General features: G+C 38.5%; 7 protein-coding genes, 1 long non-coding RNA gene, 2 other non-coding genes and 4 pseudogenes across 31 annotated transcripts; 7 read left to right on the top strand and 7 right to left on the bottom strand.

The window, feature by feature from the left end:
- Window positions 1–68,053: 68,053 nt before the first annotated feature.
- Window positions 68,054–75,162, bottom strand: OTOL1 (otolin 1). Its single transcript, XM_002802938.4, has 4 exons — window positions 74,802–75,162; window positions 72,716–72,805; window positions 69,604–69,666; window positions 68,054–68,952 (listed from the first exon to the last, which is right to left on the bottom strand). Exons 1-4 carry the CDS (start codon window positions 75,160–75,162, stop codon window positions 68,054–68,056), a joined length of 1,413 nt encoding a protein of 470 aa, XP_002802984.3.
- Window positions 75,163–184,819: 109,657 nt separating this feature from the next.
- Window positions 184,820–224,930, bottom strand: LOC114676292 (uncharacterized). Its single transcript, XR_013413626.1, has 5 exons — window positions 224,871–224,930; window positions 204,443–204,472; window positions 186,976–187,020; window positions 186,674–186,848; window positions 184,820–184,994 (listed from the first exon to the last, which is right to left on the bottom strand). It is a non-coding gene; the product is annotated as an uncharacterized LOC114676292 (long non-coding RNA).
- A 71-nt stretch (window positions 224,931–225,001) lies between these two features.
- SPTSSB (serine palmitoyltransferase small subunit B) lies at window positions 225,002–258,447 on the top strand. 8 transcript variants are annotated; one of them, XM_077989841.1, is made up of 6 exons: window positions 225,002–225,532; window positions 241,332–241,424; window positions 251,025–251,063; window positions 251,780–251,836; window positions 255,723–255,805; window positions 256,890–258,447. In XM_077989841.1, the coding sequence occupies exon 6, from the start codon at window positions 256,922–256,924 to the stop codon at window positions 257,150–257,152; it is 231 nt and encodes a 76-aa protein (XP_077845967.1). In that variant the 5' UTR covers window positions 225,002–225,532; window positions 241,332–241,424; window positions 251,025–251,063; window positions 251,780–251,836; window positions 255,723–255,805; window positions 256,890–256,921; the 3' UTR covers window positions 257,153–258,447. The 8 variants fall into 8 exon arrangements, with proteins under 8 accessions (XP_077845967.1, XP_077845968.1, XP_077845969.1 ...); XM_077989842.1 differs by having other exon boundaries at window positions 255,720–255,805; XM_077989843.1 differs by lacking the exon at window positions 251,780–251,836.
- A 13,949-nt stretch (window positions 258,448–272,396) lies between these two features.
- On the top strand, window positions 272,397–273,905 carry LOC100425347 (26S proteasome regulatory subunit 4 pseudogene; annotated as a pseudogene).
- Window positions 273,906–276,460: 2,555 nt separating this feature from the next.
- Window positions 276,461–277,763, top strand: LOC703615 (elongation factor 1-gamma pseudogene; annotated as a pseudogene).
- A 70,794-nt stretch (window positions 277,764–348,557) lies between these two features.
- NMD3 (NMD3 ribosome export adaptor) lies at window positions 348,558–514,197 on the bottom strand. Of its 8 annotated transcripts, XM_015131704.3 has the most exons (18): window positions 513,986–514,197; window positions 456,255–456,406; window positions 455,259–455,491; window positions 378,679–378,734; window positions 375,690–375,824; window positions 373,460–373,556; window positions 368,690–368,770; window positions 367,298–367,426; window positions 366,916–367,006; window positions 363,982–364,060; window positions 363,365–363,461; window positions 361,073–361,190; window positions 359,602–359,747; window positions 355,810–355,922; window positions 354,933–355,005; window positions 352,678–352,784; window positions 351,929–351,999; window positions 349,944–351,470 (listed from the first exon to the last, which is right to left on the bottom strand). In XM_015131704.3, the coding sequence occupies exons 4-18, from the start codon at window positions 378,720–378,722 to the stop codon at window positions 351,340–351,342; spliced, it is 1,512 nt and encodes a 503-aa protein (XP_014987190.1). In that variant the 5' UTR covers window positions 378,723–378,734; window positions 455,259–455,491; window positions 456,255–456,406; window positions 513,986–514,197; the 3' UTR covers window positions 349,944–351,339. The 8 variants fall into 8 exon arrangements, with proteins under 8 accessions (XP_028699656.1, XP_014987190.1, XP_028699653.1 ...); XM_028843823.2 differs by lacking the exons at window positions 455,259–455,491; window positions 456,255–456,406; window positions 513,986–514,197 and adding exons at window positions 348,558–349,494; window positions 379,314–379,427 and having other exon boundaries at window positions 351,360–351,470; XM_028843820.2 differs by lacking the exons at window positions 455,259–455,491; window positions 456,255–456,406.
- Window positions 513,555–536,369, top strand: B3GALNT1 (beta-1,3-N-acetylgalactosaminyltransferase 1). 7 transcript variants are annotated; one of them, NM_001266280.1, is given in 5 exon segments: window positions 513,555–513,662; window positions 514,452–514,536; window positions 514,797–514,882; window positions 517,071–517,165; window positions 533,465–534,887. In NM_001266280.1, a coding segment is annotated over 1 exon segment (996 nt). In that variant the 5' UTR covers window positions 513,555–513,662; window positions 514,452–514,536; window positions 514,797–514,882; window positions 517,071–517,165; window positions 533,465–533,498; the 3' UTR covers window positions 534,495–534,887.
- A 12,002-nt stretch (window positions 536,370–548,371) lies between these two features.
- PPM1L (protein phosphatase, Mg2+/Mn2+ dependent 1L) lies at window positions 548,372–855,123 on the bottom strand. Of its 2 annotated transcripts, none has more exons than XM_015131708.3 (4): window positions 854,045–855,123; window positions 637,978–638,152; window positions 555,053–555,214; window positions 548,372–551,790 (listed from the first exon to the last, which is right to left on the bottom strand). In XM_015131708.3, exons 1-4 carry the CDS (start codon window positions 854,441–854,443, stop codon window positions 551,444–551,446), a joined length of 1,083 nt encoding a protein of 360 aa, XP_014987194.1. In that variant the 5' UTR covers window positions 854,444–855,123; the 3' UTR covers window positions 548,372–551,443. The 2 variants fall into 2 exon arrangements, with proteins under 2 accessions (XP_014987194.1, XP_077847749.1); XM_077991623.1 differs by lacking the exon at window positions 854,045–855,123 and adding an exon at window positions 675,575–675,796.
- Window positions 855,124–920,647: 65,524 nt separating this feature from the next.
- Window positions 920,648–920,779, bottom strand: LOC114676579 (small nucleolar RNA SNORA72). The gene has a single exon (XR_003727630.1). It is a non-coding gene; the product is annotated as a small nucleolar RNA SNORA72 (small nucleolar RNA).
- A 12,279-nt stretch (window positions 920,780–933,058) lies between these two features.
- ARL14 (ADP ribosylation factor like GTPase 14) lies at window positions 933,059–934,388 on the bottom strand. The gene has a single exon (XM_001096998.5). The coding sequence runs from the start codon at window positions 934,182–934,184 to the stop codon at window positions 933,606–933,608; it is 579 nt and encodes a 192-aa protein (XP_001096998.2). The 5' UTR covers window positions 934,185–934,388; the 3' UTR covers window positions 933,059–933,605.
- Window positions 934,389–1,034,673: 100,285 nt separating this feature from the next.
- LOC144339045 (keratin, type II cytoskeletal 8 pseudogene) lies at window positions 1,034,674–1,035,507 on the bottom strand (annotated as a pseudogene).
- A 2,829-nt stretch (window positions 1,035,508–1,038,336) lies between these two features.
- On the top strand, window positions 1,038,337–1,101,639 carry KPNA4 (karyopherin subunit alpha 4). Its single transcript, XM_001097222.5, has 17 exons — window positions 1,038,337–1,038,695; window positions 1,066,791–1,066,835; window positions 1,067,708–1,067,797; window positions 1,067,914–1,067,943; window positions 1,068,037–1,068,089; window positions 1,072,061–1,072,156; window positions 1,072,667–1,072,752; window positions 1,075,519–1,075,605; window positions 1,077,447–1,077,616; window positions 1,077,707–1,077,751; window positions 1,081,728–1,081,859; window positions 1,086,176–1,086,304; window positions 1,087,583–1,087,687; window positions 1,091,957–1,092,028; window positions 1,093,551–1,093,713; window positions 1,096,798–1,096,892; window positions 1,099,620–1,101,639. The coding sequence occupies exons 1-17, from the start codon at window positions 1,038,627–1,038,629 to the stop codon at window positions 1,099,716–1,099,718; spliced, it is 1,566 nt and encodes a 521-aa protein (XP_001097222.2). The 5' UTR covers window positions 1,038,337–1,038,626; the 3' UTR covers window positions 1,099,719–1,101,639.
- Window positions 1,086,522–1,086,852, top strand: LOC114676646 (small Cajal body-specific RNA 7). Its single transcript, XR_003727692.2, has one exon.
- A 27,143-nt stretch (window positions 1,101,640–1,128,782) lies between the features above and the next one.
- LOC114676561 (U7 small nuclear RNA) lies at window positions 1,128,783–1,128,851 on the top strand (annotated as a pseudogene).
- Window positions 1,128,852–1,153,433: the final 24,582 nt, after the last annotated feature.

Here is a 1,153,433-nt window from a genome sequence, read left to right as displayed (position 1 = left end):
AGCTTTATGATGTGGTCTTCTGCAAAGTCTCCCAGTGAGTCCCTCTGGCTCACTTCCAATCCAATCAGCAGCTAGGGGACGCTTTTAAAAACATGCATCTGACTGTCATGTGTCCGCAGAGTATCCAGGAGGCTGTATGGAGACTGTCCTCTTAGGCTACTAGGATTCTTAGGGTTGGGGGAGCCAGGTGCAGCAGGTGAGGAGTTGGAAGTCATCACAGAGAGGCAAGGTCCACGAAAACTGTTTCTCAGAGAAATGAGTGGCAACCAGAGACAATAGCTCCCCTTGGGACTGAATGTAGCTGGAAGGTAGGACAGGAGACAGAAGAAGCAAGAGTCCAGGAAGTACCTGCCTAAAAGGGATCACCCAGAACTTAAGAATTGAATGCAGCCTGGAGCAGCACTCAAAGAGACGCTTTGATGTCAGCCTTGACCTGGGTTTCTAGCTGAGCAACTCCATTCCCAAGGAAGCCACTTTCCTCATCTGTCAACTCAGGTGATTAAATGAGGAGTCAAAGAGATGGCATTTGCAAAAAATCCTGATATGATCCATAAATGATTTTAAACTATAAAAAAAAATGCATGCATATACGTTCTCCATAGCATTGAGCACATGATGTATTAACTAATGGTTACTTAATAATAGTTAAAACAAGATTTTTGGTAAGCTGAAAACTAAAAGAGGCCTTACATATTTTGAACTTCAATTGTCTTATTTTACATGTTAGAAAACTGAAATGCCAATGGTGAGAGTAGCATGACCCCCATAAGAATGGAGCCATCACAAATCACCCACAACACTGCAAGGGAAATGTTCCAAAAGCAAGCTCTGATGTTAGTATGAGCAAATTACATAATGAGCTCAAAATGCTGTGTTTGTTAGACCATCCTTGAATACTTCAATACAATTGTACAGTTTACTATTTTTAAAATGAAAGCAAGAATGAAAAACTCAAACTCACTTTTGTTCTCTAGCCAGCAAGCCTTCCATGTGATAACAGAATTACCGGGCAGACTACACCGAATCATCTTATTTCAGAAGAGATGATTAATCACAAGCAGCAAGAGTTAAGCCAATTACAAGTACTTCCCCCTAAGGTGATTGCCTTACCATAACTACAGATAAAATCCACCAGCTTCAGGAGCATTTTGTGAGGCCAGTTCTCATCTAGGTGTGACAGAGTGAATCTTTGAACATCATCATTAAAATCAATGGGAGCCGTAACAGAGGCAGAAGTGTGGAATTGGGTGCACTGGCTCTGAAACTGCTGATGTTCATTTAAGCCCACTGCTCATTTTGCAAGCAAAAAGATTTATCCTATCTGACAGAGCAATCCAAAGAATCTCTCCAGTCCATACTACACGGCACTGAGCTGAAAATTACAAAAAGCTGATAACTGCATGTTAAATTATGTTTTCCTGCACTTGTCTACTACCTTCTATGTGAGAGTCGCTAGTCTTAGCCATGTTGGGGAATAGAGATTCATTATCAAGAAATAACCCCAGTGTATCCTGAATATGGGTTCCTACAGAAGGAGAAAGCACTTACTGATTACAGAAAGAGCAGATAACCACATGGATTAGATTGTTGCTGAATTGCCCACTCTGAACTGCCCCAGCAGCTAAAGAAGATGCCGCAGTCAGTCTGAAACAGCAAGCTGCTCGTTGTTCTGTCCCAGTCTTTTGGGGAATCACATTGCAGGGTTAAGATTAGCCAACAGGTGGGCAGAGAATGTACTTGTGGACCAGAGAAGCAGAGAAATAACAAACCCTCTGGAAATAATTTTGTGTTATTTCAAAACAATGCATTTTAAAATTCAAAGAGTTTTTTTTTTAATTGCGAGCACTATGAATAATAGTATTAATGTTTTCAGAGCTTGAGTCCTCTAAAGCAGTGATTCTCAACAACCAGTGATGAAGAAAGAGCTTTGTTGTTATTTTTCCTATCCATCAGGACAGATATCATTGTAAATTCAGTACAAATTACTAAAAAAAAAAATTATTTAAAATAGAGACATATAAAATACAAGCCCCAATTTTTGTTTCATTATTAGATTCAAGAAACGTAAAATTGCTCAGCCAAACTGCTACAAATGTTTCCAAACTGATTCTCACTGCACACCAGTGCTGGCTGCTGAGGGCCACCCTTCGAATAGGACAGCTCTAAAGGACTTCACTGGGCTTTGGCCCAGAATGATTACAGCAAGGTGTTTGAAAAAAAAAAAAAAATACTTTATTAACCTGATTTCCCTACTAGTAGGATTTAAATCCCAAATCACTAACTTTAGTTTTATTTTTCCCAGAATATACTCGAATAGCAAAGTATCTTTGCTATATTTGCTATATTTGCATATTTGCTTGGTGCCTCATTTACCTAGTAATTCTCTCCTTCATTCAACAAACATTTATAGAACAGTTCTTTGATGGTTCAAAGTTCTATCTTCAAAACTCTAGAAACTGAGCCCTGAAAACACAGGGTTAAGAAAGGCTTCTAACTATACTATCATTTTAAAGTTTGTTTTTGCAAGAGAAGAACCGAGTAAAATCCTAAAAATAGTCTCTATTTTTAAGTCCAATATATTGTCTAACGCCTAAAATACAAGCACTAACACACTGGCTTTTTATACCTAATTAACAGAAGAATAAAATATAGAGTAAAAAGCTAAATTGTACCCCTACAAAATCAGAAAATCTCCAGATAATTTTATTTCTACCATAAATTTATCTTCAACATAGATCATTTCAGGAACTTATTTTTCCTTTAAACATTTTAATTGTGGCTAGCTTTAACCTCCATTGAAATAGCTATCCTGGCTGCTTTTATCCTACAAATAAATCCAACCATAAATAATCATTCCTGCGTCAACTGATAATGCATTATTACCAAAAATGCTAGTGACCTCATTAATGTCCCATTCATGATTTGCATTACTTCATTTAACTTAAAACAAGCTCACAAATATTTTTCTTTGTTGAAGTTACATATACATAGCATATATTTCATCAAGTTTAGTCTCAATTAAGTCTAATGAGATGCACAAGATTTATAAGAAGTGAAATGTGATGATCAAATCAATGCAAATTTGCTACTTCTCTAAAAGTCCAGTAAGTCATTCAGTCTTTTGAAATGAATCTAAGCAGAAATCTTGTATGTTAAAATTTTACGGTCATGTAGATCTGGAAGTTCAGAGTGTCTGCAACAAATAGGCCTACAGAATTCTTGCTTCTCTTTCACAAGGAAAGCAGAAGGGCCCTTGTATTTTATTTTTTTCTTCACACTGACACTTTAAGAAAATACCTTTTATCATCTCCAAACCCAAAACCATCCTTTGTATTGCATACTACCACAAACTATATCTGCCAAAATATATACACCCTCTATGTTTTTTTGTTATAAATTAAAAATTAGAAGATAGATGGGATCACAAATTTCTCTCTATTTTCTCTTTCTGACATTGTAGTTCCATTTTAAATTTTCTTATTATGCTTGGGCTACAACCATGATGAATATTTCCTACTGCTTCTCCAGATCTAATTAATCTATATCACCTTTTTATTTACTAGTTTTTATTAATTAAACTAAGCCTGGAATCTTCTGTTGAGAAAACTTGACATAGCTCAGGTCAAAATTAAAATTCAAGATGTAGTACCACTTCTACTAAACCAAACTATATTTAATAATACCTGTGGCTGATTATATTAGTCCATCTTCACATTGCTGCAAAGATACTACCTGACTGGGTAATTTATAAAGGAAAGAGGTTTAATGGACTCACAGTTCCACATGGCTGGGGAGGTCTTGCGATCATGGCAGAAGACAAAGGAAGAACAAAGACACTTCCTACATGGTGGCAAGCAGGAGAGCTTGTGAAGGGGAAATCCCCTTTATAAAACTATCAGATCTCATGAGACTTATTCACCATCATGAGAACAGCACTGGAAAGACCCACCCCCATGATTAAATTACCTCCTACTGGGTCCCTCCCACAGCATGTGGGAATTATTACAATTTAAGGTGAAATTTTAGTGGAGACACAGAGCCAAACCATGTCACTGATATTTATTAGAGAATAACTGAATGCATCCAAAAAGACCTAAACTGTTTTCGGGTAGAGATCTGCTCCTAGAATAAAATGACATTATTGACAATAATTACGATTGCTTATATGAGACAGATATTCTTTCAAGACAGTTTAGTTTCAAGGGGGATATTTTTTCTCGTGTTTTATGACTCGGAATTTTGTGTCTATTAACGCTTATGTTATAGTACCCTGTCTTTGTCTTACTCTGTTCAGCCATGTGTTAGCAGACATCTTTTTTATTGTATACCATATAGTGAATTTTAGGAAAAGAAAAACACACAGTAAACATTTCTTAAGGAAAAAAAACTAAATTTGCTCTTATGGTTAGCTTAGAGCAGACAATCTCAAATGTGGTTATTCTGATAGTGCTATGTGACTCTTAGCCACTTCCACAAACCATCATCATATCTCCAGTGGGGAGTTCTCATTATGTCAAGGTAGTAAAGTTTACAGGAATTCTAGGGCACTCATTTTTTCTCCCCTTCATTGAAAAAACACATCAAATCAGTTTTTTGTCTCATAAGTTAATAGTTATATGAGATGGCATGGCATGGCATTGGAAATAATACTGATCTTTCAATGTGACCATAGACACATTGCCTGCTTTGAAAAGTTAGTAAATAAATTTGCTATCCCTCCAGTATATACTTTAAAGCAGTTACATTTTATATATTTTTTGTTTATAAATTCAAGAAAACAACATATACAAATACATTCCTTTATCTATGACAAAGAAATAAATACCCCTATCTGAATATTTAACATAGCAAAGCCAACATATCAGGGCTACCAGCAATCAGAGATCCTTTCCTCATTGGCTATTATCTTTTGCAATAAAATGTCTTATTATGATTTTCATATTCCCTTCACATTTTCAGGAAAAAAAAGTTTGACATCATATTTTCTCCTGTTCCTAATTTTACATGTAAAAATGCAAATCCTTCAGAGAAATCAAGAGCATTATTCCAGAATGTCAAGAAGTATGTCACCACCATATCTTTGGCCTTATTTTTGTGGTCTCTGTCTGTACCCAACAGGCCACCAGGCACTTTCCACAGCTACTCTTTTACCTTTTTGAAGGTGCTCATCAGAGCATCACCTATACAGTCCACGTGGACCCACAAAACTCTTCCCATGTGCAGAGCAAGAATTATATTCCAGGGCCTTAGAAATATATTCAGGAGCCTAGAGTTACTTTCTAAGCTTCATCAGTGTGATCACAGACTGAGAAAATACCAATTTTCACCAGGCAAAATCCTAATCCTCTTTTGAAGAAATCCTATTCATTTTTATATCAATCCTTAAATTGTCAACTTTAAAACCACTGTCATGCCCTAATGCAACCTAGCAGTCATTCTGATGTGAAAATTAGCTATGATGCAAATAAACAATTAAGAAGTAAATAAAACTAGAAATAAAAATGGAAAATTAAGCAGAGCATTATTTAATTAGCTCTTCGCTTCTTTGGGTCATTGGTGTTCACTATTATTTCATGAACATCTGGAATATGAAAATAAAAGTTATAGTGTACATGAACGCATTTTATACATTGTAAAATCATCGTCTGGGGCTTTGTAAAGTGCCTTGGACTTACTTGAACTAATAAATTTGTGGTTTATAAAAAAAAGAAAAAGTAAAACTAAGATTTCTTTTATCTTTTACATATAATAATCAAAAGTTGCAATAAAGCATCTATTCCTAGTCATCACAGAGCCTCATTTTTAAGTTAGCCACCATTTTGTTTAAACACAAAAATAGGAATATCTAGAGTACCATTCTGGCGATCTATTTACTTTGAGAAAGTATGAGGACACTCAGGCCAGCCTTAGGAGCCAGTCCAAGATTTCACTGTTATATAATAGATCCAGTATAAATTTTACTTGCCAAGCTTAATATTAATTTCTGGGCTTATTTCAGAGAAAACCTGTCAAAGGTATTGAGTGAAAAAGGCATTGTCAAAAGTATTGGGTAAAAAAAGGCCACCAAAATTCAACTGTCATGCAAATGGGAAGTAGTTTTCCTGATAACAATATAACTAGGCAACAATTTTTTCTACAGAATATTTGCATATTTTTTAACACTACAAAGATATTGGTTACATGATTTTTTTCCTTCTCAGAGACACTCATTGCTGTTTTATGTAACTCAAGAACTCAAAAATGTATTATTCTAGTGAATGAAGTATAGGTTTACAAGGTGAGTTTTAGAAACCACGATATTTTTTATATCACTGAAGTTTTGTGGAGTAACTTAAAAATTCTTTTTAGGATACTCAACAAATACACTTTATTTGCCAATCATGAGATTTGTTGTACATCAAAGAACATGGCTGGATATATGGAATATTAGAAGACAAGTATTAATTCACCAGCCATTGTTAATACAACTTTACTATTCTTGCTCCTCTGTTCTTCCATGGTTATCAGATAAAGAGCAGAAGTAAGCAGACCCCATTCAGGCACAGTTTCATTTTAGTTCACTGTAATTCTTACAAAGCCCATCTCTATTTAATTGCTACTTCTAATTATAAAGTAAACCCTGGGTTGACTCTTATTTTCCCTACTACCAAGATTCTGTCTAAATTTAATTTTTTTCCTCTTTTAAGTGCAATCTACCTTTAAACTTTCATTTTTTAATTAAAAAAATAATAATAATGCCCTGGAAACCTCTTTAAGACTGCATATATGACATATTATAGTCAAGCTAAAATGCCATCTATCTAGCTACCTCACTTTTTCTACAATGAGGACCTCACTCAGAAGATCAGTCTTTGTCATCACGGATGAACCAAATGCCAATGGCCCAGCAGTGTTCTTTAACAATTGAAGAACAAGGAAGTTCATGCATCACAAGAATGCTAAGATAACCAAATCTTGAACAAGTGAGACATCCAGGGCTGCTGCTCCTTCTCAAACACGCTGGTGTCTGCAGTACTGTGCCCTAGTCTCTGAAAATTAGCAGATTTACAAATGTTAATAAAATGAAGGTGGATGGAGATGCGAAGGAACAGTCTTATTACCTAGTTTGGTATCCCTCCACTGCTGCATTCATAAAATGAATACCAGTGCTTCAGTAGCTGTGGAGAACAGATCAGCCTACCTCCCACCCATGTACCAAAGGTCCCTGTGGGGATACTTGCATTTGGAGGCCGCAGGAACATCCACTTAGAATTCCACAGAATTGAATTTAAATCCTGTCTCTGAGATGAAACTTTTCTCATCCTCAATAAAATGTCACTAGTGTATCTACTTTAGAGTGTTGTGAAAATTAAATGAAGTAAAGCATCTACAAGCACTTAACACATGGCAAATGTTTGATTAGATAGATAGATAGATAGATAGATAGATAGATAGATAGATAGATAGATTTTTTTCAAAGTGCAAAAGGCTCAGCTTACTTCTAGGGGATAGCTATGATGTAGGTCAACAGGAGCGCACAGCAGGACACTTGAGCCTTATGGGATAACTTGGTGTGTCCTATCTGCAAGAACTCTCACCACGGAAGTGTAGAGAACTTAACTGGAAGAAAGCAAAATCAAGCAATTAATATTTTCTGTAGTAGACTTTCATAATCATAGTGTAGCATAAAAATCTGTAGTGAACATTGCAGCAAAAGAACCACAACACTCCCAGCATCTCTCAAAATTTTACAAAACCATTAGCTGCCTTGTCAGAAACTATCTGCTGGCATTATAGCGCTGGAAAACTGATTCTGCCTTCAAGCTCTGAGTTCATGGGTCTTTGAGGCTGCTCCAAAAGTTACCATAAAGTCCAGACCTATCACCTAGAAGTCACACATTGCTTCCAGGCACACAGAGAGGAAGGCCTCAGCATCCCTTTTCATGCCACCTGCCATTTCGGCTCTCCTCAGTAATTCCTAATGGCTCTTCCTTCTCCGAGGCAGACATGAAAACAGATTGGAACAGACTCCAAAACTCAGGCTACCTTTCCTGCTACTCACCATATAGCTGCATGGGCAATACTGACAGCACAGAGAGGCAGGCCCACTGTGGACCCTTACTGAGTGTTTGTTGAATGAATGTGCATCACCATGGTCATTGGGACCAGACCCAACCAGTTGTGAATCATGGCCTAGCCCTTTACCTTCTTGGAATTCTGTCAAAGAGGGACTCTAATCCAATTAGGGAATCAATACCTAGAAAATATCAGAGCTGTTTCAGCCATGCTTTTTTGTTCAAGGTTATTATTCTGTGGCATTTTAATGCCTTCAAATGACATATAAACAATAGTAATGTAATGAAACAACCTAAAATTAATGAACAGATTGATGTGACTTAATACATGATACACAGACTCAGAAAGTAACAAAAAACAAATCTGGAAAGTTAACAGTTTTTTTTGTTTGTTTTTTTTTGTTTTTTTTCCAAACAATAAACTAACATAAAGGAGACAGAAAGGCCTTTAAAAAGGACAAGTACATGTAATATAATTTTGAAAATCTTCTTTCTGAGACACTTATTTTTAAAATAATAAAGTTTAAGTTAAATATAACAACATCAAAACAACTTGCAAAGTTAATGTCTTAATTGGGGCAAAATCAAATTTAGTTATCTTGGACCCTGATGGGCTCCTCCATCTCTGCCTGTAGGGAGCGGAGAATGAAATGATGCATGCCAAATCAATCTCCCTAATTGCTTTGGTCACTATCACATGCAATTTGGACAAGTCTTGCTAAATAACATCCAAAGGCCAAAAAAGATATGACATTGAGAGTAACCCAGCTCCATAGCTTCCCTCATGCTAGTGTGATTTGAAGGACAATGGTCTGTTTCGCAAACGCTGAAAGTGTAGAAGTACCACAATGTATGAAAATATTCACAAACGTCTAGAATGTCAGAGCTGGAAGCGACCTTGGAAGGTTACTAATCCTATCTTCATTCTGTAGACAAGGAAAGTATTCAGTTTGACTCCCTCTCTGTGTACCTGTAACAAGAGATTTTTATCTTTGTAGCAGTAATCATTGACTTACTGTGGTATCTATATGTAATGTAGATAGTGTAAATTAATGAGATGTGTATATCTATATGCTGCATATTATAGTATCATCGACACATTTTTTCTGTCCTTATCTCTGCCTCCCCCTGACTCACAAACACACCCAACCCTCGTTTGAAATTTTTGACCATTTTATTCAGATATGTGATTCTGAACTTGTCAGGAACTCAATTGGACTTCACTGAATTAAATTACAAAAGAAGGTTCAAATAATCCCCATATTTTGAATTCACAGCAGTCTCAGTGATTCTTTTGAATTCTGCTTGGACTCTTCATTCGGTCTGTGTCCAGGCTCTAATTTTAGGGGTGCGGATCTTGTAGCGCTGCCTGGAGAGCATGTGTAGGAATTTTCATTGTCTCCACCAGGCTGGCTCAGTAGCATCTGCAGAGCAACACTGCCATCTGCTGTGAAAACTTTCAAAGCAACTAAGAAAAATCTGCCAAGTACTTGTATTTGCTGCCTTTGTTCTTCAAAACGCAAATCAAACTACAATTGATCAACGTTTATTAAAATTAATTCTAACACATTCATTAACTTTTAAGGGAATTACAAGGCATGTGGCATCACTGAATGTCTACATGAAGTGTTCTCTCCAGGAGAGAGAACAACACTAATAGGATGGGAGGCTCTGAATCGGGGGACCCCAGATGCTAAAGTACTAGGTTGCTTACACACACACAAAAAAATCTTAATGTGCCTTTTAGTGAGGTCTGTAGAAGCCTTAGACTGAAACCACACATTACGTGTCAAATATGCTTATCCTACCGCAGTCTACAAAACGTGTTACCCCAGCCTATCACGGAAAAATACATTCTGACCAAGACTCATAATTTAAGAGATCTGAGATGTCATTGAAGAATGTGTCCTCAGAGAGCAGGAAGTCAGAGTATTGATGAGTTATGTCTCTGTGCCACCTTAATCTTATCTATTGAAAAACTGGTAAATATATGTTTAAACTTCTTCAAGGGATTAACCTCCATAGTATCCTCAATACCTTATAAAACAAGAACCAAACTTCAGACTTTCTCCCTCCTACATACGGAAATCTATTTTTGTAGACCTACAGAAAGATTTGTATTTCTCTTTCTTCTAGGAAGTAAAATATTCAAAGATCTGAACATAAAAGAATAAACTGCTGGAGGTGGACAGAGCAGGAATAGGAAGAACAAGGTGGCTTTTCATTAGTTTGGGTTTTTTTATTTGGCTTTTGCAGGCATCAGAAGTTATACAACAGTGCCACCCTATGGCTTTATGTGGAATAACAGGCAGCTTTCTCCAGTGCGATTTTCTTCTTGGGGCCTGTTTTTTTACAGAAAATTACGCAAAAAGTTAACCTGGCACAAAATGTAATAGCATTTTTGTTTTTGCCTGTTTCATTTCGTTTTTAAGGTGCAAAGAGTCTTAAAACCTTATGCTGAGATATCAGAACTTACTATTTTATGAGTCAGAAGATGATGACTAATCTTTTAGATGGCCTGAGTCAACTACTAATCATGCGTGTGCTCTTGGGCAAATTCCAGTAGCCTCCCTGGGTCTCACTTTCCCGTCTGTAAAATGATGGGTTGGTCTATAAATCTGCACCATTCAATATGGTGGCCAGTTGTCGCAAGTGGCTATTTAAAATTAAATTTAGTTTAATTAAAAGTAAATAAGATTAAAAATTCACTTCCTAAGTCATATTAGTTAAATTTCAAATGCTCAATAGCCCCGTGTAGCTAGTGGCTATTGAACTGGACAGCACAGATGCAGAATATTTGCATCACAGCCGAAAGTTCTATTAGCACTGACATAGCTAAAATGTATGTTTCTTACCAAACATCATTTACATGCTTATACCAAAAATATTTTAGGAACCAATTTAATCAAGGTGAACCATACAAACAACAACGATTTGAAAAGCAAAATAGAAGAGAAAGAAAGGGACAGAGAAAGAAAATGAAGTCCAGATTCCAGGCTTCCTGCCACATTCATTGCTGCTATCTGATAAGCGATTCGAGTTTTAATTCCAGTCTTCAAACCAACTCATCTGCAAAATGAGGAGAAATCAAGTGCCTGCATTCATAGTCAGCATTACAAACAAGGGAGGACCTAATGTGCAGCATAAATTTTCAATGGTGACATCTCAGAAAAGAATTTGCTGACAATTCTGTGTTCACTTGTGGAGCACAGCCCACACAGCAGGCTGCCTGGTTTTCTTAAGGACATTTAGGTGATTTTCTACCATTATACACGGAAGGTGCTCCTAACACATCAGTTATGGCTTGGATATTACAGCAACTCCAGCACAACCTGGACTGTCACAGTGGACCTTGGCCACACTCCAGAGAGCAATGTGCTTGGGAACTGACAGCACGCTGCAGAGGTCTTGCTGATGGTATGTGCATATCCTCTGATTGGAGCCACAGCATGACACCTGGGCTGCACAAGGCTGCATCACAAAACCACTCTGCTGGTTCTAAAGCCACAAATGCTTGGCTCCATCCAGCACATGTCTCTGCCAAGGATCTGGCCAGCAGTCAAATCTGCGGCAGTTAGCTTTCTCCAATGTTCCCTTCTGTAAGAGCAGGAGGTGTGGGAAGGGGGCAATCATGAGAGTGATATGATGAAAATCTGGAGCTCATTCCTCAGTATTCAATACCCTGAGGGAAGCCTGATGTAGATGTCTAGATCATTTCTAGTTCCCTGCTGAAAACGTCATAAGGACTCCCATGGCTTTGAGCATGATGGCCTTAAAAGGGTGGGATGAAGTCAACATTATTCACTTTCTCCATGCCATCAAGCCATCATCTGTAACGTGATATAGAATGCAGAGATCAACAAGGTGTTGTCCCCCTCGCCCCTTCCCCGGGAAATCCCTCTTAACCTTTCTGGAATACAGCCAGGCTGAACACGATGTTTCCTACAATCTAGCAGGGCTGAATTTGGCAAGTGTGAAGAATGGGGCCTTGCCAGGAGTCAGGTGAGGTGAGTGGAGCAGGGGCAGATGGGAGGAAAGAAGACGTGCTTTAAGAACCCTTGAGACACAACATCAATAACGTTGGGTAGAACAACCCTGTAAGGAAGGATCAAAGGGAGTAGGGGAGAGAGAGGCTCTTTCTGAGCAAAGGGAGCTGGCAAATTGTATTTGCAAACACAAGGAGAACACAGACATGACCACACTCCGTGAATAATAGCTGCCTTACACTGGGCTCTGCTCTGGGTGGAGTGTACCTGTCAGTCTCCTTAGACACACAAACACAGCAGAGAGTGATTGGGTCTATTTGCATTATCTCAAACACAAAAGACAACAATAACCATTTAGACCTTTAAAATTCCTTTCCTTCTGACATTTTCTTTTTGGCATAGCTGAAAAAAACAAACCACTGAATCTGACAGCAAGTTCTTTGGAGGTTTGATGCTCATCCCTTATGTTACCCAGATATTCTAAATTATCCTCACAGCAAAAATGACAACAGTACCCTGTTCCCTGTAGAAGAGATGGGGAGAGCAGAGAATTGCAAAGAAAAAATACATAAATGAACTCAGCAGACTGTTAGGGTTCACAGGACCAGGGAAAGGATGAATGCATTCCTTAAGGTTGGAGATCAAGTGGATGTTCCATCCAGAGCTGTTCCATCCAGAGCTGTGCTTTCTTCACAGCCACAAGCTGAACTGTCTTTTCCTGCCCCACAAAGGAAGGGATATTGCCATAGTACTAGGATAGATAGAAACACAGCTATGTCACAGATTCTGAAGCAAAGGCTATCCACAGCATTTTTCCGTATCCTGTCATCAAGGACTCGGTGTTTCAGTTTTTAAAAAACAAACAAAAAAAGGTGGAGTGTGAGTTAGGAGAATGCATACAGAGACAAACACGCACAAAATCGCACACGCTCTTAATGACAAGAATGACGCCCTGCCTCAGAGGTGATATGAGTATGGGGATTAAAGCAGTGCAAGTCATGGCCAAGGATCAAGAGATAAAGGCCTAACGACCACATTTGTCCAGACCACAGATGAATTTCTCTGCCATGCCTGAGCCTTGACATAGTGGGCAATGCAGACATCGAGCTGCTGAAAGGTCATACAAATAGCCTTTGCCCACGGCTCTGTTTTCTAATTCAGTGAGAGGAAGATAATACAGGGATGCTTCAAAAGGCTTCATCACTCACTTCTACAACTACTTTTGACAGAAAATTCTCCTGCAGCCCACCAGATCATTGAACTCGATGGGATTAAAACAGAACAGATAAACATTGATTTTATATCGCCATCAATCACCTGCTTTTGCTGCTTTTTTTTTTTTTTTTTTTTTTTTGTTGCCATGGCCATAGTATTCCTTTCTTCAGCTCTCTTCCTGTTTTCCTTTCAAAAATGCTAAAATTGCATTGGAAAATGCCCTTAACACTGTTCTCTTCAAGGGAAAAACAAGTCAGTCTTATGTTGTTAAAAAGTACCTGTTGGAACTAGAAGGTTGGATAGGAAATAGTCTTTTATTTCTAACACCATCTCCTTCATCTCTAAGTCTACCCCTAGTCAGTTGAGTATCCACCTGGAATAAATACCATTATTAGGGAATGATATTCAGCTACATGATATCTCCACTAAAAATCATCTAAAGTTGAGTTAAGGGTGAGAAGATGGATAATGTGTGCAAGACGATTTAGTGCAGGAGGGGATCAAATGCAGTATTCAAGCAGACATCTTTCAACCTCTCTGGTTAAAATAGATTAGCAGTATGAGAAGGGCATTTTAAACAATGGGACTGGGGAGAGTCGGTTCTGATTTCTTAAACAAACAGAGAGTCTGGATTTGGGATGATGTACCAACAGGTGAACACCTTATTATTTACCAAAAGTAAACAATAATAAAAGTATTCTTCACCCTGGCTTCTATCAGATTCACTCATAAGGAGAAAACTTTCAAATAAAGATCCCTGGCTTCTCCCTTAGACCGCTGAATGAGATGGCTCAAGACCTCCATTGCAGACCCTGTTCTAGATGGTAAAAAGAAAAGGGCATTTATCTTCCTCAAATAAATCTCTAGGCTTGTGACAGTGACAATCTGGAACTGTTACTATTCAAGTAAAGATCATTTTGGCAAAATGCTATGTTTCTCTTCAAAATATATTTAGGTGCTAATCTGACATTTTTCTGCCTGTCCCCTTTTTATACTCCTCTTTATCCAAGTGTAACACACACTCTTTGATGTAGTCCTTTCAAGTCAGTCTTCATTTCTCAGCTGTTTATCCCTTCATTTTCCTTAGGCAGATAATCAGAGTACCTGTCAATCCTCCAAGCGGGAAATCATTCTGAAAAAACATTGAAAATAGAGGTGTTGTCTGCTCTCCCGAGGGATGTGAAGAACAAAGGTTAAACAATGCCTCCCCCGCCGTCCAAGTGTCCTGTGCTCATCTGTCTCCAGTATAAGTACTGTGGCTTTGAATGGCATTTGTGGGGACTTAAATTGTGGAGTAGCACTGCCCTTGACATCTCAAATCCAGAGGCCTTTTTTTTTTTCTTTTTAACCACAGGGAATCTGTGCTTCTTCACATCTTAAAAGCTCTCCTCTTCTATATACAGGTGAATACTTAGGACTACTGTAATCTTTTTCATTAGAATACGTACCAGCAGAGATTTACACATCTGTTTTATTCTACAAAGAATGTTATTTACGTGCATGTCTTTTTATTTCTGCAGCTCATTTCTTTATGAATAAATATGGTAGGCAGGACTGGAGTGGGTGGTTGAAAGGGCACAGAAAAGCTGAGAAGCACTTAATGGAATGTATTACTTTCCAATTTGAGATGTCCTTTGTGGGTTTAAAATCTGACTTTACATCTGCAGGGAGGATATAGGTGCATTAACTGTGCCTGTGCAAACCGCTGAACCTTGGCTTTTCTTCTTGCTGGATCTTCCCGAGGAGCTAAAGTAAGGCAGCAGCCCAGGAGGAATAGTGTAAATTCCCCTCCATTGCAAGTTGTTGCTATACCCTTGCCATTTTCCTCTGCTTTTGGGGGCCATGTAAAGACAAAGCATCCTGTCACTGTCAGTTGTTTCATCCCACAATATGGGGCCATGTATTCTATGGGGGCCCAGTCATTTGTCTGGATGCATCCACAGAGGAGGCAGCTGTGCATTGTCTGCAGCTAACTAGAGAATTGGAGTGGGAAAATTCAGCTGGGAGATCGCTGTGAAACTGCCAAGAACTCTCTTGAGCTCCTTATTTGGATAAGAACCAGAGTGAAGTGAATAAAGACCAAGGAAAACATATCCTATGTCTTTATGGTGCCTTCCCTGTACCTTGGCCTCCATAGGTGGCATGCTTTAAAAATTGACACTGCAGTACCATTTCTCTCTTCTTCTTTTAGAATTAGGTTACAAGGGTTTTTATTGTTGGGTTTTTTTCCCCCTGAATAGAGGTTGTTCAGAGAACTTACATTAAAGCAACATTCTCCATTCTTTTCTTGACTTTACTGGTCTTGTTCTAATAAAAATTATTTCACGCAAATATTATGATAATAATATCTGTGTTAAAACACAAAACACAAATCCAGCATTTTCAAATTCTAATCTGTTTCTTCACCCATTTCTTAGCCAAGATAATTTTTCCAGTCAGTTCTATGGAACTGCATTAGTCTCTTCTCACACTGCTAATGATAATTAAATGAAAATAAAGCTAGATTTCTCTCTTTCCCTTTGACAAACTTGTTTATGTCTCAATGAAGATTTGGGTAATCACACAATTTATTGATCCCATACTATGGACCAGCATGATAGAAGACAACAAAAATTTGCCATGTTGATGTTCGTAACTACATAAGATGACTAATCACTCCAACTCCATAGATGAAGAAATAGAAGCTTCTAGAACTCAAGTTAATTGTTTAAGGGCTCAGAACTTACGTGGTGGTTCTGGAAATTAAACCCAGGTCACCTTATCTCAATATATGTAGCACATCCACTACACAATAAAATATTGCTAAAATAGGAACAAGAAACCCTTAGGAAGTTTTTTCCTAATGTACACCCGCCTAGATTTTCTTTTCCCATTCATCTCACAGAGATGGGCAGACTGAAAATAAATGACTAGCTATGTCAAAGATTCTTCACTCAAAAAATTCAGAGAAAACATAAATAGATCAAAATTTCCCATAAAAGAATATACTCTCTGCTATCAAGAAAAAGTGTGTGTGTGTGTGTGTGTGTGTGCGTGTATTACATAGTCACATGATGATACACACTGATTATATTCTTTCCCTCTGTGTCCCTGAGGTGCCCAACCAAGAACCATCCAGGCACTGTTATTTTCCATTCCTTAAATTCCAGTAGAAGAGCAAAAACTTACTGCAAAGTGCCAGAAGTGGGTAGATTGCACACAATTCAACCCTAAGGGCCTGTCTAATCAATGTACTGGCCCGCATTTTTCACATTTTATGGGACAGCAGGGAAAATTGTTGAGAAGAGCCAATTTGCAGCTGTGTTCTTAATTACGCCTTCTATGTGAAAGGAGGCGAATTTTTCAGCAAGAGACTGCAGCTGCATTCATAAGGCAGGAAGACCCAGTGTTTATAGCAGATAATTGAATGCCATAGAGGTCCCAGATCCCAAGGTGGACTGAGCAGCCACCTCTCTGTGTGGCCCGGTCAAGCTACTTGACTCCTTTGTGCCTCAGTCAAGCCTGCTGCCAAAGTGTATTCAAACAGCAGGAACTGACTGCAAAACAGATGCTATATGTGGGTAAAACTGTCTGGGATAATTATATTTCCCCAAGTCACTGTCACTTGCAAAATAGTAGAGTTCAAAAGTTTCTCCCTGCATTGAGTGTCTTTGAGCTATTAGCACTGCTGAGTCAGAATTGTTTCTTTCACACACGGGCAGTTTACTCTGGGCCATCTTGGAAAGAATAGCATAAAATCCTGATGTATCTATATTGATTAGTACCAGGTGTAGTGAGAAAGAATAGCAGCCCACCAACCTAGGTGTGCAAGAAATGTAATTTTATTTTTCTGTAACTGAGCTCAATTGCTATTAAAATTCCTGATTCCCCAAAGAAAGAGAGAAGAGAGTTCAGAGATCATCTTCATTTTCCTTGTGATTGCATTTAATTTCAGATTGTATATATTGTTTGCAACAAGGCACTGGAATAGTCATTGTTTCTGAGTCATCATCTATACTCTTCGGCATCCCCTAAGACATTTTCCTCCCTATCATGTGCCATGATGGTCACTGTTGAGTTGTCCCTGTTCCCTTATGTATTGCTTTATGCATCAGTTGTTGCCATTCCATCTGTGAAGTACGAAAATGATGTTGCTATTATAGGCATTTCAATGGGGCTGTCTGAGGCTATTCACCTTTCCCAGGCTTCTTTTGGGAACAAGAAAATTATTCTGTGCCTCACCGTCACTGAGGCATGAGGGAAAACTCTTCTCAGGGTTCCCCAATCTTATCTGAACTTCTGTTCTCTACTCTACCCTGCGTTTAAGGAGGGATGGCAAGGGGCACAGAACTCATCTTTCATAAACACACTGAATCTAATCTCTTGTTACTACCCTCCAATTCTCTGACTCTCTCTTTAATTCAGTAAAACTTCATCTGGGCTTAGGAGGAAGAAAACTTTCAACCGGATTTCTTTTTACACTCAGAGCCCCTTGAGAGCCTGAGGTCTCTCTGCTTCTGTTATAACGTTTCTAACAGAGGTAATGGGTGGTTCCTAGTTCAAATAAGAAGAAACAAGGAGCAACAGAAACCATATGAGTTAATATTTCAAACATGTCATTTCGGTGTCAAGTTTATTGGTTTTACCCTGAGTATACTCTTGGAGAGTTTGTGTATTTCTTTCCTTTCTCATTCCTGCCAAGTGAAAAGATGCATATTGATGTCTGCCTGATTTCCATCCATTCAACCACTCGAAAGGCACACTAATTATGTAAATATTGACATTGCTCCATACTGGTTAGTAAATAGCGTTGTTCAAGACCACAAGTATTACCACTGCTATTCTGTCAGCCCCTGACCCTCCTAATGACTAAAATCTGCCACATTGCAGGGCTACAGGATTCTTCCCCCACACTATATCCAACATCCACTCTTATTGGCCCATCCCTTAGACTTACTAGTTGTTGAACCTTCTGAATGTCACTCCTGGCTATGTTGTTGAGACTTAGAGGGAGAAAAGTCTAGGTGAGTGCTCCTGAGGTACTCCTGGCACTTGGAAGTGCATATCCATCCTTCAGGAAAGGTTGCCTGGGCCCATGAGCTACTGTTGAACTTCCAGAAAGGAACCACTAATGATAAAACTGGAGACTCCCATTTAGATATTGTGGTTAATCCTAACTTAAAAGACACTGGAGGTGATATCTAGAACAACCTAAGTTTATCTTGCGCTCCCACTGGCTACTGGTTCTACAGATTTGAGCAAAGGCTTAATCTTTTTGTGTCCTAATCTCTGTAAGAGGTGGTAATAACTCCCGTATCTTAGGAATAAAATGTATGAATATCAAAAGAATGTAATAACTGCCTGCCTGCCTGCCTTCCTAACTTCCTTCCTTCTTTCTTTTCTTCCTGAATATTTCAATTAAAAAACAACTAGGTGGGCCAGAACAGGGGTGCAGTGGGAGACAAGAAGGGTGGAGTAGGGATAGGCACAGGTCTATTCATCTACTCAGAGGATCAAAGACTAAGTGGTTAGGTAGGCAATCATGTGGCCTGGTAGAGGATGGATGAATGCTCCAGTAGGTGAATGCAGAGACCCACTAAGAAGTTTGGAGCCTGAGTGGAGTAAGAAATATATTTATACAGTTGCAATGAGTCAGGGGAGCAATTATATATAGGAAGATTGGCCAAATAAAAAAACATACAATGAGAATAATGAAAGCCAAGTTTTTCACTGTTGGAGAAAAGAGTTGCAAATATAGAAAGGCAAAATTAGAATATGCTTTGTAAAGTTAGATTAGAATTGTAAGTGTTAGTATAATTCAGTTTCCAATTATATTGATAGATACAAAAGTAAATATACTTGTAAATATGTGTATATATATTCTCTCTCACACACAAATACACATTTCGTAGTTCCACACATTGTGAAGGTCTGCGAGCAGGGACACTTCAAAAGCAATGAGTATACCTGGCACCAGATCTTGGTTTCTAAATACCATTTTCCACTAAAAGGAAACAGTAACCCTTGGAGAAATAGCTGAAGCAGTGAAAGTACAAGATAATTCTGAAATCCTATGCCAAAAAATACAAAAGGCTAAAAATGACAGAGATGTTAAAAGAACAAAGAAGCCAACTTGAAGGAGTTTCACTGGCCAAATCTGGGTCAGTTTGAGTTTGACATCAAAATATGTAATGATAAAAATAGATTATAACCCATTAAATAACAGGAATCCAGGAGACTCTACTAATGTAAGTAAATAAATACTTTAATTAATTGATAAGGGGAAGCTTTTTATTACAATAGAATATCAACTAATAAATAGAGAAGAAATAATAGAATTAGAAAAATCATTTTTAACAACTGTCAAATGTCAAGAATGCTAAACTACTGGGTGAAATTTCATAAGGAATGGGATATTTATAAAGCCTCAAAGTACCACAAAATACATAGTAACTACAAAGAAAATAAAGAGCAACTCTTCAGTGGATAAACTGGACAAACATCACTTCAATGGTGTTTTGGGAATGATTAAATTTAACATCACTAATATAGGAGCAAATAGATGTTTTATCACACTTGACAGGATCCAATGAAAATAACATAGAGGTACTTTTGCAATATTTTTACCAAAAATACATAATCTGAATTTTTTCATAAATATCAGAAAAGTCCAAATGAGGGATAGTCTAAAAAACAGCCTGCATGTAATCTTGCAAAGTGTCAAGGTTGGGGACAGACTGAGGATTCCAGATGAAAGGAGACAAAAATCATGACAACTAAATGTAATACAGCATTCTAAACTAGATCCTCTGTCATAAAGGACATTATTAGGACAATTGGCAAAACCTTAAATGGGGTCAGAGGATCAGATGGGAGTAATATATCAATGTCAATTTCCTGACTTTGATGATTATATTATGGTTGTGTAGCAGAATATCCTTTTTGTAGGGAATACAAACTAAAGTATATTAGAATGGTGAAGCATTGTGTCAGCAACTTACTCTAAAAGGGTTCAGGGAAAAAAAAGTTCTTTGATTGTTGCAGTTTTTATTATAAGTTTAAAACTGTTTTAAAAGATTTTTAAAGTAAAAGAGGAGAGAAAGGGGAAAATACAGTATATGTAGCTAAGAGAAATTCCCTTTGCATAGAAAAAGGACTGGAAGAAACTACAACTGGCTGAAGCATGTGGGAATGCAGCATGTATGGATGGCCAAGCACAAATATGTGATGAGTCATCAGTCTCACTGCCCTGTCAGGGTGAAAGAACCTCTTGAGAATATTGCCTTACCCAAACACACACTTTAAAGAAAAACAGATCTGAAGAACCGAGGACCAAAAAAGAGTTATTTATAGTGCTTATAGGACGCACCATTGTGTTATTTTAAATGGTTCTAATGAACTTGACCAGCATTGTGTAATAGAAACCAAAAGCATGGAAAAAGTATCTTTAGGCCAGGCACACTGGCTCATGCCTGTAATCCCAGCATTTTGGGAGGCCAAGGTGGGTGGATCACTGGAGGTCAGGAGTTTGAGACCAGCCTGGCCGACATGGTGAAACTCTGTCTCTACTAAAAATACAAAAATAAAAATAAAAATAAATTAACTGGGCATGATGATGCACAACTGTAATGCCAGCTACTTGGGAGGCTGAGGCAAGATAATCACTTGAACCTGGGAAGCAGAGGTTGCAGTGAGCCAAGATCATGCCATTGCACTACAGCCTGGGCAACAGAATGAGATTCCATTTAAAAAGCAAACAACAAAAGTATATTTAATAGAATATTAAAGTGTGCTCTAATAATGGCTCAAAGTGTTACCACTGTTAGTTCTTGACCAGAAACAAAATCAATTAAAATTATTTTAATATCTCTTATTCTTTTAACCAAATAAAAGCAGCAAAACTGGTTATAATGGAGTTAATTGTCTTTTCATTGAAGTACTGACAATGACAACCTGACTTCTACCTACTCATAGAACCCTTATATCTGAAAAATTCCTTAATTACACACGTAGCTTATGCAAGGCAAAATCCCGCCGAATCTTCACATCTATTGCCACAGAAAGAACTTCAAATTACTTTTCATGGCTGAATAGAAAAACTGCCTGAAAATGCTGACCAAGAAGTTTCTTCGCTAATGGTAAAGAAATTGAAACAGATCTAGTAAAGTTGTCAAGGAGACAGGCAAATAAATTAACAAAACAAAGTGTAGTACAGTGGTTAAGAGCACAAAGCCTAGAGCCAGACTTCCTGCCTACAAATCTTAGCTCTACCACTGTAGTGCTGTGTGATCTTTGGCACTTTACTTAACCTCTCTGTGCTTTAGGTTTCCCAATTGTAAAACGAGGATAATGACAGTATCTACTCCATAGAGCTGTTGCAAGATTTAATGGGTTGTTTTATGACAAGTGATTTAAAGAGTAATTAGTCTATGATAACTGATCAGTGAGTGCCAGCTGTTATTTAAATTTTTATTATTTATCACTTTTGTATATAGTAGAACTGTTGACCCCAAAACAGAGTCCTAAAGCTATTTCTCTAGGGACAGCACACAAACCTCCACTCTACATTTTAATGTATTTTTGTTAGTCTTTTGAAAATGCTAAATCCTGCTGAGTCAAAAGGATTATTTTCCATACAAATGTTAAAAATGAATTCTAATTTGGGAGGAATGCAGGAGAAACTAAAGCCAACATATTTTAAATTTTTGTGCAGAAAAAGCAGTTAAATAATTAAATCAGAAAACTCAAATAAGATTCTTGTAAATACTCTTTATAAAGAAATTTTGCATTCACTTTCCATTGTATCTTTATACCAACCCTGTAAGACAGGGTAGGCAGATCAAGTAATAACACTTTTTTTTAAAGCTGAAGAAACTGAGGTAAAAAAAAAAACAGTTAAGTGAATTTCCCACAACTATAAGGAACAGATGTAATCCAGTATTATCTGTAATTTGAATCAGAATCTAAATCCATATCAAAGCACTGTGAATTGGAAAACGTATGTCATAAAGATTTGGTGGTTAGCACAACTGAGCACAGTTTAAGTCTGTTTCTAGACCACTGTTTGTTCAAGAGACTTTTTTTTCTTAACAGAGGCTTCATCCAATCCTAGTGATAATACTATCTTTAGAAAGACACCAACTAGTGTTTGCATTAAAGAGTTATTCAGATCCTTCCATGCTTCATAGCCAAATATCCCAACAGATATAGTAAAACCAGGTTTTACCAAAAGTAGGTCAATTTCATTGCTCCAAATGACTTGACTAGTTGTGTCAAACCAAAGAAACCAAGTTAGTTTAGTGAAAAAGTTATACCAATAGTTAGACTGAACTGACCAATTTATGTTGTGTGTTCCTAGCTAATCCGGCTACCATCTGACTAGTTTGGCCAATAAAGCCACTAAAAATGGATGATTCTATTCGTATGTAAAGAAAAATAGCAATAGTCATAAGTTCCTCAGAATACTTTAACATCGATCTCAGACACTTGTAGGAACAATCATTTAAAATCAGATATGCTCTCCCGCAACTACAAAACCTGAATAGAACATTGAGAGAGACTGAAAATAATGAAAGAAGTTTACTGTTTATATTAACAAAAGACTTCTCTAACAGCAATGTTGCCCCTACTTTTTTATAACTAAGAATGATTCTTAACATAAATAAGGTTATGTATGGTGGCTCAGCTTTGGAAGACTGAGGCGGGAGGATCACTTGAGACCCGGAGTTTGCAACCAGCTTGGACATCATAGTGAGACCCCATTTCTACAAAAAAATGAAAACTTTGCCAAGCATGGTGGTGAGAGCCTGTAATCCTAGCTACTTCGGAGACTGAGACAGGAGCATCACTTCAGCCCAAGAGTTAGAGGTTCCAGTGAGTTAGGATCATGCCACTGCACTAACCTGGGCAATAGAGCGAGATCATCTCTGGGAAAAAAAGAAAAAGATAAATGGGTTTCTTCTATGTCAAAGTAGAAACAGAACAGAACACCAAAAAATCATTTTAAAAAAGTGTTTTTGATTATATAAAAATCAAAATAATTTCTAGAAAAAACATCAAAAACAGTATTAGGAGAAATATTCAGAAAAAAATACTTGCAATTCATATAATACATTAAGGGTTATCTATGAGGTTCAAGGAATTTCTACCAATTTATAAGAAAAAGATAACTTAGTAAAAAAAAATACAAATGGGCAAACATTAGGAATAGTCAATTAGAGGAAATTCACATGACTTGTAAACATTGGAAAAGATGCTCAGTTTCACTAGCCATCAAGGACATGCAAATTAAAACTAAGTTGAGGTACTATTTTTCATCTGTCACACCAGAAAAAAATTAAGAAAATATTAATATCTAATTCCTGTGTATGACATTTTAGTGGAAGTATGAATTGCTATATCAATTTTAGAAAGTGATTTGAAAATAGTAATTAACATTATAAATATACACTCTCTTTGCTCTGGAAATTTCACCTCTACAAAAATAAAAACTTTAATGAGTAGATAGATAGATAGATAGATAGATAGATAGATAGACAGACAGATTAGTTTTTTTATTGCTGTAACAAATTACCAAAAATTTAGTTGATTAGAACAATACAAATTTATTAGAACAACACAAATACAATTCTGGAGGTCAAAAGTCCTAAAATCAAGATGTCAGCAAAGCTGCATTCCTACTGGAGTTTCCCTTCCAACTTCCAGAGTGTATTTCTTTACCTTTTCCAGTTTCCAGAGACTACCTGCATTCCCTGGCTCATGACCAGTTCCTTCTGTCAATAAGACCTCTGCTTCTGTCCTGATAGCTACCTCCTACATTCTTCTTATGAGAACCCCTGTGATTACCCTGAGCCTACCTGAATAGTCTCTCCAACTCAAGGCTTTAACTTAGTCATGTCTGCAAAGTTCATTTTGCCATATAAGATAAAATAAGGATTAAGGGTTCCAAGGGTTAGGATGTGAATATCTGTGCGAGGCCTGTATTCACCCTACTATATTTATATATCCATGTCCACATACACACACACACACATTTACTATTCAAAAAGCATATTGGGACATTCAGCTTTCCATGACAAAGATATTAAAGTTAGATCCCCACCACATACCATCACTCAAATTCTGAAGATATTGAATACTGGAATGAGAAAACAAAACTCTAAATCTGTTAGGGAAAAAAGGAGAAATATCTTAATAAGAACTTTAACCCAAGTGTATTAACACATGCCTAGAGTTCCAACTACTTGAGGTGAGAGAATCGCTTGAGCCCAAGAGTTCAAGGTCAGCCTAGGCAACATAGTGGGACCCTGTCTCTTAAAAAACATATATATTTTAAAATTTTAGAAAAGTGATCTTTAAAACAGACACAAAATGACCCAGTGTTTGCACTTTTGAGACTACATCCTAAAGGAACTCTGACACATGTATAAGGAGATATGTACCATTATTTTATTAGCAAGATCTGTGGTGACCAAAAATTAAAAAGTGTAGATATTCATTAGGGCTATGGATGAATCAAATGTAATATATTGTATTATGAAATATTCTGCAGCAATTAAATAGAAAACTAAAACTCTTTGTAACTAATTCTCCAAAACAGCTTTGAATGAAAAAATAATTTTATTCTTCTGTTCAAAACCCAGAAAATCGTGTTTCACTCGAAACGGCTACAGACCTTGAACGGCCTAGCATCCCTGCATGAACTGGTATTATTGCTTCTCTGACTTTACTCATTATGCAGTATGCACCAGCCACACTGGCCTCCTGGATGCCCCTAAATACACCATGCGCACTTCCACCTTACATCTTTTGCACTGGCTGTTGCCTTTGCCTGGAATGCACTTCCCAGCTACTTCCCTCATCTTCCTCAAACCTTTACTCAAATTCCTCCTAATCAATGAGGCCTGTCGTAACTACTCAAATTAAAATTGCAACTCAACTTCACTCCAGCCTTTGAGAGTCCCAAATTCTGTTCCCCATTTCATTTTATCCTTCATAGCACTTACTTTCAAACACATTCTATAATCCCATTTTTTGGTTGTGTTTCCTGTTTGCTGGCTGTGTCCTCTGGCTACAGCATAAACCCCGTGAGGGCTAGGATTTTGTTTCATCCCCAGAAGTTTCCTAAAACCTAAAATAGCACCTGACACATAGTAGGTCACTGAACATGTAGAGCGTATAGGAGAGAAACATTGAATGTGAACACTAGGGAAGTGATAGAATACATTCCTTATTACAGAACATCATGAAAATTTTAAAAGCATGAGTAAAATCTGTATCTGGTGGTTTCCAGAGGTTCATGATGGAGAAGAGATAAAGTGATATGTACCAGGCTGCTTATACTAGTTACCTTGAGGAAGAGAAGAAAAAGTTGTAAAAATAATAAAAAGATTATAAAATGGAAAAGACAGTATAATATTAAGTAAAAATATGGACTACAAAGATATATGTAAATACATGTGTACATATGTATTATTACTATACTATGTAAAAGTTTTAAATGGATATCACTGATGATTAGTAAAACAACTTGAACATAAAAATATTAATTAGGGTTCTGTGGGCAAGTTTTGTCTCAGAATTCTTATTGTTTTAATGGGCTTTGTAATAAAGTAACATTTATAAAAGAAAGAAAATAGAGAAATCTTGACCTTTTATATTTTCACAAATAACTTCTAAAAGGAATATTTTCGTTAATTTTTGAAATACAAAAGACTTCAAAAATAAATAAATCTTTTTCCACTACAAACATACTCATTTCTAGAACATATCTCATTGTCTTTCCTGAGCATTATTAAAGAAATGAATATTTCCCAAAATAAACTTCTAATGTGCAATATAAATCTGCCACTTGAGCTTATTAAGCATTGGTAACAGTAAAGGTAGATTCACCAAGTTTCCGCCCAATAAGATTATTATATTATATTTTATACAAGTAAGATACTTTATAATTAATTTCCAAATTGATTTCTGTAGCTTTTATTTTTTTTATTTCAATAAGTTTTTGGGGAACATGTAGTGTTTGGTTACCTGAATAAGTTCTTTAGCGGTGATTTTTGAGTGTAGCTTTTTCTTATGATTCTTTTGTAAAATACAATCTTAAGACACTGGTGGAGCAAGAAGTTTTAGCCTCATCTTATAGATGAAAAGGAGAGAGAAATTCTGAATGATTACCCAAGGTCACTTAGGTAGTTAAATAGGAACTATGCTTAGCTACCCTGACTTCTACTTCAGTTCTTCCATTTTTGTCTGTAAAAATCTAGCAGTCACTTTCTTATAGCAGCTTTAAAAAGTACTAATGAAATATTTTATTAAGATTCTCCTGTCCTCAGCTGAAGAGATCATTCATCTATTGCTTTTCCTCTGGGTTGGAAGAAACATTGGACTTTATAAACCGCCAGATTATAGTCACCTCCCAACAGTCACTGGTGGTACTAAATATCAGTGTTACAGACTATGTTCTTCCAAAATTTGTTTGTTGAAATCCTAACCCCCAATATGATGGAATTAGGAGATGGGGACCTTTGGGAGATGATCAGGTGACGAGAGTGGAGCCTTCATGAATGAGATTGGTGCCCTTCTGAAAAACAAAAAGGCCCAAGAAAGCATTTTTGCCCCTTTCATTATGTGAGGTTATATCCAAAAGACAGCAGTCTATGAAAAAGGAAGGGGGTCCCCACCACTGAAAATGTTGGCACCTTGATATTGAACTCCCCAAATTCCAGAAGAGTAAAAATTAAATATTTATTGCTTAAGCAACTCTATGGAATTTTTGTTACAGTAGACTGAACTAAGACAATCAAGTTATTTTAGAGGCATCTATATCACTGCTTATAATTCATAACCACCAGTAGAATGCAAGTGGATAGCAAACTAAGTTGATAACACAATACATGTTATCAATAAGTGGGCCAAAATTGTTCTTATGGTATTAAGTAAAAGTTTTCACCAGTTTATGTCAAAGATGCCCAATTGCTTTTTCATTTATTTTTCTGTTTCAATGAATAAATATAACCACAAAATTTTCCTATTTTTTTAGAAGAAACTTACAGAGACACAAGGTCACTGTGAAAGGTTAGAAATAAAAGACTAAGAAAACACAAAAGGAATGAGAAAGTGTAATTAGAAAAGTTGTACTCATAATGTTGTGTTGTATTTAGTAAGAAACTGATCCACCTAACCCAGACATTTTTGTTACTTTTCCCTTTAGATGCGCTTGACCTGTGCTAATTCTTTATATTCTCATTTTCTACTGGGGAAGAGCAGTCTGCGTTGTTAAGACGAACGACTTGTCATAGTACCTGTCTGTGGCCATGTAAACAATGAAGAAGCTTCTTCCTTCAGTGATAAAACTGTCACTACCAATTGACTGCATTACTACCACATGCACCTGTGCCCCACACACTAAGAAAGAGAACAGAGATGGAGAAGCAAGTGGGTTAAAGACAAGAAGAGAGCCATGGAATGCAATTTTATGGCATAGTCAACAAATAGTACCCAGGACTTCTCTTATAATCTTCTACTAAAACCAAATAGACTTTTGGTTTCCCAATGTATTTAGCCGATATTTTTTGCTTTTGACAGCTAGATCACATTCCCAGGAGTTACCTACAGCACCACACTCTCACCAAAAAACAGAAAACTTTTCTTTCTGGGAAGTTAGGTTAAGGGAGTTTGTGCTAATCCTATGAAATAAAAGACATGTGAAAGCAAGAGGCCTGAGGGCTCCAGCAAATCAAGAACGATGAAGTGTCAGCTTTTAGCCCCAAGAAAATGTCATAGAAAGAACTTCTACCAAACTTAGACTTTTCAAAATGGCTGTAAAATTGCACTTTCTTGCCTACTTAACAACTCCCCTTGTACCACCCCCAGACACACACATACATTCTAAAAAGTTGGCAGCTGCTGTGGGTGGTGGTGGTGATCCTAGTGGTTGTTTTAGTGGAGTTGGTTTCTTCTGCTTTTGCTTTCATTTTATATCAAAAGCTGGACCTTTAAAACACATTGATTTTGCCCCTTACATTTTTACAAACAACATATTTAAGTGTATATGTTATAAAATTATACATTCAGTGGCCATTAAAAGTAAAATTTGTGGATTCCTAGATGTATACTGACAGCAATAAATAATTTAACATTAACTATTTTAAGATATGGCAAAAATTCTGTGAAAAGTAGTTAAGTAAAATACAGAGTCCTATAAGGGACTGTTAAGAATTTTTCTGACAATTCATATAAATAAAACCAAAATACAAACTTAATAATATCAAGGAGATAAAGTTACTTCTTTGGAAAATGGCACATATGGAACTGCATGTGCTGAGGCTGAGGGGTTAGAGGAGCTGTCTCAGCCCAGGGCTGCCTCTGCCTGGCTCCATCCCCATACACACACAAGATGCTCTCTTATCTGAATGTTGGTTTCTTCATTTATATGCTGAGAGAGTAATGGATATAACTCCTGCAATTGTTGTAAGGCAAAAATAAAATAAAGTTTGGTACATGGTGTTTACAAATTTATAAATCACTACGTATTAGTTAATAAAATTATCAAAGGACAAATTCCTAAAGTACGCAAGTAATTAAACACTGGATGGGAAAATTAAATAAAAGATTAAAGTTAGAGGCTGTGTATTATCATTTCTAAAAATTAAGACAAAGCACTACACTAAGAGTGTTTCAGGGAACATGATAATAACAATAATAATAATAATAATGTGTCTTGCATCTATATGCTAATTTATAACTTAAAACTCATTTAACCTTCTCAATGTGGACATTACTGTTCTTGTTTTATAACTAAGAAAATCATGAAGTGATTTGGCCAGAGTAGCCCATCTCTATACTGCAGAGTCAAAACTGAAATTCAATCTCTATATGTGCTTTTCAAGAAGTGCTATTTATCAAACAAATTAGCTAATGAATCCAGATGCTTTATTATATGACCAAATTCAAATAAAAAGTTCTTAAGAGAAAATAACAAGAGTAGGAACCCTTGTGAACCACTGGTGGGAATGTAAAATGGCACAGCCATTGTAGAAAATAGTATGATGGTTCCTCAGAAATGACATATAGAACTACTGTATAATCCAATGATGCCACTTCTGGGTATATACACGGAGATTTAAAAGCAAGGACTCAAACAGATATTCATACACACATGTTCACAGCAACATCATTCACAATAGTCACATGGTAAAAGCAACTCAGTGTCCATCAGCAGATGAATGGACAGGCAAAATGTGGTATATATACATAATGGAATATTATTTAGCCTTAAAACAGAAGGAAATTCTGAGACATGCTACAGTGTGGACCAACCTAGACATTATCCTAAGTGAAATAAGCTAGTCACAAAATGATAAGTACCTGGAATAGTGATATTCATGGAGACAGACAGTAGAATGGTGGTTGCCAGAGTCTGTTGGGAGGAGAAAATGAGACATTATTTAATGGATACCCAGAGTTTTAGTTTTGCAAGATGTAAAAGTCTAAAGATGGATGATGGCTATGGTTGCACAATAATGTGAATGTACTTAATGCTACTGAACTGTACATTTAAAAATGATTAAAATCATGAATTTTGTTATGTGCATTTTACCACAATTTTTGAAATAAATTAAATTAAATAATTTTAAAACAAATAACACACACATTTGATGAAAAGTATCAGTGTTGGTTAATTTTATCTGTCAAGTTGACTAAACAACAGTGATCAGTGTTTGGTCAAAAATTAGTCTTGATATTACCGCAAAGATATTTGTTTAGATTTAATAAACAGTTAAAATCAGTTGACTTTGAGTAAAGCAGCTCACCCTCCATAATGTGGATGGGCCTCATCAAATCAGTTGAAGACCATAAGAGCAAACACAGAGTTCCCGAAGACAAAATTCTGCATTCAGACTGCACAAAGAGGTTTTGCCTAAGTTTTCAGGGCTTAGACTTAAGACTGCAACATCAACTCTTACCTCACTCTCCAGCCCACACTTTGCCAGCTCCCACAATTGCATAAGCCAGATTCTTAAAATAAGGATCTCTTTGTTTCTCTGTGTGTGTGTGTGTGTGTGTGTGTGTGTGTGTGTGTGTGTGAGAGAGAGAGAGAGAGAGATCCAGAGAGAGACAGAGAGTGTATATGTAATATGATATTCTACTGGTTCTATTTTGCTGGAAATTCATTGAATATAAACTTAAAAGTTTTGGCAAGGTGTGGTGGCTTACGCCTGTAATCTCAGCCCTTTGGGAGGCTGAGGAGGGTGGATTGTTTGAGGTCAGGAGTTCAAGACCAGTCTGGCCAACATGATGAAACCCAGTCGCTACTAAAAATGCAAAAAAAAAAATTAAATAGCCAGGCATGGTGGCCTGTGCCTGTAATCCCAGCTACTCAGGAGGCTGAGGCAGGGGAACTGATTGAACCAGGGAGGTGGAGGTTGCAGTGAGCTGAGAGCATGCCACTGCACTCCAGCCTGGGCAACCGAGAGAGACTCAATTAAAAAAAAAAAAAAAAAAAAAAAAAAAAAAAAAAAAAAAAACCTTAAAATTTTTAAAGAAAAGTGAAGTATAAAAAAAAATCCTAATGCATTCAACAATATTAACCAGTAGAGAAATGCAAATTAAAACCACAGTAAGATACTATTGCACATCTATTAGAATAACTAAAATTAAAAATGATGGTAACACCAAATGCTGGCAAAAATGCAGAGAAACTGGATCACTCATACATTGCTGGTAGGATGTAAGATTTTACAACCACTCTGCATGGTTTGACAATTGCTTCAGTTGCTTTCAAAACTACAAACGCATTAATTACATGACCCAGCAATTACACTCTTGAGCATTTATCCCAGAGAAATACTTATTTTCACAGAGGTGCTTATACACAAATGTTCATAGCCAATTCATTCATATTAGCCCCAAACTGGAAACCACACAAATGTCCTTCAAAGGGTGAATGATTCAGCAAAGGTACATTTGTACCGTGGAATATTATTCTGCCATGAAAGGCAATGAACTGCTAATACATGAGACAACTTGAACTAACCTTAACAAATTATTCTGCATTACACATGGACACAAGGAGGGGAACATCACACACCAGGGCCTGTTGGAGGGTGTGGGCAAAGGGAGGGAGAGCATTAGGACAAATACCTAATGCATGTGGGTCTTAAAACCTAGATGAGTTATTGGTAGATGCAACAAACCACCATGGCACATGTATAACTATGCAACAAACCTGCATGTCCTGCACATGTATCCCATGTAAAATTTTACTTAAAGTAAAAATTTAAAAAAAAAAATCTGCATGAAGAAAGCAAATCTGAAAATCACTCATTGCAAGATTCCATCTCTGTAACAATCATGAAACAACATAATTATAGAAATGGATAACAAATTAGTGATTGCCAGTAGTTAGGAAAAGGAAGGGAGATGGATATGACCATAAAGAGGGACACAGGGAGTCGTGTAATGATGGCTCAGCTGAGTATCTTGATTGTGGTGATGGTTACACAAAGCTACACATGTGACAAAATTACATAGAGCTACACACACATACCCAGCAATGATGCATGTATAACTGGTGAATTCCGAATAAACTCTGGATTGTGCCAATGTTCTGTTCTTAATGTTGATATTGCCCTGTGGTTTTGTGGAATGTTGGCAGGACTTCTTGGTACATTTCTTTGAATCCATAATTATTTCAAATGAAAGTTTTTAAAAACTAATGAAACACCTTTGTTTCTAAATTATTAATATAAACTTGCTTCCTACGGGAAAGTAGACTATTCAGAATAAATTCTTCATTCTACAGTTTCCTCAATAAACATGTATTTTTCTTGATCCATCTTATGACCAATTTTTGTCCACTTAATTTGCCAAGAATTCATTTTCCAAACAATAAATGTCTTTGTAGTGAAATAAAATTATCAGGAGGAAAATTTACTTTCATAATAACTGTTTGCAGGTTTCTGAAATGTAGCTACACAAAAGTTATCAAGCCTAATGAACATAATAGTCATTCCACTCATACAAATAATGTGATTCTATTTTTTTAACGGTTTATAAGCCCCTTACAGGAACCACACATTGAGATTAGGAATGCCACAGACCATTCCACCACCAGACATTTTTACCGACTAGGTTGGTGCCCTTTCAATACCAACTTGATGAGCAATCATGGCAGACAATATTATTAAGCTAGTTTGCATATTTATGAAGACTCTGTAGCTTAATAAACTGTTATAGGGCGATGAAAGTTTATGGAGATCACTAGAAATGTCAGAATAGTACTCCAAAGATGCAGTAAAACTTAGTAATTTTCTTTTAAATCCCAACCCATCTAAAATAAAAACCAGGGGGGTTTTTAGTATCCCTGGCTCACTCGTAACAAAATTCAGTTTTCTAATGTAGCGTCCTGTTTATCTAATATTGAGTTGACTATATTGAAATCTTGCCATGGGCAAGGGTATCAGTAACACATTTAAGGGATTTAAGTTTAATTTCACGAAAGTTGACTTCTACTATCTTTAACTATACATATAAAACTTGATGAATAGTTAGGCAGAGAGAGAAAGGGGAAAGGGTAGCTAAGATTATAAGCAATACACCATACCAATAAAACTGTAACAATACTACTCCTAAAGCTAAAATATTACCACACTGTTGTTTGGAACTAGATAATAAATCAGATCCTCTTGTTTTAAGCAGATCATTTGTCAGCTTAGAGTTTGTCTCTACAGTGATGACTATTATTGCTCCAACAAAAATTGTAGTAAGACTTCTAAGTGTACATCAACTAAAAGCAACTGATACATTTATAATGCTAATAGCCTTTAAAAGCAAAATTCTGTAAGTTACTTATGGATCTCCAGTTATAGCCTAAACTTTTTTCTTCCAGTGATGGAATTCATCAACTTTTCCCCATTCCTGATTATGTTAGTCTCCTCCCTCTATGAAGCATGGAACGCTGGGACAACCTGGACCCATTTTTATGACTGAGAAAGGATGGAAAAGAAAAATACCTAAAGCTATACTGTAAGTCCAGCCCATCACAGCATATAGAGTTATTAAAGTGATTTCTGCTAAAATCAAATTTTAAAATGTTTCTAAAATGCATTTTTTTGTCCTTTTAAGTAACTGACAAACATACAGGTTGCCCTTGAGAAAATTACAGTAGAATTAAAAATCCTTCACTAGCCAACAACTTTAGGTAAATAAATTTATATTTATTTATTTTCTCTTTTATATCAAGCTTGCTTCACCAAATCATGCCACCATGCCAGACTGATCTTTCAATGTATCAGATTCAGAAGGATTATAATTCACTTTACATTCTTGCTTTTTAACTTCAATCAAAATATTTCTTCTTTCTTCTTCAATCATTTAAAATCAAGTAAGCAAATTTAACACCTTATAAAGTTAAATGTATTGTAAGAATAATACTTTCCATTTGGAGCCCATTTAAATGATTTAGGCCCTTTTGACTTCATTAAATCCCTTAAAAATAATTGTTATTACACCCTTATAAACTACACAATCCCAACATCATTGTCTCCGTTTTACAGTTGAAGAAACAGAGGCTCACAGAAATTAAGTGATTTGCCAAAATAACATAACTTATTAATGAACAATCACAATAGAAGCTTAGTATACAGTTTTTTACACTTTCAGAGTGCTTACTGAAATATACAGTTTATAAATGCAGTGTTAAAGTTTACCCTAACCTGAAGAAAGCTTTTAGATTAAAACACAGAAATCAATGGCATACATTACTTGTTTCCCTTTTAAACTCAGTTTGATAACCCCATATGCTGTTATTACTGTCAGTAACTGCAATATACTCTTAAATTTATCTTTATTTAATTCAAAGTAGGAAATCTTTTAACAGACACCTTTTTAATGACTTTAATTGATTCCAAAGTCAATTATGTCTTATTTTCAGTTTCCCACAGAGTCCAATTCTCAATAATCTTTTCATGCAACTTATTCATTTCGTGCAACTTAACCATTTGCATGAATCTTCTCTGACTTTTTAGAAACTAGGTGTGTATGCTCTGTGAAGGAAGTTTACACGCATAACCTTAGAGGACACATCTACAGAGGTACCATCCATATACGGAAATTGTAGAGTTGTGTATTTATTAAGAAATATTTTTTAAGATGGTAGTCAAGTGGCTTGCTCTAACAAAATCATTATGATTTGACGATTTTCTAACATATGGAAATAAAATGTCTCATGGAAGAGATGGCTTTTTCTGTTTCAGACAAACGTGTCTTACGGACTAGCAGCAGTCCTCTAGAAACCAACTCTCTGTGGAATGATTAGCCAAAGAAGAAAACTGTATACAAAATTTTAAATACCTCTAAAATGAGAATTTCCAAAACAAAAAGGAAACATTGAAAGAGGCAATAGATGTGACAAAGAGAGTTAATATCTTTTTAAAGAGTTTTTTTTTTAAGTGTAGAAGAATATAATTTAAAAAGAAAAAGAAGAACATAAATGGAAATATTTCAGGAAAAGTTATTAAGGAGCATATGGAAAATGTTCAATCTCATTAGTATTCAAAGAATGTCATTGAAGGTGTGGTAAAATGTGATAAAGGGCTACTGCTAATGGCATTATGAACTGGAAAAAAATCCTTTTGAAAAACAACATGTACCTGGACCTGATCAATTCACTCTTGGGACTATATCTTAGATATGGCAGACATGTGAGGTCACTGGCTCATCCCCCAGCCCAATCCTTTCCTCCAGTGCTATCTTCTGGTGAGGTGTGGTTAGATGTCATAGTTCCGGTTAGGAAATGAAAGGGTAAATCTGCTAGGTTTACTTTTCATGCTTCCTTTTCCCTGCTTTGAATGGAAAAAAAATGGTAGTTGTAGCTATAGCATTCATCCCTTGAACATAAGAGAAAGCCCAAAAATACTGTAGAGATACTGGCCTTGAAATCAGTGAATCACTAAATCAATGCCAATGGCCACCACATAACCTCCAAACTTGCTATATGTGAAAAACAATCTCTATCAGGTTTCAGCCACTTACTGGAACGAAAAAGAATAAGAGAAAAAAAGTGATGTGCTTAGGCCTATTTATAGCAGAAATGTTTTACCAAAATGAAAAAACTAAAGCAACCCTACTAATTGGGAAATGTTTAGGAAATAATAATAGACACAAATATGTCAGAGTGTGCAGGCTCACGTCTGTAATCCCAGCACTTTGGGAGGCCAAGGTGGGTGGATAGTTTGAGGTCAAGAGTTTAAGACCAGCTTGGCCAACATGGCAAAACCCCATCTCTATTAAAAACTAACCACAGGTGGTGGCACGTGCCTACAATCCCAGCTACTCAAGAGGCTGAGGCATGATAATCACTCAAACCCAGAAGGCAGTAGGCAGAGGTTGCAGTGAGCTGAGGTTGTGCCACTGCACTTCATCCCGAGTGGCAAAGCAGGATTGTGTCTCAAAAAAAAAAAAGAAAGAAAAGAAAAGAAAAGAAAAACACCTAGGCGCAGTGGTTCACACCTGTAATCCATCACTTTGGGAGGCCGAGGTGGGCAGATCACCTGAGGTCAGGAGTTTGAGACCAGCCTGGCCAACATGGTGAAACCCCGCCTCTACTAAAAATACAAAAATTAGCCAGGCATGGTGGTGGGAGCCTGTAATCCCAGCTACTCAGGAGGCTGAGGCAGGGAGAATCACTTGAACTCGGGAAGCAGAGGTTGCAGTGAGCAGAGATCACACCATTGTACTCCAGGCTGGGTGACAGAGTAAGATTCTGTCTAAAAAATATATTGAAAAAAGGAAATAATAATGGACACAAATCAGACTTAAATAATCAATCTGAAGATTATGTGTATAGTAACTTGATTGTATTCATGACCCCAATTTTTTTAATCCTTTCCTGTATTCATTTCTTTGCCATAAGACTTTGCAGTTACTCTCAACAAAGAGGCAAATCTATTTCCCTGCCCCTTGATTCTGCATTCAGACATGGGCCTCATCTTGGACGAGATGTCAGTTAGCATAACACAAGAAGTCCTGAAAAGTATTCTTCCAATTGTACTTTTTCTCACATTAACATTTTGGCCACTCCATTAGAATAATTCAAGGCTAGCCTGCTGGAGCTGAGACATGCAGGGTGGAGTGGAGCCAAGTCTTCCCAGTCGTCTGAGCTGAGGCCATTCTAAACCACCCGACTACCAGGCAATTCCCAGACGCATGAAGCAGCCCAGGCAAGATCAGCAGACCTGCCTAGATGGCCCAAGGCTAACACCAGAGAAAGCCCAGAGGAGATCAACTGAACCCACTTCAGAGTAACTAACTCTACGGACTTGTAAGGTTTACTGTTGCATGTCACAGAGGTTTTGTGGTTATTTGCTACACAGTCCTTTGTGGCTGTAGATAACTGATATAATGTAAAAAAAAAAAATAATAACTTTTTAACATATGCATTCATCTATGTAATATTCACTGAGTACTCACAACGTACCAGGCATTATAGTCAGTGAAAAAAGGCAGGATCTGATCTTTGACAAACCTGAGAAAAACAAGAAATGGGGAAAGGATTCCCTATTTAATAAATGGTGCTGGGAAAATTGGCTAGCCCTAAGTAGAAAGCTCAGACTGCATCTTTTCCTTACTCCTTATACGAAAATTAATTCAAGATGGATTAGAGACTTAAATGTTAGACCTAATACCATAAAAACCCTAGAAGAAAACCTAGGTAATACCATTCAGGACATAGGCATGGGCAAGGACTTCATGTCTGAAACACCAAAAGCAACAGCAACAAAAGCCAAAATTGACAAATGGGATCTAATAAACTAAAGAGCTTCTGCACAGCAAGAGAAACTACCATCAGACCCAGGTGCGGTGGCTCACGCCTGTAATCCCAGCACTTTGGGAGGCCAAGGCAGGCGGATCACAAGGTCAGGAGATCAAGACCACGGTGAAACCCCGTCTCTACTAAAAATACAAAAAATTAGCCAGGCGCTGTGGCGGGCCTGTAGTCCCAGCTAGTCAGGAGGCTGATGCAGGAGAATGGCGTGAACCTGGGAGGTGGAGCTTGCAGTGAGCCGAGATCTCGCCACTACACTCCAGCCTGGGGGACAGAGCAAGACTCTGCCTCAAAAAAAAAAAAAAAAAAAAAAAGGAAACTACCATCAGAGTGAACAGGCAACCTACAGAATGGGAGAACATTTTTGCAATCTACTCATCTGACAAAGGGCTAATATCTAGAACCTACAAAGAACTCAAACAAATTTACAAGAAAAAAACAAACAACCCCATCAAAAAGTGGGCAAAGGATATGAACAGACATTTCTCAAAAGAAGACATTCATACAGCCAACAGACACATGAAAAAATGCTTATCATCACTGGCCATCAGAGAAATGCAAATCAAAACCACAATGAGATACCATCTCACACCAGTTAGAATGGCAATCATTAAAAAGTCAGGAAACAACAGGTGCTGGAGAGGATGTGGAAAAATAGGAACACTTTTACACTGTTGGGATTGTAAACTAGTTCAACCATTATGGAAAACAGTATGGCGATTCCTCAAGGATCTAGAACTGGAAGTACCATATGACCCAGCCATCCCATTACTGGGTATATACCCAAAGGATTCTAAATCATGCTGCTATAAAGACACATGCACACGTATGTTTATTGCAGCACTATTCACAATAGCAAAGACTTGGAATCAACCCACATGTCCATCAGTGGCAGACTGGATTAAGAAAATGTGGCACATATACACCATGGAATACTATGCAGCCATCAAAAAGGATGAGTTTGTGTCCTTTGTAGGGACATGGATGCAGCTGGAAACCATCATTCTCAGCAAACTATCACAAGAACAGAAAACCAAACACCACATGTTCTCACTCATAGGTGGGAACTGAACAATGAGATCACTTGGACTCGGGAAGGGGAACATCACACACCGGGGCCTATCATGGGGAGGGGGGAGTGGGGAGGGATTGCATTGGGAGTTATACCTGATGTAAATGACGAGTTGATGAGTGCTGACAAGTTGATGGGTGCAGCACACCAACATGGCACAAGTATACATATGTAACAAACCTGTACGTTATGCACATGTACCCTAGAACTTAAAGTTTAATAATAATAATTTTTAAAAATAAAAATGAATAAAACCTGTTAAAAAAAAAAGGCAGGCTACAGAATCGTTTTATTCTATGAGTACAAGTTGTAAATAATACACATGTATATAGGGAAAGGCTTGGAAGGATGCAAAGGCCATTGGTTATTCTTATTTGTTTGGTTTTTGCTTTCCTTTAAAATGACCTCTCAAATGCATGTTTGCAGGTTGGTGGTATGAAAAAAAAAAAAAAAGGAAAGGTAAATATGAACTGGAGTGAAGGGACTGAGTGACAAGAATGCTGAGATGTGACAATGACTCCTTTTTTGTATGAAGAATACAAGGCCATGTTTTTAGGCTCCAGCAAAAACAGCGGAAAACATGGAGCGTTCAGAAATTTGAGAGATGGGACAAGTGACGTGTGAAGTCAGCAAGGAGAAGCAGGAGGAGACAGAATGCCAAGAACAAGTCAGCTGGAAGACAAAGAGGCCACCTCCCCCTCTAAAGCAGCGAGAAAGAATGGGGCAGCTTATGTGTTTTTAACTGTAGAAGGGAAGAAAGGTAACAAAGTGGCTGCCTAAAGGTTTCTATTTTCTTAAGCCCCAGTGCAGCAAAATTATTTACTAAGAGGGAAAAAAACGAAGTGAGGAGGGGGCAAAAGAGTTTGAAAGAAATAATAAAGGGCCGTGAAAGAAAACTGTGGATAACCTGAAAAATTACTGAGTTGTGTTGAAATTTACTTTATCAAAGGAGAAGTTATGTTTTAGAAGAATTTTGAATAGCACTTTGAAGTAACAGCCAGCACAGAAAAGCCTGTATAAAAGTAATGCCTTTATTATTATCTTGATTATGGTATTTCTAAAAGGCTTCATTTTTAAAACTCCTTGTTAATTTATTTAGGGTTTGACATAGATTCATCAAGACATGGAAATTTAAGTATCAGGTATAAAGAAATGAAACACAGATCAAAAAATGCCCAGATGAGAAAAAATTTTAAGTTAGCTTTACACTTAATTTACAATTATAACTTTAATTAGAACATCTTAACTGCTCCATTACTTGATGTGGGTTTTTTTTTCCTAATTCTGTTTTTGCCACCTTAATAGTTTCTGCTCCAAATTGCATTAAAAGATTCTATAGTTGTAAGTTCTTTAGTAGCACTTTGAGAACAAAGTAACCAAAAGAAGAGAGCTAATCCATAACATATATAGAAGAGATCATAGCATTCTGGGTCAAAAATATGATTTAACTTCCCTACTGTGCCACTGCCATCTTGTTTGTGGAACTACACAGTGATTTTTTTTAAGTGTACTGAGAATGAGGCATATATAAATGATTTAAGAACTAGTTTAACTTTGACAATCAGAGAATTAAGTCTTAAGTTTTGAGGAAAACAATGGAATAAGGTCCAAATTTATTGACATCCACAGTTTCCTTGACTTTTTCAAGGCAAAGCATAATTCGACTTGTTTTCATGCTTGTGCATAGCTGTATCCTCAACATTTTAGAGGTTTCAAACTCTTGGCATGCATGTCTGATAAGGCTAGGAGATTAGTTTATTTAGCTGCCAAATAGTTTTTGTTTATTTAATTTGAATACTTTTAGGCAAAATACGCACCCTCTAGTTCAACCTCTACATGACTTATATTCTCTGCCACCTACTTCTCAAAGTCATGCATTGACATTCCTGCTTAGTTGTGAAGGTCTTTGAGGTTGAGCGGGGAAGGCCTCCACCTTATCGTAACAGCGCTGGATTCTATTGTATTCAGGAAACTCTAAGACAAACTCCTGGTTCTGATATATACCTGCTTAGTGCCCATGGACAAGACAGGTGATATTTCTGAACCTCAGAAAGGTATTATCTCTAAATTAATTTAATATAATGTCTATCTCACCAAGTTAGTTAGAAGTTAAATAAGATTCTGTGTACAAGACACCCAGCACAGAGTGATGCTCCAGTGAATATTAGCTCCTTTCCTCCCCTTTATTTTTTTTTGTTTTATTATTATTTGTTTTTTGGACAGTTTCCTTTTTGTTGCCCAGGCTGGAGTGCAGTGGTGTGATCTTGGCTCACTGCAACTTCCGCCTCCCGGGTTCAAGTGATTCTCCTGTCTTAGCCTCCCAACTAGCTGGGATTATAGGCACCCACCAGCATACCTGACTAATTTTTGTATTTTTAGTAGAGACAGGTTTCATTATGTTGGCCAAGCTGGTCTAGAACTTCTGACTTCAGGTGATCCACCCACGTCAGCCTCCCAAAGTGTCCCATTTATTTTTTATTGCTAAGTTCATTAGATGAGAAAATAGAGTTGTATAAATAACTGTTCATTGCATATACCGCTAGCTTTACTTTTGGGTGTTTCGAAGGCTCCAGCAAAATTACATTAAGGGAAAATTCCACCTAATTATAAATAATAACCAATAAGTGAATTGGCCTCAATTAAAACAATTTCATCCAAGACTCTTCAAAACATTAAAGTTAAAATATGTGGCAACAGTATAATTAGAAAGTCAAAAATCTTGCAATTGCCTTGTTTTTGTAGTGAGTAAAGGTAAATGCCTGCATTTTTAAAATTCTCTCCAAAGGACTGTGTTTACCTTTCACTTGACCTCATCAATTTTTATTTATTTATTTATATTTTTACTGTCATACTAAGATTCTTTTCAATGACTTCTTCAATAACTGTAGTTTGAGAACAATTAAGCTTTGTCCTTGAATGAGTAGTTCTAATGACTGGCCTTTCCAAGGAATGACACATTCTGATTGGCTTTGGCAATTCACCAAGTGAAGAGTTACAATGGTTTGTTACAGTTTATTAATAGATCAAATATCACATGAAGGTCCTGTTTATGTTGACAACAATAGGAGTTAAGGACACAGTCAAATCATCTCAGAAGTAGATGTAAGACAAGCAGTTACTCAGTCCAATCACGCATTCCATGTGTGAACTTCTCAATCATATCCCTGATAAATGACTGTGCATCTTCTACTTGTAAACCTCCAATGAGTTGTACTCAACACAACTATGAGCATCTAGTTAAATTTTCAGACAGGTGTAGTTTTGAGAGAGTGTTTCCTTATATTGAACTGAAATCAACTGGCTTGTTAACAGATCTCCCTCCAGTCCCTGCCATCTAATGCCTATAGAGAAAGCCACTGCTATTTCGTCCTCTCAGAGACCTTGGCTAAAATGTCATTTAGATGCATGCTGCCCAGCTGGTGGCATCCTGCAGTTAAACCATAATCACCTGAGAATTGATCTTTACCTCTGTGAAAGTAGTGGCTTGAAACAATTTAATGCAGAGTTCCTGGCCTTTTTCTGTGTTTTCTTCTTCTTCAGAGATTTCCTATGCAGTCAATAGTCTACTTAAGTTGCTGAACCTTGTCTTTCATGAGCTATGCAAATTTTAAGGTCTTGGTCAGGCAAATATGACACTCAGGAAAGTTGATCAAGAAGGCTTTCAATAGTATAGATGGTCCAGACACCAGGTAAAATTGCAAAATACATCCCTCCTATCCATCTAGATAATATCCTGCTCCATCTTGCCTTCAAATACAAGTATTAGTTAAGAGTGCTAGGCTGGATGCAATGGCTCATGCCTGTAATCCCAGCACTTTGGGAGGCCGAGGTGGGCAGATCACCTAAGGTCGGGAGTTCAAGATCAGCCTGGCCAACATGGCAAAGCCTCGTCTCTCCTAAAAGTACGAAAATTAGCCAGGCATGGTGGCGACACCTGTAATCACAGCTACTCAGGAAGCTAAGGCAGGAGAAGCTTGACCCTGGGCAGCGGAGGTTTGCAGTGAGCCAAGATCATGCCACTGCACACCAGCCTGGGTGACAAGAGCGAGACTTTGTCAAAAAAAAAAAAAAAAAAAAAACACAGTGGTAGTGGATAGTCAAGCAGTTCTTGGGCTCTTGAACTATTTAGGCTGTCATTAGACTAATAATCTGTTAGAGATGACTTGTTTTATGTTCTTGAAGCCTGGTGAAAACAATTATACCTAAACTTTAGCTAATAGCCAAGCAAGGCTTTCTGAAGTGGCAAGACGTAGAGAAAAGAAAATCTTGCCTACGCCCGACATAGCAACATGGATGACTCCCTCAACACCCATATGCAAATATATATTCACTCATACATATTAACAAATGAAAACAAAACATGCTAAATCTGAAATAACACCCACCATTTAGGCTATACCCTCCAGCCCAGGCAATCTGAGAAGCAAAGTTAACTGAACTCATTAACTTTTATTTTCTCAGCTCTCAGTTTGTTAGATACTCTGAAGAGAGACATGCTTCTAATGAACTTTTTGGATTAACCATTTATCGTTTCCTCCAAATAGAACCCTTCAACATGACACAAACCTTGCTGACTCCAGTGGGTCCCTCTTCTGGGATTGGGTACTGTTTAATCTTAACAAATCATTGTATTGTCAGTGATTGATTCAGAAACCCTCTTGCCAGTGATTGGTCCAAGAATCTAGGCTTGAGCCAATCAACACACTCTCTGGAGGGGTCACCCTTAGAGTCTGTTTCTGACCCAAGAATGAGTACATGACCTAAAGTGATACAGAAAGCCTGAAAGCCGGGGACCCCAGTTGAGAAGTCTTACTTTAGGCCAATATCCTTGATGAACAAAAATCCTCAACAAAATACTGGTAAACCAAATCCAGCAGCACATCAAAAAGTTTATACACCACAATCAAGTAGGCTTTAGGCCCAAGATGCAAGGTTGGTTCAACATATGCAAATAAATAAATGTGATTCATGACATAAATAAAACTAAAGATGAAAACCACATGATTATGTCAATCGATGCAGAAAAGGCTTTCAAAAAATTCAACATCCCTTCATGTTAAAAAAATTTTCAATAAACTAAGTATTAAAGAAACATATCTCAAAATAATAAGAGCCATTTATGATGACAAACCCATAGCCAATATCATACTGAATGGACAAAAGCTGGAAGCATTCCCCTTGAAAACCGGCACAAGACAAGGATACCCTCTCTCACCACCCCCATTCAACATAGTGTTGGAAGTTCTGGCCAGCGCAATCCAGCAAGAGAAAGAAATAAAAGGTATTCAAATAGGAAGAGAGTAAGTCAGACTATCCCCATTATCTGATGATGACATGATCCTATATCTGGAAAACCCCATTGTCTCAGTACCAAACCTTCTTAAGCTGTTAAACAACTTCCGCAAAGTCTCACGATACAATATCAATGTGCAAAAACCACTAACATTCCTATACATCAACAGTAGTCAAGCCAAGAGCCAAATCGTGAATGACCTGCCATTCATAATTGCCACAAAAAGAATAAAATACCTAGGAATACAGCTAACAAGGGAAGTGAAGGATCTGTACAAGGAGAACTACAAATCACTGCTCAAAGAAATCAGAGATGACACAAATAAATGGGAAAACTTCCATGCTCAAGGACAGAAAAAATCGGTATCATGAAAATGGCCATACATCCCAAAGCAATTGGTAGATTCAGTGCTATTCCCATTAAACTACCACTGATATTCTTCACACAACTAGAGAAAATTGTTTAAAAATTCATATGGAACAAAAAAAGAGTCCAAATAGCCAAGACAATACTAAGCAAAAAGAACAAATCTGGAGGAATCACACTACCTGACTTCAACCTACATACAGGACTGCAGTAACCAAAACAGCATGGTACTAGTACAAGAACAGATACATAGATCAATGGAAAAGAATAGAGAACCCAGAAATAAAACCACCTACAACTATCTTATCTTTAACAAACCTGACAAAAACAAGCAATCGGGAAAAAAACCCTATTTAATAAATGGTGCTGGAATAATGGGCTAGCCATATGCAGAAGACTGAAACTGAACCCCTTCCTTACATAATATATGTGGAAGAGATTCTCCTTCCATTTCAGGATGTAACCAAAAGTTGACCCCATTTCTTTCATCACCGGCCGTTAGCAAGAATTCAAATCTCCTGACTATATCCAAATAGAACAGAGGCTGGAAAAATGTCATCTCCAGTGAGAAAGCCATGCTTCCAACAAAATCTTCTATTAGTATGTAATGAGGAAGAATGAATATTGGGTAACAACTAATATTTATGAAACACTAGGGGAGAATTATCTTCTTCTGGACAGGATCAAGGAAGCATCTTTCCTTGGCCGTTGCTTGCAGCCATCTTAATACAATGAGAGAAGTCAGCCTAAGAGTAAAGACAAAACAGAGATAAGCAAAGAACCTAAAGAATAGCAGAGAAATAGAGCTATACCCTTCCTATCCTCATGACAGGCCCCTCCATCCCATTTCTTGACCACCTGTTATGGGAGATAATATATTTTCTTGCTGGCTGAATTAGGTTTCTCATTAATTGCAGCTGAAAGGACCCTAACTACTACAAAAGCCAAAACCCAAAAAAGGAGGATGGAAAAAGAGATGCAGCTGGGCCCCAAAGACCTCGTAATAATTTCTTAATGAGGGCTTTAATTTCGCTCATTAGATAGAAGATCAAACTTATTTTCTCTTTTTTATTCTATCCCCTCACCAACTTCATAGTTGCTCCAAGAATACCGAAAAGTACTTTTCTCCAGGAATGTTTTATATCATCTGTATTCAAAAAGAGAATTAATCTAACCCTGTCACAGGATGAACTGCCGTGTGCTGAATTGCAGGTCTGTCTCAGCATGGTACACAGTAATACTTTTTAATTAGAGAAGTAGATTGTGATCTCAAAGTCTATTGAAATTGCTCAATGGCTTGGTTTTAGGTAGTGTTCACTGGAGCTGCAGAAGTGTGAATAATAATATGAAATAATCATCATTGCACACTAAGAGCAACACCTAATATTGACATAAAGCATAAAAGTACAAAAAGGAAGAGAAAATGTGATGTTTTCATCATGCCATGTAATGTCCTACAGTCACTCAAATATCCACACAAAATACACTGCCTTTAAATTGTTCTAAGTTTAACTCATAATTCTATAACTAAGTTTAACTTAGATGTTCATATATCAGACAGTTCCATTGCAAGGCCCGATTTATGCTTTTCACACACACAAGGAAAATGACTACTTCTGTCATTTGTTGGAGTACAAATCATGGCAATATGCCACCTGATTTTGCAGGGGGAAAGCCCCTGTAAGAAACACACACTGTTCAGTCAAACAAAACATAAAGATTGTGTCAGTAACATAGCAATTAGATGTATCTACATTATAAAACATTTACTATCTCCCCCACCCCATCCCAGCTCCCCAACAAAAACATGTATTTCCATGTGTAAAGATGCATGGGTCACTATAATACCTGAGTGACTAATATTGTCACATCAATTCTGAATTAATGAATAACTGCATAAATAGTTCTCACAAATAGATATTCCTAAATTTTCATAGCCTGAATTTGACTTTCATCCTGTAGCAATCTTACCCCAAGTCAAGTATTTCAGATCATTATTAAGTATCAAATTCTGCTATCAACTCTTCTACTGTAACATGAAAGAAAATCTTAGAAAGAACTTTCCTTTGAAATGCAGTGTTCTCTAATAGCTTTTGATCACAACGCTTCTGAGAGATATTCTAGTTTATTTATAGAAGTTATTTTTACAAACAAGTGCATAAATATATACTTCATGGTAGATTGTACTGATTGGCAAACATTTATGCTACTTTCTCTTGCCCTTGCCCCATGAAAACTGGTGTACCCTTCAGCTCAGTTATGATTTGGTCATAAGACTTGTTTTGGAAATAGAATATGAGTGAATATGATTTATATCATGTCCAAGCAGAAACTCCCAGAGGCTTTTACAAGTTTCTGCCATTTGCTTAAGCTTCAGCCTGCTGCCATGAAGAAAATCTTCCTAGATAATATCTGTTCTTCCACCTAGGTCCCAGAATTAAAGGATACACGGAACAGACCTGACCCCACTTCACATCCCAGAGCCCAGTTCAGGAGAGCCAAGCAGAGCTGAACAAAACTATAACCAACTTGTAAACAAATAAGTGAGAAAGAATGTCTCTCATTGTCAGCCATTGAAATTTAAAGTTTGTTTGCTACTACAGAAAGAGCTAATGTATACCCAATGCTTCTGAAAGGCATTTAAGAGGGTATAATAAATGTAACCCTACATTGGCCCTTTTGAACCTAACGCATAAAGGTTATTTGACCAGAAGACAGTCCATTAGAAACCCAAACAGCCATTTTGTTCTTGACACATTAACAGGCTTGTCTTTTTTATGCTCCGACACTTTTTGGTAGAGCTGAACAGCCCAAAACTGTTGTTGAACACCTGAGGGTAAGGGAAGGGAAATCTCTATTAAAAGTTCAAGATCCTATTTTCGTAATGTCATACAGCCAAATTGAACCCTGAACCTAGCTCCTTCCATTTTAATCCATCTCCCAGCTTCTTTCACCCTAATCATTTGGATATGAGGTTTCTACATTCTATTATATGCACCTTTAAGGATAGAGGCCCTGTCACATTCCTCTCTCTATGAATTCCCCCAGTGTTTATCAGTATCATGCACAGAATAGGTGAGATAGATGATGGATGGATGGATGAATGGATGGATGGATGGATGGATGGATGGATGGATGGATGGATGGACAGACAGACAGACAGACAGACAGACAGATAGATAGATAGATAGATAGATAGATAGATAGATAGACAGACAGACAGACAGACAGACAGATGGACAGTTAGCTCTAGCTAGCCTAGCCAGTGGTAGATTTTAGATGCAACATTTTTGGAAGAATCTACTCTACTTGCTCTTTGTCCTAATTCCAGCCATATCTCACTATTTGTAGTTTTCCAAACGTATCAACCTCTTTCCAGATGCTGTAATTCTACCTATAGGAACCTCTGCTAGCAATGACACTTCTTGCTTTTTTGCATAAGGACTTAATGGATCCTTCAAGACCTCCTTTAATGTCATATTCTCTCTTTCTCACTGGGATTGCAGCTCCATTAAGGCAAAGTCTTGTTCAAAGTGGTATCTTCAGTATCTAGCATGATTGGCATGAGGTAGGCACTCAATAAATTTTTAATATATAGATAAATAAATGATTACAAAAGCTCCCCTAATACTCCTAGACTGCTTTCAACCTCTCTTCTTTTCTCATATTATAATTAATAAATATCCCAATTGATCATTTTACAAAATCGTACGATCTGTCACAACACCAGACAGAAATTGACCAATAAATATTGGAGACATAAAATATTTGTGGCAGAAACCAGGCTGAGATTCACAAACCTGAGAGCTGGATTTAGAGTGTGGACTAAATACCCCATTTGCTAAGGCTGGACTCAGAACCATGTTTTATTTTCAAGCATAGTCAAGGCTTTAAGATGAGCAGAAACTGCTTGGATTTGGCCAATCCACATAACCAATTAGATGTTCAACATGTTACGTACTGCTGATCTACACAACAACATGTAACTTCTCTTAAACAGAATGTTGAGGAAAGACGCTAGACATGAAAGAGACTACATGATTCCATTTATAAAAACTTCAGGAACATGGAAAATTAATCTATGGTAATAGAAATCAGAGTGGTGGCTATGTTTGTGGGTCGAGGTAATTTAAATGGAAGTGAGCACAAGAAGCCTTCCAGGTACTTGTGGAAGCACCTGGAAGGTACTGGACATTTTCCCTTTCTTTGCCACTAATTTAATTCCCTCTTGTCACATAAATTGCCTTTGCTGATGTTTTTCCTTATTCTTTCTGTGGTTTCTTACCCTCATTTTCAAGGACATCTTAAATAATTCTCCTGCCCAGAAGATACTAGGCTCCACTTGCCAATTTAATATTATTCACTAACTTTTTAGATATGCTTTGTAATTTTCTAGCAAATCATTATTGCAATATTAGCACCTGTTTCTAAAGTAACAAGTCTCCCTAGAATATTCCACCATGAGATTCCCAGACTGGCGATAAGACACTAATGGTCAGTCATTTGAAATAGTCCTGAAACCATTGGTGTGTGAGATGGTTCATAATATTCAGAGGGGGAGAAAGTGATATTACTCCTCATATCGTGGGGGGTGTATGCCTCTTGTGATATGGTTCATAATATCCAGTGGGGAGAGGGTGATATTTCTCCCTGTATCTCGGAGGGTGTACAACCGTCTGGATATGGTTCATAATATCCGGGGGTGAGAGGGTGATATTATTCCCCATAACGCAGGGATTGTATAATCCTTTGTAATATCTACTTTGCAATTAGGAGTAACATTTCTCCTAGAATATTTCAAATAATTTCACAAGGTGTACACCCACTGTGACATTAGGTGTAACATCTCAGTAGAATATTACCAATAATATAACTGGGAATACACCCCATGTGATATTGGGAGTAACATCTCCCTAGAGTATTATGAATTATATCATATAATTAACATGATATAGTTCATTAATAAGAATAATGATATATTATATAATTAATATGATATAATTAATACATTATATTAGTTATATAATAATAATATAAATTTGATAATATGAATGGTATATGGATTAATATAACATTATTCTGATAATAATTATTAATATGATATTCATAGTATCCTATGGAGATGTTACTCCTAATGCCACAGTGTGTGTACAATGTGTGTGTACACCCTGTGGTATTAATCGTAGTATCCTAGAATAATGTTATTCCCAATATCCCTAAAGGTGTACACCCCCTCTGTTGCATGGTTCCTAATATCTAGAATGCAAGAAGGTGTTATTACTCCCAATATCACAGGGGATGTAGATCCCCCCCACCGTGTGATGTTTTTCCTAATGTTCAGGGAGAAAGAGTAAGATATTACTCTCAATATTGCAGGAGGTGTACACACCTCCATGATATTGTTCTAAATATCCAGAGGGGGAGAGAATGATATTACTCCCAGTATTGCAGGTAGGTACATCCCCCCTGCCCCATGATATCGTTCCTAATATTCAGGGGTGAGAGAATGATATTACTCCCCATATAGCAGGGGGTGTACAACCCCCCTGTGATATGGTTCCTAATGTCCATGGTGGAAAAGGATGATATTATTTTCAGTATCACAGAGGGTGTATGCCTTCCTGTAATATTGTTTTCAATATTTAGAAGGAGAGAGGATGATATAACTCCCAATATTTCAGTGGGTATACACCCCTTCCATATTGTTCTTAATTTTCAGGGGCGGAGAGGGTGACATTACTCCCTGTATCGCAGGGAGTGTACAACCTTCTGTAATATTTTTATTAATATTCAAAATGGAGAGGATGATATTACTCCCAATATCGCCAGGGGTGTACACACCCCTGTGATATTTTTCTAATATTCAGGGACGGAGAGAATGAAATTACTCCCAATATCGCATGGGTGGGTACAACCCCTGTGATTTCTAATATCCAAGTGGAGAGAGAATGATGCTATTACTCAAAATATCACAGGATGTGTACACACCTCCTGAAATATTGTTCTTAATGTCCAATTTGAGAGAAGATGATATTGTTCCCAATATCGCACTGGGTAGACACTGCCCCCCCATGATATTGTTCCTAATATCCAGGGGAGGAGAAGATTATATTACTCCCAATATATCAGGGAGTGTACACACCCCCTTTGATATTGTCACTAATATCCTGGGGGAAAGAAAATGATATTACTCCCAATGTCGCATGGGGGCTACACCTCCCCTGTGATATTGCTTCCTAATCAGGAGGGGAGAAGATGAAATTACACTAAATTTCACAGGAAGTGTACAATCCCATAGTGATATTGCTCCTAATCTTCAAGGGGGAGAGGATAATATTACTCCCAATATCACAGGGGGTGTACACCCACAATTTGATCTTGTTCCTAATGTCCAATGGTAAAGAGGATAATATCACACCCAATATCCCCGGGGGTGTGCACCCTCTCCCCCATGATATTGTTCCTAATATCAAGATGGGTGCAGGATGATATTACTCCCAATATTGCATAGGGTGTACACCCCCTCTGTGATCTTGTTTTTAATTTCCAAGGGGAGAGAGAATGATGTTACTCCCAATATCTCAGGGGGTGTACACCCTCCAAGTGATATAGTTCCTAATATCTAGGGGGTCAGAAAATGATATTACTCCCAATATCGCAGCAGGTGTACACCCCCCCTGTGACTTTTTCCGAATATCCAAGGACGGAGAGGATATTACTCTCAATATCCCTGCAAGTGTACGTACCCTCTGTGATATTCTTTCTAATATCCAGAGCCTGAGAGGATGATATTATCCCCAATATTGCACTGGGTGTACACCCCCTGTGATATTGTTCCTAATATCCAAGGGGAGAGAAGATAATATCACCCCCAATATCGCAGGGAGCGTACAGTTCCCCTGAGATATTGTTCCTAATATGCAGGGAGGGGAAGAATTTTGTTACATACAATATCTCAGGGGGTGGACACCCCCCGTGTGATATTGCTCCTAACATCCAGGAGGGTCAGGATGACATTACTTCCAATATTGCAGGGACTGTACAGCCTACCTGCGGTATTGTTCCTAATATCCAAGGGGAGAGGGGATGATATTACTCCCAATATCTCAGGGAGTGCACAACCCCTCTGTGTTATTGTTTCTAAAATTCAGGCGGGGAGAGTATGATATTACTTCAAATATCTTAAAGGTGTACACGTTCTCCGTGATATTGTTTCTAATATTCAGAAGGGGAGAGGATAATATTACTCCCAATATCGAAGGGGGTGTACCCCCACCCTGTAATATTGTTTTTAATATCCTGGGGTAGAAAGGATGATATTACTCCCAATATCGAAGGGGGTGTACACCCACCCTGTAATATTATTTTTAATATCCTTGGGTAGAAATGATGATATTACTCACAATATCGCAGGCAGTGTACACCCCTCCTGTGATATTGTTCCTAATATTCAACTGGAGAGAGTATAATATTGATCCCAATATCGCAAGGGGTGTACACTTTCCCTATGATATTGTTTCTTATATCCCGAAAGGAGAGGATTATATTACTCTCAAAATCGCAGGGGGTATATAACCCTTCTATGATATTGTTCCGAATATCCAAGGGGGTAGAAGATGATGTTACTCACAATGTCACAAAGGATGTACAACACCCCCACCATGATATTGTTCCTAATATCCAGGGTGGGAGAGGATGATATTACTCCCAAAATCGCTGGAGATGTACACACCCTCTGTGATATTTTTCCTAATATCCAGGTGGGGGAGAGGATGATAGTACTCCCAATATCTCAGGGGGTGTAGACCTCCCCTGTGACATTGTTTCTAATATCCAGGGGGGGAGAGGATGATATTACTCCGAATATCCCAGTGGGTGTACACCCTCCCCCTGTAATTTTTTTAATATGCAGGAGAAGAGAGGATATTACTCCAAATATCTCATGAATTGTACACCCCCCCGTTTATTGTTCCTAATATCCAGCGGGGGAGAGGATGATATTACTTCCAATGTCGCAGGGGGTGTACACCTCTGTGATATTGTTCCTAATTTTCAGGAAGGGAAAGGATGACATCGCTTGAAATATCGCAGGGGGTGTACATCCCCTTGTGATATTGTTTCTAATATTCAGGGGGAAAGAGGATGATGTTACTCCCAGTATGACAGGGGTTGTACACTCCCGCTGTGATATTGTTCCTAATATCCAGGAGGGGAGAGGTGATATTACTCCCCATATCGCAGAAAGTGTTCACCCCCGTTATCTGATACGTAATATGCAGGAGGAGTGGGAGTGACATTACTCCCCATATCGCCCATATCGTGAGGTGTGTACACCCCCTGATATGTTTCATAATATCCAAGTGGGGAGAGGATGATATTACACCCAATATCGCAGGGCGTGCACACCTTTTTTGTGATACTGTTCATAATGTCCAGGAAGGGAGAGGATTATATTATTCTTAATATCGCAGGAAGAGTACAACCCCTCCCGTGATATTATTCCTAATATCAAGGTGGGGGGTGTGATATTACTCCCAATATCACAGGGGGTGTACAATCCCCTGATGTATTATTCCTAATATCCAAGTGAGGAGAAGATTATATTACTTTCAACATCACAGTGGGTTTACACCTCCCCTGTGATTTTGTTTCTAATACCCAGGGAGAAAGAGGGTGATATGACTCCAAATATCACAGGTGCTGTACACCAGCCATATGATATTGCACCTAACATCCATGGGAAATAGCATGATATCGCAGCAAGTGTACACCCCCTCTGTGATATTGTTCCTAATATTTAGGGGGGGAGAGTATAATATAATACAATTCTCATTATCGCAGGCGGTGTTCACCTCCCATGTGACATTGTTCCTAATATCCAGGGAAGAAGAGGATTACGTTACTCCCAATATTGGAGGGGATCTATACCCCTTCTATGATATTGTTTTTAATATCCAGGGGGAGATTATGATACTACCCCCAATATCACAGGGAGTGAACACATCGCCTGAGATGCTGTTCCTAATATCAAGGGGGGAGAGGATATTATCCCCAATATCGCAGGAAGTGTTCACCCACCTTGAGATGTTGTTCCTAATACAAAAGGAGAGAGAGGATGACATTACTCCCAATATCGCAGGGGGTGTACAACCAACCACCCTATGATATTGTTTTTCAATATCCAGACGGGGAGAAGACAATATTACTTTTAATATTGCAGGGGATGTACCTCTCCCTTATGACATTTTTCCTAATATTCAGGGAGGGAGAGGATATAACCCCCAATACCTCAGCGGATGTACACTCCTTCTGTGATATTGTTTCTAATATCCAAGCCAGGGGAAGGTGATCTTATTACCAATATCGCAGGGGGTGTACAACACCCCTGTGTTAATTTTCCTAATATCCAGGGGGGTAGAGTTTAATATTACTCCAAATAATGCGGGGAGTTGTTCAGCCCCCCTATTGTTCCCAATATCCAGGGGTGAGGGGATGATATTGTTCCTAATATCCAGGGGTGAGGGGATGATGTTACTCCCAATATAGCAGTGGATGTAACCCTCCCCCCGTGATATTTTTCCCAATATCCAGGGGTGAAAAAGATGATATTACTCCCAATATCGTAAGGATTGTATACCCCTCATGTGATATTGTTCCTTATATCCAGTGGGGGAAAGGATGGTATTACTCCTAGTATTGCAGGTGATGTACATCCCCGCTGTGATTTTTTTCTAATATCCAGTGTGCGAGAGGATAATATTACTCCCAATATTGCTAGGGGTGTACACTTTCCCTGTGATATTGCTCCTAATATCCAGAGGGGAAGAGGATAATATTACTCCCAATATGGTAGCAGCTGTACACACCCCCTGTGATATTGTTTCTAATATTTAGTAAGGGAAAATATGATATTACTCCCAATATCGCAGGGGAGGTACACCCCCAATGTGATATTGTTTATAATATCCAGGGGAAGAGAGGATGATATTGCTCCCAGTATCGCAGGGGCTGTTCACCCCTTCTGTGATATTGTTTCCAATATTCAGGGGAGAGAGGGTGATTTTACTCACAATATCACAGGGTGTTTACACCCCCACTGTGATATTGTTCCTAATATCAAGGAGGGGAGAGGATTATATTTCTCCCAATAGCCCAGCAAGTGTACACCCCCCATGTAATAGTGTTTCTAAATCCAGGGGGTGAGAAAATGATATTACTCCCAATATCGCACAGGGTATACACCCCACCTGTGTTATTCTTTCTAATATTTAGTGAGGGAATGGATGATGTTACTCCCAATATCACACGAGGCATACACATCCACTGTGGCATTGTTCCTAATATTCTGGGGAGCAGAAGATTATATTACTCCCATTTTGCAGGGGTTGTACACCCCCTGGATATCAGGAACAATATCACAGGGTGTACAGCCAACCCGTGATAATGTTTTTAATATACAGAAGATAGAGGTTGGTATTAGTCCCAACATCGCGATGGGTGTATACCCACTCTGCGATATTGTTCCTAATATCCAGAGGGGGGAGAGGATGATGATACTCCCAATATCGCAGGAAGTGTACACTCTCCCATGATAGCATTCCTAATATCCAGAGGGAGAGAAGAATATATTACTTCCAATATCGCAGCGGGTGTACACTTTCTCTGTAATATTGTTCCTAGTATTCGGGGGGGAGAAAATGATATTACTCCCAATATTAAAGAGGGTGCACCCTCCCCCTATGATATTGTTGCTAATATCCGGGGGGGAAACGATGTTATTACTCCCAAGCAGGGGGTGTACACCCATCCTGTGACATGGTTTCTAATATCCAGGTGAAGAGAGGATATTACTGTCAATTTTGCAGGGGGTGTACACCCCACCTGTGGTATTGTTCCTAATATTCAGAGGAAGAGAGGCTGACATTACTTTCAATATCGCAGTGGGTGTACACCCTAATTCTGATATTGTTTTTCATATCCAAGGAGAGAGAGGATGATATTACTCCCAATATCGCAGGGCATGTACACCCCGCCCCCCGTGATATTGTTCCTAATATCACAGGGTGTGTACACCCTGCCCCCCATGATATTGTTCCTAATATCAAGGAAGAGAGAGGATGATATTACTCCCGATATCCCAGGGGGTGTACACCCCCTCGTGATATTGTTTTCAATATCCAGAAGAGGAGAGATAGATATTACTCCCCATATCACAGTGGGTGTATACCCACCCTGTGATATTGTTTCTAATATCCAGAGGGGGAGAGGATGATGTTACTCCCAATATCGCGGGAAGTGTACACTCCCACTATAATATTGTTTCTAATATCCGGGAGGGAGAGTATAACGTTACTTCCAATATCGCAGGGGGTATATACCCTTCCTGTATATTTTTCCTAATGTCCAGGAAGGGAGAGGATGATATTACTCCTAATATTGCAGGGGGTGTAAACCCATTCTGTGATATTGTTTTTAATGTTTAAGGGGTGAGGATGATATTATTCCCAATATCGCAAGGGGTGTACCCCCACCCGTTATATCATTTTTAATAATATACAGGGCGGTACAGGATGATAATGTTCCCAATATCGCAGGGGGTGTACACCCCCCTCCTTTGATATTGTTCCTAATATCCAGGTGGCTAAAGGGTGATATTACTCCCAATATCGCAGAGGGTGTACCCCTCCACAGTGATATTGTTTCTAATATCCAGAAGAGGATAAAATGATATTACTGCTAATATCACAAGGAGTGTACACCTCCCCTGTGATATTGATCGTAAAATCCAGGGAGAGCAGAAGATGATATTATTCTCAATATCGCAGGAGTTCCAATACCCTCTGTTATATTGTTTCTAATATCCAGGGTGAGATTATTACATTACTCCTAATATTCCAGCGTGTGTACACCTCCCCTGTGATACTGTTCTTAATATCCAGTAGGGAAGAGGATACTATTTAAGTATTGCATGAAATGTACACCCCTCTGTGATATTGTTCCTAATATCCAGGTGTGACGATGATATTACTCCCAATATCGCGACACCCCCGTGATGTTGTTTTTCCTAATAGTTAGGTGGGGAGAGGATAATATTTCTTCCATTGTCGCAGGGTGGGTACACCCACCTTGTGATACTGTTTCTAATATCCAGGGGAAAGGGTTTGATATTAATCGCAATACTGCTGGCCGTGTACACTCACCTTGTGATATTGTTCCTAATATCCAGGGAGGAAAAGGATAATATTACTTCCAATGTCGCAGAGCATGGACACGCCTAATATCAAGGGGGGGATGATATTATTCACAATATCGCAGGGTATGTGCACCTCCCCTGTGATATTGTTTCTAATATCCAGTGGTGGAGAGAAAGATATTACTTGCAATATCACAGGAATAGTCATATAATCCTTAATCTTTTCTTTCTTAATGAAGCAATCATTTATTGATGAATAAATTTTTTCTTCCTTTGTTCAACATCCCATCCCTTAAAGCTAATTATCCCAAATTTTAAAAAAAATTAAGACATTACAGCATAGTTGGACTTCAGAGGTATAAAAATGTAGCTTTCATTGGCCATTCTTGTTCCCCAATCTCCGTAAACAAAAAAAAAAAAAAAAAGGAAAAGAAAAGAATCCATCAGTTTTCTAATTCCTGGAATTCTACCATCAGATATTCTATCTATTGCCTTTATTTTCTTTCAAAAGATAAATATTTATATCCTTTGTCCACTTTTTGAAAGGGTTGTTTGTTTTTCTTTTCTTGTTATTTTGTGTAAGTTCTTCATAGATTCTGGATATTAGCCCTTCGTAGATGGATAGATTGCAAAAATTTTCTCCCATTCTGTAGATTGCCTGTTTACTCTCATGATAGTTTCTTTTGCTGTGCAAAAGCTCTTTAGTTTTATTAGATCCCATTTGTCTCTTTTGGCTTTTGTTGCCATTGCTTTTGGTGTTTTAGTCATGAAGTCTTTGCCCATGTCTATGTCCTGAATGGTATTGCCTAGGTTTTCTTCTAGGGCTTTTGTGGTTTTAGGTCCTATATTTAAGTCTTTAGTTTATCATCTTGAGTTAATTTTTGTATAAGGTGTGCAGCAGGGATCCAGTTTAAGCTTTCTACATATGTCTAACCAGTTTTCCTAGCACCATTTTATTAAATAGGGAAGCCTTTCCCCGTTGCTTCTTTTTGTCAGGTTTGCCAAAGATCGGATGGCTGTAGATGTGTGGTGTTATTTCTGAGGCCTCTGTTCTGTTCCATTCGTCTATATATCTCAAAAGAAGACATTTATGCAGCCAACAGGCATATGAAAAAATGCTCATCATCACTGGTCATTAGAGAAATGCAAATCAAAACTACAATGAGATAACATCTCACACCAGTTAGAATGGTGATCATTAAAAGGTCAGGAAGCAATGATACTGGAGAGGATGTGGAGAAATAAGAACGCTTTTACGCTGTTGGGGAGTGTAAATTAGTTCAACCATTGTGGAAGACAGTGTGGCAATTCCTCAAGGATCTAGAACTAGAAATAATATTTGACCCAGCAACCCCATTAGTGGGTATATACCTAAAGGATTATAAATCATTCTACTATAAAGACACATGCACATGTATGTTTATTGCAGCACTATTCACAATAGCAAAGACTTGAAACCAACCCAAATGTCCATTAATAATAGACTGGATAAAGAAAATGTGGCACATATACACCAAGGAATACTATGCAGCCATAAAAAGGATGAGTTCATATCCTTTGCAAGGATATGGATGAAGCTGGAAAACATCATTCTCAGCAAAATATCACAATGATAGAATACCAAACTACAATGAGAACACAGAGACACGGAGAGGGGAACATCACACACCAGGGCCTGTTGTAGGGTGGGGTCTCGGGGAGGGATAGTGTTAGGAGAAATACCTAATGTAAATGACGAGTTGATGTGCAGCAAACCAATATGGCACATGCATACCTATGTAACAAATCGGCACATTTTGCACATGTACCCTAGAACTTAAAGTATAATAATAAAAAAATAAAAAAATTAGAAAGATAAATATTATAGGATAAAATTTTAAAACTATTTTCAGTCAATTACATCTAAGTCACCTTTTTGGTTCCAAATTTGGGGCCTACAAAGGTAGAAAGCCAGTAGAGAAGCTTAAGTTCAAAAGTTTTGGAAACTTAAGGGTAATGAATGAAAGGGAGAAGATGATTCAGGGAACAAACTTAAGCTACTTGGAGAAAACAAGGGAAGTAAATTAAAATACAGGAGTCTTGTTTGGAGACAATCTAAAGAACTCCTTTATGTCAATAAGAAAGGGACTGACAATCCATTAAAACTGGGCCAAAATATTGAGCGGCTGCTTCACAAAAGAAGATACGCAAATGACCAGTCAGCATGACCAATTAGATGTTCAACATCTTAAGTACTACTGATCTCCACAACAACATGGATGATCTCCCAGAGACAATGTTGAAGAAAGAAGCCAGATGTGAAAGAGCATGACTTCATTTATAAAAAGTTCAGAAACACGCAAGATTAACCTATGGTAATAGAAATTAGAGTAGTGGCTATGTTTGTGGGGTGGGAAATTTAACCGGAAATGGACACAAGAAGACTTCCAGGTACTGGAAAATTGCCATATAATGATATGGTCTTGGTTTAATGGGCATAGTCATATGTTTAGAGTCATCGAGCTGTACATTTAATACTTGTGTTTTTTCTATTGATATGTGATATCCTGAAAAATTTATTTCTTTTTTTTTAATTTTTTTATTTATTATTTTTATTATACTTTAAGTTCTAGGGTACATGTGCATAACGTGCAGGTTTGTTACATATGTATACTTGTGCCATGTTGCTGTGCTGCACCCATCAACTCGTCAGCACCCATCAACTCGTCATTTACATCAGGTATAACTCCCAATGCAATCCCTCCCCCTTCCCCCCTCCCCATGATAGGCCCCGGTGTATTTCATTTTTAAAATCAGGAGTCTTTGTTGGAAACGTGAATGATATATCTGTGAGTTCTTGGGCCACACATTTTGAGTTACAGCATCCAAGCCTTGGATTCTCTTCCCTCAAAAGGAGCTGATGAGGTGATTATTGAGATCTTTCCAGGCTCGGGTGAGAGCGACTGTAATGCCTCTGCCTACTTTGGTCCTTGACTCTGCCAGGTTTCAACTTCTAATTTCCCCATAGAGTTCTTTAGTCTTTTCTCTCCTTATCAATCCAAGGTCTTAGAAACAAGATTTAGAGTCCCACATGGTAACACCCCATTGTGAAAATGTTGTTCTTAGAATTTTTTTTTTTTTCATATTTGGAACTTGTTTAATTTTCTTTGTTAGATCCATGGTGAAATAATTTCTACATCTGAGTATGTAAGAAAATTGTCATGAAATGTAGTAACTTTTCAGGTGTTTTCTGCCAAATTTTTTAAAAAAAAGTATACTTTAAGATACTTTTAGGTTTACAGAAAAATCACAAAAATAGTACAGAGAGTTCACATATACCCCGTACCTACTTTCTCCTATTATCATCTTATATTAGTATGATAACTTTGTTACAATAAATATGACAACAATATTGGTACATTATTACTCACTAAAATTCCTAATTTCTTCATATTTCTTTAGTTTTTAACATTTTTCTTCTGCTGTGGCAGAACATTTTGAAATAAATTGTTGCCTAATACTCCTTGGAGTAGTTAAAATAAGAACATTAATCAACCAACTTGCTAGATCAAGTGTTTTCTCAATTTCTCCTATAATTGCCATGGCATTTAGGTCCTCATCCATCCCTGAGACAAAAAAAAAGATGAAACAACCATTGCTGTAACTTAGATGCCTCTTTCATTCAACTGTGACTTCCTTGAAGACAAGAAATTATCTCATTTATCTTTGTATCCCTTGCATCAAGCCTACTGCCTGGTACATAGTAGGTGTTCATTAATTTTTCTTGAATTAAAATGAATGAGGAAGGCCTTCATGAAACCTTTTGCCAGAGACAATTTTAACTTGCATTCAGTATCCAAGGAGAGTGGGCGTGCTGCTTTGGCAATAGCTCTGACATTGAATAATCTGGATGTTCCAAATTTCTTGTTGCTCATTTATTTTCAAAAAAAAAAAGAAAAGAAAGAAAGAAAGTTGGGGGAAGCAGGAGAATATTGTGTTTGCAGAACAGGCAGACACATCTCAGACTCATCACCCTGTGAGATGGATCAGATGAGACAGCAGCAAGACCAAGGCCACCTGCCCTGCTGCTGTCTTCTGACCGCTGATGTTGCCTTAATCACTGAGCCGATGCAATTTCCTGCTGCTAACCCTCTCTATGGTCCACCGGGAGGTCTCATTTGTCACTGTCATTGCCTTTCAGATCAGCAGACTATCCATCTTTAGGTGGGCCCTCTCTCAGTGTCTTGTACAGGTGTCTAAAAAGCATGTGGTCAGCATGACAATTCAAGACAGTGACTCTGCGTGCCTAAATATGAAGGCAAATCTATGCACTTTGGTATATAAACTTTATTAATAGTGATTTTGAAGAGCAAGTAAATTTTAATCTCATTTCAAAGAAGTAACACTTTATTTTAATGTATCTTTTATAAACCGCATTAGTTTTATGTCTATATAATTTAGATGTTCCATGGGAAGAACTTGGTTAAGTGAAAAGCTACAATTCAATCAACCCTACCACCTCTGATCCTACTCTGAGCCTCTGAGCCCAAACCAATCCTGATTTACCTCCTTCAACAGTCCTACGTCCATCAGCTGAAAGACTCATACATACCTGACTGTGAAAAGGAGCGCTTCCCATATACAAAATGCCTCCTTTCTGACATTTGACTTGAATAAAGCTAGCTTTCTTATTTATTAAACAAGCACCTATCTTGCCCTTACTATGTGCCAGACACAATTCTGAGAGTTTTGTAATCACAAACTCATTTATTGCGGTAAAATCTCATTTTATAGATGAAGAAACTGAGGTGCAGACAGACTCAGTGTTTTGTTCAAGTCATATCACCAGTAAATGAAATTCTAACTAAGTACATCTTGTTCTTGAGCCTGTGCTGTTAACCACTACAGTCAGATAACAGAGGTTCTCTGGACCTAAACGTCAGGCCAAAATCTTCCAATAATGTATTCATTTATTCTTTCAGCTCTGGCCCAGAGGAAAGGAGAGGTCAAGGAGAAGGGAACAAACAAGTAGTCCACAAAATTGTACCCTCTACCACTTTCTCTCACATTTTACACCTCATTGTCACCAGTTGGATCTCTGGAAGCAGATGTGGAGATAGTGTTTGAAGTGCAAGATGTTCACAGATTCCCTGTGAAAGGAAAGAAGAGGAGGCAGAATTGGGTAGAATGGGGCAGGGAAGAAGTTGAGCTGCAGTAAGGCAGGGCAGAGCCTTGGCAAACCAGCAGAGAGCTCTGGAGCTTATATGGTCTGTCAAAGTGGCCTTGGAGAACTGAAATGGCCAGACCTTATATACCCAACTTGCTGAGTTACCAGATTAGGACTGTCCTGGGAAGGGCATAACTTCCAATGAGGCAGCTCTGCAGCTGAGGCAGTTCCTGAAGGCACTAACACCTGGAGCCTGCTGCCAAACACACTCCCACAATGGGGAATTTAGTCTTTCCTTGAGAGGGATTTAGTCATCTCCACATCTACCAAACTCAGAGTAAGAGTCCATGTCCTTACAGTAACCTAAAAGTCCTTATACTACCTGACCCCATTACCCCTTGGAGCTCACCCCCACATCCTGTGCCCGTGCTCACACTGACACAGACACACTGGCCTCCTTTCCAGGCAAGCTCCTACCTTGGTCTTGTCTTTCCTCCCTTTTTTCAGATATTCTCTTGACTTGTTCTTCATATCTTGGCTCAAATGTTACATTCTCAATGAGGTTTGTGTGATCCTCATTTTAAACTTTCTCACTTTCCCCTACTCTCAATGCCCCACCACCCCCTCCCCTGCTTTATAGTTTTTCATTGTATTTTTCTTCTTCTGACCTACTATATAATCAAGTATGACCTACTACAAGCTCAGGACAAGGGAGAGGGTGCTAAGTTCATTTCCTATCTCAGAAAGAAGGACTATGAATATGTAAATCTTTCATGCCATCTCTATTAGACTCAACATGATTCTTATACCTCAAACAAAAGAAATGTGCTTTCATTCTAGTTCTTAGAACAATCAAGTACTACTACTAAATTTTTCCACCAAATTCACAGGGATGGTATACTTGGCTGATGACAGCACCTGCCTAATGTCTTCCTTATTGGCAAAGCCCACTGATTTCATCTGCAGTTTTGTATGAGATGCACTCTGGCATCTGCTACTGAGATATCAGTGGATTCTTTTACCCTTTCTCATTCCTTTTCCCACTTGGAGTGCTAGCCATGAAAAAGTGGGTGGTTAACATTTTACTAGTCTTTTACCAGCTAAGCTTTTTAGTAAACTCTGCCCTACTACACTAGTTAAGAAGGTGAGCGCTAGATTCAGACTGCCTGGGCCCATGGCTCCGCCACCTTCCAGATCAGTGTTCTTTGCCACATTGTGAACAGATCCATGCTTCAGTCTCCCCGGGTGCTACATATCACTTAGGGCATCTTAAACACATACTCCCCTGCCTGAAACATTGTTAGGACCCAGGAATAGTAGTTATTACTGCTCCATAGTCCCCGCTGTCTCTCTCTCCTATCTACTTCACCCACCTCTCTCACTGAGAGCTGTACTGCTCTCAGTTTTCCCTGTCCTTGAGTCCTTTTTCCAAGCATTACAGTATTCTTAAACACTAGCTTTCTTGCCTCATTTAAAAACCCTTTTGTAAATGGGTTTACAGCTATAGAATATATTCTATCCCAAGACTCAGGATGACCCATTTTATACTGGGGAGGGAGATAAAAATGGATTGGGAGTCCATTCAAGAGCATCTTATCCAGATGACAGGAGACATGGTCTCCTTCCAAAGCTGTAAGTTTCTCATAGCAACCCTATAAAACTGCCCAATACTCCCATGTCCCAACAAGAAAAAAAAAAAAGTGTAGCTCTCTGAAACACTGAAACATAAAACATGGTATTTTATTAAATCAGATTCTTAATTTTGAAATCTAAGGCAATATTTTAATTACTTTGTAACAGACCAGGGCTTTGGGGCTTGTTTGTTTTTATTATTAACTAAAATGGAAACCAGAAGCAAAAATAATCTGTGAGCACCACCTTGTGGAGGTATCTGCAGCTATCACATCTGTTCGGACCCTATCAATCTGGATTCCTTGAACACATATTTAATATGCTAGCCCTGGGGATGGAAAAATAAGCAGGCAAAACTCCCTGGCCTGGTGGAACTTACTTTCTAGTGAGAAGACAGAAAAGTAACAAGAACGACATAGGAAATACATAACATATTAGACAGTGATGAGTGCTACAGTGCAAAAATAAAGCAGGGACAAGGATCAGGGAAGTGGAATTGAAATTTAAAATCAAGTGGTCCAAGAAGGCCTCACCTGAAAAGGTATTTGAATAAAGGTTTGAAAGAGACAAAGCGAGATATGCCATTGCCTGGAGTCGGAGCCATCTAGATAGAATGGCACGTACGAAGTACTGAGTAGAAAAATGCCCGGTGAATTTGAAAAGGGTTGAGGCCAATGTCCAGAGCAAGGTGGAGGAGAAGGCAGGAGACGGACAGAGGGCACACATGGGGCCAGATCACACGGAGCCTTTCTGGTCACAGTGAGAATTTAACATCTACTTCGGATGAGATGGGAGCTTCAAAAGACTCTGCACAGAGGGGTAAGATGAGCCACTTTTTTTTTTTTTTTAAACAGGATTGCTTTGATCAAAGGGGTCAAAAGCAGATATAAACTGGGAGTGGTGGGAGGAATCGGTAGTCCCAGCTACTCAGGAGGCTGAAGCAGAAGTATCACTTGAGCCTGGGAGGTGAGGATGCAGTGAGCTGTGTTAGCACCACTAAACTCCAGCCCGGTTGACAGAGCAGAACCCCGCCTCAAAATAAAAATAAATATGTTTTTTACAAGGCAGAAATAGGCTATATTGCCTTTAGATGTATGCAAGAGGGGCCCTGCCCTAGACCCATGCTTTAAAGAGTTCTTCATAAAACAAGCACACAATGTACAAATTTATTTTAGTACTCAGAGCACCTTGATTAGAGATCAGGGTTCGTTTCTGGCTCAGTACAATCTGTAATCTTAAACGTGTGCTCCTGTGACTAACACCCTTCAGGAACCCTGAGAAACTCATCTCCATGCTTCTTACCCTCTGCACATCAAATGAAAGGTGACCGCCTCCAAACACCATCAGGTTTACTGGGTTGTACTGCTGCTATCATGGGTATGGCACGGGAGGAGCTGACAATGGGTGGGCTTGATTAAAAGAAAAGCAACTTAACTTATCAAGTCTTTCCTTTTGGGGAGCACAAATACCATAGATAATAGTGTATTATACATCAGTTGTGCTGGGTATTCATTTTCTTACTTTTTCTTTGTGTTTCATTTTACCATTCTTGAGTTACTCGTGAATTGCATGGCATTTGCAAAAGTTGCATATTTAATGGCTAAAGGATAAGAATTCATATCACCCAAATTTGTATTAATGCAGGTCTAGACAGAAAATTCATAATGGATGTAGGTTCTAAAACAGTGTTTTAAGAGATGATGAAATGGCAATGTAACTGATCATTAGTTTATATATACAATTTTAATATCTTCCAATATTGTCTGCAATAGTAATAATACACCTTATGCAAACCCCCTTACAAATTGAACCAAAACTTAATCATAAATTTACTACTACATTTTCAAGTCTTATTGCCAATTCACCTGAGAAAACTTTCTCTAAATAGAAATTAATTTTTTAAAATTACTAAGAAATACAATGACTCAACAAAAGTAGTCAAATTTGAAAAAACTGTCAACAGAACATGTATTGTATGGAAAGTTTGATTACAAAACATATCACATTTTTCTAAAATTAAGTTTTAAAAATAACATTTATGGGTAAATATAATTTATGAATTAATGTATTTATCTTATTACTCATTCAAATATTACCTGCCTATTACTAGGACACCTAGACATACACCATAGTAATTAAGTCGCTTTTGATATTTTGTTTACTATGAATCATGTAAAAAGCCATAACATTATTTTCTATTTGTTTCAACAAAAATGCTTATACTTCAAAGTAGAAGGATAGAAGATATTTTAAATAAATGTTTGTTAGCTTCATTTTTAAACTTTAAATATTTCAACATGTGTTATGTTGAGCTTTATTTGCATTTGGGCCTTGGATCTCTTATATGTGAGAGGAGTTACAAAGTTATTGCAATACTTGGCTGTAGTTTGACCCAGGGTTGTGGCAGTGAAGAGGCACTATTCCTCAAACTCTGTACACATTCTGAAGAAAGCACCAAAGGATTATCTGACAAATTAAATTTAAGTATAAAAGAGAAAACTCAACTGATACAAGGTTTTAGCCTGAGAAGCTGAACAGAACTTATCACTATGTGAGTTAAGAAAGAATACGGGAGGAGCAGCTTGATTTTGTCATGTTAAGCTTGGGATGTCCATTTCACTCTCAGCGGTTTAAGCAGTTGGTACTCAGGGCTGACATTCAGGTGTGTATATTTGGTAATCATCAGGGTAGGAACAGGGTAGGAGTTGTGTTCAAATCCTTGGGATGGGATTTGAATTTTATATTCTTTTTTCTACTTTCCTTGATTTTTCTACTTTTGAGAAAATGGGAGACATAATGTCGTTGAAAGATGGGGGTACTCAGTTGTCCAGTTCTTCACCTTCATAGAGAAAATGGCATGAAGAACCTAGAACCTCCCTCCCAAAGCCACTACCAGAGAACAGCAACTTCCTTGGTTTGGATGCCCCAGAAAGAATTCATAATCAACTACTACTCCTGGACCCTAACCCTAAGCTTGTAACTCCAGACTTCCTCTGAAGTGTCAGCCACAAACACTGGTGGAAGATGCTGACTGATACCCCAAATCTTACACATGAATTGTTGTAGCCCTATCAGCCCTCTGTCTGGTTCTCTTTTGTATCACATCCTGTGGTGTGGTTTTTTTCTTCTATAGTCTAGGCTGCTTGTCTCTCAGCCTCCCCAAATTGTTCCAATCCACTCATAGAAATGACATAAAGAAAAAAAAATAAAAATAAGAACTTATGAATAAGAGACAAAACTCTAAGTTCCTGAATTTCTTTATTATTCAATTCTAATTGGAAAAAGAAAAAATTTTAAATATAAGTATCACTTTTTAAATCACTTGCAAATTATCTTATTCTCCCTCTGACAAATACAAACACAACTACAACTAAAGCAATATTACATTCTAAACAGGGGGGAACTGCTGAAGAAAGGGAGAAACATCAGGGGTTAACTTTACCCCTGTTGGATCCTTAAATGAGAAACGAATGCAACATTTCCAAAATGGATATAATACAGAATGCTCTTTCACAGTATGTTACTTGATCAGTTCTATATCCAAAATAAATGTGATCATTGGATAAAACAAAATTAAACAAACTTATTTTCTGTGGAATATCTGAGACTACACTAATGTGCTTCATAGATCTACAATAGGAAGACAGAATATAGTACTTCCAATATTTATTTGATGCAGAACCCACTTTTTTCCAGTAGTTCATAATAACAACTTCCAGAAATGATATTCCTCTGAACACAGTTTGAGAAACAGGTGTATAAAAACATCATTCACTTTTGAGACTGTCACTCATATATATGTGTATATATATACCCACACACATGTATATAGATATATGTGTGTATATACATATGTGTATATATGTGTGTGTATATACAAGTGTGTGTGTATATATACATATATATATAAAAATATATATATAAAGTGAATGATGTTTGCCGAAGTAGGCAGTGCAACAAAGTAGGCAGAGCAAGACCAGAAAGTTTTCTATCACCCATTCCCTGTCTTGATGCACCAAGATTTGCAAATCTGCATAACTATACCTTCATAGAACCAAATTCAATTTGGATTCAGTAAATTTTCTTTTTTAAAAAAATTAAACCAGCCAGGCGCAGTGGCTCACACCTGTAATCCCAACACTTTGGGAGACCAAGGCAGGAAGATCACTTGAGCCCAGGAGTTTAAGACCAGCCTGGGTAACATAGGGAGATTCCATCTATACAAAAATAAAGAATAAATAAATAAGTTAGCTAAGCATGGTGACAAAGTCCTGTGGTCCCAGGTACTTGGGAGGCTAAGGTGGGAGGAATGCTTGGGCATAGGAAGTTGAGGATGCAGTGAGCCAGAATCGCTCCACTGCACTCCAGCTTGGGCTACAGAGCAAAATCCTGTCTCAAAAAAAAGAAAAAAGAAACCACTGAATTATCAAATATTCACAATTATTATACATTTGCATTGCAAATGAACTCCCAAATCCCCACCTGCTCCAGCAATGTTATCTCTAAATAACTGGAATTAATTATAGAGATGATGATAATGATGCCAAAGAATTTATCCTAATTAAATGTTCTATCATGAAGAAAAGGCAAAAATTCAGATCAATAATGATTTCATTTTATTCTTGATTCTTTTGGGGACATTCAGTTCTGCTAAGCACAATAATTTGATGAATGATTTCATCTTCACTATGATTATCAAATTTTTCTTACATTTTACCCAACACACAAGTCCATATAATACAAGTTTTCTGCGCAAACCTTTACACATTGATAAATTTTAAATATCCGTTAGCTAGTCTTTGCCACCCTTTCTGTGTCATCTCCATGAATTAAACTAACATGAGAATAGTTCCATTTTGTCAGAAGGCAACCCACCCAAGAGAGTCAAAAACTTGCTGTCATACTCTACAATTCACACAGAAAGAAGTGACACATATTTATCTGAGATATAGAAGATATTTAGTAAGAATATATTTATTAATTATAAATCCCATTCATACTTTGTATACAAATATTAATTATTGTACTTAAATTGAATAAGTAATGCTAATATTATAATGCTAAATTTTAAAAGCTAGCTACAAAGTTAGTAGACATATGCTCTCAAATACATATAATATTTTTAAAGGAGGTGCCTTAAAATAGTAATAATAATTGACTCTAGGTGACTTCTTTTAATTTTTCTGTATTATTTTTATAATCTTGAAAACATGGAAGTTGTTTTTTAATGGCACTACTCTATGTTAACTGACTTATTCCACTAAATGTAAACTACAGGATTCAGGACACAAAGTTATGGTGAAATTCCAGAAGTTTCCTCTGGGTACAAAAGGAACCCAGTAAAAATGCTGTCATCCTCAGCACTGACATACACCCCATTCCAATCTTTTGACACTTCAAGCCAGACTTGGTCTCCTGCACTTAATTTCAAGATGATGAGGAGAGAGGCCTGATCTATTTCGTGACCGTAGAGAGTTTCTCTGGACTTGAACTGCTTCTTATTCTGGGCCAACAGACTGATTCGAGCAGGTCGCCCCCTCACCGTAACATGGTAGGAAAAAACATATGTCCCAGGAATAGAGCAGTTAAACTTCCCAGTGACAGGACTATAATTCCCTTGGTCATTATAGAGAACCTTTTCAAATTTGATGGGGATGTTAGGAGGAGGAAAAGGCTTTAACAAAGCAGCACTGAAAGCTGACCGGGGCACTCTAGCCACCTCACCCTTGGAGCCTTTAAAGCCCCGAAAGCCCTTCTTCCCAATGGGGCCTCGGATCCCTTTGCTGCCAGTGTCACCCTTTGGCCCAGTAGGTCCCAGGAGACCAGGAGGACCTAACTCTCCCTTTTCTCCTTTAACCCCTGGATCACCTTTGGCCCCAGGCAGACCACTGTGGCCACTTTTGCCTTCCATTCCACTGTCTCCTTTGCTACCTTTTTCTCCTTTCATACCCACCTCACCTTTCTGTCCTTTTCCTCCCCTCTCCCCAGAATCTCCACAGAAGCCCTTATCCCCCATCTCCCCCTTCTCTCCCTTGGCTCCAGGCCTTCCATGCAGGCCCGGTGAGCCCATAGCCCCTTGGTCTCCTTTTTCTCCTTTGGTACAATTCCCACATGTGTCTCCCTTGGAGCCTTTTTGTCCTTTCACTCCTCCCAAACCAGTGTTTCCTTTATCTCCCTTAGGGCCAGGTTCACCTGAAATGGAAAATTAAAATAATGTTTAAGGACCACATAGGCCATAAGCAGCATGCTATTACCACAGAGCTCAAAAAAGTAGAAACAAACCTACTAATTAGGAAACCTGGTTCTTGCCTCAGTAAAAATTGTGCTTAGGAGGCTCTGACAATGAATAATTTATATTATGCCATGCTCTTAGAAGTGGAATAGTTAATGCTTCCAAGAAACAGTGGGTTATATTCAGATTTCATATATCTAGTTATTTTAGTTTTTTACTTTTAAGATAATAAAGAATATTAGGACTGTAGTTGATCGTTGTATTCCATTACCCTTTGCATTTTGGCCTAACCCAGGTATTCCCCTAAACCCTCATATTGTCCATTCGAGCCTAAATTATTATTGGCAAGGAACCTGAGACCCAGAACGAGTGAGGGATTTTTATTTTCCATTGACAGCTGGAGAGAGAAGCAGAACACAGATACTATTACCTGGTCTCCAAATTCCTAGACTGGTTCTCCTTCATCAAGTCAGTACACCGAATTATTAGAAGAAGAACAGGAATTTGTATTTTCAGCTTACCTCCCCAATAATTTTAAATACAAACAGGAAGAGAATGAAGGGCTATATTGTGCACATGACTGTACACAGTAGATACATTTCATGCTCTACCTTGTGCTCCAGGTTTTCCTGGGTATCCTGGAACTCCTTGGTCCCCACGTTCTCCTTTGAGTCCTAAAATGATATCAAGATTAACTTTTTACCAACTATATCATTTATGATATATTTAATATTCCTCTCACAACCATGTCACATTCCAGTGTTTTCTTTAACCAAAATGGGCTAAAGGTAAAATTGTGTGGAAAAAGAATGTAGGCCGGGCACGGTGGCTCAATCCTATAATCCCAACACTGTGGGAGGCCGAGGCGGGTGGATCACCTGAGGTCAGGAGTTTGAGGCCAGCCTGGCCAACATGGTGAAACCCCATCTCTACAAAAAATACAAAAAATTAGCTGAGTGTGGTGGCGCACACCTGTAGTCCCAGCTACTTGGAAGGCTGAGGCACAAGAATCACTTGAACCCAGGAGGTGGAGATTTCTGTAAGCCGAGATCACACTGCTGCACTTTAGCCTGGGTGACAGAGTGAGACTCTGTCAAAATAAATAAATAAATAAATAAATGTATTGAGGGTCATTAGGAATAATTAATTTCAACAGGTAAACTATTTAAAAGAGATCTGGAGGCAGTGATCCCTTCAAACAGAATTCATCTTTGCCCTCAGCATTTCCATGGCTCTTCAAACCTCTCATAAAACTCATGACATTCTGCTTGTATTATATATGTAAGTATTCATGCTTTTCCCAACATGAATTTTGAATAAAGTTAAAATGCCTTCTTTATATGGCCACAATGCCTGAGAAATAGTGCCATGTTCCCTACAAGTTTAAACACAGGGCACAACATCCTGCAGTTGGCTAAAACTAGTGATAACAAAAAAATGTCCAGGAAAAAAAAACCTGCTCTTTATATGGAGCATCCATGTAAGTATAGGACTGTAGGAATTCATAGTTGAAAAAAATGAAAACATCTGTATTTTCAGATAATTGTCATATTACCACAAAATATAGTTTTATATTGGGCCTCACTAAAAGCCCATACTATTATAGTTCGGTCACACCGAATTGATTTCAACTATAAATTAGCATAACAACAATAATAGTATTGATAATATCTCACTCTTATTACACATTTACTTGGTGCAGATAATTGTTCAAAGCTCTTACCTTTTCTTTACTTAATCCAGCCTTTTTATTTAACATAATTTTTACTTGACATTAACACACCTTCTTCTATAACACACAGGTTCATATAACATAACACATTTAATCAATTGGAAAATTTTAAATTTACAAAAGTTTATAGCACCTGCCTTTCAAGAATAATAGGGAAGATATTTTTGTCATCATTTTATCAACAAGGGAAGCTGAAGTATGAAAAACTTTAAAGGATTGGACAGAGTCAAATACAACTACATATAACATTGGTTGGCATCAATTTGCTACCTATATTGTTTATGATATAACTAACATCTTTTGTTTTATTTTTGTGAGGGAAAAAATAAATCCTAAGCCAAATTAAAAGTGGTGAGAATAGACTCCCCCCAGTTTCATAAGAACAACTAGAGAAATCCCACCATAGGTCATTTAGCAGAGTTTTCTAAGTTGCTAGCTACCCCAACACCACTCTGCATAAAAAGGAAAATTTGGAAATTAAACCATAGACCATCAGGAAACTAACTGGATGCATTTTGAGAGAACCCAGCCCTAAATGGAAGAGAAGAGCCGATTCTATTCCTAGTCTTTGCCAATACTCAAATACCAACCTTCACCACACAGAGTTATGCTAGTTCTTGAGTTCTTTTAAAAAGTTTAGTTGCTTCCCCTAATTTACTCAACCAGGTCATGATTAACTAGAATGGAATCATTCAACTCATTTTTTTTTCTAACTTTCTATCTTAACCAAGAGTCCAAGCTAAGCCTGGAAGTGAAAGGAAAGTAGAGTTGCTACTTTATAAAGAACGACTGAATGAATTTCTACTTTTGATCCTTCATCAAAGTGTGTTCTTAAGAACCTTATTTTATTACTCTTCCCTATTTTTTCTTCTATTTCCAGAAGTCTAGCTTCCAAAATGTATGAATCACTGGGGAGGTTCATCGCTCATCTTTATTTCACAAGGTTTTCTACTAACATAATTCAGGCACAAAAGGATTAAATGTTTCCAAGAATGAAAATCACATAACTGACAAGTGTGAAGTAGCTCTCTCTTCCCTTAGCATCTTTTTTGAGTAATTACTTCACTGAATGTTCTACCAGAAATGAGTTAGGCAGTTCCTGAGCCATGTGGAGGGTGATGTATAGATGGTATTAGGTCTTTTGACATGTGACACTGAGGCTGAAACATTTAACTTGATGGATAGATGGTATTTCTACGGGCTGCTGGTATTCACTTAGGAATTTCTAAATATCCTAGTGAATCTGTAGCTTTCCTTCAGTACCTTTAAGCACTTATAGAACCAGGGATTTCCTGGGGCAGAAAGCCTTCTTTACTGATACACCTATGGAATTACAGAATTTCTGAGCTTGAAAAGAGCTATAAAGGCACTCATAATGACAAATCTTCTTTGATAGTAAACAAGGTATAAATAAATATCTAGTTCATCTCCTTAAATTTCCAGGTGAAAGAAAATGACTGGCCCAATGTCGTTATTATAAGCTTGATTACTTCTGTTTTAATTAAGATGTCTTCCCACCACTGACACTGCCTCTGATTTCAGAGTGAGCCAAGGGATATATTAAATTCCTTTTAGCAGGCATACTATCCACCTAAACTGAATATTCAGAGAATTGCCTGCTCTAGTTCCATCTAATATAAAATTATTTGCATACATGTACAGGAAGGGTATCTCTGTACCCTTCCCCAGAGACTACCCATTCTATGGCTGCTGGTGACTAGGTCAGCCAGGTGACCAATGAGAGATGGAAAAGCTGTGTGACAATCTGTGTGCCTGAATGCAGGCGTGCAATGTTCCCAGGTAAGTTTAAAATTTCTCAGTTGGCTATTTAGAAAGTTAACATATTTATATCAAATATAATGTGTTTTACCAAGTATTTACATTTTTTTAAATTGACTCACCTTCAAGAATCTAGTATTTAAGTAGCAAATTGCTCTTCTGAAAAATTATGCAGGATGTCCCTTGAGTTTTGACATGAATGAATTACCTACCTTTCTCTCCTTTGTAGCCTTTAGGGCCTTGGGGCCCAACAACTCCTGGTGGCCCTGGGATCCCCAAATTTCCAGCCTCTCCTTTAGCACCTAGAAATGGGATTGTAAATCACATCAGAATATAAAATTTCTCTTTTGAAGTTCATTAGATAAGGGGGAAAAAAAGCATTTTATTGCAATCAATAAGTATCAGTGACCTAATGATAACATCTGAGTGAGAATAAACCATCACAGAGTCCTAAGGGCAATATTTTTGTCTGATTTGCATTTTTGTAGTACCTGAATAGATAAAGTGAGCCCATTAGTACTTGTCACTGTATTCATGGCAGTGATGAAATGATTCAGGGAAGCAGCACTATATCAAACGGGACCAAAATGATAATCTGACACTTAACCTCATGTGGACCACACTTTCACATTGGAAGTAAAAACACCTAGCACCTTTGCATTTGCCTTTTATTCACTTGCTCATTCATACATTAACTATTTCTGAGGTCTCCTATACACCAAGCACCTCGCAAGGTGTTAGGAATGCAGCCATCAATATTCCAGCAGTCCCTACTCTCATGAAGCTGAGAGTCTATGGAAGACAAACATTGAACAAATAGCCACACAAATACATAGAAATTGTCAAATTGTAGTAAATGACATAAAGAAAAATACGAAGATCTTACTGAGGACTTAATTGATAAGATCAGAGGCTTCCTTGAGAAAATGGCATTAAGCCAAGACCCAAAGAATGGACTAAGATTTCCTAAAGCAGAGTAGCTTCCCTAAGTGGGACCAAGATAGTCTCAGCATTCTGAGCTCTTAAGCACTATGCTCTGTGGCAGAACCAGCAGACTAAGACATATGAGCTCCCCAGGCAGGGTAATAACTTGGCACACCTTGGAGTTGTTTGTCATATATATTTAGAGGAGAGAATGAACCCTGAGAACAGCCCAGCTAAATCCACCACTGGGTAAAACAAAAGCCCTGACGTTACAGAAGTCACAGCCTTAGCAAATAGTTTAGCAACCAGCTGTGTCTACTTGACCATGCCCTTGGAATTTGCACCCCCTAGCAGCTTACCAGCCAGATAGAATATTAAGACTTCTGGTAAATATAATTTTCTCACTCTCATTAAAATTTTCAGTAATGTTTTAGCAATCCTGATATCTTGGTGCCCAAGCTACAGCCCATCTCCTTGACTCCTTACTGCAGCTCTGCATAAATACTAACCACATTTCCCAAAGGGTCCCCAAAATGGGATGAAATGAATGAAAAGCTTGGTGAAGATGTATAATTGCTGAGTTTATAGCATTAAATTCCTCAGGGAATGGTGAATTTTAAGTTGGCATTCTGATCTTAACTTTACCTTGAATTCTCTTCTAGATGACATGTAAAAGCTGAAATGTATTAGAATAAAGCTGAGAGCATATTCATCATGTATATATTATAGACATCTGAAATCTTGAAATACATAACCATGGTGTTCAATTGAGAAAATCATTGGGCAACGACACAGTATTGCCTCAGAAATTCAATGGGAAGCAAATGGAATCCTAAGCTTTATTCTCCACCTCGGAGCCATTCCATTTCTAACCCTAACTACAAATAGCACTCAGAAAATCCATCAGTCAGCACACATTCTTGCAAGGCAACAGAAGTTTCATTTACCCTTTTTAAATCAGCCTCTAATGAAAAAGTTGTACTGGTAATAAACCTGTGCATCTTAAAGAACCACAGCACCATGCTGGGGATGGTAATCCCTGACTTTGCTCTCACCAGCCCTGTCCAGTAGAATTGTCTACAATGATGGAAAAGCTATCTGTGCTGTCCAATACAGTGGCTGTTGAGCACTTGAACTGTGGCTAATGTGACTGATGAACTGAATTTTTTACCTTATTCAATTTTAATTTTTATATTTATTAATTACCACATTGGGCAACACAGCACCCATTTGGTTTTATAACAATGTGACACCTAGACCTGTTATCATTTGCATGACAACGTAGAAACTCTTGGGGCAATTTCACCCCACAACCTACCTCTCAACTCTACCGATGTACAAGTGAGAAACATGACTTCTTATATTTTCAAATACCTGGCTGTCCAGTCTCTCCAGGTTCTCCTTTCTGGCCAGGTACAGGTGAACAACAATCACAACAATTCAAAAAGAAATCAGCTGTGTCAAGTGTGAAGTTTTCAAAGGGAAAGAGAGTGCCAGTGCCAAAGACAGAATCCAAGGCCGAGGGTTTGGTGATTGGTTCTGCCATTTCAGCCACTTCTGTGAAGAGGGTTTCTTCTTCTGGAGGTGGGCCACTGGATGGTTTTAGACCCTTTGGCATCTCTCTTCCCTCAAATTTCTTCGTAAATTTGGTATATGGTGTGGTCTTTGCTATTGTGTTCATGCCAGCAATAGCCAAAATAATTAAAATAGCACAAAGCCAAGAAAACATCCACATATTTGAGGCTGGAAGAAAGATATAATAGGAAAATATATACATATTACATGAGGTCCAAATGAAAAGACTAAGTGATATAAATATATACTCATATAAAAGAAATATATATGAATATGAACCATAAGAATGAACAATATGCATAATATGGAATGATATATTTTCAATATATTTTATATGTAAATGTGTGCTTGAATCACTACAGAATATTTTATGTATTTATTTATTATAAAGAACACTTTACTTCAATTCATCTTTCTGGTTGCTTTCTCAGTATTATATATTGTTCCCAACCATTCAAACTATCTTGCCAAATAGCAAACATGATCTATAATAAATACAACATGACTTAACAGCTTATATACCCTGTGGAAGATAAATGTGTATAATTTCCTGACTGATCGCACTCAGATTTATAGAAATCAAATACATTTGTATTAGAGGGAGATGAAAAATATTGAACTGAATAGTTTATTCCAGCAAACTCAATTATTTCAAGAAAAAATACTGTGGAATAGTCCTTAAATCGACTAAGGATAATGGTCCTGTTGTGAGAGTAATTTTTGAAAATCTATTTTAATAAGTGAAGAGAGAGACAATTAAAAACAATAAATTTGAATATATGCTACATCCTTAGATTCCTCACATGGCATTTAACTCTCCACTTCTTTGCTTTGTAATTTGGGGAGTTTTTCTAGAAATGCACATTTATTCTTGTATTATTTTAATGGGACAAAATGTGGTTATTCTTAAAAGGCCTTTGGCAATGTCCAAAGTGATATGATGTAAGGTTTCTAATGAGGTGAAATTTTGATAGTTCAAAGTATTCCATTCCCAATCAATCCCTAGCAGTCTAGGGGCTGCTAACAGATAGTCAGAGTTATGAATCCACATTTCCTGATAGGAGAAGGCAGCCATAATTAAGATAAATAGTAACAAAGTAAAGATAATGGAAATAAAGATAGTAAGGTCTACTGTTTATACAGTTTCCTACTCTGAGTAGATGCCTTACATTAATTAATCTAATAAGGTCTCACAATAGCTCTCCATTCCCCCTTGAGAACTGGAACATGACAAGGATGCTCTCTCTCATCCCTCCTATTCAACATAGTACTGGAAGTGCTAGCCAGAGCAATTAGGCAAGAGAAAGAAATAAATGGCATTCAAATAGGAAAAGAAGAAGTCAAACTCTGTCTCTTTGCAGAAAATATGATTATATACCTAGAAAACCATAGACTGCCAAAAGTCTCCTGGGACTGATAAATGACTTCAGTAAAGTTTCAGGAAAGGAGATTAATGCACAAAAATCAGTAGGGGTTCTATATACCAATAACATTCAAGCTGGGAGTCAAATCACATCAAAATTGTAATTCCATTTACAATGCCATGAAAAAAATACCTAAGAGTACATCTAAGGAAGGAAGTGAAAGATCTGGAGAACTACAAGGAGAACTACAAAACACTGCTGAAAGAAATCAGACATGACACAAATAAATGAAAAAACATTCCATGCTCATGGATTAGAAGAATCGATGTTGTTAAAGTGGTCATACTGCCCAAAGCAATTGACAGATTTAACACTATTTATTTCAATCTATCAATGTGACTTTTCACATGACTAGAAAAATACTACTCTAAAATTCATGTGGGACCAAAAAAAGAGTCCTAATAGCCAAAGCAATCCTAAGCAAAAAGAACAAAGCCAGAGGCATCACATTAACTGATTTCAAACTATACTGTAAGCCTACAATAACCAAAACAGCATGGTACTGATACAAAAACAGACACATAGACCAGTGAAACAGGATAGAGTATCCAGAAATAAAGCCACACATCTGTGACCATTTGATCTTTGATAAAGTCAACAAAAATAAGTGATGCAGAAAGGACTTCCTATTCAGTAAATTGTCCTGTGATAGCTAGTTAACCATATAAAGAAGAATGAAACTGGACCCCTACCTTTCACTCTATGCAAAAATTAATTCAAGATGGATTACAGATTTAAATGTAAGACCTCAAACTATCAGAATCCAAGAAAAAAAAAAAAAAAGACTAGAAAATGCCACTCTGGACATCAGCCTTGGGGAAAAAATTATGACTAAGCCCTCAAAAGCAATTTCAACAAAAAGAAAAATTGACAAGTGGGACCTAATTAAACCAAGGAGCTTAAGCACAGCAAAAGAAACTATCAACAGAGTAAAGAGGCAACCTACAGAATGGAAGAAAATATTATCAAATTATCATCTGAAAAGATCTAATAGTCAATCTATAAGGAACTTAAACAGTTCAACAAGCAAAAAAAAAAAACAAATTATCACATTAATAAATGGGCAAATGACATTAGATGACACTTCTCAAAAGAAGACATGCAAGCGACCAACAAAGATGAAAAAATGCTCAGCATCACTAATCAAAAGAAAAATGCAAATCAAAACCACAATGAGATATCATCTCACACCAGTCAAAATGACTACTATTAAAAAGTCAAAAACTAACAGATTTCAGTGAAGATGAGAAGAAAAGGGAATGCTTGTACACTGTTAGTGGGAGTTAAATTAATTTAGCCACTATGGAAAGCAGTTTGAAGATTTCTCAAGGAACTTAAAACAGAACTACTATTTGACCCAGCAATCCTACTACTGGATATATATCCAAAAGAAAACAAATTTTTCTCCCAATAATACACATGCATTAGCATGCTCATTGCAGCATTATTTGCAATAACAAAGACATGAAATCAATCTAGGTACCTATCAACAGTGGACTGGATGAAGAAAATGTGGTACATATACACCATGGAATACTATGCAGTCATAAAAAAGAATGGAATCATGTCCTTTGAAGCAACATAGATGCAGCTAGAGGCTATTATCATATCCAAATTAATGCAAGAACCGAAAACCAAATACTGCATGTTCTCACTTATAAGTGGAAACTGAACATTGGGTAGTCATGGACATAAAGATGGCAACAATAAAAACCGGAGACTACTAGAAGGGGTAGGGAGGAGAGACGGAGGCAAGTTTTGAACAACTAACTATAGAGTACTATGCTCAGTACCTGGGGATTGGATCATTTGTACCTCAAGCCTCAGCATCACACAACATACCTAGGTAACAAACCTGCACACATACCCCCTGAACCTGAAATAAAAGTTGGAAAAGATTCTTAAAGGGAAACAAAACCAGCTCCAGCAGGTGGGTGACACCATTATTCACCTTCACAGATGAGATAACAAGCACCAAGAGGTTACGTACCTTCCCCAGGGTCACACAACCTGTAAGTTATAGATGTAGGTCTCTTTAATTTCAGAGTCTAAACCCTTTTCCACAAATCATGTGGCATTTATAAAGATGAGATTAAAGCACAATAAATCCAAAGGTAGCTCCGTGGAACAGAGCTATGGATGAAACAAATATAAATCAGTGCAGATAAAAAAGGAGAAAGACAAGATGCTTTGTTTCCAAAATCATATAAAAATAGAAAAATGCTAACTTTCCTTTGAGTTGTCTTTGTTACCATATTCATCCAATCAACCAATATTTATTGAATATTGACAGTGTTAACAAGCCCTAAAATATCATGTATGGTAACAACAAAGATAAGGCATGGTCATTGTCCTCAGAGAGTTTATAGTCTAGTGTTGAGAGATGAAACACAACAAAGGAAATGAAGGAAAATGTGAAAAGCAGCTGATCACATTGCAGCTTCCCAAATATAGGCCCTTCTGTCCCCAGATGCAAATTCCCACACACACACATATACACTCTTCATTCCACAAGAATGAGGACATCAAACACAGGTACAATGCATCAGCCAGCTAAATTCAGTCCCAGCAAAAACTAGAACACAGAAATATTCTGTCTGGATATAAAATAATTAAACTTTCATTAGTTCACACAATTGCATTCAATAAAATATTCATTTGTTCAACAAACCTTTATTTGAGCATCTAAGAAGTCTATGTGGGGTCCCAGAATACAAACAAAAGTAAAACCTAGCCCCATCCCTAAGGATCCTTTTTGCTGTAAACATTCAAAAATAACCAGGCCCACATATTTGGGCAAAAGAGAAATCAGAGATTTGGCAGAAGTCTCGAAGGCAAATATTGGTGGCTTTTAATTCTCTCACCATTTTAAGAAGTATTAGGGTTTGCAGAATGCTGAGTGTTAATACTCTAAGATATTTCTTATGTTCTCTTAAACAAGTGAGGTCATGTGACAAAATAACCTTTCTTCCTACTAAATGTATCTGTGTTAGTCTTCCATACATACAAAGTATTTTTGACCCTGCAAAGATGTTATGGTAGTATCTTGGTAAACCAGTCCTGAGGGTGCAAGCAAGAGATAGCTAGTAGGACAAGGAGGAGAAGGGAGAGCATGGAAGATATTGTCCTAGCTATTTATAATATTATTTCACTTATACCACATAGTAACCATGCAAGATAAGATTTACTATGCCCATATAATGGATTCTAAAACTGAGCACAGAGAGATGAAGTAGCCTGCACAAAATCACAGTGTTAGCAAGTAGCGGGGCTGGGATTAAAATCTAGGTTTTGACCCCAACGTCATCCCATGTACTTCCCACTGTGCCATGCTCCCTGAGGATTAATGAGTGATCAGAGATGTTGCAAAAGGGAACTGAGTTGACACCTTCATGAAGCTCAACTCTGGATCTTTCAGTAGAAGAGAGTGACTTTCTGCAGACAGGAAATGGGAACTTAATGAGAGTAATGAGGAAAGAGAGAGAGGAGAAGTCTGACTCTGACAGTAGAACCTATTGGTGTGAGGTAAACAAAGTTACAGACAGCATATCTGACAAGAGGTCAAAGAGCTACAGAAAGTAATGAACAGAGCTAATCGTAAGAGAAAGGTGTTCAGGTTCCCTATTGAAGGGCATGGATTGTCCTCTTATATGTTTCCTTTGCATTGTGGTTTCCTGCTTCCAGATTTAAGCACAGATATTAAAGGATAATGTTGGCAGCCTTTTGATTGTGATAAGGCTCCCCAAGAATTTGGAGATGAGGAAAACATAAAGTTCTTCAAAAGACAGTGGAGCAGGGGTTGATAGTAACTTGACTGATGATGCAGATACATCATTTCTCGTAACCAAAAATTTTCATGATTGCGTAAAAACATAAAATTTCAGCCAAACAAAATTTCAAGTAAGGGCCCCTGACCAAATTTTAAGTCGTTAAAACGATAAAACGTAACTTAAATGCTAATCCTAAAGTAGGTGTAAATCTTAACAGAAGTGTTAGAAGTAAAAATCAAAATAGCAAGTTGGGATCCTTAATTAGAGAACCTAAGTTCAGGAAACCCTTTTACTTATCCTGAAGGTTGCCTAGACTGCAAACACTTCCAGTGGAAAAAGTCAAGTCTCTTGTTTCTGTGTTCCCAAAGACTAGTATAATGTTTGGCAAATAATAGGTATTCCATAGATGTTTTGCTGAACTGAAATAAAGTAAACGTAGTAGATTGCATTATTGTCCCCAATTTTTTATCCCTCCCTGTACTCACACCCTTTGCTAAATGGATTTTTGCAGTGCCACACACAAAAGAAATGGGTTCTATACTCCAATCCCTTGACTCTGAGTTCAACCATGTGACTTCAGCGCATAGAATGAGGTAGAAGTGACAGGGTATTAGGTCCCAAGGGCCCTTGGGTGTTTCCACTTGCTCTCCTGCACTTTTGCCATTGCCATCAAAAGGATATGAATGACCCAGCTTGCTGGTCACTGGAGGAGGATGAGAAACACATAGAGTGGAGTTGTTCCAGATAAACTGTCCTAGCCAAATATGACCTAGAGCACATTCCCCAACTGACCTGAAGACACATGAGTGACCCCAGGTAAGATCAGCTGAGACCGATCAATATTAAGCAACCCTCACCAATCCCACAGATATGTTCCCGTTATCTACTGCTGTGTTGCAAAGTACTGCAAACTTAGTGGTCTAAAAACAACCATTTTATTCTAGCTAACAATTTTGTGGGTCAGAAATTCAGGTCTGGATCAACTAGGTGATTCCTCTGCTCCATGGGGAATGAACTAAGGTCACTCTGAGTGTTCAGCTAGTGGATGGGCTGGTGTAGAGAGGCTTAATTACAAGTCTGATACCTTGATAGAAATGGAAAATACTTGGGCTCAGTTAGGACTTTCAATCACATAATCTCTCTGGCATGCCGGTCTCAAGGTTTTTAAACTTCCATCATGGCTCAGGGCTCCCAAAGATATTTTTCCAGGAACATGGAAGCTGATAATCTATTAAGGTGGCTTAGTGACACTTCCACTAAATTTTTAGCCAAAGCAGTCTCAGAACCCAGCCATACTCCAATGAAAGGGGCATGGGCCTCATTTCTTAATGTGAGGCATGTCGATTTCTGGTAATCTTGAATCTACCACAGATACACAAGCTATACTTTGTCAGCCATGGAGTTTTAGCAAGATTTGGCCACAAAAGCTAACTGACACCAACAGTTCCAGCCTCTAGCCTAACATTATTTTTACCATTGAAACAAAATGACTAAGCAGCCTCCAGACAATGTCTTCTTACCTTTCCCTGACAGAAGACACCCTTTGAACTCCTCTCCCTTATCAATTAGCCCCCATAACCCTGGGGCCACCCCTAGTTGAGATGCTTGCTATTAGAAAGGCTCTTGAAGATGCTATGATCTTGAATGTACCTTCCCTGAGATTCTGTGATGAGGTTTTATAACAGTGGGCACTCTATTAATACATAACATTTAGCTCATTCTATAAAATTTTATTCTAAATGTAGGAAGCATTATGTTTCTTCTAATAGTGTACTCTTCGCTCTCATTAAAAAGAAGGTGCCCAAGATTGGGAGAACATTCTTTGAATATTTGTTAGTTTTTTCCCAGTAGAAATAAGACGTTCACACTGACTTAATAGTGCACATTTGGAAGATGATCGACAACTTTAATGTTGAGGCTAAAGCCATGGATTATAAATAAATTTTAGTAACTACTATCAAATAGTATAGTTTAAGGATTAAAAGCCATTAGCTTTGTAGAGAATCATTCCTGAGTTTAAGTTTCAAATCTTTCCCTTTTTGTTTGATTTGGAGCAAGACACTGTACCTCTTTAAGTCTTGGTTCTTCATTTCTAAAATGGAGATAATAATAGTAGCTTCATCTTTTATGGTTGTGAAACTTAAGGAGATAATACATGAAAAGCTCTTAGCATAGTGCCCTCAGTAACTATTGACTATTTTTTAATGAGAATTAGATCTAATGACTTAGCCAGAAATATTTTGAAGCAGTGACAGGTTTTTCCCATTCTCACGTTGTGCCAGACTGATATTGCATTTGGGCATTTAGCATTATTTCCATACTGTTTTTATCTGCTTCCCCAAATCTCAGGGGCCCATATGTAGGAACTAAATTTCTCAGAATCTCTTGACATTAGGGTTCCAGTTTAGTATCTGCCAATGACAACATTTGATGGAATGGGAGAGACAGAAAGAACATAGAAGCCCTCTGTAGTCCCAGCTACTACTTGGGAGGCTGAGGCAGGAGAATCGCTTGAACCCCGGAGGTGGAGGTTGCAGTGAGCCGAGATCGCACCACTTCACTCCAGCCTGGGTGACAGAGCAATATTCTGTCTCAAAAAAAAAAGAAGAAGAAGAAGAAGAAAGAGAAGGAGAAGGAGGAGAAGGAGAAGGAGGAGAAGAAGAGGAAGAAGAAGAAGAGGAATAAAAAGAAGAAGAAGAAGAAGAGGAAGAAGAAGAAGAAGAAGAAGAAGAAGAAGAAGAAGAAGAAGAAGAAGAAGAAGAAGAAGAAGAAGAAGAAGAAGAAGAAGAAGAAGAAGAAGAAGAAGGAGAAGAAGAAGAAGGAGAAGAGGAAGAGGAAGAAGAAGAAGAAGAAGAAGAAGAAGAAGAAGAAGAAGAAGAAGAAGAAGAAGAAGAAGAAGAAGAAGAAGAAGAAGAAGAAAGCAGCAGTAGCAATTTTCTGATTCTCTGAAGGCTAGAGGCAAATCTGACAACTAGCAACAGCCATCCCTGCCTTCTCTTCCTCCTGCTTCAATGATTAAATAAGCACTTACTTACCTGAATGAAATCCCTTTCTGCCTAACATGTCTGTAGTGCCTGGAGAGCAAATTTTGTTATCGTATCTTCTTCTCCATTTAATTTTATCTCTATTTCTTTTATTATAAAATCCCAGCCTGCCTCCTTTGTTTTGTTCTCTTTCTTCTTACCACTCTCTCTTTCTTTTTACATTCTCTTTCTTTTTACCACAATCACTCCTCATCCATCCACAACATCTTTATCTATTAGAAGCTAGATGGATCAAATTATGTCCCAAAAAGTTTTTCAAAAGATTATTCCCATTTTAGTCCATTTTGTGTTGCTGTAATAGAATTTTACAAACTGGATAATTTATAAAGAAAAGAAATCTATTTCTCACAGTCTTGGAGACTGGGAAGTCCAACATCAGGAAATCAGAATCTGGTCCAGGCCTTCTTCCCATGGAGAAAGACAGAAAGGCAGGATAGTTTAAGAGAGGGCTGAGTTCACTTTTACAAGAACCCATTCCAAAAATAGTGACATTAATGTTTTAATAGTGACATTAACACTGTTGCATTGAGAATTAGGTTTTTATCACACAAACCTTGGGGGATACATTCAAACCATAGCACTCCCACAATGTTCTGAGCCTTTGAATATATTGCCCATACTAATACTATGTTCCAGTTGTACTCTTGAATACTAATTCTAATATAAATATAAATACTGTTGAAATAGTTTTAGGCACATGGATATGTGTGCATATATTGTTTGGGCTGCAAAAGTGGTGACCTTTTCTTCTTAACCTTATATAAAGCATTCTTATTCTCTGACCCTGTATAGTTCTATAGAATTATAAAATGAACCATTATGTCTCCAGCATTCCTTTGCTATTTGAAGAGCTACTTTTAATGTCTCACATCATTTCATTTACAGCAATATTTCATGCTGTGTTTCTTCTCATACTCATGTTTCTCTTTCTTTCTTCTTTTTGCTCTTCCTTATATTCAGTCAACAAATGTTTATTAAAACCTACTCTGTGTCAGGCACCAAATTATATTCAGGAGTTACAGAATAAAATATATGCTCTCACAAAGCTTACATTCCAATGAGAATAATAAATAGCACGGGGTAAATAAATAAACATTTCAGACTGTAAGTAGGTACTATAGAGAAAATAAATAGAAGTATTTGATAAAGAGTGACAAGGAAAGGTTATTTCAGACAACAGCATATTACGCAAGAATATCAGGAGAAGGAAAATGGGTAGAGGCAGTTGCTGCCACTACTTACATCTCCTTCCTCAGAGCTACATCCATCAAACAATCCTATTTTCCTTTTTAAGGTGCCTAGCATTGCACCTTCAATGCTAGGCAGCTATGAAGATAAATTAGGGAGAATTTCTGATAAGTTATTTCCTCTTGCCCTAGTTCTTCTAGTAAACTCAGACAGGTAGCCCTTTAGAGCTCAAATCTTGAGTTCATTCACAAATTACCACATCAAAAGGAAGAAAGAGAAACTTTGTAAATACAGATTTCTATTTCCCACTTTATTTTTTAAGAGTAATTCCAGAGTGATTGTAATCAGCTCTGATAGACGTGCGCATCTCTTTGTGTTGATAGATGCAGCAAAAGCATCATTATTTCTATTGTCCAGTGGCAGGCTATTTCTTCCAGAGTGTCTAAATAGTGAATCCATAACAATTTTATTAAGGACATTGGATATAACATTACATTCTACCAAGTTAAATGCTTCTTGTGTTTAACAAGTAAGAAGAAAATTAAAACATTCTCAGCATTTTCTGTCAGATGGAAAGCGATTGGCCTTGGTTCAGAATATAATACCATAAAAAGAGTCCAGCTGAAAATGTGGAAACTTTTTGCCTCTATGGATGCCATCACTTTTTCAGTTCCTCCTCTTCTCCTCTCATCCTGCCTTAAATCAAAGCTGTAGGACAGGAAGCAGAACGTTACAAGTGACAGTGGAGACCCATGGCATAAGGTTGGTTATGGAGAAGGAACTGCACTTACCAGAGCAATCAAGCTAGGGCAGGACCAAGTGATAACTCGGCAACTAGTTGCTAGAAAAGTTAAGTCACCTGCATGGGTGAGTAGACAGGTAAAAATGTAGCCTAAATTTAGGCACAACAGTAAATCCCAGCTCCATGTCTCCACAACCTTTAAAAAAACTTGTAAGGATCAGATTAGGCAAAGGCAAGAAGAAAATTATTACTCCTCATTTCACCATTTTTATTTCCCTCACAGTGTTTCTGAGTATATCTGCTATAGTAGTTTTCTTATTTTAGGAAAAAAGAGGACTAAAGGAGGTGAGGGAAAGAGACAGTGTGCATCTGTGGGTGTGTGACTGGATAACGAGCCTGAATTAAATTTTGCAGGCTGATATATTCCACTGATTAAAAAAGCAATGGGGAGCTGGGTGTGAAGAGTGAGGGAGGGTGGTATATGGGAACTCTCTGTTCTTTCTGCTTAATTTTTTAGTAAACCTAAAACTGCTTTAAAAAGTAAAGTCCGTTAATTTTTTAAAAGGTAAAGCAATGGGGTCCAAACATGTTGATTGATTTGTTCACTTACCAGTTAATAAACTAGTCCTGGCAGCAGTTAATAATCTATCAAAGTTGTTATTGCACTCCTGAATTTAAAACTTACATATGTCCATAATATATTTTTGTTAAATTTTGCCATGTTAACAAAAACCCATGATGGAGTCAAACCAGTTCCATGTTAGAAACTCACCATGAGGTAAAATTTCACTGAGACTTTTCTGCTTCTTTGATATGAAGAATTTATATATCCATTAAAATAAGTAAGCAAACTTCTTCAGCATTTTGGAGACCAAGCAGAATGCCTGTTGTGGGGTGTTTCTCAGGAGGGAATTATTATGTAAAACAAATTAGAGCTAGCTAATTCCTGCTCCATCCAGTCTATCCAAAATTAACCAGAGTTGTCCTAAAGGGGAGATTCTGAGGAAGCGTCAGGATACAGAATCTAACAGATGAGTGGGCTCTAAAGAAAAGGAATTTGTCTTTGAAGCGAAAGATGTTTTTCAGATAACGTGATAGATAGGGAATTTTCATTACTAACAGTTTGCTTTCTGTTGATAGCCTGGCTTCTCAGTGTTGAAAGCCTGTGTTGATCCTTTTATCAGCTTACTCAAATAGGAAATATAACTACTAAAGATATGGCATTAAAGAAATGCTTTATTATTAAACTATTTGCAATTACCGAACTCTCATATATCTTTCATTTCTACAATGTTTAAGATCTTTTTTTTTCAATCCAGAGAGTTCTAAAACTATTCCAGGGCTCAGAAATTCTTATAAACAAACATCAGAAGGATCAGAAGTTTGAAGATGTCAACAGACATTACATATCCCAAAAGATATCCATTTTTCTCTTGTCCATTGGAATCTGAACTAGTTTCAGAGCCATTTAGCATCATGGATCAGGGGAAGAGCAGACTCTGTCACATTTTAATTAGAAGTTTCCAAGAAAAGTCAATTTAGGGTCAATCTAGCTTATAGGCACAAGAGTTGGTTCTTACTCTGTCTCTAGTTCTCAAAAAGTCCTCAAGAACCCCCTAATTACTCTTCACTATACATAAAGCCATCGTCACTGACCTGTGTCAACATCAAAGATACATAGAAAACATGAGAGGATTATCAGCTACACAGCAGTTTTTTGGGGTGTGTTGGCATGGTGACCCTAGCACTTCCCTGCTTTGCTCAAACTCCATAATTTGACATCAGGCTTCAAGACTTCATCTTGGATCTGGGTTCATAAAAGGGGGCCCTGAGCCTGGGTTACTAACAGCTGCCTGAGGCTAGCGTAAGTCCCTTTACCAAGAGGAAAGTAGTGTCCTTACACTGAAAACAATGAATTCAGACTAGAAGAGCCAGCTCTAAACCCTTTTCTACTTCTGATGTATTAAGATTATTTTCCTAACAAATCCTGCCTAATCATAGTCAGTGCCGAAGATTTAAATATCATTACATTCTCATTTTGTCACTTGGTCCAGGGCCCATTCCATGACTTCAGAGTCAGCTCATGGAAAACTCTGCCTGTGGCAGTGGCTCTGGGAGACCCTTTAGAAGTCAAGGGCTCCCCTAGAAAGTTGAGAATAAGATAGCTCTGATAAGCATCAGCTTTGGCATCAGCCCAGAGAAGAACAGAAGGAAGTCTGTCCCTGACAAAGCTACCAAGAGGTTAATGCATCACATGAAAAACAGCAGTAACTTCCTCTTTCAGGACAGCCTTGCTATTTAATACCCCAAAAGACCAAGGACAAAGAATGGCATTGTATAAGCACTGTAACTCAAGCAATTAGCCAGGTAATGGTGTGTGGGGTTTATCGTAGCAGACTGTCAATTAAAACACTTGGAAGGAGGTTATGCAAAGCACTGAGATTTCAAATCTTATAAGCTACCAGTAGGACTAAATTATAGTAAATGTCATATTACTACAGTAAGTATCACATAAATGAAAATAAAGTTTATTTTCTAATACGGACTCTTGCCTAATATCTCATAAATCCCAGAAATTGAAAAAAGCAGCCAAGTGTCTAGTCTTTACTCAAGAATAAAGGAAATGGAACAAAAGATGTCATGTTTTAATTAAATATCTTCTTTGATACCTTGTATATCTCTAGTTAATTGTTTTTTAAAGATTCAAAATTATACCTCTTAGTTTTATTTTGGGTTTTTGCCAATGAACTTAAGGGGAAAGAAGAGAATAGGAATGGATAAAATGTGAATTTCAGGAGAAAAATTGTTTCTTAGAAGGATCTTTAGATTAAATTCTGTTTAATTACTTGTCTGACTTCATTCTCATAGAAGCACAGCATTTTCTTCTTTTTTCTTTTAGAGCAGATATATTATTAGAAAAACTGACTTTTCAAAATGAAAAATAAACGACAGAGTTCTTTATGAAATTTCAAAATGCAAATAACATTTAGCACCTAAATAGATAGCAATAATGATTTTCCCTGAATACTGGTAGAAAGAACATAATATATAAACATTAGTTTCTTTCCTAAAAACCCACAAGTCAAGTTTAAGCCAGCAGTTAATTTTTATTCATGAATTATAAATCCTTTACAGGAGGGAGTGAAGATAAAACAAAAACAAAATATATGTAGAAATGTAATGTTCCACTAATTCTATCACAGAAAACTAAATGTGTATTAAATTGTTATTATTATTCATAATTGTTCCATAAAATAGTATAGTCATAATATATTTTTAAAAGCAAAATATATTTTTCTCTTATCAGATCATTGTTACGAGAGGAACCATATTTTTATGCACCTATATTATCTTAACTGAAGATATACCACAGTGTTATAATCTGAACAAAATCTGATTTTTAAGATGTTTGTTGCACATCTTCTTGAAAGATATTAATTATTGCATAATACCAAAAATGTGTAGTTCTACCTCAGCAATGCCACTGTGTTATATTCTCTCTTTAGAATTTGTTTATTCTACTTATCTCACAGATATTCACAAATTTAGTAACTTTAAAATTAAGAATGATTCTATGCTCTATGCTACAAACTTCCATACTCCAAAAATCAATACAAAAAATAGATTTAATACCAGAGAGGAAAAACTACCTTTTATCAATTGCATAGTTTTATCATTTCTATTTATATTCTTATTTCCTAGAGGCAAATTACATCAACCGGACCTTTTTCAGCCTGGGATCTTATTGCAAAAGGTGTGATGGAAGATAAAATAAATCAATGTTTGTAATAATCTCCTACCTTATGGATATTTCCTTGTCAGCAATTCCTCTCCCAGATGGCACACTGGAAAATTCAATCTCATTTACCATTACACAGTAGTCTGTTTTATTTCTTTCAAGGTTTGCCCCTACCCAATAAGAAGTGAGTGCCTTGTGATAAGGGGAGTGGTAACCTTTTAAAACTCTAAAGGAAAGCTCTGAAATCTGATGAAATGCAAATGCATTGGGACTATTGAAGCCTTAGCTCTTCAATGGCCTGACTTTGTCCACCATTGCCGTTGGTTTATAGGACTACCTTTCATTTTAATACAGTAAGGTCATTGCACCATAACATCAAACAACTCTCCTGTTTAGTAAATACTACAGTTTTCTGAAGTGTGTCCACCATAATCTGTGATCTGGGCAGCATGTAGGCATTCAGAAGCATCCGCTTCCATTGTTGAGTAAGCCCTCACTGCAGGAGAATAGACACTTAGGTGGCATTTCTGAACCACACACTCCTCCCCTCCACTCACAGCCTCCCTTTTACTGAATTAGCTGCCACCCATTGAGAATTGACCAAGATATATAGATTCTTGGCCAGGTTTATTTCTAAAAAGATATATTTGTCTTCACTGGGGGCTACAATGTAAAAAACGTGTAAATTACAAAAGTGCTATGGGCTCCTTGATTGATTCATTCAACAGTTTTCATGAGAACCTGCCAAGTGCCACATTCTGTTCTAGGTACTGAGCAAAGAGCAGAGGAGAAAGATTGACAAGGACCTGCTTTCATGAAGGTTATGTCCTGGTGGGAAATACCACCAAAAATTAAAACACACACATATAAACAGTAAATATCAAATATTAACAAGCTAACGAGTATCATGTACAAACTAAAATAAAGTAATAGAGAATGAATGAGTGGGTTTTTTTAGATTGGGTGCTGAGGAAGGCTGTTCTAACAAGTTGACCTTTAAACTGCTACAATCCGAATGACAAAGGAATCATCTAGGTAGAGGAAATCAGAGGGATAAGAGCAACCCAATTGTGGAGACCCAGAGATGGCAACTGGCATTGAATTGTAGGAGTAACACAAAGAGGATTAGAGCAGAAATACAAAGATGACCAAATTAAATCCTGGAGCAGAAAAATGGTGATATGATTTAGTATATTAACATATATAATATACAACCAACAAAACATAGAGAAAGGAGGGTGTATGGCATAAATAGAATTACTATCCAGTCAGACAGTCCCAAGGAGCATAAGCCAGTGACATGACTTAAATATTTCACTCCCATTAGTAAGTTGATTTCCATGATGAGCTGGATGCAGCTAATTAATTTAGCCAGATGCTGTGAAATATTTTGATTAATGTAAATTCTCTCCTTCAGATTCCACACTCACCAAGTGCTCTCTGATTCTTCCCTCTGAGAGAATGTGTTGATCACAAGACTAAATAATTTGATATAGTGATTGGTCATGTAAGTTACAAAGTGGATTTCTAATTATCACTTGGCTTTCTCCTTAGCTGTTCACTTCGGTAGACTGTTGTGGTCAGGCTGATATAACTACAGCAGCCCAAGCAGTTATATTTCTCACTGTAAATTGATGGGCATTCTGGAAGCTATCTATCTCCTCCTCATTTTAGTGTTTCTGGGGGAACTGATCAATGTTGGACACTGACAAGTTCAAGTTTAATCAAGCCACTACTTAGCATATCCCTGTCCAGCCCCAGCTGGCCTTTTCTTAACAGTCACTGCCTCCTCCTGATGCTGAGGATATGGCTGTGGCTACTGCATCCTCATCTAAAATGCCGAATTAGCTCAACTGAGCATGATGAAGAAAGCTACTGCACTAGCTACAAGCAGTTATAAGCAATGGAACGCACGAGGTCTATCTATGAGTTTACCAAGCTGTCTGAGACCCTTGGCAGACAAGTATCAGTTACCTTATTTTATAAAATGAAGGAGTTGAGCTAGTCCTCTATTCATAGATTTTTTAAATTACACAAGTAATATATAAATACATTTTTCCTGTAAACATATAGAACATTACAGAGAACAACACCTCAATTGCGATATCTTACTTCTGCTGTCTTAAGACGAACACTGTTATTGCGTATCAACCCTTTCAAACCCTTTTAAGCATTTATATCATATGTCCATATGTGTGTATATATATATACATACCCATAAAAATAGGTAGTATTTTTCACTCTGTGTTTAATAAATAGTTCCACATTGTACATCTTGTTCTGTAACTTGCTTTAACTAAGCAATATGTCTTAGAGACTTTTCCACATCAGAAAATACACATCTCCCTTAGTCTCTTTTAATTGTTGCATAGCATTGCATTATAAGAATGCACTATACTTTTGTTAGCTGTCCATCAATTGAGGGCTAGTTAGACTGTTTCCAATTTTTTACCTGGAAAAATGTTGGAGTAACTATCCTTGTATATTCTTTATTGTGCATGCAAAAGAGAGTTTCTCTAGAATAGCTCCAGGAAGGGGAACTAACAAATAGAAGCATCTGAATCTAGGCTCAACCTATAGTTCATAGACCACCTGAATCAGAATCATAGAAGTGTTTATTAAGAATAAGGCAAGAAACAAATGAAAATAAAGAAAGGGGCAGCTTCTGTCTCACCTCATACCAGAACCAGAATCCATGGATGTGGGAGCCAGAAGCCATGATTTATACAAGCACCTTCAGTGGTTTTCACAGTTAAAGCTGGAGAACCACTGGACTAGGTGGCTCTAAGATGCCTACTGTCTCTAAAAATGTACTAGAATGCTCATTTACCAATGACTTTCATGTGCAAGACACTGCATTAAGAGCTGTACGCATGTTTCCTGTTGAACTATAATTTTCATAGTCCAGAACCTGGGGTGGTTTGCAATTAAACCCAGATTCCAATCCAGACCTATATCTACTAAAATATATGAGGGCTCATGGACACAGTGCTTCCCTCCCAAGTGAGCTGTGCCCCAGAAGAGTCTTCTTTCACGCCCCCCCGCAGCCACATCCCACCCCTGTGATCATCCTCCCAGTGAGTTCTGTCCCCCTAATGAATGCTGCCTCCTGCAGGGGTGTGATCAGCATGCTGCTCTGACACTGGTTTTTCTCTTATTTTTCCTCTGTTATTATCAAATCAGCCTGAAAACCCTTTGCCTTTTAGAGACGGGGAAAGGAAGACAAGCTAAATGAGCAAAGGCACATGTCTATTGTGGAGCAGGAAGGTTACAGAGGATGCTGTAAATGTGAACACACTAATAATTGTATTTAATTAATAATTTACTAGTCAATGAAACCTACTGAGGTAGACACTATTACCCCCATTTTATAGATGAGAAAACCAAGCACAGAAACGTTGAAAAAATTGCCCAACACCAGGCGTAGTGGCGCATGCCTGTAATCCCAGCATTTTGGGAGGCGAAGGTGGGCGGGTCACCTGAGGTCAGGAGTTCGAGACCAGCCTAGCTAACATGGTGAAACCCCATTTCTACTAAAGGTACAGAAAATTAGCCGGGCATGGTGGTGCATGCCTGTAATCTCAGCTACTTGGGAGGCTGAGGCAGGGCAATCTCTTGAACCCAGGAGGTGGAAATTGCAGTAAGCCGAGATCGCGCCATGGGCAACAAGAGCAAAACTCTGTCTCAAAAAAAAAAAGTTGACCAAGATAACTAGGAAACGAAGGATAGACCTAGCATAAAAACCCAGGTCTTTCTGATGCCAAAGTCCAGCTCAGAAGTCCATTTTACACTATTTTACCTCTCTAAACCACACATCTGTGATTTTTTTTTCCTACCTCATTTCTGGGTATTTATCCATGTCTTTATTGCTAATGTAGAAGAAACAACCTTGACCATGAAGTTTAAAGGAGTGTGGCCCATGGAAATCTTCATCAATTCATTTGAAAGTGTTCAGCAGGCAACACGCATTATGCTGAGTCACATTAGGAATTCACGCCAGCCTATAATTCTCTACACTCCCCAGCATGCTGGCATTGGATGGATTTATGTACCACTAAACTTAGACAGCTTAAAACACTTCATTGCCTGATCCCCCAGTAATGCTGATAAAATATATGTAGCTGCACTTATAAATCATTATCTTTACTTACATTTAATAAAATTGAAAATAATGTTTTCCAAGAAGTTGCTGGACCGTTTCAACTCACTATAGGTTGACTGTGGTTGCTTTTTATACACCATGTCCCTACACTGTTATTACTTTTTCTATAGTATTAGATTACCTTGTTTAGATCACTTTTGTGCATTTCTTTTAAGATGAAGTTAAGATAATTTTTAATCATTTATAAGCTATTTCAAATTATGTTGAACTAATGGAAATGAAAGAATGTTATGCTGTAAAGTGAACGTTTGTGTCCTCCCAAAATTCTTATGTTAAAACCCTAATTCCCAAGGTAATGGTATTAGGCTAGTGGCTTTAAAGGGTAATTAGGTCCCTTATAAGGGCAGTACTGCCCTTATAAGAAAAGATACAAGAGAGATGATCTCTCTCTCTCCACCGTGTGAGGAAGAGGGCCCTCACCAGGAATCAAATTGGCCATCACCTTGATCTTAGACTTCTCAGCCTTCAGAACTGTAAAAAATAAATTTCTGTTGCTTAAACAACCACTGGGTAGTATTTTTATTATAGCAGCCTGTACTGTCTTAGTCTTAGACATTCTATAAACTAAAGTATTTATGAAAGTATCAGATACCTAAAATTTTTCAATGGTCTCCCAAAAATAAAAGAAAGACAGATGGAATAAAAACGACACAATGTTAACACTGAATGAATTTAAATGAAGATCATATAGATATTCATTGTATTCTTCTTTCATCATTCTATGGATTTCTGATTTTGAAGAATTGAAAGTTGAACATGTATAAGTCAGATTCTGCTCTGATATTGCTGCATAACAAATATATCTAAAAATCTCAGTGGCTTGCAACAAAAAGCATTCATTTATTTCCCAAAAGTTTATAAGTTGGCCAGGTAGTTCTACTCCAAGTTGTAAATCAGGTTTATTTCTGCGCTATATGCCTGTCATGTTGGAACTAGAAGCTTCCCAGTGCGTATTCAACTTGTAGCAGATGGCAGAATGCAAGAGGATGAGAGAATATACGATGTCTCTTCAGATTAGAATATGTATAGTTATTTTTTTCATATTCCATTAGCTGAAGCAAGACACGTGGTCAATCCCAAGATTGATATTATACTCACAGTGAACCACAGCAAGTGTGGGAGAAAAAGAATGATTCACAAGTAATACAATCTGTGTCATGGAAAACATTTCTTAAATATCAAAAGGATGAAAGAGGACATATGCCAGAGTAAGAGAAAGAGTATTGGCTGGGCACGGAGGCTCACGCCTGTAATCCCAACATTTTGGGAGGCCAAGGTGGACAGATCACCTAAGTCAGGATATCGAGACAATCCTAGCTAACACAGTGAAACCCCATCTCTACTAAAAGTACAAAAAATTAGCCGGGCATGGTGGTGGGTGCCTGTAGTCCCAGCTACTAGGGAGGTTGAGGCAGGAGAATGGCATGAACCTGGGAGGTGGAGCTTGCAGTGAGCCCAGGTTGGGCCACTGCACTCCAGCCTGGGCAAGAGTGAGACTCCGTCTCAAAAAAATAAAATAAAATAAATAAAAAAAAGAGAGTATTTATACTAAATACAACACAAAGTTTTTTTGAAAAACATTCAGTTTTTAGAAATCAAAGGAAACCACACTGAAGAAATCATGTTACAAAGCACAATCTAATGGAGGTATAAAGGTGTCAAAACACTCTTACTCATTTTGCTTGATGAAAGGGTGTGTGTAGTCAGGTAAGTGATTTAAACAAAGAGATGCTTCTTTGAATACCACCAGGTTTCCAGTCATTCAAGATCCCAGAAAAGCTGGGACCAATTGCAGCTGCCCTAATTTATCATCCCTGCTGGGAGATATAGATCAGAAACTCTGGAAAAAATTCAACCCTGAGCTGTACCTCTGACTTTGGATTTATTTTGCAGTAAACTGTGCTATCCTTATGACTGGGCATCTTAGCCTGAAAATTGGTATTTTTGCACTAATACAGCCTCCAAATACTACCTTTTCTTCAATGGCCATCATATTGATCTTTAAAGAAGTCCTTTCATGTATTAAAATTGAGATAACAAAGTGTGTCAAGGTTAAATTCAAATTATTACTACTAGAATATCATTCATATATGTATACATATGTATAATATACATATCCTCCAAAATTACTTCATAAAATGTTTTGTGCTCTTCAAGATAGCATTTGTACTCAAAATAATTTATTAGGAGGATAACAATGAAGGCCCAGAATAAAGCTGCTTTCATAAAACAGCTGCATCACCAACTAGATCATGTTCCTGACCCTGAATTGAAGAAGCATGTCAGCTTACATTCTTTCCAGGTAAATGAGTCCTCTTGGGCTTCAGTCCAGAAAGCCTCTCTGCCTTAACTCACTTTATCTCTCACTGACCTTTACTCCCCAGATGTGTATCTCATGTAACAGGTCTGCACACTTGACCCTGATTACTTTGATCAAACACAATAAATAAAGGAATTAAAGGAGAAAGCTTCTCTTACAATAGAAAATCTTGCTCTTTGAGAGCCTTTTATTTTTAAGAATATAATTTTTTCCTTAAATTTACCTATTTAAAAATTAAAGTTTCATTGGTAACATGGAGTTATGAAAGTTACAAGCAGTTAGAAATTAATTTTATTCTTTATAAGATTTTAATTGCTGCGAAGTTTTTGTTTCATCCTCTCTCTTATTGAAAATCTTATTGCAAAAAATATTCATTTGTTTTCAGCTCTGGTGAAGTTATAAACCCACAGTCAGAAATTTAAATGGCAAAGAGCTTCCTCTATTTTTGTAATTTAATGTGTAAATAAAGTCAAAATTTAACAACTAGGCATTTCACTATACTTGTTCATCATTTAAGTTGACTGCCAGAAGAAAAGAAAGATTATCTTTTTGGTTGCTTCAAATCTTTTTTAAAAACCATTTAGCTTTTTCCCCATTGATTCAAGCAATAAGAGACCTAATGTTCCTTGAACAACTTATATTTGAAAATGCTTTTTGCTTCCTGAAAATATTCAAGTTTTATAACATTGAGGGGTTTTTTTCAATAAAGTAAAGTTCCAGAATATAAGAAAATCTCCCACCGGGGGCCTTTGAAATATTGCAATATGCCAGCGATTCAATTTAATCACTAAAAATAGTTCCTTTTATATTATATATTTGCTTTAATTCTTACATATGTATATTTTCCTCTATAAAACCAATTAATATTTGCTAATATGCATCTATCACTAATATACATTAATATCTAAGTGTTTACTTTAAATACATGATAAGGTGCCATTTAAAATAAAAACCTTTTGTAGTTATCTGAATTCAATCTGAGTAGTGATTTCGTGTATCTAGAAATAGTCCTGTTTAGCAGCTAAACAATCCCAAGAATGTAATGATAGATCAAAAATAAAATACATGTATAAACTGATTTTTCTCTCAGGTTCTAGGTCACCTTACGAGTAATTTTTAAAATTTTTCCTTGCTTTTATATCCATGTTCTAAGATCCACCCTCAATTATGTCTAGGATTCCTGTTGGCTTCTTGCCAGGTGACCACATGGGCCCTGCATGCTACTGCATCTCAGCCTTCCCTGAGTCTTTCTTGGACACCATCTGTGCTCCTCCAGCGATAGAGGATGATGGTGCACTGTGAAGCTGGAAATGTACTTTTCCCCCTTGTTTTAGACCCTTTTGGAGGAGCCTGAGTGTAAACATCTTATTCACTTGATGTCTTCAAGAGATTTAAGTTGTTAAATTAAGTTTGACCTAAAGCTGCCTCCTTACATATTTAAGTTCAGCCTCAAGGTTATTTCATACATAATGAACTATAACCTAACTTGATGTGTAAACAGACTGTAACCTACTCCTGTAACAAGTAGCTGAGTCTTAGCCAATCACAGCAGGTTCGAGTAAGGCAAAGACCCAGCTGTAACCAATTCAGCTGTTTCTATATCTCACTTCTGTTATCTGTTTGTCACTTCCTTTTTTCTATCCATAAATGTTATCTGGTCACATGACAACTTTGGAATTGCTCTGAACCTATTCTGGTTCTGGAGGCTGCCTGATTGATGAATCAGTCTTTGCTCAAATTCTGTTAAATTTAATGTTTCTAAAGTTTTTATTTTAACAAAGTAAAAAACATGTTCCATTTCTCTGTCTTGCACCACATATGAGTCCAAGGAGGACTAGCCTGGGAGATAAATTTAAATAACATGAACATATTAAAATTACCCTTTCTAAGGTACAACTTACATCCTAAGAATGAATTCCTCTCTCGTGAGGGTTCTTAGTCCTTATGCTCATCAGCTTCACTTTCCTCAACGTTAATCCGCCATCTTCTACATAAGGGGAACATGCCATTTCAAAATATGACTGTAGGAGATCAGAATATGCCATTCCAAAATACACCTTTCTGGCATAAGGATTATTTTGAGTTGGTTACTTTGAGAAAGTACAGACACGGGAACAGCTCTGAAAAGTTGCCCTTTTGTAAAAGAAATTTACATCTAATAGAAAGAAATCTCCATTTGTAAGGATATCTCTCTGTCTGTACCCAGAAGAAAACGATGACTAAATCACTAGAACTCTTAATCAATGAAGAAAACATCGACTCAAATCTGCACAGCAACTCTTAGCTTTGTTTAAGGTCCTTTCCCAGCCTTCTCATCTTAACCAGACCTTTCCATCCTTCTTTCTTTGTTTCAGAGAATGATGGTATTTAAGCCTTAAGTTTAAACCACCCCTTTGAGGTCTACTTTAGATATTCACTCCTTTCTCTGAGTCATTTCTAATGCATACAGGATGTGTGCATATGCTATGGTCTGAATGTTTACATTCCTACTAAACTCATCTTGAAACCTAATCTGCATTGTGATGGGTATTAAGCGGTGGGCCCTGATGAATGACATTAGTTTCCTTGCAAAAGAGATTGAAAGGAGGACACAATATTCACCCCTTCCACCACATGAGCACACAGAAAAAGGACCATCTACAAGAAACAGGCCCTCACCAAATCTGCTGAGGCCTTGATTTTGGGATTCCCAGCCTCCAGAATTGTGAGAAATGAATTTCTGTTGTTTATAAATTGCCCAGTCTAAGGTATTTTTGTTGTATTAGCCCAAACAGAATAAGACAACATGCTTTTACATTTTGTTTGTTTTCTCTTGTTAATTTGTTTTTTATTGCAGGGATCTGTCTCAACTAAGAACTATGGAGAGTAGAAGGAAAATTATTTTTCTTCCCCTACACAGTAACACTAGAAATATCTGAATCCTGCTTAGAGTTAAGATCCCTGTTCTAGGTGATTACCCACAAAAAAAGTAACAGGTAGATATAGCTAAGACATTTTCAAAACTATTTATATTTGCGTATTAAAATAGGAACTTCTGAGGAGAGAAAAGATCACCTGGTGACCATCGTGCAGGCCATCCAGAAGCAAAACTCCTTATCTGGGGAATTTAGAAGTAATTAGACTACCTTATTATCTAAAGCCAGCATCTGGTACCAGGCTTCTTTCCCCAAAACAACTAGAATTTCTATACATCTCCGGAGCGCATGCATGCTGAAACTCATTGTGCAATCCTTGCTGACATTAAGGCACCAAAATGTCTACAAATGTAATCACTTATCATGACCTATGTGGCTAATATTGTCCAAATGACCCCTTAAGCTCCTATTTTAAGGTCCATAAATGTCCCTAACAAAAATCCACTCCATTGTGCTCAGTCCTCTCTTGCTGAGACACCCCGCTGCACTCTTCAGCAATATTCTTTCCATCTCATAAAACTTTCCTTTTCAAACTTATACTGGTGTTGGTAAATTCTTCTTACTACCCCTATGACCCGCAAGCCAACCACCCCCAATGCTGATGCTCTGATACCTCGCCCCACAACTTCAAATACTTGCAGCTTAACTTCAGAGGTACACGTTGTTGTAGACATTTGTAGATGTCCTAACTGACAAGCTCTTCTCTTTTTGTTTGGCAAATTTTTAAGCTTACAAGTCCTTCATCCTCAAGGTAGAACTCAAGAAACAGCCTCCTCCCTTGCAGCTAGGACTCAGGCAAGTGACCCAGGCTCTACCAATAAGGTGTACTCAATGAGACTTCAGTTTGGAAGTGAGCATCTTGAGGAAGGAGGCTCTGCACTCAATTCATCATATTGGTGATGCTTACAGTAGAACTGTCTGACTTTCTCAGAGACTTAACCTAAGCAAGGGTCTATGGCAAAGCAGAAGAGATACAGTCTCCCCTTAGTGTTTGCTTTTGTTAGCAGGATTCCAAAGCATTCCTGGGGTGTCCTCAATGTTTTACAAACTTTCCCTGAAACAGTTCTTCCTGTTTTCTATAGCTTTCCTGAATGATGTGGGACTCAAACAGGAGTCCAATAACAACTACACTCTATTGTGAGTATGCCATCCTTACTGATGACTAAATCTTTTTCACTAAAAACTGTTGGTGCTTTCATCAAACCTGGCCCATTCTCCCCATATAATATTCCTCAAACCTCCCCTGCAAATAGACATCTGTTAGCCCAACCCACACTTTTACTCTAGCCATGTCCAAATCCTACTTAGATTCAAGCTGGAGTCCCGACTTTATCAATGTCTTAAATGGTTAGATTACTAAAGGATGAGAATGTTTAAACAAATCTAAATGTGCTTAAATAAGTAATCATAATGTTCAATTTTAACATTGTAGAGTACCAAAGAAGGTATTATCACTATCAGTATAATTCCAAGCCCCTTTCTACAGTTGCGGAAAGACACCATCTTTTTCTCATGGCTCTTCCCCTGAGATATTCTTAAGGACCTCCAGCATACTTTCATTAATCTAAAATGTTAATTCCTAATGACTACTATCTGAGCCTCCTTAGATAGCCAACCACCCCTTTGGTTTCTGCCAATGGCCATCAGAGCCATCCAGACCAATTTGCTATTGCAGTTCTCCTCCTGGTGCTGGGCCAGGGAACTCAAGCAAGAGACACATTGTGTGCCCAAAACCAGCCTCCCTTATGAATTGCTCTAAACCTGACTGAACTATACCCCTTTTACTTCCCAAAGGCACAACTACAAGCAAGCACTGTAGGCCTGACAAGACCATCTCAAATTCTTAATCATTCAATCTTAAAGAAACCCAGTACAGGGCACTAATAGTCCCTATTGAATATCTTTGAGGAAAACTACTTCTGTCTCCTCTTTTAGAAGTAAAATATGTATATCTAGCTGACATTATTAAACAGAATACAAGGCATGCATTCTGTTTCAAAGTAACCTCATACTTTTATCCAAGAGCTTTGGGTGGGTATTTACTAATCTTACATACCTGGAATGAAAGAGCCTATTCTGGAGAATTTTCTTAACAAAAGTAGTCAGTTTCAAAGGTAAAAATGTCTTTACCTCCATAAAACCAAACTGCCAGTAACCCTGAAAAGAAATGTCCTCAGTAAATCTTTTAAACAGTTATATCCTTGTTATATAAGTTTTTAATCTAAAAAAATTAGTGTTTTTTTACTTTAAAAGTCATTTAAAGGTTTTTTTTAATTATATATATATGTATATGTTTTTAAAATAAATCTAGCTGCAGATGGTACAAAATTTAAAATACTCAAAGTAGCGCTCTGTCTCCCACCCAATTCTCCTTCTCAGAAACAACCACTCTCTGTAGTATTTTGTGAATCCTTCCAGAGACTGATGAAGAAGCAATACAAGCATAATGGCACAATATTTCTTTGAAATCTTCCTGAATCAACTTCTCCTTAAGATTACGTTTAACTTCTCACATGTTTGGATTCTATTGTCTTCCAATGTTTATGTTTTCTTCTCATTTCTATAATTGCTTTGGCCTTTTACCTTACCATCAATTAGGCTTTTTCACTTCTCTCATTCTTCCCAACTGCAAAAAGGTTTCTCTTTTTCCTCAGGAAGAGATAAGATAGTAGCTTTGTTCTGCACAGTTGGGGAAGTTGTATTTTTGGTTAGATTTTGTTTATCTAATCTATTTTGCTACTTATTCTGATTTGTAAGCTTTCCTGAGATTATGCAGTCTAGTACAAAAAGCATGTATAAGGAATCAAAAACTGTGCCGGATCTGAGGTTTTAACCCACTTACAAATTAACACATTAGCCTCTCACAGTGTAATAGATTCAGGTAGAAAAAATGAGACTTCTGGATCAGAGACAAACAGTTGACTGCTCAGAGCAATGCCTGTAGCCAGAACATCAACATTTGTGCCAGTTCCCCAAGGCGCAATTTCTATAATGTAAAATAAAGAGGGCCAAATGATACCTGCTGTGTAGTATAGTATATTACAGGGGAGGAATCCTCAGCATAGCATCCCAAATCTTCTATAATAGGAGGGAAACTTGTCTGACATTTGCTCCTAAAGAAGATATACTTATTATATTGGATAGTAAGCAAGCCTTCTCACTGCTCTGGAGGAGGCACTATCTCTATCTTCCAAGCCAGTTTACTACACAAACATCCTTGAAGAGACAGTTCATAACAAGGAAATCAATTCCTCTGCTCACCAGATATGCAGAAAAGTAAGAGACAAATGGGTAATTGTCTTCAAACACAGAGTGCCTACCATGTGCTACACACTGGTAAGAATTCCAGTTCCTCCATTCAGCAAGCTTTTATTGCATACCTACTTTGTTTCAGGGACTATAACAAGTATCCACTACAGGAGACAATGTATGTAAAGAAATTTTTTAAACTCTGGAAAAACAAGTGTTAGCTACTTTTCCTATTACTATAATTCATTTGTCTTCTGGGTATTTTCCTATTTTGGTAGTTATTCCATCCATTTCCAATGCTGGTTATCTTCCAGTATTGATCTTTTACATCTACAATTAAAATTTAGTTGAAGAGTCAGAATACTAAAACCTCAGCAACTGGTTTCCTCTTCACAGAACAGACTGACTTCACTGTGCCCATAGCCAGCCATCCTGGGCCTTCAATCCTCTCCTTTCAGAAAGGGATGAAGGCTGGAACTTAAAAATGCAAAATTCTCAGTTGTGAAGTTAAGCAATACTCAAGCACATTAAAAAACGTTTCCCATGTGAATCAGTAGTGGGATCATGCCTGTGAATAGTCACTGCACTTTAGCCTGGGAGCCATAGTGAGACCCCCATCTCTAAAAAAGAAAAAAAAATAGAAAGAAAAACTGTTTCGGCTGGGCATGGTAGTCACACCTATAATGCCAACACTTTAGGAGGCCGAGGAGAGAGGACTGCTTGAGCCCAAGAAGTTTGAAGCCAGCCTGGACAACATTTATAGGGACCCTGCTTCTTTATGCCAACACTTTAGGAGGCCAAGGAGAGAGAACAGCTTGAGCCCAAGAAGTTTGAAGCCAGCCTGGACAACATTTATACGGACCTTGCTTCTACAAAAAAAAAAAAAAAAATTTAAACTTAGACAGCCATGGTGGTGCACACCTATAGTCCCAGCCGCTTTGGAGGTTGAGGTGGGAGAATCACTAGAGCCTAAGAGGTCGAGGCTGCAGTAAGCTGTGATCACACCACTTCACTCTAGCCTGGGTGACAGAGTGAGACCCTCTCTCATAAAAAAAGAGAAGTTTCATCAAGAATTTTTGTACTGGATTGCTTTCTAATTTGAACTAATCCATTTTGCGCGCAGAGATTTTCATATGGTGTGTATTTAATTATGATGTTGTATAATGAATAAGAAATTACTGAAAAAGAAATTGTGATGCTGTATAATGAATACAAAAAACTCTAGTTTTAACCATTCATGTAAAAACATTTTCAAGAAGAAGAAATCAACTATTATGTCAATTCATATATAATATATAAATTGTTTTTATAATACCAAGTAAAAAAAAAGTACTTTAGGCAAAAAAAAAAATGTAAATTATTTTGGGTTTGTCCTTGTCATTGCTTATTATTTTCTTTCTTTACAGTTTATTGAAATACATTTAACATGCAATAAGCTGTACATATGTAAGTGTACAATTTGAAAAACTTTAACCTGTAGATATAGCTGTAAAACCATTATACCACAATCAAAATAATGAACATTCACCCTTAAAAGTTTCCATGTGTCCATTTGTAATCCCTTCCACCCTTTGTCCCCATCCTTAGGCAATGAGTATTTGCATTATATCAATATAAATATATTTTCATTTTCTAGAATTATAGTCAAATGGAATATACAGTTCATAACGTACTTTTTGGTACAGCTTCTTTCAGTAGCATAATACCTTTTGAAATGTACTCATGTTAATATCTTTATCAATAGTTCATTACTTTTTTTTTTGCTGAGTAGTGTTCCAATGTATGTGTATACCACAATTTATTTATTCTTTTACCTATTGGTGGGCATAGGGTTGGTTGCAGTTTGCAGCTTTAATAAACAAAGCTATTCTAAATATTCACATACAAGATTTTATGTGGACATATACTATTGACTCTCTCAGGCAATGAATAATAGTAAATTGGTTGAGGCATACAGCAGTTATACACACTTAACTTTTTAATAAACTACAAATATGTTTTCCAAAGTATTTGTACCATTTTACATTCTTATAGCAGAGTATGAGCACTCTACTTACTCCACATCCTTATCAATACTTAGTACAGTCATACATTTTAATTTTAATCATCAAGTTGGTATGTAGTGGCATATGCTTATAGTTTCAACTTACTTTAATGACTAAGGATACTAAACATCTTTTCAAAGGCTTATTGATCATTTGTGTATCTTCTTTGGTGAGGTGTCTATTCAAATATTTCGCTCATTTTTTCATTGTCAACTCAGTTGATTGTAAACGTTTTAGATATATATATTCTAGACACAACATATTTGTCACATATGCTTTACAAGTATGTTCTCCAAGTCTGCCATTTGCATTTAAATTATCTTAACAGTGTTATTTGAAGAACAAATTTTTTTAATTTTAAAGAAGTCAAATTTTATTGATTATTTCTTTTACAGGTTATACTTTTTGTGTCTTACTTAAGAAAGCTTTGCCAAACTCATGGTCACTAATGTTTTACTCTGTATTTTTTTCTAGAAATTTTATTGGTTTAGGTCTATAATTCATTCAGGTTATATGTAGGTCTGATTCATGTCAAATTAATGTGTACATGTCGTATAAGTTAAGGTTTTGTGTTTATTTGTTTGCATGTGGCTGTCTAATGGTTCTAGCACCATTTGTTGAAAAGATTATCCTTTTTCCATTGAAATACTTTGGCAACTTTGTTAAAAGACAGTTGTGCATATAAATAGGAAAACAGAAAGTGTTTTCCCTATTCTTTCACACTTCAACACTGAACACTTCCGCAACCACAGATATGTGGGGGTTTTCCCCCTCACACCAAGCAATTCACTAAACACCAGCTAGGTATCCTCTAATTCAGTTCAATTATGACACTACCTACCCGGAGATAGCATCAGATCCCACAGGATAAGCACTCAGTCCCAGAATACTGACTCCAACTTCAGATGCCAATCATAAATCCCAGGTTGTGGCCCGTGATTCTCATTGGCAGACTATTCATCAGGCTCCCCAAGACCCCCTTCTTGGGTTCAATTAATTTGTTTTAGCAACTCACAGAACCCAGGGAAATGCTTTAGTTACGTTTATCAGTTTATAGTAAAGGATATTTACAAAGGATACAGATGAACAGCCAAACAGAAGACATGCATAGAACAAAGCATATGGAAAGTGGTGCAGAGCTCCCATGCACTCTCCAGGCTTGCCACCCCCCAGGAGGCTCCACATGTTCAGGTATCCAGAAGCTCTCCAAATTCAGTCCTGTAGGGGTTTTATCAAAATTTTATTATGTAAACATGATTAATTAAATCATTGGCCACAGTTGATCAATTTAACCTTCAGCTGCCCTGTTTTGTATTGCTATAAAGGAATACTTGAGACTGCGTGATTTATTAAGAGAAAAGGCTTATTTTGATTACGGTTCTACAGGCTGTGCAAGAATCATCATGACTTCATCATCTGCTTTGGTGGAGACCTCAGGAAGCTTCCACTCATGGCAGAGGTGAATGGAGACAGGCATCACATGACAAGAGAAAGAAAGAGGGGAGGTCCCAGACTCTTTTTAACAACAGATCTCACAGGAACTAAGAGTGAGAACTTACTCACTACTGGGAGAATAGCACCAAGCCATTCCTAAGGAATCTGCCCGCATAACCCAAAAATCTTGGCCCCACCTCCAACATTGGGGATTATATTGCAACATGAGATTTGAAGAGGACAAATATCTAAACTATATTAAAGGGTGGGAGTAAAAGTCCCAGTCCTCTAATCCTGTCTTAGTTTTTCTGGTAACTAGCCCCAATCCTAAAGCTACCTAGGGGCTCCCAATCAATAGTTTTCTTATTCCTACAAAAGACACCCATTACTCCAGAGATTTCAAGTATTATAGAAACTAAATATATTTAAATGAGGAGGAAGACCAAATATATATATACACACACATATATACATACACTCACTTGCACATACACATATACATATGTGTGTGTATATATATATTCTATTATAAATCACAATATTGCAAGTATGAAAAATCTTTTGTCTTACTCCAAATTGCTTTGGTATCTTGATTCATTACCTTTCCACATAAATTTTAGAATTAGTTTATCAATTTCTATTAAAAAATTCTGCAGGAATTTCTATTGGAGTTGATTTAATGTAGATCAATAACATTTTAACAATAATCACTATTCCAGTCTATAAGCCTGGTATATCCTTCTATTTATTTGTCTTGAAATTATCTCAGAAATGCTTTGTACTATTTAATGTATAGATCTTAGCCAACTTTTGTCAACTTTATCCCTAAGTATTTCATATTTTGATGATATTGTAAATGGTATTGTTTAGTTAATTAAAACTTCTAATTCCTTTTTAGCATTTTATTATCTTAACCTTTACTACCATTCGAGCTAATAAAACTATTTCAAAACATGAGGGTTGACAGAGTCCACATTTTTTAGAACTCTTTCAAGCACAAATTTCATAGTGAAGTAATATGATAATTATTAATTAACTGAACCAGTACTAAAGGCAACCAATGAATTTTTGAGGATAAAAAGGTCACTTTTTTTTTAAGTGTGTAAGTGGGGAAAATATCTTCCCTTAACTCTCTTAGGTTTCTTGCTGGGCTACAAATTAATTTGACATAAGATCAAAATGGCTGACCATAGGCACTCAGCAGTCACCTCCTCTACAAAGAAGGGCCCAAAGAACCAATAAATAGCCACATATTGAATAAATGTTCTCCTAAGGAACAACACTGGAATTCAGCAAATAAGTGATAAAGGCCCTCCGAGGTATAGAAACTCAGAAAGGCATTATAAGGATGTAAGCAAAGCACCCAGATGATATCAACTCAAAGCCAATGGGGACTCCCCATTTCAAGAAAAAGATAAGTCTAAAAGTCCACATTTTCATCACCAATGCCTGCCATCCAGGCTACAGGAGAGCCCCATAGTCCTCACAAGCACTGAACTGAGTATAAAGAACTACCTGGAGTCCATAATACTACATTATTCTACAGAAGAATTCTCTCTGAAAATCCCCTATTCCCAGGGATTCAGAGTGCTGTAACACAGGACAATTTTGAAAGCAGGACCAGAGTGCATCCTGCTCTGGGGACCAATAGCCCCTGCATCTCCATGTCCCTGGAACCCCACTGATATCCATCAATATCCACCCAGATGGCTGCAGGTTTGCAAGGTTCAGCAGGTTCACCAGCTGAACCCAGTGACACAGCCATGACCATACCAGTTGAACCCATGTATCTCCCCACACCCTAAGGAACAGGTGGTCTAGCCCATCAGGAAGGCTGTCCCCAATACAGAGAAAGCTAATGTGTGAACTCCTGACAGCCATCTGCATGGGCCCCACTACTACTGCCTCTGACCCTGCCCTCTCCAGCAATGGAAGCAGCCACATGCCATGAAAGCCCCCCTAAGAACCCAAGGATCTGGGTTAACAGCTGCCACCAGAATCCCCACCCCATCCAGCAGCAGAACAGCTGTGTGCCCATAAGCAATTTCCCAGGGGCCTGAGGACAAGAATACCTGGAACACACTGAAACTGGCAACCCCACCTCCTCCAGCAGCAAAGCCACCATAAACATGCAAACTCCCCCATAGTTTCTGAGGACCTGCCTGCCCAGTGTCCTCACCCCCAATAAAGCTACACCACAGCTTTTACAAACAACCACAGCCTAGGCCACTGAGAAACTCACAGACACTGTTGACATTGATTACAGTTGAAGAAATAATATGGAGAATACACTATTCTGCCCAGCCAGAACCAATATCAAAGCACTCTACTCTAATAACACTGTAGGAAACATCTGCAAGAAAAAAATATTTCCCTATGAAAGCTATTCCATAAAATCGGTAGAAGATTGTTTCAACCAAATATACAGATAACAACAAAAGGACACAAGAAACATTTAAAAATCAAAAAAACATATTATCTCTAAAGTAACACCATAATTATCTAATAACAGACTCCAACGAAAAGAAAATTTATGAAATGCCTGAAAAGGAATTCAAAATAATAAACTTAGGGAAACTCAGCAAGATACAACAGAATGCAGGCAATGCAACAAAATCAGAAAAACAATTCATAACCCAAACTAGAAATTCAGCAGACATAGATATCATTTTTAGAAAAGAACCAAACAGAAAGCATGTAGCTGAAAAATTCAATTAATGAAATTTTAAAATACAATTGAGAGCTTAAACAATAAACTAGATCAAGCAAAAAAAAAAGAATTTCTGAACATAAAAACAGATCTTTTGAAATAACCCAGTCAGACAAAAGAAAAAAGAGAATGAAAAGAAAGCCTACAGGATATATGGAATACCATTAAGTGAACAAATACTCACATTATGAGAATTACAAAAGAAAAGGTTATTAAAAAGCAAAAAACAAAACCTGCTTAATAAAACAGTAGCTGAAAACTTCCCAAATCTTGGGAGAAATATGGACATCCAGATGCAAGAAACAAAGATTCCCAAGTAGGATTGGAGAGATACAGACATTCAGATACAAGAAACTCAAAGACTCCCAAGTAGATCCCAGAAAACTTGTACATTACAGTCAAATTGTCAAAAGGCAAAGAGAGAATTCTAAAAACAGCAATAGAAAAGCGTCAAGTCATACATAAATTAACCTATCAGACTAATAGCAGTTATACTAGCAGAAATCTTACAGGACAGTAGAGAACGAAATCATATATTCAAAACAGCTGAAAGAAAAAAAAGAACCATCAGGCAAGAATACTATATCCACCATGGTTATCCTTCAGAAATAAAGAAGAAATAAAGTCCTTCCCAGACAAGCAAATACTAAGGAAATTCATCACCACTAGACCAGCCCTAGGAGAAATGCTAAAAGAGTAACATTGGGAAATGAAGGGACAATATCTACCACCATGAAACACTCAAAACTAAAAACTCACTGGTAGGTGTAATGCACAAATGACAAAGGGAAAGGAATCAAACTATCACTACAGAAAACAACCAAACCTCAAAGATAAGCAATAAGAGAAGAATAAAAGAACAAGTATACACAAAACAACCAGAAAACAACAAAATTACAGGAGTAAGTCCTCACTTATCAATAATAACCTTGAATGTAAATGACTTAAATTTCCCAATCAAAAGATATAGACTGACTGAATGAATAAAAATAACAAGACCCAACTATATGCTGCCTACAAGAAACTCACTTCACCTGTGAAGACACAGATATTGAAAGTAAAAAAATAGAAACAGATATTCCATGTAAATGAAAAGCAAAAGTGAGCAGAAGTAATGTTACTCGTCGTAAACAAAATATATCTTACGTCAAATAACATAAAAATAGACTGGGCATGGTAACTTATGCCTGTAATCCAGCATTTTGAGAGGCTGAGGTGGAGAAATCTCTTGAGCCCAGGAGTTCAAGGCCACCCTGGGCAACAGAGTGAGATCCCCTCTCTATTTTTTATAAAAATCAAAACTTTAAAAAATAAATTTAAAAAAGACAAAAAGTGGCAAAAATATTATTATATAATGATTTAATTTAAAAAACACAAAAAGTGATAAAAATATTATTATATAATGATTTAAAAATCAATTCAGCTAGAGGATATAATTATAAAGATATATGCACCCAACACCAGAGCAGCCAGATATGCAAAGCAAAAATTATCAGAGCTAGAGAGAGTGATAGGGCCTAACACAATAAAAGTTGGGAACTTCAACATCCTACTCCCAGCATTGAACAAGTCATATAGACAAAAACTCAACATAGAGACATCAACTTAAACTGCACTATACTCCAATATGACCTAATAGACATTTACAGAACATTTCATCAAACAGCTGCAGAATACACATTCTTCTAATCAGCACATGCGACATTGGAAAGGCCATACATTAGAGCTAAAAAACGAGTCTCAAAAAAAATTTTTAATCAAAATCACAGCAGGTATTTTCTCAGACCAAAATGGAAAAAATCTAGAAATTAATAAAAAGAGAAACTTTGGAAAAAATACTAATACATATAAATTTAAAAACAGACTCCTGAATGACTACTAAGTTGAAGAATAAGAAGGAAATTTAAGAATTTCTTGAAACAAAAGAAAATTAAAACTCAACATGCCAAAACCTATGAGATACAACAAAAGAAGTTCCAAGAGGGAATTGTATAGCAATAAACATCTACATTAAAGGAGTACACAGATTTCAAAAAATAACATAATCATGTAGCTCAGGGAACCAGAAAAGCAAGGACAAACCAAATTCAAAATTAGTAGAAGAAAATAAATCATAAAAATTAGAGCAGAATTTTCAATTGAAACTAAAAAATACAAAGCATCAACTAAAAAATTGTTTTTTGTAAAGATAACAAAATTGACAAATAATTAGCTACAACAACTAAGAAAATAAGAAAGAGGACCCAAATAGATAAAATCAAAAATTAAAAAGAAGAGGAAGGAACAACTTATACCACAGAAATATGAAGGATAGTTAGAGATGTTTATGAACAAACTGTCAACAAGTTGAAAAACATAGAGGAAATAGATAAATTTCTGGACATATATAACCTACAAAGGTTGAACCAGTAAGATATAGAAAATCTGAGTTTACTTATAGTGAATAACAAGATTAAATTAGTGATAAAAAGTCTCCCAATTTTCAAAAAATCCCAGAACCAAATACATTTACTACTGATTCTACCAAACTTTGAAAGAACTAAAACAAATTCCTCTCAAACTATTACAAAAAGTTGAAGAGGGAATTCTTTCTAACTCATTCTGTGAGGCCAGCATTATCCTAATACCAAAACCAGCCAAGAACACACAAAAAAAGAAAATTGCAGACCAATAGCCCTAATGAAAACAAACTCAAAAATTCTCAAAAAAAATGTTAGCAAACTGACTCTAGCAGCACAACAGAAAGATTATACATCATGGTCAAACTGGATTTACCCCAGGGATACAAAGATGACTTAACATACAAATCAATAAATGTGATCTATCACATCAACAAAATGAAGAACAAAAACTATGTGATCATCTCAATAGATGCAGAAAAAAATGATTTTATAAAATTCAACATCCCTTCATAATAAAAATTCTCAACAGAGTAGTTATACAAGGAAGATACCTCAACACAAAAAAGTTTATATATGACAGACTCAAAGCTAACATCATACTGAATGGAACTGGAATGGGAAAAAGACAAGGATGCCCACTTTCACTAATATTATTCAACATAGTACTGAAAGGTCTAGCCAGTTCAACAAGACAAAAGAAAAGAAAATAAATAACATCTAAATTGCAAAAAAGGAAGTCAAATTGTCTCTCTTTGAGGATGACATGATCTCATACATAAAAAAGCCTAAAGCTCTCATCAGAAAAAAAATGCTTAGAATAGATAAATGAATTCAGCAAAGTTGAAGGATAAAAAAATCAATATTCAAAAAATTCTACTGTTTTTATATGCCAATAACAAACTACCTGAAAAAGAAATCAAGAGTACAATTCCATTACAATAGAAGAGAGGCTTAATTGACTCACGGTTTCACAGGCTGTACAGGAAGCATTGCTAGGGAGGCCTCAGGAAACTTACAATCATGGCAGAAGGCAAAGAGGAAGGAGGCACATTTTACCTAACTGGAGCAGGAGAAAAAGAGAGAAGGGAGACGTGTTACACACTTTTAAACAACCAGATCTCATGAGAACTCAATATTATGAGAATAGCAAGGGAGAAGTTTACCTCCATGATCTAAATACCTTCCACCAGGCCCCTCCTCCAACATTGGCGATTACAATTTGACATCATATTTGGGCAGGGACACAAATCAAAGCCATATTATTCTTCCCCTGGTCCCTCCCAAATTTCATGTCCTTCACACATTGCAAAATGCAATTATTTCTTCTCAACAGTCTCACAAGCTTTAACTAATTTCAGCATTAACTCAAAAGTCCACAGCCCAAAGTGTCATCTGAGACAAAGCAGGTTCCTTCTGCCTATGAGCCTGTAAAATAAAAAAACAACTTAATTACTTCCAGGATACAATGAGGTACAGGAATTGGGTCAATGCACTTATTCCAAAAGGAAGAAATTAGCCGAAACAAAGGGGCTACAGGTCCCATTCAAGTCTGAAACCCATCAGGGCAGTTATTACATCATAAATCTCCAAAATAATCTCCTTTGACTCCATGTCTCACAACCATGCCACACTGGTGTAAGAGGTAGGATCCTAAAGCCTTGGGCAGTTCCACTCCTGTGACTCTGCAGGGCTCAGCACGCATAACTGCTCTCAAGGGCTGGCATTCAGTGCATGCAGCATTTCCAGGCACACAGTGCAAGCTGTTGGTGGATCTACCATTCTGTTGTCTGGAGGACAGTGGCCCTCTTCTCACAGCTCCACTAGGCAGTGCCCCAGTGGGGACACTGTGTGGGTACTTCAATTCACATTTTCCCTCCACTCTGCCCTAGTAGAGGCACATCATGAGGGCTCCACCCCTGTCGCAAACTTCTGCCTAAACATCCATGCATTTCTGTACATCATCTGAAATCTAGGTGGAGGCTCCCAAGTTTCAACTCTTGCCCTCTGCACACCAGCAGGCTTAACGTCACATAGAAGCTGCCAAAGTTTATGGGTGGCATCCTCTGGAGCAGCAGCCTGAGATATATCTTGGACCCTTTTAGCCACAGCTGGAGCTGGAGTGGCAGAGACACAGGAAGAAGTGTCCTAAGGTTGCACAGGATAGCAGGGCCCTGAGCCTGGCCCATGAATCCATCCTTCCCTCCTAGGCCTTTGGTCCTATGATGGGAGGGCCTGCCACAAAATTCTCTCAAATGCCTTTGAGGCATTTTCCACATTGTCTTGGCTATTAACATTTGGCTTCTCTTTAGTCCTGCAGCTGGCTTAAGTTTCTCCCCAGAAAATGAGTTTTTCTTTTCTACCACATGGCAAGGATGCAAATTTTCCAAATTAGTGGAATACTAAATAGTATAACCATAAAAAGAACAAAAGCCATTAAAAAAGTGTAAATTTCTGTCATTTGTGGCAACATGAATGCGTCTGGAGGACACTCTATTAAGATAAATAATTCAGACCACAGAAACATAAATACTGCAAGTTCTCCCCAAAAACTTGGGAGCTAAAAAACTTGAGTTCAGAATTAGAAAAGAGAATTGTGGTTATTAGAGAATGGGAAAGGTAGAGAGGAAGGGAGAACAAGGAGGGACTGATTAATGGATATAAAGTCATGGCTAAATGGGAGGAATAAGTTATACTGTTATGTAGCACTGTAGAGTGACTACTGTTAGTAATAACTGATAATATATTCTTAAATAGCTAGAAGAGAAGATTTTCAATGGTCCCAATAGAAAGAAATAATAAAACTTTGAGGTGATGGATATGGTAATTACCCTGATTGTAATCACATTGTATACACGTAATAAAATATTACTCTGTATCCCATAAATATGTACAGTTATTACATGATAATTGAAAATAAATTTTTAAAAAATAAATACAATAAAGATAAATCAACATAAGACAGGTTGATAGGAGAAAAACCACTTTAGTTACACACATACACATGGAAATCCCACAAAATATGAAACTCAAAGAAGCCCAGATAATTAAAGCTTATATAGCATCCTGAATTTCAGCAAAGAATAAAGGCTTGGAGTCTATGGAGAATAGTAGAAGCAAGTTATGGGAAGTTGAGGGGAGAAAATGTATGGTGAATAAAAATCTTATTATGCAGATAAAAAGTCTCTCAGATAAGGAAAGTTGTCTTGGAGCAGCCCTCTTTCTGATGCAGATATCTTTACTAATGCAGATTTACTTTATAGATGCAAATTTTCTTTACAAAAGGGAAGCTTTCCAGAGTTACTCCTGTGTCTGCAGTTTCTCAAAATAACCTGTGTGAAATATGCTAAAGATGTGTATTTTGGGGTGGCATGTTCTGGTTACTCATATTCATATTTTGGATTGGTATGTTCTGAGCCCCAATAAGTACAAATGGTTTATTGTACTCAATAGGACCACAGGAGGAGTGGGAAGTGAGACAGGGCAGGGAAGGAAACATATATATGGTGAGTTATCAGGGAGGTTATTCCTATGGACAACAAAGTCTTGATACCACTTGAGAACTCTGAGGAACAGTGTGGAACACACTTCAGAATTATTCCACCTGATAGGTTAGGAAGCTGGGGTTTTTATTCACCCACTGGCCATCTGTCTTTTTTGTTTGTTTGTTTGTTTGTTTTGTTTCATTTGGTTTTGGTTGAAGTATTTTTTAGTGTTTCTCAGGCATACTTTTATAATTTTCTATGGTAAGAACACTTAACATGAGATCTACCCTCTTAATAGATTTTTAAGTGCACCATACGATGTTATTATCTATATGCATATTGTTGCCCATCAGATTTTTAGAACTCATTCATCTTGTGTCACCAAAATTTGGGGCCTATTGATTAATGACACACCATTTCTCCCTTCCTCTAACCCCTGGCAATCACCATTCTATTCCTTTCTTCTATGAATTTGACTATTTTAGATAGCTCATACAAGTGAAGTCATGAAGTATTTGTCCTTCTGTGATTGATTTATTTCACATGACATTGGTCTTATCAATTATTTTATGAATATTGCACCAAAAGCAAAAATAAACTACATCAAACTAAAAAGCTTCTGCACAGCAAAAGAAACAATCAAAAGAGCAAAACTGGGGGTGGTGGCTCATGTCTGTAATCCCAGTACTTTGGGAGGCCAAGGTGGGTAGATGTCTTGACCCCAGGAATTCAAGACCAGCCTTGGAAACATGGTGAAACCTCATCTCTATTAAAAATGCAAAACTTAGCAAGTTTCATAACCCGGTCTCGAAATAAATAATTAATTAAATAAAATTTTTAAAACAGAGAGCAAAAAGGAAGCCTACAGATGTGAGAAATTATTTACAAACAAATATGTATAATAAGAGTTTCATTTCTGAAACATAAGGACCTCCTACAACTCAATAGCAAGAAATAAACTAATGGCCCAATTAAATAAATGAGCTAAGGACTTGAAGAGACAATTCTCCAAAAAAGGCATACAAATAGCCAGCAGCTACAGGAAAAGATATTCAACATAAGCTATATCCAAATCAAAACTACTATGAGATATCATCTCACACTTTTTGGGATGACTGTTATCAAAAAACAAAAGACAGCAATTGTTGGCAAGGATGTGGAGAAACTGGTACACTGTAGGTGGAAATGAAAATTGGTGCATCCATTAGGGAAAACAGTATGAAGTCTTCTTTAAACATTAAAAATAGAACCACTATAATATCCAGCTATCTCATTTATTGGTATTTACCCAAAAGAATTGAAATCAAGATCTCAGAGAGATATTAGTATTCTCATATTCATTGCAGCACTACTCACAAAGCCAATATGAGCAAACAACCTAAATATCCACCAACAGATGAATGGATTTTTAAAACATGACATATATATACACAGTAAGGGCATTCAACCTTAAAAGAGGAGGAAATCCTGCAATATGCAACATGGATGAGCCTTAGGAAATTATGCTAGGTTAAAAAAGTCAATTGATTTTGTTTACCTAGTATCCTAAATCCTTGCCAGACTTACATATTACTTCTAGTTACCTTTTACAGATTCCTCAGGATTTTCTACATAGATTGTCATACTGTCTATGTATAAAGATGGTTTTATTTCTTCCCTTCCAATCTGTATGTCTTCTATTTCTCTTCCTTGTCTATTTCACTGACTATGACCTCTGCTATAATGTTAAAGAGAAGTAGTGAGAGTAGACACTTTTGCTATGTTATCAATATTGAGAGGAAATCATTCAGCCTTTTATCAAATACAATGTTAGCTGTAAGTTTTTAATAGATGCATTTTATCAGATTGAGAAGATTGTCTTGTATTTCTAGATTTTAATAATTTTTATTTGAAAAGAATGTTGATTTTGGTCAAATGTTTTTCCTGGATCTTTTTAAGACATTCATTTTTTTTTTATTTTTGTCTGTTAATATTGTAAATTACGTTGACTGTGAAACCAACCTTGCATTCCTAGCATAAGCACCACTTGGACATAATGTATTACCCTTTTATAATATTGCTGAATTCAAATTACTAGTTTTTAAATTAATTCTTGCATTTATGTCCATGAGGAATATTGATCTCTAGCTTTCTTACAATGTTTTTGATTTAATGGTATTAGGATTATGCTGGTCTCATAAAATGAATGTCCTCTCCTATGTTCTGAAAAAAAAATTCCATAGAATTGTTATGATTTCTTTCTCAATTATGCAGTAGAATTCACCATGTAATCTGGGCTACTCAAGTCATCTCTTCTTGAGCTTTAGAAGTTTGTATCTATTAAAGAATTTTCTGTTCATCTAAGCTGTTGAATTGATTAACATAAAATTGTTCATTATGCATTCAAAACATACATTCATATTCAATAAACATACGTGTGCATGTGTCTTTATAACAGCATGATTTATAATCCTTTGGGTATATACCCAGTAATGGGATGGCTGGGTCATATGGTACTTCTAGTTCTGGATCCTTGAGGAATTGCCATACTGTTTTCCATAATGGTTGAACTAGTTTACAATCCCACCAACAGTGTAAAAGTGTTCCTATTTCTCCACATCCTCTCCAGCACCTGTTGTTTCCTGACTTTTTAATGATTGCCATTCTAACTGGCGTGAGATAGTATCTCATTGTGGTTTTGATTTGTATTTCTCTGATGGCCAGTGATGATGAGCATTTTTTCATGTGTCTGTTGGCTGTATGAATGTCTTCTTTTGAGAAATGTCTATTCATATCCTTTGCCCACTTTTTGATGGGGTTGTTTGTTTTTTTCTTGTAAATTTGTTTGAGTTCTTTGTAGGTTCTTGATATTAGCTCTTTGTCTGATGAGTAGATTGCAAAAATGTTCTCCCATTCTGTAGGTTGCCTGTTCACTCTGATGGTAGTTTCTTTTGCTGTGCAGAAGCTCTTTAGTTTAATTAGATCCCATTTGTCGATTTTGGCTTTTGTTGCCATTGCTTTTGGTGTTTTAGACATGAAGTCCTTGCCCATGCCTATGTCCTGAATGGTATTACCTAGGTTTTCTTCTAGGGTTTTTATGGTATTAGGTCTAAATTTTAAGTCTCTAATCCATCTCGAATTAATTTTTGTATAAGGAGTAAGGAAAGGATCCAGTTTCAGCTTTCTACTTATGGCTAGCCATTTATCCCAGCACCATTTATTAAATAGTGAATCCTTTCCCCATTTCTTGTTTTTCTCAGGTTTATCAAAGATCAGATGGCTGTAGATGTGTGGTATTATTTCTGAGGACTCTGTTCTGTTCCATTGGTCTATATCTTCCTCCTTAACTCATTTTATGAGGCCAATATCATCCTGATACCAAAGCCTGGCAGAGACACAACAAAAAAAGAGAATTTTAGACCAATATCCCTGATGAACATCAATGCAAAAATCCTCAATAAAATACTGGCAAACCGAATCCAGCAGCACATCAAAAAGCTTATCCACCATGATCAAGTTGGCTTCATCCCTGGGATGCAAGGCTGGTTCAACATACACAAATCAATAAATTTAAACCAGCATATAAACAGAACCAAAGACAAAAACCACATGATTATCTCAATAGATCCAGAAAAGGCCTTTGACAAAATTCAACAGCCCTTCATGCTAAAAACGCTCAATAAATTCGGTATTGATGGAACATATCTCAAAATAATAAGAGCTATTTATGACAAACCCACAGCCAATATCATACTGAATGGGCAAAAACTGGAAAAATTCCCTTTGAAAACTGGCACAAGACAGGGATGCCCTCTCTCACCACTCCTATTCAACATAGTGTTGGAAGTTCTGGCTAGGGCAATCAGGCAAGAGAAAGAAAGAAAGGTTATTCAGTTAGGAAAAGAAGAAGTCAAATTGCCCCTGTTTGCAGATGACATGATTGTATATTTAGAAAACCCCATTGTCTCAGCCCAAAATCTCCTTAAGCTGATAAGAAACTTCCGCAAAGTCTCAGGATACAAAATTAATGTGCAAAAATCACAAGCATTCTTATACACCAGTAACAGACAAACAGAGAGCCAAATCATGAATGAACTTCTATTCACAGTTGCTTCAAAGAGAATAAAATACCTAGGAATCCAACTTACAAGGGATGTAAAGGACCTCTTCAAGGAGAATGACAAACCACTGCTCAGTGAAATAAAAGAGGACACAAACAAATGGAAGAACATACCATGCTCATGGATAGGAAGAATCAATATCGTGAAAATGGCCATACTGCCCAAGATAATTTATAGATTCAATGCCATCCCCATCAAGCTACCAATGAGTTTCTTCACAGAATTGGAAAAAACTGCTTTAAAGTTCATATGGAACCAAAAAAGAGCCCGCATCTCCAAGACAACCCTAAGTCAAAAGAACAAAGCTGGAGGTATCATGCTACCTGACTTCAAACTATACTACAAGGCTACAGTAACCAAAACAGCATGGTACTGGTACCAGAAATAAATTCTTATATGTCATCATTTTCTTTTTCCTTCAGGCATTACTATGACATATTCTGTAGTGCTGCTCTGCTGGTGATAAATTCTGTCAGCTTGTTAATGTCTGACAAACCCTTTATTTCACCTTCATTTTTTAAACATATTTTAGCAAAGCATAGATTTCTACAATGATGGAGGTTTTTTCTTTCAATGCTTTGAATTTGTTGCTCCATTATTTTCTGGCTATATTCTTTCTTTGTCATTCTTCGTTTCTCGTGTGTAATATGTCTCTTTTCTTTCTTTGACTTATTTAATTATTTTCTCTTTATTCCTGGTTTTAAGCAATTCAATTATCTGGTTTATGGGTGTGTGTGTGTGTGTGTGTGTGTGTGTGTGTGTGTTTCATGTGTTTTCTGTTTGAATTCTGTTGATCTAAAATCTATGGGACCCATAGTTTTATCAAATTTGGTAATATTTTATTCATTATTTCATCAAATATTTTTTCTGCCCCCTTCTCATCTCTCTCCTCTCTCTCTGTAACTCTTATGACACATATATGACTCCATTGACAAGTGAAACTGAAGCACAGTTAACTAGTGCTCTGCTCATCATAAGTCTTCTATCTCAGTGTTTCAATTAGGATAGCTTTGGTTACTATGTCTTCAAGGTCACTGTATTTCCTTCTGTAGTACCTAATTTATTGTTAATCTCATTCAGTGTACTCTTTATTTCATGCATTCTATTTTTTTTTTTAATTTCTAGAAAGTCACTTTAGGTTTTATTTGTTTCTTCTATTTCTCTCTTCACTGTGCTTCTACCTTCTTCAACATGGAAGTATATTTATTATAACTGATTTAATGTCCTTTTCTACTAATTGTATCATCAATGTCATTTCTATTTCTATTAGTTAACTTTTTCCCTCATTTTAAGTCAAATTTTACTGCCTCTTTAGATGCCTTGGTAATTTTTTATTACAAATCAGACAGTGTGCTTTTCACATTGTTATATACTGGACACTTTGTATTTTTTTAAGTGTTTTTGGACATTGTTCAGGAATGCACTTAAGTTTCTTAGAAATGCACACTAGATTTTTTTTCCTTTAAATATTCTTAGGCTTTGTTCTAGAAAGTGGTTGATTTGCTTGGAAATAGTTTTATACTTTTGAAATTTGCTTTTCAGCTTTATTAGGCAGGTTTTGACTAAACAGCTTTTAGTCTACGGTAGAGCTCAGCAATTAGTCTAGCATGAGACTCAGCAAACATTTTTGAAACACAAACTATTCCTGGCATTGTGTGAGTATTTGAGAGCCAGATCTTCAGAACTCCTTTATGGGCAGTTCTCTCCTCTTCAGTATTCTGTCCTTTCCACTATAAATGCATTGGCCTTTGTGAACTCTGCACTCTGTCTCCTTAGTTAAGAGAGACTTCCAGGCTCTATTTGAGCTCCCTTTCCCTGCGCCGAAGCCTGGAAACTCTCTTTATCCTGTAATCTAATTCAATCATACAGCTTACCCTATTTGTTCTCTTTACTCAGAAATCACTTTCCTGTACTTCCTGCTCTCCAATGTCTACAAACTATGGCTTTATGTATTTTGTCTGGTTATTTCATTTTTTATTACAAATATTGTTTCTATTAATCCATCATGGACAGAAATGAAAGTCAAGAATATAATTTTTTGTATTTATTTACATGAAAGTAAATATAGATTTAAACTCAAGCAAAAGCATAATAGTTGTCTTCCCATAACTTTTGTAAATCGAATTATGCCCATAAATACATGAAGCAAAAAAAAGAAAATGTATCCTTAGGACATTTTTAAAAATTAATTCTATGTGTAAGTATAAATAAGGAAATATCTATTATTGAGGTGACAAATTTTTATTTAATTTTAATGTTTCCGAAGAATGAGAAAATTAGCATTAGCAGGTAGGAGAGCAGGGGAGGTAGGAAAAGGTTGGTCGATTTCCACAAAGTTATAATTAGAAAGGAAGAATATTTCTGGTGTTCTATTGCACAGTAGGGTGACTACAGTCAACAACAAGGAATCGTGTATCTCCAAATAGCTAGAAGAGAGGATTTTGAATATTTCCACCACAAAGAAATAAATATTTGAGGTGACAGGTATACTATTACCTTGATTTGATCATTACACATTATTTACATGTATCAAAACATCACACTGTCCCCCATAAATATGTACAATTTTATGTAAATTAAAAATAAAAATAATGTTTTAAAAATGTAAACTTACGCAAAATAAAATTTTAAAGGGCTTTTTAAAATTATCATTAACTATAAAGAGAAAGCTATAGGATACACCTCACCTAGATATTATAACTAGAATATATTAATATTTACTTTAAAACTTTTTAATGTGGGTCTGGCATCAAATTTGGTAACTAAATAAGCATTATATTTAGAACACCAATAGATATTTTAATGTTCTAGGCAATTTTATTTTTAGAAAAAGATAGAAGAATTTCAGTTACTTATTTAAAAACCAGAACAGTAATTTTAGTATTATATATTTAAAATCATCAAATGCATAAAGTAAATAAATTCAACTTGTATGGGTCTTTTAAAAACCACCAGCTAATTGCTTTAAATACCTGTAATGACTTCTTTCAGACTTTGTTTAGAATGCCAATTATTCCAAATGACATGTGCACTATAATTTTAAGTCTTCCTGTATTATAAAATGATTTCAGTTTGTGGTGATATTGCTTTCCGGCAATTAAGCTAAAAATATGCCTTAAATAGTCAACATTAGAGTCTAAATTACATGCACAATAACATTTCATCCATGAACTTCCAAGGAAAACTTTCTTCAGAATTTAATGATATTTCTTCTACTAAATGTAAAAGTAATAATAATACTTCTGGACCAGATGCAGTGGCTCACACCTGTAATCCCAGCACTTGAGGAGGCCGAGGCAGGTGGATCACAAGGTCAGGAGATCGAGACCATCCTGGCTAACACAGTGAAACCCCGTCTCTACTAAAAATACAAAAAATTAGCCAGGTGTGGTGGCTCGAGCCTGTAGTCCCAGCTACTCGGGAGGCTGAGACAGGAGAATTGCTTGAACCCGGGAGGCAGAGGTTGCAGTAAGCTGAGGTTGCACCACTGCACTCTAGCCTGGGCAACAGAGCAAGACTCTGTCTCAAAAAATAATAATAATAATAAATAACAATAATACTTCTGAAAAGACTCTTCAATTAAAATGTAACTTCTAACTTGTGATGAATTCACAGAAAACAAGTCTACTTTCATTAGGAGATATTAAAGGTCATTCTGCTGCTAATCAAATAATACAACTTCATATTCTTAAATGTTAATAGAGTATCTTTTTCACAGAATTTATTTTAGCTTACATTAAATACTGTGGAAAGCAAGGAGGATAGAATGTGTTTCCTGCCTACATGGAGCTGGCAGTCTACTTGTAAAACCAGGCACATAAACAATAGAGAAGATAGAGTAAGCAATTTGTGATTTAGTATACAATGATGCCAGGAATTTACACATATTATGTTTAATCTTCTCAGAAATTATTTAGGAGTGAAAAATTAAATAGAACTCTTTAGTTGCAAATAACACATCTCCCCCCTTCTCATTCTCTCTCTCTCTCTGTCTCTCTGTCTCCCTCTCTCTGTCTCTGCCTTTCTCTGCCTCTGTCTCTCTCTCTCTCTCTCTCTCTCTCACACACACACACACACACACACACATACACATACACTACACATACACATACACATACACATACACATACACATACACATACACACATACACCTCTCTCCTTCTCTTTTCAGGTTAGCTTCATTTTCTCAAGATCAGTGGCCATTCAAAACTGAAACTCTGATGAGAGCCATCTTGGGCCTTGTATAGTCTCACATGCTCTCACAACCAGAGCATTTCACTTGAAAAAAAAGTGCTAAGGGAAAAGTTCTGATTGGTCTACCTAGAGCAAATGTTCACATCTGTGATGTGATTGCTGTAGCAACAGGGATGGAGAACTATAATTGGTTCAGATGGAGGAACCCTTTATCACTAGGAGAAGGGGCAGCACAATGAGACTACTGAAAAATACATCGTAAGCGAGTATGTAAGAAGTGGAATGTAAGCCTTTTTCATGTCGTTGACCTTTGTTTTGGAGAAACCAGTTTCCTGCAAATGGTTGTGAGATCTCGAATCTGTTGGCACACCACGGTCCATGGGCCAAATCCGACCTTCTGTGGGCTTTGTAAATAAAGTTTTACTGGAACAAAGCCAGCCATGCCATTTATGTACATATTGTCTATAACTTGTTTCGTGCTACACTACGTAAGTTGAGAAGATGCAACAGAGATCATATGGTTTACAAAACCTAAAACATTTACTGCTTGACCCTTTACAAAAGAAAGCTTGCAGATTCCCAATCGAGGGGCTTTATTATATTCAGTTCAATTGTTTAGGCCAGAATAATTTACATGTATGATGTGTAATTTTTTGCATCTCATTCTGTTGCGCACAATACTGAATTTTCCCACTGTGAGCTTAGCAGTGGTCCAGACTGGACTCCATCTTGGGCTACTGACTCCATCTTGGGCTACTGACTCCACACTGAATTGTTGATGAACTTTGAAACTGACAAAGAAACTGTAAAAACATTTCCTTCACAAACATCTGTGCTCTCAACAATACACAACGCAATGAAATTGATCCTCAGTCTTTAAGGGCATGCTGTATATAGCTTTCCTTGACTAACTAATGAAAGTGCACTGTTCCACTAATGATTAAAGACTTCTTTGTTTAATCAACTAGTGAAATAATTGGACAAACAGTTCAGGTAATCTAAAAGCCCTGTTGACTCTCACTGGTGCTGTAGTCTCTGACTGCTACCTGGGTTACAGTCCCCATTTCTGACTACATGCTTATTTGCCTCCTTTTAAGGGTTAATACCACTTTTAGTAATACTAAGATGAAACAACTTTTTCAAGTTAAACATAAGCTATCATATGACCCAGCAATTCCACCCCAGGTATAGAACCAAGAAAACACAGAAAACACATGTCCACACAAAAAATATGTACATAAATGCTCTTAGAAGTATTTTTCACAGGAGCCAAAAATTGAAACAACCCAAATGTCCATCAACTAATGAATGGATGTATCCATGCAATGGAATGCTATTTAGCCATTAAAAGGAATGAAGTACAGATTAATGCTACAATATGGACAAACATAAAAACATTATAGTATGTAAAAGAAGACATATTTCAAGATTCTGTTATATGGATTTTCAGAATAAACAGATCCACAGAAAGGAAAGGTAGATTAGTGGTTGCCAAAAACTGGTAGAAGGAAGGGATGGTGAATTACTGCTAATAACTGTGGAACTTCTTTTTGGAGTGATGAAAAATGTTTTGAAATTAAGTAGTTGTTAAATAAAATTTACACAAGACCATTAGTTTGGACTGAGCTCCTGGGCTAGGCCCAACAGACCTAACCAAAATGTAATCACTTGCATTGAAGTTTCATGTTGCCATGCTGAAGCTAAGTTGTTCATCTGAACTTCAAGAAATCAGAAGGAGGAATAACAGTCATATCCCCACACAGGCCACTTTTAGCTGGGGTGGTAAGAAAGTCCTCTCTGCTTTAACCTCTACAGGGAAAGTGACTTTGAAATGACCAATCCATTTTTAGTTCCCTGGTCTTACTTTCTTCAGCCCTTTCTGTCTATGAAGCCAACTTTCTCTGCTCAGCTCATCAGAATGAGGTGTTGTTTGATTCTAAAATTGCAAATAAAAGCCAATTAATTAATATATTTCAACTAAATTTGTTGTAATTTTGTCTTTTGACAGAGAGGTGATGGTTGTGCAACCCTGTGATCACACTAAAACCACTGCATTGTATATTTTAAGGGATGAATTTTATTGTATGTGAATTATTTGTCAATAAAGCTATTTTTTCAAATATGAAATCAGAGGGTTTAGGTTGCATTAGCTCCATTATAAAATTATTCCATCCACATTTTACCTCATGCTTTTGTCATTTATACATGAATGTTGCCTGGAAGTATTATTTCATTAGGACTTGCAAAATAAGTAAATTTCTAATACTGCTATTGTGTCTGTATCTAATAGCTATAATTCTTCTCTAAAGAACAACTTTCACTCATAAGCTTTTTGATTACATGCATATGCTATTCATACAGGTAAAGCAGATAAGCTTGATTATTTTCCTTGCTCACTTTTTCAGCAAAATAATTGGTGCTCTGGCAACCTCCAGTGGCGAAGAGTGAGATATTTTGTCTGTTTTGATTTGGTACCATTACAAACTCACTGATTTTTATATACGTGTTGTGTTTCAGTTTGATGCAGTTATTCCTTTTGATGCTCACATTGTCCCATCCATGAGGGAGCTCACTTCTAATTGGCTCCAATGCCCTTTCATCGTGACTTCGTTAGACTATGTCACATATCATACACTTTACCCACTTAAAGTGTACAATTGAATTTAGTATATTTACAGAAGAGTGTGACCATCACCATAATGAATTTTAAAACTTTCATCACCCCAAAGAGAAACCTCATACCCAGCAACAGTAACTCCCCATTTCTCTCACACAATCACTAATCTACTTTCTGACTCTAGAGATTTTTCTACAGTAGACATTTTATATAAATGGACTCATACAATATGTGATCTTTCCACCTGCCTCCTTTCATTTAACATAGGTTTTTCTGGTTTATCCTTATTATAGTATATATCAGTACTTCATTCTTCTTAATGGTTGAATAATATTCCATTGTGTGAATTGTCATATTTCGTTTGTCCATTTCTCATTGCTGGACATTTGAATTGATTCCAAAGTTTGGCTATTATGAATAATGCTGCTATGAACATTTGTATACGAGTGTTTTTGTGGGCATGTTTTCAATTCTCTTTGGTATACAACTAGGGAGAGAGTTGTTGGGTCATGTTATAGTTCTATTTTAATCTTCTGAGAAACTGCAAGACTGTTTTACAAGGAGGTTGCACTATTTTACACTCCATACATATACTAGCAGTATATGAGGGTTCTAATTTCCACAATCTTTGATTATATTTTGTGTGAAGTGTTATCTGAGAGCAGTTTTTATTTGCATTTTTTGATGGCTGATGGTATTGGGTATTTATATGCTTATGGGTCATTTTCATGTCTTCTTAAGAAAAACATCTTTTCAGATTAGTTTCCCATTTTTAATTGGGTTTTGTCTTATTGAGTTATAAGAGTTTATTATATATTCTGGATAAAAGGCCTTGTCAGGTATATTATGATTTGTGAATATTCTTTCTAATTCTTTTGGTTGTCTTTTTATCTTCTTGATTGTATCTTTTGAAGATGTCATATCTGAAAAACCATTACCTAGTCCAAGGTCACAGACTTATGCCTGTGTTTTCTTCTAGGAGTTTTACATTTTAGCTCCTACATTTAGATCTAAGTCCCAGTGGATTTAGATCCATTTTGAATAGTTTTTGTAAATGGTATGACATACAGGCCCAAATTCTGTTTTTTACATGTAAAAAACAGAAAGTCTAGTTGCCTCATCACCATCTGTTAAATGATTCTTTCCCCAATTGTCTTGAAACTCTTGTCAAAAATCAATTATCTATAAATATAAAGGCTTATTTCTGAACTCTCAATTCTATTCCACTGATCTGTGTATCTGACCTTATTCCAGTACCACACTGTCTTGATTATTGTAACTTTGCAGTAAGTTTTGAAATCAGGAAGAGTAAATCCTACTACGTTTTCTTCTTTTTCAAGATCATTTTGGCTGTATTGGATCCCTTGCATTTCCATATCAATTTTAGAGTCAGCTTCTCAATTTATGCAAAATGTCCACTGAGATTTTGATGTACATTGCCCTAAAACTGTAGGCTAACCAAAGTGAATGGCTTTTCACTTCTCTCTTCTTTGATTTTTTTCATGATGCTTTATATTTTTCAGAGTAGACGTTTTCACTTCTTTGTTCAATTTATTCCTAAATATTTTTGGTACTGTTATAAATTGAATTATTTTCTTAATTTCATTTTAGGTTTAATCATTGCCATTATATAAAATACAACTGATTTTGTATAATCTTATATCCTGCAACCTTGATAAACTTATTTACTAGGTCTAATAGTTTTTTAGTGGGTTCATTAGTATTTTTTTTTTTTTTTTTTTTTTTTTTTTTTGAGACAGAGTCTCGCTCTGTCACCCAGGCTGGAGTGCAGCGGCCGGATCTCAGCTCACTACAAGCTCTGCCTCCCAGGTTTACGCCATTCTCCTGCCTCAGCCTCCCAAATAGCTGGGACTACAGGCGCCCACCACCTCGCCCGGCTAGTTTTTTGTATTTTTAGTAGAGACGGGGTTTCACCGTGTTAGCCAGGATGGTCTCGATCTCCTGACCTCGTGATCCGCCGGTCTCGGCCTCCCAAAGTGCTGGGATTACAGGCTTGAGCCACCGTGCCCGGCCCATTAGTATTTTCTATGTATAACATAGTGTAGTCTCTGAATAGAGATTTTTTGGTTTTTTGTTTGTTTGTTTGTTTGTTTGTTTGTTTGTTTTTGAGACAGAGTCTCGCTCTGTCACCCAGGCTGGAGTGCAGTGGCCGGATCTCAGCTCACTGCAAGCTCCGCCTCCCGGGTTCACGCCATTCTCCTGCCTCAGCCTCCCAAGTAGCTGGGACTACAGGCGCCCGCCACCTCGCCCGGATAGTTTTTCTATTTTTTTAGTAGAGACGGGGTTTCACCGTGTTAGCCAGGATGGTCTCGATCTCCTGACCTCGTGATCCGCCCGTCTCGGCCTCCCAAAGTGCTGGGATTGCAGGCTTGAGCCACCGCGCCCGGCCTGAATAGAGATTTTTTGACTTATTCTTTCACAATCTGGATGACTTTGTTTTTCTCTTTTTCTTGCCTAATTTTCCTGGCTAGAAACTCCAGTACAAGATTGAATGGAAGTGGCAAGAGTTGGACAATCGTGTATTGTTCCTCATCTCGGAGGAAAGTGTTCAGTCTCTTAGCCTAAGTCTCATAGCTTTAGCTAAGTCTCTTAGCCTCTAACCTATGGGTTTTTCATAAGTGCCTTTTATCAGGTTGAAGAAGTTCCCTTCTATTCCTAGTTTTTTGAATATTTTTATCATGAAGAGGTGTTCGATTTTGTCTAATGCTTTTTCTGCATCTATTGAGACAGTTGTCTAGTTTTGTTTTTTATTCTGTGAATATGGTAAATTATTAATACACAATTGAATTTTAGATATGAAAGCAACCTGGTATTCCTGGGATAAATCACATTTGGTAATAGCATGTCATCGTTTTTATATGTCGATGGATTTCATTTTCTAGTAATTTGTTGGTGATTTTTGCATCATATTTATGAGATATTGTCATGTAGTTTTCTTGTGATATTTCTGCCTGGTTTTGGTATTAAGATATTACTAACCTCACAGACTAAGTTGGCAAGTGCTCCCTCTGCTTCTATGTTCTGAGACACTTTGTGAATAATTGGCATTAATTCTTCTTTAAGTGTCCCATGAAATTTACTGGTGAACACATATGACTCTGGACATTTTTATGAATAACTTTTTATTACTAATTTCCTGTCATTGTTTGTTAAAGATCTATACAGACTTTCTGTTTTCTCTTGTGCCAACTTTAGCAGTTTGTATCCCAGAATTTATTCACTCATCTAAATTTTTGTTAAATTTTTTCCCCCAGGCTGAAATTAAATAGAATGTTAAGATCTTTATTTGTTAAAAGTCTGTACAGGTTTTCTATTTTCTCTTATGCCAGTTTCAACAGTTTGTGTCTAAGAATTTATCCATTTCATCTGTTATCTTATTTGTTGCATACAGTTGTTCATAGCATTCCATTATAATTCCTTTTATTCCTGTAAATTCAGTAGCAGTGTTCCCTCTGTTATCACTGATTTTAGTATTTGATTAATCTCTGTTTTTCTTCATCAATCTAAATAAAGGTTTGTCCATTTTGTTGCTCTTTTCAAAGAACCAAATTTTTATTTTGTTGAATTTCTCTATTGTTTTTCTATTTTCTCCACTCTAGTCTTAATGATTTCCTTCCTTCAATTTGTTTTATATTTATATTGCTCTTATTTTTCCAGTGTTTTAAGGTGGAAAGTCAATTTTTTTTTGTTTGAAATCTGTCTTCTCTTTTTAACCTAGGCATTTATAGTATTGCTTTCACTCCATTTCATAAGTGTTTCTTGTTCTGTCTTCACTTTTACTTACCTCAAAGTACTTTCTAATTTCTCTTTTGATTTCTTCTTTGACCCATTGTTTACTTAGGCATGTATTGCTTAATATTCACATAGTTGTGTATTTTTTATATTTCTTTCTGTAATTGATTTTATTCAACTGAAGTTAAAATCATACATCCCACTTCTTATAAATTTATTGATGCTGGTTTTATATCCTAGCATATGGTATGTCCCAGAGAATATTCCATGTGCACTTAAAACAGTTGTGTGTTCTACTGTCATTGGGTCAAGTTTCCTATAGATCTCTGTTAGATCTAGCTGGTTTACTGCATTGACAACGTCTTCTATTTTTCTTTCTGGTCTTCTACCTAGTTATTCTATCCATTATCGAATGTGGGGTATTAAATCTTTCAACTATTACTGTAGGATTGTCCATTTCTGTTCGTTTTCACTTCATATATTTTAGGGCTTGTAGTGGGCACACATATATTTAAAATTTACATTTAATATATTTAAAATATTGTAGTTTCCTAATGAATGGACACTCTTATCATTACACAGTATCTTTCTTCGTTTCTAGTAACATTGTTTTAAGTTTATTTTGTCTGATATTGGTTGGAACAGCCACTACAGTTTTTTTTTGTGGTTATAGTTGGCATGATATATTTCTTTCCATTCTTTCACTTTGAATTTCTTTGTATCTTTGAATTGAAAGTGTATCTTCTATAGACAACATAATTGGGTCCTTTTGTCAATCCAGTCTGATAATATCTGCCTCTTGATTAAATTATTTAATCCACTCACATTTAATTTTATATGTATATAAGCATGCATCACTTAAGGATATGCTCTAAGAAAAGTGTCATTAGGTGGATCTTATCATTGTGCAAACATAACAGAATGTATTTATACAAACCTAGTTGGTATCGCCTACTATTCACCTAGGCTATATGGTATACTCTATTGCTCCTAAGCTATGAACCCGTGCAGCATGTTACTGTACTGAACAAGTAGGCAATTGTAACACAATGGTATTTATGTATCTAAGCATAGAAAAGGTACAGAAAAAGTATAATATTGTAATCTTATGGGACCACAATCATATATGTGTTCATAGTTATACTAACTTAATTCCAGTGAAATACAGAACAAATTGTAGAGCATTACTCCTGTATAGCTCTATTTCTTCTTTCCCTTTTTTGGGCTATAATTGTTATGCATATTACATCTAAGGTATATGTCTATGGAGTTTGTTACATTACTCTCCTTATTTATTATATCTGGTTCTCTTTCTTTGCTCCTATTGATTCAGGTTACCATTTCCTGTCATTTTCTTACTCCAATACAGCTTTGCTCACATCTACCAACTTTGTGCTGTTTTTGTTAAATATGTTGCATTTCTATATAAGACCAACAAAACTTCAATTACAGTTGACCCTTGAACAACACAGGGGTTGGAATTCCAATCTCCCTATGCTATGCATTTAAAAATGTACATATACTTTTTGATTAACCAAAAACTTAACTAGTAGCCTAATGTTAGTCAGAAATCTTACCAATAACATTAACAGTTGACTAACATATTTTGTATGCTATACTTGTAATATACTCTGTTCTTATAATAACATAATCTAGAGAAAATAAAATGTTACTAAGAAAATCATAAGGAAGAGAAAACACATGTACAGTACTATACTGTATTTATTGACACCATAATTTGTGTTGTCTGTTTACAAGATGAACCACCTGTCTGAAATGGTGAACAAAAGCAGCTGCAGACTTCAATCAATAGTACTATCAAGCAATTCAACTTTTTCTTGTAATGTCATGATTTTTCTCTGCTTCTCAGGAGCACTTACAGCTTCACTAGTGGTAGTTCATATGGGTCTCATGGTGTTGTTGAAGGTTTATGGTATTGCACATGATGGTTTATGGTATTAAACATGATGAAAAATTTAAAATAACCATGAGAGATCACATTTCACTGCAATCAGAAGTTTATCAGAGAGGTCAACTGTTCACATGGAGATGATTAGCATCATATGGTATTTTAAGGAGATATACACAACACTTGAGCTCACCACAATAGCAACAAGAGGTGGCTCCAAAATTATTACAGTACTACAGTATAACCACAGTTAATTTTATGCAGCTATGACTTAACACTCCATATTTTTATTTGTTTACATTTCTCTTGACTGCTAATGGCACCATGTATGGTCTGTGTTTGTGTGCATAAATGTTAATCAATTTTAACTTGTTACAATAGATTTATATATACTTTATAGTAGTAAATGATACAATAGTTTCTACATATATTTTATGCATTCATGCCATACTTAACTTTTTCTTCATTATTTTATATTTCTAGGCTAAGCAGCTCATCTATGAGTTTTTTTCAAATTGTCACTAATCTCCAAAAACTTTCCCAATTTATTTATTGAAAGATATCTACACACAATTTAAACCCATGTTGTTCAAAGTTCAACTGTATATACTGTATATACAAACTGTTTTATACAATTGCTGTTAAACTGTAACCAAAAAAAGAAATAAAAAGAAATATTTTATTTCTTTTATATTACACAATTACCTTTACCAGTACTCTTTGTTTTATGGGGTGCATTTGAATGAAGATCTGGACTCACTTGCTTTCAGGGTGAAAAACTTCCTTTAGTATTTCAGGTAAGGTGGGTTTCCTAGCCACTATTGTCTCAGTTTTTGTTGCTCTGGGAATGTATTTATTTCATCTTTGTTGCAGAATAAAAGATTCTTAGTTGACAATTTTTTTCTTGCAGCTCTTAGAATATGTCATCCCACTATCTCTGGCCTCCATTGTTTCTGATAAGAAATCATTTATTAATTTTATTGGGGTTTACGTATACATGAAGAAATTACTCAATTTTTCTCTCCTCTCAAGATTTTATATTTATCTGTTTTTTAGCATTTTCTATAATGCACCTGATTGTAGACTTCTTTGTGTTTGTACTGCTTGAAGTAAATTAGTGGTTGCCTAGGCCATATATGTAAATCTGTCCTTACATACATCCCACTAAGCAGAAATAGTCAAATACTGTGCCTTAAAGTCACTTCAAATAATTAATTTGTCTGTGTAATTTTGCTACCAAATTGATATACAGCTAGGTTTGTTTATTTCCATTTTTAATGTTTAGGGATTTCTTTTTATTATTTAATTTTAGCTATCATTAGGCAAACATTTTACATAGTACCAAAAACAAAAACATAACCAGGTATATTTACAAAATTCTCTTGTCAATTTTGTTTTCTTCTCTTTGGTCCCTGACTCGTCTTCTAAGTAATGATTTTTTATTTGATTTGGTTTACCATTCTACTATTTTTTATTGAAAATATAAGCATTGGTGTTTATGTATTCATAGACCCCTTTTCTTATACAAAAGTTAGCATATAAAAACACCTCACACAGATATTCTTTATTCCTATTAAAACTAATATTATTCCATTGTATGAATGTATCATCATTTATTTAATCTGCCCCCTATTGAATAACATTTTAGTAGTAGATTTTTTGTCAGTGTATTTGTTTTCTGTTGCTGCATAACAAATTATCATAAATCTAGCAACTTTATACAACACAAATCTAATATCTGAGTTTCTGTAAGTAAGGAGTCCAGAGCAGGTTAACATCATCCTCTAATCTTCATCTCACAAGGCTGAAATCAAGGTGTCAGTCAATGCTATGATCTCATCAAAAACTTGAAGTCTTCTTCCAAGTTCACTGGTTGTTGGAAAAATTAAGCTTCTTGTAGTTGTCAAGTAAAGACCCTTTTTTTTTTTTGACAATTATAAATCAGGACTACTTTGAGAGGTCCTCCTCGGGTTCTTTCCACTGAACCTCCTGCAGGGGCCATCTCAAAAATGAATTGTATGTACTTATGGACCTGCTATCACCTCCCAAAAAAGTCTTAAAATACCCATGTTAATTTTAATATACTACTCATATTATTGCATTGGATATTTATTGCTTTCACATAGGCAACATAGAAGAAAAACTGCTTTTTATTAAAAATCATTTCTCTAAATATTGTAGATGACTATAATTTCTTTTTTTTTTTTTTTTTTACTTCCTAGTATATTATCCCTCTGTGAACTCCATTCACTGCTCATGTCCACTTCCCCACATGGAAGCCCCAAAAGGTGATGCTTATTCCCCAGCACCCCTGGCAGTTTAAGTCATGGATGACTGACACAGACCTGGCCAATTAAATGCAGCAGGCTGGCATTGTGAATTTGGACAAAGAAGCAGGCACAGTAGAGAATCCATTAGAGTGGTGAGGGCAGCAGCAGCCGAGTCCAGTGTTCAGTGGCTTTGGTGGTAGTGATGAAACTGAGATGTCTGGGTCCCTGTAGAGGCAGCAATGTGCTTCCCTGAGGTTGATCTGTGGTGCAGTCTTGACCATGGCTCTGCCTGCCTGGCCTGCCATTGTTCCTGCTGGCTTCTCAAGGCCTGTTCACCAGCCCTCCTGGAAACTCTGGGAGCAATCCTCTATTCTTTCAATAAAATCCTTTTCTGCTTTATCAACTCTGATGAGTACACTTTCATTTTTTTCTTGCAGAAATTAATGGCAACTCCCTAAAGAAGTTTAAATGAATCAAAATTGTTTACATGAAATGAAAATGAACTTGATGACTGCTCAGAAATAAGAAATCCAAAGTTACCTAATGACAAAAAAGAAGTTAAAATTGTAGTGATCTTTGACATAACATATTTTATTTATTTCCATCTCTTGTTTCTAATAAGTGCTTAATCACAAAGATGTGCATTGTTATAATTCACTAGGCAGCTGGAGGCTGCATTACCTCCTTAATCTTTAGGTAAAATCCCTTATACTAGGTAACTTGATAGCCGATGGAAAGCCAAAACTCTACCTCAAGGTTTCTGCTAAGTCTGCAGCAACTGGCACCTGCCTGCCTCCTCCATCTCTAAGCTCTGATATCCTTACATTCTGCCCCATCCCAGCCAACACTGACCCCATCTCAGACCCTTTCCACATATCAAGCTTTTGTAACACTAATAGATTTGACTGGATCTTTGGGAGGATTCCCACGGAGAGGTCACATCAAGCAATGTGACCATCAACAAAACCTCTACAATTTTGCTGGCTCTTAAGTTTTCTCTTTTTAGTAAATAAAGCAGTTATGACCAATCTTTGAAGCTTTACGACCCACTGATACCTTGACACCTCTAGGCTGCCTTTTTACACAATAGTGATTATGGTACCTTGTTTTTGTTGTTCTTGAACCACTTCTTTATATTGACCCTCCCCAGTACACCAGAGGCATCCACATTGCCTTGAAAAGAATTAGAATTAGAAAGGGAGACATGCAAAAAGAAAAAAACATAATGCAGGGTTTTTGTTTTTTGTTCACCTTTTGATTTCTGTTTTATATGTAAAATAGGTCATTACGTGTCAAAGCAGGAAAGCCTTATGGGAAACAGGACATGGAGTTTGATCCATAATAATTTATTTGAAAAAAATTGAAGGAGGCACAGAAAATTTACCGTTGAATCTCCATGGTGACTAAATGAAAATTCCTGGGATAAGGAGGTGGCAGGAAGGGGAGAGTGTTCTGGAGCATCACCTGAGAGGAGGTAGGAGGGAGGGCTGAATCATGGTGGGAGAGGAAAGGATAGGGAGTGAAAGAACAGAGTCACCATCAAGGAAAGCCACGCTTCCAAAGCATCTTCCTTAGGGAGGCTGATAGAAGCTGAGCCAATGCCATCACCCACAGTCATTCCAGTGGGAGTCACAGGAAACACAATGACCACATTTTGGCACTATGTCAGTTTTCTTCCCATTGCTGATGGAAGACAGCTTGTCATCCACGGATCAGCAGGACATTTATCTGGCATATACCATCCAAAATGTGCCATATAGACATTGCCATTCTTTTTCCAAAAGTCCAGGCTTTTCCAAAGTTTTCCAAAAAGATGGGTCCTTAACACCAGGAAGCAGTTGGAAGTCTTGGAGGGGCAACAGACCAATTCTTACATTTGAGAGAAACTGAGCAGCGACAAAATCCATCCCAGTTACACATTTATCAAAGTATGATTCTAGACAAAGTTTTCTCTAAAAGAGATTTTGGGGCCAGCTTTTAATATTACAGCATTTTCCCTGCAGCAAATGGAATCAGAGCTACTCATCATTTTGTCAAGTTAGAATAATTTTGTGCATAACATCACCAGAATTCTCCAGGACTTTAAACTGAATATGAGTCAAGTCTTCTCTTTTGTCTTCATATCAATGAGGGTATCTTTAGCAACTCTGAATTACTGGTGCTATTTCTGTTAGCAAGGAAAAAAATTTCAAATCCAGATTCCTATTTTAAGGTTGTTTAAATAAAATAACTTTCAAAAGAACTTTGCCACGTTGCCAGGAATCTATATATCACTATCTCCTTGGCTTTCCCATTTCCAGAGTACAAAAACATATCTTCATCCAGTATCAAAAAGTTCACATATTTGGCCACCTCTAGCAATAACCTAGTCAAAGAGCCTGTAATTTTTCAGTAGCACCCATTGTCGCTACAGAACTTGGAATCGAAAGATTTACCTTAAGTATGTAATCAAAGATATTTGCTATTTAAGTTAAGCCACAAATTAGCTATTCTCATGCCAAAGTTATTTTAAAAGTAAATCTACTTTCATTTTCTCTCAAGAAAGGGAAAGTTCCATGACATTCAATCATTTATTACCAGATTTGCTCTTGGGAAAGCCAGTAAATGGCTGAACAGAGAAGAACTTTGTATCTGGCTCCCATCTCTTGACAAAACATCTTGAAATGATGCCGTTATAAATTTAACACTTTTCATAGCAGTAAGCAAAGCTTCCTTCAAAAATTTTGAAAAGGCTTTTGATGCCAATGCGTGGCCCATGTCAAAAACAGTGAATCATCCTGAAATGTTACCAAGCAGTAAAGCCCAGGGCGGTGCCAAGCATCACAGGGGTCCTGTCTGCACACAAGAAATCGAGATTTTTCTTTCAAGCAAATTTTGCTTGGCTAAGAAACACTGCATTCATTTTGAAGTTGTTGACAACCTTTACAGTTTCCAAAAGAGGTTCACAAAATGGGACTTCTTGGATAGCATCAGAATACACACAATAGACAATCAACAGGAGCTGGCTACACTGAAAAACACTGTGGAAAAAACTAGTGTTGACTTTATGATCAGTCATGAAACATTAGCAGAAATGTCAACAGCTACATAGAGAATTATGTAATTTAGGAAGGACACTGCTTCAATTATCTTCCCTGCTCCATGCTACTCCTAGCTTGACTATTCCCAGGGCACACGGTTTCATCAAGATCTCTCAATGTGAGTAGTTTCTTTCCTGGTGCCCAATTAGTATTCTAACAGGCATCAAGTCAAGGCTTTTATTTAGGGTCAAATAGAGTGTGTATGAAATCCTGACTGTTTCAAATCAAGTCCTTGTTTAAAGAAAAAGATTCACACTTTCCAATGAGTTTCAGAATGGTCAGACATGAAGTATCTCCTTGGTTTTGTTTGGGATTTGGGATCCTATTGGCAAGAACTCAGCCACACAGAAATCATGCCAGCTTTTGTGTTGGTGATAAAAGAGAAAGCCAATGAAATACACATTTCATCATTTTAACCATGTGAGTATCTCAATTACAAAACATAAGCCTCTTCTCATTCCTGCTAGGCTGATAGAATGAGTTCAGTTTTCTGTTATAAGCAGAAACAGCTTCTCCCACCTCCTCAGGTTTCCAACACAGGTCAGAGCAGGCAAACGTTTCCAGCTCTCCCCATGTATTTTGGGTACTTCCACCCATTCCCCTTACTCTTCCTCCTATAAGAAGGAGAAGATGATCAATGGATTGGTCACTGGCCTGCATTTTATGAGCAGTTGAGGCTGCTTTTTCTTAAAAGGCTTGCAGCCATGTTCTGGTGTTTCTCTTCTATTCTGTTTTTTAGTCTAATTAGTACGTGTATGTGGCTCTGGTTCTTTGGAGCAAGTTCATAACATTTTCTGCGTTCCAGCAGCTCCTCCCTAGACTGGGAAGATAAGTCTGCTCAAAATCTTCTCTTCAGATACAGCCATCTTAGTTTTTGAAAAAGGCCTGTTCAAGCCTCTGGCTTTAGTAGCTCTCCTGTCCTGTAACTTAGCTTACCAGAACAGCCATATTACAGAGGGATATCAGTCAAGGATTCAATCAGGAAAATAGAAAGCACTCTAATTATTTAAAACAGAAAATAACTTAATCCAGAGAATTAAGCTACAACACTATTGGAAGACCTAGAGGGAGACAACAGGGAAAAGTAATGTCTCTCAGAGACCAGGACCCGCAGGAGGCCACACTGGTCTGCCCTAAGCAGTGGGCAGCCATCACAGAGCACACATGCACTGCTGCTGCTGCCACTACTCTTGTCACTGACACCTTGCAGGCATTCACAGGTGCATGTCAGCAACGCAGCTGGAACCAGAAGTCTAGGGCCTTCAAGTTACTTCTACCTGCTCCCTCTCCTCACATAGGAGTCCAACCCATTAGAAGAACCAAACTGGAAACCAGCTGTCAAGGGGGTCTGGGAAAGGTGGTTCTCAGGAGTTCTGCCCCAGTGGTACAAGACAGGTATAGGCCTGAGTACTCCCAGACAATAACTGTACATTGGTAATTGTAATCATTTAATAAATAGTCATGTTGTTTTCTTTCTAGCTCCCAATATTTGTGTATTGTCCTCTGCCAGAACTCTACAATAAAGGAGGAATAGAAGTGAAATTTGAGCACCAGACTCTATCTGAACTCTAATATTTTTTCTGCATTTGCCAAAAGCATGTATAGCAATTTTAATGACTTATCATTTAAATCAGAGTAGTTTATTAATTTTGTAATAAAAACATATATGCAGGCCGGGCGCGGTGGCTCATGCCTGTAATCCCAGCACTTTGGGAGGCCGAGGCGGGCGGATCACAAGGTCAGGAGATTGAGACCACGGTGAAACCCCGTCTCTACTAAAAATAAAAAAAATTAGCCGGGCGCGGTAGTGGGCACCTGTAGTCCCAGCTACTCAGGAGGCTGAGGCAGGAGAATGGCGTGAACCCGGGAGGCGAAGCTTGCAGTGAGCCGAGGTCGCGCCACTGCACTCCAGCCAGGGGGACACAGCGAGACTCTGTCTCCAAAAAAAAAAAAAAAGAAAAAAACACATATATGCAGACACAAATTTTATGTGAAGCAGTAAAAGAATATCCTATAACCCACACCTAAGAAAGTAATTTTGTGAATCTCTAATAATGGGGTGATATTTGAGTTTCTGCTGAGTCCCATGCTAAAGGGAGGCCAGAATGTGTGTTTGAAGAGAATGACAATTAAGAGAAAGGGGTGAAGGTTTGGGGAATGAGTTGGGGGGATATTGTTTTATTTTCTACTGAGAGGACTAGATGGAGGAGAAAGAGAGAAAGAGTAGAAGTGGGAGAGAGTGGCCAAAACAATTTTAAGAGCAGGGATGCCTAATATTCAATTTTACTTTGTTTGAAATGTAACGGTAATAAGTTTTCTTTCATATCCATACACATTGAGTGGGGTTTTAAAAGAAAACAAAGAGCTGATTTCACACTCAGATTGATGCCAGAGAGGAGGTAAAGAAAAAGTCACAAAGCGCAGAATGGAGAACCAGAACTCAAGAAAGAAGAAATCAGACTCAGAGATGCCTCAAGGGTGTGTCCCTAGAGAGTCCACAAAAATCTTGGGAACAGCGCCGGACTTTTCCAGAGTGTGGAATAGAGGCTAAGTGAAACCTTTCTAGATCTTAGGGACAATAAATCCCTTCTGATACTTATGTTATACTTTTGTACACTTGACTCATAGGACGTTTGGTACAATAGGAGTTCCATTGCTATGAGCCTCGAGTCTCTGCTATGGTACCATTGGTAGACTGGGCTATCCTGAGCCAGCCTTTTTTTTGGTCAGCATTGCACTATATCCATGGGCCTGGCATCTAACTACAGATCACAGTAAGGAAAGAGAACACAGAAGCTTGAGTCAATTGTTCCTTTATAAAAGTCAGTTTTGCAGTTTTATGTAGATCTAACATTCAAAATGGCCTATGGTCACTTAATAGGAATTCCGCGACTGGTTAGCAGTGGCTGGATTGGGCCATTAAGGTTAGCCTGGTATTTTTTCATTGTCTTCTGATATTATTGTGGCATAGACAGGCATGGGAAGTTAAAGTAAATTAAAATTACAAATGCCATCCAAAGGTGGGGAAAGGGAGATAAAAAGAATATTGGGTCCTGATTTCTTATCTTCTATTGAGATACCTTCCTATTAATTATTTGCCTGGAATCACAGCACTTACTAGATTAGAAAGATGTGCTTACTTAAGGGAGGAAAAATAGAGGTAACCTAGGCATTCAGAAAGAATCATCTAAGTTTGTGTGTTTGTGCATCTTTGCGGCGAGTGCATCTATATTTAATTTGAAGAGTTTAGGAGGGTTAGGTTTTCCAAGTTACTATATTTATAGTCATATTTTATTTTCTTCAACATTTTCTAATTTTATGTTAGACCCAATATCAACAAACACAAAAAAAACTTAATAATCATAATGGCAGAGCACATTTGCTTTAATTCTAATCAACAAATCTTAGATGCTATGACATGGTAACAATCCATTATTAGCTCGTAAACAGTTGCGGTACAAGGTATTTGAGATGAAACAAACCACAATAGTAAATTTTACATATTAACATAAAACATTTTTTCACAAAAAACATTTTTTCACAATACCATCTTCTGAAAAACAGGAAGAAAATTTGAAAAAAGAAATTATAAGTCTAAGTATTTGTATACCTGGTTTTTAAACTCCTGAAATGTTCCCTAGAAGGTAACTCATTGGCCATGGCTTTAAAATTCCTGGCATAGTGTGTACTTGTCGACAATGGATTGCTGTCTGGCAAAAGCAGAAGGCTTGCATAGTGGAGAAAGGGTTAGTAGATTATTGGCTATGGAGAGAGAAAGGAAGAAATCAAAGTTAGAAAATGACTTTCAGCCTGAATCAATTGATCAACAATGCTACCATTAAAAGAAACTGAATTCAGATTCATTGCATTAAAGATCAAAGTAAAACAATATTCAGTTGGCAATTGTAAATATTCATTGAAACTTCAGAGAGGTTAAAAATAAAATTATATATTCTAGATACTAGGCCCTTAGCAAATATATAATATGCAAATATTTTTCCCATTGTGGCTTGTATCTTATTTTTAAATTTTATTAATTTTACTTTATTTTTTAGAGATGCAGTCTTGCTATTTTGCCCAGGGTAGGGTCTCGAACACATGGCCTCAAGCAATCCTGCCACCTAGGCCCCCCAAAGTGCTGAGATTATAGGTATTAGCCACAGCACCCAGCCTCATCATTCTTGTGGGTTGTTTTTTCTTTCAACTTTTATTTTAGATTCAGTGGGTACATTTGGAGATTTATGCGGATAAATTGTGTGTTGCTGAGATTTGGTGTACAAATGATCACATCACCCACGTAGTGAGCATAGTCTCTGATGGGTAGTTTTTCAACCCTGGCTCCCCCCACATCCTACCCCCTTGAGCAGTACCCTGTGTCTACTGTTTTCACCTTTAAGTCCATGTGTACTCAATGTTTAGCTCCCACTTATAAGTGGGAACATGCAGTGTTCGGTTCTCGGTTATAGGATAAATTCATTTAGGATAATGGTCTGCAGCTGCATCCATGTTGCTGCAAAACACATGATTTTGTTCTATGTGATAGTTGCATAGTATTCCATCGTGCATATATACCACATTTTCTTTATACAGTCCACCATTGATGAGCATCTAGGTTGATTTCACATCTTTGCTGTTGTGAATAGTGCTGCAATGAACATATGAATGCATGTGTCCTTTTGGTAGGATTTTATAGCAATTTATACACCCAATAATGGGATGGCTGGGTCAAATGGTAGTTCTGTTTTCAATTCTTTGAGAAATCTCCAAACTGCTTTCCATAGTGACTGAACTATTTTACATTTTTTTTTTTAATAATAGCCATTCTGACTGGTGTGAGGTGGTATCTCATTGTGGTTTTGATGTGCATTTCTCTAACGATTAGTGGTGATAAGAATTTTTTCATGTATCTTAGCCACTTGTACGTCTTCTTTTGAGAAAGCTCTGTTCATGTCCTTTGCCTATTTTTAAATGATTCATTTGTTTCTTAGCTTGTTGGACTGTTTCAGTTCTTTATAGATTCTGTATATTAGACTTCTGTTGGATGCATAGTTTGTGGGTATTTTCTCCCATTCTGTGGGTTGTCTGTTTACTCTGTTGATAGTTTCTTTTGCTGTGCAGAAGCTGCTTGGTTTAATTCGTCCCACTTGTCAATTTTTTTTGTTGTTGTTACAAGGACTTAGTCATAAATTTTTTCCCAAGGCTAATGTCCACAATGGTGTTTAGTAGGTTTTCTTCTAGGACTTTTAAAGTTTAAGGCCTTACATTTAAATCTTTGGTCTATCTTGAGTTACTTTTTGTATATGGTGCAAGACAGGAGTCCAGTTTCACTTTGTGTATGGCTAACCAGTAAGGGGGAATGCTTCTTAAGGGGAATGCTTCTAGCTTTTGCCCATTCAGTATGATGTTAACTGTGGGTTTGTCATAGATGACTCTTATTATTTTAAGGTATGTTCCTTTGATGCCTACTTTCTTTTTTTTTTCATTTTTTAAAATTATACTTTAAGTTCTAGGGTACAGGTACACAATGTGCAGGTTTGTTACATAGGTATACATCTGATATGTTAGTGTGCTGCACCCATTAACTCGTCATTTACATTAGGTATATCTCCTAATGCTATCCCTCCCCTGCCCCAACCCGATGACAGGCCCCAGTGTGTGATGTTCCCCTTCCTGTGACCAAGTGTTCTCATTGTTCAGTTCCCACCTGTGCATGAGAACATGTGGTGTTTGGTTTTATGTCCCCGCCATAGTTTGCTGAGAATGATGGTTTCCAGCTTCATCCATGTCCTTACAAAGGGCATGAACTCATCCTTTTTTGTGGCTGCATAGTATTCCATGGTGTATATGTGCCACATTTTCTTAATCCAGTCTATTACTGATGGACATTTGGGTTGGTTCCAAGTCTTTGCTATTGTGAATAGTGCCACAATAAAAATACATGTGCATGTGTCTTTGTAGCAGCATGATTTATAATCCTTTGGGTATATACCCAGTAATGGGATGACTGGGTCAAATAGTATTTCTAGTTATAGATCATTGAGGAATCGCCACACTGTCTTCCACAACGGTTGAACCAGTTTACAGTCCCACCAACAATGTAAAAGTGTTCCTATTCCTCCACGTCCTCTCCAGCACCTGTTGTTTTCTGACCTTTTAATGATCACCATTCTAACTGGTGTGAGATGGTATCTCATTGTGGTTTTGATTTGCATTTCTCTGATGGCCAGTGATGATGAGCATTTTTTCATGTGTCTGTTGGCTGTATGAATGTCTTCTTTTGAGAAATGTCTGTTCATATCCTTTGCCCACTTTTTGATGGGGTTGTTTGTTTTTTTCTTGTAAATTTGATTGAGTTCTTTGTAGGTTCTTTGTCAGATGAGTAGATTGCAAAAATGTTCTCCCATTCTGTAGGTTGCCTGTTCACTCTGATGGTAGTTTCTTTTGCTGTGCAGAAGCTCTTTAGTTTAATGAGATCCCATTTGTCAATTTTGGCTTTTGTTGCCATTGCTTTTGGTGTTTTAGACATGAAGTCCTTGCCCATGCCTATGTCCTGAATGGTATTGCCTAGGTTTTCTTCTAGGGTGTTTATGGTTTTAGGTCTAACATTTCAGTCTTTTATCCATCTTGAATTAATTTTAGTATAAGGTGTAAGGAAGGGACCCAGTTTCAACTTTTTACCTATGGCTAGCCAGTTTTCCCAGGACCTTTTATTAAATAGGGAATCCTTTCCCCATTTCCTGTTTTTGTCAGATTTGTCAAAGATCAGATGGTTGTAGATGTGTTGTATTATTTCTGGGGCCTCTGTTCTCTTCCACTGGTCTATAGCTCTGTTTTTGTACCAGTACCATGCTGTTTTGGTTACTGTAGCCTTATAGTATAGTTTGAAGTCAGGTAGCATGATGCCTCCAGCTTTGTTCTTTTGGCTTAGGATTGTCTTGGCAATGTGGGCTCTCTTTTGGTTCCATATGAACTTTAAAGTAGTTTTTCCAATTCTGTGAAGAAAGTCATTGGTAGCGTGATGGGGATGGCATTGAATCTATAAATTACCTTGGGCAGTATGGCCATTTTCACGATATTGATTCTTCCTATCCATGAGCATGGAGTGTTCTTTAATTTGTTTGTGTCCTCTTTTATTTCGTTGAGCAGTGGTTTGTAGTTCTCCTTGAAGAGGTCCTTCACATCCCTTGTAAGGTGGATTCCTAGGTATTTTATTCTCTTTGAAGCAATTGTGAAGGGGGGTTCACTCATGATTTGGCTCTCTGTTATCTGTTATTGGTGTATAAGAATGCTTGTGATTTTTGCACATTGATTTTGTATCCTGAGACTTTGCTGAAGTTGCTTATCAGCTTAAGGAGATTTTGGGCTGAGACAATGTGGTTTTCTAAATATATAATCATGTCATCTGCAAACAGGGACAATTTGACTTCCTCTTTTCCTAATTGAATACCCTCTATTTCTTGCTTCTGCCTGATTGCTCTGGCCAGAACTTCCAACACTATGTTGAATAGGAGTGGTAAGAGAGGGCATCCCTGTCTTGTGCCAGTTTTCAAAGGGAATGCTTCCAGTTTTTGCCCATTCAGTATGATATTGGCTGTGGGTTTGTCATAAATAGCTCTTATGATTTTGAGATACATCCCATCAATACCTAGTTTATTGAGAGTTTTTAGCATGAAGGGCTGTTGAATTTTGTCAAAGGCCATTTCTGCATCTATTGAGATAATCATGTGGTTTTTGTCTTTGGTTCTGTTTATATGCTGGATTATGTTTATTGATTTGTGTATGTTGAACCAACCTTGCATCCCAGGGATGAAGCCCACTTGATCATGGTGGATAGGCTTCTTGGTGAGCTGCTGGATTCGGTTTGTCAGTATTTTATTGAGGATTTTTGCATCGCTGTTCATCAGGGATATTGTTTGAAAATTCTCTTTTGTTGTTGTTGTGTCTCTGCCGGGTTTTGGTATCAGGATGATGCTGGCCTCATAAAATGAATTAGGGAGGATTCCTTCTTTTTCTATTAATTGGAATAGTTTCAGAAGGAATGGTACCAGCTCCTCCTTGTACCTCTAGTAGAATTCGGCTGTGAATCCATCTGGTCCTGGACTTTTTTTGTTGGTAAGCTATTAACCATTGCCTCAATTTCAGAGCCTGCTATTGGTCTATTCAGGGATTCAGCTTCATCCTGTTTTACCCTTGGGAGGGTGTATGTGTCCAGGAATTTATCCATTTCTTATAGATTTTCTAGTTTATTTGTGTAGAGGTGTTTTTTATTGCATCTATTTGATTCTTCTCTCTTTTCTTCTTTATTAGTCTTGCTGGCCATCTATCAATTTTGTTGATCTTTTCAAAACATCAGTTCCTAGATTCATTGATTTTTTGAAGGGTTTTTTGTATCTCTATTTCCTTCAGTTCTGCTCTGATCTTAGTTATTTCTTGCCTTCTGCTAGCTTTTGAATATGTTTACTCTTGCTTCTCTAGTTCTTTCAATTGTGATATTAGGGTGTCAATTTTAGGTCTTTCCTGCTTTCTCTTGTGGGCATTTAGTGCTATAAATTTCCCTCGACACACTGCTTTAAATGTGTCCCAGAGATTCTGATATGTTGTGTCTTTGTTCTCATTGGTTTCAAAGAACATCTTTGTTTCTGCCTTCGTTTCGTTATGTACCCAGTAGTCATTCAGGAGCAGGTTGTTCAGTTTCCATGTAGTTGAGCGGTTTTGAGTGAGTTTCTTAATCCTGAGTTTGATTGCAGTGTGGTCTGAGACACAGTTTGTTATAATTTCTGTTCTTGTACATTTGCTGAGGAGTGTTTTACTTCCCACTAGGTGGTCCATTTTGGAATAAGAGCGATGTGGCACTGCGAAGAATGTATATTCTGTTGATTTGGGGGGGAGAGTTCTGTAGATGTCTATTGGGTCTTCTTGGTGTAGAGCTGAGTTCAATTCCTGGATATTCTTGTTAACTTTCTGTCTCGTTGATCTGTCTGATGTTGACAGTAGGGTGTTGAAGTCTCCCATTATTATTGTGTGGGAGTCTTAGTCTATTTGTAGGTCTCTAAGGATTTTCTTTGTGAATCTGGGTGCTCCTGTATTGGATGCATGTATATTTAGGATAGTTAGCTCTTCTTGTTGAATTGATCCCTTTACCATTATGTAATGGCCTTGTCTCTTTTGATCTTTGTTGGTTTAAAGTCTGTTTTATCAGAGACTAGGATTGCAATCCCTGCCTATTCTTGTTTTCCATTTGCTTGGTCGATCTTCTTCCATCCCTTTATTTTGAGCCTATGTGTATCTCTGCACGTGAGATGGGTCTCCTGAAACAGTATGCTGATGGGTCTTGACTCTTTATCCAATTTACCAGTCTGTGTCTTTTAATTGGACCATTTAGTCCATTTACATTTAAGGTTAATATTGTTATGTGTGAATTTGATCCTGTCATTACCATGTTAGCTAGTTATTTTGCTTGTTAGTTGATGCCATTTCTTCCTAGCATTGATGGTCTTTACAATTTAGCATGTTTTTGGAGTGGCTGGTATTGGTTTTCCTTTCCATGTTTAGTGCTTCCTTCAGGAGCTCTTGTAGGGCAGGCCTGGTGGTGACAAAGTCTCTCAGCATTTGCTTGTCTGTAAAGGATTTTATTTCTCCTTCACTTATGAAGCTTAATTTGGCTGGATATGAAATTCTGGGTTGAAAATTCTCTTCTTTAAGAATGTTGAATATTGGCCCCTACTCTCTTCTGGCTTGTAGAGTTTCTGCCAAGAGATCCGCTGTTAGTCTGACAGTCTTCCCTTTGTGGGTAACCCGACCTTTCTCTCTGGCTGCCCTTAACATTTTTTCCTTCATTTCAACTTTGGTGAATCTGACAATTATGTGTCTTGTACTTGCTCTTCTCTAGGAGTATCTTTGTAGCATTCTCTGTATTTCCTGAATTTAAATGTTGGCCTGCCTTGCTAGGTTGGGGAAGTTCTCCTGGATAATATCCTGCAGAGTGTTTTCCAACTTTGTTCCATTTTTCCTGTCACTTTCAGGCACACCAATCAGACACAGATTTGGTCTTTTCACATCCCATATTTCTTGGAGGTTTTCTTTATTTCTTTTTACTCTTTTTTCTCTACACTTCTCTTCTCAGTTCATTTCATTCATTTGATCTTCAATTGCTGATAATCTTTCTTCCAGTTGATCGAATCAGCTACTGAAGCTTGTGCATTCGTCACGTAATTCTCATGCCATGGTTTTCAGCTCCATCAGTTCATTTAAGGACTTCTCTACACTGGTTATTCTAGTTAGCCATTTGTCTAATCTTTTTTCAAGGTTTTTAGCTTCTTTGTGATGGGTTCGAGCTTCCTTCTTTAGCTTGGAGAACTTTGTTCGTCTGAAGCCTTCTTCTCTCAACTCATCAAAGTCATTCTCCATCCAGCTTTGTTCCACTACTGGCAAGGAGTTGCATTCCTTTGGAGGTGGAGAGGCTCTCTGAATTTTAGAATTTTCAGCTTTTCTGCTCTGTTTTTTCCCCATCTTTGTGGTATTATCTACCTTTGGTCTTTGATGATGGTGATGTAAAGATGGGGTTTTGGTGTGAATGTCCTTTCTGTTTGTTAGTTTTCCTTTTAACAATCAGGACCCTCAGCTGCAGGTCTGTTAGAGTTTGCTGGAGGTCCACTCCAGACCTTGTTTTTCTGGGTATCAGCAGCGGAGGCTGCAGAACAACGAATATTGCTGAACAGCAAATGTTGCTGCCTGATTGTTCCTCTGGAAGCTTCATCTCAGAGGGGTCCGGCCGTGTGAGGTGTCAGTCTGCCCCTACTGGGGAGTGCCTCCCAGTTAGGCTACTCGGGGGTCAGGGACCCACTTGAGGAGGCAGTCTGACCATTCTCAGATCTCAAACTCCATGCTGGGAGAACCACTACTCTCTTCAAAGCTATCAGACAGGGACATTTAAGTCTGCAGAGGTTTCTGCTGCCTTTTGTTCAGCTATGCCCTGCCCCCAGAGGTGAAGTCTACAGAGGGAGGCAGGCCTCCTTGAACTGTGGTGGGCTCAACCCAGTTTGAGCTTCCTGGCCACTTCCTTTACCCACTTAAGGCTCAGCGATGGTGGGCACCCCTCCCCCAGCCTTGCTGCTACCTTGCAGTTCAATCTCAGACTGCTGTGCTAGCAATGAGGGAGGCTCCAGGGGCGTAGCATCCTCCAGGCCAGGTGTGGAATATAATCTCCCAGTGTGCTGTTTGCTAAGACTCTTGGTAAAGCACAATATTAGGGTGGGAGTGACCCGATATTCCATGTGCCGTCTGTAACAGCTTCCCTTGGCTATGAAAGGGAATTCCCTGACCCCTTGCCCTTCCCAGGTGAGGCAATGCCTCACCCTGCTTTGACTCATGCTCACCCACTGTCCTGCACCCACTGTCCAACAAGTCCCAGTGAAGTGAACCCGGTACCTCCATTGGAAATGCAGAAACCACCCGTCTTCTGAATTGCTCATGCTAGGAGCTATAGACTGGAGCTGTTCCTATTCAGTCATCTTGGAACCACCCCTGATGCCTACTTTCTTAAGGGTTTTCATCATGAAGGGATGCTGGATTTTATCAAAAGTTTTTTCTGTATCTATTGTTTTAATTATGTTTATGTGGTATCATGTTTGTTGATTTATGTATGTTGAACCATCCCTGCATCCCAGAAATAAAGTCTACTTGATCATGGTGAATTAACTTTTTGATGTGCTTCTGGATTCAGTTTGCTAGTATTTTGTTGAGGATGTTTGCATCTATATTCATCAAGGATATTGGCCTGCAGTTTTCTTTCTTTTGTTTTTTCTTTTTTTTTTTTTTTTTGTTGTTGTTGTTGTGTGTTTGCCAGATTTTGATATCAAAATGATGCTGGCATCATGTAATTAGTTAGGGAGGAGTCCCTTCTCAATTTTTTGTAATAGATTCAGTAGCATTGGTATATGCTCTTCTTTTTACATTTGGTATAATTTGGCTGTGAATCAATCTGGTCCAGGGCTCTTTTTGGTTAGTAGGTTTTTGTTACTGATTCCATTTCAGAATTTATTTATTTATTTTGGTTCTTCTCTTTTTTTCCCTTGTTAATCTAGCTAGCAGTCTATAGATGTTGTTTATCCTTTCAAAGAACCAGCTTTTTTTTTTTCATTGATCCTTTGTATGGATTTGGGGTCTCAATTTCATTCAGTTCTGCTCTAATTTCAGTTATTTCTTTTCTTCCTTTAGCTTTGGGTTTTGTTTGTTCTTGTTTTTCTAGTTCCTCTGATGCAGTATTAGATTGTTAATTTGAGATCTTTCCAACTTCTTGATGTAAGCATTTGGTGCTATAAACTTTCCTCTTACTGCTTTAGCTGTATCACAGAGATTCTGGTATGTTGTGCCTCTGTTTTCATTTATTTCAAAGAAATTTTTAATGTCTGCCTAATTTCATTATTTACCCCAAATCGTTCAGGAGCAAGTTTTTAAATTTCCAGGTAATTGTGTGGTTTTGAGAGTTCTTCTTGGTATTAATCCTCACTTTCTTAACAGTGTCTTTTAAAGACAAAGCATTTCATTTTGCTGAAGTCTAATTTGTTTTTGTTTTTCAGTTGCTTGTATTTAGGTATCTCAAAAAACCATGGCTTAATCCAAGGTCACAAAGATCTACATATATTTTTTCTTTTAAGAGACTTACAGTTTTAGCACATCCATTTTGGTTTTTGATCCATTTTGAGTTCATTTTTCTATATAGTATAATGTAGGGATCCAATTTTATTCTTATAGAAAGAAAAATGAAATTATGGATCTGAGAAACATCCACAAGAAATTGATAGTGGCAGCAGTGAGAATGAGTGAGCTCTTCAAAGGAACAAGTGTAATGAAGACAAGTGAACTGAGTCTTGAGAGTCACACATATTAATATGGAAGTGGAAGAAGAGACATTAGGGAAGAAGTCAGAAGAGAAATGTCTTTGAAGACAAAATGTCACATTTTAAGGAAAAATATTAACCCACAATTGGTGAAAACGAGATTACCCTATGTTTTCCACCTGCTCCTCAGTTGTTCTTTGCTAATTTTGAAAGGAAACAGCCCCACCAGAATGGAATCCAGGGGTTCAGAGAGGAATATTAGCTGGAAGTACTACTCTCAGAAGGCCAATAATTCCTCAAGACTAGTACCATGGTCTATAAAAGAGAAAGCTGCATTTCATCCATTTCTTGATTTGTAATGTGTCTTTTTCCTTAGTAGGGATTTAAACCTTTAATTTCCTGCTACTCTTCCAGACTCAGGCTCTATGCTCCGACATCTCAAGCCAGGACACATCTCATAGAAATAAACTCGTGTTCACAATGCAGCTCTGTCTTTGAAGGGTCTGTTCCTCTGTGGTCTCTGTCTGCTTTTTCACTGGGTCCCTGAGGTTTCCTCTCTGCGTACAGAGTTTAATGATGAGAAGAGATGTGGGCAGTGTGTATGCTCAGATTTCTGAGTCTCATCCTTTCTACAGTTCATTCTCTGTCAGAGTCTCCCTCTTAAATTTCCAACAGGTTTTTAAGCCATGAACACTGTTTAGTCTGGTAAAGCTACATTTTCCCCTACCTACAGGGATTAGGGAGCACTATCAGGTAACAGGCCACAAACCTGCAATTCTTACTACTTTCAGTTGCAATTTCTCAGGAGTCAACTTACCTTGTTTCTCTTTGTTTTTGGATACTTTCCAATTCCTCTACATAGTTGGTGTTTTGTTTTTCTTTTTTTTAATATTTTGTTTGGATTTTATCAGTGTTATCTGTGGGAAGTTTCATATGATCACTTTACTCTACTGTAATTATGTCTTTCTCTCAGTTTGGGAGTAGGATGTTTGGGGCTCTTTGTGGGCACATATGAAGAAATGGATAGTGGATAAATAAAAATATCTCTTCCCTAAATAGCTGCAGAAGGAAACATTGTCAACCAGGAAATCTTTCTTGAATTAACATTAAATGCTTCTTTTTATCTACATGGCCAGATTATTATTCTGACACTCTCCTTTTTCTCTGTTTTACCAAAAATCTATTGTACTAGCTGGGTGCTTGTCAGAACTCACTAGAAATGAGGGAAAGGGAGTCTTTGGGATAAATGCCTTCCTGCCAAACAAGGGTACAGGCAAAAAAACAAAAACAAAAACAAAACAAAAACAAAAAACGCCTACACATATAAAAGAAAAAATAACAATAATCACAGCATAAGTTTTCCTTGAAATTAAGTCTCAAGAACTGAGAAGCATCTAAGAACATAGTTTTTTGGATGCTGGCCAAAAAAAAAAAAAAAAAAAAAACTCATGGGTCCGAGAAGAAGGACTTTATTACTCAAGGCACAGCAGATAGCATGAGCCTCGTGTTCACCTCAGTTCCCTTTCCCATCTCCAAATGCACACAAGTTCTACAGGGATATGTCCAGAGGCCAGCATGGATGCTACCCACACCATGATTTTGTATCCCAACTGATGATCACTGATCTTAGGAAGCCCTCAGTCTTATAAAAGGGCTGCTACAAAACTTGCCCAACCTTTGTTCCAGAAGGAGATAATATCCTTTTATTCCAGACAGAAAACAAATCTGTCCTTGTCAGAGACAGACATTATCGCATCTTCCAAAACTATTTACCATACAGACATCCTTGGCAAAATAGTTGGGAACAAAAACTGATACAAAACATGCAGAAACACAAGAAACCCATGAAGAATTGTTTCCCGACAAAGTCGGCCACTAAATTTTTGAACCAGAAGTAGGGAAAGTATCAGGAAACCAGTACCTGCAACCAAAGAAAGGCTTTTCTCCACCTGCGAAACTTGCTCTGGTGCTAAATGAGTGGCTCCCCTCCCATGCAGCCAAATCAGGAGATCAATACTAGTAATAATCACTGGGGTGGCAGACATTAAAACAGACTACCTTCTCTTTCAGTGCAATTACCACACAGTGCACCAACTTTTAAAAAAATTATTAGTCAATAATCGAGAATGAAGAGCAATTTTTAGAATGTTTGAACATAATGAGATTTCTTTTGTTCATTAACTCATTCAGAAAGGAACTACAACCTGTCAGAATGACTTTAGAATCTCTCTAACAATTTTGTATTAAGGGTTGGGTTTCTTGAAACCACTGAGACAAAGGTAACTTTTTGAGAATTTGCTGCTAACATTTATAAGGCAAATATATAAATATATCACATTTATATTTGATGATCAATTACCAAAAATAAACATTTTAGCACTTTCCAATTGCCAAACACTGTGCCAGGTACTAAAGACAAAAGGTAACTAAGATAGACAAAATCCTTGCCCTTATGAAAATTATATTTCAGTGGGATAAACCAACAGGAAGAAAGGAATACACAAATACAATAATTACAGGTTTTGAGATATTCTGGAAAGGAGATAAACAGGGACTTCAACAGAGGCAAAGGTTTAAGCAGATAAAGAGGTCAAGATTCACTCTCTGAAGATACAACATTAAGCGGATCACGAGGTCGGTAGATCGAGACCATCCTGGCTAACATGGTGAAACCCCGTCCCTGCTAAAAATACAAACAAACAAAAAATCCTCATAATGGGTGAAAAGGAACCAGTTCTGCAAAAAACTGGAGTAGGAGTGTTCCCAGCAGAGCAAATGGCCTGAGCAAGACTTTAGGTCAGGAAAGTTCTAGGAACTGACAGAAGGCCTACATGACTGCAGCCTGGTGAGTGAGAAGAGATCGATGTTCAATTTAAATCAAAATGCGCTTGACACCATTTCCTTTAAAGAATCATTTGTTTCCATTTAGAAAATACTAACAGATCTTGATCATGAGTAGCAGATGAAATTCTGATATATCTAAAATTTCTAGGAAAACTATGGTTGTGCATGCTCATAGCCTCTCTTCTGCATTACCTCTTTGCTCTTCCTCCCTTACTGAAGTAACTCAGGAGTTTGTGCCACCTTCTGCCCCTCTATATTTTACCAGGACTGGCAGAAATTCTGTGTTGGTGTCATCTGGCAGAGTCCTTTGAGGCTACTCCTCCAGCCCCGTGGGAGCGTCTGACACTGCCTGCTTTGGCTTTGGGGAGGACTCTTTCTGTCTCTTGTCACTATCCCCATCCACTGCCTCAAAACTGGCAAAACCCCCTGAGAGGCTGAAGCTGTCTCTGCCCTGGAACCTGGGAGGAGTTGGGATAGAAAAGGCTCCCTATCCCTTTGCCACTCTGTGGTGACCCAAGACTAGCTCAACAAGCAGTGCAGGCATGTTCAGGCACTTTTCAGAAAGGAATCGCAACATGCAAGGGAAATATTACCTTCTACCTGGCGCAGATAACATCTTCAAGCCTCTTTATTCCAGATATATACCTTCCCACAGGAAGAATTCTCACCCTACAAATTCTTTACCCATCTCCTCTTACAATGTTCCAAGTCAGGGTTGCAGGATCTTGAGTATCTTCTACCTCAACCCAGGACACGGTGATGTACCTCACCTCCCAAGATCTTAGCAGAGCATCAGTTTCAACCCACAAGTAATGGAGTATCCAGCTTCTAATTCAAAGTATCCTTGTAACAATCTCACCAATGAGACTCCCTCTAGTAGTTGACCTATAAAATAACAAGTCCACTAATCTTCTGGCAAGACTGCATAAGGTGCATAAGATGCCCTGAGACTTCTCTCAGTCCATACCTACATAACCCCTAGTGCTGCCTCATCTTCAGCATCCCTGGACACTCATGAGCCCCCTATTTTAAAATGTAGGCTTTGGACTGACAAGAACAAGTTGGAACTGTGGTGAAACAACCTCATTACAATGTTCCAAAAGGCCACAGATTGAAAAAAGAAAAGGCATATTTAATAAAACCCTTCTCAACATCCTCTTCTGGGCACATGATTCATTTATATTCAAAAGAGAAGATAGCACATGCCCATGGTGGGAGATACCACATGACTTAGCATTCTGTCTTTTTGGAGAAACCACTTACAATTCTAGAAAAAGTATTTCCTAAATATACACCACTCAATACATTTGTAGAATAAATTTGGAAATAAACACAATTAATAATGTGACAATCCTAAGCAATAGAAAACAAAAATGGAATGATAGATACTTCTTGGATAACTCTATCTTGCCTTCTAACCTGCAGAGGCTGAAACCTCTCATTTAAAAGATGTTAGATTTTAAACATATTTTGGCCTAGAAGGGTTTTTTGAGTTAGCTTACCAAAAATCTGTGTTCATATGGACTGAAGGTTTGTGTTCCCCCAAAATGCGTGTGTTGAAACTTCGGCGCACAGTGTAATGGTATTTAGAAGTGGGGCCAGCTGGGCACGATGGCTCATGCCTGTAATCCCAGCACTTTGGGAGGCCGAGGCGGGTGGATCACTTGAAGTCAGGAGTTTGAGACCACCCTGGCCAACATGGTAAAAACCCGTCTCTACTAAAAATACAAAAATTAGCTGGGCATGGTGGCGGGCACCTGTAATCACAGCTACTCGGTAGGCTGAGGCAGGAGAATCACTTGAACTTGGGAGGCAGAGGTTTCAGTGAGGCAAGACGGCACCACTGTACCCCAGCCTGGGTGACAGAGCAAGACTCTGTCTCAAAAAAAAAAAAAAATGGGGCCATTGGGAGGTAATTAGGTTTAAATGAGGTTATGAGAGTGTAGCTCTCGTGAAGGAATTAGTGTCCTTATAAGAAGAGGAAGAAACTAGAGATCGCTCTCCCCCAACTACTCCTACCACCTCCTACCCCACCGCCAGCAATATGAGGACATGGCAAAAAAGCAGCCATCTGCCAAACAGAAAGTGGGCCTTCACAGACACTGAGTCTACCAACACCGTGATCTTGGATTTCCTAACCTTGCAGAACTGAGTGAAATAAATGTTTGATTTTAAGATGCCCAGTCTGTAATATTTTCTTATGGCAGCCTGAACTGACTAAGACAAGGTACAAGGCTGCATAGCCTAGCTTTCATCATCAGAAACAGGACATTTAAAAACAGTCCATAGAGTTGATTTAATAATTTTCAACCCAGTTATTATTTGTATTGAAAATTTTAATAACACTAACCTGCTTTAGTTAAAAAAAAAAAAAAAAACTGGGAAATGATTTAGGCAGTGAACGACAACTAGCCAAAAAAGAAAAGGATCTTAATGCTAGTTTTCTCCTGGTGTCTTTGTGTTTGTTTTAAGACACAGTAGGATTTGGTGGTATTGCTAAAACACAAGAGAATTGATTCACCAATGCAATGCCTTTTGTGGATTCAATCACCTGAATCATTAGAAAACAGATTTCTTCTGTTATAGGTCACGTTTCTGTAAAATGGCACCTAGTTTGTGATGGTAAATTGTTTTAAAAGGATTGGTTCTTGGGGACCAATAATGCATGAATTTTGCTTTTGAAGATTCATAGTGTTTTCCACTCCATCTATCTCACTGTGGAAAACGGCGGTGGTGGGGGATGTTGCACAGGCTGAGAGCACTGGTAAAACCTGGCCATCTGTGCCTGGATCAGTTTCAGAGCTCTTTTATACAGAGTCTGGATGAATAGAGGAGGTTTGTTTAAAATGCTTTGTCGTGCTGTAAGACCAATAACTATTTGGGCAGTGCTGTAGATAGGAACAGGGTTATAGGCCTCTAGGTAGCTCATCAGAGAACTTACATGAGTAAATTGGAAATCACACACCTGAAAGAAACAGGGCAATAAATGTAATTGTAAAAGTGATTTAAAGAAACTCTATTCCCCAACGATAAGACTTTTAATGACTTCTCATAGTTATTCATATATGCTGTTGTATAACAAAAATAAAGAAAAAAAATGCTCCTTTGGGAGGCCTAGGCGGGTGGATCACCTGAGATCAGAAGTTCGAGACCAGCCTGGCAAACATGGTGAGACCCTCTCTCTACTAAAAATACAAAAAATTAGCTGGGCATGGTGGCATGCACCTGTAGTCCCAGCTACTCGGGAGGCTGAGACAAGAGAATTGCTTGAACCCGGGAGGTGGAGGTTGCAGTGAGCCGAGATCCTACCACTGCACTCCAACCTGGGTGACAGAATAAGACTCTGCCTCAAAGAAAAAAAAAAAAGTGCTCAGAGGTCATGCATGTCTTTCGAGCAAAAATAAAAATGTCTCAAATTACATGAGAGAAAATTGTGAGAGAATATACACTTTTATGGGGTGTTAGATACAACAATTTTGCTTGATTTTATGTAAATGTGACAAAATTTTAAATGAAACATCTATATGTCTTATTTTTTTGTCTTACTAACTACCGATGAATAAGGGGAAGGAGCCAATAGATTACAAAATTTAATTAGAATGCATAAGAGAAGATAAAAGCAAATGAGATTTCATTTGATATTTAAAATAACAAAGTTTTACATTTAAATAAAAATCTACCTTCAAACACAGCATATGTTCAAGTTAGAAGAAAAACAAGTTTTCTCTTACCTTGTAGAGGGGACAGATGTGTCCAGAAGAACTATTTATTCCACTCTACAAAACATTCACTAAGTATCATAACTTACATATGATTTTCTTATGGTCAAATGTCATATATTGAATGGATTAAATTATAAATTTTTGCATTATAGAACAATCTATGGAAAGCTATAGAGTTTAAAATTGCTATTTAAAAAAAAAATAACTTAGTAGAAATTCCAAATAACTTGAAGACTCTGTTCAACAAGTGAATGAAAAAGAAAATAATATTTCCTACCCAGGAAAATCTACTTGACCTGATAAATTGACTTCAGGTTACAAAATCACCAGATGTCATTAAGGCTATCCTAGAGTAAAACTTTCCTTCCATTCTTAACATGATAAAAAAAAAAATAGGATAAAGGATTTTTGCCATGTTCTTTAGAGTCTCATAGCAACACATCAATTTTATTAGGAGAATTATCATTTACTACAAGCACAGACTACCAACGTCCACTACACACACACACACACACACACACACACACACACATCAATAAGCCCCTTTTTTGAGGTTCTAAAGACTGTACCACCATTCAACCTGTCCCTAATGCCAGCTTTGCCACTCTGCATTTTATCTAAAATGGGTAAATTCAGTCTAGGAATGGAGGCTCATGTCTGAAATCCTAGCACTGTGGGAGGCTGAGGTGGAAGGATCACTTGAGCCCAGGAGTTTGAGGCTGCAATGAGCTATTTCTGCACTACTGTGCTCCAGCCTGGGCAACAGAGTAACAGCCTATCTCTAAAAACAATTTAAATCCTGCATACTCAAAAAAAAAAAAAAGATTGGAGAAACATCTCAAAATTACAGTTGATGAATTTATAGTCCAGCAATTCTTAATTTGACAGTGCCCATCAAACTTGTGCCCCAATCTTGAGCTCAGGACTTAACACTTGTGCAGCCCTGGGATTTTCCTTTATTTCTCTGAGTCTCAGTGTCCTCACCTGTAACACGGAGAGAGTTGTATCAACGTTGTGCATTATCTGTGAGAAGGAAAGATAATCCAGTTAAAGCACCAAGCACCAGGGCTGGCACCTGTGGTCAGTGCTCAATCAATCACACCTGTTAGGTTCTTGACGCTTTGGGAACCAGAGCGTCGATTTTGCTATTCGCACACAGAGTGCTCTTTTACCATTAAAAAAGATTGTAAAGTTGTAAAAGGAGGAGATAATTTGGCCACTCTGTCATGGTCTGCTTTCTCTTTTCCAAGTTTATTCTGCTTCTTGATTCCATTTGAACTAGAATATTTAGTCGTTTGCTAGGGCAGCTGCAACAAAGTACCACAAACGAAGCAGCTTCACCAACAGAAACGTATTGTCTCACAGTTTCAGAGTCCAGAAGCCAGAGATCCACTGCCAGCAGGGGTCCTTTCTTCTGATGGCTGCGAGGAAGAATCTGTGCCATTACCCTCTCCTGGCGTGTGGTAGTTTGCTGCCAATCTTCAGCATTCCTTATCTGGTAGAACCATCACTCTGGTCTCTGCCTTCATCTTCACATGGAGTTCTCCCTGTGTATGTGGCTGTGTAAATATTTCCCCTTTCTATAAGGACATGCTCATATTGGATTATACCCCACCTTATTCCAGGGTGACCTCATCTTTACTTACATCTGTAATGATCTTATTTCCGAATAAGGTCACATTCTAAAGTACTGGGGATTAGGACTTTAACATATGAGTGTTGGAAAATACATTTCAACGCATAACAAAATGCTATAAGGCTCTCATTATTTCCATGAACTTTCTGGACTGTAAACTCTAAAGGAAACAAGCAAGACCTAATTATAACTCTGGTTGTCAGCCTCTTTACCTTGCAAGCAGTCTGCACTGGAGCATGAATATGTAGCATTAAGTGTATAGGGAAAAGAATTTGACCTTCCTACCGAACAGCAAATCTTATTCTAGAAGTTTATCTGATTGTTTTTAAAGTAGAAACACCACAGTTAATGTCTTGCACTGTTTACTTTCATCTACTGCAAATAATAGTTCAACTAAAAACCACTTCATTGACAAGACGGGAGTTGAGAAACCCTATCAAAGGAAATAAAAAACATGGCACAGCTTGATCAAAAACCTAAGGATGAGCTTCAGCTGAGTACATGAATACTTGATGTTGCTCAAAACAAGGGAGCCAAGCTCTGAAGCTTGGAACAATTTTTATTATTAAAAAAAAAATTCTTTGGGTAGATTGTTTTTAATTTGGTTTCCTTTTTCTGTTGTTTGAAGAATGATCCATACACGGATTTTTTTTTTTAAAGGCAGAAGGCTGAATGCACAAAAGGTTTGCAGTGAAAACAAAGTACACCTCTCTCTGTGCCTCCCAGTAACCCAATCCCACTCCCTGGAGGCAATGCCTACCTACCGCCAATTCCTATAGTCTCTGCATTTAAAAACACAGATAGATTCACTCAAAAGACAGCAAGTGGACTACGCTGTGCCTGGCTTTCTTCTCTTTACCTTGTATCCTGAAGGTTCTGCCAGATCAGTAGCTGTTTCATTTACCATAACAGCTGCACTCATTGTGTTCCAGAGTCATGAGTCTTCTTGGGTAGGAATTTTTGTTTGTTTTGTTTTTTGTTTTTGTTTTTGTTTTGAGACAGAGTCTCACCCAGTCACCCAGGCTGGAGTACAGTAGTGTGATCTCGACTCACTGCAACCTCTGCCTCCTGAGTTCAAGCAATTCTCATTCCTCAGCCTCCCAAGTAGATGGGATTGCAGGCGCCCGCCACCATGCTGGGCGAATTTTTGTATTTTTAGTAGAGACAGGGTCTCACCATGTTGACCAGGCTGGTCTCAAACTCTTGACCTTAAGTGATCCATTGGGTAGGAATTTTTTGTATAAAGGAGCAATGTTCTCACAGTCCTAAATGCGCCACCTCCCTGCCCCAGCTCCATACCTCTTCACCACTGCCAAGGAACTAGAAGGCAGGGCTCATGCCTACAATACAATATCAAATGGAACGACAGACAGACTTGTACTGGAGAAGTTCTGTTTGGTCACCTGTAGTTTAAAAAGAAAAAAAAAGCCGGTTCAGAAATCATTGCTCCTCTACCAAGCTTCCCTTCCCTCCCCTCCCCTCCCCTTCTAATTTTTTTCTCTTTTTTTTTTCTTTTTGATACGGAGTTTTCCTGTTGTTGCCCAGACTGGAGTGTAGTGGCACGATCTGGGCTCACTGCAGCCTCTGCCTCCAGGGTTCAAGCGATTCTCCCGCCTCAGCCTCCCGAGTAGCTGGGATTACAGGTGTCCACCACCATGCCCAGCTACGTTTTTGTATTTTTAGTAGAGACTGGGGTTTCACCATGTTGGCCAGACTGGTCTCGAACTCCTGACCTCAGGTGATCCACCCATCTCAGCATCCCAAAGTGCTGGGATTACAGGCATGAGCCACCACGTCTGGCCCAAGCCTTTCTTACTTCCTTTGCTCTTTTCACTCCTAAAAGGTGAAAGAAGTGTAAACTTTTTTCTAAAAATTACAAAAAAAAAAATTGTAGGAGTTTATTTGTATATTTAAAGTGGCCTAGTTGTCTTTGCTAATGCTCTAATTTTTTAAATTATTTTATTTTGATTTGTTCTATTTTATTTCACCCTGTCTTATGCTAGAAAAGACCTACAAAGGCTCTAGTGTCTTGTAAAAGTCCTGAATAGCACAGATTTTTCTATTTGCTTGGAAATTTACAGATTTTTTTAAATTGCTTTTAAATATTAAGAAGGTCTTTCTGCAGATAGTAACAATGTGGAGTATTACATAATTATTGTTCTAGTCCTCTAAAATGCTTTTTCAACTTTGTATCTATTCAGTTCAGTTGATTAATTAAAAGTTAACAATCTCCTGTGTCAAATCTTATAATAGATAGAAAATTAATCATTCCTTTTTGTATTATATTTATCATGCTTTTTATTACAAAAGTAATACATTCATTGTAAATTCATTTAAAAATAAAGACAAGCACATTGCATTTAGTTACTCATAACTAGCATTGGCATTTTTCATGGCTACTCCCAGATATTTTCTCATGCATATCATATGTTTATGTTTCAACAAACTCAGGATCGTATAACATATACTAAATAGCAAACTGCTTTTTCTACCTCATCATATGTAAAGAACATTTCTACATCATTAATGCTACAGCACAATTATTAATAACTACATTAACTCTATCATAGGACTGGAATATGATTTATTTCAAATGCTCCACTGCTGAATATTTGTTCAAAACAATATTGGAATACACATACACAAAACCTTTCTTGCACATTTTGCCAAATTATTCTCCCAAATAATTTAAACATTTGTTCTTAACATTTGAGAGAATGAATCCCTTTGAGAATCTGATGGATTTTGCATCTCTTCTCAGAAAAAAATGGGCAAATATGTTCACATTTTTATACAACTTCGGAGCCTTCCGACCAAAACAATCCCCGATTGAGAATGCAGTAGCATTTTATGTCCCTACAGACCATATGAACGCCCTTTTGCTCACACTATCACTTTGTTTTCAAACTTTCTGCTGATTTGAGAGATGAAATAGTACATCAGTCTGTTCTTTGTATTTTTGTATTGCTAATGAAATTTGAACACTTTTCCCAGAAGTTGATTGATCATGTATTTTTTGTACATTGCTTATTCAAGCCTTTTTATCTAATATAATTCAGATTTTAAATGTTAAATTAAAAAATTTAACACAACACTGTCAGATCACATAATTGAGTCATTCAATTCCTGGGCATTCTCTGGGCTAAAGGAATGGAGTCTTTAACAAATGATCCAACCTGTCATGTCTCAATCTTTCCACCAGAGGGCAATATTAGCCCATCTATTATTTCTCTGGCTTCTACAGCTCTAAAGATTTCAATTTATTTTCACTAGAAGAATCTTCCTGAAAAATACTTGCAAAGATGATAAAGTTAAATACTTCATTATGCAAGTAGCACATCATTATATAAAAGTTACATTGTTATAAATTTTCTATTTAATTTGTTTCAACACATGAAAATATAAGAATGGAATTTCAGTAATTATAATCAGTACTTCAAATGAAAACCATGCCTTTGTTAGCATTCTTTATTATATCCATTTACTTAAATTATCATTATTTCTAGAATGATGTTCACAGTATGATTTATAATAGAATCTTCATAAACCATTAGCATAAACAGGAAGAGCAATTGACTCCTGAAAAGCCATTCTTTAAAGGCAACCAGATTAATTCCTGCCTCTAATTATTTTGCACCTTTGGCTGACCACATAACAAGATAAAACCTAACTTCTTCTTCCCATTCAATAAAGATATGCCGGGTATCCTTCTGAGTGCTAAGGATATTGTTGTGAAGAAAACAAATCCTTGACCTCAGGAAGTTTACAGGTTACAGGATTGGGACATGAAGGAGAGACAAATCCACGCATCCTATAAACACATTGGAGTGTGGCAGGGTCGGGGGTGTTAGGGGGGAATAAAGCCCGGAAGAGGGATATAGCACAATGGGATACATGCGGAGACCATTTTAAATGGAGTGGCCAAGGAGGCTTCACATGGGGATGACATCTGAGCAGAGAGCTTAGGGAGCTGAGAGTCATGTCGATCTGAAGAAAGACAAATCCAAACAGGGAGGTGACGTCAGCTGCAAGAGCTGACTGGTGAGAAACAGCAAGGAAACCAGTGTGACTGAGACAAGTGAGCCAGGGATGGAGGAGTGGAGAGGAACAAGAGGCCGGAGGGTGGAAGGCCTTGGCAACCTCGGGCTTGGACTTTCACTCTGAATGAGATGGAGGAAAGTTGGCATTTTAAGCATAGGCAGGACATTATCTACATGCATAAGAAGAATCATTCTGATCATTCTTTTCACAACAGACTTTACAGGGACAAAGGTAGGACAGGGAGACCAGTTAGTAAGCTACTGAAATTAACTAGATGAGAAACTGTGGTGATTTGGACCAAGGTGATGGTGACAAAGAAAAGAGTTTGGGGGCAGATGACATGAATGGTGCTAATGAGCTAAAGAATAGGTAGTTGCATATGGGAGACTGGCATTCAGAGAAGAAGTCTGGGTTGGAAATACAAAATTTGGAAGACATCAGAATCAGTGTAGAGATGGAATGAGAGCTCAACCCTGAAACATTCAATGTTTAGAAGTCAAGGCAAAGAGACACCAGCAATGAAAGCTGAAGAGTGTTGAGTGAGGTAGGAGAAGAACCAGGAATAAAGTATCCAGAAGCCAGCTGCTCTAAAGGACAGAAAGTGATCCATTAACAACTGGGGGCAAGGACTGACCCTTGACCTAAGCAGCATGGAGTTTATGGTAACCTTATAAAGAGTAATTTCATGGAGCGAGAGGCCGGAAGCCTGATCAGACAGAATTACAGAGATGAAGAGTGATACTGGACACAGCAGGTATAATAGTGTTTTCAAGGAATTTTGACAGAAAGGAAGCTTAGAAATGATGCAACAGCTAGAGGATGATATGAGCTCAAGGGAGCATTTTCAAAAGATGAGAAAAATGATAGCATGCTTTTATGCTATTAACAGTAGAGAGGGAAAATTGGAGATTGCAGGAGAGAGGGAAGACTTTCCAAAGCACTGACCTGAAAAAGGCAAAGAAAAATCCAGTGCAGAAGCTAGGAGTGAGCCACCATTAGTACATGGCCAACCACATAGACCCAGAAGGCAGAGGACACGGAGCAGTTTTGATTAAGAAGATAAGGGTGTTGACTATAGTTAATAACAATGCATTATATACTTGAAAAGTGCTAACAGAGTAGATTTTAAGTGTTCTCACCACAAATAAATATGTGAGGTAATGTATATGTTAGTTAATTTCATTTAGACATTCCACAATGTATACATATTTCAGAACATCATGCTGTACAACATAAATATATACAATTTTTATTTTTCAATTTAAAAGAGTAAACAAGAAAAGAAATTCTACTCTCACCGGTGCCTGCATCGGCACATCCTTACCAGTGTTAGATATTAAGATTTTAAAACATTTTGCTCATTTGACAGATACAAAACGGTATTTATTTTCTGGTTTTGTTTGCATTTATATCTATTTGTTAACAAAGCAATGGGATAATGTTTTGAACATCAAAAAGAAAAAGAAAAGAAAGTCACTGTTACTCTATGCCTCTTCATTCTGTATTTTAAGGGGGAGCATGCCTCATAGAAGCTGTGTATGTTAAAGCTAATATCATATCTAACTAATTGAGTTGAACTGTGTAGCATCCTGACTGCTAGACTCTCCATTGTTTAAAGGGTAGCACATCCCACAGCTGCCTGACCTTAGTTTTGCATGGCGGAGCCCACCAGGTGATAAAACCTGCTTCAGAGAACATTGGCTCTTATCATCCAGTGGGGACTTTCACAAAATAATCTCCCACAAAAATAAGCAGGGCTTTGCCCTAAATATCTCCTGCTGCAGCAGAAAAGCCCTGCTACCCAGTTCCCTTGTGTTCCCTGCTGATTTGTTGCTGAAAATGGACAATGAAAACAAGACTGCCAGGTGGGAGCCAAAAGAGACCACTTCTAAAAACTGGCAATGTCTTTTAAATATTTCGAATTTTATTAGATTTAGGACTTATTTGCTATTCCCTTGGACCAGATGGACACAGTTGCCCAGAGCGCCGTGTGATTTACACTTTACATGGTTCTGGTTTCTGCTGAAATGTCAACCGTCTCACAGACATCTCCGCAAATGAATTACGTGATCCTCACTTCGTTTCCACCACCCTGTCATTCTCATTCCTTTGTTTGTATTTTCTTTGATGCTCTTTCTATTCCTGAAATTCCATGGAGTGTGTGTTTGCTTGTTTTACTCACCTCTGCTGTGAGGGCAGGAAACTGCTAGTTGTGTTTACTCTTCTTCCCAGCACCCTGAACACAGCATGCAGAGCAGCTTTCAATAAATATTTGTTAAGCAAATGAACTGATGTGAATTGATTCTAACAGAAGAGGAAGAAAGGAATGTTGAGGCTGACAGGAACCAAGCACATAATATTAGGAATATACTTATACCAAAAAAAAAAAAATATTGTTTACTTGAAATTCAAATTTAACTGGGCATCCTAAATTTCATTTGGCAACTCTCTATATAAGTTCTCACTTATAAGTGGGAGCTAATCTACAAGGATGCAAAGACATAAGAATGCTACAGTGGAGTTTGGGGACTCAGGGAAAATGGTGGGAGGGAGGTGAGGGATAAAAGATTATACATGGGGGGTGCGGAGCAAGATGGCCGAATAGGAACAGCTCCAGTCTCCAAATCCCAGCGCGAGCGACACAGAAGACCAGTGATTTCTGCATTTTCAACTGAGCCTCTGCTGCTGATACCCAGGCAAACAGGGTCTGGAGTGGACCTCAAGCAATCTCCAACAGAACTACAGCTGAGGGCCCTGACTGTTAGAAGGAAAACTGTTAAACAGGAAGGACACCTACACCAAAACCCCATCAGCACGTCACCACCATCAAAGACCAGAGGCAGATAAAACCACAAAGATGGGGAAAAAGCAGGGCAGAAAAGCTGGAAATTCAAAAAATAAGAGCGCATCTACCCAGGCAAAGGAGCGCAGCTCATCACCAGCAATAGATCAAAGCTGGACGGAGAATGACTTTGACGAGAGGAGAGAAGAAGGCTTCAGTCCATCAAACTTCTCAGAGCTAAAGGAGGAATTACGTACCCAGCGCAAAGAAACTAAAAATCTTGAAAAAAAAAGTGGAAGAATTGATAGCTAGAGTAATTAATGCAGAGAAGGTCATAAACGAAATGAAACAGATGAAAACCATGACACGAGAAATACGTGACAAATGCACAAGCTTCAGTAACCGACTCGATCAACTGGAAGAAAGAGTATCAGCGATTGAGGATCAAATGAATGAAATGAAGCGAGAAGAGAAACCAAAAGAAAAAAGAAAAAGAAATGAACAAAGCCTGCAAGAAGTATGGGATTATGTAAAAAGACCAAATCTACGTCTGATTGGGGTGCCTGAAAGTGAGGGGGAAAATGGAACCAAGTTGGAAAACACACTTCAGGATATCATCCAGGAGAACTTCGCCAACCTAGTAGGGCAGGCCAACATTCAAATCCAGGAAATACAGAGAACGCCACAAAGATACTCCTCGAGAAGAGCAACTCCAAGACACATAATTGCCAGATTCACCAAGGTTGAAATGAAGGAAAAAATCTTAAGGGCAGCCAGAGAGAAAGGTCGGGTTACCCACAAAGGGAAGACTGTCAGACTAACAGCGGATCTCTTGGCAGAAACTCTACAAGCCAGAAGAGAGTAGGGGCCAATATTCAACATTCTTAAAGAAGAGAATTTTCAACCCAGAATTTCATATCCAGCCAAACTGTTTCATAAGTGAAGGAGAAATAAAATCCTTTACAGACAAGCAAATGCTTAGAGATTTTGTCACCACTAGGCCTGCCTTACAAGGGACCCTGAAGGAAGCACTAAACATGGAAAGGAACAACCGGTACCAGCCATTGCAAAAACATGCCAAAATGTAAAGACCATCGAGGCTAGGAAGAAACTGCATCAACTAACGAGCAAAATAACCAGTTAATATCATAATGGCAGGATCAAGTTCACACGTAACAATATTAACCTTAAATGTAAATGGACTAAATGCTCCAATTAAAAGACACAGACTGGCAAACTGGATAAAGAGTCAAGACCCATCAGTCTGCTGTATTCAGGAGACCCATCTCACATGCAGAGACATACATAGGCTCAAAATAAAGGGATGGAGGAAGATTTACCAAGCAAATGGAGAACAAAAAAAAGCGGGGGTTGCAATACTAGTCTCTGATAAAACAGACTTTAAACCATCAAAGATCAAAAGAAACAAAGAAGGCCATTACATAATGGTAAAGGGATCAATTCAACAGGAAGAGCTAACCATCCTAAATATATATGCACCCAATACCGGAGCACCCAGATTCATAAAGCAAGTCCTTAGAGACTTACAAAGAGACTTAGACTCCCATACAATAATAATGGGAGACTTCAACACCCCACTGTCAACATTAGATAGATCAACGAGACAGAAAGTTAACAAGCATATCCAGGAATTGAACTCATCTCTGCAGCAAGCAGACCTAATAGACATCTATAGAACTCTCCACCCCAAATCAACAGAATATACATTCTTCTCAGCACCACATCGCACTTATTCCAAAATTGACCACAAATTGGAAGTAAAGCACTCCTCAGCAAATGTAAAATAATAGAAATTATAACAAACTGTCTCTCAGACCACAGTGCAATTAAACTAGAACTCAGGACTAAGAAACTCAATCAAAACCGCTCAACTACATGGAAACTGAACAACCTGCTCCTGAATGACTACTGGGTACATAACAAAATGAAGGCAGAAATAAAGATGTTCTTTGAAACCAGTGAGAACAAAGATACAACATACCAGAATCTCTGGGACACATTTAAAGCAGTGTGTCGAGGGAAATTTATAGCACTAAATGCCCACAAGAGAAAGCAGGAAAGATCTAAAATTGACACTTTAAAATCACAATTAAAAGAACTAGAGAAGCAAGAGCAAACACATTCAAAAGCTAGCAGAAGGCAAGAAATAACTAAGATCAGAGCAGAACTGAAGGAGATAGAGACACAAAAAACCCTCCAAAAAATCAATGAATCCAGGAATTGGTTTTTTGAAAAGATCAACAAAATTGACAGACCGCTAGCAAGACTAACAAAGAAGAAAAGAGAGAAGAATCAAATCGACGCAATAAAAAATGATAAAGGGGATATCACCACCGACCCCACAGGAATACAAACTACCATCAGAGAATACTATAAACACCTCTACGCAAATAAACTAGAAAATCTAGAAGAAATGGATAATTTCCTGGACACTTACACTCTTCCAAGACTAAACCAGGAAGAAGTTGAATCCCTGAATAGACCAATAGCAGGCTCTGAAATTGAGGCAATAATTAATAGCCTACCAACCAAAAAAAGTCCAGGACCACATGGATTCACAGCTGAATTCTACCAGAGGTACAAGGAGGAGCTGGTACCATTCCTTCTGAAACTATTCCAATCAATAGAAAAAGAGGGAATCCTCCCTAACTCATTTTATGAGGCCAACATCATCCTGATACCAAAGCCTGGCAGAGACACAACAAAAAAAGAGAATTTTAGACCAATATCCCTGATGAACATCGATGCAAAAATCCTCAATAAAATACTGGCAAACTGGATTCAGCAGCACATCAAAAAGCTTATTCACCATGAAGTGGGCTTCATCCCTGGGATACAAGGCTGGTTCAACATTCACAAATCAATAAACATAATCCAGCATATAAACAGAACCAAAGGCAAGAACCACATGATTATCTCAATAGATGCAGAAAAGGCTTTTGACAAAATTCAACAGCCCTTCATGCTAAAAACGCTCAATAAATTCGGTATTCATGGAACGTACCTCAAAATAATAAGAGCTATTTATGACAAACCCACAGCCAATATCATACTGAATGGGCAAAAACTGGAAAAATTTCCCTTGAAAACTGGCACAAGACAGGGATGCCCTCTCTTACCACTCCTATTCAACATAGTGTTGGAAGTTCTGGCTAGGACAATCAGGCAAGAGAAAGAAATCAAGGGTATTCAGTTAGGAAAAGAAGAAGTCAAATTGTCCCTGTTTGCAGATGACATGATTGTATATTTAGAAAACCCCATTGTCTCAGCCCAAAATCTCCTTAAGCTGATAAGAAACCTCCGCAAAGTCTCAGGATACAAAATTAATGTGCAAAAATCACAAGCATTCTTATACACCAGTAACAGACAAACAGAGAGCCAAATCATGAATGAACTTCCATTCACAATTGCTTCAAAGAGAATAAAATACCTAGGAATCCACCTTACAAGGGATGTAAAGGACCTCTTCAAGGAGAACTACAAACCACTGCTCAGTGAAATAAAAGAGGACACAAACAAATGGAAGAACATACCATGCTCATGGATAGGAAGACTCAATATCGTGAAAATGGCCATACTGCCCAAGGTAATTTATAGATTCAATGCCATCCCCATCAAGCTACCAATGACTTTCTTCACAGAATTGGAAAAAACTGCTTTAAAGTTCATATGGAAGCAAAAAAGAGCCCACATCTCCAAGACAATCCTAAGCCAAAAGAACAAAGCTGGAGGCATCACGCTACCTGACTTCAAACTATACTACAAGGCTACAGTAACCAAAACAGCATGGGACTGGTACCAAAACAGAGATATAGACCAATGGAACAGAACCGAGTCCTCAGAAATAATACCACACATCTACAGCCATCTGATCTTTGACAAACCTCAGAAAAACAAGAAATGGGGAAAGGATTCCTTATTTAATAAATGGTGCTAGGAAAATTGGCTAGCCATAAGTAGAAAGCTGAAACTGGATCCTTTCCTTACTCCTTATACGAAAATTAATTCAAGATGGATTAGAGACTTAAATGTTAGACCTAATACCATAAAAACCCTAGAGGAAAACCTAGGTAGTACCATTCAGGACATAGGCATGGGCAAAGACTTCATGTCTAAAACACCAAAAGCAACGGCAGCAAAAGCCAAAATTGACAAATGGGATCTCATTAAACTAAAGAGCTTCTGCACAGCAAAAGAAACTACCATCAGAGTGAACAGGCAACCTACAGAATGGGAGAACATTTTTGCAATCTACTCATCTGACAAAGGCCTAATACCCAGAACGTACAAAGAACTCAAACAAATTTACAAGAAAAAAACAAACAACCCCATCAAAAAGTGGGCAAAGGATATGAACAGACATTTCTCAAAAGAAGACATTCATACAGCCAACAGACACATGAAAAAATGCTCATCATCACTGGCCATCAGAGAAATGCAAATCAAAACCACAATGAGATACCATCTCACGCCAGTTAGAATGGCAATCATTAAAAAGTCAGGAAACAACAGGTGCTGGAGAGGATGTGGAGAAATAGGAACACTTTTACACTGTTGGTAGGATTGTAAACTGGCTCAACCATTATGGAAAACAGTATGGCGATTCCTCAAGGATCTACAACTAGATGCACCATATGACCCAGCCATCCCATGGATTGGATACCCAAAGGATTATAAATCATGCTGCTATAAAGACACATGCACACGTATGTTTATTGCGGCACTATTCACAATAGCAAAGACTTGGAATCAACCCAAATGTCCATCAGTGACAGACTGGATTAAGAAAATGTGGCACATATACACCATGGAATACTATGCAGCCATCAAAAAGGATGAGTTTGCGTCCTTTGTAGGGACATGGATGCAGCTGGAAACCATCATTCTAAGCAAACTATCACAAGAACAGAAAACCAAACACCGCATGTTCTCACTCATAGGTGGGAACTGAACAATGAGATCACTTGGACTCGGGAATGGGGACATCACACACTGGGGCCTATCTTGGGGGGGGGGGATTGCATTGGGAGTTATACCTGATGTAAATGACGAGTTGATGGGTGCTGACGAGTTGATGGGTGCAGCACAGCAACATGGCACAAGTATACATATGTAACAAACCTGCACGTTATGCACATGTACCCTAGAACTTAAAGTATAATAATAATAATTAATTAATTAATTAATTAATTAAAAAATAAAAAAATAAAAATAAAAAGATTATACATTGGATATAGTGTACACTGCTGGGGTGACGGGTGCACCAAAATCTCAGAAATCACCACTAAAGAGGCTATCCATGTAACCAAACACCACCTGCTCCCCAAAAACTATTGAAATAAAGAAAAAGACCACAGGCTCATGAACTCATATTGTTTCTATGTATATTGCTATCCTTATCAGTAAGATATTTTATTATTAAAACTATCTATATCCCCACTGCCATCAGTGTCTATGTAGAGAGGGAAACATTTGTGATTCTTTTTTCCATGAATTTCCAAAGGGGCATTTCAACACATCTGCCTTTTCTTTCTTGCCTGGGTCTTTCTCAGCACTTAGTTAACACTGGGTTACTTTGGGCTCTATAAACAGCTACTCCACACTTTGTGTTTCTTGGGGTGGAAGGACAGCGTGTGAAGTTTGAGTGGCATAAATTCATCAACAATCTCTCATGATTCAATGCTGTTTGAAATTCCTCCATGAAGGTCAGCACTTTCTTTTTCTATACATAAACATTTTATTTTAGAATAATTATAGTTTTATAGAAATGTGGTAAACACAGCAGAGTTCTCAACATCCCACACCCAGTTGTCCCCGTTGTAAATGTCTTACACAGACACAGTATATTTATTGCAATGAAGGAACTAAACACAACCAACAAGACCTTTCAAAACCATGACACCTAAAAATAGTTAACAATAGCTCATTAGAAAGCTTTGTTTAGCCCATGGGTTTCCTCCATCTTTGCCCCTTATCCATCTGCCTTGATCCCCACAAGGGGGGCAATTCTCCTTTCTCCAGACTTGAAAACAGTACAAGAAGGTAAGCAGCTGCTCACTCAAGACAGATATCTCATGTGACGACAACACTCGGCCATGTCTGGAGATATTTTTGCTTGTCACAACCAGGAAGGTGCTACTGGCATTGAGTGAGTGGAAGCCAAGGTTGCTGCTCAACCTCCTACAGTGCACAGAACAGGCCCCACCAAAGAGAATGATCTGGCCCCAAATGTTCAGTTTCAAGACTGGGAAACTAGAGTAGGCCAAGCTGAGAATATACAGAAACTCCATCCTCTTCACCACCCCAGGCCCCCATCACCTCCCTGGCTTCTAACCACATCTTGGGAGCCCATGGCACAGGTCTTGAGGACTCAGCAGGAAAAGGTGTCCAATCAAGGGGCACCCTCCATGCTGCAGACCCTCGCCCACCCGCCCAACCAGGGCCACAATGAATACTGTACTTTCATTCTCAAACTTGACAGTGAGAATGACAGATGCATAAACAGCACTTCAAAGGGATTTTCATGTCTAGAGAATGGATGAGTGCTCCCCTCTTGTGGGAAGTGAGGCCAATGGCCAGAGGCAAAAATGGAGAAAACTCCATCGTGGACTAAACAAGGCTCCTTAAGGAACTAAAATCACTTAAAAGAAAGAAATGGTAGTTTCCAAAAAAAAATGGAGAGCATTACTTTGCAATGCAGCATTGAAGAACAAAGTGAAATGAACAACTGAAAATAGCTTGTTCAGACTTTGATTATCCTCATTTGGACTCAGAACAGGTGTTATGGAAGAAATGGACTCCTCTCACAGGAAGTGACTTTGAGCTCTCTTCAGTGACAGCTATGGTTATCTGTGATTTAGAAGATCTCGAGAGGTCCTTGTTCTGGGGTCACCAGGCTTGGTCTATCCAAATTCTAGCAGTTCTGACAAGGAAAAAAGTCCCACAGAACACACAAAAGATGGGAAGAGTCAACCTGGAGGTGGAAAGAGGAAGACAAATGGCAAGTCCACTGTGGGAGACTAAAGAGGAGCCCCCACAGCCTTCTCCAGCTCTTCTCAGGTTCCATTTAGAGAGTTCCAAACCCCAGCAGCACCCGACATCTCCCCACAAGAAATCACACTCCCCAAAATTACAGCGCAGAGCTTCTTACTGCAAAAATCTTTTAACATAGCGATAATACAATTGTGATATATTGCCTCGTCTACCATGCTAAACGATGGTGGTCTTGTCTACCATTCTAAATTTACTGTATGGTTTTACAACTTAGAAATTCTTGAAGCTCTGAAAAAACTCAATTATGTGAATGACATCCACAGGCCCCGGGGTACATGGACCACACCTATAGAGCAGTCTTGCCAATTTTATCATCCTACACTCGTTATGCACAGAAAGCCCTTTGCTTATTTATTTTCCGTAACACTTGATATTCTTTGTGGACCTCTACCCCACCAAAAGAGGGAAAAAGACAATTTGTTCCAACCGATAAACTTCATTAAATAAATAGCATCTTTGGTTAACTCTGGCTTCCTGAGAAAGCTGAGCAGGTTAAATTTGCTTCATTTCCTCGGCTTCTCTCAAAATGGGAGTTGAGTGAATGGTGCTGGGACCCGTATACAAACACACACATCATTCTTCACCCTCCAGCTCCTCTGCCTCATCACTGGAGCAGCTGGATGGCAACTGATGTTCAGGTCTGGGCCTGAGGAACTGTCAGGTCTTTCTCAGCTGGATCAGGAGACTGGCAAGCCCGATGGTGCCTGACCTCCCGTTTCTATTCTATGTCCAGCCAGTCAGACCACCCTACTCTTGTTTTGAGTGTCACTTTCCCTGCAACACACACATACTCCCATATTACGCCTTCCATTAAGTTCCTCCACCAGTACCATCAGCTATCTAGATAGTTCTCTCTAGAATCATGGAAGCTTCTGGACACGGGGCATTCCGGGGAATCAGGCCTGCCTGACCATGCAGTTGCCCTTGTGGTTATGAGAAGAATCTCTCTGTAAGATTTCCCTTTCTTCCAGAAGGAAGCAGAGCAAAAAAACACTCTTCTTTTCCCTCTGTCCTCATCCCGCCTAAAATGACTCTATATTCAGCACCGTGGCCCAGAGAGGGTCCCGAAGACAGGCTTTCTCAGCATCTGCTCCTGCTGCCTCTGTTACCTCCTTCCTACCACAAGAACAGCTCTCCTCTTTATCTTCCTTCCTGTCCAGGACTTTCCTGGAGAAATATTGGTGATATCCTCAGTCAGGTAGGGTACAAGTGACTTTGGTGCCCCGATGGGACTCATCTTCCCTTTCCCTGAAGCTTTTGACTTCATGGTTAATGCTCAAAGGTGAAAGATTATAAGAAAAAATAAAAGCTATTCTAGAGCAAAGCAAAATGAGTCTGTTCAGTATTTTCTAAATTGCAATTTCCTTACCTTTATTTTCTCAGAAGCAGAATATTTGAACTCCTTTCAAGAATTTCTTTACCAGCTTTTACTCCCTTAGTTGCCAGCACAACTTCAGCATTCCAACCAGGCCTTTTCATTATCTCATTTAAAAAGCAAACACACCAAGAAAAACCCATGTAAACTAGTTTCTCAAAGTGTTGATGTGGAGCCAAAAGCAAGCCAGCAGTAAGTGACCAGAGGCTGTAGAAAAGCCATGGGGGAGGAAGTGAGCACCGGATTGAATCCAGAGAGTACGTTACTCCTAGAACTTGGGGAAAATAAAAGTATGTTTAGAAAATTTGAGGCCAGAATTATTAATGAAGTAGACTTGTTTTATATAGCAGTGAACACACATTCTTAATTACCTTAATGATCTTCAATATCACAATAGTGAAGACACACCTTCCAATTTCAAAAGGTGAGCCCTGCCCTATAAAACTTATCACACAAAACCAGTTCTATCTAGCTTTTTTTAAAATGAATCTTTCAATGCTATTGCCTAATTGAATAAAGCTTTACTATGACTCAATTTAATTTGAATTTATTTAGGAATTCATCCAAATACTGATGCAATTTTTGGCACAGTCATTTCTAAGGTCACAGGGTATGAGCAAAAGGACTAACTTTCCCATTACCTGTCATTTCCAGATAGCATATGCCCTTTTGCATACTGATTAGATCCCAGGGAAAAGTTGAAGTTCATTTTTAGAGTGTTATTATTAAAGTCGCTAATAGATGCCAGGTGAATAAATTTGCATAATAACTATTTTAGGCATTATATTTAAAAAATCCTTTCTAAGCAAGATAAATTTTATTCAGTTATATTGATAAAAATACCCATTACATATGGTTTTTAGTAAGTTCTTTTCAATACTTACATAATAGTTTTGTTGTCTTACATGTATGACTTTAATCCACAATCAAAAAGAATAAATCTCTCTGCTTTGGTACCACTGTAGTTTTAAATGAGAAAAAAGAAAAAATTACAAAGATGTGATAAGATGTGTTTTCAAATATAAGTATAAACAAATTCTGGAGAAAACAGGTATAAATATCAGTGGTAATTCACTGAGAATATCAGGTTTATTTATGCTCCTTACTTAAACTTCCCTGAAACTTAATGCAATTGTTAAACAGGTTGTAAAATGTCACTGAGAAAACCACAGCTTTTTAGGAACTGGAACCTCTTCAGTCATTTTCTTTTTACTTCAAAATCTATTTTTTTTATAACAAAGAAACACTAAGTATGAATATTCTTCTATAAACTCTTACAGCTCTTTGTTGGTATGTGTGTCAATGTACTTAACATGAATAGACCCCGGCATATTATATCCATCCCACCATACACACACACACACACACACACACACACACACACACACACACATACACACACCCCAGATTATGAACCAGGGCAAAATTCTATCTTAATCTTTTTTAATCTTTCACAATTTTTATTCCAGCATTTTGTAAACAATAGGTGCTAAGTAAATGTTTAGCAAGTTGAACTGAAGTTTGTTTTAATAATTTAAAATTTTAGCTTATATTTTTTATAGAGAAACATGAAACTAAAATGTTACAGTACATTGCATGGCATACAGACTAAATTTTATTTTTAATCAGTTCTATTATTATTCCTAGGTTCAGCAGAAATTTTGCTGATAAGTCAATATGGTAGATTTCCAGGGTTTTAGATTGCCTATTCCAAACCTGAAGCTGTGTTGACAAAAGGTATATCAAACAGACTGATTGCACAGGCTTCTGATCAAATTAGTATTGGATGAGCTTTATTGTTTTCCTTTTTAATATCTTACTACTGAAGGGAAGGTAGAATTTAATTGTGTTATTACGTTTCAGAAAGTATGACTGTCCTCTTAGATTCTACCCTTTTTATTTTAATCAGATAAGTGTCTGCTTTTTTTTTTTCTTAATATCATGAGTAACTCAAAATTAAGGACCAGAAAAGCACTGCACACATGTGCGATAAAGATAAATGATGAAGCAGAGTAATTAGAAGAGAAAGGAAGGGAGAAAAAAAGAAAGGAAGGAACGAAGGACGAAGTAGCAAAAAAAAAAAGAAAAAAATAGAATAAACTTCAATGCAAATTTAAAAACACAAAACAAACCAGAGAAAAGGTGAGGTTATTTTCCAATTTAAAGATGCTGCCTAAGTAGGGCCAAAACTGTCTCTTCCTGACTTAGCCATGCTGAAGCCCTTGTCTCACTGCCTTGCACTTGTAGTTCTCATAGAAGGTTATCGGTGCTTCTCAATTTTAAAGATGCATATAAGTCTCCTGGGGATCTTGTTAAAATGCAGATTCTGATCCAGTATCCCAAGTGGGTACTGAGAGCCTGTTATTTCTCAGGAACTCCCAAGTGATGCTGGTGTCTGGAGACCACATTCATCAGTAAGGCATTAGTCAGCACACTAAGCAAGGAACTGGTTTGCTTGTCTTGAAATATATAATGAGATTTCTCAACACTGGCACAGTTGACATTTCGGATTGGATTATTCTTTGTTGTGGCTGCTGCCCTGTGTATTGTAGGATGTTTAGCAGCATATCTGTCTCTTACCCACTAGATGCCAGTAGCAAACCTCCCCCACTTATGACAATCAAAAATGTCTCCAGATATTGCTAAATTCCTCCTGGGAGACAAAAATCACCCTGCTGAGAACTACAGAAATAGAATATATGTTGTGGATATTTTAGGGGAAAAGGCTGGTAGATAAAATGCATGCATCTTTGTAAAAGCAGATCTAGGTCTTACAGCTTCTGACATCAGTTCTGTGCCAGCCCTGACCCTTGCCCAACCTTGGCCTTCCTTTAGAAATCACCATGGGAAGAGCAGCAGTGGACGCAAGCCCTGATGCCAACACCTCAGACGAAAGCATTACAACTGGGCTACCGCAGCCTGGCCTCCCTCCAGGAAAGTCTGACATCCAAGAACCACCTCCTCCATTTGCTGCAGAGCTGGCAAGATCTGAGAATACTCCTAGCATCTAGAAAGAATAAAATTCTTTGTATCTATTCTTAGCCTTTGGATACATGTTAAACTAGTAGAAATTTTGACTATTTTTAGCAATGTTAAATCAGACACACAAAAAAGTGTAGTTTTAATGTCACCTACATGATGTACCTCAGAGATTCACTCCTTATTTACACTTAAGAAAGCAAATAGCAAATATTTTTCAAAATAGTTCAAAAATACAGAAGTTAGCAAAACTTTTAGGGTAAATTTTAGATTCGTCTTCCTGTCAAAAAGGCCAGTGAGGATACAACTTCTTTAGACATCAAATTCCCAGTCTCTGAAGGACAGAGAGCGGTTCTGAAGTCTGAGTTGAATCACCTTCAATGATTTCTCCTCAAAACCTCATCTTCTACACTGTGGCTCTTTTCTAAGCTCACAGTTTTGCAGACCTCTTTTGACTTTCTTCTCTGAGTTCAAAGGATTCGGAGTCTAAGATAGGAAACATGTGTGTTCTGATTACACTCTGCCCGGAGCAACAGGTCACCTTTGGCTTAATCATCCTGTGTCATCAGCTCTAGGGGAAGCTCATTGTTTGACTTCACCTCTCTGGGCCTATAAAATTCATCAGTGGCCTTCAAACTTTTATTTTTAATAAGTGATTATTTTCAATCCAAATTTTCTGGAGACCATAAAAAAGATATAAAAGTTGGGAGGTGCAGTTAGATAATCTCTTTCATTACTTCAGCATTTTCATTTTCTTTTTCTTCTCCACTTAACTCTCAAGTTACTTAACTTCTGTTTCAAAGTGTTTTTCTTTATTTGTTGTATTGCTTAATTATACTTAATAAATTCAAGTGACTAATAGGCTCTGCAAAATTCCATACAGTGTGGAAAACAGAAGAATAAGATAATATCTCTGACTTGAAGGAATTTAACTATCTATTTAGTTAAGGTGAGACTAATACAAATAAAACAACTAGTGAACAGTGCAAACAATTCTAAGACTCCCTGACTCTCAAACTGTGCCCAGCACATAGAAGGCTCCCAACTAATATTTGTGGAATGAGTGGATGAACTACTCACTTCCTACATGAAAGTTGGCCCTGTGAGGGGTTAGACTGGTCAGAGAAGACCTCGTGGTAAGAACTGCAGAACTTTCAGCATGTAACGACTCCATCCACACCTCTGTACTAAAGAGAAGTGCACCACACTCTAGCCTGGCTTCTAGCAGCAGAAGGCAATGTCTGCAGGCTGGCCCCAACCCTGTATTAACATGGCTGCCTGAGAAAGCACAGAGCTGCCAGGAGAATTTTCTGTTTATCCTGAAGATAGGTCCCAGACCTCTGTTGGGGCTCAAAAACCAATACCCCAAAATATGATGCTTTGACATGCTGAACCAAGGAAGCAGCCTCAGTGTCTCTCTGACCTCCCCTCGCTACTATCTCTTAATCCTCTGGTTCTCCCAAAGCCCAGGATGAAGTTGTTCTCTGAAGTTCCCATATCTGCCTAAATGCCAGACCCACCAAAGAAGAAAACAACTTCCTCTTGCCTCTAGTTCTTTCCCAGAGTTTTTATTAACTTAACTCATATTGTAGGAAGAAAGACTGAAATATGTCAACACACCTGGACAGACTTGTCTCACAAACCATTGTCTGCTCTGCAGGCCCAACAGACTTTGTTCCAGGCCATTGTGTGTTCTTCAAGCACAATGAATTCCCCTGAAAATAATTTACTATCCCCCTAAAATCATCACACTTCACCATCTCCCTTTCCCCTAAGTAGAGGAAGAAGGGCTATATAACCATTTTTGCCCCATTTCATGGTGGGGTAATCACTCTGATTCTCCCCCATGGATATTAATAAATTTGTATACCATTTCTAATAGTAGTAGTAGTAGTATTTCTGAGACAGGGTCTCACTCTGCCACCCAGACTGAAGTGCAGTGTTATGGTCTCAGCTCACTGCAGCCTCCACCTCTCCAGACCAAATGATCCTCCCACCACAGCCTCTTAAGTAGCTGGGACTACAGGTATGTGTCACCATGCCTAGATAATGTTTAAATTTTTGTAGAGATGGGATCTCACTGTATTGCCCAGGCTGGTCTTAAACTTCTGGGCTCAAGCGATCCTCCTGCCTCAGCCTCCCAAAGGGTTGATATTATGGATGTTATTTCTCTTATTAAATCTGCCTTTTGTCAATTGACTTTCAGTGAACCTTCAGAGGTCAAAGTAGAAGTTTTCCCTTGGCCCCTATACCTCCTCTTATTAAACCATTTACTAAAAAGGCCTTACAATCATGAATCCTTCCTCTGTCCCTTTGAGATGTATACATATCTCCTGCAATTTAGGATTGTCTTTCTCCAGGACCTGAAGACCATTGTTAGAAATGTAACTGTCAGGATAGAATCCTAACTTGGGGCCATCATTGCCAGCTAGCAGACATAGCTGGCCTAGTCACATTCACACTGACCAACTTTTTATTTGGTAACTTTTTATTTGAACCCCAGCTCTCTCTCCCTCCCACTCTCTCCCTCGCAGATGATGGATGTGTTTTATGTGGTGATGACATCATGGGTGTGTTCATATGTCCGGATTCATCAAGATGCATATATTAAATGGATGCAATTTTTTTGTACATCAATTGTACCTCAATAGAGCTAAAACTAGAGAGAGAAATGATAAAACAATGTATATTACAAGTTTTTATAGCTAATTTTCAGACATAAACAATAAGGTCTTACTGGAATAACAAAAATTAAAATAAAACCCACTGCCACCTCTGCACAAACTGGAATGGAACGCAGCTTTTTCCATGACTGTCAGTAGTTACTGAATAAAATGTTTTCACCACTTTAATGTCAGTGGTGTTTATCTTGGACAGGTGTGAAGTTGAGACCCTGGGACAACAGGAGGAACTTCCCTGCCAGCAATGCCTTCTTTGTGCCTCCTTCCAGTCCATTTCTTAGGCTTTGACATGTCCCACTTTCCAGCCTCCCTACATCCCCTTTCACTGCACGCCACCCGCTTCCATTTTTCTGTTGAGACTTCCTCCGATCAGTTGCCCCATCCAGGGTGGGTGGGCTCCCAAAGGCAGAATGCTTTCCCACTCCTGGAGAGGCTCTGGTATCTGCCGTATCCCCTGCTGCATCTGACTCCCCAAAGGACTCAGAAACTATGGCCGAAACCAGCAGGTCCTGCCAGCAAATTACTCAGTAACTTCCTGCTCCTCCCAGGTGCTGTGGAAAGGAGGGAAAGACTTTCTCAGGAGGGCAGAGATGGAAACATTGCTCACGGTGCCTCCTTCTTCCTCTGCTTATTTTGCGTCCAGAGGATCAGAGATGTAAGAACTCGAGAGGATCTCAGAGCTCCTTTAGTACAATCTCCTCGTGTGATAACTGAGGAGTTAAGATCCAGTGGTTACTACTGCTACAACTATCGCTACTGCATTCATTTCTGCATGCATACTCTACCAGGAATTGTTTCAAATGCTTCACAAATAGCGCCATTCTTCCCATTTTACAGAGGAAGATGCTGAGACTCAAAAATTGAGCCTACCGGAGGTGATGTAGCTAAGTAGCAGAGGTGAAATTCAAACCCATTGAACAAGAAAAACTTAACCAAATCCCCAAATGCCTCACAAGCATGAAACTTAAAATGATCCACAATATTTAGTAAAATATTAAGAACACCATCCTATTTCGTTAGATACATTTCTTTTTAATATGCAAAATAGTCAACCCTGAGGGTATGGGAAAGGGGGCTGTGAGTATAGTTAGAAATTAGTACAAAAAAGTTTTCTGTAGACTGCCTCATAATCACTATTTCCTTCAATTTGGCTGAATTTCAGTGACAGTTGATTTAATATATGAAAATGGTAAGGTAATATGTTATCCTGAGAAAAGCTGATGCTGTAAATCCTGTTTTATTTGTCACACTTCGGTGAAAGACTAATTCAGCAAAGAATTTTGCAAATACCGCAAGTTCCATAAGGGGGCAACATGGGGCCGTTACATAGGCAAGACATCTCTTCAAAAACCTATAATTCCTCTCTTTAACCTCCAAATTTTCCAGAGATCGAGTTGTTCACTCCAAAAATAATATTCCAGGAACTGACTTTAAGAATACTGCCAGGAATTTCAAGCTCTGTGAAACCTTTTCATGACTATCATAGTTAACTAGCAAAATAATCAAGAAATGTAAAAACTGAAATTTGACCTCGGGCAAGTCTTTTGGCCTCTTTGGGTCTCCACGTTCACATTTGTAAAATGACACTAACCCCACTCACGTCTGTAAAACAGCATTAATCCCACCTGCACTATTTACCACAGAGGGAAGGTGCTAATTCCCGGTGTAATGCTGTGTCTGCAGATGTAAGATTTGTTGTTGTTGTTGTTGTTGTTGTTGTTGTTGTTGTTGTTGTTGTTTTGAGACACGGTCTCAGTCTGTTGCCCAGGCTGGAGTGCAGTGGTAAGATCTCGGCTCACTGCAACCTCTACTTCCCAGGTTCAAGCAATCCTCCCACCTCAGCTCCCCAAATAGCTGGGATTACAGGTGCACACCACCATGCCTGGCTAATTTTTGTATTTTTTGTAGAGACTTGGTTTCACCATGTTGGCCAGGCTGGTCTCGAACTCCTGACCTCAAAAGATCCACCCGCCTCGGCCTCCCAAACTGCTGGGATTACAGGCGTGAGCCATCGTGCCTGGTCTGCACATGTAAGATTTTAAGATTTGATTAAATATACAATTAATTCAAATAGATTATTGGGTTACCTGTTTGGATCCACATCGTGAAGACACCATATGCTTAGAAGCACAAAGCAGGAGGTAACCAACAGCCTGCAACTTGAGTCCCTAAGACCCATATGTACAAGAAAATCAGAGTCTCAGGTAAAACCCCTACTCAACTGCAGCTTCCCCCAGCAGGGAATAGGGACCACATGTTGGAATGCACGATGTTTTGAAACATTGCTCAAAACCAGTGGGGCCTGGGTGGGCAAGCTCTTTTAGTGTTGAATTTTCCTGCGGGTCTCCGGAAACTGATAGCCTGTATACATACCTAGTGCCAATAACTATAGATACATTATAGGTTAAAATTATGTACCTAAATTTGCCTCAGGATGCAGTTAACTTTTCCAAGATGATTTTATCAATTTTTATGAAAATCATGTTGTGCCATGTTAAGTTACTTAATAATGTGCCTGCTCTTCACTTTAAAGGTAGAAAGTTTAGGTGCTGTTAAATCATAGCACTTCTTGACAACACCTGTTGATGTAAATGATTCAGCCATGAGTCCCTTGCTTTGTACATCATATTCTAGAACAACTAGCTTCTTATACCACCTTTAAGTTTATGATTTTATGCAAGTATACTTGCATAAAACTGTTTTAGAATTTAGAATTCTACATACATTTTCTCCTCACTTGTTTATCTTCGGAACTAATTCTGAAAACATTTTGAAATTCCATCATTCACGGTTCTTTGCCCTCTATGAAGGTAGTTTTTTGTTTTTGTTTTTGTTTTCTTAACCACTCTCAAAATAAAAAAGGCTGAGAATCAAATGAATCAAACAACTTGGAGATTCCTGACAAATCCCCTAGCGATTTGATATAAGTCATCAGCAAGGGTCACTAGAGAAACTATAGGGGTAAAAACAGGGATTCAGCCTAAACCATAAGAATGATTTTAAAAATCTCTTTAGCATTTTACACAGGTGTTATACATTCTAGAGAAAAGGGTGGGAAACCATTCCATTCTAAAAATTCATTAGTTATCAGTTAGGGTAGGAAAAAACATGTAACCCTTAGCCAGAGTCATAATAGTCCCAACCCTTGAGAAAAAAAACAATATGTTAGACCTGGTTCATCCATCTGCTGAGTCAATATTTGCACATTCAAAACTTGCAGGTATCAAATGTACATATTTGCTTTGAAAAGAGTTTTTGGAGCTGGGAAAGAGTCTATTCTTAGTAGCAAACACTTAACACCTCCTGACATTTATTCCACTGTAAATGAACATTTTTCAAGAGATATTTGAATTATTATTATTTTAAGGGTCCTTACTATTATGCTGAGAATCCCATAGCTGGGAACAAGAGAATTCTTATGCTTCTGGACCCCACACTCCTGCACAAAGTTTCACTTTTGATTTCATTCAGAAATCAAAAAGTGCAAAAGTGAACTCTGGCAAAGTGCAAAAGAAAGTTCTTAGGAAGCAAAGGTTCTATTTGTAGTTAAAGAACATTCCATGACAAAGATGGTGTGATAGAAAATGGTCATGTTTTAGGCAGCAAAAATAAAGATACAGATTATGATAAAAATTAGTGCTATTTTGGGAAGAATCAACAGCATGTTTGAAATCAGAGCTTTCCTAGACCCAGGTTGTAGCTCTGGAGTTAACAGTCCCTCTCACAAGGCACTTTGGTGTGTGGCTACAGGAAGTAAGGAAGTGGTGGCATCATCCATAGCCTTCTTTTGTTAGGCTCCAGCTAAACACACACATACACACGTGAAAACAATAGCCAAAATTCCTCAGACACTGGGAAATATTAGCTTAATGCATAATAAAATTTTGCATGAAGATGAGGCCTTAATCTCATGCAATCCCTCCTGCCAAGGCTATCTTTGCCCTTTGTTAGGCATCTCAGTCCATTTGTGCTGCTATTAAAAAAACACTTGAACCTGGATGTTACGGGAAGTCAGGGACCCCAAACAGAGGGACGGGCTGAAGCCGCGGCAGAAGAACATAAATTGTGAAGATTTCATGGACGTTTATTAGTTCCCCAAATTAATACTTTTATAATTTCTTACACCTGTCTTTACTGTAATCTCTGAACATAAATTGTGAAGATTTCATGGACATTTGTCACTTCCCCAATCAATACCCCTGTGATTTCCTATGCCTGTCTTTAATCTCTTAATCCCATCATCTTCTTCGTAAACTGAGGAGGATGAATGTTGCCTCAGAACCCTGTGATTGTATCAACTGCACAAATTGTTTGTAGAGCAAGTGTGTTTGAACAAATGAAATCTGGGCATCTTTAAAAAAGAACAGGATAACAGCAATGTTCAGGGAACAAGAGAGGTAACTTTGAACTAGCCACCGGTGAGCCGGACAGAACAGCGCTATATTCCTCCTCTTTCATAAGGAAATAGGAGAAATATCATTGAATTCTTTTTCTCAGCAAGGAACATCCCTGAGAAAGAGAATGCGCCCTGAAGGTAGGCCTATAGACGGCCCCTTTTAAGGCGACCCATTTTTATGGTCGAAGCTGAAGGGATGAAACAAGCCCCGACCTCCTATAGTGCTCCCAGGCTTGTTAGGTGGACAAAAATTCCCACCTAATAAATTTTGGTCAGACAGGTTATCTGCTCTCAAACCCTGTTTCCTGATAAGATGTTATCAGTGACAATGCGTGCCCGGAAACTTCATTAGCAATTTTAATTTCTCCTCATCCTGTGGTCCTGTGATCTCGCCCTGCCTCCATTTGCTTTGTGATATTTTATAACCTTGTGAAGTATGTGATCTCTGTGACCCACACCCTATTCGTGCACTCCCTCCCCTTTTGAAAATCGCTAACAAAAACTTGCTGGTTTTACAGCTCGGGGAACATCACGGATCCTGCCAACATGTGATGTCTCCCCCGGACACCCAGCTTTAAATTTCTCTCTCTTGTGTTCTTTCCCTTTATTTCTCAACCCAGCCGAGACACTTAGGAAATAGAAAAGAACCCACGTTAAACATCGGGAGCAGGTTCTCCTGATACCTGGATAATTTATAAAGAATAAAAATTTATTGTCCCATAGTCCGAAGGCTGGGAAGCCCAAGATCAAGGTGCTGGTAAGTTGTTTCAAATGAGGGTCTGTTCCTCATAGATGGCACCGTCTAGATATCCGCAACATGTTAGGAAAGATGGAAGGACAAAAAAGAAGATGAATCCTTTTCAGAAGAGCAGAAGAACAAAAGGGTCCCAAGCTAGTTTCTTCCAGTTCTTAATTCCCTAATCCATTATGGGGTGGAAACTTCATGACTTCATGACAAAAGGCCCCACCTCTAACCCAACCACAATGAGAATTAACTTTAAACTCATGAATTTAGGGGAGCATTGAGACTATAGCAGCATCCTTGTCCCCATCCCAGGAAAGCTGGTTATCAGCCTGGTTCATGCCTCCCAGCTCTCAACCTAGTGACCCGTGTGCTGGTTTTCACTGGGTTCCACCCACTGAAGCCCTCTCCTTGGCATTGGTTTGAACCCTGGTCAACGTTTCTTTCCAGTCACATGTCAGTGTGCAAGCCTGCTGTTTCCCCAACCCAGCAAACATCAGGATTGCTCACAGTGATCTGACCCTTTCAGGAAGTTTAAACAGATCAAATGTGTCTTCAGCACCAATTTTCCCAATTTTGCCTATCACTTTTAATCCCTTGTTCATTCTTTCACATCTCCTTGTCCCATGCCATCAGAGACAGACTGCTACATCTAAACCCTGCATGCTACCTCCCTCTTGCTACAAGATTTCATGGAAAACCTAAAATTGCCATCTCTAGTGGGCATCTCCACAGGGGTATTTGCTGTGTTGGGGAATAAATTCAAGGATGTACAAGATACGTCCTCTATCCTTGAGCTGATTACTATCAAATGGCAAAGGTAATTTCATAATTTAACAAATTTTCTCATAACATTTCCTCAGGCATGAGGAAATGTAAAACAACTAGATTGTCAAGTATGTAGGTTTTATGTCAGTGGCTATGTAGATAAGCCCAGAAATGTAGGTCAGGCAACCTCAAGAAGGTTTTCAATGCCAAGTGGGGAAAATTTAACTGGATTTCATGGGTGACAGAAGGTTGATATCCTTTGTGCAAGGACAGCACCATTGATGAGTGAATTAGTAATACTGTCCTATAACAGCCTGCCAGAATATTTGGAGGATAAAGTATTTGAAAGCAGAAAGATCGGCTGTGTCAAAGAACAAAATTTGAACACATTGAGTTTAAAGATCTAATTGGCTTTTATTAGCAATCCATGAATTGGGCAGCATCCCATTTATAAAATAGAAAGGTGCTCCAATGGGCTGAGCAGAAGGCAGAAAAACCTGAAAAAAAAAAGACAGAAACAAGAAAAAGAAAAACCTGAATAAAAGGTAGAAACAAAGAAAAGAAGAGGACTGATCTTTTCAAAGTTACTTTTCATATAGGGTTAAAGCATGATTTCTCTGTCATGCTGGCTCAGGTTAACTAGGCCCCTTTACATGGGTTGTTGCTGAATCTCCTGCTTTTTGGAAAATTGACCTATTTCTAAGTTTCCTTACATGGCATTTAGCATGGGTGACCCCATTCTGATTTGGTGTGGTCTGCTGAGGCCTAGTGCAGAAGCTCAATCCGAAACAATTACCTCCACAAATTTTATTTAACAGCTGGAAGGCTAGCATACTTCTCCAGAAAGGAAACCACCAGGGCCTGAGCCAGAGAAGCAGAAAAAAAAATCAGAAATATGAAAGACCTCAAAACAAAAAAAGCCACAGGAACAGGACACAGAATGGATAAATGCAGTAAAAGTGAGACTTCAAACCCTGGTTCCAGGTTCAGCAGTGGTACTATGAACAGAAATTCTCTTCGATTTAATGTAAATCTGCTTCAAAGGAACTGAGAACATCTAGTTCCCTCAAACAGAAACAGTGGTGGCCTAAGATGTGAATTCTAATTTCCTGAGTTGTTCATTAAACAAGCATTTAGTATTTTCAATATGATAGGTATTAGGAAGTCAGAAATAATTAGATGAGCTCCAGATCCTCTAAGAGTTCACCAACTTGTTCTTTGACTTACAGGTAATTATTTTAGTTTCTATCTCTAAAATAAACAACTATAACTCAATTTTCATTTATGATTTTCCCTTTAACCAATTATTAAGCAACTGTCTTGGTCCATTTTCTGTTGCTTATAATACCTGAAACTGGTACTTTATAAGGAAAAGGAACTTACTACTTACAGTGATGGAGGCTGAGAAGTGCAACATTGAAGGGCAACATCTGGTGAGGGCCTTCATGCTGATGGGGACTCTCCGCAGAGTCCTGAGGCATTGCAGAGCTTCACATGTGAGGGGGCTGAGTGTGCTAGCTCAGGTCTCTCTTCCTGTTCTTCTAAAGCTTCCCAATCTCATTCCTATGATAGTCCGTTAATTCATTAATCCATTAACTCATTAATCCATGAGTGAATTAATCCAGAGCTCTTATGGCCCAATCACCTCTTAAAAGCCCCACCTCTCAATACTGCCAAATTGGAGATTAAATTTCAACATGAGTTTTGGAGGAAAAAACGTTTAAACCACACCAACAACTGTCATTATTATAAATGTATGCTGTCTTTGAGCTATCACTAGCCATTGCTGAGGCATGAATAATTTATTATGCTCCCTTTTCTAGCTTCATTGTCAAGGAGAACACAGAGATTAAAGAACATCATTTTAAATGGTGGGATTTCAGACATCACAGAAGACCAGAGGCAATGGTCTTTCACAGCTCTGCTAAAGTATAATTTTCAGCTGTTCCTCAGATGGAATTTTGTGCACCACTAGGCATATAAGGCAGTATGTTGCACTGTACTCAGAGCCACAGGTAACAGGACATGTTATTCTGGTGCATCTATTTTACTGGAAAGTTTAAGGTGATTTATTCATTTGAAATAGTTTATATCAAAACATACAAATATATTATGCAGTAGGATGTAAAATTTACACTATTTTTTTATTTTAAGTAGGGGAATAAAAATAAATTTAGTTTTGGGGTGTTTGGGAGCATATGAAAGGGACTTGGGGAGAAGGGAGTAGGTAAACATACAAACTCTTGGATGCACTCCAGAGAAATGTTTGGGAACCCTGATGATTCATCCAGTCCAGTCTAATGCTTCATATGCCTTAGGGTGAAAAGAACAGTCCAGGACCACTCAATGAGATCCAAAACTCAGATTTTCTGGGCATTAATACATTTTTAAAATTCCTTTTCATTTTCCCTACATTTACTTTCAGTGGACTGACATGTGTTTTATAATTCTAAGCCTATTGGCCACAAGTTATAAACTCAATAGCTCTCTGAAATCAAAGAAACAGACATGATGAATAGAATGGCTGTATAGTAGCTAACACTGGTGTGTACAAGGTGACACTATTGTCAAGATGGGCACCATCATATGCAGAACATAACCAATCCCCACTCCCTGACCCACTATCCATGAATCACTGAGTCTCAACTAAAATGTCAGCAACTTTTGGTCTTTCCTCAACCCCCAACCTCAGAAGGTCTTTAAGGCACTCATAGCCCAAATTATTTGCCCTTTTGGGATGACAATGTAAATCCTCACACAAAGTGAGCCATCTCCATAGTAACCATAGATAAATCTAGACATAAGAATGGCTTGGATCTTTTAAACTGAAATGAGGAAATCTGACTCAAACTATATAACTTTTGAATGATAAAAATGATAGATTCAACAGAGTAAACATAATGTTATTCAAATCAATAGTCATTTTACTTTAATCTAGAGATTTAGCTTTGGCATTTTCACAATCTTCCTGAGAGCTTATCATGTTGTTGAACATTCTTATTTCAGATAAGACTCAAAAATGGTTTACAATGACCCACTGAGAGAGGGCAAGACATTTTTCAAATGCTGTTGATATTTTCTTATCATTATACCATGAGCTTCTACTTTTCCCATTCCCATTCCAGCTTCTCAAATTTCAGATTTGTAAATCAACTTATTTAAACTTGAATGAAAGAAGTCTTTCCAGATCTAAAGGCTTTTCAAGATATTTAACATAGAAACTGATGATAATAAAAACTTACAATGTCCACATGATGTCTTTTCCCAAGGAGGTCGTGATCACCCTGAAGGTAATACTTGCAGAGAATAACTTTATTACTCTTCAAAGATCTTGGAATATGAATGAAAGTTTTATACTTTATTTTCTTCCTTTACTGGTAAAGAAGTTGAGATCCCAGAGAATTTGAAGAATTAATTCTATAAATCAAGAGAAATCAAGAAAAGCATATAGAATTCTTATATCCAAGATATCTAATTAGTTACTATAATGGGGAATTTTTAAACTCACCCATAAATCATACTAAATATTGTTAACATTTCTTACCCTTTTTCTACCCTCCATTTTGACAGCTCCTTTAAATTTTGAAGCCTGCAAAATAAAATAAAATACTCTAATTATTGTCTTGAGGCAGACTGGAAGAAATAGGCTGTTGAACTCCCATTATTATAAATTACAGAAAGGGGGCTTTTCATTAAACAATTCACCTCGTGACTAAATCCCTTATGCTACTTATTCCCTTTATTTGTGCTATTTTTCCATTTAATGTAGTTTAGCTCTTACTTCCTATAACTTCAGTAGCTCTGGAACTCCAATTCCAGAATGAATTTAAGGACAGACATTGCTTCCTCACTCCTACAAAGCAGCTGCATATGTAAGCATTAAGTTAGACCCTGTACAAAACAAGGGATTTCTTCACTGTCAATATAAATGTGAGCTTGCTTTCCATAATTTCTTTGTAATAACAAATAATGTTATCAACTCTATACTAGCATTTAGATCACCAAAGAATTGTCACGTTTGGCCAGAATATCGGGAAAGCATCAAAGCTCCAGATGCAAGGTGAAAGACATTTTCATATGAATTTGGGCAGGAAATGAAGTACTATCAGGAGATTGCTTCTAACTAATTGCATTTTTGTGGGCCAGCTTTCATGGAGAATAGATGAGTTAGGCAGTACAAGATGTGATGATAAGGAAATATTGAGAAGTGGAGGGAACCCAAGATTTTCCACATCTTTTTATGCTGCCTTGGCAACTAACTGCTATCTCTTCGAAAGCCTAAGGGAGCTGACCCAGTTGATCGATTGTTATATTCTCTTTTATTCTCATACTCCACTTCCATTCCCTTTCTCTGGTCACTTGACGGTCACTCTAATGAATTTTAATAAGTATCTGCTTGTGCATGTTCTTACAAATGGATATTTCTATTTTGTGTGCATATATGTTTTTCACATTAATTCACACAAATTAAATAGTGTTTAGTTTTCTATTTCATTGTATTTTGTACTTTTTTCACTAAGCACTCGGATTTTAAGATCCATCCATGTTGCTATCTCTACAGGTATCTGTTGCTTCTGTAGGGGTCAAGGGAAAACTTATCTTTAACCCTCTGAAGATTCACTGAAAATCAATGGACAAAAGACAGTTTAACAGGAGAAAAGACATACAAATTTATTAATGTGCGCAAGGGAGAATCAGAGTGATTACCCCACCACACAATGGGGTACAAATGGCTAAATACTCCTTCTTCCTTCTTCCCCCTCCTAGGGGAAAAGGAGATGGGGAAATATGAATAACTTTAGTGGTGTAGTAAATTATTTTTAGAGGAATTCAATGGGCTTGAACAATATGCAACGGCTGGGACAAAGCCAACTAGGCCAGCCTGAAGAGCAGATAAGGGTTTGTGACCAAAGTCGGTCCAGGTGTATTGACAGAGTTCAGTCTCTTTCTGTATTATGAGCTCAGCTAATGAAAACTCAGGGAAGGGATCAGAGGTAAGAGGTAATTGTTTTCTTCTTTGTCAGGTCTGAAGTTGAGGATTGAGAGACAGGATTGTGGGGTGGCAGGGGTGGGGAGCTGGAGGGGGTTGGTCAGAGAGACCTTGAGGATTCTGCTTTAGTTCAGCATGTCAAAGCACTATATTTTAAGGTATTGGTTTCTCAGCCCCAACACTTCTTTTTTAGTTTTAATTTTTTAAACTTCATTTTATTTTAAGTTCCGGGATACATGTGCAGGACGTGCAGGTTTGTTACATAGGTAAATGTGTTCCATGGTGGTTTGCTGCACCTATTAACCCATCCCCTAGGTATTAAGCCCCACATGCACTAGCTATTTATCCTGAAGCTCTCCCTCCCCCAACCTCCTCCAACAGGCCCCAGTGTGTGTTGTTCCCCTCCCTGTGTCATGTGTTCTCATTGCTGAGCTCCCACTTATAAGTGAACACATGCAGTGTTTGGTTTTCTGTTCCTGCATTAGTTTGCTGAGGATAAAAGCTTCCAGCTCCGTCCATGTGCCTGCAAAGAATGTGATCTCATCCTTTTTATGGCTGCATAGTATTCCATGGTGTATTTGCACCATATTTTCTTTATGCAGTCTGTCATTGATGGGCGTTTAGGTTGATTCCATGCCTTTGCTATTGTGAATAGTGCTGCAGTGAACATATGTGTGCATATATCTTTATAAAGAATGATTTATATTCCTTTGGATATATATCCAGTAGTAAGATTGCTGAGTCAAATGGTATCTCTGCTTCTAGGTCTTTGAGGAATTGCCACAATGTCTTCCACAATGGTTGAACTAATTTACATTCCCACCAACAGTGTAAAAGCATTCCTTTTTCTCCACAGCCTCACCAGCATCTGTTGTTTCTTGACTTTTAATAATCTTCTTTCTAACTTGTATGAGATGGTATCTCATTGTGGCTTTAATCTGCATTTCTGTAATGACCAGTAATGTTTAGCTTTTCTTCATATGTTTGTTGGTCACATAAATGTCTTCTTCTTTCGAGAAGTGTCTGTTCATGTCATTTGCCCACTTTTTAATGGGGTTGTTTTAAACAAATTTCTCATAAATTTGTTTCAAGTTCCCTGTAGATTCTGGACATTTCACCTTTGTCAGATGGATAGACTGCAAAACTTTTCTCCCATTCTGTAGGTTGTCTGTTCGTTCTGATAATGGTTTCTTTTGCTGTGCAGAAGCTCTTTAGTCTAATTAAATCCGATTTGTCAATTTTTGCTTTTGTTGCAATTGCTTTTGACATTTTTGTCAATAAATCTTTTCCCGTGCCTATGTCCTGAATGGTATTGCCTAGATTTCCTTCTAGGGTTTTTATAGTTTGGGGGTTTACATTTAAATCTTTAATACATCTTGAGTTAATTTTTGTATAAGGTGTAAGGAAGGGGTCCAGCTTCAATTTTCTACATATGGCTAGCCAGTTTTCCCATCACCATTTATTAAATAGGGAATCCTTTCCCCATTGCTTGTGTTTGCCAGGTTTCTCGAAGGTCAGATGGTCGTAGGTGTGTGGACTTCTTTCTGAGATCTCTATTCTGTTCCATTGGTCTATGTGTCTGTTTTGGTACCAGTACCATGCTGTTTTTGTTACTGTAGCATTGTAATGTAGTTTGAACTCAAGTAGCAGGATGCCTCCAGCTTTGTTCTTTTTGCTTAGGATTGTCTTGGCTATATGGGTTCTTTTTAGGTTCCATATGAATTTTAAAGTAGTTTTTCTAATTCTGTGAAGAATGTCAATGGTTGTTTAATGATAATAGCATTGAATCTATAAATTACTTCGGGCAGTATGGCCATTTTCACAATATTGATTCTTCCCACGCAATTTGTTTGTGTCCTCTCCGATTTCCTTGAGCAGTAGTTCGTAGTTCTCCTCGAAGAAGTCCTTCACTTCCATTGTTAGCTGTATTCCTAGGTATTTTACACTTTTTGTAGCAATTGTAAATGCGAGTTTATTCATGATTTGGCTCTCTGCTTGTCTATTGCTGGTGTATAGAAATGCTTGTGATTTTTGCACATTAATTTTGTAACCTGAGACTTTGCTGAAATTTCTTATCACCTTAAGAAGCTTTGGGGCTGAGATGATGGGGTTTTCTAGACATAGGATTATATCATCTGCAGAGACAGTTTGACTTTCTCTCTTCCTATTTGAATATCCTTTATTTCTTTTTCTTACCTGATTTCTCTGGCCAGAACTTCAATACCATGTTGAATAAGAATGATAAGAGAGGGTATCTTTGTCTTTTGCCAGTTTTCAAGGGGAATGTTTCCACCTTTTGCCCATTCGGTATGATATTAGCTCTGGGTCTGTCATAAATGGCTCTTACTATTTTGGGGTATGTCCATCAATACCTAGCTTACTGAGACTCTTTAACGTGAAGGGATGTTGAATTTTATCAAAGGTCTTTTCTGCATCTATTGAGGCGATCATGTGGTTTTTGTCTTTAGTTCTGTTTATGTGATGAATTATGTTTATTGCTTTGCATATGTTGAACCAGCCTTACACGACAGGGATGAAGCTGACTTGCTCTGGGTGGATGAGTTTTTTGATGTGCTGCTGGATTCAGTTTGCCAGTATTTTATAGAGGATTTTTGCATCAATGTTCATCAGGGATATTGGCCTAAAGTTTTCTTTTTTTGTTGTATCTCTCTCAGGTTACAGTATCAGGATGATGATGGCCTCATAAAATGAGTTAGGGAAAAGTCCCTTCTTTTCAGTTGTTTGGTATAGTTTCAGAAAAAAATGTACCAGCTCCTCTTTGTATCTCTGGTAGATTTCAGCAATAAATCCACCTGGTCCTGAGCTTTTCTGGGTTGATATGCTATTTATTACTGCCTCAATTTCAGAACTTGTTATTGGTGTATTCAGTGATTCAATTTCTCCTGGTTCAGTCTTAGGAGTGTGTAGGTGTCCAGGAATTTATCAATTTCTTCTAGATTTTCTAGTTTATGTGCATAGAGGTGTTTACAGTATTCTCTGATGTTTGTTTGTATTTCTGTGGGTTCAGTGGTGATATCCCCTTTATCATTTTCTATTGTGTCTATTTGATTCTTCTCTCTTTTCTTCTTTATTATTCCAGCTAGTGGTCTATTTTACTAATTTTTTCAAAAAACCAGCTCCTGGATTGGTTTATTTTTTTGAAGGGTTTTTTGTGTTTCTGTCTCCTTTGGTTCAACTCCAATCTTGGTTATTTCTTGTCTTCTGCTGGCGCTGGGGTTTGTTTGCTCTTGGCTCTCCAGTTCTTTTAGTTGTGACGTTAGGGTGTTGATTTAAGATCTTTCTAGCTTTTTGATGAGGGTATTGGGCTATAAATTTCTCTCTTAACAAGCTTTAGCTGCATCCTAGAGATTCTGGTATGATGTATCTTTGTTTTCATTGGTTTCAAATAACTCTGATTTCTCCGTTAATTTCATTATTTGCCCAAGGAGTCATTCAGGAGCAAGTTGTTCAATTCCTTTGCAGTTGTGTGCTTTTGAGTGAGTTTCTTAATCTTGAATTCTAATGTGATTGTGCTGTTGTCTGAGAGACTGTTAGTTACGATTGCAGTCCTTTTGCATTCGCTGAGGAGTGTTTTACTTTCAATTGTGTGATTGATTTTAGAGTAAGTGCCATGTGGCACTGAGAAGAATTTACATTCTGTTGTTTTGGGGTAGAGAGTTCCGTAGATATCTATGAGGTCCACTTGATCCAGAGCTGAGTTTAAGTCCTGAATATCCTTGTTAATTTTCTGTCTCAATGATCTGTCTAATATTGGGAGTGGGGTGTTAAAGTCCCTCACTATTATTGTGTGGGAGTCTAAGTCTCTTTGTAGGCCTCTAGGAACTTGTTTTTTGAATCGGGTTCTCCTGTATTGAGTGCATATATGTTTAGGATAGTTAGCTCTTCTTATTGAATTGATCCCTTTACCACTATGTAATGCCCTTGTCTTTTTTGATCTTTGTTGGTTTAAAGTCTGTTTTGTCAGAAACTAGTCCCTGACTTCACTCTGTTGTGTCCCTGCAGATCATGGTGACCACTGGGGCATTAATTCTTTCCCAGGAGCACAAAACTCTTTCAGCTCCAGGAGAAAAACTGGGGGTAGGAAGGGTCATCTGTCTGGACAGAGCTTTATAACTTTAAAATACTGAGGTGTATGGTATATGGGCCTGCTTTCATACTGCTGAATCTGATCAAGCATCAACAATTTCCAAGAAACACCATATCAAAGAAATATGTTAAACCAAAAGCACAGTGATGTAATCAGCAAAATCCAGAATATGAAAAGTCTACAGGACAAATAACAAAGGAATTGCAAGATGATGGAAAAATGAGGCTGTAGAAACTATAAATTAAGAAAGATTTCAGAAATGATTCAACCAACTACATTGTGCAGCCTTTGCTTGGATTGGAGTGAGTTGATTGTAAAAATTATTCATGAAATATTTGGCATGAATTGAATACTGACTAAGGAATCATTATTAACTTTTAAACATGTGGTAATGGTATTAAAGTTATATCCCTAAAAATAATTTTTACCTTTTAGAAATACTAATGGATGACATTATATGATCTCTGAGATTTGCTTCAAAAAAAATCTAGTAGCAAGGGAGAGGAGGTGGGGACAGAGATGAAACAAGATTGGCCAGGAATTGATTTTTGATGAAGCTGGAACAAGGGATATGAGGGCTTGTGATACTATTATTTTTAGTTTTACATGCGTTCTTAAATTTCCACAATTAAAATTTTAAAAATAAAGATTAGCCGGGCACTTAAAATGTGCCAGAGTGGTCAAGATCTACCATCACTGTTTTCATGGAATTTGGCATTCTTAGTAGATAATTATTTTACACAAATATTTTAATAATTTCAACTGTACAGTCTGAGATTACATAACAGACCTGCTGATCACCTGTGAGTAAACAGAGAGGCAGCCTAGCAGCATGAAGAGCCAGGCCTGGGTGTGAATCTTGGCTCCTGCTCCTTGTTTTCTGGTTGTGAAACGTTAGGCAGGTTATTTCACAGTTCGAAGCTTTAGTTTTCTCTTCTGAAAACTAACCAAAAAAATAGCATCTATCTCGCAAGTTTGTAGTGAGGATTAAATGAGGCGATATATGTAACGTGCTTAGCACCGAGTCCAGCAGATAGCAAATGCTGAACAAAGGCTAAGTACTGTGCTAATATTAGAGGGAGGAAGAATGTGAGAGTTCGAGGAGCACTTCTCTAAGGAAATGACATTTAAGCTTAACCATTAGAAAGGAATAGTAATTATCTTAAGAAGTGGGCAAGGGAAACAGAGAGCACAGATGAGAAAGCATAACCTTTCCAGGGAGGGAGAAAAGACCCTTGTGAGAGTTAGTGAGAGGGCAAAGAGTAAAGGGGCACAAGAGGAGAGAGAGGAGCTGCTCACATCAATTCCCAGCCTTAGAAGGCCACATCAGAGATTTGAGATGTTACCACATTTCCTCACTTCTAACACACTGCCCACCACACCTCATTTCAACAGCTCTGAAATCAGGATACCTGCTATAATCAAAGATGTGACATAGCAACATTTTCTTTCCTTGTAGTTCACAAAATAAGCTGTGCCTTTCAAAAGACAGAACGCTCAGTTCTATAAAATGTGGTATTCTGACAACAATGGAAAGACAATAAATTGTGGTTGTTAGGTGGCACAGGGGCAGACTTATGTTCCTAAGAAGTTGTTCTGGCTTCATTGTAGAAGAAAGCTTGAAGGAGTACATCCGGTGATGATCTTCTTTGGAAACAACAGTTTTTCAGAAGGACATTAGATCACTCACAAAATCATTAGAAGGGTGGGAGAAGCAGGTTCAAAACTAAACTTCTAGGAAAAACATTCAAAACTATACCACAGAACTGGCCTGATAAGGAAATTGCCCCCATTGCCCCCATTGCCACCACCACACCTTCAAAGCCACTTCTGTGCCAGGAGCCTTACTTTGCAATCACTGCCACCCCTAAGAACAGGCAATCTCAGTCACCACTCTTGCTAGCAAAGTGAACTCCCCATGGATCCACCCTCCACCAGTTGCCCACTTCTGATTCAGCTGTCATGAGAGGGAGTGAATAGCTGTAAAGAAAGCTGAAGAAAGTTTTCTAAATTATGTCTTGCAAATGTAGGTCCCATAAACTAGAAAGTCTCCAAACATAGCCAGGAAGGTCAGTGAGTGCTATGCAGCCAGGAAACATGGTGGACATCCAGTAGGAAAAAGCTGTGGAAGAGGGACCCCAGACAGGTGGCTTCTGCTGCGAAATGTGACTGAGCCCTCAGCTGCCAATGACCAAGTGAGGAGGTAGGTCTTTTATAACTAAGGTGGTGGGGTGGGAAGCATTCAGGCTGATATGCTTAGGCTGTGTCCCTACTCAAAATCTCATCTTGAATTGTAATACAAATTGTAATCACCACATGTTGGGGGAGGGACCTTGTGGGAGGTAATTAGATCACGGAGGTGGTTCTTCCATGCTGTTCTCACGGTAGTGAGTAAGTTGGCACAAGATCTGATGGTTTCATAAGGGGCTTTGCCCGCTTCATTCTGCACATCTCTGTCCTGCTGCCATGTGAAGAAGGACATGTTTGCTTCCTCTTCCACCACGATTGTAAGTTTCCTGAGGCCTCCACAGCCATGTGGAACTGTGCATCAATTAAACCTCCATTCTTTATAAATTACCCAGTCTCAGGCAGTTCTTTATAGCAGCATGAGAATGGACTAATACACAGGTCCTGAGGCAGAGAAACAGAAACAGGCTCAGCAAATACTCATCTCAGTAGTTGACAGAACACAGGGAACATACATGTTTTAACCACATGTTAAAATATAAAGATCCCACAAATGTTGTGAAACCACAGTGATAAAAAAAAAATAGCTTAAAAATCAAGTCAGACTCAAAATAGAAAATACATGATAGCCCTTTGCATATATGATAGGGTGAAAAGACATACCAGTAGTCACTGACTTTGCTAACCTCATAAATCAGACCAATAACGATATCTTAGCCTCCCTCTTCTCCTTCCTTCCTCTCTTCTCTCCTTCATTCCTTCTTTCCTTCTAGCTGAATATATACACTAGACTAGAAGAAAAAATGGGTAGTTTGTGCAAATAAACACAATTCTATAGATATTTGAGCAGCTTAATTTTTTTTTGAGACAAAAGTTTTTCACACATTAAATAGGGACATTATTCATATCACAACATTTATATATCAAGACAGTGCATTAGGAAAAGCAATTCTGAATCCAGAATGAGTTTTAATTTAAACATCACCTTACCAGCTGGGTGACTTTGAGCAAATCATTAAACCTTGCAGAACCTCACTGCCAGTTTTCTCACTTGTCAGACTGTAATAAAACTACTCTGTTTGTTTTGCTGTGAAAATCAGCACAAATGTTTGTTTGAAAAGTACTGGGAACATGATATGGTTCTCAGTTCACAGAAGTTACATTTGATTATAGCCACCATTATTTCTATAATATCTATAAAGATTTAATTTCTTTGAGCAAAAACAGACTAATTCCCGATTTAAAATTTTTCACGTTTTGCCATTTTATTAAAGATTTTGTTACATTAATTTTTATGGCAAATTTCTTCCTTTAACCTCAGGTGACAGCCATAGAAATAGCAAAAAAGTTTAAAGTTCAACCCTAAAGTTTTTTTGATCATAAAATTGCCTTTGACTATTAAATTTTACCTAATTCTTGCACGCACTTTCAGACTGAATATTTTCTCTGTACATATGTATTTATTCAGAGGCAGAAACATGTATCAGTTGGCATATGTAAAATCCATCAGCTCTTGCAAGTTTAGTCATATGAATGGAAGGGAGGAATATTTCTCATCAGCTCCACCTGTCTTGCCTTCTCTCCTGGACCAATGGAAGAAGTGTCCCTTTTCCAATGGACTCTCTTCCCTGGCATGGAGTCCTGCTCTCCTCCCCACTTTGCCTCCTAAAGGACTACATTCTAGCAATTCTCCCCTCTCTTTCCTACATCTTCAGTTTCTTCTGCACTACCAGATTATTTCCTTGAGCATAAAATATGCCTTACTGTCATCTATTTTTCAAGAAGACAACTCTCCCTTGATCCTATAACCCTATTCAGTTTCCTTCATCTCCCCTTTACAGCAAAATTCTAAGGAATTGACTAATCTTCAACTTCCATTCTCTTTCCAACCCACTCTGCTCCTCTCTCATCCCCACCATACCTATGAATCTACTCTTACCAATCGCCTTGGCCACACTAAACCCAGCAGTCAGTGCTTTGTCCTCATCTAACCTGACCTCTCACACCATTTTGACTCAGCTGCCCACACTCATCTGCCCAAATCACCTTTTTCTCTTAGCACCTATGACTTTTCACTCCTAGTTTTCCATTTCCAGCTCACTTTTTTTTCTTCTATGTTCAGTTGCTAATGATAGCAGCCCAGAGCTAAGTCTTTAGCCCTCTTCACATTTCCAACTTCCCCACTCCCATTCACACTCCACCCCATCACAGCGCTCATCTCACTCATGATTTTAAATGCTTCTATTCACGATGACAACCATATTTATTTCTCCAGCTCTGATTTATCTCCTGAGCTCTGACCTCATAAATATAATTATTGAACCAACATCCACATTTCAATGTTATGGTTAACATGTCCAAAAAGGAAGCCCAAATTTTTCCTTAGTCATCTCCAGCTCTTGATGATGTACATGGGGGAAAAAAGGATCTAAGGATATTAGTTGTTTTGCAAAAGTCCCTTTAAAAATGTTTAGATTCTATAGATTATTCAACAAACATTCTATTAGAGACACTGAGCTGAGTATCAAAAAAGTATGAGATGGAACCTCCACCATCAAGAAGCTCTAGATAGTATAAAGCCATAGCTTTGACATCTGTTACTTACCAATTGTCTAAACTTGGCAACTTCTTACCTTCAGTTTCCTCATCTTTAACGCAAGGACAATAAAAATAATAATCATACTTTCCTCATATGGTTGCTATGAGACATAAATAAAATGTCTTATATATAGATGATTCCTGTGCCTGGCACATAAAAAGCACTCAATAAATGTTAACTTTTAAGCGAGTAGCTAAAATTGTATGCTCCATTGTCACCTGAAATTAACTGTCCTTTTTATGCCTGGAAGGGGAGACAGACCTACAGTATAAATAAATATTGAATTTATGCAATACTTATGAGTGATACATAAAATAAATTCCAAAAAAAAGTTCTCCAACAAAAAGTCCAAACCAAGCAATTGCCACATAAATGTCAACTGTATGAGATGCAGTTTTCTGTATCCTCTGCCTACTCCTTTTAACTTGTTTCATCTTTGCCTATTGTCATCTCTTTCCTCTCAAGTTTCTTAAAAGAGAGCACCCAACATTCAGAGGCACATTCATTCTTTCCTCCTACAAGTGAACGATCTGATACACTAAAAAGCTGAGCCAGCAAAGTTGCGGTGTTTCAATGCCAATTATGAAAATCCATAAATAAAGCACATCATTCAGTTTCCTGCATGAATACTTTTCAACCACTCTGATGTCCTGACTGTTAGGATTGTTTTTCCTCTCTAAGGACAACCATTAAGTATTTACAAGTATGTCCTTTTCTTGGGAAACATTAAAGGCAAATGATATGAAGCAAAGCTGTTTTTCAGTGCAGCAAATACTCCTTGAATCATTTTATACCAGCTTTTTTCAATATTGGTTGAAAAAGCTCAGTGAAGTCTTTAAGTCTTTGAAATTTCCTTTAGAAGTTTTTATGAACCAAGCTAATCATCCAACTCCAGGTTCTTCTAAGACTCCTGCCAATTTTTGTTATGACAAGCGTTTAATGTATTCTGCTAAGTCACTCACATATCAATCTTCTCATAAACTATAAGGTTTTCTTGGACAGCATACTTTCTTTCAAATTACATAAAATACACATAAACACTATTCTTCTTTTTAAGGAAAATTTTTGTAACTATATAAATTATGAGAAAACTGAACACATCAAATTTCATATCAAGTCCTGAGATATGTGACAAAAAGTGCTATTTAGGGATTACAGATGGAGAAACTGTGACCCAGAGGCATCGTTAAATCCACAACAGTGCAAAAATGGGGTTTCTTTTAAGACCATTTTTTCTTTTGGCTCTCCTAGAGACCTTACTTAACCACGCAGCCTAATCAGTATACTGAACAAGGAGTAACCTTCTAAATATGTTTGACTTTTTCCTGAGAAGGAAGAGAGTATCTTCAAAGGACTTATTTACCTACATTCATTTTTCCAGCTGTCTTAAAGTAAATGCATTACTCTTTACCCCCCCCCTTGCTTTACTTTTATGAGAACTTTACTGACGAACTTTTCTGCTTTTATTCAGATTCTATAAATAATGAACTGTCTTCAGAGATAAAGGGAAGAATTAGTTCTTCCATACAATGAAAATCTTGCAGCGAGATCCACATCATATTGTAATGCTCCCTTAAGTCCAACTTTGATTGAGCACAGAAAGGACAGGTTGTGTCAGGAACTTCCTTGCTGAGACTTGACAGGGAAACATCTCTTGTACAGATGGAGAAACAGACTCAGAGAAGTTGAGTTACCCAACCTCACAAAACTAATGGGTAGTAAAGCTGGGATTTAAGACAGGCTTGTCTTACTCCATGTCTATCTTATTTTCCCTTTGCCACTATGAAAGACAAAGCCCCTCTCGTAGAATATATTCAGACATTCTATAGCCTAACCCAAGGTCATCCAGACCCTCTGAATGTTCAACTTTTGAGCTAGCCTCAGAAGTCTATTCACTCCACCTGAGAAACTAAGGCTTTGGCAAGGGTTAGCTCAGGTTAAGATTACATTCCTAAATTTTGATATGCTAGGTCTTTCTGCATCAAAGATAAGATGGATCAGATCAAATCCTGGTGTCAGACAGGGCAGAACTCCTGATCAGGGCCCAAAGCAACCTGGGCTCAGAAAATGGGAAGTATAGGAACCAGATGATCTGAACCAGAAAACCAGGTTCTCCTAAGAGTTCCTCATTTACCAACAGTGGGACCTTGAGTTGTCTCAATTCTCTGAGTCCCAGCTTCCTAATCTAGAGAATGAGATAGTAGAATCTTCTGACCATCCAACATTACAATAATGATCAAAAGAAGTGACAGAAATGTTCCAGATGTCTCTCAATAGGAAAATGGATAAACAAACTGTGGTATATCCATACAATGGAATATTAGTCACTGACAACAATAAACAAACTATTGATACATACAACAATACAGAATACAGTCGAATCTCAAAAGCATTATGGTAAGGAAAAAAGTGCAGACAAAAGACTGCAGGATTCCATTTATGTGAAGTTCTATAGCAAGAAAAGCTAACCAAAGGTAATAGTAATCAGAATAGCGGTTGCATGGGAGCAGAGAAAGAATTGACCGAGAAGGGACATGAGGATACTTTCTAGAGTGATGGAAATATTCTGTATGTTATAGAAGTGTATGCATCTGTCAGGACTGGGACTGAGGGAATGCACAATTTAGATCTACACATTTCACCATATGTAAATTGTACCGCAATAAAAAAGATAATACAAGTTTAAAACTTTCATAAGTAGAAGAGCTCTGTACAAACATTAAATGCCAGAGTTGCTCACTGAAATACCATTAGTCCTTTTTATATCACTGCTTGGTCGGACAACCTTATATGAGTGACTTGCAGTGACTCAAAAAAATGCACTTAATTGAAGTTGCTTTCTTTTATGATCCAAAGTTTATGGTTAGATCTGACTTAGGGATTCTGAGAAAAGCAAGGAACATACAAATAAAGCAATACTAAGTTTAGAAATAATGACTCATATTCTAATAGCAAAGTGGCATATGGGCCATTCTACAGCATATACTCACTTCCTCTAAATCAGACTCCCTAGATTTCCATAAAAAAGAGAAGTTGCTATTTAAAATTTAGTTCAAGAAAAGCAAGTTGCAACAAAAAGTATAATAGCCATTCGTATTGAGTATACCAACCTCTTCCAAATGTTCTTGTTTCTGCTCACAACAGCCTATAAGGCAGTGTTATCTCCATTTTGAAGATAAGAAAACTAAAACTCAGGAACAGCTAAGTTACCTGCCATATGACACATAACAAATTTTCAAACCTGTATCTGTCTGTCTTCATAGCTTTATTCTATCCTGACAGATTTTTTATATAGTACACAATAAATACATGTTTTCCAATCTTGATAATTGTTTTAATTAGTTATCTTCACAGTTGTAGGCAATTTTATCTCATTACACAATAGTCACTCATAGTAATATCTAACATTTATTGAGTCCTGATCAAGAGTCAGACACTTAACATGCAATAACTCACTAAATGCTTAAAACAGTTAAGAAGTTCTCATTATCGCTAGCCTGATTTGACAAATGAAGAAACTGACCAAGAGATGTAAAGGAAGTTTCCCAAGGTCATGCATGTCGCTTAGGAGAGCCAAGATCTGTGCCCAGGGAATCTGGATTCAAGACATGTGACCATGACAGCCATTCCACTGTGCTTTCTCAATGCCAGTGAATGGTTCGTTTACTTCAGATAAACCCACACTGCAAAGCATTATACAATAAAACTAAAATTTTATTTCATATAAGAGTAAAAACATTTTCAAATTTCCTAGGAAAGGTCTGCAACCAGAGGCTATTCCTAGATTATAAAATAATGCACTTTTCTTACTTCTAACTCATAAGAGATCACCAGTATACCTAGGTAGATGCAAAGACAAGCAAAATGTAGAAATTTTTATTAACAATTATCCTAAAAATGTCACAAGGTCAGGACACAATGCCATGATGATGGATCTTCTCTAAAATGTCATTCATATAGTCCAGTGGTTTACCCCAACACCCCCAAAGACTGTGTCAGAGTTCCAGAGTAATGGCTGCTGTGCAATAATGGAAGTAGAAGGAGGAGCAGAGTGGAGGAAAGAGACTGTGAGTTTGGGAAAATAAAAAATCCAGGTGTTGCTGAAACTCCCCATCCTCTTCTTACTTCCTAGAAAATTACCGATTTTAGGCTCATGTTTCTATCACAGGGGTCTTAAACTTCAGCATGCATCAGAACCACCTGGAACAGGAGGAGTTCCATCAGGTTCCCAGGTGAAGTTAGTGCTGCTAGCCTGGAGCCCACATGTTGGGAACCACTCCTCCATAATATTAATCCTTACCAAGTCTCTGCTTAAATATCTCCAGTCACAAGGGACACTGAATTGAAATTAACACTGCCCACTTAACAAAACAGGAAATTACCATTTCATTCACTGACGATGAAGAAATGCTGCCAAATGTTAAGTAAACACGCACATACACACACACACACACACACACTTTTTAATAATACGTTCTAAACATGTTTACTTTTGAAATAAAAACAACAAAAGTGCTACAAGCATAAAAACGTTAAAGGCAGACTCTTTTCATATAACTACTAGAAAGGCCAATTCAAAACTGTACATGTACAATGTTTATGCCTCATCAGAAGAAAACCCCTGCAGACCCAGAAGCTAATGTACAGGTTCTGCACAAATGTTGACAGCCTGAGTCTCAGTGGAGCTCATTTAGCTTAACAAGTCTCTAGTTACAGTTCACAGTCAGAAGCAAAGATCAATAAAAGCTCCATAATGTTTTTCCATTAGTCTCCAGGCTTTCTTTGCACAAAATGATACAGGATGAACAAGGGTCAATAGTGTGGTAGACATAACCCATGCCTGCCTGCTCATTAGAGCTCACTACAGTTACCAAGGCAGGCAGCACTTTTTGGGGGGGTTCTATGTTTTTCTGAGGTTGTTTTAAGAGAGATTTTTTCCTCCCTTGGTTTGTTACCAACCCCTTGATATGAAAGAGTCCTTTAAAACTTCTTGGCTTAACTTCCTGTCAGCATATTTTGCAAGAACCTTTCCTATGAAGTTCTTAGAAGATGTAAATATGGCAATCATCCAGATAGAGATGAAGACAAACTTTCAAGACTTCTCTCTGACAGAGTAACATTATCTGGCTCCCTGGCCTATTCCTCATGTGACATGACCATTGTTTCAAATGAACCCTCTAAAACAAAGGAATCTAAAACAGCTTTGAAGGGAGCCAAGACTGCTCAAATAATTAGTTTACCACCACAAAAATAAAAGCTCCATGAAGAGAGGAAGTCAGCCTGTGTTTGCCACCACTGTATGCCATAGCCAGCGCAGCTGGACATAAGGGCTCAATAAATGTGCCTGGATAAATTAGTCAATAAGTGAGACTCAATTTGTAGCTATAATACCATTTTTGTAACTTTCCAGAATTACTCTAAATAATATTTTCTATTGCTGAGCATCCCATGAGGCTGCAAAGACACAAGTTTTGGCTTCAGATCATAAGCAACTGTGAGTCGTACCTAAAATACTTGACAGTGATACCAAGGGAACACTTCAAAATAGCAGAAAAAACTAAAAGTATGTTAAGCCATAGATGCAAATATGATATATTAATTGTTAGTGTTGTGAAATTCTTTGAATTTTTACTTTTAGTTGAAGCCTAACAAAGCTCTCTCTATATACAAACATGAAATTTACTCAGAAAGCAAATTGGAACCTTAGCTAACTCATTTAATCTTGGATTGTAACTTTACTAGTTAAAATCTTTCATTATCAACTTCACTGTTAAAGAAGAAAACTAATAACCACTGAGCACATGTTATGTGCAAGGCAATTGAAAATGCTCCTTTGCAAGCATCAATCTTATTTATCACATTTAAGAGGCACTATATCCAGGTAGCCTAGATATCTAGATCTCTATTGAAATCAAGAGGAAGCCAATCTGGTAATTTGTGTATTAAATTTAAATTAAACAATGTAACAGCTATAAAGTTAAGAGAAATCTCTGACACCTAACACAAGCCTTCATACATGTGTTAAGTGACTAAAATTGGAGAAAATAAACATTGACTTCAGTAGATAGGAGTGGGAGGGGTATTTCCGCGTCTAGTCAGGAATACTGTTTGATGTAACTGAAGAGTGACATTTCAAAGGACATTGAGTATTTCCTCATGGACAAAAGTCAATCAAAAGGACTGCAAGTGACTTTTTGGTAGGTTACAGGGAGGGTAAGGATGGTCATGCCACTCTTTGCAGAAGGTCAGGAAGTCTAAACCCTCCCCCAAAGTACAAAGAGGGCTCAAATAAGAGTGTAATGCTTACCAGAATGGTTGAAAAGCAGAGTAGCACGTGAGCTCATCTGCCACTAAATACTCACTGCCATCTCTTATTCTCTAGTCTGTCTCTCTCCCTAGCTAAGCAACTTCTTATTCCTCTTTTTGTTCTGAAGGAGAAAGATCTGTTTTCATCTCTTCTGGTCTTTTGATGTCCCATATTCTTCTTTCTTCTTCCTTTTCCTTCCTCTTTCTCCCTCCTAGTGACCATAATGAAGAATACAAGGCCTCAATTTTATATAGTTCTTGATTAGAAAATTCAATAGTTCTCTCTCAAGAATTTCTTAGCTTTTGTATATGCTTCAGTCTGGCTTAAAAGTTCCAAATGTTATAATAAATAAAATTGTCTTGAAATCTGCTATGTGCAGTAAATCTTTCTCTAGGCCTTCCTGAAAGATCACAGTAAGATAGACTCATGAAAAGCATGCATTTCACAGACCTGTGAAAGGAGCACACACTGCAAGAGGGATGTATCCAGGAATGCATGGCCACTTGTAAAGCCAATCACTGAATTTAAAAAAGACACTATAAAAGAAAAATCTCTAGAAAATTTGGTGCAGATAAAATATACTACCATTGAGCAGTAACGTGACTCTTTCCTCAGGCTGATATATTGTTTCAGCATAAAGAACAAAAACATAAGGAAGAAAAAGCATTTTTAAATAAAAAAATTTGTCTTAATATAGAACATTTTTCGAAGGTAAACAGAAATTTCATCCAGAGTAATCATTTTGTTTCAGCTACTGATCTATCTGTTAATTGCTCCTTCTGTTGTTAATATTGATTTCAGAATCAGAAAGAGGGCTTACCATTTCTTCATTCGTTTATCCCTCAAATGCCTGTGGGGAAACAGAAAACCAAATATCACATGTTCTCATTTATAAGTGAGAGCTAAATCTTGGGTTCACATGGACATAAAGATGGGAACAACAGACACTGGAGACTCCAAAAGGAGAGAGGAAGGGGGACAAGGGCTGACAAACTGCCTGTTGGGTACCATGTTCACTATGTAGGTGAACATGGTACCCAATAGAAGCCCAAATCTGAACACCACACAATATACCCTTGTAGCAAATCTGAATATATAACCCCGGAATCTAAAAAAAAAAGAAATTAAAATAAATAAATAATTAAAATGATAAGTCATTTTTTAAATGCCTGTGGGGAATAGGGGCTGATGGGGGAGAAGGAAAGGATAGTATCTGCTTGTCCCTGCACCTTCTAAACTGAAAGACAGCCAAATGTCTCAAAAGAAAGGACTTAAATGTTGATGTACTGCTGACTGAAACTACTTGCCCTGCTTATAACCGTCAGAGAACAGAAGCTGTGCTCCAAGGTTCCTTCCAGCTTCAGGGTCACTATCAGATCCTGCTATGGTTCCAAATTCACAATTTAGTTAATTGATCCTCAAAATTAAGTCCTTTATTGCTAAATCCCATAAGAGCAACTCCGGCTCTGTTCTTCTGAAACTTTAAATAGTCTTAGTCCTCAGAAGGACTTAAACTCATGTTGTCATTCTTACAGCCTACAAAGACCTCTCAAAGATACTTCTCAGCATGCCTTCCACTAAATTGTGTTGCATCCAAACAGCCACTGCGGAAAAATAGCTTTCACCTTGAAAATTGAAAGCCACAACCTTGGAATTGATCAGATATTATTTGCTAATGGTTTGAGGAAAATGCCTACGTAACTTATTCCTCAAAATTGCATCTCAATTTTCTTAACAACAGCAGTGATCTAATTCCTTTCAAGAAGCTATGTGCCTACTTGAAACTAAGATTAAAAATTAAACCCTTCCAATTTTTATTTAATTTTCTCCTGAATTAAATTTGGATACTTACTATGGAAATACAGTTTCATGACAAAAGCCTTCCTTTCTACTATCTGCTACCTCTCAGAAACTTTTAAATAGAAATGTGAAATCACTCTATTTCCTCCAAATTAACTGAATTATCAATGTTAACGGGAGACAGGAATAAGGTGAAATAAAGCTCAAGTAATTAAACTATTTTATTGTAAATATTTGTTACCTCCTAGCTAATTTTTACTAGAGGTGCTGGCAAATTCAAAACACATGAAAAATTAGTTTCAGATTACTTCTTATTCACTAGCTAGGTGACTTCCTAACCAATCAACTTGCTCATTCTCACATCAAATTCAGAATTCAAGCTTGTGTCTCAGCAAAATTACAAATTTAACGGACCTCTACAACGCTTTAAATATAGTGGAACCACAAATGTTACATCCATGTGTGCCAAGAATTTATTTCAAGGGCTTCATCACTTAATGATGATGTCATTGGTTTGACTCTCAGACAACCGATAGGATAGTAAATATGTAGTTAACATTAGTTCAACTCACACCTCATCTGAAAGATCTTTTGTTTCACTCCCATTTTAGAAGTTCTCTGCCCCTCTACCTATATTTCCTACAGGTTTTAACCTGGCTCCCATAAGGAGCACGTCTGGGGGTATTGAGTTATTTCTTTTTTAACCATTTATAATAGAATATGTTATGGGTCTTGAGTCTAGGCAGCCATCATCATTTGCCCAGTTCAGATCTAAAACGTTTCAGTCAACCACAGCAGCTCCTGCAGGCACAATGTCTGATACCCTTGATAATAAGCATCTCTCTTCTTGCACCTCCTGTTTTCAGCATCAAGAAATTCTCAATAGGCCTCATTTTCTCCTGTGAATGAGAGTTGCATAATCAGTAACATCTAGCCAGTATAGCACCCACCTCTTGGTCCATTTGGTTGCCTCACTTTGACAATGCCTTTCTGCTTTATAAGTGTTCTCAGTAAATGCTAGTTACCCTTACCCTCCACTCCTTTCAATCATGGTAATTTAACACCAGTTTCACCCCCTCAGGAGTTTCTCTATTAAGCACCTTGTCAGATGTTTAACTGGATGCTCAATCTAAATCCTGAAGCACAGACCACATCCTAGGAAGTGTTATCTCATTAAAGAGATCCCTACCTTTGAAGCACAAGTGGAAAAGGGAGTTTAGAAAGTTTGCTACATCTTTAGCTTCATCTTTGGGAGTCTGACCTTAACTTTCACTAAGTCAAGATTCTGGTATATTCATGTCAATGCCATTGATATGTGGCATGGAGATAATTCTTAAGTCTCCTTTTCAAACACTTAGCTAATTTAGAAGTTAAAGGAAAAAAGTACATTTCCTAACTGAAAGCCTTTGTTCAGCCATAAAAAAGGTGGATGATATGACAATATACATTTTTATATGATCCAATAAAAATCACTTAGTTCCACCCCCTTTTTTTCTCTGTATCTTTGTCATGTCTTTCTTGGCTTAAAGGCTTTTAGAATTAATGCATCACTGGGAGAATGTTGAATTGTGGTCAAATTTTATATTTGACATTGACTGCATATCTTTGGCTATGTCAGTTAACCTTCTTGGCTTTAATATATTATCCATAAGTTACCATTCTTATTAAATGGCATTAATATATGTTGTTTTCTTAATGGAATGCTGTAATAAAGAGGAGATGATACTGTCAACTTTCTGTAGACATGAAAGATATTTTTTGAACTCACCTTGATAAGTACAAAGATTGCCAACCACAATTCAAGACACTAATGCCGATACTAAGCTTGGTACAATGGATGCAGGGTTGACCAAGACGTACTTCCTGGACACCACTAAGCTTCATTTACATTTGGGGTTTTAAAAAACTTTTAACAAAAGAAGTGCAAGACTTGTACACAGAAAACTACAAAATACTATTGAAAAAGATAATAAAGAAGATCTAAATAAATGGAAAGGCCTCCCATGTTCATGGATCAGAACATGTAATATTAAGGTGGCATAATCCTCAAATTAATCTATAAGTTAAATCTGTATTAAAGGATAGTAATACCTATCAAAATTCCTGCTACCTTTTTCACAGAAACTGACAAGATGATCCTAAAATTTATATGAAAATGCAAAAAAAAATAACAGCCAAAACAAGATTTAAAAAGAAGAACAAAATGGAGGATCAACACTACCAAATTTCAAAACTTATTAGAGTAAAGCTATAGTAATCAAAACAGTGTGGTACTGGAATAAGGCTAGATAGATCGATAGATCGATACATCAATGAAATAGAATTCAGTACCCAGAAATAATTCCCTACATTTATGGTCGATTGATTTTGGTAAGGGTACTAAGACAATTCAATGGAGAAAGAACAGTGTTTTCTACAAACAGTGTTGGAACAGTTTGATATCCTCATGCAAAAGAATGAATTTGAATACCTACCTGACACCATGCACAAGACAACTGAAAACGGATCACACATCTAAATGTAAGAGCTAAAACTCTAAAATTCCTAGATGGAAACTAGAGGAAAATCTCTATAACTTGGGGTTAGGTGATAGTGTCTTACATAAACACCAAATCCATAACAGACCAAAGAAAAAAAGAGATAAGTTAGACTTCATCAAAATTAACAACTTGTGTGTTTCAAAGGACACCATCAAGAAAGTGAAGACAGACCATAAGATGGGAGAAACTCTTTGCAAATCATATATCTGACAAGGGACTTGTACCCAGAGTATATTTTAAAAACTCTTACAAACCTAGGTAATACCATTCAGGACATAGGCATGGGCAAGGACTTCATGTCTAAAACACCAAAAGCAATGGCAACAAAAGCCAAAATTGACAAATGGGATCTAATTAAACTAAAGAGCTTCTGCACAGCAAAAGAAACTACCATCAGAGTGAACAGGCAACCTATAGAATGGGAGAAAATTTTTGCAATCTACTCATCTGACAAAGGCCTTATATCCAGAACCTACAAAGAACTCAAACAAATTTACAAGAAAAAAACAACCCCATCAAAAAGTGGGCAAAGGATATGAACAGACATTTCTCAAAAGACAACATTTATGCAGCCAGCAGACACATGAAAAAATGCTCATCATCACTGGCCATCAGAGAAATGCAAATCAAAACCACAATGAGATACCATCTCACACCAGTTAGAATGGCGATCATTAAAAAGTCAGGAAACAACAGGTGCTGGAGAGGATGTGGAGAAATAGGAACACTTTTACACTGTTGGTGGGATTGTAAACTAGTTCAACCATTATGGAAAACAGTATGGCGATTCCTCAAGGATCTAGAAGTACCATACGACCCAGCCATCCCATTACTGGGTATATACCCAAAGGATTATAAATCATGCTGCTACAAAGACACATGCACACAAATGTTTATTTCGGCACTATTCACAATAGCAAAGACTTGGAATCAACCCAAATGTCCATCAGTGACAGACTGGATTAAGAAAATGTGGCACATATACACCATGGAATACTATACAGCCATAAAAAAGGATGAGTTCATGTCCTTTGTAGGGACATGGATGCAGCTGGAAACCATTATTCTCAGCAAACTATCGCAAGAACAGAAAACCAAACACTGCATGTTCTCACTCATAGGTGGGAACTGAACAATGAGATCACTTGGACTCGGGAAGGCGAACATCACATACCGGGGCCTACCATGGGGTAGGAGGAGGGGGAGGGATTGCATTGGGAGTTATACCTGATGTAAATGACGAGTTGATGGGTGCTGACGAGTTGATGGGTGCAGCACACCAACATGGCACAAGTATACATATGTAACAAACCTGCACGTTATGCACATGTACCCTAGAACTTAAAGTATAATAACAACAACAAAAAAAAAACTCTTACAACTCAACATAAAAAGACAAATATTCCAATTTAAAAATGGGTAAATAATTTGAATAGGCATTTCTCCAAAGATGTATAAATGACCTATAAACACATGGAAAGATGCTAAATATAATTATTAATTAGAAAAGTATAAATGAAAACCACAATGAGATACCACTTCACATCCATCAGAATGGCTAAAATCACAAACAATAACAAGCATTGGTCAGGATGTGAAGAAGTGGGAACCTCATACATTATGGGTAGGAATGTAAAATGGAGCAACCACCTTGAAAAATAACTTGGCAGTACCTCAAAGTTAACACAGAGTTATTATATGACCCAGCCATTCCATTATCATTTCTCATATACCTAAGAGAAATGAAAACATACGTCCACACAAACTGTTCTTAGCCAGATTACTCATAATCACCCCAAAGGGAAAACAGCCCAAATGTCCATCAACTGATGAAATGGATAAACAAAATGTAGGTTAGCCACACAATAGAATACGATTCAGCAATAAAAAGGAATGAAGTACTAATACATGTTACAACATGAATGAACAGAGTAGGGATTGGATCCACTCACCTCCCAACTCCAAGCATGAAGGTATAAATGTTTCCACTTCTTATTCTTCATTCTGTAAATATTTTTTGACCACCCACTATGTGCCAGGTGCCCTCCTCAACAGTGAGCAGAAAATATTATGCTAAGTAAAATAAAACAGTCATAAAAGGCGACATATTGTATGATTCCATTTATATAATATGTCCAGAATAGACAAATATGTAGAGACAGCAAATAGATTAATGGCTGCCTAGGATTGACAGTGGGGGTGGAGGAATGAGAAGTGACTGCTAACAAGTATGGGGCTTCTTTTTCAGGTCAAGAAAATGTTGTAGACTTAGATAGTGATGATGGTTGTGCAACTCTGTGAATGTACTTAAACCCAGTGAATTCTGTGGTATATGAATTATGTCTCAGTAACGCTATTTTTAAAACACCTGGTAGAAGAGTATGACAACTATTTACAAAATAAAAAAGCTGGCGATTAATATAAACTTTGAGTTGCTAGTTGTGGTGAGATTCTATTTTAAATTACATAGATGATGGCATGTTGTGAGCTCCCTGGTTTTTAAAAGTCTAGTCCAGCTGGGAAAAACTTCTTAGGTTATTATTATGTGGCTTGTGAGATGCTTCTCTAACCTCCCCAATGCCTCCCACCAAGTCATCATATAAATTTAACGTACACATCACTAGATGAGATGAAGACTGGGACAGAATTATCCATGAAAGACCATGGTTTTACTTCCAGTTGCCACTCTGTTTCCATGGGCTTCTTTTCCTGTTGTTAAATCTTGACATCTGAATTGTCTTGTTACCTTGTTTTCTTACTTCTTACTTTCATTCCAGATTTGCTCTTTTCAGCCCTAATAGCAACCCTGACCTGAAAGTTTAATTTGACAGGAATTAAAATAATACCTTCACAACGAATGCCAAATTCTCCACCACAAAATGTCACTACACTAGAGTTGCTATGAATTTTCATAATATATAAGAGAGAAAGATGTTTTGCTGGAGGTGAGTGACAACTCACCCAGTGGAAATATAAAATGATGGGGTGGCTTCCTCTCCATCTCATTACACAGCTATTCATCATAGCTGAAGAGTCTTACTCCAAGTGATTCAAGATAAGAAAACTAGTTAGGGAAGATGGTTGCTAAATCAAAAGCCTTCGATGAAGCAATAAATCTCTCAGCAAGGACAGGCAAAGTAAGTTTGTTCTGGGCAGAGACATGGTCACATGTCAAAAGCAAAGTAAGATGGTTGGATCATCAAAAATGTGGCTCAATCTGTAATTCAAATATAGAGAGTTCTGTCATTATCATTAATCTCTCTCTTTTTCATAAATTGGGATGTTTTTTCTTTTTAAACTAATCTCTACTTTGAAAACCTTAAGTTCTTTTTTAACAACCACTGTTTTAGTAAAAGTCTTTTAATGAGATGGGGGAAATGCAGTGTTCTCCTCTGACTATGTGATGTTGAAGTAAATGTATTTTCGGTTGGTCTGAAACATTAGGGTAAATAAATGGATTTCCATGAAAAATAGCTCATAGAAAATACAATTGCAGACTGGGCCCAGTGACTCATGCTGGTAATCCCAATACTTTGGGAGGTCAGAGGCAGGTAGATTACATGAGGTCAGGAGTTTGAGACAAGCCTTCCAACATGATGAAACCCTGTCTCTACTAAAAATACAAAAATTAGGTGGGTGTATTGGTGCACACCTGTAATCCCAGTTACTTGGGAGGCTGAGGCACGAGAATCACTTGAACCCAGGAGGCAGAAGTTGCAGTGAGCTGAGATTGTGCCACTGACTCTAGCCTGGGAGACAGAACAAGACTCCGTCTCAAACACACACACACACACACACACACACACACACACACACACGTCATAGCCACTTGTCACAAAAGGGGAGGTAGGAAAGACAAAAGAAAGAGAGAAGGGGAAAAAGGGAGTGACAGAGTGAAGGGGAGAGGGAAGGAAGAAGATGCTGATTGCATTCCTGAAAAACTACTTTAAAACTATTTATTATATAAATAAAACATATTTAAAAGTAAAGAGATGCATTAAGCATTTCCTTGGGGTCAGATACTGCCCTAAGTGCTTTACAGATGTTATTATCTGAAACTCTCAAAACAATAGTAGTGAACACTTACAGGGCATTTACTCAACGCCAGCTACTCTTCTAAATGCCTTTGGTATATGAACTACAATAATTCAACACTGGTTTTATCCTTCGCGGAAGATAAAGAAACTGAGGCTGAGGAGAGTTTAAGTAAGTTGTCCTCATTCATACAGCTAAGTGATAAAGCTAGGATTTAAATCTGGTAGGTCTGGCTCCAACATCTATTCTTTTAACTAGCACAGCACAACTATCTTCTCTGAGAAAAATATCAGGAGAAGTGATGCATGAGCAGTCATGGAGAAATCATTTAAAGTGAGTTAACAGAGTAAAGGGTAAAAAAAAAACAGCAAAAAAAAAAAAAAATCAGGCTTTGGTATCCAACTCGTAAAGTTGTATCACTTTAGAAGGGTTCCAACCTCTCTGATTCTTGGCCTACAAAATGAGATAAAAAGCTCCTACCCTCCAAACTTGCTGTAAGATTATTTGTGAAAATTTTGTGATATAAGTTTAATAACTGATGTCATTATCATCATTATTATTATCTACATCAATATTATTCATCTTCTTTTGAGCCTGACAGAGTTCAAACACTCAAGCCACTACCACTTTCCTGTTTTGTTTCTTTTTTCTTTTTCTTTTCCTTTTTTTTTTTTTTTTTTTTTTTTGAGATGGAGTTTCAGTCTTGTTGCCCTGCCTGGAGTGCAATGGCATGATCTCAGCTCACCACAACCTCCATCTCCCAGGTTCAAGCAATTCTTCTGCCTCAGCCTCCCAAGTAGCTGGGATTACAGGCATGCGCCACCACATCCAGCTAATTTTGTATTTTTAGTAGAGACGGGATTTCTCCATGTTGGTCAGGCTGGTCTTGAACTCCCAACCTCAGGTGATCCGCCCATCTTGGCCTCCCAAAGTGCTGGGTTACAGGCGTGAGCCACTGCGCCCCACCTGTTTTGTTTCCTTTAATCTAACGGGACTAATTAATGAAGAAAATAAACTTCTATTTTGATACAGGAAAATTAAAGCAAAAGAATTGATAGTAATGGGGGATATCATACGCATCTTTGTAACAATATAGCAATGAAGGGAAAAATATTTTCCGTTTTACAGAGAAACAATTGCCCACTTATTTTGAGGAAAATAAAAAGATAACTATCAGATTATTAATGGGCTTTCCTTATACCAGCCAGAAGGAAAGTGAGATTGGTTCCTTTATTGATAAATGTATTCCAGTAATTTACTCAAGATCTTAGGTTTAACCATTATATGGTCCAATTATGTAGGTACCTGGAACAACCTCTAGCTCCAGGCAACCAATTCATTCACTGATGCATCACTGAGCATAAGAGTGCAACATAATGCACAACAATAGATGAATGGACAAGCAAAATGTCGTATACATATAATGGAATATTGGCCTTAAAAAGGAAGGAAATTCTGACATAGGCTATAACAATGGTTCCTAACATTTTTGGCACAAGGAATCTGTTTCACGGAAGACAAATTTTCCTCAGACAGCGAGGTGGGTAGGAGAGGAATGGTTTCAGGATGAAACTGTTTCACCTCGGACCATCAGGCATTAGTTAGAGTCTCATAAGGAGACATTCTACACATTCTAGATCCCTCGCATGCGCAGTTCACAGTAGAGTTTACTCTGATGATAATCGAATGCTCCTGATGATCTGATGGGAGGCAGAGCTCCAGTGATAATGCTCACCCACCATTCACCTCCTGCTGTGCAGCCCAGTTCCTAACAGGCCACAGACAGGTACTGGTCCAGGGCCAGTGATTGGGGACCCCTGTGCTACAACATGGACAGACTTTGAGAACAACTTTCTAGTAAAATAACCTGCCACAAAAAGATAAATACCGTATGATTACACTTATATGAAACAGTTAGAATAGTTAAAATCATAGAGACAGAAAGTAGAATAGGTGGTGGCAGCGGCTGCATGGAGGGAGGAATAGGAGGTTGTTGTTTAATGGGTACAGAATTTCAGTTTTATAAGATGAAAATAATTATTGAGAGAGGTGGTGGTAATGGTTGCAGAATGTTATGAATGTATTTAATACCACTGCACTGGCCATTTAAAAATGGTTAGGAAGTTAGCTAGTGTACCAGAGGTGCATAGCTGCTTGCTGTTAGAGCATGTAAACTCCATTAACACATGACAATTCCTTCAAATGCCCTTCAAATTCTACTGAAAGTTATGAAGAGTTCTACTCTGGGGGAGTACTAGTATCTTTATGGCATCAAAATAAATAAATAAATAGTCTTAATATAACAAGGTTTAAAAGAAATAAGCAAGGGTTAATCTGCACCTTATGAAAGCAAACCAAAAAAAAAGTAAAAAAACTTTGCTTCAATTTCTGTTTATACTTTCAAATATCCTCATGGATTACTCATTTTATTTCTTTTTTCCCCTCTGAAAATGAGATCAATAAAAAAGGATAAGAGTTGCTAAGTAGGGATATCACCTAATATGATTAAGTGGAGCCTCACTCTTGTCTCTTGACTTTCCATTATCTTCTTTGTCTTGCCCAAATAGATATAGCTACACCAAAATGGATGCTGTATGTAATAATAATGTAATATAGAAATAATGTTTTAGGTTGCGCCCAAGATGGCCGAATAGGAATAGCTCCAACCTCCAGCTCCAGTGTGAGTGACACAGAAAACAGGTGATTTCTGCATTTTCAACAGAGGTACCAGGTTCATCTCACTGGGGAGTGCCGGACAATCGGTGCTGGTCAGCTGGTGCAGCCTGACCAGCAAGAGCTGAAGCAGGGCGAGGCATCGCCTCACCTGGGAAGAGCAAGGGGGAAGGGAATCCCTTTTCCTAGCCAAAGGAAACTGAGACACACTACACCTGGAAAATCGGGTAACTCCCACCCTAATACTGCACTTTACCAAGGGTCTTAGCAAACGGCACACCAGGATATTATATCCCACACCTGGTCGGGAGGGTCCCACGCCCACAGAGCCTCCCTCATTGCTAGCACAGCAGTCTGAGATCTAACTGCAAGGCAGCAGCAAGGCTGGGGGAGGGGTGCCCGCCATTGCTGAGGCTTAAGTGAGTAAACAAAGCCACTGGGAAGCTTGAATTGGGCAGACCCCATCACAGCTCAAGGAGGCTGGCCTGCCTCTGTAGACTCCTCCTCTGGGGACAGGGCATAGCTAAACAAAAAGCAGCAGAAACCTCGGCAGAGTTAAATGCCCCTGTCTGATAGCTTTGAAGAGAGAAGTGGATCTCCCAGCATGAAGGTTGAGATCTGAGAACGGACAGACTGCCTGCTCAAGTGGGTCCCTGAACCCTGAGTAGCCTAACAGGGAGACATGCCCTACTAGGTGCAGACCGACACCTCACACCTCACACGGTGGGGTACACCCCTGAGACGAAGCTTCCAGAGCAAGAGTCAGACAGCAACACTTGCTGTTCAGCAATATTCTATCTTCTGCAGCCTCCGCTGCTGATACTCAGGCAAACAGGGTCTGGAGTGGACTTCAAGCAAACTCCAACAGACCTACAGCTGAGGGTCCTGACTGTTAGAAGGAAAACTAACAAATAGAAAGGACACCCACACCAAAACCCCATCAGTACGTCACCATCATCAAAGACCAAAGGCAGATAAAACCACAAAGATGGGGAAAAAGCAGTGCAGAAAAGCTGGAAATTCAAAAAATCAGAATGCATCTCCCCCTCCAAAGGAACGCAGCTCATCGCCAGCAACAGAACAAAGCTGGGCAGAGAATGACTTTGACAAGTTGAGAGAAGAAGGATTCAGTCGATCAAACTTCTCAGAGCTAAAGGAGGAGCTACATAACCAGCACAAAGAAACTAAAAACCTTGAAAAAAGAATGGATGAAAGGATAACTAGAATAATCAATGCAGAGAAGACCTTAAAAGAACTGATAGAAATGAAAACCACAACACGAGAACTACGTGACAAATGCACAAGCTTAAGTAACTGATTCAATCAACTGGAAGAAAAAGTATCAGCGATTGAAGATCAAATGAATGAAATGAAGTGAGAAGAGAAGTGTGGAGAAAAAAGAGTAAAAAGAAATGAACAAAGCCTCCAAGAAGTAGGGGATTATGTGAAAACACCAAATCTACATCTGATTGGTATGCCTGAAAGGGACAGGGAAAATGGAACCAAGTTGGAAAACACTCTGCAGGATATTATCCAGGAGAACTTCCCCAACCTAGTAAGGCAGGTCAACATTCAAATTCAGGAAATACAGAGAACGCCACAAAGATACTCCTCGAGAAGAGCAACTCCAAGACACATAATTGTCAGATTCACCAAAGTTGAAATGAAGGAAAAAATGTTAAGGGCAGCCAGAGAGAAAGGTCGAGTTACCAACAAAGGGAAGACTGTCAGACTAACAGCGGATCTCTTGGCAGAAACTCTACAAGCCAGAAGAGAGTAGGGGCCAATATTCAACATTCTTAAAGCAAAGAATTTTCAACCCAGAATTGAACATCCAGCCAAACTAAGCTTCATAAGTGAAGGAGAAATAAAATCCTTTACAGACAAGCAAATCCTGAGAGACTTTGTCACCACCAGGCCTGCCCTACAAGAGCTCCTGAAGGAAGCACTAAACATGGAAAGGAACAACCAATACCAGCCACTGCAAAAACAAGCTAAATTGTAAAGACCATCAATGCTAGCAAGAAACGGCATCAACTAACAAGCAAAATAACCAGCTAACATGGTAATGACAGGATCAAATTCATGCATAACATTATTAACCTTAAATGTAAATGGACTAAATGGTCCAATTAAAAGATACAGATTGGCAAACTGGATAAAGAGTCAAGACCCATCAGTTTGCTGTATTCAGGAGACCCATCTCACATGCAGTGACAATCATAGGTTTAAAATAAAGGGATGGAGGAAGATCTACCATGCAAATGGAAAACAAAAAAAAAGCAGGGGTTGCAATCCTAGTCTCTGATAAAACAGACTTTAAACCATCAAAGATCAAAAGAAACAAAGAAGGCCATTACATAATGGTAAAGGGATCAATTCAACAGGAAGAGCTAACCATCCTAATATATATGCCCCCAATACAGGAGCACCTAGATTCATAAAGCAAGTCCTTAGAGACTTACAAAGAGACTTAGACTCCCATACATTAATAATGGGAGACTTCAACACCCCACTGTCAACATTAGACAGATCAACGAGACAGAAAGTTAACAAGGATATCCAGGAATTGAACTCAACTCGGCACCAAGTGGACCTAATAGACATCTACAGAACTCTCCACCCCAAATCAACAGAATATACATTCTTCTCAGCACCACATTGCACTTATTCCAAAATTGACCACATAGTTGGAAGTAAAGCACTCCTCAGCAAATGTACAAGATTAGAAATTATAACAAACTGTCTCTCAGATGACAGTGCAATCAAACTAGAACTCAGGATTAAGAAACTCACTCAAAACTGCTCAGTTACATGGAAACTGAACAATCTGCTCCTGAATGACTACTGGGTACATAACAAAATGAAGGCAGAAACAAAGATGTTCTTGGAAACCAATGAGAACAAAGATACAACACACCAGAATCTCTGGGACACATTTAAAGCAGTGTGTAGAGGGAAATTTATAGCACTAAATGCCCACAAGAGAAAGCAGGAAAGATCTAAAATTGACACTCTAACATCACAATTGAAAGAACTAGAGAAGCAAAAGCAAACACATTCAAAAGCCAGTAGAAGGCAAGGAATAACTAAGAGCAGAGCAGAACTGAAAGAGATAGAGACACAAAAAACCCTCCAAAAAATCAATGAATCCAGGAGCTGGTTTTTTGAAAAGATCAACAAAATTAATAGACTGCTAACAAGACTAATAAAGAAGAAAAGAGAGAAGAATCAAATAGACACAATAAAAAATGATAAAGGGGATATCACCACCGACCCCACAGGAATACAAACTACCATCAGAGAATACTATAAACACCTCTATGCAAATAAACTAGAAAACCGAGAAGAAATGGATAAATTAGTGGACACTTACACTCTCCCAAGACTAAACCAGGAAGAAGTTGAATCCCTGAATAGAACAATAGCAGGCTCTGAAATTGAGGCAATAATTAATAGCCTACCAACCAAAAAAAGTCCAGGACCAGACGGAGTCACAGCTGAATTCTACCAGAGGTACAAGGAGGAGTTGGTACCATTCCTTCTGAAACTATTCCAATCGATAGAAAAAGAGGGAATCCTCCCTAACTCATTTTATGAGGCCAATATCATCCTGATACCAAAGCCTAACAGAGACACAACAAAAATAGAGAATTTTAGACCAATATCCCTGATGAACATCAATGCAAAAATCCTCAATAAAATACTGGCAAACCGAATCCAGCAGCACATCAAAACACTTATCCACCATGATCAAGTGGGCTTCATCCCTGGGATGCAAGGCTGGTTCAACATATGCAAATCAATAAATGTAATCCAGCCTATAAACAGAACCAAAGACAAAAACCACATGATTATCTCAATAGATGCAGACAGGGCCTTTGACAAAATTCAACAGCCCTTCATGCTAAAAACTCTCAATAAATTCGATATTGATGGAACGTATCTCAAAACAATAAGAGCTACTTATGACAAACCCACAGCCAATATCATGCTGAATGGGCAAAAACTGGAAGCATTCCCCTTGAAAACTGGCACAAGACAGGGATGCCCTCTCTCACCGCTCCTATTCAACATAGTGTTGGAGGTTCTGGCTAGGGCAATCAGGCAAGAGAAAGAAATAAAGGGTGTTCAGTTAGGAAAAGAAGAAGTCAAATGGTCCCTGTTTGCAGATAACATGACTGTATATTTAGTAAACCCCATTGTCTCAGCCCCAAATCTCTTTAAGCTGATAAGCAACTTCAGCAAAATCTCAGGATACAAAATCAATGTGCAAAAGTCACAAGCATTCTTATACACCAGTAACAGACAAACACAGAGTCAAATCATGAGTGAACTCCCATTCACAATAGCTTCAAAGAGAATAAAATACCTAGGAATCCAACTTACAAGAGACGTAAAGGACCTCTTCAAGGAGAACGACAAACCACTGCTCAGTGAAATCAAAGAGGACACAAATAAATGGAAGAACATACCATGCTGATGGATAGGAAGAATCAATATTGTGAAAATGGCCAAACTGCCCAAGGTAATTTATAGATTCAATGCCATCCCCATTAAGCTACCAATGACTTCCTTCAAAGAATTGGAAAAAACTGCTTTAAAGTTAATATGGAACCAAAGAAGACCCCACATTGCCAAGACAATCCTAAGCCAAAAGAACAAAGCTGGAGGCATCATGTTACCTGACTTCAAACTATACTACAAGGCTACAGTAACCAAAACAGCATGGTACTGGTACAAAAACAGAGAGATAGGGCAATGGAACAGAACCAAGCCCTAAGAAATAATACCACACATCTATAGCCATCTGATCGTTGACAAACCTGACAAAAACAAGAAATGGGGAAAGGATTCCCTATTTAATAAATGGTGCTGGGAAAATTGGCTAACCATAAGTAGAAAGCTGGAACTGGATCGTTTCCTTACTCCTTATACAAAAATTAATTCAAGATGGATTAGAGACTTAAATGTTAGACCTACAACCATAAAAACCCTAGAAGAAAACCTAGGCAATACCATTCAGGACATGGGCATGGGCAAGGACTTCATGTCTAAAACACCAAAAGCAACGGCAGCAAAAGCCAAAATCGACAAATGGGATCTCATTAAACTAAAGAGCTTCTGCACAGTAAAAAGAAACTACCATCAGAGTGAACAGGCAACCTACAGAATGGGAGAACATTTTTGCAATCTACTCATCTGACAAAGGGCTAATATCCAGAACCTATAAAGAACTCAATCAAATTTACAAGAAAAAAACAAACAACCCCATCAAAAAGTGGGCAAAGGATATGAACAGACATTTCTCAAAAGAAGACATTCATACAGCCAACAGACACATGAAAAAATGCTCATCATCACTGGCCATCAGAGAAATGCAAATCAAAACTACAATGAGATACCATCTCACACCAGTTAGAATGGCGATCATTAAAAAGTCAGGAAACAACAGGTGCTGGAGAGGATGTGGAGAAATAGAACACTTTTACACTGTTGGTGGGACTCTAAACTAGTTCAACCATTGTGGAAAACAGTGTGACGATTCCTTAAGGATCTAGAACTAGAAATACCATTTGACCTAGCCATCCTATTACTGGGTATATACCCAAAGGATTATAAGTCATGCTGCTAAAAAGACACATGCACATGTATGTTTATTGCAACAAAGACTTGGAATCAACCCAAATGTCCATCAGTGACAGACTGGATTAGGAAAATGTGGCACATATACACCATGGAATACTATGTAGCCATAAAAAAGGATGAGTTCGTGTCCTTTGTAGGGACATGGATGCAGCTGGAATCCATCATTCTCAGCAAACTATCGTAAGAACAGAAAACCAAATACCACATTTTCTCACTCATAGGTGGGAATTGAACAATGAGATCACCTGGACGCAGGAAGGGGAGCATCACACACAGGTTCCTATTGTGGGGAGGGGGTAGGGGTGAGGGATAGCATTAGGAGATATACCTAATGTAAACGACGAGTTAATGGGTGCAGCACACCAACATGGCACATGTATACATATGTAACAAATCTGCACGTTGTGCACATGTACCCTAGAACTTAAAAAAAAAAAAATACTGTTTTTAAAAGACTGCTTTAGAATAAATGATGCAGAAAATCTTTTGTTACACTGGTCTTATTGCTACTCCTCAGCTCTCTAGTGGTAGACGGGGATAGGCTTGTTAAGGGCAAAACTCTTGCCTATTCTGATAAATCTCTTATTTTTGTTAGTGCTAATGGGGACATCAACATTAAGTTCCTTAATGGAATGCTGTTTTTCCAAATTTTAGAATAAACTACTGACTGTCATTATGGATCATTATTAACATGATCTTTATTCTAATATTACATTTTACAGTGTTTCAAAACTCTTGCCTATTCTGATAAATCTCTTATTTTTGTTAGTGCTAATGGGGACATCAACATTAAGTTCCTTAATGGAATGCTGTTTTTCCAAATTTTAGAATAAACTACTGACTGTCATTATGGATCATTATTAACATGATCTTTATTCTAATATTACATTTTACAGTGTTTCAAGGTTAGGGTCTTTCCCCAGTGAAGGACTTCAGTCTAAGCGTGTGCATACATGTTAAACAAGAATCAGTGAGTTGGGGAATGTCAGTCTTGCATAGTTTCTTAAGAACTCAAAAAAAATGTGGTAAGTAAAAATAAAGGGGAAGCAGGAAGGAAGGAAAGAAAGAAGAAGCAGGCCTCATTTTTGCCCTTTACACCTTGTAAAAGAGGGGTTATGTTATTTTTAGATTTAAGAGGATCTTTCCAAAGCATCCCAAGGGTACTCAGTAATGATGCTTGGGTTTCTCTGATTGCTGGTAAGTTATGGAGTAGGTGCATGGTTCACTGAAAGGAAGGGAAGAAGGATAGCATCCCAGTGACAAAATGGAAGAAATGTCAATGGCCAGAAGAGAAGTTACTAAAAGATGGCATTTAGGAAAGGCAGAATGGGGTTTGGGGTTCAGCAGGAACCATATGATGAGTACTTCGTAAATGGCATTTCATTTAATTTTCAGAAGAACCTTATGAAGTCAATATTATTCCTACTTTATCATTGGGAAAACCAAGTATACAGATACTAGCTAATGGTCTCAGACTACAGAACTGATTAGTAGAAAGAGCTAGGACTTGAATCCAGAGCTGTTTTTCTTCAAAGTCCGTATTCTCTTTACCATGGTCGGGTTTGGAAGCTTTAGAAAAACTCACATTTTATCCTTGAATTTTAATCTGCTAAATCTAAGACCACTCTCAGCCAATGCATACAAGATTGCGTACCTGACTATGGGTCATTTTAAGTGGATTCTCCCGTCAACTCCTTTCTTCTTCCTGATATTGTAGATTCCAGAGACATCCCAAAAAAGCCTAAACACAGTTTTACAAAGTGGACCCATTCCTTTCCAAATAATATCTGTCTCTAAACATCTCAGGTTACCTAAGGGCATACATACTAGTGATGATTACTTTGGAAAATTTTCTACTCCAGCAGTGTGTTTTTCAGTTATGCAATAGAAACTTTATGATACTGATGATGAAACACCTGGTTCAAAATGTTCAGTTGATACAGTTATCATTACTTTATGTTCTTACACTATTATAGTGTTAACAATTCTGCCTGGTTCTTCAAATTTCATTCACCTCTGCACAAACTGTAGTGCTAGCTAATTATTATCTCACAAGTTCCAATAATCAGAGCAAAAGAAGATTCCAGCTCATGGGCAAAAAAAAATCAATTGAGGTGCTTTCTAAACTTTTTATTATCTTCCTTACCTGTGGTTATATGCCATCTTTCTTTCCTAATGTCATCTGTATCTTCTCTGATTCTTGATCTTTTCTAGATTTATTTCTTGATCTTTCCAGAGAACACATTTTTTTCTTTTATTGATCAAGTCTCCTTTTTCATTTTTGTTTTTGCTTTTTCAGTTTCCTACTTTATTATTTTCTGCTGTTAGCTTTATTAGTTAACATAATTATTTCATAATTTTTTTCTAAATCTCTTTGTACATTGTTTTGCAATAAAGACATTTAGTGTATAATTTCATAGAATATTTGGCTTTTCTATATTCTCTCTATTTTATTATGTAGGATTTTTGTTTTTCTTCTGTTCCTAAAGAGTTTGTAATTTTCCCATTTGTGCTTTTTTATACAGATTCAAAGCATCTTTAAATTTCCATAGTATATCAATCAGGATAAATGTTTGTTGTTAATCTTATCCTTATTGTATTTTGATGGATGATGTGGTCTGTATGATTTCTGCCTTTTAAAATGTGTTGACCTAAGCCTGGGCAACAAAATGAGACCCCATCTCTACAAGGAATTTAGAAAATAGCTGGGTATGGTGGCACGTGCCTGTAGTCTCACCTACACAGGAGGCTGAGGTGGGAGGATCACTTGAGCTCAGGAGGCTGAGATTGTAGTGAACTGTGACCATGCCTCTGCACTCCAATCTGGGCGACAGAGTGAGCCAGGTCTCCAATATAAAAATAAAAATAAAAGTGTTGACCTATAGTTTGTGATCTAGTTAAGTTTCGAGAATATTCTATAGCTGTATGGAAAACATGGAATATTTATTCTCCATTTGGAGTTGCTAAGATATTCATAAAGGTGTTCCTGTGTGTGGTTATAATACGTGTGTGTTATTTCAGATTATTTTTAATGGTCTGAATACATCTGCCAGCTGTACCAGTTTCCCCCAACCTCCAGTTGGAGTAGTTGCAAGGTCTCACATCCATTTCACAAACCTTTGCCAACAAGGTCTATTTCTATATTTCCACAAATGTGCAATCACAGTGTGGAGGGTGGAGTGTCACAACCAAGGGAGGGAAAATAGATAATGAAAAATAAGATTTACCAGTGTAAATAGAATTGGCGTCACTACAGATGGACTTGGTAGCCCCGGCAAAGTCGTTTCTTAGGGTTTCTATTTCCTGATCTACATGCCCTGAGTGGTCATATCTACCCTGCCAGCATTGCAAGGTGTGTCGGGAGAAGCCAAGAGATAAGGAATGTGATAAAGAAATAAATAACACTAACAGTGGTTGCTGCTATTTAGACACGGGAGCAGAAGGAAATGATAACTATGTAAAATGGCTAACAGGGACTCCAAGCAGGTGCTCTGTTTCTATTGGTTCCCTTCCCTGCCCCCATCTACCTTTAGCTTCCTCTGGGGACATCCTCCCTCCTGCATGGAGATACCACCGCCCAATAACGTTTGAGCCTCCCTCTTGGTAGCCCTGGCAGTCTGGAATCCGCTGAAAGCGCGTTGAGGATGAGCAGAGACCTGCCAGCAGCCAAAATTCGCGCTTTAGCACCATCAGCCCTGGCCGAGCATGTGCAGTGTCTCCTCCTTCGGCAGTGGGGGCTGATGGGCAGATACTGCCCAAATGCTCATTCATCAGAAGAGGCTTTCGCTCCCGGTCTCCCCTGGGCCTCGAGCAGAAAGCGTCTCCGCCACGGAGATACAGAGCTGGGAGCCTTCAAGGTCCTCCGCCACTCTCAGCAAGCCCTGCTCTCGATGGAGAGGAGATCGCTGGGTGATGGATGTGGGCTTCCAGGGAAGGTGCTCGCGCTGGTTCCGAGCCCTCCGGGGAAGATATTCGAGCGCGGAGCGTAAGCGCAGGGCACGCCAGCCCGGGGGCCGCGGAAGCAGGCGCTGCGCGTCTCTGCACCACCGGGCCGCCTCCCAGCCCTCTTTCCCCAGTTTGCCCTGCTGCCGCAGTCCGGGCCCAGATTAATTATCTGCACTTGTGAGTGGGCACACACACAAGTTCTCCGGAAACGATCCTTTCATCTGTTTCCCCGGCGGAGTCCACCTTTTTAAAGATTAACCTCCCAGCTACCGCGGGCAAGGGGGCAGGATGCGAGTGAGGCGGGGAGGGGCGTTTCACACGTTCAGAGGCACCAAAATTAGCTGCCAGTGCTAAAAGGCTTTGTTTTCTTCGGTTTTTGACAAACAAATGAGGTGGGATGCTTGCTTGGCCGCCCGCTGCCCCAGCCCGAGCCCTTGGCTCACTTAGCAGCCTGATGCCGACTTTCAGACGCAGTCCTGTTCTGCTTACACCAGGGCTTCTTCGCCCCCTTGCCGAAGTCTGCAGCCCGGTGGATGCTGGGCGCGGGCTTTCCCTGGGCGCTTTAACGCGGCTTAGGCTAAAGCCCCAGAGCTCCCACCTTCTCACCTCCTGTTTATCGGCCCGCCCCTCTACCACAGCCAAAGGACGTGCCCCTTCAGTAGTGTCGGGGATCCCAGCCCCAGCGCGGGGGAGGGCGCCTCCCTATCCCCTCCTCCCCGTCGCCGCCTCGGCTCGGGGTTTTACTGCAGCAGCCGGAGGTGACAGCGACGCCTCAGCCGCCTCTGCTGCTCTCGGAGCCCCTGCTTCCCCTGCACTGGGAAAGCGCCCCCTCCCGAGAGGCTTGTCTCTGGAGAAGTGCGAACGAGCTGCAGAAAACCAAATTTTAAAATGTAGAAGTCGTTGAGCTGCATTCCTCCAAGGACCAGTCTGATCGCCCAGGACTGAGAGTGGCAGCGTTTGAGAAGTTGGGACCATAGAGCAAGGGGGGGAGGGGAGTGTTGCAGCAGGCATTCTCTTCTGGAAGGAGTCGCTGGGAGCAGTGCGGTTGGACACAAGTTTGCGTAGGAGTGTTTTCCTTTTGTCAATAATTAATCACCGGAATTAGCCGGGTAGAATTTGAGTTTTAGCAATAGTCCTGAGGGCGGGGCCGAACACCTAACTCCGGGAGGCTCCCAGGCGCCCGGCACAGTGGGAAGCTCGCAGCAGCTGGGGAGGAGCCAAAGCCTCGGCGCTCACCTAAGCCGCAGGGAGATACACCCAACTAGGAGGTAAGCATCTTCCAAAATACCTACTTGAACTGTTAAGTAGCTTTAGTAGGATAGAATTCCTGTCTCTATAGGAGAAAAAATTAATACTGAGCTTTAATGCAATTTATCAGTTTATTATTTAACTGCATTACAATTTTCAGAATTGATGGATTTTTCCATTTACCTTTCACTATGTGGGAAACTAAGATGTTTCACTCAATAGAAGCCAAACTTTAACACTGAAACTTTCCAAACTAAAAGAAGAGAAAATTACTTTGCTATTTTCACTATTTACCTTTGTGTAGTCCATTAACTACTCAGGAAAATATCATTGGGATGTGCTTGGTTTCCTTCTTAAATATTCATCTTTACCTGGTTCCATGCTCTTATACAATCCCTCTCTGCCCATAAGCTACTTAAACTACTGTACTTTAGGCAATAGTACACACAAGTCACCTGCCAAAAAGTGAAGAATTTCCAACAAGGAATACATTTTAACATTCTCTTGTAAGTATTAAGCGGTATGTATTTTCTCAAAGATACTTAAGTGATCCTTTATAAGTAACCAAACTTCTTCACCAAAAGACAGCCAGCTAGAGTTAGCTGAATAGTTACCTTTGCCGTGGGGATGGTGAAGGTGGGGAAATGTTTAGAGAAGTGTTTTAAATATGAGTTGGACTCCAGATTTGTTTCAACTAAAGTGACATTCAGCTGGTTGGCAATTCACATATGAGCCCAGTGCATAATCAGATAAGGAGTTTGAAGAATTGTTAAAAGTAAGACTTAGCCCCCAAAGTCCAAATAACTGCATCAGGGGAGTTGGGAAAGTTGGTTTTCAAAAATAGTTTGTGGTGCAGTACTTATTTTGAATTAGACAAAAATTAGAAAATACATGGTCATTTTTGCTAGTGAAATTTTAAAATGTATACACAAAAATGTTGAATTTTTAATAACTTGATTTCCACATCTGAATTATTCCTATGCTGTTTAAAACAGGTCATTTTGGTGACTTTTTCAATGACTGTGATGGCTTTATACACAGATAACTAGACCAAAACCAACAAGCTGTAGTATGAAATGCACTGTCACTCTCGTTATTCAGATTTTTTTTACAACTGTTTAATGGCAATAAGTTAAAAATTATTTGTCAAAACATGGACATTCTAGAATTTGACTAGATTTGAAGTTGAAAGTCAATTTGAAGTTGAAAGTCAACCAGTCCTCAACTCTCATTGGTTTTCTTAATTCACTGTAAATTTGCAAATACTTTATAAAAACTACCCTTTGTAATTATACAGCAATTCTATCTCTACTATGCTAATTATAAAGAGAGTTTTACCACTATTTTACCACCAAGTATAAAAGAAACAAAAGATTCATTTCATAAAAAATGATCCAAACGGGACTCACTTCCAGAATGGTGATGTGAAGAGCTTTTCAAATCCACTCCCTAAAAACAACAATAACTAGTGAAAATTATAGATAAATAACCATTTAAAGTTCCTGGAAATTGTCCTGAGAACATATAGCATGAAGAAAATATATATTCAAGACAATCTCTTATATTTCAGTAAGAACTGCAAACAATTGTGACGCTTGAACCACAATATGTATCCCCGCCCTCTCCCATTGAGTGTGATGATGTTCCACTATGGATGGGTGCAGCCAATAACACAGGGCCCCCTCTCAACCTAGACTCTTGTCTACAGTATACCCTGAGAGAAGGAGACTACCAGCATTACTCATCATCCCCAGCTTTGAGTTTCAGAGCTCTACTCTAGATGAGAGCAACTGAGAGGTCTGAGACTCTCTTCCTCCAACCATCCTCCACTCTTAAGGCAGAGAATGAAGAACTCAACAACAAAAACACAAATAATCCATTTTAAAAGGGACAAAAAATTTGAATAGACATTTCTCCAAAGAGCAGGTACAAACAGCCAATTTACACATGAGAAGGTGTTTACTAGCCATTAGTGGTTAGGGAAATGAAAATCAAATCAAAACCACAATACGATCCCACTTCACACCAACCAGAATGGCTATCACCAAAAAACAAACAAACAAACAAACAAATAAAAATAGATAATAGCAAGTGTTAGTAAGATGTAGGGAAAATTGAACTGTCACATATTGCTGGTATTGCTGGTGGGGATGTAAAATGGTGCAATTGCTATGGAAGAGAGTTTGAGTGTTCCTCAAAAAGTTGAAAATAGAGTTACCACATAATCAAACAATTCCACTCCTAGGCATATATTCAACAGAACTGAAAACTTATGTCCATTCAAGAACTGTACACAAATGTTCATAGCAGCATTACTCATAACACCCAAAGAAGTTGATTGAAACAACCCAAGTTGTCTACTGAATGATGAATGGATAAATAAAATGTAGTATGGAATGAAATGACAAAATATTATGCAGCAATGAAAATCATGTGGCTGATACACACTACAACATGGGTGAACATTGAAGAGATTATGTTAAGTGAAAGAAGACCACATATTATATGATTTATTTACATAACATATCCACAATAGGCAAATCTACAGAGAAAGTAGATTAGTTGTTTCCTGAGACTGGAGTAGAAGGTAAGATTAGGGAGAAAAGGGGAGTGACTAAAGGGTACATGGTGTCTTCTTGGAGTGATGCAAATAGTCTAAAATTGACTGTCATGATGGTTGCAATACTGTAAATATACTAAAAACTGTTGAATTGTGTACTTTAAGTAGGTAAATTGTCAATATCTCAATAAAGTATCTCAATAAAGCTGGTTTTAAAAAATTTTCCAGAGTGTTAAAAGAACAAATGGGTTTAAAAGTTAGAGTTGATGAGTCCCCATGTACCATTTGACCAATAGTTTATGTGAGGCTTTTCCCCCAGTGACCACGTTAAAATATACGAAATATTTAAGAATTTCACAGGTGTCACACAACTATGTGATTCACATATGTTTACCTGCCTGCCCAAACTTTTCTCCATTTAGAATTAAGTCAGATGTCATTAGTACAGTCCTACAAAGAACTCACTTGCAATGCTCTATCTTTTTGAACTCATCCACTCGTTATATTAACCCAGGACCTGTGAGGCCACTTGTTCCTCCTACTTCTAGATATGTCTAGTCCTTTATCAGTGATTCAGGCCAGCGGTTGAGTTTGTTCAGGCCCACACTGGGTGACAGAGGAAGGTACCCGGATCTCAGCCAAAAGTGTACTTGCCTTCTACTCAGATTAGCCCAGTTCTGCCTACACTAGATTGGCCCTAAAAGCCAGAGAGTCTTGGGAAGAGGAAAAACTGGAGCAGCCACTGAAGTCTTCACAGCATACTAACATGTCATTGTCAGAAAGCACCTGCTGTGATTATGTCAACCTCAAATGCAGGAGACACTCCCAAATAATTAATATGTTCCTCTATTCATCTTTTATGTTTTGAGTTCCCACAAGCTGCCTGATCCTGTACTAAGAACCACGAAATCAAATGATAATGTTTTGTACAGAAATAGAAATATAAAACTAGTGAGCCTCAGAGTGTCATGGGGGTGGCAAGCAGCCTCAGCCTTGCTGCCAGACAGTTATAAGTTCATTGAAACAAACCGTACCCTTAGCTTTAGGGATTCAAGTCTACTGGCTTCAGGAAACCTCAGGATTTTCCATTCCCACCAGCACAGGCTTATTCTTCCATGTGTATGTTTTTGAGGAGCATATCATGCTGATTCGTGTGGGTTTTGACTATCAAAGCTTTTGTAGAAGTCCACTGTAATATTTTGTCTAATTACAAGATTTATATAAAATAATTTTTAATGTTCAGCAACTTACTTTATTTTTTTTTATTTATTTATTTTGAGACAGAGTTTCACTCTTTTTGCCCAGGCTGGAGTGCAATGGTGTGATCTCAGCTCACTGTAACCTCCGCCTCCCAGGTTCAAGCGATTGTCCTGCCTCAGCCTCCCCAGTAGCTGGGATTGCAGGCGTCTGCCACCATGCCCGGCTAAATTTTTTTTTGTATTTTAGTAGAGATGGGGTTTCACTATGTTGGCCAGGCTGGTCTCAAACTCCTGCCATCGGGTGATCCACACACCTTGTCCTCCTAAAGTGCTAGGATTACAGGCATGAGCCACTGTGCCCAGCTCAGCCATTTGTTTATAAAATCAATACATGTATGAAAAAACTTGATTAGAGTTACTTTTAAAATATTGCTTTCATCAGAATTAATAATTCATTTATCCAACAGATAAATGAACTATGGCACACCTACCCTGTACCAGGTCACTTCTAGGCCCTGGATAAGTAATAAACGAAACAGACAAAAATTCCCAATATGTCAGACATTAATAATAGTAAGTAAATCACATAATGAAGATAAGGGCTCTGAAGAAACATAAAATGGAGAAAAGAATGAGGTACAATTTTAAATAGTGGGATCAGGCTAGGAATTAAGATGATGCAATTAGAAAAATGTAAAATCACATACAAACCTGGCCACTGTAACTCGCCAAAAAGATTACTAGCTCCCAGTTAACTTCTCTCTTCCCCTGGGAAGCTTTGGTTTCCCCTTGCCATTAGCTTCAACCACCAACATTATTTTGCTGCCTATATTTGCTGTTGTTTCATCAGAAAAAATAGCACATTAGCACAAAGGCATTCCAAGCAGGCATAAGGAAGACATAACCCAACACCTGCTCTCGAGAATTACAACCTATGTAAATCACTGCATTATAATAACAAAAATTCTTGCTCAGAGAAATCATTAGCCTGTTCTTTCAGTTTACTTTTGGCCTCTTCCTCTAGTTTCGTCCTGGATTCTTACAGTCTTCCAGAGAAGTGTGTGGTAAATAATTAAGAACTAGTTCCCCAAAGTTAATACCGTTTGAAGAGTGAAAGAGTTGGGGAGAAGTGAGGTAAGAGAAATTTCCAGGCCACCATGCCCAGGTAAATGGAGAACAAGTCTTTCAGAACTATGGAAAGTGAGCAGAGCATCAAATCCCACAGACCAGCTGAAAAAAAGAGGGAAAAAAGCAACCAGTCTCCGCTTTACCAGATTGTCCCAGAATTCCTACTTCAGGGCACTTGGTTTAAAAGAGACCTGGGGAGGTCTCTTTCTAGTGAAATATTATGGGTGCAGCAGCTTTCTTGGACTAGAGCTTTTAGTAATGGCTTAAAAGGGAGCAGAGACTTGAATTCGCAAGTCAAAAGGATACATTTATTTCAGACTTAGAGGAAAAGTGTTTAAGAATATTCAGAATAAAGATAAAGTTAGAAATAAGTCAAAAGACCCCCTGTCACAATGGAGTTATTATGGAGCATTAGAATTCTCATTCATTCATTCAACAAATTTTCATTGACCAGCTACTATGCGGCAGGCCCTCAGGTAACAAGACAGAAGAGGACCTTATTTCAAAGACCTTTCCCTCTGAGGATATGTTATATGCCTTTTGTGACAAAATGTCTGAGAACACAGGAATAAGGACAACTTTCTGATCTGCCGACCTGACACCTCCTCCAGACTAGCTTAGAGTCTTCTTCTCTGCCCCTGAGTACCTTACACTTCCCTATCATAGCATAAACCACACTGGGTGTGGGTGCTTGCTTAATTGTTCCTCCTCTTCTCTAGAAAGCAGCCCAAGGACAGTGACCGTGTCTATCTTATTGACAGTTTATATCCCTTCTACATCCTTGCTAAATACTTGACTCAGTGGCTAGCTGGCTGGAAGGATGGATAAATGATTTGCCAGGTTATGATCAGAACTCCTTATATAGAGAGGCAGCCTGAGAGAGTGGTTAAGAGTGTGTGCTCTGCATTCACCATGAGACTTTGGGCCAGTTTTAAAATTTCCCAGTGCCCCAATTTCCTCATTGGTAAAACAGGTATAGAAGTAGTGCATCTGTTATACTGTTGTTAAGTGAATTGCATAAAGAAATTCATTTAAAGTGCTTACCAAACTTCTGAAACATAAGTTGCTCAATAAATATCTACTACTGTTACCAGTATAAAATGGCAGTTTCCAGGTGACACTTTGCTATTTAAGTATTGCATCCCTACTCTTTCAGCTCCATTATAAGATCAAAGGATGTCAATTAGTAATTCCAAGCTAAAGTTATCACTTTGAGTTCAATATCTATAAAAATATTAAAAAGAGAATTTGGGAATAAATGTAAGTACCCTATTGAAAAAGAAAGTTAAAATGATTCAAAAAAAAGAAAGAGGGAAAAAAGCTCAAGATGTCATGTCCACAGCAACTTTTCTGGGGTAATAATACCACACTTACATTCCCCATAGATAGCCAAAATATTAGTTTATGTTTATGTCCTGGAACATTCTAATTGTGTCTCATAGAAATAAGCATCAATGAATGTTCACTGATGAAGAAGTAGAAAACAAAGCAAAAATAATTAAAATATATATATATATATGGCTGTATCCTATTTGAAGTTTAGTCTTATCTAAACCTAAGGGTGTTGTATTATCTTTTTGTTTCTGTTGAAAATCTAATGCTTTTTTCTATGCGTGACCTTTAATCAAAATTAGCATAGTGCCTCCTCGTATGGAGTTATCTATTACCATCTAAATGAGATGAAAAGCTAACCTGTGACCAACATATGGAAACCCAGTAACTTTGCTGCTTTCTTCTACTTCTATCTGAGAGAATATGCTTGGGCTCTTCCCCTACCAAAGGGATCCTCATAGGAAATTTCAAATCTCACTCAAAAACATTTTTATTTTAATTACTTAGATAGGGACCTTTGATGACTGTGGGATCTCTGAATTCGGAGCCATCACACATGAAGGAAAGCATGTCAATATCCAGGTGCTGCCTGGCGCACATGCCCAGGCCCACTGAAAATAGAAGCTGTCCAGGCTGATCCACTGAAAACAGATCAACTATCCAGGCAGAACTTTCTTTTAGTCTCAAAATATTTCTGGCATTATTACTAGGCTATGACTGCTGTATATCTGTTTAGATAGAGAAATTTAAAAAAAAAAAAAGTAGTTTAAGTTTAATAGATTTAAACCTGCCACAGGATCTACACAAACATATACACATTTTTTTTTACTGCCTTGGCTGATAATCAGCAACCTAATGAAAAACTGAAATATTTAACACTAGGATAGTAATAGCACTGAATTAGAGATTTTATGGATTTTTTTTTTTCATATACCATCTATACATCCTGTGTCATTTTCCCATAGAATGCACAGGGGTAGAAGTTTTTGTAAAGTACCTAAAACAATGCTAAGCTTATAGTAGTGACCAATAAATGTTTGTGGTACGAATGGAATAAATCTTGAGGTACCTTGAAATTTAGCCTAATGCAATCATTAGAAAGATGATTAGAAAACTGTGTAAAGATATTTGAAAATCCCTTTGAGCAAAATTAATTGAAAAAATCAGAATACAGAATTAAATACAAATTTTGATTACAACCAAGTGTGAAAGAAAAACATGCATAGAAAAAAAATCCAAAGTGTTAACAATATACAAAGTTTTTTTAAAATGGTAAAATTATGGGTGTCTACATTTTTCATAATATTTTATAATTTTTATTGTGATATTTCAGGGGATATTTTATGTCTGTAAGAGCTGGTATGGTTTTAACAGTGGTTAAAACTAGAAATAAACAAAGAAATTATTCTTTGTGATTAAAAACCAAAATCTATTAGCATAGCAACAATATTTCTCTTAAAGTTGTCAACAAAGTCTTCTGACTTAGCTACGTTCTTTATCTGATCTACCTTCACTAACATTGAATTTAATGTACCAAAGTCAGTATTTGTCACTCAACGAGTCAAGAAAATCTGATTAACTGTACTATTTCTAGAGACAGTTTTAAAATATATTATACTATTGATGGAGAAGCATTATTTGTCACATAACATAGAACCTTATCTCTCTAGTGAGGTTAAGAGTTAAAGAAATGTTTTCCTAAAAAGTTTACCTTTGGTCTTCTCTAAAATCTTTTAAGCTAAACATAATGGAACCAACATAATGGAAATGAAATTTAGAAATAAATAACCTTCTGATGTAATATTTAGCAACTGTAAACTCTTAAGAACATAATTGACACCTTATTTTAAAATGATAAAATAAATTAATTTGGTTACTTTTAAATTTAAAAATGATATACAAACATATTAGTTGATATAAATATATGTATTTGAAAATAATGCAAAGAAATAATACAAAAATATATTTATAAATATACATTTATACATATTATTATTGCTATCATATTGTATAATGCTGCAACAGAAAAATTCAACAATTTCTTATAAATGTTGTCTAATTGTCTCTACCTTTGTAAGCAAACATAATATCACTAGTACTCACTAAATTAGATACTGTAGAAAGTGCTTACTCAAGTTTCATGGGCTTTATGAATAATATATGTTAAATAGGCCCAGTTCCTCTAACAATCCTTTAAATAAGTTATTTCACAGTCTGGTCATGCAGCTTTTTAATCTAATTATTTGTCATCATAAACAAGGCAACTGTTTAAGCAATAACAAGCTGTACCTTGATCATTCCCACTCTCACAGTTATCAGTTTTGATTAGCTATAGATTCTAATTTGTTTCTTGTTTATAGAATCAAAAAAATGAATTCTCATATTTGGCAGGGAAAAAGTCGAGAATAGTTAATGCTGTGGAGTACAAATTTGATTTTTAGAAGGAAAAGCAAAAAGTAGTTAAGAAACAAAGTGAACAACTTAAAAAATTTGATGTGAACTCTTTACCAAAGGACTGTCACGGGGAGGTGGAGTCGCAGTACATTTGTCCCTTAGTTCAATGCATTTGAAGTGGAAGATTCTTACTTAATATTTAGCAATATGCTTGAGAGAACAGGATTTCATGTGTTTGATCTTTTTCTAAGAATAGTAAACTGCTTCTCCTTTATCAACTCAACCATTGAAGAGTAATTTTAAGTAAAATTGATTTAGGTTCACTTTATTGATAGAAAAATTAGACATAGAAACATACATAACTGAGCCCAATAGTTCAGTTACTAACCCTTCTTACTCCTGGAGGCTGCAGATATCATGTCTACTCTGCGATGGAGAGCTTGGGCCTTTAAAATTTTAATAGGTTGTTTTATTGCCTAAAACTTTGAACAAAGAAAAAATAAATCAATCAGGTTGGCCTAGTTCTGGTTTTGATGGGCAGGAAAATCAGGTTATAATTTAGAACAACAGCAAAGAAAAGCTGTTCCACAAGTTGCCTCTGTTTAGTAGGAAACAAGCATCAATGCAAACACAAAACAGATGACTCAGTACGTCTGCGACCTGCCAACTTCCTTCAGGGTGAATTCTTTCTACCAGACTCATGGGAATTATCATTTCACCCACTTATATCATATGTCCCTGACGGATTCAGTAGAATCACCTAAAAGGAATCTGTTAGATAAGAGGAAATAAAATGCATGTAGAAAATAGAAGGAACAAATAATAATTGTGACAAAAGTTACTATCTTTGAGCCCTTGCTAAGACAAGTCATTACTAAGGATCTTTCACCAATGTTGTGTTGTTTAATCTCCACAATAATGCAGAAATAATTGATAATATCCATGTTACTGATGACATAACTAATGTTCAAAGAGGTTAAACAATATCCAAATACCATTCAATAGCAAACTCCAGTTTGCCAATTTCAAAATCCACACTTTTTTTTAATATGACAAAAACATTTTTAAAAAAGTAAATAATTCTCTAGTGGAGTATTTAATTCTACTGTAGAAATACTATCTCAGAATCAGTGACATTTTAGTAATATCTTCTTCAAACCTGCCTCGTGACTCATAGCAACCCTTAGAAGGTGTTGTCTAGCCTCTGCTTGAACAATTTTCCTAATGGAGCTCTCACTGCCTCACCACATAACCCATTCCCCTTTAGACAGCTCTTATTGTTTAAAGTTATTCCTAAGATTCACCCCTGAAAACAATACAATAGTTCCAAATCTTCTCCTCCACGACAGTCTATAACACCCTTTAATCCCTTTTAGATCTCTTAAGACCTCCATGACACATTCCTCCCCTAAAATCTTCTCTCAGCATTTCCCAGAGGAAACTTTCCAGGACTTCTCCATCTAGCTTTGTATGGATATGCTTTGCTTGCTGGAGTGACCATTTTAACAGCTAGAGGAAGAGTGCTAATCAAGTCCAGAAGCCATATCCCCTTTTTCTCATCTGTGACACTGTATTTCTATAGATATGAAAGAATATTGGACCGCTTATTTATTTATTTGGCAGTCATGTCACAATACTATTGGTTTAAAATGAATTTGAAGCCAGTAAAAAATACTTAGTATTTTTACCTGAACTCCTTATAAGCAAAATTTTCTCCAATCTTATCCTTACCAATTATCTTTTTGTATGGAAGAACAGGACCTTTTTAGTCCCCCATTTTACTCTCAGAATCTGCAATCTGCTAGGTCTATTATCCCTCACCCCATAACATGGGAACATCTGGAAATTTGATCATACATACATTGTATAACTTAATTCATATGGACAAAAAAGCTACAAATGGTCAGGGCAAAGTGCCAAAACCTGGGGCTAACTACTGAAGACACACTAACCATCTTTATGATGCTTCACAAATTACAAGACATTTTCACAGATATTTTCTCATTTAATTCTCACAACTAATCTATGCATAAGACAAAATCATTGTTCTATATGTGAGGAAAAACACTGAGAAAGACTGTATGACATGCCTGATGTGACGCATCAAATAAATGATACAATAAGATATAAGCCTTAGTGCTTCCGACTATATCTAATGTGATTTTAAAGACAGATTTTTTATAGATAGTGATTAATCTAATCTCTTCCCCGTGCCCCTCATGGATATTAAGATAGACTAATAAAGTTAAGAAATATTTTCTACAAACAAAATCTCACCCAGAAACTGAATTAGAGAGCAGACCAAAAGCAGTCTGCTCCAACAGAAGTGAAGTGGGGTGTTCTTAGCCCCTCCCTTTGCCCCTCCTTGGGCCTCCCCTCAGCCCTGGTACCTGTGGCACTTTATAATCCTCAGAGTACAATTGGGGAATCACTAGCCAATGGCACGTCTTCAAACTGTGACCTTTTCTAAAAATAATTTTTCAAACAAGGATGGCTTGTTGCGCCTTGTTTTTTTTTATTATTTTATTTTATTTTTATTATACTTTAAGTTCTGGGGTACATGTGCACAACGTGCAGGTTTGTTACATATATATACTTGTGCCATGTTGGGGCGTGATGCCCATTAACTCATCATTTACATTAGGTATATCTCCTAATACTATCCCTTCCCCCTGCCCCCTCCCCACAACAGGCCCAGGTGTGTGATGTTCCCCTTCCTGTGTCCAAGTGATCTTACTGTTCAATTCCCACCTATGAGTGAGAACATGCGGTGTTTGGTTTTCTGTCCTTGCCACAGTTTGCTGAGAATGATGGTTTCCAGCTTCATCCATGCCCCTAAAAAGGACATGAACTCATCCTTTTTTATGGCTGCATAGTATTCCATGGTGTATATGTGCCACATTTTCTTAATCTAGTCTATCATTGATGGACATTTGGGTTGGTTCCAAGTCTTTGCTATTGTGAATAGTGCCACAATAAACATACCTGTGCATGTGTCTTTATAGCAGCATGATTTATAATCCTTTGGGTATATACCCAGTAATGGGATGGCTGAGTCAAATGGTATTTCTAGTTCTAGATCCTTGAGGAATCGCCACACTGTCTTCCACAATAGTTGAACTAGTTTAAAATCCCACCAACAGTGTAAAAGTGTTTCTATTTCTCCACATCCTCTCCAGCACCTGTTGTTTCCCGACTTTTTAATGATCGCCATTCTAACTGGTGTGAGATGATATCTCATTTTGGTTTTGATTTGCATTTCTCTGATGGCAAGTGATGATGAGCATTTTTTTCATGTGTCTGTTGGCTGCATAAATGTTGTTGTTTAAGAAGTGTCTGTTCATATCCTTTGCCCACTTTTTGATGGGGTTGTTTGTTCTTTTCTTGTAAATTCCTTTGAGTTCTTTGTAGATTCTGGATATTAGTCATTTGTCAGATGAGTAGATTGCAAAATTTTTCTCCCATTCTGTAGGTTGTCTGTTCACTCTGATGATAGTTTCTTTTGCTGTGCAGAAGCTCTTTAGTTTAATGAGATCCCATTTGTCGATTTTGGCTTTTGTTGCCATTGCTTTTGGTGTTTTAGACATGAAGTCCTTGCCCATGCCTATGTCCTGAATAGTATTGCCTAGGTTTTCTTCTAGGGTTTTTATGGTTTTAGGTCTAACATTTAAGTCCTTTATCCATCTTGAATTAATTTTAGTATAAGGTGTAAGGAAGGGACCCAGTTTCAACTTTTTACCTATGGCTAGCCAGTTTTCCCAGGACCTTTTATTAAATAGGGAATCCTTTCCCCATTTCCTGTTTTTGTCAGATTTGTCAAAGATCAGATGGTTGTAGATGTGTTGTATTATTTCTGGGGCCTCTGTTCTCTTCCACTGGTCTATAGCTCTGTTTTTGTACCAGTATCATGCTGTTTTGGTTACTGTAGCCTTGTAGTATAGTTTGAAGTCAGGTAGCATGATGCCTCCAACTTTGTTCTTTTGGCTTAGGATTGTCTTGGCAATGTGGGCTCTTTTTTGGTTCCATATGAACTTTAAAGTTGTTTTTTCTCAATTCTGTGAAGAAGGTCATTGGTAGCTTGATGGGTATGGCATTGAATCTATAAGTTACCTTGGGCAGTATGGCCATTTTTTTCATGATATTGATTCTTCCTATCTATAAGGATGGAATGTTCTTCCATTTGTTTGTGTCCTCTTTTATTTCGTTGAGCAGTGGTTTGTAGTTCTCCTTGAAGAGGTCCTTCACATCCCTTGGAAGTTGGATTCCTGGGTATTTTTTCTCTTTGAAGCAATTGTGAATGGGAGTTCACTCATGATTTGGCTCTCTTTTTGTCTGTTATTGGTGTATAAGAATGCTTGTGATTTTTGCACATTGATTTTGTATCCTGAGATTTTGCTGAAATTGCTTATCAGCTTAAGGAGATTTGGGGCTGAGACAATGGGGTTTTCTAAATATACAATCATGTCATCTGCAAACAGGGACCATTTGACTTCTTCTTTTCCTGACTGAACACCCTTTATTTCTTTCTCTTGCCTGATTGCCCTAGCCAGAACCTCCAACACTATGTTGAATAGGAGCGGTGAGAGAGGGCATCCCTGTCTTGTGCCAGTTTTCAAGGGGAATGCTTCCAGTTTTTGCCCATTCAGCATGATATTGGCTGTGGGTTTGTCATAAGTAGCTCTTATTGTTTTGAGATACGTTCCATCAATATCGAATTTATTGAGAGTTTTTAGCATGAAGGGCTGTTGAATTTTGTCAAAGGCCCTGTCTGCATCTATTGAGATAATCATGTGGTTTTTGTCTTTGGTTCCGTTTATAGGCTGGATTACGTTTATTGATTTGCATATGTTGAACCAGCCTTGCATCCCAGGGATGAAGCCCACTTGATCATGGTGGATAAGTGTTTTGATGTGCTGCTGGATTTGGTTTGCCAGTATTTTATTGAGGATTTTTGCATCGATGTTCATCAGGGATATTGGTCTAAAATTCTCCTTTTTTTTATTGTGTCTCTGCCAGGCTTAGGTATCAGGATGATACTGGCCTCATAAAATGAGTTAGGGAGGGTTCCCTCTTTTTCTATTGATTGGAATAGTTTCAGAAGGAATGGTACCAGCTCCTCCTTGTACCTCTGGTAGAATTCGGCTGTGAATCTGTCTGGTCCTGGACTTTTTTTGGTTGGTAGGGTATTAATTATTGCCTCAATTTCAGAACCTGTTATTGGTATATTTAGGGATTCAACTTCTTCCAGGTTTAGTCTTGGGAGCGTGTATGTGTCCAAGAATTTATCCATTTCTTCCAGATTTTCTAGTTTATTTGCGTAGAGGTGTTTATAGTATTCTCTGATGGTAGTTTGTATTTCTGTGGGATTGGTGATGATATCCTCTTTATCATTTTTTATTGCATCTATTTGATTTTCTCTCTTTTCTTCTTTATTAGTCTTGCTAGCAGTATATCAATTTTGTTGATCTTTTCCAAAAACAAACTCCTGGATTCATTGACTTTTTGAAGGGTTTTTTGTGTCTCTATCTCCTTCAGTTCTGCTCTGATCATAGTTATTTCTTGCCTTCTGCTAGCTTTTGAATGTGTTTGCTCTTGCTTCCCTAGTTCTTTTAATTGTGATGTTAGGGTGTCAATTTTAGATCTTTCCTGCTTTCTCTTGTGGGCATTTAGTGTTATAAATTTCCCTCTACACACTGCTTTAAATGTGTCCCAGAGATTCTGGTATGTTGTGTCTTTGTTCTCATTGGTTTCAAAGAACATCTTTGTTTCTGCCTTCATTTTGTTATGTACCCAGTAGTCATTCAGGAGCAGGTTGTTCAGTTTCCATGTAGTTGAGTGGTTTTGCATGAGTTTCTTAATCCTGAGTTCTAGTTTGATTGCACTGTGGTCTGAGACACAGTTTGTTATAATTTCTGTTATTTTACATTTGCTGAGGAGTGCTTTATTTCCAATTATGTGGTCAATTTGGAATAAGTGTGGTGTGGTGCTGAGTAGAATGTATATTCTGTTGATTTGGGGTGGAGAGTTCTGTAGATGTCTATTAGGTCTGCTTGGTACAGAACTGACTTCAATTCCTGGATATCTTTTTTAACTTTCTGTCTTGTTGATCTGTCTAATGTTGACAGTGGGGTGTGAAACTCTCCATTATTATTGTGTGGGAGTCTAAGTTTCTTTGTAGATCTCTAAGGACTTGCTTTATGAATCTGGGTGTTCCTGTATTCGGTGCATATATATTTAGGATAGTTAGCTCTTCTTGTTGAATTAATCCCTTTACCATTATGCCTTCTTTGTCTCTTTTGATCTTTGTTGGTTTAAAGTTTCTTTTATCTGAGACTAGAATGGCAACCCCTGCCTTTTTTTGTTTTCCATTTGCTTGGTAGATCTTCCTCCATCCCTTTATTTGAAGCCTTTGTTTGTCTCTGCACATGAGATGATTCTCTTGAATACAGCACACTGATGGGTCTTGACTCTTTATCCAATTTGCCAGTCTGTGTCTTTTAATTGGAGCATTTAGCCCATTTACATTTAAGGTTAATATTGTTACGTGTGAATTTGATCCTGTTATTTTGCTCGTTAGTTGATGCCATTTCTTCCTAGCATCAGTGGTCTTTACAATTTGGTATGTTTTTGAGTGGCTGGTGCTGGTTGTTCCTTTCCATGTTTAGTGCTTCCTTCAGGAGCTCTTGTAGGGCAGGCCTGGTGGTGACAAAATCTCTCAGCATATGTTTGCCTGTAAAGGATTTCATTTCTCCTTCACTTATGAAGCTTAGTTTGGCTGGATATGAAATTCTGGGTTGAAAATTCTTTGCTTTAAGAATGTTGAATATTGGCTCCCACTCACTTCTGGCTTGTAGAGTTTCTGCCAAGAGATCCGCTGTTAGTCTGACAGTCTTCCCATTGTGGGTAACCGACCTTTCTCTCTGGCTGCCCTTAACATTTTTTCCTTCATTTCAACTTTGGTGAATCTGACAATTATGTGTCTTGTACTTGCTCTTCTCTAGGAGTATCTTTGTGGCGTTCTCTGGATTTCCTAAATTTGAATGTTGGCCTGCCTTACTAGGTTGGGGAAGTTTGTTTTTATAACACATTCTAGACTTGTGAGAGTTTATCCATCTAAGTGGTTTAATGACCTTTTACATGGGACAGAATGGTTTTAAAATTTGAAGACATCTTTTGGTTTATTTAATTCAAATCTTTATTTTGCAGATGAGGAAACAGCAACCCAGAGAGGAGAAGTAACCCACACTAGATCATTTCGTGAAGGAGCAAGGCTGAAGACCCAGACCTGGACTTTCTTAGGCAAGTAAATTCTGATTATATCATGGAGGCTTCCTTTGAGAAGTCTGCCCCTTTTCACTGTGAGATGGTGTCATTAACACAATGAAGCTTCTAGTTCTCTCCTAAGCAGCCAGCAATCATTTATTATACACTGGATACTATATTGGCATTTGAGATGATACAAGGGAATAAAATGGGGCAATTAGCTTTAGTGATTTGGTGGTCTCAGCTTACGGATATTCCAAGCTCCTTTGAAACGTATGCCGAAAAATGTTTATACAAAATTTGCATAGATTGCAAAGGGTCCATAGGACCCTCCCCGCAAGTCCTTGACCTCCAGGTTAAGAACTCCTGCCTAGAAAAGGCCAATCCCAGCACCAGTGCCAGTGTTAGAATTGCGTAGCACCAGCTACTGTCTTATTTATGGGTCTAGTGATTAAAGGCTGCTTGTGTTTCAATGAAGGGGCTGCTTGTGTTTCGACATCCTTCATCTTTTATTTAAATGGAGCAGCATCTTATCCTTGAAGACCTTTGGTACAAGAGAGGAATATATGTTCTAATAAGCATTTAATTAACCAGATCAGACAAATTCAGAGAAAAATATGGTAAAATGAAAACATTATTTTCAAAAAATATTAACAATTAAAATGAAGATACCTAATGTTTATAATAGAACATTAATTTTCTTTCTGGTTCCTTTATTTTTAATAAAGAAAGAAAAGGAAATAGAATTACAAAAAAACACCTAGATACTACTAGCTGCCTGTCCACTTTTATTCAATTATAATGAGTGACCTGTAGTAAAAGTAACCTATCAGCCAAGGGTAGGGGACGTGGACAAAAAGAAATAGATTTATCTTATGAATGATTGTTTCCTAATCCTTCCCCTTTTGCTACAGTGTTTTCGGAGATTTGTAACTCTGAAATGGTTGGCAATAGTTTCTTCATTTAAAAATATTTGTGAAAGCTCAATATTACCTTAACATTATTGATAACAAGCCTCGATTTTACTAATTCAAAAATACTTGTAGGATGCCTGGCATTTGTAAAACACTGTAAGGTATTCAAGAAAGAACAGGTGCCATTGAGGTTGCTGAAGTCTGTTTGTCTCCTTTATGACAGCCACACCAAAATTGAATAAACATTCTGAAGAATAACCTCTCTAAAACTGGCTTTGAATTTAGTAACCAATAAAAGTCACATGCCCTGCCTTAAAAATGATCCCATTCTCTTTCATTCTTTGCCTGGTAGTCATAATCTAGCAACAGCATATTAGCATAGTGTGGTAATAATCATAATAGCTAGCATTCACTTAGCTCTTCCTATGTGTTATTCTAAATATTTTATACTTTTTAATCATCCCAGCATTTGCGTGAATTAAGTTATCTTATTCCTATTCTCCAGTTAGAGAAACTGAGGGTCAGAGTGATTGAGTAACTTGGCCAGGGTCACAAAATTAGTAAGAATAGAGTTGGGATTCAAACCCAGACAGGACCAGAGCCCAAGCTTGTAACCACTTCACTATAACACCTGTCAGCAGGATTCCCAGCCAGCTCTCCACATGGCCTCATGAGCCTGAGTTTCTTCATCTTCAAAACAGGGATAATTTAAGTTAGGCATCTAGCCATTGCCTACCACACTGGTACTGAAAACCGCTGTTTCTGCCAGGGGTCGGGGGGCAGTGGTGCAAGCCTATATTCCTACCTATTTGGGAAGCTGAAGTTAGGAGGATCACTTGACTCCAGGAGTTTCAGATCAGCCTGGACAACACAGGAAAACTCAATCCCAAAAAAAAAAAAAAAAAAAGTTTCTGTTCCCTGCAAACAGTTCACATTATAAGATTCTACCATTTCTAAGGACGATATCTGTATTTGCTTCCTAGGGCTCTTGTAAAAAATCACCACAGATTTTGCAGCTTAAAACAACAGAAGTTTGCTCTCTGATTGTCCCAAAGGCTAGAAGTCTGCAATCAAAGTGTTGGCAGGGCTGTGCTCCCTCCAAGGGCTCTAGGGAGAATTCTTCCTCACCTATTCCAGCTCTGGTGGCTTTGGGCGTATTTTTTTTTGGCTTGTGGCTACATAACTCTGATCTAGCCTCTGTCTTCTCAGGGCCTTCTCTGTGTCTCTCTTTTAAAAACACTTGTCCTTAGATTTAAGGCTAATCTGGGTAATACAGGATGCTCTTTTTTCAAGATCCTTAACTTAATTGAGCTACAAAGACTTCTTCCAAAAAGGTCATATTCACTGCTTCCAAGACATGGACATAGCTTTTGGGCAGCTAATATCTGACTTACTACAATATCCCAATATAAGTATTTTTATGTTTTGGAAGATTCCCTCTGGCATTCGTCCTGACAACAAGCCAGCTTTATTCAGAGGGAGTAAATCATTTTATCTCACCACTCCTCTGCTTTGCACTGGAAGCATGTAGGTAGCCATATGGCTGGGAGCAGGTGAAGGAGGATGAAGCCAACAGTAATATCTCCACACTATTCTCAGGAGAATCAGAAATCCGCTTGGCTAAATTGTCAGTGAGAGTTTTTTCTTTTAGTATATCATTGCAGTAACTCACTTCTAAGTATAAGATTATAAAATCTAAGTAATTTAGGTGCCTAAAGCAACATGTTTTGACTGAATACTCATGAATTTGACTATAAACTCCTACTTTCCCTTCTCACTTCCCCTCCGTCTCTGTCTCTGAAACCATCTGACCTGGAATACATCAGTATAACTAACCAAGCAGGGAAATGTCCCTTGATTCAGGGATTGGCAGAGAGAGCACCTTATCAATGCTATGCCTGTCTCTATGGCCTGATCCGCCTAGTTCTCCACTCTTTTCTTTTCCTTTTTTTTTTTTTTTTCTTCTTTTTGAGACAGAGTCTTACCCTGTTGTCCAGGCTGAAGTGCAGTGGCATGACAACAGCTCACTGCAGCCTCAACATCCTGGGCTCAAGAGATCCTCCCACCTCAGCCCCTCAAAGTGTGGGGATTACCACGCCCAGCATCCACTCTTTTCTGTAAAAGCACTAATAACTGAGATACAGAAGCAGGTCAACTGAGGACAATGAAAGGGCAGCAAGCTAGATTACTACTGTCACAAAATCACATCTATGAAAGTTCAATGTTGTCAGTCACCAAAATAGGAAAAACACTGACCTCATTGCCACAGCTTTCCAGACAATGTAATAAGAAATAAAGAATAAATAGAAGTGGGAAAGACAAATAAATACATTTTATAAAAAGTTGTATAAACATGTCTATTCAATGTTACCCAAAACAGTGCAAAGGAAATGGACAATTAATGCTAGAAAACACTATTGGAAAGGTCTCGGCTAAGCAGCTCCTTATACAACCAGATTTGCTTCAGCAGAACTCTGAGAATGTGCTCCTGACAGATCAATACTGTAGTAACGCACCTTTTTCACCCTCAAATTATTCACTGGATAAAGGTCTTCAGTTGCTGAAGATTCATAAAATGTAATAACAGTAGGTAGGGAAGAGAAAAAGGCTTAATTGTTCATGGTCAGGCTTCTAGCTCTTAAGAAAAACAAAGGCCTTAGAAAAAAAAATCAAGCCTTTCCTAAGGCAGTTAAGCATATCATAGAATTCACAATTCCCTCAAGTACTGTAGAAGATTAAGCTATTAGAATTTCACCAATGCCAAGAGCATACCTAAATATATCAGCTCTCTTTTCAAGAAGGTTCTTGGGGGTTTGGCTCTTCCGAGTTTTCCCCTTCTATTTTGACAACCAAGAAGGGAACCCCAATTGGGACCTCACAATTATTATTTGAAGGCCTTTGCGGTTGCTTATTCACCTTTGTATGGTACATTGGTGTGATTTTGCTAGGCTGGTAATGCCCCATTCCAACTTGAGACTCTCATTGACTTTTAATAACTTTTTTAAAATATTGTTCAGACTGTTTTAAAGTTTATTTTAAAATTTCAGTCCTTCATAATTTTTAGGGTTACTCATTGATTTCTTAAAATGTTTAATTGTGGTAATCTATTTGACATCCTAGCCATTTTTAAGAGTACAGTTAAGTGGCGTTAAGTATATTTACATTGTTCTTCAACCAATCTCTAGAACTGTCTCATCTTGCAAAACTGAAACTCTACACCCATTAAACAACAACTCTGTATTTCTGCATCTCCCCAGCCCCTGATAACCATCATTTTTCTGTTTCTATGGTTTGACTACTCTAGAAAACTCATGTAAGTGAAATCATACAGTTTTTGTGACTGGCTTATTTCTCTTCAACAAGAAAGGCTCATCCATGTTGCAGCATGTGCCAGAATTTCCTTCTATTCTAAAGCTGAATAATATTCCATTGTATGTATACACCACATCTTATGTTTCCATCCATTTGTCCATGGACATTTGGATTGCTTCCACCTTTTGACTATTGTGAATAATGCTTCTATGAATGTGGATACACTTTTAATGACTTAGAAAACAACTTTTAGTGGCTTTAATGCCATTGTTAATGTTGCAGTTTGTTCACTTTTTGCTTCTAAAAACAAGCTGGCAGCCCTTGGCAACAATATATTCGAAAGGAAAAAGCCATTCGGAAGCTATATATTTTCCCTTTTCCTTCTTTAGATAACAACAAAGTTTCTTTTCTTCTTGAATAACATAGTTATAAAGAAGCTCATCCTAAGAAATAACATTGTAGCTAAACCTTGACCTAGAAGCCATACTCTCCCTTCCAGTATTGCCAGAAATAAACAGGGATCCTTGTCCTGTTTCTATGTTAGGAAGTGAAAGGACATCAGGAGCAAGACAAGATAGACTATTCCCTTGTTACAAATTTCTCTTCCTACTCCTAGTATCTACTCAGCATCAATGTATGTGGCACTCTTTTTATTTTCTAAATATGTATCTTCTTTTTGATAGCCACACAATATTGAGATTAATCTAATCTGAATTTAGTATTTTCTATATTATCATGAGAATTTTTGTTAAAGTCAAATTCCAAATTTTCTTTCCCAGCCAGAAGTTTCTCATTCATAAATTCCTCTGTAATCTATTAGAAGATGACCAAAAAAAGGACTGCCTTGAAATTGCAGTTACTCAACACATGTCATGTTGCACAATGACTTCAATTGATAGTTGGACTAGAAATACATGTTTTGTTGTTGTTGTTGTTGTTGTTGTTTTGCTTTTGTTAGTGTTAATACAAATGGAAGGCAATAAAATTGGTGCAGGCCAGGCCTGGTGGCTGACACCTGTAATCCCATCACTATGGGAAGTCAAGGTGAAAAGATTGCTTGAAGCCAGGAGTCCGAGACCAGCTTGAGCAACAAAGTACAAACTGGCCGCTACAAAACTGTTTTTTAAGGATTAGCCAGGCGTGATGGCATGCGCCAATAGTCCCAGCTACTTGGGAGGCTGAGGCAGGAGGATATCTTGAGCCCCGGAGTTCAAGGTTGCAATGACTGTGATCATGCCACTGCACTCCAGCCTAAGTGACAGAGCGAGACCTTGTCTCAATAAATAAATACATAAATAAAATAAGGTGAGTTCAGGTAGCCACAAAACACTCTGTTCTTGTATATAACACAAAACACTGTATCAACAAAAACTTGACTAAACTGTTAGAGAGACTTTTTCCTTCTAGTAAATGATTTCAGTAAACTTCCAAGTATAAGATTATAAAATTTAATTAGAGTAACTTTGCTGCCTAAACCAATAATGTGCTTTGACTTGCAATTGTTTGTTTCTTACTCTCTAGAGGGTCTATAAAATTATCCAACTAATGAATGTGCAGAGAAAGTTCCTTAATTGCCCTGTAGTTGTTCAATTTTCTTCCCTAGCTTTGATTCATCATAAACTTTTAAGTTGTTTTTTTCAGCTTTCTCTAAAAACTTGGACTCCAAATCCTCACCTCTAGTCTGACTTCTGGTATGCACTCTGCTGTCAACATGAGGAATTGGTTGCCAAAGGAAGGCTGGGGAGTATTCTAAGATGAAAAGGAAATTCTCCCCTAAAAGTTTAAACAAGGATCGAATTTATAGTGGGGCACAGAAAACATTGGGGTCACCCACATAGAATGTAGAGCAAAATATCTGGAAACTGAGCAGCCAATAAAATGTGTTTATGTCTAATTCTTACACAGAAGCAATATGGGGTTTTGGCATTAATCAGATGAACTTAAACCACATTCATGTCTCTGATACAATAAGAAATTGCATGTCTTTGTATCTCTGTGAATCTAATTGTGCTCACATGAAGATGCAGCTTGTGATTAGGCCCCCGAGACAAGAGCCATCACATTGGTTGTGCAGTGCACAGCCCACACAATAGTGTGCGGTGGCCCTGCCCAAAAAAAATTGGACCATTTGTTTAGAGGTTCCAATACCTTTCAACTAGTGGCTTGCAATCATGGCTACATACACGTGTGTATTTATTTATTTATTTTAAGGTACTAGGCAATTCAATTAGCGAACATAAATAAGGGGTAGATTTTTCCCCATCAAATATACAAATCACTCCATTGTTGAAGTAACTGTTATATTCCACAAAGACTCTTTGAGTCTATAATTTCATGAAAACTTACAAGTGGTTTAAAGTTTTACCCATCCACAAGTAATGACAAGACACTGCAGTTGCTGTGAATATTACTATTACATCTAAAGAGCTAAAACCCATTCCACCTCTCCTTACTACATCACTCAAACAGGCTTAGAGACAATTATCAATTATCCTAGTTTTACACATGGAGAAACTGTGACACAAGAAGATTTTGGAATTTACCCAAAGACACAAATAAAATAAATAAATAGAAAGAGAGGAAAAGAGCTGCAATAGAATTCAAGTCTTCAAGTGTCCAGGTGTTCCCATCCTGGAATTTTTCCCATTAGAACCACTTTTCTACCTACCAATCTTAAATTATTACTCACCTAGAGTAAGCACTTCTAAGAGCTATTTTAATAGGATTTAAAACTAATTCATAAGTCTTTCTTATTCACCTGCAAAGTCCATTAACTTTTAGCATTATAAGAAAGTTAAAAAGCACTTGTTATACATTTTTTAAAAATTTAGCACCAGAACCCTTCTATGCTTCAAAAAATAAAAAAAATAAAAACAGATTGCAGTGAATTATCACAAAACAATCTGTCTAAAACTCACTGCCTGAAAGCAGACAATGAGAATTCAGAAGCACCTTTTATGATCCCCACATTGTGCTGTGGAAATATTAAGTAAGTTTGAGTGGGCTTCCTGCCCTCAACCAACTTACAACTGAATCCGTCAGTCAGCCAACAGGCCAGCTCACCAACCAGGCACTGGGGATAAAAAGATGAATGCCATACATTCCCAGTACCCAAAGCCCTCATAGTCTTGTGGGGAAACAGGCTGTGCATAACTAAAAATGTTGCTACAATGGTAACACATAAAAGAAAGTAATAATATTTTCCTTTGCAAGAGAGGGGTCTTCTGAGAATGTTTCAAAGAAGAAAGGACATAGAAGATATGCCTTAAAATAACTTCTTTAAGTAATAGCTTAAAATAGGAGTTTATCTAGCAGAGAAGGGGCACAAGAAAACTTCAAGAAAAGAAAAGAGCATGAATGAAAACATAGAAGCTTTAGAATGAATGGCATTTAGCAGGAGAGTTGAGAGATTAAACTGGAGAGGTGAAGAAATGAAACTGTGAAGGGCCTTAAACGAAGACTTTATTTCATAGGAAATGGAGAGCCATTGAAGGCTTTCAAGAAGAGAAATGAATCTGTTAAGTTTGGACGGTTAATTCTAGCAGCAGTTTAGAAGATTATAAGGTAAAAAAGAGACAAGTAGTTAGGCTATTTCATTAGTGCAAGCAACAGATGGAGAGAGTCCACAGCACTATCCAACAAAATATTCTGCAATGTTGAAAATATTCTATATCTCTGCTCTCCAATATGGTAGTCACTAGCCATATGTGGCTATTAAACACTAGACATTTAAATTGTCATGTGTGACTAGTGGCTGCCATATTGGGCAGTATAGAGACATCTTAGAGAAGCTAACACTTAAGCCTTAAAGTAGGATTTTTCCAACTGCAGGTTGCAATTAGTAGGTTAAGAAATCAATGTAGTAAATCACAATCAGGATGTTTTTAATGAAAGAAGAGAATAACAAAATAAGGTAGAATTAACTAGAATAGAAAAGAATAAATATAATGAAACAGAATAGAATAAAAAATATCAGCATGCCCTGCAAAGTATTCTTTTGAGAGATGTTCGTTTCAGTTATATGACTCTCTCTCTCTCTCTCTCTCTCTGTGTGTGTGTGTGTGTGTGTGTGTGTGTGTGTGTGTGTGTGTGTACACCATGGATCACAATGTAAGATGTATTTTTCCTCTCTGTTGTGTTTAACAAATTTTAAAAACCAGTGTCTTATACAAGGATATTACTCATCTATGTACATAGTGGGAAAAGTTTTCCAGATAGGAAATAAAACATCAGCAAAGTTCACTGGAGTTTAGAATAGGGATAAATCTGGACCTTAGAAGGTTTTCCTAATTAATCTTTTCTCTTTTGGATAGACTTCATTGTTTAGGCAGTTGTAGATTTACAGCAAAATCAAGAAGACAATACAGGGAGTTCCCATATACTCTACATCCAGTGTCCCCTTTAAAATCTTACATTAGTGTAACATATTCATTATAATTAATGAACCAATATTGATACATTACTATTAACTAAAGTTCTTACTTTACTCATGTGTCCTTAGTTATTACTTAATGTCCCTTTTCAGGGACATTTAATGTTTCAGGATTCTATCTGGGATATCACATTACAATTAGTCATAATGCCTCCTTTAGCCTCCTTCGGCTATAACAATTTTTCACATTTTGCTTGTTTTTGATGACCTTGGGGGTTTTGGGGAGTACTGGTCGGGTATCTTGTAGAATGCCCCTCTATTGCAATTTGTCTGATACCTTTCTTTAGGTATCAGACATTAGGCTTTAGGTATTAGATTAGGCTGGAGCTATGGGTTACTACGAAGAAGACTACAGAGGTAAAGTGTCTTTTTTGACTTCATATCATGAAGACCTATTATCAACATGATTAATAATGATCAGTGTTGGCCTTGATCATCTGCCTGAAGCAGGGCTTATCAGTTTTCTCCACTGTAAAGTTACTCATTTTTATCCCCCTTTCCATACTGTGTTCTTTGGAAGGAAATCGCTGTATTCCTAATTTTTTAAATAAATGAATTACTTAGTTAAAGCAAGGCTTGTACTTGAGTAAGTCATATTAAGCTGTTTCCAAAGAAAACTACTGTGAGTACAGAAAGAGTCTCTTTTTAGATACAGCATCTCTCTCTCTGAAACTGGCAGGACACTTTTATCACTTCTCAGATTTTCAGGTTCCAAATATGAAGCACAAAAAAAAAAAAAAAAAAAAAAAAAAATTAAGCTGAGTGATTGATGTAGAGTTCCAAAGTGAGTTGAAAAGGAGTTAACCCAAAAATCAACTTTAGGCCCTTCAGACTATTTAGTCCCTTATTCTGATATTGTAGAAGTAAATTTAAACCAAAATGTACTAAGTCTATTTTCCCCAGGAGAATAGCTACCTTTAGAATAAGAAATTCCTTAATGAGAAAATCCAATAACTTGGGGTATTTTTTTTTTGGCAGGGGAGGGCTACGGATCACATCTTCTGCAATATTTCCAAGGTAAATGCCACTGTACCAAATCACCTGCTACACCTCTTTCATTGCAGTTACCTGACTTCCTACCAGTGCTGTTCCCCAAAACAGAAAACGACAACGAAGAGCTCCCTGAGCAAGCCCAGCCAATACTTTTCCTGCAAGCTCCCCTCAACAGTGTTCACATCCCATGACTCATACAGCAATGTTCATGTTACCACATGTGTTTTTTTTTCTTAATTGTTACATTTATTCACTTTCTTCTGCATCCAAGCCAGAACAAAGTACTGCCCCTGCATAATATGAGTCATGAGTCTCAAATCTTCTCCCTCTCTGTCTGAAAGAGGAGGTATAACTTTTATCTCCTTCTCTACTGCACACAAATCTAATGAGAGGAAAATCATCACCCATTGATAAAAGAGTAGCAACAATCAGAAATAAGAAATAATCATTTTCTCTGCATTCCCAGCTATGAAATAACCTTTTAGTGGACTTCCAACACAGAAACATTCAGTCTACAGCAGGTATTATCACAGTCTCAGCGTGTCAGAGTCAAACTGTACCCAGGCCACTGTATCCCTGCCTGAAGACACATCACAGTCTGCCTAGGAGTGCCACTTTTGAATACACAATCTCATGAAAGATCTAAGAACATTTTTAAAGTCATCAAGTTTAGAGGAAGCTTAAAAAAAAATAAATAAAAATAAACTACTCTCTCCTTCTTCTTTTCCATATATCGAAAGTCATCTTTTCAAAAGCACATAACTGAAAACAGGAGATGCATGGTGTGCCTGAATAAAGTAAGCATTTCAAGTTATTGGTTTAGCTTTGCTGAGATGTAGCGCTAGGTCTCTAAGGAAGTGGATAGATTAAGATCACATTTCATTGTGAAAATTTAGAACTTTAAAATGTTTGCTGTCATCTAGTTCTAGGTTATCTCTGGATAATTAATTTCACGGTATTTCTGTCATCTTATTTCCTCAAATGCAGCCTCTTTTTCTAGCTTTCTTCTTAGCATTTTTCCATGTCCTTTACTCCCACTTAGTGCTCATTCCTGGGCCCTTGATCACTGCATGTTTGTTACATGGTCCAGTTTGCTGCTTCCTGGAAGACCATCTCCTGCCTGTAATACCTCTGAGAATAAAGTCTTTCCAAAGCCATTAATATTCAGAAGGAGCCACATAGTAGTACTCAAAATGTATTCATTCAATGAATGAATGAATTCTCCTAACCACATTACTCATCAAATTGTTTAAAGTGGTTTTTTTCCTTTTAATCTTGTATATAGTCCCATAGGAGATAAGAAAGTTGACTCACAGAAGGTAGAAATATATTACCTAAGCAAATCTAGAACCTAAAAATAGGGTGCATTCTAACAATAGATTGTAGCAGATGGTTCACCAATAATAACCAACTCTCGCTCTTCTCACCTTCACATAATAAGAAATGACACACAAACTGTCTTTAAAATTGCTTATCATCAATAAGGGGAAAATGAATCAAAGAAAAGGAGACAATCAGTGCTTTCAAGAGACACTTCACATGTCAGTTCTAGCTACTTAGAGGGCTGAGATTGTGGAAACTGGCAAAAAAATTTTTTTTAATCTTAACCGCTTAAATGGTTAGCAGTGCAAAAGTATATTTAAAACAGCCAGATTTAAAGTCATTGCAGATTTAGGGTATTTGTGATCAAGATCTTACCATGTATCCACTGTTGGTGTTATACAGGTTGGTGTGCTTTTTATCTGCTGTTTCTTTTATTCAGTGATTGATTGATTGATTTTTAGCAGTTTAAAACAATAGACATTAATTATCTTGAAGTTTCTATGGCTCAGGAATCTGGATACAGATTAGCTGGGTGCCTCTGGCTCAGGGTCTTTCTCAAGGCCATCATTAAGGTGTTGGCTAGGGCTACCCAAGCAAGGAATTCTAATTTTAATAGAGAACGCAATAGCCAGGAAATTAATCAATGCATTTCAAAAAAAAAAATTAGAGTGTTTTGTTTTGTTTTGTTTTTGCCAGGATCTCACTAGGTTTCTCAGGCTGGACTTGAAGTCCTAGGACAAAGGGATCCTTCCCCCGGCCTCAGCCTCTCTAGTACCTGAGACTATTGTCCTGCCCCACCAGGCCTAGCTTAATTAGTGCAGTTTGTTTGTTTGTTTGTTTGTTTGTTGAGACAGAATTTTTGCCCAGGCTGGAGTGCAATGGCGAGATCTCGACTCACTGCAGCCTTTGCCTCCCAGGTTCAAGTGAGTCTCCTGCCTCAGCCTCCCCAGCAACTGGGATTACAGGTGCCCACCACCATGCTCAGCTAATTTTTTGTATTTTTAGTAGAGACAGGGTTTCACCATGTAAGCCAGGCTGGTCTCAAACTCCAGAACTCAGGTGATCCGCCTGCCTTGGCCTCCCAAAGTTTTGGGATTACAGGCGTGAGCCACCGAGCCCGGCAATTAGTGCAGTTGTAAAAGCCACAACAAGGCCAGGTGCAGTGGCTTATGCCTGTAATCCCAGCACTTTGAGAGGCAGAGGCGGGCAGATCACCTGAGGTCAGGAGTTCGAGACCAGCCTGGCCAACATGGTGAAACCCTATCTCTACTAAAAATACAAAAAAAAAAAAAAAAAAAAAATTAGCTAGGCATGATGGCGCATGCCTGTAATCCCAACTACTCAGGAGGCTGAGGCAGGAGAATCTCTTGAACCTGGGAGGTAGAAGTTGTAGTGAGCGAAGATTATGCCACTACATTCTAGCCTAAGTGACAGAGTGAGACTCTGTCTCAAAAACAAATAAATAAATTAATTAATTAAATAAATAATAAAAATCCATGACATATAGACAAAAGTTAATAATATTTCTAAATAAGCAATATTATCTCATTTGTAAAAATGAAGAGTATTAAGAATATTTTAAACAAGTTCTCATTACACTGTTCATTCCAAAACAGTAATGCCCAAGGGAAGAGTAGAGGTACAGATTTTCTGAAATAATTGGGCTCCAAAGTCATTTCAACTCTACTCCAGAATGCAGCGTTATCACATGAACTTAACCCCTCCTCCTCTCAAACCCACCACAGCATTGCCCTAACTCAGAGGTTGAAGATAAAACAGTTAACCTATCCAACTAGCCCCTATAGCTCCTGCCCTCACTCTGGCCATTCCCACCTCTTCAGTGTCATCACACTCCCTGCTCCCTCGGTGGCCCCTCGAAACCAACCTACGTCTTCCCACCAACAACCTTTGCACATACTGTTCCCTCTGTCTTGGCTGTTCTCCCCACTCACTGCCTATTCTATCTATTTGACTCATAATGATCCCTCGGACCTTATCTCAAAAGTTTCTTCCTCAGAGCTGTGCTTAGGTTTCCCACAGCCCCTTATACACGGTATTTTTCCTTTAGGGCACTTAAAGCCTGTATAAAAGAAGGCTTTCCACAGAGTCAGCCTTTTGCCCTTCCATCCCTTCTGCTGTGTGATGTACATAGCATTCTTAGAAGCAGAGATGGAGCATTGTCCTCACCTGACACCAAAACTGCTGGGCCCTTGATCTTGAACTTCCACCCTGCAGAACTGGGAAATAAATCTCTATTATCTATAAATTTCCCAGTCTAGGGTATTTTGTAATAACAGCACAAACAGACTAAGACACTCTCCTTCTGTCATTCATTTCCTCCAAGACCTAACCCTATTGACTTTTGCTGTTTCTGTGAAGCCAGAGCTGGGGGAAAGAACATTGGAGGTAACTTCTCACTGAAGTCCACCTACCAACTTAAATTTCATAATTTAAATTATTGAGGTAATTTAAATCAAATTATTTAGTTTTTACTCTGGCTTCTAGGAAAGACGGGAGGCTGACTTTTCATTTCATAAGAAAGTCAGAATGCTTCAGTTTTGTATTATCTATTTGTCTGGATTATCTTAGCCATTATTACAGATAATTGTGACCTGGTCACACAGGGGCTTTCCATTTTAAGTTTTTGTGAAAATGATGCTTGTCAAAATGGATCACTTCTTATGAGAGCCAAGCTGTATGAAAATCAACAATAGCTAACTGTATTCTACTTACGTTGATACTATGAGTGCTCTATAATTATTTTTTTAAGTTGGTTACCTGTTATTCATTCATCCACTCATTCCTTCAGCAAATACTTACTGATGACCATCTTTGTGCCATGCATTGTCCTAGCGTCCAGTATACAAAGATCAATGAGGGTTTCCCCATAGCCTAAGGAGTCCACAGTCTTATAGAACAAATGCATCTTGCTTATACTCAAAAGAAAAAAGAGACATTTTCAGATCAGAAGATAGAAATTATCTTTAAAAATCCTCACTGTGCTTTGAATAGTAAAAGTTATCAAAGTGAACTTTGATGATGCGACACCATCTTATTCTTAGGAGTAAGCAAAAGAGGCACAAAGATGAGCCTGTATTTTCAGAGACACCCACCACTATGCCTATGAAAGTCTGCAATATCTCCCAGGAAGGCTTTTTTTTTTTTTTCCTCTCCTTGAGACAGAGTCTCCCTCTGTCTCCCAGGCGGGAGTGCAGTGGCACAATCTCAGCTCACTGCAATCTCCGCCTCCCGGGCTCAAGTCATCCTCCCACATCAGCGCCCCCACTCCCCCTCCCCCTAGTAGCTGGGATTACAGGCGCAAGCCACTACACTCAGCTAATTTTTGTATTTTTTTGGTAGATATGGGGTTTTGCCATGTAGCCTCAAACTCTTGGCCTCAAGTGACCTTCCCACCTCAGCCTCCCAAAGTGCTAGGATTACAGGTATGAACCACTGCGCCCAGCCCCCAGGAAGCTTTCTAAGAAATGACTTCTTTCAGGGAAGTTTTACTTGTGGTTGTAACTGTGGTCCTATCTGAAGACTAATGAAACACTAACGAGGTTTTTATAAGTTCTTTACTACAAAACCAAATGACCACCCAAAGGTACGCTTAGGGCTTCCCATTTGTTTTGGGGACCCCTAAGACCACCCACATGTCCAGTGATTCACCAGAAGGACTTGTGGGAGTCAACATATATTTATCCACAGAGTATCTATTCATGAGCGCATCAGAAGCATGTACATGAATTTCTCCAGATTCTGGAGCATTATCCACCTAAGAGTTCCTTTCTCTACCAGCAAAAACTGCAGTAATGTATGTACAGCTTCTGCCTGGGGAGACCGATTAGAAAGAAATTCAGCATCCAAAGTTTATATTGGGGCTGGTCATGTGGGCACACTTTGCTTGGCAATTAAAAATTCCAGACTACCAGAATACAGTAGATATTCACTATAAATTGTATTGCTTGTACGGATTAGGCACAGTGAATCTTCCTTATCTGTTAGGAAATGGAGAGAACATTCCAAAGGCCACGTTCTCAGATGCCAGTCAAGGACTAAATTTGCAAGCATGCCCTTCTTAAGAGTAGTAGCCTTGGGCTTGCTATATTATTTCTTCTCTGCACACCGTGTTTTAAATCTTCTGTTAGAATATATGCTGTAGGAAATAGAAAAGTTAACTTTTATTTCTCTTTGTATACATGGCTCAGGAAAATGAGGCTAACCTCAATTTTTAGGTACTGTTATCATGAAAGTTATTTCTAACAATTATCATGTTTAGATAGATATTACCGTTACTAATAGTATTATTGCTGCCAATTTTAGTAGTAATTATTAGTAGTGGTGACAATACTATTAATTTTTATAGTTAATATAGTATATGTTATTTTACAGAATATTCATATGTTAGTAATATATTCACTGATCTTTAACAAATCTTTGAAAGATTTTAACATGCTGAGATCATGAAAATTTAAAGAGATTCTTTGTTTGGTTCCTTGTCCTCTAATATGTTACATTTTTTAACAGGACAAACTTACTGCAACTTGAAGGAGCCAACCATGGATTTGAGGCGCGTGAAGGAATATTTCTCCTGGCTTTACTATCAATACCAAATCATTAGCTGCTGTGCTGTTTTAGAGCCCTGGGAGCGATCTATGTTTAACACCATCTTACTAACCATTATTGCTATGGTGGTATACACTGCCTATGTCTTTATTCCAATCCACATTCGCCTGGCTTGGGAATTTTTCTCAAAAATATGTGGATATCACAGTACCATTTCTAATTGATCTTGTTCACGTTCAGTGAAATGGCATTGCATATTTATATATTGCTTACAACTTATTGATTTAGGTAACTATTGTGTCTTCCTTCACTATCTGACCTGAAAAGCACTCTCTTCTCTATGCACTCTTATATTCTGCCTTTCTGCCTGGAGTTTGAAGTAGATGTCTCTTTAGTTTCTTTCGCACACGCTACATTGTGCATCAGACCATAGAAAATACAGTGACTTTACCTCACAAATCAAATTCTCTCAACACAAATCTATGAATTTAGTTTATTTAAAATCAGAACAATTTCCTACAAAATTTTTTTTGGAAAATAAGCTCATAACAGACCTACCAGAATCATACTTAAAGTCCTCCCTTGACACTTATTCTATACTGAAGGGTAAATTTTTAAAATTCTTTTTAGGCTACTGTCAGAAGTATCCTATCTTTGTTTATGATGTATAAAAAGATGTGAAGAAATTATATGGAACCCCTAAGTCTTATTTTCTAGTAAACTGATGATACTGGAAATTCTTTTACTTCAAATACAAAAGCATAAGCTGGAGGCAATTATTTCCTTTCATACACAGTTCATGAATTGTTTTAAATGCTTCTTAAAGCCTGGCTTTATAACCGTTTAAAATCAACAATGTTGATTTTAGATAACCAAGTAAGTATTATAATACAAAATAATTTTAAGTGTAGGAAACTAAAGTATAATCAAAGTAAATTCAGATATTGTGATTTGTGGTATTGCCTTGCCTTGTATAATGCTGGGGGGAAAAGAGAAAGGAATTGTTTTCTTTTTGTGCTTTTATTCAGCGGAGGGGAAAAAAGCATGTATTGGGCCACAGGAAGAAAAGCTAATAAGTAGGCTGGAAGTAATATTCTACCAGCAGGAACTCAACAGCTCCAGTTAAGTGCTTTGATATAGTGGCTCTTTTGCAGAGCCAAAACAAGATTTATTAAATTTCCTTCAAAGTGTTTATCTTTAAAACAAATACAAGGTTTTAATTATACTGCTGAAGTGAATGTGAATGCCAAAGACTAAGTTTTACAGTTTTGCTTTCCTCCCAATAAATATTAATGTATGTAATTCTAGAGGGTAAAAATGTAAATAGGTTTGAACAATATTTGCACCCTTGTTTGTGTTATGAAAAAATTTTTTCCAAGGCGAGCTGGAGAGAAAGATGTTTGGCATGCCAAATTAACTTGCATGTTTGTTAAAAAAACAAACACATGTTTTGAAGAGAAACCAGATCTGAACATGTATTTGTTGAGTTTTGCAAAATAAAATTAATTTTGTAAGTAAATATCTACTTCCAGATTTACTCTTTTTTTTTCATATTGCACTAAATATCTAGACGGTACATTGCATATTTCTCCCTAGCATATCATTTCTTACTAATCCAATGTGGTAACGGGTCTTAAAATGGTAACAAAAACCTAACATTTATCAAGGGACTTCTCCATGCTGGACACATTTTCCATGTTGGAGTAGGTGCAAAGATCTCCTACTTACAGGTAAAGAGCCTGAAACTTGAAAAGGTTACATTTCTTATTCAAGGTGGATTAGCTACCAGTAGCATAGCAAGGATGCAAATCCAGGTCAGGACCACACCAGGCCCTGCAAATATTTTGTACACGAAAGCCCAGGGGAGGACAAAATGAACAAATGAAAGTTGATGGGATGAGTGTCACCAACGTTTGAAAGTATAACTCCATCAAATAAAAAGAAGAGCATTAGGAGACAGCCAAGGTTGGAGGAATGATAAGCCGAGGTCCTAACTGTCACTTTTTTTGCTGTACCTAGGATGCTGTGTTCACCCATTTCTATGCTTCCAAAGCCCACGTGCCTATTTTGAAAGATTGCTTTCACTTCTAAATATTTAAGAGAATTCTCAGTTAAGCATGAACTTGGATGCATTCCCAGTTCATAATGATTCAACACCCTTATATACATGGACCCCTGCTAAGCACTCTTGGAATTCAATCACAAAGATACGGCATTGACCTTCTCAAAAAATCCTCCGTCTAAAAATAAGAGAGTTAAAATAAACATGAATAGACACAGCAAAGCTTAATAAAAGATTATTGCACAACACCACCCCAGGATGTCACTTCGAAGGTGTTTCTTATGAGCGGTCAAAATAATAATATAGCGTCCAAAAAACATAATCAAAAATAGTTTGGGGGAAAAAAAACCTATCAGCGTGTAGTGGGAAAGAAGAGTAAGCATTACTTTCCCTGCCTGCTAAGTTTATTTTCCAGACATGGCAGAGACATTCTTTACCTTGACCACAGTTTGCCTAGATTAGAAACAATTTTCGTGTGTCTTTCCTTTGCTTCCATTACTTAGATATTTCAATGATGTGTACAGAACTTTAAAAACAAGAAAGGCCAAAGGTTCCATGGTCCCAGTGAACTTGCATTTGTCACTCACCAAACGAGAAATTGTAAAATGTTCTTTCCCTGGCATTGGCCAAGTCAACAATTACTTTTATCTGCTTGTGCAACAAAAAACACAAAATGTCAACATACCAGGCAGTTTAAATATCAAGATAGGACTAACCAATCTTCATTAAGTTGTTTGCGGGAAAAAAAAATCACTCATCCGCATTTTCTGTTTTTTTCTTCTTCCATCACAAATATATTTAGATCCTCTTACTGGAGTGATCCCCAGTAAGATTTGTCCTTATTTCTGAATCTGCTGATACAGAGCTTAGCAAACTCCCACCCAAGAGGACATTATGTAGCTCCTTCTACCCTGTGACCACACAAAAACAAAGAAGCTCAGTGTTTGTATTGGGCCAACCTCAAGATGGACAGCTCCTGGCTATGGACCAAAAGAGTAACACTCATTCATTCATTCAATAAATTTATTAAAAGTCAACCATGTATTGATGGATAGATAGAAGGATAGAAAAATGAAAACATATGTGATGAAGAACATATAACAATAGAAACTAGATGCTAGGTATACAGGCATTCATTGCAAAATTCTGTTAACATTGTGTTTGAAGTTTTTTACTTAAAAACATAGGGAATAAAATCCTACCATGTGCTAGTCTTTGGGCTTCGTACTAGAAAATGAGAATGAATGAGACAGAAGCAGAAACATCTCTGGATTTATTAATGATACTATCTGGGAGGCAAGATAACAACAACAAAAAAAATTCAAGCAAGCAAAATATTTATGAATTGTGATAAAGTTAAAAAAAAAAAAACACTAGTGTGCTAAAAAGACAGCAACAGGTGGCTGGGGATGATGAAGCCCTTGGGGCAAAGAGAACATAGTTCTTCCAGCTGCAGTAGAGCAGGATTCAAACTTCTCTAATTGAGGGACTGTAAGCAGGGGGATGATGTGGAAGGAATGTGATGTCATTTATACTGTAAGATGATGGCACTGGCTGTGGTGTAAGAGTGGATGGGACAGAGGCATGATTTACCACCATAACCTGTTTCAGACCATGATCCAAGTCCCCCATTCTTTCTGGAACCTCAAGATGGCATATAAGCATCTGTACCCACTTCGGGGTGTTGGGGTAATCATTCTATGATTCTTCTCCATGCACATTAATAAATTTGTCTGCCATTTCTCCTATTAATCTGCCTTTTGTCAGTTGATTTTTCAGTGAATCTTCAGAGGCCAAAAGGGACGTTTTCCCTTGGCCCTTTCGCTGTCAAAATGTAAACCCCTGAAACCCTGCTTATCTCTCGCACCTTACCATGCAAATGCAATACCTTCCTCCCAGTCCTGAGTTATATTTACCTGGGCCAGAGAAGGTACCCGGCTTCAAAGAGGGAAAAGAGAAGTTCATCACCCACATAGCATATTCTGTACCTTTCAGGTGTTGGTTGCCTCAGAATTATGCAAGTGTTCCTTCTGAAGAGCACAGAGAACCACAGCACATGGTTTTTTGCACCACATATTCTCATAAAAACTCACTAAACGAATGGATTGATGAACAAATTAAGCCCTTTTACAACTCCAGAGTAGAGGCATTGAGTCATATTCCAGACATGATTTGTCACTAGCATTTTTATGAAGTCACTCACCTAAGGTGAGTTTTTAAACATCTGGTGAAGGTTTTGAGAGACCTTTCTCCCTCTCCTGTATTCTCCTACCCATTATTCCTTCTCTCCTGCTCCTATTTATTCTCACAGCAATCCCCACATGAGCATTTTTTTAAAAGGGAGGACTTTTTTAAAAAGTTCATTGATGCATCTGTAAAGATCTGCAACTGTTTTCTCCTCAAGTACTGGACCATTTGTTCTCAGCTCTGGTTGTACATTAGAATCGTCTGGGAGCTTTAAAAACTACCAATGCCTGGCCCTGACCAGAGAAACTAAATCGAAACCCCCAGAAGGGAGAGCCCAACATAGTAGTTTTAAAAACTCCCCAGATAATTCTAATACTTGGCCAAGATTGAGAACCACTTTAACAGACTTTTAGTGAATGCTGATTAAATCACTAAAATCCAGCATCAAGCTGGATGCTCCTCTGTACCCTCCCACTTGCCAGGCTTGTTGAACATGTCTATAATACGATTAAGGCACTACTCTTTCTCTAGATACGGTCTTGATCATAACAAACAGCGCTTCCTTACTGTTTTTCAGTAAAAGTACTCAACACTCCCATAGAAGCTTGAAGTGCTTAATAGTTAGCATCACGCTCCCTGCTACATTTTGTTCCACTTAATGATGTCTTCAATCATTTCATCATGCATCATTTAAAAGCAGTAAAATATCACAAATTATGCTTACAGGCATGAAGCTCTAAAGAACACTCAGTCTGCTGCTGATGAGCTTGGTGGAGCACTTTCATTTACAACCTGAGTACAAGATCGTGTCACAATAATTTGGTTAAGTCAGATAGATAGTACCATCAGCACCGCTGCGGAGCATGCAAATCTGTGCATTTCACAATAATATCACAATAGGGCACCTCATGGATGAATGAGTGTACCTTGCTTCCTTTTGTTTTTAATTACTTGCAGTTATATGTATTTATTTCAACAAACCTATTTGGACCCAGACTTGGCTCCAGAACGGGTGTGGGGTTTTTTTTTGTTGTTGTTGTTGTTGTTGTTGTTTGTTTGTTTAAGATTTAGGGGGTACATGTGCAGGTTGGTTACACGGACATGCGGATGTAATGAATATATCGCATAATGTGCTGAGGTTTGTGCTTGTATTGAACCCATCACCCAAACAGTGAACATAGTACCCAAACGGTAGTTTTTCAACCCTTGCCCTCCTCCCTCCTTCCCTTCTTTTGAAGTCTCCTGTGTCTATTGTTTCTCTCTTTATATCTGTGTATACCCCTTGTTTAGCTCCCACAGATAAGTGACAACATGTGGTATTTTATTTTCTGTTCCTGCATTAATTCGTTTAGGATAATGGCCTCCAACTGCATTCGTGTTACTGCAAAGGACATAATTTCATTACTTTTTATGGCTTTGTAGTATTTCATGGTGCATAGGTACCACATCTTCTTTATCCAGTCCACCATTGATGGGTATCTAGGTTGATTCTATAACTTTGTCATTGTGAATAGTGCTGCAATAAATACACAAGTACATGTGTCTTTTTGGTAGAATGATTCATTTTCCTTTGGGTACATACCCAGTAATGGGATTGCTGGATCAAATGGCAGTTTTATTTTTAGGTCTTTGAGAATACTCCAATCTGTATTCCACAGAGGCTGAACTAATTTACATTCCAACCAACAATGTGTAAACATTCTCTTTTCTCCTTATCCTGACCAACATCTGTCATTTTTTGAGTTTTTAATAATAGCCATTCCAACTAGTGTGAGATGGTATCTTATTGTGTTTTAATCCACATTTCTCTGATGATTAGTGATGATGAGCATTTTTTCATATTTTTGTTGGTCACTTGTAGGTCTTCTTTTGAGAAATGTCTGTTCATGTCATTGCCCACTTGTTAATGGGTTTTTTTTTTCTTGTTGAATTGTTTAAGTTCCTTAGAGATTCTATATATTAGACTTTTGTCAGGTGAATAGTTTGCAAATGTTTGTGGCAGAAAATTTTAGTTAGAAACTAAGATAAACAAGTGATATGGATAATGGAAAGATAATCACCCCTCAGAGAGTAGAATGACCCGAGTTCTTCTTGCTCTGCCTACCTGTGTGTGCCCTTGGACAAGGGACTTCACTTCTCTGGGATCCAGTTTCTCTGCTGTGAAAAGAATGACTCCTCTGGGAATAGCATATGTGTTTTTCTCTTATTGGTTCTTGTGATCACTGGCAGGGCCACCCTAGAAGGTCATGCTGTTAAGAACTTTGAAGCTATACCTGCTCATTGGAAAGAATGCCATTATGAACATATCAGTGTCTATCATGAGATCAGTATACCTGCTCATTGGAAAGAATGCCATTATGAACATGTCAGTGTCTATCATGAGATCAGTAGAAAGGAAGTGGACTTTAAGTTCTACTGGGTCAAAAATCATAGAATTACTTTCCTAACCCAGTGCAGTGGCTGGAAACCTGTGGACATAAAACGAAAACACCTACTTACAACACTGTAACAGGTAATCTTTGCAGCCACATAGAAATGTGTACACACATACTGGCAGCTTGTCTCTATATACTCAGGTACGCTTATTCTTCAACTTCAGTTCAAATTCTACCTCTTCTATTAGGCCAACTACATGCCATAACATTAAATAGCTAATATTTATAAGGCAGGTACTATGCATCTGCTCTTCTAAGCATTTTGCATATGTAATTAATTTAACTCTCACAGCAATCCTGTTAAGTAGATATCATTATCCTCATTCTACAGATAGGGAAAGCTGAGGCACAGATTGTTTAAGTGACTTGCTCAAGGTTACACAGTTAGTAAAGGAGCTGAGATTTGAACTGAGGCTGCAGACGTGACGTGTTTAACCACTGGACGAAATGGCACCTTCTACACGTCCACATAAACCATCACTATACCACACTTTTTTCTGCATTCTATCATTCACTGATTCTGTGTGATTATAGGACATCTATCAATGTAGTAAGCACTTTGAGATTTAGACAGAACATTATATAGGATGACCACAGATTCTGGTTTGCCTACCTAGTGCTTTTGGGTGGGGATGAGGAAATTCAGAGAAGTCTTTCTACATAAAGCGATGCCCGAGTTACATCTTAGAGGATGAACAGCAATTAGTCACAATAAAATTAGCAATTAAAATCAGTTTATTCTCTAATATAAACATTCTCCCTTGCCAATTGGTTATATAACTTGGACCTCTAAATATATCTTTCAGTAAATAGAGTTAGCCATCCCTCCTCAAAACTCAAAGAAATCCTCACATTATATATAAGAATAAAGTTCAGTGCTATTATAATTAGAGGAACTTGCTTTTCATATGAAAGTCTTAATATGGAACTTCTAGGTGATGTTCTTGGGCAGTTAGAGAAGTAAAGAAAAATTTAATAAAATTCTTGATTAGGGAAGGAGAAAATAATTCAGGGCAAAAGAGGAAGAGAAATAGTTCCTTCTCACAGTCAAGAGCTTCAGACTTTCTAATAAATCAAAGGTAATGATCCACTAACTTCATGAGGGTGTGAAGAAATAGATGCCACATCTTCGTGAGTCCAGACAAATTAAAACTGGCTCTACTTATATACTCTGTGACCTAGTTTAAGGGTGGTTAGACCAACAGGAAAGCACAGTGACCAGATAGAATAAAAAAGGGCCATATTGGAATAGTATTTTTTTATAATTTTGTCTTTTATTTAATTTTACATTTTTCAGATTTGTTGTAATGATGAATAGTTATTTAAGTTAACCATTATGGTGACTTTATATTACAGTCATGCAAAGATACTAGCCTTGTAAGACACATTTACCTATAAGACCTGAAAACACTGAGAAGCTCAGAAAATGAATGTCAGGGAAGACATGACTGTTTCTCATTTCTGCAAAGGTGCAACAGAATGACTCTGAGTTAATTAATTGCTGTAATAAGATGCTCAAACCAAGCTCAAAAATTATTCTACTCTAAAGACAATCATATAGCCTGGAAATTTGAAGTTACCCGCCTCCAAATGAGGGGCAGGGAAGAAAGTGATAAAACTTATCAAAATTATGAAAGTCTTGCCCTTCCCAGAAACCAACTTAGAAAAAAGAAACAGATCAAAGATGATTTCAATTTATCAGACTAAGTTAAGAACAGAGATCAGGGCCTGGGTAAAAAAGAAAATGATCAGGAGCTTCAGATAACAGAAATAGGGTCTCAAGACCAAGTGAGAAACTCCAAAGGCTGCATTGAGAATGTTGTCTGGAAACTCTATGGTTTCTACCCCAGATAAGGAGAATCTGCAGATTCCAAATTCTTGGCTGCCCTTGGGGTTTAGGGTGGAGGAGGCATTTGGACAACCTAACCCAGTTTCCCAAGTTCAATGCTAAATTCCAGCTCCACCACTTTCAGAGCACACTCCTGGAACCATTCTGGACTTTGAAAAGGTTCATTTGTGAGTTGAAAGGCTCAAGAGAATAGCAGAACAAGTTTCCATCTGAAGTCACCTAAAGTCAGTGCCCACAATTAGAATGGCCTTAAGAGTTACAGCAAACCCAGAGTTCCCATTTACACACTTCTCTGTAAATGGGAATGTTTTGCATAAAGATGTTATGACCTTTCCACTATTAATTTGTTTAGCAAGCCTTTCTTTTTTACAGGACAAAGGTGAACTTGAGCACAACCCTCTATGAATGATCACAAGTTCCATAATAGTATACTTTCTTCCTTTTGCAATTTTTCATGACGTGTGACATAATTTGCTTAACGTCAATAGTGACAAGAGGTTAGAGATTGTCTATTTTTGTCCACTATTTTGTCCTCATCAACTGAAACACTCTCTGGTACCAAGTAGGCTCTCCAAAAAAATGTTTGCTGAAGAGATAATACCCACTCAAAAAGTTGTGAGGACTAACTGAGAAATATACATGAAATACCCATCACAGTGCCTGGCAACTGAAATCAGTATTTGTTGAATTGAGTGAATGAGTGGAGAAGATTCTACTTCACACACTCTCGGTGCCCCCTCCAGGTACCTTCCTACTTCTTGACTTTCTTTCATTACTATACTTTTCAAATGAGTACTCCATGCTTTCATTTCCTCTCTAGTGCCTCTATAATTCTTGACCTTTCCACTCCACTGAACTGATCCCCTCAAAATCCAAACAACTGGCAAACTCCTACTTCCTTGAAACTCTCTTCCATGTCTGTGGTTCCATGACTACAGATTCTGTTGCAACTTTTCCAACACTTTCTTCCTTTCTGTGAGTAACTTTTGACTTTCACTCTCTCGGGGTGAGTCTCAGCAGGACTACCTCTTGAACTTTTGCCTTTCTTCTTTTATTAAATTTTAACTTAGCTATACAAGGCTTCCACTACCATTTTTGGTTAATGACTCCTAAGTTTTCACATCTTCTGTATTTGTCTGACCTGTAGTCCCATATTCCCAACACTGGGAAAATTCTTAAAGCTTTTCATACTCCCTGTAATCCCAGCCTATATGCAACCCTCCATACAGTGTCTGTTTCCTCTCCAGCTCATTTAGGGTAAGAGCCACATCATGGGATTTAGTATCTCCAGCACCTAGCACAAGTCCTAGCACAAAGTAAGGAATAAATGTCTGCTAAACAAATAAAGAAAGAAATGTCCCTAGAACTATTACTAAAACTTTTTCATTTGAATCTCTTGCAATATCTCAAACTTCACACCAATATGATGTCCTTTCCCCCCACTCCACATTTTCTTGCCTCCCGAATTTCTTACTGTCAATGATACCACCATCCACCTGTCTGAGCTTAAAATCAAGTCCTCTTTGACTCTTCCTCATTTCCCTTATATTCATCAAATCTTGAACATTTCCTATAATATTTCATGTCCTATAACATTTCCTATAATATTCATTCTCCATCCTCACTGTCAAAACACAAACTTAGCAAGGCCTCCGGTCCCATCTGGATGATCACAACAGTCTTCCCATTCTCAAGACATATAAAGACTCTCTCTTATCTGCTGCAGGCTTATAGTCTAATAATCTTGACCTGGTTTTCAAGAATCCTCATAATCCAGTTTTCTCTCTTCCCACTACAAATCCAACCTCACATCAATATCCATGGCCCACTGTGTTCTTGCCATTGATCAGTCAAGTGATGATTTGTTCCTTCCCTATCTGGGAGATTCCCTGTCTGGAATTCTGCCTATGGAATTCTGCCCACGATTCAAGGCTGAGATCAAATAATTTCTTACATAGGAAACTTATTATGACCATTCTAGTCCTAAGTGTTTCTTTTATTTATTTACATTTTTATTTTGAAATAATTTTAGATTTGCCAAAAAGTTGTAGAAAAAAAAGAGAGAGAGAGAGAGAGAGAGACTTTCCGTATACCTTTCACCTAGCTTCTTCTAATATTTTTAATAACACGTTGTATAACCATAGTATATTATCAAAACCAGGAAATTAATATTGTTACGACACTATTGACTGAACTACAGCTCTTATTTGAATTTCTTCAGTCTTTCCCTGAATGTCCTTTTTCTATTGAAGAATCAACTCAGGATCCCACATCACCTTTGATTGTCTCCTTGGTCTGCTCCAGTCTGTGACAGTTCTCAGTCTTTCCTTGTCTTTCGTGACCTTGACACTTTTAATGAGGGTTCATCAGGTATTTTGTAGACTGACCCTCAATTTGGGTTTACCTAATGTTTTCTCATGATTAAATAGAGGCTTTATACCTTTTTGGAAAGATGACCTTTATGGCAAAAATGATACTGTGTCTTTCCCAGTGAACACTATCAGCAGGTGTGTAATGTTGATATGTCTCAATACCAGTGACATTAACCTTGACCACTTGGTTACTGTGGTGTTATTGGGTTTCTCCCTTGCAAATGTATTATTCTTCCCTTTATAAGGGATAAGTGCTTTGGGAGAGATATTTTGAGACTCTGCTAATGTCTTATTTCTCCTCAAACTTTTGCCCACTAATTTTGTCTGTCACTGGATCTTGTCTGCAATAGTTACCACTCTGGTATTTCCCCAATGATGGTTTTTTATTCCCCCTCTTTTATTTTACATTTATTAATTGGAATTCTTCTGTAAGGCTGTGTTTCTTAATGTACTGGGTTTTTGTTTTTATTTTTTATTTTTATGGGTACATGGTATGTGTAAATATTTATGGGGTACATGAGGTATTACAATGCATAACAATCACATCAGGGTCACCTCAAGCATTTTTTATTTCTTTATGTTATACACGTTCCAATTATACTCTTTTGGTTATTTTAAAATCTACAATAAATTATTGTTGACTTTTGTCACCGTGTTATGCTATCAAATACTACATTTTATTAATTCTAACTATATTTTTTGTGCTTATTAACCATCTCCACTTCTCTCCAGCCCCCACCTCCTACCCCTGCCCCACTACCCTTCCCAGCCTCTGTTAACTATCATCCTACTCTCAATATATTGTTGATTTATGTTTCTCAGCAGGTGCCTAGTGTGGGGAGTACAGTCCTGGGGGTCTGGGTATCCCTGTCCAGTCACAACTCTGCTTAAAGGATATCTGACAGAAAAAAGGAGACAGAGGAACAAGAGGAACTAAAGAAGGGAAGGAAGGAGGGAAAAAGTGTCTTTTCCTTTTTCTTAACTATCAGTTACTTTGGAAACGAATAGTATTTTAAGGGAACACTTTCCTTTCAGTGGATTCCCATGTTGAATCCCAAGGAAAGATCCAGAAACAGAAACACTTCTGGCACTTATGCCAACTAGAATAATAAATTTATTATGCACCAGGGTAATGGATTCATGAGGACATTACATGCCATAGAACTTCCATTTTGGCTTTTTCTCTTCCTTTTTATAGTAAGTATATCTTAGGACAGGAAACAGGGGCTTCAAGCCATAGTACAAACTAGGAGATGGGTAACATGGAAGGCTGACATCAATCCAGCAGAGTCTAGACATCCACAGAAAGAATGTAATCTAAGCCTGTCTGCAAAATGGAGAAATATCTCCCTGGCCTGGGCACTGGGGAGATATAAAACCACACAGACTACAGCATCCCATTCTTAATTTGGCCAACTTCCTTGCCAGCAGCAGACAGAACCCTGTAAGAGTTTGAAGGTAAGTCTGTGTTCAATCCCTTCAGCAGCGTTCTCCTCCCACCCCCAATCCTATGGCCTCTGTGCCCCATGCAGGGAAGTAGAACGCAGTGCACAACAATTCTCAAACTGGGAACTTCTCACTTATCCAGAGCTGTGGTTGGGGTGGGGGTGGGGGACTATATCACAAACACCGTGAGATTATTTTAATTTTTTATTCTCATATGATTGATACTCTTTAAAAAACGTAGGCATATTCTGCATCAGTTGACCACCTAATACCCACAAAATGCAATCCCTGCATTTTGTACTGCTATTTTTAATCAGGTTATAACCAAGTGATCCAACGAAGGAATAGCATTTCATTTCTATGTATTCACACGCATAACTGAATGCATTTGAGCCTGCACATCCTGGTATCTAAATGACAACATTCTGTATCTGCTATTGTACTTGTAATTTATTTTAACCAATTATATGACAAATCTTGAGATTTTCAATGATAGAATTATAAGACATTTTCATGGACTGAAACTTTAGTTTTTTAAGTTACTGAATAAACCGAGGTTTACATATGCTGTCATGAAAATGACGGGGCAGTAATATATACAAACAGGGGCAGCTAATGAGGAAGAAATTGAGGTGGATTCAGAATGGAAACAAGGCACCAACATCCACTGGAGGCCAGATTGCCTCATTTTATACTATGCAAACAAAAGTTTACCAATAATTCAAACAAGGAACAATTTGTGAGAGAACTGAGTCATCTTATACACAATAATTCAGATACAGTGGTATGGTAGTTAGTACCATTTGGGAAATGTTGATTCTTTGTATGTATCTACCTCTGTACTAATCAGATTGCAGAAGTTCATTACCAGAACTTACAGTTGTAGAGATACATGAAAAATATTTTTGGTAAATTGTTCTTTAAAAATGTTTCAGTATTGTTTGGGCATGCACTATTACATTGCTTTACTGCCTTTTGACTGGCCATAGGATAAAATGAGAGTATATATTTATTGTTTAAAAGCAAAAAAAAAAAGATAAAAATGGACTATCATGCTCCAATCAAAAGTCAACAAGTGAATAAAATGTCTTCCTATAATTAAACCCAAACACTGGCAATTTTATTTCAATTATATTAAACTGCATTGCATTAACATTGATGATTTAACTTTTATTTTTAAATTATGTTGTTTCTTAATTTATTCAGGTTTTGTAGTTATGTATAACTATAAAGACACCAGGAAGTTTCATACCTAAATATATATTTAGATATGTATCTATAGATGTGTAGATATATACCTGTATAATTTAAGCCACTGTATAATGAAATAATTCAAATCACTCTGGGAGGGAAGGGTCCAAAGTGAAAGGAAAAAAAAACACAAAGTAATAAGAAGTTAAAGGAAATTATTAACAAAATGACCCTATTTACAGTGGATATCCAGCAGAAACAGACCATGGGCAAGTTGCTTTAACTTCTCTAAGCTTCAGTTTACCTTTTCTGTAAGAATAGTTATATATGTACTAAGTTTGTAAATGCACAGGGGAAAAAGTATCTGGAAGAAACCATGTCCCACTGTCAATAATGATAACTTTTGAGGAAAAAAAAAAAAGTGGTTTGAGAGACAGAGGTCAGAAGAACTGAATTGAACTTTTTACTCTATAATTTTACTCTGTAATTTCTGTAATGTTTGAATTGTATACAAGTATACTCATCTAATAGAGTAAAACATAAAGTTATTGCATAAATAAAAGGTCAGTAGAACACTCAAGTAGTGAAAAGAGCATGGACTTTAGCTTCAGAAAACCTAGCACTAAAATTGATTCAGGTGATTCTTACGAGCTGTGAGACCTTGGGCAACTCACTTAATTTCTTTAAGCCTCAGTTTTCCTTATCTGAGAAGTATTAGTAATAATAGCTATGGAGATAATATGAGGATTAAATAAGATTAAGCATGCAATTCAGACTTGAAATGATCAGGCTTCCCCAGGGTTGCTGGCTTCAGGGTTCCGTATCATTTCTTGTTGTTTTCCCTAGTCAGCAAGTGATCCTTTTCTTCAATGTTTCAAAGTACCCAGTTGGAGTGGAGCATCTGTTTCTTCCTAGACTCCCACATATTCACTGTTCCATAGTGTGGCTTCAGTGAGATGACCCAGCTCTACAGAGACAACTTCACTGTAGGAAACTTCCAGTGGAAATTTCTGCAAATTGCAACAGATCAACCTCGTGCTTAGGCAACACAGGGAGAAACTTATGTTGTGCCACTTCAGTGGGATGGAAAAAATCCCTCTCCTGCTGGTCTGAAATTCCACCACTGTGATAACTACAGTTCATTCACTGGTGGATATAAAAAATGAAAGTTTCTAATTACAGGTTGCAATTCCAAACTGCCCACTCAGAATTTGTCTGCAAAAGTAAAGGATAAAATTTTTGAAAATGTAATTTTCTCAATCCCTATTGTCAAGTTATTTCCTGCTTGTGAGTTGCTCATAAGTATGTCTTATACAGGCAACAGGGATCAGTGAGAATCAGCCTTCTGACCCTAACAGTAGCTGTAGCCTGGACCACTGCCCCTGCCTTTATTACAGCCTCTCATTCTGCTCCAAAAATGCCACTTCTGTGTTCAAAAACCTGTCATGGATACCCATTTTATTTAATAACCACTGCTTTCAACTTATCTTCTGCTGGGTACTGGTCTAAGCAATTTATAAATATGAATTCATTTAATCTTCACAATCCTCCTATGAAATCCATTTTTTTTTCCAGTTAAGGAAACTGAGACACAGATATGTTAGGTAAATAACCCCACGGTTACACAGCTAGTAAGTGGTAGGACTGGCAGTGGAACCCACATAGATAGTCTGGCTCCTAGTCTGTGCTTTTGATCACTCCAGTCTGAAGCTTCATTGTCTAACAAATTAGTACAAAGTTTTCACCAGACTTTGCGTTTCTCGGCAGTACGGCCCCAACTAACCTTTTCCAGGGTTATCTCACATCACCATGACATTACACCATCTACTCAGTATCCATTCATCCAAAAAAAAAAAAAAAAAAACCTATTGAACACCTTGTGAAGCCACAGCCTAATGAAAAGACAGACATTAAGAAAGAATCGGCAGCTCAAGTGGCCAAGGCAAGATGGGTGAAAGTCAGAGTGGGGGTTATGGTCCTGGAGTTTGCAAGAAGGATGACAGGACAAGAAAAATAAATACAAACCTCCTGTATCAACTAGAGTGGAGAAGAAGAAAACACAGGGACTAGATGCTGCCAGCAAAGTGCCGATGAAAATTACTGAAGTTAGAGAGAACTGAAGACTGTCTTCTCATGGAGGAAGAATTCATTAGAAATCAGAAATAAATGAAACCATTAGAGTAAAAGCAACAGGAGAAAAGATTAAAAGTGGATGATCTGAAGGGGGACCCTAAGAGCAGTAGGAACCCTGGAAGAGATCGCAATCATACCATCATTCTACATCTGTGGGCTCAGAACACTACATCGGCATTCTTTCATTTATAGACAAGGATCTGCTGGAACCTGGCTGCTCGGTTCTGCCAAGCCACAAGGTGCATGCAGTGATTAGGGGTGCTGATGGATGACATGGATCCCCTAGTCACAGTGATGAAGGTGGAAAAGACTCCCCAGGAGACCTATGCTGATACTGGGGGAAAGTTGGACAAGCAAATTCAGGAAATTAAGGAATCTGTGGAGCCTCCTCTTACCCAACCTGAATATTATGAAGAGATGGGTATAAAGCCTCCTACCGGGTGGGGGGTCATTCTCTATGGTCCACCTAGCACAGGTAGAGCCTTGTAGCCAAAGCGGTAACAAACCAAACCTTAGTCACTTTCTTGAGAGTGGTTGGCTCTGAACTTATTCAGAAGTACCTGGGTGATGGGCTCAAACTCATACTGGAATTGTTTCAAGTTGCTGAAGAACACACACCATCCATTGTGTTTATTGATGATATTAATGCCACTGGGACAAAAATATATGACTCAAATTCTGGTGGTGAGAAAGCAATTCAGTGAACAATGTTGGAACTGTGGAACCAGTTGGATGGATTTGTTTCTAGGGGAGATGTGAAAGTTATCATGGACCCAAACCAAACAGAAATTTGGATCCAGCACTTAGCAGACCAGGTCACATTGACAGGAAGATCGGGATCCCCCTCCCTGATGAAAATACTAAGAAGACCATATTTCAGATTCACAAAAGCACGATGACGCTGGCTGATGATGTAACTCTGGACGACTTGATCATGACTAAAGATGACATCTTTGGTGCTGACATCAAGGCAATCTGCACAGAAGCTTGCCTGATGGCCTTAAGAGAGCCACAGAATGAAGGTAACAAAGGAGGATTTCAAAAAATACAAAGAAAAAATGTTCTTTGCAAAAAACAGGAAGGCACTCCCAAGGGGCTCTATCTCTAGTGAACCACAGCTGCCATGAGGAAAATGGGTGGGAGATTTTCCAATCTCTGAAAGGGATGAGGCTGGGGAGTTGCCCAGAGGAATCACTGTTCCAGTTTATTTTTATTGGTAAGATGTTCTGTGTGTCTTTTGGAGTAAAATGTGTAAATGCCCATTGGGCAGCCTTCTTATCTTGGTCACTGTGCAGCACTCTGCTTCCCAAAAAAGCATGCTATTTCACCAAAAAAAAAAAAAAAAAAAAAAAACAAAAAGAAAAAAGAAAGAAAGAAAAAAGGAAAATCCATTAACAGTACTATGGATGAAGTGTGGCAGGTTTGCATAATGGAACAATATACAGAAGTGAAAATTAACAAACCACAACCACAGACAACAGCATGGCCCAACCAGCTAAGACTGATGCTGCAAATGCTGGGCTGGGAGCAGCAATGTCTGCTATTGGCAAGGGCACTGAGGCAACGTGCTAGAGAACATGGCCTGTAAAGGGAAGGGGCTGCCTTGGTGATTCTAAGAACTTTCAGCCTCTGGAGCACAGTGTCACTATGGCTTTCCTTGTTGCCCTTCCTTGGTTGATTTCTTTTCCAAGCAGCCAGTTGCAGTACTTGCTGACTTAAATGCTTGTCTATTCCTCCTGAAGAGAAAAAACAACAGGATAACTTGGTCCATCTTAGAACTTAAAAAAAGAGAAAAGTCTAAAGTAGTGAATGAAATAAACATTTAAGTCTTGTGCCTTACAACCCATCAGAGATGCTGGCATTCTAAGACCTGTCCTGCCTGCAGAACACATGGTCCTGCATTCTGGTTTATATAATAAACCGAATGATTGATGGGCAATAATGAGGGTCCACCACTACTGAAAAACAAAAGCTTAGTAACAGTGACAAGTTAGGATCAAATGGCTTTGTGTGCTGCAATATCTTATTACAATATCTTTCCATTTTTCATGGATCCAAAAATACCTTTAAAAGGTGGTCCAAATGATTGCTACTGGTTAAATAATTATTTATGTCTATTGTTTTCGTGGTCTACTACTATTTACATTTGATATTTTATATAATCAAATAATTGTTTATGTAGAAATTATCTGTTAAGACAAGATAACCAAAGCTTCTTCTAACAATAAAATCAACACTTCTGATTTTAATTAGGTAAAATCTAAGTGTTTAGAATTCAAAACTATTTTTGAATATAAATATAAATATTTTCAATAAAATCTACACATTAAAAATTTTTTTCTACTACCCAAAGCAGTCTGCAGATTCCATACAATCCCTATCAAAATACCCAGGCCATTTTTCTCAGAAATAGGAAAAGCAGTCCTAAAATTCTTGTGGAACTATTCACAAAAGAGCCTGAATAGTCAAAGCAACCCTGAGCAAAAAGAACAAAGCTAAAGGCACCACACTATCTGACTTCAAAATATATTACAAGGGTAGAGTAACCCAAATAGCTTAATATTGGTGTAAAAATAGGCACATAGACCAACGGAACGAATAGACAACCCAGAAATAAATCCACATATTCACAGCCAACTGATCTTTGACAAAGCCATTAACAACTTACACTGGGGAAAGTATAATCTCTTCAATAAATGGTGCTAGGAAAACTAGATAACCATATGCAGAAGAATGAAACTGGACCCCTATCTCTCACCATGTACAAAAAAATTGACTCAGAATGGATTAAACACTTAAATATAAGACCCCAAACTGTAAACTTACTAGAGGAAAACAAAGGGAAACTGTTCAGGACACTGGCCTAGGCAAACACTTGACAGCTAAGACTCCAAAAGCACAGACAATGAAAACAAAAATAAACAAATTGAACTATATTAAATTAGAACGCTTCTGCATAGCAAAGGAAACAGTAAATGGAGTGATGAGACAACCTGTAGAATGGGAGAAAATATTTGCAAACCATCATCTGACTGGAGACTGATATCTAAAATACACAAGGGTGATAAAAATGCACCTAGATGCCACATGATTCAAGAACAATTGGAAAAGTCATATTTCTTGTGAAGGGTATCTTAGAAATAATTTTGCATGGAAGATATAGATGTACACAAGTCACTTGCCTGTTTTACTCACTTATCCCCTTTTAGACTTTGGGTTTAAGATCCCTAGCTTAGTTTTTGTATCTATAACTTCATCCTTGGGTACAGATCACCACTGAGACTTAAATAAAATATTTCCTACCTCAGGAGACAGTCCTATTTTCTTTCTTTTATTTTCAGTGAAATTCTGAGCCTTTTATGGTGGCAATGTGCCTAGAACCATGTCTATGCCAAAATTTTTACTCACGTTTTCTTATTTCTCAGCTTCCTTTGTTTCTAGCCATGTAACCCAGCTCTGACCAATAAGATGTGGGCAGGACACTCTGCTGACTTAGGATTTTACATTTCTCTGTAGAAGGTACATACAATTGGTTTGGCCCTTGATCATTCCCCCTTCTTCCTGCTTTGAAGTGGACAAATTATCTGGAGATGTAAACGCCATTTTGTACTTGTGAGGAGATAGCCACAAAGACAAAAGCCAGCATGTGAAGGATGCTTAGCAGAAAGGATAGCAAGAGTCTGAACTCTTGGGTGCAGTTGTGTAGCAAAACCAATTACCAGTAATTGCATCGGTTTGGTAATATGAGAAAAATAAACCCTTCATGTTTAAGTCATGTTGGTCAGCTGTTCTGCTACTGGCAGCCAAATACATTCTTGATTTGTTTTTCTTCCCTTCTCTTTCTCTGAAGAATCACCATGATGGCTGAGATCCTGTACACATATCCCGAAAACTGGAGGGCCTTCAAAGCCCTCATCACTGCTTAGTACACCGGGGCTCGGTCTGCATGCTCTCTGCACCATTCACACTTCCACTTTGGCCAAACTAACCACAACCCTAAATTTCTCTGCAAATTTCCGGCTGGCAAGATTCCAGCATTTAATGGTTACAGTGGAGTCTGTGTGTTTAAGAGTAATGTCATTACCTACTGTGGCAGCAATGAGGAGCTGCAGGAAAGTACCCCAGAAGCAGAAGCCCAGGTGGTGCAGTGGGTAGGCTTTGCTGATAACAACATAGTACCCTTAGCCAGTACTTGCTTGTTCTCTACCTTGGGCATCATGCACCACAACAAATAGGCCACTAAGAATGCAACAGAGGACATGAAGTGAATTCTGGGGCTGCTGGATGCTCACTTGAAGATGAGGACTTTTCTGGTGGGTGAATGAGTAACTGGCTGACATCACAGTTGTCTGCACCTTGTTGTGGCTCTCTAAGCAGGTGCTGGAGACTTCTTTCCAAGCATTTCTCAATATCAACCGTTGGCTCCTCACCTGCATTAACCAGACCCAGTTCCAGACCATCTTGGAAGAAGTGAAACTGTGTGAGAAGATGGCCCAGTCTGATGCTAAAAGTTCTGTAGAAAGCCTGACTAAAAACGACACCCATGGAAAGGGAAAGGTTCATTAAAAGAGAAGCAGATGCCTCAGGCTGAGCAGAAAGAGGAAAAAATGTGGCTTCTCCTGCTCCTGAGGAGGAGATAGATGAATGTGAGCATGCACCTGCTGCTGAGCCTAAGGCCAAGGACCGCTTTGCTCAGCTGCCCAAGGGTACCTTTATGTCGGGTGAATTTACACCCAAGTGCTCCAGTGAGGACACACTGTGTCACTGCCATATTTTTGGAAGCACTCTGTTAAGGATGGCTGGTCCCTATGGTACTCTGACTGTCACCTCCCTGAAGAACTCACCCAGACCTTCATGAGTTGCAACCTCATCGCTGAAGTGTTCCAGTGACCAGACAAGCTGAGGAAGAACACCTTTGCCAGTGTCATCCTCTTTGGAACCAACAACAGCAACTCCATTTCTGGAATCTGGGTCTTAAGAGGCCAGGAGCTTGCCTTTCCCCTGAGTCCAGATTGGCAGGTGGACTACGAGTCATACACATAGCAGAAACTGGATCTTGGCAGTGATGAGACCAGATGCAGGTTCAAGAGTACTTTTCCTGGGATAGAGCCTTCCAGCATGTGGGCAAAGCCTTCAATCAGGGCAAGATCTTCAAGTGAACATCTCCTGCCATCACCCAGCTACCTGAACCTGTGCTTCAGGGAGGTGAGGATCATCAAAGAAAACTGAACATTGGAAAAAAAAATAAATACTTCAATATTTTATTAATTCTATAATAATGCAAACAGCTGTGCAATCATTTTGATAGATGGCAACTCAGTCTCCATGTCTGGCAAAAATAGTGGGGTTGGGAAACGGACAATCGTGACCTGGCTCTGTCCCAAATGAGCAGCTTCTATTCAGTTCCTATTGATAGTTGCTATGCTGGAATGTTATCCGATTTTTTAAAAGAAATCAGAAATGTAAATTTTTATATGAAATCTCACAATTCAATATTAGTAATGAATTTGGATGTTTCAGACTTCCCAAATGGCCTCATGAAGGCTAAAAGTTTTTTGACCTCTGAGAGCAGGTGTCAAAGACAAGAACTCTTACCACGGGTCAAGCCTAGCAACTGCCTCTAAGTTTCCTTTCCCAGTGCAGATGCCAGCCTTCTCTGTGAGCATGTTCCTTTTCCACTTCACAATGCCTAGATAGTCTCATCAACCTTGACAAACAAATAAGTGTTAAGTTAGGGCACTTTTCATTCTAAAACTGGAGTCCATTTCTAAGAGCAAATTTTACTGTAGGAATTTCCAATTTTTCACTAAAGGCTAAATAATCTTTGTCATTAAAATTTATACCATTAAAATTAAAAAACAAACCCAGCTATTTCTGGTTACAATAAAAAGCAAATATTGACTCTTTTGATGGTGAAATGACTGCTTCTTTGTTCATTCTTTCAGTAGTTTGTTTTCATCTAGAAAGTGCTATTTACTTTATAAGTAATACCAATGGTCTGTTTTCAGTTCAGGAAAATGCTCAACTCCTTTACTTTCTCAAATTTTCCCAAATATAACTTTAATAAATAAAGTTCTGCCTTGTCCTCATGCATTCTGGTTTTCCTTTTTCCTCCTGTTGTTTTCTGTCTTCCCATTTCACTCTAACCTTCAGCCTTTTGGTAAGCCTGTAGCAAAACCAAGAGTAATTTGACAACGAATATGCTCCTTACTTCACAAAATAATATTCCTATGGATTTATATCACTGTAACTATCGAAGGCAACTGATAATTTCCTTGGACCATTGAGATTCTCCAATCTCAAATTGAATACTCTTTTTCTCTCATAGTGATAGAAGTGTACCTTTTGGACTCTGTTGCCTGACCTTGGTACCTGCATCTGACCTCTGCCTTTCTCGTAACTGGACCACCATGCAGCTGTCTCACCAGGTTTATAGTATCCTTCTCCTCTGAGAAATCCTTTGGATTTGCTATGTCCCTTTGTCTTTCTCCTAAGTAGCAAAACAACCAATACATAACTAAAAGTAAAATGAATTTTTTCAACACATGATTCTCCACACTGCATAATATCCATCAGTGCCAAGTCATCTCAGCAACCCTAGCCATGTAAATGTATCTGTTTATAGCTTATAAATCTCCAGTCTACTCTTTGAGAAATCTCTATTTGCCTTTTCTATTCATAAGCATAATACATAACACATTTGCCTGTTTATCTAAGTTATTACTTCTTCATGTTTCTTAATGTTTCATCTTAGTGAGAGGCATTGATTGGATCTTCCTTCAACATAGAGATGGGCCAAAATTTGCTAAGTGTATTTATTTATAATTTATGTTCCTTATAGTTCCAAAATGCATTTGAGATCATTTAGATGAAAATATGTAGTTAGCTTAATTAAAATAAAAACAAAAGTTAAAAATATCTTTTAGAGTTAGGATAAGATAGCTATTGTCACAGAGTGTAAAATTTGGCTTGAACTTATTTGGCAAGCCAGGAAAAACAGAAAGTAGTACAAAGCTCTCATTATGTGATCAAATAAACCACATGAGTTCTTTCCTCAATAAATGAATGTCTGTAACAAATATTTGTCAATGACTCACAACGCCTCAGACACTACACTTGCTGTGTGGATACAAAGACAGAAGATACTAAAATGACCTGAAAAGCCCAACATCCAGTTTGGCAGACAGACCTATAAATAATGACAATAACATGAATTAAATTTAGTGCTTGAAATCTGCACAGGGTGTTATTGAAACACTTACTGGAATCAGAAGTAGTTACATCTCCTGAAGAGAAGCATGTTCCATGTGCTGAGGAAAAGAATGTGTATTCTGTAGCCACTGGATAAAATATCCTATAAATATCAATTATGTCTATAGTACAGATTAAGTCCAATGTTTCTTTGTTGATTTTCTGTATGGCAGATCAGTCCAATGCTGAAAGTGGGGTATTGAAGTCTCAAGTTATTATTGTATTAGGGTCTATCTCTGTCTTTAGCTCTGATAAAATTTGCTCTGTATACCTGGGTGCTCCAGTGTTGGGTGCATATATATTTATAATTGTTATATCTTCTTGCTGAATTAACTCCTTTATCATAATATAGTAACCTTCTTTGCCTCTTGTAGTTTTTCTCTTTAAATCTATTTTGTCTGATATAAGTACAGCTACTTCGGCTGTTTTTTTGGTTTCCACTGGCACGGAATATCTCTTTCCATCCCTTTATTTTCAGTCTGTATGTCTTTATAGGTGATGTGTATTTCTTAAAGGCAACAGGTAATTGGGTCTTATTTTTTGGTTGCTGTTGTTTGTTGTTGTTGTTCCTATTGTTGTTTTTTATCCATTCGGCCACTCCATGTCTTTTGATTGGCGAGTTTAGTCCACTTGCATTCAATGTTGTTATTGATAAGTAAGGACTTATTCCTGCCATTTTGTTGTTTGTATTCTCATTGTTTTGTGATCTTCTCTTCCTTCTTTCTTTTTCTTTCTGTTTTCCTTTTAGCAAAGGTGATTTTCTCTGGTGACATAATTTAGTTTCTCTTGCTTTTTATTTTTTTGTGTATTCTTTGTGTGTTTTTTGGCTTGAGTTTACCATGAGGCTTGCAAATGCTGTCTTATAACCCATTATTTTAACCTGATAACAATACTGTTTGAATAAACAAACAAGCAAAAAGAAAGCTAATAAAAACTATATGCTTTAACTTTATTCCCCCACTTTTTAACTTTTTGTTGTTTCTATTTGTATCTTACTGTACTGTGTATGTCCTGAAAAGTTATTTTAGTTATTATTTTTGATTGATTCACTGTTTAGCCTTTCTACTTAAGATACCTTCAGGTGATTTCTTATTGCTCATTAACAGCCTTTTCTTTGATTGCAGTACTTCCTTTAGCATTTCTTGTAGGACAGATTTGGTGTTGATGAAATCCCACAGCTTTTGTTTGTCTGGGAAAGTCTGTATTTCTTCATGTTTGAAGGATATTTTTACTGGATATACTATTCTACAGAAAAATTTTTATACCTTCAGCACTTTAAATATGTCATATCACTCTCTCCTATCCTTTAAGGTTTCCACTAAAAAGTCTGTTGCCAGATGTATTGGAGCTCCTTCTATGTTATTTGTTTCTTTTCTCTTGCTGCTTTTAGGATCCTTTCTTTATCCTTGACCTTTTGGGAGTTCGATTATTAAAAGCCTTGGGTAGTCTTCGCTGGGTTAAATCTACTTGGTGTTCTATAACCTTCTTGTACTTGGATATTGATATCTTTATCTAGGTTTGGGAAGTTACCTGTTATTATCCCTTTGAAGAAACTTGCTACCCTTATCTCTTTCTCTACTTCCTCTTTAAGGAGATAACTCTTAGATTTTCTTTTAAGGCCATTTGTAGGTGTGCTTTATTTTTTGTTATTCTCTTTTCTTTTGCCTCCTCAGACTGTGTATTTTTATTTAGCATGTCTTCAAGCTCACAAATTCTTTCTTCTGCTTGACAAATCATGTTATTCAAGGATTCTGATGCATTCTTCAGTATGCCCATTGCATTTTGCAACTCCGGAATTTCTGCCTGATTCTTTTTAATTATTTCAATCTTTTTGTTAAATTTATCTAATACAATTCTAAATTCCTTCTCTATGTTATCGTGAATTTCTTTGAAATTTCTCAACGCAGCTATTTTGAATTCTCTATCTCAAGGGTCACATATCTGTTTTTCCAGAACTGGTTCCCTGGTGCTTTGTTTAGTTCATCTGGTGAGATCATGTTTTCCTGGATGGTTTTGATACTTGTAGATGGGTATTGAAGAGTTAGGTGTTTATTGTAGTCTTCACAGTCTGGGCTTGTTTGTACTCATCCTTCTTGGGAAGGTTTTGAAAGGACTTGGGTGTTGTGAACTAAGCTGTATCTGTTTTAGGGGGCACCCCAAGCCCAGTAATGCTGTGGTTCTTGCAGATTTGTTGAGTTACCAACTTAATGGTCTTGGAAAACATCCAGAATAATTTTCCGGATAATCAGGCAGAGACTCTTGCTCTTTTCTCTTACTTTCTCCCAAAGACACTGGGTCTCTCTCTGTTCTGATCCACTTGGAACTGGAGGTGAAGTGACACAGGCACCCTTGTGGCCACCACCACTAAAACGGTGCTGGGTCAGACTTTAAGCAGCACAGCACTGGGTTTCACTCAAGGCCTACTCTAGCCACTCCCTGGCTACTGCCTATGTTCACTCAAGTCCCTTGGGCTCTACAATCCATAATGACAAAGCTTGCCAAGCCTGTATCCTTCCCTTCAGGCAGCAAGTTCCCCTAGTCCCTGGCAAGGTCCAAATTTGCCATCCAGGAGCCAGAGACCACAGTCAAAAACCTTAGAAATATGTCTGGTGTTGTGCTGTACTGCAACTAATCTGGTATTCAAACCACAAGACACAGTTGTTCCCACTTTTCCTTCTCCTTTGAAAAGGCAGAGGAGCCTTACTTCATAGCTATCACCACCACAGGCCTACAGAGAGTAAAGCCAGATTATCACTGATGTTTCCTTAAGGCCCGAGGGCTCTTCAGTCAGCTTGTGGTGAATGCTGCCTGGCATCAGACTCACTTTTCAGGGTAGCAGGCTCCCCTCTGCCCAGGTCAGGTCCAGAAATGCTGTCCAATAGGCAAATCCTAGAATCAGGGACCTCAAGACCCCTCTGGGTACTCTACCCTGATGTGGCCAAACTGGTATTTAAAGTGCAAGGCAAAGTCCCCTTTACTTTTCCTTCTATTTTCTTAAGCAGAAGGAGTCCCACCCCACAGGCACCACAGTTAGGAATGTGCTATTACCTGAAGCCAGCAAGTCTCAGAGACTCACTCAAGGCCCTGGACGTATTAATATTACCTGAGTATTACTGCTGGTTATTCAGGGCCCATAGGCTCTTCAGTTAGCAGGTGGTGAATCCTGCCACAGCTGAATCCTTCCCCTCAAGGAAGAGGATTCCCTTCTGACCCAGAGTGTGTCTAGAAATGTAATCCAGCGGCTAGGGCCTGGAAAGGGGACCTCACACCTCTAACCGGTGGCCTCTCCTGCTGTGGCTGAGCTGGTATCCAAGATGCAAGACAAAGTCTTCCTCACTCTTCCCATTCTTCTCCTCAAGTGGAAGAAAGCTGTTTGTTTTGGAGCTGCAAGTTGTGCAGCGTGGGTTTAGGGGAAGGGTGATGCCAGCAGCACTCCTTTGGCTCTTCCAGCTGGTATCTCAGTATGTCACATGCCCCCCCACCTCCCCCGCCCAGTCCACTGACCTAGGCTCAGTTCAGTCTTAGGACTTCCCTAGGCATTGCAGTCCTTCTGTCCTAGACTGCCTTTCAAGCTTATGTAGAGCCACAGAACACTTTAGCCCACAGTGGTGAGGCTTGTGGAACTCAAGTTCTAGCCACTGGGATCAGTGATTCCCCTCTGGCTATGGCTGATTTAAATGCTTCCTCCATGGGCAGGCATCAGGTGAGTTTGGTACAGTTTTTCTTTCTGCTGTAATAGGGCAAGACTGAGTTCAGTGCCTCACAATTTCTCTGTTCCCCCGCCCCTAGCTCACAGAAAGACTCTCAGTACCATGCCGCCACTGCTAGGGGATGGGGCAGGCCTGGTGTTGGCAATTCAAGGCTGTTTTTTCTACCTCTTCAGTGCCTCTTTCAGAGACATGAAGTTAAAACTAGGTACTGCGAGTGCTCATCTGATTTTTGGTTCTCATTAAAGTGATTTTTCCGTGCAGATAGTTGTTAATTTGGTATCCTTGCAGGGGGAGCAATTAGTGGAGCTTTCTAGTCCCTGATCTTGGTCCACATCCATATAAATATCCACTTATTTTTTAGTGAAATGTTGATAGTTACTTAGTCTGCCACAGTCATGTAAATTCAAACTAATTTCTCTTTAAAAAGGAGTTAATAGTCTTATTTGATTAAGCTTTCATCTTTAGCAGCATTGAAATCCTAGATCCTCCTTTAACAGTGCTCTAATCCTAGAGGGAGAAATGTGAGATTGAGATTAGGACCACCCGCCATCCACACATAGCTCTCTAATCCCATGCTTCCCAGAGGATCTTAGTCAGCAAACTCACAATCCAAAAAAGAAATTATTCTGTTTTATCTTTTTTTTTTTCTTTAAGAGACATGGGTCTCATACTGTGTTGCCCTGGCTGGACTCAAAATTCTGGGCTCAAGTGTTCCTCCTGCCTCTGTCTCCTTAGTAGCTGGAACTACAGGCATGTGTCACTGTGCCCCGCCATTTCATCTTATTTTAACAATTCTTTCTATTTTGTTATCTCTATTCTTTTAACACAGTCTAATTTCTATTTTGAGTGTACATCCTGCTAAGCAGGGAGGAAACACCTCAGACCTCAGAGCTCTTCTCCTCTGGTCAAGCTGCTGTCTCAGACTCAGGCAGTGGAAGATATTCAGGGGTAGACTGCCTCTGAGACATTTATCATCCACAATGGAGGACCCTGGAATTTCAGGGTCTTTCCACTCCTACCCTGACCTATCTGGGGCATGAAAGTCTCTGTAAAACTGCTCCAAGCAGCCTTCGCAACTCTAGTGTCTTGCCAACCTCCCAAAACCCTGCCTAAAAGTTTAGCAAGAGTACCATAGCAGTTAAAAGAAATGAAGCCGGTTTATCTGGGTCCTAATTCCAGCCCTGCTACTTACTAGCTGTGAGATCAGCAAATTATATATTCTTTCTCTGTCTCATTTTCTTCATTTGTAAGCTGGGAATATAGTATCTAACTCAAGGGGTTGCTGTGAGAAGAAAACATACCAAGCATTTAGAATAATGTCTGGCATAAGAATCTCATACATTTTGATATTCACTAAAATGTAAGCTTCATGAGGGCATTGTTCTGATTTTATCTATTTGTTCACTGCTCTTGAAACAGTGCCTGGTGTAAAAAAAAGTTGAATGAATGAATGAATGTTGAAAGATTCAGAGCGTCAACCTAAATAACAAATTAAGAGAGGCTCTCTTAGAAAAAATGATGTTTATTTGAGAATAGAGATTTGCAATGGGAATACATCTGCCATAGTAAACTATGTGTATATTCAGGGAGGTAAAGGAAGATAAAGATTTTTAAAGGAAAAAATTAGGAGGATTACATAATCATTTTGAAAACAAATTATCCTTGTCTACAAAGGTCAATAACAAAGGATTAGTTGGGCTCAGTGGTGCACACCTGTAGTCCCAGCTACTCAGGAGGCTGAGGCAGGAGAGTAGCTTAAGCGCAGGATTTCGAGACCAGCCTGAGCAATATAGTGAGATCCCATCTCTAAAACACAAACAAACAAACAAAAAGGTGATACCAACCCAAGGTTAAAAGGCAGTTGCTGGGCAGATGTCCTTGCAAAAATATTTTTGTGTGTGTAAAGTTGCAATGACCTTTTTCGAGGTTTTTGCAGAGTTTTGTGATAGTTTTGTTATCAGGCATACAAGATTGAATACCTTCTCCTCATAGCCTTTTCCCAGCTCTATTTGTCAGGGTTGTTATTGTTGCTATTGCTGTTTTAACATTAGTGACTCCATTTTGAGTCTGACAACTTTCACAAGGGCATGTTTCTTCTCTGCCCCAGAACTTCAGAGCTCTCTGTTCTTCTGTGTTCCCTCCTTCCAGCCCTGGGAAATCTTCCAGCTCTGAACTCAGAGGAATCTTTTCCCTTGTGGGTTTCTGGCCAATATGTTGGCCTCACCTATTCTTCCAATGCCAGAAAGACATGTAGACTATTTCTCCTTTTTGCCCCAACTATATTCCTCCATGGAAGCAAACAACAGACTTAACTACCTATTTGAGTGGAAGGAAAGGAAAGGAGGAAATACAGAATAAAAGCAAGTGTTTAACAGTTTGAAATGTTATCCCACCCCAAGAGTTTTCACTCATTGTTTTTTTTTTAACTTTCAGCTTTGCATGAATGAGTCTTAAGGTTGTGTCACATTATAGAAATTTTTCTTTAATCATAATATGAATGCAACTCACAGCTGTTCACATATCAGCTGAATCTAATCAGTGTCTGACTCATGGCCCCACCATCATATTAGCTGTGCTGGTCAGACAGTTTCCTCCTGGCCTTCTTGGAAAAAAATGGGCTTGGTTATTGGGTAGCCATGGCATTGGAGTAATAGTAGTAAGCAATTTGCCTTCTTTGAAAAAAGCTCTACTCTATTTGTTAGGTACACCCAGAACCCACACCCAAACACACCACACACATTTTCTGAACAGAGGTGGGGCAAGCAGATAGTAGAAGACTTTCCTGCCACATCAGACCTCAAGGTAATGTTCTCCTTCCCCACCCTCCTTTCCACCCTTCTCCTCCCACTCCCCCAACTAGTTACCAGCCTCTTAATCATTTGCCGAGGCAGTCTGGGTTTCTTTGCCAAGAAACCACACCCAGGAAGGCTCCTTTCCCTGTATCCAGTTATACCAGCCCTGCTGCTTGTTGGAAGCCTCCCTATCCTTCACTTCCTTGAAGAGCCCTAAAATCTGGACCCACAGTTAACTGGGCTTCTTCTGAGACAGCAGTACCAGAGCCTACAATTTTGCACTAACATTTATAATGAAATTGTCAAATCTTCCATTTCAAAAATAGACCTGAAGTTGGTTTGGGGTTTTGTTTTAAGTAAGATGTATATTCTTGTTCTTAGTTTACTCAGTCTTGGTTGAGATTGGATTTCAGTCTATCCTGTGCTAACTAGGTGGGAAGATGGTGAACTGTCTTACAGCAAAGGCATCTCTCCCTCAGTCTAAGTATTCTCTGGGGTTGGATATTATACCCTACCTACATGGTGAATACTGGTAAGAATGAGAACTGATAAAATTTGGAGGTAAGTAACCCAGACTGAAGTTCAAATATCTGCACTCCAAATCATGACCTTGTCATGGTTTGTCCTTGGCAAGTCAGTGACCCTGTCTGGATCGTTTCCCTATCTCTGTGTTATGATATATTTTTGAAATACTTTCAAGTACATTTTCACATCCTATAATTATCTTTGACTCTGCTAGCCCACTCATTGACATAGCATCTATTCCTTTAGGAGGGCAGATAGCACTCAGAAAAAAGGGTCAGCCTCTATGCCCAACACTACCTCTTTAAAAAATTTATAGTGAAGTAATAATTCTGAAATCTCTAAACTATTTCAGCTATATTTTTATTTCAAACAAAAAAGCAAATCTTGAAGTTGGGGTGGCCATCTCATCTTGATTTGCCCAGGATTTTCTCAGTTTTATCAATGAAAGTCTCAAATTTTGAGAACTCCCTCAGTCCCATCCAAATCAGGTGACTGGTCACCCTACTTGGAGGTTTGATGATGAGTCATAGCGTAGTGACAACTTAAGAAATGAAGCAGGATGGTAAGAATGTGAGCTGTAGTGAGAGTGGATGCTTCAGTCACCTATTAGCAAACCATCCCAAATGAATGACTTAAAACAAGGGCAGGCATTTATTTTGCTCATGAATCTGGGCATTGAATGGCTTAGCCAGGTGGTTCTCACTCAGAGTATCTCTTGTGGTTGCCATCAGACAGTGGCTGAGCTGGCATCATCTTTAAGGATTCTTAGCTCACATCGGTTCCTGAGCTGGATGCAATTAAACAGCTAATAGCACACACCCTTCAGGTCTCATCCTTTCTCCACATGGTCTCCCCAAATGGAGGTCTCAGGATGGCTGGATTCCTTACATGGGAGCTGAAAGTTCTGAGAGCAAGTCCTAAGAGAAACTGGTAGAAATGGCAGGGCCTTTCCTAGTTCAACCTGACATCACACAGTATCTTAGTCTGTTTTGTGTTGCTGTGACAAAATATCAGAAGTTAGATAATTTATAAAGAAAAAGGGTTTATTTGGCTCATTGTGTTCTGTAGGCTAGGAAGTTCAAGAATTATGATCTCAGCATATGTTCAGTTTCTGGTGAGGACTTTTGAGCTAGGTCAAAACATGACGGAAGGTCAAAGGGGAAGTGAGTATGAGTGAAAAGGCAAAATCTAGAAACATCCTGACTGTATAACAACCCACTCTCACAGCAACTAATCTAATATCACCACAGCAAGAACTCACTACTTGAGGTAACACCAAGGCATTCATAAGGGATCTTCCCCCATGACCCAAACACCTCCCACTGGGCCCCACTTCCCAATGCCACCACGTTGAGGACCGAATTTCAACATAAGTTTCAGTGGGGACGAACTCAAAGCATAGCATGCAGCATCACTTCTGCCATATTCCTTTCATCAAGAAAGTCACAAAGGCCCACCCAGGGTCAAAGGAATTGACATGGACTGCACCTTTTTTAGTTTCAAAAAATGTTCAGACTTGTTTTAAAACCATCATAAGGAGAAAGAGGAGAATCTACCCCTTCCAGCTCAGGGAGCTTGCTAGAAAGAGAAGAAGGAGATTTAGAGAAAGCAAATTGTCAGATGTGTATGTTGTGGATCACTACCAAACCTCCCTAACTCATAAGCTCAAAGAAGCTGTTATCAAGTGGGACAAGGGTCAAGAGGAAAGCCAAGAGTAGAGGTGCTGTTGCCACTTTCAGATTCACTCTGGAAAGATGTCACCACATAGAGAGACAACAATGAATGGCCACAGCAAAGTGAAAATAGGCAACACAGTAAGGGTAGATAGTAAAAAGGCTTGCTTACCCAGAGTGTTTTTTGGCTCTTGGGTGTCACAGAAGAGACCTAGAGGTTCCCGCCTGCCTCATGATGGTGGTGAAAATAAGCTGATATTTCTGCTGGCAAAGATGCCACACATCATTAGTGAGGTGACCCTGAAGAATCTTAAGCTGGAGGTCCCAGGGCCCCTCAGACCTTAGAAAGAAAGAACCGCAGCACCAAGGAAACTGAGGAGAGAGTGAGTCTACAGAAACGAAGTCCAGGCCGACTGACTAAGTTCTCCAAAGGCAGGGCAGCAAAGCACCCCCAAACTCCACCACCTGACTAGACAGACAAACAGCATCGCCAAGCAGACAGGTGGGGTTGGAGTGCAATAGAACAACTTGGCCTCTCTTCTCTGCCATCTTGAGGTCACATGAGCCTCCCAATCCATCTAGGAGAGGAGCAGGTGAAGAGATAAAGTCCGAAAGTTCTCTAAGGAAGAGACGACCAAGGAGAGAACTTGAGCAACTAGGTAGGACCATTTCTTAGGATGAGAAGGGATGGGAAGTCTAGAGAGGAACAGGTTAGGGAGAATACAGTTGGGGTAAGGATTTATTTATTAGACGAAATAGGCCTGGCATGGTGGCTCACATCTATAATCCCAGCACTTTGGTAGGCTGAGGCAGGAGGAATGCTTGAGGCCAGGAGTTTAAGACCAGTCTGAGCAATAAAGTGAGGCCCTATCTCTGCAAAAAATGTAAAAACTTAGCCAGATGTGGTGGCCCATGCCTTTGGTCCCAGCTACATTAGAGGGTGAGGAAGGAGGATCACCTGGGCCCAGAAGGTTGAGGCTGCAGTGAGCCATGATAGCTCCACTGCATTCCAGCCTGGGCAACAACAGAGTGAGACCGTGTCTCAAAACGAAAAGAAAAAATAAATAGATATGGAGATCAGGGGAAAACAAAAATCCTGCCAGATGTGGTAGCTCACGTCTGCAATCCCAGCACTTTGGAAGGCCAAGGCATGAGGAACGCTTGAGCCCAAGAGTTTGAAAATAGCCTGGGCAACATAGGAAGACATCATCTCTACCAAAAAAAAAGAAGAAAGAAAGTTTAATTAGCTGGGCATGGCAGCATGTGCCTGTAGTCCCAACTACTTAGCAAACTGAGGAAGGAGGATCGCTTGAGCCCAGGAGGTGCAGGTTACAGTCAGTCACGATTGCACCACTGCATTCTCAGCCTGGGGGACAGAGCGAGACCTTGTCTCAAAAAAAAAAAAAAGCCATTTTGTTACAGCCCTAAATGAAGGCCTCACTCAGGAGTTGATATTTAGGGTGCTATCTAAAATGTGTGAAGAGCCAGGAAAGAACATTCAGATTAATTGACTGATATGTTCCTGTGGATCAAATTCTTTAATTCTTTCTTCAATTGAACAATTTGTCCCTACAGGTCAAATTCTTCAATTATGATAAATTCTTCTAGGTCAAATTCAAATTTAATCTTTTTAGTAGTCTTATTTTTGATAAATTTTTTGTTTCATTTCACCTCTCCCAATGGGTAGAAGTTTATTTCAAAATACACTGCAACCCATTATTGGGTTCATGGGTCTGTGTATGACAGGATTCAGTCCCTCTCTGGTTTCCAACATGCTTGGATTAACCACAATGATCCTGGCTTCTGTTTTTTGTCACTTCTTGGCATCCACACCCAAAGCATCTAATCCTATTGGAACAAATGTAAAGCAAAGTGCAAGACAATGACTTGAGTTGGTTGAGAAATGTTGGACTCATGTTTGGCCAAACGTATGTGCCACAGTCAATTTGAAAATAGTGCTTTCAAATCCCTTTTACTTCACATATCAGAACAATTTTACATTAACTAATATGATGTTTTGACTTTTGATTTTAGTATATTTTAGTACAAATATCCAGGGACAAACTCTTAGATTGAATACATCTAAGAGACAGATTTTCAGTTCATCCAAATATTCCAGATAAAGGAAGCCATGGGTGTAAAGGTGATGGAGTCAACTGAAAGAGGTGGATTCATTGGCAAGTTTAAAGGCCTGGTACCTTCTTTCAATCTCAACTCCTATGAGAAAAATCAGGTCAGCTAAAAAGAGAAAAAAGGCAAATTTCTTCCATCACATCTAAGTTATAATATGAAACACGGAAACCACTCCTTTGATTACCTCTCTCCCTTGGGTTCCCTCTGAGTTTTGAAGCCACTTCCTCCCTTGAGCCTCTGCACCTGCGGTTCCCTCTATCTGAAATGTTCTTCTCTGGCTTTTCACACCTTTCAGTTCTCACCTTAAATGTCAAGTCCTGAGTGAGGCCTTCATCGACTGCCCTATCAAAATAAGCCTACTCTTCTTTTTTCCAATCTCTGTACAGTACCTATTTATTTCTTCATTACCCTTGATCCTTCACTGTACCCTCTCCAACCTGCACGTCTCAAGACTTTCCTATTTCAGGAAATGATCCTACCTATGTGCTTAAACTAAAAGCTTCAGTCCTTCTAATCACTCTCTCATTTATCTTCACCCCCACATCCAATCCAACCACAGTCCTGCCAATTCTGTCTTTAAAATATATCCTAAACACATTCACTTCTCTTGCTCAGCCCTGCCACAAACCCTACTCTAGACCATATCTTTCTCATATGGGCTGGCTGTGGTGGTCCCATAACTAGCCACCTTGTCCACATCATTCCACATCACATTCAACAAAACACTTTAAAAATATAAATTGTATCCCTCAGCTCCTCTGTAGACCTTTCATAGACTGAGGGTCATAGACTCAGCCCACAAGACTCTGCCATGCCAAGCCCTCACCTAACACTGGGCTGTGTTCTACTCTGAATTGACTAGTCATCCTCCTACCTCAGGGCTTGGCTCTTCTCGACCTGTGGCAATCTCCCCCATTATCATAACAAAGATGATGAGGACTTTTCATCATTCAGGCCTCAGCCTAAATGTCATCTCCTTGAAAAAGTTATCCCTGAACACCCACTTCCTACCAATCAGAATTCTGTTCTTTGTTCTTCTTTTCTTTAGTGCACTTACCACTGTGGCAAAATTACTAGTTAATCCAAAAGTGTAGTCTTTATTTTCTAATTCCTCTTCCACATGCACACTATGTAAGTCCCCTGGGAGCAGGTTCCGATATCCCCAGCACTCAGAATACATATCTGGCTCATAGTGCTCAGATTGAACAAGCAACAAACAAATGAATGAATGAACAGCTTGAAAACTACTTATTCCCTGAAAGAGGTGCATCTTCTTCTGGTCTTGTTTTCCTCACCTGTGAAATGAGGCTATTGAATAAGGGAATCTCCAGAGCTCTTTTTAGCCTAAATGGCTGGGATTCTTGATGTAATTGAAAGGGCACTCAAGTAGTTGGTTCAGTGAGGGCATCTTTTCTCCACAGACAGTTTAAATGGCTATTTCTAATTAGCTTCTGCAAAGATCATATAACTTTATTAATTAATAATATGTGATAGTTAATGTTTGCCAATTAAGTAAAGAGGACCAAGTAAAATGTAAGTCCATATTACAACAAATGTCGGAATAAATTGCTTGTGATCAAGGGTCTATTCATATCTGGCATTTAGCTTTCTTTGAATTTGGCTTCTCTGGACTAGAATTCAATAATTAAATGCAAGAAAGTACAGAATTGAGACTCCATGAACTGCAAATGGTTTGTTGTGTTCCTACCAGGGCAATATTCTTTATTGTCAGTTGTACTTGATTTTCAGTTTCAATTCATTTTTCAAGTTCTTCCTGACAAAAAACTATAGTGGAAGAAATAATCTTATTTTGGCAGAGTTTCCAGCAATATGACTTCACCTTACTGCCTCCCAGCAAATGGCAGTAGGACTCAAAACTTAAAGTCAAACTCTCCCATTCCAAAGAGAAGTTCCCTTGGAAGAGCTACAAACTAAGTCTAAACTCTCTCTTTAAGCTTCAAAATACGCACATTTTGTGCCAGTCCCCATGGTCCATTTTTATCATACAGGCATACTTCAAAGATATTGCAAGTCTGGTTCCGGACCACAGTAATAAGGTGAATATTGTCATAAAATTAGTCACATAAATTTTGGTTTTCCAGAGCACATAAAAAGCTATGTTTACATTATATTATAGTCTATTAAATGTGCAATAGCACCATGTCTAAAACAACAATGTACATACTTTATTAAAAGATACTTTATTGCTGAAAACATGTTAATGGTCATCTGAGCCTCCACTGAGTAGCAATCTTCTTGCTGGGGAAGGGTCTTGCCTCAATGGTGATGACTGCTGACTAATCTGGGTGATGGTTTCTAAAGGTTGGTGTGGCTGTGGAAATTTCATAAAATAAGACAACAATGAAGCTTGCCACATTGATTGGCTTTTCTTTTCATGAAAGATTTCACTGTAGCATATGATGCTGTTTATAGCATTTTACTCACATAGAGCTCCTTTCAAAATTGGAGTCAATCCTCTCAAGCCCCTCTACTGCTTTATCAACCAAGTTTATGTGATATTCCAAATTCTTTGTTGTCATTTCAACAATGCTCACAGCGTCTTCACCAGTAGTAGATCTCATCTCAAAAAAGCATCTTCTTTGCCCATCTGTAAGAAGCAACTCTTCATCCGCTAAAATTTGATCATGAGATTACAGCCATTCAATCACACGTTCAGGCTACACTTCTAATTCTGACTCTCTTGCTAGTTCCACCATATCAGCAGTTACTTCCTTTGCTGAAATCTTGAACTCTGCAAAGTCATCTCTATGAGGGTTGGAATGAACGCCTTTCACATTCCTCTTAAGATGTTTTCACTTCCTCCCATGAATCACAAATGTTGTTAATGGTATCTAGAATTGTGAATCCTTTCCAGAAGCTTTTTAATGTACTTTGCCCAGATCCACCAGATGAATCATTATCTATGGTAGCTATAGTCTTACAAAATATATTTCTTAAATAATAAGACTTGAAAGTTGAATTAGTCCTTGATCCATGGACTGAAGAATAAATATATTAGCAGGCATGAAAATGACATTCATCTCCTTGTATATCTTCATCAGAGATCTTAGATGACCAGGTGTATTGTCCAATGAGCAATAATCTTTTGAAAGGAATCTTCTTTTCTGAGCAGTAGGTCTCAACAATGGACTTAAAATACGTAGTAAATCACACTGTAAACAGATGTGCTGTCATCCAGGCTTTGTTGTTCTATTTATAGAATACAGGCAGAGTAGACTTAGCATGATTCTTAATGGTCTAGGTTTTTCAGAATGGTAAATGAGCATTGGCTTCAACCTAAAGTCACCAGCTGCATTAGCCCCTAACAAGGGTCAGCCTGTCTTTTGAAGCTTTGAAACCAGTCATTTACTTCTTTTGTCTAGTTATAAAAGTCCCAGATAGCATCTTTTTCCAGTGGAAGGCTATTTTGTCTACATTGAAAATCTGTTGTTCAGTGTAACCACCTTCATCGGTGATCTTAGCTAGATCTTCTGAGTAATTTGCTGCAGCTTCTACATCAGCACTTGCTGCTTCACCTTGTACTTTTATGTTATGAAGATGGCATCTTTCCTTAAACCTCCTGAACCAACCTCTGTTAGCTTCAAACCTTCCTTATGGAACTTCCTCACCTCTCTCAGCCTTCATAGAATTGAAGAGTTTGAGCCTTGCTCTGAATTAGGTTTTGGCTTAAGGAAATATTGTGGCCAGTTTGATCTTCTATCCAAACCACTGAAACTTTCTCCATATCAACAATCAGGCTATTTTACTTTCTTATCATTTGTGTTCATTGGAGTAGCACTTCTGATTTCCAAGAATTTTTCCTTTGCATTTACAAGTCAGCTAACTGTTTGGCTCAAGAGGCCTAGAGTAGCACTTCTGATTTCCAAGAATTTTTCCTTTGTATTTACAAGTCAGCTAACTGTTTGGCTCAAGACAGCTTTCGGCCTGTCTTGGCTTTCAACATGCCTTTCTCAATCAGTGTAATCATTTCCAGCTTTTGATTTAAAGTGAGAGATGGGACTCTCCCTTTTACTTGAACACTTAGCAGCCATTGTAAGGCTACTAACAGCCATAATTTCATTATTGTTTTGTCTCAGAAAATAGGGAAGCCTGAGGAAAGGAAGAGAGATGGGAGAAGGGCCAGTCAATGAAGCAGTCAGAGCACACATAACATTTATCAATTATGTTCACTGTCTTATATGGTCACAGTTCGTGATGCCCCAAAACCATTATAATAGGAGTATCTAAGATCACTGATCACAGATCAGCATAACAGATATAATTTTAAAGTTTGAAATATATTGAGAATTACTAAAATTTGACACAGAGACACAAAGTGAGCACATACTGTTGGGAAAAGGGCACCAATAGACTTGCTCAATGGAGGTTTCTCATAAAACTTCAATTTGTAAAAAACACAATGTCTGTGAAGTGCAATAAAACAAGGTGTGCCTGCATACCTCCTCTGAAGCTGGATGCCTAGACACATCCAGCTTCTGAGGCTAAAAGCATAAAAGAATAAGCTTTGAGATAAAGTAGGAGTTTGATTAAGAAAATGTTAACCAAAAATAAAATATATAAGACATCCATGGAAGCTTTCCCTGTTCTCTTTCTCATCTTCAGAATCAAATCCATTTTCCCAGGGTCACTTTAAAAGTCACCTCCTCCAGGAAATATTTCCCCAGCCATTCAGGCCACTATAAAATCTCCTTCCTTTAAATTCCTGCCACACTTTGCTTGGAATTACTCAATTCATTTGATTCAGGGATCATAGGTGGTTGCTTATATCTGCTTACCTCCCAGTAGACAATGTGCTGTTTACCAAACTATCTTCCCTACTCCCCCAGGCACTCAAAAGACAAGGATTTCCTCTTACCGAGAAAGCTCAGCAAAACCTAGTATCACACTTCTGTTTTTATGTTCAAAATCATTGTTGCCTTTATTCAAAATATTAATAAAATACAGCTATATCCTAGTACTTTCATGAGCATTTGTTGTTGTTGTTGTTGTTGTTGTTGTTATGAAGTCTTGCTCTGTCACCCAGGCTGGAGTGCAGTGCCGCAGTCTCGGCTCACCACAACCTCAGCCTCCCAGGTTCAAGCAATTCTCCTGCCTCAGTCTCCCAAGTAGCTGGGACTACAGGCATGTGCTACCATGCCCGGTTAATTTTTATTTATTTATTTATTGTATTTTTAGTAGAGACAGGGTTTCACCATGTTGGTCAGGCTGGTCTCCAACTCCTGACCTAAAATGATCCGCCTGCCTCTGCCTCCTAAAGTGTTGGGATTACAGATGTGAGTCACTGCGCCCAGCCTCATGAGCATTTTTAACTCACCACTTAATTTCCAGTTTGTTTTGTTTGTTTTGAGATGGGGACTCATTCCATCACCTAGACTGGAGTTCAATGGTGCAATCATGGCTCACTACAGGTTCAAACCCCTGGGCTCAACTGGGCGTGGTGGCTCACACTTTGGGAGGCCAAGGTGGGTGAATCACTTGAGATCAGGAGTTCAAGACCAGCCTGGTCAATATGGTGAAACCCCATCTCTACTAAAAGTACAAAAAAAAAAAAAAAAAGCCAGGTATGGTGGCATGCACCTGTAATCCCAGGTACTCAGGAGACTGAGGCATTAGAGTCATTTAAACCCAGGAGGCAGAGGTTGCAGTGAGCCAAGATCCCACCACTACACTCTAGCCTGGGCAACAGAGCAAGACTCTATCTCAAAAAAAAAGAAAAAAAAAAACCAAAAACCCGGGCTCAAGCAATCCTACTGCCTCAGTCTCTCAAGTAGCTAGGACTACAGGTGTGCCCCCATCACACCTGGCTTTGTTTTTTTGTTTGTTTGCTTGTTTGTTTTTTGTTTTTAAAAATGGGCCTCACTATATTGCCCAGGCTAGTTTCGAACTCATGGCCTCAAGCAATGCTCGTACCTCAGCCTCCCCAAATGCTTGGATTACAAGTGTGAGCCATCATCCCCAAGCACCACTTAGTTTCTTTTAAACTCTATTTTGAAATAGTTATAGATTCTCAGGAAGTTGCAAAATAGTCATTGCACTCTTTCCCCAGCATCCCCCTAGTGGTGACAGCCGATATACAATATCAAAACATGAAATTGACTTTGGTGTAATTCTGTTAACCAGACCATAGACCTTGTTTAATTTCACCAGTTTTTACATGTGCTCACTCATTTGTGTGTGTGTGTGTGTGTGTGTGTGTGTGTAGTTCTGTGCAATTTTATCCCATGTATACATTTATGTAGCCACCACAATCAGGACTCAGAACTGTTCCGTCACCACAAAGAAACCCCCCATATTCTCCCTTTATCTTCACACCCACTCCCCATGCCTGTCACTGTAGTTTTGTCATTTTGAAAATTTTATAGAAATGGAATTATACATTATGTAAGTAACCTTCTGCAATTGGCTTTTTTCACTCAACATAATGCCCTTGAGATTCATCCAGATTGTTGCATGTATCAATAGTTCATTTCTTTTTATTGCTGAGTAATATTCTACTGTATAGATGTACTAGAGTTTGGCTGTTTGCAGTTTGGGACTATCGCAAAGCTGCTAGAAACTTTTGTTTACAGATGTTTGTGTGAACCTAAGTTTTTATTTTTCTGGGATAAATGCTCAAGAGTGCAATTGCTGGGTCATTATGGTAAGTACAAGTTTTGATTTACAAGAAAATGCCAAATATCTTTCCATAGTAGCTGTGTCATTAGACATTCTTAACAATGTATGAGAAATCTAGTTTCTCTGCATTCTCTCCAGTATTTGGTAGAATCACTATTTTGCCTCATCTAACAGGTGAACAGTGATATCTTGTTGTGGTTTTAATTTGCCTTCTCCTAACAGCTAATAATGTTGAACATCTTTTTATGAACTTATTTGTCATCTGTATCTCCTCTTGGGTGAAATAGCTGTTCTAGTCTTTGGTGCATTTTCCAGTTGGACTGTTTAGTTTTTTACTGTTGAGTTTGAAAGTTCTTTGTACAGTCTAGATATAAGATCTTTGCCAAATTTATGGTTTGTAAATGTTTTCTATATAACCTGTCTTTTCTTACTCTTAACAGATTATTTTGCTGCACAAACATTTTAAATTTTTACAGACCCATATACTAACTTTGCCTTTTATGGATGGTGTGTTTGGTGTCATATCTAAGAACTGTTCACCTAGCCCTAGGTCTAGAAGATTTTTCCCTATGTTCTCTTTTAGGATTTTGTATAGTTTTACATTTTATGTTTAAATTTATGATCCCTTTTGGATTAATCTTAATATGAGGTGTAATGGTTAAGTCATGTTTTTGTTTTGTTTTGTTTTGTTTTTGTTTGTTTTTGTTTTTTGCCTATAGATGCCCAATTGCTCTAGCACCATTAGTTGAAAAGACTATACTTTTTCCATTGAATTGCTTCACTTCTTTGTCAAAAAAAATTAGTTGGGCAGTAGACACTGGCAAGAATTGAAAACAGGTACTCAAATAAGTGTATGTACACATATGTTCATAGCAGCACTATTCACAATAGCCAAAAAGTAGAAACAGCATGTATGCCCATCAACAGGCGAATGCAAAAACAAATTGTGGTATACCCATACAATGCAATATTTTCAACCATAAAAAGGAATGAAATACTAATACATGCTACAAGGTAAATGAACCTCAAAATCATTATGTTAAGGGAAAGAAGCCAGACACAAAAGGTGACATATTATGTAATTCTATTTGTCTGAAATATCCAGAATAGGTAAAGTCATATAGATGAAATGATGGTTGGTGGTTACCAGGGCTGGGAGAGAAGAAGGAATAGAGAGCAACTGCTTAACAAATATAGGATTTCCTTTGGGCAGTTAATGTGTTTAGAAATAGAGATGGCAGTTGTATAACATTGTGAATGTACTAAATGCCACTGAATTATTCCGTTCAGTGGAATAAAGAAAGGGGGTTTAATTGACTCCGTTTTGCAAGACTGGGGAGGCCACAGGAAACTTACAATCGTAGCAGAAGGCACCTCTTCACAGGGCAGCAGGAGAGAGAATGAGTACCGATTGAAGGGGGAAGCCCCTTATAAAGCCATCAGATCTTGTGAGAATTCACTCACTATCACAAGAACATCATGGGGGAAATTGCCCCATGATTCAATTATCTCCACTAGGTCCTGCCCTTCACATGTGAGGATTATTACAATTCAAGGTGATATTTGGGTGGAGACACAGAGGCAAACCAATATCCAGAGCAGGTAAATTCATAAAGATAGAATGATGATTGATGACTACCAGGGCCAGGTAAGAAGCAGGAATAGGGAGCAACCGCTTAACAGATACAGGATTTCCTCTGGGGCAATAAAAGTGTTTGGAAATAGAGATGGCAGTTCTACAACATTGTGAATGCTCTAAATGCCACTGAATTATTCACTTTAAAATAGTTAATTTTATGTTATATGAGTTAAACTCAATCAAAAAAAAATAGTTGAATGTAAAAAAAATAGTTGCATGTACAAATACACGCAACCATTCAACTACACACCCTTTATCTTGGAAGGGATATAGTTAACACTGTGCTTTTCACACATAGGGCCAACATCCAACAAAAGATGAGCTGAATAAATGGATATGTACTCTTCACCAGGACTTTTCTCTCACTCTGCTGGAGTTTTCCCCCATAGGCACATATCTCCCTGCCATAACATACATTCACAGGCCCCCTAATATTTCTCTCTCTACTCTACTCAGGTAGAGGTTGACTTTGCTGACACAAATTGGCATAAGGTCTCAAGAAACTAGACATTTGGTGAAAGTCAATTTATATTACCACTTTTATTTTCTGCTTACCTGCCTTATTGATTAAAAAAAAATCTTCTGGCCGGGCGCAGTGGCTTATGCCTGTAGTCCCAGCACTTTGGGAGGCCAAGATGGGCAGATCACGAAGTCAAGAGATCAAGATCATCCTGGCCAATATGGTGAAACCCTGTCTCTACTAAAAATACAAAAATTAGCTGAGCATGGTGGTGGGCGTCTGTAGTCCCAGCTACTCTGGAGGCTGAGACAGGAGAATTGCTTGAACCCAGGAGGCGGAGGTTGCAGTGAGCCGAGATTGAGCCACTGCATCCCAGCCTGGCAATGGAGTGAGACTCCTTCCCAAGGAAAAAGAAAATGTTCTAAGTTTTAAATGTAATATTTGCATGTATTATTTTAAATTGTATGCATAATTTAAGTAAAGAAAGGAGGAGTTTTATCTTTTTGTTAGTCTAGAATTATCTAGAGTATGGATTACTACCTTTTCAAGATATTTCAATTTCACAGCTTCACTTCATTTCATTTTTTACATTAGAGAGAAAGTCTCTGTCAAGCATTTCAAAGACACCCACAAACTGTCACCAAGAGCTTGTACAGGGGTTAGGCTGTCTCCACCTGATCATAGAACATTTCAGTCTCCATTTATGGAAGGCTGGGCCTAGGAGTGGGTTTCTTCGCCAGCCAGGCTAAAGGTTAATTGGGAAGTAAAGTCCTATCTCATACCTGTGCCTAACCAACTGAAGAGTTCATTTGTTGTGTCAAACTTACGATTTGCTGGCTTTGTGGATCTGATATGAAGATTAGTTTTTGCTGCCTTGTCCTTTCTCTCAAATGCTGACAGTGGGATAATAAAGAAAAGCTGCTCATGTTGAATCCCTGCTTAGATTTCTCCACTGAGCTCAGAATAAAGTCCAATGGGCCTGCATGTCATATGAACCCCTTGGCTTTCCGGCTTCCTCTGGACACTTCTACTCTAACCCTGAGTCCCAGCCTGACAACACATCAAATTGTTTCCACTTCCAAGACTTTGCCTGTCCTTGCTTGGCCCAGCCCCTTTGCAAGTGCTGTCATTCTTCAAGCTTAGCTCAGGATAATCCTGCCTTTAAAGTTCTCCTGACCCTTCACAGCTGGGTTAGGAGTCCCTATAGAGGTGTTCCCCCTTCCATGGCAAATCTTACCTGTGCTGTAATTTTCTGTTGACTTGTTTTTCTCTCTCGTGAGTCTAAAGACAAAGCTTATGCCAGGCATATAGTAGGTGCTCAACTAATGTTTTTAAATTAATATATTAATTAATTAATTATTTAATAAAAGATATGTATTGGACTCCTATTTTATGCCAGACACTGTTCTCAATGTAAAGATGTGACATTTTACAAGGCAAAGCCCCTGCCCTCTTGGAGCTTATATTAGAATGAAATAAGGAGAAATAATGAAATAAGGAGAAAGACAAATAAGGAGAAAGACAAATATTATATATATATAATGTATTCATACATTTTATATATATATATATAAAACCAAGTTTTGGGTGGTGATAAGGGGTATGAAGAAAAGCAAAGCATGGTGAATGAATAAATGGATGGATGAAGAACTCAGAGCTAGAAATCAAGCAGTTCAGACTACACTGCCCCAGAAGCCTCATCCCGGCTCAGGATCTCTATACTTCCAGTTCTCTCTGCCTGGACTGTTCATCACGCAGACATCTACGTCTTGTCTCACTCCCTCAGCCTCCTTAGCTCTCTGCTCAATTGCTGCTTTATTTGTGAATTCATACCTAACTACAATACCAATACCAATGTTCTGCTACAAATTCAAACTTGAAAGTACATGGATTTATTTTTTTAATTTGTTTATATCCTACAGATATTTACTGAATGCCTGCTAGGTTCCCACACTGCTCTAGGGCTGAGATACAGTAGGGCACAGAATAAAAATTCCTGTCCTTATAGATCCTACATGCTATTGTTAGCAAGTAAATATATAATATGTCATATGGTGATAAGTGCTTTGAGAAAAAATAAAACAAGAAAAAAAGTGAAGAAATTATTAGGTATGTGTGGAGAGGTGGGGATTATTAGTATTGTAACTAGTTAAGAGAGAACTCACAAATAAAGCACCATTTGAGCAGAGAACTAAGGACGTAAGGGAGTGAGACAAGTATGTACACATCTGCATGCTGAACAGTCCAGGCAGTGTAACAGGTAGTTACACTGAACTACCAGTGTAAAGACCCTGATGCAGGGCAAGGCTTCTGAACCTGAAACTTGCTCTTAACATGCAGTAGAAGCACAGGTTACAGCAGAGTGCACACTACACTGAGAGCCAAACAAACCCAGGTGTGAGACTTGGGGACCCCACTTACTGGTTGTATGGCTTTAACCAAGTTCGAATTTCCAATTATTTATTTGTACAATTAATGCCTATCTGAAAGCATGGTCATGATACTCCAGTGGGATGATGGACTCTATAAACTGTGCTCTATAAACTTTAACAGATTATAAATGTCACATAACTACCTTTTCATATGTCTTATCTTCTAAGATTGACAGTAATATTAACTAGATCATTTAAAACCAATGATGAAGAACAATTTTTATATCTAAATGCAACATGGAATTAATGGAATTATAGAATTTTTAGCTTCTTGTGGTATGTTTGCATTATGTACCTACTTATTTATATAATGTGACTTACCAAGCATTTGTTTAATCTCAGCATTTCTTTTTCCTTTTTTTTTTGAGACAGAGTTTCACTGTTGTTGCCCTGGCTGGAGTGCAGTCATGTGATCTCAGCTCACTGCAACCTCCGCCTCCCGGGTTCAAGTGATTCTCTTGCCTCAGCCTCCCAAGTAGCTGGGATTACTGGCGCACACCACCATGCCCAGCTAATTTTTTGTATTTTTAGTAGAGACAAAGTTTCACCATGTTGGCCAGGCTAGTGTTGAACTCCTGACCTCAGGTGATTCACCCGCCTAAGCCTCCCAAAGTGCTGGGATTACAGGCGTGAGCTACCGCACCTGGCCCAATCTCAGCATTTCTTGAAAGAACTATCATTTTTGATCACTAACAGTATTAAGATTTCCTACATCTTTCAGGTTAAATATTTTTTAAGATTGATATTTAGTTTCATTGTTTGTGTACGTACATACTTTGTCAAATTGACTTTGATTCCTGATTGTAGACATTGACCAGATTATTCTTATTACAATTTTATGATTTAAAATTGAATCCTACTATTCCCTAAGTGCTATGTGAGAAAGGGTCCCTATCATTTCTTATTTAGATAAGCATAATACATTGGAGGTTTAAGTTCAAGAAGACTGAATATCTAAGCCTCCTAGATGTCTGGGACAGGTCTAACAAGGATACCTGATTTTTGTTGGTGACTGGAACAATGGAAAGGGTCTGATCTGGTAGGGCAGTTAACCAAAAGGCAATTTAAGTTTTCATTATGATCCCTCATTGGAGTTCTATTATACACATTATACATGCATATATATTACAGTGTAATTATATGCAAAGCCATGTTTATGTATGTTATGAGTGATATTGAAACCATCCCAATTGCCCCCACAGAACTGATGTTTATGGTTTCTTTTGAATAAACATAAAAATTGACTCTCTGGTCTTAAAACTTCAGAAAGTTACATTTGTCTTATCTGAGTTCCTTTCACAAGAAACCAACCATAAGGCCTCCCAGATGGTATCAAGGAACTGACACTTACCAGATCAACACATCCAGACAATGAGAAGCCAGTCCCTTCACTCATTGTGATTGCCTAACTGACCACCAGATGCCTCTTGACCAACTCCTCTTCCTTATGCCTCCTGAGTTCATGTTTTCCTGCATGTAGTTACATTTCTTCCATGCTATATAAACCCCTGATTTTAGCTGGTCAGGGAGATGGATTTGAGATTGATCTCCCATCACCTCGGCTGCAGAACCTGATTAAGCCATCTTCCCTGGCAATACTCATGGTCTCAGTGACTGGCTTTCTGTGCAGTGAGCAGTAGGACCTAGAGCAAACCACTGGCATTTCAGTAACAATACAAGGGTTTTTTTTTTTTTTTTTAGTCAGAGTTTCACTCTTCTTGCCCAGGCTGGAGTGCAATGGCGTGATCTCAGTAACAATACAAGGGTTTTTTTTTTTTTTTTTAGTCAGAGTTTCACTCTTCTTGCCCAGGCTGGAGTGCAATGGCGTGATCGCGGTTCACCCCAACCTCCACCCACCAGGTTCAAGCGATTCTCCTGCCTCTGCCTCCTGAATAGCCGGGATTATAGGCATGCACCACCACACCTGGTTAATTTTATATTTTTAGTAGAGATGAGGTTTCTCCATGTTGGTCAGGCTGGTCTCAAACTCCCGACCTCAGGTGGCCTCCCAAAGTGCCAGGATTACAGGTGTGAGCCACTGGACCTGGCCAATACAAGGGATTTTTAAGTGTAATTCTGTACTATACAAGTCCTTTGGAAACCAATATAGGAATGCATACAAAGTCAATTCACAGATAAGGGAGCATGTGATGAGTGTCAAATGACTGATGAAGACAGAGTACAATGTAGGGTTGAGAGATTTCAGGGGTGAGATAATTTACTAAATCAGACAATCAGGAAAGTTTACATATGAATTGGGACTTGAATTAAGGATATATGATGCAGAGATAAGAAAAAGAAGACATTTCCAGGAAAAGAAATAAAAAAGGCGAAGGCCTAGACAGGGTGCCCACAGAGGATGTTTAGGAGGCACTAGATGAAATAATGTAGCTGAAACCAAGGGCTGATCTAAAGTAGCAGCTTCATATAGTACTATATTTAGAATGAAGGGTGGGAAGAACAGTGGGTTATGAGAGAATATGGAAGGGCTGGAATGAATTGATCCCTGATACTCACATATACTGTTGGTGGGAGTAGAAAATAATTAAAACTTTCTAGGAGGCAGTTCAGCAATATTTCTCAAATGGTATATACTCTTTGAATTAGTTATTCCACTTCTAGAAATTTATTCTAAGGATATAATGAGAGAACATTTCAAAGATTTGTGTAGAAGGATGTTTACTATAGCATTACTTATAACAGGAAAATAAAACTAACTGTCCCATATATCAAATTGGTAATAAATAACAGTACTTCCACATATGGAATCCAATGCAACCACGAAAGCAAGTTTTTTTTATTACTAAGAAGATGCAAAGATAATATAAACACGAAGTAAAGAAAACAAATTACAAAAAGTCTTTATACAATATGATTCTAATTTGAAATGGTTACATAAAATGGGCAGTGAATACAACAAAATGTTAAGAGTGGTTAATGGCCGAATTCTTTTTTTAATCTCAAGTCAATTAATACTTACCTGAGTGTTCTTTCAGTGCCAATATGATAAACTGGGATAATATGTTGGAGGACACTTGTCAATGACTGCCTATCTCATGGAAAGGACCGTTCTCATCTCATGGAGGACAGTTCTCTCACAACAGAGGTGTCCTGAAGCCAGTGCCTGAAGTACAAAGCACAGTGAAAGGCCAGTAGCACAGACATTTGAAGGTTTCACAGAACATACCAAGAAAGAACCAAGGCTTTAGCTTTGGTGCTGGGCCTTGTGCTTTTGTTTTGCATGGAGGTTCTGATGTAATCCCTCAACTGTCCTATGAGTTAGCTACTAGTGTTATTCTCGTTTTACAGATGGAGAATCTGAGGCATAGAGTGGTTAAGTTTCTTTTGAATAAACATAGAAATTGACCCTTCTGGTCTTGAAACTTCAGAAAGTTACATTTGTTTTATCTGAGTTCCTTTGCAAGAAAGGGTACACAGCTAACTGATGGAGCCAGCATCCAAATGCAGAGAATGACTCCAGATGACTCCAGAATCCACACTGACTACTACAGTCTGCAAACCCATTTTAATGCAAAAGAGAAAAACAATCCATCCTGTAGACCTCCTCATTTCAGGGCCATCTGTTACTTTGTCCTTGGTGGGGAGTTAGGCAGCATACAATCAAATAGAAACGCTCTGGATGGGGCCTATGGGAACCATCTGGTGTTGAGCTTGGCACTTCCTCAGTTTGTAACTTTAGGCAAGTCATTACCCATTCAAGCCTTGACTTCCTCGTGGGTAAAAAAGGGAAGTAATATCTGAATAGTTGGCCTCTCAGGATGGCTGTGAAGATCAAAGAAGACCAAAACACGTAAAGTACTGTGAAAACTATCAAGTGGCACACAAGTGGTATAAGGTATTATCCATCACAATACTAGCATGGAATTCTCAGAATATTAAGATTGGACATCATATTCTTCTGAGAAGGTCCTTGAGAGTCATTCTCAAGGAGTATATCATACAATCCCAGAGACAATTGCTCCAGCTGTGGCCTGACATTAGTGATGTGCCATTAGGACAAGGCATCGAGTTTGTGTCCCTGTGCAACACACCATGTGGTGCTGACTACCGCCAAGTAATGGACACCAACTGAAGTGGGCTGGATAACAGCACTCACACAACCCAAGTCCCCGCCTGGAAAGTCATCTGTAGCACTTTCTCTGATATTCTGGAAATAAGGCCTTTCCTAGGTTCACAACGGAGAATTTAGGTGAGTAATGATGGTGCCCACTACATACCATTACATGCTAGGCCCCTCATAAATATCTTCTCTAAGGACACTGTGAATTGTCCCTGATATTACCCTATTTTACAGTTTAAAAACACGAGGCTCAGGAGGGTTTAGAGGCTTTCCCACCGGGCAGCTAAGGTACAAAGAGCAAATTAAGGGATGATAACACAGTTTTGTTTCTCCGTTTTTATTCTGATAAACTTACCCAAACTTTCTGGATTCCGTTCCTCCAAAATAAAGGTAATGAATAAATCACATAATTTCTGGGTTTCTGTTGACACGTTAGATGAATAAAACTGAAATTGCCTCAAAATATTCTATTAAAATGTAAAACATGTATCATTATTTTGAGATCAATGCATGGCAGCCAGACTCATAAGATCATGTGAATTTAATAGGAAATTGTTTTGTCTAATTTTTCCTCAATTAAGAGGAAAAGGTTTTTTATTTTTAATTAAGAAAACTGAAAGGAATATTTATAACAACTATGACACATTCTTAGTGTCAATAACACATGTAAACAACTCCTGTAATTCTATAAGATTGTTTAACACTTAAACAAATTGGCTCCAAAAATGAAATTTGTTTCTTTCTTATCCAAAGGAAGAAATACAAATTTTTATCAAGTCTGTGTAAGTGCACTAAGTAAATTCAACGTAAAACAATGAAATCCCACATTTCACCTATTGAATAAGTAGAGATTTTTATAATTTTTAATATTTAATGTGGGTGAGTGTAACAATAGACAACCTTTGTGGAAAATGATTTACTAATATGCATAAAGACCCTTCAACAATATGCTCTCTGTGGGAAATTCATTATGGCCACAAATCCTTTGACACATCCCCCAGAAAGAGGTGTGGCCTATTTTAACCACACTCTGGAATTTGGCCTGTGACCACTTTGAGCAATGGAGCATGGTGGAAGGGACTCTGCCAGTTCTGTGCCTAGCCTTTAAGAGAACTAGTAGCTTCCACTTCCTCCCTCCTGGAACCCAGTAGAGAAGCCTATCTGGAGGGCACTCGATGCCTCCAGCCACCAGCCGGCACCAGTTTGTCAGCTCTATCAGTGAGCAACCTTGGAAGTGGGTCTCCAGCCCCAGTGAAGTCATCACTTCAGCTAACATTATGTGGAACAGAAACAAATTGTCCCCAAAGAGCCCTTCCCAGATTGCAAAATTGTGAGCAAATAAATTATTACTGTTGTTTTCAGTCACTAAGTTTTAAGGTAGTTTGTTACACCACAATAAATAAGTAAGACTGTCCCAATAATTTTCCTCCCAGGAATTCAAACTCAGGTATTAGTTAGAAATGCAGACAAAAGCTCACATTCAAAAGCATTTCTTGCAAAGAAGCTTAGGCAAACTTTATTGTCTAAATTAGGAAAATAATTATGTAGATCACAGTACATCCATTATGAAAGCAATTTAAATGTTAGCAATTTGGGAAAATACTTAAGACATATTTTTAAGTGGAAAAAGTTATATAAAGAGCTATGCATATCAAAGGGAAAAAATTAAGTTATGAGTGGTTATTTCTGGGCAATAAGATTATGGGTGATTTTATTCTGATCTTCACATTTTTGTGATAACGGTATAATCAGAAAAAAAAATAACGTTAAAAATAAGAAAAACTACCAACTTGCAAACTATGTTCATAGGTCAAATAAACATTAAAAACATTGTTTTATTTTAACTATACTTTCGAACTCCTTTTTATAAAAACCATTTTACCAAGGCATTCAGCAGTATCAATGTTGAATTGTGTGCTGTTTCTCATAACTGACATGCTGATATGCAGTTATATTGCAGTTTTAAAAGTCAGCAGGAGATAAACCTATTAGCAAAGAGCTTCTATAATCCATAAACTAGATATAAAAATCCTGAATAATTAAGCAGTTCCATGATGTGTCAAGAAAGTGAAAAAATTGAAGAAAGGGCTTCAAAAAAAAAATCACACTAACATCATTAAAAACCTATTCTGGCTAGGACCCCTCTGACACACCATGTGCCTCAATCCTCTCAACAGCCTTGTGAGGAAAATGTTCTCCCCACTGTACAGATGTGGAAGCTTCAGACCTGACCAAAGTTTATACAGCCTGCACCTGGGAGTCCGTCGCCGTACACTCCCTCCACTGTACCCTCTCTCTGCACAAAGGTCAGTGGTTCAACATGTTTTTATGGTGAAAAACAAATTATCAAACATGTGGGCTATTTGAAAAAGCCTTTCTTTTATTCTAACACAGTTAAGTAAAATATATGTAATTGGACTTTTCAATCCTCTTAGCTACATCATTTTCTACTAACAGAACCTGAAGAGGTGCTCAAAGGTATTGGGAGGAGGGGGATCAATTTATAAAGTAGGGTAGTTCCTGATGCAGCTCCCTCCTCACTGTCCTGTCTTCCATGCATCTCTATGTGGCCCCATCCTTAGCATTACTGAGGTTTTTAGGAAGTGGAAAGCTGGCTGTGGTTGTTGGATTTATTCACTATTCATATTGGTTTTGTTTTATTTGCAGTAAGCCATATCCAACCAAGATATGAAGGGTCAGTACCACACAGAGTCCCCACAGGACATTTGACTGGAGACAATGAAGAGCCAGATCTTAATCAAGTCCAGTGTATCTTTTTAAATTAAAGAATGTCAAATAATAAAAATAACAATAACAGCCAAGATTTTCATAGTGTCTGTATGTATCAGCTCTGTGCTATGCATTTTATCTGTGAACATTATCCTCCTTAATCCTCCTCCTTCTTAATAGGTAGCTATCATTTTTTATCTTCATTTTACAGATGGAGCTGAGAACTCAGACCCCAGGTAGATGGTGGTCAGGGTATGAACTGTTTGTCTGATCTCAGTGCATGCTCCTAATCGCCGTGCTATTGTGGCCACATGGGCTGCAGTAGTCAGGGCTGAGGATTCAGAGGATCCTGCTTCTTTCCTCTTCTGCCAGCTCCAGAGGGAACCCTGAATACAAGCAAGGGGAGAAAGGCTGCAGCAGGGAGAGTGGAGAAATGGGAACCCTCATCTTGCAAGGCCAAGCTGGAGGGTGGCTTTTTCAAAAGCCAAGGCTACTTTCTTCCCAGGTCCAAGCTACTTAGTACACTGCAGTTTCTTTTAAATTGTGTTTGTATTCACCCATCACTCCCCATTTCTAACAGGATATAAGGTAGTTATAACCACCTTGTAGATTGCACCATTGCACTCCAGCCTGGGCAAAAGAGTGAGACTCTGTCTCAAAAAAACAAACAAACAAAAAATTATGTAACCCTGCTCATTTTTCCTTTAAAAAAAAAACTCATGTCTGCCTTTATCTCCCTCAATGCACAATAGTTTACCATGGCAGTTATATTCCCATTGCAATGCTCTGTTTCCAAATAAATACCATTTTTTCTTAGAGAGCCTCTCTGTTATTTAGGCTGACAGCTCTAATGTCATTTTCTCAGCAATGCTTTTCCATACAACAATATTTAAAACTGAAAAGTTTTTCCTACTTGCTTTCCCATACAAGCAGCCTACATCCCCTTCCCTGATTTTTCTCCACAGTCTTTCTCATGCTCAAATCACCAGTTACTTTCTGCCCTTTGTTTTCTCTTTATCTGTCTCCCCTTAATGAGCGCACGTTTCCGTATTATTCATTGCTCTATTCCCAACAGCTAGAACAGAGCATGACAGAGTAGATACTCAATAAATGCATTAAGTGAATTAATTAATTGAACAACAAACTCATCACTTTACAATTGCAAGATCCCCTCAAAACACTTGTAAAGGTAAGACAGTCAGTCAAAAGATAAGCCAGCAAGTTGGCTGGACTTTTCAGTCGTCTGGTATTCAGGAAATATTCAGGAAATATTTTGAAAGTCTTAAAAAATTATGTGGTGACAAATATAATTCTATTGAGATTTTAGGTGACATGTACCCTTTTATACTTTTTTTTTTTTTTTTTTTGAGATAGAGTTTTACTCTTGTTGCCCAGGCTCCATTGCTCCAGCCTGGGCTGGAGTGCAATGGCGCGATCTCCAGTACTGCAATCTCTGCCTCCCGGATTCAAGCGATTCTCCTGTCTCAGCCTCCCAAGTAGCTGGGATTACAGGCGTGTGCCACCTCACCCGGCTAATTTTGTATTTTTTATAGAGATGGAGTTTCACTATGTTGGTTAGGCTGGTCTCGATCCACCCGCCTCAGCCTCCCAAAGTGCTGGGATTACAGGCATGAACCACTGCACCCAGCCCCTTTTATACTCTTTAAGCAAGTTTAGAATTAGTGATTATCAGTCACTTATAGAAGGGGCACAGTTTGAAGAAACAGACAAAATGCAGAAGAAGAGGTAAAGCATTACTGGAATTAAATCGCCACTGTTAATTCCTAATGCAGTTGGTCCAAATAAATCACAAGTTTTATTATTCAGCTCTCTTCTGTTGGCAAAGTAAAGGCAGGAAAGACAGTTATTGATGAGCACATCTTCCTTCATGCCTCAAGAAACTCAAAATTCCATGCCTCCTAACACAAGTGCAAGAATGGAATGTGCAGAACCTGGGGAGGTGTGTGCTCTGAGGAGAGACACCAGGAGACACAGGGCTCCATCTAGTACCAACAGGTGCATGCCTGCAGTCTCAGTGGTGAGATGACGCCTTTTTAAACATTTCAGTCTCAGTGATGAGAGGTTGTCTTTTCAACCAGTGAAAGGTAATCTAGCAGAACAGAAAACATTCCACAGAAAGGACAATGCAGGCAGACAGCGTGAGTCAGACCCCAGGTGGAGCTGGGAAACTTGCCCAGACCCAAAGGCCTATCCACCTGTACCATCCAAATGTGGCAAAATGCCAGCCTTGCATCTGAGGCAACCACTTTTGTGCACCACTCCTTGCCACACAATAGGGTCTGGGGAGCTCTTGACTTTCCCGTACTCAACTATGACGGCTGGGAATATTTTCATGATAAATGAGATTTCTTCATTCGGTATTCAGAAAGAAAAAGTTGAATTGACTAAGGCCAAGATGGCATTCTTCTGAGTTTTCCACTGTTGTCCTTAGCTTTGTTCACATTAATTGTAGCCTGGGCACAGACTTCACTGTGGTTTCTGGCATGGGAGGTGACTATATGACACGGAATGCTGGCTGTGAATGAGCCAGGATCTCTGAACCCTGCTTGCGCCCTGAGGCCCACAAGGCCTTCCCAAGCCTTTAGCTCACACTGACCCAACCCTCTTCTAGAAAAACCGGTACTCTGGTACTCTAGTCTTTGATTAAATTGTAATCTCATCTTACTCCATTCTTTTTTTAAAAATGTGATTATTCTTTCACAGCTAGACTATAGGTTCCTTAAGGGGCAGGGACAACATTTTATGACTCTTTGTTTGCACCCACAGAACTACACACCATTGTCTGACCTAGCCTTGTATTTTTTTTCTCTTAGACACAGTTTTGCTCTGTCACCCAGGCTGAAGAGCAGTGGCACAATATTAGCCCAAAGCTGCCTTGACCTCTAGTGCTCAAGGAATCCTCCTGCCTCAGCCTTCTGAGTAGCTGGAACTACAGGTGCATGCCATCATGTCCCCAGCTAATTTTTTAATTATTTGTGGAGGCCAGGTCTTGCTATGCTGCCCAGGCTGGGCTTGAAGTCCTGAGCACAAGCAATTCTCCTGCCTCAGCCTTCCAAAGTGCTGGGATTACAGGCACAAGCCACCATGCCTGACCATAGCCCTGTCTCTTTAAGTAAGCCCAGCAATTGAAGAACAGAGAGCTCTGGACATCCCAGGTCTTGTTCTTTTTACCACAAAACTCTTGGATTCACTAAATACCTAATTCTTAATCTCCAGCTTCTCCTACAACTCCAAGCTTCATCCTTGTCCAATATTGCCTCTAAACTTAGAAATTTGCCCCTCACTATTCATCCCACTGGATCTGAAATGGACTTGGCTTTTTTGGTTTGGCCTCCTGTTGCCCCCTAGCTCTATCCATTCTGGGTACCTACTCCAGGAGATCAAGCCTACACTCACAAGACCCAACCTGTGATTAGCCAGATGCACAAGGCCACCACTGAGATCATCTGTGGTTCCTGTTGGACAATAATCACGAGTGCAATCAGAAGGAGGACATAATTCTGCCATGCTACCTGCTGCTTCTCCCACCACCAGCAGCCCTTTCCCCTGGGTGTTCATTCACCTCTCGGGTAAGCAAGAACGAATAGTCTGATTTGGCTCACCATCACCTGAAGCAGCATTTGATTTATCAGGGAAAGCATAAGTGAATTGAGGAACCAAGACATGAAAGTGAAAAAGACTGAAAGCTCCCTGAAGGAAGAATTACGTGTGTCTTATTCACAATTGCATCTTCAGGACATGCCAGTGTCTAACCCGTTAGTAGGTTCTCAATAAATTTGTGGAAATAATTAGAGTGTCTGTCTTTGATCTCCATCATACTGTTTTTTTTGAGGGAATTAAGTCAATAAATATGTGTTATTCACATAGGCAGACACATTTTAGATGCTTGTGTGTTAAGTTTCACTACTGATGTAGATAAAATGCTAGTTTCACTATCAATGTAGATAAAATGCTGTGGCACTTGCACTCCAGCCTGGGCAACAAGAGTGAAACACTGTCTTAAAAAAAAAAAAATGCTATGGCACACAGACAGCACCTTATGGAGTCAATTATTCTGTTCAAATTGGGAGACTACAGGGGAAGAAGTGACATTTGAGCTGGGCCTTGAAATAGGAAGCAGCATTTCAAAGGAAAGTATAATGATGAGAATGAAATTGGCCTCACAATTAAGACTCCTTGAGGGACAGCCTCCTCCTCAGAAAAGAGCTGCTGGTGCCCCTCTGGCAAACAGAGCTGATTGCTGACAACAGTCCTCTATCACAGATGCTCCACAACACACTGGAGATGCCCAAGAAGAACCCCATGGACATAGATGGGGAGCAGCCTGGAAGATGCCTCAGAACACTGGTCAGTTCTAGGGCTCCCTCAAGGAGTTCTGGGCTATTCTTGGTGGACCCTGGGGATTTAAGTCTGACTATGTGAGTCAGAATGCAGATGGAAATGTCTGGTGCCTTAGAAAGGGCCTGGAACCAGCTGGGTGTGGTTGTTCTCACATGTAATCCCAGTACTTTGTGCAAATTACTTGAGGCCAGGAGTTCCAGACGAGCCTGGGCAACATGGCAAAACCCCATCTCTACTAAAAATACCCAAAGTAGCCGAGTGTGGTGGCACGTGCCTGTAGTTCCAGCTACTCAGGAGGCTGAGGCACAAGAATCACTTCAACTTGAGAGCTGGAGGTTGCAGTGAGCTGAGATACCACCACTGCACTCCAGTCTGGGCAACAGAGCGAGGTTCTGTTCTCAAAAAACAAACAAACAAAAAACCTGGAACAACCTGAGCCTCTGGTGTGGCTGGCTCTCATGGTCATTCCAGGCAAGGATCTCCGTGGTAACTTTGCCAGCTCCCGAGGCCACCAGAGAAGAGAGCTTCCCTGGAGATCCAGGCTATTCTACACAAATGGTTGTAGACATTAACTAGGGAACACCTTCTTACCTGCAGCCATCTATTTAATCTCTAGGATATAGGCTGGGATGAAAAAGTCCCAAATGGGAAGAAAAAGTCCATGACCAGTAAGGAAGCTATGAGAATACATTAGAGCCATCAGTCATGTCTCTCCACTATTTCAAAGAGATAATAGCAACACTGCTAGGCAGGAGTCTAGCTATGCAAAATTAAAGAGGAAGTGAGGTTCCAGGCAGCACTAAATTCAGTTGACCTGAAGACCCTGGGGAAGTACCCCATGTTGTGAATCAGGTTGCCTAGACCCCAGTTGCCTAGACCCCACAGACATTATTTGTCTGTGGACAAATAATGATGTTTTGATTAAATAAATATTATCGATAGAATATTATCATAACAGAGGAAATAATCCATTTGCAAAAAAAAAAAGAACTTCATTTAAACTGCATCATAAGCCAGAATTAATTAGTAACTACAACATCTTAAATAGCACAGAAGTTTCCATTTTCAAGATACTTTACCATTTGTCATTGTATATAATATTCATAATCCCTATTGAGGTAGACAGGAAAACAGGTAAGACAGAGAGGCTAACTACATTCCCAGGTTTCACAGCAAAGCAGAAGGCAAGCCCGAGAAAGCCTGATTCCCAATCCTGAGGTTTTCTAATCCTGGTCGAGCATAATCACTGGGAAAATCTCTACGATCACTGCTTTTATTTAGCCATCTCCAGATTTCATCTGTCAGGTGCTTCCATTTGACTTTCTTCGGTAACAAAATGCTATAGCTGACTATTTAGCATTTAAAGCACTTAACGGTTTTTGTTTTGTTTTGTTTTTGTTTTTTTTAGACAAAGTCTTGCTCTGTCACCCAGGCTGGAGAGCAGTGGAGCGATCTAGGCTCACTGCAGCTTCCACCTTCCAAGTGCAAGCAATTCTCCTGCCTCAGCCTCCAAAGCAGCTGGGATTACAGGTGCAAGCAACAGCGCCTGGCTAATTTTTTTTTTTTTTTTTTGGTTGAGACTGGGTTTCACCATGTTTCCTGGGCTGATCTTGAACTCCCGGGCTCAAACGATCTGCCCACCTCAGCCTCCCAAAGTGCCAGAATTACACGCATGAGCCACCGCACCCAGCCTATTTCTTTTCTTTATGATGCATGTTCCCTGTTGCGTGTAGTAAGAGGAATATAAAGCAAACTATCTTTATATTAATTTTAAGAAAAACAGTTTCAGGAGTGTATGTGCAGGTTTGTAATATAGGTAAATTGTGTGTTGCAGGAGTTTGCTGTACAGATTATTTCATCACCTAGTAATAAGCATGGTATCCAAGGTAGTTTTTTGATCTTCACCTGCTTCCCACTGTCCCACCCTCAAGCAGGTCCCAGTGCCTATTGTTCCCTTCTTTGTGTCCATATATACTTAATGTTTAGCTCCCACTTATAGGTGAGAACACACAGCATTTGGTTTTCAGTTCCTGTGTTAGTTTTCTTAGAATAATGGTCTCCAGCTCCAACCATGTTGCTGTAAAGGACATGATCTTATTCATTTTTATGGCTGCATAGTATTCCATATGTATATGTACCACATTTTCTTTATCCAGGCTACTGTTGATGGGCATCTGGGTTGATTTCATGTCTTTGTCATTGTGAATAGTGCTGCAATGAATATATGTATGCATGTGTCTTTATGGTAGAATGATTTATATTCCTTTGGGTATATACCCAATAATGGGATTGCTAGGTTGAATGGTAGTTCCGTTTTAAGTTCTTTGAGAAATCACCAATCTGCTTTGCATGGGGGCTCATCTAATTTACATTCCCACCAGTTGTGTATAAGTGTTCCCTTTTTCCTACAACCTTATCAGCATCTGTTATTTTTTGACCTTTTAATAATAGTCATTCTGACTGGTGGAAAATGAAATCTATCTCATTGTGGTTTTGATTTGCATTTCTCTAGTGATTAGTGATGTTAAACATTTTTTCATATACTTGTTGGCCATTTGTTATGTCTTCTTTTGAAAAGTGTTCATGCCCTTTGCCCACTGTTTAATGGAGTTGCTTGCTTTTTGCTTGTTAATTTGTTTAAGTTCCTTTTAGATCCTGAATATGAGACCTTTGTCAGATTCATAGTTTGCAAATACTTTCCCCCATTCTGTGAATTATCTGTTTACTCTGTTGATTGTTTCTTTTGCTGTGCAGAAGCCCTTTAGTATAACTAGGTGCCATTTACCAATTTTTGTTTTTGTTGCAATTGCTTTTGGCACCTTTATCATTAAATCTTTGCCAGGTCCTATGTCTGGAATGGTATTTACTAGGTTTTCTTCAAGAGTTTTTATAGTTTTAGGTTTTACATATAAGTCTTTAATCCATCTTGAGTTAATTCTTGTATATGGTGAAAGGTAGGGATCCAGTTTCAATCTTCTGCATATGGCGAGCAAGCTATCCCAGCATGATTTATTAAATAGGGAGTCCTTTCCCTGTTGCTTGTTTTTGTTGACTTTGTCAAAGATCAGATGGTTGCAGGTGCGCAGCTTTATTTCTGGGCACTCTATTTGGTTCCATTGGTCTATGTGCCTATTTTTGTACAGTACCATGCCGTTTTGTTCACTGTAGACTTGTTACATAGTTTGAAGTTGGATAATGTGATCCTTTCAGCTTTGTTCTCTTTGTTTAGAATTTCTTTGGCTATTTGGTCTCTTTTTTGCTTCTATATGAATTTTAAATTAGAAAAAACTTTTTCTAATTCTGTAAAGAATGTCATTGGTAGTTTGACCGGAATCGCATTGAATCTGTAAATCGCTTTGGGCAATATGTCCATTTTAACAATATTGATTCTTCCTATCCATGAGCATGAAACATTTTTCCATTTGTCTGTGTCATCTCTGATTTTTTTCAGCAAGAAATTTTGTAATTTCTCGTTGTAAAGATATTTTACTCCCTGGTTAACTGTATTCCTGGGTATTTCATTCTTTTTGTGGCTATTGTGAATGAGACTGCATTCTTGATTTGGTTCTCAGCTTAGATGTTGTTGGTATATAGAAGTGCTACTGATTTTTGGCAGGGCACAGTGGCTCACGCCTATAATCCAAGAACCTTGGGAGGCTGACACAGGCAGAGCACTTGAGCTCAGGAGTTACAGACCAGCCTAGGCAACGTGGCAAAATCCCCATCTCTACCAAAAGATACAGAAATTAGCTGGGCTTGGTGATGCATGCCTGTAGTCCCAGCTACTTGGGAGGCTGAGTTGGGAGCATCACATGAGCCTGGGAGGCAAAGGTCGCCGTGAACTGAGATCGCACCACTGCGTTCCAGCTTGGGTGACAGAGTGAGGCCCTGACTCAAAAAAAAAGAAGTTTAGATGTGCTACTGAATTTTGTACATTGTATAACAGGCTTTTAAATATTCCAAATCCCAATTTGTTTAATTGTAGAAACAATTCATCACAACTGAGGAGCAATTCATCACAACTGAGACTTATTCAAAATTCCATATATTCCCTTATTTTAAGGATTCAGGAAAAATACCAGAGTTTTTAATCTGTTCGTGGTTATATGGGGAGTGCCCAGTGCCCAACCCTACACATGCATGCCTTCCATAGACACACACCCACTTGGCCACAGTATTTCCCCTATGGTCTCACTCTCCTCACTTCACCCACATGCTCATCACTACCTCAAGCCGTGACATGTTCCACCCTTCTCCACCACTGTTCCACTTGTAGCTTTGCCTTGACTCTGGTTTCTGTTAATTAGTTAGGACAAGCTTGAAAAGAAGCATTGGTCCACATTTTGGATGAGTAATAAGTTTACACTAAAATCAGAGGGACAAATGGAAAACCTAGCAAATAACTTAAACTTAGCAGCAGGCATCAAATAAAACTGTTCTGTTGTTGAATAAATTTAGCTGGGTTAGGAAAATTCTCCAGTTTCTTTACTTAGAATAACAATTTCTAGCCCTAACAAACCCAACATACATTTTTTGTAAACATTTCACACTTTGGGAAATGTTGGTATTGATCATTATTAAAGTGTATTCAATAGTGAAGGCATACAGAGTTTCCATCACAAGTGAACAGCTAGAAGGTCATGGAGACATGTGTTCCACGGATGGAAAGCCTGATACTTGCTTGGGTCTCTCAATGCACCAGCAGTACAGAAATGTAACACCACCTCCTTTACCATCCTGAAACACAATTCATAGATATGTCCTACACAAACATAATTTCCAGAAAGGCTGACAACAACATAATGTGTATTTTAATATGCAAATGCTTGTTCATGTATAAACCAAAAAACAAGTAGTCATATGCTTGCATCTACATGTGGAATAACTGTGAATGTGACAGCTTACAAACACAGGCTACACAGTTGTGCTATAACAGCTACTCAAATACAACCGGTGGTGTCTGTTCACGATATGCCTTTCTGAAATAAGAAACAATTTTTGCAAAGCTCCAAACAAAACAAAATACACACAGCTACTTGGGAGGCTGAGGCAGGAGGATCACTTGAGGTCAGGAGTTTGAGGCCACAGTGCACTACTATTACACCTGTGAATAACCATTGCAATTCAGCCTAGACACCATAACATAACCATGTCTTTTATTATTATTATTAATATTTCAATAGTTTTGGGGGAACAGGTGGTGTTTGATTACATGGATAAGTTCTTTAGTGGTGGTTTCTGAGATTTTGGTGCACCCATCACCCAACTAGTGTACACTGTACCCAATGTGTAGTCTTTCCTCTCGCCCCCCTCTTTCCCCTGAGTCCCCAAGGTCCACTGTATCATTCTTACGCCTTTGTGTCCTCATAGATTAGCTCCCACTTATAAGTGAGAACATACGATGTTTGTTATTCCTGAGTTACTTCACTTAGAATAATGGTGTCCAATTCGATCGGGAATGCAAATGACTTTTTTTTTGGTTGAGTAGTATTCCATGGTATATATATACCACGTTTTCTTTATCCACTTGATTGATGGGCATTTGAGCTGATTCCATATTTTTGCAGTTGTGAATTGTGCTACTATAAACATGTATGTTTAAGTGTCTTTTTCATATAATTGTTTCTTTTCCTCTGGGTAGATACCCAGTAGTGGGGTTGCCGATCTACTTTTAGTTCTGGTTTTTTTTTTTTTGTTTTTTTTTTTTTTTTTTTTTTTTTGGTAGAGTCTTGCTGTGTCACCCAGACTGGAGTACAGTAGTGTGATCTTGGTTCACTGCAACCTCCACTCCTTGGTTCAAGTGATTCTCCTGTGTCAGCCTCCTGAGTAGCTGGGATTATAGTCACACACCACTATGCCCAGCTAATTTTTGTATTTTTGGTAGAGATGGGGTTTCACCATGTTGGCCAGGCTGGTTTCGAACTCATAACCTCAAGTGATCTGCTTGTCTCAGCCTTCCAAAGTGCTAAGATTACAGCGTGAGCCACCACACCCAGCCTACTTTTAGTTCCTTAAGGAATCTCCATACTGTTTTCCACTGTGGTTGTACTAGTTTATGTTGCCGCCAGCAGTGTAAAACTGTTCCCCTTTCACCACATCCATGTCGACATCTATTATTTTCTTAATTTTTTAATTATGGTCATTCTTGCAGGAGTGAGGTGGTATCTCATTGTGGTTTTGGTTTGCATTTCCCTGATAGTTAGTAATGTTGAGCATTTTGTACATGTTTGTTGGCCATTGTATATCTTCTTTTGAGAATTGTCTATTCATGTCCTTAGCCCACTTTTTGATGGGATTCTTTGCTTTTTTTCTTGCTGATTTGTTTGAGTTCCTTGTAGATGCTGGATATTAGTCCTTTGTCAGATGCATAGTTTGCAAAGATTTTCCCCTCACTCTGTGGATTGTCTGTTTACTATGCTGATTACTTATTTTGCTATGCAGAAGGTTTTCGGTTTAATTAAGTCACATCAATTTATCTTTGTTTTTATTGCATTTGCTTTTGGGTTCTTGGTCATTAAGTCTTTGCCTGAGCCAATGTCTAGAAGGGTTTTTCTAACATTATCTTCTAGAATTTTTATGGTTTCAGGTCTTAGATTTGAGTCTTTGATGCATCTTGAGTTGATTTTTGTATAAGGTGAGATGTGAGGATCCAATTTCATTCCTCTACATGTAGCTTGTAGAGGAATAAAACTATTATCCCAACACTATTTGTTGAATAGGGTGTTGTGTTGGTTATTTTTTATTATACCAACACTGTTTGTTGAATAAGGTGTTGTGTTGGTTAATATTAAGTGTCAGCTTGATTGGACTGAAGGATGCAAAGTTGTTTCTGGGTGTGTCTGTGAGGGTGTTGCTAGAGGAGATTAACGTTTGAGTCAGTGGACTGGGAGAGGCAGACTCACCTGTAATCTGGATGGGCACTATCCCCCTGGCTGCCTGTGCAGCAAGATAAAGCAGGCAGAAGAAGGTGGAATGAACAGACTTGCTGAGTCTTCAATTTTCACCTTTCTCCCTTGCAGTATGCTTCCTGCCCTTGTACATCAGACTCCAAGTTCTTCAGCTTTTGGACTTTTGGACTTACACCAGTGGTTTGCCAGGGGCTCTTTGGCCTTCAGCCGCAGACTGAAGGCTGCACTGTCAGCTTCCTTACTTTTGAGGTTTGGGGACTCAGAGTGGCTTCCTAGCTTCTCAACTTGCAGACAGCCTATAGTGGGACTTCACCTTGTGATGATGTGAGTCAATTCTCCTTAATAAACTCCCTTTCATATATACATATATCCTATTATTTCTGTCCCTCTTGAGAACCCTGACTAATACAGGGTGTCCTTCCCCCACTTTATGTTTTTGTTTGCTTTGTTGAAGATCAATTGCCCATAAGTATTTGGCTTTATTTTTGGATTCCCTAGTCTGTTTAATTGGTCTATGTGCCTATTTCTATGCCAGTACCCATGCTGTTTTGGTGACTATAGCCTTGTAAGTATAGTTTGAAGTTGGGTAATGTGATGCCTCCAGATTTGTTCTTTTTGTTTTGTCTTCCTTTGGCTATGCAGGGTCTTTTTTGGTCCATATGAACTTTAAGATTGTGTTTTCTAGTTTTGTGAAGAATGATGATGGTATTTTTATGGAAATCGCATTGAATTTGTAAACTGCTTCTGGCAGTATTGTTATTTTCATAATATTGATTCTACCCATTCATGAGCATGGGATGTGTTTCCATTTGTTAGTGTCATCTACGATTTCTTTCAGCAGTGTTTTGTAGCTTACCTTGTAGAGATCTTTCACTTCCTTGGTTAGGTATATGCCTAGGTTTTTGTTTGTTTGTTTGTTTGTTTTGCAGCTATTGCAAAAGGGGTTGAGTTCTTGATTTGATTCTCAGCTTGGTCACTATTAGCGTATAGCAGTGCTACTGATTTATGTACATTGATTTTGTATCCTGAAACTTTACTGAATTCATCTATCCGTTCTAGAAGTTTTTTGGATGAGTCTTCAGGGTTTTCTAGGTATACAATCATATCATCCATGAACAGCGACAGTTTGATTTCCTCTTTACTGATTTGGATGCCCTTTATTTCTTCCTTTTATCTGATTTCTCTGGCTAGGACTTCCAGTACTATGTTAAATAGAAGTGGTGAATGTGAGCATCCTTGTCTTGTTCTAGTTCTCAAGGATTGCTCTCAACTCTTCCCCATTCAATATAATGTTGGCTGTGGGTTTGTCATAGATGGCTTTTATTCCTTTAAGGTGTGTCCTTTCTATGCCAATTTTGCTGAGGTTTTTAACCAAAAAGCGATGCTGGATTTTGTCAAATGCTTTTTCTGCATCTATTGAGATGATCATGTAATTTTTGTTTTTAATTCTGTTTATGTGGTGTATCACATTCATTGGCTTGCATATGTTAAACCATCCCTGCATGCCTTGTATGAAACCCACTTGGTCATGGTAGATTATCTTTATGCTGTTGCATTTGGTTAGCTAGTATTTTGTCGAGATTTTTTGCATCTATGTTCATCAGGGATATTGGTCTGTAGTTTTCTTTTTTGGTTATGTCCTTTCATCGTTTTGGTATTAGGGTGATACTGGCTTCCTAGAATGATTTGGGGAAGATTCCCTCTTTATCTTTTGGAATAGTGCCAACAAGATTGGTACTATTTCTTCTTTGAGTGTCTGATAGAATTCAGCTATGAATCTGATAATCCTGGACTTTTTTTCTTGTTGACTTTTTTAAAATTGCCATTTCAATCTTGCTGCAAAAAAATTTTTTACTAAAAAATTTTAAGCAAATTTTTGCTAAAAATCTTGTTGTCAGCCAGGCACGGTAGTTCCCACCTGTAATCCCAGCACTTTGGGAGGCCAAGGCAGGTGGATCACAAGGTCAATTCGAGACCAGCCTGGTCAACATAGTGAAACTCCATGTCTACTCCATGTCTCCTACGGTGCCCCAGGCTTGCTAGGATTAGGAAATTCCAGCCTGGCCAATTATATTCAGACTGGTTCTCCACTCTTGAACCTTGTTTATCAATGACAATGCATGCACAGCTGGACATGGAAGTTCATTAGTGATTCTAGTTTCGCCCTGACCTTGTGATCTCGCCCTGACCTCCTGCCTTGTGATCTTTTGTTGCCCTTAAAGTATATGATCTCTGTGACCCACACCCTATTCGTGCACTCCCTCCCCTTGAAAATTGCTAATAAAAACTTGCTGGTTTTACAGCTCAAGGAGCATCACGGAACCTGCCAAAAACCATGTCTCCACTGGACACCCAGCTTTAAAATTTCTCTCTTTTGTACTCTTTTCCTTTATTTCTCAGACCAGCCGACATTTGGGGAAATAGAAAAGATCCCACGTTGAATATCAGAGGTGGGGGTTCCCCCAATATTTGTGCTCTTTCAGACTCTTTGATGTAGGCATTTAATGCTATGAATTTTCCTCTTATCACTGCTTTTGCTGTATACCAGAGGTTTTAATAGGTTGCATTACTATTATCATTTAATTCAAAGAACGTTTTAATTTCCATCTTGATTTCATTGTTGACCCAATGATCATTCAGGAGCAAATTATTTAATTCCCATGTATTTGCCTGGTTTTGCAGGTTCCTTTCAGAGTTGATTTTCAATTTTATTCCACTGTGGTCTGAGAGAGTACTTCATATAATTTCAATTTTCTTAAATTTTTTGAGACTTGTTTTGCGGCCTATCATATGGTCTATCTTGGAGCATGTTCCATGTGCTTATAAACAGAATGTATATTCTGCAGTTGTTGGGTGGAATGTTCTGTAAATATCTGTTGAGTCCATTTGTTCTAGGGTATAGTTTAAGTCTATTGTTTCTTTGTGGACTTTCTGTATTGATTACCTGTCTAGTACTGTCAGTAGAGTATTAAAGTCCCCCACTATTATTGTGTTGCCATCAGTCTCATTTCTTAGGTCTAGTAGTAATTGTTTTATAAATTTGGGAGCTTCAGTGTTAGGTGCATGTATATTTAGGATTGTCATATTTCCCGTTGGACTAGACCTCTTATCATTATATAATGTCCCTCTTTGTCTTTTTTAGCTATTGTCACTTTAAAATATGTTTTGTCTGATATAAGAATAGCTACTCCTGTTCACTGTTGGTGTTCATTGGCATGGAATGTCTATTCCCACCTCTTTACCTTAAGTTTATGGGAGTCCTTATGTGTTGAGTGTCTTGCAGATAGCAGATACTTAGTTAGTGAATTCTTATCCATTCTGCCATTCTGTACCTTTTAAGTGGAGAATTTGGTCGGGTGTGGTGGCTGATGCCTGTAATCCCAGCACTTTGGGAGGCCGAGGTGGGTGGATCACCTGAGGTTGGGAGATCAAGACCAGCCTGACCAACATGGAGAAACCCCATCTCTACTAAAAATATGAAATTAGCCAAGCGTGGTGGCTCATGCCTGTAATCCCAGCTACTTAGGAGGCTGAGGCAGGAGAATCGCTTGAACCCAGGAGGTGGAAGTTGCGGTGAGCTGAGACTGTGCCATTGCACTCCAGCCTGGGCAACAAGAGCGAAACTCTGTCACAAAAAAAAAAAAAAAAAAAAAAAAATGGGGGAGCATTTAGGCCATTTCCATCCAGCATTAGTCTTGAGATGTGAGGTACTATTCTATTCACTATGCTAGCTGTTGCCTGAATACCTTTTTTTAAAAATTGTTATTGTTTTATAGGTCATGTGAAAATTATCCTCTCAGAATGTTCTATTTTGGTGTATTTTGAGGATTTGTTTCAAGATGTAGAGATTTAGAGCTCCTTTTAGCAGTTTTGTAGTGCTGGCTTGGTAGTGGCAAATTCTCTCAGCATTTGTTTTTGCCTGAAAAGGACTGTATCTTTCCTTCATTTATGAGGCTTAGTTTTGCCGGATATAAAATTTTGGCTGATAATTGTCTTGTTTAAGGAGGCTAAAGATAGGACAACAATCCCTTCTAGCTTGGAGGGGGAGGGTTCCTGCTGAGAAATCTGCTGTTAATCTGATAGGTTTTCCTTTGTAGGTTACCCAATGCTTTTGCCTGACAGCTCTTATGACTCTTTCCTTCATTTTGACTTTAGATAATCTGATCACTATGTGCCTAGGTGATGATCTTTTTGTGATGAACTTCCCAGGTGTTCTTTGGGGTTCTTGTATTTGGATGTCCAGATCTCTGCCAGGGTCCATCCCACACATCCCAGCTGCACAACAGATGAATAACGTACTCAGACACTGATATTCAGTGAAAGAGCGGGCTTAGGGGCTGAAGCCACTGACCAAAAGAGTTGTAGCAGCCGAGGCCCTGACTAACTGGCCCTGCTGGAATTTATTCAGCATGCATTAAATGTCAAAGGCTTTGAGTCAACACCACTAGAGGGTAACTAACCTGGTTGCCCTCCCCTGGAGACAGCCTCCTGCCTGCAAATGATCAAAAGTTAGTTTTAGGACCACATGAGTAAACAAGTGATTTAGGTAAACTCTTTTACATTCCTTTGTACCTACTTTAAGCTATTTACTTAAGATAAGAGGATTAGGCTGCCTTCAGCCAGATCTATTACTGAAGTTATGCAAATCCCCCAGCCTTCCAAGAAGGTTTGTGTCTATTTCTTATAACTATCCTTAAAATTTTTCCCACCAGCCTGCTTTAACTCCCACAGATCTCTAGCAAGGTCAGGGAAATTCTCCTCAATTATTCCCTCAAATATGTTTTCCAAACTTTTAGATTTCTCTTCTTCCTCAGGAACACCGATTATTCTTAGGCTTGGTCATTTAACAGAATCCCAAACTTCTTGGAGGCTTTGTTCACTTTTAAAAATTCTTTTTTCTTTGTCTTTGTCAGATTGGGTTAATTCAAAATCCTTGTGTCAAGCTCTGAAGTTCTTTCTTCAACTTGTTCTATTCTATTGTTGGACTTTCCAGTGTATTTTGCATTTCTCTATGTGTGTCTTTCATTTCCAGAAGTTGTGATTGTTTTTGATTTGTGGTATCTATTTCTCTGGAGATTTTCCCATCCATATCCTGTAAAATTTTTAAAATTTCCTTAAATTCATACCTTTCTCTGGTACCTCCTTGAGTAGCTTACTAATTGACTTTCTGAATTATTTTTCTGGCAACTGAAAGATTTCTTCTAGGTTTGGATCCATTGTTGGTGAGATAGTGTGATTTTTTGGGGGTACTAAAGAACCTTGTTTGTCATATTACCAGAATTGTTTTGTTAGTTCCTTCTCATTTGGGTAAACTATATCAGAGAAATATCTGGGGCTCAAGGGCTGCTCTTCAGATCCTTTTGTCCCATGGAGTGCTCCCTTGATGTGGTGCTCTCCCCCTTTCCCTAAGGATGGGAGTTCCTGAGAGCTGGACTGCAGTGATTGTTATTTCTCTTCTGGGTCTAGCCACCCAGCAGAGCTACCAGGCTCCAGGCTGGTACTGGAGAGTATCTGCAAAGAGTCCTGTGATGTCGTCTGTCTTCAGGTCTCTCAGCAGTGGATACCAGCACCTGCTCTGATGGAGGTAGCAGGGGAATAAGGTAGACTCTGTGTGGGACCTTGGTTGTAGTTTTGTTTAGTGTGCAACTTTTCACGAATGCTAGTTGTGCTGTCCATGTTGTCACATGGACAGACTTAGGACCTCTGGTTAGCCAAGATGTTACGGGCAGTGGAGTTAGCTGTTGTTTTTTCCTTCTGGGGCGCAGGGTTGTTATTTTATGAGTTGCTGTGTTGGTTGGCCTCCAGCCAGGAGGTGGCACTTTCAAGACAGCATCAGTTGTGGTAGTATAGGGAGGACACAAGCTTGCCCTAGGGTCGCGTGGATAAGTATTCGGGTTTCTCAGGTGGTGGGCAGGGCCGTAGAGCTCCCATGAGATTATGTCTTTTGTCTTCAGCTACCAGGGTAGGTTGAGAAAGACCATCAGGTGGGGGCAAGGTTAGGTGTGTCTGAGCTCAGACTCTCCTTGGGTGGGGCTTGCTGCACCTGCTGTGGGAGATATGGGTGTGTTTCTCATACCAAAGGAATTATGGCTGTCTCTGCTGCATCATACAAGTCTCTAGGTCAGTGAGGGAAAGCCAGCTGTGACAGGCTTCACCCAGCTCCCAGGTAGCCAGAAAGGCCAGTCTCACTCCCACTGTGCACCCCCAACAACACCGAATTTATATCCAGGCAGGTGGTGAGCAGGGCTTGGAACTGGCCCCAGGCTACAAGCCTCTCCTCTGAGAAAGCAAGCAAGTCTTTCAGGATTCGCCCTTCCCGCTGTGGCTTCTGTGCCTGTATCTGCATTTCCCGTTTGCCCCCAATCCTGGTTTCTGCCCTGGAAAATTCACACTTGGTTGAAATTACTACAAAGTTCAGCTGGAAGTTTCCTTCTTCCTGTGGTCTTTCCGCAATTCCACTGGCAGTCCTCCCCAAACACCCCTGTGAAATAAAGTCAGAAATGGGTTCCCTGGGCTTCCTTGGAGGCCAGAAGTGCCTACAGGCCTTTCCTGCTGCCTCTTCTACTTTCATATTTCTCTCCACTCTCTAAATTCGTTTCAGCTCTAGATAAAGTTAAATCCGTCTCCCGTCATCCAGATTTTCAAGCTCCCCGGTGAGGATGTGTGTTCAGAGGCAGACTTTCACCCTCTCACACTTTGGGCACTCACAGTTTTTCGGCTGTTTCTTGGAGTTTGCTGTGGCAAGCCACTTATCTCAAAGGGTCTGTGAATTTTTTGTTTTCCTGGTATGCTCCTTGGAGCAAAAGTTCACGATGTGGTCTCCACATGCTGTTCTGTCCATCCAAATGGGAGCTACAAGTTAGTCCTGCCTCCTGTTCACCATTTTCCCCTGCAGGCCTCAAGAGCATGTCTTTTTAAAAAATTATTTTTGATACAGTCTTTCCTTGATTTATATTGTCATTGTATTCCTAAGACATTCAAGTGTCTACTACAAAATCCTAATAACCTTGTATTGATATGTTAAACAAAATTAGTAGTAGGCTTAATTAGATACAGATTTTTAGCTACATGATTGTCAGCACAAGTGAAAGTCCCAAGGGTTGGAGGACAATTCTTGCTTCTACAGCATTGTTGGATGCACTGAATGTTACCTAGCATGTATCCATGGCTTCTGGCCAATCATTGTGACAACAAAAACACTCCCACAAATTTATAAAACGTCCCCTAGGGGGTGGTACCACTCCACTGAGAACCACTGCTGGAGGGCTTCTGAGTCTCTAATAGGATAATACAAGCTGCAAAGGCAGAAACAAGGATAGGATACTTTTTTTCCCCCAAGTACAGGTAATTTCTTGAAGGACTATCACTTCACTAATCACACTTCGGGAAATGTTGGTATTGACCATTTTTAAAAGTGTATTCAATAGTAAAGGCATTCTGAGTATTGGTCACAAGGGAACAGCTAGAAAGTTCTGGAGACACGTGTTCCATGGATGGAAAGGCTGATACTTGTCTGAGTCTCTCAATGCACGAACCATACAGAAAAGATGTCATCTCTAAGAAGATAAAAGGGAAGGAGCTCATAGAGACTTTCTAGTATACTCAGACATCACAGACACAGCGTGAGTCTCATTAGTGCCATTTAGAATAAATGATTTTTTTAGTTTCGTACTTGGAGTCCAGATTGTTGCTTTGAAATCAGCCTTGTAGTCCTTAGACATATTCATTCCTAAAACTCATTTTTCAAGAGTCATAAGTGTCTCTAAGCCCATTTCCCAAAAGGAAAGGGGACTTGTGGATCAGCCCAGTGAATGAGGGAGAGAATGTTGACTATATTTTTCATTATCAATTCAAAATATAAAATTCAAACAATGAAATATTTATTTTCACTATTTTCCCAAGCCTGTAGATTTTATAAGTATTGAAAGATCTATTTAAATTGGAAAGTCTACATTTTAGATTTTACTTCTCCCAAACCTAGCTTTAACTCATAACCCAATGTTTACCAGAAAAATAAATAAAAGCCACATTATTTGGGACCTAGTGAGACTGAAAATGTCCTGATCTCTACCTCGAGTAGGAACAGACTCAAGTAAACAATTACAGAGTAATGGGTGAGACAAGACACTTCATCCAACTTGGAGCCTAAAAAGAGTTTACTGAAGACTAATTAGGATGGGACCAGAATTATATCCTTAATTATACTGTCAATTTTAACAGATGTTAAGTATGAGAATAATGCTTCTGATTTTCAGAAGTACTTATCAGGCATTGGTGCCACCTGGTGGCCATTTTAATTAAATCTAAAATTATTGTTTAAAAGAATTGGAAGCTTTTCCCCCTCACTGGGGGGGAAAAAAATAGGAAAACACATTTTTATTATTTTGCAACATACTTTATTTTACAGTTTCTGAAACTTGGGGACCAATATATCAATTCACCCTTACTAGATTCCCCAGTCAACCTGACTCGAGTCACTTACTAAAAGACCACATCTCATCTTTATCCAGATTTTTGAATAGGTTAACAGTTACCACATTATTTGTAAAATAAGTACTTTACAGAGGTAATGCAAAGAAAATTCTGATAAAATGAGCAATAAGAGATCATCATTGTTTGATCATATATATATATATTTTTCTCTGAGATGGAGTCTCACTCTGTTGCCCAGGCTGGAGTGCAGTGGCAGGATCTCAGCTCACTGCAACCTCCACCTCCTGGGTTCAAGCAATTCTCCTGCCTCAGCCTCCCAAGTAGCTGGGATTACAGGCGTGTGCCACCACGCCCATCTAATTTTTTGTATTTTTAGTAGAGACGAGGTTTCGCCATGTTGGCCAGGATGGTCTCAATCTCCTGACTTCATGATCCGCCCACCTAGACCTCCCAAAGTGCTGGGATTACAGGCTTGAGCCACCCCGCCCGGCTCTTGTTCATATTTTTAAAGGCACTTCATTCAACAGTTTTTAAAGCAAAGGTCTTTACTTATTTAAAAAATCTAAATTATGGCATCAGTGGTCCTTCCTAAACAAGACTCAGAGAAGTACAAACCTTAAAGAAAAAGAATTTATGGGCCAGGCACGGTGGCTCATGCCTGTAATCCCACTTTGGGAGGCTGAGGCAGGAGGATGGCTTGAGCCCAGGAGTTCAAGACTAGCCTGGGCAACATGGTGGGATCCCGTCGACACAAAAAATAAAAATAAAATTAGCCAGGCATGGTGGCGCACACCTGTAGTCCCAGCTATTCAAAAGGCTCAGGCAGGAGGATCGCTGGAGCCCAGGAGGTCAAGGCTACAGTGACCTGTGATGGTGCCACTATATTCCAGCCTAGGTGACAATGAGAACCTGCCTCAAAAAAAGAAAACAAAAGAAACTTACAGCTATAACTACATCAAAGTTAAATATTTGTTTAGCAAAGGGCATCGTACACAAACTCAACAAACGATATATTTTCCATATCTAAAACCAACAAAGTCTATTATATAAGAAATTTCTTCACATCAATATGAAAGGAAAATAAAAAAATATGAAAAAATACTGACCCGGATGGAAATCCTAAATAACCAGTGAGTAATATGAAAGGATACTCAGCATGTAATGAAATAAATATAAAAGAGTATCACTTTATACCTATCAAAAATTAGGGGTAAAAAGACTGATATTATCAATTGTTAGTGAAACTATGAGGAAACAGAAACCTTCATGTACTGCTGGTAGGAAAGAAATTTGACAGTCCTTATAGTTAGCTATCTATGGCAGACCAGAATAAAAATAAAAGATTGTTGAGCTAAAGACTATTAAGAAGCAGCAGATGGGCCAGGCACAGTGGCTCAAGCCTGTAATTCCAGCACTTTGGGAGGCCGAGGCAGGTGGATCACTTGAGGTCAGGACTTTGAGACCAGCCTGGCCAACATGGTAAAACCCCATCTCTACTAAATACACAACAAGTAGCCGGGTATGATGGCGGGCGCCTGTAATCCCAGCTATTTGGGAGGCTTAGGCACTAGAATCACTTGAACCCGGGAAGCAGAGGTTGCAGTGAGCCGAGATGGCGCCACTGCACTCCAGCCTGGGTGACAGAGCGAGACTCTGGCTCCAGAAAAAAAAAAAAAAAAAGAAGGAGCAGATGCAGGAGAGCTCTCTGCCCTCCCTCTATCTGCCTGAAAGCAAGACATAGATTTATAAGAAAAAAGGTATCCTGCCACCCCTTCTTTACCACAGATAACAAAGGTTAACCACTGAATATGGCTTTAGACTCCCATTAGCCTTGAAATGATACCAGAGGAAATTTATTTTCACAAGCTTTACTAACCTTTATCTGCCATTCGTTTGCCTTCCCCACAAGTTGCTGCTTGTAGAGACTCCAAGTCCTTTTCCTTTGTGTTGTCACTTCTCTAAAAATTTACTCTTCTTTGTTGAAAATAAAATAAAAGCTAGAATTCAAAGCTACCTCTTCTTTGTTGAAAATAAAATAAAAGCTAGAATTCAAAGCTACTTCTTTGAGAACTACTCATTGGTATCTCCTTTGTACATATGAAATATACACGTTGATAAACTTGTTTTTCTCTTGTTAATCTGTCTTTTGTAACAGGGATCTTTTCTGATTACAAACGTATGGGAGTTATTTTCCCCCTACATATGCATCCTACAACCCAAGAGTCACATTCCTCGATGTATTCATTTTCTATTCCTGTGTAACAAATTACTCCATGATTTGGTGGCTTAAAAATAAAGAATAAAACAATACTTATTATCTCAAAGTTTCTGTGGGTCAAAAATTCAAACATGACTTTCCTGAATGCCCTGAATCACAGTCTTTTGAAAGACTGCAATCAAGGACCTGGAGCTATAGCCATTTTAAGGATCAGTGTGGTTGTTGGTAGGCTCAGAAGATTCATTTCCAAGCTCACTCAGATTGTTGCAGCTCTTAGGGCCTCACTGGCTGTTGGCCAGGGACATCAGTTCCTTACCACATGGACCTCTTCCTAAGGGCAGTTTATAACATGGCAGCTCACTTCCGCCAGAGCAAGAGCTCCAAAAAGAGAATGAGAAATGGCGAGCAAGACAGAAGTCACAGTCTCTCTGTAAACCAATTTTAGAAGTGACATCACATTACATTTGACATATTCTCTTTGTTAGAAAAAAATCACCAGACCTAGTGCATATTAAAAGGAAGGACATTAAACAAAAGCATGAATATCAGGGGGCAGAAATCATTGGGAGCCATTTTAGAGGCTGCCTACCACACTGGGTATGTATCCCAGAAACTCTCAACAAAGCCTCAAAAGAACAGAAAAGAAAAGATGAGGCTTCTTTTTTTCCATTTTTTCTGAGACGGAGTCTCACTCTGTCACCCAGGCTGGAGTGCAGTGACACAATCTCTGCTCACTGAAAGCTCCGCCTCCCAGGTTCACACCATTCTCCTGCCTCAGCCTCCCCGAGTAGCTGGGACTCCAGGCGCCCGCCACCACACCCGGCTAATTTTTTGTATTTTTAGTAGAGACGGGGTTTCAGTGTGTTAGCCAGGATGGTCACGATCTCTTGACCTCGTGATCCACCCGCTTTGGCCTCCCAAAGTGCTGGGATTACAGGCGTGAGCCACCGCGCCCGGCTGAGATAAGGCTCTTTATCACAGCACTGTGCAAGATAATTGCAGGCAACTTAGATGCCCAACAATGGAAAAATGGATACCAAAAGAGTATTTCTTTAAATTTAAACCATAAAGAACAGTGTGAAGATTTTATTTCTTATAGATAGATAGATAGATAGATAGATAGATAGATAGATACATAGATACATAGATAGATACATAGATAGATAGATAGAGACAGATTTCAATGTATCTACATAGAAGTGTGAGAAGTAGACATCCATGGCATGAGTGACAATGGGAGAAGAGAATGAGCATAATCAATGCAATTTTATGGATCTAAAGGCCTTAAAAACAAAGCCCCAAAACCAGGAGTAAAAATAATGTATCCCTCCACGGCTATGTTCCAGCCCCTGAGTTCTCCTTGCTAGAGATAGCCAGTTACTGATTAAAAAAGATAAATGCACATATATGAAGTCTTTGTACAGGTTATTTACCTGTTGTTTTCTAGTCCACCTACCCTCCTATAATGTGAACATCTAGGGCTGGGAGGTATCAAACTACATTTCCAGGATCTCTTGCCTCTCTTGTTAGGCACAGAAAGGAACTGAGAAGGCTGAAAAAAGAGAGAGAAAGGCTCTTGACTCCAAATGTGTGGTAGTTGGTGGCAGATACTCTTGCTGCTATGTGAATGAAGTGAATCCAGATGACCAGCTAGGGCAGAGGAGCACCCTTTGGCTAAGGGAGACTTCTTCAGCAGATCCAAGCTTGACTCTAACCATGCCTCCAATGGTGCAGCAGCCAGCCCAGGGGCATCTCCAACTTCTGGTCTCTGGATATCACCCCTTCATCTTCCATGTTACTGCTCCAGTCTCATTTGTCTTTCTTTTGCACTTCCAGCCCTTTTAGGTCAGAGCAGCTGAAAAATACTGCTTTACTATTAACCTCAGAATAATTGGACCCCACAATTTTAGACAATGAAATTCCTGTTTTACAGATGAGGAAATTGAGTTAAAAGAAGGTACTTGCCTGAGGGTCACAGTAAGACCTGGGATTTAAACCCAGGGCATCTGGTTCCCGGGCCCATGCACTTAGTCATATTCGCTATGCTTTCTTTCACAAGCGTATGAGTAGAGCAATACTACACTTCCACATGGTACCATATTAAAAGAAAGAAATGCATGGTAAAGATAGCAAAATAATGTCTGTGGGCCTTTCAAGTAAATATTCATTCCTTAGAAAAAGGAAAATGAGGACAAAATAGTTATAAAATAAAGTGACATAACCAGTCTCCCTTCCTTCTTGATAAATTCATTTATATGCTGGGGTAAAATTAAGTAAGTTTCCATATGTCATACCATAGATCTGCTGCTAAACTTTCCAAAGTTTAGTCAGTGGGGCGTGCCAGAATACGTGAAGATATTATCAGACCTATTCTAACTGCCCAATGGGTTCACCTCAACCACCGCCTAGACAGCCAATTTATCGTGACAGGGGAATTGCAGTGGAGAAGGAGTAATTCACACAGAGCAGCTGGGCAGGAGACCAGAGTTTTATTATTACTCAAATCAGTCTCCCCATATGGGATCAGAGTTTTTAAAGATAATTTGGCGGGTAGGGTCTTGGGAAGTGGGGAGTGCTGATTGGCCAGGTTGCAGATGGAATCATAGGGGATCGAAGTGAGTTTTTCTTGCTGTCTTCTGTTACTGGGTGGGATGGCAGAACTGGTTGAGCCAGATTACCAGTCTGGATGGTATCAGCTGATCCATTAAGTACAGGGTCTGAAAAATATCTCAAGCACTGACCTTAGGTTTTATAGTAGTGACGCTCTCCCCAGGAGCAATTTGGGGAGTTTCAGACTCTCGGAGCCAGAGGTTGCATGACCCCTGAACTGTAATTTCTAATCCTGTAGCTAATTTGTTAGTCCTGCAAAGGCAGACTGGTCCTCAGGTGAGAAAGGGGTCTTTTTGGGAAACAAAATTTTTATCAGTTTTGTTTCAGAGTCAAACCATGAACTGAATTCCTTCCCAAGGTTAGTTCGGCCTATGTCCAGGAATGAACAAGGACAGCTTAAAGACTGAAAGCAAGATGGAGTCACTTATGTCTGATTTCTTTCATTATCATAATTTCCTCAGTTATAATTTTGCAAAGGTGGTTTCACTATCTCTCATGTTAGATTGTCTCTTATCATAAGGTATTTTGAAATACCAAAAGAAGTACTAAGACAAGCCATATCACAACCTTTAAAATTATCCTTTAAAAAAGAATTTCTGGCCAGGCGCGGTGGCTCAAGCCTGTAATCCCAGCACTTTGGGAGGCCGAGACGGGTGGATCACGAGGTCAGGAGATCGAGACCATCCTGGCTAACAGGGTGAAACCCCGTCTCTACTAAAAAATACAAAAAATTAGCCGGGCGTGGTGGTGGGCGCCTGTAGTCCCAACTACTCGGGAGGCTGAGGCAGGAGAATGGTGTGAACCCCAGAGGCGGAGCTTGCAGTGAGCTGAGATCAGGCCACTGCACTCCAGCCTGGGCAACAGAATGAGACTCTGTCTCAAAAAAAAAAAAAAAAAAAAAAAGGAATTTCTCTTATTCTTGCTTACACTGTACATTGTAAAACCACAGAACCACGGGGAAAAGTATAGGACATTGATGTTACTATCACTGAAATAGGTTAAAGTCCAAAGCTAGAAACTGTCAGAATATTTTATTTCTCAAGTTGTTAAGTCTCCATCCAAATTTTATGGGCTTCAGCTAATTCCCACATACCTGACAGCAAGCAAGCATGTTTCTGTGAACATTCACAGTGCTAAACACTCCTAATGAAAATAAATTGTTTTTTCATTTTCTAAGACAGAAGTCATTCTGGATTGCCAAAATTGAAAATTGCTAGTCCTCTGTTATGTGCCACCTTCCTAACAATAACCTCACATAAAAGAGGATCTGCTTTTCTCTTTTCCTTTATCTAATATCATCTTCTTCCCTTTTGCTAACATTAGCAGTAACAACTAAAAAAAAAAAAAAAAAAAAAAGTGTCCCTTCATGGAACTCTTCTAAATTAGATTAGATGGAACTGAATAAACATACACACACTCTTTCTGTCACATTAATTTTTCTCTAAAGAACACCTCAGAGATCAATGATGGATAGATTGCTCAATAAACTGCCAATATTCACTCAAGTTTCTTTAAATAAATCATATAACAAAGGAAGAATTATATCCTTTCCTCTAACATTAGCTTATATTAGGTAGTATATATATTATTCACCTTGTATACATTATATAAACACAGGATTGTAATACTAGCTAATGTAAGAGGAAAAATATATAATGCATATTTTAAAAGATATACATATTAGCTAATACATAATCCTCTGATATTAGCATTATATAATATGGCGATACTTTTAACTTTTAACTTTATTCTGAAATAATTATAGATGCACAGAAAAAAAACTGAATGTACAATTGATCCTTGAACAGCATGGGGGTTAGGGATGCCTGCCACCCACACCATTGAAAATCCATGTATCATCCCCCAAAATTTAACTACTAACAGCCTACTGTGGACTGGAAGTCTTCACAATAACATAGTCAATTAACACGTATTTTGTATGTTTATATATATATATATATATATATATATATAATATACTGTATTCTTACAATAAAGTAAGCTAGAGAAAAGAAAATGTTATTAAGAAAATCAAGAGGAGAAAATACATTTATGGTACTGTGTTGTATTTATCAATACTGTAAGTTTACATCATCTATTTACAAGGTGAACCATCTGTCTGAAATAGTGGACAGAGCTGCAAACCTCAATCTACAGTACATATTAAGCAACTCAACTTTTTCTTGTCATGATTTTTCTCTGCTTCTTGGGAGCACTTCCAGCATTACTAGTGGCATTTCATAGGGGTCACATGGTGTTATTTAAAGTTTACAGTACTGCACTGAACACAATAAAAAATATGCAGGAACCAAGAGAGATCACTTTTTACTGTGATCTCATGGCGAGATGATTAGGGTCTCATGGAATTTTAAGTGGATTTCCAACATGAGCTCACTACAATAGCAGCAGGAAGTGGCTACAAAATTATTACAATAGTACAGTGTTATTCCAGTTAATTTTATGAAGTTAAGATTGAATAAATCATTTTTACATCTGTTTACATTTCTCGATGGTGAATGGCGCCATGTATAAGAAGTGTTTGTGTGCCTAAGTTTTGATGTTAACTTTCTATAATTGTGTACACTTTATGGTAGTAAATGACAAAATAGACTAGCATACATTTATGCATTCATGCCATGTCTAACTTTTTCTTAACTTTTTGATATTTCTAGGCTACATGTTTTGTCTGTTTTTTCAAATTTTTGCAAATCTTCAAAATATTTTCCAATATATTTATTGAAAAAATCCACCTACAAGTGAACCCTCACAGTTCAAATGTGTGTTGTTTAAGGGTCAACTGTACTCTTCACCCAGCCTCCCCCAGTGGTAACATCTCACATAACATAGTACAGGATCAAAACTAGGAAAGTGACACCGCCACAAGCCAATATCTAAAATAAGAGGTGGCCCAGCCTGAAGTAAAACTAAGAACACTTGGAGTTATGTCTTCTTAGCCTCCCCAATCCCTCCTTGTATATTAGTCGGTTTTCACACTGCTATAAAGAACTATCTGAGACTGGGTAATTTATGAAGAAAAGAAGTTTAATTGACTCACAGTTCCACAGGCTTAACAGGAAGCATGACTGGAAGACCTCAGGAAATTTACAATCATGGCAAAAGGCAAAGGGAAAGCAAGCACCTTCTTTACTTGGTGGCAGAAGTGGGGTGGGGGAAGTGCCAAACACTTATAAAACCATCAGATCTCATGAGAACTCACTTACTATCACAAGAACAGCATAGGGAAATCATTCCCCCATGATCCAATCACCTCCCTCCATGTTCCTTCCCCAACATCAGGAATTACAATTCAACATGAGATTTGGGTGGGGACACAGAGCCAAACCATGTCACTCCTCCACCTCAAGCCACCTTCCAGAGTACTATTAAAACCAGTAAAACCTGTAATGTGTAGAAAGAATGTATGGGGATTAACTAACCCACTCAAGACAATAGTAGCAGAAAAAGTCAAGCTACTTTAAAAGAATCGATAGGGGTACATCTACTATCATCTGAACTTTAACCTTAGTAGGTGTTTGGGGAAAGAGGGTTGTCCTACTTCTACAATCAGAACAACAATTACCCGTCAGAAGTTGCACAGTGAAATGAATTTTAAAGATGTAGAGAGGATCAGTTAGCTATTACCTATAATGCTGCATAAGAAACCACCCCCAAAACTCAGTGGCTTAAAATAATAATCATTTATTCTTATACTTACGGGTTTGAGTTGTTTGGGGTAGGTAACTGCTTCAAAAGTTCCATCCTGAGTCCAGTTTGGGGAGACAGTGACTACCCAGAGATGTTTTTCCAGTGATGATGGTAGGACAAGAACTCAAGTACAAATAACCATGTTTGTTCCCTGACAAAGATGAAAATACTCTCAAGAATATTATTTTAATCCATAACTATTTATTTATTCCTGACTACGAGTATCAGTCCATTTCTTATAAACAAAGAAAAGAAGACAAACATGACTAGGGAGGGCAAAGAGTAAGGGGTAAATGAAACAACCCCCAAACGAACTTTTGCTCCATCACAAATTTGCCTAGCGTCAAAGTCCATCTATTATCACAGAAGGCAAAATGCCAAAATTGGAACTCTACCATCAGAACACAGATTTTTTTAAAGACTCTCTTTGAGACAAAGAAAGCCACATTCCAGACTATTCAGTATCACCATCCCAGGAATCTAGTACCATTCCATGGAGACTTCTACAGCCCTCTTAGTATAGAACATTCTTGAATCCAGATGTACACTGATTTATCTTGTCCTTTGTTGAGTAGTCAGCCCATTAGCATTATTCTGGTCCAAATCCATAAACAAAGGAAAACTACCAGACATATTTTCTAGTTCTTGAATATTCCCCAATAGTTTTTCTTCTCTGTATAGGTCATTTGTGGTTGTTCACATGATTATTTATAAATAACATATGTGACATTATACACAATAAAGTTCTCTGGAGAAAGAAAATAATTTACTGTGCATTAAAACTGAATAGTCTGTGCTAATACTACAATATCAGACTTCTGTGGTTGACCAGCACTGAGAGGTGAAGCCAGCTAGACTTCCTGGGTCCAGTGGAGACTTGGAGAACTTTTCTTACAAGAGGATTGTAAAATGCACCAATCAGCGCTCTGTAGCTAGGATTGTAAAACGCACCAATCAGTGCTCTATAGCCAGCAAGAGGTTTGTAAAATGCACCACTCAACGTTCTGTAAAATGGACCAATCAGCACTCTGTAAAATGGACCAATCAGCAAGATTCAAAAAGTAACCAATTGCAAGGGGGGACTGAGAAAAGGGCATTCTGATAGGACAGAAACAGGACATGGGAAGGGACAAATAAGGGAATAAAAGCTGGCCACCTCAGCCAGCAGTGGGAACCCACTCAGCCCCCCTTCCACACGGTGGAAGGTATGTTCTTTTGCTCTACACAATAAATCTTGCTCACTCTTTGGGTCTGTGCCATCCTTGAGAGTTGTAACACTCACCACAAAGGTCCACCGCTCCATTCTTGAAGTCAGCGAGACCATGAACCCATCAGAAGGAACCAACTCCAGACACAGCACTACTCAAAAATTTAACAATATATAGGATTAGATGCAGATTTGGCTTCTATAAACAAAATAAAGTCTTGATCAATACGGACAACTCTCTCTACAAGTTCTATTTACCACATCTCCAAAGCCTTAAAAATCTGCTTGACTTCCTGCTTCATGAATGGACTCTCAGAGAGTTATTTAAAGCAAAGCAATACCCAACCAAAAAGAGCACTCATTTTTCAAAATGTAGCTCAAATCAGATTGTACTACTAACTACATACTTGAGGACCTATGCATTGTGCTATATTTGTGCTGCCCTAAGGAAATATATAGCCTAGTTGGAGAGAAAGACATACATACATATAAAAATGGCAATGATAACTCAGGAGGTTTATAAACCTAACCATGAAGGACAGATTATAACTGCTACAGAAGTTCATCTAATAGATCACTATAGACTGGGCTTCACCAGAAATGAGCCTAGAAAACATTAAAAGAGAAAACATGCCAAACATCAAGAACAGTAAGACTGTAAAAGAGACAGTCTCATAAACTGCATTACATGGTAGGTACAACCTTTCTGAAAAGGATTCTTCTGTGTACTGAGATTTTTATATGCTCTTTGACACAGTAAATTCAATCTTACATATATATTCTGAGAAAATAATGAGAAATGAAACTAATTTTTACAGGAAAAAAGAAAAAGGAAAAACCTAGCAATGCCCAGCTACAAAAATTGTTAATTCAGTATTGGTATGTCAGAGCATCAATTGTCTAATGTTACAATGCTCTGTATCAACCACAAATCATCAGGGGCATACAAGTTTATTGCTCCTGTGTCTGGGGTGAGTTGGGGTTTGCTAGCAGCTCTGCTGATTTTAGCTGTGCTTGCTCACATGTCTGAGGGTTAGCTGGCTTCAGCTACGGCAACCTGTGTTTGTTCTCCCTCGCTTCCTCCAACAGATTTAACTAGACATGTTCTCACAGCAATGGCAGAGGCCCGAGAGGAAACATGCAATCTCTCTGAGGCTCAGGCTCAGAACTTGCTCCTCATTCTAATCTCCAAAGGTCAGAACAAAAGTAAAAGGGCACTACAAAGTGACATCAGTAAAAACAATCTAACAATGCACTTTAAAGAACTAGAAAAGCAAGACCAAACCAAACCAAAAATTAGTAGAAGAAAAGAAATAATAAAGATCAGAGCAGAAATAAATGAAATTGAAATAAAATACAAAAGATCAACAAAAGGTTGGTTTTTCTGAAAAGATAAACAAAATTTTAACCAGATTAAGAAAAAAAAAAAAAAAAGACCCAAATAAATAAAATCAGAGGTGAAAAAGGAGACATTATGACTAATACTGTATAAACTAGAAGGATCATTAGAGACTACAATGAGCAAGTATGTGCCAATAAATGGGAAAACCTAGAAGAAATGAATACATTCCTAGACACACAAAACCTAGCAAGATTGAACCATGAAGAAATCCAAAATCTGAACAGACAAATTAAAAAATAACAGGATCAAAGCCAAAAAATCTTCCAGCAAAAAAAGCCTGGAACCTGATGGCTTCACTGCTGAATTCTAGCAAACATTTAAGGAAGAACTAATACCAATTCCACTCAACTAAAAAATAAAGCAGGAGGGAATACTTCCAAACTGACCCTATGAGGCCATTATTACTCTGATGCCAAACCCAGACACACACACACACACACACACACACACACACACACAAAACTATAGGCCAGTATCACTGATAAGTATTGATGTAAAAATCCTCAACAAAATACTAGCAAACAAAATTCAACAACATATTAAAAAGATCATTCACCGTGACCAAGTGAAATTTATCCCAGGGCTGCAAAAATAGTTCAACATACGCAAATCAATCAACGTGATACACCATGTTAACAGAATGAAGGACAAAAACAAATGATTATTTCAATTGATGCTAAAACAAGCATTTAATAAAACTCAACATCTGTTCAGGATAAAAACCCTAAAAAAATTGAGTATAGAAAGAACACACCTCAACATAATAAAAGCCATATATGATAGACTCACCACTAGTATCATGCCAAATGGGAAAAAACTGAAAGCTTTTCCTCTAGGATCTGAAACACAATAAGGATGCTCACTCTCACTACTGTTATTCATCATAGTACTGGAAGTCCTAGCTGGAGCAATCAGGCAAGAGAAAGAAATAAAGGGCATCCAAACCGGAAAGAAAGAAGTCAAATTATCCTTGTTTGCCAATGATATATTTTAATTGGAAAAACCTAAAGACCACCAAAAATCTATTAGAACTAACAAACAAATTCACTAAAGTTGTAAGACACAAAATCAACATACAAAAATCAGTAGCATTTCTAGAAGCCTACAATAAACAATCTGAAAAGGAAATCAATAAAGTAATTTCATTTACAATAGCTACAAATCAAATTAAATACCTAGGAATTAAACAAAGTGAAAGATCTCTACAATTAAAATTATAAAAAGTTGATGTAGTTTGTAAATTGAAGAGGACACAAAAAAATAGAAAGATATCCCATGTTCATTAATTAAAAGAAACAATATTGTTAAAATATCTATACTACCCAAAGCAATTCACAGATTCAATGCAATCCCTATCAAAGTATCAATGACATTCTTCACAGAAATGGAAAAAAAAATCCTGAAATTTACATTAAACCACAAAAGATCCAGAATAGCCAAAGCTATCTGAAGCAAAAAGAAGAAAATTGGAGGAATCACATTACCTGACTTCAAATTATACTACAGAGCTAGAGTAACTAAAACAGCATGGTACTGGCATAAAAACAGACACAGACCAATAAAACAGAAGAGAGCCCAGAAACAAATCCATACATCTGCCATGAGCTCATTTTTAACAAAGGTGTCAAGCACATACACTGGGGAAAGGACAGTCTCTTCAATAAATGGTGCTGGGAAAACTGGATTATCAACATGCAGAAGAATGAAATTAGACCCATCTCCTACTACATACAAAAAAAAAAAAAAAAAAAAAAATGAAGACTTAAATCTAAGACCTCAAACTATGAAACTAATAAGAGAAAACATGGGAGAATCTCTCCAAGACATTGGCCTGGGCAAAGATTTCTTGAGTAATACCCCACAAGTACAGGGAACCAAAACAAAAATGGACAAATAAGATAACATTAAATTAAAAAGCTTCTGCACAGCAGAGAAAACAACCAACAAAGTGAAGACAAAACTCACAGAATGGGAGAACATATTTGCAAACTATCCATCTGGAATTAATAACCGGAATACATAAGGAGCTCAAACAACTCTACAGGAAAAAATCTAATAATCCAATCAAAATATGGGCAAAACATTTGAACAGACGTTTCTCAATATACATTTCATATACAAATGGCAAGCAGGTTAAAAGGTACCCCACATCACTGATTATCAGAGAAATGCAAATCAAAACTACAATCAGATATTACCTCACTCCAGTTAAAATAGCTTTTTTTTCCAAAAGACAGGCAATAACAAATGCTGGCAAGGATGTGGAGAAAAGGGAACCCTCATACACTGTTGTTGGGAATGTAAATTAGTACAACCACTATGGTTCCTCAAAAAATTAAAAACAGAGCTACCATTTGATCCCATAATCCCACCGCTAGGTATATACCCAAAAGAAAGGAAATCAGTATATCAAAGGGATATCTGCATTCTCATGTTTACTGCAGCACTATTTACAATAGCCAAGATTTAGAAACAACCTAAGTGTCCATCAACAGATGAATGGATAAAGAAAATGTGGCACTTACACACAATGGAGTACTATTCAGCCATAAAAAAGGATGAGATCCTTCATTTGCAACAACATGGAGGAAGCTGGAGATCACTATGTTAAGTGAAATAAGCTAGGCACAGAAAGACAAACTTCACATGTTCTCACTTATTTGTGGGAGCTAAAAACTAAAACAATTGAACTGAGAGAGAGAATGATGGTTACCAAAGGTTGGGAAGGGTAATGGGGAAGAGGGGATGGTTTTAATGGGTTAAAAAAAAAAAAAGAATAAGTAGTAGTATTTGATAGCACAACAGGGTGGTATAGTCAATAATTTAATTGTACATTTTAAAACAACCAAGATACTTTAAGTGAAACAAGAAAAAAAATCAAGAGTATAATTGGATTGTTTGTAACACAAAGGATAAATGCTTGATGTGATGGATAACCCACTTACTCCCATTTGATTTTTATACATTGTATGTCCATATCAAAATATCTCATATACTCCATAAATATATATATCAATTATATACATACAGATAAGAATTAAAAATTAAAAACAAAAACAAAGTGACATCAGGGTCAGCAGGTCTGTTGTCTGTTTTTTAAAATAACACTTTATTAGGACACAGCCACTCTCATTTACACATTGTCTATGGCCCTTTCATGCCACAACAGGAGAGCTGAGTAGTTGTGATAGAGACCATATAACGTCCAAAGCCTTAAATATTTATTTGATCCTACTATAAGTTACAGGATAAAAGATACAGGGAAGAGTGATGAATTGGGGATATTCTGTGATCTACTAGTGTGATATTGTTTTATTAAATATATTTACAAAGAATTGTCAATGGCTTTGAAAGGGCTTATTATTTTATAACAATAAAGAAGGCACAAAAACTATATATACAGTATGATCTCACCACTAATCATCTGTAAGTTATATTACATATAAATAATTCACATAAATTATTTTCATATATATTTTTATTATATTATTTTTTATTAATTTTTTTTGACAGAGTCTCACTCTTCTGCCCAGGCTGGAGTGAAGTGGTGCAATCTCAGCTCACTGCAACCTCCACCCGCCAGGTTCAAGCAATTCTCCTGCCTCAGCCTCCCAAGTACCTGGGATTACAGGCGCCCTCCACCACACCTGGCTAATTTTTGTACTTTTAGTAGAGATGGGGTTTTGCTATGTTGGCCAGACTGGTCTCAAACTCCTGACCTCAGGTGATCCACCCCCCTCTCGAAGTGCTAGGATTACAGGCAAGAGCCACTGCACTCAGCCCATATATATATATATTAAAGGCAAGCCACAGACTGGGAGAAAACAGTTGTAAAATACATATTAACAAAGGACTATTATCCAAAATACACATCTTAAAACAACAAGAAAACAACCCAATTTAAAAATGGGCAAAAATCTGAACCCACACATCACCAAGATATACAGGTGGCAAATAAGCATATGAAAAGATATTTATCATCATTTGTCATTGGGGAACTGCAAATGAAAACAGCAATGAGATACTACTGCACACCTATTTGAATGGCTAAAATCTAAAAACAACTGACACTACCAAATGCTGACAAGGATGCAGAGCAACAGGAACTCTCATTCACTGAAGGTGGTAATGCAAAAGGATCCAGCCACTTTGGAAGACAGTTTGGTGGTGTCTTCCAAAGCTAAACAATCTTACTATAAGATCCAGCAATCATGATTCTAGGTGTTTATCCAATTGATTTTAAAACCTAAGTTCACAGAAAACCCTGACCATGAATGTTTATAGCAACTTTATTCATAATCACCAACAGCTGGAAGTACTCAAGATGTCTTTCAATAGATAAATGGATAAGCAAACTATGGTACATCCATACTATAAAATATAATTCAGCAAATAAAAAGAAATGAGCTAAGAAGCCACAAAATACATACAACATTAAAAATGGATTACTAAGTTAAAGAAGCCAGTACGGAAAGCTACACGTTATATGATTTCAATTATACAACATTCTGAAAAAGGCAAAACTACAGAGACAGAAAAATGATTAGTGGTTGCTAAGAGTTTAGGGTTTAGGATGAATAGGAGAAACACAGATGATTTTTAGGGCAGTAAAATTCTATCTAATACTGTAATGCAGATACAAGGCATTACCCATCTGTCAAAACTGTAGAAATCTACAACACAAAAAGTAAATTAAAAAAAATCATTTAGGAGGTCAGGTGATCCCAGGAAGAAATGTAGACTATGATAAGACTAACTCTTTTACAAGTATATGAAACAACGGCACTAAAGGGAATGGGGAGAAGGTGCTGACCGAAATAACTCTGGAAATGAGAACAGTCTGTAAGACTAAGGGCGAAAGGGAACTGCACGTAAAACATTTGCTGTAGTTAATAAAGTTATTTTTTACAGGATGTAGGTTAATAATTCTCGTACTACTATACTTGTATACTGGAATTTAATAAGTAAATGGATGGCAGATGGTGGAAATCACTGTTGGAATGGCAGTTCACAGATAAACAAGGTCAAGTAGCTAGACTGACCCATGCAGTAATTAATTATAATTGGAGACATCAGTATAAATGGATGGCAGATGGTGGAAATCAGGTTTTACACTGTTGGAATGAGAGTTCACGGATAAACAAGGACAGGTAGCTAGACTGACCCATGTAGTAATTAATTATAATTGGAGACATCAGTATGACTTCATGTGTACTTTAATGGAGATATATTTGATACATATAGAAATATTTATAAATATATATAAATACATAGGTTAGTAAAACAGCATTTTTTTTACTCTGTCAGCTGAGAGGAACTAAATGAAACAACCTCTCAGTAGCAGCAAGCATACCTAGCACCTAGATGTTGGTTTCCATAACCATTCTCCAATAAATAAAACCAGAGTTCCTTAAAAACAATGACCAATTCTAGGGCAATAAATACACAAGATGAGTCTGTAACACCTTATAGTACCAGAATGTAAGGAAATGCTCAAACACACACACATCATAACACAATGATGGGGGTATGTCAAAGGACCATACACCCAAAGGAGACAACTGAAAGAGCTCCCAATGGCCAAAGCTAGAACAATTCGAACAAAATAATTAAAATAGTATCAGATTATAACACCAAGTATAAAATAAATATTCATGACTCCATATGGCTAAACATGACTGAAATAATTAGTAAATTACAAAGAGACAAATCTCCCATCCAGGAGAATTCCAAATAATTTACATAGATATCCCATGCTTAAGGAGGGGCAGTATAACTCACGCCTCTGGGCTGTGCAGTGACTTCCTTCCAAAGTGTACAGTAAGGAAAGGGAAAAAAAAGAGTAACTTTACAGTGGAGAAACCTGACAAACTCTACCTCAGTCAGGTGATCAAGGTGAACATTAACAGTGAGAAATCATGTTGATAGTAAATACCACTGAAATTATGTCATGAAAATGGCACTTTGCCTTTGCAGTTTTTCTCCCAATAACCTATAACCCCAGTCTTATCATGAGAAAAACATCAAATTCCAATAGCAGAACATCCTATAAAATATCTGAGCAGTATTCCTCAAAACGGTTAAGATCATCAAAAACAAAGGAAATCTGAGAAACTGCCACTACAAAAAGGAGCATAAGGAAACATGACAACTAAACGTAATGTGACATCCTGGATGGGGTCCTGGAAAAGAAAATTAGATAATAACTAAGGAATTCTAAATATATGGACTTTAGTTAGTAATAATGTATCAATATTGGCTCATTAATTATAACGAGCATATAATAATGTTTTATATCATACTGATATAAAATGTTAATAGGGAAAACTGGGTATGGAGTATATGGGGATTCCCTGTAGGGTTTTCTTAATTTTTCTGTTAAATGTAAAACTAAATAGAAAATAATGCCTATTAAAAAAAGAAAAATATCAAAATGTTAACAGTGAATCCCTGTGGTAGGATTATGTGTAATTTCTACATTTGTCTTTATGGTTCTCTATACCACATGAATTTTCCAGAACAAACTCTATGACTCTATGCTGCTCTGAAAGTGTATGCATACAAAATGCAACAAGTAACAAGTCATTTCTCAATTTGTTGAAATACTAAACACTGAAACTGTTTAAAAATTTTAGAAGCAGAAACTATTGAATTACAATTTGTTGCACACTGACTATGCTAAGAATTTTAGCAATCCCTTTTAACAAACTGAAGAAACGGGTGTTCAGAAAGTTTAAGTCATGTAGCTAATAAGTGACAGGTAAGCTGATTCCAAAACATTTTCATCATACAGCTCCCAAGAATTGTCTAGCACTTAATAAACTAGTTCTAGTACATACTTTAACTTAGAGTACTTCACAACAACAATGCTGTGAAGCAGGTGATAAAGACCATATTTATGTGAAACTGTGTCAGAAGGAAAATGTCTGACAGGCACCACTGCAGTGCTGACTCCAACAAAAACAAAATAAAATTGCCATCACATAAAACAATACAAGCAACATTGCTACAGAAACGTAGTGGCTGCCCAACCTATTCCAAATAACCTTTAATTACTATAGATCTTGCTTTGTCACCCTGAATCATGTCTTTTCCCTAGACAATAACGCAGTTTTCAAAATGTACCAAGTCAATCAACTAAAGTTCAATTTTCTTATCACATTATTTTGAAGTACAGAAAGATACCTAGACTGATTTCTTGCTGTCATCAAGGCTCACTACCCCACTGATCAAGTTATTTCAACATGTGACAGAACTGATAAGCTGAGAATGCGTAACACTGACATCGGTGTTTTTTTATGAAGCCATTTCATGATTCCTTAAATCACAGATGACTCAATTCAAACTGCCCTATTTTTAAGTACATTCGTTCCTCATGATGCAAAATAAGCTAAGAGTAATGTGGGGCCTGAACAAGAAAAATTCAAATCCTGCCCAAAAAGTTATATCAGCATATGAACAAGATCAAATACAGAGAAGCACCTGTCAAAAGGACGTAAGCCCCAGCTTGAAGGGGTACCCACTGGCCAATTCTGGAACAATATGAACATCAAAATAAAAAACAAGAAAACCACCAAACTGCTATGGACTGGATGTCTCTTATGAAGAGATAAGAAATACTAGAGAGTTCTCACTCTGCATGTGAGAGGATGGCAAGAAGACAGCCACGTATGTGCAAACCAGGAAGAGGGCTCTCACCAGAATCTGACCATGCTAGCTAGCACCCTGATCTCAGACTTCCTAGCCTCCAGAACTGTGAAAAGGTTTGCTTTCTTATTCAGCTACCTAGTCTATGGTATTCTGTTATAGCAACCCCAACTATAACACAACTCAGTTCTTAAAAATAGATGAAAGATTTGAACAGCCATTTTACTGACGAAAAGCTATACATAACAAGCACATGAAAAGATGTTCAGTATTATTAGCCATTAGGGAAACACAAATTAAAAATCACAAAAAGACACCACCATCCACCTATTAAACTGACAATATCAAAAGATGACAAGGATGCAGAGTAAGTGAAACTCTCACACACTGCTGGTGGGAAAGCACAATGGCACAAGCCACTTTTGAAAACAGTTTGACAGGTTTTTGCAAAGTTAAATATAGGATGCAACAATTCCACTCCTGATTATTTACCCAAGTAAAATAAAAACCTGTATAGAAACGTTCATAGCAGCTTTACTACTAATCAGCAAATACTAGAAACTCAAACATACCTCAACATAGGAATGAATAAACTGTGATATTGATAATGCAATATTACTCAGAAACAAAAAGGAACGGACTTTGATTTACACAACACCTTAGATGAATCTCAAGTGCACCATACTGAGTGAAAGAAATCAGACTTAAAAGGCTACATACTGTATGATTTCATTTATATGTTTTGGAAAAAGCAAACTACGAAGTTAGAAAACAGATCAGAAATTGCCAGGGGTTAAGGATGTGAGGATTTGAAAACAACAACAATAACAACAAAAAAAACCAAGAAATTTTTTGGAGGTGGATGTGATAGAACTATTCTATAATTGAACTGTAGTAATTACATGATCTATGTGTTAAAAGCCATGATCTGTACATCAAAGAGAAATTTCACTGTACACTGAAAATACATTTTTAAAAAATCAAGTAAAAATAACTATTGCAAAGGGCAAGATCCCATTGTATTAAAGTAAAAATTCAAGAGTCCACAATGACATGAAAAACAACTGAATAAGCAAATATATGAAAAAAGAGATAGCTCTTCCTTACAACAGAAAACCAACAAATAACCAAGTTTGGGAACTTCTGAACCAATCAACAGCACACGCTTCCTGATACTATGCATTGAGAATTTGGCATCACTCCTGGCATAGTCCTGCCAAAAGGACATAACCTAAAATTAATCATAAGAAAACATCAGACAAACCCAAATTGAGGTCACTCTACAAAACAACTGGCTTGGCCTCTTCAAAAATGTCAATTACATAAAACATTACACTCAGAACTGGTCCAGATTAAAGACTGAAGAGATATGAGAACCTAATACAACACGGAATCTTAGATTTACTATTTTTATGAAGGACTTTATTGAGATTACTGACAACATCTCAATATGGCCTATCAGTTAGATAACAGTTTTGTGTCAATGTTAATTTTCTGATAGTAATCACTGCACTGTGATTCGAGAATTCCTTGTTTTTTGGACGGGGGAAATATTTAGAGGATAAAGCAGCATCATGTCTGCATTTTACTCTTAAATGGTTGGGGAAAAAATAATTAGTGAGAAGGGGAAAGCAAGCAAATGAGGTAGATTGTTTACATTTGGCAAATCTGGATAAACGGTATCCGGGAATGCTTGCAACCTTTTTGTAAGTCTGAAATTATGGATAAAAATATTTTTAAAAATAAACATTCCTTAGGCTGGAAATAACATACCCAGTTATGTAAGGGCTGACTCAATGTGAGCACATTTACTAAAATTAAAGGATCTAGGGGAAACTCTGGTACTAAGTACTGACCAGGGAGGCATTTCCTGGCACACGGCCCAGAGCTTCTGGGTTCTGCTAAGGCAAATAATTAGCTTGATGCTGTTAAACATCTCAGTTACACAAGCAACTCTACCCCTGATCTTTTCTTGCTCATCAGTGACTTTTTTTATTGGGGGAGTTGGGGGACAGAGTCTCACTCTGTCGCCCAGGCTAGAGTGCAGTGGCGAGATCTCAACTCACTGCAACCTCCGCCTCCTGGGTTCAAGCGATTCTCCTGCCTCAGTGTCCCGAGTAGCTGGGACTACATGTGTGCACCACCACGCCCGGCTAATTTTTGCATTTTTAGTAGAGATAGGTTTCACTACGTTGGAAAGGCTGGTCTTGAACTCCTGGCCTCAAGTGATCCGCCCTCCTCAGCCTCCCAAAGTGCTGGGATCACAGGCATGAGCCACCGCACCTGGCCCCTCAGTGACTTTTGACTCTAAATCAGCAGCTTCAAGTGCAGATTTGGCTACAAAAAAATAATGACCATACTGACTTGTAAATTAGTTGTATTTATAAATTGGTTATAAATCATGTTCTTGTGCATTTGATTAATACCAGCCTTCCCAAGCCATAACAACTGTGGAACATGATTAAGAATACTGGGTGACCCACAAGCCTCTTGAGTATGGGAACCTTACTACAGTATAGTAGATTTATCAAGGTTATTTAGCTTTGTGCAAGCTCTTGGATGAGTTTTTCTCTTAGCTACATTCGTTTGCCTGTCATAGTCTTTCAACCGAAAAATTTCAATACTTAGTAGAGCATCAAAATGAGTAAGACTAAGTAAGACTCAATAAGGTTAGTGGGAAACTATATTTTTCAGTGGGAAGATTATAAAAGTACTCAAATAACATTAACAATTCTACTCTGGAAAATTGCATGCTTTCTCATGTAAATATGACAACGATGCAACCATTTCAAACACATGAAAAAGGGCAAGGATGGCTTTATTTTCATGCTTTAAAATATCTTGACATGGAAGATGTAAACACAGACCACCAATAAGAACTGCTTTGGTCAATCTTACCTTTCAAGAACTAGGACAAGCCTTTCCTACTACGCCACCACCAAAGACAGCATATGGCTTTTAGATCCACAATTTTAACAAAATATGCAGACAGAAAAGAAGCCACTATAGAAAATTTAGGCCTTTATTCATAATTTCAAAACTGGAAAGTCCAGTATTAAAAAAAAGAAAAATGTTTCACATAGTGGCACTTGCTCAATCTCTTTATTTAATGGCACACACAGAATAAATGAATTAGCTCTTAGTTGTGGCATACTTAGTAAGTCTGATCTTACTTATAGAAATAGGATCTTAATAATTCATCCTCAGAATACTTTAAAACCTAAGCCAGTTTGTCTTTCAAGGATGTGGAAAGCATTCCTCATTCAAATCTGATTAATAATGGTTTTATAAAGTATGTACCTCATTTTTATTAGTCATTATCTTCATGCTGGATTCTAATATTCTTTTTGATGGTGATGTGTTCAATGACAGAAATTTATAGAGAGAAAATTCCTTCTCAATTTATAAACAAAAATTTTAAAAGCAGCATTTTTGATGTGGTAGGAATATATTTATATGAGAAAAGCAGCTACTACCCTAAACTGGCTAAAATAACAAAAGAACAAATTGTTATTTAACCTTTAAATAATGAGTCTCTATTTGCTATAAATCTACAGACATTTTAAATGTATTTCTTCCTACTGCAATAAAAATTAAGGTAACTCTCTAACAGCTTTTGAAGAGTTAACTTCGTAAGGAAATAAAAAAGATTGACTTGCCTCCTGAATGTCCAGTGATAAACTGAACCCTAATTTTCCTATCTTAAGAACATAAAAATGATGTAAAGTGGATCAAAGTATGTACTAAGTTAATATTAAAAATGCTTCTTCATATGGTCTTTTACTAAAGTAATCAATGTAAAAATAATGTAAAAATGTGTTTTTGCTTGAATATTTAGTGAATGTTCAAGGAATCACAATTTTTGAGCTTTTACATCCAGAGTACTATACTATGTGAAAATACTACAGTGCCTCATATAAAAAAGCACAGTGATAAAATTCCACATGTAAAATAGCCTAAATATCAATAATAATTACATTCTCCATAATCTTTTATTATCTAAAACTTCAAAGCCATGCATCTTTTTCAGTGGTTTGAGTGAGCACTCAAAACAATCATGTTTATTCAGGTTTAAAACTAAATTTCTCCTCTTGATATCTGGAGGCATAGAGAGTAGACACTTAAGGTAATTTTGTCCAACTTCTTAAGCCCATGTATGTGGAAACAGTCTACAACATCTCATTATGTCATCATTGATGCACCTTCTTCACCAGTGGCATCTTGGGAAATGTGAAGGTCTTCGAGCATCTCAGCCAGACTAATTCGAGGTGCTCCTTCATCATCTGTGTCACTTTCCACAGGGATGGTTGAATCTAAAAAAAAATACAAAGAGAATAAAATAAATACAAAGTATTTATATGTATACAAAGTATTAAATAAGTATATTTGAAAATATACAAATATCTACCTTTACTATTATTATGTAACTATATTGTATCAGAAGCTCTTGTCTCTTACAGCAGTCATTCAAATTATAATCACTGAACAAATGAACTGAATAACTGTATGAATATACTTCCACCACTATAGGAGTGAGCAACTTAAGCGATCAGGCTAGAATGCAAATAATATTAACTGTAATATACAAAACAGTATTTTATAAAGTTTTATTTATTGTTTTGCAAGTTTTTTTCTGTAGAAGTCTGACTAGAGTAGTTGAAAAACAATTAAAGACATTTATGAGAATCAAAGCTTAAGATACCAAAATATTCACACTAGGAACTATACTTATATACAGAACAAATGACTTAAACACTCCTAGAACACCAACCTCTGTAAATGTTGACATTTTTTCTAATTGCCTCATCTTCTTCAAGATCTTCAAGAAAATCTTGGTATTGCCTTTAAATAAACATTTAAATATTTCATCAGCAAAAATATACAGTTATATTTTCTTCATTTTAAGGACTATGTAGACATACTGCTGTTTCCCACTCACATTTCATGATACAATTTTATATAAACTCATTTTTTTTAGACATTGGCATCTTCATCAGTAAAGCCACTTTTTGAATCATTCAATACACTGTTTTAGAACATTGTCTTCATTTCTGCTTAAATTATTTGAGAAATAACACACTTGGCATCAATGAGCTGTTTCCTTTTTATCTCAAGCTAGAAGTACTCATCTGCTATTTGTGATATTCATAATGTAATTATTTGTTATAAAGTCATGTGCCACATACTCTATGATGTTCACACAACAAAATCACCTAATGATGCATTTCTCAGAAGGTATGCCCACTGTTAAGCAAAGTACGACTATATTTTAACTTTTCAAATGAATTGTTTACATTAACACTACAATTATTAGGTCATAAACCAGGAGATAATTACTAAATCTGTGTTAAATGTCTTTACATCATCTTATACTGATTCCATTAATACCTTGATAAGAATCCAAGATTATAATAGAGTGCAAGGATCAATTATGTGATGCCTATTTCTTTACAACATAAAAAGTATTTATCATAAAGATTTCCTTTGAGACAACATAAGAGATTTAAAGAAAAGCGAGACCTTTCATCATCTGTATCCATGTTTTCTCTCTCTCTTGCAAGCTCTTTCAATTTCCAGTTTCTACGACGCTGACGTTTGGTCCGGTCATAGCTCTTCTTGATTAATACCTGCAAGATAAATACTTGTAAAGTTATAAAGAATGGGAACTATACAGTGAGGCCACAAAATTCAGTAAAGCTAAAAAATGACCAAACTAATGACAGTGGTTACACCTCAGGAGAAAGGGGAAGGGATGTTGAGGCAGTGTCAATAGAAAAATTTTAAAATTTTTCTCCATGTATTTTAACTTTTTATGAGAATGGATTCAAGCATTATTTGTATAATTGTTAAAATTTACTAAAGTTTTTCAGTGATTGAATACTATTTTTCTTAATAACAAAAACTGCAGTTTTCTTTTAACTCAAACTTCAGCTTTCAGCTACCATTCATATAAATCATTCTGAATATCACAAGTAGATACTTTTTCTTTCTCTTATTCTCACCAATAAGCATTTACAGAACTATATATAACTTTCACAACGTATCTTAGAATGCTTATAGAATGAAAATAATTTTACAAAACACAAAATCTTGTAAGATTGCCATGATCTCCTCTTATGACCTTGTTAGAAATACCTATTTAGACTTACACTACAACCATGCTGTTATTCCTAATTTATCAACTAATAAAAGCACAACTGGGCAGGTGGTCGGAGTCCTTGATTTGTCATGGCTCTTTTTTTTTTTTTTTGCTCACTGCTAAAGATATCAATGTTTATTCTAAAAGATTAAGCAAGTATAGAAGACAGGGTCTTTCACACTAATTTCATTCACTGTTTCTCATGATCCTTAACCTCATCATGTTAGAACAGATTTTTCAGAATTAATAGTCTTTTTCGAAGACTTGATACTGTGAAGATTATTTTTCACTGACATTTTATTCAGCTTTGAATAACAGCCTTAACTCTAAATGCCTTCTTAACTGAACAATATATGTGAAACGAAGTGAGCCTAATAAAAATGAACCTGAATAAATGCTAAATGTCACCACTTTTAGCTGCAAATTTATTTATTTATTTATCTTTTGGAGATGGAGTCTCGCTCTGTCGCCCAGGCTGGAGTGCAGTGGCATGATCTTGGCTCACTGCAACCTCTACCTCCCAAGTTCAAGCAGTTCTTCTGTCTCAGCCTCCTAAGTAGCTGGGACTACAGGTGCATGCTACCATGCCCAGCTAATTTTTTATATTTTAAAAGATGGGGTTTTACTGTGTTGTCCAGGCTGGTCTCCAACTCCTGAGCTCAAGCAATCTGCCCACCTCAGCCTCCCAGAGTGCTAGGATTACAGGCGTGAGCCACCGCACCCGGCTAAATTTATTTTTGCTCTACAGATAATATCAGGTATTTTGAGAGAGAATGCAAATGTGATTAGAAGAGGAACAAAAAATCACAATAAATCTTGGATTTACCCCACCAAGAAAAATTATTTAAAATGAAACCAGGCATGATAGGTGACACCTGTAATTCCACCTACTTGAGAGGCTGAGGTCAGAGGATCACTTGAAGCCAGGAGTTCCAGACCAGCCTGAGCAACACAACAAGATCCCGTCTCTACAAAATATTTTTTAAACATTAGCTGGGAGTGGTGGCATGTGCCTGTAGTCTCAGCTACTCAGGAGGCTGAGGTGGGAGGATTACTTGAGCTCAGAAGTTTGAGCTGCAGTGAGTGACGATCATGACTGCATGCAAGCCTGGGCAATAAAGCAAGACTCCCGTTTCTTTCTTTCTTTTTTTTTTTTTTTTTTTGAGACAGAGTTCTGTTCTTGTTGCCCAGGCTGGAGTGCAATGGCACAATCTCAGCTTACTGCAACCTCCGCCTCTGCCTCCCAGGTTCAGGTGATTCTCCTGCCTTAGCCTCCCAAGTAGCTGGGATTACCAGCATGCACCACCATGCCCAGCTAATTTTTTTGTATTTTTAATAGAGGCAGGGTTTCTCCATGTTGGTCAGGCTGGTCTCGAACTCCCGACCTCAGGTGATCCACCTGCCTAGGCCTCCCAAAGTGCTGGGATTACAGCCTTGAGCCACCACACCCAGCCTCCCGTTTAAGAAAAAAAAAAAAAAAGACTTTTGCTATTATACCTTATCTGCAGTTTCAGAAATCTCTAAATTGATTTGTTATTTTCAAAAGTGTGAATGAACTCCTACCTACCTCGTACCCCTAAGAGTTACATTCATCCTCTTTAACACAGGAAAAAAGGGAAAAAATCTAAAGCCTTACCACATCTGGAACTCTATCTGAGTTCATTTTGTTGACATGCTCATCATTTAAGTTACAATTGGCCAAATCAAACCTGAAATGTAAACAATGAAAAACTTAGTGACCATTTACCCTTTGTGTGTAACTTTTTATTTTATGGATATCACCTAAAACTTCCTAAAAATCAAACATTTAATACGCTTCCCACTTTAAAAGTTCTGTCATTTATTACACAATGCACATGCTTCTGTAGATGCTGGTAAAGATAATAAGGAACTCCAAGTTTCATTTATAATCAATTATTGTCCACCTTGCCATACATCTGTAAAAGCAAAACAGACTTACATATCAGTCCAACTTTAGAACTCAATTAGATGCTTCCTTCTAGTTTATTTTAAACAAAACAGAAAAAAACTTCATTCTCTAGTAAAAGAAACTGAAATCCTAAAAGCAAAAGTAATATTTGAGGATTTAATCAGACACTCACTGATAAGCTCTGATTCAGAAAGAACTGATGTATACCTTTACACAAGCCTTTGTATAAATAGTTGCCATATCTTAAAAGTGAGTTACCTGATCAGTAGCAAATGCACAATAAAAAACAACCCAATCTGCAAAAGCAGCTCTAAATATGGATATAACCACATAACTTCAAAGTTCAATTAACAAAATATTAGAACAAATTACTCTTTAAGATTATAACCAAAATGGAGTAACTATGGGCTTCTGTCCAACCCGCAGTTTAATTTAGTTATCAACAATAAAATGAGTTATAAGGTTCCTAAGAACCCTTCGATCTTTTTAGAGTAAGCAATGTTAGTATTTTAGGTAGTTTTGCTGGTTCCCAAAGGAAATTTGCAATCCCACTTGGCAGTTTAAAATATGAAATAATACAAACCCTAACACCAGGTCTCCAGGATTTAGAAGATGTCCCAAATGAGTACGACAAAAATACTGTTTATCTGTATTCATTTCAGATGTCTTCTGTACCCAGACTTCCCCGAGGGCATGCTTAAGAGGAAAGAAAATGTACTCTTCAATAATCTAAACGTAACTCTAAAAGCATCTCAGAGAAAAGTTAAATACAATATTGATTTTTGGTTTTCTAATTTTTAAAGACAGAATTTTTTTTTTATTTTTCTGATACGTGAAACACTGTCAAAATTAACAAATTACTGAATCATGAGTACAGAGACTCACAAGCAATTCATAAAAATAAATCATTGACTTTTTCTAAGATTTTATTCAAGACTTTCATGATTAACAATTTCCCTAAAAAAATATATATGTAGAATTTTGAAAAGAAATGTTTTCACAGGAAGATGGGCCAATATAGGCAGAGTGAACAAAATAAGTGAAAAGGTAGGAGAATCTTAAAGCAAGAAAGTATTCCAAGCAAACTCTTTCTTGACACAAGGGTTCAGACAAGACAGCCTAGAAATCCTAGTAGTAAACCACTAGAGAAGCCAAATCTTTATCGAATTAGTTTTTAAAGTATCTACTAGTGTAGAGTACAATCATTCATATATATATATACATATTGCAGAAACAACATCCCGATTTTTAAACTAGAAAACTATTAATTACCTTTCCAACATGCCAACATCTTTAACAACAAAGACAGACCAACTAAAGTGAGATCAAGAGCAAAATACTAACAGTTATAAAAAAAATTAAGGAATCTCAAACTAAAGTTATGAAAAGAATCAGTATTTCTTATTGCAGTTGGTCAAAGAAAAAGAAATAAAAAAAAAAAAGAAGAAATAAGAGTGGAAAGAGAAACTGAAATAAAAGACAAGTCTCAAACTTAAGAACTGCAAAAGAAAAGTCAATTAATAGGGAAACTAAATTTTATTTAACAGGATTTACTTTCTAAATATTAGACTACTTCTACTTGTAAGAAATTTGTTAACCTCTTCTAGCTGTCTTTTAAAAACCAAGAAAATATAACATCTGGTTTTCTGTCTGCCTGAGGGGAAGTGGTACTCTACATTTATTATAAATGAAAAGTTTGCCCTTAAGTATATTACCTTAATTTTTAAATAAAATGTAGAAAGTCATCTGTCTTCCATTTCCATTGATTTTTCCCAAATTATCACAAGTTATTTTTGTCTCAAGAAGCATTATTAGCGCGCACGCGCACACACACACACGCTTATCCTGGGAGTCTCTAGATACTATTTCACACTAAAAGAAGCCAGACTTTCATCTTTGAAGAAACATTTGATTTCAGATATGGGTTAGAAACCATACATGTGATTTTGGAACACCTGAATGCTGTGTTGTGCCAGAAATCAAGGATGCTTTCAAAGACTAGGAAAGTTATGTCAAAACAACAATAGGAACCATTCTGAGGGGGCTCCCATTGAAAAAATTTGGGGCAATATGAGGATTTTTAAAAAAAGAAAGTCCAGGCACTCATGTTCATGCCTATAAGGGAGGCAGGAGGATTGTTTGAAACTAGCCTGAAAAAACAGTGAGACTGACTCTACAAAAAATTAAAAAATAGAAATTAGACAGGTATGACAGCATGCTGAGGTGTGAGGTGGTAGGATCACTGGAGCACACAAGCTCAAGGTCCCAATGACCTATGATCATACCATTGAACTCCAGCTCTGAGAGAAAGAGTGAGACCTTGTGTCTTTAAAAAAAAAAAAAGGAAAAGAAAAGACGAAGGGAGAGGAGGGGAGAAGAAGAAAACAAAAGAAAATACAGTAAATATATAATACATATACTTCATGAGATCATAATGATAGTCACAGAGACACCACCTGTATGTGTAAGCTAATTTTCACCACTGGAAATGACTCCTAGATCAACTCTTTACTCTAAAAATATTTAGTAAAAGAATTAATAATTTATGCATAGGCCAGAGGAGGTGGCTCATGCCTGTAATCCCAACACTTTGGGAGGCCAAGGAAGGAGGATTGCTTGAGCTCAGGAGTTTGAGACCAGCCTGAGTAACATGGAGACCCCATCTCTACAAAGAAATAAAAAAATTAGCTAATTTTTTATTACCTGGGCATGGTGGCACATACTTGTGGTCTCAGCTACTTACAAGGCTGAGGCAGGAGGATCACTTGAGCCCAGGAGTTTGAAGCTACATCGAGTTATGAAGCCACACTGCACTCCAGCCCAAACAACATGGCAAGATCATAATTAATTAAAAGAATGCATGCAAATGAGCATTTCAGGAATGCTACATAGCCCCTAGTTAATAATGAAAAGCTCTTTTTTAAGAATGACAGCTAATAAATGTAGAATACAAATAGAAAATGCACGATTCTGTAACCCTAAATAAAATAATTAATTTACGGGCAAGAATTATCAACAGACGCTAAAGCCAGAAAAAAAAAAAAAAAAGAGATAACAGGAACTCAATACTTGCATATTATTATAGTATTAAGCCACAGATTGCTTGCTGGTCAAAAGGAAAAAAAATCCTAACATTACAATGGAGGAATCTATCGCTATGTTAACAAGTGAAACAGTCAGACATTACTTATCTCTTTTACATGCATCACCTCTGAACTGTTCTGGCAAGAAAAATTTAACCTAAACTTAACCAAACCTTTAGATCAACTTTCCAGTTTAGAGGAAACACAAGGAATTAAGAAGCAAGTTAAATGGCATCATGAGGAAACAAGATAGATTTAGAAGGTGGAGTATTCTACAAGATAAATGCACTAGTTGTCTAAGGAAGTTGGTATCATAACCAATAAAAGAAAAAAGAAGGCGGAGCTGAGATCCGGCCACTGCACTCCAGCCTGGGCAGCAGAGCGAGACTCTGTCTCAAAAAAAAAAAAAAAAAAAAAGACTAAAAAGGTATAATATTCCCATTTAATATGTGATCTCCAATTGAATACCTGTTTGAACAAGGCATAAAAGACACTTTCGGGACAAATGAGGAAATCTGAATATAATAATCCCCCCTTATCCACAGTTTACCTTTCAAAGGTTTCATCTGCCCACAGTTAATCGCTATCCAAAAATAGGTTGGTAGAGTAGAATTAGACAACTTTGAGAAAGAGACTACATTCACACAACTTTTATTACAGTATATTGTTATAATTGGTCTATTTTATTATTATCGTTGATCTCTTACTGTGCCTAATTTATACATTAAACTTTATCATAGGTATGTTTGTACAGGAAAAAACAATATACATAGAGTTTGGTACTATTGTGGTTTCAAAAACCCACTGGGGGTCTTGGAATGATAGTATCCCCTTGGATAAGAGCAGAATACTGTGTAGACTACATGTTTTATAGGTATGGTAACAATATTTTCATTATGTAGAAAAATATTCCTGTGTGTGAGAGATGCACACTTAAGTATTTAGTATTTGGTGATGACTTTTTAAAAGTCAAGATAACCACTACAAAAATAAAGGTCCTCCTCTATAAAAATAAAGCAAAGAAAAGCCTCTTTTTTATATAATGCAGTAAACATTTAAAAGATTTTCCTACACAAAAGAGAATAAATTAACATTCTAAGTCTTAATAATTTCCACAAAGGCCACACATTAAAAAGACAAAAAAAAAAAAAAAAAAAAAACTTTTGTCCTAATGTGGTGCTAAGTTTGGATTCCATACTGTGGAATCACCAACAAATTTTTATTTTAAAGAGGGACTGAAACAATAATAACTGAGGAAAAAAAAATTCACTGGCAGGTAGGATGTAGCTTACTTTTTTTGATATCATTCCAGCACCTGCAGCACGTTTTATATCTCGGACTGTGCTGCATTCCATCACAATAAACTCCTCTAGCTGTTTGGGATGACATAAACTATTAAAAGGGTGACTCCAGAAAGTGCTCCCATCAATATCTGCAACTAAAAATAAGGATAGAACACAAAAACATAAGAAAAACTATATATTTCAGAGTCATCAAATGTATTAACTAAGAAGAAACTGGTAGATGCCAACTGGGAAGTGGCAGGTCAACAGAACTAGTGTCAACTCACTCCTTAGGGTCATCAATTACTCCTATAAACCAACCACAAACTTCTCAAAGCACAAGAAAAATATATCAGATGTCAAACATATCTTAAATAGTTACTATAACCAGAATGCCACAGGGCTAAGTGCCTTTTAAATAAGATCAGATCCAATCAGTGGTATAGTTGTTTCATGTGCTGGCACTTTATTTTAGAAACATATCTGTCATCTTAGCTGCTTAGTTTACGGGAAATAAAGCCTAGTTCTACCAGAGAGGTAAAGAATGTCCATCTCAGTATTGCAAACAGATCTTTAACTTAGGAATCCTAACTGATAAAGATAATGAATGACTTTCCAGAAAAATATCAAAATAAACTCACTTTTTGCATAAAGGAAACTTATATTACAGAAAATACATGAAAAAGATCAAGTAGAAGATACATCCAAATACTAAGATACCTACTAAAATGTGGTCTTAAAAAATAATTTACTCTATAGAGAATGTTAAAAAATGATCTACAGTAATAACAAAATCAGCTAAAATTCATATTCAAATTAAATGTTCCAACGGGCCACAAAAAGCCAAATGTTCCAAAATTTAAAATAACTGCTAGACACCAAATTTTGGCAATGGACTTAATAGTCCCAAAAATTAAATGAGGTAAGTAAATCAATTTCAGGCTGGAGGTGGTGGCTCACACTTGTAATCCCAGCACCTTGGGAGGCCAAGGCGGGGAGATTACAAGGTCAGGATTTGAGACCAGCCTGGCCAACACAGTGTCTACTAAAAATACAATAATTAGCTGGGCGTGGTGGTGGACGCCTGTAATCCCAGCTACTTGGGAAGCTGCAGCAGGAGAATCGCTTGAACCTGGGAGGCAGAGGTTGCAGTGAGCCAAGATTGCGCCACTGCACACTAGCCTGGGCGATAGAGCTAGACTCCATCTCAAAAAACAAAAAAAGTCAATTTCAGTAAAAATCAATGGAATAAACCAGTAAATATGTAAAAGTTAACAGAATTGTTTCTTTAAATAAAAAATACAAGAGTAACTAATCAAAGTCTTGTATTTCCACAGTGTTTTGTACTAAACAATAGCACAAATTTTAACTAACATTTCAAAACAATATTAGCAAGAATGCCTGAAAAATTAACAACACGAATTATTACTGTTCATCATACAGAACAAAATTGTCAAGGCAAATCATTTCCAGAATTTACCTTGTAGGGTGTTTGGATCAATGAGGTGAATGGCACTGGTTACTCGAATACACACACAAATCTGGTTCATATTTCCTAGGCTTTGTGCCAGTTTTGGAGATAGACAGACAACATTATCCTAGGCATAAGAACTAACATTTAGAATGAGGCATATCCTAAATAACAGTTCAATAAACACCCAATCCAATTGCACTTGATCAACCAAAACGTTATTTTCAATTTACCAATCAACAAAGACACTAAAGAATCAGACCTTAATTATGATAGGCATTTTGTCTTAATAAAAATGCTTTAAAAAAAATCCTGGCTGAGCACGGTGGCTCGCTCCTATAATTCCAGCAATCTGGGAAGACAAGATGGGAGAATCCCTTGAGGCCAGGAGTTCAAGTCCAACCTGGACAATATGGACACCCTGTTTTCACATATATATATATTTTAATTAGTCAAACATGGTGGTGCATGCCTGTGGGCCTAGCTACTTGGGAGGCTGAGGTGGAATGACAGCCTGGGCCCAGGAGGGCGAGGCTTCAGTGAGCTGAGGTGGTGCCACTGCACTCTAGCCTAGGTGACAACAAAACTGTGTCAAAAAAAAAAAAAAAGAAAGAAAGAAATCCAGGGCCTATTCGCCAAGCTATTATTATTTCCATTTTACTGCAGTGTAAATGCCTCATCACTCTACATGTTAATACAGCGTACATTCTAAACAGAGTACTATAAACATCAGGAGGAGAGTGATTCTATAAATCCACCTGTGACTTCTTTCAATCTCCATTAAAAATAAACTTCAAAGGAACATATTTCTCTTACATGGCTACATGTGCCAATATACAATCAAAGATTTAAGCCCAAAAAAGTCACGTATTCATTTATATTGGGAGACATGAAGCAGCAACATATGTTTTTAAACTGAATTAAAATACAAAAAAGATCTGAGTTATATTTTAAGGTGTATCTATTCACAATCATAACAGCTATTAGTCTAGTCCTTGTTTTTTAATACATGAGTTTCCAAAGATAAACAAATATACTTTTTTACATAGTGTAAGACATATGTTAATTTTTACATGTGTAAAACTCAGTTACACAAGGCCTAAATATGCCCTCACACCTAAATTCATATTGCTCAAGCTTTGTATCAGGGAAACATTCACTGTTTTAAACCAGAGGTTGGCAAAATGCCACCCTCAGGACAAATCTGACCCAACATCTGTTTTTGTAAATAAAGTTTTACCGGAACACAGCCCTGACATTCCTTTACATATTACCCATGCTACTTTTATACAACAATAGCAAAGCTGAGTAGCTGCGAAAGAGATTATACGGCCTAAAAGTTAAAAAAATTTACCATCTGGCTCTTTACAAAGAAAGTTTGCTGACCCTATTTTAAGCTATCATTTCATACCTAGTACATACTATAAAACAGCAATAGCAGCTTTAAAGCTTTAGAGACACAGACCTGGGTGCAAATCCTAGCTTCATCATTTTGTGATCATGTAACTTTGGGCAAATTGTCTAACCTCTTCAAACTTCAATTTCCTCGTCTTCAAAATGATATGGCTTACCTCAGTTATTATGAGATGAGAATGAGGTGAAAGACACTAAAGTATCTACATTAACTTTATGCAGAATGGTCATAATAAATAATGGCAGTTATTATTAGTGGTTTAATACTGACATATAAATTCTTACATGGCAAAGACCTATAGTTATACAATCCTCAGTACACAGCCTTCTATATAATAGATGCTCAACAACTATTTATTGAATTGTAATTCGTATATTTTTTGAAGCAGAGTTTTAGTACAATAAAATGAAATAATCTACATTTTAAATGTTTTATTCAGCTTATGTTTTAAAATCATAAAAATGATTTTATGATCTCATTTTCACATTATCCCAATATTCTTTAATTTCTTGCCAAAATTTAGTTTGTATATGTTCCACAAAGTGGCTCACTAATAATGATTTTAATGTCATTTCTTTTATTCAATTTCACTGAGCTATCACATAGGCTCACAGGATCACAAATTTTAAACAATATGGACTTTTATCAACTGTAACCAGGTCTTTTCATTTTAATACACCAAAATAAAAGGCATGTCAATTCATAATTATAAGCATGATTTTTTTAAAAACATGTATCTTTTAACAAGGCTGAATATGTTAGAAATCACTTAAGGAACTTATTCTAAATTTTTAACCAACCCTAGACCAGGAGCTACAAATTACATATACACCAATTAATTACTTGTACTCTTTTACAGATATGGATTAAATAAAAAAAAAAAATACCTTGCATACTGGAACAATTTCCACAGAAAAAGTGCTTTTGTAATTGTATGTGTTACTATGGATATCTTGAGAGATCAGTCTTTGTGATGCTTTGTATCTATTAAGAAAAAAGTTAGTAATATAAAGACAAAGGTCATTAACTTGTATAGACTCAGGAATATCAATTTTCATTAAATCAAACCATCATTGTCCAAAGTCTAAAATGGCTTCCTGACGCCTCCTCTGGTAAAACCTAGTGTCCTCCACTTGCATTTCAAAACCTTCACCATTCTGACTAAGCCCTACCTTTTCTACCAAACCTCTAGAACACGCTGTTGCCTCAGACCAATCTACTTTCTATATAGCATTATTGAAAGTCACACTAATGCCCACTGCAAGTCTGTTCACACTAACAGTACCTTTCAATATAAACTCCAGCTATGAAAATTTCCCGATCTTTGGAGCACAAGTCCTACCTCCTCTATGAGTGTGTGGTTAACCCAATATATGCTTCCTGATTGTGTAAGTATCATCTCTACTACAATTTTAAAGAGAAGTTGTCTGAGCCTGAAGAATATATGTGATCCACATCCATTCCCGGGTCCTTAGACTTAGTCACAATCAGGTCCTGAACATACCTACAGGGAACTGTACACTGAAGAAATTCGACCATCTTCTGAGCATGTTGTTTTGAGGAATAATAAAAATCCAGACCATCTTAAAAAAAAAAAAAAAAGCCATATGAAAATAATTATGCAAAATAGAATTCTCCTCTACTAACATGACTATATTATACATTATATCTGTTTTAAACAAAATCAAATTATTAGAAAACTCTATTGTAGTCACAACAGATTAGAGATATCACTTAAGACTTCTTTGGCAAAAAGACAGACAAAATAAATCAGGAAATGAAAATAAAACTCATAATTTTAATTCTAGAAAAAATAAAACTCAAGGCCAAGGGGGACAGAAAAACAACAAAGAAAGTTTACGAACAGCCGGGTGCCGTGCCTCATGCCTGTAATCCCAGCACTTTGGGAGGCTGAGCCAGGCGGATCATGAGGTCAGGAGATCAAAACCATCCTGGTGAAACCCTGTCTCTACTAGAAATATAAAAAATTAGCCAGATGCGGTGGCACGTGCCTGTAATCCCAGTTACTCGGGAGGCCGAGGCAGGAGAATTGCTTGAACCCAACTGGCGGAGGTTGCCATGAGTCCAGACTGCACCACTGCACTCCAGCCTGGGTGACAGAGCAAGACTTCGTCTCAAAAAAAAAGAAAGTTATTTTATGTAATAAATGGATTAATCTACCAAGAAGATAACAGGAAATTATCTGAGATACAGAAAACAAAAACTATTAGAAAAAGAAAAGAAAAAAATTAACACATATTAACACATACAATCATTGTGAAGGACTAGAATAGGATTCTCTCAAAACCAAAATGATAAAATTGACAAAAAATAGTAACAATTCACAGAACTTGAATAACCAACTATCAAGGTCGAGTTAACTGAGATTATAGAACACAGTTCTAAGAAAGAATACATATTTTTTCAAACATTCATAAAACATTCATTTAAAAAACATGTATTAAGATTTTAAACAGAAAAACAATTTCAATAAATCCTAAACAGTAGAAATTACTAAAGACAACATTATCTCATCACAAAGCAGTAGCACTAGGAATCATCGAGAAAGGAATAGCCAAAGGCAAACCTACCTAGCTGAGAAATATTAAACATATTCTTGCAAATAACTCAACTAAATACAATTATCAAAACAGCCAATACTAAAAGTACCCAGAATAGCCAAAACAATTTTGAAGAAAATGAACATTACACATTTAATATCAAAACTCACTAACTTTAGTAAGTATTCAAGACAGCATGGTACTAATATAAGGATGGATATATAGATCAATGGGAGTAGACTTGAGATTCTAGAAATAAACCATTACATTTACAGTCACTAGATCTTTGACAGAAGACTCAAGGCATTCACTGAGGAAAGGACAGAGTTTTCACTGGGACGAAGAATATCCACACAGAAAAATATGAGTTTAGACACTTATCTCACACCCTGCACAAAAATTAACTCAAATAAGACCTAAATATATAAGACCTAAACTATAGGGGAAAATCTTTGTGACTTTGATTAGACAGTTTTTAAGCATAACCCCAAAATCACAATTAAAAGAAAAAACTTGATAAACTGGACTTCATCAAAATTTAAAACTTTTGCAATTCAAAGGACACCATTAAGAATATCCGGTGTGAATTTTCTCCTACACACTAGGAGAAAATATGTGCATACCATATATGCAGTAAGAGACTTGTATCCAGAATATGCTCAACATCATTAGTCATTAGCAAAATGGAAATTAAAACCACAATGAGATACCACTTCATACCACCCTCTAGAATGGCTATAAACAAAAATATAGTAACAAGTGTTGAGGAGGATATGGAGAAATATTGCTGGCAGGAATGTAAAATGGTACAGCCACTCTGAAGCAGTTTGGCAGTTTCTTTATATTAAACATAAATTTACCATATGACTTGGTAATTCCACACCTAAGTATGTACCCAAAAGCATGAAACAGCTGAGGTCAAATAAAATACACAATGGGCAGTGGAAAAAGGTAGCTATAAGTACCAGCTACAGACCCATTATGGTGCTGAGAAGAAAATTTATGACCTTAAATATATTTATTAGAAATTAAAAATAAACTAAGCTTTCAATTAATTAAAACAAAACAGAACTAAAGAGAGTTGAAGGGATTAGTGTTAAAAACCAAAATTGAGAAAAAGATTGTTTAAAATAAAACTAAAAATAGTGTTTTGAAAAAGCATAATAGATAAAAGTTGCAAGTCTAAGGTGAGCTGAGTAGAAAAAGAGAAAAGATAAACATTAGGAACAATAAAGAGGACATAACTACAGTTACAGATGAGATTTATTACATTTGTTCAATTTTATACCAAGAATCTAAAAAGCTAGATGAAATGTTTTTTCTTGGAAAAGGGTATTAAAATTGACTCAAAGGGTAGAATACTCGAGAGGTGAATATCATAAAAGAAACTGAAAAGACATCCCCTAAGAGATATCAAATAGGATGGCTTAATGGGCAAGTTCTTAAAAAACTTCAAGAGGTTAATTAAACGCTAGGTAAAAAGAAGGCAAGCTTTCTAACTCTTTCCAATGTCACTCACATAACTGAGAGCAAGATTGGACAGAAGTATGTATGTATATATATTAAAGAGAAACCTCAAGAAATATTATTAGATATGAAACACAAAAAGATAACTATGTTTGACATTAGGAGAAAATTAAAAATTCAGTTTCTCAGTTGCTCTAGCCACATTTCAAGTACTCAACAGGCACACATGGCTAGTGACTATACCATACTGGACAATGCAGATAAAGAACTAAGTTTTTTTTTTTCTTTTTTTTCTAACAAAGTTCTTTTGGACAGTACTAATCCAGATATTATCAGTAAAAATAAGATTACTTAGGTATGTTGAAATAAAAATCCGACATCATTTCAAATGCTTTTGAGTTTTAACTCACCATGAATCTCTTTGATACGAAGTGTATTCTGATGCATTCCATATTTCAGAATTAACTGTTCCAGATAGTAGAAAGTTTTTTTGTGCAAAGTCTAAAATATAAATTATTTGATTAATAAATGCCCCACAAAAAGCCATTTATAGGTATAGGACACACATACCATCTACAGATACAGCACACTGATTTTTCAAACAATAACAATCTTTAAAGATTATCTAAAATGTAATAATGATCTATTTCCAAAGGTGAATGCTCAGGGAACCAGACTATCTCTGGTACCCACAGGATGTAGAAAGAAGGGAAAGAGGTTTTACTAGCTATCCTATAATTGACAAAGATGAAATACAAGATGTAGGACTCACTCATCATCTTCTCTCATTACCTTTTGCCTCACTTGAATCACAGCCTTCCAGAAATCCTTAGCTTCTACTCTATGGCAATCTCCACACATTTGAGACTGAACAACATAATCCACCACAAACACTTGTTGAAGGATAGCACCATTCATCACCTGATAAAGAAAACAATCACACTCCTTCATTCTTTTGGTTTTGCTTAATAATGAGTATTTTCTTTAAAAGAAGAACCTTTAATATTTAATTGAAAACTTTTTCCATTAATGCTTTTTTTTACCATTAATCAATCAAATGTCCTCAAATTTAAAGTCATAAAAACCAGTTATACTATTTCAAGAACGGTATATAGATTTAATTCCTATGATTTGTTAGATCAGCATTTCAAATTTTTCTTTAGCTGAAGTGGTTGTGAGAATATTCTGTGTATATTTTCATACATATATACACACACACACACACACACACACACACACACACTTTTTTGAGACAGGGTCTCACTCTGCCTGTTGCCCAGCCTGGCACGATCTTGGTTCACTGCAACTTCTGCCTCCTGGGCTCAAGTGATTCTCCACCTCAGCCTCCTGAGTAGCACACGCCACCATGCCTGGCTGACTTTTGTATTTTTAGTAGAGACGGGGTCTCGAACTCCTCTGCCTACCGTGGCCTCCCAAAGTGCTGGGATCACAGGTGTGAGCCGCCATGCCCAGCCTATACACGTTTATATAGAAAAATCATCCTTAGAAGAAAAAAATAAGGAAAACTTATCAAAAAAAAAAAAAATTCCCTAATTAAATGGTTCCCAAACATAGCTCATCAGAAATCACACGGGAAGTTTTTAAAATACAGATTGAACATTCCAAATCCAAAAACCCAAAACCTGAAATTTCAGCTTCAAAATCTGAAACTTCTTCAGTTTCTAATTGACATTCAAAGAAAATGTTCACCGAAACATTCTGTATTTGAATTAGGGATGCTCCACCAGTAAGTACAATGCAAAATTCCAAAATCCAAAAAATCCAAAATCTGAAACACTTTTTGTCCCAAGTATTTCAGATAAGGGATACTCAACCTACGTACAGATTCCCAGGCCTCACATACAGAGAATTTTTGCTTCAGTTATGATGAGTCATTACAATGATTAGCCAAGTTTGAGAATCAGTACCTTAGCCCATGTTTTCACTTCAGTCCTTTTCCTAATAAATATAACTCTGGAAAAGATCAGTAAGTCTGCTAATCAGAAGCAATGACTACTCTTACTTGTGATCTATTTGTACAGATGCTCAAAAGAAAACGAACAGCTAAAATTGAGTGTACTCTTTTTCTTTTAAGCTGTTCAAGCCATAAAATAACTTATCACTAGGTCCTCATTTTCACTACCTGTACTTTTAACCACGTTGAGAAAATTATGTACCGCTTACCTCTTTCTGAATAGTCAGTTTAACTTTAAGTCTCTTAGAATGAGGCTCAGTCCAAACAAAGCCTGCATCTACAAGCCGTACCTTTAATAAAACACAAACAAAAAGAAACTTAAGTTCTCACCTGAGGAGAAAAAAAAAGGCGAAAGAACAAATCATCAATAAACAGATTTCATAAGATGCTTAAGGAATCTGTGATCAGCATCACTACATACCATCACCACAAAAAAAGATTAATCATCAGTTATGTAACGATAGCAGCAAATCAAAGGATAACCCAATGACTATATTAATGCAACTGATATAATTTAAGCAAAATTTAAAGTATTTGCATAGGAAAAAAGTTCTTTTCCCTTAAAAAAAAAAAAAAAGAGCACACTGTCCTTTAAAAGGAAATTATATTTTCCAGAAGAAAGCAAAGACCTGGTGACTTCATTATCTATTAGTAACTTCATGAACAAAAGTTTCCACTTGGATTATTCTTTCTATATTCTGTGACTTTTTTTTAAGAATTGACATTCATCAGAGAAGTTTAATGCACTGAATACTAAATCCACAACTATAACTCATTACTAAATGTGCAGCATCTGCATAGCCCAAAAACAGTTTGCTATATGTGAAGATCTGAATATAACTCAAGAATGGCCAGAATGGGTGTTTGGGGAGAAGGGGTGGGTGGGAGAACAAGAATGGGGGCTGCGGTAATCATTCGGGCAGATTGTAGATGATCTGAACTGAGAGGTACTGGAAATAACAAAAGCAGATTCAAGGGCTAGTTAGGAGATAAAAATCTGTTAGGTTTATCTGCACAGTTCATGTGATGTTGAAAAAAAATCTGTAAGATTTAATGGTAACTGGATATGGGAAAGAGAGAACAGACTCTAGAATGATGCTCAAGTATCTGCTTAGACAACAAGGGGGGGGGGAGATAGAGAGAAAGAAAGAGAGAGAGAGAGAGAGATCAGCCAGATGTGGTGCATGTTTGTAGTACCAACTACTTGGGAGGCTGAAGCAGAAGGATCACCTGAGCCCAGGAGTTTGAGGCTGCAGTGAGCTATGACAGCGCCACTGCACTCTAGCCTGAACAATAAAGCAAGACCTTATCTCCAAAAAATAAAATAAAAAGACATGTGTCCCTTCTCAAACCTCCCCTTCAACCACTGCCCTGTTTCTTTGTTTTCCTTTACAGCAAATCTCAAAAGAATTGTCTATCTTCCTTCTCCCATTTTCATTTCTACTTAAATGACATCTTTACCACCACCACTAAACAGAAATTGTCCATGTTATTAAGGTCGTCCACATTATTAAATCTACAGAACTCATGACTTGACTCATGAACTGCAAATCACATAGCTAGTCACTCCTTTCTTAAAACACTTCCCTTTCCTCCCAGGACATCACACTCACCTAATTTTCCTCCTACCTCCCTAGTAGCTCCTTTCAATCTCCTTTGCTGATTCCTCCATTACCTAGTTATTTCTTCCTCATTACCCATTAAAGGAATGATTCCAGGATTCAGTCCTCCAGTTTGTTTCCTTCTCTCTGTAAACTCCTGAAGTAATCTAATCCGATTCATGACCTTAAATACTATCTATATCCTAAATTCATTATCTCTAGACTGGACCACTCACTGGCTTATTTATCAATCTGCCTACTCAATATTTCTACTTAAGTGTCTAGTAGACATCTAAATACCAGTTACAGATGGAACTCTGATATCCCCTACCCAGTGACTTGACTGCTCAGGTCACGAACAGTGGAAGGCATCCTTAACACATCCAGCTACATCAGTAAATGTTACTACCTTAAAAATAGATCCAAAATCTGTCCACTTCTGACCACCTCCATTGCTGATCCAAAACCATTTCTCATGATTATTACAATGACTTACACCTTTACCTCCTTACATCCATTCTAAAAAGAGTAGCCAGAGGAATACTAGTAAGTCATGTCATCTCACTACTCTGCCCTTCACCCTCCATACTACTTACACTCAGAATACGAAACAGCCTCTATTAAGGGCCTACAAGGTCAGACATACTGTGGCCTTCCATGACTTTTCTGACTCTATTCCCAACTACTTTTCCCCTCACCACTCCGTTCTATTCACACAAGTATGTGCTTGCTTCTGGTCTCTACATTTGTTTTCTTTACCCCTAATACTCTTCTTCCAGATTTCTGCAGCTTCCTTCCTTACCATCTTTAATGTTTACTCAAATGTCACCTTATCAGTGAGACCTCCCCTAAACACCTTTAATTTCAACTCTTCCATGCACAGTTCTTATCCTCTTCCTAGCTCCTTTCTCCACAGACTATACCTTTTAATATACCATGTAATATATCTACCTATTTTGATCATTGCATACTAACATGTTGCTCCACACTGGCGTGTTAGTGTGCAATTAGAATACAAGCTTCCTAAGACAGGGATTGTCTTACTCACTTATTCACTTACTCACATATCCCCAGCACCAAAAGCAGTTTGGCACAGAGCTAGTACTTAATAAACATCTGATGAATTAATTAATGAACTGTTAAGACTCACTAGAGCACAGAGCTAGTACTTAATAAACATCTGATGAATTAATTAATGAACTGTTAAGACTCACTAGACATTTGACAAAAACCCCAAGTATAAGCAAAAAACCAAGATACACAAAAAACTGACTTCATAAAAAAACAGAGACAAATGAGGGAACAGAAGGAAACAAACAAAAAAAGTCCTATTATCAAAATCTTCAAAAAATCTTAAAACAAAATGCATCAAGAACATGAAAGACTCTAGAACTTAAAAACATTACTACTGGGAAAAAAAAACAATTCATTAGAAAGATTGGAAGATAAAGTAAAAATCATCAAGAACACAGGGGAGCGAGAAAAAAAAAACTAAAAAGGTTTTTTAAAATATGAAGGGAAAAAGACAAAGTTTCATGCCAGGAGGGCCAACAAGTGACCATCAGAAATTTGTGGGGTTGGCTGGGACCTAGTAGGAAAATAAAGGCAGAAAATTTCAAAAAACTATTACATGAAATTTTATTAGAGCTTAAAGGAGAATCAGAAAAGTCTTCAATCTGAGTCAATTTTTTTTTGATGCTATTTTCAATTTTATTATTGCTTTTCAAAGAAAGCATTTCTCTCCATTTATCTATGTAGCTATTTATTTATTTTCTATTTTATTATACTTTAAGTTCTAGGGTACATGTGCACAACATTTAGGTTTGTTACATATGTATACATGTGCCATGTTGGTGTGCTGCACCTATTAACTCGTCAATTTTAAAAACATGGTAGAAGTGAGTCATAAAGCTTAAAATAAAGAAAACTCAAAGTATCAATCACTTTCAATTTTATATCAGGAAATAAACTGTACTTTAAACAAACTCTGTTTGTTTGTTGAATACATTTATGCACTGACTTTCAGTGACAGGCACAAGTATTTTCTTTCCAGAGCAATAATGACAATAAAAAGAAACTAAATAAGGCCGGGCGCGGTGGCTCAAGCCTGTAATCCCAGCACTTTGGGAGGCCGAGGCGGGCGGATCACAAGGTCAGAAGATCAAGACCACAGTGAAACCCCGTCTCTACTAAAAATACAAAAAAAAAAAAAAATTAGCCGGCGCGGTGGCGGGCGCCTGTAGTCCCAGCTACTCAGGAGGCTGAGGCAGGAGAATGGCGGGAACCCGGGAGGCGGAGCTTGCAGTGAGCCGAGATCGCGCCACTGCACTCCAGCCTCCTGGGCAACAGCGTGAGACTCCGTCTCAAAAAAAAAAAAAAAAAAAAAAAAAAAAAAAAAAAAAAACTAAATAACATAGCTCTAATATTATAATCTCAATTATGTTTAGTGATGGTTTTACATAAAAATTTCCGTTACAAATTATACATGAGGTTCTCAATAAATAACAAATAAAAAAATTAAATTCTGTAAGTCTTTTTAAAGCAAAAAGATATTTTTACTTTTCATAAAAATAATATATATAACTTTAAAAATTGTTTGTAGTGGGCTGCTACTGGTAACAATAGTTAACATTTAGTAGTTACTTTCGGCCGGGCGCGGTGGCTCAAGCCTGTAATCCCAGCACTTTGGGAGGCCGAGACGGGCGGATCATGAGGTCAGGAGATCGAGACCATCCTGGCTAACACAGTGAAACCCCGTCTCTACTAAAAAATACAAAAAACTAGCCGGGCGAGGTGGCGGGCGCCTGTAGTCCCAGCTACTCGGGAGGCTGAGGCAGGAGAATGGCGTAAACCTGGGAGGCGGAGCTTGCAGTGAGCTGAGATCCGGCCACTGTACTCCAGCCTGGGCGACAGAGCGAGACTCTGTATCAAAAAAAAAAAAAAAAAAAAAAAAAAAAAAGGAGTTACTTTCGAGGCTGGAATGCTGGCTCATGCCTGTAATCCCTGCACTGTGGGAGGCCAAGGAGGGCGGATCATGAGGTCAGGATTTCGAGATCAGTCTGGTCAACATAGGGAAATCCTGTCTCTACTAAAAATACAAAAAATTAGCCAGGTGTGGTGGTGTGCGCCTGTAATCCCAGCTACTCAGGAGGCTGAGGCAGGAGAATCGTGTGAACCCGGGAGTCAGAGGTTGCAGTGAGCAGAGATCACGCCATTGCACTCCAGCCCAGGCGACAGTGTGAGACTCCATCTCAAAAAAAAAAAAAAAAAAAAAAAAAAAAAAGTTACTTTTGAAAAACCTACTCACAAGAATTTTCTGAAAATGAGACCATCAATGAAAACATACCTATAAATACTGATTTTAGCTGTTTAACTTACCTTACTCAGAGGGGCTTTGATTTTTTTCAAGCACAAAGCAAGAAGTTCCCTGGATTCTAAAGCACACTGTATCCAAGTTCCTGGTGGCTGAAAATACCTAAAAGAGAAGATAACATACTGAAATCCAACATCTCTCAGGAAACACAGAAATTTCCATCTGAATATACAGATATAACCCAAATTATTAACCAGGCATAATAAAACCCAAGGATGATATGAAGCACATAACTCAAAATACTTTAATGGTTCCAAAACTTTCAACTAGACTAGTAGCTTTAACTAAAAAGGTAAAATTCTGACTGAGAAAGCCACTACTAAAGTGATCTTATTATTTCAATCACCAAATCACTACTAAAATGTTCAGAGTCTCTTGAAGTTATGCTCTGAAAAACAGGTGAGAATTATCTCAAAATGGCATTAAAATTGTTTATCATGTACTTCTAAAATGCCTGAGAACTGCTTATTTTTCACAAAAAAAAAGGTACATTAGTACCTCACAACACTATGAATCGCAATAGTTCAGTCTATTCATCTACATTTCAAGTCCTTTTCAAATTTCAAATTGTAAAACAATGTTTAAAATCTTAGGTAAAACCTGACTAAAACAAAACTTAAATCTCTCACACATGTGCTTTAAGGTTTTTAGTCCCGCCTATCCAGGGCTTAGCACAATGCCAGACACATCTTATAGTAGGTATTCAATAAATGCTTGTTAAATATAAAATACTTCCAAACGTATTATGTGAATGCCTTTTTGCCATACTTGTTAAATAACAGAGTTTTGATTTTCACTTTTCAAGGTTCAATCAAAAACATGACACAGGTCCCCCTTTGTTTATAAGTACATAATTATTTACTTATTTATTGGGTTTTTTTTCTTTCTTTTTTTTTTTTTTGAGACAGAGTCTCACTCCGTCGGCCAGGTTGGAGTGCAGTGTACGATCTCGGCTCACTGTAACCTCTGCCTCCTGGGTTCGAGTGATTCTCCTACCTCAGCCTCCTGAGTAGCTAGAATTACATGCATGCCCCACCATGCCCGGATAATTTTTGTATTTTAGTAGAGACAGGGTTTCACCATGTTGGCCAGTCTGCTCTCAAACTCCTGACCTCAAGTGATCCACCCACCTCAGCCTCCTCAAGTGTTTGGATTACAGGCGTGAGCCACCATGCCTGGTCTATGAGTATACTTTTAGAGTTAGAAAAGGCTTCACATATCACCTAATAAAACCCTTCATTCTGATGAGGAAATTGAGGCCCAGAAATGATAAACGGCCAAGAGTTTCAAACAGCTAGTTTGTGAGGAAGCCAAGACAAACTAAGTCTGTTTAGTTCTTTATCAGTACTTTTCTAACTCCACCAGGCTTTATAATAGCAAATAGTTACAACAGATTAACCCTCACACGTGCTAAGCTTGTATATTGTAAACTCCCCAAAAAAGTACACAAAGCTTCATGTGTTTGTTCATATATATATATGTGCAAATATTTGGGGGGAGAGATACAGTTTTCAAATTCTCAAAGGAGTCCATGAACCACCCCTCTAGAGATACACACTCAAAAAGTTAGGGTCTTAACCCATTTTGGAAATCACAGGCATATACTTTTATACTCATTAAGCAGTTTTATGTTTCTCCATGGCCTAATAGATGTAAGTTATTTATCACAACAAAGAAAATCAAGAGGAATGAAACATTAACTTTCAGAAGTCTTCTGCCTTCAAATACAATCTTTATTTCAGACCATTCCAGATATGATTTACTGAGCTTCTTTTCCATCAACAATAGTTATTTTAATTACACGTGAACGTTATAAGAGTTTTTAAAACATATTACTAAATTACTACAAACATAAGGTGCTTTTTATCATACATGGCTTCTAATAACTAAAGAAAAAAAACCTCATAATAACAAGAATATGTCCTCAATAATCTGCTCTCACCCTTACAAACATCAACTCCCACCTATTAATTGTATATATCAAATCTATTAGATCCTTTAACAGAAGGACAGAGTCAAATACCTTTACACTATCTTTACCAGATTAGAAGGACACACTAGAAAAGTACACTATAAAATTGCAAATTCTGAAATCTTTGGCGAAACCAACAGAACATTTAAACTTTAACTGCATGCACTTTACTCCATATACCTTCGTGTAATCTCAGCATATCTCAGTGGTTCTCTAAATGTAAATTCCAACTTTAAAAAGAGCAAAATTGTACTGCACCGTACCTCTGACATTGTTTGCAGAATGAAACCGAGACTTGTTTTGGAATACCTTGGCTGATGTCCACTTTACTTCGCAAACAGGCCACACAAATATTGGCAGGATTTGGACTTATCGGAACACCACACTCACAGCACAAGCTTCAATAAATAAAGGATACATTTTTCAAATTAGATTTTTAAAATACACTAAATTTTTTTTTTAGATGCCAAACAAACAAAAGCCTTCAAGTTAGGCCATAGTATCTTTGCTCTTTTTAAAAAAATGACAGAAACAAGGCAACCTGGGCCAGTCGCAGTGGCTCCCGCCTGTAATTCCAGCACTTTGGGAGGCTGAGGCAGGCAGATCACCTGAGATAATGAGTCCGAGACCAGCCTGGCCAACATGGTGAAACCCCATCTCTACTAAAAATAGAAAAATCAGTCAGGCATGGCGGCACGTGCTGGTAATCCCAGCTACTTGTGAGGCTGAGGCACGAGAATCGTTTAAACCCAGGAGGCAGAAGTTGCAGTGAGCCACATCACACCACTGCACTCCAGCCTGGGTGACAGACCAAGACGATGTCTTAAAAAAAAGAAACAAAGCAATCTTCAAAGATGCAGTAGATAAAGAATAACCCTGTAATACAGGGGCAAAAACACCAAAAATGGCTATAATTCTAAAAATCCTGAATACAAGGCCGATGTCCTAAAGCTTCTAGAGTCAGTTCTGTCCAACAGAACTTCATGTCATGATAGAAATGTTTTATTCTGGTCTGTACAACAAGGTAGCCACTAGCCACATGTGGCAAACTGGGCCATGAAAAGTGACTAGTACAACTGAGAAACTCAATGTCCTTTTTTTTTAAAAATTCAGATCTACATTTAAATAGCCAGTATGGGTCTAAACAAGTCTTTTTTTATTAAAAGCAAAAGAAACTATATTGCCACATTAAAACAAACGGCGGTATATTGATGAATACAAATCTTGCACTAATTTTAATTTTAAATACTTAAATACAATTAAAAAACGTGAACGTGCTCTTTACCACAACCAACCAACACTATCCATAAAGGTAACATTTATTAACAATTTGTATATATCCTTCCAAACATTTTCTATGCAGACACAAACATTCACATTAACTTTTACAAATAAACAGATAAACTTCCTAACCGCAAGTGTAATAACAAACTTGGGAAAAATTTGAGAAGCACTGTTATTCATCATCCCTTATTGAAAATTGGAAAACCAAGTAAGAATCAATTAACAAGGCAATAGTGTGTCAATGGCAAAAACCAAAAAGAAAATCCTATATCAAGAATATGTAAGATCAGTTTGTCTCTTTTTAATTCAACCACCTCATCTCTAAATACTAAGCCTTTAAAAATGTATTTATTCAGGGTATACAGGTGAAATGTATGGTGTCACTACATTAAAAGATTACAGCTGTCTACTTATCGCTAATGAATATTTCTTCAAGTATATCTCTGGATTACACCAGTAGAAACTAATATCTAAATCATTTCTAACAGAATTAGACAACAACATACTCCAAAGGCAATTTAAAAAAAAAGTATAAGGACTCCTAAAATATAAACATTTACGCAAAGCAGAATTTTTTTTTTAACAGGATGGGAAGTCTATCAACATCTAGAGACTCAGTATAAATGACAAACTATCATAATTCGAGATGTACTGGGGGCACAAAAAGTCTGAGAACCCCTAATGTAGAACATTGTCCAAAATAAAAGTTCTATAATTTTCCATGTCCAATGGTAGCCACCAGGAGCCACATGTGGCAACATGGCTAGTACAAATGAGCAACCAAGTATTTAATTTTATTCCATTTAAATTAATTTAGGAAACTTCCAACTTAAACTGCTTGGGGCTTATGTTAACAGTGGAGCCAGCGGTACCACTTGGAAAGCAAGCAGTTCCTGACAGAGCTTACCAGGCTCTTTCAGAAGTGCTAGTTGTCCGGCACAGAAGTATAATGGTCAAACAACCCATTCCAACAAAGGGTTCTGTGAAGGGCTCTGAGCCCTTCGACAAGTGTCTGTTAAAAGCTACTGACAGAACAAGGAAGATCAGCACTATGCTGCGCTCCAAAGACATTTTCAGATGGCTTATTCAAACCCAGAGCTAACTGAGGGACAAGGGAAGAGTAAAGCATCACAGGGAAGGAGGCCAAAGTTTCTGCTTTCGCTAATCACTGAATTCCTATTTTTCCTTTGGTATTTACTTTTGGCCACAAAGCTAGTTTCTCCACAGTTACTGTTTTCCTGTGAGATTAGGGTCATTTTAGACAGAAGCACTGCAATGTTTACAGGGTAGTTGTGGTAAGATGCCAATTTATTTTAGATTTAGCTGATTGGTCTGTGCTGAACGATTCCAAGATTCTCGTTTAAAAGTCTCTGTAGTCATCTCTTTCAAGAGCACTGTATCATTAAACCTATTTATCAGCAAAAAAAAAAAAAAAAAAAAGTTAATTTGAACTTAAATGCAAGAAATTAAAAATTGATAATTGTTTTAAGATGTTCAAAATTTAAAAATTACGACACTATAATCTCCAATAAAAAACAGTAAGTTATTCCCAGCTACTCGGGAGGCTGAGGCAGGGAATTGCTTGAACTCGGGAGGCGGAGGTTGCAATGAGCCGAGATCACACTACTGCAACAGAGTGAGATTCCGTCTCAGAAAAAAAAAAGTAAGGAAATGTAAGTAAAAGGTAAATTTAAATAGCCACACGTAGCTAATGGCTACATATTGGACAGGGCCGATATAAAAGAATGTATGAAAAATATTTTAACCCTCTTAGAGCATGTATTTACTAGAACAAGCTTTATAACCAGAAACTAACTCGATTTTCTACAGAAATAAGACTTTTATTTTTTCCCATTTATGACAATAGAAGCTCCTTCCCACCCACCCTCAAGCGTTCCCCATAGTGAGTTTCCAGGGCTCATTGAAGATTTTCACATGCAAGGGGGAAGGAAGAAGTGTGGCACTCACATGTGTCCAGGGCTGCGGTCGGTGGATTCTGTCATATATTCCATCGTTCTCTACGCCTTAAGTTTAAAAAAATAAAATAAAATGAGAATGTTGGGATTTAAATCACTTTGTCTGGTCTCCTCTTTTTACGTCTTCCTCTTGTCTCTCCGAATAATTAACATATTCACGGAACTTCGAAAAAGCAGGAAAGAAGGAAAGCCAACTCCACTGGGTAAGTTCGGAAAAAAGAACTTTAAGATGAAGACCACGGGATTTACTGAGTTTCCCAGCTGCAAGACCCTCGGTCCACCCAGCTCTGCCGCTGACCTCCATCTCACCTGGCCTCCAAACCCTGGAAGACCTAGGGCGAGGTCAGACCGCTCGGGATTGCGGACGCCCGGGCCCTCCCGCTCTCCACCAGCCCACGGACCGCACCGGCACGCCGCGCCTCAGACCTACGCCGCAGGAGTACCCGGATGAAGTCCCCGCGCCCGCGGGTCACCCACGCCGACCCCCAACCCCGGGGAGCGACCGCATACGGGTTCTGGGCACGCGGCGCTCACGCGGACTGAGCACGACCCGAGCCCAGGGAGCCCGCCCCGCCCGCTACTCAGGGGCCCGTGCCGACAGCACGGGTCTCGGACCCCGGAACCTACTTCGCCTCTCCGGACCAGCACAGGATTTGCTGAAAACCCGCAACAAAACAGAACCTGGCAGTCCTGTCAGCTGCCCACCCGTGTGTCTCCGCCACAGAGAGGATCTCGCGAGAGAAATGCTCGAAATCCCGCGGCCTGAGTGACGTGTGGAAAGGGGCGGGTGGGGGCGGGGAAAGGGGCGGCACCCACGGGCGGAAGGGTGAGGGGAGCTGCCGGGAGGCTGGGAAAGCGCGCGGAGAGCAGTCCGGGGGGGCTCCTTCGCCTTCAGCGACTGCTTTTCAGTTATCGTCTCGATTTTCCCAGGCCGGAGTTCACTCCAAACCAACCTCGCCCGTATATTAGTCTCTTTTCAGCTATCCCGACTGTGAGCTTGCTTCTCGATTAAACGATTATGTTATATAAAAGTTATCTGTAAACAGTACCTCAGGCAGAGAAACTCCATCCAGGCCGGCGCCTTTGTCTGGTTCACCATCCTATACAGGCCTGATGTCTGCCACACCCTAACTGCTGAAATGATTATTTGTTGAAAGAATGAAATGTAAAGCATAATTATCTGTGAAGAAGTCTATGCGATTTTTAGATAAATTATTAATTATATGATTCCGGATAGTACACTTAATATCTTTGTATGACTGATTTATCCCTCAAACTTGGAGCAGCACAGACCATGTCTAATCGGTCTCATGACAGCCTTTCAAATATTTGAAGAGTACAACCATTTTCTTTTTCTAAATCCCCTCATCCCAAATGTCAAGGAATAAGCAAGGGCGTTTTGTAGAGGGTGATCAGAGGAAGCCTCTCATCATTTCTTGCCCAGAATACTTAAGTAGCCTCTCCTCTGCTCTCCCTACTTGTAGACTCCAATCCATCCTTCTGAAATGCAGTTCTGATTCTGTCACACTCCCCTGCTTTTAATCCTTCAGTGGCCTCTGCTTACCTTCAGCATTATTTCCAGTTTCTTTGCGTGGAAAGAAGACCTTTCAGGATCTGATCTCCACATATCCTGTCTTCCTCCCAACCACACGTACTCCCAAACCATTCAAACCAACTGGCAGGTCTCACAGGAAATAGTCTTCCTTTGCTTCTACCCAGGACTCGGTAAAGATTAAGCCTGAATTAGTTTCCTAGTGCTGCTCTAACAAGTTATCAGTGATTTAGTTGGCTTAAAAAAACACAAATTTGTTCTCTTCCAGTTTTGGAAGCTACAGGTCTAAACAGATGGTGAGGGCTGACTCTGGAGGCTCTAGGAGAAAATGTCAGGCCTCTGAGCCCAAGCTAAGCCATCATATCCCCTGTGACCCGCACGTATACATCCAGATGGCCTGAAGTAACTGAAGAATCACAAAATAAGTGAAAATGGCCTGTTCCTGCCTTAACTGATGACATTACCTTGTGAAATTCCTTTCCTGGCTCATCCTGGCTCAAAGGCTCCCCCACTGAGCACCTTGTTACCCCTGCCCCTGCCCGCCAGAGAACAACCCCCTTTGACTAATTTTCCTTTACCTACCCAAATCCTATAAAACAGCCCCACCCCATCTCCTTTCACTGACACTCTTTTCGGACTCAGCTCGCCTTTGCGTTGCTCACACAAAGCCTGTTTGGTGTTCTCTTCACACAGACGAGAGTAAAATTTGGTGCCGTGACTCGGATGGGGGGACCTCCCTTGGGAGATCAATCTCCTGTCCTCCTGCTCTTTGCTCCATGGGAAAGATCCTACACTCAGACTGACCAGCCCAAGGAACATCTCACCAATTTCAAATCAGGTTAAGCGGTCTTTTCACTCTCTTCTCCAGCTTCTCTTGCTACCCTTCAATCTCCCTCTCTTGCTACCCTTCAATCTCCCCGTCCTTCCAATTCCAGTTCTTTTTCCTCTCTAGTAGAGACAAAGGAGATGCATTTTATCCGTGGACCCAAAACTCCGGTGCCGGTCACGGATTCGGGAAGACAGCCTTCCCTTGGTGTCTCACCACCACACGGATGCCTGCCTTGGTCATTCACCCACATTCCCTTGGTGGCAAGTCAATTGCGGGGACGCCTGCTTTGGCTGCTCACTGACAATGCAGCCCAGGGCTGCTCACCCACACCCTTCTCCGTGTCTCTACCTTTCTCTTTAAACTTACCTCCTTCACTAATGGAGAACCTTCGGCTCTCCATTCCCCCTTCTCCCTTAGCCTGTGTTCTTAAAAAGCCTAAAACCTCTTCAACTCACACCTAACCTAAAACCTAAATGCCTTATTTTCTTCTGCAACACTGCTTGGTCCCAATACAAACTTGATAATGACGCTAAATGGCCAGAAAATGGCACTTTCAATTTCTCCATCCTACAAGACCTAGAAAATGTTTGTTGAAAAATGGGCAAATGGTCTGAGGTGCCTTACATCCAGGCATTTTTCACACTTCGTTCCCTCCCTAGTCTCTGTTCCCAATGCGATTCCTCCCAAATCCTCCTTCTCTCCCTCCCGCCTGTCCCCTCAGTCCCAACCCCAAGCGTCGCTGAGTCTTTTCAATCTTCCTTTTCTACAGACCCGTGTGACCTTTCCCCTCTTCCCCAGGCTGCTCCTCGCCAGGCCGAGTCAGGTCTCAATTCTTCCTCAGCCTCCAGTCCTCCACCCTATAATCCTTCTGTCACCTCCCCTCCTCACATCCGGTCCGGCTTACAGTTTAGGCTTACAGTTTAGTTCCGTGACTAGCTCTCCCGCACCTGCCCAACAATTTCCTCTTAGAGAGGTGGCTGGAGCCCAAGGCATAGTCAGGGTACATGTGCCTTTTTCTCTATCAGCCCTGTCTCAGATCAGTCAGCGTTTAGGCTCTTTCTCATCAGACCCCACTAAATATATACAGGAATTCCAATATCTAACTCTGTCTTACAATTTAACCTGGAGTGACTTAAATGTCATCCTGACTTCTACCCTCTCCCCAGATGAACGACAAAGAGTTTTTTCTCTAGCCCAATCTCACGCTGACAACCGCCAGCTCCACGAGCCACACCTCCAGGAAGGCATTAGAGCAGTTCCCCGAGACGATCCCCCATGGAACTATCAGGCAGATTCCCCAGGTATAGCTAGGCGAGATTACATGATTTCCTGCCTAGTTGAAGGGCTTAAAAAGGCAGTTTACAAAGCTGTTAATTATGACAAGCTTAAAGAAACTACCCAAGGTAAAGATGAAAACCCAGCCCAGTTCATGGCCGCTTAGCAGCAACCCTTAGACGCTTTACCACCCCAGACTCAGAGGGGCCAGAAGGCCGCCTTATTCTTAATATGCATTTTATCACCCAATCTGCTCCTGACATTAGGAAAAAACTCCAAAAGTTAGATTCCGGCCCTCAAACCCCACAACAGGACTTAATTAACCTTGCCTTCAAGTTGTACAATAACAGAGAAGCAGCAGCCAAATGACAATGCATCTCTGAGTTACAGCTACTTGCTTCTGCCGTAAGACAACCCACAACCACGTCTCCAGCATACAAAAACTTCAGAACCTCCAAGCCACAGCTCCCAGGGGCTCCTTCAAAACCTCATCATAGACCTTGCTTCAAATGCCAAAAGCCTGGCCACTGGGCCTTGGAATGCCCGCAGCCCAGGATTCCTCCTAAGTTGTGCCCTGTCTGTATGGGCCCCCACTGGAGGTCAGACTGTCTGACTCACATCGCCGCTGCTCCTAAAGTCCCTGGAGCCCAAATTCAGCATTCCTTGGCTGACTCCTTCCCAGATCTCCTCAGCTTGGCGGCTGAAGACTGACGCTGCCCGCTCGCCTCAGAAGCCCCCTGGACCATCATGGACGCCGAGCTTCAGGTCATTCTTACAGTGGAGGGTAAATCCGTCCCCTGTTTAATTGATATGGGGGCTACCCACTCCACATTACCTTTTTTTAAAGGGCCTGTTTCCCTCGCCCCCATAACTGTTGTGGGTATTGACAGCCAAGCTTCAAAACCTCTTAAAACTCCCCAACTCTGGTGCCATCTTGGACAACATTCTTTTATGCACTCTTTTTTAGTTTTCCCCACCTGCCCAGCTCCCTTATTAGGCAGAGACATTTTAACCAAATTATGTGCTTCCCTGACTATTCCTGGACTATAGCCACATCTCATTGCCGCCCTTCTTCCCAACCCAAAGCCTCCTTTGTATCTTCCTCTTGTATAGCCCCACCTTAACCCACAAGTATGGGACATCTCTGCTCCCTCCCTGGCAACTGATCACATGCCCATTACCATCCCATTGAAACCTAATCACCCTTACCCCGCTCAACACCAGTATCCCATCCCACAGCACGCTTTAAAAGGATTAAAGCTTGTTATCACTCGCCTGTTATAGCATGGGCTTCTAAGACCTATAAACTCTCCTTACAATTCCCCCATTTTACCTGTCCAAAAACCGGACAAGTCTTACAGGTTCAGGATCTCCGCCTTATCAAATTGTTTTGCCTATCCACCCTGTAGTGCCAAACCCATATACTCTCCTGTCCTCAATACCTTCCTCCACAACTCACTATTCCGTTCTTGATCTTAAAGATGCTTTTTTCACTATTCCCCTGCGCCCCTCATCCCAGCCTCCCTTTGCTTTTACCTGGACTGACCCTGACACCCATCATCCCAGCAACTTACCTGGGCTGTGCTGCCGCAAGGCTTCAAGGACAGCCCTCTTTACTTCAGCCAAGCTCTTTTTCATGATTTACTTTCTTTCCACCCCTCCACTTCTCACCTTATTCAATATATGGATGACCTTCTACTTTGTAGCCCCTCCTTTGAATCTTCCCAACGAGACACCCTCCTGCTCCTTCAACATTTATTCTCCAAAGGATATCAGGTATCCCCTTCCAAAGCTCAAATTTCTTCTCCATTGTTACCTACCTCAGCATAATTCTTTATAAAAAACACGTGGTCACCCTGCCGATCTTGTCCGACTGATATCTCAAACCCCAAACCTTCTACAAAACAACAACTCCTTTCCTTCCTAGGCATGGTTGGATACTTTTGCCTTTGGATACCTGGTTTTGCCATCCTAACAAAACCATTATATAAACTCACAAAGGGAAACCTAGCTGACCCCATAGATCCTAAATCTTTTCCCCATTTCTCTTTCCATTCCTTGAAGACAGATTTAGAGACTCCTCCCACACTAGTTCTCCCTGACTCATCCCAAACCTTTTCATTACACATAGCCGAAGTGCAGGGCTGTGCAGTTGGAATTCTTACACAAGGACTGGGACTGTGTCCTGTAGCCTTTTTGTCCAAACAACTTGACCTTACTGTTTTAGCCTAGCCCTCATGTCTGTGTGTGGTGGCTGCCACGGCTTTAATACTTTTAGAGGCCCTCAAAATCACAAACTACGCTCAACTCACTCTGTACCGTTCTCATAACTTCCAAAATCTATTTTCTTCCTCACATCTGATGCATATAGTTTCTGCCCACCCCTCCACTACCTCTCAGCAAACCGAACTCATTGCCTTAACTCGAGCCCTTGCTTTTGCAAAAGGACTACGTGTCAATATTTATACTGACTCTAAATATGCCTTCCATATCCTGCACCACCATGCTATTATATGGGCAGAAAGAAATGTCCTTACTATGCAAGGGTCCTCCATCATTAATGCCTGTTTAATGAAAACTCTTCTCAAAGCTTCTTTACTTCCAAAGGAAGCTGGAGTCATTCACTGCAAGCAGCCATCAAAAGGCATCAGATCCCATCACTCAGGACAATGCTTATGCTGATAAGGTAGCAAAAAAAAAAAAAAAGCAGCTAGTGTTCCAACTTCTGTCCCTTACAGCTGGTTTTTCTCTTTCACATTGGTCACTCCCACCTACTCCCCCACTGAAACGTCCAGCTATCAATCTCTTCCCACACAAGGCAAATGGTTCTTAGACCAAGGAAAATACCTCCTTCCAGCCTCACAGGCCCATTCTATTCTGTCATCATTTCATAACCTCCTTCATGTAGGTTACAAGCCACTGGCCCATCTCTTAACACCTCTCATTTCCTTTCCATTGTGGAAATCTATCCTCAAGGAAATCACTTCTGTGTTCTATCTGCTATTCTACTACCCCTCAGGGATTGTTCAGGCCCCCTCCCTTTCCTACACATCAAGCTCGGGGATTTGCCCCTGTCCAGGACTGGCAAATTGACTTTACTCACATGCCCTGAGTCAAAAAACTAAAATACCTCTTGGTCTGGGTAGACACTTTCAGTGGATGGGTAGAAGCCTTTCCCACAGGGTCTGAGAAGGCCACTGCAGTCATTTCTTCCCTTCTGTCAGACATAATTCCTCAGTTTGGCCTTTCCACCTCTATATACTCCAATAACCGACCAACCTTTATTAGTCAAATCACCCGAGCAGTTTTTCAGGCTCTTGGTATTCAGTGAAACCTTTATATCCCTTACCATCCTCAATCTTCAGGAAAGGTAGAACGGACTAATGGCCTTTTAAAAACACACCTCACCAAGCTCAGCCACCAACTTAAAAAGGACTCGACAATATTTTTACCACTTGCCCTTCTCAGAATTCGGGTCTGTCCTCAGAATGCTACAGGGTACAGCCCATTTGAGCTCCTGTATAGATGCTTCTTTTTATTAGGCCCCAGTCTCATTCCAGACACCAGACCAACTTGGACTGCACCCCAAAAAACTTGTCATCCCTACTATCTTCTGTCTAGTCATACTCTTATTCACCGTTTCTCAACTACTCATAAATGCCCTGCTCTTGTTTACACTGCCGGTTTACACTGTTTCTCCAAGCCATCACAGCTGATATCTCCTGGTGCTATCCCCAAACTGCCACTCTTAACTCCCTCTTAAAGTAAATAAATAATCTTTGCTGGCAGGGCTATGCAGAACCCCCTTGAGCACTCTCTAATTGGATGTCCTGGATCCTCCCAATTCTTAGTCATTTAATACCTGTTTTTCTCCTTCTCTTAATTTGGACCTTGTGTCTTCCATTTAGTTTCCCAATTCATACAAAACTGCATCCAGGTCATCAACAATCATTCTATATGACAAATGCTCCTTTTAACAACCCCACAATATCGCCCCTTTCCACGAAATCTTCCTTCAGCTTAATCTCTCCCACTCTAGGTTCCCACGTTGCCCCTATTCCCGCTTGAAGCAGCCCTGAGAAACATCGCCCATTATCTTTCCATACCACCCCCCAAAATTTTTGCCACCCCAACACTTCGACACTATTTTGTTTTATTTTTCTTATTAATATAAGAAGACAGGAATGTCAGGCCTATGAGCCCAAGCTAAGCCATCATATCCCCTGTGACCTGCACATATACATCCAGATGACCTGAAGTAACTGAAGAATCACAAAACAAATGAAAATGGCCTGTTCCTGCCTTAACTGATGACATTACCTTGTGAAATTCCTTTCCTGGCTCATCCTGGCTCAAAGGCTCCCCAACTGAGCACCTTGTGACCCCCGCCCCTGCCCGCCAGAGAATAACCCCCTTTGACTGTAATTTTCCTTTACCTACCCAAATCCTATAAAATGGCCCCACCCCATCTTCCTTTGCTGACTCTCTTTTTGAACTCAGCCCGCCTGTACCCAGGTGCAGCCTTGTTGCTCACACAAAGCCTGTTTGGTGGTCCCTTCACACGGACGTGAGTGAAAGAAAATCCATTCCATGGCCCTTTCCAACTTCTGCATGCTGCCCACATTCCTTGGCTTGTGGTCCCACATCATTTTGCAGTCAGGTCTCCTTTTCTCACCCCCTTGCCTCCCTCTTGCAAGGACACTTGTGATTTCATTGGGCCCAACCAGATAATCCAGAATAATCTCCCCATCTTAAGAAATTTAATCACATCTATAAAGTTTATTTGCCATGTTAGGTAATGTATTCACAGATTTCAGGGAATAGGATATCTTTGCAGAGCCATTATCCTGTCCAGCATATATCCTCTCTTCTGACTCCCTCTGTCCCTAAGGGCCAGAGGAGTTACATGCTCCTTCTCTATATATGGTTCTGTGATAAAACCTTTATAGAAGGTATATGCCTCTATAATAGTGCTTTGAATTGGATCATAAATTTTCTACTCTGCATGCCCTGCAGTTTCAAAACCCTGTAGAGCAATTCGGGTCTTGTTCTTGGTATTCCTTGCACCTAGCACAGTAGCTGACACAAAACAGACCCTCAATATATGTTGGCAAATTAATTATCCATTTAATACCCCTGACAACTCTGAAGAGACAGTGTTTTTCTCCCCATTGTTTCTGTTCACATTGCCTATGCTCTCAACCAAACACCACTAGGAACACAGCTGTAGTTAAGCAGCTTGTGTCTATTTATTATCTTTTGAAGTGATCTCAGACACACACTATGGAGACCATTTGGATATCTCAGTAAGAGGGTGTTTAGAACAAACCTATCATAGGATTGGGGCCTTAGGGGGGTGTTTTTGGGGAGGCCCTAAGAAAATAGGGGTTTTTCTATGAATTGGATGCTATCAGAAAGCAGGAGCAATTCTGTGATTGGATGTCTCAGTAAATCTTATTTACACAAAGGGAAGCAGTAGAATAAAGCTGCAATTAGCAAAGAAGTAGCAGTCACTCATTTTGGTGAAGAAAGAAAATGTTTGGTATTTTGTGGGTGGTAGTGAACTTGTTTTGGTCTGTGCTTAAACAAAATTATGAAGTGACCTTACTTTGCCTCATTTTATCATGGTTTCAGAGTAATCTTGTCTGAGTTTAGTATTCTGTGAAATTATTTATATCTAATAGGAAAATATCATGGCATAGCTGTGAGTACCAGACCAGCTTCTAAATGTCAAAGGCTGTTCATTTTTTAACACATTCCTTCAACAATTATTTGATTTGGCAATGCCAGGCTTGTTAAGCACTTGATATGATAATAAACAGCACAGACATGGTCCCTGCCCTCATGGACCTTACATATTACAGATGAGGCTGGATTAGATTAGCCAATTTGTTGAAAGTCCTATAGCAAATAATTGATAGAACTGGGACGTGAAATACAATTTGTTTCTGAACCCAGACCCTCACCATAGCAGCCTACCTCCCCTTCTGAGGCTGAGGCCATCTATTCCTATCCACAGCCTTTTGATAAATGAAATACTCCTGCAGTAGAGGGCAGCTATATTTTTCTCTTCATCTCCCAGCCCTCTCTGCTAAGATTTCCAGATGTCAGAATTAAGTTCTTAATTTCAGCTACCTCTGTCATGAGCCTGAATGAGCTTGCTAAGAATGGACCGAGTGGGATAATATTGGCAAACAATACCAGAGAGAAACTCACTTTGCACTTTTTATTTAATCCCCAAATCTCACCTGAAAATAATAGGCGAGATTATTTTCAACTCCCATAGTCCTTACACTGAGGATATCTATCTGTATTCAAATCTAAGCCTTAGTATATGTTTACAAACTTCATTTCTATGTGTTTGACCATGGTATTAAAATGGAATTCCTGGCTGAACATGATGGCTCATCCCTGTAATCCCAACACTTTGGATGGCCAAGGTGGTATGATCACCTGAGGCCCAGCTAGCCTGGACAACATAGTGAGACCTCCACCTCTAAAAAATAAGAAATAAATACAAAACAATCAAATTAGCCGGGCATGGTGGTATGCACCTGTAGTCCTAGCTACTCAGGACACTGAGGCAGAAGGATCACTTGAGCCTAGGAGGTCAAGGCTACAGTGAGCCAAGATTGCACTACTGCACTCCAGCCTGAGTGACAAAGAGACACCTAGTCTCAAAAAAAAAAAAAAAAAAAAAAAAAATTCTGCTAATCAATGAAATAATGAAATTCTACACAGAACTTTCAAATGCATAGTGTGATATTTTTCACGCTGTCAAATGTAATAGCACATTTGGGGGTGTCAAAATAATATTGGAGATTAGTGCAAGGGAGATGTATTAGGGTATCATCTTAGAATCAACACCTGTGGAAAGGAAGAGAGGAAGCACCATTGGGCAGAGGGGAGCTATGCTGCCATGCAGTCTAGTGGAAGCCTCAGCTAGCCCTGTGGGAAGTTCTGAAGTTGAAATGACCATTCTGAGTTTTCCCGGGGGGGACTTTGCTCATCGATGAGTCATTGGATGTGACTGTCCCAGGAAAAGGACACAGCCAAGGCAGTCCCAGAAGTAGATGAAACTGAGGGCTTTCTGCCAGCAGCACTCCCTGCTATTGTGGGATAAGTACTTCATTCCTTGAGGGGGATCTGGGCAGTATCTCACAGCCACAGCACACGCCATGTAGAAAGCAGTGTGCCTAGGAGAGTCGGTAGAAGACACGGACTCTAAAGTCCTTGTTTCAAGTCTGAGATTTGTGACTGATAGGCTCTGTGACCCTAAGGATTTGCTTTACCACTCTGGGCCTTTCTAAAGGCTCCTTTCCTCCTTTCTGAAATTATGTAATAATCCCTACCTCAGAAAATTGTTATGAGAATTAACTGAGATAAGGTACATAGAAGTGTTTAGTAAACTGCAAAATACTATAATGAATGTAGGCCCTGTTATTCTCTGGTGAAGATCCTTAGTAGGAATTGAGTGAGGCAATAAGAAATGGTTTGTATCTGACACAGCCAATGTATCAAATTTGAAACATTACACCTGCGATTCTGCTTCACCCTTAATTTACAATATAAAGAAATCATTTAGTAAATGAAATAAAAATTTAGTGTTCACTTTGTAAAATTTGTTAGGGGTGGTGAATATCTGAGTTACTGGTGGCAAATAGATACGAGTCTGCAGCAACCTCAATTCTTGCCTCCTCGGCAGAAAGAATTCGACTGAGGGGCATAAGGCAGAAAAAGAGACTGAAGCAAGTTTCAGAGCAGGAGTAGAAGTTTATTTGAAAGCTTTAGAGCAGGAAAGAAAGGAAGGTACACTTGGAAGAGACCCAAGCAAGTATTGTGGAGGTCCAATGTGGTGTTTGGCCTTTTGACTTGGGGTTTTATATGTTGGCATATTTTGGGTGTCTTGCGTTCCTTTTTTCATGATTCTTCCCTTAGAGTGGGCAGCCCACATGCATGGTGCTGTCCTTGCACTTGAGAGATGAGCAGGCGCAGTGTGTTTAAGAAGTTGTATGCATGGCCACCTGATGCTTTTTTCCCTTTTCTGGTGGAATGCCCCCGGAAGGTTATATAACCAGTTAAAGTCTGCCATTTTACCTTTCAATGCACTTACTCAAGCCCACTCACCCAATTCGTGAGATTCTATTGGAAGTTGCTGATTACCAATTTCAAATGTTTTTATCCATCAGGAAATTGCCTCTCCCTGGTGCCTGCAACCAATTATTATTTTTAGAGAGGTGATGTGACAACTGCCAGACAGCCTGATGGTTGCCTGACATTCCTGGTGGGTAAGGGAAGCCATCTCCTGTCCAGCTCATGCCTAATTACCACTGTAACAGATTCATTCAGCTATACATTACAATCTGTGCCTATTTCTGCCTGTGTATTTCCTTCAACAAAAAGTTTAAAAAGTACAAATAATATCTTAACATAGAATCCCGTAAATACAATAGAAAAGATGAAATAAAATTACAATAATACTTGTGCAATTTCTCCATTATTACAAATTCCAAAATATGAAACTGAATTTATAATATTTTATTATAATTTTTAAAAGATGTAATCACTGAACAACCTCTAACCTTTACATGTTAGTGATGGGGTCTCGAGAATAATACTGTATATAGGTTGACTATCTCTAATCCATAATCCAAAAATCCAAAATCCAATATGCTTCAAAATCTGAAATTTTTTGAGCACCAGCATGAACTCGAAGGAAATGGCCATTGAAGCATTTCAGACTGGGGGTTTTCAGATTTAGGATTCTCAATGAGTAAGTTTTAAACCAAAAAATATCTGAGACAAGTCTCAATTTAGAAAGTTTATTTTGCCAAGGTTAAGGATGCACCTATGACCCAGCCTCAGGAGGTCCTGATGACATGTCCCCAAGGTGGCTGGGGAACAGTTTGCTTTTATACATTTTAGAAAAACATAATACATCAATTAACAAATGTAAGATTTGCATTGGTTCAATTTGGTAAGGCGGGACAACTTGAAGAGAGGTCGTGGGGAGCAGGGTGGTGGCAGTGGCTGGGTGTTCCAGGTCATAGGTAGATTTAAACATATTCTGATTAGCAATTGGTTGAAAAAGTTTTTGTCAATAGAATGGAATATCTGGATTACAATAAGCGGTTGTGGAGACCTAGGTTTTACCAGGGAGATGATGCGTCCCAGTAGCGGGCTTTAGAGAGAATGGATTGTACATGTTTCTTATGAAAGTTAAGGTCTGTGTTGACGTTCATGCTGGAGGGTTGTAATGAGGCACTTGCTGGTGCAAGTCTCATAGTCCAAAGGTTGAGTCTGATGTCCAAGGGCAGGAGGAGAGGAAGTAAAGCATCTAACACCGAACAGCGGGAGAGAGAGAGCACAAGCAGACCCAGCAAGCGAGCTACTCATCCCGCTTCTTCTGTCTTTGTTCCAGCCACTGGCAGCAGATTACATGGTTCCCACCCACTCTGAAGGTGGGTCTTCCCCTCTCCCAGGCCACTGACTCAAATGTCAGTCTCCTCTGGCAACACCCTCACAGACACACCCAAAAGCAATACTTCATCAGCCATCTAGGCATCCTTTGATTCAATCAAGTTCATACCTAATATTAACCATCATAGATGTCAATTCTCCTAAATTTGATGTCATTTTAATGCAATTCCTATCAAAATTCTAGCAATTTTTTTTAATGTAGAGAAGATTATTCTAAAATTTACATGGGAAAGTAAAGGAACTACAACAGCTAAAACATTTTTTTAAAAAAGAAGAAAGTAAGGGCCAGGTGCAATAGCTCATGCCTATAATCCCAGCACTTTGGGAGGCTGAGGTGGGTAGATCACAAGATCAGGAGATCCAGACCATCCTGGCTAACACAGTGAAATCCCGTCTCTACTAAAAATACAAAAAATTAGCCGGGCGTGGTGGCGGGCACCTGTAGTCCCAGCTACTTGGGAGACCGAGGCAGGAGAATGGTGTGAACCCAGGAAACGGAGCTTGCAGTGAACTGAGATCCAGCCCCTGCACTCTAGCCTGGGGGACAGAGCAAGACTCCGTCTCGAAAAAAAAAAAGTGAGAAAAATTAGTCAACTTAGTTTTAAAGACTTACTACGGGACTATAGTAATCAAGATTGTGCGGAATTGGTGAAAGGATAGACACACATCAGTGGAAGAGAACAGGGAACCCAGAAAGAGACCCTCCAAAAACATGTCCAACTGATTTTGACAAAAGTGCCAAGCAAGTCAGTAAAGAGAGCCTTTTCAGCTATAGCCAGTGGACATACATAGGCAAAATAATAAACTTCAACCTAAGTCTCATATCTTACATAAAAATTAACTCAAAATGGACCATGAATTTAAAGCAAAATATAAAACTAGAAAAAAAATAGAACAGTTTTACCATCTAGGACTAGGCAAAGAGTTCTTAGACCATGAATTTAAAGCAAAATGTAAAACTAGAAAAAAAATAGAACAGTTTTACCATCTAGGACTAGGCAAAGAGTTCTTAGCCTTGACTTCAGAAACAAGATCCACAAAAGAAAAACTGACAAGTTGGAGTTCATCAAAATTAAAAACTTTTGCTCTGTTAAAGGCCCTGTTACAAAGATAAAAAGACAAGCCAAAGAGTAGCAGAAATATGTGCAAACTGTATTCAACAAAGAACTAGTATTTATTAATAGAATATATATATATAAAGAACTCTCAAAACTTAACAGTAGAAAATCAAGCAGCCCAATTAGAAAATTAGCAAAAGATATGATGACATTCCATTGAAGAATGTATACAGAAGTCAAGCATAATTGAAGATGTTCAACAATATTAGTCATGAGAGGTATATAAATTAAAAACACAATAAAATATCACTGCCTATTTATTGGAATGGCTAAAATAAAAAATACTGATATCACCAAATGGCAAGAACACAGAGAACTGGATCACTCATTCATTGCTGGCAAAGATGTAAAATGGTAGAGTCACTCTAGAAAAAAGTTTAGCAGTTTCTTATAAAATTAAACATGCAACTACCTTATGACCTAGCAATTGCTCCCCTAGGTATTTATCCCAGGGAAATAAAAACTTGCACATAAAAAACTGTACATGAAGAGGGTAGCAGCTTTATTCATTATAGTCAAAAGCTGGAAACAACTTGGAAACAACTCAGATATCCTTCAGTGGATGAATGGTTAAACAAACTGCAGTACATCCCTACCATGAATTCTTTTGTTTGTTTGTTTGTTTGTTTAGTCAAGTCCTCACTTTGTCACCCATACTGGAGTGCAGGGATGCAATCTCAGCTCACTACAACCTCACCTCCTTGACTCAAGTGACTCTCCCTCCTAGGCCTCCCAAGTAGCTGAAACTGCAGGCATGCATCACCATGCCCAGCTAATTTTTGTATTTTTTTGTAGATATGGGTTTTGCCATGTTGTCCAGGCTGGTCTCAAGCTCTTGAACTCAAGAGATCCACCCTCCTCGGCCTCCCAAAGTGTTGGGATTACAGGGGTGAGCCACCCTGCCTGGCCTATATAAAGTTATTGAATAGACAAATTCATAGAAAAGGGGGATGGATTAGTGGTTGCCAGAAATTAAGAAGGGACAGGGGGTGTGAGAGCTATATCTATCAATGGGTAATATGAGGAATCTTTATGGTGATGGAAATGTTCTGTATTTTAGCTCTGTCCACGTCAATATCTCAGTACTTACGTTGTACTATAGTTTGTAAGATGTTATTATCGGAGGAAAAGGATCGCTCCATATTATTTTCTACAATTGCATTTGAATCTAAAATTATCTCAAAATTTTTAAAAGTTTAATTTTTTTAATGAGTTGAAAATTCCTGATTAAGGAAAACAATTCGCTGGTTTTATCTTTTGTACTCAGTATTTTACAAGGCCTCAGCAATTTTGTCTCCAGTGGGGGTTGGCTGATTAACCCTATCCACATCCCCTTTCTCCCACTGTGGGAAGCCATGAGACACAATTTTGGTCAGAGGAAAATTTCAAGAGAAAGTCTTGCAATTCCTGAGCAACCTTCCAGGAAAGCTTTAACTCTCTTAATAAAAAGGCTCAGATTCATGGGTATGCCATCTGCCCACACTCTCTGCTCCTTTGCCCTTCTGTCTCTTTTCAGTATGGGGTACAAACGTGATACCCAGACGTATATCAGCCATCAAATGAGCATAAGGCAACAAAAGTATAAGCGCAAATGCCATCATTCTAACAATGGTGAGACAGAGACCCAGAAAGTGCCTAGCTAGAAAGAGCAAGAAAGAGCCTTGATAGTGTCATTATGCAGAAGCACCAACTCTGGATTGTTTACCTTTAGGTTTTCTCTAGTTATGAGAAAAAAAAAAAAAAAAAAAAAGACTTTAAGCCACTGATGACCAGGTTTTCTATTATGTTGGCAAACACATTTCTAACAGATGTTGTCTGTTTCAGAAACCAAATTGCTGATACTGCCTTTTCCTTTCTCCTTTCTCACCAGTATTTTGTTTCTTATTCTCCTCAGCTTGGCCCGAATTTGTATTATAATCAGACTCTTGCCAGTCACTCTCCTAATTGAATTGAGTTTTTGTTGTAGTTCAGACAGCTCAGAATTTTTTTTAATGGTTTTCCTAAACCATTCCAGCCCAAGGCAGTGGCTCCCCTCTTCAACCTAAGAGCACTTACTGTCCACACCTTCCAATTGCCAATTCATCATCCACTGCCCCCGATGCTTCTCGCACAGCTGTCATAGAATAATCAATGTTTAGAGCTGCAAGGGGCTTTAGAGATCATCTTCTCCAGCCACCTCAGTGCATGTGAATTGTGACTTAACTCTTGGATTTTTTGTTACCTCTTCATAGGTTTATAGCGTATCTTCCCAACTAGAGCTCAAAAAGTGAAAAAAGAGATAAGAAATAAGTTTTGTTGAGTTACTTACTACATGCCAGACACCTTACACACATGAGTAAATTTTCACAACAATCTTAGAAGTGGGTATTAGTCCCCACTTGACAGGTGAAATAACTAAAGCTCAGAGAAGGCTGGGCACGGTGGCTCATGCCTGCAATTCCAGCATTTTGGGAGGCCTAGGTGGTCAGATGGCTTGAGCTCAGGAGTTTGAGACCAGCCGTGGCAACATGGTGAAACTCTGTCTCTACCAAAAATACAAAAAATTAGCCAGGTGTGGTGGGCACACCTGCAGTCCCAGCTACTCAGTGGGGAAGCTGAGATGGGATGATCACTTGAGCCTGGGAGGTGGAGGTTGCTGTGAGCTGAGATCATTCCACTGCACTCCAGCCAGGGTGACACAGTGAGACTCCATCTCAAAAAAGAAAAAAGCTCGGAGAAGTTGTTACTTAGTAAAGGTAAGGTACGTAAAAAAAAAGGGAAGCCCAGATTCTGACTCAGGTTTTAACATAGTTAAGCGTCTTTAACCTCCTCCCAGGCTGCTAAACTAGTTGCTTGGATTTCCTTTTTGGAGTTCTTCAACATTTAAACTTCAAGAAATTCTGCATTCTGTTCATAGGCCTTCTCTTTCATAAGAGGTTTAAAATATATTCAATTGCTAAATAAAATCATGGTTCTTTGTCTCTAACATCATTATTTTTATTTTATATATATATGTTGTGTGTGTGTGTGTGTGTATATATATATATATATACACACACTTTTTTTTTTTTTGAGAAGGAGTCTCACTCTGTTGCCCAGTCTGGAGTACAGTGGCCCGATCTCAGTTCACTACAACTGAGTGAACCTCCCGGGTTCAAGCGATTCTTCTGTTCGGCCTCCTGAGTAGCTGGGACTACAGGTGCACGCCATCACGTCCAGCTAATTTTTGTATTTTTAGTAGAGACAGGGTTTCACCATATTGGCCAGGCTGGTCTCAAACTCCTGCCCTCGTGATCTGCCTGCCTCAGCCTCCCAAAGCGCTGGGATTACAGGCATGAGCCACTGCATCTGGCCAAGATTTTTTAAATGCGGTACTGATAGAACAAAAATACTATACTGGTTTTAGTGGAAAAATGATGAAATATCTGTCATGTTAAATGTTGGTGAAAATACATATCTCATTAACACAAGGTGGTTTTCCTTGTATCTGAATAACAAAAGATACAAGTGTTTTATAGACAATAACTTTGTAAGCTATTATATTTAATATAATTTGCACCACTGGGAGAAAACAATACAAAGAAATATTCAGAGAAACGGAATTTAGTTGTTCCAAACTTCAAAGAAAGTTTTTATTCTATCCAATAAGCCAATTGCATCTTTATTATTTTTCATATGGAACAGTCCATATTTTAATCTGAGCCTAGAAGATTTTTAATTTGGAGTTGAATCCTTCCAGTTGTATTACATTTTTGCAGAACCTCCTTCATGCCAGATAGACAATTAAAATGCAAGCTAGTTTTCCTTTAATGTTGTTCTTATTGTTTAGGAATAAGAAAAATATTAAGGTAATTGGCTTTCAACTTCGTAAATTTTCCCCTAAATTCTTACTAGATTTCTTTCACATTCTTACAGGTAATATATTTTCAATGATAATTTTTTTTTTCTTAGAAATCATGTTCTCTTAAACCAATACAATCCTATAAAGATCATTCATCTCTGCTGTATCACATTTTTTTTGAAGTATATAAATGATGTCTTCATTTTTAAAGGTATAATTTTACATTTCCGCATTCTAAAAATAATTTGGTCGTAATTTTAGATGCATCCTTTTAATTAATGTATGCATATGTGTCATTTTTAGGAACACACCTTTGCCTATATAATCTGAGTTTGTTTATAACTTTCTGATTATATACTGCTTATATCTGTGGACTCAAGATACAGAAGTGAATACTAATTTTTTTAACAAAAAAAATCCAATAGGTTATGGTGATTGTTTATACATGCTTAAAATGTTAACTAACAGTAAATAAATAATCTAATAAACATATCTTGTAGGCTTCTGTGTATCATGAGGCCACATAGGTCTTTAGTCAGGTAAATTGTAATAATACCTATTAACCATAAGCCCCAGAGGACAAGGACATACCTTGTACGTCTTTCAATCTGTAGGCTCTAGTGGAATCTAATAAACATTTGAAAAATGAATGAATGAATGAACAAATGTATTTTCTTTAAGGTCAGTCAGGTGACTCACATTTCTTTAATTTTTTCCAGACTTCTGGCACAATGTTTTGTCCAAAGTAGAAACTTACTGATTGGTATTAGTATTAAAAGAAGGCAAGGAAAAAGGTTCCTTTGTATCTGAAGGAAAGACATTGCTCTTTCTCCCCAGGAAAGCTATTGTCTTAGGTCTATGAAATATGCATTTTCCAGCCAGCTTGTTATGGTGTGTCAAGATCTAAGGCAAACTAGATGTGCCCTATGCACTAGCCACTCCACCCTTGATCCCCACCTTTTCCCTGAACCTATAACACTCTGTCAAAGAATTATTTTATTAAAATTCCTCTGTTAAAATTACCATTTTTAAAAGATAAAATGATGTAGTACTTTGATAAGTAGGAGAAAAAAATGAAGAAACCTAATTAGTATGGGCTCTGTTTATATTTTCTCCTCTCCCACTTTATACATGAAGGAATTTATAATTTATCAGGGAGGTTTCAAATTTGGTGCACCATGCATCAAATCCAATCCATGGGAAATTTTTAAGCCTAATATTTCGCTTCTTAAAACTTTAGTTAATCATTCTATCACATAATGTTCTTAGTTAAAGCAAGAGAAACTGATTCTGGCTTATTTAGCAGAAGGAATTCATGAGTACGCTTTTGGTAGCCCCCACAATCCCAAGAAGGGTTGGACAACAAGACTCAGGGCATGTAACCAGGAATAGCAGCCAAAATCACACAGCAGAGGCAAGTCATCCAGTCAAGGCCACGCAGACATCACTCTTGCAGGATACATGCTACAGCCTGAACCACGGGCACCATCTACTGCTGCTAGCACAACATCCCCTGCTCCACTGAGGCCCCTATATGACCACTGTAAGGCTCCCCTGTCCTTGCTTCTTTGCATCATTAGCTCAGAAGTTCAAGGCATGCAGATCTAGTCAGCAGGGCCTAGATCATATGAGCAGATGAAGGATAATGGGCAGTAAGTAGAGATGAAGAGAGAGTTAAGTCACTGATTCCTGCTGGCTTCTCCCTTTCTTGCTAATTTTCAAATAATGTCCTCCTACTCCCCCACCGTTGCTTTTTGAAGTTTAGAATCCCCAAGCAATCTTAGTAATTTGCACATTCATTGCCAAAATTAACAGTAGGAAGCGCTAGGTTAAGAAGTCTAATAGCCGGCTGTTGTGGTAAATATTTATCAGACCATTTTTAGACAGTGGTAATGTATCCAATTAATATTTATGAATGTAAAATAGAAATCCCTAAATGGTTATGATGGCACTTGTCTGGTATTTCTTTAAAATTCATCATTAGCTCCTGAATAGAGTCTGCCAAATGCCTTGTGAAACCAATTAAAATCTTAATACCTATTTGGGGTGATTTTCTTTCCCTGTTTCTTGGTACATCAGCTGCACTGTCGCACTGTCAACTATGGCCTCCCTCCAGTAAACTATAATCCACCCAACAGAGTGAGCAATCAAACAGCCCAGTGAAAATTTACTTGAATTCCACAAATTTTTGGATAAGCTCATTAATTGTCTCAGAAAGCTTCCAAGAGGGTAAGTGGCATCCCAGAATAAGATACTTATTTGCGAATTGCTTGGCATGTAGTCACAAGCCTTAATTTCACATACAAGGAAATGCTTTTAGCTGCAAGAATTTTTATTTCTATTTAGGATACAACAAACCCATCCTCTAAAATTTTAGCAATTAATTTACTGCCGAAATTTAGAGATTTTAAAAATGAAACCCATTGGCAGTAAAGATTATAGACAATAAATGTTTACACATGCTAAATTCCAACAGACTACATCTGTCAGATTTAGACTCAATTGATATTTATTGAACATAGACTATATGTCAGGCACTGTTCTTTACAAGTTTACAAACATTATCTCAACTGTCCTATAAATCTATGAGGTAGACTCAATCCTATTTTACTGATGAAAGAAGCAAAGCTCAAAGTCTATGGGACTTAACAGAGATTACAAAGCTAGCAGGTGGTAAAGCCAGGGTTTGAGCCTGTCTCCTGACCCAAATCAGCTCTCTGCCTCCGCGGAGTGACCCGGGATGCAGAAGAGTTTCATCATGAAAGAGTAGTTAAGGTAGGCTAAGCTTTAGGCAGAAATGTGTAACTTCTAGCATTATTATGCAGGTTCAGATATTATGAATTAAGCCATTGTTAGGCCCAAAGTGTTGAGATTCCACTGGGACACTACAACTTGGCATCCAATCATTCAAAATTGGGTTGAAAGGAAGGACATGTCCAAAGCAACTAAGCATTTCACCTGAAGAAAGGATGCCTTAAAGTGATGAAAGATGGCTAGATATAAATCTCTTCATATCTCAATGCATAGATTTAGAAGGTAAAAACAAACACAACAAAACAGCACACAAAATAATGATATAGAATTGTCTTTTTATGCTAAGTGACTACGTAATTGGACAGTCAATGACTGGGAATGCACGGCTTTTTTTTTTGTTCTTCTTTTAACTAATGAATCTCATACATATTTGTTGCCAAAATGAGTAAATCTAGGCCTGCAGATTAGGTCTTAGAGCTGGTCCAAGGGGTGCATTACCATGACTCCCAGGGCCATCTGGGGAATAGGTGCTTGCTCTAACTTCACAGCATGGTATTGAAGGTCATATCTGGCCCAAGCTGCTTTAGCTTGAAGAGGTTGAGAGTAAAGACTAAGAAGTTTATTTAGGCATACAAGTACTCTGTTACCTGTTCCTGCAAGTGTATTGTGTATCATGTATACTCTGCAATGAATGAGATACATCTGACTGGGGTGCAGTTGTTGCCAGCATGTACCAGGACTGCTTTAGCATCATGTATGTAAGACTAGGTCTGAAGGGGTAGTTGACCTTCAAAAGGTCTAATGTGAGCTTCACTTGCTCAAACTTAGCATCCATAATTGTGTATCTGCTGATGTGGCCCATCGGAGGGATTCTCGAGTGTAAGCACTTATGTCTGTTAATAAAGATTGAGAGATGATCTCTCTGCTACATATCCTAACTGATCTGACTTCATGCTGCACATTTAGATATGTAAACCTTGTTTGATTTACCCAAGTAATGTCTTTGTCTGTTCAGTCAATTTGAACCAATTTTTTATATTTGTCAAAATGGTATATGTGCTGAGTGAAATATCTACCATCATTCTATGACCTTTGATTGCTGATTAAAGACTCCTTTCAAAGGAGATAGGTAGATTTATTGCCAAGCTGATGTCCAGCAATGGTTCTCATCCTTAACCAAAATGTAAAGCTAACCCTGAAGAAAGGCTTTCTTTCTTTCACATCCATCTAACATGATTACTCTTTTAGACATTTCCACATATCCTTTAACTAAGTTCTGCTAAGTAACTCACATAGGATGGAACGTCTAGGGCAAAAGAGGCATAAACTTTATGAAATGTGAAATGTGCTGTAGCAGTAAAGCTTCTAGAAGAGGAGATCATTGTGTGGTAACAGTGGCTAATGTCCTTTTGTATGTATTATTTTGGTGTGCTCTGTATGAAGGGAAAAACCCTTCAGAAGTAAATTGATACTAACTTGAAAACCTACGTCTAGATCTAGGGGAATTAATAATCTCGGGAAAATATTTTTATCTGCAATATATAATGTTAAATTAACTCCTACTCAGCAGAAGGCTACTCTTTGCCTTCTACTGAGTTTATGGTTGATGGGTTCCTCACTCCATTTCCACCGTTCATTTAACCATTTACCCATAACTTTTACTAAGAAGCACTCCTTTCCTCACCATTTTATTAGCTTGCAGCTGTTTTCTCTCTGTGGCTTCAGGCGGAAAGAAAAAAAAAATGAAGACATTATGTCTTTGAAAATTTTTTAAAAGGCTATTTCATTCTTATCATTAATTTCATATGGGGAAAATATAGAATTTTATTAGATACATTACTTTCTGATGCAATTTAGATGCATGAAAGTTTTAACTATTTTTTGGATTCATTTTTTCTTTTATTTTCTTTTTATCTGTCATTGATTCTGTACTGAAAATTTTAAGATTAATAAAGATATTTGGTAAGATTTTTCTTTCAACCATTTTCTGGTTTGTATAGCCCACCAATACTGCTGTTTTGCGTTAGAAAAGATTGAGTCATGAAAGGCATAAAATTTTTTGTACTGGGTCTCACAGTGAAATAATGGTACCCCGTTACTTAACCTACTGGTTTCTACTCTTCTACTCCTTAAGATATAATTAAATTAGCTAACTAAAGCTTGGAATTGTCATTTAGGTCAGTTTTATTTATTTTTATTTTTTATTTATTTATTTTTTTTTTTTTTTTTGAGACAGAGTCTTGCTCTGTCGCCCAGGCTGGGGTGCAGTGGCCAGATCTCAGCTCACTGCAAGCTCCGCCTCCCGGGTTTAGACCATTCTCCTGCCTCAGCCTCCCGAGTAGCTGGGACTACAGGCGCCCGCCACCTCGCCCAGCTAGTTTTTTTTTGTATTTTTTAGTAGAGACGGGGTTTCACCGTGTTAGCCAGGATGGTCTCGATCTCCTGACCTCGTGATCCTCCCGTCTCGGCCTCCCAAAGCGCTGGGATTACAGGCTTGAGCCACCGCGCCCGGCCGAGTTTTATTTTTTAAAATTTAACCAGTGGTGCTCTAAGTGTTTTAAAGTGAACTGTTGAAATGTAACAACCACAGAAAAATGCATGGATCTTAAATTTTACAGTTTAATAAATTTTCACAAACTAGAAATACCTATAACTACCAAAATAAGAATATTAACATAACCAGGACACTGGATGCCCCCTTGGACTCTGACTCCAAAAGGAGCCACTATCCTTTCATACTGTAGATTACTTTTGCCTATTTTGAACTTTATATAAATACAAACATACATCATGTATATCTTTGGGTCTGACTTATTTCATTCAACATTATGTTTATGATACTCATCCATATTGGTACATGTGACAATAGTTTGTTCATTCGTGTTTTTGAGTAGATCATAATTTATCTATTCTATTATTGATGAACTTCTGGATTGCTTGCATTTCAAGGCTATTACAAATAGCGCTGCTATGAACATTCTTGTACACATTTTTGGTGAATATATTTGTATGTTTCTGCTGGACATATATCTAGGAATTGAATTGTCAGGTCATATGGCCTCACTTAGTATTGGCTATCTTTTCATTTTGGTAGGTTTAATGGTGTGTGAGAGTTGGCTCATACTGTCCCTCAGGAACCAATGCTTACATTTTCAGGAATTCTGTGAGCTGGTTGCTAAACACATTATTAAAAATTAAATTATATAAATTTAAATGTTATATATATTACTATATATAATATAGATATACACAAAAATATAATATATTTGTTAAATAATACATAATACAACTTATTTATATTATATATTACAAAAGTAATAAGTATTTGAAATTCATTGCCTTCACACTACATTTGTCTATTATCTATGCTCTTAAGGTTACTTACATCAACCGTATCTGTGTGGTGCAAATGCTGTATCATGGTGTGCTGTTCTGCATCCCTACAGCAATGGCATGTGGCTAACTTGACAATGGCCACAATGGAGTATTTACACCATGGAAACTGTGAAATGCTACTAATTTCAAGGCTTAATTTATTATTTTGTTGATTTATGCAGACTTAAGAAAGTGATATAGAAAATGTTAATAATGCAGATTAAACTTTCAAGTGCCATGTTTGTAGCTGATATGTTGTGGCTAGCATAAATAAAAAATTTGTAAAAGCATGGTTGAATTGCAACCTTAGATACAGATACAAGGGTTCAGCAAAAATCAACAAAAACATGTATAAGAATCAACTGGCAGGCCGAGTACTGTGGCTCATGCCTATAATCCCAACAGTTTGGGAGGTCAAGGCAGGAAGATCACTTGAGTCCAGGAGTTCAATATCAGCCTGGGCAACATGGTAAGACCCCCCGTGCTGGGCATGGTACTTCGTACCTGTGGTCCCAGTTTCTGGGAAGGCTGAGGTGGGAGGATTGCTTGAGCCCAGGAGGTTGAGGCTGCATTGAGCTATGGTGGTGCCACTGCACTCCAGCCTATGTGACAGAGCAAGACTTTGTCTCAAAACAAAACAAAACAAAAAAAGAAGAAGAATTAACTGGCTACTGGCTATATGGAATTTACCATAAAGGATATTATATGTTTTATTATTATTTGTAAATTTGTGCTACATGCATACACACCTTTCTATCCCCTCTGGAAAACCCCATTGTTAAACATTTACCAGCACACCTCTATTTGTAGTGGTCACATTGTGATATGAATTTACTTTTCTTAGTCAAAGTTGAACACATTTTCATGAGTTTATTGGTCACCAGAATGTCTTCTTTTGTGAAGGCCCTTTGCCCATTTTTCTACTGTTTTATTCTTACTGATTTGTAGGAATTCTTTACATACTCATGGTAAGAGTCCTTAATTGAATATATGTATCACTAATATCTTCCCCCAGTGAATGAGTTGCCTTTTCACTGTCTTAACAGTGTTTTCTATGTAAAACAGCTCTCAATTTTCATTTAGTCCAATGCGGCAATCTTTTGCTTTATGGTTAGTGCTTTTTGTGCCCTGTTTGAGAAATAATTGCCATCCCCTAGCTGTTCACATTTTCTTCCAGAGGCTTTGCTGTTTTACCTTCCACAGTTAGATCTGCCATCCACCTGGAGTTGATTTTTGTATATGTGTGATGCAGAAGCTAAGATTCCTTTCTTGTCCATATAGGTATCCAATTGACCCAGAACAATTTATTGAAAAGGCCATGCTTTTACTATTGTACTTTAGTGCTATTTGTACTTTTGTCATAACCAAGGGGCTGTCTATGTGTGAATCTTATAGGATATTTTTAATAAATGAAGCAGTGAACTTTAGCATTTTATAGATATCTTGCCACTCCAATCATCTTAATAATTTATCCAAAAGAGATTTTACATCAGATGATTAGGAAATAACTTGTCTCCCCTCCTACCAGTAATGTTTATTGATTTCCACTATGAACAAGATGCTGGGGTAGCCTCTAAGGCTACAGAGCAATCTCTTTTTCAAGAACATTAACTCTGAAAGTCATAAAATAAGCATTTCTCTCATCCTTTTTTAGATATTATTTTGACATTAGTTATCTTGATGACTTTGTAAAATATTTTCTTTCGTAATATTAAAGCAATTTTTCATAACATTAAAGCAGATTCTGATAACACATTCAGATTATATATTGAACAAGTCAATATTTACTTGTGTGAGCTTACCAGAAAGAGTAGATTGAATAACTAATATCTTTTTTGAACAGAGAAAATAGAATTTGGTGACCATGATAATTTGGTTGTTCCTGTTTATAGGATAATGCATCTTGGAAGCAATCAAAGTAAGCAAAATCCCTTCAAAAAGAACATATGAACTATGAGGAAATTAATTTCTTAACTCTGTTATTGATGCTATTATTCATAAAAAAGCAAAAGCCCCACATAACAATTGAATATTTTATAAATTGAGGGATACTAGATTTTCTGTGCTGTCAGTTTGATTGTAGAGAGGACCTAACCTTCCACTAGAGGGCATCTTTACCCCATTTAGTCTTTTGTAAAAATAACACTGTTTTGCTTAATATTATTTTACCTTTTAACTATACCTGACCTTAAGGAGAAAGTCAAGGAATGGCCTTGATGCTAACAGAGCTCTTAAGAAACACACACACACACACACACACATCTTTTTCATTAACAGTTACAGTAGTAATACTGTTACTATGAAATTCTCTTTGGAACGAATCAACACTCTTCCTTCTCCATCTTTTCCACAAAAAAAAAGTCTTTTTAAATTTGGGCAACAAGAAGATAATTAACACTAAAATATTTATTATTGCTCTATAAAAATATACCCTAAGCATTACAGCAATGGAAAAAAAAATCACAAAGGATGGATAGATTTGACTCAATATAAACATCAAATACTTGAATGTAAAGTAAAAGTACAAAGAAAATTTAAATGTAAATAAGCTAGAAACATCATTGTCCCAAATATAAGAACCCTTCATACAGATATAAAACTCTAAGCTCTGATAAAAGTAGGCACGATATGAACAGAAAACTTACTTATTTATTTTTGTTTGTTTGAGACTGAGTCTTGATCTGTGGTGCCCAGGCTGGAGTTGCAGTGGCGTAATCTCAGCTCACTGCAACCTCCACATCCTGGGTTCAAGTGACTTTCCTGTCTCAGCCTCCAGAGTAGCTGGGATTACAGGTGTGGGCTACCATGCCTGGCTAATTTTTGTATTTTTATTAGAGACGGGGTTTCACCATGTTGGCCGGGCTGGTCTCAAACTCCTGACCTCAGGTGATCCACCCGTCTTGGCCTCCCAAAGTGCTGGGATTACAGGCGTGAGCCAGTGTGCCTGGCCTGAACAGATAATTTAATGAAAACAGGTAATAAATGAACAAACCTTATTAGTAATCTAGGAAAGATTCGGGAGGCCAAGGCAGGCAGATGGTTGAGTCCAGGAGTTCAAGACTGGCCTGGGCAACATGGTGACATTTTGTCTCTGCAAAAAAATACAAAACTTAGCCAAGGCATTGTGGCACCTATGTTTCCAGCTTGGGAGCCTCAGTTAGGGGAGTCACTTGAGCCTGGGAGGTGGAAGTTGCAGTGAGCCGAGATTAAGCTACTGCACTCCAGCCTGGGCGACAGAGTGAGACTGTGTCTCAAATCATCATCATCATCATCATCATCATCATCATCATCATCATCTAGGAAACAAAAATTACGATACACTTTTCTACCTGAAAAGTTAGGAAAAAGGTAATGTTAGTGAGCATGGAGAGAGAAGTGCATTCTTATGCGCTGCAGGTAGGAGAATAAATCAGTACATTTCCAGGAAGCAGTTTGGTGATATATGTAAAGAATCTCCAAAACTATACGCTGACCAAAAAAAAAAAAAAATTATAATCCTAAGAATCTATCCTTAAAACGTTATTAGGACGTAGAACTCAGATGTTGGATTCTGACACCATTCCCTAGTAAAGAGCCTTTCTTCAAAGGCTCTTGGACAAAACAGGTGGGCCAGAAAAGGTACAAGGTGAGTCTGAAGCAACTTATTATGTCAAGGAGTAAGGAACTGCTCAAAATGATAGGGCATGACACAAGAACACAGGAGCCAGCTTGAAGGGGCTCCCATTTATCAAATATGGGACAATTTGAGAGCCAACCATTGGGAAAACAAAAACAAAAACAAAACCTAGTAATTTCATTAGTCCATGCTAATAACACGTAGATAAATACGTAAAGAAAGAAGAACTCTTGCTTATGCAAGAATGCTAAGTGCTGAATGGTAAATGTGAAGAGTAACTGAACTGGAAAATCTTCATTTTTTTCTGCCAACACAGTAAATATTGATTCATTTGGGCAAAAATTATCAACAGATGCTAAATCTAGAGATAAATTTTTGATGAGGAGCAGGATATTTGGATGATCTTATAATATCTTCCCATAGATTGCTTATTAGGAATAAGAGAAAAAAACTACTATCATTTGAACAACTCAGACAATACCTTGACCAGCAGATCAAAATTAACATCACAAATAAGGAGCAGATGACACACAGATTGTATTCTTCTGGGTGTGACTCCCTGAGGACAACATCACTAATGTGCTATTCTGGCCAGAATGCATACTCTGAAATTTATCATGAGGAAGTATCAGACAAATTCAAAATAAGGAATATTCTAGTTTTTTTAAAAGGGACTGTTTTTTCAAAAATGGCAATGTCATAAAAGACAATGAAATGCTGGCTGGGCACAGTGACTCACACCTGTAATCCCAGCACTTTGAGAGCTGGAGGCAGGCGGATCGCTTGAGCGCAGGAGTTGGAGACCAGCCTGGGCAACATGGTGAAACCCTATCTCTACAAAAAATACAAAAAAAATTAGCCGGGAGTGGTGGCACATGTCTGTAGTCCCACTCAGGAGGCTGAGGTCTGAGGATGGCTTGAGCCAAGGAGGCGGGGGTTGCAGTGAACTGAGATTGCACCACTGCACTCTGGCCTGGGTGACAAAGCCAGACCCTGTCTCAAAAAAAAAAAAAAATACCTGTCAATCTATGAACCCAGAAAATCTGGGACAGATCTCAGTTAATTTAGAAAGTTTATTTTGCCAAGGTTGAGGATACGCCCGTGACACAGCCTCAGGAAGTCCTGACCACATGTACCCAAGGTGCTTGGCCACAGCTTAGTTTTATACATTTTAGGGAGACATGAGACATCAATCAACATATGTAAGAAGTACACTGGTTCGGTCTGGAAAGGTGGGACAACTTGAAGCAATGCCAGGAAGACTTGAAGCAGAGAGGAAGTTTCCACGTTACAGATAGGTGAGGCACAAATGGTTGCATTCTTTTGAGTTTCTGATTCGCCTTTCCAAAGGAGGCAATCAGATATGCCTCTGTGTCAGCGAGCAGAGGGGTGAGTTTGAATAGAATGGGAGGCAGGTTGGCCCTAAGCAGTTCCCAGCTTGACTTTTCCCTTTAGCTTAGTGATTTGGGGACTCCAAGATTTATTTTCCTTTCTTTTTTTTTTTTTTTTTTTTTTTTTTTTTTTTTTTTTTTGAGACGGAGTCTTGCTCTGTCACCCAGGCTGGAGTGCAGTGGCGCGATCTCGGCTCACTGCAATCTCCGCCTCCCGGGTTCATGCCATTCCGCTGCCTCGGCCTCCCGAGTAGCTGGGACTACAGGCGCCCGCCACTGCGCCTGGCTAATTTTTTGTATTTTTAGTAGAGACGGGGTTTCACCGTGGTCTCGATCTCCTGACCTTGTGATTCGCCCGCCTTGGCCTCCCAAAGTGCTGGGATTACAGGCGTGAGCCACCACGCCCGGCTATTTTCCTTTCATACATCCATCCGTTCATCCTATATAGAAAAAAAAAATTTTTAATACAAAAAAAGACAAGGAAATTTTCCATATTAAAGGAGACTAAAGAGACATGGCAACAAAATATAATACCTAATCCTAGACTGGAGCCTGTGCTAGACATAGGAAAAAATGCTATAAAATACATTATGGGGTCAACTGACAAAATTGGAATATGGATGGTAGATTAAGAAAAAGTATTATACTAATGTTAAGTCTACTAAAGTTGATAACTGAACTATGGGCACATAAGTGATATACCCTTCTTCTTAGAAAATGGACTGAAGTTTTAGGGTAAATGTTGTAGGAAAAAAATGGTTCAGAAAAATATGTATATTCTTTCTTTGTATATTTAACTATATCTATGAAGAGATGAAGGGATTAAAACTCACTAGTTTAAAAATTACTTTAAATGGAAAACTTTTGAGTTGCTGTAGATGCAGAAAAAAAGCTTCCCTGAACTTCTCTTAGCTCACTAAAGCAGAGCCTCCCGAAAATACAACTTCCATTTAACTTCCTGTGAGGGCTTCCTGTTTGGAAGAAGACTGACTCTTTGGGGAGGTACAAATTCAGCTACCATAAATCTCCCTCTAGGGGAGTTTCCAACCAGGAAGGAGACTGTCCATTCGTATCAGGATGAAAAAAACCTGATAGAACTTTCGATACTTTCCCACTGAAGCCCTAAACACCCCCACTTTTTCTTAAGTAAACTGATATAAAGGCTGTTACTCCTAGCTGTTCACCAAGGTGCTCCCTACTGTGTGCTTCCATCCTTGTGAACAAACCTTGTCTTTTATCCTGTCAGTTGATTCGCACGCCCCCAACCATTCCAAGTTAAGCTGTAAGTGTGTTGGGGTGGGGAGATGACTACATTTCTCCTTGTCTTCTCTGACTCCAAATTTTTGCTTCTGATGAACCATTTACATGTAAAGATGTCCTCCTGTTGATGCTGTCTCTGTTCTCCAGAGCACTTTCTCACATAGGTCGAATCTCCTTCTTGACTTCCTTCTAAACTATAAAATAAATAATTTGCACATTTTGGGAAAATAAAATTCCTACTAACAAAGAAAGACTTCTTCACATTAATGTAGAAAGAAGGAAACAGATTTATTACTGAATAAGCACAACAGAGTACATGTGTACTGGCTGCCTGTGAGTCACTATGAAGTCAGGATGATTTTTTTTTTTTTTTTTTAGAGAGAGGATCTTGCTCTATTTTCCAGGCAGGAGTGCAGTGGCATGATCATAGCTCATTGTAACCTCAAACTCCTGGATTCAAGTGATACTCCTGCCTCAGTCACCTGAGTATCTAGGACTACAGGTGCACTCCACCGTGCCTAATTTTTTTATTTTTTATTTTTTTATTTTTTTTAGAGACGAGGTCTATGTTGCCCAACTCTTGAACTCCTGACCTCAAAAATCATGCTCGGCCTCCCAAAGCTCTCATGATGAAATTTCACACAATTAATTCTGTAAAGCAGAAGAAAAAATAATAAAATGTCTCTTACCTTCTTGGGAGACAACTAGTTATATCTCAAGATAGGCTTTTAGGTTAAGTCCAGGGGTGTGTGTTGACATTTCAAGGGCTGGTGAGGCCTAGACTTTGGAGACTTCTCTCTGCTTAGTAAAACAAGAAATGTGGGTTCTCTAGCCAGTGGGGAGATTTATCCATGTTCAGAGTTACAATAAAAACTTGGGTCCATTCTATTTCCAGGAGACCCTTTGAGAAGAGAAGGGGGAGGTGATGGACCTCTTACCCTTTACAAACATCAGGCACAGCAGCAGTTTTTCTGACTTTTGGGATGATGTGTATGAAGGCCAGGATACATGGGAGCATCACATGGCAAACAACTGAAAGTTGAACTTCAAATATCCTTGTCATTAAAGTCCTTTGGCCACCCTAATGACTGGAATTTCCCACTGGGCACCTCTCTCCCAGCAGGCTCTGGCCTCCTGCCATAGTTTCTTACTCCCTTCGACTTCACACTCCGTGCTTCTCCCCTTTGGACACTTTTCTCCCCTAGACCCCCAACAAACTAAATTTTCCTTATTTTATGATGCAGAACAAGTAAGTTTTCCATCCACTACCAGGCTCTGGTGCATCAAAGACATTTCCACTCTCCAGAAGCTTAAATGCTGGCCTTGTACAATTACAGGCTTTGGCTCCAGAGTCCTGACTATCTGCAGAGAAAAATGAGCACGGGCTTTGAAATTTCAGTTTTTTCCCTTCTTCTTTCCCCATCAGTCTTTGAGGGGAAGGAAGACAGAAGTGGAGACATATTGCTGATGTGAATTATGACATCCTTCCCCTCCACACCCTCGTTAGAAAACAAATGACTACACTCAGCTTGGGGCTTATTATGTTTTCCTGATGTTTTAAAATTTCTTTTTCCTAAGATATCTATTTTTATTCACATTTTATCTAAAAATTGAAATGCAATCATTGCTCGGCCTTTTGGCTAAGATCAAGCATAGTAAAAATTGAATTGCATCTTACATTTACCATCAAATGAAGAAATACCACTTTTACAGAATAAATTAGCAAAGGCTTTTGGTTTTGAATGACCAGACGAGTGAAAAATATGTTGTTATTAATAGTAGCTAGCTGAGTAGCAAGTTGGCATTGATAAACACATTTAAGGTTAAATTTTAACCTAATGACAATCCTAATTTTCTTAAATTATCTTCAAAAATTGTGCACCCAAAGAATACAGATAGAGCTGCAGAAAACAAGTATATACTACATAGGGTAAATATTAGCCACTAAATGGATGACCACATATGGATAAAGCTGTCTTTCTTATTGTCCCTAATACTAGCACAAAATAACTGCCTGTCACATACCAGAAAATGCTATCAAACGGCTGAAGGAATTATTGGATTTTTTGCAATAGGTCATAAAACTTTCAAGGCCAGGAGAGGTATGACTCATTCACACTTCATGAAGGACTATCACCAGATGCTGACCATCAGTCTATCAAAGACTTTTTCTGACTTTTAGGAGAAACTATTGATCTTCCTTCAAAATGGAATACAGTTCAGTAACACAGCAAAATCTGTAAGTTTAACCAAATAAGAAATATAGTTGCCGGGTGCAGTGGCTCATGCCTGTAATCCCAGCACTATGGGAGGCTGGGGCAGGTGGATCACGAGGTCAGGAGTTTGAGAACAGCCTGACCAACGTGGTGAAGCCCCGTGTTTACTAAAAATACAAAAATTATCCAAGCCTGGTGGTGGGAGCCTGTAATCTCAGCTACTTAGGAGGCTGAAGCAGGAGAATCGCTTGAACCCAGGAGGCGGAGGTTGCAGTGAGCCAAGAAGACACCATTGCATGCCAGCCTGAGTGACAGAGGTTTTTTACCATCTCAAAAAATAAATAAATAAATAAATAAATAAATAAATAAATAAGAAATACAGTCGAAATCCCGAATTCCCTTGATGAGCTTCAAAATAAAACTGTCTGCAACTGTCTGCCTGAAGGTTGTTAAAGATATCATGATCAGGAGCCATGTTCTGGACATCACCATGTCTCCATGATGATCTTCAAGGGCAAACTTCATATTCAGAATGTGAGAAAGTTCTGGACTTAGATTTCAATTGCAATACTGAAGAGAAGAGTTAATTATGTAGCTTGCACTGTACTAGTTTGCTAGGGCTGCTATAACATGAGATCAAAGACTGGATGTCTTAAGCAACTAAAATGTATTTTTTTCAGAATTCTGGAGTCTAGAGGTCCAAGATCAAGGTTTCAGCAAATGTAGTTTTCCTAACACCACTCTTCTGTCACTTTCAGATGACCACCTTCTTGCTGTTCTTCACATGTTCTTTCCTTCTTCTAAGGACATCAGTCATATTGGATTAGGACCTGCCCTGATGACTTCATGTTAACTTAGTAGCCTCTCTAAAGGTTCTGTCTCTAAATACAGTCACATTCTGAGGTACTAGAAATTAGGGCTTCAATATCTGAACTTGGGGGTGAAGGGAAACAGTTCTGCCCATAACCTGCATGAATTGGAAGTAAATGTGAAAGAACTGTATATATGTAATAAACTATCTTCTTTACCCCCCAAAAGTTATAATTAACCCTAATCTCTCTGTATCTACCAATTGCAAATTATTATGTCCTGACCTTGCCAAACATAATCAAGCCTTCACCCTATCCCCAAAAGTCCCCAACTTTCTCCTTCAGTCACCACACCCTGCAGTGAAAGGCCCACAATACCCTAAAAAAGAGCTCATAAAATATCTTGCCTTTGTCCTCCCCACTCTGAAACACTGCTTAAGACTTTTTAATGCAGTATTACCCTTTATCATTTAAAGCAATAAACTCAATTTTGTTTTATCAACAGGTTATTTTGGTTGTATTTTCCAGAAGGCAGCACTCAACATTTAGAAGAGTCCCAAGAAGTTGCCCACTTCTATTTTCAGTCAGATGCTTGAGTCCCTCATACATTACCCTAGCAAGTGATATTCTGGTTTCTACCTGGATAATTCAAGGGCCTGGGATTTCACTGTCTCCCAAGACATTGTTCTTTAGGCAGTGGCATCTTTGGAGTAGTCCAGGTGTTTCACAGAAGGTAATAATATGGTGATAATAAATATCATTTGAGTGAGTGAAAGGATGGATGGTACATTTCAGGTTTGAGTGTCCCTCCTACCAAGAAACTAAGAAAATCATGATTAACAATTTTATGTTCATCTTTCAATCTATTTTCTTTTTCTATGTTTTATTTCTTATTTACTCCCTGTTTGTAAAAAATTGTGATTTTTTTTGGTTTATGATTCACATATTCTCTGTGTACAATGTTTGGAAATTCCAAAATAAAAACAAATCTTTGGAATCTGAAAAGAAACATTTAGATAACAAATGAGTTTTACAAAATATGTTTAACTTTACTTTCAGAGCTTTAAGGTTATTTTCAGTGAATTTCTGAATTTTTTGTTACACTCTTTCTAAACTCAGTTTGAATTAGTGAAAATATATTTTCACTGACATTAATTCAAAAAAATCAATAAAACTAGAGTGTGAAGAAAGAGAAGAAAAATAAGATAAATATCTCCCCCAAGCCTACTAATTACAAAAAAACAAATTTCTGACACACTAACAAGGAGAAACATAGCATTGCTGATTATCTCTTTGATATAGAAATTAGACACATTTGTCAAAAGTTTTTGTCAATAATCCATTTGAAAATAAGGTTAAAAATCTTTTTGAGGTTCTTGTTATGAATGAAAACTACTTAAAATTCTAGTAAGTTCAAGGAGGCAGAAGAAGTAAAAAAAAAAAAAAAAAGGCTGTCTTAATAAGACATTATTAAGTAATCAATATATAGAGGAAAGGTGTGTCTGCATGGTATTTGGAAATGTCTGGAAAATACCAAGCATATACATTACTTGGATGATGGTATATATTATTGTTTCCATTTTGTTCTTACATGGGAAAACAATTGACCAAAGATTAGCCGGGATAATAGAAATTCCAGTCAAATTATGCAGATCTGCAGAGCTCATGATCTTATGATGTACATCATTTGATAATTTAGAAATATTAATTTGTACCCATTCTACCTGGAAAATCTCCAGCACATTTCAACTTTCTTTCTATCCATACTTAATAGTGGCTTATACCTGAGCTTCATCATCTTTTGTTGGATTATTTTTTATTTTTGTAAAAAAATTTTATTTTAGGGACCAGGTGTAGTGGCTCATACCTGTAATCCCAATGCTCTAGGAGGACTAGGAAGGAGGATCACTTGAGGTCAGGAGTTCAAAACCAACCTGGGCAACATAATGAGAGGCCACCTCTAAAATAAAAATTTAAATTAGCTGGGCATGGTAGTTCACACCTGTAGTCCTAATCCTAGTCCTAGGTGGGAGGATTGCTCGAGCCCAGGAGTTTGGAGGCTGGAGTGAGCAGTTACTGCACCACTGCACTCCAGCCTGGACCATAGAGCCAGACCCTGTCTCTAAAAACAAAATTTATTTCTCACAGTGGGAAAAAAATAAATAAAAATAAAATTCAAAAAAATTAAAAAAATTAGTTTAATCAGTATAAGATGTGGATACCATTTAAAAAATCAAATAATATGCCATGCTGCTAATAAGCTGTATTGCCAAATACTATTTTTAATTAGCCATTATCTGTCAGTGGAGGATAAGATTATCACTCTCTTACATCTCCCTTCTGCACACTTTTTCTCACCCCTTCCTTTAATATAGTTATGATAGCACAATTTTTAATTAAATCAACATTCAGTTGTTACTATATAGTGTAAATATTGTTCACTACAGGGCCAAGTACGTTTCTATGATTATGTTTCTTTTTTTGAATAGCCTTTTTTCTCCTGTAGTGAATAATTGTTTCTTTTGTTTTCCTTTTTTTTTGTTTTCTATGAATCTATTGTTAATGTTTTCTAAATGCTCCATCATATGTGTCAGATACCTACTGCTGTTATTTTCTAAATGGTCCTACAAAGCAGATAATTTACCAATTCCATCTCCCTTTACCCCACTTCTCATCCCAGAGGCCTACATATCCTTATTCTGATCTGGGCTGGCTGCTTTCCAGCCTGCTGCATAACTGTCACTCTGGGATCCCTTTGTCATCATCCTCAGTCTTTCTAAAACCATGTTCTGTGTTAGATTACAGCAATATAATAAAAAATAAATAGTTGGTCTTTGTCCCTCATTCCTGGCACAGAACTTCTAAACCCCTTGTAATTTCCTGAGTGATAGGCATGTCTTTTTTTTTTTTTTTTTTTTTTTTATACTTTAAGTTCCAGGATACATGTGCAGAACATGCAGGTTTGTTACATAGGTATGTGTGTGCCATGATGGTTTGCTGCACCTATTGACCCGTCCTCTAAGTTCCTTCTCCTTGCCCCCCATCCCCCAACAGGCCCTGGTATGTGTTGTTCCCCTCCCTGTGTCCATGTATTCTCATTGTTCAACTCCCACTTATGAGTGAGAACATGTGGTGTTTGGTTTTTCCTTTTCATGGCCGAATAGTATTCCATGGTGTACATGTACTACATTTTCTTTATCTAGTCTATCATTGATGGACATTTGGGTTGGTTCCATGCCTTTGCTATTGTAAATAGTGCTGCAATAAACATATGTGTGCATATGTCTTTATAGCTGGAAACATTCTCTTTGAAAACCAGTACGAGAAAAGGATGCCCACCACTCTCACTACTCCTATTCAACATAGTATTGGAAGTTCTGGCCAGCACAATCAGACAAGAGAAAGAAATGAAGCATATTCGAAAAGGAAGAGAGGAAGTCAAATTGTCTCTGTTTGCAGAGGACATAACTCTATATTTAGAAAACCTCATCATCTCAGCCTAAAAATTTTTTAAGCCAATAAGCAGTTTCAGCCAAGTCTCAGGATACAAAAATCAATGGGCATGTCTTTTCTTATTATTCATAGCAAGCTTTCCACTTTTTTATTTTTATTTATTTTTATTATTTATTATTGTTTGTTTTGAGATGGAGTCTCGCTCTGTCGCCCAGGCTGGAGTGCAATGGCGTGATCTCAGTTCACTGCACCTCCGCCTCTAGGGTTCAAGCGATTCTCCTGCCTCAGCCTCCCAAGTAGCTGGGATTACAGGCGCCTGCCACGACACTTGGCTAATTTTTTTGTATTTTTAGTAGAGATGGGGTTTCACCATGTTAGCCACAATGGTCTCGATCTCCTGATCTCATCATCCACGATCCGCCCACCTAGGCCTCCCAAAGTGCTGGGATTACAGGCCTGAGCCCCCATGCTCGGCTTTTTTATTTTATTGTTTTAAAGAGATGGGATTTCACTGTGTCGCCCAGGCTGGAGAGTGCATAGCTCACTACAGTCTTGAACTGCTGGGTTCAAGCCATCCTACTACCTCAGCCTCCTGAGTAGATGAAACTGCAAGCACATGCCATCATGTCAGCTAATTAAAAAAATTTTTTTTTGTGGAGACAGGGTTTTGCTGTTGCCCAGGTTGGTCTCAAACTCCTGGCCTCAATCAATCCTCCCAAAGAGCTGATATTACAGGCATGAAAGACCCTTTTGATCACACCTGTATTTACGCTAATCAGATGACGAAGGGTAGGACCCCTAGATAGCCTCAGGATGGGACTGATCACCAGAAAGACCAAGTGATTAGAAGGTTGGAATTTTCAGCCCCACTCACTGACCTCTGGGGTGTGGGGGTGGGGTGCAGATTGAGCTTTATAAAAACTCTTGAACAACAAGATGCCATGAGTTTCCAGATTGGTGAACATACTGATGTGCCGGGAGAGTGGGCACCTGGAGAGGGCATGGAGGCTTTATACTACCCCTATACCTAGCCCTGTACACCTCTTCTATTTGGCTGTTTCTGAGTGGCAGTCTTGTGGGACTGGGCCCTTAACCTGTGGGCTCTGATACTAACTCTAGGACTTAGTGTCGGAATTTAATTAAATTATTGAATTAAATTTGGGGGCACTTAATTGGTATTGAAGAATTGAATAGAGAATTGTTATAGGAAACCCACATATATTTGGTGGCAGAATTACCCATTTCTTATATTCCATGTTTTTCCCTTTTTTTTTTTTTTTTTGGCTTATCCGTTCACTTTTCTAGAGCATATGCTTCCTGAGAAAAGAATGAATCAGTAAATTTTGAGTCCTTCTATGTCTGTATTCTGTCTTCAAATGTAACTGCAAATTTGACTGAGTTGAGTAGAGTTGCTGCATATAGTTGTGAAGATTATGCCCTGCAAAACTCTAGGGGGACATTTTTATTCAAAGTGTTTTAAAAATGCAAACCAATACCAAAAAGCTCTAGGGCATGCCATTCACTGCATGTTGGTTTGGATTGAATATTACTTTCCAGAATTTTGAAGGCATTTTCTCATTTCTTCTAGCTTGCAATGATAATGTTAAAAAGCCTGATGTTACTGTGATCCTCTTCTTTTTTTCCTCTTTTTTCAATGTGCCCTGTTTTCTCCATCTCCCTTCACCCACTTCCATGACTCTCTCATTCTCTTTTTCTCCACAAACTTAAAAAAAGATTTTATTTATCTCTGGCGTTCCAAAATTTCACAACAAGGTAACTTGGTGTGGGCATTTTCTCAGCTTTTCGCGTGGACTCTGTTGGTACTTTCAATCTGAAGACTAATATTCTTCCATTCTGGGAGATTTTCTTGAATTAATTTTTGGTAGTTTCCTCCCCTCAGTTCTCTCTGTGGCCTTCTCTAAATCTTCTATTAGTTACAAAGTGAGCCTCTTAGACTTAATCTCCTCTTCTTTTTGTTAATAGTTTCTCCTGTTTTTTATCTCTTTATCTTTTTGTTTTAGTTTCTAAACTTCCCCAACTTCCAACTCTATTTAAATTTTTAATTTCAGTAACAGTTAACATATTTAAATGCCTAGAAAAAATTTTTTAAATGTTTTGAGTTAACTAATTTGTTTATTTACAGAAACATCAATTATTTTTTAATTTTTACTTTTAATTGTAAATTGACAAATTATAATTGTATATATTTATGGGGTACAGGATGTTATGATTTATGAATACAATGTGGAATAACAAAATCCAGGTAATTATCATATCCATCACCTCAAATACTTATTTTTGTGGTGAGAACATTTGGAATTTACTCTCTTAGCAATTTCTTCTTTAGTTTTATTTTGTTTTTAATTGACACAACAATCATACGTACTTAAGGAGTATACTATAATGTTTCATTGCATGTATACATTGTGTAATGATCAAATCAGGGTAATTAGCATATTTCTTACCTTAAACATTATCATTTCATTGTGGTGAAAACATTAAAAATCCTCTCTTCTAGCTATTTTGAAATATACATTATCACTAACTATAGTCATCCTACTGTGCAATAGAACAACAGAACTTGTTCCATCTAACTGTAGCTTACTTTGTACCTGTTGACCAACCGTTTCTCTCTATCTCCCCTGCCCCTCTACTTTCTCTGGCCTCTGGCAACCAGTATTCTACTCCCTACTTCTATGACATCAATTTTTTTAGATTCCTCATATGAATGAGATAATGTAGTATTTGTCCTGTGCTTGGCTTATTTCACTTAACATAGTGTCTCTAGGTTTATTCGTGTTGTTGCAAATGACAAGATTTCATTTTTTTTTATGGCTGAATAGTATTCCATGGCATATATATATATATATATACACACACACACACATATATATATATATACACTTATATATATACACATATATATATCATATTTTTAAAAATCCATTCATCCATTGATGACACCTAAATTGATTTCATATTTTGACTACTGTGAAAAGTGCAGCAATAAGCATGGGAGTGCAGACTTCTCTTCCACATACTGATTTCAAATATTTTGGATAAATATCCAGAAATGGAATTGCTGGATCAAGAATTTTTTTTCTTTCCCATAGTTACCCTGTTTTTACTTAATGGCTACAATATACTTATATGTTTTAATTCTCTGAGGATATTTATTATAGTATTTTTTTAAAGTTGTCTTTGCTTCCTCTGGGTTCCTATTTTCTGTTTGTTTATTTTGATCTCTCTTATGTTGAATGATTCCTGAAGAATATATTGATCTTTGGCGATCTTTTCATGTTAAAGGCCCTAAAATTTTATAAGCTCTGGCCTGTGGACAGGACTTGCCAAATGGTGGATGATCTGGTAATGTATCAGCCTTTTAAGTCAGTCTATGGAGGTATTTTCTCTAAAACCTTTCAGCATTGTTTTATTTTTTGTTTTTTAACTTTTTACCTAGGAAGAACATACCAAACTACTGGTGCTCTGGAAGGGACACAGAAAGGAAGCTGGGGGTCCCAAAGTCCAGTATTTAGAGTTTCATTAATCCCCCTGTGTGCAACCCTTTATTTCACCTTCACTCTCTATCACTTAGATTGTGTTTAAGACCTACTCCTCTGGTTCAATCTCTCCAGAAATAAGCCCATAATTGCCTGCCTAGGGATAGTCACCAATGCACAGGAGGGGAAACAGGGGTCTAATCTCTTTGTATACTAGTAGATCCCTCTGCTTTCAGTGCCATGCTTTAATCCATGGTGTCATTCATACTTGAGCCCTTCAGGTATTCTGTAGCAAAAACAGGTTCATTCCTTGAATCTCAGCTAGTCTATAGCTGAGATCACTGTGCTTAAATGAATGACTTATTTTACAATGAACTGTGATCTGATTTTGTAATATCACATGTTTTAAACCTTTGATATTTGACCAACCTTCCAAAATCAAATTATAAATTATGTATTTTTCTGACCTAATTAATCCTTTAAGATATTACTAATAGGTTCCCTAAAGTCCAAAAATGACATATTTGCCTTATTTGGTATAAAAATTATACAGGAAACATTGTCAAATATGAAATACTGTTTGGTTTTCTTTGGGCTGTATTTGTATGTTATTGGTATGCGTTCCAAAATTATGGGAAACTCCTATAATTCTGATATGACTTAATACGTGTTATCAGTAATAATTATAATTGTTATGTTACATCATTGTGTGCCACAGGGGTAACACATTTCCTTGTCAAAGTGCCTTTGACTATGGCTGCCCTAAAACTTTTTGTCATCCACAGACAGTTTTGTAATCTTGTTTTGATCCTCTTTAGAAGGTGGTTTTATAATCAGCTATAAAACTCTAACAGGTGCTTTTTAATGCGGGTTTCTGATAACTTTGGAGACTGTGACATCAGGATAAAGGAAAACTTTCAGGACTCATGGAGAGCTGAAATGTTCATGAATGTCAAGTAGAACAGGAATTCACTGCATGGACTAAAGTAACAGAAGTCTGAAGTAATCTTTTTAACTTTTTACTTAAAATGTTGCTGATACTTTGTTTTTCAGAGCCAAGGAAACTTTTATTTTAATCTATTTACAGCTTTTAATGAATGTTCATACTCCTGTGAACAACATTTGGATCATATTTGTTTCTCTCTATCTAATTTCTACAGAATTTGGAAACTATTTGTGAGTATTTTTAATTTATGACAATACAGTTATTAGCATAAGTGCAATAAGAATCTGTTTTCATTTGTAACGGGACCCAATAGTAGAAACTGGTTATTTTACCAAGGCTTTGACTGGAATGGTGTGCTTTCCTTTAAGGAATCAAACTTGACTTATGAAGTCAAAAAAAGCCCCTTGAAAAACTGGCCTCATACCTTTGTCTACAGGGTTCCTGACCTGTGGTAAATAAAGAATGTCACTTTCTGAGAGGCCCAAGTTTATCTTGGAACCTCAAGAAGAGAGGAATTTGCCCAACTCATAGGTCTTTGATGGCACAAATCCATGGCTGGGCGCAGCATTAAAAAAGTCTTAACTGAGATTTCTTCTATGGAACAAAGTTCCATCAAAGTCCATTTAAAAGCCTATGTTAAAAAATATTATTCTTCCTGCATTGTATACAAATAATCAGGCCAAGTATAATAAAGCCAATCAGTGCTATCATGATTTGTCTTTAGTAAAAATGGGAAACTGGAGAGAGAAAAATTATGTCTCAAAAACTATAGTACACCTGTTGTTAAATTCTAGTCTTACCTAATGTTTTTCCATTTTTATTATTTTCTATAGTTTGGATGGAATTCTAACTTTTCTTGGCTACAAGTCTTCAAAATAATGTTTTCAATTTTTTTTCTTCTTGTTTCCCTATTTTTCCTATTTGGAGTCACTGGAAACTAAGCTGTGCTTTCGTAAAGCCCTGCAAACTAAAGCTAGACAACTTAAACTTCAGAAAAAAATAACAGCAACTGTATACATACATAAGGCACTTTCATACCTGCCTACTGATGTATGAACTTCAGAGTAATGTTGCCTATATCAGTTTTCCAGGATTCTTCTTTTGTTTGTTGTTGTTTTTCTCCCTTCCTCCCCCTACTTTCTCTTCATAGGACATGAGACTTCACAACCTTCTAAAAATGAGCTTTTCTAGTAACTTGGGACCTATGCATCTAGGAATAAACCATCCTAGCCATAAGAGATCAGACAAAACCTGAGACCAGAGAGGCTCATTTTCTTCTAAAATGCTTTCTCCAAGAGATTTTTAAAAATAAAATGGGGAAATTGTGAAAGGAAAATACCTTGGACTCCCAAAATCACTTAGCTAAAGGGAAAAGTCAAGCTGGGAACTGCTTCGGGAAAACCTGCCTGCCATTCTATTCAAAATCACCCCTCTGCTCACTGAGATAAATGCATATCTAATTGCCTTCTTTGGAGAGACTAGGAACTCAAATGAATGCAACCATTTGTCTCTTATCTACCTATTACCTGGAAGCCTCCTCCCCACTTTGAGTCTTCCCACCTTTGCTTGAAGTTGTCCTACCTTTCTAGACCAAACCAATGTTCATCTTGCATATGTTCATTGATTTCTCATATCTCCCTAGAAGTATAAAACCAAACTGTGTTCTGACCCCCTTGGGCACATGTCATCAGGACCTCCTGAGGCTGTGTCATGGGCGTGTGCGTCCTCAAATAAATTTTCTAAATTAACTGAGACCTGTCTCAGATTTTCAGGGTTCACAAAGGCAAGTAATGGGGACTTATAATATCAATTTTTGTCTGACATATTTACAATAAAATTTATTAAAATATACAGCAGGGATAAATACCAGATTGCAAGTTAAAATTTTGATTCCTAGTCCAACTCAACGGACAAGTACCTCTTGCCCCAACCAGACTGTATCAATTTGCCTAATGTTGCAAACTCTTTAGATAATCTACCTGCTTTCTGACTCTCTGCTTTCTTTCTGGCAGAGGCTCTTCCCCATTACAGAGATTGAAAATGGCAAATTATCACCTTCCTAGCTCAACTGCACTTAGAACATGGCCATATAACCCAGTTCTGGTCCTATTTCTCTGAAAAGTGTTGATTTTTCTTGTTGTTTTAGCAGGCAGTTTACTTGGGTGGAAGTAAACTTCAAATTTTGTCTCCTCTGCAGCAGGTGGACAATTGAAATCATTACTTAGTGATTTTAGCCTTACCTTGGCTGCTTAGAGCCTTTCCTTATATATGTAAGGCTTAGGATTCATCCAGCAATTTGGGCAGAGTTTATATAGAGGATTTGGACCTCCCCTTCTCTAGCTCTCTCATTTCCAGAATTTCCATCTTTACTTTCCAGCTGTTTTAGTCACTCTCAACTCCATCCTCTGGTTTTTTTGTTTGTTTTTTTGTTTTTTCTTTTGAGATGGAGTCTTGCTCTGTCACCCAGGCTGGAGCACAGTGACACAATCTTGGCTCACTGCAGCCTCTGCCTCCCAGGTTCCAGCAATTCTCCTGCCTCAGCCTCCTGGGTAGCTTGGATTACAGACACATGCCACTATGTCCAGCTATCTTTTTTTTTTTTTTTTTTTGTATTTTTAGTAGAGACGGGGTTTCACCATGTTGGCCAGGCTGGTCTTGAACTCCTGACCTCAGGTGATCCGCCCGCCTTGGCTGCCCAAAGTGCTAGGATTACAGGCATGAGCCACCACGCCTGGCCCATTCTCTGGTTCTTAAAGTCAGTAAAAGTGTGAGCTTCTGTGCACAGGGGTCTTGGCTACCCTTCCTGGGGCTTGTCCTCAAGCCACAAGGCTTTAAAAATGAGAAACTTCTTCAGTGAAATGTTCTTCTTCCAGTTGCAGACCCAGATTTTTCTTGCTTCTAGTCTCCAGTGCTCTTTCAGGTAGTTGTTCACCTTTGCCCAGAGTTTATAGTTGACATATGCAGAAGGATTGGATTAATAGAAGCTACTTCACAATTACCTCATAACTCTCGTAAGACAAAAGGAATATGAACAATGGACTCATCATTTTCAGGTATTCAACCTTACTGAATACATAATATGCAGACGATCAAAATCTATACAGAAATTACTGAATATTGCTTTTTTAAATAAAATATCCCAATTATTTTCTTTGAAGAATGGCTAATATTAATGTGTTCATTTTTATTAATAGGCTAATGAAACATATTCATTGTTTTAATATACCTAAAAGAGATAAAAACATTAATTTTTATTATACAGTAAAAATCAAATGTTAATGTTCAATTGTCTTCCACTTTGATTAACTTAACTAATTTAGGGTCTTGCTCAACATTTATCACCAACAGCAGTCTCAGAAAATATGGTCACTTAATAAGTTTTTAAAAGAAATCTTATACAATGAGTAACGTATACAATTAATGAAATCATCCTCTTTGCTATTTTAATTGCAAAAGTATATTTTATAAGTCAAAATTTAGGATGAAATAAATTTTACCCGACAGACTTTATCAGAAAAACAAGGTACCCTATTTCAGGCTTTTCAATAGCCAGAAATTAATGGAATCCAAAATAGTAGCTTTAAGAACAATATATACGGTAGAATAACAGAAAGTGAATTGACCTGGAAGAGACTAAAAATGTTGTTTTCTCTCATTTTCCAACATTCAAAAGATATCTCCTGCTATGTAATTCTGTATTTATAATATTCCTGAGATTGTGGTTAAAAGACAAAAGACACATTTCACATGAGCAGTCATGCTGAATAAAGTAATAAACATTGTAAAAGCAAAAGGAGTAAAGGTTAGAAGTAGAGCACATTTATTTTAGACCCTTCAATTGCGGACCTAGTTGAGGTGATGGGACAGACCCCCAGCTTTGCTGACCCTTATTATAATGAATCAGTGAAGCCCACTGGCAGATGGTCCTTTCTACCTGGGGTTCCATTTATTGTTTTTGCAGCTGGTTAAACAGTAAGTCATAAAGTAGGCCACTGTACATCCACAGGAAAGTGATTACAGACACAGAGAAATGTCTTTTTTAGAAATTTTAACTGGTTTTGTCTGTATGAATGAGAACCCTTGAGGAGAAGATTTTTGACACTACATTTGTCTGTTGATGGATGCAGTGTTAGTGCTGGCCTCTTTATAGAAACTGTATTGATTATCCAACACCTGGAAATGTACAAAACATAAGCTTCTAAAACTTTCTTCCAATAGCTACAGGATTTGTCCACGAAATAAATAACTTCAGGTCATACACTTATCTTCTCTCCCATCTTTTTAGGATATGTCTCTAGTTCATACATGTGTTTTATTTGATCCGCAAATGTTTTTTAAAAACTGAAACAATATTTTTAAATATGGGGAGTTTTCCCTCAAATAAATTTTAAAGATCACAAACAAAAGCCCAGGTTTTCATCTTGTCTTGGAAATTTGGAGACTTGCAACCAAGGACTCAAATTCCTGAATGAGAATGTCGGGTTGAGTTGAGTATCTGCAGCTTCTACAGGACTTGTGCTCCCACCCACACAGCTCACTTCATTCTTTTTCCCTAACCTGCTCAGCACTAAAGGCATTGAGTTTGAGATCCAGGTCTTATATGATGTAAACACCATCTTGTGAGCTTTATTCACCAATACTATACAAGTAAAGATAAAGTTGTTATTGGTGTGGCCCAATATTCCTTGAAAATCAGGCTAAAATATAGGAGATTATAAGAATAACCTCTCTTTAATCAAACCCTTACAAATAATATGTATGCTTTGCTAAAATAACTCTTTAGCATACCAGCTGAAAACTTTTCTGTATTCACCAAATACACATGCCTGTAGAAAGTAGTGGTATACTTTTTCAACATAGTTTATTTTTATTATAACATCTAGGAATTGACTATTTTTGCCAATCACACATTTCCAACATGAGGTAAAAATGTAAATGTCTGTAACCCTGAACTTAAAAGTGATGGGAAAGTTTAGAGAAACTAAACCAAACATCAAAAATTGAATTCAACAACAGAATAAGTATAATCTATATAAAAGAAGTAACTTTCTAACCAAAGTTCTGGTAAGTCAAATTAATAGTGATAACATTTATGTATCACTTGCTCTCATTTAATCAGCAAAAAATCCTATAATGTATACTGTATTTTAGTCATCTATTGCTGCATTAAAAAACTAACCCCTAGACTTAGCAGCTTAAAATATCAAACATTTGTTGTCTGATTAACTGCAAGTAAGACTTAGGAAACCTATGAGATTACAAAATTTAAATTCCCTACCGTTTATCCAAATGGTGCCTTGTGGAAAATTCCTACTCATTATATACATATCCATGAAAGGTATGTGATACATGTTAGATCAGTTTCAAATGGCAACATTATACAGAAAATAAGAATCTTTTCTATGTGAACTACTTCCGCTATCCACCATCACTGTTCTCACAGTGAATTTATATCTTCGGAAAGCTGAGAGCTTCATTGTTCAGTTTACTTCCCTTCTTTCTCTTGTTTTACTTTTTTTTTCAGTTTCCCTCATCCCCTCTTCAAACAAAACTCATTTTAAAATATGGCTTGAATTTTATGAGCCAAATATTGCTCTTGGGATATTCTACATGAATTAGAAAATAAAATGTATCCTATTTTTATAGTAGCATTTTGGGGGAAATTAAAACCGCAGTATAACAAAAAATTGATAAATTGCTATTATAGGCTCTTCCATAATGCAAATAAAATAGTTACTGCAGTACACATAGAACATCTGCTAATCTAAATTAAAATGAATGAGGAACTAAATTAGAATTGCTTTTTCTATCTAATCATATAGAACACTAAACATATTATGAACTAGATATTCTCAGTGTTTTTAAGGCATTGCCAATTAGTGAGCTTAGTACAGTAAATTGAAGTAATAACTAAACAGTATCTTGGGGACCTGATGGAGTTAATCACTGGCCTCCTCACTGCTTAATTAACAGCTGGGCAGAGTCATCAGGCATCTCTAATTTAGTAGTAACAAAAGGTATAGATTTACTTTAAATCCCAAGCCAATATTGTTCCTTTTTCTTAGTTGCACCATTTTATTCTTGCTTGCTTTAATTACCTTATTATCAAATTTACCATCTCAATAAGCACATTATCAACATAATTTCAAACACATTTTTTGAATTCTGGATTCTGAACTCTGGATTACTCCCTATAAAACAGTGGAAAACAGAAAATAATTTTAAAAATCATCTCACCATCAAAGATTTGAAAGCCTGGCAGAAAAAGACAAAATATAATGTCCATTTCTTGTTACTTCTAAGGAGTACAGCCCACTACCAGCCTCCCTCTGCTTTCTGTGGTTCCCCCCATTGACTCATTTAATTATCACTCGGAATGACAATATTTGCTTGCTCTTGGTGACCTGGCTTCCTCCCTTTTTTTTTCACCATTAAAGTAAAAACAATATCCTGCTCCCTTCAGTAGCACATATAGCAAAATTGGAGCAAATCTCAAAAGCTGAATTACCATGACCCCAACCCAAATATGACAAAAAATTACTAAAGTACATCATACTTTTAAATTGCTAAAAATCAAGTGAATAATCTGTATTACTAGGAATTATTTTCAATTGTAACAGGAAACCAAACTAAATTATTTAAACATATTGTGAGTTATTTTTCTCAATTCTTTAATGGAGCTATCAAAGATCCAGTTAGCTTTCTGATCTTTTTTTTTTTTTTTTTTTTGAGACGGAGTCTCGCTGTGTCACCCAGGCTGGAGTGCAGTGGCGCGATCTCGGCTCACTGCAAGCTCCGCCTCCCGGGTTTACGCCATTCTCCTGCCTCAGCCTCCGAGTAGCTGGGACTACAGGCGCCCGCCACCACGCCCGGCTAGTTTTTTGTATTTTTAGTAGAGACGGGGTTTCACCATGTTAGCCAGGATGGTCTCGATCTCCTGACTTCGTGATCCACCCGCCTCGGCCTCCCAAAGTACTGGGATTACAGGCTTGAGCCACCGCGCCGGGCCTAGCTTTCTGATCTAACATCTCAGTGTGCAGTCTTTATCCTTATGAACACTTCATGATACCAAGAGGGCTGCTCCTTCTTTCACTTTGTGTCTATATTCCAAGAAGGCATAATGAGAAGGAAGAAATGTAAAAGGCACCTGCCAACTGAGTTGAATCTCTTTTAGAAAGCTTTCCTAAATATCTCACATATTAGACTTAATCTCATTGTCCAGAGTTGGGTCATATGCCCAACTTCAGCTGCAAGAGAGACCAAGAAATCAAGTTTTTAAGATATACATTGCCATAAAAATAAAATGAGGCTGGGCATGGTGGCCCATGCTTGTGATCACACCACTTTGGGAGGTTGAAGCAGTAGGACTGCTTGTGGCCACGAGTTCAAGACCAGCCCAAGCAACATAGCAAGACCCTGTCTCTACAAAATAAATTTTTTAATTAGCTGGCTATGATGGTGTGCACCTTGTAGTTCTAGCTACTTGGGAGGCTGATGTGGGAGGATTGCTTGAGACTAACTAGGGGTTTGAAGCTACAGCGAGCTATGATTGTGCCACTGCACCCCAGCCTGGATAACAGAGAGAGAGCCTGTCTCTCTAAAAAAATGGGGTTCTATTAGTAAGGAAGAAGAGAGAAATTATTATCAGGTAGGCAACTTCTACTGTCTGCGAGATGAAGAGAAAGAAAGACTTAAGGATATAATGCTGGATGCAGAAAAGAAAAGAAAACAAAACAAAAGAGATGAAAGCAATTTTAGAGAACACGATAAAATGAAGACCAAAGGTGACCCAACATAAGAATAATTGATGTCCCTGAGGTAAAATTCAACAAACAGAACAGGAAAAGTATTTTAAAATAAAAGAAAGTAAAATGTTACTAAAATATAAAACCCAAATCTGTAGTTTGATAGGACACATTCTATATAAGAAAACAAAGACATGGGTCAAGATAAAATGTGGTTAAGTTATTGAACTTCAAAATTTAAAAAAAATGCCAGGTGTGGTGTTGCTAGCCTGTAGTCCTAGCTACTCAGGAGGCTGAGGCAGGAGGATCACTTGGGACCAGGAGGTTGAGGCTGCAGTGAGCTATGGTCATGCCACTGCACCTGAGTAACCAGGTGAGACCTTGTCTCTAAAAAGAAAAATTCTAAAAAAAAAAAAAAAATTAAAAAGAATTCAGGAATTCAGGCAAAACAAGTCATTTATAAGAGAAAAAGTCAGGATGATGTCAGACTTTGACATGAAAAACATCAATGACAGAAATGAATGGAGCACTATCATCTATCAAATGCTGAAAAAAAGAGGGATCCAAGAATATTATATGCCCACAAGATATTATTCAGTCATAAAGTCAAGTAGCAGGCATTTTCAAAAACCAGAGAACTCATAAAATATTGCAATATTATTAATTGGATTATGTCTCCCCAAAATTTGTAGGTTGAACTCCTAACCTGAAATGTGACTGTATTTGGAGGTAGGGCCTTTATGGAGGTAATTAAGGTTAAATGAGGTCAAAAGGAGAGATTAATACAATAGAATAAGTGTTCTTACAAGAAGAGGAAGAGACACCAGAACGTGTTCTCTCCACAGAGGCATAGAGGAAAGGCCATATGAGGACATAACAAGAAGGTGGCCATCTTCAAGCCAGAAAAAGAGCCCTCTCCAGAAACCCAACTCTATGGCATGCTGGTCTTGAATTCTGGCTTCCAGAACTGTGAGAAAAGTAACTTTGTTAAACCACCCAATTTTTTTTGTTTTTTGTTTTTGTATTGTTTTGTTGTTTTGTTTTCAGATGGAGTCTTGCACTGTCGCTGTGATGGCACGATCTGGGCTCACTGCAACCTCTGCCTCCTGCGATTTTCCCACATTCAAGCGACTCTCCCGCCTCAGCCTCCCGAATAGCTGGGATTAGAGGCACTCGCCATCAAGCCCAGGCAATTTTTGTATTTTTTGTACAGACAGGGTTTCACCATGTTGGTCAGGCTGGTCTTGAACTCCTAACCTCAGTTGATCCGCCCACCTATGGCTTCCCAAAGTGCTGGGATTACTGGTGTGAGCCACTGCGCCTGATGGTATTTTAAAAATAGCAGCTACTGCACACTAATAGAAGCACCTATGAGCTCTCTGTGAAACATTTAATTGATTATAAAACTCTACCAGCCAAGAAATGAATCAAGATTTTAAAACTCACTTGCAGCAACATGGATGGAACTGGAGATTATTATAAGTGAAATAAGCCAGACACAGAAAGACAAATATTGCATGTTCTCATATATGGGAGCTAAAAAAAGTTTATCTCATAAAAAAAAGTTTGGATCTCATGAAAAAAGTTGATCTCATATGATAGACGCTAGAGGCCGGGAAAAGTGGGTGGGTGGGAAGGGGAATGAAGAGAAGTAGGTTAATGGTCACAAACACACTGATAAAAAGTTTAAGTTCTATTGTTCAACAGTAGAGTAGAGTGACTACAGTTAACAATATATTATGTATTTCAAAGTAGCTGGAAGAGAGGATTGAATTGTTCCCAACACATAGAAATGATAAATACTCAAAGTGATAGACATGTCAAATAAATACCCTGACTTGATCATTACACATTCTATACATATAACAAAATATCACATATTATTTTTATTACCCTATAAATATGCAAAATATTATGTAGCAACTTTAAATTTTTTAAAAAAGATTGGAAAACTCAGTATTGGAAAATACATAGTTGAAGGGCAAGTAGTAAACAGTGAATCTATGTAAATATAAAATGAAGGATCAAAAAATGGGGTAGTAAAAAAAAATAAGCAAATACAATCAGGGAAAAGGGGTGGCACCTAGCAATGACAGCTGGCATTTATTTGGTGTTTATTACATTGTAGGTAATGTTGTAAGTGTTACAAGAAAAACCTGGGACTTTAATGTTCCTCCAAACTGGGAAGTAGTTGAGAGACCAAAGAATGACTCGGACAAGTCTGGCTTGGTGAGCAGATGGGTTAATCAGGACTTACACACAGGGCATTCCTGGGCAGCAGCAGGACAACTACAAGATCCACCCCACTGCTATTCTCTAAACTGCTTTTAAGTTAATTTTCTGGCTCTTTGTCCACTATTATGTTTCCAGCTATGCTCCAGGATGTTTGGGTTCTCAAGGACACCTGCCCTTCTGCTGAGCACCAAGACCTTGGCTCATTGCCTAGCCTTCAGGGTTCAAGCAGCAGACATAAACCCTTAACTAACCTAGTGGGGGATCTGCCACACTGCATTCCCATATAGTAACTCATTTAATTTCACAACAACTCTTTGGGGGTAGTTACTATTTTATCCTCATTTTACAGAAGAGAAAATGGAGACATAAAATTGGATAATTTGCTTATAATAAAAAGGTAGTACATTGCTTATGACAAATAGGTAGTACACTGAAGAGCAAAGCCTTAAATAAAGGTGTTAGAATCTACAGTCTTAGCAACTATACCAATATGTTTTCCACTAGGGGGACCAACTGTACTGGTTTTAGCACTAAAATTCCCAAATCCCAGGGAACAACTCACTCCTAGGCAAACTGGGATTGTTGGTCACCCTACCTCCCAGTATTGATCCTATTATCTTACATAGCAGCAAAACATTCAATGCTAAAATTAAAATGTAATTTTAAAAAACATTAACGAACATAATGACTCCAAATCCTTAATAGTTTTTATAATCTTTTGTGTTAACCTTAGGAGATCTAAGACACAATCTCTCTTAATGGTAAAGAACATTTATCCAGAGTAGACAATTTTTTTCATTTTTAAATTCTGTGTTTCAGAGTTTTTGTTTTTGTTTTTAGTTTTTTCAAAATGATTGTCTTTTGTGAGGAAAAGTGCTTCCCATGCATTGGAAGGGTAAGTTTTAGAAGCCAAAGTTCCCCAGATAGATTGTAGGCTCTGGTTAGAAGGACGTAGCTATCTGAGGAGAAGCAGCAGCAACAGTTTGGAGTGAGCTCACTGGCCTGGGGATGGGCCAGAACCAAGAGCTCACAGATCAGGAGGCACTGAGGACATGAAAGATGAGTCAGAAGCTCGGCTGGGTGAGATTTCAGATTTGCAGACAGAGCAAGTCCCTCATCTCAACTATTGACCTCTAGAGGAAAGTAGTTGCCCCCTTTGTGTGTCTGGGGAAAAACCATTTATTCAAGAGTCACAAAGTAAGGAAGTGGCCAATACTGTGCTTGGACAGAGAAAAAGTCCTACTAATTGTGACCAAGCTTAAAAAGTTGTCGATGTTAAAAAAAAAAAAAAAAAATTAAATCAAAGAACATTTGCATGGTCTCTGGTAATGTACCTTGAATATAGTAGATCCTCAAAATATGTTAGCCCCTTCTCCTTCAGTGGCATGGTAGGCCCCTTGGTGTTTCTAACAGTGCTTTGCAATTGGTAAGTGCTCACTAAGAACATATTCCATGACTGAGAATGGGGCTGAGAGTCATGGCCAGATCATCCCAGGAGATGAGATTTGTACAAGACACTTTTCAGATTTATAGGCCTATCTTTCCCTATATCATAATCCCCTTCCAGCATTCCATGAGTCCAATTTCTGTCTTCACCATCTTCTAGAGAACTGGGACCCTACTGTTTTATGGAATTTTCCAAACAGTAGTCTTTGGGGCCTCTTCTTTTAATAGCATTTCAATGCTGGATTTCAGATTTGTTTCTCTCACACTGGACCCACACAGCACCTCTTTTTGCACACCAACTCTATCCCTAAGTGCACTGTTCCACACCCTGCTCTGAGGGATCAGCCATGTCACCCCATCACACACAGCTTGGACCTAGCAGAGGAATCCATCCTAACTATTGGCCTGTGGGCTAGCAGCCCTCCAGAGCTGACAGAAAGCATTTTTTAAAAAACTAAAAATAACTAACTTGACCCAGCAATCCCATTACTGGGTATACACCCAAAGGAATATAAATCATTCTATTATAAAGATACATGTACATGTATGTTTATTGCAGCACTATTCACAATAACAAAGGCAAAGACATGGAACCAACCCAAATGCCTATCAATGATAGACTGGATAAAGAAAATGTGGTACATACATACCATGGAGTACTATGCAGGCATAAAAAGGAATGGGATCATATCCTTTGCAGGGACATGAATGAAGCTGGAAGCCATCATCCTCAGCAAACTAACACAGGAACAGAAAACCAAACACTGCATGTTCTCACTCATAAGTGGGAGCTAAACAATGAGATCACATGGACACAGGGAAGGGAACAACACACACCAGGGCTTGTTGGGGGGGGTGAGGGGAGAGCATCAGAATGCATGCAGGGCTTAATACCTAGGTGACAGGTTGACAGGTGCAGCAAACCACTGTAGTACATGCTCACCTATGTAACAAACCTGCATGTTCTGCCACATGTATCCCGGAACTTAAAGGCAAATAAATTTTTTAAAAAATAACAAACTTAACACTTCCCCATCTTCATATCTTCCTCCTTCTTCCACTTAAAAATTAATTATTTAAAATTAACTATTTAAAAACGATGCTGCAGTTTACTAGAAGTATTTAACATTTTGCCAACATTTTAAACTCTGATTATTATTCACACATTCCACACCAAAGCTACACTATCTGTGTTAAATATAATGGTTATTTGTGTCCACTCGTTTTCATGGCTTTTCTCCTAATTCAGACCATTAATACCCTTATGCAGATTCACTGATCTGCCTTGCTTCTGAAGGGGGATAGGAGCTCCAGCCCCTTCACCACATCCAATTCATCCAACTACAATGCCCTAAGCATCTTCATGAAGCACAGATTTGATTATGTGACTCACTTCATCGAAAACCTCTGATGATTTTCCAATGTAGAAGAAGCTGCCTCTCAAGTCACACCTATCTCTGTAACACATATGATCCCTAGTCACCATAAACGTTGGACTTCATTCCACACTCCTTATCTGTAGGCCACCATTCAAAGTATTTCTGATATTTTGAGTGTCTTCCAACCATGGAAGTTTTCCTAGACGCTTACCTCAATCTATCTCTCCTCCATACTCCAGTAGCACTTATTTTTTTGTACCTGTTGTCACAATCTGTCTTGTGCTAAAATTATGTTTTTCACAAGAAAACATCAGCAAGTAAAAAATTATATGTGTGTGTATATACATACATGCATGCGTGCGCACGCGCGCACACACACACACACACACACACACACACAGGTTCCTTCTATAAGACTGAAACCTAGGAGCCAGAATTGGTAAAAGAGCAAAGGAGGAGGCTTACAGAAAGCAGAATGAAGCAGAAATAGGGCAGATCACATGCCATGTAGTCAAAGAGAATAACAGAAGCAGAAGAAGAGGCTGTGTAGGTCAGGGGACAGGAAGGAAGAGAATGTTTGACAGCTCTCCAGTTCCTATGAGGCCTGCTTGTCTTCCTGCCATAGGTTCTATGAGACTTCTCTGTACCATTGCCCTTCACATAAGCAAACTAACATTAGAACTGTCATTTCTTGCAACTAAGGAATCCCTTCTTAACATACCTAGCATTGTGCTTTGCTCATTAAATGTTTATTAAATTGAAGTGTTAAACAACATTACATTGAATAGAATTTCCTCAAGTTGAATTGCGACTGAGCCGCCTCTGCAATACAAGACATGGGTGGACCATGCCTCCAGAATACAACATACCAATGTCCCATGCGTGAGGGCTGCTGGTTGTTCCCACTGAGCTTATCGTCCAGTACAGAGGAGAGAGGACTGAACTTTCTCCCTATTTCAAAATGTCTCATAAATTTTACATGAAAAAAATCAAGAGTTGTTTCTCCAGAGCAACATACATTTATTACCTATGCTATTAAAAATGAATAATTCAATATTTTATATCTTATTCCAGATTTTCAGTAATTTTGAGGTTAACTTGATATTGATTGACAGAATGAACACTATTACTGGAAAGCTACATATAAAATATTTAGAAGCACAGTCCTATGTACTGAATCCATTCACAGGAGATTTGATTAAGATGTATAGAATTCTGTCTTTGCTGACTTTATTAAGAGGACCAAAGTACAGCTCCAGTTATAATTGGACACAGCATACTGGATCAGAATTGACCTACAGGAAAATTTGGGCATTATTTGGACATTTCCATTTTGAAATCCTTTCCTGAACTGGAATAAATAAATTTTATAGTAGTCAGTACTGAAACAAGAAATATTTTAATTTAGCTTGTATACAACATATAGGCTGTGTTACTAGAAAAAAATTTTCAGGACATATTGTACAAGTCGTACTTTATAATTATTACCTTTTTATATGCACACTTAAATGTACACATGTGACCAGAAATTAAATAATATATTCCTATTCTTTGCTCTTGCAATTTTATATTTTATATGCCCATTTGTGTGGGTAGTCATGCAGAGCAGAGTGAGATGCAGAATCTAGGTCATTTAAGACCAAAAAAAAAAAAAAAAAGAAAATTTTAAGTCTTTTCTCCACTTAGTTTCATGTCTGGTGGGAAAAATTAGTCAGCCAAGAAATTTGATGCTAGTACGGATTGAAAGAGTTGATGTTATGTAAGAAATTAAGAAATGTTATTCATTTTGTAACTGAGTGTGTGTGTGTGTGTGTGTGTGTGTTTGTGTGTGTGTGTGTAATGTCCTTATGGAATTCCCTTATGGAAGCAATCTGGGCAGATCGTATGTAAGATGAAAAATAAAAAATAAACAGATAATGTTCCAGCATTCTTCAGTCTTTCCAAACCCTTACTGAGTTTGTTGGTCTGAAAGGTTATAGTACAGACCTGGCCAGTTTTACACAACCAAAGCAGAACAGACACTTCAGTCCACTGATTCCCAGGATGCTGGGTTTAAGAATTAGTGGAACATCCATGGTTGTGTAAGCTGGGTAATGATATTTAGCTAACTCATTTAGCTACCTCTCCCCTTACCTGTTTGATCTGACTTTGTCAAAATTGGTCAGATGGATAAGGTCTGGGTTGCTGAAGCATGTAATACTTTTCACTTTCAGAGTTCATTAGGTGCTTTGGGCCAATACTCCGACTTGATTCATTATAAATTTGGTATAATTTGGGGAAAGGATCTGTATGGGATAAGAAATAACCAAAATTATTCTGTCCTTTTTAGATACAGTATGTATTTCACCATAAACATATTTTTCACTTTTTCCTCTTCTTTAATGAATATGATACAGTATTAAAAGATCAGTTAAGTAGTGGGTGCAGTGGCTCATGCTTGTAATTCTACCACTTTGGGAAGCCGAGGCAGGTGGATCACTTGAGGCCATGCGTTGGAGACCAGCCTGGCCAACATGGTAAAACCCTGACTCTACCAAAAAAAAAAAAAAAAAAAAAAAAAAAAATTAGCCTGGTGTGGTGGCACACGCTTGTAGTCTCAGCTCCTCTGGAGGCTGAGGCATGAGAATCACTTGAACCTGGGAGGAGGAGTTTGCAGTGAGCTGAGACTGGGCCACTGTACTCACTGTTGCTCACTGCCTGAGCAACAGAGTGAGACTGTGTCTCAAAAACAAAAACAAAAACACAAAAGATCAGTTAAGTAAATTCTGGGACATTATGCAATGAAATATTAAAAGAATAATATACACTTGTTTACATTGTATGTCTAGAGATCAAAAAGTGCTTTGATATAATATTAAATAAAAAAGAAATAAAATCCCACATTTATAATGATTTTGATTATGTAATGAAAACGTACTCACAGAAAAAACACTGGAAGGAAATATATAAAAATACAGCAATTGTGTTTAGGTGTCATTAACAAGTGATATTTTCCTTTTATTTTTAAACTTTGCACATTCTCCTTAATGAACACATATTATTTATTAATGGTAAAATAAGCTTAAACAGTGTAGTCACAAGTTTACTCATTTTATGGTCAGGTGTGCAATGAAAATAAGGCTTTAAAATTTCTTTGTGATTGATTTGATCTTATTAATAAGCTCCCAACCCAATGGGTAAGAAGAAAAAGCCAAATTTTATTTTAATCTTGTAAACATAGTCTGAACCCAACTAATTAGACTGCCTTTCAAAATTTAACTGTCTCTGCCTGAATGGCCCACATAAATGGTATTTTTCAGGGCTCCACAGCTATTCCCAGATGGGCTGTGGGTCCACCAGTAAGATGTGATGCCGCCATGACGTCATAGCCAGGAGGTGAAGCCAAGGTCCTGGGAAGCACATGGCATCCTCTGTATTCTCATGATCTAACAGAAAGTGGCTAGCCACTGCTGCTCCCTGAACCAACTCCCAGTGAGGCACAATGGGGCGTGCTGCTACTGTGGGTCACCAAAGTCTGCGTCTGGTGGTACTGTGGTATGTTCTCCACGGCTCAGCCAAGGCAGGGATCTCCCTCACAGAGTCAGCTTTTAGTGACATAGCCAAACAGTCAGGTTAAGCCTCACCTAAAGCTAGCCCTGCTTCTAGATTTTTCAGGTAAGAAACCATTAACTTCCCTTTGTTGTTTAACTGAGTTTGGGTTTACATGTCTTGAAACAGACTCAGACTTGATTTCAGTAGCTATGTTTTGTTCACTTAGCATTGCTGCAACAAGACAGCATGTCTAAAAATGTTTTGCAAATTCTTTTAATAGAACAAAAAGGAAATAATTATGCAGGAAACCAAAAAGGCATCAAATAATGAGATCTTGCTTCCAAACACTTTTTTCTTCTCTCCTCCTAGTCCCAAAAGAGACAACAGATTCCCCTCACATCTTTCATAAAGAACCAAAATACTGGCATTGATTAATACCAGATTACTCAAAAGTCTCCAAAAGACACTCCCACCCCGTGCGCCAAGAGCAACTGAATCCGCAGCCACCACCGCCCTCAATAGGATTTTTCAAAAGTTTTTTTGCAGGGGAAAGAAGTTTGAAGACTACTGCAATAAACAACAACAGGGAAAAAGGAAGAGGAAAGAGTATAAAGATTTTTGCTTATATCATTGAATTATTAAAAAGAATGAAGTGAAGCGGAAATTAATTACTCAATCTTCTGACACTCGGCGTACATACCAGGCAGAAGTCTGCCGTCCAAAGAAGATAAGGTGAGGCTAAGTAACTTCTCTTTAAAGACACAATCTAGGAGTGGAATCCATCACTTCCTTCTACTCCATCTGCTAAACGTAGCTCATAGCCAGAGATGGCTGTCAGGGAAGGTGGAAAATATAAATCTTATTCTGATGGCCAGGTGCCCAACTAAGAAAATAGAGTGGAGACCTCATTCTCATTTCTACAACTGCTTGCACAACTTTAGTTTGGCATTAATGATTTTCCTTTCCTTTTTTCCAGGCAACTGCTCTGTTACTAAAGGCAGATCAAGCTGGGTATGGTGGTTTATACCTATAATCCCAGCATTTCAGGAGGCCGAGGCAGCAGGATTGATTGAGGCCAGTAGGTCAAGGCCAGCCTGGGCAACAAAATGAGACCCTAACTCTACCAAAAATTAAAAATTAGCCAGGCGTGGTGTCACGTCTCTGTAGTCCCAGCTACCTGGGTGGCTGAGGCAGGAGGATCACTGGAGCCCAGGAGTTTGAGATTACAGTGAACTATAATCTAGCCACTGTGTTCCAGCCTGGGTGATAAAGCAACACCCTGTCTCAAAAAACAAAAGTGGCAGGACGTTATACCACTGCTTCACATTTTTTGCCATTAAATAAGTTCTTGTTTGGAGGCCATATTGACTAAGAAAGCATGTTGTACAGGATTTTCAATAAGGACACAGATGTTGGTGTAGGCAGAAGCAGGATGGGTAGGGGAAGCCTATCCAAATGCAGAATTGCCTATTCTTCTTATGGTTTCCTACATGAGGAAAGGAGCCTAATAAAGTCAGCCTGGCAACAGATACCTAGCAGTGTGGTATCATCCTGGTGCTAGGGTTTGCTACCCTGCTGAAAAATTAGGTGCTTGACAACAGCAGGGTTGGCCTTTGTAAGGGAAAATTTCTTGTTCAGCTCATACATATGCCATCCCTGCAAGCAATTATTGGCACTCTTTTAGACAATTGAAGTCACACTCAGCCAGTTGAGGAAAAAGTGCAACGAGCTTCCACAGAAACAGTTCTCTTATATGTTTGGTTATGAAGATCCTTTCTCTCCCCACACAGGCCTGTATAATGAGTTAAATGGAATATAAAGGATATTTTTTAGTTAGTGAATCTGTTTGCTTTGTAGTAAGATCCAAACAAATAGTGGCCTAAGTAAAACAGAAGTTTAGCTATCACATAATAGCCTAATCATAAGCTGTCTGGGGTTGATATGGTATTGGGGATCCAAGTTCATTCTATCTTATTGCTCTGTCATTCCTAGAATATTGCCTGCATGCTTGTGGTAGAAAAGACTCACTGCTACAGTAACATGCCAGGCAGAAATCTGAAGTCTGAAGAAGGAAGAGTGAAAGCTAATTCCTTTCTGTTTAGAAGCACAACCCAGACATTGACCTGGCATGACTCATCACTTCCTCTTACTTCCTATCCACAAACCTTTGTTCACAGCTCTAATAGCTGCAAGAGAAGCTGGAAAGTCTAAATCTCATTCCCATGACCAGGTATCCAACTAAGATTTGAGAGTTTTATTATTAAAGAAAGAAGAAAAATTGATATTTATGAGCAACAAGTAGTCTTTCTCTGGTCAAGAAATGAATATTTATAAGCTTTGAGATCATTCTGAGCCTATTGAAACGTCATACAGATTTACTCTATTTCTCAATTTATTTTTTGAATTGAAAATTTAAAGTTTAGTTCTCAAATTTATTTATTGAATTTTACATTTATTTCAGGTGATACTTTAACATTTTATAAAACTTTAAAAACTAAGCAAAATTAATATTTATGTCACTATGAATTTGGGGTGGTGGTGGGAGTAGTGATAGAAATACCAAGACTTAAAGATTTCGAGTTTTCATTAAAAAAACCCATAAACATCAGTTCTATGAAACAATTGAGTCTTACTGTTTCTTACTGTTTTTGATACAGTTACTATTGTTCCAAATTCGTAAACGGGGAAAACATGGCATAGAGAAATTTAGTGGTTTCAGTTACAATTTGTGGCAGGACAAAACTTAAATTATTATGGATCACACCACAGGCCTCTTCCCAGGGTTTGCAAACTGAAATGCCTGCAAGACTCAAATAGGCAACATAAATAAATAAAGGACATCAGGGGTGTACTTTATTTATTTTATAAAGCACAGCAGGGGTGTCAGGGACCATGGTCACCTTGAATAATTACACTCTAATTAAAGAGGTCTGCCCAGATAGTAGTCTCTATTGCCTTTTCCCACTTACAAAAGGTGGTAGAGATCGTTAGGGAAATAGTAGATTCCAGGTCTGCGGCAGAAAATGCCTGTGATAGCTTATGAAGCCAGAAAACCAGGAAACACTCAAAGAATAACTTGAAGAAGAAGTGATTTTTTAAAAGTACAAAGGAAATAATTAGAAGGAATTTGTGAAGATTGAAATGCACCAAATATATAAAAATTCATTTGTTTGAACTAAAGCAAAAAGAACACCTCAATGGTTAGCCATTAGAGATTATTAGGGCATCATCTCATTACCGTGAAAATTAACGGAAAGAATCAAGCATGTATTCTTTTTTTTTTTTTTTTTTTTTTTCCTGAGACTGAGTCTTGGTCTGTTACCCAGGCTGGAATGCAATGGTGCAATCATAGCTCACTGTGACCTCGAACTCCTAGCTCAGATTAGCCTCCTGAGTAGCTGGGACTACAGGTGTGCACCACTATGCCCAGCTTTGTCCACTTTCTTGGTCTCATCTTCTCACTTCTCCATGTATTACCAGGCTCAATTACTGGGAGTTCGTCAAACAAGTCATTGTTTCACATGTCCTTTGTATATACATTCTCTGTATTGTTTTTCTTCCCTGTTCACCTGCTGAACTACACACTGGTGATTCTGCACAGGTATCACTCCTTTATAGAGCCTTCTTCACATCTACCTTCTCGGACCCAGATGGCACAGGCAGCAAACAAATGCCTGTAAACAGTCCTGCTTAACTGTGCTCTAAAGCCACTCAAGGGCACCCCTGGCGGGGTGTTGCTTCTACCAAGATGGCTGGTTATCCGCCTTTGCCAGAAGAACTGGCAAGCCAATGCTCTAACTTTGTGGCAACATCAACAGGCATTCAAAACTTTTAACATGGCCTGTGAGTACTTTTGGTGGCTCTCCAAAAGACAGTCTGGAGCCTAGTCCTGGAGCAGGCGCCGCCGCCAGCGACCTTGGGGAGCGTGTTAGCCTTTGGCCGCCAGCAGGGCCGCCCTAGTCGCCTGGCTTCATGTTGCCACCGCTGGGAGGCGGCCTGGGAGCTGGGACCAAGTTGGTCGGAGTTCGGAAAAACTACAGTGGTAATCCTTCACCAAAAATATTTTTAAGATCTGATCGTTGACAACACAATTAGGTCCTCCTTCAATTTTATTGCAAGTAAGATATTTTTGCAATAAATATTTTACTTGCGATATTTTTCTGACTTGCAAAGAAATCTTAAACCCAATTATTAGATAGACAATTTCTGGAAGATACACCTAAAAAGCTTAACCAATATTTATCAAATAACTACCAATTACACTTATTTTATTTAGAAGTATCTTATATTTCAAGCTAAAATTGTACATAAATGATTTTAAAATAACCCCATAAAATTGGAAATTTCACATTACAATTTTTAAACTATTGACTGCAGAAATACTCACACTAAATTTCAATATTTGATAGACTCAGTGTCTTAAAAAGATAACGGATGGACAAGAAGACGGATACTGAAAAAATATATTTGTATAGGTATATATCCATTCTATTTATCTATATGCAATTTCATTTCATAGCTGAAAACAAGATTGTAATTATGCATTTGACAGAATTAGAAAGCCAAGTCATTATCTGCAAAAGAAGAGCTAATCTTAATCAAATAAAACATTTAATCTGGGTCTTTACATCCTGATTGCATTTGGGGAATATTTGTCATAACTATGGCTTCTAAGACTACAGTTTAATTTTATACAAATTAACATTCTATTTTGTGCAAATTAACAACAAAATAAAAGGTGTTGGGCCCCAGTAAAGCAGATCTAAAGAGTGTTTCAGTGATTGCTAAGTGCATTACTGCTATAAAATTAAAAACATAGCCCAGTTAGTTAATATATATCTAATTAGTACATTTTATGATAAATAAATAAGCAGAGAAGTGGTTAATGAGTCACAGTCAGCAGTAGACTTAGGTCCAAGTCAAAATAAATATGGATTTGGAATAAGCAATAAACATTTGTTAAAAGACCTCAAAAAAGGGTTCTACTACTAGTCTAAATAAATGGTCAAGAAAAAACACTAACTCACCCTCAATATATGTTCCTTTTGATGATATAACATGGATCTCTTAAAAGTAAACATGAAACTTTTTTGCTTCCTTTTTCTTGAAATTTTGAAAAATGTGCAAAAGAAACATACCAAGACACAAATGAGTGGAAGTAGCCAACAAGCTAACCAAGAGTGGTGTACATTTAGAGAAAGACTTCTTCTTAGCAAATGGTTATTTCCCAACTTGGTCTCTTCAAATCTTGAGTATTCAAGTTAGACTAGGCCCAGAGTTTTATTACGGGTTTGTCACCTAGGTAAGATAAGGTACCAGAGTCTCCATATTCTGACAATAATCTTTGCTGTGCATTCAAGAGTTTCCCACAGAAGAAATACTTCTTTGACAAGAGTCAGGGAATGGAAGAGACTAAATTGTTGAAGGAAAGTTGTTATTTATTCTGCTGCTCCAGTTCCTAATACATCTGAATTCAGAATAGATTATTTTTAATACTATACTTTACCCTCAACTAAAATACATATAAGACAATGAAAGACACCAAGCTTTCCCATGTGTTTGTGGTACCTTGATTAAAGAAATCTTCCCCAACACCAATAACCTAAGATAGCTTGTTGTTTGGTTCTCTTGAGGTTTTACACTTTGGTCAAGCACCACAGTAAGATCCAGGATGGGGGAGAGGTATACTTGGAAAGCCTGTTTTGAAAGAGGAGATAGGAACACAGAGAAAGGCAAGAGTCCTCTAACTCAAACCCATAGCAGGCAGATCAATTATAAGAAAGAAAGGCTCCATATTGAAGCTGGAGATCTGGACATTGATTCCTTTAAAAGTTCTCAGGCTAGAGTAGCCCCTGGAACATTTTTATGCATCCATAAATGTACTCATATCCCAGTTTGAAAAACCACTGTTATTTAGGATATGTTAATGATGATTAAATTTTCCAGTTAGTTCATGGATTGAAGAATATATAAAGAAATTTTGACGGAACTAGAAGAGTAAGCATGCTGTAGGAAATCTTTGGCTTAGAGCTGTATAGTCTTACGACATTGCTTCTAGATCAATACAGAAGCAGGAGTTTGCACCCTCTCCTATTGGAAAGGGTAGCTGCAATTGTGTATGGGAAAGGTACACTATGCAGAGAGAGGGAAGGCTCAGGTGTATGAGAAGGGTGGGTGAGCATAGTGAAGCAGACAGTTTTTGGAGCACCATTCAGGTCACAACACTATGTTTCTTTAAAATATAGTGTTGGGCACCTGGAAATCATATTCACTTGTCCCCCCCCCCCCAACAAAATAGATAAATGATTCTGAAATTGATACCTGGCCTAAGCTGAGCCAACCATATTCCAAGGAATTTGAAATCTTGGAATAAACATCTCCCAGAACGTGAGTTGGTAAAGCTTAGTCACCTTAATGGCTGAATTCCAGAAGGAAGGTCTCCTATTCCTTGAAGCTCCCTGATTTTTGAAATTCCAGAGACAAAGGTTTTCAGTAGTTCCTTCTATATCATGCAATAATACAGTGGCCTCATAGTACCATTTTTTAAAATGTAGTAGTTTTATATTAATAAATAGATCAATGAAACAGAATGAAGTCCAGAAACAGACCCAAATCATATGAGATTTTATTATAAAGCTTGTATTTCAAAAATTAGGGAGAAAATAATTAATAGATGGAGTTGAAACTACCTCATTCCCTTTGCCAAAACAAATTTAAGATAGATCAAATATCCAAATTTTAAAAATTCATAAATCAGGCTAGAAGGATTTGCCGGGTCTGTTGTCTTCCAATATTATATTTGAGGTAAAATTTGGGAGAATGCCCTTCCTTAGGGTACACAACTCTAGCAACTGACTTCTTGCTGGTGCAGATTTGGGGCCTGGGATTATTTTAAGGGTTGAAGTTCATGAACTGCTGCTTTACAGAATGTAGGAATGTTTGGTATGGTATCTGTCCAAAAACTTCTGGTCTACTGTCAAAACCATAACCAAAGTCTTTATCTAGACACTTTAAAGAAATGTCTCTTTCTTTAAAAAAAAAAGATTTAGGGACACAATGTGAGGAAGACACACTTTCCATGGCTTTGGAGAGGATGGAGTTTCCAGAATGAATCACTAGGGCAGAAGCATGCAGGGCAGGTAGGGGGAGATGCTTAGAAGTTGGGGGAGGGGCTGCATCCTCTAGCACCTCTGAACACAGAGCTCACTTAATCCAGACGTAATTTTTTGTTAAGATTCGGGGGCTGAAGAGTAGAGGACACAATTTTATGTACAGAGAGATTCTTTTTCATTTTTTTTAAATAGAGATGGGGTCTCACTATGTTGACCAGGGTGGTCTTGCACTCCTGGCCTCTAGTGATCCTCCCAAAGTGCTAGGGTTAAAGGCATGAGCCACTGAGCCCGGCCAGAGGACACAATTTTTAACATATATGCTTATCATTTACATACTGGTCTCTCTATTCTATATCCCTCCTGCCTATAGTTACCTTCAGACCATTTAGAAGATAACACCCTTAATCTAATCTTTGCTGGTGAGTTTGTTCCCATTTTCTAGTTAAATACTCTTAGGAGAATATACTAAAAAAAAAAGAGATGGGGTACATTCTTCAATAAGGCTACTGCTTCACAGTCACCAAATAATTAAAATTGCTTCACTCTGAGATACAGAAGCAGTTGGCTTTTTCAAACACCAAAAGAGAATGCTCAGTAATTTGGATTGTATGCTACAACATAAAGCACTCTCCTGGATCTCCAGGCTGAATCACATTTAGGGATGATAATGATGATGATGATGATGAGTTTTGCCAATACTACTTCATAGGTGGGTTTATGTTTTTCCAGGAAAAAATTTTTTTTAAAGAGATAGTGTCTTGCTTAGTTGCCTAGGCTGATCTCGAACTCCTGGGCTCAATCATTCTCTCCTCCCACTTCTGCCTCCCAAAGTGCTGGGATTACAGTTGTGAGCCACCATGCCCAGCCTGGTTTTTCTGCCTTTTTGTAATGCTATCAGCCATTGATTCTCAATGTTTAGATCCAGTAATTCACTAGAATTGCAAAAGATGTTGATATTCAAATTTTTTTTCAGTAATTTGATGGACTACTTTCATCAAGAGAAACTTCACCTCACCTACTATTTGGTATCTTGGTGGCACAGTTTACATAGGAAAGGCAGGATAAATGCTTGATTGTTTTCTTTTATTTGCCAGTTCTCAAATAAAAAGTTGATTTCTGGCCTCTTCCGTGATGACTATATTAGGGTTCTCTAGGAAAATAGCCAAAAGAATATGTATAGATAGATAAGGAAGATTTATTAAGGGAATTGACTCACACAATTATGGAGGCCAAGAAGTCCCACAGTATGCTGCCTGCAAGTTGGAGAACAAGGAAAGCCAGTGGTGTAATTCAGTCTGCATCTGAAGACCTAAGAAGCAGGGGAGTCAATGGCATAACTCTCAGTCCAAGGCCAAAGGTCCAAAGACTTGGGGGTCAGGAGATGCTGATGCAAATCCTGGAGTCCAAAGACCCCACAGCCAGGAGCTCCAATGTCTGAGGGCAAGAGAAGGTAAATATCTCAGCTCAAGAATAGATAGCAAATTCACTCTTCCTGTGCCTAATTGGATAATGCTAGCCCACACTAGTGAGGGCAGATCTGTTTTACTCAGTCTACTGATTCAAATACTACTCTCTTACAAAACTCTCCTCAAAGACACACCTTGAAAGAAAAGCTATCAACTTACCCAGTCAAGTTAACACACATAAAATTAACCATCATAATGAACAATTAGGTTTTTTTTTAATCAGGATGAAATCATGGGTTTAAGTACATTTGCTATGCTTTGACCCATTGCTTTTATATTTAGTGATGCTCAAGTTGCTCCATCTTTAGTCAGTAGGAGCCAATAGCAATATCAACATTACCATCAATACAATTACTGAAAAGAGTTAAAAATTCTTCTGCATATGCTCTTCCCATTCTTACACCACATTTTTACAATTGTACCATATCCACACTGTCAGAGCATTCCGCCATTATGTACCACATTATCTTCCTTATATCTCTCATTTAGTGTCTTAGTTTTGCTAGAAATTATAATCAATGCTCATCATGACTCATTTTGTCAATGCCTCCCCATGTATTTTGTCTGAATCCCCTTCTCCTGTAGATTCATAAAGAGTAATATTCCCTGAGTTCTTGCCTGCTGATAACAGCTTGTTTAGATATAAAATCATTGCTTCATATTTCTTCTTTGCATTGTTACTCAATTTTCTTCAAGCGTAAAATTTTGAGATAGAAAAGTTTGAAGATAATATGACTTTGTTTCCTGTATGAATGATTTGGTATTTTTATTCTGGATTTTCTAAATAATTTTTATTTCCTTTAAAGTACAATAATTTCACTAGACTACATCTCAGTGATGATCATTCCAAGCCAATTTTATCAGATAAACTGAGTGTCCTCTCAATGTTTAGTTTCAATTCTCATTTTATTTTGGCTTCTCAAATGATAGATTTCAGTATTTTATTGCTAAAATTTTCCTTAGATATGCCTTTTATATGTATGTGGGATCTTCCTTGTGTGTCTTTTTTTAATCCTTTTTATCTCTCTCTTTTTTCTTTTAAATCCTTAAAATTTTTCTTTTTACTTGTATTTCTCTTGAGATATTATCTTTTATTTTTTCTAGTTATACTTTTATTTGTTCTGTTTCTTAATAATTTTTAAAATTATCTTCTTAGTTCTATCACCTCAAATTCTGATTTATTTGTTCTTTCATTTCTTATATCATTTTTTGTGTCTCCTAGCTAGTTTTGAAATATTAGACTATAATTTTCATCTGCTGTATGACAATGTTTTTGGCATGTTTTATTATCTGTAGGAATAGTATTCTCTCTTTCCTTATACTTTAATGGAATTTGATCTCTATCTTTTCTGTAGCTCAATGTTTATGCCAAAGTTTTCCTGAGCTTTTTTATAAAGGAGATGTAGTTTTGGATAATATTTTATCATTTAACTTTCTACCCACACTTAGATAACTTTCTGTTCAAACCTTACCATTTTAGAGCTCTCTTTTTTGGATGTTTTTCAAAGCTATCAAGATTATGGCAGCTTACATTCTGAAATATTCTGACTGTCCCTTCCTACCTCCACCCACATTTAATCTAGGTATTCTTGTTCTTTGGTTTTATGATCTGTGCCCTCTTAAATTTGAATTCTATCCCCACAAGTTTGTCCTCTTTGAGGAGTTTTGTCTTGAAAGGAAGTTTTATTTAGATACTATACTAGATCATTCCAGGCTTTTCATATTTTGCTGCAAATCCTTTGTATTTCATTTACAAAAAGATATGTAATACTGACTCTAGTGAGAAATAAAGAGACATGTACTTAAAATTTATATCTGGGGTGGAAAAACAGAAGAAAAATTCCCTGAGGAAATTCCTTTCTTGACCATTATAACAAATGCCTAACAAAACAATTAAAGTAGGATAAATTCACCCCAAAATTTATTGCTGAAAATATTATATTAGTTAACATTTTTATTGTGTTATGAGTAATAGAAACTATCTCTAACTAGCTAAAACAAGCAAACAAACAAAAAAGGTAAGTATCATAAGGAAGCAGTGGTGATTCAAATGGTCCAAGAGCAGGGTACAGCTAGGCAAGGAAGTCTTTCTGCCCCAGCTTTCAATTCTGCTTCTCTTTCTGAACTGGCTTTTTTTCTCCTCTCTGGGTTGGCCTACTTTTCACAAGCTGGAAAATATTTACTGTATCTTCTGAGTTTCTATCTCCTCTGTTTCAAAACCAGAAAGAATAAGCCCAGAATTTCTTGCTCTAAATTCCAAATGCCTGCAGAGGGATGCTGGTTGTCCCACCTTTGATTCAGATTCCCTGAGTATATCACTGTGGCCAAGAAGTAGGGTAAACTGGTTAAATCAGGGGTATTTCCACTGTGATAAAGTCATGTCATGAGGTCAAGCATAAGGGAGTACCTTAGTTTGGGTTACCATAACAAAGCACCACAGACTGAGTGGATTATAAACAGCAAAAATTTATTTTTCACAGTTGTGGAGGCTGGAAGTTTGATACCAGGGTGCCACCATGGTCAGATTCTGGTGAGGGCCCTCTTCCAGTTTGTAGACTGGTTACTTCATGGTGGAAAGAGGGTAAGAGGGCTCTCTGGGTTCCTTTTTTATAAGGGCACTAATCTCACTTATGAGGACTCAACTCTCACGACCTTATTACCTGTTAAAGGGCCCACCTCCTAATACCATCACATTAGGGGTTAGGATTTCAACATATGAATTTAAAGGGTTGGGGGACATAAACACTCAGTCCATTGTAGAGTAAGACAGAGGAAAGAGGACAAGTGGAGACAAGGATCAGTTCCTAGAAAAGAGGGAGCCAAAGAGACAAAGGAGGTTGAAATCCAGATTTCTATTTTCATTAATATATTGTACACATGATATCTGTCTATAAAAAGTCAGAAGAAAAACTAATTTAAGACTAGAAGAATGAGTAACAAATAGGAAATACTTTCCACTCCATCTCCAACAATATTTCTTGATGAAATCAAGACTGTGAGGCATAAAATTGCTGTCTAGAAGGTGAGATGTAACAAAAACAAAATAAAATGGAATGTTGAGTTTTAAGGAAGAAATGTTTGCTTAGAGCTATTTTGCTACTTTTTCAGATGGAAATTTAGACTCTCTGGTAGACTGAAGATGTGATAGTCATATGTCATGTAAACTTTCGAAGTATTTTGTGAATGAACACACAGAGGTTAGCTACTGAATTTAATGTAAGCAAAACAGACCAGGTGAAGTATGTAATTTGGAAGCAAATACTTTGCTTCACTTGAGAAAGATTAGCCATTTGAAGTAACTATTAGCTCCACTTGAGAAACAGTAGCCACTTGAAGTAACTTTGGTCAGTAACAGCATAACTGGCAGCAGTAATGAGAATGTTTGAATCCCCAACATATTTATTTTTAGAGAAATACAACTTTCAGATCCCACCATCAATTCACTGTCAGTTGTCACTAAGATTTTCTAATTTATTGTTCTACTACTTTTTCATTTTTAAGATGAACAGAACAATAAATTATCTTAGGCTTTGGAAATCAAAAAATTTGAAGATTTTTATTTTTTTTTCTTTTTTCTTTTCTTTTCTTTTTTTTTAGAAACAGGGTCTCATTCTGTCACCAGGCTGGAGTGCAGTGGTGTGATCATAACTCACTGTAGCTTCTAACTCCTGGACTCAAGCAATCCTTCCACCTCAGCCTTCTGAGTAGCTGGAACTATAAGCATGTGCCACCATGCCCAGCTAATTAAAAAAGGAAATTGTGAAGACAAGGTTTTTCTATGTTGTTCAGGCTTGTCTTGAACTCCTGGCCTCAAGTGATAATCCCACGTTGGCCTTCCAAAGTGCTGGGATTACAGGCATGAGCCACTGTACCCAGCCAAAATCTTAATTCTTCCATTATATTCTTAATAAAGTCTTCAGGGGACTATGCATATTATTTATATATGTAAATATCATACATTACAATTTTTAAACAAATTTAAAGCTTAAAATAAATAAATGCATGAATTTACATGGTAAAAATTGCAGCTATACAGTTATACCTGAGATGGACTTTCTATCATAGCAGAATCACTCCAGAGAATAAATTGTGTTTTCTCATTTTTGATGAGGGAAGTTGGCATTTTCTTTACCATTCTCAGGGACAAGGAATCTTCCTGATGTAGCGTTATGGTTTGAATATTTGTAGCCTCCAAAACTCATATTGAAATATAATCTCTAATATGGCAGCATTGTAAGGGGGGGCCTTTCAGAAGTGATTCGGGCAGAGCCCTCATGAATAACTTCATCCATTGATGGATTAATGGATTATATAAGGGAAGGGGAACTGGTGGATTAATAAGAACAGGAAGAGAGACCTGAGCTAGTACATTGGTATACTTAGTTCCCTCACCATGTGATACCCTGTGCTGCCTCAGGACTCTTCAGAGGGCCCTTACCAGTAAACAGCTCTCTCTCCCCGAACCAGGAATGTTAAGCAATCATCAGGTGATGGTCAGGCAGTTGTTAATTGTCTCTCTAAAATAATCATTGGTCACAGCCAGCACCAGGGAAAGGCAGTCTCCCAATAAATAAAAACACCTGAAAATTGGTGATCAGCAGCCTCCCAATAAGATCTCTGGAGGTGGGCAGGTGGGCTCAAGCATGCACACTAAGTGACAAAATGGTGGAGTTTAACTGGTATATGTATGAAGAACATCGGACTGGTAAGGAAAGAATGCCTAGGTAAGCATGCATACAACTCCAGTAAACACAGAGCATGTGTTCCCACCCAAGTGCTGGCAGACCACTGTGCTTACAGACAGCTCAGGCCATGGGAAGAATCAGGGGAAAAGGGATGTAACCCCCCAAGAAGCATGCTGATGTATAAAACCCCAAGTCAAAGGTCAAACCCTGCACTTGATCTCTCAAGTTGCCCACTTGGCCCTCTTCCAAGTGTACTTTAGTTCCTTTCATTCCTAATCTAAAACTTTTTGATAACTTTCACTCCAGATGTATGTAAAACTTGCCTCAGTCTCTCACTCTGCCTTATGTGTCTTGGTTGAATTCTTTCTCCTAAGGATGCAAGAATTGAGGTTGCTGCAGACTCATACAGATTCATTGCCACTAACATACTTTGGCATCATGTGACACAAATATCTTCCACTGCTAACATACTTTAGTGCTGCATGACTCAGATACATTCCCATTCCCCAGTGGTAAGACAGCTCAACACCTTGCCTTCTTCAACTGGAGGCACTCAACCCCCATATGTGATACTCTTCTCCCTTTCACTCTCCTGCTTACTAACCAACCTCCAGAACAATTCCTTCCAGCCAGAGTGACTCTGCTACCCTTGATCAATCTCTCAATTCACTCTGATGGGTGGCTTATGGGGGTGGTAAGGAACTTGGAGCCTGTACCAAATAGACCCGAGACACTAGTGCCCCTCCTCGACAAGAGGCTTGCAAGAGTGGTAGGGCTAAAGGCTAAAATCATGCAACATCTGGGGTTTCCTCTGCTTTTTCAAGTAAAATTTTCTCTTTCCCAAGAAACTGCACCACCTACTGTCCTGTTTTCTCTGTGTATATTCTGAAATGGCCTTGTGCACTCACTAGACCATCCACCTCATAAGCAAGTCTGCCTTTTCTCTGCTTTTTTCATGCACCCACAGCTCTTGCTGCATTTGCATAGCAGTAAAGAAATGGGCTCCTTGCCCCTGTCTGCTGGCACATTGCCAGGACAGACACTAATTGGAATCCTAGCTCTCCCAGCTCTGTATGTCTTACCATACACTTTTCATCCCTGTTATGTCCCAGGCCCAGTTTTTCCTGTGGCTTTGAATTGAGTTTGTCCACCTGCATAGGGCCTCACTGTGTGGTCCTCCAAGGACCCCACCTACTTACTTTTTTGGAGTTAGCACCTTTTTGAGAGATAGGATAATTCTTCCTTTGCTATTTGTGAATTCTTACTCCAAGCCCCACATTCTCCAGAGGTTATGCCTTTATGTCAAAGGGCAAATAAATGTTGCCCTCTTAAATCCAAGGGCTGTTGTATTTGCAAGCATATGTAGGCTTTCTTCCTACATATGTAGGTATTCCTCTCACTTCCTCCTCTAGGCTCCATTTCTCTAATCACTTCCACATCCTTATCAACATGCATCAAGACCCTGAAGGTTATATTTGAAGGGAGGGAGTTCAGCCTCCTTGCAGCAGTTAGCTAAAAAAATTAGCTTCTCCTCTACTTAAAAAACATGGGAAATGGAAATCTGAGAAAAGAGATAATCATTTTGTTGATAGAATGCTCTGAGTGAGAGTCACTCTAAGTCATGGAGACAAGGATATAGGCCAGCCCAAGGCTGTAGCTGCAAGAGACCCATAGGACAGAGATGGAGGTTGGTCACAGGCTAACAGATTACCGTTAGAACAGAGATGATGGCAGGATTGAAGCTATACAGAAAAACCAGTTCATTCTGGAACCCCACAGATGAACAGGAGGCCCACGGTTTACTCTGGTATCTCCTCAGTTCTCAAGTGGGTAATTGTGACAAGATGAGACCAAGGTTAAGTGTACATGGTAAGACAGGTTTATTCTGAAACCCTAAAGATGAATGGGGGATACCTTATCAGGATAACAGGAAAGTAAGAAGAAACACCTTCTTTTTCCTTTTCCTTGTTTTTCTCCTTTGTTCTATCTTCATGGATGGGTGATGGTGTCTCCATACCACAGGACACACCTCTTTGATGCATTCCAAAAAAAAACTAAGAAAAGTTTGATTCTCCCAAACCTTAAAACAGCAACAATAAAAAACTACTTTTTTTTGTTGTAATACTCTTTGGTCTAAAAATAAACTGGGAGAAAATTATAAAAGTCAGTCTTAGAACCCAGTGCCCTTATGCAGAAAATCCTCAAATTAGCCTCCTCCATTTTTATAACTGAGAGCAGAATAAGGAGAATAGGGCTAAGGAAAAGAAGGAACAAGAGGAAGGCTCAACTATTGGCTACTTTACAAGCTCTCCAGCTCCCTCCAGGTTGCTGTAAGGACACTCCTTCAAGTAACAGCCATTGGTGCAGGAAGCCAGGCCAGTGGAAGGCAAACTACCCCAATGGGATAAATGGGAAAATGCCCTGCACAGCTTGCCCCCTTTACCACAAGCTGGAAATGGGACTAACATGACAGCTGAGGGCTCCCATGGACAGAGTCCCAACACCTGATGAGCTTGAGCTGAGGGGTCTCTCTGTTCTGGCTGGCATCCAACCTGGACATGGCCATCAACAGGAAAGGGCCAAGGGCAACTCTGGAGGGGGCAAACAAAATTATAAATTTTCCTTTTGGGTTCAAGAGCTACCTACTCTGTGTGAATCTCCTTCTCTAAGCAACTCTCTAAATCCTGCCAGTTAATGGGGGCAAATGGCACCCTTTACCTCCAAAATAAATAACTCATACCCCTTTTGGACAAAAATATGCTTTCTGAGATGGGTGCCTGCTTAATATTTACCCAAAATCTAAATTCATCTTTTCCTCAAATACACCTGTTTCTCCTGGGAAAGCTACTTAAGTCTTTAAGCAATAACTTTAACCTGATGGTCTTAACTCAGGAGTTTAGAAATAACCCACACTTATTCAGACAAGCTTTAGAAAAAAATTTAACCAAGCATTCTCTTCTCGAGGGGATCATAACTTCTACAGTATGTAGATAAACCCCTTATCTTCTCCTCCTTTACAGGACTCACACAGCAACGTGCAGTATAAACCATAGCTTCCTAACAGAAGAAAAATGACTTTTGTCTTAACTTGAAGGTTATAAAGGTAAAGAGGTATTTTTGTCAAGGAACATTATAAAGAAAAGAGATTTTATATGAGAAAGGATCTTGTATAGTAAATTCTTCTCCTAAAGTAAAATGACTGGTTGTTTAAAAAGAAGGATGTTTAGAACAGGTCAGAAAGTCCAAGCATGTCATAGATGGTTTGTGTAAGTCAGGAAAAGATTCATGAAAGGGAATTTATAAAAATGTACAGTTTTAAAGGGTATTAGGTCTATTAAATACTTTAGGGTCATAAACTGCTACTATGACTTCTAATTGTACAACTTATTTACTTTAAAGCTGGGTATACACAGAGTTAGCCATGCCCCCTAGCTACGCTGAAAAGATTCAGACCTTAGCTGCACTTCTATCTGATGTCCTAGGCTCCCCAACTAGTTCATAATTAGAATTACTTACTTACCAGGTTTTTCACCAAATGTAAAAGTTTTAAGAATTAACAGGTAATATGTATTTGAGACTATTGAAAAGACAGTTTTACATGCAAGGAGTGTAAGGAAAGTAGAAGGTACTTTTGGTAAAAGAGTTTATGAAGAGAAGGGAATGTGGGTTATTTTTGTCTAGAGCGTTAAAGGATTGTTTTAAGTTAAATAGCATAAAGCTGAATGTTTAAGCAAGTTGTGGAGGTTTTGTGAAAGATTATTCTTGCAAATGAAATTCTATATGTAAACACAATGGCTAAAATTAAGGGGATATTATTTAGTTTATCCATACATTGAACAATTGAATAGAAGCATAATAGAGTTTTATTAAATAATTAATATGCTCTTTAAAAAATGTAATAAATTATAAAAGGTTTCTGAGAATCTTACTTTATAGTCAAACTAATTAAGATTGAATAGATTTGTCTATAAGGTTTCATTAAGAACTAGGCTTGACATCAGTAGTACACTAATACAAAGGCAAACTTTGCCTTTTTTGAGTATTTGTATAAATGTGTAATTGGTATGTGTTCTAAAATTGGGTGAAATTCCTATAGCTCTGATATGACTTAGTATACATTATCAGTAATAATTGTAATTATGTTAAATTATTGTGTGTCACAAAGGTAACAAATTTTTTTGTCCATTGTGTCTTTAACTGTGGCTGCCCTAGACTTTTTGTCATCCATAGACAATTGTTGTCTTGTTTTTATCCTCATTAAAAGGTGGTTTTATAATCAGCTATAGACCTCTAACAGATGCTGTTAAATGCAGTTTTCTGATAACCCTGGAGATTGTGACACTAGAATAGAGAAAAAACCTTCCAAGACTCTCATGGAGAATGAAATGTTCATGAATATCAAGCAGAACAGAATAACTGCACAGACTGAACTAGTATAAAACTAAAACAATCCTTTTAAGGATTTTTGCTTAGAACATTACAGATCCTTTGTTTTTCGGAATCAAGAAAACTTTTCTTAAGCTATTTACAGCTTTTAACAATGAGTAAATATACTCCCATAAATAAAATTTGTAGCATATTTCTATCTTCTCTCACCTTCAAGCCACCAAGCTCCAGATGATACTCAGTGAGGGATACTGTCCTGTCAATATTTGTGACTTATCCTCCTACAGGGGGACACCATCAGTGAGACATGACAGAGGTGAAATCCTGCCCTTGTCTCCCTTGGACCTGGCTGGATACTGCTTTCACCAACACATGGTGCCACCCTGCCCTGTCAGCTAGCAAGAGGCCAAGACCCACGAAACAACCACCACTGCCCCTCTGTCAGCAGGAAATAGTTACAGAAGACTGATCTTTGTCCATTTTACCCAAAGAATTGGGGTCTTGAACCCTTGAGGGGGAAAATGTTACAGGAGGTAGTCAGGAAGACATGAGCAGGGCACGAGAGGCCCTCACCCCCAAACAGGAGTATCAGGTGACCATCAAGTGATGGTCAGGCAATTGTTAATTATCTCTCTAAAATAAAAATTGGTCACAGCCAGCACCAGGAAGAGGTACTCTCCCAACCTGAAAACTGGTCATCAGCAGTTTCCTGATAAGATCTCTGGATTTGTACAAGTGGGCTCAAGCATGCACAATAAGAGACAAAATGGTGAATTTGAACTGACATATGACCTAGGAGCATTGGACTGGTAAGGTAAGAATGCCTCCAGTGAGCACGCTTACCACTCCAGTATACACATTGTGCATGCAGTCCCTCCCAAATGCTGGCAGGTCACTGAACAAGTGGAATGCCAATGTATAAGACCCCAAATCAAAGGTCAAACCACACACTTGATCTCTCAAGTCACTCACTTGGCCCTCTTCCAAGTCTATTTTATTTTCTTTCATTCCTGCTCTAAAGTTTTTTAATAAACTTTCACTCCTGCTCTAAAACTTGCCTCTGTCTCTCACTCTTTCTTATGGCCCTCATCAAATTTTGTCTTCTGAGGAGGCAAGAATTGAGGTTGCTTCAGAACTGTACAGATTCACTGACAATAACATAGAAATGCATAACAAATTATGTCAAAACTTACCAGTTTAAGGAAACATACATTCATTGTCTCCCAGCTTGGGTCTAAGAATCAGGCACAGCTTAGAGTCTCTTTTCCTGTCTTTTCTTTTTTTGATACTGGATCTCACTCTATTGCCCAGTCTGGAGTGCAGTGGCATGATTACAGCTCTCAGCAGTCTCAACATCATAGACTCAAGCAGTCTTCCTGCCTCAGCCTCCCAAGTAGCTAGGACTATAACAGTGCTCCCATTTTTTCTTAAAAAAACAAAAAACAAAAAACAAAAAAAAACAGTGGGGGGAGGGGGATGACTATTACTTTTTATTATCCACTCTTCTTTTCTCCTCTCCCCTTTCCCGCTGTTGCCTATTTCCTACTTAGCCTTTGAGAAATGCAAATATAACCTTCCACCTCCCCCTTAACAGACATTCCCCGCAGGTCCAGTTCTTCTAACTATGTCCTCCAAGACAGATCTCTCCTTGAGAGTTGACAATTAATTTATGGAACTCTCACCTCTAAGAGATGGCCTCTGGACTTCTATCCACCAGGAGGACATATCAAAAGCATGCCCCCTTGGCTAGGAGATAAGGCACCAAGTGAGCAGGGGGACCCCTTGCCCTTACTCACATCCCTCCTTACCTAAAAGTATCCGCTTTCTGTTTCAATGGTGAAGCAGCACATTCAAAGGCAGGATACTTTGTGTCCCTTCTCCAAGCTAGCTTCAGAATAAGTTCACCTTTTTTTTGGTACCAGAACTCATTAACTGGACTTTGCATGTGGCAAACAACTAATCTGCTATTAATTTACAGGACTACAGGCATGTGCCACCATGCTCAGCTAATTTTTTAAATTTTTATAGATACAGAGTGTCGCTCTGTTACACAGGCTGGTCTTGAACTTCCAACCTCAAGTGATCCTCTTGCCATGGCCTCCCAAAGTGCTGGGATTACAGCAGTGAGCTACTATGCCTGGCCCTGGTTTAAAGTAGGAGGCCATAATCAAGGTGTTGGCTGTACTTACCACCCTCTTAAGGCTCAAGGGGCATGGACAGCTTCCATCTCTCTTGTGGCTGTTTTCAGGCCTGAGATTCAAACTGGCTGTTGTCCAGAGATATCCATTGCTTGCCACATGGATTCTCCTTAGAGCTGTTCACAACATGGCAGCTTGCATCCCTTAGAACAAAGGTTCAAAGGGAGATGGGGCGGGGGGAGAGAGAGAGAGAGAGATCCGGAGTCTCTTTTAATGTAATTTTTAAAAGCGAGTTGCCACTACTTTTGCCCTAATCTATTGGTTAAAAGTGAATCATTAAGTCCAACCCACACTTATTTATACACATTTAGAAATTCATCTCTTAGTGTCTTGTGGGGAACAGAACCTGGAAAACTACACAGCAAGCTGACAGTAGTGGTTTTCCCTGGGAGGCAGTGAGTTTGGGTGTGAAAGGAAGGCCAGGTGAGTGGGGGAAACATGGAAAGGTGTGGGTGAGGGAAATTCAGAAAGGAGTGTTATTAAAGGTGAGACTGGAATTCATTCCTTCTGGTGGGTTCTTGGTCTCACTGACTTCAAGAATGAAGCCGCGGACCTTTGTGGTGAGTGTTACAGCTCTTAAAAATGGTGTGTCCGGAGTTTGTTCCTTCAGATGTTCAGATATGTTCGGAGTTTCTTCCTTCCGGTGGGTTCGTGGTCTCACTGACTTCAAGAATGAAGCTGCGGACCTTCGTGGTGAGTGTTACAGCTCTTAAAGGTGGTGCGGACCCCAAGAGTGAGCAGCAGCAAGATTTATTGTGAAGAGTGAATGAACAAATCTTCCACAGCATGGAAGGGGACCCAAGTGGGTTGCTGCTGCTGACTCGGGTGGCCAGCTTTTATTCCCTTATTTGGCCCTGCCCACGTCCTGCTGATTGGTCCATTTTACAGAGTGCTGATTGGTGCATTTACAATCCTTCAGCTAGACACAGAGTGCCAATTGGTGCATTTTTACAAAGTGCTGATTAGTGCATTTACAATCCTTTAGCTAGACACAGAACGCTGATTGGTGCGTTTGCAATCCTCTAGCTAGACAGAAAAGTTCTCCAAGTCCCCACTCGACCCAGGAAGTCCAGCTGGCTTCAGCTTTCAAAGAGACTTTGCTATTGTGAAAGAAAATAATACCTCAAGACCTCAAACTCACTATGCTAAGGGGAAAGTTAAGCTTGGGAACTGAGTCATACAATAGTACTTTCCTTTTTTTCCCCAAACAGATAGCTGTAATTTCACAACCCTGTGACACAGCCTTACACATAAACCAGGTTTCCACAGTAATAGAAGGTCATATACCTCCTCAGATGGCCTCCTCACAAATTGCACACAAAAAAATTCCCTGTGAGCCCCTAAGTCTTTCAGGATACACATTCCCCCTATAAACCAGCCCTGAAACCAAGTTGTATTAAATTTCTTTTTTTTTTTTAATTTGAGATGGAGTCTCACTCTGTCACCCAGACTGGAGTGCAGTGGTACGATCTTGGCTTACTGCAACCTCTGCCTCCCAGGTTCAAGCGATTCTCCTGCCTCAGCCTCCCGAGTAGTTGGGGTTATAGGCATGCACCACCATGCCCAGCTAATTTTTTTTTTTTTTTGGATTTTCAGTAGAGATGGGGTTTCACCATGTTGGCCAGGCTGGTCTTGAACTCCTGACCTCAAGTGATCTGCCCACCTATGCCCCCTGCAAAGGAACGCAGCTCATCGCCAGCAATGGATCAAAGCTGGACGGAGAATGACTTTGATGAGATGAGAGAAGAAGGCTTCAGTTGATCAAACTTCTCAGAGCTAAAGGAGGAACTACGTACCCAGCGAAAAGAAACTAAAAATCTTGAAAAAAGAATGGAAGAATGGATAACTAGAATAATCAATGCAGAGAAGGCCATAAACGAACTGACAGAGATAAAAACCATGACACGAGAAATACGTGACAAATGCACAAGCTTCAGTAACCGACTTGATCAACTGGAAGAAAGAGTATCAACGACTGAAGATCAAATGAACGAAATGAAGGGAGACGAGAAGTCTAGAGAAAGAAAAGGAAAAAGAAATGAACAAAGCCTCCAAGAAATATGGGTTTATGTGAAAAGACCAAATCTACGTCTCATTAGTGTGCCTGAAAGTGATGGGGAAAATGGAACCAAGGTGGAAAACACTCTTCAGGATATCATCCAGGAGAACTTCCCCAACCTAGTAAGGCAGGCCAACATTCAAATTCAGCAAATACAAAGAATGCCACAAAGAAGAGCAACTCCAAGACACATAATTGTCAGATTCACCAAAGTTGAAATGAAAGGAAAGATGTTAAGGGCAGCCAGAGAGAAAGGTCGGGTTACCCACAAACGGAAGCCCATCAGACTAACAGCAGATCTCTCGGCAGAAACTCTACAAGCCAGAAGAGAGTGGGGGCCAATATTCAACATTCTTAAAGAATTTTCAACCCAGAATTTCATATCCAGCCAAACTAAGTTTCATCAGTGAAGGAAAAATAAAATCCTTTACAGACAAGCAAATGCTTAGAGATTTTGTCACCACCAGGCCTGCCCTACAAGAGATCCTGAAGGAAGCACTAAACATGGAAAGGAACAACCAGTACCAGCCACTGCAAAAACATGCCAAAATGTAAAGACCATCGATGCTAGGAAGAAACTGCATCAACTAATGAGCAAAATAACCAGCTAATATCACAATGACAGGATCAAGTTCACACATAACAATATTAACCTCACATGTAAATGGACTAAATGGTCCAATCAGAGACATAGACTGGCAAATTGGATTTGTTTGCTGTATTCAGGAGACCCATCTCACATGCAGAGACACACATAGGCTCAAAATAAAGGGGTGGAGGAAGATCTACCAAGCAAATGGAGAACAAGAAAAAGCAGGGGTTGCAATCCTAGTCTCTGATAAAACAGACTTTAAACCATCAAAGATCAAAGGAGACAAAGAAGGCCACTACATAATGGTAAAGGGATCAATTCAACAGGAAAAGCTAACCATCCTAAATATATATGCGCCCAATACAGGAGCACCCAGATTCATAAAGCAAGTCCTTAGAGACTTACAAAGAGAGTTAGACTCCCATACAATAATGGGAAACTTCAACACCCCATGTCAACATTAGACAGATCAACGAGACAGAAAGTTAACAAGGATATCCAGGAATTGAACTCAACTCTGCACCAAGGGGACCTAATAGACATCTACAGAACTCTCCACCCCAAATCAACAGAATATGTTGGAAGTAAAGCACTCCTCAGCAAATATGTCCTATTCAACATAGTGTTGGAAGTTCTGGCTAGGGCAATCAGGCAAGAGAAAGAAATCAAGGGTATTCAGTCAGGAAAAGAAGAGGACAAATTGTCCCTGTTTGCAGATGACATGATTGTATATTTAGAAAACCCCATTGTCTCAGCCCAAAATCTCCTTAAGCTGATAAGCAATTTCAGCAAATTCTCAGGATACAAAATTAATGTGCAAACATCACAAGCATTGTTATACACCAGTAACAGACAAACACAGAGACAAATCATGAATGAACTTCCATTCACAATTGCTTCAAAGAGAATAAAATACCTAGGAATCCAACTTACAAGGGATGTAAAGGACCTCTTCAAGGAGAGCTACAAACCACTGCTCAGTGAAATCAAAGAGGACACAAACAAATGGAAGAACATACCATGCTCATGGATAGGAAGAATCAATATGATGAAAATGGCCATACTGCCCAAGGTAATTTATAGATTCAATGTCATTCCCATCAAGCTACCAATGAGTTTCTTCACAGAATTGGAAAAAACCGCTTTAAAGTTCATATGGAACTTAAAAAGGGCCCACATTGCCAAGACAATCCTAACTCAAAAGAACAAAGCTGGAGACATCATGCTACCTGACTTCAAACTATACTACAAGGCTACAGTAACGAAACAGCATGGTACTGGTACCAAGACAGACATATAGACCAATGGAACAGAACAGAGCCCTCAGAAATAATACCACACATCTACAGCCATCTAATCTTTGACAAACCTGAGAAAAACAAGAAATGGGGAAAGGATTCCCTATTTAATAAATGGTGCTGGGAAAATTGGCTAGCCATAAGTAGAAAGCTGAAACTGCATCCTTTCCTTACTCCTTATACGAAAATTAATTCAAGATGGATTAGAGACTTAAATGTTAGACCTAAAACCGTAAAAACCCTAGAAGAAAACCTAGGTAGTACCATTCAGGACATAGGCATCGGCAAGGACTTCATGTCTAAAACACCAAAAGCAACGGCAACAAAAGCCAAAATTGACGAATGGGATCTAATTAAGCTAAAGAGCTTCTGCACAGCAAAAGAAACTACCATCAGAGTGAACAGGCAACCTACAGAATGGGAGAACATTTTTGCAATCTACTCATCTGACAAAGGGCTAATATCCAGAATCTACAAAGAACTCAAACAAATTTATGAGAAAAAAATAAACAACCCCATCAATAAGTGGGCAAAGGATATGAACAGACATTTCTCAAAAGAAGACATTCGTACAGCCAACAGATACATGAAAAAATGCTCGTCATCACTGGCCATCAGAGAAATGCAAATCCAAACCACAATGAGATACCATCTCACACCAGTTAGAATGGCATTCTTTAAAAAGTCAGGAAACAACAGATGCTGGAGAGGCTGTGGAGAAATAGGAACACTTTTACACTGTTGGTGGGATTGTAAACTGGTTCAACCATTGTGGAAAACAGTGTGGCGATTCCTCAAGGATCTAGAACTAGAAATACCATATGACCCAGCCATCCCATTACTGGGTATACACCCAAAGGATTATAAATCATGCTGCTATAAAGACACATGCACACGTATGTTTACAGCGGCACTATTCACAATAGCAAAGACTTGGAATCAACCGAAATATCCATCAGTGACAGACTGGATTAAGAAAATGTGGCACATATACACCATGGAATACTATGCAGCCATAAAAATGGATGAGTTCGTGTCCTTTGTAGGGACATGGATGCAGCTGGAAACCATCATTCTCGGCAAACTATCGCAAGAACAGAAAACCAAACACCGCATGTTCTCACTCATAGGTGGGAATTGATCAATGAGATTACTTGGACTCTGGAAGGGGAACATCACACACTGCAGCCTATTATGGGGAGAGGGGAGAAGGGAGAGATGGCATTGGGAGTTATACCTGATGTATATGATGAGTTGATGGGTGCTACGGGTTGATGGGTGCAGCACACCAACATGGCACAAGTATAGATATGTAACAAACCTGCACGTTGTGCACATGTACCCTAGAACTTAAAGTATAATAATAATAATAATAAATCTGTACCTTACACGTGGAAGTAAAACAAAGCAGTAGCCTTTAAATTGGAATTGCATCTTGTAGGTTTAATGGAGTTCTAGCACTGGTTCTAATTGATTTTTGGCTAGATATAGCTGGAAGTATGTACTCAGGTTGTTAGTGGAAAGCAGGACAGCAAAGGGCCAGAGTTTTAAATGGAGAGTCTTCTTCACAAGCAATTTTTTTAGAATGATATTTTGTTTTTCACAGACTCCTGAGATAGAATATAATTTTTCAGTGATAGGCTTAGAGGCTCGTGGGAAAAAAGAAGTGCTATTTTTCACACTTTTTGATACTTAATATGTGTTAGCCTCTGTGCTAAGAGCTTTATAATTTAATCCTGACATATTTATGAAAAGGGTACTGATATGGCTTGGCTGTGTGTCCCCACCCAAATCTGATGTCAAATTGTAATTCCCAGTGTTGGAGGAGGATCCTAGTGTGAAGTGATTGAATCAAGGGGGTGGACTTCTCCCATGCTGTTCTCATGATTGAGTTCTCACGAGTTCTGGTTGTTTGAAAGTGTGTAGCATCTCCACATTTTATCTCTCTTCCCCCTGCTCTGTCCGTGTGAAGACTATGCCTGCCTCCCCTTCACCCTCTGCCATGATTATAACTTTCCTGAGGCCTTCCCAGAAGCAGAAGCCTGTATAGGCTGCAGAATTGTGGGCTGATTAAACCTCTTTTCTTTCAAATTACCTAGTCTTTATAGCAGTGCAAGAATAGACTAGTACAGGCACTATGATTACTCCATTTTTCAGGTGAATTGCCTCATTATTCAGATGAGGATATAGAGACAAAGAAAAGTATGATGGCTCGAGGTCACACATCAGTACATGGTTAATTCTCCATTCAATGAGAGTTCTAATCCAGGCCCATGTTCTTGCTTTTAGCCACAAGAAATGAGGCCTGTCCCATGGGATGTCACTCTCTAACCCCAAGAACAGGAATAGACTGCCAGGCAGAGAAGGTAGAAAGCATTAATGAAATAAATTTTTTCTATTTCCATCTGTTGCTCCCCAGAGCACTTGCCTCCCCAGAGTTTGATCTCAAGGTGTAGAGTCTGGCACTCCTACTATGCCAATACCCAGGAGAGGCTGGCTCTAGAGTACGTATTTTATATTGTTACATAGTCAGAGAGATTCCTCAGGCACCAAATAAGTAGTTGAATGTTTTCTTCTAGTAAGGGCCTCCAGCCAAGACCAACAAGTACCAGTTCTTGAGTAAAATAAACTACAGGTGACCAGGCAGATGTTGGAAATGCAAAGAAGAAGACATCATTCAGGGGCATGGAGCAACAGAATGAACAGCACCAGCTGGCATAGGCTGAAAAGCTACGGGGCAGATAAAAAGAAAGGGACTTATTGCAAAAAGAAGCTGAGGTGGAGCAGGGGCCCCCTTTTAGGAGCCTGCAGACTTCCAAGCATGGAAATAAAGGAAAATTCTGAGTTCCTTCAAGGGAAATTCCAAGCACCGAGCTAGCCTCAGAAGTAAATACGGAACTTATAAACAAGAAGGTAATAGTAGCTTAAAACAATAGCCAAGAAAGCTAGAGTTCCTGAGATTCCCCTTTCCTTATGGAAACTAAGGATAACATCTTAACATTTGTGTCTGAGTTGTCTTCTAGAAAGTCAGATACCCATTGAGGACCCCCACTGAATGGATCCTCTGGCATGCAGACTTCAGATAGGTGAGAATTGAAGACTGAACTTTGACCATAATTTTTTGTTCTAAATTTCCTCTCAAGGGGCTTTGGGAAAGTCGCTCCCCTCTCCCAGCAAGTTAACACTTTTTTTCTACTGATTCCATTTTTCTTTTTTTTGAGGTGGAGTCTCACTCTGTTGCCAGGCTGTAGTGCAGTGGCACGATCTCATTCACTGCAACCTCAGACTCCCAGGTTCAAGCGATTCCCCTGCCTCAGCCTCCCAAGTAGCTGGGACTACAAGTGTGCACCACCACGCGCAGCTAAATTTTTTTTATGTATTTTAGTAGAGACGGGGTTTCACCATGTTGGCCAGGATGGTCTTGATCTTCTGACTTCGTGATCTGCCTGCCTCGCCTCCCAAAGTGCTGGGATTACAGGCGTGAGCCACCATGCCCGGCCCTGACTCCAAATTTTTAAATGAAGCTTTGCATACTTAACCAATTGCAAATCAGAAAATCTTTGAATCTACCTATGACCTATAAGTCACCCTCCAGGCCCCAACTCCAAGATGTTCTACCTTTACTAAAGCCTTCATGTACTGATATACGATTTTGCATGTAGCATCTGATACCCTGAGATTTACTCCTACCTTTAAAAACTCTTCCTTGCAAGTCATCAAGGAGGTCAGGATTTGAGCATTTAGCTTCCTGGTCCTCCTGCTTGGCACCCTGCAAATAAATGCCTTTCTTTCTACTGTGCAAAAAACTTGGTGTAGATATCTGGTTTTACTGTACCAGATGAGTGGATCCCAGTCTGGTTCTATAATGCAGCCAGTTCTCAGGAAGATTTCCCTGGAGAAAAGAATTGATGAGGAGGGGTGAGTCAGAGGAGCAAGCCCCTTAGAGAAAAGGTCCTGAGCGCTGTGCCAGTGCCAAGGTTAATTTGAGGGAACTGCTGGGTCAGAGCTACAGCTAGGATGGTAACCCAAGTAGGATGCCAAGGGACTTTGAGGAAAATGGATTTGACTTGGGTGTATAGTGTCAACCTAAGAGATAAGCTGAGACCAAATTAATATAAGTTACTAGTTGCAATCCTCAAGCTTGTCCAAAATGAACTCTTTTTGGACAAGCCTGAGGACTGCAACTAGCAACATAGATTCAACTTGCCCTGAATATACCCTCAGAGTAGTAAGAGTTATATGTAGGTTTTAAAGAAAAAGAAGAGGCAGTTCCTAAGTTGTTTATTAAGAATTTACATTAAAATAATATTAGCTACTGATTGGCTATACATTGTTCTTTGTGTCACAAATTTCAGCAACAGGAAGATAATGAGTGAGGCATCTAATCAGAAACAAAATGACTAAGCAATTCCCTCATGGCATGGCTGGGGAGGTATGGCTAAAGTCCCATGCTAATGGCTCTCTGGAGACATTATCTGCATGGCTCACAGAGCCAGACTGCTCAATAGCAGAGACTACAAACTGAAATATCTACAGTGTCTAGGAGGGTAAGAAAAATAAATAAAGTGAGCTGGGTGAATACAAACCTTTGCCCCACCACCCATTTTCATCCCTCTCCAAAACCATATGCATATGAAAATGTTAAACTCACCAAATTGTATACACTAAACATGCAGTTTTTTATTTTATATCAATTATACTTCAATAAAGCTATAAAAAAAGTACTACTGATTTTGTTACAATAAAGGGGTCCCGATCCGGACCCCAAAAGAAGGTTCTTGGCTCTCACACAAGAAAGAATTTAGGGTGAGTCCATAGAATAAAGTAGAAGCAAGTTTATTAAGAAAGTAAAGGGATAAAAGTATAGCCACTCCATAGATAGAGCAGGGCACTCCTGAAAGCAAGAGGAAGAACATGTACTCTTTAGGTACAATGCTTGTTTACAAGATAACAAAGCAAAAAATAATGAGATATACTCTACTACAAGGGCTTGTGACAAAGAATGGTTAATCTTTGTGTAACTACTGTCTTCCATTAGAACATATATTATTATTTTAAAACAAAACTTATTCTTAAACTAAGGATGCTTTTATTCTTAAGATATTGTAACATCAGGACATTTCCTGGGTCTGTTAAGTCCTGAGTCTGTTCAGTAAACATTATTAACCTGTTCCCTTAACCACAAATATCCTTTGACTAAGAATGCCTAACCTCATACAAATGCAGTCCAGCAGGTCTCAACCTTATTTTACCCATCCCCTATTCAAGAAGGGGTCGCTCTGGATTAAACACCACTGACATATTCTCCACTCCCTTTTACAAGGGGATACTTAATCCTAAGGGTTGCAGAAGGACAAAGATTCATTTTTCTACAGCTTCTTTGGGCTGCGTAGGGGCGATGATATTCCTGCCTAACTCTTAGGATCTCTTGTATTTAGGGTAGAAAGGAGCTCAGTCAGGAAGCATCAGTATAGTGAGGGCCATTCATAATTCTGGGTCCTGACAAAAGGTAATATCTGGAAGATTAATAAGTGTTCAATTATAGAAAATGTTGAGTAAGCTTATCTTGCATTCTTACTTAAAGAGTATAACAGCAATATACTCAACAACAGTAAACAAACTAAGTATCCCAAGTAAACTAAATAAGAAGTCTTTCCATGAATTGGGCACCAAGCTGATATGGGGTTGCTAGCCAATTTCAATATATGCTCAGAATTAGCATAATGATACAGATTACCATTACCCATCCCTCTTGTTTCTTCTATGCAGCTGGCAGAGATCACAGGAATAAGCAGGGTCAGTCTATGGTTCAGAAAAATACACAAAAACAATGGACAAAACTAGAATTCAACAACAGGTGTACCACAGTTTTTGAAACATAATTTCTCTCTTTCCAGTCCTCATTTTTATTAAAAACAAATCATGGTAGGACTGGTTTGTTTGAAAAACAACCTTTAGTCATATTATACTTGATGTGATTACTTTCATAAAGTGCAACAAGAATAATTATTTGCCATATAGGCTCCTTTTTAAACTGCCTTTGATGAAACTTTGTTTTATACAAAATCCCATATAGACCTTTTAAAACCTTGGGTCCAGCCATGGGTTTGTGCTTGAAAATACCTGTATGAGTTGGGTCAATTTCTCTCTTCTTGAGGTCGCAATATAACTTGGGGCTCCTGGGCCAGTAAGAAAGTGACATTCTTTACTTACCACAGGTCAGGAATCCTATACAGGGACTGTATAGACAAGATATGAGGCCAGGTTTTCCCCAGGGTCTTTCATTGGCCCTGTAAGTCAATTTTGATTCCTTATAGCAGTCTGTTTATATTTGAAAGCATGGCCTTCCAGACAAAGCCTCGGTAAACTAACCAGTGTCTCTAATTGTGTCCTCTTATACAAGAAAAAAAGATTTGTATTGCACTTATGCAAATAACTATATTGCCATAAGTTAAGTGTAAACCAAAAATAAAATGATAAGTCCCTCAACCATCTGAATTGACCCCTCCTCTTAGCCAAGGGCATTCCAACGTTAACCTGAAAAACTAGTTCCGGCCATGAAGAAGTGGGAGTCAGACATGCCTCATTATCATTAACATCAACATAGACCTTAAGACTTGTAGAACAGACTCATTAAGTCTAACAGGAAACATTTACAATCTATTCTCTTTGAAGCATGCTACCTGGAGGTTTCATCTACATGATAAAACCTTTGTCTCCACAACCCCTTACTGTAACTCAGACATTCCTTTCTATTGATTCCAGGTCTTTAGATAGTAACTCAACCAACTACCAATCAGGAAATATTTAAATCTGCCTATTACCTGGAAACTCCTGCTTGCAGTTGTCCTGCCTTTCTGGAGCAAACCAATGTGCATCTTACTTGTATTGATTGATGTCTTATGATTCCCTAAAATGTATAAAACCAAGTTGTAGCCTGACCACCTTGAGCACCTAAGGCTGTATCATGGGCATGTCCTTAACCTCAGCAAAATGAACTTCTAAGTTGATTGAGACTTGCCTCAGATACTTTTTGGTTTACAAATGAATACTCATAAATTTTGGAGGAATTGGGTAGAGAGAAAGAAATATGTTCCTAATTGGATTATACTTTACCCAACTGTCAAAAGCTATAAATCGATCAAAAGAAAATTTTTCTTGACTCTGAAAAACAAAACAGAATCAGCAATGTTTTAAACAAAATGTCATAAAAACATAATTTTGTCTTTTATTTGTTCAGTCTATGCAATTAATTCCTGTTTTGCTTGATATTTATGAACACAATAATTTTCCAAGAGAGTCTTGGAAGGTTTTTTTCTCTATATTTTAATGGCACATTTTTCATAGTATCAGAGACCTGCATTTAAGACTACTCATCAGAGTCCTATAGCTGATTATAAACTGCCTTTTGAAAAGGATTAAAACAAGACAATTGTCTATGGATGACAAGGAGTCTTAGGGCAGCCACAGTCAGATACAATCAATGAGAAAATTTGATTACCTCTGTGGCACACAATAATTCAGCATAACAATTATAATTTTATTACTGATAATGTACACTAAATCATATTAGAATTATAGGAGTTTTGCATAATTTTGGAACACATACGAATAATACATTTATACAAATACAGCCCAAAGAAAGACAAACATTATTTTATATTTGACTGTGCTTTCTGTATGACCTTAATATATCAAATAAGCAAAATATATCATTTTTGGACTTTCAGGACCTAACATCTAAAAGGATTAATCAGGTCACAAAATGACTATATTTAGAATTTGATTTTGGGATGTTTGTCAAATATCAAAGTTTTAAAACACTTGACATTAAAAATAGAATCTCAAGTCATTTATTTAGACAAAATAATAACTCAAAGATTTTTTAAAGGCAAAACCCTTTACTCATTGATAGAAGGAAGCCTTAGCTTTCCAAACAAGTTGTCTCTTTTCTCTCCCTTCATTTTCCTGAAGTTTATTCAAAAGGCAAACCCAAATCTTTTATTATCTCTCATCATTACATGAAAATATTGTTCAAGAGAGAAAGCCAAATTTCACCTTTGCATTAATGTCAAACCCAATTCTTAATAAAACCTTATAGGCAAATCTATTCAATTTTAAATAGTTTGACCATTAGGTAACATTCTCACAAACCTTTTATAATCCTTCACAATTTTTTTGTTAATGAGCAGATTAATGCTCCAAAGAAAACCCTGTTGTGCTTTTATTCCAATATTCAATTTACAGAAAAACTGAATATCCCTTAAACTCTAGGCAATATGCTTACCATAGAATTTCTTCTACTTCTCCCTTTTTTCTTTTTTTTCTTTTTTTTTTAATAGAGATGAGAGTCTTGCTATGTTACCAGGCTGGTTTCAAACTCCAGGGCTCAAGCAATCATTCTCACTTCAGCCTCCCAAAATGTTGGGATTACAGGTGTGAACCACTGTGCCCAACCAGGGATTTCTTTTATAAGATTAATCTTTCACAAACGTTCTAGAACTTGCTCAGAATTTCAGCTTTATTCTATCTAACCCAAAACAATCATTAACCCTATAAACTAAGCAGGAAAAAACCCACATTCTTATGCTTTCTTATAATTTTTTTTTTAACCAAAAACACTTTCTACTTTCTTTACACACCTTGTACATAAAACTGTTTCTCCAGTACTCTCAATTACATGTGTTATAGTGTTAACTCTTAGCAACTTTTATTTTTGATGAAAAACCTGGTAAGTATGTGATTTTAATTATGTACCAGATGTGGAGTCCAGGATGCCAGACAGAAGTGCAGGTAAGGTCTAACTATTTCCAGTATAGCCAGGGGGCATCGTTAACTCCACATGTCTCCAGGCCTTACCTAGAACCAAATGACTCCAAAGCAGGTAAGTCGAATAACTATCAAAAGTCAAAAAAGCAGTTTAAGTAGTTTAGTAAACACAGTATCTGACCTGCTTAATTTAGACCAGAGATCTAAATTTTCACATTTTTATTTTATCAATAATCTTTAAAACCATCTTTATTTCCCAAAGATTACTACAGTCACATGAACCAAAAAGTGTTACAGTTTCTATTTTTCTAACAAAAACATTTGATTTAAGCATTTATTATTTTTAATCAAATTAATCAGAGCTGTTTTATATAAACCCCACATACATAACACATATAAATACATAGACAGAAGAAGATCCAGTAGTTGTAAGGTTTTTTCATTTTAGCCAGTTTTAAAGTTTCTTAATTGGATTACTGGCATCAGGGTGGAGCCCTTTGAAATATAGGGCCAGGCAAGCATGCAGTTTCCAGGGCCTAACAAACAGGCAGAGCTGGAGAGCAAAACTGATCCCCCAAAATTAAGCATCCCATTTGTATACCAGATCCTGTATTCTTTAAAAGAGGGAAACTCTATGGCACAAGACAGTGCAATACTTTTACCATGCATTTCATTGCAAGGACATTCCCCCAAGGCTTGAGACTTGTGGGCAACCCAAAGCCAATCAGCCCATCCTCCATGGGAGTTTTACCTCTGTGGGTAGGGGAGAGGATGTTTTCATTCTTTCCAGATGGCTAAAAGTATGCTTCTCTGACCCACATGTGTAAGGATCTGAGTATTGCCTCATCACAGCCATTAGTCGTCACTAAAAGTGTATTTCTGATATGGTTTGGCTCTATGTCCCCACCCAAATCTCATCTTTAATTGTAATCCAAATTGTAATCCTCAGGTGTCAAGGGAGGGACCTGGTGGGAGATGATTGAATCATGGGGGTGATTTCCCCCATGCTGTTTTCATGATAGTGACTTAATTCTCATGAGATCTGATGGTTTTATAAATGGCAGTTTCCCCTTATCTTGCTCTTATCTGCCACAATGTAAGTCGTGCCTGCTTCCCCTTCTGCCATGATTGTAAGTTTCCTGTGGCCTCCCCAGCCATGTGGAACTGTGAGTCAATTAAACCTCTTTTGTTTACAAATTCTCAGTCTTGGACAGTTCTTTATAGCAGTGTGAAAACAGACTAATATGATTGTCTACCTAAGTATTACACACCAAGGCTAAAAACTCTCTCATAATGCAAAGTAATTTCTGATGCCCCCAAAAGTAAAAAATGTCAGGTAATGCAAGGCAAAACGGAGGAGAGCTTTAGATTTTGAGAAGGACCTATATGCTTTCAATTGTCTGGGATTCCAAGAGGAAAACAGAGGTTTTTCCCAAAATGCGGTCTGTAGAGACTCTTCTGTTTTACCCAAAGAGTCTCAGGGTATTAATAATTATTTTAGGACAGGTGCGGTGGCTCATGCCTGTAATCCCAGCACTTTGGGAGGCTGAGACAGGAGGATCACCTGAGGTTAGGAGCTCAAGACCAGCCTGGCCAACATGGCAAAACCCTGTCTCTATTAAAAATACAAAAATTAGCTGGGCATGGTGGCATGCACCTGTAATCCCAGCTACTTGGAAGTCTGAGGCAGGAGAATCACTTGAATGTGGGAAATGGAGTTGCAGTAAGCTGAGATCACAGCACTGCACTCCATCTCAAAAAAAAAAAAAAAAAAAGGAATTATAAGAATTATTTTAGGTCCTCTCATGTGGGCATCAAGAATGAAAAGAAGACAAAGTGGAGAAAAATAATTCAGTTGACTGAGAAGAAAAAAACTTTTTTTCAGAAAAACAAGATCCGAGAAAAAAAAAAAAAAACATAAAAGCCATTTAAATATGCATGCAGCTTGTATATCTGCTTTTAATTAAGCTGACTTTTAACTAAATATCTTAGTACCAGACTCCAGCCAAGACAGCCAGCCAATATTTCTGGCTTCTGAACTTTACTGAAGGTAAGTTCCCAGATGAAGCCAATAAGTCTTAACTAAGGTTATGACTTAATTATGGGTTATGAGGGATTTTCTAAGAGGTGGTGAGTAGTTTTTATAAGATCCAGAATGTCCAAAGGTAGCTCAGAGAAAGGAAAATTCAAGATAGGAAGTCAGAAATTGCTCATGATGGGGAAAAGAATCAATAAATGACACAGGTAACACAAATATCAAACCAGAAAGGACTCATTCCCTATAGTGGGAATTAAACCTGGACCACCATTGTGAAAAGACAAAATCCTTAGCTGCTGAGCTACAGTATCAGGGTATCTGCTGTTCTTCTTAAGGGTCTAAAGCATCCAATTTCAAGCTTGCAAAGACTTGTAACTGCCCAAGACAATTTTTAGGACTATGACATGAACCCCCAAATTTCCACTCTCTGAATGGCAGAAACCAAGAGAAAGTAACTCCCACATCATCACAAGGTCAAGCTCCGAAGGACATAAAGCAAGACAAGAGGAAAACCTCATCTAGTTTTTGTTTCAGGGACCTTCAGCCAAGTTTGCAATGGACCAGTTTGCTAGGCTGGTTTGAATGGTGGGCTTATACGGGTTCTAGGCCTGCATTCTATACTATGGTACCCCCTTTTATGACAGAACAACACAGAAACAAATTCATAATATAAAGTAGACCAGATTTACTACAGCCTAAGACTGGCCTCACAAATTCTCTTTTCCATTAATCAAAACCTTGCAGGAGAGGCAAACAGTGATTTTTATCATTCAACCAGTTTGCACAGAGAGAGAGAGGTCAGAAGCCTGACTGCCAGGTGCAGTGACTCACGCTTGTAATCCCAGCACTTTGGGAGGCCGAGGAGGGTGGATTACAAAGTCAGGAGTTCAAGACCATCCTGGCCAAGATGGTGAAACCCCCATCTGTACTAAAAATACAAAAATTAGCCAGGTGTGGTGGTGGGCACTTGTAATCTCAGCTACTCGGGAGGCTGAGGCAGGGAATTGCTTGAACCTGGGAGGAGGAGGTTGCAGTGAGCCAAGATGGCACCATTGCACTCCAGCCTGGGTGACACAGAGAGACTCTGTCTCAAAAAAAAAAAAAAAAGGAAAGAAAGAAAAGAAAAGAAAAAGTCTGACTAGTAAGAAATTCTTACCCTTTTGCCAGTATACCAGGTTTCTGGATTCTCTCTCTCTGAGTGGCTTTGATGACCCTACTTCCTGTGTCATAGCTGTAAGACCAACCGTATTACAAAAAAAATTATCTTTTTTATGGAATCATGTGCAAAAGCCTCTCAATTTTGCAAGATGCCAACAGGCTGCATGGGGGAACAGAATTAACATTTTCCATTTCAGCCAGAGCAAAATCCATGTGACAACACATAAACGTTAGCCACCCTGTTCAGTGCCCAATATCAAACTGATAAGGCTCAAACTTGCACCCATTTTCCCCTGTTGTCCGCTTTGATTCACTTCAAGTGAGGTGGAATGACCTCCGACCAGGAGTTTCAACATGTGGTCTCTGAGCAAGACAGAAGATCAGACAGTTGCCCTGAGTGACAGAAGATAGGAAAAGGAAAGGAAAGAAGAAGAGACAGAGGAAAGGGGAGAAAAGCATTGCCTGCGGTGAGGAGGGGGAAGCAAGGAGCTCAGAGAGGCCGGAAAAAGACCCACTCATTGTAGCGACACTGAATTGGAAGTTCAGGTGGCCGCCGGTGAGTCATGGATGGGATCTTTTCCAGCAGTTCCATCAGCTCTCAAGTTTCCCCTTTTAGGGGAGGTAAAAAATGTTCCTCATGTCCTGTAATCCTGCACATGCCCAATCCTGTCAGACAAGCAAACATACAAAAATGGGTAGAGGCATGGGGGAAGAGAAAGTTAAAATGTCCCAGGATCAGTTAAGTGAGCTTTCTTGAAAATGGGAGTAAAGACAAACAGCAACCAGGAAATTGATTCATGCGGCAAAGAACACAATGTGGATTAATTCAAAGAGAATGGCAGTTAACATACCATAGAGCCAATCCATTCTTAACCAAGAGGGGCCTCACCAAGGAGGACCTCTAACCCCTCATGTCTTAGGAGGGACTCTAACCTTCCTAAGTTAGGCCTCTAACCCAAGTTCAGACCAGCATCCTTGTGCTTTACCAAGAGGGGCCTTTTAACCCTCTATGTCTTATGAGGGGCTTTAACCCTCCTAAGTTGGACCTTTAACCCAACTTTGTCCCAAATGTACCCCACAAATTCCCCAAAGTTGGCCAATTGGTGCTGCAGTCTATTTCCCTTGGGTGGGGGATCTTTTCAGTATGGTCCCTTTGCAGTTCACCATGGAAGATGTTACCAGAAAAAGGTCCTGATCCTGACCCCAAGAGAGAGTTCCTGGATCTTGCAAGAAAGAATTCAGGGTGAGTCCACAGAGTAAAGTGAAAGAAAGTTTATTAAGAATGTAAAGGAATAAAAGTGTGGCCACTCCACAGACAGAGGAGGGTATTCCTGAAAGTGAAAGGAAGAACCACGTCCACCTTAGGTACAATGCCTGCTTATATATAAGATAATAAAGCAAAAAGTCTTGGGAGAAATATGCTCTACTACAAGGGCTTGTGACAAAGAATTGTTAATCTTTGTGTAACTACTGTCTTCTGTAAAAATCTGTATTATTATCTTTAACACAAAACTTATTCTTAGAACTATAAATGCTTTTGTTCTTAAGATACCAGGACATCAAGACATTTCCTGGGCCTGTTATTTCCTGGATCTGTTAAGCCCTGGGTCTGTTCAGCAAACATTATTAACCTGTTCCCTTAACAGTAAACATCCTGTGACTAAGAACGCCTAACCTGGAAATGCAGCCCAGCAGGTCTCAGCCTCATTTTACCGAGTCCCTGTTCAAAATGGAGTCACTCTGGTTCAAACGCCTCTGACAATTTTATAGACATGTTCCCATCTTAAAAAAGCAGCTGCTGCTCAGTTGTAGCAAATTTATGTTCTGCAAGAATGTAGATTCAATATTGCTAGCTTTTCCAATTTTCCAAGAGACATTAGAAATTTAGGCTTTTATATGTAAACTCCTGACTTTTAACATATTCATATATTTTTAAACCAGTGTGGACCAGACAAGGTATGTGACCAAGTAATACACACCAGTCTGCAAGCTCTATCTTAGAACACGAGGGTGGGTCATTTATATCCAAGGATCCAAGAAAACAGACCCTGGCTTGCTTAAGGAGCCTTAGGCAGGCCTCCAGCTAGGATAAAGGTTAATACAGGTCCAAATCCCTTGGGACCCCTTTTGGGATTCAGAAGTTGCAGATTTTTTTAACTTTTTAGATCTATTGGGGCCCATGCCATGTAGCATGCTAAGAGAACTCTGAGGCAGCACCTTATTAATAAACACATTGATATTTCTGAAGCAAAATATATAAGTATTCAGAATTCAAGTGACATAAGAGCATAAAAAAAATACACAACATGGAATACTATGCAGCCATAAAAAAGGATGAGTTTATGTCTTTGCAGGGACATGGATGAAACTGGAAAGCATTATTTTCAGCAAAGTAACACAAGAAGAGAAAACCAAACACTGCATGTTCTTACTCATAAGTGGGAGTTCAACAATGAGAACACATGGACACAGGGAAGGGAACATCACTCACCAGGGCCTGTCAGTGGGTGGTGGGCTGGGGGAGGGATAGCATTAGGTGAGATACCTAATGTAAATGATGAGTTGATGGGTGCAGCAAACCAACATGGCACATGTATACCTATGTAACAAACCTGCACATTGTACACATGTACCCCAGAACTTAAAGTATAATTTTAAAAAAGTATAAAAAATCTCAAGCAAGTTCTAGTCAAGTTTTGCCACCAAATGAGATAGTTACAAACTTATGAAAAAAATAAGTTTCCAAAAGCATTGGGATTTCAGAATTATTGATAAGTAATAATGTGAACCAATTATAAGGAGACAGACAAGTGAGGACTGACTACATACTTTGTTAATGAATCGACTTATAGAGAATTTATGCCTGATGACCTCTACCCTTTGGAAACTATTTTTATATCTTTGATAACTGGGGACATACCTGCTTTCTCCCCTTTGGCCTCAGGGGAGGCAGTGTTTTGCCCTTTACCGTTGTCCCCCAAGCATGGGCAGGTCCATTTCTTAATTTCCCAGGCATATCTGAAACTGGTTGGCAGGAAGCTCAGCACAATGAGTCACTTCCAATTGCTGTTAAAAATGAGTTTGCTCAGGGCCAGGCACGGTGGCTCACGCCTGTAATCCCCAGCACTTTGGGAGGCTGAGGCAGGCGGATCATCTGAGGTTGGGAGTTCGAGACCAGCCTGACCAACATGGAGAAAACCCCTCTCTACTAAAAATACAAAATTAGCTGGGCATGGTAGCGCATGCCTGTCATCCCAGCTACTCAGGAAGGCTGAGGCAGAAGAATCACTTGAACATGGGAGGCGGAGGTTGCAGTGAACCAAGATCGCACCATTGCACTCCAGCCTGGGCAATGAGAGCGAAACTCTGTCTCAAAAAAAACAAAAAACAAACAAACAAACAAAAAAATGACTGCGCTCAGATGCTCCACTCCCAGTTCTGTAGTTGAGACCAAACTCGATTGCCCCCCTGTTTGACTCTCATATATCTTCATGCCTCAAGGTTCTTGCAGACTCTCAATAAGGACCTAAACAAGAAAAAGGGTCTCCTTTCCCTCTGGTTTCTGCTCTTCCTCCATCCTCAATTTTTGCACACCAGTAATTTATAACTACCATTCAGGTGGATGATTGTGGAATGATGTCTCCTTTTAAAAGATGCCCCACCCTAACCCTCAGTGCTGTGGTTATCCTGAGCTCCACCTCTCAGGACAATTACAAATAACAACAGCCAAATCAATAACAACATTCTGAGTTATCCAATCTTAGTGGGCATAACCACAATCCATGCTGTGCTAAACCGGGCTAAGTCCAGGTCACTTTTTTAAAGCCCCATAGTATGATCAGGCATGCCTATCTCTATAGTAGCTTTAGGGCTTCTGCTCCTGATTCTCTATGATTTACTACACAAAGAACATATACACATCTCCGGCAATAAAAAACCAACCCCAAAGCAATAAAAATCCAAATGTAGAAAATAATTCTTTCTCCTGTGGAAGATACAAAGCTGCAGGGATTTGGCTTTGCTGCTGCCAGACATGGATTTACATTACAAAATAAAGCACGTGGCTTAGCTTCTCAACCTAAGCACCTCTACTCTGGTGACTTCACTTTTTCTCAGGAATAATTGTTTTTGGTGTCTAGAGGTAGGAGTATCCCAAAAGAAATATACCCAAGATAGACAGAAGTCTCTTCTTTCAATGAAGATTTATGGTTGAAAAATCTCATTAAAAAGAGTTTCTCCCATTTCTGGGCTATTACATGTTCATCAAGATCAGCATACAATCTCAACATATTTTGCACATGTGTGCATATGCACATGCATGTGAGTGTGTACTATATTGTAAGTGTAAACCAAAAATAAAATTCTAAGCCTGACAGTTGACTGAATGGATCCCCTCTTGGCCAAGGGGATCCAAGAGAAAGCTGAAAAACCATTTCAGGCTATGATGGGAATGGGGGGTAGTACATGGCTCCCCTTGGAGCTTAGGTACAACTGACCAGCATTAACATAAAAATAGAGATCTAAGACGAACAAGACAAACTCTTTGTAGCAATAAGATACTGAACTCCAACCTGCCTGACCCTGGTACAGCATCACATGACAGATAATGGGCCCTAAATATATTTTTTAATTTCTTTCTTCCTTTGTTATTTTATTTTTCATTTATTTATTTATTTTTTTGAGACAGTATCTTGCTCTTGTTACCCAGGCTGAAATGCAGTAGCATGATCATAGCACACTGAACCCTCAAAGTCCTGGGCTTAAGAGATCCTAACACCTCAGCCTCCTAAGTAGGTGGACAGGCATATGCCACCATGCTCAATTAATTTTAAAAATTTTTTTGTAGAAATGGGTGCCTCATTATGTTGCTCAGGTTGGTCTCAAACTCCTGGCCTCAAGCCATCTTCCTGCCTCAGCCTCCCAAAGTGCAAGGATTACAGGTATGAGTCACCATAACTGGCCCTAAATATATTTCTTTACATATTGTGGTATGGCCCTGCAAAGAGGTCCTGGTAGGGGAAATTTGCATTTTTCTTTTTTCTACATCACAAATCATTAGAAAGGAAATATGTATTCTGTAGAGAATCTCCTTCCTTTGCTACTAGGTTTTTCCTGGAGAGTAAGGTCTCCAGAGAAGAGATGTTTATAATGTATTCTCTCTGAAGCCTAGAGGCTTCATCTTAATAACAAGAACCTTGGCTTCCACAACTCCCCTATCTAACTCAAGCATTTCTTTATTCTGACTTCAACTCAACAGGGAGAGCTTAACTCTTTCAGCCAATTGCCAATGACAAAATATTTGAATCCACCTATGACTTGGAAGACTCCTCCCTCAGCTTCAAGATGTCCTGCCTTTCCAGGTTGAACAAATATATACCTTCCATGTATTGATTTATGTCTTTGCCTGTTAACTTCTGTCTCCCTAAAATATGTAAAGCCAAACTATAACCCAACCACCTTGGGCACATGTTCTCAGAAGCTCCTTAGGCTGTGTCACTTGTCATGTCCTTAACCTTGGCAAAATCTCTACATTGATTGAGACCTGCCTCAAATAATACTATTTGGTTCATGGAATTAATAAGTAATCCATGGGCCAGGTGTGGTGGCTCACGCCTATAATCCCAGCACTTTGGGAGGTCCAGGAGGGTGGATTGCTTGAGCCCAGGAGTTCAAGACAAGCCTGAGTAATATGGCAAAACCCCATCTCTACAAAAAATACAAAAATTAGCCAGGCATGATGGCAGGCATCTATAGTCATAGCTACTCAGGAGGCTGAGGTGGAAAGATCACCTGACCCTGGGAGGTTGAGGCTGTGGTGAGCCATGATTGTGCCACTGCACTCCAGCCTGGGTGACAGTGTAAGACTCTGTCTCAAAAAATAAATAAATAAAAATAGGTAATCTGTGGGTAAGATACAATACTGTAAATATCATATTGCCCAATAATCCTCAAAAACCTTTCATTCAATAGTTTTAGCATCTACAGGTGTTCTTGCCCGAATTATTCCAATGGTGGATGTAAAATGGCGATTTTTCTAATTCTATAATTTCTTCTATATTTTGTAGGCTGCAGTCTTTGAAAGAAGAGAGTTCACTTCCACTTCCATCTTTATTTTGAGTGTCACTATGGATTCATGGGTTCTTTTCTTATTTTGAGATAATACAATCCATTACCTTTATTATTCTTTTTGATGTTCAGCTTGTCACAAATTTAGCCAGTGGGAACAGCTTCAAGTCAACTCTCGTGTCCTTTTGACATGTTCCCATTAATTTTGCGCACTTTCTTACTTTGGTGCATAAGATATTTCCAGCTTACTGTGAGCCTCCCCTTTCCCAGACTTGAAATTAGCTATTGGAATGTTATTGCTTCTATGCTGCTTTGGGAGACAAAGTTAGAAATCCAAAACTTTAAAGAATCATGAGTTAATACTGATACCTCTAATTCCAATGTCAACCTACAAGAAGAAGCTGAGGCAAAGTAGAGAGTTTATCTGGGCCAAGTTTGAGGACTGCAACTCAGGAGCATAGATTTAAGTTGCCCTGGATATATACTCCGATTAGCAGCAGTAACAAATGAGTTTTTAAAGGAAAAAAGAAGAGTCAGTTTCTAATTTTTTTTAACCAAAAATTTGCATTAAAATAACATAAGCTATTAACTATCTTTGTTCCTTGCATCACACCTCCCAGGAATATGAACATAATAGGTGGGTGAAACAGCAAATTAGAAACAAAATACCTTTAAAGAACTGCCCCAGGTGTGAATGTAGGAGGGAAGTGGGGCTCCAGCATGGTTGAAATGCCATACTTATGTTTCTCTGGGCCTGATAAATTTTGTATTCCTCACATAACTCAGACTGCTCTGAGCTATATATTTTTTTTCTTACTCCCTTCTCCCATATTGAGGAAAGAACCCTGGTTTCCCACAATTTTCTCTACCTATAATACATTCAAAATAACTTTAGAATTTCTTCACTGACATTATTATTAAAAAATCACTAAACATCAGAGAAACACAAATCAAAACCACAATGAGATACCATCTCACTCCAGTTAAAATGACTACTATCAAAAAGGCAAAATATAACAAATGCTGGCAGGGATGGAGAGAAATGGGAGCTTTTATAAACTGTTGGTGGGAAGGCAAATTTAACCATTATAGAGAAAAGTATGGAGGTTCCTCAAAAAACTACAAATAGAACTACCCTATGATCCAGCAATCCCGCTATTGGGTATTGAGCCAAAGGAAAGGAAATCAGTATTTCAAACAGACATCTGTTCTCATGTTTATTGAAGCATTTTTCACAATAGCCAAGATATGGAATCAACCTACATGTCCATCAACAGATGAATGATAAAAGAAAATGTGGTATATATACATTATGGAATACTAGTTAGCAATTTACAATAATAAAATTCTGTCATTCATGGCAATATGGATGACCTTGAAGGACATTCTGATAAGTGAAGTAAGCTAGGCATAGGAAGATAAATACCGTGGCCAGGGGTGGTGATTCATGCCTGTTATCCCAGCACTTTGGGAGGCCGAGATGGGTGGATCACATGAAGTCAGGAGTTCAAGACCAGTCTGGTCAACATGGTGAAACCCTATCTCTACTAAAAACACAAAAATTAGCTAGGTATGGTGGCAGGCGCCTGTAATCCCAGCTACTCGGGAGGCTGAGGGAGGAGAATCACTTGAACCCAGAAGGCAGAGGCTGCAATGAGCTGAGGTGATGCCATTGCACTCTAGCCTGGGCAACAAGAACAAAACTCCATCTCAAAACAAACAAACAAAATAAGTAGATAATAGAATAGTGGTTACTAGAGGCTGGGAAAGGGTTTGGGAGAGATCAAGGGGATAGCCAGCTGTTGGTTAACGCATGCAAGAGTATAGCTTGTTAGGAGAAATAAGTTCCAGTGTTCTACAGCCCTACAGAGTTACTATAATAAACAACAATTTATTTTACATTTTCAAATAGCTAGAAGAGCAGATTTTGAATTGCTCCCAACACAAAGAAATGATAAATGTTTGAAGTGATAGATATGCTAATTACCCTGATTTGAGCATTACACGTTGTATACATGTATTGAAATACCACACTATACTTCATAAATATGTACAATTATGTATCAATTAAAAACAACAATAATTTTTTAAAAACCTACTAGGGAAAGTTCAATATTTTTTTGCAATTCTTTTTGCACTGAAAATACATTCTGTTAAGGGAGTGCTGTGTTCAAAAGTTACTTGAATTAATTCTATTTCTGAATTGTTATGGTATCAACTTGAGAGTGTCTTTAGTTAGCTTAAATTGTGGCTGTTTGTGTTCTACATTAGGTTTTGCTTTTAATTTTTGTTGATCTAATATGCAAAATGTTTATGTAATTCAAAAGAAAAAACTACACTAAAGAGGTAAATTCAGAGAAGTTGCACACCTTCATTTTATGCTTTTTCATTTGTTTCTGGTTTATTCTTCCTATATTTCTTTTTTAAGAATAAGCAACTATACATGGACTTGTATTTTCTCCTTTTTCTTACAAAATGTTCGTGTTATATATACTCTTTTACATATTTCTTTTAATAAAATTTCCTTGAGGCTGAGTGTGGTGGCTCACACCTGTAATCCCAGCACTTTGGGAGGCTAAGGTAGGAGGATCACTTGAGCCCAGAAATTCGAGACCAGCCTGGGCAATATGGTGAAACCCCGTCTCTACACACACACAAAATACAAAAATTGGCCAGGCATAGCAGCACATGCCTGTAGTCCCAGCTACTTGGGAGGTTGAGGTGGGAGGACTGCTTGAACATCGGAGGCAAAGGTTTCAGTGAGCCAAGATGGTGCCACCGCACTCCAGTCTGGGGAACAGAGCAAGACTCTGTCTCAAAAAAAAAAAAAAAAAAAAATGCTTGAAAAGATTCCTTATCAGTTCATAAAGATTTTTGCTACATAGTACATACTTTACAGTTTGCATGCACCATTGTTTATTTAACTAGTTTTATTAGGTTGAATCCAGGAGTTGGTTTTTTGAAAAGATCAACAAAATTGATAGACCGCTAGCAAGACTAATAAAGAAGAGAGAAGAATCAAATAGATGCAATAAAAAATGATAAAGGGGATATGACCACCGACCCCACAGAAATACAAACTACCATCAGAGAATACTATAAACACCTCTACACAAATAAACTAGAAAACCTAGAAGAAATGGATAATTTCCTGGACACATACACTCCCAAGACTAAATCAGGAAGAAGTTGAATCCCTGAATAGACCAATAGCAGGCTCTGAAATTGAGGCAATAATTAATAGCCTGCCAACCAAAAAAAGTCCAGGATCAGACGGATTCACAGCTGAATTCTACCAGAGATACAAGGAGGAGCTGGTACCATTCCTTCTGAAACTATTTAAGGCTATTGATTTTCCTCTTATCCCTGCTTTAGTTGTTCCTCTATCATCTATATTTCCTGTAAAATGGAAGTGAGATTTACAAGTTTGATTAGATGCAGGGTCAGATTTTCATTCAAGAAGATTTCACTGATGGTGTTGTATACCTCAAATTATCACACCAGGAGATACAAGTTATTAGTTGCCTAGTTTTATTGTTGCAAAGTCGATCACTGGGTTCTGGTGATGTCAACTAGTTTCCTCCATTTTAAAGTTACCCACCAACATTTTACCCATGTCATTAGAAGTTGTCATTTGCAACTTCTAATGACATGGGTAAAATGTTGGTGGGTAACTTTAATATGCAAATGGTGGTGGGCTATTTTATTACTGCTTCTTTTTTTTATTAACTGTAATTCATCTACAAAAAAGAGGATGGAGCTGGCACAGTGGCTCACACCTGAAATTCAAGCACTTTAGGAGGCCAAGGTGGGAGGATCACTTGAGGCCAGGCTGGTCAATGTAGGGGTTGTGGCACGAGCCTAAAGTCCCAGCTATTCAGGAAATGAAGGTTGAGGTGGGAAGATCACTTGAGCCCAGGAGTTCAAGGCTGCAGTGAGCCATGATCCAGTTACTCCAGCCTGGGTGACAGAGCAGACAAAGCAAGACCCTGTCTCCAAAATAAATAAATAAATAAAATAAAACAAAAATCAAACTTTCTCTCATTAATTACTTTATTTATACAGAAAAGGTAGAATTATTTATCCCTCTCCGACTTTATTTATCAATACGTAGAGTAGTCACTTAGTGATCCAGCAACCTCCCATGGACACCAACGCATTTTTTAAAGTATCACAATGAGCTCACAAATTTGCATACAGTTGATGTTTTAATCCATTGCAGTCATTATTCTTTAAAATTTTTATGTAACTTCTTTGATTTTATACTTGGATCTCTTTTTTCTTATAGTGAAAATCTCAGTTCCTAATGAGATTAAAACAAATATTTGTTTTTCTTTTTCTGTAGCATGTTATTATTAGTACTATAATAAGACAACTGAATGCAGTGTAAGTTTTTTTGTGGTTCTTTTTCCTTTAGAATATATCCTACTAGAGGTGTACTGAAATTCAAAATGAAATAATTACTTTCTCTACACAGTTTTGGTGCCAAAAGTATGTATAGTTAGAATCATTTGTTTCTGTTTTGTTTTCAATTTCAGGGGTCTTTCCCACTGTATAATTACATGATTCGTTTATATGGTTCCAAAGCCAAAACTACATAAAAAGATAGACCCACAGAATTTTTCCTTCTGTACTTGCTTCCTCATCCTGCACCCTCTCTCCAAGTGGAAGAGACCATTTTTGTCCATTTGTTAATATGTCATTTCATTGTTGCTTTTTTGAAAAACATAAACAAATATGTTTATATATTTGTTTATGTATTTGTTTCCTTCACACAAAAGGTAGCACACCATAAACATTGTTCTGCATCTTGCTTTATTTCACTTAATAATAATATATCCTGGCAATTGTTCCACACTAGCATATAGAAGTGTTTCTCATTTGCTTTTACAGTAGTATAATTCTCTATTGTTTAAATGCACCACTGTTTATTAAACCAGTCCCTACAACTGGACATTCCGGTTGTTTCTGGTTTTCTACTATAGCAAATTAGGTCACCATAAATAACTGTGTGCCTATAATTTTATATATTTTTTTGCAAGTGTATCTTTGGGAGACATCTTAGAAATGGGATTGTTGGATCAAAGGATAAATTCTCACCTAATATTCCTTGACATTGCCAAATTCCCCATCATAGTGAGTATACATTTTTACCTTCCCACAGCAAAGAGAGAGGCCTGTTTCCCCACAGCCTTGCATTGCCAAGCTTTTGGATTCTTGCCAATCTGATGGCTGAAAAATAACATCTCGATATACTTTTTTTTTTTTTTTGAGACAGAGTCTCGCTTTGTCACCCAGGCTAGAACGCAGTGGTGTAATCTCGGCTCACTGTGACCACTGCCTCCCGGGTTCAAGCAATTCTCCTGCCTCAGTCTCCCGAGTAGCTGGGATTACAGAAGTCTGCCACCATGCTCAGCTAATTTTTATATTTTTAGTAGAGACAGGGTTTCACTATGTTGGCCAGTCTGGTCTCGAACTCCTAACCTCAGGCGATCCACCTGCCTCAGCCTCCCAAAATGCTAGGATTACAGGCATGAGCCACTGTGCCCGGCCACAATACACTTTTAATTAGTATTTATCTCTCTTTTTCTGTAGAGATGAAGGTCTCATTATGTTGCCCAGGCTGGTCTTGAATTCCTGGCGTCAAGTAATCCTCCTGCCTTGGCCTTCCAAAGCACTAGGATTACAAGAATGAGCCACTGAGTCCAGTCTGAAAACAAACTTTTTTTTTACAGATGGTGTCTTGTTTTGTCACCCAGGCTGCACCGCAGTGGCATAATCATAGCTTACCGAAGCCGCAAACTCCTGGGCTCATTAAATCCTCCCGCCTCAGCCTCCTGAGTAGCTGGGACTACAGGTGCAAGAGTTGTCACTGCATCAGGGGACTATAGGTACGAGCCACTGCACGCAGCTAATTTGTTTTGTTTTGTTTTCTTTTTTTTTTTTTTTTAGAGATAGGGTGTCACTTTGTTGCCCAGGCTGGTCTCAAATTTCTAGATTCAACTTGTTTTCCTGACTTGGCCTCCCTAAGTATTGGGATTACAAGCACAAGCCACTACACCTGGCCTTCTTTTTAAAATTTATTTTTAAAAACATTAGTGTGGTAAAATATACCTGAGACCTAACATTTTAACCACTTTTAAGTGTACGGTTCAGCAGCATGAAGTACATTCACATTGTTGTGTAACCATCACTATAGCCCACATCCAGAACTTTTTCATCATTCCAAACTGAAACTCCAAACCCATTAAACAATAACTCACATTTCTTCTCCCCTCAGTTTTGGGTAACCACTGTTTTACTCTCTGTTTCCATGTATTTGAGTATTCTAGGTAGCTCATATAAGTGAAATCATAAAATATGTATCCTTTTGTGTTTGGTTTATGTCACTTGCCATTACGTCTTGAAGGTTCATCCATATTGTATCATATATTAGACTGTAATTTCTTTTAAGGCTAATATTTCATTGTATGTAAATATCACATTTTATTTATCCATTTATCTGTTGATGGACATTTGAGTTGTTTCCACCTTTTGGCTATTGTGAATAATGCTGTTATGAGCATTAATGAGCAAATATCTGTTCACATTCCTGCTTTCAATTACTTTGTGTGTATACCCAGAAGTAAAATTGCTGGATCATATGGTAATTGTTTAATTTTTTGAGGAACCACCATACTCTTTTCCTTAGTGGCTGCATAATTTTACTTTCCCACTAGCATTGCACAAGGCTTTCAGTTTGTACACATTTACACCAAGAGTTTTTATTTTTATCGTAACCATTTCAGTGGATCTGAAGTGATATTTTATTGTGGTTTTGATCTGCATTTCTCTAAGAATTTGTGATGTTGAATATCTTTTCATGTCCTGTTTGGCCATCTGTATATCTTTTTTTGACAAAATATCAATTAAAGTCCTTTGTCCATTTGTTTGTTTCCTAGACACTAGACAACCAGAGACTTTGTCTACTTTTTAAATTGGGTTGTGTTGTTGCTGTTGTTAGTTTTAGGAGTTGTGTATATATTCTGGATATTAATTCCTTATCTGATATATGATTTGCAAATATCTTCTCCTTTTCTGTGGGCTATCTTTTTACTCCATTCATAGTGTCCTTTGATGCCGAAAAGATTTTTAATATTGATGAAGTCCAGTTTGTCTATTTTTTTTTTTTTTGTTGCCTGTACCTTTGGTCATACCCAAGAAGTCATGGTCAAACCAATATTATGGTTTCCTCCCAAATTTTTTTTTTCTGGGTTTTACAGTTTTAGTGGTTACATATAGGCCTTTGATCCATTTTGACCTAATTTTTGTATATGGTGTTAAGTGTCCAACTTCATTCTTTTGCATGTGGATATCCAGTTTTCCCAGTATAATTTGTTGAAAAGCTAATCTCCCCACAAATAATCTTGGTACTTTTTTGGAAATTTTTTGACCATATATGCTAGGGATTATTACTGGGCTCCCTATGCTGTTTAGTTGGTCCATATGTCTGTCTTTATGACAGTACCACACTGTTTTGATTACTTTTAGAATTGTAATAAGTGTGAGACCTCCAAATTCGTTATTCTTTTTCAATATTGCTTTGGCTCTCTTCAGGGCCCCTTGAGATTCTATGTAAATTTTAGAATGGATATTTCTATTTATGCAAAAACTATAGTTTGATTCTGCGAGGGATTGCATTTAATCAGTAGTTAACTTATCCTACCAATATTAAGTCTTTAATTCATGAACATGGGATATCTTTCCATTTATTTATGTTGCTTTCATTTTTTTTCAGTAATGTTTTGCCATCTTTAGTGCACAAGTCTTTCGCCTCCATGGAGGCAAAGTATTTTATTCTACTTGATGCTGTTGTAAATGGTATTTTTCTTAACCTCCTTTTGGGTTGGTCACTATTAAGCATTATTTTTTTATTATGAGCAGGCTGGGCTCCCTTCCTTCCTTCCTTCCTTCCTTCCTTCCTCCTTTCCTTCCTTCCTTCCCTCCTTCCCTCCCTCCTTCCTTCTTTTTTTTTTTTTTTTGACAGGGTCTCCCTTTGTGGCCCAGGCTGGAATGCAGTGGTATAATCATAGCTCGCTGTAGCCTTGACCTTCTGGGCCCAAGTGATCCTCCCACCTCTGCCTCCCAACTAGCTGAGACTACAGGCATGAACCACCACACCCAGTTAAGTTTTAAATTTCTTTGTAGAAATGAGATCTCTCTATGTTGCCCAGACTGGTCTCAGACTCCTGGGTTCAAGTAATCCTCTCAGCTCAGCCTCCCAAAGAGCTGGGATTACAGGCATGAGCCACTGTGTGTGGTCTGACATCTTTGTATATGTTTCGGGTCCATTTCGTTTTCTGCAGAACTATCCATTCATATCTTTTACCCACTTTTCTTTATTTTTTAAATTATTATTATTATTTTTTGAGATGGAGTCTTGCTCTGTCTCCCAGGCTGGAGTGCAGTGGCGTGATCTTGGCTCACCACAACCTCAGCCTCCCAGGTTCAAGCAATTCTCCTGCCTCAGCCTCCCAAGTAGCTGTTTTACCCATTTTTCTATTGTATTGTTGGTATTTTTCCTTCTCAACATTTTTAGAGCTCTCTATATTTTATTAATATCAGCCCTTTGGATATAGGGAACATGAAGGGGAAAAAAAACTAAATAAAAATGTTTATGATAGAGACTACTACTTGTTACCCAATAGCCAGTCACCCACACTTCCTTATTAATAGAATCACCTATTTTTAGCTGGAAATTTGGCTGACCAGAATAAAGTCAACATTTTCCAGCTTCCTTTGCAAATTGGTTGACTATATGATTATGTTCTAGGATTATAACCAGAGCAGCACATGCAACTTCTAGAAATGATCTTGAAAGGAGGAGGCAGGCCGGGCGCGGTGGCTCAAGCCTGTAATCCCAGCACTTTGGGAGGCCGAGGCGGGCGGATCACAAGGTCAGGAGATCGAGACCACAGTGAAACCCCGTCTCTACTAAAAATACAAAAAATTAGCCGGGCGCGGTGGCGGGCGCCTGTAGTCCTAGCTACTCAGGAGGCTGAGGCAGGAGAATGGCGTGAACCCAGGAGGCGGAGCTTGCAGTGAGCCGAGATCGCGCCACTGCACTCCAGCCTGGGCAACAGCGTGAGACTCCGTCTCAAAAAAAAAAAAAAAAAAAAAAAAAAAAAGAAAGGAGGATGTAGGTCCTTCTCTGCACTTTTTTTTCTTCCTGGTAGCTGGAATGCAGAGGTGATGGTTTAAGGTTTTAGCTGTGTTGCTGAAAATGGAGGAACAATAAAATAGAAAGGCCCTTAAGCCCCTAACATCATCAAATACACCTGGATGACCCAATTTATGTGAAAAAGAAATAAACTTGGATATTGTATAAACCACTGAAAAAAATCGTCCCTCTGGATAGGGGTTTGATAGATGTATGCATTTGTCAAAAATCAGTAATGCACACTTAAGATTTTTGCATTTCATTGTATTTATATTTTACACAGAAGAAAAACCTGTAAACAAATATTGAGCTCTGGTTAATGATATACATACAGAAATACTTAGAGGGAAGTACATTGATGTGTGTAATTTACTTTGAAATGCATAAAAAATGGATTCATAAATGGATAAATTCTATATAATTAAGTAGAGTAAAATATTAATGGGAGAATCTACGTGATGGATTTTGGGTATTGCCTATAAAACTTTTTATGTTTCAAAATGTTCATAATGAAATATTAGGAAAAATAGTAGTCATCTAATAATATACGTTATAAATATTTCTTCCAAGTTGTCATTCTTTACTGTGTTTTTTCCTCATAAAAATGTTTTAAATTTTATATACAGAGACATCACTTGTGTTTTTTATGGATTCTTTTTTCTTTTTTAAAGAGTCTCACTCAGTTGCCCAGGCTGGAGTGCAGTGGTGTGACCATGGCTCACTGCAGCCTTGAACCCCTGCATTCAAGCAATCCTCTCACTTCAGCCTCCCAAGTAGCTAGGACTATAGGCGCATGCCATCATGCCCAGATAATTTTTTTAAAAAACCTTGTAGAGAGGGGTCTTGCTATGTTGCCCTGGCTAGTTTTAAACTCCTGGTCTCAAGCAATCCTCTCTCCCTGACCTCCCAAAGTGCTGGGAGCTTCTTAATTTTGAGTGATAGCTTGTAAAGTTTTCCCTCTCCTCTATTATAAAAAAAAGTCATTCATGCCTTCTAGTACTTGCATTATTAAGGTCTTTGGCCCAGTGTTTAGTCAGGTTGTTTTCTTATTTTTGAGTTTTAAGGGTTCTGTGTATATTTTGAATAACAGATCTTTATTAGATATATCTTTTGCAAATGTTTTCTCCCAGTGTTTGGCTTGTCTTTTTATTCACTAGACAGTGTCTTTCACAGAACATAAATTTTCATGAAGTCCAGCTTATCAGTTCTTTCTCCCATGTCTTGTGCCTTTAGTGTTGCCTCTAAGGAGTCATCACCAAACTAAACTTATATAAATATTTATCTACATTATCTTCTAGGAGATTTATAGCATTTTACATTTAGATCTGTGATCCACTTTGAGTAGGTCTGTGTCTAGATTCATTTTTTTCATTTGCATGAGGATATCCAGTCATTTCAGCACCACCATTTGTTTAAAAGATTTTCTTTTTTGTATTGTCTTTGCACTATGTTAAAGGTCAGTTGATTGTATTTTTGTGGGTCTATTTCTAGGTTTTCTATTTCATTACACTAATCTATTTGTCTATTCTTTCACTAATACCACACAATTTGATTACTGTAGTCTTATAATAAATCTTGAAGTCATGTAGTGTCAGTCCTTCAACTTTATAATAACCCCTTTAATATTGTATTGACTACCCTAAGTCTTTTGACACTCTTTTGGAATTATTTTGTTAATATACATAAAATCACTTGCTGTAATTTTGGCTGGCACTGCATTGAATCTATAAACTTGAGAAGAACTGGCATCTTGACAATATTGTTTTCTATCCATAAACATGGATTATTTCTCTATTTAAGCCTTTTATTTCTCTTATCAGATTTTTGTGGTCTTCCTTATATAGATCCTGCTAATGTGCCCATTTGGGAGTGCTAATGTAAATAATATTGTCTTTTAATTTTAAATTTCATCTGCTCTTTGCTGTTATATAGAAAAACAATTGTCTTTCATGTATTAACTTTGAATCCTGCAACCTTCTTGTAATCAATTATTAGTTCCTAGAGGGTTTTTCCCTCTTTTTGCTAATTCTTCTGGGTTTTCTATGTAGACAATCATGTTATCTGTGAATAAAGTCAGTCCTAGTTCTTTCTTTTCAACCTGTATGCCTTTATTTTCTTGTCTTATTGTATTATCTGGCACTTCCAGTATGTTAAAAAGCAGTGGTGAGAGGGCACATCCTTGTCTTGCTCCTTGACCTTACAGGAGAGCTTCTAGTTTCCCAACATCAAGTCAATTTTTTTTTTTTTTTAGACAGAGTTTCCCAGGCTGGAGTGCAGTGATGTGATATTGGCTTACTGTAAACTCCAACTCCTAGGTTTAACTGATTCCCCTGTCTCAGTCTCCTAAGTAGCTAGGATTACAGGCATCCACCATGACAACCAGCTAATTTTTACAATTTTAGTAGGGACAGGGCTTCACCATGTTGGCCAGCTGGTCTTGAACTCCTGACCTCAGGTAATCTACCTGCCTTGGCCTCCCAAAGTGCTGGGATTACAGGTGTGAGCCACTGCACCTGGGCCATTAGGATAATCATTCTAAAATTTTGTGCCCTAGGATTTGTGTTTTTGTGTTGCTTTTTGTTAGTTTTTTTTTTTTTTTTTTTTAATTATACTTTAAGTTCTAAGATACATGTGCAGAATGTGCAGGTTTGTTGCATAGGTATACATGTGCCATGGTGGTTTGCAGCATCCATAAACCTGTCATCTACATTAGGTATTTCTCCTAATGCTATCCCTCTCCTTGCCTCCCACCTCCTGACAGGCCCTGGTGTGTGCTGTTTGCCTCCCTGTGCCCATATGTTCTCATTGTTCAACTCCCACTTATGAGTGAGAACATGCAGTGTTTGGTTTTCCATTCCTGTGTTAGTTTGCTGAGAATGATGGTTTCCAGCTTCATCCACATCCCTGTAAAGGAAATGAACTCATTCATTTTTATGGCTGCATAGTATTCCATGGTGTATATATGCCACTTTTTCTTTATCCAGTCTATCACTGATGGACATTTGGGTTGGTTCCAAGTCTTTGCTATTGTAAAGAGTTCTGCAATAAACATATATGTGCATGTGTCTTTATAGTAGAATGTGTTTTTATAATAGCATGATTTATAATCCTTTCAGTATATACCCAGTAATGGGATTGCTGGGTCAAATGGTATTTCTAGTTCTAGTTCCTTGAGGAATCACTACACTGTCTTCCACAATGATTGAACTAATTTACATTCCCACCAACAGTGTAAAAGCATTCCTATTTCTCCACATCCTCTCCAGCATCTATTGTTTCCTGACTTTTTAACGATCACCATTCTAACTGGCTTGAGACAGTGTCTCATTGTGGTTTTGATTTGCATTTTTCTAATGACCAGTGATGATGAGCTTTTTTTCATAAGTTTGTTGGCCATATAAATGTCTTCTTTTGTCTGTTCATATCCTTTGCTCACTTTTTGATGGGGTTGTTTTTTCTTGTAAATTTCTTTAAGTTTCTTGTAGAATCTGGATATTAGCCCTTTGTCAGATGGATAGATTGCAAAAATTTTCTCCCATTCTGTAGGTTGCCTGTTCACTCTGATGATAGTTTCTTTAGCTGTGGAGAAGCTCTTTAGTTGAATTATACCCCATTTCTCAATTTTGGCTTTTGTTGCCATTGCTTTTGGTGTTTTAGTCATGAAGTGTTTGCCCATGCCTATGTCCTGAATGGTATTGCCTAGGTTTTCTTCTAGGGTTTTTATGCTTTTAGGTCTTATGTTTTAGTCTTTAATCCATCTTGAGCAATTTTTTATAAGGCTTAAAGAACGGGTCCACTTTCAGTTTTCTGCATCTGGCTAGTCAGTTTTCCCAACCCCATTTACTAAACAGGGAATCTTTTCCTCGTCGTTTTTTTCGTTAGGTTTGTCAAAGCTCAGATGGTTATAGATGTATGGTTTTTTTTTTTTTTTTTTTTTTTTTGAGGCCTCTGTTCTGTTCCATTAATCTATATATCCGTTTTGGTACCAGTACCATGCAGTTTTGGTTACTGTAGCCTTGTAGTATAGGTTGAAGTCAGCTAGCATGATGCCTCCAGCTTTGTTCTTTTTGCTTAGGGTTGTCTTGGCTATACAGGCTCCTTTTTGGTTCCGCATGAAATCTAAAGTAGTTTTTTCTAATTGTGTGAAGAAAGTCAATGGTAGCTTGATGGGAATAGCACTGAATCTATAAATTGCTTTGGGCAGTATGGCCATTTTCATGATATTGATTCTTCCTACCCATGAGCATGGAACGTTTTTCCATTTGTTTATGTTCTCTCTTATTTTGTTGAGCAGTGATTTATAGTTCTCCTTGAAGAGGTCCTTCACATCCCTTGTAAGTTGTATTCCTAGGTACTTGATTCTCTTTGTAGCACTTGTGAATGGGAGTTCACTCATGATTTGGCTCTCTATTATTGGTGTATAGGAATGCTTGTGCTTTATGCACATTGATTAAGTATCCTAAGACTTTGCTGAAGTTGCTTATCAGATTAAGGAGTTTTTGGGCTGAGATGATGGGGTTTTCTAAATATACAATCATGTCTCTGCAAACAGGGATAATTTGACTTCCTCTCTTCCTATTCGAATACCCTTTATTTCTTTCTCTTGTCTGATTACCCTGGCCTGAACTTCCAGGAGCTAGTTTTTTCAAAAGATTAACAAAATAGACTGCTAGTCAGACTAATAGAAAAGAAAAGAGAGAAGAATGAAATAGACACAATAAAAAATGATAAAGGGGATATCAACACTAGTCCCACAGAAATATAAATTATCATTAGAGGATACTATAAACACCTCTCTGAAAATAAACTAGAAAAATCTAAGAAGAAATGGATACATTCTTGGACATATACACACTTCCAAGACTAAACCAGGACGAACGTTAATCCCTGCCTCAGAGGCAGTAATTAATAGCCTACCAATCAAAAAAGCCCAGGACCAGACAGATTCACAGCCGAATTCCACCGGAAGTACAAAGAGGAGCTGGTACCATTCCTTCTGAAACTATTCCAAACAATAGGAAAAGAAGGACTCCTCCCTAACTCATTTTATGAGTTACCCTGATACCAAAACCTGGCAGACACACAACAAAAGAACAAAATTTAAGGTCAATATTCCTGATTAACATTTATGTGAAAATCCTTAATAAAATACTGGAAAACTGAATTCAGCAGCATATTAAAATGCTTACCCATCATGATCAAGTCAGCTTCATCCCTGGGATGCAAGGCTGGTTCAACATACGCAAATCAATAAATGTAATCCATCACATAAACAGAACCAATGACAAAAAACACACGATTATCTCAATAGATGCAGAAAAGGTCTTTGATAAAATACCCCTTTATGCTAACCATTCAATAAACTAGGTGTTGATGGAACATATCTCAAAATAGTAAAATCTATTTATGAGAATCCCACAGCCAATATCATACTGAATGGGCAAAAGTTGGAAGCATTCCCTTTGAAAACTGGCACAAGACAAGGATGCCCTCTATCACCACTCCTATTCAACATAGTATAGGATTTGGTTTTCATTGATAAATAACAGATGTACATATTTGTATGGTAAATGTGATTATTTGATACACTCATATAAAGTATAAAAATCAAGGTTATTGAGACATCCATTACTTCTATGCTAAGAACATCTAAATTATTCTCTTCTAGCTATTTTGAAATGTACCATAGATTAATATTAACTATAATTCCCTTCTGATCTACTGAGTGCTAAGTCTTATTTGTTCTATCTAACTGTACCCATTAATCAACCTGTCTTCATTTTCCTCCCTTCTACCTTTCCTGGTCTCTAGTAATCACCAATCTTCTCTCCATCTTCATGAAATCCACTTTTTTAGCTCCCATGTATGTAAGAACACATAATATTTCTCTTTCTGAGCTTGGCTCATTTTACTTAACATAATGACCTTGAGTTTCACCCATGTTGCTGCAAGTAACAGAATTTCATTCTTTCCACTTCATTGTATATATACCATTTTCTTTTTCCATTCATCCATTGATGGACATTTAGGATGATTCCATATTTTGGCTTTTGTGAATAATGCTGCAATAAACAGGGAGTTGAAATATCTCTTCAATATATTTCCTTTTTTCTGGATGTATGTCCCATAGTGAATGTATTAGTCTGTTTTCACACTGCTATAAAGAACTACCTGAGAGTGTGTAATTTGCTAAGAAAAGAAGTTTAATTGACTCACAGTTACACATGGCTTGGGAAGCCTCAGGAAAGTTACAGTTGCAGCAGAAGGCAAAGGGAAAGAAAGCAAGGCACATCTTACACGGTGGCAGAAGAGAGAACAGAGGAGAAGTGCCACACTTTTAAACCATCAGATCTCTTGAGAACTTACTATCATGAGAACAGCATAGGGGAAACCACCCCCATAATCCAATCACCTCCCACCAGGTCTGTCCCTCAACACATGGGGATTACCATTCAGGATGAGATTTGGGTGGGGACACAAAGCCAAACCGTATCATTTTGCCCCTGGCTCCTCCCAAATCTCATGTCCTTTTTACATTTCAGAAACAATCATGCCTTTCCAACAGTTCCCCAAAGTCTTAACTCATTCCAACATGAACCCAAAAGTCCAAATCCAAAGTCTCATCTGAGACAAGGCAAGTTTGTTCTGGCTATAAGCCTGTAAAATCAAAAACAAGTTAGTTACTTCCAAGATATAATGGTGGTACAGACATTGAGTAAATGTTTCCAATCCAAATGGGAGAAACTGGCCAAAACAAAGGGGCTACAAGCCCCATACAAGTCTAAAACCCAGCAGGGCAGTCATTAAATCTTAAAGCTCTGAAATGATTTCCTTTGATTTCATGTGTCATATACAGGGCATGCTGATGCAAGAGTTGGGCCCCCAAGGCCTTAGGCAGCTCCACCTCTCTGGCTCTGCAGGGTACAGTCCTGCCATCTGCTTTCATGGGCCAGCCTTGAGTGCCTATAGCTTTTCCAAGTTCATAATTCAAGCTGTTGGTGGATCTACCATTCTTGGGTCTGGAGGATAATGGACCTCTTCTCACAGGTCCACTATGCAGTGCCCTGGTGGGGACTCTGTGTGGAGGCTCCAATCCCACATTTCCCCTCAGCACTGCCCTAGTAGAAGTTCTCCATGAGGGCTCCACCCCTGCAATAGACTTCTGTGTGGACATCCAGGAATTTCCATACATCCTGTGACATCTAGGTGGAGGTTCCCAAACCTCAACTGTTGTCTTTTGCGCCCCCACAGGCCCAAGCCAAATAGAAGCCAACAAGGCTTGGGGCTTGCACCCTCTGAAGCAATGGCTTGAGTTGACAATCATGTCATCTGCAAACAGAGACAATTTGACTTCCTCTCTTCCTATTTGAATATCCTTTATTTCTTTCTCTTGCCTTATTGCCCTGCCCAGAACTTTCAATACTATGTTGAATAGGAGTGGTGAAAGAGGGCATCCTTGTCTTGTGCCAGTTTTCAAAGGGAATGCTTCCAGCTTTTACCCATTCAGTATGATATTGGCTGTGGGTTTGTCATAAATAGCTCTTTTTGAGACATGTTCCATCAATACCTAGTTTATTGAGGGTTTTAGTATGAAAGGGTATTGAGTTTTATCAAAGGCCTTTTCTGCATCTATTGAGATAATCATGTGGTTTTGGTCATTGGTTTTGTTTATGTGATGGATTGTATTTATTGATTTGCATATGTTGAACCAGCCTAGCATCCCAGGGATGAAGCTGACTTGATCGTGATGGTTAAACTTTTTGATGTGCTGCTGGATTCTGTTTGTCAGTGTTTTAGTGAGAATTTTCACATCGATGTTTGGCAGGGATATTGACCTGAAATTCTGTTCTTTTGTTGTGTCTCTGCCAGGTTGTGGTATCTGGATGATGCTGGCTCATAAAATGAGTTAGGGAGGAGTCCCTCTTCTTCTATTGTTTGGAATAGTTTCAGAAGGAATGGTACCAGCTCCTCCTTGTACCTCTGGTAGAATTTGGCTGTGAATCCATCTGGTCCTGGGCCTTTTTTTTAGTTGGTAGGCTATTAATTATTGCCTCAATTTCAGAACTTATTAATTGGTCTATTCAGGGATTCAGTTTCTTCCTGGTTTAGTCCTGGGAGTGTGTATGTGTCCAGGAATTTATCCATTTCTTCTAGATTTTCTAGTTTATTTGCATAGAGGTGTTTATAGTATTCTATGATGGTAGTTTGTATTTCTGTGGGATCAGTAGTGATATTGCCTTTATCATTTTTTATTGTGTGTATTTGATTCTTTTCTCTTTATCTTTTTTTTTTTTTTTTGAGACGGAGTCTCGCTCTGTCACCCAGGCTGGAGTGCAGTGGCCGGATCTCAGCTCACTGCAAGCTCCGCCTCCTGGGTTCACGCCATTCTCCTGCCTCAGCCTCCCGAGTAGCTGGGACTACAGGCGCCTGCCACCTCGCCCGGCTAAGTTTTTGTATTTTTAGTAGAGACGGGGTTTCACTGTGTTAGCCAGGATGGTCTCAATCTCCTGACCTCGTGATCCGCCCGTCTCGGCCTCCCAAAGTGCTGGGATTACAGGCTTGAGCCACCTCGCCCGGCCTTCTCTTTATTTTCTTATTAGTCTGGCTAGCAGTCTATCTATTTTGTTAATCTTTTCAAAGAAACAGCTCCTAGATTCATGGGTTATTTGAAGGGTCTTTCATATCTCTACCTCCTTCAGTTCTGCTCTGATCTTAGTTGTTGTTTTCTGCTAGCTTTTGAATTTGTTTGCTCTTGCTTCTTAGTTCTTTTAATTATGGTGTTAGGATGTCGACTTTAGATCTTTCCTGCTTTCTCATTTGGGCATTTACTGCTATAAATTTCCCTCTAAGCACTGCTTTAGCTGTGTCCCAGATATTCTGGTATGTTGCATCTTTGTTCTCATGAGTTTCAAATAACTTATTTGTTTCTGCCTTACGTTTGTTATTTACCCAGCAGTCATTCAGAAGCAGGTTGTTCAGTTTCCATGTCATTGTGTGGTTTTGAGTTTCTTAATCCTGAGTTCTAATTTGATTGCACTGTGGTCTGAGACTCTTTGTTAGGATTTCTGTTCTTTTGCATTTGCTGAGGAGTGTTTTACTTCCAATTATGTGGTCAATTTTAGAATAAGTGCTATGTGGTGCTGAGAAGAATGTATATTCTGTTGATTTGGGGTGGAGAGCTCTGTAAATGTCTATTAGGTCCACTTGGTCCAGAGCTGAGTTCAAGTTCTGAATATCCTCATTAATTTTCTGTCTCATTGATCCATCTTATATTGACAGTGGGGTGTTAAAGTCTCCCACTATGATGTGGGAGTCTAAGTCTCTTTGTAGGTCTCTAAGAACTTGCTTTATGAATTTGGTTGCCACTGTATTATTGGTAGTATATATATTTAGGAGAGTTAGCTCTTCTTGTTGCATTGATCTCTTTACCATTATGTATTGTCCTTGTCTTTTTCTATCTGTGTTGGTTTAAAGTCTGTTTTATCAGAGACTAAGATTGCAACCCCTGCTTCCTTTTTTTTTTTTTTTTTTTTTTTTTTTTTACTCTGCATTTGCTTGGTAAATATTCCTCCATCCCTTTGTTTTGAGCCTATGTGTGTCTTTGCACGAGATGGGTCTCCTGAATACAGCACATGGATGGGTCTTGACTCTTTATCCAACTTGCCAGTCGGTGTCTTTATATTGGCGCATTTAGCCCATTTACATTTAAAGTTAATATTGTTATGTGTGAATTTGATCCTGTCATTTTGATGCTAGCTGGTTATTTTGCCCATTAGTTATGCAGTTTCTTCATAGTGTCAATGGTCTTTACATTTTGGTATGTTTTTGCAGTGGCTGGTACCAATTTCTCCTTTCCAAATTTAGTGCTTCCTTCAGGCGCTCTTGTAAGGTAGGCCTGGTGATGACAAAATCCATCAGCATTTGCTTATCTGTGAAGGACTTTATTTCTCCTTCACTTACGAAACTTAGTTTTGCTGGATATGAAATTCTGGATTGAAAATTCTTTTATTTAAGTATGTTGAATATTGGCCCCCACTCTCTTCTGGCTTGTAAGGTTTCTGCAGAGAGAACCGCTGTTAGTCTGACAGGCTCCCTTTGTGGGTAACCCGACCTTTCTCTCTGGCTGCCCTTAACATTTTTTCCTTCATTTCAACCTTGGTGAACCTGACAATTATGTGTCTTGGGGCTGAAAAGTATCTTTGTGGTGTTCTCTGTATTTCCTAAATTTGAATGTTGGCCTGTCTTGCTAGGTTGGGGAAGTTCTCCTGTATAATATCCTGAAGTATGTTCTCCAGCTTGGTTCAATTCTCCCTATCACTTTCAGATACAACAATCAAATGTAGGTTTGGTCTTTTCACATAGTCCCATATTTCTTGGAGGCTTTGTTTGTTGCTTTTCAGACTTTTTTCTATAATCTTGTCTTCATGCTTTACATCATTAAGTTGAACAATCTCTGATATCCTTTCTTCCACTTGATCAATTCGACTACTGATATTCGTGTATGCTTCTCATGCTGTGCTTTTCTGCTCCATCAGGTCATTTACGATCTTCTGTAAACTAGTTATTCTAATTAGCAGTTCCTGTAACCTTTTATCAAGGTTCTTAGCTTCCTTGCACTGGGTTAGAACATGCTCCTTTAGCTTGGAGGAGCTTGTTGTTACCGACTTTCTGAAGTGTACTTCTGTCAATTCATCAAACGCATTCTCCATCCAGTTTTGTTTCTTGCTGGTGAGGAGTTGTGATCTTTTGGAGAAGAGGCATTCTGGTTTTTAGAATTTTCAGCCTTTTTGCGCTGATTTTTCTTCATCTTCGTGGATTTATTTACCTTTGGTCTTTGATGCTGGTGACCTTCAGATGGGGTTCTTGTATGGGCGTCCTTTTTGTTGATGTTGATGCTATTGTTTTCTGTTTGTTAGTTTTCCTTCTAACAGGCCCCTGTTCTGCAGGTCTGTTGGAGTTTGTTGGAGGTCCGCTCCTGAAGCTGTTCACCAGCAGAGACTGCAGAACAGGAAAGATTGCTGCCTGCTTCTTCCTCTGGAAGCTTTGTACCAGAGGGGTACCCTGTAGATGCCAGCTGGAGCTCTCCTGTATGAGGTATCTATCAACCTGTGCTGGGTGGTGTCTCCCAGTCAGAAAGCATGGGGTCAGGAACCCACTTGTGGAGGCAGTCTGTCCCTTAGCAGAGCTTAAGTACTGTGCTGGGAGATCTGCTGCTCTCTTCAGAAGTGGCAGGCGGGAACATTTAAGTCTGCTAAAGCTGCGCCCACAGCTGCCCCTTTCCCCAGGTGCTCTGTCCGAGGGAGATGGGAGTTTTATCTATAAGCCCCTGACTGGGGCTGCTGCCTTTCTTTCAGGGATGCTCTGCCCAGAGAGGAGGTCTAGAGAGGCAGTCTGGCTACAGTAGCTTTGCCACACTGCAGTGGGTTCCGCACCCAGTTTGAACTCCCAGCTGCTCTGTCTACACTGTGAGGGGAAAACTGCCTACTCAAGCCTCAGTAATGGCAGATGCCCCTCCCCACACCAAGCTCGAGTGTCCCAGGTCAACTCCAGACTGCTGTTATGGCAGTGAGAATTTCAAGCCAGTGAATCTTAGCTTGTTGGGCTCCATGGGGGTGGCATCTGCTGAGCAAGACCACTCGGCTCCCTGGCTTCAGCCCCCTTTGCAGGGTAGTAAACAGTTCTGTCTTGCAGGAGTTCCAGGTGCCACTGGTGTAGGAAAAAAAACTGCAGTTAGCTCGGTGTCTGCCCAAATAGACACCTGTTTTGTGCTTGAATCCCGGGGCCCTGGTAGTGTAGGCACCCAAGGGAATCTCCTGGTCTATGGGTTGCAAAGACTGTGGGAAAAGCATAGTATCTGGGCCAGATAGCATCCTCACTCACAGTATAGTCCCTCATGGCTTCCACTGGCTAGGAGAGGCAGTTCCCTAACCCCTTGCACCTCCTAGGTGGGGCAACATCCCACTCTGCTTCTACCCACCCTCTGTGGGCTGCACCCACTGTCTAACCAGTCCCAGTGAGATGAACTGGGTACCTAGGTTGGAAATGCAAAAATCACCCACCTTCTGTGTTGGTGCTGCTGTGAGCTGCAGACTGGAGCTGTTCCTATTTGGCTATATTGCCTGGGAATCCTATTTTGCCTATTTTTGCAGGGGGTAGGGAGACATGAGACCATCTCTGTTGCCCAGGCTGGTCTTGAACTCTTGTTCTCAAGCAATTCTCCTTCCTTGGCCTCTCAAAGTGTTGGGTTTACAGGCGTGAGCCACTGCACCCACTCTGCTTATTTTTAAGATGGATTTTTTTTTTTTTTTTTTTTTTTTGCTATTAAGTTGTTTGAGCTCTTTATATATTTTAGTTAGTAATCCCTTGTCAGATGAATAGTTGCAAATATTTTCTCCCATTCTGTGGGTTGTCTCCTCACTCTGTTGTTTCCTTTGTTGTGCAGAAGCATTTTAGGTTGATGTCCCATTTACCTGTTTTTTGCTTTGGTTGCCTGTGATTTTGAAGTCTTACCCAAGAAATCCTTGCTGAGGCCAATGTCTTGGAACATTTCCTCAATGTCTGCTTATGGTAGCTTCATAGTTTCAGGTCTTAAACTCTTTAACATATTTTGATTTTGTTTTTTATATGGTGAGAGATAGGGGTCTAGTTTTATTCTTTTGCGTATGGTTACCCAGTTTTCCCAGCACCACTTATTGAAGAGACTGCCCTTTCCCCATTGTATGTTCTTGGTAACTGTCAAAAATGTTATTAATAGCTGTACATCCATGGATTTATATCTGGATTCTCTACTCTATTACATTGGTCTATGTGTCTATTTTTATGCCAGTCCCAAGCTGACTTGGTTACTATAGCTTTGTAGTATATTTTGAAGTTGGTAGTGTGATTCTTCCAGCTTTGTCCATTTTGGTCAGTGTTGCTTTGCCCTACTCAGGGTCTTTCATCGTTCCATATAAATTTAGGGATTGTTTTTTCCATTTCGTTGAAGAATTTTATTGGCATTTTAATAAGGAGGGTTTTTGTTTGTTTGTTTGTTTCCATTCCCTCAAGCATTTATCTTTCAAGTTACAAACAATCCAATTATTCTCTAAGTTATTCTAAAGTATACAATTAAGGTATTATTGATGATAGTCACAGCATTGTGTTATCAAATAGTAGGTCTTATTTATTATATTTTCTTTTGTGCACATTAACTATCCCCACCTATCTGCAAGACCCTCACTACCCTTCCCAGCTTCTGGTAACCATCCTTCTACCCTCTATGTCCATGTGTTCAATTGTTTTCATTTTTAAATACCACAAGTGAGAACACCCAACGTTTGTCTTTCTGTGGCTGGCTTATTTCACTTAACATAATGACCTCCAGTTCCATTCACATTGTTACAAAATGAAAGGACCTCATTTTATTTTTATTTTATTTTATTTTATTTTATTTTTACAGAGTCCTGCTCTGTCACCCAGGTTGGAGTGCAATGGCAGGATCTTGGCTCACTGCAACTTCCACCTCCTGGGTTCAAGTGATTCTCTTGCCTCAGCCTCCCAAGTAGCTGGGACCACAGGCACATGGCACCAGGCCCAGCTAATTTTGTATTTTTAGTAGAGATGGGGTTTAACCATGTAAGGCAGGATGGTCTCAAATCTCTGGACCTCGTGATCCGCCCGCCTCAGCCTCCCAAAGTGCTGGGATTACAGGCGTGAGCCACCGTGCCCGGCCCTCATGGACTGAATAGTACTCCATTGTGTATATGTACCACATTTTCTTTATCCATTCATATGTTGATGGACACTTAGGTTGCTTCCAAATCTTAGCTATTTTAAACGGTGCTGCAACAAACATAGGAGTGCAGATATCTCTTTCCTTTCTTTTGAGTATATATCCAGCAGTGAGATTACTGGATCATATGGTAACTGAATTTTTTTTTTTTTTTAAGGAATCTCCAACTGTTCTCCATAGTGGTTGTACTAATTTACATTTCTAACAACAGTGTATGGGGGTTTCCTTTTCTCCACATCCCCGTCAGCATATGTTATTGCCTGTCTTTTGGATATAAGCTATTTTAACTGGGGTGAGATTATCTCATTGTAGTTTTGATTTGCATTTCTCTGATGATCAATCATGTTGAGTACCTTTTCATATGCCTGTTTTCCATTTGTATGCCTTCTTTTGAAAAATGTCTATTCAAATCTACTGCCCATATTTTTCTGGATTATTAGATTATTTTCCTATAGAGTTGTGTGAGCTCCTTATATATTCCAGTTATTAATCCCTTGCCTAACGAGTAGTTTGCAAATATTTTTTCCCATCCTGTGGGCTGTGTCTTCACTTTGTTGACTGTATTCTTTGCTGTGCAGAAGGTTTTTAACTTGATGTGATCCCATTTGTCCATTTTTGCTTTGGTTGCTTGTGCTTGTGGAATATTGCTCAAGAAATTTTTGCCCAGACCAATGTCCTGGAGAGTTTCCCCAATGTTTTCTTGTAGTAGTTTCATAGTTTGAGGTTTTATATTTAAGTTTTTAATCCATTTTTATTTGATTTTAATATATAGCAAGAGATAGGGGTCTAGTTTCATTCTTCTGCACATGGATATCCAGTTTTCCCAGCACCATTTATTGAAGACATTGTCTTTTCCCCAACGTATGTTCTTGGCAACTTTGTTAAAAATGAGTTCGTGGTAGGTGTGTGGATTTGTTTCTGGGTTCTCAGGTTTATTCCACTGGCCTATGTGTCTGTTTTTATGCTAGTACCATACTGTTTTACTGTGGCATAATTTGACATCAGGTAATGTGATTCCTCCAGTTTTGTTCTTTTTACTTAGGATAGTTTTGGCTATCCTAGGTTATGTTTCACATACATTTTAGAATTGTTTTCTCTATTTCCGTGAAGAATTTCATGGGTATTTTCACAGGATTTCGTAAATACGTTATTAAAAATCAAGTTGAGGAAGTTTCACTGTTTCAGTTTACTGAGTCTTTATTGTTATTTTATCTGTTAACGGATGCTAGATTTTGTGAAACGCTTTTTCTGCATCTACTGATATGATCATGTGATTTTTCCTCTTTAGTCTTTTGATGTGACAGATTATATCCACTGCGTTTTTTGAATGCTGAACCAGACTTACAATAAATCTCACTTACTTGTGCTGCATAATACTTTTTAACATTGTTGGATTTGATTTGATAATATTTTGTTGAGGATATTTGCATTTATGTTTATGTAAGATATCTGTCTGTAGTCTTCTTTTCCTGTAATGCCTTTGTCTGGTTTTGGTATTAGAGTAATGCTGGCCTCATAGAATAAGTTAAGAAGTATTCTGCTTTTATCTTCTTTTTTAAATTTGCAAGTTTATTACAAAGGATACAGATGAAGTGATGCATAGGGTAAGGGGTGAGTGACATTTCTATGTCTTCCCTGGGTGCTCCCCCTCTCCAGGAACCCTCATGTGGTCACCTAGCCAGAAGCTCTTGCTTCTATCTTCTCAAGTTTCCTTTATTTTTTGGTAGAATTCACCAGTGAACACATCTGAGCCTGCTGCTTTCTATTTTGCAAGGTCATTAATTATTGACTCAATGTTTTTGATAGGTATAGGCTGGTTCAGATTGTCTATCTCTCCTTGTTTGAGTTTTGGCAAATATTGTCTTTCAAAGTGTTCTTCCAATTCATCTAGGTTATCAAATTTGTGGACCCAGAATTGTTCAGAATATTTCTTGATTACCCTTTTGACGTCTCTGGGCTCTCTGGTGTCCCCTTTTTCATTTTTGATATTAGCATTTTGTTTCCTCTCTCTTTTTTCTTAGTGATATAGTTTGAATATTTGTCCTCATCCAAATTTCATGTTGAGATGTAATCCCCAGCGTTGGAGGTGGGGCCTGATTGGAGGTGTGTGGGTCATGAGGGTGGATTCCTCATGGCTTGGAGCTGTCCACAAGACAGTGAGTGAGTTCTCATGATATCCGGTTATTTAAAAGTGTGTGGCACCTCCTCCACTTCTCTTGCTTCTGCTTTTGCCTTGTGATGTGCCAGCTATCCCTTCCCCTCTGCCATGACTAAGAGCTCACTAAGGCCTTGGCAGAAGCCAAGCAGATGCCAGTGACGTTGTACAGCCTGCAGAACCGTGAGCCAATTAAACTTCTTTTCTTTATAAATTACCTAGTCGCAGGTAATTATTTGTAGTAATGCAAGAATGGCCTAATACAGTTAGCATGGCTAGATAATTACCAATATTACTGATCTTTTCAAAGAACCAGCTTTTAGCTTCATTTTTTCTACTGATTTCATATTTTCAATTAATTTTTGCTATAATTTTTATCTTTCTCTGATTTTAATTTGGTCTTCTTTTTCTCGTTTCCTAAGATGAAGTCTTATATGATTAATTTTTGGATCTTTTTTCTTTACTAATATATGCATTCAATGCTATAAATTTCCCTTTAAGCACATTCGTTGCATCCCATTAAGTTTGATAACTTGTGTTTTTGTTTTCATTTAGTTGAAAATATTTTAAAATTTATCTTGAGAGTTACTTTTCGACCCATGTTTTATTTCGAAGAATGTTCTTTAATCTCCAAATATTTGGGGATTCTCCAGCTATCTTTCTGGTATTGATTTCTAGTTTAATTCCACTGTGGTCTGAGGGCAGACATTGTATGTTTTTTATTCTTTTAAATGTGTTATGGTGTGTTTTATGGCCAAGAATGTGACCTATCTTGCAGAATGTTCTATGTGAGATTAAGAAAAATGTGTATTCTGCTGTTACTGGATGAGACAGTCTATAGATGTCCACTATATCCAGTTGACTGATGGTGTTGTTGAATTCCGCTATAGTCTGACTTTCTGCCTGTGGAATGTGTCCACATCTGTTAAAGAATGATGAAGTCTCCAACTATCATGGTGGATTCATCTATTTCTTCTTGTCATCCTATCAGTTTTTGTCTCCCGTATTTTGATGCCGTTTTTAAGTGTATTCACATTAAGAATTGTTATGTCTTGGCCGGGCATTGTGGCTCACACCTGTAATCCCAGCACTTTGGGAGGCTGAGGTGGATGGATCACGAGGTCAGGAGTTCGAGACCAGCCTGGCTAACATGGTGAAACCCCATCTCTACTAAAAATATGAAAATTAGGCAGGCGTGGTGGAGGGCATCTGTAGTCCCAGCTACTCAGGAGGCTGAGGCAGGAGAATGGCACGAACCCAGGAGGTGGAGCTTGCAGTGAGCCGAGACTGCGCCACTGCACTCCAGTCTGGGCAACAGTGCCTTCCACCATGATTGTAAGATTCCTTAAAAAAAAAAAAAAAAAAAAAAAAAAGAATTATGTCTTGTTGGAGAATTTATCCCTGTATCATTATGTAATGTCATTGTTTATCCTTGGTGACTTTTCTTGCTCTAGTCTGCTCTGTCTGAACTTATTGTAGCTACCCTACCTTTGGTAAAATTAGTGTTACCATGGTATATCTTTCCCTATGCATCTACTTTTAATCTATATATTTATATTTAAAATTTTTTTTTTTTGTAAAAAATAATTGGGTCTTATCTTTTGATTCACTTGGACAATGTCTGTCTTTTAATTGGTGCATTTAGACCATGGGCTTTCAAAGTGATTACTGATATAGTTGGATTAATATCTTCCATATTCGTTACTGCTTTTTCACTTTTTTCAGATGGAGTTTTGCTCTGTTATCCAGGCTGGAGCACAGTAGCGTGGTCTCGGCTCACTGCAGCCTTTGCCTTCCAGGTTCAAGTGATTCTCCTGCCTCACCTGAGTAGCTGGGATTACAGAAGTGTACCACCAAACCTAACTTTTATATTTTTAGTAGAGATGGGGTTTTACCATGTTGGCCAGGCTGGTCTCAAACTCCTGTCCTCACGTGATCCTCTGGCTCCAGCCTTCCAAAGTGCTGGGATAACAGGTATGAGCCACTGCTCCCAGTTCATATTTGTTACTGTTTTCTACTTGTCCCCTCTTAATCTATTGGTATTACTTTAAAACAATACCTGAGGCTGGGTAATTTATAAAGAAAAGAGGTTTATTTGGCTCACAAGTTTGCAGGTTGTACAAGAAGCATCATGCCAACATCTGCTTCTGACTAGGGCTTCAGGAAACTTCCAATCATGGTGGAAGAGGAAGTGGAGCTGGCATCATATGGCAAGAAAGGGAGCAAGTGAGAGAGGGATGTCATGTTGTCTTAAACAACCAGCTCTCACATGAGTTAGAGATCTGAGAATTCACTTATTACTACAGGAATAGAACCAAGCCATTTATAAGCGATCTGCCTCCATGACCCAAATACCTCCCACAACGCCCCACCTCCAACATTGGGAATCAAATTTCAACATGACATTTGAAGGAAATGAATATCCAAACTATATCATCACCCTTGTTCTTTGTTCCTATTTTTTGTCCTCCACATTTTCTGCCCTTTGTGATTTTCATGGAGCATTTTAAAAGACTCCATCTTCTTTCCTTTCTTAGCATATCAGTTATATTTATTTTATTTATTTATTTTTGAGATGGAGTCTCATTCTGTCACCCAGGCTGGAGTGTGGTGGCACTAACTCAGCTCACTGCAACCTCCGCCTCCTGGGTTCAAGTGATTCTCCTGCCTCAGCCTCCCGAGTAGCTGGGATTACAGGCATGTGCCACCATGCCTGGCTAATTTTCATATTTTTAGTAGAGACAGGGTATTACCATGTTGGTCAGAGTGGTCTCAAACTCCTGACCTCGTGATCTGACCACCTCAGCCTCCCAAAGTGCTGGGATTATAGGTGTGAGCGACCGTGCCCAAGAGTTATATTTTTTTTAAACTTGTTTTAGTGGGTGTCCTAGAGTTTGCAATATACATTTAAAACAAGTTCAAGTTATCTTTCAAATAACACTATACCACTTCATGGGTAGTGTGAATACATTATAATAACAAAATAATACTCATTTCTCCATCCTATCCTTGTGTCATTGCTTTCATTCATTTCAGTTATATATAGCCATACACATACATAATCAAATATATTATTACTATCTTGAACAAACTGTTATCTGTCAGATCCATTAGGAACTAAAAAAAGAATATATATTAGTTGGTTATCACACTACCATAAAGAAATACCTAAAACTGGGCAATATATAAAGCAAAGAGGTTTAATTGGCTCACGGTTCCACAGGCTGTACAAGAAGCATGGCAGTATCTGCTCAGTTTCTGGGGAGGCCTCAGGAATCTTACAATCATGGTGGAAGGTGAATGGGAAGCCAATTCTTCACATGGCCAGAGCAGGAGGAAGTGTTGGCAGGTGTGGGAGCATTGGGGAGTGAGGTGTCACACACTATTAAATGACCAGATTTCATGAGAGCTCACTATTGCAATGACAGCACCAAGGGGGCAAAGATGTTAAGCTATGAGAAACCACTCATGATCCAACTGCCTCCAGCATTGGGGATAACATTTCAACATGAGATTTTGGTGGGAACACAGATTCAAACCATGTCAGAATGTTTTTATTTTTATCTTCATTTATTCCTTCTCCATTGCTATTCTTTTCTTTACATAGATCCAAATTTCTGAACGATATTATTTTCCTTCTCTCTAAACAAATTTTTTTAAACATTTCTTCCAAAGCAGTCTACTAGAAACAAACTCCCTCAACTTTTTTTTTTTTCCTTTTGAAGGATAATTTTACATGTTGTAGAATTCTAGCTTGTTTGGTTTTTCTCTCAACACTTTAAATATTTCACTCTACTTTTTTTGCTTGCATGGTTTCTGAGGAAAAACCAGGTGTAATTCTTATCTTTGCTCCTCTATAGATAAGGCGGGTTTTATTTCACTGACTTCTTTCCAATTTTTTTCTCTATCTTTGATTTTTTTGTAGTTTGAATACATTGTGCTTAGGTGTGGGTGTTTTTTACATTTATTCTGCTTGGTGTTCTCTCAGCTTTCTGGACTTGTGGTTTGCTGTCTGACATTAATTTAGGGGTAATTTTGTCTTTATTGTTTCAAATATTTCTTTTGTTTCTTTCTCTTTTTCTTCTCTTGGTTATTCCCATTACACATGTTGCACCTTTTGTAGTTGAGCCACAGCTCTTGTATATTCTGTTCTGGGTGGGTTTTTTTCAGTCTTTTCTGTTTTTCAGTTTGGGTAGTTTCTATTGAGATAGTTTCATGTTCAGAGACTTTTTTCTTCAGTTGTGTCCCATCTACTAATAAGACCATCAAAGGCATTCTTCATTTCTGCTATGGTGCTTTTGATCTCTACCATCTTTTTTGGTTCCTTATTAAATTATCTATTTCTCTGCTAACATTACCTATTGGTCTTTTCATGCTATCTACTTTATGTGTTAAAGCTCTTAGTAAATTAATCATAGTTATTTTAAATTCATGGTCTAATACCAACAGCTCTACCATATCTTGAATTTGGCTCTGATGTGTACACTATCGCTTCAAACTGTGTTTTTCCTTTTAGTGCACCTTGAAATTTTTTTTTTTTTTTTTTTGATAACTGGACATAATGTACTCGGTTAAAGAAACTGCCATGATGTTCCTTTAGTAATGTGATGATAAGGTGTATGTATAGGTTGGGGAGCTTTCTGCAGTCCTATGATTAGGTCTCAGTCTTTTAGTGAGCCTGTGCCTCTGGATCATGAACTTCACAAGTGCTTCTCAGTTCTTTACCCCTATACTCACCCCCAACATGTTAGGTAGGATAGGATAGCTAGTGTGGGCTGGATTTGGGTATTTCCCTTCTCATATGTGGAAGTCTAGAGGGAATGGAGTTGGGTATTTCCCTTCCCCCAGGTCAGTTATGCTCTGATAAAACCCCAGCAGGCTAGGTTACACTCAGCTACTTTCTTCTGAGGATAGCTATTGTTAAGAAGAGCAGAATGTTCTGGCACATTTCAAAATGGTTTCTTTTCCCCTCCCCATGCTGGAAGCACTGGGTGATTTTTCTCTGATATTCACCATGTGAACCTGATAGAACTCCAGGAGTTAAAACACACAAAAAATATGGGTTCCACCCACCATGACTAGGTCCCCCTGAAGTTTTTAACTCTCAGATTTGCCCACATAGAACTTCTAGCAATTCATCATTTAATAGTTTAGGTTTTCCTACCCCAGCACTGGTTCCTGTAGAGGTCTCAGCTCATGGTTTTCTGCTCTGGTAAGTTATAATTCTCTGTGTTTTCTGTTTGTTTTGTTGTTTAATTTGTCCAGCTCAAAATGTCAATTTTTTTCTTTTCTTTTAATTCTGTAATTCTTTGTATCTACCTGTCTGTCTCTCCAGTTCGGGAGATGCGATTTGCCCCATAACCTCACTTTTCCAAAAAATATATGAAGAGTTAAGTATTTTCAAGTTTGTTTAGCTTTTTACTCGTTATTAGGATGGAATGGTGAATTTTAAGTCTTACATGCTGGATCGAAAACCAGAAGTCTGAATGAGTTTTGGAGGATGAAAAGGGATTCCTATACATTTGCACTGTTCAACGTGGTGGCCACTTAGTCACATGTACCTACTGAAATTTAAACTAAGTAAAATTTAAAACTCAGTTCTTCAGTCTCATTAGCTACATTTCGAGTATTCAATAGCTACATGTCATTAGTGTCTACAATATCAGAAAACACCTAAGAGCATTTTTATCATTGGAGAAAGTTCTATTGAACAGTGCAGCTCTATACTCTTGCTACTCAAATTGCAGTCTAACAACCAGCAGTATCCTATCACCAGTTGGTGGGTTGTCTGTTTTTGTTTTTGTCTTGAGACAAGGTGGTGCTCTGTCACCCAGGCTGGAGTGCAGTGGTGCAATCACAGCTCACTGCATCCTCAACCTCCCAAGCTCAAGCAATCTTCCCAGCTCAGCCTCCTGAATAGCTGGGACTACAGGTCATGCCACCATGCCAGGCTAATTTTGTATTTTTAGTAGAGGTGGGGTTTCTCTATGTTGCCCAGGCTGGTCTTAAACTCAGGAGCTCAAGCTATCTGCCCACCTCAGCCTCCCAAAATGCTGAGATTACAAGCATGAGTCACCGTGCCCTGTACAGTTGGTTTGTTAATAGGCAGAGTAGGGCCAGGCATAGTGGCTCACGCCTGTAATCCCAGTACTTTGGGAGGCCGAAGCTGGCAGATCATGAGGTCAGGAGATCAAGACCATCCTGGCTAACACGGTGAAACCCCGTCTCTACTAAAAATACAAAAAAATTAGCCGGGCGTTGTGGCGGGCGCCTGTAGTACCAGCTACTCGGGAGGCTGAGGCAGGAGAATGGCATGAACCCGGGAGGCAGAGTTTGCAGTGAGCTGTGATTGCACCACTGCACTCCAGCCTGGGCGATAGAGTGAGACACTGTCTCACAAAAATAAATCAATAAAAAATAAAAAAAAAAAAATTGCCAGAGTCTCCAGCCTTATCCAGGACCTAATGAATCAGAATCTGCTTTTAATAAGATTCTCTAGTGATTCCTATGCACATTTAGGTTTGAGAAGCATTGCTGTAGTGGTTGTGGGACTTGGATAAGTCAGATGGGTGTGGTTCTTGGATGGAGGGACTCAGAGAATAAAACGGTACTCTGAGGTAACAGTGGGTACAATGACAGCGCATGAAAATGCATGCATGGCCAGAGCTGGTAGGCCGAGGCAGATTACAAAAGGTTCTGTAGCCCTTTGGATTATGCCTTGTGGGAAGCCCCTGATCAATTTAACATAGGAATGCCTGACAAGATCTGGGTTTGAGGAAGACAGCCTAGTGGTAATATGAAGGACCTGAAGGGTAACTTGGAAGTCAGGGGAGCAGACAGAAAGCTCTGATACAAACCTAGATAAAGAATGAGGCTTTCTTGGCTGCAGGCATCTCAGAGAGGAGAGGGAGAGAGAGAGAGAGAGACTCCACGGGGACTTGGTGACTGACTGGACATGTGGAATAGAGAGAAGGACGAAGTGAGAGCTGAACTTGGATGAGTGATAAATGGAGCTGCTTTATCCAAATCAGGAATCCAGGAGAATAAGCAGATTTTATGGGAAGGTACTGAGGTTGGCCTAGACATGTTAAGTTTGAAATATCTCTGAGACATTTGTTCGCCAGTTTCCCTACCTGCCAAATGACAGTAATGACAGTATCCACCTCCACGGTATTGGTGTATTAATAATCAACTGATATAGTGTATGTGAATATACTGTATTAATGTTTAAGTGTCACATATGTGTTACTAGCATGACTCTTCCATGTATTTGTAATCTGAAGGAGGGAGGCAGAAGAAAGGCTGAAGATATTGTCTGCATTTGCATAAAGGCAGTGTCATATATCAAATTCATTAAGACAGGAAGTGCTGAAGGAAAATGCAGAAGAGAATGAAAGATGTGGATAGTCAAGTAAGAAATACAACAAATCATCAATTGGAAATACACCCCAGCTGCTTCTAAGCATAGTAAATTGTCAAAGCTTTCCATCAAGTTGAAGAAGACAGTCACAGTAAGACTTTGGAGAAAACACATATTGAAAAATTCAACTGAACAATTAGTAGAAGCATTTCCTGTATATTAGAAACCCTGTCCAGAATCACATCTGCCTTGAAACATATATGGCACATATTACAAAAGAACTGTTACATTTCGATTTTCATCTGCAGACAAATTTAAGGTTAAAATGTAATATACTCTTAAAGGTGATTGCTAGTTCAAACTTATCATTAGGCATATGGCTTCCTAACTCTTGATTATGTGTTTGGAAAATTGCTAAGAAGTTTTCCATCTGATTGATCAGATGGTATCTGAGTGTGAAATGTAACTCTTTGATGCATGCTTTTCTTCTGGAATTTGTAGATAGTGCAGGATACTTACATTTATTTTGCTTTTGTGAAGTAAGCAAATAACCTGACTTTAAACCTCTGTAAGGCTATTCAACTAAATTCCATATATATATCTATTGAAGATATATTACAGCAAGGCAGTGCGGTAGGGCCTGTCTCTTCCCTCAGGTTGCTGATAATTTCATGGCAGAGACACCTGTAAACAAGTCCTTAGGCAAGTGAGTGCTCACAGAATTATAAACAGGTTTGGGTAGTTCGGGGAGAGAAGTGAGGAAGAACAATAGCTGCCATTAGATATCATATATTTGAAGTTTGATGACTTTCTTTCAAGAATAAAGTTCCTGACACTTAGTTTAGCTAGTTCTGGCCACGTTATCTGCAGCTCCTTCCATCAAGAGGCAGAGTCTATTTGCCCGTCCCTTGGATTTGGAGAGGCCCTCGCAATTTGCTTTGATCTGTAGAATTTGGCGTATATGACCTTGTGTGACTCCCAAGGCTAGGCCTTAAGAAATTTTACAGCTTCTGCCTGCTGTTTTCTGGATGTTGCCCACAGACCAAAAACATAGCCTACTGCAGGATGAGAGGCCACATGGAGCCGACAGCAGACGCATGAGTGAGGCCACCTTGGAGTTTCAGCTCAGCTGATTCTCCAGTTCAGGAAGCGGCAAACTACAGCCTGTAGGCCATAGCCTGCTTTTGAGCTTTGGGTTTTTAATAGCTTATAAAAAATAAATAAGAAATAAATAAGAAGAATAGTGACAGAGACAAACTCTAAAATATTTACTATCTGATCCTGTTTTACAGAAAATTTGGCCAACCCCTGCTACAGCTGAATGTATCTGTATGAATGAGTCCAATCAAAACCAGAGAGGAACCACATAACCAACCTTCAGAATTATGAGAAATACTAAATTGACATTTTTGCAAGCAACTATATTTTGGAAGAGTTTGCTCTGCAGCAGTAGATGACTCAAGCACAAGCTGATAAATGCTACACAAAGAAAAAGGAGACTGCTTCAAAGGAAATAATCTCGTAAGGTTTTGGACCTTTTTGTCTCACTTCATTTAGGAGAATTTCTTACCCCAATCTGTTGTCTATGGCTCTGCTTTGCATTCCAGGGAGGTTTTGGCAGCTATGAGCACATATACCTGCTGGTTACTCAAAGGACATTCAAAACATTTTTAAAATCAGTATTGAAATACAACTTTTCTAAAATTTTAAGAAACAGAATTTGTAAAATATAATATTAATGCCCTAAAGCATTCTTCCAAATAAGAGGTCTATTTTTTCAGTATATTAATCTATCTGCAGTGAAACCTGTCTGGTTTTGTTATTAATGGACCTCCTTGACTTAGTGAGGTGAACTGTCAGCCCAGGTGGGGTGAAGAATGGTTGTGATAAAGGCGTGCAGCAGGGCAGCAATCACTTTACCCTCTGCAAAGGACACAGCTACCGGCCAAGGCTGGAACCAGGAAAACAATCTCAACCATAATTTAGATCTGATTATTATAATTTAGATCTGATTATTTATGCAGTGCCAACTAAGTCCTTGACTTACACTGCTACTATCTATACTTACTTTTGTTGCACACCCATTTTGATCTCTATATTCACCCTTATTATTTTCAGAGAACCTTCAAACTATCATAAGTAATTTTGCAGAAAAAGGCTATAAGGAAGAAGCAGTCAGGCCAAAGAATAAACAAAAAGAAATGGTGGGCCACGTTTACAGTCTTGATGCAAATGTGTGGGTTACAATCAGGGATGGTGCTCACGGCTGGGCGTGGTAGTGGTTAAATACATGATTCAGACCCACCTGATTTTGAGGAAAGGACCAGTACAATCAATACTGCACATCTTGGTAAAAGGAGTTTGAGGAGATGGATCTGAGAGTTTAGGTCAGCTATGCTTAGGTGTACAAAAGCAACTCCCTGGGACTCCCATCCATACACAGGCCATTGAAACCTGACGTGTCTCTCTTACCCCCAACTCCATTTCCCATCGATTCCAGAAGAAGTACGGGCATTTCTTCTGAGACAGAACTCCTCCTAAGGTTTCTGCTTTCCTAATTAGTTATGTATGAAGTTTAACAAGAAAATCCCTCCAGGGCCGCCTCCAGGCCAAGGATCTTAAACAGAAATGCTAGCTTGATGTCTGCCACTAAGTTGTGTAATCTTGGCCAGCATCAGCTAAAGGCACACATAACACGGCCGTGCTCGGAATGCAAGATGACCGCGAGGATCCAGAGGGCGCGCCATGCAAGCTCACAGGGCTGGGGGCCACCTGGGCCCGCGCGTGCAGCCAGGGGCTTCCGGCCGCGGCCCCGGCGCGTGGTCTGCGCGCGCCCGGCCGTGCGTGCGGCTGCGGGGAGGCTGCGTGTGTGCGCAGAGCTGGAGCGCAGTCCACCTTCCCGCTTCCGAGCTGGGTGCGCGCCGAGCACAGGAGGTGAGTAAGAAGGGCGGCCCTGCAGAGTCTCCGAGGCGGTTGAGACCTGCGACTGGGTGGCGGGCGTGTCCACTGGACCTGCCTTTCCTGGAACGCGCCATCCTTGTAAACGCCTAGACCCCGGCAGCTAGGCCGGAGGCACCGCCCACTCCTTTGGAGCGGAGCGTGGCCCAGGTAGAGTCGCCCGGCCTTGGCGCTCGGGCTCGGGCCTCGGCGACCAGCAGCTCCCCGCGTCCGGTGAGCGCGGGAGAAGGGGCCCAGTGGGGCAGTGGGCTACGCGGAGGGCCCAGGCCGCGGCCGCAGCCGCTGGTTGTCCACCTTACCTTGCGTCGCCTGTGCGGGTCCAGCCACCGTCAGATCCGGGTAGTGACCCGGGGCGTTTGCAGCGGTGCGGAGGAAGAGGACGGGAACGGTGTTACGGTATTGGTGGGCTCCTAACAGGCCTGCGGCGAACGCTTTTTTGGAGCTATGGGGAAGGGCCCCGGCGCAGGGCTGTCGGAGGGATTGGAAAGGAATGTGAAAGTCAATGGGGAATGAGGAGAAGGGGCGGGGAGAGAAGGAAATCCCACGGGGCTAAGGCTACAGGATTCCTACAGGCGGTGTTAAGGAGCATACAAGGCGTTTTAAAAGGATTCCTAGGGGTGCAACGGAGTGTCACTTTTCCAAGCAGGAAGGAATGATGCCATCCTCAAGCACGGGTAGTCGTTGAATTCAGTGTCCGTTCACCTTCTTACTGCTGGATTTAGGAGGAAGATTTGCCGGTCTTTCATGATTTTGTTTCCTCTGCAGTTTGCGTTTAGAAGGTGGCTGTGTTGTCGGAAAAGCTGTCAAGGAAGAAATTGCCAAACCATGTCTTTTTTTTCTGTTTTCAGAGGTAAGGAAAATTTGGGTTTGCAGTGTTTGACTGGGAACAAGTTTTTTAGCTTCTCCCAGGAGGCTTAAGCAAAAGAAGGGCGCTGAATTTGTGCTCTTAGTATGTGTCGATGCTTGATAAAAGCACAAATTATCGAACATGTATCAGTCTGTAGAAGAGAACTGTTTTTTAAGAGATAAGAGACTGACATTTTTTGCCCTCATAGACTAAAATGTTCATTCAAATGAATGGCCTTTTTTTTTTTCTGTTCTTCTGTTCAGTAATTCACAGCAGATCTGAGTGTTTTAATTAAATTATGGAATACAGAAAACAACAAAAAACTTAAATTTCATCTGGAATTCCACAGGTGAGTTCATCTTACTTATAACTTATAAATTATCCTAATTGGTTAATAATGTCCGTAATAATGCCCTTTACAACGTTTAAGGATCATTTATGTAGCCACGAAGTTTGTTGTATATTCTAGTATGATTCTTTCATCAGAGGATTTGAAGAACTTCAACAGTGAAACTCTACTAAGCCATTTTGGATAATACATATTTTCTGTCTTTTTTCTTGCTTAAAAAACAGAGACAAGGCCTCTTTATGTTGCCCAGGCTAGACTAGAACCCCTGGGCTCAAATAATCCTCCCACCTTAGCCTGCAGAGTAGCCACGACTTCAGGTGTGTGCCACCTCACCTGGCTCTAGTAATATATATTTTTTCTAAAATATTGAAGTACTAAAATACCATGGTTTTTCAGGAAAACCCGATAACTATAAAAAGTTAATTCAGTTGGTCATATTTAACTTCAAGTTCTGACTCAACTCCCTTTATCCCTAAGAAAATGCTCCATTGAATACTTTTTCTCTTTCGCCTTTGGATGGATGATGTCTCTTTTTGTGCCCAGCCTCCAGCTTTGTTCCATCCACCATTGGATGATGCAGGTAGAACTCCCTTTTCGGAAATGCCTTTGTCCCTTTCACAACTACATTGTGTCCAGACCAAATAACCTTTTAGAGGGATGGATCATTGTTGCTCACTGTGGGGTAAACTCCCACTGTGTGGTAGATAGCCACATGAATGGGGTCAAGCATGTGGGATCAAACAGGATACTCTTAATGACCTTGCACAACAGATGCATTCAAAAGTTACAGTTCATTTAACAGCAAACTGTTAGGCAAACATCTCTCTTGGGACTATGGACAATGCTTTTATACTAATAAAAAAGTTGTATATTATAAATATTGATTTGCTTTTGTTACCAGGCCTTTTGGCATATTGTGAATTAGAGGCTAGGGGAAGATGAGAGGATGAGCTAGAAATACGGCAATTTGTAGGGCCACATCAGCATGGGGAAGGAAGATGAAGCTACAGAACATCTGTAGGGTAGAGCCCCAAGTGCCTGAAGGTTGGGAGATTTGGCTGGGGAGATAACGTGCACTCCTTGAATCTCTGAGATATTAAGGAACTAAAAGCTAGAGTAGGTTATCAGTTTCCCACCCCATGTAATTTTGACTCTGAATACAGGTAGGTAACTAGGATCCCATTGTCTGTGGCTTCTCTTTCTGTGTGTCTTACCTAGAACTATATTTAGCTGTTTTGTTTCCAGAGTTTGTTTTCAAGAATGGAGTTACCACTTTCTATGCAAAAGCAGAATGGAGTAGCTGAGACAGACCCTAGGGCCCACAAAGAAAATATTTACTATCTGCCTTTTATGGGGGAAAAAAGTTTGCCCACTTCTGGGATAGAACATGGATTTCTGCTAAACTCTCAAGCTGTGCATTTTGAACAGTCTCATAAATGTTAGAATAACAAAGTCCTCCTCTTAAAGCATTTCACAAGTCTGCAGCCACCTATTCCTGCAGCATGACATGAGGGCTCAAACTATATCTCATATCTGGAATTACATTTGACTACTATTTTGGTTACAGACTTTGTTGTTGAGAATGGAGTTACGCACTTTCTAAGATAAAAAGTTACCATCAAGTTTTATCTCTTAGCATTAAATAGTTCCTTTCTCTATACTGATACAGGCTGTAAATTTATGCCTCTATTGGGCACTAACACATTCTGAGAGTGCAAGCTCAGTTCCCTGCTGTGGATTTTGGTCACTAATTTAGAAACATTTGAGCTGGAAAGCCTCCCCCATGTTCTCTAGGTGGGCTTCACTGATGATGTTCGGTATGAAATGTGTAGTTGTGAGTCTTCCACCATGCTCTGCATTGAGTGTCTGCAGCTTGAGAACAGGGCTTGTCTGTCTGCTTCCCAGCTGCTACACCAACCTCTAACACAGGTCCAGAACACTGAGTGAATGAATGAAATACCCTCAGATGACTAAGGCAAAGGTAATTGATGGCTTAACTAACAAGAATGGTAAAGATCTGTAATATTCTCAATTTAGGGTAGTAATGGGAAGAAATGTTAACTAGAGCAGCTCCCTGATGCCCTTCCTCCGGTGGATAAAGCTGTTTGTAACAAAACAGACACAGAAAGCCCAGCTTTCAGGGCAGTCTTGCTGCTGTTCTGCCTGACTTGTGTGATCTTTGCTCCAGTTTTCCTAGCTCCCTGGACCGGGTTGACCTGTTGGCTCTTCCCACTGACTGCTGTATCACGTGGTGCTCTCCAACTACTCACCCCGAGTGTAAAGGTGTGTCTGCTTCTGCTGCATTCTTTGCTTCCCACCCAGGAATCTCAGGAGGCTGTGAGATTAGGTGTGAGGGTGGTCTCTCCCAGGGCACTGTGCCCTGGCAGAAGGAACTTGGCATTTGGAGCTGAAGGGCTTGAGTTTGGATTCCATGTCTTCCTCTACCTGGGCTGCACTGTTCCCTGAAAAATGGGATTGATGTTAACACAAATTTAACAGTGTCATGAAATGTGCTTTGTAAATTGTAGTTAGAAGCACTATAAACTCTAGTGTCCAGAAGTTCACTATGCCTTTTAAAAAAAAAAAAGCCCTGCTAAAAATCCTGATGTGTATTGCAAATTATTAAGAGTGATTTTTTATGTTTTTATTGGAATATGCAGTAGGGCAGAAGCAAAAAGAAAATTGCAGCTAAATTTTCCTTCTGAAGTCCTGCTGCTTTTGTTTGCTCCTCATTTTTCTCAGCCCAAACCCAGAAATCCGTAAAAGATTCTGCATGCCACAACCCAGAAATCTATCAGAGATTCTCATATACAGGGATTGTTTTACCTACAAGAAAGTAGTTTGTTTGCAAACAGTATATATAATATGTCTTACTTACATGTGTCTTTAAAAAGTCAGGTGTCTTCTACCTCAGCACACGGAAGCAGCAGGCTTCCATTTTAACGAGGCTTTAATGAAAGACATTCTCCCATATATCTTAGAAGATACCTGAGGGTGGTAGTGCTGCAACCAGCAGGGTTTCAAGGGCAGAATTGAGAAATGGTAATGGAGTATAGGTATTTATACTCACTGTCTACCTAAAACTGTGTGACAGCTACAGAGTGGTGCTCGAGGTGGGCTTTTTCTTAAACTCAGTAACTACTTCAAATTCATTCTTAAAAATTGAACAATTATATACACCATGGAATACTATGCAGCCATAAAAAAGGATGAGTTTGTGTCCTTTGTAGGGACATGGATGCAGCTGGAAACCATCATTCTTAGCAAACTATCACAAGAACACAAAACCAAACACCACATGTTCTCACTCGTAGGTGGGAACTGAACAATGAGATCACTTGGACTCAGGAAGGGGAACATCACACACCGGGGCCTATCATGGGGAGCGGGGAGGGGGGAGGGATTGCATTGGGAGTTATACCTGATGTAAATGACGAGTTGATGGGTGCTGGCGAGTTGATGGTTGCAGCACACCAACATGGCACAAGTATACATATGTAACAAACCTGCACGTTATGCACATGTACCCTAGAACTCAAAGTATAATAATAATTTTAAAAAAAATGAACAATTTAAAATATGCCAAAATGAAACCTTTTCTATGAACTACATTTTAAATGTCAATAACAAAGTTGTAGAACCTTGTAGTTAGAAGGGACCTTTGACATTTCTTAGAATAACACTATTTTTGGTTTCTCATTTGCCTAGTGATACTTACATATTATTCAAAATAATTTGAAAATCTCTACCATGGCCCTTCTAAGTTTTTCTTGCCTCCAGAACAGAACATCCCAGTACCTTCAGCCACATGTCATGCAATCCTTATGCAGATGATAAACCCTTCACCGAACGAGTTACCCTCTTCTAACTTGTCAGTGACCCTTTCGAAATGGAACTCATATGGGGCTATGGAATTATGACCCCTTTTGCCCAGATGCTTTCTTGAACCTAGGAGTGTATTGGGGGGTGTGTGTGTGTCTGTGTGTGTTAGAGAAGGGGGACACAATCTAGTATTCACTTGTAGGGTTTCTGTTAGCACTGCCATTCATTCACAAGTACTTGGGAGTGCTTCCTATGTGCCAGGCACTATGCTAGGTGCTGGGGACACAGTGGTGTGCAAGAATGAACATCATCTCTGTGCTGGTAGGGCCAGATGGAGCCTGATAAGTAACCTAGCCCAATGCCCTAAAATTCTGTTGAGGAATAATTCCTCAAATTCAATGACTTGCCTCCCTGCCAGAACTAGAATCCTTGTTTCCTAACTGCCCAGTTATTCCTTTACATCACCACCTTTTATCGTATTGGACTCATACTCAGCTAAACCATAAGGTCTGTGTAGGCTGCTGTTAAAATGTCCCCCCATCCTGCTCTTGTGCAGCTGGTTTTTCGAACTCTGACATAGGACAATAAATGTGTTCCCATCAAATTTCATCTTGCTGTCTTTAGCTTTTTCTCACCTGTTAAAACCTTTTGGATTGTAATTACATATTTTAATGAATTTGTCATTTTTTTCCTGTGTTTTTCTTGCCTACAAAATTGAATAAGCCCATATTCCTTTGTCTTTAATTAGAAGTATGAAATGAGAAAAGGCTAAAGATAGGCCTGTGATTTTTTTCCCCCAGTTTGACAAAGATGCTCCAGTCAACCTTAGAACATCAGCAGGAGGGCAGGTCTCTGGCACTTTTGTGTAACACTATTCCCAGAGTCCAGCACAAGGCCAAGAAATGTTTCTTGAACAAATGACTGCATGAAAAATACACTGGCTATGATGGATCAGCCGATTTTTAAGCCATCTAACCACTGTCATTACTCACATTTTCCAATTTTGTTCAGAAGGACTTTAAGTGCCCAGCTCTCTTTACAGAGAAGCTTGATTCTTAGGTGTTGTCTAGGAGTTTTGAAGAACCCTATTGAAAATGGGGCTTAGGTTAGTCAAACAGAGCATTTTCAGGGAATCTCTTCTAGCTCCTGATGGTCATTGCGTTTGTGTCATAAGTGTTCACTAATGTTTACAGAGTCTCAGCAACATATTCAGGGTTATTTGGAATACAGATTACCATTAGTCCCTTCAGGGATTTCTCCATTGACAAAAAGTGAACTTGTTGGGGAAGACTTGTTGAAAACTGGGTGAGGATTTGGAAGAGCTCAGTATGATTTGCATGGGAATTGGACTAGACTTCCCTTTCTTGAAAGTTTCTGGTTTAGCCACTTGAATAGCTGGCATTACAGGCATGCACCAGTTTGCCTGGCTAATTGTTGTATTTTTAGTAGAGACGAGGTTTCACCATGTTGCCAGGCTGGTCTTGAACTCCTGGCCTCAAGCAGTCTGCCCGCCTTGACCTCCCAAAGTGCTGGGATTACAGACATGAGCCACCATGCCTGCGCAAAAGTTTGTGGTTTAACTTTGACAACTCTTCACCTCTGAGGAAGAACAGAGGTGTTGCATTATGAAAGTATGAAGACACCAGGCCAGTAGGATAAAACAAGGCAGGAAGGAAGCTTTTGTAGTGCAGTGGCTACAGACTCCACTTAGGGTGGTGAAGATAGCCGAGTTTTCAGTGCTTGGCTCTGCAGGCTCTGACACCCTGACTAGTGAACAGGTGTCCAAATCTCAGGCTGGTTAGCCAAAAGATAAATGTTATAATAATGGTTCCTACTTCGTAAGATTGCTGTAATCATCAAACAAATGGAAATACAAAACATGCTTACTACAGTGCCAGGACCAGGCAAGGACTATTGCTAAAATTTTGGAGAGAGGGGAGTATGAAGAAGTTGGATAGAGTAGAAAGCAGGTTCTTTTTGATGTAAGCCTTTGTTTGCCCTGACAGAGGAAAGTATATTTCATTTTTACGTGTTATCAAATTAAGCAAATATACCAATTGCTATTCATTCAGTAAATAAAATTTCCTATTATATGTCCAGCTGTATGCTCCAAAGTATGGAGAAAAATGTAAATCATATCAAATATGCACAATCCTCAAATAAAGTAGCCTGACGCCACTTGAATATCACATGCACTACAGCTGGAAAAGGTTCTTGTATTTTGCAGCTCTCCTCCAGTTCCTACAAGTGCCTATGGCGAGACTTTTGACAGTGTGAGTGGTGCCCAGAAAAAAATGATGTTCACTTGTAGGAAGACTATGGGGCAGAAAGAAAGATCCCGGGAGAGGGGAGCACATGTGCAGAGGAGGAACCAAGAAGTGCGCATTTGGCCTTGTGGATCTCTACCAGTAGTTCTTGGGGGCTCGTATTTGTGGGATAGCAGAACATCAGGCAGCGGGAGATCTAGGGGAAACAGAATCCTTGGACTCTAGGAGGAGAATTACTGATTTGGAAGGAGAAGGTGGATCCACTAAGATTTATTTGCATGTTTAATTGTATTATAGAGAACGTCATGCCATGTAAGACACATTTGGGAGTTAGGAGCAAGGTTTGTAAAGGAGATGTAGACAAATAATATTTGTAGAGGAAGCATATAGTGTGGACTCTAATAATAGCAGCAATACCATCTACTTAGCCCTTACTGTGTGCCAGCCCCATCCTAGATGTTTAGGACGTTTTATTTCATGTAGCTCTCCCAGTAAACCCCACGAGAAGGTATTATTGCTCCCATTTTACAGATAAGGTAACTGAACCTTAAAAAGGTTGAGTAATTTGCTGAAGTGAATTTCATTGCTTCTCAAACTTCAGTATGTCCACAAGGCACCTGTTAAAAATGTTTCTGATTCACTAGGTCTGGGGTGGGGCTTGGGGCTTTGCATTCCTAATACACTCCCAGGTGGTGCCCATACACTTTGGGGGAGGGGTCTAGGCATCGCATTCAAATCACCTGGGAGCTTTAAAAATACTGCCACCTGGTGCTCGCTTTGGCAGCACATAAACTAAAATTACTGCCACCTGAGCCCTGCCATGCTCTGAAACTCTCATTTAGTTGGTCTGGCATCCAGCTTTGCTTCCAGTGTTTTTCAAGTTCTTCAGGAGATTGTAATGTGTGCAAAGTGAGAACCACTGGGTTAAAGAAGAGAGGAAAAAAGTAGTGGTCAGATGGCACTGGCTGTGTTTATTTCTGTATAATCAGGGGAGATCCTCAAACACAAAGCAGCAGTGAGTTGTGAAAATAAATAGATGTGTAATTGATGAGTCTAATTGAATGGTAGAGTTTTATATTGCTTTATGAGTTAATGTGTTTAGTTTGAAAGGGTACTGGTGAAATTTCCCTCAAATATGTGAATTGATAACGTGAGTTATATAATAAGGAATATACATTATTGATGTAATGATGATTTGAATTAATATGCACAGGACCTTTTTTTAGGCAATTAAGATTTCCACTCCCTTTGCAGTATTTTATGTAGAAGAAAAGTTAGAATGTTGCAAAACTGACAGTAGTTTGGTAATTATCTATAATAGTTAGCATATGGATGATCCTGAATCTAGCATGCTTGGACCTAAAATGTAGCTAAAATTCGTTTGTTTTTTTTGGACCTTTTAAAATGCACATGATCAGAGTTAGCATAGCCTATTACAATAAGGTTTTGTTATTAGAAGAGAGCTGTTGAAAAGCATAATCTAGGCCGGGCGCGGTGGCTCAAGCCTGTAATCCCAGCACTTTGGGAGGCCGAGGCGGGCGGATCACGAGGTCAGGAGATCGAGACCATCCTGGCTAACACAATGAAACCCCGTCTCCACTAAAAATACAAAAAAATTAGCCGGGCGTGGTGGCGGCGCCTGTAGTCCCAGCTACTCGGGAGGCTGAGGCAGGAGAATGGCGTGAACCCGGGAGGCGGAGCTTGCAGTGAGCCGAGATCGCGCCACTGCACTCCAGCCTGGGCGACAGAGCGAGACTCCGCCTCAAAAAAAAAAAAAAAAAAAAGAAAAGCATAATCTAACAAATTCAGTTTACTTTTGGATTCAATTTATTCTTGGCAATATTTACTAAGTGGATAAAAGTACGTTACCAAACCATTTACAAAGTATGCGAATATTACAGAGCGCCTACTATGTGTTAGACACTGGAAATATGGCAGTGAATAAGATAGGTCAGGTTTTCCCCCTCTTCAATCTTACATTCTTTTGAAGGGAACAGACAATAAACAAATAGAAATAGATTTTTTAAAGTCTAGATAGGGTTAAATGCTGAGAAGGTGTTAGGTTTAAGTCCCAGCTGATGTCCGACAAGATGTTAGGTTTGAGTCCCAGCTGAGGTCCGAGGGGAGTGGGTGGATGGGCGAATAGCTGAATGAACACTCGGGGGGCTGTAGGCAGGTGAAATGTAGTTTTATTCAGCAGCTTTTTAATCAGCAGCTTACTTACACTAACTCTTTCTCACAGTTTCTTTATCTTGGCTGTTTACTTCAGCTTTGTGGCTCCTCTTATGAGCCTGCTCCTGCTGCCCCCACCCTTGCAGCTGCACTCCCTGGCCTACAATGCCGGCATCAGGGTTAGCAGCCTATATTTTCCCTCTGGACATAAGTCCTCTTTCCCGAGGCGACCCACTCTCCCTTACAGGGGTCAGTAGCATCACTCTCTCTGGGCATTAGTGCACCCCCAAGCCATGTCAAGCCAACTCAAGCCCTGTGCACAGCATCAGCAGGGCAGTTATACCTTTTACAAACAATAGCGACTCAAAGCCAAGTATAAACTTACACAGACAGGTTATCTAACAAGTTAAGTATGCGCCTGTGCCCTAAACTTGCTAAGTCACTTTGACCCGAATGTTCGCCTTGGCCTATTCCTTAACCAAAGCACATTCATGTACTTTACGGAAGGGAATAATGAGGGATGTGATAGAAAATAAGTGCTGGGAGAACTACTTGAGATAAGGGGTCAGGGACGGACTCTCCTAAGTGACACTGTGCTGAGATCTGAGGCATGAGGAGCCAGCCTTTCCAAGAACCAGCTTTTTGGTTGGAGGGGCAGAGTAAGTGCAGGCTCCGCAAGGGAGCAAAATAGTTGACATATTCAGGGATAAGAATGGGAGCCAGGCCGGGTTTGGTGGCCCACATCTATAATCCTAGCACTTTAAGAGGCTGCGGTGGGAGGATTGCTTGAGTCCAGGAGTTCGAGACCAGCTTGGGTAACATAGCAAGACCCCATCTCTATATATTTATATATGTTTTTAATTAAGAAAAAATTTAAAAAATCAAAAATAATGGAAGCCATGTGGTTGAAATAGGATTGGGAGGGAGTAGTAGTAGCAGATGAGAAAGAGGCTTATATAAACCCTTGCAGCCAGAGACTTAACAGATCTTCATAAAAAATGTGAAACATTGTTGCTGGCATTGTGACACATGCCTGTGGTCCTAGCTACTGGGGTGGATCACTTGAGGCCAGGAGTTCGAGGATGATTGTGCCTGTGAATAGCCACTGCTCTCCAGCCTGGGAAACATAGCAAGACACATCTCTAAATTTTTTTTTTTGATGTTAATATTGTTATTTTTAAGCTTTTATTGTCTCTGCTTTTTTGGCATTCCCTAAATTTTCTGTAATGAACATAATATTACATTTGCAATTAGAATAAATATATTTTTTAATGATTACATTTGATTTCTTTTTGCAGGAAATAACCAACGTTTTTGCACTCCAGGAAAGAGTTTCGGGTTATTTTGGCTTAAATAGTTGTGCTGTTGTAGTATCTCTGTTTGTCTGTTTTCCTGGAGTCTTTGCATTTGAACACCAATACCCCCATTTATTTTCTAGTGACCTCCAGTATGTTTTTGTAGTAAAATAAAAAAGTGTGTATCTGCATGAACGATTAGTTACTATTCTTGTTAAAAATTTGTATTTTAGGTTTTAAGGGTAGGAATTTTGAGTCTTCCTTGTGAAAATGATAAGGCTGTGATGCTGCTATACTGTTTATATCAAGGTTCAATGGTTGCAAGAAATTAAAACTCAAAGCAGCTCTGGTCAGAAGAGCTCCTTAGCATAGGAAGCATAGCGAGCAGGCAGCACACTCCCTGGGATCTAGCAGCCAAGAACGTGAGATCTGGAGTCTTGTTTGAGTTTGTCTCCACCACTTACAAGCCTGTGATTTTGAGCATATTCTCCCTAAGTCTTAGTTTTCTCACCTATTAAAAGAGGATAATAGGGGTTTTTAAAGCACCTTAATTCATGGGACTCTCATGAAGATTACATGATCTGGTGCCTGGAAGCAGTTACTGTTGCCATCTCCTGGTACCATTGTTAATACTTGTTAACACTGAGTGCCCACAGTGATACACAGAATGACTGACCAGACTGCTAGGCTTTTAAAAAATGTTTGTAATGAAGTATGACATGCAAAAAGGTGAGTGCATAAGTTGTAAGGTGAATTGTCAGAGTAAACATGGCTACCACCTAGAAAGTCCCCTCATTCCATCCCAGTTATATTTCCTCTGTCTCCCCAGAGGTTGCAGTGTCCTGAATTCTAACACCATAGCTTAGTTTGCCTACTTTTCAACTTGGCGTAAATGAATCATAGTGTCTATTCTTTATGTGCTTGGCTTTTTTCACACAACATTATGGTTGGCAGATTGTCCATGCTGTGATGTGGTGTGGTAGTTTGTCCATTTTGGATAATGTGCTGTTATATGGATTTCTGCCTGCTATTGTGGGTGGATATTTGGGTTGTTTCCATGTTGGGGCTATCATGACTAGTGTGCTGTAATGACTTTTCTTGTACATTTTTTGAGGGGGGGCTGCCATTAGAAGGACTTGAGCCCCCACTTGTATATTTCTTGATGTCCTTGACATACATACACATTAATGGTGAGTGTCCTGCCTCAAGTGGGATTGTTGTATTGTGGGGCACATATATGTTCAGCTTTAATAATTCCTAAAAGTTGTCTGAAGTAAATGAACCAATCTGTATTTACTCCAGACTACAACTACAATTTTTATGGTTTTAATAATTCACAGAAACTGACCTCTTAAATCAATAAATACAGAGACCTCCTAAGATGGGGTTTCCAAAGGTGTGGAATACAAGTCTTGACAGAGGCTCTGAAAATTAAACCTATTAAAATTGGCTCGTTGTTCACAGAAATTTGAGAAACATTGCATATTATATCCTTTTCTCAGAGAATGTACCTTAACATACTAAAAACTCTGAGAAGCCCTCCACTTAAAAAAAAAAAAAAAAGAATAGTTTAGGCTGGGTGTGGTTACTCATGCCTGTAACCCCAGCACTTTGGGAGGCCAGGGTGGGTTGATCATGAGGTCAGGAGTTCAAGAACAGTCTGACCAATATGGTGAAACCCTCTCTGTACTGAAAATACAAAAATTAGCCAGGCGTGGTAGCATGTGCCTGTAATCCCAGCTACTTGGGAGGCTGAGGCAGGAGAATAGCTTGAACCCAGGAGGCAGAGGTTGCAGTGAGCCAAGATTGCGCCACTGCACTCCAGCCTGGGTGACAGAGCAATACTCCATCTCAAAAAATATATAATAATAATAATAGTTTGTTTGAATGATTTCTGGTTGTTTTGGCCCACGGAGCCTTTTTGCGTCTGTAACACCTGTAGATAAAACAGAGATACAGCCTGTGATTGTTGAGGCATTGGGAAGGAGACGGCCATCTTTGGCTGCTGTAAAGCTACAGCATTTAATAACGGAGGTGCTGATTACCCCCTCTGAGAGTGGTGCTTTCATTGATGGTTGAAGCATTGGTACACTTAATACACTGGAAGCTGATAACCTTTTTATTTTTGGAGGTTTTCTGAGCTTTTCTAGTATGTGAGATGTTTTTTCAACTGCTGCAGATCAACCCCTAAATCAACAAGTAATTACTGGTGGCCTGCTGTTCACCCAGCATTGCACTAAGTTGGTGGGATAGATAAGAACTGTTTGCTTAATGGAAATTGCTTATAGTATAGTTGGCAAATTCATGTGTAGTTAATATAAGCACAAATTTATCTTAAAAAAATTTTTGTAGGTATGGGGTATCACTGTGTTCCCCCAGGTTGGTCTTGAACTCCTGGCCTCCAGCGATCCTCCCGCCTTAGCCTCCTAAAGTGCTAGGATTATAGGTGTGAACCACAGTGTCAAGTTTATCTTTTAGAAAATGGAAATTATTTTTAAGTTGTAATTTCTTTCTTGACAGTGATGTGTGGCATTATTTAAGAAGTCAGTAATAAAACAATAGCATACTTCCCTGTTGGGCCTTTTCATATTGTTTTCTATTCATCGCTATTGTTGATTCTTCTTTCCGTCCCTCCTTTGGGACGTGGGAGTTAGAACAGTGTCAGGGTCCTTGTAGCCCACTACTCAGCTGTCCTAAGGAGGCAGGCCAGCTGCCGTGTGCTCTCACTATCAGGAAATGAGCCAATCCGAGGTCTCTGGCCAGTTTGATTTCTGTGACACACACATGCTGTGAACACAGGGGCCATTTCAGTTGAGCCTTTGTGTATATGGCTGAGTATCATTTTAAAAATATGTTTATCGATTGATGGTTGTACATATTTATAAGGTATATGTGATATTTTGATACATACATACAATGTGTAATGATCAAATCAGAAATTTAGGATATCTATAACCTCAAAAATTTAGCATTGCTTTATGTTGGGAATATTCAGAAACCATTAAGTGCTCTTGGTCCTGGGCCAGGCTCTGTGCTGACTGGTTAACCCAAGTTCTTTCCATTAAACCTCACAATAATTGAATTGGTTTTGTGATGCCTGATTCATAGCTGAAAAATGAAACTTTTGAGAAGGTAACTAACATGCCTAAGGTCATACAACTAGTCATTGTTGCCGTCAAGATTTAGGGTGGATTGGCTCTGATATCCAAAGCATTTTTATTATGCTTTTTTCCTGTTTGTTTTCATAAACTTAAAATGCAAAGAAAACTAAACATTAGAGAACACCTATATTTCCATCGCCCTGAATTAGCAGCTGTTAATTATAGTATAGTATTTGTGACCAGTGTTTTTTTTCCCCTTTAACCACATGTTCCTTTCATTCTTCCTGCTGATGGGTGTGGTATGTTTTCCTATAGTCCCATTAAAATCATTATTTCCTGTAGTCCCATTAAAATCATATTCATAGTTGCTTCTAAAGGCTAATCATTTCTTGTGTTTTAGAATTTTTATAAATGGTAATTTATACATGTATCATTATATAACTTGTTTATACTCAATGTTTTATTTTTGAGAGTTAAATTGATGTACTGTGTACAAATCCAGTTCATTTAGCTATCATATGGGATTCCATTGGAAGACATACCAACTTTTATTTATTATTTTATGCACATACATTTATGGATTTGATTGCTTTCTTGTGATGTTCCTTAGCTTTTCTTTCTATCCTCTGTATTTATTGTAAAATTTGATTAGATTCCAGTTAAAAATTACATTGTATCTCATTAGGAAATATCTAATATGTGTTTGTTCCATCATTTATGATGTTAAGATTAATTATTGGGTTAAGAGTGGTGACACCCTGATCTTCTAATGTAAAGTTTATATTTTTTCAGTTCTTGCAATTAAAAAGTAATCTTCATGGTGTTACTTTGGCGTCATACAGATAGCCAATTCTCCATCAACCTTTTATTTATTATCAAAACCCTGATGAATAATCATCAGTAATTTCATGAAAGATTGCAAAATTACAATTTTCTTATTCTGTCATTCCATCTATAGTAGTCCCTGCTTATCCATGGGGGCTATGTTCAACACCCTGTCCCCCAACCATGCCTGAAACCACTGTAGTACCACACCCTACCCAAGGAATGCCAAGGTCACCTTTTCACTTAAAGGAAGCACTTTGAGCTTCTCTTTGACCTATCTGAATTGTCAGCATCCCTACTTTTCTGCCTTGGGGCCATTGTTAGGTAAAATAAGGGTCACTTGCACGCAAGTACTGAGATACCATGACAGTGAATCTGATAACTGAGGGCTCCTATGTGACTAACAGGTGGGTAGCATATATAGTGTGGATAGGCTGGGAAGAGGGAGGATTCATGTTCCACCTGGGACAGAGAAGGATGGTGTGAGATTTTGTCATGTTACTCGGAACAGTGTGCAATTTAAAGCTTATGAATTGTTTATTTCTGGAATTTTTCATTTAATATTTTCAGACTCTAGTTGACTGTGGATAACTGAAACTATGGTCCAGGAAACTGCAGGGGTGATTGCTATACATTTCTAATTGGCATTTTTCTTTAAAACATTTTTAAATTATTTATTTTTGAAGCAGGATCACACTTTGTCACCCAGGCTACAGTGCGGTGGCACAATCACAGATCACTGCGACCCGGACCTCCCACACCCAAACCATCCTTCTGCCTCAGCTTCCCAAGTAGCCAGACCACAGGCTCATGCCACCATGCCTGGCTAATTTTATTATTTTTTGTAGAGACAGGGTCTCACTATTGTTGCTCAGGCTGATCTTGAACTCCTAGTCTCAAGTGATCCTCCCACCTTAGCCGCCCAAAGCATTAGGATTATAGGTGTGAGCCATGATACCTAGCCTATAAGTGGCATTTTTCTATAAAGAGCTTTTTCTCTTCAATTAGAGCTATTTGCTTCCCCTGAACTATAGATGATTCTTTAAAGCAGGAAATAAAAAATGCTATCTTTCCTCCATCACCCCAGTAATTTTCAAGTAAGAGATTGGTATAGTAGCTCCTGCATTGAAACGTTTTACATTGCTCGTGTGCAGTGCAGATATGGTGTTCTCTTTAAATTTATGGATGAAACAAATTGTGTATATGAGGATTTTGAGCTTCTAAACTGTTTTTGTTTTTTTTTTTTTTTATTTTTAGTAGAGACGGGGTTTCACTGTGTTAGCCAGGATGGTCTTGATCTCCTGACCTCATGATCCACCCGCCTCGGGCTTCTAAACAAATTTTTAGGAAATTTTATGGTTTTTAACTTTTTTAAGTGTTTTCCATATTTTTTGCAATTGATTTATAATTGTGCTGTGGTTAGAGAATGTAGCCTATATTATTGTTTTTAAAATTGTTGAGAAGGTTTATGTTACCTAATATTACTAGTTTTCTTTTTAAATGTGTTATGTTGTCTTAAAAATGAATGTTTCTATTCTTTTTATTAGATGAAAGGTACTAAATGTTTCATTTGATCAAGATTAATATTATTTGAAACATTCGTATCCTTTTTTATCTGCTTGATGTATCAGTTACTTAGATTTATTAAAAATCTCCCATTATAAATTTTCCCATTTATACCCATACTCTTCAGGTTTTGCTTTATGTATTTTGATGATATGTTTTTATGGTTATAGAGTTTCATGATTGTTAAATTATCTTTTTGGATGGTTTCTTCTATTAGTAATAACATCTCCTTTGCCCGTTATTAATGATGTTTGTTTGTTTATTTATTTTGAGACAGAGTCTTGCTGCTCTGTTGTCCAGGCTGGAGTGTAGTGGCAGGATCTCAGCTCACTGCAACCTCTGCCTCTCAGGTTTAAGCAGTTCTCCTGCCTCGGCCTCCCAAGTAGCTGGGACTACAAGTGTGCACCACTGTGCCTGGCTAATTTTTGTGTTTTTAGTAGAGATGGGGTTTTGCCATGTTGGCCAGGTTGGTCCTGAACTCCTGACATCAGGTGATCCGCCTGCCTTGGCCTCCCAAAGTGCTGGAATTACAGGCATGAGCCACCATGCCCAGCCTGAGAGTCTTTTTTTAGTAGATAAGTTTACGTTTCCTTAATTAACAGCACATTTAGATGTATTCCTGCCATCATCTTTTGCATTTTCTTTTTGCATGCATTTTTTCTTTTTCTTTCCCATTTTCCTACCTTACATTGAATAGACAGATAACTGACTTTCTTCTATTTCTCAATCAATTTGGAAGATATGTATTCTATATTTGTTCTTTCAGTGATCAATGTAAAGATTAATGTACATTCTTAAATGAACTTTTTAGCAAAATGTGAAGGTTTATCCATATCTCTTTGTTCCTTAAAATATGCTAAGAATGTTAGCATATTTTAATTTTCCTGTGAAACATCTTTTTGTAGCCATCATGTCATTTTTACCTAGTATTTTAATTACATTTTTTAACCACATGAAAAAAATTTTTGCCCCTCCCTCCTTTTCAGGATAATCTATTTTGATAGTAAGAATCATTTTAGAGAACACAAATAGGATGGAAATGATGCCAAGGGTAGAACCACAGCTGATAATAACAGCTTCTGTTTGTTGAATACCTAACACAGGCCAGAAGCTTTGCATATATTATCACTAATTTGCACTATATTAATATCTTCAATATAGAGACAGGAAACTGAGACTTCAAGAGATACATACCCATTCATCCTGGCTGGTAAAGGATGGAGCTGGAGAGTGGACTTTAGTAGCTGGCTTTGGAGCCACGTGTGTTGTAGGTGACCTAGTCTGTTCCGGCCAGTTCTTTAGAGTCCGTTCCTCGCTTTGGACTAGATAGTTTCACCTCTCTTTGCTGCTGCTTTATTTTATTCATGGGTCCATAAATGATAGACAAAATAACCGTAGTCAACATTCTCACATTTAGAAACGATGGCTTATAGAATGTGTAAAAAGTAACTTTTATAATAAGGTTTGCCATTTTAAGTTCTTCCCATTGTTGAAGAGTAGTAAGGCCTTCATCATCCATATGCAATTTATAAATGACACCCCTTACAACACTTTCCTTTGTTTTTCCAAAATCTGTTAAAATCTGCTGATTTGTTAGAATGAGATACTTGTTGTAATAAATGTATAAGTCGTTAGTGGCTGAGTTGTAAATGGTGCCCTCAAGGGTTATGTAAATGCTCAGCCAGGTGAGGAGAAAACATATAAAGGCAGTGTTAATTTCATAATTCTTGTTCTCAAACTATTCCACTTCAGGTTTTTTTCTGGGATTGTCAGTGTATGGCTAGTAAAGGGGATAGGGGAGGATAGGAGGTGGATGGACAGATCTATATTTTATCCTTTAACAAATGGAGATAGCATATCAAGCTTCAGTGTCCATTGCACTCCTGCCGTAGGCCTCACTTTGTCTTGCACTTTGACTCCTGAGAGAAAAATTGTTTTTGCCAACAAGGTCATAGAATGTAAGTGGAGAAGCAAGACACATATACATGGAACCGAACTGGAGAGAGTTTGCTAAAACATTACATTCCGTTGTGTGGGTTAAAATATGGAAAGCATTACATACAGAAAAGATAATTGTGGCGAGACGTTATCAGGGCAGGTAAGAGATGACCAGATGAAGAGAACAAGGAGCCTTGAAATCCTGTTATTTTCATATGTATTAAGAGATAGAGGGGCTGTATGTCCAGAGACCCTAAAGTTGACCCAAGGTAGAACCCTTGGTAGACCAGCCTTCCCATAAGGACATTAATGTCCATTCTCCATAGTGAATTCCAACTTTCCAAGAACTCTCCCCCATATAATTGTGGGTAAAAGGGCACCTGCCAGCAGCCTCCTCAGCCCACCCTTCCTCATGTTGTTCATCTGTCCCTTATGCTAAAATTCCTTAGCATTTGGTGTAAACAGTGTGTACTGCACTGTGGTGCCATGTTTACATGTTGTCTTGGGATTTCTTCTTTCTCCTGTCTCCTACTTCCTTTGGTCTCCTTAGTGCCTGGTCTTTGGAAGTAGAAGATGTCCAGTAAACACACATACATGAATGCCTGCAGACTGAAGTCTGTGCCCATGGTGCAAGGAAAGCTCTATGGAATCCCAGATTATAAACCACCCTCTGCCTTGAGATCAGGAACAGAGCTGAGGCCTTGCTGTCACTTTACAGTCTGAATGTTCTATGCCTCTTCTTGTCTCAGCTAGAGCTTCTGTGTAAAAGCAAGTGTTCTAGGAGTTTCCGTCCCATGATTCTGATTGGGTGTGTGATTTCTGAAGAGGTTGGAATGGGAAATGTGGAAACTTAGTACTAAGGACGGGCCTTTGATTTAAACAGTTGCTGTCCAGACTAGCATTTGAGTTTAACCAATGAGGTAAAAGAAGGGATAGGTGGTGTTTGGGGCAAGTCAAAGCTGTTTCGTAGTCAGTGTTTGAAAACTCAAGAGAGATGATCCTATTTGTGTCTGGAGGACTTGCCTTTCAGGTGAAGAATCTCTACCTTATCCCACATCAGCAGTCACTAATAATAGAATAATGATCACTATAGGGTTTTTCTTATCCGAATTTGCCAGAATCCATATCAGAACACACAGCTGAGAAAGACCCTTCGTTTATTTGGGCATGTGGCTAGTAATATCCCCTTGAACTAAATCCTTTTTTTATAGTTAGGAGATACATTTTATTTATTTGTTTTTATGGTAGATTTATTTTTTAACCCACCATTACCCATCTCTTTCTGTCCCTATCCTATCTGCACCTAGGATAGAATTACATTTAACAGTAACCTGTTAATTTAGATAGAGTAGGATAACTCTACTCCAAAAATAATCAAAGGATGTCTAACATTGGTCTTGATGTAAGAAGCTAAAATAGAGTTTTGGTTACTGGTATTTATTTGCTTATAGTTAAATGAAGTAGATTCAAGTCAGGACTTTTTGTTTTACTCTGGAGATTTTGTTCTACCCTTTCTCCTTGAGTAGATAGTCAGATGTCTTTTGAAAATGTGTTTTGGGTATGGAATATTAACGCAATTTTCGATAACTCTTCCAGAATTTTCAACTCGCGTGCTTCTGAGCTGCTGTGGATGGCCCCGGCTCTCTGGACTGTCCTTCCGAGTAGGATGTCACTGAGATCCCTCAAATGGAGCCTCCTGCTGCTGTCACTCCTGAGTTTCCTGGTGATGTGGTACCTCAGCCTTCCCCACTACAATGTGATAGAACGCGTGAACTGGATGTACTTCTATGAGTATGAGCCGATTTACAGACAAGACTTTCACTTCACACTTCGAGAGCATTCAAACTGCTCTCATCAAAATCCATTTCTGGTCATCCTGGTGACCTCCCACCCTTCAGATGTGAAAGCCAGGCAGGCCATTAGAGTTACTTGGGGTGAAAAAAAGTCTTGGTGGGGATATGAGGTTCTTACATTTTTCTTATTAGGCCAAGAGGCTGAAAAGGAAGACAAAATGTTGGCATTGTCCTTAGAGGATGAACACCTTCTTTATGGTGACATAATCCGACAAGATTTTTTAGACACATATAATAACCTGACCTTGAAAACCATTATGGCATTCAGGTGGGTAACTGAGTTTTGCCCCAATGCCAAGTACATCATGAAGACAGACACTGATGTTTTCATCAATACTGGCAATTTAGTGAAGTATCTTTTAAACGTAAACCACTCAGAGAAGTTTTTCACAGGTTATCCTCTAATTGATAATTATTCCTATAGAGGATTTTACCAAAAAACCCATATTTCATACCAGGAGTATCCTTTCAAGGTGTTCCCTCCATACTGCAGTGGGTTGGGTTATATAATGTCCAGAGATTTGGTGCCAAGGATCTATGAAATGATGGGTCACGTAAAACCCATCAAGTTTGAAGATGTTTATGTCGGGATCTGTTTGAATTTATTAAAAGTGAACATTCATATTCCAGAAGACACAAATCTTTTCTTTCTATATAGAATCCATTTGGATGTCTGTCAACTCAGACGTGTGATTGCAGCCCATGGCTTTTCTTCCAAGGAGATCATCACTTTTTGGCAGGTCATGCTAAGGAACACCACATGCCATTATTAACTTCACATTCTACAGAAAGCCTAGAAGGGCAGGATACTTTGTGCAAAGTGTTAAATAAAGTAGGTACTGTGGAAAATTCATGGGGAGGTCAGTGTGCTGGCTTACACTGAACTGAAACTCATGAAGAACCCACAGACTGGAGACTGGAGGGTTACACTTGTGATTTATTAGGCCCTTCAAAGATGATATTTGGAGGAATTAAGTATAAAGGAATTAGAGGTTTTTGCTAAAGAAATTAATAGGACCAAACAATTTGGACATGTCATTCTATAGACTAGAATTTCTTAAAAGGGCGTTACTGAATTATAAGCTTACTAGGCTATAAAAACAAAACAGTGTGGAGTTTTATTTATTGAACAATCTAGTCACTTGAAGGTTTTGTGTGTATCTTATGTGGATTACCAATTTAAAAATATATGTAGTTCTGTGTCAAAAAACTTCACTGAAGTTTTAGTGAACAAAATTTTACCTGTTTTTGGTCATTTTAATAGGTACTTTAAGATGTTGCAGTATTTCACAGTTATTAATTATTATTTAATATTACTCCAAACTTTCTGTGTTTTTAAATGTTTTGACGATTTCAATACAATATAAACAGGATAGTGAATCATTCTTTACATTCAAACATTTTCCAGTTACTCAACTGATCAGTTTATTACTGATATATCACTCCATTAATGTAAAGTCATAGGTCATTATTGCGTATCAGTAATCTCTTGGACTTTGTTAAATATTTTACTGTGATAATATAGAGAAGAATTAAAGCAAGAAAATCTGAATTATTGTCTTGTTTTTAAAAATATAGTCCCTAGTATTTTTAGAAGTCACTTAATCTGTCTCATTTTTCCACCTGGAAATTAGGAATAATGTAGAATGCCAGGCAGTAATTTCCTTTTGGAAAGGACTCTGAAGGCAGAAAAAAAGGGAGAGAACCTCATGGGCAGAATATTATAAAAAGAGTGTCATATTCCAGCATTTGAGTTGGAAAGAGAAGATTGAAGATCGAAGTTGCATTATTAGTCTGCCCTATTTTTTTCCTTTTAACAATCAGTTTGTGAATAAATAGGAAAGAAGCTGCCGCTGTTACGAGTTTCTCATCAAGATGAAAGCCCTAATGTGTAAAGTCAAATCTGATTTAAATTTTGTGCTTTTGTATTAAGACATTTCTTCATGTGGTGATATATCTTTTGTTGGACCTGCTAATAGTAGGTCAAAGAGGAGGAGTACTTGTCCCCTATTCCTGGGATTATGCAGTTTTCTTTTTAGAGTTTATATAGGGCAAGTGGTTATTTTTTTCTGAATTATAGGATGGAAAAAGATCATATCCTTTGTCAGGAAATATAAACTTGAAAGTATGTAGTCAGCTCTTGTAATATTCATATTTATGATTGTCCTGTATGAAAGACAACTTCAGTTAAAACTGTAATGTGTGGTTCTCTATAACAAGGCGATTTCTGTTTCCCAAGGCTCAGACCTAATCCAGTTATATTAAAATCAGTTAAATGAAATATTCTATGGAATCGATCTATGCCCTTGTTAATCTCCATCCATATAGGAGTCACTTTCTTTAAGACAGATGGTGGTAGTTATTTTTGTGGCATGGTTAGATTTGACTGGTTTTGCAGAAGATTATAGTCATGTACTGCATAATGACATATACAGTAGTGATCCCATAAAATTATAATGGAGCAGAAAATCTATTGCCTCATAATGTTATAGCCGTTGTAATGTCATAGCCTAGTGCATTACTCACGTGTCTGTGGTGATGCTGGTGTAAACAAACCTCTTCACTGCCAGTTGTATAAAAGTACAGCACATTCAGTTATGTACAGTACGTAATACTGATAATGACAATAAATGACACCGGTTTGTGTATTTACTTTTCATCATTATTTTAGAGTGTTCTCTTCCTGCTTATTAAAAAAAAAAATGTTAACTCTGATACAGCCTTGGGCAGGTCCTTCAGGAGGTATTCCAGAAGAAAGCATTGTTATCATAGGAGATGACAGCTCCTTTCATGCTATTTCCCCTGAAGACCTTCCAGTGAGACAAGATGTGGTGATGGAAGACAGTGATACTGATGATCCTGACCCTGTGGGCCTAGGCTAATGTGTGTGCTTGTGTCTTAGTTTTTTTTTTTTTTTTTGAGACGGAGTCTCGCTCTGTCACCCAGGCTGGAGTGCAGTGGCCGGATCTCAGCTCACTGCAAGCGCCGCCTCCCGGGCTTACGCCATTCTCCTGCCTCAGCCTCCCGAGTAGCTGGGACTACAGGCGCCCGCCACCTCGCCCGGCTAAGTTTTTGTATTTTTAGTAGAGACGGGGTTTCACTGTGTTAGCCAGGATGGTCTCGATCTCCTGACCTCGTGATCCGCCCGTCTCGGCCTCCCAAAGTGCTGGGATTACAGGCTTGAGCCACCACGCCCGGCCGTGTCTTAGTTTTTAACAAAGTTTAAAAAGTAAAAAAATAAAGTTTAAAATAGGAAAAAGTTTATAGACTAAGGATATAAAGAATATTTTTGTGCAGTTTTACAAGATATTTGTGTTTTAAATTTAATCTAAGTGTTATTACAAAAGAGAGTTTAAAAGTTTGTAAAGTTACAGTGATTTAAGTTTAATTACTGAAGAAAGAAAATTTTTAAATGAATTTAGTGTGGCCTACTTTAAGTGTGCCGTGTTTGTAAAGTCTACAGTAGTGCACAGTAATGTTCGAGGCCTTCACATTCACCCACCACTCACTCAGTGACTCAAACAGAGCAACTTCCACTCCTGCAAGCTCTGTTCGTGGTAAGTGCCCTCCCTACGCAGATGTACTATTTTTTATCTTTTATACTGTTTGGTGTTTTTACTGTGCTTTTTCTATTTTAGATACACCAATACCATTGTGTGACGGTTTCCAACAGTAAGTATTCAGTACAGTAACATGCTGTACAGGTTGGCAGCCTAGAAGCAATAGGCTCTACCATGTAGCCTAGGTATAGAGTAGGCTATACCATCTAGGTTTGTGTAAGTACACTCTGTAATGTTTGCACAACAACAAAATCACCTGACGTATTTCTCTACAACATATCTCCATTGTTAAGTGCCACATTTCTGTACATCGATGTTTGGGAAGCTAACTCAAAACATTTCTAGAGAGAACTTTTAACACACAAAAAAATTCCCTTTCACTTTTAGAAAAGACAAAAACAAAAAACAAAAAACACCAAACAAGTAAAATGTGAATAATTGCCAAGTTTCAGAAGATTGTTTCTTCTGAACTGAAGGTTGGTGTCTAAAAGAACCTACAAAGTTAAATGATTAGGAAAACATTAAGAGATTGGGTCATTATTTTTTTTGTTTTTAACTATATTTCTTAAGCTTTCAGGAAGTAAATATTAGCTATGTTATTAAAATCATGACCTGGTGTTTAATCAAATCAGCAGCTTTAAAAATTTTAACTCATATAACAACGTTTAATACTGGGGCTTTTCCTTGCGGTGATTCAGCCCCATCTGCCTTAGCCCTGCCATCCCCATAGTTTCACACACCCTCTGCCTCACTTGCTTTCCCTGTCTGCAAGTGTTGAATTTGTGACTTAGCACATTAGTTAGCTTTGCTAAGGGTCACAAATGCTACAGTAACACCCAAATCTCAGACTTGATGACAACCAAATGTTTTCACTCACATTGCATGGCAGTGGTTGGCTGCAACCCTGCTCCGTGTGTCTTTCATTCCGGGATCCAGGCTGAGGGGCAGCCCGTTTGGAACATGCTGTTCTTACAGAAGGAAATTAAAAAGCTGGTGGAAGCACAGTGGCATATATTAATACATCCACTGGCTGAGACGAATCCCTTGCCAAGCCCAGTGTCACTGAGGTGGGGAAGTACATTTCTCTTGCAGGAAGTAACTGCAAGTGGTGTTGCAGCATGCAGGAATGTGTTCTTCCGCAGAATGAGGTATGAAAAACAGTGCAATTGTACTGTGAGCTGCCACACTCAGTGTCTGAAAGGGAGACGGAGCCTTCAGACAATGCTAGAGAACTCTGCAACAGACCCCAATTTAGGCCCTGTAAACCTGCAGAAACATAAGACATAAAAATTTTTGCCTAATGCTACCAACTTTGAAGGTGGTTTCTAATGATGATAATTAAAACAGTTCTCACCAGGGAAATTTCCCATTGTCTGTGGCCCCGGGGCCAAGCCTTCTTTCCTCACATCTGGCCCCTCCTCCATACATGCCGGTCCTTACCCCTGCTTGAGGTTATCAACGAGTAATTTCCAAAACTCCTTTCCACTTAGCCCTCTTTGTTTCCACTTTCTCCTTTCAGACCATGTGGGAAGCAAGACAGAAGTGAATGCTACTTATATTTCAAGCCCCCAACCCCCCCCCAAAAAAATCAAGGCATTTCCCAGATAAAAGGAAGTCAACTTCTCTAAAAATAAATTTTGCCATTCTCTTAAAAGGTTGCAGCAGCTGCAGTGACAATTCTAAATGCCACTCTTCCCTCTATTGCAACATATGTACAAACTGTACAGAAACAGGATGAAAATATAACAAAATTTGAACAGAAAATGCCTCTCAAAGATTTCTTCCTACTTTAAAAGTACCTTTTATTATTTCATTCTCAATGAGGATAAATCATTTTTATAACAGATGTTTTAAATATATTAACAAATTTAGGTAAAGATAAAAAGTGGCATCAAAATGTCACGAGCAAAGACTGCTGGGGTGCAAGCCAAATGCTGTGTTTGCCGCTGAGCCCTCAGCCTCGCATGCCCACCGTCCCGCTTCTATGCAGGGAGGGGCTGCCTCCCATCTCAGTCACTTGTGTTGTTTAAGACAGGGTCTCGCTCTGTCACTCAGGCTGGAATACAGTGGCATGATCATAGCTTACTACAGCCTCAGGCTTCTGGGTCCAAGTGATCCTCCCACCTCAGCACCCCCCAAGTAGGTGGGACTACAGGCGTGTGCCACCACACGTGGCTAATTTTTCAAAAACTCTAAAGATGGGGCTTACTATGTTGCTCAGGCTGCCACCGCTCTTTACCAGCCTTTCTTGCTCCTCATGTTTTGACATCTGAACCAATCCCAGCCAGTGGGACTCTAGGCGATGTCTGCTGGTGGGCTTCTGGGCTTTCTAATAAAGACAAAGTGTCCTTTTCTTTGGCCAGGTGTTATGTCTGCAATGATGGTATCTGAAGCAACCATGTGGATCCCATGAGAACAGCCTAAAGGCCAGGGCAGTGGCTGAGATGGAGAGCCTGGCTCTTCATGACATCATTGGGCCACTGAACCAACCCTGTGACCACAGACTTTTTGCCCTTGCATATGTGAGTTAACCACCATGGTGGGTGCCGTGGTCTGTTACAGCTGAGGACATCCAAACTGTAGGAACATAAGAAACAGTTTTCCCCTTCCTGAGGATCTGGGCCAGTGATGAGTGGGGCTGATGTGAAGAGGTAAACCCAATTTCCTATGAGGCAGACAGAAAGCAGCTTGTCCGTGACGCGGGAGCTCTATGCTCTGGGATGCGTCTTGGTGGAGAATGGAGCCCAGCCTGAGTGAGCAGCCCACACTGATGGATTAGAGATATCGGAAATAAAAAATGCCTTCTCTTCCTTGCTCCTCAATAAGTGATTGCCTTCCATTTCAGGCAGCAGAGTCTGAATTCCCATCTGCTGGGAGCACAGAAAGGGGCACAGCATCCTGGTTACAAACCTGAAGTCTACACATCTGTCACTAATGAAGCCATCACAGTCTGGAGCCAGGTCTTCCCATTTGAATGAGGAGAGAGGACAGAGTCACATTTGCTTGCCTTTTACTGCTTACTGACTCAATAGCATCAGGGAAGGTTTACTTTATGAACCTGGCACAAAGTAGGTTCTGGGCCTGATGTTAACAACATTCACTCTGCCCTCTTCACAAATGAAAAGGTGGAACATTTCTGACTTCTAGTAAATTCACATTGCAATGACTTTCTCTGGACACAGATCTCGCAGTTCTCCCATCCCTCAAGGCTGCTGTGATTAATTTATTTTAAGAAGTCTTTCACAGTTTGAGGAGAAGAACAGTTGAAAAGCTCTAGGTAGAGGTTAATTTGGTGTTCACAAATCAAGTGATAGTCCACTCTATCTCATAGCTCAATGAATAGTAGGATTAGGAGAGTAACTTCACTTTTGTATTGAATCCCTTTTTATATGTACCTTTAAAAACTTTTGCACTTCCTTTTTTTCTCCTTCAGTGAACCTTAGCATATAAACAAAATATTTTTTTAAAAAGCATTTTATATGTAGACATGAACTTTTATATTTCTCAGACTTAAATTTGAAAGCAGGTAGAGTAGGCAGTTTGTTTTGCCTGCTTAACTCCTTTCCCTTTTGTTTTTTAAAAAAATAGTTTATTCTTTTTAAGAGATTGGGGTCTCACCGTGTTGACCAGGCTGGTCTCAAACTCCTGAGCTCAAGTGATCCTCCTGCCTTGGCCTCCCAAAGTATAGTTATTACAGGCGAGACCCACTATGTCTGGCCCCAACCTTTTCTAGAAAATTCTGGAATTATCTAATCCATGAACTCCATCTGCATGGTTAGTGCAAGTCACCATGTTACTACTATATGGCCCAAGCCATGAGTACTACCCACTCTTCAGAGCCTAGAATCCTGGAGAGAGTTTACCTCTATTTCATTCTGTCTCCAAAGTTTACAGTGTTTCTTCCTGCATCTTGTGAAAACCTTTGCAGACGGATATTCTTTCCTGAACACTTTCCTCAAGCTGCATCGTGCTGTGTTGCTGGAGTCTGTCATCTATGTATAATGTAACCCTTGTTACCTGATAGTAATTACTATAAACTTTGTCGATGCGTTACTCTGAAGAGGGGTAAAAGTTGTGTTAGGTTTACAATAAACATTTTTTGTTGCATACATTGTATACATGTTTATAAATTGCCTTGTTTTGAACCAGAGCCAGGCTTATTCCCATTCCAAATGAAAGCACCAAAGTCTCAAAACCTCCTGCCTCTTGCTTCTGTTATGCTTTGGTCTTATCCTCTACCCATGAATTGTTTCTTTACTTTCCACACAGAACCCCAACTCAAGCTATTCCAACTCAGAAGCATAGAGAAATTATAAAATTCAAGAACAGATATTAGAATGGAAAATGAGTTTAACTTAAAAGAATACCAACAGTCTCAGGTTTAAAGTCTAACAACTTTATGTGTTTATTTTTGCTTTAATCCTGTCATGGGTAAATTTTTAGCTGTTCATTTTTATACAACAACATAGGATCAGAGATAACGTGAACACATTAGTCTCTACAAGGCTAATTCTACCCCAGCACCCATCAAAGTGACCCAAATGACACGCCATGCATCTTGAGTGACGTGCACTGCCATATACTCTGAGCTCTACTACAGGTAATGTTACACCAAATTGACGTTGTAACTGTGATTCAAATGTCTCTTAGAGACAAATATAGAACAGTAGGTAAAATAACCCTGAAGACTTCCAAGAGTAATGAGGTTTCGCCAAGGTTTGTTGTATTTATCGTGGATAGTTTTCAGGAAATAACTTACCAGAAAGCCTGATTGATTTGACAGTCATTTTGACCTGTGATTTATTTATTAAATACAATTTCAAGATTCCTGGAATAAAGTATTCCTAATAGATTGTAGATCCTGTATCTTTTTATAAGCAAATAATCCCTTGTGATTTTTAAAGTTGCAAGAAAATGCTGATGGAAAAATTTTCATGATGTTGAAATAGGTATAAATAGAAGCTTATACAAAGCCACTGTCTCAACATCAGCAGGATAAGAGAGAAGAACTTCTGAGATATTATACTGTTTCCCAAAGAAAACACTACTCAGTTTTTTTTCCTTCCCCTTTTTCTCTCCCCACCCTGTGCTTTCCTCCTTTCCATCCCTATTAACTGAGTTCCACCTATGGTTTTAATCTTACTAAATCAGAAATTGGCTTAGTTTCATTTGAATTTCCTTTTATATGTGCCCATGATTAAAAACAACAAAAACCCTGCTTTTGATCACAATAAGATCTTTACCATCTCTAACCATTCCTTCTCCAGTATATGAAGTATATGAATTATTCTACTTCAATAGGATTCTAATGCAATTTGGCAATAACTAGTGTTTGGATTTAAAAAGCCATTGGCATAAACAGAAGGAGATGTTTAGGGGAAATGAGCAGGCAAGCAGATAATTTAGAAAGAAGTGATGGTTTCTGTGGTTAAAAATAAAAGTCTGGGATTTAGTTTTTCTTTGCCATACAGAAAACAGATGTTGCTATTTTTGTTCAAAATACAAAACTTAAATTCCATGCTTAGACTCTGGAATGTGTAAAGTAACTATGGATACCAAATTTATGATTTAAAAAAATCTGACATTTAATCTGTTCATATTTGAAATCAGGAAATAATTGTGCTCCTGAAATGTTAACTTTCTATATAACAGATTGACTGATTTATATACTCAGGAACACTGAAGATACTCTCAGTTCAGGGCTCTCTTTGGGGGCATAAGGTTATTACACTATATAGTCTCTTGGGAACAAAAATAAAAATAGGCCATGGAGAGATGTTCTTGCTCCTCCTTTTTCTCCTTTCTATAATCCTTTTCTTCCCCCAGAAAGATCCTGAGAGAGAGACAACCTGGCTTTCACCAGCCTACTGCTGTGCCCTTGCACAGCTGCTGGCCCACTTGGGTGGAGGCTTCCAGTGGCACCCTCCACTGGGACACTCGTACCCCCCATCCTGGTCCCCAGAGGCTCCATGTCTCACTTCCCACCCCATCCTTGGGAAACGAGGTGAGCTAGTAAAATGGAGTAATTGTCTTCTGCAGTTTGCTTTAGTGTGGGCAAGAAATTCCCAATCTCATATCACTTGCTTTTATATGTGAGAAATAATTATTCTAATTCTGCCCTGTCCGAACAAATCTATGACCAGTGGAAGAAATCATGAAGATAACAGTTTTCATCCCATTGGGTCAATATTGAGTGTTATAATATCTCTGAGGCCCCCACTAGGATGTAAGCCCCAAGAGGGCAGTGATGGCGCCTGAGTGCTCACCAATGGATACATTCACTCAGACACAGTCACTGCCTAGCAAGTAGTAGATGCTCAGACACACAAAGAAATTTAAAAAGGAAAGAATAAAATATGCAAGCACACTTACAGCAATAATAGTGACTTCCCCAATGTAATATGTTCATAAGACTGATCAATCTGTTATAAATGCAATGATGCTTCTATTTTTAAGAAAAAAACTCATACATTTTCCTTATACAAATTATGTGAGCAGAGTTTACATTGGGGTGTTTTGGAATGAACTGTTTAATTACTATTTTCCAGGTTTGTCAGAATAATCATTTATCTGAACCCACTAAAATTTCTACTTGTGTGTGTCTCTTTTTTTTCTTTTTCCTGGCTGCCCATGAGAATGCTGAGACGTTATCAAATAGATTTCAGTTCTGTGACCTGAATTGCAGTTGTGTAAGTGCTATAAATAAAAATCATTTGCTTTAGTAATTGAATAGTAAACTGAAAGACAGTATTGTAGATGTTAATATTTCAATGTGAACATCTAATAAATTAAAAAGAACAAACACTGCTTTCTAGAATGGAAGCAAAAGTTATGGGTTTCTCCATAGTCATATTTTATTCATTATTCTACTTTCTGCACACTGTATATGCTTGAGGTAAAACAATCATCAAGATGATAAATACATAAAGACCGTTAGTTGTAGTCTGGGAGCCTCAATAAGAGTAGTATTGTGGCTTAATGTCCCATGGTTCTAGCTTTTCTCCACACAGCAGGATTTAGATGTTTTCATTACTAAACGAAGAAGTCACCATTTGTCCTAAGATACACTAAGACAAATAGGAATTTAAAACTTATACGAAAGACATCTTTTTCTTGGGTTAGAGATGTCTAATACATCATTTCTACAGGATTAATTTTTTTAATTATATGGATTAGAAAACTAAGAAGCAGGAATATCAGATCACTCTGGTTTGTTTCTGTGAAATTGTCTGTTGTAAATTGAGTACTCACTAGTATTCATGGTGGCAGTTGCAAAATTACCAGTATATTAAAACTCGCTCACATTGTAGCTGTGTCTGTGTTTATCTGACTTCAGTTTTATCGTCCATGATTTGGAACGCGAACGGAACCTAGGACAGTTAAGGTGTTGAGGACAGCAATAAATGAGACCTCGTGTATCCATTTTCATCAGAAAAAAATGGAATAGGGACTGCAAAAAAAAAAATGGAATAGGGACTAAGTTCACAAATAACTGAGGATGTTATTTGTTATCACTTCAATGTTACCTCCTTCACTAAGAGCGTAAGTACAGAAAGCATAATTTGTGATGTAATAAACTATAACACCTCCTTTTCTTAATTTAAAATACTTCCTTTTATATTTCCCTTGATTTGGGCTTCTGTATTTTCTTAAAAATGCTTTCCTTTACATTCTAATTTTGACCACACTGGAAACTGATTGTACAATTTTTTTTATTAAAAAGTGTTCCAAACCGTTTTTCTTAAATGTGATTCTGCCCGTGCCATCAGTTCTACAAAAGGAAGCTTTAAAATTAAAATGCTATCTTCATTAACGAATAAGCAAAGCATTAACCAATACTCTTAAGAGAGAAGCCCATTTTTTGAATGGTGAAAAGTGGTAACAACTGCCTTTTCTTGATCTATGTGCAGGTGTCAGAAATTACTATTAAACACAACCTGTATATAGTAAAAAATCTGATAATCCACATTTCTTATAAGCTACTTTTTACATTTTTAATGTCTGGGTATCCTAAAGGGGTTTTCCCCTGATACTTGACTATTATGTCCATCTTTGCTTCTGCATGAACACACTTTACAGCATGAATTATCTAATTAATATAGAAATATTTTGAGATAATGCATGATTTCGTATTTAACTTATGAACTGCCTCATGACAAAAGGTAATGAGAGCTGATACAATCCTTCTGAAGTGGCAGTGAGTAACCCAGGCAGGTTTTGCTCTGGGTCACTCAACCCTCTCTCCACCACAATCTGCCACCAGTGCCTTAACATTAATCTGCTTGTGCTCAATGTCCTCGGAGGTTTTTGAGATTAACTTGGATTTGGCAAATGTTACGTGGGATTTTGTGTTTAAATAATGAAAGATTATAGGACTTCAAGAATAAATGAAACCATATCTCTAAATACAATCTATACCTTTGCTGCATGCTTGCTTTTCAGTGGAGCTTTGAACAGTGAAACTATCTGTGATGATTTGTTAAAATGAATAGTTACTACATGCTGTCCTCAAAGTCCTTAACTTGGATTTATTAAAGCAATTGTACATATGATGCTATGGTTATTACTAATCACATAAAAATTATCAATAATCAACCCCAGCCTCAATAGTTTGCTGTTCAACAGTGATAAAAATAACAAATAGACAAAGCATTAACATTACTAAGGATCAGCAAACAAATTTACATGTTAGAAAAAATGTTTAGAAATGCATCTAATGGAAGCCTCATGGTATCAACTGCCCCTTGCCCTTTGCAATCCACCACCTAGCCTAAGAGATCTTACTTTTAGTTTTTTAAACTATTTTGGATAATGTGCAGAGGGTGAGCTATTCCTAAATATTGGATGTAATTTTAAGTTAATGACTTTTGCCTTAATTCACTCCATACCATGTTTTCGACTAGATTTGTTTCATCCATTACCTTGGGGTAATCTCTCATAGCTTCCCAAACCTATTTCTGCAGCCAAGAGTAACTACTATGAAACTACAGGAAGGCCTCACATTTTAGGCAAGAGATAACTTGCCAAACTTAACTATGTACATAAAACATGAAAGGTGGGATGATACGGGACAGGAGTTTTAGAAGGTATGAGCTCTAATTGATTTCAAATTATTTCACTGAATCCAGAGAGGACAATAAAGGAAAGAAAGTAAGTTAAGTGTTTATAGTTTACATTTCAATTATTATGTAACAGAGCATTAGTTTTAAAAATCATTAAAATTTCAAAAGTGAATTAAAATCAAATTTGTGTTTTTCCTTTTCTGTGATTTTCTACATATTTTTAAATATCACATAGTAATGAAATATAACAATATTCATTTTGATTCAACCTGAAAAGCAAAGGTAACTGCAAAAAAGCAATGGAAAGATCTTGGAATGAATTTGAGACATATCTAGCTATGGCAGGGCTCTTGCTCATTATTCATATAAAAGAAAGGGATGGCAGGGCATGGTGGCTCACGCCTGTAATCCCAGCACTTTGGGAGGCTCAGGCGGGTGGATCACGAGGTCAGGAGATTGAGACCATCCTGGCTAACACGGTGAAACCCCGTCTCTACTAAAAATACAAAAAATTAGCCGATCATAGTGGTGGGTGCCTGCTGCTCGGGAGGCTGAGGCTGAGGCAGGAGAATGGCGTGAACCTGGGAAGCGGAGCTTGCAGTGAGCAGAGATTGCACCACTGCACTCTAGCCTGGGCGACAGAGCAAGACTGTCTCAAAAAAAAAAAAAAGGGGGGGGATGATGTTTAGAGCTTTCAGTAGGATTGTTCTGCTATCAATATGAGGCTGCTGTTGGTCATAGTAAGTCATACTACTTCTTAACACTGCTTTTATTAACAAGTCAGCTTCATATATGAAAGGCTCATGCTTCTAAGTTGCAAATTGTACTGCTACTACTAAGAGTCAGCATGAATGAAACCACAGCAATATTTCAATATACCAGAATTTCCCAAAGAGTGTTCTTTAGAACACCAGTTCCTTGCAATGTTACTAGGTAGTACTCAAAAAAGTTTCTGTGGTCAAATTAATCTGGAAAACACTGGGCTAACTGACAGTAGATATTTGTTGTGTTTTTCTCTCCCCTGCAGGACATTTAAATTAGAGCCTTAGATATGTTCATGTTATAACTTTCTGAGATGGTATGTGTTTTCCAAACTTATTTGATCCTGGAACCCTATATTTAGAAGAGCATCTTTGGAACTTGTATTCTTTGGAACACACTTTGGTAAACACTGGATTCTATTATTTCTACAGCTAACTATCTCAAAAGTCTAGATATCAATGACTTAATCCAGAGGCAATTAAACAGCCATGGTATCTAACAGTCATGTCATTTCTCCAGAGCTGGATGACGAATGCTGGTGTGACATGCTAAGGCAATTTTGGGGGACTATTAGGGGATGAACAGTCTAGTGGTGGGTCAAAAGGAGGAAAAAAGAATGTCTGAAATGATTGGAAAAGTTTTATACAAAGTATATATTCCTATACTTTCTGATATACAATGATATGCTGCCTTTTCTAAACACAGACCTTTCATTGACACAGTTGCAAGAGAGATCTGGCAACAACTTAGAGTACAAAAAAATCAGGAAAATCAAGATACACCTTGATACACAAGCTCCTTGCAGTGTTACTAGGTGCTACTCAAAAAAGTTTCTGTGGTCAAATTAAACACAAAGGAAATTAAACTCAAAGGAAACAACGGAATCAATTTCCTAGAATCCAACAGTGGAATCAATTTCCTAGAATCACTTCAGATTAAATTGAAATGATGATGCTATGATTCTCATGCAGTCCTCTTTGCCATTTACCCAAAATGATGTAATAATTACACTTGTATGAAATAAGGCCTGTTTTAAATTATCCAGCTTGCATCCTTCACTATAACACTCTCTGTGTAATACTCTTATGACATATACAAGATTCAAGAAGCCAATACCTCAATCCACAGCAAGGAATAAAATGCAGCCACTGGTTACCACTAATATGTACATATGTACACAGATATGTCACATTAGAACAGCAATTCAGAGTTAATTGCCTTGGGGCAAGTTGGTCATATAAAATAAATGCAGATCTTGGGAACAGCTTTGGAGCTTTCTATATAAGTATTGTTTATTCCTATGATGAAAGAATTGTAAATACAATTAATTTTGTAAAAAATTTCCCTAGCTGTCCCTCCCCCAACCTATGTTAAGAGTACAAATTGCCAGTGGAGCAGCAGCAGAGCACTGCATTAATGGAGACCTGGGCCTGGCACCCTGCTGGGGTCTCATAAGCACATGGCCATTCCCATCTTCATTTCTAAAAGACTGTAAAACCATCCCAAAATTTGGCACCATGGGGACTATTGGCAATTCGAACTCGAGCTAGCAAGGGAATCTAAGAAGCCTTGGGTGACAATTCCAAAGCTTTGGCAGTGCTGCTTAGGGAAGCTTCACATGCAGACATCTCAAATGAATTTCCCTAATGGCTAGACTCAGCATTCCCGGGTCCCGGGGAGCAGCCAGTGTGCTACAGGGCACCTCAGGAGTGATGTCTGCAAATCCCCAACAGCTGGAAAAGGGCTAGGGAGACAGAGCTCCAGAAGGAAGAGAACAAAATACTCTGATTTTAGATATAACTACCCTAACTATTAATGAAACTGCTACAGTTTTGCCTAGAACTTCTGTCTTTTAAAATCTACAAGCCATAGTAGGGGAGAAAGAGGCAGTAATGGGAGTAGGATATATACACTCTATTCAGTTAACATTAGAAATGAATTAATTGCACAAAGCAAAATTTAGAAGACGCCTTGTGAACCTCAATTAGAGAGAAAAGTTATGTAACTTGTGCACTCAGCACCATCTGTTAAGAAATTCTGCAGGGCACGTAACCACTGATTTACTAATTTAGTAGCTTTTCTTTTTCATCTTTATCAAAACACTGCTGCTTTCATTTTAGACAATAAAAATAACTGTGGAATTTAAAAATGTCTTTCCCTTGCTATTATACATTTTTGTGCTATGTTAAAAATAAAGAAAGAAAGTTGGCTATGGGCTGTAAAGTGCTGACACCATTGGTGCTGATTTCAGTTTGATGGTGGGTGGGGGCAACTCTCAGGCGTCAGAACGTCCTGAATCCCCAAGCAAACCCAGTCGCCTGGCCTGGCCATATCAGCACTGCTCACAGCCAGCATTTGTTTTCCACATTCCCTTTCCTGTCCCCCCACCCCAAATATTAATACACACATCCACATATTCAGTGTCTCTCCAGAGGCAAATGCTTAAATCTGAAATGGTGGCAGATATTTTGTACTAGAAGATTCTGTGGCTAAAAAATAATAACCAAGGTTCTAACTGTAATGCTGGAAAATACAGTATACAAAAGTAAGCAAATCTCATGGGAAGTCATTAGCAATTCTCAGTGCAGTCAAAGAAAGGTAAGGGCTTAGAGAAATCAAGATAGATTGCAGCCCTCCATATCCACAAGGCAATTTCTTCACTCTCTCAAGCTCTTTCCTGGACACGGCTTTGGGAAAGCTCTACAGCAGCAGGAGGGGAGAGGGCAGGGCTCCACGGGAGGAGGTGTCCGGTGAATGTGGCCTATGGGAAGCTATAACCACAAATGCCCACAGGGAAAGAACACCACCAGGTGGATACAGAGGGGTGGGAGGCAACAAAAGTTCCGTTTGGCTGTTTGAGTCACCTTAGGCAAAGAGAGTGACCCAGCATTTTCTCTAAATAAACTTATAAAATACCAAGGTTGGAAAAACGATACATTAGTGATACAGGAAATGGAGAGCAGCAAGCCAGGCCCCTAAATAATTCTGGCCCACTTCTCAATATGGGTTCATGCTGGAATTCCCGACTTGCTGTGTTGCCACTGCCGGTCTGTTTGCTGCCTCCCCTGCAGGGCTGCAGGCCACAGGGGGCGGTTTGTGTTTGCCTGGGGAAAGCAACCTGATGTGGATGGAGATTTGCAACTAAATGTTAAAGGCTGCTGCCTTTCCATTGTCAAAGAGAAGCTTATTCCAGTAGTTTCCCACCAAATTCCAAGCTGCAGTAGCTGGGAACTCTGTAGCTGGCTTCAAGGAGCACACATACAGTTATAGGCTGCTGCTTCTCAGAACACTGCCTGAAAGACACTTGAAAATCACTAGGAAAGGGGCAAGGAAAAACACAAGAACTGGCAGCTGGAGCTCAATTCAGGGTGGTAACCTCACCAGCTCACTCCTTTCTCGATGCAAACAGCTTACTTGCCAGGGAACACTGTGACTCATTCAGTATCATTTCCTTCATCTACTGCTGAAAATGGAAGGAATCATGGTATTGTGACTTGGTTTTTTCATTTCCCCTAACATGGTTTCTTGGTCATGTAAGATGAAAAATCATGGTGTCTGTTTGTGAATTTAACAGCTGCCTATTACATACGGTAAGGACTAAGCAAAAAGGTTAACGGTCATGCATGATTTGGATAAATGCACAAAGGCTGGTCAGGTGGTATACAAAGTCTATTTAACTAATAAAGGAAGCAAGGGAAAAGGGTTATTTCTGCTGTGCAGGCAGTTGCCACTGGTCTCCCATCCTCTCTGCTTCTCGCAGTCCCCAAGAGCAGCCAAAATAATAAACCATTCCAAATCTGCTTTCAAGCTGCTACTGAGCAGAAAACATGGGCTCAGAAGGACAAAGCATTCTTAGGACAGCTCTGTCTCTTGGCAGAGGGTGTTGCCACGTCAGCCCCTGACCACTCACAGGTGACGCAGTGGCCTGTCTCCTGCAGCACTGGGTGGCCTGTCCTGTCCACTGTTCCAAAGAGAGGACACAACAGCTGATGCCTGGAGGACCCTGAACAGGATCTTGAAAAGAATCTTGAGGGAGACTAAATGGCACATATGCTATTCACTTCATATACGTGACTCTATAGCTATTTATTTATATATTTTTGACACTGGATGAAAGAGTTGGGAAAACACGAAGAAACCATTTTCCAGCTTCTTAACTACATTGGCCAAGGGCACCCTCTGTTCCTCACTGCTTATAGACCTAAGACCACCAGGGAGGGGGGAGTCCATGTCTGGGATGGATGATCCTAATTACAACTCCCACACTTTTCACTAAATTAAAAGAGACCAGTGTGTTGCAAGTCCTTTAGTCTAAGGCAGCTGAGACCCCTGAAGGGTTCACTGCTCTTCTGTTTTGCTGCTATTCCTGAACTTCACCACCATGACTGTTATATTGTCAGGGCAGCCTCTGTAAAATGACTGTAAAACTATGCTCTTGGCCCCAAAGTGAGGTTCATCCAAGCGCTCCTTGATGAATCGAACTGCTTCTTCATTGCTGAAAGCATCCCAGAGGCCATCTGATGCCAAGATCATGAACTCAGGCTGAAGCTTGTCCAGGTCAAAGGTCAGGATGTCTGGGTCTGGGATGACCACGTTGAGATTTTTCAGCGGATAATCTCCCAGGGACCGAGACATGGCCAGGATTCCCTGGACCCTCCAAGAGCCATTGAAACTGATGAAACCACCTAGAAAGACAGGATGAGCCCATTAGTTTGACCAGCTGATATCTCACATACCGGAGATAGTCTAGGTGTGTGCGCAACAGGGTGACCTACTTTGTGTGAACTGGGCCGTGGACACTCCCCTTAACCCCATCACTCCCGGGACCCACTGCATGGCCTGGGGTTTCATACTCTACCAGTTGATCCTCATACCCTCATCCTGGCATCTTGAAGGATTTCAAGAATATATCAATAAGAGTACTGAAGGTAGGGGATACATATGGGGGAGGGCATTGATTTTAACTTAACACCATGGTGGCTCAGTGATTGACAGTAGAGAGTGTGAGGATAGGGATTCAAGGAGAGTGGCAAAGGAATGCTGAAAGGCAGGTCACAGGCATATATATCATTTGGCCTGAGGCCACCCTTAAGTGTGCCAATATAGATCTCAAAACAGCTCTGTCCCCCCAAATAGGATCAAGATTAAGAAAAAGCACATATTAGTGTAGTCATTAAAGGCTCAGGTCAGACTACTTGAATGTGATTCCTGGCTCTGTCTCTTCTAGCCATGTCTCACTTTGGATGAGAAACTCTTTCTCTGATCCTTAGTCTCCCTGCCTGCAAAATAGAGACAGTATCTATTTTATTGGGTTGTTGAGAAATGAAGGTGTTATTCCACATAAGTCATTTGGCAAGGTCCCTGAACATAATATACACTTAATAACTGTATCTATTATTTTTTTCTCCATTCACATATTTGTCAGATATTTACTACTCCATGGAAGGCAATGTGCAGGATATGAAGTTATACAAGATCCAGACCTTTCTTTAAAAAAGTAGACAGCCTGGCGGGAGAATTAAGTCACAGAAAGTAATAAATACAATAAGCACGAAGTGGTATTCTTCACGGTGAGACCAGTGTCTGCTAAATGCTGTAGGCAGATGGAGAAGGGAGGGATGATTCCCAGTTCTGATCATGAGGGAGTAATGAACATTAAAGGTGGGCTTTGAGTGATAGGTGAAACATCTATGGGCAGGATACGTAGGAGGACATTCCAAGAAGTGTGGTCTAATAGGCAAGAGCATAAAACCCCGTCCTGGGATTCAACTGTAGTCTCACCATTCACTAGCTGTGTGTGCTTGGGTATGTAAGCCTCTGTGAAGTTCCAGTTTGTTGGTTACAAAATGAGAATAATATTATCAACCTCTTAAGACAGGCAAAGAGAAAGTGTATGCATAAAGTGCTAGGCTTTGCTCCCAGTACAGGGTGAGCACACAATAAATGACAGCTAATGTTGTTGGAAACAGTATAAGGAGTGGCGACAGAAAGCCCAACATGTATATGGCCCAGACTGGCTGGACCTTACTGTCATGCTAAGCAGGAGGGGGAAAGATGTCCTGAAAAGAGGCTGAGGCCAGAGAAAACACACATGAAGATGGTAAAACCAATCACTGTTTCTTAAGCCCTGTAGAAAATATGCCCTTGATCAAATTATGTAAAAGAACAGAGAGGTTAAATTAACCACCTTGGAGACAGTGTCCAAATTTGCTTCTACAAAGAATCAATGTAGAGTGCAGGCGTGGGTAGTGGGTACGGCAGGGAAGAAGAGGAAGGATAAAATGGCCATGACATTTCAAAAGAGTACTGAATGGTAAGATGACATTTTCAGGTGTATTGTGTACACATCCTTGCCTGTGTTGATGCAAGAGTGGGCTAACTTGTACCTTAATTTCACAGCAGACTCTTAACAGGGAGATGGTGTTTTGTAAGTGGGAAGCCAGCAAACTTTGCTTTTACTGCCTGGAGGTCATCTAAGCTTGATGGATGCTCCTAAAATACCATTTGTTTCATCCCATCAACAGAAAACCTGACCAATGCTTTCATTAAAAACTATTTTGCAACTCAAGCAGTCACTGAAGCAGGAGGTTGTAATAAAATTCAACACATTTTGACTTAACAGTATGGTTCCCTACTGTGAAAACTAAAATGTTGATTAGGTTCATTCAATTCATTCACTGGGCAGAAGCTGACCTGTAGAGATCAATGTGCAGATTAACCCAGAAAGCAGGGGCCCATCCTGGTCAGACTAGTGTCTATGAGCACCTCGCTTGCTCCCCTTTGACAGCTGACCTGCTGCCTGGCACATCGTGAACAGCATACATCCTGCAGCTCTCAGTCTGAAAAGCAAAAGAATGCTTCCCTTCCATAGGTGTAAAGGTATCCTCTGAAATCTAATTATGAAAATGTAATAATCAACTGATAATTATCCTCCTTGTCATCGTCCAATGTCCAATGTCACTCTAGCAAAGCCCACACAGGCCACACTACTTAAAACTGCAACTCCCTGACACTCCCCTTACCTGCTTCATGTCTTTCCATAGCAGTTACCACCTTGTGATACACTATATGAATGACTTATTTTTACTATTTTTTTTGTTAATGTCTACTTACTCCACTCCCCACCCCCATGACAATTTCAGAATATAAGTTTCGTGAAAGCTTGGGAATGGGGCTTTGTTTTATCCCCAGCTCCTAGAATATTGAATAAACGAATGAATGAATGAATAAGGGGCCCCTCTACCCCTAACCTTGCTCTGAAATATTTACTTATACCAGGCAGTAAGCCAGATGCTCAAGGTATAGAGATGAACAAAACCAAGTTCCTGTCTTCAAAGAGGTGACAGTCAGGAAGGCAAGGCAGATAGGAGAGCCAGGTATGTCCATGTATTGTAAAAGGTGACCCAAGACATCCACATAGGATGCTGGGGAAAGGCAGAGGGGCATCCACCCCAGACTTGGAAGGCCCTTGCCACAGTGTGACATGGAAAGCTTCCAAAAGAACACCTTAAACTGAATCTTATGGGATAAGTAACTGTCACCCAGAACAGCACTTGCAAAGGCACAGAGGTATTGGAAACAAGGTCTTTTGAGGAATGATTAGTAATTTGGTGTGGCTCCGAGGGAAGCAGCATATAGCAACAGGCTAGAGAAAAGTGAGGACCAGGGGCCCAAAGATCTTACTAGCCTTTAAACTGGTAATGGGCTTTTTAGTTCTTTTGGAATCTTTGGCTATGAAGGACAGATTTAGTGGCCATTTATTTGATAGGCAACGATACAAAGTTAATCTCAGTTACCTCAGTAGCAGCCTCTGTCTAATCTCAGTTACCACAGTAGCAGCCTCTCTAATACCGGGTAACTGAACATTTTATCCAGGAGCTCCCCAAGCAAGCCGCCTTGTTCACCAGCAAGACAGTAGACATTTCTTGGAGGTGTTCACAAGCTTACCTGCTCTCTTTATCCTCTTTCTTTCCTTCAACTGGTAAGGCTTGTGATCATGAGACAAAGGAATAGCGTTCCCATCTTTGTCACACAGGACCCCGCGCGAATCACCCACGTTGGCCACAGTGAGGTCTTTATCTGATAGCAGAGCAATCAAACACGTTGTGCCTTAAAAACAGAAGAGAGAGACAATGCGGGAGGTCAGCAATGCGTTCAGGTTCCATTGCTTCTTGTGGTAACTGGATTCTTCAGTCATTAAAATTGCTTCTGGGTGAGAAGAAATTGCTGGGTGAGAATTTGACTCCAGCCACTATGAAAATGACGGCTGTTCGCTTCGACAACAATGATCAAATCTGACAGTCAATTTTCTTAACCATATTAGAGTGTCACTAAAATAGGCTAGGATAACATTATAATTTTCCTAAATCACTTTGTCTCTGCTACTCTTAAACACATATCATATTTAAAAGGATTAGGAGAGAAACAAAATCAGTTTGAAGTTTCAGTCAACTGATACACACTTTAGGCTTCTGCTTGGTGCTGAGTTTCTGTGAAGTGCCAGTTGGAAGTGGGAAGGATGGGGGCGGTGTGGTGGGCTCCTCATTTCTAGGAGGGCCTAGAAATGCCAACAGCTGAATCCTGTGGAGCATGAGGAAGTTGTGATGTCGGGGCAGGATGAGCTTGCCTATTCAAAGTCTGACAGCAAAGACTGGTGGCCAGAAACAGGTCAGCTCCAGGGTGTGATGGAGGCAGACCATAAAGACAGAAGCAGAAAAAGCTCTGGTGATGACGGAACTAAAGCCTAGGGAGAGGGTGGTCTGAGTCAGAAGGAAGCAAGATTGAAGATGTCCTTGCCTGAAGCCCACACAAGACACAAAGGACAAGCTCTCCTGAAATTCTTTTTGAAATGGGAATGGATAAAAGCAAATAGCGTTGAACATTCTGGTCTAGTTGGAGCCTGCCCTGTCCAGTTCCTTTCTGTTCACCTCTTCCTTTTTGACAGTGTCACTCAATATGCAAATATCTGCTGAAATGCACAACCCATTCAGCTCTAGCTTCAAACATATCACCCTTACTTGTTAAAATTATGCATTAAGGCCGGGCGCAGTGGCTCAAGCCTGTAATCCCAGCACTTTGGGAGGCCGAGGCGGGCGGATCACAAGGTCAGGAGATCGAGACCACAGTGAAACCCCGTCTCTACTAAAAATACAAAAAATTAGCCGGGCGCGGTGGCGGGCGCCTGTAGTCCCAGCTACTCAGGAGGCTGAGGCAGGAGAATGGCGGGAACCCGGGAGGCGGAGCTTGCAGTGAGCCGAGATCGCGCCACTGCACTCCAGCCTGGGCAACAGCATGAGACTCCGTCTCAAAAAAAAAAAAAAAAAAAAATTATGCATTAATTAGTCTTCATTAATGTTTCCTTCCTCATTAAGGTCATATTCCATAACAAGAATGTCAACTGTATCTAAATGGCTCTTTAGTTTTCATGGCACAACAAAAAAGACTGAATTTTTTTTGTCTTTTTTTAAGAGAGGGGATCTTGCTCTGTTAGCTAGGCTAGGGAGCAGTGGTGTGATCATAGCTCACTGAAACCTCAAATTCCTTGGCTCAAGCAATTCCCCCACCTCAGCCTCTGGAGTAGCTGGGACTACAGGTGCACACCATGGTGCTGGCTTGAAAAAAATAAAAATAAAAATAAGTAACTGAATTCTTTTTTAAAAAATGTTACTCTAAGTTCTGGGATATGTGTGCAGAATGTGCAGGTTTGTTACATAGGTATACATGTGCCATGGTGGTTTGCTCTACCCATCAACTTGTCATCTAGGTTTTAAGCCCCGCATGCATTAGATATTTGTCCCAATGCTCTCCCTCCCCTTGCCCCACAGCCCCTGACAGACCCTGGTGTTTGATGTTCCCCTCCCTGTGCCCATATGTTCTCATTGTTCAACTCCCACTTATGAGTGAGAACATGCAGTGTTTGGTTTTCTGTTCCAGTGTAGGTTTGCTGAGAATGATAGCTTCCGGCTTCATCCATGTCCCTGCAAAGGACATGAATTCATCCTTTTTTATGGCTGCATAGTATTCCATGGTGTAAATGTGCCAAATTTTCTTTATCCAGTCTATAATTGATGGATATTTGGATTGGTTTCAAGTCTTTGCTATTGTGAATAGTGCTGCAATAAACATATGTATGTATGTGTCTTTATAGTAAAATGGTTTATAATCCTCTGGGTATATACCCAGTAATGAGATTGCTGGGTCAAATGGTATTTCTGGTTCTAGATCCTTGAGAAATTGCCACACTGTCTTCCACAATGGTTGAACTAATTTAGACTCCCACCAACAGAAAAAAAAAAAAAAAGCAACACTGAATTCTTAAATAGACATAAAGAATAAATACAAGTTGATATCAAGAGCAGAGAGAATAATTAAAATAACTATCATAATCAGTTATTATAGTTCTGCTTGAAATTCCATTCTTAAGCTTATTTAACTAAAAATGCCTTGATCAGATATGGAAACACATGAAATGTTGGTTACTGCAGGATTTCTAATACAAAAGGCCTTGAGAAAAAAAAAGACTAATCTCATGGATTATCAAAACAATTTTTAAAAAGCTATAAGAATGAAAATTAAGCAAAAGCACAATCCGCACAATTAGAAATTGTTGTTCTCAGTTTTTGATAGTGTTTTTTTGATACTGGAAACTGAAATTTTGGTATTCAACATATCCTCACTTTGTCCTCAAGCATCTGATTGAGTTAAATTGTCCTACACAATCATAGCATAAATTCTCCAATAAGGCACAGTCTTGAAAGGTAAAACAGAAAGATTGCTTCATGGGATATTACATGGCTTGTAGGCATTACTTCAGCATCACTCTTGGAATCCTCTCTCTATAGGACTCTCTTCTCACAATGTACTTTTTGGGTGAGTGTGTCACCGACCTTGGCTTCCACACTTTCTAAGTCTATGCAGTTAGCCTGGTTGACACTCCTGAGGTGTACACCAACTGCCTAGTAGGCATTTCCATTTGCTTGTACTCCAGGGGATCCAAGGAAAGGCTTTAGGGCCTCCATGAGAGGGAAGGGGAGGAATCCAGCTGGCTGAGTTAAAGGCCACTTCTCCAGCCACATTTCAACTAGGACAGCTCTACTTCCACCTGTTAACAGCTAACAAGTGAGCTGCCATGCAAGATTTCTTTTCAAACAAGGGAGAAGGAGTCATTCTTGCAGCTAGAAAAATAAAATAAAATTTAGTCCCATATTTTGTGATTAAGAATCACTGAAGGGTTTTAAGCAGGATAGTGACACAATGAGATTCATGTTTTAAAAGATGATTCCAGGGGCAATGCAGAAGATAGATAAATTGGGAGCAGTGAGAACAGGTGGAGTTAATGAGGATCTGAATTAATGTAGTAAATATAGGGACAGAGGATATGTGATAGGTTCTTATTTTTTATTTTTAGAGATGGGTTCTCACTATATTGCCTAGACTAGTTTTGAACTTCTGGCCTCAAGTGATCCTCCTGCTGGCCTTCTAAAGTGCTGGGATTACAGGTGTGAAACACTGTGCCCAGCTCCTGTGACAGGTTTTTAAAAACCAGAATGGATCAGTCATAGAAACTGAGAAGAATAAAGGATGAGGGGAAAAGTTTAGGATAATACCCTTATATCTAGATGGGCGAAACTGGGCATTCCATGGACAAGGACTCAAAAAAGTCTGCTGGGTGCTTCTGAGAAAGGCATCCACCCCCCCCCACTAAAAGAGACACAGAGCAGACAATAACTGTTTGTTTGGCCCAGTGCTAGCCTATGTGTTTCCCAGACGTGTGGCAGCCATCGTGCAGCTATGAAGGGATATCCCTTAGGGTCATGGCAACAAGTGCAGGACTGTAGAGCACAGAGGTAAACAGTAAAGAGCCTGAGTCCCGGAGAATATCAGGGAACTGCTGAACCACCCTAGAACTGCCCTGTCCTTGTTCTATGAGACAATAAATGCCTTTCTTGTTTGAGACTTTTTGAGTTGAATTTTTTTTGTTGTTCCCTGTAATATCTGAATTTGGTGAGAGATTTAGAGTGTGGTTGTTCAGCTATACAGTTGTCCCTTGGTATCTGCTGGGGATTGGTTCTAGTACTCCCTACAGATAGCAAAATCCATGGGTGGCCAAGTCCCTTATATAAAATGGCTTAGTATTTGCATATAACCTATGCACATCCTCTTGTATACTTTAAATCATCTCTAGATTACTTATAATCTACAATGTAAATGCTATTTAAATAGTTGTTATATTATTTTTTAATTTGTATTATTGTTATATTGTTTTTTATTGCTTTAAAAATATTTTTGATCTGTGGTTGAATCCACAAATGCAGAACCCATGGACATGAAGGGCCAGCTGTACTCACACGCTATTGAATATACTTAAGATTTATGACCCACCTTTGTCACAAACAAATCCCACTGTTTCTGTGGGTAAATTAAGATCTACCTCATGGTGAAGTTTTCAGCACTATACTGCCTATGTTAGCAACAGAATCTTAGACCTGGCCAAAATGGGTGAGCCCCAGATAGCAGGGTTATGAGTTATAGATATATTCTGAATTACTGAAATGTCTCCATTCCTCTCTCTACAGAGGAAACCTGCCCCCATCCTGGGTGAGATGTGTGTGGTTCTGGAGAAATAATATGTGGAAAGCAAGGCTGAGCACCGGGGTGGGAGGCTTAAGAATGATCTGAAACAAACCAGGACACCAAAACCAGCTTATTGTTTGGGCTTTGCAGTTTTAGCTTAGGATTGTAACAGACAGCTTACAATCTAATCTTGCTTGACAGAACGAATTGCTTGTTACTGGGAAACTCCAGAAAAGATATTATGCCCAAGAGAAAATGAAAAAATCATTTCCTTTTTTATACTTGAGACAAAACACTTGCAAGATTCTGGCTATTAGTTCTGAGATAAAATATTTATTCCATCATAGCACTGTATTTATCAAAAATACCAGGGCCTGACAATGTTACTTAATTCTGAACCTCAGGATATTTCTATATTAACGATTTAATCTAGATGAGAACTTAACTGCAAATCTGAAAGAGATCTTGAAAATTTCACCTAATAACCTTATCTCACAGGTTTAAAAAAAACCAAAAGGCTAAAAAAAAAAAAAAAAAAAAAATGGTGAATTCACATGGACTAGACTTCAATGTCCTAGCTAAGTGAGGTCTGGCAAATTATTTGACTTTTAAGCCTCAGAAAATGGCACCATAATCCATCCATTGCTCAAGCCAGAACCTAAGAATCATCCTGGCTTTTTCTCTTTTCCTATTTCCTGACATTCAGTCCATCATTAAGTTCTGTTACTCTTACCTCTAAAATATCTCTTAAACCCTTCCAGTTCTCTTGTTCTCACTGCATTGACTCCAGTCCCAACCACTGTCATTTTAGCCCCTGGGCTATTTCAGTAGTCCAGGTGAGAAACAATGGTGGCAAGTCCTGCATGACCTGGCCCCTAGCTAATTTGTCTAATATCATGTCACATCACTCCCTTCCTTGCTCAAGGCCTCCCTCCTGTTGCCCATACATGCCAACCTTTTTGTCATCTTTGGGCTTTTGTACTCGCTGTTCTCTCTGCCCGACATGTTCTCCTGTGCTTGACATTGGCTGACTGACCCATATGAAGATGTTGTAGCCCAAGTGTGACATCTTCAGAGAGGCCTTTTCTGACAGGGATTGTATTTCCTCATTGTTTTGCTTACTGCCCTTACAACACACAATTATGTAGATATCTTGCTTATTTATTTAGACTATTTATTTATTTAGTGTCAGTCTTCCCCTTTAGAATATAAACTTCACAAGATACATTAGTCCATTCTCACACTGCTATAAAGAAATACCTGAGACTGGGTAATTTACAAAGAAAACAGGTTTAATTGGCTTATGATTCTCAAGGCTGTACTGGAAGCATAGTGGCTTCTGCTTCTGGGGAGGCCTCAATAAGCTTCCAATCATGGCAGGAGGCAAAGGAGGCATGAGGCCCTTCACATAGCTGGAGCAGGAGGAAGGAGGTGCAGTACACTTTTAAACAACCAGATCTCACAAGAACAGCACCAAGAAGGACGGTGATAAATCATTCATGAGAAACCGCCCCCATGATCCAATCACCTTCCACCAGGCCCCACTTCCAACAATGGAGATTACAATTTGACATGAGATTTGGGCAGGGACACAGATCCTAACCGTATCAGAAGTTTTGGATTTTCCCACCATAATGCTGATGTCTAGAATATCAAAAGCACCCAACATTTGCTAAATAAACAAATTAATAGATGAGTGAATAAGCATTCACACATAATGTCCTGACCTGACATAATGCTAAGCTCCTAAAGTCTTGCTCTGACAGTTGAGCCCAGTTCAGTACCACAATGGACAACACCATCGTCCAGCTACTGCCATACAAGGAGCTATCAGATGTAGCAAAATACACTTTACACACTGATGAAAACATGATGACCCTCCCGTACATGTACAGCTCATGCTCACATGCTCACTCCTGGTAGGTGGAGAGAACTTCTGGCCCAGGTATGTCCCAAGTTCTTTCCTCCATCCAGGATTCTGGTCCAGTGCAAACAACACATGGGTAGGGCTTCCATCCTCACCACACCACCCAAAGCCATGGCACTTTGTGAAGCAATAAAGGTACATCACAATGGTCATTATGAGGACCATCTGTGTCTGCTTCTGAACTCAATATGTACTTCAGCAAAATGGGCATGTTTTTGTGTTGGCCTAATAGGGAAGACACACAAATGCAAATTATGTATCAGTCTATTCCTGTAAACCAACATTCTCCCCTCTGATTTAATTTCTGGAATGCAGACTAAGTAACAATACACAAAAAAGTTATTATAAACTAAATATTTTGGTTGGATAATATTAGACAATTAATTCATTTGACAAGTAGAGCTTGAGAAAACTGTAAATCCTAATGAGGATTATGTAACTTGGGGTATCTCAGACATCTTTTAAACTCCTCGTTATAAATAGTTTTAAAACTTTCTCAGTTAAATTCCTAACAAAGTTGTAATAATGATTCATTCAGTACTATAAACTCTACTAAGTGGCTCACAAACACTTGCAATTGATTTTCAAACATTCAGGGTAGGGAGGGCCAGTATTCTCCCTCTAAGCAGATGAGGAAAATGGGACTCAGAAACCTCAAATGTCTTATCCTTCATGCCCACCCCAATCCTCAGCCCCTCCCCCAGCATTATGAGTCTGTGTAGTGTACAAAGCACTATGATAAAAACAGTTTCTTTTCCATGAAACCTCAAGTGTCTTATCCATGATCACATTGCTCAATGCATATGTACTGAATGAGTAAATGACTAAAAAACCTGGGAATCCCAAATTGTCACTTTAGTGATAATGAAAATGATGGGCGGGGTGTGCTGGCTCACACCTGTAATCCCAGCATTTTGGGAGGCTGAAGCAGGCGGATTACCTGAGGATAAGAGTTCGAGACCAGCCTGGACAACATGGTGAAACCCTGTCTCTACTAAAAATACAAAAATTAGCCGGGGGTAGTGGCACATGCCTGTAATCCCAGCTACTCGGGAGGCTGAGGCAGAAGAATTGCTTGAGCCTGGGAGACAAAGGTTGCAGTGAGTCAAGATAGTGCCACTGCACTCCAGCCTGGCTGAAAGAGTGAGACTCTGTCTCAAAAAAAAAAAAAAAAAAAAAAAAAGAAAAGAAAAGAAAATGATGGTCCCTACTACTTAAGTATTTTATTATAATGCTAAACATTTTATTTATATTATATACTTAACCTCTCTGGAACTTAAAAACAAGAGGCTTGGATTAGTTAACCTCCAGGCCCCTTTCAGCTTGAATACTCTGCAGGTCTTAAATTGAAATTGCAAACTCCAATCCTTTCAGGTCAGGTGTAAGAAAAAATCTTGGCCTTCTTGGCGTAGCTTTACCCTGCTACTTTTGATGGGAACCTGGGTTCTAAAACATTTTTCGGCTCTAAGGAAGGGCAAGCATGATGACAAGTGAAACTGACATCAGGTTTCAGTGTTGGGGCTACAAAAGGGAGCGGGGGACTTGTAACAAACCAGAGAACACGTGCTCAGGGGAAAGCAGTTCCTCAGCAATGAAAATGGTTGCTGTGTAGGAATGCAGGTGCACTGGGAATGTTTCCTCCGATTTTTCAAGGGAAGTCGTTTTTGTATGAACTCTCCTGATTTTTAAACGTTGGCAACTTTTATCTTAAAAAGCAGTACAAGCCAAGCAAAAGGCAGCTGTTGGTCAAATCCGGGTTGTTGGTGACCCTGTGCTCCCGGGCTTTCTATTAAATTAAAGCCCAAGATTACTATGATTCTTCATAGTACCCCTTTGTATAACAATAAAGATGACAATGAAATCTTACACTTCTGGTCTGTTTTATGAGTTGTGAAGTGTTTTCTTACCCATTCTGGCACTCAGTTCTCAAAGCTCATCAGACAGGGAGGAATGATCACATCGACCTTATACATGCATAAATTGGGTACAGACAGCTCAGGTATTTGTTTAAGGTCACCTGGCTAGTTAGGTGAGGCAAAGGAGGGAAGAAATCACAATAGAGACCTAGAGCAGCTGAGGGTAACATTTGCATCACATCTCATGGCTGCCCAGCTGCCAACTTACTGTACATCACACATATCATGCTATTTATATGCCTTATTTATGATTCTTTGACCCGTTAGGCTGAAAGTCCCTTTTAGGGCCAGGGAGATGCCTTATTCATTGCTGTATTCTTTTTTATTTTTTTTGAGATGGAGGTTCGCTCTTGTTGCCTGGGCTGTAGTGCAGTGGCGCGATCTTGGCTCACTGCAACGCCTGCCTCCTGGGTTCAAATGATTCTCCTGCCTCAGCCTCCAAAGTAGCTGGGATTACAAGGCGTGCACCACCATGCCCACTAATTTTTGTATTTTTAGTAGAGACGGGGTTTCACCATGTTGTCCAGGTTGGTCTCAAACTCCTGACCTCAGGTCATCTGCCCACCTCGGCCTCCCAAAGTGCTGGGATTACAAGCGTGAGCCACCATGCCCAGCCCATTGCCATATTCTTATAAGAGTGCTTTGTACACTGCACAGACTCATAATGCTGAGGGAGGGGCTAAGGATTGGAGTGGGAGTGGAAGAAATGTGGGTGCTTTTCAATTTATACCTATTAATTGTACTACTTGTATAATTTACCCCTTATACTATGCAAATATAGACACTCTAACCATGTCCACACACATATTCTTATTTTTAAAAATATTAACGGGGCTATCTAGGTGATAGGATTTTGGATTTTTTGTTTTCTTCTTTATAAATTTTTCTGTATTCAGATGAATTTAATGTTATTTAAATGTTGCAGTAAGGTGAAGTTTTACTTATTCACAATGTTTCAGGAGCATATTTACTGCATTAAGCAAAGTATGCAATATATAAAACAAAATATAGAACTAACAATCCTGTTACAAAGAGTTAGATGGAAGAGATGGAAAAGGACTCAGAGGAATAGTGGTAACAATGATGACAGCAGCCATTTTGATAGTACACATTCAGATTCAGATTCAAATATCAATGACTATTCATCAGTGTCTGGGTGACATGAGAGCCTCAGCTGCTTTTAGGCTCTCCCTGCACTGCCTTGCTGCATCTCTAAGTAATACCACCCAATCCTTCTCCTCAGTGGAAACATTCTGCCTTAGGTGCCAATCAAGATCCTCATTCCCTTGCCCCCCTCGAACTTTCTGTAGGCACACAGGTATGGTTTTAAAATTGGAGTCCTGAAAATCCTTATTTTATGAAAATCCACCTTAGTGCAACATTTTCTTAAGTAAGTGACGTCACTTATTATGTTGTTGGGGTAGGGATAGGAAGCTGGATGGAGTAGAGAAAGCTGTGTGGAATTAACATGATTTATAAGCCTTGCTTGATAATGCACGTGGACACTCACCCACACAATGCCAGGCTGCTTATGCTAATAGCAGCTCCCTCCTGTGACATAAAGTCTTTTCTATGAGAATAAGGGAAATTGCCATTTTTGTTCTTTAGGAAAGACAGAGACAGATTGGGGAGGGTAAGGAAGGGGTGGCAAGGGGTAAGGAAAGGGAGGAGGAGAAAGGGGGTGAGACACAGAGAGATAGGCACACACACTTTTCAAAGATTTCAGTGAGGGTATTGCAACAGCAAAAGGGCCATTCATTATACACAGCACGGGAGAATCAACACATTTATAGGATGAGGAGAAATAAAATAGGTTTATCTCATAAAGGTTTGACAATGAATGTTAGTTCAATAACACAATTTCAGGGCCTAGATGACATCAAGGCCTGATAACGGACAGAAATTATATTGGAGTGCAACATACTGGCGAAAGAGTAGGTGAAGGCAGTCATTAATGAAAGTATCACATGGGAAAGATAAGATCACTGTCAGCAGAGGTTTCCAGCCTCCATCTTCCACAGCCAACACTGTGATCAGCCCTGTCCTGAAACACAGATAAAGTACCTGGCAGCTCTCAGATAAGACTCCCTGACCCCTACTCTTGTCTGCATAATCTTCAGGTCCGCCAAAATCTGACCTGCCTAGAGCTTTTTACGAGCCTTTCTTCTAATAATCAATGCCATGGCATAGACAGACTTGTCAGGGATGATACCCTGTGTGGAAAACACTATAAACAGTAAGCTTTTATCTTTCTTTCTTTTCTCTCTTGTCTATTGCCTGAGTCCTTGAACCCCCTGCTCTGACTTTGCTGAGAGGCAGGCCCTCATCAGAGTCATATTAATGTGTGTGGCTGGGCTAAGACTGTGTCACCTGACACATTAGTCTAACTCTGTGCAAGAGGCTATTAAATTAATACTAATTACGATTCAAATCACAAATCCATAGGTCCACTGTAATGAGTCTTGTAGTAATGGGCTTGAAAGTTATTTTATGTTAAGAGAGGACTGGTAGAAAGTAATTGGAAATTAGGAAACGATCTATCTATATGGAAGGACACAAATGGGCCACATTGTGACAGCTGCCATATACTGAGCATTCACCATGCATCAGGCTGTGTACTTAGTCCGTGGCATTTGTAATTTCTTTAATCCTAATAGCCTATGAGGTACTATTATTATTCCTATCTTACAGATGATAAAACTGAGATTATGTGACTAGCCCAAGGTCGTACAGCTAGTAAGGGGCAGAACCCACCTAGTCTGTTGCCAGAGTGTTGCTTTCAACGTCAAGGCAGGCGATTGCTACCTTGTGTTTAATTTTTTTGTGCAAACCAGAAAAAGGTATGTCTTCATCAAGACCCTTTACTACCATCCCCATAAAATGGCTGTAATACATATTTAAATCAACAATGACCACAGTGTGAATGGTGCCTCCCAGAGCGGTGGGGTAATCCAAACATACACAACCATATGGGCAACCCTGCTTGGAGGCTTTATCCCATACCCACTGGCCCCAGGAAGAAAGACATCATAGAACAAGGTCAGTCAATGAGGAAGTTCAGCAGAACAGCACATTAGGGGGTTTCTATTTCATGGAGAGACTTGTAGCAGCCCTAAAACCTGACCGGGAAGAATGAAACACTGACAACAAAATATCTAAGGCAAAGGATATTGTTAAGAACACACCAAGGCCTTCTTCCATCAATACCTGAGGTACTAGGATAGCAAACCATCTTTGTGGGCTTCCAAGCAGACACAACAGTGATGGGACACGCCCATATATGCAGGGAGGCTCATGTGAATCCCCTGGACTGGGTGGAGGCCCAAGGTCCTCTAAAATGGCACCTCCTTGGATCTTCCTATATAATAGAAGCTGCCTCAGCTTCCCCTCATCACACGCTAAAGAGCAGAGTGGCAGGAATGACATTTTATGAGAAATAGATCCATTACAAATTAAAATTTTCCTTTCCTCTCTGATATTTTTGCATAAGCAAACATACCAACTATTGAGTTTGACACTGGCTGAATGTGAGGCAGTCATCTTGATGACAAATTCTATTATTTTAAACCCTAGTGCTATATAGTTTAATTTTAGATTTAGGTATACTTGGGCTCCTCCCCCAACAGACACAGTGATTAATAAGATGGCTACAATAAAGTGAGAAACAGGGTATCAGTGCCAGAAAGATCTTTGCCACAAATGAGGTATGCCACCCTAAATATGAAAAACAATCTCTTTAGTGAGGGAGGTGGGGGTCATAATTCAAGCTTTCAGAATCTGATGGAGTATTCATTTAATTTTCACACTTCACCAGAGTTAAAGTATAGATGTGTCATCTGATTCTCATGAATATTATTTTGAAATCGAAATGTTCTTCAACATCACATTTCAATTGCTATAATACTAGTGTTTATTTCACACTTGGGTGCGGCCTATGGGCACCCTTCTGGTCCTTCCTTTTCTGTTAAGTATGAACATATTAAAGAGAGCTGCTTCCTAGTAAACTGATCACATGCATTGGAGAGTCTTAGGAAACCACAGCAGGTCCACTTGGTGCAGGAGCTTTCATATATACTCTCTAGGCATGACTATTTTGAGGTACATTCAAGCAGACAAGCTTTTGTGATACTCATTAGCATACTTCTCATAGTTATTGCTGGCATTTCGTTCAGACTGTACAATGCTACTGAAATTAATTTATAATTACATAATCACAACATGAATTCTAAGTCCAGTATCTTTTAATGGTAAATAAAATTAATTTCATGGTTGTTTTGATTCTTCCTACATAAGCCAGAGAAGCACCAGCTATATTTTTTCATGTCTTCATGTTATTTGAGGATTCTTCAGTGAGTGGTCTCACTTCTCTTTTAGGGTTCCCAGTAAATTACAAGTATGGTCTCTGCTTTTTTTATGAATGCTATGGGGCTATGGGTGTGGGGTATAACAGGAACTTCTGAAATATAGCCTTATTACAAGGGGCATCTGTCTTTCAATAAAAGGCAGAGAGGAGAAAAGCAGAGAGAGGAAAAGGGGAGAAGAAGATTGAACATGAGAAGCACAGCCTGAAGCATCCGGTACACTTTCTTTAACATTTTTGTTCATGGTGTAGAATCAACCCTCTTTCCTATAGTTTTAATGAAAAACGAACCTGTACTTTGATATTATTAGGTTATCCTTATATAAATGACCATATAGTTATCAATCTATTTACACACACATGTGTTGGTAGGATGATATTTAGAGATATTAAGTTCCCATTCCCTTGCATGTATATGACCCTCTTCCATTCAGCTTGAGACACTCATTGTCCTAGGGACCATTAGGATTGCTATGGCTGAAATGCAAAGAAAAAGAAATAGTTATGCTTAGCTTTTGAATTTCAAGGAGACTGTGGAAAGTCACAAAGTGACAATATTCTCAAGATAAAAATATTCTTACAGGTCTATCAGCCAAGGTTTTGGACCACATCCCAGGCCTATGAAGATGGAGCAAACAGTGAGTTTTCCTGCCCATGAGTACTCTCTTCCTGCTCTCCCTGATGAGTAAGGCTGGCCAGACAGCAGGGGTGTGAGTAGAGTAAGATGCAAGGAAGACAAAGAGGAAAACAAGAGGGAGTCATTGATGTGAGGATCTCCAATAATTATGTGGAGCTTAAAGCATAGAAGACTTAGAACTTGCTTTCCTGGGAATAGCCTAATAAATCATAAACCTTTGCTCCAGTATGGAGAGGCAATGGCTGAATGAGAAGCTAACTGGACAGTAGAGTGTGAAGCAGAGAAAACTGCGGAGAACCGCTGGCCTCCCATTGAGTGAGAACAGTCACTCTCAGGAGCTTCAGCGCCCCAATGAGTGGGCCTTCCGACCACAGGTCATGGAGACTCTGGGTCACCCCCGCAGATGCCAGGACAGTAACACCATCCTGACACTTAGATCGCCCCTGGGGAAAAGGGGGACAAAAACATAAGCTCAATTTGGTATTTACAAAAAAGAACCTGAGAAAATCAGGAAATTATGGAATATACCTGGAAGTGAATGAAATAAGCCCTTGTAAAGCATGCCATTGGCAGGTTCTGCAGTTACTCATAAATCATTTCCAGATGATATTTTCCATCCAAACAGAACACAGGCACTTATAACCTCACTCAAAGGGACAAAATAAAGACTGGGCTATCAAGTGGATGTAGGATAAATAACCCCTAATCAGATTTTGGGCCAATTTGATCCAATAATATTATTAATTCTCTAGCTTGTTTTGGGCTCAGCAGACTATAAAACTGACTCTAAAGCTATGTTTCCAGGAAGTCCCAATGACCTGATAAAATCCTGATATTAATTCTATCTGGCCTATCTGGACACATATCAAAAAGTGATATCTCATCTATGCATCTATATCTGAGAAAATACAAGCATATTACTTCATGAAGATGACCCTCTTTCTCCCTCACACTTCTATCTCCTGTACTTAATAATATAGGACAGGATCGTGTGTGTGTGTGTGTGTGTGTGTGTGGTGACTAAATGGTTCTGTGTTCCTTGTTCCCTCATTCAGTGCCTGCTATGTACAAAGTACTAGGTGTGTTCTGGGGAAATAAAGACAAATAAAATATAGTCCTTACCCCCAAGGCACTTAGTGTCTAATGCCAAAATAAAATCTAACAGACACTTAGAATTCAGCATGATAAATGTTATGACAGTGCTATGAGAGAGAGAGCCTGGATGTATGGGTGTGGGTGATAGCAGAGAGGGGAACTTGTCTCAGTCTGAGGAGATGGCAGGTAGGTGGTGGAGAGGAGAGCTGGGAGTAAGTGAGACCTCAACTCTCTCTTACACATGCAGCAGAGAGAGGAATTCACATAGTTTAATATGGTTCTTGACACAAAGAAGGAGGTAAAGAAGCAATCTGTAGAATAAAACCAAATGAAAGGAGCAACCTTCAAAAGAAGATTTCTTTGTAATTCACTTTCAAAACAAAGAATAGAAAAAAAATACTTGTTTATGCTCTTTGACATAATAATGCCAATTCTTGGATTTTATCCTAAGGAAATAATCAGAGATTTGAACAGAGCTTTATGTACAAGGATTGACCTCACAGAATTACTTAAAGTAGCAAAACAATGAAGACAGCCAAAATGAGTAGCTATAGTATGACAAATACATTATTAACTATCCAAACAAGAAAGCGTTATAAGGACATTAATTATAGTGTTTCTGAAGAATATATATTGTCATGAGAAAGTCTCATATTTTAAGTAAAAAATAAAACACTGTTTATAAAATTTAAAAATAAATATTACATTAGCATTTTTACTTGAAAAGAACTAGATATAAAATATTCCAATTTCATTCATATAAATACTTGAAATGTGTATACAAATATATGCAAAAGATATTAGAAGAAAAAAGGATATCAGTTTTGAAAGTTGATTTGAATTTTTAAAAAAAACTTCTCTGAAATTTTCCTGATTTTCTAGATATAATATGACTCATTTATAGAAATTACTTCACTTTTACCAAATTCAGTGCTTTTTACCTTCATGTTTCTTGGTGTTAGGCATTTTTTCCTCTCCTACTGAGGGTCTTTTGTCATGGTCCACAATGACTTGACTGGACTTTTTGATAGTTGTTTGATTTTCCTCACTGCATCAACCTGTCATTTCAGTCACTGAAGACTGTGGCTATGCAAGTGAAATACTGATAAACCTTACTGCCTCCCTGTTTTCCGTTTTGGCCAATGTAGTTCCAGAGAGAGAAAAAAACACTATCAGAAGGAACAGGGAACGCCAGGTCGTAGACTCATCATCGGTAGGCTTGGAAAGCTCTGGGTTCGCTGACACCACACTCAGGTAACACCACCATACCATGTGGTTAGATGCTTTTGCCCAGGAAGGGACAAGGGATAGCCAGGGAGGTCAGGGGAAAAGCGATAGAGGGCAGCAGGAACAGGGTGATTATGAAACACCTGCTGCATGGGAAGCCTTGACCAGGGAGAGCCAGCTCTAGAACAGGTGGTGAGTCTGTTTCTGCTACGGGCAGTTACTGAGTGGGTATCACATGATACAGGGGACCAGGCTGATGGAGGGCAGGGCTGGTGAGAAGGAAGAGTTACAGGATGCCAGAATCTCAAACCAGATGTCAAGTCACAATAGGAAATGTTATTAACTAAACAGCTACAATGTGCTAGACACTCCCTTCGCTGTTCACGCAAACCTGACCTCATCCAGTTTCACAAAAATCCTGCAAGGTACACGGGATTATTACTACTACCCTCTACCCCATTCCACCGATATGGAATAAGAAGCTCACCAATATCACATTGCTTTTGAGTAGAAGACCAAGATTTTGAACCCAGGTCTGACACCCTAAATCAGGCTTTAAAAAATTTCTGCAAGATGTAGAACCTTATTAGGAGTATGGCAAAGAGACAGTTAGCTTTGGCAGCAAATAGCTTTATTTAAGGATTCTTTAAAGTTTATGCAGGTTGGGTATCCCAAATTCAAAAATCCAAAATCCAAAATGCTCCAGTGAGCATTTCCTTTGAGTATCATGTTGGTACTCAGAAAGATTTTGTTTCTGTTTTGGTTTTTTTTTTTTTTTCCCCTGAGACAGGATCTCACTTTGCTGCCCAGACTAGAGTACAGTGGCAAAATCCTGGCTCACTGCAGCCTCGATCTCCTGGGCCCAAGTGATCCTCCCACCCCAGCTTCCCAGGTAGGTGGGACTAGAGGTGTGTGCCACCGTGTCCATCTAATTTTTGTATTTTTTGGAGAGATGAGATCTCACCATGTTGCCCAGACTGTTCTCGAACTCCTGGGCTCAAGTGATCTGCCTGCCTCAGCCTCCCAAAGTGATGGGATTACAGGCATGAGCTACCGCACCCTGCTGGTTCTCAGAAAATTTTGAATTTTGGAACATTTCAGATTTTGAATTTGCAATGCTCAACCTGTATTTGCTTCCACTGGAAAAAAAAATACAGGGCAGGCCAGGTGCAGTGGCTCACACATATAATCCCAGCACTTTGGGAGGCTGAGGTGGGTGAATCATTTGAGGTCAGGAGTTTGAGACCAGCCTGGCCAACATGGTGTAACCTCATCTCTACTAAAAATACAAAAATTAGCTGGGCGTGGTGATACACGCCTGTAATCCCAGCTACTTAGGAGGCTGAGGCAGGAGAATTGCTTGAACCCGGGAGGCGCAGGTTGCCGTGAGCCAAGATCGCACCACTGCACTCCAGCCTAGGCAACAGAGCAAGACTCGGTCTCAAAAATATATACAGAGCAATATACAAATGAGATATTCAAAGAAATCTTTCTGGTACAGCATACAAATGAGGTATAAAATATTTTTAACTGTTTTTTGAATTCATGGCTGAGCTGGAAGATGTGATTTCCTTGGAGGCCAGAAACAAGAAAGTTACAAGCCCAAGGGATAAAGTGAGGAGGGGGAGCTGATCACTTTAGAAACACCACCAGATACATGTCTCCCAGCACCCTGAGGCCAATCTCCTGCTGGAAGGGGCTCTTAGGGTATTTAGAAAGCAATGTTTCCAGTGCATCAGAGACAGAACTGGAGAGTCTTCAGAGTTAGCAAAGTGATATCAAACACTTCTTCCAAGGGTCCTGAATTATATTACTAATTTTTATTCATCAAATAAGGCAACAGGCTCAGGGACTAAGAAACCAATTCAACATTGGTGGGTGATTTGCAATGAAACCGGAACTTAAGCTGCATTTCAGCTGCTCAGCCCAGTACTCTGGGTACCACCCTAGAACTGGGGCATATTCCAGGCTGCTGGCTCAAGCATCTGTTAACCGAAACTTGAAGGCTCATATATTTCCACATGTGAAAAGAGCTTTAGCAGTTACAGTCCCAAAGGTTTAAATGAACACTTGAGGTTTAAATGAACACCATGTGAACAAAACAGATAAAGAAGCTGGCCACATCAGTTAAGAATGAGGAGAGTCTATGATTAAATAGGGAAGACTATGCTCTAAGTAGGTTGAAATCCCCAAGTGCATAATATGTGGATGGCAGGAGGCATCTTTTAAACCGAAAAATAAGAGCACTTCAAGGGGCACAACTTCCACTTATCGAAACCCTCCTCCCAGGACCCCTGGAAACTGCCTCCGGTTGACTGCTAAGAAATGAAGCTTCTCACGGCCCCACTGCCCTTTTGGATCCACCCCAAGTTGAACTGGCTTCTTCAGGTAGTTTTTCACTTGTTACCAGTCTATTTTCCAGGCAAATGTAATGAAGTCAACCTCTGACTTGAAAAAAAACACAATGTTTTTAGGTTTTCAGAGAACTCCTTCACTTTGAATTGGTCTAGGCCCACAGACCGCACAAAACTGCCAGGCAGCATGGAACCAGGGAGGGAGGGCACCTTCGCAGGTGGTTTCCTGAGTTGGTCTGGCCTTGTGTAGCCCCTGAAGGACTTATAAGCCCCAGGGTGGCATTGTCCCTGACTTTCTGGGCTTCTGCTGCTCTGGCTGGAACAAGATTCTGGCTGAGCCTATGAATGTTGTTTATATAGCCTCTGAACTCATCCGCTCGCTAGCCTGGTGGCTGAAGTTATTCATTCATTCAGCAGGCATTTAACAAGCACTTTCTGCTATGCCAGGAATTCTGGTAGTGTTGTGAACTCAGAAACAAAAGAACTTCAGGTAAAGAAGTGACAGCTTAATGGGAGGCCAAAGAGGGAAGAATAGAACAACAACAGTTCTATTATAGTTGAAGTTGACAGAACCAAGCACAGAAACCAGCCTGCTGTGATACAAGGAGGAGCTATTTGAGTTGAGTTTTGACTGATGAATGGGGAGTTAGCCAAGGGTGGTGGGGAGGAAGGTTTGAATTGTGTGCGTGTATGAGTATGTATAAGTATGTGTGGTGTATGAGTATGTGTATGTATGTGTGCGTATATGAGTATGTATGTGTATGTGTGGTGTATGAGTATGTATATGTATGTGTGCATGTATGAGTATGTATATGTATGTGTGGTGTGTATGAGTATGTATGTGTATGTGTGGTGTATGAGTATGTATGTGTATGTGTGGTGTATGAGTATGTATATGTATGTGTGGTGGTGGTGGGAAGTTGAATAAGTAAATGAATATAAGGGATTTTATCTTCCTTAACTTAAAGATTTAAAAATATTTTTTAACAATGACTAGGATGTCTAATTTTATGTGAGTCCAAATATATGTCAAATCTCAATATGGAAATTTCTGACATTAGGAAATGTCAAAGCTTTTAAACATTACCAAATTGCAAATATTAATAGATATCCAGGCACCATTTAAGAAAATTGTGTTTAGAAAGAAAACATTGTTGATAAAAAGAGTCAAACTCTAAAATATTTTTCTGAGTCAAATATGAGTGACTATGGCCCATGACACAGCCCTCAGGAGGTCCTGAGAACATGTGCCAAAGGTGGTCAGGGTGCATCTTGGTTTTATATCTTTTAGGGAGGCATGACACATCAATCAAATACATTTAAGAAATACATTGGTTTGGTTCAGAAAGGCAGGACAACTCAAAGCCAGGGCGGGGCCAGTAGAGGGAGGCACTTCCAGGCTATAGGTAAATTTAAACATTTTCTGGTTGACAACTGGTTGAGTTTGTCATTGGTTGAGTTTGTCTAAAGACCTGGAGTTGACAGAAAGAAAATGTCCAGGTTAAGATAAAAGATTGTGGAGGCCAAGGTTCCTTTGAAGTTCTATAGTGGCTGCCCTTAGAGACAATAGATGACAAATGTTTCCTGTTCAGATCTTTAAAAGGTGCTAGACTCTTAGGTAATCTCTTTAGGATTGGAAGGGCCTGGAAGAGACAGATCTAGGTATGTTAACAGAGATCCTTTACAGATGCAAATTGTCCCCCACAAAGGACAGCTTTGCAGGGCCATTTCAAGATATGGCAAATAAACATGTTTTGGGGATAAAATAATTGGATTTTCTTAATTGTCTTATAATGTTATGCCAGAGTCAGGTTGGAAAATAAGTCACAATATATAGGGTTGAATAAAACCCATCTGATGAGAATTTATGGTTTCTACGGTATGATTCCCCAGACCCCTTAGATAGGAATTTGGGCAAGTTAAAAAAAAAAAAGAGAGAGAGCTTAGTCCTCAACATAAAAAAGAAGCAAATTCCCACTCTGACTTTAGAATGTTCACAAAAAAAAATATGGATTATTTTGTGATTAATTATATTATAGTAAAGGTTTTGGCCATATGCTATAGTGCCCAATTACAGCACTGTAGAAAGTAAATAACCATGCTTGATTTTCTCTCATTCTATTTTCAGTTCGCATGTTTAACTTTATGGAGAGTCAGGGAACATGTTGCTCTTGCTTGCAAATTTTTAACTAATGGCAATGGAAAATACCCACCCTTAAGAATCTTTAATTAAGTACACATGTTATATCAGTCCCTTGATACAATGGTTGAATGACATCCAGGTGAGTTTTTTAAAAGGTGGGAGAGGTCTTAGCACTACTTAAGAATTAAATCTCTGAGGCCAGAATGATCAAACTATGTATTGCACTTAAAATTTCAATTAAAAAAAGGCTTAAGTGTCACTCCTTGAAAGAAATGGCTTCATGTCAAAGAAGAAAGGAAAGGGGTGTCTAAAGATATAAGTATGTGTTTCACTAAGCACCAGCACTTGGCCAGCTAGTACTATTCAAACTATGATCATGAACCATGGCAAATTATCATCGCCTTAGAGAGAGCACACAAATGGAATGACCAACTCATTCCACATCCAAACCCGGTAGATTTATATCCAGTTTCCAAAGAGGGTATACGTTGCCTGAGATAGGACCACCAAGGTTTAAAAGCCCAAAGGCTTGCAGAAATCAGGATTGTAGCATTTATTTGGAGAAGTTTATTTGATTCAGGCTCCAGTTTGAACAGCAGATGGGAAGCAGGTTCATTCAATGCTTTCTATCTAAATTTGCCACATGGAAGAAGCTTTTTGTTATCATTTAAAATATGAGGTATGGCCGGGCGCGGTGGCTCATGCCTGTAATCCCAGAACTTGGGGGGCCGAGGGGGGCGAATCACGAGGTCAGGAGATCGAGACCATCCTGGCTAACACAGTGAAACCCCCTCTCTACTAAAAATACAAAAAATTAGCCAGATGTGATGGTGGGCACCTGTAGTCCCAGCTACTTGGGAGGCTGAGGCAGGAGAATGGCGTGAACCTGGGAGGCAGTGAACCGAGACTGTGCCACTGCACTCCAGCCTGGGCAACAGAGCGAGACTCCATCTCAACAAATAAAAAATAAAATAAAATATGAGGTATGAGTTTCATAAAATTCCAAGTGAGGTTGGAACCTTGAAGGTTCCAACACTAGAACAGCTTCAGATGAAAAAATACATGCTCCCTCCTTACTGCTTTCCCACTCAGTCACCTTACTTCCTAACATGGCAGAGTTCCAAGAACCTTGATCATTTTTCCAAAGGAGAGTCCTCAGAATTGTCTCATTCTTAATTGGTGAGAGGCAGAATTGTTACAGGAAAGGGGTCTTACTCCAGACCCCAAAGAGGGTTCTTGGATCTCGCTCAAGAAAGAATTCAGGGTGAGCCCACAGTGCAAAGTGAAAGCAAGTTTATTAAGAAAGTAAAGAAATAAAAGAATGGCTACTCCATAGATGGAGCAGCCCCTAGGGCTGCTGGTTGTCCATTTTTACGATTATTTGTTGATGTTATGCTAAATAAGGGGTGGATTATTCATGCTGCCCCTTTCTAACCATATAGGGTAACTTCCTGACGTTGCCATGGCATTTGTAAACTGTTACGGTGCTGGTGGGAGGGTAGCAGTGAGGAGGACTGGAGATCATTCTCGTCACCATTTTGGTTCTGGTTTTGGCCAGCTCCTTCACTGCAACCTGTTTTATCAGCAAGGTTTTTATGACCTGTATTTTGTGCTGACTTCCTATCTCATCCTGTGACTTAGATTGCCTTAACCGCCTGGGAACGCAGCCCAGTAGATTTCAGCTCATTTTACCCAGGTCCCATTTAAGATAGAGTTGCTCTGGTTCACACGCCCCTGACAGAAACACTAAAGCAAATGGAAGAATGTTCACATGATTTTCAGATTAATCACTTAAGAGGGGAGACTAGACTATAATATTTACCAAGGAGATATGCTAACAATAAAGAATGAAAAAGATGTCAGGATGGAGTCAATTTTGCTTTTAAAAAAAAAAAAAAAACCAGCATTTTGGGAGGCCAAGGCAAGAGGATCTCTTGAGACCAGAAGTTTGAGACCAGCCTGGGCAACATAGTGAGACCACGTTTCTACAAATAAATAAATAAAAATTAGCCAGGCATGATGGCACATGCTTGTAGTTCTAGCTGCTCAGGAGGCTGAGGTCAGAGAATTGGTTGAGTCCAGAAGTTCGAGGCTGCAGTGGGCTATGATTGTGCCACTGTACTCCAGACTGGGTGACAGAGAGAGACCCTGTCTCTAAAAAAAATACAAGAAAAATAAAACTCATAACGATGTTTATTGATATTTGCAACCTACAACCAACCCTCTGTCATACATTTTACGAGGCAATGTGACTCAGTCTTGCTGAAGAAATGAACACAAGATAGATTCATTCAACATAATTGCAGCTTAAAACAACAAATATTTATTATCTCACAGTTTCTGAGGATCAAAAATCCTGAGGGGCTTAGTAGGGTGGTTGCGCCTTAGGATCTCTCATGAGCTTGTGGTCAAGCTATCAGTCATCTCAAAAGCTCAAGTAGGGGCCGGGTGCAGTGGCTCACGCCTGTAATCCCAGCACTTTGGGAGGCTGAGGCAGGTGGATCACCTGAGGTCGGGAGTTCAAGACCAGCCTGACCAACATGGAGAAACCCCGTCTCTACTAAAAATACAAAAAAAAGAAAAGAAAAGAAAATTAGCCAGGCATGGTGGCACATGCCTGTAACCCAGCTACTCGGGAGGCTGAGGCAGAAGAATCACTTGAACCTGGGAGGTAGAGGTTGCAGTGAGCTGAGATCGCACCATTGCACTCTAGCCTGGGCAACAAGAGCAAAATTCCATCTCAAAAAAAAAAAAAAAAGCTCAATAAGGGAGGGTACATTTCCAAGCGCATTCACATGGATCCTGGCAAGCCTCAGTTCTTCACCATATAGGTCTCTCCACTGGCTGCCCAAGTGTCATCTCATCATGACATGAACTTCCCCCAGAGCAAGTGATTCCAGAGACACACAGCAAAGGAGCAAACCAAAGTCAGAAGCCACAGTCTTTATATAACCCAGTCTCAGAAGTATCATCCCATCACTTCTGCTGTATTCATTCACTATAAAGAAATGATAAAGTCTTGCCTGCATTCAAAGGGAGAAGAATTAAGTTCCACCGCAATGAGAGAAGTATCAAATAACTTGTGGACATACCTTTAAAACCATGCTTATGGATACCATAGAGTCAGATAATAAAAATCTGGGCTAGCAAAGCACACAGATCAGAATTATCAAATTTTTTTTAAAGGATTTTTGCTTTGAATACAGACCTTTTTTAGGATTCAAAAATGAGAGGCTTCCTAGAGAACTTGTTAGATAAAAAAATACAGTAAATGAGATTTCATGGAAGCCACGTCTTTCTTGGCAGGAAAAATGGACTTGTCCCATCTTTTTAACCTTAATGGGAGTCCCTTAAAATCATGGATTTCTGCTCTGAAAGCACCTTTGAATTTGCAGCAATCAGTGTGAATGTACTTCCCTGACTGGTGACCACAGGTTGATAATGACTAGTATGGGACTAAAGGTAACATTAAAACGGAGAAAAAAACCTAGATAAACATGAAGGAATATGTACTATGCTCTGTAGTGTCTTGAATGGCACCTGGCCTGGGTTAAGAACCAAACTCTTTGACTATAGATGTAAAATTTACCAATTACTGAAGGATAACAATTACAGGTCACATTTATCGAGCACCTACTCTGTAACAAGCATTGTTCTAAGTGCTTTACACACACTCGTTCACATAATCCTCACATCAGTCTACTAATAATACTCTCATATGCCCGTCTTGCAGATGGTTGAACTAAGACACAAAAAGAGTAAGTAATTTGCCCAAGGTCACAGAGGTATTAAGAAGAGAAGATGGGATTTGAATCTAGGTAATCTGGTTCCAAGGCCCATGCTATTAACTTCCACAGGGCCGGCCGGGCGCGGTGGCTCAAGCCTGTAATCCCAGCACTTTGGGAGGCCGAGATGGGCGGATCACGAGGTCAGGAGATCGAGACCATCCTGGCTAACACGGTGAAACCCCGTCTCTACTAAGAAATACAAAAAATAGCCGGGCGAGGTGGTAGCGCCTGTAGTCCCAGCTACTCGGGAGGCTGAGGCCGGAGAATGGCGTGAACCCGGGAGGCGGAGCTTGCAGTGAGCTGAGATCCGGCCACTGCACTCCAGCCTGGGCTACAGAGCGAGACTCCGTCTCAAAAAAACAAACAAAAAAAAAACAAAAAACAAACAAAAAAAAACTTCCACAGGGCCTGATCTCTACTTACCCTCAAATCTTTCTGATTTTTTCTTATATTACTACTCCCTATATACATACTTATAATGAGCAATTTCCCCAAAGGTAAACAACTTTTCAGTAAAGATCTGTGAAGTCAGTGAGTATACCATATAAAGAGGATGGTCAAGGAAGAACTGCTATCCCCTCACACTGACCTGGATAATTAATGTTGTCTCCAAAGTGATTTCAAAATTTAAGATAGAATAGGTTAAAGCAGAGTCTGATCTTTTCTTTCTTAGAAAATCTCAGTCATGGCTTGATTTGGACTTGCTGACTTGCTGGTATACTGTTTCCCCTTTTTTCTGTGGTTTATGATGATGAAAACAAAAGCAGACATCATATGTATAGCTCACTAACCGGAGACAATCACTAAATGTTGAAATCAGCTGGCTGAACTAACAATGACCCTTCCTGAGTATGTTCAATCATACGCTGAAAAGCACTGCAAAAAAGAAATAATGTGTTCAAACCCCAAGAATGTCCTTGAAAATAGCAAAGTCATCTATTAGGAATGTCCAGAAACTGGGAAAATTAGAGCAACCTGTAAAATTACTTTAACGTTGGTTAAGTTCCTGGCAAGAATTGCCATTAACAATCATACATGACCTGATTTTATTTAGTTGGGAAATAAAGCAATCTTACCTCTGACACGACGTAAGTTTTAGTCTCATACTTCCTCTCCCATTCATGTTATTTTAATCTTGCATCTCCTATTCTTTTTAGTCATTCTTTCAGCAACTATTTTTACAATAACAACAAGGAGTAGTTGTACATATCTTGACTTCAAACAATGAAGCACAGCCTTTAGCATCTCTGTCTACAGTTAAAAGCACTTTCTAAAGAATTAAAAGCAATGGTTACTTCTCTCAAAATTAGCTCTTCCTCTTTGGCCAAGGGGCCCCGTGCCACACAAACCATGAAATAAAAGTTTTCCTGTTTTACATCAGGCTTGAGCGCTTCCTGCATTGCTCACCACTTCTTTCCGTTTGGGTACTTACCTATTCAATAAGCAGAATAAAGCTCAGGCAAAACTGCAAGATGGCTTACTTTTTTTTTTTTTTCAATTTTCTTTTTTTTTTTTTTAATTATACTTTAAGTTCTGGGATACATGTGGAGAATGTGTAGGTTTGTTACACAGGTATACATGGGCTGTAGTGGTTTGCTGCACTCATCAACCAGTCATCTATCCTTCCCCTAGCCCCCCACCCCCTGACAGGTCTCAGTGTGTGTTTTTCCCCTCCCTGTGCCCACATGTTCTCATTGTTCAACTCCCACTTATGAGTGAGAACGTGCAGTGTTTGGTTTTCTACTCCTGTGTTAGTCTGCTGAGAATGATGGCTTCCAGCTTCAACCATATCCCTGCAAACGACATGAACTCATTCTTTTTTATGTCTGCATAGTAGTCCATGGTGTATATGTGCCACATTTTATTTTTTATTATACTTTAAGTTCTGGGATACGTTTGCAGAATGTGCAGGTTTGTTACACAGGTATACACGTGCCATGGTGGTTTGCTGCACCCATCAACCTGTCATCTACATTAGATATTTCTCCTAATGCTATCCCTCCCCTAGTCCTCCACCCCCCGACAGGCCCCAGTGTATGTTGTTCCCCTCCTTGTGTCCATGTGTTCTCATTGTTTGACTCCCACTTATAAGTGAGAACATGCAGTTTTCTGTTCCTGTGTTACTTTGCTGAGAATGATGGTTTCCAGCTTCATCCACATCCCTGCAAAGGACATGAACTCATCCTTTTTTATGGCTGCATAGTATTCCATGGTATATATGTGCCACATTTTCTTCATCCAGTCTATCATTGATGGGCGTTTGGGTTGGTTCCAAGTATTTGCTATTGTGAACAGTGTGCATGTGTCTTTATAGTAGCATGATTTATAATCCTTTGAGTGTATACCCAGAAATGGAACTGCTGGGTCAAATGGTATTTCTAGTTCTAGATCCTTGAGGAATCACCACACTGTCTTCCACAATGGTTGAACTAATTTACAGTCCCACCAACAGTGTAAAAGCGTTCCTATTTCTCCACACCCTCTCCAGCATCTGTTGTTTCCTGATTTTTTAATGATCACCATTCTAACTGGCATGAGATGGTATCTCATTGTGGTTTTGATTTGTGTTGCTCTAATGACCAGTGATGATGAGCTTTTTTTCATAAGTTTGTTGGCTGTATACATGTCTTCTTTTGAGAAGTGTCTGTTCATATTCTTTGCCCACTTTTTGATGGGGTTGTTTGCTTTTTTCTTGTAAATGTGTTTAAGTTCCTTGTAGATTCTGGATATTATCCCTTTGTCAGATGGATAGATTGCAAAAATTTTCTCCCATTCTGTAGGTTGCCTGTTCACTCTGATGATAGTTTCTTTTGCTGTGCAGAAGCTCCTTAGTTGAATTAGACCCCATTTGTCACTTTGGGCTTTTGTTGCTATTGCTTTTGGTATTTTAGTCATGAAGTCTTTGCCCATGCCTATGTCCTGAATGGTATTGCCAAGGTTTTCTTCTAGGGTTTTTATGGTTTTAGGTCTTACATTGAAGTCTTTAACCCATCTTGAGTTAATTTTTGTATATGGTGTAAGGAAGGGGTCCAGTTTCGGTTTTCTACATATGACTAGCCAGTTTTCCCAGTGCCATTTATTAAATAGGGAATCCTTTCCCCATTGCTTGTTTTTGTCAGGTTGTCAAAGATCAGATAGTTGTAGATGTGTTGCATTATTTCTGAGGCCTCTGTTCTGTTCCATTGGCCTATATCTCTGTTTTGGTACCAGTACCATGCTGTTTTGGTTACTGTAGCCTTGTAGTATAGTTTGAAGTCAGGTAGCATGATGCCTCCAGCTTTATTCTTTTTGCTTAGAATTGTCTTGGCTCTATGGGTTCTTTTTTGTTTCCATGTGAAATTTAAAGTAGTTTTTTCTAATTCTGTGAAGAAAACCAATGGTAGCTTGATGGGGACAGCATTGAATCTATAAATTACTTTGGGCAGCATGGCCATTTTCATGATATTGATTCTTCCTATCAATGAGCATGAAATGTTTTTCCATTTGTTTGTGTCCTCTCTTATTTCCTTGAGCAGTGGTTTGTAGTTCTCCTTGACGAGGTCCTTCAGATCCCTTGTAAGTTGTATTCCTAGGTATTTTATTCTCCTTGTGGCAACTGTGAATGGGAGTTGATTCTTATCTCAAAGGATACTCTATCTCTTCCCTGAATGTGACCCATCCCTTAACACCCAATACTTTAAAACTTTTCTGTGAGCCAGTTGTGCTGGCTCATGCCTGTAATCCCGAGGTGGGTGGATCACCTGAGGTCAGGATTTCAAGACCAGCCTGACCAACATGGTGAAACCCATCTCTACTAAAAATAAAAAAAAAATAAAACAACAACAACAACAACAACAACAACAAAATTAGCTGGGTGTGGTGATGCCCATCTGTAATCCCAGCTACTCAGGAGGCTGAGGCAGGAGAATCACTTGAACCTGGGAGGCGGAGGTTGCAGTGAGCTGAGATTGCGCCATTGCACTCCAGCTTGGGCTACATAGTAAGACTCTATCTCAAAAAAAAAAAAAAAAAAAAAAAGGAAAGAAACTTCTCTGTACTGAGGTACTCTACTCATATTTGTTCTTCATAAGCAATGCTCCAAGCCTTCAAAATCTGCCACCTCTTCCTCCTCCCTCTTCACCCCCATCCCCTCATTAGGATTCCTATTGCCTTGGTTTGAGGATCCTAGGTGTTAGGTGGACACCTGAGAATAGCAAGTTTCTATAATAGCAATTGATCTACTAACACAAGGGCAGGAATCTGCAATAGTGGGATTTCAGGAAATGTCATATGCTAGTAGGAGATATATATGTAAGAAAGAAAGCCTTCCATGTGCTTTTCAAAGTACATCAGGTAGGTGATGACCAACTCCATTTATGTGTAAAGATAGCCCTTGTAATACATTCTTTGTTCACTTTGAGTGTTCACAAATTATTCTGGGATGACCTATTGAGTGATAGAGAAATGGACAAAGGTGAGGGTAGGATCGCTCTTTGAAATACTGGAATACCTAACCCTCACAGAACAGAAGGAAGGTAATTTCATTGCTGCCACTTATAGGAAAATAAAGTGGCTCCACTTTAACCATTTGGTGAAATCTCTTTAGCCCTTTGGTTATCTCTACTGCTACTATTACAAAGGAGTAATTTTAAAATGGTCTCTTGTGTTCAAGCGCTAAAATAAAACGGGCTGGGTGGGTATGGGATGTGGTAAGGAGACAAGAAGGTGATAAGTCAGCCCTGTTAGACTTCACTCTTTCTTTCTCATTTTTCCCCCCTAGGCAGAGGAAGATGCTACTATGCACCCTTGTTGCCCTATTTTCCACTCAGTGGGCCTTATAGAAAGCTGTCTGGGAACAGCATCATTAGCAGGTAAGTTAAATTGGCTAAAACATCCCCATGGACTGCTGGTGTTGCTGCTTCAAGGTATAGAGTATTGTCTGGTGTGGTGGCTCATGCCTGTAATTTCAGCACTTTGGGAGGCTGAGGTGAATCACTCGAGCCCAGGTGTTTGAGACCAGCCTGGGCAACACAGCGAGACCTGTCTCCACAAAAATATAAATTTTAAAAAATTATCCTAGGTGTTAGGTGGTATGCATGTTAGGCTAGGCATGGTGATATGCACCTGTAGTCCTACTACTCGGGAAGCTGAGGTGGGAGGACCCTTTGAGCCCAGGAGTTTCAGGCTGCAGTAAGCTATGATCACACCACTGCACTCCAGCATGGGTGACAGAGTGAGACTCTGTCTCAAAACAAGCAAACAAACAGAAAGTACAGAATGCATAGCTGCCATTCACAAGTCAGGGAAGAGCTGTTCTGCCACAGAGTGTGATGAGAAGAACTTGAGCTTTGGAGTCAGACAACCTAGCTTCACAGTCTATCTCAGGCAAATGACCTCTTTTCGTTTCAGCAATATACATCAAGGTACATAGTTGTTACTCAGTAATTGTTTGTTCCCATCGTTTTCTTTCCAGGTCACTGGAATCTACAAAGCCACCACAACCACTACTTTCCAGCTTGTGCCTCTGGTATCTTCATGAATTTTCTTCCATAATTGCACCTGAACTCTTGCTTTATCAAACAGACAAGGACATCTGATTATTCCAGCCCACCGTACTTCTCAGAAATACAATCTTCTGACCTGTCTGAATTTCTACTGGAAGAGAACTTACCAGTCCTCTGGAGCCTGTAACAGCAGCTTATAAAGGAAAGTAATAAAAGAAAGTGGAGGTGAACCATTTGGGGCTCCTTTTCAAGAAGGAGGGTAGGTGTAGTTTTTGAGATCAAGCCAACTTGTCTAAAATTTCTTCCTTCTCTTATTTTGATTAGAAGTCTTCGCTGACATCCCATTCCTTTCCTAAGGTCTGGTGGAGTATACCAAAGGAAGAACTTCTGGAAGCTTTCCTTTTTTTTCTCAACAGAGATTGTTTCTATATCCTGTGTTGTGAGTAGAATGTAGTAGGTACTAGAGGCCTTCTTTCTCTTATTTCATATAACTGAGGATTTTGATGTATGGATGCTATCCATGGGGAAGGAGATATATGGCTTTGAAAAACATATTTGGAAGCAAAAATATTGGGAGCCTGGGCCCATCTAGAAGTCTGACTCTAATTGGTGGTCCTCTAAATGACAAAATACCCAAATTCCCATTTTGGCATCTCTTGGTAATTGATATTATTATAATAGTGACAGGAGGAGGCTGTTGTCATAGTCCATTTGGGCTGCTATAACAAAATACCTGAGACTAGGTGATTTATAAATAGCAGAAAATTATTTTTTACAGTTCTAGAGGCTGAGAAGTCCAATATCTAGGTCCTGGCAAGTTCAGTATCTGGTGAGGGCCTAATCCATAAATGCCACTTTCTTATGGCATCCTCTCATGGTGGAAAAGGCAGAAGGGCAAATTAATAAACAAACAAACAAAAAAAAAGGGAGGAGGGATGAAGGCTGTGTCCTTACATGGCCAAGAGATAAAAGAGCAAAAGGCACGAGGGCACTCCTTTCAACCTCTTTCATAAAGTCACTAATTTTTAATTATCTCCTAAAGGCCCTACCTTTTAGTACTAACTTTTGTGATTAAGTTTCAGCATATGAATTCGGGGGGAAGGCACGTTTAGAACACAGCAGTTGCTGATTGGGAAACCGTAAAATGGAAAATAGGAGACAGTCTGTAAGATTTTGTCTGGGATAGGCATGAAGCAGCTCAAAGTCTACTCCCACGGTATTTGCAGGCATGAAGTAAAAAAGTTTCCCAAGTTTCCATGCGCCAGCTTGTGCTCAGTCTTTTCTTCATGGTTGCTGAAAACCTCAGGGAGGCTGTAGGGTGGTGGTGGTGGCAGGGAATTGTTCTGATATCAGGAATATAATGAAGTCATGTCATTTTATAAAACAGCCACCGAGGCAGAGAGGTTAAAGGCTTGCTCTCTTTTGTTTTCTCTTGCCAGTTCTGCTCTATGTCTCAGTAGAATAGCAAGGAAAGGAGAAACTCTATGGGGGTGTGTATATTAAGGGTGATAGTAGAGGGGTAGGTGGTTTCCATAAAGTGGTGTGTATAAAAATGAGCTCCTGGGGGTAGTGATAAACAGCAAAGTCAAGAAAAAAAAATGGAAATATATTAAGATTTTCTTTTTAGAAACTATTAATAAGAATGTGCTTTTAGACATTATTTTGAAATCTCTTTTATATTTTCAGATGCTACTTTCGATATTAATGGTGGAAATAAAAAATATCCTGCCTACATATCGCTTTCTTCTCGAAGTTTAAAAGTGGTTTCATTCAGCTTATTTATTGGAATTTTATGACATTCTTGTAAAGTGTGCAGGATGATCTAATACCAATTCCATTCTGGTATCATTAATGAAAATAATATGAACTTGCAATGAGATGGACAGGGGTTTCAAATCTTAGCTCCATAGTTACCATTTGTATGACCTTGGCTAGTTAATAGCACTGTAAAACTCAACTTCATTTGTTCATTAAATCTGGCTCTTTCTGTAACTATCTCAGAGGGTGCTTATGAGGATAAAATGAAATAACCTATGTAAAATGTTGGCCGCCACAAGCACTCAGTAAATGTTTTCTTACGTGTGAGACTTCAAATCCACATCTGCCCTTTCAGATATTTGAGCTGCCATTAGACTATATATAGTTAGGTTTTGTTTTGTTTTGTTTTGTTTGTTTGTTTTTGTATATGTGCTGGCTCTGACACTGGAATTGAGGTGGAAAATAATGGGTATTATGCTCACCATAAGTGCTTAAAGGCACTGGGAGTGTAATATAAACCCCCAAGTGTATTAACTGTGATGAATTAGACTTTTACTAGTACGGATGACCTCCCTGAATCCATACTGACCACAGTTTATCAAGATTACTGCTATTACACCAAGTTGCATGTTGAGGAGTACAATCTCACTAATTAAAATTTTATAGGGCATGTACACTGGCATTCTGTCAGCATCCTGATAAGCTTTTATTAATGACTGCCTTAGGCCTAGGGTACCCTCTCCTAACATTCTAGCACCTGGGAGAGTCTTTTTGGTCTTTGTTGGTGTCATGTATCCCAGTTTATTCATAGGGGAGGGGTGGTAGGAGAGGGAGAGTAATTTGATTCTGCCTTGCAGTAAGGCTGAGATTCTCAGCAACAACCATGCTGGCCCAGCCTCTCATTGAGCTGACTTTGAGCTGATTTTCTCCTGGATTTCTGGGTCCTTTCCCTTTTCTCCTTTATCTCTGTTTGGTTCTTTATACTGTCTACTTTGCAGAAGCTTCTTCTTCTACCTGTTCCCCAGGGTTCTGCCCTTGGCCCCCTTTTTTTTCTCCTGCAATACTTGCCTAGGATTGTCTCACCCACGCCCACATCTTCAGCCGCATCCACCTGTATACTTATGCCTGCCAAATTTTTATTTCTAGCCTGAGTGTTCAAACTACAGGGACTCTGCATTCTATTTTCCTGTAGGTACCTCAAACTCATTATGATAAAAAAAAGTTTCTTAGATTTACACGTGCTGTTTCATTCATGCAGCCTGAATCACAGAGTGTCATCAATGTTAATCCAAATCCAGGGACTTGGGAGTCCACAATGACTCCATGACCATAGCAAATCACCCGGTAAGGCTTGCTAATTCTATTACTTTGTGATTTCTAAAATTTCCCTTCTTCTCAATCACTTTCTGATTATGAGAAGAGCCTAGTGGTTAAGAGCACAGGCTTTGGGTCTGATTCCTAGTGTCACCACTTGCCAGCCATGAGGCCGAACAAGGACTTCAGCCACAGTTTTCTAAGCCTTGGTTTCTTTATCTGTAAAATGAGGATAACCTTTGATTTGCTGTTTAAACCGGTTAATGTTTAGTACCTCGGCCATGAGGAGCCGTACGTATGGTTAGGTTTTATTCAGTTTCTCATTTCTTCTCAGCTTGACCAGCTGAGTTCTCTTTTTGCAAACTTTTTGCAAACTGATTCAGTTATCTTTTTGCAAACTTAGATGTACCTAAGATTCACCTGGAGGGACTTTTGTTGCTCCTTAGATTGCTGGGCCCCAATCCAGAAAGTATGCATTTCTAACACGTTCCCAGGTGATATGCTTTGGCTGTGTCGCCACCCACATCTCATCTTGAATTCCCATGTGTTGTGGGAAAGACCCTGTGGGAGGTAATTGGATCATGGGGGCAGGTCTTTCCCATGCTGTTCTTGTGACAGTGAATAAGTCTCACAAGATCTGATGGTCCTATAAGGAGGAGTTTCCCTACACAAGTTCTCTCTTTTCACCTGCTGCCATCCATGTAAGATAAGACTTGCTCCTCCTTGCCTTCTGCCACGATTGTGAGGCTTCCCCAGCCACAGGGAACTAACTGTACATACATTAAACCCTTTGTCCTGTATAAATTACCCAGTGTCAGGTATGTCTTTATCAGCAGCGTAAAAATGGACTAATATACCAGGTGATGCTGACTGCTGCTCCTAGGCCTACACCTGGATTGCACCAGTGATCTAAAGGTCTCTTGGCCTGCAATCTCCCCACCCGCATCATAGCTGCTCCACAGTGCTGTCAAAGCCATCTTTCTAAAGCATGATCCAATCTTTACGTAAAATTGCTTGAATTTCCTAGTAGCTGCTAAGCATTTACAATGTGGTTAGATATAGCTCTGAGTGACTAACATCAGTTAACTTATTTAAAGCTGAGAACAGCTCTGTGAGGTAGACAATATTATCTCCATTTTACAGATGAGAAAACCAATGCATAGAGACCTTGTGTAACTTGTCCAAGATCCAAGGTAGTAAGTTTCAGAGCCAGAATTTTAGACCAGATTCCAGCCCTCATCTCTGGAGCCAATGTACTCACTGCCCTTCTTCCCCTGCTATTTCTCCACCTTAAAATCTTCCAAAGAGCAATACCCTCCAGGATTTAAACTCAACAATTGGCACGGCCTGTGTGAATTGTTCTCCGTTCACCACCCATTACCTTGTTCCTTGAGTCTGGCCATTACAAACTGGTTTGGCAAGTACATTTTCCCCTGCACAAGACACCAAGACACTTCTATCTCCTTGTCAAACTTTTTCTTTCTTTTTTTTGAGACAGAGTCCCACTCTGTTTCCCAGGCAGGAGTGTAGTGGCATGGTCTCTGCTCACTGTAACTTCTGCCTCCCGGGTTCACGCGAGGGACTCCTGCCTCAGCCTCCTGAGCAGCTGGGATTATAGGCGCCCACCATCACCACCCAGCTAATTTTTGTATTTTTAGTAGAGAAAGGGTTTTACCATGCTGGCCAGGCTGGTGTTGAGCTCTTGACCTCAGGTGATCCACCTGCCTCGGCCTCCCAAAGTGCTGAGATTACAGGCGTGAGCCACCATGCCTGGCCATCAACTTTTATTCATCCTTTGTAAAGCTTGGCTAAGAACCTCTTCTGAGAGGTCTTCCCAGCTCTTCCTCAGCAGCTGTGGATTAAAGACCCTCCTTTTGTGGAAATTCCCCTAGCACCAAGCACTTAGCTATCTTTTGAAACTATACCATGCACACCTGCTTGCTTGTCTAACCCTTCACCAAACAGTGAGCACCCCCTTAAGGGCAGTACAAACTCTTAAAATTGCATCTGGGAAGTAGCTAATAACTCTGTTAATGTTTGAATGTAAACTACAGCCAATGCCACTTTTAGGCCCTCACCTCCTACCTCCTTTCTGGGTTCCTTCTTTGGACTTCCCCTTATGACTATATTGCAAAACTGGTCTTAATTCTTTTAAAAAGATTTTATTTATGTTTGTTATTTCCCTAACTAGAAAATGTAAAATATAACAAATATTCACATACCTACCACTCAGTTTTAATAACTTTTAAGATTTTACTTTATTTGCTTTAGATCTTTAAAATATTATAAGAAAATACATAGAATTATCAATTTCCTAGTTAATCAAAATAAACAATCTCAAAGAGTTTTTGTTTATATTTAGTTTCCATTTTAATTAACCTATTGTCTTAGTTTATTTGTGCTGCTATAACAAAATACCAATGACTGGGTAATTTATAAAGAACAGAAATTTATTTTCTCACAGTTCTGGAGGTTGGGAAATCCAAGATCAAGGCACCAGCATCTGGTGAGGGCCTTCTTGCTGAGTCCTCACATGGTAGAAGATAGAAGGGCAAGCTAACCGAATGCTGCATGAAGACTCTTTTTTTTTTTTTCTTCATTCAGAGATGAGGTCTTGCTGTGTCATCCATGCTAGGCTGCAGTGATGTGATCATAGCTCAATGAAGCTTCAAACTCCTTAACTCAAAGATCATCCTGCCTCAGCCTCCTGAGTAGCTGGGACTACAGGCACATGCCACCATGCCTGGTTAATTTTTTTTTTTTTTAAGGTTTTTAGAAGTGGATTCTCACTATGTTGTCCAGGCTGGTCTCAAACTCCTGGCCTCAAGTGATTCTCCTGCCTTAGCTCCCTGAATAGCCGGGATTATAAGTGCAAGCTGCTGTACCTGGCATGAAGGATCTTTTATAAGGGCCTTATACCTATTCATGAAGGAGAAGCTCTCATGGCCTAATCACCTCTTAAAGGCCCCACCTCTTGATACTATGACACAGGGAACACTTCAGTTTTGGTGAGAATACATTCAAACCATAGCACCTATACATGAGAGACTTCTGGAATGGCAGAGTAAGCACTTCCAAAAGTCTGCTCTTCCACAAAACTATGAGAACACTGGAAAAAATTGTTAAAATCAACATTTTCAGAATTCTAGAAATTAGCTTGAAGCTTTCAACAACCTAGGGAGTGCTTATTTAGGAAGAAAATGGCTGAATATTGGTAAGAAGAGTGAGCTTTGTGTTGTTTTAACTCACCCTATTCTCATTCCTCTCTAGCCAACTCTGTGGCAGCCTTAAAAACCAGCAGCCTTGTATTCAAAGTGGTTGTGAAAATTAGCAGCCTAACAGTCATGAAAAGGGGATGAGGTGGTTTGGAACTCTGAAAAAGAGCTCCATCCCCAGAAAACTGTCACCATCTGTGGGACTCACTGGAAAAACACCCCATTTGCAGAGCTTTTTTTTTTTTTTTTTTTTTTTTTAGTTTTTGAGTTTCCCTCTTGTTGCCCAGGCTGCAATGCAATGGCATGATCTCGGCTGACCGCAACCTTCACCTCCTGGATTCAAGTGATTCTCCTGCCTCAGCCTCCTGAGTAGTTGGGATTATAGGCATGTGCCACCATGCCTGGCTAATTTTGTATTTTTAGTAGAGATGGGGTTTCTCCATGTTGGTCAGGCTGGTCTCGAACTCCTGACCTCAGGTGATCCGCCAACCTCAGCCTCCCAAAGTGCTGGGATTACAGGCGTGAGCCACTGCACCCGGCCGGAGCTTCTTATTTGATCTGATTCAGAGCTTCCTAGGTAGGAAAGCCCTATCCCCAGGGTATTGGTTAAAAGCAATCAGTGGCAATTATTTAACATCGCAGTCATGTGAAAGTCAAACAAAAGACTATCCAAAAATCTTTTTTTTTTAAATTTTGAGATGGAGTCTTGCGCTGTCACCCAGGCAGGAGTGCAGTGGCACAATCTTGGCTCACTGCAACCTCCGCCTCCTGGGTTCAAGAGATTCTCCTGCCTCAGCCTCCCAAGTAGCTGGGACTACAGGTGTGTGCCACCATGCCCAACTAATTTTGCCCAGCTAATTTCACCATGGTGGCCAGGCTAGCCTTGAACTCCTGACCTCAAGTGATCTACCCATCTTGGCCTCCCAAGGTGTTGGGATTACAGGCATGAGCCACCACGCCGAGCCCCAAAAATCTTAAGAGGAAGATTTGGGAAATGGATGTCCACAGTGGAATTTGAAAAGCTAAACCATATTCCTGGGATACATGTGTAAGACTTTGTGCATGTGCAGAAAAGATCTTAAAATGCCCTAATTTATTACCTCTAGATGACTTTATGGCCCTACACAAGCAAGAAATGAAAAAAAATGATAAGAAATGCAAAGAAACAGTAAAGTATGGCCCACACATGGGGATAAAAAACTATCAGTAGAAACTACTCCCGAGTAAGCCCAGATGTTAGACTTTCAAGCAAAAAATTTTTAATCCACTATCATAGTATGTTTAGAGAACTAAAGAAAACTGTGTCTGAAGAACTAAAGGAAAGTGTAAGGATGATATCTCACTGAATGGAGAGTATCAATAAAGAGAGAAAAATCATTAAAAAATTACCAAATTACCACATAGAAATTCTAGTTTATATTTGTGTAGTAAATGAAATGAAAAATTCAATAGAAGGATTTTATAGCAGATATGAGGAGGCATAATAAAGTATCAGCAAACTTGAAGATAGGTCAGTTGACATTATCTAATTTGAGGAATAGATAGAAAAAAAGAATTAAAAAAAATTTTAATAGAGCCAGAGCCTTGTTGGGCACTGTGGCTTACACCTGTAATCCCAGCATTTTGGGAGGCCGAGGCAGGTGGATCACGAGGTCAGGAGATCGAGACCACCCTGGCTAATATGCTGAAACCCCGTCTCTACTAAAAATACAAAAAGAAATTAGCCAGGCATGGTGGCAGGTGCCTGTAGTCCCAGCTACTCGGGAGGCTGAGGCAGAAGAATGGTGTGAACCTAGGAGGCGGAGCTTGCAGTGAGCAGAGATGGCACCACTGCACTCCAGCCTGGGCCACAGAACGAGACTCCATCTCAAAAAAAAAAAAAAAAAATAGAGCCAGAGCCTTAACAGTCTGGGGAACATCATGAATTACAACAACATATACAGGATTCCCTAAAGGAGATGAGAGAGAGAAAGGAACAAAAGAATATTTGAAGAAATAATGGCCAAAACTTATAAAATGTGATGAAATACATTCATCTATACATCTTAGAACCTCAACAAATTCCAAGTAGAATAAACTCTGAGAGATCCACACCAAGACATATAATCAAACTGTTAAAAGTCAAAGATGGAAAGAGAATCTTGAGAGCAGCAAGAGAAAACAAACAAACAAACAAACAAACAAAAACCCTCATAATGTACAAGAAAGTCTCTATGAGACTAACAGCTGATTTCTCATCAGAAACCATGGACAGCAGAAGGCAGTGAGACATATCAAAGTGTTCATGAGAAGAGTGTCAACAAAGAATTCTCCATCCATCAAAATTGTGCTTCAAAAATGAAGGAGAAATAAAGTTATTCTGAAATAAAAACTGAGAAAAGTTGTCACTTGAAGCCCTGAACAAAAAAGGATTTCATAATAGTAGTAAATATAATAGACAATAGAAATGTATTTTTTTAACAGAAGCAGGATTTTAATTTAAAAAAATATATTTTGTTCTAATTTGATCTTATTTGTAACTATTTTTTTCTCCTAATTTAAAAGATAAATTTTGAAGCTAAGGTGTTACTTGCAGTCTCCAAGCAGCCATTCAAAAAGTAACCAAAGGTAAAAAAAAAACAACAACAATCGAATTAAAACAGAAAACATCTAGTTATGCAAAAGTATGCAATAATGGAGTGATAAAAACAAAATACATAAGATATATAAAAAACAAATAGTAAAATAGTAAACATAAATTTTAACTGTAGGTAATTACCTTAAACATAAATGAATTAAAAACTAATAAAAAGGCAGAGATTAGCAAAACAGATTTTTAAATCTGATACAACTATGTGCTTTCTAGAAAATACTTTGGCTCCAATGGCACAAATATGTTAAGAGTAAAGAGTAAAGTATGCTATAAAAAAAAAAAGAAGAGAACTGGAGTAGTTTTACAAGTATCAGATAAAATATACTTCAAAGAAATTATTACTAGAGACAAGAAAGGATATTTTAAAACAATAAAAGGGTGAATACATCAGGGAGAAAAATATATATGCATGTAACAACAGAGCTCTAAAATACGTGAGGCAAAAACTAACAGAATTAAAGAACAAAATAGATAGTTCAACAATAATAGATGATAACTTCAAAATCTCACTTCCAGTAATAGAACAACTAAGCAGAAGATTAAAAAGGAAATAAAAGACTTGAACAATACTAGAAAACCACTAGACCTAACAGACATCTATAGAACACTCCACCCAACAAACACAGAATATACACTCTTATCAAGTATATACAGGACATTCTCCAGGTTAGACTATAAAACAAAACTTAATAAATTTAAAAGGGTTAGAAACATACTAAGTATGTTCTCTGACCACAAACGAATGAAATTAAAAATCAATAACAGGAAAAAATTTGGAAAATGTAACAATATATAAGGAAGTCATGAATACAATCCTAAATAACCAACGTATCAAAAAAAAAAAAAAAAAAAAAGAAATCACAAGGGAAATTAGAAAATACTTTGAGATGAGTGGAAATGAACATACACACCCAAAATTTATGGGATACAACTGAAGTTTTTACAGCTATAAACACCTATATTAAAGAAGAAAGTTCTCAAATAAAAAACCTAAGCTCCCATCCTAAGAAACTAGAATATAAGGGTAAACTAAACTCCAAAGAAGAAAGAAAATAATAAAGATTAGAGCATAAATAAATGGTATAAAAAATAGAGATACCAACAAACAAAAGTAGGTTCTTAAAAAAGATCACCAAAGTTGACCAAACTTTAGCTAGATTGATGAAGAGAAAAAGGGGAGAAGACTCAAATTACCAAGATTGGGAATACAGGAAGGGACATCATTGCCAATTTTATGTAAATAAAAAATAAGCATAATAAGAAAATACTATGAATAATTTAATGTATACCAATAAATTAGATAATGTAGATGAAACTTAGAAGCTCCTAAAAAGACATAAATTAATAAAACTGACTCAAGAAGAAACAGAAGATCCCAACAGACCTATAACAAGTATAGAGATTGAATCAGTAATCAAAAGCTTCCCATAAAGAAAAACCCTGACCCAGATGGATTCATCAGTGAATTCTATCAAACATGCAATGAAGTATTAAGGCCAACCAATTCTTTACAAACTTTTCCAAAAAATAGAAGAGGAAGGAGCACTTCCAATTAATTCTATGGTATGGGCAAAATAGTATCTTATGGTGATTTCATTTGCATTTCCCTAGTTAGTTGATAAGGTTTAGCATCTTTTTAAGGGACATTCCTATTTCCTCTTCTCTGAAATGTTTGCTTATGCTAAGGTCAGTTTCCTCAATGAGCTTTATCAGAAGTAAAGCTGTTATTTTGCTTGCTACTTGACTGTCTCCTATGTCTTATTTCTTAATTATTTATAAGTTTAAAGGGAGGAAACAGGGTATTATTTTAAATGTCCTGGTGAAGAATAAATAACCAATTTGCCTACACGAGGGTTCAGGACTTAAATATATGTTCAAATATTTTGAAATGCCAGAATGTATTAGAGTATAAAATTGACTTAGGAGCAACAATTTTTTTTTTTTTTTTTGAGACGGAGTCTCGCTCTGTTGCCAGGCTGGAGTGCAGTTGCACGATCTTGGCTCACTGTAACCTCCACCTCCTGAGTTCAAGTGATTCTCGTGCCTCAGCCTCTTGAGTAGCTAGGATTACAGGCACAGGCCACCACACTCAGGTACTTTTTTGTATTTTTAGTAGAGACGGGGTTTCACCATGTTGGTCAGGATGGTCTCGATCTCCTGACCTGGTGATTCGTCGCGTCGGCTTCCTAAAGTGCTGGTATCACAGGCGAGAGTCACCATGCCGGGCAGCACAACATTTTACAGTTAGCTTCATTTATGATATTAGAGAGAAAGGCCAACTTGTTATATGACATATCATCTTGTTCATGCATTACTGTGGCTCTAGTGGACATATATCATGCAGTAAATGCCCCGAGCTAACTGACTGATGTTGTAGCAGTGACAGGTAACACAAACTCACTCAAATTTATTTATTTGAAAATTTGTTCTATATACAAATCTCTTACTGCTAAATGGTACTTTGATTCTATTTTACTTCGGAATAAATTTCCATCTTTGTAGTAGCTAAAAACCAGCTGTTGACCTCACCAAAAAGTGTCTAGAATTTATCTTAGTTAGTTAAAAAAGAATTGGTGGCCAGACATGGTGACTCATGTCTGTAATTTCAGCACTTTTGGAAGCCGAGATAGGAGGATCACTTAAGATCTGGAGTTTGAGACCAACCTGGGCAACATAGTGGGACTCCGTCTTTACAAAAAAGTTTTGAAAAATCAGCCAGGCATGGTGGTGCATGCCTATAGTCCCAGCTACTCAGGGAGCTGAGGCAGGAGAATTACTTGAACCCTGGAGTTTGAGACTGCAATGAGCTATGATTATGCCATTGCACCCCAGCCTGGGTGACAGAATGAGACCTTGTTCCTAAAAAGAAACAGTAACAACAACAACAACAATCCCAGAATGACCACAAGTATCTTAATTTGGGTTGCAATGTTGAGCATCATCTATAGTATTATCTAAAATAATTAATTAACCAAGTTAATCAAATAATCTTATCCTCTACTTCAGTGTTTCCTGAAGTGGTTTCTGTGGCTAGCCAATTCAGCTGAATATAGATAGAAATTATTCAGTAAAAGGGTTCATGCCCCAATAAGTTGGGGAAATACCAAGTTCTCAAAGTTAAAGGCAGGGAAACTATCAGTCTTATGAAGCCTTTAATATACTGTCAAATGGTGGATTCCAAAGAAGGTCATGGTATGCAACATATCCCAAAAGTTTTTCCCTCCAGAATGCCTGGAATGCCTAGATGCCAAGGAACATACCTTGGAAAATGTGAGGTTCTGCTTCGATTCTTGTCATCAGCTTCCTGCAGGTAACATGGTTAATTTGTTTTCTCAAATCTTTTTCTGACTATTAAGTGATATTGTGAGAAACATTATTTTTAGATTTAAATTTTATATCAGCTTCATAATAATTGGAAAGTGTATAATAAATATTTATACAAGAAAAAATATCCATAATACTGAAATGCTACAAAATTCCTAAAGAGATATGATTCAATTTCATTAAAATGCTAATTAACTCTACTCCTAAACTAATTAAATGTTCTTTATCATCAATTGTAGTTTATAGTATCTTAAAGACAAAAAAAAATTCCAAAGCAATAATATTGGAATTCCATTTGTAAAAATATCTATGCTACCTTTCATGTTCATAGAAAGATGAGAGAAGATATGAAAACCATTTGATATTATTACTATTGAATAAACAAAATACATTTCAAGATTTCTACCTGAAATATTCTTATTTAGGGCCAATGTATTTGTAAAATGAAAGAAGCTCTTTCTAAAATTGATGTGTTATGGTCTTTTATGTGTAAATGCAAATCCTCTCTTTGTGATCCACCACGGAGAATTCTATAAAGATGGCCCTTCCTGAGGAGTCCCTGCACGGAATGGGGTTGCCAGCACATAATGTGTGAGGAGGCTAACACATGCACACACAGTCTGAATGCAAATTTATCTTTTAAGATTGACAGTTGAATTAAATAATGTCAAGATGTATACCCCATTTATTTTATTTATTTATTTTTTTAAGAGTAATTGGTTTGCTCCTATTAATTTTAAGCTTTTTTCCCTTTTTTTCTTTCTTTTTTTTTTTTTTTTGAGAAGGAGTCTCGCACTGTCGCCCAGGCTGGAGTGCAGTGACCAGATCTCGGCTCACTGCAAGCTCCGCCTCCCGGGATCACGCAATTCTCCTGCCTCAGCCTCCTGAGTAGCTGGGACTACAGGCGCCCGCCACCGCGCCTGGCTAATTTTTTGTATTTTTAGTAGAGACGGGGTTTCACCGTGTTAGCCAGGATGGTCTCGATCTCCTGACCTCGTGAAGCTTTTAAAGGTATATTCAATCAGGTTAGGGTAATAGGGGAAATTTCCTAGAACCTCTAGTGTAAACTCAAATTTTAGGTACTTCACTGGAGTAAAGCAGGTGCTTTACTGATTCCAAGGTTATTTCAGAATGCAAAACCTCTCTGTTTTTCCCCTGTATTTCCCTACTCAACCCTGGCAACATTTTTTCCTTGTATCTGTAGTGGAAACCTTAGCAGCAGACAATAACTGCTCCAGGTTTGTCAAATAGATTTATTCTTATAAAGACCGGCTGGCACCTTTGCACCAAGGACAGAATGGGACATTGAAGAGGGTTTAAATGAGCTAACTGCTCTCTTTCTTTGACCACTGGAATGTTTTCAACTTCCCACGACAATTCTGAGCTTAGGAAAATTGTAATACAATAAGCATAATTGGCACTTACTTCTGAGGCTGGCATTTACTTCAGAAAATAGAACATGTGGATCCTTGGTAAGGCACCAAAAAGTAGGTAGTTTATTCAGCTAGGTACTTGAAACTTGAAGGTTTTTGGATAACTTTGGTGAAGAAATGAAAAGGCTACTGAAAAGCCAATCAGCATAATCAATTGCATCAAGATGCTCAGACCCCATAATAGGTCTAAACAAAAATATGACACTTCTCTATATCTAATCTCCCTCAAATTCCTTGGAGTTCTGATAATTTGCTATTTATTGCATTCTATGACATTTTCTTCCCTCTGCAAATTTCACCATGGTACTGATTTTAAAATGTTCTTTAATTTGAGATCATTTGGGAGAATTTCACCCATAAGATAACTGGAGACACACCCCCTCCTTTTTCTAAAAATCCACCTCCAAAAAAGAAGACTATGAATCATCTCTATCCACAGTTACACTTTATAAGTATACTAATGAAATATTTCAAAAATCCATTCATTTCCAACTAGAAATATCAGCAGAAATATTTCAAATTGGCTCTTTCATGACTTGGCAAGATAAGCATAAACAAGAAGAAAAAAAAGAAGTGCATTACATTTTGTTCAGATAATACTCCAAATATTATCTTCTAAGAAACTGGAAAACACAATCTTCTCCAAATGAATACCCAATCCATGAGCAAACATTCTTCTCTTAAAGACTCATTCACTGGTTAATCTCTCAGAAAGTCTCCACACCATCCACATATTGTTATAATCAGAGCACACTCTAAATAAAATTGAGAATTAGGAAAGTTGCTCTTGAAAAGCTTACTTTTCCCCAACCTCATGTCCTACCATGATAGCCTCCACTCTCAATCCTTTGTTTATTCACCTCTCCTATCAAAATCTATTTGTACTATGCCTCGCCCTCTAATAGGAATATGATGAAATAATATTTTCTTACAAGAAGGAGTTCCTCATCTATCTTATAAACCCTCTTTAGAACTGCCTCCTAGAAACTTCAGCCTGAATGTCCTGTGAGTATGTGAAACCCAATTTAACATCTCCCTCCATCTCTCCTCCTCCTTCAACCTGTTCCTTCTTCAGCATTCCATATCTTGGTTAGGGCATCATCATACACATAGTTACCCAATTTAAAAATCTGAGAGACAATGTATCACACTGTACTGGAAATATTTGTTTGCATATCTGTTTCACTCACAAGACTACAAGCTCCTTAGGGGAATATGATAGGCCTCTCCTAGAATATAGGACCATGCAATATGACAGAAACGAATAAATATTTGATATAGATGGAGATCACAGTCTAATGCATTTAACTATCTGAAACAATATTTGGATTTCTTTTTTACCAGTTGCCTAGATAGAATGCCCCCATTCAAAAGAATGGCAGTATCAGCAAAGCTTCTATAACTGGTTATCCACTTTGCATGAAACCTTGATAAAAACAGTATAAACAACTAATTCCTAAGTGTCTCATGAGACCAAATATCATATGTTATATAGACACGCCTTTTGGTGACCTGCCACCCGTGAAGTTGACAGCAGGACCATTCTCAGGAACACTCAGCCACATCCCTCCTTCCCATGGGATTCCTCAAGGACTAGGAATTGTGGGCACTCCCCACTTTTTAAGGTGGGATGTACATTCAGAAGGGCATACAATGAAAAAAGCAAACACTAGAGTCAGATTGGCTAGGGGTAAGTCACAAGGCTCATCTGTTCTAATAAATACAAATACAAATGCCACGTTTTTATCCAAGTTCTGTGCAGGGCAATATTTGGCTTAGAGGCTGCCTGCACACACACTGAGCAGGTTTTAATTAGCCCATCCGAACAACAGTTAGCTTGGTAAACTGATTCCTGGTGAAAGAACTAATGCAAATCATGAGAACCACTGAATTCAGTTAAACAAAAAGCCTCAGAGCTAAAATATTTATTCTGACATGAAACAGAAGGGCCCAGACCTATCTCTGCTGTGTGCCACAGGAAAGCGTTTGTCTGGAAACAGGTCCCAGGTGGTAGGTGTCAGAAATAACTTCAGGGATTCAATTAGTGAGTGCAGCTGAAGCATGTAAATAATGACCAGTTTAGAGATGTAGTTTGCATATTCTGATCAACTCAATCACCACCAGATTAATAAAATATAGCTGCTGGAAAATCCCCTTTAGGATTTCAGATCACATTTGACAAATGGTTTTTTTTACTACAACTACATTATCTCCAGGCCCTGGTAATGAGGTTTTATGAAGAACTTGCACGTATCAGTGACACAGTCATGTTTCAGTCTACTCCTAATTTCACTGAGGTGCCCTGTAAATAACTACTAAGCTTTCCAGCTGGTTTAGGGGAAGGAAGGATAGTGCATGATTATTAATTTTAAAATAGAATATGTCCAAATAGAAATGTGTATTATGATGCTTTTGATGTGTGTGAGTGGTGTTAAGAGAATTCATTAAAAATTTCTCCCATTCACCCCCCTTTGCGACTCCCCCTACCAACTGCCCTACATGCACCTAGAAGACTTATTGCTCCTTGATTTACAACTGTGACCTTTTCCCATGGAATAGCTCTCTTGTTGGCCAGCTCCAATGTATGGAAGTGGTTGCCTGCATACAGCATCAAGGAAACTCAGGCATACTGATTTTGCACCATAAGTGGTGGATTTCAGTTGCTCGGAGGTATTACAATATGACTCCGCCATCCCCAAATATCCCAAACCAAAACATGAAGGCAAGTCTGAGAAATCTGAAGCATTAATGCTTATACTAGTTTCTACTACTATTAAAAATCCTGGCCGGGCGCAGTGGCTCACGCCTGTAATCCCAGCACTTTGGGAGGCCAAGACAGGCGGATCATGAGGTCAGGAGTTCAAGACAAGGCTCACCAACATGGTGAAACCCTGTCTCTACTAAAAATACAAAATTTAGCTGGGTGTGGTGGCATGCGCCTGTAATCCTAGCTCCTCAGGGGGCTGAGGCAGGAGAATTGCTTGAACCCGGGAGGCAGAGGTTGCAGTGAGCCGAGATCGCGCCACAACACTCCAGCCTTGGCGACAGAGCATGACTCCGTCTAAAAATGAATATATATATATATATATATATATATATATTCTGACTTTAAAAAAAGGAATATTTGGCTTTGTGAGCTGACAGTGTCAATCTATTCCCTAAATTAGAGAATAGAGACATAAAAACAACTAACATGGATATTTTACAATTTGGAGTTGAAACAACTACTTCCATTAAATGACATATTGTATTTGAATATCTTCTGTAATGCATCTTTAGGAAAAGATAAATCACACTAAGCACTGCTTCTTGTGCTTAATTAATAGTATAGAGCAAGTCAAAATGTGTGGTTTTAAAGTATGGAAGATTTCAACAGTAGGACATATAGCTTACAGCTGGTTCTGAGTTTTGCTTTTTATCACTTCCTAGTTAAATAGACAAAAAAAAAATCTTTTCGGAGAGAACAGAAAAGGACAGTCTATATATAGTCTTATTATCTCACCACCTTTTCTGACTCAGAGTAATTTGTACCAGAGGCAAGGGAGGGAGATGCAATAACAAGTGAAATCAATAGGTTCACTGCATTTTAAGAGGCTGCAGAGAGGCTTTATTGATTGCTGAGGATGAGTAATGAATGAAAAGGGAGGTTAGGTAACAAATATAGTAGGATTGGGATTCTTAAACATTTTCATGGAGATGAAATATTATAGAAAGTTGATTTGCATCCTGTTAAAAAACAGACACTGCCATCTCTAAATGTGGTCACATATTTTTAAAAAAACTTCTTGATAAATTACCTTATTTTAACTTTTCATATGTAAGCCTATATAATAACATGTGTTCCACTCCAAAAAGAAAAAGAAATTGAAAGCATCTATAGGGAAAACACCGTGGGCAAGCTATCCAGTGCATTGGCCTTACCATTCAAGAGTGATCCAGGATCAACACAGCCCATGTAACCAGGAGTAAACAGCATTCTGGCAACCGATTAAAAACACTGTAGAAATCACTGTAGACATATATATCAGCATTGACCAAACAAAAAGTTATTTGATAATCAGAGTCACTCACAATGGGATATTTTCTGAGACAACAATCATCTCCCACATCACTGGCACTGGCTGTTCTTCCCCCTTTGCAGATGCTTCCTTATTGTCCCCACCCTAAGGCACCCCAGGCCTCCTTCCACAGAACTCTTTTTTAATTACATTTACTCTCTAGGTGGTCTCATCTAGTCTACTGGCTTTAAATACCATCTATATGCTGACGATGTCCTAACTTTTATTCCCAGCTTTGATCTTTCCACTGAGCTTTACACTCATAATCTAATTGTCTACTTGACCCAACTTTGCATGTCTGACTTAGCATGTCCCAAACTAAGCTCCTAATATCATTCCAGCAAATCTTCTTTTCTTGTAGCATTCCCGGTCTCATTATACAGTAACTCCCTCTTGGTAGCTGTTTGGGTCAAAAACTCTGGACTCATTCTTGACTCTGTTCTTTCTCCTACACTTCACATCCAATCTATTAGAAATCTCCGCCAGCCTTCACAATGTACCTAGAATCTGACCACCTGTCACACCTCCTTTGCTATAGTAAGGTGAAGAGACAATAGGAGTGTCTGTATCTGCAGTTCTAAGCTCTTACAAAATTTATATCACCTGACCTCTAATTACTAAAAGCACATGTGTATTTGAATGTTGCACCATCTTAAACTGGACAAGTCCAAAATGGAACTTGTGATGGCAAAGAGCCGTTCCTTTCCGTGGCCTGTTTATGCCCCATCTGTTCACAAACATTTACTGAATACCTATGATGTGCCGGATTCTGTGGATACAAAGGTGAACATGACAATTCCAGCTCTGTAGTATCTCAGAGTCTTGGGAGAGAGAAATACCTGTAAATCAGTACTTACAATGTTGCAGCATTTAAGATTATTTCTTTCTTTTTTTAAGGCTAAATAATATTCTATTGTATGTATATATCATGTTTTCTTTATTCGTCTGTTGACAGACACTTGGGCTGTTTTGACCTCGTGGCTCTTGTGAATAATGCTGCAATAAGCATAGTTGTACAAATATCTCTTTGAGACTGTGTTTTTTGTTTATGTTATTTTTAATGCATCTTTTAAAATTGTATATTTTTATGTTATTTTTAATGCACCTTTTAAAATTGTATACTGATAGCTTCTGGGTCTGAAGTCATACCTAAGAAAGCCTTCTCCACCCTGGGATTTCTTCCCGATTTCTTCTAATAATTGTATGGTCTAACCTTTTTACATTTTAATCTTTGCATCTTCTGAAATTTAATTTCTGACTCATTGTTGCATGTCTAAATCCTATTTATCCTGTTTTTCAAAGCCCTGTCTAAAGAATAATAGCTAACCTTTGTGGAAAACTTACATTGTGTTCCAAGTGCTTTACATGTCATAACTCATTTAATACTCACGAGAGATCCATAAGGTATATACCACTGTTTCATAGAGGTAACTGAGTGGCAGCTTACTGAATAACTTGCCCGAGATCATTTGGTAAGTGATAGCCAGAATTTAAACACAGGCAAGGCTGGTTCCAGAGCTTCTGTATTTAATCATTACGCTGTGGTATCTTATCAAATACCACTTCTTCAACACCTTCCCACTCTGACCTTGAGATGGCCATCTCTTTTTCCTAAACTCCAGAAAACCTGTACCTCTCATGATACATATCACTTTTTAATGAGATCATAGTTAATTGCATCACTTCATACCACTTTAAAAGGTAGCCTTCATACATAACTCACAAGATTTTCAGCCATAGTAACTGCCACATTAAGTATTGAATGCATACTGTCTCTTTTAGGGTGGTAATTAGAATTAGGCTGTATGTCCTCTCTTGATTCTGAAGACACTTCTGGTGCGTCAAAGGTAAGTACTTTTGCTTTGTTCCTGGTGAAGTTCTGAATACAGTAAAATGACCCAAATTATAGATGCTTCAGACTGAGATACTGGCATTGTAAACTTGGCATGTGAGCAGGACTCCTGAAGGTCACTGGTTGATCTAGTTGAACTCTGGGGAATTATAGGAAGCTATGTCTTTACTGAGGTCAGAGTAGGAGCATTAAGGTGGTTGCATCCAAAACACGTTTATGCCTGACATAGCAGTAACTTCCTAAGAGTGTGGCAGCAGAAACCACAGCAACAAGGTGAGAATGCTGGAAAGAAAACACTGAGCACAAGTGAAGCCTTACCCTGAGAAGAAATAACTGGGGTTTAAGAGATTCTTATTTCCCTCTGGTGGCCAAGTGGGGTCTATGGCACAATCATCTGAATTCACAAATATTATGTTATGAGTCATAGGCAGATTAGGGCAGTGAAATATGGCTTACTAAGTGCAACCACAGTATGATCTTAAGCTTTATCAGACTACAGACTCTGGGATCAGACTGTCTGCAGTACAAATCACACGTGGCCGTTTTCAAGTAGTACGTCCTTGAGCAAGTTACTTAACCTCCTTCTCTTCATCTTTAAAAATGGACATATGAATGGTTCCTTCTTTATAGGGTGGTTGTGAGGATTAAATGAGTTCCTACATGTAGAATGAATAAAAGAGTGCAGGCACATAGAATGTGCTGAAGAATGTAGGCTATTATTAGTATTTTTACACTTTCCCCAACATTGCACCAAAATTGCATTTATTATGCCAGGAGGAGGCAACCATGTTATCCTCTGAGTAGCCTTTACTGAGAAAACATGATTCTTTTCACCACCAGCTTTCTTTTCTTTTCTTTTCTTTTTGTTTAAGATTCATAAAAACTGAAACCTATTCTCTTTACCAGGTCAAGTTCTTTATTAAAAAGTCATGTACCTTTGTAACCCATTACTAATAAATACAATTATGAAATAACTTTCAGGTCAACCCCCTCAGTTCTGGGTTTACCAGGATCATATCATTTTCCACACACAGTGCTTAACAAACAGACCCTTGTATTATGGTGCTATAACTTAATGGTCAATATTTATTCTTGCTTCACAAAAATTTACACTGAAGAAATGACTTCTAACAGTCTTTCTAATATTGCCAATAAATTTATTTATTCTTGTTAAGCTTCCTAAAATGTCATCCAGTAGTTCTAAGTCTCCCTAGACATCTTTTCAAAGATGCCTGTCAAAAATCTCCCTCAGGAAAGTCCTTTTGAATTCTGTGACCCTGATGAAGGTAATGATAAAGTCACCTTACGATTTGCTGCAAAGGGAAAAAAAAGGAGGGAGGGAAGAGAGAGGGACAAGAATGGCATGGATAAGAACCACACCAGATAAACTAATTTTTATGTGTTTTGTTCTTGTTCTATTAATCTGTACATAATTTTTGCTATTTGACAAGTAAATATATATTTGAGCAAGGGTGATGATGAAAACATTAACAACTAGTGGGACACAGGTGCTAATCAATTAGAACAGATGCTGGCTGTAAACAACTGGAATAGTGAGTCCCAGGTGAAATCCTGTTATACCTAAGTATGGTGCTTGTGGTCATCTCAGTACAATTTGGGGCACTTTCATTATGCCATTTTTAATGTGAAAATTGGAATGTCTTCCAACAGAGAAATTTTTCCAATAATGTTATTTGTCTTGAATGCAAAAGTTACTTATATATGCAAAGTAATTTATATAATAGGAGCTTTTACTTCTATATTATTTTCCTTCTATTATATTTTCCAAATATGTTCTGTGATATGCTCTTCTGAAAATTTCCCTCAAACCTATTTACTTGTGTATGAGACTTGGATCCTGCTTCACGTGGTACTTGACTGTTGAAAGTTTTGGAGGTTCTTCAGGACATACACAATTTTTTTTTGAGATTGTTAGCGATAGGCTGTCTTTATTTAACCTAGAAGGAGACAATTTATAAAATGAGAAAAACAAAACTGCAGACTATATCTGCTTCTTTGCTTCCTGCTTGTCCAACTGACCCCTCCCCACAACACCCCCTCTTCAAAAGAATTTTAAAGCCAGAATGAGACCAGCTACCAAGACCTGGAATTTTCTTAGTCTTATTTAGGCCTATCCTACCTAAGGTTATCTTTAAGAGGACAAGAAGTTAGTCATTAAACCAGACTATTTGGCATCTGACAATGTGACTTCTTGGAATTGCCAAAATTTCTTATGACATACTTAAATAACTATACCTGAGTCTCGTAAAAAAATTCAACAAATGGTTTCCCATTCTTGTTTCCCCTATCACCATCCACATTTCTGCCAACAATGTTATCCTTCTCCCTTTTACTAAAGGTCAAAAACTCAAAAGTTATTTCCAGCAGATAGATATAATATTTGGGGATATCTTCATCATTTATTAACTGGTGAGGGGCAGAGTCCACCTCCCGCACATATCCAGCTCCTTTCAAACACGTGCAGTCAGATTATCCAACTCCTGCTCCTTGTTGCAATCATTTACTGTCCCCTTGGTTTCACCTCCTCATTCATTTAAGGACTAGGAACTCCCTCTGTCACCTTCTGTACCACTAACATTGTCACAGTTCACATAGACCATCCACTCCTTGAACCACCTCAGAAATCTTTGAAGAATCTCTCTCTCCAACCACTACCTTTTAACTTTCCAGAGCATTCACACTGGGAATTGGACTCCAATAATTCTTCAGCCCAACAGGACTTCTGATCCATTAGCCCCGCCACTGTTTCACTGTTCCTCACTCACCTTAAGTCCTCCTATCCCTCCTAGTCTGCCCACTACTGAATTCTTCCTTTGCTCTTCCTGGTATTGCCTTGCCTAGAACAACCTCAACTCTGGTTAAATCCAGCCATCTTTTGTGCTTTCTGAACACAATCTTCCTGATGTGTTCACTCATCACTGAATTTTTACTGTATTTTTCTAGTTAATTTTTAATTTTTTTTTAATGATTTCATTAGGTTTTGGGGGAACAGGTGGTGTTTGGTTACATGAATAAGTTCTTTAGTGGTGATTTCTGAGATTTTGCTGTACCCATCACCAGAGTAGTGTACACTGTACCCAATGTGTAGTCTTTTATCCTTTGCTCCCCTCTCATCCTTTCCCCTAGGTCCCCAAAGCCCACTGTATCATTCTTATGCCTTTGCATCCACATAGCTTAGCTCCCACTTATGAGTGAGAACATATGATGTTTGCTTTTCCATTCCTGAGTTACTTCACTTAGAATAATGGTCTCCAATTCCATCTAGGTTGCTGTGAATGCCATTATTAAATTATTTTATAGGGCCAAGTAGTATTCCATGATATATATACCACATTTTTTTTTAATCCACTCATTGATAGACATTTGGGCTGGTTCCATATTTTTGCAATTGTGAATTGTGCTGCTATAAACATGCACGTGCAAGTATCTTTTTCGTATAATGACTTCTTTTCCTCTGGGTAGATACCCAGTAGTGGGATTGCTGGATTAAATGGTAGCTCTACTTTTAGTTCTTTAAGGAATACCCACACTGTTTTCCATAGTGGTTGTACTAGTTTACATTCCCACCAGCAGTATAGAAGTGTTCCCTTTTCACCAAATCCATGCCAACATCTATTATTTTTTGAGTTTTTGATTATGGCCATTCTTGCAGGAGTAAGGTGGTACCACACTGTGGTTTTGATTTGCATTTCCCTAATCACTAGTGATGTTCAGCATTTTTCATATGCTTGTTGGCTATTTGTATATCTTCTTTTGATAACTGTCTATTCATATCCTTAGCCCACTTCTTGGTTAACTCAGTCCAAGTTGAATATTTCACATATTACCCTCTTTTCTCAAACTTCCCATACCACTTCCCCTATTTCAATCTTAATGCAGGATCTCACCTATTTTACCAAGAGATGCCATTAGAAAACTAAGGTGTTTTCCCATGATCAATTTATCAACCCACAAAACCAAAAACCCCTTGCCTTTTTTTCTCCTTGTTCCTATCTCTCATCTATTCAAGAGCTTTGCTCTTGTAATTATATTTCTCTCCCCCGCATCATTAGTTTCTCTCATTCTTTAGAATAATTCATTAGCATATCAATATGCCATCATCTCTTCCATCTTAAAAAAATCTCTACCTGGGCTGGGCGTGGGGGCTCACACCTATAATCCCAGCACTTAAGGAGGCTGAGGTGGGTGGATCACCTGGGGAAAGGAGTTGGAGACCAGCTTGGCCAACCTGGTGAAACCCTGTCTCTACTAAAAATACAAAAATTAGCTGGGTGTGGTGGCAGGCGCCTGTAATCCCAGCTACTCAGGAGGCTGAGGCAGGAGAATCACTTGAACCCGGGAGGTGGAGGTTGCAGTGAGCCGAGATTGCGCCATTGCACTCCAGGCTGGGTGACAGAGTGAGACTCCATCTCAAAATAAGAAGAAAACAAAAATCTCTACCTACATATCACAAACCCTCTGGCTACTGATGCATTTCTTGGCTCATCTTCATAGCAGACTGGAAAAAAAAAAACAAAAAACAAAAAACAAAAAAAACAACAAACTTGTATTTACTTGAAATTTCCACTTCCTCACCTTCCATAATTTTTCCCTAAGCCACTTCAAAGGTGCTTTTGTTCTCACATTACCATTATAGTTGCTCTTGTTGAGGACATTGGAAACCTCCATCTCGTAAAATTCAATTGTCAACCTTTGCTTTCCGTTTTACACCACCTTTTAATAACACTGTTTAAAACACCATTTGAAATGTCCTACAACCTTCCTCATCATTTCTCCAAACTTATATCCTATCATCCTCTGCCTCGTCCCGCCTCAGCGTCCTTGCATTTGCTGGTCACTTGCCTGGAACGCTTTTCTTACAGATCTTGGAAAGGGTCACTTTTTCACTTCCTTCAAGCCTTTCTCTGACTGCCTGTGCCTCAGCTTCTCCTATTCCCCATCCTGTCAAGTTCCAGTCTCTTGTCCTGCTTTATTTTTCTCCATTGCACTTAGCATCATCTGGCACCTTGATAGTCATTTGTTCATTATTTTGTCTCCTTCCCTACACTGAAACCTCATGATGACAGAAATCTTGTGTGAGTTGTTCATAGTTGAATTTCCAGAACTTAGTACTATGCCTGCACATAGTAGTGTGTGGTAAACATACCTGATAGCAATAGCTTAAGCATACCATGAGAATAACCCTGTAGGGCAGACGCACCTGAACGTATGTTCTGAGCTAGGGAACTTGAAAGTGGCCAACCTGGAGATTCATTCCTTGTCTATGAGGAACAGTTGAGTCCCCGGGCTGTCCCATGGAACACAGGCTATACAGGTGATCAAGGCCCCAGGTTTTGGGTTGAATGTAGATTGCCAGGTGAAGATCACTGGGGAAATGGTGCTAAATGAAAATGCTATATTAAACTGCATGCCTTTTACAAGCAGCTATGGTTCTTCTGCCCAGCCTGTTGCCACTGGGCCATGCAGATATCCTGCCGAGCCTGCTGCCACTGAACTCCCTCCTCTGCATGTAAGCCCCTGGGAAAAGCCACAGCTTGTTTTCTGGCTCTGGGTTTCTTCTTCAGCCTCTTCAACTTGGAGCCTTCCCCACTGGAGTCGATAGGGTCAGCATAACAAATAGGTGCCCAATAACTATTTTTTGGATGAATGAATAATTCATAAGGCATATTTAAGGTAATTTTTATTCATGAATCAATAGAGAGAAGTAATATCCGCCCCCACCCCCCCCCACAAATCCTGAGTAAAATTTGCAGAAAGACCAGAAAAGGCATCAGGATAAATTTATTTACATACATGAGAAAGAAATGGATCAAAGTGAAATTAACTGAGCAGTGAAAAAAAAAAAAAAGGAAAAATAGGAGTTGGGGAGAGAGCAGGCTTTTGTATCAGTCCCTGAGGATACAAAAACAAAAAGGAACCAATGGCTTTGTCATCAAAAGAGAGGACAGGGTATAAGCACTGTCTGTCTTTATATACCATTTGTTGGTTCAAGTTTCGTAACTTGGCTGCGCCTGAACTGCTACTCAGTGTTCTTACTATGACATTTGTTTTCTCTTTTTAAATTATAGAGATTGATTATTGCAGTTCTCATGTCTAGCGGCATGTCAGGCTTACCTTGGGTCTGAAAATGGGAATCTGGGTCCCTCCACATTTACCAAAACATTCTTCAGGGCTGAGGCCCATGAACTAGTTCTATAAAGTTACCCAATTCACCCAGTGCAAGCAGAGGGCTACTGATGATTTGGAAGCATCACCAGAACAATGTTTTCCAACTGTCAGACCTGAGCAGGCAAGAAGCTATTTTTTACCACCTTGTGACCATTTCTATTCTGACCCTCTTTAGTATGAAAGATTGTAGTTTAGTTCCCATGTTTTCTTACCTGACTTCCTTCCCCCAACCCTCCCAACTCTCCTGTAGAGAATCAGGATAATTTATCAAACTCGAGACTAATCTAGATTAGAAAGTGATGCTCCATAATTCATGTAGTTGTTGACATGCCTTGGAATACTGATGTTGGGCATCAACTCAGACTGTCATACACTGCAGCAAGTTTTTTGTTAGATATTCATTATAAAGGCAATAGCAGGAATATCATTTTTACTTATTAGCATGGAATATCAGCTAATAATTACTGAATGATTAAGCTATATCAGGCACTGTGTATAATTCTATATCCTCATGTATAAAACAAAACCAAGAAAAAAAAACCTTGTTGTAACACCAGTGTACACTGTACCTGGATCAACAATTCAGTTATGAGTTAGGGATTCAATGGCCTAGTGTTATAAAAATAGCAGTAGTCAGGTTATGGCTCAGTTTGGCTCCTTAAAGCAGTTAGTTTTAACTGTCCATCATCCCTTTCCCCTTGAGAACCATCTGTCTTCCAAGCCATGATGTCCATGGTGCGTGCCCACCTTCCTTCAGAGAGATGAGGCAGATGAGCATATGGCTCAGGCTAGCCAATCAGAGTTCCTTCTCCTTGGCCACAGTTCTTGGTTCAAAGATGAACATGTGATCCAAACTGGATCAAAATCTGTCCAGCAGATACCAGGAAAGAGAGGGTCTCTTCCTTTCTTTTCCTGTATTAGTATACTGTGAACATCATCTATGGCTCCAAGGATAAAGTTGTTTGCAATGGACAAGAATATGGTTAACATGCAAAGAGAAAAAGAGCTGAGTAAGGAAGCGAAAGGCTTCTGACATCATTTGAGACCTGGGTCAAACCATTCCTAATCAGGTATATCCCTTGAATTCTTCACTCACAGAACCACTGAACTTCACAGTCTTTTTTGCTGCTGTTGTTTTCATTTTGCATAAGCCAGTTTGAATTGAATTTCTGTTAGTTGGATAGAGAGTCTTGGGCCCTAATTTTGATGATGTGAGTGAAAGCTACACTTGCCATTATCTCAGTTTTAGAGATAATTGTGTTGATGTCTTCTGGTTTACTACATCGAACACTGCAGATACTTAAAAGAATAAAGCTGTAACAGCACTACCAATTTTTTCAACCATTATCTCCCACAAATATTTAGCTTGATCAGAACTGGAAGCAGGATGGTATTTAATCCTCTTCATGGATTATTAGTTACCCACCCATATCCTTTACTAAGCCTTGTTATTTCTTAAATATGCATAGTATAATGGTTGAGAACTTGGGTTCTGGAGATATAGATTTCCTAGGTTCAAATTCTGGCTTTGCTAGTTATACAACCTTAGGCAAGCTACTTAACCTCTCTGTGCCTGAGTTTCCCCATGTAAAATGAGAATAATAATAACACTTACATCTTAGGGTTGTTGAGAGAATTCAAAAAGCTAATACACATGAAGAGCTTGGAACAGCATCTAGCACATAGAAGTGCTCAATAATTACTAGTTTTCATTATTAGTTATTATTATGTTACCTAGGGTAACCAAGAGATTGAGCTGTCTTCATGAATTTACTATAGATGCATCATACATATACAGGATGCAGTATACTGAGATGAATGGCATACACTTGTAGACATTAGGCTGGTCAATTTCCAGTTAAAGACTGGGTTCTCACTGGCACATGGGTAGCTACTCTGGTGGGTCTTTTTCTCAGGCCACAGTCCTTAGGACTACAATTAAGGCCCAGGGTTCAAGAACTTCACAGAAAATAAGTATGACTTATGGGAGACTGTAATAGACTTTAATAGTAGCTCTAGATTAATTCTAGAAAGAACATTTTTTAAAATTTCATCAAGTAGTTACATAATTGCCCGAGGTATAACTGTTTCTATTTTCTAGGTTCCTTAAGATGGTATTTAGGTTTGAATCAATATCTGTAATTGAGAGTCTTCTTTCCCTAACTAAATTCTCCTTAGGGATTCTTAACTCAAGTAGTTTTATGAAAGCCATAAATTTAATGTGCTATAACTACACCATCACCATCTTTCTTTTTCCTGAGAATACCCTGGGGTCTTAAGTTTCCAGTAATTGAAAATGAAACAGGGGCTCTCAACATCTCAAATCCAAAGAAAAGGAACCAAAAACATTCAAAATGGTTTGGGAAAGAACCCAACGTCTCTTCCCTGAATTTAATTCTTCACCTTTGTTCCAGCCAAACTTGTCCAATCTGTGGCCCACCAGCCCAGGATATCTTTGAATGTGGCCTAACGCAAATTGGTAAATTTTCTTAAAACACTGTGAGTTTTTTTTGTGATTTTTTGTGTGTGTGTGATTTTTCTGTTTTTTTTTTTTTTGGTTGTTTTTTTTTTTTTTGCTCATCAGCTATCATTAGTATTAGCGTATTTTATGTGTGGCCCAAGACAATTCTTCTTCCAGTGTGGCCCAGGGAAGCCAAAAGATTGGACACCCCTACAAAGCACTGGTCCTGAATGAGGATATTCTGGGTATTTGTGGAGGCATTTTTGGTTGTCAAAATAACTGTGGGTATGACTAGGACTTATTCAGCAAGGGAAAGGGACACTAAAGATTTTGCAATGTGATAGACAGTCCTACAAAAGAGACTTCCTCACATCCCATACAACTTGCAAATAGTAGAAATGAAAATCTGTTTATAATCACATGGGCGCAGGGCGCGGTGGCTCAAGCCTGTAATCCCAGCACTTTGGGAGGCCGAGATGGGCGGATCACGAGGTCAGGAGATCGAGACCATCCTGCCTAACCCGGTGAAACCCCGTCTCTACTAAAAAACACAAAAAACTAGCCAGGCAAAGTGGCGGGTGCCTGTAGTCCCAGCTACTCGGGAGGCTGAGGCAGGAAAATGGCGTAAACCTGGGAGGCGGAGCTTGCAGTGAGCTGAGATCCGGCCACTGCACTCCAGCCTGGGTGACAGAGCGAGACTCGGTCTCAAAACAAACAAACAAACAAAAAATAATAATAATAAAAATCACATGGGCTTGGAACTTGTTTTACATGTAAACAAGGAGTATTCTGGGACTCGCTTTAGTATACAATGAATTTTCCAGGAATGCAACTACCATATAAATGAAGGGAGCTTTCACTTTGTTTTGTTTAGAACTTCACAAAGAGGAACTGCTATCTTCAAAAAATCACTTCATCAATGACAATGCTACTTACTGTGTTGGAGTTATCAAAATAATCCAACTGTTAGTCTTCATTTGCAGCTGTTGTACATCTGCGTACACACATCTGACAACTCCATTATGACTTCTAATGTATTGGTGCCTGAATATATATTGAAATACATATAATTATATATTACTTTCCCTTTGTTTTCCCCTTTATGTTAGGGCATTTAGCTGAATTTTTAAATCATGATGTATACATATAGGTAGATTATATTATCTATGAATCTCATTTTAGGATGGTACAAACAATGTTAAAAAATAGTTGTTGCCTGGGCATGGTGGCTCACGCCTATAATCCCAGCACTTTGGGAGGCTGAGGTGGGAGAATCATTTGAGCCCAGGAGTTTGAGACCAGCCTGGGCAACGTGATAAGACTCCTGTCTTTACTAACTAACTAACTAACTAACTAACTAACTAAATAAATAAATAAATCAGTTGCAGTGTGGTACATACCTGTAGTCCCAGCCACTTGGGAGGCTGAGGTGGGAGGATCACTTGAGCCCAGGAGGTTGAGGCTGCAGTGAGCTGTGTTCATGCCACTGCATTCCAGCCTGAGTGACAGAATGAGATCTCATCTCAAAAAAAAAAAAAGTTACTATGGCTGGGTGCAGTGGTGCATGCCTATAATCCTGGAACTTTGGGAGGCCAAGGCAGGAGGACTGCTTGAGGCCAGGAGTTCAAGACTAGTCTGAGCAACAAAGAGATACCCTGTCTGTACAAAAAATAAAAAATAATAATCAGCTGGGCATAGTGGGGTATGCCTGTAGTCCCAGCCACTTGGGAGGCTGAGGTGGGAGGATCACTTGAGCCCAGAATTTCAAGGCTCTAATGAGCTATGATCATGCCACTGCATTCCAGCATGGGTGACAGAGCAAGACTCTGTTTCTAAAAAATAGGCCAGGCATGGTGGCTCACGCCTGTAACCCCAGCACTTTGGGAGGCTGAGGCAGGTGGATCACCTGAGATCAGGGGTTCAAAACTAGCCTGGCCAACATGGTGACGCCTCGTCTCTACTAATAATACAAAAATAAGGCGGGTATGGTGGTGGGGCACCTGTAATTCCAGCTACTCAGGAGGCTGAGGCAGGAGAATCACTGGAACCTGGGAGGCAGAGGTTGCAGTGAGCCGAGATCGTACCATTGCACTCCAGCCCGGGCAACAGGAGTGAAACTCTGCTCAAAAAAAAAAAAAAAAAAAAAAGTTTTAAAAAATAATAATAAAAAATAAAATAATCTTTTTTTTTTTTAAGTGGTGGTTGGTTCTGTAAGTGTTAGAGTTACTACTTTAGAGAGGAAAAGATACTTAAATTGTTTTTCCCTAAACTTCCCACTGCAGAGGAACTTATTATAGGACAATTATCATGTTGGTTTTATAGGACCTGTTACTATAAAAACTAAAAGAGGAGAAATGAGCAAGTAAGGAAACAGATTCGGAAATATTAATAGCAAAGGCAGGGCTTTAGCGTGAAGCACTGAAGTCCTCATATTCTTCAGTTTTCAGATTTTCCTAAGGGATTGTCTTATTTGTTTCTATTTCCTCCTTTCTTCCCTTTCACATCAGAAGTGAGTAACACATTCCCTTTAATCAGTACATTGGGTTTTATATCAGCTGGCCATGGTTTGATCTCTTCGAAGGCATGAAAATATTGATGCCTTCCCCCCTTCTGATTACTAGGATGTTAAAGCCTTTAAAATCTATTGCTCATGAGAAACACAGAACTAGTTTATGAAATCATAGACATTCCCTGGCCTCCTAAGCATAAAGAATTGTACAGATACCTTCTGTTAACTGCACTACCAGTATAAATTCTATATGAACAGAGGAAGCAGGTGAGCAGAGCTTAAGTGGTGGCTCCCAGGAAGGCTTTGACAGTTAAAGACTGGCTGTTCTATTCTGGTAAGTTGTTCTGAGATCCTGAGAAATCACTTAACTTCTCCATGAATTAGATCTCCCAAGCAGAAAGGAAGATTAGAAAACATTCTATTTCTTTTTTAGTGCCTGCTCTAGTGGCACACACACCAAAATTGAAACCATATTTTCCCTTTTCTTACTACCCCAGGATGCTCAGCTAAGCTAAGCTGATCAGTTAAGCAGCTTGAGGATCTCAGAGGAAAAATGTCTCACTCAGTGTTATTAATTATTGACTGGGGCTGACAGACCAAAAGCCAAGAAAATCTGATTTTTTGCATCTGCGTCTAAAAGGTAGAAATCTATAGCAGCTGTGAAGTGGCTCTATCATTTTTTGATTTTGCTTAAGGTCAAGTCTGTTCTCATTTCAAGAACAAGGTTGATTTTTTTTTCTTTTCTCATATCATTCCTAACTCCTTAACCTGAATGTTTGCAGACCTCACCTTCCTATGGATGTCATATAAACATTAGTAACGTAAATGTCATGCTCTCGACAGAACCTGTCCAAGTGTTTCCACAAGTTGACAAGGGGTGCCTCCCATGAGCTTCAGTCACTTCATGGTGTCTGCCCTATTCCTCCTCTCTTGCCCAGGTTCCCCTATTCTTGTGGAACGCAGTAATGTGACTGCCACTCTTGACAGCGTCTACCCTAGAGATCCCATTATTTCCTCCTCAATCATTAACTCTTCTTAGAGAATCTGCCTCTTCCAGGGTCAGGAAAGGAAAATTCCACCATGTAAGCCTGGCCCCTTTGCCACAGCCAATAGAACCAGAAGAACCAATCCATAGAATGTGCTTCCCTAGTTCAAGAATTTAAGCCAAGGAACAAAGTGAAGCTAGTAGCCCAGTGTGACAATTTAAAAACTCATTTTATGATTTAGTTTAAAACATAGAGCATATCCTTCATTACTATCAGAAATGATAATGATTGCCTAAATCACTGCACTAAAACTCACCTGTCTGATTCTGACGTCATATAGGAGAGGAAGAATAAGTCCTAGATCACCTGCAGATTTACTTGAAGCTAATGAAGCTTCAAACTTGAGAGCCCTTCCCTTGCCCAAGCCCTTTCAAAGGCCTGGGTCATATGTTTTCGAAAGTTTGAAGAAGATACCTGGAGAAGTAAGAAGTAATCAGGCAAGAGCACTGTCTCTTCACTTCTACTTCCCTTTGATCATATTTCCCTGTGTATACACTGATGCTAAATTGGCCTCTGGCTGGGATCTAAGAGGAACTTAAGTCAAGGATACATCACGTTTGGGTATAGTGAAATATATATGTAGTTTGCCATTATTTTCACATATAGTTCTTGTTAGCAAGGCTTCCCAGGCCTGTTGGGGGAAAAGCTAGTATTCAAACCAGAATCTGGCTGCCTGTAAGGCCAATGATGTTAACACTACACCATGCTGCCTTTCATATGCTTGGTGGTCCATGAATGGCCTTGGGCTTCGTAACTTTATGGTACAACATAGAGTCTATTCTTAACCACCTACCAAGTTTTGACAGCCCTTCCCACTTGCCTGTCTGGCTCCAGCATACCTTTCTAGTCCTGTGGCCCACTGCTACACTACTTGTACATGCTATTCCATCCAAACTGGACACCATGTCTTTGCCAGATCACACCTTTTGTTTTCCCTTGACTGAAATGGCCTCACTCCATTACAGCTCAGGTTCTTATGGATAATGTGACATTAAGTGAAGACAAATAAAACTCATTATGCGCCATTGCAACAAGGATAATGACAACCAATCAGTTAATGAGTATTGTAAATTCAAGGAGTATTTATTAGTAACTGTATAAGAAAACTTCAAATGATCTGAAATCTTTTATTGTAAGAAAGAAAGAATATGTAAGAAACTTTGATAGAAATTTTCCAAGATTTAGTAGCAACCCTAAAAACTTGTATGACATTACAAATAACGAAATGAAAAGCTGAAAGAGACTCTGAAGTATGAGTTAAAAAACAAAGCAAGATAAAAATCACAAGTTTTGCTCAACCAAGGAAAAAGGGAAGATTAAATTATCTTCCCAGGCCCCTCTGTAGGAAATGATGTTACAAACTCACAGTTGTATGAAGAAGTAACCAAAGAACATGCTGCCAAAAGATGTGGGAAAAACTGTAGCAGATGTCAGACTATAGCATATATCAGGCAATTAATTAATACAAATGTTATTTTACTAGATTCAGTGGTAGTGGTTAGCTCTTCAAAATTTGTAATTTATTGTGATTTATTTTCTCATTCTAAAGAAATCATTTTGTACCTATTTTTAATTTTTTTCCTAAAGAAGGTTCTCTAAATTGTGTAAACCTCAGGCCTCAGGAAACCTTGGCCAGTCTCTGCTCTGCTGAGGAAGCTGACTAACCTCTTACCAACATGGGAGCCTCTGGGCTCTGCAAGCACTGCCATTTACTTCCTCAGTCTGTTCCTTTCGTTCATTCTCCAGCATCTCCTGATAAGCATGTGGGCATGGGTAGCAAAAGTGGGTTAATGACCAAGATACCAGATGGCTCTCTGTGAGTAATACCTCACTCTATTTCTTCAAAGAAGCTGGATGCTTTCCATAGTTCAACAGCCTGAACTCTCACTGAGACGCTGAGATGTGAAAGAAGACAGTTTTATTATTTACGAGGCAGGTTTCTATAAATGGACTCGTTTTTACTAACACATCATTAAAAATTGTTCTATCTACCCTGACTCTCAAAAGCTTTGAGATGCTAGGTTTTATTTATTTATTTATTTATTTATTTATTGTGGGTGGGGAGTGGTCCCTGAGAACTGTGCCATCAATATAGGCATCTATAGTAAAATTTAAAAATCATACATTAATCATACCTGGAGAATATTTATCTGTTTAGAGTAACTGTCCACAAATTTTAAGATTTACTTTTTGGTGACAGGAAACAGTTAAAGGAATGAAAGTACAAAATTATGAAAACTAAATTTTTTAGAGAGGATACTTTAGCTCCTTTGCATAGCATATCAATTCAGGTAAATAACTACATGATGGTATTTACTCAAGTAATAAAGATACATAAGACACCTTCAAGGAAAACAAATCACCAATGCTCAAACACCCAGTGTTATTTGAAAGAACTTGACTAACTAAGGCTACCAGTAAATATTTATCTCCACTTGCTTGGAAAAAGAAAGAACATATTAGAAAAAAACAAGGAAAACAAACTTCCAAGATGGGAATGAGAATAGCAGTTTCTCATGTTTTAAGTACTGGCTTTAGAGAATATTAAAAGTTCATTTGAACCTCACTATAATACTATACTAGGACATGCCTGATTGGTCCAACCACATGTTAATGAGATCCTTTCATCTACTTTAGTAAGGAAACTATTTGTGATGATGTCTAAACTCGTCTTACCCTTAAAAAATTTTTGCTCTAAAGTAACAGTTCTCAATCTTGGTTATGCAATGGAGTCAGTGGAGGAAAATACACATTGGGTACAGTGTACACTGCTGGGGTGATGGGTGCACCAAAATCTCGGAAATCACCATGTAACAAAACACCACCTTTTCCCCAAAACCCTATTATAATTAAAAAATAATAAAATAAAAATACTGAAGCCTGGGTCCCACTGCTCAGAGACTCTAGTGTAACTGGTCTGAATGCAGCCTGGGCATTAGCCCCCCAAGGTGACTTTCATATGCCACAAAGGTTGAGAACTATTGCTCTAAAGACAACCTTGGCACTACTGACATTTTGGTTAAATGTTGCTGTGGGGGGGCTGTCCCGTGCATTAGAGCATGCTTACTTAGCAGCATCCTTGGGTTCTACCCACTAGACACCACCAGCCCTCCCTCCCAATCCCCCTTCTAAGCTGTGACAACTAAAAATGCCTCCCAACATTGCCACATGTCCCATGGGGGTGGAGGTAGATATCGTCTCTGATAGAGAACCACTGCTTATAAAGGAAAGAGTTCATAGTAAATCAATTTTATTATTTTTGGTGGTTAGAAAATAATTCCTGTCAAACAAAAGCAGTGCAAAACAGGACCTCATTTGACACTCTAGTATATAAGACCAGCAATGATGCACTGATCGCCAACCCACAGAATGCAACAGAGTAATCCCAAATGCTTGGAAATACAGGAAAATGCTGAGAATGTCATGGATTCAGTATAACTTCAAAGTATACATTTAAAAATAGCACAACTGTAGCTAGTCAGGGACTTACATCTGTCATATTTGACCTCATTTCTTTTGTAAAGCTTTCATATTACCCACCACCCATCCCACCCCCCTCACAAAAAAAAAAAAAAAAAATCTGCTAAAATCTAGTCAACAGGCAACTATTTTTAGACAAGCTCATTTTCTTTAGTGGCTGTGGAATGCTGATTTCTCCTTCAGGGGAAGGTTTACAAAGAGGTACAGTCAAATGAAGAGGCCTAAAGTTACTGTCATTACAGCAAAAAGAAAAAATTAATACATCTAATTGTACTCCAAGCCCTAGACCTTCTTGCATTTTATTTGCAAATGCAATTATATCAGGCTCATAACACTTTCAGGTGTGATTTTATTTTATTTTTTTAATTTTTTTTTTAATTTTTTTTTTTTTGAGACGGAGTCTCGCTCTGTCACCCAGGCTGGAGTGCTGTGGCCGGATCTCAGCTCACTGCAAGCTCCGCCTCCCGGGTTCCCGCCATTCTCCAGCCTCCCGAGTAGCCGGGCCTACAGGCGCCCGCCACCTCGCCCGGCTAGTTTTTTTTTTTTTTGTATTTTTTTAGTAGAGACGGGGTTTCACCGTGTTAGCCAGGATGGTCTCGATCTCCTGACCTCGTGATCCGCCCGTCTCGGCCTCCCAAAGTGCTGGGATTACAGGCTTGAGCCACCGCGCCCGGCCTTCAGGTGTGATTTTAAAACTCAAGGCCTACAGACAAATTTGGCTTAGTTTATCTCGATTTACGGGGGCCAACACTTCTCACAAGATTATTCTTGAGTACAAAAATCAAATGCATCTCTAATTCTGTGAAGGCATTTTGGTTTTCCCAAGTTCTTTTTTTTTTTTTTTTTTTTTTTTTTTGAGACGGAGTCTCGCTCTGCCGCCCAGGCTGGAGTGCAGTGGCCGGATCTCAGCTCACTGCAAGCTCCGCCTCCCGGGTTCACGCCATTCTCCTGCCTCAGCCTCCCGAGTAGTTGGGACTACAGGCGCCCGCCACCGCACCCGGCTAGTTTTTTGTATTTTTTAGTAGAGACGGGGTTTCACCGTGTTAGCCAGGATGGTCTCGATCTCCTGACCTCGTGATCCGCCCGTCTCGGCCTCCCAAAGTGCTGGGATTACAGGCTTGAGCCACCGCGCCCGGCCCCAAGTTCTTTAATGCTTAATCTCAGATTGAATTTCCCATAGATCAAAAAAGCAATTTGAAAAGAGAAACAGGTTAAAAATATGAGTTCTTTAAAAAATGATGCTTTCCTCATAACATTTTTAAAAATCTAGCCACAGTGAAGCAGTCCCTAGGAAAGTGACTTGTAGTTCCATCACAATCTTCTTCCACTAATGCAGATACAATGAGAGGCTTACATGTTTACTGTTGTTTTCTTTAGGAACAGAGAACCAGAGATGGAGATGTGGTGAAAAAGTAGATGACCACAGTAAGGGAACTTATGGCATAGTAAAAAGTGGAAGAAAAAGACAAGCTCTTCAGTGACCTCCTCATTTTTGCTTCATCCCTTTTTCTCTACACAATAGAAAAGGCAACCAAGAGCAATAAAAAAGGAATAGGAAACTTGTACTGAGGAAAACTGCTGGGTCAAACATTGAAAGTGAAATATAAAAGCAATTTATGTGGTTCTTTACTCATTCATTTAAAAAATTAACAGAACAAGTGATCAAATTATTTAATAGATATGAAAATTTAAAACGTGATAAATTTTAGAACACAGTGAAGGAAAGAAAGAGAAAAATAAAAGGGAGAAAAGGGAGGAGGGAGTGATAAAGGAGAGAGACTTTTTTTTTTTTTTTTTTTTTTTTGCTGTCCAGAGAGTCATGCCTTAATCTTGAAGCATTTAGGATGCTGCTATAAAAAACTGATCCGAAATTTCAAAGCTGTCGAGATGCCCAGGCACAGTGTTAGGAAGCTCTAGAAGGAAATATCTTAATGAATTAGAGTGACTATCAGAATTGATATCAGAAGTGACTATCAATTAATGACTATCAGAAGTGATAGTCAAAATACTTAAAAACTGATACATCAAAGGCATTGACCCTGGCCAGATGAAATGTACACTGTGACTACTGGAAAGGACGCTGAGTCTAAATAATCCTAAAGCCATCCAGGTGCTGGATGCAGGGCTCAACATTCCAGCTTTGGACGTCTAAGAAATAAGATGCAGGTAGTGATTAGAAAACGAGAGGGGGCCAGGCACGGTGGCTCATGCCTGTAATCCCAGCACTGTGGGAGGCCAAAGTGGGTGGATCACTTCAGGTCAGGTATTTGAGACCACCCTGGCCAACATGGTGAAACCCCGTCTCTACTAAAAATACAAAAATAATTAGCTGGGTGTGGTGGTGAGAGCCTGTAATCCCAGATACTCAGGAGGCTGAGGCAGGAAAATTACTTGAACCTGGGAGGCAGAGGCTACAGTGAGCCAAGATCCCGCCATTGCACTCCAGCTTGGGTGACAGAGCGAGACTCCATCTCAATAAATAAATAAATAAATAAATAAATAAATAGAAGGAAAGGCAATGATAATAGAAGGGAGAGTGAAGGAGTTGGAAGAGTAAGAGCAGATGTTTTTACAATACACCCTATGGTAGTTAGTCTCCAAGAGGCCCCCAATGATCTCCATCTCCTGGTATTCATACCCTTGCTTAGTATGAATACTCCCACACCAAATTAGGGTTGGTTTGCTTGACTAACCCCAGCTTCTGCCAGAAACTGTGGTATGTCACTTTCGACATTCACATTGTAAAAGACTGTGGCTTTGGTCTTGGGTGCTCCCTTGCTCTCTCTCTCTCTTACATCACTCACACTCAAGTCATGTGGCAAGAGGCCTTATGAAGAAACCCATGTAAACAGGAAATGAGGCTTTCTGCCAAGAGCCACATGAGTATATTTGGAAGCAGAATAGCTCCAGTCAAATCTTCAGAGCCTGCTTCCCTGGCTGACAGCTTGACTGCAACTTCCTGAGAGAACCAACCTGGATTCCTGATCCTCAGAAATTATATGAGCTCATAAACATTTATTGTCTTAAGCTGCTAAATTTTGGAGTAATTTGTTATGTACCAATAGGTAACTAATACACCACATTAGAAAAGATAAAGATATTAAACCCATATAAATACTCTTAAATTGAGGAAATATTTTTCCATACAGGACAGGGCAAGGAAGGAACAGGAGGCTTATGGAGCCAACATTTTGCTGGTTTCTGTCTTGCTCTGGACAGGAAGTTAATTTATGCCAAGTATAGTAATAGGTAATATTATCATGAAGGGGATTGGGAAAATATCCCTGTACACCACATCAAGTACATGCTAGGTTATGTAACAGCAAAAACAACAGAAATGCTATCATTGGTAGAGTGTTTACTGCATGTCCATCATTTTCCATACATTATCTTTCCTTCCTTCTTCCCTCCCTTCCTTCCTTCCTTCCCTCCCTTCCTCCCTCTCCTTTTCTTTCCTTCTTTCTCTTTCCTTCTTTCTCTCTCGCTCTTTCTCTCTGTCTCTCTTTCTCTTCTCTTTTTCTCTCTTTCCTTATTTCCTTCTTTCCAAGGTCTCACTCTGTCACCCAGGCTGGAGTGCTATCATATGATCACAGCTCACGGTAGCCTCAACCTCCAGGGCTCAAGCGATCCTCTCACCTCAGCCTTCTGAGTGGCTGGGACTACAGGTGCATGCCACTGTGTCCAGCTAATTTTTGTCTTTTTTGTAGAGACGGGGTTTTGCCATGTTGCCCAGGTTGGTCTTGAACTCCTGAGCTCAAGCAGTCCCCCTCTTCTGCCTCCCAAAGTGCTGGGATTACAGGCATGAGACACTGTGCCTGGCCCATTATCTTTAATCTTCATAAAAAGCCCCATTAAGTATAATATCACAAATAATTATCATGAAGCCAGTTGGGCTCTTTTTACTACACTTCACTGCCTTGAAAGAAAAGCAATAGAGGTTTGGCCATAGTTCAGGAGAGAGGAAATCTAACTAAAAGGCCAAGTAAAGCATCAAATATAGTAACTTGTCAGACACAAGATCAAGCTCTGAGGTGAAGCAGAGGAAACCAACAGAAATTGACATCAGAAACTCTGCTGGATCCCCACCAGGATGCTACCCATAAATCCTGTTCTCTTTCAGGTGAACTTTTATTTTTTTTCCAATAAGGCCAGCCCTACCCTGGACTCTGGAACCAGTTCTGGCCCAGGGTAGAAAGGCTACCAAGCACCTATGGTAGAAGTCCTGGTGTCCAGGCATGCCTTGGCACAGTACTGAGTAGGTCTTATTACTGACCTTCTCTGAGCTTGGCACTGCAGTTCCATGGTGTCTGGCCTTGTTGCTGAGCTCCTTTGTTGACTTATTCCAAAGATATATATGACTTAAGGATGAAAAGTTTTATTGAAAACAAGAAGTATGATTTTCTGTTGTATTATATTCCATTTCTAGTACTGAAGATGAGGGAAATAGGAGGGTTTTGTTTAGTTTTATTTTTGTAAATTTTAAGAGATACAAAGTACATGGACAAAGTTAAACATTCAGACAATATAGTAAGAGTACTCAGTGAAAAAGTAAGTCTCCTTCCTCAGCTTCTCCTTCCCAAAGTAACCACTCTTGTGAGTTTCTTATCTGTGGAAGGTAACTAATTTTTACATATAGCAGGTCACTGAATAATGTCATTTCATTTAACATCATTTTGCTATAAGATTGATGAAAAAAAAAAAAATTGTTTCCTGGCTGGGGCCACTGTCCATGAGGAATCTCTATGTTCTCCCATGTCTGTGTAAGTTTTCCCAAAGTACTCTGGCTTCTTCCCATATCCTAAAGTTGTGCCCCTTAGGTGAACTGGCATGTCTACATGGTTCCAGTCTGAGTAGGTGTGTGTTAGTGCACTGTGGGATGAGATGGTGTCCTGTCCAGGGTGGGTTCCCACCTTGTGCCCTGAGCTGTCAGGATAGGGTCCAGACACCCGTAACCCTGAACTGGAATAAGTGGGTTGGAAAATGAATAAATGAATACAAATTACTGTCAAATAAATAAACCCAAATTTGAATGTTACATCTCACTATGCCACTCAGGTTGAAGGGCCCAGGTATTTGAATTCATTAGTGATAAAAATGAAGATTAGTTAATTATTTAGGTTTGAGTTGGGAAGCTGTCCTGTTGAGCCATTACATCAAACAAAACATCCTCTTTTCTTTCATCTTCTGCTATATGCAATATTTTTCTGTAAATGCATGTGAATACACTCTATATTATACATGTTCAATACAGAGAGTATTCCAATATAGAGTATGTCCAATATAGAGAGTATTCAGATGCATTTTCTTGTCCAATACAAGAGCTTTGAAAAAACATGAATAATGTATTTTCAGTTTCTTTCTCTTTCTTTCTTTCTCTTTCTTTCTTTCTTTCTTTCCCTTCCTTCCTTCCTTCCTTCCTTCCTTCCTTCCTTCCTTCCTTCCTTCCTTTCTTTCTCTTTCTTTCTTTCTCCCTCTATCTCTTTCTTTCTCTCTCTCTCTCTTTCTTTCTTTTGTTGTTGTTGTTGTTGAACTGGGTCTTGCTCTGTCACCCAGGTTGGAGTGCAGTAGCATAAACACGGCTCACTGCAACCTCAACTTCCTGGGCTCAAGCAATCTTCCTGCCTCAGCCTCCTGGGTAACTGGAACTATGGGCATACACCACCATGCCTGGCTAATTTTTCTTATTTTTGTAGAAATGGGGTTTTACCATGTTGCCCAGGCTGATCTTGAACTCCTGGGCTCAAGCAATCCTCCCACTTTGGCCTCCCAAAGTGGTGTTGTTACAGGCATGAGCCACTGTGCCTGGCCCTCAGCCTTTATAGATGGTTGTTATGCAAGAAATGACCATAAGATGGGCTTACATGCATTTGCTATGAAGTTAAGATTTTATTTGTTGAGCTTGTCTAGGCCATCTCCTAGGCACCATTTCATACTCTCTTGCTCCCATACCTCTTATTCCTGCCACCACTGTGGAGACCAGTTCTGCCCAAATGCTGTCTTGGACTAAACTATTTATTGTTTGCTTCCTCCCCTGGAGCTTCCCTGATGCTAACATATGGGATGCCCACAGAACTCACTCAGCCTTTAGGCTGACAAAAACCAGAAATGCAGGGAAGTTAATGTCTGTGGAACTACCATTGGCCAGTGTAGGAGTGGTACTTGTAGCTAAATGGTCTGGGATGCTATTCACAGGCTACCTTAGAAGGTACCTGGGCTTAAGCAGCAGTTGTCCTCAGATGAGCCCAACTCCATAAGTGTCCTCATACTAGCTTTCCTTGTTTCTTGTTTCATTCCCAGTGCCCCTCACTCCTGTTCCTTGGGATGATATTCCTAAATAAATCATCTGTAAGCAAGCCTTTTGTTTCAGGCTCTACACTGGAGGAACCCAGGCTAAGACAATGTTGTTCAATGTCCCATATACAGGAAGCCTTGTGATAAAGTCTTTATGACCTTTAGTGCCAAAAGAGAAGTTGTCTCCACTGAAAAACTTTTATTTTATCTATTAAAACAGTGAGAACTTTATAACTCATTAGGTTTCTCTTTTTGCTCTGGTTATCAGAAAGCTTAGGAGAAATTAGATGCTTAATTAAAGTATATTATTATACTTTAGTATTCTTTATGGATAGTACATTTGCTTTTGTCCTTAATTATGGCTTTGATCTATTTTTATTGTAACATTATTATTATAAGAATGGCAAATCAAACTTTTAGGGAAGAAGAGGGATATAAAAATAAAAATATAATTTGTGTTACTTCCTTACTTGAATGAGGCAGACTAAGATAGGAGAATGGAAATCAGAGTGACTCAGATAAGGAATAAGTCAGTTAAGTTCAGGTATCATTTTGAAACAAATTCTAGAAAATACATTCATAGAGACAGAAGTCAAAGATTAGCAATAAATTCAAAGGGAGCAGACTTCTAACTCATCTGTCTTTACCCATTTCTTAGACTCTCAGCACCTAGCCAGAACCTGGCACATAGTAAATGTTTGTGTTGCATGAACAGTGTGTGTCCTAGCAATTTCTCCACAGTCAATTTAGAGTTCCCCAGGATTGATTAAAGAACTACAAGAGCACATCCAGGAGCTACTCCAGTGCATATACTAAAGAAACTCCTTATCAACCCAGCTTCATCAGAAATGGCCTAAGCCACACAGCCTTGAGACAACCTTATCAACTAAAGAAACACAAAGATAATTCCTCTGGGCACTAGAAGGTGACTTTAAAAAACAGTGCCTTTCAGGAGGCAATTTACCAGATGAAATTTTGAAGTGTCTAGTAGATCCCAAAGACTGAACATAACATTTGCAAAATGACATTAAACAGCAGCCCAGCTGTCTATGATCACATATCTTCAGAGTCTGAGAGTCAACCAAGGATGCATTTACCTAACTCTCACTACTACAAATGGACCATCATAATACATTAGAAATCCTGTCACTTTAAACACTATTTTATTTTTCTCTATAAACTGAAAGTCTTACCATTAATGTGCATCTCATTAAAATTTATTACAAACATTCCAACAAGGTCTATAAAATCTTGTTTACAAAATCCCGATAGTACAGAAAGAAAGAGATACCGATGGCATTGGCATCCTGTCTCTGCATAGCTAATGTACTCTAAAGTATGACCACCCAGTCCAATTATTTTCTTTGAAGTGTACACATTTCCTTCAGTCCTTGTAATCAAATACTACTTCAGAGACAGGAAGTAACACTACTTCCCTTGTGGCAAACAAGGACAACTTGATTAGAAAGATAAATACAGCTCCAGTTCAAATGTTTCAATCACTAGAGGTGGCACTTCCTGATTCTATCAGTGTTCCTTTGTGGTTTCTGGTATTCTCAGCAAAGTTCTTTACAATTCTGCCCACCATAAAATTTAGATCAATGTATTTTCAGAGTGGATATGAGGTGTTCTATTAGAAAGGTAAGATGAAGTTGGGGAATGTGATTTTTTAAAATACCTTCCTATCATACCACTTTTACAATATTAATTCTGAATTATCATTTTTTCTACATTGGAGGAATCATAAGCAAACAGGCAATGCTGAGAGTATATTAATATAAACTAAACTTATTAATATCAGTTGGAGAGCAGCAGTTAGAATGTGGTGGTGGGTCTGGGAGTGGTGGTTCATTCCTGTAATTCCAGCATTTTAACAGGCCAAGGTGGGAGGATTGCTTGAGGCCAGGAATTTGAGACCAGCCTGGACAACACAGCAAGAACCCGTCTCTACAGAAAAATTTTACAAAAAACAATTAGCCAGCCATGGCGGTGTAAACCTGTAGTCCCAGCTACTCTGGAGGCTGAGGCTGGAGAGTCCTTTGAGCCCAGGAGTTCAAGGTTGCAGAGAGCTAAGATCATGCCACAGCACTCCAGTCTGGGCAACAGGGTGAGACCCTGTCTCAATAAAAAAAAAGAATGTGGTAGGTGTTGCTATGGCAGAAGGCAAGAATTGGTCTGTATAAGGCACTAACATATAACCACAGTTACAGAAGCAAAGAAGAAAACAAAAATTATTCGAAGCCTGCCTTTAAAAACACAACGGACAGTAAAGTTCAAGATGAACAGTTCACAAGATTTACGGGTTCTCTCATGATTTTCTGATTTAAGAACTCTTTACCAATTCCAAACCTAATTTCTTCCTCCTCTGCACATCTACCGTCCCCTAAAACACCAATTCCACTATACTCTAGTTATCTGTTTTTACTGGCTATCTCCCTGCCCTCCCACATGAGCACAAACACAAATGCATACACTGTGCATCTGGAGTAAAGGACCACGTGGTCATCTGAGCATTTCTGGTGGTGGGCACTGCGTCTGGCTCATAGATGCTCATTCAGTCAATGTTTACAGAGTGAATAAATGACTGAACCAATAACTATTAAGTAAACTGAAGACAAAAATCATACATTGTTAAGACTGGAAGAGATTTAAGAAAATATCTAATTCAATACCCTTATTTTACAGTTGAAGAAACCATGCAGAGAGACGCAACGTCCCACCATAGACAAAAACCTAGCCTGGGGCTTGTAAATTACATGTTTGGGTACTTTCAAACAACTGGGGCCAACAGTTTTCTATTTTACAGATGTCAAAGTCACTTTGTTTAGTTACTGCTCCCCATCACCAAAAGATAATTCGGCTTTTATACTCCACAGTCTAAATGGAAAATGTAAGAATTATAACTGAAATTAAAATCAGCTTGGTGAGGCCAGGTGCAATAGCACACACCTGTAATCCCAGCACTCTGGGAGGCTAAGGCAAGTGAATCACTTGAGGTCAGGAGTTCGAGACCAACCTGGCAAACATGGTGAAACCCCATCTCTACTAAAAAACTAAAAAAATTTAAAAATTATCTGAGCGTGGTTGCACAGGCCTGTAGTCCCAGCTACTTGGGAGGCTGAGGCACGAGAATCACTTGAACCCAGGAGGAGGAGGTTGCAGTGAGCCAAGATTGCGCCCCTGCACTCCAGCCTGGGCAACAAAGTGAGGCTCCATCTCAAAAAAAAAAAAAAAAATCAGCTTGGTTAAAAAGATTGGTAAATTAGTCACCTACGTAGCCTCAAAAAAAATTTTAATCTTATCAGCCAGAAAGAAGTTCTCAGTTTATAAGTGGATTTTGAATACCTATTTTACTCCCCTCTTCCCACTGTTATTATACATGGCTAGTAATTGTCTGCATTACAATAGTCTTGTTTTTGTTAATCATACTACCATTCTCATTTTTTTCACAGATAAGGAACAGACCCCCAAATTCTGGGATTCTATGTGGTAAAGAGAACTGAAACATGGACACAAGAAAGGAATCATATTAAAAATATTAAAAGGTTATGAGAATGATAACTGTGGTATATCCACTCAATAGAATACTGCAGTTATTACAAGTGACCTTTATGAGTAGTTTATAACAGCATAAAATATGATTAATAGTGTTAAATAAAAAGATATAAAATTTGGCATAAATAATTAAAACTCAGCAGAGAAAAATGGCAAGAAATAAATACACCAAAGATGTTGGTTATGTTCAGGTGGTAGAATTAAAGGTTATCTTCTTCTCTTCCTTTTTCCATATTTAAAAAATGTTCTAAAGCATATTTATTTACTTTTATAATGGAAAAATAAAATAGATTAAATCTTTTTACAGAAACTAAGAAGTTGGTATCAGAGGCTGCACAGTCAATATTGAACTTCCCTTTGTAAGTTTCTTTTGGGTCTCTGTTTTTGTCTTCCTTCCAGATTCTCCAATTCTTGTCAAAAAGTCCCTGGAGAGGATATCTTTTGAGCTAAGAAATGGGGTCCTGATTGAAGATATAAAGTAATGAAACCTCAGTGTCACTTCTTCCCTTACGAGCTGTTTGAGAAATATACTGAGAAATTCACTCTATTTGTTGGAGTGAAGAACTTCCTGCAAATGCCTTTTACTAGATTTTTTATGTTCTTAGAAAACCTGAAAAGTCCCTAAATAATTTACACACTCTTTCCTGGGTTTGGTTGCTGGATGTAAGTTCAAATTTTTTTCTCCATGACAATAAATGGTTTTTCTTTTGAGATTACTGATTACTATGACACTAATGGCCCAATTAAAATGTAGATGTAACTTTCAGGTACCATCTATTTTAAAAAGAATAAAATAAGCTCAATAGGATGTAACCCTCCAGCTACTTCCTAAGTTGCTTAAAGCACATTCCCCCACCCTTTTAAAAAGCTATTTTTCCAAAAATTACAGTGCTTGGTGTGTCTGCACCACAGGTAGCTTTCACCTGCAGGCAGGGCAACATCAGGGAATCACAAAGCAAAAGCTGAGAAATTAATGCTGCTCCTCCTTTCTCACCTTCTCTGGGAAAGCTGTATGTGACTGCCTGACACTTACAAATGAATATGCAGGCTCCCAACTCTGATACCCCAAGGAACACAAGGAAGAGTCAGCTGAGCTCTCTTCTTCCCTCATGTGCACCATCTGGTTCACTTTCTACATGTAAGTGCATTTTCCACATTGCAGAAGCATGTGCTCATTGGAAGGCTGTATGGCTTTGTAGCTAAACAGTAAGAACAGAAAGCTCTTGCTGGTCTAAGAACTCTGAGAAGATCTAAGCAGCAACTTAGGCAACTATCTTGAGGGCTGCAACAAGATGCTACCATTGAGCATTCTACCCATTGCAGGTGTACTCAGCTTTTCCCAAAGGGAAAAATATGCAGCTCTTCACTCCTGTTTCTAGACTTCTGTTCCCATGGCTTAGGGTTCTTGAGCCTGTGACAGAAAATATTGCTCTCAAATAAATTCCTCATAATTCCCTCAAACACTGTTTATCCTTAACATTACAAACCACACTAGTTAATCCTTAACAAAGAAATATGTAGGGAATATTTATTCATGCCCAAACTCAAAAATAATTAAAAACAGAATTTGAGATTAGTTACAGAAACATAAATAATACTCCAGCATAAAAATAAACAATATGAGGAAAGATTCCCTCTCTTGGTATCTCAACCCTTTGACTTTTGCCCACTATGACACATAATAAATATTTAGGTTGATGATGCTTCCTGAGACAGTGTAAAACTCTATTTTGATCTCTTCATCTCAAATTATGCCACTGCTTTCCTTGAAAACTTCTCTGTGTTAAACCCAATCTATTGAAGTGCGCACAAACTTGTACTTCAATTAAATAAAAACATTAATAGATCAAATATAAACCACACCTTACTTGTTACTCTGAATTTTGCTTAGTGTTAATACATACTAATACAATAAAAGGTCTAAATTATTTTAATGAGGATCCATAAATGATAGCTTAGAATCTCTTCTTCCAAAATCTACTTTTGCTTGATGCATACGGTTTCACTCCCCATCCCACCAATAAAAGTATGCCTGGGAATATTCAAGAGCAGATGTGATGAAAGCTGAGTGATGGTCTTCTTTTGGTCAGAAATTAGGTACAAATTATGTGGCCGTGTAAGGAGAAAGAAGAAAATCAATAGAAAAAGCAGAAAAGCCATAGCTACAGGAAGCCTTGCAGAAATTATAGCTAGTTGAGTGTTCCATTGTCATAAGACCAGAAGCATAGTTTTAGAACTAGAAGACATCTATGAGGCCCTGTTCATGCCATCAGTTTAGAGGAAAATGGGCTTTAGGAAGGTTTGTGACTTGTTCAAGGTCACATATATGGTTGGCAGTAGAGCTAGACTAGAAATAGAATCTGGATCTTTTGGTTCCAAGTTTTCTTTCAACTATACCACAAAACATATTAGTTCTTAAAATCATCAAAATATAAACCATTTGAGTGAAAAACTTTCTAAACTAATGTTAGAAAGGGGGTCTAAATGTTTGTGTCCTCCCAAAATTCGTATGTTGAAAACTAATCCTCAAGGTGATGGTATTATGAGGTGGGGGCTTTGGATGGTGATTAGATCATGGGGGTGAACCCCTCATGAATGAAATTAGTACCCTTATAAAAGAGGTCCCAGATAAATCTCTCACCCCTTCTGCCATGTAAGGTTACAGTGAAAAGACAGTCATCTATGAGGAACCAGGCCCTTATAGACACCATATCTGCTGGTGCCTTGACCTTGGACCTCACAGCCTACAGAACTGTGAGAAATAAAGTTCTGTAGTTTATCAGCCACCCAGTCTATGGTATTTTGTTATAGCAGGCTGTATTAGTCCATTTTCATACTGCTATGAAGAAATACCCAAGACTGGGTAATTATAAAGAAATAGAGGTTTAATGGATTCACAGTTCCACATGGCTGAGGAGGCCTCACAATCATAGCAGAAGGTGAAAGAGGAGCAAAGGCATGTCTTACATGGTGGCATACAAGAAGAGCACGTGCAGGGGAACACTCCTTTATAAAACCATCAGATATTGTGCGATTTATTCACTACCACAAAAACAGCACAGGAAAAACCCACCCCCACGATTCAATTACCTCCCACCTGGTCCCTCCCATGACACATGGGGATTATGGGAGCTACAATACAAGATGAGATTTGGGTGGGGACACAGCCAAACCATATCACAGGCTGACAGGATTAATACACTGGTTTACATAATTCCTGCTTTTATATACAGAATATAAAAAACATTATTGAACCTTTTCTCTGGGAATCAAGGTCACCAGTGTGAAGATCAACAATGTGAACTCTATAATACAATCTGTGAATGCTAATATGACTTTGAGTGTAGTACAATGTCAGGAATCTAAGTGCTTTTTATAGATTTACTCTTTGCTCTCATTACTTATGTTTTCAGTGTTGCTGCTCCAAGTATCATCCCCTTCCCCACCTTCTTGTTTCAATTCTAAACTCTTACTTTTTCTGAAGTCTATCCTCTAGAGTAATATAAAATGCAGACAAATGAATCCCCTATTTCTTGCAGCATTATTCATAAGAGCAAAACAAAAATGAAAATGTCCAACATAAGAGTGAGTGATACTTTCAAATAGAATATGATGTAGCCATTAAAATTATCTTCACATGAAGAGGCTTTAATGAAATGAGGAAGTGCTTATGTAATAATGTTAAATGCAAAAAGCAGGATATAAAATTACAATAAAACTACCAGATACCAACTACATTTTAAAAATGCTTAGAGTGAGGAAAACATACCAAAGTGTTTACAGTAGTAAGATTACTGACAATTATTCTCAGATTATACTGTTCTATGTATTTCTGTTCATTTCTGCAATTAAAGTTTAACACTTTAAGTCAGAAAAAGAATTTTATAGAAGAAAATATCACATTGGAAAATATAACCTTCAGAACTATATAAAATAAAAATATATAGATTCTAGGTGAGAATTGAAAGCCTCTGTTGTATGGACTTGTCCACAGTTCTGTGACACGGTAGGGTTGTACACACATGGTTTTTGCTCACTTCCCATTTCTTTGCTGAATTCAAGGTTGCTAGATAGCTGAATTTTGTGGATGGGCAAAGCATTAAAGTATATATGTATTAAATGGGAAGAGAAAGAGAAAGAAAAAAAGGAGAGGGTGAAAAAATTCTGAGCCAATGATTTTAGAAAAATATCTAAGTGTTTTTTTCATTAATTGGTTTTTTATTAATAGAAGTTTAGACACTACAAATAGCAGTAATTGTCATTAAGTCACTCAGGCTAATTTATCAGTGAATCAGTATTAAAGACAAATTAACCTTTCTAGAGACCAAGATATCTTCTAACTAATAATTAACTATCTCCTAAAACTGGGAGAGCTGAATCAAGAATGTGAGGAAGTCAAAACTAAGATAGCATAGAAAGAAGCTAAACAGTTGAAGCAAATGAGTGTCTTAGTACAGATGCTCCTTGACTTAGAATGAGATTATGTCCTGATAAACCTATTGTAAATTGAAAATATCCTAAGGTGAAAATTCATTTAATACACCTAACCTACTGAACATCATAGCTTAGTTTAGACTAACTTATATATGCTCAGAACACTTACATTAGCCTGTAGTTGGACAAAGTCATTTAACACAAAGTCTATTTCATAATAAAGTGAATAAAGTGTTGAATGTCATGTAATTTAGTGAATACTATATTGAAAATGAAAAACAAAACGGGTGTACATGAAGTACAGATTTTACTGAATGTGCATCACTTTTGCACCATCATAAAGTCAAAAACTACTAAATTAAACCATTCTAAGTCAGGCAGCTTCCCTGTAGGATGGTTATATCTGCACATATTGGATACTACTAGCAATTTTCTTTTTCTTTTTTTTTTTTTTTTGAGATGGAGTCTCGCTTTGTCACCCAGGCTGGAGTACAGTGGCACGATCTTGGCTCACTGCAAGCTCTGCCTCCTGGGTTCACGCCATTCTCCTGCCTCAGCCTCCTGAGTAGCTGGGACTACAGGCACCTGCCACCACACCTGGCTAATTTTTTGTATTTTTAGTAGAGACAGGGTTTCACCGTGTTACCCAGGATGGTCTCGATCTCCTGACCTCATGATCCACCCACCTCGGCCTCCCAAAGTGCTAGGATTACAGGCATGAGCCACCACACCTGGCCTACTATTACCAATTTTCTATCCTAATTCTTTTGTATTATTATATTTTTCTGCTAAATAGTAACATTTTTTTCTTACCTCTTTCTTTGACTGAAATCATTAACATATGGGTTATGGAGCTGGAGGTAGTGACTTTTGGTTTTGCAACACACAGTGACACTCATTCACTCATGCATACACATAGCCTATCCTCCCACATCCACTGCCCTGCATCACCTCATGCAGAGATGACCAAAGGCAAACTAAGCTCAGAGTGGGTGTTTTATCAAATAGATGTTGCTAGACTTTTCAAAGCTTCTGAAGATCACTTAAAAAACTTCCCCTCTGCCTTCCCAAACACTACATGCCAAGAAAAGACTAAGTTAGAATACGGCTGGCCCTTGAACAACATAGGTTTAACTGCATGGGCCCATTTATATGTGCATTTTCTTCTGTCTCTGACACCCCTGAGACAGCAAGACCAGTTCTTCCTCTCCTCTTCAGCAGTCTGTTCAGTCTCCTCAAAGTAAAGACAGTGAGGATGAAGACCTTTATGATGGTCCACTTCCATTTAATAAATAGTAAATATATTTTCTCTTTTTTATTATTTTCATAAATTTCTGTAGCTTAATTAGTCATAATAATACGGTATAAATACATATAACATACAGAATATGTGTTAATTGACGGTTTATGTAATCAGTAAGGTTTCTGGTCAACAGTACGCTATTAGTAGTTAAGATTTTTGGGGAATCAAAAGTTTTATGCTAATTTTTGACTGCATGAAGAATTGGCATCCCTAACCCCCATGTTGTGCAAGGGTCAGGTGTACTTTACACTGGTTTAAGGGATAGACAAGGTCCAAATCTGTTCTCATTCATCACTAGTGGCATTAATTAGCATTTGCAATATGATCTCTAAGGACTTCCCCAAACATGATAATATTTTATTGTTATAATAGCCCTGTGAGATTACATTAGCCCAATTTTACAGATGAAGAAACATAGGTTCTAAGAGGTTAATTTGCCGAAGATCACACCAGTATTAACCTGGGGGAAGGCCTAGATCTTAGATCCTCTAACTCTCAATCTTGTGTTTATTTCCACCGTTTCATGCTACATTATTGACAGATTAATTCTATGCCAAACTATTAGCCCCTAAAAGCCATGTGCAAGTGTACCTCTGAGGATCAGTTGCTGCTCAACAACAGTGCAGGAGAGTGGAAAATTACTCCTGAGGCAGGAAAAACTTGAGTGGTGGGTGATTGCAGCTAATGTTCATGCTCACCTTGATGTCTCCTTGTGCCCCTTCATCCACTAGAATGCATCCCCCTTCTCTTCACAAATACTTGCCCACCATTTGCCCTTCAAGGTTTAAAATAATGCCCCCTCTACAGAATTTCATGGAAAATTTCAGCCATTTCTACTATTTCTTGACTCCACATTTCATCTTAACTTTAATAACTTGAAGATATTACGGGGTGTATTTAGTCCCAAACTCCTCAGAAATTTTTCTCTAGAGCTCATACATGTATGTTTTAGCCCCCCAGCAAGACTTTAAGCAAGATCTATTTTCTACATCTCAGATTCCTTTCCATGTTTTCACTGCTTTTCTCTTTGCTTCAACTGCCTAGTATATTGCCATGCATTCAACAAGTGCTTACTGAGCAAATGAGAACCTGCATCAGTGTAGTAAAAGCATAGCTTGATTCGTAATTAGGAAGTTGGTGTCCCAGTTTTTACAACTAAGTAACTGCATTATTTCAGGCAAGTCCATGAGTTTGTTTTCTCACCATAAAATGGTCATAGTGAATGGACTATATGAGTTCTATGATCTATAAGATGCTATGAATATTTAAATATGATTTTGGTTGGGACTGATCAAAACCTTACTTTATTCCATTAAGGATGAGAGAAGAGATGAATAAGAATACCAATGAGAAGAATATTGAAAATAACGAAAATGCTAGGCAGAAGAAAGCCAATGTGTCTGGAAAACGAAAAAAAAGCAAAGAAGAATCAGAGAAGCAGAGATGTCCTGGGCAAAACTGGAAATATAGATCCTGCCTCAGAGGGAGGTGAAGGGGTTAGAGGGTGGAATATACACGGGGGCAGCTTAGTAACTAGAAATATTGGTTAAGTGGTTAGGCGAATGCACTATAATGTTTTGTTTTGTGTGATTTGCTCTTCTGTTTGCTATTTGAACTTGAAATCAAGTGGTAAGAAAGTATTGAGCATGCATAGATTCTGATGAAGAAAATAAGATACATGCTAAAAAATCCTTGTAAAAATAGAAACAGAAGTTCTTGGCATTAATAGAAGAATACCATTAACATTTGACCATTAGAAACCATTTTTCCTATACTTTTTCCTCCAATTTTTTTGAGAGGGGGAGGTGGAGAGGTACAGCAATTTTAATCAGGGTCTGCTGCTTAAGTTTAATTTTATTAAAGATTTTAATAATTCCAAGTAATACTATACTCATTTAATTAAAATTGGGTCTTAGCTGACAGACCATATAATAGATTAAAATAATGTTATAAGGAGGAAATAATGTTATAAGGAGGTCTGTCCATGACTTCATTAATAAGCTCCCTTGGATGAGAAGAACCTATGGCAGGCAGTGAGATGAAGTCTCTGATGTGGTAGTGTCTGAGTTGCTAAGGAAAAGAAAGTAATGATTAGCTTAACAGTTTGACAAAAAAAAAAAAACAAAAAAACAAAAATACCTCTTTAGAAAAGAAAACAACTAAAATTAACTCAAATATTTGAATCAAATAACATTTCTTGGATTCTCAGATGTAAAAGTTTTCAGTTGCTATCCAAATTGAAATAACACTTTAGGAGTACCCGGTTAATAAAAGGCCAAAAAAAGCTCAATAAAAAAGACCAAAATTTTAAAGGTATTTGATATTTAAGATCCATTTTTAGGAATCTTCTGACCATCTTGAGACTAAAACTGCAGAGAAGAAACTTACTATTAGTCCACGTTACATAACTTTGAATCCAGTTTGCCCTTAACCTTTTACCAAGTTTAACCAAGGTTTATAATGAAATTTTTTTGCAAGGAGAAAAAAAAAATGTGTGTTTTAAAAACAAACATACCTGCTTCATCATAGGATACGGTCAATTTTTCTAGCATTTCTCGGTCAATTGACAAAATCTGCTGTTCAAGGATGGTCTGGTAAGACAATACACTATTTTCTTTGTCTTTCTCGTAGTCCTGAAGATGCTGTTTAAGGGCCTCTGGGAGTCGAGATTTTACATATTCAGCTGCAGTCTGCAGATAAAACAGACAGAGAGAACTCCATTAGAAATTCTCCTCTTAGACTTTTTACTTACCCTCAGGTGCTACAGAGAAAGCTCAAAGCACTGTGAACCAACCCTCCAGACAGGCATGTCCTTGTCATCGTCATTTTAGTATCCACTGTACCCAGTAAGGTGATCTTCAAATAGACAGAATCACAAACCTCTAAGAGTTTTCTACTAGGTTTAAAGGTATAAAAGATGATAGATTTGGTTAGATATTCACAGAATTAGTGCTCAGAGTTTCAACTATTATAGTGAACTGAAGGCCCCTGATAGTGATTTTGCTGGATACAAATTTGACTTGCCCTTGTCTACAATACAGAAGACAGTCACTCATCTCAGCAATGACCCCATCCATGCTATGGCATCCACATCCCTACTTTGTTTTGTTAGTCTCTACTCATTAATGTTTACACAAGAACTCTTGTAAAGTGAATTTTATAAAGGAGAGTCCTCTGCTAGGATCGATAATGAAATAATGGGATAAACAGAAAATGAGGAGATTTAAGACAAAGCCCCTTAACCTTGGTGGGGGGGGCAGGGGAAAAAAAAAACCTCTTCACCACTTAAATGCCTTAAGCTGACATATATATAATTCTTACTTTGACAAGTTTGTTGTTGTTGCTGTTCGTTTTTTGCTTTTACACTATCTGTACAACACATTCCCAGATAGTTACATTCCAATTAGTAACAACTAATTACATGCAGTGATTTTCAATCAGGTAAGCATGTTCCACTTGGGGGTAGAGGGTAGGAAGGAAGATATGCATATTTTGAAAAGATTTTCCCAAAGATTCTGATATGTTCTTCTGGTAGGTTGCAGTGGTAGCATACTCTTTTCTCTCCAAGTTAAGAATCCCAGTGCTAGTTAAGCAGAATTTTATGAGCATAATTAAGTGACAGAGAGGCATGCATAAATCAGGGGAATTCTGAAATTTATAAAACTTCTCTCTTGGGAATGTCAAAAGTTTAGCATCTCCTTGCAGTACAGTCCTGCTTTACTCACATAGTGTCTAAGGTTAATAAATCAGTCAGTGAAGTCCTCCATATATTGTTCAAAATTATATTCACAACCAGTATAAAACTTCACACACACAATAACAACAACAATAAAAACTGCTGAAAAAAAAACAATGAAAAGATGGTCTCTGGGGCAATCTTTTCTTAGAGTAAGGCACACTTGTCTACACAGAAAATAAAAACCCCATAGTGTTCTGTTGCACAGTGGGTGACTATGGGTCTCAGTAAGGTGTTTTATGTTACAAAATAGCTAGAATAACTGTTTTTGAATGTTCCCAACATAAGTAAATTATAAATGAATGAGGTAAGGGACATGTTTACTACCTTGATTTGAACAATATACAAGACATACATGTATTGAGATATCAAACTGTACCTCATAAATATGTACAGTTACAATGTATCAATTTTTAAAATTCTGTACAGCTATTAATTATGCAATAAAATAAGTATACATTAAACATACATACTGATATATATATGATACATGCTAATCAACAGAGGTTCCATTTTTTTCATTTATAGAGTAATATCCTCCATAGCCTTTGGAAAAAATGAGATAGGACTATATGTGCTGACCAGGAAGAATACCATGATATATTGTTGAGGTTAAAAATCAAAGTCACAGAATATCAGGTATAGTATATCCTACAACATATATATATATATGAGTACAATTAAGTGACACACATATTTAGTATTATCATATAGGCATAGGAGAAGATATGGAAGAACATACTCCAATTGTGGAAGACACTTTATTTTTTTATTTTTATTTTTTTGAGACAGAGTTTCACTCTTGCTGCCCAGGTTGTAGTGCAATGGAGTGATCTTGGCTCACTGTAACCTCTGCCTACTGGGTTCAGGTGATTCTCCTGCCTCAGTCTCCTGAGTAGCTAGGATTACAAGCGCCTGCCACCATGCCCGGCTAATTTTGTGTGTGTGTGTGTTATTAGTAGAGCGGGGTTTTACCATGTTGGCCAGGCTGGTCTTGAACTCCTGATCTCAGGTAATCCATTTGCCTCAGCCTCCCAAAGTGCTGGGATTGCACGCTCAGACAATACTTGCTACGTTCCACGTTTTCGTATTGTTTCCAGGTTCTTACTATTGTAATTTTTAAAAATTGTCTTTAAAATGTATTTGGTTTGTAAAAATTTTATTTCAGTAGTTTTTGGGAAACAGGTGATTTTGGTTACATGAATAAGTTCTTTAGTGGTGATTTCTGAGATTTTGGTGCACCCGTCACTGGAGCAGTGTACACTGTACCCAATATTTAGTCTTCTATCCCTCATCCCCTTCCCACCCTCCCCCTTATGTCCCCAAAGTCCATTATATCATTCTTATGCCTTTGCATCCTCATAGCTTAGCTCCCACTTATAAGTGAGAATTTATAGTTTTCCATTTCTCAGTTACTTCTCACAGAACAACGGTCTCCAACTCCATCTAAATTGCTGGAAATGCCATTATTTCATTCTGTTTTATGGCTGGGTAGCATACCATGGTGTAAATACACCACATTTTCTTTATCCGCTTGTTGGTTGGTGGGCATTTAGGTTGGTTCCACAATTTTGCAATTGTGAATTGTGCTGCTATAAACATGCACGTACATGTGTCTTTTTCATATAATAACTTCTTTTCCTTTGGGTAGATACCCTAAAATATACTTCTTTATAACCTTCCCTTTAAATGTTAACACAATTCAGGATGGATGAAAAGAAACTTGCCAGAACAATGACAACTGACTTCCCAGGAAAAGTCCACTGAGAAGTGGTGGTGAAAAGTTGTATTTTAGCCCCTAGAGTAGCCAAAGATAACACAACACGTTTTATTTCGAGATTTATATTTATATTTCCTAATTCTGTTGCTGACAAAATTACAACTTTAACATCACCAAACATTGTTCAATTTCTCTGCCAGCCAGCTAGTGCAGAACAAAAGAAATTATTCCATAAAATGTAAATGGACTCAGCACATTTGTGCAACATATTTAATTGTAGAATTTAATAACATTTTTTCCCTGACACTGGAAAATGAAGAGACACACTGCACAATAACTGTTTTTATTATTATTATTATTATTATTATTATTATACTTTAAGTTCTAGGGTACATGTGCATAACGTGCAGGTTTGTTACATATGTATACTTGTGCCATGTTGGTGTGCTGCACCCATCAATAACTGTTTTTAAACTCACACTACCTTGTTACTCAGTGTAATATCTGTCATTAATTTTCCTCCTTGAAATACCTATGAGGTACAGGAAATAGTTCCATAATTCACATTTTACAAATATTGATATAGTCTGTATTATTGAAAGCACATCACGGGATTACTGGCTAGCCATATGCAGAAGATTGAAACTGGACCCCTTCTTTACACAATATACAAAAATTAACTCAAGATGGATTAAAGACTTTAATGTAAAACTCCAAACTATAAAAACCCTGGAAGATAACCTAGGCAACACCATTCAGGACATAGGCACGGGCAAAGATTTCATGATGAAGACACCAAAAGCAACTGCAAAAAAACCAAAAATTGACAAATAGGATCTAATTAATCTAAAGAGCTTCTGCACAGCAAAAGAAACTATCATCAGAGTAAACAGACAACCTACAGAATGGGAGAAAATTTTTGAAAATTCTGCACCTGACAAAGGCCTAATATTCAGCATCTATAAGGAATTTAAACAAATTTACAAGAAAAACACAACCCCATAAAAAAGTGGACAAATGACATGAATAGATACCTTTCAAAAGAATACATACATGTGGCCAACAATCATGACAAAAAGCTCAACATCACTGATCTTTAGAGAAATGCAAATTAAAACACAATGAGAGGCTGGGCATGGTGGCTCACGCCTGTAATCCCAGCACTTTGGGAGGCCGAGGTGGGCGGATCACGAGGTCAGGAGATCAAGACCATTCTGGCTAACACGGTGAAACCCCATCTCCACCAAAAATACAAAAAATTACCCGGGAATGGTGGCGGGCGCCTGTAGTCCCAGCTACTCGGGAGGCTGAGACAGGAGAATGGTGTGAATTGGGAAGCGGAGCGTGCAGTGAGCCGAGATCATGCCACTGCACTCCAGCCTGGGCTACAGAGCAAGACTCCGTCTCAAAAAAACAAAAAACAAAACAAAACAAAAAAAACACAATGAGATACCATCTAACACCAGTCAAAAAGGCTATTATTAAGAAGTCAAATAATAACAGATGATAGCAAGGTTGAGGAGGAAAAGGAACACTTTTACACTGCTGGTGGGAGTGTAAATTAGTTCAGTCATTGTGGAAGACAGTATGGTAATTCCTCAAAGACAGAAAGACAGAAATACCATTCAACTCAGCAATCCCATTACTGGGTATATACCCAAAGGAATAGAAATCATTCTATTATAAAGACACACGCTCACATATGCTCATTGCAGCACTATTCACAATAGCAAAGACATGGAATCAACGTAAATGCCCATCAATGATAAACTAGATTAAGAAAACGTAGTACATATACACCATGGAATACTATGCAGCCATAAAAAAGAATAAGATCATGTCCTTTGCAGGCATATGGATGCAGCTGGAGGCTATTATCCTTAGCAAAGTAACACAGGAACAGAAAACCAAATACTGAGGTCTCTTACTGGTTTTAGCCAATCCTTCATTTTTCAAAGTTTGGCTCAAAAGTCATGTATATACTGTTAGTATTGCCTAACCTAACTTGAACATCTAAGAGCATCCAACAGCTTTCCAATTATTTTGTATTTGTACAGGTATAGGTACTTTAGCTCCTCCATCTGGCAGAAATAAGGACTGTATCTTACACATTATTATGTTGCCCCATATCTGGTTCAATGCTTTGTACCACAGAAGCGCAATACTTTGACACTATGCAAAAAACAAGTACTTTCAGATAGCTTGGGAGAAGATGTTTTGACAGTTCCTAATTATTTGCTTGCATACAGATCTTCCTTTCACAATTTCAGATAGAGAATAAAAGTCTGGTTTTCTACTGGCAAATGGAACTATTCTTGGTCTTTAATTTTCTTTCATGCCATTATTTTAGAAAAGTAAACAGCTCAAACCCAATCATCATTCACATGACAAAATGGCAAATTATGTGTTTCACACTTAAAGCTGTGTGAAGCTTTATTTAATGTTTTCCTCTCCATAATCATTTGATCTTCTCCATTCTTGCCTTTATTTCTGCATTTAACAATGGGCTTGATTGATTCTTCTAGGGACCCTTTGAGGAATCATGTATAACGTACATCAGAGCAGTACACCTGAGTTAAAGTTGCCTTGCAGGATGTTAATTACCCCTGGACTTTCAGCTTTATGCTTAGCCAGATGTATCCTAAATGGCTGAAGAGAAACCTTAGGGAAGAAAGTGCAAAAGAGTTCACAGGTTCCCTCCAGTTAGACATGAAAAGACGGTGGCTTCGGCAACAGCCAGAGTAAAAAGATGAACTAAAAACTTACAAGGCAGGGCATAAAAGGTGCTGAATGTACCTTCTTATAGAATTGACATATATTTATATTACCCATTCCAGCGTTAGTCTGGAAGACATTAAAGGGTTACAGTAAACTCTATAAAAAGAACTCAGTGGGTAAGAAGGATAAATGAAAAGAAGCAAAATGATTAAGAACCTAAATTCTGGAAATGTAGCTAGAATGCTGATGCTGGTCATTAGGCTAAAAAACTATTTACTATTATATGGTATATTGTTTAAGAACCAATACATATTAAATAATTTGGGTGGGGTGGTGTAAAAGTATATTTCAAGAGCTGCTAAATGTTTCACAATTTATCTTAAAAAGAAAACTTGTTAGCCGGCCAATTCTAATTTATTGACTGTCTGCTGAGTAATACATATTAGGCTTGAACTGTTGGGAAAACAAGCCTTTACCATAAAGGAACCTGCAATCTTAATATGCAAACAAAACACATGAAATACTAGAAAAACACATTTTACAAAGTAATGCAAAAATAGGCATGAATCCTGAGATAAATTAATATATTTATTTAATGCATGAGTTATGTTAAGTGCTAAACAGCCTTTAGGGAGAGAAATTAAGATAGGAGGGGAACACGGAAAAATAATCAGGAAATAATTCTGGTAGAATTTAAAGACCAATTTAAAAAAAATAACTTAAGAAAGAAGGCCGGGTGCGGTGGCTCACACCTGTAATCACAGCACTTTGGGAGGCCAAGACAGGCAGATCACGAGGTCAAGAGATCGAGACCATCCTGGCCAATATGGTGAAACTCTGTCTCTACTAAAAATACAAAAATTAGCTGGGCGTGGTGGCGCGTGCTGTAGTCCCAGCTACTCGGGAGGCTAAAGCAGGAGAATCGCTTGAACCCAGAAGGCAGAGGTTGCAGTAAGCAGAGATCACATCATTGCACTCCAGCCTGATGACAGAGCGATACTCTGACTCAAAAAGAAAAATAACACCTAGGAAATATTCTTCCAGACATTGGCCTAGGCAAAGAATTGATTATGAAGACCCTAAAGGCAAAAGCAACAAAATAGACAAATGGGACTTAATTAAACTACAGAGTTTCCACACAGCAAAAGAAACTATCAACAGAATAAGCAATTAAAAATTGTGTTATAAAAGAGTACTAAATTATGTATGAAAATATTCATAATAAAAAGCAGATTAAGGCTGGACACAGTGGCTCACCCCTGTAATCCTAGCATTTTGGGAGGCTGAGACAGGTGGATCATTTGAGCTCAGGAGATCAAGACCAGCCTGGGCAACATGGCAAGACCCTGTCTCTACTAAAAATACAAAAAAACAGCCAGGCGTGGTGGCACGCACCTGTGGTCCTAGCTACTCAGGAGGCTGAGGTGGGTGGATTGCTTGAGCCCTGGGAGGTGGAGGTTGCAGTGAGCTGAGATGGCACCATTGCACTCCAGCCTGAGTGACAGAGTGAGACACTTTCAAAAACAAGGAGATTACGAAGTAGTTTGTATACCTCATCTATGAGGAAAAAAATGGGTGAATTAAATTAATGTATATCATTAGTTATCTCAGAGTAATAAACATTGGGGTGACTTACTTTTTCTCTCTAAAGTTTTCCAAATTTTATAAAATAAAACAATATTTCTATGTGCCAGCACTGTGCTGAATGCTTTAAAAGTGTTAGCATATTTAATCCTTACAACAACCCTAACAGATTTTTACAGATGAAGAAACAGACTCAGAGAGGTTAAGAAACTTATCCTCGGTTATACAGTGAGTACTGGAGCAGGAAACACAAATTGCTTTTAAATTAGAAAAAAATATTAATTTTTTACAAAGATGGCAATGCCTTCTGTGGTCACTTCTTTACACGGTAAAGCAGCCCAGGCTGGGATAAAACCCAGAAGAGAACAAAAGAACACATGAGCAAAGCTTCCCAACAGATGGGAAAGAAAAACATGCCTTCAATGCTGCGTAACTGGAAGCTAAAGCTGAGGGCAAAGCTGTTAAAAGCAACGGGAAAACTGAGTAAAGTTACACAACATATTAAATTCACTGTTGCAAATTTAACAGTAAGCCTGAAAACATTCATCACTCCATATTTTAGGGAATATCCACCACCATCACCATGACCCTCCCAAAATCTCTGTGAGGGAAAAGTATTAAACTTATCTGCAAGTTTCCAGGGAGCCAAAAGCTTGTCTCAATATGAAGCTTGACTTCATATTAAGTGATGTAATTAAATTCTAATAGAGCTGCCATTAGAAAAAGATGACCAGCAAACTAGACCAATGTTTCAAATCACTTTTAGTATATTTCTCTGGGAAAAAAAAAAAAAGTGTCATAGTCAAGTTACTTTACTCACTTTGTTACGTTACTCATTTTGACCTTTAGTGGACTTAAAATAAAAACAGGCTTCTGATATCCTTAACTATGAAAATATGCTTCATCACATAATAATTTTTACTTAATAATTCATATGTCACAGTTGTGTGAGTTTTTTATTTTTTGTTCCTTCAGTTGTTAACAAATATTCTATTTTACTACCAATTCTAAGACTTAGTGAATAGTAAGCAATTTTATGAAGTTTTAGGTAATGATAATCAAAAAGAAAGTGCTTCTATACTCAATAAATTCTTATTTAGAAGATACTTTTTAAACCAAGAAATGGATTTATCATTAACTTTGTAATGAAGTATGTTGTAAATGTTGGTCCTGATATAGAGACGCAATTTCCAACTAACTGAAAAACCATGAGTTGAGATTTTAAGATTTCAAAACCTGAGACAAGCATCTTAAGAAGAAAAGGGATTTTTGCCTCATGGATGGTCTAGAGAGTGCTTTGCCAAGACAAAGAGTTTAAGAATTTTAATACCCCTCAAATTTCACAATTTTATAAATTACCTTTCCCCCTCCATTTTATTTAACACACCTGAACACACACAATTATAATCTGAAAAGAGAGAGAAACCCTCAAGCTCCATTAAACTGAATGAGACAAATAATTGATGGCAGTGTCTTTTAATTTATGTTTACACCACATATATGCCTATAAAGCACACAGGGCTTCTGCTTCAGTTACATGTGTTGACTGTGAATGGACACAGCCTTCTAAAGCTGGAAAAAAAGGGACAAAAGCAAAAGCAAAAGGACTCATCTTTGCACTCATGTCAACAGTAAATTTAACACTGATAAATTTTAAAACACTGATAAGTCATAAAATAAGATGCTAGATCTGGCTTTAAGGGCATCTGATCAGTGGCCCTTTCCTGTGAGGAGACTTTGGCACTGAGGAAGACATACAGGGAAGTAAGATGAGAATCAATTCTGCAAATACTGAGTAGAAGAAGGGCTGAATAGAACCTACAAAGAACTCAAACAAATTTACAAGAAAAAAACAAACAACCCCATCAAAAAGTGGGCAAAGGATATGAACAGACAGTTCTCAAAAGAAGACATTCATACAGCCAACAGACACATGAAAAAATGCTCATTATCGCTGGCCATCAGAGAAATGCAAATCAAAACCACAATGAGATACCATCTCACACCAGTTAGAATGGCGATCATTAAAAAGTCAGGAAACAACAGGTGCTGGAGAGGCTGTGGAGAAATAGGAACACTTTTACACTGTTGGTGGGATTGTAAACTAGTTCAACCATTATGGAAAACAGTATGGCAATTCCTCAAGGATCTAGAACTAGATGTACCATATGACCCAGCCATCCCATTACTGGGTATATATCCAAAGGATTATAAATCATGCTGCTATAAAGACACATGCACACGTATGTTTACTGCGGCACTATTCACAATAGCAAAGACTTGGAATCAACCCAAATGTCCATCAGTGGCAGACTGGATTAAGAAAATGTGGCACATATACACCATGGTATACTATGCAGCCATAAAAAAGGATGAGTTTGTGTCCTTTGTAGGGACATGGATGCAGCTGGAAACCATCATTCTTAGCAAACTATCACAAGAACAGAAAACCAAACACTGCATGTTCTCACTCATAGGTGGGAACTGAACAATGAGATCACTTGGACTTGGGAAGGAGAACATCACACACCGGGGCCTATCATGGGGAGGGGGGAGGGGGGAGGGATTGCATTGGGAGTTATACCTGATGTAAATGATGAGTTGATGGGTGCTGACGAGTTGATGGGTGCAGCACACCAACATGGCACAAGTATACATATGTAACAAACCTGCACGTTATGCACATGTACCCTAGAACTTAAAGTATAATAAAAAAAAAGAAAAAAGAAAAAAGAAAAAGGGCTGAATTTAGGGAAATGGTCACTGAGGGACAATCATAAGGTATTCACAAGATAAAGGAGAGATTATCATGGGAATGCTTCGAAATTCACACTAGAGGAAGAAAGAAGACAGAAGAGAGTAATATTTTAGCGCAAGCAAGGTTTCCCTGCCCTTGAAGAGAAGGGATGTGTGTTTGCTGACCTGGCAGCAGCCAGCACACAGACCACACGTTAATTTACTTAGTTTCACCTTGGAATCCATCTTTCTTATGGTAACATATCATTAACTTTTGACAGCTGCTCTTTGGCTCCAGGCACTTTAAAATGAAGTCAGAGTGAGTGCCCTTGCCCACCAGGAAGAGAACATAAGGCAAGGGAGTTTACTCTCTCATGCCTGCCAAGAGTGTCATTTCTTGCCATTTTTAGTCTTCGGCACTTCTAACCTGGAGAGGTTATTCAAATAAGATGACCATCTTGCACTCCTGAATTCATAATTCTGCCTCAAGAAGGCAAATTTGATTCCTTCAAGAGAGATGGCATCAGGAAAAAGTCCCAAGCTGAAACCAGAAGCATAAAAATGAAATCTTACACCTATTACAGAGATTTAAGATTGCTCTGGAGAACGAAAGCTGCAGACGTGCAAATGCTAGTCATGTGGTAAAATGACTACCGCAGAGGGCATAACACTCAGTGTGTGAAAGACTTGAAGTCATCTAACCGATGGAGTATGAAGACTAAAGTTCCCATTTAGTTTAAGCATTAAATAACTTTATCAGTCATCTAATTCATATTCAATCTGACACTATATTCATGTGGCAGCACCAAGTATGCCAGCGTGTGAAAATATCACTCAAATCCCACTTTCTGTCTGATGGCTTCCCTAATTGCAGATGGATGCTTTTGTACATAAAAACTAACTTACCTCTCTTTTCTAGATCTTACCCTGTAATTGCAATAAAATATAATTTTGCCAAATTATCAAACATTGTTCACCTATGTGGCCCATTTTCCTTATCTTATTATTTCGATGGAAATCTACCCTCAAACTCTAAAGGATTAAAAAATGTATCTGCTTTACAGTCTAACAAAAAGTTGACCTTACTTCCCTACTGCCACAGTGATGATGAATTCTTTGTCCCTCAATATTACACATGATCCAGGGATAGGTTAAGGGATTCAGGGGGAATAGTTTGTACTAGTTTCATGATCCTTTTGTTTTAAAGCACACATACACATCTATGTTCTCCTGAGGGATAAAACAGCCTAATGTCGGACTTTCTCATCAACCTGTTGAGAAAACAAGCAGCACTCGGTCAAAGCAATCTGGCTAAATTTTGTGATGGGTGAGTTCCTGTCTTTTCTGCAGTTATAGAAAGAAGATGTTTCACATTCTATACACATGAGATCTATAGAAGAAAACTGCAAAGTAATATTTGTTTACAGAGAGAACTATGTTTCCTATTTCAGAGAAAATTATGGTTAATTACTGATAAATTCCCTTCCCTTTCTGAATCTTGGGCTGTAGAGCTTGGAGAAATATTAACTTCCATTAGTGCTATCCAAATGTATTCCAGAAAGTTCCATGTGGAATGCTAACTGAAAATGCCCTTGGAAATTCAGGAAGCCAATGGGACTGTTAGAAGTGAATTATAAAACACTCATGAGTTATTAATCAAAAAGAACTCTGAAGCTATGACAGTAGAGCAGCCGCTTAGGAGGTAGCCAAAACACGGTCAGATAAAAACGTTCTTTGGCTGGCAACCTCTATTTATATAGGAGTAGCGCCAGAGAACTCCTACTAGGCCTCGTTTGGCTTCTGCCTTGCAGCTATCTACCAGGCTCTTTAGGGTGGGCCTCCAGAAGGCAGGTGTGGCCAGGGTGGCAGGGAAGCTCCAGACGAATGCCAGTTGGGCTTCTGTCTCCAATCTGACATGACTTTAGGAGGTGCCTTCAAAACCCGTATTAGATTAAGGCTCCCTGTATGTGTAGTTGGGGTATGGAGAAGGTCTGGTCTTTCTGTCCAGGGAGCTGATAACGGCCTTATTTAGTGTGATATGAGTAACCCCAAAAGGATCCCCACCCCCAAATCATTTTCCCTTTTTTGACGCCTGAAATTCTATCATTATAGCTTCAATCTTTGGTTAACGCCAGCTCTTCACCTACCAAAAGGTAAATATTTTCAGGAGGAGTAGTATACTAAGTAAATATTCAGTCTTAGTATGAGCAAGTTGATCAGATTTTTACCTACAAGGAGGTGGATTGACAAGCAATAAGGCACCCAAGGAGACTCCTGGGAATGGAGTGTAAAGTATGAAAGTGAAGATAAAGAAAGACAAATGTTCTCTACTTTGAAATTTAATTTTGTGTGGAGGAAAACACAAAGATCTGTGCTCCTTGAAGGTCTAAATTACTTTTCTCTGTCTCTGGCTCCCGCTTCGAGACCTGCCATCAAAGCTTGTTTGAGGCTAACCTAATGAAGCAAACTTAATTTGTTGTATCTCACATATGGATAAATAAAGAACAAATTCAGTAGCATCTACTACATACATATAATTTTAAAACTTCTGTACAAATAGGAATCATCCCTTTGGTTGCAAAAGTAGTCTCTCAGAATTAACGCGATTGCTTTCCCACTTGTCACCACAATGTCCTACGTTCAGATCTCTGTTACAGCTCTCAACTACTTCAAAGTATCTCTATCTAGTCACCTATTTGCCTTCCCACTAGTTTATGAGCAACCAGAAGGTAGGACAGAAGCTTTTTCACCTATGTGGGTTTCCCTGACACTTAGTCCAACATGGGCATGATGGCAGAAAAGGATGGGGAATGGGTGCTTTAAAACCAGTCTTAATATCCTATGAGTGATAACTCTACATGATCACAAAGAAAGATAAAAGGGATCGTGCCTACAATGTTTCTTCCTATCACTCTGACATTTACCTCTCTTCTGCCACAAAGCATATAAATGTCATACTATTTTATACTTGCCAAGCATCACATCTTATTTTATATCACAGGAACCCACTTGCAAGGACTGCTGGTTTGGACAGAGCCAGAGCCTGTTGTATCTCATAATAAAAATGTGTTTTCAAATATTTTTGTATTATTTTCAACCCGACTAAAACATCTTTGAGAGCAACAGATCCTCTTCCCAGAAATACACACCCAGTATCTAACGTTTCATTTTAGGAATCCAGGTTTAAAGCTCATAAACAGGGCCATGGTGAAGTCTTATTAGCTCCATACAGAGGAAGGGCACTAGGACAGGGCTTCAGTTTTTTCTACAAAATTAGGTCACTGGGCTTCATCAGTGTTTCTTCATGGCTGGTATTCCAACCAACTGCTTCTAAGTCACCTAGGGTGGAAAGAGGGGATTGCCTTCTTTAAAAATTTAGATTCATGGGGCCTGCTCCATATTTAGTAAATCAACTTTTTTTTAGGGTAGGACTCTAGAATCTGCTTTTTAAACGTTTGCTGTATTTTAACAGGCTCACTAACAGGTGAAAAACACCAGATTCTACCCCCTAGAGATTCTGATTTTCTAAGGTCTAGGCATGTGTATTTTTACAAAGCTTTGTAACAAATTCTGATGTACATCTAGGGTTGTACAAGACCCTCCACAAGAACAGTCCTTCTGCATCCCCCAAGACAGAGTTTGGAAAGTAAACATGCTGTATTCCTGGGAAAACCTTGACTATATGCAATGACATTCCTACATGGCCTTTCAACCCTCAGTGCCACAGGCTTTTTTTAATCATACAAAATTGCTAGTCTTCTCAGCCTCAGAAAGGTTGAGCCCTTTCCTGAAGCAAACGAACTGACCTTGTGTACTTCTAATGCAAGGGAGCACCTGGAATCCTTTCCCAACAGCTTGTGGGCAATCAGGCAAATATCAGCAAGCTTCGTGAAACAGGCCACAAAACAACCTGTGGCAAAACACTGTGAAAACACAATGATTTCCTCTTGACCATCCCCAGGCATGGTAAGAACACTGAGCTGACCCTCCCTGCCAAGGACTGCTAGTGGGATTTTGAATCCTGGAAAGCTGCAGCAAAATATAACAGAAGGGAAGGGAACTCAGCATCACTGGCAGTGTTGCATAACTTTGCAAACAAGGTTTGAAAGGGTATCTTATTTTAGCAAGAGGAAAATGAGATACCTAATTGTGTGGAAAAGCTATAGTTTCAGCAGTGACTGCAGCTGCTTGTGTAAATAGAAAATGACATTTTAAAATCTGGATGGGCATACAGTTCATGAACCTTACAGAGAAAAATACATCTTTTTCCCAACTCCAACTTCAACTCCATAAGAATATAGCTGGATGGGCAGTTACACAGTCATAAGCTAGAAGTATATCCTTTTAACTAATATTTATTGGGTGTCGATTGTGCTGGATACTGTGCTAGGTGCTAGAGATAAATGGTTACTTATATTAACATTATTGCTTCTATAAAGTAATAGATTAGTCCAATGTGATGTGAGTTCAGTGGTGTGATTAGAATTTGGGGTGGTTGGGTGTTGAGCTTGAACGCTTTCTTAATTGATGGCTGCTTTTGGGCCAACTATGAAAATAATATTTTTTACTCTCTACATAAAGGTTGTTTCCTAGTGTCTAAAGAGCTGTCCCTCTTTAGAGTAATAGTTAAATTTACAGGGGGAGTAAGTGGTTCTGCAGGTAAATTCAAAGTTGAACTAAGATTCTATGTTGGACAACCAGCTATCACCAGGCTCGGCGGACTTGTCACCACCACCCATCAATCTTCCCACTATTTTGCTACATAGACGGGTGTGCTCTTTGAGCTGTTCTTGGGTAATGGGCAGAAGTAGACATATCCCTGCTGTCATGGTGCTTATGGTCTAGTGGGGAGATAGAAATGAACAAGATTCTTTGATGAGATAAAACAAAGAACCTAAATAGCCTGGTTGGGGGTGAAGGAGGAATGGGGAGAAGAGGCTTTCCTGAGAGTGATGTAGAGCCAAGATCTAAAAAATGATGAGGAGGTTCACAGACAAAGGCATAAGGAGCAAGAAGAAGCTAACACAGACAGGAAAAACAGTATATTTATTGATACGAATTTTCAAAATTGTGGATAAATTAGAGCCATGGGTGAAGAGAAGTTGTAATTTTACAGGAGAAAAGGCTTCAAAATTGCTCTGAAGTACTAGATACCAGCCATTGGGACTGTTGAGGAACATCAAGGAAGGGAGAAATATCACTACATTTGCCCAACTAAAACCAATACTAACTTTCTATTTGTTGTGGGGAAAAATTAGTTTCTGACTTTCTTTTCATTAAAATGGGTTTATGATGAAGAGTCTGAGTTAAGAACAAGGTTAGGCCTAATGACCTCCTGACTTGCCAGTTAACACTTTGTGTATTTGTCACTCTCTTTCTTACTCATGCTGTTGCTTTTCTTTAGTGCTGGCAACTCTCCTTTCACATTTCTCTCAAGTGTAGAATGTTCACCATTTTGATTCTTCACTATAGCATGTAGAATTATAACATATCTGGGTGTCTTAAACTAGTCATTTTTTAAGTCAGAAAAGATATTATTTTATGAAGGGAACTGTGGGCTAAAATAGCATCAATTGATAAGCATCAACTAACTTCAAATTACTCATCTCAAGTTGTAAAATTCTTGCCCCAAAACTCAGTGGAATAAAACTAAAATGAACTTTTAAGAATTGTATGGAAATTGCCCAGTATGACAAGAAAGTGGCACTTTCAAAGGCAAAGGAAAGAAGCCCAATGGTCTCCCCACTCCAAATCCCACCTTGTTATTTTCCTGTGTTATCCTTTTTATCATGTATGTGGATACATGGTCCTATTCCACATAGAAAGTTCCCCACAAACAGAGGAGTAGGAAAAAAAAAAAAAGACTCAAATGTATAGGGTGGCCTAGTATTTCCCACAGGGAGCACTCAGTTCCACAAGATGAAATATGGGGAATCTGGACAGAGTTTTTACATCTTCAGGGGTTTTTCCACCTATCTGCAAAGGAGGGCTGGAGAAATCAGAAGTAATGTGATTTACCCTTCTAGGTAGGTTGGCGGAGTTCTCTGAAGGCATACATTTAATAGCTACCATGTATGCAGTATTCACTATGTGCCAGGCACTGGGCTTCGTATTATACATTAATTACTTCATTTAATTCTCACCAACCCTGCAAGGTAGTTATGATCATCAATGTTTTGCAGATGTGTCCTTGCAAACCCCCAGTAAGCCTTTGCTCTTTGGTAAAGTCTATGGTTTCATAAATATTTTATGTAGGCAAGTTTTAGGAACTCTGGACTAAGAAAAGTAAGATGGTGAAATTGAGATGAAGCTAGGGATAAAGTTGGATGCAAAATATGTACTTTATTATTCTTTTTACAGTTGACCCTTAAACAACATGGGGTTACATACATACGGTTGACCCTTAACCCCAACACAGTCAAAAACCCACAAATAACTTTTGATTCCCCCAAAATGTAACTACTAATAGCCTATTGTTGAATGACAGTCTTACCAATAACATAAATAGTTGATTAATACATATTTTATACGTTATGTGTTATCTATTGTATTCTTACAACAAAGTAAGCTAGAGAAAAGAAAATGTTATTAAGAAAATCATAAGGAAAATATATTTACTATTTATTAAGTGTAAGTGGATTATTATAAAGGTCTCATCCTCATTATCTTCATGTTGAGTAGGCTGAGGAGGAGGAGAGAAAGGAGGAGTTGGTCCTGCTGTCTTAAGAGTGACAGAGGCAAAAGAAAATCTGTGTGTAAGTGGACCTGTGCAGTTCAAATCGAGGTTGTTCAAGAGTCAACTATATTTGTTACAGATGATTACAAAGTAACTCTGAGTTTCTTGGCACCCAATGCAAAGAAATAAAGGCAACCATCTGCACAAGTCACAGTGTCCTCAAGATAAATTATAGGAAAGATCAAAACAATGCCTATGGCAGACATTAACTAATGAATTATTTACCACTGAACCTAGATTGACCCTGAGAATCCTTCTCAATACAGTATTCTAAGGCAGCTACCAATCGATCAAAGTTAGCACATGAGATGAGACCTCTTTATGACCCTTGGTCTAAATCCAGGGTGGCAAACTGAAGCCCAAACATCCGTCTTTATAAAGTTTTGCTGGAACATAGCTCTGCCCATTTGTTTATATATTGTCTATGGCTGCTTCTGCACTATAGTGGTAGAGCTGAGCAGCTGAGACAGGGACTGGATGGTACGCAAAGCCGAAGATAGTTACCACATGGCTCCTTACAGAAAACACGTGCCAAACACTGTTACAGATGGATGGCCAAACTGAAACAAAATCAGTGGAGATATATATATACACACACACACATATATATAAAAAATTAATTTTTTAGCTTGCATTTATTATGTGCCTTCATGTATGGGGCACTGTGTTAAATTTGAGGCATACAAAAATAAGCTGCACATCATCGTCCTCACCTTGAAATAGCTCTGATTTAAAAATTCTAATGCTCCAGATATTTTTCTTAAGCATTTTATTTCTTTCCACTTGACCATATAACCTAAAAAGTTAGAGAGTCTTAGAAATTGTAGTCTGGTAGCAGTCCTCCGAGAAAATGGATGGGTAAAAATACAGCCAGACATTATAAAGGGAAGCTGCTTTATTTTATGTAAGATTAAAAATAAAAAGGTTATTAAGCATTCTAAAAACAATGAGCAATTGGCAATACCTCATAAAAAACTAACTTAAGCAACTTTAGATTCTCAAAACTGTCATTTGTCAGGAACCACATAATCATGAGAAAATTAACAAGGCCCCAAAGAGACATGTAAAATTTGAATTAGGATTCACAGTAGATTGGCAGGGACGTAATAAATCCATAATTATGGTGATCCACAGCTGCTCCAACCTTAGAAAATAATGAACTGCTTAGTGAAGGCTGGTGTCTCTCAAACAGCAAGAAAAAAACATCTGCTGTGGAAGTGTCCTATCTTTATGTCCTACACCCAAATAGTCCATAGACAAGGGTGATCCACCTGAAGATTTATTGTTGCAACAAGCAAGTTCCAGATGTCATAAATCATTATGGAAAGAGATTAGAAAAATTATAAACTTTGCCATCTACAATATACTCAATTATTAGTTTCCTTCTATTACCCCAGGTAGTACCTGTGATTCTTCTTCAAAACACATTGTGTTGATACAAGTGCCCTAGAATAAAGAAGTCGTTAAATAGTCAACATGACTTACGAGATACACACAGCAAACCAAGCTTTCTTTTCTAACACAAATCTATGTCCACATTCAGGCAATTAAATAGTGAAGATTAATAGAACTTCAGAAGACAGGTGGCTGGCCATTTTTCCATTGCATTTCTACTTATCAATTAAATGAAATGCCAATTTTGTTTGAAATCTTTCCTTCAAGAGCAGTACAAAACAAAATTTTATACATAACACATTTTAATGTAATATTTAATGGTATGCTTCCTAAGAACTAGGTACATTCTCACAATTCTTTCCAGTTCTTCAATTAAAAAGAAAATTAAGTTTGGATTTCTATGTGTGTATCTTGTGTAATCTTTCAAATACAACTTCTGTAAATGATAGCTAAATTCCACAATACCTCATTTAATGAGTGCCACCAGGGAATGAAGAGTTCCACATAAGTGAATGTCCCATTTAACTCAACTTTAATGCCCTAAGTGATGAAAAATTATTTTAATCTCTTTTGATGAAAATGCTTCTAAAATGAAAAAACATACTTCTCAAAGTTTTTCAAAAAGAATGCACAGAAGAAAACCCAGCATTTTCTTGATGATTTAGGGCTATCTTGGGAACACAAAGGGAGGGTTGTGGCATGCATGTCTCCTGTATGTGAGTTTGGTTTCCACAGCACATCACCCTGATCTCTGTGAGAAGCTCTTGATTCTCCTCCATAGGCAGATAGTACTGCTTCTAAGAGGGTGCTTTATGCACAATTATCTAGCCTTAAGACATACAAAATGTTTAACCTTCTTACTGGAGAAAGGTACATGAGTTTTGTGATTGTTTTTTACCCCTCAGTTCCTTTTTGTTTACTTCCTGCTTCATTACAATGTTCCAGGTAGCTTAAAAAAAAAAAAAAAAGTCTATCCTTCAGATAGGTAGACTGTAAGCAGTACAGAAATGTGAATATTGAATGAATATCTACTTTTTATGAAAAATCATAAATAATTTCCCTTTAGATTCATATACTCTAAGAAAATCCATCAAAATGGCAAGACTAAAACTGGTACGTTGTATCTATGATGTTTATATGCACATAAGGAATTCTTATGAAAATCTAAATGAAGTATGTATGATTTGTCTTAAGAAAAGTTAAATGGCTTTACATTCTTACCTAACTATTCTTTGGACCAAGACTGATACTGTCTTTCACTTCTGGTTCTTTAGCACTTTTTACAACATCAGGCATTAGGCAGATGCTCAATAAATGCTTGGAGAATGAATGAATTAAAAACACAGTGTCATGGAAAAATTTAAAAATTCAGTATCTCAAACTTTATTTTATTTTATTTATTTTTTTTTTTTTTTTTTTTTTTTTTTGAGACGGAGTCTCGCTCTGTCGCCGGGGCTGGAGTGCAGTGGCCGGATCTCAGCTCACTGCAAGCTCCGCCTCCCGGGTTTACACCATTCTCCAGCCTCAGTCTCCCGAGTAGCTGGGATTACAGGCGCCCGCCACTTCGCCCGGCTAGGTTTTTGTATTTTTTTTAGTAGAGACGGGATTTCACCGTGTTAGCCAGGATGGTCTCGATCTCCTGACCTCGTGATCCGCCTGTCTCGGCCTCCCAAAGTGCTGGGATTATAGGCTTGAGCCACCGCACTCGGCCCTCAAACTTTAAATAATCAGTTTACCTTAAATTACATAAATTGCCACACTGACAAGTAAACAATATTTAATAACACTTATCTTTTTTGAAAATATTTTCAAAAATTATTCATGAATGAGCCACTTCATAAAATTAAGGCTGGGTGTGATGGCTCACATCTGTAATCCCAGCACTTTGAGAGGCCAAGATAGGAGGATTGCTTGAGTGAGCCAGGGAGTTTGAGACCAGCCTGGGCAATATAGCAAGGCCCCCATCTCTACAAAATAAAAATAAGAAACCAATGTACAGGAATGAAAAAAGCAGTTGCCAAGGAGTTTTTCCTGACTACACTTCTGGAAACTACCATGAAACAGTGACAACTTCCATATTAATGAACAATAATAATCTTAAACTTCTACATGGTTCTGGTGAAGCATGCATCTGTAGTTAGTCTTTTCCCCACCAGATGGCACCCATGAATCAAGTGAAATGTTTAAACGTCTATGAAAATCAAAAGGGAAAATGAATAAAGTAGTAAGCGTGGTTGTCCTCTTGTCTACTACATGAGCAATTGTCAAAATTCATACCTATGAAAAGCAGAGGGCTGGCTGAACTGAGTTACAAAGTAAGCCTAATAATTAATTCAAGTATTCATTCTTTCAACATTTATCAAGTGTTTATCATACTCCAAGCATATGCTAAACACATAGAGCTAAAAGAAAGTCCTTGACCTCAAAGAGCTTATCACTTAAGGAAGCAGATGACTTGTAGAGAAATAACTACAAAAGAATACAACAAATTCTCTAATTGAGAAGCCTCAGAAACACCATGTATTAGTCCATTTTCATGTTGCTGATAAAAACATACCTGAGACTGGGAAGAAAAAGAGGTTTAATTGGACTTAAGAGCTCCACATGGCTGGAGAGGCCTCAGAATCATGGCGGGAGGTGAAAGGTACTTCTTACATGGCAGTGGCAAGAGAAAAATGAGGAAGAAGCAAAAGCAGAAACCCCTGATAAACCCATCAGGTCTCGTGAGACTTACTCACTATCACGAGAATACCATGAGAAACACCAGCCCCCATGATTCAATTACCTCCCCAGGGTCCCTCCCACAACACATGGGAATTCTGGGAGATACAATTCAAGTTGAGATTTGCGTGGGGACACAGCCAAGCCATATCATTCTGCCCCTGTCCCCTCCAAATTTCATGTCCTCACATTTTAAAACCAAACATGCCTTCCCAACAGACCCCCAAAGTCTTAACTCATTTCAGCATTAACCCAAAATTCCACAGTCCAAAGTCTCATCTGAGACGAGGCAAGTCCCTTCTGCCTATGAGCCTGTAAAATCAAAAGCAAGCTATTTACTTCCTAGATACAATGAGGGTACAGGTATTGGGTAAATATAGCCATTCCAAATGGGAGAAATTGGCCAAAACAAAGGGGTTACAGAGCCCATGCAAGTCCAAAATTCAGCAGGGCAGTCAAATTTTAAAGCTCCAAAATGATCTCCTTTGACTCTAGGTCTCACATCCAGGTTACACTGATGCAAGAGGTAGGTTCCCATGGTCTTAGGCAGCTCCACCCCTTGGTTTTAAAGGGTATAGCCTCCCTCCTGGCTGCTTTCATGGGCTGGTGTTGACTGTCTGCAGTTTTTCTAGGCCCACAGTTCAAGCTGTCAGTGGATCTACCATTCTGGGGTCTGGAGGATGGTGGCCCTCTTCTCACAGCTCCACTAGGCAGTGCCCCAGTAGGAACTCTGTGTGGGAGCTCTAATGCCACATTTGCCTTCCACACTGCCCTAGCAGAGGTTCTCCATGAGGGCCCCACCCCTGCAGCAAACTTTTGCCTGGGCATCCAGGCAGTTCCATACATCTTCTGAAATCTACGCAGAGATTCCCAAACCTCAATCCTTGACTTCTGTGCACCCACAGGCTCAACACCACATGAAAGCCGCCAAGGCTTGGGGCTTCCACCCTCCGAAGCCATAGCCTGAGCTGTACATCAGCCCCTTTCAGCCAAGGCTGGAGCGGCTGGGACACAAGGCACCAAGTCCCTAGGCTGCACACAGCACAGGGACTCTGTGCCCAGCCCACAAAACCACTTTTTCCTCCTGGGACTTGAGGCCTGTGATGGGAGGGGCTGCCATGAAGGTCTCTGACATGGTCTAGAGATATTTTCCCCATGGTCTTGGGGATTAACATTAGGGTCCTTGCTACTTATGCAAATTTCTGCAGCTGGCTTGACTTTCTCCCCAGAAAATGGGTTTTTCTTTCCTATTGCATAGTCAGGCTACAAATTTTCCAAATAGTTATGCTCTGCTCCCCTTATAAAACTGAATGCCTTTAACAGTACCCAAGTCAACTCTTGAATGCTTTCCTGCTTAGAAATTTCTTCCACCAGATACCCTAAATCATCTTTTTCAAGTTTAAAGTTCCACAAATCTCTAGGGAGGGGGCAAAATGCCACCAGTCTCTTTGCTAAAACATAACAAGAGTCACCTTTGCTCCAGTTCCCAGCAAGTTCCTCATCTCCATCTGAGACCACCTCATCCTGTACCTTATTGTTCATATCACTATCAGCATTTTTGTCAAAGCCATTCAACAAGTCTCGAGGAGGTTCCAAGCTTTCCCACGTTTTCCTGTCTTCTTCTGAGCCTTCCAAACTGTTCCAACCTCTGCCTGTTACTCGGTTCCAAAGTCACTTCCACATTTTCAGGTACCTTTTCAGCAACACCCCACTCTACTGATTCCAATTTACTGTTATTAGTCCGTTTTCATTGCTGCTGATAAAAACATACCTGAGACTGGGAAGAAAAAGAGTAAAGTTTAATTGGATTTCCAGTTCCAACATGGCTGTGGAGGCCTCAGAATCATGGTGGGAGGTGAAAGGCACTTCTTACATGCTGGCAGCAAGAGAAAAATGAGGAAAAAGTAAAAGTAGAAACCCCTGATAAACCCACCCGATCTCATGTGACTTACTCTTTATCATGAGAATAGCATGAGAAAGACGGGGCCCCATGATTCAATTATCTCTCCCTGGGGCCCTCCCACAACACGTGGGAATTCTGGGAGATACAACTCAAGTTGAGATTTGGGTGGGGACACAGCCAAACCATATCATATCATGTCCAAAGGGACATGTGAGCCAAATTTTGAGGGATGTAAGGAGTTGCTGAGCAGAATGGGCTGGGTAGCAATCCAGGCAGAGAATACATTCCATATAAAAACATAAAGGCTGAAAAACATGGATATTTGGGGTTTAGAATTGGGTTACAGAGCTGCAGAGTTATAGAGCTGGAGGTAAGAGTATGTATGTGTGTTTGGAGGGGAAGGGAAAGGGAAAGGAAATGGTGGAAGACCAGAAGTAACAGCAGGCTGCAACTATGTAAGGATACTTAAGAATTTTAATTCTATGATAAACAGCAATAGCTGATATTTATTGAAAACTGTCTATATGTTGAACACTATGCTAAGTGCTTAAATGCATTATCTTATTTATTCCTCATTATACTCTCAAACCTTTATTTATATACCTATTTTTCAGAGCCCTGCCATTGCTCTGTCCTTGGGTTCTTGCCTTGGAGCTGCTCTAACAACAACTGTGCTCCACAACTCACCGGCTTCAAAAGTCTTTAGAAGTGGGTAAGGCATGCTGTTTTTGGACAATTCATTCTGTTCCATAGTAAAATGCAGGGCAATAAAGTTCTGTTATTCCAGCTTCTGGAAGGAGTCCTGAACAAGACTAGGAAATCTGGGTTCCCAGTCACACAGCAATCAACCAACTCTGTGAATGTGTGCTCTTGTACGCATTCCTTAACCTCACTGGCTGTCAGTCCCCTTACCTGTAAAACCGGGGAGTGGGCTGAAGGGATTGGATTAGAAGATCTTCAAAATCACTTTATGTCTTAAATTTTATTCCATATATTTTAGTTATTTATTTCCCTCTACCATACTACCCTACTTCTGAGGTGTTAATGAGTAATTTAAGGCAGGCTACAAAGAATCTGCAAAGCCTATATAATCTGGAAATCCTGAGAATTAACCATAATATTGACAGACTAATAGCAGAGTAAAGATAATAGTTCACAGGCTCCTAATATGACTATCTATTTCGCAGCCATCATATTAAGTGGTAATCTCGCAAAGTTAAACTGCATAAACCTAAAGGAAAGAAGGCATATTAATTAACCAGAAGGTTACAGATATGCTCGTATTTTCATGTATCATTGAAATAGAAGTTTCTCCAACACCTCCACATTAGCTTTGGTGACTTAGCAGCCATCAATCGGCCGTATGACACCATTATTGAATTAACAGAACCAGCTAAGAAATCAGATGGCTTCAAATTCCTGCTGTCACAGTAGTGACAATGAACAAACCTATTTATTAAATAATAGCAATTCTCTTGCTGAGCATTAACTAAGGCAGCAAAAATGAGACCAAGTGTGACTGATTTTCAACATTATAAGATTGTGGTGATAATAAGAAGTAATGATATAAGGATGAAGCAGGAAAAATACTTGAACTTCCTATCAAGAATGTAAAAACACTTAATATTTTAGGACAAGCATTCTTGAGGTCAGTCTTTTAAAATAAATTTAAGTATCATCAAACTTAAACCACACTCTCTTAATTTTATGTAGATCATACCTGCAAAAAATAATACTGAACAATAATAAAAATATTAAAACACATACACTTAGAAAGTATCCTGAACTTGAGGCACAACAGTTCCTACCATTGAGTGACTCTTCACGTTAATTCATTGTGCTTTGAGGGCATAAAACATTTGGGACCTTGATTAATATGGACTTTTAAAAATAGTATAAAGCGTTGAAATGCTTTAAGCAGACAATAGCCATTTTATTCTGATTGGGTCAAATATTTCTCTTACATGGTTTTGTATTCTTTCATCATTAAATAAAACAGATGATAAATGAGAAAAGTTATAATTCTGAGATGACTATTAAGTGAATTTAAATTATTTAACTAGCTCCTAGGAAACATATTTTATTAAAATATATTCACAGAGTTCACTTTTCTTTTAATTGTGTAAGACTATGTAAATACAAATACTGAGAGATTTCATTATTTCAATCAAAAGCAACCAGCTACTATGTAGAGGTAAAAAACAAATGAGCTGAAATATTTTAGTGAATATAATAAAAATGTTCACAAGTGCTGACAGTGATTGAGCATATACTGTAGGCCAGGCACTAAGCTAAGACCACAGATGTATTCTGTCAATTAAACTAAAATCAAGAGGGGAAAGAAACCCACTTGGCCTAACAAAATTCACACTAGATGGTTTTTTCAAGTGAAATTCATTCTACTTTAGAATTATTCTACCAAACATTGCATAACTATCAATACATATGAGGCTCCACCTGTGTGACATGATAAACCATAAGAAAGTAATTTAAAAAGTCAGGACCAATAAGATAATTATAATGATGACAAATGGATTAAACTCTCCTAAAAAGGAAATATAATATCAGGTAGGATTTATTAAGTCCATTTTGGAAACAAAATCTCACAACTACTTTAAATACTTCATATTTAAGGCTGTTTTCCACTATAATGTTTCTGCCATTAACTAACTGGCATAATTACACAAGCAAAAGAGTATGTTAAGAAACAATTTTGTTGATTCTGAAACCATATTTCAAAATACACTCTTGGGAATACTAAACATCCAAGAAACTCTACTCACTTACAGCTGTTTTAGAGAAGCTGGTGCATATATTCTTCACATCATTAGATTGATACCTACAGTTGAATGAATCTTGGACCATTAAAATGTCAAGAAATTTGTTTTAAAAGTCTCCTGGCCAGGCACAGTGGCTCACACCTGTAATCCCAGCACTTTGGGAGGCCGAGGTGGGCGGATCATGAGGTTAGGAGTTTGAGACCAGCCTGGCCAACATGGTGAAACTCCATCTCCACTAAAAATACAAAAAATATTAGCCGGGCGTGGTTGTGTGCACCTGTAATCCCAACTACTCAGGAGGCTGAGACAGGAGAATAGCTTGAACCCGGAAGGCGGAGGTTGCAGTGAGTCGAGATTGTGCCACCGCACTCCAGCCTGAGGGAAAAAAAATCTCCCCAGGTTCCCCCATATAACTCTTCTAATTATAATAGAAGAGGTGGGAGAGACTCAAACAGATGAAACATCTAGATTAAGGACCCACTTCAAAGCTCTGCCACACCCTTGACCCAGGTGAGTCTTAGTTTATTGGCAATCTTCAGATGTGTTTCTTCTGCAGGGCCTGCCCACAGTCAGATGCAGGCTTGAGAGACCAATGGTGGCTGAGGACACAGCAGGTGGGACTGCCAGCTTTACTGGATTGTCAAGATGTTTTTCTGATTTTTCTACAAGACAACAAAACATGAACCATTCAAAAAGGAAAATGCATTCTTTAAAGCAGATTTAGTACAATGGCTTGATGACATTTTCCAGCAGTGAAGCAGCTAGTAATTAAATATCAACGAGTTAATGACCTGGCTGATTCAATGAACTTTGATTTGGTACAATTAGGACTCCATCACTGAAGCTTCTCCTTTCAGGTTGCATAGCTTCAGGTCCCAGGACAAGTCTACTGGGAAAAACAAACAGGGGAGCCGCAGCCTCCACCATTTATGCAACACTAGTGCAGTATTGCTTAAGCATATGCTATCTCACATTTTCCAAGGTCTCTGCTGCACTGCAGTATTTCTGGCCCAGCAAACTCTATCTGACGGATCACTACTTTTTTGACTATGCTAAACCAAACAAGAAGGGGGCATTTATATACACATACAGATGTACGTACCCAGTCACTCTCTTAGCCTCCTCCCTTCCAGAAAGGTTACCCTGACTGTTGTAAATTATACCATTCTTTAAATAAGATTAGGTTGGAGTGGAGATAAGAGCAACAGATCAGAATCTAAACTACATCTTCAGGATGAGAGAATTAAAGGATTGCCAATATAAAGTTAAAGGAGTTATTATTTATAATCAAAAGGAGTTGAGCAGTCCCTGACGACTACATATTTGGTTCTACAAACTCTCTGGATGGTCCCAAGCAGCTTAGTCTCTGCTTAGTAACACACAGGTCTTCACTCATGCCAGGGTTATATGATTTGTGACTTACCTTCAGGGTTTGGGACTTAAAGGCTTTTGTTTTCAGGTAACTATGTTTTGTCCATATCTAGATACATTTATATTGTAGAGAAAACATCACACAGCCATTGAAACATGATTTAATGATGGGATTTTTTTTTTTTTTTTTTTTTTTTGGAGACAGAGTATCACTCTGTCACCCAGGCTGGAGTGTGATGGCACGATCTCAGTTCACTGCAACCCCCACCTCCTGGGCTCAAGTGGGCCTCTTGACTCAGCCTCCCAAGTAGCTGGGACTACAGGCAAGCACCACCATGCCCAGCTCATTTTGTACTTTTTGTGGAGACACGGTTTCACCACATTGCCCAGGCGTGTCTCAAACTCCGAGGCTCAAGTGATCCACCCACTTCAGCCTCCCAAAGTGCTGGGATTACAGGTGTGAGCCATTGCACCTGGCCAATGGTGTAAAATATTTATAGTATATTGGTAACTGGAAAAAAAAGTTCACCAAGCTGTCCTATAGCGTGAATCCATATACACATAAAATAAGGATGTGTATCATTACAGAACCTCTAGCATTAGTTGTTCTTTTGGAGTGAAGGAATTACATGAGACATTTTTTTAACTTCTTTAAGTTTTCTGTATTTTTAAGGATTTCTACAATGAATATATATTACTTTCATAATAACATAATGTTGGATGGGAATAATGGAAAGAAGGGAAGAGAAAAAAGCAAGAGGTAACACCACCTCTTTCTCTCAGAAGAGTGAGCAAGCAAACACTGAATGTGTAATCTCTTAAATTCACCACTTAAATATTAACCTTCCCTCATTTCCAGTTATTTGACTTTGTCACAGCAGGAGGCCTACCAAAAAAGTATTTGGGGTGGGGAGCACAGAAAATCAAAAGCTAAAAATAAAAGATTCAGCAGGAAGTGTTTTACACTAATATCAACACAGGAGGGGGATGCCATGAGGCATTTTTTTTGAACATAGCTTAATGGTTGCCACTTTTTAAAAAATTGATCATCCAGATTTCTCATTTTCATACCTTCAACTTGTCAACTTACATCTAAAATGAATAATGTGCAAAAGTTAAAAACATTTGCTTTTGTTACTCTCTAGCTTTAAAAGAAAAAAAGGGGACAAATTCCCTGTAGAAATAGGATTAATGACATATGGTAATTACACTATTAGGTTGAAATATCCATAACAGCATAAACCTCCATTAAACACATTTCTCAAGAGGCACTTTTATTAAAGACAAATTCAGTCATTTTAAATTCACAAATAGAAAGCTATGTATCAAAATCTTTTTTTATGTAATCAGATTGTCTGAGTCATTCATTCCACGATTCCTGGCTCAGAAACATTTCAAATAAAGACAGGAAGAAAGGTTATACCCCAGGCAAGAGACAATATATTTGCAGATGCAATATTTGAAGCTGTGAATTAAAAAAAAAAAAAAAAGTCAAAGCAACAAAAAGAATGTATGCTTTCTATTTGCATGCTGCAAATTCTTGGTCAGCTGTGGCTCATTACCCACCAACTTCCCTAGCTCCCATGTCTCCCATTCCTCCAAACAATGAGGAGGCAAGGAAGAGAGGGAGGTGGGGGATGCTCAAAGAGGGATAATGAAAAATGATGATGGAACAACAAGAAATGCAATAAACAAGAAGAGCTCTTGTTCTTCCATTTTATACCATTTATCATCAGGTGTCTGAAGATACCTTTATGCTTACCTTATTTTTGTTTCAATTTCATTTTTAATTGCCTTGTTTTCCATTGGGCTTAATTTTGTGAACAATTCAAAAACTTTTCTAGGAATAGGTAGATATAAGTCCTACATAAATAACAAAAAAATCATTCACTCAAAATATAGCATTTCAAATTAAAATAAAAATTGTTTTCTGTGCTATTTCTATCAACAAACAGCTAATACTCAGTTCTCTAAAAATTGCAAATAATACAAGGCAATTTTATCTAAGAAATTATGATTTTATTAGAAAACAAGTACAGATGTGCCTCACTTTCTCAACTACAGCGAAATGTGAATATAAACTAAGTTTGTGTTAATCATACTCCCTTTATGGATCTCTTATAAAGAAAATAACCTGTGTTGCAAGTAATGGGTTCCATTCTGCTTGTTTTAAAAGCAAAGAGAACTAGCATATACTAAAAGCCTACGATAACACCTGGCAGTGTGTTAAGCATTTTCATAGTGTTTATCATTTAATTCTCACAGCCATTTCACAGATGAGAAAACTGAAGCACAAAAAGATTAAATTCCCCAGGTCATTCAGCAGTGAATGATGAGGCTGAAATTCAAATTCAGTTCTCTTCTATTTCAAAAGACACATTTTTCTAATATACACGACCTCCTGGAATATCTGCATTAGTGGTACCCATGTCATATAACATTTTTCCAGCTAGACACACAGGTAAGATGCCATGAATCTTGGTCTAAGGGTAAGTAAACTTGGGGAAAATGACTTGAGAGACTAAGATCAGCCATGAATATCATACTCAGAAACAGACAAATGGCAATAATAATCAGTTATCAAATGTGAAGATTTTGATCATTTAAAGGAGTCTTCATCCTATAAGATTACTTCATGTATTTCCCCAACAATTCTGAGAAGCAGTGAGGCAGGTATTATCACCACCCTCACCTTGTAGCTAAGGAAACTGAGGCATACAGCAACTAAACAACTTACCCAAGACTACAGGGAACAAAATATAAGTCAGAAGCAAAGTTTCTTAATGCACTGTCCAGCACTATGTCTCCTATGTCATGCAGCATTTGGGAAATAATTTCTATCAAAATAAAACTTCTGATAGCTTGAAGAGGAGTCAAGCATTCACTGTAGCCCATACTTTAAGCAGATACTATATAGGAGTGGAAATACAGGCTTTTTTCAATCCATCTTATTTCAGTCAAGTGAAATTGCTCTGTGTTCATAATATGCTCAAAACCATATTCACTTTCTTACTTTCTTGAAGAAAACCTTAAGTAAATTTTTTTTTTGAGAAAACATACATAGTGAAAAAGGTTTTCCTCACCCCTCCTTCCCTTGGATCCCTGCTTTGAAATAAAATAAGTGGAAGAACTGACTATAAAGTATGAGAAAGAGCAAAAAAACAAAAGAATGACTCCTCTGCAAGAGTTCTTCAAGTTTGGCATAAAAAAAAAGCTCTGAGAAGGCAGAACTGACTACATAGAGAAAGTATTATACACAAATTTATATTCCAATAAACAGTGATGTTTCTCAAAGTAGCCTTTTTAAAACAAATTCTTAGCTCTACTTAAGAAAAGTATCAAGCACCATCTGAAGAAGAAAACATTTTGGAAGAATAGGTTTGCATCATAACCCTGGAAAATACTATGTCCTAACCTAAGGATATTTAGATACTGACTACTGGTATTTAATTTTAACTAGGAACATGTGAACTGAAAACATGGACAAATAGTGAGACCCACCCTTTATGTCTCCTCCGCCAAGATTGCCTTCCCCATACATACCAAACTAAGTTAGGAGATCCCTGCTGTTCTCCCATCCTTTTCTTTTTCTTCTTGCCACTTAGCACAATTTATAATTGGGCATGAAAATGTGTGATGTCCTGTTTCCCCCATTAGATAGCTAACTGTCTATTTTACCACTATAGACCTACTGGCTAGCATAGTGCCTTGGGAAAATAGTAGGTGTTCAGTAAATAATTGCTGAATGAACTAAATGGATAAATGAGGACCTGTGGATTCCAGGTGATGGGTGCAGCTTCCCATTTGATCTCTCCTGTTCTCTGGCAATTTCTCCAACCTTTGAGTGAAGAAAGTACTTTTCTGGTGTGGTACGTACGGGATGGTCAATCAGCTTGTGCACATAGGCAAAATACCATAACCACAAAAACCTACACTGAGTATGTGGACATGTTAAGTGTCTGTACAAACTTCAGGCTGCCTAAACCAAAAGGCAGAGAAATACTGGCTGCCTGAGCAACTCTTATTTTTTATTTCAAATGTTTGTCCCTTACTGTCTTAATTAGTGTCATTTATACATTCAGTTAGAAGAGCATGTAACTGAACCTCTCAGCTTAGAAATGCATTTTAAAACTTCTTTTCCCCTTGTCTTAAACTATAGCCTTAAAATGTACCTTAAAATTCACTGTTTCCCTCTCTTTCCCACTCCCTGGCACTCTGCACTTATCTAACCATATGCTTGCTTAGAAATTCATGGGCTAATCTTAAAATGAACCCGGCATGAAGACTTAGGTATGGAATTCTCCCCCACTTAGAGATTACCTCAAGGCAGTGAATCTACAACCCAGCCACAACCAAAATGACACCAGCTCACACTCCAGGTGTATAAGAACTGAAGACGGCCATCAGAAAGTGACATACAGACCTGCAGCATGCACTGCTCCCGCATGTTTCCCATACCAAGCTTTCTTCCTTCGCTCCACCTAAAATTTTGAGATGGTTCCTTTGAGGCTTCAGCCTGGTCATGTCCTCTGTTGGCATTTGAATAAAACTGCCTTCCTTTCACCACATCTCACCTCTCATGTATTTGGTTTTTCAGGTAGGGAGCAGCTAAACCTGAATTCGGTTACAAGCAGCACAAATTGGAAGCTGTGTATTATGAACAATACTACCTCAACTAAGTAATACAGTATGAACTAACTAGATACAAAAACAAGTCACTCAGGCTAGCCCCCATAAATCTCTTGCAAATGTTTTCTTCTTCAAGAAGTATAAACACATTTTATTCTCTCTTTTGTCTCATTCAGTTCTTGCATGTCTTTAGGGCAAAGGGAGTTAATTCCCTACATTTGTGTAGCACTTCACAGTTTACAAAACACTTTTTTTTTTTTTTAAGGGACTGCTAAATTAGAAATTTCAACACAGATACCAAGATATGTTCGTGAAATTCCACTCTGACGTTCCAGGCCCACGTGTACATTTGTAAAAGAAACATTTTGCAACCTGTTTTGTGGTTCTAAAAAGCCCTAATCCACATTCAAAATAAAAGAGTCAAAAGTATGGAAATTAAGGGAGAGTTTCTAAGGAAGGTTTCTTGGGAGCACAGTGTCCCCCTTCTCACATGTAACACAGAGGAATGAGTGATGGTGATGTGGGCAAGTCAGGAGAGAGGGGCTTCAAAAGGGCTGTTCAGGAAGCCTGGCATGTGCCCCTACAGTTAGGAGGGGATATATGTGTGACTCCTGCCTGGAAAAGCTAGAAGAGCAGAAGCTGAAGGAGAGGTGGGAAGGTGGCGGGGACTGTGGTAGACTGGCCTGCACTCCCAGTGCTTGTCTGTCCAGGATCACGAGTGCTCCCTGTGGACAGATGCGAGCCACAAGGGGGAGAGCTGGCCTGAAGCCACTTAGATCCTGCCAGAGGACTGCCTGGAGCAGTGAAAGGAATCTCACAATGGAACATTTATGGAACAGATTGCTGAAAACCAGGATGTGGGGAAAATGCACTGACTACACTACAAGTAAATAAAATGAAGAGGGTAGGCATGGCAGAAACTCACAGTGACCAGCAGAAAGAGTGAGCTTTAAACACTTACCAGGCACTGAAGCATGAAGCCATGTGTCACTATCAGCCAAGTAAGCACTATCCTGCCCCCTCTCTTTTCCTCTCCCTCTTTTCCTTCCTTTTCCAGCTTAGGCCCTGGCAGGATCAGGAACTATCAAGTAGAAACTTAAGGTAGACAGAGTTTCTAACTGTCAAAGGAACTACCTGGGAAAGGAAAACTGGGAAATTTAACTCAAATCAACTTTGAAGTTTTGATTACCTCATGGAATTGGCCATTCTACTCTGATAATTTCCAACTAAAAGTCACTGTAATGAAGTATATTACTTTAAATTAAGAGGAAAATCATAGGGCCACCCAAGTTTTCATTTTGGGGTAGGGAGGAGCTTCCTCTACTGAATACACTCTAATTGGAAAATAGGAAACAAAATAAAGATGCTTTCTGGTTAGACCCCATGAATCCTGTCTTCTTCAGTTCACTGGTTACTAGATGAGTTGAAAATCTTTCAGTCAGCGAATCATAGAAACCTCACAAGCTACCTTAACCCCTAAAAGGGAATTTTGAGACTAAAAACAAAACAAAACAAAAAACTGCTGTAAACATAGGAGTTAGGTTTGCCTCAAAGAAGAACTAAATCAGAAACTTAGACCCCATCTGCCTTGCATCTCTGCCTTAGATCTGTTTGTCTTCATCAATTTGTGCTGCTATAACAAAATATGACAGAGTGGGCATTTTATAAAGCAAATTTATTTTCTCACAGTTCTGGAAACTGGGAGGCCCAAGATCAGTCTCTGGCAAAGGCCTGTTCTCATAGATGATACCGTCCAGGTGTCCTCGCGTGGTAGGAGAGAAAGAGGGACAAAAGGACCTAGCTAGTTCCCTCTAGCCTTCTTATAAGGTCACTAGTCCCATTCTTGAGGGCTCTGCCCTGGTGACTTAATCACCTCCTAAAGGCCCTACCTCATAATACTGTGCATTGGGGATTAAGTTTCAACACAAACTGAAACTTTGGCAGGTACATAAACATTCAAACATAGCACTGATACTCTTTGTATGCTATAATATTCTCTCCAACAGAGGGAGTCAGAAGGTAGCAATTTGCTACCAGTAGCTCCAAACACTGATCCTTACAGCAATACCATACTAGAGAAAAAGGCTTGTCAGGATAGCCTTGAAGAATCCCACAGGAATACTCTAGTTGGCCCTGTTTCAATCATGTTCCCACCTCCTGAACTGTGTTCAGATAAGGTGAGGTACCAGGCCATATGCTCTGCGGTCAGGATGGGTGTGTAATCTGTTGCTAGAAGTCAAGAAGGGTGCTAGGTAAATTAAATACTTGAACCCCACAATTTTACATCCATTATCTCATTTTATCCATACTTTACAAGGGAAAAACTAAGGAACATATCCAAGGTCATACAAAAAAGCAAGAGTTTAGCTGCCTATGGAACCCAGATCATCTAACTAAATCTGGTATCCTTTCCAATACTCTAAATCTCTCCTTTAAAATATTTTCTAGAGCAAATAGATCTATTTCATTTGATATCTCCCAACAGGAAACTAGATTAAGTGACTTCTAATGTAACTTAACTCTAACATTCTAAAATAGGTCACTAATTGGTTTAGTCCAGGCTTTGTGTTATGATCTGGAGTCATTCATTCCCTAATTAATTCATTCGATACACATTTACTGGGTACCTACTACACACTATGTGTCACTGATACTCTTCTCTTGCTGTATTGCTCATCTAGGAGACTTAATACTAAACAAAGCCACTAAACCACATAGCAACTGTCTGACCAAAAATGGAAAAAATTAGTACAATAAATTCATACACACACACACACACACACACACACACACACACACACACACAGGGAAATGATAGATCTCATGAAATTGAGAAATTTTTCATGGTACAAAAATCATATAATATGTAACAGTTTCACTACCAATGAGTATAAACCACTAGTTTAAAAAGAAAATTCATCAGCATCAGACTACAGACACAGCTATAAAGTAAAGGAAGAAAAAAATGCTCTGTAGGGTTTTTCTTTTAGACCTTAAATGTTGTTGTTCAAAAGTTCCTCTATGTTATCATTTTATGATTGCTCCCTATTTTAAAAATATCCATACCATGTATTAAACATCCATCATATCACACCAGACAACTTCAAAGACACAACTGGAAATTACTTTGCTTTTCCAGCTGTACTTTTCTGAGAGAGCTTCTGGTTAGAAAAGATAACACAGCCCAGCTTTGATTCTGGGCCTTTGTTGATGTTGGTGTATTAACGTCACACAGGTTAGAGTTTTCAATCTTTAAGTCGTGGGATGTTCCTTGTACATACATCTGGCAAAGGTAAAGGTGAAGAAAAAGGCCCCCTATCCCACTGTCTTTCAGAGCATCTATTTATACAATACTAACACATTTGCCTTAGGTAGAAAACCCAACAAGTCTGACTTTCTTGATTCATCTGCAAAACAGAAATAATACATGCTGTGAGGCATTGAGTATCAATGATTATTTACAGGACTAAACAAGCTCCTTGGAATATACTTGAAATAAAACAAGCACAAGTGCCTTGCCTCTTAAGGAAGTTCCTTTATCAATGAATGTTTTACATATCCAATAACCAAAGCAAGTCAGGAGAGCTCAGGAGAATGCTGTCATAACGACCATCTATTCTAGGTCAGAATGCAGTCCTGTGGCTTAGTATCTTGACTTTGTATCCACCACCCACAGCCACCACTGGCATAGCATATTCATAGCAGAGCTCAGAAAAGGAATTTCTCACATTGAAACAAACAAACCCCTACTTGATCAGAGGAAGCCAGAGTCAGCACAGCCAGCAGATTCTTTTGCTCCAAAGTCAATTCAATGTACACTTTTGTTACCCTAGAACATATTCAGCATGGGGTAGCCATTAAGCGGGAAAGTTCTAAGAAGTCCTTGGTTTTAAAAAGCTTACACTCTTGGTGTGCAGACTGCCTTATCGAAATGAAACAAAAGAGCAATCATGCAGTGGAAAGAGATCTGAATTAAGGGTTCTGGTTCCAGGTTTACTATTTATCAGCTTTCATATCAAACATAGCAGTCTTCTCACTGCATTCATTTTCAAACAAGGACCTAGCTAGATGGTCTGTAAACTGCAGTTCCCACATTCTAAAATTCTAATCAAGCATCAAAATGCATGGGACAACCTATTATGGCTCAGAAATCATTAAGAGAGGCCGCTGCTGAAGCCCTCCAGAAAGAAAGGTTTCAATTGAATTACATTATGAATCCACAGAGAAAAAGACGCTAGAGGAAAGGGGCAAAGGGGCAGGTAGGTATACAACCAGGCTTTTGGGCTATAACATAGGTTCCTGAAGGAGACCCTCTGCTAGGACCCTGCCTCAAAGTTCCTAGATACAAGACCCATCTCTCTCATTCAGCTGCCCTCAATGCTGCCTCTTCTCCTTCTATCAGTAGTACTCCTTGGTGCTAGAATTCTGAATCCAGAGGTTTGTGGCTATGAGATTAGCTTGTATTACAGCTAGAATATCCACCACCATCACCTCATTCAAGAAGATCCTTTAAAGAGTGTCAGCACCCTGTAAGAGTGCAATGAGTAGAACTAGAAAGATGGGGTTTCTGTCCTTTCTCTGGCCCTACCCCAAACTAGTTGTTCAGCTCTGGACCAGCCACTTACTCTTTAGACTTCATTTTCCTCCTCCTCCTTCATTTTCTTCCTTCCTTCTTACTAACATCACTAATTTCATCTGAAGATCTCATGTATCTCTTATACATGAGATAATAGGTAAAATTAAACCATAAGGTCTTCTCAAAACATATGGTAGAGTTATTTTCATCCTTGTTATGATTTGTTGAGATAATGAATTAAGAGTTGGTCTTCTACTTCCAGTAATGGCAGGTTAGTTTATAGTACAACAGCCTCCTGAGAACACAACGACTCACTAAACACTTTACAACTAGTGTAAAAATCCAAGACTATAAATTCTGTTAATAATAATCACATTAGAACAATATGCCAAACTCAATTGAATTGATGTTTTGATCACCTAAATGGCTAATTTAAAGTAAAACTACATTTTATTTCCATCTATTTACCATTTACTCTGTAAGATACCACGCTAAATAAATAAAAAAACTTCTCAAAAAATTCATGATTCCCATTTCCAAAACTCACTGGCAGTATAAACTGGAATGAGAAGTTCAATTCTGCGCATATAAATGTGACACTTACAAATAGGGGTTTTAGTGACTGGTAAATCAGAGTTGTAGAGCAGCGGCTGTTGTAAATGGTCATGACCATTTCTTGTTTGATAATAACAAGCAGTTTCCATATTTATAATTCTAGAAGCTGATTTCAATGATTAGGAATAGCTTCTTGATTTTCTGCTTTTTACAACTTGAATTTGGGCAGATGCAGTTTATTCTGAAAGGGAATATAAAACAAATAGGAGAGAATAGTCGTTTTACATACTTTTGCTAAGCTAGGCAAAAAATGAACTTCTAGCATGTCTACAATGAGGTTTTATTTCAGTAAAGAGCTGACAAAAGGACAACATACCAGAAAGAAAATCTAAATGTGAATTGTTTCCTATTATTAACGTCAGAATTTAGCTTGTAATTTCAGGTTCACTTTGCAAAAGCACCATAACTGACCTATCTGTGTCCTATATGGAGAAAAATACCCTATTTTACAAGTGTTCCCTTTACTCTGGAGATTTTTCTCTTTGATAGGCCATGAGGTACTATATACTACATTGAGATTGAGGAAGGCATATGCCGGTATCTCTATCAAGCCTTGGAATAGCAAATGTTTTTCAGGCACCAACTATACTAAAGATGCTGCATTTTTCTAACACCTAAGCTAAATGACTTACTAAACTATTTTGTTTTGTACTAGAGAACAATGGTAGGTAGGCACTGACTTCCACATTTAGAAGTTGCCCCATTGATTATTAGGCTAGATTTGGCTAGCTAGACTTGATTATTTCTTCTTATTACAGAACATATCAAAATTAGGAACAATTTCCTTTCTTGGCTAGATCTTTTGATTCTGGAAGTTTCAGATAAAGAGAGAGAGAGAACAGCCAAAAGTTTTTAATGTCCCTGTCCAATACAATATTTAACTATTACTCACACTGCTTCCGACCCTTTGCAGAAGATTGGATTCTTCAATGTATCCAAAATTTCTAGGCTTCAAGCTGGTATAGCTGGGTTTTGCTCATAGCCCATAACCAAGCTCTGTGGGAGCAACTGATTGACAGTTCCAAAGAGGGTAATTGTTTCCCCAGGGCAGAAATTGTGGCTCAATGGCAACATCCAATCACATCCACTTTCATCATTTACTTCTGTTCTAAAACAAACAGAAACAAGTGAATATAATTTCTAATGAAAACAGACGTTTAACAGGACATTTGTTACACTGTTTTTGTTTGTTTGTTGTTTGTTTTTGCTAAATTAGCTCATCTTCTCAAAAGGGGGCACACAGATGATGGTTTAACTTGCCTAAAAAGAGCAGATAATAGACAGAAGTTGTTCATTCCATCTGCTTCCCCGGAGAATAAAAATAAAAAGCATCTTGTGAAGGTATCAGGAGTCCCAGAGCCCAAGGAGAGGACTGTCCTGAGACTTTATTACTTTTGAGGCTTCAAATGCACCGCCACATGCTCTACTGAAAATACTATTTTGCCCATCAGAGAATCGTTCTTGGGGCATATCAAATGCAGTAGCATCCTACAATGTCTGAATTTCCAACTCAGCCTCCCAACTCATTTAAAAGCAAGGGATGACTGAAGAGGAAACTGGTATTTTCTTATGGTTAACTACTTTTCTATTTAATATTCTGGACACCATTTCAATATTCTTTGATGTGATGTGATTTGAGAGCAGTAGTGAGAGAAGAATACAGCTATTTCCCAAGTGTTGCCATGGGTTGAGTCCATTTAAGAAACCAGTTGCATATGCCATTCGATGGCCTAAAACTTGTTAAAATAAGGCCATATTTTCTAAGTTATCTTGAGTGACTAGAACAACTTCTAAAGCCCTTTCTTAAGAATCAGGAAATAACACATATGGTTTTTATGAAGCTCTTCAGAATGATAAAATATTAATTCAGAAAGTACCTTCAAATAGAAATAAGGCAAGAATCAGATGAACTGGTTTCTATAACATGTGACTCATTCCAATTTCCTTACAGGCTTCAGCAGGAGCTGCCCAAAGTCTCGTGATCAAGCTTTACTATATCTATAGTGAGATCCTAAAAGGTAGAGTAGTTTCATTTAAAACTAAACTTCATCAGTGAATAGGGAATAAATAAATTACTCTTAAAATGGAACTTTTTCTCTTTGTTCCATGAGGTCATTCTTAATGTAAATTGCCACAAGTTCTAGCTACATCGCTAGTAATAATCTCCATGTTAATTCTATAGCAACTCCAGCTGAATAGGCATTAGTTTCACTCCAGAAAAGAGGGAATTTAGTACCTTTAGTAGTTTATTCGCTGGCAGAAATCAGGTCCAATATTTAGGTACCTACCCTTTTATTATCCAAATTTCAATACTAGGATATGGTCAGCTTCACTTTATCATACCCTTTATGAGAAGAGAATCCATGTCTGTGTTAACTATGATTGTATTCTTCTGCCTAGCACATTACCTGACATATAGATGGTTCCTTAAAAAGACAAAAGTTTTATTACATAATTTTGCTTATCTGCAAATATCAAAAGTGTATAAATCCTTTTACTTTTTGCTGCTCTGGGAACCATTACTTCATGACAGGTGACTTCAAAGTAGATACTGAGATATCCAAATTCAATCCATCTCATTGTAAGTACCTGTTAGAGTTGTATGGTCCTGAGAATATGAAAGAATATAAGATGCCATCTAGTTCAAAAGCCCTTAGACTTAGATAAGTCATTTGTACAACTTGGGAACCAAAAAGATATAAGTGATGAACCTGGTGGGTGATGGAGAATTATATGAGTACTTGGGGGGACTTAGTAATGTATAAATAATCTAAACCCAGGGACAGAGGAACATATAAGACTCAGGGCCTGTTTTGAAATCCCTGAGAAAGTAACTATAAAATGGGTTCTACTAGCATCATCCAGATCTCCTGCAATCTAGTCAGCAGGATATTTTTTTTTTTTTTTTTTTTTGAGCTGGAGTCTCGCTCTGTCACCCAGGCTGGAGTGCAGTGGTGCGATCTTGGCTCACTGCAAGCTCCGCCTCCCAGGTTCAAGCCCTTCTCCTGCCTCAGCCTCCCAAGTAGCTGGGACTACAGGTGCCCACCACCACACCTGGCTAATTTTTTGTATTTTTAGTAGAGATGGGGTTTCACTGTGTTAGCCAGGATGGTCTTGATCTCCTGACCTTGTGATCCGCCCGCCTTGGCCTCCCAAAGTGCTGGAATTACAGGTGTGAGCCACCGCGCCCGGCCGTCAGCAGGAATCTAATCAGCATCCAGATGGGAATTTCTGGTCATTAGTAACACCTTTGTATACTGAGAAATGCCCTGAATTACTCGATACTTGGTAGTTTCCTTAGTGATGAGACGAAGTGCTCTGGGTCTCTGCAACTCTAGGTCTTAATACTAACTGAAATCCCTGGTCATAAGTAATCTTAGTTAACTGAATTTTTAACTGCCTTCCTCAAATGGGGTTGTATCTTTTATGCCGCAGAAGTTTAGAAAGTTAAGTATAAGTATATAAAGATTTTTAGGAATAAAATAATTATTTTTCAGGAATCTATTAATTTTTGACATTTTATATATTTGGAACATTTGAGAAAATTTGAGGATCACTGTATTTATAAATGTGATTTATTAAATGTGAAGTTATTTACTATCCAGTGACATTTTAAATAAGACAATTTAAGTTCTTAAAAATAAACACATATATTAAATTTATAAGGACAGTTTAAATGTTTAATTAATTTTGTAAATGAGACTAAACGTTATTCAAAGGCCCTTTGAAATTATTACTAACTTCTGTCTGACTTATACATAAAAAAGAAGAAACTAGAGTTGGAAGCTGTACTGAAAAGCCTGAAGTAGTTTTAAAAAAGTAAAAGCCAGTTTTTAAAATCAAAATTAAACATTATTAAAAGTCTTTTTGTCACATACAAAAATCACCCTGGATAACATAAAAAGTCGCATATCACTCACTGCCTGTGTCTTTACCATCCTAATATTCAGCCTGCTGATTGGCCGTCCCCGTCCCCGCAGCTAGCCTTAATGCCGAAGGTCATCTAGTGATTTAAAAGGGTAACTGCAGCCGGGTGCGGTGGCTCACGCCTGTAATCCCAGCACTTTGGGAGGTCGAGGCGGGCGGATCATGAGATCAGGAGATCCAGACCATCCTGGCTAACACGGTGAAACTCCATCTCTACTAAAAATACAAAAAATTAGCCGGGCGAGGTGGCGGGCACCTGTAGTCCCAGCTACTCGGGAGGCTGAGGCAGGAGAATGGCGTAAACCCGGGAGGCGGAGCTTGCAGTGAGCAGAGATCGCGCCATTGCACTCCACCCTGGGCGACAGAGCGAGACTCCGTCTCAAAAAAAAAATAAATAAATAAAAATAAAAATAAAATAAAAGGGTAACTGCAGGCTCTACAGTTATGCAGGAGGGAAGATTACTAATTTTTTGCTGTCTTTGTTTTCTGTTACTCTTTACAGGAACACACCATAGTGAAAAGCAGAAATTGCCTAACTTAAATTTCAGGAGTTTCAGTGAGTTTCGACTGGTGAAATCTCATCAGATTTCTATGTCCTTGGAAAAGATGGAAAGTAAGAGAAAAGGGTTTTGTAAATTTCTGATACCTGGAAAACTGAATAAAAATGTAAGAAAATGGTGAGATAGTCACTACTGTGCTGCTGTCTCACAGTGTGGCTATCTTATAATGCAGGCCTTCTAGTAACTACACCTTCTTAGCTGCCAAGGGAACCTGGTTATGCTAAATTTCACACCACAATTGGATCATGTTATAGTCATGAAGACAGTCAAGGAGATGAGTAAAATAACTTTATATCATTAGCATTTTGAGATAAAGCTCCCTCATCACCACCCTTCTACTGCTAAATGAGATTGTCCAAAACAAATATTCTTAGATCTTTAATGTGTGTGTGTGTGTTTGTGTGTTTGTTTGTGTGTGTGAGAGAGACAGAGAGAAAGAGAGAGAGAGAGAGAGAGAGAGAGAGAGAGAGAGAGAGAGAGACAGAAACTAAATGCATAAATGCATTTGCTGGGTTTCAGCTGCCTCAAAGAAATACACCGTCTATCCTTGGGAGATGGGAGACCATATACTGCACTCCTAAAAATCAAGTCCTTCTTATGTGCAGGAAAAGTAAACAGGCTTTGGTGGTCTTCAGGTTTTATCCATTTAGAAATTCCAGGTGGTTCCTTCCAGGGTTGAGGTATTGGAAGCCTGGGGAGGAGAAGGGGTAGGCTGGGAGTGCAGTTGGTCTCTAGAGTCTTAGAAGCCTGGCCCTTATTGCCATAGAGCTCCCTGAGGTGGCAGACTTCTGAGCAGGCTACCCACAATGGCTGTGGGCACTGGCTGGCTTCAGAGCATCCCGCCCTTGGCTGACACTATGGAGCCTGCCTGCAGAGACAAGAGCTGTGGAGAGGCACTTTTGAGAGCTCCCCACCCCCCAAGGAGTGAAGTGCCATTTCAGACTTGGTAAAGTGGACAGAAGGGGTCATGGTGACCACAGTGATGACTCAGGACCAGACGTCTGCCCATGTTCCCAGGACCCATTTAAGCCCTGGGAGTCCAAGGCAATATAGTGTTGCAGGGGAGAGGGCACTGGGGGGAGAAAGTTGGGGAAGGAACCCCAACAATGGGTGACATCAAATACCACACCAGCAAGCAGGGCTCAAAAACTGATTTAAGTAATAAAAAGAAAACAAAATGTTTTATTGAGCCCAGGTTTCATAGAGCAATTCACATACCTACTTGCTTATTAACTTCCTAATGCAAAACAGAAATAAGCAGGTATATGACATTTTGATGTAGCTTTTTTTCTGAAAGGGGGATATTTTTCTACAGTCTAAAACAAACTATTAAGCTTTCTTAGCTTTTGTACACATGACAAGTAACACAATATTTGCAACAGATATCCTCTCACTCCGAGAGCCTTCCTCCATCCGTGAGCCTGCCAGGCACTGTAAGGCAGCACGAGGGCGACACCCGCGCCTGCTGATGATGCCTGCTGGCTATTAAGAAACATTTTTGTGTGCCTTTTATATTTAAGACAACACTGTCAAAATGGCCACAGTCAAATATCCTATTTTGGAAGAAAGCCCAGTTCTTAAGTGGCCAAACGATGATCTCAGATAAATGAAGAAGCAGAAGAACATAGTTGTCACAGAGGCCAGAGGAGAGAAAAAAGCAGAAGGAAAAAGAATCTCTCAGAAAAGGCTTGTAGAGTAGTCAGTCTCCTGAATCGAAGACCCTTAAAATATCTGTCTAATCCAACTCTTCATGTATTTAGCGGGCTTCACAAATTTTATTCTAAAACTAAATAATATTAATGACAATGATTTTTACTCATTCACATAAAAAGGATTTCAAAGCCATTATCCCAGTCTGAGGAGATTTTTCATTAACCATTCCAGTATTAAATAACCCTTCTCTTTAATCTGTTTTATTCCTGGTACTGTACTTTAAATCTGGTCTTCTATTCATTTGTATGTATCATTGTACTTCCAAGTCTAATAACTTGAACACGGCATTTTTAACTTTAATGTTATTGCCCAGTGTTATTTACTGCCATCTAATTTTTTATCATTAGCAAAGTTGTCAGTAATGAGCTTTTTCTCTTTTCTGGATTTAAATTATTCCAGGCAAGAGTATTTTATTAGTTACTAGATCCATGAAACAACATGCTTCTGATTGTTCTCCTTCAGCCAAATCAATGGTGAACTATTAATGGTTCTTAAAGTATCATTTTCAAAAGTATTTTTTTATTGTAGAAATATAGCATACTCAATTTTTTACTATGGATATTTTTATACCAAATAAGAACTCTTAAGGAAAAACACAATCCATAATTTCTTTATTATGTTAGAATACTTATGCATAGTTTAATTTGTCAGACTCAGTTTTATTTTTCACAGCTTAAAGACTCTAACTTACATGATGGTTTCTAATAGAAATTTCCAAACAGATTAGAGTGCAAATTTTCCAAAGGTTTTACCATGCTGCTTTTCCAAAGTACTATGCAGAAAAATCTTGGTTTCTCAGAAGTTATTCTGGATTTATTCAACATTCATTCAACCATTCCTTTATTTAAGAATTATGTATCACGGCCGGGCGCGGTGGCTCAAGCCTGTAATCCCAGCACTTTGGGAGGCCGAGACGGGCGGATCACGAGGCCAGGAGATCGAGAGACGATCCTGGCTAACACGGTGAAACCCCGTCTCTACTAAAAAATACAAAAAAACTAGCCGGGCGAGGTGGCGGGCGCCTGTAGTCCCAGCTACTCGGGAGGCTGAGGCAGGAGAATGGCGTAAACCCGGGAGGCGGAGCTTGCAGTGAGCTGAGATCCGGCCACTGCACTCCAGCCTGGGTGACAGAGCAAGACTCCGTCTCAAAAAAAAAAAAAAAAAAAAAAAAAAAAAAAAAAAAAAAGAATTATGTATCACCTCTCTACCATGTGCCAGGTACGACTGTCCTAAGTGCTAGGCTTATATAACCATGGATAAGACAAGGTTCTTGCCCTCAAATAGCTTTCTGTCTCATAGGAAAGATGAGCAAATAAACAGGTAATCACCATACGGGGTTGTTAGTGCCATGATAGTATAAGCAAAGAGAGTTCAAAGGAAGGGCAGCTCAACCAGTTTTTCCCAGAGAAAATTCCATCAGTGGGCGAGTCCTGCAAGTGAGGATTCGCGTGCAAGTGTGCATGTGCAGCTGGGGAGAGGGAAGGCACAAAGGCATTAGGGCAAGGAACAGGAGAAAGTTTTCCAGATGGCGCTTAATCCTGACCCATAATTGTTTTGTTTATCATTTTGGTTTGAAATCTATCTAGAATTTTATTACAAACAAAGAACAAAACGAATATTAATCACAATGTAAAGACTTTATAACTCATGGGCCATCATATTGTTGGCATACCCTATGACACAGGGATGCCATTAAGGTCCATTGGGCTTTGCCATATGTGTCCTAAACTGTCCTAAATTGGCCTTCCTTTGAAATCATGTTTTTTTTTTTTTTTAATATGATTCTCTCCTTCTCTAATCTGCTATCAGTGTTTATGCATATAGGAGTCCCTTTTTACCACCACCTCCCCCCAACTCCCACCTTTTTTGCTTTTAATAGCTGTGGACTTGGGAAATAAATAACCAGGCTTATGAAAACCATGCCTAATATAAGAATACATAAGCTCTGAGTGATATTGGAGGAATTCTGCTGTGCCTGAACCATGTGAGATATGAGATACAATATCTATTTTAGTCCTCCAGAGATCACTTTGCTTACTGTACACTGATGTGTTATATTCAAGATAATTAAGGCCAGAAATGCAAGTCCTGGAAAGTCAACAATTTCTAAAAGTTGAAACACTTTCACTGACCTTTCACTCTATAGTTTACATAATAAAGTAAGTTTTGAATCTATATAACTAGCTAGAATAGGATACTTATAATGCTAGTAGATTGAGAGATTTCTTTAATAACTTTAAGCAGTAGTGGAATTCTGAGACCAAATTTGTCCCACTAATTCATGTGCAGAATGCTTACTCGATGTCATTGAACCAAATACTATCATGTAAGCTTCTAGGTCAATAAGGGCAGAAGATAAATTACATGAAGTTGTGAAAGACCAGAAGCAAATAGCATAAGAAGCATTCAAGAATCCTAATTCCCTCTCTTGTCCTCCAGCACTTGTTCTCTGAGCTCTTGAGAGTAGTGCCTGTGTTCTTCCCCAGGAAGTTTAGCTTGGAACAATGTACAAAATAGCACAAAAAATATCTGATAAGCAAGTGTTTATATAGTTTAAAAATTAAAGTCACTGGCAGAAAAAGAGTTTGATGTTTTGTTTCTAAGTTACTTTTAAATTGGTGGTGATCAGATTCATTTTCTTTCCTATTTGGAGGGCCTGACTCCACCAATAAGCTCCATGGTTTTAATGATGCACGTATTCAACCCAAATGCCTTTCTGATACCTAGAAATGGAATAAGAAGCATATGGAGGAAAAAGCAGTAACTTAACTTAGAAACATATGTTTCTCAAAGGGGTTGCCAGAAAAAAAAAACAGAATATAAAACTGGCACTCATCTAGCAGCTATCTTAAAAAAAATTTTTTTTAAGTAGATTGCAGAGTGTACTGGAAGAAGAAATATGTAGGCAGGCATCTTTTTTGAAATCTGAGATCATGCAAGTTGAAGATAACAAAAAGAATATTTTTATCTATATTTTTCTATTATCCTCAAATGAGCTATATCATAGCAGATGTGTTACATTTTAGCATCTGGACCATTATTTTTATTTCAGTAATGCATTGAAAGCACTATCATGGCAAAATTTTTAATAATTTCTAGTGGTCAAAAATTATATCTAGGATATATAAGAGCTCCTTCAACTCAATACTAAGAAGTCAAACGACGCAGTAAAAAAAAAAAAAAAAAAAATCAAAGATTTGAACAGAAACTTCAAAAAAATGCATGTATGAATGGCCACCAAGCACATTAGCAGTCATCAGGGAAATGAAAAATAAAACACAATGATATACCACTATGCACCTATTAGAATGACTAAAATTAAAAAGAATGTCTAGGCCAAGTGTTGGCAAAGATGTGGAAGAACTTGAACTTTCATACACTACTGGTAAGAATAAAAAAAAAATGATACAACCATTTTGGAAAACAGTTTGTCAATTTGTTATAAAGGTAAACATATACTTAACATACAACTTAGCAATCCCACTCCTATACGCCGGAGAAAAATGAAAAAATGAAAGACGTACATATTTGAGTACTCAAAATATGTGTATCTTTAATTAACAGTAGTCAAAAACTGGAAATTAATGGTAGTCAAAAAAACTGGAAACAACCCAAATGTCCATCAATAGCTGAATGAATACACAAATTGTAGTATATTCAATGGAATACTAGTCAGAAATGAAAAGGAATGAATTATTGACATAAAAAACGATATGGATGAATCTCAAAAACATTATGCTGAATCCCCAAAACACCAGATATGAGTACATATTATACAATTTCATTAATATGAAATCCTAGAGAAGACAAATTTATATCTATAATGACAGAGGGCAGTGATTGCCTGGGGCCAAGGATCAGGGTAGAGAATGACTGGGAAGGGGCACAAGGAACATTCTGGAGTAATGAAGTCTAGATCTCGATTGTGGAGGTATTTATACAGCTATATACATTTATCAAAACTCACTGAAATGTACTTAAAATGGGTTTGTTTTACTGCAGATAAATTATACCTCAATAAAGTTGATTTTAAAAAGTAGTTTCATGCTAACAAAACTAAAAAATAGTGAAATCAGATTTTCTTCGACCTCTGACATCAGGGTTCACTGTCTACTCCAAGGTGGGCTAGATTTCCTGCTCGTTGCCCAGAATAAAGAATTTACCTATTTTGTGACTTCATAATCTAACTTTTTGTTCATTATCTCCTTCAAAACCCATTAATCCAATTCTTCTAGCTGTTGGAAGGCCTAAAACTCTCTGAGCTATTACTTGAGCCTCTGTTCTTCTTCCTTTTAATCATGGCCCCTGGAACACCTCATCTATTTCCAAAAATTCATATACCATCTTCATGGTTTTTGTCCACAGGGTATCCCATTAAGCATCTCATCTATCCCATGAAAACCTGTTTCATATTCAACTTACCCCATCACAGTATGCAATGCCACCAAGTAAACATCTCAAAGTGGTTATCAAACGCAACTTTTACAAAAGAAAGCTTAGGGTTATCTACACCACTCTTCATCACTTCCTACAGACATTCTGTTTCCAAAGTCTCCCCCTTTCTTCACTGGAGGACCTCCCATTACACTGTAAAATCTTTGCGGAAGGAGCATTTATTTTTCAGCATTTTAATCCTCACAGTAACTATAGCAATGCTCTAAACTTCACAATTTCTTAATAACATCAAGTAAATTAGTACATACCTAAAACTACCAATGTATCTGCTATAATTACCGCTTCTTCATCATTTCCACACGACACACTTCAATCTGAGCTCATAACTCTTTTGCATGGATATTCACACTCTAATAGAAGGTCCTAGGGGACCCAGATAAGTCAATTGCTAGAATTGGTAGCATTTCAGACCTTAGTAAAAGACAGGAAGACCTCTTAGTATCTTTATCCCTGCTTTTAAGGGTTTGCTCTCCCAATACAGAATCCTATTAACAGAAGGCAGGTCCATGGTTGTATGGAGAGTACATACCCTGGCAGAGGCTTTACTCTGTGGATGCCACGATTTATTCCTCTGTGATTAACAGGCAGTTAGATGTGATAATATACGGGGAAGCCCTTTGAAATGCAACACCAACAGATATAAAAGATTATTTCCTAACCTATAGCAGGTGGGAGGCATGAATTTGCTCAGAGATGGCAAAGAGATCCCTGTTTGTATTTGCCTCAAGTACAGCTTCAGGAAAAGCTCACAGAAAGGTTTTCCCTGGGCCCACGATGGAGCTTGCAGATTACATACCCTAGATGATCTCTAAATTACCATTCAGCTTTCAGGTACGATTCTAACCTCATCAAAACCACACATTTTATGGCTTTGCACACACCATTATCCACATTATTCAGGTCTTTCCAAGCCTTTCAAATCCTAACTCTCCTTTCTCACTACTTCTAATGTAACACAGATTAATCTCACAAATTGAGAAGCCTTTTCTACCAGCTTCTCTGTTTTCCCTCTTGAATGCAGAGATACAAACTAATCTCAGGGTTCAACACTCCTCCTCCATCACTCCGAGCAGCAGAAGAATTAGCATTAGTATGGAATCAATGCCAAATGGTCCACGTGTTAGGACGTGGGACAGTTAAAGTTGTTGGGTCCACTCTGTGTGCTCCTTTTGGATTCCTCTATTTGAATCACTAGAAGTTACTGGTCCTCCTTTGAATTGCCTCTTCCCATATGTGAAAAGGTTGTGTCTTGCTTGGCAGGACTCCTGTCTTGTGAGGGCCTAGGCTAGAAGGCAATGCTAGTATACTCTCTTTTTCTCCCCCTGGGGTTTATTTTTCTCATTGCATAGGAATGGCAAGAATCCAAGAAAAAAAATTAGCCCTTAGTAAAAGGGGCCCAGGCAGACTTCTTTTAGTCTAAGTCATAGACCAGAAGGATAAAGCGAATACCCACTCACAAGTGGTTGAGGCCAACCCACCAGACCCCTAGCTTCCATGGAAGGCTCTGGGGTCAAAGCCCAGCACAAGGAGGAAGGTGCATTTGCTAAGAAGGTCTGCTCTGCAGAACCTATGGCAGTGCTACATAGCTATGGTTGAGGTTTGGTGACCTGTCTGGCTACCCCTCAAAATCTCCATCAGAGATACATAACATACAACCTCACCCTAAATCTCATTACTCTGACAGTGACATACACTTCTCCAAGAACACACTTAACATTAACCTTTATTCAGATTTCTTACTTCTATTTGGCCAAACATAAGAGATTCAAAGGATAAGACTGTTAATATCAAAATAGTACACTTGTGGTAGGAAAATGCCAATGAAAATCCCAGTTATTTATGAAGCTATGCATATCTCTGATACCCAAAGCACCACACATGAAAACTAACTCTTTCCTCATTACAGGTGACTGGATGCTAACCTATCTTGTTTGGTCAAGCTCTTTAATCTCCAAATGAGGTATAAAAGTACCATAATGTTAAAGTAATTTATACAGTAAGGGAAGTTCAAACTTCAGTTCCGGAATCCCCAAGTTCAAGAAATAGCTTGAATTTCCAAAAGAAGTTGCTTACCATGGTGCATATCATCTTGATTACCTTTGGCAGCCTGCAACCAAGGTGCAACATTTAAAAATAGTTATTTCAATTTCTCTCAATAAACAAAAGCACAACTAAAAGAAACAATAAGAACTTATTTACCAAATATAATTATTAGGAAACCTTTTAAAGACATGTACACAAAAATAAACAAATTAGATTTAGGAAATAACTGGGTTTAAAATGGAAAAGAAAATAAAAGCCATGGAATTAAACTGAAAGCTTGAAAGTTTCAGGCTCTGGCCAGGCGCGGTAGCTCACGCCTGTAATCCCAACACTTTGGGAGGCCAAGGTGGGCTGATCACTTGAGGCCAGAAGTTCATTTGAGGCTGGCCAACATGGCAAAACCCCATCTCCACTAAAAATACAAAAATTAGCCAGGTGTGGTGGCGCATGCCTTATTCCCAGCTACTGGGGAAGCTGAGCATGACAATCACCTGAACCTAGGAGGTGAAGTTTGCAGTGAGCCAAGATTGCACCACTGCACTCCAGACTGGGTGACCAGTGAGACTCTGTCAAAAAGGGGAGGGGAAGGAAGGGGAAGGGGAAGGGAAAGGGAAAAGAGAAAGAGAAGGGGAAGGGGAGGGAAAGAAAGTTTCAAGTTCTGAATATATTTCAAGATTGAGAAGTCATCATAGTAAGCATCATTGTTCTTCCGACATGCTTAAACAGAACAGCCAGGCCCTTCTTTCACTTGTGACTTCAAAGAGTAAATAGTTAATATTCATGACAAGATCTATCATGACAAAAAATAAATACTTCAGCCACAACTCCTTCCTTTCTCCCAGGATTAAGGGGTATTAACTAGGTCAGTACATCACCTTCACATTTTTCACAAACCCAGAGCTACTTCTACAAACTCTGAAGACTCCCTCAACCCACCCACATGGGCAGAATTTAAAGCTCCTGGGGGAAAAAGAAAGGACTAATTTACAAGTTGCTATAAACATAGTTCTTAATGTCGCATTGTTCTAAAATCTTCTAAAAACTCCCCAACTCCTTGGCTTCTATGACAACTGCGGTTCCCTGATTTTCCCCTTAGTTCTTTGATTTCTTCTTCTCAGTCTTTTTAAATGGACTTTTGTGCAACCTCTCTGTAGGCAGTTCTCTATTTGGCCCTTTTTTCATGCTAAACTCCCTCCTTGAGAGAGGGCTTGCTTACTTTCACGGCTTTAAAAAGATAAAACTATCTTCAGGCTTATGTTTCCAGATTTCTATCCTGAACCCAGGCAACTCCTGAGCTCCAGACAAAATTTCCAGTGGATCAAAATGGACATCTACATTAGACCAGTGCTAATATCTCAAACGTAGTAAGTCTAAAATTGAATTTGTTAACTTTCTTCCAGAGCCAGCTCTTTCTTTTCCATTGTCTCTTAGGTAACAGCTTCACCTTCTACCAATTACTCCAAACAGAAATCAAGAAACCCCCATGTCTATCATCAGCACGTATGATGTTTTATACCTATGTTCTCCATTTCCTTTCCATGCCATGGCCTTCAGGCAAATCCTCTCCCTCCTTCATGCAAATTCCTCCTCACTCCTCCTACACTATCACCAAAAGCCTCTCTGCCCCATTCTCTTCCATCTTGAGCTGATCCCTTACCTTACTATTATTTATCTCCTCTTCACAAAAAAGTTTTTAAGGTCTATGTAGAAAATGTAAAATTATTAACAAAGCACTCAGGACCTTGACAATCTAGCCCTGTTTGTTCTCTCTTGGCAGCCTAATCTTCTACCATGTTTCTGAATACCCTTCACTCTTGCCACTGCTTGTATATGTTGTTCACCAAGGTTCGGCCTTGAACAATTCTTACCCCACCTTCATATTTGTATTTTTATTCAGTTGTGCCTTATTCATGCCATTCCCTGAGCTCAAAATGAATTCCCCCGTCCTCTACCATAATTGTATTCACCACTTAAGCTTTAGCTGAAACACTAGCCTCTCTGAAATCACTCTCTGCACTGCTATACTATTGCCTGTCCCTATAAGACAGTATTTATGGGACACTACTCATCATTACAGTTAGTTGTTTATGCACTTAAATACCCTACTTGGTGGTAAACTGTTCCAGAGCAAGGACTCTGTCTTGGTAATCACCATATGCCTATACTATTTATCTCTGTGTGTTCACATTAAGTGGACAGGCTTCCATAAATATTTGGTGAAAAAAATCTCATCAGTCATCTTTGCTTCTGTGTTACAGTATCTGTTTCTAAATGTAACATATACTTTAAAAAAAAAGAAAGTAGTAATAAGTAGACTTCATACAGTCTCAAATTCTTTCAAGCAGACTTTTTCTCCAAGTTTATGAGTATTTATAAAACAAGGCTCCAAGAAACTGATAAACAACTATTCAGCAAAAATTATTTGTTTGTGTGAACAACACCGTATTTAGTTTTTATAGTTCCAAATGTAACGAAGATGCATATTCCTTCTTGGTAGGCCATTTTAAAGTCAAACTTCCACAATAAAAGCGCTCTTACACCATGCATTTGATAATAAATAAAACATAATATAAACATAGCCTACTACTTAAAAAAGAAAACCAACAACAAAGTCTCTTGAAGACTTGATTGTAACCATTATGGGGTCATTCGAGTAGAAAAACTAACAAAAACTCAAAACTTTTAAAGTTAGACAGTGGATACATTCAAACAGGCTAATATCCAAACACAGACAATACCACGAATTAAAAAAACTTCTTTCTTTGCTGAATATGCTCCTTTTGCCCCCTTCAGAATCATTCTCTCCCCTTCTCTTCTCTGCTACACTCTGCCCGGAGAGGCTGACCTGCATGGCCTGCATCAACGGGGCTCCCTTACCTTCTGGATTCTTGTAGGTTTGGCTAAGGGGAGACAAGAGATCAGAGGGTAGGAGGAGAGCAAAGCTGGGGTATTCATCTCCTTGTATTCTTCCCTGACAGACCACAAGCCGTGGCTGCATTCCTGCTCCAGCTGGGCATTCCCTCCGTCGTATGTGCAGCTCCTGCTAGTTTCCAGGAACATGATTCCCTCCTCTTGCCCTTACATGCTTGGGGTAGTGATAGTTTCCCACTGTTGCTAGCCCAGGAACACTTCATTATCCCTTTTTGATTATCTTTAACTCTGCCATGCTTTAGTATTAATTAAACATGTTGACAATACTTAAAAAGGAATTTGGCTAGAGAGTTTATGACAAAATCTCAGCAAAACACTTATATGCACAAGAGGGAAAACATTATATTGCCAAGAGAAATGAAGAAGTATACAGAAAATAAAAAATAAACTTGAGAGAAAAAGAAAAACATATGCAGATAAGTTTTTAAAAATAATTTTATGATAAATTCTTGAACATAAATTGCATAGTCATTCTTAGTTTTGGATATGATTTGTTTTAACTGCTTTCAAAAAGCTAGGTACTTCAATGAACAGAAAATATGTAGACCAGAATTAATATTAATATTGATAAGAAAGTTTTCTTTAATCTTCATCCTAAACTATTTATTTCTCACTATATTTTTACAAAGCCCTGCTACTGTTCTACTCTTGTAGTCTGAGATATTATCTCGAACTTGTATTTCTACTGCCTTCCATATTCCATGCCTTCCATGTTCCATGGGAGCTCTGCTTTTGTTCCTTGTAAGTATGTATTATATTCTGCTTCTAAAACACATACACTGGTAAGCAACCCCTAAAATAGTCCCCAATAATCTGAGCCCCTGCTATTTATGTAATTGCTCCCTTGAATATGGGCTGGACCAAGTGACTCGCCTCTAACAAATAGAGGATGGACAAAATGATTATTCTGGAGTTACAAAAAGACTATGGCTTCCATCTTAAGTACTCTATCTTGCTCTCACATTTGCTTGTTCTAAAGGAAACCAGCTGCCATGTTGTAAGCTGCCCTATGGAAGCTTATGTGGCAAGGAACCAAGGGAGGCCCCCAGCCAACAAACAGTGAGGAATTCAGGCTCTCTGTCCAATATCCCACAAGGAATTAAATTCTGCCAACAACCACATGAGTGAGCTTGAAAGTGAATCCATCCTGTCAAGCATTCAGATGAGCATTCAGCCACAGCCACCACCCTGACTATAACTTCATCAGAGCTACTGAGTCAGAAGCACCAGGTAAATTGTGCCTGGGTTTTGTTTTGTTTGTTTGTTTGTTTGTTTGTTTTGTGAGACAAAGTCTCACTCTGTTCTCAGGCTGGAGTGCAGTGGCATGATCTTGGCTCACTGCAAACTCTGCCTCCCAGGTTCAAGCAATTCTCCTGCCTCAGCCTTCTAAGTAGCTGGGACTACAGGCATACGCCACCACACCCAGCTAATTTTTGTATTTTTAGTAGAGATGGGGTTTCACCATGTTGGCCAGGATGGTCTCCATCTCTTGACTTCGTGATCCACCTACCTTGGCTTCCCAAGGTGCTGGGATTACAGGCATGAGCCACCACACCTGGCCTGCCTGGGTTCTTAACCCACAAAAATTATTATACAAATGTTTGCTGTTTTAAGTTGCTAATTTTTAGGGTATGTTGTTATGCAGCAATAGATAACCTAATATACATACTGATCCAGACACCTCACCTTGTTTTTTAAAATGGACACTCCTACAGAAATACAATTTGTAGAATCTAATAGAAAAGCACCAAGGGAAAAATATAAAAATTTAAAGCATCAGAACACATGGTCTTTCCTAAAAAAAAAAATAATAATAATAATGTTAAGAAAGGGCAGGAAGTAGAAAGAAAACTAGCAAAAATTAGAAATTGTTCAATGAATAGAAGCCCAAAAGGAAACAATAGAAATGAAAGGCTAAAACCAACGAATAAAGGAAAACTAGGGCTAAGATTTTAAAAGGTTTAAATGAGCAATTAAAATGTAAAGCATTCAAATAAAAAGAAAAATAATCTTAGAAAAAATGATTTTTTTAAAAAAAAGTTTTTAAAAAATGTTTTGTCTAGTTCTACTTTTCCCATCAAAAATCAAATGAGAATAGGGTCAACCAATACTAGAATTTTAAGAACAGAAAACTGTGTTAAACTAAGGAAGGGAAAGAAGTAATGAAAGATAACATAAAAATCTAGATATATTTCAATCTGCAGATTTTTATGACTTCCTTTTGGTATACTAAAATAAACTGCATATGTCTCTTGAAAATCACTTGTTACAATCGTTTAAAACAAAGCACTTGCAATGTATATAAATATGATTATGATTATGATTATGATTATGACTATTAAACAAAGATAGTCCTAGACCTAAAACTTACTGATTTAAATGCAAGCTTAACTTTAATGATGGGGGGTGCCACCAAAAAACTAGTTAAATAAAATACATATCTCAGAACTATTAGATGGGCATTCAAAAGACTGGAAAGCTAATATTCTGAGCTTATCAATAAATCAGTGTCAACCTGTAAGACTATAATGTTCCAAGATGAACAGGCTTCAGGTTAGAGTATAATGAGAATATAATGAGAGTATATATAATAGAGTATAATGAGAATTACCATTGGCAGAATATGCTCTTTATAATTAGATAGTCATAACAAAGTAGGGCCACAAAGGGAAGAACATTTATTCAGAAAGGCACTTTATATATTGGAACTGGTAGGGAAATGCAAAAATAAATTCCATATAATAAACATATAAGAGGTTAGATTAGCAAATCACACAGTCAAAACTACCCTTAATATTCCTTAGAAAAGTCATGGAAACAAAGAATGTAACATCGTTCAATGAGTCCAACTCAGCCAGTTCCTCCTCCAGTACTAGAGCAGATCTTTATTTTTCTGCTGTGAACCAAATGAATAAGTTGGATCGTATTTTACAAAATAATTTATCTTTCAACACCAAAATCACACCCAGCACGTCAAGAGGCTCACAACGTGAGACACACATGGCAACCAATATAACTGAGGAACAGCAGGTTCACATCTCACATCTCAGGCTGGATCCAGGAATAGCATAGGGAAACACTCATATCGTGAAACATAGATTCTCATATTGTGAAAGATAGTTTTTCTCTCTCTCTCTCTCTCTCCTTCCTTCACTCCCTCCCTCTCTTTCTCTCCCTCTCTTCCCCCATAATATAATGTGCATGTGATAATAAGACACTGCAATTGAACATGATAGAAGGTCTAGTTATAAGTGCAGCTATCAATAATATAGCACTGATACATTAAGAAGGCAAGTCAGTAAGAATTTGGCCCACTGGCTTGAGTTCATCCTCCCAATACAAGAGTCTACAGTCACACTCTTTACCATCTGTTCCTCTTCCACACTTGGGTTATACCAAGTACTCATCTACATGGGAGACAGACACATCAAGGGGCATAGAAACAACACTGCCCAAAAAGTCAAGAGAACTGGCTCTAGATCAGCTCTACCCTACACTAGTTGCATGAACACAAGCATGTTCCATAATTCTTCTAGGCCTCAGCTTTCTCTTTTTAGAAATACAGTATTCTAGATAGTCATGTGTCTAAGATAATTTTCAGCTCTGGATCATGGCTTTATTTCTCCCTACATCATGTTTTGAAGGGGTGTGTGTGTGTGTGTGTGTGTGTGTGTGTGTGTGTTTACTGGTTCTGTGATAAATCTCTTGTGAAGTGTTACAGCCTAATGCTTAAGAGCTTGGGCCCTGAAGTCTGGTAGACCTGGGTTCAAATCCCAGAGCTGTCATTTTCTAACTGTGACAATAGGCAAGATGCTAACCTCTCTGAGCTTCTGTTTTCCCTTCTAAAATAGGGACAATAATATTCCTTTTGGCAATAGGATTGCAAGGAAGATAAATCAGATAATATACATAAATCACCTAGTAAAATCTAGCACATTTTAAGCTCTAAATAAATGATGATGATGATGATGATGATGATGATGATGATGATGATGATGTTGTTACTGGATAAAAGTTTATTAAATGTCTGGCTAGGGTGAAGCTCCAGACCTTACTCTGTAAAGAAGAATAGGAAGCAAATGATTCCCAGGATATCAAAGCAATATCCTTGCTTCATTACTTCCTTACGCCAGTCTATAAAATTCCCTAAATCAAATTCTGTCCAAGGTATCATGTCGACTCTGCGTTTCACAGTCCAGGACAAGCTTCTGAAGTATGGACAGTGGTCTGCACTTACACAGAAACAGAAAATCTGTTTAAATGGAGATTATTTGCTTATATGAGAAAAAGTCTAGTAAGGCTATATGAGATTTTATCCTGCTCTAAAAATCACACCCTGTCTCGTATCAAATTAAAAATAAAGTTTAAAAGGTAGATTTAAAAGCAAGGGAAGAAAAAGAGGGGGAAATGTTTAGAATTTTATAATCTACTTAAAGAAATGTTAAGGAGCAGAACTTATACGCCACATAAGAGAGTTAATTAAAAACAAATTATTTGAAAAGGTATTGTTATTAAAAAAACATAATTATCATGTTTCTTTTGGTTAGCTTCTGTCATTCAAAGAGCAATTTAATCCCAAATCACAGAATCACTTCATTTTAGAAAATATAATTTAGTGCTTACCCAACATGAAAATGATGATAAAGACCTTAATGACAATCCACTTCCACTTCGTGAGTAGCAAATATATTTTCTCTTCCTATATGATTTTCTTAATAACATATTCATTTTCCTAGCTTACCTTATTGTAAGAACAGCATATAAATATATGTTAATCATTTATTTTATTGGTAAGGCTTCTAGTCAACAGTAGGCTATCAAGAGTTAAGTTTTTCGGGAGCCAAAAGTTGTATTTGGATTTTCTACTGCAGCGGGGTGAGCACCCCAACCCCCATGTTGTTCAGGGGTCCACTGTATATGCATTTCGTGCTTTAAAAAAAAAAAAAAAAAGGATTCACCTGGCTTACAAAATGCTTCAGCTGATGAGTTTTCCACTCATTTCAACTTCTGGGACATTCTGAGTTTTCACTGCCCCATCTTACCTGTTTGTTCTCAGTGGCATGTATTTCAGTACTTTTTTTGATCTACATGTACTGCTCTAAATCTCAACTAATTTTTTTTCTCTAAACACCAAGTTCTTGATTTTTTGTTAGCTTTCATTTCACCAAAGTTACTTGAAAATAAACCGTCTTTCAAAACAAAATATAGATGAAATCAAACATCTCAAAGCACTAATCTCAATTTGTCTTACTTGTTTGTTTGCTTTTAAGAGATGTGGTCTCGCTCTGCCACCTGGCTGGAGTACAGTGGCGCGGTAATAGTTCACTGCAGCCTTAAACTCCTGGGCTCAAGCGATCCTCCCACCTTGGCCTCACAAAGAGCTAGGATTACAGGTGGAAGCCACTGCATCTGATCCCTGTCTTAGCTCTCAGAAGGTAAGAGAGTGCTCAGTTTAAAAGTAACCACTAGAGGGTCTTGTTTTCCTAAACTCACCACAAGGCCCCCAAAATGTTTGCTTTGTCAGTATAGAATACCTAGAACTAAGAATAAACAGCAGTGAGATACAACAGTACAAACAACAAAATACATCTATTAAATTTTTAATAATTAAAAGAAAAAGGAAAAGAAAAATTAGCAAAAATCTTCCATGATTAATTTCTTCAAATTGTCACTTTATAGGAAAATCTGAATATGTATTGTTCCTGTGGATAGAGTTCTGAATCTAGAATTTGAAAACGTGATTCTTTTCTGACACTGCCTTCCTAGCAGTAGAATATTCATTTAAGTAGCTACTTTTTAACTTGAATGCTCATTTAAGTTCTTTATGCCTCAGTTTCCTTTGCAACCTCACCCAGACGTGGCAAAGATGAGACAGAGTAAAAAGATATGAAATATCCTCTTCCTATAGTAAGTTTATAAGAAAGACTTTCAAACAAAGCAAATAACAGAGAGGAATAGTGTAGATATGAAACATCAGGTTAAAGACCCTTTTCTATAGAAAAGAATCACCTGGAGAACAACTTTTATTTTTCCCTTTTGGTTGTTTATAGAAGATTCCATTTTTCACTTGGAAGATTTCTTAAACAAAGAGGTCCTCCCTCCCTGCCCAGTAGAATTGGCCTTTCTAACAAGTTCCCCAGTGTTGCTGATGTTGGTGCAGCTCTTTTCAGGAGACGACACTTTGAAAACACTGTTTCAGAATGCTGGATGGTATGCCATGTCCACTATCCAGTTATCCTCATACCCAGAAGGATTGGTTTAGAGTAGATAACCTATAATCCACACTATGTTCAGTTCTCCCAATCTCTAGCTTTCCTTCAGTTCACTTGGGATCATTAATTTTTTAATGCCCTAAAGATCTTTTCATTATAAAGTGAAAGATGGATCCTTTGATTATCTATCTTTCCTACAATTTCTAAGCAGAAAGTTTTGAGGTTTTGGTTTTATTGTTTTTTTTGTTTTAATAAAGCTGATTATCTTTTTGCAGACCTTCTCTCATGCATTCCTATTAATTCAAAAGCTCACGAAAATCTATACATGGTACCTATCTTTCCTTTTTTGAATCTAGTAATGCCAAGTGCTATAGTAATTAAATACGAAGACATTTTGTAAAAAACAGGTAGCTTTCAAATTATTTTATACAAACTTGTGTATCTTGCTTAGGCTATACTATATCGAAGAAACTTAACTGCTTCCCTTCAATCACACATTTTTTTCTGATATAAAAGTAACAGACATTCAAATCAGAAAACTTAAGAAATACAGAAACATATACAGCAGTCAATCAAAACCAACCATAATCCCTCTGTCCAAAAATAGTTACTGTAAAGTTTTTGGTATATTTTCTTCCAGTCTTTTTCAATGCATATAAAGATTATACTAACTAATATTTTACAGTCACATCCCCTACCTAACAAATTGAAAGAACATCAAATATGCTTTTAAAAGTACTTAACAGATCCATAATATTTTATTATATGAATGAACCATAATTTAATGGTACATATTATCTAGAGCAACATCACAAAACCTACAGGGGAGTGGAGCTTTAGCCTTGGTTCACATAGAAAATTTATTTTACTTATGCATTGCTTCTGAAGAGAGACTTAGAAATACCTTTTTAAAACAACAAAGCTACCTGACCCATTATAATCATGGTAGAGGTTCATTCCCCTGCTTGACATCAACCAATGCTTATTCAGAGTAGTTTCATCCAAGACAATTTTTCTCTTCCCTTCAACTCAAGGCAAAAATGGAAACAAGGTCCTGCAGATTAGATGGATAATTGGATGGAAGAATGAATAGAAAGACAGAATTTTACCAATATAGGTATAAATATAAGTAAATACAATACAAAAGCATAAGTATATATTTTATAGTATTATATATCTATCCATAATTTCTAATACATTAAAATTTCCCTTTGACTTGTATCTTCCATTGGAATATAGATGCCTAGAGAGCAGGTGGTATAACTTATCCACCTTTATCCCTCCCCATTTCCCCCACATCCATGTGTGCACACACACATACCTAGCACAGTGCCTAGTATATAGTAGATCCTCAAGAGATGTTTATGGAGTAAAATAATAATAATTGAAGTAATAGAAAAATACCACCTTTAAAAATAACACCTACCATTTATTAAATATTCTGATGGTATATTTTATGCATAAACTTGGTAAGGCTATGGTGGTCAGCTGTTTTGGTTAAACATTAGTCTAGATGTTGTTTTAAGGTATGTTGAGAATGTGATCAGTATCACAATCAGATGACCTTAAGTAAAAGTTACTACTTTCTATAATAAGGGTGAGTCTTACCCATCAGTTGGAGGCATTAACAGCAAAAACTGGGTTTTCCTAAGGAGGAAGGAATTCTTACTCAAGACTGGAACAAAGAAATCCCACTTGAATTTCCAGCCTGGTGGCCTGCCCCACAGAATTTGGATGTGCCAGCTCCCACAATCACATAAGCCAATTCCTTAAAATAAATCTCTTAATACACAACACACACACATACACACATGCACACACACACACACACACACACACACACACACACACACTATTGCTTCCATTTCTTTGGACAACCCTGACTGACACAGCTACTATGCCATACGTAACCTTGGGCAATGATTTCATATCACTGTCTCTACAACGGTCTAACAAGGTGTGTATTACTATCCATCTTTTTAAAGATATGTACCTTATCCAAGGTCCCACAAGTCAGTTTATAGGTAACAGGGCTGGATTCAAACTTACCTGTTTCCAGAACCTGTGCCCTTTCTCTCTCTTCAGAGTAACTGAAATGTGATCTAAATCTTCTCAATTCTGTAGCTGCAGATTCCAGCATTCAGTGTTAGTCGAGCTAGATGAACATCTTAATGGGTGTATGTATGGGGGGACAGGGTAGAAAGGCATGTCCACAACTAACAAAGCAGATGTAAAAAGACGTTTTTGTCTAATGGTTGAATCTAAAAATTTTGGAAGGAAAACTAAATACATAGGAAATTAATAAGACTGTTTTTGAAAAGAAACAGTCATTTTTATGACATGCTAACTCCATATTCAGAAGGATCACAAAACATTCAAAAGAAATGACTGAGACACTCAGTATCATAGGACTGTTTGAGTGGGAAGTGGGTCCAGAAATCCAGTCAATGTAGAAAAACCCTGGCCTTGTTCTGACAATAACAACAAAAATGAAAAAGTAAAATAGGTTCATAAATAAGCACAGCTCATATCTTTGTTAAAACAATACCTTTTAAGCTCTCTTGTAAACCATTTCCCTACAGTCTACAGAATGTGAAGAAAAATGTTATCTTGATAACATCTCTGCAAAGCCGCCTGCCCATTTCTTCTGCACCTGTGTTCCTTACTCTGAATTTTCTATGAGAGTAACAGGGAATGACCTAAGACAATTTCTAAATGTGAAACAAGAGGATTGAGTTCCTTTAGATGAAAATGAATTTTACTCTACTCTTTAGAGATACCAGTGTGCCCACCATTTCCAATGACTATGTTTCTGCTATATATTCACAGCAGCAGTTTCCCAATTTTAAGGCTGTGGAACTATTACAAGAGGCTCTGAAAATTCATATGTAGAAGTGAGCATTGTAATCAGACTTAATAAATTAAAACACACATACACACACACAAACAGAAAAATGCTTAATTTTTCAAATGGATAGGTATGGTTGTGAATGAACAAAGCCAAGCACATTTTATGCATTTCTATTTTAAAGATTCAGAATTGGCCCTACACATTTACCTCCCTTCCTTCTCAAAAGTCCTATGGAAATAACAAAAATAATTAGAAAAAGAAATATAGCATTGAAAAATTAGGAAACCATCAATCAGAAATTTTAAAGGATTTTTTGACAAAATGAACAAATGAGATCAACTTATGGAAAAACAGATAATGCAAAGCTGCCTGGCCCCCAAAACTAACACAGAAGAGATTTTTCATGCCCTATGAGGAAAGATAAACAATTTTTCCCAAAAGTTTCTCAATAATTGGTCTGAATTCTAAGAAAAAAGAATTAGGAGGTAAAATACTAGACCCAAACATGACAAAAGACATTTTTCCTTTCCCCACAGACACCAACAAATGTGTACCAAGGAGCTACATCATCTGAGACATATTCAAGCACTTGAGATATGGTGACCTAGGCGCAGGGTCCTGAAGTAAGTGGGGGAGGAAGTCATGTAGAAATCTGGGGGAAAGCATTCAGATAGAAGAAAGAGCATGGGCAAAGACATTTAAATAAACACTTGCTGTGAAGGAAGAATAGCAAGTAGACCAATATGACTGGTGAGGAGGAGAATTGTAGGGGAAGATGAGTTTATAGTGTGAGGTTGATGCAGATCCTGTAGGCCATTATAAAAATGTAAACCTTTGAAGAAATGGATGTTTACTGGCTGCTGTGTTGGAGAATGGGGTGTAGAGGGTCAAAGATGGAAGTAGAGAAACCAACTAGGAGGCTACATAATAATAGCAATAGATGGATAATAATATTTAGGAAAGTTCAGGTTTGGGTGGGGAGACCAGGACTTCATTTTGGAGTATGTTAAGTCTCAGATATAAAGTATACAATGGGAAACATGCAGTCACAGGAGAGGTCTGAGCTAAAGATGTAAACTTTGGATTTATACAGATGACATACAAAGCCACAAACCTAGATGGAATCACCTAGGGAATACAAGGAGATGGAAGAAAAGAGAGTTGAGAAATGAGCCCTAGGATAGCCTAACATTAAGAAACTGGGGAGATGAATAAAAGCAAGCCAAGAAACAGTGTCCATTGAGCTAAAACAACCAAAAGAAACTGGTATCTTAAAAGCCAAATGAAGACAAGAAAGCAATCATTTGCCAGGTGCTACTGAGAGCTCAAGTAAGGTGAGGACAAAGAACTATCATTTAGATTTAGCAATATGGAGGTCTCTGATGATATGGTATCATCATACTGTTCACCCGTTTACACCTTCTGGAAAAATTACTTGCAATACTGTGGTGAAATAAGAAATTAACTCAAACAAAAACTCAAGAAAGGAGTGTATAGCAGGCATGAAATGGTAGTGAACAACGAACTCAGTAAAATTCAAAGTTAAATACATGTAATTACTATAATGTGGCTATAAAGTTTCATATCATAGTTAAGAAAATATTTTTAAGAGACAAAACATACAAGTAAAGTACACCTATATAGATAATGATGTGGAAATAAAATCTCATATTATTTCCATAAAACCTATGAAGCACTGAAGGAAGGGGAAGAAAAAAGGATAAATCAAAGCATATTAAATATGTTTTCCTGTTCGGTTGGAGCTTATGGATATTTTCATTTCTAATATTAATAAACTATGTAGGTATTTATTAAAAGGCTGCTGATGTAGGAAAGAAAATATAGTTTTAAAGCATTTTTAAAAAATCAATAAAGTCAAAGAAAGAAAAGGAGGTTAAAAGAAAACAAACCAAAAAAGCATCAGAAAACACAAAATAAAATGGCAGGAATAAAATCAATCATATGAGCAATCAAAATAAATGTCTGTTGGTAAAACTGTTTAAAAGACCATCTGATGGAGTAAAAACCTGTTAATATAAAAGACAACTCTAAAGAAATATGTGGGCAACAATTGATCTGTTATAGAAACAGAATTTGCTATGGCAATATTCATAACAGAGTGAATTTAAAGCAAAAAAATACAGCAAAGACGGATATTTTATATTGATAACAGGTATAATCCAAGAAGACATAATAATCACAAAGTTATATATACCAAAACACACATCATCAATTACATGAAGTAAACACCAAGAATATGAGAAAAAGTCTTTGAACCCAAAATTCAAGTGGGAGATTCTTATCTGAGAATTTGTTATCTCAGACAATGAAAAAAGGTGTGAAGATTCAAATAATTTAATAAACAATTTTCTACCTTCTCACTCTTTAGAAAATTCATCTACATTTAAATATTCATTTCAAATATCCATGAAACATTTATAAAAATCAGTCATTTCACAAGCCATGTAGAAACCCTTAATAAATTCATAAACTATTGATTCAGTTATCTTCTCCAACCCAAAGGCAGTACTAATAAAAATAACTTACTAAATAACAAAAAAACTAACGAAGATTCTGACAACTATTAAATAAGACATGAACCAATGAGAAAATCAAAACTAAAGTTACCAGTTATTTGAAATTAACAACAAAAACACTATACATCCAAATCTAAGTGAAGTGACCAAAGCTGTACTCAAGGGGAAAACAGTTCCTCTGCCTGAAATGTGTTTTATTTCATTCTTTGTATTTTAAAATCCAATTCATTGGCAAAATCATTCTGTGCCTTCTATTTGGAATTAATCTTCTCTACCTCTGTACTTCCCCAGCATCTTTTCAAAATCACTTCATTTCACATTTATTCTGCTTGGCTTTTCAGACACTTGAGTCCATGTCCATCTCAACCCAGTAGACTTTTCAGCTATCAGAGTGTACAGGCCCTGCTTTAACACTTCTGTATCAACTCAGGGCACAGCACTATTAAAGTCACTGTTCTCTAATGGCAAGAGCATAGGTTTAAAAGATCAGTTAGATCTCAGTTAGAATTCTAGCCCTGCCATTTTCTAGCTGTATGATCTGGGGCAAGCTGCTGAATCCTCCATCCCTCCTTTTACATTAGTGGGGCTACTATCATCTATTTGGTAAGTTTACATAATAAAACACCAAGCACAGTATCTGGAACATAGCTAGACAAAGGGAATCTATTATGAACACTGGAACGTTAGATGGAGCAAAGAAAAAAACCTAAGACATAGGTGAGTAGTGGAAAGCCATGGATTTGGGAAGCAAACTGACCTAACGAATCCTGGTTCTGCTAGCTATTTGGCAATACTTATAATCTTGAGCAAGTTACTTAATGTCTCTGAGTCTCCTTCTCCACATCTGTAATTCTGTAATGTTGTTGTGAAGATTAGAAATTGGGAACATATAAAACATTGAGTAAGGAGCCTGACACACATTAAGTGTTCACAAGTGGTACCTACTATTGTCACTCACATTTCCCCAGTTATAGGTCTTCATGAATGTCTGCTGAATTGAATTAGAACTTTATCATCAGAATCTCACTTGGTTTACCTGGTCCCCTAGAGGGGCCAGAACTGACAGCAAGTTATCGACTTGGTAAAGCAAGTCCTCAAGAAGCCCCAACACGTGCCTGTGGTTTGGTGAGGTCAGAGTAATTGAGGCCTCACAATTAAAAAGCAATCTTACGTGAGGTTATCTTGTTGGATAACTTGTTAGGAATCTTTTTCATGAAGTTAAATCATTAAAATTTGACACCAGAGCAGTCTCTGAGAGAGCCCTAAGCAGGTCTCACTTCTCATTAATATAAATTAAATTCCTCAGGAGACACTGAGAGTCTCCCCACCTGACAAACAGTGTTGACATTTATTCAATTTCCCTCTGACCTTTCTGGACTTAAGAAATACCTCCAAATAGTTATGAATAAGCTATTATTTTGGTTTTTACTTCACAACTATCTTTGAGAGTAAAGCCATTTTGTCTACTTTATTTTCCAGAATGACCCTTCATTTAACATGTCATCCTGCATTTTATGCTTAAGAACATATGAGGCTCTGCATGCCAAAAAAATAAATAAGTGTGAAGTGAATAACAATTATGGTGCATTATTCTTTACTGGAGGTCTTTTTTCTTCATTAAAGAAAGGTGATTTTTTTTTTCTTCCTTAAAAGTCAAAGTTAAAAATCTTTCATTTAGTTTCTCAAATACTAGGAGTGATATTAAGGGTATATGCCATATATTAAAATATCACTGTTACTCAATTTTGTTGGTACTAATGGATTTTGTTAAATTACAGAGTTGTAAAACGTGAAGGAAAAGAAAGGGTCTTGCTAAGTGAGTGACTGGGTAGAGGTGAGACACTAAGAATATTGTTATTAAAATATGCAAAAATGAATATTCACCAGGGATAGTTTAGACTGGAGCTTTTAGCTCTGCTATTTCCCTGCATCCAGCTGGCAGTCTATCTAATTATCACAGTGCCATTCTGGCAGATGAATTTTGATTAATATAAAATCTTAGAAGTCAGAGGTATCTTTGAGATCACCTAATCCAATGCACATATTACAAATCAGGAAAAAGAAATCTGGAGAGAAGTCCTTTGCTCAAAGCCTTAAAGCTTGTTAGCTGTCAGAGCCAGTGCTAGCACACAGCTAGCACTTTTGTTCTCTTTGTGGTATTCCACATTCATTTATGTTAGAATTAAGGGTAAGGACCAACTAATGTGAACCACCTCCACTATACAGATACAGGGAGGGGTCATGGCAGAAGACTAAGAAAAGTGAAGGGGGACCACCTTGTTAGAGACATCAGGAGCAATGTCATCATCTGGTAATAAATCTTTACAAGAGTCACTTGTCGGCTGGGCACGGTGGCTCACACCTATAATCCCAGCACTTTGGGAGGCCGAGTCGGGCAGATCACGAGGTCAAGAGATCGAGACCATCCTGGCCAAAACGATGAAACCCCGTCTCTACTAAAACTACAAAAATTAGCTGGGTGTGGTGGCAGGCGCCTGTAATCCCAGCTACTTGGGAGGCTGAGGCAGGAGAATCACTTGAACCCAGGAGGTGGAGGTTGCAGTGAGCCAAGATCGCGTCACTGCACTCCAGCCTGGTGACAGAGCAAGACTTCATCTCAGAAAAGAAAAAAAAAGCGTCAGTAGTCATAGAAATGTCAGCCATTGACTGCAACTAGACTAGTAATCATTATAGCTGTAAGAGGTGCTAACAGTCAAAGGAAGGGTACACACTAAATCTACACTTAGTGGAAGCACTCAAAGATTAACACACAAAAAATAAAGCACTATTTCTACTTGGTCACTAAACCATCTGAGTATCTAAAATTTTCAAATGGCCTTTTTATTAGGCTACACAAAATCATAAGGAAGTGATTCCCATTAATGTCAACTTGAGTTATGATTCTGTCAAAATTTCCATCATAACTCCAGGCAAAGCTATCAGAAGCACAAGTCTCCCAGCCAATAAATATCTTTTCTTTTTGACCATAATATTTTAAAGAATACTTATCATTTTAAAACACTTTTACTACTGGAAAACAAAACATGAAGTATCACTGCTCACAGTGGCTTCTGCATTTACTTTTTAAAAGGGGTAGGAAGACTCTTTTTGAACATGTCTTCAGTCTTTAAGGCAACACATTTTTATCTTCAAAGTTGGTTTGCCATGAGCAAATGAATAAACTTCCTTTTAAAAATAAATTAATATAATTTTTGAGGAATTATTTGCCCAGGTCCTTAACTTACAATACTTAAATATGATCACCTAGAGAGAAAAGAAAAACATAAATGGAAAATAAATTTTTTTAAATGAAGGTTTTCAAAAAAGATGTTTAGATAAATTAATTTATAAATTTTAATCTTCTAAAATGCTACTGTTTTCAACCATTCAAATTCCAGCCCATAAAAGAATGTATACTAGAAGTCATTTAAAAATTAAAGATTTTTCCCATACACTATTATTCAAACTTTAAATAAGTAATTCAAAGTAAAATTATAAAGAAGAAATTGATAAACAACACAAAAAAATGCATTTTCCCTAAATCTCACTTTAAGAGATATTACTAAGCAACTATCATAGGCAAGGCCTTCTCCTCCTTCAAATGCTTCATGAGAGCAGTCCCTAAAGTTGCTATCATTCTAGTTCTGGACTAAGTAAAAAATAAACAAACATGAGATCCAAGCTAATGTTGGGGTAGGGAGAAGATGAATCAGAAAAGACAAAAGAGAAATCAAGCATTTAAAGGTGTCTTTATGGAAGGGTAAAATTTTGAAAGATAAGAAAGCACCACAAATAGCAGAGTGAAGCAGTTTCTTGATCCCTAGGTACCAATTTAAAAACTTTTGGGGATTATTTGGTAACAATATTAGACCACTTTAGACTGCATTTTTCAATTTATAAAACATTTTCTCCATCATCACCTTTTTATTCACTAACAGATACTGGGGGTTTGGGGTGACACTCTTGATGTCCCTATTAAAAGAAGATAAACAAAGGATCAAGAACCACAAACAAAACAAAGTACTCCTTTATAAATTTCTCAGAATTGCTATGAGGGTCACGTTCCAAGACACAAAATAATAGACAAGTATTATTCCCATTCTATCAATCATGGAAAAGGTTCAGAGGGGTTAGTGATGACCCAAATTAAAACAGCAGATGGGCTGGGCATGGTGGTTCATGCCTGTAATCCCATTACTTTGGGAGGCCAAGGTGGGAGGATTGCTTGAAGCCAGGAGTTTGAGACCAGCCTGGGCAATACAGCAAGACCTGGTCTCTATTTCAAATAAATAAATAAATAAATATATATATATATGTTAGCCAGGCACAGTGGTGTACACCTATAGTCCCAGCTACTCAGGAGATTGATGTGGGAGGATTGCTTGAGCCCAAGCGTTTAAGGCTCCAATTAGCTATTATTATGCCACTGCACCCCAGCCTGGGTGACAGAATGAGATCCTGTCTCTAAAAAACAAACAAAAAAAACCCACAAATGGGTGAAATGTGGCACTGCAGGAATTTAGTCAGGTTTTCCAATGGCAAGTCAAGAGCTTTTCCCATCAGCTCACCAATGGAAGAAGAAATTTCAAGTTGGCTATACTACAGTAATGTCCCTGGTTACATCTAACCTCTATTTTTAAGCAATAATGTGGCTGTAACATAGAATACAAGCTATGAAAAATCCATTTTCTTCTCCAAGGCACAGTTTAATGAAAGGTATAGGATAAAAAGGTGGAAGATATACAGCTCAGTAAAAAGGAATTAAAACAGATACATAAATTAAGTTTGTACAAAGTTAAGTAAAATATCACAACAATCTAGAGTGCCAAAATCATTAGATTCATACTTTAAAATTAATCATGATGTTTAATTATGGGAAATTATGGTGAAGGCAGATTTGTTACGGAGTATATTTTTTATGCAAAAAACTCAAAGAGTACACTGACCAAAATGGGCAAAACAAGCATGCTCTGTGATTGTTGATGATATTGCTAATAAAGACTCCTAAAGAATGAATTGAAGAATAAATAATAAGCTGAGTATCTGGGAATTACAGCGTTCCTAACTCAGCTCTGCCACTAACTGGCTTTGTAATCTTGGGCAAGACATCTTACCTTTCCAGGCCTCTGAAAAAAAAACAACTCAACTAGGTAATATTCAGGAGTCCTTCTTTCCTAAAAATTATTTGAATCTATGAATTCCCAAGCTTTGTGGTGTATGAAGGGCCATTCAAAAGACTACATAAGCCATTTTCCCCAGTAGAATATGATAAAACTTGCATACTTCAAAACCTAAAATGCACACAGAATAGATAATGCCACAAAATCAATATAGCCGGCAGTTACATATGGTGTTTGACAGTGCACTTTTACATGTTTCTTCCATGCTTTGGAGCCAGATTCATATTATATAATAAGTGGTTGCAATAGAAACAGAAACCAATGGTCTAAATCTAATCTGAATCTACATCTACATTGTAAGAATGCAATCCTAGAGATATTAAAATAGCAATAGGCTGTCAGTGTTGTTTGTAGAGATCTTAGAATACAACCGCACCTTCACTCACAATGCAGTTACATCCTGATAAACCCATCATACACTGAAAATATCATAAGTCAAAAATACGTTTAATATACCTAACCTACTGAACAACATAGTCTAGCCTAGTCTACCTTAAATGTGCTCAGAACACTTATATTAGCCTGTAGTTGAGCAAGATCATCTAACACAAACCTTATTTTATAAAAAAGTGTTGAATACCTCATGTTAAAGTATCATACCACATATCACTAGTCTAGGAAAAAAATCAAAATTCAAAATTTGAAGCTTGGTTTCTACTAAATGGTATTGCTTTTGTACCATCACAAAGTAGAAAAATTGTAAGTTGAACCATCATAAGTCAGGGACCACCTGTATTTGTTTCGATGATTATCCAAGGCCCATTTTACTCTGGCAAGATTTATAGAAGCAAATTTTATAACTCAGCTAAAATGGCCTTCAAGTATAGCATAATTTTTTGTTTTAAACTACAATAAAGGTTGGAAATGATTTAGAAACTCATGGGGTCAAGCTTTTACTTTGGGACGACGGACCAATTTATTGGGGCATCGGGGGTACAGGATAATCTTGGTCTATTTGATTTAGGGAGCTCTGATAGAAAAACAATTTCATTCACTTTCACCTTCATATTTTGACATCTGGAGGCTGGTTGTGAAATCAGGAAAATGACAGATGAGACTGAATAGGAAATACTATTTGGTTTATGTCCCAGGGATATTGTTTTTTTTGTTTTGTTTTTTTTTTCCCAGGGATATTGTTTAACAAAAATGCTGAGTGAGCTATTTCAAAGCTCAGCTGGAGGGAAGATGTTCACTATATGCTATTTATGGTGCTTTTAGAAATATCTCAGGAAGTATGAATGCTGGCAACTTATACATGTTCCTTTAGGCATTTCCCTGTATTGGTTCCCTGCCTTCCATACGGAGAAAATGTTTGTCCCTCACAAAAATAAGGAGAGATGTTATCATTTCTAACAGGAAGTATGTGCAATTTGATGATGAGAGGAAAGCAAGTTCAACATATTTTAAGGTTCTTGATCAGGAAGTTAAGACATTTTTCTTCCAAGAATTACTGCAGATGGCCTTCTTAGGTCTACCTTATATTACATTTATACATGCAATGATTGTACAACATAACATTTTAATTCCAGTTATATATATATGGCATGTATATCATTCCAACTGAAAACTATTAAGGAAAAGTAACATAGGGATCTTTGTTAAAAATACCAAACACTTACATTAGAAACAGAAATCCTGTTGTATGGCCAAAAGAATAATGATTTCTATTATTGATGAATTCTGTGAATCTAATGATTAATTGTAATCTCCCCTGCATCAAGAGTGATAACAAGTAGTAAAAACTTTCATTTTATCTTCTCTCTGATCTCTCAAAAAGTGCTAGGAATCTGAGAAATAAAAAGAAATGTGTAGTGAGAAGTAATATTAGTTGCAGAGCAGATTCTTGATAATTCTGAGCCAAATAATGTATTTCTTTCTTTTTTTTTTTTCTTTTACATTTCATAATACGAAACCCCAATCTGGAACAAAGGGGTTTTTACACATTGTATAATTCGATTTGAAGGCACATTCATGTGTGTTTAAAATATTCATATCAAAGTTAAGCTTAGAAACAGACTTTTAAACTCTAAAATATATTCACTGACACAGTTTGGATATTTATCCAGCCCAAATCTCATGTTGAAATTTAATCACCAGTGTTGGAGGTAGGGCCTGGTGGGAGGCGTGTGGGTCATAGGGGTGGATCTCTCATGTCTTGGTTCTGTTCTCACAATAGTGAGTGACAGCTCAGGAGATCTGGTCATTTAAAAGTGTGTGGTTTCTCCCCTAGCCTTGCTCCTGCTCTTGCCATGTGATGTGCCTGCTCCCTCTTCACCTTTTGCCATGAATAAAAGCTTCCTGAGGCCTCCCTAGAAGCCAAGCAGATGCCAGCACCATGTCTGTATAGCCTACAGAACTGTGAGCCAATTAAACCTCTTTTCTTTATAAAGTACCCAGCCTTGTATATTTCCATTTTATTTTATTTCATTTTATTTTAAGTTCCAGGATACATGTGAAGAACGTGCAGGTTTGTTACATAGGTATACGTGTGCCATGGTGGTTTGCTGCACCCTTCAACCCATCATCAACATTAGGTATTTATCCTAATGCTATCCCTCCCCTAGCCCCCCACCCTCTGACAAGCCCTGGTGTGTGATGTTCCCCTCCCTATGTCCATGTGTTCTCGTTATTCAACTCCCACTTATGAGTGAGAACATGTGGTGTTTGGTTTTCTGTTCCTGTGTTAGTTTGCTGAGGATGATGGCTTCCAGTTTCATCCATGTTCCTGCAAAGGGCATAATCTCATTCCTTTTTTATGACTGCATAGTATTCCATGGTGTACATGTACCACATTTTCTTTATCCAGTGTATCACTGATGGGCATTTGGGTTGGTTCCATGACTTTGCTGTTGTAAATAGTGCTGCAATAAACATACGTGTGCATGTGTCTTTATAGTAGAATGATTAATATTCCTTTGGGTATATACCCAGTAATGGGACTGCTGTGTCAAATGGTATTTCTGGTTCTAGATCCTTGAGGAATCGCCATGCTGTCTTGCACAATGGTTAAACTAATTTACACTCCCACCAACAGTGTAAAAGCATTCCTTTTTTCTCCACAGCCTTGCCAGCATCTGTTGTTTCCTGGCTTTTTAATAATCACCATTCTGACTGGTGTGAGATGGTATCTCATTGTGGTTTTGATTTGCATTTCTCTAATGAGTGGTGATGTTGAGCTTTTTTTTTTTCATGTCTGTTGGCTGCATAAATGTCTTCTTTCAAGAAGTGTCTGTTCACATTCTTTGCCCACTTTATGATGGGGTTGTCTTTTTCTTTAAATTTTCTTTGTAAATTTGTTTAAGTTTCTTGTAAATTCTGGATGTTAGACCTTTGTGAGATGGGTAGATGGCAAACATTTTCTCCCATTCTGGAGGTTGCCTGTTCACTCTGATGATAGTTTCTTTTGCTGTGCAGAAGCTCTTTAGTTTAATTAGACCACCTTTGTCAATTTTGGCTTTTGTTGCAATTACTTCTGGTGTTTTCGTCATGAAGTCTTTGCCCATACCTATGTCCTCAATGGTATTGCCTACGTTTTCTCCTAGGGTATTTATGGTTTTGGGTTTTAAATTTAAGTCTTTAATCCATCCTGAGTTAATTTTTGTATCAGGTGTAAAGAAGGGGTCCAGTTTCAGCTTTCTGCATATGGATAGCCAGTTTTCCCAGCACCATTTGTTGAATAGGAGATCCTTTCCCCATTGCTTATTTTTGTCAGGTTTGTCGAAGCTCAGATGGTTGTAGATGTGTGGTATGATTTCTGAGGTCTCCTCTGTACCTCTGTATCATTGGTCTGTTTTGGTAATAGTATCATGCTGTTTTTGTTACTGTAGCCTTGTAGTATAATTTGAAGTCAGGTAGCATGATGCCTCCAGGTTGTTCTTTTTGCTTAGGATTGTCTTGGCTCTATGGGGTCTTCTTTGATTCCACATGAAATTTAAAGTAGTTTTTTTCTAACTCTGTGAAGAATGTCAATGGTAGTTTGATAGGAATAGCACTGAATATATGAATTACTTTAGGCAGTATGGCCATTTTCACAATATTGATTCTTACTCTCCATGAGGATGAAATGTTTTCCCTTTGTGTCCTCTTATTTCCTTGAGTAGTGGTATGTAGTTCTCCTTGAAGAGGTCCTTCACATCTCGTTAGCTGTATTCCTTATTCTCTTTGTAGCAATTTGTGAATGGGAGTTCATTCATGATTTGGCTCACTGCTTGTCTATTGTTGGTGCAAAGGAATACTTGTGATTTTTGCACATTGATTTTGTATCCTGAGACTTTGCTGAAGTTGCATATAAGCTAAAGGAGTTTTGGGCTGAGATGATGGGGTTTTCTAAACGTAAAAATATGTTGTCTGCAAACAGAGACAACTTGACCTCCTCTCTTCTTATGTGAACACCCTATACTTCTTTCTCTTGCCTGACAGCTCTGGCCAAAACTTCTAATACTATGTTGAACAGGAGTGGTGACAGTGGGGATCCTTGCCTTGTACCAGTTTTCAAAGGGAATGTTTCCAACTTTTGCCTATTAAATATTATATTGGCTGTGGGTTTGTAATAAATTGCTCTTATTATTTTGAAATATGTTCCATCAAAACCTAGTTTGAGTTTTTAACATGAAAGGATGTTGAATTTTATCAAGGCCTTTTCTGCATCTATTGAGATAATCATGTGGTTCTGTCTTTGGTTCTGCTTATGTGATGGATTACATTTATTGATTTGCATATGTTGAACCAGCCTTGCACCCCAGGAATGAAGCTGACTTGATCGTGGTGGATAAGTTTTTTGATGTGCTGCTGAATTCGGCTTGCCAGTATTTTATTGAGGATTTTCACATCAATGTTCGTCAGAGACACTGGTCTGAAGTTTTCTGTTTTCGTTGTGTCTCTGCCTCGTTTTGGTATCAGGATGATGCTGGCTTCACCAAATGATTTAGGGAGGAGTCCCTCCTTTTCAACTGTTTGGAATAGTTTCAGAAGGAATGATACCAGCTCCTCTTTGCACCTGTAATAGAATTCAGCTGTGAATCTGTCTGGTCCTGGGCTGTTTTTAGTTGGTAGGCTATTAATTACTGCCTCAATTTCAGAGCTTGTTATTGGTCTTATCCAGGGATTTGACTTCTTCCTGACTTAGCCTTTGGAGGGTGTATGTGTCCATGAATTTATCCATTTCTTCTAGATTTTCTAGTTTATTTGTGTAGAGGTGTTTATAGTATTCTCTGATGGTAGTCTGTATTTCTGTGGTGTCAGTGGTGATATCCCCTTTATCATTTTTATTGTTTCTATTTTATTATTCTATTTTCTTTGTTATTAGTCTAGCTAGCAGTCTATCTATTTTGTTAATTTTTTCAAAAACCAGTTTCTAGATTCATTGATTTTTTTTGAAGTTTTTCATGTCTCTATCTACTTCAACTCTGATCTTAGTTATTTCTTGTCTTCTGCTACCTGTTGGATTAGTTTGCTCCTGCCTCTCTAGCTCTTTTAATTGTAATGTTAGGGTGTTCATTTGAAATCTTTCTAGCTTTCTGATGTGGGCATTTAGTGCTATAAATTTCCCTCTTAACACTGCTTTAGCTGTGTCCCAGAGATTTTGGTACATTGTCTCTTTGTTCTCCATCCTTTAATTCTTCTTTATTCCTTTATTTCCTCTTTATTTAGAACTTCTTTATTTCTGCCCTAATTTCATTATTTACCCAGGAGTCATTCAGAAGCAGCTTATTCAATTTCCATGTAATTGTGTGGTTTGGGGTGAGTTTCTTAATTCTGAGTTCTACTTTAATTGCACTGTGGTCTGTGGTCTGTCTGTTATGATTTCAGTTCTTTTGCATTTGCTGAGGAATGTTTTACTTATATGGTCGATTTTAGATTAAGCACCATGTGCCACTGAGAAGAATGTATATTCTGCTGATTTGGGGTGGAGAGTTCTGTAGATGTTTACTAGGTCCACTTGATCCAGAGCTGAGTTCAAGTCCTGAATATCCTTGTTAATTTTCTGTCTCATTGATCTGAGTAATATTGACAGTGGGAAGTTAAAGTACTCCACTATTATTGTGTGGGAGTCTAAGTCTCTTTGTAGATCTCTAAGAACTTGTTTTACGAACCTGGGTGCTCCTGTATTGGGTGCATATATAATTTGGATAGTTAGCTCTCCTTATTGAATTGTTCCCTCTACCATTATGTAATGCCCTTCTTTGTCCTTTTTGATCTTTGTTGGTTTAAAGTCCGTTTTGTCAGAGACTAGGATTGCAACCCCTGCTTTTTTTTTTTTTTTTTTTTTTTTTTTGCTTTCCATTTGCTTGGTAAATATTCCTCCATCCCTTTATTTTGAGCCTTTGTGTGTCTCTGCATGTGGATGGGTCTCCTGCATACAGCACACTAATAGAGCTTGACTCTGTATCCAATTTGCCAGTCTGCATCTTTTAATCGTGGCATTTGGCCCATTTACATTTAAGGTTAGTATTATTATGGGTGAATCTGATCCTGTCATTATGATGCTATCTGGTTATTTTGCACACTAGTTGATGCAGTTTCTTCATAGTGTCATTGGTCTTTATATTTTGTGTGTTTTTGCAGTGGCTAGTACCAGTTTTTCCTTTTCGTATTTAGTGCTTATTTCAGGAGCTCTTGCAAGGCAGGCCTGGTGATAATGAAATCCCTCAGCATTTTCTTGTCTGGAAAGGATTTTATTTCTCCTTCACTTATGAAGTTTAGTTTGGCTGGACACAAAATTGTGGGTTAGAATTCTTTTCTTTAAGAATGTTGGAGGTTGGGCACAGTGGCTCATGCCTATAATCCCAGCACTTTGGGAGGTGGGCAGATCATGAAGTCAGGAGATCGAGACCATCCTGGCTAACACAGTGAAACCTCGTGTCTACTAAAAATACAAAAAAAAATTAGCTGGGCGTGGTGGCGGGTACCTGTAGTCCCAGCTACTAGGGAGGCTGAGGCAGGAGAATGGGGTTAACCTGGGAGGCGGAGCTTGCAGTGAGCCAAGACTGTGCCACTGCACTCCAGCCTGGGCAACAGAGCGAGACTCCATCTCAAAAAAAAAAAAAAAGAATGTTGAATATTATACCCCAATCTCTTCTGGCTTGTAGATTTTCTGCTGAGAGATCCACTGTTAATCTGATGGGCTTCCCTTTGTAGGTGACCTGGCCTTTTTCTATGGCTTTTTTTCCTTCGTTTTTTCCTTTATTTCAGCCTTGGAGAATCTGATGATTGTGTGTCTTGGGGATGATCTTCTCGTGGAGTATCTTAGTGGTGTTCTCTGTATTTCCTGAATTTGCATTTTGGCCTGTCTTGCTCAGTTGGGGAAGTTCTCCTGGATGTATCTTGAAGTGTATTTTTTTATTTGTTTGTTTTTGTTTTGTTTTGTTTTTTAATTTTATTATTATTATTATTATACTTTAAGTTCTAGGGTACATGTGCATAACGTGCAGGTTTGTTACATATGTATACTTGTGCCATGTTGGTGTGCTGCACCCATCAACTCGTCAGCACCCATCAACTCGTCATTTACATCAGGTATAACTCCCAATGCAATCCCTCCCCCCTTCCCCCACCCCATGATAGGCCCCGGTGTGTGATGTTCCCCTTCCCCAGTCCAAGTGATCTCATTGTTCAGTTCCCACCTATGAGTAAGAACATCCGGTGTTTCGTTTTCTGTTCTTGCGATAGTTTGCTGAGAATGATGGTTTCCAAGCTTGTTTTCATTCTCCCCGTCTCCTTCAGGTACTCCAATCAATCATAGTTTCAGTCTTTTTACAAAGTCCCATATTTCTTGGAGACTTTGTTCATTCCTTTTCATTCTTTTTTCTCTAATCTTGTCTGCATGCATTATTTAAGCAAGGTGGTCTTAAAACTCTGATATACTTTCTTCTGCTTGATTGATTCAGCTATTGATACTTGTCTATGCTTCATGAAGCTCTCATGCTACGTTTTTCAGCTCCATCAGGTCATTTATGTTCCTCTCTAAACTGGTTATTCTAGTCAGCAACTCCTCTAACCTTTTATCAAGGTTCTTAGCTTCTTTGCACTGGGTTAGAACATGCTCCTTTAGCTCAGTGTAGTTTTTTATTACCCACCTTCTGAAGTCTACTTCTGTCAATTTGTCCACCTCATCCTCCATCCGGTTCTGCTCTCTTGCTGGAGAGACGTTGCAATCATTTGGAGGAAAAGAGGCACTCTGGCTTTTTGGGTTTTCTGCGTTTTTTTGTTGATTTTTTCTCATCTTCTTGAGTTTGTCTAGTTTCCATCTTTGAGGCTGCTGACCCTTGAATGGGGTTTTTGTGGGGACTTTTTGTTGTTGTTGCTGTTTGTTTTTCTTTCAATGGTCAGGTCCCTCTTCTGTAGGGCTGCTGCGGTTTGCTGGGGATTCACTTCAGGCCCTATTCATCTGGTTTGCTCCTGTGCCTGGAGGTGTCACTCAAGCAGGCTGGAGAACAGCAAAGATGGGTGCCTGATCCTTCTTCTGCGATCTCTGTCCTCGAGGGGCACCAACCTGATGCCAGTAGGATTGTTCCTGTATAGAGTGTCTGACAACCCCTGTTGGAGTGTCTCACCCATTTAGGTGGTACAGGGAACAGGACCCATTTAATGAAGCACTTTGTCCCTTTGTGGATGGGGCGTGCTTCGCTGGGAGAAACCCACGCATCTGGGCTGCCCAGATTCCTCAGAACTACCAGGAAGAAAAGCTAAGTCTGCTGGTCCACAGAGACTGCAGCCATCCCTCCCACTAGGGGCACAGGCCCAGGGAGATCCCTGTTCTGTCCCTGAGCCTCTGGCAGGAGTTGTTGGAGTTACTGCAGGGAGCCCCGCCCAGTAAGGAAATATGAGTCAGGGTCAGGCCAGAAGAGGCTTTCTGGCTGCAGTCTGCCACAGCTGGTGTGTTGGGCTGTGAAGGACACCTTTTGGGACCAAGCCATCCAGCGTCACTGGCTCCAGCAGGGGAAAAGCAAAGCGTGGCCTGGAGCTATAGAGATGAATGATGCCTTTCCCCCACCCAGGGAGCTTAACATGTTAGGCAGTTATGAGTCCCAGTGCTGCCTGTGGCCCCTCCCCCAAGGAGCTCAAATGGCTTACACAGCAGGCAGCCACAGCTGTGGTGCTGGTTGCCCCTCCCCCAGGGGAGCTCCACAGGCTTAAGCAGATTCCCTCTGAGAGGCTGTTGAGAATCTGCGCAGTTCCAGGGTTGGGACCCTAGGCCGTGTGGTGTGGGTTTGCCAGTGGGCTCTTCCGATCCGTAGGTGACAGAGTTCCGTGGATAAAGCACGGTTTCCCAGGCTAGGTAGCATGCTCGCTCACTGCCTCCCTTGGCTGTGGGTTGGGGGCTCCCCTGCCCTGTGTGGCTCTCACGTGGGCCACCATACCACACTCTCTTCCTTCCTCTCCATGGATCATGCCAACCAGAGTCTAGTCAGTTCTGATGAGACAACCTGGATATCTTGGTTGCCAGTGAAAGAGTCACATGTTTATTATGGTTCTTTTCAATGGCAGCCTCCGATCACCACTGTTTCTAGTCGGCCATCTTGGCCTTGCCCCCCTCATGTATTTCTTTATAGCAACACAAGAATAGACCACCTACTGCATTCATAATAGTCTAGGCATGTTATACTCTTCTCCAATGATCTGCTACTATTCTATGGCAATCTATAACCTTTGCCTTTGCTTACATAAAAGTATTTATATTTTTCTTCACAGCTTTTAAAAAAGGTTTTCTTACCTAAAAAAAGTGAGCAACTAGGGTTTTAGAGAGTGGGCCTTAATTGTTCATGTGACTGACAGAATGATTTCTAATACCTTAGGTCAGGTCAGTGAAGGGGTGAAGATAGGGAGTGAGAGGTTCTATCCTACTGAGTACCTATCCCTCCCCTACACACCAAGAGTCCAATATGCTTGAAGGTGACAAAGGTAAAGAAAAGAACTATAGAATTTGCCTTTTGAAAAAGCTCCACAGGTAATAAGATCACTGACTTCAGACATGAGAAGAGAACATCTTTTGAGGAGGTGTTAGTATGAGATCAGGGAACCACCGAAGGTTCTGAGGTCCAAGTTCAGAGAATCCCACACACTAAATCTCCCTCCATGGGACTCACACTGCTCATTAGCATAGCAAACTTTCTTAGAAGTTTATGAGTAAAGAAATTTGCTTTACTTTATTTAGTGGTCTTAAAATCTTATTCATCTACCAAGCTTTCCCTCAACATTGTTCGGGGCAGATAATTTAGAAATCCTGAAATATTTATGAAAATGGCCCCATTCCATTGTATGTGGGCTCTATGCCAGATTAAAGCATGTGTACTAGCACCTTAGGACAGGGACCATCCAGCAAAAGCTAAATTCTACTCAAGTACAAGGTTGTTTACTTGGTAATAGTGTCAAAGCGATTATTAAATACATTAGTCTACTCAAAACCCACTATCAGCACTGTTAAAACTATCAGTACCACTGGGTCCCTTACAGCACATAGGCCACAAAGTTTAATGGCTGCTTCATTTCTACTGTCTCCAGAGAAATGAGGCCACTTGCTATTCTTTAAAATGTCTTTCGTTTCCCATCTCCATACCTTTGCTCTTGCTTCTTGATCTATTAATACCTGGAATGCACTCCCCACTATCAAGTCTCCAAATGTTGAAGCTTTACTAACCCATGGAGACCTACACACCTAAATGCCAGCTCCTCCAAAAAGCCTTTCTTGATTGTCCACAACTAACTGGCTTCTCCCTTCTTTAAAACTCCCAATCACACTGTGTATCTCTTAAAGCAATAATCATATTATCTTTATATAACCATAGGTCTTCTTATCTCATCTCCCAATTAAATGGTAAATTCTTTAGGGATAGGAACTGTGTCTTCCCCCTATTTAGATGAAGAAAAAAATTTTTTTTTTTTGAGACAGGGTCTCACTCTGTCTCCCAGGCTGGAGTGCAGTGGTTCAATCACAGCTCGTGGCAGCCTCAAACTCCCAGGCTCAAGAAATCCTCCTACCTCAGCCTCCAGAGGCACCCACCACCATGCCTGGATAATGTTTTTTAATTTTAAATTTTTATTTTTATTTTTTTGTACAGACAAGGTCTCACTAAGTTGCTCAGGCTGGTCTCAAACTCCTGGAGGATAAAGAAATGTAGGCTTAGAAAAATGGAGCAACTTGTCTAAGATCATATAACTAGTCAGTGGCAGTGCTGGGAATTACACCCAATCTGCCTAGCCCCAAAGCCCAGACCCCAAAACCCAGTCTCTTTCCCCTAACTTCTTTCTCCCTCGCCCCATGTCCTGTGCCACATCCTATGGAAACAAAAAGGACCTAAGTCATCTCCTACTGCAGGTAGGCAGCATAAAAGTTCTATTTTTCTGCCCTAATTTACTGCCTGGCTTCTGACTCAATGTTCTGACTCTGTCTTCAGCTTGTAGACCTTCATTTCTCAAAGTGTATTCTGGGAAACAATAGTAATGCAGGATGTGGTTGTTTTTAAAGGAAGAGTTTATGGGAAAATGTAGGCTAAACTGGGTGCTTACTGCAGGACTTTTCAGATAATTTAATTTGCTACTATGCAGCATTATATATAACTTTTGCACACATATTTCATTTTTAAGACACAGGATATTACATATGTTTTGTTAAGTATCATGGAATGCAACTACATTTCATAAATTTCATCTAATTCCATATAGCACTGTCAGGTAAAAAAGTTTTATTTTAACAGCATCATTTTCACAATATAATACAAACATAACAACAAATTTATTCCCAAACTATTTAATAACATGTATTTAAGTAAAAAATTTGACAACAAAATGCTGTAAGACTTAATGTTACTAGGATTTAAAACTAGCAACTATCTACTTTGTGCCAGCAAATGAGTGACTAAGTGCTACCCACATAATGTCTGACATTTAATGAGGGAGTTACATGCATGTAGAATATATTTCACTCAATGATTAATACAGGTTTACTATATTTAGTGTCTACTTGAACATTTCGCCTTTTTTCCCCATCCCTGAACCCAGCTGAGGACATGGGATAAATTCGAAGACTAAAACCCAAAAAGTTTTGATGAATGAAACAGATAAGAACAAGCTGGCTCTTATTGGATAAAGTGAGAATCATTTTTAGACTAGCTGAAGTTGTTTAAAATAAAGTAAAATAACATTGATGACCTCTGAGAAGGACAACTGGGTGACCTGGGGACAACGGTGAGTGGGAAACTTTTCGTTTATATACTTTTATATCTGCGGTAAGCACAACTGTGTTCCAAAAAGAGATCTGTTTAAGTACTACCCTTCATATCTATAAATATGAACTTATTTGGAAATTGAGTCTTTGCAGATGTAATTAAGTGAAGATGAGATATATGACAGTGGATTAGAGTGGGCCTGATTTTAGCAACCCTAGGAAACTAATACAATATCTTTTTGATTTTACGTAACATGATTGTAGAACCTACTCAAAAACTAATGAAACTAAAATAAAGTAAAAGTTCTGCTTTTTATTACAGTTTAATAATTATCTTGATCCTATAACTAAAATATGCATATTGACCTCAAAGCTTTACATGCTCGTTTATTTATTCCTTCATTAATTCAAACTTCAACTAAGTGCTTACTCTGTGCCAGATGAGGTGGCATGGGAAAGGTTCTAAAGAATCCAGAAATCAGATATTTCCTGTCCTCTAGGATGCTGTCTGCTCCAATAAATAATTGCAGAAGAAATAGATTACATCAACCACTAGTGAAAGTGCTATTCATGAATCTTGAGAAATTAAGATTAAGATCAAGTTTTAAGTGGTATTCAACCACGTATATGAGGCAGATCTTCCTCCTTCCCTTTATTCAAAGATTAATGATATGGAATGCATACCTCTTTTTTTTTTTTTTTTTTTTTTTGAGATGGAGTCTCGCTCTGTCGCCCAGGCTGGAGTGCAGTGACGCGATCTTGGCTCACTGCAACCTCCGCCTCCCGAGTTCACGCCATTCTCCTTCCTCAGCCTTCCTAGTAGCTGGGACTACAGACACCCATCACCATGCCTGGCTAATTTTTTGAATTTTTAGTAGAGACAGGGTTTCACCATGTTAGCCAGGATGGTCTCGATCTCCTGACCTCGTGATCTGCCCGTCTTGGCCTCCCAAAGTGCTGGAATTACAGGCATGAGCCACCGCGCCGGGGGCCGGAATACATACCTCTTACTTGACCACTCCGAGGAGCATCTTGGGAGATAAGACACACATTACTAGAAAGTGAGGTCAATGGCATAAAAACCCTATCGAGAATTCAGAATAGGAGAAATAACTATTTTTTAAACCCCAGGGAGAATAGTCAAAAGCAGATGCAAATTCTGATATCACTAAAAGTCTAGTGCTAAAAGAATGAAAACTGGAGTCATGTTGGAGGATTCCACCATCTTAAGAAAGATGGGGGAGGTGTATTTAAAATTATTTTTTAAATATATTGGCCAAGAGAAGTATAATGTACAAATCAGGCTTGACATACTTTCTCACATTGTCCTCTCTCCTAGCACTGTTCCTATGCTGAATTAGAAAAAACTGATAATTCAAGTTTCCAGAAATTGACAATACAGTAATTCAATCATCTCTCCATCATGAAAAAAATGGAAGAAAACATTTAAAAGAAATGTCCCTCCCTCAGAACCAAGTCCTGAATCTTGGAAGTAACAACAGAACAATAATAACTGACATCATGTAACATGTATCTTCACATTAAGATTATTTCCCAACTCCCGTAGTTAAAATCTTTGCAGCATAATAGTACAGTAGTGCCTAAATATATGTATGCATTGATATTCTTTAAGTTAGAAGAACATTACCTTAGAGAGTTTTATTTTTTAAATGCTGCTGAAAAAGTGGGAAAAATCACAAGCTGTTCTCTGTATCAAGAATCACACATGCAACCATTTAAAAAATTACCATAAAATAAAACAAAGATCTACTGTCCTATGAAATAAACAGAGTTTCACTATATCACAAAAACTCCACTTTCATTATATCCCACTATATCCTAATACCATTTGAAAGAGGGGTGTATGTGTATCACTGTGAGAAACTGGGAAAAAGGATAACTAACTGCAAAATCTGGGTGGAGAGGGGCGGAAACAGGAGATTCTAGTAACTTGTCCCTGCTCAAGATGCTGAAAGTCAATTTGACTGGGTCAATGTTAAACTTTTGGCAGGTGAGAAGCTGCTTTCAGCAAAGGACAGATACTTTAGGAAAAGTTTTTATTCTGCCCATATTGGTATTTGATAGAAACAGAAATTTAAGTAAGGATTCCTTTACTTTTTTTTTTTTAACCACAGAATGCTATTTTATCAGTAATATTATTTGGTAGGAACACATATTTGGGAGTATGACAGTTTGGACTGCTACTAATTTAACAGCTATGAAACCTCCCACCTCACTGCAGTAAAACATTATGACAAAGCCTCATCTGCAGCATGGGAAAATGTTACTGCATTTCTTCTCTAGAAATATATGTATACTCAATCAGCAAATGCTCTTCTCAAAAGCACCAAATAACTCCTTCCCAAAAGGCTTGTTTTCTGAACTCTTCACCCTGTATCATTTCTCAATTTTTCTCCTCTCCATTTCCCTAATTTTAACTTAATTGGTTGTGAATCTGAAAACTCATGTTTCCTATTTGCTTTTGGCTACAGAAAATTCCTAATTCTTAATGTACATTAGGGAATGTAGGGGTGAATGCTGTAGGGTAATGGTTAAAAGATAAAAAAAAAATGGTCAAAGCAAAAACAAGAATATCGTTCCTCTCCTCCTACTGCTGCCAAGAAGATCATATAATTTCCTCTCTCTGTAGAGAATTACCTAATTATAGAAAAGGGCATGCTCTCTGCTTATGATATCAGAAGTGCTACCATGTAGCACTTTTTACAGAAGTGGACATTTTAAGAGTGCTACCAGCTATTCTCATAAAATGGGGGCCAGAAAAGAGAAACATGGGTAACTGCAGCAGGTGAGTGATGAAAGGAAGCACCATCTCAATACACAGCAATCATACTGGAGACCTCTCTAGTCTCTGGTCTCCTACAGGAGCTGTTCTCAAGTTGTATCACTGTGACAGACTGGAGAAAAGGATAGATCAGCAGCATAAACACCAGCTGAAAACTTACCAGAAATCCAAATTATCAAGCTGCACACACCCTAGACTTACAAAATCAGAAACTCTAGGTGTGGGACATAGAAATCTGTGTTTTAACAGGCATTCGATGGGATTCTGATTTGATTGACCAATGTCCTAAAGGAATTTACTATCTGCCAATTTATTCTGGCTTTTAATCATATGTCACCCAAATTGTTACTGAAAATTTTCATGTGTATGTATTCTCACTCATTTACAGGATCCTTTGGGACAAAAATTCTTTCTCTTCCCTTGTCTTCTTTGCTGTCCATCACCCACCAGTACCTCTCATAGAGCTAATAACAAAAGAAAACATAATGAGCATTTATAATGACAGCAGCTGGGGAGGGGGACCTTGGAGAAAGTCCTTTTTTTAATGACACTTCCCTCCACTTGAGATATCTATTCCCCTTAATTATAATCTAGGCTAAAAAGACCTTCATCCTATTTACAGAGGGTTCTTCATTCCTGGGATGGAACTGCTCAACTTCAGAATTTGAGTAATCCAACTGAAAACAAATTAAAAGTTGTATAAAATATTTCCCCCAAAGGCTTGGCGACTTTGAACAGAGAGTGGGGAAGAAAAAAGCTAGCATTTCTTTCTCAGGAGCCCCCAGTAGGGGCCATATACATGGGAAAGTTTCTTAGTTACCCCTGTGGCAGGATATAACCTTCAAACTTTTAATACGAAAATGTTTTGTTTGCCTTCTTTTTCTTTGCTACATTCAAAGCATAAAAGTCAAATGTTTCTCCTTGCACACAAGGTGTCCTCACTATCCTCAAGCAAAGTAAAACTAGTTGCTCAGTTGCTAATAATTCAGGTTCTGAGTTTAATAAATGTTTGGAGCTTAGTCATGGTTCCTAGGGAGGACCTAACAACAGGGGCATTCTTCAATCAGGCATAAATAAATGAAATGTGTTCAGATGTGTTCTGTTAGCACCCAGCAGAAATCCTATTAAACTGAATGTGCAAAGATATTCTATATCATGATGGAAAGGGTCACTGGTGCTTTCCATAATCTATACCTGATATTTTAAAAAAGGGGCTGTACACTTAAGAGTACCGGCTTCTCCCACTTCTCCAATTAATATATCTTGTAGGTTCTTCAAGCCAATCTGAAAGGGGCCTTGTTATGGACTGAATGTTTGTGTCTCCCCAAAATTCACATGATGAAACCCTAACCCTCAGTATGATGGTATCTGAAGATGGGGCCTTTGAGAAGTAAGTAGGTTTAGGTGAGGTCATGAGGGTGGGGCCCTCAAGACGAGGTTAGTGCCTTTATAAGAAGAGACCACCAGAGAGCTGACTCTCGTGTGATTTCTCTCTCCACCATGTAAGGACACAGTCATAAAGCAACCATGCTAGGAAAAGGGCCCTTAGCAGGAACTAAATAAGCCAGCACTTTGATTTTAGACTCCCCAGTCTCCAGAACCATGAGAAATAAATGTCTGTTGTGTAAGCCACCCAGTCTATGGTTTTTTGATATAGCATCCCAAGTGGACTGACATACCAACCCTGAACTACTATTCCATGCCTTCTCAGTAGAACTCTGAACCCAAATCCTTATTAAAGCTAAGACAGCCTTTGTTTGCATATGCCAGTGCATGTGTGAGCTGAATTATCTGTATGCACTCCAGCTGGGTCAATGTGTGATGGCTTGCAGGGTGAAAATGGTGATTATAGGAGTTAAATTATTTAGGCAGATAGTGAGGTTAAGGAAGTCCTCGGTAAGGTTTCCCTTTTAATGAAAAGCAGCCCCCAAATCATTGCTTCTCTAACAAAGAGTAGCCTGTAAAATCGAGCTGCCAACATAGGAAAGCTTACACAGGTGAATGCCTTCAGCTGTGCCATTAGGAAAAGATTACCTGGGGCTAGGCATGTTCAACATGGTGGCTCCATCTTCCCTCTTCCTTGCCAACCACGTGCATAGTAAGGAGCAGACAACAGAGCACCGGCCAAGTAGAAAACCCATTTGCTTAATAAGAAGATTAGAGTGGGGTGGCCAGCTTCTTCGTGTGTTATGTAAAGATCACACCTGTCCAACCAATCTTTGGACCCTATGTACATCAGACATCACCTCCTCAGGTCAGTCTATAAAATCCAGTGTATTTCACTTTGGGCCAGATGTCCCACTTGGGAGTCCCTCTCTCTTGTAGGAGAGAGAACTGTTCTCCTTTCTCTTTCTTTTGCCTATTAAACTTGCGCTCCTAAACCAACTTCTCATGTGTCTGCGTATTCTATTTCCTTGGCATGAGACAACAAACCTCAGATATTTACACCAGACAATGATGCTGCTTCAATGGCACCTGGTACCTAACCTGAAAAACAAAATTATTTCTATGAGCCGGGCATAACTGGAAAGTAACAGAAAGCTGTCAGATCTGAAGAGGATGTGCACACTGAGGCAAGATGCATCTCAGCTGAAATAAATTGTACACATCTTGCCATGAATTTGGAGATGTGAAAAACTTAGCTTGCCATGAGCTTGGAGATGAGAACTCTAAAAATGGAAAAAGCCAAATTTTTCTCCAGCCTGGTTCTCTGCAGGAAATCAAGCTATTCAAAAAAAGTTTTTTTGATTATTATTATTTCTTACAGAACTGAGTTTGAAGATGTATTTGTACCCATGACACACAAGGCTAATGATAAATAGACCTTTGAGGAGTATTCAAATTAAATCTAGGTCTCTGCAATGAAACACCAAAACAAATATCAGACTTTTTTAAAAATGCAAAGCCTTGTCCGTGGCTGGATTCCTGCAAACCTAGACTCTCCAGAATGTGGCAATGTCCCTTTCTCTGTGGCTAATTAGTAAAACTATCCTTTTCCTTGTTGTTGGGGATTCTTAGCCTATGATTGGTTGCCTAGGTGCAGATGTCATTCCCAAAGGATATAAAAATAGCAAATGCTTTTTGTCACATGCTAGGCTCAGGCTGCTGTGTGCAAGACTCTAAAACAACATGAAGCCTTTTTTCATTCCCTTCTGTGTCGTTAGGGAAAATGACCACCCCCACATGGCCCCCCGCAATATGGTGTTCCAGCCATTGTAGCATTGTAGTTGTGCCCACACAGAGACTCTGTATTAAAAGGGCTTCTAGTAACTCAGTGCAGAGTATATGGGAGTGCTGAGTTTCCAGGGGCCCATTGTTTGCTAGTAAATCAATTCCTCTAAAGTACAATTCAGTGGTGCCACTCATATAGTAATAGCACAGTGTCTGCAGTAACAGCAGCACTTTCAGAGAGATTTGGGCTTTGCTGAGGAGCACAGAGATGAATTTCTTCTAACATCTTGTTCGCCAGTTTTTTACTATAAATTATCTATGCTGATGAAGCAAGACATGATATACATATAAAACACTGAAGTAATCAGGATCTCATTCAACATCAATACAGTTTTCTTTGTTCTTCTTCAACTCTACAGCAGCACAGTTTGCCACCATTCCACACTAACAAGTGTGGCAGGGAGAGTGCACACACACAAACATACACACAAAACCAGAACGGTCTTCAAGTTTTTCTCTCAGAAGTTCTCAAACCCTTGATTTACTGTCGTAAGTCACTCAAATCTGAAGCATTAGAGGTAGGAATTTTCTACTTTAAACACTCAACAGTTGGTGTCATCATGAAGGATAGGTTATTTTGAATCATTTATGATGTACAACCTGTACAATTCCTACAAAAAGCAGATTTGATCCAAGGAATTGATGAAAGAAGGTTCCACCAAGGTCATCAAAATCCCCATAAAGCTTATGTTTGCACACTCTTCCTAATAGATTTGGTGGAGTCCCTTAAAACTCTTCAAGACTAGGACTTACAGCAAATAAGAGAACGCATGCTTGATTCTGAAAGAAAAATGTGTGAAAAGGGCTAGAGTTTGTGTATTACATTGAATGTCAAGAGTCTTAAGGATAATCCAGGACAAGTCAGAGGAAGGTAGGAGATAAAATGCTGAAGTATTACTCATAGCCATTTTGCATGATGGTTATGAACACACTGACCTTAGGGTCACATATAACCCTGGATACAAATCCCAGCTACTAGCTATGTGACCTGGGCAAGTTTTAGTTAACCTAAATGTGTTTCTTCACCTATAAAAAAGGAAGAGTAATAAAAAATCTACCTCATACGATTGTTATAATGATTAAATGAGAAGACTTGCAGGCACTTAGCATAGTGCCTTGCACATAGTAAATCCTCAATAACTTCTAGCTATTTTATTTAATTTCTAAAGCTCTCTCCAAATCCCCATATTAGGTGGAATACCGAATCCAAAAGAAAAGTAGAATTTTCATCCTGCTTCCCAAAAGATGTGTTACGATCCTAATAGAAGGAATGAACTTACATTTAGAGACTTACTTGCACAGGGGACTACCAAGCAACATCTTGGAATTAATGGATTTAGCTGTCACACAACTATAAATATTCAGAAAACCAGTATTTTAAACATCTTGATATGGAAGATAGCCTTGTTTCTAACAACAATAAAGCTCTGTAATGTTATTCCAGCCAAGTAATTTGATAATAGCCCAAATGCCACTCTCTTTAACTGTAAGATTCAAAAATGTGAAACTAAATAAGTACATTCCATATCAATAATCTGGCCTTGTAAGAGTCTGAAGGCATACATAATTCTATGCTAGAGATTACAATTTAGGTGTTATAGTTTGCATATTTATAATAGCCATCATTCTGGAGATATACATATATATATATATCACATAATATATGCAAAATAAATGCAAAGGGGCTTAAAATAATAACAATGTTTATTTTGTTCATGAATCTACAATTTGGACAAGGCCTCAGAGTTTATTTCTGCTCTACTCTATGTCAGCTAGGCCACCTGCAAGGCTGGGGCTGAGAAGCCATCTGACAGCTTGCTCAATCACATGTCTGTCCTATCGCCTACACTGGGAAAACTCAGACAGCTGGGGACTGGAACAGCTGGGGTTGCTCTGGCATACCCCTCTAACTCTGTGCAGTCTTTCCATGTGCTCTCTCTAATATGGCATATTCGGGGTACCTGGACTCAGCTTCCAAGGCACATGTCACAAGAAAGAAAGAGGACCAGGAGGAGGCTATATCACCTTTTAAGGCCTTGCCTTGGAACCCACACATCATTATTAATTCTACACATTCTATTTATCGACACAGGTTTAAGCAGTGGGGGACACAGCCCTCTACCTCTCAACGGAGGGATGTGAAACCACACTGTAAGAAGAGCATATAGGATAGTATATATATTGGTGATATAATTTTTGGAAAGTATAACCTGCCACAGTTGTCTTAATTTTCACACAGTGTACCAGTCAGAGTTCTTGGTTACAAGCAATAGAAATCCATTTTGGCAGACTTAAAGGGAAAAAGTATATTTGAAGGATACCGAAATATCTTGAAGGAAAAGCTAGAAGCCTGACCTGGAAGTGAGCCAGAAGCAAGGGAGGCTGAAGGGAGGCTAGGACACAGGGACTCAGCCATAGAAGAGTCTGGTTAACACACCTTTCTCATCACCACTACTGCAACTAGACAATGATGTTGCTAGACTCTCAACATCACCACTGCTAAAAAGAATAAACTGTCTCTGCATCTTTGAGTTATGTGCTCAAGATTCAAAGTTCTGGGTGAGTAATAGTGATTGGCTGAACCTAATTCACATGGCTGCAGCCTAGCTTCTAAAGACAAGAAGATCTGACTCCTTCTTGAAAAGGAATCCTGCCTCCCACAAAAACCCACATAACAAAGAATTCACGCCAGATAAAAACAGAGGTTCAGACTCTGGGTAGCCAAAAACCTAGCAAATGTCTGATATAGACAGAAAATTAGTAGCCCTCTACAATTTTGATATAAAAGACCATCCCATTTTCTGTCAGCAAAGGATAAGACTAGAGCCTGGTTAATAATCAGGTTTTAATTTGGAATAAAGGCCAAATCCTCAATCCATGATGCATGTCCATTTTCTCATAGTGACATGTATTAAATTAATTAGGGTTACAATTCTACTAGAACTCTGGGAGGCTGAGGTGGGCGGATTATTTGAGGTCAGGAGTTCAAGACAAGCCTAGCCAACATGGCGAAACCCTATCTCTACAAAAAGACAAATATTAGCCAAGCATGGTGGCATGTGCCTGTAGTCCCAGCTACTCAGGAGGCTGAGGCAGGAGAATTTCTTGAGCCCGGGGGGCAGAGGTTGGAGTGAACCAAGATTGCACCACTGCACTCTAGCCTGGGCGATAGAGTGAGAATCTGTCTCAAAAATAATAATAATAATAATAATAATAATAGTAATAATAATTCTACTAGAGCAAAGTCCAATTCTAACACTATGGATATCCCACAAATAGAAATGTGTTTGTTCTCTTCACAGAGAATGGGTTTGTATATACCCAGTGCAAGGACAGGTAATATTCCATAGTCTACCTACAGGTCAGCCATTCTGAATTTATAAAAAAAAATTTCCAAACTGATTAAATTTCCAGGTTAGCATATAAACATCTAATTAGCCCAGAAATTTATGCAGCTGATTCTAGCCATTAATATTGTTTATAGAATACAAGCAGTACTGTGTTTATATCATGGCTTTTATAAGGGAGAGATGCCCACGTGCTCATTAGAACCTAGAATACTTCTCCCTTAGCCTTGGCAACAGAAAGTCTCTCTTTGCCTCAGCTTTACTGGGAGCAGGAAGTTAACTACCCTGTAACAGTGGGAAGAAAAGAGTCCATGCCAAGTTAACTGTTCATATGGCAGGAAATTTTGCACAATGATTTTTTTTAAAAATCATCTTTAACATTACCTACATATTAGGATAAAGACTCTAAATACTTTACAAACTTCTGAATACAAAGTTACTTGACAAACTTTGATTTTCCTCACATCATGAACAGTATAACTAATATCCTTTTTTTTTTCCAGACAGAGTCTTGCTGTGTCACCCAGGTTGGAGTGCAGTGGTGCGATCTCAGTTCACTGTAACCTCTGCCTCCCGGGTTCAAGCAATTCTTCTGTCCCAGATTCCCAAGCAGCTACCACGCCTGGCTAATTTTTTTATATTTTTAGTAGAGACAGGGTTTCACTATGTTGGCCAGGCTGATCTTGAACTCCTGACCTCGTGATCCACCCGGCTCAGCCTCCCAAAGTGCTGGGATTACAGATGTGAGCCACTGCACCCAGCCCTAATATCTTTATATAAATTTTGAATGTCTAAAACTTGTAGTATATTTAGTGTTTTTCTTGTATTATTTAACAATAAATTAAAATGCAATCAAAATTTAGTTCTGGTTTGTTCCCTGTTATGTAAGTGAGCACAAAATAATGGAGAAAATTTAAACTTCCTGAGAGCAGGGGACCTGACATGTTTGTCTTGTTCACTGCTATATCCCCAGTTCCTGGTATGGGGTATATGGGAGGTGCTCGAGAGCATCAGTTGTTGTTATTGTCAAAGTTTTAAAGAGACGAAAGAGGGAGAAAAAAGTAGCAAAAAGAAGAAAGAAAATAGTAATGGATTATTTTAGAAAAGATATTTGGGTCAATGACACCGAATAATTGTTCATTCATTTCTTCTGGCTAGCTGGATGCTATAAGTAACACCCTAAACCCTTCTCCTCCAAAATTTAGATAATTCTTCTCTTTGCGTCCAAAAACTGACAGAAAATGGCCAATACGTACTTCTCAAACCGGTGAGTGATTGCCAGCTGTTAGCTACAGTGCACACTAAAAGCCCATATCACCTTTCAACACTGCAGGAGCGTCTTGCTTTGGGCAAAGACTTATTTCTCAGGAAAAGATTGTTCTGAGTAAAGTGAGAGAAGATCTGTGTGGCACATAACATAGCTTTAGTGTTCAATGACTACTGGATAAGATAAATAATGAAAAAAAAGATGTTTTAATTAAAATACAAAAGCGGTCATTTTCTGCTCAATAAAAATGTTCTAATTATGCTACCTGAATTACAATGTGAACCATAATAAAAAAGGAATACTTTAGTAAGAAAAAAAATTATAAATGACACCTACATGTAAAATACTCTTAAATATTACATGAAATAAGAAAAAAAGGGAAGGAGACAACAGAGGAAAAAACAGAGGGAAACAAGCCCATAATACCTACAGAGCCTGCTGAAATGAAGTGGATCACTCAGTCTTAGGACTGGAAATAGCCATAAAACATACTAACCATCCCATATCAGTTTAAAAGCTACCCAAGGAAGATTCAATATTTCACAACCTAATCAGACTAAGATGGTAGAATTATTGGCATATTTACTCTTGTTTAGATGGCTGAGGTTCTTGGGTTAATAAACATGTATTTTAAAATTATTCCTTCTCTAATCTTAGTATCTTCATGCTACATTCTCAAAATAATTTCCTTTTATTTTGCTCTTAGCAGAGGTGAAGAACGGCTAATCCCCAAAGTCTGGACTAGAACACTTCATGTGCATGAAGACCTTTTTGATAATGTATCACCTTTCTACTCTTGCTCCTCTGAAATAGATCAGATCTGTCCCTTTAACCTTTTTTTGTTTAGATTTTTAGATCCCACTGTTATATACTTCTTGATTCTCCCAAACTATCTTCTCTTCTCACTCAAGCTCAAATCCTATTCCAAAAAGGATTTGAACAGTGCCAATTATAAGAAAATAGTTTAGAGGAATACAACAGCAGACTTTGAAACTGAAGCCTTGACGTTTATATATATTTTAAAGCTGAGGTGAAAAGGGATTAAAAATTTCTAAAGCATCCCAGAATATATCCTTGGATTTCAAGCCAATTACTTTGAAGTTACCTATTTAAATTTCCAGTTTTGGATTCAATCAAAGGGTCATGCTATTTTATTTCTGAGAAATTACAGCGATGTGCTCAATAGACAAGTGGGCAGGTCCCATTTGTCTACCAAGATTTAAAAATAACTACTCTTTCCCACACAGCCGTCTTCTCTTTTATTATTATTATTTCGCGATTTGCAAAGAGCTAAAACCACTCTACAACACTTATTTCAATGAACTATTACAGAGGACAATTGAAATCATTTTCTACTAATTATTCTGTTTTCTTAAATTTTGTGTAAAGACCTGTCTTATGTGAAAGGATCGCAGTAGGTCTAATTATCAGCTTCAGGAAAATTAATTGCAACTTTAAGGACTTTGATTCCCTGGCTTTAAAGCCACCAGTACCTGCCAAAACACAGAAATGACTGAGAAGTGTCACATTCATGAATTGCCGGGAACTGTCATTCATGAATGACCAAAGAGACAAAGCAATGCTGCTTTAAGTGTCCACTACAGTTCCCACCTCTCTGTCTCAGGTTACTGTGATGTCATCAACTAATGATTGGCTAGCAATTATTATGCCCTGCACCAGAGCAAGGGGCTCCTAATTATTACAGTGGCTTGATTTGTTTCAATGTATAAAGTATTTAAAATTATTTTTGAACCATTTGGCTAGTTCTGATGTCTTCATTAGCAAATAATCTTCTATCATATTCTAATATTTTTGGGGCATTTTGGAGGACAATTGCTTCATAATCTTCAACCAACATTAACTCTTTTCTGGAAAGTGGGTGGGACAACTTTGTCATAGTTGTGAAGAGGTAGTTATAGCACTCTGTCCTATGAGCCTTTACCTGGCATTCTAGCCTTCTACCCTGAGGTCTGCTTTACAGGGTTTGGTAACTCCTCCTCCCCTACCCCCACACCCACACACACTTCTCCCATGGTCAGGATCTGGAAGGGAAAGTGGCAGGTGCTGGCAAGAAATGCTAACCTTGTCCTCAGGGCAAATTTTGAATTGTTGCTACCACAGAGATATATATCGGGAGGGACTGAGTAACAGCGGCAGCTGGACAAGAGCAGCAGTGAGGGCAGCACGTGATTCTAGCAACAATGGACAAGCCAAGACTAAAGCATCCCATAGCAATACCTGAAGCAAATGCCAGGGCTTCTGAGCTCTATGCAACTACATTCTTCCTGGAGTTTTCTTAGCTGGAGAGAACATTCTCATACCCAGTCATGTTTGCAATAGTATCTTTTGAGTACAAAAATGAGACCAATTTACATACCTACAAATATTTGTACATACTGCACCAAAGGCAGAAACTATAAAAAATTGTTATTCTATTCCACTGAATCTAAGACTTTTTTTTTTCACATTTTAACATCTCTGAAATCAATATATGTCATACAATTTTTGGAAAAAAACAATAGATCTGACAACATAAAAACAAAACTTTAAATTTCTATACGGCAAAAAATACCACATATACTGTTAAGAGGAAAACTTAAAAAGTATTTACAACCTCATGCCTAACATAAGGTTATAAGGTTACAGCCTTAAGACTAACATAAGGTTATAAGGTTACAGCCTTATGCCTAACATAAGGTTATAAGGTTACAGCCTTATGCCTAACATAAGGTTATAAGGTTACAGCTTTATGCCTAACATAAGGTTATAAGGTTACAGCCTTATGCCTAACATAAGGTTATAAGGTTACAGCCTTAAGACTAACATAAGGTTATAAGGTTACAGCCTTATGCCTAACATAAGGTTATAAGGTTACAGCTTTATGCCTAACATAAGGTTATAAGGTAACAGCCTTATGCCTAACATAAGGTTATAAGGTTATAGCCTTATGCCTAACATAAGGTTTATACCCTTAATAACCAGGAGCTTTTACAAATCACACCAAAGCTGAGCAAACAATAGGGAAAAGGGATAATGATGTGCACAGGAAAGTTACAAAAGAGGGGGCAGGAAATTTCATATCTAAATAGTTTTGTTATTACTATTATAATGACACTCATATAGTCCTACCTCTACCCTGCTGCTCCTAAGAGGCCAGTTATTAATTTAGGCTGGAGAAAAGGGGAAAAGGAAAGAATCTTATCTTTTCCAAGCATTGTACTTCTAGATTTCACAAACGTGAATTCACTGAAGCCTAATAACAATCCTATGAATTTAATATCATTGTGCATATGAGGAAAGCAAGGATTGGAGAAGCTGAGTAATTTAAACAAATTCTCAGAGCAGGTATAGTAAAGCCCACATTCCTGGTTCGGAGTCCTTATACACCTGATCAGAGCACAATTCTAGAAACCCTATTCAGATACAAGAGGCTTCCCTGAAAACGAGGAGACAGACCTTGAAGTTTTAAACCCAAAACAATAACTATTACCCTTAATACCAGAGGCATCACATTCCATGAATCAACAATATTTGTATTCAGTTGCATAGGAAACTTCTTCAAGTTCTGTTGTGATTTTCTCCTTTGGAAAAGAAGAAATTAACTGTCATATTAAATGTGTTTCAGTTCAAAGATGAAGTGTTTTTTTGTTTAAAATATGAATAGCTTCCTACAAGTAAAACCATGACTGAAAAAAAAGAAGCCTCAATTCCTAAGTATCATTAAAATCTATCCACTTTACTAAAATAAAGCATGTGCATCAAAAATAAGTAGATCACTATTCCTCAGACTGGGTTTTAGGTGGAAACATGACAATGAAAAATAGCCCCCAAACTTTTATTGAAATACATGCAAAGAAGATGGGCCAGTGAAAAGTAGCCCTGCTTTGGTGGCCCAGAGAAAAGGGATGTTAATTAAATAAATGATCTGATAGATGTCAGAGTAGCTGGTATTAATGTTATGACCATGTTGTACAGGTGAGGCCCTGAAATTTTACCTAATTCTCTAGTTCCCCCAACACCAAAGTCTTGACAGCGTGCCTTGAAGACAAGTGACAGTCCAGGAAATCACCAATGTTGCATCTGCTGTCAGGCATCTACTTCTCCAGGTGGAAAATGCCAGGACCCTCCTTCCCTAAGACCAGGGAAGGGGGAATAGAGGGATAGGTACTAGGTGGCACTTGTGTATCTGTACACAGAAAAACAGCTCTCTTACTCTTTTTTTCAAAGTATCAGGTATTAGGAGTGCTCAGTTTGACATATGTGGCTGGGTTACAGAGGATTAAAACAGGATGCCTACAATTTTTCAGTCTTAAAAGCCGTTCTACAATATCAGTCTAAGGTTTATATAATACTTCTCAACTTCCATCAAAGGCTGATATTTCTTCATCACCTTTTTGCAGATCAGCCTGTTCTTTTAAAAACCAACTTAAGGTTTTTTTTCAGCAAGCAAAATGTAACCCAGTATGAAGTCAAGTGGTTTAGGTTATTTAGCCTGAGTTCTGATAGTTTTTGAAAATATGTTAAATATATTAAAGTGTCATAGACAATCTGTCCTGGAATTCAGCCACCAAAAAAGTTCTAAATTAAAAGGACTAAACCAAAATGACTCTTTTCAGCACAGCTGTTTAACCTTTACAATGATACCATGCCACCAACTTGCACTGTGCCCGCTGCATTTCACCAGCCATTCATTAAAACATTATCGCTATTTTCTAACCATAATAGCAAAAACATAAAAAATCTTATTTTCAAGTACTTCATTAACAAAAACTTGAGGTTTACAATTGTCTGTCTGCAATATTGACTAAAAAATATATTATTTAGGGCAAAATTTTCCTCCAGATTTAAGCATATAAGGAAAAAGCAGGGAAAGGAAGGAAGCCAGAAAATGTGAAGAAAGTGTCAAGTAAAGTTACTTATAACTGATAAAATTTTAGTAACATCATAACAGCATAGAGGAGGGGGTTTGAGAACCCAGATGAACACTTAGATGTATGTACTTAAAACCTGAAAAAAGGATAGTAATACAGACAACTTCACAAGCCTGTTTTCTCTAATTCCAAAAAAAAAAAAAAAAAACCTTGGAACTCACTTTAGGCCAAAATAGAAAATGGGAATGTGATTTTAAGATTCCTATTAAATCAACTAAGGCTAAAGGTCGTTTTAAGAGTTCATTAAAAATTCAAAAAACAATCAAATAACTTCCAGTAACTGCATATTATTTGCTGATCATCTTTCCTCTCAGTTCTTTTTAAAGTTGTAAGATAAATTGATTCTAAGAATATATAAAGGCTCCCAGCACTTCGGGAGGCCAAAGTAGGTATATCACTTGAGCCAAGGAGTTCAAAACCAGACTGGGCAAGATAGTGAGACCCTGTGCCTACAAAAAATAAAAATTAGCTGGGTGTGGTGGCACATGCCTATGGTCCCAACTACTTAAGAGGCTGAGGTAGAATTGCTTGAGACCAGGAGGTCAAGGCTAGAGTGAGCTGTGATGCACCACTGCACTGCAGCCTAGGTGACAGAGCAAGGTTCTGTCTCAAAAAAATAATAAATACATAAAATGGCAATGAAAGAAATCTATTGAGTCCAAAGATTAGTTCAAGAGATTATGAATTATAAAGAGAGATAATCAGATGTCATATTAATTGCTCAAAATATTTCATAAATAAAGTATCTAAAATATATGGGAGAATGAGTTCATTGTTTTAGGAGAGATGGTTTACCATTATCACACCTTAGTACTGTCCCATGGAAATCACATTTGACTTTTAAGAGCTCCATTAAAGTGATTCTAAGCTGAAAATCTCAAAATTCAAAGACTTTTAATGCTTCTAGTATGTGATGATATATATCACTATTTTAGTATTATTATTCTCATTATGAGCACATTATTATCTAAAATAGTAAGAATTAAGTCCTAAATGTTGAATATTTCTAAAGGAAATGTGAATAAGTCATAAAATGTACATGGGACATGGATCTTTCCAACAAAGCAGAATGAAATTGTAAAGGTTTGTTATGTTTTCATGGACTACGTATGCCCTTACTATCTTGAGCCTGGTAAAATCTAGCAAATAGCTGAAATAACCTTCATAATTTATAAAATGAATAAAGGGAAATCGCCCCATTAATATTAAAAGCTAAAAGTGTGTCTGTATAGTACTAAATACAGCAGATTTTTTTTTTTAAGTAGGAGGCTTTACTCTCCTGAAATTCAGAAGAGCATTAGCCAAGTACCTTTCTGAGCACTGACATGAGAAAAATTTCCTATGTCTAATAGGGGGAGAAAAAAACTGCAGCAGCTTCAATGGTCCAGGATAACCTGAGAGGCCTTACTCAATACGGTCAGTTGTCGACTTGGTTATTTGGTCTTTCACAGATAGACCAAACTACATTCTAAGGCAAAAATAAAATTGTTCTCCACAACAACTTATGATGCTAAGAGACACATATTTTAATATTACTTGATTTTTAATAACCTACTATAAGTCTATCTCCACTACTTAATGCATATTAACTAGATAAATCTGTATCACTCACTGAAATAATTTCCTACTTTATATCTGAAAATCTGCTAAAAGACCCATTTGTCTTATAACTTATTAATTAATTTATTTATTTATTTATGGGACTGAGTCTCGCTCTATTGCTCAGGTTAGAGTGCAGTGGCATGATTTCGGCTCACTGCAACCTCCGCCTCCCAGGTTCAAGCAATTCTCTTGCCTCAGTCTCCAAAGTAGCTGGGACTACAGGTGCGCGCCACCACGTCCAGCTAATTTTTGTATTTTTAGTAGAGTCAGGGTTTCACCATGATGGCCAGGATGGTCTCAATCTCTTGACCTTGTGATCTGCCCACCTCAGCCTCCCAAAGTGCTGGGATTACAGGTGTGAGCCACCACACCAGGACAATTAATTTTTTTTTTCTTAAAGCAGACAATTTTGAAACTAACCCAAAGGGGCTAATTACTATAATAGCAAAATATATTTGTTAAAGTGGTTTATATTAAGCAATCCTATAGTATAGACCTTAAAGTCAACAATAAAATATAATTCCTGGGACCTTCCATCTACCCTAAAATTACTTCTTCAAAGCTTTAAATTGTTTCTAGGATTTGATGAACACGTTCATATTTGCCCTATTTGCATACTTCATGATTTCATAAATCTGGATCATGTTTCTTCTGAGACTTCATCTTCCTAGAAAGTCAGTCTTCCTGGTTAGTCATTATACTGAAGCCACTAAGCCTCAATTATTGACTTTCCCAGAATGCCTCAGCTCTCTGTTTTCTGATATTTGGCATAAAAACTGGATACAATTAGAAACAAATTACAGCCAAGACAAAAATAATAGAATTTTTAAATTTTGCTAAAACAAAAACATTTCTTGTTTGGCTAGTTTTTACTAACCTGTATAAACTTCCTCAGGGGGCTGAATTCATCTGCAGACAACACATAGTAGATTAAAGTGTTGGACTTTTATCTGAAGTTTAGATACCTAATTTTTCTACCCACTTACAGGGTATAAACTTCCTAGAAAATCTTGGCTAATGCTTTACCCAGAAATTTCTACAACCATCTTCCGTTTATTTCCTGTTGAAAATAAAGCATTCTGTCTAATACCCAGATGAGGACGGGGCCTTGGGCCCCTTTTTGGAAACAGAAAGAATCTCTTGGGGGAAATGGTGCCATGTCAGTAGTGGTGGTTATCCATGACCACAAGACTTATGTCTTATTCATCCATTTATATCTGGCACCTGGTGACAGATGCTCAAAAACATATTTGTGAAAGAACTGATAAAGATTTGAAACCAACGTGACTAAATGGAGACAAGTTACTCTGGAACTCCAATTTTCATTTATATATCCTTTCACATGTTCCTTCTAGGATAGAAGCAGATGGTAGTCAAGGAAGACAAGGGTGACTGGGTGTGGTGGCTCACCCCTGTAATCCCAACATTTGGGGAAGCTGAGGTGGGCAGACTGCTTGAACCCAGGAGTTTGAGACCAGCCTGGGCAACATGGCAAAATCCCGTCTCTACAAAAAAAATACAAAAATTAGTCAAGTGTCTATAGTCCCAGCTACTCAGGAGGCTGATGTGGGGGAGATCACCTGAGCCCAGGAAGTGGAGGCTACAGTGAGCTGTGATCATGCCACTGCAATCCAACCTAGGTGACAGAGTGATACCCTGTCTCAAAAAGACATGAAAGAAAAAAGAAAAGAAAAACAGATGGACAAGGGAGAATAACGTTCTAAGACCTTTTTGGGACAAGATTTTTCAAAAGGACTCAGTGAGACCCCAACAATTCAATACGGAGTGGTAACAAATACAATAAAATGTTCTGAGTAATGGAAGTAGATTCTGAGGTGTTTTGTCAAGAGTCTTTCAGGCACTGCTAAAATCAGCCTCTTTATCTACCCAGGGTTACTTAATCTACCTATATCCACCTAGATGTTTTTTTCCATCTCAAATATTCATGTAGACCAGCTAACTTACTCTCAGAATGAAGGTTCATACCTGCATTCTCAGATTCATAAGGGGTTTGCAGGGGACTATGCATGCCCTAGAATTTAGCCTTTGATACCTGGAAGAGAAGAGTGCTCAAGCAGAACAGTGGGATGTGAGGTTTCGGGCAGAAAGAACAGCTTACTTGAAGAACTAGGCTTATTTGTGTGACCAGGAGCCCAATATTGATATTAAACTGTTAAAGATCAAACTGCACAACATACTTGATAGCTGTCGAATCTGTAAGGGCCCCCCTCACAGTCCAGTAACTTCAGATCACACTGTACAGGCACTAGACAGTTTCCACAGCAGCACATGACTTACAACAAAACCTAAGACCTAGGGTTGGAGCTTTCATGAGAAAGTCAACCTTCTTACCACTGAGTGATGACAACAAAGCTTTCTCCAGACAGCAAAAATGATGAGGTTAAATTTCTGTAGGAAACAATAATTTAATAACTAAAGGCATTTAGTGGAAGAAGAGGAATAACAAGTGCTAAGCAGGAAAGAGTGAATTTAGCTGGCTGGCAGACAGCACTGAGTATCCCAGGGGCCGAGAAAGTGAGAAAGAAGGCTGAGGTAAGACCAGATAACTGAGGGCCACTTGTTTGCTATGAAGTGTTTTGAATGTGGTCTCCAAGTCTGTATTTAAAAAATTCTACCATCTTCATTGTAAAATCACTAGTTTAATGTGGTATTGTATCTGAAGTTTAAAAATTCCAATTTCTATTTGTCATATATATGACAAAATACATGACATGTTTTGGACAGAAACATCCAAAATGTGAAAATGTGTCAGTGGAAAGTCTGGAAAAATAAAAGCCACACAGGTATTGTGTCGGAAAAAGGCTAGTAAATGAGTAAGTGGCTGTCAAAATTTAGCAGAGTATCCTGCTGTGTAACGATTTGTCTGATTTGCGTTTTTAAAGAAAATGGCAGTCTGATTTTTTATTTTTCTCCTAAGCAGACCTATAATTTATAATAAATTAAAAGGAAAATTAAACTGAGAGGTATTCTTTACACTAGTGCTTTCAAAAAACTGATAATCATTTTATTCTACTGCCAGTTTATTAAAGCTTTTTTCCCCCTACACTCCTAAATATGATCATTTTTATCCATAGCTTTCATTGAAAATTGAAACTCACTGGGGATTTGGCGGTATTAGGGTTTCAGAATTGTGTGTGTGTGTGTGTGTGTGTGTGTGTGTGTGTGTGTGTGTGTGTGTATCTAGGATTAGGGATGGACACTAAAACTTTCTGTACATCTCCTGTGTAAGACTGCCCTCTCACCGAGATCTGAGTCAAACAGGTTGCTCAAAATTTCCAATATGAATGTTAACTCTCTGCTATAAGCAATTCCTTTAACTTACTTTAAATCAAAACCCAGGTGTCCTATTCCACATCCCCACAGCATCTCCTTGATTTTCCTAATAGTTGCTTGTGCTAGATTGATAGCTGGTTTGCAGAAAACATACCTTTATTTTGCTAGCATTTCAGTGCTTGAATCGAAAGGGACCTATGTGCACTGTCCAGGAGTTTCCAGGAAGCTATTTGAAGGAAACCACTTTCAACTGAAGGGGTAAGGAAGCTTTTATCAAATCAGAAGCTCAATCCCCTGATCAGGCCAGCCTTTCTCTTGTTACATGTTTTGGGATAGAATTTATTTTCTTTGACAAAATACTAAAAGTAATTTTGGGAGTGAGTGAAATACTAACAGCAACTACTCTTCCTCATCATCTTCATTAGCATCATCATCATCAGTGTGGTAGGCAGATGGCCCCCCTCAAATATGTCCACACCCTAACCCCTGTGAATCCATTACCTTACATGGCAAATGGGACTCTGCAGGTGTGATAAAGGTAAGAGTCTTGAGATGTGAATATTTTCCTCCATTACTTAGGTGGTCCCAATGTATTAGGTGGGCACAAAGGTCTTTATGAGAGACAAGCAGGAATATCAGCCAGAGGAAATCTAGCAATGGAAGCAAAAGTTGAACTGATGCCATTGCTGGAAGGTGGCTGCACCAAAAGACTAGCCAGTCTCTAGAAGCTGGAAAACACAAGAGGCAAATTCTCTCCTAGAGCCTTCAAAAGGAGCACAGGCCTGCTGACACCTTGGTTAATGCCATAACACTCATTTTCAGATATCTGACCTCCAGAACCATAACAACAAACTTGTGCTGTTTTAAACCACTAGATTTTTTTTTTTTTTTTTTTTTGTAATTTATAGCAGCAGTAGGAAACTACTACCATCATCAGTACATACAACAACCCTATCAGGTGGTTGGTTGTTATTGTCCCCCGCTATACAGATTAGGAAACTGAAGCTCAAAGGCATTTCAGATAGCAAGTAACAGAGCCAGAAATCAAACACAGTACTGTTTGGCATCAAAATTCATGTTCTAACTAAATAATTACACTATAATGCCTTCAAGAGCAATTGGCATAAGAATTATTTAGTATTTATTTATATCAGCTGCCAAGCACTTGATAATCTAGCTTTTCCCTATTATCCATCCCGTCTAAATGATCTAACATCTTGGCTTTCTCATGTTAAAGCTATCAGTATCTTCAGAGTTGTATCTAGGCAACAGTAGGACATTACACTATATTCTGCTTAGCACATAGTTGCTTCTCATTATAATCCTTACTCTATACAACTTCCATTGTAGTCTCTGGGTTAATGCCACAGAGGTGCTGCACAGTGGAAAAGAAAGAAAGAAACTGGCCTTGGAGTCAGCAAATAAAGGTTGTATTCCCAGCTGTGCTACTAATGATATACTATGTGACCTTCCACTTTGAACCTTTCAACCTCTTATATGAAAAACCTCTTTCTACTCTGAAGCTCTTATCTGAAAAAGTCAAAGCCAGACAATGTCTTAAGGATCTGTTATGAACTAAATGCTTGTGTTCCCCAAAATTCATATATTGAAGCCCTAATCCCTAATGTGATGGTGTTTGGAGGTGGGGCTTTTGAGAGGTATTTAGGTCATGATGATGAAACCCTCATGAATGGGATTACAGCCCTTACAGGAAGGGACAAGAGAGAAATGACCTCTCTCTACCTGGTACAATACCGCAGGAAGGCAGCCACCTGCAAATTAGGAAGAGGAACCTCATCAGACACCAGATCTGCCAGCACCTTGATCTTGGACTTCCCAGCCTCCAAAACTGTGAGAAATAAATGTCTGTTGTTTAAGCCACTCACCTATAGTCTTTCGTTATAGCAGCCCAACCTTAGGCAGAATGCTTTGAGATATAAAGTTCTGGCTTTGTAACTTCCAAATCTATACAGGGACTCCACTATCTAAGTGCTAATCCTAAATCGGCAATTTCTTGTGCAATGATTCCAGCTGGGTGCCTTATTACTTCATCGTGGGTCCCTTACCATCTGCCTCCTTTCGTTAATAATACCACCATTTTCCCAGTCTTTGAGATACATTTTTACACATCCCTATGTTTCATTCTCTGGAGTCTGTCAGGCACCACATTCAGTTGCCTTCTTCATGTAATTAGGGTCTATTATTTTTAGGACAATAAACATGGCAACAGGATGTTAGCTGAGGAATATATTAGAATCTACTAGGTGAGTCAGGAGTTTGTACTGGTTATGGGAATGAAAAGAAAAGAACAAAGTTTTAAAAATGATTTGGAGGAAGGCATCTGGACGTGGTGACTAAAACTTGCTTCTTTATTTTTAAATAAGTTTAAACTCCTCAGTACAGATTTTAAAATCTGAAACTATCTACATGTGTAATCTTATCTCCCAATGTTTCCCAGTCTCTTGCTTCTTCCACAAATCATCAATGACACTCACTAAATTAGTTAGGCTCATTCATTCCTACATAATTTCAGCTCTTCATCAGGTTTGACATGTAAACTGCCTTCACATTTCGTATCACATCATCCTCACAACAACCCAACCATTGGAAAGATGAGGCAAGTTTACAGAACTTGATCGAGGTTACAGCTAAATAAAGGGTGGAGCCAGGACTCACCAGGGGCTTCTGCATCCAAGTTCTTCTTCTTTATTTATTTATTTATTTATTTATTTATTTATTTATTTATTTTGAGACGGAGTCTCGCTCTGTCGCCCAGGCTGGAGTGCAGTGGTGCGATCTTGGCTCACTGCAACCTCCGCCTCCCAGGTTCACACCATTCTCCTGCCTCAGCCTCCCGAGTAGCTGGGACTACAGGTGCCCGCCACCACACCCAGCTAACTTTTTTGTATTTTTAGTAGAGACGGGGTTTCACCGCATTAGCCAGGATGGTCTCGATCTCCTGACCTTGTGATCCGCCCACCTCAGCCTCCCAAGGTGCTAGAATTACAGGCGTGAGCCATCGCACCTGGCCAAGTTCTTCTTATTTGACATCACTACCTCATAAACCTTCTCACAAATACAGTTTTATCAGGCAGCTCCCAGGTACTTCCTTGTTCTCCATTTTCACGCCGTGTTCTTAAAAAGCTATCCTCACAAAATGCACATATTGACCCACAGGTGAGGGTGGCTCAGAAAAGGGTCATGTGTACACAATTCAGAAGGAAATAAATTTTGCTTATCATTTTAATATCAAGCAATGTTTGCATTTCATTCTTTTCTTTAACTTTACATGCCCTAGTAGGAGTGAATACAGCTAGACCAAGGGTAGGCAAAAGTCAAAGAAGGTGAAGTATGCCATAAAATAAACACAAGTGAGATCAAAATGTAGAACGATTACTCTTGACAATTCCTATGAGAAATACACTGATATTTCCCAGATAGAGAAGTTATTCCTCTTAAGAATATCCAGTTGTTATTTGCCTAACGTCATTCAATCATAGTAATCTAACCTGCATGAAATAAAAGAAGGCAAAGAATCATGGAATGTAGAAGCTGGAAAGACCTTAAAGGTTAACTGACCCAACTGAATTAGCCTGGATTCTATCATTTACATGTGACATAATAAAGGACAACTCAAACTGGCATAAGAAAACAACAACAATTTTAAAAGCCTTTACTGGAGAAACACCTGAAAAGGTAGTGTTAGATTCATGCATAGATAGGGTCTGCTTTCCTCCATATAGGCTCCATCTCCAGTTACCTCCACACAATTCCAGCTTTCTATTCTACTTACTTAGGAATATTATAGGGAAAAAAAGCATCTTCTTTAATAGTTCCAGACAAAGCCCAGAAGTTAACTTCTGATCCATCCATCCTGGGTTGCCTACCCACCCTAACTACTCCAGTGGCCAAGGGAAGTAGAGATTCATTGACCTAAACTGGGTCACATGCTCACTCCTGGATAAAAGGGAACAGACTGGGTTGGACCCAATACTTGAAAGTAGGAACTTTTTCAAGTACAGGGAGAAATGGAAGCTGAGCAGACAAAACAAATGTCTACCATAAAAACACCTTATTATAGATGAAAAAACTGAAGTCAGAGAGTTAGGACTATATCTCAAGTTTTCAGTAATTCATTCAGAATTTAAACAGATAAATTAACACCACCCATGTAGATACTTTTGAATTTTATTTACCTGTGCTTCATTGTTTTAGCAAACACTCTATAAACCTTGTATTTTTACTCAAAATATAAAGTAAAGGGCGAAATTGTCCACCTTTTATTGAGGGTAATGTAGTCCCTTTCATTATAAAAACAAATATAAAAATAAGGAAATAAGACTTATTGTTATTCACGGCACTTGAAGTGAATAACTTTTGCTTTGGGAGGCCGAGGCGGGTGGATCACCTGAGGTTAGGAGTTCAGGACCAGCCTGACCAACACGGTGAAACCCCGTCTCTACTAAAAATACAAAAATGAGCTGGGCGTAGTGGCAGGCTCCTGTAATCCTAGTTACTCGGGAGGCTGAGGCAGGGGAATCACTTGAACGTGGGAGGTGGAGCTTGCAGTGAGCCAAGATCATGCTACTGCACTCCAGCCTGGATGACAGAGTGAGAAGAAAGAGAGGGAAGGGAAGGGAAGGGGAGGAGAGGGGAGGGGAGGGGAGGGGAGGGGAGGGGAGGGGAGGGGAGGGGAGGGGAGGGGAGGGAGAAATTTCAAATAACTTTGTTTTGAAAGTTATTTGTGCTAAAATGGAACCACCGCTTTACTTCATAAATACATAAAAAGACACACCTGATTCCATATTCTATCAATAGTCCACATTATACAGTATGGACAATTTTCCTTTTAGAAAAATAGACTCTGCCATTTCAAATGTCAACTAAGCAGCCTAAATGTTTCACCAAGAATGAGATACGTTATTTTTCTCTGTTAAAATTTAAAGGCAAAGCTGGAATACTGGAGAGGGCTACCAAAAGAGTCATGACAGGACATAGTCACTGCAAAAGGCTTCCACACCCAAAATGGGAAACCTGGAAGCAGAAAAGGTTAAGTAAGCAATATGGATATGCATATATCCGAAAAAGAGATTGAGAGACAAGGATGAAAATCCACAAAAGAAAATAATTAGATGAGGAATGTGGGCTAGAGAGTTTAAGCCACAAAAAAGACTTTGTCTTACACTACAATAGCATTTATTATTTTAGGCTATAATTATTTGTTTATATGCCTGCCTCTCCCATAAGCCTTTAACCTCTTTAAGAGCAGGGATCATGCCTTGCATTTCTATATTCACAAGACTATATACAATAGATACTCAAAATGAAAGAATGAATAAACACTAGAATATAAATGAATGGAGTCCACACAAAAAAGGACTATTATACATATGAAGTTCAGAAAACCATATGGTTCCAACTGCAAGACAAAAAGGCAAAAGGACTGTTTTTGTATTATATTTTAAGGCAGCCACCTTACTTACAGCTCTTAGTCACAAAGTCTGATCTGGATTATCCAACCAGAAACACAACCAAAAAACAACTGTAGTTGTAAATTAAAGCAGGAATTTTGTTTACTTGATTCTAAACCTGTAGTTTGTATGAATAATGGTTTAAGTCATAAGGACTTTGGAGGCTAAAGATAAAATGTGTTGAATTTTATGAAAAGCACATTCAAGAGTTATGGTGGTATAATTTGCAAAGCCCACACTGTCAGAATTTTAAAGAATGTAATTAGAAGGAAGAAACCATGACCTTTTGGAAGCAAAAAAAAAAAAAAAAATTCCATATTTTTTCTGGAAACAAAAGGCATTTTTTTAAAAAAGAAGTGTAACATCAGGAATATTAACTTCTTTCTTTTAAAGTGGTAGAAACTTAGAATTTAAAATCTGGATTTTTTGTTTGTGGCTTTTGGCAAGTAAAGGATAGGAAATTTAGAATCAAACATCAAAATATACTTTTGGAAAGAAGTGTCAGAAATTTGGTTAAAACTATAGAGACTAAACTACTATTAAACAATCAACTACAAAAACTGAATAAATCCACTGCCATCTAAGGCGAAATAAACAGGGAGAAGAATTAAATGAGAGGGAGAGGATCAAAGAAAGAAGAAAATCTGAATTTCTTTATTTTTTTAGCTTTTATTGTAGTTCAGGTACACCTGCAGGTTTGTTATACAGGTAAATTACATGTCATGAAGGTTTGGTGTACAGATTATTTCATCACCAGGTAATAAGCATGGTATCTGATAGGTAGTTTTTCAATCCTCACCCTCCTCCCACTCTCCACCCGCAAGTATGCCCTGGTGTCTGTCCCTTTCTTAGTGTTCATGTGTACTCAATGTTTAGCTCCTACTTACAAGTGAGAACATGTGGTATTTGGTTTTCTGTTTCTGCATTCGTTTGCTTAGGATAATGACCTCCAGCACCATCCATGCTGCTGCAAAGGACATGATCTCATCGTTTCTTTTTATGCCTGTGTAGTATTCCATGCTGTATATATACCGCATTTTCTTTATCCAGTCCATGGTTGATGGGCATCTAAGTTGATTCCACGTCCTTGCTATTGTGAATAGTGCTGTGATTAACACATGAATGCATGTATCTTTACAGTCGAACAGTATATATTCCTTTGGGTATATACCCATGTGATGGTTAATATTAAGTGTCAACTTGATTGGATTGAAGGATATAAAGTATTGTTCCTGGGTGTGCCTGTGAGGGTGCTGCCAAAGGAGATCAACATTTGTGTAAGTGGACTGGGAAAGGTAGACCCACTCTCAATCTGGGTGGGCACAATCTAATCAGCTGCCAGTGCCGCCAGAATAAAAGCAGGCAGAAGAACGTGGAAAGACTAAATTGGTTTAGTCTTCTGGCCTACATCTTTCTCTCATGCTGAATGCTTCCTGCCCTCAAGCATCAGACTCCCAAGTTCTTCAACTTTGGGACTCAGACTAGCTTCTTTACTTCTCAGCTTGCAGACAGCCTATTGTGGGACCTCACCTTGTGATGGTGTGAGCCAATATTCCTTAATAAACTCCCCTTTATATATACATCTATCCTATTAGTTCTGTCCCTCTAGAGAACTCTGACTAATACAACCCAATAATGGGATTGCTGGGTTGAATGAGAGTTCTGTTTTAAAGTATTTGAGAAATCACCAAATTGTTTTCCACAATAGCTGAAACACTTAAATTCCCTCTAGCAGCGTGTAAGTGTTCCCTTTTCTCCGCAACCTCACCAGCATCTGTTGTTTTTTGACTTTTTAATAATCGCCATTCTGACTTGTATATCATTGTGGTTTTGATTTGTATCTAATGATTAGCGATGTTGAGTACTTTTTATCTGCTTGTTGGACGTGTGTTGATGTCTTCTTTTGAAATATGTCTGTTCATGTTCTTTGTCCACTTTTTAATGGGGTTGTTTTTTGCTTATTAATTTAAGTTCCTCACAGATTCTGTATACTAGCCTTTGCTAGATGCATAGTTTGCAAATATTTTCTCCCATTCTGTGGGCTGTCAGTTTACTCTATGGATAGTTTCTTTCACTGTGCAGAGTTCTTTAATTTGATTAGGTCCTATTTGTCAATCTTTGTTTTTGTTGCAATTACTTTTGGTGTCTTCATCAAGAAATATTTTCCAGAGTCTATGTTCAGAATACTATTTCCTAGGCTTTCTTCAAGGGTTTTTATAGCTTTAGGTTTTACATTTAAGTCTTTAATTGATCTTGAGTTGATTTTTATATATAGTGAAAGGAAGGGGTCCAGTTTCAGTGCTCTGCATAGGGCTAGCCAGTTATCCCAGCATCATTTATTACATAGGAAGTCCTTTCTCCATTGCATGTCTTTGTTGACTTTGTCGAAGATCATATAGTTGTAGGTATGCAGCTTTTTTTTCTGGGTTCCCTATTCTGTTTCACTAGTCTATGTGTCTGTTTTTATACCAGCACCATGCTGTTTTTGCTACTATAGCCTTGTAGTATAGTTTGAAATTGAGTAATGTGATGCCTCTGACTTTGTTCTTTTTGCTTAGGATTGTTTTGGCTATTCAGACTCTCTTTTTTTTTGGTTCCATATGAATTTTAGAATAGTTTTTTCTAATTCTTTGAACAATGTCATTGGTAGTTTGATAGAAATAGCATTGAATCTGTAAATTGCTTTGGGCATCTATTGAGATAATCCTGTGGTTTTTGTATTTGGTTCTGTTTATATGCTGAATTATGTTTATTGATTTGTGTGTATTGAACCAGCCTTGCATCCCAGGGATGAAGTAAATTGTCCCTGTTTGCAGATGACATGATTGCATATTTAGAAAACCCCATCATCTCAGCCCAAAATCTCCTTAAGCTGATAAGCAACTTCAGCAAAGTCTCAGGATACAAAATCAATGTGCAAAAATCACAAGCATTCTTATACACCAATAACAGAAAAACAGAGAGCCAAATCATGAATGAACTCCCATTCACAATTGCTTCAAAGGGAATAAAATACCTAGGAATCTAACTTGCAAGGGATGTGAAGGACCTCTTCAAGGAGAACTGCAAACCACTGCTCAATGAAATAAAAGAGGACACAAAAAAATGGAAGAAAATTCCATGTTCATGGATAGGAGAATCAATATCATGAAAATGGCCATACTGCCCAGTGTAATTTATAGATTCAATGCCATCCCCATTAAGCTACCAATGACTTCCTTTACAGAATTGGAAAAAAACACTTTAAAGTTCATATGGAACCAAAAAAGAGCCCGCATTGCCAAGACAATCCTAAGCCAAAAGAACAAAGCTGGAGGCATCATGCTACCTGACTTCAAACTATACTACAAGGTTACAGTAACCAAAACAGCATGGTACTGGTACCAAAACAGAGATATAGACCAATGGAACAGAACAGAGCCCTCAGAAATAATACCACACATCTACAGCCATCTGATCTTTGACAAACCTGACAAAAAGAAGAAATGGGGAAAGGATTCCCTATTTAATAAATGGCACTGGGAAAACTGGCTAGCCATAAGTAGAAAGCTGAAACTGGATCCTTTCCTTACACCTTATACAAAAAGTAATTCAAGAGGGATTAGAGACTTAAATGTTAGACCTAAAACCATAAAAACCCTAGAAGAAAACCTAGGCAAGACCATTCAGGACATAGGCATGGGCAAGGACTTCATGTCTAAAACACCAAAAGCAATGGCAACAAAAGCCGAAATTGACAAAATGGGATCTAATTAAACTAAAGAGGTTCTGCACAGCAAAAGAAAGTATCATCAGAGTGAACAGGCAACCTACAGAATGGGAGAAAATTTTTGCAATCTACTCATCTGACAAAGGGCTAATATCGAGAATCTGCAAAGAACTCACACAAATTTATAAGAAATAAAAACAAAGCAAAACAACCCCATCAAAAAGTGGGCCAAGGAAATGAACAGACACTTCTCAAAAGAAGACATTTATGCAGCCAACAGACACATGAAAAAATGCTCACTATCACTAGCCATCAGAGAAATGCAAATCAAAACCACAATGAGATACCATCTTACATCAGTTAGAATGCTGATCATTAAAAAGTCAGGAAACAACAGGTGCTGGAGAGGATACAGAGAAATAGGAACACTTTTACACTGTTACTGGAACTGTAAACTAGTTCAACCATTGTTGAAGACAGTGTGGCGATTCCTCAAGGATCTAGAACTAGAAATACCATTTGACCCAGTCATCCCATTAGTGGGTATATACCCAAAGGATTATAAATCATGCTGCTATAAAGACACATGCACATGTATGTTTATTATGGCACTATTCACAATAGCAAAGACTTGGAACCAACCCAAATGTCCCTCAATGATAGACTGGATTAAGAAAATGTGGCACACATACACCATGGAATACTATGCAGCCATAAAAAAGGATGAGTTCATGTCCTTTGTAGGGGCATGGATGAAGCTGGAAACCATCATTCTCAGCAAACTATCACGAGAACAGAAAACTAAACACCGCATGTTCTCACTCATAGGTGGGAATTGAACAATGAGAACACTTGGACACAGGAAGGGGAACATCACACACTGGGGCCTGTTGTGGGGTGGGGGGAGAGGAGAGGGATAGCATTAGGAGATATACCTAATGTAAATGACCAGTTAATGGGTGTAGCACACCAACATGGCATATGTATATATATGTAACAAACCTGCACGTTGTGCACATGTATCCTAGAACATAAAGTATAGTAAAAAAAAATTGTTTTGGGGCAATATGGCCATTTTGACAATACCAGTTTTTCCTATCCATGAGCATGGAATGTTTTTTTCATTTGTTTGTTATCTCTGATTTCTTTCAACAGTGTTTTGTAATTCTCACTGTAGAAATCTTTTACCTCCCTGATCTGCCGTATTCCTAGGGGTGTGTGTGTGTGTGTGTGTGTGTGTGTGTGTGTGTGTGTGTCTACTGTGAATTGAATTGTGTTCTTGATTTGGCACTCAGCTTGGATGTTGTTGGTATATAGAAATGCTACCAATTTTTGCACATTGAGAAAATCCAAACTTCTAAGCCTGGTATTCAAGGCTTTCCATGATTAGGATCAATGAATGGTTTTACCCGTATCCTTCACTGTTCCCTACTCATGCCCTTTGAGGCAACCAGACATGTATATCCTAAAAACACTTTACCTTGTACATTCCACCATCTTTACCCTTTTTTACATAAGGACTAGGAAAACACTATCCAGCTAAGAGTCTAAGGACAGTTCCCAGAAATATACCAACTGGCTCTCGCTCCTTCAAGATAAGTTTTCTGAATTTCGGGTAAGTATGGGCAACAAGAACCACCTTTCCCCAAGCTCTAGTCTTCATTGTAAAACAAACTGAACCACATGATGGGGTCAAAGTACCTAAGTAATTTATACGTAAAATACATGTCTAAGGTCTGAAAGAAAGATCTCTCTAAATAACTGGGTACCACCTACCTGGCATGCCAAGAACACCTGAAAGTCCAGTAAACTTTACTAGCTGAGTATGCACTAACTTGACATTGCTACCTACAACCGATGTGTGGGGACTTGTGATCAGAATGTAAGTACCTATTTGTGCAGGGAAAGTCCAGTATAGACAAAGAAAAGTTAATTAAAGTTTGACCTTACATGCTCTCTTCTTCCTGAATACTATAAAAAGGTAAAAGATTTTGTTGACATCTGTAAAAATGAATTAAATTGAAAACAAGCCCAGTGCAAACTACCTTTTCTTTTACAAATACTTTGTATCAAGACTGTCTTGCTAACTTGCTCATAATGTAAGCACCTTATAGATTACTTGATAAAATTCAACCCCAAATAAATTATTTTCAATGATTTTCAATCAGTTTCAACACTCATTCAGTATAACTCAAATGTACCCCTTATTATTTGATACTCTTCAGGTGAACAAATGACCATAAATATGATATTTAATAATTTTAGTATTTTTATACTTTTATAGTTGACCACGGTCAACTATAAATAACAATGAGATCATTATCTTCCTTTTCAGATTTTCTATTTTTTCTTTAATTTATGCAGTCCATCATAGCATAAATAATTAAATGTAGGCTGATTATTGGGAAAGGGAAAAGTTTGTATTTTCTGTTCTATCTAGATCTACATGGGATTTTAGAAAGATTATGATGCTATACTCTTAATACAGGTAGGATAGGTAGAGTGAACATTCTAAATCTATGGAGCAATAGAAAAGAATAAAGTATTTGTAGTAGGCTGAATGGTGGCCCCAAAAACAATTATGTATATGTCCTAATCTCCAGAACCTGTGATTATTATTTTATATGCCCCCCACCACTGTCAAAAAGAAAAAGTGATTAAATTAAGGGCCTTGAGAATTTTGGCCCTAAATGCAATCAGAGGGCGTTTTCAGACAAAAGAGGATTGGCATCATGCACCCACAAGCCAAGGAATGCCAGAAGCTACCTCCAGCTGGAGAAGAAGGAAATGGATGCCTCCTTAGAGCTTTCATATGGAGTGGGACCCTGTCAACACCTTGATTTTTGAAATTTGGCCTCCAGAGCTGTGAGAAAATAAATTTCCACTATTTTAAAGCCACCAAGCTTATAATAATTTATATCAGCAACCACAGGAAACTAACATCTTAAACAATATCTGTTTTCAGTTAAAAGATGAAATGACTCTGCTTTCGGTGAACTCTAGAAGAAATAAAATACAGTGTCATAAACATAAATTCTACAGTAAACTACCTGAAGTACCTTTAGAGATGACCAACCATCCACAGAATACAATCAGAAAAGTATGATATTAAAAGCATAGTTGCTGACTATACAATCATTGAAAAGTTGACCCTTGCTGCCAGTTTGTTTAAAGGGAATGAGTTAAATTAACTTCATTTACTTAAACAGCATTGGTTTTTGAAGCATAACAGTCTGACTTTTTGTATTTGGGTTATATGGTTCTTTGGATGAATGAGGTCAAGATAAAATTACCAACCCACTCTGTCCTGAATCAATAAATTATTCAAATGTAAGGATTTTATTTGAGGGGAAAAACAACAAAAAGGGGGAAAGCTCTCTCACTGCTATCCCTTTTTAATAAGCTATCTCTGTCAAAGATTAACATGCTTTGTTAAAATACAGCATTGCTTTTAATGAATAAATATTTTCCTTAATTGCTTTTGAAGTGAGGCTGTATAAAAATTTATTTATTTTTTGTTTTTGTAACACAAAAGACAGCACGAGAAAAACTGAATTGTCCTAGTTGTCCTGATCGTCCTGGGTGCTCAGCTGCTCCAGCTTCTCTAGACTCTGATGTTGCCATAAATCTTACTTCTCAGAATGCTTTCTTATCAACAATTTCCTTCTGAGGAGAGATAATGGCCAGCATCTTCCTTTATGAAATACTTGTCATGAACATTAAATTCACACAGTTTAATACATCCTATGTAATCTTCATTTGCCCTGAAGATTGAAGCTGAATTACACTTGATGATTCAGAAAATGATTATGTATAAAACAGAACATAGGACCTTTTCTTCATCAAAGTTCTAATTATCTACTCTTTAAGGGGAAAAAATCGACACGATATCAAAAACAGCAAAGAACTTGTTTCCTATGAAGAGCAAAACCAGGCCTGATATTTGAAAGACAATGGAAGGTCTTGGCTCAGGAAATACAGGCTTCGGAAAGGGTCACTAAGGAGTAACAGCAGAGTATGTCTTGGTTACCTTCCCACCTTTCTCCTTCCTTCCCATTTCCTGGCTTGCCTCTCTCTTCATTCTCCAAGTATCAGATCTTTCCCTCTAGCTAACTAATGCTCCTACTAAGCACTTTACCCAAGACATACTCTCTGTAAAAAGTTTTGTTCTCTAAAACGTGTCTCTTTTCTTCCCCTATCAAAGCTTCATGTTAGATGTTCAACAAATGTTTTCAATATTTTAACAAGCTATTCTTCCTTCTCAAAGATGAAATGTTTACTTTCTCCACGAAGACCTAACTTTCTAAAAGGAATAATTTGCCTCAACTAGAAAACACTGCAATGGAGCAAATTACCCCTGCCAAGCAGCCACGGAATCTGCTGGCAGAGGTAATTTACTCCTAACAAATCAGGCATTTAAATTACTTATATTCAACATAGTTTGGACTCAAGTTTGGACATAGCCCTCAACTTTTCAAAGAAAATAATAGAATCTCTGATTTGGTGCCCTTTTTTTAACCCTAGGTGATAGACAATCAAAAACACATCCACTTAAGTAAATACAGATAAATCAGAAGCAGACACTACCTTTAATTTTTAATCATCACTGATGACAGGAGCTACCCCTCTGGTTTTCTAAACAATGAGATCCTATCACCCCACAATTCTGTTTAAAAAAAAACTCTTGCCTACAAGATAACTGAAATTTAACATCTATCTGGTCGTACAGTGGTATAATATTTCAAATCTTTTGTGACAGAGGGAAGAAAATTAAAAAGGTATAAAAATGACCGTATTTATAAGGATGTCTTTTAGAGAGCACTGGGACTGACAGGAGATAAAAAATAGGAAGGCGAGGTTGGGGGGATTGCTCTCTGACAAGTATGGGAAAACAGTAATGACCAAAAAACTGTAAGAGAGAAAAACAATAATGACCAAAAAAAGAAGCAACATCCTTAAAGTGAAATAAGATTCTTCCTCTGTGGAATCAATGGTAGTCATGACATGGAGCTGCAGACTGAGAGCTGGCTAAGCAGACCTATTCCCTGCCAGCCCAGGAAAAAATTGTAATTGCCGTGACATAAGAAGAAATATATATTTGGTCTCTGCCCAGTATCCATGTGCACAGCTTCTAAAACCTTTGGTAATCTCCAAAATGATGTTCCTTTTTGTATACTAATTGGATGATTGGTGGCTAGAGGCTCTTGGATAGTCTCAGGATGGGGGCTGGTTGCCAGAGGGACCAGCCATGTGATTAGAGGGTCGGGATTTCAGCCTCAACCCCCAAAGTCCCGGGAGAGGGGCAAGACTGGAGGCTGACTAAATCACTAATGGCCAATGATTTCATCAACAATGACTATTTAATGAAACCTTCATAAAAACCCAAAAAGACATGGTTTGGAGAGCTTCCGTAACACACAGAGGTGCTAGGCAGGTGGCATTCCTAGAGAGGTATAGATGCTTCCCCTGGACCTTGCTCTATGAATCTCTTTCATCTGGCTGTTCCTGGGTTGTATCCTTTATATTAAACAGGTAAACATAAGTAAAGTGTTTCCCTGCATTCTGTGCACCATTCTAGCAAACGATCAAACCTAAGGACGGGGTCATGGGAACCTCTGATTGATAGCCGTAGTTAAGGAGTATAAGTGACAATCTGGACTTGTGATCAGTGTCTGAAGTAAGGGCAGTCTTGTGGGACTAAGCCCTTAACCTGTAGGTAGTGTCAGAATTGAGTTGAATTGTAGGACACTCAGCTGGTGTCAGAGAATTGGCTGTGTAGGAAAAACCTCCACATATTTTAGTGGCCAGAAGCGAAGTATGAGTGTTGGGTGTGATTGTATGGAAGACAAGGCATGGTTTGTTTTTCCTAATCATCCCCAGATTGCAGCCCAAGTTCAGAAATAAGAAAGAGAATGCAGATCTCCTAGCCATGCCAGAGTCCTCTGGCTGCTACTTGGATGCAGGGAATGCTGAATGTGAAAGAAGTTCTGGAGAACATTCCCTAAGGTGGCTCTGGAAAAGACCCAAGTCGTTCTAGGTCTAGGGTAGTCCAAAGAATCTTAGGGCAGGACAGGCCAGCAGGGAAACCATGAGGCATGAACCAAGAAATAGTGCATGTGTAGTTGTGAAAAAAGACAGAGTGCTTCTGGAAATGCCAGGACCAGAAAACACCGATTATTTAGTGTTTAATATATGCCCATTTAACTGATAAGTCTTGAATTACTAGGTTCAAAATGAGGTCACTGGGCTAGACAGTGTCAGTTTCTCCACTCCCCAAATGCACTCTCCACTCTGCAGTACTACTGGAGAGAGAAGGCCATCACTTTGGATAATAAAATTAATTTGTGAAATACATAGGGGAAAAAATGAGAGGTTTTCATGGTTAATTTGAAGGGCAAAGTAAAGAAGAAGGATCCTAAAGGACTGCCAGATTTCCAGCTGCAGTAATTGAGTAGATGGTATACTTTCATCAAATGAGAGAAAGAATATGTTAATAGAAGAATTAGTTTAGCAGGAAAGAAGGGGAATTTCATTTTAGACAGAACGTTTGTGAAGCTTTGTACTATTCTGGTGGCAATGCCAAGGAGGCAGCTGCAGAGATGAGAAGAATATTCACATAAGAGCCTGAACTAAGGACCCCAATCTAAGGATTATGGTCACAGAACAGACACAGGGAGAGTACAGAGGGAGATGCCTCAGCACAAGGTAGAGAAGGACAAGAGTGGAAGATAGAACCTGGGGACACTAACGAACACTTAAGAAGCAGCCAGAAGAATAGCCTATTGACATGTAATAGTTGATATAACGAGATGTGGCAGAGGGCACTGTTTCAGAAATAGGAGAGTAAGGAGCTTCAAAAATGAAGAAGTTACAATAGTGTTAAATGCAATGGAAAGCTCCATTAAGAAAGCAATGGGGAAAAAAAAGTCCACTAGATTTGGACACTAGGTTGTTGTTGACCCAGCAAAAGCAGTTTCAGTACACTGATGAGTGCTAGAAGCCTTACTGGGATGCGCTAGGAAGGGAATAAGAAATATAAGAAAACCATTTATTCTAAAATACAAAAAAAAAAAAAACAAACCTACTAAGCCCAAATAAAATTATCTGCATTACTATATTCCACAAATTATTATCATTCAGAATTCATTCATTAATTCAAGAATACATTTATTAAATATGTACTATGTGTCAGGAGCAATAGGAAGCACCAAGGATACAAAGATGAGTAAAAGATGAACCCTGCTTTTGAGTAGTCTGCAGTTAAGAAGGAATATACATCCATTACCATCGTACTCTATGCCTAATCAGAGTGCCCTCTATTCCATAATAATTCACTGTGGTAATTACAGCAACAGAGGACAGAGTCAGGAACACAATGCCTAGAGAACATAGCAGTACAGACACTTATACAGAAATTTCACAGCTGGGACCCGAGGAAAGAGTGGGGATCTGATAGGCTGGGCAGGAAGCAGGGTGAGTATTCCAGGCAAGAAGAATCTGGAAATGGCCCAATATTGGTTCCAATCTGAGAGATGTTAAGCATATTGTGAGGGATTTTATACCAATCTAAGGATTTGGAAATAAGGCTTGGGCATTTGTTAGGTTGTTTTGTTTCTGAGGTTTTTCCTTTGTTTTGTTTTGGTTTTGGTATGTCCCAGGATGTATGTGTTTGGTTTGGTAAGCCAGAACTTATGCAGTTTGCAGTTATTTCCAAGGCAGCATCACTACCGGCAAAAAGAAAATATGTACTAGGAAGGGTAGAAGGGTTCTTGCGATCACACTTATCAATTGAGATCACAATTAAGCACAATACTTATTTGAAGTCTTGCATTCCTTTCAGATAAATTCTTTATTCTACTCTATTTTCATTCCATTTTTTCTCAGCTGAGATCACAATTGAGCATATCTATTTGAAATCTTGCATTGATTTCAGGCAAATTCTTCATTCCACTCTATATCTATTTTTTACATTAAGCAATGTTTTAAAATTAATATAAAATATTAGTTCTCTAAATTTTTTAGGAAAAATTGATACTACAAGAAGATGTGCCATGTTTGCCCCCTAAAACATCCCTACCTAGCCACCAGTTTCAATATATGTGACCTTGAAAAAGTCTCAAACATTAATATGAAACATGACTTCTGGCTGTGAGAATCAAGAGGGAGCTTTAAAGAGGGAAGAAACAGTGTGATTTGACTTGTTTAAGAAAAGCAAGTTCTTAGGAGAAATTTGGCACCACGATAGAAGAAAAAAATGCTTCCAGATTCAGAGTTCTAGATTTCTATGCTTTGCCTAATAGCAATAGTACATTAATTTCAGTTTGAGTTTTTGGTATTCTTTTCTTTCTACTAATGTTTTTGACCTCTTATATCATAGTGGCCCTCTTATAATGAGTCTCTTACTGTAAATTACCTCAAATATATTTTGAAGTAAGCTACACATACAAAAGTAGTAAAAAATAAATAAATAATAAGCAATTAACAAATAATATCATAACAATGTAGAATTAGGGGTAACAGTTGCACAACTTTGTGAATATATTAAAAAGAAGCACTAACTTGTACACTTTAAAAGGTGAAGTTTATGGTATGTTAATTATAAAATTATATGTCAATTAAATTTTTTTTCAAAGTATCACAAAGCACTATGTACACTGTCAACATATACTTTATAACTAACCAACCAATTTAACTGGTGATCAATCTTCCATATATATGCTAATCCTCAGTTATCCATCTAATCTAGATAACAGAAGACTGTTGTACTTTTAAAGGCTGATTTCAATGTAATAACAATTTTTTGAAATAATCTATCAAGGTGAACAACCTAATAATACAACATTTTTAAGGAACACAATGAAGTATAAAGCATGACTGTAAAACTTAAGAGACAATGTGTAATTTAAAACAAATATAAAGTATCTGCAGAGATTTCCCAAGACAGAAAGGCCCGACTTTTAAGAAACAGAAGTTTGTTTTAAAGCAAAATAACTGCAAAGAGGCAACAAAACCACATGGAAAATTTATATTCTATTAATGAGGTGTGACTTCACCACATGTCAGCCAACTGTTCACAAACCTAATAAAAGCCATGAATGAACAAAAATCCAGACAAAAAGACTTGAAATATGAAAAACCAAGTTTTTTTTATAGTACATTATTTTAGCTTGAAGACTTCAGAACTTTAAAAATAATATATGTGTTTTCACCTTCAGTGAGAAACCTTTCCATTTTCTTTACTGGAAGATAATCTCATTAAATACTATTCTATTTGCAAATCTTTTAAGTGGTATTATGAAGCACCTTTATAAAAACTATCTTCTTTTTGCAATCGGAAAAATGGAGGTGGTACACCTTTCGTAGTTTCTTAATACTTCTACTTTCTATTCATTTTCTTCTTTAAAGTCTAAATAAAGTGGAATATCCCTTCTCAAATGTACTTCTTTCTCTGAAGAAAAACCAGCTTGAAGTCTGACTACACATGGGGCACTTAAATTTTTACCTAAAAATTTAGCTTACGTTCAACAAATTACACCAGCATAATTGACATACCTTTTACAAAAATTAACTCAAATGGATAGCAGATTTAAATGTAAAACACAAACCTATATAATTTTTAGAAGAAAGCATAAGAAATTTTTACATCATACACAAAAGTCAATTCAAAATGTATCATAGGGCCTAAATGTATCAGTAAAAACTATAAAACTTTTAAAAGAAAACATTGGAATAAATTTGTGACCCTGGCTTAGGCAATGGATTCTTAGATACAACAGCACACAAGAGACCAAAAATAATAATAATAAAAAAAATAGATAAATTCAGCTTCAATGGAATCTAAAACTTTTGTGCTACAAATGATATCATCAAGAAGATGAAAACACAAAGAATGGAAAAAAAATTGCAAATCATGTATCTAATAAATGACTTATATCCAGAATATATTTTTAAAATCTTACAATTCAATGATAAAAAGATTAAAACTAAAAAAATGGACAAAGACTCTGAATAGGCATTTCTACAAACCATACACCAATATATGCACCATGTTCTTTTTATGTACATATTGTATATATAAGAAACATATGTCATAGCAGCATTATTCATAATAGCCAAAGAGTGGGAACAATCCAATGTCCATCAACTAATGAATAAATAAAATATTATATATTCATATTAATGCAATGGAATATTATTCTGCAATGAAAAGGAATGAAATACTGATACATGCTACAACATGGATGAACTTTGAAAACACGGTTCAAGCGAAAGAAGCCAGTGACAGAAGACCACAAATTCCATTTATACAAAATGCCCAGAATAGGCAAATCTACAAAGACAGAAAGTAGATTAGTATTTGCCTAGGTTGGGGGACAAGGAAGATGGCGAGAAATAGAGCATAACTGCTAATGGGTACAAAGCTTCTGCTTGGGGTGATGAAAATGTTCTAAAACTTATCAGAATGACAGTTGCACAACTCTGTGAACCTAACTAAAAACTACTGAATTGTATACTTTATATGGGTGAATTGTACAGTACGTTAATTATATTTCAATAAGGCTCTTTAAAAAACATAGAAAAAATTGTCATAATCTAGGCTAGACAAAGACTTCTCAGACATGACATTGAAAGCATAATCCAGGAAAAGGAAAAACTGACAAGTTGGAAATCGTTAAGATTAAAAACTTTTCCTCTGCAGAAGATATGTGAAGAGGATGGAAACAATCTACAGATGGCAAGAAAAGATTTGCAAACCGGTATCTGACAAAAGACAAGTATTTAAAACATATATATATATATATAGCATTAAGCTAAATTATCTATTTTTGCCTTCATAATAGCTCTATAAGTTAAATATTATTCTCCATTTTAGAGATGAAGAAGCTGAGGCTCAGCGAGAATAAGAACCTAGACCTTGAGAAGCGATAACCCTCAAGTCCCTTTTAGCCCATGGAGTCTCTCCACTTCCTCTCCTCTGTATCTCAGCAGGTCTCAGAAACCCTCAAGGATAAAGGATATCCTTAAAATTCTATTTGTGTATTTACCCATAGTCTATCACTGTAAGTCTTAGACAAGAGTCCACTTATATAAAGAGAAAAGAACTTGCTTTAAGTTGTACCCATGGAACTCAAAATAAGGATATGTAGTCACAGTAATACATTCAGATCACCTAAGTAGTGAGTGGCAGAGGGAGAAATTTAAAACAGGTTTTTCTAGCTCAAAAGCAGACGTATCCAATCTTTTGGCTTCCCTGGGCCACATGGAAGAATAATTGGCTTGAGCTACACATAAACTACACTAACAATAGCTGATGAGCTTTTCTTAAGAATTGCCACACATACACAAAAAATCTCATAATGTTTTAAGAAAGTTTACGAATTTTTGTTGGGCCATATTCAAAGCCACCCTGGGCTGCATATGGCACATGGACCACGGGTTGCACAGGCTTGCTCTAAAGCTTACACTATACTCTGTTTCCCGATAACCACAATTTCTGTTGCTAATAGGAACACTATTGTTTAGAACTTAATATTAGATTTTTAAAAGTCTAAATCCTATCAGTAGCTCTCCCTTCAAGAAATTAATTCAATTCCATTTTAATAATTTGTGAGATACAGGATAGCAGGAAGGCCAGGAATTTAAAACAAATTTTTTTTAAAAAAAGAATTAGATTTGGAGACATTCCTTTATAACTTTTTAAGCATAGTAAAAGCCAAAAACTATCAGAAAAAGTGATAGAGTGAAAGAGAATCTAAGTATTCTTGGCTCTGAGCTTTTTGAGTCTAAAAGAGTCAGGCAAATATTTAGGCAGAGAAAAAAATACATATACATTTAGCTAAATGGTGAGTTAGAACTAGGCCACATCTCATTTCTTCTGCCTCAAAGTGCTTAATTTAGAATCAGATTTTAAAAACAATCCTCCGCAGGCCAGGTTTGGCCCTTCCAGTTGGCACCTAGACATCAAAACCTGTGACAATCTGGAACAACTGAAAATAGCTTTGGATATTCAACCACCAGACAGTAAGGAAGGTCAAATTTGAATTAATGCATTTTAAGACTGAAAAAGAGATTTAATACAAGCCTTAAATGAGAGAAGGAAAAATAAAGAGATTTAAGCAGCTGACTTCTTCTTGCATCTCATCAGAAGTGAAGACAGAGCTTGCATACAGTTCTTTTTGCCCTTATCTTCCACCTAAGGCACTTGGGTTCAGAGTTGTATGCGGCTTCTGCTCTAACTAAACTACAAAGCCATTTCTTCCATTTTCTTCTTATTCCTGATGAAGAACCTTCACTGTTTATCCATTTGCTACAGAATAAAGTCCAACTTCCCTTGCCTGGCATTCAAAGCCCCTCCCAATCTGAATTCAACCTACCTCTCTAGCTTTATTTCCCATTATTCATTACCCCCTATCATGAGTCCTCTTTTAGAGCCAAACAGATCTACTCACTGTTGAAAAAGCAGGCATGCTCTGGTCTAGCCCTCTCTGCTAATGGCACCAGCATCCCTCCTACCCTCTTCCACCTGGATGAATTCTTCATACTCCAAGTAGCAGCTTGGAGTATCAAAAAATTTCAACACTTCACCATTTTCACATTTCACATAAGACAAAAGTCTCTTGTCTCTTTAAACAAAATAAAACAAAGAAGTCCTTATGTATTATCAAGCCAGGAGAGTGTAACTACTGAAGACAAAGTTATTTGCACCTGCTGAAAAAGGCAGCAATAAGTTTAACAGCAGCAAGTAGGTTTCTCTGCTTGACTCTGCATAAAATATGACTGTGCTGCACCCTGCAGTCTATGGAAGAAAAGAATTATAAGAAAGTCCATTCAAAGGCTAATCAATGCTTGGGCAGAAATAATTTTCCTGCTGTTTTAAAAATACTAATCAATTTTCCTCCTAATGTTGTCATTACACACTGAAAATATACAGTTGAGCTGTACTGGCAATTGCCATTTCATATTAAGAAATGTAGCTCTGCATTCCTTTTCCTTATTCTAGAATCAAAGAAAGTAGCATGAATGTCTATAAAAACATATTAGTCTATAATCTAATCTCCAATTCTCTGAAAAAAAAATCTCTTTAAAGATAAAGATTTAACCATTGTGCTCATTGAGTCCTATCTGTGAGAACACAGCTGGGTTCTGGAATGGGCCTTAATAAGCATTGCATGTTCAACCTGGGAAGTTCCCTTTTAAGAAGTAAGCTATCAGGAGAAGATATGTACAGATTTAAAAAAAAAAAAAAAAAAGTCTTGAACTCTGGCAATTCCAAGATGACTCACAATATGTAGATCCAGATTCCCAATCCCAGATTACTAAGGTCCATTTCTGCCTTGGTTCTACACTGGGACAATTCCAGGTTCATGTACTGTGATGATTAATTTTAGGCGTCGACTGGATTAAGGGATACCCAGAGAGCTAGCAAAGTATTATTTGTGCAAATGTCTGTGCAAGTGTTTCCAGAAGAGATTTGAGATTTGAATCAGTAGACTCAGTAAGAAAGATCCTCCATCACCCAAAGTGGGTGGGCACCATCCAATCAGTTGACAGCCCAGATAGAAGGAAAGGCAAATTCTCTCATTCTCTCTCTTTCTCTCTCTCTCTCTTTCTCTCTCTCTCTCTCTCTCTCTCTCAATCTCTCTCTTTCTCCCCCTCTCTGCCTGGAGACAGAATACCCATCTTCTTCTACCCATGGACATAAGAACTCTAGGTTCTCCAGCCTTTGGAGACTTGCACCAGCAGCACCCCCAGGTTCTCAGGCCTTCGACCACAGATTGAGAGTTACACCAGGCCTTGGTTCTCAGGCCTTTGGACTTGAACTAAGCCATACCACTGGCTTCCCGGGTTCTTCAGCTTGCATGCAGCCTACTGTAGGACTTCTCAGGCTTCATAATTGTGTGAGCCAATCCCTCTAATAAATCTCAGCTCATATATCTATACCTATATGTACATCTGTATGTATATCCTATTGGTTCTGTGTCTCTGAAGAACTCTCACTAATACAGATACCTAGTGAGCAAATGGTCATTCCTGTGGATTCCAGAACCCTGTGGTAGGTCTTATGAAACCCGATGCAAACTGGGGTGCAGCACAAATTTCCCAAAACTGACTAGACACCAGGAAAATTCCAGAAGTATCTCAATTTCATTGTATACTTAAGGTTGTACTTGGTAAATATTTCATGATGCTTTCCAAAAGTGTTGCCAGGGAAACATTTTAAAAGTACCATTAGCAAATGAGGTTGAGAAACACTACTTACCATGTGTTCCTACTGGATCACTCATTAGAAGATTAAACGTTCTGGAAAAGTCCTCTTAGAAAGAAATCAGTTAACTTCACTTAAATCAGCATTTTCCAAAATTATCTGAAATCCTATTAACACTTCCATGGGACTATCCCTCCCTACTCCATGACTTTTATAAACCATATGTCTCAACTCGATTACCAAAGAAATTCAAATAGGAAAGATGCATACACTCGAGATATATTTTTTATGTGACCTAGGGAAGGGCTTTCCAAGGGGGCTCCCAAAATGACATTCATTACTTGACCAGTTTGCTATGGTCTAGGGTCTGGTTCTGAGCTGTCCAAGTTCAAAACTGAGTGTGTCAGCTGACCAAAGAGATTTGAAATTTCACTGGCAGGTTCACTGACCACAGTCACAAGACTACTGTTTAACACTAGAATGTCAATTTATTAAGTTATAATTAACAATAAATAGTCACAGAAGCACCTATATTCTAAACTGCAGGACCTACCCATTCCCTCCCTCTGACCAATCCAGTTGGGAAGTCAAATCATATTCAGAAGGTGAGCACACAATCAGGGGGAAATCACAAAATGAATTGCATGTTTAATGATATCAGGCTAAGAAGGCCTGATTGTATCCATAATACTGATGACCTTGTTTTAACAATAAACCATAGAGTGGTGGGCAAAAGACTGGTCTGGGGTGTTAGAACCTTTTTTTCTTACTTCCCCTTAGACTCCAGCAGCCCTAAGAGTCCCCCACCCACTCTTAGAGATGGGCAATTGCTGGTTTTTCAATCTTATCTAAGGTGTGGGAAAAATGTACTAGAAAGGTTGGCTATTTCTTATGACTACGTCATATAATCTAAGTAAAAACAGTGAGTTTGCTATGCAAACATAATTCCAAATAAGTTTTCTTAGTCTGTTTTCTGTCACTATAACCAATTACCATAGAGTGGGTAATTTATAAACAATAAAGATTTATTTAGATAATGGTTCTGGAAGCTGGGACGTCAAAGAGCATAGCACCAGCATCTGGTGAGGGTCTTCTTGCTATGTCATAACAGAGCAGAGGGCATCCCATGGTCATGGTAAGAAGGCAAGTCCTGTTCAGGTCTCTCTTCCACTTCTTATAAAGCTACCAGTCCCATCATGGGAGGCCCACCCTGATGACCTTACCTAATCCTAATTATCTCCCAAAGGCCTCACTTCCAAATGCCATCGACATATAAATTTGTGTATTAAGTTTCCAATATATGAAATTTGGGGACACATTCAAACCGTGGCATAAGTCCTCAAAGGCAAGCCCGTTTTTAACCCCCAAGAACCTCCAATATAGAAAAATTTAGAGCTCCTTCGGTATCATAATCCTCAGTATCCACTGGCAACTCTTACTCTAATTCCATCTCCTTACTAGGGATGGTCTCACATTGCTATGACTCCCTCCCTAAAACAGTAATTTGAATGGTCACTTCTTATATTAATCTTTAGAGAAGAAATTTTTTAGAAGTCCACTTAAGGATTAAAATGAATTCAACTCAGACATAGTCCACATAGTTGTTTTTCTTTAATTGAAAAATATCATGGTCAAAAATCCAGATTTCCAGCTACTCCTAAAAAACCTGGAAGGTTTTTAGCTACAAGGAACAATAACATGACAGAACATAACTTGGCAATAACAGGCTGAACTTCAATACAGATTTTCCTTTAAACATGCTGTGTTTCCTTGGGTGCCCACCATCACTTCTACTGTCCACCACTCTCTGTTGTCTTACAGCCACCCTTTGTGGATATTTACATGCAAGCCCCTACTTAACCCACTATGAGTTGGTTTTACAATTTAACACGTCAGGAACAAACTTACTACATAATTTTTTCTCAAGTTCTCAGAGAGCTATTCATTTCGTTGTCCATGTCCTCCAGATATAATTTGCCATTCCCTCTACTACTCCATAACTATGGAAGGAAGTTAGTCAGCCAGCCTAGGAGTTTAAGGCAAAAAGAATCCTGGAGTCCAATGTTAAATTCTTTAATCTATGAACTAAGGTCAATCAGAAGAGACGCCACCAGTTAGTAGCTGAAACTTTTTCCTTTTTTGCAACTTACTATCTAGTTCTCACTCTTCAAGTTCTACCCCATGAACCTAAACCACAAAGTCTTCTATAAGCATTTGTCTACCCCACACCAAGGGCTGGCTACGTAATTTGCAGGGCCCAGTACAAAATAAAAATGCAAGCTTCCTTATTTAAAAATTAAATAGAATTTCAAGACAGTGACAGCAGAGCATTAAACCAAGTTCAGGGCCCTTCCAGGCATGGGAACTTGTGCAACCACAAGTTCACATGGTTGCATGACCATGATGCTAGCCCTAACCATCTCTTCCTCTTAAATATGCTTTCCTGTTTCATTTTGTCTGTGTTCTGACCTCCAAGGGTCCCACCCGAGGCTTGGCAATCTAAATCTGATCTCATTTGCTTCTGACCGTTTTACCTTCTTGCAACAAGGACAAGCATTCCTCCCCCTGACACAAAGGCTGGCCTTCCTGACAAGATGTACAGCATAGCATTTACATCTACTGGGGCCTTATGACCCCAGTGCTATTCAATAAAGCAAGAGTCATAAAAAAGAAGGAAGGGCAAGCATTTAAGTCCCAGAATGAAATGTAATTTTGTTAGACTTCCTTCTTTACATGCACAACTTTATCTTGACAATAACAGTGGCTTGAAGTCAAGGAAATTCATTTATCTGTCTTTACAAACTCATGTTTCCATTCTAATTTATTACCCATAGGACTTATAAGCTTATAACAGTATCATTTTTGTTTCTTATTTTTTTATTACTCCCTTCTCTTACCATTCAACCAGTAGACCCAGATGGTTTTATGCAGTTTCCCAAAGTATTGTATATAATACACATGAGAAGGTTTCAGATGGTACAAGAAAGTTTTTTTTTAATATATAGTTTATTACTTTAAAGTGAATTGGAAACAACATAATAAATCAACCTGTAAGTTCACAGTTATCAAATTTTGAAAATATACTTAAGTAAAATAAAGTAAGTCCATTAAAGAAAAATATTAACAAAATAACAGTGGGGGGGGGCAATCAAAGAAGAAAAAAATATCAAGGTGGAACTCAAATAATTCAATGTGGAAAATATTGCTTTATATTGTAAGGCAAGATAATTTATTTTTAAGATGAAATAGGCATTTGTATCTTTTTCCTCCAGTGGAGCTAATGTCTCTAAGAAGGGAAGTAGAATACCAATTTGCATTAAGATTTTAGAGAACATTTTTTAAAGCTTCCACAATCTTTGTCACATGAGACTGGTAAAAATTCACCAACAGGTCAAAAACAGGAAACCAACTAGTAAAGAACCTAAAAATTCTTAGAATGTTATCACTTGAAGTAATAACAAGGAGTCTTTGATTGACTAAAGATGGATTAATGAGGAGTCCACTCAAAAAACACAGAAAGTGTCCAACCTACACTCAGATAATCTACTACCCATATACAAGGCAGGATCTACAGGGACCTAGGTGGGGGAGGGGGTGAGTGCTGGCTCTGCCATGGGTAAATCACGTAACTTCAGGCAACTCATTTACACTCTCTATATCCGTGAATCAGTGATGCCAAAATTTTAGAGACTGAACAATTCAACTGAGCTGCTATAAGGTAAAATGACTTGCTCAAAGGCATAAGAGACTTCTTGCTAGAAAGCCACAAGATCAGTAACAGAGCGGAAGGTTCTGAAGTCCCCTGCCCAGTATTCACGCTGCTAACCTGTCTGTTTCTCTTTCTCTTTCTCATTCTCTCTCTCTCTTCCTTTCCTTCCAAAGAACAGCAATAAATTCAAGAGCAGCTTCCTACTTCTTAAAAATACTTCTGGAAGCCTTCAGAGCTTAGTTTCCTTGGGATGACTGTTGAGAGCAACAGATTCCTATCTGTCATAGTTAGAGTTAATCACGTATTTCCAACTAATAAGATACCTGAAAAGATATTTCAATCCTTGAATATTAGCTGGCCTAGAAAAAAATGGACACATTGATTTCTGGCCAGAACAGAGAAGGATAAGAATTCATGGGATGTGATCAAAAAGCAGATTATCCAGGGTATCCCTAGATACCCCCTGGAAAATGTCACTGTAATTTACAGTAAGAGCAGAGATGTTCCAAACTAAACAAATATTTGGGAGAAAAGACTTGCCTCTAAAAAAATTTTTTGGAAAGACACTGTAGAACTCTTGATCATATTCCCTACTCAAAAATATATTCACATCCATGATAATATGCTGCTAAGCTAGTTTCTATGATGCAGAATCCGCCAAGTGGTGGGGCTAGGGATGGCAACATGATCAATAGAATAAAAAGGCAAAAATGAGAAGGAGAAATTATTAGGAGGAATCTGTGGTAGAGAGAAGTGGACAAGATAAGAGATTAGTTGGTAAGAAGGTACGGCAGATGAGGAGAAATAAAAACGCATGGATGATGGTGGAGTATCTTACAGAAGGGGAATAAAAGCTACAGGTGTGAGGGCAGCTGAATAGGGTGGAAATGGGAATTTACATGAAGTATTGGGATGAGCTATGTATCTCCTTCATGTTATTTTAGAAATACAAGTTTAAAAATTGAGTTATTCTAAAAATACTTTATAGCTTAACCCCATGACTGGCTCTTGCAGATCACAGCCTCAGTAAGGAAGCAAGAATCACTATAGAGAATATCAAAAACGCAATAAGATGTGGATACTCATTGCTTAAGAGCTAAGGAACTATACAATGGGCTTTCAGAGCAGGATGCAAATCCATGTCTAAAACAAACTACAAATAGCTTCACATCATGGATTTGGTACTCCTTGCAAACACTCAAACCCCACTCTGAAAAGAAAAAAAAAAAAGAAGGAAGAAGGAAGAAGGAGGAGGAGGAGGAGGAGGAGGAGGAGGAAGAAGAAGAAGAAGAAGAGGAAGAAGAAGAAGAAGAAGAAGAAGAAGAAGAAGAAGAAGAAGAAGAAGAAGAAGAAGAAGAAGAAGAAGAAGAAGAAGAAGTAGTAGTAGTAGTAGTAGTAGTAGTAGTAGTGGTGGTGGTGGAAGAAGTAGTAGTAGTAGTAGTAGTAGTAGCAGTAGTAGTAGTAGCAGCAGTGTCAGTTTCTCCTAAGATTAAACAACTACTTACCTTATGACCCAACAATTGTTCTTTTGTGCATTTATCCCAGAAAAATAAAAACCTGTGTTCACACTAAACCTGTCCATCAATGTTCATGACAGCATTATTCATAATAACCCAACACTAGAAACATCCCAAATGTCGCTCAATAGGTGAATTGTTAAACATACTATAGCATATTCATGCAATGGAATACTACACGGAGATGAAAAGGAACAAACTATTGATACAGGAGAAAACTTAGACGGATCTCAAGGACATTATGTTTAGTGGAGGGAAAAGAGTCAATCTCAAAAGTTACATATTGAGTATTAAGTGCATATTATATGATTGCACTTAATAACATCCTCAAAATGACAAAACTATATAGATAGAGAAAAGATTAGTGGATTCTGGGAAGATAGGGGATATGAATACAAATGGAGAGTACAAGGAAATTCCTTTGTGGTGATGGAACTACACACAACCACATACACACACACACACACACACAGACACAAATGCATGTAAAAACTGGTAAAACAGGCCAATGAAACAGAAAAGAGAACTCAGAAATAATACGGCACTTCTACAACCATCTGATCTTCGACAAACCTGACAAAAACAAACAACGGTGAAAGAATTCCTTATTTAAGGCCGGGTGCGGTGGCTCATGCCTGTAATCCCAGCACTTTGGGAGGCCGAGGTGGGTGGATCATGAGGTCAGGAGATCGAGATCATCCTGGCTAACATAGTGAAACCCTGTCTCTACTAAAAATACAAAAAATTAGCCGGGCATGGTGGCGGGCACCTGTAGTCCCAGCTACTAGGGAGGCTGAGGCAGGAGATTGATATGAACCCGGGAGGCGGAACTTGCAGTGAGCCGAGATTGCGTCACTGCACTCCAGCATGGGCTACAGAGCGAGGCTCCGTCTCAAAAAAAAAAAAGGGTTCCCTGGGAGAACTGGCTAGCCATATGCAGAAAACTGAAACTGGACACTGGACCTCTTCCTTACACCTTATACAAAAATTAACTCAAGATGGGTTAAAGACTTAAGTGTAAATCCCAAAACTATAAAAACCTAGAAGAAAATCTGGGCAATACCACTCAGCACATAAGCACCAGCAAAGATTTCATGACAAAATCACCAAAAGCAATTGCAACAAAAGAAAAAATTGACAAATGGGATCTAATTAAACTAAAGAGCTTCTGCACAGCAAAAGAAACTATCATCAGAGCGAACAGGTAACCTAAAGAGTGGGAGAAAATTTTTGCAATCTAGCTACCTAATAAAGGTCTAATATCCAGAATCTATAGGAACTTAAACAAATTTACAAGAAAAAAAAATATTAAAAAGTGGGCAAAGGAAATGAACAGACATTTCTCAAAAGAACACATTTATGCAGCCAACACACATTTGAAAAAAAGCTCAACATCATTGATCATTAGAGATATGCAAATCAAAACCACAATGAGATACCATCTCACGCCAATCAGAATGGAGATTATTAGAAAGTCAAAAAACAACAACTGCTGGTGAGGTTGTGGAGAAATAGGAACGCTTTTACACTGTTGGTGGGAATGTAAATTAGTTCAACCATTGTGGAAGATGGTGTGGTGATTCCTTAAATACCTAAAACCAGAAATACCATTTGATCCAGCAATCCCATTACTGGGCATATACCCAAAGGAATTTAAATCATTCTATTACAAAGATACATGCATACTTATATTCATTGCAGCACTATTCACAATAGCAAAGACATGGAATCAACGTAAATGCCCATTAATGATAGACTGGACAAAGAAAATGTGGTACATACACACCATGGAATACTATGCAGACATAAAAAGGAATGACATAATGTCCTTTGCAGGGACATGGATGAAGCTAGAAGACATTATCTTCGCAAACTAACACAGGAACAGAAAACCAAACACCGCATGTTCTCACTTACAAGTGGGAGCTGAACAATGAGAACACATAGACACAGGGAGGAGAACAACACACACTGCGGCCTGTCATGGGGTGGGGTCGAGGGAGGGAGAGCATTAGGAAAAACAGCTAATGCATGCTGGGCTTAATATCTAGGTGATGGGTTGATAGGTGCAGCAAACCATTATGACACACATTTACGCATGTAACAAACCTGCATATCCTGCACATGTATCCTGGAACTTAAAAATAAAAATTAATAATAAAATACTGGTAAAAAGTGAATGTAAATTCTGCAGTGTAGTTAACATTATTGTACCAATGCTAATGTCTAGTTTTAATCTTTTATTTAAATTATTGAGAACATTATCACTGGGGGAAGCTTAGTGAAGGGTTCAAGAGACTCTATGTGCCATTTCTGCAACTTTCTGTGAATTTACAATCATTTCAAAATAAGAAAAAATGCATTAACATTGTTTTTAGGACTCATAAAATTAAAAACAAGAACAAGGTATGTCTCAAACTACATTTCCAGTCTCACTTGTACAATCCCAAATACCTTAAAATCCAGCCACAGTAGATTCCCCATAACTCCAAGAGTATACCAGGCACTCTCTCAGCTCCATGCCTGTCCTCAGGCTATCACCTCCACCTAGAATCCCCTTCCATTCCACCTTTCTTTCTCTGAACTCCATCATATCCCAAGGCCCACCTAAATGACATCTCTGAGAAGCCTTGCCTGGCCTGAGTTCCCCATCCCACCAAGCAGAGTCCTGTTTCTTCTCCTCCACCGCCACTGTACATAGCAGTGTATCCATTCAGGGAGTAAAACATTTCACCATACTCTAGTTAGTTAACTCAACATCCTCTTTCCTTAATAAACTGTGAGCTCCCTGAATAAAATGAACACATACTCATCTTTACATCTCTAATCTATTCTACTAAGCCTACTACATAGATGGTATTCAATAAGTAAATGTAGATTGAATTTACACCTGACTTGTAAGCTGCAATCAATATAAAAACCAGTGACTACCATTAACTTCATTAATACTACTTGTAGAACAATACAGGGTACCCGCTCTAGCACCATTTCTCAGCTGGGGATTTCTAGGGCCTGAAGTGAGATAGCCAGCAATGCCTGAAACACATCAGGCATATCATATACATTTTACTGATGAGAAAACCAAAACTCAGAGAGCTGAAGATTTCTTAAGATAACACAGGTGCTAAATAGGACATGGTTGAAACTCAAATCTAAATTTCTTACACCTCTGCTCATTGTTTCATACAAATCCTGAGCTCCTCACAAACAGCCTTTCAGACTCTAGAAGCTGGCCTAACAGACTATTGGCTTAGGGGCACCCAGTGGTCAGGGTGAGCAGGAAGAGACATTTTGTTAACTCCCACGAGGGCCCCGGCCACCTGCTCCTCAAAATCCTTTTTGTACCAGCCTTTTTGTATCAGAGGTCATGCTAGTTGGCTTAGATTAACTTGGAATAATATTTGAAACAGAATGTCTTAACTATATAATTTTGAACTGTTTAAGCTTAATTCCACTCAAATTAGATCATGATACTGGGGCATTAAAAAGGATTACTGACAAAAGGAAAATATATAGGAACAAAGCCTCTACTGCCATCAGCTCATATTCAAATCATACTTAATACTCCCTTGTCCCAACTCATCACTAATTTCTTTTTGATATTTTGATTCATATCATGTTTAATGATCAGATCAGGGTAATTAGCATATCCATCATCTCAAACATTTATCATTTCTTTGTGTTGGGAACATCTAACTCATCACCAATTTTAGTTAAAAAATTAAGACACACCATACACAAATTGGTTTTTAAATATGTGTCCACCAACGAAAAACCTGGGTTCTCCCTAGCAACTATGGAACATGTATAAAGAGCATTCTGGGCCGGGCGCGGTGGCTCACGCCTGTAATCTCAGCACTTTGGGAGGCCGAGGTGGGCGGATCACAAGGTCAGGAGATCGAGACCACGGTGAAACTCCATCTCTATTAAAAAATACAAAAAATTAGCCGGGCGCGGTGGCAGGTGCCTGTAGTCCCAGCTACTCAGGAGACTGAGGCAGGAGAATGGCGTGAACCCGGGAGGCGGAGCTTGCAGTGAGCCGAGATCGCGCCACTGCACTCCAGCCTGGGCGACAGAGTGAGACTCCATCTCAAAAAAAAAAAAAAAAAAAAAAAAAAAAAAAGAGCATTCTGATGCATCCAATATTAAACCCTCTTGGGTGCTGTCCAAGGTATGGGCAGATTGCAGTTGGTACTGTTCAGCTGAATTCCATCCCCGACACCTAACACAGTTCCTAGCATGGAATTCAGAAAATGTTTTTGCTGATTTATAATCTGTGCTAAAGTGGACAATTAGAAAGCTGCTTTAAATAGTGCTTAAATACTCTTAAGTCTACTACTGCTGTAATCTTATTCATGCTTATAAGAAGCATACAAAACTATTTTTAAACTATTTAAAGTAGTCTTAAAATTGTATGAGAAAACATAACATCAATATTCAACAGAAAAATGAAAGCTTTGAGTACAATTTTTAGGTCTTAGTTTTCTCCACTACAGCACGTGCAATGGTAGACTAAGGATAGACTCTGACCTATCATCTCACACCAATCTGGAGACCATAAAATTTGCCAAAAAAATGGAAAATTCTCAGATTTTAGAGCAACAAAGCACAATCATGATTTAACTTGTTTCTCTTCCATTAATCCAAACTTCTATAATCCATTTAGAAAAATAAATTCTAAACTTTCAGGGTATGGTGGGAATAACGTAAAATATTCCAGTTTACAAAAGGCTTCCTTTCATGGCTTTAACCTACCTCAAACAAATGACTCCACTAGGATGCATGCTAGTTGTCATTGCTACTAATACATTTTCACCATGATGGAACTATATACATACTTTTTCTTTCTGATGTAGTACTAGATTATGGTTAAAAGCTCAGAGTCAACCCTTCCTTGGTAAGATTATTAGGGGATTAAATGAGCTAATCCATGTACAGCACAGGGTCCACAGTTGGCTCAGGGTTGGCATTCCAGAATAGTAGCTATACCAGTGACTATAAGGATGATAAGAAGGATAGTAACAACAGAAAATCTTTAGGTTTTGTTTTTACAACCACAACACCCAAAGAAATGCCTAAGCAGAGAACAAAGACAGCTCACAAGGCCAAGATTCATCATACCAAAGCTTTGGGATTTCTTCTTGTTTTCTCAACTGCCCTAAGGATTTCAACTCTGTTTATGTGACAGACCAATCCACTTTGTTTCCCATGGCTGAGACGCAGCTGCCAGGCTGTACCTTTGCAAGTCGAGGTGCAGCATGTGTGAAGGACACCCTAACGTGTTAGAGAACAGGCCAGGAAAGGCATGCCAATGGGACCAAAGCTCAGGATTTTTGCTGTCTTTAATGACCTGGAAAATATCTGTGTATTCATCCCCCAACTCCCACTTCCTGATAAACCAAAACTGCTGCTCCCTTAATAACTTTACCTCCCAACCCCTCTTAATGCTCAACCATATCTCTGCTAGCTGACAAGAAGAGCTGACAGGCTACAAATGAAATCCTCTTCCAGCCTGTCTACCTGCAGGATGAGAAGGGAGTTAGTGAGGCAGGAAGGAAACAGAAGGCCCTGATAAGGGGAAATCAGCCATGTTTTAAAGGTAGATGGGAAAAGAGTAAATTGTATCTGATGTCCACTCAAAAACATGAACGCAAAAGAGCCTCCCTTTCTGGCAGTTGAGTGAGTTGTCTGGCAGCCTCCTTAACCAGAGTTTTGCTTTGTTTTAATCAGAAGAGTGTGAAGAGGGAGTGTTTAAGTCAGAAATGGGACAAAGCCTGGAAATGTCACTTCTGACAGCTATTTGTAGACAGAGAAATGAAGTAGATATATGCCAGTCATGCTCCCTTGTTTCATCCGATTCTCTCATTGACATATTACATATTTACTGAGCATTCATTGGTGCCATATACCACAGAAACAGACATAAAAGGCTAGGTGTTTTTTGTTTGTTTGTTTGTTTGTTTGTTTTTTATTAAGGGTGAAGTTTTTTTATCTAGGTCTTTTTATTTAGGTCTTGTTTACCTAGGGTGGAGTTTTGCTAAACAAAAACAAGGAGAAGGGCGTTCCAGGTAAAAGAAACCCAAGGAAGGGGTCGGGGAAATAACAGGCAGAGGCAAGCAGCAAGTACAGGGCACGTTCTGGAATACCGAGACCAAAGTCTTCCACTGCTTGCTCTTCCTTGTGTCAATGACAACATGTATCATGTTCTCACCGTGTGATTTCCTTGCCCTGAAATTATTGCTTGTTGTAATCCCTGGTCTCCTTAACTAAGAATGGCCGTCCTGTTGGAGGTACAGGGATCCAGGTGGAAATGTTTGAATTAGGAGTTTTTATTTTAAAAATTATGCATTTTCTCAGAACATTTGGATATTTGCTACTTAGTAGTTTTGGCTGATTTTTGGCAATCTATTATAAATAAAGGGTGTTTGGGGTGTTTTGCTCTGGTTTAGCTTTTAGTGGCTCTACCTATGTCTATACGCTGAAAGGTTCTCTTTTCTTGAGGTCTGAGCAGGTTGCGGAGTCTAAGGAAATAATGCAGGAGACTCGAGAGCTGTGCCCGGGCAGAACATATAGGTGGTACCATGATCATGTGTCCCAGGTGTGAATGATGCTGACTTCCTACCAAAAACTGCAGTCTCTACCCACCCCCAGCAATACTTGCTTGCCCCTTTTTATGCCTTACTCCCTAGTACCTAACATTATCTAACCTCCACCACTTTTTACTTATTTATTGTCTATCTCTCTGTTTTAGAGAATAAGGGATTTTTCCTATTTTGTCACCACTGCATCCTTAGCACCCACATAATGCCTGGTATATTGTAGGCATTTAATATGAACTTGTTGAATGCCTAGTCAATGTATGAATTCCACAGGATAGTCCAAATTCTAAACACTGTCACACTGTCCATATAAACACCACACCCCTATTCTTAGATCAGTTGTCATGACTTTAAGGTTTGGTAAATATGGTCAAGCAAGGCATGGAATACATACATAGTGAAGTAGCAGGTAAAGTAGCTTAATACCTGCTATTTGTAAAGATGCTTAAGCACTATCCTTACACAGATAGCATCAAGAAGCACTAACCTACTGAGAACTCGGATGACTCCCCACTCCCCAGCCCCCAAATCTCATGCTGAAATGTAATCCCCAATGCTGGAGGGGCGGCCTGGTGGGAGGTGTTTGGGTCATGGGGGTGGATCCCTCATGAGGGAGGCTGGGTACTGTCCTCAAAATAGTGAGTGAATTCTTTTGAGATCTGGTTGTTTAAAAATGTGTGGTGCCTCTCCCCTACCTTTCTCTTGCTCCTTCTCTCACTATGTGACATGCCTGCTCCCACTTCACCTTCTGCCTTGAGTAAAAGTTCCATGAGGCCTTCCTAGAAGCCAAGCAGATGCAGTGCCATGCTTATACAGCCTGCAGAACTGTAAGCCAATTAAACCTCTTTTTTTAATAAATTACCTAGCATCCAGTATTCCTTTATCACAATGCAAGAATGGCCTAATATACCCACTGACTCATCTGGTTTCTATACACATGGATCTGTTTCAGTCATTAGTCAATTAGATAGAGGATGCAGAGACCTGCATAAAAACACAGTCTAATAGCCATCACTTTGTCAGGCATTATGATTTGGCCACATACTTTTATACTTTCTATCCTAACTCTCCAAGTGTCATCTTTAAAAGTAGCAGTCTTTCTGGATATTAGAGTATGCACACATTTTCCCCAGTTCTGTAACTCCTACCCTTGGAGCTTAAAACGTGCATGTACACACACACACACACACACACACACACACACACACACACACACACACACAACTTATACCAAAACACTTTCCCAATGTTCATTTTGTAAATCAAGGCATGCCACCCCTACAAGAGGGGGAAAAGAGAAGGTAACAAGAAAAGTATTATTGGTCAATCCAAAGAAGCCTCTTTACATTAATTTAAAAAAAAAAAAAATCAGTCAGTAAAAAAGTATCTCAGAGGACAACAGGAGGATTTCTGCTGGAAGCCAGGCTTGCAGAGGCTGATCACATTTGCAGATGCAAAATTCCATTACTTCCCCATCGACCTCAGCAACTTTAGTCTCTGGTCAAAGGACCAGAGTAGGAGAGAGTGGGCTATCCTCCTTCTAAATGGGGAAGGAAAGCAGCCAAGCAAAAAGAATTTGAGAAAAAACAATGCCGTCCTAGTGAGAAAGTGTGTTAAGTAGGCCAGTATTGGAACCACATTTTGTCTCACACAAATCCAAAATTGTCCTTTTATATTTTATTTTCTCCTTTCTTTCCCCCTGCTTTTCTTTCCTTGGCCCTATTCACTATTACTGTCATTTCATGTGTGTTTTTTAAACTATGATGTATTTGTTCAATTATCTGCAGACCTACAGCCTCTTCATCAAATTAGCTGATCTCTATTTATAGGTGATGATTCTGTACAGTTCTAATAAAAATTCTTAGTAGTGATAAAACTAAGTCAAATTTTGCAATGCTGTTTTTCATCCAGGGACTGCTGCCACTATCCAATAAATTTGTTTCAATGAGTGTGGTAAACGTATATTTTCTTTTAAAGATAGTACTTTTAAATAAGAAAAACCAGACAGTGATACCAGCAGATAATACTTCCACAGTTTGTTTCACTCCCTACTCCAAAATCACATTACCTTAAAAAATGAACTTTAACAGACAAAATAATAGAATAAATCTAAATGGGCTTTGAATAATGATTCTACCAGGAATGGAATTCATTTGCTTAACAGTGACATTTTTGTTGCTATTAATATATCTTCATATTCATTAATTTTACTAAACATCTTATTTCATTTACTACACTCAATTTACCAACTGTTCTAATGGCCTCTAAGGATGTTAGAAAGCATAATAAAAGAAAAAGTTAAAACAAATGGCATCTTTAAGCCAAGGTCTAGCAAAGACCCCAAACCACATTCTGAGCCATGGGCCAAATTCCATATTAGAGCCCAAACTACAATTAGTCATATTCTTTGTTAACAAGGTTTGAATACCCAAACACCAGTGCAATGTCTATCATGAAAGCCTTCCCATTTTACTCATCTCAGAGGTAAGACTATTACTTTTACCTACAGCAGAGTCATGTCTGAAAATAATGGAATCCTGACTGTGATGCCAAGGCATGGGTAGTCAGGCCAACCAAGAGATGCAAAATTAGCATCCTCTTGCAGGACAGGGTCTGGCAGGCACCACAAGTCTAGGCAGAAAGTGATCAGATCCCTGCAGATCAGCCAGGCAGTGACGAACATCCATGTATCAAAAGTCTGAGCAGGAAGGCAAACTCTCACCTAGAAAATTCAAAGGTTGGCAAAAGCAACCAGAATGAGAAGGGACAATGCCCCTGTTTATATAGTTGAAGCTGGCTGAATTCTGCCCTGTTTTATAGCAGTTACTAGACATGAGTGTGGAGGGTTCACGAATATCAGCCAGAGCCAAAAGGAGCTAAGAGCCTTTGTGCATTTATCTCCTGTTGCTAAAATTACTACAAATATCACTGGCTCAAAAAAAAGTGTCAAATCTGACACTGTTTTAGTGGTAAAGTCATTCTTATCTTTCTTTTTTTTTTTTTTTTTTTTTTGAGACGGAGTCTCGCGCTGTCACCCAGGCTGGAGTGCAGTGGCCGGATCTCAGCTCACTGCAAGCTCCGCCTCCCGGGTTCACGCCATTCTCCTGCCTCCGCCTCCCGAGTAGCTGGGACTACAGGCGTCCGCCACCTCGGCCGGCTAGGTTTTTGTATTTTTTAGTAGAGACGGGGTTTCACCGTGTTAGCCAGGATGGTCTCGATCTCCTGACCTCGTGATCCGCCCGTCTCGGCCTCCCAAAGTGCTGGGATTACAGGCTTGAGCCACCGCGCCCGGCCAAAGTCATTCTTATCTTTCTATTGATTTAATCAGCAATGCCAGGCAAAATAACTACAAAGTTAAACATTAGTTAATAGTGTTGCCCTTAGTGTCTTTGGAAAAGTAACTTAACATCTGTAACCTGTTCCACTGTCTTTAATATGGGGGAGGTAACAATACTTGTCTCATAAGATCAGAGGATGCAGCAATGCATGCAAGCACTTGGCATTGACCTCAGGTATAGTAAGCAATCAATACATGTGAGTTGCTATTGTTAACAGTACTTTAAGTGAGACCATAAGAAAATGACACTTTTTTAGGTCAAAATGGTCTAATATTGGCAATTTCATATGGTTTGATCTAAAATTTTCATAAATCATCATGATCAATTTGTTAATATTATTAATAATACTGTTATTGACAAATTTTTGATACCTTATGATTCTATTTTAGTATCCAAAATACTCAAATTTCAACTGGGAAATGTAGACAAATAGAAATTACTCCATTGCAAATGGCTGTTTATCCATCTGTCTATTTATCTATTTGTCTACCTTCCTAAAAAGATGTGTCAGGAATAAAGAGAGCCAGCATACATCAGGATATAAGCATGTTACACATGGCTGAGCTGACCACAGATTTTTTTGACACATAGTTTAACCATTTGAGCCATCATCATATATATGACACTGTCTGAGGCTCTGGAGCATAAAATGGAATTCCAAATTAAGGAAAGTCAAATTAAAATATGAATATTTAGAAACCCCTAAAGGAATAATTGCAAAAACACTAAGCTAAGGGAAATAAAATGAGACCCAAAGCAGGAAAGAGGGTATAAAAATATGAAACTTAAAAAGAGTACATGTATATATAAGGCATGAATCTTAGAAGATACAGTTTTTTAAAAAAATATATTAGTCTCATAATACTAAAATGGAACCATCTCCTGCTCTTGTTCTGAAAAACATAAATCTGTACATATATGTACAGATGCAAAACTATTAGTTTCCAAAGAGGCTTTCAGTGACAGAGCTTTGATTTGTGGCCATGATCCTAGTGATGGAGGTACAGTGATCCATCCATAGTCTCTCATATGGCACCCCTTATGCCCGAGGGCCTACAACTGTCAAGTGAGGAGGCATGTTAAAAGATCAGACTTAGGCCACTGAATGAGCCAATGGACATGCACAGGATTCCAGCCTATGACCTTTCCCTCATTAGAGAATTCCCTGCCCTAATCACACACCAATGGTGCTAAAACGTGTATTCAAAATACTATCAACCTTATGGTTCAGTACTTTAATAAGCACTCTTAGTTTAGGCTGCTATAACAAAGGGCCATAGGCAGGTAGCTAATACACAACAGAAATTGACTTCTTACAGTTCTAGTGGCTGGAAGTCCAAGATCAGGGGAGCCAATATGGTCAGGTTTTGGTAAGGGCTCTTTTCCAGGTTGCAGACTGCCTATTCCTCATTCTATCCTCTCATGGCAGAAAGAAAGCAAACTAACTCTCCACCCTCTTCTTTTAAGGGCACACTAATCCCATTCATGAACATTCCACACTCCTCATCTAATTTTGTCCCAAGGGTCTTGCCTCCAAATACTATCACCTTGGGGATTAGAGTTCAACATGTGAATTTTGGGGACACAAATATTCAATCTATTGCACACTCATACATCTATAACTCTTTTTGAAGTTCAATGAGAACTTTGTCTTGATACGAAATGCACAATAAAAGCAGGAATCCTTCCGAGTCTCTTGATATTATGTCCACAATGATTCAAATGAGCCAATTTACAGAATAAATCAGACCTAGTCATCAATACTGAACAGCATTCTTGTCAAGGGTTCTGGAGTCAAGACTGTCTGAATTTAAATCCCAGCCTTGGTAGCTATAGGATCCTAAACAAATTACATTACCTTTCTGTACCTCACTTTCATCATCCATAAATGGGGGATACCAATACACTTGCTTCATCGGATTCTTATGAGAATTAAGTGAGCTAATATACAAAAAGTGCAGCGTACTTGGCATATGGCAAATGTTTAAGAAATGGTAACAATTAGTATTATTATACTAATTATTTCTGGCCATTTCCATACTAATAATGATAAAATAAATATGGAAAATGAAAAATGAAATTTATAAAGAATCATCATATATGAAGATAAATTAAAAGTATAAACATAATCATTTAGGCCAGGTATAGTGGCTCATGCCTGTAACGCCAGCACTTTGGGAGGCCGAAGTGGGCAGATCACTTGAGGTCAGGAATTTGAGAGCAGCCTGGCCAACATGGCGAAACCTGATCTCTACTAAATATACCAAAAAAAAAAAAAATCATTTATACATTTGCATATGTTAAGAAACAACATTATTTTGTACTAATATATTATATATTAACTATTTTGAAAATTCTTTCACTACTCTAGCCATCTGAGATCAAGGAGAACATTAAGAAAAGTCAAAGACAGTAAATAACTAAAGAATAGAAAACAACATTAACCAGTTTCCTATAAATAAGAAGTCCCCTGAACTTCACCTCAACAAAAGCTATCCTGGCAACCTTCCAGGAGTCCAGTGCCTGTACAAATTATGCATACTAATTTATGTAAAGCAGGCTTTTTTTTTTCCTTTTGAGATAACAGAAGATAGTTCTATCTCTTTGTGAGTAGGGACCTTTATTTTTTTACTTTGTCTTCTAAGATTCACTTTTCATATTGTTTTTTGGTCTCATGGTTTCTGTTTATATGTTTTCCCCTTTTGATCTCATTTTATTTTTCTTACAGATAGTCCTTTTTTAACTAGCTCTTCCTTTTAGATATTCTCATTCAACTTTTCTTAATTTCACACTCAATTTTATGCATCAGGGCCTAGGACACTGCCTTGAACATAATAGATACTCTACTATTTGTTAAATAAATGTAACAAAGCACCTGTGGTCAGCCCAGCCATTTGCAACATTCTTACAAATGGATGCATGCTAGTTGTCATTACTACTAATACGTTTTCACCATGATGTAACTATATACATTACCACTTACAGTAGGGTAATTTCTATTTGACCACATTTCAGAATTGAAATATGCCTTCTAATCTATATTGCTCATGTATACTTACTATCACAACACTCAACAGAGTTAGGAAAGAAGTTTATCTACAAAAAATAAATACGCAATGTTTTTTAAAAGACAGAATCTTTTAAAGAACCTAAAGACAATGACATAATATTAAATAACAAATACATATATCAAAATTTTGGACCAGAAACATTCTTGTTATACATTTTTTTTATTTTAATACATATAAAACATAAAATATCCTTAGGAACTTTTTCTTCAAGGACCCTAATCATGAGATGTGTCCTATAAGGTACAGCAATAACTAAAGGAGCAAAGATAAGAGAAGACAAGAAATCTCGTTTATTCAAATGATGGAGTTTTGGACCATGGGATGATCTCATATTGTCTTTTTAAAAACACTAATTTCTTCATACAAAGAATATTTCATTTGGTGATTTGCGAAGAAGTCTGCTTTTAGAAAAAAGAAGCTAAAAGGAAAATATTTCAAAAGAATGACAATTATGTTGGGTAATTTATCCTTAATCTTAAATACTTTATAAATTAATAAATGGTACTACAAAAAAGTACAAAAACTAAACATTTACACACAGTATAAATCTTTAAAAAAATTTTTTTTAGGCCTAGAGGGTGTATGGTATAGCGTGAAGAATACAGGCTTTGCAACCAGAAGACCTTAGTTCTGATCCCACCTTTGCCTCTTTACTCCTTAGACTATCAAGATAATTAAATGAAATTATATAGATAATATATTTAGTGCAGTGCCTGATACACAATAAGAACTCAGTGACTAATCATACCATTACTAGTTTTTTAAAAAAAGGAATTAAAAGAAAGCACATTGAATATATATTTAGTCTTTCCCCCTCCCAAAGTTCTCCTAGAAAATAATGGGATTAAAGATAAAGAAGTCCATAAATATAACGAAAAAAGGCCAGGCATGGTGGCTCAGGCCCATAATCCCAGCACTTTGGGAGACCAAGGCAGGTGGATCATGAGGTCAGGAGATCGAGATCATCCTGGCTAACACGGTGAAAACCTGTCTCTACTAAAAATACAAAAAATTAGCCGGGCGTGGTGGCGGGTGCCTGTAGTCCCAGCTACTGGGGAGGCTGAGGCAGGAGAATGGCGTGAACCCGGGAGGCGGAGCTTGCAGTGAGCTGATATCGCGCCACTGCACTCCAGTCTGGGCGACAGAGTGAGACTCTGTCTCAAAAAAAAAAAAAAGGAGAAAAATCAGTAAAAACAAAATTCTAGCAGGTGGAAACAGATCGATGTGTCATAACTAGCTGAGAAAGGTGAATCCTACGTCCACTGCAGGACTCTTGGCTGTACCATTTTAAACCAAAAGTTACCCCAAAAAAAATCGACTTATTTTTTGTGGTTTTATTACATTATAACATCCCTGTCTTTAAAATGTCAGCTAAGCAAAAAAGATTTCTTAAGGATTACATATGAAAACTGCAATCCATTGCTTCAAATATTTTGATGACATTAGAGAAAATGATTCTAATATATTTCAATTTTTAAACTGCAGAAATTAAAAAACATGACTAGGGTTAGGCAGCATAACCAACAAAACAAAATATGGGATTATAAAGGCTTTCAGGATAGACTATTAAATCAATTAACCACTAAACTGACAGTCCTCAAAGAGCAAATTAGGCTCAACAAGTAAGTTATATAAGTTATATAACATATAATTATATGCTTTTTATAATTATATGTTCCAGTTCCCAGCACCAAACCATGTACACACCAAGGGGTGAAAACCTAGAGAGGAATAGGGGGAGGAAAAGATGTGTGCTTTCGAGGGCCAGGTGGGGTGATTCTCATACAACACACATTGCTTTGTTTCTATTGAGAAGTACTAGTCTACAAAATACAGGCTCTCTTCCCAGCTGTAAAATTCAGGGATGCTCTCTATCTTGCACTACAAATGGGGGCATAAACTGGCTCAAACAATTTGAAGAACAATTTAGTAATAGCTAGTAAGGTTTAAGGTATGTATATCTTATTACCCAGAAATTCCACTCTTAAAAATATATCCTTAAAAAAACTGTTGCATATGTACACAAGGAAATATTTACAGAAACGTTCATAGGAACGTTGGTCCATAGGAACAATGTATTGCCAAAACATTAAAAACAATGAAATATCCATTAACAGAAAAAGAGATAAACAGATCATGGTATATTCACACAATGGATAGCAGTGAAAATGAGTGAACTAATGCTACATGCATCAACATAAATGAATCTCATAAACAACTCTGAGCTAAATAGAGCTGCCAAGGAATACATACAGCATAATGCCATTTACATGAAGCTTAAGACCATACAAAACAATACTATAAATATCTTACAGCAACATACAAATGTAGTAAAAGTTGTTAAGTAAGAAAATGATAAGCAGCATATTTAAACAGCAGAGTTACTACTGGGGCTAAAGACAAAGATATGAAATCAACAGGGTAATATGAGGACTAATATATTTAACGTCTTATGCTAGATAGTATGAATATGGGGGTCCAGCGCATTAAACTTTACATCCTTTTATATGTACTTTTATGTTTTAATTATTTTACAGCAAAATTTTAAATCTGAAATAAAAATTTTGAGATTCTCTAGCTTTGTAGCACTACACGTGGAAAGCATGAAAACAAATAAACCAAGGATGATTTCATCATCATGTGCTTTATCTAAACAAACATAAAGAGTTGATGAATAATAACTCCATGCCATAATGACAATGCAATACTGCATTCTCTCATAAAGCCAATTTCATCCAGCTCTTCATTCCACTATCACTGCTAAGGTTGTGCCTCATCATCCTCTCCTCATCTACCACCTCCAGCTGGTCTCCTCGCCTTTGGTCTCTTCCCACCTCCTATCTGGACCCCACGTTGTCCCCACTTACTGGCTTAAAAAATGATGTCAAAATAAGGCATGATGAATAGGAGAACTTAGAAGATTAAAATTCTTGCCAATGTTCTAGATGTAGTCAGTAATAGGTTCATAGGATTTCCTTGCATTATGAGTATATAAATAACAATAAAATGACAAAGGATGTCATGGAGCAAAAAATATGATTAATCTTATTCTGTATACCTAAAATCTATTTTTTTAAAAATAACAACAATAATGGGACCAACCTACTTCTCCAGGCTACTCTCCCTTCCCCCATGGATCCATTCCCTCTATCCATGTTAGTGGATAGAGAAGGATAATTAACAAAATAAATACAAAAAATATACAGTATGTTAAACAGTGAAAACTTATTTTGTTTACTGACCAATTGTCCCCTCTGGAATGTAAGTTCCATGAGGGCAAGAATGTTTTCATTGCTGTAGAATACCCTATAATACCACCTAGAAAACACCCAGAAGACGACAATCTGACACATAGTAGGTAATTGATAAATATTTGCTGAGAATGAGTGAATGAACAATACATGACAAAATAGTGCTCAATAAATGGAAACTGTTGCTGTCATTATCATTGTATCTGTAGGGCAGGCTTCACTTGTCCACAGGAAAATGAATTTTGGAAAGGCAAAAATACCTTGCCTTCAACAATGCTGGCATTAAAACAAAAACTTAGGTCTAGAGTCTAGACCTCCATCAAGTGATTGTTATAACTTGGCCTACTCAGTTTCTTATGTTATATTAAATGAGACTAGGTAATGTCATTCCACAGATTTCAGGGTACCTTACAAAGTACAATGTAAAAAAATTTTTTCTATAATTTAAAAGAAATTTAGGCCAACTGAGATCTAGTGACCTGTCTGAAGTTAGATGCATTAAAGCCTGGTTTAGAATTCTTAGACTCAGAATATCAGTTTAGGCTCACTGCTTACTGTCTACCATCATTATGATAATTGGTTTATACCATTCCATGTCCTTTCATCTACTGCTCAACTTTACCACCAAGCTAACCAACAATATATTAATCACTTTTGACCAAATACCAAATACTAAATATCAAGGCAAGACTTCTGGCAGCTCACCAAAAGAGGAGACAGGGCAACAGAAGTTAGAACCATGCACAAGTAAAAAAATAAATAAATAAAAACAAATTTCAAAAAAAGGCAAGCTTGTTTTTGCTTGTCCCAAAACGTATCAAAAAGAAATGATAAATGTATGAGGTAACGGATATGCTAAATACCATGGTTTGATTTTCACACAATATATACATGTATCAAAACATCACACTATACCCCATAAATAAGTATAATTATTATGTGTTAATAAAAACTAAATAAATGAGTAAAATAAAAAATTACAATGGAAGAAAAGCAGTCTGACAAGACCAATGAAAGTGGGAAACAAGGACAGTGAAAATGACTATCAAGTGGAATCAGATTTTTAATAGCACAACTGCTATTTTTTTCTGTGAGCTATCTCATTTTCTAAAGTTGGTTATTTTAGTTAATATTTTGATGTACTAGAAGTGCTACTAAGTTGGGTAAAGAACTGAAAGAAATGTAGGGCAGTGAGCGGACATCAGATCAAAGGCATTCCAGTTTACTAGGACTATGCCACAAATACTAAACAAAGGCTTTCAAACAAATACTGTGTCCTAGCAATCTGAGTAAGGTGCTAATTTCATAGAAACTATGTTCAAGACTATTCTTTTCATTAAGTTTACACTGGTTTCAACTTCACCAGTAACCTTTCTCAAGCTGCAGTTTGGTCTGTGCTTCATAACCTTTCTCTTGTATTCAATACTGCTCTTGAAGATCTTCAAACTTCCCAAAAAGCCAGTGTGCTTAGTTCACTTTGATATCTTTGCAGCATCTGGTAATATTAAACTTCTTCAAATTCTTTTCTTTTTGAGCTTCCCTGACTGGTAGTTTTTGGATTTTCCCATGCTATGATTTTATCTCTCTTTAAATACTCCTTTTCCTTCCATCTGTTAACTGTGGTTAACTCCGTGGTTTTAACCAACAGCTTCACATAGCTGACGCTTAAATCTCTGGTTCCAGTCCCTGTATCTACTATCCATTCCAGGCTATCATCAAAAGAGAATATTTATCTGGCCAATTGTCACCTCAGTCTAAATATGCCCAAAACTGAACTTGCCTCCTTCAAATCATCCCTTCGATCAAACCAATTCCCTTTCTCTACTTCTCTGTCCTCCATCAATGGCACCACAGCTCTCTCGGTAACTAAGGTACAGATCTTCAGTCACCTTTGCCCATTCTGTCTCCTTCAGTCCATTAAGGCACTGAAATATTTACTTAGGACATGACCTGCAAAAATAAGAAAAATGCCAACACAATAGAAGAGCAGTTAAAGAAAAATAGTTTGAAGATTAAAATATTGGGATTTCCCATATGTCGCTAGAGTTTGAAAACAGAATATCTGAAGAAGGTGCCGTGTAAAAATTCAGATGCTGGTAATCATATACATCCAATTATCTTTAGCCATTTTTGCCTTTACAGACATCCCTTCCTCTTTACTCACCAATACCACTGCTGTAGTTCACACTTTCATTACCTCACATCTCAACGAATCTTGCCTCTCTTCCAATCCATTTCATCCTTCCGCCTCTGACATCAATCATGCTAAAGCACAATATTTATTATGCCGTTCACTTAGCCAAAAACCTTCAAACTACTTGGTCTGACATATAATCTTATTTTCCTCTCCTGGTTTTGGAAAGCCCTTCCACTTCAGATACATTCTCACACTGTACAGATTGAAAGCACCCGTGCAAGTATGAGATCAAGAAGACAACTGGTAGATCCAAAGATATCTATAGCTTCATTTTTGTTCTCTTTCTCTCCACATGTTTTCCTCCTTGTAACTTTTCTTCTTTTCTACCACTTTCTTATACTCATTGTCTTTTCCATATTCTTTATGCCAATGTTACCAGCAAGAATTTATAATCCCTAGTAACTCCAAGAACTAAAGAGATTATTGATCACTATTCTAATCAATAATTACCAATAAAAAAGACTCAGACACAACAGAATGGAGAGTAGAAGGAAGGAGACGTTGGTTGTGGAATAACCATGTGTCCAAGGTTCTCAGTGCAATTCTAAAATAAGGTTAGAAGTGAGGCCAAGCAAGTTCTCAGATCTTATGAAGGGGGCCTCACTGAGTGGTGAAGATGCCTTGCTGTCCATTTATTCGGGAATATAGAAGTAGCATAAACATAACTTCTTCCAGTTATAGTTTTCCAGATTTTTTTCCCCTATATTTCATCAGAAGCTACACAGGGCCTTAGGTTTTCCTCCACTGAAGATACATATCTGACAGAAAAGAACTCTGTCGGCCAATGTCTTCAATATAAAATTAAGGAACCTGGGAACTTTTTCAACATCAAACTAAGGCTAAATTGTCTTTATACAGGCTGTGCTTAGTTGGGTTTAAAAAAAAAAAATAGACTCTCTGTCTTTCTTAAATCTCGTATTTTAACTGCATTTCCTTAGGCCATATTTGCATCTTCAATGGTAAATAAATGCTCTTTCCCATTTCGTAAAATGTTGTTTTTCACAGAAAAGAAACAAATCCACAATTCTCACTATACTCACAAATATTTAAAGCTTCAACCTGAGGTCTATGGGTTTCACACACACACACACACACACACACACACACACACACGAAACTGCTCTTGATTGCAAATGTACACACACATAGACACAATCCACTCCTTTCTCCATTGTCCCCAATACTTTTTACTCTTAAGGAAGAGAGAATAATCAGTTTAATTGAAATTTAGATCGTTTAAAACTTCTCCCTTCCTTTGTCTCTTCTCTCAATGAAGGAAAAATTAAGGGTTCTATTGAAAAGGAAAGGTTATTTGTATTCTGACCGTATATTTTTGCGAGAATGCAAAAAACAGAAAAGGAGTGTAAGGAAGATAACTTTCAGGTAAATCAATTGTGTTTTCATTAGGATTCCTCTTCTTTTCAGTTTTTGGCATCTAACTTAAACATACTAATCCTTCCTAGGGAAAAAGAACTCAAAACATTTATGACCTTTCACTGTTCCAGTACCAGTCCAAAGAACTGGATGTGTGCCCCTATTCAGAGCCTCGCTCTAAGCAAAATGTAAAATGTTTCTCTTTATGTTCTTTACCCTTCCCCTTCTCTTTGATTATATGTCCCAGAAATCTGGCAGTCTGCACAGTCCTTGAGAATAATTTCTAATGGTAGAATGACAGATACTATATTATGATGGAATAAGGACAGTTTTTCCTTGAAATAATGTTTATTAAGCACCACTACAGACAATTTGAACCTTCCTTGAAATATTAATCATTGTTCCTGGAGAAAAAAAATTTGTAATCAAAAGTTTTTTAACCCTGGATTAAGCAGGCTCCTCAGCACCTTTAATATGCTAATTAGTACCACCACCCTCCCCCTCCCCTGCACCTGCTCCCTAAAAAGCAGCCCTGACATACAGGAATTCCCAGACTTATTTGACCAGCACTACTTTCAATTAACTATTTACTACTCCACAAAATAATCTGAGAACAGTTGTGGCTGGAGAACTCAGAGAAGGGAGACAGCATTTATGCTGGAGTGGAAGAATTAAATACAGCCTCGTAAAAGAGTATTTGAGCCAGGTACTGAAGGATAGGTACAATTTAACTGTGCAGAAATGAGAAAAAAGGCAAAAAGGATGCCAAGTGTGTCTCAAGTCCCTCAACTTTTTTTTTTCTCTTTTTTTTAAATTTCAATAGTTTTTGAGGAACAGGTGGTATTTCATTATACGGATAAGTTCCTTAGTGGTGATTTCCGAGACTCTGGTGCACCCATTCTGGTGCGCCTGGGCAGTGTACACTGCATCCAGTATGTAGTCTTTTATACCTCACCCTCCTTCTACCCTTCCTCCTGAATCCCCAAAATCCATTGTATCATTCTTATGCCTTTGCATCCTCATAGCTTAGCTCTCATTTATAAGTGAGAACATATGATATTTGGGTCTCCATTCCTGAGTTACTTCACTTAGTTGTTGTAAGTGCCATTCAAGTTGCTGTAAATGCCATTATTTCATTCCTTTTCATGGCTGAGTAGTATTCTATGGTATCCAATAATCCAAGTTGCTGTAAATGCCATTATTTCATTCCTTTTCATGGCTGAGTAGTATTCTATGGTATGTATGTGTGTGTGTGCATGTGTATATATACCATATGTATATATATCACATATATATATACACCACATTGTCTTCATTCACTCAATGATTGTTAGGTGTTTGGGCTGGTTCCATAGTTTTGCAATTGTGAATTGTGCTGCTATAAACATGTACGTGCAAGTGTCTTTTTTATATAATGACAAGTCCATCACTTTGAGTCATCCACCTATTTCACTTATGCTGAAGCTAGTTCACTCTGACCTTTGCTCCAGACTTAACCTGATCTGGGGCAGTATCTACTGTTCAGATCCTATCAGGACCCAGCTGCCCAGATAGGCATGAAGACATAGCTCTGCAGAGGAGGGGAAGGCATGAAATGAGATGTTAGGTGGGAAAAGGAAGGCAGTTTCTAGGCCATAGAAGGTTGTAACCTCCTTCCAAATATTTTCTTAACTCAACATTCTTTTGATCTAAGTAAGTTAATATATCCTGTCAGTTGCAGTTTTTAAAAGATAATGTGTCTAACAGTAAAAGATCTTTACTTTCCTATGTCTCTATAAACAAAATTTATCAAATATGTAGACTATACCATTGGCACATTTTACTTGTTTCAGATGTAGTGATCTGTACTGTCAAGTTGTCAAAAATTGTTTTCTAGAATAAAGTAGAGGTAAAACATATGCAGAATGTTCCATTGAATCACATGTACTTCCTTCACTTCTGAATCTCTGAGGCAAGGGTTATCAGAGAATAATACTTTTGAATTCAAAAATAAAATCTTTGGCTTAAATGCATGCGTGAAACCAAATTAATGGGCTAAACTTTGTTATAGAAGTATGAGAGGATTATTTGTCAGTGTTCAGAGAACATTGCTAATTTTTTGAAATTCTATTTGGTTGTAGAAGTAATACAGGCCAGGTACAATGACCCATGCCTGTAATCCCAGCACTTTGGGAGGCTGAAGCAGGTGGATCATCTGAGTTCAGGAGTTCGAGACCAACCTGGCCAACATGGTGAAACCCTCTCTCTACTAAAAATATAAAAATTAGCTGGGCGTGGTGGCACGCACCTGTAGTCCCAGCTACTCAGGAGGCTGAGGAACAAGAATCACTTGAACCCAGGAGGAGGAGGTTGCAGTGAGCCAAGATTGTGCCACTGCACTCCAGCCTGGATGACAGAGTAAGGCTCTGTCTCAAAAAAAATAAAATGAATTAATACATATTTTTTTAAACTTGAAAATGTAAAAGAACCAAAGAAAAAAATTGAAACTACCTAGAGATAGCTGTTATTTAAATAATTTCTTTCATACTTAAAGTTAATTGCCTCTCCATAATCTGGGATACATAAAATTGAATTTTTAATTGTAATAAAATAGAAATAACATAAAATTTGCCATCTTAACCATTTCTAAGTGTTCAGTGGCATTAAGTACATGAAATAAATATCTGACATCCAGAAAATGGGGTTTTCTCTAGCCAGTTCAAAAAAATAAAACCTGCTAGACAACAACAAAAAAGTACCAAAGAGGACAAAAGGAATATCCCTGTAGAATATTTAAGTAACATATTAACAAGACATTCTGTCCTGGAAGGACAAATGCTATATACATAATAGACATTATAAACATCACCTACTTTATTATAAGGTTGGCAAGGACTTTCTCACATTCAGACTTCTTCACTTTCCTGCTAAATGCAGCCACGTACTAGGGATGTAGAACCCTAATTTAGCATTTGCTACCTGTAATCCTGGTGTTAGAAATCCTGGCCAGCAGCCCCATTCCCTGATGTCACACGCTAAACACTTCCTCTAAGGCTACTTGCCAAGCAATCCCATCTTTCCAGGGAAAGGGAGAACAGCCTGTCTTTGCATACCCTATCTTGGTTAAAGCCTTGCAGACTCTCATAGACTGAATGCAAGGCTCCAAAAAAAATGCTCCTATCAGACGTTTTCTATTAAAATCAAGCATTGTAAAACCACACAGCCAGAGACCTTTCTAGGATCAGTCATTTCAAAACAGCAAGCACAAGGAAGACTATTTCTAAAATCACACCCACAATTTCAGCCTCCTAAGAAAAGTACCTAGACGTTCTCAGCCCAGAATGCAATGCTTCTGAGTCCTCCTGGTATAAAGCAGCAATACTGCCAATTTCATTTTATGAAGAAAGAAAAAGGAACAATGGTTTAAATCCTTTGTCTAAAGTTACTTGGAAATCACAGTGACAACTTAGGAAAGGAACAGTTAGGAAGGATCAAATTCTCTTTGACCCAATTAATGCACAGTTATATTTAAGAAAGAAAAGAGGAAGGTGAGAAAAGGGGAGAAAGAACAGTTTTTGGCAGCAAATCACCAACAAAGGGCCAAAGCCTCACATATACTTGGATAAGTATCCAGTGCAGAGGCCCAACACATCTTTAGGCAGCTGAAGAGCATGGAAGGCGCCAACATCGTAAGCTGAGAAAAAAGCGCCCTCATCAAAATCTGAAGCAGAAGCCATCTTTGGAGACGTAATAGAAATGTCATAGTCCAGAGGAATCTGCTTTGGGATTGAAGTAATAAAATGATGCCCACTCAGTGCCACACCAAGTGCCTGGCAAGCCCTGGGCGTTCACCAAGTCTTGCTTCTCCCTTTGCCCATTTGCACACAAGCCTGTTGCAATGTTTTTACAGCTGCCCACAGGCTTTATAGGTGGTCTACTATTTTTTGACTGAAGAATTATCATTTGCTATGATCCTACTAAGTGGAAGGGAAGGCACTGAGTCTACTCTGAGGACGATGGGGCTTAGAGGGTTTAAGTTACTTTCCTGAGGTTCTCTAGGTAGAAGTCACAGAGCCAGGATTCAGAACCATATCTATCCAGCTCTGAAGCCCATACCTTTTCCACACTTCCACAGTGCTAACCTCACAGACAGCACAATTAAGAGTGTTTAATTTAAGCTCACAGAGAGATAGATCTCATTAATATGTTAAAACAGGAGTTGGGAAACTTTTTCTGTAAAGAGCCAGATAGTGAATATTTTAGGCTTTGTGAGTCACGTAGGTTTTCTGATGAATATTCATTTTTGTTTTCTCTTACTCTCTAAAAACATAAAAACCATTCTTAGCTCACGAGGCTATACAAAAACTGGCCACAGGCCATAGTTTGCCAATCCCTATGTTAGAAAACACAATCCAAGCAAGGCTCAATGATTCTGATGGATGAGAACTGTAATACTGATTACTCACAGACATCTTGATTCACTACAGTGTCTTTCATTATAAGACGGGGAGAAAAGAGGGGGATAGAAGAGAATCAGTGTTCAGTCTAGTCACTTCATAAACATTCCATTGTTAAGTGTAAGGAACAGTGGCCCCTTACTTAGACCCCTTCATTAGAGTAGTTTGACAAGCTATCAGGCATTTATTTCATTTGTTTCCACTATTTCCATGCCTTTGCATATTCCAACTTAGGCATTAATCTATCACTGAAAATCAAATGCTTTCTTCAGTATAATTAGAACTATTTCAGAGGGCCATAACATAATGAATAGAAACCTAGGGAGATTTAAGCTGACCATGGGCTCTTTCAATATGATCAAAGGCCTCTGGGGCTCTATTGTTTGAAATTATAGAAAATATTTTTCATTCACTTTATTGACACTTGTAACACAGGCTTTTGAATACTCCCTGAAATCTGCAACAACCATCAAGTCAACCTAACAGATGTTGCAAACTGGATCCAGGTCGTCAACATGAGAGTGCATAATGAGATGCATTTTAAACGACATTCAGATTTTGCTATGCAAGGCAAAATAATATACAATTTACGACCTCCTTAATTTTCTTTTTAGATACAGACCTTGCATCCAGGGATTTGCTGGCAGGTCATCCGTAAGCAAATGCTAGTAGCTATGTGCCCTGTCAGTTGGCTGGCTGACCTCCGTATTGCCTCGATCTGGGCAATACAACTTTGGTGCCAAGTCCAAATGTTTCTGGTTAAAATATTTTCAACTCTGCTGATTCATGCCCAGCTGCTTGGTAACTACAAAGTGGAAAAAGAAGGTGGCCACCAGGGACCAATTTAATATCAACAAATGCTATTCCCATTGCTGAGCTAAACCAGTTGGAAACCAGAAGACTCCAGATTCCAAAGGATGGTAACTTATTTCATAAGGCTACATGTGGAACCACATCGCCCATCTTAGGAGCAAATACATACAGGCTGATTTTAATCACAGGAACAGCTCGTGAATTGAAACAGGAGTGACAGCAATAAAAGCAGCTCCCTTCTTGGGTTTGTATAATCACCTCTTGAGGGACAGGACAGTCAGGATGAAGACCTGGCTCAAGACCTACTAACACACATTAAGCAGAGACTAGGAGAAAAGTGACCAACTGCAAAAGCCAATTATAGAGGTGCAGTCAAGCAAGGAAATGCTTTCCTGTATATGAAGGGCATGGTAATGTCAGTCATGATGCAAGACACCAAGCAGGGACAGCAGATAAAGGAAAAGAATTAAGATGTGAATTCCTCCTAAGGGCTTAGAAGTATGCTAGATATTTTACACACAGTATATCATATAACCATTACAAACTTGTAAGACAGGAAACAGTACCCTCTTTTTACCTCTGAAGAACTGACGATTGGAGAGAAACATACCTAAGATTACAAGTAAGATGTGCCAGGCCTAGCATTAGAGCTAGGTCTGTCAGGGATCAAATTTGCCTTTTTCATTCCACCAGGCTTCAATCCCCTCAAAAAAGTACCAAAACACAAGATGGAGTAAATGACATTCAGAAGTCAGATAAGCAGGCGGTATTGGTAAGCAGCAGGGCTCTAAGCTCAAGCCAGGACTCTACTGTCCCATTGGAGAGATGGTAAGAGCAAGCCAGAACACAAGTGCTATATCTGGTAATGACGTCATACTTGGCACCAATAACCTTCACAAAGTCAGCTCCCAAGGCCCAGCGCTATCAAAGTGAAGCCAGAAGTCAGGGCACAAAGTAAATAGGGGGTAGAGCTGAGGTTCAGTGGGTATCATGAGAGTCCAGGAGGTCACCTATCTGGAATTGTATTCTGAACTCCTGCAACTGAGGGGTTGAAGCTGTTTAAATACCATTTGGAGCCATTGTCTTGGCTCCAGATTGGCCTGAAAACTAAAGTTGAGCCTTCAGGTAAGAAACTCCAAGTAGGGAAGAAGAGGGAGGTAAAGGCAGGAATTATGAGGTAGGGATGGGAAATTTTTTACTTCAGAGCCATGCCAAATATAATAACTTTCCTTGAAATTTCTTCATCTATAAAATTGCCATCATGGCACTGTTAATGGCCTTCACTTCAGGCCAAAGGAAGAGGAAAGCAGGATAATAATCAAAACAATTCCAGAAAAAAAAATGTATTTTGCCAGAATTAGATCACAACTTCATATTTCCAAACAGCAGCCTCACGCTGGCAGAGCTGGACCTTGGGAGCAGATTCTGGGACGCATGCTGGTGCCAGGCACAGTGACATTAGCAGCTGGCAGCCCTTCCCTGCCTGGCAGTGCACGCACCCTTCTGTGGGTACCGCCACCACTTCTTTACTCAAGTCATCTGATCAGTTTCCCGATCATATGGGGGTAGGGGAAGAAAGCTGGCATCAGAAGCAATGAGTAGAGGGACAGGTGACCAAGAAGGTAGAATGCCCCACAGTGACCGTCCTCTCCACTTCAGAAAGGGGCTGCTCTACAAAGACGGGAGGAGGGAAGAATTCCAAATTCAACCCCTGATTCACTAGGCTGTGAAGACAGATCCAGCTGAGTGCACTAGACTAACTGATTAATCAGTTCCCTTCTCTGCCCTGTGAGGGAAGCCACTGTCTCGAGGCACATAATTACATGCTGAGTGTCCTCAGGTGCCTGAAGGTGACAGCCAGGCTGGGCAGAGCTTTGAGTCTGGCTCTTTGGGGCTGGCTGCTTCTCCTCCCAGGTCAAGTGATGCCACTACTCCCAGCCTGAAAATGAGCCAGCTGGGGTCAAAGAGCGGGGTTGGAAAGGGAGACCTCCACCCCCAGTTATAGGCCAGGGCTCCTCAGGCAGCCACTATCAGGACTCTACCATGTTACCTGCACTGCAGCTCTCATGAAGCCTGGCTTCCCTCACCCACCACACACACACACACACACACACACACGCACAGAGGAAAATCCTGGCAAAGGGCAGTTGGAACAACCAAATTCTTCCCTCTTAGCCTCAGTTAGCTCAAACGGGAAAACAGAGTTGAATAAGCAGAAAATTCTTAGAAAATCTAAATTACTATACCAACAAGGGACTGCTGCCAATTCAGTGTAGATAAATCAGCTTTCTCAGTAAGATAAACGGGCAATGTGAAAAAGATCACTTGTTTCAGATACAAAAGATTAACTAAAAAAAGATTTTTCTAATCAAAGAGTTAAAATAAATCTGAAGAAGTTTTCTGATCAGACAGTAGTCAATCCTCGTCATAACACTCTCCCAGAAAAGAGATCACACAATTAATATTACTATCTCATAGTCTTTGTAAAAAAAAAAAAAAAAATTATTCTGTAGACATAAATTTCTAAAACTCCCTTAATTCTAAACCAAATGTCTACTACTGTCATTTTCAGTAGAAACAAAGTCAAGTTACCATTCATAAAAAAATAAAAGTGTCGACGGGGGGTGGAGCAAGATGGCCGAATAGGAACAGCTCCAGTCTCCAACTCCCAGCGCGAGCGACACAGAAGACCGGTGATTTCTGCATTTTCAACTGAGGTACTGGGTTCATCTCACTGGGGAGTGCCGGACGATCAGTGCTGGTCAGCTGCTGCAGCCCGACCAGCGAGAGCTGAAGCAGGGCGAGGCATTGCCTCACCTGGGAAGCGCAAGGGGGAAGGGAATCCCTTTTCCTAGCCAGGGGAACTGAGACACACAACACCTGGAAAATCGGGTAACTCCCACCCCAATACTGCGCTTTAAGCAAACAGGCACACCAGGAGATCATATCCCACACCTGGCCGGGAGGGTCCCACACCCACGGAGCCTCCCTCATTGCTAGCACAGCAGTCTGTGATCTACCGGCAAGGCAGCAGCGAGGCTGGGGGAGGGGCGCCCGCCATTGCTGAGGCTTAAGTAGGTAAACAAAGCTGCTGGGAAGCCTCAACTGGGTGGAGCTCACAGCAGCTCAAGGAAACCTGCCTGTCTCTGTAGACTCCACCTCTGGGGACAGGGCAATAACAAACACAGCCGAAACCTCTGCAGACGCAAACGACTCTGTCTGACAGCTTTGAAGAGAGCAGTGGATCTCCCAACACGGAGGTTGAGATCTGAGAAGGGACAGACTCCCTGCTCAAGTGGGTCCCTGACCCCTGAGTAGCCTAACTGGGAGACATCCCCCACTAGGGGCAGTGTGACACCCCACACCTCACAGGGTGGAGTACACCCCTGAGAGGAAGCTTCCAAAGCAAGAATCAGACAGGTACACTCGCTGTTCAGAAATATTCTATCTTCTGCAGCCTCTGCTGCTGATACCCAGGCAAACAGGGTCTGGAGTGGACCTCAAGCAATCTCCAACACACCTACAGCTGAGGGTCCTGACTGTTAGAAGGAAAACTATCAAACAGGAAGGACACCTACACCAAAACCCCATCAGTACATCACCATCATCAAAGACCAGAGGCAGATAAAACCACAAAGATGGGGAAAAAGCAGGGCAGAAAAGCGGGAAATTCAAAAAATAAGAGTGCATCTCCCCCGGCAAAGGAGCACAGCTCATCGCCAGCAACGGATCAAAGCTGGACGGAGAATGACTTTGACGAGATGAGAGAAGAAGGCTTCAGTCCATCAAATTTCTCAGAGCTAAAGGAGGAATTACGTACCCAGCGCAAAGAAACTAAAAATCTTGAAAAAAAAGGTGGAAGAATTGATGGCTAGAGTAATTAATGCAGAGAAGGTCATAAAAGAAATGAAAGAGATGAAAACCATGACACGAGAAATACATGACAACTGCACAAGCTTCAGTAACCAACTCGATCAACCGGAAGAAAGAGTATCTGCGATTGAGGATCAAATGAATGAAATGAAGCGAGAAGAGAAACCAAAAGAAAAAAGAAGAAAAAGAAATGAACAAAGCCTGCAAGAAGTATGGGATTATGTCAAAAGACCAAATCTACGTCTGATTGGGGTGCCTGAAAGTGAGGGGGAAAATGGAACCAAGTTGGAAAACACTCTTCAGGATATCATCCAGGAGAACTTCCCCAACCTAGTAGGGCAGGCCAACATTCAAATCCAGGAAATACAGAGAACGCCACAAAGATACTCCTCGAGAAGAGCAACTCCAAGACACATAATTGCCAGATTCACCAAAGTTGAAATGAAGGAAAAAATCTTAAGGGCAGCCAGAGAGAAAGGTCGGGTTACCCACAAAGGGAAGCCCGTCAGACTAACAGCAGATCTCTCGGCAGAAACTCTACAAGCCAGAAGAGAGTGGGGGCCAATATTCAACATTCTTAAAGAAAAAAATTTTAAACCCAGAAATTCATATCCAGCCAAACTAAGTTTCATAAGTGAAGGAGAAATAAAATCCTTTACAGATAAGCAAATGCTTAGAGATTTTGTCACCACTAGGCCTGCCTTACAAGAGACCCTGAAGGAAGCACTAAACATGGAAAGGAACAACCGGTACCAGCCATTGCAAAAACATGCCAAAATGTAAAGACCATCGAGGCTAGGAAGAAACTGCATCAACTAATGAGCAAAATAACCAGTTAATATCATAATGGCAGGATCAAGTTCACACATAACAATCTTAACCTTAAATGTAAATGGACTAAATGCTCCAATTAAAAGACACAGACTGGCAAACTGGATAAAGAGTCAAGACCCATCAGTCTGCTGTATTCAGGAGACCCATCTCACACGCAGAGACATACATAGGCTCAAAATAAAGGGATGGAGGAAGATTTACCAAGCAAATGGAGAACAAAAAAAAGCGGGGGTTGCAATACTAGTCTCTGATAAAACAGACTTTAAACCATCAAAGATCAAAAGAGACAAAGAAGGCCATTACATAATGGTAAACGGATCAATTCAACAGGAAGAGCTAACTATCCTAAATATATATGCACCCAATACAGGAGCACCCAGATTCATAAAGCAAGTCCTTAGAGACTTACAAAGAGACTTAGACTCCCATACAATAATAATGGGAGACTTCAACACTCCACTGTCAACATTAGACAGATCAACGAGACAGAAAGTTAACAAGGATATCCAGGAATTGAACTCATCTCTGCAGCAAGCAGACCTAATAGACATCTATAGAACTCTCCACCCCAAATCAACAGAATATACATTCTTCTCAGCACCACATCGTACTTACTCCAAAATCGACCACGTAATTGGAAGTAAAGCACTCCTCAGCAAATGTACAAGAACAGAAATTATAACAAACTGTCTCTCAGACCACGGTGCAATCAAACTAGAACTCAGGACTAAGAAACTCAATCAAAACCGCTCAACTACATGGAAACTGAACAACCTGCTCCTGAATGACTACTGGGTACATAACGAAATGAAGGCAGAAATAAAGATGTTCTTTGAAACCAATGAGAACAAAGATACAACATACCAGAATCTCTGGGACACATTTAAAGCAGTGTGTAGAGGGAAATTTATAGCACTAAATGCCCACAAGAGAAAGCAGGAAAGATCTAAAATTGACACTCTAACATCACAATGAAAAGAACTAGAGAAGCAAGAGCAAACAAATTGGAAAGCTAGCAGAAGGCTAGAAATAACTAAGATCAGAGCAGAACTGAAGGAGATAGAGACACAAAAAACTCTCCAAAAAATCAATGAATCCAGGAGTTGGTTTTTTGAAAAGATCAACAAAATTGACAGACCACTAGCAAGACTAATAAAGAAGAAAAGAGAGAAGAATCAAATCGACGCAATTAAAAATGATAAAGGGGATATCACCACCGACCCCACAGAAATACAAACTACCATCAGAGAATACTATAAACACCTCTATGCAAATAAACTGGAAAATCTAGAAGAAATGGATAATTTCCTGGACACTTACACTCTTCCAAGACTAAACCAGGAAGAAGTTGAATACCTGAATAGACCAATAGCAGGCTCTGAAATTGAGGCAATAATTAATAGCCTACCAACCAAAAAAAGTCCAGGACCAGATGGATTCACAGCTGAATTCTACCAGAGGTACAAGGAGGAGTTGGTACCATTCCTTCTGAAACTATTCCAATCAATAGAAAAAGAGGGAATCCTCCCTAACTCATTTTATGAGGCCAACATCATCCTGATACCAAAGCCTGGCAGAGACACAACAAAAAAAGAGAATTTTAGACCAATATCCCTGATGAACATCGATGCAAAAATCCTCAATAAAATACTGGCAAACCGGATTCAGCAACACATCAAAAAGCTTATCCACCATGATCAAGTGGGCTTCATACCTGGGATGCAAGGCTGGTTCAACATTCGCAAATCAATAAACATAATCCAGCATATAAACAGAACCAAAGACAAGAACCACATGATTATCTCAATAGATGCAGAAAAGGCTTTTGACAAAATTCAACAGCCCTTCATGCTAAAAACGCTCAATAAATTCGGTATTGATGGAACGTACCTCAAAATAATAAGAGCTATTTATGACAAACCCACAGCCAATATCATACTGAATGGGCAAAAACTGGAAAAATTCCCTTTGAAAACTGGCACAAGACAGGGATGCCCTCTCTCACCACTCCTATTCAACATAGTGTTGGAAGTTCTGGCTAGGGCAATCAGGCAAGAGAAAGAAATCAAGGGTATTCAGTTAGGAAAAGAAGAAGTCAAACTGTCCCTGTTTGCAGATGACATGATTGTATATTTAGAAAACCCCATTGTCTCAGCCCAAAATCTCCTTAAGCTGATAAGCAACTTCAGCAAAGTCTCAGGATACAAAATTAATGTGCAAAAATCACAAGCATTCTTATACACCAGTAACAGACAAACAGAGAGCCAAATCAGGAATGAACTTCCATTCACAATTGCTTCAAAGAGAATAAAATACCTAGGAATCCAACTTACAAGGGATGTAAAGGACCTCTTCAAGGAGAACTACAAACCACTGCTCAGTGAAATCAAAGAGGACACAAACAAATGGAAGAACATACCATGCTCATGGATAGGAAGAATCAATATCGTGAAAATGGCCATACTGCCCAAGGTAATTTATAGATTCAATGCCATCCCCATCAAGCTACCAATGAGTTTCTTCACAGAATTGGAAAAAACTGCTTTAAAGTTCATATGGAACCAAAAAAGAGCCCGCATCTCCAAGACAATCCTAAGTCAAAAGAACAAAGCTGGAGGCATCACGCTACCTGACTTCAAACTATACTACAAGGCTACAGTAACCAAAACAGCATGGTACTGGTACCAAAACAGAGATATAGACCAATGGAACCGAACAGAGTCCTCAGAAATAATACCACACATCTACAGCCATCTGATCTTTGACAAACCTGAGAGAAACAAGAAATGGGGAAAGGATTCCCTATTTAATAAATGGTGCTGAGAAAATTGGCTAGCCATAAGTAGAAAGCTAAAACTGGATCCTTTCCTTACTCCTTATACGAAAATTAATTCAAGATGGATTAGAGACTTAAATGTTAGACCTAATACCATAAAAATCCTAGAGGAAAACCTAGGTAGTACCATTCAGGACATAGGCATGGGCAAAGACTTCATGTCTAAAACACCAAAAGCAACGGCAGCAAAAGCCAAAATTGACAAATGGGATCTCATTAAATTAAAGAGCTTCTGCACAGCAAAAGAAACTACCATCAGAGTGAACAGGCAACCTACAGAATGGGAGAAAATTTTTGCAATCTACTCATCTGACAAAGGGCTAATATCCAGAACCTACAAAGAACTCAAACACATTTACAAGAAAAAAACAAACAACCCCATCAAAAAGTGGGCAAAGGATATGAACAGACATTTCTCAAAAGAAGACATTCATACAGCCAACAGACACATGAAAAAATGCTCATCATCACTGGCCATCAGAGAAATGCAAATCAAAACCACAATGAGATACCATCTCACACCAGTTAGAATGGCGATCATTAAAAAGTCAGGAAACAACAGGTGCTGGAGAGGATGTGGAGAAATAGGAACACTTTTACACTGTTGGTGGGATTGTAAACTAGTTCAACCATTATGGAAAACAGTATGGCGATTCCTCAAGGATCTAGAACTAGATGTACCATATGACCCAGCCATCCCATTACTGGGGATATACCCAAAGGATTATAAATTATGCTGCGATAAAGACACATGCACATGTATGTTTACTGCAGCACTATTCACAATAGCAAAGACTTGGAATCAACCCAAATGTCCATCAGTGACAGACTGGATTAAGAAAATGTGGCACATATACACCATGGAATACTATGCAGCCATCAAAAAGGATGAGTTTGCGTCCTTTGTAGGGACATGGATGCAGCTGGAAACCATCATTCTTAGCAAACTATCACAAGAACAGAAAACCAAACACCGCATGTTCTCACTCATAGGTGGGAACTGAACAATAAGATCACTTGGACTCAGGAAGGGGAACATCACACACAGGGGCCTATCATGGGGAGGGGGGAGGGGGGAGGGATTGCATTGGGAGTTATACCTGATGTAAATGATGAGCTGATGGGTGCAGCACACCAACATGGCACAAGTATACATATGTAACAAACCTGCACGTTATGCACATGTACCCTACAACTTAAAGTACAATAATAATAAATAAATTAAAAAAAATAAAATAAAATAAAAATAAAAAATAAAAGTGTCCATACAAGAATTCTTTCACCTCAATCTATTATTCTCCAAAAGAAAGGCAATCCCAAGTCATAAATGTTTCCTCAACTCTTTCACTATTTTCATTTTTTTCCTGAAACTCCCTCCAAACTAACCATGAGCTCAGGACTAATCATTTATTGGACAATGCAGCTGGTGACAGCTTTCACCAAGTGATAATGGCTTTTCTTCCAGGTGCGTTATCCACATCGGATACCAGTTCATGTTCTGTTTTTGCTTGTCTTTATTCCAAACAGCGGTCCCAATATAAAATAAAGAAGAATACGGAAGAAACAAAAGCAATTGGGATTGGAAACTCAATTAATGCCTAAGCTAATTTGTAGGGCACCTGAAAAATAATCCACTTGAAATTTAAATCAAAATGTAGCAAGGAAGGAAATGGTGCATGGCTACACCAACATAAACTACCAAAATTATAAAAAACTGTCAATAATTGCACATGACATTGGTGATTAATAACTTGTCAGCAATATAGCTTGCAGAATGGTTTGACTGTTGTGGGAGGAACTGATTTATTGAAGATGGGTGCCTATTTGTTTAAATGCCCATATGCTACCAAAGTTAAGTAAAAAGATGTTCATCCTGGGTGATTTTCCTAAGATCATCACCAAATGTTTTAATCTCAAACCAAATCAGGGTAAACTGCTTTTCTTTAGATAATCCTAAATGTCCCAGACCACTGGCTCTCAACCTTGGCTGCACACTGGAATCACCAGAGGAGTTTTAAAAACTTGATACCTCGGCCCCATCTTCGGAGATTCTGATATAACTGGTCTAGGTGTGACCTGGATATTAAGATTTCTTTTTCTCTTTTTTCTTTTCTTTCTTTCTTTCCTTCCTTCTTTCTTTCTCTCTCTTTCTCTTTCTTTCCTTCTTTCTTTCTCTTTCTCTTTCTTCTTTCTTTCTTCCTCCCTTTCTTTGCTTTCCTTCCTTTCTTTCCCTTCCTTCCTTCCCTCCTTTTCATTTTCTTTTTCTTTCTTTTTCTTTCCTTTCTTTTTCTCCTCTCTCCCCCCACCCCCCCCCACCCCGCCTCTCTCTCTCTCTCTTTCTTTCTTTCTTTTTTCAGAGACCAAGAGGTCTCACTATGTTGCCCAAGCTACATTCGAATTCTGAGCTCAGGCAATCCTCCCACCTCAGCATCCTAAGAAGCTGGGTCTACAGCCTGCCACTGTGCCAAGATGTTACTTCGATTTTTCAAAGCTGTCCAGGTGATTCTAACATGCAGGTAAGGTGGGGATTCATTGCCTTAGACAATATTACAACATATCAATAAAAGTATGTAGTTCAAGCTTACTGTGTAACAACAATTGTGAATAGTTGAATAAACAGAAAAGTGTAGCACAGACCCTCCCTCCAGACCCTAGATCTAAGGGGAAGAAAGACATGTAATACAACAGTTAACATACAGTACGCTAAGTGCTAAAACTGAGATGTAGAGAGCAGTGAAGGGTGCTCTGCAGGGGGTATCTTTACACAACCAGGCAGAGAAAGTCAGGGATGACTTCTCAAACACTATGATCAGGCTGGGTCTTGTAAGCTACGTGAGAGTCAACCAGGAGAAGGAAGTGGGGAAAGGCATTTCCAGAAGAAGGTTTAGAATGTGCAAAGGTCCAGAGGCTGGAGAGCACAGCCCCTACCTTGGATCTCTGAAAGTTCTACAGATAAGGCACAGAGTGGATATAAACACAAGAACGAAATAAGGCTGGAGTGGTTTTCCAGGGTACCTAGAGGGCTCAGACTAGTAATGCAAATGGGCCAAGCAGACTGAGTGTGAGACACCAGTTGGTATGGCAAACTGTCAAACCAAGGATGTCACAGGGGGCAGGGGGATGGTTGTTGTTGTTGCTTTTTTCCAGCCATGGCAAGCATATGGGCTCAATATTGACATATTTTGCAGATTTTCAAGGGATGCTGAGAATGTGGTCCTTATGTGAAATTTACAGGTTTTTAAATGCTGAGCAGAACAAATAAGTCTGCAGGCCAGATTCTACCTACGGGCTACAGGTATGGGCTATACCTTTAACTACTGACAGATTTAAAGGTGGGGGAGGTAGTATCCAATTTAGATTCAAGTTCATTTTTTATTTTATTTTATTTTATTTTTGAAGCGGAGTCTCGCTCTGTCACCCAGGCTGGAGTGCAATGGCACGGCCTTGGCTCATTACAACCTCCGTCTCCTAGGTTCAAGCAATTCTCCTGCCTCAACCTTCCTAGTAGCTGGGATTACAGGCACCTGCCACCACACTCGGCTAATGTTTGTATTTTTAGTAGAGATGGGGTTTCACCATATTGACCAAGCTGGTCTTGAACTCCTGACCTCAAGTGATCCACCTGCCTCGGCTTCCCAAAGTCCTGGGATTATAGGCATGAGCCACTGCACCTGGCCTCAAGTACATTTTTAAATGTGAAGTTGAACAGCAGTGCAGCAGAAGCAATGTAATAAGCATAATAGTACAAAGTTTTCCCCAGTAATCCTAGTCGAGGTACCACCGTTCTGAAATTAGTCCCCTACTTTTTCATTTCTCAAATTCAATACAGGAATTATTACTTTTAATAATGGAGGAAAAAAACAATTTGGCAAATATTAAGATGCAGATAAAAAGCACACTTATTAGACTTCAAAGTGATATAAATTACAGTCAGTACTGAATTACATATGCCAGTGGAATACAGAGTTAGTAATAAAAAAATCACAGATGATCTGCCTAGCTGGGCTAGGGCTCTAGGCCCTGAGCAGCAATCCTCTGTAGGCTGGGAACACAGCCAGCTTCCCAAGCAGGGCAGCCTGACAGCAGGAGGTGGAGAACCCAGATGCCAGGAGAAGGTCACACTGTCTCCAGAGAGTATTTCCCTTCCTCCATTTGAGTCCCACCTCAAACTCCTCTCCAAGGTCAATTTCCCAAACGTGAGGAAGGAGGCAGATCCCTTACACATGATGATCAGTCATCAGTACTATAGGGGCTAACCACAAATGTGCATCTTCCACACACTCTAAGAATCCGGAATCAATTTAAAGTCACAAGGCAAAGCTAGTGTGTACATTAGCCCCCATGCATGGCAATTAGAGCACAGAAAGAAGATGCTCAAAATATAAAAAGGTATTTGTGTAAATTTGGCAAAACATTTCACAAACATAGTTATCTATAAACAAAATTAGGAAATTGTAACATTTGTATGACCTAATAGATTTGTTTAGGGAAAAATAAAATTCTAAATGAGAAAATGAGAAATGGTAAGGAATACATCACAGATACATGGCTACAACTGATTCTCAAATAAAATAAATGGACAGAGATACTGTCCAAGAAAGACTATTTATTCAGTAAAGAACTAATGCTTGATTTTTTTCTTCAGGTTTTCTCAAAAAGAGAAAACATATAATTACCATGTCTGGTAAAATGCCTGTAGTCTCCGCATGCCATTTCTAATTTTAGATATGGAAATGGGATTCTCTCAGGCATTCTGACTCAAAGATGGGTTATTGAACTTTGAAATATTAAATATCTGGAAGCTTAAACAATAACATTTATAATTCAACAAAAACAATGATCCTTTCTTTAACAGGGAGGAGGTTTTTTAAAAGTTAAATTGTATTTAACGATCTCAGCCGGGCGTGGTGGCTCATGCCTGTAATCCCAGCACTTTCAGAGGCGAAGGCGGGCGGATCACGAGGTCAGGAGATTGAGACCATTGTGGCTAACGTGGTGAAACCCCATCTCTACTAAAAATACAAAAAAAAAAAAAAAATTAGCTGGGCGTGATGGTAGGCACCTGTAGTCCCAGCTACTGGGGAGGCTGAGGCAGGAGAATGGCGTGAACCCAGGAGGTGGAGCTTACAGTGAGTGAAGATTGCGCCACTGCACTCCATCCTGGGCAACAGAGCGAGACTCCGTCTCAAAAAATAAATAAATAAATATAAATATAAATAAATAAATAAATTATATTTAACAATCTCTATGCTAAGTGTCTCTCCGTCTCAGTTTTTAAATATTAAATACTACATAAACTCAACAAAGATCTCTAAACACAAGAGGAAAAATACCTTTGAATGTGAAGGCTCAAAGCTTAACTTGAAAAACTGCTCTCTATCCATCAATTGTCATGCATAATTAAATAGCTAAATAAAGAAATAACAGCAGTAAAATTATTAGAAGAGATTGTTTATCAGCAAAAAAAAAAAAAAAAAATAGAGTCACCTAAGTGGAGCCATAAGGCATGTCTATATATACTAGTATGAACACTTTTCATTGTTTTATCTAAATTTGTCTGATATACCATTTTAATTTTTTCTTGATTCAGAAATTATTTGTACAAAAATTACCAATGATCTCTCTAAAATATGACATAAGTTCTTAATTTCTGAAGTTATTATTCAGAGAAAGTAATTTTGATTAAACAAATCATCAGACGCTGGAATAGGGATGGTCCTGTCAAACAGAGAGGATTGGACTAATGACACCACATAGAAAAGAAGGAAAGTGAATGGTATGAGCATATGACTGCCTACTTTTGGGGGAGGGGAGAACATCTCTTTCTGCTGCTCCTGGTTTATCTTTTGAGTTAGCACCCTAAATGTCCCCTACGCATATTTTACACTGAGATGGTGAGTTAACCTTAGGATTCGCCTTAATGCTGCAGCCAGACCATCTGGCCAGCACTGTTTCTTCCATTTTCACCTCTTTGAGCTTTCTGGAGTATCCAGGTATCTTGAAGTTAATCCATGAAGGGAATTTTGTCAGTCTCCATCTTAATAGAGTCCATGTTTTATCTCCAAGAGTCTGTACAGCCATACCAGTGATAAGAGTTGTGAGACTTTTTAATTCAAAAAAATTTTTAATTGTGCCTGGTTTTTTCATCCAAACTCTGTATTTGCCTCTTTACCTTTTAAAAAGTACACTGCCCCAGGAGGACTATTGCTTTTGCCAGGATAAAAGTGAAATTTAAACTCAGGTCTTTGTGAATTTTTCAAAGCCCATGCTCTTTCTACTATACCACACTGTCTCCTAGTATAACTTTATTAGGCATATTTAAAATTTACAGTGTAAAGTATGAATATGTGTGTATCCATATGCATGTTTTCCTCAATGCATCTGCCACTCACTTTCCCTACCACAAGAATGCTCTGAGGGCTAAAAAGAACGTGAGAATGAAGTGCCCAGCTCAGAGCTCAAAAACATTAGTGTTCTTCCTAACGATCATATGAGACCTTGTCGTCTACCTTTTAAAAATGAAAACATTCTAACACAGAGTAAATTGCTCACCCGCATGGGGTCACATCAACACCATGAAACCTCAGTTCCAAGCCGGATTGTAGATTTCTAACCACTTATTCAGCTGGCATTCCACAACCTAGTTACATAATGACCAGATCCCTCTCTCCTAATTACATGGCCAGGTACTGTCACAGATCCCTGACCAGGGTTAGGGACCCAGGGACCCAGGGTGAGAGAACAGAAGGTAAAACCATGAGGGCAGAGTTGAAAGAAAACTACAGCTTTCTGAAACACTGTGAAACCAAAAAGACTAAGATGAGTCTTTGCCATGTAAGGAGGCAGTTGAGAGAGGAGGAGTATTACAGAGTTAATTCCTAGGACAAGATGTCTAAGTACAGGATGCTGGGCAGAACCCGAGGTAGCCACCAAGATGACTCTGTGAAGTAATAAGGAAAGCACTTCTGAAGCTAAGGGCTTGGGTGTGGGGAGCTGTTGCATTTACAACCAAGGCAATGGACACAAACAGCTCTAGGGCAGATTAGGCAGTAGCTAAAAGTAAGAAGCAACAGGAAGGAATGCTGGAAATGACTATATAAGTTCAAACTATGTATGAAACGAAGCCATGGGAACCTATACAACATATATAATCTGTAGATAATATAAACCCCAAACCTCCTATATATGACAGTCAAATTACCTCAGGCTGAGACACTGTGGGAGAGGAAAAATACTAAAAGGGAAATGCACTAGAGGCAGGGACACAGTTTGCAAAACAAAACAAAAAACTGCAGAAGTCCCCTGAGTAAAATCAAGAGAGTGCAAGTTATCTCAGCATAAACAGGCAGGCACTGCTCTGCTGGAGGACTGTGCTATGCCAAGTTTCATCACATCAGCACAAGAGCTCCCTGGCACGTGGGAACAAACATAGTCTGAATCATTTGCTGTTGTGCACGAAACTTAGAAAATATAGATGGTTCAGCTCTAATATTCTTCATCCTGTGACTGTCCATGGTCTGGTAGTCTTAAATTGGACAATGTTCTCAGTCCCAGGTTACTACTTCTCTAGTCCTGCAACACATAAAACCCATTTACTTAACAAATTTCACTTTGCCCCAAGTGCAAAATGTCCTTCAAAGCAACGGTTTTATGTTCGTATTCAGGAAAGGCTGACTCTGGCCCTTAAATGGATAAACCTCCTAGATAAAAATCACCAATGTTTGGGATAGTCTAAGCAAATACAGCAAAAAACATGAAAAATATCTTTGCTTTTTCCCTTATCAATATTAAAGGACAAAAAATTCCCGTGTGTGTGTGTGTGTGTGTGTGTATGTGTGTGTGTATATATATCGCTAAACATTTAGTAAACCTTACCACTCCCCTATTGAAAAATAGACCTAGTTATATTCCTACATATATTATATATTTCTCAAATAAATTCTCTAAGCTTACCTATGGCAAAGCATAACACTCACTGAACAGGCTTCATATGCAGAAATATATATAAAAATGAAAACTTTATGCAGCCTTATTTTTAAAAATCACAGAACATGTAAATTGGCTTGTATTTTTAAAACCTTTCTTATCCAGAACATGTGAACTGGCTTGTATTTTTAAAATCTACCTTATCCAAGTCCCTACAAAGGACTCAAACTCATCCTTTTTTATGGCTGCATAGTATTCCATGGTGTATATGTGCCACATTTTCTTAATCCAATCTGTCACTGATGGACATTTGGGTTGATTCCAAGTCTTTGCTATTGTGAATAGTGCTGCAATAAACATACGTGTGCATGTGTCTTTATAGCAGCATAATTTATAATCCTTTGGGTATATACCCAGTAATGGGATGGCTGGGTCATATGGTACATCTAGTTCTAGATCCTTGAGGAATCGCCATACTGTTTTCCATAATGGTTGAACTAGTTTACAATCCCACCAACAGTGTAAAAGTGTTCCTATTTCTCCACATCCTCTCCAGCACCTGTTGTTTCCTGACTTTTTAATGATTGCCATTCTAACTGGTGTGAGATGGTATCTCATTGTGGTTTTGATTTGCATTTCTCTGATGGCCAGTGATGATGAGCATTTTTTCATGTGTCTGTTGGCTGTATGAATGTCTTCTTTTGAGAAATGTCTGTTCATATCCTTTGCCCACTTTTTGATGGGGTTGTTTGTTTTTTTCTTGTAAATTTGTTTGAGTTCTTTGTAGGTTCTGGATATTAGCCCTTTGTCAGATGAGTAGATTGCAAAAATGTTCTCCCATTCTGTAGGTTGCCTGTTCACTCTGATGGTAGTTTCTTTTGCTGTGCAGCTGGAATCCATCATTCTTAGCAAACTATCACAAGAACAGAAAACCAAACACCGCATGTTCTCACTCATAGGTGGGAACTGAACAATGAGATCACTCGGACTCAGGAAGGGGAACATCACACACCGGGGCCTATCATGGGGAGGGGGGAGGGGGGAGGGATTGCATTGGGAGTTATACCTGATGTAAATGACGAGTTGATGGGTGCAGCACAGCAACATGGCACAAGTATACATATGTAACAAACCTGCACGTTATGCACATGTACCCTACAACTTAAAGTATAATAGTAATAAATAAATTATAAAATAAATAAATAAATAAATAAAGTTACAGTAGATAATTAAAAATAAATAAATAAATAAAATAAATAAAATCTACCTTATCCAAGTGTGTTTAAATGTTGCCTAAATTGTTAATCATTGTTTTCTACCTAAAACAATACAGAAAATACAATACAGAAAAATACAGAATTATAAGGATGCCAGACCTTCCAGTTCTTAGAATACATTATTAATCCAAGAGAGCCTAGGTGCAGAATCAGAGGTGAAGAACCAAACAGAGCAGAAATAAAACAGCATGTTAGTTGAGAGTTTTAAAGATATATGACAAATCACCTGGCTTGCAAGTGTAATTATCATCGGAATTGTTAAAAATGACCACAACTTTGGCTGTTAAAATATTACATGCTATTCAAGCAAAGAAATTAAATTTTTTTAAAAAAAAAGCTCAGAATATTTTTCCCTACATCAGCCAACTGGCTTATGGCTCCAAAACATTCTTGATATCATTTTAGGCTACTAAGAAAATCTACCTCAATATATCATGTATTTTCAATTTCTCCATTTAAAAAAGTATTAATGCTTCTCAGAATAGGGGATTTGGGGGAAAAAAAGTATTAAAGATTTTGACAATAGCTGAAGGTCACGAAGAATTGATATAAGTAGAACATAGGTCTCTCCCTGTTTTCCCAATCCACCACACAACAGTGACCTACAGACAGGAATGTTAATGATACAATTAAAAGTTCTCTAAAATTAAAACTGTCTAAAGGAAAAAAGCCTCAGAAGAAATCATATTTTAGTATGAAATACTAAAGGCTAAAAATGGTCACCTCTAAATTGAATAATATCCTGAAATAAAAATAATAGACAATTTAAATAATTTAACTGTTTTTAAAATCAGTATGCATACTTTTTTTCTTGAATAACTGAAGGAAAATATGGCATGAATAAAAAATACTATTCCTTTATTCATGCATTTAACAAACATTTATTGAGTACCAAATGCAGGCCAAGTAGTGTCCTAGGCACTGAGGATACAGCAATTAACAAAAAGTCCCTATCCTTGCGAGACTTACATAATAGGGAGGTGAGACATACAATACACACACAAATAAATAATAGGCCAATAGATACTGAGTGGCAGGGAGAAAAACCAAGCACAATAAGGGGTTGGGAAGTATCAGAAAATAGAGGGCAAGTCCTATTTTATATATAGCGGTCACAGAAGGCCTCTCTGATAGGTGACATACAAGTAGAGACCCAAAGAAAGAAAAGGAGCAAGCCACGTGGATAAGCAGGGGAACATGTTCCAGGCAAAATGAATACCAAGCACAAAGGCCCAGGATATGAACACGCAGGCACATCTGAAAGATACTGAGGTTTTGGTTACAGACCAACACAATAAAGCAGTATCACAATAAAGAGAGTCACACAAACTTTTGGTTTCCCGCTGCACATAAAAATTATGTTTACACTATGCTGTAGTCTATTAAGTGTACAATAGCATTATGTCTAATAAAAACAATGTACATGCCTTAATTAAAACTAGTTTATTGCTTTTAAAATGCTGACAGTCATCTGAGCCTTCAGCAATTTTGCTGGTGGAGGGTTTTGCCTCAATGACTGATAAAGGTGGCGATTGCTGAAAGCTGGGGTAGGTGTGGCAATTCTTAAAATGAGGTTGCAATGAAATTTGTCATCTTTCATGAAATATTTCTCTGTAGCACATGATGCTGTTTGATAGCATTTTCCCCAGAGTAGAACTTCTTTAAAAATTAGAGTCAGTCCTCTCCTAGCCTGCCGCTGCTTTATCAACAAAGTTTATGTAACATTCTAAATCCTTTGTTGTCATTTCAACAATGTTCACAGCATATTCACTAGGATAGATCCCATTTCAAGAAACCACTTTATTTGCTCATGTATAAGAAGCAACTCTTCCTCATCTACTAAAGTTTGATCATAATATTACAGAACTTCAGCTACAGAAATTCAGGCTCCACTTCTAATTCTAGCTCTCTTGCTATTGAACCACCCAAAGTCATCCAAGAGGGTTGGAATCAACTTCTTCCAAACTCCTGTTAATGTTGATATTTTGACCTCCTTCCATGAATCACAAATGTTCTTAATGGCAATTAGAATGGTGAATCCTTTCCAGAAGCTTTTCAATGTGCTCCGCCCAGATCCATCAGAGGAATCACAATCTATGGCAGCCACAGCCTTACAAAATGTATTTCCTAAATAATAAGACCTGAAAGTCAAAATTACTCCTTGATCCATGGCCTGCAGAATGGATGTTGTGTTAGCAGGCATGAAAACAACATTAATTTCCTTGTACATCTCCATTAGAGCTCTTGGGTGACTAGGTGTATTGTCAATGAGCAGCAATATTTTGAAAGAAATCTTTTTTTCTGAGCAATAGATCTCAATAGTGAGCTTAAAATATTCAGTAAACCATGCTGTGAACAGATGTGCTATCATCCAAGCTTCGTTGTTCCATTTTGAGAGCATAAGCAGAGTAGATTTAGCAAAATTTTTAAGGGCCATAGGTTTTTTTGAAATGGTAAATAAGCATTGGCTACAACCTAAAGTCACCAGCTGCATTAGCTCTTAACAAGAGAGTCAGCCTGTCCTTTGAAGTTTTGAAGCCAGGCCCTGACTACTTCTCTCTACCTATGAAAGTCTTAGATGGCACCTTCCTCCAGGAAGGCTGTTTTGTCTACAATGAAAATCTGTTATTTAGTGTAGCCACCTTCATCAATTATTTTAGCAATATCTTCTGGATTACTTGCTGCTTCGCCTTGCGCTTTTTTTTCTTTCTTTTCTTTTCTTTTTTTTTTTTTTTGAGCCGGAGTTTCACTCTGCCACCCAGGCTGGATTGCAGTGGCGCGATCTCAGCTCACTGCAACCTCCACCTCCCGGGTTCACACCATTCTCCTGCCTCAGCCTCCTGAGTAGCTGGGACTACAGGTGACCACCACCACGCCCAGCTAATTTTCTTTGTATTTTTAGTAGAGACAGGGTTTCACCGTGTTAGCCAGGATGGTCTCAATATCCTGACCTCATGATCCAACCGCCTCGGCCTCCCAAAGTGCTGAGATTACAGGCGTGAGCCACTGCGCCCAGCCCACCTTGCATTTTCATGCAAGAGAAGTAGAGAAGTAGAGAAGACTTCTTTACTTACACCTCATGAAGCAATCTCTGCTAGCTTTCAACTTTTTTTCTGCAGCTTCCTCACCTCTCTCAGGTTTCACACAGTTCAAGAGAGTTAGGGCCTTGCTCTGGATCAGGCTTTAGCTGAAGAGAATGTTGTGGCTAGTTTGATCTTCTATCCAGGCCACTAAAATTTTTCCCATATCAGCAAGAAGGCTGTCTTACTTTCTTGCCTTTCTTGTGTTCACTGGAGTAGCACTTTTGATTTCCTTCAAAAACTTTTCCTTTGCATTCACAACTTGGCTGTCTGTTCCAAGAGCCTTAGCTGCTGGCCTGTCTCAGCTTTCAACCCGCCTTCCTCACTAATCTTAATCATTTCTAGCTTTTGATTTAAAGTGAGAGACATGGGATTCTTCCTTTCACTTGAACACTTAGAGGCTATTGAAGGGTTACTAATTGGCCTAATTTCGATATTGTTGTGTCTCAGGGAATAGGGAGGCCTAGGAGAGGGAGAGGGACTGAAGAATGGCGGGTCAATGGAGTAGTCAGAACACACACAGCATTTAAGTTCATTGTCTTCTATGAGTGTGATTCGTGGTGCCCCAAAACAATAACAATATCAAGTATCACTGACCAGAAAACACCAGGACAGATATAATAATAATGAAAAAGTCTGACATATTGAAAAAACTACCAAAATATAGCAGAGACATGAAGTAAGCACAAGCCATTGGAAAAATGGTGCCAATAATCTTGCTCAACACGGGGTTGCCACAAACCTTCAATTGTTTAAAAAAACAAACCAAAAAAAAAAAAAAAACTGCGGTGTCTGTGAAATGCAATTAAGTGCAATAAAACAAGATGTGCCTGTACCTGGAGTGCTGAGGGTTAGAAAAAGTGACAGAGTGAGCATGGGAGAGCGGAGTGAAAGGAGGTCATTGTGTTTACCCTAGATTATCCAAGGTATTTGGAAATAACTGGCTTCAGTAAGTGAAGGGAAAGAAAGGCAGGAAGGGAGAGTGAAAGAACAGGAGCTACATTTCATTGAGTTCCTATTCAATGCCCGATAAAGCACATTATCTCTTTTATTCTACACTCTTATCCTAATTGGGTGTTCCACACCAATGTATACACCTGTTTCACAGATGAGACTCAGAGAAGTCAGGAGAAAGCTAGTAAAGAGGAGAATCAAATTTAAATGCAGATCCCTCTTACTCCAAAGTTCAAGCCCTTGGTCATGCTCCTCTGTTTCCCTGAGATAGCCAAAGGTAACAGCTGAGATAGCCAAAGATAACAGGTGGACTACTCAAACTAATTGAGGTCCCACAAAGAGCAAAGTGAAGCTGCACCGCTGACACGCTTATGATTCTTCTATGAGTACATTCTTCTCAGGGATTCTTATTTCTTTTCAGATCACCCAAAGGAAGATATTTAATGTGCTATCTGATGTAAGAGATATTTTCAAAAACTGAGGATTATGATTGGGGCAGGAAAAAAGGTAGCAGAGATGCAGCACAGAAATACCATCACAGAGACTTGGCAGCTCATTCTACCCTTCCCCAGACCCCACCCAACCTCCAGGCCTCTGCAGAAGCAACCTCCCAAAAAGAGAGCTATAAGTATGCAAATCCAAAAGGAGGTGATGGTGGAGGCAAGAAATGCTCGCAGGTTTTCCTTTGCCTTACTCCAATTTTACAGGAGGGCATTTGGGCAGATATCATATACCTTTTGTCTAAAACGTACATAATGTTCAAACAACAGAGTGGAGATTTATTCTTTTAAGCATTCCCAGACCAGGTTTTCCTAGGCTCCCAGGTTTGAATTAGGAGAAGGAAGTTGAGAGGAGGAAGTCCCTGGTTGCTGGTTGGTTCCCTGATTCAGATTTCGGGGAAATCAGTTAAGGAATTTCGCTAAGATCAACCTTATTAGGGCTTTCTCTGGGGAAATAACTAGCTGAAATCACTAGCACTGAGTACTGGTTAGCAAAGCCACTATGAGATCAAAGAGCTACAGACAAAACCTGGGGGAGCCCTGTGAGGCTTCACGAAGAAATAAGTGGGGGTAAGTTTGCAGTCTTCCTAAAAGTGAAAAGGTAAACAAGAATAAAATTAAGTAGTGACTGAAGACAGTTTACTCACCTGGGGAAATGTACTTAACGTGTAAATATGATCTGTATTACTTTTAAATTGTTCGATATTGTATCAAGATAAATTTGCCATATAAAGTTACTCATTAATGTTTTATCTTCTAAACTGATTCTAGAAACATGATAAAAAGGCACACAGAAAGTCTCCCAACCTCATTTCTTTTACAGCTAGAGAAAATCAGGTTGGTGATGAGGCACTGCACCCAACTGAAAGAGATCACAGTCACAACTGGGGTCTGAGGGTTGTTTTGCTAACACTAGGGGAGCAGTTCTCACCCAGGGGCAATTTTGCCCCCACCAGGGTACGTGGCAATGTCTGGAGTCAGTTTTGTTTGTGGGGGTGGGAAGGTTGGTTGCTACTATCATCTAAAGGGCAGAAGCCAGGGATGCTGCTAAATAAACGTCCTACAGTACACAAGACAGCCTCCACGACAACAAAAAATTGTCCAGTCCAAAATGCTAACCGTGTTAAGACCAGATCTAAACCCTGGTCTAGAGCTACTTAGAAAAGGGGGGAGTGCCTTTTTTAAAATGACAAATTTTGAAAAATTATTGTGAAAAAAAATGCTTATTGATGGATTGGAATTTTGAAGAAAAGACATGCCAATACATTATACAATCTGCTATGTATGTGGCACTTTCCCATTTTCATCTTTTCCAGTCCTTAAGTAACATTTCTTCCTTCCTGGAAATCTTATTCCCTGCATGGGAGTGAGGCTCACCTGAAGTTAAAGCAGCAGCTTTTATCTTTCTCAGGCAGATATGGACTCAGTCAAGCCATCCCAGGTTCATCTTCTCCCAGGCTCAGCCACTGCCTCAAATCAGACCATTTCACCATTACCTCCTGCCTTTCCTCTTTCTCTAAAGCAAGCTTGTCCAACCCTCCACCCATGGGCCACATGCAGCCCAGGACAGCTTTGAATGAGGCCTAAGCACAAATTTGTAAACTTTCTTAGAACATACTGAGATTTTCTTGCAATTTTTTTTAAGCTCACCAGCTATCATGTTAGTGTATTTTATGTGTGGCCTAAGACAATTCTTATTCATCCAATGTGGCCCAAGGAAGCCAAAACTTTGGACACCCCTGCTACAAAGTGAAGATAAGAATCTTGCTCTCAGAGGGTGTTGTTTGAATTAATCAGTCCTTTAAGAACTTCGTGCTTTACAATGAGGACAAAAGAGGCTAAGTGTTTTAGAAGTTACAAATGATACTTCCTTGCTGCTTGGAGCCATTAAAAGAGTAATAATAAAAATATGTAAATCAAACTACAAAGTGAACATCTTTTCCTCTCATACCAAATGCTTTTCAGTGAATATTCTTGTCTAAAATTTCATGTTATGTGCATATGGCTGGAAGCTAGAGTTTTATCATGAGGAGAGCTATTGGACACAGACACACTAGTCACAGTAGGGTTCTCAATTCCTTCAACCAATTCAGAATGCCTTTTTCCCCACTCATCAACTATCAGATTTAATATAGTGATCATCTTTAAGTAGCTCGACAAGTAATTTGTCATTCCAGAACACAGAACCTGAATATATATGATATACTAAAATAATTCCTCCATAAGCCAAAAGTTGAATCTACCCAGATAAAGACAGCAACAAAACCTCTGTTAAAGAGGCCCCAGATAAAATGGATTTCCTGTGGCTGAGTTGCTCAAAGTTAAAACAGAACCAGGCAGACATAGCTGGGTGAGGGAGCAGTCCTGTACTCTATTCTCAGATGTAAAAATAGCACAGGACCTCCCCTTTCTACAATCAAGCCAAACCAGTTCCTGCTGTCAGTGCCAAGACAAACTGCAGCCAGAAACCCACACCCCAGTTTTATTTGTAAAATAAACATCTAACAGACTTCCGGTTTCCAGCTTGGAAACCAACCAATCAGAGCTCACCTGCCCCAGCCAATTAGGCTCAGCTGTATCAACCAATCAGGATTCAGTTGTCTTGATAAATCAGAACTGAGCAAGTTTTAGTCCTTCATTTGCATAAACAAACCTGATTGATAACCTGGGCGGGAACTTTTGTTGGAACCCTGCCATTGTTCTCTGGAATGCACCTTTGTTTTACACCTAAGGCTGCCTCTCCTCAGTTTGCAAACTGTCCACTGAAATAAAGTCTCTTTCGTTCAAATTCCTTTTTAGAGAACTTTTGTTCATATCCCCAAAGTTCACCTTCTAAAAGTCCAAGCCATGGAAGAATTATATTTCATGGAAATCAACATACACAACACTTTACTGAGCTTATTTTAAATCCTCTACAAGGAGAGATGCAGCTCTTACCATATTTCTTATCCCAAAACACATTGGAAGGCCTGACATAGGGGCAACTTTTTATTCAACAGGGTAACCATAGGTCATCTCACGTGCCACAGATCATAATGACTTGACAGAAATGTGTAGATGCAGCATTTCAATTATCAACGTACCTCTCACCAACAGTGAACTCTGTCTCTATATGGCTCTTTCAAACTTGCTCATCTCAAGAAAGGTCCCATCCAACTCCACGATTCTATTTTTCTAGTATTTGGAAAGGTTAATAGAGTTTTAATAACCTACAAGTTTTAAATCACTTCTCTTTCTCTTTCTACCTATCAAATCTCTTTATCATACTACATTCTCAAGGAGGTAGAGACCTAAGTGTGGGCAGCATGTAGTGACTTCCTTCCAAATAGTGAGGTATGAAAAAGAGGTGGGTGAGGATAATTTCACAGGTGAGAAACCTGACAAACACTACCTCAGCCAGATGATCAAGGTTAACATCAAAAGTCATAAGTCATGTCAGTTACACATTCTTGATATGATAGGCACTTTACCTCTGTGACCTTCCATCTAAAACCACCATAACCCCAATCTAATGAGAAAAACATCAGACAACCCCAAACTGAGGAACATTCCTCAATGAGCTGTGCTGGTTGGTAATCATATATCAATGTGCTGGGAGAGTGACTGTGTCCTGAAGACAAAGAAACTCCTCACTGGGGGCCCTTTCAGACCTCACCCTATGTAATTCTTCATTGGCTGTATCCTTTATAATAAAACTGTAATCATAAGTATAGCACTTCCCTAAGTTCTGTGAATCATTCTAGCAAATTACTGAATTGTAGCCAGTTGGTCAGAAACACAGATAGTCTGGGAACCCCAGAGTTTGCAGGTATCTGAAATGAGAAGAGCCTTAGGGACGACTGTGCTCTCAGCCTCTGAAGTCTGCACCAACTCATTGTGGTTAGCTTCAGGATTGCACTGCAAGTATGAACTTTAGTTAATAATAGTGTATCAATATTGGCTCATCAATTGTGACAAATATAGTATTGCAAGATGTTAATAATAGGAGAAACTGGGTGTAAAGCATATGGGAACTCTGTACTATCTTTGCAACTTCTCTGCAAACCTAAAACCATTCTAAAATTAAAAGCTTACTTTAAAAAATACATCTTCATCTGAATTCTAAGCTACCAAATCACCATCAAATATAACTGATCTTCGGTACTAAGTTGTTACTTAAGTGGTCATAACTTTTCATATTATACCACAATATCCAAGGAATTATCATAAACTAAATGATACTAATAAAAATAACTAAAAGTTAATTATAAGAGCATATTACTTTAATCACCTCTGATTAGCTAACCTCAAAAATTAGTTATGTGTATTAGCCTCACTTTGAATTTTAATCTACCTACTTACGTACCTACCTACAAGTAAGGATTTCTTTCTTGTTCTCCCGCAAAGGATAGTATTATGAATATTACCTGGGTACATGCTGACATTAGACCATTACCACAGTAGTTCAGCCATAAGTTAACACACACCCATATATCTTAGGCATGTGAAAAACTCCAAACCCCCCTTACACTAAACTCCCATGAGATCCCTCAAGATCTGGTTGTTGACTGAACAGTTCCATCCTTCTCTTTCTAAAATAAAAAAAGCTCATGTCACCTTTGCAGTAGTGTCCCTCTGCCTAGAATGTTCTTCCTCCAGATCTTAATACAGCTGGCTCCTTCTTGTTATTCAGGGCTCAGTAAAATGTCATTTTATTCAAGAGGCCTTTCCTGTCCATCCAATCTAAAGAAGCACTCCTAACACTCATTATTTCTCCCTGTTTATATTTTTATCACATTACTAATCATTATCTGATTATTTCTAGTTTAATCTGCTTTTTATTCTCTCTTCCTATCCACTGGAAAGCAAATTTCATAAGCACAGGGACCCTGCCTGCCTTGATCACTGTTCTAATGTCAGGCCCTAGAACAATACCTGTCACAGAGTAAGTGCTCAGTGAATGGTTTTTGGTTGAATGAACGGATAAAATGAAACTAGATTTAAAGAAAATTATTCAATAAGACTAAAATATAAGCTATTAAGAGAAAAATAAATAAACTTACTGAGACCTAGTTATGCTGCTCCAGTTCTTTGGGTACATATCTCATTAAGGTTTTACAAAACTCTGTAAAGTACACATTATTATCCCTACTTACTATTTTCAGATGAGAAATAGAGGCTTTAGGTTTAAAGGTTTAATAAGGAGTTCAATGGCATCTGACTGACTCTAAGCCTATGCCTTTTTCCACTCCTTCTTTGACGTATAAACCCATTGTTCATTTTACGTCTCTCTTTAAATGATCGCATGAAAACCGGGATGCCTAGTGCAGTGACTGTCACTGTGGCCTTAGCTTTATAAAACTAGTGAGAGACCAGAAGATAGAGTAGTGCTAATCGAGTTTGGCACAATGAATGAAAATACTGGGAGCCAGTGAGAATGTTTACAAGTCAAAAGACCTTCTGGATCTCTCTTTAAACTAAAGGATGACTTAAAGAAACCCCCTCAGAATCCTCCTCCCATGAACACTGTACAAATACAACCTGAAAATAACTCTTAACAGATCAGCTTAAATCTGACTAACATAATCCTCAACAATTTCCTTCCCAGGTCAAACACACATACTTTGAGACTAACATGAATGAGAAAATATGAAAATTGTTCTACACATAAATCTAAATGCCAACCCTTAAATGACCCATATATTGCTGGTTTTCCCATGGTAATCTCTGCCATCCCTCTGCGACTTCTCTGCAGCCTGACTCTGTCACTCTGTTCTGCCTCCAAAAAGAAGACACAATTGCACAGAGCATTCCCAAGTAATGTAACCTCAGCAAGTCAAGTTTTCATGACAGTAATACATCCCATCCTCAGAGTATCTCCACTGTATCACAGGCTCTCCCTCCTGTCCCTCTGCTTTCCGAAATCAGTGTTCCCAAATATGACCCTCTCTACTAGTAGAGCCCCCACAAAAAAAAGGTGTTCATCTCCCTGAATTTGCTCCTTCACTGCCAGGCCAGTTTGCCTTCCCCAACTTATTTTGTCTTGTTATATATTTACATACAACATATTTGCAAAAACTGCACTGCATTTTTACCCTGATAAAATACTTTTATACATTACAGTTAAAGAAGCATGCTTAATTTCTAAGGTGCTATGGAGGAACAAGAATATTAGTAAACATTTAGTAAATGTTAAAACATTAGTAAATGTTAAAAATGATCATCTGAACTCACAAACAAAATTAATGTCAAATAAACAAACAAGTCATTTATCAGTATAATATCATCAAAATTAGTTAATAACAGCTCATGTAACTAAGAAAGATGTCAAAGCCCTACCTCACAGCCCTCTGTATCTGTGTGTTCTGCATCCTTTGACACAACAAACCATGGATCAAAAATATTTGGGGAAAAAAAATGGATGGTTTTATGTACCAAACTTTGTAAAAACTGTTTTTCTTGTCATTATTCACTAAAGAATACAGTATAACAACTATTACATACAACTTACACTGTATTAGGTATTATAAGCAATCTAGAGATGATTTAAAGTATACAAGAGAATATGTGTAGGTTATATGCAAGTACTATGCCATTTTATATTAGGAAATTGAGCATCCATGTATTTTGGTATCCACAGTGGGGAAGGGTGTCCCAGAAGCAATCTCCTGCAGATACCAAGGGAAGACTATACACACATGATCATGTGAGATTCATACTAGTAGAACAAAGATGGTTCGGTATCAGAAGATCTACCAATGTAATTTATCCCATTAGAAGGTCCAAGGAGGAAAAAACTATGATCATAGTATAAATTTGAAAACATATTTGATAAACTTCAATATAAACTACAAATTTTGAAAAATTCTTAATAAAACAAAAAAGTGTATGTAGTTCCTTAACATAATTAACATATGTATAATTATATACATATCATGGGTCCAAAACCCACGTCATGATTAAAGATGAAATTCTAGAAACAGAACCACTAAGCTTGGGAACAAAATAAAGATGCACATTTATCACCACTATTATTTTACATTATTCAAAAAGCATAAGTCAATAAAATTAGAAGAAAGAAGAGAGATACAAATAGAAAAGGGAGAGGCAAAATTATCAGCATTTACAATATAATTAGATAACAAGAAAATCTATAAGGATCATTGGAAGAACAATTATAAACCATAAGAGAATTCTGTATAGTGACTTTCTTGTATGTAAAAACAACCAATTAGAAAACATTATGCCATAAAAGATCCATTTCTAAGACCATAACTAAAATAAAATAGTCTCAATAATAAGTCTAGTAACAAACGTAAAATATTTATATGAAGAACTTTAACAATTTAATAAATCCGTAATAGAAATCTTTAATAAATTAAAGAAGTATCCTATTCCTGGGTATTATAAAATTATCAATTTATCTAAATTAAATGATAAAGGTAATGTAATCTCAATAATACCAACAGAATCTTGCTGCTGTTATTGTTTACAACCAGATAAGTTGATTCTAAATGTCACTTACAAAAATAAAGTATATTAAAATAGCCCAGAACATTCTAAATATTAAAATATTACAAAGTTATAGTAATTAAAACAGGTTGTTTACACTGGCTTCATGAAAAGTAATAAAATAGAAAAAAGTCCAGAAATAGATATGTAAAAATTTAGTACACATAAAACTGCATTTCAAAAAAGCAGAGAAAAGATGGATTATTCTAGCAAGCTGGAAAAATAAAACTAAATTGCTATATAACTCACTTCTCATTTCTAATTGATCAAAGATAAAAATAATGAATTCATTAAAATACTAGACAAAAACAATAGATAAACGTTATCACTTCTAAATGTGAAAGTTATTTCTAAGTAAAATTCAAAATCCCAAAATAATAAAATAACTAAATGTGATGACATAAGATTTGTTTTAATCTACAAAAAAATTCCATAAATCAAAATACAAATAACAAACTACAAAATATATTGGTAGCACATATAATAAAGGGCAAATGTTCTTTCTATAGAAAGAACTCTTACATTTCATCAGAAAAAGAACAATGCAATAGGAAAATGGGCAAAAGACATAAACCAAAAGTTCACAAAATGAAAATACCAACAAGTGGTTTTACCAAAGGAATAAAATACCTAGAAATACATCTAACCATGGAGGTGAAAGATCTCTACAACGAGAATTACAAAACACTGATGAAAGAAATCAGAGATGACACAAGCAAATGGAAAAACATTCCATGCTCATGGATAGAAAGAACCAATATCATTAAAATGGCGATGCTGCCCAAAGCAATTTACAGATTCAATGCTATTCCCATTAAACTACCAACATTGTTTTTCACAGACATAGAAAAAACTATTTTGAAATTGTATGGAACCAAAATGAAGAGCCCACAATAGCCAAAGCAATCCTCAGCAAAAAGAACAAAACCAGAGGCATCACAATACTGGACTTCAAACTATTCTATAAGGCTACAGTAACCAAAACAGCATGGTACTGGTTCAAAAACAGACAGACCAGCGGAACAGAATAGAGAACCCAGAAATAAAGTCACACCCCTACAACCATCTGATCTTTTACAACATCAACAATCACAAGCAATGAGTAAAGGACTCCCTGTTCAATAAATAGTGCTGAGATAACTGCCTAGCTCTATGCAGAAGATTGAAACTGGAGTTCTTCCTTTCACCATATACAAAAATCAACTCAAGATAGATTAAGGACTTAAATGTAAAACCTAAAACTATAAAAACCCTTGAAGAAAACCTAGGAAATACCATTCTGGACATAGGTCCTGGCAAAGATTTCATGATAAAGACTCCAAAAGCAATTGCAACAAAACAAAAATTGACAAATGGGACCTAATTAAACTAAAGAGCTTCTGCACAGCAAAAGAAACTATCAACAGAGTAAACAGACAACCTATGGGATGGGAGAAAATATTTGCAAACGACACATCCAACAAAGGTCTGATATCCAGAATCTATGAGGAACTTAAATGAATTAGGCAAAAAACAACCCCATTAAAAAAATGGGCAAAGAACACGAATAGACACTTCAAAAAAACACATACATGTAGCCAAAAACATACAAAAAGTGCTCAACATCACTATTCATTAAAGAAATACAAATCAAAACCACAATGAGATACCATCTCACACCAGTCAGAATGGTGATTATTAAAAAGTCAAAAATTAACAGATGCTGGTGAGGCTGTGAAGAAAAGAGAACTCTTATATACTGCTGGTGGAAATGTAAATTAGTTCAGCCACTGTGGAAAGTAGTTTGGAGATTTCTCAAAGAGCTTAACATAGTACTCCCATTCGACCCAGTAATCCCATTACTTGGTATATACCCAAAGGAATATAAATTGTTCTACCATAAAAACACATGCATGTGTGTGTCGACTGCAGCACTATTCACAATAGCAAAGACATGGAATCAACTTAGATGCCCCTCAATGGTGGACAGGATAAAGAAAATGCGGTACCTATAAACCATGGACTAATATACAGTCATTAAAAAAAAAAAACACACAACAAAATCATGTCCTTTGCAGCAACATGAATCCAGCTAGAGGCCATTATCCTAACCAAATTAACAGAGAAACAGAAAACCAAATACTGCATGTTCTTACTTATAAGTGGGAGCTAAACATTGAGTACACATGGACTCTAAGAAGGTAACAATAAACACCAGGGTCTACTTGAGGATGGAGGGTAGGAGGAGGGTGAGGATTTCAACAACTACCTATTAGGTACTATGCTCATTACCTGGGTGATAGAATAATCTGTACACCAAACCCCTATGACGTGCAATTTACCCATGTAACAAACCTATACAGGTACCCCCTGAACCTAAAAGTTGGAAGGAAAAATGGCTTTTAATCCATAAGAAGATGTTCAACTTTACTCATAATTAAAAAACAAAATTAGGCCAGGCGCAGTGGCTCATGCCTGTAATCCCAGCACTTTGGGAGGCAGAGGCAGGTGGACAACCTGAGGTCAGGAGTTCAAGACCAGCCTGGCCAACATGGTAAAACCCTGTCTCTACTAAAAATACAAAAAGTAACTGGACATCATAGCTCACACCTGTAATCCCAGCTACTTGGGAGGCTGAGGCACAAGAATCGCTTGAACTCGAGAGGCAGAGGTTGCAGTGAGCCAATATCGTGTAACTGCACTCCAGCCTGGGCAACAGAGTGAGATTCTGTCTTTAAAATAATAATAATAATAATAATAAATATATATATACACACATAGAGAGAGAGAGAGTGACAGAGTAAAATGATATTCCATCTTTATCCAACTCGCAAAAATCAAAAAGTTTAAAGATACAGTGCTCTGGAGTGAAAGTGGGATTTAAGAACTCTCACATAGCACTAATAGAAGTATAAATTGGTTAACTGCCTTTAGATTTTTGCCAAACTCCATTTGGCAATATCTATCAAATGGAGTTTGGCAATATCTATTAAAATTAGAACTATACTTGCTCTTTCACCCAGCAATTTTACTTCTAAAAATATATACATGTGGGAAAGACATATGTAAAAAAAAAAAAAAAAAGATCAGTGCACCACTGTCTTGTAAGAACAAAATGAAGGGAACAAACAAAAACGAAGGGAAAACTTACATGTACATCAGCAAGGGATGGTTACATAATGAATGGTTCACTCATACAATGGAATACTGAGCAACCAGTAAAAGGAACGCAGATGTGTCTAAGTTCATCTCTTAAATACATTAAGTGAAAAAGTCCACAGTGCAGAAGAGTTTAATAACATGCTTTTATTTATATGAAAAGGAAGCTAGAATCACACAGATATATTTGCACGTGCTTAAAATATTGCTCAAAAGATGCAACAGAAAATGGATAATGACAGTTACTTCTGGGGAGGTGTTTTAGAGATCCAGAGTAGAAGATAATTTAAGTTTTTAATTGAGTATTTTTTATGCTGTTTGAAATGTTTAGTTTGAGCATTTTAAGTTATAAAAAGTAATACATCCTTCATTTTGCTTTCAGATTTATGGCACTAAAGATCAATTTTTCTTTTTCAATAATAAACTATTTTCTTTTTAACAGAATAAAATAATTTATTATTTCTTATACAACACTTAAAAATGTATAGAAAACTCAAAATGTTCTAAGAAATGAACTTTAAAATTCTTTTCTATAAAAATGTGGATACTTAGACTGTGAAGCACAATTCTAACAGTCTAACCACAGGTGTTTAACACCTAGCACAGTGGCTAGCAGGGTAAGCAAACACTGTATAAATCCTTGTTGAAGGAGATAAAGAAAAAAATGGACTGGATAAAACTAAACATACTTCCCAACGCTAGTCTTCAAATATGAGCAACAATTTACTGGGTGTGCCAAAGGTTTAGAAACTTTCCAGCCACCCTCAGAACAACTACAGAGGCAGACAGACTGGTCAGAGTAGTTTCCTGACATACTCTTTCCCAAACAATCACCACTTTTGTCTTTCCAATCCTAGCTTGTTGATCAGTACACTTTTTCTTCAACCTCCCCTCCTTCAACCTTCCCTTAAGTAAGGTTTATCTGGGACAGATAAAACTACTTTCCTTTCAACTAACCAACTGACCATTGATTTATACAAAATTCAGTGCTTATGGAGCATAACAAGGAATGTTGAGATAAATTAATGTTTGACAGAGTGATTACATAGGAAATGGGTTCGTCTTTGAGTGAGAGAGCATGCAGGGAGAGAAAAACCAAACCATTTTTTAAAAAGACATTTAATAAGTATTAAGTCCAGCCTTTTGTAGATTGTTGAACTCACAAGGTAAACTTTCAAGCCTATAAATTTTTCCCTGTTTTACTGCAAAAACAGAGTATGGGTAACCTGACCTCATTTTACACTGTGTGGCTTTTTTTCTTTCCATTTTCTCTTTCAACAGTGAGTGCTATCTAATATCCATTAAAGCTCTAGTTTTCTGCAAGATACTCTTATTCCTGATTAACTATTCATATGGTAGAAGATGATTTGCTTGTCTCTTTACAACTTTTCCAGTCCACTATCAATATCAAGTCACATTCCAAAAACCACATAACTCTAGTAAATGATACTATATGTGAATGAAACAGTATGGTAGATTAGAACAGTATTAAACTATTTTAAAAATGCAGTGAAAATATATACACATATAGGTATCTGTATATATCTGTGAATACAGATAGGTATGCTTTTTTTAAAAGCAAGTATAGCATTATGAAGTACATTAAAATTATTAAATAGATACAAGTTAACCTAGAAGAATGAAAACATCATAGAACTTTCAAAGATGTTAAAACCATTATTAGGTTCAGCCAATAGTGAAATCCAACATGTTTAAGTAACAATTCACATACATTATATTCTTTTTAGATACTTGTAACCTAAAATGAATATAGGATTCTCTTCAAAATCACTTTTTTGGTATCTTCAAAAATCTTACTACTAGAGTCATCTCTTCTAACTATCAGATATTTCTTTAGTTCAATACCTGATTCCTTAGAATATAGTTCTAAGTCAGGCATCCCTACATAATTACAAGGAGCCTTTGGGAAACTCAGGACACAATGCAGAAAGCTGAGATTCAATAGAGAAATAGAGAGGCATTTAACACCCAGACGGGGAACATGGTAACTACTTACTTTTGCTACTGAATCAAGTCAACCTAGAATTTTTTTTCTTTAAACCACAGAATTTTGATACCTCCAATATTTAATTTCTATCGATAGGACATGATAAATGTCATTCTTTTCCTGAGAATCATTTTTTTTAATGTGCTAGTATAATTGCAGGAGGCAGCATCATCATGATGAAACAACGTTGCCTGAAAAGATGCAGATGTGACTTTGGAAGCCACTGGGTCCTGAAGCCTTTCTATAAAAGCCACTCAAAGGAGGAAGTCTTTTTAAGGATTGTGGCCTTCTTTGATAATAAACAGATCCAGGTCTTGAAGCATGGACATTTCTATAGTCGCTCAGAAGTTCCACTGGTCCATGAAGAGGGTGAAGTAATTTTTAAGAAAGATCACTGGGAGTTTTTCTTAGCAATCACCACTTTGAAAGGCAAAAATTTTAAAGCTTTTCATCAACTTCAAACAGTCTTAAAGAATAACACAATTCAATAAACAAGCATTTCTGAAGTATTTAAAAACTGAGTAAAGAATTAAGTAGGTTATACAGTTAGGCATTTTTTAAAAATCTGAAACATAAACCCTATAAAGTTAAAGGATGACAAATAACTCTTTTTTTTTTTTACTTGACAACATTTCTAAGCTCTATGCATTCAAAAAAATTTTTCAGCTAGCATATATCACTTTGCAATAATAAAAACAAAGATTCAAAATAGTTTTAAATTATAAATGAGGTTTTTTAAGAAAGTCAATCATGTTAGTTTAGGAACAACCAATTCCAGTCCTTCAGAAATAAGTTAAGTATGAACACATTTTATGCATTTTTTTTCAAAAAACTAATTAGTGTAAGAAACAAATAAATCTAAACCTTTCCACATAGCCCAGAAGAATTTACTTCTCTATTCATTAAACATTTAAAGCACAGGCCAACTTTGTCACATAGTCAGAAATCTGCACAATGCTCAGTTTTCTGTTGTTCATAAGCACTGAAACTTTCATAAGTGACTGTGAGTAACACACTGTCATTTTATGTCCTATAACAATTTTAGTCAACATGGTATTGGTGGTAGTGCTGAAAACTGCAACTCCCCATCAACCTCAGAACAGAAGGTGAACATGACAAACCTATACACAAAAGGTCAAACAACTGTCATGACACTCAGCGGAAGACAGGTTTCTATGTAATAGAGACAATCACGACAACATTTATTTGGCAAAACAAGACAAACAGAATAGGGAGAGTGACCCTGTGACAGACACAGGGTTTCTTCTTGGAGTGAAGAGAATGCTCTAGAAGTAGACAGTGGTGACGGCCATACAGCCTTATGACTATATTAAAAACCAGCGAGTTGTACACTTTCAAGGGGTGAATTTTATGTATGTAAATTATATCTCAATTTTTTAAAAAAACCAAGTAAATAAATCTTAAGGAACAAAACACTGGCCAAAAGTGAGTAATGACATTCTTAAATACATATACAATATTTTAGCAGAGCCATTGCTGGGCACAGGAAGTTAAACAAGACACATAGGTACAGCTCATGTCCAGGGTGTTTCAGAATGAACGTGTTCTGCACTTTGGTTTCAAAAAGAAGATATATAAAGGGCCTAAGCTCAACCCCCATATTTTTAGGCTTCCTCTGAGAAGTTGCCTTCTGAAAAAACACCACTGGTTTTCTAAATATGTGCAGACAAAAGCAGGGTAAACACACTGTAGTCCATTACTTCTAGAAGTTGCGGGTCCTTCAGCCTAATCATCTCATCCTATTGTGGGAAATGAGTGCACCCAGCATTGTGCAGCCTTCCTCCACCACAGGATTTCTTTCATGTGCCCTGAGCTCTTTTGAATGTGAAATGCTTTTAGAGGGGACATTTAAGAGGTCTGTGCAGCTGGGCCATTTTCCTTTTCTTTTAATACAGTGGACAACTTTTTGGTTTCCATGGACTTCTATAGTATATACAAATAAAAGCAAAGAACACCTCACCTATTTGGAGAGGAAGATCTACAAGATCACTCAGTCTATCCATGTCTAAATGTAACAATCTGCAGGACTGAAATCCCTTTCCAGGAGACATGCTTTTAAAGCCAAAGAAAATAAAAGCATATAATAAGGTCATCCCTAAGCTACATCTGTCACCCATAGCTATTAAGAGTTTACAAAAAGCCATGAGTGGCTCTATCACAAAAAGAAAAACCATTCTTTTCCTAAAAAAGAAGGGATACTGACCACAGTAGAACATGAGTGGCCTTCTGGGGTACTACTGGTAATGTTCCATTGGTGAAAATTCATTAAGTTAGAGAATACCAATGTATACCTGTAAATATGTGTACTTCCATAGAAAGTAAAAAATAAATAAAAGGGAAACAGAGTTGCTAAATGAAGAGTAAAGACTTCATTAGTTTCTTCACTAAAATAAAACATCAAGTTAAAGAGAACAATGATGATGACAGCTAACTCTTAAAGCACCGCAATGCCAGGCACTATACTAAACCTTTTACATACATTTTATCTTAAAACAAAATAATATATACTTATATTTCAAAACAGAACTGAACAATGTGTTTCCTAAAAATATGTCTGTCTACTAGCCAACATCTGCCTGACAGGAACTGGTACAACCTGATGGTCAGTCCCACCATAAACTATTGAGTCTAAATCTCCTATGCTATCCAGTAGGAAAGAAAGGCACATTCTTCCACCTTGACACACCCACATCCTGCGGATGAATAGAGTTCAAAAGGAATCAAACTCCATGCTATTCTTTACTTCTGCTCCACTTTCTCATCAACAAGGGTACTGTCATGAAAGCTGAACTAGAGTAATAGCTATTTCCCTTCCTCACCACTCCATGCACTCAAGCAGCTGTTTAGTAGCCTTTTATAATTCCACAGAAGTCTGGCTGGGCCTGTAATTCCTTAAGCACATTTCTGAATAAGGATCCAATGGAGTCTTTGCCAGGTACAAGTAGGAAGTGAAAGAATGACCACTTTCCTTTTTGCATTCTAAAGACTTCTTAAGACCGGTTCCCACTAATTTTTCAGGGGCTGATGAAATTTTGTTATAATGGCATTATATTATAACAAACTATCTGCTACTAAAATGTAAATACCTATAGATCATTTATCAAGCACTTTCTATTTGCTAGATGCTGAGGGGCTCCTTACATCCTTTGTCTCAAATTAATCCTAAAAATAGCTTTAGCCAGGCATGGTGGCATGTGCTTGTAGTCCCAGCTACTCAGGAGGCTGAGGTGGAAGGATCACTTGCCCAGGAGTTTGAGGCTGCAGTGGGCAGTGATCATGCCTCTGTACCACAGCCTGGGCAATGCAGGAATGAGACCCAGTATCAAAAAAAAAAAAAAAAAAAAAACTAACATTTATGAGTGCCTACTATGTGCCAAGCACCACTTTAAGTACTTTACACGTATGAATTCATTTAATGTCTTAACAGTTCTAGGAGGTATATACTAAAAATATCATTCTCATTTTTTCAGATGAAGAAACTCAGGCCTAGAAAACTTGAAAAATTTACCAAAGGGCATGTAACTAAAAGGTAACAGAGGCCGGGCGCAGTGGATCACGCCTGTAATCCCAGCACTTTGGGAGGCCCAGGCGGGCGGATCACCTGAGGTCAGGAGTTCGAGACCAACCTGGTCAACATGGTGAAACTCCGTCTCTACTAAAAAAAAAAAATACAAAAATTATCAGGGCATAATGACGGGTACCTGTAATCGCAGCTACTAGGGAGGCAGAGGCAGGAGAATCGCTTGAACCCGGGAGGCGGAGGTTGCAGTGAGTCGAGATCGCGCCACTGCACTCAAGCCTGGGCAACAGAACAAGACCCTGTCTCAAAAAAAAAAAAAAAAGTAGCAGAGTGAAGGTTAGAAGCCAGGCAATTAGGTGTGGGAGTCCACATCATTAACCACTGCACTCCACTGCCCCTCACCACTCAGTGAAGCAGATATTATCCCCCTAGCAAAGAAGAAGACACTAAGTTCAGAGTGTAGAAGTCACTTGCTCAAATTCAGACAGCTAGTAACGGATAGGCCTTGATTCAAATCCAGATATACAGGATTTCAATGCCCATACTATTTCTATCCCCTTCTCTGCCTTCTGGAGTCAGTGATAAAGCAGAACTGACACCTAGCTTCTCCACAGTAAACTGAGAATTGAAAGGAAGCCATTTAAGTCACATTCTCCCAACACCACCTCTTTCTCTCTGTGCTTCAAGATCTTTGTCTAATGACATTTGCTTTTTTCAGCGTTTACATAGGGTCTTTTTTTTTTTTTACAGCAGAAAGCAGCAAAAAAAAAAAAAAAAAAAAAAAGAATATGTAATAACAGGAATACATTAACTATCAATGACTATAACACAAAATAAAACCAGGGAAAACAAAGCATTTTTAGACTGTTTACTGTAGGTTTTCTACAGTAAACTGAGTCCTCTTATTATGGATTATGCATAAAAAGGTAAAAAACGAAATAGTTTTTCGTACCATATTCTTTACCAACCACAGTTTTCACCAAGCACTTAGAATGAGTTTGAGAGAGCTTCTGGGCTCAAAGTCTTTAAAATTCTCAAGATAGGTTTTCTGCGAAATACTGCTTTTCCTGGGTTGCATAGGGCTGTCCTGTGTACTGTAGGATATTTAGTAGCATTTCTGGCCTCTACACATTGGACACCAGTAGGACAACTTTCCCCCATGCTCTCCACAGCTGTGACAACCCATATGTCTTGAAACATTATCAAAAATCCCCTTGTGAGGGCAAATGAACCCATGTTGAGAACCACTGGGACAGTTCTCCAGTTCTAACAATTCAAGTTATTCTATCTTAATCTCATCTGTACTTGTTGCTTTATGAACATTCCTATTTGTTTTGCATATTCAGACAGGGACCACATTTGTATTTTTATCTCTTCCACAGCCGCAAGTAATTCAGTGTGTTTAGATTGGCTCAACATAATGTCAAGTACCCAGATGCTGCTTAAAAAAAACAATGAGGACTTTGAACAAAGGGTACACAGGAGTTCCTTGTACTAGTCTTGCAACTTTCTTGTAAGTTTGAAATTATATCAATATAAAAAGTTACAAAAATATATTAGAAATATATGAGAAAGTATTAGCAAATAATCTATCTTATAAGAGATTAATATCCAGACTACATAAAGAACTACCACTCAACAGTGAAAAAAAATTATTTTAAAATGGGCAAAAAACTTAAATAATATTTCTCCAAAGATGACATACAGAAAGCCAATAAGCATATAAAATGATGGTTAACAAGCAGATAAAAATGTTCAGCTGCACAAATCATTAGAGAAAATGCAAATGAAAACCACAATGAGCTATCACAGCCATTAAAAAATGGCTGCTCTCAGAAAATTATAAAATATCAAGTATTGCCAAGGATGTTGAGAAACTGGAACCTTTGTGCACTGTTGGCAGGAGTGTAAAATGGTACAACTACTATGGAAAACAGCATGGCTGTTTCTCAAAATTAAAAATAGAACTACCACATGATCCAGCAATCCTACTTCTAGGTATAAATATATATATCCAAAAGAATTGAAAGTAGTATCTCAAATACATATTTGCACACCCACTTTCCTAGTACTATTCACAATAGCCAAGAAGTATAAGCAACTCAAATATCAATCAATGAATGAATGGATAAACAAAATGTGATATATACACACAATGGAATATTATTTGGCCTTAAAAACGAAAGAAATCCTGTCACATGTTACAAGATAGATGAATCTTTAGGATATTATACCAAGTGAAATAATCCAGTCACAAAAAAGACAGATACTGAATGATTCCACTTATATGCAGTGGTAGTCAAATTCACAAAATCAGAAAGTAGAATAATGATTATCAGGGGGCTTCCTATCAGTAGGAAGAAATGGGGAGTTGTTTAACAGGTAGAGAGTTGCAGTTCTCCAAGATAAAAAACTTCTAGATAGCTATTGCATAACAATGTGAACATATATAACACTACTGAACTGCACACTTAAAAATGGTTATAGTGATAAATTTTGTTACATGATTTTTACCACAATTAAAAAAGAGCACATATCAAAAAATATGTATTTAATTTTTTTACCTAGATAAGGTCTTGCTCTATCACCCAGGCTGGAGTGCAGTGGTGTCATCATGGCTCACTGCAACATCGAACTCTTGGGCTCAAGCAACCTCAGCATCATCCTCACAAGTAGCTGGGACTACAGGTGTGCACCACCATGCCTATATTTAATTTTTTGTAGGGATGAGGTCTCACTCTGATGCTCAGGCTGGTCTTGAACTCCTGGCTTCAAGCAATCTTCCCACTTTGGCCTTCCAAAGTGCTACGGTTACAGGCATGAGCCACCATGCCCAGCAGAAATTATTTAGCTTAAACTTTCATACTAGAAAAAATGGAAAGGTTAACAAAGACCCTTCATAGTATTAATCTTCTCTGATTCCATGATGAGATTAATCTGACAAACATTTATAGGGTATCCACTCTATAAAAGCCACCAAGGGCTGGGCATGGTGGCTCACGCCTGTAATATCAGCACTTTGGGAGGCAAAGGTGGGTGGATCATGAGGTCAGAAGTTCAAGACCAGCCTGACCGACATGGTGAAACCCTGTCTCTACTAAAAATACAAAAATTATCTGAGCATGGTGGCGTGCGTCTGTAGTCCTAGTTACTCAGGAGGCTGACGCAGGAGAATCGTTTGAACACAGAGGTAGAGGTTGCAGTGAGCCGAGATCATGCCACTGCACTATAGCCTGGGTGACAGAGTGAGACTCCATCTCAGAAAAAAAAAAAAAAAAAAGCCACCAAGGTAGTACAGTATCTCTGAAAGTGGACATACAGTAAGTAAACCATAAAATCATAGGCATGATAAAAGTCTAAATATTCACAGCCATAACTCCTCCTCAATTTAAGGAAGGCAAAAATGTTTTTCAGTTTAGATTCAACACTGTCAAGGGAAGTTTAACCTAATCCTTAAGGGAACATCATATTTTCATCCTATGAGACCATCTTTCTCTAGTATGGTGATTAGTAATAACTGCATGAGTAAACACACATACACACACACACACACACAAAGCAACTTCTGTTTCCCATGGTTGGAAGAGCTAAGAGGTAGCTGCTAGTGTTAGGTGTTAAGAACTGAGTTACTCTCATTTTCAATATGATTCATAAAGCTCCCCAAAGTAGAAAATGTGCATTTTGTACATGAGAATTCTACTATTTCCTCATAATCAACATTTTCTAAACTGTCATTCCTTTAACTTAATAGTTAATGTAGAAGAAACAAATATATACACATATATAAAGCGAGAGAGAGATGAAATTAGGTAAAATCAGATAAAGGTGATAATTTTTATTTCTTTCTAAGGTATTCCCACACTATTAGTAAGCTCTTTTCTGTTCTGCCATGCAACTTGCCTAATGATGGTCTTCCTTGAGTACAAACCAAGAAAGTTTGAGTTCTAAATCTCAAGTCTATAAATCACTGTTTCTGCCCCCTAGGAAGTTGATATGGTTCATTTACACTTCCCCACTTTTTGATATTCACTAAATACTACGTTTAATTTTATTTTGCATGATCCTTTGGGGAAGAGAAACTATAGACTGAACTTTTGAGGATGTGTTCTTGCACTTATGTTTGAAAATTGAGGCATGTGTAATGTACTGTAATCTATAACACTCCCAACCAAATAATTGAACCACCTTTTCAATGGCAGGCTGAGTTAAATCTGAGAGTATTGCCTAGCTTCCTCTGAGGAGCCAGCCCCCAATTCTCAAACCTCTTACCTCACACCAGAAATAGAGTTACCTGTCAAAATGATGAAAACCACTTGCCTAGGATGACCTTCAGAATCCTATATGCATATTTAATCTATATTTTTCCTGGTCATTAGTTAAAGGGCTTTTGGATAGACCATACATTGCAGGAGCTATGAGGGGTAATAAGAAAAACAAAGAGAATAAATATGAGTGAACGGTATAAATAAATTATCTCCTCAACTTAATTCCATTCCCATAACCTTGAAATATTTCCCACAGATCATCTACAATGCTAGAAACTGAGTGCTAATGGTGTAACCCCTATATGAATGCCTTAACAAACCAGGCCTATTGGCACACAGCAAAGGAGAGCATGGGACCAGAACAGGATAGCTTTTGGAATCAGACAGACATGGGAAATACTGTAATCTCAGCTCTTCCATTTAGCCGTTGTGTAACCCTGGGCACACAGTAGTCTGAGCTTCAGTTTCCCCAACTGTAAAATGGGGATAACAACCGCTGCCTCAAACGCCATGAGGATTTTGTGAGGTACCACTACAAGTACCTGGCATGTTATAGACACCCCTTTGATTTCCCACAGATATAAGTGACAGCAAATGCAATCAGACAGCTTGGTATTCCCTTTTCATTTGTTAGACATCATTATTTTTAGAATTATTGCAAGGTATCATTATCACTGGAACACAATAGACATGTGAAACTCAAGAAAGGTGAACCCTGGTTGGAGAGGAAAAGTACATTAAAAACAAACAACAACACAAAATGTTTGATTGCCTATAACAAACCATAAATTCAAAGGAGAGAGCTGACATGACCAAGCAAGATTTTATGGAAGAGCAGGAAATTGAGGGGAGCCTTGAAATAAGGACAAGACATCCTCTTCCCCATGGCTATGTGTTAACAAAGCGGCAGCGGGCATGTGTATCCATCAGGTATTCAGTGAACAATAGAGACTATTTTTGTTGTAGTGCAGACTTTTGCATAGGCAAACAACAGAAGGTAAGATTGAATAAGATAAAGGAGCCAGGGATACTATTATGAGAATCCAAAATTTCAGAGAAATAAATCATGGTTGCTGGAAATCAGAGGTTTTTTTTAAAAAAAAGAAACAATATATAATCCAGTTGGTTTATTAATAGAAGATTGATCTATCAGAGACATCACTGAGTGGATTGAAGAAGAGAGATGCCAAGTGAGGAGGCCACTGTCACAATCCTAGCGTAAAGTGTTGAAAGCCTGAATTAGCATGGTGGCAGTACCATCTTTATGGCATGTCTCCATAAAGATGGAGACAGGAGTGACAGGCATAGAAATGCTCACAGACTTGCATGAAGAAGGAAGAAGGAAAAGATGACACAGCAGCTTCAGGAGTGGCGGACTGAGAGAATGAAGGCACCACCATGAGAAGAAAAGACAACTCTGGAGAGGAAATTAATCTAGGGACAAAAGAGGCAAATTTGGTTTCAGGCAGGTTGTTATCAATGAGACATCCAGAAAGAAAATGGTAAAGTCAGCATGTAAAGATGTGGGCTATTGATAGGAAGGGGAGTCCTGTGCTCAGAAAGGATGGCTGAATCCATAGAAGTTGCAAAGATTCTGATGCAAAGAAACAAAATGAGACCAACACACTGAGCACAGCCCTCCTTGAAACCCAGGCTCATGAAGGAAGTGAAGCCCTCCTAGAAGTCAAAGAAGGAGCAGAGAAACATAGGTGGTGTCATTAAAACCAAGGAGGTGAGTCTCTGGAAGAGAGGTGGTCAAGAAAGTAAGATCCAACAAAAAATCAAAGATGAGAGCTGAAAACAGGCTCACATATGACAAGTATGAGTCTCCTAGAGATCTCCAAAAACTCAAGTCCGAGAAAGTATCAGATGGAAAAAGGAAATGAGGTAAGTAGGAAGAAAGCAGACACCGTGTAAATAGTCCATGCTTCCCTCGGCACTTTTCTAAGAGAAGTCTCTTTCAGATTTTTAACCTGGAATGTAAGAAAACAAGGCTTTAAGAAATCAGGAGAATCTGAAAATACACACTGACGGCAGTGGCACAGGCCCTAATCTTTCTTTTCTGCCCTCCTTGTTTCCATCTGATTTCCTGGTTACCCCACACAACGTCTCTCCACACTTATTTCTAGGCTGTACTTCTCAGCCTCTTTCCTCGCAGTAAGAGAGACTCAGGCCAATCACCCCTTTCCCTTTTGCCTTTTTTTCTCTCTTTTCACTCATATTATAGGGGCAAGGACAAAAGTCAGATTTTACAAGATAATCACAATTTGATAACTGTTCCTCTCTATCTCTTCAAAAGAGGGGCATCTTCCAAAATATACATGAAAATATGGTCAACATCATTAGTTATGAGGAAAATGCAAACTAAAACCACATTGAGATACTGCTTCACACCTTCTACGATGGCTAAAATTAGAAAGATTAGTGAGGATGTGGAACATCTGGAAAACCATTTTGGAAAACAGTTGAGCAGTTTCTTAAGAAGTTAACATACACCTACCACATAATCCAGCCATTCTTCTGCTAGGTATTTACCCAAGAGAAATGAAAGCATATGTCCATACAAAGGCTTGTACATGAAGGTTCATAGCTAAAAACTCAAACTCCTCAAATGTCCAGTAAGTGAATGAACAAACAAATTTTGATATATATCCATACAATGGGATACTATTCAGTAATAAAAATGAATGAAATATTGATAAGTGGAACAACATGGATGAATCTCCAAATAATTGTGCTGAGAAAAAAAAGGCCAGAAAAAAAGACTACATACTGCATATTTCTATTTATATAAAGTTTTACAAAACGCAAACTATAGTGACAGAAAGTAGATTAATGGTTGCCTAGAGATGAAGGAGAAGGGTAGGAGAATGAAAAAAGATAGGAATTACCAAGGAGCATGAAGAAACTTTTGAGGGTGATGGATATGTTCACTATCTTAATTGTAACAATGGTTTCATGGGTATATACAACACTGATCAAATTGCATATATTAAGCATGTACAGTTTATTATATGTATCATACTTCAGTAAAGATATTTTTAAAAGAATAGCCAGATAAATTGGCAAAATTTGAATATGAACCATGTATTAGATGACCTTATCCCTATATCATAAAGCCACCATGGAGGCTAAGGAGTGAGGACCTCTTTTTGGTAAAGGAGGAACACCAGCCAAGCACTCCCATTGTCATCCTATTTTTGAGAGGAAAGTAAAAACTAGCTGTCTTTTTCTCCACAGAATTCCCTTTTAAGAAACGTTTCCCAAGTATGAGCCTGCCTGTACTGTTTCATGTCTAAATCTGTTTGCATTACATAATCCTTTGGGGATAAACAATTTCTGTCTCTGTGTAGCTCCATGAATCAGAGCAGGCCCTGTGGCCCTAGTATGAAGGTATAGAGAGTTTCTCTGACCACTGTCGAGATCCCAGTTCTTTACCCCATGACTTCTACAGCAGCAGACACTCAGGTCTCCCTACATGTTAAAAATATGAGCTTCCTTTCCAAAAATTATTTGCTGCTTTGTGAGTCTCACTCTTAGACAAATCCTGGCCCAGGCATTTATAAAAACAGGTCAGGCCTGAAGGTACCATATCAGATGCTCAGAAGAGTTCCAGAAAAGTAGGGAAAAGGTCAGAATCCCCAACTGGGGATTGGTCTCTCTTCTCAAATCATTAGAGAATAAAATCCTCCAAGGTTTCAAGCCATGGAGAAGAAAAAAAAAAAAAAAAAGCAGATATAAACTTTCTCCATGTATTTAGAATATAAATTACCAGGCTGAGTGCCCATCTCTATATTCCCATCTGGTGTCAAAGCTATGGCTGGCACTTAGATTAAAAATAAAGCATTCAATATGGCATTACAATTATCTTCCTAAAACTGACTATCAAAATATAATCAGAATGAATTAATCTTACTCCCAACTCAAAAGTCACATGTTTTTTCTGCTTTGTATCTTTAAAACTTTAAGAGGCTAAATTTCCTCCAACTGATCACGCACAGAAATATTTAATATGCTGTTCTTTGAAAAAAAAAAAAAAAATCCGGGCTTGGTGGCTCGTGACCATAATCCCCCATACTTTGAGAGGCCAAGGAGGGCAGACTGCTTGAGCTCAGGAGTTCAAGACCAGCCTGGACAACATGGTGAAACCCCATTTCTACAAAATAAATAAATAAATAAATAAATAAGCCAGGTGTAGTTGTGTGTCAGGAGACTGTGATGGGAGGATCACCTGAGTCTGGGAGGCAGAGACTGCAGTGAGCCGAGATCTCGCCACTGCACTCCAGCCTGGGTGACAGAGTGAGACCTGTCTCAAAAAAAAGAAAAGAAGAGTTCCTGAAAGTTGCCTGAAAATCTCAAAGTATTATTTAATGACTTATTCTATTATTTTATAGAAGGTGTAGTGAAATGGTACCATTCACAATTTATACAAATGCAAAATACTCTTCTATATCATTTAAAACACTATAAAATATATTTTACATGCATATACTTTATTCTTCAGAATAAATTTTAACTTTGGGTATTACACATTTATAATCACATATTACTCTATACAGTAAGATGTGCAAAATCGTGTACACTGTTCTTTATGGGCAATTTGAGGGATCTTTCAAGAGAGATTTTGACTAGATAGGACTTTGTCTTTTATACCAACTCAGGACCTAACCTCACTCAGTATGAGACTCCTCTGCAAGCAGCCACTGCTTCTTTACAGGACAGGTAATAGAAAGTAGGGCAAGGATCTTATGCACAGGAAATCCTAGAAAAAATAAGGATGACCTTCACCAAAATCAGCAGAAGTGCCAGGGCAAGATGGCTCCAGAGCTCCCACTTTTCTGAAACCAGAGGGCAGGATTCCTAAGCATATCTCATTAGGTGTTTCAACCTGCAGAATCGTTATTCTGTGCAGTCAGATATTCTGCCTATTGTTTAGACTAATGCTTTCTAGGTCATTTCCTTCAGATGGATCTAATGATGATACTTTTCTCCAAAGAAAAAACTACAGTATCTGTTCTTCCCGTTATGTAATCAATGCATGCTGGTTTTTACCATTACATCTACATAAGTTCTAGTCCACTCTGTGATTATTAATTCTCTATATTATTATACTTTAAATATCCTTTCTTCTTTGGCCCTACTTTCTACTGGTTTTCATCTTTCATTACATCAGTAAAGAAAATTTACCCCATTATCCATAAACTGAAGGCATTTTTACATTCCCTTTATCTCAAATTTTTTAAATAATCTCAAACACAGGAACATGATAACATCCACTATCATCAGTATCAAAAAACATTGTTCTTTGAGTTCTGGTTAATGAAATGAGGGAGAAAACAAAAACAAAAAAGTACATCTAGAAAGTAGGAGACAAAATTATATTATCTGTAGTCAATATGACGGCATATCTTTAAAAAAAGAAAAAAGAAAGAAAAGAAAAGAAAGTAGAGAGAGAATGAATCACCAGAAATGCTACTAAAGCTAAATAGGAAGTTGAGTCAGTAAGCATTTTTATAAATTGACAATAATCACACCAGAAAACATAATGAAAAGATGGCCTCACTGTAATCAGTTTATAGTAGCCGCAGAAGGATGAGTACTTCATCCTCATATACAGAATTTACTCCAAGTGCACTCATTTGGCCTACCGAAAAGTCTTTTACACTCTTCTCTCACTGTAGCCTAGACCACTGTAAGGTTGTCCCCTCCGAAATGGGTACAAAAAGTCCTACCCTCCCAGGAATCCCCTCTTTGGCCTGGAGTAGACTCGAATATTTTAAAACAAAATAATACAATATCTAATAATTAAAGAACAAAAATCCTACTGAATTTGACCAACAAATTCATTGTCTAAAACAGGAGATAGTGAAGTAAAAATGGATAGCCAACAGAAGAACTACTATAATATTTCCACATTCATCAGCAGCACTAACTATAGTGAATACACAGTTATATATTAGAAAAAATAAAAAACCCACCTTGTCATTCTCCAAACACTCAGACCCCTCCTGATCACTAGTTCACACAGCAGAGAAAAAACCTGAGTTAGAAAACTAATGGCAAAAACTGCAATTACTTTTGCACCAACCTAATACCTACTAGTAGTTTTTTAAGACTTGATGGGACCCTAAAATACCAAATCTATGTCTCAGCTCCAAAATAAAACCATCCCTAAGGCAATCCAAAAATAAGAAGGCTTACTCTTTTCTGAAGTCCTCTAAAGTTTATTTTCCCCCACATCAGTGTTATACACTTTACAGCAACATTCTCCAATGAGGTTGCTAACATGCAGAACAAGCAACATTCTCTAAACCCCCTTCCCACCAGTGCGGCTCACCCAACAACCATTTCCACTTCTCCTTCTTCCTAGCTAATACAATTCTAGTTTCATTCACCTTTCTAAGTTGTCATGTCCTCCAGAGGCTGGGCTCCCCGTCAGATCCAGAATGAATTATGATGGGTCAAGACTAATCACGCTGATCACATTCCCATGACCAAGTCATTGGTTTAGGCATGAACATGTGATACAACTATGGCCTATAAGATATGAAGAGTACTTTCTAGAGAGGTTTCCTGAAGCTTAAAGAAGAACGAGACAGGTATAATTTCCTGCTCATGTCTCTGGATGTAGTTATACAAAGACAACTGCAGCAGTTCAGAGTATCACATCTTGCAACCATGAGGGAAAACTGAAGAGAATTTCTGAGACACTGAACTAGAGCCTTGAAGTCATTGAGCTGCTAGATCAAAAGCCTCTTTTGGGCCTTTTTGTTATGTGAAATAATAACTGTCTCCAGTGCTTAATCTGCTTCTACTTGAGTTTTCTGTTACTTGCAACCAAAAACTTCCCAATAATGTACCATCTAGGTGGCCAGCTAGAACCCACTCCACCTGTAGCATAAGTCTCTGACAACAGAGACTTATGATAGACAAAACTAACCGATCTGTAAGAGGACATTTCCTTATTGCCAGACTAGCTCTTTACAAACAGAAGCCACTACTGATTACCTAGAAACTATTCTGTCTTTGGTAGAAATTACATTGAATTTCCCTTTTTTTGAGATGAGTACTTCTCACATAAATTTAATGTTAATATTTAATTTGAGGGGAAGATAAAAAATTATTAATATCATAGTTTTACCAGTTTTAAAATGGTAACAACTTAATCTTTATCTCTCTCTGATGAAGCCAGACTAGAAGAAATAGTCTTAAACCAGAGGGACCTAGTTCACATATAGAGATGAATTTCTTAAGAGAAAGGATTACAGTGAAAAAAATTCTCCAGGGAAAATGTGGAATCTCCTTGATGAAAGTCTTTAAAAATAGATATTTCATGTAGCTGTGAAGCCTTAGGCACTATATTTGGATTACATGACAATTCAAAAATCCCTGCCAGACCTATCTAGAGAGAAAACTCAGAAAGACAAATTTAGAAAAACATGTAAGTGCTAAAATAAAACAGAAGTAAAAACTTCTTAATCTCAAACTCTGGAACATATCTATCATATAACTACGTAAACCAGCTGTTATAGAAAATGCACTTCATTATCTATGGAGCAAAAAGATAAACACTCTGATCAAAGATCCTACTATGTCTCAATTTCCATAAAATCCTGACAGTGTCATTAAGAGACTTATTTGGCCAGAAAATATCCAGTGACTAATTTAACTGAAAATTAATTCATTTAATTAAAAACGATAAATGAAAGCACTTACTAGATTAAAAAGAAATTGTATACACTTATCAGAATAAAACAGTTTCTGCCCTATTGCAATCTCATAACTAAGAGAATAAATTTTTATGCCATATTTTAGATTAAAAACTTTGCTGTTCAAGAGTAGTGCTGAATATAAACCCTCTTCTTAAAAATACAATTTGAAATATTTAAGATTTACTGCTATAGGGCATTAAATCACCACTCATATTTATAATGACCAAAATTTGCAATATTAATGTTGAAAAGCAAATGCAAATAAGAGTTCACTACTCCAGAGAAGTCACAAGGTTTACTGACATGCAATAGACAATGGGTCTTTGATTTAGAAACTAAGACACACAGGCTGGGTGCAGTGGCTCACACCTGTAATCCCAGCACTTTGGGAGGCCAAGGCGAGTGGATCATCTGAGCTCAGGAGTTCAAGATCAGCCTCGGTAACATGGCAAAACCTCATCTCTACCAAAAATACAAAAAATCAGCCAAGCATGGTGGCACACACCTGTAGTCCCAGCTACTTGGGAGGCTGAGGTGGGAGGATCACTTGAGCCTGGGAGGTGGAGTTTGCAGTGAACCGAGATGGTGCCACTACACTCCAGCCTGGGTGACAGAGTGAGACCCTAGACCAAAAAAAAAAAAAAAAAAAAAAAGAAAGAAAGAAAGAAAAAGAAAAGAAAAGAAAAAGAAACTAAGACACAAAGATCATGATCTGGTTAACTGCTCATACAAGAGCAGGACATGGAGGGCACTAATGGTATGGTAAAAAGTCTGTGAGTCTCAGAAATACAGCCTACTGCTATGGTGCCTTTAGCTTCTGTACAAACTAGAAAAGTTTCCAAGTTATTGTAGACCCACAGATGTCTAGCTTGGGGAGCAGACAGTTCTGCACACATTAGAAAATAATGTCTCTCCACCTACTATCACTGTACAGTGTACATCTTGCACTATGATATGCAATGGCCCCACACTTGCCTTCAGGAGCCTCACGCCCAGTGGCAGACAGGAATTCTCTTGTCTTCTAGGAATGGAAGAAAGTAGGTTAAGTCTCAATCTTAACAGACTCAAGTATCAAGCCCCTCCTTAATTCCAGAAAAGTTGGAAGCAGCTAAGGTTCCATTAAATTAGGCCCTATTCTCAAGAAACAGAGAAAGAGAAGGGGAAAAAAAAAAACTCCAGAGAAATCAAGTGATCAAGGCTTGTAGCTTCTTTTATTTCAGAAGTAAAATATCATTTTGTATTAGTCCATTCTAACGCTGCTATGAAGAAATACCTGAGACTGGGTAATTTACAAAGAAAAGAGACTTAATGGACTCACAGTTCCACATGACTGGGGAGGCCTCAGGAAACTTACAATCATGGTGGAAATCACCTCTTCACAGAGTGGCAGGAGAGAGAATGAGAAGTGCAAAGAGGGGAAAAGCCTCATATAAAACCATCAGATCTCTTGAGAACACTATCATGAGAAAGCAAGGGGGTCTAATGATCTAATGATCTAATCCCCCCAACCCCCTCTTCACCTCCTACTAGGTCCCTCCCTCAACACACAAAAATTACAATACAAGGTGAGATTTCGGTGGGGACCCAGACCCAGACCATATCACATGTCTTCACTTTTTAAGCAGTTTTTCATAGCATAGACTTCAACTTTATTGAAAGTATATTAGTTTATCAATATGCATGATTTTTACCTACATAAATATTAATAAAAATGCTCTGTACTTTACAAAGGAGGGCCTAGAATTACAAAACAAAGCTATAAAAGGGATTATCATTACATTAACTATTTTGAAAAGAATGGCTTCTTTTGTTTGTTTAAATTTTGACTTTGAAGATTTCTATTAAAAACAGATTATAACTAGCTATAGCCAAAGCTTGGCTTGACTTACGGTTGGCTAAGAAAATAATGTATTAAGTAGCCTTCTAGAATGAAAACACAGAATTAGCATCCACTCAAACTAAACATACCAACTCAGTATTATAAACAAATGAGAAAATGATATTTGCTGTTTAAAATTAACAATATATGTAATAGGAAGCTGTTTTGATCCTGAAAAAGAAAAAAAAAAAGTCAAAGCTTGAATATAAAGAAAAATTATGCAAACACATCCACACTCCTACATATTGATCCTAAAGTCAAGCCTTTGGTACTTTGAAGTAAAATAAAACATAAATCATTTTTGTTTATTGTGACTGGTTATGCTAATACCACTATAATTTCTATGAAAGCCTTTCATGAGCCAACAGGCAAAAATATTGCAGATTTTCTGTAGTGGGATAGAGATTCTGCCAGCAAAGAAGCAGGGTTGATGAGAACAGATGTTTGAATGTGAAGCATCACCTGCTCTGACTTCTGACCCCAGTCTTTTTTAACTACAGGACTTTTCTAGGTAATTACAAGATCAACCTACCAAGGTTAGCAGCGTAGGGTTTTCAAAAACACCACCATCTGTCACAGTCATATGAGAAAACCAAAGTCCCACTAAGCAAATCGAGAAGACTAGGCAGTGTCCACATAACAATGTTATCAGCAGTTCATTGACCAAATTAGGAGCTCTGTAGGGCGTCAACCAAAAACTGATGGTACAGGCTTTGGAGGCAGGGAGCTTTTAAGTCTGAATCGCAGTTTCAGACCCTAGTTTCACCACCCACAAGCTGTGAGAGACCATGGGCAAATTACTTAACCTCTCAGTGCCTTAATTTCTACACCTACAAAATGGGGGATAATATAGTACCTACCTCATAAACTCTTATCAGAATTAAAATTAGATAACACATATAAAGTACTTTATAAATACTGCCTGGCATATTATACATACTCAATAAATGTCAGCAATTATTATTACCATCAGTAATGGTGGCTTCTCCTTTACTCCTTTGATCCAGAAATCCCACTTCTGGAAACCCACCCTAGAGAAATAATCCAAACTACAGTAGAAGCACAAAAAGATTTATTACAATGGTATTTACAATGGTAAGAAGTTAGAGAAGCCTAAGTGTATACCAATAAGGAAGCAGTTGAGTAATTTCTCAAATATCTACTTAATAAAATATTGCTCTATCACTAAAAAACATATTCAAAACATAAATGTAAAGAATTAAAACAGGCAGGGCGCGATGGCACATGCCTGTAATCCCAGCACTTTGGGAGGCTGAGGGGGGCGGATTGCCTGAGGTCAGGAGTTCATGAGCAGCTTGGCCAACATGGTGAAACCCTGTCTCTATTAAAAAATACAAAAATTAGCTGGGCATGGTGGCGGGTGCCTGCAATCCCAGCTACTTGGGAGGCTGAGACAGGAGAATCACTTGAACCCAGGAGACAGAGGTTACAGTGAGCCTAGATCGCGCCATTGCACTCCAGTCTGGGACAGAACGAGACACCGTCTTAAAAAAAAAAAAAAAAAAAAAAAAGAGAGAGACAGAATTAAAATAAATAAAAAAACAAATCAAATATAAAGCATTATAGGGCAAAATGACAGTATGTTTATAGAATTATACAAAGAAAAACAACAAGATTTAAATCTACATATGTATATTTTTATAATTATGTAAAATTATATTTAAAATGCATACCGTTTTTAAAAAGGTGAAGCTGGGCACAGTGGCACATGCCTATAGTCCCAGCTATTCAGGAGGCTGAGGCAAGAGGATCATGTGAGTCCAGGAGTTTGTGGCTATAGTAAGCTATGATCGTGCTACTGCAATCCAGCCTCAGCAACAAAGCCAGATCCTGTCCACCCACCCGCCAAAAAAGAAACAAACAAACAAACAAAAAGACCAGCAAGCAATACACCAAAAATGTAACAGTAGAAGTGACAGGGTAATAAGATTTGAAGGAATATTTCTTGTTTTCTGGATCTATCATGGAGTCATATTATTTTTATAATTTTAAAATTAGTTTACTTTAAAATATATTTGACTTGCTGTAGATTTATTTTAACATTCATTAAGTAGAATTACTAAAATGGTAACAAAAGTTATGGAAACCCTGACATCAGTCTTACCACCTCAAGAGTTATCCACTCCCATCACATCCTCTCCCTCTCTTTCAACAATGGCCCACACTCCTGGGGTTTCATCTTCACAGCTCTGTCTCAAGCTTCCCAATTGACCCTCTCCCCTCATACTTCTTTCTTGTTAGTTCACATCAATCCTCCATATAGTTTAGAGGAGCAGGATTACTAAAGCATGGACTTTGTGCCATTCCTATACAGTAGCTCTCCAATATATACAGAATATGGCCCAGGCTCCTCGGCACGGCTTCAATAATAGTGCTAACAGTAGTTCCAGCAGCATCTCCCACTCTCCTCACCTGTGTGTATCCCAAACCCCAGGCCATGGCTCTTCAACAGGGGGACCTAGCATACTGGTATATTTTTGTCATTATAAGTTATGTCACAAGCAATTTGTTATCCATAATGGTTCAAGTACCTTAGTTGTGAATTATTTATTTTTTTAAACTACCTAGAAAAACATCAGTTTTATTCCTATAATCTCTTCCCATTTACCTGTATTAAAAATGAGGATGGAATTTATGCTGAAACATTGCCCGTAACTCTGTGTTTCCCATGGAGGCATGATACAAATAAAATCTTCTGTCACATGAGTCACAGTGGAAAGGGATCCTCCAAACCAGAGCTGCTCACGAAGTAGCATCACTGTAAAGTGCTCTCCACCTGCAAAGGGAGCAAGCAGGCTGCCTTGCTTCAAATTATGGCTGGCAATTAAATTTTAAAAGCCACCTTTTCTCCTCATAAAAAAGCAAGGAGAGGAGGATAGAGGAACTCTAGAGACAACCAGAGACTAGGAGATAAATCTTTTTAGAATCATTCTCCTCCATCAAGATGGAGACAGTATCTCAGCAGGTTAAAGGCCAAGAATTTCATTTTCCACTCCCGGTGCTGATATAAAGTTTCTTTTTCAAATAAATATACTTAACATTAAAAAACAGTTAATTTAAAAATAATGTTAAGTATATCAAAACACAAAGCGTACTTGAATATGGAAAAAAATAATGAATGAGCTTCTAGAATGATTACCGTTGGGGAAAGCCTACTCCTGACAAATAAGACTACCTGCCTTCTTCCAATGGTACCTGCATTTTATTTCCTCTGTACCATTTCCATATTTTTCCCTCAACCTCTAATGTCATCTTCCCCTCCTTCCTCCACCCAATCGCTGTCTACAGAAATGCTAGGACACAACTAAATGTCAGTTCCTCTTCAAAATTATCCAAAATTCTCCAAGCTCCTTCAGTCAGGCCATTGCACACTTGTAGGTGGCAGGCATCTTGTAACTCTGCTATTTTTTTAAAAATGCTCATCTCTCCAAGTAGACAGAATGCTCCCTGAGGGTACAGAATGCACCAAGTCATTTTTAGACATCACACAGAGCATAACACTGCTTTTCACAGGTGCCAGACTATACAGAAAATGTTGGCTTAATTGAACCGAATTTCTTAACAACCTGTTCAGAAGATGCAGCAAGGTCAGCACTCAGGTTCCTACATTCCCGTACAAAAAGGTCTTCAAGTACAGGCATAGGAAAGAGAGTTTCATTGAAAAAAAAATTTTTTTTGCAGAAACTTTAATGTGCCACATTAAACCAAAATAATCAGAATCTTCTCTTAAACCATAAGGCACTTAGCCACACAAAATCCCTAGGCCTCTTGTACATCATAATGTGAAAGTCGAATATTTACTAACAGCAGCTATAATGTCTGAAAAGCAGATCATTCACTGTGCCACTCATTATTTATTTACTCAGATGTGTATCTTATTTCAGAAGAATCTAATGAAACTTACATAAATACATATAATACAAGCTAAAATGACATATCTAAGAGAAGAGAAAAATGGTGATATGGTTTGGCTGTGTCCCCACCCAAATCTCATCTTGAATTCACACGTGCTGTGGGAGGGACTGGGTGAGAGGTAATTTGAAACATGGGGGCAGGTCTTTCCCACACTGTTCTCATGATAGTGAATAAGTCTCACAGATCTGATGATTATATAAGGGGAAGTTTCCCTCCACAAGCCCTCTTCTTCTCCTGTCTGCCACTATGTGAGACACGTCGCCTTTCACCTTCCACCATGACTCTGAGGCTTTCCCAGCCACGTGGAATCGTAGGTCCATTAAACCTCTTTCTTTTGTAAATTGCCCAGCCTCAGGTATGTCTTTATCAGCAGTGTGAAAACAGGCTAATACAAATGAGATAAAGGAAAATTGAGTGTAGGAAAGATAAGCTTTCCTAGGAGTGAGGTTCACGTACCAGATGACTGTATTCCATAAAAGTCTGCACATTCGCTAGAGGTAGGTCAGAGGTTTGGCTCTTAATACTTGTAGCAGCCAACAAACCCAGGATGGCCCAATCAGTTACACAATTCAGCCTCCTTAAGATAAATAGGTAATAGAGTAATGTTTCTCCCTCAGTCCTCATTAAAATGATACTATATAATATAACAAATGATTTTTCAACAACATTCTTGCAGTTGATTTCTCAGAGCTGAGGAGACTATTCCTCCAAACAACCCTCATAGGCAAATGACAGCAAACAATTCAATAAAAGCAAATGATGGAGAGGAAAGCAGGAGGGCCAAGCAAGGGGTTCAGATACACAGTTTCTTGCAGATCTAAATGTATCAAAACCAGATTTTATTCTATCTAGACTAACCTGAAATCCAGAGGCTTCATGTATCCACTTGTCTCTGAAACTACAAAGAAAATTTGATATGCATGTCCTTTTTTCTGGGGAATATGTCTGTAGTTTCATAACATTCTCAAAGAGCAGCATGACTCAAGAAAAGTTAAGAACCACTGATCCAAAGAATCAGACTATATATATATATTCTTCAGGCAACCCTCCATAAGCAGTTTATTTTCTGAGCTTCTGAGAAGTGCTGAGCCTCAAGACTGCAGTCCCTGGCAAGCGCCTGAAGTATGGCTTCTCCCTCATGCAAAATGTAGAACTCTAGGCTTTAACCACTGGCCAAGCTGTGTGTCAATTGTCAAGATACATAAGACCTTTAATAAAGTAATGCTCATGAACATATGGAGCACATAACAACTATTCTTCTAGCTAGGCTTCACCCATAAACATTGATAGAGGTGCCAAAGGATTTAGTGATACTTCTTCTAGATAGTATTAAAAAAATAAAAAACAACAACAACAAAACACCTTTTGCCTGTAAATAAAAATTACAAGTAAGCATAAAAACAATGATTTTCCTAGATAAAAATCATTTTTATCTTAAAATAATCTTTCTACATCAATTTACATAACGAGCTCCTTTTTACCTTTTTGTTGTTTTGATCTTGTTATATAAGAAAACAATCACCGCCATACCTTTAGACACATACACACACAGTGAACCATCCACACACAGTATCATGGTTAGAATCAAGGGAGGAAGCTGGCCTGTAGGACCACTGAGATAAGGCTCTTTAAAATCTCATCCATCTAGAAGAAGACACAGCCCTACAGAGTCTGGTCCTCAGCATAAAAAGTCCAGAGACATATCTTTGCCAAAGAATCCACAGTTAAATATGCTCAAGAGGAACTACCTCATGGTAACCCAAATCTATAAGAGGCTGAAGTACAAATCAGAATACCAACTTACTAATTAATCATAGAGAATATTCCTTTTGACTGTAAGAAAATTTACACCTGAAGCCACGACACAGTTTTCTCAAATATCTGGATAACTGAAATCCTGAATTAGTAATCAGAAGTCCACTGAAAGTTAGAACCTTGAGATATAGAGAGTTTGGGAGATACCTAATAAATTATCCTTGCACTACATACATCTTCATAGTGATCAAAGCTGTGGCTCGCACGGGAAGAGTCTCTCTCCCTTGAATATTGCTGCCCCAGCACTGCAGACTTCTTGTCTTCTTGGCCTTTCCTCTTCCATATCCTTCTCTCCATTAGGTACTTCTCTAGACAGGGTATAATACAACTGATGAAGACACACCTTACACACATTATTATCCCTGTTTTCTAGATAATAAACTCCCAGATAAAGTTGTTTTAGCAACTTGTCCAATGTTGCAACTACTATAAAGCAGAGCACAGATTCAAAGTCAGATCTCAAGTCAAAACCTATGCTTCTAATCTTAAAGTAAACAATATCTTCAAGGTGTTTTTTCCTGGGCCTTCCTACCTCCCAATCTGATTTAAATGTCCCTCCTCTGTGTTACCATAACACTCTAAGTGTACCATGACTATAATTTTTGGTATAGAGGTCTATCTCTCTCATTTGACTGAAACTTTTTGAGGATAGGGGTTATATTTCATTCACCCTTGTATCCCCAGGGCACCATCTATCTAGGTAAATATTCAAGCCAATTTGTCCAGTGGTTTCATATGGAGATCAACAAACTGAAGGCCTTGAACTAGCCACATAGCCTTAGGAAGGTCACAACTTCTCCAGCTATCAGCATCTCAGCTTAAAAGAAAAAAAAAAAGGTGGGGGATGAAATTAATATACACAGATGAAATGGATATATAAGGATATACAAGGTAATGTCTCCTCTGCATCTAAAGAGCACTACAATTATAGATGGGCCCTAGTTTTTGATGGCCTACCTTATTAGTGTGAGTTATTAGAAATAAAATTAAACTCCTCATTTATCTTCTGTACCATTCTAGAGACAGAATATACATAAATAATAGAAAGTTCAGAAAAAGCTTCCTCTTTTGTGACAGGAGCTAACATCATCTATACTAAAATCAAACAGTGGCACCCTCCTCTGGTGAATGTTAAAGGAGCTAAACAACACACAAGAATTCGATGGTAGGATTTTGAATGATTATACATAAAGAAAAAGCAAGAGAGAAACTACCTAATATTATCCATCACCATTATACTCCCAATAGCAACTAAGTAACTCCTGTTGTAGCACTCCCCTTATTTTGCCCTAAAACAAAGCCAAAATGAACTAACTGGCTACATACGGTAAGAGATTGTGAACAGAACAAGTATTCTATTTAAGAGTACTGATAATATCAATTATTTTGCAAACAGTATGCTTTTTAATGTAAGGCACAAAGAAAAGTATTTCATGGTTTGGCTAACAATGATCATCTTTTCATTTGTTGTTAAAAAATTTAATGACAAGCCACATACGTGTAAAATACTTTTAGTAAAATGAAAGCATTTATCGTGTCCCTTTTCTGGAGGGTACCTTTACCACAAGATAGTACTAGAAAATTTTCAACCTGAAAAGTGTTTTGGTCTGCACATTTCAGGTTTTACAGTATCAACTTAAAAGAAAAAAAATTTAAATCACCCAATCACTTACACTTTTTTAACCCAAGGCTAAAATTATGCCAATGCATCACACCCAGACAACCACAACTCAAAATTTCACCACATTACTATTACAACCAAATCTTTAATAAAATTAAAACTGCTTTCTAAGACCAGAAGCAGATTATTACCAGCCACCAATTTTAATATAAAAATATATAATAAATATAAGCTTATTAAATGATTTACAAAGGAAGGAATCACAGCTTCCTTCACCCTCACTGAATTTAGGCACAAAAAAATGAAAATACAGATAGTCTACTTCAAGCCAAGAAGACAAATCAGCCGTTATACTGGCAACTTTGTCATTATGGCATGTTTTTGCCCATGTACACAGCCTCTTTTCCCTCAATTAATTTTACATCTTTCACTTACTCTGTGACCAAGGGGAGGGGATCCCAACATTACCCAAGAGGTTACAAATTTACAACCAGTGAGAAACTTGCATTCTGAAAAAACAGAATATAAAAAAAGCTAGGGTGGATGGAAAATGGCAAAAACTGATTTCAGTTCTACCAAATGAGTTTTCCTACTAAGTTTGTCATTCTTGATAAAGTTGGTTCCACAAGGCAGGTAGGCACAGTAGCATGAAAAGATTAGCAGAGTGGTGGGTGAGGAATGCAGATGAGATATCCAGTTGAAAGCTTTCTCAATGTTTACCCAAAACAAAGGCCAAAGAACAAGCAAATGATTGAAAAAGAATGGCAGTCCCTGCAGTTCCCTACAGCCTACCCAGAGATCAGAGGGCAGAGAAGAAAGTTGGGGGAAAACTTGTATGGGAGTTCAGGGGAAGGGTGTAATCAAAAACAGGAAGGGGTTAAGAATAAGAAAAGTATGCCGCCAAAAGGGAAAACAAAGAGTATGCGGCAAAGAACCCGTTACAAACTGCCAAATTGAGAGATGGGGTGATTGGTCCAGTGTTCTTTGGAGCATGGCGCTAGAGCCACATTAGCCTCTCACTTTGCCTGGGCCAATGCGCAACGATCAGAGCCAACCCTTGCCTAACCTCCAGGAAATCTGGGCCTCAGCGCACAACCCGGGTGCTGCTGAAATGTGGGAGAGGGAACTGAACCGGCCTCTAGCTATCTCCTGTTTCCAGATGAACCACAAACAAAGGAATCTAGAAGCAGGGCGACTTCTGCACCCCCAAGCCCGCCAGGGCGCAAGGGTGAGGTCAAGGCACCGCCTCCTTTGCGGGCATAGCCACCTCTGCAAAGGCCAGAGACATCTAGGTCCTGCTCTGAGATCCTGGTAAAAACAAGCGGCCAGCGAGGCGCTCCTGTCAATTGGCCCGATTGCACTTGTAAAGTTGATAGAGTTGGAAAGAAGCGCAGAGCAGCCCCTCGGATTCCTCCCTAGAGTGAAGGCGATGGGAAGGAGTCACAGCTTCCTTCACCCTCAATGAGCTCGCTCTGCAGGTATAGTCTCTTTTCCTAATGAAGCATAAAAGATGTTGTCTTCCTTCTCTGTGCCTAGTTCAACTCAAACCCTAGAACAAGGGCACTGGGGTCTGGGACCAAAGTTCACTGGAGATACCATTAATTCTCCTTGCTAAGCTAGCACAGTGTTTGCTGGGTTCCAGCCTTGGGAACCTCGTATTAAGTAGCAACAAATATGCTGCGGATGACTCTCCTTTCCCTAAAGTGGACCCTCAGCCCCAAGAAGTCTGGATCGAGCAGTGCTTTTGGCAACTTGAGCCGCATTTGTCCAGCCAGGTACCATGGTGTCATCACCACGCCCCTCGCACCCAGATCCTCTCACGCTGCGCACACGCTGTCCTGTTTATACACACACACACACACACACAGACACGCGCGCGCGCACACACGCACACGACATATACACAGACACAAATACAAAGCCCCGGGTAGCTCCTACCTCTCCCCCGTGCCCGTCGAAGATCCCGAAGATGGACGGGTGCGTCTTGTTGGCCAGATCCGTGAGAACTTCGAAGCGGTCCTCCATGTGGTCTCTTCGGCCCTGGATGGAATACACCGCCACGTTGTGGCTCTTGAACTCCCAGGTCTTGGAAAATTCGGCCTCCAGCACATCAAGCCCCCCGAGTCGATCGTTCTGCATGATCTCGGCTACCTTGCCCTTCACCATTTTCACAGCGTCCCGGCTGGACTTCACGATGGTCTTCACCTCGTCAGTGTGGAAGAAGTAACTCCACAGAGCCAAGCTGATGCACAGCAGGAAAAGCGTCTCGGGTCTCAGCAAGAAGTAGCGCATGATGCGACCCAGCAGAGACAGCAAAGTCATTGTATCCTCTATCATTTATTATCGCTAGAGCCTCAACCACCACCAGCGACGCGCGCCCCGAAGGCTCGCCGGGTCCGGGAGCACTGCGGGGACAGCCAGCCGGGAGGGAGGTGGAGCAGTGCCCGAGGGTGGGGGCGAGGCTCGCGGAACCCAGCCGGAGGCAGCCGAGCAGGCGGCTCCGAGCGGGCAGCGCGAGCACAGGCAGCTTCCCTTTTGTCTCCCCGCCTCGGCGGCCCGGAGGCCCGTCCCTGCCGCCCGCGCCGCCTCCCCTCCTCAGCCCCTTTGTGAGACAGCGGCGGCAGCGGTAGCAGCAGCCGCCTCAGCAGCAGCCGCGGATGCCCCGATTGGGCAAGAGGAATCAAGTTAAAGTTGCGCCGGGCGGGTCTGCCGCGGTGAGCGGGAGAGTTCAGGGGCGCCAGCGCCCGCGCGGTCCCTCCGGGGGTGCCCCTCGAGATTCCCGGGAGCGATCAGCAGGTGAGGCGCAGGGCTCCACAGCCCGGCGGACAAGGGATGCAGGTCCCCTCGGTCGCCGCCGCAGGGGAGCGCGGAGATGGCCGAACGTTCCAATTCCTTCACACACCCCCTGGGGCCCCAGAGAATAAAAGTTTTGCGGATGCCTGGGCAGAGGCAGGGGTACGCAGAGCCCGGCGACGCGGCACGATCAGTACTGAGCCGCAGGCGGCCAGCGGGGCTCTGCCTGCCTCTCCCCAGGCACCTCCCAGCTCCGCTCGGCTCGGCTTGGCTCGGCTCCGCTCGGCTCGGCTCGGCTCGGCTCGGCTCGGTGCCGCTTCACTCGCGCGCTCCCTCCTCGCGTCCCGGCTCGCGCGCGCTCCGCCCCGCGCGCGCTCACCCCGCCCCGTCCCGCCCCTTAAGTCGGGACTCAACACTCGGAGGTGTTCCCACCGAGCTGTCAGAGGCTGAGCAAGTTCCGCGGCCGCCGGTGCGTGCTCGCAGCCCCAGGCGGTCCAGGCCAGCCAAGGGGGAGAAAAGAGGGAGGTCAGCTATCTAGCTCTTGCGAATGGTTGTTCCTTCCCCCTGTGCCGGCTCCTAAGACAAGCTAATACTGACCCTGGTAGTCTTAGCGTTGGTTTTCCAGGAGCTACTGCTGCTCACTGGGAAGCCGAGAGTTGCACGTGAGCGTTCCCCCCTTCGGCGGCAGCACTGTAGTGCGGTCCCCTCTTCGCCAGGCATAAGGCAAGCGAGAAGGGACGCACTTCTCCCGGCTTGCAAAGCGATAGGGAGACGACCTGGCCGCTGGCCGCGGTCTCGGCGTTCAGCAACAGAGGCCTTCCCGGCTCTCTCAAGAGTCGGGGAGCTAGCCTGGGTCTAGCGACCTTCTTCCTCCCGAAAACAGCAGAAAGGGGGGACTCGAGAGAATGACCTCTGTTTCCCCAAGGAAGTGCACTCTGACGATAACCTCGGGAGGGACGAGAAAGGCCGCTCTTTCTGAGAGCGGCCGCCGCCCCTGGAGCAGGGGACTCAGCGGCCACGAAGGCCTTGCCTGCTCGCAACCTTTCCACGGGGAGGCACGAAGCTTCCGATGGGGGCCCCCGGGCGCACCTGACTCTTCTACGGGGCGAGGGCTCTGACTCTGCGGTTCAGGTTTGAAGGTCCCTTGGAAGCTCGGAAGTGGTGGTCTCCTTCCACCTCCTCGGTCATCGCAGGAAGAAGGCTCAGTTGGGGGCGGGAGTCTGGATGAGCGGAGAGTAGCCGCCCTGGAGAAGAGTGCGGGCTTGCAGGAGCCGAGGAGGATAACTCGAAATGTGGGCAGGCAGGTGTTGGTGGGTCTTGAAGGTGGGAAGGCACGAGAAAAGAACAATGTCCGCGTCCGCTTAAAATACGGAAAGAAGTGAGCTTTGAAGGAAAATACTCATTTTCACTACCCCTGTCCAGGAAGAAGAGTGCTGATCTGCTTCTTCCAGTCCGCTGGGCTGAAGAGCAGAGAGGCTGCTTGATCCCAGCCAAGCCAGTGTCTGTCACCCAACAAACACTTCTGCCTTGATGTGATCCCCATTCCTTTTCTAAAAATAAAAAATAAGAAGTCCTGGAAGGAAATACACTAAAATGTTCCCAGTGGTTAATCATTCATACAGTAGTACATTATATGCCGCTTTCATTTTCTGCTTTAGACTTTTGTCTATTTTCCATAACTTTTCTAAAGTTTCCACAAAAGCTATATATTTCCACCATAGGCAGAAAAAAATGAAAATGTAAGCATTTGAATGGCATATACAATATAATCTCAATAATATAAACATGCGTACAAAAGACAGGAAGGAGATAAGAACTGCTAACAGTATGTTATTTTTCACAACTGGGATATAGTCTCCTGTCCTGCTTTACATTTCAGGTATTTTCATCTGATAAATCGAGAAAATAAACAGTTTAAAATAAATTCAGTCATTCTGTCAAGAGGTTCCAAAATGAGATAATGAATTAAAGAACCTTTAGGAACTAGAAAGAAAAGTAATGCATAAGTGTTATTTTGAAGATAAGTTTACAACATTTCTTACTGTAAATTATCAAATCACTCTTGGGTGCATTGTCAGTCTTTCTGTACATGAATCCGTTTCACTGTGGCAAAGGCAACTTGCAGATAAGCTGATAAAAATTACAGAACTACAAATCAAACTGGGCCCTGGAGTAGCAAGCAGTAAAATTCCAAACCCAAAGGTCCATCCAGTCTGTCCACTACGTTCCTATATTGATGAGAGCAGAACAGACACTCATGAGAGACATGACTTCTTCCCCCATAACTAAGTAAAGAAGAGAGATTACCATACTGATGATCTCCCTGGAGGTTTCATAGCAAGGCTTGATTTGATGAATTAATTAATAAATCTAAATATCCTGAAGATTTGGTGGAAATATGCTTTGACATTTACATCTAAGTGTTCATCTGTGAAAATCAGTAAAATATTTTTTCATGCAGACCCTATAGGCATTTTCTTATTAAAAATTCATGTGGTTTATGTGGCAATTTCCAAAAATGCCTAAATAAACTCTGTTATAGTTTACTGTTAATTTTAATATATTACAAAAAGAAAAAAGACCTTCCTCTAGTGGCAAACTAACATTTGCATATTCGTGAGGATTATAAAGGTGTTTCATGTATGGCAATGTTATTTTCATTCTCCTAACAATCCTCTGAGGAAGATAGAAGTTATTATCTCTGTTTATGAGGAAAGTGAAGCACAAAGATGTTAAGTGAATATCACTGTTCAGCAAATAAGAGGTTATATATTCAAACTCAGTTCTTTTGATTACCAGTTCAATACTCTAACATCCATTATTGCCCAGTGATACTGAGATGATTACTCTAATTTTTATGCTTCTCCACTAATATTTCACTAGATTTCTGTTACAGAAATCTCAAAAAGAATGCATGTATTCTTATTCCTCAATTCTGTTTTTAGCCTTTGGGATAAGCACTTCACCATGACTACCTCACCCATTGAGAATACCTGTGGGGCAGAAAACGGGTGCAAGTAAAGTGTACTTCTTTAATAAACACCTAAGAGATCTGTTGCTAAAGTAAAATAGTGTTAAAATTTCACAGAGGAAAGAGGTACCATAAAATATGCATTATACAAATACTTTGCCATTGCAAGTGACCTGGTAATAAACAGAGAATTAATGGCAATCCTAGGTTTTCATGGGATATAACAATAGTGATAAAACTGTTTACAGGCAATTATTGTTTTCTACTTTGCAATTAACCCATGTCAGCCCTGCAAGTATATAAAAAAATATATAGCTTTTAAAAATAATGTATTCTCAAAAATATTTCAGAATTGTAGCTCTTAGGTTTAAAAAGTCTTTAAAACGGGGTTTGATAACCAATAAATCTATTTTCTAGTATGATGTTGTTTTAGGATGTCCTTATCTACTTTATTTTTTACCACCTCATAGAACATGATAAAAAGTGGCTCACGCCTGTAATCCCAACATATTGGGAGGCCAAGGTGGGCGGATCATTTGAGCCCAGGAGTTTGAGACCAGCCTGAGCAACAGGTGAAACCCTGTCTCTACTAAAAATACAAGAAATTAGTCAGGAATGGCATGTGCCTGTGGTCCCAGCTACCCAGGAAGCTGAACTGGGAAGATCATCTGAACTCGGGAGGCAGACAGTGCAGTGAGCTGTGATTGCACCACTGCACTCCAGTCTGGGTGACAGAATGAGACCCTGTCTCATAAAAACAAAATGTAAAGTGACTTATCTACTGAGACTCTGAGTGATAAATATGATTTTTAAAATCCTTTCAAGTAAATTTTATATGAAACTTATACACATAGAAATTCTCTGCACAGTTTTAAATTTCTCAATTATCGCTTTGATTTATATTCTTAAATTTTTCCTGCCATCTGTATACAAATATGTAGTAGGCATTAAGTAGGACTCTCTTACTGACATTCTATTAGTAATTATAACCTTTTAAAGGATACATATAAAAGAGCATTCAAGTATTGTTATGAAATACAACAACCATGCATAAACACAGCACCCAACCAAAAAACTAGAGTGTTACCGATATCTTCATACCAACTTCCCCTATCCCACTTCCATGCCTGTCCTCTCTACAGGTAGCCTACTATCCTGAATTTTATGTTTTACTATCCCCTTGCCCTTTTTTTTTTTTTTTTTTTTTTTTTTTTTTTTTTTTTTTGAGACAGGGTCTGTGTCATCCAGGCTGGAGTGCAGTGACACTATCTTGGCTCAGGAGATCCTCCCACCTCAGTCTCCCAAGTATCTGGGACTATAGGCGAATGCCACCACACCTGGCTAATTTTTGTATTTTTTGTAGAGACGGGGTTTTGCCATGTCGCCCTGGCTGTTCTCGAACTCCTGAGCTCAAACAACCCACCCACCTCAGCCACCTGCCTTGCCCTTTTAAAAAAATAACTTTATCATATATGTCTGCATCCCTAAGTAGTATATTTTTTAGTTTTGTTTTGGATCTGAGCCTTATGAAAAGTGGTATCTTACTGTATATAGTCCTCTGGTACTTGTTTTCTTCTCTCACTATTATGTTTCTAGATCCTCCTATGTTGTTGCGTATAGCTATAAACTGTTACATATAGCTGTGAATCAGTCATTTTACAGCTATGTAATACTCCATTGTGTGACTGTTCCATAAGTTATATATTCATCTTCTATGGATGTTCAAATTTCCAAGTTTTTACTATTAGGATCAATAATTTCTTGAATTACTCTTGTATTATGTCTTGGTGCACATATGCAAAAGTTTCTCTATATATACCAAAAGTGAAATTACTTAATGATAGAGAATGAAAATGTTCGGCTTTACAACTTAAGGCCAAATTGTTTTTGAAAATATGTTGTTCCCTTTTACAGTCTAACCAACAGTGTAATCAAAGCTCCTTAATGAAAAGGACCATATAAATTATGTTTTAAAGTAGATTTCAATTTGGTCCTTTAGTAAAGAGTTATCCATGGTCATGTCTATTAAACCGTATTAAGCCTTCAATTATTCTCATAAAACCTTTCTAGATGCAAAATTTAATACTAAATCTTGTTTCAAATGCATGTCCATATATCAATAAAAACGTTTTAAAATAACTACATAAAAAATGTCAATGACCTTCAAGTGAAAAATGAATGTTTTAGTAGTATAGCTAAGAAAAAAATTCATCACTTTAAGTATAATAGTATATCAATTTAGATTTACGTTAATATCTCTGGGGTTCTATCAAACGAAGAACTCACGTGACAGACACCAATTATGTTGGGGTGCAATATGATTTTATTTCACTGAACTCCAAAAACACAAGAATGTTTCTGAAACCCAAGTTTTTATATTAATTACAGAGATATATCACAGATAGTTTTTTTCTGAATAAAACTTTTATACCATTGCACTATGTATACACAAACCATATATATTCTAAGAATCCATCATCTGATTCCCCTAGGCTTCTCTCTAATAATCTTCAAACAAGGTTCCTAAATTTTAATATTAATCTAAAGCATTTCCTAAATTTTTGTATACCAATTGACACACATCAATATTCTAGCCAATTTATAATATGAAGCGTTGTGAATAACTGAACAATTAATTCTTTTGTAGTGAATCCAAGAAATAACATGAGTGGGAAGATAAAATTTTGTTTATTTCCATAGGAGGTAGGAACTTTTCTTTTTTTCTTTAGCGCAATTCAAAAAAGAGAAAAATTGCCTCAGGAACACAACTAACCCTGTTTGGTAGCCCAACAGAACAGTGAGAATTGGGCCCTTGAGAATTGTTGGTATCAATTCAAGCTTGATGTCCATTTGTATTATATCAAGGTAAATTAATGTTAACATCCCATTCTTATACCCAAATTTTTCTGATGGCTTCTCTGAGCACCCTGAGAATAATTTGTATTCCCTCCAGTTTTCTATGTTCCCCAAATGGTTCCCATTGAAAACATTTGTTTTATGTTGGGGGCACTGTTAGAAACACTAAATTTGGGAACCTGAGTAGTTTTAATATGTAAAAGTATTCACAAAACCTTTCTGTTTTTTACCTCTTAAGATGCTTGCTTGATAGGACTAAGAGAAAATCTAGTCACACAGGATTTAACTTGAGAGTTGATTTCTATACATGATACTTGAGGTAAAGGTTGTTATGCCCCAAAATAAAATTGTGTGATCTAAGGTTACAAAGAGGTAAAACTAAGACATATGTCCCATTTCCATGGCACTTTCTCCTTTTTTTTTAGAGACGGAGTCTCGCTCTGTCTCCCAGGCTGGAGTGCAGTGGCGCGATCTCGGCTCACTGCAAGCTCCGCCTCCCGGGTTCACGCCATTCTCCTGCCTCAGCCTCCCGAGTAGCTGGGACTACAGGCGCCCGCCACCGCGCCCGGCTAATTTTTTTGTATTTTTAGTAGAGACGGGGTTTCACCATGTTAGCCAGGATGGTCTCCATCTCCTGACTTCGTGATCCACCCGCCTCGGCCTCCCAAAGTGCTGGGATTACAGGTGTGAGCCACCGCACCCAGCCTTCATGGCACTTTCAAAAGAGTTCCTGTTTCCTAGCTGTTACGGTGCCTTGGTAACTTCCGACATTCGTTCACTGCTACCTGAGCCCAAGTTGCCTATAATGGCTTCTTACATTGTAGCCATAACCCAAATTCACCAGGGCATTGCTTGCAAAGTCCCTGTTCAATCCATTTTCCCCAGCCATACCTGTGCTAATGAGGAACTCCTTAAAAGGTTTCTGGCCTCTCTCCGTCTATTCAAAGCACACATGGCTCCCTCCCAAACTGTTATACTTCAGTAAATAGTTCCCAAATGATATCATAATAGTAAAGGATTTTAATCACCACAAACTCCTTATGCCTATCCTACATATGGAGAAGACTCAATCATGTGTGGCCTTGGAGCTCTCAGATGTTGACCAGATGTCCTAAATCCTGCTCCTGAGACTAAATATACTGTAATTGCTAAGGCTTTAAGTGACAGGCACTAGTCAAGGTCAAGTATAACAAACACTTACTGCCCTGAATTCTAATTACCAGTAACTTTCTATTTCCCAATCTTTTTCTTGATCATGAACCATTATTCCCATTGTGACCCTCCTATTCCTAGCTATCTGAAAACAACTTCTTGATTACCTTATTTTTCTTCTTCTTATACAACTCTTCTAATACATTTAGCCGGTGTTGTGCAAGTAAATGTTTAACCACCTGCCCTCTGGGAAGAGGAGGTAAAGACTCAGCTCTGTTGCGCCAATTTCCATGGTGTAAATCCTCTCACCATGGCTGATTTTGAACTTTACCACTGACCATGAAGCTGGAAATAATTGCTCAGTAACCCACTATTATACAGTGTATTTCCATCAAATGGACATGATAGATGTAAATAACATCAAGAGCATAAGTAGTATCAAAATGTAGTAAAATAAGAGGTGATGAATATTTACTACCTTTGTTTTAATATAGTTTACTTAATTACAAATTTACATAATTTAATTTTAATAGTGCCCATGTTTAGCAACAGACTGGCAACACTCTTCTGCTGGAGGAATATCTGTGTTCTAGATATTGTCAATTGAATCTCAACATCCATTTGTACCTCCATCTAAATTCACTCCCTTCCAGTCACGAAAATGAAAGAACAAAAACTACATTTTCCAGAATCCCTTCCAGCTGGAATTTTTACTGTTTAGGTTTTGCTGATGAGATGACCCTGTGTGAGATTTGGAATGCAGAGAAAAGACAGAAACTATTTTTCCTACAGCTCAGTTGGCTGCTGGCCAAGCTCCGGTAAACTGAGTGTTTGGCCAAATCAGGTTCTCTTTCCTTTTATTTATTTATTTTTTATTTTTTTATTTATTAATCTTTTGAATGGCATCTCATTCTGTCACCCAAGCTAGAGTGCAGTGACCCGATTACTGCAGCCTCAACCTCCCCAGGCACAGATGCTACCCAGGCTCATCTCAAACTCCGGGCTCAAGCGATTCACTTGCCTTGGTCTCCTAAAGTGCTGGGATTACAGGCATGAGCCACAACACCCAGCCAGGTTCCCCTTTCTAGTCTCCAGTTTTGTAGAAATTGAGCTATTGCCTAATGACAGCCCCTGATTTCAACTGCTTAGAGCCTTATAATGCTATTGTGAGTGCCTAATTCCCTGTATTAAATGACTCTTCTTCAAGAACCTAATGTGTTTCTGTTTTTGTTTTCTGCACCAAACCCTCATGTAACATGTGTTCTTGGCATCTGCTTGTTTGTTTCTTTCTTGCAACATCCCAAGGATCATCACCAGCACAGGTTTAGTTAATCTGTTTACCTACATAGTTCCTCATTCTAAATGTTCTCAGATGGTACTTTCATTTCACTCACATCCTGAGATTATGCTGTGACATTAATCAATTACTATTCTGTAATTTTTTTTTTAGTAGATGTACTAGAGTCAAGAAAAAGAATGCTCAGTTAAGTGAGGGAGAAGGAAAGTATTTATTGTTATTACTATTTTTTATAACATCAGAGACCTGATAGTGAAGAATGACTAGTCATTTTTGTTTGGTTGGTTTTTTATCTTATACAATCTCTTTGGTTTACTGGAATGCAGCCATATTTTAGGGAAAGACAAAATTGCCTTTTTCTTTTAAGAATAACTAGAGAAAGGAATTGGGGACTTTCCTTTATGAGCCTAATACATACAATGTTTAACACCTTTTTTCTACAAGAAAGTATTTCTTACAACTAGTCTACATCTCTCTTTCCACTTTTGTTTTCAGTGTGTCTAGGGGGGGCAGGAAGAGAGGGAGGGAAGAGATTCTAGGTAACAGAAAAGCATATTATTCTAAGATGGAATCAGTTTTCACTTGTTTTCTATCAACATCGCTTTTATCCTTATGGATTTCATCCTTTTATTCAGGTCTCCCTTCCAGTCATATGTTTTGTTTTGTTTTGTTTTGTTTTTCCAGCAAGCTAAGGGCTTGCTGGAAAAACATCTCTTTGCCAATTTTTTTTTTAGCCACAGAGCAGTTTTTGCTATGAAGGAAGTCTTCTGTTTCAAATAAAATAAAATAAACGCAATTATCCTGTAGACAAAAGTCTTTATTTTTTTTTCAGCTATTCCTTTGGTCTTCTCATCTCATTTCTTCTGCTCTCTTTATGCCTGATAATGCATTTGTTCATGCTGAGTTATTATCATCTATACAGTCTGATGATAGACACTGTGACGGCTCATCATGCTTTAATGTCTCTCACAATTTCTATTTAGAGAAGAACAAAATCTCTGAAGCAATGCAATATGTAAAGAAGCCTATGGATGGGCAATAGAACATTCTTCTTTGTTTACCTTACAGGTTAATTTACTGATTTGTTTTATTTGAATTAATGGAATCAAACCTAAGCAAATAATTTAGAACCAAAGATAATTTACTAAACTATCTATAATAACCAAAAAACTGAATGGCATAATTTGAATTAGAGCGCCTTAAGGAGAAAAATATTCAGGGGGTAGGGAGAATGTGACATTATAGAAATAAGAGAAAATCAGAAATTTTTGAGAAAAATTAGCTCAACTATGAAAACAAAAAGCAATTTTAATTTTAAAGTAAAAATATTAAAAGGACATACAAAAAGAAGGAAAAAGAAAACATGTCTTAGTAAATTTTGAATTTTCTCCAAATTTCACTGAAAGCCCTTTTCTCCACTTTATTGTCACCCTAGAACTTCCCATCTGTGCCCAAGAAAGACATCAGTTACAATCTTTATTAACTCCTTAATACATTTTTTTAGTCAGACCTCTCCTATTCTGCATCCAAATAGTTAACATTTCTGCTAAAGTAATTTCAAGGTCAACACATTCAAAATCAAGCTGGTGGCCCCCTCCAGTATTCTCTCACTCTCTGAAAATGGTACCACCCATGTCCATTTGCACTAGCCAGAAACCTAAGTTACTCTTCATTTCTCCATCTTCCTCAGTTCCCATAACCAAATCATCAAACCCTGTTGATTTTACCACCAATAAAGCCAATATGTGAGCACTAATATGTGCACTGCTTTCTACCTTTGTTGTGATAGCTCTCATCCAGTTGACCATCACTTCCCACCTAGGACACTGCTATAGCCTTCCCATTTATTTCTCTGTAGTCAGTTTTGCCCTCTTATAATCCACTGTACCTATAGCAGCCAGAGAAGATATCTGGTGAAGGAGGGTGTGGATAAGAGATTATAAAAATAAGAAAAAAATAAAAAAGGTATGACCTTTTTAAAATCACAGATCTAATCCTGCGACAATCTTACTTAAAAACTTTAGAAGACTTCTCATTGCTCTTAGAATAAAGACAAAAATCTTTACTGTGAACTTCTCCTCAGCCTTTTCCATGCCACTTCCTACCTCAGTCCATCCTCTTCAGCCACATTTGCTTTTTTACAGTTCCTATAAAGCACCAAACTTTCTCCTGACTCAGGGCCTTTATTCATGCAGTTCCATATAGCTGGAATATTGACCTTCCCAAGCCTGCTGTCCCACTCACATAGTTAACTCTTCCTAGTTAACTATGATCCCTCAGATCTTAGCTCATAAAACACTCTCTCAAGAGCCTTTCCTGACTCTTCAATCAAAGTGAAGTCCTTCTCACCCCCTCTCATGGCAACCTGTACTTTTACTTCAGAGTGGTCATCAGAATTATAAATACATATTTGTTAGGATTTTTAAAATGTCTTTTTTCCCATTCTCACTAGTTTATATGCTCCATGAGGGCAGGAACTGCGTCTGTTTTACCCTCCATTGTAATCCAAGCACCAATGCAATTCCTGGAATATAGGAGGCATATTATAAATATATGTTCATAAATGAATGAAGACAGTTATTCCGAAATCATTATTTCAGCTCCACTCAAAGTCTCTCCAACATTGCTAGAAAGTAGTGAAACTAATTAGTGTGATTTTAAATCATGAATAGCAACAAAAAGAAAGTCAAAGACTAAGTCACAAGTCACTCATGAATTGTTGAAGATTAATTTTACTAACAGACAGAAAACATTAAAGGCCATATAGATTTTTTCATTTGTAAATTTTTTTTACATTTACATTCTTGCTCGCTTTATCTTAAGACTAAGCTTACAGACAGAGGGAAATTCTTAGAAAAACAAACATCTTTACAAAATAGATGTCTTTGTCCATTTTTCTACTAGGGTGTTTGTCTTTTTTTTCGTGAAATGTTAAAACTGTTTATGTACTAAAGCTATCATTCAAGTAGTATATATTTTCCCCATCTCGTCATTTAGCTTTCTATTGTTTATGATATTTGAAATATAAGAAGCTTTATTTGATTTTTTGTTATTGTTTACATTTATTTTTACAAAGTCAATTTTACTCTTTCATAACTTGTGCTTTTTTCATCATGCTTAGAACAGGCAAGTAGGCTTTTCACACTTCTGTGTGCATGAGAGTCTGCTGTGCTCAAGGGTACAGTCCTCCAGCTATTTTTCTCACCACTGCAGGATACAACTCATTCATTTGCTAATTCATCTCTTTGTAAATTTATCACTTACTCAGCAACTACTATATGTCAGGACTGTACTAGGAACCAGGCAAAATAGACACAGACCCTGTCTTCACAGAGCTTGCAGTAAGAAAGACCTTTAACATATAAACATTCATAAATATTCAGTTGCACACTGACCAATGTTGTTAACAAAAATATAAGCATGCAGAGTGTAATTCCTGTGGTGAGTTTCAACTTGCCAATTCTAAAGTCAGGTAGAAGGTGTTGGCAGCCCTCCTGTAATGGAAGAAATGGCCATTCTTGGGTTAGTGTTCCCTGTACAAGAGTTCACTGCCTCCACCCTATTGGTCTCTTATATTTTCACCCTAGAATTACGAATATGCATCCATCTTCGCCACTGAACACATACTACACACCTATTGGAATGGCCAAAATCCAAACAAAGCAACACCAAATGCTGGAGATGATGTGAAGCAACAGGAATTCTCATTCTTTGCTGGTGGGAAGGCAAAATAGAATAGCCATGTTGGAAAACAGTCCGGCAGTTTCTTACAAAACGAAACATACCACGTCATCCAGCAAGTACACTCCTTGGTATTTACGCAAATTCGTTGAAAACTTATGTTCACGTAAAAACCTGCACACGAGTGTTTGTAGAAGTTTTAGTCTTAATTGCCAAAACATGGAAGCAACCAAGATGTCCTTCAGTAGGTGTATAGATAAACTGGTACATCTAAAGAATGGAACATTACTCCGCACTAAAAACGAATGTGCTATCAAGCCATGTAAAGACGTGGAGGAAATGTAAATGCATATTCCTAAGTGAAAGAAGTCAATCTGAACAGACTATATACCCTGTGATTCCAACTATATGACATTCTGGAAAAACTACAGAATCAGTAAAAGGATCAGTGGTCACTAGGGGTCAGTGAGGAGGGAAGAATGAAGAAGTGGAACACAGGCTATTTTTAGAGCAGTAAAACTATTCTGTATGATACATGTCATTATACAAAGAATGTCTAACACCAAAAGTAAACTCTAATGTAAGCCATGGACTTTAGATGATAACGATGTCTCAATGTAGGTTCATTGACTACAACAAATGTACCACTCTGGTATGGGATTTTGATAGTAGGTGGAGGCTGTACATATACAGAGGCAAGGAATAAATGGGAAATCTCTGTACTTTCTGCTCAATTATGCTATGAACCTAAAACTATTCTTTAAAAAGTTTATTTGCATACATACACGCAGTGTGTGTGACTGGGCAAGTTATCTAACTTCTCTTTATGTACTTCAATTTTCTCATCTGTAAAATGGATATTATTGTAACTATTTCATAGGCTATTGTAAGAATTATGGAGCTAATATACATGAAGTACTTAGAACAATGCCTGTCACATAATAAGCAACTAGGAGAAGTAAACTATTATTAGTTGGAGGAGGTAAATAGATAAAACAACTTTATAGGCAACTCATACATACAGGGCAGAGTGTGTTAGGACCCTATATATGGCCCAAGATATCATGGGAATTTTTCAGAAAAAAAGAAATCATATTGGGTTAGAGAGATCAGGAAGGTTTCATGAAGAAGGGGATGGGAGGATTTGGGGATGGGAGGATTTTGACATCAGAAAAAGAGGTTTGGGGTAGAAGGGATGGACTTCCAGAAAGAAGAGTGACATATTCTGTTTGCTTTTAGTGCTTCAAAAAGAGGAAAGCTTAGAGGACTAACAGGATATAGAGCATGACTGGTCAGTTGGCATTGTTCTGTTTTGTTTTGTTTTGTTTTTGAGACACAGTCTTGCTCTGTCACCCAGGCTGGAGTACAATGACGTGATCTCGGCTCACTGCAACCTCCACCTCCCAGGTTCAAGTGATTCTCCTGCCTCACTCGGCCTCCTTAGTAGCTGGGTTTTAGGCGCTCGCTACCACACCAGGCTCATTTTTGTATTTTTAGTAGAGACAGGGTTTCACCATGTTGACCAGCTGGTCTCGAACACCTGACCTCAAGTGATCCACCTGCCTTGGCCTCCCAAAGTGCCGGGATTGCAGGCATGAGCCACCATGCCCGGCCTGATCATTTGGCACTGTATCTTGAAGAACTTTGGATAATATGTTCATATTATTTCATTGGCTATATAGGAAGACTGGCAGTTTTTAAAAGAGGAACAACACAATTAGTTTTGCTAAGAGAATATTATTAAATAAACTCAAATCCACAACACTGTAGGAAAAGATGCCTCAAAATGTATACCTTCTATTTGTATGCCCGTGTTTACAGCAATACTATTCACAATGGCCGAGAGGTGGAAGCAATCCAAATGCCCATCAATGGATGAATGGATAAACAAAATGTGGTATACATGTACAAAGGATGCATGTATTTCTCAGCCTTACAGAGGAAGGAAATCCTGTCATATGATGCTACATGGATGAACCTTGAGAACATTATGCTAAGTGAAATAAGCTGTCACACACACAAGCAAAGCAAATACTGTTTGGTTCTGCTTATATGAGGTATCTAAAGTAACAAAATTCATAGAAACAGAAAGTAGAAAGGTGGTTACCACACACTAGAAAGAGGGGAAATGAGAAGTTGTTGTTTAATGGGAATGGCATTTTGGTTCTCCAAGATGAAGAAGTTCTTCAGATCTGTTTCACAACAATGTGAATATAGGCAACATTACTAAACTACACAAAACTGGTTAAGATAATCATGTGTGTTTCTTACTACAATTTCAAAGAAACTTATATATAAGTGTTGGTAACTTAAGTATTTCCCACCAATAAACTAATTTGGGGTCCTTTTTGAAAGAAGGATCAGCCTTATCAACATGCATTCATGTACTAATAGTGTCAGATCCATTTTTTATACAGTCTTCCTTTGAAACCAGCTGATCACATCTGGATTCAGTGCCTCCACAGTTACAATTCTAAGGAAATAAAGATAAAACCAATGATAAATTGGTATCTATGAAGACATTAAGAAACAGTAGGTCTCAAAGGTTATGGCATACAAACATGATGAGACTGTATTTAGGACAGATGTTAGTAAGTATAAAATATCACTCTATTGTTATTGTAAACTGTACTCAGTGAAAATGTCTTTGGATAAGAATCTATGCTTGCTGCATGGAACCCAGTCAGAAGTTGAAGAGAAGACCTGATTGCTGTGATTATATGTCTGAATTTAATTTTAAAATATATGTAACCTTACAACAGAATTATATCCTGTGGTTTGGGAGTTTAAAAGAGGAGTGCATTCTCATTTGGAATTCATCCCAAGGATTAACAATTACTGAACAATAAATCAGACGATTCTCGTGGAAGTAAAGGGAAACAGGGAAAGAAAAGCATGTATATGATAATTGGATGGAAGGAAGGAGATATTTTTAGTCTTTGTATTTCTAGAAATACAAATGTAACACTTTGAGTTAAAAAGAAATCAATCCATTTGGTTCTTTTTTAATGTATTTTTTTAACGTTTGCTTTGGTAGCCTTGGCAGCAAACAAACCAAATTGGAAAAATAATTCTCTTCTTCTTCTTTTTGAGGAAAAACCTCCATACCTTGGGTTCTAGATCCCCTAGGATCCCTTACCCCAGGAGGGCACTAATAGCTTATTCAGTGGTATTGAGGCTGTCCAGCAGATCATCCCACTTTAATTTGGAAGGTCAGTGCCTATGCAAGAGGAAAAGCATGCAATTGGGAATAGGACAGAGGGTTTCCAGAGAGGCGGAACACCCGGGACAAGGGAGGGGTAACGCAAATTCCTGAGAACTGACCACCAAGTTCGTGACTTTTGGAGCCCAGGCCAAAAGTCTTCTGGGGCGCAAGCTTGGGACAGAAGGAGTGGATGCCACCATCAGAGGATGGCTGTTGCCTCAAGGCACATCCAAGTATGAGTAGCCCTGGGCACAAAGCCAGGTAAGCAGGACCTGCTTCAGATGGGCAAGGTTACTGGATGGCCTCAAGGAGAGGATTCCCCAAGGCCCTGGTCAACAGGACTTCTTTAAAATTGTTGTAATCCCCAGGGACTTATTTTAGGACACCTTACCCCAAGTCATATAAAATGTATTGAAATGTACCATGTCCCACCTTAAATAAAATTTCTTTAGCTAAAAAAGTTGTTTTTGAGTCCTTATAATTTTGCTTTTATTTTTTCTTTGCTTAATTCATTTATGTTTGGCTCTAATTTCTGAGGAAAATATTATGCATGTTACAAAATTATTTTTGAACTTCCAGTTGTTTTTCAATATGATGGAGTTTTTTAATACTAAATTTAGTGACTGCCATATAGGACATGCAAACTGCACATTATTGCATACAAGGCAATAGTTAATAATTGTATTCATCTTTCTGGTGATCAGAAAGTGATAATTTGAGCAACTTACATTCTAACATCCGTTTTTTAAAAATACTGACTTTTCTACTGTGTCACATTGCATTTTAGGAATTGCTAGGCATTGACCAATAGCCATCACAGTTTTTTCCATTTAAAACAATGGCAAATAGAAACCCGCAAGTGTTTGTTGCATGTGACATCTGATTTTGGGGACTGAAGTAACTCATGTTTCCAGGGTGATGCTTGTATACAATCAAGTGCTATACTCTAGGTCAGATCCCACAGTAGAGAGAGGCATCCCTGTGTGCTGCAGTAGGCAGGAAGTGCTTTATTGAAACAGCCAGAGAGGAGAATGTTGCAGTGAAGAGGAAGAGCAGAAAGCCAATGAGAGGAACACAGGGAGGCATGAGTGAGGTACAGTGGGGATATATTCTGAAATATCCTGTGTTTTAGCCACAATGTAATTTTTATTGAGCTCTCTTTCACCAGCGAGCGTTTAAACTTGTCCTTTGCTGAAATGTTCTCAGGACTCTGGAGACTGGGCTCTGTCCATATACCAAGGGAGCTCTTTACTGAACAGCTTTATTCCCCTAAATTTTTAGAAAAAAAATAAAGATACAGATATAGCAATTTATTAGCTACCAAGTAACTTTTTAGCAAATCCTTAGTAAGACATTTACAAAACATCTTTCCTAACAATACATTTATGAAATAAACATTAAAGCAGAAGATATTTTTCTGTTTCCCATGGTCTCAACCCTTTTACCATCTCAGCATCTGTGAGGGACATCACACATACACACACTTACACATACACACACACAGTTTCTGGCTGCCTGGACAGTGCTTTTCATGTAGGCAGCAGGCCTCCATGGGGTTGAGCTGAGGTAGAAGGGCTGGGGCTGGAGTTGTGGAAGATGCATAGATACAGCTCCCTAAGTGATTCCCATACCCACTCTGTGGCCATGAGACTGCACCTCTCCAATTTCAGCTACAGCATAATTGGCTAAGGGCCCCACACTGCAATCCATCTCTGAGTTCATGCCAAGGCCAGGATTCTCACGGGCTGCTCCCAGCCAATGACTGAGTGCTACAGGGACACTCAGTACCAAAACAAGCCCAGTCCCAGGAGACATGGAACTTCTCTGATTCATGACTTTGGCTCAAGGACTCCCTGAGAACCTTGCTGAACCTTCCTTAGGCTGCTCAATGATCTAAGATGTTCCCACCTAACCTTCCTTCTGGGTCTCCTTCTTTCAGGGTCACACTTACATCACAGTTTGATGGCTCTCCCAGCCTGTCTGCCTTCCTCCCCATTTTCTCTTGCAGAGGTATTTCCCCTAATAAAATCCTTTCACATTGAATCCCATTTTGGTGGCTGATTCTCAGAGGACCCAGAATAACACACTTTCTAAGTTGAGAACCACTGATTTAGATTCTCTTTCCTCAGAATTTCTAGCACTGCCTCAAAAATAGAAAGCTTATAATACTCAGTTGTGCATGTTCTTCAGAATATTCTTCTAGCCAGGTGGCTGCTTTTCTACGAAGTTATCTGCTACTCTTTACAATTTGCCCTCAAAATATGCACTTCCCGACTTAGCTCCTCTGCTTTAATTCAGCTAACTAGCAATTATTCTCTAAATGGTGCCATACCTAGAAACCTTTAAAAAAAAAAAAGTGGTTTCCTCTGCACTTCCCTTTTTGAATTAAGACAATGAAAACCATGTTTATTTTTCTACTACATTTTTGCCTGTTTGAGATTTTTTTAAACAAGGCCAAAAATATTTCTCTGTTTTAAAACACTATTACCTGACATGGTGACTCTTAACCTTTATTGGGATCAGAGATTCTTCAGGCAAGGACCCAGCACTCACCTCAGAAGAAGGCACAGGCATGCAAAATTTTACATACAATTTTACACACAACCTCTAGGCTAAGGACCTTTCTAGTCTGTTTGGGAATGTCCTGGTTGCTGTTCTTAATTTAATATATTTTGCTTCCTAGTCTGAGCTGCTATTGAAAAGGAGAAGTCAAATTTGTCGTCCATGCTGATTCTTTGGAATTCATATATAAGTCAGCATAACACACAGATGTAAGATGGTATATCACGGTGATGGTCATTGTTTCGTATAGTCTTCCTGTCTGAAGCAGAGAGTTCATGGAGGAGAGTGCAGAAGATAATGTGGGAATATGGAACGCAAGCTTTGGAATCAGATTTCCTAGGTTTAAACTCCACACTGCCATTTCTTTCTTTTTCTTTTTCTTTCTTTCTTTCTTTCCTTTTTTTTTTTTTTTTTTTTTTTGATGGAGTCTTGCTCTGTTGCCCAGGCTAGAGTGCAGTGGCATGATCTCGGCTCACTGTGGCCTCTGCTTCCCTGGTTCCAGCAATTCTCCTGCCTCAGTCTCCTGGGTAGCTGGGATTACAAGGTCATGCCACCATACCCAGCTAATTTTTGTATCTTTAGTAAAGACGGGGTTTTGCTATGTTGGCCAGGCTGGTCTTGAACTCCTGACCTCAGGTGATCCACCCGCCTCAGCCTCCCAAAGTGCTGGGATTATAGGCGTGAGCCACTGCGCCTGGCTGCACATTGCCATTCCTTAAACACATCAAGCACTCTCTCATCTCAGGGACTTTGCACTTACTGTTCCTGCTTCCTAAACACCCTTTCCCTCAAATATCCACATGACTCCTTCCCTCACTACTTCAGGTCATTTCTCATGTGTGGCCTTGTCAGAGAGCCCTTCCCTCTAGGTGCCTACCCTCCAGCTATTACCCCTGACTCTGCTCTATATTTCTTCACAGAATTTATTACCATCTGATACATCACTTGTTTGTTTATTTACTATATGTGTCTTCCTGGAAGGTTATTAGCTCCATGTAAGCAAAGATTTTGCACGTGCACACACACACACAGACTATCAACCCCATGCTAGAACATTGCCTTCCACATGGTAGGTGCTCAATAAATATTTGTTAAATAAATTGTAGAACCTTCAAATCATATATGTTTTGCAATATCTGTACAGACTGAAGACTAATATTATATGCCAAATAACTTTTAACTAATAGAATGCTATTTATATTTTAATAAGGTTATTAAATGACTTTTCAAAACAGATACTTTCCTCTTCAAACATACAATTTGGAAGTACATACTGATTTAGTTATCTTGGGATTCCAATAAAACTTCCTTCAGGCCGGGCACGGTGGCTCATGCTTGTAATCCCAGCACTTTGGGAGGCCGAGGCGGGCGGATCACGAGGTCAGGAGATCGAGACCATCCTGGCGAACATGGTGAAACCCCGTCTCTACTAAAAATACAAAAAATTAGCCGGGCGTGGTGGCGGGCGCCTGTAGTCCCAGCTACTCGGGAGGCTGAGGTGGGAGAATGGCGTAAACCCGGGAGGCGGAGCTTGCAGTGAGCCAAGATCGCGCCACTGCATTCCAGCCTGGGCGACAGAGCGAGACTCCGTCTCAAAAAAAAACAAACAAACAAACAAACTTCCTTCAGTGCATGTATCTGAAACTTCATAAATACTTACAGCTAATGCTTCAATTGTGCTTGCTGCTCTCAATGCTCTACATATGTTAATTTATGTAATCCTCTTACAACCCTATGACTCTAATACTCCAGGCACTGCTATTATCCCCATTTTACAGATAAAGAAGCCAAGGTTTCTAAACAAGGAAAGTTTATAACTTATTCAAGGTCATCCAGTTAACAAATGCCAGGATTCAGCCCAGAATCCAGGCAGTCTGGCCTAGATTCAAGCTCTTAACAACCACCCAATACAGCCTTTTTAGTACATGAAAGTGGAAAGCTGGAGTTTATGGTCAGAGAGATTTCAGTGTCTTCCATTACTTGCACTTTCTACTTATAGCGCGAACATAGCACCACTGTGGTTATTTCAAGTGCCTAAATTGTCTCTTTTTTTTAATTCAAGAAAAAAATAAAAGGTTAATTGCTTAAACCATAAACAATCTCAAAGCATTAGTAAGGAATTATCATTGACTGCCTCCTTTCTCCCCCTCCTAAGCAGCTTATTTATGTACACATTGCACCACACTGAATTTTCAAAATCACCCTTGCAGTTCAATTCGGGAATATATTTCCATAACAAAAGCAATTAGCTTGTAGAATGGTTTTCTGAGAGCAAGTAGCAAAATCTTTATAGCTTTAGGCATGGCTAGCCTCACCTGACTAGCAATATTTCTGAGGGAAGAACCCAGGACAAGCAGATGCTGGGACCACAGCTTCTCCCATTCCTAGTTTATGTCACTCTGGTCAAAGTGATAAGGACCTCTAAGGGCATCAGATTCCTTTCTGAAGTAGACATCACTTTTTAATTTAATTTTATTTATTTATTTTTATCTATTTATTTTATTTATTTATTTTGAGACAGTCTTGTTCTGTTGTCCAGGCTGGAGTGCAATGGCATGATCTCGGCCCACTGCAACCTCTGCCTCCTAGGTTCAAGTGATTCTCCTGCCTCAGCCTCCCAAGTAGCTGGCATTACAGGCACCCACCACCACACCCAGCTAATTTTGTATTTTTAGTGGAAGTGGGGTTTCACCATGTTGATCAGGCTGGTCTTGAACTCCTGACCTCAGGTGATCCAACCTACCTTGGCCTCCCAAAGTGCTGGGATTACAGGCGTGAGCCACTGCACCTGGCCACTTAAAAAACAGAAAAAGTAAAAATAAAAAATTCCAGATGTCCAATAAATTTAGGAAGTGAATTTACTCAGATTATAATGTACAGTACATTGGAATTTTTTGCCAAATCCATCTGGAAAAACAACTTGGCAGTATTTCCAGGTTTCAAAAGCAGGTATGAAATAAATTTAAGGTTTATAGGGTGATGAGTACCTAAGCCAGGCTCTCAGATGACCATGGTTCGCCACTGAGCACCATGTGCCAGGAATCTGTACAAACATAGGCTGTGGGTTTCAAGTGCTTCTGCAAATAGCTAGTTGTGTATCCTGCCAATTTTGCTTCATTTTCTGGTGCAAATGGCAGCTGTGCCAGGAAGTGTCTGTGGATTTGACTAAATTGCATTGCATTTTTTTATACTAGTAATTTTGGATTTCATAAAAGTAGAGGTGTTGAAAAGAGTTCACAGATTTTTAAATTTCCCATTAACATTTTTTAAAGAGTAAAGAGTTTGACATTTCTCCTGAAGCAGCTGCTTTCAATCACTATTGATTGCCTTGACGTCTAGTTCTAGAAATAAACAGAAGTCCTATCTTACAAATATTCACACCACAACTTAGCAGAGGCTTCCAGATAGCTAGGTCTATCCTTAGTTCCCAAATAGCTAAACAGATCTTGTGATTTATTGGTAATTCGTGGGCCTAACGCCAATGGTTACTTCCATCTCACATTCTCTAGACAGTGAGTAGAGTACAAATACATTCCAAACAGATTTTTAAAAGTCTATTTCCATTATAATTCTTAGCCCATGGAGTAGAGTTTATGATTTGGTCCCGGCACTTCATTTCTCCTTTCCATTTAGGGACCCATGAGCTTCTAGGAAATCTGATTCCATCCTTTGCTCCTGGGATGGTGCAGGTGACTTAGGCTAAGCCAATCTGAGCACTTCGACTCCCTGGCTAGCCAAATGGCACAATCAGAGTTTGAGGGTTGGGATATGGAAATGTGAAGTCTGAAACTACTGCAAATGTTTTTGCCATCATGAAGAAAACCAACCTGAAGAAGAAGCCAACACATGGGGAAGACAGAGTTGAGGAAATCACAGAGGAAAAAAGCCAAATTACTGATAATGTCAAAACCTTCTAGATCAAACCACCTGGAGCCTGCCCTGCCTCTGGAGTTCTCATTTACATAAGCCAATAAATTCCTTTTATATTAGGTCTGAGTTGTATCGCTGTTACTTGTAATTTAAAACTCTCTAATGATAGTCTTTTGCAAGGTACAAATTGGTACACAGAGGCAGTCTTAATATTTGAACCCTATTTGCCCTATTTTATGAGGTTAGATGCTTTTGGCTGCAAAAACAGAGTATCTACCTAAAATGGCTTAAACAGTGGCTTTGCTAAGACTATAAAATCATGTAACAAGAAGTTCAGAGGTAGGCCTGATGCAGGGTTGGTTACTTTAGCAGTTCAGCAAGATCATTAAAGAGCTATATTCCTTCTCTTTCCATTCTGCATCCTCAACAGGTTGGGGTTGGTCTCTTGTAGTCCCAAGATGCTGACAAGGAGGAAAATTTTTCCCAGAAGTGCCTTGCAGACTTTGCCTCACACCTCATTGACCAGAACTGGGTCAACTGCCTAAACAAAGGAAAAAATTGATGGGATTTGGCAAATTATAATTTATATTTTGGGACTCAGGAGAGATCCCACCTTCACTGTGTACATTGCCACCTAATAATCTGAAGAAAATTGGGGTTCTTAACAAGGTTGTATTGGCAACTAACAGTGTTTTTCATGTCCACCAGGGTTATCATCAAATGTCTATTACAAACCTGTTTACATTCTACCTTGAGAGACATTTTTCAATGAAAATGTTCAAAGTTCAATCATATAGTGAAAAGAAGAAAGTGACATCAAAATTCAGATTTTTATGTTCAGGTTACTGTATGTCAAATATACCTTAATAGAACTATTAAAACATTCAAGTAATTATTTATAGTGGTATCATAACCACCAAGTCCTGATCAATGTTTTCATATTAAAACACAAAGTCCTCTACCTGCATGATTTTGACATCAAAAATGTTGAACAAAAGGGACTGCTCAATTAACCTGTTTTCCAGGCAAGGTATACCAGTGCAGAGTTTAATATTGCCTCAATACCTTCTATAGAGGAAGAAAAGTTGAGCGCCAGAGAGTAACTAAAGTATTTGTTTCATATATTTGTGATTCAAGATATATTAATGTGAAACCTGGAATACTTTTATGACCAGAAGAAAAGTTTAACCAACAATAACTTGAGAAATGACAAATAGAAGAAATAGCCAAAATTAGGGAAGAAAAAGGAAATTAACCTAAAGAAAAATGGAACTGGAGAAAGAAGAGCAATAAAAATAATTATTTTTCAAAAGTTGTATGTGCCTAGCCACCACAAAAATCATCCACATATAAGTGATATCTATGCTTTCAGAGATACTGCTATTTATATGATACTTATTTCTTTTGAGTTTTTTAATGTTGTGAGTTTGTCACTATAGAAATTACATTTGCCACACCTTATTATTTATTCTGCATTAAATCACTCTATCAGTAATCAAAGACATACGCTGGGTTTCTGTGAATGTTCTGATGTATGATTTTTCTTCAGATTTATTATTATTTGGGTTACTATGGTAGTTTTCCTGCTATCCCAGAATGGAGTCTAGTAATGGAGAATTTGACTTTGGCTTAATATTTAATACTTTCACTTTTCTAATAACGTGCACTTAGGCTTTACTTATTTCAGCAAACATCTCCTGCCTTTCCATTGTTTTGCTGTTTATAATGTCAATTACAAACTCTGTAGGGGAACGAACAAGTCTAGTATAGAGACATTATTGTGGTAGATAGTAATAACAATTGTATGTTGGCTTCTTTTTGCTTGATATAACTCTGCTTATATTTGTTAATCAAAATTTTAATAACAATATATTGCAACTTGTTGCTCCTTGGGTGCATTGTTTTCAGATCAATGCACCCAAGGAGCAACATCCTCTGCATCTAACTCTCTTGAAAGTGGTTAAATTTACACATTTTTTTTGTGTCCACATGTGCTGGATGGATTCCAAAATGGCTGTAGTAAACTCAGGTGAATTTTTTGAAAGGCATTTATTTACTTACTTTTTATCATTTCAACTTTTATTTTAGATTCAGAGGGTACATGTGCAGATTTGTTACATGAGTAAATTGCACAATACTGAGCTTTAGGTACAAATGGTCCCATCACCCAGGTAGTGAGCATAGTATCCTAGTACCCAGTACCCAGTAGGTGGTTTTCCAGGCCACCCCCTGCCCAGTAGTCCCCAATTGCCATCTTTATGTCCATGAGCACGCAGTGTTTAGCTTCCACTTATAAGTGAGAACATGGGGTATTTGGTTTTCAGTTCTTGCATTAATTCGCTTAGGATAAGGGCCTCCAGTTGCATCCACGTTGCTGCAAAGGACATGATTTTGTTCTCTTTTATGGCTGGAAAATACTTCATGGTGTATGTGTACCACATTTTCTTTATCCAATCCACCATGAATGGGCATCTAGATTGATTCTATGTGTTTGCTATTGTGAATAATGCTAGGATGAATATGAGAGTGTATATGCCTTTTTGGTAGAGAGGTTTATTTTCTTTTGAATACGTACTGCATTAGTCTGTTCTTGAATTGCTATAAAGAAATACCTGAGACTGGATAATTTATAAAGAAAAGAAGTTGAACTGGCTCACAGTTCCACTGGCTATACAGGAAGCATGATGCTAGCATCTGCTTGGCTTCTGGGGAGGCCTCAGGAAACCTTCAATCATGGTGGAAGGGGAAGGGGAAGCAGATGCATCTTATACGACCAAAGCAGGAGGAAGGCGGCTGGTGCCACACACTTTTAAACGACCAGATCTCATGAGAATTCACTCGCTATGCAGTACCAAGGGGGGATGGTGCTAAACCATTCATGAGAACTCCACCCCCAAGATCCAGTCACCTCCCATCCAGCCCCTCCTCCAACATTGGAGATTACAATTTGACATGAGATTTCGGCAGGGACACAGATCCAAACCATATCACATACCCAATAGTAGGATTGCTGAGTTGAATGGTAGTTCTTTTTTAGGTTCTCAAAGGCATTTTAAATTGACACTTTAAAAAATTTGATAGTGGCCGTAATAGGCAGCATCAAAACAGATCTCAATAATCCTCTGCTCCTGGTACTCATGCCCATATGAAGTCATTTCTCTCGGAGTGTGGGCTGGACCCACTGACTCACTTCTAATCAATAGAATATGGCATGACTCCAATACTCCAGACACCAACTAGATGTCCTACAACTCAATTCAATTCTAACACTACCCAGAGTTAGTGCTATATCCCTCAAGTTAAAGGCTCAGTCCCACAAGACTTCCCTCACTTCAGAGGCCAATCGCTGGTCCTGGGTCACCCGTACTTTTGACAGACAGACTGTAAATCAAGAGTTCCCACAGCCCACTCCTCAGGTTCCATAATTTGCTAAAATAAGCCCACAGAACTCAGGAAGGTGCTTATCAGTACTTATCATCAGTTTTTTATAAAGAATACAACTCAAGAACAGCCAAACATAAGAAAGGTATAAGGCAAGGTTTGTGAGGGAGATGACATCCCTCTCAGGGCATGCTTCTCTCCCAGCATATCAAAGTGTTTACCAACCTGAGAGCTCTGGAACCCTGTTGTTTAGGGGTTTTTATGGAGCTTTCACTACAAAGTTAAATCATTGGCTACTGGTGATCAGCTCAATCTTCAGCCCCTCTCTCGCCCTGGAGAGTGGAGGTGAGACTAGGAGTTTCAATATTCTAATTCTGGATTAGTCTTTCTGGTGGCCAGCCCCACATCCAGAAGCTATCTAGGAGTCTCTCAGCCAAGAGTTGCCACCATAGCAAAGACAATCTTACCATCCAGGAGGGTCTAAGGATTGTGGAAGCTTTGTGCCAGGAACCAGGGAAAAAGACCAATATCTCCAGAGGTTCATTTTTCTCTGCCTCTTTTTCAAGATAGGTTTGAAGCAGCTTATACTAAAGAACATAAATACAAGGAAATTAACATAGAAATAGAAAATAAAGGCCATAAGAAGGAGCCCACATTTTTGGAATGTGATGGCAGTGGGCAGAATAATGATTCCCCAAAGATGTCCACATCCTAATTCCTAGGACCTGTGAATGCATTATTTTACGTGGCAGCAGGGGACTAAGTATGCAAATGGAATTAGATTTACTAATCAGCAGACCTTAAAATAAGGAGATTATCCTGGATTATCAGGGTAGGCCCAATATAATCACAAGTCCTTAAATGGAGAATGGGAAGACAGAAGAGCTGGAGCCACAGAGATGGTCTGGTATAAAAGGATTGAACAGCCACTGCTGGCTTTGAAGAGGGAAGGGCACCTGAGCCAAGGAATTCCTGTTTTCTAAGTTTTCAGACCCTTCTCATTTTATCTAGTTCTCAGACAAAACAATTTTAGGAGCAGTGGGCATGTGGGCAGGCTGATAATTTCAAACTACAGTACAGTACAGTATACATGGGTTTTGCATCCTACAAATACCGCATTTTCCATCCACATTGGTTGAAAATAGCCACGTTATGTGTGAACCCTGCAGTACAAGGGTCAACTGTACTTCAATTCTCTGTTCTTTTGGTACTCACTCACCATTTATCAGGGAGGCTGAGAGTTATGTACAGAAAAGATCCAGAAGTATAGCACCAGATGACAGGGCTCAGCATGGCGTCCCTTCCCTGAGAGGCTCAGCTCAGGTCCCAGATTTGCTTGCCCCAGCGCTGCAGTGCAGGCCACTTAGAAACAAAAGCCCCACTCAGAAAACAAACCACACAGACCTAGACATCTCAGAACAAGGCTCCCTGGAGGTCTCATATCCTATACACACCACCTTATAAAAGTATTCTGAGCTCACCTCCTTCCCCTGTCTTCCTCCACCCTAGCCACGCTGGCCTCTTTACTTTCTTCAAGCTCCCCTGAAAGGTCCTCACTGCTTGTGTTTCTGTTTCCTCTTTCTGGTATATTTTCCCCCATTGCCCCTCACTCTTTTAGGTCTTACCTTAACAGAAAAGTCACCTTAATGGAACAGTCACCTTAACAGAAAAGTCTTCCTCTCCACAGTATAAAATGCTCCTCTCCCGTTATTCTGTCCCCTTAATCTGCTATACTCTTCTTCATAGTCCTTGTCGCTACCTGAATTTTTACATGTTTATTCCTTATTGACGATATCAGAATATACTCTCTTTGAGAGTAGAAGCTCTGACTTTTTGTCCACTGCTTATCCTTGTGTCCAGAACAATGCTGGGCATACAGTAAGCTCTTGGTAAATATTTAACGAATAAGGGAATGAATGCTTTCCAACTACTCAGAGTCATCTCCCCAAGGGAAGTTTCAGTAATAGGCTTTTCTCCATCCTATTGCATTTTCAGTGATGTATATATAATCCAGTGCTGTGTGAGAGTTCTGTGGCACCCGGGAAACTCATTGCTGACCCTCTGCTCAATCAGACTTTTGAGTAGCCACAATTTGACAAGTGTACACTTGTCAGAGTCAGTAACATCTGTTCCATGCACCTAGCACTTATTTCTCCCAATTCCAAACTGGTTCTCTCATAGGTTTCAGTGCTGTTGTTTTCAAATTTATTTTAGCCCCAATCCCTTTGTTCAGAAGATGAGCAGAAGTTCAACATGTAAAACTATATAAAGCAGCTATGCTCCATTTCTGCTTCAAACCCCTCCACAGGCTAAAATTCCCAAGGGAGATCCACAAGCTCCCAACTCTTCTGAGCTTGCACAGCTTGAAGATATCTGTCTCCAGGCATACATTATTCTTGTTGATCCCTCGATTCAGAAGTAAATAATAATAAAGTCTCCTGAGCACAATATACTCTGAGCATTTATTACCAATTTATTATTATTGGAGTCACAGGAATAGCTCTGAAGGGTAAAAGCTTATGAGCTTCCACTGTCTCTTTCTTTTGGCACAGTTGTCCGCTAGGTCTAGGTTACCCTGGGCCAATCCTTTCTCAGATTCCACAACATCTGCCAAAAGGCCTGAGATGTTTAAATCCAGGCGACATTAATAAGACATAAATGAAATGAAAAGAAAATCCTGTACACTCTTTTTTCTATTACAAAAGCTGTAAGTGGTCATTGTGAAAATTTTCTAAAAGTCATACAATTAGAAATGAATGCAATAGATAGGACCCACATCACCTGGTAGAGGTACAATTACAGTCATATCTCTGTCATTTTCCCTTTAATCACTAGGTCCCCATATGCCCCTGCTAACAGGTAGTCCAGTATCAACCTCCTGATGCTTCCTCTCCTTCCTCCCCTCATTTGGTCAAGCAACCTTGGGCTTACACAGGCCTGCTGTTTCCACATGCCAGGACGGTGTCACCAGTGAATAACTGACCTTTTTTGGGGTAGATTTCCTCCTGTTGCTGCCACCCAGGATTGCTGTGAAAGTGGTGGTCTACTGTCCTTGCAGTCTTATGCTTTTAACAAAGTTTCTGGATCCCTGAACCCTTCCTCAGCAATGGGCACATTCATCTTGCACACATGTGGCCAAATAGACCTATTCAGGCAAGGAATAAAAACTCAAAGAGGAGCTACTCCATAGAAGAATTCCTAATCTGGATCCAGGAACTGGCAGTATTTCTGTATAATTAATTTTCTTTTAAACTATATGTACAAGTTGTCCCTCGGTATATACAGGGGATTGGTTCCAGCACCACCAGCATGTAACAATATTCATGCATAATCAGTCCTGCAGAACCTGAGTAAATGAAAAGTCAGCTCCCTTATGCATGGGTTTCACGTCCCTTGAACACTACATTTTGGTCCGTGTTTGGTTGAAGAAAAGCCATGTATAAATGTACCTATGCAGTTCAAACCCATGTCATTCACGGGCAACTGTACTTAATTATATGCTCTTAAAAATGTTATTGTGGGGCCAGGCATGGTGGCTCATGCCTGTAATCCAAGCACTTTGGGAGGCCGAGGCAGGTGGATCACCTGCGGTCAAGAGTTCGAGACTAGCCTGGCCAACCTGGTGAAACTCTGTCTTTACTAAAAATTCAAAAATTAGCTGGGGGTGGTGGCAGGTGCCTATAATCCCAGCTACTTGGGAGGCTGAGGCAGGAGAATCACTGGAACCCGGGAGGCAGAGGCTGCAGTGATCCGAGATCACACCATTGCACTCCAGCCTGGGTGACAGAGAGAGACTCCGTCTCAAAAAAAAAAAAAAAAGGAAAAAAACATTATTGTGCGAAAGTGTCCATAGGTTTTATTTCACTAAGGAGTCCACAGCACAAAAATTGTTGGAGAATGACAGTTCTCTTGCTTAAAAGAAAATGAAGTCTGTGTCTCCAAACACCCGTCACATATAATACATTAAAAGTAAAAAGTTACAATCCTACTCTTTATTATCTCTCCAAGTCTTTTTCTCCTCCAGTATTTCCTATTAAATGTTGATGCCTTGATGCCTCACCCTATCCACAGAGCCAATCAAATGCTAACCCCTGTGAATTGCCCCTCCTCAATATTTCTTAAATCTGTTCACTTCTCTATATTTCCACTGGCGTCACAATAAGCCACCATTCATCCCTTCCCAGGAGAATCACTGTGACCTCCCTGAAATCCACTCTTCCCATAGTACCACACATTCCTGTCCCTGAATCCCTGACATTTGAGCAGAGACCTGTAGGAGGTGAGGGAGCAAGTTAAGCAGATGGTGAGAAATCTGGTAGAGGAATTGTAGTCCAGGCAGAGGGAACAGCAGGTGAAAGGACCCTGAGAAGAGAGTCTACCCAGAGATCGGACAGACACCAGGAAAGCCAGTATGAATGGAGAGAAATGAGTGTGGGAAGGGAGAGTGGAGTAAACAGTAAGAAGATGGGGACATGGGGGAGGATAGATGGATCATTTGGGGCATTATAGGCATTATAAGCCCTTTTTTTTTTTTTTTTTTTTTTTTGAGACAGAGTCTTGCTCTGTCGCCCAGGCTAGAGTGCAGTGGCACGACCTCAACTCACTGCAACCTCTGCCTCTTGAGTTCAAGCAATTCTCCTGCCTCAGCTCCTGGTATGACAGGAGCCCACCACTGTGCCTGGCTAATTTTGGTATTTTTAGTAGAGACGAGATTTCACCATCTTGACCAGGTTGGTCTCAAACTCCTGACCTTGTGATCCACCCGCCTCATCCTCCCAAAGTGCTGGGATTATAGACATGAGCCACCGCGCCTGGCCTATAAGCCGTTTTTTAAGAACTTTGGCTTTTACTCAGAATGAGATGGGAGCTACTGGAAGGTTTCCAGCAAGTAATATGATTCAACTTTTGGTTTTTGTGTTGAGAAGAGACTACAGGTGGGCAAGCTGTGGTATCAGGGAGGCAAATTAAGAAGACTAGATTGCAAAAATCCAGGAGTCCGTGGTAGTAACAGAAGTAGCGAGAAGTGGTCGGACTCCAGAAATATTTTGAAGATAGAGCCAACAGGATTTCCTGATAGATTAAATGTGGGGTGAGAAAGAGTCAAATACGATTCCTGGGTTTTCAGCCTGTGCAACCAGTAAAATTGAGTTGCCATTTACTGAGATATTAACCACTATTAACAAAAATGCCTATCTTTCTACATTTGTTTTTTCAATGCACAGAGCCTCTAGCTGCATCCATATTGCTACAAAGAACATAATTTCATTCTTTTTATGGCTGTGTAGTATTCCATGGTGTACACGAATCACATTTTTAAAAATCCAACCCACTGTTGGTGGGCACCTAGGTTGATTCCATGTCTTTGTTATTGTGAATAGTGCTGTGATGAACATGTGAGTGCATGGGTTTTTTTGTTTTCTTTTGGATATATACCCAGTAATGAAATTGCTGCGTCAAATTGCTGCCACAAAAAAAAAAAAAAAAAAAAAAAAAAATTCTGTTTTAAGTTCTTTGAGAAATCTCCAAACTGCTTTCCAGAGTGGCTGAATACTTGTATTTCCAACCAATAGTCAATAAACATTCCTTTTTCTCCACAGCCTCCCCAGCATGTTATTTTTTTACTTTTTAATCATCATCTTTCTGACTGGTGTGAGATGGTATCTCACTGCAGTTTCGATTTGCACTGCTCTGATGATTAGTGACGTTGAGCACTTTTTCATATGTCTGATGGCTGCTTGTACAGCTTCTTTTGAGACGTGTCCATTCATGTCCTTTGCCCATTTTTTAATGGGACTGTTTAGTTTTTGCTTGTTGATTTGTTTAAGTTCCTTGTAGATTCTGGATATTAGACCTTTGTCAAAAGCATAGTTTGCTAATAGTTTCTTCCATTTTGTAGGCTGTTTACTCTGTTGGCAATTTATTTTGCTGTGCAGACACTGTTTAGTTTAATTAGGTCTCACTTGTCTTTTTTGGTTTTGTTGCAATTGCTTTCAGATACTTAGCCATAAATTCTTTGCCAAAACTGATGTCACGGAAGGTATTTTCTAGGTGTTCCTTCAGGATTTTTACAGTTTGAGGTCTTATATTTAAACCTTTAAATCATCTTGTGTTAATTTTTGTATATGTTGAGAGGTAAGAGTCCAGTTTCATTCTTCTGCATATGGCTCGCCAGTTTTCCCAGCACCATTTATTTAATAGGGAGTACTTTTCCCATTGTTTACTTTTGTCAACTTTTACAAAGATCTGTTGGTTGTAGGTGTGTGGATTTATTTCAGGGTCCTCTATTCTGTTCCATTGGTCTATATGTTTGTTTTTGTACCAGTACCATGCTGTTTTGGTTACTGTAGCCTTATGGCATAGTTTGAAGTCTGGTAATGTGATACCTCTGGCTTTTTTCTTTTTGCTTAGGATTGCTTTGGTTATTTAGGCTCTTTTTTAGTTCCAAATGAATTTTAGAATAGATTTTTGTAACTGTATGAAAGATGACATTGGTATTTTGATAGGGGTAGCACTGAATCTGTAAATTGCTTTGGGCAGTATGGCTACTTTAACAATATTGATTCTTCCAATTCATAAGTATGGAATAGTTTTCCATTTATTTGTGTCATCTCTGATTTTTTTCAGCAGTGTTTGGTAGTTCTCCTTGTAAAGATCTTTCACCTCCTTGGTTAGATAAATTTCTATATATTTCATTTTTTGGTGATTATTTTAAAAGGGTTGTGTTCTTGATTTGGTTCTCAGCTAGGACATTACTGGTGTATAGAAATGTTACTAATTTTTGCACATTTATTTTGTATTCTGAAACTTTACTGAAATTGTTTATCAGTTCCAGGGGCCTTTTGGCGGGGTGTTTAGGGCTTTCTATTTATAGAATAATATCATCAGCAAGAAGAGATAGTTTGACTTCTTCTTTTTCTGTTTGGATACCTTTTATCCCTTTCTCTTGCCTGATTGCTCTGACTAGAACGCCCAGTACTACATTGAATAGGAGTCGTAGGAATGGGCATCCTTTTCTTGTTGCAGTTATCAAAGGGAATGGTTCCAGCTTTTGCCTGTTCAGTATGATGTTGGCTATGGGGTTGTCATAAATGGCTCTTACTACTTTGAGGTATGTTCCTTTGATGCCTAGTCTGTTGATGGTTTTTATTGTGAAGGAATGTTAGATTTTATCAAATCTTTTCTGCACCTGTGAAGATGCTCATGTGGTCTTCGGTTTTTATTCTGTTTATGTGATGAATCACATTTATTGACTTGTGTATGTTGAACAAACCTTGCATTTCAGGAATAAAGCCTATTTGATCATGGTGTAACTTTTTGATGTACAGCTGGATTTGGTTTGCTAGTATTTTGTTGAGGATTTTTGTGTCTATGTCTGCCAGGGATATTGACCTGAAGTTTTCTATTTTGTTGTGTCTCTGCCAGATTTTGGTGTCAAGATGATGCTGACTTCATACAGTGAGTTAGGGAGAAGCCCCCTTCCTCAATTTTTTGGAATAGTTTTACTATGATTGGTTTCAGTTCTTTGTATAGCTGGTAGAATTTTGTTACGAATCCATCAGGTCTAGCGCTCTTTTTGGCTGGTAAATTTTTTATTTTTATTTTATTTATTATTATTTATTATTATTATTAGTGGTGATTGTATTGTATTGTATTGTATTGTATTGTATTGTATTTTTTTAATTATTATACTTTAAGTTCTAGGGTACATGTGCATAACGTGCAGGTTTGTTACATATGTATACTTGTGCGATGTTGGCGTGCTACACCCATCAACTCGTCAGCAACCATCACCTCGTCATTTACATCAGGTATAACTCCCAATGCAATCCCTCCCCCCTCCCCCCTCCCGATGATAGGCCCCGGTGTGTGATGTTCCCCTTCCCGAGTCCAAGTGATCTCATTGTTCAGTTCCCACCTATGAGTGAGAACATGCGGTGTTTGGTTTTCTGTTCTTGCGATAGTTTGCTAAGAATGATGGTTTCCAGCTGCATCCATGTCCCTACAAAGGACACAAACTCATCCTTTTTTATGGCTGCATAGTATTCCATGGTGTATATGTGCCACATTTTCTTAATCCAGTCTGTCACTGATGGACATTTGGGTTGATTCCAAGTCTTTGCTATTGTGAATAGTGCTGCAATAAACATACGTGTGCATGTGTCCTTATAGCAGCATGATTTATAATCCTTTGGGTATATACCCAGTAATGGGATGGCTGGGTCATAAGGTACTTCTAGTTCTAGATCCTTGAGGAATTACCATACTGTTTTCCATAATGGTTGAACTAGTTTACAATCCCACCAACAGTGTAAAAGTGTTCCTATTTCTCCACATCCTCTCCAGCACCTGTTGTTTCCTGACTTTTTAATGATTGCCATTCTAACTGGTGTGAGGTGGTATCTCATTGTGGTTTTGATTTGCATTTCTCTGATGGCGAGGGATGATGAGCATTTTTTCATGTGTCTGTTGGCTGTATGAATGTCTTCTTTTGAGAACTGTCTGTTCATATCCTTTGCCCACTTTTTGATGGGGTTGTTTGTTTTTTTCTTGTAAATTTGTTTGAGTTCTTTGTAGGCTCTGGATATTAGCCCTTTGTCAGATGAGTAGATTGCAAAAATTTTCTCCCATTCTGTAGGTTGCCTGTTCACTCTGATGGTAGTTTCTTTTGCTGTGCAGAAGCTCTTCAGTTTAATTAGATCCCATTTGTCAATTTTGGCTTTTGTTGCCATTGCTTTTAGTGTTTTAGACATGAAGTCCTTGCCCATGCCTATGTCCTGAATGGTATTCCCTAGGTTTTCTTCTAGGGTTTTCATGGTATTAGGTCTAACATTTAAGTCTCTAATCCATGTTGAATTAAGTTTCGTATAAGGAGTAAGGAAAGGATGCAGTTTCAGCTTTCTACTTATGGCTAGCCAATTTTCCCAGCACCATTTATTAAATAGGGAATCCTTTCCCCATTTCTTGTTTTTCTGAGGTTTGTCAAAGATCAGATGGCTGTAGATGTGTGGTATTATTTCTGAGGACTCTGTTCTGTTCCATTGGTCTATATCTCTGTTTTGGTACCAGTACCATGCTGTTTTGGTTACTGTAGCCTTGTAGTATAGTTTGAAGTCAGGTAGCATGATGCCTCCAGCTTTGTTCTTTTGACTTAGGATTGTCTTGGAAATGTGGGCTCTTTTTTGGTTCCATATGAACTTTAAAGCAGTTTTTTCCAATTCTGTGAAGAAACTCATTGGTAGCTTGATGGGGATGGCATTGAATCTATAAATTACCTTGGGCAGTATGGCCATTTTCACGATATTGATTCTTCCTATCCATGAGCATGGTATGTTCTTCCATTTGTTTGTGTCCTCTTTTATTTCACTGAGCAGTGGTTTGTCATTCTCCTTGAAGAGGTCCTTTACATCCCTTGTAAGTTGGATTCCTAGGTATTTCATTCTCTTTGAAGCAATTGTGAATGGAAGTTCATTCATGATTTGGCTCTCTGTTTGTTTGTTACTGGTGTATAAGAATGCTTGTGATTTTTGCACATTAATTTTGTATCCTGAGACTTTGCTGAAGTTGCTTATCAGCTTAAGGAGATTTTGGGCTGAGACAATGGGGTTTTCTAAATATACAATCATGTCATCTGCAAAGAGGGACAATTTGACTTCTTCTTTTCCTAACTGAATACCCTTTATTTCTTTCTCTTGCCTGATTTCCCTAGCCAGAACTTCCAACGCTATGTTGAATAGGAGTGGTGAGAGAGGGCATCCCTGTCTTGTGCCAGTTTTCAAAGGGAATGCTTACAGTTTTTGCCCATTCAGTAAGATATTGGCTGTGGGTTTGTCATAAATAGCTCTTATTATTTTGAGATACGTTCCATCAATACCGAATTTATTGAGCGTTTTTAGCATAAAGGGCTGTTGAATTTTGTCAAAGGCCTTTTCTGCATCTATTGAGATAATCATGTGGTTTTTGTCTTTGGTTCTGTTTATATGCTGATTACATTTATTGATTTGCATATGTTGAACCAGCCTTGCATCCCAGGGATGAAGCCCACTTGATCATGGTGGATAAGCTTTTTGATGTGCTGCTGGATCCGGTTTGCCAGTATTTTATTGAGGATTTTTGCATCGATGTTCATCAGCGATATTGGTCTAAAATTCTCTTTTTTTGTTGTGTCTCTGCCAGGCTTTGGTATCAGGATGATGTTGGCCTCATAAAATGAGTTAGGGAGGGTTCCTTCTTTTTCTATTGATTGGAATAGTTTCAGAAGGAATGGTACCAGCTCCTCCTTGTACCTCTGGTAGAATTCAGCTGTGAATCCATCTGGTCCTGGACTTTTTTTGGTTGGTAGGCTATTAATTATTGCCTCAATTTCAGAGCCTGCTATTGGTCTATTCAAGAATTCAGCTTCTTCCTGGTTTAGTCTTGGGAGATTGTAAGTGTCCAGGAAATTATCCATTTCTTCTAGATTTTCTAGTTTATTTGCGTAGAGGTGTTTATAGTATTCTCCGATGGTAGTTTGTATTTCTGTGGGGTCGGTGGTGATATCCCCTTTATCATTTTTTATTGTGTCTATTTGATTCTTCTCTCTTTCCTTCTTTATTAGAGTTGCTAGCGGTCTATCAATTTTGTTGATCTTTTCAAAAAACCAACTCCTGGATTCATTGATTTTTTGGAGGGTTTTTTGTGTCTCTATCTCCTTCAGTTCTGCTCTGATCTTAGTTATTTCTTGCCTTCTTCTAGCTTTTGAATATGTTTGCTCTTGCTTCTCTAGTTCTTGTAATTGTGATGTTAGAGTGTCAATTTTAGATCTTTCCAGCTTTCTCTTGTGGGCATTTAGTGCTATAAATTTCCCTCTACACACTGCTTTAAATGTGTCCCAGAGATTCTAGTATGTTGTATCTTTGTTCTCATTGGTTCCAAAGAACATCTTTATTTCTGCCTTCATTTCGTTATGTACCCAGTAGTCATTCAGGAGCAGGTTATTCAGTTTCCATGTAGTTGAGCGGTTTTGATTGAGTTTCTTAGTCCCAAGTTCTAGTTTGATTGCACTGTGGTCTGAGAGACAGTTTGTTATAATTTCTGTTCTTGTACATTTGCTGAGGAGTGCTTTACTTCCAATTATGTGGTCAATTTTGGAATAAGTGTGATGTGGTGCTGAGTAGAATGTATATTCTGTTGATTTGGGGTGGAGAGTTCTGTAGATGTCTATTAGGTCTGCTTGCTGCAGAGATAAGTTCAATTCCTGGATATCCTTGTTAACTTTGTGTCTCATTGATTTGTCTAATGTTGACAGTGGGGAGTTGAAGTCTCCCATTATTATTGTACGGGAGTCTAAGTCTCTTTGTAAGTCTCTAAGGACTTGCTTTATGAATCTGGGTGCTCCTGTATTGGGTGCATATATATTTAGGATAGTTAGCTCTTCCTGTTGAATTGATCCCTTTACCATTATGTAATGGCCTTCTTTGTCTCTTTTGATCTTTGATGGTTTAAAGTCTGTTTTATCAGAGACTGGTATTGCAACCCCTGCTTTTTTTTGTTCTCCATTTGCTTGGTAGATCTTCCTCCATCCCTTTATTTTGAGTCTATGTATGTCTCTGCATGTGAGATGGGTCTCCTGAATACAGCAAACTGATAGGTCTTTACTCTTTATCCAGTTTGCCAGTCTGTGTCTTTTAATTGGAGCATTTAGTCCATTTACATTTAAGGTTAATATTGTTATGTGTGGACTTGATCCTGCCATTATGATATTAACTGGTTATTTTGCTCGTTAGTTGATGCAGTTTCTTCCTAGCCTCGATGGTCTTTACATTTTGGCATGTTTTTGCAATGGCTGGTACCAGTTGTTCCTTTCCATGTTTAGTGCTTCCTCCAGGGTCTCTTGGAAGGCAGGCCTGGTGGTGACAAAATCTCTAAGCATTTGCTTATCTGTAAAGGATTTTATGTCTCCTTCACTTATGAAACTTAGTTTGGCTGGATATGAAATTCTGGGTTGAAAATTCTTTTCTTTAAGAATGTTGAATATTGGCCCCCACTCTCTTCTGGCTTGTAGAGTTTCTGCCGAGAGATCTGCTGTTAGTCTGATGGGCTTCCCTTTGTGGGTAACCCGACCTTTCTCTCTGGCTGCCCTTAAGATTTTTTCCTTCATTTCAACTTTGGTGAATCTGGCAATTATGTGTCTTGGAGTTGCTCTTCTCGAGGAGTATCTTTGTGGCATTCTCTGTATTTCCTGGATTTGAATGTTGGCCTGCCCTACCAGGTTGGGGAAGTTCTCCTGGATGATATCCTGAAGAGTGTTTTCCAACTTGGTTCCATTTTCCCCCTCACTTTCAGGCACCCCAATCAGACGTAGATTTGGTCTTTTTACATAATCCCATACTTCTTGCAGGCTTTGTTCATTTCTTTTTCTTCTTTATTCTTTAGGTTTCTCTTCTCGTTTCATTTCATTCATTTGATCCTCAATCGCTGATACTCTTTCTTCTGGTTGATCGAGTTGGTTACTGAAGCTTGTGCATTTGTCACGTATTTCTCGTGTCATGGTTTTCATCTCTGTCCATTCATTTATGGCCTTCTCTGCATTAATTATTCTAGTTATCAATTCTTCCACTCTTTTTTCAAGATTTTTAGTTTCTATGCACTGGGTACGTAATTCCTCCTTTAGCTCTGAGAAGTTTGATGGACTGGAGCCTTCTTCTCTCATCTCATCAAAGTCATTCTCCGTCCAGCTTTGATCCGTTGCTGGCGATGAGCTGCATTCCTTTGCAGGGGGAGATGCACTCTTATTTTTTGAATTTCCAGCTTTTCTGCCCTGCTTTTTCCCCATCCTTGTGGTTTTATCTGCCTCTGGTCTTCGATGATGGTGTCATACTGATGGGGTTTTGGTGTGGGTGTCCTTCCTGTTTGTTAGTTTTCCTTCTAACAGTCAGGACCCTCAGCTGTAGGTCTGTTGGAGATTGCTTGAGGTCCACTCCAGACCCTGTTTGCCTGGGTATCAGCAGCAGAGGCTGCAGGAGATAGAATATTGCTGAACAGCGAGTGTTCCTGTCTGATTTTTGCTTTGGAAGCTTCCTCTCAAGGGTGTACTCCACCGTGTGAGGTGTGGGTTGTCAGTCTGCCCCTAGTGGGGGATGTCTCCCAGTTAGGTTACTCAGGGGTCAGGGACCCACTTGAGCAGGCAGTGTGTCCGTTCTCAGATCTCAACCTCCGTGTTGGGAGATCCACTGCTCTCTTCAAAGCTGTCAGACAGAGTCGTTTGTGTCTGCAGAGGTTTCAGCTGCTTTGTTGTTGTTGTTGTTGTTGTTGTTTAGCTGTGCCCTGTCCCCAGAGGTGGAGTCTACAGAGACAGGCAGGATTCCTTGAGCTGCTGTGAGCTCCACCCAGTTAGAGCTTCCCAGCCGCTTTGTTTATCTACTTAAGCCTCAGCAATGGCGGGCGCCCCTCCCCCAGCCTGGCTGCTGCCTTGCTGTGAGATCACAGACTGCTGTGCTAGCAATGAGGGAGGCTCTGTGGGTGTGGGACCCTCCCGGCCAGGTGTGGGATATAATCTCCTGGTGTGCCCATTTGCCAAGATCCTTGGTAGAGCACAATATTGGGGTGGGAGTTACCCGATTTTCCAGGTGTTGTGTGTCTCAGTTCCCCTGGCTAGGAAAAGGGATTCCCTTCCCCCTTGCACTTCCCAGGTGAGGCGATGCCTGGCCCTGCTTCAGCTCTCACTGGTTGGTCTGCAGCAGCTGACCAGCACCGACTGTCCCACACTCCCTAGTGAGACGAACCCAGTACCTCAGTTGAAAATGCAGAAATCACCTGCCTTCTGTGTTGCTCGTGCTGGGAGTTGGAGACTGGAGCTGTTCCTATTCAGCCATCTTGCTCTGCCCCCCTATTTTTTATTATTTTTATTTTTTGAGATGGAGTATCACTTCATCACCCAGGCTGGAGTGCAATGGCGTGATCTCAGCTCACTGTAACCTCCGCCTCCTGGGTTCAAGAGATTCTCCTGCCTCAGCCTCCCCAGTATCTGGGACTTCAGGTGCACACCACCATGCCTGGCCAATTTCTTTGAATTTTCAGTAGAGACGGATGTTTCACCACGTTGGCCAGGCTGGTCTCGAACTCCTGACTTCAGGTCATCTGACCAGCTTGGCCTCCCCAAATGCTGGGATTACAGATGTGAGCCACTGCCCCCAGCCAGTAAGTTTTTTTTATTACTGATTCAATTTCTAAACTGGTATTGGTCTGTTCAGATTTTCACTTTCCTCCTGGTTCAGTCTTGGATGGTTGTGTGTTTTAGGAATTTATCCATTATTTCTTTATTTTCTAATTTGTATGTGTGGAGGTATTCATAATAGTCTCTGAGGATCTTTTGTATTTGTGTGAGATCGGTTGTAATGTCATCTTTGTCATTCTTGATTACACTTATTTGGATCTTCTCTCTTTTTTCTTTATGAATCTAGATAGTGGTCTATCACTTTTGTTCATTCTTTCAAAGAACAAAGTCTTAGTTTCACTGATCTTTAGTGTTGACTTTTGGTTCTCAATTTCATTTTGTACTTCTGTGATTTTAGTTATTTCTTTTCTTCTACTGGCTTTGGGGATAGATCCTTCTTTTTTTTTCTAGTTCCTCTCAGTGCAATGTTAGATTGTTAATTTGAGATATTTCTAATCTCTTGATGAAAGTGTTTAGTGCTACAAACTTTCTTCTTAACACTGCTTTAGTTGCATCCCAAAGGTTTTTCTAAGTTGTGCCTCTATTTTCATTAATTTCAAAATTTTTTAATTTTTGCCTTAATTTTATTGTTCACCCAAGAGTTATGCAGAAGCAAGTTGGCTAATTTTCATGTTTTGTGTAGTTTTGAGAGATATTCTTGGTATTTATGCCTATGTTTTTTGCACTATGGTCTAACAATGTGCTTGGTATGATTTCTATTAGGTTGGTGCAAAAGTAATTATGGTATTTTACCATTAAAAGTAATGGCAAAAACTGCAATTACTTTTGCAACAACCACCTAATACTTTTTGGAATTTAATGAGACTTGCTTTATGGCGAGCATGTGATCAATCTTAAAATATATCCCATGTGCTGATGAGAAGAATGTGTATTCTGTGGTTGTTGGGTGAAGTATTCTATAGATGTCTATTAAGTCCAATTCATCAAGTGTCAAGTTTAAGTCAATAATTTATTTGTTAGTTTTCTGCCTCAATTTCTGTCTAACACTATCAATGGGGTGTTGAAGTCCCCTGCTATTATTGTGTGGCTAAGTTTTTTTGTATGTCAAGAAGAACTGGTTTTATGAATCTAGGTGGACTCCAGTGTTGGGTGCATATTTATTTAGGATAGGTAAGTCTTCTCGTTGAATTGAATCCTTTATAATTACATCATGCACTTCTTTGTCCTTCCTGATTGTTGTTGGTTTAAAGTTTGTTTTATCTTATATAAAAATATTGACTTGTGCTTTTTCATTTTCCGTTTGCATGGTAGATCTTTCTCCATCTCTTTACTTTGAGCCTGTGTGTGCCATGACATGTAAGATGCATCTCTTGAAGACAGCATATATTTGGGTCTTGTCTTTTTATCCAGCTTGCCACTCTATGCTGTTTCACTGGAGCATTTAGACAATTTACATTCAGGGTTAGTATTGATAGATGAGATTTTGATCCCATCATCATGTTGTTGGCTGTTTGTTTTGTACTCTCGATTGTGTCATTGCTTTAGATTGTCCATGGGCTATGTGCTTGAGTGAGTTTTGGGTGTAGCAGGTGTTGATCATTTGTTTCCATGTTTAGCATTCCCTTAAGGACTTCTTGTAAGTCTGGTCTGGTGGTAACAAATTTCTTTAGTGCTTGCTTGTCTGAGGAGGTTTTTATTTCTCCTTTGCTTATGAAGCTTATTTTGGTAGGATATGAGATTCTTAGTTGGAATTTCTTTCCTTTAAGAATGCTGAAAAAGGCCCCTAATCTGTTCTGCCTTGTAAGGTTTCTGCTGAGAGGTCTGCTGCTAGCATGATGGGGTTCCCTTTGTAAGTGACCTGACTTTTCTCTCTAGGTGCCTTTAAGATTTTTTTATTTTGCATTAACATTGGTGAATCTGATGACTATGTATTTTGGGGGTAGTCATCTTGTATAGTATCTTACAGGGTTCTATGTATTTCTTGAATTTGTATGTCTTCTTCTCTAGCAAGACTGGGGAAATTTTTATGGACTGAATTCTCAAACATATTTTCCAAGTTGCTTACTCTCTTTCCTACTCTTTCAGGAATGCCAGTGAGTCACAGACTTGGTCTCTTTACATAGTACTATTATATATTTCTCAGCGGTTTTGTTCACTTTTAAAAATTCTTTTTTCTTTCTTTTTTCTGACTGAGTTGATTGGAAGAACCTCCCTTCAAGCACTGAGCTTGATCTATTCTGCTGTTAATGCTTTCACTGTATTATGTAATTCTTGAAGTGCATTCTTCAGTTCAAGAAGTTCAGTTTGGTTCTTTCCTAAAATGGCTATTTCATCATTCAGTTCCTGGATCATTTAACTGGATTCCTTGGATTGGATTTCAGCTTTCTCCTGGATCTCAATGAACTTCTTTGCATTCAGATTCTGAATTCTGTCTGTCATTTCAGTCATCTCAATCCGGTTAAGAACCATTTCTGGGAAACGTGTGAGGGGGGGTGCGGGGGGGGTTTTTTTTTTTTTTTTTTTGGAGTTAAGGGGACAAACTGGCATTTTGAGTTGCCAGAGCTCTTGTGCTGATTCTTTCTCATGTGTGAGGGCTAATATTCATTTAAATGTGATGTAAGTTGAAAATAGTCAGTTGACTTCATTTCTGGGTGTTTTCAGAAGGCCACAATATACAGAATCTTTATTTGTGGCTGCATTTTTGCCTTAGGTTTCACAGGTGCTGTATACTGGCAGGGTATTTTGGTGTTGCATTTTGGGCTGCAATCCAGTAGGTGCTGCTTAAGAGTGTTGGCCTGTAGATAGGCTCTCAGCCACAGGGTTCTTTTATATTTTGGCCCAGTTGGCAGTAGTGCTCTGTGGTGAGGGGTGAAAAGATAACCCCCTCACCTGGTCTGCTGCTGGGCCTTGGAGGAGCACCTCTGATCACTGACTCCATGTTTGCATTTCCTTTGTTAGGTGTTCCGATCTGCAGGGCTCCCTCATGCAAGAGCCACAGCTAGCAAACAGGCCATACCCTTCCCAGGCCAGCCCTGTGGAGGGACATACCCTGCTCCCCAATCAGCCCATTAACTCAGGAGTATTGCCCCTCTCAGTTTTCTGAGAGTAAGGGCTCTCCCACTGCTTGGGTGCTGCCCAAGCTGGCAAGTCTCAACCAGCTAGGAACAGCAGAGGCGGGTGGAGTCACCCATTCTGCCATCTTCATGCCTCCTAGGGGCAGGCAGAGCTGTGCTTGCCAGCAGAATTCAGGTAGGGGTGGGTTCGCTGTGTTCAATCCCTAACTGGTGTGTCTCGCCTGGCTCGGAGGAGCCAGGGTAGGTGGAATCACCCAATCCACCATCCAGGTGCTTCCCGGGAGATCATGGGGGTGTGCCTGCCAGCAGAGTTCGGGCAGAAGCAGGCCTACTGTGCTGTAAGCCCCAGCAGGCATGGCCCTCCCGGCCAAGCAGTGTGGATGGATGGAGTCCTCTGATCCACTGTCAGGGTGCTTCCTGGGGGAACACAGAGCAGTGTATCTCAGCATAGTTCAGGCAGAAGTGGGGCCACTGTGCTAGAAGCTGGTGCCAGCCTTATCTGGTGAAGGGGAGTGGAGCAATCCTACTGCTCCTGGGCACCACAACCGCGGCCTCTTTTGGGGATATAGCAGCCGGGGCTGGGCTGCTCCAGGGTCCAAGGCCTGTGGAGGCCCCTGTGGACTTGAGTGTTTGCCTCCACAAAAACTCTGGGTGGCTCTCTGTATCAGTGCAGAAGCCTGGGTTGAGGGTTGGAGGAATTCTCCCATTCCCAGGATTGAATAGGTTCCTGTGGGAAGTGTGGATCCCCAGGAGGCTCTCACTCACTCTCCCTTTTCTGGTGGTGGGGGCTTCTCCTGGCTGCACTGAACCCAGATGGGCTGCAACCTAACTGCTCTTTTCTGTTCTAAGTGTCCCCTTGCTCCCTTGATGGATCCCAACATGGTTTCTTAGACAACTGGCTTGCAGGGTCAATGTTTACTTGCCACTTTTTTCCCTCTCTGTGACAGTGGCACACACTAGCTGCTTCTAGTCCACCATCCTGACCCGCTTTTGATGTGAAACTTTAGCATGAATGACTCCATTTTGGTTTGGTCTGCTGGAGCCTAGTATAGGAGCTCAGTCCAAATCAATGGCCGCCCATAAATTTTATTTAACAGGCTGTACAGCAAGTGGTGAGTGGTGGGCAAGCGAATGAAGTTTCATCTGTATTTACAGCCACTCCCTGTCACTCATATTACCACCTGAGTTCCACCGCCTGTCAGATCAGTGAGGGCATTTGATTCTCATAGGAGTATGAAACCTACTGTGAACTGCGCATGCGAGGGATCTAGGTTGCACGCTCTTTGTGAGAACCTAATGCTTGATGATCTGCCACTGTCTCCTGTCACCCTCAGACGGAACCATCTAGTTGCAGGAAAACAAATTCACAGCTCCCACTGATTCTACATTATGGTGAGTTGTATAATTATTTCATTATATATTACAATGTAATAATATAAAGTGCACAATAAATGTAATGCATTTGAATTATCCCAAAACCATCTGCCCCACCCCGGTCTGTAGAAAAACTGTATTCCACAAAACTGGTGCCAAAAAGTTTGGGGACTGCTGGTGTAGGACACGTTAGCCATCTTTAAACTTCATCTTCAAAATATTCATGGGGATTTTAATTAATTTATTTTCTCAAAGGAACTTTAAAATGAACTTTTCAAGGGTCGAATCAAGCTTCTTCTTGTGGTTTGGATTGGGATTGGAATTTATTGGGGAGAATGGTTGTATTAAAAATATTGAATCTCCCATCCAAGTACTACCCAGGCCCAACCCTGCTTAGTCCTATGATCAGAAGAGATCAGGTGTGTTCAGAGTGATATGACCATTTGTCTGTTCTTTGTATTTAAACAGTGTCTTCTCTAGATATCGTATATTTGAGTCTTGATTTTTTTTTTATTTTTATTTTTTAGATGGCATTTCTCTCTTGTTGCCCAGGCTGGGGTGCAATGGTGTGATCTCGGTTCACTGCAACCTTCGCCTCCCAAGTTCCAGCGACTCTCCTGCCTTAGCCTCCCAAGTAGCTGGGATTACAGGTATGCGCCACCATGCCCGGTTACTTTTGTATTTTCAGTAGAGACGCAGTTTCACCATGTTGGTCATGCTGGTCTCAAATTCCTTACCTCAGGTGATCCACCCGACTTGGCCTCCCAAAGTGCTGGGATTACAGGTGTGAGCCATTGCACCCTGTCAAGTCTTGATTTTTTTATCCCATCTGAATGGGATAAAAAACTTTATTTATCTTTTAAATAAAGTGTTTAGTCCATATTCATTTAAAATAAAATGAAATATTGAATCTCCTTTTTCTCAAACTATTCTTCTTTTAAATTCAATATATTTGCATCCTAGATTTTTTCTTTTTTTTTTTTCTTTTTTTTTTTTTGAGACAGGCTGCTCTGTCATGCAGACTAGAGAGCCGTGGTGTGATCTCGGCTCACTGTGGTCTCCGCCTCCAGGTTCAAGCGATTCTCCTGCCTCAGCCTCTCGAGTAGCTGGGATTACAGGCGTGTGCCACCATGCCCAGCTAATTTTTGTATTTGTAGTAGAGATGGGTTTCACCGTGTTGGCCAAGCTGGTGTCGAACTCCTGGCCTCTGCCCATCTTGGCCTCCCAAAGTGCTGGGATATAGGCATGAGCCACCATGTCTGGCCTGCATCCTATATATTTTTCGGTAACTTTATTCCTAGGTGTTTTATAGGTTGTTATTGTGAATAGTTTTTTCCCATTATTTTTTCTTATCAATTATATAGCTAAAGAAAAGCTACTGCATAAATGAGATTGGTTTGTATGTGAGTGCTGTTGTTATGCTGAACTTCAAGCATTATGCCAGCCTTGAGTAGTAGATGTGTTTATCACTGCTAGCCTACCTATAACCTCTACTCCATCTATATGTACACACTGTATAACCTGATTTTTAAAAAATATATATTACTCTAACACTTGGACATCTGATCTTTGCATTGGTCTAATATGCTTATAAATTAAGTATCTTCAGACTCCTAACCATGTTCTACTCTATCTCGTCTGCAAATGATGAAAATCTTGCATCTTCCTTTCTGACAGTATGCCTTTTATTTATTTTTCTTATCTTATAGCATTGACTAGAACATTCGAGAGATTTTTTTTTCTTTTGACGGAGTCTCACTCTGTCGCTAGGCTGGAGTGCAGTGGCACAATCTCGGCTTACTACAACCTCCACCTCCTGGGTTCAAGTGATTCTCCTGCCTCAGCCTCCTGAGTAGCTGGGACTACAGGTATGAGCCACCACACCCAGCTAATTTTTTTTTTTTTTTTGTATTTTTAATAGAGACGGGGTTTCACCATGTTGGCCAGGATGGTCTTGATCTCCTGACCTCATGATCTGCCCACCTCAGCCTCCCAAAGTACTGGGATTACAAGCATGAGCCACCATGCCCAGCCTCAGGAGAATTTTAAAAACTGCAAAGCTAATAGCTAACCCTGTCTTATTTGTAAATTTAACAGAAATAGCTTTAATCTTATATTTCAATCTTAAGTACAATGTATGTTGTTCATTTCTGGTACAAAAATTTGATGTTATTAAGGTAGTTGTCTTCTCCTAGTTTATTAAGAGAGTCTGGAATTAATATTTAATTTTATAAGATTTATTTTTTCATCCAGAGTGATGATTATTTAATTTTTTCCTTTAATTTGTTGATGTATAACAATTAACATAATACGAAACCTTTCTTACTTTCCCTTGAGCATTCTCACTTTTGCTCTTGGGCTCCTGGCTATTCCAGCCCCTGCCCTTCTAGTGAGGCATACTCTCATACTCTAGTGAGGCATTGTTACCTCCCCACTGTTGTTATCCATTCCATTTCTATTCATTGTTTTCCAGTACATAGTGTTACTGGATGAAAAGTTCATTTTTACTTAACTTTGTATGAAATTCTTCCCCCAGATATTAACATAGCTTCTCCCCTCACCTCCTTCAAATCTTCACTCAAATTTAACCTCAGTGAGGACTTTCCTGACAAACTCTTTAAGTTGCAGTCTTCTCATCACCTCCATCCCATTGCTTTACTTTCTTCTAAAAACACTTATCATATCCTAACACACTGTTAACTTATTTTATTTCATGTACTCCTCCACCAGACTATAAGGTTCAAGAGGTCAAGTTTTTTCTCCCTTAATTTTGTCCTTCCCGTGAGAACAAAAGCCTGGCTCTAAGCTTCAGCACCCCTAAATTCTTAAAGATGTCTCTGATTAATCATCTAGACCTAAAACTTTCCAAAAGGTATGTCAGCAGCGAGAGTGTAAAGGGAATCAATTTTCAGACCCTCGCCTTCCAGACGAACTCCTTCTCAAAACCAGTATGCCACAGAGTATGCCTGTGTTCACATCAGCCATTATTCTACCTTCTAAAATAAAGGCACTTGTCTCACCCATTCCAAGTCTTTGAATGGAGCATTTCTAAGTACAAAATCCTCCAAGGAAATAAAGAGGTAGACTCCTTTAATGACTAATCAAGACATAATAAACCCTTAGAGCATCTTGTCTTTCCCTGTTGTATATTCATTTCGAGTCAGAATAAAGCTGTATTATAAGCAGAGCTTTTTTTTTTTTTTTTTTTTGAGACAGAGTTTCTGTCTGTTGTCGCCCAAGCTGGAGTGCAATGGTACGATCATGGTTCACTGCAACCTCTGCCTCCCAGGTTCAAGCAATTCTCCCACCTCAGCCTCCCACATAGCTGAGATTACAGGCACCCGCTGTCATGCCCAGCTAATTTTTGTATTTTTGTAGAGACGGGATTTCTTCATGTTGTCCAGGCTGGTCTTGAACTCCTGACCTCGGGTGATCCACCCACCTCAGCCTCCCAAAGTACTGAGATTATAGACCTGAGCCACCGCACCTGGCCAAGCAGAACATTTTGACCTAGGGGTTCTGTTATGTAGTAGTTGAGTAGTGAGAGTAATGAAAATTCTCATTTACAAACTTTGCCTCTTCTGTCTTCTGTCTGCTGACCCCCCCAACAAACGGCATTACTCTGGAAGAGTGCCACAAGAACAAAGCAGAGTCAATGAGATATATTAAATGCCTTTTTAAAAAAAGTCCCTTCTCACACACTTAAGCAATTACTTTCAGCCATTCTTAATATTCGTTTCTAGGATTTATAATTATTTGCAAATAAAAGCACTTCAAAAATGCCAAAGCTGAATAGGTTAGTATATTACTTACCCATTGCTACACAACAAATTACTAGAAACTTAGCAGCTTAAAATAACAAACATTTATTATTTAAGTTTCTATGGGTCAGGAGCCACAGTTTAGCTGAATCTTCTGCTTAGGGTCTCACAAGACTGCAATCAAAGTGTTAGTTGGGCTGCATTCTTATCTGGAAGTTTGACTGGAGAAGGATTCACTTCCAGTCTCACTCAGGTTATTGACAGAATTTATTTCCTGGCAGTCGTAAAGCTGAGGGCCTTGGCTGCTTGCTATCTGTCTGCTAGGTGGGACCAGGATCAGCTCCTAGAGGCCACCAGCAGCTCTTAGAGGACATCAGTAGTTCCTTGCCTCATGCATGAGCTTCCTCAATGTGGCCAGTTACTTCTACAAGCCAGCAGGGAGAGACTCTAGCAAGATAGTGAGTTTCCTGGCAAGATAAGAGTCTTCTATAACATCAAGTAATCCCAGAATCACTTCCCATCACCTTTGCTGTATTCTACTGATTAGAACCCAAGAGAAGGAATTGCACAAGGCATGGACCTCATGTGGCAAGGATCCTGTGGAGTCACCTCAGACATTGTCTACCGCAATTAGTAACTGACTCTTAATGTAACTGAGATATTTTCTTGAGCTACCAAGTTTTTCAAGATTTAGTGAATAAAAATTGTTTACAAAACTTTGCAAAGCTTTTAAAGAATTGGTGAATATGGTTCAATGTGGAGTTATAATTTAGTTTTATCAAATCATACAATAAAATATTTACTGCAGTTATAATCCTGATCTTATTTCATCTTATTAAATGTTTAGTATTTTCTATCTCTTTTTAAATATATATATATATATGAGGCCAAGTGTGGTGGCTCATGCCTATAATCTCAACACTTTGGGAGGCCGAGGCAGGTGGATCACCTGAGGTCGGGAGTTTGAAACCAGCTTGATCAACATGGAGAAACCCCATCTCTACTAAAAATACAAAATTAGCTGGGCATGGTGGTGCATGCCTGTAATCCCAGCTACTAGGGAGGCTGAGGCAAGAGAATTGCTTGAACCAGGGAGGCAGAGGTTGCAGTGAGCTGAGCTCACACCATTGCACTCCAGCCTGGGCAACAACAGTGAAACTCCATCTCAAAAAAATATATATAAAAAAATATATATATATACACACACACACATATATATACACACACACACGTTAGCTGGAGAACTGATTATTTTTATAGTGCTATTTATATTTCTTTCTCTTTAAATATATGGATTTTTGAAAACCTTGATCATAGTGTCTAAAATAATTAAGGGAGTAATTCTAATTTTATATATGATCCATATTTAGTTAATCCCAAAGGCTGAACATAGCATCTGTGCATACTTTCTATCATACTTTCTTTCTCATAAATAAGTAATATTTTAAGCTACAAATTGTACTGCATCATTGTAAATTAAGTAATGAAAAATAGTATTTTGATTTATTACCTTTTTTATACTTTAAGTTATGGGATACATGTGCAGAATGTACAGGTTTGTTACATAGGTATACACGTGCCATGGTGGTTTGCTGCACCCTTCAACCTGCCATCTACATTAGGTATTTCTCCTAATGCTATCCCTCCCCTAGCCACCCATCTCCTGACAGGCCCTGGTGTGTGATGTTCCCCTTCCGTGTGCTCTCGTTGTTCACCTCCCACTTATGAGTGAGAACATGCGGTGTTTGGTTTTCTGTTCCTGTGTTAGTTTGCTGAGAATGACGGTTTCCAGCTTCATCCATGTCCCTGCAAAGGACAAGAACTCATCCTTTTTTATGGCTGCATAGTATCCCATGCTACATATGGGCCACATTTTCTTTATCCAGTCCATCATTGATGAGCACTTGTCTTGGTTCCAAGTCTTTGCTATTGTGAATAGTGCTCCAATAAACATACGTGTGCATATGTCTTTATAGTAGAATGGTTTATAACCCTTTGGGTATATACCCAGTAATGGGATTGCTGGGTCAAATGATATTTCTGGTTCTAGATCCTTGAGGAATTGCCACACTGTCTTCCACAATGGTTGAACTAATTTACACTCCCACCAACAGTGTAAGAGCGTTCCTATTTCTCCACATCCTCTGCAGCATCTGTTGTTTCCTGACTTTTTAATGATCGCCATTCTAACTGGCATGAGATGGTATCTCATTGTGGTTTTGATTTGCATTTCTCTAATGACCAGTGATGATGAGCTTCTTTTCATATGTTTGCTGGCTGCATAAATGTCTTCTTTTGAGAAGTGTCTGTTCATATCCTTTGCCCACTTTTTGATGGGGTTGTTTTTTTCTTGTAAATTTGTTTAAGTTCTTTGTAGATTCTGGATTATTAGCCCTTTGTCAGATGGGTAGATAAAAAAAATTTTATCCCTTTCTGTAGGTTGCCTGTTCACTCTGATGATAGTTTCTTTTGCTGTGCAGAAACTCTTTAGTTTAATTAGATCCCATTTGTCAATTTTGGCTTTTGTTGGCATTGCTTTTGGTGTTGATTTATTACCTTTTCATAGCTTGTTAAAACATTGATGAATTAATTATGTTAAATTACGTCATTCAAATCTTGACTGCTTTTACTAATCTATCTTATAAAATGTGTTGTCTAACCTTTTTTGAGCAGTTTTTATATTTTCTTTGAAATGCCTAACACATGTATTTAAATTGAAAAATGAGGCCAGACTTTTTCTGATGGATAGTGAGCATAATTAGGGCTGATGGGACTAACAAAGATGACTGGTTTGCCAGGTAGACCCCTCCACTATCTGAATGAAGAAAATTTTCAGCTCTAAGATTTAAATGAAAATATGTTTTAGTAATGTAATAAGATAAAATCATTTTATAAAATATACCACCTTGGCAAAGGCATAGGAAATAAACAATATTTCAATTTTCTGAGTCCTCGTTGGGTGTATTGAGTTAATCAAGATATCTCAAAGCAAGAAAGCAATAAGTATAACTAATAATAATTTGTTAAGTCTTGGTAAAGCCTTTCTGTTATATTTCCCAGAAACTTGAGAAAGTCAGTGCCTTGTGATGAGTGGGCAGCAAATCATTTTCCAAGCCATGTGGCTTCCAGTTCATTTTTTTCATTAATTTTGAAGAAGGACCTTGCTAAATTGCCAGATAATAAATGAATTTAAATAATTATATATCATTATTTTGGGTATATAATTCAGAATGAGCTCAAAAGATTAAATTGCATCATTATTACATAACTCCTTCCATTTTTGCTATTTATTTATATGATTAATATTTTTTAGCACTATTTTTTTTTGTTGTTGTTGTTTTTGTTGTTTTTTTTTTTTTTTGAGATGGAGTTTTGCTCTTGTTGCCCAGGCTGGAGTACAATGGCACGATCTTGGCTCAGTGCAACCTCCACCTCCCAGGTTCAAGCTATTCTCCTGCCTCAGCCTCCCAAGTAGCTGGGATTACAGGCATGTGCCACCACGCCTGGCTAATTTTGTATTTTTATGGAGATAGGGTTTCTCCATGTTGGTCAGGTTGGTCTCAAACTTCCAACCTCAGGTGATCTGCCCTCCTCAGACTCCCAAAGTGCTGGGATTACAGGCGTGAGCCATTGCGCCCAGGCGTTTTAGAACTTTTATCTATAAAAATGAAAAAGAGTAATAGAATTAACATAAAACTCTACTTCATTCCATCAATAAGTAATCATCATTTACAGATACATAAACTAATTACGGGGAGGGAAAAGCCAGTAATTTCAGTAAGAATTGAATTTTTAATAAAAATTTACATTTTATATTTAGTAATTATTTATCAATATTTATTATCTTTATGTCATTTTGATTGTGTACTAATAATGGTTATAGTAACTCAACCCAAAGAAATATTTGTTAACCGTCAGAACCTTAGGTTATGGTGAAGAAGGCAGTTTTAAAATTTGATTTTCTAAACTTTTTTCACAGAGAAATAGGACAGAGTACATAAGATGCTTTCATGCTTAAATGTGTATTACATGAGGGTTAAATTTTGTGGAAGAATTAAAATGAAATATGAGCTCAAAGAAGAATAAAGAAATATACAACAAATTCTACCATTTTTAAAAAACTTGTTCATGAAAATATAAAGATGTCATAGTGGATATAATCACAATAGTATTTAGATTTCACTGGACACTTTTAAAAGAGCGATGGAACAGTTTTATTTTAGAATGTTAATAGATTATGAAATGTCAAAAATTATATTTTATAATTATTTAAATTTAAGATGAAAAACTTTAGATGCTAACTTAAAAATGTATGACGTGACTCCTCATTTTTCAAAATTAATTTAGAAGGTTTTTTTAAATGAAAAACTGTAAGATTACGGCTCTCTACAACCACCAAGTGCTGAGAACTGCTGCTTCCCCCAAGTTCCAAAAGGCCTCTCTGGGATCCTTGGGAACCAATAGGCTTCCTGAGATCTTGATGGGATCCCTGCCAGCCACCTGGCTTCGAAATCTGTTGACCACACCTTGTGAATTCCAGGCCAACTGCAAAACCCAAGCCAGTTTTCTCTTTTCCAGTCGGAGGGGACATCTGCTGTCTCCCTGTTTTCCAGTAACTCATGTTGCTCAGCTGGCACTGATGGCACCCAGGTACCCTGGCAAGAGCAGGGCATGGACTAGGACCCAGGAAAACTGGCCTCCTGGGCAGGTACCAAAATCTCAGACATGGCAGGGAAAAGAAAAAGATCCACTTACTAAAACCCGGGCAAAAGGCAAGGATTTGTTTCAGAGAACGTGAAAGAGATTTGTTATTAGAACTAGAACTATAAGATCAAAAGGTCATGATGCAAAATAGCCATGATAAGTGCCTCGGGCTCCTGGAATTTTATTTGGCTAAGAACAGGAATTTTCCTCAGTACCTGGGGAAGCAGAAAGTATGCATACAGACAAGGCTGAGAGATCCTCATCTGACTAAATTGTCTAAAGGAATTCAAGCCCAAGATCTTCAGACTCCAAAGCCTCCTGTTGAGTTGGGTCCCTTATAAAGATATGTTCAAGTCCTAACCCCCAGTACTGTGAATGTGACCTTATTTGGAAATAGGGTCTTTGCAGAGACATACACACACATAGAGGGAAGACAGCCATGCAAAGACTGAGGCAGAAAGTGGAGTGATGCAGCTACAAGCCACAAATACCAACGATTGCAGGCAACCTTAGCATTCTTGAAACTAGAAGAGGCAAGGAAAGATTCTTCTTTAGAACCTTCAGAGGGATCACGGCCCTACCTTGATTTCAGACTCTCATCCTCTGGAACTGTGAAGGAATGAATTTCTGTTGTTTTAAGTTACTTAGTATGTGACAATTCATTACAGCAGCCCTAGGAAACTAATAGACCTACCTACTGAGAGATTATAAGAAGTCTCAGGGAATCGGCCACTTTCCTACTGTTGGATTTTATGCAAGTTACTGACCTTTCTATACAACTCAATTCAATTCAGCTAAACAAATATTTATGTACTGCATGTCACTGCACATTACATGTTTGGATGTTTTTCACAGTGGTGAAACAGACAGACATAGCCAGCCCAGGACCCCACAGAGCTCTCAGCTTGGAGACAAAAAGCTGGAGGTAGAACAAGAAATTAAAAGAAACAAAAAGGATGACTTTTTTTTTTAGCGTCATGCTGGGTCATTATATAACAGGTCTGCTCAAGGACTGTTTGATTCCAAGGCGAATGAAATTTTGTTTGACTTTGCTATTTGCTACTGGATCAGAGCCCCCTTATGAAGTTACACGTTAATTTGTAGATTTCTGTCCAGCAGGAAAAAATAATGCTGAAGATTATAATTTTACTATCTGTAGGACTTTAACAGTCTTTGGTGTATTTTTTTAAAAATTCCTTTCCTGATATACTACATAAGCCCCTGTTCCTCAAATGCCCTTGGGTGCCAACTTTGCCAGTTTACTAGTTCTTTCATTCATCAATGAGTTGAGTACATTTTTGACATGTTCATTCAATTTTTGTGTGAGAGTCATGTTTTTAACTTTTTGAAGATTGTACTTTGACACAGAGCTATTGTACAGCTTAAGTGATACAATATTTAAAAGACTGATTTGGTTCCTGGGGTTCAGCAGGTGTTGAATGAACGTGAGTTCTCCTTTAGCAGCTGAGAAAAACCTGAGAGATTTGGGAGAAGCAACATCTGAGAGACTTGATCCACTGCCAAGAGCTAATGTACACTGACGCAGTTGTGTTGTGGGCCTTGTTTTTTTTTTTTGTTTCTTTATTATCTTCGTATTCTTGACCTTCTTATTCTTATTTGTTATTAAGACAGATATCTTAACTCAAGAATTCATTCATGGTCCAGCCAATCACCCATGTAGCTTCTTATCGGTCTTCTGTAGTGACCTCTTGATCATAAAAAAAAAAAGTCTCCTTTTACTTAGCATTCTTTTTCTTAATCTCTTGGACATAGCTTTGTTTAAAGTTAGAAGGTAAAATTTATGCTAAATCCAGAATTGCTGATAATTTTGAAGATAAGTTTTGGCAATCTTTGCTACAGTGCAAAAGTAATAAAAATCCAAGCAAGATTTCTGCAGGTTAAAACAATTTTTTTAAATAAAGAAATGATACTCTTGATTTCTAAGACACACAGGAATTTTAAGTGCTTTCAATGAAATTAAAGTACTGTTGACTTCACTGGGACACCATCATCCCTGAGCTTGTAAAGAAAATTTAGTAATTTTTTAAAAAACATGATGCCCTTTTTCAGAAGTTAACGTGGCCTGAAATAGTGATGAATTCAAGAATTTACAGCCCAGTATAAGAAGCACAATGTATGGTCTCTGCAAAGACTGAAGTGGCTGGAGAGAAGAGGGGAAAGAAGCAGGCTCCTTGAGAAACCAGAACCTGTGAAATTTTTTAACTTTGAAGCCCTGAAACAGGACCAGGTGTACAAGAAGAGCTCAGAGAGTGATTTTTGGGTAAGCAGATAACACAGACACTATGCAGAAAACATAGACAGGCAAATATAATTCATGTATCTAACATTTTCACAGAGGGAAAATTTTATTTCTTTTGCAAATTTAGTAACACGTGTTTTGTAAATGCTTTTTTTTCATACATAACATTTTTTTTTTCAGTCATCATCGAAGGACATTTGGATTACTTCCACCTCTTGGCTATTTCAAATAATACTGCTCTGAACATGGGTGTGCAAATCTTGAAATCCTGCTTTCTTTTTTTATCAACTTTTATTTTAATTTCAGGGTACATGTGCAGGATGTGCAGGTTTGTTACATAGGTAAATGCGCCATGTTGGTTTGCTTCACAGATCACGCCATCACCCAGGCATTAACCCTTTTAAAGTAAAATTTATAGTGCCATGTCTATTATATGTCTACATATTCATGATAGTAAATATTTAATTTTTTCCTATCTTTCCCTCAGTGCATTATTCCATCCTTGATATAATAATTTTAAAAATAGACATATCCTATTCATAAGACCTTTGATGAAGATGCATATCTAAATGCGACACATAGAAATTGGACCATGGTAATTGCTGCCACCTTGTGGGACTGTGAAAGAAAGTCAAGAATCTATTACCTCCCTAAACTCAGCATCCTTTCATTCAAGCATTGATATATCCATTCATCCTTTCATGCCACATTTACTGTGTGCCAGGCCCTGGCTAAGCTCTGGGGACGTAAGACAAGTAAGACACAGTCTGTATCCTTATGGTATGTAGTGCAGTCATCCAGACACAGTATGTTGTTAAAATATTGTCACAGAAGATAGTGCCCTTCTTGGTTGGAGGTAGTAGAGGAACCCAAAAGATTTTTCCAAAGGGGTATAATCCAAAGATTCATGAATAGCCAGGCTCTTTCCATTCTATGTGGCTTTCTGGTACGAAAACAGTTCCCTGGACAGGATTTTCCTGACTATTTATTCTGTTTCTTTCCCACTAGTAGGAAAGACAAAGAAAGACACAGTGCTGCCCAGCTTCAGCACCTCAGAGAGTGTGTGAATATCTTTCCTCTGCTTCTCCAGATCCTCTTTCCACTCCCGTTTCTCTTGCTCTGTGCCCCAGAAAGCTAACCAGTGTGAACCACCTCTATCTCACTCTTGCACACTGACTTCCAGTTCCATTCAGACAATATTAGGGGTGAGGAGGCATGAGCAGGAGAGGAAGGAGCATTACATGATAATATTTATGCCCAGATTCCCTCCCATATAGGCCATCAGGGGCCTACTGCATCCCTCAGTACGAGGCCTCAGGTTATCCCTTCCCTTGTTTTTTCAGACCCAGAGGTGGTAATAGTGCCCAGCTGATAGGGTGCTACACTAATCCTTGTGGTCTTATGTTCTGCTCACGCCTTTGTAAATAATCCCTTCAAATCATCTAAATTTGAGTATGCCATTGGTTTCTTGCTTCCTGACTGATATAGAAGAAGCAAATGAATAAATAATTGAATACATGTATTCTATGTAAATGAATGATTGAATTATTTTAATGCCTTTTTAATTTTTATTTTATATTTTTGTGGGTACATAGCAAGTACATGTAAGTATGGAGTACATGAGATGTTTTGATACAGGCATGCAATGTGAAATAAGCACGTCATGGACAATGGGGTATGAATGATTGAGTTAAATAACCCAGTGAATTAAAGCATGAATGAATGAATGAATGAATGGGTACTGAGATGACTGTATGAAAACTGAATGCAGGCACATAGACTATGTATCTATTTCATGCACGAATAATTGCATAATAACTAAGCAAATGAATGACACCCATGTAAAAAACTGAATGGAAGCATGAAGAACGAATTCATAAAAATGTGAATTAAGACCAGTTTTAATCAATTTCGATGCCTGACTTTACCACCTCCCAGGCTCCATATACTAGAACTCATGCAAAGAAAAGGAATGGATGAGCTTCTCCCTAAAACAGAGCTGTTACATGAAAATCTAGTCCAGAGAGAGGCACTAAGAAGTTAAGTTAGGAAAAATGTTTTTGGAAAAGATTAAGTCAAATTTTAAAGAAAAGGACAGAGAGTCGAGGTAGAGCTTTCCTTAGAGGAGCAGAACATAGAGATGGAATATAGGGAGTGGAAAGAATGAAGCTTCCTTTCTCTAGAGGGAAATTAACAGTAGTTCACAGGCTCAGAGAAAGGCGCCATGGAACAGGAACCCAGCCGGCAAATACTGCCATGAGGATCAATTGTCATGGATAGGAGAACTGGGAAGCATCTAAATGCTACATCTGGATGCCAAAGTGGGATGAATCAATGAAATATTTTTTCTCAAGACTCAGATATCATCCATTAAGCTACTTGATCATGTTACAGAAAACACTTTCCAAGGGATCATGGTCATTAGCACAAGGTCACTGATCTCACTCACTTGTTCTAAACATGATACCCTGGTCAAGATTCAGTGCTTCTGTATTCATGCCAAAACGTGCGGGGGATGGAATTAGAAGCAATTTAAGAATCGCAAAACACCACATGTCAATATGAGCCCTTGTTTTCTAATTTACCTCTCCCCCAAGCTCAAATTCCTATTTAATAATAAAAAAGAGATAATAGAACACATCCGTATTTACATGTGTAGTCCAGGAGGACACAATTCACATGCTAGAAACTTTAAATTCTGAAAAATATAAAAGATATCATTCAGGAAAAAGGATCATGACTTTTCCTTTGGAGATCTCATTTCCGGGAATTTTCTTGAGAAAATAATCACAAATAAGGCCGGGCGCGGTGGCTCAAGCCTGTAATCCCAGCACTTTGGGAGGCCGAGGCGGGCGGATCACGAGGTCAGGAGATCGAGACCATCCTGGCTAACACGGTGAAACCCCGTCTCTACTAAAAATACAAAAAACTAACCGGGCGAGGTGGCGGGCGCCTGTAGTCCCAGCTACTCGGGAGGCTGAGGCAGGAGAATGGCGTGAACCCGAGAGGCGGAGCTTGCAGTGAGCTGAGATCCGGCCACTGTACTCCAGCCTGGGCGGCAGAGCGAGACTCCGTCTCAAAAAAAAAAAAAAAGAAAAAAAAAAAAAAAAGAAAATAATCACAAATATAAGAAGATGTAGGAGCAAAGATGTTCGCTGAAACATTGTTTATGTAAATTTTTTAAAAATAAAAGTTAAATTTCTACTACTAGGAGATTGTAAAGCAATGGCTAATAATAAGTGACACTTGTCAGGCATTGATCAATGTATTAACTCTCCTTTAATCTTCACAAGAGTCTTAAGTAACTATGTATGGCTACTATACCCATTTTAGAGGTAAGGCAACTGAGGTGCAGGGAATTCAATTTATTTTCACAAAGCTAGAAATTGGTGAACCTGGCATTTGAACTGAGACAATCTGGCCCAATGTCAAGGCTCATAAAATGATGTCATACTATCCTTATATAGTCAAAATTCTTTACTATTGTCATTGATAAGGAAGGATGCCTACAGAAAACTGAGCTAAAGAAGCAGGTTAAAGAAACAGCACATACAACCAGATCTCATGCATATAAAACTGTGAACACAAGCATAGACAGATATCTGGATGAATGGTCACCAAAATGGTAAAGGTGGTATTCTCTGGTGAGAATATTATTTTTGGGGGGAATTTTCTATATACATAGGATTGCTTACAGTTTGTAAGTGTCATTTTAACAAGAATAATAAAGCTAATGCCAAAAAATCAAGCAAAAATGTGCTCATCTATGTCACATCTAGATGTATGCTATCTTTCATCCATTGCCACAGGTATTGTAAATGGAGGCACCCTGATTGCTACTCTGGCTTTGCTGCAGACACTACACCATTTTGCCTTCAATGCTTAAGTGCTGTCTTCTAGCTGCTGCCATTCTGGAATCCCAAAATCCCCACTGACATCAGGGAGTCCCATTGCATGAAAGCTTCTCTCACTGTCTACAGGAAACAGGGAATGTCCAGCCTTCAGAAAATAGCGATTACCAAGCTTTTCCAATAAATACCAGAGGCTTCTCATCAATGCATTCCTTATTACCTCAGTACAGAGAGTGGCTGGCCCTCTTGGAGAACACAGATTTAGGCCTTACATAATAAATCCATCCTAATATTTCCTATACCAAGAACCAATTTAATACCATGCCAAGGAAATTCTGGAAGCTCCACTTAATTTACTATCATCCTTCATCATGTCCAGGGTTCAACAAGCCATCACAGAAAACTCTTAGAACTAATTATTCCAGGGTCCCTCCCAGGCATTAAGTCCTGAGTCATGAGTGAGTATCCCTACGTCAATGAATTTCTCTTCTCCAGCCTGTTGTACACTTTTCCCACTGGAAAAACATCTCTGAAATCATATATTTTACCTTATTTCTTTCTGTGCATATTAGCAAAGTTCTGTAATTCCTTTGGTATGTAAGCCATTTATTCCAAGAATAATTCTTTCTTATATTTCACCTCTAAGGCTTGGCTTTGAGTTGACTCTGGTTATAAGTCTGTAAAATAAGGGGCAGGGGAAGGGGGAAGATTCTTGAGGGGAATCGTTGAGGAGAATCCACGTCATCTTGTGAGGCATGTGCTTCATGTAAAGCCGTGGTATACTCTTCAGGCAAGGGAAGACTTTTCCCAGGAGAAAGAACTGTTTCTGACAGGTAATACGGTTTGGGGAAATCTGAAATTTAAGAACTCAGAATCATCCATCAATATGTTCCTTATACCCAGTTTCAGGCTTGTTTTCTTCCCCTATCAGGACCCTGCTTCTGATGTAGGAGCTTTGCTGAGGCCGTGCATCTATCTAGTCTCCTTTGTAGCACTGACACCTTTATAATCAGATCTGAGGCTGCTTTTCAACACAGTCTGCAGGAGATGAGTCAACTTTTGAGATGCCATAGAAACTTTCTGGCTTTCAAAGCATCCCTTGGGTTGGCAGTTAACTAACAAACCTATCATTTGCTTTTTCCAAGGCCTTCCATATGGTTGTAAGGGATCATCCCACTCCACAGTCCTAAAGATGAATGAGGACCCTATACTGATTTAGAGAAACAGAGGTTTGATCTCAATACCTTGCCCTGTATCTTACCCAATCCCAATTAATCTTATGTTAAAACCTTAGTAATGCATCAAATGTTAGTGCTACCCTGCTTACCTCCAGTGATGGGAATCCTTATTGCTTTCAGATATGCAGTAATTCAATTTGCAGGTCCTTTCTTTTCCCCAGCCTGGATTTGTTGACTAAAGCACTCTTAACAGTCATGTGAAGTATCGCTAAGCCAAACCTTCCAGGTTTTGGAAGCCAGAGTGGATGGGTGTCAGGCAAACAATCCCGAACAATTTACACATGCTCTCATACCCTCAGCCTCAGTCTTAGCCCGGTTGGTTGCACAGGAGGATAGCGATCTCTACTTCCTGAGGACATGTACAGGTAATTCACATATGGTAAAAGATAAATGACCAAGAAGCTTTCAAAAAGATGCCCACCCTCACTGGTATTCAGGAAAACAAAAAGTAAAATAACAATGAGATATAATTTTTTCACACTTGAAACGGGGAAAAATGAAAAACATTGCTAATATTCAGTATCGGTAAGAATGCAGGCAATGGACTGCCAAATACAGTTGATGAACATGTCAATCATCTATATCAATCATTAATTATGTATCATCAGTCATGACACATGATTTTTGGAGATATAAAATTTTTAGAGATCCACTTGGTAGTGTCTGTCAAAATTTTATATGCCCCTATCATTTGACTCAGCGATGTCATTTCTAGAGATCTAGTCTACAAAAATATAAGCAAATGTGAGACATGCACACATACTCACATATAAATGCTTATTGCAGCAATTGTTATACGAATGAAATATTGGAAGTACCTGAAAATCCACCAGTAAGGGAATAATTAAATAACTTATGGGATAGCCACACTGTGCAACCAGCAAATTTAACTACACTGAAGTGGAAAGGTGATTAATGAAACATCAACTCATGAGCAATATGTAGATCATAATCCTACTTATGTAGAATCACTATACATATTTATAAATGCACAAAAGATTTGATGGATACATACTGAGTCATTAACAGCACTTTTTTCTAGAGAGGGAAATAGGATTGGAGGGGGGATGTAGAAGGAGACTCTTACTTTTGCAATACACTTGTGTAGTATAAATTTTTATTGTGAACATGTACTACTATATAATTTTTAAAATAATTGCAACCTGTGTTCGTCTCCCTCTTGCAAGATTTTATGATCGTACTAAGGAATCTAGCTATATGTATCTGAATCTGTTAGAGGATATAGGGAATTCATTATATTGGCCTTTAATAACACTCTGCTGTTCCATCATTCCAGCTTGTTCCATCATTAATAATCCAATACTTATTAATGCTAAAAGAGAATTGCATGCTTTTGTTTTCTAATGTGAACAAAATAAAAGATTGCATGCAATGCATTAATTTCCCCTAACGAATATTTACTAAATGTCTTCTCTGTGCCAAGCATTTTGCTAGGGCTTGGCTGTACATGGTCCCTGCACTAAACTAACTAGTGAGAAAATGCATTGCAATTAATAAACAAGCCAGCTATGGCCACATTCATCAAGACTGTGGTTTAATATTTTCCTGGCACAAGTCTGAAACTTTGCCTTTTCCTAGGTGAGGACTCAGGAAGGTCATTTAGATGTGGCAGGCAAAGACAGTATCTCTTCCTATAGAAGCCTCTGCTGCAGACTGGAACAAAACCCATTCAGAGGGTGCAGGTAGGGGCAAGGGGATGCTGGGAAGAGCCAAAGCTTTGCAGCAGACACTTCTGTGGCTCCTGGAGCTCTGTAGAATGCAACCACCCTCCCTCTAATGAGCTATTTATACTGGACCATTTATAATAATAGCTGCCTTGTACATTTTGTTTTGAGAACTGGAGATTATAGATTTAGAAATAGATATATTGCAATATAGAATAAAGTATTAATAAGTAAAAATTACTACAATTATTTTTGAGACAGGGTCTCACTCTGCTGCCCAGGCTGGAGTGTAGTGGCACAATCACAGCTCACTGAAGTCTGGGCTTGAGCAATACTCCATGCCCAACTAATTTTTTGGTAATAATAGTGACAAGGTCGCACTACTTTGCCCAGGGTGGTCTCAAATTCCTGGGCTCAAGTGATCCTCCTGCCTTGCCCTCTCAAAGAGCGAGGGTTACAAGCATGAGCCACTGTGCCTGGCCAACAGTTATTTCATCTGAAAACAAACAAAAGACAGCAGCTATGAAAAAGTCATTTAGGGCCAGAGGTACTTCTGGAACCCACAACTTTCATTGGGGATTGAAGATATAGGGGCCAGGGAGTTTCAAGGCTCTGAGAGTTACTAGGGTAGCCCAGGAGGTGGGGAATGGCCCTGCCCTCACCAAGTGTGAACCTCAGTTTGGAGCGAGGAGCCTACTGTTGCTGGTGTCAGATCATAAGTCTGTACCCACACCACCCCCACTTGTCCCCAGCACCCTCTTCACACTGAGGCTCAGGACCTCTGCATAGTGTTTACCTTCTTTCCCCTGATACTGCTCTTGAAGTCTCCTGATAGGGCAGCTGGGGAGCTTGGGGTATGCAGGTAGGGAGAAAAATTGTTGCTGTGTAGTCTTGAAGGGCCATCACTTGTGAACCTGCTAAAGTCTTTCTAAGTATTCAGAGAGATCCAAACATCTACCATACCAGATGCCCATGTAGTTATTCCTCTTCTTCCAGCTCCTCACTTCCTAAAGAACCCAGCCCAGAACAACTCACCACCAAAAGCACTGTCGCCTCTATTTGCTTTTCTTAAAATATTCCTCATATTATCTCTCCATACAGTCCCTACATACAAGTAAAGCATCGAAAGGACAGGGCTCATGGCAGGGGAATGGGGTGCTTTTGAAGAGAGAATATCTGGAAGTGGGTAGACTGAACAGAAAGGGTGTGTTGGCCTCTAAGGGGAAGTGTTGGAGGCTTTCGTCTCCATTTCCATCCTTCTTCCTTCCCCCAAAGAATTGGTCCTCATATTGGGTAATAACTGCTGAAGAGTAAGGTCACTAATTGGTCCAGATGTTAAGGCATTATCCGTCTCTCTGTAAGGATTTGGCGCAAGGGCTTTGGGTTTCGTTTGTTTGTTCATTTGTTTACTTTACTTTACTTTAAAAAGTCATTATTATTCTCTTTCTCTTCCTCTACCTCAATCTTATCTTCCAGTTCCTTTCCTAAGTTTCCCTATGACAACAGTGCCTCAAATTTTATCTTGTAAGTCATTATATTTTATTTCTCCTTAGCGAAAAAATTACCAAAAATATGTGTAAGAAATAATTTGTTTTGGAATTGCTTTAAGAAAAACATAAAAAGCCTCCTAAGATGATTGAAAATATATCCTAGCACTAACTGTCAGTGAACTGACTTATTATTCCAAAGGCATTGCTAAAAATACATATTTTAAATGTAAAATCATGATTCTCGTAAAAATGTAAAATGGACATGTGTCAAAGATTTTATTTAATTTATTAATTAACAAGAGAACATGTAAAAGATATGACTGGTTCAAAGGTGAATTCAAAGAGAGAGAGAGAGAAGGAATGCTGAAATGAATTTACAAATAGATGCAAAACTGGTTTTTTCCACAGGGCATGGAAGAAAATCAGTTGTCCCTTCACTGGATAGAATTCATTTGCACATTATGGACAAGAGTCATCTGCAGACTCTATCATCTACAAAGTTGTAGGTTGCTCAAATAAAATCGAAGGAGGAGATACCCCACAAGGATGCATTAGACAGAAGACTCAGTAATATTTTTTTGCCATTTCAAAGTCTAGCACAAATTTTTCTGACTGTCAAGTCAGGATACTTAATTCTTTGTTCACAGTATATCGTTTATATTTGTTTAAAAAACAAATTGATACTGCTGATATGGCTTTTTATTACTCATTTGAAACTATGAGAAGAGGAATCCTAGAGAGAGGAAAAATTATCATTGTAAAAGTTTTTTTTTTGCCAATCTGGACATATTTGTATAAGTATATGTTACCAAGGAATATGACTATTGAGTTTATGAATATTAAGGTTGACAAAAACATACAGGATTGCCAGTTGAATTTAAAATAAATAACAAATTTTCTAAAGTGTATGTATGTGTCAAATATGATAAGAAAAGGGGAAAAATGGCTGCTGGGTAAGTGATTGCAATTTGTACCTCACTAGGCTAGGTCTTACTTTGCTTTTCCTAGGTACAAAGAGATAATAGTTACAGAACATGGAATAAGTTGAAAGTGGTTTGATAAATTGCTTTTAACTTTACTTTTATTATTTATCCAAGACAATGCTAAGCAATAGTTATCACCTTCATTTCTGCATGCATACACCAAGCCCAACTGCCCAAGAGGAGAAGTAATCCGATCATAGTTATAACTTCCTTGGGCAGGAATGGTGACCCTGTGGTAATAACCCATCATTCCTTGCTTATCTCAATTAAGGCAGATTAGATTATGGTACCCAATCACAACTTTCTAGCTCATTCAGGACATTGAAGGACACATTCCTCCTTCTTTTCTAATAAAAACTCAATAACTAGCTAGCACAGCTTCTGGACATAGGAGGATATCTCAGAAGAATTTGACAACTGTGACATATTTTATTCCCTGTTGCATTATGTATAATTAATCTCTCTGGGCAAGGTCACACAGACCTTGGTTTGCTCAACAGTTAGTTTGTGAATTCCACCCACTCTGCGAAACAAAGGAAAAAGCCGTAGTGTGGTGAAGGAAGAGTGTCTCCTGTGACACCAACAGAGGCTAGAATAGTGTGAATAAAGAAGAAGGTAAGATTCTAGAAAAGTTTCAGAGGTAGAGTCAATAGTTTGGTTTGTGATTTGATAGAAGAACTAACTGGAGGCAGGAGTTGAGAAGAATGCCCAAGTTTCTGGGATTTGTAGCTGAAAGAATTGTGGGGCCATTACTGAGGTGGAAATTAGGGGAGGAGAAACAGGTTGGGATTTATATAAAAGAGACTGTGTAAAGGTGGGAATCTGATTTTCATTACTTTTGTCTCCTGAATATTCTTCTATGCATTGGCTTTTCCACATTCTGAATAATTTTACCTAGCAAACTACATTAAATTTCAGTTCATTCTCTCTTTAAGAAAACCAAATACCAATTATCATCTTTTTTATTATCTTTTGTTATCAGAGCTTCTGGTCAGCCTGAGATTATCAGTGTTCCCATAGTGAATTCCCGTAAATTCCAACCCAAAGCAAACTAACAAGAAATTTTAATCACCCTACTCAGCCTGTTGAGAGTAAATAGACAATTTTCTTTTGGGTCTTTCAGCATACTGAAAATAGCTTGGAGGTCTCCCTGTGTGCCTGACTCATGGTTAGTGCCCTCTAAATAACGACTGAAAGATAAATGAATAAATCTTTTTTATATGTCCTTTAGCTCTAATGTGTAATTCCAAGGTCTACTGGAAACTCCTTTTGTTCATAATCACTAGTGCCTGGCCCCTATTGATTTTGATTAAGTATGTGAGGTCTATTTGTGTCCATTACTTAGCTAATGTTGCACAATCTTATCCATGACAACACGAACAACACAGGACCATGACACTCAGTCTAAAATCTGTTGGCTTCCCATGCAGAGTAAGACCCTAACTCCTCAAATTTACGGCCTTTAATGTTTTGGCTCCCACCAACCCTTCTAGCTAATCTCGTTTATATTCTGTCTCCAGAACAAGACCTGAATTCACGCCTTTGCCTAAAGCGCCAGTTTCTCTGCTTTTCACCTACTTCTATTTTCACTCTACTCATACTGAAACTCAAATGTTACCTTCACCAGGTCTTATTTGGAATCCTCTCTCATTTAACATGGAGATTGGCCAGAGATGGAGCAAAAAATGTCTGCTAAATAGTGATTGGAAATTTAGATTGGATTATTAACCTAAAATTCTCTTTCTAGATTATGATCTAAGCAATTAAAAGAGAAAAATAACTATTAGAATCCTTGAAAAGATCATCTTCAATAATATGCTTTGGAAATCAAGCACAGAAAATATTTTTAACACCTTTTTTCTTTAATCCAAAGTATTTTTCACATAAAATAATCTAATATTGTTTGTAAATGTATCTCAGGTAGTACTTATTTTAAATAATTAGACCTTTTGTTATGACAATTAGCTGCTTATTTTTTATTTTTAAATTTGTATATACAGTAATTTTTACAATTCATTTAATAGCAACTGGTGCCATCAAATTTCTCTACTTTGGTTATCCCTTCTGCAAATTAGCACTGATTTTTTGCAAAAGTTACTATGTTAGCTGTACTGTCATTTTTCTTAAGGTTGATCAAAGATAACTTAGAATCACAGCCATTATATGATCACACAAAATGATCATATAATATATCAAACCTGTTTTATCACCAGCATTTATGAAACCAGACCTGGGGAAATAACTAGGTCTAGGGATACATGCATGGTCTTAATATTGTGAATGTTTAGCCTGTCCTGATTATTACAAAATCGGAATAGCGAGAATATTCATAATAACTTCTTAATTTAAGTGATAAACCCCAACTCATGAAAAGATAACATGCTGAACTCAATTAAGTGTCCTATTAGCTGAGAAGACATTGGTGAACAGTGTAAATCAGAGCTTTTCTTGCTGAACTTATGCACTTTCATTTTTATTGGGGGTGGAGAGAGGGACGATACACAAATTTTGTATCAAAGTGATTGATATTTAGCATTTTAAATAAGAATGATTGAGTGGCCGGTTTAGAATGCAGGATCTGGAAAGGCCTGAGAAGGCAATATTCAAGCTGAAATATAAAAATGAAAAGGAGATGACAGTGGAAAATTCAGGAGGAAGAGCATTCTAAGCAGAAGGCCCTAGAGCACTGTGGGAAGGCAGACTGGTACATGATATTCGAAAAGAGGCACAGATAGATCACATATTTCCTTGTAAGCAAGCACAAAAAGTGTGGATTTAAATCTCCAAGCAAAGAAGCCCTTGGAAGATTTTACAAAGGGAAGCAACATGATCTAGTTTATTGTTGTTCTTTTTCTTCTTTTTTTAAAAAAGATCACTTTGGAAACTCTAGCAAACAGATTTGGGGGGCAGAAGGTGAGGCCAACTGGAAGGCAATAGTCGGATCCACAGATGATTTCGCTCGGAGTAAGATGCTGTTTGTGAAGCTGGAGAAAAGATTAATCCAATTTGGAAGCTGAGTCAAAAGATCTTTTTCATCCATTGGATGAGAGAGAGGATGGGGGAAGAAATTCATTCCAGAATACTACTGCCTATTTATGTACTTCTTAAGGTTCTTTGAGACAGTCATAATGTCTTACTGTGTGAAGTTATCAGTGTCAAAATGAAGTCACTTATGTCAAGTCTAATGAAATGGAGCCACGAGGCTATGGAGTAGAAGCCCTCAGGCATCTAAGTTGGTAGTACGAATTATTGCAAGAAATTCCTCAAAATCGCAGTATTCCAGATAAGCCACTTGCACAAGGACACTTGCCTAACAATGGCTGTCTCTACCAATAAGCTAATGCCAACTCCTGCAACAAGCCCCGGTAACCAATGGTCTTTGTTTCAAAGCATGTTACCTGTAATTCTTTTTTCTTTTAAAAGCCTGCTCTTACCCAAACCTCTTTGGATGCACCTATGGCCTGACACAGAACCCGCATCCCAAATTGTAATTTCTTGCTATTCTTGAATTAACTCTGTTTTGGAGAGTCGGTCTCTCTGCTGTTTATTTTAGATTGACAACTGGTTCCTTTATTAATTAATGAGTTAATTGACACATGTTCACTTTATGTTTGCATATTTGCATAGATTTCTGATTTTACCTTTTAGAAATAATCTTTAACAGTTGGAATGGGTTGAGGAGTGAATGGGAAATGAGTAGAGACAACACATGTAAACAACTCTTTTTAAAAGTTTAGATTAGAGGTCAAGTTGTTCTTCCATTACCCTTCCAGAGAGGCAGGCTCTACATTGCTCTGTAGAAATAACCAATCCCTATTGCATGCAATCTCAGTGCAACCATCAGACAAGGTGCCCCCAAGGTCAAGGTTCAGATATGGCCCTATAAGTTGTCCAGAGCTATTGGTCACTGAGGCTGATGTCACATCGACTCCACACAAGCCTCACTGCTCTTGGCACCTGCCTCTCCCTCTAGCAAATGAGATTCTGGGTCCTCGGGGGTGAGAACACCCACAGGGTGATGTCATCATCAGCATGCAGCAGCAGCCGGTAGGGCATGATGTCAGTGCACTGTGTGGGCCAGGAGTAGGGTCTAATCATTGCTCTGTAGGCTACGGCTCAAGGGCAGCCCCAAGTGTGTGGAGACTGAGGGGCATGACATCATCTCACTGCAAGGGCCAGGGGTGGGGCTAGGTGCCCCTCTCCCCTTTCTCTGGATCATAGGCCCTGGCAGGGTGAGAGGACGTCAGGGCGGTGTGCTGGTGGACTCTCTGGCCCTTTCGCAACACCATAGTCCCCACGACCATCAGTGTAGGGAGTATTCACCTTTTAAAATGGAGAGACCGAAGGTTCAGAGGGGTGAACTAACTGGCACAAGATTACGTAGCAGAGCTGGATTCTAGATAGTCTAATAATTCTTTTTCTTTAAAAGGAACATAATCATATTTTACTCATGAGATATTTTGAAATTTAAATCAGGTAATGTATTCCAGCTGCATCCATGTCCCTACAAAGGACATCAACTCATCCTTTTTATGACTGCATAGTATTCCATGGTGTATGTGTGCCACATTTTCTTAATCCAGTCTGTCATTGACGGACATGTGTAACAAACCTGCACGTTGTGCACATGTACCCTAGAACATAAATTATAATTTAAAAAATTAGGTAATGTACACAAAGCACTTTACATATCCCTAAAATTCCTGCATATGCTCCTTACCCATGGCATCTGTCCATCCACCCAGAGCAGGGACCAATTCTGATTTCTAGCTGGATCTCCAGTAACTCAACACAAAGGAGAAGCAGAGTATACTGAGCAAAGGGCCTGAAGCGAAGATAGTAGATCTTATCAAGCAAAAGGTAAGGTCAAATGTAGATGTCTCAGCTGCACGCTGACAAGCACCACTCACCTTATCTTCTCATTGACATCACCCTTCCTATAATCATCCAGACTGAAAATCTGCTATCATTCTGCTCTTTCATGCCTGGTACACCCGATTAGTTCCTCACTCCATCTCCTGTTCCTTCCCTAGTCTCTATTTCCCTTAGATAAGGCCTCCTCAAATGACCTCTAACTTACTCAAATTGCTTCCTTAGTTAAATTAATACATATATATTTATCTTTAATAATAATTTAGTTCACCAAATATTTCCAACTTTACTCTTTCCCAGCACATAATGGGATTATGCTTCCTGGTGCCTGAGCAGTGAGGTGTTTGAGTAGATATGACCCACCCCTACCCATCCCACTCTCTTACTTTCAGAAATAGCATGTAGTTGCCACTCTGAGGAACTCCAGAGCTCTCTTTTCCTTCTCTCTCAAGAAGGAAATCTCAATAGATTCTGTCTCAAGAAACCACTTTCTTTGTTCATGTATAAAAGACAACTCCTTATTTGCTAAACTTGGATCATGAGATTGCAGAAATGCAGTCACATCTTCAGACTCCACTTCTAATTGTAGTCCTCTTGCTATTTCCATCACATCTACAGTGACCCCCTCCACTGAAGTCTTGAACTCCCTCAAAGTCATGCATGAGGGTTGGAATTTACTTCTTCCAAACTCCTGTTAATGTTGACATTTTAACCTCCACTAATCACAAATGCTTTTAATAGCACCTAGAATATTGAACCCTTTCTAGAAGCTTTTCAGTGTACTTTGCCCAGATTCATCAGTGAATGAAGTAATAATATGGGGGTGGCAGTATATGCATGAAAATGCTTTTGCTGAATTATTTACAACATGAAAAACTGACTGCAATGTAAAAAACTAATGGTAGAGAAATGGTTAAAAACCTACAATTGTGTGCAACTACCTAAACATTTAATATGATATGTCTACTACATTGGAAATGAGGTAACACTGAAAATTGATGGTTCTAAAAGATATATAACATGGTAAAGGTATATAATATGTGAATGTGATGACAGAAGAAAAAATTTGAATTACCAAATTATCAAAAATGATATATTGAGACAAATACTACATGATCTCACATAAATGTGGAATCTTAAAAAGTTGAACTCAATAGAATCAGAGAGTAGAATGGTGATTACCAGGCTTGGTGCAGGTAGATATCGGTCAAAAGATACAAAATTTTACTCAGGAGGAATGAGTTCAAGAGAGCTATTGTATAACATGGTGATTATAGTTGATAACAATGTATTGTATAACTGAACATCACTAACAGAGTAGATTTTATGTTCTCACCATAGAAAAATAAGTATGTGAGGTAATGCATACATTAATTGAGCCATCCCAAACTGTATAGATATTTTGAAACATCACATTGTACATAATAAATATATACAATTTTTGTTTACCTGCTAAAACATAAATACAATTTTAAATGATACATTGAATTATATACACATTGAAGAAGAATTAAGACTGCAAGAAAATGCAGCAAAATGCTAATAGTTATATTTATCCATTTTTTCTAACTTTCTGTAATTTTATGATATATTGCTGATGAAGAAACCAAATTTTATTAAATATCGATTCTCTGCTCCTTAGCTGTCCTTAGACTCTGAGGACAGCAACAGAGAGAGTATTTGGGTTTTTTTAGTTTTTGGTTTTCCTTCCTTCCTTCCTTCCTTCCTTCCTTCCTTCCTTCCTTCCTTCCTTCCTTCCTTCCTTCCTTCCTTCCTTCCTTCCTTCTTTTCTTTCTTAGATGGAGTTTCGCTCTTGTTGCCCAGGCTGGATTGCAGTGGCGCAATCTCGGCTCACTGCAACCTCCACCTCCTGAGTTCAAGCGATTCTCCTGACTCAGCCTCCTGAGTATCTGGGACTACAGGCGCACACCACCATGCCCGGCTAATTTTTGTATTTTTGGTAGAGATGGGGTTTCACCGTATTGGCCAGGCTGGTCTCCAACTCCTGACCTCAAGTGATCCGTCCGCCTCGGCCTCCCAAAGTGCTGAGATTACATGCATGAGCCACCGCACCCAGCCGAGAAAGCATTTGATAGTATGAAGCAGGCCATGACTTAAAAGAGAATTAAACTTTTGCACAGAAGTACAGTATAGAATTCTCACCAAACAACTGATAGTGAAAGCTTGATTATGTATAAAAGGCCACAGTAAATGCATTTTACAATTTTAGGTGGCTGCATAGCGTTGAGTCTCAGATCACTGTACTAATGAGGATAATAAGGGTATTCCCCAGATTTAATGTGAGGATTAAATGAGATAATACATATAAATGCTAAGAACAGAACCTGGACTACAGTGAATTTTCAATATGTCAACTGTTTTGGTTATTGGATTTGTTTTTCTTTGATTATTAATACTTGGTTACAGTGCCCCCATGTGTCTATACATTGCAATACTTCTGGTCTTTAAAAGGACTTCTTAATACTTTAGATTAATGCATTTGAAATGACAGTTCTAAGGCCATACATGCATTGTCAACTCATGGTTTATATACGCTATGAAGATTAAATAGCTCCTTTAAAAATAAAGTGTGTTATCACAATATAAAAGTAACACATGTTCACTGTAGAAACTTTGGAAAATATTGAGAACTGTACAGAATTCTAGTCACTTATGTACAACTACCTAGATATTTTATGTATTTTATGTATTCTATATATGCATTTTTACTAATTGGGATCTGTGCATTTTTATGTTATATTAAATTTTAGAATACATGTAAAATACATTATTAAAGCAAGAGCAGAAATAAAACCATGAGGCTACTGGGGGTTATCCCATTAAACAGAAGCTGGTGTCATCACCACGGTCTCTCATGTTCCTCATTCATTGGCAACTAAAGTACGTACATTAAACTCGAGTGGAAAAATGCTTTAAAGTGAAAGAAAGTCCAATCTGACTTAGAAGTACAAGGTTGTATTATATTATACCTTACATATAATTTGAGGAGAGATATGTAAGAATCATTTTGTTGGCCAGGCGCAGTGGCTCAAGCCTGTAATCCCAGCACTTTGGGAGGCCGAGGTGGGTGGATCACGAGGTCAGGAGACTGAGACCATCCTGGCTAACATGGTGAAATCTCATCTCTACTAAAAATACAAAAAATTAGCCGGGCGAGGTGACGGGCACCTGTAGTCCCAGCTACTCGGGAGGCTGAGACAGGATAATGGCGTGAACCAGGGGGCAGAGGCTGCAGTGAGCCAAGATTGCGCCACTGCACTCCAGGCTGGGTATAAGCTTTAAAGCTCATATTTAAAGCTCATCATCAATGGAGGCCAAAACCACTAAGTGAAAGGCTTTCGGTGAATAGGATATTCATAAGCTCTCAAAAGATCATATTTATCATTTCAAATACATATCAAATTGTGTCTGTTCTGAACATATACAGACCCCTTTTCTTGTCATTATTCTTTAAACAATACAGTATAACAACTATTTACATAGCATTTACATTGTATTATAAGTAATCTAAAATGATTTAAAGTGTATGGGAGGATGTGGGTTGGTTATATGCAAATACTATGCCATTTATATCAAGGACTTAAGTATCCTCAGATTTTGGTATCTTGGGGAGGTCTTGGAACCAATTCTCCATGGATACTGAGGGAGGACTGTATAACAGTGTTGGTCACAATACAAATTCCTGGACACCCCTTGTCCCCAACCAAGATTCTGATTAGTTAGTCTGGGGTGGTGGAGAGGGAGGGAGCAGGAATTTACATTTCTAAACAGCTCATAGGCAATGCTGATTTTGCTGATCCATGGACCTGAGTTTGAATAGCACTGAATTATAAAACTTTGAAATTACGAAGTGTCTGTGAGTCCATAGTGATGAGAAAGAGAGAGAGATAAATGATGGATACGGGTGATAAAGCTCATATTTATAGAGGAATGCCAGCTAGCAAATGTCAAGGAATTAGAGATTTAGGAGGAAAAATCACCATTTTGTAGTTCCCAATGCAATAACTGATTCAGGTAAAGATCATTAATGGAGGCCAAAACCATTAAGTGAAAGGCTTTTGGGGAATGGGATATTCATAAGCTCTCAAAAGATCATATTTATCCTTTCAAATACATATCAAGTCACTTATTAACAGCAGAGGAAAACAATTATATTTTTATCATGGAAAAAGCTAGTAATAAATTTAGTGTCACCAATGAGAGGACAAACTGACACTATATATTCCCTAGTGGATATGGTGGGAAGTGCAATAGCATCTGTAGAATATTCTTGCCAAAAATGTTTAACCTGAATCCAATCATGAAGAAACAGACAAATCCAGACTGTGGGACATAAATTGTCTGGCTTGGACTCCTTAAAAATTTCTAGGACATGAAAAACTAGGAAAAGGTGGGGAAAATATTCTAAATTAAAAGTGACATGGCCAAATGCAATAGATTCTGGATCAAACAAGTTCTGTAGATGATATTGGGTATCCTGGGGGAATTTGCTTATAGACTGTTTGATAATATTGAATTAATGCTTGAAGTTTTATGTGTAAATTAATGGCACTGTGGTTATATAGAAGAAGGGCTATTCTAAGGAGATACACAATAAAGTAAGTGTGAAGTGTCAGGATGATTGCAACTGTGTGTGTGTGTGCGTGCACGTGTGGGCACATGTGTAGCAGAAAGTGGTGGTGAGGGGGGTGGGTAGAAAGAGAGAGAAACAGGAATAGAAAAGAAGCCCAAATATGGTTACACAGGAGAAGGGTGATTCTAAGGAGATACACAATAAAGTACTTACTGGTAAAGTGTCAGGATGATTGCAACTGTGTGTGTGTGTGTGTGTGTGTGTGTGTGTGTAGCGGGAGACACTGGTGACAGAGCGAGACTCCGAGACTCCATCTCAAACAAACACACACACATAAATATTATGATACAATGAATTTAGCTATAATGTGGCACATATAGGTTTTACCATTAAATCTCTTTGATTCTAGAAACTAAATGGGTCTACAGGATACAGTGTTTCTTGGGCCAAAAACCTAAAAGATATCTTCCTTTCCCCCTTGGATCCTACATCCACCAGCAAATCCTGTCAGTTCACCCTTCAAAATACCTCTCCCTTCTGACCACTTCTCAATCCCACTACCATGAGGCCACCACCAATTCTCGCCTGGATGGTTGCATTCTCCACACAGAATTCTGCCAAGAAGGTCTTCTAACAGTGAACATCTGATTACATCATTCACCTGCTTTAAACCTCTCCATTCACTCCTTTCCCTAGCTGATGCCCACTTTCTATTTCTCCCACCTGTCTCCTTATCCGGCCATACCGGCCTCAATGCCCTTCTCTCACTCCCAGCTTGTTACTGCCTCACAGCTCTTAAACTTGCTGTTCTCCAACTTAGAATACACCTTCCTCAGGTCTTCAATGTTGTAGGTCTCCAACCAAAAGTGTAGAGGGGTGTTTTCTGAATCCTTATGTAAATGAGCCTTACACTCCCTGCCATTCCCTACCTCTAATTTACTCATGTACTTTCTTTTTCTTTTCTTTTCTTTTTTTTTTTTTCCGAGACAGAGTCTCTCCCTATCACCCAGGCTGGAGTTCAGTGGCGCAATCTCGGCTCACTGCAACCTCTGCCTCCCAGGTTCAAGTGATTCTCCTGCCTCAGCCTCCCGAGTAGCTGGGACTACAGGCATGTGCCACCTCGCCCGGCTAATTTTTTGTATTTTTAGTAAAGATGGGGTTTCACCATGTTGGCTAGGATGGTCTCGATCTCTTGACCTCGTGATCCGCCCGCCTCGGCCTCCCAAAGTGCTGGGATTACAGACGTGAGCCACTGCGCCCAGCCTATGTGTGTGTGTGGGTTTTGTTTTTTTGGTTTTTTTTTTTTTTTTTTTTTTTTTGGTAACTGCTTAGTTTCCTCATATCCTTAAAATGGAGTTGATATTTGCTATGCCTCCCTCATAAGATTTTGTGAGAATGAAATGAGATAATATTTGTGAAAATACTGCTTATATGGTTAAGTCATCTAATAACCATCTTTTTTGTGTGTGTGGTACTTTCAAGGTAAAGTGTGGTATCTTATGCTTAAAGTAATTCAACACTGTGCTAAAAATCTGGTGGACTGGAACCCCTGTGACATTATTAAATTATGTTATTACGTTAAAATACTCACTGGCACTGCCAAAGGAGGTCTCTCTATTTCTGGCTGTCCCTCTGTGTCTCTGTCTCTATCTCTGTGGTGAGAGAGCTCATGCAAGCGAGAGTCGGCCAACTCGAGGTTTGCAAAGCAGAACACAGCGGAGGGTCGCTCTTTTTAGGTTAATTCCTCCGCACAGTCAACACACTGCAGGAATTCAGTCGGCCTCCAAGACTGCCTCTCGGTACCACCTACCGGGAGCTAGAACTGCAGGGCTCCTTCCATACCTGGTCTTCCTTAGTTTGGTAAAACCCAGTTTGTTCATTATCAAAACATAGTCATGTTCGGGCTGGGCACAGCGGCTCATGCCTGTAATTGCAGTACTTTGGGAGGCCGAGGAGGTCAGATTACCTGAGGTCAGGAGTTTGAGACCAACCTGGCTGACATGGTGAAAACCCCGTCTCTACCAAAAATACAAAATTACCCAGGTGTGGTGGCATATGCCTGTAGTCCTAGCTACTCAGGAGGCAGACAGGAGAATCGCTTGAACCCAGCAGGTGGAGGCTGCAGTGAGCCAAGATCGCACCACGGCACTCCAGCCTGGGTGAGACAGGATGAGACAGAGTGAGACTCTGCCTTAAAATATATATATACACACACACACACACACACACACACACACACACACACCAGTCACTGTGGGTGTTTTATTTATTCGCCATTATTCATTCTTATGCCCTGTCGAGATTTTTGTCATTTACAATGCTTAGAAAATCAGATAGAAATATTTATCTGATATTCACTTTTCAGAAAATGTAACTGATATTTACCTTTATCTCAAAGATTTAAGATTTATTCTTTAACTCTTTAGGCAAGGAATATTTCAGAAGTGTTATGCTTTTGTTGCTATTAAATCCATGGCAGCATGCTATTTTGATAAGTTAAGTTTTACCTTGTTACAGATAAATGATAGAGTAAAATTACTTGGCATTTAGGATTTTTGTTAAATATTAATAAGTAGATTTTAGTCACTCTTGTCACATACAAGAAAGTCACAATGTGAGATGATAGGTACGTTAATTTGCTTTACTATAGTAATCATTTTAGTATCTATATGTGTCCTAAAACATCATAACACAAACCTCAAATATACACGATAAAATTCATTTTAAAGAATACACAAAATAAAATAAAAATATAAAGATAAACACCTGAAAGGAATGCACAAAATAAAAATGAAATAAAATGTATGACAATAATAAATATCAAGCCTCTTTCTCTTGTCTGTCAAGAAATATTTTGCTACTGTCCACCTAGTTTTTTCCCGTCCCTCAGTCTCGGGCTTTATTAGTAGACCAGGGTGAAGAGTGCACAGGTGTATGTATGTGCATGCATGTGCATGTGTGTGTGTTGGAGGGCAGACAAGATCATACTGCAGAGAGCAGGAGGGAATTGCCAAATAAAGACTGATAAAATTAACTCAAAAAGAAAGCTTCGAGACCAGCCTGGCTAGGCCAACATAGTGAAACTCCATCTCTACTGAAAAATACAAAAATTAGCCTGGCATGGTGGTGCGCACCTGTAGTCCCAGCTACTCGGGAGGCTGAGGCAGGAGAATCGCTTGAACCTGGGAGGTGGATGTTGCAGTGAGCTGAGCTCGCGTCACTGCACTCCAGCTTGGGTGATGGAGTGAGACCTCGTCTCAAAAAAAAAGAAAGCAAGTGACTGATGGAGGAAAATAGACTGAATCCCTGGATCCCAGGGAAGAAAGGAGAAAAGCATGAGAAGGGTACACGTTTTGGGGAGAATATTAACAGAGATTTTAAGGAATAGCTGCTATATGGGGGGAGATGTTGAAATGACAGGAAAATGCTGCTTTATAAGTTTTGCTCTACATGAAGAATGCATTTGCCCACCACACCCAACACATACACCCAGGGGCTTTCTAAAGTGAAGATTTGGGTTCCTTTCAGTATTTTAACAGGCTGTTTTCTTCAACTTTTACTTTTACATCATGCCAAGACTGGGCCATAAAGGGCTTGACTTAATTCAGATTACCAAGATACATGAGCACCAGAGGGCATTTTTTGTAGAAGTAAGTTAGTGACTTCCAATTTAAGGTTACTAAGAAGATTCCATAAAAACACACACAGAGAAATTGTAAGGGAAGATACATATTTGAGATTTTAATTACGTTCCAAAAAAGAAAAGTTCTACTACGAAGCATTTAACATTGCCACTCCCCTGAGATCTCCCTGAAATCAGGAAACTTTTTGCCAGTCTTTCATGTTTTTTATATCTCTGTTATTGAACTTAATTTATTCTGCCTAGTAAATTTTTTCTAAGAACATTTTTATTATAGAAGTAATGTATGTTGGCCTGATTTATTCTTAATTGCATGTGGTAAGTTCACTGAAGACAGAGACTATACCTTATTAGTAAAACAACGTCAGAACACCTAACAGCACAGACCCTGGAGTGAGACACACCTGAATTTGAATCTTGGCTCTGTTGCTACTCCTCAGTTAAATATCAAGTAGTTTTTTTGTGGTGGTTGTTGTGTAATCTTGTTTAGACTCAGTACACTCATCTTTAAAATTTAGATTATGCCTGTTTCTCTTTGGGCAGTTGTGAACATTAAATGGGAAGATGTATGAAAGTGCTTAGCACACAGTGCCTGGCACCCACAAGTACTCATCCCACAGTAACTATTATTACCTGTGTGTCTAGTTTATTATTTGAATCTCTACCACGTAGCACAGAAGGTAGTGCTCGGATCTTTGCTGAACAAATAGCTAAGACGAGAGAAGAAAATCGTTAAGAGGAATCCAAGGGCTGGCATCCTTGGTTTATTTTACCCCCTTTTTTTTCCCTCTGTGACCTTAAGATTTGGAGTCCTAGGGTCTGCTATGGATGATTGAGCTCTGCTTCCAGCCCCAAATGAGCCTTGTTGGAAGTGGGGTAGGAGGAAAGTGTTGTCTGTTTGTACCAGGGCCTCCCTGGGAGTTCTGAGCTTCTCAGGGGACTTCCATTCCAATCTCCAGCTCCTCTGCCCACTCACCTGCCCTCCCGCCCAATGCCTCTGGAAAGTTTCCTAGAGATGGGAACTTCCAGTGACTAACCTGTACCTTTGTAGGGTCAGTGGGAGTGAGGGACCCTCTAAAATACCATCTCCTGCAGTAAGCATTTCTTGTTTCCCTGGTTAAAAAGAGTATCTCCCGTAATCGCACATAGCATTTATTGCCCTAATCTAGCTGCTAGCTTTATGTTGTTTCCTGCTGTAAATTGTGGGTCTCTGAGAGCAAAGTCTAGGTCTGGTTCCTGTTTGATCAGTACAATGAGCTGCACATATGTTTCCAAGCAATGGCTGTTAAACTGAAATCCAAGGAAGCGAGACTCGGGGCTGTAGCCTAGAGCTGAGCCCTGAGCCCCTAAACTCCAAGGTGCTACCCCATCACCAGACCTTTAAGTAAATACACTCTGCTCCCTATGGCAGAACACAGCCTCTGAGTAATTAGCAGCCTGAAGTTCATTGTTTAAGATTCACTGGAGGAAGTTCCCAGCAATAGATTTCAAAAAAGCTGGCAGGAATCCAGAAGAAAAGCTTTATTTAGGAAATAAGAAAGCTTTATTTAGGGAACATGAATTTACAAGATGTTAACATTACCCCTTTTCCACTCCACAATTTGAAGTTCGTTTTTTACACCACCCAGCTATTACATAGGAGCATGGTGGAAATTCAATACCTGTTACAGCTGGAAACAATCTGGAAGAATTCTGACTCTATTAGCAGACAGCTTACTAAAACGTTGTTCTAGTAGTCATATACAATTAATAATGTAGTAATTTATTTGGTCCCAAATGTGACTACTATATTCAAAGTCATCCAATGTGATAAAAATTTGTAGAACATTATACATTTTCATTCCCAGTGAGCATTGCCACAGTTTGCTAAAGTTTCTGGCTGAAAAATAAATATTTTCTAGATATCATTCTAAGTTGTTTAACTAAATGTAAATGAAATAACATCTCAGGAAAAGTTTGTCATCTCAATAATTTGATTTCCTCATTTGGCATAGAAAAACAATTACCCTTTCAACTTCATCAGTGTCTCTGTTGAGACTTGGATTTTTCAGTCTCAGTTCTGCTTGAAGAATGCCAAAGTGTCTCCTCTTGATTTCATGTGGCTCTTCACAAATCCAGTTAATTTCCTGAACCCCTGGGCCAGCCCATCCCCTGTGAGGGCACAGCAGGGTTGCACATACCAGTTCCGGTCACTGCAAAGCTTCTTCACTTTGAACATTCTGGTGATGTCCTCAGCAGTCAGAGCTCCAGGCATGTCTTGTTTGTTGGCTAATAGAACAACAGGCACATTTTTAATGTGTTCATTCTTCAAAATGTGCTCAAACTGTCTCCGAGACTCTTCCAGTCGCTGTTTGTCTGTGCTGTCCACAACATACACCAACCCATCAGTGTTCTCACAGTAACAGCCCCAAACAGTTCTCATTTTTTCCTGTCCTCCAACATCCCAGACTGTGAGCGAAAGACTCCTTTCCAACTCTATCATCTCCACATTGAAACCTATTGTAGGGATGGTGATAATATCCTTAGCAAGCTTTAATTTATAAAGGAGAGTAGACTTCCCAGCTGAGTCAAGTCCCAAAAGAAGAATTTGGGCTTGTTTGGTTTGGGGATTTTTAGAACCCAGCAAACCCATTTTAGCTTTTCTCTTTCTCTCGCTCTCTCTCTCTCTCTCTTTAAATACCTTTTCTTACTTTCTTTCTTTGTTTCTTCAAATGGCCAGAGACAATGTGTCCTTTCTGGATCTCGCATGAAAATGTTAGGAAGAAAGAAGAAAGCAAATGCTTCATGCTGTATTCTAAGAACAAGAACCTAGATGTGTTTATGTTGTAGCTTATCAACTTGATTATGGGCAAACAGTATTTTATTTGCAGTCCCAGCCAATCCTGAGGTATCTGTGGTGTGAGTAACCAGCCAATGCCATGGTGACTCAAAGGGGAAATTCTCTGTAAATGAGTAAGATTAGGAGAGGCCTACCTGGCTGCAGTTTTGTTTTCTTTCAGGTGCTAGAAATCTAGAGGAAACTGAAGGTTCAACATGCAGAGGAGCATGGTTTAGCAGCAGAACAAAAACTTAACTTTTCATTTTAACTAACTTTTAACTTAAATTTAACTAAACTTTTTGTGTAACTTTTTGTAGAACTTCTCTAGGTATTCAACCATTTATCTTATCCCAATTGTAAATAAGGAACCAGGCTTCTTAAGTCGTGAAGAGAGAGTTATTCTCACACTCTGTCTGCAGTATCTTAAATCTCCCTTGTCCAGATTACTCACTAGGAAACCTTAAACCACCCAAGGTTATCTGAACCTTACTCACTAATCACATACAGAATCACTTTCTTTAAACTTCTAGGCAGAGAATTTACATGACTGCAGTCACAAAACCAAATATATGAGGGGGAATTCATAACACAAACACTTTTACATTAAGCAGTCCAATTAAAGATGGCAAATAAATACATGTATTTATTTCCTCTTCTTCCCACGACGCCACAGAATAATGGTAAAGGCATTAAAAGAACATATAGGCTGGGCATGGTGGCTCATGCCTGTAATCCCAGCACTTTGGGAGGCCGACGTGGGTGGATCACGGGGCCAGGAGATCAAGACCAACATGGTGAAACTCCATCTCTACTAAAAATACAAAAAAATTAGCTGGGCGTGGTGGCCCATGCCTATAATCCCAGCTACTCAGGAGGCTGAGACAGGAGAATCGCTTGAACCAGGGAGTTGGAGGTTGCAGTGAGCCCAGATCGCACCACTATACTCCAGCCTGGTGACACTGAGACTCCGTCTCAAAATAAACAAACAAACAAAAAATACCATGTAAATCTATAACAAAACAACAAGATAATTCATCACAGGGTGAGAGATTTTAACAAAATTCTGGAAAATGGAAACTAGATGGAAAAATGAGTGGTAACTGATATAGCAGGATAAAGCCAAGCCTTGGAGTGCTGATGCACAGGAGATAGACAAGGTGACAGGTATGGCAGAGAGAAGGGATGAAATAAAGGACTAAAAACAGAAGAAGGTTAACAAGAGGCCAAAATAAACAGAACACACACACACACACACTCTGTCTCTCTCTCTCTCTCTCTCTCTCTCTCACACACACACACACACACACACACACACACACACCTCTGCTGGCTGTCTTCACCAACTAGATATTTATTCCCAGGCAAAATACTGAAGAGTTTTTTATTAAAGAAATTGAAAGATCTCAGAAAAAAGACCTCCATTTTTGACAGTTGGGAGTTTCTGACCATAATGCCTAAGTCAACATGTAATTAACCTATAGCCAACCTGGCAGTTGGCAAACTTGCTCACATACATAGAATTCCCAATCAGCTTTGCAGTGCACAGAAGTTTCTATACTTAATGCATAGCATGCCTTCAATATGAATAAGAGAGAGATCAAGATAAAAATAAGAACTTTTAAGAAAGCTTAAACAGAGCTAATGAAGGGAATAGAAGAACATTTTCATTAAATTCTAATTACTATTTTTGTACAGACTTGAGAAGACATTACATCCATAAGACAAAAAATGGATGGTATTAAACAGACCACTCAGAGAATAAAAATAAAACTCCTAAAAATAAAAAACACAAATTTCAAAAAATTTTAAAGAACAGTAATACCTGTAGGCTGGAAGACATGTTGAAGGAGTCTTTCAGAAAGTTGAAGATAGAAAATATGGAAGAAAAGATAAGAAATATAGTGGATGAACTCAGAAGTCTTAACTCAGAAGTCTGATTTGTAGGACTTATTCCAGAGAGAAAAAAAAATATGCACAAGAGGAAATTATAAAGAAATAATACAGGACCACTTTCCAAAGCTAAAGAATGAACTTGCCAGATTGAAAGACTTCCCTCAATGCTTACCAACATGATTTTTAAAAGAGCTATACAATGTGATATACATGTTTTTTATTAAAACTAAAAATTTATTTAGTTTTTATACAAAATAAGTAGACTATTTTAGATGCAGAAAGCACACGTATGAAGAAATTCTGTAACCCTTTTTAAAGAATTAAGTTCTTAACCAACTCACTATGTCTCAGAGGCCAAAGATACCATTTTCATTTGTTCATTGATTTATTCATCTAACCATTCAGGAAATAAACATATTGATTGCCTAGTCTGTGCTAGATGCCAGGGAGGTCACAAAGATAAACTAGGCTTGCCTTTAGTTGGCTTTCACTGGGGAGAAGGTAAAAGACATGTGACCTAATAAAAATAAATACAAAGCCAAAAAATTACACATGCTGCAAGAAAAGAAAGGCTAATGTATTCTGGATATTCATAGACTCCTTCAGAATGAAAGGCGTCAGAGAAATCTTCCTGGAGAAGGTTAAGTATTGAACCAGGCCTTGTAGAGACACGTGAGGGCATACGTGAAAGAAACATTCTGTGAGAGCAAAGTCTTAGAAATGGGAAAATATGGGAATGTATATGGAAAACCAACTGTATATGGATAAGTAGGGGTTTCTTCCATAAACATGTTGAACTATCATGAGAAAACCATAAGATAAATCTAGATTATAGGCCATGCTGCAAGACAACAGGCTTGGACTCTTCCAGATAGGTCCATGTGATGAAAGACAAAAGGAAAAAAAAGTATCAGGGGAAGAATGTTCTAAATAAAAGATATACGACTTCTAAATGCATTGTGTAAACTTTTATTGGATCCTGTGTCAATAATAGTGATTAAGGAAATTATTATAACAATTATGACCATTCAAATTGGGGAAACTTGATTATGAACTATATATTAGATGGTATTATTTATCAATGATAAATTTCTTGAAGGCAATGATTCTATTGTTATGTAGGAAGATGATTTTGTTTCAAGGAGATACAGGCTAAAGTACTTAGAGGTGATATCAGCAAGTTAATTTCAACTGGCTCAGCAAACACATGCACACAAAGATATGTATATGAGAGGGAGGAAGTGTGTGTAAATATGGCAATAGTTGGTGGCTCTAGGTCAGAGGTATTGAGTGTTCATTTTGCTATTTTTTAACTTTCCTCTAGATTTGAAATTTTTGAAAACAACATGTTGAAAAAAAGAATATAATTGAAATAAGCTAATAAAATTAGACTACAGGCCATAGTAATACAGAAAAATAATTCAGCTTACTTAGGGGTAAGTCTATACTTCCAAAGGTGAATTTAGGGCCTGTGACTGCACTACTACTTAAGCTCTTTCTCACCTCCATATTTTCAACAAATTAAAATTTTTCTCTTTTTTTTTTTTTTTTTTTGAGACGGAGTCTCGCTCTGTCGCCCGGGCTGGAGTGCAGTGGGCGGATCTCAGCTCACTGCAAGCTCCGCCTCCCGGGTTTATGCCATTCTCCTGCCTCAGCCTCCCGAGTAGCTGGGACTACAGGCGCCTGCCACCTCGCCCGGCTAATTTTTTTGTATTTTTTAGTAGAGACGGGGTTTCACCGTGTTAGCCAGGATGGTCTCGATCTCCTGACCTCGTGATCCGCCCGTCTTGGCCTCCCAAAGTGCTGGGATTACAGGCTTGAGCCACCGCGCCCAGCCAACAAATTAAAACTTTTAAAAGAAGTTAAACATTTATTTCATATTAAACTCAATGATTTGAGTGCTTTATGAGGTCTACTGTTGGTATTGGGGACATCCTTTAATACATTTTTGCTGTAATGAGCATGATCATACATATATACCTTCACCATTTCCCATCTCACCAATTATATCTTGTTTTTGAGATAGCCAAACAAATGAGGGCTTAAATTCTGCATGAATATTATATCCATATAAGAATATTATTCTCTTCTATGAAAAGAAATAAAATAATTTCTTTGTCAATGCTAATTGTCATAAAAGAATCTACAAATGTTTCAATATCCTTTCTTACTGTCCCAAAACATTTATGGATTCACTTGTCCCAGCCAAACTTGAGGGAAGGCAAGGTATTTGTTTTCTGTAAATCATTCTAAGATTACGCAAATAAAGGTAGACTTGTGAGAGAGTTACTGGCAGACTCTGTGGTGTCACAGAAAAATTTTTTTAAATATGGGAATGAAAGAAACATTTTCTTTAATTTCTTATCATGGAGGTGTGAGGCAAAAAGTCCTAAATTAGAAGCTCAACCATGTGCTGACCAAGCAAAAATACAGAAGCTTATCTCTTGGAAGAAGGTGCAACGTATTCCATTATCTTTATTTTTCACAGATAAAGAAGAAAGAATCAGGATGCAGCTGTGTAAATTGCTTAGCTTACAGAGACTTGGAACATCCCCTACCTTCCCTACAATAACTTTTTTTGGTCTTTTTAAAAATAAATGTTTGGAAAATTGAAGTATAACACATATATAGAAAAATACAAAAATCATAAATATATAGCTCAAAGAGTTACCAAAAATTGAAAATACCCATGTAACCTCCACTAAGGCCAGGATTAATTTTTAACTTTCCTTTTTTTATTTTTTGCAAGTAAAAATGCAAGACCTCATGTATTTCTATACCCAGTAATGAGAAATATGCTCTGTTCCTGAACAACAGTCACTCTTTGTCCTAGTTGAGATTCTTTGAAGCTGCAAAGAATGATATATCCTAATCTATAAAGATTTCCCCAGAGCTGTTTCCATCAAACTGAACCAGCACTTTCACCCACATCACCAAAGGTTTTTTACTTTCACATTGGTAGATCATTGGATGTGAGTTCAAATCTAGCCTCTGGCACTCACTAAATATTAAATAGTTGTCATAATTATATAAAATAAATGTGAAAAAAAATTATCAAAGAGCCCCGCCCATGGTTGATACAAGTTTTCTCCCTCTTCTCTCACAATTTTTGTGTCTTAGCTAACATTTTTAAATACCTGTGATTCTTAACCTTTTCCAGATGAGAAACAATCTGATAATTCCCATAAAAGTATTCCATTGGGAGAACAAACCACCATGTGCTGGACCCCTTCCCCAACACCCCATTTTTATCCAGCCCACCCTCAATAAGATAAAGAAGAATAGAGAGATGACACACCAAAGGGGCAGTCTGAGGGCTATGTCTGGAACTTGGGAGCAATAGTTGCACCCCTTTGCCTTGGTGAAGATGGGGAATTTATTTAGGGATGGATGACTCAGATATCTTTGGCCCTAGCTACCTGCAAAGCTCTCAGTATCCTGGGTGCCTACCTAGTCAGCAGCAACGGGGCCCAAAAGAACTCAACTATGCAACCTGACTGCCATTGACCTAATTGGTTCCCTTTTCACTTCCGTGAAATAATGATCCAAATGGTTCTCACAGGTCTCTATTTTTTACAGCTGCTCATCTCTCTTCAAACTCAAGATAAATCTTTGATTATTCATTCAACATTTATTGAGTATACACTAAATGGCAGGCACTGTCTATCTTCTGTCTTCAGAATAACTGATGGTTCACCATTTAAGAAGTAACTAAAAGTTGAAACATTTAAAAATATTTTTTAAATGCTGTATACACAGCCTTCGAATTTTAGAAAAGAAATATTTTACTGTAAAAGCATTTAAAACTATTTAAATAATCTAAAACATTTAAAACTTAATGTGATTATGAGTCTCACTTTTCTCTTTGTTCACATACATATGTAATTTTTACATGCTTCATTCATTCAATACACTTCTATTGAGCATGTAATATGTCTGTATATAATTCAAGACACTGGCAATTGTCTGTGTATAATCAAAGCAGTCTTCATTTTCAAGGAACTAACAATCTAATGAAAGAGACCAACACTTACTAACAGTATGAATGTTGCTATAAATAAGGTAACAGGACTTAGGAGGCTGCAAGTCAGTGTCAAGTCAACATGGCTCATTATGGGACTCTCACATCTTCTATCTGTCCAAACTGGGACTGTTTTGAAAGTGGAAGGGGTACTAGTAATGAGTACACCAGCAAACAGGTGTAAACAGGCTTAAGAAAATTAGGCTGTATGGTCATTTTAGAATAGGCCACTGAGACTTGCCTGGCTTCATGAAAGGAAGCTTGAGCTAATTTTAGGATGAAAGAGAACAAGGGTTGCATAGCTACTTTTCAAATGTGTCCACTGTCACTCACTGACATTCTCCTTTCTAGTCTTTCTAAAGGATAAACTAAGAAACCAAAGTGTTAAAAAGATATAATGGGATATAACGTGTACTTGACACAGTTGTCATGACTTCCTTCTGACTCCAAAGGGAACAGACAGCAAAAGTGAGGGTTGTTAGGGTTAAAGTTGTTTCACTTCTCTCTCTTCACCCTCCTACTCTCCTTCTGTCCCCCTGCTTTTCTCCTTTTGCCCCAACTCCTTTCAATTTGTTTCTTTCCCCTTTCCTATTTTCTGTCTGATTAGGTCAGGTCAGTAAAATGCTAGTGCTCAGGAATAATTAGTATTACATTTTAAAAGATTGCCCTATTATTACATATTACAGCCTAGATAAACATGTTTCTCACTTCACAAATTGGGTTTTGTTTTTGTTTGTGTTTTCGCTTTTTGATTTTCTATAACCTGAACCAACAGTAAATCTTTCCTTGAGAGCAATCAAGTTCCTTCCCACCAGCCTCTATTATCTCTGTCCCCAGCTCCAAACCACAAGGCTGTAGATGGAACTTGTAGCAACTTTCTCCTGTTTGCACTGATTGACTTTAAAAGTAAAATAATTCTGTACAAATTTGCAACATGGTCAAGGAGCATCAAAATATAAACCAAGAGCCTTCAGAGTTTCAACGTTTCTTCTTGAAATATAATGGTTGTCAATTTGATCATAATAGAAAAGTTAATCTCCTGCCATTTTTAATGTATTCCGATTAAATTTGTTAGGAGTATATAAGTAAAACTAATTCTATTTTAGTGAAAGCAAGAACTCATATAAACAGCAAAATTATTCCCTTACTCTTTGTTTTCTTATCTTTAAAAATATTCCTTCCTGTATGATAAGCATGAAAGTAAAAATAATAACCACAAAAATAGATTAATATGATTCAGTTCTCACTTCCATAAAGGATATGACAAAATACCATGACCAAGTTAAATACTTGTGTAAATAATTAACCAGGTGCTAATATACCTGGATGACAGGTTGTTATTTTGGGTTTGGTTTTGTTTTTGAGATGGGGTCTCTCTGTCACCCAAGCTGGAATGCAGTGGTGTGATCATGGTTCACTGCAGCCTCCACTTCCTGGGCTCAAGCAATCCTCCTACCTCAGCCTCCCAAGTAGCTGGGACTACAGCTGTACCACTACAACTGGGGTTTTTTGTTTGTTTGTTTGTTTGGTAGAGACAGAGTTTTGTCATGTTGCCCAGTATGGTCTCAAACTCCTAAATTCAAGCGATTCTTCCACTTCTGCCTCCCAAAGTGCTGGGATTACAAGTGTTTTTGATAAGGAATTTCAAAGGGAAATTTTGAATAAGCAGAGATAAATGGAACGGTAGAGTGAGAGAGAAAAAGAAATGTTATGACATTTAAAGTGACAGTGACATACTAAGTCAGGCCGCCCAAGAGATGGAGAAGCCTTCCAGACTCCCAGGCCCTGTTCCATTGCTGCAGGATCTCAGGGTTGGCTTTCCAGAAATACCAACGAAGGGTCAGATGAGATAAAATTATTTTCATCAAATATTCTGCTCTTGCATTTTATTCTCCGTTGGTTATCCCTCTTACCTCCAAAAGTGCAACCTGGACACACAATGATTTCAAATGCATAGCTAAAATTAATTCTAGCATGAGACATTTCAGAGTATGAATTAAATATTCCAAAAGTAAATCAGTGTCTCAAATTTAGCTTGGTATAGGTTTGAAGCATTAAACTTTCTAGGTTGAATTGGTCAAGCAAGACTCTGGAAGTCCTGGCTTCTGATCACAATTGTACTATTTTCTCTCTGTGTGAACCTGGGCAAGTTATTTAATATCTCAACTTCTTGGCAGGGTGCGGTGGTTCATGCCTGTCATCCTAGCACTTTGGGACGCTGAGGTGGGTGGATCACGAGGTCAGGAGTTTGAGACAAGCCTGGCCAACATAGTGAAACCCCATCTCTACTAAAAATACAAAAAATTAGCCGGATGTGGTGATGTGTGCCTGTATCCCAGCTACTCAGGAGGCAGAGCCAGGAGAATCACATTAACTGAGGAGGTGGGCGTTGCTGTGAGCAGATATTGTACCATTGCACTCCAGCCCAGGCAACAGTGTGAGACTCCATCAAAACAAAACAAAACAAAACAACCCTCAACTTCTTAATCTGTAAATTGGGAAATAATATTATCTATCTCTCAGGATTATTATAAGGAATAAATGAGATATAACACAGAGAAGTATACAGCATATGTTAGGCACTCAGTAAATGGCAGCTATTGTGATTTTATTATTGGTCAGATGAATGGCAGTAGGTTTATATTTGCAGGCCAAATCAGATTTATTATTAGTAACTGTTTTGAAAGTCTACAGGGAGTCTACAGTTGTTTCTTGGCTCCATAGAAAAGACTACTATGCTCAATTGACAACGTCTGCTATGAGTGTAGGAAGGAGCATAGTAACCATATTTGCCATTTTCAATTGCTAGTATCAGACACAGCATGGTTCCCAAGCCTATAATCCCTCCTCCCCATAGTTGAGGTCACCTGATCCTCTTTTAGAAGCTAAATGTAGTCTCAATCCTCACCTAAGACAACAAATACTTAAGCAGCTCCAATCCTCCTTTCTAAGATCCAGCCCAGAGTCATCCTAACCATGAATCCAATCACAACATGGTATCCTAATTTTAACAACTAGACGGTTGCCTTTTTTACTAAGTCCCAGTCCCTATTGTTAAACCTAGTTCTAGTAACTAGGCTTCTTCCACTCCAGCACCTTCCTAAAATAGGCACCCTGAATTCACATTAGCCATAGCCTTTCCAAAATTAGCATCTCTAACCCTCAAAATCTAACCTTCAGGATAAATCCATGTTAACCATTGAAAACTTCTTAGTTGTTGAGTATGGGCTTCTCATTATTGCCCACTCTGGTTTCTCCATCAATTTTTTGTACACCAATCTTTAACTGAATACTTGCTAAGTCAAAAATATACATATAACTTTGCATGAAAATATCACAGAAATCTCAGTATAAAGTATAAATACCTAGAAGGAAGAAAGGTCTAAAGTTAACAGGATGATATCATGCAACTTTCTCTTGAATCCAGTATTGAAAAATTCTACCTTTTAATTCCATGGGTTGACAGAAATCAAATTTATCCACTCAGAAAATATCTTTATGCCATCAGCTAGGCAAATATTTATTAGCTGCCATGAGCCAAGCCCTGTGCCAGGTACTAGGAGGGTAGTAGGCACTGGGAGGGTAGTAGGCTAATAAGAAAGTCCAGTGTAAGAATCTCACTCAGTCTCAGGTTGAGAGAGCCTTTCTAGGGAGGTTTTATTGGTGCTGATTCTGGGACTGGTGAGTCATGCTGATTGGGGGCGAGGGTTGACACCTTATCCTCCAGAAAGATTTAGACCATTTGGTGGGTCATGCTGATTGGGGGCAAAGGGTGACACATTATCCTCCAGGAAGATTGGACCTTTGTCAGAGTCCAGATTATGGGAGCCCTTCATGGAGACTGCAGCTTTCTTTTCCTTCAGAATATTCCTCATTGATGTGCTTCTTCCCTAGGAGTTTGGGCAGAAAAGACCCTGAAGAGTCTTGATACCTAGTCTGTTTCAACTACAGAGTTCCCATCTCTGTCTGGAGGAGTTCCTTCATTCCCTAGATGATGTGCAGGAGCTACCTGGCCAACATCAGCCAATTTGATGACCTACCTAAGCTTCTCCCCAGCTTAAATTATTAGCTCCTTGCATTTCCCCAGATGTTTACTGATAATTTTAACCCCATCCACTTGCAAGTAGTCCCCAAACTCCTATCATTACAGGTTCATAATAGCCTGATATCTGACATAGCCTACTAAAAGAATACACAATTTCCCCTAAGAAAAGAGGAGGGACTTAGCCTCTTAGCTGTAATCCAGAACAACAAATCAGTACATTTATAGTGTAACAATTTCACTAAATATTAATTTAAATAACATCCAGGGAGTTCAAAAATATAAGACAGTCATCCAAGAGTCCCAAGTCAGAGGGAAAGGCAAGAAAATGTACAGATGAGAAACCCAGAGAACAGGATGACAAACAGAATTTACACTGTGGCCATTTGCAAGGTCAACATACAAAGATAAGTAGTATTCCTCTTAGAGAACAATAACTGAGAAAGACCTCATTCTCAGTAGCAATAAAACTATAAAACATCTAGGAATAAACTCAATAATATATGCACAGTTTCTGTATGGAGAAAATAATAAAATTTTACTGCTGGTCTTAAAAAAATAACCCAATAAAGGAAGACATATAGCATTATAAAATGCCAATTCACTCCTAATTTAATCTATGAGTTAAATTCAGGGCCAATCAAAAGCAGTTGGTAAACAAATACTTATATAACATTTAATTATGAGTCAGTTGCTGAACATTGGAGATATGATGGTGAAAAGCACAGAGTCCCTGCTCTCCACATTCTAATGCAAGGGAGGAGAGAGAAGATAAGTATATAAAAAAATAAACAAGATAATTTCAGAGGATCATGTGTTATGGAGAATAGATCATTGATGGAGACTGACAAAAGCACTGCAGTGCAGGGGAGAGGATGGGACCCTATTCTAACTAGAGCGAATCAGAGAACACCTCCCAGAACAGGTGACAGGTAAGGTCAAATCTGAATTATGCAAATGGGTCAATCATGCAAATATCTGGGAAGCCCCAGCCTTCCAAGCAACAGGAGGAGCAAGGACACTGAATCAACTATGATCATAGCCAGCTAAAGGGACAGAATAAAGGGACTATGGTTGGAACCTAGTTGAAAGGGAGAGTATTGGGGAAGATAAAGTAGATTAGCAGGGCTAAATGTGTAGAGATTCTAGGCCATGGGGAGGCATTTGATTCTAGATTTAATTGTGAAGCCCTTGGGCAGTCGTAAGCAGGGAAGTGACATCATCTGAGGACCATTTAGGCTGCTGTGTGGCAAATGGGCTGGTGGCAGAGAGGGTAGGAAATGTGGAGGCAGGGGGACTGGTTAGAAGACTCTCTCAGTAGTCCTATTGGGACCTATTGGGATGATAGCAGCTTGAACTAGGGTAGCAGAGAAGGAGGAAGTCAGAATTGATCAGAGTCAAGATATAATTTGGAGGCAGCAGCCATAGGACTTGCTAATGGATTAGATGAAGGTGAGAGATAGAGCTCAAGATAACTCACAGGGTTTTTTGACTAAACAACGGGGAGGATGGTGGTGCCATTTGCTGAGAAGAGGGAGAAGAGGAATTCAAGGAAAAAAGCCATAGTTAAAATTAGTTCTCTCCTCAAGGATCTAGAACTAGAATTACCATTTGACCCAGTCATCCCATTACTGGGGATATACCCAAAGGATTCTAAGTCATGCTGCTATAAAGACACATGCACACGTATGTTTATTGAGGCACTATTCACAATAGCAAAGACTTGGAATCAACCCAAATACCCATCAGTGACAGACTGGATTAAGAAAATGTGGCACATATATACCATGGAATACTATGCAGCCATTAAAAAGGATGAGTTCGTGTCCTTTGTAGGGACGTGGATGCAGCTGGAAACCATCATTCTCAGCAAACTATTGCAAGAACAAAAAACCAAATACCGCATGTTCTCACTCATAGGTGGGAACAGAACAATGAGATCACCTGGACACAGGAAGGGGAGCATTACACACAGGTTCCTATTGTGGGGAGGGGGGAGGGGGGAGGGATAGCATTAGGAGATATACCTAATGTAAATGACGAGTTAATGGGTGCAGCACACCAACATGGCAAATATATACATATGTAACAAACCTGCAGGTTGTGCGCATGTACTCTAGATCTTAAAGTGTAACAATAAAAAAAAAATTAGTTCTCTAATAAAACTTGACAAGCTGTTTGAAATTTGACACAAAAACAAAATGGAAAAAGAAAACTAAAAACAATCATGAAAAATAAGCAATAAGAAAATAGAACAGAGTAGGAAGTGCAGAAACAAGCACATACACATACATACATACACAATTACACATACAAATATTTTCTGGTAATGGCAATACGTCCTTTTTTATTTTTATCTTTTTAAGAAGCCCCATCTCTCCAGCTCCCCCTTGTAGGTAGAGACAGCCATGTCTTAAAGATGGCTGAGCAACAAGTCAAGGGAAGGCTGGGTTTTAATGATATCATAGCACCATCCCCAGACTGTGTCCCCTTAGATTCTTCATGTAAGAACAAATAAAACCCCTAATTTGTTTAATCCACTGGGGATTTTTTGTCTTTATTGCTTAAAAACAAACACAATTCTCAACAAATAGGGAGCTTTTAAATCAATACTGTTGGGAAAATTTACTATGCATTTGGAACCAGACATACCGTTCATTAAAAAATTCTGGAGAAATTAAAGGCCTAAACCTAAGGAAAACAAAAAGGAAAAAAAAGACCAGACCATCAGCAGGGTGAGGTAGTCATCAGTACTACTTACCAAATAGATCTGGCTTGCTCCTTTCCTAGGCACACAGTGGGACGGCATTTCCTACCTCCTTGTGGTTAGATGGTGCCCTGCAACTGGTTCTGGCCAATGAGTTGTGAGTGGAAGTGATAGATGTACTTGTAACACAGAGCATTTAACTGCCCATGTAAGATGTTTCAAAGCTCTTTTTCCTTTACACCACGGTGACCAGCAATGTTTGCTGTAGTGACTGCTCCATCAGCCTGGGTCCCAAGAGTAAGGAAATATGAGGTAGAGCTTTCAGTCAACTCACAGTGGATAGGTAGCATGAGCATAAAAATAAATAGCTCTTGTTATAGGTTACCAAGATTCTAAGTTTGCTTGTTACTATTGCACAGCCCCGAGTAGGGTAAAATAACGAATGTCCCCAAATCATGTAATACTGTGCAGCAGATAAAACTTACGAGCTGGATATCCATGTACTCATGTGTAAAGCTTGCTAAGAGGTATTATTAAGGAGAAAAAAAGCAAATTCTAAAATAAGACTGTTGGTCTAATACCATTTACGTTAACTCCCATCTCACAAAACAAACTATATACTTCTACAGATATATGTATGTTTTGTTTTGTTTTTGAGATGGAGTTTCATTCTTGTTGCCCAGGCTGGAGTGCAGTGGCGTGCTCTCGGCTCACTGAAACCTCCACCTCCCGGGTTCAAGTGATTCTCCTTCCTCAGCCTCCCGAGTAGCTAGGATAACAGGCGTCCACCACCATGCTGGGCCAATTTTTGTATTTTTAGTAGAGATGGGGCTTCATAATGTTGGCCAGGCTGGTCTCCAACTCCTGACCTTAGGTGATCAGCCCACCTCGACCTCCCAAAGCGCTGGGATTACAGGCATGAGCCACCACGCCTGGCCAGATATAGGTATGTTAGTGCATAGAGCAAATTTAGAAAGGTAACACATAAAACTAGTAAGAGTGGTTACCACTAGGGGAGGCTTGGTTAAAAGGAGATTTTTTTACTTATCTATATTCTTTGAATTTTTTAACTTAGGAAAAGCAAAATATTACACATATGAAAGAAATTATACAAAGTATATGTACATTTTAAAGAAGAAAAATAAATCTTTAAATGATCACAATTGTATATCTACCACACATATTAAAAAAATTGAACATCACCAGTACCACTGACAATCTCTGCATGGCCTTAAATGATGGCATCCCTTTCTTTTTCCCTGAGAGATAACCACTGACCTGAAGCTAGTGTTACCTATTTGTTGCTCTTGGTTTTAGTGTTTTTGTACAGAAAATATACACACACATACACACACATCCTCATGCAATGTATTACTTGACTGTTTTTTAATTCACATAAGTGAATTCATTTACAATTCCTTTTTTGATTCAAAATTGCATTTCTAATAATAATCTGTATATTGCATGTAGATTTATTCGTTTTCACTCTAGAATATTTTTTCATTATTTAGTCATCCTACCGTTAATGAATATTTAGTGTCTTTCTAGATTTTTTGCTGTTCTGAATAATGCCATTCTGAATATTCTTGTACACATACCCTACTGTACATTTTCAAATTTCTTTATTATATACACACATCCAGGAGTTGATGCTGAGTCAGAGGGTATATACTTACTCAATTTTCCTGGGTAATCCCAACTGTCTTCCAAAAAGGTTGTACCAGTTTATGTTCTGAAGCAATGTATAAGAGTTTCCTTGCTTCATATCTTCATCAACACATGGTATTGTCAAACTTTTAAATTGTTGCCATCGTAATGGATGTGAAATTATGTGAAATCTTTTGGTTTTAGTTTGCATTTTCCTGATTACTAATTGTAAGGCGGAGAATTTTTAAAATATTTATTGGCCACTCATATTTCCCATTCTGTGAAATACCTATTCATGTCTTTAGCCCATTTTTCTGTTAGATTCTTAGTTGTTTATTATTGATGTATGTGAGCTGTCAATGTGTGTATGTGTTAAATACTAATCCGTTGTTGGTTGTGTTTCAGATATCTCCTTACAATTTGTGATTTGTCATTTCACCACGTTTATGGTATCTTTGAAAATGAAATTATTAATTTTAATGAATTCAAATTTATCCAACCTTCTTTTGTGATTTTCTTTATAGAAATCCTCCCCTACCCTGAGGCCATAACAATATTCTCCTGGTTTTTCTTCTGAAAGTTTTTAAAATTTGCTTTCACATTTAAACCAAGCTAATTTTGTGCATGGTGTGTGTGAAGTTGGAATTGATTTTGAATTTTTCTGTGGAAAATCAATTTTATTAGTATCTTTCTCCATTCATCTGCCATTTCTGTTCTATATCAAATTCCCTTGCATGCATGAATCTATGTCTATAAGTCTCTTCTATGAGTCTGTCTATCCCTGTATGAATACCATAGTGTATTAATTGCGGCTAAGTTTATATGATTCTTGAAATCTGCATTACAAAACTAGCTACCTTTGTTTTTCTTTAGTAGTATCTTCTTCTCAGGCTTTTACTTGTTCATAAAAATTTTAGAGCAAAATAGTCAATTTCTACTAAAACAAAAACTGTTAGGATTTGGATTAACTTTCCATGGAATCCATAGATTAATTGAGAAGAATTGATATCTTTATAATATTGATGATTCCTATATGTGATATGTTTCTCCACTTACTTTGTTATATTCTTCTTAAAATATGAACCGTTTTATAATATAACTATTTGTATTTAATATATTGTGATAGTTTAAAAATTTTTCCCTAAATGCCTTTCAAATCTTTTTTAAATTTCTGAGAATCTTTACATTTTCCTTGCATTGTGCATCTGTAGTAGTCAGCCTCCAAATTAGCTCCCAGTGATCCTTGCCTCCTGATATTGACACTGGTAACTCTCCTCTCACACTGAATAGGGCTGACCTGTGTAACCATGAAAATGACAGAGTGTGACTGCTAAGCCTAAGCTGTAAAAGAAACTGTGGTTTCTGCTTTATTCTCTATTGGATCCCTTGCTCTGGGGGAAGCCAGTTGCCACATTATAAGGACACTCAGGCTTCCCTACAAAGAAGTCCATGAGGGGAGGAACTGAGGCCTCCCACAAACAGCCAGGATTAATTTGCCAGCCAGGTAGAGATGATCTATCTTAGAGGCTGATCTGGTCTCAGTCAAGCCATCAGATGACTGCAGCCTCAGCTGACATCCTGTAAGAGACCCTGAACCAGACAAGCCAGCTAAGCCATTCCTGAATTCCTGACCCTGTATGAGATGATGAATTGTTATCATCGTTTTATACAACTAACTTTTAGGGTAATTTGTTATGAAGCAATAGCAAACAAATACAATATCATACATTTTTCTTAAATTAAAATTTCTTACTGTTCAGTTGCCTAAAAAAGCAAAAGTCTTTTGAATATTGATCTTATACCCAGTAACCTTAGTGTCTTAGTCAATTCAGGCTGCTATAACAAAATACCATAGACTGGATGGCTTACAAACAACATAAATTTATTTCTTTCAGTTTTGGAGCTGGAAATCTGATATCAGGGTACCAGAATCGTCAAGTCAACCCATAGAATTAATAATCATACTCACTGAAAGGGCCACCCTTCAAGGCACCCTATACGACCTTCTGTCTTGCTTGAGGCCCCGGCTTTATCTTCATCCCTGCTGCGATGGGCCCAGTAAAACACAGGCCAGCAGCCATTAAGGAGCTCATAAACCTAATCAGGGCTCCACCTAACATATTTTACTTTTATTTTTTTCCTGGCCGCTGAAAAATTCCCTTAATTTCCCACCAGCTCAGCCTCAGTCCAACATGAAAAAAAGTTGTATTGGGTTTTTGCGTGTTTGTTTACCTTAATATTCTATAACACATTTTGAAAGTGTACTGTACTGGGAAGAGTTTTATTTAAGGCCTAGTTCATCACATTACAAAAAACTTTGAATTTTTAGTGAGAATATATGCATATATTAGAATTTTTTATTAAAATACACTTAAAATATAATAAAATGTTAGAAAAATGAAGAATATATTAATAACTTCGGTTATAGAAGGCCTTCTTAAGCTAAAATTACAAAATCTATGAAGAATTAATATTGATTAACATATTTAGCTACACAAGTTTTTAAAATTTTTGTATGAAAACAACACCTCAAATGAAATTAAAAGACCACAAAGCAACCAGAAGCAAATATTAACAATATATAATGAAAGATTATATAATATGTCATTAACTCATACAAGTCAATATAGAAAACACATAAAATGAATTAGAAAATGAGCAAAGGATATGGAGACAGTCCATAGAAGAGGATACAAATGGCCAAGAATTATATTAAAAATATGTATAATGTCACTGGTTACCAGGGAAATGCATATTAAAATGGTAAAGTATCATCTTTCACCCAACAGATGGGAATTCAAAAGACTGATAATATGTTAGATATTAATTATTAGTGGGAGTAAAAATTGATGCAGTCTTTTTGGAGGGCAGTTTAGCAATATATTTATTAAAATTTACAACATATTTAAGAAGTTTTGAACAATGCTTGGAGGATGTACCATTCTCTTTCCAAATCCCCAGTAATTAGTAGTTTATTTCTATGAAACAGTGAGTGACAGGGATCTGAACTCAAAAAGGCCAATATCAACCAGAAAGATTTTTAAGAAAGTTTTCACGTGTCTTATTTCATTTCTGCTGCTATAACAGAATACCTGAGACTGGGTAATTTACTTATTAATTAATTAATTAATTTTATTTCATTTTTTTGAGACATAGTTTCACTCTTGTCGCCCAGGCTGGAGTGCAGCGGCGCGATCTCAGCTCACTGCAACCTCCACCTCCTGGGTTCAAGTGATTCTCCTGTCTCAGTCTCCCAAGTAGCTGGGATTACAGGCACCCACCACCATGCCCGGCTAATTTTTGTATTTTTAGTAAAGACAGGGTTTCACCATGTTGACCAGGCTGGTCTTGAATTCCTGACCTCAGGTGATCCAGAAACTGGGTAATTTATAAAGAACAGAAATTTATTGGCTCATGGTCTAGAGGCTGGAAAGTCTAAGAGCATGGTGCTGATGTCTAGCAAGGGTCTTCTTACTGCATCACTTCATGGTAGAAGGTAGAAAGGCCAGAGAAAGTGAGAGTAAGACAGCAAGAGAGCAAAATACTGTACTCGTAGCCTCAAACCTTTTATAATTGGCATTAATTCATTCATGATGGTGAGCCCTCATGACATGAATGCCTCCCATCAGACCCCACCTCCCAACAATGTTGCATTGGGGATTAATTTGCTAACACATGAACCTGGGGGGACTCATTCAAACTATATTATCAAGATAACATTAAGTTTTCAGATATTACCCCCTCTGGTTCCTTAGCACTTGGATAATGAGGTGATTCTCCTCTTTAACTGGTGAACTGAGTCCGTGGAACAGATGGATGTCTGTCCTGAGGTCTATCACCTTGAATATGACACGGCCACTGATTCTTTTGACATGATCCGCCTCTCCTTTTTTGAACAAGATGATAGACAGTAATGGCATCTACTAACAATATTTTCTTTCTCATTTGGGGTACTGGAGGTGGCCTCTTCTTATCTACTGACAGAGGTATTACAAAGTAGCAGGGATGCAAAAATCCTTAAGACATAATACAAATACATGGAAAAGGGCGTGGAATTCTATTCTGCCATCCAGTGGGAAAAGATTGCTAGAGATGTTAGAGGAGGTCATATGTTCATCTTATGGTCATAAAACATATAAATTATCCCCTTGAACTTGAACAATCTAAGTCTTGCTGTGCCAGTCTTCCCTAGTACAGTTTAGTAAATCCATTTGGTTTACAAATAAGAAGAGATTGTGTGACAAATGACCAAGAAAGCCCCTTCCTCAAGATTTTCCCCAGTACCTTTATGTACCTTTTAACGCAATAAGTCAACCTCTAAGAGTGTATCATAAAAAAAATTATGTATGTCCAAAAGAAGCACACACAAAGATGGACATTCATGCTTTATTGTTTCTAACATTAAAATTCTAAAACAACCTGTGTAACCATCAACCAAGGAGAAGTTACATATGTTTGAAATATATTTTCATTCCTCTGTGCTATGGAATACTTTGCAGCAACTAAAAAGAGTATGAGAGAGATGCATGCATAGTGACATAAAAAGGGTACAAGTTAAATGTAGGACCTCAAACTATAAAAATCCTAGAAGAAAACCTAGGAAATACCATTCTGTACATGAGCCTTGGGGAAGAATTTATTACTAAGTCCTTAAAAGCAATTTCAACAACAAAAAAAATTGACAAGTGGGACCTAATTAAGCTAAAGAGCTTCTGCACAGCAAAAGGAACTATCATCAGAGTAAACACACAACTTACAGAATGGAAGAAATTGTTCACAAACTATGCATCTGGCAAAGGCCTGATATTTAGAATCTAAAAGGAACTTAAACAATTCAACAAGCAAAAATCAAATAACCCCATTGCAAAATGAGCAAAAGGCAAGAACAGACATTTCTCCAAAAAAAAAAGATACACAAGCAGCCAACAAACATATGAAAAAAACGTTCTTCATCAATAATCAACAAAGAAATGCAAATCAAAACTACAAATCAAAAATGTAAATGGGGGACTATCTCACATAATCAGAATGACTATTATTAAAAAGTCAAAAACAACAGATATTGGTCAGGCTGTGGAGAAAAGGGAATATACGTACACTATTGGTGGGAATGTACATTAGTTCAACCACTGTGAAAAGAAGTTTGAAGATTTCTTAAAGAATGTAAGACAGAGCTAACATTTGACCCAGCAATCCCATTGCTGGGTATATACTCAAAAGAAAACAATTGTTCTACCAAAAAGACACATGTACTGGCATGTTCATCACAGCACGATTCACAACAGCAAAGACATGGTATCAACCCAGGTATTCATCAGTGGTGGATTAGATAAAGAAAATATAGTACATACACAGCATGGAATATTACACAGCCCATAAAAAGAACAAAATCATGACCTTTACAGCAACATAGATATTCTTTGCAGCAACATAGATGCAGCAAATTAACACAGGAAGAGAAAAACAAATACGGAATGTTCTCACTTATAAATGGAGCTAAACATCAGGTACTCATGGACATAAAGATGGCAACAATAGACACTGGGGACTACTACACAGGGGAGAATGGAAGGGGGATAAGTTGAATAACTGACTGTTGAGTACTATGCTCAGTATCTGGGTGATGGGATCATTAGTACCCCAAACCTCAGCATCATGTAATATACCCAGGTAACAAACCTGCACATGTACCCCCTGAATCTAAAATAAAAGTTGAAAAAAGGAAAAAAAGGGGGTATCTGATTAAGTTTTTTTAAAAAAGCAAGTTGCAGAATGGTACACAACAGCATGAAATTATTTAGGTTGAATATATGTACATGATTAACCTAAATGATATTTCCTTTGTGTGTCTATTATGCACACACACACACACACACACACATATCTATTTTAACAGATATATGATAAATATATGAAATTGCATGAAGAAGGAGGGCTTGGAAGGCTATTCTCATACTATGCAAAGGTAGAGATTGCCATGAAATGGTAACAGGGGTTTAAAATTTTTTTGTATCATTTCATGTTACAATGAGAACATCTTCATATAGAACTTGGGTAATTAAACAATTTTTTCTTTATTTTAATTTTTTTTTTTTTTGAGACCGAGTTTCACTTATGTCACCCAAGCTAGAGTGCAATGGCACTATCTCAGCTCACTGCAACCTCTGCCTTCCTGGTCCAAGCAATTCTCCTGCCTCAGCCTCCCAAGTAGCTGGGATTACAGGTGCCCACCACCATGCCCAGCTATTTTCTTTTTCTTTTTTTTTCTTTTTTTTTTTTTTTTGGTATTTTTAGTAGAGACAGGGTTTCACCATGTTGGCCAGGCTGGTCTCAAACTCCTGACCTCAGGTGATCTTCCCACCTCAGTCTCTCAAAGTGCTGAGATTACAGGTGTGAGCCACCTGTAATTTGGTCCAGGCCAAATTTAAATTTTTTATTTTAAATTTTTGTGGATACATAGTAAGTGCATATATTTATGGGATACATGAGATATTTTGCTATAAGTATGCAATACATAATCACATCATGGAAAACTGGGTATCTATCCCTTCAAGAGTTTATCCTTTATGTTACAAACAATCCAATTATACTTTTTAAGTTATTTTTAATTGTACAATTAAATTATTATTGATGATAGTCCCCCTATTGAGCTATCAGATACTAGGTCTTATTCACTCTTTTGATTTTTTTGTACACATTAACCATCCCCTTCCCAGTCTCTGGTAACCATCCTCCTATTCTCTATCTCTATGAGTTTATTGTTTTGATTTTCTCTGGTGGTACACTTTAATTTCTTGCTTTTTATTTTTTTGTGTATCTGTTGGTATGTTTTATGATTTGAAGTTACCATAAGGCTTACAAATGCTGTCTTATAATCCATTATTTTAAACTGATAACAACTTAACACTGATTGTATAAACAAACAAGCAAACAAACATGTAAAAAGAAAACTAATAAAAACTCTATACTTTAACTTTGTCCCCCGCCCCCCACCCCTGCTTTTTAACTTTTTGTTGTTTCTGTTTACATCTTATTGTACTGTTTGGAAAAATTATTGTAGCTATTATTTTTTATTTGTTCATCATTTAGTCTTTCTACTTCAGTCAAGAGAGGTTAACACACTACAATTACAGTGTTACAATTTTCTATATACTATTACCAGTGACTTTTGCACCTTCAGATGATTTCTTCTTGCTCATTAACATCCTTTTCTTTCAGATTCAAAACTCCCTTTAGTATGTCTTGTGGGACAGGTCTAGTTTTGATAAAATCCCCCAGTTTTTGTTTGTCTGGGAAGGTCTTTATTTCTTCTTCATCTTTGAAGAATATTTTCACCAAATATACAATTCTAGTGCATTCTACTACAAGTTTTTTTTTTTTTATCATTCAACGTTTTACATATGTCATGCCACTCTCTCCTGGCCTGTGGGGCTTCCACTGAAAACTCTGCTGTCAAACGTATTAGAGCTCCATTATATGTTATTTGTTTCTTTTATCTTGCTGATTTTAGGATCCTTTCTTTATCCTTGACCTGAGAGAGTTTGATTATTAAATGTCTCGAAATAGTCTTCTTTGGGTTAAATCTGCTTGGTGTTCTATAACCTTCCTGTACTTGAATGTTCATGTATTTCCCTAGGTTTGGGAAGTTCTCTGGTATCATCCCTTTGAATATACTTTCTACCCCTATCTCTTTCTCTACCTCCTCTTTAAGTCCAACCACTCGTAGATTTGCCCTTTTGAGGCTATTTCCTAAATCCTGTAGGTGTGCTTCAATGTTTTTTATTATTTTTTTCTTTTGTCTTCTCTGTGTATTTTCAAATAGCCTGTCTTCAAGTTCAATAATTCCCTCTTCTGCTTGATCAGTTCTGCTATTAACAGACTGATACTTTCTTCAGCATGTTGATTGCATTTTTCAACTTCAGGATTTGTGCTTGATTCTTTTTAATTATTTCAATCTTTTTGTTAAATATGTCTGATATAATTCTGAGTTTCTTCTCTGTGTTATCTTGAATGTCTTTTGAGTTTCCCCAAAACAGCTATTTTAAATTATCTGTCTGAAAGGTCATATATCTCTATTTCTCTAGGACTGATCCCTGATGCCTTATTTAGTTCATTTGGTGAGGTTATGTTTTCCTGGATGGTACTGATGCTTGTAGATGTTCATTAGTGTCTGGACTTTGAGGAATTAGGTATTTATTGTAGTCTTCATAGTGTGGGCTTGTTTGTGCCTATCCTTCTTGAAAAGGTTTTCCAGGTATTCAAAAGGACTTGGGCCCCAAGCTTGATAACACTATGGTTTTGCAGACTTGTAGAGGTACGGCTTTGGTGGTCTTGGATAAGATCCGGAAGATTTATCTGGATTACCAAGCAGAGGCTCTTGTTCTTTCTCCTTACTTTCTCCCAAACATACAAAGTCTCTCTCTGTGCTGAGCCACTGGGAACAGGAGGTGTCATGATGCAAGCACCCCAGAGGCCACCACCACTGGGGCTGTACTAGGTCAGACCTGGAGCCAGCACAGCACTGGGCCTTGTCCAAGGCCTTTCCCTTCCGGCTGACATGTTCCCCCAGGCCCTGGGCATGTGCAGAGATGCTGTCTGGGAGCCAGGGATTGGAGTCTAAAACCTCAGCAGTTTACCTGATGTTCTATTCTACTGTGGCTAAGCTGGCATTCAAACCACGATACAAAGTTCCTGCTCTTCCCTCCCCCTTCCACAAGCAGAGGAGCCTCTCCCTGTGGCCCTCACCACAGTCCATGGGGATTTCTGCCAGGCTGTTACTGATGTTCACTTAAAGCCCAAGGGCCCTTCCGTCAGCTTGTGGCGAATGCTGCTGGCCCTGGGACTCACATTTCACGGCAGTGGGCACCCGCATCCCCACCCAGGGCAGGTCCAGAAATGCTGTCCAAAAGCCTAGACCTGGACTCAGTGACCCCCAAGAGCTTGCTTGTTGTTCTACCCCACGGTGGCCGAGCTGATACCTGATCCACGATTTTTGGTTCTTGTGATGGTGCTTTTCTGTGTGCAGATAGTTGTTGAGATTTGGTGTTCCAGCCAGGTTTGGGAGATAAATGGTCTAGGCTTCTATTCCCCCATCTTGCTCTTCCCCTCCTAAACACGTTTTAAGAAGAATTTGTATAAATAAGAGAATACATTGGTTAGGATTAAAGGAGCTGGAGAAACTGCGTGACCTGGAGGAGGTCAAGAACCCAGTACTTCACCCCATGCCTCCCAGAACTTAGATGCCAGCTAGGCAGACAAAGGAGAAAGGGGAAATTCTGAATTCATAGAGTTTATCGGAAATGATTTTTAAGAGAACAGAAGTAAGATTATCTGAAATACCCAGGCCAACAGAGATAAGTGGTAGGAGAACATCTGAAGTAAGGATTTGAGAGCAGAAGTTGTTGGATTCATGCATTCATTTTATAAAATTCCAAACACTTTTATCATGCATTTACTATATGCTAGGTATTGTGCAAAGGAATATTTAGAGATGAAAGCTGTATTTACCTGCCCTCTAGAGGTTCACAGAAAAGTAAACCAACATGCATAATGCAGTGAGGTCAGCAACAGACCCAGTTATACCTAGTGCATCAGAGAAGTACAAAGGATGAGATGAGCTGGTCATGTTCTTCTAAGTGCAAGACTTGCCTTTCTGGCCCTCTGCTGTCCCCCAGGGTCCACCATGTATACTTCTAGGCTGGAAGCCAAGACTGACTCTGTGTGTGCCATATGCATTACATCAGGAACAACAGGACTTCTAGCAAAACAGGATCTGTGCTGAGGGTGGGCAACAAGGTCTCTTCCATAGTTAACAAAACTTTCTGAACTATAATGATACAAACAACAGGATTTTAGTACCTTCAACCACCTCTCTACCACTACCACAGTTTCTATGATACCTTCAATTCCTTTCACAGAAAAATATCTTTCATTACGAAATTAAAGACCTGAAATTTTCGGACATGCAAATGCTGTCCGAAGGCTATTCACAGTAAAGTACACAAAATCAATCTGTAGGCAATAAATATATAACAAATTGATGATGACAAATGAAATCAGATCCTCCTGATTTTTGATAGCATGAGGTAAGGCAAAGTGTACTCCTATCGCTGAGGGATATTTTGATATTAGCCAATGTGTTTTTCATTCTCCATATTTCCCTTTTGCTATGTGACTCCTCCCTCAACTTCAGACAGCAGAGGGTAGCTGCTTCTATGGCCTTGGGAAAGGAAGGTCACAACAGACAACAGAGAACAATAGAGTCCATTTTCACTCTGCTTTGGAATTTCAAAATAGATTTTTTTTAATTCCCGGCACAGACAATAGACTAAGAATGGGTTTTTGAGGAACACAAGCTAAAATTAATGCTATAAACATTTAATTTTGGGAGAATGCATATTACCAGAGTGAGTTTTCCTACCTGTATTAGTCTGCTAGGGCTGCCACAACAGAATGCCAGAGACTAGGTGGCTTCAGCAACAGAAATTTACTCTCTCACCGTTCTGAAGCCTGGCAGTCCAAGGTTAAGGTGTTGGCAGGGTTGGTTTCTGGTGAGGCTTCTCTTGCTGGCTTGCAGACAGATGTCTCATTGCTGCATCCTCATGTGGGTTTTCCTGTATACACCATAAGCTCCTGGTATCTCTTCCTCTTCTCATAAGGACAACAGTCCTGTGGATTAGGATCCCACCTTTGCAAGCTCAGTTAACTTTAATTACCTCCTCACAGGTCCGGTCTCCAAATACAGTCACATGGGGGGTTAGGATTTCAACATATGAATTGGGTGGGTGGGGGGAGACACAATCCAGTCCATAACACTTCCTTATACTTGTTAGATCAGCTCTGTCCAAAAGCAAAACAGTGCAATTTAAATTTTTCTAGTGACCACATTTTTTAAAAAGTAAAATAAATAAGTGAAATTAATTGGAATGCTATACTTGGTTTAATTCAACATTTTCAAAATATTATCTCAACATGAAAGCTATACTAAAATTATCAATATTTCAAAATCTATTCTTCATACTAAGTCTTTGAAATTGGTGTGCATTCTCACTCTCAGTACATCTCAATCTGGACTAACCACATTTCAATAGCTCAGTAGCCACATGTGACTAGTGGCTGCTATATTAAACAGTGAAGTGTTAGATAATTCTGCATGCTGAAGAGAGGGAAGGGTCAAATGAGAGAGTGACTCCAAGATTTGGCTGAGGCCCCAGGGGTGGGCAGTTGAGGGAAGAGTCACCACTTCTCAGGTAGGACCAGGATAAACAAGAAGGAAGAGAAGAAGGGGCAACCAGGTGTGTCTAAGACAACCCCCTAAGTCTCCACAGCTTCAGAGGGGCACAAGAGAACACCCAACAGCTTCCCATTTTCCTAAGAGGGGTGAGGATGTGGCTCAGGGAGAACCACCACAGTCAGGATAAGGGAGCTACAGGCACTAGGGCTGATGACTGGACAATGGGGACATTAGCAGCAAATGCCAGCCTGGAGGGTAATTGGGGGTCAGGAACCCAACACTTCACCCCACATCTCCTGGAACTTAGATGCCACCTAGGGAGATGAGGGGAAGGGGGAAATGCTGAATTGATGGAGTTTATCCGAAGTTATTTTTTAAAAAACAGATGATTACCTGCAATCTACTGATCTATATTTCTGTTATCAGACAGAATGGAAGCTTGAAATAGAGATTGCAAGTTCAGTAATAGAGATTTTAAGTTCAGTTTTGTGAATTGAAAACACAGGTCTGGCTACCTGGATCTGTGCAAAGGGAGTAGTAACTACCAAGAGCATGAAAGGGTTCCTCCAAGAACAGAGGCTTTAAAGTCACCTGGCAGGATGGACTCCTTCAAGGACCCACGTCCAAGCAACCAGAGAAATTCCTGACCTAGGAGGAACCCAGGGCCAAGCCTCTGTGTACACTATTCATTCTGACCTACTTTTTTCCCGTATCCCTTAATTCTTCTCTGCTGTCTCCATGTTAACCCCTAGAATTTTCTTCCCTCTTCATGGGTGCCCTGAGAGAGTGGGAGATAATGGGAGGCCATTCGGGCTGTGAAGATGCTGGACTTTAGTGCTCCAAGGCCAGAAACAGTACACAGCAAAAAACAAAGAACTCCACCTAGCTCTTCATTTGATTTGATTGGCTTCTCCAACTCACACTCACTGCTTCAAAATTCCTAGATTGTGGGAGGTTGCCTACTCCCTGGCACAAGCCTTGTTAAGACTTTTCCCAAGGCTGAGGCTTCTGGGGAACAAAGTTTAAGGGGGCACTCACTCTCAAGCTGACCCCAAGAGTGACTGTCTCCTTTAATTTTGCACCCAAGGTGCCTCACTTGCCTCACCCTAGCTTAGGCCTCTCCCACCTGGAAATAAAAATTCTTCCAGCCCTTGAGCCCTCCTGTGATCTGTCATTGTTCCCCAGCATCCCAGGGCTCTCCTCAATGCACGTGTCCTGGCAGAACACTGCAGATACCGTAATGCTGCAGAGCAACTGTGGTTATTATCCACCAGTGCCGGGAGCAGAGGAAACTACCAGGAGTGGTTTTTTTTTTTTTTTTTTTTTTTTTTCCAACTTTCAATTGTAGAATTACAGCACTTTGGACCTAGAAAGAACTTTAATGATTATATAATTTTATGAGCCTACTAATATTGAAGAGTTTGAGGTTTTGTGTTAGTCCTTTTGTTTGTTTTACTTTGGAGATTCTTAGAGGACTATTAAAGAAAGTGCCTCTGTAACCGTGTTTTAGAGAGGAAAAGTCATTAACAGGACTGTCACCTGTTGGGGAAAAATGGTAAAATCCATGTAACCAGGTCAACTAAAAACCTAGAGTTCCCAACAATGAGTGATGCAATAATCACAGCATTGGTAATAAAAGATACATCATTAAAACAATATGTAATGAAACCATTCACATTTCTGTGATTGGGTTTAAGCAAATATTTCCCTGCCCTTAAAGACTAGACAGTACCAAGGTAATATTAAAATAAATACGTTGAAGTTAAAATAATTTGAAGTTTATAATTTGATCATGAAATCTCCAGAAGACCAAAATAAATGAAGTCTAGTAGGGCATATAAGTCTATATCCAAGCTTCATTAGAGACTGACACACTATTGCTCAGTGAGTCCAACATAGCAGTTTTTCCTCCAAACCCCAGCAACTGGGCTCTATATTTAGCTAAGTAAGTTTCCTAATCCTGAGAAATCCATTCATATATGATGGTAATGAGAAAGCAGCTTTTTAATATTCTATCTACCCTGAATATTGTGTCATTCAGGATTTGTAGTCTTCAAAGCGTTTTATAAGCACTTCATAAAATATCCTTCACAATCTGCCTAAGTCTGAAAATATCATTATAACATTTTATGGGTGGGATCTGATGCACAGACATGAAGTAACTCATCATCAACAGAGCCAGGGTTTGGACCTAGACATTCTAGGTCCCAGTCCAGTGACTACTTCTTGTGGGCAGCCTCACTTCCTCTGCCAAGAAATGAGTCAACTGACTAATCTAGTGGCAGAAACATCATTTTACTAATTCAATTTCTTTCCCAATTAATTCCATAAAGACTAAAGTCTATCACCCTAGAGCAGTCAAACAGAAGTGTTTGAATTCATATTTGTTTATGATATATATCTATACATACATATAACATATATGTTAAACTTCTCAGCTGCATAAATTTATTTCCATTTAATCTGAATTTTCCAAGAAACCTGGCCTTATGTAAATATTTTTAAAGAGGTAATTTAATTTAAAATATTAAATTAAACTAATTAAGTAACACATCCTAATTAATTTTCAGAAATCATCCTTAAAGGACAGTTTGGAGAAAAATTAATTACAAAGGTGGCTGTCAATAATTGCTAAGTAATGTTAATTATCTATCTTCCAAAATTTCTAAATTATACTTCATAAAAATTAGTACATACCCCATCTGTAAAATTACCATTGAATCAATCTGGAGACTATGAGTCAGATTTTACCTAATAAAACATACGAGTTCTTCTGTTCCTGGAGTTTTATTTTTCTGATTCTGAGTGTACAGGATGACACACCTTCTGAAATAGATTCTTCTGGTGTTTCATTTCCTTTGTTGCTATTCAAAATTATTGTCAAATTATCGTATGACCTAACATAAAATTTTAAATAAAGTTGGCATTTTATTTATAATATGATGCTGGAGAGTCTGCTTATTAACTCTAAATTTGAGGCATCAAGAAATCAAATATAAAATACCACAGTGTTATTTATTAGCCATATAGCAAAGATTTACTATCTTCACTAAGCTATATAATTATTCATCCGAACCAAAGACACATACAGCTTAGTCATCAGAAAGGTTAAAAGACGGAAGTCCTCTTGCCAAGAGAGAACAGTAAAGTGAATCAGAAAATATTGATTTAATAGCAGGGACGTATGTTCAGGTGGATCTGGCTAGAAGTCAAATACAGGAGGACATCCATTTATAGGGAGAGCTGCCACTTCTCTCTCATACTTCAGATTTAGCATCAAGCTTCATGTTAATGTAAGAATTAAAAGAGCAAGATAAAATGGTGTCTAGGAAGCCTATTGTACACAAAATAGCATTATGTCTATCATTTTTAAATCAATACAAAAATTGAAAAGAAGAGTGAAGAGCAAAAGCAGACTTTTATCATTTACTTAAGGGCAAACACTTGAAAATCACTGGAAAATCAGGAGAATCCATTCTGGGTAGCAAATTGAGAACTCTCTATTTTTTTCTTAAGACACCTCTATCACTGGCTCATTTGCAAAGTGAAGTGGGCTGTTCTGCAATTATAAAACCAGCACAACATTAAATGTTACCATTCCAGGAGCAGAATTTCTGTCTTAATAATCCAAGACTGCTCCAGCTGTCCCTTGGCTATGTCTGTGGAAAGGCACTGTTTCACTCTGGCCAAATAAATTAATATATCTACATCTCATTTTGCTTTTTTGTAAAATGTTGGTCTCCCTAGAAACTGCTGGAAGAATGTATTGGATAATAATTACAAAAGGCTTTACAAGCCTGATGTTCTAGTTGCATGCTAAATAATAATGATTAAAAATGGGATATCTGGCTGTAGGTAGTGGCTGACATCTGTAATCCCAGGACTTTGGTGGGCAAAGCCTGGAGGATTGCTTGAGGCCAGGAGTTCATGACAAGCTTGGCCAACATAGCAAGACCCCATCTTTACATAAATAAATAGAAAGGGATATCCTTCAAAAGAAACCTGGAAGAAAAAAAAAGGAAACTACTTTAGAATATATCTGAGAATGACTGAGACTCAGAAAGAAATTTTGGCTTAGATGTTCTTGAGCAACTAGGGGATGGTGGGAAAGCTCTTCTTTTCCTCATTTTAGAAAGAAATGTGGGAAGTACTAGAATATATAGGAAATTATTTATGACTGAAATAATGATGCTCTCTATATATTTGCATATATATGTGTATATGCATATATATGTATTTTTAATAGGCAAGATTACTATTTTTACTAGCAGTTTAGGTTTTTTTTTTAAGTTTGCCCAAAATAGCCACATAATTTAATTGAGAAGATATTTTAAGTTTTTATTTATTTTGAGTCAGGTACTTGCTCTGTTGCCTAGCCAGAGTGCAATGGTGCACACAGGGCTCACTGAAACCTCGAACTCCTGGGCTCAAGAGATCATCCCACCTCAGCCTCCCAAGTAGCTAGGACCAAAGGTGTGTACTGCTATGCCCAGCTGACTTTTTAAAATCTTTTGTAGAGTCAGGGTCTCACCATATTGCCCAGCCTGGTCTCAAACTCCTGGGCTCAAGCAACTCTCCTTAATACATGGCCTCCCAAAGTGCTGGGATTACAGGTTTAAGCCACCACGCTCGGCCTAAACTTTAATGATTTTGAAAATCACCTGGGTTCCCTTCATGATTTGCTGGGTTCAGTCGCACCCAAAAATAATGACCAGGATATGAGAAATTAGTTCAAATAAAATGTGATTATCATAATAAGAGGAAAATCAACATTAAATTCAGAGAAAAATCTACAAAACAGATCCCAAAGTGCTGTGATTACAGATTTAAGCCACCATGCCTGGCCTAAACTTTAATTATTTTGAAAATCAACTGGGTTCCCTGCATGATTTGCTGGGTTCAGGCATACCCAAAAATAATGATCAGGATATGAGAAATTAGTTCAAATAAGGTATGATTGTTATAATAAGAGGAAAATCAATATTAATTAAATTCAGAGAAAGATCTACAAAACAGGTTGTGATGGAAAGCATTGACCTCTGGATACAGACAGACCTGGGTTGGAAAACTGGCTCTGCCACTTGCAAGCTATATGGCTTTTGACAAATTACTTAACCCTTAAGTTTCCATTTCCTCACCCATAAAACAAGATAATACCGTCTTCATTGGGTTGCTACAAGGATTAAATGAGATTATATTTGAAGAGTGCTTTGTTCAGAACCTGGTTGTCCATTAAGCCCTTAAAAATAGTAACTGCCCTCTTTTAGCTGAGTCTATTACCTAATTGTAAGACTAAATGATCCTATTTGGAAAAAATCGTGTCCAGTGGTTCATTAACACTTTGAAAGACTCTAAGCAGATGAAGACTACAAGTGTTACAGATCACTCTTAAGGAATAATTGTTCTTTTCGTCAAGTTTGTAAGGTGATATTAGTATTTCATGAATTTTATATAGGATACCCACTTTACACGTTTTCTCAGTGCAAATATCATTTGTGTGTGTTTGTGTGTTTATTATTCTTTTTTGACATAGAAACACTGACAGACAACCTGTGGGATATTTTCATGTATTTTTAGGATGTTCAAGATGAAAAACCTGAGCTCTCACCTAGTCTAATAACTTCTCCTTACTCATGAGGAAATGGAGGCCAAGAGAGTTTGGGTAACTTGTTCAAAATAACACAGTGCTAGAATTGTGAATAAAAGTCTCTTGACTACCAATTCAATATTCTTTTAGTACCTTTAAATATTAACTCTTAAAAGGCAGTCCAACATACTGCTGCTTTAAAAAAAAAAATCCTGATAAGAGAATTTAAATGTCTCTTCCTTGGGAGAATCATATGTTATACATCTTTGTGTTCACACAAGGCCTGGCATTCTTGGACACTGTGAGTGCTCAATACATATATTTCAAACAAATGAATAGATTTCTCCTAAGGTTATAGTTTGTGTGACTCTTTTTTTCTTTTTTTGGTATAACTTAACACAGAATTTTGCTCTGTGTAATTATTAGGAACTACTTTAAGTTTATGATGACATAGGTAAATGAATCTGGAATTTTAAAAAATTATCTGACATTATATAAAGGAAGGCTAACTGCCAGCATGGGTGATACATACTAAATTTCCTTTTACTGAAGAATGAAGGCTTTTTTTAGCTTTCCTTTTTTTCTGCTATGACTTCTTCATTTAAATTTTTTATTTTGGTAAAATATAAATAACTTAAAATTTACCACTTTAACCACTTCTAAGTGTAGAGTTCAGTGGCATTAAGTACATTCACAATGTTGTGCAGCCATTACCACCATCCATCTTCAGAACTTTTTCATCCTCCCAAAAGAAACTCTGTACCCATTAAACAATAACTGTCCATTCCTCTTTCCTCCCCCAGCCTCTAGCAACCACTACTTTCTACTTTCTGTCTCCATGAATTTGACTATCCTGAGTGTCTCAAATAAGTGGAATCGGATTATGTTTTGGTACTTATAAAACAATTGTCTGAAATTTTCACATTCTTTTCCTTATGTAGATTATGTTGAACTGTGTCTCTGGAAGGTCACACATCCTGACAAAAACTGGAAAATAAGGTAACAAGATGTCGGCTTAATTGTAGCACAGTTGAAAGAATAAACACACAATTTTAATCAGAGAAGTTATACCCGTTGACTTGCATCACATTATTATAATTACAAAAATCACCATTCCGACTGTGACAATATTGTACAAATACTAAAATTTATTATTTTAAACATAATGTAATAACATGGGGGAAAGTTTATATTCTAATATCTCACTAGAAATCAATATTTATTGTCATGTGATTTTATCTACTATTTAATAAAAGAATTCTGCAAGAAAAAGGGCAAAAAGGAAAAATACCAAAACAATAATAGTAGCCTGGTTAGGGTGGTAGCAGTGTGAGTACTTCTTTCTTATCTTTAGTTATATTACTTCTGCAACAGAAAAAAAAATTTTTTTTGAGTAAAATGAGTTGTATAAAAGAAAATCTAGTGAACATCTATTATTCATGGCAGCAGCCCAAATCTTTCGAGAAACCACCCCACATTTTGATAATTCCCCACATTGTGTATCCTGTCTTCCCAAAGTAAATTCTAAAAACTTAACATTTCTTAATCTTTCTAGCCTCTAGAGTCAAGAATTAGGTCCTATAACTTAGTTTCTGGCTCTAGTTGCACCTGGTGAAAAACTACCCGAAAAACAGGCAGATTCCAGACATCTATTCTGCTGGCCCAGGCTGTTCCAAGGTCACGGTTCTGGGGTCAGCAGTGGAAGCAGTAGCTTCCCCATTGCGTTTGTTGCAAGTTTGGTTCTGGCTCAGTCTAGGACCTGTTCTTTTAACCTTTCCAATGATTATCAGGCTTTCTAGTCTCCATTAATAAGTTCCTTCCCATTTAAATGAGCTAGAGTTGAGTTTTCTGTCTCTAACTAAAAATGCTGACAGATAGAAAGGCTAACAACACTGGGATTTGCCTAAGAAAAGGTGAACGAAGGATGACATTATTAAAGAGAAGATCATTCAACCAGGAGATTCTGGATTAAGTGAATGTTGAGACTTTATCTTAACTGCAAAGGGACATTTTGGGAATAAAAGATCTTTTAGTGAGCAAATGCATGAGTGTCACGTCCAGACCAAAGCATTTAAGAGTATGACTTTATAGCTCTCACTTCTGCTGCTGCAGCCACCATGGAGCCTCCTGTTCCAGATGATGCAGCTTTAAAGTGTCAGAGTCTCCATCAGCCCTGGTCCTTGAAAAACTGTGTGGAAGACAGCTCCCTACTGATCCAAATAAAGCATAACATGAACAAGAAATAAGCCTCGGTTATGTTAGGCCACCGAGATTAGAGGGTCAATTTGTTATATGGCATAGTCTAGCATGGCCTGATTAATACACAATAGTATCTAAAACCGAATGTTTTTTAAACAATCTAAATAAATAAATATTTATTTATTTAAAGTGTAAAGCCTTGTATGTCTTAGAAAAACATTTTATTCCATAAGAGTAAATGCCAGGCACAGTAGCTAATGCCTGTAATCTCAGCACTTTGGGGGGCCAAGGCAGGAGGATCGCTCGAGCCCAGGAGCTTGAGACCAAGATGGGCAACATAGCAAGACCCTGTCTCTCCAAAAAAAATTTAAAACTTAGACAGGCATGTTGGCATGTGCCTGTAGTCCTAGCTACTCTGGAAGTCAAAACAGGAGGATCTCTTGAGCCCAGAAGTTTGAGGTTACAATGAGCTGTGACTGTGCCACTGCACTCCAGCCTGGACAACAGAGTAACACCCTATCTCTAACAACAACACCACCACCACCAAAAGTAAGTTATATAAAACATGAATTAAGGATTTATTGTCATTTGACATTAAGCAAAGTTATCTAGTTTACTTGAGGCAACAGCAACAACCAAAAAAATGTGGCACATTATGAAAAACCCTAAATATTGAGTGATGTCAAACAACAGAAAGTTTATGGTTTTCAATTCTCACACACACAAAAAGAATTCATAATGCATATTAGTTTCCTTAAAACTACCCTCCAAAAAGAAGTATGCAATAATACAAAAAGTAAACCATTTTTATTTAGTGTGAAATTGTTGTCTGCAGAGAGAAGTATGAGAAAATTGCTAACACAATTTGTTGAAATTGCTTCTAGCAAAACTAAAGGAGAGGTGAATGCAACACTCATTTGAACAGATTCACCAATGTCTGTTTACTTTTGTAGTCCTTGTCCTTTTTGAATGTCTATTTTGGCCTGCACGACAGTGAGTTTTTTTGCTTAGTAGGAAATGAACTTTCCTTTAAATGTATGAGACTTTTTTCACCTGCAATAGCCAATGACAAAGTTATTTTCTATTTGTCCATTATAATCTGCACCACCCTGTCTGCACGGCATGATGTGGAATACTGGGCCAACACTGGCAGAGGAAAACATCATTACAAGTCTGTTGTGTGGCTATTCCCAGTGTTCAAACATCCTAATAAATGACACTCTACTGCATCTGAATGACTATAAAATGTCCTTCAAAAAGATGGTTTGGTTTAGTTTTGTCTATATCACATATCGAATAAGAGAAAATGAAAGTAAAGTAGGTGAAATTTCTATTGGATGTAAAGAAGAGCTCCCAGGCTGCCAGAGTGAAAATATCAGAATGGATTATTGAAACAGAATGTCTAATCTTTTGTTAGGCATATCATTAAGAAAGACTAACTTTTCTAAAGGCATAAGACTAGGTCAGATACTCTCTTACAGTCCTTTGCAGTTCTGTAATTGTATAATTGTGTATCACATCCAAATTTTCTCAGCTTCTCTTGTTTTCATTTATATCATTCAGTGTCTCTGGTTATTAACTGGTGGGGCCAGGGGTCTAAGCCCCTTCTCGGGCCAAGTGAACACATGCAAACACACTAGGGTCAAACAGTTCTTAAGAATTCTGAGACAAATTCCAATCTCTATAAATCTGATAGCGGAAAGAAGTTCGCCATTGCCCTCCTTATTGAACTGCTTCATCTCTGAGCATGATCTGTGAGCATAGGCCTCACTGATCAGACCTTGATGATATTCCTCCATGAGTGTTTCCTTGGCAATGGAAAGTGTTCTTCCAGACCCCTTGTCTCTCATCACACCACCCTCTTCTCCCCTGCCCTCAGTGCTTTCCCTTCTTCTCCCTTCCCCTATGTTATCCTACCCTCCCTTTTCAGAAGTGGCCCTTCCCCAGTATTAGCAAGTCTTTGGCCTCCTCCTGTGATCTGGAAATCCTGTCAGTCCCTAGGCTAGGAATCACAACAATTCTTCCACCTGTTCTGCTGCTGGATGGGAGGAGAGGGAAGGTTTATATCCTGAAGATAGATATGTGGTCAGAAAAACACTACCTGGATAAATTTGTTTTCTTTTTTCTTCTCCCTCTCTTCTTTGTCCAGCCCATTAAAAAAAGTCATGCATCTTGCACTGGAGAGTTAATCTCCTGCCAACAGCTTTCAACAGGTCCATGTATGGGAGTCATATTCCCCTTGCTGCTGTAACTCATCAATCAAAAGAGCACCACTTCCCTCCCAACCTTGTATAACATTGCAAGGCCTCCTTTTATTAACTAGTCTTTGGACTAGCCATTGCCTTCTAGTAAGGGTTGAGGGAAAGGCAACCTCATCACTCATATAAGGTATTGTTATGAAGGTTATTAGCAAACTGGTTATGGCCTGTAAGCCAAATCCAGCCCACTGACTGTTTTATGAGAAAAGTTTCATTGGAATACAGTTACGCCCATATATTACCCTGTTGTCTATGACTGCTTTTGCACTAAAATAACAAAGTACATTAGTTGTAACAGTGACCACATTCCACAAAGCCTAAGATATTTACTATCTGGTTCCTTACAGAAAAAGTTTACCAATCCCTGATATAGTGTATCATGTCTATTAATAAAATCAAGGCCACCACAACCAAAAGATCCACTTTAGCTGCTGCTTTCAAAAGTTTTGAATAGTTGTGGGACTTTTGTTTTTTTTGTTTGTTTGTTTTGTTTTTGTTTGTTTTTTTTTTTGAACAAAAGACTTAGGCTCTAGAGAAGTTTATCCTTCCATATTCCTTTCTCTATACCCTGCATGTTTTTATTGTGGCTGAAAGAGTTGTCATATTCAAAATGGCAGTATCTATCAAATGAACAGCTTTATGTAACTACTTAATGTTTAAGTTAGGTGAGAAAGTGCATAAACTTGAAACCTTGGATTCTCTCTCAACTCCCTCTTCACATCCCTCTATCCATATCCAGCAGGTCACCAAGTTCCATTAATTCTACCTCCTAAATGTCTCCAACCTTAAATCCCCTTTCTCTATTTCTAGTACCCTACTTAAAGCCCTTATCTCTTATGTGGAACTAAATCAATGGCCTCCGGCTCATTCTCCCTGCCCCCAAGCCATCTCATCCTTACTAAGCCATTGTCCCTGTATTTATACCCTCCTCCCCAAAAATCACTCACCACATATATACCCTCCCCTGACACAAGCATATAATTCTCACCACATGTACACCTCTCACCTCAGAATTAGGGCCTTTATATCATTAAATAGAACCACTATTTACTTAGTGACTTAAGCCAAAAACCTCAAAATCATCTTCGATTTGTCATTTTTCTTCACAACCCACACTGAATTAGCTGTTATTAATTTTAATTAACTAGCTCAAATTAATTCTAACTTGGCAAGCCCTATCAGGTCTATCTCAAAAAATTTATGGTAATCCTAATAGAGTTAAAGAGGGCCTAAAAATTAACACTTATATTCCCATCTCCAGTTAAGAACCAACTGAAAATAGACACAAAAGTCAGACAAATGGAGACAAATGGAGGTCAAAATATTACCTTTATCAGGATTACAGCTAATATTGACAGCTCATTCTTCTGTCTGCAGGTAAGAAGGCATCCTAATAGTGAACTCACAGCTAGACAGGCTTCCTACCTAGCCCCAGGTGGCATGAGACCACCACAGACTTCACTGTGCAGGGCAGAGAGTGCCTGCTCCTGTAGTACTTGCAGCAGAGGTATAGGGAAGACTACACATTTTGGATGGAAGCAGACAGATCTTGAGGAGGCAGGTTGTAGGAGGAGCATGCTGGCATTGTCCAGTACTGCCGGTATGGGCTGAAAGTCTGACAAGTTCTGCGAGGAGTGAGTGATGAAGAGTAAAGAGGCAGGGAAGTTATAAGCAAGTTATAGGAAAGAAGTTTTCCCTCCTCTAAAATTCCCCCAATTTTTGTTCTCTTACCCTATTTGGCTTAACCATTAACTGGTGGAGTGGCTTCCCTCCATGGGGTACAAGATTAAAAATTTACTCGGGCCGTCTTCATCCCATCTTCAAAAAATTATTCCTCCAACACCAACCATGGCTGTTCTGGGATGCTGGTGGCAGTGTTTTGTGTTTAACCCCATGGACTCTAAAATGGGCCAGAATAGCACATTGATTAAATTAATTCTAAAACCTGCACCCAAAACTGAAAATTCTTTCTTTATTTTATTTCCTTTCCCAAACTATGTCCCGTCACATTGTCTAATATAAGGTTTGGCAATGATTAAAATAACAATATAAAAATACTCCAATAATAAAACTGCCAACAACAAACAAAGTCCCAGATTTGAATATTAATTGCCTTCTTAGATGGATTTTCCTGGGAGGAAATTAAAGTTAAAAATTAAATCTCCATGTAAATTAGTCCAAGGATTTTAGAGGTCAAAAGAATTAACGTCCAAAATCACATTCTCATGCACTTGGGAGTTAAAAACCCGAAGAAACGGAAGTTTAAACTTTATCCTCCTCAATTTCTTATTAATAATTTGCCTAGTCTCAGCTAGGAGGGTCTGGGGTAGGGGGTGGGGAGTAGGCAGCTGCAACCTGGCTATCTTCTATGGAATGGATGTAGGTCCTTTAGGACTTTAGAAGTTGAATGCATCTCTACTATGTCCTGTGTTTAAAGGCTCCAAGCCTTAATCGAATACAGAAGACTATCCCAGCATGGGCCCCTGACCCACCAAATCCAGAAAACAAGCCAATCTTGCTATCATAGAATATAAAATTCCATAGCCCAGAGTTAGTATTGTCAAAGGCCCTAGCAGAGATTCATTGGTATTGGATGGAAGCAGGTCAGACCAAAAACAAATAACTTGGTTTAACCTCTCAGTGATGCGAGTCAGTCTGGGATAGTTATCTGAAGTTCACAGTCTCTGAATTTACAGTGAATCTCAGGATCAACCTCCCATTTAGTAGTTAATTCTGACACCCTTTATCTACATATCTGAGGGTGAGGCTGGAGGAAGGTGGTGGTGATCTGCAAATAGCCTTGTTTCCAAGATAGTAGCATTTGAGACATCACAATCTTCTTGCGAAGTTAGAAACTTGAACCGGTGTCAGCCCAAATCACCCAGCTTTATTTGAGGCGTGTATTAGTTAGGGTTCTCTAGGGGCACAGAACTAATAGGATAGATACACATATCAAGGGGAGTTTATTAAGGAGTGTTAAACACACACGATCAAAAGGTCCTACAGTAGGCCATCTGCAAGCTGAGGAGCAAAGAAGCCAGTCGGAGTCCTAAAGTTGAAGAACTCGAAGTCCAATGTTCGAGGGCAGGAAGCATCCAGCATGGGAGAACGATGTAGGCTAGGGGGCTAAGCCAGTCTAGCCTTTTCATGTTTTTCTCCCTGCTTTATATTCTAGCCACGCTGGCAGCTGATTAGATGGTGCCCATTCAGATTAAGGGTGGGTCTGCCTTTCCCAGTCCACAGACTCAAATGTTAATCTCCTTCAGCAACACCCTCACAGACACACCCAGGATCAATACTTTGCATACTTCATTCCAATCAAGTTGACACTCAGTATTAATCAACACAGGCACCCCCACCTTTCTACTTATTCATAATCTAATTTTCCATTTTCTCTTTGTTTCTGGCACCCCAGAGCAAAACTGAATGTGAGTCTCATTAACAACCTGTGAGCAGACCTTTTCAGGCCTGAGCCACAAAGGGTGCTTCCTTTTCCACTTGCCATGAAATTGCATAGGCCTACAAAATCTGTTTCGGGAAGGGATTTTTGCCTAGTCATCACATTTGATTCAGTTGAAGAATCAACCTTAGCAGATTTCCAAACTGAGTGACTCTTGATGCTTCAGAGTTTCTTTCTAGTGGTTTATGAGAATCAATTCCTCTCCAATGGGCTCCTGGATTTACCATCTTTCCTCCATTTTTTAATATTCCAAGCCTTAAGTAGCATGCCGCCTGGTGTATCTTTAAGTGAAGTACTAGCATATGCCTCTGGTGCTTCATTCCCTCTGCTGTTACCCTTTCCTTTCCAGAAAGACCCAGTTGAATTTCTAAAAATTTAAACTACTTCTTAATTGGGTTGATTCCTTTTCTAACACATGTAGGGCTGGGATTAAGGCCCTTCCTTCCTTCCTGTCTATTTTCTCTTTGCCTTCTGGCTCAGAAAATGGTTTTCCTAACATATTCCTCTAAGTTTAATGTGTAGGGCTCCACCTTAGTGGGAGATATGAAATCAATAAAGTCTAGAGCTACCAAAAGCTACACTGTTCAAACAAATCTTAGCAACTTTCTCCCACCTTTGTTAGAAAGACTCACCTGGGAGATATGATCCCATCAAACCACCACCCAATCTAGGCCTAGACTTGGCTGATTATTGTTCTGTCTCGCTCTCCATTTATATTTTTCATATCTACTGCGCCTTCCCTTAAAATGCCAACTTCATAAATTTCTCTGACGGGTGCCCTCATAGAACAGGCACCATCTGCATTGACTGTCTGTCTCTGAATCTAACCATTTGGCAACTATTTGAATATTTTATGCTTATCTACCTGGTCTTCCCCACTCAAATCCCCCTAAATTATTTGTTACCACTTGGTACAACCACACCATAGTCAAAAAGTTGTTCCAATTGCTCTTATTTTGGATTCTTCATCTGCGCTTTTCAGGAGAGCCTCTCAGTTTGTTTCTGGATCTGGCTTCTTGCAAGCAAAGGGATTCACCCAAAGATCTTATCTCTTTCCATTTGTTTTCACTGGGCACAGTCACTACTCCTGCGCTAATAATGGTTAACACATCTTCACCTTTTCTAAATTCCTTTTTAAGAACAATTAGATGTTTACACTTCCTACTGCTTTTGGGTGGGATATCCATTCTGACCTCCAAGAGCTCATATTGACCTTCCTAGATGATTCATCTCCAACTAAGCACTCACTCTGTTTCCTAAGAAAAGTATATTCTCCCTCCAGTTAATCATCTTGTCTTCTTTTATTTTGTTTTTATTTTCCCATTTCCTCTGCTCTTATAGTCAGACTGAAGTATAAGTTTCAAATCAACCCAATTCCTCCTCGATTTCCTGAAGAAACTTCATTACTTGGGATCAATGGTCCAGACCCAGGCCTTTGAGTTGTTTTTCTACCTCAACCCAAGAAAGTGGCGTATTCTCTTTACCTTAAGAGTTTCCATTTCTGCCCATTCCATTCCATTCATTTATTAATAAAATTTCTCATCTTTTGTGGGTGGGATTTGCTATTTGGTTCTCTAATCTAAAGCCATGGTCAGAATTTATACAACAAGTCCAGAGCCACTTGAGACCACATGATAGGACTGACCCCTGATTCTATATAAGCCTCACAAATAGTTGTGCCACAATTTTCTCTCTTGGACTCAAAACAATAAAAAGTGGAATAAAGTTTCAGATAGCTGATTTAACACTGCCTACCTAGAGCGGGTAATAATAATTTAAAGCCAGAACCTTGTCTGCCATCCAAGCCATTATCTTCTTGTCTGGATTACCACGATAGCTTCTAATTTGTCTCCCTGTTCCTCTTCTTGTCTCAACAGTCCATCTTCTACATAGCTGCTACATAGTAATCTTTTAAAAACTTACCTAAGGTGAAAGGATGCTAACAAGAAAGTGAAAAGGCAACTCACAGAATGGGAGAAAATTTTTATAAATCATATATCTCATAAGGGCCAAGTATGCTGAATATAAAAGAATTCTTACAACTTAACAATAAAAAGAAATTCCATTTTAAAGTGGGGAAAGGACTTGGATAGAAATATCTCCAAAGAAGACATACATAAAACTACAAGCACATGAAATAATTCTCAACACCATTAGTCATTAGGGAAATGCAAATAAAAACTACAATGAGATAACACTTCACACCTACCAGGATGGCTATAAACACAAAAACAGAAAATAACAAATGTTGCCCATGATGTGCAGAAACTGGAACCATCATGCATTGCTAGTGGGAATATAAAATGGTACAGCCACTTTGGAAAAGAGTTTGGCAGTTCCTCAAAAAGTTAAACATAAAGTTACCATATAACAGAGCAATTCCAGAGCTAGTTATATACCCAAGAGAAATGAAAGCATATGTTTATGTAAAAACTTAGATATGAATATTTATTCAAGTATTATTCATAATAGCCAAAAAGTGGAACAGCCCAAATCCTCATTAACTGATGAATGGATAAACAAAATGTGGTATATACACACAATGAAATATTATTCTGCCGTAGAAAAGGAACAAAGTACTGTTACATGCTGCAACATGAATAAACCTTGAAAACATTATGACAAATGAAAGAAAACAGACACAATAGGCTGTATGAGTCTATTCATGAAATGTTCAGAATAGGCAAATCCATAGAGACCAAGAGTAAATTAGTGGTTGCCAGGGGTTGAGGGGAAGGTAGAATGGAGAGTAATGGTTAAGAGGTACAGGGTTTTTGTGGGGGAATGATGAAAATGTTCTGGAATTTGTGATGATGGATACATGAATTGTGAAATGCTAAGTACCAATGAAATGTACACTTTAAAACAATAAAATGTGTGTTATGTGAATTATACCTCACTTTTTTAAAAGACTTAAATCAGATCATGGCTTCTTGTAGTACTCAAATAAAATCCAACCTCCTTACCTTACAAGGCCCTAGGTAATATGACCTTTACCTCTCTTACCCCACCTCTCATCATTCCCCTCACTCCCCACCCCCCATTTACATTACATTCCAGGCTCACTGGTGCTCCTGCTTCCAACTCTTCCAAGGCTCACTGTCACTCTTTCTTCCAACTCTTCCAAGGTCTTTACACTTAATCTTTCTCCTGCTTGGAGTATTCTCTGCCTAGGACGTCTCCTGATTGCCTCTCTCTTATCATGGAGGTCTCCGGTAAAACCTCTTCAAGGAGGTCTCCTTCACCATCCTTATCACTGTCTATCATATTAGCTTGCATTATTTTCTTCACAGTACTTATTACTCTCTGAAATTATTTGTTAACTCTGTCTCTTCTGTGAAAACATATATTTTCTGAGAGCAGAGATTTTTGTCTGTCCTGTTTACTGCTATAATCCAAGTGCTGAGAACAATGCCTAGCACAGAGAAGATGCTAAAAATATAATTTTGAATGAATGAATGAATGAGAGCTAATGTTTGTACGTTGGACATTTGGATATTTTGATAGTATTCAGGTGCTGACAGAGCTGGTGGTTTTGATTCCTGGACACATTGAGACCGTAAGGATTGCATCTAGGGAGGGTATAAGAAATAGGAAGGTTGGGGAAATGTTTTCAAATTTCTCAAAGATAGGGTTAGATAGTAGAAACTATCTAAAAATGTCCAAAGCTTATGGAATAACTATCTGAATCACTCAAAGTAATTCATGATTCCGTTTGTTCCCTGAGATGAGAGTTAAGGTGCACATGCTTAATCTGGGTGCATTGGAAGGAGGTACCCAAAGTATACATTCCTCTGGGCCGTGAGACAGCGTGGTGAGGCAGCACAGTGAAGTGTCCCTATGACTGCTGCTCAGCCCAGCCTTGGGACTCCTGCTTTCTTCCTGGAAAAGGGCAATAAAGAACAGAGGCCCTGTAAACCAGAGCACAAGGAACATGTGCTTTAGGGCTCAGGAAGAGGGCAAGCTGGGAGAGAAGGGTGGCAAGAAAGTCATTGAGAATGCAATTAAGAAGCAACCATGCATGTGCCATGAGGATGCAGGGGGATGTCAGGGCAGGGGGAATCACACGACTGACATCAGGAGAGATAATCAGGAGGCCAGGAGCTAGGAAGACACCCTCCGAAGCAGATACCCTAAGGGTTCTGTGAAGGGTCTGAGGTCTGGGGTCCCCATATTTTACCAATAAAGACTGAGCCTGGGGTCCCCATATTTTACTAATAAAGACTGAGTCACACATTGCTGTTTTGTCATGATGGCCCAGGGAAATGTGAGTTAGTCATATAACATAAAGAACAATGCTTGTATTCTCTTATTTGAATAAAGAAAATATCCTGTTTTAATTCAGAGATGATCTATGAATCATAGATGACATAAATTAAGTGGAAACAACATTGGGAAGAAAAAAAATCATCTGGCGCTGTATACTTTAGTGAGTTTGATGATCAGGCAATAGAAATGCTTACCTCTAAACTAAGCCAGGTAGAAAAAGAACGTAAAGATAGTATATGTTTAGACAATTAAATGAGGAGAAAAGTTATTGAGGCAGGAAAAAAAAAAAAAAAAGCTTGGAGAGATGAGAAAGTAAGGTGGTATACAGAAATTAAAGGCTAATTCAGAAGTAATAACCAATTTTTGTGAAATGGAAAGTAAAATTTTCAGCTTGAAAGGATAAGATACATATATGTATTTGAGATACTTACATGTGTACCAGTTTGAACAACGAATGACATGCAATACTGCAGGTGAAAGTGATGTTTAGAAAGTTTAAGAAAATGAACAGAACACGACGTGGCCCAGCTTACCCAGACACACTGAGGAAATCATATCTAGGGATGTCATGGATCAGACACATTTCAGGTGGTTGAGAAGGAGACCAGTGCTGGCTCGTACAGGTTGAATTTCCAGAACAGCCTGCTAGGTAGCTTCCACTGTCAAGCCACCCTGTCACTCCATTGCCTAACTAATCTGCTTGAAACAGGCCTTTAATCACCATAAAACCTTCCACGCCTTTCCATGTCTTACTAAGTCAACTCTGAACACTGCCTGGCTCTCCAGCCCCATCCTTCCTATTCAAACTTCCGTCTTAGTACTCCCCAGTACCTCTCTTTTCAGGCCTGCCTCTCCACTGTCCCGCCCAAGATGCTGTCTTCTATCTGATTAGTAAAATGACATGTATGCTGTCTTCTATCTGATTAGTAAAATGTCATCCTTCTATCAAGGAGCTTATAGTTTAATTCCACCATGAGTCTTTCCTAATTGTTTCTTTCTGTGAACTCCTAAAACCTAATTGCTCGATTCGATTGTCATGTATTATTCACAATTGCTTTACGTGTATTAGTGCCAGGAAATGAAAGAAAGAGAAGAGTGAAAGTCAAGAGGTAACTCCCACTTTAGATTCCAATTTGGAGGTAGGTGCTGCTGGAAGGATGGAGGAAGCACAGCAGAGTGGTCCTGGGAGCCTTGGGTGCAGGAAAGGAAGTAGGGTCGGTTGTAATGAGCACCCTGCTTCCCGTGTCACTTAGGGATACATCTTTCCTTTTTAACAGATTTTTTTTAATGCCAGTTTTAGGTTCATAGCAAAATTGAGTGGAAAGTACAGGGAGCTCTCACATACCTATCTCCCTGACACATGCACAACCTCCTCCACTATCCCGTACCAGCTGCACTGTGTCTACACTTCTGATCTACAGAAAACTGTGAGATAATAAATAGGTGTTTCTTTCATGCTACATTGTGGATGAACCCGGAGGACATTAGACTAAGTGAAATAAGCCAATCACAAAAAAAGGCAAATACTGTACTATCTCACTTACATGAAGTAGCTACAGTAGTCAAATTTATAAAGACAGAAAGTAGAAGGGTGGTTACCCCAGACTCTGGTAACTACCACTTTGTCACTTCTATAAGTTCAGTTGTTTTAGATGCCACGTAAAGTAAGAACATGAGATAGTTATCTTTCTGTGCCTGGCTTATCTCACTTAGCATAATGTTCTCTAATTCCAGACAAATGAATAATGCTACAATAAACATGAGAGTGCAGATATTTCTTTGACAAACCGACTTTAAATTTTGGGGGTAAATACTTGGAAGTGAGGTTACTGGATCATACGGTAATTCTGTTTTGAGTGTTTCAAGTAGCCTCCATTCAGTTTTTTACAGTGGCTGTACTAATTTATGTTCTCACCGACAGTGTACAGGGGTTCCCTTTTCTCCACATCCTTGCCAACACTTGTTATCTTTCATCTTTTTGACAGTAGCCATTGTTACAGGTGTGAGGTGATATTTCATTGTGGTTTCTCTAATGATTAGTGATTTTGAGTATATTTTTCATACATCTGTATGTCTTCTTATAGAAATGTCTATTCAGGTCATTTTTAAAAATTTTTATTGCTTTATTTTTTCTTTAATTTAAAGTTCCAGGATATGCGTGCAGGGCAGGGGGAACCACATGGCGAGGAAAAATGAGGATGCCTAGAACTATGAAGACACCCTCTGAAGCAGACACCCTAAGGGTTCTGTGAAGGGTCTGAAGCCTGGGGTCCCCATATGCAGGTTTCTTACATAGGTAAACATATGCCATGGTGGTTTGCTGCACCTGTCAACCCATCACCTAGGTATTAAGCCCCATCACCTAGGTATTAGCTATTTATTCTGATGCTCTCCCTACCCCTGTGCCCCCACAACAGTTCCCAGTGTGTGTTGTTCCCCTCCCTGTGTCCATGTGTTTTCACTGTTCAGCTCCCACTTATAAGTGAGAACATGTGGTGTTTGGTTTTCTGTTCCTGTGTTAGTTTGCTGAGGATGATAGCTTTGAGCTCCATCCATGTCTCTGCAAGGGACGTGATCTCGTTCCTTTTTATGGCTGCATAGTATTCTATGCTGTATATGAACCACATTTTCTTTATCCAGCCTATCATTGATGGGCATTTGGGTTGATTCCATGTCTTTGCTATTGCGAATAGTGCTGCAATGAATATATATGTGCATGTATCTTTATAATAGAATGATTTATTTATATTCCTTTGGGTTTATACCCAATAATGGGATTGCTGGATCTAATGGTATTTCTGAAAGCACCTTTGCAAAATTATAATTGAGGAAATTATGCCAGTGAAGGAAATCAGACCTAACCAACTCCGTCTTGCTTCTAACCTTTTAGCTGTCCTTGTTTATTCCTGGGCATAGGCCAAACTAACTTTGGGAAGGAATTCAGTTCATGATTTGACTCTGAAACAAAATGGATGACAGTCCTTTCCCAAAAAGACCCCCTTCTTGCCTGGGGACCAGTCTGCCTTTGCAGGACTAACAAATTAGCTACAGGATTAGAAATTACAGTTCAGGGGTTATGCAAACTCTGGCTCCAAGAGTCTGAACCTCCCCAAATTGTTCCTGGGGAGAACATCACTATTGTAAAACCTAAGGTCAGTGCTTGAGATATTTTGCAGACCCTGTACTTGATGGATCAGCTGAGACGACCCAGACCGGTAATCTAGGTCAACTAGTTCTGCCGTCCCACCCAGAAACAGAAGACAGCAAGAAAAACTCATTATGATTCCATCTCCAACCTGACCAATCAGCACTCCCCACTTCCAAAGCCCCTACCTGCCAAATTATCTTTAAAAACTCTGTCCCCAAATCCTCGGGGAGACTGATTTGAGTAATAGTAAAACTCTGGTCTCCTGCACAGCGGCTCTGCGTGAATTACTCTTTCTCCACTGCAATTCCCCTGTCTTTATAAATCGGCTCTGTCTAGGCAGCGGGCAAGGTGAACCCATTGGGTGGTTACCTTTCTGGTTCTAGGTCTTTGAGGAATCGTCACACTGTCTTCCACAATGGTTGAACTAATTTACATTCCCACCAACAGTATAAAAGCGTTCCTATTTCTCCACAGCCTCACCAGCATCTGTCATTTCTTTACTTTTTCGTAATTGCCATTCTGACTGGTGTGAGATGGTATCTCATTGTGGTTTTGATTTGTATTTCTTTAATAATCAGTGACATTGAGCTTTTTTTTCATGTGTTTGTTGGCCACATAAATGTCTTCTTTTGAGAAGTGCCTGTTTATGTCTTTTGCTCACTTTTTAATGGGGTTGTTTTTTTCTTGTAAATTTGTTTAAGTTCCTGTCAATGGTAGTTTGATGGGCATAGGACTGAATCTGTAGATTACTTGGGGCAATATGGCTTTTTCACGATATTGATTCTTCCTATCCATATGCATGGAACGTTTTTCCATTTGTTTTGTCCTCTCCAATTTCCTTGAGCTGTGGTTTATAGTTCTCCTTAAAGAGGTCCTTCACTTCCATTGTTAACTGTATTCCTAGGTATTTCATTCTCTTTGTAGCAACTGTGAATGGGAGTTCATTCATGATTTGGCTCTCTAATTGTCTGTTGTTGGTGCACAGGAATGCTTGTGATTTTTCCACATTGATTTTGTATCCTGAGACTATGCTGAAGTTTCTTTATCAGTTTAAGGAGCTTTTGGGCTGAGATGAGGGGGTTTTCTAGATATAGGATCATGTCGTCTGCAAACAGAGACAGTTCGACTTCTCTTCCTATTTGAATACCCTTTATTTATTTCTCTTCCCTGATTGCCCTGGCCAGAGCTTCCAATACTATGTTGAATAGGAGTGGTGAGAGAGGGTGTCCTTGTCTTGTGCTGGTTTTCAAGGGGAATGCTTCCAGTCTTTTAGCAATATATCTTAAGTGTTCAGAATCATGAAAAATAAGACACCACGTGATGTTCCAGACAATGGAAGCATGCAACTTCTCAGGTCCCCACGCCAGACCTACTGAATCAGAAAGTCTGGATGGAACCCAGCAATCTGTTTTAACAGCACTCCAAGTGATTAAGATTACAGTAATGTTAGAGAGCTACTGCTTTACAGCACTGGAACTTTTCTTAAAAAGTACTCATTATATGACACTATTTCTATAATAAATTACATAATTCCTTCCCTTCTGGAACAGAATGTACTAAACATAAAGTGATATTTTCTCATGGGGCCAGTCACCATGATGGACATCATTTCTTGCCCAGTGCCGTTTTAACAACCAGCACCCCAGACAGAACACACAGGCGCCATGCTGCCAGGGCCACAGTCCACCTGGGCAACCGACTGCAACTGTCAATGTGGGCCCACTCAGCGCTGATTGTTATCTATAACAATGTTGGAGGAGTTCTTCAGTTGGAGCTTTATAAAAACAATTCAAGGACCAAACCACAGTATAAAAGAAGATTCCCCTTGAAAACCAGCACAAGACAAGGATGCCCTCTCTCACCACTCCTATTCAATGTAGTATTGGAAGTTCTGGCCAGGGCAATCAGGGCAAGCAGTTCACAAATTATACACACACCTAATACTGCAACAAACACTGCGCAGAGGCATTCTGGTGTCACATTCCATTGTCTCTTCAGAAAAGAAGTGGTGGAAATTCTCAGTAATTTTTAGGAAATGTTTCTGTTCTTAACTGGATTTCACTTCCTAGATTATCCAGGCTTTACCGACCCTCCTCAAAGTAACACACTCTTGTTCTTGTCACATATCAGTTTGCCCAAGAATGACTGCTTTCTTACAGCCCATTTAAAAGAATTCTCAAAATCAGCAGCTACAGCTGCTCAAAAGTTCAGATTTTTAGCAAGACATCTCCATGGTTCATAGGTTTAGCTTTTCTTGAATACATTGTGCTGAACCTGCAACCAGCTTCCTAGGCCTTGAGATCAGCGCTGTTTTCCACATTCACAGCTCTTTGTCTATCAGGGCTTTTGTGTTCTCCTGTACTGAGGCTTTCAGTGAGATTTATATTCAGTTTCTTTTAGGAAGAAATAGCTTCCAGATTGAGTCCAACCTGAACAGGATTTCCATAGATCCATAGATCTGAGGGTAGATGCATACGAAAATTTCACAGATATTGCCAAAATGCCTCTCAGAGGAGTTGCACTGATGTTTCCCAGAAATGTATAGGGTGCCTGTTTTCCTGTAGCCTCACTGACAGAGATGGAAATTTCTTTGTACTGTAGCTATCTTAGGGTCTGATGACACCCTCACATGACAGTCACCGTTAGAACAATTTCAAGTCTCTCTCTTTAGATGTTGACCCTTTCTCTCTGGCACAGTTTTCTTTTTCAATTTAATTCAAAGAATTGAATTGAGAACTTACTTTGAAACTAGTTCTCAAAAGTGTAAAATCAAAGAACTTGCAACCTTGCTATGATATTTGTGTTCTTTTTTTTACTTTGAAGAAAAGAGTTTTAAAACTGAGATTTTCAGAAGGAAAATCTCACCCATATCTGACTTACATGACATTGAAATGACACTTTCGAATTTGAGTTTAAACATTATTGTTCATGCTGGAATTAGTTAAGACTTTTGAGGTTTGGGGGATGGGATGAATATATTTTACATGTGAGGACATGGGTTTGGGGGGGCCAGAGGTGGAATGTTTTGGCTGAGTGTATGCCCCCCCAAATTCATATGTTGAAACCCTACCACTTAATATGATGGTATTTGGAGGCCATATCTCTGGTGATTGTTAGGATTAGATGACATCATGAAGATGGAGGACTCGTAATTGGGGCTTGTTTCCTAATACGAGTCCCTAGAGAGCTAGCCTTGCTCTCCACCATGAGAGGACACAATGAGAAGAAAGGCTTCTTTGAATTAGGAAGCAGACCCTCACCAGACACAGACTCTACCAGCTCTTTGATATTGGACTTCCCAGCCTCCCAAACCATAAGAAATAAATGTTTGTTGATTAAGCAAAATAAAGCAAACAAAAATCAGAAGGAAAAGAAAATTCTAAGTGATCCCACTTCTATTTGTTTTACAGAATTTGGAGTCCTGTGCTATCTATCTCCATATTCCAGGACAACTCTTTGTTTCCATTCACAGAAAAACACTGTTATTTATTGGGAGTCAAGAGGCTCCCTACCATGCAGCACAATCTTATTGTTCATTTCTAAGACAGCTGATGTTCAAAAGTCAACTATCTAACCTCTATATGACCTGGAAATTTATTTGATTTAAAAATTACCTGTCATTCAAATATTTCTTTGAAAGTCCACATCAACTGGACTCCCTTAATTATCAGGTTGAGTTCAGTTTCAAGGCTCTCAGAGTAGTATATCGATTGAAAGTCCTTCTCTTTATATTGATTAATAAAGTAAATTTGGGGTTTTTGTTTTCCATCATTTTACTTCTTAGACAAGAAGGGACTATTTAACTTATCTTAATTTCTGCAAACATTTATTAATTCAGATTATTACTGGTTAACTTGTATTTACTTTTTAGAAATAAAAAAAATTACCCTATTATTGCAGTGGCCTCTTATATCAGAATTTAAAATACAATAAATTGGTCCTGGCACAGTGGCTCACACCTGTAATCCCAGCATTTTGAGATGCCAAAGCAGGTGGATCACTTGAGCCTAAGATTTCCAGACCTGCCAGGGCAACATGGCAAAAACCTTGTCTCTACGAAAATACAAAAATTAGCCAGGCACAGTGGGGCACACCTGTAGTCCCAGCTACTCGGGAGGATGAGGTGAGAGGATCACTTGAGCCCACGAGGCAGAGGTTGCAATGAGCCAAGAGTGTGCCACTGGACTCCAGCCTGGGTGACAGAGTAAGACCTTGTCTCAAAAAACAAAATAAAGTATAATAAATCAATGATTATTTGAGAAATACAAATTTAAGTAACAGTGGGATCTTTTACAACTATTAGACTGGCAAAAATCAGAAAGCTAGATAATGCAGGAGTGCAGAATGGTGCAGCCATGCTGGTGAGCACCCTGCCACTTCTTGGTTTGATTAAGTATGCTCCATAACTCAGTAATTCCAATCTTGAGCGTGAATCTAAAGAATTTTCATATAGATCCATAAGGGGACATGTATGAAGATATTTGCTTTAGCATTATTTGTGGTGACAAGAAGTTGCAGGCAAACTAGCGGTCTGTCACAGGGAAGTGGACAGATGAACTTGCAGATGCACACCATGGAGGTCTATACAACAATTAAACCACAGATTAAATGTATACATAGGAAAATAGGTAGATCCTAAAAACACAATACCTTACTACTTCATAAAAACCTTAAGGAATATAATAGATCATAGATCTAAATGTAAAACACAAGCTATAAAAACTGGGTGAGAGGAAGTGGGGATGGTTAATAGGTACAAAAATATAGTTAGATAAAATAAATAAGATCTGGCATTTGATAGCACAAGAGGATGAATACAGCCAACAATAATTTATTGTACATTTAAAAATAACTAAAAGTATAATTGAATTGTTTGTAACACAAGGAAAGGATAAATGCTTAAGGTGATGGAGATGTAAGCTTAAGATAAATGCTTACTTACCCTAATGTGACTATTATGCATTGCATGCCTATATGAAAATATCTCACGTATCTCATAAATATATACATCTACTGTGTACCCACGAAAATTGAAAATTAAAATAAATACATAATTAGAAGCTCTTTTTTGTTTTTTGTTTGTTTGTTTGTTTTTTAGAGATGGATTCTCGCTGTGTTGCCCAGGCTGCTCTTGAATTCCTGGGCTCAAGCAATTCTCCCACCTCAACCTCCCAAAGTGCTGGGATTACAGGCATGAGCCACCCTGCCCAGCCAACGTTTTTGGTTTTTTAACTGCTAAAAGATAACATAGGCAAGGACTGGACACGGTGGCTACACCTATAATCCCATTTCAGGAGGACAAGGCAGGAGCATTGCATGAAGCCTGGAGTTTAAGACCAGCCCAGGCAACATATTGAGACCCCATATCTACAAAAAAAAAAAAAAATTAATTAGCCACGTGTGGTGGCACAAGCCTCTAGTCCCAGCTACTTGAGAGACTGAGGTGAGAGGATTGCTTGTGCCCAGAAGTTGGAGGCACCTCTACACTGCAACCTTGGCAACAGACTGAGACCCTATATCTTTAAAAAATAAAATAAAAATTACGATAACAGGCGAAAATCTACTCAATCTTCAGTTTGCAATGACTTTTAGATATAACAACAAAAGTAGAATCCATTAAAAAAATTGATAGGTAAGACTTGGTTAAAATACAAAATTCTCTTCTCTGTGAAAATACTGTTAAAACAATGAAAAAACAAGCCACAGACTGCGAGAAAATATTTGCAAAACACATATCTGATACAGGACTTGTGCTCAAAATGTACAAAGGACTCTTAAATTCAACAATAAAAAACAAGCGATTCAATTGAAAAATGGACACACGATCTGAACAGATATCTCACCAAAGAATATATACAGATAGCAAATAAGCATATGAAAAGATTCTCAGCAGTCTATGTTATTAGGGAAATACAGATTAAAACAACAATGAGATACCACTACATACCTATTAGAATGGCTAAAATCCAAAACACTAACAACACCAAATGGTAGCAAGAGTGTAGAGCAACAGAAACTCTCTTTCATTGCTAGTGCAAATGCAAAATGGTGCAGCAATTTTGGAAAACAGTTTAGAATTTCTTACAAAGGTAAATATACTCTTACCGTACAATCCAGCAATAGCACTCCTTGGTATTTACCCAACTTAGTGGAAAACTTGTGTTCCTACAAAAAAACCTGCACACAAATGTTTGTAGTAACTTTATTTATAATTGCCAAAACTTGGAAGCAATGGAAATATCCTTGAATAGCTGAATGGATAAACAAATTGTGGTACATCCACACAATAATATATTATTCAGTAATAAAAAGAAATGAGCTAACAAGCTATGCAAATATATGGAAGAATCTTAAATGTACACTGCTAAGTGAAAGAAGCCAATCTAAAAGAATGACGTACGATATGATTCCAATTACAGCAGGTCCTCTAATAATGTCATTTCAATCAAAGACATTTGGTTACAATGTTGATGAGAAAAAAAAATTGATTCCTGGCCTAGGCCACTGTCCATGTGGAGTTTGCAAGGCCTCCCCATGTCTGAGTGGCTTTTCTCCATGTACTCTGGTCTCCTCTCATATTCCAAAGACATGTACATTAGGTAATATGGTGTGTCTAAATGGTCCCAATCTGAGTGAGTGTGGATATGAGTGTGGGTGTGCCCTGTGATGGGATAGAGTCCTGTCCAGCATGGGCTCCTGCCTTGTGCCCTGAGCTGCTGGGATAGGTCCTGGCTACCTGCAACCCTGAACTGGAATGAGTGGGCTGGAAAGTAAATGAATGAATGAATGAATGAATGAATGCAAATTATTGCCAAACAAAAATTTGTAAAGTATACAATAATTTCACAAATGCACAACAATAAATGTTTCAAGACAAAAGCTCTCAGCGAGCCATCATATTTGCTGTTGTTTGTTTTTGAACTGTGTGATGGCAGGAGCTGCTCCTTACAATTTTTGCTCTGCAAAATTATTTGATTTAGCCCATGACCACTGTGACTGTCATCACTCACTGATTCACCAAAAACTGGATAAATAATTATCTTATGTGTTTTTATTACTCTTTCTTCAGTGTGTGTGTAGCTCACATTTATTTCTATATTTAATATTAGAAGTGTTTGGAGTCTTTATTTAGAAGTTTAGTGATTTTTTTGTGTGACCAGAAATACGCCTTAGGAACTTAACTCTTGTAAATATCCACTACCCTATGTAAAATTGGTTTTGGTATAGGTCATTTTGCTTAAAGTCACAGTTTCGAAGAGCCTCTTGACAACATTAAGTGAGGACTTACTGTATACAACGTTCTGGAAAAGGCAAAACTATGGAAACAATAAAAAGGTTGGTGATTGTCAGGGCTTTAGACAGCGGGGAAAGAGATGACTAAGTGGAACAACAGGGGAATTTTAGGGCTGTAAAACTACTCTGTATAATATTGTGATGGTAAATACAAGATATACATTTATCAAAACCCATAGAACTAAATAACACAGTGAGTCCTAATGTAAACTATGGACTTTAGTTAATAATAATTTATCAATATAGGTTCATCAACTATAACAAATTCACAATACTAAAGCAAGATGTTAACAATAAGGCAAATTGCCAGAGAGCCAGGGTGGTGTATTATTGGATCCTTCTGTGCTTTCTGCTCAATTTTTCTGTAAACTTAAAACTGCACTTAAATATAAATATTAATTTTTTAAAGTAAAAAACAGAATGAGCTATACTGCTGTTTTTATAACTGAGAAAGACATGCACAGAAAACAACAAAACACATTTTACAAAAACACACAAAAAAGAAGTTATTCATTAAATATACTAGAATTGTGGTCTTTAGGGAAGTGGAGTATGGCAATAAAATGTAGTTAGCAAAATAAGAGAGGAATGTTGACATTGCGTGAACCAATAATGATAACATACCATAAACTGAATATGACCAAATTTGTCCTGTGAATTTGAAATCCAAAAAGGAAAAAAAAAAAAAAAAACAGGCAATGGTTCTCATTTTGAGCTGGGATATAGAGCTTAGAGAAGCTTAAAAAGAATGCACATGCTTCAGCTACATTTCATTTCATACCTATCACATCAGAAACTCCAGACTTGGACCCCAAGCTTGTGCATTTTGCAAAAGTTCCTGTATTAGCCAGGACACTTTTAGCTACAGAAACCCAACTTGAATAAGTATAAGCAGTGAAAGTCCAGGACTATATTGGTTTTTTCAACTTGGAAGTCTGGGGCGTAGTCCAGCTTCAGGGGCAGATGAATCCAGGAGCTCAGGCCATCTCAAGCTCTCTCTCTCACAGCTGCCTGTCTCAGTCTGTTCTACTGAAGGCAGGTTTTCTTCCATGTAGAGAAGAAAATGTTTACTAACATTTCCGGTCATGTGGTCATCTCTGTTCTCTGAGGGGAAAGAGAGGAGTGAAATGGAGTGTTGTAACTGACAACCCTCAAGGGCCAAGGGAATGCAGTAGGAGTTCCCCAAAAGAAAAGATAGATTAAGCACACCAAACTAGACATAATCATCATATCTTCCCAATTTCATTCAGAATGACTCAAACATTCACTTGTAGGACACACTGGATCTTCATGATGATAAAAAAAAAAGAAAGAAAGAAAGAGAAAGAAGAAAGAAAGAAAGAAAGAGAGAGAGAGAAAGAAAGAAAGAAAGAAAGAAAGAAAGAAAGAAAGAAAGAAAGAAAGAAAGAAAGAAAGAAAGAAAGAAAGAAAGAAGGAAGGAAGGAAGGAAAGAAAGAGAAAGAAAGAAAGAAAGAAAAAGAAAGAAAGAAAGAAAGAAAGAAAGAAAGAAAGAAAGAAAGAAAGAAAGAAAGAAAGAAAGAAAGAAAGAAGGAAGGAAAAACTGCTGGAAACATTTTTGTTTCCCACATTCCTCTCTTGCTCAACCTAGGCTCTGCTGTCATGTTCTGTCTGGGAACTCACACCGTCCCCTGTTCTAGGAATGTAAAACAAACATCTGTTTAAACTTGCTCTGTGTCTGGCTTACAGTTTCCTTTAGTAGGCTTGGAATTTTAAAAATGAAGGTATTTAGGACACCTGGGTGTGCTGTGCTTTTCCATATATATTATCTCATTTAATTATCACAACAATACAGATAATGGTCTAAGAAAAAGACAAGATAAGTTAATTATCCAAGGTCAGAGAATATAAAAGTGAGAAATGGAATTTGAACCAAAGCTTTAAATCTCCAAATCTCAAGTTTTGTCCAATGTGCAACAGCTTCACAGATAGCATTAATAATAAAAATAATTATTATAATAAAAGTTGCTAATAGTTTTTAAGTCCTTTATATGTACCAGGCAATGTGTTACAAATATTATCTCACAAATCCTCGCAATAGGCTATGAAGAAGATATTATTTCCCCCATTTTATAGATGGAAAGACCGAAGCTCAGATATTATCCTAATCGCATAGCTACTAGTGGTGAAGCAAGGATGTAAAACTAAGTGCATCTTAGAAAAAGGCCAATTTCAAAAGGTCACATGTTGTATGAGTTCATTTATATGGTATTCTTGAAATAACAAAATTATTGAGATAGAGAACAAGAATAGCAGTTGCCAGGAGTTAGGGATGGTAGAGGTGGAGGAGGAAGAGTGACTATACGGGGATGGCACAAGGGAGATCTTTGTGGTGATGGAATAGTCCCATGTTTTGACTGTGGTAGTGGTTATAGAAGTCTACATGTGATGAAATGATATAGAATCCTGCACCTGCATGGCACCAATGTCAGTTCCCTGGCTTCGATATTGTATTACAAATACAAAAGATGTAATCAATGGCAATGAGGAAAACAAGATGGGATCGCCCAACACCAGACCTCTCTATACTAACTTTGCAGCTTCCTGTGAATCTATACTTATTTCATTATTTGAAGCTGAGACCAATAGTTGAGCCAGATATAATCCCTTGGAAACTGACATGCCTATACAAAAGTAAGGAATTATTATTATTGGTAGTACTAATAGGGAAGTGTCAGTTCTCTAAGAAGATAATTCCAAATATATTTTGCTTCCAGCTATTTATTTATTTGTTTGTTTGTTTATTTATTTATTTAGAGAGACATGGTCTCACTCTGTCACCCAGGCTGGAGTGAGTGCAGTGGCACAATTATACATCACTGTAACCTCTAAATCCCAGGCTCAAGCAATCCTCAGACTCAGTCTCCCAAATAGGACTACAGGCGTGTTCCACCACACCCAGCTAATTATTTATTTTATTTTTTTTATTTCTATAGAGGGAAAATCTTGCTATATTTCTCTGGCTGGTCTTGAACTCCTGAGCTTAAGCAATCCTCCCACCTTGGCCTCCCAAGGTGCTGAGATTGTAGGCATAAGCCATCACGTCTGGCTGCTTCCAGTTTTTTAATGCGTAATAAATGTAGGCAACTTGCTTTGCTCCATGTATGTATACTAGACTCACCTATGCACCTCCATAAATTTGTATATCCCCACCTTCTACCCCCTGCTTCTGCTACTTGAACTACCATCACCTATCTCCTAACACCACTTACTCAGCCTTCCTTAGGAATGAGGATTGAACTGCAGCACAGTCTCCATTAGAAGGAGCCAACAGATAAATTTCTTCTCCTGCCATGGTTTATCCTGGCCCCAAGGATTTTGTATGTCTTCTCCAGAGAAGTTCCATGTAACTGAGCAAGTTGTGTTCTTTGAGAGTTTGTGGCCAGCTTGATAACACACCACATTGTATTTTCTTTCCCTCCTTCTTTGACTCATTTCCATTTTCTTTCACCTTTCCTACCCTGGGATTTTATTTTCCATAAACTTTTAGCAGGTAAAGTTTGCCTCAGGTTTTGTTTTCTAGGGAAGCTCGGCTAAAACAGTGTGTGTTACTGGAAAGGTATGCTCAGATTAAATTTTGTTAAATTGAATTATATTTTAAGTGCACATAAAGAGATTTTCTGCTCAAAATTTATTAATGGAACGAGAAGATTTTTGTTCATATAAATTATCCTGTCATATTTACTTTGCAAGGCTATATTTTTTTAAATCTAAACTTGCTATGTTATCTACCTCAGTTAGTTTTTCTTTTAAATGGGAAATTCATTTAACAGATAAATACTACACAGATTAACAGTGTAATCTACACAGATTTTAACCCATAGAGTAAAATATATGGGATTCCATCAAGTTTATAGGTGACAGGCAAATGGCTGGTACTGAAACAAACACAATTTCTATATATATTTTAAATGCTCTTCCCAGTAACAACGAGCACACTCAATGCTCAAATTTTGAATCCTAATACCATTCTCTAGTAAATGGAATCTGGGCTCCTTAGAGAAATGGCTGATTCTAGGGCTGGGGCAGGGACAATGCAAAGTAGAGCATCCTATAACTCTCAAAAAACAAATGTATGAGGGCATTCAAAGAGATATGGGAGCAAATGTGAAAGTGCTCCCAAAACAAACCTGAAAAGATTTGAGGGCAAGACCAGCCTGACCAACATGATGAAACCCCGTCTCTACTAAAAATACAAAAATTAGCTGGGCGTGGTGGCACGCACCTGTAATCCCAGCTACTCAGGAGGTTGAGGCAGGAAACTCACTTGAACCCAGGAGGCAGAGGTTGTAGTGAGCCAGATCGTGCCACTGCACTCCAGCATAGGTAACAGAGCGAGATTCCATCTCAAAAACAAACAAACAAACAAACGAAAAACATAGTGTTGAATTATAACCCAAAGTATAGAATAAATGTTCAGGAGTTCATGCCGATTTAGAACCTGATTAAATAAATAAATAAACAAGGGAGAAGAGATAAATCTTCCTTCTATTGCAATCCCAAACAATTTTTGTAGATGCTTTTCTTCTAGGAGGCGAAGTTGAATCCCCTTTTCCCACCTTGAGTATGGGCTGAATTTAGTAACTTGCTTCTAAAGAATGGAGTATGGACAAGGAAAGAGAGTTACTTTACAGTGGAGAAATTGGACAGACACTACCTTAACCAAGTGATCAAAGTTAACACAACCAGTGTTGAGTCAAATTGGTAATATTTATTCACGCTATGATATGGTAAGGATGGTACTTCACCTCTGTGGTCATCCTCCCCAAAACCTATCTCCCTGGTCTAACCAGGAAAAAAAATCAAATTGAGGGACATTCTACAAAATATCTCACTATTACTCCTCAAAACTGTCAAGGTCATGAAAAATAAGAAAAACTCAGATAAAAGCAGGCTAAGGAGGCATGACTACCAAATGTAATGCGATATCCTAGACAGGGTCCAGAACAGAAACAACACACTTGTAGAAAAACTAGTGAAATCCAAATAAAGTTTGTGGTTAATAACAACGTACAAATGTTGGTTTCTTAGTTGTGACAAATGTACTTTGGTAATGTAAGATGCTAACATTACCCAAGAGGGAAAACTGGGTTAAAGTTATATAGGAACTCTTGGTATTTTCTTGCAACTTTCTTGTAAATCTAAAACTACTATAAAATAAAAAGTTAAAAAAACAAAAAGGCTCAAACTTACCAGGTTCTTGTATCATTAAAAAAACAGAAACTAGGAAGGAGAAATGTTTCAACAGGTTCAGTAGGAGAGAAGGAAATATATATTGCTTCTTTTTCACTTTAATTATTGTAAACTTCCTTTTTAAGAATAGTTCTATGATGGCGTTACTTAAATATTGTAAATGAATAAAGAAGATAGAGAGGTAAAAGAGGATAAAAGGCACTGCCAGAGATTAAGGTGAAGGCTGAAGACGCCAGCATGAAGTGAATCAGGGCTGCCGAGCAGGCATAGCAAGCTCAGGGAGCCCACAGTGGGGCTGAGCAAGCAACCTGCTCAGCCTCCTTCTCTGTCAACACCAACCTTGCCCAACACTGTAACCCAGTTGGCATGAGCTTAGTGATCCAGAAAGAGACATTTTTATGTAGCAAGGAAGTCATTAAAATCTGGAAATGTGGTGTCTGCTTCCTCTCCATATCCCAGATCACCCAAAGCTGCCCAGGTGAAAATCTAGCCATTGGTGAGTGGGGAGAAGCTAAGCCACTCAGGGAAAAGTTCTGGCAAGATTCTATTTGCCCTTTCCTCCTTCAGGGGCTCACCGTGGTGCTGTCCAATTTTCTCAGATGAAAGATAATTAGAAATATACAAATTGCAGCATAATTTTCCCTTCATGGATGGTGGTACTGATTCATATCCAAAACCTACCTGGGAAAAATAATGATTCCCACTGTTAACATTGATTTTAATAGATCCCTGTGGCTTGAGTGACTACAAATTCTGCTCTAAAGGCAAACATTAAATAAAAATTAAAAACATCGCTCACATTTACTTCCAATTAGAAACCAGTAATTATATAAGGCCTTAATTTAAAAATATGTTAGCTGATTTAATTATATCAAGCCAGTGAGACAGATAGAATAGATATTATTTCCATTTTACAAATGAGAAGAAGTGAAGAACTGAGTAATTCAGTAAATGGTTAAAGAGCATAGAACTAGATAACCCAGGTTATCTAGCCTCAGTTCTTGACACTGCCTGCCACTCCACCTGGCTTTCATGCTGGTCACTTCATACTTTCAGCCTGCCCTGCACGGTCAGGTCCCTTTATAAGCTCAAAGTCCAGCTTGAATGGGATGAAGGTAGATTGTGGGAATAAGTTGTGCCTTTCCCTCCAGCAGACGAACTTAACCTTACAGCTCTCACTGTCCTCATCATGTGTTGTCAAGCAATGGGAATTGGCCTTTTTTGCAACTTTACAAAAAACACTTTATTTACAAAAAGCACTGAGTTCCAGGTGCTGGAATTCCTCCAGGTGGAGGAGGTTTCTTACATGACATTTAAAACTTTCCCCTCAAAATGATATGATGTTTGAGATTGTGAGATTTGCTCTGAAATAATCCATGAGGGAACAGAGGAGCACAGGGATGGCTGTATATATGTAGATATGGCATATATACATAGGATATGGGAATGACCTTATAACATAAATGCCAAAGCCAAGCGATAGGTACATCAGACTTCCTCTACTATGATATCCTCTACTTTTGTATCACTGAAAATTTACAGAATAAAAAGTTAAAAAATTAACAAACAAATAAATAAATAAATAACACCAAGACTAGACTCTGAAGAGAAAAAAATCAAGTATCTAAACTTTGAAGAGCATAACTGCAATCAGTTAAGGCAGGCTAACCCATTTTAATAAACAGACCTTTAAAAATGATCACTCAAATGGAATAGAGGCTTATTTCTCTCTAACGAAATGGTACGGAGTAGGTGTTCCAAACAAGAGGTGGAAAGACTGTGCTCCCTGAAGTCGTTCAGGGACACAATCAGACAGGGGTTATGCCATCTCAATATGTGGCTTCCGAGGTCACTTTGTTACCATCCTGGACCGTGAGGAGGAAAGGAGCACAATGCCCAGTCTCCTGAAAGCACGGTTTAGAAGGGCATGTATTATTTCTGTTCACATTCCATTAGCAAGAGCTGAGTCACATGAAACATTTAGCTGCAAAGCAAGCTAGCCAATGTGGCTCATGGCTTGACAGACTAGTTACAGCTGCAGTGGAAAAAAGCACAAATTTTGGTGGAGAACTAACTGTCTCTGCTACAACAATCTAATAAATTTGGCTATTAACATAGGCATAAATCAATTTATTATAAAGCTTATGAAACTTAAATTTTAGGGCCTTTCACTTATATAGGTCTCTTCCAAGGCCTGTGAGGGATCTGTATTAGTTACCAATTTTTGTATAACAAATTACTCTAAACATACCAGCTTCAAATAATAAATTATCTCACACTGTTTCTGAGAGTCAGTAATCTGGGAGCAACTTATCTGATTGGCCCTGGCTGAGGATATCTCAACAAGTTACAGTCAGGTTGTCAGCCAGGGCTGCAGTTATCTGAAGGCTTGACCAGGACTCGAGGATCTGCTTCCAAAATGGTCCACTGACTTGGTTGTAAGCTGGAAGCCTCAGTTTCTCACCACACAGGCTTCTCCCCAGGGCTGTCTGAGGTTTCATACAACATGTTAACGATGTTCTCCCAAAGTGAATGATCCAAGAAATGTAGAAGTCATCACGTCTTTTATAACCTAGCCTCAGAAGTGACATATCATCACTTCTATATTCCACTGGTCTCACAGACCAGCTGCAATACAATATGGAAGAAGAACCATACAAGGGCATGAATATCAGAAGAGGGATAATTGGGGAAACTCTTTATAATTGGAGGCTGGAGCACATGGTCATACGTTTTTGTAACATTTGCAAAAGTTAAGATATTTCTATAATATTTTTCTTAACAACTGTCTTGCCCAAATTGTTTAAGCTTTTGGTCCTACAAAACATGAATGCTATTCTTCTGTTATCTTGCTTGACACTTTTCAAATGGCTTTAGAACTCAGTGAAACTATTCCACAAACCAAAGTTATAATAACTAAATTCTGAATGGAATAAGGCACTTTTTAAAAACGTTTGTTTGGGTTACTGTTAATATTATCTAGGTTTTGCACTGTTGATTTATTAACAATGCCAGATGAGAACTCGGGAGATCTGGATTCTAATCCAGATTCTATCTCGAATAAGCTAAGTAGTCTTCCTTTCATAAGAGGCAGGCTGCTTTCCAGGTTGACTTTTTTGTCAGTAATGAGAGTTTGCATTCACTCATCTATATAGATCAGCTCTTTAAAACTCTATAAATTAATAATATGTCTCTCTATGCCTGAAATTCCTCATCCACAAAATGAGGATAACAGTACCTACTTTATAGAGCTATAGTGATGATTAAATAAGGTAATCTACATAAAGTGTCTAGAATATGCCGAGCAAGCAACAAATGCTCAACGTTAGCCATTCTTACTATTTTACCCCTGGAAACTCGCCAATCTCAGGAAGCCTATTTTGAATGCTTTTATAGTACCATAGTAATTTGTAGTCTCAGTTTTTATCTTGGATGATTGTGTACTTTTTTGTAAGTTGGCAAAAGACAATAGGAAGCAATGTCAAGGATATAGAACATTTAGAACTCTCATACATTCATCAATAGGAGTATAAATTGTAATGACTTTGGTAAAATATTTGGCAGTATATCTACTTAAGCTAAACATGTGCATAGCCTATGATAAAGCAAATTCTCTTCTTGCTACCAACCTGAAAGAAATTAGTGCTTGCATCTACCAAAGGACATATATAAAAATAGTCATAATAGCTTTACTCATAATAAGTGAAATTATTCATAAAAGATGAAACAACCAAAATGTCCTTTTACAGTAAAATTGATAAAATATAGCGTATTCACACAATGGAATGACTATAGCAATGAAAAAATGCAAGTGTCACCAAAATGATGAAAAGCATTAAAAATTGCATACTCTATAATTCCATTATGTAGAGTTCCAAATCAGGCAAACAAATCTGTGCTGATTGATATAGGTCAAAATAACGATTACCTTTGGGAGGATGCTCATTGGAAGAGGGGGCAAGGGAGCCTTCTGGGATGCTGGAAGTGTTCCATACCTTGATCTGAGTGGGGGTTATATAGGCATATACATAAGCAAAAATCAATCAAGCTTTAGATTTAAGATTTATACTTTTTGTTGTAAGTTGTACCTCAATAAACCTTTTTTTAAGTTGGTAATGGTATAAAGGAACACACTGCTGGATAGTGATTTAGATTTATTCAACTGTTTCATTTTAGCTAATGCTAAATTGTTACAATTATGACTACTGGGCAGCAATTACTGAGCAATTATTTAACTATTACTCCCCTAACATATACTACCCTATTAATTGTGTCAATTGTTCACTCATTTTACAAATAAGTGCCAACTACTCTGCTAGGTGATGAGACCATTAACAATGAACAAAATAGTCATAGCTCTTGCCTCCACAATGCTAGGTGCATTGAGATGAAATAGAAAAGTAAATCAAGAGTCACAACTGCATGTCACAAATGCATTATAGGGAGAGTGGACGGTACCTTGCCTGCTAGTGGAAGACAAAGCAGGAACAAAGGCCCAGAAGAAAAAGACTTGCTGAAGAAAATAATATCCAAGTTAAAATCAGTACCCTTAGAGAGATATAGAGTGTAATTTTATGGCACATTGTTCCACAGGCTCAAGAGAACATGGCATATTCTACGACCTGAGAAAAGTTCAATATGGTGGACATAAAGCATGTTGGACAGGGAGCAAGGAGCACAATAAATGATGCTAGACAAGCAAGCCCATGGAAGACACTGCAAGCCCTGTGAAAAGGGTAAAGTTATTCCATGGACGGGGAAAAAACATGACTCAACATGTAATCTGGATGTATTAGTCTGCCTTCAGTGTGAAGAATGAACTAGGGAGAGGCAAGATTGAAGGAATAGAGACTGGTTGGCAGGCTGTGGCAGTAAACCAGACTGCAGATGGTGGTATCTAAAACTAAGACAGTAGAAGAAAATTGAGACATATTAATAGTTTGGAATTAGAAAGAGCAGGGCTTGAAGACTGACTAAGCAAAAGAGAGATTGACAGTTGATGTCCAGTTTCTGGCTGGAGCAACCCTGTGGACAGTGGTATATGTATATTCACCAGTACAGGAAACACAATGAAAGAGAAGTTTGCTAATTTGAGATATTTTGAGGAGGTAAGAGTAGAAAGCTGATGAATTCTGTTTCTTCCATGCTGTGTTTAAAGTGCTTAGGAGCCACTGAGTTGGAGATATTTAGACTGCAGCTGGTGCCTAGGAGAGGTGACTATCCTGAAGAAATAAATTTGGAAGTCGGCATTGTGCAGGCATTAATTAAAGGCACGTAAGTAGAGAGAATCTAAAATCACCCTGAATAATATGTAGAGTAAGAAGAAAAGCAGATTAATTATAGAACACTGAGAAATCCTCATCATTAAATGATCAGAAGCAGCGAAAGAGGGTCCCTCAAAGAATACTGAGGAGAAACACAGAGAATGAAGGAAACCAGAAGACTATGTACACAGAAGCTAAAGGAAGAGAGAGACTTCAAAAAAAAAAAAAAAAGTATTAGGTGGGCAACAGGATCAAATGGTGCCAAGAGGTTACACAGGGAGTCTTAGTGATCTTCACAAGAGCAGTAGCAGAAGATGTATATGCCAAATTTGAGTGGCTAAGAACAGAATGTGAGGTCAAGAGATTTGATTGTCAAACATCCACTCCTGCCCACCTCAAAACTGGGGGATCCTATTCCCCTTGCTGTTGACTAGTTTAGAAACACATTAATTAGAGTCCTAGTCTCAGACAGAGTACATTCTCATTAGTTTAAGTGGAAAGGGATTTATTACAGGGTATTGGTTAGCTTAGAGCATGTCTGAAGGAGCCCAGAAACCAAGCTTGAATGTTTCCTAGCCAACACAGCCAGAAGAAGTGATCAACCACACCATGGGAACTTTCCAGCAGATATGTCCCTGCTGCCACCACATGCTGCTTGATACCCATGAACGCAGGATCTGGTCACCAGAACCTCTCCAACAGCTGCAGTAGAAAAAAGCCTTTATGACTGTGCCTGCCAGAAGAACCTTGTGGCCTCTGCCTTGTGATGTTCACTTCTGCCTGCCAAGTCTGTTGGGGGATGGGGGTCTGCCAGCAGAAACCATGAGCAACCCCAGCTACACTTCAAGAGAGTCTTGGAAATATAGTCTAGCTTTCCAGCTTCTAAAGCCCAGGAAGCCATGTAACAATGGGATTGGAAAGGTGTGGAATGAGCCAATCAGTAATATTTGCTGCTGTCCATCCCTTTGATTCACCATCCATTCACCCTTCTTCCCATGTTAAAATTTCAAACCACAAATTGCAACAACATGTTCTTGCCTTTCATAATTTAATTATTTCTTATACAAAAGAAGCTACATTCATTGTCTCCCTTTGAGATACAGAAGCTCATCAATTACTCCATGTATCTTTGGGTAATGTTTTTTCCTTTTCATGCAAAGTCACAACTCAGTGTTGATATTCTGAAATCTGTAGACTAAACTGTAAAGTTAAACACAGATGAAAAGAGCAAGGGAAAAAAAGAACACAGCAAGGAAGAAAATAAAGGTAGGTACTACAGATCATGAGACCATAACTAGGATTTATAACTTCCTTCCTCAACTATTTATTCTACGTTCTCTTTGCCTTCAGCCAGAAACTTAGATGAATCATTTACCTGACGAGATTATCTAAACTTCCTTCCTAAAAGGCCTTTTATGACTCTGACATATAGATTCCTAAGATTTTGCATTGGCTTTTGCCACTAGACATGGTAGTAGCAGAAGACAAATGATGCCCTAGATTCCAATTATACTCCTCCTTGCATTCATTGTCTGGTAGAAACTCTACCCCTTTAAAACAAGAATCAAGCACCCCGGCCAATATATGCAATCTTTTTCTTCCCTTGTTCACGAAGCATGAAGAGTCTAAAAAGATCAGGTGCCAGTCTCAACCTCCAGTTCAATGCAACCACTTTTGTGTCTCCTGATGGACCTATTCTTCCCTTAAAAAATAAGACTGTTAGACAAGCAGAATTAAAAGTTACAGGGACAGGAAACAAGAATTTAGTGGGAGATGTCACACCTACTTCACATCCATTTGCTCCTAAACGAATGTATTGTGGCCATGGAAGATGATATGCATTTATTGCATCCTGAGTGCTAGCACTACAACCCTGCAAGCTCGTATTTCCCAGCTGGTACCTAAACTGGGCCTCCCAATTTACCTTCTGTCTTTCTAAATGCCTTTCCACTTCTGGGTGATGGGATACATGGTGAGATTGGTGAATATCAACAGAATTAATTAGCTCAATGCTTTACTTCATTTGCCAATAAATAAATTCCCAGGTCAAAAGCAATCATTAATGGAATATCAGTGAATTAGTTAGTAGATCTATGGATAATGATGCAGGTAAGAATTTTGCATGCAGGGAAAATAAACCTATATCTATAGTACACACATGTTGTAGTGAGAAAAAACCGCTGCCCTCTCCATGATGGAAGACGACCTGCGTAATCAACCTGCCACTAGATGACTGGTTCCTATTCTGGGGCTTGGGATTGGACCAGGGCCTCGGATATTCATCACTGCAGTAGTTATCATTGGTACTCTGGTGTTGAACTAGCCATATAAGCCCCAGTGAGGGAAGTCAATGTAGAATCTATGCATAAACTCCTTCCCTGGTACTGTAGAAACTTTTTAAATGAGCCCATTGAACACTTAGATGTCTGAGGAAAAACCCTTTTGTCCACTTAGTCATTGAGAATCTCCCCTACTGAAGGAGTCATTTGACAAGTATCCTCGTGGTACCCTGTTATTTTCATACTCTGGGCACAATTTAAAAGTGTCCTTATGTGCTTCTTTCCCTGTATCTTCTTATCACAGTTTTTCAATCTTGTTCTTTCGTGACCTGACTTAACTCAGCCCATGAATCAATATAAATCCATGCCTCAGACTGTCTCCTTTCATAAAAAATCAACCACAACATGTTCCTTCCAAACTTACATGTGCATCTGCTTGCCAGAAGCCTGTTCTATGAGAAAACCCTTACAATGATTTCTTTTTCCCTGCAAAGAGGAAGCATGGTCATCTGCTGGAAGTGCAGAGGAAGGTGACAGGATCAGAAGTTTGAGAATTCAGGTTTAAATTAGCCACTCATGAGAGTGGTTGATTTGGAGAAAAAAAAGGATTGGTGGGGGCAGTTTTGAAGGTGCCAAATTATATGGTTATATGATTTTTCTCCAGAAGCCTACTGTTAGTCACTGAAGACACAAAAACCACCACAATGAACAAATGCAACATGTTTATTGCAACCTCAAGACTAGTCATTGACCTGAGTTTAAAAATAATCATTCTTTTACAAAGCAATTTACTGGTAATTCTAGCTAAATCAAAGTTATTATTTAGATGTTAGATTTTTAATAGCAGTTTTTTTGTCTAAGACATAATAGTAATGTATAAACATTTTTTCCAGATAAGTACTATTTGAAATAATCATTGTCTTAGCCTGTTTGTGTGGCTGTAATAAATTACCTAAGACTGGGTCCTTTATTTTTTAAAAATTTATTTCCTCACAATTCTGGAGACTGAGAGGCACAAGGCCAAGATGCTGCCAGGATTGCTATCCGGTGAAAGATGGTTCCTCATAGATGGCGCTGTCTGGGTGTTGTCACATGGCCAAAGAGTGGATAAGAACAAACCCACTCCCTCAAGTCCTTTCATAGGGCCCCAATCACATACATGAGGGCTCTGCCCTTATGACTTAATCACCCCCTAAAGTCTCCATGTTTTAACACTATCATATTGATGATTAAGTTTCAACATATGAACTTTGGAGGACATATTATTTATTCAGACCATAGCAATTATCTTACAAAATCAAATAAAATCTGTTGATTACAATAGTTACCTGTAGGGAGGGAAACTAAGTGACTGAAGGACAAGAGTGGAAGGAGATTACTTTCACTTAATACCCCTTTGTAACTTTTGAATTTTATGCCTATACTGTCTATGAAAAGCCCCTTGATGTGTCCTGCTTTACCCACAAGTATACTCCTCTGCCAGGTGCTGACAGGGCAAGGCTCTATGCAACTGTGATCTACCCTATACCTATACCAAATGACACCTAACTGGTGATTTTCTAAGCCATTTGCTCAGCATCAGCTAACCAGAAAGATACTTTCCGAAATATCTATGGTGAGAATACAGATTACTTATTTCTTCCTTGTATTTTCCAAACTTTCTATCATGCTCATAGTCAGGGAAAATGCATCATAAATCTTTTGTCATGTGTTTGTTCATTCACCTTCCCACATATTTGACCAAATTTTATTGAGTGTCGTGTGTGGATGTGTTATAGAAATTCAGATGTGCTGTGTTCTAGGAAATACAGAGCTGAAAAGAGGAAGCCTCTAGTTGCCTTGGTCTCTTTTGAATGAAGCAGAGTGTAAATAAGGAAGGATTCCTGCCCTCCAGGTATTTACAGACAGATATATGGAAAAGCACCTAATAAAACAGAATGATTTTAAAGCTATATGCAACTAGCAATGTGCTATGGGAGTAAGAAGAAGAAACAATCCTGTGCATATCAGGAAATGTTTCACTGGACAAAAAAGGAATCTGAATTAAGGTTTGAAGGAGGATTAGAATTTTAGAGAAGAGAACAAGATAGAAAGTGCTTTTCGCATTGAGGAAACAGCATGGGCAAAGGCATGAAAATACATGGCAAGTTCCAGAGTCTGTTCAGGGTGCTGTAACAAAATACCACAGACTGAGTAGCTCATAATCAACAGAAATGTATTTCTCATAGTTCTAGAGACGGAGAAGTCCAAGATCAAAGCACTGGCAGATTCGGAGGTTGATGAGGGCCCACTTTCTTTTTCACAGACACCTTTCACTGTGTCCTCACATGGTGAAAAGGGTGGCTAGCTCTGTGGGGTCTTTTCTTTAAGGGCACTAATCCCAATCATGAGGGTTCTACCTTCATTACCTAATCATCCCCCCAAAAGCCCTACCTCCTAATACCGTCACCTAGTTAGGATTTTTATATATGAATTTTGGGGAGATTTAAGCATTGCAGCAAGTTTGGGAAGCTGGTCGCTGCCCAGTGAGATAAGAATGCAGTGTGCAGCTGGGCGTGGTGGCTCACGCCTGTAATCCCAGCACTTTGAGAGTCCGAGGCAGGCGAATGACCTGAGGTCAGGAGTCCGAGACCAGCCTGGCCAACATGGTGAAACCCTGGCTGTACTAAAAATACAAAAATTAGCCCAGTATGGTGGCAGGCGCCTGTAATCCCAGCTACTCAGGAGGCTGAGGCAGGAGAATCACTAGAACCCAGGAGGCGGAGATTGCAGTGAGCCAAAATCGTGCCACTGCACTCCAGCCTGGGGGACAAAAGTGAGACTTCATCTCCAAAAAAAAAAAAAAAAAAAAAAAAGAAGAAGAAGAAGAAAAAGAAAAAGAATGCAGTGTGCATGGAAATATTTATGGGAAAGGATGCCAGAAAAGAATGGATGAATCATATTGCCTTGAAGAGTGAGGCATGTACTGGGAAGACACTGAAAGTTTGTGAAAAGGAAGAAACAACTTCCAGTTATGTTTCAGGGCAATGTCGTGTTTTAGGCAGTATGATGACATTAAGATCACGGACTTTGAAATTAAGCATACCTAAATTTTAATCTTTTCTTATACTCACTAGCAGTGTCATTTGGGGCAAGTCACTTAACTTTTCTGTTTCTTAATTTCATCAGATCAGACTAGAGCTGACAAATGAAAGTAATCAGTGCTCAAATGGCACACAGTAGATGCTAAATAAATTATAGGTATCACTCTTTTTATGGCAATGTGAAGGGTATATTACCAAGGTGAGAGATTGAATGCACAGGCTATTCCATGGACTGATGTGGAGTCTTGATGAGAGGTGTTGAGGGCCCAAAATAAATAATGACTGTGGGAATAGAAATGAGAGAACAACTTTAAGATATTGGCATCTAGTGGACAGAGGCAGAGATCCTACAATACGTAGGACAGCCCTCAACAACAAAGAATTACCCAGCAAAAAATGGCTGTAGTACCAAGATTGAGAATTCCTTTATTAATGGAAAGAGATCAGAGAACAAGTTGTATGATCTTTCTTTCCTTAAAAAAAAAAAAAAAAAAAATTTTTGAGATGGGGTCTCACTCTGTTGCCCAGGCTGGGATGCAGTGACTCAATCTCGGCTCACTGTAACCTCCACCTCCTGGGCCCAAGCAATCCTCTCACCTCAGCCTCCAGAGTGTCTGGGACTACAGGCGCACATCATCACATCCAACTACGTTTTTGTATTTTTTGTAGAGATGGGGTTTTGCCACATCACACAGGCTGGTCTGAAACTCCTGAGCTCAAGTAACCCACCCACCTCAGCCTCCCAAATTGCTGGGATTACAAGCGTGAACCACTGCGTCCAGTCCAATGATTGTTTTAAATTATGAAATATTTAAAACATATTTGCATGCTTACCACCAAAATTTAATGCATATTCATAACATAGTTCTTCTCCATCAAGGAGAAAGAGATGGAGTCCGGATAATCCTTCAGACACACTCTAGCCCTCTGACTGAGAATCAGTTGTATCTGACGGAAGAGTACTTACATATCCTCAGGTAAAGATCTTTCATTTCTCCTTCACGGAACCTTAACATGTAAATTTTCTGAAAGGAATAATTTGTTAAATTAAGAGTAAGAATTTTCTATTAGGCTCATTAAACAACAATATTAACAAATATTACTAAGATAGCTTGACACCTGGGAAAGAAAGAAAAATTGAAGTTTTCTATGATAAAAACTTTCAATAAATGGGGCTTAACACTTCATAGGGACTCCATAGTTTTTAATTAAATGCAAGCAGAGAGGAGAACCCAGTCTACTCTCACAAGCCTCTCATTGCTCCATCAAAATCTGACATTGGGCTGGGGGTGGTGGCTCACGCCTGAAATCTCAGCAGTTTGGGAGCTGAGGTGGGCGGATCACTTGAGGTCAGGAGTTCGAGACCGGACTGGCCAACATGGTGAAATTCCATCTTTACTAAAAATATAAAAATTAGCTGGGCATGGTGGTATGTGCCTGTATTCACAGCTACTCAGGAGGCTGAGGCAGGAGAATCGCTTGAACCAGGAGGCAGAGGTTGCAGTAAGTAAGGAGGCAGAGGTTGCACTGCACTGCAGCCTGGACCACAGAGTGAGACTCTGTCCCCCCGCAAAAAAAAAAAAAAAAAAAAAAATCTGACATTAGCAAATGATTCAGTTTCAGTGCCTGCAGTCTGTATATTTTGCCATGCGTGTGATTTCCACCATAAGATGCCACAAATATAAATGAAAAAATTAAGTGGCTCCGTCAGGCTTTTAGTGACCGTTACCACTTATGAGATAAGTAGAGATGTGCAGACACAGGGAGGTCAGACAGACTTACACATCAGCCAAGGCATTGTTCCTGTAGTAGGCTGCTTCAAATTCACACCACAGCACGGTTACAAGACCTACATATCAAGATCCTTTGAGTCACTCTTGGGCAGGTGGTACTACAGATGTAAAATCCGCATATGCCAAGGATTCATTGTGCCTTTATTAAATCATAGCACCTATCATGGCTTCTGTGATGGTTAATTTTATGTGTCAATCTGACTGGACTAAGGGACACCCAGATAGCTGGTAAAACATTTCTGGGTGTGTCTGTGAGGGTTTCTGGAAGAAGGGCATTTGAATCAGTGGTTGAGTAAGAAAGATTCACACTCACTGTTGTGAGCAGGTATCATCCAATCCATTGAGGGCCCAGATAGAACAAAAAGGCAGAGGTATTAGGCTGGGCCCAGTGGTTCATGCTCACTTATAATCCCAATGGGAGGCCAAGGCAGGAGGATTGCTTGAGGCCAGAGTTCAAGACTAGTATGAGCAATATAAAGACACCCTTGTCAAAAAATTAGCTACTTGGGTGGCTGAGGCAGGAGGATTGCTAGAGATCAGGAGTTCAAGATTGCAGTGAGCTATGATCACAACACTGCACTTCAACCTCAGTGACAGAGTGATAACCTGTCTCTAGAAAAAAATAAAAATTAAATAAAAATTAAAAAAATAATAAAAATTTAAAGAAAAGCAGAAGTAGAACAAACTCACTCTCTTCTTTAGCTGGGACATCCATCTTCTCCTGTCCTTAGACACTGGGCCTTTGGGCTCCGACTGAGACTTGTACCATTGGCTTCCCTGGTTTTCAGATCTTTGGGCTGAGATAGAGCACCACCAGCTTTCCTGGACCTCCAGTTTGCAGATAGCAGATTATGGGACTTCTCAGCTTTCATGAGTCAATCCCTCATAATAAATTTTTTTCTGTACATCTATATGTATACTATTTGTTCTATTTCTCTGGAGAACCCTAATAGAGCTTCCTTCTTTGATCCACATCTGCCTAGGTACTCAGATCTTCTATTTACACATGTATTTGTGATATGCATTTTCAATCAGCTGCCTCAAGCAGATTTTTTTGTGGATTATTTTATGTCTGTCGTTTAACATGCTCATGTAACTATCTAAAGCTGTGCTGTCCACTACACTAGTGAATAACCCACATATGGTTACTGAGCCATGTAAGACATGGCTAATCTAAATCAAAGTGTGCTCTAAGTGTAAAAAAAAAATAGGATTTTGAAGACCTAGGGGGAAAAGAGAAAAAATGTCTCATTAATTTTATTACATTGATTACATGCTGAAATTATTTTAGGTATCTTCCATTAAATAAAATATACTACTAAAATCCATCTCATCTGGCTTTTGTTACTTTTTAAATGTAACTTTTAGAAAATTTGTAAAAACAAGACAACCTTTTTTAGAGAAATATCTTTAGCTATTAGATTATTAACAGACGATATTGTGTTAGATTACCCTGTGCTAGAATGGGAGATGTCCTGTTCATGAGAGAGGTTTTATCAAGGAAGAAGTGGTTGTAGCCATATTTCCCTAGCCAGGAACTGATGAAATCAATTATTAAAGGTCTTACTTCTGAATGTGTACATACATATGACCCCTGGAGGTAGACGGGATAATCATAAGGATTCTTAAGACAAAAATCATACTTGATTAGATTTTTTTTGTAGGTAAATAATTACATGTAAGAAGAGGATGCCATAATATTTACTTTTTCACAAAGTTTTGACCAAGTTTTGTGCTGAAAGTTTTCTTATCCATAAATGGGTGGGAAAAGAGTGTGAGATAAAAGCACTTCAGTTAAGAATAGATAACTTGGAACCAACCCAAATGTCCATCAATGATAGACTGGATAAAGCAAATGTGGCACATATATACCATGGAATACTATGCAGCCATAAAAAAAGGATGAGTTCATGTCCTTTGCAGGGACATGGATGAAGCTGGAAACCATCATTCTCAGCAAACTAACACAAGAATAGAAAACCAAACACTGCATGTTCTCACTCATAAGTGGGAATTGAACAATGAGAACACATGGACACAGGGAGAGGAACATCACCCCCTGTTTGGGGGTGGGGAGGTAGGGGAGGGATAGTAGGTGATGGGTTGATGGGTGCAGCAAACCACTATGGCACGTGTATAACTATGTAAGAAAACTGCACATTCTGTACATGTACCCCAGAACTTAAAGTATAATAAAAAAAGAATAGATGTATTAGTTATCTTTTGCTGCATAACAATATTACTATAAACTTAGTGACTTAAAACAACACACATTTATTATCTCAGTTTCTGTGAGTCAAGCATTCAAGTACAGCTTAGCTGTAGTCTCTGCAAGACTAAAATCAAGATGTTGGCCAGGGCTGGATTGTCATCTGAGTTTGACTAGGGGAAGATCCACTTCCATACTCACATGAATATTGGTAGTATTCAGTTCTTTTTAGGATGACAGACTAAGAGTCTCAGTTCTTTACTAGATGTTGGCTGGAGGCTGCCCTCAGTTTCCTTGTTACATGTCCTCTCCACAGGGAATCTCACAACACAGCAGCTTGCTTCTTTAAAGGCAGCAAGAGAGAAAGCGTCTCAGCAAGAAGGATGTTACAGTCTTAATTAACACAATAACATATATGTAACCAAGTATATCCTATCACCTTTCTGTATTTTATTGGTTAAAAGCAAGTCACAGGTCACATACACACACACTCAAGGGAAAAGGAAAGTGTGAAGGCCATGGGGTAGAGAAAATGAGGCCTCCTTAGAGTCTGTCCTACGGACAGAGAACTGGCTTAGGGATAAAAATTAGGAAAAAATGTCACAGTGGTGTCCAAAGTATAGAAGAAAAATAACAAGATTTCCCGGTTTTCCAACAGAAATAATTTTCTAAATAGTGAAATGTTGTGACAATGGGAATAAGCAAAGACTGCTCAATGGAAATCATGAGCTGTGGCAGTAGCAACATCATTGACAAGTGGGAAGTAGACTTATATCTGAGAACCAAGACACAGAAGCAATAACTAGAACTGCACAACCATCTTGGTGGAGTCAAAGACAGGCGGCATCAGGAACTGGGGGCATTCACGAAAAGCTACCCAGTAGAGTTTAAGAATAGCAGAGTAAAACATGCGGGCCAGCCCTGTAGCAAAAGGAAAGTGGGTGCATGTTAAACGTTCTCTTCTTACAGAGATTCAAAAAACCTTCCAGTGAAAGGCCAGAGAAGATATATAGACTCTGTGACTGTCTTAAAAGAGAGAGAAAGGGAAAAACTTCCTAAACCATAGTATATGGTGTCAATGCTCAGTAAAGATAACTGATTATTTTACAGGTTCTGAATTAATTAAAAATATTTTAATACCCAAGATCTCACACAGTAAAACTGAATCATTCTGTGTTTTAGTGAGTAGCTGCCCTCATTTGCTTTCAACAATTATTTACTAAGCAGTTATTGTGCTAGGACACGCGCTAGATGCTTCAAATACAGCATGAGCAAAAACAGGTGAGGTCTCTGCACTCACAGAGCTTATAGTAATGGGAAAGATGAACACTGGATGAATAATTATACAAATAATGACATAATTATTACTGGTAAGTATTATTAAAAAATGAGAATAGAGTGCTTGGAGGAAAACATAATAGGGGGATCCAATCTAGCATGCAGGATCAGGATTGAGGGCACAGTGACATTCAAGCTAAAACTTGATGGATAAGTTCCTGCCCAGAGATGGAGAAAGCAGATGCCAGCAGAGGAAACGTGTTAGAAGACCCTAAGAGAAAAGAGTTTGAGGTTCACTGGAGGAGGGAGGGTGACATGGCTGGGGCATGGAGAGCAAGAGCTCAAAATGACAGTAGCAATCACATAGAGCCATGTCAAGGATGTTTGAATTTCTCTTAAGAGCACTGAGAAGCCACTGAGAGTTTTAAGCAGAGAAATGACATAATATGATGTTTCCTTTAAACTGTCATTCTCATAGTTATTGGGGACTGGACTGAAGAAAGGGCAACTGTGGACACAGAACAGCCAGTAAGGTTTTCAGTCATCCAGAGAGATACAATGGTGGTTTGGATTAGGCAAATGACAATGAAGATGGAGAGAAGTGGATACATTTAATAAATATTTTAAGGTAGAAAGGTCATTGATTGGATGTGAAGTACCTTTCAGAGGGAGATGGAATTTTCAAGGATGACAACCAGGTTTCTGGCATAAACAATTGGGGGACAGTTACCATTTATTAATAAAAGGAAAAAGTAGAAGGGAATAGATTTGGGGAGAAATTCAAGAGCTTCACTTAAAAGATGAAAGATGCTTCTTCCTCTTGCTTATGGTAACAAAAGAATGTTGTAATTAGGTAATAATTGAACTATATGACTTTTGTTTTTCCATAAAAATACACATCAAGCATTAGAAGGTAGATATATTTGCTACAGAAACAGACCAAGATGTTACAGGGCTAGCTTTGGACTTATCCTACTACTTATGAATAAAAATGCTAATGACATCAATTTATTTTGGCAATGTTCCCTCGTAATCAATTCCAGCAAGTTAGTGCTAAGCAAACCAGGCCTTCTCAGTTGACCAATCTTACCCCTACTGATTCAGTAGCTGCCAAAAAGTAAACGCTTTGGTACCAGGACCAAACAACTCTTTTAGAGTTTGTAGAACACAAATTAAAATCGTGAACGACCAAACATTCTGAACTCCTGTCCAATAATTAATACCTGTGGATAACAGGCAACTGTTTTTCTATGCAAGAGTAAAGCTTATTCTGTCAATGTTATTATTGCAATATCTCACCATCAAGGGGATGTTCAGATTTATGAATGTATTTTCTGTATTAACATTTTATAAAACTGATTTGTCCAAGGTTTTGGTTTTGTTTTTTTTGTTTGTTTGTTTTTGTTTTTGTTTTTGTTTTTCCACGTTGTTTGGCCTCTCAGATCTAACACTATGAGGCTGTAAGAAACTATGCTGTGTCTTATCTGCCTTTGACCTATAGTGGATATTCATTGAATATTTGCTGGTTAGAGAAATGAATGTTTATTGTGTGGATTGTAAACTACCATTGAGGTTAACAATGACTCTAAAAATGTAAAAATTAGACAGATGAATTCAATATAAACATGTCAAGATAAATGAATTGGAAGAAAATAATTCAGATCACACTAATAAAATAATGGGTTCTGAGCTATTCAAATACAACCCAAAATAATCCAGAACATAAATAACTTTTTCACAGAAAATATCTATCCTATGTTCTAAGATAGTAGCTTAATGCAATGAACTGTAAAGGGAGATTGATTTTAGAATTTAGTATTCAAATATCAAAGACAAGTGGGTATTGACCATGAGAAGACAAGGAATTTCTTATATGAAAAAAAAAATCAGATAACAGTGAATACAAAGATAAACATTTACAATTAGGTTTATAAAACTAGGAAATGAATTTCTCTGGTAATACAGCTATCTCTGAAAAATCCTATTTCACCAAAGGCAATTACTTTAAACAAATTATATGACATTGATGGAAAAGGAATATTCCATAAACTATAAATTAAACTCAAATTGTTTCAAATCTCTAATGATTGTTCTACTTATTACCATTTGTTTCCATAGTTTGGTTTCTTTAGCTTGGTTAAATTGTAACCTGAGTGGCACCTATTCAATGATCCACAACAGAGACTTCTAATTTTTATAGTGCAATCATTTCTAAACCTTGGATCTTATCCATTTTGCATGAAACACCAGTGAGGACTCTTAGGAAACCAATGCTATGTGACCCTTTCCAACAGTGCAGAGGTTTATGGCCCAATTTGTTTTGTTTTGTTTAATCTTTAAAGACTAAGATTGAGTTGCAAAAAGGATTGATTCCTCACCTCCTTATCAACCTTAGCCACAGAAACTGTGAGAGTCTCTTCAGAAGGAAACTTGCAGATTTAGGAATAGGTCTGAATAGGTCTGAAAAGAAGACTTTTCACTAGATAATCTTGTACTGTTTTTTGTGTATGTGTTTGTTTGTTTGTTTGCTTGCTTGTTTGGGATGAAGTCTCACTCTGTTGCCCAGGCTGGAGTGCAGTGGTGCAATCTTGGCTTACTGCAACTTCCACCACCCGGGTTCAAGGAATTCTCCTGCCTCAGCCTCCCGAATAGCTGGGATTACAGGCACTCGCCACCCCACCAGGCTAATTTTTGTATTCTTGGTAGAGATGGGGTTTCACCATGTTGGCCAGGCTGGTCTCAAACTCCTGATCTCAAATCTCAAGTGATCCACCCACCTCTGCCTCCCAAAGTGCTGGGATTACCGGCATGAGCCACCATGCCCGGCCTGTTTGATTTTCTTTATGTGTTTATTTTAACCACATGTATGTATTACCTTACAATCACCATAAATCACAATTTTAAAACAATAACAACAACAGAATTAGTTACATGAAAAACACCAAAAATTACATAAGTAGTTTTTTGTATCTGCCTTGGAGATAGGCCGTGTTTTTTCCAAAGTTCTACAGAACGTACTGATATTCTAACTATAAAGTTCTGTTATATCATCTAAAAACAAAACTGAATGTCTATATAGTCAATAGAAACAAGTTAATTATCTGCATTCCCAGGGTCATGATGCCAAAAATAAACTAAACTCTCCAAAATTCAAATCTCTTTAATCAAAAGTTTTGATTCTACGCTAAGGACTCTTTGTTCAAACTGCTAACAAAAATAAAATGGGCTGAGTTGAATTAAGTTAAATTGTCTCTTATTTTCATCTCAAAACTCCTAAGAATGTACCATGAGTTGGGAAAATGCATGTTTTTTAAAAAGCAGAGAATCTAAACAAGTCACGAAAGGATTGAGTCACCAGGTAAGAAAGGATGGCTGTGTGCAACACTGACGTTAAGGTGCTAGGAAACAAAGCAGGCAAAACTCACCCTGGGTGTAGTGTCCAAATGCACCCAGAAACGAGCCTCAGACAAACTGGCTAATGCTATCTGCAATCATCTGTGGCTCCGTTGTACTAGCAAATTACCTTATTAATGAATAATAAGCAAACAGATCTAGGTCACCTACATTTCCTTTCTTGGTGAGGTAGGTCCACTTTAGGGTTCCAAAGTCCAGATCAGAAATGGTTTTGAAGAAGTCGGAATCAGGACCTAGGACTCACACGGCCATCAAAATCTAGTTTAAAAATGTTCTATCAGTTCGATGTTGGTTCAAAGAAATGGCACAAGTTATGAAAATTTTTAAAACAACTTGCTGACAAAGCCACCCCTTTTCCCTTAAGATTTTTCAGCATTCATTTAATTTGATATTTTCTGCAAAAAATTTTAGGGATACGAGAGTTTTCCGAGACTATCTATAGCACAGCCTCTGCAGATAGCTCAAATCTCTCTCAAATTGGCCTTAGTAATCCATATTTGTGGCTTTCAACCAGGGTTGGATGGGCTTGGCCTGAGTACTATGGTTTGAAAAATCTGCCACAGTGATTGGAATACATGGAGTCGACACCTGTTTACCTCCAATGTGCACACTCACAGATGCACACACACTCAGGATTTATGTCACTGTATCTCAGGTTTTATCTTATTCCATTGTAGTGTCTTCTCACAACAGAATAACATACCCACCATGGAACAGACTTTATCGAGCTTGAATTTCTTTCTTGAAAAAAGTCAAGATAGCATCTTTCTTTCTGTTGCCCAGGCTGGAGTGCGGTGGTGACATCATGGCTTACTGCAGCCTCAAACTGCTGGGCATAAGCAATCCTCCCACCTCAGCCTTGAGAGTAGCTGGGACTACAGGTGTGTGCCAACCAAGCCTAACTAATTTTTTAAATATTTTGCAGAGAATGTTCTCACTATGTTGCCCACGCTGTTGTCAAACTCTGGCCTCAAGCAATCCTCCCACCTCTGCCTCCCAAAGTGCTTGAATTACAGGCATGAGTACCATGCATGGCCAAGCTCAATTTTCTTGGTTTGTAAAACAAGTCATATTGAGTAGGCTTCTTAAAATTACACATGCTTTCTCACCTTGAGAATGATTTGCTGTAAGTATACCATTCAGTTTTTCTGCTAACAGCATCCTTTCTGTCACCCAAGTTGGAGCGCAGTGGCGTGATCTCAGCTCACCACAACCTCTGCTTCCCAAGCTCAAGCTATTCTCCCACCTCAGCCTCCCAAGGAACTGGGATTACAGGTATGTGCCACCACACCCAGCTAATTTTTGTATATTTTTTAGAGACTGTGTTTCACCATGTTCCCAGGCTGGTCTCAAACTCCTGAGCTCAAGCAATCCACCTGCCTCGGCCTCCCGAAGTTCTGGAATTACAGGCGTGGGTCACCGTGCCTGGCGTGCTGATAGCATCCTTTTCTTAAACATATTCCTCACATCTTTATGATGGCAAAATTCCAATTTATAATAACAATGCATATGTGACATTACAAAAGATTATTCTGTCTACGAAATTTGGGGTAAGTTTCTACATATGTATAATGTCTCCATAATACATTTTGACATTTGTCACCCCATATTAAATTCACTTTTTTGGTTTTGGCTTCCAGAAAATTATATTCACTTTTCACCAAACCACAATCAATGTAGTAATGTGCCACAGTCTTTGGATTAAAAGTACAGGGCTTGAGATTTAAATTTGAATTTTCTACTGAAGCAGCCACAACATTCTAAAATAAATTTTTCATGTTTTATTTAGTTATCTTTACTACAATCACTCAACAATATTTATTATTTTAAAATATTTTAAAGCCACTTTTAAAAGTAAAGAAACTCAGCTCCTTCATTAATAACACTGGAGGCAGCTCCAGTAGGGCCTGAGGTGTGGTTCTCAGTAGAGCCAGCCCCTAGAGTGGGAACCCAAATTCTGTTACTGTAATTTTTAATCGTTTCTTGATTTCTGTCACTTCATTTTTGAATTTGAATTACTTTTATTTTTTCATTCCTTATATAATTTTCTTAATGTCTTTTACTTCATTTTGAAATAATGCAGTACATTGGACCTGTTTTTGAGTATGTCTTTTTGGCATACGTTTTTGTCTTTATAGATGTTATTTTACTCTTTATTCTCTTTTTTCTTATACATCCCTAATCCAAAAATCTGAAATCCAAAATGCTCCAATATCCAGAACTTTTTGTGTGCCAACATGATGCCACAAGTAGAAAATTCCACACATAAGTACTTACCACAAACTTTGTTACATGCACAAACTTATTTAAAATACTGTTTAAAATCACTTTCGGGTGACATGCCTGAGGCAAATATGAAACATAAATAAATTTTGTGTTGAAACTTGGGTCCCATTCCCAAGATATCTCATTATGTATATGCAAATATTCCAAAATCCAAAAGAATCCTAAATCTGAAACTCTTCTAATTGCAAGCATTTCAGATAAGCCATACTCAGCCTTAACAACTTTGTATGGCATCCGACCTCAATATTCTTCTGTTGCTCATTTTCATGTGAATTTAGTTTTCCAGAACTTTAAGAAGAAAGGTTGATTCAGACAGCTTTTATAACCTTGATTGTTCAAAATATGGCAGCTCGCTATCAGAGATTCCGTGACTCTATTCCCCTCTCCCACTTTAATCTGGGTTTCTCTTTCCTTCCCCATTGTTCCTATCCTGCTACATTTTGACTGCAGTCTCAGCCATGGAAATGAGACTGGTGGGTCAGTTTCCAAAGTTCATGAGATTAAGCCACTCGGGATACTGTAGGCCTTCCCTGAAGATTCCCCTAGTTTCCTAGCTCTTCCATCCACTAACTATGTGACCTTGGAAAAATTGTTCTACCTCTCTGGGCCTCTTTTCCTCATTTGTAACATGGAGATCAGATAATAAGATAATGAATTTTCATTTGAGGTGCTTAAAACATTGTTCACATGAAGCGAGCACTTTCTGAAGGTTTGTTTAATAAGTAAATATCAGTCTAATCATTACCTATTAATTCACCTTGAAGTTGTAGAAACTCTCAGGTAAACTGATCTAAAACATCTGCCTCCCCAGTGCCTCACGGAGCCTGTTCAGGTGTTAGCCATAGTTAAAGCTTTAATTTACCTTATCAACATATTTCACATTATTGGGGGGATTATTTTTTAATTAATAATTAAAAATTTTGTTTGTACCTTACTATGAGATTGAGGCTAGAGATTGGGGCTATGTGGGTGTGTGTGTGTGTTTTTTGTTTATTTGTATTTTTTATTTTTGTTTGTTTTTATTTTATTAATAACAGCAAAATTTAAGCATATGATATCGTATTGTTAACTGTAGGTATAATGTGTATTTTTATTTTGTTTTATTGATGCATAACAGATGTACATAGTTTGAGGGTACATGTGATAATTTAATACATTCATATAGCTTGTAAAGATTATATATATCAGTGTACTTGGGATATTGATCACTTTAAATATGTGTCTTTTATGTATGCTAGAAACATTCAAATTATTCTTTTCTAGCTATTTTTAAATATACAATAGATTATCGTAAACTACAGTCACCCTACTGATGTATCTAACACTAGGTCTTATTTCTTCTATCAAACTATACATTTGTACAGTTTTACCATTAATCAATTTCTCTCCATCCTCCCTCCCCATTAACCTTGCCAGCCTAGTAACCATGAATCTACTCTCTATCTTCATGAGAACCACTTTGTTAGCTCTAACATACGAGTGACCACATGCAATATTTGTCTTTCTATGCCTGGCTTATTTCACTTAACATAATGACCTCCAGTTTCATCCATGTTACTGCAGATGAAAGGATTTCACTCTTTTTAATGACTGAATAATACTCCATTGTGTATATATAGCACATTTTCTTTCATTGATGGGCACTTAGGTTGATTCTGAATACTGCTGCAATAAACATGGGAGTGCAGATGTCACTTTGATATGTTTATCTCCTTTCTTTTGGATATATACCCAGTAGTGGAATTGCTGGATCATATGGTAGTTCTATTTTTAGATTTTGGAGAACTTCTATACTGTCTTCCATAGTGGCTGCACCAATTTACATTCCCACCAACAGTGTATGTGGGTTCCCCCTTCTCCACATCCTCACCAGCATCCATTATTCCCTGTCTTTTGGATAAAAGCCATTTTAAGTGGGGTGAGATGACATCTCATTGTGGTTTTGCATTGCATTTCCTTGATTATTAGTGATGTTGGGTATTTTTTCACATGCCTGTTGGCTATTCGTATGTCTTCTTTGGAGAAATGTCTATTCAGATCTTTTGCTCATTTTTCAATCAGATTATTTGTATTTTTGCTAGTAAGTTGTTTAAGCTCCTTATATATTTTGATTATTAATATCTTTTCAGATAGGTGGTTTGCAAATATTTTCTCTTATTCTGTATATTGTCTCTTCACTTTGCTGACTGCTTCCTTTGCTGTGCAGAAGCTTTTTAGCTTGAAGCAATCCAATTTGTCAATTTAACTAAGTTAAAAATCTTCTGCACAGCAAAAGAAACTATCAACAGAGTAAACAGGCAACCTACAGAATGGGAGAAAATTTTTGCAATCTATGCATCTGACAAAGATCTAATACCCAGCATCCATAAGTAACTTAAAAAACAAACGACCCATTAAAAAGTGGGCAAAGGACATGAACAGACACTTTTCAAAAGAAGACATACATTCTCCCAACAAGCACATGAAAAAAAGCTTAACAGTACTGGTCACTAGATAAATGCAAATCCAAACCACAATGAGATACCATCTCATAGCAGTCAGAATGGCAATTATTAAAAAGTCAAAAATGACAGATGTTGGCGAGGTTGTGGAGAAAAAGAAACATTTTTACATCGTTGGTGGGAGTGTAAATTAGTTCAACCATTGTGGAAGACAGTGTGGCAATTCCTCAAAGACCTAGAACTAAAAATACCATTCAACCCAGCAATCCCATTACTGGGTATATACCCAAAGGAATATAAATCATTCTATTATAAAGACACATGCATGTGTGTGTTCATTGCAGTACTGTTCACAATAGCAAATACATGGAATCAACCTAAATGCCCATCAATGATACCCTAAATAAAGAAAACGTGGTACATATATACCATGGAATACTATGCAGCCATAAAAAGAAATGAGATCATGTCCTTTGCAGGGACATGGATGGAACTGGAGGCCTTTATCCTTAGCAAACTAATGCAGGAACAGAAAACCAAATACTGCACATGTTCTCACTGATAAGGGGAAGCTAAGTGATCAGAATATATGGACACATGGCAGGGAACAACACACATGGGGCATGTCAGAGGGCAGGGATGGGAGGAGGGAGAGGATCAAGAATAATAACTAGTGGATGCTGGGATTAGTGCCTGGGTGATGGGATGATCTGTGCAGCAAACCACCATGGCACACATTTACCTATGTAACAAACCTGCACATTCTGCACATGTACCTCTGAACTTAAAACACAAGTTGGAAATAAATATAAATAAATAAAATAAAAAACAAGAAATCTTGTCTATTTTTGCTTTGGTTGCCTATGCTTTTGAGGTCTTAATCCAGAAATCTTTGCCCCGACCAATGGTCCTGCAGCATTTCCCCAAAGCTTTCTTCTAGTAGTTTTATAGTTTCAGGTCTTAGATTTAAGTCTTTATATGGATTTGATTTTTGTGTATGGTGAGAGATAGGGGTATCGTTTTGTTATCCAGTTTTCCCAGCACCATTTATTGAAAAGAGTCCTTTCCCCATTGTGTGTTCTTGGCATCTTTGTCAAAGATGAATTGACTGTAAAGACGTGGATTTATATCTGCATACTTATTTGCAGTTGTTATAGTCTATTCCTCAATTGACCCGTTTATCATCATATAATGATGTTCTTTGTCTCTTCTCATAGTTTTTGTCTTGAAATCTATTTTGTCTAATATAAGTATAGCTACTCTTGCCCTTTTTTTTAGTTTCCACTGACATGGAATACCTTTTTCCATCCATTTATTTTCAGTCTTTGTGTGTTTTTATAGGTGAACTGTGTGTGTTTTTATAGGTGAACTGTGTTTCTTATAGGCACCAAGTCTGTGTTGGGTCTCTTTTTCTGATCCATCCAGCTATTCTATGCTTTTTAATTGGAGAATTTAGTCCATTTACATTCAATGTTACTACTGATAAATAAGAACTTACCCCTGCTTTTTGTTATTTGATTTTTGCTTTGTGACCTCTCTTCCTTATCTTCTTCCTTCTTGTCTTTCTTTTAGTGAAGGTAATTTTCTCTTGCAGTATGATTTCTTCTCTTGCTTTTTATTTTTTGTGTATCTGTTGTGTGTTTTTTGGTTTGAGGTTACCATGAGGCTTGCAAATATCATCTTATAACGCATTATTTTAAGCTAACAACAACTTAACACTGATTACATAAACAAACTAGCAAAAAGAAAGTAAAAGCTCTACACTTTTACTTCATCCCCTGCTTTTTAACTATTTGTTATTTCTATTTACTGTACTGTATATGTCTTGAAAAGTTGATGTAGTTATTATTTTTAATTGGTTCATCATTTAGTCTCTCTACTTAATAGTTGTTTACACAGCACAGTTAGGGTGTTATAATCTGTGTTTTTCTATATACTTACTATTACTAGTCAGTTTTACACCTTTAGATTATTTCTTATTGTTCATCAACATCCTTTTCTTTCTGTTTGAAGTACTCCCTTTAGCATTTCTTATAGGACAGGTCTGGTGTTGATAAAGTCCTTCATTCTTTTGTTTGTCTGGGAAACTGTTTATTTCTCCTTCGTGGTTGAAGGATATTTTCACCAGATACACTATTCTAGGGTAAAAGTTTTTTTCATTCAGCACTCTAAATGTGTCATGCCACTCTCTACTGGCCAGTAAGGCTTCCACTGAAAAATCTGCTTCCAGATGTATTGGAGCTCCATTGCATGTTGTTCGTTTCTTTTCTCCTGTTGCTTTTAGGATCCTTTCTTTATCCTTGACCTTTAGGAGTCTGATTGTTAAATACCTAGTAGTTTTCTTTGGGCTAAATCTGCTGGTGTTCTATAACCTTCTTGTACTTGGATATTGATAGCTTTCGCTAGGTTTGGGAAATTCTCCTTTTCCTTTGAATAAGCTTTCTACCCCTATCTTGTTCTCAACCTCCTCTTTAAGGCCATTTAACTCTTAGGTTTGCCCTTTTGAGGCTATTTTCTAGACCTTATAGGTATGCTTCATTACTTTTTATTCTTTTTTCTTTTGTCTCCTCTGTGTATTTTCACATAGCCTGTCTTCAAGCTCACTAATTCTTTCTTCTGTTTGACCATTTCTGCTATTAAATGACTCTGATGTGTTCTTCAGTACATCAATTGCATTTTTCAATTCCAGAATTTTTGCCTGATTATTTTTAATTATTTCAATATCTCAGTTAAATTTATCTTATAGGATTCTGAATTTTTTCTCTGTGTTATCTTGAATTTCTTTGAGTTTACTCAACACAGCTATTTTGAATTCTTTGTTTAAAATGTCACATATCTCATCTCTCCAGGATTGCTCCTTGGTGCCTTATTTAGTTTGTTTGGTGAAGTCATGTTTTCCTGGATGGTGTTGATGCTTGTAGATGTTTGTCAGTATCTGGGCATTGAAAAGTTAGGTATTTATTGTAGTCTTCCCAGTCTGGGTTTGTTTGTGGCTGTCCTTCTTGGAAAGGCTTTTCAGGTATTTGAAACGACTTGGGTGTTGTGATCTAAGTTGTATCTGTATTAGGGGAAACTCAAAGCCCAGTAATGCTGTGGTTCTTGGGCACTCATAGAGGTACCACCTTGGTGGTCTTGAATAAGATCTGGAAGAATTATCTGGATTACCAGGCAGAGACTCTTGTTCTCTTCCCTTACTTTCTCCCAAACAGAGTCTCTCTCTCTCTCTCTCTCTCTGTGCTGAGCCTCCTGGAGCTGGGGGTGGGGTGACACAAGAAACCCCTGTGGCCACCACCATTGGGACTGTGTTGGGTCAGACCTGAAGCCAGCACAGTATAGAATCTTGCTCAAGGCTTGCTGTTACCCACTACCTGGCTACTACCTATGTTTGCTCAAGGACCTAGAACTGTACAATCAGCAGGTGGTAAAGCCAGACAGGCTTGTGTTTCTCAAACCATGAGACAGAGCCCTTCCCAGTCTTCTCTCTGCTTTCCATAGGCAGAGGAGTCTCACTCTGTGGCCACCACCACCACAGGCCCACAGGGAGTACTGCCAGGCTTCCACCAATGTTCACTTAAGGCCCAAAGCCTCTTCAGTCAGCTTGTGGTGGATGTTGCCAAGCCTGGGACTCACCCTTCAGGAAAGTAGGCTCCCTGTGACCCAAGTCAGGCCAGAAATGCCATCTAAGAGCCACACCTGGAATTAGTGACCTCAAGAGCCTGCCTGGTGCTCTACCTTCCTGTGGCCCAACTGGTATCTAAGGTGCGAGACAAAGTTCCCTTTTACTTTTCCCTCTGCTTTTCTCAAGCAGAGGGAGTCTCTCATTATAGCCACTACAGCTGGGAATGTGCTGTGTCTCACCTGAAGCTGGCAATTCTCAGAGTCTCAACCACAGCCCAGAATACCTGGATATTGCTACTATTCAGGGCCCAAGGGCTCTTTAGTCAGCAAGTGATGAGGGGTCCTGCCATGGCTAAGTCCTTTTCTTCAAAGCAGCATGTTCCCTTCTGGCCCAAGGTGTGTCTAGAAATGCTGTCTAAGAGCTAGGGCCTGGAATGGGGGCCTCATGACTATGCCCATTACCCTATCCTACTGTGGCTGGGCTGGTATCCAAGATGCAAGACAAAGTCCTCTTTGCTCTTCCCTCTCCTTTCCTCAAGCGGAAAGAAGGGATCTCTCTCAGACCTGCAAGCTGTTCAGCCTGGAGTTTGGGGAGGAGTGGCGCAAGCACGCCTTTAGCTGCCCTGGCTGGTGTCTCAGTAGGTCATGTGCCACCACCAGTCCACTGGCTCTGAGCCCAGCTCAGCACTAAGACCCACTTAGCAGTTGTAGTCCTTGTGGCCTAAAATGCCTTTCAACTTTATTTAGAGCCCCAGAGCACTCCAGCACTCAATGACAAGGCTTGCCAGAACTGAGTTCAGTGAAAAGTCTCACAATCACTGCATTCTCCCTCCCCAAGCACACAGATTCTTCACACCATGCAGCCACTGTGGGGGGTACCAGGAAACCACAATTAAAGACTGTTTTTTCTTGACCTTTTCAGTGCCTCTTTCAGTAAGGTGAAGTTAATACAAGGTATTGTGAGTGGCTCACCTAATTTTTGGTTCTCATTGAAAGTGGGGGGTGTGTGTGTGTGTATCTGTGTGTGTGTGTGTAGATGTTAAATTTGGTGTTCCCATGGGGGGTGAGGAGACAATTATTGCGACCTTCTATTCTGTCATTTCACTCCACCCCTCTGCCAGTAGTAAGTGTTAGAGTCGGACGTGTGATGCCTCTAGTTTTGTTATTTTTGCTCAGGAGCGTTTTGGCTATTTAGAGTGTTTTGTGGTTCCATATAAATTTTAGAAGTTTTTTCTATTTTGTGAAGAATGTCACTGGTATTTTGATAGAGATTGCATTGAATCTGTAAATTATTTTGGGTAGCATTGTCATTTTAACAGTATTAATTCTTCCAACCTACAAGCATGGAATATCTTTTGTTTGTGTCCTCTTCAACTGTTTTTATCAGTGTTTTATAGTTTTCTTCATATAGATCTTTCATTTCTTTAAGTTGATTCTTAGGTATTTTATTTTATTTGTAGCTATTTTAAATGGGATTGCTTTCTTGATTTCTTTTTCAGATTGTTCACTGTTGGTGTATATAAACGCTACTGATTTTTGTATGTTGATTCTGTATCCTACAACTTTATTGAGTTTTGTAATAACTTCTAACAGGTCTTTGGTGGAATCTTGAGGTTTCGCTAAGTATAAGATTATGTTATCTGTGAATGAGAGTAATTTGATTTCTTCCTTTCTAATCTGGATGCCCTTTATTTCTTTCTCTTCCCTATTGATCTGGACAGGACTTCCAGTACTCTGTTGAATAAAAGTAGTGAAAGTGGCAATTATTGTCTCACTCCAAATCTTAGAGGAAAGGCCTTCAGTTTTTTTCCAGACTAATGTTAGCTGTAGGTTTGTCATATACGACCTTTATTATTTTGAGTCACATTTCTTCTATGCCCAGTTTGATGAGGGCTTTTGTCACAAAAGAATGTTGAATTTTATCAAATATTTTTTCAGCATTTGTTAAAATAATCATATGGTTTTTGTTCTTGGTTCTATTAATGTGACATGTCACATTTATTGATTTGTGTATGTTGAACCATCCATGCATCCACGGGATGAATCTCACTTGATAATAGTGAATTATCTTTTTGATGTGTTGTTTTTCTTTAGTGTATTTACAGATACAGTTTTTTAAAAAACTAGAAAGCCAAATTCAATAACACATCAAAAAATTAATTAGATTATTCTTAAGATATTTAGAATTATAATTATTGAGAATAAATTTCATTTATCTGGGAAAACACAGATCACAGGTAGCCCTGGAGCTGAGGAATCACTTTAATTTTTAGTAAAATTTGCAAGTCCACAGCTTTCTGATCAACCTTGCACTGCTCTGTAATCTCCTTTTTTTTTTTTTTTTTTTCTTTGTTGACGATCTCGTCTTCCCAGTGTCTGGGCTTCCACAGCTTCTTCCTCTTGAAGTAAGTATGAGTAAGATGTTTTAAGATTTTCACATTGCTGGTAACAATTTTTGTGGAGGTGGCAATGACAAATTTTTTGTGTGTCCTTCATAGAAGAACTCAACTGAGAACCAGAGATCCAGGCACAAGTAAGAAGCCACTGCCCAGCTGCTTCAGGAAAACCTGTTGCCTCTGTGGTGCCCAGTGGGGATCGGCAGAATGGTCCTGGGAGTGATGCTGCCTCGCAGTTTTCTCTGTGCTGACTGAAAGATTTTTGGCTGTGGCTCAACAGCTTTCAGGGCATGTCTTCAGTAGGATAATACCTATGCATTTTGCAAAGTATAACCAGCTGAGTACCTTCAACTTTGTCACCACCAACTGCTTTCATATTATAACAGTTGCAAAGACCTTCTCCTTTTTCTTTTCAATCTTTGATTTACTAGCTGAATACTTCCTCTTGTACATAATCTTTCCTCAATACATAGCAGATTGGGAATATCTGCCAATTCCTCTGATGAAGACAGGACTTCAGCTGCAATGAGGTTTCCCCTGCTTGGCCTTTTTGTTACCCTTTTTTATCTTGCCATTAGCATCAGCCTTCTTGGCTTAAAGTTTCTTCTCCTTAGTATCCACTTTCTCAACTTTTTCACCCACCGTCTTGCAAGATGGGAAAGAGAACTTGCTAGCACTTTATTGAGGATTTTTTTTCCTGTGTCTATTTTCATAAGGGATATTGGCCTGTAGTTTTCCTTTTGTTGTGTCCTTCTCTGATTTGGTATCAGGGTAACGCTGGCCTCATAGAATGAGTTTGGAAGTATTCCCTTCTCTTCCATTTTTTTGAAGAGTTTGAGTAGAATTGGTATTAGTTCTTCTTTAAATGTTTAGTAGAATTCAATAGTGAAGCTATGAGGTCCTAGGCTTTTCTTTGATGGTACACTTTTTATTACAGCTTTGTTCTCATTTCTCATTATTAGTTTGTTGAGGTTTTCTATTTTTTCATGGTTCAATCTTGGTAGGTTGCTGTATCCAAGAACGTATCCATTTCTTCTAGGTTTTCAAATTTGTTGGCATATAGTTATTCATAATTATCTCTAATGATCCTTTGCATTTGTGTAGTCTCAGTTGTTTCTGATTATTTATTTAGCCCTTCACTCTTTTTTCTTCTTAGTCTAGTTAATGGTTTGGTGATTTTGTTTATCTTTTTAAAAAAAAAAACCTTTTTATTTCTTTGATCTTCCATAATTTTTTTTTAGTTTCAATTTCATTTATTTCTGCTCTAATCTTTATTTCCTTCCTTCTACTAATTTTGATTTTTGTTTGTTTTTGCTATTCTACTTCCTTGAGGTGCATCATTAAGTTGTTTATTTGAGGTTGTTCTACTCTTTTGATATAGGTGTTTATTGCTATAAACTTCCCTCTTAGTGCTGCTTTGTTTCATCCCACATATTTTGGTATACTGTATTCTCCTTTTCGTTAACTTCAAATATGTTTAATTTCCTTCTTAATTTATTCATTGATCCATTTGTCATTCAGGAGCATGTTGTTTAATTTCCACTTGTTTGTGAAGTTTTTGAGGTTTCTCTTATTATTGATTTCTAGTTTTATTCCACTGTGATCAGAGATGGTAATTTTAAAAATTATTTTTACTTTATTTTTTTTTAGAGACAGGGTCTTGCTCTGTTGCCCAGGCTGGAGTGCAGTGGTATGATCATGGCTCACTGCTGCCTGAAGCTTCCAGGCTCAAGTGATCCTCCCACTTCAGCCCCTCAAGTAGCTGGGACTACAGGCAGGTGCCATTGTGCGTGGCTAATTTTGTTTAATTTTTGTAGAGATGGAGTCTCACTATATCGCCCAGGCTGCTCTCAAACCCCTGGGCTCAAGTGATCCTCCCATCTCAGGCTCCCGAAGTATTGGGAATGTGGGGATGAGTCACCTCACCGGGCCAGGAAAGATACTTGATATGATTTCTACTGTTTATAATTTGTTCAGACTTGTTTTGTGTTCTAAGATACGGTCTGTTTTGGAGACTGTTCCATGTGCTGTTAAACAGAATATGTATTCTGCAGCAGTTGAGTAAAATATTTGGTAAATAAGTTAGGCCTATTAGGTTTAGTGTGTAGTTTAACTCCAATGTTTCTTTGTTGATTTTCTGTCTGGATAATCTGTCCATTACTCACAGTAGAGTACTGAAGTCCCCCACTATTATTGTATTGTGATCTATCTCTCCCTTTAGATATATTAATTTTTTAAAATATACTTGGGATCTCCTGTTTTGGGTGCATAGATATTTATAATTGTTAATCCCCTTGCCAATTTGACTCCTTTATTATTATATAGTGACCTGCTTTGTCTCTTCTTACAGTCTTTGATTTGTAGTCTGTTTTATCTGATATAAGTAGAGCTACTCCTGCTCTTTGTTTTGTTTCCAGTTGCATAGAATCTCTTTTTCCACCTCTTCACTTTCAGTCCATGTATATTTTTATAGGCGAAATTGGTTTCTTGTAGGTAGCATGTAGCCGAGTCTTGGTTCTTTATACATTCAGCCACCCTATGCCTTTTAATCAGAGAAGTGAGCCCATTTATATTCAGTGTTACTATTGGTAAGCAAAGACTTACTACTGCCATTTTGTTTCTTATTTTCTGGTGGTTTTGTACCTTCTCTCCTCTTACGTCCTTTCTTGCTGTCTTCCTTCATGGCTAAGTGATTTTCTCTGGTAGTATTTTTAATTCATTGCTTTTTATTTTTAGTGTATCTATTATAGGTTTTTGTGTTGTGGTTACCTTGAGGATTATAAAAACCACTTTGCAGACATAAGAAGTTATTTTATAGAGATGATAAAATATCTTAGATCTCAAAAAATAGAATAAAAACAAAGAAAATAATTTTTTAAAAATTTTACATGTTAACTCCACCCCCTCCCCATTTTGACTTTTAGTCATCTCAATTTATGTGTTTTTTTTTTTTTTTTTTTTTTTTGAGACGGAGTCTCGCTCTGCCACCCAGGCTGGAGTGCAGTGGCTGGATCTCAGCTCACTGCAAGCTCCGCCTCCCGGGTTCACGCCATTCTCCTGCCTCAGCCTCCCAAGTAGCTGGGACTACAGGCGCCCGCCACCTCGCCCGGCTAGATTTTTGTATTTTTTAGTAGAGACGGGGTTTCACCGTGTCAGCCAGGATGGTCTCGATCTCCTGACCTCGTGATCCGCCCGTCTCAGCCTCCCAAAGTGCTGGGATTACAGGCTTGAGCCACCGCGCCCGGCAATTTATGTGTTTTAAATTATCTATCACTTGACAGGTTACTGTCACTATTATTGCTTGAAACACACATGTGGTTTATCCTTCCCTTTCCTTCCTTGTTATTATCTTGAGTAATAAAGTCAATACAAATTGTATTTAAATTATCCCTAAAAGGAGTTAGCATTTTAAGGGTGCCAAGATCAATGATTTGCCAGAATACCCTTTGGATCACTTCACATGTCACAAGAGTGCCTCCAAGAGGACTGACTGAAATCCAGCGAGAAGACAGAGATATATGGCCCTGCTCACATTTCAAAACAGAGCCTATAATCCTGGCGTGTGGTATTACTAAAGATTTCTGTGGCAAAATTTAACTACTCTTAAAGAGTTTTCCATTCTAATGACTATCTCGATAATAAATGCAGGGTATTTTTTTCCTCTTTTCATGTCACAAGCAGGAGCATAAGAAAAAAGTAAGAAGATAAATATAAAACAACAGGTATTTCTTATCCCTATAAATTAAATAGCTCTTCTAGGTCACTTGGGTACTGATATTTTTCTACTACTCTAAATGGTCCGATGATATCCTTGACTTAACCAAATAGTAGTGTTACTAGTCATTAATTGACTTGATCTGTCTACAAGTTAAACGTTTCCTCTGATGCTTCTATTTATAAGTAGAACTAAAAACCTGGGAAGTCTAATTTGGGATCAGTATGGTAGCTATGTTCTGCCATGTAGAACATCAAGTTTGATTAGGCAGATCTTAGGGTTGTAGCCAAAAAGCAAGGGCACAAGACATTCTAATATCTAATGGGCACTAAAGATGGTCTAACACTTACCAGGCTCATATTCTCATTAGTTATATGAACAGTAACTTTTAACAGGCCCTAATGAAACTGTTGGGATAAGCATATAGGTGAAAGACAAGGGATTCCAGGATTCAACACTGTGGAAAGGAAGAAGAAAAACATTAAAAGATTTGTTGTCAAAGATTTTGTCTGAAGTCCATCATAAGGTAACCAGTGGTAACTAAGTGTAAATGGCACACAAGGAACTATAAACCTTTGACTTCACAGGCATCTGGAGAATCCGTTGAAATTTTATTTGAGAAGTTCTCCAAGAGACTTCAGGGTTTTGTATAACATGGTGACAGACTATAAATAGAAATCTGATAAATCCTATGAGGTGTGTATTTCAAGACTAAATCCCATGCCTTAGAAGTGTTTGATCTTACACTATCTTTTAATTCATGTTACACAATTATAATCATGTGTGTATACATGGTACCATATATCACATATAACCTATGCTCAGTAATAAAGAAAAACAACTAATAAATGCAACAGAATCCTTATATGAGATTATCCAAGGCAGTCGTCCGTTTTAGGACATTAGTCTGTTTTCATTAAAATTATTAAAGACACTTATATTCATGAGAATTAATTTTCACCAGTCTGATTAGCACTACTATTCTCATATTTCGAAACAGAACCTATAATTCAGGTGTGTGGTATTACTGCAGAAAGAATTATATCATTTTCATAAATACAAAAAGGGCTCTATTTAATGCATTTGCCCTTTGTTATTTCCATATTTAACTACTTTTACTCTAAATATTACAATTACTTTTTGTTTCAAATGATTAGATGCACATGTGTCTTACAAGAAAAACTTTCTAACGGTATCCTCTGAAAGCTAATGGGCTACTACTCAAGAAGTACTGAGGTTGGAAAAACCACCTGATGGGAATATTGGAAGTGAAAATTCCAGCACAAAATGGATGGTTGATCTAGGTAATATTTATACTTTCTCCCAATTCTGAAATATCATGAATATGAAACAATTCTTACAAGTCTTGAAAAGGGCAGAGGCATTGGGAATGAAAAGTAGGCAAATGTGAGAGACTCTGTGAAGATACTTAATCATTACAATTTGGCATTGATTGAGTGTGGGATGCAAAAGAAAAGGATGAAAAATCAAAGTTACTTAATGTTTTCAGTTCAAGTAACTGTGTAGCACCATTAGCAGAAATAAAAAAGGATTAAAAATGAAGAGTTCTCTTTTTTCCTTGTTTTGATTGTAAGGGAATCCCCCTGAACAGGGTGACTAAAAAGAGAGAAGCTAACCCAGTAGTTCTGTTTTGTCTGTTGGTGTCAGAAATTGTTCCAAAAGGTCAGTCCAGATAGGTCAGGAAACTCCAATCCTCCTGACTGGACCTCAAGGGGGAAGGCCCTGAGAAGGAGACTAGTAGAAGGGAAACAGAGTATCTGGCAAATGGGCTAAAATTCAGAAACAGAGGAAGAATAGTTAATGGAGACAATCTGCCTCTTTGAGAATTGATTCAAGAACGAGGACAGGCTTGATCCTTCAAGGAGCTAGGGAAAGCAGTGGCAGAGTACGTGAGATTTAAGCTAACACCAAAAAACTCAGAATAGACTTTGCATGCTCAATGGAGCCAGTCTTGGTGAAGAATGCCATAAACAAAACAGTATTTGAGAAAATTCAAGAGGAAAACCAGAAGCAGAGAGAAACCCAGGAAAGTAGTACATACCTCTATTCAGAAAGTAATATGGAACTGGGTATTACTGGCTTGTTCAATGTTGTCCTTGAAATATTAATTATTTGGTACATTTTTTCAAGTAAGAAATCTATAACAATAAATTTACACACTCATTCCTTTTTTTTTTTTTTTTTTTTTTTTAACGCAGGGTCTCACTCCTGTCACCCAGGCTCGAGTGCAGTGGTGCAATCATGGCTCACTGCAGCCGATCCTCCCACCTCAGCCTCCCGAGTAGCTAGGACTATAGGCGCATGCCACCATGCCTGGCTAATTTTTTCTGTTTTTTGTTTTCTGTTTTGTAGAGACAGGATTTCACCATGTTGCTCAGGCTGGTCCCAAACTCCTGGGCCCAAGCGACCCACCCGCCTCGGCCTCCCAAAGTGCTGGGATTACAGTCATGAGCCACCATGCCCAGCTGACATGTGGTACTTTGAAGTGTTGCATGATATATGATCTATTACTGTGATGCCTAATTAACCCTTAAGTCTGTTCTTATCTTTTTTTTTTTTTTTTTTTTTTTTTTGAGACGGAGTCTCGCTCTGCCGCCCAGGCTGGAGTGCAGTGGCCGGATCTCAGCTCACTGCAATCTCCGCCTCCCGGGTTCACGCCATTCTCCTGCCTCAGCCTCCCGAGTAGTTGGGACTACAGGCGCCCGCCACCGCGCCCGGCTAGTTTTTTGTATTTTTTAGTAGAGACGGGGTTTCACCGTGTTAGCCAGGATGGTCTCGATCTCCTGACCTCGTGATCCGCCCGTCTCGGCCTGGGAGATTGTGGGATTACAGGCTGTAAGTGCTGGGATTACAGGCTTGAGCCACCGCGCCCGGCTGTTCTTATCTTAATGGTGAAACCACCTTATAATGAGCTCTGTTGGGCCAGATTTAGTGGTTGTCAAAGTGTATTCTAGGAACTGAAACATCATTAGCATCATCTGAGCTCTTGTTAGAAATTCACATCTTCAAAGGCTATCCCAAATTTACTGAAACCCTGGGGATAGAGGCCACCAATCTGGTTTTTAACCTTCCAGGTGATTCTAATGCATTCTGAAGTTTGCAAACCATTCCCTTGGGCATTTCAGAACGCGACCTCTTCAGAGATTCAGCTGAGATCAGTGTGATAGGCCAGGGGTCTATCTAGAATGGTCAACTAGAAATCACAGGGGTTTACAGCTAGGCAGGGCTGGAATCCAACTAGGGTTCTAGCACCTGCTAGTTGTGTAGGGTCTTGAGCAAATTGCTTCTTTTAACCTCAGGTTCCTCATACAGAAAATGGAAATGCCTGCCTTTAAAAGTTGCTATGCACAGTGAAGTTTATGTACCTCCATGGTAATTAGGAGTGCTAGCTCTGGTGTCATGCCCAGTTCAAATGCCAGCTATTGTGTGATCTTGGGAAAATTACCAAACTTCTTTGTTCTTCATTTTATCATCTGTAAAGTGAGTATACTTAACTCATAGGGTGGTGGTGAGGATTCAATGAGTTAACATACATATATTGCATACATACATTATCTATATAAAGTATTTTATTATTATTACTTGTATTCCTTTTGTATTTCTGCTATTATAGGCAGGTAATAGTTATTGAGCACTTAGATGGCAGTCTCTTTTTCTTTCTTTCTTTTTTTTTTTTTTTGAGACAGAGTCTTTCTCTGTTGCCCAGGCTGAAGTGCAGTGGCACGATCTCGGCTCACTGCAACCTCCGCCCCTCGGGTTCGAGTGATTCTCCTTCTGCCTCAGCCTCCCGAATAGCTGGGGTTACACATGCTTTTTATGCCTGCCAGGCCAGGCGCAGTGGCCCACGCCTGTAATCCCAAAACTGTGGGAAGCCGAGGCAGGTGGATCATTTGAGATCAGGAGTTCAAGACCAGCCTGGCCAACATGGTGAAACCCCGTCTCTACTAAAATACAAAAATTAGCTGGGTGTGGCAGCTCGCGCCTACTCGGGAGGCTGAGGCAAGAGGTGAATCACTTGAACCCAGGAGGCAGAGGTTGCAGTGAAATTGCGCCACTGCACTCAAGCCTAGGCAACAGAGCGAAACTCCGTCTCAAAAAAAAGAAGACTGACTGCCACATAAGTGCTCATTAACTATTACCTGCCTATAATGGCAGAAATATAAAAGACATACAAATAACTATAATAAAATACGTAGATAAAATACCTAAACCTAGAATACAGTACGTACTGCATATTTGGTAACAACTGTCATCACTGTCATTATAGAATTTTTTCCTGTAAAGTATAAGGTTATAAAATGTTCCAATACATGGATATTGCCTCATACTTCCATGTATTCTTTACATTCTAATGTCTTGCCTCCCCTCTGAATAACCTCTGTGGATTATATCAATGCCAATTTCATTGTTTTGATAGTGTACTACAGTTATACAAGATGATACCATTGGGAGAGACTCGGTAAAGGACATATGGGATCTCCTTGTACATTTTTTTGTTACTCCTGTGAATCTGTAATTAGTTTAAAATAAAAAGTTTAAACAACAAAAAAAGATAGGGGTAGGGAGCTTGCCTGAAATGAGAACTATTGGGCCTGGAGGCTGGGCCTGTAATTGTTTTTCTCCAATGAAATAGTTAAAACTAAGTGTTTTGTTTTGTTTTGTTTGTTTGTTTTTTTAAAAAAACTAAGCTAAAGAAAAACTAGATGCATCCCTCTCAATCAAGTTAACATCAATGGTCAGGTGCAGTGGCTCACGCCTGTAATCCTAGCACTTTGGGAGGCCAAGGCAGGTGGGTCATTTGAGGTCAGGAGTTTGAAACCAGCCTGGCCAACACAGTGAAACCATGTCTCCACTAAAAATACAAAAAAGTTAACCGGGCATGGTGGCAGGCACCTGTAACCCCAGCTACTCAGAGGCCGAAGCAAGAGAATCGCTTGAACTTGGGAGGCGGAGATTGCAGTAAGCGGAGATCACCCCACTGCACTCCAGCCTGGGCAACAGAATGAGACTCTGTCTCAAAAATAGTAATAATAACAACATCAATGGCTAGGCTTTTAATTCATCATCTTTTACCAGGGGCTTCAGTCAAAATTATCTGCCTATAATAGCAGAAATAGAAATAACAATAATAATTTTAAAACACTTTACATAGATAAAACGCCTAGACCTAGAATATGGTAGGTGCTCAATATTTGGTAATAATTGTTTCTCCAGGCTCCCCAAGTTATAAGTCAGAAAAGTCTGGCAATGAAAATGAATGAATGAAGTCTCTACTACCTGATCAACTTTGTTTTCCAGAGAAAATAAAGGTGTATTACCAAAGTCTTAATATTTTTCTCTCAAAAAAGCAGGAGTCCAACCGTAACAAAATCAATTATATTTTAGTAAGATTTAGCAACATATAAAATTCCTGAGGCCAGGAATAGTACCACGCCTGTAATCCTAGCACTTTGGGAGGCCAAGGCGGGTAGATCACAAGGTCAGGAGTTTGAGACCAGCCTGACCAACATGGTGAAACCCCGTCTCTACTAAAAATACAAAAATTAGCTGGGTGTGGTGGTGAGTGCCTGTAATCCCAGTTACTTAGGAGACTGAGGCAGGAGAATTGCTTGAACCCAGGAGGCAGAGGTTGCAGTGAGCCGAGATCACTGCACTCCAGCCTGGGAAACAGAGTGAAACCCTGTTTCAAAATTAAAAAAAAAAAAATTCCTTCTCTTTTCAGCCAACACTAACTATCCAGCCTTTTGCTCCGGAAATCAAACATAATCTCAGGTATTCCCCCAAACAGTAACAGAGAACCATAGGATCCATATTACAAAGAAAGATTCTATAATCTTCAGTTTAATGCATGTATCATGAGAAGAGTCTAAACTGCTTAACTCACAATTATAATTATTTTTGAGATTGCATTTGATCAACCAAAATCCTGTATAAGTCTTCACAAATCCTTTCACAAATGTCTGTTGCAGAACAGAGTTTCTCTATTCAGAAAGTGACTCAGAGAATTTCATGACACACTGAAAGCAAGTATCTCCATAATATTTTAGACTTTCCCAATACCAAGAGTGATTACAAGTCAGAAGATCATTACCTAACACCAAATAGCCTATTGCAAAACAGGTCTCAGATACAGAATAGGTTTTCTGGTGTTTGGTTATAACAACTATACTTCATATACACAAAAAAGTGTCTTTGTTAAATAGTCTGCGTTAGTCATGAACTAAATGTTTGTGTTCCCCCAAAATTTATGTTGAAATCTTAACCCCCATGTGATGGCGTTAAGGGTGAGGTTTGAGGGAAGTAATTAGGTCATGAGGGTGAGGCCCTCATGAATGGGATTAGTGCCCGTATAAGAGAAATGAGAGCTTGCTTCCTGGCTACTATCCAACATACAAGGATACAATAAGTAGATAGCCATCTCCAAACCGGGAAGTGAATTCTCACCACATACCAGATCTGCCTTAATAATGGACTTCACGTCCTCCCTAACTGTGAGAAGTATTTGTTGTTTAAGCCACTCAGTTTGTGATAATTTATCACATCCCAAATTAAGATAATATTGAAATGGTTATTAATAATTCTGCATTTTACTTCCTTAGTCCAGCAAGTAAAATTGAAACCTCCTAATCAGTTAGATCTACTATATCTTGCTAATTCAATTACCAATCAGCATGTAGAGCTATTACCAACTCCCTGAAGGACTTCTTTGCCAATTTGATAAATTATGTATCTTCTATCTGGGAAGAACCGGAAGTACAGACACTAAACATATAAACTTGGCAAACGAGTAGTGACAATTTCAAGTAATAAATGTAAGCCAATAGACTACCTAAGAATTATAATTAAGGATAATTGTTTAACAAAGTGTGTCACAACTACTTTTAAATACGCAGGGGTTGGCCGGGCGCGGTGGCTCAAGCCTGTAATCCCAGCACTTTGGGAGGCCGAGATGGGCGGATCACGAGGTCAGGAGATCGAGAGACGATCCCGGCTAACACGGTGAAACCCCGTCTCTACTAAAAAAAATACAAAAAAAATAGCCGGGCGAGGTGGCGGGCGCCTGTAGTCCCAGCTACTCGGGAGGCTGAGGCAGGAGAATGGCGTAAACCCGGGAGGCGGAGCTTGCAGTGAGCTGAGATCCGGCCACTGCACTCCAGCCTGGGTGACAGAGCAAGACTCCGTCTCAAAAAAAAAGAAAAAAAAAAATACGCAGGGGTTTTTTCCCTGAAATGTATGTCTGATTTATTCCCTAAACTTTTCACCCCAGAATGAGCATGATACCAAATCAAGAATTTATATTAATAGAAGGAACTCAGTAAACTAGAAGCAATAACGACTCAATCTACAATTTTGTGTGTGTGTGTGTGTGTGTGTGTGTGTGTGTGTGTGTGTTGGATCACCAGGCAGTAAACTCCCCTGCAGGTGGGCTGAGCCTCAGGGGGGTCTCCTGTTCTCTGTGCTCCCCCACACAGCAGCCTCCCTCCCGGAGTCTGTGGCAGCCACAGGAGGAACAGACTAGGAGGGGCTGCCACAGTTGTTCACTTGGGCAGGAAGTCAGAGGACTCGGACACCAGCTTCCCATTGCAGGTCTCTATCTTCTTCACAACCACGGCCCTGGTGGAGCTGGTGCAGCTGAAGGAGCTGGAGTCTGTGCTAGAGCCAAAGCAGGAGCCCAGGCCATAGCTAAGGCCAGGGCTTGTGAGGCCCACATAGGCCAAGTTCAGACCACCTGCATAGCCGCTGGTTGTCTTCGTATGGATACCTATGTTCTGCATCCCAGACTCCAGCCAGCTCTCCTAGCCCTCCAGCAGCTTTCTGTAGGTGGCGATCTCCATGTCCAGGGCCAAGTTGACGTTCCTCAGCTCCTGGTACTCATGCGCTGCAGTGTGGCCTCCAGCTCGGACAGTTTAGCATTGACATCCTTAATGGCCAGCTCCCCACGCTGCTCAGCATCTGTGACAGTGGCCTCCAGGGAAGCCCTCTGGCCTTTGAGGCCCTCAATCTCAGCCCGGAGCTGGCTGATATTCTGGTTCATCTTGGAGATCTCAGTCTTTGTATGCCGCAGGTCATCCCCGTGCCTCCTAGCCAGCATCTGTAGCTCCAAATACTTGATCTGGTACGTGCTCTCAGCCTCAGCCCAACTGCGGTTGGCAACCTCCTCGTGCTGCGTCTTGACCTCAACAACGATGCTGTCCATGTCCAGGGAGCAGCTGTTGTCCACGGATAGCACCACAGACATGTTGGAGATTTGGGACTGCAGCTCCTGGATCGCCACTTCATACAGTCGGCCCTTCCAGATGAGACTCCAGCTCTACCTTGTTCATGTAAGTTTCATCTACATCCTTCTTGATGAGGACAAATTCATTCTCCATCTCTGTACACTTATGGATCTCATCCTCATACTTGTTCCTGAAGTCCTACACCAGCCCCTGCATGTTGCCAAGCTCCGCTTCCAGCTTCAACTTCTCCTGGCTCCAGCTGCTGCCGAAGGTTGTTGATACAGTTCCCGAACATGTTGTCCACGCTGCTTCCAGCCATCTTCGCTGCTGCAGAAGGCTCCACTTGGTCTCCAGCATCTTGTTCTGCTGCTCCAGGAACCATACTTTGTCTATGAAGGAGGCAAACTTGAGGGTCTTGATCTGCTCCTCCTCCTGGGTGTGGACAGCCTGGATGTTGGAGTCCACCTCAGGGTTAAGGGGGCTCAGCAGGCTCTGGTTGACCGTGATGGTGGTGATACCTCCCATGCTGCTGGCCCCACCATAGCCTCTGCCCAGGCCACCCCAGAAGCTTCTGCTCCCCACGAGGGAGAGAAGTTAGAGGAGCTGGTGCAGACACTGGACCCACTCATATAGAGGTGGCTGCTGAAAGCCTGGGCCAAAGGTGGACACCTTATAGGACTTCTGGGTCACCCTGATGGACATGGCGGAGGCAGGCAGGCTGAACCAGGTGGAGATTCCAGAAGGAGTGGAGAAGCTGCTTATTGATCTCAATCCACATTTTTATCAAGAGGTGTTAGCTTGTTTTTCAATTTAAGTGGAGGCCTGTGGCATTTCTGTAATACTTAAAGGCATTTTTTCTGGTTTTCCTGACTCCTACTTTCGGGGCATACGTTCTTGCATTTGACAAATAGTTCCTGAGTACTTATGTGCCAAGTACTATTAGGTGCTGGGTATACAGTAGTGAACAAAACAACTATGCTTCTTAACTTCAGAGAGCTTACTGTCTAGGGAGGAAGACAGATTTTAGATAAACAAATAAAATCATAAATTGCGGTTATTTCCTATTTGTATTGCATCTTTCTGAGTTGGTAACTAATTGCAACCCTTTTTTAGGAGTCTTCTGCAGAGAGAAAACTCGGGTTGTTGTTTAATCATCAGAGACACTCAGTTGTAGCTGGAGACACGAAGACATGTAACGGACACTTCTATAAACTTCATCATGAAAGCTACCATGACATGTATTCCAAGAAGTAACAAAATGTTCATCTATTGATACGTTGACAAGGTAACTTTTATTCATAGGGTGGGAATTCGCTGGTAATTTGTTTTCTTGAACACTGCTTATGATAAAATCCATGATGGCACAAAATACACACATACTCCAGCTTTTCAAGTGAATTTTCTTATCCTAAACACATTTTGAAAAACATCAGTGCTCTGGTATGCAAATACAATGTTACTTCAATTAAATGACTCTTTGAGGAATAACATTTTATAATGAACATCATCATTTGTATTTAAGATCTGTTCTAAATTTATATTCAAGTTAACCTTCAGTGTGAGTTATTCCCAGGCACAGCTTCTGTTGTCCATAGCCCAGTTGATGGTCTATAAAGTATTGACGACTTTAAAGGTACTACTCTGCTTCCTAAGTTTTTACTTTCCTTTCCCCCACTACAATATCCTCTCCAAAGTGATTCCTAAAGTACTCCGGCTCTTTTCATTACCTCTCCCCCAAAGGAAACTCAGTTGTTCACATCTGTTAAACCCACTGACTTCTTCCATTTTAACTTAAAAAAAAATTCCCCTCTGTTGGCTTTAAAAGTGTTTCCCTAAGAAACATATGCATTTTAAACATTTATCTCTGCACGTTGTTCTGCTCAAAAAATACACTAGAAAGGACCGGGAGTCAACGATTCTGAAGGAGTTTGTATCAGGGTCTCTTCTCCCTGCCTAGCCAAGTTTAAACACACCCAACGCCTCGATTCCTTGCTTCCGACCAGAGTTGCTGCTTTACATATCCCTGGACATTTGAGATGTTATTCGTTGATATTTCAATATATTTTAAGATAATTTTCCATTTCTGTTTTGTGAAATTTTTGAATACGTTCTTTTGTATCTCGTGTCATTTCTGCCTCTGGTAATGTTGTTGTCCCTGGTATCCCTGGAATTCATTTCCTTTCTCAACAGACAATATTCCCTGTCAGCTGCCACGGGCTCCGCCCTCCAGAAGTTCATACTTTGTGGTCAAGCAGCTTCTTTAACTTTCTAAGACGAATTACCTAGGAAGTGCTATTGTCCAAGGATCACCAGCTCTGCCTAAATTCCTACCTGTTGCGGGCGCTTAGTCACAGAAGATAAATCAGATACGTCTACTGGGCCCTTTCCTTTTCCACCCAGCGTTCCTGTCGCTTTCCGCTGAGCCTCCTCAACTCACGTCATCCCTGCAGGTCCTGGCCCCCAGACTCGACCCTGGACGGCAGGGAGCCCCAGCCCGGGAACGGAGCTGCGAGCGTCCGACCTGGGAAAGAGCGAAGCTCAGATCTCTCTGCAAAGCGAACAGAGAGCGCAAGGAATGCCCAGGAAGACAGGGCGCGCCCGGGGAGAGAAGAACGTTACTTTAACGCAGTCTCGACCCTGGACCCCTGCATCTAGGGCTTCCCGGACGAGTGATGCAAAACAACTCGCCCTGCTGCGTTCCCCGGCCTCTCCTTCCCCTTGCTGGTTTCCCCTGAAGTGTACTTCTCTGTCGCTTCCTCCCCATCTCTCCGAAGGCACGTGGTCCTTCCCTGCCTACCCCAGCCGCACCCCTCCCGGCCCCGAGCCGGCTCCTCCCAGCGTCGTTCGCTTCCCCTTTCCGTTCGCTCTTTCCGCCCCGGCTCTCCATCGCCCCTTCCCATTGGTCGAACGCACCGGAGCCTGGTTGGCCAATGGGCGAGCTGGGCTGGAGGCGATGGGCGTGGCCGCAGCTCCGGGGCCCTCAGATCGAGGCTGCCTCCCCCTCTCAGCCGGCAGCACATTCCGCCGCCGTTGCCGCCGCCCGGCCCCACAGTTGTCTTTGCCGGAGCTGCAGTCGCGCTGGGGTTAGGGCGGGGGGGCGGGCGGGGAGAGGAGAAGGCCGCGGCGGAGGCAGGTGAGAGGAGGAAGGAAGCGGCGGCGCGGCGAGCACAGCAGCTCAGGCGGCGACCCGGTTCCTGGGAGTGTCGGTGCGGCGCGGTGGTTGGGGCGGATCCCGCGGGGCCCGGGCGGGGGAAGGAGTCACCGGCCCGGCCATGGCGGACAACGAGAAACTGGACAACCAACGGCTCAAGAATTTCAAGAACAAAGGCCGCGACTTGGAGGTAAACTGCTGGACGACGCCGGAGGGGTGGGGGCCGTGGGCCTGGGGCCGGTCTCCGCCGGGACCCCGAGTGTGGGGAGTAGGGGCGGGAGCCGCCTCCGGGCCTCGGGGAATGGCGCTGGGGGCCGGCCCGTCCGTGACGCCTCTGCTAGCGCGCCGGGAAGTTTATGTCGGGCCTGCTCCGCCTCCGCCGGGGAGCGAGGTGCCCGGGTACGGCCGGCGCGGCCTAGGCCTGCCCGGCAGAGCCGGCCCGGTGCGGGTGCGAGGGGTCGGGCCGCGCGGCGGGGAGGCCGGGCGCGGCGCGTGCGGAGGAGGCGTGCGTGTGCGGTCGGCGCTGCCCGGCCCGGGCCGCGGCCCTCCCTGGCAGCGGCGGAGATTCCGGCTCTCGCTCGGGCACCGACGTCTGGCGCTGCGGGAAGGAGGGCGGTGGGGGTGGGAGGGTGAGCGTGTGGCGACCGAGTGGGGCTCTGAACTTCCTCAGCGAGGCCTGAGGCGTCTCCACTTAAAGGCATTTTTTCTGGTCTTCCCGACTCCCGCTTTACCCCTGCCTCCCCCCAATATCCAAACTACAGGACAACTTCTCCGTTGAAAAAAACACCCCCGGCGTGAGAGGCCATCCTGGTGATGCTAACAGTGCCTTCCAGCGGCCTGTGTTTTACTCTGGATATAGCTGATTCAAGATGTGGCTCACGGTGTGCCCTCTTCCAGGCAAAGGATACCCCTTATTTCAGCTTGTCCACAAATCTCTTTACCCCCTCCTGAGAGGAGACCACCAGCTGCATTCTTACATATAAAGTCCAAAGGGTTATACAAAGCTGTCATCCTCTAGTCTACAGTATCCTTTCCCTCCACCTGCTGGTGGTGGTAGTGGGGGATGGGGTGGGCTAGGGAATGGCACCATCACGTTTGATTATTTAAAAAAGAAAAAAAAAAATCATTGTCTTAGATACAGCTGCTCCCCAGATTGTCTACATGGGGCGTATGGTTTAAATACATGCATTCACACACGCATACCCACACACCCCACTGAGATTTTTGATAGAAGACTTCTTCCCTTCAGCTTTAATAGTTTAGATAAATAGATTTATTTTAATACTTCCCTTCTGCATCTTAATCACGAGTTTAGCTTTTAGGGAAAGTGGTCAAGCAGTATTTTTTATGTTGTTCCTCGGTATGTTTTCGTAATGAAATCTTCAACTTCCCATGACATTTCTGAACTTGAGCGTTTGCTTGACTGAAATATTTTTTGGGCTTTTTACAAAGCTGTTAATATTATCTTTAAAGTAGTTTATGCGTTTTAGTGGGTTTCATAATTTGAGGGAGTACTAAGTGTCCAGGGCTGTTAATTCTGTGGTTCTTTTAAGGTTAACATATTACCGTTGTGATCCCTTTTTTAATACAAAGATGTCACATCTTTATTGAGATAATTCGCATGCTATAAAAATGAGCTGCTTAAATAACAATGATTTTTCAGTAAATTTACTTGTGGTGGTGAAAATGTTTTTTACTAATATGAATACTTAGAATGAGAAAAAAATCACAAATGATAAAACTTAAAAACTGATAATTACCACAAAATTACAGAATCCAGAAAAAGAGCAATTAGGTGCTTGACAGATCCCTGTAACCCTTTTTTCCTCTACATTTCTGGCTTCATTTTTCTAGCAGCTTCATTGAAATGTAATTCACATGGCATACAATTCACCCACTTAAAGTGGCTTTTAGTGTATTCGCAGTTTTGCAGCCATCACCACAATCAATCTTAGAACATTTTCACCACGCCAAAAAGAAACCTGTACTCATTAACAGTCACTCTCCAATTCCCAACTACCCCAGCCCCAGGCAACCAGTTTTTTGTCTTCTTAGATTTGCCTATCCTGGACATTCCATATAAATGGAATTGTACAATTTGTGCTCTTTTGTAACTGACTTCTTTCCCATAGTGTAATGTTTTCAAGGTTTATCCATGTCGTAACAAGAATGTATCAGTGTTTCATTTCTCCTTATGACCTAATGATCCTCCAGCTCATGGATATACCACATTTTATTTATCCGTTCATCAGTTAATGAACATTTTCATTGTTTCCACTTTTTTAGCTATTTTACATAATACTGCTAAGAACATGTTTGTGTGGACGTATGTTTTATTTCTCTTGGCTATATGCCTAGGAATAGAATTGCTAGATCATATGGAAACTGGCGTTCAACCTTTGGTGGAATTGTCAGACTTTCTGAAGTTATCCTTATTTTTTAAATTGATGTTTCCTCCTACCTCATATCTTTTAGCACTTTAGTCAAAATCAGATTAAGTGCTGAGGCTGTATTAGAAGAAGATTGTGATGTGTGACTTTAAAAAAACAAGTATACATTGACATTAACGAGGGTGTTTGTTTGTTTGTTTGTTTAGAAATTCATAGTGCCTTATGGTTGTCCTCTGGTGACTTTAATATCCTTTTGCATACATTAGGGGTAGGAATATTTTCACTTTTCCACCTAAGGAAATAACATATGACTCTAATGGAAAGTCATACTTTGTCCACACTGTGGCTTACTGAAAATCTCATATACTTGTAATGAGATAGAAACATTCTTTTTTATGTTTAGAAAACACTACGGTGGTCTATTTTGTGTATTTGTTACTTACATGTATGCTGCATCTCTCTAAACACTTATCACCCTTTAGATATGGTTACTACATTGCATTACATAATGTATGTAGAATACAGCAAATTCTAAGAAAATAATTGCTTTTTGACTGGGATCTTGTGATGGCATCTATTTCATGGGAAGTCTTTGGAAAGAATTATGGGCCAGTGCTGTCCAGTGAATTTAACTTAATCCAGTACATCCAGAACACCATTGCAACATCTAATTTGTGTAAAATAATTGAGAGGTTTCATATTATTCCTTTCATACGTTCAAAATCCAGTTTGTATTTTACAGTTATGGCATACCTCCAGTTGGACTAGCTGCATTTCAAGTGCTTGATAGCCACATGTGGCTAGTGGCTACCTTACTGGAACAGCCCATGTACGGAGTATAGCATTTAGGGAGAGGTAATTGTAGCATATTTTGATCTAACAGTTTATTTGATTAGAAATGATGAAGAGTACAAAGTCCTAGAGTTTAGTTTAATTTGATCTCTAACTTTGTGTATGACCTTGGGGGAAATCGCTTAGTCTTATGGTTCTTTCATCTGTAAAACTAGAGGTACTTGACATCTGCTTCATGAGTGTTGTGAAGATTAATAGGTAATGTTAGGAAGATGCCTGGCAATTCTCTGAGCGTTTTATCACCTTCAGCTTTTCTGTTTGGGGGGAGGGAAGGGATTTAATAGGATTCAGTATAATTGATTCTCTTACTCCCTTAGTTTCAGTGGCTCTTTTTTCTCTCTGCTTGTATAACTTGTTACATTGAACAAAATAGAAAAAGTTTTTAATACAGAGTCATGTAGTTGCTCATTGAAGGGCAGTTTAGACACACCACATTAGTGATCCTTTTAAAGTTTTAATTTCTGAGTGTTGGAGTTGAAAGTTCATAGATTTCAATCTGATATTTGTTCCTACCATTATGGCTCCTCTAAAATGTGGTCATGTTAAGTTTCTTGAAAGACAAAAAGCATCAAAGAAGGCATATGGGGTTGAGTACCCATTTAAAATAATTTTCAGGAACTATCAGATGATATCCACCATGGCATGGCTGCTTCTTACAGTGTGGTTGAAGATCCCCAGTCTTAGTTTGAGAATAGTAACCATAGAAAAGAGGGTATGCAGTGCAACACAGGAAATGGGTAGTGACCAAACTTGAAATAAAAAATTTGTCAGGATAAAGTAAATTAAGCTCATATAGTTTATGTTTTTTAAAGTAGAGGGGAATTTTCTGGTAGATTTCCTAATAAATCTGCATACTTTTTATGAAAGTTCTGAGTGTCTGGGTTCAAATAGAGCATAAAATATAACTAGATCTTTTAAAAACACAACTTTAAGAAAACAACTTACCCTAAATATAAAAGAATATTAAAATGCTACATAATTAGAAACTTGTGATTATCCACACAAACACAAAATATGAAGTCAGCTTGAACTTTTTTAAAAAAGGTACTTGATTGGCAAGAGTTTAATAAATTGATCAGCTCTTTTGTTGTTTTGAAAGAGCCTTGGTGATTTGTTAAAGTGTACAGAGTGAAAAGCATTGTTAAGGTATTAAGTCTTGTTAACTTTTAGAGACTGATCTCTCTCACCACAAATCTTGGAACATATTTACTATACTTAAAATAACTCCTGTCTAATTTTTCACATAATAGTCCAAGCATGTGACAGTATGAAATATCTGATAGAAATATCGTTAGGAATTAAATGATTGTTTTGGTGCTTCCTGCCAACTTTGCTGGTTTATAAGGTAGCCAGTTTGAGAATTGCTTCATTGATAGTTTTCTTGGAGATACCAAGATGCCCTTATATTTCATAGTCACTAAGTATGTCAAAAGAATATACAAGATTGGGAAGAATTGTAGGAGTGATTTAGATTTTAAAGAATGAAGCTATTTTAGAAAAAAAAAATGCATAGGTAGTTTTTAAACATTGATTTCTAATACCTGATAGTGGTTGTGGGTCCTTAAGATATTTTTTAATGTTTTCTGGAGCAGCATTCATCTATTTGAGGCCTGTAGTGATGAATGAAACAAAAGCATGTCATCAAATTTAACCTTGATCGCTGATTTTGGTACTTACTCGCTGTTTTAGTTTTGGAACAGAAGAAAGAAGTATGACTGAAGGGAACCTTTTAAGCACCCACTGTATATGCTTTTAACTGTATTCACATTTCTCTCAATCTTATAAATATTGAATTTATTTTAAAGAAGAAATTTTAAAGAAGAAACTCTTGTGCTTTTGATTTAATAAGATAACAAAGGGAATGATTTTAATTCAGGTGTGTCAAGAGTCTGTTCTTTTTGCATGTACCATATTTACTCCATTTGACTTTCAGCCTTAGTGCTGGTCTCAAATTTGATGAAAAGGTTTTATGTGAAAGCACTGAGCATAGTCCATGGGGTATAATAGGTATTCAGTAAATGTTTTCTTTTTTTCTCAGAGGGTTCTTTGGAAATTGTGTGTCACTTGTGGACTTTCAAGCACTAGAAAACACTGTTTTCTGTGTTTTTCATTTAGGTTTGGTAAAAGACAGCGTTGGAGTTCTTCCTTTTTCTATAGTTAATATGAGAGCTATCTTTATATTGGCACCTATAAAATAAGGACATTTTTCAAAACCAAAAATACATAGTGAGAAGAATGGCCATGTTGAACCTTTTTTTCAGGTCTTAATGTTTGACTTAAGACAACTGAAATCTCATCTATTTCTGCAGTCAGTCTATTGTGATACATGTTTTGGTCTAAGTGTGTGAAGAATATCCACCTTCACACAGACAGGCAGTTGAAGAAGGAAGGTATGTGTGTTTTCATAGGCTTTTCAGGATAATTGTGGAGATTAAGTGATACTGCACCGTAATTCCACAAGAGGTAATTTCTTAAAGATTAGTTGCAATGTAGAACCTGAAGCCATATGAGTGAAGTTTTCTTACACTGTTACATTAAAATCTATTGGTCTGTCTTGCATTTCAGATGTAACTTTTACCCATCTTTTACTGATGCTTTTTGTAACACCATGCATTGGATTATTTGGAAAACATTATGTCATGAGTTATGCAGATCTTCCAAATGCTAACATATTCTTATTCAATAAAAAAATTCATGATTGTTAACCACACAATTCAGAAAAATCTTAAGTATTGAGAATCTGTCAGGTTCACAGTAGTGGATACAAGTTTTCTAAAATTCTAACTTTCCCTTGGAGGCTCAATTTTTTTTTTCTTTTTTTACCATGCCTCTGGGACAAGTTCAGAGGAAGCTGAAATTTTATCATTAGCAATAAATGCTGTAAATGGTTATCCTTGAAGCCCTAGACTCACTTTGCTCATTTTTGTGAAAACATCTTCCAGCCATGAAGTCTGAATAACCATGATTTGTCTGTCAGTCGTTTTTTCAAGTAAAAATAGTGTTCCATGAAAAAAGTGGCTAGGTCAGTTCACAACTCAGTTGCACAAGTACTTTTTCCTTGAGACAGTCTTCCTTCAGTAGAAGTTGGTATGCTGCAGAAGTGGCTTATATATAATCTCCATTTTTTTCACCAATTAGAAAAGGCCGATGTTTAATAAAAGTAATCATTTTTTACTGTTTCCTCAAGGACATTCTTAAGTGAGCTGACTTTTAAAAATATTTTAGCTGTGAAATACAGTGACTACTGTTGCGCCTTGATGTCATTGCCTTAATTCATTCTGAAGCACCAGCAGTCTTACCTCTGGCATCAATTCAGATGTTAATACAATTTTTTTTTTTAAGTATTAGTAGTATCATTAGGAAAATAGTTTTGACCCTGTCTACTCTATGTAAAGGTCTCAGAACCCACATAGGGGCCCATGGACCATACTTCGAGTACCACTCTCTTGGTTTATCATTGCTTCTTTTGCACATGAGTGTCACTTTTAATTAATACAGGCTCTTACAAGGCCTTATAGTGTAGGGGTTAAAGGAACATGGACTGTGGAGTCACTTAGGTCTGGGTTTGAACTCCGGTTTCTCCACTTAATAATTACGGAGGCTAACTTAATTCTCTCTAAGCCTTTGAAATGCTTAACAGTGCCTAGCATAAAGTACATGCAGAATAAATGGAACCTCTTACTATTTCTGCCAACTTACGTAGTCACACATTGCATCCAAGTAAACCCCTGTGTTCCATATCAAAATAACATTTTTCTTACAAAATTCCTCTTGTACCTCTATGTGCCATAATCCAAACCACATCACACAAATTGGGGAAGGCTTCCTATTCCCCTTATTTAACAGTCACCTGAAAGCCTGCTTTCTCCCACATACTTCAGCCGAATTGTCACGTATGTACTAGTTTATGACTTCATTTCTTTAATCCTATGTTGTAAGTGGGTTACTAAATGCTTTATGTAGATTTTGTAACTGTTTTCTCAAAAGATTGTAAATATAATCAGAAAATAACTATAATTCACACTACTTAGCACCCAGAATGAAAATGATTTAAGGTCATAGATACTTGTTGGTAATGCAAGATTAAGTTGATTATTAAAGATGCTAAACTTTGCCAGGCAGTGTCTCATGCCTGTAATTCCATTGCTTTAGGAGGCTGAGGCGGGAAGATTGCTTGAGGCCGGGAGTTTGAGACCATCCTAGGCAATATAATGAGACGTTGTCTCTACAAAAAATAAAAATAAAAAATTTAGCTGGGCATGGTGGCACACACCTGTAGTCGTGCCTATTTACGACGCTGAGGCAGGAGGATTGCTTGAGCCCAGGAAGTGGAGGCTGCAACGAACTGTGACCATGCCACTGCACTCCCACCTGGGTGACAAGAATGAGATCTCATCTCAGATAGATAGAAATTTTTAAATGCTGACTTATTTTCTATTGTTGTCTATTCACTATTTGGACAAAATTTGGTCACCTGTCATTTTTTCCCTAAATTTTTATTTACTTTAAACTTAATGTAAATTATGTTTTAATTAATGATGTATTTTGACAAACTTGGAATTTTATGAATTTTTTTACTAACAAAAGTCGGAATCCTAAGATAGTGTGTTTTTTACTAGTTCAGTATGGAATTGTCTAATATTAGAAGGTGAATCATACAGTCTATCTCAATGTCCTGTTCTTTAATGAAAACTTTAGTTTGCACATATCTACTCTTTATGTTTTTTAAAGTATGTCTTTCTGGACCCTTGAGGTAGGTGTTACATAAATTTATTCAGTTGAGTAGTTTTATCCTGAAAGATCAAATTAAGTGGTCTCTGCTTGGTTGTATTAAATGGCCCTGTCCTGTTCGCCACCTATTCTGTCTTTTCACTGACTTTTTAGCCACTTTAAGCTGTTACTGGTTCAGAAAAACAAGCAAGATAATACCTTAAGGTTTTCAAATAATTGTTACATCACTCCTGGTTCTTTAGTAGGTATGAAACCCAAATATTTTCCATCTCTCTTTAAAGTGGTGCAGAGGGTTTGGTTCCTTGAGGCTGGGAGTTTTAGACCATCCCAGCCAGTATAGTGAGACCTTGTCTCTACAAAAAATAAAAAATTTAGCTGGGTGTGGTGGCACACACCTGTCATCCTACCTATTTAGGGTAGGTTTGGTTCCTTATTTCACTTTTGAATATTATGTGGAGATGTTCATTTTTTTACAGATATATCTATAGAATTGGGTTCATTGTTGATCAGCTGTTATCAAACACCTTAAATTTGTTCACATTTTTTCTCTTAATGTCGTGAATAATTTTTCCCAATTTCCTTTTTATTCTCCAGCTTTAAAACAATGACAGTACAGGTTCAACGTCCAAATCCAAAAATCTGAAATCCACAATGCTCCAAAATCTGAAACTTTAAACACCTACGTGATGCTTAAAGGAAATGCTTATTGGAGCATACCAGATTTTGGATTAGGGATGCTCAATCTCTAAGTATTATGCAGACATTCTAAAATCCACAAAAATCCAAAATCTGAAACACCTGTGTTCCCAAGCATTTCACATAAGGGATACTCAGGGATGAAAAGCTTAATTAAGACCAATAAACAAATAAAAAATAGGATCCATCTCAGTCATTAGGGAAACACAGCTCTAAAGCATAATGAGATACCACTTCACACCCACTAGCATGGCAGTATATAAAAAGATAGAGAATAACAGGTGTTGGTGAGGATGTGGAGAAAGTGGAACCCTCATACATGCCTGATGGGAATGTAAAACGGTACGGCTGCTTTGGAATGCAGTTTGGCAATTCCTCAAAAAGTTAAACAGTTAACATGTGACCCAGCAGTTCTAATTAGATATAAATCCAGGAGAATTGAAAACATATGTCTGCACAAAAACTTGTAAATGAGTGTCCATAGCAGCATTATCCATAACAGCTAAAAGAAGGAAACAACCTGGCTGGGCGCGGTGGTTCACACCTGTAATCCCAGTACTTTGGGAGGCCAAGGCGGTCCGGCTCACTGAGGTCAGGAGTTGGGAGACCAGCATGACCAACATGGAGAAGCCCCATCTCTACTAAAAATACAAAATTAGCCAGGCGTGGTGGCGCATGCCTGTAATCCCAGCTACCTGGGTGGCTGAGGCAGGAGAATCGCTTGAACCCGGGAGGTAGAGGTTTTGGTGAGCTGAGATCAGGCCATTGCACTCCAGCCTGGGCAACAAAAGCAAAACTCCATCTAAAAAAATAATAATAATTAAAAATAAATAAATAAATAAAAGAAGGAAACAACCCAAATACCCGTTAACTGATGAATGCATAAACTAAGTATGGTATATACATACAATGGAGTATTGTTCCACTATAAAATGAAGTATAATAGTTCACCCTTAGCTGCAGTTTCAGTTACCTGCAGTCAACTGTGATCAGAAACTAGGTGAATACGATACAATAAGATACTAGTATTTAGAGAGAAAGAGATCCCACATTCACAATTTTTTTACGGTATATTGTTGTAATTGTTTCATTTTATTAGTAGTTATTAATCTCTTACTGTGCCTAATTGGTAAAGTAAGTTTTATCATAGATATGTAGGCATAGGAAAAAACATACTACATGTAGAGTTCAGTACTATCTGCAGCTTCAGGCATCTACCGGGGTCTTGGAACACATCCTGTGCAGATAAGGGGGGGACTATTGTACTGACACATGCAATGGTATGGATGGACCTTGAAAACATTATACTGCCTGAAAGAAGGTAGTCACAAAAGATCACATTCTATAATTCCAATTATATTTGAGAGGGTATAGTAAATAAGTAAATAAGTAAAATAAAAAACTCTTTTTCCTACACTGTCCTTTCACACAGTCACTCAACACAACACTTCTAACACCAGATATATGGGGTTTTTCCCCACACACCAACTAAGTAGTCAGTTTTGCAATGGGCACCTGCTAGGTATCCACTGATTCAATTTAATTCTGACACTGTCTACCTGGAGATAATATCAGATTTCAGGTAGAGAGCTCAGTCCCATGGGAGTGTCCCCCACTTCAGATGGAATCACAAGCACAGGTTAAGGCTTGTGCCTCTGACTGACTGGCTATAACATAGAGTTCACACTACCTGCTCCTTGGGTTCAATTAGCTTGCTAGAATGGCTCACAGAACTCAGGGAAACACTTTCCTTATGTTTACTGATTTTTTTTTTTAATAAACGATATTACAAAGGATACAGATGAACAGCCAGATGTGGTATGCGGGAAGGGGCACTGAGTTTTCGTGCTGTCTAGGCACCAGCGTGTGTTGAGCTATCCACAAGTTCTCAGAACCCAATTATTTTGAGTTTTTATGGAAACTTCATTGGGCATGATTGATTAAATCATTAACAATTGGTGATCAGCTTAACCTTCAGCCCCTTTTCCCTCCCCAGAGGTTGGAGGGTGGCGCTGAAAGTGCCAATTTTCTAGTCATGTCTTGGTCTTTCCAGTGATCACACCTCATTCTGAAACTATCTAGGGCCCCCCAGGAACCAGTCATCTCATTAGCCTTCAAAAGACGCTCATCACTGCATAGATTTTAAGGATTTTAGAAGTTGTATATCTGGAAATGGGATGAAGACCAAATATTTAACAGTATCACAATATGAAATGTCCAGGATAGTGAAGTCCATAGAGACAGAAAATAAATTAGTGGTTGCCAGGGGTTGGGACAGAGGGAAAAGGGGGAATGATTGCTTGTGGGTGTGGGGCTGATTTTTGTGATGTTGAAAGTCATCTGGAGTTAGATGATGGTGGTTAATGCACAACTTTGTGAATGTACTAAAATAACTGAATTGTATACTTTAAATGGGTGAACTATATGGTATGTGAATTATATCTCAATAAAGATGTTATATTAATATTTAAAATGACAATAGAAAACGTAAGAGATGAGTGGAAGTTGTGAAACTTTCCACTGTTTGGGGGTCACAGTTGAACTCTAAGCAGCTCTTTTTCACTGACTTTCCCTTCTACCCTTCCTTGTATTGAATTCATTTGTTAAGCAAATGTTTATTCAGCATCTGTATTGGAGCTTCTGTTGGAGGTTCTGCACAACATAGGCTGAGTTCCTATTCTCATGAAGTTTACATTCTAACAGGTCCAAATCTCTAAGATCTCTCGGTCAGCCTTAAGCTGACACTATGGGTATATTCAGTCAGTATGAGCTAGATTCCTTATGTTTCTTTCCTAAACTCAAATTTACAGTGAGTACTATACCTTAATTTTGAAGAGAAAGAAAAGCCTAAATGTTTTGTGTCTGATATCTCCTTGAGATTTATGCAAAAGCTTAGTTTTTAACATGGGAACACCTAGGATTGTATCTCTTTAGCTATTTGCCATTAGGAAAATTTAATAATAATTTTTTTCAGCCTCCATTTCTGCATCTGTAGAATTAAAATCCTATCTTAGTGGGGACTTGTTTTGAATTAGGCTTTTAAGAATGCAAGGAACACATCCTTATTCAGACTAGGTCAAGTAGGATGGGATGTTAGGAAAGTTCAGGGACCAGTTCTCATATTATCCAAGACATGTCAGGTAGGATTGTTTAGATGGTAGGTGTTGATGGATCTTCAGAGTTCTGCTCTGCCAGCTGCTAAGTCAGCTACTAAGTTTTATTTTCCCTAGCTACTGACTGTCTTAGTCTTTATGTAATTCTATGTTAAATTACTAAGATAGATAATCTGACTGAGCTAATAAGCTGTGCCCAAGCTGAAGCAGATTGTTTTTACTACTGGCCTGTTTATGGATTGGCTCTTCCCGAGTCAGGTGCTTTCTTCCCAACTCCCACTACCAGTCTTCTGTGATGTGAGGAGTATGGGGCTATCACATGAGAAGTAACATCATTTGACTGCTTCTTCAGGAGCACCCCTGGAAAGAGCAGTTTCTTTTAGACAGGGTTGTAAATATGACATTACTTTAGCTAATGTCCACCTCCGTTCTTACTTTCCTGTTAACTTTCTACTCACTGTCATAATCTGAGGCAAATCGTTATTGTCTCATCTCCAGAGTGGTTACCTTGTTTTTTAAAAATAATAATAATGAAGTAAATGAATTCTCACCTCTCCTGCTTCATTAGCTTCTCACCACATTGAGCTTCCATACTCCTTACTGAGACCTCCAAGGCCATACCATATTTGGTCCTTGTCTACTTCTCCTCCCTCTCATTCTACTGTCTCCCTTAGTTACTTGTAGTGTCATTCATTCATCTTCTTTTAATTCCACTAACACATCAGTGGTGTTTTCCTCTGCTGCTCTGTCTGTGAGAATGCTTTCTCTGCCCCTCCTGTTCCTTTCTCTTCCCTTCATTTACATGGTTATTTCTCATCCTTTGAATCTCAGCTTCAAAGTCATTTACTCACAGAGGCCATCCCCTTGTTTCCTTAAGAGCACTGATGATAATTTGTGTGTTTACTCAATGTTAGTTTCTCCCATCAGACTATAAGCTCCCTGAAACTTAATCTATTTTGTATACCACTATATTCTTAAGTCTCATCACAGAGCCTGGTATATAGTCAGCATTTAAGTAACTATTTGAGGGAATTAAATGAAAAATTTTTTAAAAGAAAACAGGAGTGTACTCTGATTAGAATTAGTAACTAAATTAGAATTTTTATTTTTAAGGTTATCTTATGTATTCTTATATAAATTTATGGAGAACAAGTGCAATTTTGTTACATGTATAGACTGCATAGTGATGAGGTCAGAATTTTTAGGTCAATTCTTTCTTTCTCTTGATAGAAGTAATGCATGATCATTTTAAAAATAATTTTTGGAAAAATTAAAATAATCTTTCATATTCTCACTACTGTTAGTCTTTTGGATTGTTTCCTTTTTCATGTGTACATTTTTTCAAACATATTTGAACTTAATTTGAATTCTCATGAGAGTAACTCATGTTAGAATACAGCAAAGATTTTCATCCTTGGCACTATTGACATTTTGGGCCAGATAATTTGTCGGGGGTGGGGGAGTGTCCTGTGCACTGTCGGATGTTTAGCATCATCTGTGGCCTCTACTTACTAGATGTCAGTAGCACATCCCACCCTCCTAGTTGTGACAACCAAGAATAGTCTTCAGAAATTGCCAAATATCCCTTGTGTGGCAAACTCACCCCAGATGAGAACCATTAGAATGCAGTTACTTTGGTAAACTTCCCAGAACATCATTGCTATTTTCACTTCTCCACCCAGAAACCTTCAATGGCTTCCTATTATCTCTAAGAGGCACTGAGAAGTTCTTAATTAGCTAGGCATTTCAGGCTCTCAATTTGGGTTAACAGGTATTTGAGTGTTTACTGCATAAATGCTAGTAAAGTGAAATTACTTGTCCAAATTCTTACCTTTTTAGTTGATAACTCCCCCATCCAACTAACTTCATCTCTGACTCTCTACTTCAGGCTAGTGAACCCACCTCACGTTTAACATTCAGTTCTGCTTTTTCTATATTTGCTTTTGCTGGGTCTCTCCTGGAAACACCTTCTAGTCTCCCCTTTACCTTGCCATTTCTTATTTATGCTTCCAGGTTGAACTTAAACCTCCACAACTCAGTTAAGTTTTCACTAATCACATCAATTCATATGAATCTTCCCTTTACTGAACTCTTAGAGCAGTTATTTATGTACCTATATTTGGGTATTTTCTCCTGTAAGACAATGTTTTTACTTTTCATATGTTTTTGTAGAGAAAAGAGTATTGCAAAAGGATATGTATGGCTTTGTATGCCAACAACTTGGATAACCTAGATGAAATGGATAAATTCCTAAAACACATAACTTGTCAATACTGAATCATGAAGTAGTAAATCTGACTAGACCTGTAAGTAGTAAGGAGATTGAAACAGTAATTTTAAAATCTCCCAACAAACAAAAGCCCAGGATCATTGGCTTCACTGGTGAATTCTACCAAACATTTAAAGAAGAATTGATACCAGTCCTGCTCAGACTCTTTCAAAAAATGGAAGAGTTCCAAACTCAAGGCCAGCCCTACTCTGATACTAAAACCAGAGAAAGACATTATAAGAAAACAAAACTACAGGCCAGTATCCTGGAGGAAAATGGTTGCAAAAATCCTAACAGAATACTAGTGCACCAAATCCATTAGCACATTAAAAGGATCACATACCATGACCAAGTGGAATTTATGCCTGGGGTGCAAGGATGGTTCAACATATGAAAATCAGTATGATACCCCACATTAACTGACTGAAGGACAAAAATGACACCGTCATACCAGTTGATGAAGGAAAAGTTCAGTGCCAAACTTTGACAAACTTCAGTGCCCTTTCATGGTAAAAACACTCAAACTAGGAATAGAAGGAAATTATCTCAACATAATAAGGGCCATATATGAAAAGCCCACAGCAAACAACATATTTAATGATGAAAAACTGAAAGCTTTTCCTGTAAGATCAGAAATAAGGCAGTGGCAGTGTGTGCTGGTTCATGCATATAATTCCAGTGCTTTGGAAGGAGGCCTACGTGGGAGGATCACTTGAGCCCAGGAGTTCGAGAGCAGCCTGGGCAATATAGCAAGACCCTGTCTCTACAAAGAAGAAATAAAAACTATCCAAGAATGCTGGCATGCACATGGAGTCCCAGCTACTCAGAAGGCTGAGGAGGGAAGATTGCTTGAGCCCAGGATTTTGAGACTGAAATGACTGCCACTGCACTGCAGCCTGGGCAACAGAGTAAGACTCTTTCAAAACAAACAAGGATGCTCACCCTTGGCACTTCTCTTCAACATAGTACTGAAAACGCTAGCTAGAGCAGTTGGGCAAGAAAAAGAAATGAAAGACATCCAAATCTATAACAAAGGTGTAAAATTATCTCTGTTCACAGATGACACAATCACACTGAAGATTCCACAAAAATGGTTAGAACTAATAAATTCAGCAAAGTTGCAGGATACAAAATCAACATAGAAAACAGCTGTGTTTCTATACACTAACAGTGGACAATCTGAAAAGGGAATTAAGAAAATCTCATTTCCAATAGTGTCAAAAAAAAAAACTTAGGAATAAACCTAACCAAATAAAGGCTTGTATGCAAAACATTGCCGAAAGAAATAAACACAAACGGAAAAAAATCCAATGTTGATGGAAAACTTAATATTGTTAAAATGTCCATGATAACCCAAAGCAGTCTAAATATTCCATTGCAAGCTCTATCAAAATCATGGCAGCATTTTTTACAGAAATAGAAAAGCAGCCTTAAAATTCATAAGGTACCACAAGGACTCTGAATATCTAAAACAATCTTTAGAAAGAAGAGGCCTGGAGACCTCATGCTTCCAGACTGAAAGACATATTACAGAGCTACTGTAGTCAAGTCAGTATGGTACTGGCATAAAGACATAAACAGTGGAACAGAATAGAGAGCCCAGAAATAAACCACTGCATATTCAGGCAAATGATCTTCAACAAACACACCAAGACTACACATTGGAGAAAGGATAGTCCTTTAACAAATGGTGCCGGGAAAACTTGATATCCACCATGCAAAAGACTGAAATTGGACCCTTGTACTACATACAAAAATCAACTCAAAATGGATAAAAGACTTAAACATAAGATCTGAAACTGGTAAACTGCAAGAAAATGGAGAAAGTTTTATAACTTTTGTCTTGGCACTGATTTCTTGGATAAGATGCTTCAAAACTATAGAAGCAAAAATAGACAGATGGAACAACATCAAACTGAAAAGTTGATGTGCCGCCAAGAAAACAATCAAGAGTGAAAAGACAACCTGCAGAATGTGAGAAAATATTTGCAAATGATATATCTGATAAAAGATTAGTATCCAGAATATATAAAGAACTCCTAAAACTCAACAATAGCAAAAATCCTATTTTAAAATGTTCAAAAGGCTTGAAAAGATGTTTCTCTAAGGAAGATAAACAAAATAGCCAATAAGCACATGAAAAGATCAACATCAGTAATCATTAGGGAAATGTAGATCAAAACAACTCTACCATCTCCCATCTATTAAGATGACTGCTATAAAAATAACAAAAACAAAATAACTGTTGGTGAAGATGTGGAGAATTCAGAATCCTGTACATTATTGGTGAGAATGTAAAATGGTGAAGCTACTATGAAAAACAGAATGGTGGTTCCCAAAATGTGAAAAACAGAATTATTATATGACCCAGCAATTCCACTTCTGGGTATATATCCAGATGAATTGAAAGCAGTAACTAAGATAGTTGTACACTTTAGTTTATAGTAGCAGCATTTGCAGTATCCAAAAGGTGGAAGCAAAAGGTTATTTAATGTATAAAATAGATACATAAAATGTGTATGTACATACAGTGGAATATTATTTAGACTTCAAAAGGCAGGAAATTCTGACTCATTACAACATGGTGAATCATAAGCATTATGCCAAGTGAAATAAGCCAGTCACACACAAAAAAATACTGTATAATTCCACTTATACAAGGTACCTAGAATAGGCAAATGCATAGAAACAGGAAGAGGAATGATGGTTGCCAGGGGATAGAGGGAAGGAGATAGGGAGTTGTTTAATGGATGTAGTGTTTCGTTTTTGCAAGACCAGGATAGTTTTGGGAGATATGATGCACAACAGTACAAACGTTCTTAGTGCTATTGAACTCACTCTAAAATAGTTAAAATAGTAAAGCTTATGTGTTTTTTACTACAGTTTTTCTTAAATTTCTAAATTTTAAAGTAGTTAAGATAGTACATTTTATTGTTATGTATATTTTACCACCACCACCACCAACAAAAAAACCAGAGCACTAACAACATCACATGCCAGTGAGGATGTGGAGCAACAGGAACTCTGATTCATTGTTGGTTGGGAAGGCAAAATGGTACAGTCACTTTGAGAGGCAGTATAAAACTGAACATACTCATGCCATATGACCCAGCAATAGCACTCCTTAGTAATTACTCAAATGAGTTCAAAACTTAGGTCCACACAGAGCAGCTTTATTAATAATTGCCGAAACTTGGAAGCAACTAAGATGTCCTTCAGTAGGTAAGTGGATAAATTGTGGTATATCCAGACAGTGGCGTATTAGTCAATGCTAAGAAGAAATGAGCTATTAAGCCATGAAACGATGTGGAGAATCTTAAATGCATGTTGCTAAAAGAAATAAGACAAACTGAAAGACTATATACTTCCAACCATCTGACATTCTTTAAAAGATAAAACTATAGAGACAGTAAAAAGATCAGTAGTTGCCAGGGGTTGAGAGTGAGGAAGATGAATAAGGAGAGCACAGAGGATTTTAGGGCAATGAAAATACTGTTTTGATACTAATGGATGCATATCATTATACATTTGTTAAAACCTATAGAAGTATGCGACACCAAGAATGAACCTTAATGTAAATTATGGACTGTGGGTGATAGTACATGTAGGCTCATCAGTTGTAACAAATGTACCACTCTGGTAACAGGATGTTGATGTAGTGGGAGGCTTTGCCTGTGTGGGGGCAGGGAATATATGGGAACTACCTGTACTTTTTACTGTTTTCCTGTAAATCTAAAACTGCTTGAAAAGTAGTCTTTTGTATGGTATGGTATCATTCATGTAAAAATCCTAAATATATAAAATTGGTGATACGCAGTAAAAACACCAAAACACCCATGAGAATCTAATCAGGCAATTAGGAAAATCATTGCATCTGGCAGAGAAAAATAAGGGGAGGAGAGGATTGTGGATAGAGTGAGATTCTAGCAGTATTCATAGCACTTTAAAATGTTTATTCAAAAAAAGGCAAGTATGACAAGATAACTTTAATACATTGGATGTCATGAAATTTTTTTGTATATTTGACATTTCATAGTTGGAATTTTTTTTATTCATCTTATAGAATTGGTTAATTTGGGATTGCAAATGTTGTCCATTTACTCCACTGACCAGTTGGTAGAAGGGAACCATTATGGTCAGTTTACACAGATTTAGTCAAAAGCTTGCCCTGGAAACATCACCAGAAATGGGAATCGCTTTGCAGTGTGGCTTAAGAGACCAAAGAAGGGCTGGAGAGTGAGTTTCATTTCCATTTTGAGAAAAGTTAATGTTTTGTAGATACTAGGGCTCAGTTTTAGTTTTGTAACTTACTCAGTCCAGTACTATACCACGATAAATGAGACGTGGGTTAGAAGCTCTAAGTCTTGAGTGACATTTTAAGCATATTAAATAGTGTGCAGGGATGGGAATAAATGGTAGCAGAAACAGATCAGAATTCAGTAGATGAGGGATGGGGAGCGATATTGGAACCTTTGTTTATCCAAACAAAGGTTGGTGATTAACCATGTTAGTTTATAAAGTAAATGTGCATTTAGTAATCCTCATCTTATTTGACCTGTCCCCAACATTGGATATAGTTGATTGTGGTTCCTTAAAAAAGAGTATTTTCACTTGGTTCCATATTCACACAGATTCTTCTTTTTTTTGAGATGGAGTCTTGCTCTGTCACCCAGGCTGGAGAGCAGTGGTACGATCTCGGCTCACTACAACCTCTGCCTCCTGGGTTCAAGCGATTCTTCTCCCTCAGCCTCCCGAGTAGCTGGGACTGCAGGCATACACCTCCACGCCCAGCTAATTTTAGTATTTATAGTAGAGTCAGGGTTTCGCCATGTTGCCCAGGCTGATCTTGAACTCCTGACCTCAAGTGATCCACCCATCTTAGCCTCCCAAAGTACTGGAATTACAGATGTAAGATGCCGTGCCTGGCCTCGCACAGATTCTTGACTGCCTTCTATCTCACTGTCTCTCTTAGTCTTCTGCGTCTTATTTTGTGGTGCCTCAGGTTATGCTCATTTCACAGGTAATCTCATCTGGTGATCTGGTTTTAAATATTATTTGGACGCTGTCAACTTTACAAATTGATACTTTTAGTCTCAACTCTTTCTTGAACTCAAGATTCAACTGACTACTTGACATCTCATTTTGATGCATTATATTAAACTTATATCTACAAGTGATATTACGCCCCAGAACTTGCTAATCAGTCAGTCTGCCCCATCTCAGTAAATGGCAGTTCCATCCTTCAGTTGTTTGGATCAAAAACCTTAAAATCATTGTTTCCTCTCTTTGACAGTTCTGTCTAGTCTGTTAGCAAATTTTGCAGGTTCTGTCTTCAAAATATATTCAGACTCATTATGTTTTATGGTCCCCACTGCAGCCACTCTGGTCCAAGGTGTTATCTCTTGCTAGGATTACTGCACTTGTGGTATAATCCCAACATAGCAGCTGGAGTAATTCTCTTTTAAGTCAGAACATTTTTCTCCTCTCTCCTTTGCTCATCCCCCAGTGACTTCCTAGCTCACTTAGGGTAAATGCCAAAATCTGTACGGTGGCTAGCCTCCATTTCCTACCCCTCTTTGTTCATTGCATGTCAGCTACCCACCTGGCTTGATCACTCTTCTCAAGGTCTTTATTTAAAAATGTCCTTCCTGGCTTTTGAAACACTATACATTTTAACTTTATTTACAGTCTCTCACACTAAAATGCAATAAACGCCATGAAGACAGAGATTTTGTCATTTTGTTCTCTGTTTTCTCCTTAACACTCAGAACAGTTTGTGACATATAGTAGGTGGTCAGTAAACATGTGTTGGGTGAATGAATGGTTTCCTATGCACATGTATATATCTGTTTAGTATGTGAACATAACTAGAGGGCTTTTAAAATAGTGCTTTGGCGAAGTAATTCAGTAACTTACCTTTCAATGAAGATTTTTCTGTTGCTAAGTTTCATGTCTTTGAACGTAAGTTCACAAGGAAAAATTAAAGAATATTTTGAAAGTAAACACTGAAGAGAAAAAGAGAAGGAAAAATAGTTTATTTGAAGGAATATGTAACAGAAGTAGACCTAGAATGAAAAAAGTAATGTGATGTAGTGTAAAGAATATTGGACTGGATCCAGGATATCTAAGCTTTGGTATTCTTGAAGTCACTGGGCCATAGTTCCTTTCTCTGTAAAATGAAATAGTTTAAATGATTTCTGTTCTCACCAGTTACAAAATCCTGTAATACTGTTTAAATTTTTCCATAAGAAAACCATGAGTTTGAGTTTATTATGTTCTTACATCATAGAAGGAAAATGTTCCTCAATCTCTCTTGCTTTACACATTTGGTATTGTTTTGTAAATGAAAAAAAACTGTTTTTCTCCTCTGAGAATGCACCAAATCAGCAGGGAAATCAGATTCCTTCAAGCAGTAATATAAAAGCTTGGGTTCTAATGACCTTCTTAATTTGGGTATATCTCGTTTCTTCTCTTACTCTTCCTCGGTAATTTTTTCCAGTGTCTTTTCCCATGAGTTGAGTTTTCTTCAAGTCACTCAAATAATTTGTGAAATTTTATTTCTTCTGTTAAGGATTCAAAGTTTTTTGTTTTTTGAGATAAAGTCTGTCTCTCTGTCACCCAAGCTGGAGTGCACTGGCATGATCTTTGGCAGGGGGTTTGAAGATAAGTGATCATTCTTGGTAGCATTTGATCAATTCCCTTATAACCCATTAATCCTAGAGTACCTTCCCTTGTGCTCATATAAAACTTATATATGTGCTTGTTTACTAGAGTAGATTTATTTGTAGGTTGTCCTCAGTTGCCTTCTATAAGTGATTCTGAAAGTTTATCTTGCAGTGTTTCCCATCCCTGAGAGGTTACATGTGTCTCACCAAACCTATGGTCGTTTCTAAACTTTTTTCTTTCCCTGTCAAACACCATCTCTTTGCCAGTGCACACGTATACATGAACACACACACACACACAGTTTGGTAATTGTCTCTGCTACCAAAACTAGCTATTGAAAGGTCAAGGAGGCTGGGCGCAGTGGCTCATGCCTGTAATCCTAGCACTTTGGGAGGCAGGTGAATCACCTGAGGTCAGGAGTTCAGGACCAGCCTGGCCAACATGATGAAACCCCATCTCTACTAAAAATACAAAAAATTAGCTGGGTGTGGTAGCGGACGCCTGTAATCCCAGATACTCAGGAGGCTGAGGCAAGAGAATCACTTGAACCTAGGAGGCGGTGGTTGCAGTGAGCTGAGATCGCGCCATTGCACTCCAGCCTGGGCAACAAGAGCAAAACTCCATCTCGGGGAAAAGAAAAGGAAAGGTCAAGGATTCACATGTCCTTTTGGCATCATAGCATAACTTAAGGCGAGAAAAGTGCAAGATACGAAAACACCAAGCAACTGTACCAGAGCCACAAAGTAGCTCTTTATTGTTTATAATTTTGAGTTATGACTTTTTCATGATTCTTAGCATAGAAACTACATTGCCATGCATAGTAACTACAAATGACAATTACACACTTTTTGACATTGTTTTCTAAAGTTGAAAAAATTGGCTGGGTATGGTGGTTCACACTTGTAATTCTAGCACTTTGGGAGGCCGAGGTGGATGATTCACTTGAGGTTAGGAGTTTGAGACCAGCCTGACCAACATGGTGAAACCCCATCTCTGCCAAAAATACAAAAATTAGCCATACTTGGTGGTGCACACCTGTAGTCCCAGATACTCCAGGCAGGAGGATGACTTGAACCCAGCAGGCTGAGGTTACAGTGAGCCGAGGTTGCGCCACTGCACTCCAGCCTGGGCAACAGAGTGAGATTCTGTCTCGGAAAAAAAAAAGATACAGTTTTTGAGGCGTAAAAGATCTTAGGGATCTATCGAATTATCTTTACAAGTGAAGGAATTAATACCCATAAAGGTCGTGACTTGCCTATGATTTCATTAAAGGTAGAGCTGGGAGTAGTAGCCATATGCTAGTAGAGTAGTATAACCATATACTAGGAAACCATCTTGGGAGATGTATGCATTTATTTTCTCTTCTATCGTATGTCATCTCTTGCAAAAGATAGATGAATATAGAGAACTCTGAGAATTCAGATTTTTCCTTTCTTTATTTTGTAACTTTTCCAAATAGATATGTATAACTTTTTAATTTAATACATGTTCCTATTGTTTGAATGTTGAAGAGATAGTACAACTCTAATTCCATTCTTTGGAGTTAACACCTAACAGTTTTTTACATTTTGGCAATTTTAAAAAATTATATTTATGTACTAATAAATTTTCAATGCTTACAGTTTAGATATGGATCATTTTAAAGTACGGTATCTATAGACTAGAATTAGTTCTTAATATTGCTCCAATAGCTTGCCTAGATTAAGTCTGGCCTCCTACACTCAATGTATTTTCAAACTCTTCTTCACTTATGCTCAGTGTCCATTAATCTTATCACTTCTTGAAGAGATAAGAACTTGATTCTGCTTGAGAAGGCTTTTGCTCATCACTAGTAGAACTTCAGGCCTTCAATACTAGTATTAATAAGTGCTACCTCTGAGAAATAAATCTACAGATTGAAAATTTGAACTAAACTTCTTAAATGAACTTTTCTAAATGAAGGATTTTAATATGGGTTTTTATCCTTAGGAGATATTAATTATTGACCCACTTGAGTAAGCATTTAACAGTGTTAGGCATTTAAAATTTCCCTTTTATTGTCATAATGTAATTTATTTGCAAATTACATGCAGTTTGCCAACATAAATACTATTTGACAAAGGCATGATTAAACACCATGATGGCTGCTGCTGCAGAGAGAGAAAAACAAGAAATAGGAAAACATACTTTTCTAGTTATGCTATTTTAACTTTTGCTTCGCCATGTAATCGGGTTGAACAACTGTTTTACCTGCCAAATGTGTTTGGGTTGTGATGATAATTTGGGTTGAAATCACCAGTAACTCACTTTTCTCTGGAAAGTGTAGCTTAGCTTTATGTTATGTGATTGATTTGTCTCCTTGCCTACCTGTTCATTTCTGGCTTCTGGTATTCTTCAGCAGATTCCACACATGCCATCTTTCATAGTTCTTCTTTTTGTACATGCTGTATTTTCTACCTGGAATGCCTTTCTCTAAATGGATTGCCGTTCAGTCTTGAAAATTAAGCTTATATGTTACCTTTAGTAATTACTCTCTTTACTGTCAGAGCACCTTGTGTGCATGTTATTAATACATGTATTAAATAAGTACATTCAAGTAACATGTTTAGAATGGTGTTCGGCACTTGCTATTTGCTAAGTTTGGGCCTTATTACTATTTTACTAAATTATATTTCTGTATCATAAGAATGCTACCTCCTTTAGGGCATAGATATGCAGTGTCTGGTCCATCTTTGTATTTCTAATGCTTGGCAAATCGGTGATTAATAAATGTTTGAATGAATGCTTTCCAGAAGGCTCTAAATTAGTAATATACTTACTGTTAACTCATGTTGGGGAGGGAAGGCGTGTGTCTGTAGTTTGTGTGTATAACTTTTAAAAACCACTTTATTACCTATCATAAAATTCACCAATTTTAAGTACAAAATTCAATGATATTTAGTAAATTTTCGTAGTTGTGCAACCATTATCACAATTCAGTTTTAGAATATATCCTAGTTACCACACAGAAGATCTCTCATGCCTGTATAAATATTTTAATTCTTATTTTCTTTTTGTAGTGCTGTTACCTAAGTATTAACCCTCCTAAGGTATCAGTGAAAGTCAGACTGGGTGAAATAAAATCAAGGCATTATATTTCTTATCTTTGTATTATTAGAAAGAATTTTCTTTCAACTTTTTCTCCAGTGAGATTGAGTCCTAACTAAATCCCAACTTTGCTCAAGAAAATTTAAAATATCCAAAATTATACAGTAATTACTATATCGTATTTTAAATTAACAATTTTTAGGACTTTAAAGAAAAACCATGTGTCGGTAAAACTGACTTGAAAATTAGCAGGAATCAAGTAGCCACTAATTGTAAATCAAGTAGCAATTAAGTGGAAAGAAAATACTAGAATCTACACCTCATTAAAGCAGGGAAAGTGTTTAATCCCTAGTGCTTAACACAGTGATGGATGCATAGTAAATATTCGTTAAGTACACGAACTGCATTCCTTTTAAATAGAACTAGCATTCTGTTTTGACTTGTTTGAAATTTTTTGTCAACTTCTTACCCCTTTTGCCTGAATTTATAATTTTATAACTGTCTCACAAGCAAAGAACTATAAAATATCTGAGTGATCTGCCTAAACTCTGTCCACCTCCTCTGAGACAATAGCAGCGGCAGTCCTCAACCTCCCCCACTTACAGTCTTTGTCCTTTATATAGCTCTTTGGCCTATACATAAGCCTTTGGCCAGTTTGTCAGCTTTCTGGAATTCTAATTGACATCACTGCTTACTGCATCAGTATAAGTCATGTAAATTCACAACTAACATATTTTCATGTAGTATACAAAACCTGCTCTTTAAGGACAGGCTTAGAAAGTCTTATATACCCCTTTCATGGGGTCCCAAAGAACAACTGTTGTTTGCTGTAAAAACATGGCAAAATGCTGCCAGGCTGTGGTGCATAGAGTTTCTTTCTACCAGTTCGTTCATTCTCTACCTTGGAGAGGAAAAGAAAACTCTTGCTGTATAATAAAGGGATTGTCAAATTTCTTATTTTGCAAAGTTTCTGTGAAAGTGGTAATAGCCTGTTCTTATGTTGTTACTACAGTGCTAAGTTGTTTTGATAAATATTAGTAGTTTCAAATTACTGAAAAACCTCCAGATTTTGTTGTAACAAATGAGTATCAAGTAAAAAGAAAAACAGAAAATTTTTCAGGCTGGGCGCAGTGGCTCACACCTGTAATCCCAGCATTTTGGGAAGCCAAGACAGGCGGATCACGAGGTCAGGAATTCAAGACCAGCCTGGCTAACACCGTGAAACCCCGTCTCTACTAAAAATACAAAAAATTAACTGGGCATGGTGGCATGCGCCTGTAGTCCCAGCTACTCAGGAGGCTGAGGCAGGGGAATCGCTTGAACCTGGAAGGCAGAGGTTGCAATGAACTGAGATCCTTGTACTGTACTCCAGCCTGAGCGACAAAGTGAGACTCCGTCTCAAAAAAAAAAAAAAAAAAAGAAAATTTTTCGCAAATCTCTGGATTTAATAAATATGTAATATAATGGGAGAAAATTTTGGGGGGTAAACAAAACATTTATGTAAATATGCAGTATGTAGTTGTTTGGGATTTATTTATTAGTTTGCTCTAATGAAAAGAAGTTAAAGCCCATTGTACCTTAATCCTGCTACTTTAGATGAAGTGATTGCTAATAAAAACTTTCCTTAAACTGGAAATACCCCATCCCTCAGAAGTCTATTTATTTGTTGAACAGTCTTAAGTCATGCATCCTACAGATACTATTTTCTGTGCCTGAGACATAGGTCATAGTTTTTTGTTGTTAGAATCGCTTATTGATTTCATATTGTGATATTATGCAAAGTTCATTGTGTTGGTAACAGTACTTTTGCTTTAGTGTGAACGATTGGCTCTCCAATTCACTTGAACTTTGACTTCGAGAAGTGTGGAAAACAATATGGCTTGGTGGTTAAGCGGATTTGTGTGAGACTGTCTGGGTTGTAATCCTAGCCAGCTTTGGACAAGCAATTTAACTTCTCTAAGTCTCAGTTTTCTTATTTTTAAAAAGAAATAAAGGATTATTTTATTCTTACCTCATAAGGCTATAATGATTAAATGAGATAGATGTTAACACTGTAGTATTTAGCTAATTATTTTTACTCATTTTGCAGCCTATTTTATTATTTTAAAGTTGACTCTTGGTGTTTTAAAAATATCTGTACCAAAAACAGTTACATGGTATATTAGAAAGTGATAAATAGTATAGAGATAAATAAGGCAGGGAAGAGAAAGAGAAAGAGAGAAAGAGAAAGAGAAAGTACCCAAATGGAGAGTTGGCAGATGGTCAGGAAGGGAAAAGCCTTCCCATAGAGATAAAGGACTGAGCACTGCAGGTAGTAAGGGAAATGCATTCCAAACTGAGGAAATAGCAGCAGCAATAATAATAAGTTAACACACACACTGCTGTGTACCAGGGACAGTTTAAGTACTTTACATATTTTAGCTGATTTAATCCTTAACAGCAGTCCTATGAAGAAGGTGTTTTTACTATCCCAATTTTATAGATAAGGAAACTGAAGTACAAAGAGCTAGTAAGTAGTATGGCTAAAAAAAATTGAACCCGGGCAGTTTGACTCTGGAGACCATCTTCTGAGAAGTTACTATATAGTGTATTAGTTAAGGCCTTGCAACAAGAGACTTTCCAGTTTGTTCAAGAAATAGCAAAGTTGGTGTGAGTACAGCAGAATGAGATAGGTAGGAGCTAAGATCCAAACGGTGGTATTTGGGGAGGGAATGAGGTGGGAAGATTTGACTGGACATAAGCCATTGTAAAGACTGGGCTTTTAAGTCCAAAGTGGAGCATGTGAGAGCCTTTGGATATTTTTGAACAGGAAGATGATATGATCTGACTTTTAGAAAATATTTTTTACTGAGTCCTTGGACCTTTCCGTCCTTGAAGTCTGTGGGTAGAATTCAGGAGGGCCCCTGAAATTTAGAAGAAATTATATCTTTATTTTCACTAACTTATAACTGAAACAGTGTTTCCTTCACTTAATGTAGCCAGTTAACCATAGTAATATTAGAATTACCTGTGACTTTGTTACCACCAATAAAAATCACCTCGTTGTTGCATTTATGGTCATCATTACTTTGAAATTATAGTAGTTATTAGACCTACTGCTGAGATCCCATTTAATGTGGTAATAAAGAGGCACTTACACTTTTTTTTTATGTTTACAGCTCTCTTTTTTACATCTGTGTATCAAGGTAGTTTCCTTTGTAACTACATATATAGTGTGTGTGTGTTTAAAAACACTATTTGAGAAGGTGTCCATTGATTATACCAGACTGCCAGAGGAGTCCATGGCACATAAAAATTAAGACTCCTTATGAGTCCTATGAGGATTGCTCTGGTTGCTGTCATTATGATAGACTCTGGAGGAAGATAGAGGGCAAGAGCAGGAGGGCTACATGTTAGGAGACTTTTGCAGTTATCTAGTTGAGAGATAATGGTAAGTTGACCCAGAATAGTAGCAGAGGAGGCAGTGATCTGTGTTTGGATTGTATGTTTTGAAGGTTGAACCAACAGGATTTGCTAACAGATTGAATATGTAATGTAAGAGAAAAAAAATCAAGGATGGCTCCAAGGTTTTTGGTCTTTGCAGCTGCGAGGATGGAATTACCATTTGCTGAGATGGCGGGTGGAGTATGTTAAAGATCAGAAGTTCAGTTTTGGATTTAGGTTTGTGATATTTATTAGACATCTAATATGACTTTCTGAATTGTTACCGCTACATAATACACAATCATTAGAAAGAATAAGATGAACCTGTATGTGAAAACAGATTGAACTTATATTGTTTCTGAACATTCAGTTTTACAGTGAGCACACATCCCTGTAGTAAGTAATTTTAAAAATGAGAAAAATATATTTGAAAATAAAAGAATGGCCACTGTATGTCATAGAATAATTGTGTGGCCATGAAAAATAATGAAATAGGTCTTTATACACCACCATGGAATATCTCTAAGGTCTATAAACAAAGTAAACCAAAACAAGGTAAAGAACAGGATAGACAGACGTGTGTCAGAATCGTGGTAAATCTAACAGTGTTTCCTATGAGAGAAGGAAATTGTGGGTGAGCAGGAGGGCTCCTTTGGCTTTTTTTTTTTTGGCTTTTTTTTTTTTTTTTTTTTAAGCAGTTGAATTTACTAATCTTGTACATGTGTTATTTTTTGTAATATCATTGGTTCATATGAGGGGTGAGATTATGGGCTCTTTTATTCTTTGTACCTCTGTGTTTTTATAAACCTTATGTTATAGTTTTTAAAATTATGATATAGCCAATATTATAGATCTATTAATAATTTCAAAGAGATTTTTCATGTTTTGCAGTATGAATGGGAAATGAAGATTGAAAATCATTTACATAGTATGATTTTTATTATGAGTAAGATTTGACTTTATATCCATATGGCTAGAAGAAAAGATCAGAGGCGTATATTGAAATGTTAATAGTGGTTTTCTCTGGATAATGGAATTTGAGGTGATTTTAAAAATATTTTCCTTTAATTTTTTTGTAGACTATGAGAAGACAACGAAATGAAGTTGTAGTTGAATTAAGGAAGGTGAGTCTGATTAATATTGGGTACTTCTAAGCATAATTCTAACAACATTAGAGCATTGTATAGAAGATGCCAAATATATATTTTGTTTTTGTGTAAAATGTATAACTTATTGTATAACTAAATTTTATTTACCAAATTTAAACTTTTAAAAATCTCAACTGCTAAGCATTTTTCTTTAGAAAAAGGAGAGATTTTGACTAAATTTGACAAACTTTTGAAGTTGAAAAGGTACACCTTGTAACTTTATCATTGTGTAAAAACAGATATAAAGAGCTTAAAGTTTAAGTCATTGAGATACAGTTATATTAAATAGTTCTGCTATTAACGGGCAGTAGTAAGGCCCTGAAAAGAACTTGTTGCAAACTTCTTCAACTTTTAAGTATTATAGTTGAGATTATATTTATAAATTTGCTCCCAGCATTTTAAGTGAAGTTGAAATGGCCCTTGATTTTTGTAAGACATTGTTGGTTTTTGTCTAACTTTGAACTGCCCAACTTCTGCTTTGACTTTGCTTTTAGGTGATAAAGAGGAGCTCCCAGATCATGTGTAAAATGGTTTAGTACTTTTAAATAAATATTTGTGTTTGGTTCTGGCTTAAACTGTACACTGTATTTTTTAGTCAAACTTTTTGTTTTGTTTGTTTTTACATAGTTCACGGTTCATTAAAAATGTAATATTTGGGAATTGGGACTCAAATTAGTTTTGTGTGAGTGGTTAATTCACAATTTGGTTTAATTTTTTACATTTGAATTTTACTTTTAAAAGGCACTTCATATTTCAGTTTGTAGGCACAGGTTTGCCTGAGCTTTGTATGAAAGTATTCAGGTTTTTTTAACTCAAATTCTTTGTTTGATTTTTTTCTTTTTTTTAAGAATAAAAGAGATGAACATCTCTTAAAGAGAAGGAATGTACCACATGAAGATATCTGTGAAGACTCTGATATAGATGGTGATTATAGAGTGGTAAGTTATTGTTATTGTTATTCTGGTAAATTAAAAGTACCATTGAAAGATTTAACATTAATAAAGAATTTTAAGGTGACTTTTTAACTGAGTTTTCTCTTTAACTTTTTTCCCAGCAAAATACCTCTCTAGAAGCTATTGTTCAAGTAAGTTGGATTTTTACTCTCTCTTCATTTGTATTTCTTATCCTCAGCAGCTAATTATTATATATTTACATCATAAATTATTTTTTTTTATAGAATGCTTCAAGTGATAACCAAGGAATTCAGTTAAGCGCAGTTCAAGCTGCTAGGTAAGTTAAATTTTGAAGACATGTTTAGATTTTATAACTTACACAGGGGTTCTATTTTGAATTTTTACTATGGGGTAGACCCTGTTAATCAAATTTAACTTTGATGACAAACAATAGTAAATAGTAATAGATCAACTAAATTTATTATTTTTTTAATTCTCTGGTTTAGAGTATTAAAATTGGTGACAGTTTTTTTAACTCACACTTTTTATTTTTAGTTGAAAGTGTGTACACTGACGCTTTAATGTACATAATGCATACAGATGCCAGGGAAAGTTGATTTAACAAATTAATGCCGTAGAAATAAAAAGAAAAAGAAAAACATTATTTGTAAAGCTTTACCTTTTACTAATGAATAGGTTTAATTTTATAAAGTCAGATTCTTCAGATCCTTACCAGGTATCTAATTCTTCTCACAATCCTCATATTGATCAAACAATAAATCCAGAATTACAATCTTACTATGTCAGTGTACATAGACAAGTAGATGTAGATTAAGATTAATGACGGCTGGGCACGGTGGCTCATGCCTGTAATCCTAGCACTTTGGGAGGCCGAGGCGGGCAGATCATGAGGTCAGGAGTTCGAGACCAGCCTGGCCGATATAGTGAAACCCCATCTCTACTAAAAATACAAAAATTAGCTGAGCGTGGTGGCGGTCACCTGTAATTCCAGATCCTCGGGAGGCTGAGGCAGTAGAATCTCAACTCCATCTCAAAAAAAGAGATTAATGACTGCATACACTCCCAGTGTCTTTCCAGGTAGGAAGTACCAAGTTGTTTGAACATTCTTTTTTTTTTTTTGAGATGGAGTCTTGCTCTGTCGCCCAGGCTGGAGTCCAGTGGTGCAATCTCGGCTCACTGCAACCTCTGCCTCCCAGGTTCAAGCAGTTCTCTGCCTCAGCCTCCCAAGTAACTGGGATTACTGGCGCCCGCCACCATGCCCGGCTAATTTTTGTCTTTTTAGTGGAGATAGGGTTTCACCATCTTGACCAGGCTGGTCTTGAACTCCTGACCTCGTGATCCACCTGCCTCAGCCTCCCAAAGTGCTGGGATTACAGGCATGAACCACCGTACCCTGCCTGTTTTGTACATTTCTATTGTGAAACCTGTGCTCTCTCATATTTTAAGGGAAGAGGCAGAAAAATCTATTACTGAGACCTTTGTATTAATAAATAGGTTGGGGAAGACATGGTTGTATCATAATGCAATTTAGTGGTTGCTTTGTGTATTTATGAATGTAAGAATAACACCCTATGTTGAGTTTATCAGTAGGAAAGAGACAAGTAAGCAATTGATCCTAGTTACAGAATTTGAAAGTGGCAAAAGTTTATAGGTCCATCCAATACCTTATACAGTGCTACACGAATCTGTTTTATATTTATTAGACTTTTCCAGTATTTGTTTATCCACCTTAAATAACTTAGAACTGATAGGGAAATCATAAAATTACAGTATTGTATACCAGAGGTAAAAGAACTTAGAGAAGAATTCTTTATGTAGGCAGAAAAATCACAGAACCATTCACTTGTCAAAATAGCAAATTAATGTTTATAGGAAGAATGATTAAGAAATTGATTATGCTCATCGTTGTCAGAGTTGAATATTTGATAGTTTTGGGGCAGTTCTAATCAACATGCAATCTGCAAGAAAATTAAAGCCCAGTGTACTCTAAGAGGTTTTCAGAGTATGATCTGTGGATCACTGGGAGATTCCAAGGCAATTTCATGGGGTATGCAAGAGCAAACTGGTTTTCATAATAATTCTAAGACTTTATTTGCCTTTCTTTCACTGTGTTAACGTTTACACTGGTATTGCAAAGCAACTGTGAGTAAAATTGCAGGTTCCTTAGTACAAATCAAGACAGTGGCATGAAGCTGGTTTTATATTATATTTTGTAAAAATTGTATTATTCACCATTATGTAGAGAATAAAAGCCATTTCTCTTTTAAAATATCCTCAGTGAAGTGTAAAAAAAAATTTTTTTTAATTAAATTTTCACCCTTGATCTCATGAAGCCTTGTTTGAGAAGGTTTAAGACTGGGTTAAGACTCTAAGTATTTGTTTTTTTCGTTTTTCTGTTTTTTTAAATTTCCACTTATGCTAAGCACTGTGCCGTGTGTTGAGGAACTAGCATGTGGTATAATTCTTTCTTTTTAAGAATTTTATAAGCTAATTGGAAAGGCAAAACTGTATTTAAAAAAATAGGGGGCTGGGTGCGGTGGCTTATGCCTGTAATCCCAGCAGTTTGGGAGGCCGAGGCCAGGGGATCAGTTGAGGTCAGGAGTTTGAGACCAGCCTGGCCAGCATGGTGAAACCCCCATCTCTACTAAAAATATAAAAGTTGGCTGGGTGTAGTGTCACATGCCTGTAATCCCAGCTACTTGGGAGGCTGAGGTGGGAGAAGTGCTTGAACCTGGGAAGCAGAGGTTGTAGTGAGCCGAGGTAGCACCACTGCGCTCCAGCCTGAGTGACAGACTGAAACCCTGTCCAAAAAAATAAGTAGTGATAACACCAAATGTAGGGCTATGCTGTATAAATCCTCTTGAAATTCAAAGATGGTATTATGTAAAACACAGAACTTGAACTTTGAATAGAGTTTGAATACATAGAAGACGGGGCATTTCAAGTGAGGGGTTTAGGATAGGTTCAATCTTATTTCGATTGAAATGATGCGACAGACAACTAACCTGTTGTTGAGTTACAGAGAATAAGATTAGTTATAAGATGGAGCCAACTTGTGAAGTAGTTTTAAGCTAGGTCAAGGAGTTTACATTGATAAAGGTGGTAAATAAGCAGCCATCACAAAGTTTATATAGGGACATGATTTGGTTAAGCTTTCATAAACATTGCTTTTATATAGTAATACAGGGTATTCCAGTGGGTGAAGATATGATTAGGCTACACTGAGGACTTACCAGCTAAACCTGTAGTCTCATACATGTGAAAATAGGCAGTAGGTTTTGTTTTTATCTTATAAACTCCATGAAAGCAGTGATGTGTCTGTCTTTTTTACCTCAGATTCTCTAGCATCTCTCTGGCTGTTTTCCTGTCAGTCACTGTGCTTATTCCATTTCTCTTTAGTTGCTGAGATGAAAATGTTGTTGGACTTTTATGACTTTTAATTTGGTGTGTAAACTAGAATGAAGAATTAGGGACTAATATCAGCTCTAAACATATTCCAGCAGCCTACCTGCTTTCGTCACTTGACTCTATTGTGACGTAGTGTGAATAATTTTGGATATTTTGGTGACCTCTTAATTCCTTGCTTAGCAAGGTAAATGCTGTGTTGAAGAAATCTGCCCATTTTTTTCTCTGAACTCAAAATTATGTCCAAAAGTAACATTTTTTTAAAAAAAAATTAGTTTTCTTTTTATAAGTCACAATCAGGGCTTTACTGAGGGAATAATATTATTGTACCATTAAAAGTAGTAAAGTGGCCAGGCTCCGGGGCTCACACTGGTAATCCCAGCACTTTGGGAGGCCAAGACGGGTGGATCACCTGAGGTCAGGAGTTCAAGAGCAGCCTGGCAAACATGATGAAACTCCATCTCTACTAAAAATACAAAAATAGCTGGGTGTGGTGGCGCATGCCTGTAATCCCAGCTACTCGGGAGACTGAGGCAGGAAAATCACTGGAACCCGCAAGGCAGAGCTTTCAGTGAGCCAAGACTGTGCCACTGCACTCCATCCAGCCTGGGCAACAGAGTGAGACTCCATCTCAAAAAAAGGTAGTAAAGTGGTTCATATCTATATTCTTATTTTTTTAATTATTTGTCATCTCTATAAATTTAATTTATATATCATTTTATAAATTTAGAGAAAAGATTGCATTATATAAATTGTTAATTTCAGAGAAGGCACTTGTACCAGATATTCAGATTTATGTTAATATTTGTCAAATATGAATTTAAATTTAATCATAATATTGTATGTTATTAAGTTTCACAAGGGTGTTTTTATCTCTTACAGGAAGCTTTTGTCCAGTGATCGCAATCCACCAATTGATGACTTAATAAAATCTGGAATATTGCCCATTTTAGTCCATTGTCTTGAAAGAGATGACAAGTGAGTACATTATTATTTTTTTTTAATTTAGAATGTATCCTTTGGAGAAGACAAGACTCTCTAGTAATTAGTTTGATCTTTAAAGAAAAAAGAAAAGGGCTAAGGGATGGTGTTGAAAAGTCAAAGTGAAAAACAGTGCAAGATTTGTTAACACCAAGAGATGACGGTAGTAGCCAAACAGGAACTTGAGAATGATAAATTTAACTTTTAAGCCTTAATTGGCAAGAAGTAGTTTGACCAGGTAGGTACTTGAGAGAACTGTTTGGGGAGTAGTATGCAAGTATCTTAAAAAGATTTCTTACTAAAATTAAGGATGCTGGAGAAGGTTGTATGCTTTTTATACTGAAGAGATGTTTGAAACAGTTGTTGAGGGTTAAAAAAATATGCTGGATGGATAGATATCTTTTGAAACAAAATATTTAATGCATTTGAAATGGTAGAGGGAAGAATGGTTAGATATTTGGCCCAATGTAAAAATCCTGCTGTTTAAATATACTTGTTTTTTTGTAGTCCTTCTTTGCAGTTTGAAGCTGCATGGGCTTTGACAAACATTGCATCTGGAACTTCTGAACAAACTCAAGCTGTAGTTCAGTCCAGTAAGTTGGTTATTAACAAACATAATTGCATTTTTTTAAAAGAAGTCAGTAAAAAATAGTGATTTTCCCAAGAAACTATGGCAATTTACATTATAAAATAATAGCTACTACATAGTTATTGAAATAGGTCAACTTAAGTATGTTGCTTTAATCTTCTTATTCTGGTGACTGATGTTTTGTATGTCCAAAAATTCACTTGATTCCTTTCTAAATATGAGAACATTTCCTAATTATAGTAGCAGATTAAATTATTATTGTTACACTTTATTTATAGGACATCAGTAGAAATAAAGGAGTTTTTCCTGTTGCCACATTGCCTCTCAGCCTCTCTTTTTTTGTTTTTGTTTTTTTTTGTTGTTGTTTTTCTTTTTCAGACAAGATCTTACTCTTTTGCCCAGGCTGGAATACAGTGGCACAATCTCGGCTCACTGTAGCCTTGGCCTCCCAGGCTCAAGAGACCGTTCTGCATCAGTCCACCAAGTGGCTGGGACTACAGGCATGTGCCACTGTGCCTAGCTAATTTTTGTGTTTTTTTGGTAGAGACAGGGTTTCGCCATGTTGCCCAGGCTGGTCTCTAACTCTGGGCTCAAGTGATCAACCTACATTGGCCTCCCAGAATGCTGGGATTATAGGCATGAGCCCCTACACCCGGCCTCAGCCTCTCTCAATGAGATTTTTATCTTTTTTTTTTTTCTGAGACGGAGTCTCGCTCTGTCGCCCAGGCTGGAGTGCAGTGGTGTGATCTCGGCTCACTGCAAGCTCCGCCTCCCAGGTTCATGCCATTTTCCTACCTCAGTCTCCCGAGTAGCTGGGACTACAGGTGCCTGCCACCACGCCCAGCTAGTTTTTTGTATTTTTAGTAGAGACGGGGTTTCACCGTGTTAGCCAGGATGGTCTCAATCTCCTGACCTCATGATCCACCCGCCTCAGCCTCCTAAAGTGCTGGGATTACAGGTGTGAGCCACCACGCCTGGCCATATCATATATTTTAAAGAAATCTTCTATAAAGTAGTCCTAGTTGAAAGAATGGCTTGAATTTTTTTTTCATTGTTATTATAATAGGGTTGCTTTTTTTTGTTTCAAGAGATGTAAGTGGAAAATTACTATTGGAAGTAAAACCCCGAGTGTATTGTCTTCATGAATACTATTTGGTTCTTCTACCAAACACAAAAAATAAATAATTTTGAAGAAGATACTTTTAAAATCCTCTTTAAATGTGTAAGCAGCATACTTCTCTGAGCTTATTAAAAATGTAAGCACTAATTTGTACATTTTGAAGGGGAACAAAGATGTTATCTAAATAATCATTTTATTGTAGACACTTGTAATATTACTTAGAAAAGATAATTACCTCACATCCTATTAAAACTGGTTTAGTTTTGGGTTCAGGTGGTTTTTATTGTGGTTTTTTGGTTTTGTATAGCTATTAGGTAAATTTTATGATTTTGTAACAATGTTTTATTCCCTCTCATACTTTTTCCATTCCGTTATGTACGTTCTCTAAAGATTAGAAAAAGACTTAGAATTTTTTTTGACCTTGCTAGTCTGCTTTAATACCAAAAATAATAAATAAATGAGGTTGGGCATGGTGGCTCATGCCAGTAATTCCAGCACTTAGGGAGGCTGAAGCAGGCAGATCACTGGAGCCCAGGAGCTAGAGACCAGCCTGGACAACATGGTAAAACCCCATCTCTACAAAATGCAGGAAAAAAAAATTAGCCGGGCTTGGTGGCATGCACCTATAGTCCCAACAACCCAGGAGCCTGAGGTAGGAGGATCAGTTAAGCCAGGGGAGGTCAAGGCTGCAGTGACCTGTGGTGGCACCACTGAACTCCAGTCTGGGCAACAGAGTGAGGCACTGCTTCAAAAACAAACCCATAAGTGAATTACTTTTTATTACAAGCATGATTGAGCTACATATACTTAAATAGTGCTTTTTAAAGTAATATCAGAAGGAAAGAAGAATCGTTTGTTCAGTGCAGTATTTTGTTCGGATACAGACGTATCTCTGTTTCCCATCCAGTTGAGTAACAGAATCACTTTCTGATTCAGAAGATCTCACATGGCCCAAGAATCACTAGCCTGTCTTAAAGACCCACATGTGTTAACATAAATTTGTGTTCAAAAGTTACTTCAGGCTGGGTGCAATGGCTCATGTCTGTAATCCCAGCACTTTGGGAGGCCAAGGCAGGCACATCATTTGAAGTGTCATGAGTTTGAGACTAGCCTGGCCAATATGGTGAAACCCTGTCTCTACTAAAAATACAAAAATTAGCCAGGTGTGGTGGCTCACACCTACAGTCCTAGCTACTTGGGAGGGTGAGGCAGTAGAATCACTGAAGCCTGGGAGGCAGAGGTTGCAGTGCGCCAAGATTCCACCTCTGCCTTCCAGTCTGGATGACAGAGCGAGACTCCGTCTAAAAAAAAAAAAAAAGTTACTTCAATAATGTACTTTTTTTTTTTCAAATTAGAGATAATACTTAATCTATAAGGAATTAATCTTGAAATTAATTCCAGGTTTAATTGTCAATGAAATTTCACAAGCCTAATTTAACATTTGTCTGTATAACTCATTTTGATACTGAGTAAATAGTTGCTGGTCGAAATTCTTCCAATAATGCTATTCCAATAAAATTCATTTAATGAGGCTATATTTTAAATATAGTTTTATAGATTGCCCTTTTTTTTGAAGTGTCAGCAAAAAAATACTGATTTTTGGTTTATGGTATCTTGAACCTTAAGTATTGTTATTTTTTCCTGCATCAGATGCTGTGCCACTTTTCCTGAGGCTTCTCCATTCACCCCATCAGAATGTCTGTGAGCAAGCAGTGTGGGCATTGGGAAACATCATAGGTTTGTATAAAACTTGTAATACAATACTAGTCCAAAAATTGTTCTCATATACTAAGTAATAAAAATAGCTACTAATAATCCAAAAGGGAAAACAGCTTGCCTTCAGTACTAGCTTTTGTGAAATAGCTTACAGAAATTTGAACTGTATTACTGTAAAAGCATAAACTCATAGTAAATAGAATTTTTGTTGCTTAAGATACCATTTTTTTTGGTATATAGTGAGCTCTTAATTTTTTGAATAATTATGCAAGATGTATACAATTTAGACCTCCTGTCTCATGCTAGGATCCATTTTTTCTTCCCCTAATGCCCACGTCGATCAGTGGGGTCCATTTTTATTTCTCAGCTTTCTCCATCAAAGAAAGTAACAAGAAAAAAGGAGGCAAAACTTAAACCAATAATTTTTCTCCATAATGACAGTTCTGAGAAGAGTCTAAAATGAAATTTTTCTCTCTTGCAGACTTTAGTACATTAGAATTTAGTAAGGTATAAAATATAGTAATATTATTTCCTGTCACCATGAATCAACATGAGATAACCATGGCCTTTTGACAGTCTAGTTAACTATTTAACACCATGATTACCATAACTTTCAGGTTCTGTCTAATAAATAATTGTAAGGAAAATAAAGACAATTCTGATATTTCAAGGATTTATTTTTTTAACTAGAGCCTAAACTCAAAAATTCAAAGAACTATTCTCCAGTAAAGGATGTGAAAAATCTGAATCGTATTGTGCCCCAGTATAGCTCAGAGACCTAACTATTATGCGTGAGGGTTGAGGTACTGTTTGTAGGGGTCTTGCTAATCTAGTGAAGGAGAATGATTCTAAAGATTATTTTTGCCAAATTCTTTATTCTTGCATGGAAATAATCATTGTTACTTTGATATGCCACCTCTTTATTGCCCTTACACAGGGCTAACATGGAAGTAAGGAGTGGCTATGAGTTTTAAAAGGAGAATTTCCCTGTAAACCATTCTCGACATTGGGTTTATACTATTAGGAATGCGATTGTTTCTATATCCAGAGTCCCTCACTCTTGCTTTTATACCAAATGTTAGATTTAGAGCTATTATACAGCATCTTGATCTTTCATTTTTTATTCCAATCACATTCTGTAATTAACACGAATATATGGATGCAAAAAGAACAAACATTTTATTTCCAAATATTATAGTGCAAGCGAAGGTGTTTTCACTTATGGTAACCTTTTAACATGGCTTCATATATTAGAAACTGCAGTGATGCTTTAGATACAGAAATTAAACTTGTCAGTTCTCTGCAGCAGTTGTTCTCAAACCTTAGCATGCAATCAGAACTACATGGGGTGCTTGTTAAAACAGAATTCCAGACCCATAGAGTTTCTGCTTCAGGAGGCCTGAGCTAGAGCCCAGTAATCACATTGAGAACCACTGTTCTAGCACTGGTTCACCCTTTTTTTCTGACATAGTTTTCTAAGTGTATAGAGTAATTTATAGTTCATAACCTTGATGCTCTGATACTGGATTGTAAGTACAAATTCAACAAATGTTTTCTTGATACATCTTTTTTATCACATGAAAGTTTGTTAAACCGAGAGTAATATTGAGAGAGAAGTTAAAAGCAGCAGTTTAATTAAGAGAGCAGCAAAATGCTGAAGATGGGAATAATGTGCAAAAAAATACCTTATCACCTTATGTTGCCTCTCTTGGCTCAGAAATCTTGAATGGGAGCCTGCTTATTGTCTAAAACTGAACAGTGTATCTGGTTAAAATACATGAAGCAGCGTATTCCCAGTGCTTCGTGTTTTCTGAAAATGCTTACTGTCAATGTTTTATTGAGTTAATCCTTTTTTTCTACAGGTGATGGGCCCCAGTGTAGAGATTATGTCATAAGTCTTGGAGTTGTGAAACCTTTACTTTCCTTCATAAGTCCATCTATTCCTATAACATTCTTAAGAAATGTTACTTGGGTTATGGTCAACTTATGTCGCCACAAAGACCCACCACCACCAATGGAAACCATTCAGGAGGTAAACAGTTAAAAAAAATTAAAAGAGATACCATTATATATGTGTTTTTTATCTGTGTATGTTTTTAAATCTACATATTTCTCTCCTCAGATTCTTCCAGCCCTTTGTGTTTTAATTCATCACACAGACGTAAATGTGAGTAAATGTGTCCCATTATATATTTATGTATGTATGTATTTCTAGGGCTTCCCCTGTGACATAGGGGGGAAATACTGTACTAACACATTGTGTCAGCATACTGTCAGATTTTCCCATATCACGAAATATAATACCAGTTAAGAAATCAAGCATAACTGTTATTTTGGTGTGGGCAATAATGTATGTATATATATATATGTGTTGTAAAAACTGACATTAAAAGTTTTTAAAGTTGCCCGTTAATAGTGATTTCTCTTACTAAGATCGTGTCTTTGATTGTTCATGTGCTTTTTATAAAGGAAGCTCATTTTGACAGTTTGGCCAATGAAAGCACACACAGATAGTGCTATTTTTGTTTTTTGAAAGATGAGAAAGGAAAATGTTTGTGCATGGATTTGTATTCATATACACATACCAAACCATGCACATCAATTGCCCTTTAATTCCATTTTTTATTCTATTTCTCAGTTACAGTGACTGGCAGTGGCTTCATTTATCAAGATAACTCTTGATTATTCAAACAACAAGGAAAAAAAAATCAGTGCAGGCAAGATTTTAAACATAGCAAATATATTTTGCTTATTTTTACTAACACAGATGGCAGAGGAAAAAGCAACTCAGGGAGTATGAATGAGGTGGAAAACTGCCCTGAGTGCTTGTAAAAGCCAGACCAGCCTTTGGTGTGTTAGAGAAACCAGGAATATACTGGGTAAGGGAAGACATATGAATGAAATGTTTAGCAACAATCAGGAACTCATGTGGTTCTTTAAAAACAGTTTGGCATGGTGACCAGTGTTGGACAAGCTGCTTCATTTCTTTACAATTTAAAGGCCTGTACCTTTTGGCCAGAATTTAATTTGTCTGGAACAAATTAAAATTAGAATTTTACTGTATCAAACAGTTAAATAATATTTTGCTTTGAAAGATTTACAAGAGGCCAGGTGTGGTGGCTTATGCCTATAGTCCCAGCACTTTAGGAGGCTGAGGCAGGAGGATCACTTGAGTGCAGAAGTTCGAGACCAGACTGGGCCACATGATGAAACCCTGTCTCTATAAAAAATACAAAAAAATTAGCCAGGCATAGTGGTGTGCACCTGTAGTCTCAGCTACTCGGTGGCTGAAGCCAGAGAATCTCCTGAGCTTGGGAAGTCAAGGCTGCAGTGAGCTGTGATCATGTCACTGTACTGCAGCCTGGGTGACAGAGCAAGACCCTGTCGAGAGAGAGAGAGGGAGAAAGAGAGAGAGAGATTAACTTCAAAGTTTATACCTCTACTGGAAAACAGGACATCTTGGTTGACTTTTATTTAGAGATGTATTGTGTTCTTTCCACCTATTTCCTCCAATCTAGATGAGATTGTGACTCTATTTTCTTGCCTTTGATGTTTCTTGAAGAATTTCTCAAGTCTGTTTGCATCATTCTTTTTAGTAACATGATTAACAAATAATATTGCTTACTAAATAATGTTTTAGAAGTTTGATTTGAATTTTGATTTTGATCTGAGCATATTAGTGACATGTCCTTTAAAAACATGTATCTAGCTTTTATATACAGTTATGAGCAAGTAACTTGAAATTTTTGGCCTATGTCAACAAATTTTAGCATATGTTGATATTCCAGAAAAGAAACTCAGTTACATTTGCAAATTGAAATTTAGGTTTTTTCACATACGTTGATACCACTCTTTCTGGGTGAACTCTTTTTTTTTTTTTCTTTTTGAGATGGAGTCTCGCACTGTCACCCAGGCTGGAGTACAGAGGCATGATCTCCACTCACTACAACCTCCACCTCCTGGGTTCCAGCGATTCTCTTGCCTCAGCCTCCAGAGTAGCTGGGATTACAGATGCCCGCCACCACACCTGGCTAATTTTTTTTTGTATTTTTTAGTAGAGACAGGGTTTCAGTATGTTGGCCAGGCTAGTCTTGAACTCCTGACCTCGTGAGCCACCTGCCTCGGCCCCCCAAAGTGCTGGGATTACAGGCGTGAGCCACCACGCCCGGCCTGTGCAAACTCTTTTGTTTGATATCTTCTTTTTACATTAGAAATATCTTTAGCGCTTTCGGCCGGGCGCGGTGGCTCAAGCCTGTAATCCCAGCACTTTGGGAGGCCGAGACGGGCGGATCACGAGGCCAGGAGATCGAGAGACGATCCCGGCTAACACGGTGAAACCCCGTCTCTACTAAAAAATACAAAAAAACTAGCCGGGCGAGGTGGCGGGCGCCTGTAGTCCCAGCTACTCGGGAGGCTGAGGCAGGAGAACGGCGTAAACCCGGGAGGCGGAGCTTGCAGTGAGCTGAGATCCGGCCACTGCACTCCAGCCTGGGTGACAGAGCAAGACTCCGTCTCAAAAAAAAAAAAAATATATATATATATATCTTTAGCGCTTTCTTGAATTGCCTAAGAAATAATGGCAAAGCGCTATTTTCTCCTTTTAGGAGTTTTTGGGTGTCTTTTTTTTTTAATGTTTTTTTATTTTTTTATTTTCTCTTGAGTGTCTTAAACATAACATTAGTTTACAGTTTTACTATTTTTTTAAAGTCAGGGTCTTAAAAAACAAGAAAAAAAAATGCCGAATTGTTTGTGTTTTTCATAGAGACGGGGTTTCACCGTGTTGCCCAGGCTGGTGTCAAACTCCTGGGCTCAAGCAGTCCACCGCCTTGGTCTCCCAAAGTGCTGGGATTTCAGGCGTGAGCCACCAATCCCTGCCTGGTTTATAGTTTTAAAGATTGTATACTTCTCCAGCTTGTCTTGACACAGAGTTCATAATCTAGAAAGGCTTTGGAAGTAGTTTTAGGCACAATTATTATTCCCGTGTCTTTGTCAATAACTTGTGTATTTATTTGCAGCAGTTACAGTTGTTTGTCATACTGCCCTTTGGTCATAACTTCTAATTAGGACTTAATGTACTAGGAAAGATCAAAAGTGGCCCGTTGTACTTAAAGATATAATCATTAAAAAAATAGTAGGCTATTTAGTAGAAGTTGATTACACAGATTTTTTTTTTCCCGTAAGTAGCAGCTGTAGTGAAGTACGTATTTTTTGTTTTAATTACAGATCTCATCTCACAGATTGACCTATGATTAATGTCTTGCAGCTGTAGGGGACTTCCACTATTTAAGAAGTTGCTGGCCGGGCGCGGTGGCTTACGCCTGTAATCCCAGCACTTTGGGAGGCCGAGGCGGGCGGATCACAAGGTCAGGAGACTATCCTGGCTAACACGGTGAAACCCCGTCTCTACTAAAAAATGCCAAAACTTAGCCGGGTGTGGTGGCGTGTGCCTGTAGTCCCAGCTACTCAGGAGGCTGAGGCAGGAGAATGGCATGAACCCAGGAGGCAGAGCTTGCAGTGAGCCGAGATCGCACCACTGCACTCCAGCCTGGGCGACAGAGCAAGACTCCATCTCAAAAAAAAAAAAAAGTTGCCTCCAGTTCTATAAGGCAAAACAAACTGGTTGGAAAAGATTTAACTATTATATTATAATACTGTAATACGAATGCTTGGGTTATTGGCTTTAGGCATATCTACATGGTACTTATGATACTAGAGAACTCCTTGAATATATTCATCTAGCCCAGATGTTTTGAGCAACTGTGCATATTGGAGACATGTAGTCTTTCCAGCTTTATACATGAGCCACAATGTTTTTGGACCTATTATCCCTCAGCCTTTGGGAAAGAGAATGTCTTTTTCTCCTGTTTTATGAGCTGTGTAGTGTGCGTGTGTATCTTAGTGAACTAAGATTAGATACTAATCTGGGATCGGAATCCTGAATATGGCTAAGAGATGTACATCTTAGTACAGACATTTATAGATGATGACTTTTAATACAATAGCGATCAGATTCAAATGAATTGAACTGAGAGAAGAAAGAAAGGAAGAAGGTAGTTGAACAATCTTAGAATCGTTGTTTGGTCAAGAATTACTAAAATGAGAAAATATTTAAAAGTTGATTGAATTTTTATTTTATTCACTAGATATTGGTAGATACAGTCTGGGCCCTCTCTTACCTTACTGATGCTGGCAATGAACAAATACAGATGGTAATAGACTCTGGAATAGTTCCTCATTTGGTTCCTCTGCTCAGCCACCAGGAAGTTAAAGTTCAGGTAAGTTTGTTCTTAGTAAAATTATAAGTGTTTCTTACCACTAATTGCTTTAAGCATGGCATTCAAAGATGGACAGTTTCAGTAGTTTAAAATATATCCTTAGCATAACAACAAATCTGTGATGGAAAGAGGAAAATAAATAATAAGCAAGAAGAGTCCATTGTAGATTACTAATTTCTTTTTTTGAGATGGGGTCTCACTGTCACCCAGGCTGAAGTGAGGTGGTGTGATCTCAGCTCATTACAACCTCCACTTCCCAGGTTCAAGCCATTCTCCCACCTCAGCCTCTTGAGTGGTTGGGATCACAGGCACACACCATCGTGCCTAGCTAATTTTTTTCTATTTTTGATAGAGTCAGGGTTTTGCCATGTTGGCCAGGCTGTTCTTGAACTCCTGGCCTCAAATGATCCTCTGACCCCAGCCTCCCAAAGTGCTGAGATTACAGGTGTGAACCACCGTGCCTGGCCGGATTACTTATTTTTAATGTAGACCAGGGAAGTTCATTATAGCAACATGCATGGCATCTGAAACAAGTATTGACACACATAATTTTGCCTACTCTTCCTCTTTTTGTTCTTCCGTCACTTCCCTACTTTTACCTTTGTCCTCCTTGCCAGCCATCCTTTTTTACTCACCTGGCAAGTTTAGTTAACTCTTAACTTCATTGATGCTGAAATAAGGGCACTGTACTGAAATGTGCTGTTTAGGGGCTTTCTAAATTGTTCCTTTTCACTTATTTAAATTTATTTTTTATTGTTTAAATTCTTTCACATAATAGTTATCCCAAAGAACTTGCATCTAGAAAGAGCCAAAAACAGTATGAGAAGTTCTCAGAGATATAAGCAGTAGCTGTCAAGCCACAGTTGTAATGGAGGAGATGCAGCAAGCTCCTCCTACTTTTCTGAAGTAAATAGTATATTTTAATCTGCTAATGGCTTAGAATCTGTAAAGTACAATAATCGCATAAGAAAAACTGTTAGTCTGTAGCCTATGTCATTATGCCTGAACATCAAATGCAAATGTGTGGAGCTTAAAGAATATGTTTTTAATTTCTCTTGTTCAACCCGTGGAGATTCTGTTTCAGAAAATATTTCTTAGAAACTTGAACTTTAAAATGCTCTTCAGGCGATACTGATACATAGATAGAGACCCAGTACCTTAAAATTAAAGCACTTTAAAGAAAGAACACTTAGCTAAATACAGAAAGAATTAATATAATAATTTGGCCCGACATGGTGGCTCTTGCCTGAAATCCCAGCACTTTGGGAGGCCGAGGTGGGCAGATTACAAGGTCAGGAGATTGAGACCATCCTGGCCAACATGGTGAAACCCTGTCTCTACTAAAATACACCACCACCACCACCAACAAAATTAGCCAGCATGGTGGCATGCGCGTGTAGACCTAGCTACTCACGGGGCTGAGGCAGGGGAATCGCTTGAAACCAGGAGGCAGAGGTTGTAGTGAGCTGAGATCACACCACTACACTCCTGCCTGGCAACCGAGCAAGACTCCATCTCAAAAAAAAAAAAAAAAGAAAATAATTTGTCATTTAAGGGTATTTATGACTTATCTTAAATATTCTGGCCATATGTTTGTTCTTAAGTTTGTATTTATTTTGTGTGGTACTTATGTCTTGGTACAGAATTTTGGTTTGTATTTTGTTTTTTGTTTTTCCAGAATGTATCATCAGTTTTCATAATGGACTTCATTAAGAATCTATAGGGCTTGGAGTTTACCTTTAGCCAGTGCTCAAGGAAAGTTGAAATTCTCTACTCTACTTGACACCTTATAGAGATTTTCTTATACTTTTTAACTTTCATGCCATAATATCATAAAATAAAATAGTGTAGTGGAACCCCATGTAGCTTTTTTCTCTGTATCTCTACTCCTCCAAATTTATTTTGATACAAATTCCAGATATCATTTTACGCAGCTTGCAGCTCTAAAATTTAAGCCTATTTTTTAGCATAACCACAATACCACCTGTAGACTTTTTAAAACCTTAGTGTTAAATATTCAGTCAGTATCTGGATTTTATTTACTGCTTCATTATTTTTTCACAATTTTACTAAATCAGTATCCAGACAAAGACCATACAGTGCATCTACTGGCTATATATTTTAAGCCTCTTTTACTGTGCAACTTTCTTTTCCTTTCTTTTATCTTTCCTCTTTTCCATTTATTTGTTAAAGAAGCTGGATTACAGGCCGGGCGCGGTGGCTCAAGCCTGTAATCCCAGCACTTTGGGAGGCCGAGACGGGCGGATCACAAGGTCAGGAGATCGAGACCATCCTGGCTAACATGGTGAAACCCCGTCTCTACTAAAAATACAAAAAACTAGCCGGGCGAGGTGGCGGGCGCCTGTAGTCCCAGCTACTCAGGAGGCTGAGGCAGGAGAATGGCGTAAACCCGGGAGGCAGAGCTTGCAGTGAGCTGAGATCCGGCCACTGCACTCCAGCCTGGGCGACAGAGCGAGACTCCGTCTCAAAAAAAAAAAAAAAAAAAAGAAAAAAATTCGAATGTCTGTCAGCCAATGAATGGTTAAATAAAATATGATACATTCACACAGTGAAATATTATTTGGTCGTGAAAAGGAACGAAGTACTGATGCATGCTGTAACATGACCTTTTACAACATTATGTGAAATGAAAGAAGCTAGACACAAAAGGCCAAATACGTTTTGATTTTGTTAATATGAAGTGCCCAAGATAGCCAAAATCTTAAAGACAGGCATAGTGTCTTCCAGGGACCTAGGGATGAAGGCAGTGTGGGAGTGACTACTAATGGATACAGGTGTTCTTTTGGGGGTGATCAAAAAGTGTTCTGGAATTAGATACTTATAATAGTTACACAACTCTGAATATATTAACTACTGAATTGTACACTTTGAAAGGGTAAATTTTATGTTACATGAATTATATCTCAATTTTTTCAAAAACTTGGATCATTTGTCATGTAGAAAGGAAAATTAGAGTAAAAAGCTTTACTTAACGGGAAATGACCTCATGCAACCACAGAAAAATAATCGATAATTCAAATTCATACCATAGTGAAATCTCATATTAAGCAGGTGTCTGCTTTCCTTCAGAAAAGCACTATGTTTTTTGTCTTTTTGTTTTTGACAGGGTCTTACTCTGTTCTCCAGGCTGGAGTACAGTGGTGTGATCACAGCTCACTTCAGCCTGGACCTCCCAGGCTCAAGCAGTCCTCCCACCTCAGTCTCCCGAGTAGCTGGGACTACAGGCTCGTGCCACCACACCCAGCTAATTTTTTGTAGAGACAGGGTTTTGTCATGTTGCTTAGCCTGGTGTCAAACTCCTGGGCTTAAGTGTTCCACCCACCTCAGCCTTCCAAAGTGCTGTAATGACAGGCGTGAGCCACTACACCTAGCTGTTTTTATTTTTTCAACACTAAATCTAAAGTTCTGTCTTCTTTTTTTATGGCACTGTCTAAAATTATCCTTCTTAATTGTTTATTGACTCCTCTCTTACAATAATATAAGCTCTGTAAGAGCTGGAACATGTATCTATCTTCACATCTCTGTTGCTCCATCAGTGCCTGACAGTAAGTGCTCAAAAACAATAGGTTTGTTGGAGCAGGGTGCAGTGGCTCAGGCCTGTGATCCCAGTACTTTGGGAGGCCAAAGCAGGCGGATCACCCAAAGTCTGGAGTTCGAGACCAGCCTGGCCAACGTGGCAAACCCCCATCTCTCCTAAAAATAAATTACAAAATTAGCCAGGCGTGGTGGCATGTGCCTATAATCCCAGCTGCTTGGCAGGCTAAGTCAGGAGAATCGCTTGAACCTGGGAGGTAGAGGTTGCAGTGAGCCAAGATCGAGCCACTGCACTCCAGCCTGGGCGACAGAGTGAGACTCCGTCTCAAAAAAAAATAAGTTTGTTGGAAGAAATAATGAGTGAATGGATGCATTTATCTTTTATAAGGTGCCTAACAAGCCACCTTGAGTGTTTCAGCTGGGCACAATAGCCCATGCCTATAATCCCAGCACTTTCGGAGGCTGAGGCAGGCAGATCCCTTGAGCCTAGGACTTCGAGACCAGCCTGGGCAACATGGTGAAACTCTGTGTCTACAAAAAATACAAAAATTAGCCTGGCAGGGTCATGCACTGCTGTAGTCCCAGCTACTCTGGAGGCTAGAGTGGGAGGATCGCTTGAGCCTGAGAGGCAGAGGTTACAGTGAGCTGAGATTGCACCACTGCACTCCACCCTGGGGACAGAGCAAGACCTTGTCTCAAAAAAAAAAAAAAAAAAAAAAGAAAGTATTTCACATAGAACATCATCTCATTGTGCATTTCAGACTGCTGCACTTAGAGCTGTGGGCAACATTGTTACTGGAACTGATGAGCAAACACAAGTAGTTTTGAACTGTGATGCTCTTTCACACTTCCCAGCACTCCTGACACATCCCAAAGAGAAAATTAATAAAGTAAGTACTATTAAATACTACTTAATAAATTGCACTTAAAATGTCAGCAGTTTCTATTTGTAAAATTAGAGTCTTAGAAATGTCTGTAATATTGATTCTTAATACAAGCTGTCATTTAGACATCAAGAGAAAATAAAAATTTTATTCTATAACAAACATTAATAAATTATTTTTTGATATATAAGACCAATTATGAAAAGTGGTATTTTGGCTCTCTCGGAAATGATGAAAGAGAGATAATTGGGTGTTGAATGTTGTATGACTGGAAATTTTTAATATGTATGTTACGTAATTCTTATAAGTTTAGTGTTTTATAGGTACTTAATAGTATAGTGTGTATGCATGCGTGTGTGCTTGTGGTGGCTATGGAAAGGGGGCACTGACTGGTGATGCTGATATTGGAGTGCATCTGAGGCCGTTGTAGAAATAACATGGGTTGTTGATTACAACATTGCCCGTGATTATAACCCAAGAACAGCTCACCTAACTAGCCCGGCACCCTAAAATCTCTAACAGGTTCATTAAAATGGTCCTGTGATCTGATCCAAAAGAGCCTAGTATACATTAGCTAATACTAATTTTTTTAGAGTAAAACTTACTAGTTATCTGTGATTATAACGCTTAAGGCCACCATTATCTTGTCAGAAGTAGCACCAACTGTGATGTAAAGGGTAACATAAAAAGATTATTAAGATAGACCAATAAAGCAATCAAACATCTGGTTCTACTTTTCCTTGAGAGAAATGATGCAGTGAATGACTATTACAAATAAGTATACTAAAACAATGTACTATTTTGTTTTTTATGTCTCCATTATTGTGGATAATTGATATTTATCTACTTCAGCTAACATTCTTCATCAGAATAGAATGGAGAATAAAGCACATTATGTGAGGGAAGGGCACTGAATCTTATTTACAGCTGTTTTAGGATTTGTATTATACTCATTCATATTTGCTCATTCATTATTTCATATTTGCTCACTCAAATTTCTTCAGCCAAGCTTCTTTTGAGTCACACTATTTGGGAGCATTGTTTTCAAGAATTCTTCAGAATTCTTGAAATTAGTTCATTGTGATTTGAATTAGGTCCATTAGCTATTTGTCCAAAGAAAATATGGAAAGGGGGTGTAAAGGAATTGAGATTCCTGATATTTTTATTATGGAGCTCATTTCACAATAAAATCATTGGGACAGTGTAGTGAATGCTTTTTTTTTCTTAGTTCATATGCACATTTTATTTTTTAATGAGAAATATTCAAATGCTCTTGTTTTACAGGAAGCAGTGTGGTTCCTCTCCAACATCACTGCAGGAAATCAGCAGCAGGTACAGGCAGTAATTGATGCCAATCTTGTACCAATGATAATACACCTTTTGGATAAGGTAAGAAAATCATGTTGTATGTATCGTGTATCTGATGTAAGGGGAAGGGGATTTAAATCTAAGACATTATGTGAATTTATACTTTTCTGTTTAATTAGAAGCTATACAGTGGCATGAATACAGTAAAGTAATATTAACATTACAACTTTTGAACCTAGCAGTTTTTATATACAAGAAACTTTTTGGGGGGTTGGGGGCAAATCCTAGCCCTTTCTCTGTATCATTCTTTTACCAAAATTGCCATTATCGTAGGCCATACTAAAATTTCATATTGTTACTGTTGATAATAAATGCTTACATAGTATTCTAAGCACTTTACATACATTACCTCATTTAATGAGATTAAGCCTATAAGATTAGGGATTATCCCCACTTGATAGATGAAGAAACCCTGGTATAGACAAATAAATTGTCCAAAATCAGATAGGAAATAAGTATGCTATTGTATGCCATATATTTCCTATCATCTCTCATGCTTATATTAGCATTTGGGAGAAACAGCTTATCGCAATTACAGCATGAGGGTGGGTGCAGTGGCTCTCGCCTATAATTCCAGCAGTCTGGGAGGCCAAAGCGGGAGGATCACTTGAGCCCAGGAGTTCAAGACCAGCCTGGGCAACATAGGGGGACTCCATCTCTACAAAAAGTTTTTTTAAAAAAAGAAATTAACCAGGTGTGGTAGCATGCACCTGCGGTTCCAGCTACTCAGGAGGCTACGGTGGGAGGATCATTTGAATCCGGGAGGTTGAGGCTGTGGTGAGCCACAGTCATGCCACTGCATTCCAGCCTGAGTGACAGAGCAAGACCGTGTCTCAAAAAAAAAAAAAAACACACACAAAGTAGAAGAAACAATCACAGCATGAGGTTTCTGAACACTGATCTGTAATTAAAGAGAAGATAAATCTGTTTTTGTTTCCTATAAATCGAGTTCAGTTTTTTAGGCAAGAGTATGTCATGCATAACTCTTATTTCCTAATGATTCACATAAGGAGACACAATCTGTCTTACATGTAGTGATATTAAGATTGACGACTGACCTCAGGTGTCACAGCCTATTCCAGCTGATGGTTATAAAGTTATCCATTAATCTTTCACCTATGGTTTTTAGGTAGCCATTGGTGATCATTGTTAGGGTCCCTTGTTTTACTAGGAGTTGCAAAATGGTGACTTTCTAATTCTGTCATTTTTTGTGTATTGGCCATAATTCTTTAGTAAAGAACTTGTCTTGTTTTTTGTTTTTTTTTTGTTGTTGTTGTTGTTGTTTTTAGACGGTCTTGCTGTCACCCAAGCTGGAGTGCAGTGACACGATCTTGGCTCACTGGCAATCTCCACCTCCCAGGTTTAGGTGATTCTTGTGTGTCAGCCTCCCAAGTAGCTGGGACTACAGGCACATGCCACCACACCCAGCTAATTTTTGTATTTTTAGTAGAGACAAGGTTTCACCATGTTGGCCAGGCTGGTCTCCAACTCCTGACCTCAAGTGATCCACCCACCTCAGCCTTCCAAAGTGGTGGGATTACAGGTGTGAGCCATCCACGCCCGGCCAAGAGCATTTCTTTCTCAGCTGTTGTTTATTAATACTTTGAAATATAGTTCATTTAGGATAGGCAAGATAAATGTTTGATTCTTTGTCCTTATCAGTCATTTTTTAGAATGACACATTTCCTAATAACCTTGAAAGCAGACCAGAGTAGATTTTTTTAGTGTCATTTGGAAATTATGAATTTTTAAAATATATTTTGCAAGTTATAATCCATTTTAGTTTACTCTTTTTGACACTCTGTTTGTTCCTGACCAACAGGAACCTCTTAGAATTGGTGACCTGTGTCTTTTATGTTATCACTAGTTTTTGAGAGCTACACCTTTTGGATATGATATGATTCCCAGCCTATCTTACATGTTTTCTGATCTAGAACTGGAATTAACTATTTTTCTATGATATCTTGATCTTGTTTTGTAGAGAATGGTGTTTAAGGATCATATTTCGTCCATAAAGATGATCATTGTTACAGTGTTGTCATTTTTTCTAGGTCTGAGTAAACCAAGTAAATGATAGGCATTGTTGTAGAAAGTGAAAGATGAGTTCAGGAACATGAGAGTTCATAAAAAATGAATCATGAATGAAAGGAAGCTATTAAATATTATTGGATATTTAACATAACAGTTTTTAATTTTTATTCCTGTGATTTTATATTTACATCTCTTTTATGCTGAAAATCTTCCTAAAAACATTAACATAATTATTTTTCTTATATATTGGTATGTATAGATCTGTGGATATATGTCAATATACATTATTTTTAAGTACATCATTGATGACATATATCCCAAACACCAAAAAAAAACTATCCTAATTTTCAGCATGAGACAAAAGAGATGCAAATATATATTTTGATATATATATATTTAAAAAAACAAAGCCATATTGCCCCTGACAGCATGACTACTGAATGTACTTTTAAGATTTCTTTGACATTGGTTTCCTTTAGAATGTATTTCTTGAGTAATGTACTTAAAAACAATGTCACTTCCATAGCACTATATAGAGGGCTTCTTTATTCCTTGTTTGTTTTTTTTTTTCTTATTCCTTGTTTTTCTTACTCCTTTCATAGCTACATAGTACTGCATTGTACGGATGCACTATAATGTATTAAGTCAATCTATTATTGATGATATATGAGATGTCTCCAGTGTTTGTTGTTAAACAGAACTTTAAAGAATAGCTGCCGGGTGCGGTGGCTCATACCTGTAATCCCAACACTTTGGGAGGCCGAGGCGGACAGATCACGAGGTCAGGAGATCGAGACCATCCTGGCTAACATGGCGAAACCCTATCTGTACTAAAAATACAAAAAATTAGCCGGGTGTGGTGGTGGGCGCCTGTAGTCCCAGCTACTCAGGAGGCTGAGGCAGGAGAATGGCATGAACCCAGGAGGCAGAGCTTGCAGTGAGCAAGATTGCGCCACTGCACTCCAGCCTAGGCGTCAGGGCAAGACCTGTCTCAATAAATAAATAAATAAATAAATAAATAAATAAATAAAAGAATAGCTTGTGGCTGGGTGCAGTGGCTCACACCTGTAATCCCAGCACTTGGGAGACTGAGGCGGGCAGATCAGTTGAGGTCAGGGGTTCAAGACCAGCCTGGCCAACATGGGGAAATCTCATCTCTACCAAAAAATACAAAAACTAGCCAGGCGTGGTGGCACATGCCTGTAATTCCAGCTACTCAGCAGACTGAGGTGGAAGAATCACTTGAACCCAGGAGGTGGAGGTTACAGTGAGCTGAGATTGCGCCACTGCATTCCAGCCTAGGCAACAGCGAGATCCTCTCAAAAAAAAAAAAAAATAATATAATAGCTTGTAAGTTTTTTTTAATGTTTTTGCCCAATTATATTTGGGATTACTGGATCTACAGAAAAACATATATGTAAATTTTGCTATTATAGGGCTAATTCCCCCTACAAGAATTATGCCATTTTATACTCCTACCAGCCTCACACACAAATATTTAGATTTTCTTACTCTGATAAATATGAAAGGAGATATGGATATTTTAATTTGCATTTCTTTTACTTATATGGTTTTTTAATACATCATAAGCATTTTTTCAGGTTGCCAGTTGTCTTAATATTTAATAGTTGCTTATTCAGTAGGTTTACCATAATAAGACAATTATGCTTATTGAGAATTTTAGTTGTTTTTACTTTCTAGCTATTACGGTGCTGCGATAACCATATATAGAAAGGATTACTCTGCTTTATATTATTTTCTTGGTGAATTCTCAAAAATGAGATTATGAAGTTTATATATATGAATTTTTTAATGACTTTTAAATATTTCTTCATTTCATATTTGAAAGGCAATGTATAACATCTTGATCATAGTTTCATTAATGGTGGGTATCATTTTTGTGTGTAAAAGCTTTGTGTGTAAAAGAATATGTTAGTTTACGTGACTCTAGTGATATTGTAGATTTTTAAATTTTTTTCTTTACTATTTTTATTTCATTTTATCACCAACTTCATTTAATCTGATATTATTAAATAATAATACCAACTCAGTTTGTATCCAGGAGAGTTCACAGAAAAGTGTCTCCATGTATTTAGGGTAGATTGGGTATAGTTCAAAGACCTGTCTTAAGAAAAAATGATGTATACAGAAAGACTAAAAGGAGACCTTGGGAAATAAGCAGTTGAAAAATCATCACAGCAAACATTTTTTCCAGTTTATGTGGCCATTTTTATAGCCTTTTGCTTTGTCTTCTTACAGGGGGATTTTGGCACTCAAAAAGAAGCTGCTTGGGCCATAAGTAACTTAACAATTAGTGGAAGGAAAGATCAAGTAAGTTGAGCTTTTTAAAATTTATTTCTCAAAACTGGTAAAATAAAAGTACAGGTAATTTTGATTTAGATTTGAATAAGTTATAATTTAAAATAATAGCAACACTCTGGTAGGCCAAGGCTGGAGGATCACCCGAGGCCAGGAGTTTGTGACTGGCCTGGGCATCACAGTGAGACCACATCTCTATTAAAAAAATAAAATAATAGCAAGATAACAGGTACTAACTTTTATATAACAGGTATATAACTTTCTTTTTCACATAGAAGTATCACCTTGACTTCCTTTAGTCATACTTCATAGAAGTGTTCTTTTTCCCAATTTGTTGGCCTACAAGAATTTTTTAATCTGTGGTAAAATTGAGGCCCCTATAGTCAGGAATTTTTTGGTTTTTTTTAACAGTATTAGAAATGAACAGACTTCTTAAGTTAATATGGAAGAAAGAAACTGCATCACAGATTCTCCTAACAAATGAACAACAACAACAAAAAGTAAAAAGATAGCAACAATAACAAATTCAGCAGCAAACCAAACAAGGAATTAAAAACTCAACCAGATGGCTAGGACTTAGGAACTAGGGTGAGGAATATAAGATGTCTAGGAAAGGAGGCACCCACTCTCAGGTCATGCAGGTGACAAAGCTTAACATTGTGCCAACTGGCAAAGGAAAAGCAGTTTTAAAGAGGTGAGATCTGTTTCAGAGTAGGTAAAAACAAATTTAGAGTTGAATAGCAGTAAATTGATAACTGTAACAAAAAAGCTGTAGACTGGTGGTTATCAGTGAATTCACATAAATACAGAGCAGAACAGAAATATTAATATAATGCATGGAGATTATAACTAATGAAATATTGAAATCATTGGAAAATATTATGAAATCAATAGAATAGTGAATTGAGAGGTAGCCAGGCACATGAGAGCCACTGGATGCTGTCACATTGAACCGTTGTAGTTTTTTGAAACTAGTATCCAGGCTGGATGCAGTGGCTCATGCATGTAATCCTAGCATTTTGTGAGGCCGAGGCAGGAGGATCTCTTGAGTTCCAAAGTTCAAGACCAGCCTGGGCAACATAGTGAGACCCCATCTCTGTATATTAAATAAATAAAGAAAGAAATCCTGGGTAACATAGTGAGACACCATCTCTATATATTAAATTAATTAATTTAATTAAATAAAAATAGCGTACAGCCTCCATTAACAGCCTCCTTAACTGATTTCATAATTTCTTACTCTTAAAGGGAAAAAAATCTTTGAGGGAAATATTTCTTATGGCAAAGAAATGTTTAATATGAAGTTGAGTGATTCCTTTATTTTAACTTTATGTTGTTTTTTTCTAAGTTCAGGAAAAAGGAAACTAAATTTAAAAAAAAAAGGTTAGATTAATAATGTAGACACACTTAACATGAGAGAGATGAGGTCATATTTCTATACTCAAAATTTCAAAATCAGAATTATTCCAGTGAGATAACATGGCACACAAAGTTTACCTATATTGCATTATTTTATGTTGTTTTTTTTCTTCAGGTGGCTTACCTTATCCAGCAAAATGTTATCCCACCTTTTTGCAACTTGCTGACTGTAAAAGATGCACAAGTTGTGCAAGTAGTACTCGATGGACTAAGTAATATATTAAAAATGGCTGAAGATGAGGCAGAAACCATAGGCAATCTTATAGAAGAATGTGGAGGTAAGTTTATTATAAGCTCTTATTCCACTTCTTAAAGTTCTCTTTGTAACTACCTTTATTTGCCGACTAATAGAGCACATCTATGTTTTTCTGTCTTAGATATTGAAGTAACAGAATAAAGTCAGTATTACATTCTATATGTACAGTCCTGCTCAGCCTCTTACATATGCTTAGGTAACTGAATTGCTGCCATATATTGAACAGGCACTGTGATAAGTTATTGGGAAGACAGTGGTAAACAAGACATAGTCCTTGACCTCAAGGCATGTAGTCTAGTCTTGATAAATATGAACTGATGTAATGTGCTAATTACCCTAATAGAAATGTACAACAAAATGGGATGCCTAATCCATTCTGGAAGAAGCAGGAAGTGCACCTGAGCTGGATTTTGAGAGATGAATAAGGAGGATTAATAAAGTAAAAAGGGATGAAAGGTGTTCCAGGCAGAGATAACACCATGAGCAAAGTCTGAGGTGAGAAATAGCATTCAGCAAATTATAAGTAGTTCAGTGTTGCTGAATCACACAGTATGGGGTAGAAACCACCAAGAGACAAAGCTGGAGAAGTAACCAGCGTCCTGTGAAGGCTTTTTTTTTTTTTTTTTTTTTTTTTTTTTGGAGACAGAGTGTTGCTCTGTTCCCAGGCTGGAGTGCGGTGGCACGATCTTGGCTCACTGCAACCTCCGCCTCCCAAGTTCAAACAATTCTTCTGCCTCAGCCTCCTGAATAGCTGGTATTACAGGTGCCTGCCACCACGCCCAGCTAATTTTTTGCATTTTTGGTAGAGACGGGGTTTCACCATGTTGGTCAGGCTGCTCTTGAACTCCTGACCTCAGGTGATCCACTGGCCTTGGCCTCCCAGAGTGCTGAGATTACAGGCTTGAGCCACTGCGCCCGGCCTCCTGTGAAGTCTGAAGCTTTATGGCACAGCAGATGCTTTATTCTTTAGGGCAGTAGTTTCCAAACATGGCCATGTACCAGAGCCTCCTGGAATGTAAACAAATACTTATTAGCTTTCAAGTCTTAGAGTTAATATACAGACAGAACATAAAAGTTTCAAATGTGGCTGTGTAACACAATGTAAATGTTATCTATCTGGATAAGCACAAAAGTAAAGGTATTTCTGACAGAAGGTGAAAAGTTAATGAAAAGAGAGGTAACTGCAAAAGTAGGAGAACCCATAACTTCAACTAAGTGGGAATGTTGAGAGGCTTCAAAATTAATGTAATAAGAAAAGATATACTTAAAATTACTAAAGTGACTGATAGAACAACAACAATAAAAAAATCTGTGACTATCAAGTTAGGAACAAGAGATGGGGAATAGTGTTACAGAACTAATTAAGAATTAAGTAACAAAAAAATAACAATAGGAATACTTAATTATTTTTACTACTTGATTTTTTTTTAACTTGTAAACATTTTAATTACTAAAATATCTTTATACATTCAAATAAAAATATGAGTTCTTGGACATTGCCTACCTCATTGGAGGTAAGACCCAGGAATCCCCAGTGTGCCACAGGAGGTGACAGGCCATTGCTGATTGATCTAGGGGATGGATATGTTCAGATGGAGCATGGATATCTGGGAAATGAAGCCTTTGGAATGACGGCTTGAAATGAAATGAAGACAGGAGGCAGGAAGAGACCAGTTAAGAAAGTATTTATGGCCAGGCGCAGTGGCTCACACCTGTAATCCCAGCACTTTGGGAGGCCGAGGCAGGCAGATCACCTGAGGCCAGAAGCTCAAGAACAGCCTGGTCAGCATGATGAAACCTCGTGTCTACTAAAAATATAAAAAATTAGCCGGGCGTGGTGACACACACCTGTAATCCTAGCTGCTCCGGAGGCTGAGGCACGAGAATCGTTTGAACCCAGGAGGCAGAGGCTGCAGTGAGCCCCGAGATCACGCCACTGTACTGCAGCCTGGGCGACAGAGTGAGACTCTGTCTTTAAAAAAAAAAAAAAAAAAAAAGTAAGTAAGTATATAGTGGCCAAGCCATAATAAATGAAGGCAGTCGTAGTAATAGAGACAAAGGGGAGATGAGGAGATTTAAAGTCCAGTGGATGGACTTTCAAGTTTTTGAGGTTTGATTGTGGGATATTGAGGGAAAGGGGAACTTGGGCTTTCTCTTAGATTTCAAGCTATTGTTGATTATCACCAAGTAAGAATACAACTGTAGGATGAACTGTTTAAATGAGGAAGGCAAATAACAAATTGTGTTTTGGACAGTTTGAGTTTTAGGTAGCTATGAAATTTCCTGGTAGAATTACACAAGCATTTTAATTTTATGCATGTGAAGCTCAGAAAATAAATGAAGCTATAGATTTGCAAGTCCTCAGCCTGTATGTAGTAACCAAATTTTTTAATGGGAAGATCACCACAATGAGTGTGTAGGTGAGAAATGAGGCTAAGATAACTTCCTCCGTTTAAGAAATGGATAGAGGAAGAACACTCATGAAGGGGCAATTTCACTTTTTTCAAAGACTTTAAAATTATTTTTCCTCTAAAGTAAAACAGGATCCAATTTGCATATCAGCAAGTTAAGTATGTACTTTTTAGTGTTTCTGCCTATAATTCTCATTAATGTTTACAGGGAAAATTATCTTTTCCCCTGAAATACTGTGTTAGATCTTCATCATTTTCCAGTAAACTTAACAGGTATCTTAAGCATCATATTTATTAATCACCAGTATTTTTAATTTTTTTTTTCATACATGCTCAGTAGAAAAACTTGGCAGGTGCTGGAAAGTAGGAAGATTCTGCTTTTTACTTAAACAAATGGAATTTTACATGTTATTACTGTTTATAAAGATTGGTTATGTATTCTGATGAATAGGCAGATGTCTCATTACTTATACATTTACAAGCAGTTAGATACTCAGGTTGTTAATTTTAAGATAAATATGCTATATCTTTGTGCATAAAGATTTTTTATATTTAAGATTCACCTTTAAATTCCAAAAAATTGTAATTCAAAAACTTTGCAATTCAGAAATTGGGTTATGTGTTCCAAAGATTATTCTAACTTGTCACTGCTCTTTAAATATTACTGTTGTTTCACATTACAAAATTTCTTGCAGGACTGGAGAAAATTGAACAACTTCAAAATCATGAAAATGAAGACATCTACAAATTGGCCTATGAGATCATTGATCAGTTCTTCTCTTCAGATGATGTATTTAATAATTTTGTAGTTTTCTTAGTTTTATATATAAACATAGATCTGGATGAAGTTTTATATATATATAGTAAGCTAGGGGGATGTACATGTATGTATTTTTTTGGAATGGAATTAAAACAGATGTATGACAGTAATGTCACCAGCTTTGAAAACATAAATATTTCAATATTTTAAGATCCCTTTGGGGCATGTTAGCTCTAATGGCAAGAAGATAAGGACTTTTTTGACCAAACTAGATGAGTCAGACTTTATTTTCACTTGGTGTCTTTATAGTTCTCATTTTTTAAAATTGTTAATAGCATACCATATTTATAAACAAAACAGTGATACTAGTATATCCTATAATAAGTTCTTTATGACAGTAGTTAATCCACACTTGAATGGATGGTCACTGTTACTTTTATTTCATGACCAAAAACAAATATGAAAATAAAAAGATGGAAATAAAAATGTAAGGCACTGTATAATGTAAGGTATAGTATACAAAAATATCTTCAGATTGTTAGTAATAGTAGTGGAAATTAAAGTATTAACTTATTTTTAGTATTTCCTCTTTGGAAAAGTAAATCTAAAACCAGTTGCTCCTTAGAAAATTTTATAGTGATTCAATGCAGCCACCAGAGGATTTCTTGAATGATTTCTCAACTTTTCAAAGTATAAGTATTTTACTGTATGCCTTTCCATATTATCAAAAAGAATAGAATGTTATTAAACATGTTGTTAAGCATGTATAGTTTGGACATTAACTTGACAAGGACAATATTAGAAAAGAAAATTATAGACTATTTACTTATAGTTGTCTAAGCTTAGTCCTATTTAGAATATAAGGCCAGTTAAACCAGAAATAAAATTCAGAAAAGGTTTTGTTTTGTTTTAAGATGAGGCCCAGGCTGGAGTGCATTGGCACAGTCACAGCCCACTGCAACCTCCCCCTCCCTGGCTCAGGTGATCCTCCCACCTCAGCCTCCCAAATTGCTGGGATTACAAGTTCATGCCACTATGCCCAGATAACTTTTTAAGTCTTTTGTAGAGACAAGATCTGTCTATGTTGCCCTGGCTGATCTCGAACTCCTGGACTCAAACAATCCTCCCATCTTGGCCTCCCAAAGTGCTGGGATTATAGGCATGAGCCACCACGCCCAGCCTGGCATATTCTTTTAAGGGTAACTTTGATCGTGTGTCTTAAAGTTGGATTTTTGAAAATCATAATTTGCAATATGGTGACTAATTGTAATAGCCTTATAATTTCTAATACCTCAACATGTAGTTTTCGTTCTTGTCTTAGATTGTGAAAAGAATAATTCAGATGATATACATAGTTATAGGAAGTACACTGCAGGTTTGTAATATTGTGGAATTTCAAAAAGGAACTTTTAGGTGTAAAGCATGTAGAATAATGTATATAATAAGAATAACCATTATTAGCAGAACTGTTATAGGTTGAGTATCCCTTATCTGAAATGCATGGGACCAGAACAGTTTTGGATTTGGGATTTTTTTGAATTTTAGAATATTTAAATTATTTCTACCACTTGAGCATATGAAATTCAAAATGTTCCAATGAGCATTTCCTTTGAACATCATATTGGTGCCCAGAAAGTTTCAGATTTTGGAGTATTTTTTGTTTTGGACTTTCAGATTAGGGATACTCAATCTGTATTTTACTATTTTAAGCCCAAATACTATTTGTCTCCAATTGCTATTGAAAGATATATACCAAAGATTCACTTACTTTCCAAAAGTGGTGGCATTAATTTTCTTTTTTAATGTCATTGTCTTTATGTACTTGCCCAGGCTTTTGTGGTTTTTTTGGTTTTTTTTTTTTTTTTTTGAAACGGAGTCTTACTCTGTCACTCAGGCTGGAGTACAGTGGCACAGTCTTGGCTCACTGCAACCTCTGCCTCCCAGGTTCAAGCAATTCTCCTGCCTCAACCTCCCAAGTAGCTGGGATTATAGGCGCATACCACCACGCCCAGCTAATTTTTGAATTTTTAGTAGAGATGGGGTTTTGCCACATTGTCCAGGCTGGTCTTGAACTCCTGACCTCAGGTGATCCACCCGCTTTGGCCTCCCACAGTGCTGAGCCACCGTGCCCAGCTATACTTGCCCAGGTTTAAGGGAAATCGAGTACCAAATTTTGCATCCTCTATTTGAGACTTACGGCCATCATTACTGTTCCTTCATTCTTTTGGAAAATGTCCGTCTTACATATTCTAAGTTTTTTCTCATTTTGGCATCCCTTGAGAAAAAGCCTTGAGTAGGCACAGTGGCTCACACCTGTAATCTCAACACTTTGGGAGGCAAAGGCAGGCAGATTGCTTGAGCTTAGGAGTTTGAGACCAGCCTGGGCAATATGGTGAAACTCCATCTCTACAAAAAATACAAAAATTATCCAGACATGGTGGTGCATACCTGTAGTCCCAGCTACTCGGGAGGCTGAGGTGGGAGGATCACTTGAGCCCAAGAGGTTGAGGCTGCAATGAGCCATGTTTGTGCCACTGATCTCCAGCCTGGGTGACAGAGTAAGACCCCATTTAAAAAAAATAAAAAATAAAAAAAAAACCTTTTATAAAGTGTTTCAGTTTTCTAAAGGATGGTAAGACAGCGTTGGCATTCATCATCTTTCCAGACTTTTTTTTAAGGGTAAGGGAATTAGTACTATAATACTATTTATATATTTTTTAAACTAATTATCACATTATTTTCCTTTTTTTCACCTAGATTGATGAAGACCCTAGCCTTGTTCCAGAGGCGATTCAAGGCGGAACATTTGGTTTCAATTCATCTGCCAATGTACCAACAGAAGGGTTCCAGTTTTAGAAAGATGTTGTGGAAGTTAGGTACAATGCAGCACTGAGATATATATATATATATATATATATATACATATATATAAAAAGGTTTGATCCATCAAGCTTGGCTCATGGGATCTGCTGCTGCATTAAATCGGGAAAGAAAATGTGAAGATTTCATTTGGAATCACAGAAAATGCCCAAATGAGGTCAAGATGGCGAGTGGGTGCGAGTGAGAATGAGTGGCAAAATGTAATGAAAACTTTACATGAACGCTTATTTAGGTTGTTCAAAGTAAAAAGGGCTACAGGTCACAGATCGTCAGTGCCTGAGAAAGAACATTGACTTACTCTATATCAATTGAGGGGAAAGTGCAGTACTGTCATCTTCAAGCCTTGTAAACATAAAAGAGAATAGGCTGCCCATATAAGTCAAAGGAAAATGAGCCCAGGCCTTGCTATGAAGCAGTGTGTGAATGGACAATGTTGAATGAATGTCTGGCTCAGTGATGGAGAGCCAGGTTCATCTTTGAAATCTAGGGCTCTTCACTCATGAAGCAGACTCCTAGTCCTGGAGTGACTGTGTACGAGAGCGTGGTTGTGGTGCTGTATGTGAACGCATGCAAGCTTGATTCACCTTCAGGGGGCTGATAACAAACCTAGTAAATCATCAAAATGAGATCATAAGTGTTAATGTACACTGGACATGAAAACAAAGACTGGTTTAGCAGCAGACATTGGTTTACTCTGCAGCCTGTGTTTTCTCTTTCCCCCTTTCCCACCTCCTTCCCCCCACCCCACTCTTTTTTTTTTTTCCTTTTTTTTTTTTTTTTTAAGTCTTTATTTACTTTACCTAGTATGCCTTTTTTTTAGTTGCTTCTCAAGTCAGAAAACTTTTCAGGAAGGTTTCCCTGTGCATTTGCACCAGATGAATGTTTGATGCTATGAAAAGCTTTCCATATCATCAAAACTAATTTGTGTAGATTTTTGCATGAAAAAAAATCATAAATTTCCCTCAAAATAGACTGTGTTGCAGTACACAAGTTGCCATAATAGTATAAAACAGTAAAATGTGCTTAAAAGGCCATCCTTTTCATTTTCAGAGATAACATAAAGATCTTTGCATGAGGTAAATCTACAGCATAGTTCATTTTTAGATTTTGTTGAGTCCTGTAAAGAAGAAGAAGAAAAAAGTTTCAGTTGTGGTAGAATACCGTGCTGTGTTTAAATGTTACTTGTTTTCAAACCTTGTTTTCTATGAAAATGATATGGAAACTTCTAAAATGGAATTTGGTGCATATGTACTGCTGAATAAAGACCGATGAAGAGGTTTGAGTAGATGTACAAATCAAGTAATGGTTTGAACACCTTTAATAATATGCCTAATCTGTTCAATTGTTTTAGAATCTTTTTATCTTAGATGTAGGCAGCCATGAACAATCTATTTTGAGCCACTTTAGGGAGAAAACTTTGTATTTTTAAAACTTGCATAAAAGTTATGCAAGTGGTTTTTATAAATTGGAATAATACCTCAGTTTTGAGGTTATGCACACTAAATTAAATGTGACATAAATTAATTTGTACAAAAAGAACTCTTTATAAGGTGGCTCATTGTAGGAAATCCTGTGCCTTCCCCTTTGAGCACAAGTGTTGCATGAACAACAGTTTGCTATAAGAAACATACCAGATTAGCCACCATTAGCATCTATATCTACTTTGTGTTTAAAAATCAACTGGTAATTCTGAAACACTGTAGAATGGATAAAAATTATTTTGTGATCATAACTCTTTGTTGAACTAGAGTATTTTTGCAGCATTCCTTGTCATCAGAAACATGGTTAAAGTTTAAAACTAGAAGCAGCAGAAAACTAGCTTGTAAAATTTATCCAAGTAGAGTGCAGGCTAGGCTGTCTTGGGGAAATAAACATTAAAACTTAAAGCAATGTTTTACATGGGGTGTGTGTGTGTGATGTGTGGATTTTTTTTTTTTTTTTTTTTTTTTTGTAAAGTTAGAGTATAATTCAATGGCTTACATTAGCTTCTTGTCTTTTTACCTAGAACCAGCATAACAAGAAATTTCTTCGGTTCTGTCATTTCCGTATGGACATAGTAATATTTTAGCCCATTGAATTTGTCCAGTTGACACCATCTGTGCTTCTGTTTTCTCCCCATCCAAACCAAGGTTTTAACTTTCGTTCGTTCTACAGTAAAACAGACCGAGACAACTTGAACTGTATTTTGAGTATTGCTGTATCTTCAACATACAGCTCCAAACGATGGATTGTATACAAAGCATAGTACAGAAGGTTTCAGTAATTGGAAGGTGAACACAGCAATACTTTACATAATTTGTGTTTTTTAGTAAAAAATATTGGATTCAAAGTAAGCCAGTAAGCTTGTATACAAATTTTATATACAAATTATTGTATAGAATAGTGATACGGAAAATAGGTAAGGGTGATATTAATATCTCTGGGTATAAGGACTACCTTATCGTTTAAATATTTTATTTCCATCTATAGCCTCATATAGAACATTGATTTTCTAGTAGAAATTCTAGGAAGGGCTTTTCTGTCTCTGAAATTGTTTCAGTACAGTTGACAGTTCACCACGGTTACCTGAGTTAAACACTTTTTTTTTTTTTTAATTCTCCAGTGATATAGGAAATTGATCATTTTTAACACAGGCTTATTTCTGATGGGGATAGGGGCATAGAATAATATGCCTAATAAGCTAAATGTTCTTAACATTTCATGTCTGAAACTGTCTTTTTGAGCATTGAGACCACCTCAAGTGCTATAAAAATAAGAATATTATATTACGGGTGTGTGAGACACCCTAGTCTAAAATCTATCTTTGAATATATTTCCTTTGTAATTTTCAAAGACTTTGGTAATTGTGTGTTATGGTGGAAATAATACTTTCCACATTGCTCTGGACCAAACCTGGAGCATTTCTATAATTAGAGCTATCTATTAATCATTAAAAATGGATCTGGAATAATTTGGGGGAAAGGGAGTGTATCATTTAGGCTCACCTCAGCAGCACTTTATAGGGTGAGGAGTTTTTTGTTTCTTTAAAGGTATAACTGCACTGTAAAATGACCGGGTTTATTGTAACATTAATTTATGGGGCACCCTTTTTGGATTCTCCATTGCCTCAGTTTCGTCAAGGAAAAAGTTACAAAGATAAAGCTAAATTTTGGCTTTAGAGAATAATTGCTGTGTAATTTTTGTATAATTACCATAAACTTAGTGTCTTAAAACACAACACGTTATTTCACAATTCCTGTGGATCAAGAGTCTAGTTATGGTTTTCTGCTCAGGATCTCACAATGCTGCAATAAAGGTGTCAGCCAGAGCTGCAGTCTTATCTGAAGCTAGGGGGTGCTCTTCTATGCACATATGGCAAAATCCATTGCCTAGCAACTGAAGAAATCGTGGCAACTTCTTCAAGGCCAGCAAGAGAACCTCTGATCTCAGGGAGGGCCTTAAGCGCTCTTTTAAAGGTCTCACCTGATTAGATCAGGCCACCTACCCACCAGGATGATCTCCCTTTTGATTAACCCAAAGCCAAACTGATGAAGTACCTTCATTACACCTGCAAAATCCCTTCACCTTTGCCCTGCATTGTAGTCCAATCACAGGGGTGATACCCATCATATTCAAAGATCCTGTTCACAGTCAAGGGAGGGGATTATGTGGAGTATGTATACCAGCGAATCTTGGGAGCCATCTTAGAGTTCTTCTTATGACAAGGAAATAACTATTTAGAACTGGAACAATTTAGAAGTGATAACCTTATGTAGTTATCATAGCAAGATTAATATAGCAAGCTTATTTGGGGATCAAGGTTGCCTCTGAGAACCTAATGAAAACTGGACCAGCTTCCCCAAAAAGTGTATATACATGGTAGTTTTTCATAAGAGTCCATGAATTAGTCTGTCCCAACCCTCCCCTTTAGATGATAGAGTTGTTGAGGTGATTTGCCCAAGCTCACACAGCTACTAAGGGCCAAATAAGGCCCACATCTCAACTCCCATACTGCCCAGTGCTTCTAATTACTATTCTAAAAGTAAATTCATTTAAATTTGTGAACCAATGCAAAAAATGTGAATATAGCTTTTTGGATCTTTTTTTGTTTACTAAGGAATGGGTAACATTGTTATAGAAGCTTGCCGAAGTTTTGAAATTAGTTGACCTTTTTGGGTTTCCAAAATTGAATCTTCCATTGTAGCTATTAAAGTGAACTATAAATAGGCCAACTTTAATTGTTAACTCCTTGGGTTTGGTGGATTATTTACCATTTATATATAAAATTTCAGTTAGAATCCACCATAGACTGTTTTGAAGGCCAAGATAGCTGAGTATCTTCTAACTTCTTGATTATTTTACTCATTGGCAAAATTCATTAACTGTCAGCCAATAATTTAATATTATAGGGGGAAAAAATTTTGCCCAGACATCCAATGCAATACTCCCAAACACTAACAAATTGATGCCTAACAAACTTGACATTTTGAACACTTAAAGAAGTTTTCCCTAAACATCTTAATAAGCACACTAATAAAGTGTATGCTTTTAAATATATATGTACAGTAACTTTTAAAAATTGCTGCAAGATGCCTTCGAATCAATATGCACGTTGATGGCGTTAGTGCAGTCTTTCGTTTGTTTTTTTGAGACAGAGTCTCGCTTTGTGGTCCAGGCTGGAGTGTAGTGGCGCAATCTCAGGCCACTGCAACCTCTGCCTCCAGGGTTCAAGCAATTCTGCCTCAGCCTCCTGAGTAGCTGGGATTACAGGAGTACGCTACCACACCTGGCTAATTTTTGTATTTTTAGTAGAAACGGGGTTTCACCATTTTGGCCAGACCGGTCTCAAACTCCTGACCACAAATATCTATCCACCTCGGCTTCCCAAAGTGCTAGGATTACAGGCGTGAGCCACTGTGCCCGACCAGTCTTAATAAAGGAAGTTGAAAAATAATGAACATTGGTAAAACCTATATTCCAATGTGATCAGAAGCAAATCTGGACTGTAGTGTCAAATTGATAAAAACTAAGCACACCAATCATGTATAAGAAAAGTAGTTTTAACATTTTTTTCCCTAAATACTTAACCCGGAAGTTACAATAATCTTGAAAATTCCTTCTAAATCCAGGCCCTTTAGGTGATGGCAGTTTGACTCAGGATGTCCAAGTCAAGTGTGTTTTCAATAAAATTGACAGCTACTGCTCTGGGTGTAAGAGCAGCTGACTGTGAAGAACAGTAAATGGTCCTACAGATTCTTTCTGATCTACCTCCCACCAGAGGACTGCAGTATTCACTTGTCATTTATATTTTCTGCCCCAATTTTTGCCTTCTCCACAAATGTTATACCTTTTGTAGCTCTAAGTATGCTGCCTACTCCAGATTACTTCACCTTTCCAGACTATCAGCTCTTCCAGTTTTATCCTTTATAAAGAAAATTTTAATAACCTGTTTCACTTAGGTTTTTCTATTACTCTTCAAGCATGAATCCTGATTTCCCTGACTATATCTTACCTGTGATCTCTATAACTGATGGATTGCTATCCTAGACTATGTTACTCTAATTTTACCAAGATTTTCTCCAGGCTGTTTTTACTCTTACTTTGAAACAGCTGTTTAAAATGTCTTGTAATCTGCTTAAATCTACATACTTTTTGTGGTTCTCAATCCAGTTACCTACCTTCCAGATAATTCCCTCATTGTCCTGTCCTCTCCATTCTCTGATATTTGAGCCCTGTGAGCCACCTTTCCCCCATCCTTTGTGCATAGTTACCATTTTACTCTTTCTTGTTGCCGAGGCTGGAATGCAGTGGTGCCATCTTGGCTCACTGCAACCTCCACCTCCTACGTTCAAGCGATTCTCCTGCTTCAGCCTCCTGGGTAGCTGGGACCACAAGCGTGCGCCACCACGCCCAGCTAATTTTTGTATTTTTAGTAGAGACGGGGTTTCACCACGTTGGCCAGGCTGGTCTCATCTCCTGACCTCAGATGATCCACCCGCCTTGGCTTCCCAAAGTGCTGGGATTGCAGGCATGAGCCACCATGCCTCGCCACCATTTTACCCTTTTTAGGTACAGTAATGTAATATCCAAAGTCTTGGACTCAGCTAAAGAGGGTATTTACCTTTAAAAAAAAAAAAAGATTCCATGTTTTGATTCATAATTGTGGTTGGGGGGGAGTCAAGACAACCTTAGTCACTATGGTATTACCGTATTTCTTGTCTTTTCAGGGTTGTCCTGTTCAGCTGCATAAAACATCGTGTGTTCTAGGTATTTCCTACCTCCACTTAGGTTTTTACTTGCTGATGTGCTGCCTTCATAAATGGGTATATTCTGCCACACATCTAGTAAGCCCCCAATGCAGTACACAACGTGTATCACTGATAAAACTGGCACTTCTGCCATGTCAGTATTATATTCAGTTCAGTGGTCTTCAGCATAGTGGCAGTCCTAGTCATCTTAACCTTTTAGTTAAGGTTAAATTATATATGTACATAGAATTCATATAGACAAGCTAGTTTTTAAAATCTTTTTCCTTTTAACCAGTTTAGGATGATCTAGGATAACTAAGTTACCTAAATGGTGACTTTGTTCCAGTCTAACTCAGAATGAGAAGTGCTAAAAGAATACTAAAAAGTTTTTACCCATTATCTCTATCCCCGTTTTCTTCTGCAGTTCTCAACTGCAGGGAGCAAGAAAAGAGGCAGCAGTTAGGAAGTGTTTGTTTGCATCCTGGCTTTCTCAACTGCACTTTACGTCCTTGAATATTCTAGATACTTATCTCCTTCAAGAAGTCAGGAGTATATCCAGGACTACCTATCATCCTTGCCATCCCCATTAACCCTCATTTTTCAGTATGTGTTTTATATTTATGGTAATTTTTCAGTCTGTAGTATCTGTTCACTCATTGCTCTATCACATCTGAGTTACTCCGTCTTTCTTTCCACTAGATTGTAAGCTCCTTAAGGGCAAGGTCGGCATATAAACAAAGTTCTGTAAACACCGTGAAGGTACCATGAGTTCTATGGGTACTCAATAAACGCTTGTGATAATGGTGCAACTTCTCAGATGAACTGATTGTAGTGACTACCTCTAAAAGCCTTCAATGTACAGTTTTTAAATTTGTCTCATTGCATCTGAGTTTTAGAAAGCCTTCAATAGAAAGGGAAGGTACTTCATAGCTTGCCAGATGAATGCCCATTTCCTTATTTCCTTTTCCTCACTTTTGATATTTTACCCAGCATCTGGTCTGGATATCTGACATCCATAAGGATGTTGAAATGGATCCTCGTGGTTTTCAAATACCAGTTTTATATACTATGAAGCAGAGGTAACCTAATATCGTCTAACACTATTGATACAGTTTATTTTTTGGAAATACTGTATGGGTGATTTATTGAAATAACTATTATAATAAGATTTTTTACAAAGAAAATATCCAAACCACAAAGTTAAGTGATTGCTGTTTTGGGCAGTCAGCTATAGTATGAAATTATTAGAATGCTTTGGTTTATTGATGTATGTGAAATTATTTTATCCCTATGTGCTTCAGTTTCTTCGTCTGAAAAAATGGAAAATAGTAATAGTACCTACTCGTATGGCTTAAGTGAGTTAATTCATGTAAAGCATACACAATAATTATAGGTAGATAATAAGCACTCATTTACAGCATCCAGGGGAAATTCCCTTTAAAGTTTGTTGCAAGTAAAGGCAGAAGCTTTATTCATTTCTACCTTTGTCAAATATCTGAGAACCTACATTGGGTTAGGCAGTAAACCAGGAGCTAGGGATACCAAACCAATTAAATGTAGCAAGCGCTCTCAATTTAGTTTACTGGGAGAGACACAGTCATAAATAGGCAAATAAAAAGCAGTGATAGATAAATGGTAAATGAAAGCATGATAAAAGCAATGATAGATGTACATGATACATTAGGCAAACTGCTGCTTTGGTACTGCATCAGAACATTTGATGGAGCACACACAAATTTAGACTTGGTATCTCTAAACTCATTACCTCCAAATTCAAACTTTCTTCAACTATTTAGACGTCAGTTTTTTCAAGCCTGTAACTCCTTGCTTCCCTCTCACTCTTAGTAGATGACCTTTCCTATTTCAGTATGGGGCAGTGGCAAAGAGAAACTATATGAAAGGAACTCCATTAGTTCACTTCCAGCTTAGAAACCCATTTAGATATCACTCCTTCACTCCTCACTGTTCCATTAGAGAAGCTTTCCTCATAACCAAGGCAGTCTTACTGTCTTGAATCCTATCTCCTGCTACTTAGGAATCTCACACCGTGAATTATGATTTTTCTCCCCTTTATATTCAGCTATGCCCCTTCAATGTGATTGTACCCACTAACATGTAAACATGCTGAAACTTTTATCTTAAATCTCAGCACCCAGCTACTTACATCCTCTTCTTACTATCACAGCCAAAGTTCATGTAAATTTGCTTGTTCTCTCCAGTTGCTCACATTCCATTCACTTCTCAACCCATTCCCGTCTTTGATTTGCCCCCATCACTCCGTTAAAGTCCTTAAAAAATCACCAGCCTATATGTTACTTAATTAAATGAGCAGTTTTTGTCTTCATCTTGACTCAAACACTAGGCACTTCATGACTCCCTTCTAGATTTTCACAACACCACATTGTTTTTCCTCTCATCACTGCCACCTTCCTATGCCCAGCAATTTTATCTCCTTTCTAGCACATCTTTTTCCCTGGTCATTAAATGTTAAGAGTTTTTCAAGCCTCAACCAAGTTTCTCTTCTCAAACTCGTTTGTGTTCTATGATGACCACACTTCAATGATCATCTGTGACATACTACTGATCCCTAATTGAGTACTGGCTTTCTCTGAAATCTCCATATTACCTCCTGTTCACTTATCTGAAAGACAACCACAACTCTCATCCAATATTAAGCTCATGTCTTTCTCTTCCACTGCCAAACATGATCCTCTTGCATTGTTCCCCGAGTGAATGTCACCTGCCCTCACCCTAAAGTTCTCCAAAATGGTTCTTGCATTCCTTCACTTATTTCCATTTCCACCTCCTTTGTCTGACCATCGTCTCTTTTCTTGAACCATTGTAAGTCTGTTAAGATGGTCTCTCACAGCCACTCTGACCCTCTTCCTCTGATGTCTGCAGTGAAGACAGCATGATCTTTCTGAAATCAAATCTGAGTGTTCAGATCATTCTTACTGTTCATATCTTTTCACATTTCTTAAAATGAAACCCATCTATTTTTCTCCTGATTAAATTATTGGAAATTGCAAGCACGTGCAAAATTAGAATAAAATAATCACCCTGTGTACATCACCCAGTTTCTACAATCATCAACACATGGTCCAGCTTGTTTCATCATCAGCCCCACTCACCTTTTATGTCTCCCTAGGATTATTTTGAAGCAAATCCCAAACATTATGTATCTCTAAAAAAAAATTTTTTTCAGAGTAACTACAGTACTATCATCAACCCTCTTAAAAATTAACAGTTCCTTAATACAAGTAACTTGTGTTCACATATCCTTGATTTAAGTAAAAATCATTAACATGGATATGGGCTTCCATTTTCTGGCCCCTGCCTACTTCTCTAGCTACTTCTCACACATACCACTCTGCTCTGTGTTTCAACTGCACTGGCTTTCCAGCTCTTCCTCATTTAATACAATTTCAGAATTCCATTCCCTTTCTTTAGAGCACATTGAAGTTCACAATGAAAATCCATACATTATTAGATTATAACAGGAACTATATAGCACATTGCTTGGAACATAGAACACAAATATTATTTAGATGATTAAATAAATGGATTTGTGGGGAGAAAGAGGATGGATACTTAGCCCAGACTTGGGGGAGATAGGACCTCCTGAGTGGCTCAGGACTTAACAAAATGAAGTGGAGACAAGAGCATCCTTCTGTGAGCAATGTCAGGGAAGGGAAAGCTGGCATCATTTTTAGTCTCAAAGTTCACAGCAGGTAGTGGTGGGAAGGTGGCAGACCAAGCAACACGTAATACGCTTCGTTTAGGAAGGAGGGACTTAGGAATTTTAAGTATGAGAATATCGTCAAGATTGAACTCTTAAAGAAATCACTGTCATCTTTGTTGAAGATGGATTGTGGGGAGATATTATAAGAATAGAGGCAGGAAGATGGATTAGGAAGCTTTTAGAGCAATTGGGCATGAGATGGGGGTCCTGAATAGGGGTTGAAATAGCTGAAATAGAAAAGGGGATTACAAAAAATATGGAGAGGGGTGTGTTTATTTTCAGTTTATTGCCCCACCAGCTCCAAATCCACTCTTCTTTGCCCTATTTTTTGACACTGGAGCTGAACTGTTTAAGTATTTTTCCTTTACCAGCTGGCACAGTGTTAAGCTTTGTCAAAAGAGAGCACTAGGGTGACACACAGACTATACTGTGGCAGGAAAACACTTTCAAGTTCCCATTGTCCATTTTTACTATTGACCGTTGGAGCCCAGTGGTACTCAGGGACCAGCTCCTACTATGCTTTTAGGCCACGCTGACTCAATGGCAGATGCTTCCACAACAAGCCACTTTCACAGCAATGTATGCATGTGTGTGTTGTATAGAAGAATTGAAAATATGTTTACGGATGGACCTGGTGGTTCACGCCTGTAATCTCAGCACTTTGGGAGGCCAAGGTGAGTGGATCACGAGGTCAGGATTTCCAGACCAGCCTAGCCAAGATGGCGAAACCCTGTCTCTACTAAAAATACAAAAAGTAGCCTGGCGTGGTAGCGGGCACCTGTAATTCCAGCTACTCAGGAGGCTGAGGCAGGGAATTGCTTGAACCCAGGAGACGGAGGTTGCAGTGAGCCAAGATCTCGCCACTGCACTCCAAGCTGGGCAACAGAGTGAGACTCCATCTCAAAAAAAAAAAAAAAAAAAAAAAAAAAATTTATTTACAGTAGGAATTTCATCCAAGGAATAAACTTTATAAGAAATTGTGTGAGGAAGCTGATGCCTGTAATCCCAGGGAAGCCAAGGCAGGAGGATCGCTTGAGGCCAGGAGTTTGAGACTAGCGTGGGCAACATAGTAAGAAAAAAAGCACCTGATTAAGATTAAGAAAACTTTAATACTGCAGGAAATCAACTTAATCTCAATATACAAAATCTTAAAACTCAGTTAAGAAAACAACCTAATTTTAAATAAGCAAAAATTTGCACAGACACTTCACAAAAGATATGTGGATGGTAAATAAACATATGAAAAGATGTTTAACATCATTAATCATGAGACAAAAACTACAAGATACCATTACACACCTATATTAGATTGCTAAAATTTTAAAAACTGACAACACCAAGTGCTGACAAAGATACAAAGCACCTGGAACTCTCATACATTCCTGATGGGTGTGCACAATGGTCCATTCTCTTTGGAAAATAGTTTTGCAGTTTCTTAGTTAAGCATGCAATTTGCCCTACAAGTAGCAACCCCACTCCTAGGTATTTACTCAAGTGGAGTAAAAACTTTGTCTGCACAAAATCTATATGTGAATGTTTATAGCTGCATTATTCATAATCTCAAACTGGAAACAACTCACTCAGAATTCCTTTAGTTGGTGAATGCATAAACTGGTACATCCATGTAATGGATTATTACTTATAAATAAAAAACTGATACGCATAACATGGATAAATTTCAAGTGCATTATGCTAATGAAAGAACTCAAATTCAAAGACTTCATACTGTATGATTCCATTTATATGACAGTCTGGAACAGGGAAAACTATAAGGATAGAACATTCTATCAGTGGTTACCATGTACTAGGAAGGGGAGAGATTGCCTATAAAAAGGCCCAAGGGGAATTTTGGGGGTGATGAACAAATCTTATATTTTGATTGTGGTAGTAGTTACATATTCATTTTTCAAAATTCATAGAACTGTATGATAAGATGGGTAATATTTACTATATATATATATTTTAGAGATGAGGTCTCACTCTGTCTCCCAAAGTGCTGGGATTACAAGCACCAGCCACCCCGCCTGGCATAAATTTTTTTTTTTTTTTTTAGACAGGGTCTCACTCTGTCACCCAGGCTGGAGTGCAGTGGTGTGATAATGGCTCATTGCAGCCTCGACCTCCTGGGCTCAAGTGATCCTCCCATCTCAGCCTCCCAAGTAGCTGGTGCTACAGATGTGTGCCACCACACCCAGCTATTTTTTTTAATTTTTTGTAGAGACAGGGTCTTGCTATGTTGCCTAGGCTGGTCTCAAATTCCTGGGCTAAAGCAATCCTCCCACAAAGTGCTGGAATTACAGGCATGAACCACCACACCCAGCTTAGTTTTTTAAATGCTACTGTTGAACACAAATGGAGATTTGAATCAAAAGTTACGTGATTTTCTCAAATAAAAAGACATAAGATGTCAGTTATCCTAAGCTGATCTTTTAAAAGAAAAAAAAATTCATGAATATTCTGAAAAGGGGGACTAGCTTTGTCAAATTTTAAAATATACATTCTCAGTAATTAAAATAGCATAGAACTGGCTCATTAATCAGCAGTTCACTGGAGCCAAATTTTTGAAAAATCCAGATTAGACCCAGGATAGGAACATACCATGTATTAAAGGTAGCATGTCAAATAACTGGGGAGATATGAAAACTGAGTAGACACCCAGAGAGAAAATTGGCTTTATACATCACATATCCTACCAGAAAAAAAAAAATCCAAATGAATAAAAGCAAACACTAATACTATAAAAGTACTAGTGGAAAGCCCTGCAAGAATTATCATACAACTGCAACATGGGGAAGATATTTCTGGCTATATACAAAAACTCAGAAGTCATAAACAAGAAATAGATCAAATCTATTTATGTAAAAAATAATTTCTGTGCAGGAAAACCATAAGCAAAGTGAAGCAACTGAGAAAATATTTCTAATCATCCTAGACAAAGGCCTAATTTTTCTAACGTGAAAAGGTCCTACACATCAATTTTATTTTATTTATTTAGTTTTGTTTTTTGAGATAGAGTCTTGCTCTGTCATCCAGGCTGGAGTGCAGTAGCAGAATCTCGGCTCACTGCAACCTCCACTTATGGGCTCAAGTGATGTTCCAGCCTCAGCCTCCCGAGCAGCTGGGACCACAGGCAGGAGCCACCATGCCTGACTAATGTTTGTATTTTATGTAGAGATGGGGTTTCACCATATTGCCCAGGCTGGTCTCAAACTCCTGAGCTCAAGCAATTCTCCCACCTCAGCCTCCCAAAGTGCTGGGATTACAGGCGTGAGCCACCATTCCCAGCCAATTTTAAAAGGCTCATTAGATAAATTATGTCAACAGAAAATGTAAGAAAATATAATTGGCTCTGTTATGGGTTGAATTGTATTCCCCTAAAATTCCTATGTCTAAATCCTAGCCCCCAGTGCCTCAGAATGTGACCTTATTTGGAAATAGGGTCTTTGGAGAGGTAATCTAGTTAAAATGAAGTCAGTAGGGGGGGCCCTAATCCAATTTGACTGGTCTCCTTAAAGAAAGGTGTAAAAATAAATATAAAAGGAAAATCTGAAGACATACACACAGGGAGAAGGCCACATGAAGATGAAGGCAGCAATCAGAGTGACGCTTCTACAAGCCAAAGAATACCAGGAACTACCAGCAACCTATTGGAAGATAGGGCAGAGGCATGGAACAGATCCTTCCTCACACCCCTTGGAACAAACCTGCAAGATACCTCGGTCCCAGACTTCCAGCCTCCAGACTGTGACAATGTATTTCTGTTATTTAAAGCCATACCCAGTTTGTGGTACTTTGCTTCAGCAGCCCTAGCAAACTAATATAGGGTCTTAAACATATGAAAATTTACTCAGCCTCCCCTATAGTAAATGAAATTCACATTAAAACTGCAAGAAACCATTTTTGTTCTAATGAAATTGCTAAAGATCAAGAGTCTGGATAACAAAATGTCATTGACATAAGACAACAGTACCCTCATGTCTTCCTGTTTGGAGTGCAAATTGGTACAAACTCAGGAGAGGTAAATTTGATAAAATCTATCAAAATTATAAATATATGTACTCTTCCTAAAATGTGTGAAATGACACACAAATTTATTGCAGCATCATTTGGAAAATGAAAAGACTAGACTGGCTGGGCACAGTGGCTCACACTTGTTATCTCAGAACTTTAGGGGGCCAAGGTGGTTGGATCAGTTAAGGCCAGGAGCTCTAGACAAGCCTGGCCAACATGGTGAAACCCGGTCTTTACTAAAAACACAAAAATTAGCCAGGCGTGGTGGTGTGTGCCTGTAATCCCAGCTACTGGGGAGGCTGAGGCACAAGAACAGCTTGAACCAGTGAGCCAAGATCATGCCACTGCACTCCAGCCTGGGCAACAGAGCAAGAATCTGTTTCAAAAAAACAAAAACAAAAACAAAAAAAAACTGTAACTAACCATCATTATGTGCTGGTTAAATCAACCAACATCAATATCGTGAACAATTTTATACCTATTTTTAAAATAAGGAAGACTTTTTATGCCTTGATACAGAAAAATCTCCAAAATACCATTGAAAGACTGAAAAAGCAAAATATATAGCAATGTAGTATTTTAGCATTTGTATTAAAAATACATTTTTGTTTGAATGTGCTTAAAACATCCCTGGAAGAAGATACACAAAAATTATTATCATTGTATTCTCTATGGAAAGGACAGGGTTGGAGGGAGAGTTTTATCACATGATGTTTTAAAACTGAATTTTGAACCATATGAATAATAAAACACATAACTTTTTACATAAATAAGAGTGTTTTTTGCTGCCACAAGGTGGCAGTGTTAAAGTCTTTATAAAAGAAGAGTATTTTGAAATTTGTCTCAAGACAGAAATTTTTGTATTGGGCCTGTAATTTTCAAGGATCTAACTGGGGATTGAAAACAGGTAAAATGTATTTTCATATAAGATAGCATATTTTAGGAGTCATGTAAATATGTTTTATTTCTGTAGTTTTGTAATCACAGTGTATTTTATTTTGACTTTGCTTTAAATAAAGCACTACAGGACCATGGTAAGAAAAAGATAATACAAAAGCATTTTTGGCCAGACATGGTGGTTCACACCTGTAATGTTTTGGAGGAGGACCAGATTGATTATTCCGGGTAGCTAGTGTGAGCTTTCTCTGTTGTTGGATTGTCAGTTTCTTTACCCAAGAGACCTCCCCTTAGACTAGGAAAACAGGGAATTCTGCATGCTTGGCCAGTGCATGTTAACTGCAGACTTTGCTTTAAAGTGTGTGGACCTGATGCTGAGCATCAGACTGGGAGCCTCAAAATGTCAGAATAAAGAGGGAGGAAGCCAGTTTCCCCTAACCAGACCATTTTATTTTGGTAAGAGCCCACTTGTTTCTTTTTCCTTTTGCTTTTTTGCCCTCAGGATAAATATGGATTGTTTTACAGTAAGGCACATGTGAGAAGGAAGGGGAGTTGAAGAGGCCAGATGTTAACTTTCAGTGTACTATGTTGAGACCCCTTTCTTTTTTTCTTTTCTTTTCTTTTTTTTTTTTTCTTTTTTTCTTTTTCTTTTTTTTTTTTTTTTTTTTTTGAGATGGAGTCTCCAGGCTGGAGTGCGGTGGCGTGATCTCAGCTCACTGCAACCTCTGCCTCCCGGGCTCAAGTGATTATCCTGCCTCAACTTCCTGAGTAGCTGGGTTTACAGGTGCCCGCCACCACGTCGAGCTAATTTTTGTATTTTTAGTAGAAAGGGGGTTTCACCATGTTGGTCAGGCTGGTCTGAAACTCCTGACCTCGAGATCCTCCCACTTCGGCCTCCCAAAGTGCTGGGATTACAGGCATGAGCTACTGCGCCCAGCCCGAGACCCCCTTCTTGTCTCTGCATAGCAGCCCCACTCTGGCCTAGAGCCTCTTCAGCTTTCCACCACTAAGCTAAGCTCTCACCTCCACTTTAGCCTCTTCCTTACTTAGACTTGTATTATGGGCTTCCTCCACTCGGATTAACCTATCCACATGCTCCAATCTTCTCATCTTCCTGAAGTCATTTGATACGTCTCATCTAATGGTTCAGCCCTCACTGGTAAGTAAGCGTTTATTCCTTTTTGCTCTTCTATGTAATTATATTTATTTCATCAGGTTCTCCTGAGAGAATAGAGAAAGCACAAATGTTCCATCACCATACTGGACTGGAATCCTCTGGAGATATCTCTTAGTTCTGCTTTTTTCTTCACTCAGATCTTTGTCCCTCAGATGTGTGTGTTTGTGTTTATAACAGTTGTTGGTCTTCTGATTACAACAGTAATATATATTCATTGTATATAATTTGGAAATATAGAGAAATAAAAAAGTCTATAATCCACCAATTACTGTTACCATTATAGTATATTTATTTTTAGCCTTTTCAGTATGCATATGGTGTATTTTTAAAAACAAACGACATTATTTATACTATGTACAATTTTGTATACCGTTCTTTTTACTAATATCGTGAACAATTTCCCAAGTCACAAAATGGTCTTTTTCAACATGGTTTTTAAGGCTACATAGTATTTCATTATCTGAATTGACCATTATCTGAATTACCTCTTATTCTCCTGTTAGACGTTTTGCTTGATCTCAATTGTGTTTGTTTTTTAGTTTGTTATTATAGAACACTTCTATTATACCTGGCCTTTCTTGTGTGCTTGTGATATCTGTCTTAATTGCAATTGAGAAATGGACTTTGGGCCAGGCACAGTGGCTCACACCTGTAATCCCAGCACTTTGGGAGGCCAAGGCAGGTGGATCGCTTGAGCCCAGGAGTTCAAGATCAGCCTGGGCAACATGGATAAACCCTGTCTGTACAAAAAATTTGCCAGGCATGGTGGCACGTGCCTGTAATTCCAGTTACTCGGGAGGCTAAGGTGGAAGAATCACCTGAGCCAGGGAAGTCAAGGCTGCAGTGAGCAGTGATTATGCCACTGCACTCTAGCCTTGGCGACAGGGGTGAGACGATCTCAATTTTCAAAACTAAAAAATATTTTTAAAAAAATATACTCTGATTTAAGCTGCAAAGGAATTTATTGAAAGGAAGGCTGTTAGCTCGCAAAATCATACATGCACAAGTTCAGGTAAGGGCTTTTCTTCTCTTTTTCATCAAAAACAATGTTTCATCTACTATTCATCATCCCAAGCACTGTGAGAGATTCACTTTTGACACTTGAACGGAGTTCAGAGCATTTCTACTAGCTATTCTGTTCTCATTCCATACCAGTCCTTCCTTTTTCTCATTCTTTCTGATCAGATCTGTTCATAACATTTGTTGACTATGGGGCAAAAGTACAAATAAGGCTCAATGTTACTTATATCTAAATATTTTAATCATACAAATTAACCTAAAAACTTGAAAGAGAAAATGTGCTCTGTCTTCCTCCATTGACCAATATACTTCATAAATAACCTGGAAGGGGAAGTTCTAATTCTGAATTATTGTTCTGTGCCTAAATGTAGTGGGGCAGGAAGAGCCAGCCCTTGGCCCTCTGCCTCAGGCCCGTGGCCCACCTAGTTGCTTTTCTACCTTTTACTCATTCCTTCGCCTGCTGTGGATGCCAGCATAAAAGGCTTTATACAGGCCTTAGAAGTGGACTCAGCGTGTTTGGCCAGAATTCTGGGGGTCCCAGTACACAGAGTGTGGTCTAGAAGAGAGGCGGTGGGTGCAGGCTCTGGTGGGTATTTCCTGATGGACTCCTCACTCTGGTGTTGGACTGTGGCCAGAGAAGGGCCAGAGCAGGGTCCTCTAAAAAGGGGTTCTGGGCAGGGCTATCTCCACTTCTCCCTGAAGCCTCCCTTGTCTCTTATAGTTCATATGACCTCACCTTTGTCTTTCATGTTCCCAGAGCATTTACCATTAATATTACTCATTTGAGCATATTAGTCATATATTCACTGTATTGTTACTTAGCAATTTCCTAAGGATATGGACAGCTTCCTGGCATCCCAGGAAGAGAGGACTGGGTTCATATCTTATCAATGTCAAATATTTCATTATCACAACTGATACTTTATGAATACTTGATAAATTGAATGGCATCAAAATGATGTAATAGTGTACTAATCCAAGATTAGTAACTTTGTTCTCAAATTAAAGCCTTACTGGATATTTGCAATGTGGCCATCTTAGTCAGTTTGCATTACTATCAAGGAATACCTGAGGCTGAATAATTTATAAGAAAAGAGGTTTATTTGGCTTACAGTTCTGCACACTGTACAAGAGCCTGGCACCAGCATCTGCTTCTGGTAAAGCTTCAGCCTGCTTCCCTCAGTGGAAGGTGAAGGGGAGCTGGCCACGTGGAGATCATATGGCAGGAGAGGAAAGAAGAGAGAGGTGGAACAGGTGCCAGGCTCTCTTTTACCAATCAGCTCTCAGGGAAACTTCTGCAGGAACTAATAGAGCAAGAACTCATTCATTACTGCAAGGAGGAACCAAACCATCTGGGAGGGATCCACCCCCACAACCCAGACACCTTCTGTTACATTAAAGATCAGATTTCAACATGAGATTTGGAGGGTCAAATATCCAAACTATAGCAATGACCATATATGTTTTTGCCATAATTGTGGGATTATGTTTTCTGGTTATGCAAAACAAAAAATAAAAAAAAAAAAATCCTGTAAAAGCGTCTTCTAATGGAACTAGCATTGTAATAAAAAATTGTTATATATCTAAAGTATAGCTCAAAATGTATGGCCAGGTGCAGTGGCTGTCACCTGTAATCCTGGTACTTTGGTGGGAGGATTGTTTGAGCCCAGGAGTCCAAGACCAGCCTAGGCAACGTAAGCCAGACCTCATCTCTAATAAAAATTAAAGAAAAAAAAAAAATTGGCCAGGCATGGTGGTGCACACCTATAGTCCCGGCTACTCCAGAGGATAAGGCAGGAGGATCACTTCAGCCCAGGAAGTTGAGACTGAAGTGAGCCATCATTGTGCCACTGCACTCCAGCCTAGGTGACAGAACAAGGCCCTTTGACAAAAAAAAAAAAATAATAATAATAATAATAATGAGAACTATTACATGGAAAAAAAGTAAGTAAGCTAATACACTATAGAATTATTGCCTTCAACACGGAACATGCTGATAAAAAAGTTTCAACATAGCACACAATTTATAAAATAATCAGTTAATCAGGCCACAAATATTTCTTGAGGTTTCTATTTACTGAGTGCTGTGCTAGGCCCTAGGCCCTAGGAGTATTCAGTAGTAAATAAAATAAGACAAAGTTCCTCCTCTCGTGGATCTCATATTAAAGCTGATTGTAACAAAGGATGAATTTGTCATTGGGCATTACAGCTGCAACTCTTAAGTCCAGGCCAAAGAGTGTGCAAGGGTCGGAGGAAGAGCTCAAGGTCCGCATAGGATCATTGTTTACTGGCAATGGCAGTCCTTCCTTCCTGCTGTTCTGAATTTGCCATAAATGTCACGAGGATAATGTGAAGGGTAGTGCCACCTCAGGACCTGCTCACCTCTCTCATGTTCCATCTTATTCCCGTAGACCTTTCATTGAAGCTGCAGCTCTTATTTTCCAGTTACTATTTAGATCGCTCTATCAAGGCCTGCGGTGTCTTGGGTTTGATTATGAAGACAGTTATTAAGGCTCCTAAATTTTCTTCCCTTGCAGTTTGCCTAAAGGCTGTTTAGGGAAAGATAGTCTCTTGGCTTGGCTTCTCTAAATGATCTTTATTTTTCCTGCTTTCCCCTAAATCTTTCTTTTTATTTATTTATTTATTTATTTATTTATTTATTTATTTATTTATTTTTGAGATGAGATCTCACCTGTCGCCCAGGCTGGAATGCAGTGCTGCAATCTCAGCTTACTGGAACCCCTGCCTCCCGGGTTCATGTGATTCTTCTGCCTCAGCCTCCTGAGTAGCTGGGACTACAGGTGCCTGCTACCATGCCCAGCTAATTTTTACAGTTTTAGTAGAGACACAGTTTCGCCGTGTTGGCCAAGCTGGTCTTGAACTCCTGACCTCAGGTGATCCACCCACCTCAGCTCTCCTAAATCCTTCAAGTAGAAACAGAAAAGAAATAGGAAGGGGGAATAGGCACAACTTTGTTCAGGCTCCTGGAAAGCACCACCTGTCAGGCTGCCCTACACAACAGGAGAGCTGCCATCTCAATGTAGTGACGTGGTTCAACAGAAGAAGGTCTTCATATTTAGCTTCCCTGACATACCCACAGCTCCCCAGCATTGCCAACACTGAATTAGTAGCAGCACATCTGCCCTGAGACTCATGAGGTAGAGCAAGGTGACTCACCTGCACTCAGAGGCTGAGTGGAGACCAAGGCTCAAAGACTGGAGAGAGAAGACACTGCAGAGACTCAGGGGCCTGTCACCAGCAGGAGTCAGAGGAAAGCCAGCCAGCCAGAGGAACATCATTGGGAGCATTGCCCAAGGTGAGAGAGCCCAACCTCCATTCACATTCATATCAGCCTCAGACTTCAGCCTTGAATACCAGCAGCACAGGGAGAAATTAAGTGAACAGTGGGTTGGCCAGGGGTGATGGCTCACACCTGTAATCCCAGCACTTTGGGAGGGTGCAGTGGGTGGATTACTTGAGGTTAGGAGTTCGAGACCAGCCTGGCCAACATGGTGAAACCCCATCTCTACTAAAAATACAAAAAATTAGCCATGCGTGGTGTCAGACGCCTGTAATCGCAGCTATTCAGGAGGCTGAGGCAAGAGCATCACTTGAACTGGGAGGCAGAGGTTCCAGTGAGCCGAGATCACACCAGTGCACTCCAGCCTGGGTGACAGAGCGAGACTCTGTCTCAAAAAATAGTAATAATAAAATAAAATATACAATGTTTCAACACACTTGAACTGAAGACAAAATTCTTATAAAGTGTTATAACTAGTAGGAAAAAAATGGGGAGGGGGTGGTGGGAGATCCTCAAATAAAGTATGGATTGTCCACCAAATCTCTGTACTTGCAGAGACTTGGACTCTGGTTCCCTTCTTAGACCTCAGTGTGGTGGACAGAACATGGGCCTCTGTTTTCAGCTGGCCTGAGTTTGAATCCTACCTCCATATATTATTTATCCTAGCTAATTTGTTAAATGAGAACAACTACTTAATCAGTCTGAACCTCAGTTTCTCTACCTGAGGAAAATACATGCGTTCTGTGTCATGGGAGGATTAAATGAAGTAGTAAACACCTGCAAAGTGCTAAGTATATTTTCTGGAACATAAAGAGGCAAAGGAAAAAGAAGAGAAGGAGAAGCAGAGAGAAAAAGGAGAAAAGAAAAACGTACAGATGACTACCAACAATGACCATGGTTAGTCATCTCACAAAATCTCTCCTAGCAAGTTCTGTCTTCTTTATGTCTCAAATATTATTGCTAAACTTACCTTCTATTTATTTGCCATTTGACTTCCCTTCTTAAAGCTGCCTGCCCCCCTTTGAACAGCAGAGGCCTTAATGTTTGGGGAAATTGGGTGAGGAAGAAAATCATTCTGCATATAGAGTTGCTGAAAAATACTGCCATATAGTTGAAACTTTTAACATTTGTTTTTTTTTTTTTTGAGACAGAGTTTTGCTCTTCCTCCCCAGGCTGGAGTACAATGGCATGACTCGGCTCACCATAACTTCCACCTCCCAGGTTCAAGCGATTATCCTGCCTCAGCCTCCCAAGTAGCTGGGATTACAGGCATGCACCACCACACCCAGCTAATTTTGTGTTTTTAGTAGAGATGGAGTTTCTCCAAGTTATCCAGGATGGTCTCGATCTCCTGACCTCGTGATCCACCAGCCTCGGCCTCCCAAAGTGCTGGGACTACAGGCGTGAGCCACCGTGCCCGGCCGAAACTTTCAACATTTTTTAGCAGCTTAAAACAACAGCTGTTTATCTCAGCGTTTTTGTGGGGCAAAAGTCCAGGCATGGTTTAGCTGGGTTCTCTGCTTTAGGGTCCCTGCTTCAGGCTGCCACCAGGGTGTAAGCTGAATGTTATTGTTAAAGTCTGACTGAGCAAGTGTCCACTTTGAGGTCCACTCGGATTGTTGGCAGCCTTCATTCCCTTGAAGCTGTAGGCTCCCAGCTCCTATAAACTCTCTGCCAGTCCTTGCCATGTTGGTCCCTCCATAGGCAATTCACAGCGTGGGTATTTGCTTCTTCAAAGCCAGCAGGAGACTGAGAACAAGACTGCTGGCAAGGGAAAGTTTTATAAACATAATGTGATTACAGGAGTGACATCCCATCACCTTTGCCATAATGTATTGGTTACAAGCAAGTCACAGGTCCCACTCACACTCAGGAGAGGGGACTACAAAAGGGGGTGAGCATCAGAAGGTAGGGAATATACGGGTCACTAGATAGTTCAACTTTTTAAATTGTTTTCACAGAATTTTTCATCTCTTATGGATTTTTCAAGAATTGGTTTTTAAATTGTGCATTAAGGATGGTGGTTTGGGCTGGGCATGGTGGTTCACACCTGTAATCCCAGCACTTTGGGAGGCCAAGGTGGGCGGATCACTTGAGGTCAGGAGTTTGAGACCAGCCTGGCCAACATGGTGAAACCCCATCTCTACTACAAATACAAAAATTAGCTCGGCATGGTGGCATATGCCTGTAGACCCAGCTACTCAGGAGGCTGAAGCAGGAGAATCACTTGAATCCGGGAGATGGAGGTTGCACAGTGAGCTGAGATCGTGCCACTGTACTCCAGCCTGGGCAACAGAGCAAGACTCTGTCTTTAAAAAAAAAAAAAAAAAAAAAAAAGGAATGGTGATTTGGCTTAAACCCTTTGTGAAATGAAACAGAATGTCAATGTAAATAAAAAGAACCATGCCCCACAACAGCACTGAGTCTATTTCCAGGCAGCCGGTGATCAGGGCTGAGAACTTGCCCCAGACCACGAGCCTCTCTGTTGAGAAAGCAAGCTGACACAGTTTTTCAGCATCTCAAAGAGCCTGCAGCGGTGATCCAGTTTCTTCAAAGGGTCTGTGGATTCTCTAAGCTTTCCTGTTATGTTCCTGCCGTAGTTCTTGCAGCAAAAGTTCATGATGTGAGTCTCCACATGCTGCTTTATCCATCTGAGCAGGAACTGCAAGCTAGTCCTGCCTCCTATCTGCCGTCTTAATCCCTAAACTCTCATCAGTTTTCTTGTCCTGTAAAAGATCAACAAACAGAGAATGGTATTTACCTGTGATAAAATGCAAAAACTAAGACTGCTTCATCTCCAATATCACCTTCACCTCCAACTCTACATCAAGGTTTGCCACAGAATATTGACTGTTCAAATAGGTTGTTTGCCGTGTGACAGCAAGAAGAACCTGAGACCTTAAAAGAACTCTTTAAATACCTGAAGATGAACTTTCACACAAACCAAAGGAATTTTAAAATATATGTCTTCCCCTCCCAATTTTCCGAAAAGCTCAGGGCTTGCCCTGTTTAAAAGGATGTGGTCAGCTGACTGCTACCTCAAGCCAGAAAAGCAATCATGTCCAATCAGTCCACACAGCCATTGCTGCCTCTGTGTCTCACTGGCATTCAGGGTCATTTTTCAAGGCTGGGCCTCCATGACCACCTGCAGTTACTGTTGTCTACTGGGAGATAACACTTCAAAGACCCAGGTGGGCCATTAGACTGAAATGAAGCTTCGAGGCTGGATACTCCCAGCCTTAGTGCTAGACTTAGCGAAGGAAGGCTCTCACTTGGGGTTAACTCCCAGGGAGCCAGCCCAGGGGCTTCATCTCTGTGAGTCCCTGGCAGGTCGCTCCCTACCTTGGAACCTCAGTGTCATGGTTGGTTCTGGCATTCATTCCCGGAGGACCAAAACTGTCCCTGTCCCTCTTGGGTTGCTCAGCTTTTCATTTTTAACTCTTGAAACCCACAAGACTGATCTTCCCGCTTGCCAGAAAACAGAGCTCTGGTTCCATCCTCCTGCGGGAAGCTACCTTTGGGAGGCAGTGCCTGCAGTCACTCATTGACTGAGATAACCCTAGTATCTCTTGCTCTGAAGTCAAAAGAAAATCACTTTCTCTCCAGGGGCACACATTGCAAAATGAGAAGCTGCCAAAGCAGGCACTCATTTTAATTTTCACTCCTCTCTCTCATCTACTTTTCTCTCTATTGCTCCTCATTCTCACCACACCCAGTAAGTGACATGTTTCTAAAATTTCTCAGGCCATCAAATCTCGATGCCAGAATGCTAATCTATTGGGTGTATTAGAAAGAAGCAAATGTGAATGAAGGTAAAATATGACAATAAGAAATACATATCTACAAATGTAAAGGACTACAGAAATAAAAACAGTCATTAGTCTATAGATTTAGGTTATTTATTTATTTATTTTGAGATGAAGTTTTGTTCTTGTTGCCCAGGCTGGAGTGCAATGGCACAATCTTGGTTCACTGCAACCTCCGCCTCCTGGGTTCAAGTGATTCTCCTGCCTCAGGCTCCAGAGTAGCTGGGATAACAGCCACCATGCCCGGCTAATTTTTTGTATTTTTAGTAGAGATGGGGTTTCACCATGTTGGTCAGGCTAGTCTCGAACTCCTGACCTCAGGTGATCCATCCACCTAGGTCTCCCAAAGTGCTGAGATTATAGCGTGAGCCACTGCACCAGGCATATTATTTTATTTTATTACTATTTTATTTTATTTATTTATTCATTTATTGAAGTAGGTTCTTACTCTGTCACCCAGACTGGAGTATAGTGGCATGATCATGGCTCACTGCAGCCTCAACCTCCCAGGCTTAGGTAATTCTCCCATCTCAGCCTTCCAGGCAGTTGGGATTACAGGCACATGCCAATGCACCCAGCTAATTTTTTGTCTTTATTGTTGAGACATGGTTTCATCATGTTGCCCAGGCTGGTCTTGAACTCCCGGGCTCAAGCAGTGCACCCACCTTGGCCTCCCAAAGTGCTGGGATTACAGGCGTGAGCCAATACACCTGCCCTAGATTTAGATTATATATAAGAAGGGCTACTTATGTATAGATATATGTGTGTATGTGGTTACTATGATGATAGTTTCCCTTAAGCTAAAGAACAAATATATACATGAAAAAGAATACTATAGCATAGGCTTCATTTTGCCCACAATGGGCACAATAACTCCATGGTTCAGCATTTGATGGCTAACATTATTATGATGAGCAGCTATTAGCAAGGCCTTTCAGCAGCTATTAGCAAGGTAAAATTTCTACCTGGCAGAAACCTTAGTAGGAGTAATCACTTTGGTTTGAGGCTTGGTTTTAATCCTGAACACATCAACAGAATTTCAAGATCAAAGGCCCTTAACAGTGACTGAGTTTCTTAGGCTCTTTTCTGTGGGAAGATTGACATTTCTCTTTCTTCTTGAGTTAGATCATTTATTAGCATCATTTTCATTTAGTTACTACCCAGTATAAAGTGTAGCACTAATATAAAACTCATTGTCCTCATGATGACTAAAGCTTTTTATCTGATGACACTGGCCTGGGAAGATCAGGATTATCTTTTTTTTTTTGACGAAGTTTTACTCTTGTCGCTGAGGCTGGAGTGCAGTGGCACGATCTTGGCTCACTGCAACCTCTGTCTCCTAGGTTCAAGTGATTCTCCTGTCTCAGTCTCCCAAGTAGCTGGGATTACAGGCACTTGCCACCACACCGGGCTAATTTTTGTATTTTTAGTGGAGACAGGGTTTCACCATGTTGGCCAGACTAGTCTTGAACTCCTGACCTCAGGTGATCCACGGGTCTTGGCTTCCCAAAGTGCTGGGATTACAGGCGTGAGTCAACACACCTGGCCAATCAGGACAATCTTGAAAGGACTTTTTGAAGCGCCTGCCTCAGACTTTGTGTTACCTACCTCTTCATCTCCTTCACATAGACCTTATTTCATAGTTACTCTTGAAACAAACAGTGCATCTGTTTTTTCCTGGAATCAAATGAATAGGGTGGAAGTAGGAGGAGAAGAGGATCATGGCAGGAAGAGAGGAGGCACAGGGACTTTGAAATCCATTCTCTTCCACAGTCAAGTGCCTTACCTCCTCCTGCAAAGTGCAGGGGAGAGGGGGGAATTCAAGGTTTGCTGCCTTCCCTAAATGCAGAATTTTTTAAAGTATTATTTTAAAAATACTGCTTACATTTAGTTACTTCCCTATTTCTGCTGATGCAGACATTTTTATGCAGACATTTTTAGCAAATGTCTTTTTTAAAAAGTGAAGAATTGTATAACTGCAGAATTTCTAGGATCCAAAGAGCCAGGGGTACACAGGCCTTTGCAGCAGGAAGGGGAATTCAGAGATGAATCCTCTCATTTGATGGGTGAGAAGACTGAGGCCCAGACAGAGGTATCCACAGTGGTTTAGCAGGTTAGTGGCAGAATAGGGATCCAAGGTTCTCTTTCCTGGTTTAGTGATTTATCACAAAAGCTGACTCATCCATTCACTCATTCTTCAAAAAGTGTTTGGATTCTCACTCTGTGCCAGGTGCAGTTCTGGGCACAGCCTCCTGCCTTTGGTGGATTTCCATGTTTGTTAGAAGATAGGGAGTGCAGCTTCAGGGTAGGTACAGGGTGCTGTGGAGGGTGAGGAAGTCTAGAGACAAGAGCTCACAGGCCTCTGTGGGTAATAATAGCAAGCTGTTTTGGTGTGATTGGAACATGGGGAAGGGGTCATGAGCAGAAGGCGAGGGGGTGAGGAGGCTAGAGAGGGAGGTGGGGTCTGATCGAAGAGGTCTAGCTGGTGGAGAGCCAAAGTGGGAGTCTGGGACCTGGTAATGTCTGTGCTTTAGAGAGACCACTTTGGCTGCAGAAGGGTGAAAAAAATCAGAGAAGAGCTTACTAGTAGGCTTTGAGCCAAGGTAATGAACCTCTTAGACTATGAGGCAGAAGTCAGACCTGGAAGCTTCCTCCAGTAGCCTCAAGTTGTTATCCCAGTGTGCTGTACTAAAATTGTCATTTTCTGTGTGCTATGATGAGAAAACAGATGAGAAAGCGCTGCCATAGAGGAGAGCAAAACCCTGGGTGAGGAGACTGGTTTGATGGGAATTCCAACTGGAAATCATATTGACCTGAACCAAGAGGTCAAGACCTGATTCTGGACTTTGTAATTTACTGGTTGTAGGTAGTGAAAGGGAAGTAGAGGTAAGTAAGAGACCCCTAGTCTGGGACAACTAGAAGGGTGATGGTACCATTCATTGAAATAGGGAACATAGGTGAAGAGTTTGTGGATAAAGACTATGAGTTAGCACATACTAATGATAGGTACCTGGAAGACATCCAAGAAGCGATGTCAGTGAGCATGTAAATATGTGGCTCTGAAGGGGAGAAGGAGGTCTGGGTTACAGTTATGAATCTGGGAATCTCAGCATATCTAGTAATTGAAGCCATATGGTCAGTGAGTAATGGTGGCCAAGAGAAATGTGTGGAGTAAAAGGAAAATGGGACTCAGGAGAGGAACATCAACATGTAGGCTAGGGCCCAGGAAAGGAGCTCCTAAAGAGAAGATGGGCCAGATAGGAAGGAGGAAGGTTCAAGGAGGTGGTGTCCTGAAAGCCAAAATTAAGAGCCTTTCTCAAAGGTAGAAGCGGCTAAGTCCTTTCTAGAAGATGGGAGGTTAAGGGTGTAATGCTGTGGATGCTGGTTGTGTGTGGCTGTAAATAGCTCCAATCCATGGCATCCATTTGTATTCTTAATGTACATGGATGCTGTTACCTTTTTTGGGCTAAAAGAGGAAAAGATGTTGTTGCCTGGGTTTGTAGAATAGGTAGAGAAAAATGAAAGAAATTCATACCCCAGGAGGTTTCGGTAGAAGCTGTAGGGACTGGATAATGAAGGACCTTATGGGACTTTGGAACCTAAGGGATACAGGGTTGGAGACAGAGGCCTTACTACTATTCAGTACCCAAGACTACTGTATGGCTGGACCCATAGAGCATCTGCGGACAGCATCAGGGCCAGCCTCTACTGGCTTGCAGAGGCAGTAAACTCTGTTTAGAATCTTGGAGAGAAGACCAAGAGTACATGTGAGTCCACCCTCTGAGGCTACAACACATCACTGGGAAAACTTTGGGGGCTGAGGGTTTGCTGGTTGCAGGAACAAGGAGCAAACACAAAATGTGGTCCCATCTGTGTCTACAGCTGGTGAGACTGGGTTATTCAAGAATCTGGGTGTGGAAGAAAGCAGCATTCTTAGAAAGAGCTGCAAGAGACATGATTAGTCAGGGCAAAGCCAGTTTTCTGGAAGTAGAATAAACTTGTAGTGAAAAGGTGAAGTGTATGGGGGAGTTTGTTTGCCTGGAAAACCTTTCCAAAGGTCACAGTTGAAAGGAAAGTTTAGGAGAGAGTGAAATGGTAGAACACTGGGTGAGGAAAATAAAAAATAGAGAAATAGGGGATTGAGAGTGCATAAGAGGAGAGATGAGCACAGATGGCAATGACCAAAGATAATCAGGACTTCTAGGATGGAAGAGAGATTGGGAGGTAGGAGCAGGAAGGCAAATTCAGATCCCATAAAGAATCAGTTGTCCTTCCAAGAGGTTCTCAGCCCAGTGAAGTTCCAGATCTCTTTCCATTCTTGGGAAAGAGTAGCAGTCTCTGGTGGAAGGAATATCCCCTACTTCTTAGGAAAATTTATTTATGACCTGGTCTGGTAGTATTCCCTACTTCTTGGGAAGATTTACTCATGACCTTCCATAGCAGGGTGGAGTTGGGGTTTTGGTTGCTGCCATGCTTCTTCCTTTCCAGTGTCTCTTCTGCTTATCCGAGGTAATGCAAAAACTTTAAACTGATACCTGTTGGTGTAATGGGAGTGCCTTTAATTTATATCAACCTTCCAACTACCTTAATGTTTGGTTTTTGCTAGTCAATTCCATGCACATCTTATCCTCAAATGCTCTAATATGTGTAGACCTAACTGTCCTATTGTGAATCCCCTGTCTATTAGATACCCAGAGGCATGATCCAGCCAGGTCATTCAAGAGTGGCTCAGCAATCAGCAGAGAGGATGTGTCAAAGGGATGGTCAAGTCCCTGGTTCCACCTCCAGGGTCAGCAACAAGGAAGGTGTCTGATCAGAGAGAAAGAGTCAGAAAAGCAAGAAGCAAATGTATTATAATAAAATGTTACAGCTCTTTTAGAATTTATCTAGCAGGTTTTCTGGTTACTATAAGAGAAGGGGGAACCACCGCGGATTTGGAATATAGTAAGATGGGGATATATTTATTCTCTTAGTAGCTGGTGCAAAGATTCCTCTTTGGGGGAAAGGTGTCTTTGTAAAATTACTTCAGGGGCAAACATGGGGAAGACTGTAAACATTGTGTTTGGGTGCAGAAGTCCTTAAACTTTAGCATGCAGCAGAAACCCTGGGAGTTGCTAAAACTCAGATGTGCTGGTCAGCTCACCTTCAGAATTTCTCACTCAGAAGACCTGGGGTAGAGCTTGAGAGTTTGAATTTCTAACACACTCCTGGGTGGTGATAATGTTGCAGGTTCAGAAACCACATTTTGAGAACTACTGACTTTCAAAAAAGAAGACACTACCTGAATAACTGAAGAGAAGAATCTAGGGTTGCACTTGTATTAGCCCATTCTCACGCTGCCATAAGGACATGCCTGAGACTGGGTAATTTATAAAGGAAAGAGGTTTAATTAACTAACAGTTCCACATGGCTGGAAACTTATGATCGTGGTGGAAGAGGAAGTAAACATGTCCTTCTTCACATGATGGCAGGAAGGAGAAGTGCCAAGAAAAAGGGGGAAAATCTCCTTATAAAACCATTAGATCTTGTGAAAACTCACTGTCATGAGAACAGCAGCATAGGGGTAATTGCCCCCATGATTCAATTACCTCCCACAATGTCCCTCCCATGACACATGGGGATTTGGGGGAACTATAATTCAAGATGAGATTTGGGTGGGGACACAGCCAAACCATATCATTCTACTCCTGGCCCCTCCCAGATAACTTGTCCTTACATTTCAAAACACAATCATGCCTTCCCAACAGTCCCCCAAAGTCTTTTTTTATTTTAATTTTTGAGACAGTGGGGACTCTCTGTGGGGGCTCCAACCCCACATTTCTTTTCTGCACTGCCCGAGCAGAGGTTCTCCATGAGGGCTCCACCTCTGCAGCAGACTTCTGCCTAAACATGCAGGCATTCCTATACATCCTCTGAAATCTAGGTGGAGGTTCCCAAACTGCAGTTCTTGTCTTCTGCACACCCACAGGCCAAACACCACATGGAAGCTGCCAAGGTGTGGGGCTTGCATCCTCTGAAGCAATGGCCTGAGCTGTACATTGGCACCTTTTAGCCAAAGCTAGAGCTGAAGCAGCTGGGAGGCAGGGCACCATGCCTCGAGGCTGCACAGAGCAGGGGGCCCTGGGCCCTGGGAAACCATTTTTCCCTCCTAAGCCTCAAGGCCTGTGATGGGAGGGGCTGCCACAAGTGTCTCTGACATGCCCTAAAGACATTTTCCCCGTTGCCTTGGTGATTAACATTTGGCTTCTTATTACTTATGCAAACTTCTGCAGCTGGCCTGAATTTCTCCCCAGAAAATGGGGTTTTCTTTACTATCTCATCATTAAGCTGCAAATTTTTCCAACTTTTATGCTCTGCTTCCTCTTGAATGCTTTGCCACTTAGAAATTTTTTTCTGCCAGATACCCTAAATCATCTCTCTCAAGTTCAAAGTTCCACAGATCTCTAGGGAAGAGGCAAAAAGCCACCAGTCTCTTTGCTAAAGCATAACAAGAGTCACCTTTGCTCCAGTTCCCAGCAAGTTCCTCATCTCCATCTGAAACCACCTCAGCCTGGACTTCGTTGTCCGTATCACTATCAGCATTTTGGCCAAAGTCATTCCACAAGTCTCTAGGAAGTTCCAAATTTTCCCACACTTTCCTGTCTTCTTCTGAGTCCTCCAGACTGTTCCAATCTCTGCCTGTTTCATAGTTCCAACATCGCTTCCACATTTTCTAGTGTCTTTACAGCAGCACCCCACTCTCTGCAGTACCAGTTTACCATATTAGTCTGTTCTCACAATGCTATAAGGACATTCCCGAGATGATAATTTATAAAGGAAAGAGGTTTAATTGATTCACAGTTCTGCATGGCTGGGGAGGCCTCGGAAAACTTACAATCATGGTGGAAGGGGAAGCAAACACATCTTTCTTCACATGATGGCAAGAAGAAGAAATGCCAAGCCAAAGGGGGAAAAGCCCTTTATAAACCTATCAGATCTCATGAGAACTCACTCACTATCACAAGAACAGCATAGGGGTAACCACCGCATGATTCAATTACCTCCCATCAGGTCCGTCCCATGACATGTGGGAATTATGGAAACTGCAACTCAAGATGAGATTTGGATGGAGACACAGCCAAACCATATCAGGGGAAGAGGATTCAGAAGGGAAGGAGAAAAAAGGGAGGTCACAGACCTGGTGGCAGGCAGGCTGAATACCATGTGAGGCAATCCTCCAAACTTTGAATATAACATTCTTGGGGTGAAGAGATTTCTTGTGGGAACTGGAAATGGGGTTGAGCTCTGCATTCTGAGATGACAGGAGGGTGAAACAGACATCATCCATGGGGCCAAGGAGACTTAAAATGAAATCCATGAACATTTTCAGAAATCTTAGTGGAACACTTGAAAATTTTCCCAGGTGGTGAAAATTGAGAATGGTGGGCAGTTTAAAGAAAAATCAATGGATAAGTTGGGGTTTGTGTACCTCAGCTGACCTCTACATTGCATGTGATCTAGGAGGAAGTATTTGTGGAAGAGAAAGAAAGGTTCTGGGAAAAGAAAACATTATACAGTATACATTCCTGAGGAAACCCAGTGTTTGAAATTCATCAGATGTTAGCAACACACAGAAAACCTGGGGAAGACAGAAGCTCCTCAATAGGAAAATATTCAAAGGCATTTTTTTTTTTTTTTGAGACAGAGTCTTACTCTGTCGCCAAGCCAGAGTGCAGTGGCACAACCTTGGTTCACTGCAAACTCTGCCTCCTGGGTTCAAGTGATTCTCCTGCCTCAGCCTGCCAAGTAGCTGGGACTACCGTTGCATGCCACCACGCCCAGCTAATTTTTTGTATTTTTAGTAGAAACGGGACTTCACCATATTGGCCAGGATAGTCTCGATCTCTTGACCTTGTGATCTGCCTGCCTTGGCCTCCCAAATTGCTGGGATTACAGGCATGAGCTACCGTGCTCGGCCTCAAATGGCTTTTAATAAGCCCATTTGTTCATTACTAAGTCCACGTGTTCATTAAGTTCAACAAGACAAGACTATGCAAGTATCCACTAACTTCATCCATTGGCAATTGGGAGAAACAGTGAGGTTTTTACTGTAGTGTAACATTTCCATATATACCCACTTATGAAAGATTGTAAGTAGAGTAAATTTCTATACATACCACACTGTTTTGGTTTTTTATTTATTTATTTATTTATTTATTTATTTATTTATTTTTTGAGACGAAGTCTTGCTCTGTCACCCAGGCTGGAGTGCAGTGGCGTGATCTCGGCTCACTGCAACTTCTGCCTCCCAGGTTCAAGCGATTCTCCTGCATCAGCCTCCCAAGTCACTGGGATTACAGGCACGTGCCACCATGCCCAGCTAATTTCTGTATTTTTAGTAGAGATGGGGTTTCACCATGTCGGCCAGGATGGTCTCGATCTCCTGACCTCGTGATCCACCTGCCTCAGCCTCCCAAAGTGCTGGGATTACAGGCGTGAGCCGCATGCCTGGCCATACCACACTGTTAACAGTGCTGAATGGGGTAATTACATTTTTCACTTTCTTCATTTCTGTACGGATGATTTTTTTTAAACAGGGAGTTTCATTACTTTTGTAATCAAAATATTTTTAGAAAGCAGATTTTTCTTTCCTTCCTTCCTTCCTCTCTTTTTTTTTTTTTTTAGACAGGGTGTCACTCTGTCACCCATGCTGGAGTACAGTGGAATGATCACAGCTCATTGCAGCCTTGACCTCCCGGGCTCAGCTGATTCTCCCACCTTAGCCTCCTGGGTAGTTGGGACTACAGGAATGTGCCACCACACCTGGCTAACTTTTGTAATTTTATAGAGGCATAATTTCACCATGTTGCCTAGGCTGGTCTCAAACTCCAATTACATATGTGAGTCACCATGCCCGACTAAAAGCAGATTTTATTTCCTATTCTAGTTTTCAACTGTTTCATGAACCTAGAGATTTTTTTTTCACTTGAAAAGGGGAAAAGGATAAAACAGCTTTATCATAAAGAAAAAATGGAAACAAAAATAAACTTTACTGTATTGACACTTAGCAGATAGAGATGATCACCTTATAAATGCGCATTTGAAACTGAACTGATCTGTCTTGTAATGAGTTTAACAAGCTTCCAACAGAAACTTGTGATGGATGTGGCTGTGTGGGTATATAGACTTCCCTTCTTGATGGTGGTTTAGCTCCACAACCCACATATGGACTTCAGGTCATTGGAACACAGGGCAGGATTGACAGGGTGAAGAAGACAGGATCACAAGACCTGGGCCTAATCACAGGGATGAGGTGCTAGAGTGAGAACAAAGGAAAAAAATTGACTTAAAGATAAGATCCTAAATTTGAGTTCTCTTTAAATTCTCCAAGACTTGGAGGAGGATTGGTAAGATATCTTGTTAGACATTGCCATAGTCTGCCCCAAAAAGGTTTGCATTCCCATCAGCAGTGTATAAATGAGACTGCCCATTTCCCCAGACCTCAGGATGTGTTGTCATAATTTTTAATTTGCAATTTTCATCAATACTATAGGTAAGAAATGGTACCCAGAATGATGTAAGTATGAGTAGAATGTAAGTATGAGTGAGTTTGGGTGTCTTTTTATATGTTTAAGGGCCATTTTTGTATCTTTTGTGTGAATTGCCTGTTCTTTTCCCAGTTTTTAAAATGAGATTTGTGGTTCTTTGTTCCTCAGTTTTTAAGAGTTCTTTTTATATTAAAGATATTAGCACTTTGTCTTTGACATATGTTACAAATATTTTTTCCCAAATTTTCAGTCTTTTTTGTGTGTGTATGTGTGTGTCTGTTTATGGTGGGTTTGCATGTTAATTTTTTTCATTTTTACATAGTAAAGTGTATCAATATTTTCTCTCAATGACTCCAGATTTTGAGTCATAATTAGAAAGCCTTTCCCTACACAGAGATTTAAGAAGTATTCATCCATGTTTTTGTATAATACTTGTATGATTTAGTTTCCTTTTATTTAGAATCTTGACACATTTGGAATTTATTCCTGTATATGGGTGTGAAGTATGGATCTAATTTTATCTTTTTCCAAATGGTGAATTAATTGTCCCAGCATCATTTATTTAAAACTCTATATTTATCCCAGTAGATGCCAACTACTGGGTTGAATAGTTGGCGTAAAGTTGAGTTGGATAAAGTTAAGATGACGACTTTATCATGTGCTAAAATTTTATACGCACTTGAATGTATTTCAGGACACTCTAGTCCAGGAGTTGGCAAATTTTTTTTTTTTTTTTTTTTTTTTGAGATGGAATCTCACTCTGTCGCCAGGCTGAAGTGCAGTAGCGCGATCTCGGTTCACTGCAATCTCCGCCTCCCGGATTCAAGCCATTCTCCTGCCTCAGCCTCCCAAGTAGCTGGGACTACAGGCATGCGCCAGCACACCCAGCTAATTTTTGTATTTTTTAGTAGAGACGGAGTTTCACCATGTTGTCCAGGATGGTCACAATCTCTTGACCTCATGATCTGCCTGCCTCAGCCTCCCAAAGTGCTGGGATTACAGGCGTGAACCACCGTGCCTGGCCAGCAAACGTTTTTTTCAAGGGCCATACAGTAAATACTTAGGACTGAAGGCCACAAGGTCTTTGCTGTAAGATTGCTGCAAAAGCAATCATAAACAATTTGTAAATGAATAGACATGGCTGTGTTCCAATAGCACTTTACTTACAAAAATAAATAACCTTGAACCGTAGCTTGCCAATCCCTGCTCTAGATTATTTCACTCATTTATTTTTGCACCAGTAACTCATTGTTTTAATTACAGAGGCTTTTTGGTATGTTTTAATGTCTGGTTGGGCTAGTTTCTCCCTTTGTAATCTGTTCATTCTTTTATAAAAGAAATATAGGATAGATCCATGAAATAAAATGACTTTTTGTTTTGTCTGTTTTTTGGTCTGGTTCATAGACCATCTCGAACGATAATTCCAAAGAGGAGTTCCAGAAGAGCCTCAAGCAATGTTAGTGATTATTCGAGTTCCCCATTGTGTTACAACTTAGAGGCATAGTATTGATGTGAATGTATCTGGTATGAACTGTTACAAAGTTAAATCATACAACTTACCTTATAGTTATAACTTTTACATGCATATTTTAAAAACTGAAGTGAATAGAAATTATGTTGAGGAGATATTTTTAAATGTTATAATAACCTTTGAGAAATTGGAAATATTTTAGGATATTACAATCAGAGCTAGGAATGGTTTCAGTATGTAATTTTTTTCCTGTGACAAACGTCTTGTCAATTGCAAATGATATGTAATTCTTCACAGTCTAAGATCATGAGTTATTTTTAAAATCCTGTCAATCATCTCTTATTTATCAGAACATTCTTCAGCTGAGTTGTTTTAAATAGTAGAAAGCTTCCCAGTTTTATGACATCCAGACCCTCATCCTGTTGGAAATGTCATCGAATCACTGCCAATAACCTGGCCACTAATTTGACACTCCTTACTTTCGTCAATCCTATAGTTGGATTGAACAGACTTTATGAATAAGAATTCAGAAGCTTGAATGAATATGAAGCTTATAACTCTTTAGTAACCACTAGGAACCAGAAACATTGGATGGTAGCCAAGCAAAATCTCACCATGTATGTGAGTTTCATGGTTTTGACAGCTGTGTAATTTTTACTGAAGAGAAAAGATTATCTTTTAAATGTACAAAATGGGAAGCTCATTTTTGGTTACTATCAAATGCAGTGGGGATGAAAAACACTGTCTCTTCAGTTGATGTCAGAATTATTATTAGAGAAGGAATTATATTAGGAAAACCAATTGACCCTGTGAGTGTGGAGGTCAGAAGCTTACATAAGAAGAAATGGCTAACCTGCTCTATAAGGAAAAGCGAATAGACTGTGTTTTGCTCCTGAGAGAGGGCCACTGGAAGAGAAGTACAGCAAACTAAAGGGAGGCTATGGCAGTGTGTGGTGAATAGTGGCAGTCTGCTGAAGTCATCACAAGATGAGACCCATCTCTGCCAGCATTGTCCCACAATAACAAACATCGTTTTGTTCAAGAGTGATAGATCTCCAATTGTTCATCAACAGGTGTTTGAGATGGTGGCTTTTGTTTTCAACATAGTGTAATTGCTAATTTGAACAAGAACCTATCAACTACACAGATAGTTTAATTTTGCTCCTCAACTGTCCATTTAAGATTTACTCAATAAAGAAAGTTCTTCCTCTGACCCTGGATGGAAGTGGTCGGTAGGCCCATGACTTTTCTTTTCTTTTTCTTTTTCTTTTTTTTTTGAGACAGAATCTTGCTCTGTTACCCAAGCTGGAGTGCAGTGGCACAATCTCGGCTCATTGCAACCTCCACCTCCCAGGTTCAAGCAATTCTTCTGTCTCTGCCTCCCAAGTAGCTGGAGCTACAGGCACGCTCCACCACACCCAGCTAAGTTTTGTATTTTTAGTAAAGACAGGGTTTCACAATGTTGGCCAGGCTGGTCTCGAACTCCTGACCTCAGGTGATCCACCCGCCTCGGCCTCCCAAAGTGCTGGGATTACAGGTGTGAGCCACCGCGCCAGGACGGCCCATGACTTTTCTAGTCACTGCTTGCTAACACAAAGTCCTGAAGCCCCTTTAAATTGTGAAACAGTCTCGTTTCAGAAATTAGTTCCATTGTCAAAGCTTGAGACTTCATTTGAAACTATAGTTACTCCCTCTCCCTCAGATAAGGCCTATTCCAGGGGGGTTGTTGACTCCTGAGGAACGTACAGGATCGGCTGCTTCTAAATTACCTCCTTTCCACCCTACCACACTTCCCCAACTGACAGCTGTTTCTCATCCTTCCTGCATTTGAGCAGAGGGTGGAGGAGAGGGAGGTGAAGTGGGAGAGTTCTTACCTGGCTGTGCTGTGGAAAGCCCAGCTCACATTCTCTGAGCAGGGGTAATGTTTCAAGCTGACTCTCTTGTTACAGAGGATCTTCTGTGGTTATTTGGAGACTCTGGAGTTCTTTCATGGGTTCTTTAAAGCATTTTACTAGGACTTCTCACCTGCAGTTTGCTTGACTTGGTGGATTTGCTCCCCTTGGGCTCACTGCTTACTCTTTCGGAGTAAAGGAGTGCTGTGATGCTTTTAGTATTTCTCTGTTGAGGCCTGTTTGCCCCTCTACTTGGAACAATTGGGCAGGACCTTTGGCAACCCCACACCTGCTCATCTGACCCTTGGGAGCAATCAGGCTTTCTCAGCACCCACCAACTCTGGGGATGCAGCAGCAACTCTCCCTCTCTCTGGCCACCAGTGTAGGCAGCTATCTCTGTCTCTGCTTCCCCAAGGATTCAGTAAATACTAGGCTACTCAATCCCTCCAATGCAGAGTAGACATAGCTAAGCCCTTCTCACTAGGCTTGAGGTGGGGGCAGACACTGTGTGAGAAGGTAGGACTGAAAGCACCCCACAACTCTTTCAAAGAGAGTTCTCACAAATCCCCTCCCCAACTCTTGCATACTGTCTCTGAGGGTGAGAAGTTATGATGCCCCAGTACAATTCTCAAGCCCCTATATTGTGGATGTTCCCCAGAGTGTACTGCCTTGCGGTACACTTTGATGTTTGATAGCCTGTATCTTGAAGTTGCAGCAAAAATTTCGAACACAAAAGCCATTCAAGGAAAAGTAATTTATTTGGCCTGGAAGGCAGGGAATTGATGAGATTCTAAGATTTGGACCTAATCCCTTAGCAGTTGGCCACAAAGAGAGATAATTATGTGGCTTTCCTAGCCATGTGAAACGTAGCCCATCAGTGGGAAAAAAATACTTGTTAAGGGCTTGAGATCTGACAGAAATTTGTCACAGAGACATACTGATAATTGTTTTTACCATGATTCTTTGGCAGATGAAAAACACTATGAGATGAAAAACATTCTTAATCACACAATGATATAATCATTCTCTGATAATGTGAAATGGTCATTGGGTAAGGCATCAGGAGGTTTAAGCATGGTCTTGAATCTGCTGTGACCTTGCTGTGTTATCACAAGTCAGTCACCTCTCCTTTGGAACTAAGTTTATCCTGTTGAAAATGTGGAGATGATCTCTGGGATTCACTCTGCACTTAGTGTTCTATGAGTCTGTTAAGCTCTCAACATCAAATAAATGACAACTCTAACCCACAGGCATTGCATTAGGAAGGTGTAGTAGGTTAAATGGTGGTCATGCAAAACTTATGTCCACATCTTAACCCTCAAAACCTATGAATGTGACCTTATTTGGAAAAAGGGTCTTTGCGGATGGGTCATTAGGAATCTTCAGATGAAATCATCCAGGATTACCCAGGTAGGACTAAATCCAATGACAAGTGTTCTTATAACAGACAGAAAAGAAGGCACACAGAGGAGAAGCCCACATGAAGGCAGAGGCAGAGAGTGGCATTATTTAACCCTAAGCCAAGGAATGCCTGGAACTACTAGAAGTTGGAGGAGGCAAGATCAGATTCTCCCCTAGAGCCTTCAGGAGGAGCACAGCCAAGTTTGGACTTGGCCTCCAAAACCGTGAAAGGATAAATTTCTGTTGCTCCAGGCCACCAAGTTTGTGGTAACTTGTTACAATAGCGCTAGGAAATTAATAACAGAAGGTGAGGGATAAAATAAGAGCACACAATCTGGCAGTGAAGAGCTCCTGCTTTGGAATTAGAGAACAACATTAAGCAGCCTGGAGGGCATTATTTAACCTTGCTAGCATTTAGTGTCCTCCTTTGTAAAACAAGGATGAAAATAGAGACCACTGTTTCTTTTCTATACTTCATTTAAAAGTTTAAAAAATAGTAACTATTTTATAGCCCATTTGTAAGGATTATGGAAGATAGTGAATGACTTAATACAGTGCCTGGTTTGCAACAAGTGCTACATAAATGTTTGCTGTTGTATTTAAGATTATTGCATACATGAGGTGACAATCTCTTTCCTTTTGAATGCTCTCTCTAAAACTTATTTGATGTTTACTCATACATTGCTAGGATCATCTTAAAAATGAGGCAGGGTACAAATCATAGCATAAGTCTGCCTAAATTTTTTAAAAAGGCAAATTCTGATTATGATGAACATGAACGGCACCCTGAAAGGGAAAACAAAAAGAATGACAGTTAACTCTTGAACAATGTGTAGGTCCCCATGCAGTAAAATATCCATACACAAAACTTTTAACTCCCCCAGAACTTCACTGATAATAAACTCCTGTTGACCAAAAGCCTTACCAACAGCATAAACAGTCTATTAACACAGCAGTCCCCATCCTTTTTGGCACCAAAGACCAGTTTCATGGAAGACAGTTTGTCGACAGATCAGGGTTGCAAGTGGGGAGGATGGTTTCAGGATGATTCAAGTGCATTACATTTATTGTGCACTTTATATCTATTATTATTACATTGTAATATATAATGAAATAATTATACAACTCACCATAATATAGAATCAGTGAGAGCCCTGAGTTTGTTTTCCTGCAACTAGATGGTCCCATCTGGGAATGATGGGAGACAGTGACAGATCATCAGGCATTAGATTTTCATAAGGAGCACACAACCTAGATCCCTCAAATGCACAGTTCATGATAGTGATGGCAGCGCCTGCAGCAGGGTGGTGTGGCTAGGGCTGCACACTTCATGGAGCTCCCCATTGCTGCTGCAACCACCCAAACCATGATGTAGACCCAGGCCTCCTGCTCTCTAAGGAGCAGGCAGGAGCCCCACCCTCCTGGATGGGGCTGCAGCTACTCAAACTGCAGCTGTGGAGCCAAGCCTCCCTGTGCTCTTGGAGGGGGTTGGGAGTAGTCAGGATCTGCCCTACTGGGTGCAGCTGCATCCACCTGATCTGCAGCTACAGACCTGGGCCTCCCACTCCATGGAGCAGGCAGGAGTCGGGAACAAGCAGGAACACTGCCTCTTCTGAGTTGGTGGGGCGGGAGCTCCCTGGGTATAGCTGTAGCTGTCCTCCCAGGTGAAGGACCTGGATATCTCTGTAGTCTGCATCCTCAGGGGCCTGGGAAGGGCCCCTCACCTCTCCATCCCTGCTGGCTGGGGGGTGTCTGCTCCCACTGCCTGGACTCTCTCCTCTCCTAGTGCCATCTCTAATCTTGGAGTGGGGTTGGGGCCAAGCCCTGGGGCCATAAATGGCAGCAGGAGGAAGTCAGATTCCTGGGCTGTAGGGGGCAGGTCCCCAGTAAGACCCCATCTTCAGGCCAGGGAGGGCCTGAAGGCTGGGGGTGAGGCTGCCAGTTCTGCAGACTGGAGTAGGGGACTCGTGGTGCCTCTTCCAGGCCTGCCCATGGCTGCCCATTGATCAATCAGTACACACTTCCTCCCCTCTGAAGTCCATAAAAGCCCTGGGCTTGGCTAGTGTGGGCAGAGGATGGCCAGAGGATGAAGAGGGCAGAGAGATGATGGGATAACAAGCTGTAGAGAGAAGCTACCCTCTCTGTTGATAGCTGGAGATGATGGGACAACCAGTTGCAGAGAGGACCAACTCTCCTGCTGACAGCTGCAGAGATGACCTGCTGGCAGGGATGCGCCCCCCTCTCCAGGGCCTCCCTCTGCTGAGAACTGACCACTTGACAGATGGCCTGCCTACAGAGAGGAGCTACCCACTGCGGGGCTCCTCTGAGCTACTGTAACACTCAATAAAGCTCATCTTCATCTTGTTCACCTGTCGCTTGTCTGCATATCTCATTCTTCCTGGATGCAGGACAAGAACTTGGGCAAAGGCACTATGGCCACAGAGGTTTCTGGCTAGAAAATTGACACCCCAAAGATCCCATAACAATAGGGTTTGCACTCCTATGAGAATCTAATGCTGCCACTGATCTGACAGGAGGTGGAGCTCAGGTGGTAATGTAAGCAATAAGGAGCGACTGTAAATACAGATAAAGCTTTGCTAGCTCAGCTTCTGCTCACTTCCTGGTCTATGGCCCTGTTCCTCAAATTGGGGACACCTGTATTAACACATATTTTGTACCTTACATGTATTATATACTACATTCTTACAATAGTGTAAGCTAGAGGAAACATTTCTAATATCTTGAAAAATATATTTATTATTCATTAAGTGAAGGTGGATCATCACACAAGTCTTCATCCTTGCCATCTTCACATTGAGTAGGCTGAGGAGGAGAAGGAAGAGAATGGGGGTAGGTCTTGCTGTCTTGGGCTGACAGAGATGGAGGAGATGGAAGAGAAGTCAGGAAAGGCAGGCACACTTGGTGTGACTTTATGGAAATATATCATAATTTCTGTCTGGCTTTTGTTACTTTTCTATTTATCTAAAATTGTTTCTGTACAGCACCAATTCTTCTTCTGCTTTTTGCCTGAGTTTCAGTGCCCTTATCATAGCAGAGTCCTTGCTGTAAGAGAAGTCAAAAGCAATCTTGAATCACTGAAACTTTTCTGCCAGGTTGTCTAATGTCAGTTTGTTTTCTGGCACTGCTTCTTTTATGTCTTTTTCTTCATCACTTGGCACTGTTCAGAGGTGCCCATCTTCATTAAGCTGTCTTCTGTTAATTCCTCTAGTGTGGCGTCTATTAGTTCTTGAATTTCTCCAAGGTATCTTAAAACCCTTCACCCTCCACCTTTTTTGCCATATTCACAATCTCTTTTATGATTTCCTCTATTGGTTCTCTCAAAATAAATAATAACTGGATTTATGACAGAACAAGTTACATATAAGTTAGCAAGCCCAAAACAATAAATTCCTGCTGAAGAAAACTGCAGGAATTTATTGTTTGGGACTTGATAACTGTCACAGCTTTTTCTATAACAATGATGCCATCTTCAGTGGTGTAATCCTTCTAGACTTTCATGTGTTTTCTCTATTGGGGTTCTCTTCCTTTCCATAGGGTACCATGTGTATGTAATGAGCCTTAATGGTCCTTATGACTCTCTGACCTAGAGGCTGATTTAGAGACATTGTGTTTGGGGGCAAGTAGACCACTTTCACACCTTCAGTGTTGAGCTTGTGGGGCTCTGGGTGGCCAGGGGCAATGTCCAATATCAAAAGAACTTTAAAAGCAGTCAGTCCATTACTGGCAGGATACTTCTTGACTTTAGGGACAAAGCATCAATGGAGCCAATCCAGAAAAAGGGTTCTCCATGTCCAGGCCTTTTGTGCACCAAGACTGGCAGCTGGTGTTTATCTTTTCTCTTCAAGGCTTGGGGATTAGTGGCTTTCTAGATAATGGCAGTCCTGATAGCATTTGCATAAAACACTAGAGTTAGCCTATACCTTCTTGCCTTAAATCCTGGTGCTCACTTATCTTCCATACTAATACATGTCCTTTGCAGCTTTTTTTTTTTTTTTTCCCATAATAGGGCACTTTCATCTGTATTAAAAACCTGACCAGGCAGATATCCTTTCCCCTCAATGACTTTTTTTTTTTTTTCGTATTTTTGAGACAGAGTCTCATGTTGCCCAGGTTGGTCTCAAATTCCTGGACTCAAGTTATTCTCCTGCCTCAGCTTCCCAAAGTGCAGGGATCACAGGTGAGACCCACGGTGCCCAGCTTTAATGATTTTCTTAATGGCATCTGGGAACTCATCTGCTGCCTCTTGGTCAGCAGAAGCTGCTTCTCCTGTTATCCTGACATTTTAAAAGCCAAATCTCTTTCAAAATCATCAAACCGGGCACACCCAAGATGGCCAAATAGGAACAGCTCCAGCCTCCAGCTCCCAGTGTGAGCAACACAGCAGATGGGTGATTTCTGCATTTTCAACTGAGGTGCAGACCGACACCTCACACCTCACACGGCAGGGTACACCCCTGAGACGAAGCTTCCAGAGCAAGAATCAGATAGCAACACTCGCTGTTCAGCAATATTCTATCTTCTGCAGCCTCCGCTGCTGATACCCAGGCAAACAGGGTCTGGAGTGGACCTCAAGCAAACTCCAACAGACCTACACCTGAGGGTCCTGACTGTTAGAAGGAAAACTAACAAACAGAAAGGACACCCACACCAAAACTCCATCAGTACGTCACCATCATCAAAGACCAAAGGCAGATAAAACCACAAAGATGGGGAAAAAGCAGTGCAGAAAAGCTGGAAATTCAAAAAATCAGAGCACATCTCCCCCTTCTCCCCCTCCAAAGGAACGCAGCTCATCGCCAGCAATGGAACAAAGCTGGATGGAGAATGACTTTGATGAGTCGAGAGAAGAAGGTTTCAGTCGATCAAACTTCTCAGAGCTAAAGGAGGAACTACATAACCAGCACAAAGAAACTAAAAACCTTGAAAAAAGATTTGACAAATGGCTAATTAGAATAACCAATGTAGCGAAGTCCTTAAAAGAACTGATAGAGATGAAAACCATAACACAAGAACTACATGACAAATGCACAAGCTTCAGTAACTGACTCGATCAACTGGAAGAAAGAGTATCAGCGATTGAAGATCAAATGAATGAAATGAACCGAGAAGAGAAGTGTAGAGAAAAAAAGAGTAAAAAGAAATAAACGAAACCTCCAAGAAATATGGGATTATGTGAAAAGACCAAATCTACGTCTGATTGGTGTGCCTGAAAGTGACGGGGAAAATGGAACCAAGCTGGAAAACACGCTGCAGGATATCACCCAGGAGAACTTCCTCAACCTAGTAAGGCAGGCCAACATTCAAATTCAGGAAATACAGAGAGCGCCACAAAGATACTCCTCAAGAAGAGCAATTCCAAGACACATAATTGTCAGATTCACCAAAGTTGAAATGAAGGAAAAAATGTTAAGGGCAGCCAGAGAGAAAGGTCGGGTTACACACAAAGGGAAGCCCATCAGACTAACAGCAGATCTCTCGGCAGAAACTCTCCAAGCCAGAAGAGAGTAGGGGCCAATATTCAACATTCTTTTTTTTTTTTTTTTTTTTTTTTTGAGACGGAGTCTTGCTCTGTCGCCCAGGCTGGGGTGCAGTGGCCGGATCTCAGCTCACTGCAAGCTCCACCTCCCAGGTTTACGCCATTCTCCTGCCTCAGCCTCCTGAGTAGCTGGGACTACAGGCGCCCGCCACCTCGCCCAGCTAGTTTTTTTTGTATTTTTTAGTAGAGATGGGGTTTCACCGTGTTAGCCAGGATGGTCTTGATCTCCTGACCTCGTGATCCACCCGTCTCGGCCTCCCAAAGTGCTGGGATTACAGGCTTGAGCCACCGCGCCCGGCTCAACATTCTTAAAGAAAAGAATTTTCAACCCAGAATTTCATATCCAGCCAAACTAAGTTTCATAAGTGAAGGAGAAATAAAATCCTTTACAGACAAGCAAATGCTTAGAGATTTTGTCACCACCAGGCCTGCCCTACAAGAGATCCTGGAGGAGGCACTAAACATGGAAAGGAACAACAGGTACCAGTCATTGCAAAAACATGTCAAAATGTAAAGTCCAGTGGAAACTGCATCAACTAGTGAGCAAAATAACCAGCCAATATCATAATGACAGGATCAAGTTCACACATAACAATATTAACCTTAAATGTAAATGAACTAAATGGTCCAGTTAAAAGACACAGACTGGCAAATTGGATAAAGAGTCAAGACCCATCAGTTTGCTGTATCCAGGAAACCCATCTCACATGCAGAGACACACATAGACTCAAAATAAAGGGATGGAGGAAGATCTACCAAGCAAATGGAAAACAAAAAAAAGCAGGGGTTGCAATCCTAGTCTCTGATAAAACAGACTTTAAACCATCAAAGATCAAAAGAGACAAAGAAGGCCATTACATAATGGTAAAGGGATCAATTCAACAGGAAGAGCTAACTATCCTAAGTATATATGCACCCAATACAGGAGCACCCAGATTCATGAAGCAAGTCCTTAGAGACTTACAAAGAGACTTAGACTCCCATACAATAATAATGGGAGACTTTAACACTCCACTGTCAACATTAGACAGATCAACGAGACAGAAAGTTAACAACAATATCCAGGAATTGAACTCAACTCTGCACCAATCGGACCTAATAGACATCTACAGAACTCTCCACCCCAAATCAACAGAATATACATACTTCTCAGCACCACATCGCACTTATTCCAAAATTGACCATATTGTTGGAAGTAAAGCACTCCTCAGCAAATGTACAAGAACAGAAATTATAACAAACTGTCTCTCAGACCACAGTGCAATCAAACTAGAACTCAGGACTAAGAAACTCAATCAAAACCGCTCAACTACATGGAAACTGAACAACCTGCTCCTGAATGACTACTGGGTACATAACGAAATGAAGGCAGAAATAAAGATGTTCTTTGAAACCAATGAGAACAAAGATACAACATACCAGAATCTCTGAGACACATTTAAAGCAGTGTGTAGAAGGAAATTTATAGCACTAAATGCCCACAAGAGAAAGCTGGAAAGATCTAAAATTGACACTCTAACATCACAATTACAAGAACTAGAGAAGCAAGAGCAAACACATTCAAAAGCTAGCAGAAGGCAGGAAATAACTAAGATCAGAGCAGAAGTGAAGGAGATAGAGACACAAAAAACCCTCCAAAAAATCAATGAATCCAGGAGCTGTTTTTTTGAAAAGATCAACAAAATTAATAGACTGTTCGCAAGACTAATAAAGAAGAAAAGAGAGAAGAATCAAATTGACGCAATAAAAAATGATAAAGGGGATATCACCACCAACCCCACAGAAATACAAACTACCATCAGAGAATATTATAAACACCTCTATGCAAATAAAATAGAAAATCTAGAAGAAATGGAAAATTTCCTGGACGCTTACACTCTCCCAAGACTAAACCAGGAAGAAGTTGAATCCCTGAATAGACCAATAGCAGGCTCTGAAATTGAGGCAATAATTAATAGCCTACCAACCAAAAAAAGTCCAGGACCAGACGGATTCACAGCCGAATTCTACCCAGAGGTACAAGGAGGAGTTGGTACCATTCCTTCTGAAACTATTCCAATCAATAGAAAAAGAGGGAATCCTCCCTAACTCATTTCACGAGGCCAGCATCATCCTGATACCAAAGCCTGACAGAGATACAACAAAAAAAGAGAATTTTAGACCAATATCCCTGATGAATATCAATGTAAAAATCCTCAATAAAATACTGGCTAACCGAATCCAGCAGCACATCAAAAAGCTTATCCACCATGATCAAGTGGGCTTCACCCCTGGGATGCAAAGCTGGTTCAACATACGCAAATCAATAAACGTAATCCAGCATATAAACAGAACCAAAGACAAAAACCACATGATTATCTCAATAGATGCAGAAAAGGCCTTTGACAAAATTCAACAGCGCTTCATGCTAAAAACTCTCAATATATTCGGTATTGATGAAACGTATCTCAAAATAATAAGAGATATTTATGACAAACCCACAGCCAATATCTTACTGAATGGGCAAAAGCTGGAAGCATTCCCTTTGAAAACTGGCACAAGACAGGGATGCCCTCTCTCACCACTCCTATTCAACATAGTGTTGGAAGTTCTGGCTAGGGAAATCAGGCAAGAGAAAGAAATCAAGGGTATTCAGTTAGGAAAAGAAGTCAAATTGTCCCTGTTTGCAGATGACATGATTGTATATTTAGAAAACCCCATCATCTCAGCCCAAAATCTCCTTAAGCTGATAAGCAACTTCAGCAAAGTCTCAGGAAACAAAATCAATGTGCAAAAATCACAAGCATTCTTATATACCAGTAACAGACAAACAGAGAACCGCATCAGGAATGAACTTCCATTCACAATAGCTTCAAAGAGAATAAAATACCTAGGAATCCAACTTACAAGGGATATAAAGGACCTCTTCAAGGAGAAGTACAAACCACTGCTCAGTGAAATAAAAGAGGACACAAACAAATGGAAGAATATGGATAGGAAGAATCAACGGTCATGGATAGGAAGAATCAATATCGTGAAAATGGCCATACTGCCCAAGGTAATTTATAGATTCAATGCCATCCCCATCAAGCTACCAATGACTTTCTTCACAGAATTGGAAAAAACTGCTTTAAAGTTCATATGGAACCAAAAAAGAGCCCGCATTGCCAAGACAATCCTAAGCCAAAAGAACAAAGCTAGAGGCATCACGCTCCCTGACTTCAAACTATACTACAAGGCTACAGTAACCAAAACAGCATGGTACTGGTACCAAAAAGAGATATAGACCAATGGAACAGAACAGAGCCCTCAGAAATAATACCAAACATCTACAGCCATCTGATCTTTGACAAACCTGACAAAAACAAGAAATGGGGAAAGGATTTCCTATTTAATAAATGGTGCTAGGAAAATTGGCTAGTCATAAGTAGAAAGCTGAAACTGGATCCTTTCCTTACTCCTTATATGAAAATTAATTCGAGATGGATCAGACACTTAAATGTTAGACCTAAAACCATAAAAACTCTAGAAGAAAACCTAGGTAATACCATTCAGGATATAGGCATGGGCAAGGACTTCATGTCTAAAACACCAAAAGCAACGGCAACAAAAGCCAAAATTGACAAAATGGGATCTAATTAAACTAAAGAGCTTCTGCACAGCAAAAGAAACTACCATCAGAGTGAACAGGCAACCTACAGAATGGGAGAAAATTTTTGCAATCTACTCATCTGACAAAGTGCTAATATCCAGAACCTATAAAGAACTCAATCAAATTTACAAGAAAAAAAACAAACAACTCCATCAAAAAGTGGGCAAAGGATATGAACAGACACTTCTCAAAAGAAGACATTCATACAGCCAACAGACACATGAAAAAATGCTCATCATCACTTACCATCAGAGAAATGCAAATCAAAACCACAATGAGATATCATCTCACACCAGTTAGAATGGTGATCATTAAAAAATCAGGAAACAACAGGTGCTGGAGAGAATGTAGAGAAATAGGAACACTTTTACACTGTTGGTGGGTCTGTAAACTAGTTCAACCATTGTGAAAAACAGTGTGGTGATTCCTCAAGGATCTAGAACTAGAAATACCATTTGACCCAGCCATCCCATTACTGGGTATATACCCAAAGGATTATAAGTCATGCTGCTATAAAGACACATGCACACGTATGTTTATTGCAGCACTATTCACAATAGCAAAGACTTGGAATCAACCCAAATGTACATCAGTGATAGACTGGATTAAGAAAATGTGGCACATATACACCATGGAATACTATACAGCCATAAAAAAGGATGAGCTTGTGTCCTTTGTAGAGACATGGATGCAGCTGGAAACCATCATTCTCAGCAAACTATCGCAAGAACAGAAAACCAAATACCACATGTTCTCATAGGTGGGAATTGAACAATGAGATCACTTGGACACAGGAAGGGAAACATCACACACTGGGTCCTATTGTGGGAATGGGGGAGGAGGGAGGGATAGCATTAGGAGATATATCTAATGTAAATGATGAGTTAATGGGTGCAGCACACTAACATGGCACATGTATACATATGTAAGAAACCTGCATATTGTGCACATGTATCCTAGAACTTAAAGTATAATAAAAAAAAAATCATCAAACCATCCATTGCTGGTGTTACGTTTTCCAGCTTTAGATCTTTTACCTTCCTTTTGCTTTAAGTTGTCATATTGTGACTGTGCTTCTTCTTGAATCATATTAGAGTCTATAGGCATGTCTTTCTTATAGCAATCCTATACCTATACAAAAGCTGCATTTTCAATATGAGATGAAGTATTTTACAAAAAGTGCAAGGTTTTTGTGCCTGCTTGCATAGCTATAGTGACACCTTCATAAATTTCCTTTTTTTTTTTCTTTTGTGACGAAGTCTCACTCTGTCATCAGGCTGGAGTGCAGTGGCATGATCTTGGCTCACTTGCAAGCTCTGCCTCCTGAGTTTAAGTGATTATCCTACCTTAGCCTCCTGAGTAGCTTGGATTACACAGGTGCGTGCCACAGGCCCAGCTAATTTTTGTATTTTTAGTAGACACGGAGTTTCACCATGTTGGCCAGGATAGTCTCGATCTCTTGACCTCGTGATCTGCCTGCCTCAGCCTCCCAAAGTGCCGGGATTACAGGCATGAGCCACCGCGTCCGTTCTCTCTCTTTTTTTTTTTTTTATAGTGGCCTTTATGCTGGACTTATTTAACTTGAAATGGTGGGCAATCCCAGCTGCAGACTTCACTCCATGGTACATGTCAAGCAATTCAACTTTTTCTTGTAACGTCATGACTTTTCTCTGCTTCTTGGGAGCACTTCCAGCATTATTAGTGACACTCTATGGTGTTATTCAAGGTTTACAGTATTGCAGTAAACACAATGAAAAATACATGAGAACCGTGAGAGATCACTTTTGATCACAATAAGTGATTTACTAGGGAGAGGAACTGCTCATGGGGAGATGATTAAGGTCACACAGTGTTTTAAGCAGATACAACATGAGCTCACTGCAATAGCAACAGAAGGGACTATGAAATTATTACAGTAGTACGGTATGTGCTATTGCTCATTTTATGCAGTTATGATTTAATGTTGCATCTTTATGTTTGTTTACACTTCTCTCAACTTTGAATGGTGCTATGTACAGTCTGTGTGTGTAAGTTTTGGTAAATTTTAACTTTTTAGAAAAGGTTTGTGTATATTTTATGGTAGTAAATGATAAACTAGCATCTACCTATATTTTATGCAATCATGACACACCTTTTTTTGATATTTCTAGGCTACATGGTTCATCTGTGAGTTTTTTCAAATTGTCCAAATCTCCGCGATATTTTCTAATATATTTATTTTTAAAAATCCACCCCTAAGTGGGCCCTTGCAGTTCAAACCTGTGTTGTTCAAGGATTACCAGTATAAGTAATCATCCACATGAGCTATTTCAAGTCCTTAGCACACACATGTTTGGGAATTGCCATTCTGAATATACAGAGTGACATGTATATACTATAAGGGGGTTTTTATAACTAGAAAAGTCCTCATGTTTCTCCTTTAAAAGACAACAGGGCAGTGTCTCAGTAGAGGATTTAAATTACAGGGGTGTTTTATTCTCTCAAGTCTCAAAAACTTAAAAGATATATGTTTCTTGACTTTTCAGCTATAATGCCAACCAGCATTAGGAAGATATTACCCAATCCCAGACTTGTGTTGCTGCCCCAAATTCAACCATTCTGAATTACAAGAGACAGAGACTATCACCTGAAAAGGTGATATAGCACAGACATGATGAATGGGGGCCTAATTGTGAGGTGGGCAGCCAGTGTGATTTGTATCTCTTCTGGAAATCCCTCTATTGATCTCAGAATGGGTGAAGATCATCCAGGTATAGCCCCAACTTCTGGTCATCAGTCACCAGAAATCTGGGAAACTCAGTGGCATAAGGCCTGGGCTGCTTGTGCCAATTGGAGGTACACCTTAATCTGCAGTTTATCTGATATTGTCATTTAACTAGATCTGTATGTTAGCTCGCTTAGATAAGCAACTTGAATATAGGAGCTGTGTTCTTTGTCTCTGTAATACTGTGTATTTTAGAAGGCAACTAACAGATATTGGTTTGAAATGGACTAGAGAATCACACAAGGCTGTATCAAAATAAAAATTCTAGGAATCATTTATCAGAAAAAATTCTTGAAATTCAAAATGTTTGGATCATTTTTAAAAAATAGATGCATGCATAACCATTACAAAATAGTCTAGAAAACTGGATATTAAGTGCCTACATAAAGAGATCCCCAAATTTACTTAAGGTTACAGCCACCCATAAAATTGAGTACTCAAAAAAGGTGGTGGCAAAAAAGTTAGTGGCATTTGAAATAAAAAAGACTCAATGATAATAAAGAAAAGGAAAAGTGGTTACAAGGTAAACTGCTCTAGGACAGACACATCTTTGGAGTCTTCCAAGGTGCATTCAGAGACACAGCTGAAAAGGGCTGTGTGAAAATAAATTCTGTGTATGTTCTAGTTTTAAAAATTGTGTAGTAATTTATGTATTTTTAGGTAGTAATATACAAACGAGCTCAAACTCAGCTGAAAGCAACGCCAACATGGTTGTTAGGTTTCTCTCCTCTAAAAATGAGGTTTTTCTAGATTGCCTCCAAAATCCCCCCAAACTCCAGGTCTCTGAGTCTATAAACTCCGCTGCATCATATAGCTGTGTGCTGTTTTTCCAGATAAAATGACCTTCTATGAACTATTAGGTAGATTCTCCCAGCTCATTATCACAGATTCATTGCCACTATAATTATGGTGCCAGCTGCTGCTGTGTTTTTTTGTTTTCTTTGCACTCCAGGCTCCAGATGAAAGCTGTGCATTTTCTGTGAAGTCCTAGAAATGAAACACTTGAGCTTTCTAACTTTGGAAAATCACATGTTCTCTTTATTAGAATTCTGCTGAGACTAATGTGATGGGAGACAAGAGTGGAGTATTTAAACTCTGTAGCTATTAACACCCCAATCAAGTGTTTTAGCTTGTCTATAGAGTACTTCTCTGTTACTGATGCCTCCTGTTTTAGCAACTTAGATAGAAGATGCCTAGAAGCAAAAAGTCTGACCTGAGCACCAGAAGGTTGTCATAATTAACAACAAAAAAAAATTCTTTGTAGAGATGGAGTCTTGCCATGTTGTCTGTCCATGGCTGGTCTCAAAACTCCTGAACTCAACTGATCTGCCGGCCTCCATCTTCCAAAGTGCTGGGATTACAGGCGTGAGCCACCACGCTCGGCCTAGTTGTCATAAAATTAATGTTATATTGCCTCCTCTTCTACACCTGGTAATAACTGCAAACGTTTATCATCTTTTATCTTTTTCCAGTATTCTATCAAAAGATTACTGGAAGTCAGGCCGGGTGCGGTGGCTCAAGCCTGTAATCCCAGCACTTTGGGAGGCCAAGGTGGGTGGATCACTTGAGGTCAGGAGTTCAAGACCAGTCTGGCCAACATGGTGAAACCCCGTCTCTACTAAAAATACAAATATTAGTTGGACACAGTGGTACGTGCATGTAACTCCAGCTACTCGGGAGGCTGAGGCAGGAGAATCACTTGAACCTGGGAGGCGGAAGTTGTAGTGAGCCGAGATTGTGCCACTACACTCCAGCCTGGGCGACAGAGCATGACTCCATCTCCAAAAATAAAAAATAAAAGAGACCCTTCCCAAGCAGCTCAACTGTCCTCTTCCCCACCATTTTTTTGGGTGGCTGAGAAACTTATCACCTGAGTTTTAGGCTTATGGATTTGAAGCATGTACTCCTGCATTTGAGTATTAGTTCTCCCATCCCACCTTCCCAGGAAAACATTATCTTTTGTAGAGTATGTTAATCACGGTCCACAAAACCAATTATGTCAGGCTGACTGCCACCACTTAGGCCACCATTGTTTTTGTAGGCTCCTGTGGTTCTCCACACCATCCTAGCCTCCTCAATCCCCAAATTCATGCTGGGCTACAGAAATCTTGAATCTTTGGCAGGGTTGGGAACCCACGGGCCTCTGAAGCACACTCCCTGGAGGCACCAATATAACCCTTCCCTTTTGGCGTCATAGTTTTCCCCCACCAGGACCCGAGTCATCTCTACTTTGGGGCAAACATAATTCTTTCTGCTTCTCTGAAGCATTCGGCCTCTTCCTTAAAATATTGTTTTTCTACATGGGCTCAGGCTTTTTGGGAAACAACAGCCAGTAAGTCTAGCGTGAGGTTCTTCTGTTTTCTTGCTACATACATAACTGTTTTGAGGTAAGAAAGCACACAGGGGAAAACAGGTGAAAAAAATTGTAGCTCAAAAACATTTTCATCCATATTAATTCAATTCCAGAAACAATTACGCTTTTTATAAAGACAACAATTTAATATACTACATTTACTGCTATAGAAAGATAATTCACAATATGTTGGGTTTTTTGTTTCGAGACAGGGTCTCACTCTTCTGCCCAGGCTGGAGTGCAGTGGTGTGATCATAACTCACTGCGGCCCTGATTTCCCAGGCTCAAGCAATCCTCCTGCCTCAGTCTCCCAAGTAGCTGGGACTACAGGTGTGAGCCACCACTCCGGCTAATTATTTTATTTTCGGTAGAGATGGGTTCTCACTCTGTGGCCCAGACTGCTCTCAAATTCCCGGGCTCAAGCAATTCTTCCACTTTGGCCTCCCAAAGTGTTGGAATTACACACATGGGCCACCACGCCTGTCCCACATGTTGTTGTGACAGGAAATTATAAAGATGTCTATCAGGATGACTCCAATGTTTAAACAGAAAATGTACATCAAGTCAAAACGAATATTTACCACCATGAAACAGTAGCTATCACTACAATTCACACTTCATAAGCAACCTTTTTAGGAGCTGAATTGGTGAAGCTATCTGAGATTGACTAAGGCCTCATTAATATTGCCTTACTTTCTGCTTTGTATCTTTAATATTTTCTGTAATTTACTGAATAAAAGCCTAGCACCTGAATGTACTGCACTATAAATATACAGTATATAGAGCCCATAGATTTTTTTTTTTTCCTGGAATGCAGAGGTGCCATCTTGGCTCACTGCAACCTCTGCCTCCCAGGTTCAAGCGATTCTCCTGCCCCAGCCTCCAGACTAGCTGGGATTACAGGTGCCTGCCAC

This window comes from Macaca mulatta, chromosome 2 (assembly GCF_049350105.2).
Source record: "Macaca mulatta isolate MMU2019108-1 chromosome 2, T2T-MMU8v2.0, whole genome shotgun sequence".
Lineage (NCBI taxonomy): Eukaryota > Metazoa > Chordata > Mammalia > Primates > Cercopithecidae > Macaca > Macaca mulatta.
Note: the sequence above shows the minus strand (reverse complement) of the source record. Positions and strands in the feature narration are given on the sequence as shown.

Coding starts and splice junctions, on each gene's coding strand:
- OTOL1 (XM_002802938.4), bottom strand. CDS start 75,162: ATGTGGATGTTTTCTTGGCTTTGTGCTATTTTAATTATTTTGGCTATT. Junction 69,667..72,715: donor AGGCTACAAAGGAGAGAAAG/GTAGGTAATTCA, acceptor ATATCATTTTAG/GACTCAAAGGAGAACGTGGG. Junction 68,953..69,603: donor AGGAAAACCTGGAGCACAAG/GTAGAGCATGAA, acceptor TTTCCATTTCAG/GTGAACCTGGCCCTAAGGGA.
- SPTSSB (XM_015131690.3), top strand. CDS start 256,922: ATGGATTTGAGGCGCGTGAAGGAATATTTCTCCTGGCTTTACTATCAA.
- NMD3 (XM_028843823.2), bottom strand. CDS start 378,722: ATGGAATATATGACAGAATCCACCGACCGCAGCCCTGGACACAT. Junction 375,825..378,678: donor GACCGCAGCCCTGGACACAT/GTGAGTGCCACA, acceptor TATTTATTGAAG/CTTGTGCTGTGAGTGTGGTG. Junction 368,771..373,459: donor TCAAAGCCCCTCTGAGTAAG/GTAAGTTAAACA, acceptor GTTTTATTAAAG/GTACGGCTTGTAGATGCAGG.
- B3GALNT1 (XM_015131697.3), top strand. CDS start 533,499: ATGGCCCCGGCTCTCTGGACTGTCCTTCCGAGTAGGATGTCACTGAGA.
- PPM1L (XM_015131708.3), bottom strand. CDS start 854,443: ATGATAGAGGATACAATGACTTTGCTGTCTCTGCTGGGTCGCATCATG. Junction 555,215..637,977: donor CGTATCCTATGATGAAGCAG/GTATGTTTGTTT, acceptor TCTGTTTTTAAG/GCACAACGTGTTTGATTGCT. Junction 551,791..555,052: donor AAAGAGGATAAAGAGAGCAG/GTAAGCTTGTGA, acceptor CTGTCTTTCTAG/GTGGTTTCATCAGTTTCAAT.
- ARL14 (XM_001096998.5), bottom strand. CDS start 934,184: ATGGGTTTGCTGGGTTCTAAAAATCCCCAAACCAAACAAGCCCAAATT.
- KPNA4 (XM_001097222.5), top strand. CDS start 1,038,627: ATGGCGGACAACGAGAAACTGGACAACCAACGGCTCAAGAATTTCAAG. Junction 1,086,305..1,087,582: donor CCAAAGAGAAAATTAATAAA/GTAAGTACTATT, acceptor CTTGTTTTACAG/GAAGCAGTGTGGTTCCTCTC. Junction 1,092,029..1,093,550: donor TTAGTGGAAGGAAAGATCAA/GTAAGTTGAGCT, acceptor TTTTTTCTTCAG/GTGGCTTACCTTATCCAGCA.